Source organism: Lepus europaeus, chromosome 6, assembly GCF_033115175.1.
Source record: "Lepus europaeus isolate LE1 chromosome 6, mLepTim1.pri, whole genome shotgun sequence".
NCBI lineage: Eukaryota > Metazoa > Chordata > Mammalia > Lagomorpha > Leporidae > Lepus > Lepus europaeus.
Window position 1 is genome coordinate 71,799,452 of NC_084832.1, and position 1,153,433 is coordinate 72,952,884.

At 38.3% G+C, this 1,153,433-nt stretch overlaps 3 protein-coding genes, 1 non-coding gene and 3 pseudogenes across 8 annotated transcripts; 5 read left to right on the top strand and 2 right to left on the bottom strand.

Moving 5' to 3' along the window:
* Window positions 1-80,817: 80,817 nt before the first annotated feature.
* Window positions 80,818-811,819, bottom strand: NBEA (neurobeachin). Of its 5 annotated transcripts, none has more exons than XM_062194378.1 (58): window positions 811,493-811,819; window positions 718,148-718,379; window positions 714,774-714,874; window positions 714,430-714,525; window positions 709,040-709,161; window positions 706,503-706,629; window positions 698,462-698,581; window positions 696,663-696,809; window positions 674,444-674,641; window positions 673,708-673,841; window positions 648,088-648,196; window positions 636,026-636,178; window positions 634,866-635,034; window positions 631,641-631,720; window positions 630,534-630,596; window positions 630,341-630,438; window positions 628,154-628,246; window positions 612,413-612,521; window positions 596,946-597,027; window positions 596,607-596,730; window positions 595,643-595,835; window positions 592,389-593,405; window positions 590,456-590,673; window positions 588,136-588,289; window positions 571,042-571,222; window positions 568,295-568,425; window positions 564,300-564,407; window positions 562,631-562,799; window positions 559,982-560,077; window positions 541,901-542,339; window positions 523,560-523,714; window positions 521,221-521,347; window positions 507,175-507,302; window positions 465,839-465,900; window positions 423,260-423,324; window positions 390,005-390,113; window positions 384,991-385,157; window positions 330,508-330,632; window positions 311,177-311,320; window positions 289,636-289,772; window positions 206,307-206,424; window positions 205,864-205,966; window positions 198,265-198,380; window positions 185,958-186,070; window positions 174,416-174,556; window positions 163,745-163,864; window positions 150,919-151,071; window positions 131,016-131,183; window positions 112,585-112,647; window positions 112,170-112,259; window positions 109,569-109,761; window positions 106,753-106,824; window positions 104,713-104,868; window positions 104,033-104,203; window positions 89,011-89,112; window positions 86,184-86,380; window positions 84,884-85,035; window positions 80,818-82,639 (listed from the first exon to the last, which is right to left on the bottom strand). In XM_062194378.1, exons 1-58 carry the CDS (start codon window positions 811,802-811,804, stop codon window positions 82,549-82,551), a joined length of 8,913 nt encoding a protein of 2,970 aa, XP_062050362.1. In that variant the 5' UTR covers window positions 811,805-811,819; the 3' UTR covers window positions 80,818-82,548. The 5 variants fall into 5 exon arrangements, with proteins under 5 accessions (XP_062050362.1, XP_062050359.1, XP_062050358.1 ...); XM_062194375.1 differs by having other exon boundaries at window positions 523,578-523,714; window positions 811,493-811,804; XM_062194374.1 differs by having other exon boundaries at window positions 109,569-109,746; window positions 811,493-811,804.
* LOC133762553 (phosphoglycerate mutase 1-like) lies at window positions 238,699-243,552 on the top strand (annotated as a pseudogene).
* On the top strand, window positions 257,197-257,776 carry LOC133762365 (protein lin-28 homolog A-like; annotated as a pseudogene).
* MAB21L1 (mab-21 like 1) lies at window positions 285,571-287,793 on the top strand. The gene has a single exon (XM_062195369.1). It carries the CDS (start codon window positions 286,055-286,057, stop codon window positions 287,132-287,134), a length of 1,080 nt encoding a protein of 359 aa, XP_062051353.1. The 5' UTR covers window positions 285,571-286,054; the 3' UTR covers window positions 287,135-287,793.
* On the top strand, window positions 618,359-618,465 carry LOC133762621 (U6 spliceosomal RNA). Its single transcript, XR_009866295.1, has one exon. It is a non-coding gene; the product is annotated as a U6 spliceosomal RNA (small nuclear RNA).
* A 41,131-nt stretch (window positions 811,820-852,950) lies between the features above and the next one.
* LOC133762118 (heterogeneous nuclear ribonucleoprotein C-like) lies at window positions 852,951-858,642 on the top strand (annotated as a pseudogene).
* A 94,371-nt stretch (window positions 858,643-953,013) lies between these two features.
* On the bottom strand, window positions 953,014-953,912 carry LOC133762367 (zinc finger CCHC-type and RNA-binding motif-containing protein 1-like). Its single transcript, XM_062195370.1, has one exon. The coding sequence runs from the start codon at window positions 953,877-953,879 to the stop codon at window positions 953,226-953,228; it is 654 nt and encodes a 217-aa protein (XP_062051354.1). The 5' UTR covers window positions 953,880-953,912; the 3' UTR covers window positions 953,014-953,225.
* Window positions 953,913-1,153,433: the final 199,521 nt, after the last annotated feature.

Here is a 1,153,433-nt window from a genome sequence, read left to right on the forward strand (position 1 = left end):
TGAGCAGACCTGGGTCACAATGGGCCTAGGAGGTTGGGGGCCTGTGGTTCTGGCTGCTGAAAAGCAATCCCATTCCCTGGAGCAACAAGGACTCCAGATGGCCCTGGGAATCCAAGGAAATGTCATTCATTCATCCAGCATTTATTGAGCAACTACCATGTGTCCGGGAACAAACTGAACCAGAAACAAGCCTGGCCGGGCAGCATGCTTCATCACATGGGGAGGCTGCTCACCTGCTGAGCCCCACGTTGGACACTAAAACCTTCACTCAAGGAGTCAGAATCTTCCCAGGCCTGGCTATTATGAGACTGAGCATCCTTGAGAAGCCTCTTTCTGTGGTTCAGTCCTGATTGAGCCATCAAGAGGATTTAAAAAAAATTTTATTTATGGCCAGCGCGTGGCTCACTAGGCTAATCCTCCGCCTGTGGCACCGGCACACCAGGCTCTAGTCCTGGTCGGGGTGCCGGTTCTGTCCCGGATGTTCCTCTTCCAGTCCAGCTCTCTGCTGTGGCCCGGGAAGGCAGTGGAGGATGGCCCAAGTCCTTGGGCCTTGCACCCGCATGGGAGACCAGGAGAAGCACCTGGCTCCTGGCTTAGGATCGGTGCAGTGCACTGGCCATAGCAGCCATTTGGGGGGTGAACCAACAGAAAGAAGACCTTTCTCTCTGTCTTTCTCTCTCACTGTCTAGCTCTGCCTGTCAAAAAAAAAATTTTTTTTTAATTTATTATGTGAGAGGCAGAGAAAGACAGAGAGAGAGAGATAGATAGAGAGAGAGAGAGAGGGCGAGCTCCCATCTTCTGATTCACTCCTCCAAATATCCTCCACGTCTGGTGCTGTGCCAGGCTAAAGATGGAGCTAGGAACTTGATCAACATCTTCCACGTGGAAAACAGGAATCCAAGCCAGCACCTGCTGCCTCCTTGGGTCTGCATTAGCTGGAAGTTGAAGTCAGAAACCAGGGCTGTGACTTGAATTCAGGCTCTCTGATGTGGCACCCAGGCATCCTAACCAGCATGTAACTGCCAGGCCGAACTCCCACTCCTCCCAAGAGGATTAGTTTTTGATCACTAACCAGCCCCTTGGCCTATACACGGTTTCCTGTAGAAGTTTCTGCAAGTTTGAGTTCTTCACCAAGGAGCCCCCACTAGTGGGACACTTCAAAAAGATACTTCTGTCTTCAGTGGAAAGACTCTGTCCTCTCTCTGCACTCCAGGCCGTTGTCCACCTGGGGCATTGTCTCTGCTGGGATGGACATTTTTGACACAGGTCGCTGCTACTTTAGCCAGAACGAGTCTCACCCACAAACTCAGTGGTGTAAGAAATAGGAATTCAAAATGTTTTTAAAGAATTTTGCTTCTATGTCAAGGTCCTCTTCCCCTGATCAGCAGAAACACATTTCCCATTTGTTCAGGGTTTGTGCTCCTTGTCTGAGCCAGGCTGGTTTCCATGAAGTTGATTAGTGTTGAGACAGGTAGGCTAGGGGTGTGTGGATCCCGGAAGTCACCTCTGAGGAGTCTGCTGGGCCTGTCACCTGGCCTCTCACCTGCTGGGCTGTTTACCTGCATGGAGATGTGGGAGTGAGTCCTTCTGGGGCAGGTGTTTTGCACAGAGATTTAAATGCCTGCATCCCAAGTTGGTGCCTGGGTTCAAGCCCTGGTTCCGCTCTTGATTTTAGCTTCCTGCTAATATGCACCTTGAGAAGAAGCACGTGACGGCTCAAGTTCTTGAGCCCTTGCCACCCAAATGGGAGACCCAGGTAGAATTCTGGGCTCCTGGGCTCCTGGCTTCTGTCTGGCCAAGCCTCTTCTGCTGCAGGTAGTGAACCAGCAGGTGGAAGATCTCTCTCATTCTATCTCCATCTCCATCTCCATCTCCATCTCCATCTCCATCTCCCTCTCCCTCTCCCTCTCCCTCTCCCTCTCCCTCTCCCTCTCCCTCTCCCTCTCCTTCTCCGTCTCCATCTCTCTCTCTCTCTCTCTCTCTCTCTCTCTCTCTCTCTCTCTCTCTCTTCTCTGTCACCATCTCTCTCTCTCTCTCTCCCTTTCAAATAAATGAAAGTAATTGCATTTTAAAGAGAAATGAATTCTTCCTGCTGCTTCCATGAAAGCTGCACCTGCAGGCTCTCGGTCTTGACTTCCTGCGACTCCATCCAGGAAAACTCCCAGGTCCTCATCTCAGGCAGCTGCCCCGTGACTCCACCTTGGTCCTGAAGGGCATTGTTCCCACAGGTGCCAGAGGGGAACTCTTTTTCCATTCCTGTGCCATCAGAGAAACTCACATTAGCCTCAGTGGGGCCAGGCCCTGGGAAACAGGAGGGGGGGCAGCACCCGTTCTCCTTCTGCATGTTTGCAGCTGTGCCTCCCACCCAAGCCAGTGTAGAGCAAGGGAGAGAGGGAAAGAGGGGGAAGGCTAGGAGAGATTTTAGAAATCACTTCCTGTCTCTGTTACAGTCTCAAAAAATATGACTTTCCTGCATCAAGATGCTCATAACTTTTACCACCCATAAACGAAGTTCCAAGTTCACCAGAAGAACAGTCGTTGTATCTACCGGTTTCTACACAGTACACAGCGCCAATGCTGGCTGCAAAACAGTTCGCTCCCACTTTTCCTTCTGCTTATCCAAAGCCGCACCTCTCTTTCCAAAGGCGAATCTCACTCCAGCCCTGAGGCAGCCTACGGGCGGCTATGTGATAACTTGGTGGAAATGCCATCTCGCAGTAGGAGGCTGAGCTACTCGGATCACCTGCATGCCCCATCGGGCAGGTGCCTCAGCCCCACTGCACCTCTCTGGGAAAGGGCGTCTCTAGATACCCCAGGCAACAGTCATTTGGAGCACCACTGAACAATCGTTTCACAGCCCCCTTCCAGGGAATTAACCAACCTCTGGAAGTGCAAAGACATGAAGCACAGGTCCCTGCCCTCAAAGAGCTTATAGCTCAGAAGAAAAGGACAAAGAACTTGGGTGTCAATGTAGGAAACACAGTCTGATTTTTGAACTTGAGGTGATTGGTAGAAATTTCTGGAATTGGGAATGGAGTCAATAAGATGAAAAGTCAACACTGATCCCAGACAAGATGCCCACTGGAACCAGGGGCTCCCTTCCCCATGCTGACCAACAAGCACCCCTCAGCTGCCTAACATACCAACAGCCCATAATAGTCATTGTACAGTGACTTGCCAACTCAGCTGTCTGTTGAGGGTCCCGGAAAAAACTCTGTCACTGGAGTCTGCACAGATCAACTCAGGCTAACAGGGGAGTTACCTTATGGTTCCGTGTGAGGCTAAATGATACGCCTCCCATGACATTTCAGCAGCTGTCTGAACATGTGATGTGTGTAGACACGATTTGTTAAGGTACACGCTGAAAGGACTTCCCCCACCTTTACCCCCTGCACCTATCATTTTCTGTCACTTAGTGTTGCTCAGTGACATCCCATTTACCCCAACGCCATACATTCCGAAACCACTTTCTGAATGGGGAGACTGATTTGAGTTGTTATGTAATTTTTCCCACTTGCTTGAAGGCCTGAGATCATAGTAAATGTTCTCTTCTTTAGATGAGATTCAGTGTTTTCATAATAATAGTAGTGGGGGGGGGGTGCTACTGTTTGACAACACTATTACTAAAAAGACCTAGAGAACTGGACATTCTCTGGCCCCAGATGATGTTCTCATACTTTCACAAGCACTGAAGCCAGCAGCCTGACTCCATTCAGTCTCCTGCACAGGTGGCAGGGGCCTAAATACGTGGGCCATATTCCACTACCTTGGTTAGCTATGAAATAGCTCGGGATTCTGGCCTTTCGTACCCCCAGAAAGGAGAGATGGAAAAAAAAGAGATAGAGACTGACCTCAACAGAGACAGCTTGCTTTCTTTGAAGAAAGGAGGTTGGTGACAGTCTGTTCTTGTGAAGAGACTGTGCGCTGGGAGCATTTAGAACTCAGGTTTTTATCTGGTTAAGGAGAGAATTTGCCAGTGGTCGGCAGGGGAGAGGGAGTAGAAGGCAGCTGGTGGAAGAGTACGAGGCTGCTTGAAGTCTCAGGGATCTTTTCTCTCATCTGCTGTGTAGCTGCCCTGTGCAGCCTATCTCCTTTGCCATTTGCAAGGAGTTGAAAGAGTCTGGTTAGGCACCAACGACCTCTACAAAAGGGAGGAAATGGGATGGTGTGGTGGGGTAGGAAAGGGAGGAGGGGAAAGGTGCAACATGTCCTATAACCTTCCCAGGCATGTTAGCAGGGAGCTGGATCAGAAGTGGAGAAGCCAAGACTCTAACCAGCGCTCTGATATGAGATGGCAACTTTGCAAGTGGCAGCTTGTTCCAATGCACCAAAACATGGGCCCTCAGGCTCTTGTTATCATGATCACTTTAATTCACTGATGAGAAAAACTTGCAAAACTAACTGCCTAAGTCCAAGGTATTGGAGCTGATAGATGATGAGGCTGGAGGTCAATCAAGGTCAAGGTGAATGGCTCCAAGTCTAGGTTTCTTTCTTTCTTTCTTTCTTTCTTTCTTTCTTTCTTTCTTTCTTTCTTTCTTTCTTTCTTTCTTTCTTTTTTGACAGGCAGAGTGGACAGAGAGAGAGACAGAGAGAAAGGTCTTCCTTTTGCCGTTGGTTCACTCTCCAATGGCCACCATGGCCGGCCCGCTGCGGCCAGCGCACTGCGCTGATCCGAAGGCAGGAGCCAGGTGCTTCTCCTGGTCTCCCATGGGGTGCAGGGCCCAAGCACTTGGGCCATCTTCCACTGCACTCCCGGGCCATAGCAGAGAGCTGGCCTGGAAGAGGGGCAACCAGGACAGAATCTGGTGCCCTGACTGGGACTAGAACCCAGTGTGCCAGCGCCGCAAGGCCGAGGATTATCCTGTTGAGCCACGGCGCCGGCCTCCAAGTCTAGGTTTCTGACAAGGTTTCTAACTGCCAGGCTTGGCCAAGTAGACAGTTTTTCTCTTTGTGAACAGTTGAGGGCACCAGCATCATCAGTTGTGCTTGGAATGACCTCATGGTGTTGTGTACACATGGCCTCCAGTGAGAGCCCTTAACTGCCCAAACCTCTTCTCTATGGTGGCACCATGAAACTTTACCCTAGAACTTCCATTTACTTCCACAAACTTCCATTGACTATGTAAAGAAGCTGTAGGGGTGAGGGTGGGGTTCAAAGCTAAGTAAGATGATGCTTAGCCTTGGAGAATTTTTCATTTGTGTAGGGGAAGGGAGGAGAGAGAGGAATAGAGAACAGTTAAAGCTGGTCTGGGCTGTAGGGCAGGTGTTGAAAACCACTACTGTGCCCCAAAGATGCCAAGACCGTGGCAGCCTCCAGCAGCCTCCACAAAGGGCTGACTTCCCCACTGTGCACAACAGATACAGCACTGGACCCATGCTGCTTTCGGGGCCCTCAAAGAGGTTTACATTTTTTCATTAAAATAAAAGGAAAACAATGCATATGATCATTTTAAAAAATATTTATTTATTTGAAAGAGTTACACAGAGAGGGAGGAGAGGCAGAGAGAGAGGGAGAGAGAGAAGTCTTCCATCCGATGGTTTACTCCCCAGATGGTTGCAATGGCTGGAGCCACTGCTTTCCCAGGCCACAGTAGAAAGCTGGACCAGAAGTGGAGCAGGTGGGAATAGAACTGGCATCCATATTGGATGCTGGCACTGCAGGCGGTGGCTTTACCTGCTACACCACAACACCAGCCCCAACATATAATCATAATGAGCTGGTCTAACACCAACACAGTCATAAAAATAGTTCTTATTTATGTACTTATTTCTTCCTTGAGGAAAGACCCAAGGAAGGCAAAAATGTCTCAAATGGCTCTGCTTTCACGGCCAAATACAGAACATCTAATGTAGACGGGATTTTAGAGGTTCAGAAAAGTGTCCTTAGCTCTGGAGCATGAACTCTGGAACTTGAGGTAGGTTTTACCAATGACCTAAAAAGGGGCCCCAGAGGCCAGTGTTTTGCAAAGTGGACTAAGTTGCTGCCTGTGATGCTGGCACCCCATGTTGGAGCACTGGTTTGAGTCCTGGTTGCTCTCTTTCCTATCCACCTTCCTGCTAATGCATCTGGAAAAGCAATGGAAGATGGCCCAAGTACTTGGGCCCCTGCTGTCACCCACGTGGGACACCCAGATGGAGTTCCTAGCTCCTGGCTTCAGCCTGGCCCAACCCTGGCTATTGTGGCCATTTGGAGAGTGAACCAGTGGATGGAATATATCTCTCTGTCTCTCTCTGCATTTTGCCACTTTATCTGTCTCTTTGCTTTTCAAATAAATAAAATAGAATCTTCTTCTTAAAAAGGTGTGGATATAACATCTCAAGGTCCGAACTTGAGATGAAAACAGTCTTTCAGAAGTATGAAATCTTGGGGCCGGCGCCGTGGCTCACTTGGGTAATCCTCCACCTGTGGCGCTAGCATCCCATATAGGCGCCGGGTTCTAGTCCCGGTTGCTCCTCTTCCAGTCCAGCTCTCTGCTGTGGCCCGGGAGGGCAGTGGAGGATGGCCCAAGTGCTTGGGCCCTGCACCCCATGGGAGACCAGGAGGAAGCACCTGGCTCCTGGCTTCAGATCAGCGCAGCGCCAGCTGTAGCGGCCATTTGGGGAGTGAACCAACAGAAGGAAGACCTTTCTCTTTGTCTCTGTCTCACTATCTATAACTCTACCTGTTCAAAAAAAAAAAAAAAACAAAACAAAAAACAAAAACAAACAAACAAAAAAAACAAAACAACTATGAAATCTTGCCCTTAAAAGACCAGAGAAGGAAGAAAGATCCAGATACCAGCATCCCCTTCACCAATCCCAAACAGTATCACCTGGAGTCCTAAATCCTGGAATTATAAAGACCTGCTGCTAAGAAGGGGGGCTCTTGTACTAAAAGGGGATGCAAAGCATAGCAGAAAAAGCCATGCTCTGGAAACAGATGAATTATCCATGTGGACTGCTAGAGACTCCAGGAGGGAAGCCAGGATGGCCGCAGGCTAGGGAGATAGTCAGGACCTCCTGTCTGGAGTCCGAGACCCATGGTTGCTTTGGAAGAGGTGCCCAGTTGGAGCCCAGAGCCTTGGGTGGCTTCAGAGGGAGGAAATACTGTGCAGATAGTGAGGCAAGCCCCAGATAGAACAAGTATGTGAGTAGAGTGCGAGGCCACTCAGTGGAATCCAGAAACTCAGGGCCCTGGCCCAAGAGGCACCTGCTTCCCCAAGTCCTTTAAGAAACAGCCCTGCATTTGAAGCGTGTTTCAAAGCCACCAAAGATCTGTTGGAATGGAGTGAAAAGCTAGAAGAGTAGATGGTGACTAGTGCTTGCAAACACAGACTGATTCCACCTTGTACCTGAAGTGCAAAGTGACATTTCTCACCCTTTGCACACGTAAATTTTCCCAGTGCGGCATTCTCTGAGGACCCCAAGGCCTGTCAAGGACTTGGCACTGAGCTCCTTGAAACCACAGTAGATTGCCAAGTTTTGCAGATGTTTGCACTGATTGCTTTATGTTTTGCAATATTCCAGAGTTGTTCCCAAGCGACTCTCATTCATTCACCAAGTTAAGATTTAATAAGAATGATCTACAAAGGGTGACAGCTCCAAATGACAAGGAGAGGAAAGACCTCTTCCAATGAGGATGGGGGAGCCAGATAGATAAATAAACAAACACAGCACAGATCCCCATAGGCAGAGGTGCAGAAAAAATAACTTGTACGTGGAGGGAAGGGTGGAGAAGGATGACAGTGCTCACTGATGGACACGGGCATGTTTTTCTTAGGAGAGCCATGAGGCCCCAATAGGGCCTGGGGATGTTCCTGCTGAACTTGAGATGTTGAGGTTGAGATGAAGGTATGAAGAGCCACTGTGTGACTTTCTAGGGACAGGCATCAGTTTCATTGCGAGGAGGGGTCGCCTCCCCCCAAAAGAAGAGGAAACACAATGACCCCAAGGTGGTTGAAGTTGAATAACAATTCTTATTTCTCAATCTTCATTTACCTAGATCATAATATTTAATATTTTACCTAGATCTAGTATTCGAGAAAATCCTGAGGACACTGGTACCAGTATCTCCAAAAAACAAGAAAGAAAGATCAAGAGGTTTTTCTGAAGGTCAATCAACAATTTAGTGGCCAAGGGGCCAGCACTGTGACACAGTGGGTCCACTGCTTGCAATGCCAACATCCCATAGTGGAGTGCAGGTTCGAGTCCCAGATGCTCCACTTCCAATCTAGCTCCCTGTTAGTGTGCCTGAGAAAGCCATGGAAGAAGATGACCCAAGTATGTGGGCCCCTGCCACCCACATAGCAGAACCCAGATGAAGCTCCTGACTCTTGGCTTTAGCCTGGCCTAGTCCCAGCTGTTGCAGTCACCTAGGGAATGAACCAGCAGATATCTCTTCTCCCTTTGTCTCTCTCTCTCTCTGCCTTTCAAATAAATAAGTAAATCTTAAAAAAAAAAAATAGTGGGAGATTTAGAACTAACTCACAGATATCTTTTTCCTGGCTAGTATTGTATGCCTTATAAAATGGTAAATGTCCTTATAGTACAATGTGTGTGTGTTTTATACATATTGGGTCTAACGTGCACCTCGATACTACAGGGGAGCTATTATTATATTCATTTGGAGGTGGAAAAAATTAAAGCTCAGAGAGAGACTGAGCAACAGACCAGAGGCCATAATTCATTCCGTAATTATCAGGCCTGTTTTGTGCTAAGACCTGGGCTTCTCAGATACCAAGCAATGTGAGCACAATTCAGCAAAAAGAAATTCCTTAAAGGCCTCAGCCAAAACAACTTGCATTTTAAAGAAAAACACCTTTAGAGGCTAAGATCATCAGCTGGTGCACCGCGGTGCTCGGTGCTAACAGGCTGAATTCCATGCGGAAATGAAGGAACCGCCACAATTGCTTAGAAGGATTGCAGGTGTGCAAGGCTCATTTTATTAATTAAGCAGGCCCGGATGCTAATTCAGTTGCTATGCACCAGAGCTCCGGGGAAATGCATGCAGAGGCAGGGAGATGTACAAGAGCAATTTTCAAGGAGATTTATATATAATGCAGGTGGGACTTTTAGGAGATGGAAAATGGAATGTGGTTGTACATGCTCGTCAGAGAGCTCAGGGTCCAGTTGCTTAAAGGTGGTACCTATGGACCATGCCATCTCGAGCCTCCCACCAGCTGAGTGACATGGGAAAGGTTATGTAAAATCATTATATAATAGGTAAGAAGCACCTTTTTTTTCCTGACTCTGGATCTACCTGCTTTGCAGGGACCCCAGCTGGCCTCAGTCCCTGCCGCCACACCCCATCCCTGCCGTCTAATCACGTGGAGGACCTGCCAGGTTTCTGCCTGCCCCAGCTGCTGCAGCCTCCTCTCTTGCATGGCCGCTGACAGCACTGAGGGCTGACGTCGCCCTGGCTGACCCTCGGCTGCCCTGTCCCTGTCCTGCTCCAGAGACTGGCCTCAGGGGCAATCCTCGTCTTTAACACGTGGCCTCCTCTCTTGCAGGGGTCAGGGAGGACTGCACCCAGAGCTCGCCCTGTCTCACAGAGATTTTAATGAAACAGCTCTTCTATTTATTTGTGTTGCTGCCTTCGTTGCCTGGGGCCATGGCACCAGTCCCTGAGAGGAGAGGCTGGGGTTTGGGGGAGGGTGCTCGGTGTCTTTCCAGCACCTAGCCCCTGACACTGACCTGCTGTCCCTGCACCAATCCTGTAGCCTTTCCCCTGATTTTCCCAAACACTTCTCAATCCTGGGGAGAATGCATTTTCATTTGCCCCCTGCAATGCTCACCAAAAGTAAACAGGTCTCCCCTCCCCTCCCCGGCCCTTCGTGATTTCACCAGAAGAACAAAGGTCAGATCGGTCATACGGAACCTGATGAACACATTCGGCAGAAACACACCCCAGGATTAAACGCTTTCCCAAGCCACTCCTGCCCCTTGGCCAGCCACAGCTATTGTAGCTGGTGCGGAATAGGCTTTCAAACGCTGTCCCGTGGGATGCACTCAGTGCCCACATTTCAAGTTGGTTTTCCTATTGTGGCTTTTAAACTATGCATTTTTTAGGAATGACGCTGTTGCTTGAATTTAAAAAGAAAAAGCTATTTTGTTATATTGGAAAAAAATAGAAACTACATTTAAAACTCAGGTTAGGAGGTCGGCATTTGGTGCAACCGATCAGAGTACCTGGGTTCAAGTCCTGGCTCTGCTTCTTACTGCAGCGTTCTGCTAACGTGCCCCTTGGGAAATAGCAGGTGACAGCGCAAGAGCTTGGACCCCTGTCACCCACTGGGGAGACCCAGATTGAGCTCCAGGCTCCTGGCTGTGGCCTGGTCTTGGTCTACCTGTTGCAGGCATTTGGGGGAATGAATCAGCAGACTGAAGATCTTTCTCTGTTTATATTTCTCTGACTTTCAAATAATATGAAAATAAATAGACATATAAATAAATCAGACTTACTGAGGTATAACTGACATACAATAAAATCCATCCCTTTTAGTGTAGTTTGATGACAAGTATACACAGTGAGTGATGTCTACAATGCAATTTCCAATCCCTAACTCCCCAAAATCCTGAACTCCCTACCCCCATTCACGACAACCACTGATTTGTTTTCTGTCCCTATAGTTTTTATCTTTTCTAGAAAGTCATGTGTGTGCCATCTTATACTGTATGTAGTCTTTTGCATCTGGTTCGTGTCAGCTAGCATAAACTAGGGAACTCCATCTGGGTCTCCCATGTGGGTAGCAGGGATCCAAACACTTGAGACGTCACCTGCTGCTTCTCAGGTTGTGCGCTAGCAAGACGTTGGTACTAGAAGTAGAGACAGGTCTCAAACCCAGACACTCTGAGATGAGATGCAGTGGCTTATCCAGTAGAAAAAGTGCCTGCCTCCATCCATACCGTTAAATATATGATCAGTTCATTCCTGTCCACTGCTAATTGTATTTCCATATAAATGGATACACTGCAGCTTGTATATCCTTTTAGCCGGAGATGGCTATGTAGGCTGTGTCCAGTTTTTAGCTATTAAGAATAAAACTGCCATAAACTTTCATTTACAGGTCGTTGTGAGGACATGTGTTTTCATTTATTTGGGGAAAATACCCAAGAGTGGGACTGTTGGGTCACTTGGCAAGTATAGGTAGTAAAAGGTTTCTTGAAGAAAGGAGTAGTTTAGGAATGTTTCTGGGGATTCATACAGGAAGTGAAATATCAGGGTGATGAGTTTTAAGAAGAATCATCTCAGCTCTGGGCTCCGTCATGTCTTACAGGGCCTCTGATCATGGCCTTGCAGTTCGCTGGTAGATGCCTGTTTATTGCTTCACTGGTCTAGAAACAAAGGACGCTTTTGTTTTTGAGCTGTGAAATGAGCATTCTAACAGCGCCTACTTCGTAGGGATACTTCGAGGATTCTTAAAAATATGCAAGTAGAGGTGAGCTTTTGGCTTAGTCCAGTCCCTGACTCTAGTGGGAGGCAGTGGTGATCACTCAAGTAGCTAGCTGGGTCCCTGCTACACACATGGGAGACCTGGATGGAGTTTCCAGCTCCTTCTTTTGGCCTGGCCCAGCCCTGGCCATTGTGGACATTGAGAGTAAACTAGTAGCTAAGAGCACTCTCGCTTTCTCCTCTTACTCTGTCTCTCTCTCTCTCTTTCTCTCTCTCTCTCTCTCTCTCTCTCTCTCTCTCTCTCTCTCCCTCTCTCTCTCCCTTCTTTCTATGTATATCTGCCTTTCAAATAAATAAACAAAGTTGGGGGCATAACTAATTTTCTTCCTAGAATGCTCTAATATTTTGAATGAAATACACCTGCTAGATGGCACGAAGACTATATCAACTTATTCAACAGTTATTTATTGAGTACTTGCTGTATGCCAGGTAAGGAACCCTGGTCCTTGTGTTTCAGTCTAGAAGGAAAGGCAGGCTGAATGGAAGCTATGTGTTACCTGTAATAACAAACTCCAATATGTGCAACCAAAGGAAAGGACAGAGGGGCATGAGAAGAGAACGACCGAGAGGGGATGTCATACCTCATGCAGTGCTTCAATCCCACCTAGCGTTAACACAATCCTTCACTGTTTCCAACTTTAGCTTGGTTATTGGCTATACTTAGAAGGAAGCAAAGCCCCTTTCTAGCCTCCTTCAGTGGTGGAAAAATCATTCCCTCCTTCCTTCATAGTCCGTTAGCAAATCTTTGCTGGGTGGTTTTAAAATTAAAATACTGTCCTAGGCACGGAGGACACTTTTAACAGAGCTAAAAGGTTCCTTCTCCTGCCACAGAGTTTACAGTACCACAGGCGATGAGACCAGGATAAACATGATGACAGCAGACTGCCCTACTGGAAGTGCTCAGAAGAAAAGGATCATGAAGCTTTGATGTTAGGAGCTAAGCACCGTTTCCACTGGCCTAGATTTACCAGGGGGATGATGCCATGGGGGGTCCCAGCAGCAGTGGGCTGCTTTGGCTGCATGGAGCCAACAGAGGCCTAGAGGGCCTTTGACCGGGGGCGTAAGGAGAGCATAAAGTGCCCTGAGGACCTGAGGAGGAGGCTGTGGAGCAATAAAAGACCCAGAATCAGCCCCCTCCCTGCAGCCAGAGGGAGTTTGCCAGAGATCTGCAGAGGAAACTGAGTGTGAACAAGCAGCAATACTGCTGAGCAGACATGGAATGTGTCTTGGGATACAACAAGTGTTTTTGGAAACTGGAAAGGCACAAACTGTTGTGAAGCCAACTCTATGCAGGAACCAGAGCCTGTGTGGGGACCACAGGGACCGACAGGCTTGATGCTCTCTTGGGTCTCAGCCTGGCCCAGACAAAGGCAGTGAGTAGATGAGCAGTGCAGCTGATGGACTCTGGAGTTCCCATTTTGCTTCTTCCTTAATTTTCCAGCTGCACTCACCAAATGCCTTCTAAGCGCAAGGCATGTGAACTCCAAGATGAAAATAGCAGTTGGGTTGGTTTTGCAGCACTTCCAATCCCTTTGGGGACTAGATGCTTCCCACCCTAATTGAGTGTTGCCATGAGACTTCTGGTCAAGAGATGGCCATGTGGTCCATGTCCAATCTTTCTGCCCCTTGGTGGCAGGGATTAGGCTAGGGATGGCCATGTGACCTGAATTGAGTCTCTTAGTAACTTTTACTGGGATTTCTCAATTGGGGACCATAGATGTGATGGCTTTGTGGTGAACTGCTACACTGAATTACATTTCTTAGAATTCCCTTCTTAGGATGTTTTCAGACAAGGTGAGTCATTTTGATATTCTTTGGGGAGACTTGGAGAAGCAAAGGGAAACAGCAGCCAGACCCCCTCCTAGTTATTCAATCAGGCACTAATGATGGTGCTGTTGGGAAGGGAGTTTGCGGATGTGACTAAGGCTCCTGGTCACTTGACTCTAGGTTAGGGAGACTGCCCTGGGTGGGCACAGCTTAATCAACTGGAAGGTCTTTAAAGAAACCTTCAGTCTTCCCTGGACAATGACTTCTGCCCATGCTTGTGAGGCCCAGCCTGCTCTCTGAAGGCCTACCCTAGGAGTTCTGATTTGCTTAGCTACACCACTGTTCTCGACAATCCCTAGGGATGTGTGAGTGCAAGTGTGTGTGTAAGTGTGATTGTGTGTGTGTGTCCTATTGATTCTGTTCCCTGGTGGAACCCTGACTGCTACCACAGGAGACAGAATTTGGGTTTCTTGGGCAGAGCCTGCAGGGAAAAGCATCTCTACTCTTCTCTCTTGTATTTTAGTGTGGCTCGTGGACCTCAGAGTTCAAAATTCAAAAGAGAAATACAGATTAAGAATATCAACTGTATTCCTTAACATAAAGTCCATCAAATTGAAAGCACTGGGGCTGGCGGTGAGGCGCATTAGGTTAATCCTCCACCTGCGGCGCCGGCATCTCATATGGGCCCCAGGTTCTAGTCCCGGTTGTTGCTCCTCTTCCAGTCCAGCTCTCTGCTGTGTCCCGGGAGGGCAGTGGAAGATGGCCCAAGTGCTTGGGCCCCCGCACCCACATGGGAGATCAGGAGGAGGCGCCTGGCTCCTGGCTTGGGATTGGCACAGTTCCAGCCATTGCGGCCATTTGGGGAGTGAACCAATGGAAGGAAGACCTTTCTCTCTGTCTCTCTCTCTCACTCTCTGTAACTCTACCTGTCAAATAAATAATTAAAATCTTTAAAAAATAAAAAAATTGAAGGCACTTTTAAGATCTATATATATATATATATATATATATAAATAATTTTTATTTTTTTATGGCAGAGAGACGGGAGAGGAGGGAGAGAGAGAGAGGGAAATATCTTCCATCTACTGGTTTACTCTCCAAATGATCACAACAGTCAGGACAGGGCCAGGTCAAAGCCAAGAACATGGAAATTCATCTGTAACATGCAAGGGACAGGAACCTGAGTAGTTTAAAATATTTATTTATTTATTTATTTGAAAGGCAAGATGAAAGAGAGAGAGAGAGATAGCACCAGAAAGAGATCTCTTCCATCTGCTGGTTCACTCAACAAATGCCTGCAACTGCCAGGGCTGTTCTGTTCCAAGCTGAAGCCAGGGGCCCAAAACTCCATTCAGGTCTCCAGTATGGGCGGTAGGGGCCCAAATACTGGGCCATCTTCTGCGGCTTTCCCAGGTGCATTAGCAGGCAGCTAGATCAGAAGCAGAGTCACTGGCACTCTGATATGGAATTCCAGCATCATAGGTGACAGCCTGCTGCACCACAGTGCCAGCCCCAGACCTAAGTACTCTCAATGTCCACTTGTGGTGCTTATCAGTAGGAAGCTGAAGCAGAAGCCAAGGAGCTTGGACTCAGAGTAGGCACTCCAGGGTGGGATGCTGGCATCCTAACCGCTGCACCAAATGCCTAACCATAAAGACGCTCTGGAAACTATGCTAACAGCCATGTAGTCCATCCTTAAAGAACTGAAGGTCCTGAAAATATAGCCTAGCTGGTGCAGTGTTTTCTCTCTTTTTTATGTTATTAACCGAAGAAAATGTATGTGCTTTAAAGACTTTCTAGGATTAGGAAATAAAAAGACAGAAAGAGCCAAATAAAAAGACAGAAAGTCTTTTGATTTCTCATAAAAACTCACAAAACTGCTCTTGTTTGATGAGAGGAGTGAGCAGGAGCATGGTTGTGGTGGAGAGGGACTCCGGTGAAGGTTTCCTGGGCCATTTTCTGCTAAAACTTTGGCTGACTTCCTCAAAACACTCCCATAAGAAGATGCTATCATTCTTTGACCCACTAGAAAGTCAACAAGCAAAATGCTTTGAATATCCCCCTCCCCCCAGTGACAAAAAAATACTTTTGCCATGACCTTTGCTCTTGACAGGTCCAGTTTTGCTTTGGCTGAACCACTTTCACCTCTTGGAGCTTTGTGCTGTGTCCTCAGGATCACACTGGTAAAACCATATTCCACCCCCTATTCCAATTCTTTGAGGAAATGCTTCAGGATCTTGGGCCCATTTGTCTAAAATCTCCATTGAAACCTCTGATCTTGTCTGCAGCTGACCTGGGAACAACAGTTTTGGCACCCATCAAGCAGAAACTCTGCTCGACTTCAATGTTTCAACCAGAATTGTGTAGGCTGAACCTGTGGGGATGTCTACAGCATCGGCTATCGTGTCTGCTGTTAACCATTGCTCTTCTTCAATTAGCTCACGAAGAAGATTAATTTTTTCCACATGAGCAGATGTATATGGTCTGCCGCTGTGGGCTTCAACCTTAACATCAACTCGTTTCTTTTTTCTTTAAGATTTATTTATTTATTTGAAAGGTAAAGTGACAGAGAGACAAGGAGAGATAGAGTGGGGAGTTGGGAGAGAAAGAGAGATCTTCCATCCACTTGTTCACTCCCCAAATGCCAGAAATAGCTGGGGCTAACCCATGCCAGGAGCCAGGAGCTCCATTCAGGTTTTCCACTAGGGTGGCAGGAAGTATATGAACCATTTTCTGCTGCCTCTCAAAGTGTGCATTAGTAGTAAGCTGGATCAGAAGCAGAGGTGGGACTTGACCCTAGGCACTCCAATATGGGATATTGGTGTCCCAAGCAACAGCTTAGCCCACTATGCAACAATGCATGTCCACTGTTCTTTCTTAAAATTAATTATCCATTTATAAGTGGTTGATTTCCCTAGGATATTGTCCCTATAACCTTTTTTTTTTAAAAAAAGATTTATTTATTTATTTATTTATTTATTTATTTATTTGAAAGTCAGCGTTACACAGAGAGATAAGGAAAGGCAGAGAGAGCAACAGCCAGAGCTGGGCCAATCTGAAGCCAGGAGCCAAGAGCTTCTTCTGGGTCTCCCACGTGGGTGCAGGGGCCCAAGGGCTTGGGCCATTCTTTGCTGCTATTCCAGGCCATAGCAGAGAGCTGGATCAGAAGGGGAGCAGCCAGGACTCTAACCAATGCACATATAGGATGTTGGCACTACAGATGGTGGCTTTACCCACTACACCACAGCGTCAGTCCCTGTCCCTATAACCTTTTCATAAAGCATCAATGATTTTACCATTCTTTCACTCAAGCTTCACCATAAATTTGATATTTGTTCTTGCTTCAAGTTTATCAAAATTCATATTGCTCTGATAGGAGCTCTTTTCAAATTAATGTCATGTGCTTAGTGTCTGAAACTAGATCCTGTTTGGACATACTATAAAAAGTTAGTATGAACTTATTTTGGTCAAAAAATTTTTGCAATCCATGAATAGTGTTTTCCTAATGTGTATTTTCCATAAATATTTTAAAGACTCCTTTGTAAACCCATGGAATGTTTGTAGCATATTTTTCCCACAGTGAATAAGAACTAGAAAGTACTCATTACCCATTTGTTAGTGAATGAATACACAGACCAGGCATATGTGCATAATGACATATTACCCAGCAATAAAAGGAACAAGCATGGTTGAATCTTAAAAGCATTACACTAAGAGAAAGAATTCAGTCACAGAAGGGCACATGTTTCCAAATCATATATCTAATGAAGGATTGTACCTAAAATATCTATAGAATTCTTCCAACTAAAAAGTAGAAAGACAGGTAAGCTAATGAAAAAGTGGGCAGTGTTTGAACAGATATTTCTCTGAAGAACACAAGTGGCCATTATCTCCTAAAAAAGATGATCAACATCATTTGTCATCTGAAAAAAACATGATGAGATACTACTTTGGACCCACTGGATGACCAGTATAAAAAAGATAGACAATAACAAATGCTGGTAAGAATGTGGAGAAATTGTAACCCATATACATCTCTAGTGGGAATGTAAAATAATCAGCTGATTTGCAAAACAATTTGACATATCTTCAAGTCTTTACATGCATCTGCTAGAACTTGGTTTGTGAATCATTATTATAGCAGCATTGTTCAAAATAACACCCAAGTGGAAAGAATCCAAATGTCCATCAGCTGATAAAGAAAATGTAGTATGTGAGGGTACTTCAGAAAGTTTATGGAAAAACAGAATTAAAAGATGAGTTCACTTGTCTCAACACATCCATACTATAGAATATTATTCTGCCTTAAAAAGACTGCAGCACTCATTCATGCCACAACATGAATGAAGCTGGAAAATGTTATGCTAAGTGAAACAAGTCAGACGCAACAGACCACATATTGTGGGATTGCATTTATAGGAAATGTCTGGAACAGGCAAATCCACAGAGATAAAAAGTAGATTAACGGCTGCCAGGGCCTGGACAGAGTGGGAAATGGAGAGTGACTGCTAATGGACATTTTCTTTTGATGATAAAAGTATTCTGAAATTTGATAATAGTAATGGCTGCACAGTTGAAAATCATTGAGTTGAACACTTTAAAGAGGTGAGTTTTATGGTATGCAAGTTATATTTAAATAAAACTAATTTTAAAATGTTTTTAAACAAAGGACCACACAGAAGAAAAAACACAAACACTATAAAAAAATTAAGAAAGGAATTTTTGGAAAATTGAGAACCTTCCTTAAGGTGGAAAGACGAAGGGGGTTTCTCAACAGGGAGAGAGAAATGGCCAGAAGCAAGAGAGCCTCCATCCCCCAGAGGGAGAGGAAATTCCTGGGGAAGCAGCTGCTTCAGGACTTGCCACACAGTCAAGGAAGACACAGACCAGTACACAAGGCCATGAACCGAGTAGGTCACACATATTCCCCTAGAGAGGCAACTGGCCACACCATACCCCAGTGATCTGCAGAGGAAGGGAGTGGGAAGAAGAATCTAAAGAAGCAGTAAGATTGAGGTGAGACTTTAGGAAGACCCCAGTGTCTTTCTGAGTCTACAGGACCTACCCTGTAGGGTAGGATGGTGGGAAGAGGCTCAGTGCACAGGAAGATGGATGGGTTGGACAGTGAGTAGTGGCCAAAGTCTTTTCCAAATTTTGGTTCTTCTTCCTCTTTCTCTGGGAAGTGCTAATAAGGACATCTTTGCTCAAAATGCTCGAAAGCTCAGTTTCTCAGGGTTACAACCCTTTTGATGTGATGATAATATTTGTAACCCATTCATTGGGGGTATGGCGCATTGGATATGAGCATGAAATGGTTAGATTCCTTCTAATAATTGCCCCCTCCATAATGATCAGATTGAATTCTTCTTTCTCAGTAAGGGCCAGGTCCCTTCCTCATATCATTTGACCTGATTCCCTAATGTTCCTTCACTATCAGTTACTAAAACAGTATCTTATGGACATTGAAAAATCAATCCTTGCTATGAAATGTCATTGATCTTGAACTGGGACTGTCATTGCTTTGAGTAGAGAAGCAGATGTCACTTGGTTGTGAGACCCCTCCTCCATCCAATAAGTAGTGCCCATCTATTGGGTCAGGGAGGGGCAGAGTCTCCCCTGATGACTGTCATGGTAGGGATGTGCCCTTTGTGTCTTGTGCTGGTTCTGTGTGTTCTACTGCCAGCCTCACCTCAGTTAGTTGTCTTTATATTACCTGTATAGGAGCTTCCTTCTGGGACAGCTGTTCAATTTCACCTTTACCTCTGAGAATTATTAAACTCCATCAACAATGCCTGTTCCCAACCTGTTTCTGGATGGAACGTCCTTTGATCTTGAAGTGTGCCTTCGTAGCCATAAGGACTGCTGGACCCCTCTTCCACAATATGTAAGGGCCAGGAAGAATCATCTCATGACTCAGATTGGCCTCCCCAAGGAATAGGATTATCAGAAAAATATATAGGATGCTAAGTTAAATTCGAATTTCAGTAAAACAGGAAAAACTTTTTTAGTGTAAGTATATCCCATGCAATATTTAGATCATACTTACACTAAGAAATTATTTCTTGATTATCTGAAATTCAAATTTAACTGGGTGTCCTGTATTTGCATTTGCAAAATCTAGCTACTGTACCAAGAACCAAACGCTGAGATGAGACTTGCATGTAGGAAGCATACTGGGGCATGATCTCAAAGGTCAGCACCTGTGTGGCAGTGAAGGTAATGGAATTGGGCAGAAAAAGGTGAACTGTGTTGCAGTCACAGCAAAGGTGCCAGCCTACTTCAAAGGGGACAATGGAGCTGGAATGACCCTTCAGAGCTATCTCATATTGAAGAGAGGAAGTAGGGACTTAACACGCAACACTGGTCAGTAGGTGTGGGCTTCCCCAGAAGGAAGTTTGATGTTGGGCAATTCAGTGCTCTTCAGCAAGTGAGAGGCTCAGGTAAGTGCTTCCAGGCACAAGCCCTTCCAGCACATGACAGTCATACCTTCCTGGAGTTCAATCCAAGTGCTCAAGGTCACCGCCCAATCAAAGGATTCGGAGTAGATCATATAGCATAGCAGCCAGAGAACTTGCATCAGCAGAAGGACAAAAGGCAAGAGATCTACTTGTTTGAACGTGACTAAGATCCTGAACTCATTCTGGACTTTGAACTCCAAAGTTACAAATTAATGACAGTAAGAGGGTAGAAGCAATTCAATTTTGGTGTTCAGGAGGTGGAGTCTAGTGGGAGGTCCTTAGGTCACTGGATGCATAGTTCCCAATAAAGCATTGGTTGTAAATGCTGAGTTGGGACCATTCTGTCTGCTTCCTGGCTTGTTGTATGATTCTTCCTGTGCACTGCTCCACCACTGCCATCTGCCAACCACATCAGAGGCCAAACCAATGGGGCTGCCCCATCTTGGACTTGAACCTCCAGAACCATGAGCAACATAAACCTCTTCTGGTTATAAAGTTAGTTGCCTTGGGTATTTCATTGTGCTAATGGAAAGTTGATGAATACTAGGGCAAAGTCTACAGAAACCAGGCCCCAGCAGATTTGGACAGCAGTCGTAACTGGAAGGAGTGCTTTTATTTCAGCAGAATACTGTTAAAAGCTCCATTATGGATAAAAATTGGGATAAACACATATTTTATAATGGTTGAAAGTCTAAAAGTTTTATACCAAATTTAATGCCTCTTTTTTTTTTTTACGATTTATTTATTTGAAAGTCAGAGTTACATAGAGAGAGAAGGAGAGGCAGAGAAAAAAGAGGTCTTCCATCTGCTGATCCACTCCCAAATTGGCCACAATGGCCAGAGCTGCACTGATGTGAAGCCAGGAGCCAGGAGCTTCTTCTGGGTCTCCCATGTGGGTGCAGGGGCCCAAGGACTTGGGCCATCTTCCGCTGCTTTCCCAGGCCATGGCAGAGAGCTGGATTGGAAGTGGATCAGCCAGGACTCAAACCAGTGTCCATATGGGATGCCGGCACTGCAGGCGGTGGCTTTACCCACTATGCCACAGCACCAACTCCAATGCCTCTTTTTACTTAATACTGAAACCCAGGAGAATCCTTTGCTTTTAAAAGAGGTGTATGCAGGAGTGAGCACTGGGCCAGTGGTTAAGATGCTGCTTGGGACACCTGCATCAGAGTGCCTGGTTTTGATTCTCACCTCTGCTCCCAATTCCAGCTTCCTGCTAATGTGCATCCTGGGAAGTAGTAGGAAATGACTCAATTTCTCAATCCTTATGGCCCACATGGGACATCCAGATGGAGTTCCAGGCTCCTGGGTCTGCCTGATCCAGCCCCCACCATTGTGGGCATTTGAGGAGTGAATCAGTGAATGGACTATCTCTCCATGTATCTCTCTATCTGGGTGTCTCCCTGAAATAAATTCAATAATTAAACTTTATTTTTGAAAATATTTATTTATTTATTTGAAAGGCAGAGTTAGAGAGAAGGGGAGAGAGAGACAGAAAGAGATCTGCCATCCATTGGTTCACTCCCCAAATAATGGGGGCTAGGCCAGGCTGAAGCCAGGAGGCTGGAACTCCGTCCAGGTCTCCCACATGGATGGCAGGGTCCCGAGAACTTGGGCCATCTTCTGCTGTTTTCCCAGGTGCACTAGCCGGGAGCTGGATTGGAAATAGAGCAGCCAGGTCTTGAACCAGGGTTCACACAGGATGCTGGTGTTTGTCACAGGCTGTGGTTTAATATTCTGAGCCATAACGCCAGTTCCTAAAGAAATAAATCTTAAAATGAAATAATAGGTGCATGTAGGGCTCACATTTGGAGAGCAAGGCCCTGCTCAGAGAAGGCTACAGAACAGAGCTGCTTCTCTCAGGACGTGTTGTCCTCACTGATCCAGCATAGGTTTGTCTCCACCCCTTTGACCCTTTGCCACATTCCTTCAGTCCTTTCTCCTCCCTCCTGCTGTGCCAGCCCCACTCCACCCATTAACCTCCTTCCCTTTGCTCCCACAGGGGCGGGATCTGTCTGCTGACACCCTGGACACTGCCAGAGTCTCTGAGATGGGCCTCCCCCGGGTGTCCTGGAATGCCCTATTTCACTTCCTACACTCCTGCTGGCTCCTCCAAGTTCAGCCACTCATACCCATGGCCACACCCAGATCTTGTCATCACTAGCTGTTCCCCGCAGACTCCCCCACTCCATCCTCCCACGAGCTGGCCACAGTCTCTGTTTTCCCAGTTCACGCCCTCCCTGACTCCCCCCGGGGCCTCCCTAGACCACAACTCATCACTTCAGCTGCTCTCTTACCTCAGCTTCCTTCCTCGCCTCTTTCCCTTCCATCCCACCCGCCTGCCTCCTCCCCTGGTCCCTGGAGACTTCTGGGGGCTGCAGGGCTAGCACAGCAGCGGCAGGCTGCATGCTCTGGGGCCCCCTGGAAGCCAATCTGCAAGAACCTATCCAATCTCTCCTGCCCACACTTCCCCCAAGTAGGAGGTGACCTCAGCTTCTGCCTCATGAGAAACAAGGAGGCCCTCAAAGGAGAACACCTCAGCTTCCTGCCCCCTCACGCCTGGCCAAGTTCACCTACACTCTAGGGTCCGTCCATGCTTCCCTCCTTGTCCAGTTTCCTTCTCCCATCTGGTCTCTGCATACTCTTTCCTCCCACATAGTTAGCCTCCTGCTATTAATGATTTGCTTTCTTACCAAAGTGCTTCCTTTCTTCTGGCCTTGCCTTTTCTGATTTGTAAACACACCCGAAAGCTTCCATGCTTTAGAAGAATTTACCAGGTATGGTGTTTGGCACATTGGCTGTTGCTTGGGACACCTGCCTTTCAGATTGGAGTGCTTGGGTTGAGTTCCAGCTCCACTCTGCATTCCAGCTTCCTGCTAATGTTCACCATTAATGGCAGCGGTGATGGCTCAAGAAGTTGGGTTCCTGTCACCCACATGGCAGACTTGCATTGTGTTACTGTCTTCTGACTTCAGCCTTGTCTAGCCCCAGCTGTTGTGAGCATTTCACAAGTGAACCAGTGGATGAACATTCTGCCTCTATCTCTCTGTTAAATAAAGCTAACAACCAGTTTATCTTTGACAAAGGAGCTAAAATCAATCCCTGGGGCAAGGACAGTCTCTTCAACAAATTGTGCTGAGAAAACTGGATCTCTACCTGCAGAAATGTGAAGCAAGATCCCTACCTTACACCTCACACAAAAATCCACTCAAAATGGATCAAAGACATCCATCTATGACCTGATACAATCAAATTACTAGAGAGCATTGGGGAAACTCAGCAAGACATTGGCATAGGCAACAATTTCTTGGAAAATACTCCAGAAGCTTAGGCAATCAAAGCCAAAATTGACAAATGGGATTATATCAAGCTGACAAGTGTCTGCACTGCAAAAGAAACACTCAGAAAAGTGAAGAGACAACCAACAGAATGGGAGAAAATATTTGTTTTTTTTTTAACTTTTATTTAATGAATATAAATTTCCAGTGTACAGCTTATGGATTACAGTGGCTTCCCCCTCCCATAACTTCCCTCCCACCCGCAACCCTCCCCTCTCCCGCTCCCTCTCCCCTTCCATTTGCATCAAGATTCATTTTCAATTCTCTTTATATACAGAAGATCAATTTAGTATAAAGGTTTCAACAGTTTGCACTCACATTGACACACAAAGTGAAACATACTGTTGAATACTAGTTATAGCATCAAATCACAATGTACAGCACATTAAGGACAGAGATCCCACATGAGGAGCAAGTGCACAGTGGCTCCTGTTGTTGACCCAACAAATTGACACTCTAGTTTATGGCGCCAGTAACCACCCTAGGCTGTCGTCATGAGTTGCCAAGGCTATGGAAGCCTTCCAAGTTTGCCGACTCTGATCATATTTAGACAAGGTCATAAAAGACAGAGTGAGGATAGTAACCAATGATCCTAACAGTGGCATTAACCAGGTTTGAACAATTATACAGCATTAAGTGGGGAAGAGGACCATCAGTACACACAGGTTGGGAGTAGAGCCATTGGTGGTAGAGTAGAGGTTATGATTACAAAGGAATGAGGCCCAGGTACGCTAGACAGGGTCTAGAACAAAGGACAGAGTCATTATTAGAGGAGCTAAGAAAGGTGCTGTCTAAGCTACAAGTAATTTTTCTGATTGAGAGGCAAATAGAACCTGATAGAAGGGGCTTGATAATAATCTGGTGGGCTTTAGGCCTTGTAAGTTAAGAGGCCCAGACCTATCTATCTCTTCACATGGGGTACATCCTAAGGGAGGTATGAACCTCCTAGGGGAAGGCACTCTGTTGACTTTCATTACTTGGCTGGGCTGGGAGGAGAGCTGGCCAGGTAAAGGCAGGTGGCATCTCTAAAAAGAAATTTACAGTTCTGCCTGCAATGTTGCTGACCCTACTTGACCACACCCTCAGCTGCAGTGGTCACTTTGGAAGTTGGGCTGAGTGAAGGGCTTTTCAGCTTAGAGCCAATAAGATCTGTGGCTCTGACCTGGGCATCCTTCGACTCCAGGGCAGGTCCATTTCCAGTGATCCAACTCTTGGCAGAGCTGCCAGGGCTCTTCACAAGCTGACTTCTGCTGAAGCCCAGGCTTACCACATTGAAAGCCACTGCAGTGGACTGGCCTGTTGGGTCTCCTTGAGGGCAGATCACTGTACAGATCAGCCATTAATAGGCCTGCCACCCATTGCTTCTGATGCCGAGCTTTCTTTTCCTCCTGGTTTGTGTTAAAGCAGACCAGAGGATGCAAGTCAAGGGAGTGCCCGTGTCCCATCTCTAATCTTCGGTGGCCTGAACTACAAGTCTGTATTCACAGGCATGTTCTGTAGTAGTTTTTCTAAGGTAGACAATGCCCATGAAGAAAATTATATTCTCACTTTAAAACTTTCTTTCCCTTTGGTCTGAAAGGGAGGTTTTTTCTACTTACTGTATACTTTGCTGATGGCGAAGTGAATCTAGCTATGAGATTATTATTTAAGTTCTTATTTTGGCTATGCTATTACAGAAAAATGTTAGCCATCTCTTTTATAAGGTCTAAAGATTAAATTGTGCATCCTACAGATTCCTTCATAATAGAATTAGTTTCCTACCTTGAAGAGAATAGAGAAATGAAAGAAGAAGTTGGGCTTAGAATAGAGAAATGAGGGATCGAGTCCTAGATCGCTTGCTGACAATAGCAATATCACATGAATACTTAGCAAACAGTTTCAACCATTAGATAACAACTTAAGAAAACATTTACCAGAAGGTCCAATGCCTTCTATAAATTTTAAGAATCATGTATTTGAAAACACCTCTTAAATATCTAACATGGTGTAGTTTGTTTAACTAGTAAACTTAAGCACAACCATCTAAAATGTTTTTAGTTTCTTTCTACCAACACGTTTAAAGCATATGATACACAGATTCAGGTCACACAAATTAAAATGTATCTTTGATTGATTTTAGCAGCTTAAATTTATGGACAATCTTATCTATAAGCCATTTAAAATAAAACTCTTAATAAAATTTCCCCATGTGGACATACAATATGTACACACATATAACATAGCATAATAGACCAATATAGCAATTTTAATAATAGCTTTTAAAATCTTTAACTCTTTTTGTAGATTGCCAATTGATTTGAATTGCTTTTTCTTTTTAGTAACCTCAGTTAACCATACTTTCTCTCAGTTGGTACTGTTAATACATTATTGGCTTCATCTGTTTACAGAGCCATCCCAAAGTACTGAATACAATGGAAGTGGCTGGAAAAAGTCCATAGGAACCTATAGGAGGACAGCTACACACAGAACCAACAACGCTTTAGTTTTATGAGCAGCACATCATATATAACTGTGGATGACAAAAGACTTTAAGTCGCCATGTTTAAAATTATAAACTCATAGACCAAATTTGATCTTGTTACAAGGTGATTATTCAAATCTTTGAAAATAAGCACATATTTACATAACCCATAGCTCTTAATAAAAATTCAGCTGTTTTTGAACAATTAGAATTTAACAGACATCAAGAGAACATAACAGATTACTTTAACACATTGCTTTAACAGAGCATCAGAGTTTAATTCTATGTCAAAGAGAAATTGAGCTTCCTGTGATCATTTGCTGTGAGGTTTCCTTCCTTTACCTTCTTTCATATTGGTGACCATGTTTCTGGGTTTCTGTGTGTAACACATCTTTAAGCATCTTTTGCAGGGCAGGATGAGTGGCAACAAATTCTTTCAGTTTCTGTTTGCTATGAAAAGTCTTAATTTCACCTTCATTCACAAATGAGAGCTTTGCAGGATATAATATTCTGGGCTGGCAGTTTTTCTCTCTTAGTACCTGGGCTATGTCTCGCCATTCCCTTCTAGCTTGTAGGGTTTCTGATGAGAAGTCTGCTGTGAGTCTAATTGGAGATCCTCTAAGACTAATCTGACGTTTCTCTCTTGCACATTTTAGGATCTTTTCTTTGTGTTTCACTGTGGTGAGTTTGATTACAACATGTCGTGGTGAGGATCTCTTTTGGTCATGTTTATTAGGGGTTCTATAAGCTTCCTGTACTAAGATGCCTCTGTCCTCCAAACCTGGGAAATTTTCTGCTAGTATCTCACTGAAAATGCCTTCTAATCCTTTCTCCCTCTCCATGCCTTCAGGAACTCCTAGAACCCGAATGTTGGGTTTTTTAATAGTATCCTGTAGATTCCCGACAATATTTTTTAGATTTCTGATTTCTTCTTCTTTTCTTTGGTTTGCCTGTTTCCTTTCCTGTTCTCTGTCTTCTAAGTCTGATATTCTCTCTTCTGCTTCGCCCATTCTGTTTTTAAGGCTCTCTAATGTGTTTGTCATTTGATCTATTGAATTCTTCATTTCATTATGATTTCTCATCACTATCAGAGTTTCTTGTTCCACTAATTGTTTCATTTCATTTTGATTCCTCCTTAATATTTCACTTTCACGAGAGAGATTTTCTATCTTGTCCATGAAGGATTTCTGTAGTTCAAGAATTTGTTTTTGAGAACTTCTTAATGTTCTTAGCAATTTTTTGAGATCCGCTTCTTGCATTTCTTCTATCTCATCATCTTCATAATCTTGCATTGGGGTGTCGTTTTCATTTGGGGGCGTCATAGTGTCTTCCTTGTTCTTGTTACCTCGATTTTTGCATTTGTTGTTTGGCATGTTGGAGATATTTGGTTTCTTCACTGTGGTGTTTTTTCTTGTTACACTATGGCTCTATATTAAGTGGACTGTCTGCTTTCGGTGGAGCCTTAGAGGCTTGAGATGAGTGTGGACTGAGAGCTGTGTTTGGTTCCTCAGGGCTGAGGGTGTGTCAAAGATGACACTCCCAGGTTAGGCGTGGTAAATCTCTCTCTCTTTCTTTTTTTTCTTTTTTTTTTTTTTTGATTCAAAAGGGAAGTAATTCCACACAGCTGAACGTAATTGGAGGTAGTTAGCAGACAAATGATATACCCACAGGAGCCAGAGATTGGAAGCTCTTTCCCAAGGACCACACAGGGAATCTGTGCTGCCCTCAGTGTGGGCTCCAATTCTCCTGCAGTCTCCCACTAGGTTGCCAAGTTAGATCCTAATCTCCTGTTATTTCACCCCTCCCCCCAGAGTCAGGTTTTTCTGCTAGGCTCAGGGCCGGTGCAGACCTGAGGTCGCCCTGCTTATGACGTATCTCCAAAATGGCGCCTGCTCTTTGTCTTGCTCGCCTTTGAGAGGTGAGCGGAGAGAGAGAAACTCGTGTCCGTATTGGTCACTTTTTTTTTTCCTCTCTCTCTTCTAGTTAGCCTTGTGAACTTTTCCCCACGGAGTTTCAAGCCTCGTTCCCTCTAGCCTCCTCTTTCCGCTTGCCCGCTGGTGTCTCGGGCTATGGAGGTTCGGCTCACCTCGCGTTCCAGCGCTGGTGTGTTGAGTCTGCCGCTGGTGTCCCGAACTTGGGCTCCCACGCTCTCCACGCAGGTCCACTGTGAATCACTAGTTCCGGAAGAGTTTCCTCTGCTGTTTATTCCCCTACTCTTCCTTGACCCTGCAGTAACTCCACTTATATTAACGTGTGTCTTGACGAACTATCAATGTGCTCCCTTCCTATTCCGCCATCTTCCCAAGTGTCCCAACACAGGGCTTTTTTTTTTGGGAGAAAATATTTGTAATCTATGCAACTGATAAAGGATTAATTTCCAGAATCTATAAAGATCTTAAGAAACTCAACAACAGCAAAACAAAAATCCAGTTAAGAAATGGGTAAAGGACCTGAAAAGGCATTTTTTGAAAGAGGAAATCCAAATGGCCAACAGACACATGAAAAATGCTCAGGATGACTAGCAATCAGGGAAATGCAAATCAAAACCACAATGAGGTTTCTCTTCACCCCAGTTGGAATGGCTTTCATACAAAACTCAACAAACAACAAACGCTGCTGAGGATGTGGGCTAAAAAGTACCATAATCCACTGTTGGTGGGAATGTAAACTGGAACAGGCACAGGGACAGACAGTATGGAGATACCTCAGAAATCTGCATATAGACCTACTATATGATCCAGCCATTCCACTCCTGGGAATTTACCCAAAGGAAATGAAATCAGCATATGAAAGAGTTACCTGCACTCCTATGTTTATTGAAGCTCAATTCACAACAGCTAAGGAATCATCCCAGAGTTCTAGCAACTGAAGACTGGATAAAGAAACTATGGTATATGTACATCATAGAGTACTACATAGTGGTAAAAAAGGAATGAAGTCCTGTATTTTGCAACAAAATGGATGCAACTGGAAACCATTATACTTAGTGAAATAAGCCAGTCCCCAAAAGGCAAATACTATATGTTCTTCCCGATTGATCTGTGGTAACTAATAGAGCACCTAAAAGGTAATTGATAGAAGTGAAATTGACACTTTGCAATGCAATGATTTTGGATAGCACTTGTCTTGACAGTGAGGAGCGGTTTTTTTTTTTTTTTCATACCATTTGTTGAATTCTTTACTTAGTGTAAGATTAATTTTATGAGTTTAAAGTTAATTGAAAATAGATCTTTGTAAAGAAAATAAGAATGGGAATAGGAAAGACAAAATGGAGAAAAAAAGCTGGGGTGTTGGGGGAAAGGGAGAGTAGAGTGGGAAAAATCACCGTGTTCCTCAATTTATATATATGCAATGCATGAACTTTGTATTCCTTGAATAAAAGCTTCCTAGGTAAAAACAAATAAATGAATAAATAAATAAAGCTAAAATAAAATCAATCAATAAATATATGAAGAGACAGAGAGTAGAAGGAAAGGGGAGGAGGGTATTATAACCCACAAAATATAGTAAAAATCTATGAGTCTATATTGATCATTTTGATTTGTTCTGGGATTCTATAACAAAATATTTGAAGCTGAGTACTTTATAAAGTAAAGTGATTTATTTGGTTCATGATTCTGATGGATGGGAAGTCCAAACAGCATGGCACCAGCTTCTGGAGAGGGCCCTGGCTGTATGTTGACACAGCAGACAAATAGGCATATGTGGAAGGAGCATGCATGTGAGAGAGTGGAACAAAGAGGGCGAGCAGAGAAAGCAGAACTCACTTTATAATAACCCCCCTTGGCCGGCGCCGCGGCTCACTAAGCTAATCCTCCGCCTTGCGGCGCCGGCACACCGGGTTCTAGTCCCGGTCGGGGCACCGATCCTGTCCCGGTTGCCCCTCTTCCAGGCCAGCTCTCTGCTGTGGCCAGGGAGTGCAGTGGAGGATGGCCCAAGTTCTTGGGCCCTGCACCCCATGGGAGACCAGGAGAAGCACCTGGCTCCTGCCATCGGATCAGCGCGGTGCGCCGGCAGCAGCGCGCCTACCGCGGCGGCCATTGGAGGGTGAACCAACGGCAAAGGAAGACCTTTCTCTCTGTCTCTCTCTCTCACTGTCCACTCTGCCTGTCAAAAAGTAAAAAAAAAAAATAACCCCCCTTATGGCAACCAATCCGGACCCTGAGAGCAGGAACTCACACCCAGGAGAAAAGCATTCATCTCTCTTATGGGCCTAATCATTTCTTAAAGGAACCACCTCCCAAGGCCACCACATCAGGCACCAAGTCTCAAAATGATTTTGGCAGAAAAAAAAACTACATTCAAACCATAGCACCAATACAAATAAATGATTGAATAAATCAATGGGGGAGGAGACAGAGGAGGAGAACTCTTCCTTACAGTAGTTGGAAAATTACTAAATGAAGAAAGAATGATGAAGGTAACCGATAACCAGTCAGCAGACTCTCAGTAACAATCAAATCAGGCAAGAATTAACAATATATACTGAAATTAATGGGTAAAATTTGATGAGAAACAGTTTACAAATTCTCAGGGCATCTCCCTAGAAAGCACTTATTAATAACAAAGCAAGAAATAGTAACAAGACACTGAAAAAACTTGGCAGCCAATGCTGTATCCAAATGATCTCAGGTAGCAGAGTGAATAAGGGAACATATTGATAATATATAGGTATTCTCTGAGGATATGATAGCCTCAGAAGTAATCATGGGCCAGCGCCGTGGCTCACTTGGCTAATCCTCTGCCTGTGGTGCCGGCATCCCATATGGGTGCCAGTTCTAGTCCTGATTGCTCCTCTTCCAGTCCAGCTCTCTGCTGTGGCCCGGGAGGGCAGTGGAAGATGGCGCAAGTGCTTGGGCCCCTGCACCCACATGGGAGACCAGGAGGAGGCGCCTGGCTCCTGGCTTCGGATCCGCACAGCGCCAGCCATAGCGGCCATTTGGGGAGTGAACCAACGGAAGGAAGACCTTTCTGTTTCTCTCTCTCACTGTCTGTAACTCTACCTGTCAAATGAAAAAAAAAAAAAGTAATCATCACATCCATGGCATTTGTTTTTATTTTTAGTAGCTTTCTTGAGGTATAAGTCACTCATTTAAAAGTATGATTTGGGGTGGACTTTTGGCCTATCAGTTAAGGTGCCCATGTCCCATATCAGAGTGTCTGGGTTCAATCCTGACTCAGGTTTCTGACCCCAACTTCCTGCTAATGCAGACCCTGGGAAGCAACACTGATGACTCAAGTATCTGAGTTCTTGCCACTAATAGGGAAGACTTAGACTGAGTTCCTAGTTCCCAACTTCAACCCTGGCCCACTTCTAGCCACTGTAGACATTTGGGGAATGGATCAATTGATGGGAGTGCCCTCTGTCTCTCATTTCCTCTCTCTACTTCTCAAATAAAAATTAAGAAAACTATGTACTAATATTTTAGAAGACAGAAGTAAGATTCAATGTTTTTTAGCAAATTTAGAGATTTATTCAAGTACTGTTACAATCAAGTTCTAGAATATTTTTATCATCCCAAAAAGAAACCCTGCACTCATCAGCAGCCCTTCTTCCTTCCCCACCCCTACTACAGCCCTGGGCAACTGCTGATCCATTTTTTGTCTCATAGATTTTCCAGTTCTGGATATTTCATATTAAAGAAATCATAGGGGCCAGCGCTGTGGCATAGTGGGTTAAAGCTGCCGCCTCCAGTGCCACCATCCCACGTGGGCACTGGTTCGAGTCCCAGCTGCTCCTCTTCTGATCCAGCTCTCTGCTATGGCCTGGGAAAGCAGTGGATGATGGCCCAAGTCCCTGAGCCCCTGCCCCCACGTGGGAGACCCAAAAGAAGCTCCTGGCTCCTGGCTCCTGGCTTCGGATCAGCACGGTTCTGGTCATTGTGGCCAATTGAGGAGTAAACCAGCGGATGGAAAACCTCTTTCTCTTTGCCTCTCCTTCTTTTTCTGTGTAACTCTGACTTTCAAATAAATAAATAAATCTTAAAAAAAAGAAATCATACAGTTTGTGGTCTTTTGTGACTAAATTCTTTCATTTAACATGATGTTTCAAAGCTGTCACGTGTCTTTTTTTTATAGCTGAGAGCTATTCCAATATATGGATATACCATACTTTGTTCATTCATTTACTAGTTGATGGAAATTTAGATTGTTTCCACTTTTTAACTGTTATGAATATTGCTGCTATGAGCACTCACATACTGAATGAGACTTTGTTGGATGCATGTTTTCATTTGTCTTGGGTATATGTATTTATGGGGGGTACATCAAGAGGTTTATAGTAAATGGAAATAAAAGACAAGGCTATTTTGATAAAAAAAAAAACTTTGGAAATCCATGCATAATTTTTGCATAGTATGCATTTTCCATTAAATTTTTGAAGACCCTTATATATCTGTATGTGTCTACCCATTCATACATGTTTATGTATGAGGATACTTCAAAACATTCATGAGAAATGGAATTATAAGATAAATTTATTTTGACAGTATTTTCAGATCTATGCAAGTGAGAGGGTCTTCAAAAATTTCATAGAAAACAGGTGCATGAATTTTTGTACCAAAATAAGCTTATCTTTTAATTGTTTCCAGTAAGCTTTTTGAAGTATCCTCATATTTTACTAAGCTTGGCTTAGTAGGGTTTTGTTAGAAGTTTTGTATCTACATTCAGAAAATAGTTTGTTTTTCACTTGTGGTCTCTTTGGTTTTGGTATCAGGATAATTCTGTGACAATCTTACCAAAATATACAACTTGAGTGCACGAGGAAACATCAGACAAAACATCTGGGCAGTACAGGCCTGGCAAGACTAGGTAAGAGAGGAGCTGGGTCCTAGGCAAAGAAGCTAAACCGACCTAGCAGCCAAATGCTATCTGTGATCCTGGACTGGGTCATGGATCAGAAAAACAACATAATAGGTCAGTAGATTAGATAACAGCTTTGTGTCAGTGTTGTTTTCTTGATCATTGCATTCTTATGTAAAATGTTAACATTTGGGAAACTCTGTACTACTTTTGCAACCTGTTTTGTAGGTCTGAAATTACTACAAAATGAAGAGTTAAAAAAGGGTTTTTTTGGAAATGCTTTATGTTTACGTGGTGTCCTTGGCTAAACGGAAGACAAGGGTTGTGTCTAAGGACCAGGAAGGAATGAAAACTCGGGCCTGAGTCCAGGACGGTGGTGCCTCCTTATCTGCGGTTTAGCTTTCCCTGGTATCAGTTACCCATAATCAACCACAGTCCAAAAGTAGTAAATGGAAAATTCCAGAAATAATAAGTTTTAGATAAGCTGTATTGTATTATATTGCTATAATTGTCCTTTTTTAGTAGTTATTGTTAATCTCTTACTATGACCAATTCAAAAATTAAACTTCAGGCCAGCGCCGTGGCTCAATAGCCTAATCCTCCGCCTGCGGCGCCAGCACACCAGGTTCTAGTCCCGGTCAGGGTTTTGGTTCTGTCCCGGTTGCCCCTCTTCCAGGCAAGCTCTTTGCTATGGCCCGGGGAGTGCAGTAGAGGATGGCCCAGGTGCTTGGGCCCTGCACCCCATGGGAGACCAGGAGAAGCACCTGGCTCCTGGCTTCGGATCAGTGCGGTGCGCCGGCCCCGGTGGCCATTGGAGGGTGAACCAACGGTAAAGGAAGACCTTTCTCTCTGTCTCTCTCTCTCTCACTGTCCACTCTGCCTGTCAAAAAAAAAAAAAAAAAAAAGAAAATTAAACTTCATCATACTATGTACATATAGGAAAAGCATAGCTTAAGGAGGTTCTTCCAAAAGTTCATGGCAAAATGGAATTAAAGGGTAAGTCCATTTGGGTGCAAAAACATTTTGAAGTTCATGCACAGTTTTTCAGGATGCACCTTCTATATGAACTTCTTGAAGCCCCTGCATATTAGTGGGTTCAGTCCAATCTTTTAGATGGAAGAGGACTACTGTGCTCTGACAGCTACAAATGGCTGAGCTTCTGGAACACAAAGTGTAGACACAGAAAGGAGAGAGGACAATCAGAGGGCACCAGAAGTTATGGAAGACTGGAGCCAGACACAATCAAATTGGCTTCCTGAAAAGATATTTATCTATTTATTTAATTCCTCTGAAAGGCAGAGGGGCAGACATAAAGATAGACAGACAGACAGATGGATGGATCTCTCATCTGCTGGCTCATTCTTCAAATACCTAAAACAGCCTGGGCTGGGCCAGGCTAGAAACCAGGAGCTTGGAACTCCATCTGAATCTCTCTCACATGGTTGGCAAGGATTCAAGTACTTGAACCATCACCTGCTGTTTCCCAGGGTGTACATTAGCAGAAACCTGGAGTCAGGATCCAAGCTAGGGCTCAAACCTAGGCATTCCAGTAAGGGATGAAGGCATCCCAAGCCCTTAGCCCTGTGCTAAATGTCCTCCCCAGATTTGCTTCGGTGATATAAAATGATACAAATGGAGAAAGTGGGGGATTTGCCACCAGCTTGCAGAGAGAATTTACTTCTCCCAGTGGTATTATAATCTCCTTAGTTTTATTGTAGATTTTGAAACAAACAAAAAACCCCCTCTAATGTTAAAAGAAAAAGAGGCCAGAATAAATTCATTCCCTATCTATGGGAGCGGCATCAATCTCCAACCATCTGAGAGAACTGAGGAATTTGCTTTGGGAGAACTGGAAAGGAAATGTGGCACTTAAATATGTTAACATGGGAAGTACAGGTTTTTTCCTCATATTGGTGAGATTGGTAAGCAGATCTCTGAGACCCCATTTTTAGGAAGTGAAAGTAATTGGTTTTAGGATGGAGGGGTCTCACCCTGGCCTTCAGGAGAACCCCAAGAAAATTTCTGTCTATGGAGAGCTGGGACAGCTGAGTCTGGGCTGAGGAGTCTTTGAATAAGAACCAGGAACCAAGGAGTTGGAAGAAACTCACCACCAGTAATGGGAAGTGGGAGGGAGGAAGAGAAGGAACTAGAGGGCGTCCACATCCCCCTTATTCCGTTTCAGTTCCAGACTCCAGCTACCGTCTTTGAGTCTCCTGGTACACAACCCAAAAGAGGTCAAAGCAAGCTTTCACAGATTTTGCAATATTTTAGAGGTTTACATCTAAGAATTATTTTTCCCCAGCTAATTACAAATGAGTATATACTGATTCATACTGTATAAGACTGCCAACAATTTCATATGCTTCAGTCTAGTATAAAATCTCATTGGTGGCGCTGGTGTTTGGTGTGGCAGGTAAGTTACTGCTTGCGAAGACCACATCCCATATTAGAGTACCTGGGATTGAGACCCACCTGTGCTTAGCAGGTGATGCCAGAAGTACTTGGACCCCTGCCACCCACATAGCAGACCTAGATGGAATTCCTGCCTCCTGGTTTTGGTCTGGTCCAGCCCCAGCAGTTGTAGGCATTTGGGGAGTGAACCAGTGGATTGAAGATCTTTTTCTCTCTCACCCCCAATTTGAAAAAAATAAGTAAATCTTTAAAAATAAATACACAAAAAAATTTAAAAAGCCCCAGAGAGAGCCTTACCTCTTCCTCCATGTGAGGACACAGAGAATGGCAGTCTACAACCAGAAGGGACAAACAGGAGCCCAACTGTGCTGGAGTCACCCATCTCAGACTCCTAGCCTCTGGAACCAGGAGGAAAACCTGCTACTGTTTATAAGGCACAAATCAACTATAACGTGTTATACAGAAGAAATGAAATAAGACAATGGAAAATTCTGTGTATTTTACCATAATTAAAAATAACATTTGGGGCAGGAGCTGTGGCCTGCAGTGCCAGCATCCCATATGGGCACTGATTTGAGTCCCCGCTGCTCCTCTTCCAATCCAGCTCTCTGCTAATGGCCTGGGAAAGCAGTGGGGGAAGGCCTGAGTACTTGGGCTCCTGCACCCATGAGGGAGACCTGGATGTAAGTCTTGGCTCCTGGCTTCAGACTGGCTTAGCTCTGGCAATTGTAGCATTTGAGGAGTGAACTAGCAAATGGAGGATCTCTCTCTCTCTCTCTCTCTCTCTCTGCCTCTGCCTCTCTGTAACTACCCCTTTCAAGTAAATAAATCCATTTTTTAAAAGAAAAATCCATTTTTTAAAGAAAAAATCCATTTTTTAAAAAACTTTTTAAAATGTATCACTGGGTGGGAATTGGGTTGCAGTTAAGGTACCATTTAGGACACCCACATCCCATATCACAGTGCTAGGGTTCAATCCCTGGCTTCACTCCTGATTCCAGTTGTCTGCTAATGCACACCCTGGGAGACAGTCAGTGATGGCTCAATAACTTGGGTCCCTGCCACCCATGTGGGAGACCCGGACCTGACTACTGTGGGCTTTTAAAGGAATGAACCAGCAGATTGGAGATCTGTTTATCTGTTTGTTTCTGTCTCTGTGGCTTGCTCCCCCCCCCATTCCTTTCAAATAAAAATAATAAACAAAAACTTACACATTAAAATGGAATGCTGTGTAGACAAACAACAGCAACCAAAAAAGATAAGCCATCATTAAAAGCACGGTTGTATGCTGTTGAGACCATACCTCATACCCACTAGGATGGCTACACTCAAAAAGAAACACAGTAGTAAGTGTAGATGAGGTTGTGGAGAAATCAGAATCCTCGAAATCCTGCCGGTGGGAGTGCAAGATGGTGCAGCCACTGTGGAAAACAGTTTGGCAGTTTCTCAAACGGTCAAATAGTTACCATATGACCCAGTAATTCCACTCCTGGTATACATCCAAGAGAATTGAAACATATGTTCACACAGAAAACTTGGCCACGAATGTTCATAGCGGCCTTATTCACAATAGCCAAAAAGTAGAAACAACCCAAATGCCCATCAACTGATGACTGGATAAATAAAATGTAGTGTACTGATGCCATGGAACACGATTCAGTCGTAAAAAGCGAGTGCTGATTCACACGGCTGGATCCTGAGAACACCATGCTAAACGAAAGAAGGGGACTCAGCAGACCACACCTCCTAGGTTCCCTTGATATGGAACATCCAAGAATAGTCGGCTCAAAGTAGATTAGCTGGGCATGGGGTGTTGGGCAAGGAATGGGAATATCTGCTAAGGGGTCTGGGGCTTCTTATAGGGCATAAAAATGTTCTAATGTTGACTGTGATTAGTGTACAATTCTGTGATGATTTTAGGAGCCAGGGAATTTCACTCCTCAAATGGTTCGATTGGCTACTGTGTGAATTTTTGTTCTATTTTTGAAGCATCATTGGATTGTCCTTGCACTGGTCCCACTGAGTATATCTGCAGGCTGTACTAGCCCTGTGTGGTTGACTTTGGTAGCTTTGGCTGGAACACATGAGTGTTGATGGGGAGGGGTCCCAGGGATAGAGAGGGTAAAGGGAGGAATTTTTAAGTCAGGAAGCCACATGGCCAGAATAGTGCTTTATGAAGATGCATTGGCAGCAGTGAGTTTCTGGGCAAATGGAATGTGAACATCAGACTAGAGTTAATCTAGAGAGGAGACAGAGGGATGCAGGGCAGAGATGGTGAGGCCATGAACTTGAGAATCCTCTTAGGGGGTGGGGCTTCTGGAGCATGACTCTTGATTGGCTGTTGAGAATTGAGTAAGGGATACAGGCCAGGAAGAGTCTTGAGTTTCTGGGTTGGGTTGGAGAAAGGGAACCAAGGGGCAGATGGAGGAAGAAGAGAGATGGGGGAAGAGGATGGGGAGGGAAGAATGGAGGGAAGGAAAGAGAGAGAGAGAAATGTGTTGTAAGGAATTGGCTTATTATAGACTTGAAAGTCTATAATCTGCAAGGTAGGCTGGAAGGCTGGAGACACAGGAAAGTGGTGATGTCACAGCTTGAATCCCTGAATCTTCAGACCACCTGGAACTGGATTCCTCCTTGCTTGGAGCAGGTCATTCTTTTTTCTCTTAAGTCTTTCAACTGATCAAGTAAGGCCTACCCATGGTATAGTAGATGATAAGCTTCATTCAAAGTCTACCAGTTTAAATGTTCATCTCATCTGGAAAAATCCCTCCCAGCAGCATCCAGACTGGTGTTTGACCAGGTATATGAGTGCTGGTCTAGCTAAATTAACACATGCATTTAGCCATCACAGGTAGTTATGTGAGTGGATTGGGTGGAGGATGTTTCACCAGGAAAGTAGCAATAGATGGAGGATGGGGGAGATTGAGACCTGCTGGGCTTGATACACCCTTGGGCAATCAGGTGGATATGTAGTAGAACACAGAAAAGAGCTCACCTAGCTGGGGATAAAGATCAGGACCCTGATGCTACTCCAAGGTCATGTATAGTGTGAAAGAAAAAGTCAAGGATGAACGGTGGAGCTACCAATACCAGTGAGGGGCTCAGGCAAGGAGGCTCAGTAAGTAGATGAGAAAGAGCATCCAGAAAGGTAGGAGGAGAAGCAGGAGAGCATGCCGGCTGGAAACCAGAGGTAAAGGACACTTCCGGAAGGAATGGTCAATGCTGCCAGGAGACATGGAGACTGCCATATGTCCAACCCACCTGTCAAAGTGGAGCTCTTGGAGGCTGGATTCATTTCTTGTGGCTGCTGCAGTAAGTTTCCAGATTTGGTTCTTTGACACAAAGCATGTCCAGAGGCCAGAGGTGCAAAGTCAGTCCACCCATGGTAAAGTCAAGGTGCTGGCAGGCCTGGTTCCTTCCGAGGCTCTAGGGGAGAATCTGGCTGTAGCTTCTCTGGCTCCTAGAGGCTGCCAGGGTTGCTTGGCTTGTGGTCGCATTATTCAAATGTCAGCTCCCATCTTCGTGTTACCTTTTCTGTGAGAAATCTTCTGCCTGTCTTACAAGGACACCTAGGACACATCTGGGATCCACCCAGGTAATCCAGGATCCTCCCCTATCTCAAATTTCTTAATTTAATAACATCTAAAAAGTCCCTTTTGCCAAATAAGATCACTTGCACAGACTCCAGGGGTTAGGGTGAGGACAACTTTGGGGATTGTCAGCCTCTGACGCAGACCTTGGTGAGGACGGTTTTCCCACGGTTGTGGGGCAGCAGCAGGTTCTGAAGGCTGAGATGTGGCAGAGACCTGGGCCGCAGGCCTCGCTTTAGACTGCAAGGAAGAGGTAGAGGCAGCAAACTCCAGCACTTGCGAATGGACGTGTATTAGTCGTTAGTCCTAGCATTCTCCGTAGAAACAGAGGCAACAGCACATAGATGTGTATGGATAAAGAGATTTATTATATAAGGAATTGGCTCATATGGCTATGGGACTGAGAAATCCCAGGAGCTGTAGCGCAAGGGCCTGACAAGCAGGAGAACCAAAGGTGTAAGTTTCGGTGCAATTTGGAATGTGCGGAAGATCCAGGTCCCTCATGGAGCAAACTCTGCTGCATTCAGCCTTTTCTGCTACGCAGGCCTTCAACTGATTGGGTGAGGCCCACCCTCTGGAGGGGGCCATCTGTTTTACTCAGTGAACGGATTCAAATGCTGACCTCATGCAGAAATGTTCTCCCAGACACTCCCACAAAAATATCTGACCGAATGTCTGGGAACTCTATGGCTCAGTCAAGTTGACACATAGCATTCCTCACCATGGGAGTCTGCAAAGGAGAGAGAGAATTACCCAGCAGGAAAGGCAGAGCCAAATGCCATCAAGAGGCATCCAGTAAGCTCAGGGAGGAGACTGAAGAGTGTGCTGGGGGAGTGGCTCAGCAGGAAGACACCTCTGTCCCATTTCAAAGCGCCTTGGGTTTGGTTTCTGGCTCTGTCTCCTGACACAGCTTCCTGCTAATACACACGCTAGGAGGTAGCAATGATGGCTCAGTTGACTGTGTCCCTGCCACTCGTGTGGGACATCTGGATTGTGTTCCAGGATCTGGGTTTCATCTTGGCCCAGCCCTGGCTATTGTGGGCATTTGGGGAGTAAAGCAACGGATGCTGCTCTCGCTTTCTTTCTGTTTCTCTCTCTCTCTCTCTCTCTCTTTGCCTCTCAAATTAATCAATTACTTAAAACAAAACAAAACAAAACAAAACAAAACAAAAACCCAAGAAGGGCGAGGTCACCACAGAGAAGACCCGGGACAGATGGTAAGGCTCTCACTGATGGACTTTGTCAGGTCAGGGGTAGGAGCAGAGTGTTGGGGATTGCAGTCCATGTACAGGTGCCTGATATAGTCCATGACCTGCAATGCAAAACCAAGGATATCAGCTTTTTATTTTTAAAGAGATTTATTAATTTATCTGAAAGAATTACAGAAAAAGAGAGGGAGAGACAGAGAGATTTTCCATCCACTGGTTCTCTCCCCTGAGGGCTGTACCAGCCAGGGCTGGGCCAGGCCCAACCCAGGAGCCAGGAGCTTCATCTGAGTTTCCCATGTGGGTGGCAGGGACCCAGGTACTTGGGTCAGCTTCTGCTGCTTTTCCCCGGCTATTAGATGGGAAATGGAGCAGCAGGGTCACATACCAGCACCCCAATGGGATGCCAGTGTTGCATGTGGTGGCTTTACCCACTAAGCCAAGATAAAGAGCCCCAGATAAAGGCTATTTTTGAAGAGCTTGGCTAAAATGGAAAATAGGAGCAAAGGGCACTGTCTGGAGACAAGGATGCAAAGCCCCAGATTTTTAGGGACAGAGACAGAACCAAAGGATGTGAGAAAGCAGTTTGGCCTTCAGCCTTCTGAGTTAATGAGGGCACTGATGCACGAGCTGTGGACCTGAATTATTCTGCCCTGGCTGCTGAGAGCCAGCCACTGCCTTCCATCCTTCCAGCTTTAAAGCCAAGTACCTAGGTCCTAAATAACCAAGAAAATGGAGAGGGCTTTCCCTGCTTCCTGTAGCTCCCGCACACAGCCCTGAATACCCGGAAACTAGAAGCCTTTGCCAACCGCCCAGGACAAGATGAGACAACTGGGCAATGGAGCTCCACGTCGGGCAGAACTATTTGGAGAATAAAATCTCACAGCAGGCTCCTGTATGGGCAAAACACCTTTCTCTCCCTTGAACATTCTTTCCCTCCTTCCCTGGGCAGGGCAGGACAGGGCAGAGGCTGGGAGGGCGAGGTCTAAACAGCTTCTCGCGGTAATCGGGAGAGATCCCAATGCCTGGTCCCAACTTCGTGGCTTTAGTTTCCTCCTGCCTGTTAAAAACGGGACCCGTCCTCTCCATTTTTCCTTTCACAATCCTCCCTCTTTCTTCTTGTCTCCGTTTGTTTCTCTCTCCTGTCCTTTCCCGGCCTGTGATGGGCCCTGTCACACTGTCGCATTCTTCTGCTTCTGTCCTCTCCACTCTCCTTTCCAGCCCCTCCACCCACCACCCTGCCGTGCTGTCTTATGCCTCATCTGGACCTGGAGTAACAATGGAAGGCGCTGCAGAGAGGCCCCCAGAGTCCTGCCTGCTTTTGGAGGGGCAGCCGGGGGACCGAGGGACACTGTGGGCTCAGTGGCACCCAACACAGACACGGCGATGATTCCGGGCCAGCCAGGAGGCTGCAGAATCCCAGAAACACATTCGGAGCTGTCTTTGTGAAGAAAAGGATACTTCTGCAGGCAGGTGGTACTGTTTTGGGGAACATTTTTATGTGCAATTTAGAGTGCACATTCTACACACAGCTCAGACAGAAATAATCAGTTTAATGTGCGTCTGTCCCGTCACGTGGGCAAGCTTTAGGTGAGAGCAGATTTACACACCGAAATCAAAAGGAAATCGCAGGGCCCGTCCTCTGGCACATTCCATGACAATAAATGGCCCAGCCATGGAGGGCTGCCAGCCGACGCTCCTCTCCTTTCATTTCTTCCCGGGGAGTGCTTCACCTCGAAAGAAATGCGTTTCCAAGGTGTTTGAGTGCATCTGTTTAATACGGGTTTTTATTAACAAGGCGCAGATGTAAACAAAGGCCACAGGAGCCGAGAGGCGCAGGGCAGCGCTGGCGACGTAAACTGCTAGGTGGTTTTCCTTCAAGCCAAGTGTAAGGACGCTTATAGGAATCCTTGAGTGGGAGTTTCGGTTCGAGAAGACCTCCTGCTCCTCTGCTGTCGGCTGCTGGAGATGGTTAAACCAGAGGGCTTGATTTCCACAGCGTCAGGCATTTGGCGCTGCGGGTTGCTCTGAACAACAAAAACAAAGGTTTATCTGCCAAAGGGCTAGGCTGGTAGGGCAACGAGAGTGAAATAACCCGTCAAGGTTCACGGCATACTTTCCAGAAAGGCACTTCAAAAAGTCTGTGATAAATGGAATGATAAGGTCTGCGGATTTTGGTGCAACCAAAATTGATATCTCTGCATGTTTTTTAACAACATGCATTTTTTTTTCCATGAACTTTTCCAAAACCCTTTGCCTTTTATAAAATAAAGACTGCATGGAGAGAGTCCAGGTCTGAAGTTGTCAGGAGGTAGCGGCTCCCAAGTCAAGCCCCGCCGCGGATCTACACACGGGGTAATAGTCAAAGTATGCGTGTGTCACCCTTTGGCTGCTCTGAGCCATGAATCAGTGCGGACTTCGCAAAAGCAGCTGTGTGGAGCGTGCAAGGCCACAGTCAGAGCGCTCCGAGCCAGAAAGAAGAAACTTGCAGATTCAAGGCAACACGTTCCTTCTGAAACCGAATAATTGTGATATGGGATTTGAGTCTTTTCTTTTTCGGAGTTTTGAAGAAAAACAATGTTCTTCCTGCTGTGATGAATTTATTCTGGAGGCCTGAAAGGAAACGTGTCCCCCTGGGAGGAGGAGGACCCTCAGTCAGGCGGGTGAAGGCCACGGTCTCCACACATGTGTTCTCATTTATCCAGGGGCGGCGCTCGGGTGTGAAGGGGAAAAATACCAAGGGTGAAAAGATTCAAGGGGATCGAATTATTTTTCCATTTGTTTCAGAAGGAAAGAAAGAAAGGAAATAAAAGACGGAAGGAAAATCATTTCATTATGTGGCGGTCCGAGGCAACCTGGGGTAGCAAGCGAGTAGCAACTTTATTTTTCAGCAAAGCTCACTCTAGGGTGTCCTGAGTCCCCCAGGGTGCAGGCCCAGGCTGTGGAATTTGAAAACAGCAGGAGCCCAAGAACAGAAGTTGCACGGATGTCCACAGTTGTCATCTCTCTAATGCCCTCTGGGGCGAAGAGCCGGCCTCACCCCACCTGCACGAATCTGTTCACAGGGACAGAGGAAGAAAAGAAACTGTTCAGCTGCGATGCACTTTCCTGCTACGCAGCTCCCTTGCCCTGGCCTCCCGCACAGTGAGTCTGTGCACGGTTGGTATGCTCATCCCCTATGCTAGAGCAAACAGTTTCAGATATCTTTTGGGCTCTGTGCAAAGTGGTGCAGTGAGCCCTGGAGCAGGTAGGGGCCTACCCGCCACCAGCACGGAGCTCTGTTCGTCATTCCCCACTGCTGCCCCTGACATGTGAGCTGCAGGTTTGAAGGTCTGTTTAGCATCATAGGATACAGGCCATGGTGATCTCCGCCCACTGCTTAAATGCTATTAAACAAGGGAAATGGAGAGGTTGGGTGAAGGTGCTCAAAGGGCAGGAATGAGAACAGCGCACTGGGACTCATTTGGAGAATGGGGTCTGTGCTTTCCCATCACTGTGGAGTAAGGCAGAGCAGGCCAGTCTGAAGGGCTCTCTAATTCACCTGGTGTCAGCTAGGAGGTTAGTTCCCTGCCAGCCCCACCGATGACCGAGGCCCCTTGCTGGTAGGCTTGGCTGTGCAGGCACAAGAAGCACTGGCTCATGATCAGGTGCTTGGTGAGCTTCTGAACACAGCTGGGCCCCGAAGCTATGCCCAGGTGCCCTTTACAGGGTTAAAGTGAACTCCCCTAACCCTTTACCCTACAGCCGGGCCACAGCCTTATATACAGAACTCAGTCCCACCCCCGCACCCCCACCCCCCAGAGCCTCTCTGGGCTTCTTCCAGAGAGCTAGGGACACACATGACATTCCTGTTGGTCACCAGGGCATTTCTAGAACTCCTCAGGTGGGTCACAGGTGGGGCCTCACCTTGACCCTGAGCCTTGGTTCCTCCAGCAGAGATGCAATCTGTCCCCAGGTTCCCTGGAGCTCCTGGGGCCCCTGCGGGGAGTTTTTGAAACATGAGTCTTCTTGCTCGCCTTTGAAGTTTAATTGTTTTTTTCCTGATAATAATAAACAGGGTCAGCAGAGAAGAAGGCAGATTGAAAAATGACCCCCACTCTGCCTGTGAAGCAGAGTGAAGAAGAGAGAAGCAAGAAGCAGTCTGCAAATGACCCCCACTCTACCCGTGAAGACCGGGGCAGAGCAGTTCTGTGGCCCAGGGCAGGCCAGAACCAGGAGGCCTGGACAGGGAGGGCCACCACCTCCCACCAGCCCAGAGGCTGGCTGTGGTGACCTGGGGACTGGATGAGAACGATATTTGAAAAGAAATGGAGAGAAATCGAAAACGTGATCACCAAGGAAAAGGGGGCTCTAGTTGAAGGCTCAGGCCCTGTGGTCCCTCCTGACCTGCAGGAGCTGGGGCTGAGACTCTAGCAGCAAACAGGATCTCCTTGTTCCTGCCCCCAGCTGTCAGGAGGTGTCCCCGGGACCCCTGCATCCCACACCGAGCACCTGGGATACAATCTCAGCGCTGCTCCCAAAGCTGATGTGCACAGAGCTAGCAGCTTTGCCCAGGGTCAGTTGGTGGGAAGTCTGCCATTGGAACCTGAAGTCTATCCTGGAAGGCAGCTTTTGAGATGTTCCCGATACCACTCCCCTCAGAATTCACTACCGTGCTGCTGCCACTGATACGGCAGAAATAAAGATGTGTTTTGTCTGGATTAGATTTCAAGAGTCTATAGCTGGGCCGCTGCCGCGGCTCACTAGGCTAATCCTCTGCCTTGCGGCGCCGGCACACTGGGTTCTAGTCCCGGTCGGGGCGCCGGATTCTGTCCCAGTTGCTCCTCTTCCAGTCCAGCTCTCTGCTGTGGCCCAGGAAGGCAGTGGAGGATGGCCCAAGTGTTTGGGCCCCTGCACCCGCAAGGGAGACCAGGAGGAAGTACCCGGCTCCTGGCTTCAGATCAGTGCAGCGCGCCGGCCTGGCGGCCATTTGGTAGTGCGCCAATGGAAGGAAGACCTTTCTCTCTGTCTCTCTCTCACTCGCTGTCCAAAAAAAAAAAAAAAAAAAAAAAAAGAGTCTATAGCTTCCATCCTGGGCTCTCTCTCATGGCCATTCACTCTGGGAGAGGGCACTTAGGTGGCCCACAGAGAGGCCACTGGAGCAACTAAGGTCCCTGCTCACAGGCAGTAAGGGCCAGAGCCTTGAGTGTACCAGGAAGCAAGTCCTCCCTCTGTAGCCTGGCTTAACCCACCCAGCTGATCATTCTGATTCCTATCTCACAGACGCTGAGGATAAGCTGCAATGCCCAGTGTAACTTGTTAGAATGCATTCTACCCTTCCACATTGTTTTTCTTTTCACTTATTCTTTCAGTGAATACTTACTGAACACCTAGTATATGGCAGGCTTTGGGTTAGGGGTCCCAAACAAGGCAGAATCCCCTGAGAGCTTGCCTCTTGGTAGGGACAAAATAAGGGGGAAGATTTTTTGAGGAAATACAGCCTACAACGAGGGACAGGCAGGGAGTGCAGCAGTTAGGTGAAGTCACCACTTAGGATGCTCTCATCTCACATCGGGATGCAGGACGCCTGATTCAAGTCCCTGCTACTCTGCATTTTTAAAAAAGTTTTTATTTATTTATCTGAGAGGCAGAGTTACAGACAGAGAGAGGGAGAGACAGAGAGAAAGGTCTTCCATCCGCTGGTTCACTCCCCAAATGGCCGCAATGGCTGGAGCCAAGCCCATCCGAAGCCAGGAACCAGGAGCTTCTTCTGAGTCTCCCACGTGGATGCAGGGGCCCAAGGACTTGAGTCCTGCCACCCACATGGGAGACCCGCATGGAGTTTTGATTGGCCCAGGCCTGGCTGTTGCAGACATTTGGAGAGTGAAGCAGCAGATGGAAGGTCTCTTTTGTCTCATTGTCTCCTCTTTCTTTCCCGTAAAATGAAAATAAACTATTTTTACAAATTTTTAAAGCGTTTCTCTTTAAAAGCTATAAAGAGAAGTAGAGATGAGCAGTAGACCTGAGAGGCTGTCTGGAGAGAGGAACCACAAAAGTGTGTATGTGTGTGTGTGTGTGTGTGTAGGGAGAGGCTTGGCTCCATTAGCATGGGGGAGAGGATGGGGAGAAATGCACACGAAGAGGCAAAGGGCAGCCAACCCTTGCAGACCAAAGCTGCTGAATTCTCAAGGCTCACCCCTTTCCAGAACCACAGTTGCGAAGTGGAACCACCTGGAAAGCTATCCTCATCGCATTTCCAGGAGAAAAGCACTGCGCCAAGGGCTGTGTTTATTCCCTTCATGGAGTCGGGCAGACTGCGGGGCTCATTATGTCACAGAGCTGGAGGCCGCGAGTTCCAGATCCAGCCGTGGGCAGGGTTGGTTCCTTCAGGGACTGCAAGGGAGAACCTGTCTCACGCTCTCTGCTGGCTTCCCGGGTAAGCTGTGATCCTTGGCACGCCTCAGCTTGCAGATTTCTGTTTTCATGGTCGTCTGATCATCTCCCCATGTGCCTGTCTTTGGGTCCAGAGCCCACCTTTTTATAAGGACATCTGTCATACAAGTAAGCATCGATTCCAAAAAGGTTTTGCACCAAAATATATTTATCTATTTCCCTGAGCTCTGAAGTGTTTGTATATTAGGTTAGAGTCACCATAGCCACCCCTCTTTGCTGGATTGTTTCCACATTCTCATGTACAGGGGGTCAGGATCCCAAGGTATGTTTTCCTGGGGAAAACAATTCCACCCACTAGAGAGGCAGGGCAGGGGTCAGTGGAGGAAAGTCTTGGAGAATCACCCAGGAGCCATGAATAACAACAGCCACAATTGCCCTGGGCAGATAGAACTAAGCCCATGCCTTGGTGACAGAGTGAGAAGACACCATGTTCTTCTCTGTGCAAGAAAATGACCCATCTTTGGTGGCCGCTGTAGCATTGGGTTCTTTGGGTAGCATGAGGGCTGCCATAACTGGGTGGCGTCAACAGTAGAAATTCATTTTCTTGTAATTCAGAGGCTGGGGTCCAACATCAAGGCCTGGCTGCTCCTGACGCCTCTGTCCTCAGTGTGCAGGCAATAGCCTTCTCCATGTGTTCTCCCTTGCGTGGTTGTTTCTGTGTGTGGGAGGGCACTGATGTCTGTTCCCCTTATAACAACACCACTCACATTGGATCAGGGCCCCAGCCTAATGGCCTCTTTTTAATTCAATCTCCTCTTTAAAGACTTGCTAAGTACAGGTACATTCTGAAGCACAGGGGTTGGGACTTCAACCTACGAATTTACAATTTAGCTAATAACAAATAGCTACAGAGCAAATCACTGCCCTTATTGGGGAGCAGGCTGGTAGCACAGCTTGGTCTGCTTTTTAAGGTTTATTTATTTATTTATTTGAAAGCCAGAGTGACAGAGAGACAGGGAGACACAGAGAGGGACACACACACACACACACACGGATATTTTCCATTCACTGGTTCACTCCCCAGATGGCCACAATAGCCAGGGCTGGGCCAGACTAAAGTCCTAGGCCCAAGCACTTGGGCCATCTTCCACTGCTTTCCTAGGCACATTAGCAGGAAGCTAGATCAGAAGCAAAGTAGCCAGGATTTGAACTGGTGCTCCAACGTGGGACGCTGGGGCCTTATGTGGTGTCTTAACCTACTGCTCCACAACATGGGCCTAGAGCTTGGTCTTTGATGAGCAGATATTAAATGGCTTTCCCCAGGGGAAGCTGTGGGAAGACCCCTGGATGGAGATGTCTTTTTTCTTTTAAAGATTTATTTATTTATTTGAAAGGCAGAGTTACAGAGACGGTGCAGGGAGACATCTTCCATCTGCTGGTGCACTCCCCAAATGGCCTCATCAGCCAGGACTGGGCCAGGCTGAAGCCAGGAGCACGGAGCTTCTTCCAGGTCTCCCATGTGGGTGCAGGGACCCAAGCACTTGGGTCATCTTCTGCTGATTTCCCAGGCACATTAACAGGGAGCTGCATCGGAAGTGGAGCAGAGGGGACTCGAATCAGGACTCGAACAGGCATCCATACGGAATGTCGGCATTGTAGGCGGCAGCTTTCGCCACGATGCCATACCAGCCCCAAGGATGGAGATGTCTTAAATCCAGGCCATCCAAGGAAGTCTCCTGGCCCTCTACGGTCCTGTCGCAGCACCTGACCTGATCTTTGGGAATGGGCTTCCCTCCATTCCAATCCAGGAGCTCGGAGAAGTCTCCCTCTCACGGTCAGAGGGGAGAGGCTGCCGGCCCCTCAGAGGCCAGCCAAGAGGACTTCTGTTTTGACTCTTCGTTTTCTCACATTTTCCCTTTAAACATGGCCTGTCTTACATCTCTCTTTCTTATTTTGGTTTCTAACCCCCTCTGTTCCTCTTCAATGTAATTTTAAAGTGAAAACACATGGCCACAAACCCAGGTCTCTCCATTTACTCAGCTGCACCTACTTATTCAATTTAAACTGGAAAGCCAGTTTACAAACTTTCAAAAATCCGTCCTGGGCCAATGAGGAGAACTGTATAAACACAGGTCTAATTTCATTTCTACTTGTTTCAGGTTTTTTCTCTCTCTTGCAAATGACCTTCCCTGTATAAAAGTCGGAAAGTAAGTGTGTGTATGGGCACACACACACACGTGTGTGTGTGTGTATGCTTTTCTTTCTGGAAGTTTCGTGGTTTCTAATTCTGTGACAAAATAAACAGGACTTGAACAGAAAAGGAGCATTTCCAATAGGTGGCTTCCAGCAAACTGTCAATTAACATTAGTGACATCATTCAGCACAGTATCAGTTTAAAGGGCTTTGGGATACAGTGTTTGTTAGAAAAATGACTCAGTCAGTCACTTGAACTTGAATTCTTCTTTCTCTCCCTGAAAGATTCATGTACCCTGGTTCATCTGTTAGTCCTAATCCTTTTTTGGTTTATGAAGGAAAAGGACAGAGCAAGAACACCATATTTCTGGCAGTGTAGTTGTTCATATTTTGGGACCAAAATGAGAAAATTAACTAACCCTAGAAATTAATTCAGTTTTTTTTTTTATCCTGAAATAAACCAACATTGTAGTTACAAAAGCCCACCCAATCACACTAATTTTGATGGCACATTTCTGGAACGTACTGAAAGATCGGGTCACATTGGACTGTAAGGATCCAGTTTCTTCTAGGTACGGCTCCCAGGATTTCACTTTTCCACATAGGATTTATAGGACCCTCACCAAAGCCCTGCTCAGAACCTGCCCACCTCCTCCTCTCAACCGGAAGAACACCCCAGTGTGCGACCTTGTCATATTCTTAATTGAACCTTAAATGAACCTCCACAAAGCTCCATTCTTATTATGGACTGAACGGTATCCCACAGATGCCATAGGTGGAAGTCCTGTTGGAGACGGAGTTTTTAAGGAGACAATTAAGGTTAAATGAGGTCAGAAAGCTGGGGTCCTTATCAGATAGGATTCATGGTCTTCTTAAAATGAAGGATTTTATTTATTTATTCATATATTTATTTATTTGAAAGGCAGAAGTGACAGAGACAGAGGGATCTTCCACCTGCTGGTTTACTCCCCAACTGGCCATAATGACTGGAGGTGGTCCAGGCTGAAGCCAGGAGCCTGGAACTTCATCCAGGTCTCCCACATGGGTGAAAGGGTCCCAAGCAGTTGGGCCCATCTTCCATCACTTTCCCAGGCATATTAGCAAGAAGTTAGATCAGATGCAGAGCAGCCGGGGCTCAAATTGGAATTCTTTTTTTTTTTTATTTCAAAAATGTAAATTTACAAAGCGCAACTTTTGTATTGTTGTGGCTCCCCACCCCAACCTCCCTCCCTCCCGTGGCCCTCCCCTCTCCCTCTCCCATCCTGCCCTTTATCGAGTTTCATTTTCAATTACCTTCATATACTGAAGATCAACTTAGTATATACTAAGCAAGGATTTCAACAGGCTGCACTCACACAACCGCACAAGGTATAGAGTACTGTTTGACTAGTAGTGTTTTTACGTTTCATAGTAAAACACATTAAGGACAGAGATCCTACGTGGGGAGCATGTACCCAGTGACTCCTGTTGTTGATTTAACAATTGGCACTCTTATTTATGACATCAGCAATCACCCGAGACTCTTGCTATGAGCTGTCTAGGCTATGGAAGCCCCTTGAGTTCACCGACTCTGAACTTGTTTAGTCAAGGCCATGTCACAGTGGAGGTTCCTTCCTCCCTTCAGAGAAAGGCGCCTCTCTCCTTGATGGCCTTTTCCTTCTGCTGGGGTCTTGTTCACCAGGGTCTTTCATTTAGATTGTTTTTTGCCACCATGTCATGGCTTTCCATGCCTGTGAGACTCTCATGGACCTTTTAGCCAGATCCGAATGTCCCAAGGGTTGATTCTGAGGCAGGAGTGCTGTTTTGGGCGTTTGCCATTCTATGAGTCTGCTGTGTGTCCTGCTTCCCCCGCAGGATCATTCTCTCCCTTTTAATTCTATCCTTCATTATCAAATCGGAATTCTGATAATGGGATGTAGGCACGGCAAGAGGTGGCTGCGCACACAGCACTGTGCCACAGAGCTGCCCCAGGCTCATGGTCTTATAAAGTAGAGAAAGGGAGATCAGAGATCTGTCCTCTCCCCTCTCTCCCTCCGCTCACACACAGAGAAACAACATGAGGATATGGAGAAGGGACCATTTGCAGACCATTGAGAAGCCTCCCCAAAACCAACCCCTACAGTCCTTGATCTTGGGCTTCTCAAACTGGGAGAAAATAAGTTTCTGCCTCTGATTTGTGGTTCTGTTATGGCAGCCGAAGCAGACAAATACAGCTCAGCTGGGGGACCTTGGCCAGGTGCTGCTTCCCTGGTTTTTTCTGCCCAGGGAGCTGAGCTCTTGTCCTTAGTAGGGTCACACATTTTACTCTGTGCAGAGGCCTCTATGACAAAAACTGGAAAAATTCTTGACCTTAAGACTTTGTGGAAGAAATGAACGATTAGATGACTGGAGTCGCAATTGGAAATGAAACCCATATTCACACATAAAACGAAACATGGCAGGATTAGAAAATAGCTTCTATTTCCTGTTTCATTTAAAAACTGGTGAAAACCATTCCCGAAGGTAGGTGCCTAGGCAGCGGTTAGGACTCCGCCTGGGATGCCCACACTCTCTCTGCTTCTGACTCCAGCTTTCTGCTCACACACACCCTGAGAGGCAGCAGGCGATGGTTCCAGCAGCTGGGTCCCTGCTACCCACAAGGGAGACCTGGACTGAGTTCTGGGCTCAAAGCTTCCATCTGACCCTCCCCTGGCTCTTGCAGCCATTTGGGAATCAGTCTACAGAGGGAAGATTCTCTCTCTCTCTCTTTCTGTCTCTGCCTTTCTAATAAGTTTTAAAAATGACTTTTTTAAAATAAAGAAAACCCCCAATGTGTGACTTGGGGATTGATTCTTTTTTTAAAGATTCATTTGTTTATTTGAAAGTTAGAGTTACACAGAGAGAGAAGGACAGACAGAGGGAGAGAGTCTTCCATCTGCTGGTTCACTCCCCAATTGGCCACAATGACTGGAGCTATGCCGATCTGAAGCCAGGAGCCAGGAGCCAGGAGCTTCTTCCAGGTCTCCCACAGGTCTCCCACATGGCAGGGGCCCAAGGGCTTGGGCCATCTTATACTGCTTTCCCAGGCCATAGCAGAGAGCTGGATCAGAAGTGGAGCAGCCAAACTGACACGCATATGGGATGCCAGCACTGGAGGCTGCAGCTTTACCCGCTATGCCACCATGCCAGCCCCGACTTGGGGATTTATTCTGAGGAAATATGAATTCCACTCATCTGCACCTTCTTATAAGGCCACCCCTTGTGCTTGTCCCATTTTGCATAGTGCAATGTATGTTTGAACACTGGGGCTTTTTTTTTTTTTGACTGGCAGAGTGGATAGTGAGAGAGAGAGACAGAGAGAAAGGTCTTCCTTTTGCCGATGGTTCACCCTCCAATGGCCGCTGCGGACGGCGCATCGCGCTGATCTGAAGCCAGCAGCCAGGTGCTTCTCCTGGTCTCCCATGAGGTGCAGGGCCCAAGGACTTGGGCCATCCTCCACTGCACTCCCTGGCCACAGCAGAGAGCTGGCCTGGAAGAGGGGCAACCGGGATAGAATCCGGCGCCCCAACCGGGACTAGAACCCGGTGTGCCAGCGCCGTAAGGTGGAGGATTAGCCTGTTAAGCCACGGCGCCGGCCCCACTGGGGCTTTTTTAAATAGAAGGATTTGGTCTTTAGAAATAGAATTGCTAGAATTCATTTTCAGAAGTCATCTTAACAAGATGATTTCTTTCAAAAAAAAAAAACTAAGATGTTTTCCATTCATTTTGTTTATTTATTTAAATTTGTTTATTTATTTGAAAGGCAGAGTTACAGAGAAAGAGAGAGAGAGAGAACTCTTCAATTTTCTGGTTCACTCCCCAAATGGCCACAGTGATCTGGGTCTCCCACCTTGGTAGAGGGACCTAAGCTCTTGGGCCATCTTCCACTGCCTTCCCAGGAACGTTATCAGGAAGCTGGATTGGAAGCAGAGCAGCCGGACCGCAGGTGACAGCCTAACCCACTGTGCCACAACACCAGCCCCACAACATGATTTCTAAGAAGATTCCCTCTCTGCTACATTTTCTTGTAAGTACTTGAAATTAGATGTTGTTATTTCCTTCTCATTCTACCTGACAGTTCTTCAGTCCTTCAAGGCTCATCAGGACGACGTTCACTGCTCTTTAGAGTCCGCCAGGAAACAGACCCCTGTGCCAGCCAAAGCCCTCCCTGTGATATTACTTCCTCCATCTGCAAGCATCCAGGATGTCCTGTTGTGTTTTGCTTTTTTACTTTTATTTATTTAATTTTTTAAAATTTATTTGACAGGTAGAGTTACAGACAGTGAGAGGAATAGACAGAGAGAAAGGTCTTCTCTCCATTGGTTCACTCCCCAAATGGCAGCGACGGCTGGAGCTGGGCCGATATGAAGCCAGGAGCCAGGAGCTTCCTCCAGGTCTCCCACACGGGCGCAGGGGCCCAAGCACTTGGGCCATCCTCCACTGCTTTCCCAGGCCACAGCAGAGAGCTGGATGGGAAGAGGAGCAGCCAGGACTAGAACCAGCACCCATATGGGTGCTGGTACCACAAGTAGAGGATTAACCTGTGCCACAGTGCCAGCCCCCGTGTTGTGTTTTGTTTTTTAACTGTTTTGTGCCTGGTCTTACATGGGCTACTTACCGTTCATTATGACTCCTGACTGCTTTCCAAACAGCTGTGGGAAGTGGAAGCCAGCCCTGCTGACACTTAACTCATTGAGCTCTTTCCTCCTTTCTGTCTTCAAGGGCTTTCCTCTGGGCACATGGGCCTCTGTGCTCTAGGACATGGCTTGGCAACAAGCAGAAACCCAAACAAGCCTGAGCAGGTTAGATGGTAAAGTGCCAAGTACGTGAGCCTTGCATAGGTTTATTACATTTAAATCTTTTTGCCTAAGCAAGGTGGATGTATAGCAAATGGCAAAAAGAAACTGGAAGCGGAGATATTTTTCTGTTTCCTTTTACTGTAAGCAAGGTGGAATGGGGACCCTAGAGGGCTGTGGTGTGGCTTTAGGAATGGAACTTGAGAGTGGATTCCTGAGTCCTTGATACCAGAACAGCTGTCAGCTTTCTCATCTCACCAGCCACTGTACAAAGTCTCAAGAAAAGAAATTTTGTATTTGAACTGTTCAGAGACTTTTAATTTGTTTTAAATGACTAAAACAAAAACAAATGAGAGGGAGGCTTGGTAGTTCAGGGGAGAATAAGGGACTGTGGCTTTGCTGCCTCCAGACAGGGAGTGAGTGGGGCCTGCATCTGGCCAGTGTGGGTCATCAAGGGACTTGCCAGCCTCCCGGGGCACAGCACAGGACCCTGGAACATTATGTCTCCTCCCCACGTAAGACAGACCATTGTCCCAGACTTGACTTCCACCTCGCTAGCTTCCCATTTGGATATTGTGGTTCTGATTTCTGTTCAGTCGGTGTTGGTTTGGATTTATTCATGTGTTTGCCAGTTTCTTGCACAGGATTCCTTCTTGCATCTCCTGTCTTTCTGCCTATGACCCTTGGCCTTAAGTTCCTTTGGGAAGGTCTCCTTTGGCTAAGCTCTCAGATTTTGCACACCGAAAACATCTTTGTTTATTCTCCTCCCCCCAAGATAATTTTGCTGTGGCTATAAAATGACAGATTACAATATGGTAGTTGCTATTTTCTTATGTGCTCTGAAAATGTAATTCCTTGTCTTCTGTTTCCATTGCTTTTATCACTGAAAAGTCAACTTTCTGTCCAATTGTTGTGGTCTTGTAGAATGATCTGTCTTTTCTCTCAGGATTTTCTGTTCAGGGTGATATACATCATCATTAAAATGTATCTAAGTATATATTTATTTTATTTATCCTGCTTGAAAGTCATCATGTTTCCTAGTTTTTGAAAATTCCTGCCATTAATCAATTAAAAAAAAAAAACCTCTCAATCATTTTGTCTTTGACTAATTGCTTTCCTCCCATTTGTTGGAACTCCAGCTAGACATATATAAAATGTTTCATTCTATCGTCTATGTCTTCATATATTTCAACTCTTTCATTCCTATCTTACATTCTAGGCAGTTTTTTCAGATCTGAGTTTCAATTCAATAATTCTTTCTTCAGCTGAGTCTAATATGCTGTACAACCAGTTCATTAAATTTCATCTCTAATTGCCCTTTTTATTTTCTAGAATTTTCTTTGATTATTTTTTTTTAAAGTAACCTGTCCTTTTTGGATAATGTGTTGTTTTTTCATTTCCATTCTCTCTCCTTTTGTGTTTCCTAAAAAATAACCAATAGAACTCCAGAATATAAAAATACTTATTGAAAGTATAAAACAGGGGGTGGCATTGTGTCATAGCAGGTACTGTTTGTGATGCCTGTGTCCCATATGGGTGCTGGTTCATGTCCCAGCTGTTCCACTTCCAATCCAGCTCACTGCTAATGGCCTGGGAAAGTAGTGGAGGTCGGCCCCTGCTACCCTCACAGGATACCTGGAAGAAGCTCCTGGCTCCTGATCTCCGCCAGCTGCTGTGCTGGCCATTGTGACTATTTGGAGAGTGAATGATCAGGTGGAAGATCTCCCTCTCTCTCTTACACTCTTTAAAATAAATAAATAAATCTTTAATATATATGTATATATATAACATTTTGATATTGGTGTATTTAAGTGTCTGATTCAGATGTGATTGTTCCTACTGATTCTTGCTCCTAGTAGCATGTTTCCTCTCACCATCCACCTCTCTCTCTCTCTCCCATGTTTTATGCAAATTTAATCATTAAATATTTCTGAAGACTAAGAGTCAGTTTCTTTTTTTAAAAAAGATTTATTTATTTATTTGAAAGGCAGAGTGTAAGAGAGTGAAGGAGATAGAGAAAGAGATATCTTCCATGGGCTCATTCACTTCCCAAATAGATGCAACAGCCAGGGCTGGCCAGGCCAAAGCCAGGTGCCAGAAACTCTATCCAGGCCTCCTATATGGGTGGCAAGGGTGCAAGCACTTGGGCCATCATCTGCTGCTCTCCCAGACTTGTTATCAGGAAGCTGGATTAAAAGTGGAACAGCTGGGACTCAAACCAGTACTACGATACAGGATGTCAGCATTACAAGTGGTAACTTAACCCTACTGCTCCACAATGCCAGCCCCTATGAGTTCATTTCTCCAGTGACAAATTCATGTTTCTTTTTTTCAGGTAGCCAGAGAAACTTCAAACCAGGACCACTTTAAATTGAAGCCTTGGATTGGGGCTTGCAACATCACTGAGGTCACAGGATAGGCTGTGATCATAGATTTTCAATGGAGAATTTTCCCCTTCTTCACACAAAGCCAAAGAAACAAATTCCATTGATTTTTTTCCCTTCCTTTCTGGTTCATTATTTCACTGTAAGAACAGCCTTTGAGGAATTCTGGCTTTATTGGCGCTGGGAGCGAGGGACCCTGCTCCAGCTCTTTGATGGATCCAAGTTTTATCTTGTGTTCTGCTAAGGGAAACGGGGGATGGGCACATAACTCCAGGGTAACTGCTGGCTTCCTAGAGATTACCTCTCTGGATTCATAACTCAGCTTTGGTCTTGGCCTTGGTGACCTCCCTTTCATTATCAACTCCAATCTTTTTAGGTGTTTTGTAGTGGGCTGGTTTTAAAGTAGTTAAGCCTCCATATTGCCAAAATAAAATCTAAATGGGTTGCTCTGATTCTTGCCAAAAGTTTTGAGTCTATTTACTCCTTTGATAATAAGCTTTTCTTTATAAACTTTAAATATAATCTACCTAAATTTTTTAAAGGGTCGACTCAATATCCCAAAGCTTATGTCCCACCTGCCTATTCATTGACTTCCGTACTTTTTCCTCTAAACTTGTGCCAGTTTTCTCAGTAGAAATTCAGGCCTGGATCTCTCATTACAGTGTTTTACAGGAAGAACAACTGGATCTCATCCCCAAACACTGACCACTTTCATGTTTCTTCTCACCTAGTGTAGAAATCTGCCAAGGATAACAAAACAGTTATTTGCATTTTTCATGGTTTATCTGTTGACTAAATAGCAAAATTAATGCCCTTATAAGATTAATGTCTTTGTAGAAACCCATGCAGACACTCGTGATTTCTTTTTAGATTTATTCATTTGAAAGGAAGAGTGATCGAGAGAGTGGGAGAGACAGAAACAGAAACAGAGAAGAAGAAAGATGCAGAAGTCTTAAAGATATCTTCCATCTACCAGTTCACTCCCCAAATGCCCATCATAGCCAGTGCTGGGCCAGGCCAAACCCAGAAGCCAGGAATTCCATCTGGGTCTGCTACATGAGTAGCAGGGACTCAAGTACTTGAAGCACCATCTGCTGTCTCCCAGGCACATTAATAGGAAGCTGGATTGTTAGCTGAAGAGCTGGACTTGAGCTAAGCACTCTGATATTGAGTGCAGGTGTCCCAACAAATGTAACCTCCTATGCCACAATGCTCACACTACTCATGTCCTCTTTATTTGGATTTTGTAGATACAGTGGTATTTCAAAATGTTTGTAGAAACTGAAATTGAAAGTTCATTTTGGTGCAAAAATAAGTTTGAAATTCAAGCATACAAAGGATCTTTAAAAATGTATGGAAAATGTGTATTATGAAAAAAACTATGCATGGATCTCAAAAATTCTTTGCACCAAAATGAATTTAATTTTTCATGAACTTTTAAGAAAGATTTTATTTATTCATTAATTTATTTGAAAGAGAAACAGAGAAAGAGAGATCTTCCAACTGCTGGTTCACTCCCTAAATGGCCTCAATGGCCAGGACAGGGCCAGTCAAAAGCCAGGAGCCAGGAACTCCATCCTGCTCCCCTACATGAGTGGGGCCCAAGTACTTGAGCTGTCATCTACTGCTTTCCTGGGAATATTATCAGAGGGCTGAATTGGAAACCAACCACCCAGAACTTGAACTGGCACTTGGATATAGGTTACTGGATATTAGATATAGGATACTTGGATATAGGATACATCACAAGACGTGGCTTAACTTTCTGCACAACAGTGATGGCTCCTTTAATGAAATTTTTGTTTGAAGTTATATGAAACAAGAATTTTTTTTAAACTTCATTTTTTTAAAATATTCTTTTTTTTTTTATTTGACAGGTAGAGTTATAGACAGTGAGAAAGAGAGAAACAGAGAGAAAGGTCTTTCTTCGGTTGGTTCACTCCCTAAATGGCCTCTATAACTGGCGCTGTGCTGACCTGAAGCCAGGAGCCAGGTGCTTCTTCCTGGTCTCCCATGCAGGTGCAAGAGCCCAAGCATTTGGGCCATCCTCTACTGCCCTCCTGGGCCACAGCAGAGAGCTGGACTGGAAGAGGAGCAACCGGGACTAGAACCTGGTGCCCATATGGGATGCCGGCACTGCAAGGCGGAGGATTAACCAAATGAGCCACGGCACCGGCCCCTAAACTTCCTTCATTTTAAATGTATGCCTAAGTGGTCTGATCTTACTTTTTAAATTAACTTATTGTAGCCCCACCCCTGCCCTATCAAATCAAGTAAGGATGTGGGATTCTCCTATTTCAAGATTTATTTATTAGAAATACAGTTAGAGAGAGAGAGAGAGAGAGAGAGAGAGAGAGAGAGAGAGAGAAAGGGAGAAAGAACAATCTTCCATCTGCTGGTTCACTCCTCAAACATCTGCAATGGCCAAATGTGGGCCAGACCAAAGCCAGGAACCAGGAGCTTCTTCCAGGTCTCCCATGTAGGTGCGAGAGACCCAAGGTCTTAGGTCATCTTCCACTGGTTTTTCAGGACATTAGCAAGGAACTAGATCAGAAGTGGAGCAGCTAGGACTCAAACCAGCATCCATATGGGATGCCAGTACTGCAGGCAGAGGCTGAACCTGCCATGCCACAACACTGTACTCAAGGGCTTCTCCTAGTAATGGATGAGGGAGGCTCCTGTATTTATTGAGGCCCCTCCTAGAACCAGTAGATGCTCTCTAAGATTAATTGGAGCTCCTGGTACCAGTGGACTTGTCCTCCCCTCCCCCGCCCCTCCCCCATCCCCAGTTTGTTCTACTTCCAAGGGTAGAACTAGGGGTGTGTTTGCAAGTTATAATGAGGCAGATTTTCTCTTACACAAGATCAGAACACGAGGCCGCTCAGAAAGCTTTATGCTCTTCTCTGTTAAAGTGCCAGAGAGTCACCTTCTGGGAAGCCTCTGTAGCCATGGTCATGGCAAGGAGATACTTCCACACCGAGAGGGCGTAGATGGTACCTATATCATTAGTAAGCAAGCACACACATTAGGAAGCCCAGCACAGGCAGCTCTTCCTCCAGCACTCATTTCTGCGTCATTAAAGGAACTCACCATTCAGGTTGAGGGGACCCAGCTGAGACCTGCTGTCCCCAATCAGTTCTGCTGTGGCTACTGCTGAAGTTCAGAGGATCTGACAAGGGGACTATGTATCACAGCCCAGACTGTGATGGGCTTTTTCTAGGCTGTGTGTGTGTGTGTTTGTGTGTAGTGCTTCATGAGCTAGGAGGATCCAGAACTCCCTCCTGACCAACCCTGACTTGGCTGACAGCACTCCCTGTGCAACCCCAACACTGACACCAACAGCGCAGGAGTAGCACGCCCCAAGGGTGTAAGATCACCTCCTCTCCCCACTTGCTCAGCCTCTTCTGTACTAACTTTCCATCCTTCAGCTCTCAGCTTCTGGTAAACACCTCCTCTGTGAAGCCTGCCCCAGGCCCTGTCCTGCACAGGGTTCTCCCACTTTGTGCCCCCTGTACTGGCACACACACTGTATTATAGTAGCCATGGCAATAATCACCAGCTTCCAGGATTTTTAAGATTAGGGTTGCTGGCATGTCTGATGATACAATAGTGATTTTTCATAACTTTATTCTTAAGTCATATCTATCTCAAAATGCAATGACAGAAAATCAAGTGATACTGTTCCAGATGATGTTCCAGAGGTGCATGTGTTTAGGAAATGCTCTCATTATGCCCCTTCTCAGGTTCAAAGTCTTCTTGAAAGCTCTCCTTTTAATTCTCATATTTTCTTCCGTTTGTCTTTTTCCTCAAAGCAGTTCTGGATTCAAGTTAACTTCCATAGATTGGAAAATCACTTAGAGTGAGGGTGGGGGAGTCGGCGCTGTGGCGTAGTAGATTAAGCCCCCGCCTGCAGCACTGGCAACCCATATGGTGCCAGTTCGAGTCCTGCCCTGCTCCTCTTCTGATCCAGCTCTCTGCTATGACCTGGGAAAGCAGTAGAAGATGGCCCAAGTCCTTGGGCCCCTGCACCCACCCTGACCTGGAAGAAGCTCCTGGCTCCTGGCTTCTGATGGGCACAGCTCCAGCCATTGCGACCATCTGGGGAGTGAACCAGCTGATGGAAGACTCTTTTTCTCTCTCTCCCTCTGTCTCTCTGTAACTCTGCCTTTCAAATAAATAAATAAATCTTAAAAAAAAAAAAAAGAATGAGGGTGGGCTGGAAAGAGGCAGTGAAGCAAACTGGAGGCTGATGTGGTGAAGGGACTAGGGGAGAGAGGACAGGAGGAGGGGAGGAATGGAGGGCAGGCCAGGGAAGGGGGAGTTTCACAGGCTTAATGCCCATCCCTTCACCTGGGCCAGTTACCTGCTTTCTCCAGAGACAGGTTCCTTCCCTTCTCTCTCATCCCCTCTGTTCCTTCTCATCTGAAGCCAGTCCCTGAAAGTCTGGCTTCTGACCCAGCACAATTCATTTCAACCTGAATCTTCTCTCCTGATCATCTCACCAGAGAAATGCAGCAGAAGAAGGAGTAGGGGACCCTCTCATCCTCTCTTAGCAAGAACAGAGTCTGGGGCCGAGATTAGAAGATGGTTATTTAGTGACAGGGCAGTTATTTGGATATACTGTATTTACAAATAAAATACCAGGGCCGGCGCCGAGGCTCACTAGGCTAATCCTTCGCCTGCGGGGCTGGCACCACGGGTTCTAGTCCCGGTTGGGGCACCGGATCCTGTCCCAGTTGCTCCTCTTCTAGTCCAGCTCTCTGCTGTGGCCCGGGAAGGCAGTGGAGGATGGCCCAGGTCCTTGGGCCCTGCACCCGCATGGGAGACCAGGAGGAAGCACCTGGCTCCTGGCTTCGGATTGGCGTAGCTCCAGCCGTAGTGGCCATTGTGGGGGTGAACCAACAGAAGGAAGACCTTTCTCTCTGTCTCTCTCTCTCTCACTGTCTAACTCTGCCTGTCAAAAAATAAATAAATAAAATACCAGTATTCATGTAGTGGTTTTGGTAATAACCAGTGTTGTCCTTCGGTCTTACTTTTGCCTTTGCTGCCACAGCAGTTGCACTTGGCATTGAAACGGTAGCTTGCTATTCTCCCGCCACTGAACTGCTTCCCCTGAGGGCTTTGCTTGCTACTCTGAACCCACAGCCTCACACAGTAGTTGGCAAATCGTAAAGGCTTTGAGATAGTTGTTGAACAAGTGAACTCATTAATGAATAGTGCAACCTTCACTCCCATAGGGGATACCAGCCCAGCTTTCCAACATTCACGAGATTATTGTCTCCATTTTTCATAGTCATGATTTCTTTTTTATTTTTAAAGATTTATTTATGGGGCTGGCGCTGTGGTGTAGTAGGTTAAGCCTCTGCCTGCAGCACTGGCATCCCATATGGGTGACAGTTCGAGTCCTGGCTGCTCCACCTCCAATCCAGCTGTCTGCTAATGGCCTGGGAAAGCAGTGGAAGATGGCCCAAGTGCTTTGGTTCCTGCACCCATGTGGGAGACCTGGAAGAAACTCCTGGCTCCTGGCTTCAGCCTGGCCCAGCTCAGATGTTGTGGCCGTTGGGAGTGAGCCAGTGGGTGGAAGACCTCTCTCTCTCTCTCTGTCTCTTCCTCTGTCTCTCAAATAAATAATAAACAAAAATCTTTAAAAACAAAATAAAGATGCATTTACATATGTATTTGAAAGATGGAGTGACAGAGAGAAGGAGAGAAAGAGCTCTTTCATCTGCTGGTTCATTTCCCAAGTGCCCACAACAGCCAGGACTTGGCCAGTCCAGAGCCAGGAGTCAGGATATGAGTGGCAGGGACCCAAGCATTTGGACAGTCACCTACTGCCTCCAAGGCACATTAGCAGGAAGCTGGATTAGAAGCAGAGATGGAACTTGATTCCATTCCCTTGGAAATGGGTTGCAGACTTGCAGCTTAACCTGCTGTGCCACAATGCCCACCCCATGGTCATGATTTCTAAAACATTTAGGTTTGCTTCCACCACCACCAAAAGGGAGCAGAGGCTGCTCCAGGCCTTTGCTGGGAGAGGTCATCCGCTCCCAAGTCCTTTGCAGGACGCCAACCTACAGACAAGTGATCAAACCAGATTTCCAGAACACTACAAACCTGAGTCCTGCTAGTTTAGCACTGAACTGTTTCCCCATTGTATCCTTGGTTTTATCAAATGTGATTATGAAGAAAGTCACATAAAAATTGTGTTTGTGCATATTGATCATTTGATTTTTGGTGTCCCATATATAGTGATACATAAACATTAGAAATCAGTGTGAGGAAACCTGTGTGTGTGTATCGCTGGAGAAGACACTGAACCTCTCTGGACCTCGGCTCCTGATGTGAACACTTGGAAGGATAGCGCCTGCTGCATATGGCTGTTGTGAGGATAAGAATTTCAGTCACAGAGCAGTGCCAGGCAACAGTAGGCACGCTGTAGGGCTATTAATAATAACTCAATGTAGATATAATTAGGATTTTCCTCTGTGTTTCTGGCTGGTCCTGCCAGACAGCTCAAAACTAATTTGATGTTCAGTCTCCACAGTGACAAACAGCCTTTCATTAGCAGGCCTGCTCTGCTTCCTGGTTCCCACTGCTCTCTGTGTGTAAGCTCCTGTGGCACGGGCTCGTGTTGTGTGAATGTCTTCATCCTCACCTGCAGGCCTCATATTTTGACTGCTATTTCTTTATGTAAGGAGCCAATGGTCTATTTTCTCCCTCAGAAGCAAAGCGAATCAAACAAAAACAGCACTCAGTGCACATACGCTAACCTCAGCAAGCCACAGCCCACAAGAGCTGAGAGATGCCAGGTGTTTGGGTGGTGGGCACCGTTACAACTACAGTCATTCTTTTACTCTCTCAAATAGCCCTGTGCAGGGGAACTCAGGCCTTCCACTCTCTCTTCATATTTGGCCTCTGGGGAGCCTCTGCTTTTGTGTCATCTCAACAATATATTTATTTGAAAGTTTATTCATTCATTTTATCTTTTTCAATGACAGAGAGACAGACAGAAATCTTGCATCTGCTGGTTCATTCTCCAAATGCTTGCAAAAGACAGTGCTGGTCCAGGCCAAAGCCAGGAGCCAGGAACTCAATCTTGGTCTGTCACATGGGTGGCAGGGGTCCAAGGGCTTGAGCCATCACCTGCTGCCTCCCAGGGTGTGCTTTAGCAGGAAACTGGAATTGGAAGTGGAACCAAGACCTGAACCCACGTACTCTGTTGCAGCCACTTGGGGAGTGAACCAGCAGATGGAATATTCTCTTAATTCTGAATTTTAAATAAATAAATATTTTCATTAAGAAACATTTTGGGCAGTAACTTTATTTGATCAAGAGGGCCATGAACCACGATCTCTCCTGTTCCCATCATTTCATTTGAGAAGATGAAGATATCCCAAGTGATGTCTCAAACACATACCAAGCACCCACCCCCAACAATATACCAAGTTGATCTTCTATATATAAAGACGATTGAAAATGAATCTTGATGAGGAATGGGATGGGAGAGGGGGTGGGAGACGGGATGGTTGCGGGTGGGAGGGAGGTAATGGGGGGAAAAGCTGCTATAATCCAAAATCCAAAAGTTGTACTTTCGAAATTTCTATTTATTAAATAAAAGTTTTTTAAAAAAGAATAGTTTTTGTGTCTGATAAATTATTCCATTGGGAAGGGAGTTCCCCTTACAGCTGGAAGTGGAGTGGGCTCCACTCTTCTGCCCCAGTGAATCAGAGCTGGTTTTCTTTGGCTGGTGGCAGGCCTGCCTCTTCTGCCTCAAGGAGGAAGCCCTCTCGGTGGGCAGACCTCCCACCGGCCTGCCCACAGCCCCTGGGTTGATGCTGATGCCCCTGAGGGCCCTCTCTCTGCAGTTCCTGCACCTGCGGCCCCCCAACTAACATGGGGCATGTGGAGACCCAGGGTTCTCCTTGAACCCTTCCAGCTCTATTGTCTGCCTGGAGTCCCAATCTCTGGTCATGGTCCCACGTTGTCTTGGGGCAGGCCCATGAGAGTCCCTGTGGTTTGTGTGGCCCTGCGAAGGAAGTCAGGGATGGACTCGTTGGACTCACTGGGTGGAGCCAAGATTTAAGGGCTGACTCCCATCTTCCTGTTCTACCTGCCTCTTCTCTCAGGGGTTCCTCCCAGGAGGTTTGTGAGGGACTCTGTATTTTTGTAGGTGAGGCTGGGCCTCAGCTTCCTGCTGGCTCTGGTAGACATGCATTTGAATCTTAGCTCTGTTTACCCGCAATGACAGGAAGGAAGGGATAGTTTAGTTTGCAAAGTTCAGTTCCGTTTATTTCATCCTGGGCAGAAGCAACACATCACTGGTTCCACAATCCTCCTACGCTACTCTTGCACCTTTGGCCTCCCCATGTTTGGGGGCTCAGGACTTCTTCTTCCAAACTTCACGGCTTCTCTTCTCCCTATGTCTGATGCCAGGTTGAAATCAGAGGTTGATCTGGGGATGTAAGGACCAGACAACATTTAAAAAACATTTTGGAGGCGGATGTTGTGGCATAGTTGGTGACGCTGACACCTGTGAGGCCAGCATCCCATATGGGCACAGGTTTGAGTCCCGGCTGCTCCACTTCCAATCCAGCTCCCTGCTATTGCACCAGGGAAAGCAGGGGAGGATGGTCCAAGTGCTTGGGCCCCTGCACCCACATGGGAGACCCGGAAGTAGCTCCTGACTCCTGGCTTTGGCATTGGCCCAGCCCTGGTCGTTGTGGCCATTTGAGGATTGAACCAGCAGATCATTCACTTTCTCTCTCTGTCTTTGCAATTCTGACTTATAAAGACATCTTTTTAAAAAGGAGAGGGGCATGAACAATGACCTCTTTGATTCCCATCATTTCATTTGACAGGAAATGTCTGTGTGACCGGGAGGGAAGTTGGGACTGGACATGCCTACAAGAAAGATCTAGAGCAAGAGCAAAAGTAATCAAGCCATTCAGGTGGTGGGACAGCTCACTCTCTGATCCTTATCTGTCTGATTCCACCTTAAACCCAAGGCCTCTTTAACCTGGGCCTTCAGGTCAAGGTTGGGAACTGATGGCCTAACCATGTGCAGGACACCAGGCCACTGGTTCTGCTGTCCATGGGGAGCTTGTATTCAAGCTGACGCCAGCAGTGCTGCCCCAGGCCTCTATGATGGTTAATTCTGCATTAACTTGACTTATCATGGAAGGTTCAGCTTCAAAGTCATTTCTGTCATATCTGTGAGGTTGTGTCCAGATGCAAATGTCACTCGGTAAGGCAGATGGCCCTCTCCAGTGGCAGCAGCAGCATCCAATCCATCAAGGCCTGGATAGAATAAAAGGTGGAGGCAGGAGCACTTTTCCTTTTCTTCCTGGGATGTCTGACCTCAGCAGTTCCTCACTCCAGTAGCTCCCCCTGCTCTCCAACTGGAATTTGCACCATCAGCTCCCTCAGTGCTCGGGCCTCTGTACTCTGACAGCACAGGTGTTGCTAGGCCTACAGCTTACAGTCAGCAGATGTTGGGACTTCTCAGCCTATATGATCTCTTGTGCCAATTCCTGATCTCGTGTTTGTGTGTGTGCGTGTGTGTGCGTGTGTGTGTGTTAGGCAGGGAGACAGACATAAGCCCATGTGTGTGAGAAGCAAGGTGAAAAAAAAAAGAAGAAACAGAAACAATGTGAAGCATGCAGTTGAAAGAGGGAAAGGAACTTGAAAGCAACCCAACATTTGTACATCACAAGTATCCTCTCTAGGGCCAGCGCTGTGGCACAGTAGGCTAATCCTCTGCCTGAGGTGCCCGCATCCCATATAGGCACAGGTTCTAGTCCCTGCTGTTCCACTTCCAATCCAGCTCTCTGATATGGCTTGGGAAAGCAGCAGAAGATGACCCAAGTCTTTGGGCCCCAGTACCCATATGGGAGACTGGGAAGAAGTGTCTGGCTCCTGGCTTCGGATCGGCGCAGCTCTGGCCATTGTGGCCACCTGGGAAGTGTACCAGCGGATGGAAGACCTCTCTCTCTGTCTCTCCCTCTCACTGCCTGTAACTCTGTCTCTCAAATAAAATAAACAAAATCTTTTAAAAAAATTATCCCCTCCAACACTGTAGGAGAAGTCCTGTGTCAGGGAGTCTTCCTGTCCAATAACATCCCATGGGTGGGAGTTCCCACCCCTCCTGTCTCCGCCCCCTCCTCCTCCTTGGACAGCCAGGGTAATCTTCCTGGCCCAGCATGTGAGGGACCTTTCTGTCCGATAATGCTGCATGATACCATCCCAGGAGAAACTCACACCTGAGAAGCCTTTCTCCCAGCAATATCCCAGAATAAGGGAGTTGGAGTGGAAAAATGGCAGGAAACTGTTTGCCCCATACCCATAAAAACTGCAATCGAGGGGCAGATGTGTCACTCGGTTCTCTGCTGGCCCCCTGATCTGTGAGGTGTATTCCTTCACTGAGCTTTTCTTGCTTGCTTATCACCAATCTCTGTCTCTCATCTGAACTTTTTTCTCACAGGGAGGCAGGAGCTTCTGTCCAGCCATACCAGTAACATGTTCTTTGGCAAGCCAGACAAGAGATTAATTGTTTAGGATTCATTTGCACCCCTGGGGAAAAGAGACTGGCCCCAGAAGGGATACAGGCCATACCATAAATTCCTACTACTACAGCCTTAAGACAGCTCTGAGCATCCCTTGGATTAATAGGATATTGCAGGTTTTAGATTCTGGGTGTGGGAAATAGCAAGGCTCCTATACCAGACTGTCAGGGGACTAAGCCAGAACAAGTATGACCAAGGCCCTCACACAAGGGCTGCCAAACACAGCTAAATCTTATCAGTTATTTGTCATGAGAGGCAAGTGTCCCATTGGGAGTATTGACTCAGGACCTGGGATCTATTAAGTGGCCTGTTGGTTTCTTTTCCAAAACTCTGGACACAGATGCACAGGGATAGCCCCACTGCCTATGTACCATAGTGGCTGCTGCCCTACTGGCAGGAGAGGCCTCCAAAATCACACTAGGACAAACATTTTTTTCTTTATACTTCACCTCAAATAAATGTCCTACTTGAACAAAAGGGCTCTCATTGGCTGACAGACAGCACAATACTAAAATACCAGATCCTCAACCTAGAAAATCTTTAAGTCAAAATAACACGATGCTCTACCTTACACAGGGCTTACAACCAACCCCAGGGGATAATGGTCCCACTCATTCCTGTACTGAATCTATTGATGCTATCAGGACCTAAAAGACCAACCTGTGATCAATGCAAGCAAGATTTGGTTAATAAATGGGAGCAGTTCTGTCAGATATGGGACCCAGGTTTCGTTATGGAATAGTCACAGCATGGAAAGTAATTGAAGGCCCTGCTCTTCCTCCAGGACCCTCTGCACAATTAGCACAACTGCTTGCCCTAACCAAAGCATTAGACCAAGTAAAGGACAAAAGAATCAGTATGTATACACACACACACACACACACATACATATACACAGAGACATAGGCACACAGTTTCCAAATGGGTCTTTTTGGTCTTACATGCCCATGTAGCCAACTTGAGTGAGGAAGCATATCGACAGCTAGAGACACTCCCATGAAGTATGTACCTCAAATTCCCAACCTTCTTGAAACCGTAAACCTTCTCAAGGAGATCACAGTCATATACCATAGAGGCCATCACAAGGGTCTGATGACATTTCTTTAGGTAACTCTTCTGTAGACTCAGTGGCTAAAAAGGCTGCCACTGCTCTACCCGCTCTTTTAGATCTACTAATTCCAACAATCCCAAAAGAAACCTTGATCCTTAAATACAGCCTCAGATGCCTGGGCCAAAGAACAGGGATCCATCCAAACAAGAGGAGGATGGCATTAGTGAGAGGGGATAGCGTGCCTTCCTCAGGCATTACGATGGAAAATTAAAAGAGCATTACCAGATTCCCGGCCATTTTTAGAGAGACAAACCTAGAGAACTATGCACTACATTCTTTTCTGAAAAAGATCTCATAAAAGCTACCCAAAGAGCCTGCCAGAATTGTAGTATAAACAATCCCTAGGGGTCCTGACCTCTACCCTTAATTAAACCCAGGAGGGAACTTGGGCTAGAGAAGACTGACAAATAGATTTTACACAGATGATGACCTGTCAGATGCAAACACCTGCTCATTCTCATGGATACCTTTAATTGTAGATTGAGCATTCCCAGTCAGGACCAGAAGAGCCCAGGAAGTGGCCAAACTGCTTTTGAAGGAAGTTATCTCCCGGACTGGTCTTCCAAGATCGCTATGAAGTGACAACAGGCCTTCTCTCATTTCCCAGATTACACAAGGGGTTTGCAAGGCCTTGAGGATAACCTGGTATTTTCACTCCACTTGAAGACCCCAGTCTTCCTGTAACCAGACGTGTATAGAAAAACTTTGCCAGGAAAGCAACACACACCAGCTTTTGGTTCTCCCAATTCTCCTGCTCAGAATCAGGACAGGGCCCACCTCCCCGCTCGCACTAAGCCCCTTTGAGGCTCTGTGTGGTAGGTCCTTCCTCCATTCAGGCAACCTAGTAAATAGAGGGACAGATAATGCTGCTCAACACTTCAATTATTTAGCTAAATTTCAAAAGGCAATGCAAGAAGTTGGGTTTTAAGCAGGGCAGGATGCCAACCTACCCCACATATACAAATCCAAAACCCAGGTTCTATTTAAAACCTGGAAGGACAGTTCTCCCAGGTCCCAACTCACATTGTGTGGAAAGAGCCATACCCTGTGTTACTTTCAACACCTACAGTGCTGAAGTGCGAGACTTACCACACCAGCCTGAAGTCACACTGAAGCTCAAGCAGACTACGAACCAAAGGGGACTTGGTCACCAGAGTCCCTGCAAGTCTTGCACTCATTCTTTAAAAGGGGCTCAGATAAGTGATAGTATTCTCCCACAGTCTTCCTTTTCTCTTTCTGCTAAAATGCTTCCAACCTGTACTCCTTGCAAATATCTTTCCCTCTATCTGGCCGTCCCAGGCCACAGCTGATTTACTAGCCAACACTTCCTGTGGCTGTAGTTGTTGGCTTTGTTTAGAAGCCTGGGGCTCATCTGCAGAGACCCGGACCTGCCTGATAGAATGGGCTCATGCAGAGGGATTCATGTGTTATTCAACTTCTTCTGGGTACCATGTACATGTGTCAGCCAAGAAAGATAGCCTCTCACATCCTGTTGTGGAGCCTATTTATACGACAGTGGACCTGAAGGCTACATTACTTTTCTGCCTCTATCTGAATTTTCCCGAGGATTTCCTGTAGGATCCCTAAATAACTCTGTAGCTTCATGGTCACCATACACACTAATGATCAGACACTCATCTCTTTCTTTTGAATTTTTTAAAAGATTTATTTATTTATTTGAAAGTCAGAGTTACATGGAGAGAGGAGAGGCAGAGAGATAGAGAGGTTTTCCATCCACTGGTTCACTCCCCAATTGGCAGCAACGGCCAGAGCTGTGCTGACCCGAAGCCAGGAGCCTGGAGCTTCTTCTGGGTCTCCCATGCGGATGCAGAGGTCCAAGGACTTGGACCATCTTCTACTGCTTTCCCAGGCCATAGCAGAGAGCTGGATCAGAAGTGGAGCAGCCGGGTTTAGAATCAGTGCCCATATGGGATGCCAGTGCTTCAGGCCAGGGCGTTAACCTGCTGCGCCACAGCGTCGGCCCCCAGACACTCTTCTTTAAGCCGCTCTTGCTTCTCTCCACTTCTCATCCCTGCCAAGCATATCCATGACACATCTGAAAATTATACTGTGGAGTTTTCCTGAGGATAGCCCTTGTGACGCAGACACTGAGCCCTGATGACCCACTCCTCCTGGGGCAGCATAGGGATAGATAACTACTCCCTGATTCATGAAGATGGCAGAATAGCGTGGACTTCACTGACAATACCCAGTGTGTAATGTTCTGCGAAGAGCCAGACAAATAACACCTCCTACAACATCACTCCTAATTGCAGTATCCTTTGCTGCCACATCTTTTATTTTTTTATTTATGGATTTATTTACTTATTTGAAAATCAAAGTTACAGAGACAGGGTGAGACGGAGAGACAGATAGGGAGAGAGAGATCTTCCATCCATTGGTTTACTTTTCAGATGGCCACAACATCCAGGACTGGGCCAGGCCGAAGCCAGGAACCAGGAGCTTCATCTAGGTCTCCCACATGAGTAGCAGGGGCCCAAACACGTAGACTATCTTCCTCTGCTATTCCCAGGCCTCTGCTTTCCCAGGCCTCTGCTTTTTGCAGGCAATGGGTTAGGAAGTGGAGTATCCAGGATATGAAATGGCTCCCATAAGGAATTCCAGAGTCACAGGAAGGAGTGTCACATGCTATGCCACAACACCATCCCCTGCTGCCACATATTTCTTACAATAGGTCATTAGCAAAAAAAAAAAAAATCCAATTTAATATATATCACCTGTCAGTATGTCTTCCTCCTACAATAGGGGTGTACTTTGCCTGTGGTAAGCCTGTTAGTGCTAACACACTGATGGGACACGGTTCCACACACCAGCCTATGTCTGTCTTATCTACTATATTCATTGTCAATGCCTCAACCTCATTACTGATTCCCTAACAAAATACTTCTTGGGTGTCCAAAAGAGTTGGCCTCCTGTGCACCATCCTGGTGGGAATTAGCACCATGACTGGGACAGCAGGCACCACAGAAACAACTGGGATGGTTTAGCAAATAAGATCTTTGCTAGCGTCTCCACTAAATTAGCTGGATTTAACACCCAGATCATACCTCTCTCTTCACCCTCCCAAATCAGACCAACTCTTTGGCTTCAGTCCTTTACAACAGGCAGAGCTTAGACCTGCTGACCACTGCCTACATGAGCAACTGTGCCATACTAAAAAAAATTGTTGTTTTGGGGTCAAACTGGACAGGTACAACACCATATTCAATGTTTCTTGGACAAGGCCATATAGTTCCAGAAGGAGGCTGAACAGTGTTGAAATGTTGGCTTTACATCTGGCTGTAGAAATCTTGGCTATTGTGTCTCCTTGGTCCTGTAACTTCTATGCTCTTACTACTTTTCTTTGGACCATGTGTCTTTAATGTGCTTTTCTGCCTTGTCTCTAAGAGATTACAAGCTATCCAGCTCCAGATGGTCATAAAACAGGGTTTCTAGCCTATCGTGTCAGACAACATGACCAGCCCTCTAGACTTTGCCAAACAAACTTTTACTAGACCATCTTCAAACACCATGGGACAACACAGCAAGAGAACACCCACTACGAGATCTCCCCTATGCCAGCAGGAAGAAGCTTCCAAAGACAGAACTCCACCCATGCTACCCCCCTAAAATGTATGAGTTACTTCTCTTGAGGGGAACTGTTTTCAATGAGACAGATTTTGCCCATGCATGTATTAGAAGAGAAAAAAAAAAAAAAAACTAACCAGGAAGTACGTATGGCTGAATGAGGGAAGGGACCTGGATACTCTGAAACCAACCCAATATTTGCACATGAAAAGTCCCTCCTGTCAACATTGTAGGGCAGGTCTCATGCCCAGGAATCTTGCATCCAATAACATTCCAGGGAAAGGAGGCTCCTACCCCACCCTCACCCCCTCAGCCACCAGGATAACCCAGGGGAGTCTTCCTGGCCTGAAACCAGGGACAGACCTTCCTTCCTTGCTTCCTTCCTTCCTTCCTTCCTTCTTTCCTTTGACAGATAGAGTTAGACAGTGAGAGAGAGACAGAGAGAAGGTCTTCCTTCCATTGGTTCACCCCCCAAATGGCTGCTAAGGCTGGCTCACTGCACCGATCCGAAGCCAGGAGCCAGGCGCCTCCTCCTGGTCTCCCATGCGGGTGCAGGCGCCCAAGCACTCGGGCCATCCTCCACTGCCTTCCCCGGGCCACAGCAGAGAGCTGGACTGGAAGAGGAATAGCTGGTACTAGAAGCCGGTGCCCACATGGGATGCCGGCGCCGCAGGCGGAGGATTAGCCAAGTGAGCCACGGTGCCGGCCCCTGCCTGAGACCAGGGACCTTCCTAACACTGCTTTATAATTTACCCCCTGGGGAGTGGAAGGGAATCTCATGCCAGGAATCCTTCTACCTGGCCACATCCCAGAAGGCAGAGGGGAAGAAAAGCAGCAGGAGAAAGTACACCCTGTACCCATAAAACTCCCAGTCTATGTGCAGATGGCGCATTGGGTTTTCTGCCCAGCTGCCCCTCCTAATCTGTCAGGTGCACACCTTCATTAAGCTTCACTAGTGTGCTGATCACCAGTCTCTGGCTCTTGTCCGAATTCGTTTCTTTGGGGGCAGGCCAGGACCTCTGTTCCAGCCATACCAGTAACATATCCACTACTGGTCTCTTTCTCTGGAAAACCCCAGCTAACACACCCTCTCTCATTCCACACTTGCAGCCTCTCTCCAACTTACTCTCATCAGGTTGGTGTTTGCAGGAGGCTGGAGAGCAGGCTGGGAAACTTGCTACCCACCACGTGTGTGGCTGGCCTGGTGCAGGGTTTGTGACCTCAATGGGCCTAGTTTCCAGGTAGGATAAAAGACAAGAGTGGAGCTTCTGATATCTTCAGCCCCACAACAACATCAGGAATGGGTCTGTCTGCAGGCTGTGGCCTGTCCTCTCCGCCCTCCTGGGGGCATCCCAGTTTTCTCTTCTAAGGCCACCTTCAGTCTGAGTGGTGCAGGTCTGGGCACCCCTCCCCCACAGCCCCTGGCCTGCAGTGGCGGGGTTGAAAGTGTACCAGGCACCCAGTCTGTAACCACAGCTTTCCCCACTCGAAGCAAATAGAGAAGGCATTTCATGCAGCCAAAGGAAAGCCCTGCTAAGGAGTTGGCTTTCCCTGCTGTGTTGAGTGGTTTCCTGTTTTTGTTTCTGTGCTGCCTGGGAAGGGGTATTGCAAGAACAGAACCAAACCAAACCAAATCTTTCTCACTAGGTGCTAGCCAGAGCTGGAATCCAAACGTCCATCAACGCGTGGTGATAGAAGCCGCAGGCTCAGCCGAAAAGACCCTGCCGATACCCCTGCAGGATTAGTCCTGGCACTGGTGCCTGCGGACTGCATTGTGCCATGTCAGTTACGCAGCCTTTATGGTGTGCAGTGGAAAAGTCTCAAGGGCTCTCTCTATTGTACACCTTGGGAAGCTGAGCCTAAGAAGGTGGAAGAAGTTACCTGAGGCCACAGAGCTGTTCAGCAGGGGAGATAGACTCAGACCTGGGTCTCCAAGGCCCAAGCTGACTATTTTTTTCTTACTATATCCATACATTTACTTATTTGTTTGTTGGGTCTCAGAAAATGATACCCTGAAGTAGGGCACCTTGGCATGCTGAGTACTTAGAAGCAACTCAGAAGCAAGCTCTCTTCACTTCCTGTCTCTCATCTCTTATTCTCCCTTGAACCAAGTCACAGAAACTGGAATTATTCTTCCCCAATGCAGGTCATAGAAACAAGACTCTGCTTTTCCCAGAGCAAGCCATAAAGTCTAAAAATGTTGCTCTAACTTTCCCTAGCCTTTCTGTCTAGGAGTGAGCCATAAAGAAATTCTCTGACCTACCTCGTGTGATGATTGGTCATAAGACCCCCATTCCAGCGGGATCCTGCCCTGTACATGGAGTGAAGAAATGCTACAATTGAGAGGTCAAGAGCAACATGAGCAGACAGGCTTTACTGGGCTTCCTTGGTGTCTATTACTACTAGATAGTACCTTTTGTGTTCAATTGTGCTTCTACATAGCTATTCTTGCTCCATAGAAATCCAAGTATAAAAGTGGACAGTTTTCCATAGTGTTACAGAACAGCCCCCAAAATTAGCTGGAGGAGCTGCTACACAACTCTCAAAATTAAATCCACTCGCCCAAAAAATGCCGATCACTGACAACCGGGTGGTGCACGGGAGCAGGCATTTATTGCCAGGTGCAGAGCAAGGATCTGGGCAGCTGTTGCACAACTCCTGGGCTTCTATAGATCAAAGTTGGTGCTACACAGTTGATCTTAGCCAAAAGGCCGAGAAGCGATAAGCTGGTGCTGAGAGGTACGTGTTCACTTTGTGTATAAGCTCCTGTGGGCCTACGGTGCTCATGGCCTTCCTTGGTTGGTTATATGATGGAAAAGTGGGCTTCAGAGGCTGGTGCTGTGGCACAATGGGTTAAAGCCTCAGCCTGCTGCACCGGCATCCCACATGGGTGCTGGTTCGAGTCCTGGCTGCTTTGCTTCTGATCCAGCTATCTGCTATGGCAAGGAAAGCAGTAGAAGATGGCTCAAATCCTTGGGCCCCTACACCCGCATGGGAGACCTGGAAGAAACTCCTGGCTCCTGGCTTGGGATTGGTGCCTTGAGAGGGCTAGGACGGTAGGACCTGGTGGTATCTAGCCTGTGCATTCAAGGCATGGACAAGAATTCAGTTTCATTGGTGTTTGGGTCTTCATTCTGAAGGCTCTTGAGTTACGTCAGATTTGATTAAGTACATTTGTCATGTTAGTCTCTTGTTAACTTGACCTTTGTTACAGGAGTGTTGGTCATGACCCTCAGGAAAGGTGAGCAAGAGCATCACACCTCTTTGCCCCTGCACACTCACTTAGTCAACATTCTCAAGAGATTATCACATAGGCTCACAGTCCAATGAGGAAGATTTGCAAATGACAGTGATACTATACTCTGGTGCCAAATGCCCAGGTCATCAAAAGGAAAAAATCTTTGTATTCAGTTGTCATGTAGTAGGAGGAAGACAGCACCAATAAACAGAGAGTCCAGGGCTATGGATGTTTGTGAACCCCCAATTTATAAATTGAAACCTAATCCCCAGTAGGACTGAATTAAGAGGCATTGCCTTTATGGAGGCTAAAGGAAGGTTTTTTTTTTTTTTTTAATTATATTTTTTCCCCTTCTATGTGTGAGGACATAGAGGGTCCCATCTGCAAAGAGCAGGCTTTCACCACCTGCCAGATCTGATGCTGCCTTGATCTTGGACTTCCCAGCTTTCAAAAGCACGGGCAACACATTTCTGTTGTTTGTGATTTATCCAGTCTCATATAGTTTGTTACAGCTGCTTTAAAGCACTGAGAGGTGCTAACGGAGGGGTGTGCACAAGCACTGTGTGCCCAGGGAGCAGGAGCCCCAGCAGGAGGTCTTACATTTCAGAAAGAAAAGTGCTTATCAGGAGAGTGTTGTCGGGGGAGGGGCCCTCAATTTATGTTGTGGGGATTGAGAGCCCTGGCTGGGATCAGAGAGGCCCTCAGATAGACTTAGTCCATGTGCTTGTGTTCCTGAGTGTAACTATATAACCTAACCAGGAGACATAGACAGAGGTGGACAGAAAAGTAGGATTTACTGAAAGGCAAAGGGCTACTGCAGGTAGCCTTGTGAGGGAGAACACCCCCCCCCACACACACACACAGGCTGGAGTTGTCCCTTCTATAGGATAAGGGGTGGTGCTGCAGTGCACTGGTGGTCTCCAAGAAGATGTCATTGTGTCTGGTGCCTGATGAAATGTGAGGCTTAGCTGCATGATGAGGAGTGGGTATGCTGAGCCTTCAGCCACGCCGAGCCAGCATGGAAGGTGATGGGACTACACACCCTGCCTGGCCCCCATCATAGGACAGCCGAAACAGTGGACCTGAAATCCACAGGAGGGAGGGTCAGGAGAGTCACAAAGTCAGATGGTGGGCAGGCAAATTCAGAGTGGTGACAAGAGCCAACCAGGGACAGGACTCATTCTTAATTTTTTTTTTTTTTTTGACAGAGTGGACAGTGAGAGAGAGAGACAGAGAGAAAGGTCTTCCTTTTGCCGTTGGTTCACCCTCCAATGGCCGCCGCGGTTGGCGCGCTGCGGCCAGCGCACCGCGCTGATCCGATGGCAGGAGCCAGGTGCTTCTCCTGGTCTCCCATGGGGTGCAGGGCCCAAGGACTTGGGCCATCCTCCACTGCACTCCCTGGCCACAGCAGAGAGCTGGCCTGGAAGAGGGGCAACCGGGACAGGATCGGTGCCCCAACCAGGACTAGAACCCGGTGTGCCGGCGCCGCAAGGCGGAGGATTAGCCTAGTGAGCCACGGCGCCGGCCCATTCTTAATTTTTAAAAGTATATTTTTAAGAATCAAAAAGTATATTTAAAAAAATCAAACAGAAAAGTGCACAGATCATCACTTCACCTTTCCATAACTCTTTGCAAAGTGACTCAACCTGTTTCACACACCCAGTTCTCAGATAGAATCCCAGCGCTCCCCAAGCCCTGCTTACAGCTCTTTCCTGTCATTCCCTCTGGCCAAAAGCAAGCACTTCTCTGATTTCTCACAGCATATTTTGAAATCCTATGGTGTGTGTTGCTTTGTGTCTGTGTATTTTAATTCAGTGGTCTGTATTTGGTTATTAAGGAACGAAGTTGCTAAGAGCATTCTTTTCCATGAATGCTGATGGATTTTCTATGGGTCTACACTTAAACATGGGATTATGGGGTCATACAAAGGCAGGAGTGTACTTACCTTTCCTATCAAGTTTGGATTGCATCACATTTTTCTAAGAGGGGTGGGCTGTTGGAGACAGGAAGTTGTTTCATATGTGGGTTCTTTGCTTTGATCTCAATACAGTTTTGATTAACTTAAGGGGTGGTGGTGGTGGGTTATTCACTGGCTCTTGACTAAAGCAAACATCTAGAATTGGGACAGCTGTAAGTGTCAGGTCCCCAGGGACTTGTGCCTGGCAGAGAGGTGCACATGCTCTTCCATTTGCCATGAATTCAGTGTCACCTCTGCAAACAGGTATTCTTGACATAAAGAAGAGCAGGGTTGGTGGCAGTCCATAATTCCTTAGTGACAGATATGTGACTCTGACTCTAGAAGAAAAAGATGACCTCCTTCCTCACACTTACATACAAATTACAGGAGAGGGCTCTGCCAGATGCAGCTCAGTTTATGTCCAGCCTCCGGACAATCACAAAGGTCACAGGAATGGAGGTGATACGGTTGGCCAAGCCTGAGTTTGGGACGTCCCATGGGTCAGTTACAATCAGCAGTCCCAACAACTCGTGTGATAGGAAGACAAGAAGTCTCTCCAAGGAAGACACATAGCAGATAAACAAGGAAGTGATGCTGAGCAGATGTCAATAATAAAACAGTTGAGGAAATGTGCATTTTGAAAAACTATGCATAATTTCAAATTTTTTTTGCACCAAAATAAACTTACTTTTTAATTTCAATTTCCACAAACTTTCTGAGGCACGTCTGTATCTTTTTACTAGACTAGAAGGGAATTAGCATATATAGAATTCTATTAAGAGCTAGGTGCTCTAGTGGGTACTTATGGTAAGCATTTTGATACTCAAAGCAGTAGTCAAGGTAGTTACAGATTATCTCATTTTAATGTGTAATTAATTAATTAATCATTTTATTGGAGAGGAAAAGAGAGAAAGAGTCTAGTAGAAACTTGATCTGTGTCTTCCATGCAGGTGACAGGAACCCATCTATTTGAGCCTGTATCTGCTGCCTCCAAGGATGCACATTAGCAGGAAGCTGGAATCAGGAGTGGAGCCAGGACTCAAACTCAGGATGCAGGCATCCCAAGTGATGTCTTAAGTGCTACACTAAACATAGGACCCCATTGTTCCATGCCAACTAACATGAACTAACAAGCTAAATGTAGAGCAACGAGAACGTTATTGGATTCTACTCTTAGGTAGTTGAATTGGCCACCCCACCAGAAGCTCTTAACCAAATCATGTCAGTTCCCTTTTCTTCCAACTGAATGAATGTGGGTTAAGAGCAGTAATTAAATTTTAAAAATATTCTCTCTTTCAGAGCCTATGGGGAATTGCTCAGTAATCAGTGACTCCCTGAATCTTGATGCAGGAGGCCAACGAGTGTACCAGTAATTGGAGCATGACGCTCAATGGAACACACCATAGTGCAGGGTGGGAGAGGGTGGTATGAGGCTGTAATGATTCGGGGTAGGGGAGGAGGGATGTCTAGGGGCTCCTGACCATCCCATTTGCCCAGGGATCTTTTTTTTTTTTTTTTTTTTTTTTTTTTTGACAGGCAGAGTGGACAGTAGAGGGAGACAGAGAGAAAGGTCTTCCTTTGCTGTTGGTTCACCCTCCAATGGCCACCGCGGTAGGCGCGCTGTGGCCGGTGCACCGCGCTGTTCCAATGGCAGGAGCCAGGTGCTTCTCCTGGTCTCCCATGGGGTGCAGGGCCCAAGCACTTGGGCCATCCTCCACTGCACTCCCTGGCCACAGCAGAGAGCTGGCCTAGAAGAGGGGCAACCGGGACAGGATTGGTGCCCCGACCGGGACTAGAACCTGGTGTGCCGGCGCCGCAAGGCAGAGGATTAGCCTAGTGAGCTGTGGCGCCGGCTACCAGGGATCTGTTTTTCCAACCATTCAGCAAATCAGATTCATTGAGCATGTACTCTGAATCCATCACTGTCCTAAGGAGACACGATGAAGGAGTCCCACTGTACAGGAAGTGCACAGTTCCAGGGCAGGAGAGAAAAGGAAGTGGTGTCAATGCTCTGCTTGGTGCTGTGAGGGGCACATGCCAGGTGTGGGAAGCTAACTCAGTGGTCACATGGGAGGAGGGGGCTACTTGAGCTAAGCCTGCAAGAATAAGCAGGAGGCTCATCTTGTGATTTACTTTAAAATACTTAGTATAGACATGTGATGTACTAATTTATACTTCATTCTAGGGTCATAATTACCTTGATCAAAAAACTGCCCTACAGATCATTTGATCAGAATGGTCTCATTCTAACGTGAAGGACCAGCACTCCAGCTTCCTGATCAAAAAGGAAGCCAGCAGCTTTATTAGGCTAGTAAATGCCTGGTGGCTTTTTATTGAGGTAACTGTTGGCTTCTTAATTAGCATGATGGGTGCTAGAAAAGGTCTTCCTTTGTGATATTGGTTATATTTAAGGTACAGTCATGTACTGCATAATGGCGTTTTGGTCAATGGTGAGCCGCATTTGCGATGGTGGTCCCACAAAGCTATAATCGAGGGGCCAGTGTTGTAGTGCAGTCTGTTAAAGTGCTGCTTATTAAACTGGTATCCCATTTTGGAGTGTTGGTTCTCATCCTGGCTGCTCCACTCTGACCCAACTCCCTGCTAATGCATCTGAGGTGATCAAAAATAGCTCAAGTGCTCAGGCCCCTGCTAGCCACATGGAAGAGCTGGATTTGGCCTGGACCGTTGTGACCATTTGGGGAGTGACTGAGTGGGTGGAAGATCTCCCTCCCACCCCCTTAACTCTGCCTTTCAAATAAATAAGTAAACCTTTACAAAAATTTTTAAAAGACTATAAGTAAATATATACGTACAAAATTTCTTGGTGGCATCATAGCCATTTTAAGGTGTCATAATGCAATATTACTACTCATGTGTTTGTGGTGATGCTTGTGTAAACAAACCTACTGTACTATCAAGTAAAAATACAGTACTTGCAATTATGTTCAGCACATATTTGATAATAACAAATGACCACTACTGGTTTCTGTATTTATTATACTTTTTATTGTTATTTTAGAGTGTACTCCTCCTACTTGTATATATATAAAAAGTGTACTTGGGCCAATGCTGTGGCATAGGAGGTAAAACTGCCACCTGCAGTGCCAGTATCCCATATGGGTGCCAGTTCAAGTCCTGGCTGCTCCACTTCCAATCCAGTTCTCTGCTATGGCCTGGGAAAACAAGTCCTTGGGTCCCTGAACCTGCATGGGAGACCTGGAAGAAGCTCCTGGCTCCTGGCTTCAGATTGGCTCAGCTCCGACTGTTGCAGTCATTTGGCAAGTGTACAACTGGATGGAAGACCTCTCTTTCTCACTCTCTCTCTTTCTGCCTTTCAAATAAATAATCTTTTAAAAAGAAGTGTATTGAAAACAGCATGCTGTTTCACCAGCAGCAGCCTTATACAGCTCAGGAATTCCAAGTCTCTTGACTGCCATGTCAAGTGATGGGTCTACACTACCTAAGTTTGTGTAAATCCACCATATGATGTCTGCACATGATGAAATTACTCAACAGTGCAGTTTCCCAAAAGCACTCCTGTCATTGAGCGCTGCCTGGGTGTACGTGAATTCAATATACACTCGCTGAAGTATTAGATAGACCCTGCCCAGTTCTCTGTAACCAGGGTAGAAGAATTCACTGAGGCCCTTCACCTGCACGCTTAGAGAGGTGCCCAAAACTTGACGTCTAAATGACTGGGTTAGGCAGTTCTGGCTGTTGCACCACCAGGCTCATGGGGCCCTGCTTCTAGTATCCTGGTGCATCTGCACTCAGGGTACTTTTCACACAGAATGGCTGTGAGATCACAGAAAAGAGCTGAGCCCCAGACTTAACCAAATCCACAGAAGAGTTGTGTGAATGGTCTTGTGCTCAGCTGATGTCTAAAATCTGTTTGATTAGAGTCCATGGGTGTCAGATATGGATCCTGAATGGTGCTTCAGTCATAAAACACAGCGAGGATGTGGGATTTGGAGGCTACGTTTACCAAAAAAGCTGACGCATGCTCAAATTGGTTTAGGTCCATTTACAACAAAAAGTTAAACTGGGTGGCGTAGGTAGAGAGGAGGCCCTGGGGAAGGAAGAAGCCTGGGAACTAAGGACAGGGGAGTTCTGGGGATCTGGCATGTCAGTCACCTGATGGAATGACAGTTATGTTCCCCCTCAGGCAGTTCAGGTTCTACTGAGTTTGGACTTTGTCAAATTAAGTGTTGCAGAAAATGGGCCCTGGGGGCAGGAGTTGTGCACAGCAGGTTAAGTTGCTGCCTCAGATGCCATCTTTGCAGGTGATGGCTTAAAATGCTGTGCCACAACACTGAACCCAAGAATACCATTCTTAAGCCATTGATACTGACTTTGCAAGGTGCTGAGCAGGAGATGACTAGATTTGCGTTGTAGGAAGGAGGATGGATGGGCACGGTCAGATAAGAGAACCAGGCACAGGTCAGGAGGTCTGAGGACAGCCCAGAGGACAATGCTGGAAGCCAGGCAGCATGTCTAGACACCTCAGGTAGTGATCAGCACATTCAAGGGACCCAGGGGCTGCAGGGAAGGCTGGGTCAAGGGAGCCAGTGGATGCCTGGTCTGGGGATGGATGGAGTGTGAGCGGAACAAGCCTTCCTTGGGCTACTGCTGCGTCTGTCCTTTTCATCCTGGGGATGCAGATGGAAGCATTACTTGCAGTAACTGCTCTTGCTGCCACTCTTGCTGTAGTCACAGCTGCTCACCTCCTCCAGGTCTCTCAGTTCCTGTGTGTGTTATGCCTCCTCGAAGATGAATTTTACAAAGCGTGGCTTCAAATGGAAACAGTGTGATTTGGTAACACTCATATAAAGAGCTGCTATACCCTTCACCATTTTGTCCCATTTAAATAAAATAAAAGCAGCTCCCAAAATGTATTATGCAGAATAAACAATGAGGGTTGTTCCCCTTTGGTCACTGTTGCCCTAAATCCCTGCCAGATGGTCAAGCAGAGCAGCTCATGTTTCAGCAAATTACAGAACCTCATTAGGACTCCATTTCATGTTTTTAGAAGCTATGGGCCTTCACATGAGGCAATGTTGATTTCCTAAGCTTGTATGACAACATAATGAATGCACGCTAGTGAAGGGCTCAATGAAATGTGAAACAATCAGTGAATTCTTTGCATATTTTATTTTTCTTTTTTTGATTTCCAACTCACACACATCTGGCATATTTTACATCTTTGCAATAAAACATGGTTACAATAGCTTAAGGAATTTATATATCCAAAATATTTCACCATGATCGCAAGATGAAATGAACTTGTCTTCCAGATGTTCAGTATCCTCCCAATCCTAAGCTACAAACTCAAGATATTGCTTACAGCCTGGTGATGAATAACTTAATCATTACGCTGATTCCCCATAATTTCAGAATTTCATAAATACAAACAACAATGAAGAAGGAATTCGGTGCTAAAACTTACTAGTACAAGGTGGATAACAAATAAGTAATCACATCAATAAATAATGATATGTTTCTGGTGCAAAGTGCCAATACAAAGAACCCATGATCTTGTTTTATCTTTTTAAATAAATGACTGCAAGTGAGTGTAAATTCTGAGAAAATTACATTCCTGTAACATGCCTCATAGCCCTACCGACACAATATGTACATCTATGACGATACAGTCACCAAATATACAAAGAAGAAACATGAATAAAGTGTATATACCCCTGGGTGTATAACTTGATTAGTACAATGTATGGAAAATCATTTGACAGCCATCATTTTATATCATAAAAGATGAAGTGCCTTAGGCCAAGAATGTGGCTTTAGGTGAGAATTTCACAAGAACCTAAAAGAATAATCTCAGTTATTGTTGTAATAAAGTCCGACTTGTTAAAGAAACTAAGCTATTCAAGAACTAAAGAGGAAAACAAAAAGTCAGCATCAGATTCTCCTCCCCTAATGCACACACACTAAGCCTGTGGGATGACTCTGGAAGAGATGTCCAGATGTTGGGAAGTCCTTACTATGGAACTAATGGTCATGACTTCTATTTATACAATAAAGCCCAGGACCTCATCCCTAAGCCCCCTTTCTGCTGTGTCTTCAAATTATAAAGGGTAGGGCTGAATTTTCTTTGTATAAAGTACCAAAAATGGCAAATAATGGCTTAGTATCCAAATGCTTTATGAGCAAATTTCACTTAGAAGGGATGAATTTAGATTAAAAAGTACAAATTATATTTTGGTGAAAATGTCAAAAATTACTGATTGAGCCCAAATTCAACCCTTTCATACAAGCTGTGTCCTTGGACAGATCTTTCGGTGTCATAGTGTGAATGCACCTGTTCCATCAAGACATCAGGAGTAAAGAACATGCAAGTTGTAACTCCACAATAAAATTAAGAAACGTTTTGTTCTTTATACAAGGTTTTACTTTTACAAAAGTATCCCTTTAAATAAGATGCATCTGATGTACAAAGTATCAAACGTGTTTTTTTTTTTTTTTTCTCAGCTTGAAAAGAGGCTGGAAATGGGATGCAGGTTAGGTTCAAAGCTTCACCTTTATAACAACTGGACACAAGGTTCCTCAGAATTGTCAAAAGTCTCTTGTGACGCGTCCTACAACCTTTTCTCAATAAACAACAATATATGAAATAATTACCAAAACATCTAATTCATATAATTTACATGATAGAAGCTTGCTTGACAGCAGCTGGTGTTCAGTCCTGAAAAAACACACAAAGTAAAATGGTTGCTGACTACAATGTACAGCTATTGCTGGGTGTGATGGAATGTACAACAGAGGTCGATGTAGGCGAGTTGCTCCACCAGATATTGCCTTTCCACGCAGCACTTGTGCTCTCAGCTTTGCTTTGGGGTCTTCATTGGTCTTCAGTATCTGTTCTGATGCTCATAGTGCCACCGATTAAAATCTATATTAAAAGCTACAATGCTACCAGAAGCCATGCCAGTAATGAGAGTTCTGGAAAAACAGAGAGAATAGTTCAGAGTGATACAAAATCATTTCTGTGGCTGCTACTTGACACTAGACAATGCCAGGATCTCAAAGGTCACTGAGCTATAGTCTGTGTTCACTGAGATGGGATTAAAATTCTTCAGGGTTCTGCCTGGAGCCTCTGAGCCAGTCTGGTGCATCTCCTGTGACCCCAGTCCCCAGATCCCTGGGCACCTGCTGTGCCTCGACAATCACATCCACGCCTATCCACTGTCTCCTTCTGGCTCTCTGTTGTTTCTCTGTGGATTTCTGGCTTTCCTCTTATCTCCCTGACCTTTCCGATCTTGGTCTGCTCCTCTAATCACTTCACCCTTCAACTTGCTCCACACTCCTTGGAGTGGCACATAAATGGCCTCGTCTCCTTCTGAGGCCCCACGTGCCCAGTTCCCACTGCCGACCGATGCACCCAGCAGGCTGAGTCAGACAACCCCAGGCTCTTAACCTGTCTACCCTGAATCACTGTCCTCGTACTGACCTTGCTGGTTTGCCTCTGGTTAAGTCACCCTTCTTCCAACCACACAGCCATTCTCTGGGTGGCTTCTCCCCGGCCTCCCCACTGGGACCGAGCTCAGGTCTCAGTACCTTCCAGCTGGACCAAGTGTCGCTTCCCTTATCATCTGACACCTCATCCAATATACCTTTCTGAGCATTCGTCCCCAATATATGTCTATCAGTTTATAATTTACAGCCAGGTGCTGCTGTTCCAGCATATTGGATGCATTGCAAAACAACAAAAATCATGCAAATGAAGGACTAAAATAGAAACAAACCTGGGCGTGTCTTTCCTTCAACACTGCTGGAGACCCCTGACACTAAGACTGCGACTCTGCACCCTCCACCAGCCCTCTCTGTCCCGGCCTGGTGACTCCTCATGGCATCTTTCCTGCGCTCCCCAGCCCTCCAGAGAGTTCACCACTTCCTTTTCAGTTATCCTGCCCCTGCTTTCCCTCATAGCACAGGGGTCTTTCAAAAGTTCACAGAAAATGGCATTAAAAGATAAGCTTATTTTGGTTCAAAACATTTTGAAATCTGTGGATAGTTTTCTCAAAATATGCACTTTTGATGAACTTTTTGAAGAACCCTCATATACATGGATTTCAAAAAAAGTTAATGCATTTTAATGCTGTTTTTCATGAACTCTGGGGAGTCCCCTGATACACTGAGACTGTGATGATTTGAGCTCTTTGGGGTCAGTACTGTTGGCCTGGCTCCTTAGTACTTCACAGAGCATCTCACTTAGGACGGTGGCATCAAATGCTTGCAAAATGAATACTAGAATGAATATCAGGGAGAAAGTAATATTCAAATTATTTAAGAACATAAACTATTTGACATGCTTCAGAAATACCAATGGATACACAAATAAATACACAGTAAACCATGCCAATTTATTCATAAATGTGGACTGCAGCACTTTGGAATATGCTAATAATAACCTTGGACTTTCTTTATAAGACTAATATTTAAAATATTTTAAAATCAATATTCTTATATAGACTATTATAGTTGGAAAAAGTTGATTAACAAACTTTTCTTATTTCTATTAAATATATAGTAAAAATAATACATTACATCCCATTTTAAGATTATAGGGTTTTAATTTAATTTTTAAGTTTTAGGTTTGTAATCTTAGTATTCTTTTTATTTTATGACACAACTAACCATGAATTTTAGGAAACAACAAAATCTTGTCACAAACTGAAGACTATGTAAAATGTTAATTAATGTCCATATCAATTCTTTACAAGAAAGAATTAAAATATCTTAGAGGAATATATAAAATACAACAATATAACACAAATGAAAAAAAAATGAATAGTATAATGAGGAAAAGTTTATTTGCATTTTGTGTTTTTTAAAGGAAAGGCCAGCTGCAATATGCACTATGTGTTTTGCTGGAATTTCGTTAGCAAGAACTAGGCCTCACCCTGAAACCCACATCTGCTGAGAAATGGATCCTTCACATGCAGGGAGCAGAGAAAGCTGGAGACTAGGTCAGGAGCTGCAAACAGAGAGGCTGGTGGAATAAAGCCTATGTCTTAGGCCCTGAAGTGTCTGTGTATCTCTCTTGGAATATTTACTCCTCCCTCAATTTACCCATTCCTTTGAGAGTCCTTCTTTTGTCTAAACCTGGGATCTTATTCATAGCACATTTCATCATTAGTAGAATGCAGAGTTCTCTCTGATTACAGCTGCCTTGGCACAGCTCACCTCTGGTCATGGGATAAGTCCATCGCTCTAATGCCAGCATCACATCCAGGGTAAATGTACAGCTGCTTGAAGTCGCATGCCTGCCAGACCTCCACCACACCATTGTCCCCTCCGGTCACCAGGTTCTGGCCATCGCTGCTCAGGAGAATGGCCTTCAGAGAGGGCAGACAACCAGTTCTCTCAGTTCTCTGTTTTCCCCAAACAATGGGTGCTACTGAAAAGCACCAAATCCACTCCCTTATAATTATCTGCTTTTAGTCATTTGTCTAAGTTGCCTAAAGTTTAATCCCCAGAATTTACAATGTGGAATTCATCAAAGTTCTTAAATAAATATACAAAGTATATTATGAAAACTAATTTAAGTTACAAAATTACATGAGTCCCAAAGAGAATATTACAGTCTAATATAGGAAGAACTTAAGAATCAAATAACATGTTTTTGTTACGTTTTGAATGTTAACAATGCTGAAACTTTTAGAACAAATTGAAGAATCACATTTTGAGACAGTTTTTAATAATGATAAACCAGCAATTGTAATTCGTTCATGAATGAAGGGCAACTGGAGACATGTAATTTTGGTTTATGTTTTAAAGATAGAGTTCTTTGACAATAAACTTAATTTCAGTCCTCTGAGGATACAATGCTGAAATAATTGTTTTTGTAAAAGGAGCTTAAAAACATCTCCTGAAGAGTCTAATGTCTAATAAACATTAGCTATCATCTCTTTTTTTTATTTTTTTATTTTTTTAATTTTTTGACAGGCAGAGTGGACAGTAGAGGGAGACAGAGAGAAAGGTCTTCCTTTTTGCCGTTGGTTCACCCTCCAATGGCCGCTACGGCTGGCGTGCTGCGGCCGGCGCACCGCACTGTTCCAATGGCAGGAGCCAGGTGCTTCGCCTGGTCTCCCATGGGGTGCAGGGCCCAAGGACTTGGGCCATCCTCCACTGTACTCCCTGGCCACAGCAGAGAGCTGGCCTGGAAGAGGGGCAACCGGGACAGGATCGGTGCCCCGACCGGGACTAGAACCTGGTGTGCCGGTGCCGCAAGGCGGAGGATTAGCCTACTGAGCTACGGTGCTGGCCAGCTATCATCTCTAATACACGGGGTTAATTAACTTGGGATTAAGTGAACTGGGGGTGTATTCAAAGTTATCAATCTATATGAATTTATATACTTTTTAAAACAAGCACATATGTATCCTGATACCAGGGAAATTCTCCTATGAATCATTTGATGTCAAACAATCAACTTCTAGTCCCTTGGCTTCTGTCTTATTTAGCATCAAACATGCAGACTCACCCGTGTGGAATCATTGATCTCCATCTGAGCCAAAAGTTTCCCGTTAATGCTGAAATTGCTGAACCGCCCTCGTTCGTAGTATATGATACAGTGGCCTTCACTGGAGACAGAAATCAAGCGCGGGAACAAGCAGTTTTCTGGTCCTTCAAGGGCTCTCAGCAAATCTCCAGTGATGGTGTGGACAAGGCAAGGGCCCTCTGCAGAGTGGTGACATCATGGGCAGGGTTAGTGGGTGAGGACAAATCACACACTGGCTCTCACCAGCCTGGCAGTCTTATCTGGTTATGCACCAGACATATTGAAAGAAGACAGAAAAGGAAAAAGGTATGCTTGCCACAGCCAAGCACCGAGGTTTTGTTTGAACAGCACACAGCAACTGGTAAATAATGCACACACATGGGCTCCAAACTGTTTCTCTTGGTAAGAACTTGGTCTTTTCTTTTGTCAGATAATATTCATAATAAAAGCATGCAGTTCATAGATTATTTGAGAATAAAAGCCTATGTGTCCCAGAAATTTTTTTTAATGTGCTTTTAGAGATTTTTCTTGCAGGCTTAAGACAATGATCAGAACAGTTGTTGATTGTCTCTGCTAACATCAAAATTTTATGGGGCTGGTATTGTGGCATGGCTGGTTAAGCCACTGCCTATAATGCTGGCATCCCATACCAGTGTCTGTTCCAGTCCCGGATGCTCCACTTCTGATCCAGCTCCCTGCCAATGTGCCTGGGAAAGCAGTGGAAGATGATCCAAATGCTTGGGCCCCTGCCATCCACATGAGAGACTTGGCTAAAGCTTCTGGCTTTTAGCTTCAGCTGTGGCTATTCAGGGAGTGAACCAGTGGATAGAAGATCTTTCTCAATGTCTCTCCTTCTCTTTCTCCCTTTGCAACTCTGCCTTTCAAATAAATAAATTAAATCTTAACAAATTTTAACATTGCACCCCATGAATACATTGCTATCAAGTAAGTTTCATCTTTTTCTGTAGTCCATACATAAATGTAAAAGCAAAATTAAGAAAACAAATCAGGTCATTTAGACTACAGAAACTTTTGGTCTTTTAAAATTTTTAAAAAATTTATTTGAAAGGCAGAGATAGAAATAGAGATAGAAGGAGAGAGAAATAGAGAAAAAGCTCTTCCATGTCCTGTTTCACTCCCTAAATGCCACAGCAGCAGGGGCTGGGCCAATCTGAAGCTATGAGCCAGAAACTCAATCCAGAACATGGGTGGCAGGGACCTAAGCACTTTAGTTGTCACCTGCTGACTCACAGGGTGTGCATCAGCAGGAAGCTAGAACTGCATGTGGCATTTGGACGTGCACGCATGCACTCCGATATGGAATGAAGACATCCCAAGCATATTTATATTCCATTCCCTGGCCCCAAAAATCCCCCCCCCCAAAAAAAAAAACTGTGGATAAATTACATTGTTATTTTTCAATCATTTGATTTGAATAGACACATATTTTACAAAGCAAGTGACTTTATGAAACTACTGAATTTTCCCTCAATTATTAAAGTAATAGACATGCACTATAGAAAATTTGAAAAATACTTAGTATCAACCTCATCTATAGAGATTAATATTTTCTTCCCTATGTGTGTATATGTTGCTTATTTTCCTGTTTTTAGATTTATAGGCTAGAATAATATTACATATATTATTACCTTTTTTAAAATTAAAAGACATTTATTAAAAATACTCTGTGTCCATCTTTGTATTTATACACTAAGATGAAAAACACATGGACCCTTGCCTTCAGACTATTCCTGTTTTCATAAAGCAGCCAGAATAAGCTGTAACAACCAAATCTGATCATCTTATCGCCTAGGTTAAAAATCTTCAATGGGGGGTGAGCATTTGTCTTAGCAGCTAGAGACCACTAAGAAGCCTATGTCCCATATCAAAATTCGGGGGCTTGCTTCCCAGTTCTGGCTCCTGATTCCAACCTCATGCTAATGCAGGCCCTGAGAGGCAGCCAGCGATGGCTCAAGTAGTTGGGTGCCTGCCATCCATGTGGGAAACCCGGGCTGGACTCCTGGCTCTGGGTTTCGGCCTTTGGCATTTAAGACTGAATGAGTGGATGGGAGCTCTCTCTGTCTCTCTTTCTCTGCCTCTTGAATTAAATTATATATACAAAACAAGAACTTCAGTGGTCTCCCACCCTACCTAAAATTGTAAATTCTAGTGCCACTGGCAGCAGCCCACCCCATCCCCGACTTTCTTTATCTTTGCCCTCAGCCTCCTCACACTCCAGATCCCTTGCTCTTTCAGCTTCTCTTAAGCATTAGGTACCTTTCTGCCTTTCCATGGCAAACCACTCTCTGAACCAGAATTGGGGACAAAGTTTCCTGATTCTTCCTGAAAAGCATCTTACAGACTCGTGTACGCGCGTGCTCTCACACACACACACACACACTCACATACATTCAACAGAACCACAGTCCCTAGCATTGTGAAGAAGGAAGGTGGATCCAAGGCCAAGTCTAAGGAGTAACCTGACTCCTTCAGGGCCCCTCTGCAGCAGGGACATTTCCCCTTTGTCTTCCAATTTCCTTTTTAATGGCTGTCTCAGATGGATGCATCGTAACTTAATTTGCTAGTGTTCTAGTTCGAATGCTGGTGACTACAAAATACCACATAAATTTTTATGTACATTGTATATTAGTACTGGTAAATATTAATAACAAAATGAAACAGCTGCAAAGAACCTAGGGATTACATCTGTCTGTGGAGCATCTCCTGGAAGCAAAGAAACCAACAATTGTTAGGTTATGGTTAGTTTGAGAAAATGGTACATTTTAAAATGAAAGAAATGGCTTCTGACCTTTAGCACCACTGATAACGAGTCCAAGTTCTGCACAGACAGAAACACAGACGACTTCGTGGTCATGACCTGTGAGGACAGCCCTGGGTGCCGGGTAGTCACCTGCGGGAGAACAGCAGCAGTGAATCATGCAGACCAAGAGCAGACACAAAGAGCGACACGGCCAAAGACAACTTGCACAATCATCATTGTTTATTAGCTGTGTGACCACATGCCAGTTACTTAACCTCTCTGTTGTTTCCTCATCTGTGAAATGAGCATAACTACTGTATTTGGACACAGGCTGTTTAAATGATAGGATATTAGGACACTGGTGATAGTTTTTCTCTTGATTATTGTGATGAGAAAGGCATAATGCCTGTCAAGAAATTTACATGTGCTATTTAATTATATCATTATATGAGGTTAGCTACTGTTATTCTTATTTTGTACCCTAGAAAACCAAGGCTTTGCAAGTTTTATACAACTTCCCTAAGTTTCATATAGCTAGCAAGTGCTGCAACTGAACCCAAAGCTATCTAATTCTGACAGCCATGCTCTTCTCTATTTAAACAGGCTCCCTAGAATCTCTTTGATTTGGGTGGGGGCTGGTAGGAGAGAGGGTGTGAGGAAAGTGGTGAAGGAAAGAAGAGATAATTATCATAATTCTCCATTTCATTTTATTTACTGTCAATCTAACTAAAAAATCTAGCTGAATTTCATAAGCCTTCTCACTGCTAAGTGCTCTCACAAACTGAGTGAATATCTTCCAAGTCACAGGCATTCTCCAAGCATGCTAGAAGCTGGGAGTATGAAGATGTATAAGGCATAATCTGTAACTGTTCAAAACATATCAGATGACCATGGCCTCCCATGGGCTGACCACTTAAAGCCCTCAACTATGTCAAGTGTGAGAAGGAAAAAACGTGTGTGCACAGAGTACATCAGGGATCAAAACATCTCCACATGAACGAAGAGGAGGAATATGTGTTGAATAAACTGTGCACGTGAGACAGTGTGGACTGGTAAAGCTGGGACCACATCGGTCCAATACTGTTATCCTTGGTAAAGCTACTGGGAGAGTTCAGTTTAGGATGGAGATGAGGGACCTCTGTAGGCTCACAGAGCTGGAGTGTGGAGGAATAGGAAATAAGAGAAGGTCAGAGAGCCAGTGTGGAAGGAAATAGGGTGTGGAGCCATTTCGGGAAAGGTTCTAAGGAATTCCTTTAGTAGATGGGCTAAGGAAGCCAACACTGGCCATACAGGCAGTACGTGAAGACCTGACTCGGTGAAGAGAAATTCTAATGAGGGCAGGGTGATCAGAAAGGAGCATATGGAGCATTCGGTAACAATGATTCTACATTTGGACCACTCAGTTAGATTTAATCATTTATTGATGCTTTGTCGTACTCCACTATTTCCATTTCCCACTAACGTTACAATTGTGAATGTCTTACATTGTCCGTGTTCTCATTTTTTTTTTTTAATTTTTGACAGGCAGAGTGGATAGTGAGAGAGAGAGAGACAGAGAGAAAGGTCTTCCTTTGCCGTTGGTTCACCCTCCAATGGCCGCCGCGGCCGGTGCACCGCGCTGATCCGAAGGCAGGAGCCAGGTGCTTATCCTGGTCTCCCATGGGGTGCAGGGTCCAAAGACTTGGGCCATCCTCCACTGCACTCCCTGGCCACAGCAGAGAGCTGGCCTGGAAGAGGGGCATCTGGGACAGAATCCGGTGCCCCGACCGGGATTAGAACCTGGTGTGCCGGTGCCGCTAGGCGGAGGATTAGCCTATTGAGCCGTGGCGCCGGCCCGTGTTCTCATTTTTAAAACAATTAGAGCAGACTCCTATTATATGACATTGACTTATCCTAGATATCTTATTGAGTCCATAGTACCATCTTACCAGAGTTACATCTGTTTGTGTATATATAAATATCATTATTTCATCTTAAATTGCCAGTTTCATTAACTATAACCTTTTCTCTTTAAGACATGCTGTTGATCACTGTTTACAGCCCTTGTCTATATTCTTGAGGAACAGTGGTTTTTCTACCTACTACTTGTTGAATTCTTCATTTAGTGGAAGGTATAACTTGTGATTATAAAGTAAACTGAAAGCATGTCATGGTAAAAATTAAAAGAAAAATAAGAAGCAGGAGAGAGGGAGGGTAGAGTGGGGAGTAGCATTATGCTCTTGAACTGTATATATGAAATACATGACACTCACTCCCTTTATATAAATTTTAAAAGGACATGCTGTTGTTAACTTGATCTCATAATTACAAATTCTTTCAGAATTCTTGATATTTATTAAACTTGAGAAGTTCTGTGAACATTTCTGGGTTTCAGATTTGCATTTTGATGATACTCTAAGGTTTTAAAAATCAGTTATGAAGATGAAACTTCTCTTTGCTGTCATACATCTGGGCAATGATAATTTTTTGCTGTGAAAATTTTAAACCAAAACATGCTTTAAGATGAGCTAATTAAAGCCAATGTTTTTAAACTTAGGAGGCCCAAGGCCACATTCCAGGGAATCTGAGATTTTGTTTTCTTTTTTTGCTGTTACTGACAGTTTTCTTTTCTTGAAAAGGGGTCAGTGTATTACTCAAGTGTGAGGAATACTACTATAGACTAATTCACTTTTTTCTCCAAGTTCACAAACCCCTTTTAAGTTGGTGGCTTCCACACAGCTACTTGATTTTCTTCTTAGAATTAAAGAATTTAAAAAAATAATTACATATTAAATATTTATAACATATGTAAAATATTAAAGGAATAAAATGAATTTTCTAGCACTCATCCCCAGTTTATAAAATATAAAACATTACCAGTAATTTTAGTGCCCCTTTCTTATGTCTTAGATTAGAGAATATTATTTCTTTTTTCAAAAGTTCTGTATTTTTCTTTTCTGTTTATTGGGTGTCACTTGGTATAGGTTGTTCAGCTTGCAAACTTTCTTTTATAGCATTTGAGCTTCTTGCACGCGTGTCTGCTTTCTTTGTGAACTTGTATTCTGGGTTTGATTCTTGGGTCCCCCATCTTTCTCAGAGAAATACTGTGGTCTGGTGTTGGCACTCTTCTTTCCAAGAGCTGCCTTGAGAGTTGAACTCTCACCTTCCAGCTCTCACTGTAGAGGAGCAGGTAGAGGGTGTGTTCAAGGGCTGGCAGATGTCTACCTCCTAGATAACCCCTCCCTCGGCACTGATGTGGCTCCAGGGGGAAGTAGTGCAAAGGATGGGGGCAGGAGCCAAGGCCACAGAATTAGGAGGAAAGCACAAAACTCACACCTCACCTAGAAAGGCCTCAACGCCCTCCACTCTGGTCTGCCAGTCACCCCTCCTTAAGACCTTCTCTGCCCCCTCGGCGATTTTCACAGTTTAATGTGAGTTCTCCTAGACCCATATCTTCCATTCTACTTTTGAGCATTCTCTTGGATGCAGAGTGGAAGAAGAGGGCCAGCAGCCCATGTCAGTCTGCCATCTTATTTTAAATTCCTGCATATTGCTGCATTGATTTTTTTTTAAGAAATTTATTTATTTGAAAGGTAGTTACAGAGAGGCAGAGGTGGAGAGAGAGAGAGAGATAGAGAGAGAGAGAGAGAGAGAGAGAGAGAAAGAGAGGCCTTCCATCCGCTGGTTCACTCCTCAAATGGCTACAACCCAGAGCTGGGCCAATCCGAAGCCAGGAGCCAGGAGCTTCTTCTGGGTCTCCCACATGGGTGCAGGGACCCAAAGTGTTGGACCATTCTCTACTGCTTTCCCAGACCACAAGCAGAGAGGTGGATCAGAAGTGGAGTAGTTGGGATTCGAACCAGAGCCTATATGGGATGCTGGTACTGCAGGTAACGGCTTTACCCACTATGCCACAGCACCTGCTTTTCCATCAGGTTTTGAATGCTGGTAGACCAGTGACTTACATGATCAGTAGTCTTGGGTCTGTCTGAAATGCATTTAAATAATTTATATGATTATGCTTCAAAAATGCTTTGATTTCCTTGGTAAAATGGGGACTAAGTATTGGTAAGATTTTATAAATGATATTATTCTTAATTTTCCTAAGTGACTGGGGGAAGTGTTTGGCACTCTGTTAAGTGGCCACCAGGATGCCTGTACCTCATATCTGAGTGCCTGACTTGAGTTCCAGCTGCTTCACTCTGATCCAGTTTCCTGCTAATGTGCATTCTCGGAGGCAGCAGCTGATGGCTCAAGTATCTGGGTCCCTGTCACCCACATGAGAGACCTGGGTTAAGTTCTGGGCTCCTGGCTTCACTCTGGCCCATTTCTGGCTGTTAGAAGCATTTGGCGAGTGACACAGCAGATGGAAGATCTCTATCTGCCTTGCTCTCTCTGTTTCTCTGTCTGTCAAATAAAAATAAACAAATTTTTATAAAGTAAAGTGAATTTTATTTATTTTTATAAAAAGCAAGTACCATTTTTGTCTAACAGATTATTTTATCTGGAAGAGACTGACACACTGAAAAACCTTGAAATTATATGCTTAATAAAATTGATATAAAATAAATAAAATAGATTTGAGAGCTTTTCTTTATAAGCTACAGAAAAAACAATCAAATTTTCTTGTAGCGAGCTGACAAAAATTTATAAAAATATTCCTTACATAAGTTTTCTTTTAGGAAACAAGTTTTTCAAAGGCTTGTACCTGATTTAGAGAGTTAAAATGTTTCATTTTTTCATTCTAATTTCCCTAGATCATTTGAAGGATCTGTGGAGCTTAACTATTAAGAGATATTGTTCAGGGCCCCTGAAAGCACTATTTCCCTCCGTAGGATGAAGAATAGTAAGTAAAATATTATTCTGGGCTCTTTGCAGCCAGGGAAGAGCTTATTTCCTATATTTCATTTCATTGCCTGGACAGATGTCACACACCCCAATAATCATTCAAAATCTTGGGAATATCCTGTCACTGTCACATCACAATTGATGGATGTAGATCAGGGTTAAAGGGCCCAGTGCAGAGGGAGGTGCTGGTGAGAGCCCCTCCAAGGACCAGGGCACCACTGCTCTCATCTCCTCTCATTTCCGAAACAGAAGAGCCCCCTGTGTGATGGAATTACTACGGATGATAAAGGTTCCTCATTGGCAAGCATTCGGAAAACCCAAATGAAAGGCTTAAATGATTCCACCTCATTTTTACCAAAGGTCATTTGAATAATCTCAAATTGGATGACCGGAAAAAAAAAAAGTTCACAATGAGGGATTCAATCAAAGGATGTAGTAATTTCATTGCTATTGTGATTTCAAGATTTATTTCCAAATATTATGTTAGAAATCTGCTGGGATAGCTGACGAGGAGGGGTCCCTCATCAAGATGAAGTCGGGCCCAAAGACCGAATATGCATGGGCACCTGGGGACACAAACAAAGACATTCCACAGGGTGCAAAAAGTGCAGCTGGCCCTTGGCGTGGTTTCCTTTTACTACACACTCTGCAGTATCTGAGGAAGACTAAGTGATAGGTATGATGACCCATTTGCTCATTTACTCCAAGTTCCTTTATCCCTCTTCAGAGAAGGCACTGACTGCATTTTCCTCGGAGCACTGTTTGCAGAGCAAATCTCTTCTCTTGAAAATCCAAACCCGGGTCACAGTATATTACTATTCCATCATGACCTTCCAAAGAACAGTGTAACCCACCTGCCTTTCCCAGGGAAGCTGAGCGCTGCATGATGTGTGGGCATCCCGGTCTGTGAGCCAAAGCTCTCTGATCAGACAGCATGCTCCTTAGCCTTGTTTCTGCTATTGCTCTGGACCCAGGCCCAGGACCTTTCTTGAAGCCTCAGTCCCATAAAGGGGCAGGAAAAGCACGGAGTGGGTGGCAAGCCACCCCCTTCTCAGTCAGGAATCCTATTGAGCCTCCTGGGGCTAGGCTGAAGGGATGGCATGGCTAAGTGGTCCATGGGAGAGTGGGTCCTGTGCTAGGCCTGTTCCAGTACATAGACCACTTGGCTGTCAGAAAGTCCTATAAGAATTATAACCTGTCTAACTAAGCTTTCTCTGATACCTAATAAAAAGATGGTTTAACATTTACTAAACCCTAGACAAGATTCCCAGCTCTGAGAATGAGACAAGCTCATATAATAAATACACTTTAAAAAATATATCTGGGCTACTCTGTGTCCCTGTTTATAATACTATTGGTTAGTGGCAGTTGTGAAACTGAGCACCAAGACAGTCTTTTACAAAGAAGGCAGGGAGCAAACAAAGAGGGATGTGATTTGGCAGATGTTTCGTGACAGGTTGAGGCTGGCAGGAGGGTCAGTGTCCAAGGCTGAAGCTTACACAATGGGGGCCCAGAGAAGGTATGTGTGCACAGCTGGAGGTTCCCTTTCAATTGGCTTCTTTCAGAGTCTGCATAATGCTTGTACATGAGCTAAAATACATTTTTTTTTTTAAGTGGAATAGAAAAGTACATAGCACAGTGAATCTCTTTTCAAAGTTTCTTACTGCTACGATTTTAAAAAATTGTGCATGTAGTTATGCATCCTCAAGCTGTCTATAAAGCACCTATCTGGAATAAACATTAAAACCACAGAGTTTAAAAGCACATTGGCTGAGCTGCCAATGTATTGTAAATGTCTGTTGAACAGACAACAATGTTAACTTGCCCCTTTCGTGACTATCTTGTTGGAAGCTACAGCACGTAATGAGAAATGTCAAGTCCCAAGATCAATGAAATTTTGGACTCTAGGGAGTCCACAGGAATAGCATTGATCCTTTTAAAGAACACCAGTCAGAGATGGGCGGTAATATATTGCAAAGAGGGGCTCAAGAGGATAAGCGGCCAAGTCCAAGACACCTACCTGACAAAAAATTCAATCAGCTTTTAACACAAATTGCCTGCTCTGCTCTGCTTTCTTTCATGCAGTAGGCTGCTTCCAATTAAAGTGCGCAAATTAATTTTTATCACTTCCAAATTAGTTTCAGAATTTGTGTAAAAGTCTGTTTCAGATGAAAGCAGCTGTCCCTCACATCTTTGCAATTCTGTTATCTGGTTAGGGACCTCCTGAAAATCTCCAAGATAATTTTCTGTGTTCAAAGCTACAAGTTGGAAAGCATAATAATGAATATTATTAATATAAAATACGTTAATGAAACAACCATAATTCAACTGTAGCATATGCTTGGTAGCCTTTGTTTGTTTCTTTTTATGGTCTGAGACCTGTTTGTGGTATTGTGTTCACAGATTTTCATTGTCTTTGTGACAAACTCATTAAAATAGGAAAAACAATTAGAAAAAGGCAAAAGAAAATTTTTGCGATATCTAAATTAGTCACCATATATTTGACACAATGAAACTACAGACCCTGATTCACCTACCTATAAAAATTCACAAACATTACTTATTTTTTCTTTGTGGAGTTAATACAACCATCGTTTATAATAATAACACTTACAAAAAGAAACAAATATATTAAAATCATTTGAATTTATCTTGAGAAGAGTGCAGTGATGTGCACATGAAGTTAGATAATAAATCCCATCATTTATGATGTTGTGATGAACAAGTATGATTTGGCCTCTCTGATATCTAAAGCAATTGAACATCTGTACCAAGACCAATTCTTGAATTATAACAGTTACTGGGATATTATGTTTCATGCTAAGACTCCCCCTTCAAAGTCTAGGTTAATATATACAACCTCCAAAACCTAAGGGCACTGTGTCACACACTTTAATGTAAATTTAGACATAACTAGCTTTTTGGTCTTGAGTAGCAATGTATTATGAGACAGAAGACACATATAGCCTGGTTCTCTGACCTGTGAATGAGTAGCTAGAGCAGATTAAACTGGAACAGGAAAAAAAAATCTTTTCCTTTCATATGGTGAGTTTTCTGTAGGCAATGACTATGTTTATGTCAACACCACAGCTGGATCACAGATGTGACAGTCAATTCAGTGTGTGCTGTGGCTGCCTTTCGAAAAAGTGAACGGATCAGTATATACAGTTGCTCTAGTCAGGCAAATATAAGGATACTTCAAACACTCAGTGGAACAATGAAAGTAAAAGACAGATTTATCGCGGTAAAAAAATTTTTGAAATTCATACTTAGTTTCTTCATAATATGCATTTTCCATTAATTTGTTGAAGATTCCTTGTTAAGCTATTAGGTTGGCTATTTTAATAGAGCAATGATGGGGTGCCGGATTCTATCCCAGTTGCCCCTCTTCCAGGCCAGCTCTCTGCTGTGGCCCGGGAAGGCAGTGGAGGATGGCCCAAGTCCTTGGGCCCTGCACCCGCATGGCCAGGAGAAGCACCTGGCTCCTGGCTTCGGATCAGCGAGATGTGCCGGCCACAGCAGCCATTGGAGGGTGAACCAACGGCAAAAAGGAAGACCTGCCGGCGCCATGGCTCAATAGGCTAATCCTCTGCCTTGCGGTGCCGGCACAGCAGGTTCTAGTCCCGGGCGCGGCACCGGATTCTGTCCCGGTTGCCCCTCTTCCAGGCCAGCTCTCTGCTATGGCCCAGGAGTGCAGAGGAGGATGGCCCAAGTCCTTGGGCCCTGCACCCACAAGGGAGACCAGGAGAAACACCTGGCTCCTGGCTTTGGATCAGTGCGGTGCCGCGCTGCGGCGGCCAATGGAGGGTGAACCAGCGGCAAAAAGGAAGACCTTTCTCTCTGTCTCTCTCTCTCTCACTATCCATTCTGCCTGTCAAAAATTAAAAAAAAAAAAAATAGAGCAATGAGTCATAAATAGTGAAGTCAGTCAAATACCCCATTTGACTTATTTATTTTATTTTTACTTAATTGCTGATTATCATTATGGCAAGGAGATGAAGCCAGGTTCTTACATAATTTTCAGTTTGTACCTAAGATATAAAGAAAAATCTTTTATGGATGCTCAAAATACTTATGGTACAAATCATGACTCCTATAAGAGATTCTCAATTTAGGGAGTGTACACAGGCAGGAGAAAGCAGTCCCATGATCAGAATTACACTGATTCTTTTTTTAAATAAACCTTCTTCTCTGAGCTTCCTTCCTTCCTTCCTTCCTTCCTTCCTTCCTTCCTTCCTTCCTTCCTTCCTTCCTTCCCTCCTTCCCTCCCTCCCTCCCTCCCTCCCTCTCTCCCTCCCTCCCTCCCTCCCGGCAGAGTTAGACAGTCAGAGGAAGAGACTGAGAGAAAACTCTTCCTTTTCCGTTGGTTCACCCTCCAAATGGCTGCTATGGCCTAGTCGATCCGACGCCAGTAGGCAAGTGCTTCCTCCTGGTCTCCCATGCAGGAGCAGGGCCCAAGGACCTGGGCCATCCTCCACTGCCCTCCTGGGCCACAGCAGAGAGCTGGACTGGAAGAGGAGCAACCAGGACAGAATCCAGCACCCCAACCGGGACTAGAACCTGGGGTGCCGGTGCCGCAGGTGGAGGATTAGCCTAGTGAGCCGCAGCGCCGGCCAGAATTACACTGATTCTTAAACACTCCAGAAGGTCACAGTCTGGGACTCTCCAACCTCCCAGCTGCTAAGACAACACCAGGCACCCCCCAGGCATCAACACATTTGATGATGCACTAATTCTTTAGGTGCTCATTATGTTTATTCAAGAAGAGTTTTTTTCCCACTCATATTAAGGATACAGAAGCCATACAACTGTCCTATTAGGGGACAGGTGCTATGCTACATTTAGTTATGCTGCCTCCTGAGATGCCGGCATCCCATATGGAAGGTGCCAGGTTTGAGTCCCGTCTGCTCTGCTTCTGATCCAACTCCCTGTTAATGCTCCTGGGAAAGCAGTGGAAGATGGCCTAAGTGCTTGGGCCCCTATACTCACATGGGAGACCTGGATGGAGTTCCAGGCTCCTGGATTTGACCTGGACTAACCCTGGCCATTGTAACCATTTGGGAGTGAAGCAGCAGATGGAAGATCTCTTTCTCTCCATCTCTCCCTCTCTCTGTGTCACTTTGCCTTTCAAATAAATAAATCTTTAAAAAGATGCCTACATTAAATATGCCAAAGTCTTGACAAAGTGAAGTTCATGGAAATGGTTTCAGTTTATAACAATCACAACTGTGTGTGTGTTTTTTTTTTTTAACCAAGGAATAAATTCCAACAGATGGAGGCAAAACTCGAAAATATGAGAGCATCTCAAAAAATTATTGGAGGAGCTGGCGTGGTGGCTCACTAGGTTAATCCTCCGCCTGCAGCACCGGCATCCTATATGGGTGCCGTGTTCCAGTCCCAGTTGCTCCTCTTCCAGTCCAGCTCTCTGCTGTGGCCCGGAAGTGCAGTGGAGGATGGCCCAAGTGCTTGGGCCCCTGCACCCACATGGGAGACCAGGAAGAAGCACCTGGCTCCTGGCTTCGGATCAGCGCAGAGCGCTGGCCATAGCGGCCATTTGGGGAGTGAACCAATGGAGGGAAGACCTTTCTCTCTGTCTCTCTCTCTCACTGTCTAACTCTATCTGTCAAATAAATAAAAATAAAAATAATTGGAAAAATGGAACTTTTTGAAAGATAAACTTATTGGGGCAGTCATTTGGCAGAGTGGTTAAGATGCCACTTAGTGTGCCTTTGTCCCATATCAGAATGCCTGGATTTGAATCCCAGCTCTGCTTCTTGTCCCAATGTCCTCATGATGCAGGGCTTGAGAGGCAGTGGCTTAAGTAGCTGGGTTCCTGCCACCCCATGGGAGACCTAGACTGAATTCTCAGTTCCTGGCTTCAGCTTGGCCTAGCTCTGGCTGTTGTGGGCATTTAGGGAGTGAACCAGTGGGTGGAAGCTCTGTCAGACTGTCTCTCCCATTATCTGACGTTCAAAAAAAAAGTTTATTTTGTTGTAAAATAATTTGAAATGCATGCATGGTTTTTTCATTAATTGTTTTCTATAATTTTTCATAACTTTCTATAACTTAAAAAAAGGTTTATTTATTTGAAAGGTGGAGCAATAGAGAGAGGGGGAGACAGAGGTCTTCCATCTGCTGGTTTATTCCCAAAATGGCTACAACAGCCAGGTCTGGGCTAGGCTTAAATCAGAAGCCAGGAACTCCATTCTGGTCACCCATGTGGGTAGCAGAGGCCTAAGTACTTGGGCCATCTTCTACTGTAAACCAGGCACATTATCAGGAAGCTGGATCAGAAGCAGAGCAGCCAAGACTGGAACTGGCACTCGATCTGGGATGCCAGCATCACAGGTAACAGTTTAACCCATAGTGCCATAATGCTAGACCCTTCCATAACTTTTTAAAGATCCCTTGTATGTACTGATAATCTTCGGTCATAATTTCTTTATTTTGGGGGGGGGGTTAAAATAACCTTTATTTTCTCAAAGCTAATAAGTGCATTACAGGAAACTTAAAAACACAAGAAACAAAGAACAAAGTCATCTGCAATCACAAGTAGTTGAGTTCAACAGGTCCTTCTGGGTCCCGTGCGTGCACACACAACATCTGCTTTTATGTGACTGAGCTAGGGAATGTATGGATCATGCTTTTTCACATTTCATGAATATTTATCAATTCAAAACCCCAAAGCTGTATGAGTATTTTGATAACCAAAAATATACTGCATCAACTCAATCTGTTAGGAAAAATGTAGTTGATTTTCTTGGGAACAAAAATTTTGTAAAAGACAAAAATAACAGCAGGTCTCTAAATACAAGTTTTGGCCGAGCTACAGTTAAGACGCTGCATTCCCTTACTGCCTTACAGCAACAGTGCATACTAAGTGTTCTGTTTGTAAGACAGTCCATGATCAGATTGGTATTAACAAAATATTAGCAAGGAGGCATGTTTGCATTCATTTACTTAATGTACTCCTACAGTACAGCCAAAAGAAATGCACATCCACCAATGGCTATCATCAAAATGTACGTAGGACACCTCTCGGTTTGTACTTCCTTCTGCCCCTCTGCTGCGAGTCCAGTGAGAAAGTTCTGATACACACTGACTGCTCAGAGGTGGTTTAACGACTCCAGGTCCAGGAGGCATCTTTTCTATCAATTCTAACAAAAAGATATAAACTGCCTAATTCACCAGCTCTAATTTTTTAAGATTTATTTATTTATTTGAAAGTCAGAGTTACAGAGAGAGAAGGAGAGGCAGGCAGAGAGAGAGAGAGAGAGAGAGAGAGAGAGGTCTTCCATCTGCTGATTCACTCCTCAACTGGCCACTACGGCTGGAGCTGCGCCGATCCAAAGCCAGGAGCCAGGAGCTTCTTCCAGGTCTTCCACGTGGGTACAGGGGCCCAAGATCTTGGGCCATCTTCTACTGCTTTCCCAGGCTATCGCAGAGAGCTGGATTGGTAGTGGAGCAGCTGGGACTTGGACTGGCACCCATATGGGATGTTGGCACTGCAGGCCGGGGCTTTACCTGCTACACCACAGTGCTGGCCCCAACCAGCTCTACTTTTTATCAGACATTGCTGTCATAATTTCTTTAAGGATAATCTTGTCTTATTTTAAAGCTTAAATTTTCACAAATATGTTCAGTTTTAATGTAAACATTTTGTATTTACATAGCTCCTGTGGTAAGGAACTTTAGATACTTTAAGTATTATCACATTTAACTTTCCTGCCAACTGATGGAGCAAAACAACAATTGATAATTAATCATCTTTTGGTTTAAAATATCTTTAGAAAATAAAGTAGCCATGGGGCCGGCGCTGTGGTGTAGCATGTTCAGTCTCCACCTGCAGTACTGACATCCCAAATGGGTGCTGGTTTGAGTCCTGGATGCTCCACTTTCCATTCAGTTCCCTGTTAATGCACCTGGGAAAGCAGTGGAAAGTGGCTCAAGTCCTTGGGCCCCTGAGCCCACATGGGAGACCCCTGAGAAGCTCCCGGCTCCTGGTTTCAGATCTTCCCAGCTCCTGTTGTTGTGGCCCTTTGGGGAGTGAACCAGTGATAGAAAATCTCTCTCTCTGTCTCCTTTTCTCTCTGTATTTCTGCTTTTCAAATAAATAAATAAATTAGTTAGAAAATAAAGTAGTTAACAATTATTATAATTAAACATTTAAAAATTTAACTCATTGTAGTGAATTAGTTAAAATATCTCTGATATCAAATGGCAGCTTTTAGGAAATAAATCTCCAATTTGGAAATAACATTTACTTAATTTATTAGCATCATGTTGACACTGTCAACTAATTGGTTTTAAAGTTTTCTTCTGTTTCATTTAACATTTTTTCTACCTATAACTTCTAATTTTTGTCAATGTATATGACGGAGACTACACAGACCTGTTCTTTAGTTAAACCCTTTTAGAGAAATGCTATGCTTCTGCGGAAATAAAGAAAATTTGTAAATACAAGAAAATACATTTATATAAAGTATATATGATAATGTGCCATCTTGATAATAATAACACACAGGCCAGATGTCTAAAACACACATATCCTTGTGGGTATATATAACATACTAGATTTCTGCTTAAAATGAGTAATTTTAAGGCCATGGTTTTAAAATGAGTCAATAAGGAGGTTGACTTACTAGAATTTAGATTATGATGCTTGCCATAGCTAACTGAACTGGCTGGAAACCATGCAATAATGAATACCTTCTCTCAAATCAATATCATATAGTTCACAATTTAGGGCTGAGACTCATATGCGCAATATATACCCTTTCTCTTGCTCAGTGACACACATTACTTCACAACACACTTAGCTTATCTGCTGTTCAAATCTGGTTATGGGCACCAAGAATAAAACTTCCTATACCATTTGGTCATCTAATTAAATCTTCTACTATCTTCTTAAGCTCCTTAAAATACAAAACTTCACACAAATATATGTGTATTTTTTTTTTCTCTACCATGATGGTGCCTTTGCTTCTATCCAACCAAAGCCATTTCCTGTTTTTGCAGTATTCCTGTGAAAATGACAATAGCCAGGGAGGGAATGGGGCTTGCAGGGCAGACGTAGCTCATCTGCAGCCCATGAGACAGCTGGGCTGCCACTGACTAGCAGGGCAGCCTTGAGGCAGGCAGCCTAACAGGGCACCTTGTGTGTTTCTTATCTACTATTAACAAAATTTCAGTTGCAGATTCGCAGCGTTCCTGGGAAATTCTTATCTCTGTCATGTCCTAAGTATTCCCCAATCTCATGTTTCTATTTATTCTGGAGTGCCACTGATGCTGTGACTGATGTATGAGTTACAACTGGAATAATTCTGATTTAGGCACTTGTCATTATTAACATTTTATAGAAACCAGTCTATATTTTACAAGAAATAAATACACTTGAACTCTTGGAAGACTGGTTATCAGAAGCAGTAACCATTTCTAGGCAATCTCTTATCTAGCTCTGAAGTCATTCAACAATATTTGTTGAAAGTGTCTTATATGTGTCCACGTGCCACTGGAAACTTGGGATGCAAAGGGAAGCTCTTAGGAGCTACTCCAGAGGTTGCTCACAACAACAGTTCCACGGATTACTAACTGCTCTTGCATGAACACAAAGTTCCACGAAAAAATATGTGCAAGAGACTAGATTGTGAAGGTCAACAGATTCACTTGTGAGAGCTTACACGGAGAGCCACAGCACACGCAGTGTTTGCCAGGACTGTGTATGCGGCACCTTCCTTCATCGTGTGCCGCAGTGCATCCTAAGCAGCGCTGGTGAGTACAAGACACGTGAGGAATCCCCTCAAGCAAGGAGACTAAGTCTTGCTCAGTTTTTGCATCCTCCGTATCTAACCTGAAGGGCACGCACATCATTTCGTAAATGAATACACAGAGAACTTTACTGCACTACACAGTAGAAAGTCTAAACATTCTGAGGTACAAATAAAATCATAATTTAGAGGAGAAGTTAGATGCAGCTGAGAAAAGTCATATGAGGTTTAACGGACCAAGTGACGCTGAAGGAAATTCCTGAAGGATGGGGACATTTGGAGACTCGGGAAGTCTGCTGAAGCAATATGGGAGTCTCCTAGGTTGAAGGTGACAGCAGTTGCTCATTTTTACACTTCGAACACAGATTTCTTATTTTGAAATCCTTATAACCTCAAAAAACCACTAGGAAAATCAAGTAGGAAAAATATGCTGAAATGAAATGACAATCTAAGGACAACTCTAGACAAACACTCACTGCTATTAGGGTTATCTCCTATGATGTGGTGCCGGCCACTCCAGTACCACAGAAGCAGCGTGGCATCTCGGGATCCAGATACAATGTAGCAGTCCCCACCGATGTATGACTCAGACCTGGCCAAGCACGTGACCACGTCCCAGTGGCCAAATACAATCTGAGTCAATTTCCCTGAAACACAGAAAGCACAGGTTCACCTCATTCCTTTTTCTTTAAATGGGAATATGTTGAACTTCATTTTACCAGATTCATTAACAGCGAATCTAGAGACTCACAAATTAACAAGGTAATTCAAATCTAGTTATAGGCACCTGCCTGCAATGCTTCTAAAAATTAATATAAGAATATTACTTGGGATTTGTAAAGATAGGGACTTAATAACACAATTATGCTTTTAGCCTCTAGGTTTGGGGTGAACTCAGGACAGAGTTAAGGTCTTTTACTGCATACAAATTTGGGGATGGAGACAACAGCTCCATTTGTTGTAAGAACTAGGGGGTCAAGCTAAGATAGAGTAGAAGTTATAGGTTATTAGCTTACAGTGTAAAGACTCAGTTTGAAAGTTGACCAATCATGCTAGCAAATGATGAAAACGCCTACAACATTAAGTAGATTTCACATTACTGGTTGTAATTCACAGTTCCTTTGAAGAGAACAAGATACTTCACAGTTAAGGTTACCTGTTTCTGTAGAATACACTCTGAAGCTCTTGTCCCAGAATCCACAGATAAGAATATAACGATTATCTGCTGTGACCACAAAGCAGTGTGCATTGATTTGTATACTCTGGTCCACAAGGTCTGTGATTTGCCGTTTGTTCACACCAGAGTTATTGGCTGAAAAACACACAGGAAAAAAAGAATTGAAAGAAGATTCCATAAGAATTTCATCAAGCACTTATAGAAGAAAAGGAGTACTCTTATCTTCCATTTAACTAGAAATAGAGTTTTAAAGCTCCAAAATTAGAAAAAAGCTCCAAAATTATTCAGAGTTTAACAATTTCCCTTGAGAAACATAAATTTCTTCAGTAGTGGTGGCTATTTATGAGCTATATTTTGTGTTTAAACAGTATGCCAGACACTTAAGCACTTCTTCAACCAATAAATAAAAATACAAGGAATTTAAGGCAATGGATTTAAAACATGACATTCATATGCATTTAATTCCACAGATGTTCATTATATACAAGTTCATCAATATTCTCTAAGAATCAAATTAGGAATAAATATGGTATGAAGTATAAGAGGAAAAAAAAACCTTAATATTTGCCCCAACCCACCATTTTACAATGACATTTTAAATTCATGTAAACAGTAGATGGTAGAGATTTGAGCCAGGATGTTGTTATGTGGGCAACCCCACAGGGAGCTTCAGGTCAGCAGCTTTAAAAGACCTAGATTGTCAGCAAACAGAAGGCCTTTCCAGAAGGCAGGGGCAGAGAGGAATAAAAAATATGGGAGAGACTGGGGAAGGAAGATACAGGCACAGAATCCGTGTACAGCACTGGGATTGGATCTAAATAAAGGCAGGAACTTAGAGACACTGTCTGATTTCCCCAGTGCCTGTCTGGATGCCAGCTTGTCCCTTGTGCTACGCTGTCCTTTCAGGCGAAATCCCTGGACTGCATCCTTAAACAGAAAATGCAGAAGGTCACCACCACCACTTCTAACACCAACTAAAACTAAGTGGTACTATCTGTGGATACCTTCCAGCACTGTAAAAATAATTATTGGGGAAGACAGGAAAAACAAGAACAAAAACTACACAAAATTTTTTAAAAAGGCAGTAAGGCAAAAGAAAACCAAAGGTCCTGGGCCACATGGAAACTATATATTGCTTCTTGATTCATTAGAACACAGCTGTTAATTTTCTCATGGCTACACACTAGCTATATATTTCAATGTCAATGTCTGCTGGAAGGAGGAAAAGCTAGATTAGGACCCAAAAAATATTTCCAGATATGGAAATGCCATTTGGAATAAAAGTAAAGGTAAAAGTAACAAACTGAAATGGCTGTGTCTTATTTCTGGGTTCAACATCAAGGATTAACTTAATTTAAGAATAAAATACCACAATTCAAAGACAAGGTAATAAGTTTTCATAGCATTTCAATTTTTTTCTCTAATTTCCTAAGTAACTCATGAGGTAGGGAGAATAAACATTATTATAAGCCACTGTGCAGAAATGAAACTGAGAGGCCTAGAAAGATTAGGATCTGCTCTGAATCCTAAGGCTTATGTGCATATGTGTGTATTATTCACAGATATTTTAACTATTTGCTGCAGAGTTATGAGTTTCCAATTCACTGGAAATCTTAGGCTTCAAAAATGTTTAGTCCAACCAGATAGAGAACTTTTAGAAAACACATTTTCAGTATTAGTTTCCTTTAATAATCTTGAATCCTTATATGCTAAATAACATACAGTTGTTACAAGAGCATTTTATAATGAAAGAAGGGACAGTTTGAAATTACTTGTCTTGTTTATACCTAACTTGAATAATTGTGTAAAATATCAAGAAAATGCCATAAGTAATTGCTTTAACCCCAAAAAGCTCCTGATGGCATATTATACCTACACAGCTCCTCGATGATAATTTGATGTTATCTGCAGCTTAATTTTGTGGCATAAAAACACTATTCAACTATTTTTGTGAAAAATAACCATATAAGAATTTGTTGATAGTACCCTTGAAAATTTTATTTTTATTTGATAACACACCAATTAATGGATCCATTTCAATGGGAAGATGATGGGCTTGATCCAGTGAGTATCCTGGAGCTCCTCTGAGGCCTAAAGATTTAAAAAGTAAAAAAAAAAAAAAAAAGATTAAAACTAAATACTGTAAAATTATCAGAAAGAAAGAATTTTCTAAGGAGTATTGGTTTATGATAACTATATAAAACATACTTTTTAAAATATTTATTTGAAGGTCACACATACACACGTGCGTGCGCGCGCGCACACACACACACACACACAAAGAGAGAGATCTTTTATCTCCTGGTTCACTCCCCAAATGGCCACAATGGCCAGAGCTGGGCCAGGTGTAGCCAAGAGCCAGGAACTCTATTTGGACTTCCCATATGAGTGGCAGCGGCTGAGGTACTTGGGCCATCTTCTGCTGCTTTCCCAGGCCCATTAGCAGGAAACCGGATCAGAAACAGAATAGCCAGGACTTGAACATCCACTCTGATGTGGGATGCCAGCGTTGCAGGAAGTAGCTTAACCCACTATTCCACAATATTGGCTGCAAGATATATTTTCTTTAAAAAATTATTTGGTAGGCCATTTTCAGAATAACTCAGTCACACTATGTGTCTTCATAGATAGTATAAAAATCATCACAGCTGGGGCTTCATGTCTTTGTTTAAGCTACAGAGAGCTGTAAAGTTTGTTGTTCCCATCCTAACAATAAGAAACAGCTTGATAAAATAGAACATTGTTATGGATTGACCATGATTTGGTTCTCAAACTCATGCAGACATTTAAATGCTAAAATCATAGAGTAATGGTTCTAAGAGGGTGGAAACAATTCAATTATTTGGAGATAGGGCTTTTGTGAAAGGATTAGATTGGATTAAGTCATTAGGTGAGACCCCCATGATTAAATCCTAGTTGCTTTATAACAGACTATATAGATACAGACATGCAGGCTTCCTTTTGATATGTGATGCTCTGTATGGCCAGCAAGATTGCACTCATCAGAGACCAAACCAATACGGCCGCTCAATCTTTGACTGTGAACCTCCAAAACCACGAGTCAAAATAAACCTCTTCCCTTCACAAGGTGACTGTTTCAGGTACTTACATAGAGTGACAAAAAATTGACTAATAAAAAAACATAACATTTCTTGAACCCATCAGAAAGCTAAGGTCACTGGGTGACAAATGAGCCTAGAATGAAAGAAAAGATAGAGCCACTAGCAGGGATGATGCAAATACAGGCTTCTTTGGGGGCAGGGCAGAGTGGAAATTGGGTTTCCCTCCCATCCAAGGAGGCTTTGAATCACTGTATGATCAATATAAAATAAGCCACACCTACAATCTTAATCTCACTAAAAGCTACATTCAAGGAATTAACATTTAGGTCTTGCTTGAGTTCATTAGTCAGATGTTTTTTACTTATGGTTACAGAATATATAATACTTTTAAACAATTTTAAAGAAAAATGTAGTCCTTTGTAGCTTTCTCTCAATGCAAGCCATTTGTGGAGGCTAAGACTGCTGTGAATAATGAAGTCGTATTTTTCCCCAAGATGTTTGCTGCATACTTCTGACTGAATGGAAGAAGTGCTACCTCATGTTGATAATATCATCAATAACCATAAAATAGATGTACATACAAACTTGCCAGAAATAAAGCCCTGGTATAAATCACTGCATTTTTAGGGCAAAGTAGAAGTCAGGAGAATAGAAAGATTCAGGTTAACTCAGCATGGCTCATCTATGCCCCTCCGGAGGCAGTGGAAGCCCAGAGGCTTCCAGGGAGCTCGTAAGTGATGAACTGAGCCAAGTAAATCATTTGGTCACATCCACTCTGACCTGGTTAAGCAAGTATCAATATGTCTAAATTTTTGCGACAGCATTTTATCAATTCAAGATGTACTGGTTGGAACTTTCAGAAATGAGTTTGGAGAAAACACATGTGCAATCACTGAACAATTTGGAGTTTGTCTTTTCTCAAAGCCTTTAAGTTCCACAAGGATAGAGATGGTGTTTGTCTTGTTTAATGCTCTCTTCCAAGTGCACAGGAATATTGGACACATAATAGCCATTTGTATATTTGTTAAATAAATTAAGGGCCATCAATCATGAGGACCTGAAGCCATCATCCAGAAAACCTAGATTCAGAGTCACTTTTGTTTAAAAAGGGATAAAACTAGGGTGTTTTGGGGGAGAGTAGTGACAGAACAGGGTGAGAAGTCTTGTGTCAGTTTATCCAATACTTATTGAGTACTGAATTATGAAGTCAAACATTCCATGAGGCACTCACACATAGCAGCAGTAAACAAGACAGAATCATTTGAGGCTTCACATTTATTCTGCTGGTTTCCATAGATAATTTGGCATACAGGCTAACCACCTCCTGAAGCATACTTTATTATTTTAAAAAATTTACTTTTTTTATTTGAGAGGGACAGAGAGAGAGAGAGAGAGAGAGAGAACGTAAAAGCAAGCATGTGTGCCAATCTGCTAGTTCATTCTCCAAAGGCATGCAATGGGTGAGGAGGGCTGTGGCCAAAGCCAGAAGCTGGGAACTCAACCTAGGTTTCCCAGATGGGTAATAGGAATCCAGTTACTTGAGCCATCATTGCTGCATGCCAGAGTCTGCACTTGCAGGGATCTAGAGTCAGGAGCTGGAGCCAAAGCCAGGAAAGGAACCCAGGTACTCTGATATGAGATGTAGGAATCTTAACTGGTATCTTAACTGCTAGGCAAAATACCTGTTCCCTCGCCCCCTTTATGCTTTTCTTGCCTTAAATTAACTGTTGCTTTAAGAAATCGTTAGTGAGTGGCTTGCTTAGGTGCACATACCTACTGTGTTGTGCCATCTATTCACTGCGAACAGTCGGCTGCAGGTCACTGTCACCACCGCAGGGATGGTCAGGTGGGGCAGGGTGTTGGCAGCCACATGGGTGACTGGAGAATTTGATGGAAACTTCAGCACCATTATCACATCCTGTTGCATCTGATCTTTAAACATGAGTGGACTCTGTGGAAGGAAACACTGTTGAGTAGAAAGAGAAGAGGGCAGAAGAAAACAAAAGAGATAACACAGTTAGTGAAAGATACAGGGTGAACGAGGTTAACACAGAAGAGGCTTGCGTGTGCACACGGGGGGAGGACAATGCAGTCTGAACTTTCCTGTTGGTGAATGCCTGCCAGAAACAGAGCAGCTTTTTTTGGAGGATGGCACAGGGGGGAAACAACAAGGACTCTGTTGCAGTCACTGACAAGAGACACTCAATTATCTCAGCATCAGCCTCAACTTAAATATTGTCTGACTGCAAAGTGAAATGTTAGCTCACAGATGCATCTACATGATGGAAACTAATTATTCTGTGTAGTTACACAATTGGCTGGGTGGAAGAATTAATCAACTCAGTGACTGACACTGTCTACATGAAATACAAAGTGAACTGACACTTTCATCTTTATCTGGGTGATCTGCGGTCACAGCCACAGTCTCAAGAGTTAGAATATAATGTTCTCCACAGAGCAGCCTGAGAATTTCTGCTTGGACACCGACTGAGTGTTGACAACTGATGCCTTCTTTCTCCCTGTAGACTGCCAGCTTCCTGAAGGCCGGCACTGTTTCTTTTTTTAGCCTTTGTTTCTCAAACATCTAGCACTTGTCTTGATAGAATGTAGATACGATAAGAACGGCAAAAACACTATAAATGCTACCGTATAAATACATAAAGAAGGGATGCTGGAAATAATCATTATGTAGCCTTCATACATGTTTTATAATTGCTTTTTGTATATATGAATTCTCTGCTATGCTAACTTAGAAAGCTTAGATTTTCTTTATGAACAGCTCCATTTCAATTTAGTCTCTAACAATTTCCCCTAGGAAAGTAATGAATTCTAACTGGGCATTTCTCCAGGATAAATATTATTATTATTATTATTGTTGTTGTTGTTGTTGTTAAGCAGAGACACTAACATGGGGATAAAACTCTTCCGCCAAACTATTTCGTAAAATAAAGTGCTAGAGATATTCTCCCGGACAGTTTATTAAAATGCTTCATCTTGAGACTTCAGCCTCCAAGCCACATCCCTAAGTCTGTACTGTGAAAGAACAGCTTGTGTGGGAACCGCTTGGGCTGGTGCAAACCTCTCTGTTTTGGCACACAGAAGCACCAACTGCAGTCAGAAGAGTTATTTATTGACCGACTAAGGGGGCTGAAATGGTTTGGTTGAGTTAGGAGGAAAAGGTGTTTTAAAACAAACACAGTTTTTAGATGTATCCAGTGGTCTGACTACTGATTCCTTGCAGGCAGAGAAGATGTACTTGACAGTACTGTACCTCCAAAGCTTGGCAGCATATTTGACACACAGAAGAGTTCAATAGAAATTGTTAAATAACCACTTGCTAAATAAATGAAAGGGACAAAATAATAGCTTATAAATTTATTTACACATATATTATGGATTATATTCTAGAGCTCTTTATTGTAAAATTAAGGCACTTATTGTAATCTAGAAAAATTGATGAAGCTGTAATTTGTTTTGTAAGTGGATTTTTACCTTCAATCATTTTTTTAAACAAAAAATTAGTGAAAAATCACAGTTTGAAAAATAAATCCCAAGGAAGTTTCTCAAGAAATTTCTTACCTTCTTCAAATTAGATAGAGAGGGAAATATTTACTATTCACTGATAAACTGAAAAATGGACTTTTACTATAAAAACTGACTTTTAAAATTCAGATTAAAATAAAAACAGTATGAATATTTCCCTTGCAAAATGAAAATAAAGGCTTAATATAGGCGGCTATAGACAAAAATGTCAGCTAACTTATTGTACTGTGGGTGCTGATTAAAGTGTTAGTACTGGGTCTTTGAATTCTCAGTGTAAGTACTAGTTTACTCCTAAACCTCTTGCCCACATCATTTACTAGTTAGGGGCAGAGACAGTGTCAGCCCATCTAGCCTGGGGGCTCTTACTCATAACCACACTTGGGTAGCCTCTCAGCAGTGACCATAAATTACTTTTGCATTTCTTCCCTTTTCTTAAAATGAACTACTCTCCCTATCCTACCTTGCCCCAAAAGGTTAAATTTGGCAATATAATATTATATTGGTATTTTGCATGGTAATTTACAAATCTGATGCAATTTTGGTACCAGTGTGAGTCTGTGCATTTGTGTGTGCATGAATGGTTTTCTGTACAGGCAGACACAAAGCTGGCTATTTCTGTAAATCCAAAATTGGGCCAGCTTAAGCGGGACTTAAGGCAGCAATTACATTCCCTTCTCTGTTTCTCCCTTGGGGTATCAGTGTATACTTAGTCTGAAGAGTTAACCAATAAATCAAGAAGTCTTTTTAAATACTGCTAAAATCATCATATTGTTTGCTCTATAGCTAGATACAAAGGGAAGGAAAAAATCTCCACACGCTAGTATGCCTTACCAGGTGCATGGCAGAGCTCCGAGGCGGATGTGGCTCAATAAGCAACTGAGATGGCGTCTGTCCAAAGTTCTGTATCTGTGCCTCCATGGCCTGCAGGGGAAAGGGGTGACTGTCATAATCAATATGCATCAAAGACAGAGGTCAACACACTCTTTGACAATGCAAGTGTATCCCAAGTCAGCCATGAAAAAAGTCCAGAAAAACCACCGGGTGCTCTTTTCTCAGGGTGCAGAATCATCCAAGTGTTAGTATTTTGTAGACAAGCTTTACTTTTCCTTCTGCACATGCTTCAGTTAACCAAGTCACTGTTCTTACTTCCAGAAGCTGGGGTTAAATGTGAAAATGCTAACCTGTGAGCTCATGCATGCAGCTACAGACCAAAGAATACTCTTAATATTAAATACAACACAGATACCTTAATAAAGTCCTTTGTAAGAAGGAATGTATGGGGATCTCTAATGAAATAAGCTTCTGGAATCTTAATGGGGGAAAAAATGAGACATAGAGCCACCAATGAAACAAAATAAAATTCAGAGCATCATACGTTCCAATCAATTCAGAGGGCAGTCAGTAAAAAGAACACTAAGACTTTTGTAAAATAATTAAATATGGCACAATTTTCATTATAAAATATATTTTAGCTATTTTAAGATGAATCTGGGAATATTATTTATAAGATATGAATTCATTTCTCTCAAAATTTTTCTGAAATATTAGAGAAAACTCACCCAAAAAGGAAAGGATTCTTTGGGTATACTGAGCTATATGTTAGTACATGAGAGCCTATACAGACGTAAATATTAATGAGATTTTATTTCTTCCCAATGAATAAAAATAACTCACACTTCAGTTTGGATTGTACAATATGCCTTTTCTGTGTGTGTGTGTGACTAAGAGAAAATCTTATAAGACACTTCAGTATTTTTACACATAAATTTTAGAGGCAAAATATTTCAATATAATAAGCTAGACTAACAGAATATTTTTGGGAACTATTATAAGAATGTAATTTAAGTCAACAAGGAGAAGCACAATATTTACTATGACCATTACTCTGTTACCAGGCTAATTTTTCTCCCAGAATTGCATGCAATTTGGTAGCACATAAAAGTGAAATACGAAAACTACTGCTGAGTACTTGAAGGGATGCAGGTAAGCTGGTAGATGGCTCTTGACACAGCTCTGCCAGCATCACTATCTATAATTCTCATTTATAAAGTACTTAAATTTAACAATCTGTCCTCCTAGACTGCATTTCAAGAAAATGTTTATCAATAAAATGTGAACTTTCAAATTTATTAGCAATATTAAACATGAATGCATCATTATCTGCCATATTTCAGCAATTGCACAAATGAGGTTTTGGTCCTTTTATTTGCAGAGGCAATGGGATGTATTACTAAATCTCTTTCAAGTGCTGTCCAATTTTAATGTATACATTTATTTGCATGGTGTCCACTTCCATGCATAGCATGACTATGTAACTAAATTGTAATCACACAGACGTCATCATATTTTGTCTCCTCAATGCAAGATTTATTATTATAAAAGGGGGAAGATACCATTTCTGTTTAGGTTGATATTACTCACATACTCTTGAGAATTATTTGTGGGGGGGGACAGCAGCAGTTTTATTGTTAAAGCTGCCCTTGTTAGCATATGTCCAATACGTAGCTTCAAGTATCACAGACAACTAAAGTCTCTAACAATAGGTACTTTGCCTTAGTTTTCACTACTCAGAAAAAGGACTCCATGTGAGAAAGAGGCTGGGGATTAAATTAAAATCCACTTAATCTCAAGATCAATACTTTTCACTTATTAGGTAGCCTTTAATGTTCTTTGAAGGAATGAATCAACAAACATGTTTTTTTGTGGTGCAGTGGGTTAAGCTTCTGCTTGTGATGCCAGCATCCCATATGAGTACCAGTTCAAGCCCCAGCTCTGCTTCAAATCCAGCTTCCTGCTGATGTACCTGGGAAGATAGTGGAAGATGGCCCAAGTACTTGGGCCCCTGCACCCACATGGGAGACCTGGCTGAAGTTCCTGGCTACAGACTTCGACCTGGCCCAGCCACAGATGTTGCAGCCACTCTCTGTGGTTCTGCCTTTCAAATATGTAATAAACACCATTTCTTAAATGAAAATACAATCTATTCCCTGCATTTAACAATTTTTAATTTAAATATTTATTTGAAAGGCAGAGTTAAACATACACACACACACACGCACACAGATCTTCCATCTGCTGGTTCACTCCCCAATGGCCATAATGTCCAGGGCTGGGCCAGACCAAATCCAGCAGCCTGCAACTCCATTCAGGTGGTGGCAGGAGCCTAAGCACTTGGGCCATCTTTTGCTGTTTTCCCAGGTGCATTAGCAGGAAGCTGGATTGCAAGTGTAGCAACCAGGACTTGATTCATTGCTCAAGTGGGACACCAGCCTGGCAGTTGGAGGCTTAATCCAATGTGCATTACTCCAATATTCTCTTTTAGTTATTTTGCAGTTATCCTGTCTTACTCTCTGATTTAAAAATATACAGGTCATTCCAATCTTGAAAATGCACACTGTCTCCTCTAAGTTTTATTTCTTATTGTTACTAAAATGTTTGAATGGGAAGTGAGCACTTGCTGTCTTTCTTCACCTGTTCCCTGGCCTCATGTTTTCTGCCCTCCCCCACTTTTAGGGAGTTGTTGATAACTTGTCAAATCTGTAGGTACAGTGTGCACGAGAGTGGCCTGGTGATACACAGGACCCATTCTGTGACCCATAAATCATGACAACAAAGAGGTTGATCTAAAATCCTCCCAGAACGGTGACTTTGGTCAGGGATTTAAATCCTTCATTTGTCAGACTCTCAAAACCATAATGAATGCCCTCCACATTGTCACAGCACATTGTCCACCTAATTATGGAATTTAACACACAGTTATCCACGTATGTATGCTTGCTCACACTGAAAACCTCTGTAAGCCAGGATTGTTGACTTAGACTTGATGGAGGCTCTAAAAATATTTGCTGAATATAGAAGTGGGACATTTGTACAAAACTGAAAGTCCAAAAAAAGAAGAGCACAATAGTATAGAAAAGTCCAGAGTTCTTCACTTTTACAGTTCAATACCACCAAAACAATTAAGTCTACAAATACTTGTTGCATAATTACTATATGCCAAGGGACAAAAAGTCAGACACTAGATTGCCCTCAGGAAGCTAGAGTTCCAGAACAAAGGAAGGTGAGTACATCAGCACTGGACAGGTAGAAGGCTGACAGTGGAGATGAGCCCAGAGGAGTGATGACTGAAAGGGAGAGTGTGGCTCACGTTTGAAGACAAAGTTGGAATTAGCTAGTCAAAAACATGAAAAGAAATTTTCCCTTAATACAGAAAGCAAAACGAAAATTACTACACAGATTTATAAAGTAGATTCTTTTTTTCCTTTTTAAAGATTTATTTATTGTACTTGAAAGGCAAAGTTACAGAGAGGGAGAAGCAGAGGCAGAGAGAGAGAGAGAGAGAGAGAGAGAGAGAGGGATATCTTCCATTCGCTGGTTCACTTTCCAAATGGCCGTGACAGCTGGAGCTGGGCTAGTCCCAAGCCAGGAGCCAGGAGCTTCTTCTAGGTCTCCCCCTTGGGTTCAGGGGCCCAAGGACTTGGACCATCTTCCACTGCTTTCCCAGGCACATTAGCAGGGCACTGGATTGGAAGTGGAGCAGCTGGGATTGGAACCGGTGCCCTAAGGACGCAGGTGTCACAGGCAGCGGCTTAACCTGCTATACCACAGCACCGGCCCCAAATAGATTCTTTATCATAAATGATATTTTAAAAAAGCAACAGATTTGTATATACTGTTCTGCATGGATGAGAGATATTTCATGTTACCTCTATTTATTCATAAGATACATAAGATACAATTAAAATATCAGGTATTATTCTAGATACTTGTGATAGCTACCAAACATCATGGGTAAAGACTCCTGCCTTCACAGAGCTTATACTCAGCTTGAAGTCACAACTGGAATCCCATGGGCTAGATTTAGCTCATAGAAATGGTTTCTGTTTGAGCCAACACTTGTAGGTCAGGAAACTTCATACAATAAATTGGTGTTTTAGGTTTCCCTCCAAAAAATTAGATCTAGCAATACTGCATCAGCATTCCTGCGCAACTACCCTTTTGTAATGCCTATTGCTCTTGTGACCTATGCATATATTGATACTTTTGCTTCTTTTGTGAAGTTTTTTTAAATCTAATAATCAAAACTTTTGCACATTTCAGTGAAAAAAGAATGAAATAATGCAGTAAAGTAAGCTCATGAGCATGTGCAACGTAGTATGGAAAAGACAGTAACTTTGGAAAGTCTTATCACTGGATATATCATTAAAAATAATAAAAAAGCTTCCAATTACAAAGTGCATGGTTGACTGTAAGGCACATCATGATTGTAGTGCTGAGATATGTAAAAGATTTGCACCATGGAATCACTGAATTATAGTAACTTTTAACATACACAATAATGACATGAGTCTCACATATTTCACACAATTCTAACATGGGTAATAGGCTTAAACCACTAGAACTTTCAAAATAAATGTGACTGACAAAACCTTTGGTGTTCTACAAATTTGAAAGACTAATATATCCATCTTTGGTAGGATAACATGAAATGTAGATCTTATACTTAAATGACAGTATTTTTCCTTAGTCCTTTGTAATCGCTGAGTTTATTTCTTTTGACTTAAAAGTGTTTATGTATACTGTCATTTGTTTCTCATTTTTTAAGGTTTGAGAGAGATAAAGTACACTAATCCTAAGCATATAGTTTGATGAATATATACATATGTGTGTATGTGTGTGTGTACCTTTCCACCTCTTATAACCACTACCTAGATAGAGGATTCTGGAATGGAATTGGAAGCTTCCATATCTTGTCTGGGTGGTGGCTACCTGAGAGTATACACACATACAGCTTACCTTGTCCATCTCCCTAGCCAATTATTTCCCCTTCTCACATCATGTCAAGCTAATTACTATTTGATATTTATCATCATTATTTTTTATGTTCTTGAATCATACAGTACTATTTTGTGTCTTTTTTGATAAATATATTGTCTATGAGAGCCATCCTTTCTTTTATTCAAAAATTGTTGTAGTATTCCACTGTATTGATCTACCACAATTTATCAACTTTCCTGTTGATGGATAGATATTTAGGTTGTTAACAGTTCCAGGTTATTATGAATATAGAAAATTCTCATTACATGCCTTTTGATGGGAGTAGGCAGCCATTTTTGTTGGGGTATATTCAGATACAGGATTGTTAAGATATAGGAAAATATTTAGTTTTACTGTCTTATTGCTCTATAAAATGATTGTGTTGATTTTTACATGTAATTTCTGCAAGTATTTTTGAACCTAGAATGTAATTGTGAAAACTTTAAATGATTTAGACTGTGTTGGCTTTTAGGGTTCTAATATGCTGAAATTCCTACATATCGAAACTCAATTATATCTCATGGAATAATTACATGAGGAGTACCACTTTATTTGTTCAGACAGAAATGAAAATTAAGTTAGTTTCTTAAGAGTTTAGGGGAGGGGGCCGGCACTGTGGGATAGCCAGTAAAGCCCTGGCCTGCAGTGCCGGCATCCCATATGGGTGCCAGTTTGTGTCCCAGCTGCTCCACTTCCAATCCAACTCTTTTCTGTGGTGTGGGAAAGCAGTAGAAGACGGCCCAAGTCCTTGGGACTCTTCATCCATGTGGGAGACCTGGAGGAAGCTACTGGCTCCTGGCTTCGGATCTGAGCAGCTCTGGCCATTGTGGCCAGTTGGGGAGTGAACCAGAGGATGGGAGACCTCCCCTGTCTGTCTCTGTCTCTCTCTCTCTCTCGCTGCCTCTCCTTACCTCCCTGTTTAACTCTTTCAAATAAATAAATAAATCTTTTAAAAAAAAGAGTTAAGGGGAGAAGGAAGAAGGGTTGAAGCTTGGGCAGGAGGGAGAGAAGGGTAGGGGTATCACTATGTTTCTAAATCTGTATATACAAAATACACGAAACTTATACAGCTTATAATAAAAAAAGAAAAGAAAAAAGTTTTAAATTTCAAAAAATTTTAAAGATTATTTATTTATTTATTTGACAGAGTTACAGACAGTGAAAGAGAGAGACAGAGAGAAAGGTCTTCCATCCGATGGTTCACTCCCCAAATGGCTGCTACGGCCAGAACTACGCCAGGAGCCAGGTGCCTCCTCCTGGTCTCACATGCAGGTGCAGGAGCCCAAACACTTGGGCCATCCTCCACTGCTTTCCCAGGCCACAGCAGAGAGCTGGACTGGAAGAGGAGCAACCGAGACTAGAACCTGGTGCCCATATGGGATGTTGGTGCTGCAGGCAGAGGATTAACCTAGTGCGCCACTGCACTGGCCCTGAACTTCAAATTATTACATGGATTCTACCTTAATTATATAAAAATTATTTATCAAAAATATATTGACTAGTAGTAATTTTTCTTAGCATTAATTTTTATCTCCTAGCTAAGATCTATCAAGAAATAGGTCTAATGAGCCAGACTTTTGGTGCATTGGTTAAAATGCCGCTTGGGATATCTGCAGCCCAGTACTTGGTTTTAGTCTCTGCTCTTCTGTTTTCAGCACAGCTTCCTGCTATTGTGTACCATGGAAGGCAGTAGATGATGGCTCAAGTTTTCGGATCCCTGCCACCCACATGCAAGACCTTGATGGAGTTCTGGGCTCTTGGCTTTTGCCTGACTCAGTCCTGGATGTTGTAATGTGGGCATCTGGGGAGTGAACCAGCAGATGGGAGACCTCTCTCTCTGTGTGTGTGTGTGTGTGTGTGTATTTCCCTCCCTGCCTTTCAAATAAAATGAAAATACATAAAAAAATTTCTAAATGACACTCTCTGTAAGTTTTCTCTGTAAGTGAATGAATTACAAAAGATGCTCCTTCCTTGAGATGCCATCCCTCATTTGTCCTCCCACTGGGTGCCTTTGTACAGGGCATAGACGATACTCCATCCACTGTGTCCCTGGCCTATAAGGAGGATGAAAAAGCTTTCTAAGAGTCATTCAGACAAAAGGATATCTGGATGAAGATGTGGGTAATTTTGTAACATGGTAGGTGGGCCTGGAGGAGTTTACAAAGGAGAACCTCACAGAACTAAAGAATGGGATGATCAAAAGTAGGGATAGGGAAAAGGAAAGTCTCCCTAATAAGAACTTTCTCTAATGGGAGCTTCATATTACAAATAAACAGGTAAAACCAAGTTATGTGTCAGATTTGTGTATGAAATTTGAAAATCATATATGCTTTTCAGATTTACTTATTTTATTCACTTATGTGTAGCCCACTTTGAATTTCCCTCTATTCCCCTGACTTCTCCTGCAGAAGTCTATGTAGAAATTCCTCAAAGTGTTAGTTACTTCTTATAGTTTTTAAGATAAATGTAATCTTTATTTTTTATTTATTTCCATTTTATTTTTGCGTTATACAAATAAAATGAGAGAGAGAGAGAGAGAGAAAGAGAGAGAGAGAGAGAATCTCCCATCTGCTGGTTAGCAAAATCTATCAAAGTCTCCCAAGTGGGTGGCAGATACCTTAGCCATCATCTGCTGCCTCTGAGGGTGTGCATTAGCAGCAAGCTGGGTCACAAATCTCAGTACTCCAACAGGCCACTCCAAAAGGGGATGTGTGTGTCCCAAGCAGTGACTTTACCACCCCAAAAATGCCTGTCCTAGGGAGTCTTTGAATGTGTACAAAGAGGCCATGTGCATTGGCTATGGTGACATCTGCCTTATTCCTTTGACTTCTGCATCTCTTGCTTAATTGCTTTCTTTCCATCTCTTCCAAGAGAGTTCTATCTCCTCTATGAATAAAGGTACATCTCTGGGATTAAATCTTCAAAATAGGAAATAAAAAATGGGCTGTATGTGTATGTGTGCTATACACATACTGATTAACATGAAAAGAGTTGGTAAGCCAAGATAACAGTAAATGCAGCAATAGTTAAGTCAGAATTCACAAGTCATATCCTCTAGGGTCTGAGGGAGATGAAAACTTAGGTTAATCTTACCTTTTCCACAACACAGGTAAATTTAAACGCAAATACATTTTTCTTCCCTAGAACTTTTTGCAATTTTTATTCTTTTGGTAAATGCATTTTGGTATCTTTCAGATAGAAAATGGCATCAGGTTTACAGTGTCATGAGAAAAAGTAAGACAGAGCTAATAATGTAGGCTATCACATGACCTATTTACCATTTCCTTTACTCTGTATAAACTTCTGTTTTCCAAGAAAATCAGCATTTTATGAACTACTAGTGGTTATGTTACCCACAATGCAAAATACTGAACTATGACCAAACCAATATTTAATTCACTGACAATTTTCAGACAATTCATGAAAAGAATAGTAAAAGTGGCTGCTTGTGTACATAGGAAAAAATTTCAAAAATTGTCCTTAGAATTATTTAACCGTAAAGTTGTTACCTGCAATACTTTTATTTTAATGCTTAAAAGCAGATACTCTTTTTTAAATCAGAAAATGCAAATCTGATTCACACGAAAATATATATATGTGATTTATATTATCTTTTTGATTTCACTTGCAATTCTTAAAATATGAACAAATAAAAACAATGAAATTTTGAGACGTCTGAAATGATAAAAGGAAAGTTTACTTAACGGCAGGCTGTATTTTAGCTGATAAACTTTTGCTTCTGGTTTATTGTTGCAATAAAACAAGATCTATAAAGCATTACTTTTTAACGGTGGAAAAACAGGAACAAGATAAATCAAGCAAATAATATTTGTACTTTATTGTTTCTTGGTTTATAAGCATTAAGCTACATAAAAAATTAAAGTGCTATTTTATATTCAACTGCTTCTAGTTTTTCACAGAAACCACAAAAATGAGAATATTTTTTCTTTTACTAATCAACTACACTAAGTCTAAATCTCTTCCAGCAAAATTATTAGGATATTTAAGCAACTGTTTGGTGACTCAAATAAGAAAGATCATATTTGCTTTAATTAGTAGATTATATTAAATAATATCTGATTTGTTCAGTTACCTGCCTTAGTTCTTGATTTGTTCTTTTAGTGTCAACCTAAATAGAATCAAGAGAAGTATTCTCCTCATTCCTATTTCCTCCTTGGGATAATGAATTATAATGATGATATATAATTGAATTAAATGAATGTGAAAAAGCAAGTACCATTTCCTCTGGATAGAAAATGTTCCATCCAGAATATTTTCTCTTCAAATCATCAGTTCCATAGGTGGCAAGCTCGCTCAATTATTCTACTTAATGTATGTTAACTGAACTAGGAAGAGTGCATGCATTTAATGTAAGTAGTAGTGGATGACCTACCCTAGATGCCTTAAAGAAGTTTGCTTAGCACAGAGAAGTGAATAGCCCTTGGGGCCAGCGCTGTGGAATAGCAGGTAAAGCTGCCGCCTGCAGAGACAGCATCCCATATGGGCGCTGGTTCTAGTCCCGGCTACTCCTCTTCCATTCTAACTTCCTGCTATGGCCTGGGAAAGCAGTGGGAGATTGCCCAAGTGCGTGGGCCTATGCACCCATGTGGGAGACCTGGAGGAAGCACCTTGTTCCTGGCCAGGAACTAAGTTCAAAATAAAAATATATTTTTGCATGTATTCAGCAGAAGAAAATGTTCTTGGATTTTGATGTAAATGGGAAACAATCATTTAGGTATACTACATTGAGATTTCACATGGCTTTAAGAAGACTCATAATCAAGATGTTTAAAATCTTTAAAAATGAATCTTAACCATTTAACTGATTTGCTTAGGTACTTAGATTGAGTAGTATCTATTTCAACAAATTGAAGCATGCAACATGTTTTGAATAACTGTTAATTTATGCTGAAGTACCAACTGTGTAATATAACTAAAGTCTATGTTAGTAGAAGATAAGGAAATCCCTTCTAGCTATTCCTATTACAAACTGCAGGCTGCAATTTTCACCCTTCTTCCCTTGAGTAATATATGCCTTTAGACCCTTGTGAAAACATTTGCTGTCAATTTCTGAAAAATCAATAATTAGCATTTCTCAACACCACACAATAAAAATAACACAAAGATGAGGGGGAAAACACATCTTACATAAAAAGGATACAACTGACTGACTAGCTGTATTATTTATGCTTTCCTAGTGAAGGACTGATATTCACAGACTACCTAAGGACTGCAATTATGAAGAAAAAAGATTAAACCTGAATTCAAGGTTTATTCGCTAAGCAAATGTGTATCATTAATTTCCCTGATACTGACTTATACACTGAAACTTTATTCATTGAACCTTCACAATAAGGCAGACAAGAAGCACATGAGAAACACATTTGATCCTTAGAGTCTTATTAATTTTAGGGATCATCTTCTTTGTGCTCCCAAAATGACCTTTTAACTTTAAAGTGCCTCTAATATAGATCACTGTTTTAATTTGGCTTTTGTATTAAACTTTTCAGCACAGTAAAACTTTAGTTTTTATAGGGGGAAAATGAAGATGGTTTTAGGAAATCTTGATCAGCCATTTTTTTGACCGTCTGTTGTGATCTCATCTCAGAGTAAGTACCAGGAGGAGACTCCTGCACAGCCCTGTGTGAAGACAGGGAGGAATCATGGCATTTGTCTTCAACAACATCGTGTACAACTAATTCGGGCAGATCCAGAGGCTGGTGTTGATGCTCCTTGTCATAGTAAAGAAAGAAGCTGGGGCGGGTGCTGTGGCACAGCAGGTCAAGCTGCCTTGTGCAACACTGGCATCCCATAAAAGCACTGCTCCACTGCTGATTCAGCTCCCTGTTAGTGTGCCAGGAAAAGCGGCAGAAGATGGCCCAAGAGCTTGGGACCCTGCCACCCCCATGGGAGACCTGGATGCAGTTCCAGGCTTCTCGTCCAGTCCTGTGTTACCACTGGGAAGTGAACCAGCAGATGAAGATGTCTCTGTCACTGCTGCTCTCTCTGAACTCTGCCATTCAAATAAATAGAATAGATTTTAAAAAAGATTATGTAGAAAAGAGAAGGAAATCTGATGTGGCAGAAGGAAAAGACAAAGGGCAATGAGTTCACAGAAAGAATAAGCAATGATTGTAGTAGCCTTCAGTGTTGTCTCTATGAGTAATTTCAGCTACATCATCAGGATGAAAAGTGGGTTGGTTTTTCTCCCTAGTAAATTGTTTGAGCTCATTTTCTTAGGAAAGCCAGTTTTGCAGCTGTTTTGGTTAAAGATACATCTGTCTTGTTGGTTCCTGACAGCCCTAGCATGTCAATTCTCTGTACTAGCAAGGAATATTTCAGCAAGAAAATAAAGTGAAAGCTGAAGCGATCTACTCTGCTTCCTACAGGCAGATTTTTACCATAAAACATCCAAAGGGATGCTTTATTATCCCTGTCAGATCAAAGAAAGAGATAAAAGAAGATATAGACCCAGAAATATTGGTAACAAAATCAGACTAAAATGTTATATTTTTTGACTGCTGATGAAATTAAAATATACTTGATATTTTCATATTTCCAGGATAAATGTATATACCTATAAAAATATTGCATGGCCCATATGTTCTAATAGCTTCCAGCAAATCAGCCCACTATGATAGGATTATTTGTGTATCTTTTACTGTTAAAGAGAAATAATCAAGCCAAGAAATAATTTAATTTTTTGGTTTCATGACATTGACTAAAGGCATGATGACAAGTATCATGAAAAGCTCAGAACCTAATATCTTGTTAATAATTTGTCTGATGTAAGCTTACAGTTTTTGTTGGAATGTTGACTCCATTCTTTCCTCTTCCTGGATATGTCCAGCTTTAATGCAGTCCCATTTACATTAACTCATTAGATAATACAAATGAAAAACTAATGCCCCCACATAAAATTTTAAAAGATGTAAGTAATAAAACATAGAATCGTTAATTTTAATTTAGATCAATACAAGGAGTAATTGAGGGCAATAAGTAAGCTGCAATTACAGTGGTTTATAGAATTTTGGAGATATAGCAAAAAATTTTTAAAACATAATCATTTCTTTTAACTAAATGATAATAAACACACAAATTAACTGATTTTATTTGTGGCTATCATAGGTCTTTTTTAGGAAACAGATAACCTGGTATCTTATATAGAGGAATAAATTATTACAACAAAAGTTCTTCTAATATAATTTGTTTAATTATGCTTTTAGGTAATAATCAATTTATAGTGCTTATTTTCACATTATCTTTTCTCCTATGAAGTAGGTATCATTTTTTCAGCATTTTTTAGATGAAAAAACGAAGGTAGGTTAAGATGCTGACTTAATGTCACTTAAATACTATTCGTGGGGCCATTATAAACCTATAATCTGATTTCCATTCTTCTATCACATTTTGTTATCTACTACATAACATCTAATCATATCATGAGGAAGACAGGCTTGAATAAGCATGTCTATGATCACAAGTGTTTTAATTTCTTTTTTCTTTTTTTTTTTTAATTTTTGACAGGCAGAGTGGACAGTGAGAGAGAGAGACAGAGAGAAAGGTCTTCCTTTTGCCGTTGGTTCACCCTCCAATGGCCGCCGCGGTAGCGCGCTGCGGCCAGCGCACCGCGCTGATCTGATGGCAGGAGCCAGGTGCTTCTCCTGGTCTCCCATGGGGTGCAGGGCCCAAGGACTTGGGCCATCCTCCACTGCACTCCCTGGCCACAGCAGAGAGCTGGCCTGGAAGAGGGGCAACCGGGACAGAATCCGGTGCCCCGACCGGGACTAGAACCCTGTGTGCCGGCGCCGCAAGGCGGAAGATTAGCCTAGTGAGCCGCGGCGCCGGCCAATTTCTTAAAAACAATTTTAGAATGAAATCTTTTTCACTCATATATTGGTAAACAAGTTTTCTGTGGCATTCATTAATCTCTGTTAACCACTTACCATCTGTGGCATAATCCCAGAGGTTACTGGGAGCCCTCAAAGATTGATCAAATTATGTTTTCTGAGGAATAAATGAATGATCAATAAAATGCTTACAAATTTCTTAAAATTACCTTCACTTTCTGTAGTTTTTAGAAGTTTTACTTAGTTGAAAAGTTTAAACACATTCAAAAGCATAAACAAGATGAAATGGAAATACACATTAGGTTTTGCATAAAACTTTAAGAATCATTTTGGAAATCAAAATAATACTAGTCTTAAAATGCATATGTTTTGGGGCCGGCGCTGTGGCGCAGAGGGTTAATCATCTGCCTGCAGCGCCGGCATCCCATATGGGTGCCCGCCTGTTCTAGTCCTGGCTGCTCTTCTTCCTATCCAGCTCTCTGCTATGGCCTGGGAAAGCAGTGGAAGATGGCCCAAGTCCTTGGGCCCCTGTACCCACGTGGGAGACAGGAGGAAGCTCTTGGCTCCTGGCTTCGGATCAGCGGATCAGCGCAGCTCCAGCCGTTGCGGCCATTTGGGGAGTGAACCAGCGAACAGAGGACCTTTCTCTTTGTCTCTCCCTCTCACTGCCTGTAACTTTATCTCCCAAATAAATAAATAAATAAATAAATCTTTTTAAAAAGTACATGTTTTAGTGTATAGGGTCATATTTTAAATTCTTAAAGAAATTTTTACTAAAGAATACAGAGACCTTACTTAAATCCTGGTTCCGACATAGACACACAGAAACACACACACACACACACACCTTGAAAAAAATTAATGGAGTGTTAAGTCAGATTAATGGTATAACTGGGAATATATGTGAAATTCCTGGAGAGAGGTTTTTGTTGTTGTTGTTGTTGTTGTTTTCAAATCCTGCTTGGATAGTGAATTGCCATGGAAGGGGTGGGCATTTGGCATAGCAATTCAGTTGCCTGGGATGCAGGCATTTTGCCCTGAGTGCCTGGGTTTGAGTTTCAGCTCCAATTTAGATTCTAGCTTCCCACTAACGAGCATCCTGGGAGACAGCTGGTGATGGCTCAAATACTTGGGTTCCTGCCAACCGTGTGAGAGACCTGGATTGAATTTGAGGCTCCTGGCTTCAGCCTGACCCAGCCCCAGCTGTTAAGAGTTTTTGGGGAGTGAGCCAGCATTTGGGGGATCTTTGTGCCTTTTAAATAAAATTAATTAATTAATTAATTAAAATTTTTAAAAAGTTCCCGCAGGCTGGGAATGATATAATGCACAAGGAGTTATAAGGGGTGACATGGGTATGGTATGCATGTTTAAAATAAGTTGAGGGGGTAGGGGCAGGGGGTAAGAAATGAGTTAAAAGCTTTGGTGATAGGTACATGGGGGTTCATTATACCATTCTCTCTACTGTTTTAGGGAGAAAAAGCTTTCCAAATGATTCTAACTCATCTTTAGTTTAGCAGCGTTTCTTAAACTTTAATGTATCCAGCAAGTCACCTGGGGATCTCAGCACACAGTTTGATTTAGGAGACAAGGGAAGCCTGCGTGTTGGTAGTGCCACCAAGTTTCCAGGTGATGCTGGTACCGCTGGGTTATGAACCACATTTAAGTAGCAAGGGGTTAGAAAACCGCGAGTACCACAATAATTACAATATCCTATTTCCTAAACAGGTCATAAAATACAGTTCCTTGGGCATCAGTTTAGTAGGTAAAAATACAAAGCAAAGCCCATAATTTTTATCAGTAAAAATGGGTGAGAAAGAAAATTCACTATCTTGTTTGAAAAGTATACTCAAAATCATTGAACTCATCTTGAAGAAAAAGTGCCTAGAAGATTATGATGTAAGCCAAGATTTAAGACAATTTAAATAATATCTACTATCCAGCAGATCTGGTGTTTACGTATTACCAAGAGCTTTGTACCAGAACTGTGCTGTCATGTTTCTGCCCAGAGGCTGTCATGATAAAGTTTATTATCAATTACTGCTTTACAAGTATAAAATAAGTTAAGCTGTCATAATTTTCTCAGCCAGAGATCCTAAGCTGTCAAAGAATGTCAATTTTTAATCTGACATGGAGAAGAAAATTATCTGTTATTCTGACCTCTAATTTCTTGACATTTTAATGCTATAATTGCTGTGGTTAGTGCTGCTTCATGACTTCACCTGTCAAGAAAGAATGAATCAATAACCTTAAGCCATTTCTCAAATTTTAGCACTAACTGCAAAGTTCAAAGTTATGTAGATTGTAGAATATTTTTTAACAAAGGGGGTAATATGTTGATATGCATATGTTAACTATTTCTCTTTCAAAATCAATATTTAAGGACAAAAAACTCATCTTCCTTACACTAGTTGGAATTTAGTATAACTAGACTTCCTTCAGTGTTATCTATGTGGAAATCTGTATTTTAAAAACAATAAGGTAAACATTGTTGACTAAAAGAAAGGTGTTGTTCTCAATAAAAGGATTAATGTTTTGTGCTCTAAATAGCATTCTGACCTAAGAATCAGCCCTTAAGGCATTCTGGTCTGGCTAAAAGCCCATGAGAGCATTTCAAGCATGGGAAGTCAAGACACTGTGGCAAAAAAAATGTCCTACAAGAAGGATCTCTGTGAGTGAGACCCCAGTGGAAAGAAGGGGCCATCAAAGAAGGATGGAGAGAACTCTCACTTTGCTTACAGCCTTGTCTAAGTACTGATGGAGACTGTGGACTCAAAAGGCTTCCACAGCCTTGGCAGTTCATGTCAAGAGCCTCAGGTGGTCACTGACATCATATATAAGAGTATTGATTGTTAAATTAACAACAGGAGTCACTGTGCACTTATTCCCCATGAAGGACCTCTGTCTTCAATGGGTTGTGCTATGAGAATTAACTGTAAAATTTGTTTTCAGTTTTTATATTTGTGTGTGTGTGTGCAAACTGTTGAAATCTTTACTTAGTACAGCATTGGTCTTCTGTGTATAAAGTTAATTGAAAATGAATCTTAATGGAAAATGGACTGGGAATGGGAAAGGGAGGACATAGTGGGAAGAATCACTGTATTCCTGAAGTTGTACTTATGAAATCTGTACCCATTAAGTAAAAGGTTTCTTTGGAAAAAAAAAGGATTAATATTTTGAACTCTGATTTTCAAGACTGCATTCAACCATTTATGTGGTGATCTACTTTCTCAGGCCACAGAATGGCAGTGCAGCTCTCCAGGAACTCAATCTTGATGCTTTAAAGAAGGTATTGTGCCTCCAGGGGGTCTATTCTCAAGGTTAATATATAGGTGAGGGGGCACAAATGAACATGAAATAATGAATGTGCTGTACTTTCTTCCACATGTCTACAGGGTTCTTGTGACGACAGACAGTTTTTGTTGGAAAGCATGTTAACCCTCCTTTGTGGAAAGAGCAATTGAGGTAGACTGTGATTAAGTAACTTGTCTATATTTAGAGAGTTCACAGGATTCAGGTAGAATTCTCATGAGTAGGAAGGCACTATTCTTCAAGGTCTTAAATAATAGTGTGGAACTTTTCTTTGGGTTTCAATACATTATGTTCTTATTGACTAATTGGCATTAACATAACAGAAATATGACAGAGGAGTAATGATGGGAAGCAGAAAAAGAGGGCATTAACTCATATTCTTTGAATTCATGTAATCTGTTCTGTCTACCATGCACTAAATGGACTCCCAGTGATCTCAAAGAAATGAAGAGTTTTCCTAAGAAATCTAGAGTTGTTACAAGTCAACATGGTCAGGGCACATGTATCTTCTGGACTATGCTTAGGCCTTTGCCAGCTGGAGGAAGGAGGTATTCTAGGTGTGTGCCCTTTGCATCTTGTGTCCTAAGAACTGACAAAGAGTTGTGGGGTCAGAGAAGGGCGACAAGGGTGTGGGGAGGAAAAGCATACACCTCACAGCATGGCTCTCAGAGTCTCTCTAACTGAACCTCAGTATCTGTCAGCTGTGCTCAAAATGAGCACGCTGGAGGGAGATAGGAACCTACCACTAGACAGTCTGCATTACTATGAAGTCAAAGGAGCTGCAATATAATAAACATTCAAACTGTCTGTGTAACAAGCAAACAGATGGTTGAACCACCTTCACCCAAAAAAGAAAATTAAAACTGTACATTTTCATGTTGTTTTTTTCCAAGGAGGTACAACAGTTCGACACTGAAGGCCTATACATATTTGCTTTTCCAAAGCAATGGTGTGCTGTTTTGTAGAAGTATTTTTATGATTCATGCAATATATAATATAACCATGTAAATAAAGTCTAATTCTAATTTCATTTTTTAATAATTTCATTTGTTTCTCTTTTTTTAACCATCATTTAAATAGGAAAAACCTGATTTTTTGGTCAAATTGCATGATGTTTTGCAGTTTAATTATATACAAGATGCATTATATATTTTTATTTGGCCCCAAAGTATTGATAAACAACTTTCTCTAATAAAATATACATGAATAAAAACATCTGTAATATTCAACATCCTCCACAAAATAACTTTAGAGTCACCTCTTACCAAATAACCTGATTACAGTTTGCTCACAATGGGGATATTTTGTCTAACTGATTTCATAATGAGAGCTTCTCTCTCATTCATTCTTTCTCTATCTTTTTTCTCTTAGCTTCAGGCAATAATTCCATTTCCTTGTGCATACAATATGGTATCTTTCCCCTAATAAGGCTTGCAATGGTGCTATTTGAATATTTAGCCCTAAGGGTTCAGTGATCAATGATTATGAGACATTTCCCTTCCCTTTTGTCTGCTCTGCTTGGAGCTAAGAAAATGAAGTAATTTTGGTTTTCTAAGAGGTATGTAAGAAATAACTTTATGGATGCAAATTTTTAGTAGAGCTTCATTTCCCAAATCTGTAAGTTTTCTACCTCTAAAATTAAAAATTAAAAAAAATAGCTATCACCCTGCTGCCTAGAAACACAGGAATGACGGCTTGTTTTGCATACAGCAGATGGCAGGTATCTGGTGAAAGGGGAGCTGGGGATGCGACTTCCCTGCAACATTACTTACTATTCAGCTGCTGTTGCAGCTTCATCCTTTCTACGTATCTAAAATCATTCTGTGCAATGTAGAGTGATCTAAATAATATTTCTATAAATATTTTCATTAACAATACTTATATACTACAGTATATATAAGATAATTCACAGAGTTAATTAGAAACATTTCAGGCTGAGAACTTATGGGAGTAAAATATTATGAAATCACTGATACGTTTTTTGAGTCTTCTGTCTAGAATATTTCATTTTGCTTTGTTCAAGTAAAATCTATACCAGCAGGTTACTTTACTGTGAAGTATTCATATTGGATATTTAAGTAGGTTAAACATTTTAATGAAAACTCTGAAGTGCAACAAATAAAATAGGGATATGGAAGTGCATTAAAACATCTGCAATTACATAAAAAGAATAACATGCTAGTCTCATTACTTGTTTTTGACATATATTTTCATTTTCCACATTTGTCAAGAACCTGAAATCTGTTTTTCTTTTTTTGTTTTTGTAAATTAATTAATTAATTTATTTTTATTTTTTATTGACAGGTAGAGTTATAGATGAGAGAGAGAGTCAGAGAGAAAGATCTTCCTTCTGTTGGTTCACCCCCCAAATGGCCGCTACGGCCGGCGCTGCGCCAATCCAAAGCCAGGAGCCAGGTGCTTCTTCCTGGTCTCCCATGTGGGTGCAGGGCCCAAGCACTTGGGCCATCCTCCACTGCCTTCCCGGGCTACAGCAGAGAGCTGGACTGGAAGAGGAGCAACCGGGACTAGAACCCGGCACCCATATGGGATTCTGGCACTGCAGGTGGAGGATTAACCAAGTGAGCCATGGTGCTGGCCCATGAAATCTATGTTTTATAAAAAGATATGATGAAAGGAAATTCATGCAGAAAGGGAGGGAAAGTCAAATCTGCTTTTCAGAGATGACGGTTTTCACACCTACCTCCCTGAGCACAGGATCCGTGATGCTATCCAGGTTCACAGAGCCTTCATAGGTCAGGTAGTGAAAAACATTCAGAGCACGCACTGCTTCTGGTCCTCGCTGTTTATAGCCAAATATAAGGTCGATCCATTGATGCAGTTGGCATGAAACAAATTCACTTTCCAGGGCCTGAAATGATTGAAGAAAAGGAGTGAGACAGTCCAAATGTAGCAAAGATTCCTATTTTCTTACTCTGAAACTTTCTGTATAAATAAGGAACATATGCTTTTTACATTCCTTTACTTGAGTAAGTATTAGGGTTTCTGTCTCCAGAAATGGCCAAATATCCTTCTAATATGAGAAATCTAGATGAAAATTTTCTCTAGGCAGTTTAACATTCTCTTTTATTATTAAACAGAGTTGTTGCAAAAACACACTTAGGTTTAAAAGGAAAATAATCTGAAATATCTCTTTTAATGGCATTTTATAACAATTTCATTTCTAATTTTAAATATTAGTTTGAAATTAAATAATTTTATGAGAAACTTGGATGCACATGTATTTTCCTGCCTAAAGTCCTCCAGCATACCTCTAAGATGATTAGAAAGGAATGCCTTCCTTCTATGAGGAATGAGCTCAGTTCTTAACGTAGCTTGGGGTTCACTAGACATTCTGGAAGTTTGCTAGTTAGTGGGAAACAAGTGTAAATTACCTGGAGTCAATGACCATATTAAGTTTCCATAAGCAGGCTGACAAAAGGTCTGTTTTATTTCCTAAGGAGGTGTCAGAAGCTTCCTAGAGGAGTCCTGACAGCAGGGTAGGGAGTTCTGTTACAGCTCAGGATGCGAGTGGTAAAACTGGGTGGCTTGCTGTGCCTCTTACTTTACTGCATTCATTTATCACCAACTTCTTAGTGAGTTAAAGAGGACACTTTCTTCAATAGCATGAATAAAATACTATACATCTAGTTCCTTAAATTTCAGCCATAGAATAGTCATATAAAACAGTTTTTGAAATTAAGCTGTCAGTTATATATGAATGAAATCATTCTGATTGCATTGCCCTGATTTCTAAGGTGTTGAGATCAATTTGGAATTCATTTAATTGGTAACTGATTTCCAAATTAGCTCTCTCCTAATTGCATTTCATTATTAAAGTAGATAAAATATTATGAACAATATTTTTCAGCTTTCTAGAGCTTACATTTAACTACTAATTTATTCCCTTCAACCTCCTGATTCACTCCTTTCAAAGTTTTTGGCTACTATTTTGTTTACATTCATTATTGTGGATGTTTCTCATTCAGAAATATAAACAGTTAAAAGTATCTATGTTAACACTACACAGAATTTACCGATCTTAAAATGACAGTTCAGTCTAGAACATTAGGAAATGAGACAAGAAAAAAATACAGCGGAGGAAATGCTGCTTAAAATTCTATATTTGTTATGTTGATGATATTGGTTTGTTCAATTTACATAAGTGATTTTGTCAAATTAGTTTAAAAAGTCAATTAAGAAAAGAGTCAGCATAATTATTCAGGACTTTTTTTCAGTCCCCAGTGCAATAAATGAAAGGATAAAAAAATAAGAGGAGATTCCTTCTCAAGTAGCTACTGCTGAATTCTGTCCGTAGGAATTCAAAATTGTGGAATCAGATGTATTATCTAAAGGAAGATTATACCAATATGATCAGCTAGATACCAATTATTTGAAAGAAGTCTTACAGACCTTACCAAATAAAGTAGAGCCATCACTGAGTACAATGTCTGATGCAATCAACGTGGGGGATGTAGGGAACAACTTTTCACTAATTTGAGTTTTTAAAACATATTTATTTCCTCTTATCTCCAGCTTCTACTTTTATTTCCCTCCTACACCATATATAATAGCTGCTGTGTTTAATGTTTCTCCTTTGGCTTGCATGTGCTCTTATAAAGTACTACTCATTTTCTCTGTGTTTGTAGTTTTGATCTACAACCATAGTCTAGGGTTACAGATTGCTATTGGTCCCTTGCTTTCTTTAGTGGGCATTGCTTTTTTTTTTTTTTTTTTTTTTTTAACTTGACAGGCAGAGTTAGTGAGACAGAGAGAGCCAGAGAGAAAGGTCTTCCTTTTTCCGTTGGTTCACCCCCCAAATGGTCGCTAAGGCTGGTGCAGCCAGCCTCCTGGTCTCCCATGTGTGGGTGCAGGGGCCCAAGCACCTAGGCCATCCTCCACTGCCTTCATGGGCCACAGCAGAGTTGGACTGGAAGAGGAGCAACTGGGACTAGAACCCGGCCCACATGGGATGCTGGCGCCGCAGGTGGAGGATTAACCAAGTGAGCCACAGCGCCGGCCCCCAGTGGGAATTGCTTTCACCATCTACCTATGAGGCTCTGTGTGTAGCTAGGCCATTGCTTCTCATGGCTTCACAACTCCCCTGACCTCTAACTCCCTATGCCACAAGATTGTGACAAAAGCCTTTTTTCATTTGATTTTTTGGATCTTTGTAAGAATTTCTTCAGAATTTCTAGACTGGAGTAGGAGTAGTACATCACCACACTGGGTGTACATACACTGAGTCTGAGTCATTAGTGGCCAGTTGCTCTCAAAATGGCGTTTCTGTCTCCCCTTCAGACAGCAGTGCATGAAGGTTTCTACATGTCCACAGCCCCACCATTTCTTGGCATTATCCAGGTTTCTAATTTCGGCCAGTGTAATAGATACAAAATAATTATCTTACTGTTGTTTTAATTTGTAATTCTCTGATTACTAATGAATTTGACATCTTTGTTTTATAAAGGCAGATTTATTTATTTGTAAAACAGAGTGAAACAGAAGGAAGGAGGGAGGGAAGGAGAGAAAGAGACAGAGAGAGAGAAACAGAGAGAGAGAGAAAGACAAAGACAGAGACAGAGATTTTACATCCGCTGGTTCACTCCCTTTTATTCATTTTTTAAAATGGAGGTTCCTGTTATTGTGTTATTGATTTGCAAGAGTTCTTTGTATATTTTAGGTAATAGTTCTTTGTTAACTAAAATACTGCATTAATAGATAAATTTTCCCAAAGATCATGTATCTATTAGCCTTATCCATGTTCCTTGTGATTAGATATTCTTGATTTTGAGATAATAAAATCATTTTTTATGACCTTGTGGTTTTGTTTTGAAGATTCAAAGGTAAATTTTACATTTTGGTCAATTTTGTTTGCATTCAGTGTTATATCTTTCACATTTTGATCTAATTTATCTAGAGCTTACATTCATTCATATGTGGTATTATTTTGTTTCTATATTAATTCTTTTGTTTATGTAATAAGTCAGTTTTCTCAAAGCCATCTATTGAGCAAACATTCCTCTCCTCAGTCATGTGTGGTATCATCTTTATTGCGTAACATATATTTGATCAGCGTGGTGCGCCGGCCGCAGCGCGCCAGCAGCAGCAGCCATTGGAGGGTGAACCAACGGCAAAGGAAGACCTTTCTCTCTGTCTCTCTCTCTCACTGTCCACTCTGCCTGCCAAAACAAAACAAAACAAAACAAAAAACCTCCCATTTTCTACAGATAATATAATAATCGACCTTGAAAAATGCAACTTCATTTGTTATTCCTCTCAACCTCTTTTTTCCCCTTCCTCATAATTGCATATATGTATCTATCATATATTTATCTAGGTATGATGTGGCTATGTTCAACTTTCTATATTTTTATTGTCATCTTAAGTATCTTTATTTTTTATATATTTCAATACCTGGTAAAATTTTTCCTTCTTTTTCAGGATTAACTAAGCTTTATTCTTCCCCATAACTTTTACAATCAGTGTATAGCTATTATAAGAATAATTTGATTGGTATTTCAATCAATTTATAAATTGATTATGGAATAATGACATTAGGTTTTGTCATCTAAGGCCTCAAAATAACTCTTTATTTATAAAGATCATTTTCTATGTAATTTATTAGTGTTAAAAATTAGAATTTCCTCAGTATAATTTTATTCTGGGTGTTCTCGGTTTATTCCCAGAAACATCATAAATTTTTGATGCAATTGTAACATTTTAAAAATCATATTTTGTATGTGGTTGTTGATTATGTAGAACAATGCTATTCATTTCTGTAAACTGATTTTGTTTCTGGAAGCTACTCTTATTTATACCTATAACTCCTTTATTTTTGTCTGATACAACTGCTCTCAACCTTAAGAACTACATAAAACAGCAGTGATGATATTGGAACATGGTCGTCTTTTTCTTGATATTAAAGGGTTAAACTCTACTTTGACCTGGTACAATGCACATGTGCACACACACACACCCATCACACTGATGCTAATTGATTTAGAAATTTTGTATTTATAGTCATGCATGAAATTGGTCCAATTTCTTTTTTGTTTTCCTCCTTTAACTACTTTTGGAATCCAGATCCCACTGGCCTCATAAAATGAGCTGAATGACTTTACCTGTGTTCTGAAAACAGCTTGTATGAGAAATGCATTCATCATCCTCTGAAATTTTGAAAAAGCTCACCCTTAATAATTTGGGCCTTGGGTTTTGTGTGTGTGTGTTTGTGATTATTGGCATATTTTACCATTTAAATTTCTTTAAAGACTATAAATCATACTTTTGGCATTTTAGTATTTTTCTCAGTATTGATCCATTTCACTTAAAAGTTATTAGTGCATAATATTTAAATTTTTAAAACTGTGTTATGTTTACGCTATTTGTCCTGTTCTATGAATCATTAGAGAGGCACCTTGATGAATCAATTGATAATTAATTTTAGCTACATAATTTCATACAGTTTTTTATTGGTTATAAAAGTAAATGACAAAGAAATGAAGTAAAAGGTTAAACAGATAAAGTTTTACAGATTTGCTGTTTTTAGTCATTGGGCAGAGAAAAATAAATCCAGTTTATAATATTTAAATGCTAAATATAGTTCAAAATCAAATGCATATCTAAGAATTGAAAATTGGGCTGGCGCCGTGGCTCACTAGGCTAATCCTCCGCCTTGCAGCGCCTGCACACCGGGTTCTAGTCCCGGTCGGGGCGCCGGATTCTGTCCCAGTTGCCCCTCTTCCAGGCCAGCTCTCTGCTGTAGCCAGGGAGTGCAGTGGAGGATGGCCCAAGTCCTTGGGCCCTGCACCCCATGGGAGACCAGGAGAAGCACCTGGCTCCTGCCATCGGATCAGCGCGGTGCGCTGGCCGCAGTGCGCTGGCTGCGGCGGCCATTAGAGGGTAAACCAACGGCAAAAAGGAAGACCTTTCTCTCTGTCTCTCTCTCTCTCACTGTCCACTCTGCCTGTCAAAAAATAAAAAAATAAAATAATAAAATTTAAAAAAAATTGAATATTAACTAACACATAAAGTGTAACAATCTACCTAAAGCTAAAGGCTGACACAAAGATCTTTCATTGTACTATAAACAGTATTAATCTGTTATTAAATCCATAATATATGCTTATATATTCTTTTAAAAATGTGCTTCCATGAACAAAAGACACTTTGGAGTTTGAAACAAAATTTAAGTACAATAATTACAATTGAAATATAAAGAAATGCTTGATTAGTAAGCTATTAGAGTTAAAATGGTCATAATAGCTTTCTTTACCATCTCCTTGCATATCTGAAGGCAGAAACAATTGCTTTAAGCCTGGATAAACCAATTCTCAATCCATAACTCTACCCTAGGGATCCGAGAGGAAGGAAATAAAGAGTGATATTTTAACCAGAGAGGCTATCTCTTAGATGGATAACACTTCCCTAATTCTAATTTCCATTTTGTCCCATGGGTATTAGATGGTAGAGAACTCTTTCTCTAGAAGGTTTGGAATAAAGATTTTCTAAAACTTATGAAAAAAAGATACAAGACTACTGAAATTAATTTTGAAGACAGAGTATTTATTCCTCCTGCATTTTTAAATTTAAGAACACTGAATGCCTATCTCTTCCTGTAGACTGCAGCAAAAATGTTTCTCACTCATTTCTCTTTCTACCTCAATAATCTGCTTTTGGTACTAAAAGTTTCCTAAATAGAGTAGCTTATATTCAAGTAGATAATCAGAAAATCATATTGACACTTTTTAGTGTCTATGTCAGTCTATCTTCATGATTAAACTTATGAACCTGTAGCAATTATCCAGTGAAAGACTGAACTGTTTCAAGTGAGGACAACATAATTATTTTAAGTGTTTATCTTCTGGGGGCTTAAGTTATTTTATTCCATTACTTGATTGTTCACTAGATGCATCATAGAGAAGACTGCTTCCTAGCCTGCATCTTTCCCATGGACTACAGCAACAGACCCCTGAGCTCCTTCTCCAATCCAGTCCATCTTGGACTCTGCTGGTGAAACAGGTTTCTGAAGCCAACATGCTCACATTGTCCCCTTCTATTTCCAGTGTCCCAGGCTCTTCCTAGCGCAGTCCATTCAGTGTAAGCTCTACTTGGCTCAGGCCTACCTTCTCTGCACCTCCCCCACGATTTCTCATGACGTCCTGACACAACTCCTCAGTCCCAGGAGCACCTTGATTTCACTGCCATGGCCTTCGGCACCTGCTGTGACCTCTGAGCCTTTGTGGCTCCTCCTTCCCTAACCTGAAAGCATTTCAGCCTCCATTTGTTTTTGAAGCCATATCCATCCTTCTTACTGAAGTCTAGTGTTTGTTTCCCAAGTTCCCCTGTTCACATTCCTCTTTTTCTCCCCTGTAAATTTCTTCTTCTTCTTCTTCTTCTTCTTCTTTTTTTTTTTTTTTTTTTTTTTTGGTCAGGCAGAGTTAGACAGTGAGAGAGAGAGAGAGAGAGAGAGAGAGAGAGAGAGAAAGTTATGGACAGTGAGAGAGAGACAGAGAGAAAAGTCTTCCTTCCGTTGGTTCACTCCCCAAATGGCCGCCATGGCCGGCGCTGCGCCGATCCTAAGCCAGGAGCCGGGTACTTCCTCTAGGTCTCCCATTGCAGGTGCAGGGACCCAAGCACTTGGGCCATCCTCCACTGCCCTCCTGGGCCACAGCAGAGAGCTGGACTGGAAGAGGAGCAACCGGGACTAGTACCCGGTGCCCCAACTGGGACTAGAACCCGGGGTGCCGGCTCCGCAGGCGGAGGATTAGCCTAGTGAGCCATGGCGCCGGTCTCTCCCCTGTAAATTTCTATAACACTTTTCATCAGTTCCTTCATGCTACTTAGTGTAGTAATATAATATTTACAAATTTGGGCTGGCGCTGCGGCTCAATAGGCTAATCCTCCGCCTAGCGGCGCCGGCACACCGGGTTCTAGTCCCGGTCGGGGCGCCGGATTCTGTCCCGGTTGCCCCTCTTCCAGGCCAGCTCTCTGCTGTAGCCAGGGAGTGCAGTGGAGGATGGCCCAAGTACTTGGGCCCTGCACCCCATGGGAGACCAGGAGAAGCACCTGGCTCCTGCCATCGGAGCAGCGCAGTGCGCCGGCCCGCAGCGCGCCGGCCACGGCGGCCATTGGAGGGTGAACCAACGGCAAAGGAAGACCTTTCTCTCTGTCTCTCTCTCTCACTGTCCACTCTGCCTGTCAAAAAAAATACTTACAAATTTAATTGTGAAATTAGTTTATATATAAATTATAAAGTGATACACAAAATAATGGGATTTTTACCAATTAAGCAATTTATTGTTCCAAAAGTGTAATTCTATATCCTCCACTAGAGTGTAAGCAATTTGAAGATAGGGATTATATAATATCATCTTGCATTTCCCATCACTTTTTAAAAATATATGTATAGATTTTATTTATTTTTGAGGGAGGGAGACAAAAAGAGAAACCTTTCCATTCACTAAAGTTCACTCCCCAAAAGGCCAACAACAGCTGGGGCAGGACCAGGCTGAAGTCACGAGCTGAGAACTTAATACAGGTTTCTGACATGGATAGCAGGGAGCCAACCACTTGGACCATCCATCACCTGCTGCCTCCCACTGTCCACATTAGCACAACGCTCCAATCAGGTGCAGAGCCAGGAATTGAACCCAAGCACTATGACATGATATACAGATTACCAACTGGTATCTTAACCACCAGGCCAAATACCTGCCACTAAGAACATTTCCCATTACTCTTAAGTGTTTAATGAATATTTAGAAGTTGATTGATTACAGTATTGGGAACAGTGTGATGGTCACAAGAGAAAGAATAAAAGAAATATCGGTAAGTGAGGGTGGGGCTGGGAAAGAAGCTCATTCATTCATTCCACAAACATTTCCCATCTGCTATGTACTGGACACTGTTCTAGATCATAGGATCATGGTTGTGAGCCAAAGCAACCAAAATCCCTACTAGAGTTTACACTGTAGTGAGAGAAGACTGACAGAACCCAAGATAATAAGTAAGATTTAGGGATGTCAGAAAATGATAGATGTAAAAGAATTGGTTTCTGCCTGGCCCAGCCCTGGCCATTGTGGCCATCTGAGGAGTGAACCAGTGGATGGAAGATCTCTCTTTGTGTCTCTCCCTCTCTCTGTAACTCTGACTTTCAAATAAATAATTAATTTTTTTAAAAAAAGATTTATAGAATGATCATCAGTCTAGAAAAAAGGAGGATATTGAAATTGTAAGAGAAAGTTACATTGTTTGGAAGTGTTGTGGCTGACAGGTGGCACAGCAAATACTCAAACACAGTAGCTACACCTCAATACTTCGAGGTGCTGCATACAACTTTCCAAAGTTTGTGCACTGTTACCGGCTAAAATTCTCTTTTAAGCAAGGTGGCTTGTTAGTAGAATACTGCCAAATTCAAATTGTTACCAATCACAAGGGAGACTTTTCCTTTAAAATATGAAAATTTTGTAAAAGTGTAAAAGCAAAAGCACCCCAACTCAGCCTCCTGGCCTCTGTACACAGTGTGTGCGCTGCAGACTGTGAACACTCCGCAGTGGGCCGAACAGCACCAGGAATCTGCTGGGCTGAGGACCGGATGATATTATCAGTGTACATCCGTGAAAGGCCTTTTGCTAAAACAAATTAAAAAAAAGAGTGGATTATGATTGATGAGCACAGCATTAGGGTAATGGTACCAGAGATACTTTCTATTTCTGTCCTTTGTCAGGAGGTCAGATTATAATCATGTTAGAACTGAACACAAAGCTTTATTAATGTTTCATGAGTAAGTCAGTTGTAATCAGCCTAGCTCTCTGTGGCTAAATTAAACCAATTCTTGATATATAAACTCAATGCATTTAGAATTTACTGAAATGTTTACTAAAAGTGTCGGTATCACTTTTTGAGTTTTTCCAGTGACACCAAATCTGGAATCCAACAGCTCTTCAGTGAAATGCAATTTTTATTACTATATTTACAAGACATAAATACTTCTAACTAATTATATAGGTCCCTAAAAACAAGGTACTATTTCACTTTTAAAAATGAGAAAAATAAATTAGTTTTCAGACAAGTAATGGTTGCTAGCAGTGCATCAAACAGCTGTTCAATTGCTGGTATGGGATAATGAAGCTGAACGTTTAATAATCGATGACATCATCTCTTTTATAACATTATTTTGTCTTTTTTGCCTTGAATTTCTTAGTGACAGTTTGAAAGAAGAAGGAGGGAATACTCATGGAGACAGAATACTAATCCACACAAAGAGAGGAAAGCTTTTTACCACTTGTGAATGTCATTTCTTTGGGATATATGACATTTTCATTTTATACTTTAGGCTCATTATAAAGCACTCTTTCAAATAACTGAAGATAATCCCAGTCCAAATTACAAATATACGAGAGCACATTTTCTTTAAACCTATTTCATAAGGGCTAAATCCTACATGAACTACCTAACCAGTATAAAGTTAGAAACTTCTAGTGATAGACATAATATTAAAAAATAGAGAATGTATGCATGGAATTTATGAAAAACTTAAATACTTCTATGTTTTACATCAGGGGCTAGGCTTTTATATTAGACAGATACTCAACAAATAAATAGACATTCAGCAAATAGTGGAAATATGAAGGTACTTTAGAGTTTATGAGAAAAGTGGAATTAAAAGATAAGTTAACCTTGGTTCAAAAATTTTTGAAATCCACACATAATTTTTTCATAATGAACATCTTCCATGAACTTTTTGAAGACTCATTGTACATGGGTAATTGATAAAATTTTTGAGATTTTTTTAAGGATTTAGTTATTTATTGGAAAGGCAGAGTTGCACAGAGAGAGAGAGGGAGAGAGAAAGAGAGACAGAGACAGACAGAGAAATCTTGCATCTGCTGGTTTGCTCCCCAAATCACTACAATGGCCATAGCTAGGCTGATCTGAAGCCAGGACCCATGAGCTTCTTTGGGGTCTCCCACATGAGTGCAGGGGCCCAAGCACTTGGGCCATCTTCTGCTGCTTTCCCTGGTGCATTAGCAGGAAGCTGGATTGGAAGTGGAGTAGCTGAGTCTCAAACCGGTGCCCATGAGTGATGCTGGCAGTAGCTTTGTTCTACTTGCTATGCCACAACACTGGTCCCCAATTTTTGAGTTTTAATGCAGATGTCTGACATTATTTCTGCATGAGATTAGTAGTTGATGAGAAAAACTGAACAGAAATTGGAGCATAGGAAACTATGAGTTGAAGAACAGCAATACAGGAGCCCCTGAGAGGAGTGCTGTAGAAACACATTGCCACATTGTTTAAGACATCTTTCCACAGCTCTGCCATCTACTGCTGTTCTCAGAGGTTTCCCACTGCCTTTAAGCTCTCATTCTGAAGCAAGCAAGAATGGCTGCCATGGGCATAGTGTCCTGCTGGAAGGCAAGGCAGCTTCCCCTTCCTACTCTGTAGGGAGCCTTCTAGGAAGATCCAGAAGACAGAAGGAAGAGAGACTCTCAGGCCATCTATCACCTGCTAGACACTTCCCACAACCATCAACGAGAGGACTTCAAAAATTCATGGAAAATGGAATTAAAAGATAATGCCAATTTGCCATGAACTTTCTGAAGCCCCCTATATTTAATCTGGTACTGCTGCTGGGGGGTGCAGAGAACAAAGACTAGGCCAGCTAATTTCCTCATATATGCAACATTTTCTATAAAGCTTTTCACTACATGGAGTGAGGGTTTATTTCACAAGCCTCCTCAGATCCATTAATTCCTGTAAGATAACAGGAATTGGGTTTGGAACAGAGAAAACCCCAGTCTTGTTTCTTTCATTTCTTTATGAGCACAGGTTGTTAACTTATTGCTTATAATAGAAATGTACTATCCACTTCTGAAAATGTTCTATGATACTTCCAGAGATGCAGAAGTATGTATCTCTCATATTTTGCTCACTTATAAAACTAAATTCTATTAAGTATGTGAGAGCAAATCTTTGAGATGTAGTGACTTCATCAAACTATTTTCAGTCTTTACAGCTCATAGTGTACCGTACACATATAGCTTGATGGATGTGCATCTATAGGCATCTTACTTAGGGAGGCTTATTTTAAAGAAGCATGCCATTTTATCTTTCTTCAAGTTTGCTTAGCAACATGTTGCTATTAAAATGGCAAGCTATAACAGGTAAGTAGTATATAAACAGAAGCTAGTTTTTGAACTAGTAATGTTAGTATCAGGAGTCAATTTTTTGATATTTAATTTATTTGTAATAAAAGCACTTTGAGCAATTATAAATTTAAAAATTTGTTACTCAAAATCTGAAATTATGTATTTTTTTCCCTTAAAAGGATAGGGAAAAATCTACTTTACAGTTTAAATAGTCTCTATGGTGCTATAACTTTTCTCAAGTTGTTTCTTTCCATGAATAATTTGCTATTTCTCTTGCTAGAACCAAATGAAATGAAACCAAGTATTTTAAATTAGTTTTAAAAATCTATGTGGTGGGGCCGGCACTGTGGTCTAGCGGGTAGGGCCAGCGCTGTGGTCTAGAGGGTAAAGCCACCACCTGCAGTGCCGGCATCCCATATGAGTAATGAGTTTGAGTCCTGGGTGCTCCACTTCCGATCCAGCTCTCTGCTATGGCCTGGGAAAGCAGTAGAAGATGGCCCAAGTCCTTGAGCCCCTGCACCCATGTGGGAGACCCAGAAGAAGCTTCTGGATCCTGGCTTCAGATCAGCGCAGCTTTGGCCGATGCGTCCATCTGGGGAGTGAACCAGCGGATGGAAGACCTTTCTCTCTGTCTGCCTCTCTCTGTAACTCTGTATTTCAAACAAATAAAATAAATATTTTAAAAAATAAGAATATGGCCACTTTGATAAGTAGTTGATATTTGACAAGTTAGTTTACCTTACTTGGTTTCAGGTTAATACTATCTCTGAAGATTTTTTTAAGCATTAAAAGAATGATACAGTTGAAGCTCTGGTACAGTTTGTAGCAAAGAATAAACACTCAAAAAAAAAATGGTACAGAGGCCAGTGTTGTGAAAGTGATGCCTGCATTCCATATTGGAGTCCTAGTTTGAGTCCTTGCTCCTCCATATCCAATTCAGCTTTTGGCTAACACAACTGGGAAGGCAGAGGACGATGGTCCATATCTGTGGGCATATTAACTTATCTGAGGCATATTAACTTATCTTACTAAGGAGAACCAAAGGTTGTACATATAAAAATTATTATTTAATGTTTTATTAAAATGTACCTAAAATGTTTTTATATCCAATGAACACATGAAGAGATACTCAATATCATTAGTTACTAGAGAAATATAGACTAAAAGTGTTGGGCCCCTGCTACTCATGTGCCAGACCCAAATGGAGTTCCTGGCTTTGGCCTAGCCCATCCTTGGCTGTTGTGGCCATTTGGAGAAGTGAAGCAGTGGATGGAAGAGCTCCCTCTTTAGCTCACTCTGACTTTTCTTCTCTATTGCTCTGCCTTTTAAAATGAATAAGTAAATCCTTAAAACATTTTGTAAATGGCATGGGTGATAAGCACTGTTATTGCATTAATTTATCTTGGCCAAGCTTCCTATGGGAATAACTCAAGACTATCACTGGGGTGTGATAAGATGGTGTCCATACTGATTTGTGGCAATTGTGGGCAGTAACTCTTGGAAAGAACAAAGTAGAGAAAAAATGCCATCAGTTACATCCATGGAGAAAAGTGCCCTAGGCAACCATATAGCTTTCTGTACAAAAGAAGAGTAACCTTTCACTGGCTGAGTGCAGGGTGTTGTCACTTTATCTTTCAGTACACAAGTTCCACATCTGGAATCATCACACAGTGGCCAAAGGAACATGAGACAGAAACTACAGGCATGCTATCACAACTACAAAGATTACATTTCTGGCAGGGTTTTACTTAACACTTATTTATTTATCATAAGGCCTTGATAAACTGACTACCTAATTTTGTAGTCTAGAAGAGATTGTAAGCAACAAACTCTAATCTCTATGGCTGGTGGCTACTAAAGGGATCTACATTGACAACTGATACTCTGAAGAAGACAATAGATAAGAATAAATATAAAATTATTTCACTTCATAATGAAAAGTAATAATGGGTACTTAGAATTAACAACCTTGATTTTACAAGAATGAATGAAGTTTAATCTCTTTGCATAAGAGGGCAGGGAACCAAACAGCAACAAATTTTAGAAAGCTAACTGTAACAATGCTTCAAAAAGGTTCTTGATTACCTAGAAACATCAAGAAACTTCAATTACCTGGAATGTTTATTTAGTTGGACTACATGGCCACCTAACATATTAAATGAATGAACTATTATAATTTTTCTGCAGATTTAGTCAACAGTTTATGTCTAGTTTTATGTCACTACTAATTATCAAATGGTTTTTCATCCATAGTAATTCTTAGTTTTCTCTGTAGTCAAGGAATTCTGGGTTTGATGATACCCTGGGAATGGTTTTCAGGAGAATGACTGTTTTTCTGTTTCTTCTGTTTTTAGTATTTGTTCATTTTATTTGAAAGGTAGAGTTACACAAACACACACACACAGAGAGAGAGAGAGAGAGAGAGAGAGAGAGAGAGAGAGATCTTCTCCAAATGACTATAATAGCCAGAGCTGTGACAGTCCAAAGCCAAGAGCCAGGAGCTTCTTCTGGGTCTCCCATGTGGGTTCAGGAGCCCAAGCAGTTAGGCTATCTTCTACTGCTTTCCCCGGCATATTAGCCAGGAGCTGGATCAGAAGTGGAGCAGTCAGGACTCCATCTGGTGCCAATATGGGATCCCGGCACCACAGGTAGTGGCTTTATATGCTCTGCCACAGTGCTGGCCCTGTCTTTTGTATTTCAGTTAGGCATATGAATAACAAAATTATTATTCTGTGGGCATACTAACTTATCTTTTTTTTTTTTTTTTTTTTTTTACAGGCAGAGTGGACAGTGAGAGAGACAGACAGAGAGAAAGGTCTTCCTTTTCCATTGGTTCACCCCTCAATGGCTGCTGCGGCTGGCACACCATGCTGATCAGCCGGGAGCCAGGTGCAGGGCCCAAGCACTTGGGCCATCCTCCACTGCGCTCCCCGGCCACAGCAGAGAGCTGGACTGGAAGAGGAGCAACTGGGACAGAATCCGGCACCCAGACCGGGACTAGAACCTGGTATGCCGGCAGGCGGAGGATTAGCCTAGTGAGCCACAGCGCTGGCCATATTAACTTATCTTACCAAGGGGAACCAAAGGTTGTATATATAATAAATCATTACTTAATGTTTTATTAAAATGTACCTAAAATGTTTTGGAATCCAATAAACATATGAGCAGATGCTCAACATCATTAGTTACTAGAGAAATGTATACTAAAAGTGTTACCAGGGGGCAGGTGTTTGATGTAGCAGTTAAGACACTAGTTGGGATGCTTGTATTCCAAATGGGAGTGCCCAGATTCAAATCCCAGCTCTGTTCCTGATTTTAGCTTCCTGATAGTGGGCACCCTGGTTGGCAGCAGGTAATAGCTCAGGTAGTTGGGTCCTTGCCACCCATATGGGAGACAGACCTGGATTGAATTCCTGGATCCTGGCAAGGCCCTAGAAGTTGCCAATGTTTGGAGAGTGAATCAGTGAATGGAAGCTTTATGTGTCTTTCTCTCTCACATAAGTAAGATATTACTTCACATCCAATAGAATGGCTATAATAAAAACAGGCAATAAGTGTGGTAGTGAAGGCCTGGTGCTGTGGCCTAGCAGGCTAAGCTTCTGCCTGCAGTGTCAACATCCCATCTAGACATCGGTTCATGTCCTGGTTGATTCTCTTCTGATCTAGCTCTCTGCTATAGCCTGGAAAAGCAGTGGAAGATAGCCCAACGACTTGGGCCCCAGCACCCACGAGGGAGTGCAGCTTTGGATTGGCCTGGCTCTGGCCATTGCGGCCATTTGGGGAATGAAACAGCAGATGGAAGACCTTTCTGTCTTTCCCTCTCTCTGTCTGTAGCTCTACCTCTCAAATAAGTAAATAAAAATCTTAAAAAAAAAAAAAATAAAGAGCAGTAGTGAGGATGTAGAGGAACTGAAACTGTCATACATTGCTTGTGGGAATGTAAGATAGTACATGCATTCTGGGAAACAGTTTTTGAAGTTTCTTAAAACGTTAACATAAATTTACCCTCTTCCTAAAATTTCTTCTCAATATTTTTGTCATTTTTTAAGAATGTGCCGGGAATGGCACTGTGGTGCAGCAGGTAAAGTGGCCGCCTGCAGTGCCAGCATCACATAGGGGCACTGATTTGAGTCATGGCTGCTCCACTTCAGATCAAGCTCTCTGATATGGCCTGGGAAAGCAGTAGAGGATGGCCCAAGACCTTGGGCCCCTGCACCCAAGTGAGAGACCCAGAAGAATCTCCAGGCTCCTGGATTCAGATTGGCGCAGCTCCGGCTATTGCAGTTTAACCTTGTCTAAACATTAGCAAATTAATAAGTGTGAAATATTCAGTAGATAATAAAGATTACTCTATTTTAAAAATGAACTTGTCTTTATCTTTGAATGATCTACATTTAACAGTCTTCATAATGTAAAAAAAAGGAATAAATATTTCACTTAACAATAATAACCTAAAAAGTGGAGCTCAGTAATCTCAGGGAATTTCACAAAGAAAAGATAATATCAAAGGCAGTGATGTAATGGAAAGAGTATGATTTGGGAGTTAAAATTTTTCCTGCACTTGAATGCGGGCTCTGCTATTTACCAGCTTCCCTATGCTGGGGAAATTATGGAACATCTCTGATCTCTTTGTTTCTTATCTGTAAAAAGAAGAAACCTTATGAATGCTAAAACAAAATCAGCAGGCCAGTGTTGAGGTATAGTGGGTTAAGTTGCTGCTTGTTCCTTACAGGCACTGGTTCAAGCCCTGGCTGCTTCACTTCCAGCTCTCTGCTAATGCACTTGGGAAGGCAGTGGAAGACAGCTTAAGTGCTTGGGCCCATGCCACCCATATGGGAGACCTGGGTGAAGCTCCAGGCTCTTGGCCATTTGGGGACTGAACCAATGGACAGAAGATCTCTCTTTGTCTCTCCCTTCTCTAACTCTGCCTTTCGAGTAAATTAATTACTTCAAAAAAATCAAATCCCTAGCCTAATGCCTGACAAAGGAAGCACTTATTATTAGTACCCACATGAGAAATTCTGTTTTACAGCAGAAGCTGCAAAAACCCAGGTCCAACAATTTTTGACTACTTTTCTTGCTTAAGTGAAGGATTCATTTAGTTTGACGAGTTTGGACCAAACTAGACTACACGCTGATAGCAATGAGATTAGTACTCCAATACCTTTTATTAACTCATTCACTCAGTAAGTATTTACTTATTAATTTTGTAAAATTTAATTATTTTTTAATTACTTGAAAGGAATGAAAGAGAAAGAAGGAGGGAGGGAGGAAAGGAGGGAGGAAGGGAGGGGAGAGAGAGAGAGAGAGAAATTGATTCTATTTCATCTGTTGGTTCACTTACCAGATGCCTACAATAGACGTGGCTAGGATGGGGAAAAACCAGAAGCCTGGAACTCAATCCGGGTCTCCCATATGGGTTTCAGGGACTCAAGTACTTGAGCCACAACCTGCTGCCTCCCGGGGTGCACATTACCAGGAAGCTGGAAAAAGGAGCATAGCAGGCCAGGCACCACTACATGGGATGTGGGTGTCCCAAGTGGCATCTCACTAAAAAGTCACCCAGTACATACTGTTGGCTAACTTCTACATTCCAGCTAGAGCTCTGGGCACTGTAGATACATTCAAATAATGTGACTGAGACAAACTGAGATCAGTGAGCTTCTAAGGTTGAATTTGCGAACTGGTACCCTTACACTGATATTATAGTCAATATTCAAGTAGGCAAAGATGGTGTGGTAACAGTCTATCAATTTTAAGAATGAATAGGGGTTTTTAGAAGTTTGAATGAAGTATAAATCCTTCACATTAAAATATGAATTGAGGGGCCAGTGCCGTGGTGCAGTGGGTTAATCCTCTGCCTGTGGCGCCAGCATCCCATATGGGCACCGGTTCTAGTCTCGGCTGCTCCTCTTCCAATCCAGCTCTCTGCTGTGACCTGGGAGAGCAGTAGAGGATGGCCCAAGTCATTGGGCTCCTGCACCCGCGTGAGAGACCTAGAAGAAGCCCCTGGCTCCTGGTTCCTGGCTTCGGATCGGTGCAGCTCCGGCCACTGCAGCCATCTGGAGAGTGAACCAACGGAAGGCAGACCTTTCTGTCTGTCTCTCGCTCTCACTATCTGTAACTCTACCTCTCAAATAAAATAAATAAAATCTTTTAAAAAATATAAATTGAAGGGGCTGGTGTTGTGGTGTAGTGGGTAAAACCACTGCCTGTGATGCCAGCATCTCATATGGGTGCTGGTTCAATTTCTGTGTGCTTCATTTCTGATCCAGTTCCCTGCTAATGCCCTGAGAAAAGCAGCAGAAGATAGCCCAAGTGTTTGGATCCTACCTGCCCACATGGAAGACCTGAATTAAGCTCCTGGCTCCTGGCTTTGGCCTGGCTCAGCCTTGGCCATTATGACCATCTGGGGAGTGAACCAGTGGATGGAAGATCTCTCTCTCTCTCTCCCATGTCTCTCCCTCTCTCTCTGTGATTCTTGTACATAAGTAAATAAATTGTAAAAACAAACAAACAAAAAGTAGAAAGAACAAAAGGGCATCTCTGGTACCATGGAATATTTTCTTAACACAGCTAGGAACATAGCTAGGAAACTGGCCTGAGCTAGAAAGCAAGTGTGATTTAAATATATGTGTGTGCATCTGTGTGTGTATGAAGTAACCTACTATTTAAGTAGATGGTATGAAATAATTTCATATATTTGAAAGTACCAATTTACAGATTGAGGAGTAAATATATATGATATTCCCTCAAAGAGTGGGAGAGTGGATTGCAGATTATTTATAAGGTGTTCTTAAACATGGGTCTATTGCATCAGCAACAATTTGCTGAAATAAAATATATTAAAAGTAAAATATTTCGGCCGGCGCCGTGACTCACTAGGCTAATCCTCTGCCTTGCGGCACCGGCACACCGGGTTCTAGTCCCGGTTGGGGTGCCGGATTCTGTCCCGGTTGCCCCTCTTCCAGGCCAGCTCTCTGCTGTGGCCTGGGAGTGCAGTGGAGGATGGCCCAAGTGCTTGGGCCCTGCACCCGCATGGGAGACCAGGAGAAGCACCTGGCTCCTGCCATCGGATCAGCGTGGTGCCGATCAGCGCGGTGCTGATCAATGCGGCGGCCATTGGAGGGTGAACCAGCGGCAAAAAGGAAGACCTTTCTCTCTGTCTCTCTCTCTCTCACTATCCACTCTGCCTGTCAAAAAAAAAAAAAAAAAAGTAAAATATTTCTTGGAGATAGGAAACATGGGCTATAATATAGAGGGAAGCATGTGACATACAATAACATTCAATGAAAGTTATACAAAATCAGGGAAATGTATAAAAGAAATATATATTATATGATTCTTTTTATATAAAATATTCATAATAGGCAAATCTAAAGAATAGAAAGTGGATTAGTGGTTCTCTAGGGCCACCTGGGGGAATGCAGATGGTTGAGGAAATGGGAGGAGATGTTAAAGGGGATGGGCTTCTTTATGGGGTAATAAAAATTCTCTAGAATTAATTGTGCTGATGATTGCACAATGTTTTGAATAGACTAAATTCATTGTTTTTTCATGTTAAATGAGTGAATTATATGGTATGAGAATTATATCTCAATAAAGCTCTTACAAAAAGAGGGATTAAAGGAGCCAAGAACATTGCAACATGTGGACCTTATTTTAATTCTGACTCAAATAAGCTGTAAAAAAAAAATAAAATATATTTATAAGAAAGTTAGAAAAACTTGTGAGTGATTGAAATAGGGCAAAAATATATATTTTGAGACACTGGTTTATTGATACAAAATTCCTCAACTGACAAGAACAATAAATAGCACTAGTGAGATTATATTGTAAAATGATTAATTTCCATGTACCATAATGACATTGTGATTAAAATCTCTTCAAACATGGATATAAATATATTAAATCTATAAAATCCCCACATGCAAATAACCTATTTGCACATTTCTTATTTGTCATACAGATGAAAATGTAATAACATTTCCTAAGAATATCTACAAAATGGGTGTTCTACAGTCAAGTATACTACATTATAAGGCATCTTTCAAGACTTAAGTTTCCTACATAGAAATACATCCAACTGTAATTTTTTCCTGTGCAGATTTAGCCAGTAGGAAAAAAAATTAAGGAATGGGCATTTATTTGAAGCATTTTGGAACACGTTCTATTAGTCAACAGATGCACATCTGATTGCCTTCTCCTAAGGGAGTAAATGTAAATGAATTACCCTTCCTTGATTAGTCTTCATGAAAGGAAATCCACTCTACAATAAAGAAGGCTTTCAAGACTACAGTAAATGCCTCCTTTCTTTTTTCTTAAATTCTAACCTTGTATTTATAGATTGTAATTTGCAATCTGTAATATTTAAAACTGAAACTACAGAATAATTTAACTTTTTCATATAACTTCTCAAACCAAACAAACCAAAAACACAACAAAAATCTCTCTTACCATCCTGTTGATCCGTACAAAGTCTTCAGGTTTTTTTGCCCAAGGGGGAAGGTCAACATCATTTACCACTACTTCATCTTCTCTGACTCCAAGATTGTATTCATTGCTGTTGACAAACATTTCTGGCAAGTAGTAGAACTCAGGAATTAGCTCCTGCCAGGAATTAAGAACAGTACATTGAACCATTCTATAGAAATCTGATGGATAAAACTACTAACTTATAACTTATTAACTATAAACAAAATTAAAGAAGTGCTTTACTTAAAACCTATATTACTTTACTCTTTATTGAACTTTAAGGATCTAAGAAGAGAAGACAAAACATTTGAATAATCTGCTTCATAATCTGGTTATAGCATAGGGTTTTTAAAAATGTTACCCATTTTCAATCATCCTGCCATAAATAAAAAAAACGGATGTACAAATGAACAACAATTCATACTAGCATTAGTAAACAAATGTGTTAAGCTACCTCAAGTCTCTTGCTTTAAAACCACTTCTGAATATAATGTACTATACAAAATAAAAAGGATGTATCAATATTTGTCAAAAATCACATAATATTTTCTATTTTCTTTGTGATTATACTGGCAATTACATTGTTTTCATAAATATATTCATAGTTTCATTTTTGACAAAATAAATTACTTTGATACTTACTACTGAGCACAATGAAGAGACAATGTGCATGATAATGAACTTTAAATACTAAGCTATGCTACTGGAATGGTAAGCTCTTTTCTTTTATTTATTTTTTTTTTTTGACAGGCAGAGTGGACAGTGAGAGAGAGAGACAGAGACAGAGAGAAAGGTTTTCTTTTTCCATTGGTTCACCCCCCCAATGGCCGCTGTGGCCGGCGTGCTGCGGCCAATGCACCGCACTGATCGAAAGCCAGGAGCCAGGTGCTTCTCCTGGTCTCCCATGCGGGTGCAGGGCCCAAGGACCTGGGCCATTCTCCATTGCCTTCCCTGGGCCACAGCAGAGAGCAGGACTGGAAGAGGAGCAACCCAGACAGAATCTGGCGCCCCGGCCAGGACTAGAACTGACGGAGGATTAGCCTATTGAGCCATGACGCCGGCCTGGAATGGTAGGCTCTTAATAAGGTGAAGCAAAAATAACTCGTGTTACTTGCATATAAGTACGGCATATACAAACCTGAATTTACTGAACAACATCTACAATGGGGTTTACATTACTTTAAAATGCATCTGATACTAAGTTGATCTTCAGTATATGAAGGTAATTGAATGAAACTCGATAAAGGGCGGGATGGGAGAGGGAGAGGGGAGGGCCACGGGAGGGAGGGAGGTTGGGGGGGAAGCCACAACAATACAAAAGTTGTACTTTGTAAATTCACATTTATGAAATAAAAAAAATTTTAAAAATGCATCTGATACTGAAGTGAACTGATTTTAAATTCCTAAAAAGTTTTATTTGTTGCTCTATTTTTTAGAAAAAATGACCAGGAGAAAATGAAATACAAAAGACAAGTCTCTGTAGTTTTTATGTAAGCCATCTATCTATATTGTCTTTATTCAAGTATCAAAATGAGGGCTAAGATTACTTTAAATTATACTGTGAAGAGAATAGGTAATTTGTTTGTGTAATATGATCAACTTTGATGATGTAGTACCTGAAATTTGAAACTCACTGTGTTTTTCTTTTGGGATGCTTAGAAAAAATTTAAAACCTCCAGAAATTGAAGTCTTCAAACAGATTGGATCATTGACTTTCTAACAAAGGCATTTAAAGGTTTCTCTTCATAGGTTCAATTTCTGTCTTGGTTATGGTTTTCTATGTCTTCATGGTTCAATTTAGGTAGGTTGTATGTATCCAGGAACCTATCCATTTCTGCTGCTAAAACCAACATATCTGGTATAGCACAATAAGTTTTGCTTAGTAATATGCTGTGTGAATCCGGTCATTAACCATTTGTATGATGTTAATTGTGAATCATAAGAAAATATAATTAGGTCCCTTTTCTCTAGCATATTGGGAGCATCAACAATTCATTTGAGATGAATTTTCTGGAAAAATGAAGCTTACTTTTTAGGACTTAGAGTTTTAAATAGAATAAAGCTGATTTTATATTTCCTTGGCAATTATTACTTTGCATAGTAAAGGTTTTCAGTACCAGACACTGTGATAGGTACTCAGAAAACAACAAGCTTGCTGTCAAGTAATTCACAGCCTGGTCTGTGAGGCAGAGGTGTAAATAGGTGGTTATAATACCTGTGAGTAACAGCTGTTGAAGAAGGGAGCATGGTTGGGGGGGAAGTTTGAGCAAGTCTGAAAAGACTTCAGAGGGGACTAGATATTTGAGTTCACTTATGGCTAAGATGAAGATCAGGGAAGAAGCAGACACAATGTCGGCAGGTATTATCAAGGACTGGTAAGAACTTGAGCTCTTATCAGGAAAGGGTGTTTGGGAGTGGGTAGGTCAAGATAAGGGGATGAGACAGTGGGAGGTTTATGAGGACAAATAATGAAAGAAGTTTTAGAAAGACAAGGCTGCTTCAATTTTATCTTATTGCCAACAGAAAATTTCTAGAGGAGCTATTGATCACATTTGTTTTATAATAAGACATTGGGTGACAAGGCAAAAGACAGACTGGAGAGAGGAAAACTGTGTTATCACATAAGTGTATGCAGACAGGAAAGGCAGCAGCGTCAAAAGCAGGAGAGGAGGGAGAAGGGCAACGAGGAGGTGTGCAAAGTAAGGAGACATATGATAAGGAAACTTATTAAGGAGGGGTCATCTGCAACAGAGCTGCCAAGGTCCGCAAGAACTGTGGGCAAATCAGGGAGTTAGATGGCTTACACCGAGAGGCAAATATGTATTAACAATAAGCTATGTACAAGATGTACGGTCACGATGGACTGTGAGAAAGAATTCCTGTGAAATTAACATAAATGAGTGTAAATTTTCAGTGACGAAAATGGAAAAGGGGCTAAAAGAAAAAATAATGAGATAAACATGTCATTTTGCTTATAATGCTATTGCTTAATTGAAGGAAAAGACAGAGGCAAAGGCTGCCTCAGCAAAATCCTGTGAGCGATGGTTAAAATGAGTTTGCTTTCCAGACTGGGTAAGCGTGACAGCATCTATCTGTCACTGAAGGGGCAATCTGGCAAAGGTGTATGATCTCTGATTGGGAGGCAGAACACTGCTCTGTTCATGGATGTGTACCCCATCAGAAACGCACGGTTGTTATCTTTGACTTCAGTGTATGACCAAAAGGCATACAGTTTTCTTCCGCTTCTACTCTTAATGTTAGGGAAGACACACAGGAAATAGTAGGAGGTGCAGAGAAGGCACGGGTCACTGCTGCATGCACAGTCCCTGTTCTTTATCTGACACTGAAGAGGTCCAAAGGAGGGGAAGGCATGCGAGCTCAGAGTTGCTTGGTTTGCAAGGTGATCTATACGTAACAGACTCACACTTAAGACAGGGATCTCCCTCATTGCCTTTCATGTTATTTGTGTTTGGGATCTATCTCTAAAGTGAGACTATGTAAGCTTCCTTGAGGACAGAGAGGGTTATATGAGGGCACTTCAAAAAGTTTGTAGAGAAGCAGAATTAGAAGACATTTACTTTGGTACAAAAAAAGTTTCTGAAACCCATGCATACTTTTTCAAAATATAAATTTTCCATATACTTTTTGAAGAGTCCACATATGCATGGATTTCAAATTTTCCACCAAAAATAAATTCACATTTAATTTCATTTTCCATGACTTTTTAAAATTATCCCTGTATATTCACATGGATATAGCAACATAGATTTATTTTTCTATTTGAACAGCCCAAAGAGTCCTAATTCATTTTCTGGTGTCTTGGTGTTGTAGACAGGCATACAGGATAAAATTGATTAGGTTTGTGAACTGGAAGACCACGTCTTCACCACATTCTTGTGTGACCTCATGCCCCTACCTGACAACAACATTGTACTCACTGGCCAGACTAGTTAACCAACTCCCCTTTGGAAGTGGATTAAAGGCCTGGAACATGATGGGCCCAGCCCTTTTCCCTTTTGTCCTGGACCAGCTTGCTGCCCCTGCACCTCCAAAGGCCATGTTCCCCAGGCTTTTTGGCCTACATGCTCCTCCACATGGCTGGCTCCTAGTGCTCTGTATGAATCCAGATTTCTCTCTTTCATTTAGATAGAGCCCTCACTCTCCTATGCATTTCTCTCACTGAATAAAAAGTTTGAAAACTTATCATGCTGCCTCATTTATTTGTGCCAGTATTCAGAATTCTCCACTGAATATCAGGCAAGGACTCACAGTGCTTATTAATAGTCTAAATTTATTAATAAGCACACAGTAAAATAATTGGCACCTGACACTCCGATAATATTTCTCAACCCAGATGGGACTTTTAAAAAGGTCTGTCTCCAATAACATTGGTACTCTATATAGTTTTTCCTATATTACTTCCAATTCTTTCCTGTAGAATAAGGTCATAGAAATGTTTGGTTATTACTAATTTACTCACCACTATAATAAGATTTCACTGAATGTCATTAAATTGGATCCACAAAAGCACAACATAAGATTTTATATAATTAAGATCTTGGGAAAAAGTAAAATTTTTAGTCTAATTTTGTAAGGTTTATATTTTGTTGAATCCCTCTTAGTTCTCAGTATACCTTGCATGCAGCAGGTGCTCATTAAGTTTTAACCTCTGAACATATTAGATAAAGTTATTTTAATATCACTAGAAATCTCTGGGGGAATTTGCAGATGGCAGGCAGAATGCCTCAAGACAAGAAAAGAGCCAATGAAGAATTTTTTTAAATTAAATAAAAAGGATGAACCCTGAAATGAATTCTGTACTTTTTTTGGGAAAATTTTTACAGTTTAAAAAATGCTATTTTGCTTATCTAATTTAACTTATCTTAGCTAAGTTTTAAAAGGTTCAAAATTGTAAACAGTTTTATCTGAATACAGAAAAAGTTGGTTTTAAAGTTTCCAGCAGAACTGTCCCGAAACTAAGGAAGTAGCAGAAGAAAAATTCACTTCATTTTAGTTTAACTGCTCTAAAAAGGAGGACTTGGGGCCGGCGCCATGGCTCACTTGGTTAATCCTCCCATCTGGGCGCCGGGTTCTAGTACCGGTTGCTCCTCTTCTAGTCCAGCTCTGTGCTGTGGCCCGGGAAGGCAGCAGAGGATGGTCCAAGTGCTTCGGCCCCTGCACCCGCATGAGACCAGGAAGAAGCTCCTGGATCCTGGCTTCAGATTGGTGCAACTCTGGCTGTAGCAGCCATTTGGGGAGAGAACCAATGGAAGGAAGACCTTTCTCTCTCTCTCTCTCACTGTCTATAACTCTACCTTGTCAAATAAATTAAAAAAAAAAAAAAAGGAGGACTAATTTACATGCTACCTAGACTAACCAGATTTTTTCAAGTACTTCAGATTTTAGTTTATGTAGAAGTACACACTCAGTTTAAACAGAATGGTTTAAATTAAACTGGGACTTAACAGCTTTTTTGAACTTGGTTAACTTGAAGAGTTTTCTCAAAGATGGCTGTAACAATTCCTCCCCTCCCCTGAGCCTTGTAGCATTCCTACATCACAGCTCCTCCTGTAAGTGGTAGAATCTATTCCCCTCTGCATGTGGGCTGGTTTGTTTGGGCACACACAATGTGACAAAGTGACACTTAGGGCTTCTAGAGAAGCCTAACACTGAAGAGGCTGTGCAGCTTCTGTTTTTGTCCACTTAGAAGCTGCTACCATCTAAAGTAGTGTGACTGGTTTGCTAGAGAGATCCTGTGAGAGGCAGACATGCACAGACAGTGGCAAGGTGTTCCTGCCATCTCAGAGGAGGCACCAGACATGTAAGCAAAATCGTTTTTGGGTTTTCTGGTCCCAGCTAAGCTGATGCTGCTGTCACTGTGTGTAGCACAGAGATTAGCTGTCCAAGTTGAGCCTTACCTCTGACTATCCAATTGCAAACAAATCAAGTGATTTTCTTTTCTTTTTTTAATTTTTTTTTTTTTAAATTTTTGACAGGCAGAGTGGACAGTGAGAGAAAGAGAGACAGAGAGAAAGGTCTTCCTTTGCCATTGGTTCACCCTCCAATGGCCGCCGCGGCCGGCGCGCTGCGGCCAGTGCACCACGCAAATCTGAAGGCAGGAGCCAGGTGCTTCTCCTGGTCTCCCATGCGGGTGCAGGGCCCAAGCACTTGGGCCATCCTCCACTGCACTCCCTGGCCACAGCAGAGAGCTGGCCTGGAAGAGGGGCAACCGGGACAGAATCCGGCGCCCTGACCGGGACTAGAACTTGGTGTGCCGGCGCCGCTAGGCAGAGGATTAGCCTATTGAGCCACAGCACCGGCAAAATCAATTGATTTTCTTTTGAGCCTAGAAGTTTTGGGGTAATTTGTTATACACTTGAAGTAAAATACTGAAATAATGAGAACATAAAGCATGTGGTAGTGGCCTTGGGACAAGGCAGCAGGCACAGGCTGGAAGGATGGTGAGGAGGCTGCTAGTAGGGTCTAGAAGATGGGCAAGAAGTTTGGTATTGGAAGCAGAAGACAAGCGACCCTGTGTTGTGTAGTGGTAGAGCAATGAACACAACTATCTCCTGAAATACTGTCAAAGACACAGAATGTGTCTCATAAACTTGTGCTTTCAGCTATGGAGACCTCCAGACAGGATGCTGAGTGACCAGGGGTTTCTTTTAATAGTAGATGGATAAGGTGTGGCAAGAGATGAGCTAAGGAAAAACTATTTGGTTCTGAAGTATGTTTTGAGACATATAAGGCTTTGGGATATTTTCTTTTCTTTTTTTTTTTTATTTTTGACAGGCAGAGTGGACAGTGAGAGAGAGACAGAGAGAAAGGTTTTCCTTTTGCCGTTGGTTCACCCTCCAATGGCCGCCGCGGTAGCGCGCTGTGGCCGGCGCATCGCGCTGATCCGATGGCAGGAGCCAGGTGCTTATCCTGGTCTCCCATGGGGTGCAGGGCCCAAGTACTTGGGCCATCCTCCACTGCACTCCCTGGCCACAGCAGAGGGCTGGCCTGGAAGAGGGGCAACCGGGACAGGATCGGTGCCCCAACCGGAACTAGAACCCGGTGTGCCGGCGCCGCAAGACGGAGGATTAGCCTAGTGAGCCGCGGCGCCGGCCGGGATATTTTCTTCAAAAGATTCACAAAGTTAAGAAACAGGTTTAGAACTAAGACCAATTCCACAGGTGCTAAAACATGACCATAGAGGTGAAGTTCAAACTAAGGGAGTGGCTATTAAAACTCCATTATAACGTAGAGTTTTATACTGATTCAGTTACACAATGGGATTCTCAGAATCTTAAGGGCCTTATAAATACCATCTTAATTCTTTGCCTGAATTAGAGAGGATCTCTTTCCAAAGGGATTTGTGAGTATGGGTGGGATTTTTTTTTTTTTTCTAATAATGAACTACAATTTCGTACACTAAAAGACTATCAACCTTTAAAGCCACTGTACCAACTTGGGCAAAAGAGGCCTTGGCCCCAGCTTTCCAGTCAGGAAGCAAGTGGAGAAAGCTACTCAGCTGCAAACAAGGGCTATTTCATATGAAAAAGACAGACTGATTCAGAGGGTAAAGCCAAGATCCCATGAGATATAACCAGGACTCATAGAAACAATGAATTTGGGAGTCATGCCCAGATTACAAAACTGGGCCCTAATCCAGGGACAGTCCCTGTTGCCGTAGTCCAGAAAACTAGCAATGTGTGCCTGGCTGGGTTTCAGAATCGCTACGAAGCAGTGACTGCGGGGCCCTTCTACATTTTCCCCTTTTGAACAGTTTCTATGGAGATTTACCTCTTCCTCTCTTACCACTAGAGGCTGAGCATTCCCAGGTCTCCAAAATCAGAAATGCGGTGCCTTATCTCTGTCTGGACCTGATGCAGATCATCAGTGACTAGATTCTGAGACTGATACAATACTGGAGCAAGTTGAGTATGTTCTACAGGTAGGAGACTTGTGACTGGAAAGACAACTGTGGTAGATGGCATCCAAAGACGGCTACAGCAAACCCTCTAACCTCCCTGTCTCCTGTCCTTTTGAAATGGCTTTGTCAATCATCTTCTCAGGAAATAGATTCCATTTTCTCCTCTCTCTGCATCTGGGCTGGGCCTATGATGTGCTTTGGCCAACAGAATGTTGTAGAGGTAAAAACACACTATGACTCTGGGTCTAGGCATTAAGTGAATTTGAAGGTCTGATTTTTTTTTTCTTCTTATCTTCCTGGTAACCAGCCACCAAGAAGAAAAGTGTGGTGATCTTTCTAGAAAGACAAAGATGACTAGGTAGGCCTCTGCTCTTCTAGCCAGCCTTGCTAAGGTACCAAACATGTGGGTGGGGTCATCTCAAATCTTCCACAACGAGACAGGCCACCCCAACTGACCCCCTAAGGATTAGAGACAAGCTGCATCTGACAAGCCCTGCTTGAACTGTAGAACTGTGAATACTGTGAATAAATAAAGGGCTATTATTATTTTTTAAGCTACAAAGTTTTGGGTTGATTTGTTACACAGCAATACATGTCTAAATTTTAACTCCAAAACAGTCAACAAGGCTAGGTAGGACGGTGTGATCATGCAGAAGAACTGTAGCAGCAAACACTCAATGGCTAAAGCACTGGACACAACACACTGCACTCAGCACCTGTCTAGCTTCCTCTCTACTTGTGTAAGTCTGAACATAGGCAAACCACTTAATACCTGGGAATCTCCTTTATGGAAGAAGGATAAGGATAGCTATCTCCAAGGACTGTTTTGAGGTCTGTATCAAATAACCAACAAAAAAGCATGTTTTAAAACCATTAACTACTATTTAAAAACAATGAGGTCTACAGTTACGACTTACAAGTGTGCCCACATGGAAGCACAGTAGACACTGGCTTGACTATGCAAGACAGCAGCCTGTTCTCTTTCCTTTGAAAGCTTTACGTTAATCAGCTTCTCTTTAAAGAAAAAAGCCAAATAGTTTAAAATTTCCTAAATGAAAAACCATGCAGAAAGACACCAAAATCACTAAAGAAATGGCAAAATGAGTATTATAACAGGCATTTTGTGTCTGTAAATGTGATTTCTAGTTTATTTTAACAGCTACACTAAAACCCCACGGTATAGTTAATAGTATTATATGCGTTCTGTCAAAAATAAGAAAATATCCTCAAATACAATTTCTAATTTATAGGCTTATGACAAGTTCAAGCTGCTGAGAAATTGGACTTGAAAGTATGTCTCAGAATGATAGAAGACCACTATTAACACTATCATAATTGTATACCTATTGCATCAAATCTGACATTTCGGTTTAATATATTTTGCTGAGAGAGCATACCATTTTACGGCTTCCTAGTGAAATCAAATCCAACCCAGACGTTTTCACTTTTCTAATATAATTCACTGCAAGGTTTTAAAGCTGCCATCTCTTTTCTTCCTTTTTTTCCCCCCTCAAAAGATTGATGCCCTGGCATTCGTTAATTCCACAAGAGCTCATAATGGGTCAATGAGTCAGTGGTGAGCACCTCCATTAACTGTATTAATTTACACTGTGTCACTGTAATGACATTTTGTCACAGCTACCTTTTCTGACATCTATGTAGCTATTCAAAAAGTAATATAACAACTTTTGAAGGCATTAAGGAAAATTAGTGTAGGAACTTCAGTAAGGTGAATGTCATTGTAACCAGACTATGTTAGAGGAGAGAAATTAAAAGAAAATAAATAAAGTAGAAACTAACTGGTCTGACTGCACCCGAGGCCCTCTCCTGAGAGGTCATTCAACAGTGCGCCTATGCCCCAGCTTGTGTTCATTAGCACAGGAAGAGACTGACAGTAATAGAGAGAGACAGAATAAAACCATCTACTTCATTCTTGTTCTCTTTTATACGACTCTAACTATGATAGCAGATATTATATAAAAAATTTGCTTCTTTGGAAATGGAAATACATTCCCTTCAAAATGTATCAAATCCTTTACTACAGCTCAGGGATGAGAAAAATCTTAGGATTTAACACACAACATTCCAGGTATTAATTTAGAAGAAAAAAACATATTCTTTCATCAATATTTTAAAGCATGAATTTAGAAAATTATCATTGTCACCACTTTCTACCCAAAACCCCTTATCTTCTCTTTACCATTTCTATCAACAGGACCTCAAATTTGATGCTATAAAGGAAAAGATGGGTATATTTGGTGTCTCTCCATCTCTCTCTGAAACACACACACACACACATAAACTGAAACATAACAAAGCTGAAACACTGAGAAATTGTACTTGCAATGCAATATCCTGAAACTTCAAAGATCTTTTATAAATTAATAAGACATATGACCCAACTGAATAATGGGCATAAGATATGAGTCAATAAATACAAATCAATAAATATATGAAAAGTACTCAACTTCATTCAAAAATGCAAACTAAAACAAAGGAAAAGTCTTACTAAGCAAAAATTCCACTATTACAATAGTGATGATGTGGGAATAAGGAGGGGGCATCCTCTCACACTGCTACAGGGAGTGAATGAGCATCTTTGGGGATGATAGTTGGGCAATATCTTAAGAAATTTACAATGTATAGTTTTTGAGCCACCAGTCCCGTTAACAGAATTACCCTTGACATATTCCCGAAGTTCACCATGTTGTCTGTGCAAGGTTGTTCACCGTTGCCTTGTGTTTGATAGCAATAATCAGAGAGAAAGACAAACTCTCCAACAGGAGACTGCATGGATAAATAATTGTTTATGTATGTAGCATCCAGTCTTTAAAAAGAAAAGGTAGGGCTCCACGGTGAGACAGTCAAGATATATTATTACACACTATGAAAGGTTCAAAGGTGGTGGTAGGAGAGAACTGAAAATGAAGGCAATCTGTGTAATGTCAAGCTGGGGAAATGAGCTCCTTATGAACCAATTAAGTCTTGGAAGAAAAAAAAAGTACTTGTTTGTTCAGTATGACTGCTGAGAACACAAACCAAAAAGCCTCCCAAGTTAGTGAGAGCCATATTGGTCTTTGTCCTGGATGACAGATCCTGGGAGCCTGAAGTATCACAATTAATAACAAAATATAAATGTTTCAGATATGGTTCTAAACAGGAAAACTACTGGGAGACTCCAGGGAGAAGCCCAGTACCTGGTTTTGGTGATCAGAGCCTGAAATGTAGCTTGCTGAGATATCTGGTGGTCTGAAATACCAACAATATTTTCAGGAGAAAAAGTAAAATGTAAAATTGCAACTGCACACATAAATTAAAACAAATGACCCCAGTATAAGTGTGGGCATGTGAGGGTGGATCTTTACATTAAGTTGAAAAGTTAATTTTCTTTTTGTGATGATATCGAGTAACAGCAGGCATTTTCACTTGATATAGTTTAATATAATATGATATAATCTGACTTAAGATATAAATAGTCTTAAATGTAATAGGAAGCCTTCGAATACAGGTAAAGATATTTAATTCATATATAAAATATTATTGAGTGCTTTTTACAAATATTCTGCTAATACTAGACCCTTTTGTTCAATAAGAGCCTCTGGACTCTAATTTTTGCAGTGTTATTAAATAAGAAACAGTCTATCTCCCTGATTTCACTGGTTGCAAACTGGTTAAAATGATGGTTTATGGATATTTCAATTCCTCAGTGAAGATAGAAGACTGTTAAGGAAAAAATGTGGGCCTACAGAATTTAATGTAGTAAGGATGCATATTAAGTGTTTTTTTTCCAAATGTGATTATGTTGCATGTATAAATTAATATTCATTTAGGTAAACTTCGATGACAACAACTAAAACACACAGATATGCTATACTCCACTGGGCTCCATTTCCTTTGTTTCCTGCTTTGGAAACGAACTGAGCCAAAGTGATATTCATCTAGTTTTCCTGTAGTTCAGTAATACTGTAATTGCCTTTTACAAATGTTTTACAATAGATAAGCAGAAATAAGTGTGCTATTGACTTCTATCTATTACTTTTTGTTGGATGAAGACTCTAATTGGAATGATACTGTGACATTTTTATATTGAGTGACAGTCATGGGGAAAAAACTGCCTTGAAGAGCTTAAAATAAGAAACACATTTACCTCTGGAAAACTTGGTCATGTAACTGTATTTCCAGAAAAAGAAAATGGAGAAAGATGAGAGAACAAATATATTTTGTTTTGAATACGAACCTTTTCTTATCCGTTAAAAAAAAAAAAAAACAAAAAACAAGAATCCATACAAATGAATACAAAATCTTTGTATTAATAATAGTTAAGTAGCACCAAATGTACAATTACTGTGCTTTCTGGCTGTTCCTGGATATTGTATGTGTGTGTTGGTTTAATCTAATGTGTATTGTTGCATAGTATCCCCAGGCACAGTCAAGTAAAAGCTAAGGCTGTGCAGAAAAGCCTACATTTTAAATGGGTCTTGTCATTAATGCTTTATTAATTGCCCCAGGCTAAGCAAACTCAAAGCTGGGCAAGCTATAACAATATGACACATTAAGGTCAAATCCAATTCCTGCTGTGTTTTATGGAATAGGCCAAATATTGAGTGAACAGCAGGAAAGGCAATTTATAGGCTATCCTTTCCACCTTCTGATTATTCGATCTAAATTAGATAGGAATTTCTTGAAATGATGAAAACACTGAGCAATAAAAAATAATCTGAATCATTTTATATAATGTTCAAAATTACTTCCTTTAAAGATTAGATGTATAATATAATTTTAATGTGAAAGAACAAGAGTGCAAACTAAAATGTGTTACATACTTAAACAAAAAAATTTTCAACATATTTTGCAATTGCATTAATATCAACAAATGCAAAAACCTACCTTTACATCAGAAGTATCTCTCTGACTAGTTCTCCAAGACCTTGCCACCGAAGAGAAGGTTCGATCTGGATGGTCAAATTTCCCATCATTTGCATTGAGGAAGAAGGTTGTGAAAGGTTCCTAAGTTTAAAAATAAATAAATAAATAAATAAAACAGAATCTGAATTTGATCATTTTAAACCTACCTGCCCTGTTCTTTCATAAAACATGAGTATCTCTGAAACCCTACTGAGGGGAAGCAAAGTGGGTTCCTGGTAAGATGTCTACACCAAGGTGTCAGGAGACGCCTCTGGGCCAGTGGCCATGGCAGCATCCACTCCTCTGCAATCGGCACACTGTTTTGCTTCTTGGGCTTCCACATTTGGATTTATAAAAGGATGAGGTTCTAGCATTCTATGATTTTATGATAAATGATTTTGCATTTCTGTCAATTCATAATTCAGATTTCTTTTCTCATAATTAACACCATACACACAACACTGCAGTAAGAAAAATCACCCTGACTTTATTGACTGCAATGTGTAATTAGGTAAGGAATATGCATTTTAGATTACTTGTGAAAGGCTACTCAAGAACTAGTACCACAATTAGATCTGATGATCTTTTAAAAATGCAAATACCTGTTTAAAGCCCTTCAATAGCTCTTGGGAGCTCATAGGAGGAAGTCTACACTAGTAACTTGTCTTACAAGGGAATCTGGAATCCGCTTCACTCTCCATTCACTTCTTCATGTTCTAAGGACTTGCCACTCTGTTTTCAAGTTCTATCTTTCATGTGTGATGATGTTCCTTCTGTCTGGCACAAACTTACTCCTTTTCCTCATATCTTTACCTGGCTAGGTTATTTTTATCCTGTAAGTCTCAGCCAACATGCCATTCTGTTTGCCTGAAAGACTTTCTTTGATCTATTAAGACTCTCCAGCATGCTCAAATGGCAACTTTGTTTCCTTAAACAGTACTGATACATTTATCACACTCTTATAGTTGACTGCTATCTTGCCTGTATTCCCCACTGGAACTGGTTCCATATCTCTCTCTTTCTCTCCCTTTTTTTGTGACAGGAAGAGTGGACAGTGAGAGAGAGAGAGAGAGACAGAAAGAAAGGTCTTCCTTTGCCATTGGTTCACCCTCCAATGGCTGCCGCTGCCAGCGCGCTGAGGCCAGCGCACCACGCTGATCCGAAGGCAGGAGCCAAGTGCTTCTCCTGGTCTCCCATGGGGTGCAGGGCCCAAGGACTTGGGCCATCCTCCACTGCACTCCCGGGCCATAGCAGAGAGCTGGCCTGGAAGAGGGGCAACCGGGACAGAATCCGGTGCCCCTACCGGGACTAGAACCTGGTGTGCCGGTGCCTCAAGGTGGAGGATTACTCTATTGAGCCGTGGCGCTGGCCCATATCTCTCTTATTCACTGTGTTATTTGCAACACTTAGAGTAACTCCTGGTATACAGAAGTTGCTCAATATATAATCCCATTGAATGCAGGAATGAAATAAAGTAAGTGCAAATGAGATGAATGAACTCTATTCTTTCTTGTATTCTGTGACTGTTACCTTTGCCTTCTGTGACTGCTACCTTAGCACAGTGTCTGTCAACTAGTACATGTTCCCATATCAGTAAACTTAGGAATAGCGTTATCACAACGTGTGAATACATTTAATTTTAATGCTTTTCCTGTAGTTCTCTTGTTGGCAGGGAGACATTGGTTTTTGTCATTAAATTTGCTTCCAAATTTAAAAGGATTAAATAACATTTATTCTTAGTTACTGACAATTGGTAACAAAGGTGAACACTTTTCTTTTTCTGTGCTTTAACTCTTTGCTAAGTCCATGGTGAATTACATGTCATTCCCAGGTTTGATAAGGCTAAGAAATTTATACAACATTTTCCAAAACATTTTAGTCTCTTTTAACATGTAACTTCTGCTCATTGTTTTGAAAGTATTAAATATTAGTTTGCCCCTGTAAATTCCCCTCTTTGTCATTAGCCTTAAGGACAGTCTACTGTAAAACAGTTAAAAATGTTTATCTTCTTCAATATCCTCCTGAAACTTAGTGTGGCCATATTGTCATCAATTTTGTTTATATAATCAGTATTTTATGTTCAGTATTGGATAACAGGAAAGTATGATGCAAGAGATAAGACATAGGAAGGTAAAAATTATGCAGGTGGGGGGGCATTATTGATTCACCTGAAAATCAGATATGCATATAGGAAGCCCATAGTTCTAAGTAAGATTTTAAGTGAAACGAGAGACAAAAGGATGTGCCCCAAATTAAGTTATGAATACAAATTTTATGATATGGTTTTCACTAATTAATTTTCTTTGAAGACTTTAAATTCACAATTAAAAATAAAATAGTGAATGCAGTAATCTAACCACTGAATTAAACAAATTAAAATGGGGATACTAACATTCTAGAAGTAGCAATGTTAAACTGAATCAAACTTGACAGATCTAAGTATGAATTTTGGTGGAATCATTTATCTATCATGGGCAAATTACTTAACCTTAAGTAATTGTGTCAAGTAATTGTCTTCATTCCTTCATCTATGCAAATTGGGACTGACAATACCTTGGGGGTAATTATGAGAATTAGGTAACATAAACTAAAATAAAATATATTTAAAAAAAAACTTTTGCCACCTTATTTGACACAAAGTTTTAGAATGACTGACATGGGGTGGGCATTAGGCCTGGTGATGAAGAGGCCATGATGGGTGCCTACATCCCACATTGGAGTACCTGGATTCAGTATTTGGCTCCAGCTCCTGATTCCAGTTTCCTGTTATGGTGAATCCTAGGAGGCAGCAAAGATGGCCCAAGTAATTGAGTTCATTGCCACCCATGTGGAAGACCTGGGTTGAGCTCTCAGCTTCAGCCTGGCCCAGTCCTGGCCATTATGGGCATTTGAAGAGTGAACTAGGGAATGGGATCTTGGTCTGCCTATCCCTCTGCCTCTCAAAATAAAAAATAAATAGAAAAAATTTTTTAAAGATGACTACTATGCATTGTGTGAGTGTTTATTGCTGGGATTACTACCAAATTGCAAGCTCACTGGATTCTGATTAGACTTTTAATTTCTTAGGTCTTACTCTTCTCTGTATCCTTACCACCAAGCTTGGTTCAAAGCATTTAGTAAGTGTTTGTTGAACATACCTAAATATGTACTTGCTATAGTTTGAATGATATTTGGCTCCAAAACTCATGCAGACATTTAGACATTAGAATCATAAGCAAATGGCACTCAGAGGGTAGAAATATAATCCAATTATGGTTAGGAGGTGGGGCTGGTAGGAGATCTTTAGGTCACTGGGGCTCTACCCTTGGATGGTAGTTTTCCTGTGACCACATGAGTTCTGGCAAGAGGAATTGTTATAATACCTGACTTGTACCTAACTTCTCTCTGCTTCTTGGCTTGTTATGGGATCCTTCCTCTATCTGTACTCCATCATTGGTATTTTACCACCCTCATCAGAGGCAAAAGCAATGGGGTCACCCATTCTTGGGCTGTGAACCTCCAAAATTATATACTAAGTAAGTCATTTCCTTTTCTCTCAGATATTTTTTTATAGTGACAAAAAGTTGACTAATACAGTATACTGGGAAATGGTGATATATACATACATACATACATGTATGTACATATATATAAAATATATGTGTATATATATAAAATATATGTATATATATAAAATATATGTGTGTATATATATATATATATGAGGGTGATATATAGCTTTTCTTTTCTGTTCTTAAGCATAGTAGAAATTTTACCCAAAAAGGTATACCTTCAAAACTTCCATCTTCATTACTGTAAGGCTGCTGATGTAAGGCATTTTTTTTTTCTCAGTAGGTGTTAGTCAGAGATTAATTTAGAGGGATCAGACTTGTCTGTGTGCTTTTTAACTGAATGTTAGTGAAGACCTGTTTACACATGCAAAGCCTTACTTCTTACCACTAAAAGCTGAGCTGATCTCTACCTTGACCTAAATTATAAAATCCTTAACAAACACATGCCAAGAATAGCACTGATAGGCATAAAGAAAAGAAATCTCAAGTTTAAGAATTATTTTTTATTTCTAGTACCAAAATTTATAGATCTGGTGTCACTCAAAAGGAGACAATAATTAAGAATCCCACATTTCACTGTTTTAAGTAGCTTTTAAAAAGATCTGATTAACAACTGTTTTAGGGACACGTACTGCTTTACTGACATATATTCTCATTATTCCTGAAGGCCTCCAGCAGTTCTAGTGGAAGAGAACTAATAGAAATTGATAACCTATTTGTTTATAAGTGAGTATTGATCTTTCAAGCTCTGATTATTGTGGAGATTACTTTTTACTGTGTGTTTCCCTGTTACATTCAAGGCACAATGCAAGGCCCAACTTTTCCATTTGACTCATGCCTAACACAGAAAATCGAGTGCTTTATTAAACTTAAAGAACTTTTATATTTATTCGCCTAGCATAACCTGGTTCAGCCGTTTTTAGCATATTAGTTATTTCATTATTTTATCAAAAAACTTTCAGCTTGGAAGACAAAATGTAAAAATGAGTAAGTATGGAACAGCAATTTCACAAATTAGAATATTAGCACTTTTTGGGCTTTAAAAATTTCAGGGTAGGTCCTGCAGTATAAAGGGCTGTTGGCAGATGGTATCCTCCTCATTATATATACCCCAAGGACACTTCAGACCTTCCAACCCTTTTTTCTTGGTGGAAAACCAAACTCACCTGGTCTATATTGGGAACTACCTATCCCATCGTGCACCAACATACTTGTCAGTCTCCTCCAAGGACACTAACACCCTTTCCTGTCTTTCATGCTTACAGAACAATAAATTCTATTTTGGGCAATCTAACACCATATCTCTTGTCTCAAATCATTTTTGTTTAGTTATTTCATAAGAACTTTCTTAAGTCATTCTACCCTATAATTTTTTTCTTTTCCTTCCCTTCATTTCATTTAAAAGTGAGAAAAATCACAATTCTGTGGCTACTAGGTTAAACATTTAGTAAGCTATTAGACCATAATACTCCAATTTTTGTTAGCATAAAATAAGATGTTTGGGCTAAATGAGTCCCCATAAAGTTACCTTACAAATCTGTCCTAATACAGTGACCACTAGCCACATGTGACAACTGAGCACTTGAAACATGACTATTTCAAACTGAAATGTGACATAAATAACAAATACACTCTGGATTTCAGAGACTCAGTACCATCACCTTCTTAATGTAAAATGTCTCATTAATAATTTTTATAATGGTTCCCCATTGAAAGAACGACATTTTGTAAGGGCAGGCACTGTGGCATAGTGGATTAGGATACCAACAGCCCATATCAGAGTGCTGGTTCAAATTCCGGCTGCTCTGCTTCTGATCCAGCTTCCTGCTCACATGTCAGGGAAATTAGTGGAGGACAGCCCAAGTACTTAGACACCTGCCACCCGTGGGGGAGACCAGGATGGTGTTCCTGGTTCCTGGCTTCAGCCTGGCCCAGATCTGGCTGCTGTGGACATTGTGGGAATGAACCAATGGATGTAAGATATCTCTCTAGCTCTCCCTCTCTCTTTTCTGTTGCTCTTTCGAATAGTAAGTAAATAAAACTTTGAAAAAATATTGGTATATATTGGGTTAACAAATATTTACTAATATTAATTTCATCTGTTTTTTTTTTTAACTTTTAAATATGGCTCCCAGAAATTTTCAGTTACTTAGGGGGCTTGCATTATATTTCGGTGTGCAGCAGTGCTACAGAGAATTTTAAGGGAAATGTGTAGAATAAATATGTGTGAATATTCTTCCACATCCATGTATACATTTAACTCTGTATTCTATTTCACTGGAATCATCAGTCTATTTATTTATTTATTTATTTTGACAGAGTTAGATAGTGAGAGAGAGAGAGAGAAAGAGAGACAGAGAGAAAGGTCTTCCTTTTCTGTTGGTTCACCCCTCAATGGCCGCTATGGCTGGCGTGCTGCGCTGATCTAAAGCCAAGAGCCAGGTGCTTCCTCCTGGTCTCCCATGCGGGTGCAGAGCTCAAGCACTTGGGCCATCCTCCACTGCCTCCTCGGGCCACAGCAGAGAGCTGGCCTGGAAGAGGGGCAACCGGGATAGAATCTGGCACCCCAACTGGGACTAGAACCCGGTGCTTGTGCCGCAGGCGGAGGATTAGCCAAATGAGCTGCGGCGCCGGCCCCATCAGTCAATTTAAAGATGAATTATGATTCATGATTTGAGAAGGTATTTAGTTTATTAGGGATAGAAGAGGGTTAACTTAATTTGACTCTTGAATATCTGGTAGATTCACACTTGAATAAATATTGCAAATCTGGCTCCAGACTAATTTGATTACATAAAAATCATCTAATAGTACTTTAATATACTTTAATTACACTTTAAATACCATATATTACTCTTATTTAATTCTCGAAACAATCCAGTGGATAACACTTTGTTAGAAATTGTTTCTGAGTCTTTTCTTCAACCCTCTAAACACCTGAGAAGGGTGTCCTTCTCACCCTATGGAGCTGGCTCACTAAGGTAAGGCAATTATTGTCTTTAAAATTTTTTTTAAAGTTACTTATTTTGAAAGGGCGGGGGGAGAAAGGGCGAAAGGGAGAGAGGGAGAGATTGTTAGAGAGAGAGAGAGAGAGAGAGAGAGAGAGAGAGAGAGAGATTGATTCTATTCATTGGTTCATTCTCTAAATGCTCACAATAGCCAGGGCTGAACCAGGCCAAAGTTAGGATCCTCCCACGTGGGTGGCAGGGACCCAAGTACCTGGGCCATCTCCTGTTGCCTCCCCGGATGTGCATTAGCCAAAAGTTGGAATCAGAAGCAGAACTAGGACTTAAACCCAGGCATTCTGATATAGGATGCAGGTGTCCCAAGCAGTGTCTTACCCACTGTGCCAAATGTCCACCCCAGCAATGATTGTGATGGAACCTGAGGTAGGATGCCAATTCCTCACATGATGAAAATCTCTGGTTTACATTTCCTAAAATTTTCCTCCTCTAACAGCTTTGAAGGTCTCTCTAAGATTTCCATGCATACTAACTTGAAGCCAAATCAACTTTGTAGTTTAAGAAATGTATCTGCCGGCGCCGCGGCTCACTAGGCTAATCCTCCGCCTAGCGGCGCCGGCACACCGGGTTCTAGTCCCGGTCGGGGCACCGATCCTGTCCCGGTTGCCCCTCTTCCAGGCCAGCTCTCTGCTGTGGCCAGGGAGTGCAGTGGAGGATGGCCCAAGTCCTTGGGCCCTGCACCCCATGGGAGACCAGGATAAGCACCTGGCTCCTGCCATCGGATCAGCGCGGTGCGCTGGCCGCAGCGCACCTACCACGGCGGCCATTGGAGGATGAACCAACGGCAAAAGGAAGACCTTTCTCTCTGTCTCTCTCTCTCACTGTCCACTCTGCCTGTCAAAAAAGAAAAAAAAAAAAAAGAAATGTATCTTATGGGCTGTTTAAGCCCAGGCTCATCTGTTCTTGTCTTTCAGAGCAATTCCTAAGCAGAAACAAAACTTTAAATTTCACTGACACTCTTTTTATGTAGGTTTTAAAATTTTCCTCCCTTACCTGATTTTTGCATTGTTTTTGGTTCATGCACAGCTAATACTTAACTTCCCATGGGTGACAGTAATGATTGAGATTTCAGTTTTACATTTTGGTCGCTTGGTGATCAGGGAGTTTAATTTACTAGTCACCTAGGTTTTATCTGCCTACTTGCCAGCTTAAATCCATTAAGATCATGTTTTATGTCCTTTGTAAAAGAAACTAGTTGTTTGAGATCCTAACTAGCACATTTTGGTGTTTCTGTGTTTAGTTACGACCTGTAGCTGAGACTGCAGGATGAAGCAGTAAGCTTTCTGTGTCTGCGAATCAGAAGCCTTTACCTCTTGTGCAAGTGTGAGGCATCTTGGCACCTCTCGGGGACAGTGATTAATGCCACCCGTCTATTTGTGTTGCTTTGTCCTCTTTGCTTTGTAGGGATTGATATAAATCTAATATTCTCAAATTTAATAGAAAAATTACGTAGAGGCTGGTGCCGCGGCTCAATAGGCTAATCCTTCACCTAGCGGCGTCGGCATACCGGGTTCTAGTCCTGGTCGGGGCGCTGGATTCTGTCCCGGTTGCCCCTCTTCCAGGCCAGCTCTCTACTGTGGCCTGAGAGTGCAGTGGAGGATGGCCCAAGTGCTTGGGCCCTGCACCTCATGGGAGACCAGGAGAAGCACCTGGCTCCTGCCTTTGGATCAGCGCGGTGCGCCGGCCGCAGCGCGCTGGCCACGGTGGCCATTGGAGGGTGAATCAACGGCAAAGGAAGACCTTTCTCTCTGTCTCTCTCTCTCACTGTTCACTCTGCCTGTCAAAAAAGAAAAAAAAAAGAAGAAAAAAAAAGAAAAATTACATAGAATTTCTAACATCTTTAATAGTGCTGGAGTTTAAAAAAATAAACTTCTAGCTCTGAAACATTTTTATAAAAGAACACAAGTTCATATAATTAAGGTGAATCTTTGGACAAATTAATTAAATAACTTCAATCTTAAAAGTGAAATAACAGTTTTCTCTCTCTTAGTTTATCAATATAGAATTTATTTTATAAAATAAATTAGTGTTTGTTGTCTTAATGGACTGGTTAATCTGAACTTCCTTAACTTCTTATGCTTGTATAGAATTATGAAAGATACAAAATTTGTGTTCCAGCTGATATTGTGGCATAGTGGTTTAAGCTGCTGACTCTGATGCTGGCATCCTGGCTGCTCCACTTCCAATCCAGCCCCCTATTATGCACCTGGGAAAGCAGTCAGGCCTTGGGCTCCTGCACCCACAATGGAGACCCAGATGAAGCTTCTGGCTCCTGGCTTCAGCCTGGTCCAGCCCTGGCAGTTGCAGCCATGTAGGTACTGAACCAGCAGATGGGAGACCTCTCTCTCTCTTTATGTCTCTTTCTCTCTCTGTCTCTCCTTCTCTCTCTGTAACTCTAACTTAAAAAAAAAATGTTAACTTTACCACCATTCCGGTTAACTTCTAAAAAATAATAATTGTTTACAGTATATCACCTACTAGTGGTTTTGTTGCAAATTCAATTTGCTAATAGAAAGAATACTCAAGGGAGATCTCCAAATGAAAGCTGCCTTATATGCTTAGGGAGAAAATATCTTTGAAAATAGGAGATGCCTTTTTCGTCTATGCTGTTTTCCTTGTGTGTTTCTGAGGCATGTCAGCACCGCACAACAGAGTGGCCTAAACTCTATCTTGATAAGGGAAGAAACCATTATTGATTCTATTGAACTAGAGATTTCATTTAGCGTTGTACAGTACCCCTCCATCTCTTATATTAACAAAAACCAATCAATAGGGCCATCTGACTCCAATAACTCCTCCTCACTAGCCTACATTGGAGAAAGCAAGACTAAAGGCAAAGAGATTTGTTAAGAACTTTTTGCAATAATATAGATGAGAAATAATGGGAACTAAGGGAAGAGCCAAAGTTAATAGAGAAAAATAAATGGATTGCAGAGACATTTTGTGGGTAGAACCTATGGATATCTGGTTGCATGTAAGGGGTTGGTAAAACAAACAAAATATCTAGGAAAGCTCTCCAGTTTCTACATTGGGCAACTAAGGGAATGATCATGTAATTTATTCAGAAAGGTAAACATGAGGGATCATAACAGGTTCATTAGAGACATAAGGAGTTCCTGTTTTGAAATTATGTTATTGTGAGATGTTCAGAAGAAATACACAGTGGGCACTTGGACACGTAAGCAGCGAGTCCACAAAAAAAGTGTGACCAAGACTGAAGCTGGAACTTCCTTGCTTATAGCTGAATGACTTAGCTCAGCTAAAGTACATAAATTCAGAAACAGAAACATTGAGGAAAAGAAATATGAGCAGGAGACTGAGCAGGACAGTTAGGATGATGGGAGGAAAATCAGGAGCGGATATTGTAAGAGGAGACATGAGAGGAAAGAATTTCAAGCAGCAGGAAGTTAGCAATGGTGTAAAATGCTTCAGAGACATGATGGGTGAGAGATGGCAGGCTCTACCCCACTTGCTCTAATGTGCAAAGTGGTGGGTTTGGAACCTAAATCACAGGGTAAAAGACCAAATGAGAAGTGATCAAGTGGTGGCCGCAAGGATAGACGAGGGCAGCCAATGAAGGCTGTGCTTTCACTAACCAGACTGTGAAGGCAGAGAAATGGGAAGCAGCTGCACAGTGGGTAGGGGCTGGAAGGAGGCTTACATAAAATCAGAGATAACAGGTATATTTATGGCTTAGGAAAAAAGAGAATGTTGCAGGAAGAGGTCTTCAAAACAGTTGGAAATGGTTTTAACAGTTTTAAACATGCTACCCAAGAAGCAGGGAGTGGTGGTAAGTGCCAGCATGTGTCCTTAGTGAAGAAAGAGGATGGGCTCCAGAGGGTTGGTTCTTTTATACAGGGCGAGAAGAAGCTCACAATAATATTTCTTCCTCACTTAATTTTGCAAATGCATCAACTTGTTTAAAAAAAATCACTTTTGCTAGAGGTTGTAATTTCTAGTTGCTACTTTGCTGGTCTCGAATCTTTACAAAACAGGCACCAAGCATAACAGATTTACATTTAATTACTTAGGTTAAAAAAAAACTTCAAGGCAAACAAAAACATAAGGAAGACACTCACAATTCGAACAAGCCAGGATAAAGTAGATGTTGCTGTTGAATAATGTGTATTGTAATGGTAGGGTGGACTTTGGTCATCTTCCCATGTCTCATAACGCTCTGCATAAAACACAGCTCTCTTCGGGTTCAAAGCACCAATTGGCTATAAAAAGATAAAAGGAAACATTTTGTTTAATATAGTCACATTAGACATTCTTATTGATAAGTATTCTAATTGGCCTTCAATATTAACTCATTTTAATCACAGAACAAAAATTATTTGTATTGTGTGTTTACAAATTGAATGTTGATATTAATTACAAATCACAATACTTGCCAAAAACTACCAAACAGTATGATCCATAAGTACAACAATTATAGACTTTAAGTTACTCAGAGTTTTAGTAAACTGGATTATCAGACATGATCCGCTTCTAACTATTAAGGTCAAAATAGTATTTTTATGGTATCTTCTTGTCTATTTACAACATATATAATGAAAATTTAGCTTTGGTGTACAAGAAATCCAGTGAGGAGAAGGGGAAGCAGACGACTACCATATTAGGGAAAACTTATCTAAATAGACCGTTGTGAGAGACTACAACTCATCCTGGGGAAGCACTGTTGGAGCTCGAGTGTCATTCTGCTACAATACAGATGCAGCATTTTTATAAAGTTAAACTACAAATGTAAGGGTGACAGCAGTAATCCAGACAATACAGATTTGCTGGAGAGCAATTTGCTAAGGCCGCTCAGCCCTCTCCTGAGAGCCAGCACAAGATTTACCCTTTATGATGCAAATTCCTGAAGCAGTGTACATAGTAAGTGCTAGCATATAACCCCCTGTTTCCTTCAATAAAGGATGGGTCTCAAACTTCTCAGCACACCCAATCATTAAGAAGTCCAGGATAGCGTCCTCATAATCACAAATAGAAAACGGTCTTAGCTGAAGTTTTCATTTCTGATTTTGGCTTAATGGTATATGAGGTCTATGATATCAAATAGCCACATTATTTTATTTTAGGTTACATACTATGAAAATAAATATGTAGATGGTGGGTGTTGTGGCACAGTGATTAAACTGCCACTTGGGATGCCTCTATTCAATACAGAGGAGCCAGTTTGAGCCCTGGCTATCTGAGTTCTGATCCAGCTTGCTGTTAATGCTTCTCGGGAGGCAGCAGATGATGGTTCAAATATTTTGGCCCTTGTCACTCACATGTGAAACCCACATGGAGTTTGAGGCTCTTGGGTTCAGCCTGGCCCAGCCATGGCTGTTGTAGGCCTTTGGGGAGTGATCAGCAGATAGAAGATCTCTCTTTCTGCCTTGCAAGTAGATGAAAATAAAAAGTAGTTTTCTTTTCTGTCCAACAGTGAGAACGGTGAGCAAATATTTAGGTACACCCACTTTGCTTTGTAGGTGTTATTATCTGAGGATATTTAAAAAAGTTGGTGGAAAGATAGAATTATAAGATAAGTTTATTTTGGTGCAAACAATTTTTGAACCCTATGCATGATATTTTCACAATACACATTTTCCATGAACTTTCTGAAATACCTTTATATAAAAAGGTTTAATTGAAAATTTAAAAGCTTTTACTAGATATCTTGCTATTTTGTCCCTGTGAATTTTTATAAGTGACCACTATAATAAATAAGATTCAAAAATGAAAAATAAAATTTCTGTCCTTACAAAACTTTATTATAATTTAGTTTTGAAAATTGCTGTAAAGTCCGCTTACAAGCACAACTGCAAACAAGCACAATTTTCAATATGAAGGAATCCAGAGAGACTAACATACAGAAATTCACATTCCATACTTCTGTTGTGAGAAATGTTCTGTAGAACATTACAACACGTATGTGAGACACTTGTATTTAGTGAAGAAATGATGTTGAAGATTTTTCTACTCTGATCACTCATTTCCCCCTTTCCAAAGACCAAAGAGAGAAATCTATCTCAGATGTTAAGTGCCACAAAAAGCTTTGTTTTCCCGAAAAAGCTTCATGATGTTATTATATGTAACAAAAATCCTGACAGTTGCCTGTGGAGACTAAATGCTCTGAAAGGGGCCAGCATGGTGGTGCAGCAGTCAGCAGTCCAGTGGTTCCAGTCCTGGTTGCTCCACTTTCTATGCAGCTCCCTGCTAAAACCTGGGAAAGCGGTGGAAGATGGCCCAACTACTATGTCCCTGAAACCCATGTGGGAGCCCCGGATGAAGCCCTTGGCTCCTTGCTTTGGCCTAGGAGTGAGTCAGCAGATGGAAGCTCGCTCTCGCTCTCTCTCCTTCTGTCTCTCCCTCTCTATATATTACTCTATCTTTCAAACAAATAAATAAATCTTTTTTTTTTAAAAAATAAAAAAGCTCTGAGAAATAATCTTGTAAATAGAATCGCTCATGTTGTTTACTTCAGTGTTGCCCTTTACTGTTATTTATTTAGTTAGTTACTAGATGACATCTTTCTTTTTGTTTTTATAACAACTGCTAACACACAACAGAATTAGAGCTCTTTAGAATATACTTGGAAGAATTATGGTGAGAATTGTGATTATGTGTTCCTGAGTACTAGCTTTTCCTTTGGTTTCAACTTCCCATTTTCCTTTGCGTTCTCTTAGCCTTGATCTATCAACATTTTTCTGTCTTAGAAACCTTGTCGTTAAATAAAGTCCTTTTCTTGGAACAGATGTACACATAAATTAAACAGGTAAAAATGGCCAACAAAAATTATATGACTAAAAAATAATAAATATGAGACACTAGAAGGAGTTTGAGAGAACATAAATGTCAGCATAAGTGTTGATTGATTTAAATACATAAATAAAAATAAATGGGGGTTGATGTGAGGAATGATCAACAACCTCAAAGCAGATTCTGATTTTTTTACTTTTTCATCTTTTATTTTCACTCAGTTGAGCTCCAACCACATGCCTAGTTCTGTCTCAGGCACTGGGAATCCAATGGTGGATAAAAGGGATGAGTTTTTGCTCACCGGGAGGTTGGTGTTGGGGGGCGGGGCAGCTCATAGACCAGCAGACAGTGGGAGGGCTGTTGAATTTTTTTTATCATTCTTTTTGTTTATTTTTCCCCCAGAGAAACTTTTCAGTTAAGGAATACAGACTTTATGCACTTTATAAGTACAACTTTAAGAATACAGTGATTCTTCCCACCACACCTGCCCTCCCACCCCCACTCCCAGCCCACCTCCTCCTCCCTTTCCTAATCCCAGTCCCATTCTCCACTAAGATCCATTTGCGTTTGACTTTATACAGAGAAGACCAACAGAAGTTCAACAATTTAAATTTATTTGTTTAAGATATTATCTCTGCATCATTTTCTAGATTGAGTTTCATCTTAATGCTATTTTTTTTTCTTCTCTAGTTGCTTACTTAGTTGTACATCTTTCATAGCTCCTCAGAAGTGGAAGGAACACTACAGTCTACTCTTCCGACTCCCTTACAGCTGAGGACACAGAGGCGGAGTCCATTCAAGATCACTTTGCTGAGCAATGCCAGCACACTTCACAGAAGCAGCTGAAGCTTCGTGCTCAGTACAAAATACAGCTGGATACAGCTGATTGATTTGTTTGGCTCCCAAGAATAGCTTTGAGTCCTCGCAACACTCTCAACGCTCCTGAATTTCCAATATAATCTAAGTTACCTTGTTATCTTTCATTATACTAACCAAAGGTTTAAAAATCCTCAGAAGAGGGTCAGGAATTTTTCCTTTTTGTGTTTTCAGTCATGAGCTACATGTCATCACTCTGAAAATTCTCAGTCATGACGATGTAGAAATCGTATACAGAGATACTTCTGTGCCAAGTGATCTCCCAGAATCCCTTCTAATCTGACCAGGCAACATCAGCTCGTTCTTACATGGCACCATCTGGTAATAGTTAGGCAAGTTTATAACCTTTATTAACCCAGGACACTAACCTTTAAAGGGAATTCCTGTCTAGAATTCATCATTGAATTCTCAGCACTTAATACAGTATTTGAATCTTTTTAGGCGAATAATAAACATTAAATGAATGAGGAATAATTAGCCTGATTACCATCTGATTATATAATATATAATATTATCCCATATAGAAATTTTATATAAAATTTTAAAGCAAAATCCAAAGACAAATAATAAAGTGAAAAATATATATAGCATGCGGGATAAGGGCTAGTTTACCTAAAATATTAGTTCTTACAAGTCAATAAGAAATTAGTGAACAATCCAATTAAATAAATAAGCAAATCACATGAACAGGCAATTCACATAAAAGTGCACTTGATCTTAGCCAAAAGGCTGAGAAACGATAATAAAAGTGGATACTAATTTCCAAAATTATGTAGGACCAGGTGCTACAATGCAAAAGAACCACATCCAACAATATCTGTTCCTTTTCCTGTTAGGCATCCACTACTCCTTCTTTCTTTGTGAACCACTCCTTCTATGCTCTTGGTTCATCTTCCAACTGGCACCTTGTCCTTAAAATAGAACTGCCATACAAGGAAGCCCAGCAAGAACCATTGTCAAACATATAAGGTGTCATTCAACATATTTTTACCCAAAACTTTCAAATTAGCAGTAAATTTTTTAGCAAATGGCACATAATTAAATTTACACATTTATACTTTTATCTTTTTGTAAGTTTTGTAGCAGCAAAGTCAGCTACTAATATACTTAGTAGTTTTGTCCATACTTCATGTTTTGTTGTTAAAAGTTGAGCATCAGCTAAAGCATATACTAAACTAATTTTATTTTAGATAATATTAACTAATAGTAAAAAAAATATATATAGCTGTAGAAATTTGTTCCAGATTGCAAAGTGGCATATTCCCCACTTTAGCACGGTAAACTCTTTTCTACATGGTATATAGACATTTGGCAGTATCAAAGGGTGTATGGTTGAACAGTATTCACACTTCAGTGCATTCATTTGCATTATCACATTTCAAAGCCTCAAGGCATTATCACTTCCTTTTTTTAAGTGGCATAATAATTTGGGAAAATGGTTATGCTTATCATCATGTGTCAGTCAAATAACTCTTGTGTTCACAAAATAAATTTTTTTCCACTTAGTGAATGGGTGTGTGTATGTGATGTCTTACACTCATGTCAATATTAGCAGGACTTGGTTTTGTGATGAAACTATTTCATTTATCAGAGGGCATGACTGGGAAATAGGAAAATTCCATTCACACTTTAATGAGCAAGCACTGTGCTGCATGTCAAAGTCCTGTAACCACTACAATTGCAGAGTCAAGTTCATATGAGTATATGTAAATAATGGAAGCACAAGTACATGTCATATTTTAAGACAGATTTTTCTACAAGATCACATCTCCATAAGGAATATCTGTACAATCTGGGGGACAAAAATCTCTATAGCCATGGTTGGTGGGTATTGAAAAGGTAGGTTGATAACAGCTTCTTTACTCACTGTCCATCATGTCAAATAATAAATATAACCTCTAAGCTGAGCATGTAATTAGTACAACTTAAACCTGTGATGTCTAACCAAACAAGAGGTCTAATATATCTTACTGATAATGAACTTTCTTGCTCCTATGTTTTGTAGCTGTTAAATTAAGTGGGCTAAGGGAAGAGTGAGATTACTGTAAATATTAAATATTGTCTAAACTCAAGTGAATCTTAAGTTTTAATAAGTATTTAATTTTAACTTCCACATTGATGTTTAGGATTTTGACAAGCTGATAATTTAAAAGGAAGATAAAAATAACAATTTATTATATAAAACATTTTTATTAAATGGCATTGATTTTTACTCTAATAGAATAAAAAGTTTTATTCTAATATACAATAAAAATAGTTGAATTAAGTTTCATTACAATTTTTTCTATCATACCAAAGATAGTGAACCTGCAACTGACAATTATGAAAATTAGTTTTGTAGGAAACATTCATTGAATGCTACTTGTGTGCCAGACATTATAACAGGTGCTTTACCTATATTGCTATATTTAATTATTTCAATTAGGTAAGCATACCTGTACTCAATTTAAGGAAGAGTATACAAGTCCAGAGCTCAGAGAATATACCTAAGTTTGTATAATATGTGATAGACAAATATTATAACAAAATCTACATTCTTTTCATGTTCCATTTATGAATTCTCACCTTTTTCTATTTCTCAATTTGAATACTAATGCAAGGAAAGACAAACAAGAAAGTTTTGGTAATTCCAGGATTACCCTTTCCCAGCATCTAGTAAGACAACAAAACTGTAACCATTCAATTTCCTATGCAGATGAGAACTCAGTGCCATAGACCTGGCTGTGGCATGGACTTTGGCAAGAGGAAGAGAGCCACCTCCAGATCATGCAATCATCCTGTCAGTGTCATCAATGCCCCAGGAAATACATCTAGTATAGAGATATTATTTTTATTTAACTTTGTTTCTTGTTCTTGTCTGCATAATCTTATGAAAATAATAAGTTAATTTTTTTCAACATGCCTTTTTAATATACTAGCTGCTGCTTAACAATGAAATGAAAAATCATTATTTTGTCAATACTTTCAAAAGCTTTTGAAATTTATAAGAAGTACATGTAATGGTTGAATTATGAACCTGGGTCAGATATAGGAAAGCGTATCACTGGGTACACTCAGATGTTTAAAATCTCTATGTGTTCCCTCATTTGTCTCTTCCATAAAGCCATATATGTTTAACCAAGACATAGCTTCCTCCTCTGCAACTGGGGGTGGGTCCAGGTATAGTAAGACTTGAAACTTACAATAGTTTGCAGAGTGGCCCTTTAAGGAAACAAACATAAAACTATGAACACAAAATTAAGACCAAGGCACATCAAGAAGCCCCAGAGAACTGAGGGGCCTTAGAGCTTAAGGCCTATTAGCTTTACTGTAAATGTATCTGACTCCATTTAATGTTCATAAATTATAATGCTATATATGTAGCAAGCAATTCACTGCCTATCTGTTTTTTTTCCTGTCCTAAACACTATATATTCCTCAAGGGTTAGGACTAAACCTTAAAGTCCTATTAGTATCCTGCAAATCTCCTTTTATGTAATAGCTATTTATGTATAAATCTGTAATTTATTTGCTATGATTTTCATTATAGGAATGGTAAAGAAATCCTTAAACACACCGTATTTGACAATTTATAATACAAAGTTGTTTGCTGACTACTACCTAGCTCTCTTTCCTTTTGGAAAAAAATCCAAATTTCCTCTGGATTCTTCTTAGACAATGTCTTCTATGATCCGGATTCTACCTCCAGCTCCAAGCACAGGAAATGACTGGTTTATTCCATCTTTAAGTAGCATTTCCCCCCCCCCTTAAATAGCACCAAGGAGACATGAGACATTTTCTGTGATTTCTGAGAGAGAAAAATTTTTGTTATCCATAGTAGCTACCTCTTTTCCTTTGGATGATATGATGTGAGGTATGGAACAATTTTTTTTTTTTTACTAAAAGGAGAGTGCTTAGAGCTACTGGAAGCTGTTCATTGGAAGGTAAGTATGAAGCCTATCATGGCTGAAGCGAAAGCAGAGCCATAGAAAGATCAAGGTCCTTGGTGGTATCATCTAAACTGCTGAAGTAAATCTTTCTGAAAGTCAAATCTTCCTTTGAATTTTTCAGCTATAAGAACTGATAATATTCATCAATGTATGTGTATAAAGTCAACTGAAAATAGACCTCAGTAAAAAATAAGAGTGGAAATAAGAGAGGGAGGAGTGGAGAATGGAACCGGGAATGGAAGTGGGAGGAGGAGGTGGGGAGAATGTGGGTGGGAGGGTAGGTATGATGGGAAGAATCACTATATTCCTAAAGTTGTACTTAGGAAATGCATGAAGTTTGTATTCCTTAAATAAAAGGTTTCTTTGGGAAAAAAACTGATAACACTGATTTATTGTTCAAGCCAATGTAAGCTGAGTTTTCTGAAACTTCACTCAAAAGTTTCCTAACTGATACAACACAGAATTTCATGAAGCCAGTATACTGGGGTAGTATAAAGTTTCTTGTTTTCTATAGTAAACAAATTAAAAATTAGGTAGGGACCCAAGTACTTATTAAAGTATATTCTAGAATCATTGATAAGAATTATTATTTGGGTCAGAACTCCCAATCTTTGTTTCTAAATAATTAGTTTTGTTTTTAGAGGTATTTTAGAATATTCCTGGTTAAGAATTCCAATTATTCCAGGCTCTTCTGAAGACTAACAAACTCTCCATTAAAAACTTCATTTGTGATGTTGATTACACATACTAGAATTTAGTGTGCTGCTTAGTGGACAATTCAACTCAATAATATTGAACAATATTAGTTTTTCCTTCCAATTATATACTATACTTCACATGTCATTTTCCCATTAGGCGTATAATAAGATACATTTTCATATATTAAAATTGTGTTTATTAATGGTTTTTATACAAGGTCATCTTAGATTTCTAGCCCATTTGTAAGAAGTTCCTATTAAGAAATTCAATGAAGCATAGGAACAAGGCAAGAGTAATTTATTAACATATCAAGAGGCTTTAATTTGCTAACATTTTCCTATCATGTTAGTGTGACAGAATATAAAGAACAAATTGCTAAAGCATGGAATATAGTCGAACTGGAAGAAAAAGCTATCTGTCTTTTAAGAGCTCATGAGTTCAACTGTTTACAACATGAGGAATCCATGCTTGCAAGAGTAAAGTTTGTATTTCTGTTGCCTAGTTTACTTGGGATCCATCTGTTTACTCCTACTATTTATTTAACACTGTTGAATTTTGAAGAGTACAGGTGAATAACAAAAGGGAAAACTGTGCCAAAGGGAATAAATATTAGACAGATCAGCTTAGAAAACCTGAAGGTGGTTTACATCTTCTAATAACTTAGAAAGTGACCTACGCGTTAAATGTATCCTATCTTTCCTATGTGGATAAACTACAAATCTACGATTATTAGTAAATATTATACCAGATGCCTTCTATAAACCTATAATCATAATAATACACTTTCTCTGATTGGGTTAGCATTTCAAGAACACTTGAATTCTAATGTCTTACAGCAGCTGAGCACGCAGTGCCCAGGGTGATGCAGTCTCCACCGTACCTGCGTCATGAAGGCTGCTACATCTATTTCTAGTCATTGAGTTCTCATCTTTGCTCTTGACTGAACTCCTTCCAGGAGGACCCTGACTACGTGTGTTTTGTTCACTCCTGGACACTCTTCCATCCAGTACAGTGCTTGACATGTAGTCAGTGTGTGATAAATATTCGTTGACTGAATGATTGAAAGAACCAATAAATAAATGAAGGAAAAAAAGAATCCTTGGGCTTTTAAGTTTATTTTCACCATGATATCCCAGTTAATTTCAAGAAAAGAGAATTCTTTCTTTTAAAAAAAAAGAATCTAAAATAGCCAATGTGGTAGTCAGCTTATAATGTTTTACTATAGCAGATTGTGCTACTTGAGAATCAATATTCTCATTTTTAGAGTATATATATATATATATATATACACATATATACTGACTTGTTTAACATTTAATAGATAGTTATTCAGCTAATGTTAAGTCATATGCAGACAAGAGTTGGTTAAGGCACTAGTTTTCACCCTCACATTGATGAGTTAGTATGGTTTTGTTTTACATCCAAAAATTATACCTCAACTTTGGCAAGTTATACTGTTCAAACATTGCACTTCCAATTACAGCTGTAGTAGCATAAATTTATCATCATTTTTTGAAAAAGATACCAAGGTTTTGAAAAAGATATCAAGGTACAGGCCTTTATCAGTGATTCAGTACAATATTATCGTTATATAGACTGCATTAGTGAATACTGATGTGCCAAGCACTGTTCTAGGTTCTTTATGCTTACCACTTCATCAACTCATACAACAACCCTATTATTACCATCCCCATTACAGGCGAGTAAATGAAAGCAAAGAGAAATTAAATAACCGTATTTAAGGCCCCACAGCTAGTAAGTTGCAGAATTAGAGTATAAACTCAGTCTAGCTCATGAGTTCTTGTTTCTAACAACTACTTACTGCCTCTTGTGTAGAATTCCAATAAAACCTAGAGACTTACTTAATTGTGTGGAGATTGATCTAATTATTCAGGTAATATAAAACTAGATTTGTTCCTATGGATTAAAATGCTCCTATTTACCTGAGCCCGAAAAATGACTTGCACATGGTAAATGGTTAAAGATTTTTGTTCAGTTGAATTATACTGGAAAAATTACTGTATCTGCAAACACATTAGAATTCAGTTGCTAATTTTTTTTGTAACCAGCTCTGTGACTCAATAAGGTATTAGCTAACTGATCTCTTAGACCCCCTTTAGCATCTATGATAACATAATTAAAATTAGCAATGAGCTAGTTACTAAGATTTGATAAAGACTTTATACAAAATCAAATAACTAGAGAAAAACACATGGTAATGTAGAAAAATTAGTATACAGACTTTAAAAACAGGTTAAGATATATTCCATGTATAATAATAATAGCTAATATTTATGAAGTTTCTCTGTGCCAAGTACTGTACTACATTCTTCAAATGCACATGACACTTGATCTCTACAACTGTCCAAGGTAGGATAGTAGTATTATTCTCATATTACAGATGGGTTAAGAGAAACTGGTTTTAGGCCACACAGCTAGAAAGTAGTGGAATACAGAACTTCACTGTGGGTAGGGCTAGCTTTCAAAGGAAAGCTTTAAAAAGGCAGGAGAAGGCATGCTGAGTGTAAAAACATCTGTGGAATTAATTTTAAATTGGCTGCAATGTTTCCCTAATTTTCAGAGGTTATATTGCCCTTTTCCATGAACTCTTGAAAGCTACCCCTCCCTAAATCATATTAATACATACCTTTTAACCTTCTGTGGACTGCTAAATAAGACAATTAAGTATGATAGAAAATAGAGGTGAATTCAAAGTGAATGGACTCAGGTTTTGCCATGGCTAAAGTAAATAAACATCAGGGCCAGGCTCTAACATCAGCATATGCTTGGGCTTAGCTCCTAATTCTTCACTGTATTTCAAATAGTTTAGAACCCCACTTATTAAGTGTCCTCTGGACAAATAAGGTAAGCTATTCAAAATTTCATTTTTTATTTTCTATACAATTGTGTATTCTATTCTTGTCATTTTCTGGGCTGTATATTTTCTCATGTATCTAAACAGAGCTCTGTTACACTTATTTAACTTTCTTTTCAGTATGAAAATGCCCACTGTCTGGGCATTTTATTTCCAAGATGATGTGCCTTGTTACCTAAAAAATGTAGCACAGAAATAATTTTCCATTATATTTTGAACTAATTTTAGGTTTGTTACCTTGACTTTTAAAGTCTAGAATACCTGAGCCAGCTGCCCCTAGCTCTACTCCTCAAATACACATTTCATTTCACCCAGGCCAGTACTAATTTCTCATCTTGTAGCTTAAGTCCTGTGCTGCCAATGGGTGACACAGCCACTGACTACAAAAGAGTTAAGTTTACTTTCTTACAAACCATAGTTGGATCTATATATTGACAGAAAGCTTTCAGATTCCAGACTGATGAAGAAAACTCACTCATAATATTGAGAAATTACCTTTGAGAGATCCCTGAAATTTCCTGGAAGAGTCAGGTCCAATTCTTCTGATTCATAATTTGTTAACACCCATGGAAACACAGGATATTGGTTCAGATCATTATATGTCCGTCCTAGTAAAAAAAGATATGAAAATTTATGTATAGTAATTTCTCATTAAATGGTTTTGTTCTTATAATAGATAGGGCAATTACTGAACTTCAGAGAAAAAATAGCTCTTTTGTTTATTGAACTACATCTTCGTTTAATCAGAACAACTTGGATAACAATGTTTCAACTGAATTCACTCAATAATTGAACGAGTAACTAGAATTATAATTTATAGGATTGTGATAGAGAACACTGCTGGTGATCATAATTTATTCTCGTCTTCCTAGGTCAGACCACATCTCAGTCTCCCTGACAAGCATCTCTTGCCTTGGGACTCATTTGTAATCTACAGAACAGAGGCAGGGGTGATATGTGTCACTCTGAGGGTTAGCCCACCATAGCTTCCCACAGGTGACTCCATACTCAGTGACTCTCTGCTGCCTATGATGAAGATCATAGTGTGACCTTAGAGGCAGTCTTGTTGACCAAGGTCCCTGAAAGTGACCACAGAGGAGGCCATCCTGCTGTCCTGAACACTTGCAGTTTATTACTAGTATAATGAATCTTTATTTAGAAAGTATATTCCCAGTACACAGAATAACAATATCAAGCAGATAACAAGAATCAATGTAGAGAATGTGCAGGTAAACAGAAGTATTCTGAAGGACAAAAAAGTATAGGGTCAGATTATCAACCACAATTTTTCCCATTCCTTTAAGTGCATGATATTTTTTATAATATGTTGCTTCCTTTCATGGAGAAGTGCTATACCTTACATTGGGTTTGTCAGGTTTTTTTTTTTTTTTTGGTAGAATTAATAAATATTTCACAATGGGATATTGAAGCACAATGGGAATGTGGTGAGTTTAGGGGAGCACAGCACTGCCAGCCATTAACTGACACTGAAATAACATGATCAGATGAAATTAAGAGAATCACTATTAAAAAAAAACTTTGGAAATTTATATTCATTAAATAAAAGTTTAATAAAAAAAAAAGTCTAAATAACTTTTGCTGGACATGATTTTTTTTTTTTTGCAAAAATGTCTTATGCTCTGATTATGGGTAAATTTCCAAATTTCCATTCGTATTTACACAAAATGACTATTTCACTGGTACTCAGTGATAAAAATTTCATTTGGCATGCCTTGGTGCACACACCACCTAAATATCCTAACAGTAACATACACATACAAGACATTATCTTGTATATGATCAGGAAGCAACATTAAAGGATATCTATTATTTCAGCTACTGGAAAATGTGATTGTGAAAAAGAAAAATAAGCCAATCTGAGTAAGAACTAAATCCACTAATATAAATAAACATTGATCAAAATATATGAATTCATTCAGCAAATAATTATTGGTTAGATTTTTTTTCTTTTTATTACATGAAGTTTTGTATTCTACAACTAAATTATACATTGTTTGTAACTTGGTGGAGGGTATGTCTACAATCTGTTGGTAGCTGCTGGGAAGCAGAGTGGTTCTTCCACTTTGCATTTGCTGGGATGAGGTGCGGTCTTCCCTTTTGTTCTCCAATAACATCACTGGTAATGACCTCTATTTAGCCTAATACATGCCACTGTTCACTTTTCTGCCTCTCCTCTAGTCTGTAAACTCATGAATGGATGGGCTGGGTTTTTTGTTTATAAAAAAAAATCTCTGTATATTGGTATATACTGTCTGTCCACTAAGTGTCTGCTGATAGAATTAATATACATAAGGTAGAAATGGAATGAAACCAGCTTTGTTTTTAAAGATAAGCAAAGAGAAACCAAGTAAAGAAGGAGAACTGCAGAGCATTTCTTCAAACTATAAGGATTATGCAAAGGCAAAGATGGATATATGAGACAGAATAGCATCATGGATGTGCACATGTAACTAGAGCTTCTGGTACCAGTTCCATTCTAATAAACAAACTTTATAAATAAATGTAATACAGTTAAAACTTATTTAAAAAAAAAAACTTGTTTTAGTGAGAATGTCCACATGAATCCTGCAACATGGACAGCCAATATAATATTTTTGCTTTGTTTTAAAAACATGCAATGTGTTCATTGTCGCATGGAAAAATCAGAATGAATAACCAGTACTTTGGGATTTTGCATTTATAAGTTTTACCCACAAACTAGCATTATTCCTTTAATTATTTTTCACTGAATACCTACGTGATATGAAAAATATTTCTAAATTATACAAAGAAATACTTTTTAGGTGTTCTGGCACATCTGGATATTTATTTACCAATTGTTTTTTCTTCAGGGTACTTAAAATGTAGCAAGTACATTTGTGCTCTAACTAGTAGGGCTCCTTTTTCCAGCAGTGGTTAAGTTCTGAGTATGTGTGTATGTATGCACGCATCTGTGTGTGTGTGTGTATATATATATATATATATATATGGATTCATCTTAGAAGATGAATATTAAATATTGCAAGCCTATGACACTCATCTACTCAAACAATAAAAGTGAAGCACAGTAAATGAGATCTCAGAGTTTCTTCATTTAAAAAAAAACCTTTTTAATTAAACCATCCAATTTAATGTTTTTATATGGCACTTTAGTTTTGAAAGTAACGTGATCTAGAGACAGCTGACAAAGAAATTATAACTGCAATTCCTTGGTGAAAATGTTAATGACAGCAAAATATTGTTTAATTAGATGATTGCAGCATCTGGATTAACACTCTTTAAGAGCGATGTTCCTGTGCTTGTCTGCTTCTTCACACTTTACAGACATTTTGTCATCTCCAGGTCATTAGGAAAGAATTTTTAATGATTTTTCTAGAAGCAAGCAGTTCAAGTTACATCTAATTAGATGACAATAATAAGCCCAACACATGCAGTAGCTAAATATATACATAATTAACCAGGGAGGGCTTGTTCATCACAGAGTAAAAAAGTGGAAAATGCTAAACAGGAAAAAGAAAAGGTTGGGGTTGGGGAAGTTGTGTGGAATTCATTAGGTGATTATATGAAAAACAACTCAAAAACCTTAGGAAAAAAAAATCTCAAGTCTAACTGGATCATTTACACAAGGCTACGTTAGCAATCATTTTGCTATTTTTTAAAATGCAAGAGTTCCAGATTTTAACATCTTTTTCCTAGTATTATCTAATAAGGTGTAAAATGAGGCATAGGTGGAATCTTTCAGAACACAATGAACAGAAATTTAGTCAACTCTGGGAATTAGAGGCTGAATCCACGGTTTTAGACTCATTCTCATCATCATTAAAATACTTTCACATAATATCCCAAAACATGTTATTTGAAAAAAATCCCAAGTGTTTCAAAAATATTAAATAAATTATGTCATAGTTCTATGTTGGCATAATTCCCTCACGGTTTTCTAATGAGGTTTTAAAAAATCATGCATTAATGGGGTAGGTATTTGGCATAGCAGTTCCGCTTGGGATGTCGCCATCCCCTGTGAGATGGCCTGAGTTCTATCGCTGACTCTACTTCCAATTCCTGCTTCCTGTTAATGCGCACCCTGGGGGCAGCAGTGATGACTCAAGCACTAGGGTCCCTGCCACCCAAGTGTAAGATCTCCATTGAGTTTCTGGCTCCTGGCTTTGGCCTGGCCCAGTCCCAGCTGTTGCAGATATTTGGGGAGTGAGCCAGCAGCTGGGAGATCTCTTTTTCTTTCTCTCTCTTTGCATTTCAAACAAAATGAAAACAAATTAAAAAAAAATGAGAAATAAAACAGAATAAGAATCATGCCTTTAAAGAATATTTCATGAAATGGAAAAAGTCGAATATGAACCTGCATGTGTAGCAGGTTCTTGATGATCCACGACACATAGAAAAGGAAAAATAGGGGCTGGAGCTGAGCCGCAGCAGGTAAAGCCACTGCCTGCAGTGCCGGCATCCCATATGGGTGCCGGTTCAAGTCCTGGCTGCTCCACTTCCAATCCAGCTCTCTGCTATGGCCTGGGAAAGCAGTAGAAGACGGCCCAAGTCCTTTGGCCCCTGCACCTGCATGGGAGACTGGGAAAAAGCTCCTGGCTCCTGGCTTTGGATTGGTGCAGCTTCGGCTGTTGCAGCCATTTGGGGAGTGAACTAGCGGATAGAAGACCTCTCTCTCTCTCTGCCTCTCCTTCTTAAAAAAAAAGAAAAAATAGAAAAATCATCAAAACTTCCATTGGAATATTTGTGATTAGAGTGACTTATATTTTGAAATTACACTTTTCCACATTCTCAGTTTCTCTATGGTATTTATTTTATAAACAGAATGAGACAAAGACTTTGAACACATTTATAGACTTTTGGATACATATCTTTTAAAAACAATATGTTTTGTGAATATTTAATAAACAGATACATAAAGTATCTGTGTTTATATGCAATTATGTGTGTATGTATATGTCACAAGAATATAAGTTTCCACTATGCATAACACTAGGACCTTGCTACCATAACCTTTACAGGGAGTTTACTTTTGAAAGCATCTGGAAATGAGAAAACTAAAACTGGTCAAGTATGAGAGATTTTTTTTTTTTATTTTTTATTTTTTTTTGACAGGCAGAGTGGACAGTGAGAGGTTTTAAGAAACAGAGAGCAAGAAATACGTCATAAACTGTACTTTATACTTCACATTAAAATAATGTTTGGGGGAAAGAACAAATCTGAGAGCATAAAAGAGAAATAAGGGGCCAGCACTGCGGTGTAGCAGGTAAAGCTGCTGCGTGTGGCGCAGGCATCCCACATGGGTGCGAGTTTGAGACCTAGTTGCTCCACTTCTGATCCAGCTCTCTGCTAATGCACCTGGGAAAAGCAGCAGAAGGTAGTCCAAGTGCTTGGGTCCCTGAACCCATGTGGCTCCTGGTTCCTGGCTTTGACTCTGCCCAGCTTTGGTCATTGCAGCCATTTCAGAGAGTAAACCAGCAGATGGAAGATCTCTCTGTCACTCCCTTTCAAATAAATATTTTTAAAAATTAAAACAACAAAATATAGAAAAAGTGAAATTGATAGTCACACTGATCATATCTTCTCTAACATGAAGTCAGAAAAGATTGCTTCATCTTCTCAACTGCATTGCAATTTTGTAACTTTTCTTTTTTGTTCAGGAAATTCAGTCCCTCATCTAGGGTCTGGTGTTGCAGCATAGTAGGTTAGGCTACCACCTGCAACTCTGACATCCCATATGGGCATCAGTTCATATCCTGGCTTCTCCATTCTGGTCCAACTCTGTGTTAATGTAACTGGGAAAGCAACAGAAGATGGCCCAAGTACTTGGTTCCCTGCCACCCACATGGGTAATCTAGATGAGTTCCAGGCTCATAGCTTCATTCTGCTCCAGCCCCAGCCGTTGCAGCCATTTGGGCAGTGAACCAGTGGATGGAAGCTATCTCCCTCTCTCTTTGTCTTCCTGTTTCTCTCTATAACTCTGCTTTCAAATAAATAATCTCAAAAAATCCTTCATCTAGTGAAGTCATATAATAGATCACAAAATCATACAAACCCTGACAAAAATAAGTAAAATTAGTTAATTGCATGGGCATTTACAAAGCAAAAAAATTTTTTTCCTTAGTGATTTAATTATCTCATTAGGAAGATGACACATTGACATAAAATACTAAGGGTTCACTGTCATCATAAATGCCAAAATATGTGATATAGACAGTGCATAAGAGATTAGTATAATTACCTTTAGATCTGTCTTTTAAAGAATATATGATAGCCCAGTGATTCTCAAAGTGTGGTTGCTGGTCCAGTGGTATCAACATCAAGTGAGGATTTGTTATAAATGAAAATTCTTGAGCCCAATGCCAATCAGAACTTCTGGAGGTGAGGTCTAACATTCTGTGTTTTACTAAGCTTATTTACTGGTTTGAGAATCTTTTGTATAGTGGATACTTGGAGGCTGATGGCTTGTGGTAGTCAGCTAAGTCCTTCTCCAGAAACCCCACCATCAAAACAAAGCGCCATCAATCAAGGTCATGTGTCATTCCTAGAAGTCTATATCCAATGACTGCAGAGCAGATGTAACAAAGGCCTGGGCTCTTGCCTCAAGGAAAGACAACTCTGAATGGTGAGACCTTCCTTGAAACTGTACTGGAGTTTAATTTCTTCTGCTCAGTTCCACTTTCTTTACTTTCTCATAGAGGGAGGTCCTAAGGGCCCTTTCCAATCAATGTCCTCAAGCAGACCTCTGTCTCAGAATGCTTCTGTGGCTACAACCTAGGTGAGAACATACCAGGTTCTCCATTAGACAGAATGATACAGGCCCAGTGCTAGAATATCAGTATCTACAAAGGTCATGATAGTAAACAAACCTCAGAGGATCCTACTGATGAAATGCAAAAGAAAAAAATAACATTCTTTTAAATCATTAATTAGGTTTGAAAAGTAGTTAATAAACTGATGATGATGACAGGAGGTGAAACTGAATGGTACTGTGAATATCCTAGAGCAGTACAGTGTTGTAGCTGAAGACCCTGGAGTCAAACTACCTATGTTTGAACCCTGACTTTATCACTTACCAGCTCTGTGACACTTGGTCAAGATATTTAACTTCTCTATTCCTCATTTACTTATCCACAAAATGGGAGACGAGTCCAACATAAGTTTTGGAGCTATTGTGAAAATTAAACGAGTCAGGGCCAGGGTCCTGGTGCAGCAGGTTAAGCTGCCATCTGCAACGCTGGTGTCTCACATGAGAACCATTTGCGTCTCAGATGCTCCACTTTCAATCCAGCTCCCTACTAATGGACGTGGGAGAGTGACAGAATATGGTCCAAGTGCTTAGGCCCTTGCAACCCATGTTGGAGATCTGGATGGAGTTCCAGGCCCCTGTCTTCAGTCTTGGACAGCCCTGGCCATTGCGTCTATTTGGGGAGCACACCAAGAGATTTGGAAAATCTCTTGCTCTCAGTCTCTTTCTCTTTGGGTGTTATGTTTCCCTCTCTCCTGTAATTCTGCCTTACAAATAAATGTAATTAAATCTTTTTAAAAATTAAATAAGGGATTAGCATTGCATGCAACAGGTTAAGCCATTGCCTGTAATATAGGTCTTTCATATGAGCACTGCTTCAAGTTCCGGCTGCTCTACTTCTCATTCAGCTACCTGCTAATGTGTCTGGGAAAGCAGAAGAAGGTGACGCAAGTATGTAGGCCCCTGCTACCTATGATGGAGACCTGGATGGAGTTCTAGGTTCCTGGATTCAGCTTGGCCTACCCTGAACAGTGGCAGCCATTTGAGGAGCGAACTAGATGATAGAAGATCTCTCTCTGTCTTTCCTTTCCTCTCCCTTTGACTTTAAGATAAAATAAATAAACTAGTAAATACTCATACACCTAAAGCATTTAGAATAGTGCTAGCAATTCATAGAATAACAATCGATGTTAGTAACACTCTGATCTCAGAATCAGCCCTTAAGGCTTTTTGGTCTGGCTGAAAGGCCTGTGAGAGCATTTCAAGCATGGAAAGCCAAGACACTGTGGCAAAAAATATCCTACACGAAGGATCTCTATGAGTAAGACCCAGTGGAAAGAAGGGGCCACCAAAGAAGGATGTACTTTTCTCTCAAGGGAGGAGAGAACCTCCACTTTGCTTATGGCCTTGTCCAAATACTGACGGAGTTTGTGGTCACAAAAAGGCTTCTATAGCCTTGGAAGCTCACGGCAAGAGCCTCAGGTGATCACTGACATCATAAATAAGAGTGTTAATTGTTAAATTAACAACAGAAGTCACTGTGCACTTATTCCCCATGTAGGACCTCTGTCCTTAATGAATTGTACTATGAGAATTAACTGCAAAACTTGTCCTCAAACAATGTGTGTGTGGGTGCAAACTGTTGAAATCTGTACTTACTATAGAGTTAGTCTTTTGTATATAAACTTAAACTAAAATGAACCTTAATGAAGAATGGGATGGGAGAAGGATTAAGAGGTGGGACAGGAGTGGGGGTGGGAGTGCAGGTATGGGGAAAAGAACCACTATATTCCTAAAGTTGTACCTATGAAATTTGCATTCATTACATAAAAGCTTTAATAAAGAAATAAATAAAAAGAAAATGCTAGGCACATTGTAAACTGTTTATAAACATTAACTACTATTTATTTTCAGAATGTTGATATTGGTAATTAAATACATATATCAAACATAAATGAAGACAAATACTATTTTTTCTGATAAGAATAATAATTAAAGAATGTTTTTAAAAGACTAAGATTAAAACCTTTGAATTATTTACAAAATTATACATGAAACCTTTGAATTGCATGGGATATTAAATATAATTTTTCAAAATAACAACACTCCTACTCCCTCTAGAAATGATAATCTCAAGTTTCAGTCAATTAAGTAAGTAAGTATTTGGTGAACAATAACTGCATCCCTAAAACTGTGCTAAGAAACAATACAATTATTTAGTGGATTCCCTTAATAAGAGCGATACTGGTGGGGTCGACACTGTGGCATAGAAGGCTTAGCCGCTGCCTGCAGTGCCAACATCCCAAACGGGCGCCAGTTTGAGTCCTGGCTGCTCCACTTCCAATGCTGGGAAAGCAGTGGAAGATGCCTCAAGTCCTTGGGCCCCTGCCACCCACGTAGGAGACCCAGCAGAAGCTCCTGGATCCTGGCTTCGGCTTGGCCCAGACCTGGCTGTTGTAGCCATTTGGGGAGTGAACCAACAGATGGAAGATTCTCTCTCTCTCTCTCTCTCTCTCTGATTCTCTGCCTTTCAAATAAATATATAAATCTTTTTTTAAAAGAGTGATATTGGTATGATTTAATATCTTCAAAATGAACTTTAATCTAGGATTTTCAGGAAATTGAAAGGTGCTTGAATAAGAAAAGGTGAAGGAGCAGTAACAGAACAAACAGCCCTTGTCTAGACTGCTGAGGAACAGTTCTCTTAGTGTTTTTATTCCATTCTTTCTTTGTTTTTCTTTCTTCCTGTTTCTTTTTCTTTTTCGCACTAAACAGGAGAAGGAGGAGGAAGGGGGGGTGAGTGGGTGGGAGGGCGGGTATGGTGGGAAGAATTACTATGTTCCTACTGTTGTATTTATGAGATATATACAAATAAAAAATAAAAAAGTGAATGGATCAATGGGAAATTTTAGTTGCTTCCCTAGCAAACACTCAAATATTCCTTAGCATCAGTACAGCTTCTCTATGAAACCATCACCCAAGTGTTCCATGCTGGTGCACAGTATAAATATATTTTATGAGTTTTTAAAATATAAAAAGTATTTTATTTTAAGAGAACAAATAGGAGATGTACATTTCACATTACTAAAGAAGGAGCACAAAATTATTCATATAGCCAAGGGAAAATCAGTATGAAAAGCAAGGGAACATTAAAAATAATATAGAAGAATATATTGGACCAAATATGTAAATTATCACAACAGATGTAAACATATTAAACTACTATTTAATGATTAAAGTCCAAGACAGAGTCAATATTTGAAAATCCAATGTGGGCTCCAGGACACAAAATTGGCATATTTGGGATTCAGTCCCTCTTCTCTTTGGCCTTGAAGTTTATATGTTCTCTGCTATGTGATGTGCTTTCACTAAATATGTTAATGAAATTAGGTTCTTTATATTTCAGGTATTTAAGTTCATTTTATCTACATACATAGATAATGCACTAAATACTATAACTCATTTTGTATATCTGAGAAAGTAGGTTTTAAAAGATGCATATGTGTGTACACTATATATTAATACTTGCATATATCTAGGATATTCATATTCATATGATAGATTTAAAAAAAGAGTTGGGGCAGACATTTGCCTCAGTGGTTAAGAGGTCATTTGGGGAGACGATGCTGGGGTGCAGTAGTTTAAGCTGCAGTTGCAACACCAGCACTCCATATTGGAGTACTCGTTCAAGTCTCAGCTGCTCCACTTCTGATTCAGCTCCCCACTAACATGCCTGGGAAAGCTTCAGAAGATGGTCAAAGTACTTGGACCCCTGCCTCCCACATGGGAGAGCCAGATACAGTTCCTGGATCCTGGATTTGGCCAGGTCCAGCCCCAGTTGTTTCAGTCATTGGGGGTGAGCCAGCAGATGGAAGACAGAGCTCTCTCTCCCTCTGCCTGTCTCTCCCTCTATGTTAACTCTGTCTTTCAAATAAATAAATATTAAAAAAGAAAGATATCACTTAGGACATTCACATTTCCTATCAGAGTGCCTGGGTTTGGGTCCCTGCTACTCACACGAGGGACCTTGCTTTGGCCCCAGCTGCTACAGGCACTTGGGGAGTGATCCAGTGGATCGAAGATTTTTGCCTCCAACATTCAAATGAAATTTAAAAATATATAAATAAAAGGTTTTTTTTTTTTAAAAAAAGATAATATTACAGGGGCCTGCACTGTGGTGTAGTGGGTAAAGCTGCCACCTGCAGTGCCGGCAACCCATTTGGGCACCAGTTTGAGTCCTGGCTGCTCTACTTCCCATCCAGCTCTGTGCTATGGCCTGGGAAAGCAGTGGGAGATGGCCCAAGTCCTTGGGCCCCTGAACCCACGTGGGAGACCCAGAGGAAGCTCCTTGCTCCTGGCTTCAGATTGGCACAGCTCTGGCCATTGCAGCCATCTGGGGAGTGAACCAGGAGATGGAAGACTGACCTCCCTCTCTCCTTCTCTCCCTCTCTCTCTGCCTTTGCCTCTCTGTAACTCTACCTTGCAAATGAATAAATAAATAAATAAATATTTTTTAGAAAAGATAACATTACGCAGGGCCGGCACTGTGGCACAGCAGGTTAAAGCCCTGGCCTGAAGTGCCTGCATCCCATATGGGCACCAGTTTTAGTCCTGGCTGCTCCTCTTCCGATCCAGCTCTCTGCTATGGCCTGGGAAAGCAGTAGAAGGCGGCCCAACTCTTTGGGCCCCTGCACCCACATGAGAGACCCGGAAGAAGCTCCTGGATCCTGGCTTTGGATTGGTGTAGCTCTGGCAGTTGCGGCCAATTGGGGAGTGAATCAGCAGATGGAAGACCTCTCTCTTTGTCTCTGCCTCTCTCTGTAACTCTGTCTTTCAAATAAGTAAAATAAACTTTAAAAAAAGATAGTATTACATACTTATCTTTTAAAAAGGATTTTATTTATTTCAAAGGCAGAGTTACAGAGACAGGGAGAGACAGAGAGAGATCTTCCATCCACTGGTTAACTCCGCCCCCGCCCCCCCCCCCCCCCAAATGGCTGCAACAGCTAGAGCTGGGCCAAGCCAAAGCCAGGAACCTGGAACTCCATCCAAGTCCCCCACATGGATGGCAGAGGCCTAAGTACTCAGGCCATCATCTCTTGCTTTCCCAGGCACCATTAGCAGAAAGATGGGTCACAGGTGGAACAGCTGGGACTTGAACTGGCGCTCATATTGAATGCTGATGTTGCAGGGGGCAACTTAACCTGATGCAGCACAATGCCAGCCCCACATGGTTATCTTTTTAAGGCAATGGTTCAGGGCAGAATATTGGTCTAAATTTATGGTAGTAAGCACTTTTAACAATGAAACAATAGCTATAGGAAAGTATATGTATTTATGTAGTTAATTAAGTTAATATGCAAAAAAGTTTTTATAGAGCTTAATTTACAGCAGTAAACTCAGTAATTAAACATGAAGAAGGACTTTTGGAGCTTAAGAAAAAAAAATGAAGCACTTAAATATTATAGACATGTTTCACCCCTGACAACCACTGGTTTGGCTGAAAACAAGTGCTGACCTCCTTTTAAATTATAGGCACAGCAACCAATGTGGATGATGGCAGTTACTTACCACTTAAAATATATAATCTGATTTTAAAATTTTTATTTTATTTTTAGTTGAAGATTTTAAGAAAAAAAAATGCTGTAACCCAATCATGACAAAATTCAGGTGACATCTGTACTAGGCAGAATCCTGTTGTTATTCTCCTGTCTAGCTGCAATTGCTGAGAATGACAAAGTAGTGAAATTACATTTTCCCATTATTATTTCCAGACACTCTCTGGCAATGGTTTGTTGACTCTAATAAACCTTCAGACAAAGCTGTCAGCAAAGGAAATGGCAGAAGGGGAGCAAGGAGAAGCCTCTTTAACAGAAACTGCATCTAAAACCTCGGTATTAGCTTGTACAGTTTCTTATAAAATTTAATGTGTGCTTCAAATATTTATTCTAATCTGCATTTGAAATGCTATGAGAAAAATGGATTATATCAAGTCATATTAGCAATGATTTTGATGAGCATAAACATATTATTATCTTAAAGAATGAGACACCTTACCTGCTATAGTATTAAGAAACATCAAATATTCGAAGTTCGAAATTTCCCTTCTTTGCCAGCGCTGAGTCATGTTGGAAGATTTATAAAGCTGTCGAGGAGTGGCCAATGATATCCTCCTAGCAATTAAGCACACCATAACACACATAGTCTCTTATAACTCATTATATTTAATAACCTGATATTAACAAATATATTGGTTTGATAACATCCAATTTAAAATAATTTGTGGTTTATTCTTCTTAGCTGAATTACAAGATATATTTCAATGATAGAAATTTGCAATATTCAATAATTCTACCATAGAGAACATACTTTAATTACTTAGGACAATCCAATTTGGAAGTAATAATATAGCTGAAAATGTGTATTTTATAAATAAACAAGGACAAAAAAATGTAAACCTATATTTAGTACAGAACATCCAGCCCATGTAAATAAGCTAGGTAGTCAGGTAACTTCTTACAAGCACTGACTCAAGCCTTATATAATAATGACTATAACTGAACATCTTGCACCTGTATCCGCACACAGTGTACACACCTATACACACTGAGCAAAAAACAACGAGGAAGTTTGAGAAAAATGTAGGAGTCTAGAAGAAGGAGCATAGGAATAGTTTAAAGCAAATACATCAGAATAATTTGTACAAATTATGATACTTTCCACCTTCAATACGTCTATATTTTAAAAAATAAAGACTGGTGTATTTAGAAAAGTCTGATAAAACTACAGTAGACCACCTTATCTTCACAGGATATATTCTAAGAACCTTAGTGGTTGCCTAAAACTGAGGATAGTATTGAACCTTATATACAAAGACACTTCAAATAGTTCATGGAAAAATGTAAATAATACCACAAAATTTTCCATCAATGATGAACTTCTGTAATATTTCTCATGTACTGTGCTTTCCCCCCTCTTAAATACACTTAACATATTATTTTTTCACTTTAAAGGAAGCACTCTCTGGGTTCTTTTTGGCTTATCCAAATTGCATCACTACTCCTGATACTGTAGGGCCATTATTAAGTTAAATAAGGATTTCTCGAACACAAGAATTGGTACCACAACAGGTGGAGCTGATAACCAAGGTGGCTAACAAGTGACTATCAGGCAGGCAGCACAAATGGTGAGGATATACTGGATACAGGGATATTTCAGGTCCTGGGCAGGATGGAAGGGGAGAGATTTCATCACACTACTCAGAACAGCTCACAAGTTAAAACCAATGTATTGTTTTTTTCTGGAATTTTCTGTTTGGTATTTTCTGTCTGTAATAGACCACAGGTAACTGAGACTCCATAAAGAAAAACTTTGGATGAGGGGTGCTAAAATAGTCATCACTGGAAATAGAGGTTCCCAAACTGTCCAAATTCATGCCACCCTTAGTGTTTCAGCGGGTTTTCTCATGGTATTTCTTGGTCAAGTAGAATACCTAAGTTCTATTCATTAGAATTCAACTCAATCAATAAACAATCAATACTTAATGTCTTAAGAACTGAGTAGCTCTTGAAAAATGTAACACCCATAAATAAAGAGAAATAATAATTTAATTCTTCAATACCACAATTACTAATGGGATATGTGTACCTGCTGGGTCCTACATAGCTGTTCAAACCTTGGAGTCAGATGTGACAGATCTCCCTTTGTTGTTCGACACTGATTTTTAATGTGGCTCTTAATTTTGAACACAGCAATGACCAAATACCAGTTTCACAAGTATTTCATTGAAAACAATGAAGCTCTTTCTAATGCTAAAACTTAGAATTAACTCCATCTAACAGTTTGTGCAGTATCTGCCAGATGTTGTTGTGTTTCCCTAAAAAATATAAAATGCGCTGCAGCAGTACTAAGAGCTCACCGTGCCATCTCAGGGCTCCTTGGTGCTCAGTTTGAGAACTACAGATATAAGACAATTCCTGTCACTCATGAATTATTATGAAGTTTGTTTCACATGTAATATTAATAGGCATTGTCACGTACACAGTAGGTGTTAAGTTACCCATTAGTTGAAGGAGGGGGGGAGGGGAGGAGAAAGGAAGGATGAGAAAGATTCCCTTTTATCTCAATTTCTAATTTGAGTTAAAATTTTTAAGAATCATGATATGTAACTGCATGTTTAAAATACTAACAATGATTTACAGTAACATTCACATATTAGAATACTTAAAATGTTTACTTACACATATTTAAGCTAACATATTACTTGCACATATTTAAGGCCATATTTACTTACACAAACATATTTACTTACATACATACTTACATACTTACAAACATACTTACTTACACATATTTAAGGCTACTGACTGACTCCAAAAGAATAATATGGTCTAATGATCTGCTTAATTTCAATGGTGAATTATTCATGGAGGGGTGGGTATTGTGACACAGTGGGTTGGACTGCCACTTGGGGTGCCTGCACCCCATGTCGAGATACCAGTTCAAGTCCTGCTACTCTGCTTCTGATCCAGCTGCATGTTAATATATATTGGAAGGCAGCAGATGATGGCTCAAGGGCTTAGGCCTCTACCACCCATGTGGGAGATCCAGATTGAGTTACTGGACCCTGGTTTCTGCCAGGCCTACCCCTGGCTATTGTGGTTCTTTAGTGTCTCTCTCTCTCTCTTTCTCTCTCTCTCTCTTTCTCTCTCTCTCTCTTTCTCTCTCTCTCTGTTGCTGCCTTTCTCTCTCTGTCACTCTGCCTTTCAAATAAATAAATAAGTAAATTAAAAAAAGTTAATGGAAAGTAGAAATAAAAGACAAGAGCTTTTTGAAGACTTTTATATATTTATAGTACTCAAATTCTATAATTAATTCATTTATAGTAATTCACAATATGATTTTTAGGGACTTACAAAGAAAGAGCTTTCAGATTTGGATCCATACTGGTACCAGTATTCAAAAATTTTCCAGGCATGCTCCCCTTCACACAATGATTTTATATCATAAATTTAGCCCTGGTTCTGACCTTGTAGGGCAACATGACAAAGGTTTTTTCTGAATTATCAAATAATCAACAAAGTATGCTTAGCCCAATTTGATTATCACTATTATAATTACATTCTTAATAATTTGACTAAAATTCTTACCTGCAGTATGTTGTTTGCTAAAATAACTATTTATATAACACGAGTAAAGTTTTGAATCTTTACTGGCATTTTGAATCCAGATAATTTAAGAAGATCATTGCCGATCTGGAAATAATTCTGTCACAAACAAAAAACAAAAAACAAAAAACAAAAAACAAACACCTCTCTCTAAAACAAACAAATCCTGTTTGCTATAAACTGTATGTAATGAGAATTTTGGGAGAAAGTTATCATATCACCTTTAGAATGAGTAAAAGTAAGAAAAAATATAGACACAGAAAATGAATTTAGAAAAGCAAAGTATTAGTGAGTTCAAGGAAAGGATCTGTTTTTTGTTGTTTCTGTCTTTCTTGCTATAAAGAAGAACTAAGCAGGAAATATAGTGTACTTATTGTTGGATACTTAGCATTTAGCAATGCTAGACATATAATGAGGTTCAATAAGAACATACTGAATGATTTGAATTGCTGTTCATCTACTCTAAAAGGAAAAATGGCTGAAGATACATGTAATGCTAAAAAAATTAAGTAATTCAATTGTGCAAAGTATTTGCAAAAAATTAAATCTATAAGACTGTTCAGAACATCCTAAAACAAGTTTAGAAAGAGAACAGCTACTACATATTTGGGCTGTAAGAGGATGCTTTTAGAATTGGGGGCTGGTGGGGAGCAGTCAGCATTAAGTCCCTATCTGAAACATCGGCATTCCACCCATCAAACTGATTTGAGTCTTGGTTACTCCACTTCTGATCCAGCTCCTGGCTAATGTGCCTGGGAAAGCAGCACAAAATGGCCTGACTACTGGGCCTCTGCCACCCAGGTGGGAGACCTAGAAAGAGTTCCAGGCTCCTGGATTTGGCCTGTCCAAGTCCCAGCTGATGCAGCCATTTGGGGAAAGAATCAGCAGATAGATCACTTACTCTCATCATCTCTCCCTCTCTCTCTGTCACTGTGCCTTTCAAATGAATAAAATAAATCTTTTAAAAAATAGAACTGGAGGACATAAAGATAAATTGCTCTCTGAAACAAAAAGTGTTAAGTATTGTAACAGACTGTGATTATTTTAAAACATCAATTGTATTAGAATCTGGGTATCTCCTTTATCAGTGAAGAATCTAATGAAATGTAAAGTGATTGATTCTGTTGAATAGAAAATATATATTAATGAAGAATGGTAATCATTATGAAATCTAAAATATGGGCACATGTTTGCCAGTATTTTGAAGTTGTCAAAAATGTGAGGAGGTATTGTTTTAGGATCAATGTGAGTCACCTTGAAAAGACATAGGATAGGAAATAAGGAAGTAGGCATGATGAGTAACTTGGCTAAAAAAATTTTCTTGTCTGTAAAAAGAGATAAAGACTCTATTATTTGAAGAATATAGCTGTTCCAAGAATTAAAGCAGAAGTGGGTGCTATAGGTTAAGCCACCTACTAATACGCCAGCATCACATAGCAGAGTGCCAGCTTGATTCCAGGCTGCTCTGCTTTGATTCAGCTCCCTGCTAATGTGCCTGGAAATGCAGCAGGAGATGGCCCAAGTACTTGGACCTGTGTCACCTATGTAGGAGACCTAGATGGAAATCCTGGCTCCTGGTTTCAGTTTGGCTCAGTCCTAGCGCCATAGCCATTTAGGGAGTGAACCAGCTGATGGAAGATATGTCTCTCTCTCTCTTTCTCTATCTGCATTTCAAATAAATAAATTTTAAGAAAAAGAATTAAAGGTAACAGTACTTTTAAAATAAAACAGAAAGAATAGTAAACAGAAAGTACATGGGAAGTGTTCAGTAAATGATACCTAGGAAAATTAATTAATTGAGGGCCATGCTTAATGAAAATATTCCCTTTGTCCTAAATCCAAACAACAATCTGATTTGTAATGTGATCTCTCTGGTGGGCTTGTCAAAGAAGTAGCCTTAAAGGTTTGTGAAGTCAACTGTTCTGGCAGTATACTTGAAATTGAATTTGATAATGTATTTGTTTCCATTTACAGTAACCATCTTTAATATCAAGAAAGCAAAGCAAAGAATGGAGCCCTGGTCCTTGTTGGTGATTCTACCAAGGTACTCTACACTGATGGGCTTCTACTTGTAGGAGATAGGCATTGTCCCTTCCCTTTGACAGTTCTCCAATTGTGATGAAATCTCACATACATACATGTTTATGGATCTATTACACGTATATATAATGAACTATCTAAATTAAGGTTTGAATGTGTATGCATGAACATATCCATGTGTATAGTGCATAAGTATATTTATAGTCCACAAAGTGCCTTTATTCTCTCAAGATTCTCAAAATGTCTTTTTACAAGGACATTGTCCCTGATTTATGGTAAATGAGACAGTTGTTCCTCTTGTCTACTATTACTCATTCTTTCAAATAATGTTTATTGAGTTCCCATTAATTATCATGTTCTGTTTCTTACTGTTACTCAGCTAGCAAGTGGCAGGTCTCAGCCAAGATTCAGTGTTCCCTCAACCCCATATGCTATGAAGTCTACATATCTCAACAGGTATACAACATGCAGCCTGTAAGAAAACTTAGTTTATTAGAAAACTAAGAATGAGTTGAATCCTTTTTGGGAAAGATAAGCCAAGGACAATAGAAGTGTATTTTAATAGATAGTGACTTTATGAAGTAACAAAGAAACCCAAGTTAGCAAAACTATTTTGATTCCAAAAATCAGATCGACTAAATGTGGGTAAATGGGAAATAATGCTTATAGTAGGTAAGGAAGATAGTAAAAGAGTTTCTGGTGGTTTTAAATTAATTCAGATCCAGACAAGTCCAAGAGCACTACAGGAAATTACACATGACACCAAGAAACCCATATTAATAATCTCTCAGGAATCATGGGCATTGAGAAAGATGTTAGGAGGCAGATTATTCTTAAAAAAGAAAAGTAAGGCCTATTTGCAAGTTCTTAATGTCAATTCCTGGAAATTTTCTTGAATTGATGATTACACAAATAGTGTGTAAGCACTTGGGAAAGGAAGTAGTGATTACTATGAGTCAGCTTAGATTCAATAAGAACAACTCTTGCAAAACTAACCTAATTTTATTTGATAGATTAAATGCATTTTTCTTTGACCTGTATTTTATAAGAGCTTCATTATCTACTAATGTTTAATCTTGCCATCCTATTAGCAAAAATATGAGCATGTGTATACATGTATGTCAATAAACTGTTCTTCTACTGTAGGCTTAAAGAAAACAGATAAAGTGCAATACAAGGTAATCCCTGTCAAACAGCACTGAAAATGTACCTCCGCAATTAGGCTCTGTGCTAGCTGCAATAGATTAAAAGACAATCAAACAAACAAAAAACACTGTCCTTATCTTTCAAATGTCTAAGCCTATTTATGGAAATATAGACAGAGTTTAGTTTTCCTTTTCATCCATGCAGTGCGCTGTAATAACCCTCAGGGACCTAACAGTTTACATAGGAGACCCTGCTGCTTGTCCACCCAGAGCCAGTCTCTCTTCCTCATCAGCAGAAACGCTCATTTGGTCAGGCTAGATGGGACAAGCAGTTCCAAGACACGTTACCCTAGTTTCTAGAGGATGTTTGGGTCAAGCCAGGAAGCTCCCTCCATTTTGACAGTAATTGTTTTAGGGGAAAGAAAGTGACCTGATTCTGGCCAAAGGCAGTTGGGGTAAAGATCACTGGAGGCTCTAAGAAATATATTCCTTCCTATAGCAGAAAAATTCGTTGTGCCTTTTTCCTACTATAATGCAGTTGTGTGAAGATGTGGGATCTGGAATAGTAGTGGTGATTTTGTGAACAGGAGGCCAAGTGAGAATTCTGTCATCTCTGAACTTCTGAGTTAATCAATACATGTTATGCCTTAACTCCAGATGTTTTACCTCCTATTGGTTAATCCACTTTTAGTCTGGTATTCCACTACTTAAAACCAAACCTCTAGCTGATAACAGCAATACATGTAATTACTGACTTCTGCATAGGCTAGTGTTCTTCACTAAAATAAGATTTCAAAATGATTCTTCTAAAACACCAAGATGAAAGATACAGGAGATGGTTAAGATTACATCATAATTAATGAGTATTAATTAATCTTGATAAACTGAGAGTTTTATGACTTTAATAAAGCAACATTTATACACAGCATTTATAAAACATAATTTATATGCTATTCCACAGCAAATAATCACAAATATCTTGAGGCTTCTTGTATGTTTGTTGTAATATTTTAATTTAAAAATGTTCTAATTATATATGCTACCTATGATTGGCAAACAATTTTTTTTCCTTCTCATTTCTGTATGTGTTGAATAAATTCTGCCCTAATCCTATCTTTCATTTTCAAAAAACTGTTTTAAAAACCTCTTTCCCTTAAAATAACCTTCAGAAAAAATATATTGTTTAGCCCTTGAAGTAATTTGAAACTACATTTCAAAACTAAAAAACTACATTTCTATTTCTGTCATATTGGGACTAAAATATGTTAACAAACCATAGATAATGTGTAATATGATAGAATTACCTGGCTTGTGGCAAACCATAGCTGGTCCCCACTCCAACCCGAGGCAAGCTATAGACAACTTTTTTTACTGTTGCTTGATCAGGGAAATTAAACATAACCGAGGCTGTGGTAAGAAGAAAAAAACCACAATTTAGTAAAACACAAGAAAACTAACCATCAACTTTCAAGAAATTATTTTCAAGTGCTTACTCTGATTTATTTGTAAAGGTAATGGATCTTCATGGAAAAATCAGCTTTCTGTATAACTTTACTCATGAGAAACTTGGGGTCAACATTTTCAAAGAAGTTAATCCTTGATTGTTTTTAATTTTTGTTTGTTTTAGCAAGATAATTGATCAAAGAGAAAAGATACAGTTGGAAAAAATCATGAGAGTACCACATCATTGAAAGAGATATTACCCACCCCAAGCACATTTTCTTTTAAATTATTTAAGGGGACTTACTTCGGTTTGCCATAAACACTTCCAAAGCAGTGTTTTGTAGAAGGTAACGTCTTGAAAATACAGCTCGTATCTCGCTGAACATCCATTTTCCATGAAGTCCCTCAGTGTATGCAAGAACCTGAAACAGTTTAAAGGGAAGTGTTGGTAAATAAAATATGTATTTAAGACTGAATCTGACAGTATCTTAGACAATGCTGTATAAAAATCAGTAAATTAGGGATTCTCTTCCTGAAGTCATGATATAACACATCATTATCAATCTGAAATTTTTTTAAAGATTTATTTATTTATTTGAAAGTCAGAGTTACACAGAGAGAGGAGAGGGCAGAGAGACAGAGAGGTCTTCCATCTGCTGGTTCACTTTCCAATTGGCTGCAATGGCCAGAGCTGCGCCGATCCGAAGCCAGGAGCCAGGAGGTTCTTCTGGGTCTCCCACGCGGGTGCAGGGGCCCAAGGAGTTGGGCCATCATCTACTGCTTTCCCAGGCCATGGCAGAGAGCTGGATTGGAAATGTAGCAGCCGGGTCTCGAACCAGTGCCCTTATGGGATGCCGGCACTGCAGGCAGCGGCTTCAACTGCTACACCACAGCGCCAGCCCCATCAACCTGAAATTTACAAAATTTCTGCCTTTCTAAATTTTTAATTGGCTCATGAGGAAATGAAGTAGAAAAATTAAATGTTCTAGGTGATCATGTGATTTAAATAATACAGCATATTATTACTCCTGGATATTGTATATAATTAATTGGACCTCGTGAGCACCTGTGACACATACAAGGATACCTCAAAAAGTTTGTGTGAAAATGGAATTAAAAAATACACTATTTTCTGTGAACTCTTTAAAGACCCTTTATATAGTTGGTTCTTTCTAATTTCGTTTCTCTTCCTTGCTCAATGGAAGTCCAGTTATCCCAAAAGTACTCATATGGTCAACTCCAGGCAATGCTTTATTATTGGTCTAAGCCAGGGCTTAGTGGTCTCTGCTGCACCTACTCGACTTTGCCGTTATGGTATGAATGCAGCCACAGACCATATGTAAATAAATGGGTTAGGCTGTGTCCCAATTAAACTTTATTTACAACAAGGAGTGCTGGCTGAATTTGGCCTCAAGGCCAGAATTGGTTAATCCATTGTCTGAACAAGTTTCGGCAATGTTATTTCTCACTTTTCCAAACTCTCTTCCAACTTTGGGAAAGAACAGTTGGTTTACCACTTGCTGGTAAGAACAAAGGCAAAGGCAGCTGGGGCTGATGTGATCTGTTGCTGGCATATCCCTTTGCCTTTCTTGCTGGAATGGAGACGTGATGGCTGAAACTGGAGTAGCTCATGTATGATAATGACAGGAAGACCAAGGTAATTGTACCAAGGTTGGCCCTAATAGTGAGTACTGGGCCAACCTCAGTAATCATCAATATCTGACTACTTGTTGGTTGATGCAGATAAATTCATATTTGGTTAAGCCACTGTTATCAAATTGGTAACAAACGTATTTCTTCCTGATAACACCAACATATTTTAACAATATATAAACACTTTGTACTTTCATTGGTATTTTCTATTACACTTATATTTACTTTGATAAAAATGGAAACTAATAATTGTGTTTTACATATATTACATTTCTTAAGTTTTGAAAATAAGTAATGAAGTTTCTTGTACATCTCCTTTCTCTATAAAATATACGTATTTAGGGGCTGGTGCTGTGGCCTAGTGTGTTAGGCCGCTGCCTACACTGCTGGCATCCCATACCAGTTTGAGTCCTGACTGCTCCACTTCTGATCCAGCTCTCTGTTATAGCCTGGAAAGCAGTAGAAGATGCCCCCAGCCCTTGGGCCTCTGCATCCGCGTGGGAGATCCAGAAGAAGCTCCTGGCTCCTGGCTTTGGATCAGTGCAGTTCTGGCCGTTGCAGCCAACTTGAGAGTGAACCAGTGGATGCAAGACCTCTCTCTCTCTCTCTCTCTCTCTTCTCTCTCTGTGTAACTCTGACTTTCAAGTAAATAAATCTTCAAAAAATATATATGTATTTATATATAATATGCATTTACATAATTGTTTATAATTATTTATATAATTCCATTTTCAAACCCATACTTCACTTTCTGTCTTTCCCTCAACTCTGGAAGATTTTGGAGGCTGTCAGATATCTATTTAAATCCAGAAACATTTTGAAGCCATACAGACTCCAATTTACTTACTAAACACAGGATCTTGTAACCCCAACTGATTTTTGTCATTTGAAAAATAGTGATAATAACAGCTATTATTGGTTAGTTCAAGCACAGACAATGGATGTGAAGTATGCAGCCCTAGCTATTACATTCTATTAAGTGTATATGATCTTTTGTTGAGCATCATGTGACAACTATTTTTCAGTTTCTAATTGCAAAACTTCTTTTTGTACATTTCACAAAAAGCTTATAGTGAGTAGCCATGTATGATTCTTAGTTATCATAGTTCCAGACTTGAATTTCATGGACTAGTACAATGTTTTAAAATAAGAAGGGGGCCGACGCAGTGGCTCAACAAGCTAATCCTCTGCTTTGCGGCGCCGGCACACCAGGTTCTAGTCCCAGTTGGGGAGCCGGATTCTGTCCCGGTTGCCCCTCTTCCAGGCCAGCTCTCTGCTGTGGCCAGGGAGTGCAGTGGAGGATGGCCCAAGTGCTTGGGCCCTGCACCCCATGGGAGACTAGGAGAAGCACCTGGCTCCTGCCTTTGGATCAGCGCGGTGCGCTGGCTGCAGTGCACCGGCCACGGCAGCGGCCATTGGAGGGTGAACCAGCGGCAAAAAGGAAGACCTTTCTCAGTGTCTCTCTCTCTCACTGTCCACTCTGCCTGTCAAAAAAAAAAAAAAAAAAAGAAAAGAAAAAAAAAGAAAAAAAAGGAAGGGGATGCAGATACAAGACTAACTTCTGTTTTAGTCAAGTAGGAGAAAATTTCAAGAAAAAGCCAGCCACAAGTTCTGAAACTATCTTTGACTGTGATTATTATTTAACTAAAAAATGTAAGGTCTTTTGAAAAACCTACATAGTAAAATGAGTACTGTATAAAATCAGAAAAAAGGGCAGGACTTTTCAGGAAAGCTGTGTTGGCTCCCTCATACCAGTACTGGTATACCAAGGAGATATTCATTTCTAGATCCATACATTCACACCAAGCGTTTCTTCCCATCAAGCATATGTTATAGCAGGCATGCAGCTCAAAAATTTCATAGGAAAGTCTGACTTCTCCAATGCTCCACGTAAAATGACCTCTGAAACAATTGTTCCAATTATTGCAGCCTGCCAGGTCCAAATTCACTCTTAATTACCATATCTGTGAAAATAAATCTATAATCTTTAAACACTTTTCTTTGGCTAACTGGCATGATAATAAGCCTTGCCAGGACAAGTACAAGGCACCGATGAGACAAAGCAGGAACAAGTGGTTCTTCCTCCTAGCTCTGGTGTGGTTGCCCACTTAGCAGGCTCTTGCTACACAACACCTGCTCCTGTGCTGTGCAATAGCCAACAGCACCCACAGAGGAGCAGTTTTCTCAGTCCTTGGACTACCTTGGAGGAGTTTTGTAGCACAGTTTATCTAGTGAGACAACAACTCCCTACAGGGTGGATTTTTGGAAAGTTTCTGGGGACAATGGAAGTTCTTTGCCATTCAGTGAGCTATAGCGGGGCTCTCCCCAACATCCCAGGAGGGCCTCTTCCTTGGGTTCTGACAGCTTTAAGAGTACTGGCTGCTTCTTTGGTGCATTATTCCTACATTCTGTAGAGTTATCTTTATTTCTTAGTAGCCATTCCCTTATTATCTCAACTTCCTATCATAATTTACATAATAATTACTTGTATTATCTGTTCACTGCCTAAATTGCATACAGTTTCTCTCCTCTGATTGGGTCCAGGCTGATCCACAAATTCAGTTTTCCTACCACCACTCTCTTAATGCCACACAATGAAAAGAAAATAATTTTGCTAGTAGCTTGTAATCAGTGTAGGAAGCAAAATTTGGAAGATAGATCTCAAGGTGCAACCTCAATAGAGACAGCTGGGGTCTTTGTCTTTTTTTTTTTTTTTAGATTTATTTATTTGAAAGGCAGAGTTACAGAGAGAGAAAAAGAGGGGAGAAGAAAAGGGGGAGAGAGAGTGTGTGTGTGTTAGTTTTCTATCCACTAGTTTGCTCCTCAAATGGTTGCAATGGCCAGAGCTGGGCCAATCTGAAGCCAGGAGCCAGAAGCTTCACCTTGGTCTCCCACATGGGTACAGAGGCCCAAGAACTTGGGCCATCCTCCTCTGCATTCCTAAGCACATCAGCAGAAAGCCGGAAAGGAAGTGGAGCAGCCCTCATCTGTTTTTTTTTATGGTAAGCCACCTCTTGTTTTTCCTTCTCATTTTCTTCAAAATTCACTTATGGAATAGAATTTTCTTAAGATTTATTTGAAGAGTTTCATTCCTAATAAGTTTTTTATTTAAAAGTTTTATCCAGTCTTCTTAGCTGCCTTTTCTGGCATCCAATTCAAAGTTATCATATATTCCCTTTACTTTCTCGTCTACTTTATTCTTTTGCTCTAATTCTGTGCATGGAAATGATTAATTCTCTTATTTGTTATTGTCCCTCCGCTCCCTGTGACATGAAAGTTCCATGAGAACAGGACTGTTGTCTGTTTTATTTATTACTCAATACACAGTGATTTAAAAAGTGCCTGGCACATATGTGATCCTTATGCATTTGTTTGTTGAATAAACCACTATGGGAAACTGACAGCAGTAATATGAATGGGGAAGGTTGCAGAGATATTTTACAAAGTGCATGCATTTTGGACATCTTTGCAAAACTGGGAAAGCATTCCAATTTGGCCTTCAGACAGGAGTTTATGGCCTAATGGTACAGCCCACCAAACATCCTGGTGACCGACATTTCATCAATATCTAAAAAGTCAATCAAAATAGAACAAATGGGCCAGCACCGTGGCTCACTTGGCTAATCCTCCACCTGTGGTGCCACCCCGGGTTCTAGTCCCAGTTGGGGCGCCAGATTCTGTCCCGGTTGCTCCTCTTCCAGTCCAGCTCTCTGCTGTGGCCTGGGAAGGCAGTGGAGGATGGCCCAAGTGCTTGGGCCCTGCACCCCATGGGAGACCAGGAGAAGCACCTTCCTCCTGGCTTTGGATTGGCGCAACGCGCTGACTGTAGCGGCCATTTGGGAGGTGAACCAACGGAAAAGGAAGACCTTTCTCTCTCTCTCTCTCTCTCTCTCTCTGTCTCTCACTGTCTAACTGCCTGTCCAAAAAAAAAAAAAAAAAAAAAAAAAGAACAAATGGTTTCTCTTTTTTAGGACTTTAATTTGCACCACCAAGGAACCCTTGACTAAACTATACCTTATTCCTGCAAAAGTCTGCTCCCTACAAATACGGTTACTTCTCTCTAGAAGGAGTTAGAAAGAGGCTTTAGCTAGGGAGGTTTGACTTCATGTTATTGGACTTGTGCTTCCCACATTGAGAAAATGTTTACTGAAAGATATGAAAGAGTATCACTTGGCACTCCTCTTGAGCACAAATTTTTTTTTTCTGGTAATTTAAAGCATTTTTTGTAGTATAATTAATACAGATATGCTAGAAAAGAAAAGGCAAAAAAAAAAGATGAACTCTTATGATAAAATACTAGCATCCAAATAAATATTGTGATTGCCATGGGCTTCCTTGGACAACACCAAAAGTCTCCCTTAGTCTGCTCTACTCACAGGCAACAGGAAAGCCCTGAAGCTTATTTGGAAGGTAATATAGTGAGATTTTAGACACCACTATGGAAGAATTTCGGGGATAAATTCAAAGTTTGTGAGACCGGAGGCAGAGGAACCAGATGGGATATTACTTCAGGCAAGTGATGAGGAGTTTAATCAATTTGTATACATTTCAGAAATGTAAAGGAATGTCATTTATAGACGATTAAATACTGAGTTTATGGTACTTTTCTATAAAAATCTGGGCATCAAGCCCAGATCTGAAATATGGCCTGATACTATAAAATTGTCTGTGTTTTATTTATACCTTTACTGGTTGCATAATGTTCTATAAGTTTTAGGACCTTCTATAATAACTCTTAGAGTTTGTTTTTCATTATAGTCCAAGATATTTCTCTAAATCATTTAAGTACTTTCATCTATACTTGAGGTTTGTGGTTTTGTTTTCTTTCTTAAGCCAACCCTCCCATTTCATCTAGTTTGTTCCTGCCTGCTTCTCCCAATTATTTAATATACTGTGAAATCGAAAGAACAAACATTAACTACTTCATTCAATTTCGTTTTCTGAAAATTGAATAAACATAATTTTTATTATATCATATAGGTCCTAAACAAAACTACTGAAGCATTTTGATTCCAAATCTTGGGAACCTCTGTGTTTTTCCTAAGTTAACACTGAGTGAGCTGCTTGGTATCCAAAAGAAGTGAAAGGAGAAAGAGTTCATGCTAGCCTATACCTTCAGTTCTGCCCCACTCAACTTATGAACTGAAGCACACATGAAGCAATATAAAGCAAATGTAACAATAGAGACCCTTCCCAACTCACCTATCCAAATGTGTGCTTAACACATATTATCTGGTGATGATGTTGGAGGTCAATACGACTGCTGTGCACTCATGTGCATCAGGTGTATATATGCTGTCAGAAACACGTTATAAGGCTGTCAAATCAGTTCATCTTTTTTTTTTCCTTTAAAAGCAGCTAACATTGCATAACCTAAAAACTACTTGTTTAGTGATGGCTTTGCTGATCACACATCATTTACATATACTTTAGAACAGGTATAACAAATACTTTTTTCTTTGAATACGAAGATTCTAAATTTTCAAGTAATATATACTAGTAAGAATTGGTGAAAATGCTGCAGAAGGCTGGATGTGCCATTTGCAGTGTTCATAAGGTTGTCACATTCAACATATGCTTGCAAATTCAACAATTAAATTATTGTGCTTGCACTGCAATGTAAAGCTTCAAGTCCACATTACTTTCATAATTCCATATACATTTTCAATGGCTCAAGACATTTGTACAGCAAATACAAAGATGGCATCAAAAAGTTGTGGAAAAATGAAATTAAAAATAAGCTTATTTTCTCGCAGAAAAATTTAAAATCCATGCATAGTTTGTTCGTAATACACATTCTCCATGAACTTTTTGAAGATCCCTCATTTGCAATGATTTCAGATTTTTTTTAACCAAAGTAAATTTATCTTCTAATTGCATTTTCCAAGACCATTCAAGATAAAAACATTTGAAGAGAAACTTGGAGAGAAATGCAAATTCCCGAAGGAAAGCTGAACCCACAACAGGAAGAAGTCTGAATTCTCGAACAAGTGGTGAGGAACCACCTCTGACTGATCACTGCTTTGTGTTCGCAGATCAGTGTGCAGGAGCAGCCATGGAACTCCTTCCTCTGCCTTCTCACCATGTATTTTACAATGCTATTTACCCACCAAAAGCATGCAGAGATAAGACATCTCCTATGCCACATTGCCATTCTTCCATGAAAAAAATTAAACAAATAAAAAGAAGAATCCTGACCTCCAGGAATTCACAGTCTGGTGTAAAATCACAAATAATGGGCAAACGTGGGCAAGTTGGAGAAGTATGCCCTAAACAGAAAGAGCATCACAGAGGCAAACAGGCTGCTTGCACAACCAGATTAGGCTGTCTGAACACAGATATAAGAAAGAGAGGTGAAAGTAACAGATTTTAAAAAGGTAGTGCTACTTGGACTTTGGTCTGAGGACAGCGCTAAACTAAGGTTTTAAGGGGGTAACTAAATGATTAAATTAACACTAAAAAAAAAAAAAGACTACTTGAAAGACAAAGACAGAAAAGAAAGAAAGAGACAGAGAGAAAGAGAGATTTTTCACCCGCTGCTGCTGCTTCACTCCCAAAATAGTTCCTAAGGCCAGGGCAGGGCCAGGCTAAAGCCAGGAGCCTTGCGACCCTTGACTGCATGGGCTCAAGTACCTTGACCATCTTCTACTGCCTTCACCAGGAACATCAGCAAGAAGTTGGATCTGAAGAGGAGCAGTCAGGACTTGAATGGACACTCTGATATGAGATGTTAGCATTGCAAGGCAGCTTAACCCGCTGTGACAAATATTTACACTTTAAAAAGCATTGTTGCAGCTGCAGAGTAGAAGTTCTTTTTATGAGAGAATGGTGATACTTTTCTAATAATCTATGTAATGGTATATATTGTATAATCAAAGAAAAACCATGAAGTCATTCAAAGAATATTACTTGCTCTTTTCCAATAGGTTCCCTCACATTGTGGCCAGTACTTTATTTTTGACATTTATTTATTTAAAAGATTTAAAAGGCAGAGAGAGAGAAAGAGAGAGAGAGAGAGAGAACTTCTATCTGTTGGTTCAAAACCCAAATGCCCACAGCAGCTGGAGCTGGGCCAGGCCAAAACCAGGAACCAGGAACTGCATCTGAGTCTCCCACGTGGGTGGCAGGGATCCAGGTACTTGAGCCATCATCTGCAGCCCCATTAGCAGGGAGCTGGATCGGGAGCAGAGTAGCTGAGGCTTTGATAACGAATACAACCATTGCAAATTGCTTGGCCTGCTGCACCAAAACTCTAGCCCAATGGCAAGTGGCTTTCAATCAATGTATCAAATTACATATATGTCTGAAAAAATAGTAGATTTATAAGGATAGGGATTAGGTTGTTTTCTATTTTTGTATTCCTTATAAAACTTGAACATAGAACTTAATTTTTATCAGAAAATATTTTCAAATTTAATTTATAAACAAGCTGAGTTGCAGCTGGCGTCCTCTGTGCCTACTTCATCTCCAAACTCATACTTTCAAAATTATAGTAAAATACTCAAAATTAAAAAATGATATTGGCAAGGTTGCTTCATTTTTGTCCTACTCATGTAAATATTACACCTTTGGCTCCTTTCCTCAAATTTGGCCTACTCCAAAATCTCATATATTTTCCCTCTGCTGCTCTTTCTGAAAGGGAAAGGATTTAGGTGGAGGGAGCCCAGAATCCTACACTACTAGAAAGAAACCAGTTTCTAGTTTTTAGTATTTACTTCCCTTTAGACACAAAGCATGTTCACTTCTCTAGCATTATTCTGCACAATGACAATTTTTTTTAATGTCAGTCTTCAGACTTTTTATTTCAGATCATTTGGAGTTCTGGGTTAGAGGTTTGCTTTGAACCAATTTGGAATAGGGGCTGATTTTTCAGGTACTATCAATTGTCAGCATAAACTTTTTTTTATTTTTTAAAATAGCTCATATTAAAATTTTAGGTACAAATGACATGGGATTAATGGAGAGAGTTAAAGTAATTATTGTTCTAATAGTCAAATCAGTCTTAGCTTACAGAGTAGACATTAAAGAGAATTGCTTTTCACTGGAGATCTAATTATATTATGAGAGAAATCTTTTAAAGCATTGAAAACCTTTTGCTATGAGAATTTAGAAACACATACAAAGTAGGAACAAGTATGTAATCAAACAAGAAATCTTATTTTTTAAAATTCAAAGGCTGAAATATCTTTTCTTTAGTTAATAATTCTTTACATTAACCTGGAGAAAACTGCATGTAATATAAATGCTAGTGCACTTTTCAATTCTTACCCATTCATTACATTTTCAAATATTAAAACAATTTAGATCCCCAAGTTTCACGAAACTCACAACAGAGTTTAGGTATATAAAGTGCATATTCTACGGTATGTGGCAAGTATTTTAAAATGAGATATTATTCTTTTTTAATATTGATTTTATTTATTTGAAATACAGAGTTACAGAGAGAGGGAGAGACAGAGAGTTCATTCCCCAAATGGCTGTAATGGCTGGAACTGAGCCTATCTGAAGCCAGGAGATAGGAGCTTCCTCTTGGGTATCCCATATAGGTGAAGGGACTAGTTTTTTTGTTTTTTGTTTTTTTTTTTTAAGATTTATTTATTTATTTGAAAGGCAGAGTTATAGAAAGAGAGTGGGAAAGAGGGAGACAGAGAGAGAGAGAGAGGGAGAGAGAGATCTTCCATCCACTGGTTCACTCCCCAAATGAACACAATGGCTGGAACTGGGTCAATCCAGAGTCAGGAGCTTCTTCTAGATCTTCCACGTGGGTGCAGGGGCCCAAGCACTTGGGCCATCTTCTGCTGCTTTCCCAGGCCCATTAGCATGGAGCTGGATCAGAATCGAGTGGAACAGTGAGACATGAACTGATGCCCATATGGATGCTGGTGCCACATGCCTGCTAGGCCACAGCACTGGCCCCTGGGACTACTTTGACCTTTTGGTGCCAGACACCCTGGCCTCCTTTCAGTCCCTGGGCAAACTGTGTTGTTTTCTGCTACAGAGCAAACACACATGTTCTACTTTCTCTGGAAATATCTTCCCTCCCTGTTTGCCCAGTTCACTTCTACTCATTCTCTGGCTCTTTTGCCCTCCCCCACTCCCCCACATTTTTTTTCCTCACCTGACTTTCCTGGCTATATAAAATTTTCTTTTTATGACATATTCTCATAACACCATTATAAGACAAGTTTTCTTCACTGCACTTTGTGATTAACTTAACTCTCATTATGTTTGGATACTGACTTCTCTTCCATGTACTTTTTGAGTCTCAGCGATTGATCAGATCTGGAGAAATTTCTCCATTTTTAAGAGAGGCCAAGGAAGAAATGCTCTTCTTCCTCGAGACATTCCTGAGTGTGTACTGATTTCTGGAAGTGAAATCCAGTGTGAAAACCGATGTGACAACAAGGAAAAAAACTAAGAGTGACAGGGTGGAGATGGGCAATGAACCTGGGATCTTAAAAATATCTGCAAGCAGCTCAGTCAGCCCTGGAGACCGCTGGAATGGAGGCCTTGCTAGAGTCTGAGAGCTCTGTCTACCTATACATCATCTGTCTGTCTGTTCCCTTTAATGAAACCAGTTGGTTTAAGGTATCTGTGATTTGCAGCTAAAACTTCCTAATATAAAGCCTTATTACCTGATGTAACCTTCATGTGTCCCTTCTTTGAAGGAAGAAAAAGCCCAACTCATATATAGCAACTTATCTGCTCAATTTTCTATAAAAATAAAGCCTATTAGAATTTAAAAAATATAGAGGTCTTAAACATTTCCATATTTAATACTCTAGAACATCTTCCCCTGCTTGTCTGTCTAGTAGATTCCTACTATGTATTAAAAGTCTACTGCTCCAAAAAGCTTTTATTCAAGATATTTCCCATTTATCAGGCATCTGCCAGGCAGGCTCCAGGCTCATTAAGGGCCAAGAAGATAAGATGGATGTATATCATTTTTCAAGTTTTAAATAATTTTTCAGTGATAGTTACGAATTAAAGATGTTCCCATAAAGTACAAGTCCAGACTTTATAAAGCATATTTTCACTAGAAAACCCAAGTATTCCTGAGCACTACAGGTGCACCCTTGGAGTTTATGAGAATTGTGTTTTTCTTTCTCTTAAAGTTCTCACAGCTGTACTTTCTTCCCAAGAGAAGCAATGCAGGAAATTTTTCATTTTGGAGGTCCTTTCAATTGTGTTACCAGCTCAAGGCGGGGTGAATGTGACCCTTAGCACCCTTTTCCTACTAGTATGGATCATGAGTATGGGATTTTACTTTGAAGGGCTAAAATAAGTTCATATGTATCTGTATGCTATGGTGTAGGAAGAAGTGGCTGGATTTTGGAGAATGACAGACAAATGTTGTGAAGCTTCAGGGAAGTTCCCTAAAAAAAGCCAATAACATTGCCATATATACAATGAAACTGATTGCATCTACCACACACAGAGCTGGCCGGAGGGCAGTGCTCCATATGCAGGTGGAGACGAGAACTCACTGTCTTTGCCACAGATCTGGGGAAAGCCTCAGTCAGCGGTGACAGGGGCAGCCCCTGCTCTCGTCCTGGCCCAGGTCCTTCCCCAGGGATTGGATTTCTGATCCAATCCCTGCATCTTCATCTCACATTGATTCACCTAAGTCTGGTTATTTCCTGGAATTTGTTCTTACAGACCACTTATTAGATGGGTTTGAGTGTTCTGTATACTGGGTTTGAAGTTTAATCTTAAAAAAAAAAAAGCCTTTGTGCTTCAAGTACAGACAATTCAATTACTGAATTTCCTGTGGTATTTTTACTTCTGTTCACAATGATCTAAGTTACATGTCAATTAGCTCGTCAAGAAATGCAACTCAGTTTAACTGCAAACAGTTCAGTAAATGCCCTTTGCTTGTATGTGAATGTCTTTCACAAATATCTAATTGAGTACAAAGAGGTTTTAGATACCTATCTATTTGTATGCCATGACTGTAGTATTTCCAGGGCTAGGTATCCCCTAAAAGTCTTCTCTACATTTCTCATATGCCTCCAGACTGGGTTTTTTTCTTCTGCTTACTTATATTCCTCGTTTATAAGGTTATCTATTTGCAGCAAAAGACTACTTTGTTGAGGATTTGCTGTTTGTCTGTTTCATTTGGGCATCATGAGCAGGTCCTCAGTCCTCAGGTGAAGGCTGTTATTAGCATCACATAGCATTTGTTCATCAAACAAAAATTAGTCAGTGTCTGCTAGGACCCAGCTGCCAAGCGATGAGGATACACTGGTCAATAACACAGGGATGGTCCCTGCTTTCATGGAGCTTAGATTTCCTACTTCCGCTTTTATCTATGAGGCTGATATTTTACAGGGTTGCTATGGGAACAAAACGAACTATTGTATTTAATGTTCTTGACTCAGGTGTCTCCACTATCAAGAGGTCACGTTTCTGTAAGCAAGAGGTTGTCCAGAGCACTTACTGCAGAAAAGATGAACTGAGATAGTGATTTTAAACTTAGCTGTAATAAATGGTAGCTCTAATGAGAACTATAATACCATTGAGAGCACTGGAAGGAGCATAGTTAATGTAAAAGTAAACCTGCGTTTTGGAAACAGCACTCTGGAAGCAGTTTCAAGAATGACACGAAAGGAGCTAGATTGGAAATCAGAATGAAGCAAGTTGGAAGTGGAGGAAGTCTAAGACAGTTGTCATAGGTAGGAAAAGGAGGGGAAAAAAAGTAGACATGTTTCTGAGACTGAATTAACAGCGTTTGCATTACTTTGTTTTTTGCTAAGGAAAGATGAAAGGAAGGAAAGATGTTGCAGGAGTTTCTGGCTGTGGTGGCATAGTGAATGGAGCTCTCTGTCATCTCTTAAATCTGTGTTTACAGGCAGATACTGTGACAAAGAGACCGAGTTCAGGCTTCAGATATGGCAACCTTTCTGGTCATTTATCACCCACATCAACATGAACTTCTGCAAAGGAAATGTATTAACAACCACCAAAAATTAATCTATCTATACTTAACTATTTTAAAGGAATGATAATCAGTGAATAAAATATACATTAAAACATCTACTCTGTTGTTTTAGAAATTATTTATTTTCATGTAGTTGAAAGACTCTCCCTCTCGCTCTCTCTCTCTCTCTCTCTCACACACACACACAGAGTGAGAGCGAGAGAGAGAGTGAGTGAGAGAGAGAGGAGTGAAATCTTCCACCCAGTTCACTCCCCAAACACCCACAAAAGGCCAGAGTCAGGGATCTGGAAGTCCATCTGCATCTCCCCGTGTGGGTGGCAGGGGACCAAGAACTACAGCAATCATCTGTTACCCTCCAGTATGCATTAGTGGGAAGCTGAACAGAAGTGAAGGAGCCTGGACTGGATATGGAATGAGGAGGTCCCAAGCTGACAGCTTAACCTACTGGGTGTCAAAGCCTACCTCTTAATCTGTTATCAGCATTTTGCTATTCACTAATAAGTACCAGCATATTTCAAAAGATTTGTGAAAACTGAATGAAAAGTATGTTTATTTTGATGCAAAAAAATGGAAATCTGTGCATATGAGAGATCTTCAAAAAGTTAAATACACATATGAAAAAAACTATGCTTAGATTTCAGAACATTTTTGCACCAAAGTAAATTTACACTATTTTTGTTTTAATTTTTTAAATATTAATTTATTAATTTGAAAGGCGAAGTACAGAGAGAGATAGGGAGATACAGAGAGAGAGAGAGCTTCCATCTGCTGGTTCATTCTCCAGATGGCTCCAATGACTGGAGCTGGGTCAGGCCGAAGCCAAGAGCCTAGAACTCTGAGTACGATATGGATGTGGGGGACCATGTATTTGGGTCATCTTCCTCTGCTTTCCCAGATGCAATAGAGAGAGCTGTATTGAAAGTGGAGCAGCCAGCACTCGAACCAGCATTCACAGGAATGGCAGCTTCACAAGCAATGGCTTGATCCACTGTGCTATAATGCTGGCCCTTACATGTTCCAATTCCATTTTTCATGAATTTGAGTAATCTTGTAAACTTAGCATGTATATTATTTCTCTGTATATGGAAGTTATTTCTGTGGCTCAATCAAAACCTCCTATTAATGTGGAATGCTTCCCCTGGTGCTCAGTGAAAGACTGTTGCACACAGCAAGGACTCAATGCATGCCGTTTCATGGAGTTCCAGTATAGTTTCTCCAATTTGCATATTTTAGTAAATGTTTAGTATAGTGACAGCCACATGGCAAACTAATTTATAAAGAATAAGATACTTCTGGCATATAATTTTAAATTATAAATGTACTATGTAGTGTTAATATATTTAGCTATTATATTTAGTAATATTGTGCTAGAATTTGGGGTAGGAGAACAGTTAATTTTTTTATGCCAGAGTGAAAAGATTCTTACTGGGTAGGCAGTTAAACCAAAAATGATGCTTATCCTCAGACTAATGCCAAAAAAATTTTGGAGGGAATTCCATAGAGGAATGACAAATTAATTTAGGCAAGAAGCAGAAAGAAAACTGAGATATTCATACATATATATAATAAATATACAAAACGTTCATAATATGATTGCACTTCAAAAAGTCTGTTGAAAATTTTGAAATCCATGCATACTTTTAAAAGTGATATTGTATCCATGAATTTTTGAAAATCACTTGTATATTATAAATCTATATGATATCAATAGACTTTGAGATAGAAAATTTTGCTTTTTAAAAAATCAAACAAAACATAGTACAAATGACTCTTACATGATTGAAATGATGTTAACCTAACCCATAGGAAAAGAATTAAAACTATATGGAGACATTACATTTTATCTATCAGACTGGCAAAAATCCAAAAATTTGCTGTATGGAGACAGGCACTCATCATATTGCTGTGAGGAGTAGAAAATAGCACAGTTGTATAAAGTAAATTTTGGCAGTGTCTATTAAAATTTGAAGTGTGTATGCCCTTTGACTCAGCAATTTTATTTCTAGGAATTTATCCTGTGGATATATTCCAACAAACTCAAGATTAAGTATGCACCTGATTAGTCACTGCAGCATTGCTTATAATAACAAATCAGTGGAAGCAAGTGTCCATCAGCTGGGGGGAGGGGCGTCACTTAAATAAAGTATTGAATAAGCCTGTCACTTAGATCATTTAGGAGGCCTTTTAAAAAATGCAAGTTACAAATGAAAATGCTTATGTAAATAAATATTTATTTAGAAATTAATTTATTGAGAAATTAATAAAGTCTTAGAAATTAAGTTCTTTTCCTCTGAGATTTCTTAAGGCAATTTAGTGAACTGAGTCCGTTACAATTCTTGGCAGCTCCCGCACTTCCCAAGGCCATGTGGAGTACAGGGCCCTGGTTCTGAAGCTTCCTGAGCTTTACAGTAAATCTGCTTCTAGGACTGAAAGTTATCTATGACAATGCATATATGCAAAGCAATTTACAGTTATTGTTACAACTCTACCTCAATTATCAACATATATTTTAATTTATTTTTAAAAATGTCCATATACATATATACATATGAGAAATTTCAGGTAAGGCATAAATATGTAATGATTTCTTTATTGACTATATCTGTAACAAAATTTTTGACTGTACACTATAATAATCATAATATAATGACTATTTAATAATTTTAATTAAATTTTTGGTTTTTATGTCATTTTTATTATTTTGGGCATTATACTTGAAAATGCCTAAAAGACTCTTTAAATATTAAAAAAACAATTTGCCTTCCAATTAAAAAATAAGGGAGTACTGATTTCTCCACTAAGGACTGATGTGCTTGTGTTCAGTGGCTCCAAACCAGCTTTCCTTGAAAAGTATTTTTCTTTGATGAGAAAAAGATATTTTAATGCATTTTGAAATAACAATCTTAACCTTTAATAAGTGCCCCAGCAACTAAACATTAAGATGAAATTCAATGGTAAATCAAGCCAACTAAAAATTATACTTCCTTCAACATTTTAGCTTTCATAAAGCAATATTAAAAGGAAAGTTTAATATATGACAGCTGACAATTTCAAACTAATCCCTACTCTACTTTCGATCTCTTTTCTGAATCGCTGAAGCAAAGTCCAACAGACAGGATAAGATGAATCTCAGGTCCAGCACAAGCTTTTCAAGCCTAATCAAATGGGTGTAAAAACATATATAAAAAGATGAAAGTGCTTTGCTTTTACATATGGCAAAATAAATCAGTGAAAAGCTGAAAAAAGAAGTGAGATGTTCCATAGGGGCAGTTTAAGTCTGATGCTAATGCTTACTTAAACGGTGACAGTGTGGAGTAGCAAAGCCTTGCTGGCTGCTTTAATTTCTCCCTGGAATAGCTCTCGCCCAACCTTCTGCAGCACATCAAAGTCTCTAGAGCTCAATTAAAATTGGATTATATTGAAATGCTCTATCTATGGGAACTGTGTGCTCACTAACACTTTTCTCTCAGTAATACTCCAGATGACAGTTGCCCATCCCAATTTAAACAGTTGTCATAGAGACGGGGAACTAAAGCAGCAGAGAAACTAACAATACAAAGGAAAGGTAAAGCTAGGGTTTCTGTGAATGAGGAACTTGATTTTTTTTTTTAGCAACGCTGTTTATTACACCAATGAGAAAGCACATGAGACACTCACATTATTACATTTTGTATCTTTAGCTGACAATAATGCCGAGATTATTTAAACATATATGGTCAAATGTTTTCTATTTGGACATATTCTTTTATTGAAAATTAAGATCTAATGTTTCTCCCAATGAAAGCAGCTATCACCTAGTATGATCATAGAAAAATTATGGTTAGCAAGTCTACAATGTAAAAACAGCAATAGCTAGTTTTAATTGCATGTGCTTGAAACACAGGAAGAATAACTCTTTGGCCAAAGATTTCGTCCCTTTCCAATACTAGCTTGAAAAGATTAAATTTGGGGTTGACAATGATGAATCCTGACTCTACATACACACATACACCAGTTTGGGGCAAATCTAGTTAACCTGAAAGGGACCTTATCATTAAAGATAGAGAAACATTTTCTAAGTTTGATTTTGAAATTTATTCCTGGTTTTTAATTAGTAAGTTTACTATAATTTTCTGTGATTTCTCTTCCTGACACCAAAGCCTATCCACACAGGCAGAAAACTTTCCTAAAAGCCCAAGAATGAAGATAGCTAAAATTGCTGGCATTCTAAAGAGCAATGTATTTGACAGTGCAGACTGCTGGTAATGATCCTATGTTATCATGTAGTTGGCATGTTTCTGGTACTATAAAAACCCTTAACCTTTCTTGTAATTGGCTTATCGCAAGTCCCAAGGTTGTTTTTCCTCCCATTGTGCAGATCACTATGGAAATAGATGAACTACTGTTATTTTATGGAGTATTGCTCTGTTTTTTCTTTGACGTCCTCGATAACTGTGATTCTTTTTCTCTTGGGAAGACTCTGTTAGGATTCTGAAGCAGCAACAAGGCAGAGTGCACAAAGTGCAGGCCAAAGGGGAAGGAAACAAAAATGTGTCAGAAAATCTAAAAACTGCACAGATCAAAATTTGTCAAAACAAGGCCCTGGTTTAAACCAACAAGAAGGGCCCCTACAGCTTGGACCTTGACAAAGCACAGACTTTTTATTTATTTATTTATTTATTTTTAGCCCAGCTGTAGAAAACACCATCTAATGAACCTGTCTGGGGCGGCTGTCCCCATCCTGTCAGGCATGTCAGGAAATGACAAGCACTGGGGACAGGCCGCCGCCAGTCATAGACAGGCCTGCCAGCTGGAGAGTTCAGCTCCAATCTAATCACACCACCAGAAAATAACTTTCACGCTTTCAGCATGACAGGATGGACCTGAAGAAAAAGAATTAGGATTGGAAACAATGCTTATTGTTTCAATTACATTTTATTGCTACACAGTAATTAAAAAGAGAATCTACTAATATATGCAATCCATGTTACTTCATATTAATGCAACAAAGTAGAAATGTCATTATTAGAGAAAAATAGATTTAAGGTTACTTTGGTACTATGGACACAGAGAAAAGAAACGAAGGACCACTCCTGTCTCTTTCCTTCTATAAACTATGTCATATTGTAAATTTAGCATTGCTTTTCAATTCAATTTATTGGTATTCTAATTCCTTATCTTCAAAAACAATTCTCTTGTAAAGATCAGTAGGTACCAGTAGTGCTGACTTCATTTCCTCTGTTCCAAGAACCAATATGTGTGAAGAGAGTAATTGGATAAAACTAGTATTTTCATGCAGCTATAACATATTTTCTACCTCTTGTGATATTGGGGAAAAGTGCCATTAAAATATAAATACAACCCACTGAGGACATGACAGCTTGGACTGTGTTTATGTAACTAGACACAAGGGACTAAAGAGAGAAAAAGTATAATGAAACCACATTCTAATTAAATAAATTCTATGAATCAGTTGGTTATTTCAGCATTGTATATATCTTAGCATTAATCTGTTCAATTTATATGTACTGGTCAAAGTAAAGCTGTATGTAATATATGCAGGTCAATTCTTTGTTCACTATGTGACTACATATAAATAAGTGATTACATAATAAAATATGCTTTATACTGTTTAGTGTTTTTCACGAACATTTCCCACAGGGTAATTGCTGGAATTGACACTGAAATCAAGAGCCAACTACAATGCCTTATGTGTGAGTGAGTATACATAAATGCACAGAACAGGCTTAAAGTGCTTTTCATTCTGATTACTAAAAACAGAGGTCCACAGAGGTCCCTTCATGCTTTCTTTTAAAGTCATGAATCACAAAATTCAATATTGCATTAAATATTAATATATCTGTAATATATTCCTGAAAATGTCACTATTGAAAACATAGAGCTGGCATACTACAGTTGTCACTTTCCAGCCTGGTCACTTTGGTCAACTCGTTTACCTCTCTGAGTCATTTTTTGCATCTATATAATGGTGAAAATGATGTCTGCCTCAAAGTGTTGTCATGGATTCGAGTGGGTGTAAGGCACCTAGCACAGTGCCCAGGTATAGTACATGATTAACAAAATTACTACTATTATTTCTCTTAGGGGAATCTAGAGATAAGTGTACAATGCAAAATTGGGTTTTTCTTCTATAGAACAATACTATATATGGCACATGTGGTTGATATTGCTTCTATTGTACCCAGAACAAGTATTTAATCACATTGAAATTACAGTCAGTAAATAGAATGCCATAATTAAGATCAGAATATGTGCCCTTGGAAAATGATCATGAGCTTCTGAATGAACACAAGAGAATAGACCTTGGTTTTTCTATCCTAAGACAATTGAACTGAAGTGGATATGCACTTAAAATTTTACATTTTCTTATTAAAATACATATTTCTAATGTATAATGATTCTGTTCAAGTGGTAATATATAATTTTGTCATTAGTTTGCTCAGTAGTGCATTACTCCTGTATTATTTAATTCATTTCAGTCATGTAGGAGCAAGGAGAGCTATGGCCTTCTGACCTCAATTTTCACTTAAAGAAACAAATTTCCTTTTTGCAAACTAAGACAATTTTTCTCCTGTCAACCTTGTTTAAAAATATTAACCTCATTCTCAATACAGTAAATATTCATATTTGTCACCCAAATTTACTTACAACTGCAGCTTTAATCAAGTTATGAAATTGCTTCTGTTCTTAGTTTATCCACTCCAAAGAAATGATTGAAAGTAAGTATTTTCAAAGAATCATCTTTATTATAGTGTAAATACACTTAAAAGATTGTACTTTATTTCTGTTTGTTATCAACTAAGATATGGAAAGAGAACCAAACAAGGCAAACAGAGTTTGACTGCATGTTTTCTTGAGATGGCTATATTCAGTGTTTTTGTACTTAGCTTGCCCTTCTGATAAAAGTCATCGTAATAGATGTAACTCATCCTTGAAGCAGAATTGTTGGATTTATGAGTAGAGTCTGAACAGAACTTCACCAGGTTTTACCCTATCTGTAAAATACTGTGGAGTTTCTACTCTATCTGTAAAATACAGACTGGAACTATAGTAGGGCACAACTTGCATTTGGAATGTTTTATTTTCTAAAAAATATCAGAAGCAAGCCTGACATAATTTTATAATAATCTAAAGTTGGATAGCTGGACATGGCACTGGACATATAAAGGCCTTCAAAAGCTTGTGGTGGCCGGCGCCGTGGCTTAACAGGCTAATTCTCCGCCTTGCGGCGCCAGCACACCAGGTTCTAGTCCCGGTCGGGGAGCCGGGTTCTATCCCGGTTGCCCCTCTTCCAGGCCAGCTCTCTGCTATGGCCCGGGAAGGCAGTAGAGGATGGCCCAAGTGCTTGGGCCCTGCACCCTCATGGGAGACCAGGAGAAGCACCTGGCTCCTGGCTTCGGATCTGCGAGATGCACCGGCCTCAGCGGCCATTGGAGGGTGAACCAACGGCAAAAAGGAAGACCTTTCTCTCTCTCTCTCTCACTATCCACTCTGCCTGTCAAAAAAAAAAAAAAAAAAAATTAAAAAAAAAAGCTTGTGGTAAATGAATAGGATGAAAAAATTTCAAAAATTTTTGCATGGAAATAAACTTATATTTTAATTCCATGTTCATATAAGCCTTTGGCATTACCCTCATTATTACTTTTTTTTTTTAAAGATTTATTTGTTGGAAAGGCAGAGTTTCAGAAAGAGAAGGAGAGAAGGAGGGAGGGAAAGGGAGACAGAAAGAGAGAGAGGAGGAGAAAGCGAGAGAGAGAAAGAGAGAGAGAGAGAGAGAGAATCAGAACCATCTGCTGATTCACTCTCTAAATTGCCAAACTGGCCACAAAGTTCGGGACGTGGCCAGATCAAAGCCAAAAGCCAGGAACTCCATGTGGGTCTCCCAAGTGGGTGTCAGGGGTCCAAGTATTTGGGCCATCTTATGCTACTTTCCCAGGCACAGCAGGGAGCTGAATGGGAAGTAGAGCAGCCGGATTTGAACTGGTGCCCATAAGGGTTGCTGGCAACACAGGTGGCAGGTTAACCCTCTGTACTACAATGCTGGCCCGGCTTTTTGATTTTTCCTAAGGATTTGACTATATAATAATAAGAATTTAAAGTAGTAACAAAAAATTTTAAAACTACTGAATATATGCAGTTACTTAAAAAATTCATGAAAATACACATTATGAACAAACTATGCATAGATTTCAAACTTTTGGATATAGTGTAGCATATGAAATCACTTTTGTTTTCTTTAGAAAATATTTAGCTTTATTGGATTTGCTGGCTAAGAATGATACACTCATAATATATTGGGTTGAAATGTAAGAATTTTAAAATGATCCTATATTCAGTGACATAGGACTTGGTACAGAACTTATTCTAACTGGAATAAATAATCTATGGGGTTAATTTGTTGAGGATGAGCCCAATTAAGTGTTGCTTACAGGAAATGCTACCAAGTACTTGGGGAGCAGGCGAAAGTGAGTAACAGAAGACAGGAGACAGCAAAGGGTGTGGAGGGCCTGGAGACAGTCCCTGAACTCCTTTCCTTACTCAGGTCACATTGTTGCTGACATGACTTTTTGGAACTTAGCCAGAGGATTTGACTTGTTCCTTTGGAACACATTCAAGAAGAGAGAAAGGATTTTTTTCTTCAAAAAAATCTACAGTGTAGCTTCTCTTTCTGGATGGCTGGGTAATGTGTGGTGTAGAACCCAAAGGGAGCAATGGGAGGCTCTACATTTTTCTCTTGCATCCTAAAGAAAGCCCTCATTACCAAAGATATCCTATCAATTCCATTCATCTGAGTTAGTGTCATTCTCTTAAGACTGAACACAGCAACAGAACATTTAAAAAACAGTGAGTATTAAAAAATTACCCTGGACTTTGATGAAGATAGGATGGCAATATAAATTTTTAGTTTTAAATGTTTTCAATGATGATAGAGAGAATGCTAAAGGACGGGGAAGAAGAGAGAAACAAAGAAAGGGAAAAAAGGCATGATTTGTCTTTCAATTTAAATCTTACATAATGGAAAATATTTCAAAGGGAAAAATCAGGAGAAAGGAAATATAGCTAAAATAAATATAAAATAATTAGCAAATTAAAAAGTGAACATACCAAAGTCTAAAAACTGGTTCTTTGAAAAGACTGGTTAAAAAAAAGACAAATCCCTACTGAACATCTTTTTTGTTTTTCATGATTCCATTTATTTCATTTCATTATCAGTAGTTTTATAATGAGTATTGCTATGAAGGTTTTTAAAATGAATTTGAAAGGTAGAGAGAGACAGATCAATCTTCTCTTCACTGGTTCACTCCCAAAATGCCCACGACAACCAGGGTCAGACCAGGCCAACGCCAGGAGCCTGGTTCTCCATCTGGTCTCTTGTTTGGGTGGCAAGGGCCCAAATACATAAACCATCTTCTGCTGTATCCCAGGGTGCACATTAGCAGGAAGCTCTATCAGAAGTGAGGTGGGGACCGAATCTCAGACACTTTGATATGGGATGCAGGCACTCCAAGTGGTGGCTTAACACCCACCCCTAAACGTCTTTTTAAAAGAGTACCAATCTAAATGTAGGGCCATAAAAACTGATATACAAGGGGTTCTTTAAGTTAAAAATGGATACCCTGGAAAACTGTGTGTTGGTGTATTTTAAAATAACTTTTATTTTACAGTGTCCAGGAACCCTGAGAGAGGCAAACATCTGCCTTACACAGAAAGCCCTCCCTCTGAATTTCTTCCACCCTCTCAATCCCTACATGAAGCTTCTGCCTCTTAAACATCAGAGTCTAGCCCCAGATTGCTCAGAAGTTGTAACCTGTAGTCCAACGTCCACTCGAGCTTTTCAGTTGAGCATATCACAACAAATTCAATGAAATTAGTACAAAATAAGACATATTTGCCTAATAATCTACTCTTCTTTTTTAAGAAAAGTAAACCAAAGTGCAAGGTGGTACTTGACAGAAATGGGCATGAAAATTATCTCTGTACTGTGATAATACACAATTACCCAAATACTGGATGGCTTCTATTTCTTATAGATAAAATGGTGTATAATACACATTTCATAGAGGCATTATGGCATTTAAACAAAATTATGGATGGGAAGGTCTCTTGTTCAGTGCTTTGTATATTACAGGTATTCAAAACAAGTGGTCTCTATAGTAAGATCCTAATATTATCTCAGTGAATGAAATTGGTATTCATAAATTAATCAAAGTAAAAATTTTGGGACTTTTCTATAAAATAGTCTTATGATTTCATTTTCTGTACCCAACTGGTGGTAAAATCCTGCTGATTCCAACACCTGTCCTTTTCTCTCTGTTTTCACTGACAGGGCACTCACATGGCCTCCTGCAAGTCTTTCAGCGGTTTTCTGATGTCTAGCAGTAGCATCACAACCTTCTGCAGACTCTCCTGATTCCCACCCACCCCCATTCCACAGTCACACTCCTGTTGGTGTCCCCATCCACCTCAGGTTTTCATGTCACTGCTTCACACTCCTCCTCCATCTCTGCTGTTCTCAGAACCTCCAGTTTGCTGTGCTGGCCATACTTCCCCACCCCCCCTGTTCACTCTATGTATATGCAATATCCTGTTAGCCTGACTGACTACTGATTAGTTCAACTTTGAAAATCCTCCATCATCCTTAAGACTGGGTAGATTAGTTCTTCTTTCTTCCCAAATTGTACACTTAGGAAAGGAAACATCAGAAAAGTTAAAGGGCTGCAGGAATTCGGCAGAGTGATTAAGCTGCCACTTAGGATACTCACATGCTATATCTGAGTGTGTGTCCCAGCTCTACTTCTGATTCCAGTTTCTTGTTAATGCAGACTCTGAGAGGCAGCAGTGATGGCTCAAGTATTTGGGTCCCTGCTGTCCATGTAGGAGCCACCAAATTGAGGTCTGACCTTCTGGCTTTGGTCCCAGCTCAGCCTGTTACATGCATTTGGGGAGTGAACAATGGATGGAAGATCTCTCTCCATTTGCCTTTGTGTGTGTGTGTGTGTGTGTTTGTCTGCCTTTCAAATAAAATGAAAATATTTAAGCAAAAATAAAAATAAATAAAATAGTTAAACAAGACTTTTGGGAGTGTGGTCTCAACTACACCCCTCTCCTCAGGTAAGCTTCCCGCTACTCCAGGGTTATGCCCAGAGGCGTCCCTCTCATGCCCCCAGCCACAGCAGATTGTAATTTCTCCTTGAAATTTGAAATTGAATTCTTTAGTAATGAAGTAACAGAAAACTGTAGAGAGTTATAGCAGCTTCTTTTTGGGTTTTGAACAAAAACAAAAAGGTATTGAGGGAAATCCTGGGAATCTAACCTGTGAAGAAAAACAATAATGAAACAGAAGCATAGGGGCCAGTGCTGTGGCTCAGTGAGTTAACGCCCTGTCCTGAAGCGCCAGCATCCCATATGGGCACCAGTTCGAGACCTGGCTGCTCCACTTCTGATCCCGCTCTCTGCTATGGCCTGGGAAAGTAGTAAAAGATGGCCCAAGTCTTTGGGTCCCTGCACCCACGTGGGAGACCCAGAGGAAGCTCCTAGTTTCTGGCTTTGGATCAGTACAACTCCGGCTGTCACAGCCAATTGCGGGATGAACCATCAGATGGAAGACCTCTCTCTCTTTCTCTCTCTCTGCCTTTCTTCTCTCTGTGTAACTCTGACTTCAAATAAATAAATAAATCATTTGAAAAAAATAAAAAGAAACAGAAGCGTAGACAAGTGGGCATGTGGGCCAGAAACGGAGAAAATCTAGACAATGGTTTTCTGCTCCTCAGTTCCAGTCTCTGTTTAGGTTCTGAGCTATTCTTGCCATAGAGTTTATAAACTACTTTGAGCTGCTTCAAATAAATTATCTTTTTAAATTAAGCTACTGTAAATTCCTTAAGCTCTGTTTCTTACAGCAAATGATTCCTGAAGCTTCATATCTGTAATAATAATGGAACTGGGATTAAAACTTTTGGGTGGAATTTTGCTGCTTGAATCTTACTATATTCTGTTTTTTCTTGTAGGGTTCTTGATCAAAGAAAGGTACAACAAGGAATAATAACTGCATGCAAAATGAAAACTTTTAAATAAATTAAGACCTCTCATTACAAGACTATTTTGGCAAGAGTTGATTGAAGAATAAGGTAAGGATCTGAAGCCAAAGAAAGCCAGGCTCTACCCCCCCCGTGTGAGAAGAGATCTTGGGGTATACAGCCTGGACAGTCTGAGGGATAATCTGACAGGGTTCCCAGTGGAACCTACTAAACCTACTGATTTTACAGAAGAAAATAGGCTAACTCACCTACCCTGAGGCCTCAGCTTCTGTCCAAGCGTGCTTTCCTCATGCAGTCCTGACAGGTTAACATGGCACTGACCCTACCAACAGTGAGTTTTTATGGACCAATCACTAACTGAGGTTCTGGAAAATCAGAGAAGCAGTTTACTTCCCATGGGGAAAACAAAAGCTTGAATGGGAATTTCTTCTCTATGGACAAAAAGAGGTCCAAGGAAATAAACAGAAGAATTTCTCCTAAAGAGCAGTTTCCTCATCAATAAAAATTTTTAGAAAAAAAGGTAAGTTTATACTATATCATAAATAAATCACGAGTTTCAAGAGGAATCTGTCAAATTAATGCAATAAAAATACCTAAAAACTCCCAAATGGCTACTGTCTGGTTTATGGAAAGAAGGTTCTTCTCCCCTAGCAGGTGTATGTGTGTGTGAAACGTCAAAAAGGAAAGGAAGCCAGGGTGAAGGTAGTATTTAATAGTATCAGGAAATGGAAATGGGGAATCAATTCTCAGAGTCGATGGGAAACAAAGGAAGAGTTCATTGGTCATTTGGTTGGTGTTCCTTGAGAGTTTCTTTGGCAGGATGTCCCAGATCCTTGGCACTGTGCTCTCATAACCCCAGCGACTCCAGCATCACCACTGCCACGCCCCTCCTTCCTTCCTCTCTCCAGTCTCTTGTCCTATAAAAACCCTTGTCCCCAGTGCACTGGAGCTAAGGAGAGGAAATGCTCAAATCTCACAGATGGAAGGAGAGGCATGGCTGTCTCATCCCTAGTTACAACATGATGCGTTTTTCTCACTAAAGTATTATATGTGGTGATTCTATTGATATTAGGATAGGAGACACTTTAAGCTTGACGTCTACCTAACCAAACCACCAGGTTAGGTAATGCTTTTCATTTCCTCTGTAAAGCATACTGACATATATCTACATTATACTAATTGCTATTAAACAGGCTGAAATTATTTTTAAAAATAAATGAAACATTTCATGAATGCATAAAAATTTGAAAATTAAAAGCTTTAATTATCAAAAGTATGAGTTTATGAATATTTGAGTGTGTCACTGTGATAGTATATAAACCCAACGAAAAAGATTCAAATGATCCCATTTTTAAAAGCTTGCAAGTTGAGATATGAAATTAAAATAATCTCATAGATGCAGGCAATTGACTAAGACTAAAATCCTAGTATACCAGTACACATGGGGTGTCATCTTGTATACTACTATGTGGACTAGAATTTTAAAATCTGCATAAGGTAAAGAAAATTCCTACTTTTCCCCAAAAACAAAGATTGGCTTAAAAAAAAATCACAGAAGGAAAAAAAAGAATTGTAAACAGTTAAGTAAAGTTTCGATTTTTTAAAAAAAGAAAGAATGAAAAAGAAATCCAGGCTTAACAAGCTAACAAGCAGTTTGAAAGACTGAGAGCCTAAGTCAAATTATATTGACAAATCTGTTCATATTTTCTCACGTCTTCCCTTTGCAATGAAATATCAAAATTTGCTAAATACAAGGGGAGAAGATAAGCTAATGCTGCAGAGAGAAGACTAGACTAGCAGGAGATGTTTGGCATTATCTGTATACAGAGGAAGTTTAAATCACAGGAAGGGATTCTACCTCTCTAGTGAGGAATTGAGCTGATGGAAAGGAACACCCCTAGGGTTGGAAGAATCTATCCTGAGGTGTGGCAGAAGGAAGTGTAGCCAGTGAAGGGAGACAAGGACTTACATGGAGAAGATAGCCAGGAAAACTTAGCTTTGAACCCCCGAATTCTCAGTTGCAGGCTTAGACAAATGACTTGACGTCTCTGAATTTTAGATCTATCTTTTGTAAAGTGAGGATGGTAATATCTAACTCACTTAGGTGCTGTGAATATGAAATTAGATAATTTATTAAAAAGTGTCTAGTACATAGTGAGTACTTAGCAAATGTTACTTTCTTCCTCCAAAACACAAAGCAAAGGATTCTCCTTTAGTGAAGAAACAGTTAAGATAATTAAAAAGATACATGAAAAGTAATAAAATATCAAAAAATAGTATGGTGTGAATAAAAAGTTTAAATATTAAATAGCAACAGAAAGTATTCTGGATAAGATGTCTGAAGATGGTTTTATTCCTAGAAGCATCATTTACTGTGGAATTACTTTGGTAAACTCATTTAACTTTCTGGTCTTCAGTTTTCCCATTTATAGAATGGAAATAGGAATTGCAGTCCTGGGGCCGGCATTGTGGCACAGAGGGTTAAGCTACCGCCTACAACTCTGGCATTTCCATATGGATGCTGTTTTGAGTCCAGCTGCTCCACGTCCCATCCAGCTCTCCGCTAATGTGCCTGGGAAAGCAGCGGAAGATGGCCCAAGTTCTTGGTCTCCCTGTATTTGGGAGACCTGGAAGAAGCTCCTGGCTTTAGTCCCGCCCAGCCCTGGCTGTTGCAGCCATTTGAGGAGTGAAATAGCAGATGAAGATCTTTCTCTCCCTCTCTGTCTCTTTGTCTGTAACTCTGCTTTTCAAATAAATAAATAAATCTTTTTATAAAAAAAGAATTCCAAATGAAATGTATAAAGTTAAATATAGAAAGGTAGATTGAAAATTACAACACAATAAAAAGCAGTATTATGAGATAGTTCATACATGCAGTATACAGTTACAATACTGCTGTGCATGTCTACATACACATTAAACTATCGGTTGTTAGGTGAATATCAACCTCATGACTCTTAATTTTCACTGACACTTGAATCTCAATCTTTTGTTATGTTTCCTGAATGTATGAACTTGCTATGTAGACAAAAATGAAATATAGGCCTCTTGCTATCAAATATTCGTCAAGTCCAAGTATCTTCATTGAGTACATATCTAAGCTTGTTCATTTGAACATTTGATTTTCCTACTAGCTCAGCACACATAAATATATAAAGTTTCTGAAACACTTAAGGTATACTCCATAACAGGAGTAAATTACAATCTGAAGGGAATACATGTCCCAACAGGTTTCTTAGATTCCAGGAAAACACCTGTGTTACTCTTCTGCAACCAGAAGGAGACTGGTGATTATTTTATAATTGCATCTTATTGTACATGGTATAATGTGTGCTTTGGAATAACTGGCCAAATGAGAAACTACAAGAAATAGGTTAATAAAGGAAAAAACATATGAAGATGTTAGTATTTTAAATTTTCAATTACACCCTTCATTTAATAATGGGAAATATATATTTACTATTATCTAAGAGAAACAGCTACTACATCAAATGGAAATATGCTTAGAAAATCGAAAGACCAGTCAAAACTGAATATAAAATGTATTGCTTCTTTAACCTACTGGCCTCAGTTAAATCAAAATAATAACAGAATGGATTTGGAAATGTTTCATCAGCAAATGTGAATGTCTAAATTTGAAACAGCAATATTTTTGGCAACGAATGGAAAAATGTGTTTTGAAATCTTAAAATTTTGGTTTTTAAAAGCATAACTAATATTGAAAGCTATTTCATACACAAAAAGGAATAAACACTCCACTGGATTTTGTCGTGATTTCAGAACATTCAAAAGGTAATAGTCACTGTGTGCTTGATAAAAAGGGAGGTGACTAAAAAGTGCCTTGTCAGTTTTCTCCTCCTTCTTGAGAGCTGCATTAAAATGCAGCTCCGAGCACCTTTTTCTTCCTCAGTCTGGAATTTCAGGAGCAAAGAGTACAAAAGAGCTGATGAGCAATGAATGCTTCACCCTTCCTCAATTAATCTTGTCTCTCTACCTTTGCTTTTGCTTTCCCTCTACATGAAGGTAATAATGACACCCTCATCCATTATCCTTTTATCCCTGTTATTCTCGTGAAATTGCTTAATAATATGTTACAGATTCGTCTTCACTCACATAATTCTTCCTGTCATTTGCAGTATATCATCCTACAAACATACAGCCCACTTTCACTGGCCGTTCTTTGAAGATTATTGTCAGTGACATCTTCAGGATGCGTTTGGAATCTGGAGCATCATTTCTGTTGCAATGGGGAATTACACTGACTTATCTGTCATTGCCAAAAGCACAACAAGCAATTCAGTGTTAATGCAAAGGTAACACGGGTTTTTATCATGCCGCCAGAACAGGAGCTCTTGTAAATTTATGCTAATGTGGCCCTTTTAGAGTTTAATAACCTCTTACCCTGCTGGAAAAAGAGCCACACATACACAAACACAGGCAAACTCACACCACACTCCCATACACTGGAACCACAGCCGATCAACTGGTAATTATTTATTATATGTATTTAAAAAAATACTGACATTAGTTTCTCTTGGGGTATTCCATAGGTAAGCTACAGAAAATAGTAGAAATTTTAAAATCAACTTTAATCACCAACATACTAAATTATTTTTGATGAAAGATTATTTTAACTGGAAGAACTAGTAAAAGTTTCTCTATGACCAATGTTTTGGTGGGCTTTTCTATCAAGAGTTCAAGACCACTACAAATGAGCAGTTTTCCCTGATTGAGGGTGGCATTCCAGAGGGACCCAGGCAGTCCAGTGTGCATGCCAAGTCTGACAACACATGACAAGCTGGTCGGCATGCAGTAATTTGACTAATTATACCGGATTAGAGCATATTAATGCAAGCTGTTTTCTCCAGAGTTAATGACCTGCTGACTGGGTTCTGTTAGGCCCCACTAGGTCTACAGGCAGCTAAAAAACAAAACCCTGTTTTGTAAGCCCTCGTCATTTCACATCAGCAAATGAGTACATCAGACTACTGAGCAGCAAAATGTAAGCGACATTTTGTCCGCCATAAACTCATGCAGCCTTCCCTAACTTTCCACCTCAAAGGGCTTCTTTTATATAAAATTGATGTCAGTTTCTTTTTTGCCTTTTTTTTTTTTTAAAAGAAGTAGCCAAGAAATAGAGTTTGAGGAAAAAAAAATTGGGGGAGTATGTTATTGTTGGAGGGGTAGATATTGCTGTTTCAGAAACATGGCTTATATGAAAACAATTTTTTAATGTACATTAATTTTATTACACATGTTCCTTCTCCATAACAACAGCATGTTACAAAGTTATGTCAAAAAATGATTAATGTGTAATAAGATCCTTTCTAATCTCAAACTTTATTTGAAAGATATTTTTAAGCCTAAAGGGATTCTCTTTTTTTATAAGTATATGGATGATTTTAAGTTATGTAAATATAGAAAAATGTAACATTAATATTTTCAAGTTGTTTGGCCAATTTTCAAAAATCAGCTCACAGCAAAAACTAGCTAGGAACTTTAACATGTCCCTGAATGTGTTACAATTTCTATAACTTATATCTATACCTTGCTTTTGAAAAGATGTAAAATGAATTATAGGAATATATAAAATTCAAATTAGAAATATATGAGAAACAAGGTCAAAAACAGACAATGAATGTAGGTGTTAAGGTTGGTAATAAAAGCAAAAATTCATACTACAGAGTTATTTAAACTCTATATTTTGGCCACCAATTTGTGAATTCCTAATTGGCACTCGGCATTGTTGAAAAAGAAGTATTAATTTCACCACAAAGTCAGTAAGATAAAAACAAGCCAGTTCAGGAATAATTGCACAAATATTCATAATACTAAAAGTAGAAATAAATTTATACCATGGGTTTTCATAGAAGGGCACTGCAGAGGGTGATGAATAACATCTTCAACAATATCTTTATATCATTCAGGGCTTACAGTATTTCCCCAATCACAGCTTAGAAAAAAATCAGTCCTATAGAGATGTATTGTAAGAGGGCTCACACTCACCTTCTAAGTGTGAGACATGGACTCACAGTTTATGTGGAAGGCTGACCTGTCAGGACCTCAGGGACTTCCTCTAGGCTGAACCTCTAGGCAGCTAATCAGTTTGCCCATGGTCTGCAGCTTGGTTTGGCTCAAGAATACAAGCTGAACAAGTCAGGTTTTCTCTGTAGAGAACTGGGGCTAGTAAATGGAGCAAGAATTGTGTAGGAACCAAAGTTGAAATGTCAGGATGTAATGAGAGTCCAGCGGAGCCAGGAAGAGGCACTGGCAGGCTGAAAATACAGGGAACTATGACTAAGCACAGGAAGTTTATCTGTTGGAAGAGAAGAAAAGAATGCTCTGAGATCAGTAGAGCAGGTGTTTATTAAAGAGGATAGAGAGTGCAGTTAGTGTCTAGAGCTGGCTGAATTCTTTAGTGTTTTCAATTCCAGATCATATGTATATTTTACAGTAAAGCTCTGTTACTTGAGGGAATTTGAATGTGGTCTATTCCATGTATCCAAAGAATTTAACCATGCAGAAATCAACCTGATGGCACAGGTTCACAGTTTCTACCATTTAGGTTCAATCCAGCAATACAGAAATGAATGGACTCTTTAATTTTCATGCAGTCCTCTCTATAAGTATTGTTTCACTCAGCCAAGATTTTAATTGATATTGGGCAGCTGTGTGTTCAAGATTTTACTTCCTGCCATGTACCTGTAGTGCAACTAATGTGTGTTAGAAATTAAATGCAAAACCATATGCTTTCACTGACAGTTCAAGACAGGGGTGAGTGTGACAAGTTCTTTTGGAAATTGCCTGCTTGAATAGAAGATCATTATATTTCTTCTATGGGTAACAAGAAGAGTTAAGATTTGTTTGGGTAAATAAGTCTAATGTAAAGACTAGTAGAAAACCCATCTTCAAATTTTTACCACATGGCTAATAGTCATAAAATTCTTTAAACAAGTAACAAAATGTTTACATTGGGCATTTAAAAAACACTTTTAGTGAAGGTATTCAAAGATGATGCAATTCCAAAGTATACTTTTGAGTTACTCTCCTAGGGTAATTACTTGTAAATGGTACTCTCAGGTACGTGAGTGAGGTGACAGCTATATTAAGAATATAAAATTAATACCTTTCCTTATATTTGTGATAGTGAAGTGTGGGATAATTTGAAGAGCATGTCTTTGTAGAAGTTAGCAAATTAAAACTAATATAAATTCTTTCAAGAGTATATTAAAATAAGCTGTTGATATGCTATAATGTTTTCTTATTTAAGCCCAACATATTTGACAATCACTGTAGAATGCATATATATATATATATATAGTATTACAATAGTAAATACATATGTTTCAATCAGTGCTTGATTGGGGTTTAAATATACTAGATGCGTGTATAACAAATCTAACGATAATTATGTTGGTTAACCAAATTTTATTTCTTTGTCAAATGTGTTTATTGCTTGCAAAATCTGCAATGGGCTTTATACTTAATATTTCATTGTAGGTTGTCAATTTAAGTACTTAAGTGTTCAGAGACATAATTAAAGAAAACTGTTGCAGTTCTAATCACCAATAAATAGAGTTTTTAAAAATCTTTATGTGGTTAAAAAATCCTTTAAATTCTAATCATCTCAAGCAAAGAATTGCATGGTTTTTCCACACAGTTCCAAACAGTGCTTTGATGCTGCTAGTCACTTGATAACTGCAGGTTGACTGTGTAAGTAAATATATCATTATTAATGATGAGTTTCAGCAATGGTTTAGCTTCTCAGTATTTACTTGGGATTCCAAAGATTTAAATGAATCAAATGAATCCCAATTTTTAAAAAGAAACAGACTTATTTCAATGACAAACTGGAACTGTGTATAAATAATCCACTGTAATTGTTAGTATTTTTAAGTTTTCCACTTATTACTATGCTGTGTGAAAAATCAGTTAAGAATTCATAAATGGGGCTAAGAAATGAAAATAAGGAAAATCAATTTACCAGATAAGATGGCATAACATGCAGTGGGAAGAGCCCTGAACATTAATAAGGCCTCAATGGCTAGACTCAGCTTTATTTTTGATCTTCATTTTGTAAATTTTCAACAAGTTACTTTCACAAGCCGTAGTTTTCTCAATGTAAAATGAGTGGTTAACAAGGTCATAAGAATTCAAAGAGATACTACATATGAAAATTTCTTGCACCTTGTTTGGCATCTAGTAGATGCTCAGCAATGCTTCCTTATTCCCTCTTTTATCTTGCTTCCTTCTTTCTCAGTCTTTTGCAAGTTAACTTTATTTTTCTCAATGTCAAGGTATAGACAGCAATATATGGTACTATATAAAATTCAGTATGAGAATATCTAAACATCATCCCCACACTTCCCAGCATAGTGGCTGGTGCACAGAAGGCCCTTAGTGTCAATGTTTACAATCCAAGGCAGATAACTTTTACCTAAACAGGTAGCAACAGTGGAATTGGGAAAATAAGTCAAAATATGAATGAACTGAAATGTTTATATTATTGTATGTCATGGATACTTCATAATGCATAATTACGTCAAGATGACAAGGAATAGTTTTGTGAGGCTGCATGTGTGCTTCATTAAGATTTAATCTGTGGGGCTGGCACTGTGGTGTAGTAGGTTAAGCCTTTGCCTGCAGTGCTGGCATCCCATATGGGTGCCAGTTTGTGTCCTGGCTACACCTCTTCTAATCCAGCTCTCTGATGTGGCCTGGGAAAGTGGTGGAAAGTGGTCCAAGTGCACCCACGTGGGACACTTGGAAGAAACTCCTGGCTCCTGGCTTTCGATTGGCTCAGCACTGGCCACTTGGGACATTTTGAGGAGTGAACCACCAGATGGAAGACCTCTCTGTAACTCTGCCTCTCAAATAAATAAGTAAATCTTGAAAAAAAAAAAAAAGACTTAACCTGTGAATAAAAACATCTCTAGAACACATCACTATTTTGGCTGATTTGTAACACAGGGCATGGAAACTTATAGCTCAAGACAAGTTCCATGGATTGTTCTTATAACTTCCTTTTTAGCCCTTGCCAGTCTTAATCTCCTCTATATGGAAATGGTGGAATCATCTCTGATACTAACCCACTTCAAATATTTTTAAAAGTATGCTAAGGAAAATTAAATATTTAGATAGCAACAAGGGAAAATCCCCAATAGAGCCCCCATATTTAAGTCAGATTTTTCAACTTTCAAAATGGTAATGAGATAGGTTTTGTTTAAAAATCTTCAAAATGGAATTTAACAAATTTAAAGAAATTCCTCTCTTTAGGTTGAAAAAACAAAGATATTTAAGATAACGAACTCCTTGACAATCTGTTGAAACAACCACTTCCACAGTGACTTTCAGTCTTGCTGAATTCAGTGAACATTTCTATTTCTCATCCAGCCGACCCCTGTCTTGGCACTGTTGACCTGCTCAAAACATTTTGTGGCTTCCACATTCCACTCTTCTGATTTTCTTCCTCCGCACTAACTCTGTTTCTTAAATATCTTTCCCCTCCTGTGTTTAAAGATTGGCATCCTTGTAATGGGAATGGCACAAAAACAGATGCTGCCTTGGTCTTACATGTGGAATACCACCTGCAAAGCAAGCTTAAGCCTCTCGCCAGAGATTGGAACTTAGAGGCATCTTTCTGGCCTAGCAGGGTAGGTTCCCCACTGTTCCCAATACTTCCTTTAAAGGATCATTCTGCTCTTTGCCCACAAACTTGAAGTGGCCCATATTCTATTCCCTTATATATATATTGCTTACGGTTCTGTCCCTTCTTTCTCTCTCTTTATTCATGCCTCATGTGACCCAGGGTGGAAGACTACCCTCTTGATTCACTGTACCTCCCTGCCAAGACTGTGTAAGTAATACGTCTCTGAATTTATTTCCTACTGTGGTGTTTTTTTCCTATTGAATTGTCAACTTCGTTTGAAGAACCAGGGGCTACACCAGACTGGGCTTTCTCTGGGATGCTGAGAGGACACAGGCCCGACTCCTGGCACTAGGGCAATCGTCAGGCAGGCATAAAGTGAACATGGATCAGACACTGGCAACAAGAGTGTCTACTAATACAAACACGTTTGCTGTGTGAGGGACACCTGTCACTAGGCAGACAACTGGGCATTACATTGTCCACCAGGTAAAATACATATCCCACAATAGGTGCACTGTAAATGCTCATGTCCAGCTCCATTTCACTTCCTGCTAGGACAAGGTTGCTAGCTGCTTCGCTACTGTAACACTTATTTAGCTGGGAACTCCCAAAACAATCCTCTACTCAGTTCATCCAGTTTCATGCTTTAATCACATTTTGAAGTCCTACATATTTTCCTACAGTGAAGTCCTTGGTTGCCCTGCACCCACAACTACATACTCAAATGTCCTCTTAGCATGACGACTTAAATGTCTCCCATGCAACTTCCACTACTTCTAAAAGCAAACTTATGCACCTTTTAGACTCCTCCAACCTTAGTTTCTGCCAAGGTTCTCTCTTACTGAACATCAATGACTATCTGGCCAGAATCCTGGGAGTCATGCTCTCTACACCTGCCACAGCCAATCAGTTCCCAAATTCTATCCACTTTACTTCTGAAATCCTACGTCCATCCATTATGTTCTCCACTTCCACTACTGCAGTTTGGACCAGTGAAATCTCTTCCAGCACTGCTTTCTTCCAATTAATTCTTCAAGTCACAGTAATCATTATTCAGAAAAGTGAATCCACAATAACGCCTTCCCTTTCCTATGCTTGTGTGTAAAATGTGAACTCCTCATGGATGGGGCTGTGATCTTCCTCAAAGCTGGACACTCCCTCCTCTGAGCTGACTCTTTTCAGCATACTACTCTTTACACCTAAGCAAAATACAGAGTGTCTTTCAAATTTGTCAGTGTACCATGTCTTCTATCATTTCTAGTCCTTGAAATGTGGAAGTCCAAGGATGGGCTCTGAGGTTAGACAAGACTAAATTTTACTACTGATTTTACTCATTGTTATCTGTCATCTTCAGCAAATTATTTTTCTGAGCCTCGATATCCACATCTAATTATCATCTTTAAGGGCTGCAGTGATAATGAAATGAAGTTGTGTATGTTAGGTGCTCAACAAGTGACAGTCACTTATTTTAGATGAGGATACCTATAATTAATTTCAAAAATATGTTAGGGCAGTTAGCGCCGCCATCTCTGTCTCTCTGCCACGGCCACCTAGAAGCTGGTGCTGACCCGGCCTGGTGAGAGCATCTAGAACCTGGAGAACCGCTTCAGGGGCTAGTATGATGTCGACCTGAGCCCCACGGGCCTCAAGGAGGTGGAAGTGCAGCGGGCAGGCCCTGGGAGGCACTGGCTATGAATTTGACATCTGCTTCACCTTGGTGCAGAAAAGAACCATCTGGACCCTCTGGACGGTGCTGGATGCCATTGACCAGATGTGGTTGCCAGCTGTGCGGACTTGGTGCTCCAACAAGTGGCTGACTGGCCTCAATAAAGCAGAAACTTCTGCCAAGCTCAGTGTGCCCCGGGTGAAGATCTGGGGTGCTCCTACGATGTCCTTCCACCCCCTGCCCCCATGGAGTCTGAACACCCATTCTCCAGCAACATCAGTAAGCATCAGCTGCCTCCTGTGAGTGTGAAAGACACTACAGTCAGAACTCTGCTCCTCTGGAATGAAGAGACAGTGCCCCAGATCAAAGAGGGGAAACTAGTACTGACTGCAGCCCATGGCAACAGCCTTCGGGGCACTGTCAAGCATCTGGAGGGTCTCTCTGAAGAGGCTGTCATGGAGCTGAATCTATAGACTGATTTTCCCATTGTCTATGAATTGGACAAGAACTTGAAGCCCATCAAGCCCATGCAGTTTCTGGGGGGATGAAGACACTGTGCGCAAAGCTATGGAAGCTATGGCTACCCAGGGCAAGGGCAAGAAGTGAAGGCGAGTGGGTAGACCACTACCCCCAGGACCACCCTTCCTGCCTGCCCATCTCTCTGCACCTGCCCCCTGCATTTGTCACCTGACCACCTCTGTAGGCATCTTGGGTTGTAGCTGCAAGTGGGGACTGGTGGCCCCTGCTTTTTCTTTTAGCTATTTTGTCTTCCTGCACCACTCCCTTAACAGAATCTAGTTAGGACAGCACCTCTGGTGCACGGGCTCATTCCAAACAGAGGGAAGGGTCCTCTCTCCAACAGGGAGGTTAAAACACCCATGTCTGCTAGTGCTCTATTCACTAAGGGCCTGCTGAAATAGGGAGAGGGCCTGACCAATGAGGAGAGGCAGGAGAGTCGCTGTGCTCCCAGGAGCCAGTCCTGTGGCTTCCACAATCAGGTCACTGTCCTCAGTGTCACCAATGGAGGTGAATGTAACCTACATGGCGATTTAAAAACACCACTGCCACTTGCTCCCTCACCCCAGAGAAGCTGGCTCCAGAAGGTTGGGATCAAGCCCGAATTAAGTTTGTGATGCATTCACTTTTACAAAAAAGTGTGTGTGTGTGTGTGTGTAACTGATATTAAACAAAAGCCCTTTTTGGGTTCCTGGTGGTGGTTCAAATAGTCCCTGATGTGGTCACCAGAAAATAAGCCATTCCTACACCAGTATGGGATTAGTCTGGCTTCTCAAGGGTGGGAGCGCCTCCTGCTATGTGTCTTAGATTCCCTTCCTTGCCTTGCCTTGAGGCAGTGAAATGCCTCTTGATCGTGTCCAAGTGTGTCTTTTGCTGTCTGATTCTAAATCATGATTTCCAGTTGCTTGGCCTTGCCATGTGGGACCAGTACTCATTTTGAGTACAACTGTACTGACTCCTTTTTTCAGATCAGAGTAATAAAGGAGTGATGTGCGATATATCTATATCTGTCTATCTATATCTATCTATCTATCTATCTATCTATCTATCTATCTATCTATCTATTAGGGGCCGGTGCTGTGGCATAGCAGGTTAAACTGCCACCTGCAGTGCCGGCATCCAATGTGGGCACTCAGTTTGAGTCCTGGAGGCTCCACATCTGACCCTGCTAATGCACCTGGGAAAGCAGTGGAAGATGGCCCAAGTCCTTACATTCCTGTACTCACGTAGGAGACTGGAAAGAACCTCCTGGCTCCGGCCTGGCCCAGCTTTGGGCATTGAGACCTTTTGGGGACTGAGCCAGCAAATGGAAATGCTTGTGCGTGCTCTCTCTCTCTCTCTTTCCCTTTCTTTCTGTAACTCTGCCTTTCAAATAAATAAAAAAAATCTATATATACATAAAAATCTATATATAATATATAATATTATAATACTTTTATATTATTATATAATGTATTATAATAAAATATATAAATATACTATATATTGTATATAAAGATTTATATATAGATTTTTATTTATATATAAATTTTGGTTGGAGCATGCATTGTGGCACAGCAGGTTAAGCCACAGTCTGCAGTGCTGGCATTCCATATGGGCACCAGTTCAAGTCCAGGATGCCCCACTTTCAATTCAGCTCCCTCCTAATACACTTGGGAAAGCAATAGAAGACAGTCCAAGTAGCCCTGCCACCCACATGGGAGACCCAGATGGAGTGCCAAGCTCCTGGCTTTGGTCTGACCCAGACCTGACTATTACAGCTATTTGGGAACTAAACCAGCAGATGGAAGATCTCTCTCTCTCTCTCTCTCTGGGAACTGATCCAGCAGATGGAAGATCTCTCTCTCTCTCTCTCTGGGAACTGATCCAGCAGATGGAAGATCTCTCTCTCTCTCTTCCCTCTGTAACTTTGCCTTTCAAATACATAAATAAATATTTTAAAAAGCAGAAAGATTTCAAATAACTTGTTCAAAAAAGTAAGGTCTTAGTTTACTGTAGTCAACATGGAATATAATTACTAAAATGATCCTTGCAATCCTAGGATGAGTTACTACAATGGAAAAAGTACATAGCAACTCTGCTGCAGCATGTGCGTTGGGCCACTTCTGAGTATGATGCTGCAAGAGGCACATAACAATTAGTTTGCCCAGAAGACACTGGCTCACAAGCTAGTTGTGGAGACGGTGAGAAATAATAAAATTCTGAGTGTGTTTTTAAATAAGAACAATATGACTTTCTGGGAGTATATACATGGGGTATGAAAAGAGAGAGGAATCAAGGACAACTGCAATATTTTGGTTTGAACAACTGGGCTGATGGAGTTGTAATAAATTCTGACAAGAAATGTGGTTGGGAGAGCAATTTTTGGAGGGTAGAGGACAGGACAAACAGAAGAGTTCAGAATTAGATGAGGTATGTTTGATTTATCCATTAAACACCCAGATGCTGGTGTTGTGGCACAGTGTGGGAAGCCTGAATCCCATAAGAGAGCTGGCTACAGTCCCAGCTGCTCTGCTTCCCATTCACTTTCCTGCTAATGTGCTGAGGATGAAGCAGAGGATGGGCTCTGCCACCCACTGTGGGAGACCAGGATGGAGTTCCAAACTCCTGGCTTCAGTCTGGCCCCACCTCAGCTACCACAGCCTTTTGAGGATAGGACCAGGGGATGGAAGAGCTCTCTCTCTCTCTCTCTCTCTCTCTTTCTGCCTTTTTCTTTTAAGAATTTTTATTTATTTATTTGAGAGGTAGAGTTACAGACAGAGGGAGAGAGAGAGAGAGAGAGGGAGGGAGAAAGAGAGAGATCTTCCATCTGCTGGTTCACTTTCCAAATGGCTACAACAGTGGGAGCTGGGCCAGACCAAAGACATAAGCCAGGAGCTTCTTCTGGACTCCCATATGGGTGCAAGCACTTGGGACATTTTCTGCTGCTTTCCCAGGCACAACAGTAGGGAGCTGGAACAGCTGGGAATTGAACCAGCGTCCATATGGGATGCTGGCCCTGCAGGTGGCAGCCTTCTATGCCATAGTGCCAGCCCCAATAAATAAATCTTAAGAAACAAACAAAAAACCACCCAAGCAGAAGTATCAAGTTGGCATTAGAAGAGCCTGAGTTTAAGAATGAGAGTCAGTTTAGAAACAGAAGTGTTGCAGCTTTCAGTATATTGATGATATTTAGTGCCATTGAGACTGAAGAAGACTACCAAGGGAGTAAGTATAAAATGAAAATGAGGTTCAAGACCTGAGTATTGGGGCACCCCAATCTCAGGATGCTGGGGAGAAGAGGAGGACTTGGCAAAGGAAACTGAACAAAGAGGAGGGAGTGGGGTGGGACAACAGGAGGATGATGTCCTGGAGAGGAAGATCAGAGACTGATTCAAAGAAAGTGTGATGAATTATCTAAATACAAGAGGGATTCGCCTCTGGATTTAGCACAATGGACATCCTTGGTGACTTTGACCTAAAGATTTTCAGAGGGTGGTGGAAGGATAAAGCTAATATGAGTGGTTTTAAGAGAAAAAGGAAGAAGTCGCTGGAGAAATTTTTTTAAAGATGTATTTATTCATTTGAAAGTCACACAGAGAGAGGAGACACAAAGAGAGAGACGTTCCATCTGCCGGCTCATTCCCCAGATGGTCATAATGGCCAGGCGGAAGCAAGAAGCCAGGAGTCTCCTCCAGGTTTTCCAAGTGAGTTCAGGGGCCCTAGCACTTGGGCCATTCTCCACTGCCTTCCAGAGAATATTAGCAGGGAGTTGGATCGAAAGTGGAGCAGCCAGAACTCAAATCACTGCCCATACAGATTGCTGGCAATGCAGATGGCGGCTTAAGCTGCTTGCCGCGGTGCTGGCCACCACTGGGGATATTTTTAAGAGGGAAAAACTGGATAACAGCTAGAAGGGAAAAAGTTAAAAGGAGATCCTTATTGCTACAATCATTCCAGATGGCCTCATGCACATGAAAAGGAATGTTCAAGAAAGGAGTTCTATAACGTGAAATTCAAACATTTGATTTTCAAAATTCCTTCCAATTCAATGGCAATGGTTTAATTTGAGAAACGGGTTGGACTTAAGAATACTGAGCAGGAATTCAAAGAGCTAGGTTGCTGTATTTCAAGTTCTTCTAGTTAGCTGTATGATCTGCAACAAGTCCTTTTTGCTGTCTTATTTATATTGAAGAACAGGAATCCAATAATTTATCTCAAATACTAACTCTAAAAACTTGTGGGCTGAGGTATGTGGGATCTGTCTTTTGCTGTGCATAGGGAATGAGTGAGGAAGAGGCAGAACACTTCAGTTTCTTGGATCCCAAGCATTTTCTAGTCCACACACAATATTTAAGCCTTTCAAAGATGCAATGAAGTGGGCCCTAATGGCCTCAACTTTTGAAGAGGAAGCTGGAGTTCAGAAAAGTTAAGTGGCTTTATATACAAGTCTGGCTACCTCTGAAGCCTGGGCTGTTTTAACTATAGCAGCTTTAGGTCATAGTTTTGTGAAAGAATTTTAATATTGTTAATATATTTCATTTTCAAGCACTTCAAAAAACTAATAAAACAGACATAAAATCTACCAAAATATTTTGAAACATTTAAACCACTGGCACAAATAACAAATATGGCATAAATTTAATAGCTGAAATCAGAAGTACCTGAGAGTATGATCAATTAATATGCATAAAGTATTAAATGATTCAGGAATTTATTTATCAAATTTATCAGTTATTTAAATAACTGAAAATGAATTTTATATACAAATTAAATCATCTATAAAAATAATTAAATTCAGTAAACTGAATGTGCAAAGTAAGACAGTTTCTACTTTTAAAACAAAATTAAATATCAGTTAATCAATTGAATATTGAGAAAAACTCAATTTTAAGAATGTCCTCTCACAAACACAAGATTCCCAGATACTAAAACTCACTAATGTCTCTGAGATTATTTTCCTTATTATATTAACTTTTTCAATGAGGAAAATGTAGTGACTAAGGGAATGCATTTTTCTACTAAATTTTCAAAACTACCCTGGCCATTCATTCTAAGATGCAACCTCACATGCTCCAGTTTAAGCAAAGACCTATTCCTGCTATAAGAATACAATTGTTTGTACACAAACTGCCTAAATAATGAAGTTGAAGAGTTACAAAATAATCTGTGTACTAGGGTCTATAAAATACATCTAACTGTATGAATATGCATGCATTGAAAAAAATACGGCATTATAAATGCTAACAATTTTTTTATCTGAACTAGGGGCTTATTCTTGTATTTTTACACTACTGTATATTGGCTACATTTCAACAGTTAGCAATATCACACTTACACTCAGAAAAACAGTAAATGTATTGGTGTTGGAAACAAAATAAAAATTTGATTCATTATAGGGAAAAAATAAGAATTGACTGACACACATCACTAGTGTGTAGTCTAAAAATACACCTTCAAATATTTTGTCTGCAACTACACTGGAATGCTCACTAGTTGGTAAACACTTTTTTACATACAAAAGACCAGCATTCTATAAAAACAAATCATCATTTAGTCCTTGAAGGAAGAGTTGCTATTTTTATCTCAAAGGTAAACAATATCATGAGCAAAATTTTTATATGCTGTAAATTTTGTATGATCATAAAACATAAAATAAATAGAAATGTGACCACAAACTTGATTTTGTTTTCTAACTTCCATTCCTAGCTTGTATAAGGAAATAGAGGGAACTGTGAGAATTTATGGAGTCTTTTCCCAAATCTATTTGAAGGTCCAAATCTCATACACTCTATTAGACACAACCAAGGTATACTAATTAATCAGCTGATGGGAGGGGAGGGGGTAATGTTTATTTTACCAATTGCTATTGCCTAGTTATTCCCACTTGGTGGATTTTAGGCTACCACGGGGTCACTGAATATGCAGATCTCACAGCCCAGAGGAACAGTTTCCATTTCACTGTAGATTCAATACTGGAAGATTCCAATCTGCTTCCATATGGTAAGCAGATAAACCAGGTAATAAGCTCTGTAGAAGGGAAGGGGTTGGCACTGTGGTGTAGCAGATAAAGTCATGGCCTGCAATGCTGGCATCCTATCTGGGTGCAGGTTTGAGTCCTGGCTGCTCCATTTCTAATCCAGCTCTCTGCTATGGCCTAGGAAAGCAGTAGAAGATGGCTGAAGTCCTTGGGCTCCTGCATTCACATGGAAGACCTGGAAGAAGCTCTGGATCGGTTCAGCTCCAGCCATTGTGGCCATTTGGGGAGTGGGCCAGTGGATGGAAGACCTCCCCTAAGCCTCTTTCTCTCCTCTCTCTCTCTCTCTGACTCTGCCTCTCTGTAACTCTGCCTTTCAAATAAATAAATAAATCTTTGGGAAAAAAAGAAGGAAAAAAAAAAACAGAGAAAGTGTAACCAAAAATAAAACAATTTTAGAAGTTACTTGCTTATTTCCTGCCTATAAATTTAGCCTAAAACTAGCCTGCAACTTTTCTTTGAGATTGTGATTATTTTTGTATCTTTTTCAGTAATCTTTTTCTTACTGGTTCCCTTATTCAAAATACTATCAGCACAATGTTTCATTATGTTTATAAATGTTGAGTCAAAAGTATATGTGGAAAGGTTTTCAGTTTTTGGAAGGAAAACAAATAAAGACAATTTTTTTTTTTTCTGACAGGCAGAGTTAGAGAGAGAGAGAGAGAAAGGTCTTCCTTCTGTTGGTTCACCCCCCAAATGGCCACTACGGCTGGAGCTACGCCAATCCGAAGCCAGCAGCCAGGTGCTTCCTCCTGGTCTCCCATGCGGGTGCAGGGCCCATGGGCTTGGGCCATCCTCCACTACCTTCCCAGGCCACAGCAGAGAGATGGACTGGGAGAGGAGCAACTGGGGACAGAACTCGGCGCCCCAACCGGGACTAGAACCCGGGGTACCAGTGCTGCAGGCGGAGGATTAGCCAAGTGAGCTGCAGTGCCGGCCTAAATACAATTTTTTATATATATATAACAAGACATATTCAACAGGTGAGATCAAAGTCTCTTTCTCAGAAAACTGATCAGAACTCGGTGATGAGATCATCTTTCCCAATAAAAATATCTTCCTGATTGTAAATTTCCACTGATTCGTGTGGGTATTTGAATCTGCCGATTTCCTCAATCCATGAGAGCTCCAGAGGTACTGTGGACCTATTTCTACTGTTTCACTGGCCCTGGCACTAGCAGGTGCTTAAACTATGGTTTGTTTTTAATAAATAGTTTTTCAGTGTTGAAATTTGTTTGTGATATACACATACATTTGTGCATACTCATACCTCCCTACCCCCTTAGCAAGTGTGAACACTAGACTTCAGTGAGCAAATATGGAATTTAAAAGAATTAGTAGGATGCTCCCCTTAATTGGAGGCTTTGTAGATGTACAAGAAGTTGAGGAAATGGAATGTGGCATGTAATGCATGGGTCCAGTATTAAATGATTTGCAGAGAGCAAACGGGTCCAGTATTAAATGATTTGAAGACACTGGTCATATATTAATTTTTTAGATAGCTGTGTATTCAAAAACAACAAAATACATAGACAAGATGAAGTGAGTTATTAGTGCTAGAAGCTCTTGTAGTCAAAGCCACGGAGGTCCAAACATAAACAAAGATGTAACCCAGTGCATATAATCAAGCCTGATTGCTGTTTACCAGGCTGACTTTATTGCTGGCTCTTAATTCTTGGCAAATCAGATAAAAAAATAAAACTTGGGAAAAATACCAATATTAAGAAGACATGTATACTTTAAAAAATGATAGAGAACCTAGAACAACATTCTTGAGAATTAGCAGTTCTAGCACGGTGTCGGTAATTTTTTTAATTGGCAAACTATACCATCACAAAGCAACAAGAATGGCTCACATTAGTGAACTGTGCTAAACATTTAGCTGGTATTTTCTACACGCTGCTCTGATAAAAAAGGGTAAGCGGTAAAAATGTGCTTCTGAGAGTTTTAAACCATATTGTACAGAAGTCACATCAAATTAATACTGAGGACCATTTAGAGCTTTTATTCTGAAAAGCTTTTGAAAGGGGATTAAACTATGAAAACTCTCATGATACTAAAGTACCTATTAATGGGTTGAGGAGGTAAGAAAGGAACAATGCAAGTGTTATTTTTAGATAAATCTTTACTTTGTATGTAGCAGCACAAAGCTCTGCACAGGGGCACAGCCACAGTTCTCCAGCAATATCCCACGCATGGAAGTGCCGATTAGCTGATTTTGTTATCTTTTCTCTTTGGAAATGGGCTGTTTTCTTTTAAAAGGGACATTATATAGCAAAAGCACATTAACAAATATAAATATAACTTGATGGTATGAACAAAATGAAATAATTTTATTTTAAATAATGGGATTCAGACAATACTATGAACTCTTTGTTTCCTTCAATAGCAGGTAACTCCTTTTTGCAAGGGCTCTAACAAACTATTTGCTTAAAAATTAGTTTTCACTCCCTAGCATAATATTTAACAGGACGAACGATTATGTTTTCAAGAAAAAGAAAAAGCAGGATAGCGCACAAGGAGTGAGAATAGCAATGTAGATAGTTGTCATCTCATCAAAAATAATGAATGCTCAGGAGGTTTCAACCTCATGTCTTCCCAGTCGTTTGTCCAATCACAACAGGCTACCAGAAGAGAAAAGAGTAGGCAAAAAACACTCTTCTTTAGCAGCCCCAGCTAGCACCTGTAACCTCCCAACAACTATATACCAGCTGATATGACAAGGCAACAACCTCAAAAGACAACTGGAAATGTTGTTGCTAGCCTGCTGAGCCTCCATCGGTGAAGGGGCACGGCACACGGTTGATGACAGCTTTGTGTCTGTCCCGTCTTGCAGCCTTTCCCCCTCTTCCCTGACACACAGTCATGCACTCACATAACAGTCTTATGGCTAATGATGCAAACACGAAGTGTAAAGTCTCCTTAATTTGACCCTTGTTAAACTCCTAATTGGATTGAAGCAGGCTCTGAGTGGAAAGCAACCTTGGATTATTCAAGAAAGCTCTTACAAAATGAAGCCCAAATTACAAAAGGCTGCTTGGGCTGCAGGACATCACAAAGAATAGGCAATGAATTGCAGCTGTCACTTAAGTTAAAAATCTAATCAATTGCCTTTTTTAAACAGGTAACTTTTGGAACAGTTTCTTCATTGTGATACTCTTCAGAGTACGCTTGACCCAAATTTAATAAACTGCTATTAAAGCAGAGGAGCAGCTGTAGAGCAAACACTGTAGAATGAGACTGCGCATTCAGGGTCTTAATGATTTTAAAATGACTACAACCACTGCTTCATTCACGAGGAACAAAGCTCAGGCTCTCTGCTCAACAACGTCTTAACACAAACTGTCTGAGCAGACAGCGTTCATTTGTCCTTCATGAACTACAGAGGTCAGCTGCATTGCTGGAGATACTGCAACAGTTTAATTGTGTTTCTTCTGCAGGAAGTCTGAGGGGAGAAACTTATGGGTCCATGTATATGAAAACTAGCTTTTCTGCCAGGAAATATACAGCTTAAGCACAGAGACAAGGGGGCGCATGATATGCAGACAGGTGTAAAACATGAAGTAATTATAGAAGCTCAAATTAGTTCTTAGGCCTGAGGCAAAAAAGAGAACAGTGCCTTGACAAAAGGGAATAGCAAATAAGGGTAGCAAACAAAAAATGGCTTGAATGTGTAAATTAGCAAGAAAAATGAGACAGAAAAGCAGCTTTACTCTACTATTATTCCCCACATGAGAACAGAGCAGCTGAACATGATCAAGAGAGCTTTGGAGAAGAGAGGCAGGCATCAACACGGACTCGAAGCCAAAGAGTGGCAGCTCCGCACTTTCTAGTCAGTCACTCATTATGTGCTGAAGTGCTCTTGAGAAGTGCCTCTTATACTTGACCTATCATATTACTTCTTCTGTAAACACATAATCCCTGCTTGTTAGGTGGTGTCAACACTAGCATTCATTCACTATGGGAGTCTTTTTGTGAACAGACACTTTAGAAGTGCTGCCAAAACCAAAGAACTGACACCATAATAAAACAATTTGAATTTCAACCAGGTAAACAGATTTTATGCTTTCCTATAAAAAAAATGTAAAGAACATCAAATCGATTTTCTCTCATTTGGAAAAAGAAAATCTAAACTGCTTGTTATGGCAAGACTATTTTCTCCTACAAGTGATGATGATTACTTGGGTTACAGATCCAAGGCTAGAAATATTATCTTCTCTTCAATTGCCTGATGTGGTCACACAAATTCCACTAAACACTCTTTCTTTAAACAACACCACTACACAAATCTCAATCAAAAGGTCATGACAACTCATTAATAATATCAGAAAAGTATATGTCAATTGTACCAGGCATGCCTGACCATAAGGTATTAGGGAGAAAAAAAATTAATGGAGTATTTAGCACACTACATTTCCACTGATGAAGACAGATCCTTAATTAAACTATGAGATGAACTGGGCATTTAATGTAAATAATTGAAAAATATAATTTTAAATACAAAATATGATTAATACAAATATTTTAAATACAAATATGATCATTACAAAATAATATTACAAAAATAAAACATTTTTAAGTAAAACTATTTTCAGGGTTCATTTGTATAAGTTAAATAGCCAAGGAGAATGCATATATTACTAAAGAGATTGGGCAATGTTTGCAAGCATCTTTCCTTCGAATTCTCTAAAGAAGCTTCTCACAAATGAGTAAGTGCTTTAAGAAAAGTATTTCATCATCTAATATTGCTACAACCATCTCTAAAACAACTAAACAATGATATTTCCATGTGTTAGCACTGATGTGTCAGTGTGGTTTATTCCATCAGGCATCAATACCCAAGAGCCTTTGACTCCCTTATTCCTGATACTGGGGAGGATCCAACTTGCCGGGGAAGGAAGAAACTTATCGGTGATTATTAATTATTTCATACACCTCAAGAAAGATATTTTGATCACTCTAACTGGATGCATAAAAGACAAGATTACCAATGCAAGGTTTTCAACCCAGGGAGAACTTTCTCTAGGAGAGAGATGTTCCAAGAAAAATATCTAACTTGTGGAGAAACAGTAAAAAATGCTTAAATGCAAGTAATTCTTATTACACAGAAAAATGTCTAAGTACCTCCAATGCATTTTCCTCATCAAATTTGATTTATATAACCCTCAGAGAATACAGCTTTTGTACAAATAGAAAACTCCAAGGCTATAAATATATCATTAAATGATTTTGAGTCTAACATAACAATTGTGTTTGGGAAAAACAGTATGAAAAATAAAACAATGCATGACAGTTAATAAATAACAGCCGATCTTACAAATAAAGTATAGTAAGTCATATACATAAGTATTTATTTAGGGTAGATTTTTTGTTCTAAATAGATCTCTCTTTAAAATATTTAGTAGAAAATTCAGGAAAAAGCATAAAAATGCTTTAAAACATTACAGATAGGATTATAAGTAGATAATCTGAGGTCTCCTAGATACTCTAAAACTTTAGATTTCTTTGTTAAAAGATATAATATACCATATCTTGCTCATGTCTGTAATTCATAGTGATCTCTAAATTGATGAATCAATAATCATGAAACAGAGAAATGACTGAAAATTCTGTACACAGATTTATAAAGATCTTCCTGATGTGTAAATTAATGTCCAGGTAAACCAGAAAATCTGGATGCTAACTTTTTTCAGCACTCTTAAGGACACCAATTAGTTCATGGGAAGAATAATATGCTAAATGGCCCTCCAGAGTATAAAAGAGCATGCCTAATTTACTCTAACAGTGTAATTTACATTGTGGGACAACCCAGCAGATCAAATAATTTTTATTTTTAAAGTATTTTTGAAAATTCCACCCGCTAGTAATGGAAACATTGTATTAATACAGAGAAATAAAGAAGTTAAGAACATCTGGCCAAATGGATTTACATTTTTCTGTCCCAGTTTTTCTATGTCTAAACAAAATCGCACATGGTTGAAGCACTCCCTTATTCCCCTCACATAATATTCATAACCTATGAGATAACTTGCTAGAGGTAATCATGATTTGGTGCTCATACTCTAAATTTTTGTACAGTTTGCATTTTTGCAGATTCTACTTGTTAAAAGTTTGATTTAGTCTTATTTGAAAGAGAGAGAGAGAGAGAGAGACAGCGGGCATGGAGAGAGATCCTCCATTAGCTGGTTCACTCCCCAAATGTTTGCAAAGGCCAAGGCTTGGCCAGACTGAAGCCAGGAGCCTGGAACTCAATCTGGGCCTGCCATGTGGTGGAAGGGACCCAAGTACTTGAGCCATCATCTGCTGTCTCCTATGGTTTGCATTAGCAGGAAGCTGAATTGGAAATGAAGGAGCCAGGACTCAAACAAGGGACTCCAATATGGAATGGCAGTATCTGAAACAATAGCTTAACAGCTGTGCCACAGCTCCCACCCCTGCACAATCTATGTTAACACCCCCTTCAGACTGGCGCAGCTCCTGCCATAACCCAAAGAATTTGAAGCAGACTTGAATTTTTCCCTCTTTATCACATCTTTATTTTCTTTTTAAAGATTATTTATTTGAAAGAGTTATACAAAGAGAGAAGGAAAGACAGAGAGAGAGAGAGAGAGAGAGAGAGAGAGAAAGAGGTCTTCCATCCACTGGTTCTCTTTGTGGCCACAAAGGCCAGAGCTGCGTTGATTCAGAGCCAGGAGCCAGGAGCTTCCCCTGGGATTCCCACATGGGCATAGGGTCCCAAGGATTTGGGCCATCTTTTACTGCTTTTCTAGGCCATAGCAGAGAGCTGGATCGGAAGTAGAGCAGCCAGAACTTGAACCAGCGCCCATATAGGATGCTGGCACTGCAGGCGGCGGCTTTACCTGCTATGCCACAGTGCAGGCTCCAGCACATCTTTGTTAACAATGTTTAACAATAAGGAGCCAAATACAAAATTTCCTGGTATTTTGCCCTTATCTAACCTTCTGATCTATCTCACTTTCTGTATAAATTCTCAAAAATGATTGTTATTGATTCAAACTTACAGGGTCACTTAAAGTAATTAACTACTTTCTTTTTTCTTATTTACCATTTGTTTTGTTTTTTCTTCTTTAATCATATTCCTATTCATTATGTTCTTTGTTAAGTTACATAAAATATAAACAAATGGTTATGTCTTATTCTGTATCCTGTAACAGGATACCTGAGGAATGGGTAATTTATAAAGAAAAGAGGTTTATTTAGTTCATTTTTCTAGAGGCTGGGAAGTTCAAGACCAGCAGCCACCTCTGCTTGGCTTTTTATTGGGATCTCATGCTGCTGTGATATATGGAGAGCAGAAGGGAAGTGGGTTTATGTGGGAGACAGAAGAGGAGGTTGAATTCCCATGATAGGTAGTTCATTCCCATGGGAAAGGTAATGATCCATCATGAGCACTCTACACCACACTGAGGAATTAAGCCACAACAGGATTTTTGGTGAGGAAGAACCATAACATTTTGTGTTTTTAAAAATATTTAATAACTTAAGTTTTAAAATAAATATTAGACAATATCATGGAATCATTAAAGTGATAGGGGTGGGCATTTGTTCTGACAGTTAGGATGCTGATTAAGATGCCTATATCCCGGGGCAGGGGGAGATCTAGTTGCCTCTTCTCTGAACCATCCTTTGCCCCCAGACTTCTCTGGGGCCAGCAGCCACCTGCTACAGGCCCTAGGCTGCAGGCTCTGCCGACAATCATGAGCTCTGTGTCCAATCAGTAGTTTGAAGGTGGCTGCACCAAGGCAATGGAGAAACAGCCCGAGGATGCCATCCGCAGTTGAACAAGCTGCAGCTGCTGCACTGGGCCGGCATCTATAAAAGGTTCAACGCGTGCATTGGGTTCCGTTTCCTGTCCATGACCCCCACAGTGGACGTCCATGTTCACCAGAGTAGGCTGCACATGGAAGGTTTCCGGAATGAAAGAGGATGAGGCAGTGAAGTTCACCTTCCAGAACTAGGCCAAGGGCATGGAATTCATTGTGTCACCAGGTCTGCTGGGGTGTTCTGTATTGGGAGTGAGAGGTGGTCACAGAGCATGCGGAAGCCCAGCTCCAAAGGAGACAGGTGCTACAACTGTGGCAGTCTAGACCACCATGCCAAGGAGTGCAAGCTGCCACCCCAGCCCAAGAAGTGCCACTTCTGCTACAGCATCAGCATATGGTGGCCTCGTGTCCCCTGAAGGCCCAGGAGGCCCCCAGCTCCCAGGGAAAGCCAGCCTACTTCCGGGATGATGAAGAGATCCACTGCCCTGCCCTGCTCCCTGAGGCCCAGAATTGAGCCTCAGTGGGTGGGGACTGTTCTTCTGTTATCAGGAAGTTTCAAAGAGCAGGCATCAACCACACAGTGGAGAAAGTGCGGACAGCTGGCACTGTCATGTATCTCAGGCTGGGGTTCACAGCATCACTCCTTTTACCTTCTTGCTGGGAGGAGGGAGTGAGGCAAAGGAATTCCAACCCATGCTGTATCCAAATGCAAATAAGGGGCTTGGGGGCTCTCTCACCCTGTAACTTGCATGCTTTATCTGAGGCCCCACACTCAAAATCTCCAGCTTTAGAAAATAGTCTGGATTGGGGAGTTGTTTTCCTTTCAAGAAAGGATATGGAATAATACTTCCCTCACCAGAGTGAAAAGATTGGTTGTGGGGCCAGATTACTGGACCCAACCCACAAGCCACTACATTCTGTGGAAGGGAATCTCTCAGGAGTAAGACAGGGTTTTCCACATCTTGTTTCCTCATAACTTGATCCTGGGACAGGGTGCTGGGAACTGTCCCAAGCAATGGGTTGTGATGACTGGCAAAAAGGGTGGTTAGGGGAACAGCCATAGAGCTGCCGCTGCTAAGCTCACTTCTTCCCCATTCTGGGCAATGTGATTTATTTATTTGCTTCCTTAGATAACTGCACTTCAGGTTCCACTTTCTCCAGGATGCTAACTGCACTAAAAGTGTGTGAATGATGCATCGTGTGCATTTGAACTTTTTTTAATATAAATATTCTGGGTTTGTATTCTTGTGTATTTTTTTTTATTTTTTTATTTTTGACAGGCAGAGTGGACAGTGAGAGAGAGAGACAGAGAGAAAGGTCTTCCTTTGCCGTTGGTTCACCCTCCAATGGCAGCAGCGGTAGGCGCGCTGCGGCCGGCGCACCGCGCTGATCCGATGGCAGGAGCCAGGTGCTTATCCTGGTCTCCCATGGGGTGCAGGGCCCAAGCACTTGGGCCATCCTCCACTGCACTCCCTGGCCACGGCAGAGAGCTGGCCTGGAAGAGGGGCAGCCGGGACTAGAACCCGGTGTGCCGGTGCTGCAAGGCGGAGGATTAGCCTAGTGAGCCGCGGCGCCGGCCATTCTTGTGTATTTTAATTGAAGGCCTCATTCCTCTGTGTTCTTAGGTACATGAGCAGAATCGGGGATAAGTCTGCAGCAGCTCTAGGTCTGTACAGCAAGAAGACTTTTTGTTGTTTTTGTCACCTTGGACAGGAACTATTTGGACCACACAGCTATTGAACTACCTCTTTTACCAGTTAGAGAGGATATTTTTGCCATAGTGTCCTCTTGAAACCCCATCCACCTTGAAAATGTTTCATGGGAGACAAGGTGTTAACTGGGTTGCCTCATGACTTGATCTCCTTCTGGAAGATTGAAAATTAGTGTAAATAGGAAAAGGCGGTGCTGAGAAGTCACAAGAGACCGAGACAGGTGAAAAGCCCAGAGAGGAAGCCATGGTTACGGTTGCCTGATCTTAGGACACAGATATTTTGCCTCACATAACAGAGCCATCATTCTCCAGATTAGGCCAGGCCCACTACATACAACAGGGAGTGTTTTGTGTGTGTGTATGTAAAAATGTGAGCTGGTAAAGATGAGTTTGAAGACCAATACCCCTGTACCCATACTGTGCTGTCCAGGGATAGAAACATGAAGCAGGACTAAAAATATTTAACCTTTCCAAATACTTGGCTTCCAGGGAGACCCGTAATCAAGGGCCTCGGTGGTGTCTGATGCCAGTGTCCTGCCCTGTGACAGTAGTGATTACTAGTGGATTACTAGAGCTGTGGGAAATAAAGGAGAAAAAGGGGGTTTTATTTACATGCTGAGAGATCACACAAACTTACCTCACTGTGTTGAAATGGGACAAATGCAATAGAAAGCACTGGGTGGTGTGTGTCTGGTCCTAGGTTCCTGTCTCCCCGGGGTGCTGCCCCCTTTAGTTATTCTATTTGTCTGGGCTTTGTAGGACTTCACTGAAACTCTGAGTTTCAGAGTCTAGTTTCAGATTGCTAGGTGGCCTAGTTTGCGTAAATATAATGTGTTGGTCTTTCTCCATGTTCTTTTGGGATTTTATTGTTTACATACTTCTTTTTTTATTGAGAGAAAAATAGCCAAAGCATCTCTGACAGAAGGTTCTGCACCAAGCAAAAGGATCTGAAAAGTAAGTTTGGGGATCCCTCTTCTTGAAGTGGGATCTTGAACCATCTTTTCTTTAGTGTTTCCCTTCCCCTTCTGTCCTTCTGTCCTTAAAATTTGACTCCTATCAAATCCTCTTCTCCACTCCCCCATTCACAGAAGGAAACCTACACACACCCACATCAGCATTTAATTCTTGGGGTGTCTCCATACATCGAAAGAATTCATGCAAAAATCCTGAAGAAAATGGGAAACCTCCATCCCTTGTTCCCAAACGCCTAAGACCATTTCTTTATGTGATTCATGCCAAAAACTTAAGAAACTGATGTATTTGGATGGATTAAACCTACTTAATTTTTATACTAAAGAAGAGAAGCTACTGGGGACCTTCTGTGTAGAAAGTGGGGTTTGGAGGCCACACAGGGGCTTTGGATGGACATCAAGTCACTTAGGAACTTTTATTCAGGTCCGAGAAACTGATGTCAAAGTGGCCACCAGATTGTCTGATAGGAGATGGACAGATGTAACTCCATGTTTACCGCTAGAAACCAAGGCTTTGTGTGAAGTCTTGAATTTATGGTAGGGACTGAAGATAGGAAAGTTATGTCTGTTCTTTCACTGATCCCTTCCCCTCATTCCTGAACTGCAAGAAACTAAGCCTGTTTGGGCCTGTGGTGACCCCTCACTGGGGTGTGTTTATTTGAAGGTTAATTTTTGCTATACTGGGTACTCTATCTTCCTTTCTCTAATTGCTTTGTAACACAAATGCTGACTCTTCCCATCCCTTCTCCTTTCCTTGGGAAAATAACAATGAATACAGCAAGACTTATTGGTACTGAAACTGAAAAAAAAAAAAAAAAAAAAAAAAGCCTATGTCCCATAACTGAGTACTGAGTGTCTGGGTTCAATATCCGCCTCCGGCTCCTGACTCCAGCTTCCAGCTAATGCAGACCCTGGGAAGCAGTTGTGATAGTTCAAATAATTGGGTTCTTGCCAATCATATGGGTGACCTAGATTGAATTCCTGGATCCCTGCTTATGCCACGGTGTTATGCGTATTTGGAGAATGCCAGCAGGCTGAAATACATGCACACTTTCTCTCTTTCTCTTTCTGGAAAATATAAAATAAATTAAAAATTATAAAATAAATTGTTTTAAGAGATTCCTTGTAAGGGTCCTTTGAAAAATAAACTCAAATATATATTTAAATAGAATTCAAATCATAAAAATAGGTCTCCTGGTAGCTTTTTGGAAGAGGCTTTAGAAATAATCTAATTCTTTTTAATCCTTAAAATTTGCAGAATATTTCCTTTAAATTTTTGTTAAAAATTTATTGTATTTATTTGAAAAAAGGAGGGAGAGAGAGAGGGAGGGGGAGAGAGAGAGAGAGAGAGAATCTTCCATCTGCTGGTTTACTACCCAAATGGCCACGGTGGTTGAGGCTGGGCCAGTCTGATCCTGGCACTCCATCTTGGTCTCCAACGAGGGTGCAGGGTTTCAAGTACTTGCACCATCTTCTGTTGCTTTCCCAGGCACATTAGAAAGGAGCTAGACAGAAACAGAGCAGCCAGGACTTGAACTGGTACTCTGATAAGGGATTCCGGCATCACCAGCAGTGGCTTACCCTGCTGTGCCACAACACTGGCCTGAAATCATCCATTTCAACGTTTTCGTCATATATGATAAGAAATGAATCCCGTGAATAAAGGTCATATAGTTAAAAAAAAAAGAGCAAACCCTGAAATTCAAGATTTTTCATTATTAGGCAAGGCTCGTCTCACTCTACTGTAAAACTAAAGGAGTTATGTGGTAAGTAAACATTTAAATAAAAAGTATTTCTGGCAGTTTTATAAATCTCAAATAAAACATATATGATGACTCCTCCCAAAATATCCTGAGGGACATTTTAGCAATTTTGGAAACAGAAAATCAAGTTGATTAATGTTTGAGCTAACCCCTAAAAAACACTTTTATGTACATAATCCAAGTTTTTAAAAAGAGCCTGTGATTTCCCTGGCTAAAGAATAAAGTTAACTAAATTCTAATATTATCAGCTGTGGATGACAAAACTATTTTATTACATACCTCAAATGAACTCAAATTGTTGGGCTTCAAATAAGTTGTAAAGCTATCTTTTGGCTTCCAGTATCCCAGGCTCAACTATTTGCTTTTGTTTGGGCTCTGGTAACTCCGCCTGTTTTCTTCTACATTCACGTAATACCCCCCCTTTTATGCTGTGTGGATCTTCTTTCCTTCCCCACTCCAAATCTTACCATCACTTTTAGAGAATTCAGAATCCACACAGACAAGCTATTGCCTGCACTTTAATATTAAAATACCTTGACTTCACTGAATCCCAGAAAGCCTTATTCTATTTCATGATGTCCTGTGCATCCCATGTTTAAAAGATCTTATTTGCTATTATATTTTTTAAAAAAAGATTTATTTATTCAAAAGGTAGAGTTACAGAGAAAGGAGGAGAGGCAGAGAGAGAGATCTTGCATCTGCTAGGTCACTTCCCAAATGGCTGCAACAGCCAGGACCATACCAGGGTAAAGCCAGAAGCCAGGAGCTTCACCTTGCCATGAGTGCAGGGGCCCAAAGATTTGGTCCATCTTCTGCTGCTTTCCCAGGCGTATTAGCAGGGAGCTGGATCAGAAGTGAAACAGCTGGGACTCAAACCGGGGCCCACATGGGATGCCAGCATTGCAGGCGGCAGATTAACCTATTTCACCATAAAACTAGCCCCTTTGCTTGCTTTTCTATGTAGGAATATCACTACATTTACTCTGCCTTCATCTAGGGTAGCCAGAGAAAATAGAGAACTCCTGGTTAAGTTTGGATTTCAGAAAATCAAGTGTTTATCTGAAATTCAAATTTATTCTCCAATAAACCATTTCCCTTAAAAAAGTCAAATTGAACTGGATATCCTGTTTTTCTTAATGCTAAATCTGGCAACTCTACCCTCATCAAGACTTCCAGTTCTCCACTATTCCATTATCATCCAGCTTATCTACCTACTACACTTTTCTTCTTCCCAGTTTGAAACGGCAGTCTGACCATGGAAACATTCATACTTACACTTTTTTCAACATCATAGCCTTCTGCCAAAATGCTCATCACCAGATATATTCTGTAACCTACCTATTCCCTTCTCCCACTTCTGTAAAACTGAGTGTTAATTTTTACTTCATATATATTGCCACCATTACAAACTCATGGTTTTCATCAGGACAGATATTTACTGCTCCTCCCCAATACTTTTACTTGCTTTTAATCAGTGTCACCAACCTTTATTCCTGTTAGTGGTAGTATAAGCAGCCAAGTCCCTCCTCAATCTTTACCTAAGTCCACTGCTTTTACTGCCAAGAGAAAATGGAGACCTCCTCAGGTCCTATCAGCTTTTTAAACCACCATCTTCGACTTGCCACAGCTTCTTCCTGCTACATTTACAGACTCCTGTATTCTATCTCAAACCCATCCTCCACTCCACTGCATTGTGCTGAATGCAATAAGCAAAATGGCATAGTATTTCTGTAGATTACCTTCAAAGAAAATAGCCATTTCTCAATTTCTGTGGGCTCAAGAGAATATTTCCTTCTGTTAGTCTTGGAGATGGACTCCTATGAATTCACCCTTCATTTCAATTTTAACCTCTCTTATTTTCTCCTTTCCCAATATCCTAATTATGTTCAAATATCTCATTAAGTATATTGTGCATCACTCCATAATTGCCACTGTATCTCCACATCTACTTTTCTTGAAAGTATATTAACATTTTCCACCTACCATTAATTCTTCAATTCCATTATGATCTGCTTTTGTGTCTACATTCCACTGATACTCACGTAGAGACACAAAGAACTCTTCATGTTATCTGAACTCTATGTGGTAGTGAATGGTTGTTCACTAACTTTATTAAAACTGTTCTGTAGGGGCTGGTGCTGTGGCTCACTTGGTTAATCCTCTGCCTGCGGCGCCTGCATCCCATATGGGCGCCGGGTTCTAGTCTTGGTTCCTCCTCTTCCAGTCCAGCTCTCTGCTGTGGCCCGGGAGGGCAGTGGAGATGGCCCAAGTGCTTGGGCCCCCGCACCCACATGGGAGACCAGGAGAAGCAACTGGCTCCTGGCTTCGGATCAGTGCAGTGCGCCGGCCTTAGCGACCATTTTGGGGGTGAACCAACGGAAGGAAGACCTTTGTCTCTTTCACTGTCTAACTCTGCTTGCCAAATAAAACAACAACAACAACAACAAAAACAAAGAAAAACAAAACAAAACAACCTGTCTGTTTTTCGATTTAGAACAGTTCTATCTGTTACCCTTCCTCCTTTCTTCTCTGAACTCGTTCCTTCTCGTTCATCTCTCCTGGACCATCTTCTTCTGCTGGTATTCCCTGGGACGATGTCTCTGTACTTTTTTCATTCTGTATAGTTCCCTGGTGCTTTTCATGTAATCTCACGCTTCTAACTACAGAAAATGTTATGAGGGAACCTAGATTTTTCTCCTAAGCTCTACAGTCACACATTCATATTTCGTTGCCTTCTTGAGTTCTACATATGGGTAATTTATAGTTCAGTTACTAAGACTGGACTTATCATTGTCCATAAATCTTGTTCTTGCTCCATTACTTCTGTACCTCAATGGGTAGTACTTTTGTCTCATAGACTGAAACATGGGAATCAAGTGTACCCAAACACTTCCCTGCCTTTGTCCTGTAGTTGCCTTTTAGGTGGAGGCTATGAACCATACATCCCCCACCCCCATATTAGTTGCCACAATGCTTGAGGGCAGAAGGACATAAAGAGAAACAAATATGCTCAACAAACGTGCTGACAGGACTGATTTATTCATCTCTCAGGTTTTTCATTCAGAAAGCTTCCCTAGATTGTGCTTACATACCCTTCCTTTGTGAGTCCCATAATTTCTCTTCAAATGACTTAGTGCTTATCCCACTGAACTGCAATTATATACTCAGTTGTTCGCAATCCCCTACTGGCCCTACAGGCTCTGTGAAAGCAAGGATGGGTTTCAAAGTGGAAAGCATGGGAGATGCTCAATAGATATCTGATAATTAAATGACTAAGAAGCTCTTTGCCTGAGCCTCCTACAAGGAATGTCAAAGGATTGTTTTCCCATAATCATGCACTAATGTTTAAAAAAATACAATAAATAGTGCAAGTCCATGCAGTTCTGTATTCATGCCAAGGCGAGATACTCACTTGTTACCGGCAGGCAGAAGATTATAATTTTATAATTTTCTTTTCTTTCTTTTTTTTTTTTTTTTTTTGACAGGCAGAGTGGTCAGTGAGAGAGAGAGACAGAGAGAAAGGTCTTCCTTTACTGTTGGTTCACCCTCCAATGGCCACTGTGGCCAGCGCGCTGCCACCGGCACACCACGGCCGGTGCACCGCACTAATCTGAAGCCAGGAGCCAGGTGCTTCTCCTGGTCTCCCATGGGGTGCAGGGCCCAAGCACTTGGGCCATCCTCCACTGCACTCCCGGGCCATAGCAGAGAGCTGGCCTGGAAGAGGGGCAACCAGGACAGAATTCGGCGCTCCGACTGGGACTAGAACCGGGTGTGCCGGCACCGCAAGGCAGAGGATTAGCCTATTGAGCCGTGGCGCTGGCCAATTTTGTAATTTTAAAATACCACTTACACATATAGTTGATGCTGGAAATTACATAATTTGTGACTATTAGAATACTGAAAATATTTACTTCAAATCTTTCTAAATTCCCTTAAAGGAAGACACTTACCTGAATTGTATTAAGGATTGAGTATCTTCATGGAAAAAACAAAGATAAAAACAAGGTTCAAAACCACCATTTGTAGTTATGTAAGGCAGGAAGGAGCGCCACAAACTGCTTCACTGTATAGTTTTATGACACAATGTTAACAGTGATAGCTTGAGATGGTCCTATGGAATCTCACCCGAATGGGTCAGCACTGTGGCACAGCAGGTTAAGCTGCTGCCTGCCAACGCCAGCATCCCATATTGGAGAGCTGGTTCAAGTCCCAGCTGTTCAGTTTCTGATCCAGCTCCCTGTTAATGTGCCTGGGAAAGCAGAAGATGGCTCAAGTGCTTAGGTCCCTGCCACCTATTGGGAGACCCCACTGGAGTTACAGGCTTCTGGCTTTGGCCTGGCTTAGCCCTGGGTGTTGCAAGCACCTGGGAAGTGAAACAGTGGATGGAAGATCGATCTCTCTCTTCCCCTTTTCTCTCCCTCTTTCTCCACCATTCTGCTTTTTAAATAAATAAAAATTTAAAATATAAAAAATACAAGAATCTCAACCTACTTATCAAATTCTGACTTCTAATAATTACCAGTATAGAAAACAGAAGCCAGCAAGTTTTTCTAAGGGGTTCAATACGTTATTATAGTACTCTCAGATTAAATTAAAGTTTGTCAAATCTGTAATCAGTCTGCAGAAGAAATGGCCACTGTTATCACTGTTCTCCATTTTTTAAAATAATTACTGAATCTGCCTAATTATATCCCTACACTTTTAATAATTTACTATAAGTTTTTTCATCCAACATTCATGTATATATCACCTATTATGTGTATATGCCTATGCTAGGCATTTGGAGTAAGGATAAAATTTTGATTATTATCCTAGAATTCTGGTACCATTCTGGAAAAAAAGTGACATTTACAAATTTAAATAATATTTCAATAGCACTCATCTACATAAATCAACAGTGGGGAAGTCAAGTGATATAAATTACTGAGAAGGGAAGACCATAAAATTAGGATTATTGATGGAGAGGACAAATTTGCTTTTAAGGAAAGAATGCAATTTTGATGGATGAAGAGTAATAGGTGAAATGGCAGGGAGAAAAAGGAATATTTTTTTAAAGACTTATTCATTTACTTGAAAGTCAGAGTTACACAGAGAGAGGAGAGGCAGAGAGAGAGGTCTTCCATCTGCTGGTTCACTCCCCAGATGGCCACAACGGCCAGAGCTGCACGGGTCCGAAGCCAGGAGCCAGGAGCCTCCTCCAGGTCTCCCACTGGGTGCAGGGGCCCAAAGGGCAGGAAAGGAATATTAAGAATTGTATTTGGGCCGGCGCCGTGGCTCAATAGGCTAATCCTCCACCTTGCAGCGCCGGCACACCGGGTTCTAGTCCCGGTCAGGGCACCGATTCTGTCCCGGTTGCCCCTCTTCCAGGCCAGCTCTCTGCTGTGGCCAGGGAGTGCAGTGGAGGATGGCCCAAGTGCTTGGGCCCTGCACCCCATGGGAGACCAGGATAAGCACCTGGCTCCTGCCATCGGATCAGCGCAGTGCGCCGGCCGCAGCGCGCCTACCGCGGCGGCCATTGGAGGGTGAACCAACGGCAAAGGAAGACCTTTCTCTCTGTCTCTCTCTACTGTCCACTCTGCCTGTCAAAAATAAAAAAAAATAAAAATAAATAAAAATAAAAGAATTGTATTTGGGGGGCCGGCCCTGTGGCATAGTGGGTGGAGCCACTGCATGCAGTGCCGGCATCCCATATGGGTGCCGGTTCAAGTCCCAGCTGCTCCACTTCCAATCCAGCTCTCTGCTATGGCCTGGGAAAGCAGTAGAAGATGACTCAAGTCCTTGGGCTCTTGCACCCACATGGGGGACCTGGAAGAAGCCTTTGGCTTCCGATTGCCACGGCTCCAGTCATTGCGGCCATCTGGGGAGTGAACCAGCGGGTGGAAGACCTCTCTTTCTCCCTCTCTGCCTCTGCTTCTCTCTCTGTGTATCTCTGACTTTCAGATACATCAATCTTAAAAAAAAAAAAGAATTGCATTTGGGAAATAATCAGTTTACAGTACGGAATGCAGGAATAGATATCAAGAAGTTAGTACTGGAACTTAATGCTGTGGCCAGATATTGAAGTGCATGAATACCAAAGTACCAGAGGAAGCTTTTTTGCTACCCTCTCTTCCTTTCTCCTTCTCTCCCTCCCTCCATAACCACTTTCCTTCCTTCCTTCAAAACTGGAATCAATACTAGGTGCTTGCATAGGGAGAAACATGATAAAAAACATCTTGTGAGAAAGACAATCTAGCAGCTTTCGTTGTGATGGATTAGAGAGCGGAGAGACAGAAAGAGGAAGCCACAATCCAGCAGAGGCAATAAAGACCTGAGCCAGGGTGACAGTGGTAGATATGAAAAGAATACATGGGAAAGACACTAGAAAAGAACAGAGCAAAGGCTTGTAAGACAGAGGAAGCAAACGGTAAGAGGGAGTCAATAATGACTAAGATGTCAAGTCTTCAGAGTGACAATTATGACTCAAGTCAATGACTGAAACAAGGGGAAAACAGGAGAGAATAGTTCCCAAGAAAACCTTTGGACTTCTTCCTGAGATTGAAGGAGGACAGCATAAAGAGAAGAGGGTCATAAAGTTTGGAAAATTTCCACCAGGAAGAAGAAAATGCATGATGAAGAAGTAATAGAGAAGTCAGGTTTGGAGGTATGGATTTATGATACATGTATAGAGATGATAATTCAAGCTACATAATTACAAGATGAAAAAAAGGATCCAGAGAATAATCACATTTAGGGGTTAGAGAAGAAAGAGACACAGGAGTCACGTATGGTAAAAATCAGTGAAGAGGAAAAACAATGAATGGAGGTGGTAAGTAGAACATACTGGTCAAGTACATGGGTACCGAGGTGACAATGATTTCAAGTATCAGCTCAGCTATAAGACCCTAAGTAACTTTTCTAAACTTTGGTTTAACTCCAAAGGTGAGATCATAATACCTACCTCTTATAAACTTGGCACCACTTGACAAGTAATACATATTCACTTGCTTATTTATTTATTTGCTAACTCAGAATCTCCTCACTAGAAAGTAAGCTCCACTGTCTAGCTACAATTGTTTTAGCTTTTAGAAGAATGGATTTTGTATGCCTCTTTGCTCACAGCCCTGGATCCCAGATGCTAGTTCTGGGGTCATAGGAAAAATCCCTTTCAACTACTTATGGCATAAAGTTATTAGCACAGAGCTTTGCACAGAGCAAGTGTTCAGCAGCTAATAGCATTCTTTTTGTCAATAAAAGGAAAGTATCAAAATAGAAGAGATCAAAAATGTCAAGAGGCCTTTAATATTTTCCAACTAAGAGGTTACAACAACCTTTAACTATACTTTCAACATCACTATTACAAACATAATATTCAGCAGAATTAACTAATTACCTCCATTACTTCCTTCTTTCTTATCTTCTTTCCTTCCTTCCCTCTTACCTTTCTTCTTTCTTTCCTTTAAGCAGATATTTAGTGAACATGTATTATAAACCAGGCACTGTTTCAGATTCTAGACATACAGCAATAAAGAGACAAAATCTTTGCACTCATTAAGATTTAGATCAGTAGGGAGATAAATAAGCACATGCACACGATAAATAAGTAAAAACTTATGTTAGGCAGTGATAAGTGGTAAAGGAAAGAAGGGAGGTAGAGAAGGGGGCAGACAGAGTCCAGGAGGAGATACAATGCAATATTAGCTGGGGCCAAGGCCTGCATGGGGAGGGGAGAAAAAGTCACGCAGATACTGGGAGCAGATAGTACTACATAGGAAAACCAGGGAACTCATGGATCCTAAAGTGAACAAGAATCAAAGTGCTTTATGAGTGCTTGCGTCCCTGCACCTGCATGGGAGACCAGGAGGAACTACCCTGCTCCTGGCTTTGGATCGGCGCAGCACGCTGGCTGTAACAATCATTTGGGGAGTGAACCAACGGAAGGAAGACCTTTCTCTCTGTCTCTCTCTCTCTCTCACTATCTAACTCTGCCTGGCCAAAAAACAAAAAAGTGCTTGGTGAAGGGACAGCATTAGCTGCAAGAATCGGTGATGAGGTAAGAAGGATAACAGGGAGAAAATAAAGAAGAAATATGCCAATTGTGAGAGTAAATAGGTCATTTTACAGAATTAGACTTTCATTCTGAAATGTGAAGCCGTCAGGCAATTCTGTGCTTAAGAAGTGCAAGATCTGCCTTTCTTTTATTTTGATCCTCTGATTTGTTAAATCAAGCAAAGTGTCCAGGGAGTACAGCAGAAAGGGAATAAGCAGGAAGCGGGGACATCTGTCAGATAACTGGTAGCATCCCTAAAGGACGGTGGCTTGATGATGATGAAAGCTGTAAAGTTGGCTGGAAGTGGTCAGATTCTTGCATGTTTGCTGATGCTATGAACATAGGTAATGAAAGCAAGGGAGAAATCTTAATGACACTCAAGTTGCTGGCCGAAGTAACTGAGAGTAAAGGAGTTGCCATTTAATGAGGGTTGGATGACGGGTAGCAGGTCTGGGTAGAAGAAGTCAAGTACTGATTTTAGATATAAATTAGAAATGCATCTTATGTATGTGACAAGATGTGAAGTAGACCACTGTACATATGAGCTTGGAATTGAGAGGAAGGGTTTTGGCTGGGGATATCAGTTTGAGAAAGGTTAATGTATAAAATTATTTTATTGGAGAGCACTGGATGAAAAATCTTCCATTCAGTCAATAAGCATTAAGTACCTACTCTATGTTATCAATATAACCAGCAAAATTAACAATCTTTCATTGGGGAAGGCCAGGACTCACTCAAACATGACTCATTTAATAAGTATTCATGTAAAGGACTCTGCTAGATAAGCTCAGGGGTCTAGAGACAGAAAATTCTGGGTCTGAATGTGGCTCTGCTAGTAACTATGTGGTCTTATGTAATAAAACAAAAATTATAAGCTTTTGATCTGTGTTACTTTATTTACTCCATGCAACAATTCTATATGTAGATATTATTGTCCCTATTTTACAGATGAGAGGAAACATTTAGGTAAAGTCTAGTGTGATGTCTAAGAAGGTGGGCTCTGGATTCTGGGATCAGATGGCACATGCACCAATGTCAACTTTGCAGACACCTAGCTTTGTGTCTTGACTCCTCTGTGTCTGTTGTTTGAGAGGATGAAGGTACATGATATGAATCAAGCAGTTAGCACAGTGCCTAGCAGATAAACAGCTCAATATTAACTAATTTTACCAGATCATTCTGTCTCTTTTAAAGATGTACAAATTTGAAAAAAGCAACGTTGTACAACTTTTTTCATCAAAGTCCTAAGATACGTTATTGGAGTGTTCAGCTGACCTTCAGGAAAGGGTTAAAATATGAGAAATAGGAACTTCTTCAGTCACAGTAACCAGTTAAGGTTATAATTTTTGTAAGGCAACATTAAGTACCTTATAATGACAGCCAAGCATCTGTGGTCCCTTGGTCAACACTTACCCTAGCTGATGATCTAAACTGATACAGGTATTTCTGTGGATTTGAGAAAGTGGTACTTGCCTTTAAGGTTTTTCTTATCTGGGCTCTAGAGAATGGTGAGTATTAAAGATCGTGCTCAATAGATAAAGGTAGACCTATTTAGCAATGAATTCTGCTGTATTTTCTAATAGAAGAACAAAAAGGACATAGATAACGAAAACTAAGTACCTGAAATGACTTCAGTATCTTACTGAACGTAAGGTTTTAACCAAGTAATAACCTTTTATTGACCACTGAGCCTGTCCTTTCCAGGCTGTCCTCAGTAAGCTACCTGATCTTAACCTGCCCAATGAAAGTGCCACTTGTTGAAACAGTCGTAACAGAAAGGAAAACCAAGTCGATGGGATTTAAAGTGTTACAGGCCACTGAGTCACTGACTACTTGGTGAGGGCATGTGGAGAAATGTCATCCTCAACACCGCTTGTACAGTGAAGCCATATTAATGAACAGAGGCTTTGAAACATGAAGGCCGGCCATAAGGATTTTTTTTTTTTTTACAATCTTCAGTTTTCCTTGGAAATTGGAATCAGAAGCAAGACTCTTCTGTTAATAATTAAAAAAAAATATTTCACTTGTAGACTTTATTCCCCAGTGGTGAATAAGACTCTTACCACTTGACATTTTCTATTCCATTAGCTACTCACAGGTGCCACATGCATTTTGAGATACAAGCAAAAACGAAGGACGGCAAAGAACACGCATTGCCCTCTACCATGAGGACTAACAAAATAAACTTTTACTTTGAAACACATTTCTCAGTTTTTCAAATATCTAATTATTTTTAATGTCAAACAAACATAAAATTAGAGTAGCTGTGTCAACATGATGTTAAGAAAAAAACAGGAGGCACTGGAGATTATGATTTGAAGAATCCTTTGGAGTCAGACAAGAGCATGAGAATAAATCACTTAGAGAATTAACTGTGTTCTGGGCTTCATTAGTTCTAATTATACCCCAAATATGCTCAGCAGAATGCACTTGGGTCAGCTGGGACTGAAACACAATGGAGTATGCAACTTATAAACTCCTCAGAGCACAGAAAGAGTTCATAAAAAACTGCTTGTGCATTTAGATTCATGTGATAACACCTCTTATTGCATAAGTCACCAGATGAAACAGATGGGGCAGTTCTTTACTTGAAAATGTTTCTTTTGTGAAAGCACTGGACTTTATTCTCCATTCAAGACACAAACTGAGAGAAAGCCAAATCCAAGGCAGCCTGTCTTTGTGTTTTACTGCCTGGGTGTCACAGTATTGGTAAAGAAAGCACTCATGAAATATCCCTATTTAGGGGACAAAAAACTTGGCAAATAAAAGCATATGTCTATGCTTTCAGAAACTTACGGTTTTAAAGTAAATAACATTCATAAAAAAAGTTAACACAAGGTTTTTTTGTAACCACTCATTGTAATATAATGAAATATATTTCATATCTTATTAACTAATAAATGTTGGTTACACCTTTACTACCTGATACTAAAATGTGCTTTTTCAATGTTTTCATTCCTTAACAGAGGTCTCTTTGATCTGCAAACAATAATTTAGTTTCAGATGGAGGATATTCAGTTCTAGTATTAAACTTAAAAGAAAATATTAAAAGATTTAAAATGTCCTGATTGGTGAGACGACTGTGTCTTAGCAAAAAAGTGCTCACTTGACCGCAATTCACTAAATATATCACTTTTTTGAAAAAAAAAAAAACAAAAAAACTGTGGTTTTAATTTTTATTTTTAGCATATATTTATTTGGCGCTGGCATTGTGGTGTAGTTGGTTAAGCTGCTGCCTGCAATGCAGGCATCCCATATGGGTGCCGGTTCATGTCTAGGCTGCTCTACTTAGGATTCGGATCCTTGATAATGTGCCTGGGAAAGCAACACAAGATGGTCTAAGTGACGGAGCCCCTGCTACCCACATGGGAGACCTGGAAGAAGCTCCTGGATCCTGGCTTCAGCCTGGCTCAGCCCTGGCTGTTGCAGCCATTTGGAGAGTGTACCAGTGGCTGGAGTATCTCTCTGTCTCTCCCTATCTCTCTCTGACATTCTGCCTTTCAAATAAATAAATAAATCTTTTCATGGGGAGTCAAAGGGAGGGAGGGAGGAAGGGAGAGACAAAAAAAGAGAGAGGAAGCGAGAGAGACATATCTCTTGCATCTGCGGTTTCACTCCCCAAATGCACTATGAAGCCAGGAGCCTGGAACTTCCTGTAGTTCTCCCATGCTGGTGGTAATATCATCTACTGCCTTCCCAAGTGTGTTAGCAGGAAGCTGGATCAGAAGCAGAAAAAAAGGACTGGAACTGGCACTATATGCCAAGTGGAAGATTAACCTGCTGTGCCAGAACACTGGCCCCAATTATACCAGTTTTTAAAAGTATTTACCATGGCACACATTTGGAGTAGCTATTAAGATAGCCGCTTCCTATATCAGAGTATCTGGGTTCAATATCTGCCTGTGGCTCCTGACTCCAGCTTCCTGCTAATGCAGATGCTGGGAGGCAGTGGTGATGGCTCAAGTGGTTGGGGTCCTGCCACCCATGTGGGAGAGCTGGATTGAGTTCCCTGCTCTAGGCTTCAGCCCCAGCCCAGCCCTGGCCATTGCATATTTTTAAGGAGTAGACCAGGGTACCTCTCTGTCTCTCAAAGAAATCCATTAAAAATGTTTTACCTCTGCTCTTGTTGAAATATTTAGAAACTATTTGTTTTTGGACAAATTAAAATATTAATGGATCAATGTATAAATGAGTCTTATCATAAGTCTATAGGTCCTAGGATGACATTCATTGGTTTTTCTGTGCCATGATCAATTAAAAAATACCTGACAATAGCAAGATAAAGTAAATTGGATAAATACAAAAGCCATGCTCTTAGGACCCCAGGAACATATGTTTAAATAGAAAAGATGTGTTTACACAGAGCATTTGTCAACAGGGGTGTGGTAGTGCCACAAAAACTAACATGACTGTGCTAGACTTAATAGAGGTCTCTCTGCTCCACATTTAGCCATCTTTTCTGGGAGTAAGACACCATAACTGGAGAAAATAATGTACCAAAATGGATCTTGAACAGTGGGGTAGTTTAAAAGATACGAAGGTATCACAGCTGAAAGACAGGAATATATTTAATTTGATATTCAAATACAGATGTTCCACAATTTAGGTATGGTTCTGTACCAACAAACCCGTGATAGAATATCATATGTCCAAAATGCATTGAACCCACCTAATTGGCCAACATTCTAGCTTAGCCACACAGCACACAGCAGAATATGGGTTGTGTCCCCTCTTGACTGCTTGGCTGACTGACAGCTGTGGCTATTGCCACTGCCCAATATCTAAGAAAGGACTGGGCTGCACAGTGCTAGCCCAAGACATGACTCACACGCAAAACTCCTCTACAGTGTCCACTGAACGTAGACCACTTTTGCACCATGGTAAAGTTGAAAACTCATAAATCGAGGAGGATTTTTCATACCAAATTTAAAAGGCTTATTTCTATTAAAGGGCTAAGATTCCACAGAAATAGATGGCCACCTTTGGGAATGATGTAAAGAAGAAGCAGACCATCATGAGGGGAGTGTCTCATATTCTCCTCTAGGGTTTGTGTCTGCCTTGGTATAAAAGTCTAACTTGAGATGCAGAATTAGTGTCTTCCTCCTGGTATTTACTACATGATGCATTTAAACAAAATGCTCACAGAAAGTTTTATGAAATTTTTTGTAGTTAGCAAAATAACAACATGTTAAGCATTAGCATTATTTGTAATTGTTAAGTAGAATAAATAATTAAAATACAGAGTCTTCATAACATAATCAGATCACTGAATAAAAATCCTTACATTGCAGTATCTGTACTTCCTTGGAAATTATTAAATTCATGATAAAAAGGAGTTTTCAGTATGTCTTGAACTGAAAGATATAGCCTTTTGGGGATTGGACAGCTCATTGATATCTCAGAGTAAAACTATATGGATAAACTTTCATTCAAAAAGTATATAGATAACTCACCTAAGTAATTTTTTTCTCATCATCATTTTTATAAAGATATATCTCATTAATCATAGCAGGTTGTACAATGAAATGGTTCTTTAGATAAATTAGTCCAATTTGATATTCATTAAATAGTATATATCTTTCCTAAAGAGTTTCTCCCAATATGATAGATCAATATATGACAACCATAAAATTCATAACATAAAGTGTCTTTATATTCTCTTAATTAAAAGCTTCCTATAAAGAACATGGTATTTAAAGCTTATCTGACAATCATATTCTTAGTGAAAATGTAAGTTTATAAATTTCTATTCAGAATAACAATGGTATATCAGAGTACCAATTGCTACAAATTATATCTGGATACAGACAGGAAATACATAATCACACACATATATAAATATATGTCCACAACAGATAGTCTAGATGTTGTAGCGCTAAAAGCAGGCAGAATCAGACCCATGTAGCTCTGCAATTACTTGAATGACTCTTGGTAATACACTCAATCTTTCTAAGCCTCAGTCTCTTTATCTGTATATGGGAGCTAATATTTATTTGTGAAGACTAAATGAGATAAAGAGATTAAATACTAAGTGTTAGTCCCCATTCCTTATCACCCATCTCTCCTAATTTGTAGGATTATTTTAAGTATCAGATGAATTAATGCATATAAGTCTCTTACAACTTGAAAAGAATGTTGCAATTGTAAATTTAAGGGGCAATTTATCCTCCTGCATTATATTATAGTTAAAGGTGTTCATTATTGTTTCAAATAATTCATTTAGAAATATGTATCACAACACAATAAACATTTCTATAGAGTACATTAACAACTTAAAACAAAAGCTCAAGTTCAAAAATACTTCGTGAAAACAATCATTGGCAATCATTACTCTATAAATAATTTTGAAATAATTCATTGAGTTGTTTAATTTCTTCTAACTTAATCTCTTAAAAAATTTATTTTAACTTAATCTTTTTTTTCCAGAAAACTTTTATTTAAGGTATACAAACTTTATGCATTTCATAAATACAACTTTAGGAATATAGTGATTCTTCCCTGAGTTTTAAAGAAATAAAATATCCATTTACTTGGAATAGGTTGGACCTAAACACACAGTGGGAGAATAAAGCCTCTACTATTCAGGTGAAGAAAAGAAAAGAACACATCTCCCTTAAACTCTCACCAGTCTATTTCTTGGCCTAAGCAGTCTGGATAATTTCCTCAGATATTCACACTTCCCAAATCACATGTAGAGTTCAAACACATGATGTAGGCTGGTTTTGAAATATATCTTACCTAGAGTTTCTCATTTAAGAATATTATAGAATTCAAGGGTAAGGCATTGTATATCATAAAAATACTGGAAAAGTTTTAAAATGTGTTATTTGATACTGTTCTGATTTTGGTTTTTAAAGATACAGATATTGAAACTATCACAGCTGATCATTTCATTCTGACATGAGTTTAAAAGGTTAAGTTACTATCTGAAGAAAGGTAATCTGGTTGCCTTTCATAGCAGCCTGCAAGCTCTGCAATCTGCATAGAGAGGGGCATTTGTCATCATTAGCTGAGCTGTGACAGCTGGCACCCAGAGTGCCCCAGAATCAAGAAGTGGCAGAGGCACTCTTGGTTTAGGTTGCCATTAAGTGTAGTAGGTTTCTTAAGGATATTTTATGGAAAGCTCTGTGATGTAACTAACAGCAGTGAACATATTTGAATTTTCCATAACATGGATAATACAATGATAGCACATAATTAGCAGGTTGCCTCTAGACAACAAGATGCCACATTCAGTATGAATAAACATCTACTGCGTCCCACATAAATAGGTGGAATTGTTTTCAGCACCCAAACAGCTCCAGCAGAGTGCTTTTTTTCAGGCTCAGATTAGGGTGATCAATTAAGAATATTCAAGGAAATAGGTGGAAAGAAAATTCTCAGATACATTTTAAAATTTCATCATAAACAACGTATAGCTTCCCAGGCACAAGCTCAACTGCACACCCCCAATATGGCACCCATCCTTTTGATAACATTAACATGAACATTAAAATCATTCCCACGGAGATGCAGTTCTCTGACTGTATGTGCACCGATAGTAAGTACTGTAAAATATTTCTTGGCAAAAGTTTAAAATCAGATCATTTTATCAAATGAGAGCTATTAACTACAGGTCTAAAATAGTTGTGGTTAATATAACTAGGAAATAATTTTTTAAATTTTGAAATTTTATGAATGTATTTTTCTGTCTTATGCAGAACTATATAAAAAATTAAAAACAAACTTTAGGAAATGAGTTGATCAGATCTTAGAAAATTTAGAATGCTACAGAACATCTAAAGTCATCAATGCTTGGAAACATAATCAATAACACTAGGTTTTATATTATTATGTAAACTAGTTTTCCACAAATAAAACTAATTTTTGTGTTAATGTAAAATCTATGCAAATACATGCAGTCATTTATCAGGAAAGCTGACAAGCATTCCATATTGGAGGGGGAAATGAAACTGCCTCAAGAATAGAGGCAATTAATTATTTCTGGATTTTTTCTTTTTCTGTCTTGAGGCACAAAAGTTATCCATCCAGTTAAAACAGCAAATGAAATAAAGAGATTTTTTTTTTTATTTAAACACATATGGCTTTTGCCTGCAATACTGATCACCACAAGGTCTACAGATGCCCGTGGCTAAATTGTACACTGGCAGATGCACACAGGGGAAAACAGTGCTAATGCAGCGTGGAGAGCAAAACAAATGAAGAACTGAATTTTCTAGTTAAAAAAACAAAAACAAAAAAAACCCAGTTTTCCCCCCTGATGAGTTATACACTTTGCTTATCAAATACAGGCTAAGGTTGCAAAAAATTTAACCTTAGTCTCTTGCAAAAAGTAGGAAACAATTTTAAATTAACCAAGGTGTTTGTATACATATATGCATACATATTAATGTAGGTGTATATTTAAGCGATATCTTTTTATTTCTGTGGACAGAATGACTAACAATATTTAAATCTTTCAATTTCACAACGGAAAGCCTATGACATTCAAAACTGACATGGTATATGTGACTGGATAAACACTGCTGGAATTTCCAGTTGTTATTATTTCTTGAATCCTGTTAGCTGCAGTCTCTTAAGCTATTATTAAAAACTATTAAGGGTTAATACGGAACAATCTTGCAGATGTGATATTTCTTCCCGGTGGCAACAACAATCCTATATTTTGTAGCTATTTACTTTTAGCAGGTTAACATATGAAACATACAGAGGTCAATTCAATCTTTTACTATCTGAAGCAATGCAATAGTGTGTGTGTGTGTATGCGTGTGTGTGTACAGACCATATACACAGTATTTTGCAAACCATAAAAAGAGTACATTTTCTAACAATGGTTTAAGATTACTAAAAAAGCAATAACTTCTTTCTTAATAGGCCTGTAAGCATGCATAATATTAAAATTTCTATTGTAATTGCCAAATAAAAACAGAAAGCATTTAAATAATTTGTATATTTTAGAGGAAGAAATAAAAGACTGTTTTGTGCCATTACAAATGGGAAAAAGGCAAAATACCTGAAATAGTATCAATATCAATAGAAATATCTGCACTCCTAAAATTTAATAACTCTTTGGAGTATTTGTAACCATCTAAATTTAAATGGCAATGTATATTTACATTGAATTTTGATTAGAAGCTCATGCTCCAAGAATGTGCATATATTAATTAATATTAGTTGTCATAAATTCCTTAGACTCATCTCCTACCTTTCAAAGGGAAGATTAATTTACTAAAAATGTAAAGAGAAATATAAATGCTGAGAGATCTCAAGATCTCCATCTTCAATGCTACAAAGCTAGTAACATTACGAATATGCCTCAAATGTTGTTAACTTGTTTGAGGAACCCTTGTTTCCTACAACATATTTTGATGTGTAAACTGTAAACTATACTCATAAATCTAACACATATATTCATATTAGCATAACAAATGGCAGTTCCTCTGAAAAATGAATCTTTACCAAGTATTAATTAGTTACATATATTCAAATGAAACAACTTTTAAGGGAAACAAAAATTATAAACATACTGTTTGTATATCTGAGATATCATTTCATATTTTGCCTGGGCTTTAGTATGCTCTGATTAAAACTGGCATTAAATTAGAATCATGATAAAATAATAAACTCTAGGAGAATAAACAATGGTCTTTGTGCAAAGTATTTAAAATTAATCATAAAATTTACAAAATTGAAAAAGTAAAATAGGAATGGGAGGAAATATTTTGATGGCAATGAAAATGCTGTATGTCTGTAAGGAAGTTGTATGACTATTTATCAGAATTCATAGAATGTCATGTTCATATACAAAAATCATCAGGATGGAATAGTGCCATATGCAAATTAAACATCAATAAATGTAACTTAAAAAATATTTCCCATAAGAAGGAAGTTATGCTTATTTCGCTGAGTTCCTAGTTTTTAGTTAGAAATGTTGTATCTTATAAATAATGCTCTTTAAGTTTCTAATTTATCTAGATTTTCATGTAAATGGATAAAGACATGTAGATTTAAAGTACTAACTACTCATTAGTACTACCTGTGACTTGGTATTTTTGATAATCATATGAAAAGTTGTGCTCTCTGTAAGTATACACTGGTGTACTAGAATATATATTAGAATAGTGAAAATGAACATACATATATAGAAATGAATATTATATGGGTAATCTTAGACAATGTTTATAATCTCTATATCTACATGTAAACATATAAAGGAAATTCTTATTTACAATAATTTCCTTCTTCTCTAAACCATTTATTTTATTGCAGATAATGTATATGATAAAGGGTAATCATTTTTATTTGTTGAAATTATCCTTATAAATTATTACTTTAGTTACCAATCATTAAGGAATAAATCCTAGTTTAGAGGAACTGCTTTGTTCATTTAAAAATAAGGTGCAAAACTATAAATTAGAAATACAAAAGGTTATTTTAGACATGCAATCACTGGAAGCTGATTATCTATGAACCATATTCTAGTCTCAAGGTCAGGTTGAATATTTTCAGTGGCTTAATCACATACAGTATGGAACAGTAATGAGAACAATGCAGTCCTGGATGACCCACTACAGATGTACAGATTAACAGACACTAATAGCATCTGATTCCACTGTTTTCTCTAAGTACAATAAAAAGGTGGCCTACTAAGAGTACTAAAGATGAGGCCATATACCCAAATGTATATAAATCCGTGTTAGTTATGGTTTAGAAATACCTAGTCTTCATATATTCATATAGAAGAGAATCATATGAGCCTATCTGTCCTGACTCAATATTTCTATAATATCCAAAGGAAAACTATAAGCTGAAATCTAAATAGAATTTTAGTTCTACCAATTAGAAGATAACAGTGAATTTCTGAAGGGCCTCTGACGAACTAGAATATTGGAATCAGCATTTCCTCCATAACACTCAACAAATGAATGACTAAAGCCTTTGTCCCTCAATATTTGGAAAAGGTTGGAGATCAAGGCTCATTGTGAACAATATGAAATTCTTTTGGTTGATAACCTCCTCTACTCCCACTCAGTTTTTTTTTTTTTCAATTTACAGATGAAAATTAAAATATCCTGCACTTTTGCTTGTACACTCAAATGAAGTCAGGAAACACAGAAAATTATGTAAATAAGCAAGGTTTTAAATTTCTTTTTCTTGCAAAAGAATGGTTTTGGCCAGAGTTATCCAGAATTACTTCAAATCAACAAGGTATACTTCCAACTTCCATCTTTAATCTCAAAGTTACTTTCAACACTCATTAACACCAAACAAAACTGTGGGGGGGGGGAAATACTTGCCACTACAAATATGACTATATGTGGCTATGGACAAGGAAGGGTCATGAAGAAAAAAAAAAAAAAAAAAAAAAAAACTGGGGCAATGTCCTTGGTCATCCAATGAAGAATAGTGTTTTAAAATTAAGCACAACACTCAGGGTGCTCTAGCTGAAGAAATACAAGGGGTCTACATTGTGCAGTGACCTCAGTCTTCTGCTTGCCTTTGTAATAAACCTGAAATAAGTCATGAAATACTAATTTTAAGAAATCTCTGAAACTTTTGAAGCTTTTAAGCGATTCTGTTTCAAGTGTACTTATACCAGCAGTCACAACAGGAAGAAAGGTATAGATGCCATCAAATTAGATTATCAGAAAAACTCACTCTATTTTATTTTATTTAATGTGACACATAAAGAAAACCCTGCACAAATATCTGTCTTTAATTTCTCTAGTGTAAAAAGAGAAATATATTGTGTCTGGCAGAATGAAACAGTTGAAATAGCCTGGGTGCGTTTTTTAAAAAAGAGAGGGGGAAAGAAATCAGATGTGTACAATGAGCCTTCAAAGCCACTCCGGCAGTAGGGATAAATAATTTAATAAACTCTTCATATTCTTTTTATCTCCCTAGTGCAATAAACACATATTAAAAAAATAAAACTATAAATTCATGAATATTTGTGAATAGACTAGCAGCCAGCAAATTATGAAGAAACACAAAATTATATCTATGTGAGCACTTCACATGTGTGCCTATCCGCTAACAGATACCTTTTTCCAGATGAAAGGTTACAACTGCTGACATTTATGAACATGCAATTCAAATTCAAATTAGTCTTTTTTTGAAACACAGAAACTTTGCACTCCTACATCCCTACACATTAGAAAGTTTTTCCTTAAACCTACTAAGGAGACTACACATTACTTTGTGTCTCATATAATAGAAGCAAGCAGATCTACAGAGTAGAGAATACAATACTTAGGAAATAGTACTTCAGGAAAAGTTGTTTTGCCTGCTATTTTGAATGCTTCAAGGTGTTAAAGATCACAATATTGAATTATTTTATATTAACTGATACTACCAACAGTTATAATGGTGTGGGTTTGTGTCTTAATTTTTTTTTCTCGACTAGGTATGTTTAAAATCAAGGCTGCCTTGTAAACTAAGTAAATGAAATAAAAGTCATTTTGACCTTAAAATTCCAAATAGCATTCAAATGTAAGCATCTGAAACTAACAGTAAATCTCAAGATTCTTGGAATTCTTTTTCTTTGGTTAGGTCAGTTTTCTCCAATTATCATTCTATTATTAGCTCGTGTCAAAGATGTCTACATGCACACCACAGAAAACAATTAGGTATTTCTGTCCTAAAGCATGGGACACACAAAAGCTTTTATTCTAGTACTAACTGCTGAGAGTTGACTTGTAGTAATATATACATATATACACACACATATATACACACACACGACTAGTATTACTAGAGTTCTTTACAGACTTACATAAGTAAATCAATGAATTTTAAACCTTTTTGTACATTACATAATCTCTTGAAATAACTAGTTCAATAGGTTAAACGATACATCAAAAAATTTTACTGTAATGTTATTTCCACAAAACAAGCCTATTTCCCAAACCTAGATGAAAATGGGCTGAATTACTCCAAAATATACACTATTTTAAATTTCTCCTCATAGGTCACTTGAATTAAAAAAAAAAAAAATCCAGGGATGGAAAATACGACTACGTCCTTCACAACAGTTGAACTTGCGCTTCCACAGGGACGGGCGGCCAAGATCGCTCAAAGGTTCAGCTACCGAAGGCGGTTCCTCTCACGTGTTCAGTGTAACAGAAAATCGCTGGGTCGCGGCAACAAGCGGTACTGGCACTGGTTGTGATTCTAGGGCGCCCAGTTCACCCCCAATGCTAACGGCGCGCCGGTGAATCCTATGTTATGTAAATCACTGTCAACTCCGGGTGTGACGAGAGCTTAAGGAAGCAGCTCAGAAAACACGGTCCTGGCATCCTCAAGTTACTCAAGCCCCAGTGACTTCACTCCCCTGGAACACCCTAGGACTAACGAGTTTCTCAGTCCTTTTCTCACCATCCAGTTTTCTTTCTCAAAGTGTAAATCGTTAGTGAAAAGGCCCCGGTTGCACCAATTAGTTTGCACGAAGTGCTTCGGTGTTTAGCTTCGCTTTAACCCAATTAAGCCGCACAGTGAGCCCGAAGATGCGCCACCTGCGCGCCTGGCTGCAGCGAGGCCCGGCCGGCGCCCCTCGCTGCCCGCGTCCTTCCCACTACACGCACCCGACCGGCCCCGAGGCCTCAGCGTCCCCGGCTGCCTCACGTCCTCGACAATCGGGGGCGTCTGCGGGTGGCCCAGGAAGGCTAGGGCCGAGGTGTCGGGGCCCAGCATTTCTGGCCTGAACCTAGGGGAGAGCGCGCTGCAGGGGCCCCGGCGGCCAACTTGCAAGCGCCGGGCTCGGCTGCCGTACCCCGTGAGTCGTCCAGAGCAGAGGGGCGCGGGGACAGACAGTAGCCTTGAGCTGAGGTGGAGAAAGCCGGAACACCAAGTAAGGTTTAAAATCACCGCACGCATAAATAAAGGCAATGAAACAGACAGCAGAAGTGAAGACCCGGGAGAGGATCCGGGAGAGAGGGGGCAGCGGGAAGCCCAGGGAACCCGAGCTGGGTGAGGGCAGAGGTGGCCTTCCCCAGGGACCGCCGCAGATCCCCTTCGCCCTCGCCGCGCCACGGAGCCTCCGCCTCTGGGTTGCGTTCTCTTCCACCTCGTCCAGCTGCCAAAAGGTAGCAGTGCGTTCACCCGCGACGCCCGCAAAATGGGGAGGGGCTTTCTGGGTTCCCAGTCCTAGCTTCTAAGGGAACGGAAGGGTCTTAGGGAATAGAGTAGATGGATGCCTTGCGTCCCAAATGCAGTGTACGATTTTTAAGTTAAATCGGATTCTCTAGCCCTCAGATAACAAGACAGTAAATAATAGGTGGCTCTTGTGATTCCTGTACCTATCAAGGGGGGGTAAGGGGAGGGTGGGAGGAAGGAAGGAAAGAAAAATAAAGGAAAGAAAGACTAAACTCTTTAAAAGTGGACACCCTCAACAAGATCTTGTTAAGAGTGATATAACAGAAAGTCTCTTCAAACCTGCTACCTGAAGGGTTTCACTGGAAATACTCGTTATTTGGAAGACATGGCATCTACGTGGAAAGCAGGCAATTAAATATGTGCCTAGGTTTGAAAACCACTAGATAACCATGAAATGGTATTTCTTCAGTTTCCCGTACACTGAAGATACAACGGGCACCACCACAGGGGGAGGGAAAATTGTTCTGCATGAACCCCTTTCTCCTTCCTACTTAGAAATGCAGATTCCCTTCACTTTTTAACAAAATGATGTTCAAACCCCCAAAAGACCTGGCTGACTGCAAATTAATTTTCTTTGAAAACATTAGCCGTCTCCCCTTAATCAACTCACATGAAACAGACAAAACTAGAAGTGTTCTGTCAGGTCACCACTGAAGACACTGAAGATGGGCGAAAGAGCCTTATTTATATTTCTGTAAACACGCCCGAAATCTTGGACCTTCAGATTTTAAGGATTAGTTATCTTTCAGGAGGTCTGATCTCGACCCCTCCTTTGAATTTCAGACATCGGGACAGCTCACTATGAAACTGCAAGAAAACAGCTTTTCAATCCCAGAGATAATTTATGTTTCAAATATTCTGACAAGTGCATATACAGCTTACGAAGGCCCTACCTGTTTAGCAGGGCGAGCCTACCCAAGAGCAAGGGTGATGGGGAGAGGACACTGCAGATGGGGGCAGGGAGGTGCTAAACATTTTTTTAAACAGCCCAATTTAAACTGGGGTAGACAACAGCTAACACACTCAGCCGTACTTTTTGAATTCCTCTCAACAAGTGCAATTTTTTTTTTTTAAAGAACACGCTACCTGCACAACGCACACAAATCATTCTAACATATAGGAACATCCAGAATGAGAAAAGAACTCAGGTATGACCCCCAGCTAAAGTCAGCTTCCATATGCCAGGAGTCAGTGCACAAAAGAACAAACTTTCAACCTGCATTCAAAAAGACCCTGAGGATTAGCGGACATTAATTATCTCACTCTAAATGCAAGTTAGTGACTCTCCTTTAAGCTAACCCCATCTAGTTCACTAATTGATGGATGACCACTAATACACCTGTATTTGCATTTCAGCCGTAAAAAGACAAGCAGGGTTTTCAGCACGGAAGAGAGACGGTTTGCCAAGCCTTTTCAAAACGTCAATATGCTTCAAGTAACACCAAAGCTGAGAGATTCCTCTTGATTTCCAAACTGTCTAGGTGGCCTGGGTGGTTTTCTGCCGGCAGCAGCCTCCTACCTTTAGTTTGTGTGCCTGCATCCATGCGGGGGGATTAATTAGCCGGGCTGGAGCTGAAGGAGGCTGTCGTGACGAGCCCAGTGGCGATTGGCCGCCCGCCTGCCTGGCCCTGCCTTTATAATTTCCACACGAGTGCATCTGGGCTCTTAGACAAACCGACAGCGGCTTCCTCTGACACACACGCGCGCACACTCACCCCGACGCACACCCAGCACACTTCTCCTTCATCTCATTAACGTCCTGCACACACGATGAGTACAGGCGGGCGTAAATAAACACGGACAGGGGTGATTATTTTGACTACCGGAGGAGCTTTGCGGGGTCTCAGCGCAACTTTTGTTTTTATTACGGAGAAGGTGCTCTCTCCATGCGTTTCTCTCACTCACGGATTGTGTAGGAGGAAGAGAGGCAGAGCGAGGGGGGAGAATCACCTTTCACTTTAAGCCCGGCGGGGCTCAGAGATAAAAGGAAGGGGGACGCGGCCGCGGCGGGGAGAGCGCCGCCGCGCACCTCGGAGACCCTTGCACCCGTTTCTGAGCGCCGCGGCCCGTTTCTCCACCGAAGTTGGCTCCAGCTCTAGCAGCCGCATTGGATCCCACAGCCTACTGCGAGACTCCGGTGTACAATCCGGATCTCTGCCCCAACATGATCGCGGCCCAGGCCAAGCTGGTCTACCATCTGAATAAGTACTACAACGAGAAATGCCAAGCCAGGAAAGCTGCCATTGCCAAAACTATCCGGGAAGTCTGCAAAGTCGTCTCCGACGTGCTGAAGGAGGTGGAGGTGCAGGAGCCCCGCTTCATCAGCTCTCTCAACGAGATGGACAATCGCTACGAGGGCCTCGAGGTTATCTCCCCCACCGAGTTCGAAGTGGTGCTGTATCTTAACCAAATGGGGGTGTTCAACTTCGTGGACGACGGCTCGCTGCCCGGCTGCGCGGTGCTGAAGCTGAGCGACGGGCGCAAGCGGAGCATGTCCCTCTGGGTGGAGTTCATCACCGCCTCCGGCTACCTCTCGGCGCGCAAGATCCGGTCCAGGTTTCAGACGCTGGTGGCTCAGGCGGTGGACAAATGTAGCTACCGGGATGTGGTAAAGATGGTGGCAGACACCAGCGAAGTGAAACTGAGAATCCGAGATAGGTACGTGGTGCAGATCACCCCGGCTTTTAAATGCACCGGGATCTGGCCGAGGAGTGCTGCCCACTGGCCACTGCCCCACATCCCCTGGCCGGGGCCCAACCGGGTGGCGGAGGTCAAAGCGGAAGGGTTCAATCTCTTGTCCAAGGAGTGCCACTCCCTGGCCGGCAAGCAGAGCTCGGCCGAGAGCGACGCCTGGGTGCTGCAGTTCGCCGAAGCGGAGAACAGACTGCAGATGGGGGGCTGCAGAAAGAAATGCCTCTCCATTCTCAAGACCTTACGGGATCGGCACCTCGAACTGCCCGGCCAGCCCCTCAACAACTACCACATGAAGACTCTGGTTTCCTACGAGTGTGAAAAGCACCCCCGGGAGTCGGACTGGGACGAGTCGTGCCTGGGCGATCGGCTGAACGGGATTCTGCTGCAGCTCATCTCCTGCCTGCAGTGCCGGCGGTGTCCCCACTACTTCCTACCCAACTTAGATCTCTTTCAAGGCAAACCTCACTCGGCCCTGGAGAACGCTGCCAAACAAACGTGGCGACTGGCAAGAGAGATCCTGACCAACCCAAAAAGTTTGGAAAAACTTTAGAGGGTGACTTAATCGAGAGCCGAAACGATTCTTCTTCTCAAAGTCCTGATTGAGTGTAAACTTCCTGTTAGATTCCTAATATTACGCTCCACAGTGCAAACAATCTCTTCCTTAAAAAGGAACCGTCACACACCGTGTAGGCATCCTCTCGCCCACTCCTCCGAGCCGAGGAAAGGTAGGAGAAGCGATGGAGAACACCCTAAACCCACAAGTATTAGAAGACTCTTCACACCGGTTTCACATCTCTCTTGAAAAAAGTACAGGGCAGCGCCCGGAAGAGAGCCCAGCTGCAATGCAAGACTACAGAGAACACTCTGCCTAACTACCAAAGGATTATTAGCAATCCTGGTGACTTAGGGGCATCTGTCTGTGAGTAATGCGCGGTCTGGATACACCATCGGAAGCCAAGTGTAATGTATATTTTTGGTTTGTAACAAATATTGTGATCTCACATTGTCTTTGAAAGTGTGGATATTGGTGTTTTGTGATTTGGTGAACAGAATTTAAATTGCCATTTTGGATACTTCCAGACATTTTCCACTAACAAAGATACCATTTAAAGGTAGATTCCCTCCTGGTACTTTTACCTGTCTTTGAAAGTGTCTGAACTTTAAAAAGTTTACATTTTGTTTCAAATATATTGCTTGTTCTATTTCTGACATTCCATAAATATACTTGAAATGTTATTTAAATATATTCAAAGAAATTTGAATTCAGCTTATATAATAACGCTTGAATATCTGAATTATATATTTGAAAAATGCACTTGAAATACACTGGATAATTACTTTTTGTGATTTAGATTTAAATTTCTGTTACTGGTTTTTATTTAATTAGAAGCTAATAAATGAAGTAAAATACAACTTGTGTCTCTCTTTCAATTGTTTTTCTATCAAAAGATGTAATGCTCCATTTTGAACACACTTGAATGTTTTAAATATTTTGAAAAACATGCTAAAGAAATCATTAAAATACGACCTTAAACCACAGGAGAAAAGCCCTTTTGATATAACTACAGAAGATAATCTATGTCCACCTTCTAGCTCACTTATAAGACAATTCATTTAAATTTATCCTTGAGAATTTCTGTAGCACTTTTCATACTACAAGGAAAAAAATCTATTTTGACATAAGAGATTATTGAGTTAAAAGTCAGACTAAGAGAAAATGAATTTAATAAAATTGACAATGGATCTTTTGAAATTTGTATAAGAAAACAAGCTAATAAAATGAAGATAATCTCTGATCGATATATTTTCTGTCAAACATTATTTTATGTGATCTAGGTTCCATTAGTAAAATAAACTAATCATAAATTTAAAAATTATCCTTTATAGGGCAAACTAATGATAAAAGTATAAAGACAAACTTGAAATTATTTAAAATCAAACAGCACATTCAAGCTCATTTTTAAAATTCAGTGCTTTTGGAGCTAAAAATCCTGTGTCCATCCTTCACAGCATTTTAATAGTCAACAAGTGTGGAAATGGCTGATCACCTATGGGCCTAAAGATAGTTAATTCAGGTAGTGGTGAACTGTAGTATCTCAGTTGCTAGCCTACACATACTATTTAATAATGCTTTATTTCTAGGTAACAATTAAATACAAATAATAAAGTTCTAGATCTATAGGGGTGGTTTGTGTATTTTAGAATATATGCCTCTGAAAACTCCTTAAGGGGAAGATCTTCGCAAAATGATGCTAGAATTTCTACTATGACTTAAATGCTCTTGAATTCTTAACCTCAGGAAAGAAGTTTGCCAATTGCATGGTAACATCAAAGTTACAACAATAAAAATGGATCTCAGAAAAAAGTGCTGAAGTGTAGAACTGCTCTAATACTCAAGTATTTAAAATCTACACAATGAGATTTACTAAGCAAAGATTTATGAATTTTAAATGATCCAAATATATATTTTCTGGCATTACTCCCAAAGAATACAACCTTTAAACCTCTGAGCACTGATATATACCATGTAAATACATAAAAAATGAAAGCTCCTCAGAGTATCAGTTTCCTCTTAAATCCATAGGTAAAATCCAATGTTATTTCAGGAGATGAAAAATGGGATGTATAATGCAGATGGATTTATATTCAGACGGGTTTCTTTTCCAGTTTCCTTATAGTCTTTCAATAAATAACAATTCATATTGTAATCTGTACTTTTGGAAACCGAAAACGAACTTAATAAATTTCACTAGACCTTCCCAGTCTTCCCAGAGAGCCCGAGATGCTGTACCCAAGGGACTTGGGAGCAATTGGCTTAACTTCTACATATGCCCAAGTGCACACAAAGACACTCACAGAATGATCGTTAAAATGTGCATGCTCTGGTAATACAAGATTCCATAAAAGAGCATATTATTTCATTCATTTTAGCTTCCATGAGAAAGATAAGAAAGTGCCCTCTTCCCCTACTGTCACTTAAAACCCAGCAAAATTGAAAACCACCTCCTGCCACAAAGCCACCATTACTGTACACGGAATCCTTGGACTCACTTTGGTGTCGATCTTCTTGAAGGCAGGATCATCCTCATCTACCTCGAAGTAGATTTCTGTCGTGGTGATGGAGAGGGTCCCCTTGGCCACCACCACTGGCGCGATGAGCTGGGCCGGGGTGCTGAGAACCACTGGGCCTGCAAGACAAGCGCACCGTCAAGCTGAGCCCGTCCGGCCTGCTCCTGCTCCCTCCCAGAAGGGTATCACAGGTTTTTATTTTAAAAGCTGCACAAGGAAGAACCGTGCCTCTATGATGCGGCACGCTCTTTCCATGAGAGAGGGCTGCTTGGATTTCTGTACATTACTTACAACGACACTAGAAATAAATAATTCGATCAAACCCCAAGAGGTCAGGATACCGAATAAGCGACCCTTAACACTCGAGTCTGCAACCTGCGACTAGAGATCCCACACGGTTGGCAAGGCTCTGCCATTAACCGGCTTACATGTGCAGAACGCGTCCCAGGCCGCCCAGCTCTCTCCACGGGCGCCCACGCAGTGAGCACTGGCCCCAAAGAACCGCGGCCCTAGAGGCCGCGGCTCGGTGTTTGCCACGCCAGGCCAGAGCGGCAAAGGCAAGGGACCCAAACTTGTGCCGTCCGTCCCGCCAAGGGGCTTGCACCTTGGCGAAGACGAATTTATCCTCAGGACGCCGCACACACGCCTATACCCAGGGACACCCGCAGTTCTGGTCCCGGGAAGGACGACGCTCTCAGCGGCGCTTTCCTCACAGAGAATCGGACACAAGTGATGAACACGGGAGACGCGTTAAGAAAACAGTTCTCTGGAAGGCGTCCCAAAGTGCCAACTCTCAACTTGGGAAAAGGCACTTTGAGGAAGTGTGTCTATTAGGTGCTTACTTCGAATTCCCGCAAGCTAAAAACTCAGGTTCAGATTCAGGGACTTCACGTCGTAGAATATGAATTCAAAGGCGGATTACTGAAATCCCCCCTTCGAAATCCCTCAAAGGGTGTGCGTTCTTCGGGGACGTGAGAAATCGCGCGTTCTCTTTGCGGCGGCGAGGGCGCATCCGAATCCCTGCCGCGTCGCCTCCCGGACACGCACTGGCCGGCGAGACACAGCCAGCGGGGAAGGCAGTGGCCGGCCAGACCCCGCGGCCGCGCACCGTTCCCGCCGCCAGGGCATCGGGCCGGGCCGAGCCCGGGTGAGGGGTGAGGGCGGCGGCGCCGTCCGTGGTCCCGGGGAGCAGCGCACGCCGACTCTGGACCGCCCTGGCTGTGGAGACCGACAGGCCCCGCCGGCCCCGCCGCGCTTACAGGGGTGGTCAGGAAACACCTTGGGCCACTGTCCGCTCTCAGCCAGGGCGGACAGTGGGGACCGGACTGCCCTCGCCGCCCCGCTGAGCCCTGGGGCTCGGTCCCGGGCCGGCTGGGGCCGCCGCGCAGCCGAGCGGAGTCGGGGTCCACTCGGCTCCACGAGGCTTTTCTTTGCAAAGGGCGAGGCGGTCGATCTGAAGCGCCACTTTAAAGGCTCATCAATCTTAATCTAGGTTGCTCAAGTAATTATGCCCGAATCTCTTGTACGATTACAAGTGGATTTGGGTTTCTATTCCCCAGGCCCTCCTTTGTGTTTATTGGAGGGTCTGTGCGCGCGCTCGGCGGCGCCTCCCGCCTCGCGCGCCCGCCTCCGCAGCCCCGGCGCCGGGCCGGTTCGAACCGCTCCCTTAACCCTTCCGAGGCCGGGGCTCCCGCGGGCGCCGCGTTCCCGCTGCCGCTGCCGCTGCCGCTGCCGCTCCGGGGGAGCCGCGCGGGCACTGCCGGCCCCGACGAGGTGAGAAAGGCGGCGACGCGCTTCAGCTCGGAGGCGACGTGTCGGCGTGTACATCGCGGGCCCTTGCTGAAACCTCAGCACAGTCTGCCTTCCCAACAGAGGGCTATGGATTTATGGTTCAACAGAGGTTTCTGGCATTGGGAGACGAAGAAGGGTCAAAAACATTAAAAATGGCGAACCGCTTCCTTCTCTTCGAAAATAATTGAACTTACCCAACAATTAAATTGGGACACTTTGAGAAAAGAAAAGATCATTAAGCACATTATCGAAACCATACTCACTGATTTACTGAAACCTATTACAGATTTTAAGTACACAATCCCATGAAGTTTTAAGGGGGAACACATTTTCTCTACTTAATTCTCTGCGTTTCTCAGAGGGAACTGTGCGTCCATTTGATTCTACTCCAATTTTGTTCAATGGAGTTGAGGTTTTCTGGGGGTTTATAAAAGGGTTTTGAACTGATCCTTCTGTAAGAAAGACACATCATGAAATATTCAGCCTTAATAGTGTGTCATTCCCCCCTGTCCTTTGGAAACCTCCAATTACAACTTCCAATTCCATAGCATGTTTAAGGAGCCCTGAGTCTTTTTGTTGTAGCCTTCAGGGAGCAAACCAGCCGCAGAGAGGATACGGAGTTAATCCACTACAGCAATAGAGAGAGGGGATTATGTTTTAATCCCCTTCGGGGGAGCCTCTGGATTTTAGGGATCCGATATTAAAATGTTTACATTAGGCACAATCACAAACCTGCAGATCTTCCATATGGTTTCTGGTTATTTGAAAACCTGGGATCTCTCTCACTCAAAAAAAAAAAAAAATTAGTACCAATGAGATGCTGCTCAAGCTGATTCTAGTCTAGAAGATAATTTTAAAAACTTCAAATTTAGCTTCCTCAACTTTGCTTGGAATAGTGAGTTGGGGAATGAGTCTAAACATATTCATGCCAATCACTGCCATAAGGATAAATTTATAAAATGACCTCAGCACACACAAAGGTAAAGTAATGATACTAAAGGATGGTAAAACCAATGAATAGGGCAAAATTTCTTCCTACGGTATTGATATTTGATTTAACGGATTTAAAATTTCACCATCTAAAGTGACAAGAAGGAAAATTACTGTTATTTACTTTTTACAGTTGGTAATACAATGTTTAAAAACACTGATCTATGACTATCTTTCTATTAGTAATATTACTTAATATTAATTTGTTAGTTCAAAATCTGAACTAAAACAAAGATAACCCAAGCATGATGAAAAGAGCCTTTAAAAGAAGGAACTTCTCTTTAGATTCATTAGTTTGCCATCAGCTGAGATGGTAAATCTCATTGTGGACTCAAGAGTAGAGAGTACACATGTTTCATATTTGAAAAGGGAACTATTCATCAGATATGTTTTTAAAGTAGAATGTTAAATACTTGTGGGTTTGGATTATTTTGCTGAAAATCAAAATTCCAAGCCTAGAAATCTTAAAAAAATGATATATTGACATTTTAATAGAACTTTACAGCTTACAACATTCTTTTACGCTTTTACTATAATAGCCCTGTTTCCACAATTTTGGGCTATGGATGCATCAATGCTTTCCTGCCAAAGACCACCAGGGCCACATCTATGGTTGAACAAGTTGGGCTGATGCTCATTGCAGTGAAGGAGACAGCAAATGATGTGAACTTTGGACTTCGGTTCAAGGGTGCAGATATCTGCTCTGGATTGGGCTGTCAGGAAGCAGGGACAATTCTGTGATTGGGTAACTTAATAAAGCTTATCTGGGTGCTACTTGAAAAGAAGTGGCAGTTACTCCTATTAGCCAGGAGAGGGGGATATTTGGTATTTTTGTGGCATACAGAATACCTTGTTTTTGTCTGTGCTTAGACAAAATTATTATTATTATTATTATTATTTTTTTGTCTCATATCATCATCCTGTGCCCTTATCTGATGTTGATGTTCTGTAAGGTTGCATACATCCAACAAGAGAGTACCATGGCCTGGTTGTGAGTTCCAGGCCATCTCCCAACAATAGGAGCCCTAGATACAGGTCAGACCAATTCTCAAAGATTAGAGGCTGCCTTTTTTCCCATCAGATGAATAAATTAATCATTTTTGTATGGAGCTCAATAACATTCTAGCTTTTAAAAGGCAATTATGCCAATTAAATTTTCAAGCCATTCTAACCTTGTCTACACATTTGAATACAAAACACAGCAATGAATATTATCTATTTTTTATATATATGGAGAAAAAGAATTGAAGTTTAATTAGAATTGGCATTACTAGATTTTTTGATGACTTTCACTTGGAAAAACTACAATAAGGGTACATGAAATTGCAATGTATTTTAGGATCACTTGACTATTTCCTAAACTAGTAATATTAAGAAAACTTTAAGTAGCTATATAGATTGTCTTCAAACTCAACTACTTTGAAACCAGGTGTTTAATTGGCCTTTAGAACATGTAAAAGACCATTATTTGGGGATAATAAACATTGGCTAGCCTTAGCGATATTATTAAACTTATAATCTGATATTATTTACATCTGACACTAACCTGAATGTTTTTATGTCCAGTGTGAAAGGATATTATTCCAAAAAAAAAATTAAGGCCAAAACATAATTATAGAGTAAATTTTTATGATTACTTATGTAATGTGATAAAAATTGTGGGAAAATAACTCACTATGTGAGTTACTAATCATATCTAAAATTATCTATCATGGCTTTGGACTCATTTTTAAGTATGGTACAGTTACCCATGGCATACATAAAATTGGTTCTATTTATATTAATAAAAGCTTTTTAAAAGTATAGTACTGTTGCTTTAAAAAATGCTCTCCTATAGAACTAAAAGCATTTACCTCAAAATGATTTAAAATAAACTACTGAAGAATAGAGAAAGCTGGAATTTTGTTTTGAAATCTGAGAGAAGCTTTAGGCATTTAGGAAAATGGAGGTGTTGGTATATGTGCCTAGAGAGAGGGAGGGTCTCCAAAGAACACTGCAAGAAATCTTAGACTTCTATTAGCCACCATAGTTTCTTGGGTTTCAGGCATTTGAACTGCCTCAAGGAATAAAGAAAATCAAAGCAACAAAAATCTCTCTACAGTGACTGTTTTCTTTGCATAACGAGAATATTATTTTTCAAATAAACTATTAGAATAATGATCCTCTGAAATTTTCAAAAACTTTTCTTGTGTGGACATAGCCACAGAATGCTTTTACTGGAACAATAAAAAGATAACGTGAAGAACTCATAATATATACCACAAGGGTTGGGAGTGTAAATTTTAGCACTGCTTTTTCCCTAAAACACACACACACACACACACAAAATGATCCTAAACTATCCATTATAAATACTCCATAAAACCAAATTTTACAAAGATTCATTGTGCCCAAAAAGTGGCTTCCTGATGCTCTAATGGGGCTAAAAGATTCTTAGTGGGTTAAGATGCCCACATTCCACACAGGAGTGCCTGGGCTCTATGTTTGGCTCTGGCTCTTGATTCCAGCTTCCTATTAACACAGACCCTAGGAGCTGCAAGGATGGTTTCAAATCATTTGGTTTCTGTCCCCTTCATGGAGGCATGAATTCAGCTCCAGAGGTTCTGGCCATTATAGGCCTTTGGGGAGTGAATCAGCAGTTGGAAGTATGAGAGCTCTCTCTCTCTCTCTCACATTAAAAAAAAAAAAAAAAAAAAAAAAAAAAAAAGGAAAAGGAAAATAAACCAACCAAAACAAGTGCATTTTCTGCAAATGTAATCAGTGATTTTACAGAAATAAAAAGCTTACAAAGCATAAGTAAAATAGCTTTGAGTTATTTTGTAGCACACAGAAAAAATACTGAAAAGGAATGATAGTTTTAATGTTCAGTGTTATAATTTGTTCTGCCTTTTGATTTAATAGGTGAGTCAGCTGAGATTTGTGCTTCTAGCTATATTACATTTAGTTCAACATATGGAATACATTTTTCACCTCCTGGAAGGGTATGACTCTTTTATGGCACTAGGATATCATTTAATGATCGGGAAGAGTAAATTCCTACTAGACTAGATGAGTGAATAAACCAGAGGATATGATTTAAATCTATCTAACTAGTCAGATTAAGTCTTTGTACTCTTACATTGGACTAAGTATGTTGCTTTTGTATTCTCATAGTTTCCTGGGTACGTCTTTGTTGTAGGACTTATAAAATACTAAGTATAATATACTGAGTAAATATGTTTAGAAGTCTATTTATCCCATTTGGCACAAGATACTTAAGACAGAGGCATTCTTTTCTTGTCCTAACACAGTATCCATCACACAGTAGGCCATCTGTGTTTACAGAATTGAATTTAGAAAATGATACGTATTGGGGCTGGTGCTATGGTGTAGCAGGTAAAGCCACCGCCTGTAGTGCCAGCATCCTATATGGGTGCTGGTTCGAGTCCTGGCTGTTCCATTTCTGATCCAGCTCCCTACTATGGCCTGGGAAAGCAGCAGAAGATGGCCCAAGTCCTTGGGCCCTTGCACCTGAGTGGGGAAACCTGGAAGAAGCTCCTGGCTCCTGGCTTCGGATTGGTGCAGTTCCAGCTGTTGTGACCATCTGGGGAGTGAACCAGTGGATGGAAGACTTTCTCTCTCTCTCTCTCTTTCTGCCTCTGCCTCTCTGTAACTCTGCCTTTCAAATAAATAAATAAATCTTTTTAAAAAAAGAAAATGATGCATATTATTTTTGTATTTATATATCATAGTAAAAGGCCACTGAAAATAACACATTAAATCTTTTACATTTTTCTGGACTTGACTTTGAATGGTTTGTAAAAAACATGAATGATACTACATTTTAGAGAAAACAATAAAAAAATGAAAACCAATGAGGTATTATAACATAATTGGTTATTATAGCTATATCACATGCACACCATTATTTTTAAATAGCATAATTTTGTAACTGCCATGTTTTCCTTGTGTACAAATTGTTCTTTCTTTGTAAATGAGCTATGTAGAGAAATACTTAACTCAGCACTCATTCATTCACTCATGTAGTCAAAAAAAATATTGAATATGTAGTGTATTGTTTTCGGCACCAGGAGAGAATAGAGTGATGTATAAGAAACAAATTTTACCCACAAAAAGCTTACAATATAGGGTAAAGAAAGAAGTGTACGTGAATAATTTTGATATAAGGGAGAAAGGTTGAAGCACTGTGTAAAATACTTTACGTGAATTAATCCATGATAGCTACCCTTATCTCCATTTTAAGGATGAACACATGAGATTTAGGGGTGGGGTTAATTTCAGGAAGCCCATATAACTAATAAATAATAGAGAAATGATTCAAACCTGGTTATCGGATTTCAAAGTCAGGGTATTTAACTGTTATGCGTATCACCTCCCACCAAGACAGGGAACAGAAAAGAATCCTAGAGATATTCACAGAACTGTGATGACTTCCAGTCCTTTCTTGGTGGGGTAGTATTTGGGACAGAATGATGATGTGGCATTGAAGTGAGCTGTGATGCATGCGTAGGGTTTGGACAAGTGAATGGGAGGGGGAAGAGTGCTGTAAACAGGCCATAGTAGTCTGAAGACACACACACACACACACAGCTGCAGGCATGAACGGGCAGGAAGTTAAGTATGGCCAGAGATGAAATTGAAAGAGCACACGTGGCTTTGAATGTCAGACTTTTTAGGTTAAGGAATCAATGACTGGAGTTCAGGAATTACAGTGTGCAGTAGCGACACTGGTCCTTTGTTGGGGGTCATACATCCTTTTTAAGAAGGAAAATAAACATTTGAGCATTTATCCATTCTGATTATATGATAAATGAAGAATTCTTACTAAACGATAAGAACTAAAGTCTTTCTCTAAAGATTTTTTTTCTATATCTGCATTTACTGTTATCTCTTTTCTTTGTTTCAGGAAATCCGTCTTCTCTCCTGTTCAAGTCAGTTACTCTCTCTACTAACATACTTGGTCCCACCCTCCTTTGCCCCTCTTGGTACTACTACCTTCTCTGAGCAGCTCCCTAGGCCAAAGTGCTTAGTAAATACACAATGCTTAATAAGTTACAAGCTTATTGTCTGTCTGTCTCTCTTTCTCTGCCTGTCAGATAATTATAAATAAAAAAATAGAATAAATAAGTTAGAAGCTTGGAAAACTCTATTAACAACAACAAAACAACCTGTGTAATGTGTTAGTTTTAAAGCCAGCATTTTCCAAACACTTTAAACTATGCAAGTTTTTCCTCATTAGCATCTGTCAAAGTACCTATATTCCAAGCAATGTCAGTTTCAAAATGCCAGGAGTGGCAGCTGACGCTGGTTAAGATGGCCGTGTCCCATAATAGAGTACCAGGATTTGATTCCAGGGTCTGGCTCCTAACTCCATCTTCCTGCTAATGAAGACACTGGGGAGGCAGCAGGTGATGGCTCAAGTAATTGGGTTCCTGCCACCCAAGTGGGAGACTAATTCTGAGTTTTTGGCTTCTGGCTTCAGCCTGGCTCAGGCTAGGAAGTGAACAAACAGATGGGAGTTCTGTCTCTCTCTGCCTTCAAATTAATTAGTTAAAAATAAGAAAAGGAAGATGTGAACCAGAGTCCCTGACTTCTGAGCATATGGTTCTCTCTTGTATTTCTACCACCTGACTTCCTTGTTGGACTCATGGGCTCAACTTCGCTGGCTGTCCTTGACCTTGTTTCTTGGCAGGGACCTGAATTTAGTTTATTGCTCTTCTATGGTCTCACTTTCCTCATGTGATTTCAGGGGTTTTAGCTCCATGACCAACCTGGCTTTCAAATTTCAAACCTTCACATCTGTTTGCAACTTTTGGATATCTAACAGGCCAAACCCAGCCAATCATCTCCACTCCTCTCGTCCTCAAGATGCTGCTTCTTCACATGTCCAAACACAGTTAACAGCTTCTATCTATTCTTCCCCTGGGCCACATTCTCCTCATCCTTACTCTCTGCAACTAGCCAATTATCAGAGTCCTCCAAATATATCTTCTATTTTTGTAGCTGTTCCATTCTCCTCTTCATTGCAGCCACCAATTTATCTCAGGTTCTCATCACCTCTGGTCCAGATAACAGTGTACTTCTGTCACATTTTCTAACCTTAAGTCTGGAAAGACTAATATTATATTCTTCACAGGAGCCAGAGTGATTTAAAAAATACATCTGGGGGCCAGTATTGTGGTGTAGAGAGTAATGTCGCTGCCTGTGATGCTGGAATCCCATATAGGTGCCGAACTGAGTCCCAGCTGCAACATTTCCGATCCAGCTCCCTGCTAAATGTGCCTGGGAAAGCAGTGACAGATGGCTCAAGTGCTTGGCTACTGCCATCCACATGGGACACCTCGAAGAAGCGCCTGGCTCCTGGCTTCGGTCAGGCCCAGCCCAGCCCAGCCCTAGACATTGTGGCCTTTTGGGGAGTGAACCAGTGGATGGAAGCTCTCTCTCTCTCTCTCTTCCCCATCTCCCTCTTCCTCTCCCTCTCTCTCCCTCTCTTTCTCTTCCTTCTCTATAACCCTGCCTTTGAAATAAATAAAATAAGTCTTTAAAAAATACATCTGATTCATCACTGCCATGATTAAAATCCTTCACAGTCTTAACTGTGGCCGTCAGGATGAAGTCCTGGTTCCTATGGCAGGCACATAAGCCTCCTTTCCTTAAGGATCTAGTCAGTCTCAACTCAGAGATCGGTTTCATCATCCTTTTTAACTAAATAAAAATAATTTAGAACTACTGCAGTTCCACACTGAAGTTAATATTTCAGCATATGTTTCCCGCTGTTTGCAACAACTCAACAAATATTTCTAAATCTTTTACTTATTCCTCAAAATTCAAGACAAAAACACCAATTCCAGGAAGACTTTCCAGAATCCATGATATTCAAATCATGATATTTGTGGAACCATAGTTTCCCTTGAATATCTAGGTTAATTCTTTTCTCCCTCTAGGCTATTACCTCCTTGAGAACAGGAACTTCTGTCATCTGTGCCTTTTTACTTCAAGGGCCCAAGATTTTATTTTTATTTATTTGAGAGGTAGATTTATAGACAGTGAGATGGAGAGACAGAGAGAAAGGTCTTCCATTTGCTGGTTCACTCCCCAAATGGCCACAAGGCTGGAGATGAGCCAGTCTGAGGCCAGGAGCCTGGAGCTTCTTCCAGGTCTCCCATGTGGGTGCAGGGGCCATAGCAGAGAGTGGAATTGGAAGAGGACCAGTTGGTACTAGAACCGGTGCCCTTATGGGATGCCAGTGCCACAGGTGGATGATTAATCTACTGTGCTACAGCATCGGCCCCTACAATGTCTTACATATAGAAGATATTCAATATTAATATTTGTTTTGCCTGGATAACTACTATAAACTTGAGTGAAGTCAGGGTTTGGCATCAGAGGATAAGGGCCCAAAAGACCCATCCAGCTTTTTAACTACATTTGATGAATTTTACATTTTCTATTCTAATCCATTCTTTCTTCTTTTACTTCATTTACAAACAATGCTGGTAATAACACCCTTAGTTGATTTAACCCACCAACTGGTTGCAATCTAGAATTTAACAAAAACCTAACACTGATGTAGTAGAATAAATGAAGATTTCTGTAGACAGAGAAATGTGGCTTTGAATCTTGGCTCCTTTCCTTGTTTGTTACATGGTCATGAATAATTAACTGTCAAAATGTCTGAACCTGAGTTTCCACATCTTTCTTTTTTTTAAAGAATCTTTTTATTTATTTATTTATTTATTTTACAGATAGAGTTAGACAGTGAGAGAGAGAGAGAGAGACAGAGAGATCTTCCTTCCATTGGTTCACCCCCCAAATGGCCACTCTGGCCAGCGTGCTACACCGATCTGAAGCCAGGAGCCAGGTGCTTCCTCCTGGCCTCCCATGTGGGTGCAGGGCCCAAGCACTTGGGCCATCCGCCACTGCCTTCCCAGGCCACAGCAGAGAGCTGGACTGGAAGAGAAGCAACCGGGACTAGAACTGGGCTCCCGTATGGGATGCTGGCGCCACAGGTGGAGGATTAACCAAGTGAGCCATGGTGCTGGCCCCAAGTTTCCACATCTTAAAATGAAATGTAATACCTAATTCACAGAGTTATTATAAAGTTACCAGCCTGTCGTATTGGTTTCTCTCAACAAGGACATCTCCCAGCACTATTTTCCTGTCTGTGTTGACCTCTTTACTACTTGTCTATCTCAATTTTTCCCTGAGAAAACTTCCCTTGATGAATGGAGAATCAGCTTCACAGCCCAAGTTTAGATGTAAGTTTAGATGTTATTTTTTAAAGTTTTTTCTGGGGCTGATGCTGTGCCCTAGCGGGTAAAGCCGCCGCCTGCAGTGCTGGCATCCCATAGGGGTGCTGGTTCGAATCCTGGTTGCTTCACTTCTGACCCAGCTCTGTGCTATGACCTGGAAAAGCAGTAGAAGATGGCCCAAGTCCTTGGGCCCCTGCACCCACGTGGGAGACCGGGAAGAAACTTCTGGCTCCTGGCTTCGGATTGGCACAGTTCCAGCAGTTGCGACCATCTGGGGAGTGAATCAGTGGATGAAAGACCTCTCTCTCTCTCTCTCTCTCTCTCTCTCTCTCTGGCTCTCCTTCTCTCTCTGTGTAACTCTGTCTTTCAAGTAAATAAATAAATCTTTAAAAAAAAAGTTTCTTTTGATTCTGGTTCTTACCATTCCTGTTTCATAGATAAAGTAAATGGCATAGCACTGCAGCTATATACTTTTTAGTGACTTAAAAGAAAAAGATAAACTGCACCTTTGAATAAGAAAAGGACAGGAAACATCCTGATCAGGATGTTTCTTATCAATGAAGTTGCATAATATTTTGTCTGAAAAATATTTGGAGAGCAAACTCAAACTTTCCTTTCTGTGTTGATAAAGTTCTAGACTTTTTTCTTTAATTGAACTGATGATTTCAAATGCTAGAGCAGAATCTGCCAGAATAACTATTTGTAAGTTGACTGCCATTTGTCTTCATGGCGAACTGTCTAAGGACCTTATGCGGGCTGCAATTTTGCCTCTGTAGCACCAAACCCTGGTGTTGCAAATTATTTTCATTATGCAGAAAGCTGCATTGGCCATTTTGAATAGTACTGCTCTAAATGTAGTGATAAAATCAGTTTTTCACATAATATTGAACCAGTGCTAAGTCTTTCAGAGACAGCAGCTGAGCAGTCATGGGTGGGGCAGTGAGAAGAAGAATGTGTTCCTCACCTTTTCCTCCTCTCTCTAAATTGTTGACTTCTACGACATGGCAGTAGGAAAACAGCTGTGTTTTTTCACATTTTCCCCACAACTGTGACAAACAAGATGGCTCATATATTTTAAGCAGGTTGATTAATATCCTCAAAACTTCTGTAAAAAATGGTACAGGTGCCAGCATTTGATGTAGCGGTTAAGACGTCACTTGGAATGTGCCTGGGCTCAAGTCAGCTCTGCTCAGATTCTACCTTCCTGCTAATGTGCATCTTGGGAGGCAGACGGTGATGGCCCCTAGTGCTTGGGTCCCTGCCACCCACATGGGGGATCTGGGTGGAGTTCCAGGCTCCTGGCTTTGGCCTGGCCCAGTCCCTGCTGCTGCAGGCATTTGGAGAATGAACTAGTGGATAGATCTCTCTATCTCTGTCTCACTGCCTTTCAAACAAATAGAAATTATTTTTCTTTAAGGCATATAAAAGCTCAGTACTCTACATATAATAAGATATAGTGTATTGATAAGTTAGTTGACTTTTTATTGCTGCTTTTTTCAGGTTTGTTGTAACTATGACTCTACTTTATGGGAAATTCTCCAGAGAAAATACAAAGAAAATAAAAAGGTGGGGTGGGGTGGGGGGAATGGTAGGACCAGGAAGTACGGCCTCATATTGTGATTCGTGAAACATTTGCCTATAACAAAGGGTGGTTTATTCTTAAAATAAAAAAAGATGCACTAATATTATACATGATTTGAATTATGGTTGATGTCTAGTAAACATAGTTGCTTATGCACCTTTAGTATATTTTCAATGTACTTAGTTTAGTTATCAGGGGTGTTGTTACTATTAAGAGTTAAGAATACCTTAAACGTGTTTTTTCTTCAGAATCCAGAGCTGAAGGTGACATACACTTTTGGAAATCAGAAATGTGGATACACTAAAATATTTGCAGGCTATAAAATGGCCTTGTGGAGTTTGTAAAAATAATTAAAGGAGGCAAGAAAGCTAGATATTCAAGGCAAAGCTTATATTTGTTTTTACACATTTTTAACTGCTTTAAAAATAAGTTAGAAATCTAAATACTTTAGCTTTAGTAAAAAATAGGCATGTGTTAATGTTGTCTCTAAGAGCTTGGTGAGTTCTATGAACCCTTTGGGTATACTATTTATGACTGGCAAAGCAACTTCCTAATTCAAAGAGAGAAAGAGAAAAAAAAAACTTATAAAGACTCATAGGCTTTTTCAACATCAAATAGCTTTTACTAAACAACATTTTGATGAGTTAAGTGTGAGTGAGTCAGGGACATATGGATTAAATTTCCCTTGAAATACACATGGGCTTAAAAATTAAGGGGAAAATCCTAGCAAAATGCATTTTAGAGGATCCAGAATGCTTAAAAGACATTTTTTCCCTAAACATAGATATCAAGTTGAATTACTTCTCGTTGAGACTCTGTAACTGAAACTATGTAAGGATAACCTGGAGGAATCTTTTTAAAAATGCTAGTTGTGCTGGAGAATGAATGTTACATCTGCTGTATTAGGACTGTGTTGCATGCAGTAGCCAGGCCTCAGCAGACTGGTCTAATACAGACATTGTCTGCATTTGTGTCTGTAACAATGAACATGTTCTCTTCTCTAGGACCTACTCAGACCACTAAACAACTGTGATAAAACTTTCAGGATTTGGGTAAGAATATTTTTTAATAACATGTTTCTCTGAGAAAAAATCTTAACTTTTAGAATTCCTTTAATTTTATTACATTGTCCAAGATTCTGAGTCCTTTCTTCTTCCCAAATGCTCCAGGCATCATTGAACCTCCCTTCTACATCAGTTCTTGGTAACATTCAATTTATATATCATCAACGCTATGGTATTCACATATTCTAAGTGCAAACACTGAAGTTCTAAATCATCTAGCCTATCATCTCAATTGCCAACTTTCATTTAGTAGGGAACACGATTACATGTCCCAATGTCTTGGTTATTTGAGCTACTGAGATAGTTGGTACTGGAGCTAATTCTCCTGAGGTTATTTTCCTATCACAGTCTGAGTACCTCCACACACACTAGACAGTTATGAGATATATTAGGGAATAAATGAGCAAGTAAATGCACACAGAGAGATTTAGGGAGGCAGAAATAGTCAACCTTAAGAAAAATCGTAAATCCCCTCAACATCTTTTCTTTCATCATTTGATACCTGATTTTACTTTGAAATAGGACATGACTGTAAGAAATGAGGACATTTTGACCAGTTTATAATAAGAAAAAAAGCTTTAAAGCATTGTACCCTCTAAACATCAGGGAGAATACACCTGGCAACTGTCATGGGCGTCCATGCAAGTCAAGAGAGAGGTGACACTTCATAGAACTCCTCCTTATGTCTATATTTTTTCTCATTCTTAGTTTATATTACTCATTTTCTCTGAATTTCAATTCTTGATCTTAGTGTCTCTGTGTGTAAAGTATTATAAACCTACCACTTTGAAAAACCCATTAAAAATCCAACTCATACTTAGATAGTTCTCCTTGTGTTGCTATTTTCCTATGCCAACTACTCTTGCGTAAATATGCAAAGCAATGGGTATCCACTGGTTATAGAGCAACTTTCCACATGTTATTTTTTAAAATTAAGAGTAGCAGTGGTAACTTCATTTTATAAATTGGAAGTGGAAGAGAAATATAGTTAAAATGACACCATTAGTACAGTGGGACTGGAATGAAGACAAGCTTCACTTTAGGTGTCCATATCATGGAAAAGGGAAATGATGAACTGCATAATTACTTGAATGATTCAGTTAATATTAGCAGATAATCTGATAATTCAAGTCCCCCAGTACTTTATTTTATTTATTTATTTCTAAGATTTACTTATTTATTTGAAAGGTAGAGTTACAGAGAGAGAGGAGGAGAGAGGGAGAGATCTTCCATTCACTGTCTCACTCCCAAAATGATCACAACAGCCAGGATTGAGCCAGGCAAAGCCAGGAGCCCGTAGCTTCATCTGTGTCTCCCACGAGGGTGCAGGGAGAGGCTTAACCTACTATGCAACAGTGCTAGCCCTCTGAGATAATTTTGTAATTAATTAATGCTTATAATTAATTTATATCCAAGGCAAACAAAACAAAACAAAACATGTTACAGCTTTTGTACCATTAAAGTATTGGAGTTGATGCTGTGGCTCAGCAAATTAAAGCTATGGCTGGCAGCACCAGCATCCCATATGGGCAAGGGTTCGAGTCCCAGCCACTCCATTTCCTATCCAGCTCCCTGCTAATGTGCCTGGGATAGCAGTGGCAGATGGTCCAAATGCTTGAGCCTCTGTACTCCACGGGAGACCGGGAAGAAGCTCCTGGCTACTGGCTACGGATCAGCTCAGCTCTGGCCGTTGAGGCCATTTGGGGAGTGAACCAGCTAATGGAAGACTTCTCTCTCTCTCTTTCTCTCTCTCTTTCTCTCTCTCTCTCTGTAAGTCTGCCTCTCAAATAAATAATCTTTAAAAAATATCTCTGATCTCTTGTTTACCTATATAACATTTTTCAATGGGAATCTTGCAAGGGCAAGTAATTGTGTTAGATGATTTCTTTATAGTTCAAAGGTAGATAGTATATGGTTGCTGCCTTTAAAGAATTCAAAGTCTAAAAGGGGAGAGAAAACATGGATAAACACCTGTAACACAAGGATTTATATGATACGTGTTTTAAGAGTGATACCATCAAAATATTGTGGGGGTGAATATACTTTGAAAAGAGATGATAACAAGTGTTGGGAAGGATGTAGAGAAATTGGAATCCTTACTGCTGATGGGAATGTAAAATGGTGCAGTCACTTTCGTAAACAGTCTATCAATTCCTCAAAAAGTTAAACACAGAGTCGTTATCTGACCCAGCAACCCCCTTCTTAGGTATATTACTCAAGAGAAATGGAAACACATGTTCAGATAGAACCTGCACACCGATGGTCCCAGAAGCATTATTCATAATCCTCCCAAAATAGAAACAACCCCAATGTTCATCGATTAATGAGAGGATAAGTAATGTGACATATCCATAAAATAAGAATGGTCGCTGTAAAATGACATGTGTACATGCCATATTATGGATGATCTTCGAAAACAAGCTAAGTGAAAGAATCCAGACAAAAGACTATATATGAGTCCATTTATCTGACACTTTCAGCCTAGTCAAATCTATATAGACAGAAAGTAGGTTATTTGTTGACCAGGGCTACAGAAGGAAATAGGAAAATTAGAGGGGAGAGCCAAAGGGTACAAGGTTTCTTTGAGGGGTGATGAAATGTTTTAAGAATGATTATATTAAGGGTCACATTATTGTGAATATGCTAAAATCACTGTATTAAACAATGTAAATGGGTCAGTTTTATGACAGATGGATTATATTTCAATAGAGCTGTCTTTTAAAAAATGTTAGCTAAAAATGCTATGGGGGTGGTAGGATTGGCCAGTGAATATTTCATAAAGTGTTTGAAGTGATTCTTAGAGAATGAGCAGAATTTTTGATAGGAAGAGATGGGGAATGTGTGGAACAGAAAGAAACAAATATACAGGTGAAGAACGAAGTACCTTAGTTTTTGTGTATTAGTTTAGGCCATGGGAAATCTTTTAAGATACTGGACATTAACTGGATGGGAGAACAGCTTACAGATAGAAACAACAAAAGAATAAAATGATTATAACTTATAGCAATGAAAATGAAGCATAAAGACCATCATTGTCATCATCATCAACTCAGAGACCTCTAAATCAGAAAAATTAACTTTTAAAGTGTCCTTAATTAAAGTTTTGTATGGATTCTAATTCAATTATGTAAAATATTTCTATTGCCACCACAGAATCCTCTAAAATAAATAAGCTACATTTCATTAGTGGGACACAATTCTTTCTTATCAGTTGAATTACCTCATTTGTCAAGTCACATATATGAATTAATTGTTTCAAGAAAAAAATCTGGTAAGTTTCAAGTTAAAATAAAAATAAAATAATAGAGATTTTATATTAAAATCAGTTGAATTGTACCAATTAATCTCAATATTTTAAGTAAAAATATAGTTAGTAAATTGAAATCTTTAGTCACATATGGAATCTTAGGTGCTTATTCACTTTGGTGAATCACTTATAAACCAAAAAAGCAATTAAAGTAAATTAAGTTAGGTGTTATTAATATAATAATTACTTAATTGATTGGCACACTTCTATACTACAATTAGATTAGCAATTTGCTACAATACATAATGAATTGAGTAATTAGTAATCACACACATTTAACTTGCCTCTTGAGATGAACAGCTTGGGAAGAAAGGGAACTAAAATTGAAACAGAAAATTGCATGACATATAAAGCTATGCACCTTCATGGAATATTTTGTCTTCAATAAAACTAGAACGCTCCAAACAAAATGAAGAAAACATGATACAACATCAATACTTAAGCAGAATTGTGTGAAATGCATTTATCAGATTGTTTTTAACTTACCAAAATGATCTGAGGCAACACATAGACTATCTATAAATAAAGCTAAAATTATTATTAATTTTTTGATAAATATATTATTCATAGACTTCTAAGTATTTGTAAAAACTGAGTATAAAAACTGAGTTACATACAAAAGATCTCATTTTTATATAATTTAGAAGATTTTTTTTAAAAATATACACACACACCTATTCACAAGCACATTGAAATACATTATTTAGGGGTTGGTGCTGTGATATAGTGGGTAAAGCTGCTGCCTGAGATGCCAGCGTCTCATATGGGTGCTGGTTCATGACCTGCCTGCTATACTTCTGATCTAGTTCCCTGCTAATGGCCTGGAAAAAGGAGCAGAAGATAGTCCAAGTGCCACCCACACAGGAGACTCAGATGAAACTCCTGGCTCCTGGCTTTGGCCTGACCCAGTCCTGGCCATTGCCACTATCTGGGGAGTGAACCAGTGGATGAAAGTTCTCATTCTCTCTCTCTCTTTCTCTGTCCACTCTGTAACTCTTTCAAATAAGTTAAAAAATCTTAAAAAGAAATGTACTATGTATTTTAGTTCCAACAGTTTACTATGTATTTTTAAGGAAACTTATTATTCCATATACTTCTCAACTTTATGGAAAATTATTTAATCTCTCAACCTCTGTCTGCTCATTTTGAAAACTGGAGATAATGAAATATCAACCTCAAAGGGTTGTTGTTAATATTAAATGGTCATTGTACGTAAAGTCCACTGAATGCTGTCTGGGTCCTAATAAAATATAATAGCTATTCTTCTACTTCATTTTTCTTTGTTTTAGAATCAGAAATAGACCCTATCTTTTAAACAAAAAAACAAAAACCTTAAACTAAATTACTACCTTATCTCAGTTTTTCTCTTCTTGAATTTAACTCAAATATTAAATAATATTGCAAACTGGCCAATTATAATGCAAAGGTTCCCTAGCTGTGAGCCATTGTTAGCAAAACAGTTTTGTAAGAACAATAAAATGTATTATGCTAATCAACAGGTTTGTTTACCACTACTATAATAAAGATAATGGTATTGTTTCATATAAAATCCAAAATCTAAGAACTCTAATTGCTTTTACTTTTATATTTTTGATGATACATTGTATATTAATAATATTTAAGGTATGTCATTAAGGCAAATTATGGAAAGATAAACCTATAATTTTTAGGAGCTGGTGTTGTCACTCAGCAGATGAAGCCATGGCTTGCTATGCCAGCATCCCATATCGGAACACTGGCTTGAGTCCTGGATGGTCCAATTCTGACCCAGTTTTCTGCTAACGTACCTGAGAAGGCAGCAGAAGATACTCCAAGTGCTTTGGCCACCACCACCCGTGTTGGGGACTCAGATGGAGTTCTGGACTCCTGGCTTTGGCCTGGCCCAGCCCCAGCCATTTGCTGCCATTTGAGGAAGGAACAGCAGATAGCAAATCTTTCTTTTTGTCTCTCCCTCTTTTTCTGTTGTTCTTTGAAATAAATAAATATTTTTTAAAACCCCCATTTTTAATCTCATAGAGATAAATAGGCACTTGTTCTTTTGCTTAGTAACTATGAAATATACACATTTTAGAATCTCTTTGGTTTTATTTTGGACTTGGGTCTCTTGCGAGAGTGGAGTGTTTTTTGTTTGTTTTTTAGACAGTATAGCTCTTTCAGGTTACTAAGTAAAACACATGAATAAGAAAGACATTATTATATAGCAAATGTTAATTTCTGAGACAAAGATAACCATTATCTAGATAGTACTTTTAAAAAAAGTTATATATTGGGGCTGGCGCTGTGGCTCACTTGGTTAATCCTCCGCCTGAGGCGCCGGCATCCCATATGGGTGCCGGTTTCTAGTCCCGGCTGCTCCTCTTCCAGTCCAGCTCTCTGCTGTGGCCCAGAAAGGCAGTGGAGGATGGCCCAAGTGCTTGGGTGCCTGCCATAAATCTAAGAATTCTAGTTTGTAATTTAACTTATGACAATGAATTTTATGTAACATTGCCACTATCATACTAGTCTATTTCTTATATTTATGAAACCAGCTATTAATAAAGTTTCAGAATACAGAAATATATAACTTTATTTTTTGGACAGAGTTAGACAGTGAGAGAGAGAGACATAGAGAAAGGTCTTCCTTCCGTTGGTTCACCCCTAAAATGGCCACCACGGCCAGTGCGCTGTTCCGATCCAAAGCCAGGACCAGGTGCCTCCTCCTGGTTTCCCATGGGAGTACCCATACTAGTCTATTTCTATGGGTCTATATAATTTCTGTAGCTTTTACTTCTCTTCTTATAAAATACCCATCCCTCACTCTTTTCTACTGCATTCAAGGTTCAGAGCAACATTTATAGGCTGTTCTTTTAAAAATGAACATTACAGATTAGATAGGGGATCAATATTTCAGCACTGTTTGTGACTCTTTCAGATATAATTCCACAAGAAAAGTATGGGTAGGATCAGGTGTCTATGACTATGAGCAGATCTGATCAATCAAATCTCTCTTAAAAGACAGAAGAGTCTTGATGGAGTAAATGGATCAGGAATCACACAATTCAGTTTTTAAATAATTCATTTCAAGCACATTTTCATTGTTTTTAGGTGTTTGACGTTAATGCTGCTTTTGGAAGTTCTGTTTATAAACATAAATTAATAGTAATATTAATACTTCGCTATCATTGGAGGAGAGAGATATAAAGGGATTATTAGTCTTTATTGGGTTAGACCCTTGGCATTACTGGCAGATCTTATAACACACTTCAAGGGACTAGGTGAATTTGTGTCAACTAATAAATTGTCACCAGGAGGAAGAAGGCTCTGGGGTCTAAAGTAAATCACACAATTATTAAACATATGTGTTAGCATACGTGAATGAGGAAAACCAACACATTATATAAACAGGCCAAGAAAAACATTTGTAAATTTCTATGTTCTTCAAGATCAAGAATTAGACCAAGAAAAGAGAAAACATACCTGTTCCTGATCAGAATCAAACAGCTTGGTTTGCTTATGCCTCCTAATGACCTCACATTAAATCTCTGAGCTATTATTAAAGCAAACAGACCACAAAAACAACAAGACCAAAACTCAAACATTTTCTTAGGAAGTTGAGGAAAACATTTCACCATAGATTTAAGATTAGTTTAAATAGGAAAAAAAAAAAACCCCTATTTTGATGATGGTATGCTAATTATATATGCCAGGAACTGGCATTAGAATAAACTTAACATTTTCTTCATTTAGAAGAGGAAGAACAATGTGCCATTATTACGATTTGTTTACAATTAATGGTAACATCTGCTTGGCCAAAAAGAGAAATCTCTAGCTGGTAAAAAAAAAAAATCACTAGGGGTTTTCATAAAGCCATGCCACATACTTTTCAGGACACTCCTGGAAAGAGAAATGCAATTTTGTCAACAGAATTAAGTACAAGCACACTGGTTACTGCCACGGAACACCCCGCTCTTGTGAAGGCTGAAAATGTAGAATTGAGGCGAGACTCAGATACCTTTTGAGACTCGAAAGCAGGAGCTTGTAACCTTAAGTATAGGATATGATTCTATGGACCCGTTTCCAGGAAACAAGATGAGAATGAGCTAGTAGGAGGCAGAACGTTTGTTAGTGGTGGGGGCCTTAGCAGTGTGAGGTCTCAGAAAACCTAACAGGAGTTGGGAAAGAATACTTCCAGGAGCAACAGCAGGGAGGAAATGGCAAACTACAGGCATCCAGCAGGAGGGGCGGGTCTGCAGGTTAGCATGTTGCAGATGTAAGTCAATCACTCTGCCCTACCTCCCAGTCATAGGTGTACTTGTACTAGGTATTATTTCTCCCATATAAAATGTTACTCTTCATTACATAAAAGTTGATGCTATTCATGAATTGTAACACAGACATTTGTTTTAAGTCTTCTCTTTAATACTACAAATGAGATACATTATTAGCATTCACATGATGGAGCACTGTTCCAACCACTGTCTACTAGAAAATAGATTTTAACATTTAGAAATTATGTGTTGTACTGCAACAAAAAGAAGAAAAATAGTTAAACGTTTACCTGCCAGATTGTCAATTTCTTTCTCCTGCAGCAGGCTGACGGCATCGTCATCTCCTTCCAGCATGAGTTCTGTCTCCGCATTCTGGTTCACGATTGCTTGACTTCTGAATGTTTTCTTCGACTTCACTACATCTTCTTCAGTGCCTAACCGAGAGGAGAGATGATAGCTTGGGTCACTGTGCTTGTTTCTGTCATCAATATTAGAAAGAACTGATTACTCTTTCAAAATTCCATGCTGCATTTACATTTTAGATTAACATTACTTACAAGGGATACATCATTTCTAACTTCTTTATCTTGTTTGTCATGGATGTAATTACCTACCATTATTTTGCAGATGAGGAAAAAGCCTGAGAAAGCTACCTGCACTGTTGAGGAACTTAGGAGTTGGATGGTGGTAGGGAAAGTATGACTTAGGACTCTTAAGATCAATGCAAGTTTTACGCACCTCACTCTAAATGTGTTTTTCTGATCCATAAAGTTATACAACCTTACATAATTATACTTTTGTGTGAGCTAGCTAATCAACTTATCAGACCATTTTGACAAGTAGATAGGTCTGCAAAAAATAACAACACATTCATCTCTGACGGCAAAATCGCTGTCACTGGGAAGTTCCCAACACCTGGGTTTAGGAATGATGAGAACATGATCAGAACACACGCCAGCTTTTTTTTTTTTTTTGGACAGGCAGAGTGGACAGTGAGAGAGAGAGACAGAGAGAAAGGTCTTCCTTTGCCGTTGGTTCACCCTCCAATGGCCGCCGCAGCCGGCGCACCGCGCTGATCCGAAGCCAGGAGCCAGGTGCTTCTCCTGGTCTCCCATGGGGTGCAGGGCCCAAGCACTTGGGCCATCCTCCACTGCCTTCCCTGGCCACAGTAGAGAGCTGGCCTGGAAGAGGGGCAACCGGGACAGAATCCGGCGCCCCGACCAGGACTAGAACCCGGTGTGCTGGCGCCGTGAGGCGGAGGATTAGCCTGTTAAGCCAAGGCGCCGGCCCAGCTATTTTTTTTTTTTTTTTAGCAATTTATACACTCGTTTTCTGAAATGACATTCTTATTTCATTACATAAAATAACAGAAAAAGCCAAAAGCCAAACACATGAAAACACTCAGGAAAATTGAAATATTGCAAAATTTGAGCTAGCACTAACATAGCAATCAGTGTAATGCTTAGAAACTATTCATAATATATTTGAATTCCTTTTGGATTTGACAGCTTAACAACTATTTTTATATTTACATGTGAACACCTGCTTTGGTAGATAATTATATATCTAAAATTACCTGACCTGCCAGCACATTTTACACACACTCAGGAGATAAATATTTGTACTTTTTATTTTATTTAATTATTTATTTATTTGACAGATAGAGAGAAAGAGACAGAGAGAAAGGTCTTCCTTCTGTTGGTTTACACCCAAATGGCTGCTACGACCAGAACTATGCCGATCTGAAGCCAGGAGCCAGGTGCTTCTTCCTGGTCTCCCATGTGGGTGCAGGTGCTCAAGCACTTGGGCCATCCTCCGCTGCACTCCCGGGCCACAGCAAAGAGCTGGACTGGAAGAGGAGCAACCAGGACTAGAACCCGGCACCCATACGGGATGCCGGCGCCTCAGGCGGAGGATTAACCAAGTGAGCCATGGTGCCAGCCCAAATATTCGTATTTTTATACTTAAGGTTGAAATTCAGATTGGAGGAAAAAAAACTGTAATGTACTGTGTTCTAGCTGTAGTATAAGGACATATGTATCAAGAACAGAATGAAGTAGAAAAGTATCTTGATATCCGATTCGTTTGTGTTAGATATATTCCTGGAAATGGGAGCCTAATATATCAGTCCTAGATGGTGCTGTCATACAATAGTTCTAGGTGATGTTATGATACTGTGTACACAAGCAACTGCTCTCCAGATCATGTCATGCCTGTGGCTTACATTCTCTCCTGTTACAATTTATAATACTTTTGGTCAATTCTCCAAGGCCCAGGCCATAAGACTTCCAACAGTTCATTACTGCCTGCTGATGTTTGTTGAACTGTTTTCTTGGAAGTGCATCTAGGTGCCATAAAACTTGCATTGTAAAACAGTGCTGGCCTTTTTCGTTTTGCTTTGCAGCATGCATACTTCTTTCTGTCTGTGACTGTAGGCAGCTGTGCTTGCTAAAACATGAACAAACTGATTCAAATAAAAGGCCAAAGAGGTGTAAAAACATGTTAAGAATATTCACATAGTACTAATGGCCATGAAGCATATTCTATTGTCTTACCTGATACTGGACAGCAGCATTTATTAAATTTATTTTTGTAAGATTTATTTATCTATTTAAAAGGTAGAGTGACAGTGAGAAAGAGAGAGGGAGAGATAGAGAAAGAGATCTTCCAACCACTGGTTCACTCCTCAAATGACCACATGGCTGAGGCTGGGCTAGGCTAAAGCCAGGAGCCTGGAACTCTATCTGGGTCATCCATATGGGTGGCAGGGGCTTAAGCCTCCCAATGCACATTGAATCAGAGCTCTGTTATGGGATGCTAGCCTCACGGGCAGTGGCTTAACATGCACCACATCAGCCTGTGGGCAGTAGCATTTAGAGAACATGGTTACCATATAACTTAATATATAAAGTAATAGATTTCTAGACATCTATTTTGATAAGTACTTCAAGGACACAAAATATTATTACAAATCAATGTTGCATTGGAGGTGAGTAAAATGAAATGGGTTACATGTATATTGTTTCACTGGCCCACAGAAGACTTACTTTTGGAATAAAAACTTGAGGACAGAACATTAATGCTTTAGGAATTTATCCTAATTTTATTGGATTTTTTTTTTTTTATATAAAATCAGCACAAGAGTAATCTGTGGTAGTGGTAGGGCCTGCTATCTTTATCACTTACTGCTATTAGGTTGTAACTAACTGGAAAAGGTCCTAGCTTTTCACATAAATAAAAAAAGTTAAATTCAATGATGAATAATCTAGCAGTCTCCCTTGTGGTCTATGAAGCTGTATTTCTAAATCTCTTTACCTGGCTGTTACTAAAGGAACATTCCCCTAACTGAGCTAACTGTATCTTGCTCTTCACCTTCCTCCTATTTGAACAATCCACTTCCTTGAGCCAAACACCTAGGATTCACCCTGTATGACCACCGTCATACTGTATGTCACTGCCCTAGATAAAATCACTGCTGTTTTGATTCAGAGTTTCAGCAGCTGCCTTACTTACACCACCCTCAATTCTTTGTCAGAGTGACTGTAAAACACAAACAAGTTCAAGACATTTCCTGCTAAATATTGTTTATCAACTCATCCCAGTCAACAAGCCTCGATTCAAGGCACATAATGTAGGATAAAATCTAAACACTGCAGTTAGCATGGTTGATCAATGCCTTTTACCCTCATATCAGTTTTCTGTTCTCCTTCATCATTCAACAATATTGGACCATTTGGAGTTTCCGAAATATGCCATGCCCTCACGCATCTTTTGACCTATGCTGTTATCTCCTCTTTTATGCCTTCCTTCTTACTTTGGCTATTCCCATTGGCTCTTCAAAGTTGACTTCCTTCAGGCGACTTTCCTAACCAACCTCTCTGTACTTCCACAGTTTACACGGAATTCAACTGCCTGGTAGAGGTGTTACCTTTATCACTGAGGCTACAGAAATTAGTCCATGCTTCATGGAGAAGACAGACATTTGTTGAACTGAAGGTCAAATCCAGGTGGATTTGTGCCCTCTTTCCTATATGCTTCCACCACACCCCATAAATCCTGCTACGCAGTGGTTTCAGGCAGTACTGCGATTGCTTACATATCTCTGCAATGGCCTGGAAGCTCATGATCCTGGGTAACTGGAAACATGTTTTTGTCTTTATAGTCTCAGTACTTAGCACACTGCCTGGCACAGAGAAAGTTGTTGTAAATCCTGAAATACACTAAGACATAACAGTTACCTCTGGAGATTTCTACATCTCAAGTTCCCAGGATATCTCAGCAAACTGAAGAATCTATGTACATGTGAAAAAGAATGTAGTTCTTTATATGAAAACCAGTGAAGCTTTGTGTGAGTTAGCCTAATGAACCAAGTTTTCCTTGTACCATACTCATGTGTAATCTGCTTTGTCAGGAACATGAAGAAGCAGCTTTACATCATTCTTGGGTGACTAAAAATCTACTAGTAAAGAAAATGTGGGAGAAGGAAACTGAGCTCTGGAGTGTTTGTCTAACTTTTATTACTATCCCTTCCAGTTTCAAAGCAATAATTGCCTTTTAGTTTTAAAGACACACAGTCAACTGCTATATAACAACACACTGAACTTACCATCCCTGCCGAACTGTTCAGTTCGCAGCTCAGTAAACTTCCTGATTTTATGGTATGGCACCAAGCATTTATCTAAATTAAAGTGTATGAGATCTAAAGGTGCTGTTCAATCACAATATCCTTTATGAATTAGAGTTTCATTCATCAAAATTACAGGCAAAAAGAGGTAAGGTCTCAAAGGGCTGTCTCATTACAAGGCTTGTAAACACTGTCCTTAGAAAGAATTGGTTTAACACCCAACAAATCAAAATCTGATTGGGAAGAGAATTTATTTGAGATCATCTATCTTCAGAAGACATGCTGGACTGAGTGCACTCCTTGGCCTCTCCAGCCATTTATCAAGAAATTAACAAGTGAATACCACTAACCACCAGAACACCTTAGATTTCAAAATATGAATTATGTGTAACATCTAGAGGGATAGACATATATGATTATTTTCTATGAAAACATTAAAATGCCATAAAATTTTAGTTTCAAAGGTAAAAATGCCATCAAATTAGTGAAGTCAAATTTAAAATTATACATTAATTTTCACATCATGTGGCAAATATATACTTGAAAATGCTCAATACAGACTTCTTAGTAAATATAATATTTGAAGATTAAATATGAAAATGTTATCTAAAATATGTTGAATAAACTTGAAGTTTCTCTTTCATAAAATTTTTCTTAATAACCAGAGATCCATGTGAAACAAAGTATATTTTAAAAGTGAAATAACAGGGGAACTAAGATGTTTCCAGTGTTCTTACTACACTCTATTATTATCATCTTAAGCAGTTATTTAAATAATCATAAAACAAATTATGAAAATAAAAATGAGAGGCATCAACTTATCTTAATTATATCAAATGATATATCTACCTGAAATGTCCAAAAAAATCAAGGCAAAGAAATTAAGTTCATTAACTCATCATGTTCTTTTCTATTGATAAATATAAACAATATAATGGAAAACATGACATAGCAGTTTATTTTTTGTTGACACTGCAGTTTATTTCTGTTTAAGGAATTATTCTATATTCAACTTTAAACTCTATTAATAAAACTGTATAAAAGAGTAGTTCATAATAGCTATGAATAATCATATAAGCTGATAACAAGCCAGTTTTAGTAGAGTGTTATCTTCTACTTATATTTAATGTGGAATTATGACTTTAATTCAACATTTATCAAAAAGTTATATATACAAGGAGTCTTCAAAAATTCATGGAAAATATGTATTATGAAAAACCCTGGATTTCAGAATAGTTTGGAAATGTATTTACCCTTTAATTCCACAAAATTTTTGAAGTGCCCTCATATGTATGCATATATGTGTGTGTGCATATACATATGTGTACATATCTATTTATACTCTGTTTATATATCAACTACGTAAGAAAACGTTTTCAGTGTCATTTTATCTGTACAATTTAAATGCATGGCTATGACTGACCTCTTTTTATTTATCCCCACTATATTGCTGATTGGGTCTCTTTGCACCTCACATTCCTTAAAAGTTGAGTGCTTTTGTGACCAGGCATGCGGCTCTGTCTCCTATCTGTAAATATAACATAGAAATTCTTCTTTATGGAATTCTCTTAGCTGCCTTGTCCTTCAAGGTTCTTCTTTGTATAATCTTTGTTTTTCATTTTATTTGCTTTTTAAAGAAAATATTTATAGAGAAAAGAATGATTTATTTTTCTTAAATAACCTCATCATTTACAACTTTTATTAATCTGCTAAAAATTTTTATTAATATAAGAATAGACTGCAACAGATCATAATATATTATCACTATTCATTTTGGAGGTTTTTTTAAAATTTAGAAATTCTCTTTCTGGACTTCAATTTCCAGGGCGTTATGTGTCAAATACAGGGGAATGAATGTTTGTTGACTATGCACATGAAACAAAATCTTATTGATACATTCGCCATTTTACATGTACAATTCTTCTTAATTTTCTTTGTAGCTCCTGTATAGTTTCCATACAGACAAGGATGTTAGACTACGTGATTTGTCATTTTTACTTTGGTGTTCCTGTCAGTAGCCAATATGAACATATTTTTTAAACAATCCAGACCAAAGGGTCAGCGTTGTGGCACAGCAGGTTAAGCTACCACCTAGGATACCTGCACTCTATATGAGCATCTGTTCAAAACCCTGCTGCTCCCCTTTCAATCCAGCTCCCTGCTAATGCACCTAGGAAAGAAGCAGATGATGGCCAGAGTTGCTTGGACCCAAGTGGGAGACCAGGATGGAATTTGAGGCTCCTGACTTCAAGCTGATCCAGTCCCAAATGTTGTGGCCATTTGGAGAGTGAACCAGAGAATGGAAGATATCTCCCCTTGTCTGTTTGTCTCTCCCTTTCTGTCTGTAATTCTGCTTTCCAAATAACAAATCTTTAAAAAAAATTCAGACCAGTCTCTTAATTAACTTCAGTTTCCTGATCTATCAATGAGGGATAATGACTGTTTTTCAACCTAACTCAAAGGATTACTGCAAAGTTAAAATGAGACAAAGGATGCTAAAATACTTTGAACTATGTGAAGATTATTTATAGACACTTTCAAGGATGCTTTTTAAAATTTTGATAAAATGAATGAAATAAGAATATTATAAGAGTGTACTGAATATATAATTTAAAACAATAATTTAAAACAACAAGAACGCAGTCAATGCCTCATTATTTATCTTGTAAGAGATTTATGAAAAGTGAGGAAAGAGAAGGCTAATGAGAAGATTTTAAAACTTGAAAAAAATAAACCAGGAATCTAAGGCAAAGCATGAATCTAAGGCTTAGCATATGCCTAATAAACATCAGACATTCAACCAACAATGCGTTCCTTTTTCTCAGCTGGAGTTAACCTTCTACCCTGCTGTCCCGAGTCTGTTTGTATTCATCATAACTGAATATGAACTTTTAACTCCCCCACTAGATTGGATGCTTTCTGAAAACAGGAACTGTAGTTAGTGGCACAGGTGCTAGGTTTTAGTCAGCTTTTTATTACTATCACAAAATATCTGAAAGAAAGTACTTATGAGGGCAACAGGTTTGTTTTGGTTCATAGTTGTGAGGGTTCATGATCTAAACTTAGATAGGTCCCCTGGGTTTGGCCATCTTTGAAGGCCAAGGGATTGCAATGATGGGGTGTGTGTGTGTAGGAATGACCACATGGTGAACTGGGAAGCACAGTGAGTGGCCAGGCCCAGCTTGGTTTATATAACAAGTGCTCTCATGAGAACCACTTTCTGAAGGCATGCTGCCAATGGCCTAAGGACTGCCCTTGGGCCTACCCCCTGAACACATAACAGGTTTAGTTTTCCACTTTCTTAGTACCACTAAACTTACAACTTCAGGTTTTAAGTATTTACATGCATCCAGAAGGCATATCTTGTTTAAACCATAGCCAAGTGTGAATAGCTTACACTTAAAAACAATGTTTTCCTTTAGCCATTTTATTCATTTTAAGGTAATATTAAGTGAAATTACATAAGCATCACCATTTTTGACATGATTATTTTTATACAGATATATGAACAATATGTTTATATTTTCAATATTTTAAGGAAAAGAACTGCTTTCTCTACAAAAGACAATGCATTTAATAAAGACTTCTTTTTAATCTTTGGAAGGATATTGGCAGAATATTTAGTTTTCTTTTAATTTTACCTAAGTGTATTTTCATGAAATTCTAATGTTTCTAAACATTCAGAAATCAGTTTCACAAGATGGCATTATTTTTCAAAGGAGAAATTCTTTCACATAGATACTACTTTACAATATTTTTATCTTATTTAATGAGTTTTGACAAAATCTACCCCTATGTAAATAAGACAAAATGTGCAATTCATTTTCAAATCTAAATATACTTTCTTTTTAAAGCATTATTGACATGAATACTTTGGGAAATTTTAAAATAAAGATGATTTTTCTCATTAAAACTCAAGTCAAAGCAAAAAATATCTACAGACCAGTGCTTTTAGGAATTCTAAATGATATTCAGTTTCCACTCTAAGGAAAAGATTTTAAGATAAATATACCTTCTAACTAATTACATTAGGTATGGTGAACTGATCTCATGCAATAATACATATAAATTAATCTGTTACTGAAAAGTATAATTTTGAACATTTAAAATAAGATGAAAGAATGCTTTTTTTATTCTGAGAAACCTATTTCTCAAAAACATCTCATAGTGGCTTTAGAGTATCAGAGAGAAAAGTAACAGATACATAAATAGCATTTTACTGTTACAACATTTTATTATAAAGTAAATATTTTTCTTTATAAATCAAATGAATTCAAAATTTAATTTTGTGTTTGACCTCACAATACAAACATGGTACTTGTATATCCTTCTTTAGACAACGTAAATGATGATGATATTAAAGGAAAGAATACTAAATTAAGGATAAAAAGACTAAGGATAAAAAAAAGCACCTTCTATATAGATTAGGATTAGAAAAGAGAAGACAGAACTTTCAGTAGAAAAATCCCAATAGTAAAAACTGATGGTAAATAAAAACATTATATTCAAAAGTGGTTAGAAATCTTAAGTATTTCTTTTCTCTTTTATATCTGACACTGTGTTAGTAGGCTTACAATGTCAACGCAAACTCATTTTATGATTGCAAGCATTTCCATAGATGAAATAGACCGCTTTTATTCAAAAGACTGTGTCCATTTGTTATTTCTAACACACATTAGCTAAATATCTGAGTACTTAGTAAGCAAATTTTAAGAATACAGATATAAAATCTGTTAGTTCAAGTCTCAAATTCCTCTTTCCTTACTTGTAGGTATTTTATTATGAATGAATTAGATATAACCGTGATTCCCACTTCATTTCATTTTTGTTGACACAATATATTGAATAATCCAAAATATATATTATCTACACTATTTTAAAATTTAAAAATCCAAGATAGCAGCTTCAGAATTATGAAGATCTTAATTCAGAAATGGAAATCCTTACTTGATGGTAAATATGGCCCAGTGTGGCACATCATTATATTACATACAATTAAGAGTACAGTATCTTTTGCATTTTTATCAAACAGGAACTTGTACAGAATTTTGTTTGTTTTAAATTAGACAAATACTGTATGTTTGCGTAGGTTCTCTGAAAAGCTGGAGAAAAATCTTTCAGTGATCTAGTAAACATGTAGTATCAGCCATCTATCTAGGTATTAATTAAGATTAAGTGGTCATAGAAATTATTCCAGTTGTTAAATTCTTACTCAGAATGGTTATACTTGTATACAATAAATGGAATTTCGGAAAGAAGAGAAGAAAATGGCTACCTAACACCAACAGTTATTGCACAGTGGGAAAGGACATCAAGGACACTTGCAAGTAAAAGAATTGGATCAATATTAACGTGATTTTCATTTCATGCTTCCCCAACTCCAGTAAGCTGACAATATACTCTGATTATGTGAACTGCCTCAGAGTAACACAGAAAAGGTTATTAGAGCAAGAGGTGGAAATGGAATGCACTTTTTATATTGACAGGACTGCTAATAGAGTATACTGATTTTTGAAGATATGCAATGCATTTTTACAATTTGGTTCTGACAGCAAAAATGGAATTTCATTTAGTCCTAATTCAAAATATTCATATGTAAGCAATATTTCTTACAGCAGACCAACAAAGAGGATATTCATAAATGACATTTTAAATGGAAAAATGCAATTAAAAAGGTACTAGAAAATATTATTGAATTTAAGTGAATCACTATGTAAGTATGAAATGTTAACCTAATAATCTTCTTAATGGAGTCAGTGTAGAAAATTGCATTCTGTGCTATTTAAGGGAAATTTGATAAAGTATATTTAAAAAAAAATACATGATGGTAAATGTAGAATCTCTCTGCATTTTAGACTGGATACTACCTGGTGGGATTTTTGAATAGCCATGAAGTTAGGATGATTTTTAATTCTATAAACAGAATTTGATATTATAAAATATATATAAAAGTATACATATATTTCATTATTTATAAAAGTATTTATATTTCATAATATTAAAAGTCACTGGCATAATTACTCATGAAAAAGCAATGTAAAACATATGGAAAATCTGGGCCAGTTTTAATATCATAAAGAGTGGCGACAATGCATTATTCATCTTTGTGACTATCCGAGTACATCACTTAGTGTTTGGTCGCTGTAATGAAATACACATAGAAAAAAACAGCATCAAGTAAATACACCAAAATGGCAAAGATAACTATATTTAGAGGAGTGACTATGGGTGTCCCTTCTTTAACTCTTTCAGCATTTTAAAGATTTTCTGTAATGACCATGTTTCTTTTCTGGAAGAAAGGAAGGAAGGAGGAAAGGAGGGAAGGAGGAGGGAGAACTGAAGGAGGAGGGAGAATTGAAAGAAAAGATACACTAGACAACTTGAAAAAAGTCTTGGAGGGTGAAGAGATTTCCCCAGGTAACAGGTGGCATTAACCTTGGGAATGACACTTAGTTTTTTTTAAATTTAATTTAATTTGTTATTTTATTTTTTTGACAGGCAGAGTGGACAGTGAGAGAGAAACACAGAGAGAAAGGTCTTCCTTTACTATTGGTTCACCCTCCAATGGCCGGCCGCTGCAGATCCGAAGCCAGGAGCCAGGTGCTTCTCCTGGTCTCCCATGCGGGTGCAGGGCCCAAGCACTTGGGCCATCCTCCACTGCCTTCCCGGGCCACAGCAGAGAGCTGGACTGGAAGAGGGGCAACCAGGACAGAATCTGGGGCCCTGACTGGGACTAGAACCCGGTGTGCCTGCACCGCAGGCAGAGGATTAGCCTATTGAGCCACGGCACTGGCCTAGTTTTTGTTTTTAAAGTTTGTCACAAAGTTCAATGTGGAAATTTTTTTTAAAGATTTATTTATTGTTATTTGAAAGTCAGAGTTAAAGAGAGAGAGGGAAAGATACACACACAGAGATCTTCCATCTGTTGGTTCACTTCCAAGATGGCCACAGAGACCGTGACTGGGCCAGGTTGAAGCCAGGAATCAGGTGCTTCTTCCAGGTCTCCTATGTGGGTAGCTGGGGCCCAAGCACTTGAGCCATCCTCCGGTGTTTTCCCAGGCACATTAGCAGGAAGCTGGATTGGAAGTGGGGGCAGTCAGGAATTGAATTGGCACTCATATGGGATGCCTCCATTGCAGGAAGTGGCTTAATCTGCTATGCCATGATGCTGACCCCTGAAAATTTATGTTAAAATATAGGACTAGGAGCTGGCATCATAGCACCTGCCTGCTGGCATCCCATATCAGAATGCTGGTTGAATCCTGGCTGTTTTGCTTGTGATCCAACTTCCTGCTAATGCACCTGGGAAAGCAGCAGAAGATAACCCAAGTGCTGGGCCCCTGCACTCATGTGGGATACCTGGGCAGAGTTTCAGGCTCTTGACTTTGGTTTGGCTCAGTGTTGGCCATTGGAGCCATTTGGAGACTGAAAAAGCAGATGGTAGATCATGTTCTTTTTCTCCTTCTCTGTCACTCTTTCAAATAAATAAAATAAGTCTTAGGCCGGCGCCGTGGCTCAACAGGCTAATCCTCCGCCTTGTGGCGCCGGCACACCGGGTTCTAGTCCCGGTCGGGGCACCGATCCTGTCCTGGTTGCCCCTCTTCCAGGCCAGCTCTCTACTGTGGCCAGGGAGGGCAGTGGAGGATGGCCCAAGTGCTTGGGCCCTGCACCCGCATGGGAGACCAGGAGAAGCACCTGGCTCCTGCCATCGGATCAGTGCGGTGCGCAGGCCGCAACACGCCAGCCATTGGAGGGTGAACCAACGGCAAAAGGAAGACCTTTCTGTTTCTCTCTCTCACTGTCCACTCTGCCTGTCAAAAATAAAAAAAAAAAAATAAAATAAAATAAATTAAAAAAAATAAAATAAGTCTTAAAAAAATGTATGGGACTAAGGGAAATGGGGATAGGATATGTTATGGAGTGGTAAGCAACCAGTTCAGAGACATGGAAAAAAGAGGTAATTAATAAAAAAATAAAAAACAAAAAAACTTCTTAAATTATTTTAAAAATGGGATACCTAAGGGATAATGCTGAGATAGGTTATTTAAAATCACTTCTAAAAAACATTTAAAAATATCTTAAAATAAATGGCATGGCCTACACACTTTGTGAATTATACTAAATTAATCTGTACTGATGTATCCTTATGGATGATAAGCTGTAGGAGTCAGCCAAAAGTAAGCATGTAACTTCACACTGGAGGGAGATGTTCAATAAAGTCCTCACAATTAAGATAATTCTGAATATTTTTACAGTAACACAAACAGTAGCAGCGTGCTCTTTTGGGTTATTCAACACATTGCTTTCATTTCTCTGGTTTGCAATTTCCACAAATAAATATCCAATAATGGCTCTATCAACAATCTTAACAACAATATCAACATGGCACACCACTTTCCTCATTGTCCTGTGTTCCATTATATAGCACCATTCTCCATTCCTGGAAAATACTGTCTGGTGTTGTACATTCACTGTGTCTACAATGCCACCCTCCTACTCATTGGTTTGGGAAAATTTTTACCCATCCTTTTAAGTACAGTTAAAACATAGTTTCTTCAGATAGGCAATCCCCATCACTGAGCTCCCATAGCATTTTAAAGTCATTTTGGTGAAAATATTAATCAGGCTGTATTATAATTATTAAAAATGAAATTGTGTATATGTTTTACCAAAAATTATTCTAAATTAACAGTTATTTAAATTAGTTCCATGCAACTCTGGGAATAAGTCCATAATTTTTTCACTACTTTATCTTTAACAGCATTTGCTGCTCTAAGTGGAAATAAAATGCAAATATACAAAACATATGTCAGAATTTGAAAATATCATACTTCTAGAATTAGTCTATAGAAAACTCCTACCTTAACTGATAAATGATAAGGTTAAATTGTATGTTTATACTTTGAATTAATCAATTATCAATAAATAAGAAATAGCAACTGAGAAATAAGCGCATAGAATTATATTAACGTGTTGCTCCAAGTGCAATAGATAGAACTACTGATTCTGATCCTCAAATGCTTTTTACTTTATATAAAGACACAAAACACCTAAAATAAAAACCAGTACAAAGTGACTTGTTATCAAATTTAAAATATTGAGGCCATTTAAAGGAGTAACTTAAGTTCCTTTATGGCTCCATGTCTTAATAATTTTTATATACCTCCACCTTTATTTCCCGGTTTACCTGGTCAATTCATAATCTTCTTGAGACAATTCATAAATAATTCTTTCTACAGAGCATACCCAGATACAGTAGGCTCAGCGATTCGTGTTTTTCCTGTGCTCCTTTAGGAAATATTTTCTCTTTCCTTATATAAGTGTTAATTCCTTTCCACCATACCCGAGTTTGTCAATAGTGGTAATGACATTTGGGGCTGGATTTTCAGTGTTGTCACTGTGATTGTGGGGAACAGTTAGTGTGGAGTGGGGTATTTTAGCGGCATGCCTGGTCTCTTCCCATTAGATGGCAATAATGCACGCCTGCCTCCAGCCCTGATGAGAACCACCACCCTAATCTGTGTGCTGCTATAAGGCAGAAATTGTCTCAATTTCTGAATCCAATGTCTGGCACGAGCATGGCATGCTGAAGTTATTCAATAAATGCTTTTAAATTAATAAAGTTACTTGACTTCTCTGAAGCTATCTTAGGCCAACAATATGAATCTTCACCATAGAAATGCTTGTTAGAACATTTATTTATGTGAAAAATGCTTTGTAATACTTGTAAAATGAAATTTATAAGCACATCTTATAACTTAGCTTTTATATAATATATTTATATAGAGACTATGAAAACCAAAAGGGGAAGAAAAGCCTATGTTACTAAACTATGACACTGACACCAAAAAGAGTTGGCAGACACTTCCTTGCATGTCTTCCTTTCCTGCTCTTTAAAAAAAAAAAAATTACATCATTAACTTTTCAATAAATTATTTAACCATGACTAGATCATCTATTTCATTCCAAATATGGACATCCTATTAAAAATATACCAACTAAAATTGACTTATCAATGAACAACAATAAAGAGGTCTACTGAATTCTTCATGTAACACGGACAATAGGTTATTATGTAAATCATCTTTTTCAAATGTTATAACAATAAACTCTAAAAAATGAAGTCCAGTAATTTGATAGCTACTTTCTCAATAGTTATATTGCTGCCCAATTTTTTTTGTTCCAGTGCCTCTCTTCTTCAAGACTGCAAGTAGCACATTATAGTAGCCATGCATATACCATCAGAACTAATTTAATTCCAGATTCATTAAAGAGCTGCTTTCTATTCATCAAGGTCATATCTTGATGGCTTCACAAGCTTAGATAAATCAGGTGTTAAGCAGACACATCTCTGAGGAACCTAAGAATGTTCTCATTTGCAGTTCTCAGCATATCTTATTATTTATTGCCAAAGCAATGACTGATTAACTTTGTCATCTTTGCTCCATGTTTTTTTTTCCTCAGGCTGAGCAGCCTGCCCTCTTCTGCGACGCCCGATCAGCCCTATTTAAGATGATGTCTTTGATCACGGACACGGAGGCGCTGGTGATTTGAGGCTTTGATGAAACATTGTTCCACAGTAATCTTATGGAAGGGGAACAGAGGCCTAAATGACAACTGACAGTCAACAAAGAAACCAAGCTTATTAAGATTTTTTTTTACTATTATTTGACAGCCATAAAGTTTAAACACTAGAAATGTACCAGAAGTTGACTAGCCCAGGTTTTATTTTAATATATAGACAACATAAAATTTCTCCTTTTCCAATCATTTCCCCATTAGCTAATGTGTCCTGATGAAGAAAACCCTACAGGTCAGAAGTAGAGTTTATTAAGTTTAAAATATTTCCTTATATTCTTCCATTGCTATGGTCTGTGAAATTCCTGGTAGTCAATTAAATTTGCACTTGTATGAGATTTTGTGATGAGAAAACACCTAAGTAACACATTTAATACATGCAAAATTAGAACATTAAACATCAAGGAAAAATTACATGCCTCTGGGTTTTTATTAATCACATTCCAACACCAGAGGCTGAAAGTATATCAAATCACACCAAATCTTTTGCACATGACAACCTCATAAATTATTCAACTCATTAGTATTACTAAAAAGCATGAAAAACTCCATCAATATACGGGTTATTTTCCAACTGAAAAAGGTCAACCAAAAGTTTTAATAATGAAGTCAAAGGGAAAGCTTTTCAAAGTAAATATGAAAATAAAATTATTGTCCTCTATTTTATTGAAATTATATCCAATTCTGATCATTTGCTCATTTAAAGATATCATTATTAACATATTTTCTTTGAGATTGCAAAACATTGTCTGAAAATAATGCCAAGAGTTCAAATTATGGCTAAATATTCCTTCCCATCATATAAAGTTTAACTATGAGTTAATCTAAAATGTTTGGCTGAATTTAGGATATCAGGAAAAATCAAGTGCCACAAATTATCTTTATTAAAACATGAAGGCCGCTAAATAAACTTCACTTTTATTTCACCAATACAGCTAAACTCAGCCAGTGGTTTAAATCCTAGGGATTATTTTAATGACCATATCAATATTCCTTATTTAAGCAATTTCATATATAACATGTTTAAAAATCTGAAAACTTTGATCATGAATCAAATACTTTTAGCCATACTGAAAGTTCCAAACATACAACATTCTTTTATTCATAACATATCTGTGTTTCTAACCATTCAAAAGAATGTAATAAGAAACTTCTGACCAAAGTTAATGGCAGAATTCTGTACATTTAATGTTTAACTTTCAAGACAGAATTTAACAATAGGGAAATTAGAATGCTATAATTATTGAACTATAGGAGGAGTATACTGAAATTCAATTTGGCTTAGAAGCTTGCTAAGAATTTTTGGGTTTTTACTATAAATATATCCTTAATATAAGGATACAAAACATTCAGTCATTTGGATGTTAGTCCATACACTGCCAGACTTTCAGATGCTTAGGCTCATTTAAATGTTTAATAACAGAGAGAGTGCTCAGATGACAGACTGAGCTTTTTTTTTTTTTTAAGTTTTATATCGATGTTCTGACAATACGTGAATATGAAACCTGTCTTTAAAATATGCAAAACCTGTTTTCAATTAATTTTTTCAACATGTATTTTCACTGGGTGAAATGCTTGGTAATAATTACTGACATTTACTTCCTGTTTCTTCTGAAGAAACACTTTATATGTAGGTTAGAGGGCATACTACAAGGTTGGGAGAAGGTACCCTACAGTAGATTTTCTCTTGGCAGTTTGAGCTGTACTGTTGACTGCCACATTGAGGGTCACTCTCACTCCAGGGAGTGCTTCCCTCTCGCTCTCTCTGTGTTCTCCATATTTTAGTTCCAACTCTATTCAGTTTCCAGAGTGTGTGGATGTGGACAGTGATGAAGGTGAAAACAGGTAAGCTGCAGAACTCTGTCTGGAGGCAGAACTGTTCAGTTCTCCTTTGTATTCCACTCTACAACCTTAACCTAACAATGACTATCAAAGAACTCTAGCACAGGTATCAAGTAGATTTTCTGAATATTTTGTTCTTAACATGTATAAAATAAAAGCATACTTCTTTTTCTTTTATCAAAGAATCCAACTCAAGAAGAACAATAGGTTCTGAATGCTGACAATGATCTAGAATTTAAAATTTGTAAGTACTACATATTTTAAAATATATTCATGGCAAGCAGGAGAATATTTTGTATCACCTGATCCTCTTATCTGCCTCAAAACTGGAGCATTACTTTTTAGTTTAAGTTCATTAACAATAATTACTATATTTGTTAACTATTATTATTAGTCTCAGAAAGATTTTAAAGGCAAAGATTAGATTTTTTTTTTCTGGATGTCTCTGACACTGGCTTACTAACAGAAATATTTTACAAATCATTCAAATAAAAAGATCCATTTTTAAGGAGAAACAAAAATAGATATTGTAATTTTTTTAAAAGTAAGCTATAAAATGTGGAATGCAGTATAAGGTAAATCCTATATAATTAAATCTTTGGTAACTCAATATCAAGAATATACTATAGCCCAACCTCTGTTACAAATTGTCTGTAGATATTTCTAATTACAAATGAGGTAAGTTCATGATGAATTGGTGAAAAATTCTACATCATTGGATAAATAAAATAAATTTTAATAACTTTAATGTTTTAAAGCACACCACTGCTAAATAGGCAATATTTCTAAGAATCTCTTCTTTAGGATCATCAACTTAATTTTAAGTTAGTATCAAATCCTTAGGCTACTGAAATCCTTTCTTGATCTTTAGAGTTGATTAAAGAAATTATTGGAGCTGGTACTGTGGCATAGTAGGCTAAGCCTCTGCCTGTGGTACAAGCATCCCAGATGGGTACTGGTTCATGTCCCAGCTCTTCCCATCCAGGTCCCAGCTAATGGCTGGGAAAACAGAACAACATGGCTCAAGTGCTTTGGCCCCTGCACCTACGTGGAAAACCAGAATGATCTTGGTTCTCAGTTTTGGATCGGCTCAGCTCAGCTCTGGCCATTGCGGTCATTTGGGGAGTGAACCAACGGAGGAAAGACCTTTCTTTCTTTCTTTCTCTCTGTCTGTAACTCTGCCTCTTAAATAAAAAAATAACTGATTTTTTTAAAAAAAGAAATTATCTATGGTAAGCTCAAATACAATTTTTTTCAGTTTTTTTTCCATAATTACTCTTATTGTATTAAGTTTCTTTGTAACTTTTATCTTTTTTTCCATAGATTATTTCACTGTATAAAGTTATCTTGTAATTTCTATCTTATGTATAAGGGTTTCATATTAAAATGTACCATATTAATGTGATCATGTTTGAGCCTTACTAATGTATATCAATGAATTGCTTAGTGGAATGACATGTTTTAAACTTGCACATTTTGTCTTTTTTTAGAATTAAACATTTTCCATGTTCGATCCATCAAGAATATGAATGCCATTACAAGATATAAACTGTGGTAAACTATTTACCAACTATGGTAAATTTTAAAACAGATGGATCACTTACTACTGTTAGGTAAATAAAGATTAATATAATAAAATACAAGTAGCTATAAGAATAAAGGTAACAATAAAAATATATGGACGATGTGCTCGCTTCGGCAGCACATATACTAAAATATATGGACAATGTTCATTATTGGTATTTCATCAGTGTATGTGAATTATAAAATTCTGATATGATACATCAAATTGAATTTCTTAAAAACAGGTAATAGAAAACATGTCGCTAAGTACACTTCTTAGTGGACTATCACGCACACTAACATTGTTAGAGAATAGCTTCATTGTAGTGTGATAGTTGCAAATAGGGGACCATCTTTTTTCAAACTTCATCTGCAACCCATTGGAAGATTGGGAATTTAAATAAGCAGACTATAATAGTATTTTTTTTTTTTATTAACTGGAAAGAATAGAGTAGGAATAACACACAAAGTGCCAAGTAAAGAGAGTACTAGTAAAACATCTGTTGCAGTTATTTATTTCAAGTATGTATGTGCCTGTGTATTTATAAAAATATATCACATGTATTTATGTATATGAACACGGCATATATATGTGTATACATTATATGTATAACACACAATGCTATACACAATATAAATATGTCTGATTAGAGGACTACAATTTGGCATATTATTTTATTCACCACAGTTTTTGATCAGCAAAGTTTGCAAACACTGAAAAAGAAATTGACTTTATTCTCATCTGACGCTGAAAGGGATGGTGGGTAGTAGTCAACTATGTGGAGCCTTTAATCTCTTAGATTAGAAAGCTGTTGAAGGGTCTTAAGTATATCTAGTGAGAAAAATACTGGAGTGATTAAGTATAACCTGACATTAGTGAAGGATAAGGCAGAACAAAATACTTTTGGCTTATGACATGGAGAACATTAAATACCAGTGATAAAAATAAATTATTAACCACAATGAGTCACTCATATCCAGAAGAATTTTTGTTTAAGAGGCATCAGTACTAACCATATTCTATTGCAGCTTTGAGCAATGCTTCAGCGTGAGTGGAGCCGAATGCATTACGAACAAATCGTCTCCTTCGACGAAGATCATCTTCCCAGTAATCCAGACGCCAGAAATCATGCAATTGGCTATGAATGTGAAAATAAGACAACAATAATCTTATTAATAACAGTGCATATGGGAAATATATTTTTCGCATTAAATTAAAGCTTATTTCTATAGTTGTATTGGAAAATTAAGATGATTTTTGATATTTATATTTTACGCATAGGCCCATACATATATATATTTCTTCTACAAATGAACAAATCTAAAAATAGTAACATCTCATATTTTAAGCATTGTAACACTCAAGTGCTAATTTAAAATTTTTTCTTTCTTCTACTAAAAACATTAATCACGGCGAGTTTAGTACAAATGCAACATCAAATTACAAGTATTAATGGCACAGTTTTCTTTCTTTTACAGTTTTTAACAAGGCTTGTAAATCACAGGACAGACCTTACTACAAATAGTTTGCAATTTAATGACTATGGTTTCTTAGTAGACTGAATTAAGAAGTATAAAATATTGCCCATTTGGATTTGGTGGAGCAATGATTAAAATAATGTGCTGAAATATTCATTGAAATAATTCCCTGCTGCCCACAGCAACCTGAGAAAAGTGCAATTTTATCCATTATTAATAATACTGAATTAGAACTGCAAAATATTCCAGTATGTGGTAATTGTCTTGGTAAATTATTATTCTAACAGTAACAGAGTCTTTGAATGATTTTACAGCTTTTAGCTAATATAAACCATTAGCAATCATGGTCATCATTGGGTAACACTGTCTTTTATATGCTACACTAATATTAAAAATCCACAAGATATTTCAGAAACTAAAACATGTTCATTGTATATCAGTGGAACATTTCATGATATAATCTTTGTTTTCAATTTACCTCAATATAATTTAGTGGTAAATACCATTGTCTGAGAAGTTGGCATTCCAGCATATAATATTCGGAGTAATATACTAAACAGAGAATATTCTAATTTTTCTCAGCAGTATTATTCATAAAAACACACAACATGTGTTCACAGAAGATTTTATTTCATTTTTCAACTTGATATCTTATTGTAGAAGAAAGTTTTATGATCAATAAAGTTAGAACCTGTATATGTTTTGTTTATCATAGCATCTCTAACACAACATCTGGCATACAATATGTTTTAAGTAAATATTCAATGAGGTAATTAAAACACTTTTTAACTTCAAAAAATCTCCAGACATTTATAGTCATTGAGAAAAATGATTTAATTTTGAAAAACATTTTAGATTTTCTGGCTCTATAATTTTGTTACCCATAATTTAATTATAACAACACAAAAATCAGATATCTAAAAAGCATTAAAATTAAAAGCATTTGAGCATACTTTTTTCTGTATATCAAAATTATAATATTTTTTCTGTTAAAATAATAATTACCTCGTAATTATAATAAACAATGTATCACTGTTACTAATTTAAAATAGGATGACCTCTCTCCTTACAAATATAGACTAACCTCAGGGGTTTAAGAAAGACTATGCTATACTCTTGCTGTAATAATTTTCCTTAATTAAAATTAAGTAAATGAGGAGGGATCATTTATATCAGGCGAGATCAGAGATCTAAAGGGATCTCAACATTTTTAGCATAAAATACCTACTTTCCCCTTTCTTCCTGTTAAGTGTAACTGAGCAATTCTGGACATCTTACATAAAACAAACATAAGAGGACTTTGAATGGTGAAGAGAGGGCAGACTGGCTAGTGGTCTCAGGACTCAAGGAACAATGGAGACAAAGAGGCCAGGAGCCCAAAGGTTTAAACAAAAGTAGGCCCAGACACAAACCTGTTCTCTCGAGCCAACACACACAAAACTGATCTGCATACTAACACAGAAAACTTTTAGACAACAACTACTGTATTCCAGCCAAATCTCACAGAAATTCTGTGACCCTATCCCATCCACACCAGCAAAGGATAAGTGGGGAGGCCAGATGTGTACCCTCATGACAGTGTAATGAGGTACCACCTCACCTTCACTGCGGCGGTATAGGGGAAGGTCAAACAGGGAGTCAGGACTTCCATCTCCGCTGGCTGGTAACAAGGTGTCCTCCCCCAATCAATCAGTGGGGACCATGTAGACAACCTGGAGAGCAGCCCCTGCTGGAAGTAATGAGGCAGCCCTGTCCTTCTCCACTAGGGTTATTATGTTGGAAGAAGTGTAGGGGAGATTCAAAACTGTAACCACTGACTGCAAGTAATGAGGCCAACCCTACTGGTGGATCTTTCATCTCTACCAAGCACTGTGGAGGAATCTCCACCACACTCTGTGGGTTTAAATGAAAGCCAAGTGAGGAACCCAGATGTCTAGTTCCACCTGGCAATAATGAGGCAGTGGAGCAATGTTAGAGAAGATCAATTAAACAGAAAATTTGCATGAGATAACATTATCTCAGAGCATAACAAGAAAATATCTAGGTTCAATCTAAAAGTACTTGACACACCCAGAATATGTAAGATCTCAAACAGAATGTAAAAAGATCACAACAGGGGGCCGGCACAGTGGCACAGTAGGTTAATCCTCTGCCTGTGGCGCCAGACATGAGGAACAGAGGTGCCATGTGGGCTGCTCCTCTTCCAATCTAGCTCTCTGCTAAGGCCTGGGAAAGCAGTAGAAGATGGCCCAAGTGTTTGGGCCTCTGAACCCAAGTGGGAGACCGGGAAGAAACACCTGGTTCCGGCTCTTGGCTTCATATAGGCATAGCTCTGGCCGTTGTGGCCATGTGGGGAGTGAACCAACAGAAGGAAGACCTTGCTCTCTCTCTCACTGTCTAACTCTATCTGTCAAATAATAAAAAAAAAAAAATTATTTATTTGAGAGATAAATTTACAGACAGTGAGAGGGAGACAGAGAGCAAGGTATTCCTTCCATTGGTTCACCCCACAAATGGCCGTTACAGCTGGAGCTACACCGATCCGAAGCCAGGAGCCAGGTGCTTCCTCCTGGTTTCCCATGCTGGTGCAGGACCCAAGCACTTGGGCCATCCTCCACTGCCTTCCTGGGCCACAGCAGAGAGCTGGACTGGAAGAGCAGCAACCGGGACAGAATCTGGTGCCCATGTGGAATGCTGGCGCCGCAGGCAGAGGATTAACCAAGTGAGCCATGGCGTGGGCCCCAAAATAAATAAAATCTTAAAAAAAAAATCACAATGGCACTGACAGAATCTTTAAAAATTAATTAAGAACAGATTAATACAATTATCACAGAAGGGGGTCAGTTATCATGGGAGAAGGTTCATGCTAAAAGGATGAATGTGCCCTTCTTGCTTTCTCTCTTCCGTGTCCTTGTGTATTCTGCCATGGGATGATGCAGCATTAAGGCCCTCATCAGATGTTAATGAATTAGTGGTAATTAGTGGTAATCATTGAGGTAAGGACTTTTGCACATGAGTTCTTGTTTTTTTAAAGAGTTATTATTGAATTTTCTTTTTTTTAAGATTTATTTTATTTATTTGAAAAAGTTACAGAGAGAGGTACAGACAGAGAGGTCTTCCATCCGCTGGTTCACTCCCCAGATGGTTGCAACTGCCGGAGCTGTGCCGATCCAAAGCCAGGAGCCAGGGGCTTCTTCTGGGTCTGCAGGGGCCCAAGGATTTTGGCTTTCTCAGGCCATAGCAGAGAGCTGGATTGGAAGAGGAGCAGCCAGGACTAGAACCAGCGCCCATATGGGATGCCGGCGGCGCTAAGGCCAGGGCTTTAACCTGTTGCGCCACAGCACCAGCCCCTGCGCATGAATTCTAATTCCACAAGGATCAAACAAAAACACACATTCTGATGGGCAGACTGACAGTTAAAAGTTGCTGCCTCCTTCTGGACACATTGTAGAACTGAACTTCAGCCTCTGAAATTAGGCATGCTGAAGTGATTTCTTTCAGCCAATAAAATGTGAGCAGAAGAGACAGACTTCCAGATAAAAGTCCTAACAGTCAGTATACAATCTTCCATGTTTCCTTCCTTCCACTGTAAGAATGAAGAAAACAGGAGGCCGGCACTGTGACGTAGTGGGTAAAGCCGCACCTGCAGTACAGGTATCCTATATGGGCACCGGTTTGAGTCCTGGCTGCTTCATTTCCGATCCAGTTCTCTGCTATGGCCTGGGAAAGCAGTAGAAGATGACCCAAGTCCTTGGGCCCCTGCACCCGCACGGGAGACCCAGAAGATGCTCCTGGCTCTTGGCTTCGGATCGTTGTAGCTCTGGGTATTGCGGCCAATTGGGGAGTGAACCAGTGGATGGAAGACCACCCCCCACCCCATGCCTCTCTTTCTCTTTCTGTGTAACTCTGACTTTCAAATAAATAAATAAATCTTTAAAAAAAAATGAAGAAAACAGGCATTGATGGAGTCTCTCCATCATTTTGTGAGTGACTTCACTGAACACAGCTTTCCTGCAATTCCAGTTGGGCTTGTACAGTGAATGAACAATTTCTTTTTTTTTTTTTTTTTAATTGAGCTACTGAGATTTGCAGGTTGATTGTCACTGCAGTATAATCCAATCCAAGAATTTGGTAAGTTCCTACAATAATTATAGAAGGGTCAAAATTTACTGAGAACTTAATTATGCTCTAGATATTTCTAATAATTTATATTTATCAACTCATTTATTTTTCATTAATTCCATTTGAGCTAACTACTATCATTAATCCACTTCATAGATGAAGAAACAGAGGCCTACAGCAGTTGAGCAATGTATCTGTGACCAAGCAACTAGTTGGTGGCAGAGAAGTATGTGTCCTCAGGCAGTCTGACTTCTTGGTTCATGCTGCAGGCTTTCTAACGGTAAGGCAAACAACCAAGAAGATGGACTATCTTTAAGATACTAAACTGAAAGAACCGGCATAACTGTTTGTTACCTTTTTCTAACCAGACCTAATTACTCTGGATGAATATAATCACTGTGAAATATGCAACATGCTATATATACAAAGTGCATTCAGTTGTTTCAAAGATTTATTTAAAAGCATTGTTGGTGGGGAGGAGAGAGGGGGAAAGTGAGGGAGGGGGGGAGAGGGAGAGAGAGAGAGAGAGAGAGAGAGAGAGAGGGACCTTTCATCTGCAGGTTCATTCCCCAGATAGCCACAATAGCTGACTGGGCCAGGCTGAAGCAAGGCACTTCATCCAGGTGTCCGATATGGGTGGCAGGGGCCCAATTACATGGGCCATCTGCTGCTGCTTTCACAGGTGCATTATTAAGGAGTTGGATTGGAAGTGGAGCAACTGGGATACGAACCTGATACTCATATGGGATGCTGGCATCACAGGCAGTGGCTTAATGCACTGTGCCACAATGCTCATCCATATTGATTCATTTTCCAAAAAACATTAACTGTGTACTTAATATGAGCTAGGTCACAGGCTAAATATTAGGTTTGCATGGGTGACTAAACCAACATGACTCCTGTTTTTGTATAGTTTTCAGTTTCATAAGAGTCAAACTTAGAAGTTTTGATAAATGCTAATAAAGAAAGATGAGATGCAGTAATGAAAACAGGGGAACCAGGTTACTGCATCAGTGAATGTATGAGCATACAGATGAGGATATGCAACGAAATGTGATTGAAAAATACGTTGCAAAGAGGAAGTCAGTATTTACTGGCTCTTAGTTCTCCTCCAAAATAAAGATCAATAGTATTTTTAAAATTAAAGACATCTTGTGTCTTATTTGGTCGATTCCCAGCAACATAAATTAACTCAGTGCTGTAAGGACCTGTGTGCACCGTATGGGCTCTTAGACAAATGATGTATCTAAACATACACATCTGATGCATCTCTTAAGTGATTATTACTGAGCACAGCCCCCAAGGTCTTCTCTGACACTCTTCCAATACTCTGTAACTAGGATTGTGCATTGTACTTGGTCATTTAAATGACAAATTGATTGACAAAGAATCCTAAAAACCTGCATTTATTTCTGCCTTCCAAAGTGTGCTATCACATTCTGATACTGTAGAGTCTAAAGCAAAAAGTCAAATCCTACTCTCCAGCCCCAATGTGTTTTTAATCCAGTGTAGTTTGTTTCCTCTCTACATGATTACAGAATCTGTAAGGAAAGACAGGATTCCAAATATACCATTGGGGATGCATTTCAATTTTTTAGCCATATTCTTCATTCCCATGCATGTCAGAAGGGAGTACTTATGAATTACGATTCTTGACAAACTCTGAAACATTTTGGATTCACATTAGATGGAGACAGTGATTAATGCAAGTATGTGAATTGAACAAGATTCCCAACTAATGATAATGCTTCAGGTAAAAAAAGAAAAGTGAATTATTATTACAATGTAGTTTGGATGGCACAAGACAAATTTTATACAGGAAAAGTTTTGTTACTTATCAAATCAAATAGGTAAAGACAGGAAAAAAGAGAGTAGAAAAGTAAATGTTTTGTCTATAATTTTTTTTCCAGTATGCTTTTCTTGCTTTTACTTAGCTTCTGTCTAACATTTGTGTATGTTGTTAAGAGTCTCCTTTTTGTCTTTTTTTTTTTTTTTTTTTTTTTTTTTTTGACAGGCAGAGTGGATAGCGAGAGAGAGAGAGACACAGAGAGAAAGGTCTTCCTTTTTGCTGCTGGTTCACCCTCCAATGGCTTCTGCGGCCGGCGCATCTCGCTGATCCGAAGGCAGGAGCCAGGTGCTTCTCCTGGTCTCCCATGGGGTGCAGGGCCCAAGCACTTGGGCCATCCTCCACTGCCTTCCCGGGCCATAGCAGAGAGCTGGCCTGGAAGAGGGGCAACCAGGATAGAATCCGGCGCCCCAACTGGGACTAGAACCGGGTGTGCTGGCGCCGCAAGGCGGAGGATTAGCCTGTTAAGCCATGGCGCCGGCCCTTTTTGTCATTTTTATTTTCTGTCTTCTTCTTCCTCTGTACTGTTTACTGCAACAGCAATACATTTTATTTCTTGGGATCACATTTGTTCCTAATTTATTTACTCACGGGAAACAGGAAAAGGTAGTACCATTTAATGTGTGATAATATGATCTTAGTTACATAACATGAAAAGTTAAACTTCTAGACCTAAAATACACCACAAAAACTCCTAGCTTATTCCACAATAAACTTCAAAAAAATCATGTGAATGTTATCTGGTAATTTTTAAAGGTAGGTATATTTGTAGCATAAATGTGAAGGTGAGGCATTTCCATTTGATAAAGAGCAAATCAGTCAAGAGGAAATCTTCATTCTTCCTTAAAATAAATGATCATATAAGAGGGCTTATAAGAGATATGTGTGTGTGTGTGTGTGTGGCGGAGGGGAGGGAACAGTGCAGAATGAAAGGTCTCCTGATAACAATAGTGAATGTTGATTCTTCAATTTGCTTTTTATTTTGTTTTCTTCAGGGATAGTAGTTTATTTTTTGAGAAAAAATAATATTTAGCTGTCTTTTTTTATTTTCTGGTATCTTAAGGGATAAAGTGGCTTTATAGTCTTTTTTTTTTTTTTTTTTTACAGGCAGAGTGGACAGTTAGAGAGAAAGACAGAGAGAAAGCTGGACTGGAAGAGGAGCAACTGGGACAGAATCCAGTGCCCTGACCAGGACTAGAACCTGGGGTGCTGGTGCTGCAGGTGGAGGATTAGCCTATTGAGCCATGGCGCCAGCCGGTTTTATAGTCTTTTAAGTTGTAGTTTTCAATGTAAAAATGACAGATGAGAAAAATAAGTCCACAAGCATCTATTCATGTTCTTTATGTTATTGCAAAACATAAAAACAGCTATTTAAGTTGTTGATGAAACTTGGCTCCATTTTACTAAATATTTATTTACAATCTCTGTAAAATTTGAATCTCAACTAATAGAGGAGGAAGAAAGAAAGGATTTGAGTGTCCAAAGAGAATAGTGGAGTAGTGGTTCTGGAAGTTAAGAGGAAAAGTCACCCTATTAAGGCACTGTCAAGTCATTTCCTACCATGGCTTTTAAGTACCAGCTGTGACCCTGAAAGAAGGACTTTTGGAGTGAATGAAAGGCTTTTAATCTTCAACAAGTTTAAGGGATGATTCAGTCCACTTAATTTACTTCTTCACTTTACAAACACTGTGGGGAAAAACGGCTCCAATATTTTGAAATAGGAGGCAGGGCTGAAAGTGGAGAAGTTTTTTTTTTTTTTTTTTTTTTTTAAGCTTCAGTCAATAAGCTTTCTATTATCATAAGGTCAGTACATACTGAATTGCATTTTCACTCTTTGTCTTTGCACCTTTAATCAGCTATTCTGACTCAGCACTTTTTTTTTTTTTTTTTTTGGGTAACAGCATACACACAAAGCATTTTGAGCTTATCACACCCTCCTTTTTTCCCCTTTCTGTAGAGCTAGACTCTCAGTTTAAAGTAATTTTAGGGCAGAAATAAGGACTTTAATCTTAATTAACAAAATTGTAAAATTACTTGTAAAGCATCTAATTCTAAAGAGCAATTATCCCACTTGAAGAAAGCAAGCATTTTTTCATCTTAATAATTACTGCTATGGTTAATAGGCTTAAATATTTTTAGAAAGTATAATCAAAAGTTCTTCCCCAATAAGACTTCAAAAATTGATTACTATATAAAATCCCACAGAAAGTGACTTATTTGGAGGCACATCATTATGCTGAATCGCACAAGTTTCAATTATCTTTAAAACTATGTCAGTCACGACAAAAATCTATGCTTTTAAATGCCACAAAATCTTTCACATAAAATATGTCCTACTGGTTATGTGACATTTACGGGTCTGGTGTTAAAGTCGTGAAGCTCATCATTTTTATTACTACAAGTCTCTAAACCTTAGTTTTCCTAAAATGCTGATGAACAAAACTGACTGAACACAATCAATGTAAGGCACACATGTGAAGTGTTTAGCCCACTGCCAGGCACATATTAGCAAGTAGGAGCCACAGCACCAGGGAATAGTCTAACTAGACTTGGGATAAACTCCTGGCCATCCCATTTGCTTGGTGAATGACAACTGCTCTGAACATTCATTTAGCATTTATTGGGAAGTAAGAGTTCTTATTTATGCTCTTTGCCTAATGCTTGCTACGGGCCCACAAATAAAATGATATTAACTATTATAAAACTAAAGTGCATCTATTTTTGCATTTCTAGAAATCAAAACAGCTTTCCAGAAATCAAGTACATTTTTTATAGGCAAAACATTTTAATGTGTATTTTAAATTTACTTTCATCTACTTGAAAGAAAAAGAGGGAATGAGGAACACTGCCCGCCCCCCCCCCCCCCACACACACACACAGAGGGAGAAAGAGAAAGAAAGAAAGACAGAAAGAGGGATATCTTCCACTTGCTGGTTCAGTCCTCAAATGTCAGTAGTAGCCAGGTCTGGGCTAGACTTAGGCCAAAAGTCCCAAATTCTACCTGGGTCTCCCATGTGGGTGGCAAGGGCTCAAGCACTTGGACCATCAACCTCTGCTTATCACTATGCATTATCAGGAAGTTGGATCACAAGTGGAACAGCTAGAATTTGAACCTGCACTTCACTATTCTGTAGCTTAACCTGCTCTGTCACAATGCCTATCCAAAGGGAGAACATTTTTAATTCAATACTTAACAGGGAGATAGTAACACAGGGTCTACAAGTGCCCTCTTTCCAGTATTATCTCTCTTATTTCAGTATCTTCATTCTTCTCAGACAGTTTCATCTAATCTTGCATTGTTCATTCTGAGTTCTATACTATTCCTTTGATTACAATTTTCATGATTGTGGCTGGCACCTTGGTGCAGGGGCTTAAGTCACAGCTTACAACATGGCATCCTGTATCAGGGTTCTGGTTCAAGTTCTGGCTGTGCTGCTTCTGATCCAGCTTTCTGCTATGAAAGCAGTGTAGGTTGGCCCAAGTACTTGGGCCCCTGCCACCCATGAGGGAGACCAGGATAGAGTTCCTGGCTCTGGCTTCAGCCTGCCCTACCCAGGCTGTTTGCGGCCATTTCAGGAGTGAACCTGCACATAGAAAATCTCTCTTTCTCTCAGGGTATGTGTATTTCTCTCTATCACTGGTGTTCTACCTTTCAAACAAACAAATAAATCCTTTAAAAAATGTCATGATCATCCAGTTGGCAATTAATTGCATATTCTTCTTCATTATTTGTGTTTATTTCACGTAAGGCCATTCTTCTTGCTAAAATAGCCTTGCTTCTCCATTTGGATATTAATCACTATATTGTTCTTTGGTGAGTCTCAGTTTTCATTTAATACCTCATGCCTTTATGGTCTGATGCTCTAACTAGATTGTAGCAATAAGAGATCAGTATATTTGTCGTATGTAGCTTTGTAAGCACATAGTATTTCGGACACTGCAAATAATAGGCAGGCAATAATATTTATTAGGTTGATTGTTATCTTGTAGTATTTTCATATAATAAAATTAGATTTAACTTTTAAAATGAAATCACCAAAGAGACAAGTCTACAAATACAAAGCACAGTTACTAAGAACTATACATGCTTATGAATATTAACAAAATTACATTATACCCTATTTTGCTCTCCCATTAATACACATTAAATTTGGTGGAACTCGTTTTCAAACTACTGATAATAGAACTAAAAGCATCACTTTTTGAGTAGGTTATCATCCTTCTGGAGATGAAATGACTTGCCAGTAACATATTTAATCCAAATCAGAAACTGTAATAGTAAATTAAGAACTTGGTGACAGTTGAGTCTGCTTTTGTGAAGTTTGCTCTTGGCCAAGCAATTATCTCAGTAATCAAATGCAAGCTTGATCTATTTGTATTTGATTCTTTCTGATATTTATCAGCCATGCCTGAGAAAAATGTTTTCATCCCCCTAAAAGTTATATTAGACATCTGCTTTTAAGCTAATTGAAAAAGTGTACTTGTTAGCTTTACAATTAACTTTCTGCTTATAAAAGCTCTCAACCTGGTTCAAGCTTTCAATTTTGTGTCCTTTCAGAAAACTACCAAACCGTATGCCCTCTGCATTTTGGTACTTTTTTTTTTTTTTAAAAACAAATGACAGTCCATAAAAATATAAAACTTGAAGCAGGTGGTATGGTGTAGTGAGTTAAGCTTTGGCTTGAGACACCTGCATCCCATATCAGAGTTTCTAGTCTGAAGTCCTACCTCTGCTTCCAATCCAGCTTTTTCTGGTAACACAAACCCTGGAAAGCAGGGGATGACAGCTCAGGTAATTGAGTCATTGCCACCCATCTGGGAGATTTGTATGGAGTTGTTGGCTCCTGACTGTGCTGGCCTAACTTTATTGGTTAGAGGCATTTGGGCAGTGAACCAGCAGATGGAAGATCTGTCTTTCTTCATCTCTCTCTCTCTGTCTCTCTCTCTCTTTCTCTCTCTCTTTCTTCACCTTCTCTGTTACCTTGTCTTTCAAATAAGCCAACAAATCTTAATAAATAAATAAATAAAACCTGGGCAGCTGTGGTGGCACGGTGGGTTAAGCCAATTCTGAGATGTCCGTATCCCATATTAAGTGTCTGGGGTCAAATCCCATCTCTGCTTCTGATCCAGTTCCCAGCTAATGCACAACCTGGGAGGAAGCAGATCATGGCTCAAGTGCTTGGATCCTGACCACCAATGAAAGAGATCAGGATGCAGTTTTGGGTTTTTGCCTTCAGCCTGGCTCAGCTCCAATTGTTCTGCGAATCTGGGGGAAGTGAACCAGCAGATGGAAGATCTCTCTCTTTCCCTGTGTCCACGGACCCCATAATTCTGCTTTTCAAATAAATAAAGTTTGAAATATATATAAAGCCATTTAAAAAGTAATTTTCTCTCCATTATTTATATTTTCCAAACTAATATAATTGTAATAATGAAGGGACAAGGAAAAAGCATCCCCTAGAGCTTAGTATTCATACAGCAACCATTTCACTGTAGTTTTACTACCTCATTCTCATTAATGTAGACAAATATTTAAAAAATTTGTATTCACAATAGAGGAATGACTTTGTAGGCATTTACAAATTAATGTTTTAAAATAACATTTAATTTTAACTCATTTTTACTTTTTTGGTATAAAATATTTTTGTGAATGTTAATATAACACATATTTAAATTTAAATATACCTAAATTCTTCAAAATTTATATATCAGGTATTGCAATTGTATTTAAATTAAATTTTACATTAAAATGTAATAATTGAATTTTTTCTTGTTACCATTTTAGGAGGTTTTTAATTATTTTCCAAATTTGGATTTAAGTTTCTTGCATGATATTTTATTTTAGATTATTTTGGCTCCATTTTCAAAATTTAAATAGTTCACATAAATTTAATAACTGTGGCATGTTAAAAAACTAAGATTTTCTACATACATTATATAACTTAAAATTACAGATGGAATAATCCATTTTGTATCTCATCTTTTACAAAAAGACAGATTACATACTTAAAACTTAAATCCATAGTCTATTGATTAGACCTCAATGAAGTTTTTAAAAATCTAAATATAAATAATGAGCATAAAATGATGTACATTTAGTTGATAATAAATGACCTCTGCTGTCCCTAAAAGCATACTCTAAAGCCATACACAGCTTATTGATTCATGAACTATTTAAAGATGGCAATAACCCTGTGTAAAAAAGCTAGAACATTTTCTCTTGTGGGGGAAGTTGTCATACAGAGACAGCCTATTTACAGATTTTTAGAATATTGTCCGACACAGAAAGGTTCAAATAACAGATGACTAGGGGATCTGGTGAAGGGTTTTCTACATAAATGGAAATTTGCAGGATACAAGATTGTTGAATTATTTTGCACTCAACTTTCCTAAATTCTTTTGACCATATAATAGTCTATTTGAGAACCACTCACTGACAGCAATTGGATCACACTTTGCAAATATTTTGTCAAGGAGGTGGCAATGCTTCATTTAAAAATATCATCTGCTGAGTTTGGGGCTGGTGAGTATGTGCATTCATTCTTGCAACTCCCACTATTCTGTCCTTTCTGTTTTGATCATTTCTGTATTTTGAACAGTGTTTAGAAATGGTACTGGTCATGGCACCTGTTTGGAGTGACTACTGTGCTCTAGTTACCAGAAATAAGTCTAGGCTGTGTGCCATGTGGTCCAGAGAAGCACAGGGCTCACCCTGTGGTAAAGCCATACTGAAAAGGAATAAGCCCGAAAAACATCCAACTCCAGTAACAATGGTTTCTTTGAAATGTTCTCCTTTCCTCTACACATGGCAGTATTCTACAAATGAATGAATTAATAAATGATTTTTGGTTAATGGAAATTTTTGCTGACTTCCATCATCCTATAGTTTGAATCTCATCCACACATTTTAAGAGAACAACCCATATTATAAATTCCTGACTACAAACTGTATAACATGGAAAAGGAAACTTGGCTATGAATTGAGGCAGTAGTAGGAGAGAGTTGAGTCAGATCACATAGAGCCTTAAGATCTGAATAAAGTTTTGAAACTTCCTTGCTAATGTGAATTCTCAGGTTCTTTTCTTTCATGTTCTCTCTCAAAGTTGTGGCACAATCCTCTAAAATATATATCATTTTCCTTCCTCTAAAGAAATGGGATATACCAGATGTCTCTTGTTTTTCTGTAACTTTCATTGAACTTATATTTTATTTTTTTGTCTTAAATTTTAAAATTTGTTTTTAATCATTTGAAACACACACACACACACACACAACGTGAAACAGGGAGAGGGACAGGCAGAGGGAGAGAGACAGAAAGAGTGAGAGAGGAGATGAAGATCTCCTATCCAGTGGTTTACTTCCCAAATTCCTGCAACAGCCTGGGCTGGACCATACCAGAGTCAGGAGCCAGGAACTCCATCCATGTCTCCCATGTGAGCAGTAAGGAACCTATGTACTTGAGCCATCACTAGCTGCCTCCAAGGAGCTACATTAGCAGGAGGCTAGAATTGAGAGTGGAGTTGTGATGTGAACCGAGACACTATGTATGTGATGTAGACAGTTTAAGGGGCATCTTAATTGCTACGCCACACATGCCAATGAGTGGGTTTTCTGACTAAAAAGTATGAGCCACTGTGGGCAATCCCAGCAGTCAGCATGAGTCCAAGCACATTTCTCCCCACCTCACCTTCTGCCAATCAGGTAAACTGCTCCTGGGTGTGGCCCAGGCCCATCAGGCCCACCTGGAAAGCTATGTGACCTTCAAGCTGATTGGAGAGGCATATTGGTGCCAGTATCAGTTCTGTCTTGTGGTCGTGTTCCCCTGAGTTAGTTACGCCCCTTCTACCTGCCTCTTAAAAATGGATGTGGCTGTGAGCAAACCCGGACATGTTCACCGAGACTTGTCTCTGGTGTCCTTCATGGGGAAGGACGCTGCTGCCCTGCTCTTCCCCGACAGTGTGGCTTTGCGGGACAAACCTCAAGGCACTACCCTGTGTTCTTTAATCATGAGGTCTAATCATTTTAGTATTTCAAGAAGTCGTATGTCAAGTCCAGGCAGCCCCCTCAGCATTGAATAAGCACATACTTACTGAATGACTATTCTGTCACAGGCACTATTTTTAGGAAATGGAGATACAAAATTGATCAAGACAAAAAAGATCTCTGCCCTTATGGATTTTATGGTCTTATGTAGTGAAATGGCATATGTAGACAAGTAAAATAATTTTGGAAAATGGAAGTGTTAAGAAAATGAAGCTTAGTTCAGGGGATACGGACGGAGTAGGAACATTCCACACCGTACACTTGGGGAAAGCCTTTATGAGGAGATGACATATGAGCTGATATTTCACAATGGGAAAGACCCAGGCCCCAAAGATGAAAAGGTTTTTTTTTTTTTTTTTTTTTTTTTTTTTTTTTTTTTTTTTTTTTTTGGTGAAAACATTCTTGACAAAAGATAGAGTTGGCAGAGAATCCGCTGGTGTAACCTGGTATGTTTAAGTAACAGAATGAATGTCAGTGTGGCATAAATTAAGGGACAAGGGGTTCACATGTATTCTCAAAGACAGGCCTGGCAGGACCACATGGGATCTGGAAGCAGTCTTTGGATTAGGAAAGGGGTGATAATATTGTATCCAGTTTATACTTGATCTCCCTCCGGCTTGTGAGTGAGGATAAAGCAATTCAGCTTCAAAGAGGATGCTGAAAAGTGTGTTAGGAGAATGGTGTAGAAGCCCACAATAGAGTGGAGTGCAGAGCATTGGCAATGGGGAGAAGGGGTCAGAAAGGGGATATATTTTTAGATAACTAACAGGACTAACCTGTACAACATGGGAGCAGAAGGAGGAGTACTGGAGGAGCAGTGAGGAAAAGAAAGAATTGGAAAAAAAAAATCATTCCTAGCTGCAACTCTGTTTCTAGCTTGAAGGAGTAAGTGTCTGAAAAATCTCCCAGAGAGGACAACTTTAAAGTCTGGGCAAAATCAAGATGAGCCCAACTTGAGGGCTCCAGAGATAAACGAAAACATGGTTAAGACACAAAGGGAGTTGTTAACCCAGGGTGAGTTCCTCATGTTTGGAATGGGGCCATCAAAAAAGGAGGTACCTTTCTCTGAAGGGAGGAGAGAACTTCCACTTTGACTATGACCCTGTTGGAATAAGATCGAAGTCGGCAAATCCTAAAGGCTTCCATAGCCTTGGCAACTCATGACCAGAGCCTAGGGAGATTACTGACGCCATAAACAAGAGTGTCAAATTGTTAAGTCAGCAACAGGAGTCACTGTGTACTTACGTCTCATGTGGGATCCGTCCTTAATGTGTTGTCCAATGTGAAGTAATGCTATAACTAGTACTCAAACAGTATTTTTACACTTTGTGTTTCTGTGTGGGTACAAACTGATGAAATCTTTATTTAGTATATACTGAATCGATCTTCTGTTTATAAAGATAATTGAAAATGAAAAAAAAAAACCCTTGGTTTTAAATTGGAAATTGCATAGAAAAATTAATCAATTTTTAAAACATATCATGTAGGATCTCTGTCCTTAATGTGCTGTACATTGTGATTTAATGCTATAAATAGTACTCCAACAGTATTTTTTACTTTATGTTACCATGTGGGTGCAAACTGCTGAAATCTTTACTTAGTATACACTAAACTGATCTTCTGTATATAAAGAGAATTGAAAATGAATCTTGATGTGAATGGAAGGGGAGAGGGAGTGGGAAAGGGGAGGGTTTAGGGTGGGAGGGAAGTTATGGGGGGGGGGAGCCATTGTAATCCATAAGCTGTACTTTGGAAATTTATATTCATTAAATAAAGGTTTAAAAAAAAAGAAATTTGTCATAAGGGGATCTATGGTCCTGAGAGTGGTACAGGGTAGGTAGGACTCTGAAAGACAGGCTACTACGGACACTGGGATGAGGAACAGAACAGGTGAAGTAAGAAGGGCTGCAGAAGGGTGGGAATCACACCGCACAGCACTCACGATGGCTAGGATGCAACAACAACTGCAAAGGTGAAGAACTTGACTCATCCTCAGGAGAAAAGAAAATCAACAGATGCCAGCTGCAAGATGCGTTAGGGGTTGCCATTATCACATAACAGCTTTAAAGGAGCTGCTACAACGAAATAAAGGAAAATACATTCACAATGAATAAACAATAGGAAATCTTGGGAAATGGGAAAAATAAGAACAAAATAAAAAATCTATAATAGAATCATAAAATGTCTGAAATAAAAATTTACTGAATGGCTTAAGAACTGGAAGTAATGAAAAAAGTGAGTGAAGCCAAAGATAGATTCACCCTGAAGGAGAATAAAAAAAGCTTAAAAAAATAAACAGAGGCTTTGGTATCTGTAATTCAATATTGAAAAGACTACCATATAAGGAATTGGAGCCCCAGGAAGACAGGCAGAACGCAGCAGAAAAATACTTTAAGAAATAATGGACAAACAGGCCAGAGCTGTGGCATAGCGGGTTAATGCCCTGGCCTGAAGTGCAGGCATCCCATATGGGCGCCGGTTCTAGTCCTGGCTGCTCCACTTCTGATTCAGCTTTCTGCTGTGGCCTGGGAAAGCAGCAGAAGATGGCCCAAGTCCTTGGGCTCCTGCACCCATGTGGGAGACCCGAAAGAAACTCCTGGCTCCTGGCTTCAGATCGGCACAGCTCCAGCCATTGCAGCCATCTTGGGGAGTGAGCCAGTGGATAGAAGACCTCTCTTTCTTTCTCCACCTCTCTCTGTAACTCTGTCTTTCAAATAAACAAAATAAATCTTTAGGCCGACGCCGCGGCTCACTTGGCTAATCCTCTGCCTGTGGCGCTGGTACTCCGGGTTAGGGCACTGGATTCTGTCCCAGTTGCTCCTCTTCCAGTCTAGCTCTCTGCTGTGGCCCAGGAAGGCAGTGGAGGATGGCCTAAGTCCTTGGGCTCTGCACCTTCTTGGGAGACCAGGAGGAAGCACCTAGCTCCTAGCTTCGGATCAGTGCAGTGTGCTGGCCATTGCGGCCATTTGGGGGTGAACCAAAGGAAGGAAGACCTTTCTCTCTCTCTCTCTCTCTCTCATTGTCTAACTCTGCCTGTCAAATAAAAAAATCTTAAAAAATGGACAAAAATGTTCCACATATGGAATGACATAAATTGACACATTCATGAAGCTGAGGGATGCCAGAGAAGGAAGCCAGAAGACCACACCTAGCCACATCACAATCAAATTGCTGAAAACCAAAGATAAAGATAATTTTGAAAGTAGCCAGAGGAAAAAAGGAATAACACAGAACCCTGGAAACATCCTTTAAAAAAAGAATGAAACAGCATTTTAAAAAAATGCTACAAGAAAAGTAATATAACACCAAGTCCCAAATCCCATATCCAGTGGAGACATCCTTCAAGCTCGAAGATAAAATCACCACATTCTCAGTGACAGGAAAGGTGTGAAAACTCATTGACGATCAGTGTGGGAAATGATCAGGGAAATTCCTCAAACTGAAAAAAAATCAGATGGAGTATTGATTCCTCAGAAATAAACTAGTGGGAAATGACTATGCAATAGAAACAACAATTTTCCTTCTCAATTTCTTTAAAATGTATGTGATATCAAAAAAACAATGGACATGCTAGTATGGGATTCCTAATTAATGCAGATATAATTTATATATGAAATAGAGCAGAAAAGAGTCTGGGTATAGGGAATGGCAGGTAAATGGATCCAAATGGTTGCAAGCTTTCTATATTTTATATGAAGTGGTGCACTATTAACTCCAGGGGTATCAAAATTAAGAATGCATGAAATAGTCCCTAGAAATTACTAAAAAATATAATGTGAAGAGGTGTAGCTAAAAATCAAATAGATAAAATTAAAGTTTAAAAAATACTCAAGCAACACAAAAGAATACAGAAAGTGGGAACATAGCAGTAAACCCAAAATAAACACAGTACTCATATAGAAAATAAGTATTAGAATTGTATAGCTAAATTCAGTCATGTCAACAATTAAATATTAATTGATGAAATTTTCAAATTGAAAGGTAAAGGTCAAAACAGACTAAAAGCAATACCCAACTTTATGGTGTGTATACAAATGCACTAAAAGTATAAAGGCACAGATGGGTTAAAAATAAATGAATGGGAAAAGAACATGAACAATAAGTATAAGAAACTAAAGTGGTTATGTTATTATCAGACAAAGTATACTTTAAGACTGCTGCCAGACACCAAGAGCAATCTTTAAAGGTGATAAAAAGGTTATTTTTTTAAAAAAAGGAGTATAATATTCACAAATGTATATTTAGCTAAAAACAGAGCCTCAAATATATAAAGCAAAATTGATAGAAGTAAAGGGAAAAATAGATAATCTCACAGTCATACTAGGAGATAACAGCTCTTTTAATAGATACTGGAAAGCAGACAAAAAATAATTAGCAGCATAGACAATCTCAACTACACTATCAACTGCATTGAGCTAACTCAAATTTACTTATAAGTATGCTCAATGACATAAGAATACATAGTAGTTTCAATTGCACATGGTATGTTTCCTAAGAAATGTCATATAAACTGGGACATAAACAATCATCAAATTTAAAATAATGAAAACCATACACAGTATGTTGTGTGGCTACAATGGAATTGCATATGAATCATTAACATCGCTATGAGCTGAGCATGCCAAATATCTGGAAATTAACAACATACTTCTTAATGATATGTGGGTTATAAAATAAATTAAAATATTGGAATATTTCAAACTTGATGATAATGAAAATAGATGAAAAGTTTTGTGGTTATAGTTAAGGTAGAATGAAATTTATAGCTTTTAGTACTTATAATATTTAGCAAAGTAGAAAAATACAAAAGACAATGACCTCAGTTTGTACCTCAACAAATTAGAATAAAAGAGCAAAGCAAACCTACAATAAGTAGAAAAAAGAAAATAATAAGGGCAAGAAAAGAAATTACCAATTACTATACAGCAGATGATTTGTTAATGTTACCAGTTGCAAGGCTAGCATAGGCTTCAAAATGTCCCAAGAACAAAGTTCATATTCTGTGTTCATCTGTATGTGTAAGTTATGTGGAGGAGATATCAGGATCTAAAACCATTAATAAAAAAAATTTCTCTTTTTTACAATGAACTCGGCTAATTTGGGCTTTTGCTCATATACCAAAGGGAAATTACACATCCACCCCTTTTTGTCCTGAGAAGACAACTCTTCTTCTAAGGTAATGAAATACACATACTCTGTTCCCAGAAGTGATGCTCTCAGATTTGTGCAGTATTCAGCATTAAATGTTCCCTTGTGCAGTAGAGATAAGCAAATCCATCCATGGTAAGGAGAAAGGCAAAAAAATAATTAGCAAAGGCATTTTCTGGATTCAATTCATCCAGTCCTTGGCTACACAAAGAGGTGTACATAAGTTAAACAGTCTCTGTCATATTGGAAGGCAACTACATGCTTTCCCTGTGTTTATTGCGTCTTACTAGGTATGATGTCATAAGATAGATCAAATAGAAGGTAAGCCTTAGTGACCTTCATATGTCGCATATACACTAGAATTTGCTCCTGGTCTCTGGACTAAAACTTCTGAAAGTGTCTGTGGTACTGTTTAATAACTGTCCAGAGGGAAAAAAAGGGAATTAAGAGAAGGTGTGTATCTTGAGCCTAGGTGTGCTCTGTTTAGTCAAATACAAATACAAATGGAAGGGAGCCAGAATTTGAGAATATGGAAGGTATTTGCATCTAAGAATATGTAAGGTAATTGCATTACTTTCCTTTAACACAGAAGGAGAAACTGAAATTGTACTGCTAATTGTCTTAGCGTTTTAGCTACTTGTGGTTCATGGATACCACAGAAATTTCAAATTAAAAAATGTTTTAGAGGTACCTGAATTTCCACAAATGCTTGTACCCAAATAAATAATAATGTCTTTAAAATAAATTTTTGTATATTTATTTTAAAGGGGGATGGGGAGAGAAAGGGAGATATACCAACAGCTGGGGCTGGGCCAGGCTGAAGCCAGAAGCAATCTGAGTCTCCTATATAGATGGCATGGCCCCAAGCACTTGGACCATCACTGCTGCCTCCCGGGGTGCACATTAGCAGACAGCTGAATGGGAAGTGGAGCTGGGATCTGAACCCAGGCACTCTGACTTGGGGTGTGGGTGTTCCAAGTGGCAACTAAACTACTGCACCAAACACTTGCTCCCAAAAGGACCTTTTAAAATTATTTCAGTATAATAATCAACATATTCTGAAAGGAATGCTTCAAATAATGTTTTAGATTCTAACTTTTTAAAAAAAGATCTAGTTTATTTATTTGAAAGAGTTACAGAGAGAGGTAGAGACAGAGAAAGAGGTCTTCCATCTGCTGGTTCACTCCCCAGATGGCTGCAACTGCAGGAGCTGCACCGATCCAAAGCCAGGGGCCAGGAGCTTCTCCCAGGTCTCCCGCGTGGGTGCAGGGGTCCAAGCACTTGGGCCATCCCCCACTGCTATCCCAGGCCATAGCAGAGACCTGGACTGGAAGAGGAGCAGCCGGGATTAGAACCGGCGCCCATATGGGATGCTGGCATTGCAGGCCAGGGCTTTAACCCGCTGTGCCACAGCACCAGCCATAGATTCTAAATTTTAACAAACAGAAAACTTCAAAGAAAAAGAATATCAAAGGATATTGACTTAAAGGTTTGATAATGAAAGCAAAACTACCATTTACTATTAATTTCATGATATATAATTATCCCAATTTCTGGAGAACTTCACTTCTAATTTGCTACAGCTGGGCTAAGAGTGTACTCCAGCAGGAACTCTGTCATTTTAAGTTCACTAGGTTACCAGGAGAATTTTCAAAAACAATTTTTTTATATTCTAAAATGTGCTTTGAAAGAAATTTTCCAACTACTGCTCCAGGTTAACTGTTTAAGGTACTCTACACGGCCTAATAATCTACTGCAATTATTATTCTCCAACTTTAGGATAACTAAATTATACTATTATACTGACTAAATATAATTCGAAACCAATCCACGACAGTGGTAGGAACTAGTTCCTCTGACAGAGCGTGGATTAAATGGACGGGTATTGTGGTATAGTGGGTAAAGCTACCACCTGAGATGATGGCATCTCATATGGGTGCCGGTTCAAGTTTCAGCTTCTCCACTGCTGATCCAGCTCCCCTCTAATGGCCTGGGAAAGCAGTGGAAGATGGTTCTTCTGACTGGGCCCCTGCCACCAACATGAGATACCTGGATAAAGCCCCTGTCTCCTGGCTTTTGGCCCAGCACTGGTTGAACAGAGTATGGATGAAAATTACTAATAGGACTCCAAAAATGCTAACCTCTGGAAAGCCAATCAGTACCACCATAACAGAAAACATAGCTCATTCAACTGCTACTCCTACAAGGTCATTAATCACAGCACACCCCAATTAGACCTCCTTTTGAATGCTGCTGATTCCACTGAGTCTTTAACTTCCATGCCTCAAAGCACCCTTTATCTGGACACAATCACCATTCTTAAATTTGAAATTATCCAGGAAAAAGAAAGTTTAATTTGTTCATAGATTTGGATTTTATTTTCTCCTTCTGATCTCTCCTAGTCCCATGGCACCTTGCATCTGCTATTTGTACTGGCAATGAGGTTCTTATGCAAAACTCCTGAGACTGAGTAGGTTTTACAAACTGTAAGTTTTTGGATGCTAGAAAATCAATATTCAGGGAGCAGGGGTGATGGTGTTATGGCTGCTCTGCTTCCAATCCAGTGTGCTACTAATATGTTAGGAAGGCAGTGGAAGATGTCCCAAGAGCTTGGGCCCCTGTCACCCACAAGGGAGATCCAGATGGAGTTCTGGGGCTTCTGGCTTCTGCCTGGCCCAGACTTGCCAGCTGCAGCCGTTTGGGCAATAAACCAGTAAATAGAAGACTGTCTCTCTCTCTCTCCCTTTCACTCTGCCTTTCAAATAAATAAAAATACAAACATTGAAAAAAAGTATTGTGCAGTTATTCTGTATTACACATCATTCCCAGTAGTATTTTTGTTCATGCTTCATATTCAAATAAATTTAATTTCTGTAAAAAATATAGTCACACTAAGTGGCATAAAGGCAACAAACAAGCACATATTGGCTTAGTCACTTTTGCCACCAAAAATTTCCTACAAGCACAAGAAAACATGATTTTCAGAACTCTTTTATAAAGGATTAAGAACCTATTGTAATTCTCAGAAGTGAAACTCTTATTCCTTTTTTGTGTAGAGTTGCATTATTTTGTTTTGCAATAACATTACAATGCTGTCTTATTATATAATCCTAGTAAATAAACATAAACTTTTTTGTCCACTTATTTTCATAAATTACAAGATCAATTTTTCCCAAAGTCCTTCAAGTAAAACCAATCAAAAATATAAAATATAAACACAGGCACTTGCAGAAATGTTTGCTTTACTGATCTGTAATATAAAAATCTAAGCAGTTAGACACCAATTAGGATACCCACATCCCATATTTGTGTGTCTTGGTTTGAGTTCTGGCTCTACCCCGACTTCACTTCCTGCTAACAGGTGGAGGTTAGGAGGTAGGAATCAGCAAGTGATGGCCCAAGTAGTTGCATCCCTGCCATCCACATGGGAGATCTGGATTGAGTTCCCAGCTCCTGGCTTCAGCCTTGACAAACCCTACCTGTTGTGGGTGTTTGGGGAGAGAATCAACAGATTGAAGACCTCTGTCTATCTCTGCATTTCAAATAAAGAAGTACAAATTAAATCTCAAGAAAATGAGTGTGCCTGTGATGATTTCTATGAACCAGATTGCTACTGTTCTTAAATATCTCCTATGTAGATTCTACCACCATTATTAACCACGTTCATATTAATGGAAAAATGTGTGATACTGTTCACTTTTGAAAAGTAGGGAAAAACTAAATTCAGGGATACAAAAATTATTTTGCAAAATTAACATACATAATTATATCTGAAGAGAAGGTTGTAAAAAATAAGTACCTTCCTAACAACCCTAGTTTGACAATGACAAAATCTTCAACTAAAATGTAAATTTTTTACTTTTCTAGACATTTTAAATATAGTTCTTAAAAGAATCATGGGATAAAATGTTGAAATAATTTCATATTACAAGTTTTCACAATTCTTACTAATTTATCTATAAACACCCCATTAACGTAGCATGCTTAAGCTTATAAACCTTTGTAAACAATAAATACAAACATATACTTGTATAATATTCTTTTAAGTAATGTTTAGTATTAAATCAATATTGAGCTAACAAAACAGGGAAAATTGTGGGATGTATAATGAATTTGTCAACTTTTAATAATCCTAATTATTGATGAAGTCTTGAAATCTGAATTGAGTCTCCTCCTTTTGAACCACTTTCTTTATGTATATGTAAACAAGAAATATAACTACAATTTCAAATTCCTCTATATGTAAAACATGAAACTCAGGAATGAATAAGAGGTCTACACATACTCATATACTAAGATATTATCTCTAAAAATGTTTAAAACTACAATGTAAAATTTTGGTTTTGTTGCAATGACATGCTTTCATTGTACTTTATAATCATATGCTTAACCTTCCACTAAGTAAAGAACTCAATAATTAGTAAGAAGACAAAAGCACTGTTCTTCAACAGTAGGGACAAGAGCTGTAAACAATAATCAAACCCGAAAATGTCAAGTTCCCTCATACATGTTACCTTTTTTTGTTTTTTATTAGTTACCACAAATCAGAAAAAACATGATATTATCTCTAGAAATCTTTAAACTAGAGCATAAAATTTTCTTTAAAAAAAAGATTTATTGATTTGTAAGTCAGAGTGACATATAGAAAGAGATCTTCCATACACTGATTCACTCCTGGATTGGCTGCAACAGCCAGGGTTGGCCAGGCTGAAGCAAGGAGCCTGGAACTCCATCTGGATGCCCTATGCGGGTGACAGGTACATATCTACTGTTTTCCTAGTGCACATTAACAGGAACTCAAATTAGCACTGTGACATGGTATGCTGGCAAAGCAAGCAGTGTCTTAACCCACTGAGCCACAATGCCTGCCCCAACATAAAGACTTCTTACAGTATGTTGAGTACTGATTTAAGAATTAAGTTTTAAGGAATATGACCAGTACCATTTAATTAGGAACTACTGTGTAGCAACAATATTACCAAGATAACAATATACATTGGAAACACGAAACAGAAAAGGTAGAGACAATATTACGTGGAAAGTCCTCAAAGAAATATAAAATTTAAGATTTAAAAAATGGTGCTTTTTTGCTGCTTTTGTTAAAACCAAACAATTTCTCCAAAAAATATTCTTGAAGACCTGCTATGCTCAAGATATCTATTAGTGCAAGGTACCTATTAGATGATCTTTGTTTTCTGGACGTTTACCGTCTCTAAAATAGTATTACAACCTCTCACTCTAGCTCCTCATTTCACAAGAATCTGTTTTTTTGAACTTGAGCCTTCTATTTTCCTGGCATTTCTGACAGATATCATAAAATGCCTGGTTTCTTTTTCTCTGCAAGCATCAACTCTGTAATAACTTACTCTGGTATTTAGCAAACATTACAATTCTACTAGTTGCTAGTCCGTGAAAGAACAGGAAAATCTACTTAACAGAACAGAACAGAACTTTTTTTTTTTTTTTCAAAATTTGACACTTGCATTTTTTTGTGTGTGTTTGGTAAAAATGGATTAAAGTCTCAAAAGAAAAAATAAAACCTTGATGTTGATGCTGACGTCTTTGAGGAATTAGAAAAGATCCAAAATATGGCAACTGCACTGATTTTCATGGAAAATATATTATCCCAGAATAGATTTTAAATCTTCTAACTTTCTGGGTATTTATTTAATTGAGCCTGTTTTACTGCATCTAGAAAAAGTACGCATGAATTAGAAGTGATAACTGAATGAACTCGATCCAATATGACAATAAGTTCTAAAAATCAAAATGTAAAACCATCTTAGAAAAATACTGTATCAATTCTAAAACAAATACTACATATCAGAGTACTGAGTGCTACTTGTATGTGTCTGTATGCACACATATGGATAATGTATACATACATGTATAAGTGCTTGTATCTATACATACATTCTACAAAAACATAAACTATAGAAATGTTCAAAGGACAGGCTGTATATAAGAAATAATTGTGTTGTTAGTCACAAAACTACTAAGGCAAATGAATTAAGATAGAATAATAAAATTAGTATACTCAGCAGTGATTGAACCATTTACAAAAAGGACCACTTTATCTGTGCTCTTTTCTTTTGCAGAATCCAATAAACTGCCATTATATTCCTTTTAAATGGTTCCATTACAAGGATTCTATAACAACACCCTAATCTCTTGATAATTATAATAAATGCTTGTAATCAAAGCAGGAACCTTTTAAAATAGGAACGAGAAAAGCTGTTTTCCATCAAACTCATTGTAGTTCTGTGACCTTTGAAGCATTCAGCAATAATACAGTTTTCCATCTAGTTTGCCCACGTAAATATTTAAGAAAATACTAGATCAATGAGAATTTGAATTGAGGTAGTTGAATATTTTTAACTTCAGGATTTTAAATTGTGTTAACAAGAAGAATAAAAGGACATCTTTGCTTAAAGTAAAAATTTCTAGAATTTAAATGATAAATGATTTGATTAGAGATGTAGTATTTCCTTAGGGGAACAATAGCAATAGTTATTCTATGAAACTATGCTCTGTAATGATAAGCCATTCACAATGTTTATGGTCTTACAGAGATAGTAGGAGGTATTATTTTCATAAAAGACAGCACATCTGTACACAAAAAGTGGGAGTGTATTTACTTGAATAAACAATGCTTTCCAGAGATCCTAAGTAACAGAAGGCTGATAAAATTACGGGAAATGACTATGTATGGTCAGAATGGCTTTCATCTGCATTTTGTTAGACCAAGCATTGATTTCAATTTTTAGCTGTGAACAGCAAGAGACCAGCTGTGGCCAGAGTGGGAGCAACTGTGAACCAGGGTCATATTCAAGGAGGAATTGTTTTTTAAAAAGTAACATATTTTAGTGAATCTTAGCAAAAAGTTTACCCTTTCTAAATGTTTGAAGAGATCTACATTGGGATTTCCACAACTGTCAAAAGTGGTGAATCTAATTTATGAAATAATGAAACCTTTATGCTCAGTTGTGAGAATAAACAGAATTATGAGGGGAAAACAAAGAGAAGGAAAATAGAAAATATACTGCCTTCAAGGCTGAAACAACTACATTTTACTTGGTATTCCCATATGTGCTAAAAGGAAATTTATGACAGCACACTGAAAAGCAAGATTCCCTTTGTGAACCTTTCACATTTATTTAACTAAGCACAATCACTGAAAATGACCTTTATCCAAACCAGTCACAGCGGTCTTAAAATGATCTAAAATGACTGCCAGATATTCTTTAAATAACATTACTTAACTAAAAGTCATTACCCAGGGGCAATATTAAAGTACTGGCAAGTAAATATAGATCTATTTTGGGCAAAATATAACAGACTTAATGAAAAAATTGATAACACATTATGTTTCTTTGTCAAAAAGCTAACAAACAATACAAATTATCTTGGATTTTTTTTTAAACATTGGTAAGGAATGTATGGTTTTCACATTTAAGACATCTTATTTGCCTCCTAATAGAGGTAAGTATCATGGAAAAATAATATAAAAATAGAAATGTCGAATACAACAGTATCTACCACATTGCTAATTGTATAAAAAAAGTGTTTTGCCTGGAGAAGGCTTTCTAAGACATATTTTAATTTTTAAATTAGCTAAAATGTTATATTTGCCAGATGCATTATATTTCAGAAAAATAATAGATTTATTTACATAGTGATTTCTCCTATTGTCAAAATAAGTGTATGGGATTTGACCATTTCCAACTTTTCTCCAAGGTTATCTAGTAGACTGGGGATCGATGGATAGGTAAAAGCATAGGTCAGGAATAGTTGCTAGTTGATTAAAAAGATGTATACTGTGGATTCTACAATTTTTAAAATTCCTTCATTTCATAATATGTTTCTGTTTCAGTTAGCAAAAACTAGACATGCTCTGGGGGAAAAGATTTTCCTCTATTAAGAGGATGATTAGTTCAGTAAATCACGGCTTTCAGATAAAGATGATTACTGTATCTCCTTGCTGGGAAAAGAAGAAGGGGATAGGAGCTTCATTTCACCACAAAGTAATTATGCTGAGCCAGAGTGTTACCATTTATCATGGCTGAAAGATGACACTCACTGTTAGCCAAGGGAAACTGCTACTCAAATTCTCCCATCTAGATCAATACACCCTGCATTTTTTTCCTAGCAAAAAGTAATTATACAATAGAAACTTCACAATCGATACACCCCAGGCTAACTTAAAGTCAGCTGTATAGGAATGAAGGTATGGTACTGTCAACTGTCATTGCAGTCTATCCCATTAAATTCAAATTAAACTACCACTTTTCTGTGATGCTAATCAAATCTTTTCTAGTGTTATTTTTAATACTCAATATTGTTTCCTGATAAATAAGAAAGTGTTGTCAGGTTTTGTTTCTGTTTTTTGTGGAAATAAGCGTACTGGCTACTGGTGACCACATAATAGCAGAGGAGAGGTGCCATTAATTAGCCTATTAGTATTTTCCAAGAAAATAAAAAGAAAAAATCAATTCACGAGAAAAACCAGTTAATGTTCCTACTCTACAAAATCTAAAATGCTTCTGGAATCATGTGTCCTAATCTTCTAGATGAGGCTCTGACCTTGGAACTTCTAAGATTTATAAGTAGAACATATTATATACGATTTTATAACATGGAATCAATTTTTTCTTAAGATAAACAATCCTTCCCGTTAGGAAGGCAGAATATATATGATTACACATTTTGCATTTTATATTCAGGAATGAAAATAGTTGTTACAATCATTTGAAAATCTATCTAAATGTCAATTTGACAACTGCTTTCTCTAAGATAAAGCTTAGTCCTATAAACCAATCTAATATATCAGAAAAGGTTAAAGGGCATGAAAAAATCACTACTTCAGTGAAAAAAAATTTGACATCCAATTTTCAAGCTGATTTATCAGTAGAAAGCTAAAATTGATAGGTTGCCATTACAGGGGACCAGCCTGTCTAAGAAAGCTGTTACAAAACCTCTCGTTTTGATTTAGCCACATTAATCAATACAAACCTATACTGTTTCAATTTTTAAAACATTGATCTTCTGCTTCAAGCTTAGTACAACCACATTTATCAACAATCATAAAAAATTCAATATATTTTTAAACAGGTTTGGACAAAAATTATCAAAGGAAATTTGAACTTGTTTGTCTTGATTAATTACTGTTACATTATTACTGTTTATTCAAATTAACAGAAAAATTGATCTAAACTTTTTTTAAAGATTTTTTTTTTTATTTATTGAGAGGCAGAGTTATAGACAGTGAGAGGGAGAGACAGAGAGCAAGGTCTTCCTTCCGCTGGTTCACTTCCCACCTAGCCGCAATGGCCGGAGCTGAGCTGATCCAAAGCCAGGAGCCAGGTGCTTCTTCCTGGTCATCCATGTGGGTGCAGGGACCCAAGCACTTGGGCCATCTTCTACTGCTTTCCCAGGCCACAGCAGAGAGCTGGACTGGAAGAGGAGCAGCTTGGACTCAGACCGGTACCCATATGGCCGGCCCCGAGCTAAACTTTTTTTATAATTTGGGAATTAGCTAATTTTCATTATATCTGCTATCAATTTTTAACTAACTCAGCATTATCTGACAGGCTTTTCAATTAGTTAGTTCTAGTTATTTAATTTTAGATTATTAGAGTTATTTTATGACAAGTTATTCTAAGTATTTAGAAATGAAACACATAAAAATTTTAGAGTAAATTTATTATTTAATATGCAAAATTCATTTTTTAACCAATAGCTAACAGTGACATTAAGCAGAAATAAAGCATTGTGAAAGAATTTCTGACAGTGTAGAACTATTTTGGGATGGAGAAGACTTAATTGTTCCTTTTTTTTTTTTTTTTAAAGATTTTATTTATTTATTTATTTAAGAGGTAGAGTTATAGACAGTGAGAGGGAGAGACAGAGAAAAGTGTTCCATCTGCTGGTTCACTCCCCAAATGGCTGCAATGGCCGGAGCTGGGCCTATCCTAAGCCAGGAGCCAGGAGCTTCTTCCGGATCTCCCACGTGGGTACCGGGTCCCAAGTGCTCGGGCCATCTTCTAGTGCTTTCCCAGGCCATCAACAAGGAGCTGGATAGGAAGTAGAGTAGCCAGGACTTGAACTGGTGCCCATATGGGATGCCAGCACTGCAGGCGGAGGATTAACCTACTGTGCCATAGTGCTGGCCCCTCCTTTTCTTTTTTAAAAATTTATTTGACTGGAGCTTGCATTGTGCCATAGTCGGTTAAGTTGCCGCCTGAGACACTGGCATCCCATATGGGCATCGGATCGAGTCTCATCTACACCACTTCCAACCCAGCTCCCTGCTAATGTGCCTGGGAAAGCAGCAGAAGATGGCCCAAGTCCCTGGGCCCCTGCAACGATGTGGGAGATCCAGATGAAGCTCCTGGCTTCAACCTGGCCCAGCCCCAGATGTTGCTGCCATTTGGGGACCAGTGAATGGAAGATCTCTGTCCTCATTCTAACTGTGCTTTTCAAACAAAATAAATAAATCTTTAAAAAGAAATTTATTTGAGAGGCAGAGAGAGAGCCCCCATCTGCTAGTTTACTCTCAAAATGTCTGCAAAGGAAATGACTGGGTTGGGTTGGTTCCAGAAGCCAGGAATTGTAGCCAAGTCTCCCATATGGGGAGCAGGAATTACTTGAGCCATGATCTGCAGTAGCAGGAAGCTGGAGCCAGGAGCTGGAGCCGGGTATCATATCCAGGCACTCTGATGTGTGATGAGTGCATCTCATCTGGTGTCTGAACTGCTAGGCTAAAATCCCACACCTTCATCCTTTCTGAGTTCACAAATGTCAGTGGAGGAAGGAAAATTGTTTTAACAGACCAGGAATTTTCCTCAAATCATCCAGGATGTTCTGGAGGATATGAAGTAGAAAAAGTAAAAACTGGTATGTTTTGAAATGAGAGGGAAGGCGCTGTGGCACAGTGGTTAAGCTGCCGGGATGCCTGCATCTAACACCAGAGTGCCTGGGTTCAAATCCTGCCTCCACTTCAGATTCCAGCTTCCTGCTATTGTATACCCTGGGTGACAGCAGGTGATGCTTCAGGTTCTCAGGTTCGTCTCTGCTACTCACTGGGGAGAGTGGGACAGAGTTCCTGGTTCCTGACATTGGCCTGACCTCGTTCTTGCTGTTACAGGCATTTGGAAACAGAACTAGCAGTTGGAAGATCTCTCTACTCTCTCTCTTTCTGTCACTCTTTCAAACAAACAAATTAATTAAAATGTTTTTAAGTTTAAACGTGCTTGTTGCACTATTCATATTTTACTATAAGTGCTATTGAGAAACTAGAGAGAATTAACAAAGGAAGTGCTATTCTGGAATGATCTTGTCTTTAAAAAAGTTTTCCACATTGACAGCATTCAATGTCAAGTTACATCCTATGTTTTATAATTATATTTCTGTTACATATTTAAAAACATGTATTTTCTATACTATATTTTGAAAATACACATTTCATTAAATATCGGCATATTAATATATGAAATACCATCACAATTACAGTGAATCACTGTAAAAGTATATAAAACATTGCAAGACAATGAGAGGGGTAGGGAAGGATAGAGATCAGAGATGTTAATAAATGTTATTCACTAAGATCTCCTTCTCATGTATGCATGGCATTGTGGTGAGCCTTAAACAAAGCTAGTTAAATGAATACAATACAGTCGCTTTCTATTAAGTATAAAACAGAAAACATAAAAAGAGATCTTATCATATTAGGCACATACCAAAGCTAAAACATTTCCAACTAAATGTGAGGTAAGAGAAAAGATTGATTCTTAATGACTTAAACCCCAAAACCTATGATTTATATTTTTAACCAGGTAGAATTAACTAGTTAAACAATGGAATAAAAAAAAGCCCTACAAAAATTATAAATTTGAAACAAAAAAATCTATTAAAATTTACCTTATAGAATAATGAATAAGAAGTATTCTATGGGTAATACACACATTAAGCTCAGTAAATTCTTTTGCCAAAGTCTAAATTAAAAAGTTGAACTATTTTAGAATTTACTAAAAATTTTCATATTGTAGAGACTTAAAAAGGTTTACCTGAAGAACAACATGCTGGAAGGAAAGATAGTACAAGTAATGCACTTGTTTCAAATGTAGGACATTTAACTCAACAGTGATAAGAGTATGCTTTTGAAAGAGAAAGGTAACATGAAAAAGTGGATAAAATCTTCAAATTAGGAGTGGGCGTTTGGTGTGGTGGTTACACCGTGGGAGTGCCTGCATTGAGTCCCAGCTCCATTTCTGATTTCTCTTTCTTGAATGAACCCTGGGAGGAGGTAGTAATGAGGAATGAAGTAGCTGGGTCTCTTCCACTTTTGTGGAAGAAGTAGACTGAGTTCCCAGCTACCGGCTTCAGCCTTACTCAGCCCCAAGTGGGGGCATTCAAAGGTCAGACCAGGGGATGGCAGCATTTTCTTGCTCTTTCTCCTTTTACTCTCTATCTGCTTCTCAAATTAAAAAAAATAAATAAATCTTCCAACAAAATTCTATTTAGTGATCCTTAAGTGTATTCATAATTAGTAACTATGGGAATGATGCCATATAATATTCATATCTCTCAGCGAAGTAGACCTTATGTAAAATGGATGTGATTGAAAACGAGTAATTTTAAAATGTCATTTTAATATTTAAGGTTGTAGATGATTACAGGATATATTCTAAATATTCATACCTATCAGTATGAAATCACTAAGTAAGAGAGCTCTGACATTAAATGTTATCATCCGCTCAGTGAAAAGCTGTTATCCTTTTTATTATTTATCAATCATTTTTGGAGATGCAGTACTCTTATATACAGCAAGGGATCTACTTAATGTCTCAGAAAGGTAATTTGCTCCTTAGCAATATTTACTAAAATTAGAAAGAATCCATCTTGGTACAAAAGTTTAGGAGTAGTAAACACTCTTTAGAACATTACAATTTCTTTTTTTTTTTTTTTATTGGACTGGTAGAGATAGACAGTGAGAGAGAGAGACAGAGAGAAAGGTCTTCCTTCCGTTGGTTCACTCCCCAAATGGCTGCTACAGCCGGCACTGCGCCGATCCAAAGCCAGGAGCCAGGTGCTTCTCCTGGTCTCCCATGCAGGTGCAGGAACCCAAGCACTTGGGCCATCCTCCACTGCCCTCCCTGGCCACAGCACAGAGCTAGACTGGAAGAGGAGCAACTGGGACTAGAACTCGGTGCCCATATGGGATGCCAGTGCCACAGGCGAAGGATTAACAAGTGAGCCATGGTGCCGGCCCACAAATGTTTTAATAAGAAGTATCAACATAAGCATTTTCTTTCTTTTTTAAAAAAAGATTTATTTATTTTATTTGAAAGGCAGAGTTACAGAGAAGAAGAAACAGAGAGAGAGAAAGAGAGAGAGAGAGAGAGAGAGAGAGAGGTCTTCCATCCATTGGTTCACTCCCCAGATGGCTGCAATGGCCAGAGCTGCACCGATCAGAAGCCAGGAGCCAGGAGCTTCTTCTGGGTCTCTCATGTGGGTACAGGGGCCCGAGGACTTGCTCCATCTCTCACTGCTATCCCAGGCCATAGCAGAGAGTTAGATTGGAAGTAGAGCAGCTGGGACTCAAACCGGCGCCCAAATGGGATGCCAGCACTTCAGGTGGCGGCTTTACCCGCTATGCCACAGCCCCGGCCCCAACGTGAGCATTTTCAAGTTAATAGTCATACTGTACAGATTCTCTTTGGACCGTTTCTTTGATGTCACAGTCAGTGCTTCTGCATACTGTATCAATCAAGATGGACTGAACCTTGGAATTAGACTCTCCTGTCAACATTATCCTGGTTAGTTCTCTGCATTAGCTTTACCTTTGCATATTGGATTTACACATGAGCTGCCAATCATATGCCAACACCTATATGTTCAGTTTGTTAGTATTCCAAAATGCAGGAAAAAAAATAGATTATTTCAAATATGTTTATATGTTTAAACATATACACATTTGCACTTAGGTTATTTTCCCATTTGCCTTTAAAAATATTGACAAATTTTACCATGATTATTCTTGTCTCCAAGGTCAACTTTTGCGAAAAATTAGCATCATTTTTCATTCTCCTAACTTTTGCTATTTACCCTTCCATTTTCCCAGCAATGCAGGCATAGAAAGCATATCCTATTTACTGGCTGTTGTCTCTGGCCTAGGAGTGTGACTACACTGGGACTAGACACATCTCTTGGCCATACCCTGACTTACTCACCCATAATAGTCTTTTTTTTTTTTCTTTTTCTTCAGTCAATCTAAAAGTTTGATTAAAGGCATTAGTTACAAGCACCCTTGGATAATAATTACCCTGGGCATGCAGAGCCCTGTAACCCTCAGAATTAGATTCAACCTTACATGAGCATTAAGAAACACTTTCTATCTTATTTCCTCATTCCCTCTTAAATAATTCTATTTACTGCTTTAAATTTAATAGTTTAATATATTGATTAAGCGTAACTTTTCACTGGCTGCCATTAGTTCATTTTTTTCTATTATTAACTTTGATTGCTCTTAAAAGTTCTACAGGACACTTAATCTGTTCATTTTAAGACTGCCTAATTCATTGTATTGAGGAACTCTTCCTAGACTAGCGATTTTGACGAATGCTTTTGCCTTGTAGAAAGCTGATGTCTAAAAATCTCTTCCATGCACGCTCTTATAATTCAAATTTCCAAAAATCCACTAGGACAGTATTATGATCCTTGTGCACTAAGCTGTATATCCTGCCAATATGAAAGTACTTAATGACAAAGGACAAAGCAATTGTACTGTGAACCAGTATCTGCTATTCCACAGATTATAAAATGGCAGATGGTAACAGAGAATCATGTGTGGCACAGCTAAGATACTTTAGCTTCTAACTGAGCTTCAAATTTTAAATACAGCTCATAATATTCCAAACAAGAGACTAAATGAACTAAAGTTTTTTTTTGTTGTTAAGAAGTTAATCATTTCCATTTTTAGTTAAATTTAGTTTATGAACTTTTGGTTGGTGTTATAAAAGTTAGACATCTTTATTATAACTAAGGTGTATAATATGTATATAGCTGAAATGCCTTTCAAACAAATAACAATACATAAATAAGAAATGTATAATGCCTTATTTCTAAGCCTGTGTAGGAATAGCAATAACTATTTACTCTTTTTCCTTAATTAATGTATTTTACAATTTTTGACAATTGTTACATACAATTAACTCTCACAGAAAAATATTTACTATCCAAAACACACCACATAAAAATAACAACGATTTATTTTTATCCATTTAGTATTAGTTTCTTCTTTTTTTTTTTTTTGTAATTCTGTAGTACCTAGCTATATGTTAATTTGGAAAATCAAATAATTTATTCTTAATATTAAGTTATCAAGGGCAGCACCAAAAAAGGAAATGGTAAAAGTATTTTTTAAAATCATTCCAAATGTTTAAGAAAGCACTGAGCTAACAGAGAAAAGAAGTCATCATGAAGAGATTCTATGGGATTCCAGTATCATGACTACTATAGAAAAGCCTTGTTATCATGTCATCAGGATTTCAGCACTAAATGATAAATATCCTGGCTAGTGCCCTATATAAGATGTTTCCCCTCACATTTATCACCCAGAGGTATTATATTGCTTGTTTCCTTTTCTCCACTGCCCTGTGACCTCTTTTTAACATTCAGTATCATATGACATGAATGCCTATTATATCTGTCAGGGCTAAAGAATAACTGTTTTTTTCTCACTCCTCATCAATTTAGTTGAACAAATGAGAAATAAAATTATAGATAGAACAATATAATTACAAAACAGACAAGTAACTATTTTGATGAAAGTAAAATAATACCAGTATTATAATTATTCACGTAAACTAGTTTGGAACAGGTAGAAAATTTCATTAAGAATCAGGAAGATTACATTCTTTTTTTATGAACTCTCAGTTCCGATTTAGTATCACCAAAAAGGCAGGTCATGACCTCTCAAGACGTATTTCCTTATCTGTAAAATTGAATTGCCTACAGAACCAGGTCTAATCTTTAACTGGGCATTCAAGATCTTCCTTGATTGAATTTGAACCCTACTTTGCAGTCTTATCTTTAACCACTACCATTCTCATAATTTATTCTAGATAATTTAATGTTTCACAAACAAGCCTGGCTGTTTCAACACTGTGCTATTCATTTGGACTGGAAGTTGGAACACTTTCCTATTTCTTTATAAGGCACACATGTTAATTAAAACCTCACTTCAATATCGCTTTATAAAAATATTATAATTACCTAAGGATTGGTATAATCTCACAGATTAAGACCACAGCTCCTGGGGGCTGAGACTGATTTTTATGTAACTATGCCTTCTACACAAGTATAGAGCATAGTGGCCTGTTGTGTCATATTTTATAATAGCTGCTTAATATGTACTAATTTAGACAGAAGAAGTCATGACTTTACTTGCACTCTTTAACGATACATGAAGCAAAATTATAAACTTTATAAGCTAGGCCTATTATATGGGCAGCCAATGTCATGATATTATTTAATATACCAACTGAGAAATCTCTAAATTGTGTTTAGAATGACCTACTGAATTTATGAAAATTTGACTATAGGTATTCATTCTTATGATTCAGGAATCTTTCTCTTTTAGATTCCACTAACAAAATAGACTTATGCCTATGAGAGAGAGACACATTATTAAGGGTTTTGTTCTTTAGGAGCTAGATCAGCCTGCTGGGACAAAGAGATTTCTGGAAGCAGGTCCCTCTGAAGTGAAAATATATTTAACTTATTTTGCACAGACTGTTTTCTAGATATATACATTCACATATGTACACATACAGCTGCTCTGTGTAGCTAATCTTTTTTTTTCCCTAAGATAGTGAGATCTGATGGTTATATTTTATCTTGTTCTTCCAATCCTACAGCTCCACTGCAACCTATATTTTATATATATTATATATATTATAATTATAATGTTTTTTTTGGAAATATACTATGATAGGACTCTCTTCTGAGTTGCCGTCTTAAAGTGATTACTAAAGTTTGTAAAGACCAGACTAAAAATTTAAAAATTTCAACAAAAAGGACATAAATCAGTGTTTGCAATTTAGGCATGGTATAAGTTTATGTAGCTTGTGTACTTTTTGTGGTTTGTTTGTTTTGACTGGAAAAATGAAAGGCAGTAACAGAGGTCATAAGGCAGCTCTGTACTCTACTAGCAACAACATCAGAATTTATTGTGAAATTACTGTGAAGCACCAGTCAAATGCTTCCCAAGATGATATGATGGGATAGAGCACTGAGCCGAGAAAGCAATTTAAGATCAGTTATAGCCAAGTGGAAGGCTAGATATCTGGGCTGGATAAGTACCTATCACTGGGATCTGATCTAGATGCTTATCCAATGGATGGACAAATTTTAATGAGGGTATAGAAAAGAAAGACCGTCTTGCTGCTTCACGATGGCTGTGCTACAGACACAAGTTTGGAAGAATTATTTAGGCAATATTACTCATAAAAACTACAGTGAATGGAGATTATTACTATACCAGAAAGGGATATTCTGTCAAATCTTAACCCCCAAGGACAGCTTCTTCTTTCCATCAACCTAAATTGACTCTGTAGTCTTTCAATGGCAGGGGATTTTTTTTTTAAAGATTTTATTTATTTATTTGAGAGGTAGAGTTACAGACAGTGAGGGGGAGAGACAGAGAGAAGGGTCTTCCATCCGCTGGTTCACTCCCAAAATGGACGCAATGACTGGAGCTAAGCCGATCTGAAGGCATGAGCCAGGAGCTTCTTCCGGGTCTCCCACACAGGTACAGGGGCCCAAGTGCTTGGACCATCTTCCACTGCTTTCCCAAACCATAGCAGAGAGCTGGATCAGCAGTGGGTCAGCTGGGACTAGAACCAGCGCCCATATGGGATGCAGGCACCACAGGGGGAGGATTAACCTACTGCGCCACAGTGCTGGCCCAGGATTGGGTTCTGCCACAAGTCTCTCTCAGCCATCTCTGGACAGTGTTCATTTAGCCTCTTTCTCTACCTACTGTTTCACCGTGGCTGCTGCTGGTCCTTTCTGCTTATTTGTTTAATATTGCTTTTGATCAACATTAATAACATTGCCCTCTCAAGTAGCTTACTCCCACACTTGGTAGAGATGTCTGTGATCAAAATTTGTCTTTGATCAAAATGAATAAAAAGAAAAGAAAAAAAACTCAGCAAACTGTCAACATCTCACACCCAGATATTTGATTCTTAATGGTTCTAACTCTATTTCTCAGCTCTTTAAGAAAACATGAAAACAAAGAGTATCTGATTGTCAGTCTTTTCATGACCATAGAATTTATCCTTTCACTAGGAAGGAAGCGAGTCTACAAATTTGCTTGGAAGCTGGGCAGCCTAACAACTCAGAAGGTAACATGTTCTATTCCTCCCACCATCATCTCACCCTAAGACTCTCATCTCCTGGAAAAAAATTCCTCAGTCTTGGGCAATTCTGGACAACTGGGATAATTTATAGAATGAGCAAAAAGAAGAGAAAGAAGGAAAATGAACTAAAGGACATATATGACCCCAAAGAATTTGGTGCTTATGCTAAAATACTACTTGTCATTTGCAAATTGTATTTTATGTTAGTTTATATGTTAGTTATATGTTAATTATATGTTAGTTTAAGTGACAGAAGTATTAAATAAGGAAAAAAAGAAAAAAAACCTTAGGCTTATGAAAACATTTACAGACCCTTAAACCACAATAATGCAATTAAATCTAACTAAATTTAAAACATAAGGAATTACATTCTTAAAAACTGAATAAGGCTTACACCCTAGAATGATTGAGACATTCAAATAGAGTAGCCTTATCAGTGAGCAAATATCAGACAGGAACTTCAGAATGCTTAAAGACTCTGCTTTACCACAGCATGCTTAATGGAAAAGTTAATGCAGCAGTGAATAAAAGTGAGCTGCTCACATGCTGTGGTACCATCCTTAGATCATGGAAATAATGGATCATTTTTCTTTCTCTGTTGCATTCTTGATAAAAAGTGAAAGTAAAAATGGGGGGGATAAATAAAAACAAACTCTATGATTTATAATATTCAATACTCAATGGCAAAATGCATCCAAGTTAGAGATTTTCCCCTTATAAATATTTCTAAAGAACAAATATTTAAACCAAGGCATTATATTACCAATGTTCAAATACAACAATGTATCTATAATGTAGTGGTAAAGGACAGTCAGGAACCAGTGCTGTGGCATAGCGAAGGAAGCCACAGTCTGAGATGCTAGCATCCCATATGGGTGCTGGTTTGCGTCCCAGCTGCTCCACTTCCAGTCCAGCTCCCTGCTAATGGCCTGGGAAAGCAGCCAAAAATGGCCCAGGTGCTTTGGCCCCTGCCATGCCCAGATGAAGCTCTGGCTCCTGGCTTTATCCTGGTTCATCCATAGCCATTGCAGCCCTCTGGGAGGTGAACCAGCAAATGGAAGATTTCTTTCTATCTCTCCCTCTCTAACTCTTTCATATAAATAAATAAATAATTTTTAAAAATCATGTCTAATGTTTTTGTTAACTTCCTTAGTTTTTCTGAATTAACATATTCAAGATAAGCTACTATTTCAAAGACTGAATTCCATCATTTATTGTAAATTCCAATCCTGGAGCAAGGGCAGTCTACTCAACAAATGGTGCTGGGAAAACTGGATTTCCACATGTAGAAGTATTAAGCAGGACCCCTACCTTACACCTTACACAAAAATCCACTCAACATGGATTAAAGATCTAAATCTACGATCCAACGCCATCAAATTATTAGAGAATATTGGAGAAACACTGCAAGATATAGGCACAGGCAAAGACTTCTGGGAAAAGACCCTAGAGGCACAGGCAGCCAAAGCCAAAATTAACAACTGGGATTACATCAAATTGAGAAGTTTCTGTACTGCAAAAGAAGCAGTCAGGTAAGTGAAGAGGCAAGTGACAGAATGGGAGAAATTATTTGCAAACTATACAACTGATAAAGGACTAATAACCAGAATATACAAAGAGATAAAGGAACTCTACAACAAAACAAACAACCACTTAAGAGATGGGCCAAGGACTTAAACAGACGTTTTTGAAAATAAGAAATCCAAATGACCAACAGACACATGAAAAAATGTTTAGGATCACTAGCTGTCAGAGAAATGCAAATCAAAACCAAAATGATGTTTTACCTCACCCCGGTTAGAATGGCTTTCACACAGAAATCAACAAACAACAAATGCTGGCAAGAACGTGGGGAAAATGATATATTAATCCACTGTTGGTAGGAATGCAAACTGGTAAAGCCAATATGGAAGATAGTTTGGAGATAACTCATAAATCTTAATATAACCCTACCATAATACCCAGCCATCTCACTCCTTGGAATTTACCCAAGGGAAATTTACTCAGCAAATAAAAGCACTATCTTCACTAAATAGCACTCTGGCCTCAGAATCAGCCCTTAAGGCATTTAGATCTGGCTGAAAAGCCCATGAGAGCATATCAGGCATGGAAAGCCAAGACACTGAGGCAAAAAATGGAAGATCTCTGTGAGTGAGATCCCAGGATCCTGGATCATATAGGTAGAAATAAGTGTCAAACAGATCACATAAATAAGACCAAGTATCTGATAATAACAATAGATAGAATTAAAAAGGAGAATGATCCAACATGGGAAGCAGGCCAGACAGCAGACTCAAAGAATGACAAATGCAATAAATAGCACTCTGACCTCAGAATCAGCCCTTAACGGCATTCAGATCTGGCTGAAAAGCCCATGAGAGCACATAAGGCATGGAAAGCCAAGACACTGTGGCAAAAAATGACCTAAATAAAAGATCTCTGTGAGATCCCAGTGGAAAGAAGGGGTTATCAAAGAAAGAGGTACTTTTCTCTGAAGGGAGGAGAGAATTTCTACTTTGATTATGGCCTTGTCTAAATAAGGTTAGAGTTTGTGAACTCGAGAGGCTTCCATTGCCTTGGCAGCTCATGACAAGAGCCTCAGGTGATTACTGATGTCATAAATAAAAGTGTCAAACGTTAAATCAACAACAGGAGTCACTGTGCACTTGCTCCACATGTAGGACCTCTGTCCTTGATGAGTTGTATTATGAGAATTAACGGTAAAACTTGTCTTCAAATAGTACTTTATACTTTGTGTGTCTGTGTGGGTGCAAACTATTTAAATCTTTACCTAGTATCGAGTTGATCTTCTTTATATAAAGTTGATTAAAAATGAATATTAATGAAGAATGAAATGGAAGAGGGAGTAGGAAGTGGGACAGTTTGGGGGTGGGAGGGCAGGTAATGGGGGGAAGAACTACTGTATTCCAAAAGTTGTACCTATGAACTTTATATTTATTAAATAAAAGCTTTCTACTATAAAGAATCACTATAGTGTAAATATGTGTACTATAATTACATACAATAAACTTTGTCCTTTGCTGAGACTTTAAAAAAAGAATTATATTTGAAAAAAATTCAGTTGCATATGGCTATTAAATTTTATTTGGTTTCATTTTATTTGAAAGACAGAGAAAAAGAGTGAGGGAGAGAAAGATTCCATCTGCTAATTTACTATCCAAATAGACCTAACGGCCTGGGCTGGGCCAGGTCAAAGCCACGAGGCCCAGAACACAATCTGGGTCTCCCATGTGGATGACAGGGATCCAAATATTTGAGTCATCAATGCTTGTGCATTAGTAGGAAGCTGGATAGGAAGCGGAAGAGCCAGGATTCAAATCAGGCACTCAAATATGGGTTGAAAACTCCCCAAGCAATATATTAAGCACTGCATAAAAATCCTGTCCCTGCACATGTCTTTTATGTAGTGGAAGTAAAGAATGAAATAAGTAAAAATGTATGTTTAATCAGGACTCAGTTAAGGTGAAGGAAGAAAATCAAAAAGTCAAAGTCAAAAGAATGAAACATGATAAAAAATTTTACTCTTTAAATAAATATAAGATTTTCTAAGATTTCTTACTTTGAAACTCAAAAGAAATGTTATAAAAATCTTAAATTTCATTTGACAAATTTAGTAAAAACAGGCTTAACAAGAAAAAAGGAACCATGAATATGGAATATGAGATGTTGCAGAATTGAGACAACATTAGTAAGTTTTGTTGAATTAAAATAGATGTTTTAGGAGTTGATATTTAGCCTCACAGGTAAGTGGCCTGCGTTCCATATAGGGGTTCCCCAGTTTGGCTCTGACTCCTGATTCCAGTTTCTTGCTAGTGCAGACCCTGGGAGGCAAGGGTCATAATTAAAGCAATTGAGTTCCTGCTATCCACAAAGGAGATAGGGTTTCAGTTCTCAGCTTTTTCCCTGGTCCAGCCCCAGTTGTTGTGTGCATTTGGGGCGAGAACCAGTCATGCAAACTTGCTCTCTCAGTCCCTGTTTCTCTCTAAGTATATTTGCCTCTCTAACAAAAATTATTTTAAAAATATATGTTTAGTTGTAATTAAAAAATAAAAAAGAACGACAAGGCCAAATCTCCTATCCACTAGAGTTCGCTTCCCAAATGCCTGAAATAGCTGGAGCTAGGCCAGGCTGATATCAGAAGCTGAGAATTCAATCCAGGTCTGCCATGTTAATGGCAGGAAATATTTCATCCATAACCACTGACTCCCAGGATCTGCATTAGAAAGAAGCTAAGTCAGGAGCTGGAGTTGAGCAATGAATCCTGGGAACTCTGATATGAAGAGACACAGGCATCTAAACCAATAAGCTAAATTTTGCCCCTTATGTTTCAATTTTAATAACAACAAAATATTCCAAGAGTTTTAAAATGAAAGGTTGAATTTCTAACTTTATAGTCCTGACCATGATACTGTTCCTCTTAAAAAAATTTTACAAGTGAACAACAGTTGGCCACAGTTTTATTTAGGAAAGTTGTTTCTACTAAATATTGTAGCCAGGTATTTCTGTGCATTTGTTAAAAATGATAATGAATACACACTTTCATTTTGATTACAGTGATAAGTATAAACTTATAAGGAAAATTATTAAAATCAAGAAAATAAAGATATATTTTAAGTTGGAGTGCCTTTTTTGGGCTTAAAACATGTTGATGAATATTTTGATGATCAAATATAATACTGTATATCTTCTATTAGAAAGAAAGGAAAAATGGTAACATTACTTATATTTCCTTTACAATTTATTACCAATTTGAATGTCCTGTATTTAATAAACTGTTGATAAAAATTCAGGATTTCATGTTTTCTAATTTATACTCCATAATTCTATGAGGCAGTCATTAGCTCACAATTTACAGATAAAAAATACAGAGGCTCAGAGAGGTTTGGAAATTTTCCAAAGCTATATGGATATGAAGCTTTTTTTTTTTTTTTTTTTTTTTTGACAGGCAGAGTGGACAGTGAGAGAGGGAGAGACAGAGAGAAAGGTCCTTTGCCGTTGGTTCACCCTCCAATGGCCGCTGCGGCTGGCGCGCTGCGGCCGGTGCACCGCGCTGATCTGAAGCCAGGAGCCAGGTGCTTCTCTTGGTCTCCCATGGGGTGCAGGGCCCAAGGACTTGGGCCATCCTCCATTGCACTCCCGGGCCACAGCAGAGAGCTGGCCTGGAAGAGGGGCAACCGGGACAGAATCCGACGCCCCAACTGGGACTATAACCCAGTATGCCGGCACTGCAAGGCGGAGGATTAGCCTATTGACCATGGCGCCAGCCAATATGAAGCTTTTGAGATGAAATGTGAATTCCAGTCTGTTTTAGTCCAAAACTTCAACATGTGATTATTTAATTAGTACTTATAAACTTTTTAATTTGACCTAAATTTTATACTAAGTTCAACAATCTTTTTGATGTCCAACGTTTCTGAATGATTAAACATTAAAATCCTACCAATACGTAAAATATCAGTTAAAATAATTATAAATATCCTGAATAATAGTATTGTTTACTGCATACTTCAAGGGAAGCAAAAATTAGATATAGGAACAGAAGTCAAATATACTCAGTCATTCAATTCTTTATCCAAATTTTATTTCTGATGTATTAGCAAATGTACCCAAATAATAATAAAGATATCTGCTAACATTTCAGGATTCTTGGGAATAAGTCATAGGCATCTTGAATCCTTTACTTTCTTATCTTGACTTTCTTTCATTCATACTTACTCAATAGAATGTGTTTATTTACAGACCACTTCTAGAGAGCAGGCATTCAAAAAGACACCAGGAACTTCAACATTTGAAGAACTGAAGTTTGACAATAAAGTAAAAAAATATATACAATATAGAGCAATATGAGCTCAATTAGGAGTCTCATGGAAGCAGAGAGAAGCAAGAAACCGAGCCCAAAATGGTAATTAAAGTTTAGTTTGCTACACTTTAGGACTTTAAAGGATACCTCCTTGAAGATATCAGGTGGTCATTGGAAATTATTATGCGACCACATGGGATGTTATCAAAGGTCAGGCAATGCTTGCGCTTTATATGTTTTTGTTACTTTGGTTTCTTTCCTAGAATAATTAGTATCCTAAGTTGGTACTGGTGCTTGGCTAGCTCCATTAAAATGTTTGGTTCCTGTGTAAGAGGGCCAGAGTTTCACATTAACACAACAACAAAGATGTGCTTTGGATGGTCTGGGTGTATGTATTTATGGGCAAAGTCTGGAATAATAGATCCTTCTTAAAAATACTTTCAAACCCTGGCATCTGAAAGAAAAGCATACTAAACGTGGCTAAGAAATTGTATTTTAGGAGTAATTTAGATATTTTTGGATTCTTACAATATAAAGAAGTTACCTCATTTGGGAAACATGTAACAAAGTTTGAAAAAATAGAAGCAACAATTAACATTTGCCTTTGGCACGTTTTTAATCTTCCGCTACCTAAGAGGCGAATACTGCATATTAATAATAATGCTGATGTTAAAAACAGTTCAGAGAGCTACTTTAAAATACCTGGAATGTGGATTAAGGAAAGGAAACAAACAATATTGCTGTTAAAAATGGTAAAGGGATCTGTAAAAAGTCAGAATAAAAAATAAGTACTGTTTGGTTATGGAAAGATGGACGATATAGCAATTTCAAAATGAAAAGCAATTCATTGGCATGGTCTCACATGGGACAGAATGGAGCTGGATAGAGAAGGAGTTCAAGAAATGCCAAGTGAAAAATCTATTCCGCTAGTCCTGGATTACACATCAAAATTAGAAGAGCATACAGCAGGCACAGAGTCTGTGCCAGGAACATATTTCATGTTTTTTTTTCTTTTTTCTTTTTCTTTTTTTTTTATATGAGACTGCCATTTTATTGATCAAATCTGGGTTGACTCCAGTTAAACTCATCATACAGTAATCTAGAGGAGGAAGGGTGGCAGTAAATAAGAAATAGTTGAAATCAACCTGAGAAATGGCTTCAGTTTTGATGATGATTAAAAGGGCCACAGAAGGCATAGAATCACATAATAATAATTGATTTATAGCTTGTGCTTTAAATAAAGTATCAACAGACATGGTGCTCCTCAAGGGGACATTACAAGGTCCTCTTCATTTAAGTGCCCTTGAACTCTTAACACCTGGAACTAATATTCACATAACTCTGATCATAACACCAACAATTTTACTGAAAGTTGAAAATTTTAATGATCAGTTATGATAAACTTAATACTGAGCCCAAAGAAATTAGCAAGGTTATGTTGCTAATTGTCAACTCCATGTGTGTATTAACTTCTTGCTTAATAACCACTAAGCTCACTCAGCTGGATAAATGTAGTTCTCAACCTCTAAAATGCCTATGTGATAATTTACATTTGGCATATTTTATTGCCTAGCCCTCAAAAATCTTTCTTAATCCAAAAGCCAGCTGTACTTAATTTTTAAGATTTATGTTAAGACTCAAAAGACATAAAAATCCTATTTATGGAATGTCTCATTCTCTACTTCTGTATGGTATCTTCATCCACAGAATGTTGACTACAATTTGGTAACTACTAAATAATGATAATAGAAAAGCATCTCACCTGGAAGAAAGCCATTCCTAACACTGTCTACAAAGAAATACTATACTTTGTACCTTCCAGATAAATCATTTGAATCAAAATTTTAGGGTTTATATCACCTTGAAAGGTGGCTAAAATAGAATAAAGTATTCTTGGGGCTTAACTGTCTAAACTTGAAGGAAAACTGTTATTGACAGACACATCACCCTTTTCAGGGAAGATTTTTCATGACATTTCAGTGGTCTAAGAATAAATCAGGAAAGATACCTGACTCAACTTTGTATTCGGACAATTAACCTCATGTTAATGATTGGTTGTCTTTTTTGAGAGGCTTCAGAGCTTTCATCTTCTTGGGTTTCTGCATGGGCGGGTATTAAAAATGCTTACAAGGAACACTATATTTTTACATATTTCTATAATATCTTCATATCAAACACAAATTCTGTGGGTTTTCACAGGTTTCATATTTTATAGTATATTTATGGCGTTTAGAGTTTACTATTATCATGTGAAGTACTAAATTTCAAAAAGAGGAATGGAGGTTTTTACCACACCAGTATATACTGCTCCAATGCATTTCTACCTACGGAAATTGGTAGAAAGCAAATATAGTTTCCTTTAAGGTCTTTTTACTTACAATGAATGTATTCAACGATTTATTTTTTCACAAGATGTTGAACAAAAGTTGCATTTTTTCTGTTTGTGAAACCAGGCTCTGGAATATACTGTATAGTGAGGAATGTTAAGTCCTTTTAGTTTTGCAATTAATTTTTCTGAGTACTGAATGTTAACCTTTTTTTTCCTTGAGTGCCTCAATGTCCTCATTTTTACCTCCTAGATGCCTAAATAGTAGCTTACAGAAGTACAGAAGAGAAAGCTACCAGAGTTAATAATTTATGTTTGAAGAATTTAATCACAAATACTTAAAGAGTGAATATAGAGAAACTTAACAGTGATGTAATGTAATAAAAACATAATATAAAATAAAGCAATGTTAAAACATCATTGCAAAAAGTCAACTTTGCTACTTTTATAACCTTGAGTGTACCAAAAATGTATAAGTGCTTTTTATCTGCAAATTATAATATCTATTTCATTCTTTTCCTTTTAATAATCTGACAAATAATAGAAACACCATGAAAATAGAATATAAATTATAATTAATAATTTCTTAGTATTATTTGCTAGAAAAAAGAATTGGTAGAATGGTTCTGTTTTAAGGCCTATCTGGATCATATTTATTCCATCACATAGTTAATTCCTAAAGCTGAAACAATCATTACATTTTGATGTTCATCTGTTTTATTGAACTACCCACAGGGAGATTTATGGGAATGCTATCATGTCAAGGTCGCAGGATTAAGTGAACAGTGATGACAGTAAACAAGCCATTTCTCTATATTTCAGAGGGTTTAACTCAGTTACTTAAAATGCCATAAACATAAATAGTCTTCTCTCTCTACAATGTATCCATGACAGATGACTTCAAAATACAACACTCTAGGGCAATGGCACTTTCCAGCTAAACAGGCAACTCCTTTTCTTAATAAATGACACTATTCTACTTGTGAACACAAACATTAAAAAATGCTTCACAATATAATGCATACAGTTTCAGTGTGCATACAATATAGAGTAATATCACTATAAATTAATTTATTCATTTCATTTATAAACAAAGATATATGCAAATATACAAAAATATATTCGTAGAGAAAATTGTTGGAATTCAAATTCTGAAAACTTTTAAAATGCTTTTTCATTGCTTTCAAAAATGTAGCTAAATTGCACATATTATTTCAGGTTTCCTATAGTTTGGTAAATGAATATTTTAATTAATGACCAAATAAAGGACAACAGCTCTGAGAACATTATTTTAAATTCAGTCAAGTGTTGTAAATGGTCAAAAATTTTAAATTGCATGATATTTGTAAGCAAAGGGAAAATTTCATTGAAGTAGAAAACCAAAAATCTCATTTTTCATTTTAAATCTAGGTAAACTACTTTTTGGGGGCTGAGAAAGCAATTTACTATTTGTGACATTTGTTATTTTAAATATGGATATTGATTTTCCCTATTATTATTATTTGCATGTTTTATATAATTCTAGATGTATATATCATGCTTTTCACAAAGTATCTTACTTCTGAGAGACTTATTAAAATAATCATCCCAATTCCCCTGCCCACAATCTATATATTTTAGGGAAAAAGCAGCAAAGATAATACTGACAATCAATTGGGCCACAGGGGTTTCAGATGGATCACCTCACATCCAAATAACTGACATTTCTGGTCCTGACCTGTACACGCACTATTGATCTTCATCATCCAGGTCTTTTAAATCATTGCTCTTACCAGTGTGATTTGTATTAACATCTTATTACGAAAAATGAATTTTGACAGGCTTTTAAAGTCTATAATGTACTTTCTACTCCTTTTCATTTGCACCTGCATAACATTTTGTTTTAAGGGAAATGAACTTTGGGTTTCCTTTATAGTTCTTGGAGAATCAGGCATGACCACTTCTTCTCATTTGGGGTCCTTCCCTATCAACCTGCCAAGCTGTTCCTCTTATTAACTGAAGGTTGTTGTGCTGTGGCAGTTAAAGCCGCTGCATGCAACACCAACATCCTATTTGGGTGCAGGTTCGAATCCTGGTTGCTCCAAATCTGACCCAACTCCCTGCTAATGTGCCTGAGAAAGAAGAAGATGGCAAGAGTGCTTGGGCCCTCTCACCCACGTGGATGATCTGGATGAAGCTCTGGGCTCCTGGCTTTAGTTTGCCCAGCCCTGGCCATTGCAGCCAATTGGGAGTCAACCATATTAGAATGATTTGGGTAATTCAAACTACTTGCCAAATATAAGATTCTGTCCTTTTGGTTTCTTGACCTCTTGAATGCCATGATCTTCTACTCCCCTCCACTTAATCACTTTCATAATCACCTTCTGGATTTATCTAGGTGGGCATACTCAACCTAGCAATTAAGAAACCAGTTAGGATGCCTGTGTTCCATACTGCAATATCTGGGTTCAAGTCTGTTCTCTATGTATCAGTTATAGCTTCCTGTTAATGTAGATGCTAGGAGGCAATGGTGATGGCTCAAGTTTCTGGGTCTGTGCCACCCACGTGGGAAACCTGGATTAAGTTCCCAGCACCTGGATTTGACCTGGCTTACTTTGGGCTGTTGTGAACATTTGGGGAGTGAAAAAGTAGGTGGGAATTCTCTATTTCCCTAAATGTCTATTTTTGTCTTTCTTCTCTATCTCACTGCCACACTGTCAAAGTATATAAAAATTTAAAAGAAATTTTTTAAAAAGTTCACTGAAAATGGAATTAGAAAATAAGCTTATTTTGGCATAGAAAATCTAAAATCTACACATAGTTTTTTCATAACATGTACTTAATGAACTTTTTGAAGACCCCTTTCTATGCATGGATTTGGAAATTTTCTGCAACAAAATAAATTGATCATTTAATTCCATTTTATACAAATTTTGAAGTACACTCATATTTTTGAAATCTTAAATTTATACATGGTACAACTTTCCATTCTTTCAGCACTCTGATACTTGTTTTCTTGACCCCTTTACTTTCTGCCCATCAACTCCTTTCTTCTTTGCTTATCTTCCTTAGCTATCATATACTAACTATACTTCCTATCACTTCAGCCATTTTCTTACTTGTATCTTACTACCTTTGCTTCCTTTGCCTTGGTGAATACAAATAGCAAAACACATCCTGGGAAGAATTTATCTTTTATCAATTTTCAGGGCTTGGAGGAAGACAGAAAACACTCTAGATATATTGCTGGCCAGAATGCCAATGGAGATTAGTGTATGTGGGTCATATAGGGAGAGGCAGGGCTGAAGGAAAGAAGCAAATCAGGAATGTTTTCCTGGATGCCCTTTACTGTGAGAATCAGAGAGATAAAATTTGTTGGGAGTAAAAAAAAAAAAAAGTTCTGGAGATGTCTGAGAAGGTTATTAGTGATTTGTCATATGGAATTGTATTTCCAAATCCCTTGTAGGCATTTCCACTAAAACATGCCACAGTCACAGCAAATCAATGTGATAACCCATCTCTACCAGTCCCTTCTGTGTTTTTCAATTTCAAGAACAACACTACCATTTACCCAGTGAATGATGGCAGCAACTTGGGCAAGAGCCTTAATCCTTCCCTATCTATTTAATTAGTAATTCATAATGATTCTACCTAACTTCAGATTTATGTTTTCTTCCCATTAGAGCAATAAAATTAGCAAGCTCAGAACATGGTGAGTTGGAAGTCAAAGGTTCAAATAACCACAAAAGAAAAATAGTTTCATGGTTATGGTACCTTTGAATATGACAGATGTCTTAGGATGAGTGCTCAAAGGGTTGGGTTAAGGAATCCAAACAGATAAGAAACATAGGAAAAATTCCAGTGCCACCCACTGACAACCATTCCAGCACAAGAAGATGTTGAATCTACAAGACACGAGATTCTCTTTGTCTTTCCAGCAGATGTGGCTGAACTGTCCTAGGAGAGGATGATATGGAGGTTTTTTAGGAAATGAGGAGACTGAAGTAACCATGTTCTAGGTAGTTTATTCCAAGGCTGGGAAGGCACATAAGAAGGGTTTCCTAAATCTGATGGGGCACATTATTCCCGATGATATGGCAGGAATATATATGACTACACACTACCTGCCATGGTTCCTTGCCTCAATATAGAAACTAATATCTCCTTTTGGCAGAAAGAGACCTAACTTCAAGCACAGATCAAGAATCTCTTTAGAGCTCAGACTGAAATGGGGATTCTAGGTCTTATCCCAGTGAAATTATTAGAATCTCTGCCTAACCTTGGAGTGTGTGTTGGTCCTATAAACAATTGAGATTGGATTTTCCAGCAGCCACATGAAAGAGAATGTGACAAAATTAAAATGGATTTAAAAATATATCACCAAGAACGACATTGCAGTTTGTTCCTGTCAGAAAAGACTACTGTTTTTTCTTCAAATGTTTGAAGAAAAGGGAAACAGGCATGTTTCCCTTTTCTTCAAACATTTATGTCCTTTTAAGTAACTATTTTGTGTTTATAATGGGTTTCTTATGTTACTTATAATAAAACCAGAACTCCTGTTTTAGAAGTGTGGAACTGAGGCTAGTGTTATGTTATAATGGGTAAAATTGCTGCCTGTACTGCCAGCATCCCATATAGATCCTGATTTATTTCCCAGCTGCTCTATTTTCGATCCAGCTCTCTGCTAATGGCCTGGGAAGGGCAGTGGAAGATGCTTACCCAAAAAACAATAAAAATTGAGATTGAAAAAAAAGCAGATTCACACACAGGCCTCTGAAAGTTAAGGTCCTATTAAAATCTGTTGATTTTACTTTAGGTTATTATGGCTTATGTAGTTTAAAGCAAACAGGAATATGAGTATGAATCAAAAAACTAAAATAAAGGACAAAACTTATACACAATGAGCACCATTTAGCAGCACTGAATCTTGAACTGTATACTTTATTAATTCTCAAATTATGGTCTTTCTTCAAGGCAGAATAAAAGGTCATTTATATTAGCTCAAATGCTAAAATACATTAGAGCCGAAAGCACCATTGAGTCAAAAGATACTTATAAAGTGGATTTTTGTGTTAAAAACCAAGCCTTAAATTCCTTCAGATTTAACATTAATTTAATAACAGGGAAATAAAAATATTTAGTATTCAATCTCTATAGTTAGGAAGTTATAAGTCTATTGAGGGAGACCACATGGCTATAAAACAATGATATATCATAGGTCATTTCAATAAAGGTAATAACAACAAAACATAAGGAATCGGGATTAGAAAATATAGCTAAGTAAGGGAATATTATAGAAGGAGGTGACCTTTTGAGCTTGGCTATAAATAGGGTGGAGTATACTTTTCTATTTGCCTCAGTATATGTCATCATATTGTAGCCAGGACAAGCTTTTTAAAACATAAATCAGGTTGCATTATTCTTCTGTTCATAATTCTTCATTGCTTTTTATGACACTTGGGATAAATCAGAAATGCTTGACATGATCTAAAAGACTATTATCTGGTACATATGTCACTCTCTAGCTGCATTTCAAGCCACTATCTCCATTGTTCACTAAGCTCCTTTCTGTTTACTAATTTTTAAGATGAGAGTCTTTGTAACACTTCTCTGTTGACTGGTTTACAATCTGGTGATCCCTGATTCTTCTTTTCAGCTCTTAGTCTAAACAGAGTATGTTAAAAGAAGCCTACCCTAATTGTCTAATCTAAAATAAAGCTCCTCTTTTACACATACTCCTTCAAATATCTTGTACTTTTCTTTCCTAGTATTTGTCACAATTTGTATTTATATTTTTCATGTCTATGTTTATTTATCTATAAGCAGTCTCTTCTACTAGAATACAAACTTCAGTAGCATAGGGAGCAAGTCTGCTCACAGCTATGTTAGCACAAGTAGGAGTTCAACAGTTATCTGCTGATGAAGAAAATCGATGAATTATAGCTACGTATTGCTAGTTAAAGGATAATTAAATGGCATGGAAATTCTTTAAAAAAATTTTTTTTTGAGAGGAGTGGACCTAGTTAAAAACAGACAAATACTGGATATCTATTATGTATCAGACATTATGTTATGCATTTTCATAAAACACTTTATTTTGCCATTTATCTTTTTTATATTTATTTTTTTATTTGACAGGTAGAGTTATAGACAGAGAGGACAGAGTTGGTTCAGGGACAAAAGAGGACAGTTGGTTCACTGCCCAAATGGCCTCCTCCGCTGGTGCTATGCCGATCTGAAGCCAGGAGCCAGGTGACTCTCCCTGGTCTCCAACGCAGGTGCAGGCGCCCAAGAACTTGGGCCATCCTCCACTGCCCTCCTGGGCCACAGCAGAGAGCTGGACTTGAAGAGGAGCAACTGAGACTAGAACCCAGCGCCCATATGGGATGCCGGTGTTGTAGTCGGAGGATTAACCAAGGGAGCCAAGGCGCCGGCTCCTATTTTGCCATTTAAATAGGAACTATTCAACTCTTTTCCTAGATGAGTAAATTTGATCATCAGAGCAATGAAGTCATTTGTTCAAGACTGCATAGCTAATAAACCATACATTTAAGAAAGAGATTTCAATAATAATTATTAAGTTATTTTTATCAGAGATTATTTTTATCAAAATTAGTTTTAATGTTATCTTGGTGGTGCAGGAGGTTAACCTACTGCTTACCATGCTGGCCAACCATACCAGAGTGCTGGTTCCAGTCCTGGCTGCTCTGTTTCTAATCTAGCTTCCTACTAATGCGCTTGGCAAAGTAGTAGATAATGGCTCAAGTACTTGATCCCCTGCCACCCAAGTGGGCAATCCATGATGGAGTTTCTGGCTTTGGCCTGTCCCAGCCCTGGCTGTTGTGGGCACTGGGGGAGTGAACCAGTAGAGGGCAGCTGTCTCCTAATCTATCTATCATTCTGCCTTTTCTAATAAATAAATATATACTCAAAATATATGAACACATTGTATCAAAGAGATATCCACAGCACCATGTTTATATCAGCACCATTCACAATAGCCAAAATATGGAATGAATCAAGGTGTCCATCATCAGATGAATGGATAAAGAAAATGTGATACACACATACACACACACACACACACTAATGGAATACTTTTCAGACACAAAAAGAATAAAATTCTGTCATTTGCAGCAAAATGGATGGAACTGATGGATATCATGTTAAGTGAAATAAAAAAAACAAATACCATAAATTCAGTCTGAAAACAAAATGGTGATTACTGCAGGCTGGGAGCACTGGTAGGGATAGAGGGAGTTTGGATTAAAAAATACAGGAAGATGAGTGTGGCTTACTGTGACAAACACACTAAGATGAGATGGTAACAACAGGGGAATCTGGGTGTGAGGCATATGGAAACTCTTTGTACTACTTTACAAATTTCGTTTTATAAATTTAAAGCTATTCTGAATTAAACTTTCTTTAAAATGACATAATTTTTAACTTAAATGCAAACAGTATCATTTTGTTAAATCTATCTTATACTTATTATCCAAGGATACATAATAAAACACTATCCTGGTCATATTCTAGATGAACTGCTCTAACCAACAGATTTATTTCTGGCAAAATTCATAGTAGTGTTCTGTCTATATTTAAGCAACCCTCAAACTTTGACAGACAGAGGTTTAATAAAAACTTTAAAAGGTTTTGTTTTCTTCAATAAAATGAGTAAATAAAAATGAAGAAATTTCCTACTTCAATAATAGTTTTTGAGAAGGAAAACTTCATTTGCAGAGGAAAAAAAATCAATTTTATGCCCACAAAACTTTAGTAAAACATTTGTAATTCAAAGCAACCAATTTTGGTTTTATTTTTATTATAATATCATAAATACTTCAATTTGAGATGAAAATTTCTCCTAAGTCTGAATAAAAAAACTACACAAGAAAACATAAAAAGAACATACTCCACAGTAAATGCTTATATTATTGCTTATATCTTAGAAAAACTAAGAATGATACAAATTTAACAAGTAGAAAGAGTTGGCCCTGAAAGATGAAAAGAGCCACTTCTTATACCTAGCATTCATGATATTTATGACATAATAGTCTAGAATATTTGTCTAAAAATTTTTGTATTATTTTATATATTACTATAAGTTAGAAATAACTTCCATTGGATCTACTATAAAATATTCAGATTTTATTCCAAGTCATTCTCGTGAAGACTGTAACCATTACATTTAAAAATTTTTTATATTTTATAGCAAATTTTATAAAGTTTTAAACTTATACCCACAGTTTTACTACTGAATATAATTAACCTATGAGTTATTGTTTGTTTCTAATTTATTACAACTCACCTATGAGAAACTGCTCCCCAAGCCCCGTGTTTATTTGTGAGAATGTTGAGAATCTTCTGTTTCAGCTGATTCGCTGTTACGTGATCTCGGTGTTTAGCAGCACTGATGAGATGGTCACACATCTTCTCCTCCTCTCTCCTATCAGCAGCATACTGGGCACACTGTGACTATAAAGAAATACAAACAATGCAGAATAATGAACTTAATGATGAACTTTTTTTTTTCTTTTACTGTGTATAATAATGGTACCTAGCCTTAAAGAGTAATAGTAATAATTCACTTTTTAAAACTCAGACATTTTAATTTTCTGATAATCTAGTCTAAAAAATGCATAGTCACTTTTCAAACTGGTAAAAGTGCTCTTTAAAAAATACATTATTTGGATAACGTTAAGTAAAGTAATGAAATACTTTTATGATTCCTACCAATTCTGGAAATTTGACTTTAATGTATTCCAAAAAAGTAATTATAAAAACACAAATGGTTCACTAAATATGTAAATCTACTTATATTAACCAAAGTCTCATTTAAAATAAGAGGTATGTTCCTGACAAGCACATACAAACCAAAAACATTTAATTTAGTTTTCCATTACGTGAATGGCAATGTGGCAGAGAAGAAAAAGAGAAGAAAAAGTGGTCATTTATGAATTTAAAAAACCCAGATTTTAATTCATACTTTCTTTTTTTTTTGAAAGGTAGAGTTATAGAGAGAAGGAGAGACAAAGAGAGAGAAATATTTAGATAGATAGATAGATAGATAGAGATATTCCATTTGCTGGTTAACTCCCCAAATGGCTGCAATGGCTGGGGCTGGAGCAGGCTGAAGCTAGGAGCATGGGGCCTCTTCTGGGTCTCCCACATGGGTGCAGGGGTCCAAGCACTTGGGCCATCTTCCACTGCTTTCTCATGCGCATTGGCAAGGAGCTGGATCAGATGTGGAGCAGCTGGGTCTCAAACCAGCACCCATATGTGATGTCGGCATCACAAGCAGAGACTAAACCTGCTAGGCTATAAGGCTGGCTCCCAATTCATACTTTATGTAAGCTCCATTTTCCTCATTGTACTCAGTTTCATATACGTAAAATGAGGACCCTAGACAAGATTTCCTTGATGATACCTCCCAACTCTAAAATTTAATGTGTTCAAAGGATCTCATGAGAATACTCCCTGATTCTTGTTTTCTCTTTCTCAATGACAAGCAGTTTGTCATGTTAGCTAACTGTACTCATGCTCTCTGGTGTTAGCAACACAGCTAATCAATGCATCTCTTCACGTATCAAAAAGGGTCATTATGAACACGAAGAGGATATGTCTAATTTTTTTAAAAAAGGATTTGTTTATTTATTTGAAAGGCAAAGTGACAAAGAGAGAAAGGGGTTGTTGGAGAGAGCTTTTCCATCTGCTGGTTCAATCCCAGTCAGGTCTGGGCCAGGCCAAGACCAGGAGCCAGGAACTCCAACCTGGTCTCCCACATGGGTGGCAGGATTCCAAGTAGTTGGGACATCTTCTGCTTCCTTGCAAGGCACAGTAGCAGGGGCTGGACTGGAAGTGGAACAGCTAGGACTGGAACCTGCACTCTGATACGGGACACTGGCATCACAAGTGGCAACATAACCTGCTGTGCCACAATGCTGGCTCCTCATCCCCTTTATCTTAAGTTGGGGGTCTTTTTGTATAGTAATTTTTATGCAGATTGGCCTGACTGTAAACTTTTACATGAGCAAGGTTGTTATATAAGTCATATAAATAGAAGAAAAAGGCTCATACATCTAAGAAAATACATATAACTCATTCTCATTCACTGCTACAATAAAAAATCTATTTTATGTAAGGCAATTGACTGTATTTCCTCTGTCTCTTGATATATATATTACTACTACAAGTCTTCTTGTCTGGAGAAGTAACCCTACAGTAATCTAAGAAGGATTAATTCATTTTCCAATTTATCTTTTTGTACAGGGAATCACCAATTAGTACAATGATCTGCCTCAGTAATGAGGTTAATATTTCATTAGTTCATTGGAGAGTAAAATTAAATTTTCATTTTTCTTCCTTAACAATTAGTTAGCTAAAAAAACCTTAATTGTGAAGTATCCATTTCAAATTAAATATACCTTTTCCCTTAATTACAGGCTTATGTGTAGGAGAGAGAAATTCATCAAAAAGTCTTAGTAAGGGACTGGTGTTGTAGCATAGTGGGTAAAGTCAGTGCCTGCAATAGAAGCATCCTATATGGGAGCTGCTTTGTGTCCTGCATGCTCCACTTCTGATGCAGCTCCCAGTTAATGGCATGGGAAAAGCTGCAGAGGATGGCCCAAGTGTTTGGGCCCCTGATACCCACATGGGAGACCCAGATAAGCTCCTGGCTTTGGCCTGGCCTACCACTGGCTGTTGTGGCCATCTGGGGAGTAAACCAGTAGACTGAAGATCTCTCTCTCTTTCTCTCTCTCTCTGTTTCCCTCTGTCTCTGCAACTCTGACTTTCAAAATAAATAAAATAAGTCTTTTTTATTTTAAAAGAAGTCAGTAAAATGTCATGACTTGTGTGAAATCTTTTACAATTTAAAAGTGATGTGTAACTTGGGAAGAAATTTTTCTTATTACCCTCTGTCCTGGAAGAGAAGGAAGAAGATGAGGGGAAGGAGAAACCTGGACCCCTTTACTACCTTACTAAACTGCTGCCTCACAATGAAAAAAATAAAAAAAGTGATGTGTTTGGTAAACACACACACACACATCATCATCATCAATGTATTTACTAATACTTGTCTAGCTCTATCTTAAAAAGAACAAATGTAATTATTTGGGCCAAAAATGTACAACCATAAGTATTTACTCATACAGTTAGATTTACATTAATATTATATATTATGTATATTTAATCTAAAACACACTAAGTCTTTATGTTCACTTGAAAATATCTTCCCTAGCTGCACATCTACAATGGGAGTAGTCTCATCCCAGGGATAGTAAAATTGGTGTCAGGGTGGTTGTGAAAAAAAAATTCCTTTTTTAATATATAAAGCACAGATGAATGTACACTAGGCAAACAGCTGTGCAGCAATGGAGGTGGTATTAAAATTTCACTGAGGTTGGGGAAAAATTAGGAAAAAAGTGTTGAAAAAGACTCCTTGAAGGTGCAATGACAATAAGGAAGTTGAGAAACATTGTCATTGGTTAATTATGACTTAAAACTTACACTTGATATCCAGCTGTTTGAAAACACATTTTAAATATTTTCACATGACAAATCTTGATCTACTTATATCTCCACAAAATATCCTGATTTTCTGAGTGGAAATATTATTGTCTCAAAATTGATTCTGCAGGGAATTCAGTTAAGATCCTAAATCTTATTGACTTACAGAAGTTGAAAGTTAATTGAATATTCTTATTTTGTTGAGTTCTGACATGTCTTATACTCAAATATATTTTTCAAAGGACAGATAGCTCAATTTTTTCTTGTCATCCAAATTACTGCAATATACTCTGATTAATATCCAATGTTTTTTGTTGTTAGCAAATCAAAACTTCACTTTGATAAACCATCAATTGTCACTATATATTTATCAGTTACTATTTCAAAATAAGGTTGCTGCAATTCCACAAGGCAAGTGTCTGCTGTCTCTTCTGACCAAATGAAGCAGAGGTTACTCGCATGAGAGCCACAGTAGCTATTTCCATCCCATGCTTTTTAGCAAGCAAGGTCAGAGATCACTAAACCTAGTCCATCAACTTCTGTGACTCAGAGAGCTGCTTTACTGAGATAAAAACCTCATCAAAACTGGAATCCTGGGCTCTGATTTTGGTCACACCACACTTGTTAGCTTGTGGCATCAGGAGAATAAACTGGTAGTTGCTACTTCCATGCCCACCAAGAGTCCAACCTAAGCCAAACACCAGGGCATCCTAATATTTCTTAAATGTTATTTATCTTGTAAATTAAATGAATTGAAATACATGAGTAACAGCTATATATAAAACATTAAAATTAGAAGATTTGTTGAATTCTAGGTGGGTTTGCTCATAAAACTCTATGATGTACTCTTTTGAGTAGTGTATAAACCTCTGCTAGCTTAAAAATTACTAACGTCATTATATTATAAAATTTTATTTGACTTACTTTTTTTTTAAAAGATTATTTATTTGAGGGCCGGCGCCGCAGCTCACTAGGCTAGTCCTCCGCCTGTGGCGCCGGTACTCCGGGTTCTAGTCCCGGTTGGGGCGCCAGTTCTGTCCCGGTTGCTCCTCTTCCAGTCCAGCTCTCTGCTGTGGCCCGGGAAGGCAGTGGAGGATGGCCCAAGTGCTTGGGCCCTGCACCCGCATCAGAAACCAGGAGGAAGCACCTGGTTCCTGGCTTTGGATCGGCGCAGCGCGCCAGCCGTAGCAGCCATTTGGGAGGTGAACCAACGGAAGGAAGGCCTTTAAAAGTTCTCTGTCTCTCTCTCTTCCTGTCCAACTCTTTATTTATTTGAAAGTCAGAGTTACACAGAGAGAAGAGAGGCTGAGAGAGAGAGAGAGAGGTCTTCCATCTGAGGGTTCACACTCCAATTGGCCACAACGGCCGGAGCTGTGCTGATCTGAAGCCAGGAGCCAGGAACTTCTTCCAGGTCTCCCACGCAGGTGCAGGGGCCAAAGGACTTTGGCCATCCTCTACTGCTTTCCCAGGCCATAGCAGAGAGCTGGATTGGAAGTGGAAGTGCAGCAGCCAGGTCTCAAACCAGTGCACATATGGAATGCCAGCGCTTAAGGCCAGCCCCTAACTTCACTCTTAAAGACAGAACAACTTCTTCAGCCTACCAAGTGGTTAAGCACAGGGCAGGAAGCTTGCTTCATGTTTTAAATGAGATAGAAATAAACTAAAATTCTGCCATTTTACCAAATCTTTTTAAAAGAGAACCTGAAATGACTTTGATGAGATGTTTTTCTTTAAAAACAAATTCCTATGTAAGGTTACAGATGGGTGATTGCTGGCTTGTAAGAGTACAATTTAATTTATTCCTCAAACCTTACCTCAAACTCTGCATGTTTATGTACATCTTCAGCTCTTTGTCTGTTCAAAATAAACTCAGCTTCATTTGCCACACGAACTATATGATCCTTCATAGCATGACACAGTAATCTAAAAAGAGAAACAGCGTTGGAATTATTAATAGCATATTTAGCCTGATTCAGGTAACTGTATAAAGATAGCTGACTTAACAAAATCAAGGACTTTTGTTGGGGTGTTTTAAAATTGTTAACTAACAGAATTCACTGTCTTGGAAATAAATTTACATACATAAGCTGGATGACCACATGTTCAGAAATCCATCATTTGAATTCTTATTTTAATTAATATAGATGATGGGACTAAGTGCCATCTAGAATTTCTTTAATTGCTGACCTTCCAAATTCTAAGATGAACTAGAGTAAAACACAGTTTCCAGAAAAACAACATGAAGCTAACACTTTTAAAATTCAATGTTATTAACCTGAAGATTCAAAATGTTTTAAAAATGTATAATAAGATAAACAATGAGATGCCTCTAACAATATCCTCTATTCACCTAATTTGCAGCAACAATAGGTGCTCACTGCGATTAATTTTTGGAGACTTTTAAAATATCCAAAAATATAAATATATTTACTCCTCTACTTTCTAAGATTAATATATTACACAGATTGTTATACATGTAGTTTTTCTCCTTTAGCAACGTATCTTGGATATTTTTTCACATGTACACACAAGGAGCTGCTTTACACTTGTTTTATAAAATGTGGCAAAAGTGATTTCCCAAAATGGCTGAAATAAAATGCTCTTCTGCAGTGCAAACTTTTTCCTATCAAAACAAGGATTCTTTGCTCACTTAGATCTGGGCCAGACCAGTGACTTCCTGTAAGCAACAGAACATAGCAGAATGGTTGCTGTTTGAGTACTGAGGGTAGGGCACTGCTGCTTTGCTGAGACAAGCCTACATCACATGGAGACTCTCAAAAAAGGGTAAGACAGGGATTTAGGCCCCTAGGTCTAGGTGAGCTTTCAGTCCAAAATCAGTCTCCCAGGCAACTGCAGACCCAGGCAATTCCACATGGAGTAAAAGAACTGCTTCTCTGAGCCCGGGCAATGAGAATCAGGTGAGAACAATATGATTGTTGATTTAAGCCATATGATGATCATGATGATGACAATGAGTACAACAGCTAACACAACCCAGTGATTTATGAAGAGCTATCTAATACACCAGGTAATTGTCACATAGTTAATTCTCACAAGAGTCTTCAAAGGCATATATTATTGTTTTCATTAAAAATATATCTGACAGGCAGAGAGAGATACAGGGAGAAAGAGAAGTGGACAGAGAGAAAGAAAGCGAGTGCTCCCATCTGTGAGTTTACTCCCCAAATGTCTGGAACAGTGTGTCCGGGGTGGGGGGCGGAAAGGAGAGACGAGATGTCATAGCCAGAAGTCAGGAACTCAGTCCAGGTCTCCTACATGGGTGTCATGGACCCAGTTACTAGAGCCATCACCACTGCTTCCTTGGGTGTGAATCAGCAGGAAGCTGGATTTAGGAGCTAGAACCAAGAGTCGAACTCACAACAAGATGGATGACACAGGCATCATAATAGGCACTTTACTTCTAGGCCAAACACCTGCCCCATTTTCATTTTTTATCATAAGAAATCAGGGTTCAGAAAAAGTATCTTGTCCTGGATCATAACTTTTTTAATACTTCTCGTAATTTTGTATTTTGCATTATATCTTCATTAACTAATATGTTTTCAAGTATAATTTTATATTGTGTGCACTTCTGCCATTCACCTTTGCATGGCAATCTACTTCTTTTTATTCTTCAAGTGAAACAAATATTAGGCCCTTTTATATCTTCTTAAATATATGTGTATGAGTATATACAAATACAAACATATATGTGTTATGCAACAAATATTATTTTACGTTAAAAATCAAGAGATATTTGGAAAGTTAACCTCATATCCTTCTGAGTTTTCCTTAAAAGGCAAGCTTATGAAGTAGTTTCAGATCATTTATGTCCATTTTTAAATTCAGTTCTAATTTTTACTTTTATTCATTGTCCATTTTTCCCTTTGATATTTTAATCAAGATAATAATTTTCAATATAATCATTTTTATCCACTGCTCATTTTTTTTTCTTGTTCCAGGTGTGATAAATTTCAAACAGAATGGGGTAGAATGAAATCTGATTTAATTTTTATATGTAGAAATAACAGCTTATATTAATTCCTGCTATATTCTCTACTACAGTATAACTACCTTTGCAAACATGTCTTCTTCAATGATAAACGTGTTAAGCAAAAGAAAAAAATATTATATATCCTTATATTTCTAGATTACTTTTTAAATACAATTTTAAAAAGCTGTATTTGTCTTTCAGGTAAGTCTTACTGTCCTGAATTTATTTTTCCCTCCAATGTATTAAGGTTGAATTACACAGCACTAAAATTTTAGTATTTTTCCAGCAAAGTATTTGCAATGTCTACGTGGCATCTTCCACAAAAACAGACAGGTGAATGGCTCTTTTATTTCAGGATAGTAATGTCAGTTCTGGGCAGAAGTGAACTCAAGACAGTTCTCAGTAGAGATCTTTCCACAATCCATGTCTGCCTCTGACAGAGATTTAATTACTCCATGATGCGATTTGGATTAAATATCCACCCTGTCACTCTAGGACCAGTGGGAATGGCTCTGGCCATATGACGGAGGCTCCATTAAAACCTTGCACAGCAGCAGGAAAGGTGGTGATATTTCCAAGCAGCATGTGGCAGTAATTTCTCCAATCACTGGAGAGGAAAATAGGAACATTTCAATGGGAATGTTGTGCAGTTTTGAGACCAAAAGTTAACCAAAATGTAAATTAGGAAATGAACACGAAGGTAGAGAAATCAACACTTGGGGAAAACGGTTCAAATTCCTCTGCTAATGGTGTGGAAGGGCAAAACTCATACAGCCAGCCTGTCTCAGTCACTGAGAGGGTTGGGAAAATAAAAGAGGCAAACAATGCCATAATGTAAACTCATACTATTGACTTTTGATGAAATTACTGGCCTACGTTTTTTAGGTAGGCTTGAAAAGAGAGATGTGAGATACTGGAGGATTCAATTCAATGTTTTTGTTTATGTATGCTGACGACTTTCTAAAGAAAGACAGGAAGAAATCTAATATGTGCAAATTAGTGCAGATTACAAAACTTAAATAGATTAACAGGAGACAGCAGGAAGGGAAAGGCTCATGGTCTGCCTGGTTAATAGGTATCATTCCCAGGAGCAAAGCGTGGGACTGGCAAAATAAAGAGACAAGGGGCGGGGGTGGGGTGGGTGGTGGTGGTGATAGGCTCTATATAAGGAATGACTCTTGCCTGAGAAAAATTGTGTCAGTTATCTGTAAGTCTGTCTTCCTATCTCTTGCATTTAGGAGTTACATATCAACTAATCTATGTTGTTTTATTTACCCTAAGGAGAAGGTATCTTTCTGACTCTCACCTTCATTCTGGGTGACCACATGAAAAACTACTCATGACAGTAGCTTAAGATTCCTTGACCTTTTTAATTCCAATGATCTTGAATTCCATCCTACTTCAGGAAATAACTCTACTGGCTGTAAATGACAGCACTTTTCATCTTTAAGCTTCAAGAGCCTACTCTTTGATCACACCCTCCTACCCTTCCAACTTTCTCCCTTTCATTCATCTGACCACCTGCACCAAGACAAATAAACTCTTGACTTCTTCTAACCTTAAGTTCTTCCATTCCTCTATTTTTCTACTAGTCCTCCTTTCTTTGCAATAATCTACTTCCCCCAACAATCTGTGATCCCTCTATCGCATGCTTAACCCTTCTCTTGCCAGCACTTTCACTCAATTCCATACCTGTTTTTACTGGCTCTGAAGATATGTAACCTTCAATTAAGACACTGGTCCCTCACTCCTAAATTTGGACTGTTAAGGAAACTCACAAAACCAAATGACATCAGTGATGAACTATGTATTTCTTTTTCATAGTAAACTTGTTTTTACTCCGATTTTGAGAGGAAGTATGTATGTCTTTACTATCATAACCTCATTCACTTGAAAAATAAATATATTTGAAAAAAATGTGCATATATAACTCTCCATAACTATTAACTATCTCTTTTTTTCTTTTTCTTTTTTCCTTAACATTTTATTTATTTATTTGAGAGGTAGAGTTACAGACAGTTCACTCCCCAAATGGCTGCAATGGCCAGAGATGCGCTGATCCAAAGCCAGGAGCCAGGGGCTTCTTCCTGGTCTTCCACACGGGTGCTAGGGCCCAAGGACTTGGGGCATCTTCTACTGCCTTCCCAGGCCACAGCAGAGAGCTGGATTGGAAGAGGAGCAGCTGGGACTAGACCTGGTGCCCATATGGGATGCCGGTGCCGCAGGTGGAGGATTAACCCATTGCGCCACAGTGCTGGCCCTAACTGTTGTCTCAATTTCCTCTTCCTCCTGTCCTCTGTGAATTTTCTTACTGTGGGTATTTTAAATGAAATCACATAATACATAGCCTTCTGTGTGCTTTTTTTCACACAGTATAATATTTTCCATGTACTTCTGTGTTGTAGCAAGAATCAGTATGTCACTTTTTTTTTTTTTAGGCTTATTTAATTTATTGAAAGGCAGAGTTACAGAGGAGGGGGGACACACACACACACACACAGAGAGAGAGAGAGAGAGAGAGAGAGAGATCTGCCATCTGCTGGCTTACTCCTCAAAATGGCCGCAATGGCCGAGTTAGGCCACTTGGAAGCCAGGAGCCAGGAGCTTCTTGGAGAACTCCCATGCCGGTGCAGGGGTCCAATCAGTTGGGCCATCCTCTGCTGCTTTCTCAGGCATGTCAGCGGGAAGTTGGATCGAAAGTGAAGCAGCTGGGACTCTGTTTCCCAGATAGGATGCCAGTGCCACAGGTGGCAGCTTTACCAGCTACACCACAACACTGCCTCTTCACTCCTTTTCATGACTGAATAATTATAATACTCTTTTGTATTCATATTATATTTTTGTTTATCCATTTATTAGTTGATAGGCATCTGAGTTTGTTTTACTTTAGAACTATTAAGAATATTTCTGTTATAAACTTTGGTGTAAGTTTTTGCATGAATACATTTGCAATTTTCTTGAGTACATAACTAAATGAATTTCTCCATCATATAGTATCTATGTTTAGCTTGAATAATACCAAAACTGTTTTCTACAGTGGTTGCAGCATTTTATATCCTCATCAACATGTGAAGGTTTCATTTTTTTGCAAACCATTGTCAATATGTGCTCTTGTCTATTTTAAAAATTATTTCAATTCTAGTAAGTATAAAATGATGTCTCATTATGGTTTTGATTTATGTTTCTTTAATGACTATGCTAAGCATGATTTTCATGAATTTACTGACCATTTGTATACCTTCTTTGGAAAAATGTTATTCAATTCTGCACATTTTAAAATTGGATTGTTGGCTCTTTTTATTGTCCAGCTATAAGAGTTTTTTTTTATATATTCTGAATAGCAGGACACTAGAATATTATCAGACACATGATTTGCAAGCATTTCTACCAATGCTGTTGTTGTTTTTTCAATTTGTGGACACACAAAAGCTCTAAATGTTCATGACTGTCAATTTACATATTTTTTCTTTGCATATGCATCATATCTAAGAAAACCATTGCCTAATCCAAGGTCATACAGATTTTCTTCAATGTTTCCTTCTAATAGTTACAGGGTTTACATTTAGGTCCTTCATGCATTTTGAGTTAATTTTTCCATATGATGTGACCTTAGAATCCGAATTCATTTTGCACTGCTGAAACAACTATGTTTTTACCATTGAATGGTTTTGGAACTCTTGTTGAAAATCAATTGGCAATAAATGTATGGATTTATTTCTGGACTCTTAATTCTAATACATTGGTCTGTAGGTCTTATTCCCAACACCACACTGTTCTGATGACTGTATCTTTTGTACCAAGCTTTGAAACCAGAAAGTGTGAGGTCTTCCAAATTTTCTATTTTTAGAAGACTGTTTTGGGTATTTTGTGTCCCTTGAAATTTCATATTAAGTTGAGGAAGAGTTTGTTCACTTCTAGAAGAAAATGGCAGCTGAAATTTTGATAGGGATTGCACTGACTCTGTAAATAAACATAGAGAATACCAACATCTTGAAATTACTATGTCTTCCAATCCATTAATGTGGAAGGTCTTTTCAATTATTTCTAGCTTTCATAACTCCCTTCAACAACGTTCTGTATTTTTTGATGTACAGGTATGGAATTTCTTTAGATGAATTTATTCCCAGATGTCTTATTTTAAAAAATTTTTAATTGTAACACAATACACATAAAATGTACCATCCTATTTTTAAGTATACAGTTTGTAATACTAAATTCATACTATTTTGCTACCATTCCCACCACCCACTCATAGAACTTGTTTCCTCTCAAAAATATACATATCTTATTTTTTTTGAATTTTTTATTTTTTATTTTTGACAGGCAGAGTGGACAGTGAGAGAGAGACAGAGAGAAAGGTCTTCTTTTTTTTTTTTTAATGTTGGTTCACCCTTCAATGGCCGCCGCGGTAGGTGCGCTGCGGCCGGCGCACCGCGCTGATCCGATGGCAGGAGCCAGGTGCTTCTCCTGGTCTCCCATGGGGTGCAGGGCCCAAGGACTTGGGCCATCCTCCACTGCACTCCCTGGCCATAGCAGAGAGCTGGCCTGGAAGAGGGGCAACCAGGACAGGATCGGTGCCCCGACCGGGACTAGAACCTGGTGTGCCGGCGCCGCAAGGCGGAGGATTAGCCTAGTGAGCCGCGGCGCTGGCCATATCATATTTATTAAAAAGTAACTCCCAGGGTTGGTACAGCGGTTAAGATACTCCTTGGGATGCCCAAATCCCATGAGGAATGCCTGGGTTTGTGTCCTAACTCCACTTCTGATTCAGCTTCCTGCTAACACACACCCTGGGTGATGACAGGTGATGGCTCATGTCATTAGGTCCCTGCCACCTATGAGAGACCTGCACTGAGTTCTGGGCTCCAGGCCCAGCCTCAGCTGTTGGTAGTATTATGACCATGAATTATCATCTTCTCCCTTCCTCTCTCTACTTTCCAATAAAATGGGAAAAAAATCAATTAAAAGAAAAAAGAAATCACCAGTGCTTCCTCTGATAACTTTTTGGCTCCTGGCAACCATTCCATCTCCAAGGATTTCACTACTCTAGGAAACATATAAATGGAATCATGGATCATTTTATGACTGGCTTATTTCAATTAGTGTAACTTCAAGGACCATCCATCTGGTAGTATGAATTGGAATTTCATTCTTTTTTTGTGGCTGAATTAGATCCCACAGTTTGTTTTTCCTTTCATCTGCAAGTGGACATTTGGGTTGCTTTAATCTTTTGACTACTACAAATAATGCAACTATAAACATGAGTATACATATAATTCTTTGAGTCTCTGGTTTCAATTCTTTTGGGTACAAAACCAGAGGTGAACCATATGGTAATTCTGCCATAATGTTTTGGACAGTGAACTGTATCATTTTACAGTCCTATTATCTGTATACTGGGTTGCAATTTCTTTCTTGTAATTTTACCACTTTATTTTCTGTTTTCTTGATTGCTCCTATACCAATGAGTATCACATAGCATCTCACTGTAGTTTCAATTTGCCTTTCTAGATATAGTGGTGTTGGGCATTCTTTTAGGTTATCATTAGCTTATTCTTTGTGGTTCTACCATAAATATGATTGTGTTCTTAATTTAATTTTCATATGATTAGTTACTAGTATATAGAAATGCACCTAATTTTTGTACTTTGATCTTGTACCCCTCATCATTATTGAACTTATTTATTGGTTTCATAAAATTGGGTATTCGTGAAAAATGAAATTAAAAGACAAGCTTATTTTGTTGCAAAAATATTTGAAATCCACTCAGTTTTTCCATAACACACTTTTTAATGAATTTTTGGAAGAACGCTATTATAAAATTCCACCTTACAGAAATGCAGAGTCTCACCTACTCCTTTTCAATGAAAACGTTTAATTTCTTTTTTTTCTTAATTTTTTTTGTTTTTATTTGACAGGTAGAGTTGTAGACAGTGAGAGAGAGAGAGAGAGAGAGAAAGGTCTTCCTTTCGTTGATTCACTCACCAAATGGCCGCTAAGGCCAGCACTGCGCCGATCCAAAGCCAGGAGCCAGGTGCTTCTTCCTGGTCTCCCATGTGGGTGCAGGGGCCCAAGCACTTGGGCCATCCTCCACTGCCCTCTCAGGCCACAGCAGAGAGCTGGATTGGAAGAGGAGCAACTGGGACTAGAACCTGGAGCCCATATGGGATGCCGGTGCCACAGGCAGAGGATTAACCAAGTGAGCCACGGCGCCAGCCCCTAATTTCATTTTCTTAACTAATTGCCCTGGCTAGAACTTTGAGAACTATGTTTATTATTTTTCAATTCTGTATTTATACTTATCTTTTATTATTTCCTTCTTTCAGCCTGCTATGGAAGAGTTTGTTCTCACTTTTTTCTTATCCAGGTGGAATGTTTAAGTTCTCTTTCTGCCTCGATTTCCTATCTTCTTTTGTATGATATACTTCTTAAAAACTGTAGAATTTTATTTCCTTTGTGACTTCTCTTAAAATATATTTTTCATTTTCTTTATGTTTATCTTTGGGTCACTATTAACACCTTAACTTCTAACAATCTGGATTAATATCAATTTAATTCAGCAGTAACAGCCTTTTCCTGCTTTGTATAGCCATTCTGTTCTATCTTTTTAAGCTATTAATACCACAAATTACAGATGTATAGCATGTATCCCTAAACCCATGTTTGGAAATTAATATTATATGCAGCATTTTTTCTAAGAGAGGAAAAAGGAGTTAAAATATATACTTCAAGCACTACAACAGTTACCTTTTTTGGCATTCTCTTTTTTTATAGCCTTTTTAAAAGATTTATTAATTTATTTGAAAGACAGAGTTTCAAAGAGAAAGAGCCAGAGGCAGAGGCAGAAAGAGAGACAGAGAGAGAGAGAGAGAGGTCTTTCATCTGCTGGTTCACTCCCTAAATGGCCTCAATAGGCCAATTCAAAACCAAGAGCCTATATCTTCTTCTGGGTCTCCCACATGGGTGCAGGGGCCAAGGATTTGGGCCACCTTCTGCTGCTTTTCCAGGCACATTAGACTGATTTTTGAGTAATATTTGGGAAGTTTTGTCAGTACTTTTTCACTATACCTTCTGTCCTTTTCTCTCTACCCTCTCCTTTTGGGATTCCAATTAGGCATATTTTCATATGCTGGATGATTTTCCACAAGTTTTGTAGGTTCTGTCTACTTTTCTACATTCTTTTTAAATTTTCTTCAAATGAAAAAATCTTTTATCTTTTTTTTTTTTTTTTTTTGACAGGCAGAGTGGATAGTGAGAGAAAGAGAGAGAAAGGTCTTCCTTTTTGCTGTTGGTTCACCCTCCAATGGCCGCTGTGGCCGGTGCGTTGCGCTGATCTGAAGCCAGGAGCCAGGTGCTTCTCCTGGTCTCCCATGCGGGTGCAGGGCCCAAGGACTTGGGCCATCCTCCACTGCCTTCCTGGACCATAGCAGAGAGCTGGCCTGGAAGAGGGGCAACCGGGATAGAATCCGGCGCCCCAACCGGGACTAGAACCCGGTGTGCCAGTGCCGCCATGTGGAAGATTAGCCTGTTGAGCCATGGTGCCAGCCAAAATATCTTTTATCTTTTAATTCACTGATTATTTCTTCTGTCAAATTAAATTGTTTTTGATTTTTGAGTCTATTTAATAAATCTCTTTCAATTCCAAATTTCTATTTTGTTCATTTTTGCATTTCCTATCTCCTTATTGATATTCTCGGTTTGGTGAGAAACAATTTTAATTTGTTTTTTTATTTCTTTAGACATATTTCCTTTAAGTCATACTTATAATATAAATGACCCCCAATCTATGATGGCTCAACTTAAGGTTTTCAACTTCACAGTGATGTGAAAGTGCATGCAGACAATCACTCTGTATTTTACTTTCAGCACATACATAATTCAGTACATTACATGAGATACTAAATACTCTATTATAAACTAAGCTTTATGTTAGTGCCGAACTCTGAGCACATTCAAGTTAGGCTAGACCAAGCTGTGATGTTTGGTAGACTTGGTGCACTAAATGCATATTCACCTTAAGATATTTTCAATTTACAATAGGTCTATTGGGACATAATCCAATTTTAAGATGAGCAGAATCTGTACTTTCCATCTTTGTTTAGAAAGTCAAGTATTACTGTTTCCTCAGTCATAGTTTCTATTAATTTTTTTCTGTTGTGTATGGGTAATACTTTCTTCATTAGATCCTTGGAATGTTTTTTTTTTTCCCTGAAAACATGACCTTTTAGCAACTCTTGAGAATTAGTTCTCTTCATCTATTCATCATCCTCCTTTTTATAATCAAAATTTTAGCAGACATATATAACTATGCATATTTATGGGGTACTAAGTAATATTTCATTACATGTATATATTATGTAATATCTAATCAATGTAAATAAACTTATCCTTTCAAAAATTTAACATTTCTTTATGGTAAAAGCATCCAAAATCCTACCTTATTGTTTTAAATAGTGAAATACACAGTACATTATCTATAGTTGTCCTACTGTGCAACTGAATACCAGAGCTTCTTAATCCTATCTAGCTATAACTTAGTACACATCTACCTACTTTTCCCAATCCCTCCCTTCACAATTTCCTCAGCAGTTTCTGGTAATCATCCATATAGTGTTATTTATCTTCTTGAGATCACCTATATTTTACTCCATGTGTGAATGAGATCATGTGATATGTGTCTTTCTGTGCTTTGCAGATTTCACCTAACATAATAACCTTCAGTCCCATCCATGTTGTTGCAACTGACAAGATTTCAGTCTTCCTTATGGCTGGATAATATTCCATTGTGTTTATGTATCTGATTTTCTTTATCCATTCATTTGCTGAGATGTGTTTTGTGATCTAGCATGATCTGTTCTTTAAAATGTTCCATGTGCTGTTGAGAAGAATGTGTATTCTACTGTTGTTGGATGGCAAATTTTGTAGATGTCTGTTAGGTCCAATTGATTTAGGGTGCAATTTAACGGTTTTTTTTCTGCCTAGATTATCTGTCCATTTCTGTCATTGGGGTGTTAAAGTCCCCTACTATTATTATATTGAAATCTATGCCTCTCTTTAGGTCTTCTAATATTTGCTTTATATATTTTGGTGCTCCAATATTGGGGACGTATTTATTTTTAAGTGTTATTTCCTCTTGTTGGATTGAGCTCTTTCTCATTATATAATGATGTTGCTGGTCTCTTTCTACTGCTTTTAAAGTCTATTTTAAATATTGCTACTCTTGCTTTCCTTTGGGTACTATCTACATTGAATATCGTGTTCCATCCTTTTTCTTTCAGTCTATGTGTATCTTTGGATAAAGGAGGTAAAGTAAGTTTCTTGGAAGCAGCATAATTGGGTCCTGTTTCTTAATCCATTTGGTCAGTAGGACCCCTCCCCCACTTTTTCAAACTGAAAGACAGAAATGTTAACAATTGAGAAGAAAATATTAGAAGGTAGAAAAGTCACTGGAAGAGCAACTATACAAACACATTCAGAATGCTCTAATATTGTAAACATGGCATGTAAACCATCAATATCCTCTCTGTGAGAGCTAAAAACATTCTAATCACTACATTAACAAATTAGGAGATGGGTAATATTGAAAGTGATCAAAGCAACATGAAAAATTCAAAATGTAGGGAGGAATAGAGAACAGTTGTAGAGTTCTTCATTAGGATTTCTTATTTCCTTGTTTTCTGTTTGTTTCTTTCTCTGTCCTTATCATCAGTGTTAAATTGTTACCATATTCAGACCATATTCAGATAGCTTGTTATAGCAAAAAAAAGTTTTATATAAGCCACATGGTAACCACAAAGCAAGAACCTATAACAGACTTAACCAAAAACAGTAAGTAAGGAATCAAGTACACCACTAGAGAATCAAAGTACACCACTAGAGAAGTACACCACTAGAGAAAACTCACTTAGCCATGAATGAAGATTATAAGAGGAAGAAAGAAAGGTACTATAATACACACACATACATAACAAATATCAAAATGATAGAAGAAAGATTTACATATCAATGATTATTATAAATATCACTGGAATAAATTCTCCAATTAAAAGACATAGAGGGCCTGGTATTTTGGCACAGTGGGTAAAGCTTCTACATGTGACCCAACATCCTAAATGGGCACCAGTTCATGTCATGGCTGTCCCACTGCTGATACAGTCCCCTGCTAATGGCCTGGAAAAAGCAACAGAAGTGCTTGGGCCTCTGCTGTCCATATGGGAGACCCAGGAGAAGCTGGCTTGGCCTGACCCCAGTCATTGCATCCATCTGGGGAGAGAATCAGCAGATAGATAGTATTTCTCCCTTTCTCTCCCTCACCTTTCCCTCAGTTTGAAGAGCTTCCCTTAGCATTTCCTGCAACACAGGTCTGCTGCTGATAAATTCTCTCAGCTTTTGTTTGCAAATGTCTCTCTCTCTCTCTTTTTTTTTTTTTTTGACAGGCAGAGTAGACAGTGAGAGAGAGAGAGAGAGAGAGAGAGAAAGGTCTTCCTTTGCTGTTGGTTCACCCTCCAATGGCTGCCACGGCCTGCGCGCTGCAACCGGTGCACTGCGCTGATTCGAAGCCAGGAGCCAGGTGCTTCTCCTAGTCTCCCATGCGGGTGCAGGGCCCAAGGACTTGGGCCATCCTCCACTGCACTCCCGGGCCACAGCAGAGAGCTGGACTGGAAGAGGGGGAACCGGGACAGAAGCCGGCTCCCCGACCGGGACTAGAACCTGGTGTGCCGGTGCCGCTATGTGGAGGATTAGCCTGTTGAGCCACGGCGCCGGCCTTGGGAATGTCTTTACATCTCCCTCTTATCTGAAGAATAGCTTTTTTTTTTCTCTCAGTACAATAAAAGTCTCATTCTACTCCCTCCTGTTTTGTAAGATCTATCCTGAGAAGTCTGCAGTCAGATGACTTAGGATCCCTTGATGTGTCCTACTAGCTTCTTTTCTCTTGAAGCTTTGAGAATATTCTTTATTTTTAACCTCGGAGAGTTTGGCTGTAATGTCTTGAGTTGGTTGCTTTGAATCTGACAGTGACCTTTGAGCTCTGCATACCTGGATAGCTCTATCTTTCCATAGATTTGAGAAGTTCTGTTTCATTATCTTTTTGAATATGCTTTCTTTTCTTTTCTTTCTTTCTTTCTTTCTTTTTTTTTTTTTTTGATAGGCAGAGTGGACAGTGAGAGAGAGAGACGGAGAAAGGTCTTCCTTTGCCGTTGGTTCACCCCTCAATGGCTGCTGCGGCCGGTGTACCATGCGGATCCGAAGGCAGGAGCCAGGTGCTTCTCCTGGTCTCCCATGGGATGCAGGGCCCAAGCACTTGGGCCATCCTCCACTGCACTCCCGGGCCACAGCAGAGAGCTGGACTGGAAGAGGGCCAACGGGGACAGAATCTGGCACCTTGACCGGGACTAGAACCCAGTGTGCTGGCGCCGCAGGCGGAGGATTAGCCTAGTGAGCCGTGGCTGGCCTTGAATATGCTTTCTACCCCTTTGGGATTCTCAATTCCCTTTTGAATCCTAGAATCCCAAATATTTGATTTTTTCATGCTACTTCATATTTCCTGTCAGATTTCTTCAATTCTCTGGATTCTTTTTCTTTTTTCTCCTCCAACTGTTTATTTTCAAATAGCCTGGTTCTTTTGTTTGATCTTTCTGCTATTGATGCCTTCTATTGTTTTAAATTTCACTTAGTGTAATTTTAAAAAAAGATTTATTTATTTGAAAGTCAGAGTTACACAGAGAGAGAAGGAGAGGCAGAGAAAGAGATAAAGTGGTCTTCCATCTGCTGATTCACATCCAATTGGCTGCAATGGCCAGAGCTATGCTGATCTGAAGGCAGGAGCCAGGAGCTTCTTCCCGGTCTCCCACACAGGTGCAGGGATCCAAGGTCTTGGGCCATCTTCTACTGCTTCCCAGGCTACTACAAGGAGCTGGATCGGAAGTGGAGCAGCTGAGATTCGAACTGGTGCCCATTTGGAATCTGGCACTGCAGGTGGCGACTTTACCCGCTATGCCACAGCACCAGCCCCTTAGTATAATTTTTAATTGAAGGATTTCTATTTGTTTTTATTTATTTCCATCTATCAAATCTCTATTTTAGAATATTGGATTGTTTTTCTGTGTTCTCTTGAATTTTGTTGAATTTCCTTAAAACAACTAATTGGAAATATGCATCCAAGCATTTGAAAATCTTAATTCCCAGATGATTTGTTTCTTTCATTTTACTTTGCTTTTTTTTTTTTACAGGCAGAGTGGACAGTGAGAGAGAGAGAGACAGAGAGAAAGGTCTTCCTTTTGCCGTTGGTTCACCCTCCAATGGCCGCTGCGGTAGCGCGCTGCGGCCGGCGCACCGCGCTGTTCCGATGGCAGGAGCCAGGTGCTTATCCTGGTCTCCCATGGGGTGCAGAGCCCAAACACTTGGGCTATCCTCCACTGCACTCCCTGGCCACAGCAGAGAGCTGGACTGGAAGAGGGGCAACCGGGACAGGATCGGTGCCCCGACCGGGACTAGAACCCGGTGTGCCGGCGCCGCAAGGCGGAGGATTAGCCTGTTGAGCCACGGCGCCGGCCTTACTTTGCTTTTTGAGGTGAGGGCATGGTTCCTGGGAGTTCTTGGCATCATCTGTGCTTTGAAGGATTAGTTATAGTAATCTGGCTTTGTTTGTGGCTGTCCTTCTAGAAATTCTAAGCAGTCTGTTTATTTTTTTTCTGAGCCTACGGCTACTTCTTATATTCTACCCGAAGTTGTACTTCACCCTGGGTAAACTTGATATGATTTTAGTGATTTAGTCTTATAGTACTCCCCAAACTCAAATTTGTCCCAAATCTGCAGTAGCTGTGTTGTCCAGTATGAACTGCAGAAGTAACTAAAAAGGGACATTCCATCCTTATGAGCCTCTTTCTTGGCCTGTGGTACACTGAGAACCCTTGTCCTGCATCCCTGAATGCCATGATGCTGTATCACATTTGGAGTCCTCACTCAAAGATCTGTGCAGCCTTTGGGTACCAGAGCTCAGGCTTCTGTGGTTTTTCTCTTATCGAGATGGGCTCACTGGCTGATGCCACACTTACCAGCCAATAGTGACACTGCCTGAGGTATAAGACTGCTCAACCCAAAACACAAAACTCTGCTGGGCACTGAAGTAGGTCCAGACACTCTGTAGGCACTGGTCTGGGTACAGACACTGTTAGGATCCGCTCACTGCTTGGATTTATCAACCTGGCTTTGAGTCCTAGAACATTCCTCTGATTTCTTGTTATTTGCCCAACACTGCAGGAGGAATGAGGCAGGATGTGGGCCTAGGGGACTTGGTAGGGAGACTCATTCTGATTAAATCTGTTTGCAGTGGGCATGGTCTGGGACTCAGTTCACTCTTCCTCTCCCCAGCAGGAGTACTCTCCTTATGCTCAGCTCCTTGGAGCTGAGGGAGGGGTAGTGCAGGCAATTCTTTCCTCCTTGCTTTCTTCAATGCAAGTTTTCTTAAGATTATAACAGGATGAGGCATTGTGCTCTCACTTGGCTTCTGTAGCTCTTGGGAAAGTGACTTGGTGTGTGTACGGCTGTTTACATTGGTGTCTGCGGGGAGGTGGTGACTGGAACCTCTCACTCAACCACCATCTTGGCTCCAACCCTATTCATTTTCATTTTTCTTTGTGTAGTTTTATTTCCTTTATTTCACAATTCTGATCTCTGTGGTATTCAGACTTACATCTGTCTTATCTCTTGATGACTGTCAAGCGCACTATCTTTAAGTATCATTTACTTAGTCATCTTTGGTTGTGACATCATTTCTGGTTTCAATTAGTGGGAGTCAGATGGACCGGACCTGTGTGTTTTTCTATAGCTAGCTTGCTCTTTGTTCTGTCAGTAGCAAGAAGAGTACACTAGTTAAGGCACCACCTGCAATGCCAGCATCCACATGTGTGCCAGTTCGAGTCCTGGCTGCTCCGCTTTTGAACCAGCTCCCCATTAATGAGGCTGGGAAAGCAGCAGAAGATGGCCCAAGAGCTTGGGCTCCTGCCACTCACATGGGAGTCCCAGATGGAGCTCCGAGCTCAGGTCCTTGCAGCCATCTGGGGAGTGAACCATTGGATGGAAGATCTCTGTTTCTCTCAGACTCTCTCTGTCTTTATGTCTCTGTAACTTTGCCTTTCAAACAAATCAATAAATAAATCAAAAAAAAAAAAAACCTGCCTACTGGAACTCAATCAGTCTCCCATAAAGAAATCAGCTTAGACTTAATATTTCTAGTACATTTCTGGCTAAAGATTTACAACAGCATTGCTACTTTGGGCCTGTGTCCTAAGGGCATTCCTAGTGGCACTAACTTATAGAGGGAAGGGATGGCCCTGGAGTAGCCTTAAATCACTCACAAGCCCTATGATGCCTCAGAAAGTGTGCCACAGGTAGAATGACAATGTTCTGAGAGTTGGTAATCTCATAGAACTGAATAACCCATATAGCTTTAGTGGAAGGTATTATTCACTTTTTAATCCCCTGAAATGTGGCTTTAAAATATTCTTTAAAGGAGAAGGCATTTGACTTAGCAATTAAGACATTAGTTAGCATGCCTGCATCCCTTATCAGAGTGTCTGGATCTGATTTCCAGCTCTGGTTCCTGGCTCTAGCTTCTTGCTGGTATAGACTCTGGGAGGCAGCCGTGATGGCTCCAATGGTTGGGTTCCTGCCAGCCAGCGGGGGGACTGTAATGGGTCCCTAGCCTAGCCATTGCAGGCATTAGGGGGTAAATCAGCAAATGGGAGTTCTCTTATCTCCTCTGTCAACTGCCTCTGTCTGCCTCTCAAATTTTTTTTAAAATGCTTTTAAAATATTCTATATTGAATTAATCAACAAAGCTACTCAATTTTATCTCTTAAGGTAAATTCCTTTTACTCTGTTGATTTCTTTCAGTGACATTGCTTCAGTTTATACCTTAATCATCTCAAAAACTGTATTATAATAACCTCATACTTTTCTGTCCCTCAAATCTCTTACCATTCTAATACATTTTTCATCAGTGTTATCTAAACTCAAATTTCTCAAGTTGTTCCCAATAACACACAAGATAACAGTCAAACTTATTAGTATATCTAGATGTTTGCCTATTTCTCCACCTTATCTGCTGCCATTTAAAGATATTTACCCTGTAATACAGAATGATCTTAGTACTTCCTCCAGTGATTCACGCTATTTCAGAACCTTTTTATAAAATGCCATCTTTTATTTCTGTAAACACTGCCACCTCCTGTTGCCAGCAGAGCTAGAAGACCTCTCCCATTCTCTGGAATGTTTTGGACATTGCAATACTTGTCACATTGTCTTATGTTTTCCTTCTTCACTTTTTATTTTTTCCAAATGACAAAGGTTGTATCTATAGTATAACATGTCATTTTGAAATATGAATACATTATAAATGGCAAAATTATGTTAATTAACATCCACACTGTTTTACATCCTTTTCACTTTTGTGGCACATTTCTTTTTACACATGTATTTCTCTCTTAACCTGTAAAAAGTGATAAATTTTGAATAATGCCTGTGCATGTCTGTATGCTACATGATTTGCAAGGCATCTATCATGAAGTATGAACTGACTGGTAGTATATGGTTAACAGCTGAGTGGCTGAGTGACTGAATCAATGCATGAATATGACATGTGGGAAGGAAGAGTAAAGAAGAAGTAGGATTTTCAGAATAACATTCTGAAAATAAATATAAATTCTATGGTACATTTAATGGACAGAAAATTATATAAGTAAAAGGACGAGGTAAATAAAACTAAAAGATAACATAGTGATATCTATTACAAAACATTTTCCTTACTTGCAGTATGCATACAACAGAGGAAGTGAATAATGTGGGCTTCATCTTCAAATATAACTTTAATTTTCAAAGGAAATATTAAAATGAAACAGTTTGTTCAATTCTGTGTGTTCCTGTTCTAATGAAAGAATCCTCATGGATATTTAAAGAAAGAAATCAGCAGACAAGACAAATTATATTCCAAACAATCAGCAAAGCAAGAGCTGATGTTCTAGGAAGTATCTGATTTTATGCACTTTGTTCTAATTTACATTGCTTCTCTTTGACCTAAGACTCTAAGATCTTGAATTTTAAATCTAAGTAATTTTTGTAATTTGATGAAAGAAACAAATTAACCAATAGCTAGTGCAATAAAAGAGGTCAGAAAAGCTAGTCTTTTATCATGTAGACATGAATTAGGGGACAAAAGGCAGAACTAGTTTATATCTAAGTTCTGCTGTTTATTAGCATTATGACCTTGGGCAAATAAATTTTCCTCTTAGGTTCAGTTTCCTCATTAGAAAATGGGGTGCACTGTTTTACATTTTTTTTTATAAACTAGGGGGAAGAGTGTTTGTCAAAACATAAGATTATATTTTAAAATCCTATTTAGTGTAGAAAAAATACGGATTTAAAGGGAAGCGGTCACACAGTACTGGAGCAGATGTACCACAGTGTCACTCCTTCTGACCCCGAAGTCTCAGAAGGAAAGCAGAGTGTTTCTGGTGACACTGAGGCATGGTGTCAATGGATCTGAGATGCTCAACTTTTTGTGCTAAAGTTCTTTAATCAATTTATGTCTGGAAAAACTTGCAGTTTTTATTTTAGAAAATATTTGCAAGCTTTGAGTACTATAGCTTCTTGAACAATAAGGCTACACTTGAGGAAATAAAACTGAATTAACACCTTGCAGTTTCTGAAAAGAGAGTCTCTAATCATAAGTCTTCTGTATTCCCTAAGAGAGTTTTTTCTTTAAGAGAAAAAACACATCATAGGCTATAATGTGGAGCAAGTGGGGAAAAATTGCAGTCATTGATGAATGCTAAGTACTCAAAAATGACAGTTCACTGTTCTGAAAGGTACATATTAAAATACTGGCTATCTTTATACTGAAAAAAAAAAGATGGCAGATCTTATCACGTAGTTATGGATCACTATAACCATACAGAATTCAATTGAAAGCAATTCTGTACATTCATATTTCAGAACTATAACTTGGTATATTAGTTATGAATCACACTGCTGGTCAAACTCTTTTGTGAAGCATGGCCCAATGAAATTTACTCGATTTCATGGGCTGTATGATCAGAAAAATGGGGCATAGTCTATGTATAGCAGACTATTATTTTGAGATTTTCTACTGGGGTAGAAAAAGGTAAGACAGAAAATATACCAAAGGTTTAAAGATCTCCATCTATAAGTGGGTATTAGGAACAAACCCCCACATTTATTCTCTTAAAATACAAAATGTGTCCCAGAGGATGAAATCTATCATTATTCATATCTTTGGGTTGACTGATTGTATGAAATCTATTGTATATATTCATAGAAAAACCAGACCTACACTTGTCTTGGGATCCATTCACTATGGAAACTTGTGTTTTGATTAGGGGAGAAAAAAAGAAAAGGAAGATAAATCTGAAGGATAATTTGGAGCCTGAGACAGGTACCTGAAGACTTGCTGTGGAAGGGAGCAAGGCATTACAAAGAGAAGGTGGGCTGAGGAGACAGAATTAACACTATTTGAAAACTAACCCTATTCCTCATCTAATTAACTGTTATGAAAAAGCTATGGAACTAGGTAATTTCTGTTGCATGAAAACAAGAATCCATAGATCAGCATTTTATTTTCTTATTTTAAGCTACAACTTCAAATAAGTCTCAGAAATTAGAATACATGAGAGCATATTAATCTATCAGAAACCTAAATAGTTTTTATACTTAGAGTAGCACAGAAAAATGACTCAGCATAGGGACATATTATGTTGCCAGTTATGGGTAAAGATGTATATGTATTTAGCTGGTGAGAACCATGAATTACTGGTAACAGTTCTCAAACACTGGTATCCACTGGAGATACTGATTACTTACACAACAAATTAATAATGCTACCTAAACTCTAGTCTGAGGTCAGGCTGGTTTAATAAACATCTCTTGTGATGCTTAAACATTTGAAAATAGACTGAATTACTACAGGGTAAATAATAGTAAAGCCTGAGTTTCATTTCTCAGTGTCACTCAGTGGCAAAATTGTAACAACTGCCCCACATTGAACCCATTCAGAGACAATATTATTAGAAAGTTACAAACAACGTATACTCTTGTCCAACGCCATTAGGAAAGGGTCATTTATTAGCATTAGTTCCTAGATCTTCTAATATTAGTTCAATGTAGCATATCTCCGGAAGTACAGTCTCTTGTCTCCTTTATTTCCAATTAGTTAATAGACCAAAAAGGTCAATTTTGGTGAAATCTTCTACTTTTCTTCTTTCCATCTTTCTTAATAATGGTTAAGATATTAATTTTTTTCTGCCTGAAACTAGTCTCAGAAAATTAATGCCCTAACAGAGGATTTAAAAATATGCATACTATATTTAATATAGATTTAGAAAACATTGCTTTCAGGATGGGAGGGCAGGTTAAGATTGAGACACATGACTTCAATACTGAGATATCAGCTTAGAACACTGTCTTTCAAGCCATGTCCTAAAGTAAAACATAAGACATTTTACATCATAACCCTATTTACACATATAACAAATGTTTCAAAAAACATTATGAGGGTACTTCAAAAACTTCTTGGCAAATGAAATTAAAAGATAGATTTATTGTGGTACAAAACAACTTTGGAATCCGTGCAGTTTTTTCATAGTCCACATTTCCAGGAACATTTTTGAAGACCCCTCATGGGGATGGATTTCAATTGTTTTTTTGAACCAAAGTAAAGTTAATTTTAATTCCATTTTCCATGAATTTCTGAAGAAACCTAGTATTTACCTGAGCAATGGGCAACGTACATAATTATTTTATTGCATTCTTTACTCTTAGTCTTGAAAATGCTGAAAGCAGCCCAGGATTTCATGTCCCATTAATGGTCAAGATATTCATCATCAAAAATACGGGTTAGAAGATTCTTTCTGTCTAGAGATAACCCTGGGCTACACAGACAAGCTACTGGCTTAAATTCTAGGATTCCAAATAAATGGGAAAAGGTTTTAATGCCCAGCATAAGAAAGCCAATGCTAACAGGTATAAAGAGTCTGAGATGTAAAAGGTGGAGTGAACAAAAACACACATCAATGCCATGAATAGAAAGTCTGAAAGAAGACTTTGAAAGCAAACCAAGTATAACAGCACAAGTACCTACAACATAATACAATGCTAGGAAGAAATGCATATACCAGTATAGCCTCTTCGATAAAGTTTACAAGCTGATCTGTACTCCCTCAGTGGCACAGTTCTTTTGTCACAGGAAAAGGGATGCAAAAGTATTTTGTAAATACCATGAGTAGGAGTCCCAGTAAAAGCTTATTCTTAATTCAAAATGGAATTTCTGAGTTGGGTGTTTGGCACGGGACTTAAGATGCTGCTTAGTGTGCCAGAATCCCACATCAGAACACCTGGGTTCAAGTCTCAGTACAGCATCTGACTCTAGCTTCTTGCTAATGTGAACCCTAGTAGTGAGCAGGTGTCTGCTCAAATAGTTCAGTCTCTACCACTTATGTGGGAGATTGGAATTGAGACCTGGGCTTCTGGCTTTGGCCTGGCCCAGCCACAGCTGTTGTAGGCATTTGGGAAGTGAACCAGCAGAGAAAAGATTTCTGTCTGTCTGAATGTTTTCCTCTCTTTTTACCTTTAAAATTAAAAACAAAACAAAACAAAAAAACTAAACTAAACTAGACATTCCCCCCCTTCCTTCCTTCCTTTCTTTCTTTTTTCTTTTTTTTTTTTTGAGAGAGGGAGGGAAGGAGGGAGGCAGCCAGGGGAAGGAGGGAGAGAAACAGAGAGAGATAACAAACTCACTCATGCATTTATTTACTATCCACTTACTACCATTAACTATCCAAATACCACAACAACTAGGGCTAGACCAGGGACCACAGCCATGATCCAAGAACACAATCCATGTCCCCTGCATGAGAAGCAGGGACCCAATTACTTGAGCCATCTGCTGCCTCCCAGGGCCTACATTAGTAGGTAACTGAGATCAGGAACAGGAGCCAGGAATCAAACCCAGGCATTCCAATATGGGACTCATGCATTGTAACTGCTAGGCTAAAAGCCCACTCCCCCAAATATAATTCCTTATTGCTGAATTTACCAGTATGAATTTAAGGAACTAGAGATTTCATAATAACATTATAATAATGCAATCTAAAATGCACTTAGGAGATACAAGAAAGAAGCCATTATATGGCTTTTGCCGCTACTGTTTTGACTAAACAACTGTCATATTCAGTTAAATTCCATTTAAATAATAACTCATAAAGCAAACAAATTACATCTCTGGGGTCCCTACTATGTACCAGCAACATTTAGAACTGATTATTCACTAGACAAAGTATATTATAGTTATCTGATTGATTGTTACTTCAATTGCTATAGCATTAGATAAGTAAATCAGTCACATGGTATAAGAAGAAAACAAGGCTTACAGAGATGAACTTAACAAACAATAGTTTACCAAGGACTTCTTTTGGTGATAATTGATAATGATCTGTAAGGTTAGAGAGAGGTATCTTCGATGGGTAATTCAGTGTACGGAGATAAGGAATGCTAGAGCAGCAAAGGCCTTATTGGTGGCCATACATGCCTTGAATTTTATGAGTAATGAAACAAAACTATATGCATTTTTTAAAAAATCTGGTTTATTGTGGTCTAATATATATAATGAAATTAGCTCTTTTATAATGCATAGATTGATAAATTTTGACAAATGCATATTCATGTGACCAAAGTCAAAATCAGGAACATTTCCAGCATCCAAAAGCACTCCTTTGGTCTTTTCTCTGCCACCTACAGCACCCACTGAACTATTTCGTGTTTTAATAATTTTGCCATTCCCAGAATCTCACAAAATGAAATCATGCAATTTGTCCTTGCTGTCTTGCTTCTTTCACTTGTACAAAGCTTTACGTCACATATATGTTATGTGTATATCAATAGCTCACACCTTATTAATTGCTTGACATCGCTATTCAATACAATAATTGTATTGTACAATACAATAATACAACAATTGGTTTATCCACTTAATCTGTTGATAAACATTTGGTCTTTGGCAATTATGAATAAAGTTGTTACGAACATTCACATATAGATTTTAATGAGGACTTACCTTTTTATTTCTTCTGGGCAGATAACTAGGTTTGGAATCATAGCATTGTATGGCTAGGTGTATGCTTCAAGCTTATAAGATACCAGCAAAACTGTTTTCCAAATGGATAGTTGATAGCTTTTATTGTGTAAGTTTTTGCATATTTTAACTACAACCTGAAGCCATGTTTTGATACTATTATAACTATTTGATTTTATTTATATTTCTAATTTCCTATAATTGATTTTGAATATTAATTTGTATCCTGTGACTGTTAAATTTACTTATTATTTCTTGCACCCCTTTTCAGGCATCTTAGGATTTTTTCCTTGCCTGGTTAATGGGTAAGATGATCAATCAAACACAAGTGAGAATATCCTTGTCTTGTTTTTGATCAATGGGAAAAGCATTCAATCTTCCACGATGAAGTAAGATGTTAACTACACTTGTACATTTTTAGTGGATGTCACTTTTATTGAGCGAGTTCAATCTCATTTGTAGTATATTGAGAGTTTTTATCATGAAAAATGCTGAGTTTTGCAAATGCTTTACCTGTAGCTATCAAAATGACTATGCCCTTTTTCTGTTAATATGGTGTGTTACATTGATAAATATTTTTGAATGTTATTTCAAACTTATATTTTTCTAACAACTCTTGTTCATAATATAACTCTTTTCATATATTGTTGTATTTCATTTGCCAAACATTGTTAAAGATTATTGCCTCTAAGTTAAAGATGGGCATTGTTCTATAACGTCATTTCTTGCAATGACATTGTCTGGTGTTGGTATCAGGTTAGGAAGTTTCATCAAGTGAGCTATAATGAGTTGTCTCATACTACTGTAAACATCTGAATATATAATTGGTAAGTATTTTTAACATCAAATCTGCTCTTGGGTAATTAAGTCCATTATTATTCTTACATTGTGCTATGACTAGAGCAATGTAGACTTTGGAATAATGGATTTTTAAAAAAAGAATAAATCTGTAAAAGTGTCATACTCTGCAGGATTATAGAGACACACAAAACATGATCAGCACTAAGAAATGAATAAATTATTGGTCAGAAACATTTTTATTCTTTATTTAAATAATATAAAGCCCAGACATTATGATTTTTACAAATAAAATTATGTTCTCATGAAGGCATTTTCTATTGTTCTAATATTTCTATTGTTCTAATAAATCTTAATTTTCATAAAATAAGGCCGATTTTTCTTTTTTTTTTTTTCTAACATACTTGTTTGGGTCCAGTCTCCTAAAAGAAGCTTTAAAGTCTAGTAAAATAGCTCCTCCTTCTAAAGTCACATGTTCCTATATTGTTTATTTTTAGTTACTCATATACTGCCTATGATATTTTTGAATTTTTACATTTTTTAACATTTATTTATTTATCTACAAGGAAGAGTTAGAGACGGGGGGTGGGGGAGAGAGGGAAAGAGATCTTTCATCCCCTGGTTCAGTTTCCAAAAGGCTGCAAGGGTTGGGGCTGGTCGAGGCTGAAGCCAGGAGAACGCCATCTTGGTCTCCTATGTGGGCACTATGGACCAAAGCACTTGGGCCATCTTACTCTGCTTCCCAGATGCATAGAAGGGAGCTGAAAACCAGCATTCATATGGGATGCCAGCATCAAAGGCAACATCTCAACCTGCTGTACCACAGTGCTGGCCCTAGAACTGTTTACATTTTTTCTGCCATGTAAATCCTAACTTCTCAATTCTAAGTTATTGGAAAATGAGGATCATATGCAAAAATGTATTTATATCCCTGCTAAACTAATCACACATGTATGCTTTGTAAGTATTTACACAGATACAATATATGTATTATAATTAGTAAGTATAAAGAATTTCAGGAATACATATTCATATGTTATATTACTTTTGTAATTAAAAGCAACTTTTTCATAATCTTTATCCAGCCAAAGCTGGCCTTATGACAGGCACATTACAAAAGAGGTGTTCAACTGCTGATCTGTACATCAGCAACTGGGAAAAATCTTTTGTGTGTTCTCACTTTACCAACATGTGAACTAATAAGCTTGTAACTTGGTGTCCTAATTCCCAGGCACCACTGGGAGTTCCCAACCTTGGATTAAATTTAAGAATCTATGGTGGGGCTGGAGCTGTGGTATACCAGGTAAAGCCGCCACCTGCAGTGCCGGTGTCCCATAAGGGTGCCAGTTAAGTCCTAGCTGCTCCACTTCTGATCCAGCTCTCTGCTGTGGCCTGGGAAAGCAGTAGAAGATGGTCCATGTCCTCGGGCCCCTGCACCTGCATGAGAGACAAGGAAAGAAGCTCCTGGCTTCTGGCTTCAGTAGGGCCCAGCTCCAGCCATTGGGCAATTTGGGAGTGAATCAGCAGATAGAAGACCTCTCTCTCTCTGTCTCTGTAACTCTGCTTTTCAAATAAATAAATCAATCTTTAAAAAATGATATACTGGGGCCAGCGCCATGGCTCACTTTGTTAATCCTCTGCCTGCGGCACCGGCATCCCATATGGGCTCCAGGTTCTAGCCCCAGTTGCTCCTCTTCCAGTCCAGCTCTCTGCTGTGGCCCAGGAGGGCAGTGGAGGATGGCCCAAGTGCTTGGGCGCCTGCACCTGCATTGGAGACCAGGGAGAGGCACCTGGCTCCTGGCTTCAAATCGGCACAGCGCTGGCCAAGGCGGCCATTTGGGGAGTGAACCAATGGAAGGAAGACCTTTCTCTCTCTGTCTATAACTCTACCTGTCAAATAATTAAAAAAAGATACACTATTAATATTAAAAAAAAAAGAATTTACTAGGTAGTGAAATAATGGATTAATGTTATTAACATGGCAGTGGGTTTGGATTTTGAGAGTATTTGTAGTAAAAGGGAGTTCAGCACCCTCTTGCTCTTTCTCACCCTTTTGACCCTGCTGCCACGGAATGATGCGGCAGGAAGGTGCACGCCAGATTCCAGTGCACTGGTTGTAGGCTTCCCAGACTTTACAACTATAAGCCAATACATTTCCATTCATGGTAAATTACCCAGTTTTCTGGTATTCAGTTATAGCAGCATAAAATAGGCTTAGACAACAAAATTTTGAGTTGTATTTGCCTACTACTTGAAGTCTGACCATTATTAAATAAGAGATGTTTATTTTAGTTCCAGAAAGATACTTTTCATCTGTCATCAATGTCTCAGGTTTTATATATATATATATATATATATATATATATATATATATATATATAAAAATTAGAAATGTTGTTTTAAGATCTATATAAGTAAATTTGTAAAAATAAAAGATTTATTTACCTTATCAATTATGAAACTATGTATTTAATAACCTATTACACATGTAAAATAAACAAAAGAATAATAAGGAAAATTTATAGATTAGTTTCCAAATGAAAGAAGGAACTTCTGTTTTCTAGAACTTTCCAAAAATGAAACCAAAATGTCAACTATAACAAAAAGACTTCTTATCTTAAAACTTTGGAAATGACTGTGTTTTTTAAATAGTTTTTGGGAAATGGGAGACATAAGAGAAAAGAATGCTAAATAGTAAGCAGAATCTATCAAATTAAAGATGACAGGTTGGGAACACATAATCACTTTGGAATTATATTAGATGCAATGTGATTTTCCCTTAAAAACCTAAGTAAGGAAAGCATATATTTCTCCAAATTTCAAAGAAGAAAATAAAAATCAGAATCATGTGAACCTTAGGTTAAATTCAAGGCTACACTTGAACACACTGTGACCTTTTTATGGTGAATATTCATTAATTATATCCTATGTTGTGATAGAGATTTACTTTAGGCAAATGATTAATTTGTTTCAACAGAACAGTCAAATTCTGTAATTTAAAGAACTCTTCCCTATTTTCCTCATAATTCAATTCATATTTTAATAATTTAAATTTAAATTATTATTGCCAAGATATTATAGGCAATTTTACATCCCATTAACCTTGCTTTGTTTTAATTATAAAGATCCTTTGTTAGATTCCTTTAAATGATCCAGTTTGTAATTTCAGCCTGTCCTGGGGAGCACTTTAATTCAACTGCACATTCATCAGCTGTTTTTGTCCTGTTAATTGTAGACAACTGCACAATTGCTTCTGTGAGCTGTGATTGATGAGCTGTATTCATGAGTGTAACTGTTAAATAGGATAAACATTTATAACAATTTCCACTTAAAGATTTTTATCTTCATTCCCACAAGGACAAATTAAAGACTGATATTCTAACAACCACGGGGAAGTCATATTTTTTAATTCTTGATTTTAAACCAATTGAAAAACGTGTCCTTATTGTAACTATATTACAAATATCTAAATATGCCACTTTTTCAAATAAAAAAATCAAAGTTCAATTTGTACAAGATGCACATTGAAAGAAGTCACTCAAACTAAAGGTGGGAGTCAGAAATTTTTCTGAATACATAATATATATAGTAACTGAAATAAACACTTCCATTTTCAAAGTGGCTTTACTGCAGCAGCCTTAAGTAAATGTGTGATATATATTATCTAGAACCTTCAGAGAAACTGAGCAAGAAAGCAGCTACAAAAGCCTGCAGGTTGAAACAATGTGAGATGGGATTTTATTCTATGCCCAGAGTTCACCTGTTTATTGGGAGAAGAACTGTTAGTAGAGTCTAGTACAGATAAATAAACATGGTATATGGTACACTAGGCACTGTGGAAACAGCCACAAAACCACACCACAAATATACAGAATTAACATTACAGCAGGGTAAGCATAATCCAGGGGAAATGGAAGAGCTAACCCTACTCTGGGTTAGGGATGGGGAGGGGGGCAGGTAGGCGGTACTCAGTGAAGAGGTGGTTTTCACCAAAGTAAAAGTCTGAAAGCAAATGCCCATCTTTTTTGTAAATCACCACTTTATCAAAAAATAAGTCCCTAGTTATCTGCTCCCAGAACACATTCAACTTGTCCACTGACAGTTATCATACCTGACATCACGTCATCTAAGACTGTTGCCCCATTCGACTGGAAGCTCTGTTAGGACAGGGATTAAGTCTACACCCACATCATGAGGTGCGACTAAATGCAGTAGGCTCCTTTAATCCTAACTTTAAAATCTTCTTGTTGACTGTTCACTCCTACCAATAATTTTGAGTTTCTTCAAGAAATACAGAATTCAAGAATACAGCATCAAATGCAACAGAGAACTACATACAAGTTTTTAAGGAAAATACTGTTTAGTGAAGGAGGTAGATGTCAAAAAATAAAGCAGATAATGTAAAGAGAGGTTTTTAACTGTTAAAACTTCATGGGTGACATTTAAGCTGATTCCTTTTGAAAGAGAGAGAAGACAGAGGAGAGGGGAGTGGAGTGGGGAGGGGGTAAGAGAGCCAGGAGGTGGAAGGGGAGAGGGGAAAGGAAACAGAGGGGGTAAGGGGGAGGGGAGAGAGGAAAGGGGAGAGAAGAGAGTAGGGAGGGGAGAGGGGAGAGGAGAGATAACACAATCAAAGGTGTAGGGGAGGAGGAGTCCACCAAGCACAATAGTAAAATGTGGTTCTAGGTTTACCACTCTACACATTCTCCCTGGGCATCACATGTGTATTCTACTCCACAATTTACCCTGCACAAACTGGAGACTCCCAACTCTAAATCTCCACGCCAGTTCTCTCTCTCTCTAGTGCTCAAGATCCAAAAGTCCTGATGCCTGTGTGATATCTCCACTTGGCTATTTCAGATATGATAAATTCAGGGTGACCAAAAGTGAAAACATCTCTCACTGAACTCACCCACACCTCTGCTCCCTTATTGTTCTAGCTAAGTGAACTTTGCTTTTATGAAATATAAACCATCCAGCTACCAAACACAGAAATCAAGTTATCCTTGATTCCTTTTTTCCCATCGTCCATCAGCAGTCCTGCTGATTTAATTTTCAAAAAGTACTTCAAAATTGTTCACTTTTGCAACCACCATGATTCATCCATGCATCATCTTCCTCAATAGGATTTCTGAAACCTGACATCAGGGGCCCTATTCAAGCCTTAAGCCCTTGAATCCACTCACATCCTGTAGGGTATGTCTAAATCTTTTCAATTATCACCAGCACCCTTAGCACAGCTTGTAGTCACCTTCTTGGCATGACCTTTGTCAATGTCCTCTGTCATGAGGGGATGGCCCTTGGCTCTCTCTCTGCCTGACACACAGTATGCATTTAAACAGCTCTTAGATGACTGAGATAGCTTTCTAAGAACATATCCTGCCATCGCTTGCCTACAGGCTTATGCACTATATGATTCCTTCTGCTTAAGACTTTGTTCCTCTACTTTTGCTTTTCACTTTGCTATTTCATAATCAAGTTCCAGTTGTCATCTAAGAAAGCATTTCCTTTGGGTGATTATAGTTGTGAAAAACCCCGGTATCTCTACCATGGTGGGGTGGGGATTGGGGGGATGCACCCTTCAGACTAGGTCAGGTGCCTTCCCCTTTGACTGTATCATGCTCATACTGCCCTTATCATAGCATCCTTTATTTGTCTGCAGATGTTTGTCTTCACCAAAAAATTCAGGACAGTGTCTATTTTGTCCACCTCCCTACTCCTACCTCTTATAATAACATTTCATCACGATTTGTTCTTACAGCGTTAATGTTGAATTTTTATTCCAAAATCATCCTTTTCCTTGAAGGAACAGTTACCATGAAGAGTAGAAATATAAATTTAGGTTGGTACAACAAACATTATGGTGCGCATTTCAGAGATTTTCATAGTTTAATTTTTTTTTAAATATTGCAATTATTTCTAATTGCTTTCCTAACACAAAATAAACTTTAAGATCTACCACTGAGGCCGGCGCCGTGGCTCAACAGGCTAATCCTCTGCCTAGCGGCGCCGGCACACTGGGTTCTAGTCCCGGTTGGGGAGCCGGATTCTGTCCCGGTTGCCCCTCTTCCAGGCCAGCTCTCTGCTGTGGCCCGGGAGTGCAGTGGAGGATGGCCCAGGTGCTTGGGCCCTGCACCCCATGGGAGACCAGGAGAAGTACCTGGCTCCTGCCTTCGGATCAGTGCGGTGCGCCGGCCACAGTGCGCTGGCTGCGGCGGCCATTGGAGGGTGAACCAACGGCAAAGGAAGACCTTTCTCTCTGTCTCTCTCTCTCTCTCACTGTCCACTCTGCCTGTCCAAAAAAAAAAAAAAAAAATCTACCACTGAACAATTTCCCATTTCCACTGGGAAATGAGGGCATTTGGGGGAGTAAACCAGCAGATGGGAGTTCTCATGTTTTCTCTATTGCTACATCATAAATTAATTTAAAAACACGTTAAAAGAAAGTTGCTATTTTTAGCAAGAGGAAATAGTAATATTGTTTTATATGGCTTTCAGGAACCAAAGGAAGGAAGACCTTTCTCTCTGTCTCTCTCTCTCACTGTCTAACTCTGCTTGTAAAAAACAAACAAACATATCAGAGGCTCAAAACCTCTAATATTAGCATTTTTTAATCCTTGTTCTAGTTTTCTAAGTCAATAACTATAATCTTTTCTTTTTTTTTTAATAAAGATTTATTTATTTACTAGAAAGGCAGAGTTATAGAGAGGCAGACGCAGAGAGAGAGAGAGAGAGAGAGAGAGAGAATCTTCCAACAGATGGTTCACTCCCCAGAAAGCCGATCTAAAGCCAGGAGCCAGGAGTCTCCTCCAGGTCTCCCATGTGAGTGCAGGGGCTCCAGGACTTGAGCTATCTTCTACTGCTTTCCTAGGTCACAGCAGAGGGCTGGATCGGAAGTAGAGGAGCTAGGAGCCAGGACTCAAACCTGCACCCACATGGGATGCCAGCACTGTAGGCAGTGGCCTTCCCCGCTAAGCTACAGCACTGGCCCCAAGCAACTATAATTTTAATTTAAGCATTAAAGGATCAATCTGATTAACTCTTAGGAGATTTACTTTTGGTGAGATGATTTTTTTCTTTAACTTAATAGTTGAAATAAATAACAAAATAAGCATATATATGACCTAAGACTTATTTCTAAAACTGTTGTAACAATGATTAGCTTTGGCAAATATTTTTTTCTGTTTTTCATTGCCTGAAAAGGAGTAATACTTACCACCAATTCTTTGATTGTATAAACAGCGAATGCTATTATACTATTTTTGTTACAAAAGAAAAGTTATTTTCTGCATCTTTTATGTTAGAATAAATGTGAAACATTGTTTTGGTCCTATTTTATAACAAAAGTGATTAGGTCATAAAATATAATCATGAGAAATATACATTATGATAAAATGTTCTAAAAACACAGCTGCTTCTCAGAATACGGTACAATAAAAATGAATAATATTATGATACATTAACATTCTTTAAAAAGTGTGTTTCTGGGCTGGGGTTGTAGCACAGAGGGTTAAGCCACTGCCTGTGATGCTAGTATCCTACATGGGTGCCAGTTCATGTCCCAGCTGCTCCACTTCCAAACCAGCTCCCTGCTAATGCTCCTGGGAAAAGCAATGGAAAATGGCCCAAGTGCTTCAGCCCCACCACCCAGTGGGAGATTTGGATCAAGCTCCTGGTTCCTGGCTTCAGCTGGCTCAGCCCTACTATTGCAGCTGTTTGCAAATGAACCAGCAAATGGAAGACTGTGCTCTTATGCACAAGTACTTTCTCTCTTCCTTCTAACTCTGTAACTCTGCCTTTCAAATAAATAAAGAAATCTTTAAAAAATTATCTATATAAACTATTTTCAAGGAATATTTTTTCGTGATAGTCTCCTTTAAAGTCAAAGATAAAATTTAAATACCGTAAGCATTATATTCTTATCAATTTAATTAAATATGGTTTCGAAGAAATAAATATGTTATGTCAAATGCCATCATTATTTCCCAAAGAATACACTATACAAGTAAGATTTGTGGAAAATGGAATTGAGATTTGATGATTGTTTGTAGTCCCTGTATACACTTGAGGGACAATGGCTTTCCTATTTACTGCTTGTTAAATTCTGTATTTATTAGAGGGTTAAGCTTGTGATTATAAAGTAAACTGAACGTATGTCATTATAAAAATTAAAAGGAAAATAAGAAAAGAAGAAGAGAGGGTGGAAGTGAGGGAGGGTAAAGTAGAAAGTATCATTATGCTCTTAAAACAGTATATATGAAATATATAAAATACGTTCCCTTTATATAAATAAAAAGCAAAAAATGTTAATTTTGTGCAAATTTTTTAAGTCTATGTAAAGATGGATCTTTAGAAAGTCTCTGAAAAAAGGACATTATGAAAAAACTATACTAGATTTCAAAATTGTTTTGCAACAAAATCAACTTACTTTTTACTTTCATTTTTCCTAAGCCATTTGAAGTGCCTTCATACACACAAGAAATCAAGTTATAAAGGGATGCAGGTGTGGGCTCATGGAAGCTATATATGTCACATGGTGACAGTTACATTGGTCTTACTATGGCCACTTCCAATAAAGCACTGCAAATATCATTTTCAACTAATTATCAAAAACTAAAACATGCATTAATAGGTTTAAACATAATTTTCCTTACATCATCATTTTAACAATGGTATATATAAATTCCTAACCAAGACTGGTATACTTCCTATATTTAATATCCTTTGCATTTTCAGTTGGACATTAAGTGCATAACATATTCTAATAAAACAATCTCACATGAATGGATGGGAGGCTGAGAGTAAACACTGAACACTGCTCTGAAAACAGATGGAGTGGCAGATGGGATTACAGACTGTGTTCACTTGATCTGGGTAAAACAACTTTACTATTCAGTATGATGAGGCTCAAATCTCACAAAAATCTTATAAAATCTGTCCTTTTATTTTAAACATGCCTTTTTTCCAAAAAAATTTTTACCACTCTAAATTTTGTTAAGTTTAAGTACCTGTGTGGTAAATTATTTAACTGTAAGATATCTTCTTACACATTTTTGGTACAGATGGCAGGAAAGAGCACTTGCCCAATGGAATCAAATGTATGCTGACTAGTTGTCCAAAAGTTATAAAATTAATTACCTTCCTTCATTGATGAGCTCAATAAATGCAAGTCCTGCATTCTTCTGAATAGAATTTTGCCATTCCTAAAAGGAGAAATCAAACCAAATGTAAGAAAAATGAACATGTAAACAAAAGTAATATCTGGCATAAGGATCATGTTGATGTCCTTAATAACTTCCACATTATATTGCTCACAATGTCTTTACAAGAGTTTATAGCAAACGTTCTCTTGTAAAAGATCAAAAATGTTAAACAGTAGCCTTATATCAGTTTAGGAGATGCTTTGAAATTCCAGAATATTTCAGGCTTATTGCTGACTGGGGTGGAAAGTAAGATCACAGATACATGGGGCTGTTAGCAGAGTTCTCTTCCAAAAGAAAGCAAATGATCAAAAGGCCTAGAAATTCCTGAAGTAGAAAATCTTAGTCCCTAGTATTGAGTATTTCTATTGATATATTAAAATCAAAATAATAAATATAAACTAAGTGTTTAAATTGATTTGCAAATGAAATGTTCTCAATATATAGTTTATTTTTCATTTTTACAGGCTCCCATACATAGGTTCAACCAACTATGGATCAAAGATATTCAAAAGAAAAAATTCCAGAAAGTTCCAAAGAGGGAAATTTGAATTTGTTGTTCATAATACTTTAAGAAGGGTACAAAGCTGAATCTGTACACATAAAAGTGATGTGTAGGTATTGTATTATTAGAAGAATTCCAAAGGCAACTTAAAGTTTATGGGAAGATGTGCACAGATTATGTGCAAACACTACGCCAATTCATATAAGGGATTCCAGAATCTAGATATTGGTACCCACAGATGTCCTGGAATCAAAACCCACAGATATCAAGGGAATATATATGCATTACAAGTTATCAAAAGCCACAGTTAAAACAATGTTATAAGTAAATTCATTTGAAATTTACAATAAAAACACCTAATATTAAAAGTATAGCTAAATGTAGTGGATTCTCTCTTTGCTGAGTTGTTTGGGAATCTAGCAATTCTACAGGGTTAGGGTCCTCATGATGAACAGAAGTGACTGTCATTGATTAGAAAAGCATATTGCTTATTTTGTAGTCACCCTATGATATATTCAGAAAAAGACTTAAACTTGGTTACTGCTTATTCTAGCAATGTCAAACTTTTAAATATATATAGTTGGCAGATAGTTGTTTTTTGGATTGAAATTTTATTCCTTTTAATAATTATATAAATACTGCACTAGCTTCCTTAATACATCATTATTAAAAGTCCCTATAAGTACTCATGTCACTCATCTATAGATTTTCCTAATAAACAGTGCTTAGCTGCCCTGTCCACAGATCAGTTTCACAAAAAATCACCCTTCACTCTACTCTTGATTGCACTCTCTTTTAGGGATCTCCACACATGCTGGGAATAACCGCAGGCATTCATATGTGAAATATTCCCTAATCTAAGTTGGTAGCTTTGGGATCCACAAGGAGGGAAAGCCTATACTTCCGGGAATGGAGAATCTCTACCTGTACTTCCGGGGAAGAAAAGTCCTTGTCAAGGTCCCCGCAGGTACCTAAAGGTCAACTAATGAGGATCAGACCCGCCTCAACCTTTAACTCCCATGACCTGAATCTATAAAAGGAGCCCTCCCAATGTCTGACATGTGACTTCCCCGGCCCCCGCTCTGTTGCTCTGTTGGGATCGGGAAACCTCGCCCGGGAGCGGAACCCCAAATAAAGCCTGTGAATTAATTGATTCATCTGCCTGGGAAGATTCGTTACATTCCAAACACCTTGCATAAGTAAAAGTGTGAATAACTATAGAAGAACAAATCATGGATCTACATTTCCCAAGGATACAGAATTAGCAACTCGGGAAAAGAAGTATGGTAGTATGGGACCAGCAAAGTCCCTGGATTATATCTACCTCTAATAATTTATCCAAATCACAATCTGGCTATTTCACTTTACAAACTTACTTAAACCTTTACATTATTTCTGTCAAAAACAATTACAACATACTCCTTTTCCTATAATTTAACAAAATGACTTCCCATCAATCTCTTAGATATTTCCATCACATGAGTACATCATATGCTTATTGCAAATTAAGATACCACAAAAATATGGAAATATCTCAGGCATATTTGACATATACTGTGATATTAACTTAAACAGAAAAGTGATTTTTATGTAATAAGAACCATGCAACTTTGAAGAATAGATTCTTTTTTTTAAAGATTCATTTATTTACTTGAAAGTCAGAGTTACACAGAGAGAAGGAGAGGCGGAGGGGGAGGGGGTCTTCCATCCCCTGGTTCACACCCCAACTGGCTGCAATGGCCGGAGCTGCACCGATTTGAAGCAAGGAGCTTCTTCCTGGTCTCCCAGGTAGGCACAGAGGCAGAAGGATTTGGGCCATCATACACTGCTTTCCCAGGCCACAGCAGAGAGCTGGATCAGAAGTGGAGCAGCTGGGACTCAAACCGGAAGCCATATGGGATGCTGGCACTGTAGGTGGTGCCTTTACCCACTATGCCACAGTGCCAGACTTAAGAATAGATTCTGGCTGGCACCACGGCTCAATAGGCTAATCCTCCGCCTAGTGGCGCCGTCACCCTGGGTTCTAGTCCCAGTCAGGGTGCCGGATTCTGTCCCGGTTGCTCTTCTTCCAATCCAGCTCTCTGCTGTGGCCCAGGAGTGCAGTGGAGGATGACCCAAGTCCTTGGGCCCTGCACCCGCATTGGAGACCAGGAGAAGCACCTGGCTCCTGCTTTTGGATCAGCGCGGTGTACCAGCCACAGCGCGCCGGCCACTGCGGTCATTGGGGGGTGAACCAACGGTAAAAGGAAGACCTTTCTCTCTGTCTCTCTCTCTCTCTCACTGTCCACTCTGCCTGTCAAAAAAAAAAAAAAATAGATTCTTACAGACAGCTCCTTAAACATGATTTTCTGTATGATACTGTTTTTACACTAAAGCTTTTCAAGTAAGAATAGAATCATCAATAAGATATTTCACAGAGTACCTATTCAGGTATTACATATGCATCTCAAATTATACTTTTCCTAAAAGACCACAGAAAAATGTATTAAAATTTCCATTCTAATGAAGCTAATAATGTGTGAAACCTGCATTATGCACACATGATGCTAAATTAATTACAGCCTTTGATATAACAATAGTAAAAATAATGCTGAGCTAAGCTAAGGATATTGGAGTTTAAAGGATGAGAATAGCATGAATGTGTATGACCTTACACTTCATTAAAGAAGTCCGATGATGGGAGCTGGCACTGTGGCATAGTAGGCTAAGCCTCAGCCTGTGGTGCCAGCATCCCATATGGGTGCCGGTTTATGTCCTAGCTGCCTCTAGTCTGATCCAGCTCTCTGCTTATGGCCTGGGAAAGCAGTGGAAGATGGTCCAAGTGCTTGGGACCTTGCACCCACATGGAAGACCCAGAAGAAACTCCTGGCTCCTAGCTTCCGATAGGCCTAGCTCCAGTGTTGTGGCCATTGGGGAGTGAACCAGATGTTGAAAGACCTCTCTTTCTGTCTTTCCCTCTCTCTCTGTCTGTAACTCTACCTCTCAAATAAATAAATAAAATATTTTTTAAAAAAGTAAGATTATTAGAAGAGTAATTTGTAATAGAAAGTGTTTGATCATAATGATAGGACTAAGAGTCAAAGGGATCACACAAACAAGACTAGTGTCTGCAAATACTAACTGATAGAATAAAAAAGGGAGAGAACGATCCAACATGGGAAGCAGGATACACAGCAGACTCATAGAATGGCAGATGTCCTAAACAGCACTCTGGCCTCAGAATCAGCCCTTGAGGCATTTGGATCTGGCTGAAGAGCCCATGAGAGTATTTTAGGCATGGAAAGCCAAGACACTCTGGAAAAAAAAAAAAAAAAGAGAGAGAGAGACCTAAATGAAAGATCTCTGCGAGTGAGATCCCAGTGGAAAGAACAGGTCATCAAAGAAGGAGGTACCTTTCTCTGAAGGGAGGAGAGAACTTCCACTTTGACTATGACATTGTCTAAATAATATCGGAATTGGCAAACTCAAAAGGCTTCCATAGCCTTGGCAACTCATGACAAGAGCCTAGGGTGATTACTGATGCCATAAACAAGAGTGTCAATTTGTTAAGTCAACAACAGGAGTCACTTTGCACTTACTCCTCATGTAGGATCTCTGTCCTTAATGCACTGTACATTGTGATTTAATGCTATAACTAGTACTCAAACAGTATTTTTCACTTTGTGTTTTTGTGTGGGTGCAAACTGTTGAAAGCTTTACTAAATATATGCTAAATCAGTCTTCTGTATATAAAGATAATTGAAAATGAATCTTGATGTGACTGGGAGGGGAGAGGGAGCAGGAGATGGGAGGGTTGCGGGTGTGAGGGAAGTTTTGTGGGGGGAAAGCTATTGTAATCCATAAGCTTTACTTTGAAAATTTATATTCATTAAATAAAAGTTAAAAAAAGAAAGTGTTTAGCTTAGCAGTTAACATGCTTACATCCCACATCAGAGTGCCTGGGTTCGATGTCCAGCTCTGGATCCTGAATGTAGCTTCTTGCTGGTGCACACCCTGGGAGGCAGTGGTAATGGCTCAGTAATTGGATTCCTTTCACTCACATAGGAGACATGGGTTTTATTCTACCCCTGGCGTTGGCCCCAGCCCGGCACTGGGAAATGCGGGCATTTGGGGGAGTAAACCAGCAGATGGGAGTTCTCATGTTTTCTCTATTGCTACATCATAAGTTAATTTAAAAACACGTTAAAAGAAAGTTGCTATTTTTAGCAAGAGGAAATAGTAATATTGTTTTATATGGCTTTCAGAAGAGAGATGATAGGAGGTTAAATTAGTGTTTTGAGTAAAGAAATGGAAAATCAGACACATTACAAGGAAGATATGCCATGACCGGATGAGAATTTTATTTCAGAGCCGAAAGAGTAGAATCAAGTAAGGTGTATAATTTTCCATATGGCTAACTGGGAGAATGGTTATATGATTTTGAATATGCTGAAGAAAAAGGGGCTGCATTGTGGGATAATCACAGACAATGCTGTCATCAGTTTCAACTGTTTCACTTAGAATAATGACGATATATCAAAAAAGAACATGCAATGTGGAACTGTTTACATGGGAATATTGATTAATGAAAGCCTCTTAAAATAACAAAGAAGAAGGTGATCAAAACACCTAGGCTGACCCCTGAGAAGCAATTACATTTCTAACATTAGGAAAAGAAGCATATGAAAGGAACAGAAAACAATCTACCAAGATTTAAGACCAGGAGCAGGATATTGTAACATTTTTTATATATTCACTGGTGGAGGAAAACAGAAAGATACAGTATGTTTTAGTTGCAAATATTGCTTTCAAAATTATTACCTAGAGTCTTGTTGGCAATCTGTCATGAAAGACACAGACCAAAGGAATATAGGAGTCCTCCCCCTTATCCTCAGGGGTTGTGTTCCAAGACCCAAGTGGATGTCTGAAACTGAGGATACTACTGACTACACATACTATACACTGTGTTATTTCTTCTAAACAGACACACCTATGATAAAGTTTAATTTATAAATCATGGGCATTAAGAGCTTAACACCATAATTAATGGTAAGACAAAAATTACAGCATTATACTGTAATAAAAGTTATGTGAATGTGGCCTCTCTGCCTTGGTAGCTCAAAAAAGGGCTACCTGAAAACAAGCGCTGCAATACCTTGACAGCAGACCTGACAGGAGAGACAGCTACTAAGTGAGTAACTGGAGTAACTGGTGAGTAGAACATACAGCGTGGATTTACCAGACAAAGTGATGAGTCATGTCCCAGGAGGGACAGAAACTTATGAACTGTTTATTTCTGGGATTTTCTACTTAGTATTTTCAAACTACAGCTGATCTTGGGTAACTGAAAGCATAAAAGTGAAACTGAAGATAAGGGAGGGCCTATTGCATAGGAGGAGTTGGCAGTGGGGAGTGGAGCAGTACTTAAAAATTAAGCAACAGCAAACAAAATTGTTTTAACAGAATTGATACATACGAAGATACATTTGAAGAAATTGTAGACATTTTAAAATGGCTAAAAGATGAAAACATCTTCCAGAAGGAAGAACAAAAAGAGGTGTATAACAAAATAGATAAGGAAAGTGGAGGAGTTTCCTTTGAAAGGCCAGGATTCAAATAGGCCTTTTTTTTTAAAAAAAAAAAAAAGGGGGGGGGGGAATAAGGAACATGGAAGATAGGAAATTATTAATGAAATACATTTTTCCAGGGATTGAGTACATAAAATCCCCAGCAACATATATCATCACAAAATTATAGAACATCAGGGTTAAGGATGAAGATAAGAGGAAAAAAAAGGTTTATACAAAGAATCAGAAATCAGAATGACATCAGACTTCTCATTAGCAAAACTGGAAGACAGAAATGAGCAATGCTTTCAAAATCATGAGGAACATAATAATCATAACACGTGATGAAGTCACAGTAACTAGAAAAACATAAAGATAGAATAATCACATTTTCAGATATGCATAAAATATATTTTAATCTATTCTCATTCAAGAACCTACCTATGGTCTGTGCTCTGCAAACATGAGGGAAGATATGAAACATTAAGAAAGATTATGCTGGTTTATTTCCTGTTTAAGTTCTGTGTGCAATGGATCTGTCCCGTACTACATCATCATCAGCCACATTCTAGGAGTTAGACTGACAACAGAGGCACTGTTTGGAACACTGCAGGCAACCAGGATGGAGACAAAACAGAATGGGTTTAACATGCACTGGTTTCTGTAGCTGCTGCCCAGAAGAAACACATGACTTCTCCCCACAGCTCACTGGCCACAGAAGGTCATCTGACCAACCACAAGCAAATCCATCAACTTCTGAAAAGGAGGGAAAGAATCAAATTTATGGAACCAACTCTAAAACTTGCTTCAAGGAAAGACATCAGGAAAGAGGCAGACAGAGCTAAGAAAGAGTAAAGTCACAAAGGAGAGAAACAATGGGAGTTCTCCACAAACTGGTGAATGGAATTATCAAGACAACCACTCAACAGAGAATGTGAGTGTACTTGACTTAGAGTAGGTTTGTAGTTCTGTTGGAAAGGTTGGTGGAAATTTAGCGATAGGCATATAGAAACACAGGCAACAGTTAAGAGCAAACAGGCAGTAAACTCCAGGAGAAAAGCAAGTTGCTTAAGAGAAAAAGGTAGATAGTTCAGCCACAATTGCTATTTACAAGGAACATTGATGCATTCCAAATCTGTGATATAACTATAATGGGAAAACACTGATAAAAGTAGAACTCCCCACCCCCTCTTTTCTTTCTAAATCTGAGAGGCAGGGGCTGGCATTGTGGTGCAGTGGGTAAGCCACAGTTAGTGATGCTGGCATCCAATTTAGGAGTGGTAGTTTGAGCTCCAGCTGCCCAGCTGCCTGGCTGCTCTGTTTTTGATTCAGCTCCCTGCTAATGCTCCTAGAAAAGCAGAGGAAGATGTTCCAAATACCTGGGCCCCTGCCAATTACATGGAAGACCAACATGGAGTTCCAGGCTCTTGGCTTCAGCTATTGTAGTCATTTGGAGAGTAAACCAGTGGGTGGAAGACTTTGTCTCTCTCTCTCCCTCTCTCCCCTTTTCCCCCTACCCCTTCTTTCCCTCTCTCCCCTTCTACCCCTCTACCCCTCTCTTCCTCTCTCTCCCTCTCTTTGTTACTCTACCTACTGATTCACTGGCCAAATTCTTTCAATGGCTGCTGTGGGCCAGGCTGAAGCCAGGAGCCAAATATCAATTCAGGTCTGTTGAGTTTCATCTGCTACCCACCAGAGTGTGCATTAGCAAGAAATGGGAATTGGAAGTGAAGCTGCGAACTGAACCCTTAACATGAATAAGGGATATAGGTATCCCAGCCAGTGTCTTAACCTCTAGGCCAAGTGTCACCCCCTTCACTTTTTAGGAGTGCACAATAGTAGTGCTGCAAGGGTAAAATGCTATAATAAAGTAAATAATACATACAACTGAAAATTCAAGTAGAGAATGCTGTTTTACAGGGGCTGGGGTGAGTGGGTTGGGGAGGGAGGGATTGGAGAGATACTGGTCAAAGGCTACAAAATGTCAGATATATAGGAAGAATAAATTCAAAAGATCTACTATACAATATCGTGACATTGTAGGAGAGTACTTCAAAAAGTTCATAGAAAATGGAATTAAAAGATAAACTTATTTTGGTGCAAAAAATGAAATCCACACATAACATTTTCATAACATGTATGTTCCATAAACTTTTTTGAGGACCCCTGGTATTGAAAAATACCGTCAGTGGATGTGAAATGTTCTTGCCGCAAAAAGTGCTATGTGAGTTAATGTCTATGTTAATTAGATAGATTTCATCATTCCAGAATATAAGTACTTCAACATATCACTGAAAATACAATGTTATAGTTATTTACAAAAGAAAAAAGAAAATTCATCATTGCAACCAATATATCTGCCCTCCAGAATTGCTTTGTCCACAAACAGGCAATATAATCCCTGAAGGAGACCAATGACAATGCAATGCTCTTGACATGCTTGTCCCACTTAACAAAGGAGGGTGGTAGAAGGTTTACTGCCCAAGAGCATTTTCCTGAACACTTTTATGATGGTGAGACTGTGTCACATTCTCATTTTACTTCTCAAGATTTGCAGGTATTTTTAAATACTTATATAAGCACTAGAAAGCTGTCATTCCACTTGCTTGTATACATGGCATCATCATCAATTTCTCCACAAGTTTTAAAGCTCAGGTATAATGAGCACCCAAGAAAAAGTCCCTGAATTTGATAATCAGAGTGCTGTGGATGAAAGCCCGTTTGCACTGGGTTGGTAAAGGAAAGGAAATTGAGTAAGAGAAGGTGGCAGCTGGTGTACAAAATTTCAAAAAATTTTTTGGTGAAAGCTAAACAAAAATAACACAGGGGCTGAAAGAAAGATTCAAAGTTTTTAAGATGAAGAGACATAATTATAGCTGTAGATCACGCAGAAGGAGACAGAGAAACACTAACTACACGAAATGAATGGTGACAGAAATGCTGAAGAAGGCATAAGAGAATGGGATGTCTTGAAAAAGGATACGGATTGTTACTGGTTCAGAAAATCAGTGCAGACACATTTTCCTTTCCTTGTCATTATGTAAAACAGCCCAGTTAGTTTTCAAAGAACCCAGACTTAAGTAACAGGATTGTAAACTTTATTTTGCTTCTTTGCTAAAGGACTGTAAACTCTCTGGTCTTAGTTATGTTGGTCTCTTTGAATTAAAGATGTATGTGGTTTTAAATATTAGTGCAGTTTTAATGTTTAGCATTACCACAGCATGATCACACAGGTAGCACTTATAAAAATCATTTAGTGGCTGGCGCCGCAGCTCACTAAGCTAATCCTCTGCCTGCGGCGCTGGCACTCTGGGTTCTAGTGCCGGTCAGGGTGCCGGATTCTGTCCCGGTTGCACCTCTTTCAGTCCAGCTCTCTGCTGTGGCCTGGGAGTGCAGTGGAGGATGGCCCAGGCCCTTGGGCCCTAAACCCGCATGGGACACCAGGAGGAAGCACCTGGCTCCTGACTTCAGATAGGCACAGCGCGCCGGCTGCAACGCACTGGCCGTAGTGGCCACTTTGGGGGTGAACCAACGGAAAAAGGAAGACCTTTCTCTCTGTTTCTCTCTCTCTCACTGTCTAACTCTGCCTGTCAAAAGAAAAACAAACAACAACAACAAAAACCAAAAAAAACACTTAACATACAATCCACTTCTGGTTATTACAAGATTTGGTGCCTGGAGTCAGGCAATGAGACCTCTTAAAATGCTCATAGAATGGATGAGCATAACTGAACATAGCATTTCTCCTAAAGAAGAACAATCCAAATGGGCTCTTTTGTGCTTTGAAGACATTAAAGACTACAGATAATTACAAAAAGAAATGGTGATTTTTTTTTTTTTTTAAGGATTGGAAAATATTTGCTGTTTCCCCTTGGCCCTTGTAAGAAATTTAAGAGACTTTTGTCTAGTTTGTTCTTTATTTGTCTTGCTCTTCTGCCCTTAAACACTGGATTTTACAACAATACCAGCTGAAATATCATCTTTTCCAATATGGGAGTTTAACAGTAGCTAGATTAATAGTAGTTTCTTGTGTTTGTACAATCACAATTTATTCTTTATAAGTTGTATGTATACATCATATAAGATTTTAATTAGTTTTTGAAGAAGCTGTATTTTGTTCAGTTTTGGTGATGGGTGTGCCTGAAGAAATTGATGTTTCAATTTTTAAAGTTACTAAAGAATGAAAGCAACACTTGTTCACTTGTTCAACTCTTGGGATTTAGCAACTTTGGGAGGAAAATATAAAAAATCCTTATGTATGAAATTTAACAAGTATTTTAACTCATGGTTCTTTCTTCCCTGGGTTCTATTAGTTATTGCAACACAGATATAAATATTTTCTTCTCTGCCACTGTTGCTACTGGGTTCTGCATGAACATATGAGTGGGAGTAGAAGAGTGGTTTTGCAGACCTTAACCTAAATAATAGTCAAAGTAGATTCTCCTAATGTTAAGCTTTTAAAGTTTTACAAAATTCCTTACCAACTGTTAATTCCAAATTTTATAATTTCAATTTTCAAGTCAATTTCTACTAACTACATTAACTACTACTAACAATTTGTAAGGTTATAAAAATATTACCAATTGTTTTATAAGTCCCAGGTAGAAAATATACTAAATCCTAGGATAATATATATTCATCTCCCAGGAGTCTGACAGGGAAAAACAAAATCCAAGTAAACTAATTCAAAATTATAATATAAGGATAAGATCGTAAAATATGCGTATTAAAACCCAAGAGTGCCGGCGCCGTGGCTCAACAGGCTAATCCTCCCCCTAGCGGCGCTGGCACATCAGGTTCTAGTCCCGGTCAGGGAGCCGGATTCTGTCCCGGTTGCCCTTCTTCCAGGCCAGCTCTCTGCTGTGGCCAGGGAGTGCAGTGGAGGATGGCCCAAGTGCTTGGGCCCTGCACCCCATGGGAGACCAGGAGAAGCACCTGGCTCCTGCCTTCAGATCAGCGTGGTGCGCCGGCCGTGGCGGCCATTGGAGGGTGAACCAATGGCAAAGGAAGACCTTTCTCTCTGTCTCTCTCTCTCTCACTGTCCACTCTGCCTGTCAAAAAAAAAAAAAAGAAAACAAAAAACAACCCGAGAGCATAGAACATTCGTCCTTATGCTTGGGGGCACCAGTGCCAGTTTGTGTCATGCCTCCAACTCTTCCCTTTTTCAGCCCAGGAGGCTGTTTCAGCAGGAGAATTCCAGAACTAACAACTTAGATGACAAAGGTAGCACAAAAACTAGAAATTTTAAACATAAATATTTTCAGTAATTTTCTGGGATTCAACATTACCTTTACTTTGGATTCTTATTTATATTTGTGAACTACAAATGAATTTTCTAAGGCAATGAAGAGAATACAAGTTTTCAGCTTTTTTTTAATACTAGATGAGAGAAAGAAAACAGACAACAAAATAGTCCCTAAGGTGTATTTTCCTCTTAGAAAAATGTTGAGATTGAATGTGTTTTGAAGCCTTTTTAATGAATCACGCTTGACAGTTGTATAGGTATTAGAAAAATCAATTTTTAGCACCTTTAGTTGAATAATGCAATCTCTGTATAACCTATTACAATATAGAATATAGTATTGAGGAGTAATTTTTAAAATGTGATAAGTATAAGGGAAAAAAATGAAATAGAGGGAAAGAAGTACCCTACAGGCATAACTAACGTATAATATTGTCTCCTTTGGTTATTCCATCAATGTTGAGACCTTACTTACTCCTGTGGAAAAGGGCCATATTGTAACAAGAGGTTGTGGGGGACAGAATAATAAATCTTAATGCATGCAAAATAAATAATAATTCAAAGTTAAAGACAGGAAATGGGATAAAGCCTAGATATTATTTTCTCATCAGTTAATATTTTATTAATCATAGAACCATTTATTGAATTTTTGATATTCTTAGCAATTTATTTACATGTGTTTCCTCACTATAACATAAATTCCTTAACAGAAGGAGGGATCTTATTTGATTATGTGTATTTAATAAGTAGCAAGTGTCTGGCATACTGTATATATTCTATATTCTTTTGTTGCAGAACTTAATTTAATCCTCCCAGATATAGGGTATTACTATTGTTCTCAATTCTGGCTGAAAGAAAAAACTATCAGATAGATAACTGTTAAAAAAAGTACCAAGTACATTCAAAAAATCTCTAAGCATAGATAGGGTCCAGGCATCAGGACTATCTTAACGTTCCCAAATGATTTTAATGGGAAGTCAGTGATGAAAACTACTGAGTTGGGGCCTTTCTCTCACTCAACAAGAGGATATATAAACAAACCTCAAAATTACCTAACTTTCTAACAGGCAATAATTGAGATTTTAAGAAGTGCTATATATTTTCCTTCCTTGTTTCATATATTGTTCCTTTTCTTGTTCAATTATTTAAACTTCCTTCTACTCATTTGTGAAGTAGTATACTACTGCATCATAATTATATAATAATTCACATCAGAATTACTGAAATCTTCATATCTCTAAATTAAGGCCATTCTTAAGATCCTTTTTAGCATTAATGATATTTTTGTAAGACAGAAAGTGCTAATTAAGTTATCACATGCAAAAATCTGAGTAACAAATTAGGTTAGGCAATACTTTTTTATATTAAAGCACATTGGTTTCATCATTTCAAAAAGTATTTCTTAAGTGCATATTACTACATAATTGATTCTAGAAATTTCAAAATATTGCAAAAGTAAAGACACAAAATTGTGAGGGAAGTGAGGTACCTCACATAAAGAACAGTGTTTGTTGTGGTTACTGAACTATAGTTTACTGTGGTTACTGAACTATATTTTACTATTTGTAGAGTCAATAAATGGTAAACAGGTGGACAGGAAATAAAACTTTAATATTTAGCATTGCTAATAATTCTAACATATAGAGAGAAATTGCTTCAAGCATGGAGATACATGAAAATATACGCAAGGAGATAATAATAATTTACTGTCATTTCAACAAGTGGCAATTATGAGAAAAAAGTATATTTTAACATCTTATAAGTCATCCCAGAAAGTCTTTTGCCATTTGTGAAAACACACATCGGTGTACAAATACTCACTCTGCTACAGAAGAAAATGAACAACCATAAGAAAAGGTATAAATTAACTATGGACATATACATTTTTATCTTCATGGGGAAACATATTTAACTTTGGGTTTAAAAGCCTGCAGAGAGCTGCCAAGCCTTTAGATAGTTGTGTCACAAATTCTTAACTCTTCTACATGGATGCATAAAATTTCCTCAAGATGAAGGACTTTTTCAGGGAATTGGATCTCATGTTAAGGACCCTTTGAAACTAAACACTTTGAAGACAAATAAGTTCCAGAAGGATGACAATGAAATCCCTATGTTCTCATCACAATCACTTTATGGTAGTTAGATGACCTAGTAGAAATCTCAGACCAAGAACATATTTTCTTTTCTCCCATCAGTTTCTCCTCATCTATGTCAGCTCAATGTGCATTCCTCATTCTCTCTTCTTTGTATATAATTAAATAAGCCAATTTAATGTTCTTAGAGAGTCAATCCATCATAAAATTTTTTAAATATGGAAAATATTACAAGGGGAAAATGGGAGGGTAAATTGAGATCCTCCATCTTCTGAAACTCTAGGATTAATTTTATAGTTCTATATTCTTAGTTTCTACTTATCATTAACTGCCACTAAAAATAGGTGTGTTCTTTAAAGTTTTCATGTCAATTAGATAAGTTAATAATCACAAGGGTTAAACTGAAAAAATACCTGCAGAGTAAAAAAGAAGAATGAGTATTTTTTTCATATATGCAAAACAGAAACTAATGAATATACAGGCAAAAGTTAAAGTATTATTTTTAAAATTTTTCAGCCTTTATTTTATGAATGTCTTACTAAAAAGCATTATAAGAATAACTGAATATAAAAAACATAATCAATGATCAGTTCAAAGAGAAGATTTCTGATGAAAGCTGAGTATCCATTAATGAAGTGCTTACCAGATGGGTTTCAGATTTTGGACTTTGGAATATTTGTATATTTACAATAGGATATCTTTGGGATAGGGCCAACGTCTAGATATAAAATTCATTTATGATTCACATACATCTCATGTACATATCCTGAAGGTAATTTTATACCATATTTTTAGTGTTCCTGAGGTTTGACTGCAACTCAAGATGAAGTCAGATACAGGATTTCCCACTTGTGGTGTCATGACCCTCGAAACATTTCTAATTTATGAAGCATTTCAGATTTTGGATTTTTTGATTATGGACACTCAAACCAGCAATCACAGAAAACCCATTAGGCAATACAGAAGTATATCTAATAGTTACTAAAAGGAAAGTAGGTATTCCTATAAAGACAAACATAAGGGGACAGCCAGATTTTATCTGTTCACTAAATTAATAATCTAATATTATTAAATGTACTCATAAATATATGTTTTTATAATAAAGGAAGATCTAGATTGTTTTATGGGGGAAGAGTTTTAGGGAGCATATTCTGTAACTATTAATATATACATAGTTAGGCCATTTGAATGGCTGAGGATAACTCATCCCTGTTGAAAAGACTGTTATACAGGTTAACTTTTCAAGGATATTTTCTTCAATTATGAGTATATATAACACACATATTGATACATTCAGTCTGGTTTCTTGAGGCTAGGTTACTAATATTTCTTTTGCATATACATTGCTGCTAGAAATTATCAGAAGAAATCAAGGCAATGATAGTTCCATTAAATAAGAAATGAGTGGAATGTTTTCAATTTTAAGCAGTAGGAAAAAACTCTAGAAGCTGAAATAGGTTTTTACTATCTGTGATTTTTCAAGTTAAAAATTAGAATGTAAATTTCATTGAGAAAAGTAATGACTGTCACTCAAATATGCTGTTTAAAACTAGTAACAGGGCTCGTGTTGTGCCATAGCATGTTAAGCTGCCACCTGCAATGTTGGCATCCCATGTGAGCAGTGCTTCATGGCTTGGCTGCTCCAGTTCCAATCCAGCTCTCTGCTGATGTGCCTGGGAAGGCAGTGGAGGATGGCCCAAGAGCTTGGGACTCTGCACCCACATGGGAGACCCAGATGAAGCTCCTGGCTTCTGGCTTTGGCCTGGCACTGCCCAGGCTGTTTCAGCCATTTGGGGATTGAACCAGTGGAAGCAAGATCTCTCTCTCTCTCTCTCTCTCCCCGTAATTCTGTCTTTCAAATAAATAAAATAAATATTAAAAAAAGACTGATAATCAAAATTGACCTGTATGGATCTATAGTAAATAAAACTTCCATGTTTTAATATGAAAAAGATACTTATACTTGTTCAACAGTATAATCAATATTCATGTACTTCTATTTTATCTACAGTTATATTGCACTGTTACTTAACACTCTTGATGATGGTCTTTGAATATCATATTTTTCTAGAGCTAAGAATAAACGTGTTAGTAGAATTATCCTCAAAATCTTGTAAGTTGTTAAAATAAAATGTAAAAATTAAAAAAAAACATTAGGCATGATAACTCTAGATGGAATTCAAATATGTTTACATGTGTTGAGAATTATTAAGATACAATGCATTTGGTTGTGAAAAATATTCATAAGCAACTTAAAGATACTACATATATTTACTGTTTCTCAAGATGTGCATTCTGAGACCTTTGTATATAATTCGTATTTTGTTGCCACAACTAGACTTACACAACATCCCATGGCAAAAAGACCATTAAGAAAATGCCTTACTTTCAAGAAATAATGCAGTAGCAACCATATTGCAGTGAGCTGTTGATACCTGGTTATCTATCTGGCTTCTTCATTCCTACACACTGCAATGAAATTACAAACCATTTCACTTTATGCCAGGGTAAAATAATATATTGCTCTATGCTCCTAATCTATGTTATCATTTGAGAACAGAAGAAACTTTCAATATTAAATGTTGAACATCAAGGCCCTATTGCACTTCATTGTCAAGAAGCAGAATTATGTAATAAGTTATATTATTACATATTCTTTCATGAATAGTCATATAGCCACAGGCATATAAACCAATGTTAAGAATTTTATTGTTGTAGAATAACTTACAGCCTACCCTTTCAAACCAATCAAGAACCTCTTGCATACAGTTTGCTAATCTTTGTTTGAAGATATTTTGGGATTTAGCAGAATCTGTTATACTTTTGGACGATATTAACATTAAAAGAAGAGAAGAACAGATACTCTTATATAGAAGGTAGAGTTGTGTTAACCAATATGGCATTCAATATGTGTTGATACATATGGCTATTATAAGCACTTGAAATCTGATGAACACCAATTGAGAGGTGTTTCAAGTATAAAATATAAACCTGAGTTTAAAGACTTGGTACACAAAATGTAAAGTGCTGCATTATTTTTAAAATTGACTACCTGCTAAAATGATATTTAAATATCTTATTAAAATTAATCTCTTTATATTTTTAAATCTGGCAGTTAGAAAACTTAGAATTCCATGTGGCTTATCGTATAAGTCAAAGGAAAAGCAAGCTATGTTATAATAATAATTATTCTCATATTAATGAGAAAATAGTTACTTTTAAATTTATAGATAGAGATAGTTTGAAAGGACACACATTAAATAGTTCATAGTTATTACTTCAGGGTATTGAAAATATGACATAAGGAAGAAGTTACTCTTTAATTTTATTTAATTCTGATTTATACATTATACCGGTTTATGGGGTACAATGTGATATCTTAATACATGTATACATTATTAATAAATTAGGGTAATTAGCATCTCTTTCACCTCTAACACTTACTATTATTTCTCTTTGAAATTTACCTTATTATTGAAAATGGTCACTGTGCAAACCACAACAACTGTTCCTTCTACCTAACTGTAAATATGTACTTGTCGATTTTACCATATTCTCCTCCTTTCCCTAGCCTCTTGTAATAACTATTCTATTCTGAACACCAGGAGATCAACTTTCTTAGGTTTCACATATGAATGAGAACATGTGGTACTTGTCTTCCTGTGTCTGGCATATTTCACTAACTTAATGTCCTCCAGGTTCATTTATGTTGCAAATTACAGGTTTTCGTTCTTTTTTTTTTTTAATGGCTGAATACTATTTCATTATGTATGTTTATTCTGCATTTTCTCCATCCATTCATCTTTGATGGGATACTTAGGTTGAATCCACATCTTAGCTATTGTTAATAGAGCAATAAACACAGGAGTGCAGATGTCTCTTCCACAGACTGATTTCATTTCCTTTGGATATATACACAGTAGTGGAATTGCTACATTGTAGGATAGCTCTATGTTAATTTCTAAAGGATTTTAAACAACGTTACACAAACAATTTTGACAACTTATGGGAAAAACACATAAGTCATCAAAAACACAAATTCATAAAACTGACATGGAAAGAGAAAATTTTTGGTTACTCTATATGTATAAAAGAAATTCAATTCATTTAAAAATCCTCTAGAGATAATTAAAGGCCTATACAGTTTAACTGAAATCTACCAAACATTCAAAGATGAAATAATAGCCCAGTAATGTATTCCTTCATAAAGTAGAACAGAATCAAATGCTCAAGTCATTTTAAGAGACCAACATACACTGATATCAATATTCGAGAACAGAAAAAAAATTTAGAATGATAGTCCTAATTAAAATAGCCAGAATAAAAATCTAAATTTATAGCAAATCATAAAATTCATAAAACATGAATCATTAGATTTTTCTTCTTTTCTCTCTTTGTGTATCTGCTCTACTATTTTTAAAAACTTTTATTTAGTAAATATAAATTACCAAAGTACAGTTTATGGATTACAATGGCTTCTTCCCCCCCATAACTTCCCTCCCACCCGCAACCCTCCCATCTCCTGCTCTGTCTCCCATTCCATTCACATCAAGATTCATTTTCAATTATCTTTATATACAGAAGATCTATTTAGTATATATTAAGTAAGGATTTCATCAGTTTGCACCCACACAGAACATAAAGTGTAAAATACTGTTTCAGTACTAGTTATAGCATTAATTCACAATGTACAGCGCATTAAGGACAGAGATCCTACATGAGAAATAAGTACACAGTGACTCCTGTTGTCGACTTAACAAATTGACACTCTTGTTTATGGCATCAGTAATCCCCCTAGGCTCTTATCATGAGTTGCCAAGGCTATGGAAGCCTTTTGAGTTTGCAGACTTCGATCTTACTTAGACAATGTCATAGTCAAAGCGGAAGTTCTCGCCTCCCTTCAGAGAAAGGTACCTCCTTCTTTGATGGCCCCGTTCTTTCCACTGGGATCTCACTCGCAGAGATCTTTCATTTAGGGTTTTTTTTTTTTTTTTTTTTTTTTTTGCCAGAGTGTCTTGGCTTTCCATGCCTAAAATACTCTCATGGGCTCTTCAGCCAGATCCAAATGCCTCAAGGGCTGATTCTGAGGCCAGAGTGCTGTTTAGGACATCTGCCATTCTATGAGTCTGCTGTGTATCCTGCTTCCCATGTTGGATCGTTCTCTCCCTTTTTTATTCTATCAGTTAGTATTTGCAGACACTAGTCTTGTTTGTGTGATCCCTTTGACTCTTAGACTTATCAGTGTGATCAATTGAAATTGATCACTTGGACTACTGAGATGGCATTGGTACAAGCAACCTTGATGGGACTGTATTGGAATCCCCTGGCACATTTCTAACTCCACCATTTGGGGCAAGTCCGATTGAGCATGTCCCAAATTGTACATTTCCTCCCTCTCTTATTCCCACTCTTATATTTAACAGAGATCGTTTTTCAGTTAATTTTAAACACCTAAGAATAATTCTGTGTTAATTACAGAGTTCAACCAATAGTATTAACTAGAACAAAAAAATAAAAAAGGGATAAAGTATTAAATTGTACATCAACAGTCAGGACAAGGGCTGATCAAGTCACTGTTTCTCATAGTGTCCCTTTCACTTCAACAGGTTTCCTTTTTTGTGCTTGGTCACCAAACAGGGAGAAAATATGATATTTGTCCCTTTGGGACTGGCTTAATTCACTCAGCATGATGTTTTCCAGATTCCTCCATTTTGTTGCAAATGACAGGATTTCATTGTTTTTGACTGCTATATAGTAGTCTATAGAGTACATGTCCCATAATTTCTTTATCCAGTCTACTGTTTTTTGTTTTGTTTTGTTTTGATAGGCAGAGTGGACAGTGAGAGAGAGACAGAGAGAAAGGTCTTCCTTTTGCCGTTGGTTCACCCTTCAATGGCCGCCGTGGCTGGCGCACCGGGCTGATCCGATGGCAGGAGCCAGGTGCTTCCTCCTGGTGTCCCATGGGGTGCAGGGCCCAAGCATTTGGGCCATCCTCCACTGCACTCCCTGGCCACAGCAGAGAGCTGGCCTGGAAGAGGGGCAACCGGGACAGAATCTGGCACCCCGACCAGGACTAGAACCCGGTGTGCCGGCGCCGCAAGGCAGAGGATTAGCCTATTGAGCCACGGCGCCAGCCCAGTCTACTGTTGATGAGCATTTGGGTTGATTGTAGGTGTTAGCTATTGTGAATTGAGCTGCAATAAACATTAAGGGGCAGACAGCTTTTTTGTTTGTCAATTTAATTTCCTTTGGGCAAATTCCAAGGAGTGGGATGGCTGGGTTGTAAGGTAGGGTTATATTCAGGTTTCTGAGGAATCTCCAGTCTGACTTCCATAGTGGCTTTACCAGTTTGCATTCCCACCAACAGTGGGTTAGTGTCCCTTTTTCCCCACATCCTCGCCAGCATCTATTGTTGGTAGATTTCTGTATGTGAACCATTCTAACTGGGGTGAGGTGAAACCTCATTGTGGTTTTGATTTGCATTTCCCTGATTGCTAGTGATCTTGAACATTTTTTTCATGTGTCTGTTGGCCATTTGGATTTCCTCTTTTGAAAAATGTCTATTGAGGTCCTTGGCCCATCTCTTAAGGGGATGCTCTACTATTAAGAGCTATACTTATGTGTGTTTTCATTTTTGAAGTCCCAGGACCCAGGAACTTAATCCAAGTCTCCTAAGTAGGTGGAAGGAACTCAATCACTTGAGCTATCACTACTGCCTCCTAGAGTCTTAAATTACTATGAAGCTTACTTAAGTCAGGAGTCCAGAACCAGGAACTGAATACAGGTACTCGGTCAGTGGGATGTGGGTGTCTTAGCCAGCATCTTAACCTTGAGAACAAATACCAGCATCTCTTCTCTTCTCTTCTCTTCTCTTCTCTTCTCTTCTCTTCTCTTCTCTTCTCTTCTCATTTATTTATTTAACAGGTAGTGTTATAGACAGTGAGAGAGAGACAGAGAGAAAGGTCTTTCTTTTGTTGGTTCACCCACCAAATGGCCACTAAGGCCATTACTGCACTGATCCAAAGCCAGGAGCCAGGTGCTTCCTCCTGGTCTCCCATGTGGGTGCAGGGCCCAAGGACCTGGGTCATCCTCCATTGCCCTCTCAGGCCACAGCAGAGAGCTGGACTGGAAGAGGAGCAACCAGGACTAGGACCCGGCACCCATATGGGATGTCGGTGCTGCAGGCAGAGGATTAACCAAGTGAGCCAAGACGCCGGCCCCTTATTTCATTTCTAAAGTAAGACTCCCCTACTTTAACCATATCCTGTAGGGCTAATATGGTGGTGATGAATTCCAAAAAGCCTTTCTTCTTAATATCTGGGTATAATAATACTGGATGACTATTTTCTCCTTTTATGTCTTTGAATATTCCTTCCTATTTTCTCCTTATCTCTTAGGTTTCTGTCAGGAAGTTAACCTAACAGTGAAGTTAATTTGTCATTAATGTAATGGTTATTCTCTCATAAGTGACTTGACACTTTTCTCTTACTTCCTTATTTAATTTTAATAAACAATTAAAACTTTTAAATAAATTATCCCTTTATTGGAAACACAGAGACTGAGAAAGACAGAGATCGTACATCTGCTAGTTCACTCCCAAAATGCTTGTAATAATTAGTTTTGGGCCAGGCCAAGGGCAGAAGGCAGGAACTCAATCCAGATCTCTGATATGGGTAGCAGGGACCCAAGTACTTGAGACACCAACCTGCTGCCTCTCAGGGTATGCATTATAAGGAAGCTGCACTGTAAGCACAGCTGGCATATGAACCCAGGCATTCCAATATAAGATATGGGAGTGTCTTATTGTTTTTAGAATTCTTTCTTTTTCTGTATTTTTGAGTTTGATTAACTTGATTTTTGCTTTGTATTGAAAAAATTTATTATTTATTTATTTGAAAGTCAGAGTTCGAGAGATAGGAAGAGACTGAGAGATCTTCCATCAGCTAGTTCATTCCTCAGATGTCCAGAACTGCCAGTGCTAGGCCAGCCTGAAGCCAGGAGCCAAGAGCTTCATCTGTATTTCTCACTTGGGTGGCAGAGGCCCAAACACTTGGTTAACCTTCCACTGCTTTTTCAGGCCACTAGCAGGAGGCTGCATAGATAGTGTAGCATTTGGGAAACAAAATGGCATCCAGGATTTACCCATTATGCCACAAAGCTGGCCCTACCATATCTTTTAATGGGATTTTTTAAAAAAAGATTTTATTTGTTTATTTGAGAGGTGGTTACAGAGAGAGGCAGAGGCAGAGAGAGAAGTCATCCATCTGATGGTTCACTCCCCAGATGACTTCAATGGCTGGAGCTGAGCCAACCCGAAGTCAGGAGCCAGGAGCTTCTTCTGGGTCTCCCACGTGGGTTCAGGGGCCCAAAGACTTGGGCCATCTTCCATTGCTTTCCCAGGCCACAGTAGAGAGCTGGATCAGAAGAGGAGCAGCTGGGACATGAACCAGTGCTCATACTGGATTCCGGTGCTGCAGGCAGAGCCTTAGCCTACTACACCACAGCGCCAGCCCAAGAGGATTTTTTTAAGTGAAATCTGTTAAGGGTCCTTTGGGTATCCTGGCCCTGGCTGATGGTATTTTTCTCAAGAACATTATCAGCAATTATTTCATTGAATATGTTTTCTATGTCTTTTCCTTCTCTTCTCCTTTTGGAATACCTGTAATATGTTTCCTCATTTAATAGTGTTCCAGAATTCTTAAAGGCATTCTTTGCTCATTGTTTATGATGTACACACACATACATGGGGATACACACACATACACACACACAGAGAAAGAGAGAGAGAGAGAGAGAGAGAGAGAGAGAGAGAGAGAGAGAGAGGAGAAAGAGAACACATTCCAATGTGCTGACTCACTCCAAATGCTCATAGTGGTCAAGATGTGCCAGACTATAGCACAGATATGGAAATTCAATCCATGGCTCCCACATGAGTGGCTGTGCCCCAGAGTCTGCATGTATAGGAAACTAGAACTGGGAGCTGGAGCCAGGCTTGAATCCAGGTAATCCGAGATGGAATGGGGGTTTATTAGCCACCATCTTAACCATTAGGCTAATAGTCCTCCAATTTTTTTTTTTTTTGCTCCATGTTAATTAAAAAGATCGAACTTCAAGTTTAGAAGTTCTTTCTCAGACTGCTGAATACTGCGATATATATATATATATATATATATATATATGTCAACAGTATTGACTGGTTCACCCACCAAATGGCCGCTATGGCCAGAGCTATGCTGATCCGAAGCCAGGAGCCAGGTGCCTCCTCCTGGTCTTCCACGCAGGTGCAGGGGCCCAAAGCACTTGGGCCATCCTCCACTGCCTTCCCAGGCCACCGCAGAGAGCTGGACTGGAAGAGAAGCAACCGGGACTAGGACCCGGTGCCCATATGGGATGCCGGCGCCACGGGCAGAGGATTAACCAAGTGAGCCACGGCACTGGCCCTATATTTTTAACCTTACTTCTTGAGTTCTTTAGCTCTAAGATTTTTGATTGGTTCCTTTGGAGGTGTCACATTACCTTGGTTTTCATGCTTCTGTGACCCTACATTGGTTTAAAAGACTTATTTATTGGCCTGGTGCTGTGGCATAGAAGATTAAGCCTTTGCCTGCATCCAATCTGCAAACTGGTTCCAGTCCTGGCTGCTCCACTTCTGATCCATCTCCTTGCTAATGCACCTGGAAAAGCAGCAGAAGGCTGCCCAAGTGCTGCACCTACACGTGAGACCCAGAAACAGTTCCTGGCTCTGGTTTGGCTCATCCCTGGTTGTTGTAGTTGTTTGGGGAGTGAACCAGCCGATGGAAGCTTGCCCTCTCTCTCCCTCCTTCTCTCTATTTCTACCTTTAAAATATATGAATAAATCTTCAAAAAAGACTTATTTATTGATTTATTTGGAAGGCAGAATGAGAGGGCACGAGAGAGATATTCATTTTGCATCCACTGGCTCACTCCCCAAATTTCTACAATAGCCAGTTTTGTGTCAGCCCGAAGTTAAGAGTCAGCAATTCCATCCAGGTGTCCCACATGGGTGGCAGGGGCCCAAGTACTTGGGCCATCTACTGCTGCCTTTCCAGGCAAATTATCAGAAAACTAAATCAGAAATGGAGTAGCCAGGACCAAAACCAGCACTCAAATATGGGTGTCACAGCTGCAGCTTAACTCACTATGCCATAAATGTAGGCTCATCTGTGTTGATTTTTGAGCGTCAGTTCCCTCTAGTAGTTTTACAGGGTAACTTTCATAGTAAGAGACTTTCAGTTGGCAACATGCCCCAGGCTACTGGTTGGATTATCTGCAATACTGTTGACTCCAAGTGGGTGTTTGAATGTACTGTGCAGTTTTTCAGCTATAATCAACATTGGTAGTATCTGTGGGTATCTCAGTGGCCTAGGTTGCAGAGGTTGTGGGACTTGGCCGACAACCGAGATTCAACTTCCTTAGGCAAGGCAGATGTCTTGGCAGCTCTGTGTATATAGTCTACTTGTCAGTTTTCATGAGTCATGTTAAGGCAGGCCCACCCTTGTACAACTAGGTGGGCGCAGTGCACTGTGCACAGTGGCCGGGTGGAGTGCAGGGCCCACAGGGCACATGTCAGTGTTTGAGGGTTGCATGTGTAACTTCATAGGAACTGATCTGTTCAGAGAGGTCTGTCCAGCTGCTTGCTAGTGCTGAGGGTAGGTGGATGGGTTGGTGGGATTGATCATCTGTTTCTCAGGACATCAGTAGAATGAGCATCTGAGAAGAGGATGCTCACTGATTTCCTCTCTCCTGGGACCACAAGAGAGAGGAAAGGGCTGCCCAGTTACCTTGTGGTAGCCTAGGTAGGCCAAGCCACACCATAGGGATGCTTACGGAATTGTGGAAAGATAGGCAGGGCCATGCATCTGCTTTCCTAGGCTTCTAAGGGTTGAATTGCTCAGAGACGACAGTCCAGTTCCTTCCTGAGGCCCACGGGGGATCAGTAGGGTGGCCTAGCTGCTTTTGGGAAGAACAAGGATGAGCAGGATTGTCCAACTGTTTTATAGCAGCTTCTGCATGCTGAGAAGCTCAGATTGTACTACTCAAGTTCTCCCTGGAGTCATGGGAGGGTGGGAATGGCCTCCTGGTTGGTTTATAGGGCTGAATCTGTAGAGCTATCTATAGAAGCAGTTATCCAGCTGTTTCAAAGGACCAAAATGGCCCCCCGCAGCAAGATCCTGGGTGCAAGAGGATGTAACATGGTTGCATTCTTTCTGTGGGAGAAAGTGGTAGCATGGTAACCTAGTAGTTCTCCCAATGAAGCTAAGTCTGGTAAAGAATGCAGGTGCCCAGGGACCTCCTCTTACCTTTTCTCTTCTAGGTTAAACCCCCCTTGGTTCAGGGTTGGTTTGAAAGACAGAATGGCAGATACTGAATGTTTATTTCCATTCTTTATAAGACCATCGTGTATATGCATGCTCTGCAACATCTGGTCCTTTGTTCACTTTCATGCCCCACTCTGGAGTGGGTGACTCATCCTCAGTGCCACGCTGCCTGAGGTTGGGAAAACGTTGGTGGACGCAGCACCTCTGCCACCCAGTTATTGTGGTTTCTGAGGTTTAGACCAGGGCACTGTCCTGGGAGAAGGGGCATTAGGGTTCTGACTAGCACTGGGTTTCATCTGAATGGGCCTGGAACTAAGGCTTGGACTTAATTCTTTATTAATTCCTTTCTTTGTAAGTATTTTAAAATTTGAGATAGCTAGAATTTGTAGTAAAGAATCATCTAGAGCTTCTATGCTCAACTGATTTTAAATAAAGCTCCCAAGACCATCAACTGGGAAAGAATGGTTTCATCAGTCCAGATGTAATCATGGAAGTGAATGAAATTGGACTGCTGAAAGTCTCAATAGAGTCCCTCACATATAGATGCTAGATTCCATGAGTCCAGTCTCCGAACCCCCCTCCCTTAGCTTAAAGCATCTTTGCCTTTCCTTTTTGATAACAAATTAATCACTTAACTCACTGAATTCATTAAGTGATGCAACCAGCCCTAAAGGTTTTAATCACTGGACCCACAAGGTCATTTGTTTCTCTAATAGATGACATTCTGATGTTCAGTCTTGTCTCTAGGGGTTTCTTTTTCAGGAACCCTAGACCATGAGGAAAAAGTAACCACCACCTGCATGTAGATCCCAGACTAACTGAAGCTCATTTGTCCAACAGAAAATTTCCCTAAACAATACATATCACTCAACAAAGAGAGGCTATGAGTATCCCCAACCAACTAAGAACTTGGGCACAAGCTGATCATACACCTCTCAGTCTCAACTTCAATCTATAAGAAACTTCACCCCTAACAACTTGGAGAGCCTGGGAATTAAGCAGTCAGTGCCAGGATCCTTGCTCTGTGCTCTTGAAGACACATCTTCCTTCTGCTTTGATGTCAATGACTGGCTTTCTGTACATTCAGCAAGTGGCCCCCATTTGGGGGGGTTTATAACAATGCCTCCAACCAATTTTGGAGGTTTTCTACATCACTCCAACCTCATACCATACAAAAAGATAACACAAAATGGACCCAAGATTCAAATTTAGTTTTAAAATTATAAAGTTCTTAGAAGAAAACTCAGGGGTAATTTGCATGATCTTGGGTTTTTCCAGGATTTTACAATCATGATATTAAGAGCATTAGCAATAATGACCTATAGATAAATGAATATCACTAAATTATAAAGATTGACCACCAAAGGACACTATCAAAGAATGAAAGACAGTCTAAACAATGAGAGAAAATATTTTCAAATCATACATCTGTTAAGTGTTTAATATCCATAATATACGAAAAAAACTTACAACCCAGCAACAATAAAAAAGTCAACCTAAAAATAGACAAAGGGCAGGACGAGTGGCGACAAATTCTTTCAGTTTCTGTTTGCTATGAAAAGTCTTTATTTCACCTTCAATCACAAATGAGAGCTTTGCAGGATATAATATTCTGGGCTGGCAGTTTTTCTCTCTTAGTACCTGGGCTATGTCTCGCCATTCCCTTCTAGCTTGTAGGGTTTCTGATGAGAAGTCTGCTGTGAGTTTAATTGGAGATCCTCTGAGAGTAATCTGACATTTCTCTCTTGCACATTTTAGAATCTTTTCTTTATGTTTCACTGTGGTGAGTTGATTACAACATGTTGTGGTGAGGATCTCTTTTGGTCATGTTTATTAGGGGTTCTATAAGCTTCCTGTACTAAGATGTCTCTGTCCTTCTCCAAACCTGGGAAATTCTCTGCTAGTATCTCACTAAAAAGGCCTTCTAATCCTTTCTCCCTCTCCATACCTTCAGGAACTCCTAGAATCCGAATGTTAGGCTTTTTAATAGTATCCTGTAGATTCCCAACAATATTTTTTAGATTTCTAATTCCCTCTTCTTTTCTTTGGTTTGCCTGTTTCCTTTCCTGTTCTCTGTCTTCTAAGTCTGATATTCTCTCTTTTGCTTCACCCATTCTGTTTTTAAGGCTCTCTAATGTGTTTGTCATTTGATCTATTGAATTATTCATTTCATTATGATTTCTCGTCACTATCACAGTTTCTTGTTCTACTAGTTGTTTCATTTCATTTTGATTCTTCCTTAATATTTCATTTTCACGAGAGAGATTTTCTATCTTGTCCATTAAGGATTTCTGTAGTTCAAGAATTTGTTTTTGAGAACTTCTTAATGTTCTTATCAATTTTTTGAGATCTGCTTCTTGCATTTCTTCTATCTCATCATCTTCATAATCTTGAATTGGGGTGTCTTTTTCATTTGGAGGTGTCATAGTGTCTTCCTTGTTCTTGTTACCTCGGTTTTTGTGTTTGTTGTTTGGCATGTTGGAGATATTTGGTTTCTTCACTGTGGGTTTTTTTTTTTTTTTTTTTTTTTTTTGTTATACTATGGCTCTAGGTTAAGTGGACCATCTGCTTTCGATGGAGCCTTAGAGGCTTGAGATGGGTGTGGCCTGAGAGCTCTGTTTGGTTCCTCAGTGTTGAGGGTGTGCCAAAGGTGACACTCCCAGGTTAGGCTTGGTAAATCTTTCTTTCATTCTTTTTTTTTTTTATTCAAAAGGAAAGTAATTCCACACAGCTGAATGGAATTTGGAGGTATTTAGCAGGCGAATGATATACCCACAGGAGCTGGAGATCCATCGGAAGCTCTTTCCCAAGGACCACACAGGGAATCTCTGCTGCCCTTGGTGTGGGCTCAAATACTCCTGCAGTCTCCCACTGGGTTGCCAAGTTAGATCCCAATCTCCTGTTATTTCACCCCTCCCCCCAGAGTCAGGTTTTTCTGCTAGGCTCAGGGCCAGTGCAGATCTGAGGTCGCCCTGCTTATGATGTATGTCCAAAATGGTGCTACTCTTTGTCTTGCTCGCCTTTGAGAGGTGAGCGGAGAGAGAGAAACTCGTGTCCGTATCGGTCACTTTTTTTTTTCTCTCTCTCTTCTAGTTAGCCTGGTCATCAATATGAAAGAAGGTAAAGGAAGGAAACCTCACAGCAAAAGATCACAGGAAGCTCAATTTCTCTTTGACATAGAATTAAACTCTGATGCTCTGTTAAATCAATGTGTTAAAGTAATCTATTATGTTCTCTTGATGTCTGTTAAATTCTAATTGTTCAAAAACAGCTGAATTTTTATTAAGAGCTATGGGTTATTTAAATATGTGCTTATTTTCAAAGATTTGAATAATCACCTTGTAACAATGATCAAATTTGGTCTATGTTATGTCATGATTTTAAGGAATCTTATTTCAACCAGATATTTTGGATTTTGAGCCTTTTTGGCATTCTTGACAGGCATTCAAAAAATCAAAGTTTCAAACAATCTGGTCTCTAAAATTTCCAGTAAATCCTGGACTTTGGTTTTTCCAGTTTGGGCCCAACTGAAAAAATCGAAGGACCTATGTCTCTTATCTTATAGAGACACCAACTAATCAGGCTATTTGGATTATATTAGAAGCACTGTCAAGATGTGATGTGGTACTAAATTTTAAGTTTCTATAATGGAAAATGTTATTAATACAAATGTTTGAGAATTAAAAAGTCTAATGATCTTGTGTTACTAGACATGATAGTTATCTTAATGAGAAAGCCCCAGAGGCCTAAAGGGTTAAATACCTACAGGTGCTTTCAAAAATACTGTGAAGTAAGCAAGTGCCTCTTGTTGGTTGATGAGTTTATAATTTTAAACATGGCAACTTAAAGTCTTTTGTCATCCACAGTTATATATGATTTGCTTCTCATAAAACTAAAGCGTTGTTGGTTCTGTGTTTAGCTGTCCTCCTATAGGTTCCTATGGACTTTTTCCAACTACTTCTATTGTATTCAGTACTTTGGGATGGCTCTGTAAACAGATGAAGCCAATAATGTATTAAAAGTACCAACTGAGAGAAAGTATGGTTAACTGAGGTTACTAAAAACAAAAAGCAATTCAAATCAATTGGCAATCTACAAAAAGAGTTAAAGATTTTAAAAGCTATTATTAAAATTGCTATATTGGTCTATTATGTTATGTTATATGTGTGTACATGGGAAAATTTTATTAAGAGTTTTATTTTAATTTGCTTATAGATAAGATTGTCCATAAATTTAAGCTGCTAAAGTCAATCAAAGATACATTTTAATTCGTGTGACCTGAATCTCTGTATCATATGTTTTAAACTTGTTGGTAGAAAGAAACTAAAAACATTTTAGATGGTTGTGCTTAAGTTTACTGGTTAAACAAACTACACCATGTTAGATATTTAAGAGGTGTTTTCAAATACTTGATTCTTAAAATTTCTAGAAGGCATTGGACCTTCTAGTAAATGTTTTCTTAAGTTGTTATTTAATGGTTGAAACTGTTTGCTAAGTATTCATGTAATATTGCTATTGCCAGCAAGCAATCTAGGACTTGCTCCCTCATTTATTCTAAGCCCAACTTGTTCTTTCATTTCTCTATTCTCCTCAAGGTGGAAACTAATTCTATTATGAAGGAATCTGTAGGATGCACAATTTAATCTTTAGACCTTATAAAAGAGATGGCTAACATTTTTCTGTAATAGCATAGCCAAAATAAGAGCTTAAATAATAATCCCATAGCTAGATTTACTTCACCATCAGTGAAGTAAACGGTAAGTAGAAAAAAACCTCCCTTTCAGACCAAAGGGAAAGAAAGTTTTCAAGTGAGAATATAATTTTCCTCATGGGCATTGTCTACCTTAGAAAAACTACTACAGAACATGCCTGTGACTATAGACTTGTAGTTCAGGCCACTGAAGATTAGAGATGGGACTTGGGCTCTCCCTTGACTTGCATCCTGTGGTCTGCTTTAAGAAAAACCAGGAGGAAAAGAAAGCTAGGCATCAGAAGCAATGGGTGGCAGGCCTATTAATGGCTGATCTGTACAGTGATCTGCCCTCAAGGAGACCCAACAGGCCAGTCCACTGCAGTGGCTTTCAATGTGGTAAGCCTGGGCTTCAGCAGAAGTCAGCTTGTGAAGAGCCCTGGCAGCTCTGCCAAGAGTTGGATCACTGGAAATGGACCTGCCCTGGAGTCGAAGGATGCCCAGGTCAGAGCCACAGATCTTATTGGCTCTAAGCTGAAAAGCCCTTCACTCAGCCCAACTTCCAAAGTGACCACTGCAGCTGAGGGGACGGCCAAGTAGGGTCAGCAACATTGCAGGCAGAACTGTAAATTTCTTGTTAGAGATGCCCCCTGCCTTTACCTAGCCAGCTCTCCTCCCAAGCCAGCTAAGTAATGAAAGTCAACAGAGTGCCTTCCACTAGGAGGTTCACACCTCCCTTAGCATGTACCCCATGTAAAAGGCCCCATGGGCCTCTTAACTTACAAGGCCTAAAGCCCACCAGATTATTATCAAGCCCCTTCTGTCAGGTTCTACTTGCCTCTCAATCAGAAAACTTAATTGTAGCTTAGACAGCACCTTTCTTAGCTCCTCTAATAATGACTCTGTCCTTTGTTCTAGACCCTGTCTAGCGCACTTGGGCCTCATTCCTTCGTAATCATAACCTCTGCTCTACCTCCAATGGCTCTCCTCCCAACCTGTGTGTATTGATGGTCCTCTTCCCCACTTAATGCTGTATAATTGTTCAGACCTGGTTAATGCCACTCTTAGGATCATTGGTTCCTATCCTCACCCTGTCTTTTATGACCTTGTCTAAATATGATCAGAGTCGGCAAACTTAGAAGGCTTCCATAGCCTTGGCAACTCATGACTAGAGCCTAGGGAGATTACTGACGCCATAAACAAGAGTGTCAAATTGTTAAGTCAGCAACAGGAGTCACTGTGTACTTACATCCCATGTGGGATCTGTCCTTAATGTGTTGTCTAATGTGCAGTGATGCTATAACTAGTACTGAAACAGTATTTTTACACTTTGTGTTTCTGTGTGGGTACAAACTGATGAAATCTTTACTAATTATATACTGAATCGATCTTCTGTATATAAAGATAATTGGAAATGAAAAAAAAAAAAAACCCTGGTGTTAAATTGGAAATGGCATAGAAAATTAATTAATTAAAAAAAATATTATGTAGGATCTCTGTCTTTAATGTGCTGTACACTGTTATTTAATGCTATAACTAGTACTCTAACAGTATTTTTTTCACTTTGTGTTGCTATATGGGGGCAAACTGTTGAAATCTTTACCTAATATATACTAAACTGATCTTCTGTATATGTTGAGAATAGAAAATGAATCTTGATGTGAATGGAAGGGGAGAGGGAGCGGGAAAGGGGAGGGTTGCGGGTGGGAGGGAAGTTATGGGAGGGGGGAAGCCATTGTAACCCATAAGCTGTACTTTGGAAATTTATATTCATTAAATAAAAGTTTAACAAATGAAAAAAAATAGACAAAGGACTTGAATAGATATTGTTCTAAGAATGTAAACAACTAATACATGCTCAAAATATTATTTATTATTTTTGACAGTTAAGTCAAAATCACAGTGAGATTCCACATTGATCTCCAAAAGAGGATTACAATATAAAAAAATCAAATTTTAAAAACTCACAGAAATAACAAGTGTTAGCAAGTATGTGGAGAAATTGGAACCCTTGCACATTTCTCATGGAAATGGGGAATGGCACAACCACTGTTGAAAATATTTGCCAGTTTTTCAAATAGTTAAATATAGAAATACCACACGACACAGAAATTCTACTCTGAGGTATATGCTAAAGGACACTCAAATACACAGCTGCTAGGCAATGTTACTGCAGCATTATTCACCATTGCCAGAATGTGGAAACAAACCAACTGTCCATCAGGAGATGTATGATTAACAAATAAGGTACTATACATACATGCCTTATTACTCAACCACAGAAAGAAATGCACATGCAAACATTATGTTAAGAGAAGTAAGCCAGATACAAAAAGACAATCAATATAGAATTCCACTTAGGCAAACTTAATAGAGACAAATAGTGGATTGGAGGTAACAGGGACTGAAGAGAAGAAAAATAGCATTAGAATTTATTTAAAGTAGAAAAATCACTGGTTTTCAAGATTATAGTCAAGTGCTATGAACAATAACAATCTCAAAATGTCAACTTTGTCCATATACATTACATTTTTTGTACTCTTTATATTAACTACCATAGATCAGGGAAAACATGATATTTGTTTTTTAAAGGACTGGCTTACTTCACTAAATATAATGGTCTCCTATTGCATTCATTTTGTTGTGAAAGACAGGATTTCATTCTTTTCTTTGGCTAAATAGTAGTTCATCTTTTTATGGCTGAGTAGTATTTCACAATTTCTTTATCTGCTCATCAGGTGATGGACATCTCGGTTGATTCCATATCTTAGTTATTGTGAGTTGTTTGGAGTGTTGAAAAATATTGTAAATACATAATGGTGATCATAACACAACTGTTTGAATGTAACTATTACTTCTAAATTGTATATTTCTGGGGCTTAAAATGACACATTTTATCTTCTATATATTTTACTACAATAACAACTAAATAGTATTTAGCATAGTGGTTAAGATTCCCATGTCAGAATGCCTGAATATCAGAGTGCCTGAATTTGAATCCTGGCTCTGATTCCGAACTCCAGCTCTGCACCAATGAAAACCCTGGGATGCAGCAGTGATGCTTCAAGTCACTTTGTTTCTTTCTGCCATTTATGTGGGAGACCTGGATTGCTTTTCTTGCTCCTGGTTTCAGGCCTGGACAGCCCTAGCCATTTTGGACATCTGGGTAATGAATCAGTGGATGGGAGGTATCTTAGCCTCTCTGCCCATTTCTATCTACTTTTCTTTTTTCTTTTCTTTTTTTTTTTTTTTGACAGCCAGAGTGGACAGTGAGAGAGAGACAGAGAGAAAGGTCTTCCTTTTTCCGTTGGTTCACCTTCCTATGGCTGCCGCGGCTGGCGCGCTGCGGCCGGCGCACCGGGCTGATCTGAAGCCAGGAGCCAGGTGCTTCTCCTGGTCTCCCATGGGGTGCAGGGCCCAAGCACTTGGGCCATCCTCCACTGCACTCCCGGGCCACAGCAGAGAGCTGGCCTGGAAGAGGAGCAACCGGGACAGAATCTGGCGCCCCAACCGGGACTAGAACCCGGTGTGCCGGCGCCGCTAGGCGGAGGATTAGCCTGTTGAGCCATGGCGCCGGCTCTACTTTTCAAATAAATAAAAATAATTAAAAATAATCTTAACAACTATATATTCATTATTATTAAAGAATTAGCTCAGCAGGTTACTAATAAATACATATTAATATGTGCTGGACACTGTGCTAAGTATGGATGACAGAGTGTTTAGCAAAACAAAAGACATCACTGGCAACAGAAAAATAAAATTATCTTTATCATAATAAGGTATAAACTTGTAACGTAATGGAAATGAATAATATCCATTAAGTGATCTTGGAAGACTCTAAACTGTGCATTCCATATATAGTATTTACTTTTAGAAGGTTATAAATAAATAATCTGTAATTTAAATGCTCTTAATAAATGTTAATAAATATATTCCTGAGATTATGCAATAGTTATTTTCATGATTGGCTGATGTTTTTAAAAAAAAGAGGAAATATATGATATGAAGCTAATCCTAAGAAAACTATTGCTATGGACAATGAAAACATATCTTCTTCATATGTAAGAGCATCCAATTAAAACATGTAACCAAGTACCTATATTTACTATCCAGATTTATGTACTAAAAATGCTAGGGGTATAAAGGAGAGATTAGAGCCATCTATTAATATATCAAAAAAGAATCATGGAAGAAAAGAGTTTTAAATAATTGAGAAAATATAAAGCAACAGTGATAATTGTGTTGTTTGTATGAATACATAGAATAATACATGCTTACCCATATAAAAACACACAAATGAAGATACATAGAAAATAGAGAAAGCTGGGACAGACATTTTGCTATAGCAGGTTAGGCTGCTATTGGGATACCCATTTCACATAACAGAATGTCTGGACAAGTCCTGGCTATTCTGTGATTCCAATTTTTTTTTTAACTTTTTTTTTTTTTTATTTGACAGGTAGAGTTTTAGACAGTGAGAGAGAGAGAGACAGAGAGAAAGGTCTTCCCTCTGTTGGTTCACTCCCCAAATGGCCGCCACAGCCGGCGCTGCACCAAGCCAGGTGCTTCTTCTTGGTCATCCACGCGGGGGCAGGGGCCCAAACACTTGGGCCATCCTCCACTGCCCCCTCCCCCTGGCCACAACAGAGAGCTGGACTGGAAGAGGGGTAGCTGGGACTAGAACCTGGTGTCCATATGGGATGCTGGTGCCGCAGGCAGAGGATTAACCAAGTGAGCCATGACAATGGCTCCTGTGATTCCAATTTTAATTCACCTTCCTACTAACTCACTTGGGAGGCAACAGATGATGGCTCAACTGCTTGAGTTCCTGCCACTCATGTGGGTAATCTGGACAGAAGAATTACTGGCTCCTATCTCTGCCTTGGCCTAGCTTCGCTGATGTAAGGATTTGGGGGGTGGACCAGAGGATGGAAGAGCTTTCTCTCTCTCTAAGTCTGCTTTTTAAATAAATAAATACATCTTTAAAATACAGAGAGACATGAAAAAAATCTATACAGTAGTTTACTGTTTTATACTAAAAATCAATTTCCGAGTTTTCATGTTGTCCTGTACTTATAAAGATGAAGGCAGTAAATGACTAGGAGAAGGGTATGTGAGACTCTGTGTTATTTTTGTGACCTCCTATAATGTAAAATTATTTAATGAACATGAAGAAAAACAGAGGAAAAATGATTGTGAAGAAGTGTACAATGGGTAAAAAAAAAAAGGACACAGAAAATTAGTTCTTACATAATAGCAAATACAAATAAAGTATCTTCAAATGCACAGAAGAGAAAGCAAATAAGAGTGGGAGGACTGTGAGATATAAACATATTGTTTTCACTGTTTTCAAATTGTTGTGATGTGCCTTTGCTCTCTTGAAGGAGAATAAAATGGAGGAAAACAAATAAAGCAAAATAAAACAGAAGGATGGGAAAGGAAGGATTTTATTGCAAAGTATGGAAAATGGACTCAGGTTAGGGATATAGGCTTATCATCAGTTCCTAGAGAAATCAGCACATCAGAATATGCTACAAACCTTATCTCTTGTCACAGACAATCTAGTACTCATGGGTGGTTCCCAGGTGGTCAACGCTTACTGATTCCTTTGAATTTTATTAGAATTATGAGAAGCTGAAGACACAGGACAAAAAGGACTGTGCTTTTCTCTTTTATTTTCCCATTTTTAAACAGACAAACTCTGAACTTTTGTTTATCCATAATTTTCTAACCATCACTTGGATGGCTAAGGAATTCACAGGGATGCTAGTGTTGCGTGGACATATATGTATTATAGTTAGCTTAGGCAAAATATTTTATAACACAAAGGTGCCTAAAAATTTATTAGGGCACAACATGGTGGTGCATCAGGTAAGCTACCAAGTGTGATTCCAGCATCCCATATTGGAGTGCCATTTTGAGTCCGAGCTGCTTTGCTTCGAATACAGTTTTCTGTGAAATACCTGGGAAAACAGCAGAGAATAGCCTGCTGCCACCTACATGGGAGACCAGGATGTTGTTCTTAGCTTCTGGTTTTGGCCTGACCAAGACCAGGTTGTTGCAGTTATTTGAGGAGTGAAACCAGGAGGTAGAAGACTTTTCTCCTTTTTTCTCTCTCCCCCTTTCTCTTTGTCACTCTTTCAAATAAATAAATAAATGGATACACATTTAAATTAAGAAAAAAAAATTATAGGAGCTGAGATAAAAGAAATTAAGAAAACACCTTATAGAAATTATCAAAAGTAACTTATATGCTCTCTCATTCTTTAAATTTACATTCAGGAATGTTTAAAACAATTGAGTATCATAGTAAATATTAGAGCCAGCCCTTCTGTTGCAAAAGGTTCTGCAAAAATTCTCAACAAGACACAGTACAAATAAATTTATTGACTACTTCCTACTGTTATTTTTTTATATCTCTTCAAAATTTTATCTGCATTTTAGTATAAGAAAATGTTGTATAATAGTTTATAATATTTATATAGTATTTTTATAGTAAATTAGTATAATACATTTTTTCATATTTCTTATTGTTATCCTTTTATTTTACTTCCAAATATCTATTTTTGGTATAATATAATTTTAGTTATATTTTCTAACAATTTAAAATCTTTATTATGACCCAAATTGACTATAATCACTATGCCTTATGTTATTTCAACCTCTTGCTTAATTTTTATTCATATGTAAGAGAGGTTGATTATTCCTTCTCCACAATGCTTGGAAAAGTATTTTGAATTTCAGTTTTTGGAATCATGTGCATAATGATATATCTTGGGGGATTAAACCCAAGTTCAAACATACCTTATACACATGTACATATAGCCTGTGGTCATTCTATACAATATTTTTAGTAATTTTCTGCATGAAAGAGCATTTCTGTACACTGAACCATCAATAAACATGACATACCATACATACTACAGTGAGAAAAAAGTGATGTGTTCAGGGTAACAAAGCACTACAGTAGCAGGCTTGAGTGGAGGAATCAGAACATGAGTGGAAAAGATATATATGACAGCTGAAGGGTGGGTAGGAGGGTCTCTTTTCGCTTGGTGATGCTGAATAAACTTTGCTGAGTGCCTTGTTTTGACTATAATGTATACATGAGGTCAGGTGCAGAATTCTCTAAAGTGATGTCATGGTTGTGTTTTAAAATGTTGGATTTTGCCCGACATGCTCTCAGCTGAGCATCACTGTTAGACAATCAAGTGGAAATGCAGAGGGAATGATACAGAGCTTCCATCCAGTATTTGTGAAGTCCTCCTTCTGCTGTACATTAAGATTTTCCCTACAGTGCATGCACTCATGTCCTGTGTATTCTTTCTGAGATGAAAGTTGAGAATAAGAGCTATGGAAATAGAAATAAAGCATGCTAAGGGGTACTTAAGGGACACTCTGACAGACAGACTGAAGTTCCAGTAACTTGACTTTTTAAACAAATTTTTACAGAAATCATGATCTGGATTTAATGATGGACATATCTATCGAACTACATACACCTACATCAGATTCCAAATTACTGAAAAACCACTGAAAATACCTGAGACTTTTAAAAATATACTTCCTCTTATATTTGATAACTGAAGAAAGTTAAAAGGTATATGTAGGCCATCTAATAATTGAATTTCTTTACCTATAAGCCTACCATTGATTACACTATCCACTGATAATCAACCTGCTTAAACAGTCCCCCTTTGAACTGTGACCCACTGAAGACCTATTTATCCTTCCAGAAGACAGCATCCCAAAGGTCATGTTTCACTGCTGCAGGTTCTCTAACAGTGGCAGGCTGAAACTGCTTAGTTACATCATTTTAGATGTAACACTTATAGCCACTGTGGATCTGTCAGGTAGTGAGTTATTAATTCTTTGTGGAAATAAATTTTGAGGTGTGGAATGAAGGAAGGAATATATTTTTTAAAATGTTACAATCAAGCCCACAACTGATCTGTGACTGATGAAGACTTTAAGTGTGTTCTTAAAATTCGTAATGGATTGCTAAGGGAATAATCAGAGAGAAATGAGTAAGATCACCAAATATAGATTTCAGGGTATATTTTGTCTTTATCAAATTACATAAAGGAACGAGTTCAAGTTAAAGTTTGAGTGGGTGAGGCTGCCCTTGTGTTTCACATCTGATTGTTGCTGTTTATATTCCTTTGTTAAGCCTACATCTTCATAAGCTTTTAGCAGTATATGCTGAATACTTCTGTTTCATGGTCAAGATACAAAAAGAGGCCATGGATGCTGACAATTTACTAGCTTGTTTTCTTATTTCTCCGTAATTATACAATTATCTACTGTCTTGTCTCATTACAAGCAAAACTTGGACAATCTACAAAAATAAGTGTTTAGTTGTTTATCTAGCAATATTACAGAAAAATATTGCTGCTATTATTGGTGATATAATTTTAGCATTGCAATTAGTAGTTCATAATATATTCAAAGTCTGGGGCCAGTGCTGCAGTGCAGCAAGTTAATGCCCTTGCCTGAAGCGCCAGCATCCCATATAGGTGCTGGTTCTAGTCCCAGCTGCTCCTCTTCCAATCCAGCTCTCTGCTATGGCCTGGGAAAGCAGCACAAGATGGCCCAAGTCCTTGGGCCTCTGAACCCGCGTGGGAGACCTGGAAGAAGCTCCTGGCTCCTAGCTTCAGATCAGCGCAGCTTGGGCCGTTGCAGCCATCTGGGGAGTAAACCACTGGATGGAAGACCACTGTCTCTGCCTCTCCTCTCTCTGTATAACTCTGACTTTCAAATAAATAAATAAATCTTTAAAAAAAAAACATATATATATATCCAAAGACTGAAAAAAAAACCATGTAATACATCCCTGGTTTTCTTATAATCTTCTTAGGATATACACCAAAAATTTCTGCAATATTGAGTAATTAGGAATGAATATTCTTTAACAGGCTCCTATATTGATCTTATCTGTTTCTTTGTACTTCAATGTTTAACTTATTATGCTTAGAAGAAGAAAGGTATACATTTTTCTTTTGTACCATCTGACTAAACTACATCAGATTGGAGAAAAAGTATAAAATTTAAATGTTCAAAGGCCAAGTCATAAAAAAGGAAGGTTGTTTTTCAATTGTGGTTCTTTTGTAAGCGTTGTCTTTAGAAGTTTTTAGTTGTGCCTTGATCACATCAGTGAAGTCACTAACTCCTCTTTATTTTAAGTACATGAAGATTTAGAAGAGAAAAAAGTCAAAACCACAAAATAATTCATGCTGGTAACTTCATACACAGATCCTAAACCAAGAGACTTTATGTTATGTATACATATTGAGGGGTTTTAATGAGGATAAAAATGATTGATTAAGCATGCATTCGCTTAATCAGTGCTTCAACTTAGAAAGCACTTAAGTACTAAGAGACCTAATTTTTTTACATGAAATTTACAATTTATAAAACATTTCTATGGACAGATAAGGCACAGAAAAATGCAATGACATCTGCTAAGCTTTACTTTTGAAAACTTAAAGAAATCCTATGGGATAACATCACTCAGTTTTCAGTTTTCTTTCTTTCTTTCTTCCTTTCTTTTTTTTTTTTTTTTTTTTTTGGTTGTTGTACCTCTCATGGAGACTTCCTTAAAAAATCTGGAAATAATTAGAAACTATTAGAGTACCTAAAAATGTTTACTGGAAAACTAAATCTGCTATTCATCAGAGCCCAATATACTAACAATAATGTAATGGAAAAGGGAGTACATATAGAGAATAATATAAAGCACCTCAAGTACGACTGATTGTAAAACCTGAAAAAAAAAATCTATGGTAGAGGGCAGGATCTAACCTGGGATACACTGAAGAATTTGGAGGAAGTGCTCAATGGATTAAGCACTTGTATTATGTCAAATACAATACACATACTGAGGATTTTACTATAGTCATTGCACTTGGAAATGTCAGAAAACCAAACTTTTTTAAAAGATACTGTTAACTACAACTTTAATACAAATGAAAAGTGAAGAATCCATAGTTAATTCTTAAAATTTATTTTTGTGTCATATGGTTTACATGGAAAAAGTTATGTTTTGGGCTTTTGTAGAACAATAAATACATCATAAAGATAATACTAAGTGCTTCTTTTTAAAACTTAAAAAACATTTTCTACAGAGATGTAAATACCCACTGGGGGGTAGACTGGATGGCATGTCCCTTGGAGTTTAAAAGCCTTCGCATATGAACTGAATTATCCTTGACAAGTACCTTCAGACATTTGTAATAGGATCTCATGTAAATTTAGACCATATTTTGGACACAAAATATTGCAAGAGTAAGTTTATTTAGGAGCTCAGATGAAAAGGAAAGTTAACATCCTTAATAATATGTGGGAGTTAACATGAAACTCCCAAAATGAAAAGTATACAAAGAAAGCATCTAATGTGTTACAACAAAGAACAAGATGTCCCATTTTCTTTTCCTTTTTTAATCCCTATATACCTATTCTTGCCAAAAAAAATTTTGTTTCAAGGGTTTATCTAAATTTGGAAAAAGAGAAGTACATTTTATGCAAATAAATAAGCTAAAAAATACCATCTGTACTGCAGCTTATTTTAAGGAAGAATTAAATCACAATGTCTATTATAATTTAGTTTTATTTCATTCTGGGAGGAAACATGTATTAATATAGTTCATCAAGATAGTTACTCATTTAGATTTTTAACTATGTTTACTAGTAATAATACTGCTCATCCAAACAAGGAGCTATCAATACTGACAAAGCCTGACAGTAGAATAAAACAAAAGGAAGTTAGAACTCTGCAGCGTTAAAGATTCATTCGATTGTCTTCTGTCTTGGCACAAAGACAGCCTACAGAACGAAGCTAACTCTACAGGGATCATCTCCATTGTAGAAGAAATGCATTAAGGCCTGAGATGAGAATGCTGCTCTGGAGAGAGTTGCGCCAAGCAATCTCTACAGCACAATTAACTGTATTTGTTTCTCCTTATCAGGGGTCTGCTGCTTCTATGGTTGCTCTCTGCTAATTGGTAAAAATAGGATATAAATCATTATGTGAAAAATGGCAGACTATTTTAGGAAAGTTTGAAGACATCCATTTGTGTGTGTGTCCTTAAAATCAAGGTTTTAGACATCAGTGGACAATTAATGGTCTACAATAACGGTTTTGTAAACTTCACACAATAGTAAACTTCTAGTTTGTGAATAGGAATTTAGGAGGGTTCCTCATTTGTTGCTTTAAAAAATCTTATAGAAAGCATAAATAACAAAATCAGAGCTCTAAACACGAATACTTTGAAGTCCCTTAAATGAGGTACATTTAATCAACTACCCACTTAAAATACGTCAGTATTTCAAAGTGTTTAACAATTTGAGTTATTTTAAAAATTCAAAAAATCAAACTGAGAGCCATGTTTATATTTCTTTGTTGAAACACTGCAAGAAAGTGCACTGCATAGAGAGCTTGAATTTCTCACTCTTCCTTTCAATCAATATCTGAGGCAAAGTTTCATCTCTAGGGCCCTTAATGGCAGGAATTCCTGGAGCCAGCAAATGAGTAATGTTAGACCTATGATTAGATGATGAGGCCATCAAAGACACTAGATCCTAATGCTACATTCCTCTTTATATCTCTGAACTGTAGGGAAACTCAGGGCTAGAGAAGAAAGCTTTTTACACTCTTTCTTTCCATAAAAGTAATTTTTAAGAATGTGCATCATCACGAAGCTAAGAAGGCCAGACAGGTCTCTCTGCATGTCTCTTGAACTCAAGACTTTAACATTACGTGACAAAATTTTCAAATGCCACGAAGATAAAACTTCTGCCAGGGATATTGTTTTCTTTAAACTTCTTCCTTTCCAATATTCCTCCTGGTTAACAAGGGGGAAATGGACCAAATAATTTCCCCAAGAATATATCCTTGAAGAAAACACACCTGAAAACTGGAAGTCAATAGGTAAGGTTTTTGTTCATTTTTGGTGATGTTTTAAAGGATCAACTAAAAATATAGTGTTATTTATTTGGGAGTTAGTTTTCTGGGGAAGATTTCAAGACAGTAACTAGAAATGAGTTATGTATATTTTGTTTTTCTTGAGAAAACAATGGAGAAATGTACTAAGTACTTATTATAAACACATAGAAGCTCTCTTTTCATTCTTAATTTACAAAATATGTAATATTCCATGATAATTGTGATCAGCAGGAGACTGGACAGAGATGGTGAGAAGAAGTAATACTATTAGCTTCTTATTTTAGTTATCAGAAAAACAATAACATATGCGTTAATTTTTACTTTCTTGGATTGTTGAGCAGACATAATACACAACAATTACAATTATATCTTTAATTGTGATTATTAAAGATAAATAGATTAAGTAGATTTTTTAAAATTTACTAACATACAGATCACACATAAAAAAAGAGAAAACAGCAAGGTATCATATTAAAGATCACTCAACGAGTTCTTTGTTTTTTGTCACCTGAAAAGTTTTTACTCCTCTCATCTAATAGAATAGAAAAAATAAAATGATAACAAACCTAAAAATTCTGTTATGCTATGACATTTTAAAAAAGTGAGACATAAAGAAGGCTCAGAGAACCTATAACAAATATACACACAAATACGTTCATACATATCCAAGATTACCTCCAAACGTCCATGGTAAATATACTTAAAAGCTTAGTTTATTTTGTAGCAAAATTTTCTGAGATATGTAAATGAATGGAATTCAAAAAGTTCATGAGAAATGTATATTATGAAAAATTATGCATGAATTTCAAAATTCTTTTGCCCTAAAATGAACTCCTCTAATTCTACTCTCCATACATTGTTTTATGCATTCCATGTGAAGAGGTAAAGAAAAAATAAGGAACAATGGAAGACAGGAAGGATGAGAGAGAGAAATACAGCTAGAAGACAGTGGAAGAAAAGAGGAAGACTAAGACAACAGTTTCATGGGAAAATAATCCACATGTTAATTTATCTCCAGATACATTATTTTCCCCATCTATAGGATTAAAGATGAGCATTTTGACAATATATAAATATGCATTTATATATGCACCTACATCTTATTAGTCATAAAAACATTTTATAGTTTAATGCAATCAAGTGAATGAGATTTTGTACCTGAGAACAAAGCAGCATAACAAGCTCCACTACCGATGTGCTAGACTTCATACAAACGAGGCCTGCAACAAAGAAAGGTTACAACCAATTGAAATACAATGGCAGAAATCATCATATGACATCAATCCATCATCTACAAAACTTTCTTTAAAAAAACTAACTCTAAAATAAAATGAATGAAACCATACATCAAGTTATATTTTACAATATTAATTTAAAAATATTCAGGCAGTCATGATGATGTGAAAAACCTTAATAGTTTTATTTCATTTTTTCACTTACTTTATTTGGTCAAGGTACTTAAAATATTTTAACAAGATGCAGGACAGTTATTGAAACTATAGAGCCAGATAGAGTTGTTTTGTTCCAGTGACGTTTGCTATGTGATCGTCTCCATGATCAAAGAATAATAATTATTGAAGATCTGTCTAAATGTTCTTCCAAAAGATAAAAGTAAATTAACTTACAGATAGGTAATTTTGCATAGCTTATAAGTTCTTCCAATCTTGGAATAGATAGTAGCAAGAAAATCAATTGAATATATGATTGTTGTTTTTAGCCTTTGTTTATATGGAACTGTGTTCTAACTACTGTTTACTTGATGAATATTATGGTTAATGGTGAATAAGCCTGTGATTACAGAGTGGACTGAAAGTACATGTTTACAAAAATTAAAGAAAAGTGCTCCCACTCCAGGTGATTTGTTAGCAAAATGACATAGGGGAGCGATGAAAGATCAAGGAAACCCAAGCCATTGAAACAGCTAGAGCACAGACGAGGCTACAGCCATGCATAAAGACTTAAATCAATGTGATCATCAAGTATGCTCTACTTCTGGCTGCCAAGACATCTTCCATTTTTGCTTGCATTTAATGGACACAGTTCTAGAATCACTACAGAATAAAAGTGCAGACATCATCAGTCCTTTGGTGAATAAATGCACATCAGCAAACCTATATCTTGTCTTAATTCATTGTCTGTAAAGCAAGAGTAGAGGCTAGAAATATCATCTGGATTGTTGCAAAAAAACCTTTAAAAGCAGTGGCTCCTCTGCTTTTATTCATTTCCCCCATCATACTTTAAGTATAAAGCACTGGGAATGAAGGTAGTTGTCATGGTTAGCTCTACGGGTGCGGCTGTTTTTATTTTATTTTATTTCTTGGAGGAGGGAGTATGTTTTAATTTTATGGGCTCCTTTCCCCCTTTTTATGGTGATCTAATTGCATAGGTTGAAAGATGCTAACAAGTTCTTTAAAAATACGTTCTCTAGCCAAGTCTAACTTTATTTAGACTCTATAAGTGGCTAAGTTTGATGGAACCAAAATGGTTCAATTAAACACACATCACAGTCCTCACTACTTAGATTGTTACTTTGCTGTCAAGTGCAGATTACCCCATTCAAAAAACCTTGTGACCTTTTGTATGGCTTCTCTGGAAACTTCTGTAAATCCTAGGTTTTAAAAAAATATTTTTTGCTATTAAAAAAACCCAAACTGAATGTAACAATATGTATGTAAAAATGCCTACTATGCATTAATCGCTTACTATCTGCTGTAAACTGTGTTAAGTTCCTCAGGAACATGGTGTCTCATTTAATTCTCATAATACTCTGTGACAAAGTACCATTATTCCCATCCTATGGGTCAGAAAATATTCCTCCTATAAACGGTTGAAACATTAATTATTCAATACGTTTTTCCAATTAAAAGGGTGATGGTTGTATAATACCATACAATACACACACACACACACACACTTGTAGGTATGAAGAAAGTAGGTCATAATTGGCAGTTTTTAAAAGTGCCAACATAGAGCTATAACCAAGGATTATTAACAATCTCTGGAAGATAATTTTTTTTTTGACAGGCAGAGTTAGACAGTGAGAGAGAGAGAGACAGAGAGAAATATCTTCCTTCCATTGGTTCACCCCACAAATGGCCTCTACAGCTGGCTGGCGCGCTGTGCTGATCCGAAGCCAGGAGCCAGGTGCTTCCTCCTGGTCTCCCATGTGGGTGCAGGGCCCAAGCACTTGGGCCATCCTCCACTGCCTTACCGGGCCACAGCAGAAGGCTGGACTGGAAGAGGAGCAACCGGGACAGAATCCCGCGTCCCAACCAGGACTAGAAACAGGGGTGCCGGTGCCACAGGTGGAGGATTAGCTAAGTGAGCCGTGGCTCCGGCCTGGAAGAGAATTCTTAATCAAAATGTTTGCTAATTTAAAAAATATTTTAAAAGATTTTTTGGTGTGTTTTTAAATTAAAATAACAGGCTGCTTCTTTCTCTGTGTCTTGTCTCTGTCTCCCTGTACAAATGGAATCATTAGAAGCATCTTATAATAACAAATGACATGGTTTTATATTGTTTCTAAATGGAAAGTAATAACAAAACTGGTTATTTTTCTTAAGGTGATTTTAATAAACAGTTTCAAATGCCTTCTAGTCACTAGCATATATATTTATTGTAGGTAGTGGATCAATATTCTTTTGCGATTATTTTCCTAACAAGCCCATTCTTACTGTACAGACAGACAACACAAGCTATAAAAAGGCACTAGTGTTTCATCTTATCCAATCTTCGGGCAGACAGTTAACAAATGAAACAAGAGGCAGATGTAGAAACCTCAATTAAGAGCCAACTGGTGTAACTCAACAATTCTCCAGCTCAGGAGTTAGAGAATCAGAAAGATTAATGGGACATTTATCACTTGTTGGCTACACTATTATTTGAATTGTGACAAAGGAAAACTAAAAGACCAAAGGACTATAATTCAGATAGGTATTTGTGTAAATTTAGATAATAAGATCTTGATATAAAGAATTATTTACTGACATTCTGTGTATTAGTTTAATAATAGCAACTTGAAATAAAAATTAGGAAAAACAGGTCTTTATATTCATTTGTCACAGATATTTAAAAAAACATATTTCTAAGAAATTCCTACAGAAAAGAAACATTCATAATTTTCACAAATATTATTTCATTGTAAGAAAAATATAAAAGCTTATTACTGCTTTGTTGTAAATGAATGATGACAAACAGATAAAACCATATTATTGAAACTTACAAAAGTACTTAAAGTCAATATTTTGTGAAAGGTCACTGTCATTTCAACTCTACAGAGTCTCACACCTTTACCAATATTTTACCTAATTAGTTGCGATAAGAATGAACTAATTAATTTCCCTCAGAAAAAAAAACAAAAACAGAAAAACTTTGACTGTAAGAAAACAAGCAGAGGAAATTTGGTGGTGGTGGTGGGGTTTATCTATCTTCAAAAGTTACATAATCAAGGGCAGATATTTGGCCTAGTGTTTAAGATGCCCATGTCCTGTATCAGTGCCAATGGTCAAGTTCTGGCTCCAGCTTGCTGCCAATGCAGACCCTGAGAGGCAACAAGAGTTGGCTCAAGCAGCTGGGTGCATTCCACCTGTGTAAGAAACCTGGGTTGCATTCCTGGCTCCTGAGACCACCCTTAGGGTCCAGCTCCAGTTACTGTGGGCATTTGGGGAGTAATAAAGTATCATCACTTCCTTCCATACTTCACATCCCACAACCTAACAGTCTGGATATATTTTACTATCTATGCTTCTATATACCCCAAAATTTCTGTTGCCTGGAATGAACTTTACTTCTCTCCTTTCTGTGCACAGATAGGTTCAGCATCCTCCAGTGCAAACATCATAATTTATTTTCGATATCTTCTTATAAGCAAAGAATAGTGTTAGCACTAAGAAATTTACAGTAATACATGAGATAATATTATCTGTAAGTTCATCTACCTCAAAAGCTCACTCTGTTTGCTGTGGAGCTACATAAATAATTCAACACTAATAGGGTGGTGACCTACAAATTATCATGAGAAAGATTGTGATGGTTAATTCCTACTTGGAGGACTGAATATCCCTGCAAGACACAGGACAAGAATCAGTAGTTTAAGGAAAATAAACTGCAACAACAAGAACTGAAGAGAATAGCTTGAGGGATGGATGACCAGAGCATAGGCAGTATTTGAAAGTGGGACCGGAATGGTTGGGATAAGATTGTAAGATAGATAAATATCAAAAGAAAATTATCAACAACTTTGAAAAATAAAGAGGACAGATTCAGAGCAAATTTGAAAATGGAAGAAATGATACTGAGTTTGGTATATCTTATTCATATTCTATGATAATGCACGCCTTGGCAATTAATAAGTAGCTCCCCAAATAATCTCCCAAGAAAAATCAGTTTGGAATTTGAGAACATTATTGGAACATTTCACTAGAAAACAAACTCAGCAGTAATTCTGATCAATACTGCAAGTCATACTGACTTATAGTATACAAAGAGCAAGTGATAATAGGCAATAAACATAAGAGGGCTGACAAGGACAGAGCACAGTATGGTAGAGATCTAAGAAGAACTTTTGGAACTGTATTTAGGGTACTTCAGAAAGTTCATGGAAAATGGAATTAAAAGTTTAATTTGGTGCAAAAATTTTTGAAATCCATATATAGGTTTTTTTTATAATACATTTTTCCATGAAATTTCTGCATTGCTGAAAGCTGAAATCAGCTGAGTGGCTAAGATACAAATTCCTGTGATTAATGAGGCAGACAATGCGAGGTGGCACAGACCCAGGCAGTAAACAAAATGGAAATAGCTGAGCAAACCATTCTCTAAAGCCTGGCAGCCCTTTCAAGTTCATACTTACTAGTGGCAGGAAGTCAGTTTCTACTTTCAAAACCACATTCCCCCCACCTAAAAAACAAAATAAAACAAAAAAAACTGCACCGAAGGATAAACCAGATTAGAAACCATCAAAATGAGTGTGAAGTCAGAAGGTTACCTTCAGGACAAAGCTATCTTTCTTTAATAGAAGGAACACTGTATGGCAGAGTGATATCGTTTAAATAAAAAGCCATCAGACTCTTTGGAGTTAATCTATGGGTCTGAATTGATGGTGTCTGTTGAATCTGAAGATCAAGCTAAAACAGCCATGAACGTTAAAAAACTGTGAATGAACTTCAGCAGAACATTCCTCACGGCGGGGGGTGAAAAGTAGTAGGCATTATAAGAAAAAGTGCTTGCATCTTTTAAGTAACATGGGAAGTTTTCTTTCAGTAGGGGCCTCAACCTATACAGCAGATTCTGACAACTATCTATGACTAAGTGCTTTGAATATATCATAAATGAATATTAATTACAGCAATAAATTTAGAAAATATCATTCACTCACTGCTGAAGTTAAAGGAGGAAAATATTAAGACTTTGAGGGAAAAAGAACAGCAATTTTTAGGACAAGAGCACAATTCTTTCAAAAAGTGTGACGTCCAATGTGCCAGACACCAAGATACATACTAAGTTTAAAAAGAAGTGAGGAAAGCAGGATATGTTATGTAAACAAACAACTGTGACACAGACTCCTAGGGGCTCACAGAGAATACAAAGTGCAGAAGCACAAAAAGGTTAGTAAGCCATTCTGTCTAGAAGAATTTATGGGGACCATAACACTTGCACTGCGTGATGCTGAACCTATCTGAGCACAAAAAGAACAGAAGGCAGCAGAAATTTTAGAAGTATATAGAAGCATGAGACAGTAAAGTGGATCTGGACGGTTATGTTGTGGAGTGTGATGGATGGAAGGAAGTGATTGGAAGTGAAGACAGAGAAGTGGCCAGGAAGCAAAGCTGTAATGTGGCACAGCCTTTGTGTTGTCAACAGGGAACCACTAAAGGATTTTAAGCAAGGGTCAAGCAGAATCTTCAAAATGTTTAGGGAAAATGGAATTAGAAGACATTTATAATATACATTTTTCCCTGAATATTTTGAAACTTTCTCATATTTTGGAAAGATTAATTTTCATCAGTTATGCAAAGTCTAGTCATGATAGAATAATGAATGCCTGAGCTGAAGGCAATGGCAAAGTAAGTAGAGACAGATTTGAAAGATATTCTGCAGTGTACTCTAGGCACCTGAATGAATATAAGGATAAAGAGTGGGGAAAAGAAGCACTCAACTGTGAATTTTGTAACTTTAACCAGATAAAGAACAGAAGAGAGGAGTTAGGAAGCTATAAACACTGAGAAAAAAAAAAAAATAGAAAGGCTGGTTGTCTGGTTTATGCTGCGTATATATGCTAAAAAAACTGAACTGTACCTATAAAAACGTGAAGCTATTTCCCGTTCATCAAAATTTAAAAAAAAATTAAATAATTTGCAAGTCTAGAAATTAGTGTCTTTCTGATGTAAAACCAAAGAAAGCAAACAAAAAGAAAGCAACAAAATTATAAACCATCCTTGGAAGGAACAATAATGGCTTGAATTTTTATTATTAATGCTACAACTAATATTAATATGTCTATAGGTAGGAATAGTTACTATTGTAACTGGACAGTTAGAGATTTGCCTGCATGTTCTTTCAGAAATTTTAACATAAAACGGTATTACAAATGGAAGCAATTATAATATTAACTTAAACTAAAATGACATCAAGGGCAGTAAGAAAAAGTTTATGTGAATGTAATTAAATTATTATAGCTCACTTTCATATTTAGATTACAAAATTTAAGCAAAAAAAAAAAAAGCCCTCAGAATACTACACAGTTCCTATTCACTTGTGGATTTATTTAGTTCACTAAAAACTGTTATTATAAGCTGTGAACATAAACAAGTGGGCTTGGCCTGTCTTCCAATGAAACTATTTACTCATCCCAGGTGTATGTGTATGTACATGGATGGGGGAGATGGATGAGATGGATGAGAGAGAGAACACAAGTATATGTACACATTTTAAAATTGCAGGGCAATTATTTTTAGTCTATTTCTACAATGTCTTATAATTCTAAAATACAAAAGTCTCTGAAAACTGAAATTCTTCTAAGATTATTGCAAACTCAATTATCAGCAAAATTTCATGTAATCAGTGTGATGCTATTTACAATCTTTTTCGACTTCATGTGAATAGCCATGTGCTGTGGCAGACATGGTAGTATAAAGGAGCTACTCCAGACATCCCTGGAGATGCTGCAAAATATGAATGTATGTACTTGTTACTGCTCTTAAACCCTTAAATAAGTGAGTTGTGAAACTCGACTAGACTTAAGGTTTTAAATAAGGAATTTTAGACACTTATCAAAATAAAAAGAAACACAGTTTAGATTTTTAAAACTTAGAAATTAGTGGTACTGTTTTACACAACATCTTTTGGAAGATTCATAAAGAAATTAACACAATTTTAATTGCAATTTCAAAGTAACTTAATATTATCATTTCCCCATGGAAATTCCATGTATTCAGAAGAAGTAAAAATCTATTTCTAAATGGAGATGGTTGTAAATGCTTTTAAATTGTAAATAATTCAGAAACAAAATTTACTGTGGCTACTGTAGTTACACGATATTGAAAAATCATTTTGATTTATTGAAATGAACTCTTTACTTTTTCTCAGACATCACATTTTTAAAGCTTAGCAAATCTTAGTTCTTGCATATATTGTTCTCTTTTATAGATTTTCTTATCCTGGGAATTTTTTGCTTGGTGCCAGTTTGAAATTCACAACAGTCATTGATAATTCTGTTAATAGAATGATAGATTACAATAAAAAATGAATACCCAGTGGTGGTTACTATATAGTTTTTCTTAAAGATTTTATTTATTTATTTGAGAGGTGGAGTTACAGACAGTGAGAGGGAGAGAGAGAGAGAAAGGTCCTCCATCTGTTGGTTCACTCTCCAAATGGCCGCAATGGCTGGAGCTGTGCCAGTCCAAAGCCAGGAGCCAGGTGCCTCTTCCCAGTCTCCCATGTGGGTGCAGGGGCCAAAGGACATGGGCCATCCTCCACTGCTTTCCCAGGCCATAGCAGAGAGCTGGATTGGAAGAGGAGCAGCCGGGACTAGAACTGGCGCCCACATGGGATGCGGGCACCGCAGGCAGAGGATTAACCTACTGCGCCACGGGGCTGGCCCCCCTACATAGATTTTTAATAGTGATGTGATTGTACTATGAGGTAAACGGAAAAGAATATTCAAGTTGCATTATTGGCACCATTATTAATAGGTATTAATAACTAACAGATATTATTAATACCTATTAACTACAAAACATGGCCCCAACATTACTCTATGTTAACACAGCTTAAGTTGGTGTTAGATGAATTTTAATCCTTTGAAAGAAGATTAACTTTATACAATTGGAAAGACATCTCTCTCTGTTTATCTCTTTCTCTATCTTGTTCTCTCCCCCTTACATAATGAAAAAAAAAAAAAGTAAAAGTAAAAAGAGTAAATGGTATTTTTTTATTCCTCCTAATTGTTCTTCCAAAGAGACATAAATCTATTACAAAAGAGTTACTTTTTAAATTGGATGAATGGGAAAATCTACAAATGGCCACTAAATAAATGGCCATTAAAATGTTTGTCAGAAGACATGTTACTCACTTCTAAGAACTAAACATATTCAATTATTTGGTTCTAAAAATTGTTTTTATATATACTATATGGTACAAAAATAAACCAGAAGCATTTTGTGAGCTAGAGAAACCTGAATTCTAGCAGAGGATTTAGGAAGATAAAGTGATAATTTAATGGGCAGAGATAAAGTATATTCTCAGAAGCATTTTAGGATGTTGACATAATAAGGAAGATAAATGCTGTCATTAAAATAATTTCTATTGTCATTATAAGAAAATGATGGACTTAATAAATGCCCACAGGATATATTTAACATAATAATGTACAGTTGTTAATTTGTAGAAAAAAGCTGACTTAGGGATCAATTCAAGACAAGCAACCCCAAATAATACTTCCCATTTGTAAAATGGGATCTATTTAAATTAATACAAAACTTTTACCTACACATAAGAGTAAAACTTTCATTTGTATTATGTTAACATAAAAATAAAAGCCGTAATCATTATCTTGCAGTAACTGGACAAGAAATGTAATTTTATAAAGCAGTATATTTTAGAGGGACATAGACAAAATATAATCTACCTATAGGAAAATTGCCAGGATGGTATGAAGTCTGGAAATAGTTACAGAAATCAAAGATACTTACTTGGCAAAGGTTTCTGGGGGAAGGAGTTAATGCAGAATTGGGAAACACTAAGCTTAACAGGACAAAGTTTTGGAAATGGGAAATTCTGGTTCATTTTAGAAAGGATAGTCTAATAAGAAGAGCTATAATTTAGTAAAATTCTATTACCTGAAATATTCAAGGAGAGGCTAAAAAAATAAACTGAAAGGAATGCTGGAGGGGTACCTGACTTTAAGTAAATATGTGAAAACATGTCACTGGACTTTGAAAGCCAAACATGACAATTTACATGGACAAATATGTCAAAAAACACTAGGAAAAATCTCAAAAAATCAAGATCATAATATGCACAGCATGTATGCAGCACATCACATTTCTTTACATTTATTACTTCTCAACATATTTTCTAAACTAAAAATTGTGAAAAAAAAATGAGTGAAACTACTAGTAAGTAGTTGAATTCAACTACTAACTATTCTAACTATTTTAAACAACTAATAAGTAGTTTCCAACTTGCAATCAACTAGTTAAGTAGTTGGTTCCTGGTGGTATATGGCACATTGAATTTACTTATAAATAATTGGTATAAATTATTTTAAGAATTGGTTTATTCATTATACAACTTAAATTCAAACTATGTTTATATAAATTCCAACTATACACACATTCACATATATGTTTAGGCATATTTATAAACATAAAATCACTAATAAAACAAATTCCAATTTAAAAATATTTTCTTATGTATTGAAATTGATCTTTTAAAAATCAATCTGACATGTACATAGTGGACAACAGGAGCATAAAGAAGCAAACATGGGAAATGAATAACCTCTCCAGGTGTATGTCTTAGGAAATGTCCATTTCACCAGCTTATTTTTCCTCAGGCTTCTTTATTAAGAGTGAATACTTGATGGCTTCTCTGTGATCCAGGGTCTAGCTAAGTTGTGGCAACTCCACCTAATTAAGAAGCATCTGTAATGTGGAAAATTGTGTTTTGATACCTGAGAAGGACAAACTGGAGACTGATGGTCAAAGTTGACATGCCCTGGGCCTGACCTCACACTCTGAAACCAGAGAGGAAGGAGCAACATTGTTGGCGAGCATAGATCAAGGATCAGGAAAAAAAAAAAAAAAATCTACCGAGATATATTCTATGTAGTTATATTGGTGTTTAAAATTCAAGTTAGAAGGATATAATTAAGAATATGATTTTCAGTAAAAAAAGGAAAAAATCAGTTAACCTTTATGTTTCCCACTATATATTTTAATATCAGGATATCTCAAGCTCTCAGAAGACAATTTTATTAGCATTATATACTTATTTAATGTATATTAAGTTCTTTTTTCCCAAAGAAACATTTTATTTAAGGAATACAAACTTCCTGCATTTCACAAGTATAGTTTTAGGAATATAGTGATTCTTCCCACCATACCCACTCTCCGACCCACACTCTCACCCCTCTTCCTCCTCTGTTTCCCATTCCCAGTCCCATTCTCCACTAAGATCCATTTTTGATTAACTTTATTCACAGAAGACCAACTCTATATTAATAGTTCAACATTTGCATGAAAAAAAAAATGTTCCTCAACAGTGGAGACAAGGGCTGTTCAAAGTCATTGCACCACGAAGTTAATTTCACTTCCTTTTTTTTTTTTTTTCCTGAAATTTAATTAACTTTAAAGAAGCACCCAAGAATGATACATCTTTTGGGAGCACTAAGCCATACTTATAATACAACTCTTTGAGGACAGAGGTCCTGCATGGGAATTTATGCACAATGACACCTGTTGTTAATTTAACAATTTAACACTCTTATATATGGTGTCAATGATCTCCTGAGGCTCCTGACATGAGCTGCCTAGACTACGGAAGCCTTTTGGATCCACAAACTCTGTCAGTGTATTTAGATAAGCCATAATCAAATTGGAAGTTCTCTCTTCCCTCCCTCCTTTATTGATGAGCACTTCTTTCCACTGGAGTCTCACCCACCGAGGTCCTTCATGTAGGACATTTTTTACCACAGTGTCTTGGCTTTATATTTAGTTTTTAATTATATCAAAGACTCTCTGGATTGTACTGAAAATTAGAATATCTGTTTTTGGTGTAGCCTCTATGAACTAAATAGCTCTGTAAACTTGAGCTAAGGCCTTTGCCTTTCCTGATACTAAGTTCCTTTGCTGTCAAATGTAGATTAATTATTTTTAAACATTTTAAAAGTTATAACCTACAGCAATGTTCAGGCATGATACAGAATATATAAGGGTACTTCAAAAAAGTCTGTGGAAAATGGAATTTAAAGATAAGTTTATTTTGGTGCAAAAATCTTTGAAATCCATACATTTTTTTCATATTATTCATTTTCCATAAACTTTGTGAAGACCTCTTCTATAGCTGAAACAAATGCTAAGGAGTGGTAAAGCATGCCATTAAGAAATATTGTCATGGCCTGCACTGCTGATTTCACTGTTCTTGTAATGGGTGATTACCTACAGGATGAAAACCAGTTCACTACAGCAGCCCTCCTTTCTGTTTTTATTTGGCCCATGAGCTAAAAATAGTTTAAACATTTTGAAATGATTTGGAAAAAAAGAAAGAAAAAATAACTCATGGTTCTTCAAAGTTACATAATATTCAAATTTCAGTGTTAATACAAGTTTTATTGCCAAATTAATTCCTTTACGTACTGTCTGGCTACTTCCACACTACAAAGGCAAAGTTCAGTAGTTATGACAAGAGACTGAGTGGTGGCAAAACCTTAGTTATTCAGAGACTGAGTGGTCGCAAAACCTGAGTTATTTTACTTTTTAGCCTATTAACAGAAAAAGCTTGCCAACCACAGCCCTAAAGTATACACTTTTATCTTGGCTGCATAACCACGGTTCTGTATTCTCTCTTCAGCTCTCATTTGGACAAGATTGGTACAAATGAGAATATATACAGTAATAAAAAGGAAATGATATGGAAAAATATGATTTCTCACTATCTATGCATCAGATTTCTACTCCACTCTAAACTTGAAAACAAAAATGAAAAGTGGTAATCTGCCAGGCAGTATTTCATGGATAATGTAAAGATGAAAAGCATTTACAGAAGCTATCACCGTGAGTTTACAGAATTTTACAGTGTAATATTTTTATGATATTTTTATGATGAGCCCATTTAAGCCTCTTAATTGTTTTAGCAGGGATTAGATTTGAACATAAAGTGACCAAGTCCACTGTACTGTATAGATACATACATGTCAAATTCACAATGATAAAATATGTAGAGAAAAATAATCCAATAGTCTCTTTTCACTTACCTATACATTTTGTCTTTCAACTATACTATCCTCTGTTCTTTGTTCACATTTAGACTCTTATTAAATATTGCATTGGCTCAATAATACTTTATTTGTTCATGCTGTCCTTAAGCTCTCCTTCTATTTAACCTTTATAACCAATAGACTATTTCTCTTAATCGTGTTTTGATTTTGTTCCACTCTGTTCAAAATTCCTTCAAGAATGACCAGTATCTAGTTTATTTCTTGACACAGGTGGAGAATGTCTCAGTCGGAGGGCCATAAGGCTCACAAAATCATTTGGTCTGGCCCTGCCAAGGCAACCATAGGTGGCCTTGAAAGTCAATAAATCTATAGTTGCTATTTTTTTTAAAGAGTTATTTTATTTATTTGAAAGCCCAAGTTACAGAGAGAGAGAGAGAGAGAGAGAGAGAGAGAGAGAGAGTGACAGATAGACCTACAACCATGTGGGAAACCTGGGTGGAGATCTGGGTTCTTGGCTTATCCTGGCCCTACCCTGGCTATTGCTGCCATTTGGAAAGTGAATCAACAGATGAAAGTACTATATGCAAACAAGTGTAGAAATACAGAGACAGTGATTTTTGCCAAACACATGTTGTAGGGGTCGGAAAACTTTTTTCTGCCAGATCTCCACCCAGGTTTCCCACATGGTTGTAGGGGCACAGGCATGACGGCCATCTTCTAATCCTTTCCCACATGCATTACAAGGGATTGAGATCAGAAGTGGAGCAGCCAGGATTGATATTAGAGCTCTGTTATGGGATGCTGGCAGAATAAGAGGTGACTTAACCCACTGCACCACAACCCTGGCCCATCTATTTTTAAATTTTAAGGAGCTGTAATATTGTATTACATCAGCTGTAACATCTTACACTCCTATCATTTTTACAGAGGGTTCTACTTTCATCATATCCTTGTTAAAACTTAATTTTTATTTTTTAACTGTACTCATCCTAAAAGATGTGAAATTATATCTCAAGGTAGTGATGATCTGCATTTCTCTAATGACTAGTGACATGGAGTATCTTTTTATGTGCATATTAACCATTTGTATATCTTCTTTGGAAAAATGTCTACTCAACTCTTTAGCTCATTTCTGAATTAGGCTTTCTGTTATTTCTGTATTATGAGTATTCCATATGAGGATACTTTTGAAAGCTCATTATTCCTGAATCAAAAGATAAGTTCATTTTGGTGCAAAAATTTCTCTTTAATATGCACTTTCCAGGAACTTGTTAAAGGGCACCTGCATAGTCTGGATATTAATATTGTCATTCATAGTTTGACAGAGATTATAATGAGTCTGTTGATTACTTTGGTTAGCATGGACAATTTGGCATTGTTAATCTTACTATTACTATCTTCCATTTGTATCTCATTAATTTATTATTTTATAGCTTTCAGTATACAGACTCTACCTTCTTGATTAAACTTATTTCTAAATATTTCATTTTTATAGCTGTTGTAAATGGAATTATTTTCTTTTTTTAAAGATTTATTTATATGAAAGTCAGACATACACAGAGAGAGGAGAGGAAGAGAGAGAGAGAGAGAGAGAGAGAGAGAGCTCTTCCATCTGATGGTTCACTCCCCAGATGGCTGCAACAGACAGAGCTGTGCCGATCCGAAGCCAGGAGCCAGGAACCTCTTCCAGGTCTCTCACGTGGGTGCAGGGGCCCAAAGACTTGGTCCATCTTCTACTGCTTTCCCAGGCCATAGCAGAGAGCTGGATTGGAAGTGGAGCAGTTGGTTCTTGAACCAGCGTCCATATGGGGTGCCTGTGCTTCAGGCCAGGGCGTTAGTTAACCCGCTGTGCCACAGTGCCGGCCCCTTCTTCTTTTTCTTCTTCTTCATTTTTTTAAAGATTTATTTATTTATTTGAGAAGTAGAGTTACAGAGAGGGAGAGACAGACAGAAAGGTGTTCTGTTTGTGGTTCACTGCTCAAATGGTTACAATGGCCAGAGCTGAGCTGATCGAAAGCCAGAAGCCAGGAGCTTCTTCTGGGTCTCCCATGCCAGTGCAGGGGCCCACGCACTTGGGCCATCTTCTACTGCTTTTCCAGGCCATAGCTGGGAGCTGGATCAAAGAGGAGCAGCAGGGAAATGAATCAGTGCCCATATGTGATGCTGGCGCTGCAGGAGGAGGCTTTAGCCCACTATGCCACAGCACAGGCCTCCTGGAATTGTTTTCTTGATTTATTTTTCAGAAAGTTAGCTGTTAATATATAGAAATACTACTGATGTTTGAATACTAATTTTCTATCTTGCAAAAATTACTTAATTCATGTACTAGCTATTTTTGTGGTGTAATCTTTAGGGTTCCTGTGTAAATTCATGTTATCTGCACACATGGACAATTTGATTTCTTCCTTTCCAATCTGAATGTTTTTTGTCTTGCCTGATTGTGTCAACTAGGGCTTCTAATACTATGTTGACTAGTAGTGTGGACAGTGAGCACCTTTGTCTTCTCCTAGACCCTGAGGAAGGCTTTCAAGTGTTCCCTACTGAGTATGTTATCTGTGGTTTCATGGTTTAAAGACTTCAGTGTGCTGTGGTACATCCCTTTCATATCTGTATTTTGAGAGTTTTTTTCACATCACAAAAGGATATTGAATTTTGTCAAATGACCTTTCAACATCTATTTAAATTATCACATAGTTTTTGTGTGTCAAGTTATGTTGGCCTTGTAAAATGAGTTTGGGAATATTTTCTCCTCTTTGATATTTTAGAAGCACTTAAGAAGAATTGGTATTAATTCTTGTTTGATACAATAGAAATGAAGTCACTTGGTCTTGGGCTTTTCTTGGATGGGTGACTTTTATTACTGAATCAGTCTCTCTATTTACTAGTGGTCCATTTAGATACTCTTCCTTCATAATTCAATCTTGGTTGTAGGTGTCAAGAAATTTAATCATTTCTTCCAGGTTATCAAGTTTGTTGGATAATTTTTTTAAAAAAAAGCTTAATTTATTCATTTATTTTTTTGAAAGGCAGAGTTAGCAAGAGGAAGAGAAGGGTGGGCGAAGAGAGAGAGAAAGAGACAGAGAGAGAGAGAGAGAGAGAGAGAGAGAGAGAATATCTTCCATCCGCTGGTTCACTCCCCAAATGGCCACAATAGGCTGAGGCTGGGACAGATAGAAGCAAAGAGCCAGAAGCTTCTTCCAGGTCACCTATGTGGGTGGCAGGGACCTAAGGACTTGGGCCATTTTCCTCTGCTTTTCCAGGCACATTAGCAAGGATAGGAAGTGGAGTGTCCAGGACTCGAACTGGTGCCCATATAGGATGCCAGAGTCACAGGCAGCTGCTTTACCTGCTACATCACAAAGTCAGCTCCTCTTAGATAATTTTTGTTAATGGTCTCATGATGCTTGTACTTCTGTTATATCTACTGTAATGTCTTGTTTTTCACTTGTGATTTTATTTATTTGGTTATTTTCTCTTGGTTAATTCAGATAAATGTTTGCAGATTTTGTTTATGCTTTAGAAAAATCAATTTTTAGGGGCCTGTGCTGTGGCACAGCTGGTAAAGCCACTGCTTGCAGCGCTGGCATCCCATATGGGTGCTGGTTTGAGATCTGGCTGCTCCACTTCCAATCCAGCTCTCTGCTGTGGCCTGAGAAAGCAGTGCTAGATGGCCCAAGTCGTTGGGCCTCTGCACCCATATGGGAGACCCAGAAGAAGCTCCTGGCTCCTGGCTTTTTATTGGCCCAGCTCCGGCCATTGCATCCATTTGAGGAGTGAACCAAGGGATGGAAGATCTCTCTCTCTGCTTCTGCCTCTCTGTAAGTCTGTCTTTCAAATAAATGTTAAAACACACACACACACACACAATTTTTACTTTTGGGTTTCTCCTCATCTCTTTCATTTATTTGTGCTCTCATTTTTTTTTTCATTCCTTCTATTAAGTTTTGGTTTTCTTCAGTAAGCCTTCTAAAACTATTTTTGCTGTGTTCCACAGATACTGGTATGTTGTGTTTCCACTTAGGTTTGTCTCAAGAAATTTTTAAATTTCCCTTTTAATTTCTTCATTGACTCACTGTTTGGTAAAATGTTGTCTAATTCTTTCATTTGTAAATTTTCCATTGATTCTTATTACTGATTTCTAGGTTTTTTTTTTTTTAAGATTTTATTTATTTATTTGAGAGGCAGAGTTAGAGAGAGAGAGAGAGAGAGAGAGAGAGAGAGAGAGAGAGAGAGAGAGAGAAAGGTCTTCCATCCACTGGTTCACTCCCCAAATGGCCACTATGTCACAGTGTCAGGTCATATTTTGAGTTTTATAAAGCTATAGTCAATCTCTTTAAAATTGTTAAGATGTATACTGTAGCCTAACATATGATTTATGTCAGACAATGTTCTATGTCTAGTAGCGAATGGTGTGTATTCTGCGGCTGTTGGGTGGAATATGCTGCATATTTCAGTAGGCTCTGTTTGATATACAGGTGGGGAACATTTTTAAAAATTTTTTTTGGGGTGAGGACCATTTAAGTCTTCCAATCCATGAGCTTGGGATATCTTTCCAGTTATTTGTGTTCTCTTTAATTTCAGCAATATTCTGTAGTTTCCATTCTACAAGTTCGACTTTTTTACCTTTTGTGTAAGGTTTTATATGTTTTAATGCATGTGTTGATTTATATAATCATCACAATCAAAACAGAATAATCCAATCATCTGGAGACAATCCTTGTACTACCCATTTATAGTAGTGTATTACCTATACCCATAAACCCTGGCCACTATTCATTTATTTTTTATAACTGTAATGGAAATAAACATGTAAATCTTTGAGATGATCTTTCTAACAGTAATGTTTTTGAAAATTCATATGAATAGTTAAGTTTATACGCCTGTTCAATTTTTTTTCTCAATAACATTCTATTGTTTGAATAAAGCACAGTTTGTTTATTCAACTACCCACTGAAGGACATCTGCATTATCCTTTCAACCGTGACAACTTCAGGTGCTATGAACACTCATTACAGGCTTTCTGGTGAACATAAATTCCTATTCTATAAGAAAAACACCAAGAAATTAAATTATGGGGTTATACGGTTTCTGTTTAAATTAGTAAGGAATTTCCAAATCATTTTCCACAGTGACAACCGTTTTGCATTCTAAAAGACACAGATTTAAACCATGTATGAAATTATTAGTAGCTCTGTATGCACTCCAGGAATTGTTATGGTCAGTATCTTTAAAAATCTTATCTATTTATGTGAGAGTCAGACAGACAAACACACACACATACACACACACAGAGAGAAAGAAAGACAGAGGTACGGAGGGAGAGAGGGAGAGAGGGAGGAAGAGGGAGCGAGTGAGCAAGCAAGCACATGAAAGAGTGCAAGGGCTTAAAGTGGGCTGTGATGAAGGCAGGAACCAGGAATTCAATCTGGCTCTCCTATTAGGCTAAATGCCACCTCTCATTGCTATTTTTTCTTTTAGCAATACCCCTATTTGTAGAGGTATATCATCATGGTTTTCATTTACATTTACCTAGTGGCTATTGACGCTATCTATATTTTCATATTCTTTTTAGAGATCTAATATCATCATTGGTTTACTGTCTGTCCAAGTTACTTTTAAATTATTTGGAAGTCTGCTTTTTCTTTTTTAATGATTATTTCTTGGAATTTTCTCTTTAACACTGGTTTTTGAACACTTTAATTATGACATCCAATGGTATTTTTGCTCGTTTGTCTTGATATTTCCTGGGACAGATTCAATTTCATTTTTATATGTATGTGTGTGTATATATATATATATATATGTGTGTGTGTGTGCATATGTGTACATATTTAAAGAAAAGGGGAGTAATAAATTACATATAATCTAACCCTTATTTTTGGATTCCAAGTCCACCTACGATAGATTGCTTGATTTATTTCATAGACTCTTACGGCTATGTTAGTTTTTAATCTTTTTTCTCTGCCTTAGTTTGGAAAGATAATATTCTACATCTTCAAATTCACTACAATTTGCTTACGCTGTATAAAATAGATTTTCATTTTTTATTTTTTCCTTCTTATAGGTTCATTTCTTTCTTTTAAAAAAATTTCTAGTTCTCTTACTGAAACTTTTATTTAAGAAAATTAATTAATTAACAAATTCATTCATTTATTTGAAAGACAGAGGTATGAGAAGAGAGAGAGACAGAATGAGATCTCCTATCTGCAATAGCTGGGGCTGGTAGAGGTCACAGCATAAAGTGGGAACTCAGTCCAGGTCTCTCACATAGGTGGCAGGGAACCAAACTTTTGAGCCAAGGTGTACATTAGCAGGATGTTAGAATCAGGAGCGAAGCCAGCATTCAAACGCAGGCACTTTGGGAAGGGATGAAGGGGTCCCAAGTGGTATCCCAACAGCTGTACCAAATTCCCAACCTAAGATTTTCACGTTGAGAATATAACCCATGATGGTGCTTGCTAGAATGGGAACAAACATTAACCAAATGCTTTTATCTATGGGTTAAGTCCTTATGTTTAGTGTTCTAATTATTTCTTTAAAATAATAAGATATCAGATCTTATTAACTATATTTTGCTAATCAGAAAATCAGATAAGCATTTGGCTACACAGAAGATATAGTTAAATGGAGAGCATAACTGATGATACCATAATATGCAACAGAAACAAACAGTATATTTAACTAGAGCAATTTTCCATGTACCTAACCATATAATTAGAAATTGTCACTTTTACTCACTATTTACTTCTTCATCTTGGACTATAAACTAATAACTAAATTTATAACTTCACCAAAAGTGCTACAAATATATTAACTGACAATATGGTATATCACTGTTTTATTTTTTTTCTTAAGAATACATCTGACTTACAGACTTGTACCAAAATATAAAGTATTAGCAGTTTTTTAAGTTAAGACAGAAAATATTTTAAGTGTTGTGGGCTCTGCTGAAATCAATTGACTGTCACTGTAGCAAAAAAGTAATCTAAATAATATATAAAAGTATGACATATCTGTATTCTAGTAAAACTTCACTTACAAAAACAAGTGGCTACCTTGGCTTCTAGATCATTCTTTGCTGAATCCTGGTATAGTGTAATGATGATTATCACTCAATTAAATAAAGATGAAATTGTACAGTTGCATTAATGATCATTTTAGTCTAGAAGCAAAAACTATTGTAAATTTGTCATCTCTATGCATATTTTCATGCTTTTACCACTAATGAATATATCCCAAATAAGATATAATATCCTTATTCATATATTAGCCTTTTTGATCAATGTTATTTTTTGTGAAATTCCATTTTACTACAATATATTATTACACTATATTTAATTATATGCTCTTGGTTAATATACCTTTAGGTTGTTTCTAGTTTTTGCTTGGTAAAAATATTATTATATCTGTTTTGCCCATACAAAAATTACTCCTCAAAAATTACTGAGCCAATGAATCTTCACAAATTCAACTTTATAAGAGAATACAAAATTATTCTTCACAGTTAACTTAAATTCCTTCTAGAACATTCTACATCCTTCCTAATACATAAAATTTTTCCAACTGAATGGGAATGAAAGTTTTCATTTTGATATTACTATTCATTGACTTAATTGCAGATGAGATTAAAATGCTTCTATATATGTTATTGATCACCTGTATTTTATTCATTTGTTAATGAAGCTTTGCATTCCCCCATATCTCTATAAAATTTGGCTTTTCTTATTGATCGGCAGAAATTTTTTGTGTAACTTAAGATATCAATACTTGTTAGAAATATATTTGTTAGTCTATGGGTAACCTTGTTATCTTTATTAAAACCATGGTAAAATGCATGTAACATAAAAATGTGCATCTCAACCATTTTATACATAAAGTTAACTAGTAAATATATAAAATTTATTATGCAAACAATCACCAGGACTTTCCATCTTGCAAAACTGAAACTGTAAACTCATTAAATGATTCTTCATTTCACATCCCATTTGTCATTGGCAACTACTATTTTACTTTCCATTTTCATGATTTTGACTATTGCAAATGTTTCATATAAATGGAACAACACAATATTCATCATGTTTGACTTATTTCAGTTAGGACACTGTCCTCAAGAGTACATCCATGTGGTTGCATTTGTCAAAATTGGATTCTTTCTTTTTTGAGACCAAAAAACATTACATTGTATATATAAACCACATTATGCTTACTCATTAATGTGTCAGCAGACTCTTGGATTCCTTCCTTTTCTGGGCTATTTTGTAACTGCTTCTTTGAAAGAACAGGGGTCCAAAATACATCTCTGAGAGCTTGCTTTAAATCGTTTTCAATATTTACTTAGAAGCAGAATTTATAGGTCATATGATAAATCATAAGTCTTTGACAAAGCACCATGCTGTTTTCTATGTTAATTCACTATTTGACATTCCCACCAACACTGCATAATGTTAAAAAACTCCTCCAAACCATTGACCACATTTTGTATTTTCTGTTTTCTGATAGTAGCCATCCTAATGATTTCAAGTGTTTTGACCTTCCCATTTTAAATTAAGTTACTTTCGGCAATTGATTTGTAAGAGCTCTCGATTTATTCTGTATCTTACTCCTTAATAGAGACAATATTTTCTCTTTCTGTTGTTTTTCACACTCTGTTGATCATGTCCTGTGATACATAGAAATTTAAAAATTATTAAGTTCATTTTATTTAATTTTTTGTTTCTGCATTTGGAGTCAAATCTAAGAAATCATATTCAAAACCAAGATCATGAAGATTTCCCCTTCTATTCTAAGATCTTATACTAAGATTTTTGATGCATTTTAAGTTAAATTCTGTACATGGAGCAGGATAAGTCTCACCACCTTCTTTTGCTTGTATATATGCAGTTTCCTCAAAATTATGAGACTTTTTAAAACCCCTTGAATGGTTATTGCATTTATATTGAAAACTATTTGACCATATATTCATAAGTTTACTTCTAGATTTACGATTCTGTCCCTCTTGTCTATACTGACTTTATGTCCACATCACACTGGCTTTGTGGTACGTTTTGAAATAAGAAAGTGTGAGCCCTAACGCTTTATTCTTCCTTCCTTCAAGATTGTTCTTGTTGTTCAAGGCCTCTTGAGATTTCATATATATTTTAGTATGTATTTTCCTATTTCTGAACAAAATGTCATTGGGACTTTGATAGGGATTGCAATGAATCTGTAGATTGCTTTTGTTAGTATTGACATCCTAACAATAGTTAGATCTTCCAATTCATGAATATGGGAGTCTTTCCAATTATTTGTCTTTAATTATTTTTAGCAATGTTTTGTGGTCCTCAGGGTGCATGTCTTTACCTCCTTGATTGGATATATTCCTTAGCATTTTATTCTTTTTGAATTTGTTATAAATGAAATTATTCTTTTAAAACCCTTTCTGCGGGCCGGCGCCGTGGCTCAACAGGCTAATCCTCCGCCTTGCGGCGCCGGCACACCGGGTTCTAATCCCGGTCGGGGCACCAATCCTGTCCCGGTTGCCCCTCTTCCAGGCCAGCTCTCTGCTGTGGCCAGGGAGTGCAGTGGAGGATGGCCCAAGTGCTTGGGCCCTGCACCCCATGGGAGACCAGGAGAAGCACCTGGCTCCTGCCATCGGAACAGCGCGGTGCGCAGGCCGCAGCGCGCTACTGCGGCGGCCATTGGAGGGTGAACCAACGGCAAAAGGAAGACCTTTCTGTCTGTCTCTCTCTCACTGTCCACTCTGCCTGTCAAAAAAAAAAAAAAAAAAAAAAAAAAAAAAAAAAAAAAAAAAAAACCCTTTCTGCGCTGCCCATTGTTAAGTATATAAAACTGCAACTTTGTTTGGTGGGGAAAGTGTATAGTTTGTATCTTGAAGCTTTGCAAAACTTACTGATTAGTTCTAATATGTCTTTTTCAGGAATCTTTGCCCTTTTTCCATATATAAGATGGTGTCATATGAGAACCAAGATGATGTTACTTCTTCTTTTCCAATTCATGTATCTTTTTCCTGTTTAACTGTCCTGAGTAAGATAGTGCTTTGTTTAATGTAAGTGGGGAGAGTGATCACCCTGATAGTTTATGAGAACTTGGAAGAAAATATTTGTTTCCTCCCATTGTTTAGCTTTGGATTTTTTCATACATAACGATGTTTAAGAAGTTTCCTTTTATTTCCAGTTTGGTGAATATTCTTTTTAAAAATTACATAAAGGGAACAAATTTCATATATACAGTTTCAAGAGCATACATTTCCTCCATCTTCCTTCTTATTTTTCTTTTAATTTTTACAAGAACATACTTTCAATTTTCTTTATAATCATAAGCTTAACCATCTACTAAATAAAAAATTCATCAAGTACTAAGTAGAAAAACTACTGTTCCTGAAGAGTGCTGACAATGGCTATTAATAATAATCAAATCTCAAAATATCAATTTTGCTCATACATATTTGTTGAACTCTATATATTATCACAAATCAGGGAAAACATATGATACTTGTCTTATAAGGACTGGCTTATTTCACTAAACATAATAGTCTCTAGTTTCAACCATTTTGTTGCAAAAGACAAGATTTCATTCTTTTTTTACGGCTAAGTAGTATTCCATAGTGTATATACAGCACAATTTCTTTATCCGGTCATTGGCTGATTGACATCTGGGTTGATTCCATATCTTAGTTATTTTTAATATGAAAGTGTGTTGAATTTTGTAAAATGCTTTTTGTGAATCAATTAAGGTAACCCTGGAGAATTTATCCTGATTTCCTTCTGCTAATGTGGTGTTTTGCATTCACTGAATTTTTGCACACTGAATCCTTTTTTTCCAGGAATAAACCCTACTTGCTCATGGCATATGATTCTTTTGATATGCTGCTGAATCCAATGTGCTAGCATTTTGTTGAGAATTTTTGCATAAACATTCATAAGTCCTATGGTTTTGCAATTTATTTTAGTGTCTTTGGTTTTGGTATCAGAATAATGTAGGTGTCATATAATGATTTTGAAAGTATTCATGTTTTGGGATGAGAATGAAACTGAGTGGTGTTAATTCTGAAATGTTTGAAGAATGTACAAGCAAAGCCAATTATCCTGTTTTTTAAGGAGATTTTTGATGACTGATTGCATACCTTTACTTATTATATACTTACTATTATATTATAGTTCTGTACAGATTTTGTTTCTTCATAATTAAGCCTGGATAACATTTTGTGTTTCCAGGAATTTATCCACATCACCTTGGTTATTCAATATGTTGACATATAATTATTCATAATATTCTCTCATAATCCTTTCTCCTTCTATGGAATCAGTTTTAATCTCTTCTTTCATTTATAATTTTAGCTATTTAAATTATGTTTTTATCTTAATCTAGCTGAAAATTCACAAACTATGTTGATCATTTTAATGAACCAAATACTGGTTTAATTAATTTTCTCTATTTCTGTTTTATTCTCTATTTTGTTTATCTTTGTGTCAATATTTACTGTGTCCTTATTCTACCAGCTTTGGGTTTACTTTATTCTTATTTTTCTAGTTCTTTAGAGTATCAGGTTAGGTTGTTAACTGGAGATCTTATTTAAAATTTGTATGTTACAAATTTTCCTCTTATTGTTTCTTTCCCTTTATCCTATCATTTTGGTGCGTTGTTTTCAGCATTATAATTTTCCTTGTGATTCATTTTTAGACACGTGGGTTTTTAAATGTCTGATAATCTCCATGTAATTTTGGAGTTTCCAATTTTTCTTCTGCTCCTGATTGCTAATTTCATTTGATTATGATTAGAAAAGACACTATGTATGCTTTTAATAATTTTAAAAGTATTTAAATATATTATTACTTGCTTGATTACATAAGTTCTACTGTGGCTGTGTGTATAGTGAGGAAAAGGTGTATTTTCTTACTGTTGAGTGAAATATTCTGTATACATCTGTTAGGTTCAACTGGTCTACAAGGTTATTCAAGTCTTCTATTAATTTCAAAGTCATCTTTTTTAAATCCATTATGGAAACTGAGATATTAGTTCTTACTATTATTATTGATGCATTTTTCTGTTCAATTCTGTCAATGTTTGCTCCTTATGAGTTCTGATATTTGGTGCATATAAATATGCAATGTTTATAGACTATTGGTGAACTGATCATTTCATTCACTTTTTTTTTTTTTTTGGACAGGCAGAGTTAGTGAGAGAGAGAGACACAGAGAGAAAGGCCTTCCTTCTGTTGGTTCACCCCCCAAATGGTCGCTATGGCTGGCACGCTACACCGATCTAAAGCCAGGAGCCAGGTGCTTCCTCCTGGCCTCCCATGCGGGTGCAGGGTCCAAGCACTTGGGCCATCCTCCACTGTGCTCCCGGGCCACAGCAGAGAGCTGGACTGGAACAGGAGCAACCATGACAGAAACGGCGCCCCGACTGGGACTAGAACCCGGTGTGCCGGCGCCGCAGGCGGAGGATTAGCCTATTGAGCCACAGCGCCGGCCTATTTATTTATTTAAAAGGCAGAGTGTAACAGAGAGGGAGAAAGAGAGAATCTCTTCTATTCACTGATTCTCTCCCCAAATGGTCACAATAGCCAGGGCTAGGATAGTCTGAAACAAGAATTAGGAACTGCATCCAGGCCTCTCACACAGGTAGCAGGCACCCAAGGATTTGGACCATCATCTGTTGTCTTTCCAGGCACATTAGCAGGAAGCTGAAGACCCCTTTATTGTGATACGGTGTCCTTTATATCTTATAATAGTTTTTGACTTAAAGACTATTTTATCTTATATTAATATAGCATCTCATACTCTCTCTTGGTTACTGTTTGCCTGGAATATATTTTACCACTTTATTTTCAATCTTTGTGTGTCCTTAGATTTAAAATTAATGTATTAGGTATGTTTATAGTTAGATCCTATTTTCTTATGTGTTTATCCAATCTATATCCTTTGGTTGGGGAGTTTAATTCATTTGCATTTTAAGTAATTACCTACAGGGAAGGTATTGCCATTTTTAAGATATTATTTCATGCTATTGCACTTTTGTCCTCATTCCTTCTCTTGCTATCATAAAATTTAGTTGAATTCTGTTGTGATAGGCTTTGATTCCCTTTTAATCTTTTATGTTTAGATATTTTCTATGTGGTTATGTGGGTTACATAAAACATCTTAAGGTTGTAATAATCCATTTGAAATAGAACAACTTTAGTTGCATATAAACTCTACTCTTTTACAGGTTAGTCATTCCCATGTTTTATTATTGTGTCACAAATTACCTTTATATATCTTGCACCTGTTAGCATACATTATTAGCTTTTTTAAAAGTGTTTTTCTTTTAAAAAATATTATAGTGGAACCAAAATTATAATAAAATGGGTTTTTATATTTGGCCATGTTTACTGGAGAACTTCATATGTTCATAAGGTTTTCAGTTCATATCTATCTTCCATTACTATCAATTTGAGGGATACCCTTTAGCATTTCTTGTAGGCTAGGCCACTGGTAATGAACTCCCTCAGATCTTATTTAACAGGGAGGTTTATTATTTTTCCTCCATTTATGGGGAATAGCTTTGCTGAATACAGTATTGTTGGCTGAGATTTTTATCTTAGTACTGTGAATGTATTATCTTAACACCTTCTGTCATGCAAGGTTTCTCCTGAGAAATCCATTGTATGTGACAAGTGACCTTCACTTTTTCTCAAGCTTCTCTGTAATGTTTTTTTAAAGATTTATTTATTTGGAAGTCAGAGTTACAGAGAGAGGGGGGGATAGACACACACACACACACACACACAGAGAGAGAGAGAGAGAGAGAGAGAGAGAGAGAGAATATCTTCATTTTGCTGGTTCACTCCCCAGGTGGCTGCCAGGAGCCAGGAGCTTCTTCTAGGTCTCCCACGTGGGTGGTAGGGACTCCAGCACTTGGGCCTTCTTCTACTGGTTGTCCCAGGCCATTAGTAGGGAGCTTGATAGAAAGTGGAGGAGCCGAGCCTGCGCCATGGCTCACTTGGCTAATCTTCCACCTGTGGTGCCTGCACTCTGGGTTCTAGTTCCAGTTGGGGCGCCGGATTCTGTCCCGGGTGCTCCTCTTCCAGTCCAGCTCTCTGCTGTGGCCCAGGAAGGCAGTGGAGGATGGCCCAAGTGCGTGGGCCCTGCACCCGCTTGAGAGACCAGGCACCTGGCTCCGGGCTTCGGATCGGCGCAGCGCACCAGCCGCAGTGCACCGTCCATAGCGGCCATTTTGGGAGTGAACCAACGGAAGGAAGACCTTTCTCTCTCTCTCTCTCTCTCTCTCTCTCTCACTGTCTAAACTCTGCCTGTCAAAAAAAAAAGAAAGAAAGAAAGAAAGAAAGAAAGAAAGAAAGAAAGAAAGAAAGAAAGAAAGAAAGAAAGAAAGAAAGAAAAGAAATTGGAGCAGCTGGGACTAGAACTGGCACTCATATGGGATGCTGGCATCGCAGACAGCAGCTTTACTTACCCTCTATGTCACAACACTGGTCCTTTTCTTTGACTTTCAATTGTAGATTACAATGTGTATTGCTGTATTCTCTTTGGATTTAGTCTAGTTGGAGTTCAAGGAGCTTAAACTTCAGAAGTTTTTATGCTTCTTTAAATATGTCCTTTGTCCCCTTTTCTCTCTTTTCTTATTCAATGACTGGCATAATGCCTGTATTTTTCTGCCTGATGGTATCTTATAAATTCCCTAGGCTCTGTTCACTACTCTGTATTCCTTTTGACTTTTGATCCTCAAGTCAATAATTTCTAACAATATGTCTTCAAGTCTGATGATTATTCTTCATTGTATCTGTTTTGAATCTTTCCAGGGAAAAATTCAATTCAGCTGTTATCTTTTTTTATCTTCTGATTTTGTGTTTTCATTCTATAATTTTCCTTTGTTGATACTCTGCATTTATTTATAAAATATTTCCCTGATTTTGTTTAGCTGTCAGTTTATGTTCTTTTTTAGCTCATTAAGCATATTTAAGACAGTTATTTTAAATTCTTTGTCAAAGAAGATGCCTGCCTTTATTTAGGGTTGATTTCTGCAATTTGCTTTTCTGGCTCAGCCAAGTTTCTCTAATTCTTTATATGCTTTGTGATTTTCTGTTGAAATGTGTATATTTGAAAAGATAGTATTTATTAACTGCCTTTGTATAGGGAAAATTTTTCACTAATCATCCTGGCTTAAAAGCTCAGGGTCCTCACAAGTGTTTTCTGGAGATGTATTTTCCTTGGGCCCATGTATGTATTTTTATTACTGTTCCCATATACTTAGCTGCTTTTAAATGTTTTATTTTCTCTGGAAGTCTCAACCCTCCTTCTTCTCAGAAAGCTTAGATTACTATTACATTCATTCCTTCCATAATCTCTTGCTCTCAACCACACATGGAACTGCAGAACCCCTGTTTCTCTGCCGTACCACAATCTTACCATTATGATTGAATAGCCGACAATCTGGTATCCATAGTATGTCACCATTACCGTAAGTACTCGAGTTTACATACACAGAAACCAGTCACGCTGGCAGCCACTAGGCTAGAATGTTTCAAGTTAGTCCCTGTCTTTTCCTTACATCTCAAACAAGGATCTGGAAACTGGACAGTTTTCTTCTGGCCATGAATTTATGACTGCAATGGTGAGGCTCCAAGGTGGGGACAAAAAAAAAATTCTATTGGATTTCCGACTGCCTTTAGTGCGGCTTTCCCTTGACTAGGTGTTTGCTTTGTTGCTGTAGTTTATCTGGTTTCTAGGGTTTGGAAAATCTAGTTCAGTCTATATAATATGATTTACTCAGTATTTCTTTGGGAGAAAAAGAGGCACAAAGTCTTTTGGTCATCATCTTCACTGATGCAACTCTCAATCTTTTCATTGTTGTAACATTATCTTTTGATGAACTAAGATAATGTTAATATGGTCAAATGTATCATGCTCTACCTCTTGTGTTTTTCTGACTAGTTTAAGAAATCTTTCCCACTTCTGGTAGTAAAGACATTTTCCTGCATTTTTTCTTTCAAAACATTTAGAGGTTTTCTTTTCATGCATCCTGGTTATATATTTAGTTAGGAAACAATTCCACCATTTTCTTTAAAAAATTTATAAAAGGTATCTAACTGATCTAGATCTATTTATTGAAATGTCCATATGTTTCTCGCCAATCTGAAGTGGAACTCTGTCATACAATGTTACCATACTGTGTACGACTTGGTTCTGTATATTTATTCTGAGACAGTAATCAGTCTCTGACTCACTACCATACACAGCTCTAATTATAAAAAAATTGTTCATCTACAAAATTATCTTGGTTATTTTCACTGCTTTATTCAACTGTAGAAATTTAAGAGACAGTTTATCAAATTTAATGAAAATGAGGTTTTTTAAATTTAAATTTTTATTGAAATTGATCGACTAACTTATTTATGAGGAGTCTTCCTACCATGGGCATGATATAATTAACTATTATTTAAGTTTTTAGTGGCATTCAAAACTTTTTATAACCTTCTCCATGAAAAACATTAAAATATTTTATTACAAAACATAACACAGTTTAGTAAAGTACATACAGTATAGAATGGATTATTATGAGGAGAACATGTTCATATCCACTACAGAGACAAAAGAATAGATTTGTCAAGTATCCTGGTAGCCTTCCAAATGTCCTGTCCTAATTAATCCCAATCTTCTTTCTACTTACAACAGTTCATTTTCTTCACTTTATGATAGTCAATTTCCTTTTCTTTACAATTTTATCATACAAATGACAATTGTATTAATAAAGAACTTAAGTTTTATTGATTCTTTTGAGATAGCTTTTCAATATATTTCTCTACAATATATTTTGTATATACTAAGTCATTTATTGCAGAATTTCCAACAATAGGAATTTGATGGTTAAATTCCCATGATGCAGTTCAACACATTGGGAATATAGGCTTAATCATATGTATTCACTCAATCATTCATGATTGGTGATGGCATTTTTCCAATCTGGTTACCTTGTCATTTCTGTTTATGTGATGTTAACAGCCACTGAAATTTAGATCTATTCATTACATAGAGGTTACTAACTACTATTTAGGTCAAATGTTTCTCCATAATTTTTCAGGTGATATATTTCTATAAGGAAGAACTTCCTACATTAATAACTTGATAACTCAATGACTTGTTTACAAAAGAAGGTCAGTGTAAGTACTTGATTCTCTTTATCAGTTTTCAAAATAAAGACTTGGTTCTCTATCATCCTCTGACTTTGATCCAATCATTTTGTAAATTATTATCACAGACTCCGGGATTCAAACAAAGGTTTTGATGCACTGCGGTTATTATATATACTGATGCTCTAATTGCTCCAATTTTCATCAACAGAAATATCTTTGGTTAGTCCCTGATTTATTTTAACAATCTTTGATGTTTTCCTTGCCTTGTAATATCACAAAATGTTGCAGGCAAGTCATTAACATTATCTGCCCCAGTCTTGAAACTTACTTCTTCAGGACATTCTCATGTTGTTCAGTGGCACATGATAGGACCTAGCATGTACTCAGTGCTACTGACTTGGTCAATGTATGCAGCAGACACGGAACCACATTACTAAAATATAGCACACAGATACTCATATATATATGAGTATGTGTCTGTAGGCATTTGTATAGGTGTGTTTAGTAAGTTCACAGTGAAAATGCAATATAAATTTGTAACTTAAAGATTTTACACTTTAGGATATTAATAATTATTAAGCCATTTATCCAACATTATGCAATAGTTTTAAAATGCCAACAATGCTACTATCAAGTAATTAGTGTCTCATTTTTTGCAGTTTTCCAAAGACACAGGCATTTTGTCCTATATTCCCTCTCACTCATTTGTTACTACTTCAAACACTAAATCTGATGATAATCATGAGATTTTCTGTTTGATATATCTTCAATCACTTTGCTTATCTGATGCTTACTTTATTGCAGATTCCTTAGAAGGGGCTCAAAGAAATAATATTGCCTACATTTTTGCACGTTAACAATTTCTGAAGTCTTTATAAGTCAGCTTGACAAGTGTTTTAAATTTTGTTTTTTTTTTCTTTTTTTTCCCATATTCTTCTGATAAAAAATACAGTGACAAAATTATGACGATATTTCTCCTTCATATATGCACTTTTTACATAATATGCACTTTTTACCTAGATACCCAAAATATTTTTCTTCAGGGTGGTTAATTCTTTTCTATATTTCTTCTAATTGTATCTTCATTTTCTCAAATTACTTTGCTTTTTATTTTTTACTCTTTCCTCAGTTTAGTTATGCTTTTGAGATTCTCTAAATTCTGACTATGGGGCTGGCACTGTGGCATAGTGGGTAAAGCTGCCACCTACAGCACAGGAATCCCATGTGGGTACTGGTTTGAGTCCCAGATGCTCCATTTCCAAGTCAGCCCACTGCTAATTTACCTGGGAAAGCAGTGGAAGATGGTCCAAGTCCTTGGGCCCATGCACCCACACAGGAGACCTGGGTGAAGCTCTTGGCTTTGGGTTAGTCCAGACCCGGCCTTGTAGCCACTTGGGGAGTGAACCAAGGATGGAGGATTCTCTCTCTCTCTCTCTCTCTCTCTGTCTGTCTCTCCTTCTTTATAACTCTGACTTTTACATAAATGAATAAATCTTTAAAAATTCTAATATTATTTCATATCATGTATTATCTGATTTCTTTTAGTTTATTTTAAAAATTTCAGCTTAATTTTCTGGCATGCTTTGTCTTGAGAGATTGTTTTCCTATACATCCTGATCTTCCTTACTATCATATATGGGATTATACTTCTTTCTGATGGTTATCATTTTGTGTGAACTTAGTTTTCTTGAACTTCCAGATAATTTGTAGGTATCTCCCCCAACCCTGACAATTTAGGTTCTAGAGATTCTTTTTCTAATATTTACTTGTTTTCAAAACCATGATTATCTACTTTTTGAGATTTACTAGCTCTGTCTTTTCCAGTTTTATTTGTCTTTCTCTTTGGCTCTTTTGCCCTTCTGCTACTTGATTTGGAGTCTATTCATAAGAGTTTAACCACAATGTGGGATTCTACAAAAGAACTCAAGCTGGTTGATTTCTCCTGAGGCCTAGATGGCACCAGCCCCTTTTCACTTCATCATGGAAGCTCTGAGTCATTTGCTACTATGGTACATGAAGGCAATCTCTGTTTTAGCCTTCTGGGTCTTCCAATGCATCTAGAGCGGATTTCTCAAATGCTCCTTCCTTTCCACCACTTTCACGCTGATACCATATATATCATGTAGTTATCCCTGGAAAAATATTGAATCATTCAAAAAGGAGATTCTTTCTCCATCTAGATGCATTCTGTGGATTAATGGGATGCTTTATCACGTAGTTTTATAGTAATATTCATTTTTTGTTCTTGTAGCTATTGTATCACCACCTATTATTCTGTCTGTTTCTTATGGAGGAAATCAGGGATATTTACAAATCATGCCACCACTGCCAAGAACCCTGTATTTCTTGTATACATTTGGTGTATTACTGCAATTTAAAAATACTAGTTCTGAAATTACTATTTCTGCATTTAATAAAACATTAATGGAAACTAAGTTGTAATGATTACATGGCAGCAAATAGAACACAAAATGGAAAGTCATACATTAAGTCTTCCAATTTTAGAAAAGACACAGAATTTATTTCCATAAACATGGCCTCCAGCATTCCCAAACCCTTACTGGGTCTCATTTCCTCTCTTCTCTTTTCTGCTTTTCTTACAAGCTTGTGTTTATTTCAATTAAAATACTTTAATAATAATTGTATGTACTTATGAGGTACAGTGTAACATTTTAATACATGTATATAACATGTACTACTCATATCAGAGTAATTAACGTTTTCTCATCTTTGACATTACTTTATGATTTGAACCTTAGATCTCTCATCTTCTATTTGTTCATAACAACCATGATTGGTTGTTGTGCCTACAGTCACCTACTAGGTTATATAACACTAAGAATATATGCCCTCTACCAAACTCTGAGTATTATCCACCCTCCCTCTCTCCTCCTACTCATGTAGCCTCTAGCAATTACGATCTTTTGTTCAAATTGAGTTTTTTTTTTTTTTTTTTTTTTTTTTTTTTTTTTTTTTTAGCTTACACACAAGACAGGAAAACTAGTTCATCTGTGTCTGCTTATTTCCATTGTTTAAATATTCCATTTTCTATATCCATTAATTTGATGATAGATTACTTTTCTTGAGTCCAAAGCTTAGTTACTATGAACTATATTGTTATAAGCAAGATGGTGCAGGTATCTCTTTGATATAATGATTTCATGTCTGTTGCATATATATTCAGGAGGGGAATTGCTGGATGTTATGACAATTCTATTTCTAGTTTTAATTAAATTTCCATACTGTTTCCCATGCTGACTGTATCATTATACATCTCCACCAATCATGTATAAGAATTCTCCTTTCTACACATCCTCACCAGCATCTGTTACACTGTTGTTTTGATGACAGCTATTCTAAATAGGGTAAAGTAGTATCTCATTGCAGTCTTTATATGCATTTCCCTAATAGTTAGGGATACTGCACTTGTATATAAATAGTTGTTGACCAAGAATGCCTGTTCAGGTCCTTTGCAAATTTCATAGCTGGATTTTTTTAAACTGTTGAGCTTTTGGTGTTCCTTATATATCCTGGTGATTAATCCCTTGTCAGATAAGTAACTTGCAAATATTTTATCCCACTGCATGTTTTGTCTCTTTACTCTTGATTGTTTCCTTTGCTGTGCATATTAGTTATTAGTATGATATATTCTATTTGTCTAGCTTTGCTTTTGTTGCTTGAACTTCTGGGGTACTATCTAAAAAGGTAATTCCCTATATCAATGTCTTAAAGTATTCCCTCTGTATTCTACCAATTTCAGGGTTTCAGGTGTTACATTATGTCATTGATCCATCTTGAATTTTTATAGTGAGAGGTAGGGATCCATCTTCATTTATCCATTTATATGTATATATGTATGTCAGTGCTGCCAGCACTAATTATTGAAAAGAGTATGCTTTTTCCAATGAATTTGCTTGGCACCTTTGTCAAAATTCAGTTGGTTATATGTATATGATTTAATTTCTGGATTCTGTACTCTGTTTCAAAGATCTATGTGTCAGTTTTTATGCTGGTATCATGCTGTTTTAATTAGTATGTTTCAATATAAAATTTTTGGATTAAAAATACATATACAAGCTTTTTTAAATTATGTGGCCATACTATTACTATAAATGATCTTAGATGATATGGAGCTTTTTTGGTAGGCTCATCTCTTTTATAATAATATTTCAGTGATGTCTTCTTTTGGTTGAAGTAGAAAATTTACACTATATTTTGACAATTATAATACATGCTAGTCTTGGGAACTATAAATAGTCTTGAGTATTATATAATTTTTTTCTTTAAAGATTTATTTATTTATTTTAGTTTAAAGACAGAGAGAGTTTGATCTTCCATTTGATGGTTCACTCCCCAAATGGTTGCAACAGCCAGGGTTGGGCTGTGCCAAGGCCAGAAGCCAAGAATTCCATTCTGGTCTCTCACGTGGGTGGCCGGAGCCCAGGTATTTTGGGCCATCATCCACTACTTTCCCAGACACATTAGAAAGAAACTGGATCAGAAGCAGAGAGGCTGGGACTTGATTCAGCTCTCTGTTATACATGTTAGTGTCACAAATGACAACTTCAACCCCCTGCCATTTTATTTTTACAAGAAACTGCCAAACCATTTTCCATTGCCACCAGGAATGTATGAATGATCCAATTTCTCTACAACTTCACCAGCCTTTGGTATCATTATTTTTTATTTCAGATGTGCAGTGATGCCTTATTTTAGTTTTCCTTTGGCTTTTTCTGGGAGATAACACAAAGAGTTTTTAAAGATAAAATACTAAAACTATTTTTTTTATCATCATAATTGCCACAATTCACTGGACAATGAGTGTGATGTGTTATGCAATGCTATCCAGAGTGTGGTCTGTGGACTGAAAGCACCAGCATTACCTGGGAGCTTTGAGGAAATGCAAACTCGCAGAACTTATCCACAACCTTGTAGAGTGAAGCCAAGATATCTCCATTTAACACTCTGTATTATGACTCTGTGCACTGAAGTTTGAGAAGCACTGATCTATAGCCACGTGTCCACTATGGTAACCCTTAAGCACTTGTACCACTTGAGCATCTGAAATGTAAACAGTCTAAATTGACATTGCCATAAATGTAAAATACAGATCAGATCTGGAATCTTAACACAAAAAATATAAAATATCTCATTAATGATTTCTGTACTAGTTATGCAAGATTGAATTAGTGTTTTGAATATATTTATTATAAATTGATGTATTATTACCTGTTTAGCTTCACTATTTTTAATGTAGTTATTGGAAAGGGTTTTTTTTTGTCTTTTTTTAAAGATGTATTTATTTATTTGAAAGGCAGAGCGGCAGAGGCAGAGAGAGAGAGAGAGAGAGGCAGAGAGAGAGAGAAAGAGAGAGATTTTCATACAATATTTACTAATGCTATTGAAAGTAAAATAGACATTGTAGTAAAATTTTCTGTACTCTTTCTAAAATCAATCAATCAATCTATCTATCTCTTAAAAGGGGCAACCCCATGTATTGTATCCAACCTCACCAACACTCTTCCAACATAGATTAGCTATTTGTAACAGGTAATTACCTAAACCATGAGTAACAAAATCATACCCTTGAATGAGCCATTCAGGTACTCTTTTAATAGGCTGTAACTAGAGTCAAATGTTGAAAAATCTTTATGTTAAAGCAGCATTTAGGTTCAGGGATGGGATGCTAGGATGAGCCATGCTCTATTGAGTAAAGCAAGTGAAGCTATCCTAGGGGAGAAGCGAAGTGAAAGCACTGAATAGGTACAGAGAGAAACAAAGATAGGAGGCTATGAATTTGCCTTGACAGTCAAAGGAAGTAGCCTGGGTTACTAACTCTTGACTCCTATTTCTAGGCAGCCTGACTTTATTTCATTTCCTGACCTTGGACACATAGGAGACTTCTGCTATATTCTCTTCAATAATTATGTTACCTTAAATATTTTTGTGAACAATTGAACATAACTTTGTGAACCAAGTGAACATAAATAATGCTCACAGAAAATACAGAGGTTTTTCAGAGCTACTCTGTACCATGATGGAAGAAAACATTAAAAAGACACTCTGCAAACTTACACATGCACACGTTTAAAATTCTCTTTCATGTTGAATTTGGGTAATTAGTGCCTCTCTATTACTAATGATAACTCTAGGCGTGGCAGTCCTTAGACCTCCAGAATAGAAATGATTAAGATCTAATTCATTTCCTTCTACTTAACACCCAATCCACACTAAACCTACTTCCTTAAAACTAAACTCTAAAATGCATCTCAACTGCATGTTGCAGAGAAGCCCCAGTGATTCTGTGCAGAGTATTCTTCTCTGACATGATAGGCCAAATAAGCTATCAATTCTGGGGCTCAGGTGTTTTGGTTACTTTAGCATGCAGGATTTGTAAATGCATTCATACTTAACCTTAAGTACTTTTTATTTGTTAATTACATAAGTCGAAAAACTGGAGTTTTCTTACAGAAAGTTGAAAACAATTCCATAAATAATCACTGTTTTAAAAAATCCTTAATTATTCTCAGGAGAAATATATACCAATAGCCACCTAGAAAATATCTACTAATAAGGAATAATTTTAAAAGATGGGAACACATGATATTTATTCTTTTTATTTAAATAAAAAATAAATAAAATAGTGAGAAATATAGTGAAAGAGAATGAAAAAGAAAGAATAGGTAAGAGTACATGCTCAAGAATGAGAACTTGAAAGGATGTGCATGTCTGCAGGCTGGATGGGGAAACTCAGGATGTAGATTACTGATTAGTGATGGGAATTCTCACCACAGAATGCAAAACCTCGTTTCCTTGGTTTTGAACTTTACCTCCAATGAAAATTACCAATGATAACAGTAATGTTCTACTCAAGCAAAAGAGGAAATACTGAATTTTATTATAACCCAGAATGTAAGCTAGGCGATAGCAACATAAACAATAAGGTATTTCCTATTTATAATAAGTGAGAAATGATTATATTGATATTTTATAAACATAATGCCACAGAATCAAAAAGAAGAAAGCATTGATCTGGCTTAAAAACCTCAAAGTAAAGTTGAAAAGTTTAAGTAGGGATTGAAAAAAGGAAAAGATTCAATGCAGAAGGAAGAATTGTACAAAAACAACAAAAGGTGAAAGTATATAACTTGTTTACATGTTTATGTAAGACAATGAAAACCAGTTGATTTTGGAAAGGAAGGTTATGACAAAATTCTGAAAACTATTGAAAATTATTCTTTTTTAAGCTAATAGTTTCTAGATTTTAGGATTTTAGAAACTAGTAAAAATTTGGAATACCAAATCTCAAGATTGCCAGGTTTATATTCTGCTAATGAATGGTATTTAAACACAAAATTTAAAAATTAAAAAGGAGGCATGACTATGACATGCACATAGTTTTAAACAGCACATGTTAAAAGTCTTTGAATGTAGAATACACAAGATAAAATTGTATTCTTGGAAGGGAGGAAAGCATAAATAAACAATAGCTAACACATTTCAATATTTACGCCTACAACAGTCATTTTTCAAGAAAATCCAGTTTATCTTTATGGATTAATATCAGTGGAGTCATATACTTACTACTCTTTCAACTTAATTCAGAATATTCAATGTAAACTTGCTTACTGAAGCCTAGTAAAAACAGTTCTTAATTACTCAGCCATTTCTCCTACCTTCTCTTTCTGCTGATGATAAGAAATAAGTAAGAAATAGTCTAGATATTTGGCCTTGGGAAATTCTGGAAGTCATGCTACGCAAAGGGATCCTGATTGTGCAACTTAGAGCAGTTTAAAAGTTATCTGAAAGCAATTCCTTATAATCTAAGGTAATCATAAACTGTCATTTAGGAACCGCAAATGGTGGAGTTAGAAATGTGCCAGGGGATTCCAACACAATCCCATCAAGATGGCATGTACCAATGCCATCGCACTAGTCCAAGTGATCAATTTCAGCTCACAATTGATAGCTCTGATAGGTCTAAGAGTCAAAGAGATCACACAAACAAGACAAGTATCTGCTAATACTAACTGATAGAATCAAAAAGGGAGAGAAAGATCCAACATGGGAAGTGGGATACACAGCAGACTCATAGGATGGCAGATGTCCTAAACAACACTCTGGCCTCAGAATCAGCCCTCAAGGCATTCAGATCTGGCTGAAGAGCCCATGAGAGTATAGCAGGCATGGAAAGCCAAGATATCATGGAAAAAAAAAAAGACCTAAATGAAAGATCTCTGTGAGTGAGATCCCAGTGGAAAGAACAGGGCCATCAAAGAAGGAGGTACCCTTCTCCGAAGGGAGGAGAGAACCTCCACTTTGACTATGACCCTATCGGAATAAGATCAAAGTCAGCGAACTCTAAAGGCTTCCATAGCCTTGGCAACTCATGACTAGAGCCTAGGGAGATTACTGACGCCATGAACAGGAGTGTCAAATTGTTAAATCAGCAACAGGAGTCACTGTGTACTTACACCCCATGTGGGATCTGTCCCTTATGTGTCGTCTAAAGTGAAGTGATACTATAACTAGTACTGAAACAGTATTTTTATACTTTGCGTTTCTGTGTGGGCACAAACTGATGAGGTCTTTACTAATTATATACTGAAGTGATCTTCTGTATATAAAGAGAATTGGAAATGAAAAAAAAAAAAAAACAACCTGGTGTTAAAATAGAAATGGCATAGAAAATTAATTAATTTGAAAAAAAATTATGTAGGATCTCTGTCTTTAATGTGCTGTACATTGCTATTTAATGCTATAATTAGTAATCCAATGGTAGTTTTTTCACTTGATGTTGCTATATGGGCAAAATGTTGAAATCTTTACCTAATATATACTAAACTGATCTTCTGTATACAAAGAGAATTGAAAATGAATCTTTACATGAATGGAAGGGGAAAGGGAGCGGGAAAGGGGAGGGTTGCGGGCGGGAGGGAAGTTATGGGAGGGGGGAAGCCATTGTAACCCATAAGCTATACTTTGGAAATTTATATTCATTAAATAAAAGAAAAGTCAACTTCAAAAAAAAAAAAAAAGAAATAACCCCATCATAAAAAAAAAAAGAACTCTCCCTTTTTTTTTTTCTCTCCTCTTCTCAGATAAATAATATTTAACAAAAACCTGGCTTGATATAATACTTTTTTTTAAAATTTATTTGACAGATAGAGTTAGACAGTGAGAGAGAAAGAGAGCAAGGTCTTCCTTCCGTTGGTTCACCCCCAAATGGCCGGAGCTACGCCAATTTGAAGCCAGGAGCCAGGTGCTTCCTCCTGGTCTCTCATGCGGGTGCAGGGCCCAAACACTTGGGCCATCCTCCGCTGCCCTCCCGGACCACAGCAGAGAGCTGGACTGGAAGAGGAGCAACCAGGACTAGAACCCGGCGTCCACATAGGATGCTGGCGCCACAGGCAGAGGATTAGCCAAGTGAGCCACAGAGCCAAACCAAGTGAGTCACGGAGCCGGCCCTGATATAATATTTGTAATATTAATAGTATTTGGAGAACTAGGATCCAGAAATTAATAGTTTCTGAAATTATTCTCACCTAGTCATTATAAACATTGAACTTGAGTCAGAAAGACTAGAGTAAGATTTTTTACCTCAGGTGTTTGTATTAATAGCAATTTAGTAACAAAATAAATCAATTTAGGAGATAAAATAATTTGATGGAAAAATGAGCAAACTGTGTATAAACAGAATTTGAGGTATCAAAGGAATATCTGGATAGAGATGTTCATACTAGTTATCTCAGAAAGCATCTGCAATTCAGAAGACTGAGTTGAACTGCTGTTTTAATTAAACAGATGCAAGGAACAAACTTCCCTTTCAAAACTGTGCGTCCTTGTAGAGATGAAGGAGCAGGTTTAGGAGCAGGCAGGAGTAAGACCAAGTATACACAACATTACCCATCCATTTAGAAGGCTATATGTCCCGAAAGGTGAATGGTAAGCCACTTAGCCTCACTTCCCCCTGTACACCATTTATACTTTTATTAAAGCATGTAACATATTGAATTTTAATTATTGGTTCCTATGTTTGCTTGCCCATTATACTGTAAGCTCCTTGAAGGTGATGATCATGTCTTTAAACCTAGCACTATGAATGTAACTATTTCCTTTTCAAAAATGAATCAATGAATATACAATTTTCTACATCAAAGATAAACATACAGAACAAAGCTATTTAAATCACAGGCACAGACTGTGCCCTAGGAATAGCTGTTAAGTTTACCTTAACTTATTAAGTTCATTTCTGAGCTGCTGTAAATTAGTATGATACTTCTCAGAGTCCTGTACTCTGTAACATTTTCTACTTCCTTTTCTAGGTGGAAGTAATAATGATAGAGATAGCAGTACTATCTAGGGTGGTATCTTCACTTTTCTCAGAAGTACAACTGCCCCCTCTACCATTCAAGTTAAAGCCAAATAAATACCTCTTTATATTCTTGGCCTAATATTCATCCACTTTCTTTCTGGTTCACTCTGCTACAGCCACATGCATCAGTATCTTCCCTGTTCTTTGAACATGCCAGGTATGCTCTTATACTCCCAGTTTAGGGCCCATATACTGATCATTCTATGTAGAATATTCTGCCTAGAACACAGACATCTGTATAGTTCATCTCCTTTAAGTCTTTGATCAAATTTAACTTACACCATGAAGCCTATTGAAAACTGACCACCACTTTAAAACTGTAGTTGAATGCTTCCCATTCTGTAATCCCAATCCCCTGTATGGTATTTACCCTTTTACTTGGGATTTGCTACCTTCTAACCTGCCACATTGATGTTTGCATTGTTTAGTGATTATTTACTATTATATTTATATTACTATTATTTACTCTATCATAAAGGTAGAGTTCTTTGGTATTTTCTAATATATCAGGTACCTAATATAGCATTTGACCCAAAGAAGGAATTCTCTTGAAAAATGAATAGCCCACTACATACCACTTTTCTAAGAGCTTTATATAACTGAATTCTCACAAGGATACTGGAGTGCCGTCACTGATTTCATTTTATAGAAAGGAAACCAAGATACAACAAAGGCTACAGAGCTCAGAAACTTGGATAAATTCTATTCTCAGAGTCTGAGTTAAAATATCGTGTAGAAACAATTGAGACAATGACAGAACAGGCACAGGAAAACTTTGTTTCTTCAGCTAAAAAGAAGTAAAAAGCAAAATATGTATATAAGGTGCCTGAATTTGAGGACTACCTGAAAGGGCACCTAAAGCCATTAAAGGATCATCTTCATATACTTCCTCCTTTCTCAAGCTTAGAAATAGTCATGTAACAAAACTTTTTGTTTCAGCAGGAAAGACTTCAGGTAATCATATTTTTCAAAGACATTCCCCAAATCAAGTGTATAAATTAAATCCTTGCCACAGTGAATTTATTTTTATTTTTTCCACTTCACTCTATTTAAGCTGTTATTGAGTGGTAGACAACATCTTTATCAATTCCCAGTTAAGTATTCTTCAACACTTTTACGTTTTCTCAATTAAGTATTCTCACATTACAAGTGTAACACAATAAGAAAAGTCACTTACAGAAGCATGGTTCTCAGAGTCAGAAGAAAATCTTAGAGATCACTGTAAACACTACCTACTGAGAATATATGATGTATGACATTCATACATCAGCCCTTATAGGCTGGGGTTGGAACAGCCAACACATTCCAATATCTTCTCAAAGTTTTTCATTTTCAAAGTTCATTTAATGGCATTGACTGGGAACATGTTATTTTTTAAAAAGATGATTAAGGAAAAATCATATATCAAATATCTTACTGGAATTTGTAGAAGCAATGTCTTTATACTCTTTCGGCAATATATATTCCTCCAGAAGCACAAATTATGCCATGGTTAGTAGATACATTATAGGAAACTAAAATGATGAGAATATAGAGAGAAATCATACCTTCTATCAATAGCTCTTGTCCATGACTGCCAAGAAGTGTACGAGATAGGAATGGGGCAAAGTCTACAAAAATTTCACGAAGAAGAGGAGCAACTTTTTCTAAAGCTCTTTCAAGTTTTGCAGTGATGCTGTTGAAATTAAGACATAAAGACTAATAAATATAATTCAATATAAAATGCCAAATAAATTTTATTTAAAAGTAAAATCTTTAAAAACCATAAAAGCCCATTTCTAGCCAATGGAATAGTTAGGAGCTTCATGTAGAAGGGACATCCTATACAGTTTCACATAACAGTCAAACAGCTATTTAAGACATTAGCTAAATTAGAATGACTATACTGTAGAAAGGAAATGGGTGTCTACCACCCTAGAGGGACACAGATTCTTTCACAGGTTTAGGAAAAGGAAAATTACTGAATGCCTTCTCATTCTATCCATCCATTCATAAAAGAAAATGGTCTTGACCACCTACAGTGCCTGATACAAACTTAACTCTTGCCATCAAAGAGTAATCTCAGAAAAGCTGGAGAAATAAAGGAATAACTGGAATTCAGTGTAATACAGTTTAACTGCTTTGCCAAAGTCATAGTTTCCACCTCATAAGCCCATTTACTTCCATTATTATTCCCCACATCATTATTTATATTGCTTATATTGCTTATCACCGAATTTTAAGGTAATAACCTTATATAACTAACCAATGTTTGACATTTTTGAAAATTTGTTTAGCAGTTTATGTAAAAGAAAAAAAATGAGTGAAGAAACCATTTCTGCTCAGGCAAATAAACGATTTGGTAACAGATCCATCTTTTGTTGGGTGTAGCAGGCGCTTGGATTGGAGTCCTAACTCTATCAGAACTAAATCCTGAAGATGACTTTGGGCTTTCTGTGTCTTCCACATGAAGATGATTATAGTGCCTACACAGTGAGGAATAAATATGCTAAGTTCCATAACAGTGAATAGAAAAGTACCTGGTAAATAGTCAGAGGTCAATATTGGTAGTTTTTATAACTGTTACTCTGAATTAAACATACTGATATTTATTCTTACAAAATATGACTCTGATACATTAAAAACAAATAAATAGAATATGTTAGATAAGCACACATTCTTCTACACAGAAGGCACATACAATAAATAATTAAACAATACCTCTAACTAACCAAAGTTTTATTACAATGCCTAGGTAGTATTTTTGTTATATATGCAGCAAAACAGATACTTGAAAAAAGGCAACAAATCATATAATAATCTGCAATATATTACTAATATTTAAAACTAAGCTCTGAGATCTTTATTATTTTAAGTGACTAAATAGGAATTAGGGAATAATATAGGATCCTTTCCTTCCTAACTTGGACATAATAAGTTTCGAATTTTGAACACTCAAAGTCAAACCATTAACCCTTCCATCTAACTTCACCTCCTCTTTTCTGAGTCAACAGCTTCAGAGAAAGGAGAAAACATAAAGGAAACTTGGGCTTAGTCCCTTCCAGAATACTTAGAAAATATTATGGAAGAACAACTTTAAGGAAATAAAAAATGGTTTGGGTGGAGTTTGACAGACTTGCTGAGGATAAGAGTTTCAAAGTTCTCCCCTACTCTTATTCCTGAAGCAAGAACCTACTTTTCCTAAGCATTAACATGGACCTTAATCACTTAGAGGCCACCTCTCCTCCTCCTAGTTTCTTTTTCAGAGTATACTGCAAGAACTGGCATGTCTAACAAATTTTCCAGTGGCCCTGAGGCCATTTTTCATAAAGCATACTTTAGGGGCCGGCACTGTGGCACAGCAGGCTAACGCTCTGGCCTGAAGTGCCAGCATACCACATGGGCGCCTGTTCGAGTCCCAGCTGCTCCACTTCCAATCCAGCTTTTTGCTATAGTCTGGGATAGCAGTAGAAGATGGCCCAAGTCCTTGGGCCCCTGCACCCATGTGGGAGACCTGGAGGAAGCTCCTGGCTCCTGGCTTCGGATTGGTGCAGCTCCAGCCATTGCGGCCACCTCGGGAGTGAACCACAGATGGAAGACCTCTCTGTCTGTCTCTCCCTCTCTCTGTAACTCTGCCTTTCAAATAAATAAATCTTTAAAATTAAAAAAAAAAAACACACTGACAATAGCAGTTTTAATGACAGTATTTACTGCTAGTAAGTATGCATTAGAAAACTAGCAAACAAGAAAATGCTATCTGCGGTCATGGAATACTCATAATCACACTGAGTAATCTCTGATTTACATAGTGAATATGACAAGAGCTTCCTTTTTGGAACTATTTCATAAATTCATTCTAATTTCTGGGATCATGTCCTAAAACTCTTCCAGCTAAACTAATTCTCTTGATTAAGTAATGGTGGTGATAATGGTAGGATCATCTCTATGAAGAGGAAAATCGAGATATAATTATTGTTAACAGTTTCTAAAGGTGAGCTCTGAAGAACGAATAATGCACTGAAAATTAATAAATGAAAGTGAAATTACTTGAGGAAAACTCTAGATTTCAAAGCTTGATATACTATTGGTTTTAATGCACTATTATCTAATTAAGGCCAAGAATAACTTCTTCTCAATTTGAGACCTTTACCTCGATTTACAGGATTCTGTGTGATTTAGAGGCTTCAGAATCGCAAAAAATACTGTTCTTGGTGATTAAGTTAAATGTCTAATAGAAACTTCAATTAATGTGAACAACTTATTACTTCTGTGTGGGTACATAAACACATTAATTATCAATGATTTTGACTTCAAGGTAATGAAGAAAAACAAACATTTCTCAATAAGTGAATCTCCATAACAGATTTTTTGCAATTATTTTCTTAGGAAATTTAATAGAATATTAAATATTGCTATTACACATATTTAACAACGACATCGATTTTCCAATAGAGAACAAACAATATAACATTTAACTTGTAAGAGACCAAAGATTTTAATCACAGATAAACACTATCAAATAATATTGCCAAATTTCTCTAATAAACAACAACAAACTATTCTAAGCCAAAACGATCACTTTTTACAAAGAAAAAGATGGAGATTTTTGCTGTTGAAATTTACAGGTTCCCCACACTGTATTCAAAGAAGAATAAAAAATGTGTAAAGTACATGATCTTCATCCTTATACAATTTAAATTCCCTAAGAAAATAGTACAAATTTCCTCATTTATTACTTGGCAAATAAATATTAATAACCAAAAAAGAAAATAAAAGAAAAAAGAAAACTGCACTTTAATTTTAATTTTATTTCAGTTTTCATCTCAGTGAAACATACAATTTATGAGAAAGCTATTATCTGCTAACATAAAAATTAAAAACTGTCATAAAATTTGGTATTTAATTATAAATATTGCTTCACAGGATCATATCATGTAAATGACAATATAGTCTTTCCTCACAGTACATCATTGTCATGAATTTCTTACTCTGTGATATTAATATCTGTTTTCCAGCACTCTGGCCTCAGAATCAGCCCTTAAGGCATTCAGATCTGGCTCAAAAGTCCATGAAAGTTTCTAAGGCATGGAAAGCCAAGACATTGTGGCAAAAAAAAAAATGACCTAAATCAAAGATCTCTGTGAGTGAGATCCCAGCGGAAAGAACGGGCCATCAAAGAAGGAGGTACCTTTCTCTGAAGGGAGGAGAGAACTTCCACTTTGACTATGACCTTGTCTAAATAAGGTCAGAGTTTGTGAACTCCAGAGGCTTCCACAGCCTTGGCAACTCATGACAAGAGCCTCCGGTGATTACTGACACCATTAATAAGAGTGTCAATTGTTAAATCAACAATGTGAGTCACTGTGCACTTACTCCCCATGTAGGATCTCTGTCCTTAATGTGTTGTACTATGTAAATTAACGGTAAAACTAGCATTCAAACAGTACATTATACTTTGTGTGTCTGTGTGGGTGCAATCTATTGAAATCTTTACTTAGTATATACTAAGTTGATCTTCTGTATATAAAGATAATTAAAAATGAATCTTAATGAAGAACGGGATAGGAGAGGGAGCAGGAGATGGGATGGTTTGTGGGTGGGAAGGTGGTTATGGGAGGAAAAAGCCGCTATAATCCAAAAGTTGTACTTTTGAAATTTGTGTTTATTAAATAAAAGTTTTAAAAAATCTGTTTTCAAGGAAAAATATTATCTATGTACATAATGTCTACTTTTGAGAGGATTATGAAAAGATTAAAACAAAACATTAAAAATCATAAAATCCTCATTGTTTAATGTAAATGAAAAAGAAGGTTAAAAAAGCACACAGAAGCAAAATTAGAATATGGTGCTTTCTGTTATAGCAACAAGGTTTTCTTGTAATATTAGCCTCTTCCCTTATTTTGAAATAATGAAAGGCTTTTATTTACCGTTATGCTTAAGTTGTATTTTATCAGAATAATTTCTAGTGTTTCATGTTGTCTTTATTAAGATCTTTGTTCAGAAAAAACTAAGTCATCTGTTTATAAGATCTAAAGGTTTTGTTCTTCAACTATGTAACTTTTTGTATTTTGTCTTTAAAGCTTTTTGGCACTTTGATTGAATAGATAATCATTGTTTCACAGTGAAAAATAAATTAAAAAAAACACTATATTGACACCAGAGAAATATGGTCTTAAATCCTATATGATTAAGTGAATGCTTCTTATTAAATAGAAATTGAATGAATAAATAACAATCAGAAGAAAAGAAGTTACTGTTTAGCAAATTCTTTTTGTGAGAAAAATTAGCATACTTTTCTTACTTTAGGAAAATGACTAATTTTTTTCACTTTCTTATAATGTATATTTTCATTTACTCAAAAAAATTCATTTAATCTCATTTAATGCACAGTGTAACACAAAGGTTAACAACATGGAGAATCTGCTTTAATAGCCTTTAAATGAGATTTATAATCTCATATTCTAGTACCTTTCTAATACTTGGAAATGTCTTATGTCCTAAGTATAGAATTTATCAACACTAGACTAAAATGCATATGATGACAAATCACTTATTCCATTGTTTCCACTCTTTTTTTTTCATCCCCTTCAGCCATCCTAATAAAGCTTAGGATAGTTGACTGGTACCTACTGTAACTCTGGCTCTTTTACTTGATAGTACAAATGAACTCTTTTAAGAAAGGGAATTACTGATTTCCTTGAAGAAAATTCCTGCTTTAACTCCAAAAAACGAATTTGTCTGTATGTGTGAGGGGGAGAGTGTTGCTTTTTGGTTAAAATAAAGGAATTTATAAATACATAAGATTCTCAGGGTTACGATAAATACATGATAATTAGGATAACACAACCCTCTTATTTTTGTGATATTAATGCAAAGAGAACAGATTCAATGCAGTTCAAAGATATAATTCTAAGAACAGAATGGGCCGGCGCCGTGGCTCACTTGGCTAATCCTCCGCCTGCAGCACCGGCATCCTATGTGGGCACCGGGTTCTAGTCCTGGTTGTTCCTCTTCCTGTCCAGCTCTCTGCTGTGGCCCGGGAGGGCAGCGGAGGATGGCCCAAAGGCTTGGACCCTGCACCAGCGTGGGAGACCAGGAGGAAGCACCTGGCTCCTGGCTTCGGATTGGCGTAGCTCTGGCCATTTGGGGGGTGAACCAACGGAAGGAAGACCTTTCTCTCTGTCTCTCTCTCTCACTGTCTAACTCTGCCAGTCAAAATAAAATTAAAAAAAAAAATAGAATGATACTTCCCTTCTTCTTTCCCTTATCATGTGGAATGAAATAAGCTGGACAAAGGAAATATTCACTACTCTAAGAAAATTACCAACTCTTGGAAAATACAACATTCAAAGGAAATATTAACAATTTGGATGAAATTCTAAAGCTCCAATTCCTACATTAGAACATTATCACTTAGAACATAAGAGCTTATTATTAAGGTTCAAAAACACTACAATTCTATATTGGCTTTTATTATTAGTAACAATAATTACTGATAAATAATAGTAATTACAGTAGGAACCAAAGTATTTGAGTCATCCGCTACATCTCTGGATGCCTGTTAGCAGAAAGCTGGATCTGAAGCAGAGTAGCTGGGACATGAACTCTTACAAGGGATGTGGGTGTTCCAAGATGTGACCTAAGCTGCCATGTGCCAAACACATGTCTTCAATTTTATTTAATTTTGTTTTCAACTTTTGTGTTATTCTAGGCCCTTAGCATAATGTCACAAATATAATAAACACTAACAATTTAATTATATAGATTAAAGTTATCAAGTTTCTTCATTTCTTATAAAAGAATGAGCAGCTATAATAAAATTTAGAATTTAAATAATTACATGACATCAATAATGTATGTAAATGCTACAGCTCAGATATAAAAGAAATGATTATGTTAGTGAATTCAATGGAAAATTTTTACTAATCAAATGCTCCTATATAAATCTGCAAATGTTGGTACAGATAAGTGAACTGGTGTGCTTAAGTAAATGCAGGTGAAATGTCAAGATTAGAAAAGTTTAATGATAGAAAAACTATATATCATGAAATTAAATTCTTACTACACATTATGACTAATATTGGAAAACACTAACTAAATATTTTGTCTGGCTTAGACAAAATTTCCAATATGTAATATAACACACTAGGTAGCTAAGGAGCATCCTAAATCTCAGAAGCTATAAAACAGTGACCCACTGATAGTATTTTCAAACTGTAGACTTTCTAGAGCCACAGTGACTAAACAAAACATTGCTATTTAATGCTATAATTAGTAATCCAATGGTAGTTTTTTCACTTGATGTTGCTATATGGGCAAAATGTTGAAATCTTTACCTAATATACACTAAACTGATCTTCTGTATACAAAGAGAATTGAAAATGAATCTTTACATGAATGGAAGGGGAAAGGGAGCGGGAAAGGGGAGGGTTGCGGGCGGGAGGGAAGTTATGGGAGGGGGAAGCCATTGTAACCCATAAGCTATACTTTGGAAATTTATATTCATTAAATAAAAGTTTAATTAAAAAAAAAAAAGTAACACTGGAAAAAAATGCTTTGGTTATTTTATTTCCTTGTAATATTATAAACTTAAAACAGATTTCTTTGGGGGCAAGCATTTGACTGCAGTTAAGACCCAACTTGTGACACCCTCCACCCGTATTAGATCACTTGGGTTCAAATGCTTCCAGTCCGGCTTCCTATTAAAAGATGCTCCGGGAGGCAGCATGTGACAGCTCAAGTACTTGACTCCTACCAATAATGTTGGAGACCTAGAACAAGTTCTTGGCTCCTGACGTCAGCCTGATCTAGCCCTGGTTGTTGCAGGCATTTGGGGAGTAGACCAGAGGATGGAAGATTTCTGTCTCAGTCTCTCCACCTTTCAAATAAAATGAAAATAAATTTTAAAAAAAGTTTTGTAGGCCGGCGCCGTGGCTCAATAGACTAATCCTCCGCCTTGCGGCGCTGGCACACCGGGTTCTAGTCCCAGTCGGGGCACCGATCCTGTCCCGGTTGCCCCTCTTCCAGGCCAGCTCTCTGCTGTGGCCAGGGAGTGCAGTGGAGGATGGCCCAAGTCCTTGGGCCCTGCACCCCATGGGAGACCAGGATAAGCACCTGGCTCCTGCCATCGGATCAGCGCAGTGCGCCGGCCACAGCGCGCTACCGCAGTGGCCATGGGAGGGTGAACCAACGGCAAAAGGAAGACCTTTCTCTCTGTCTCTCTCACTGTCCACTCTGCCTGTCAAAATTAAAAAAAAAAAAGTTTTGTAAAAAGCTTGACATTTTTCTCTTCATTCCTCCTAAACAGAATCACAGATATTTGCAAGTGCATGATGTACACCTCCACGTTAAGAGATAGATGAGAGGAGGGCAAATGGCACAGTGGATAAGTCATCTCTTAGAATACCTACATCCCTTATAGGGACACAGTTTGAGACCCAGTAACTCCACTTCTGATCCAGCTACCTGCTAATGTGTACCCTAGGAGGTGGTACAAGCACTCAGTTCCCTCCCACAACCACGGGAGATCCATACGGAATTCCAGGTACCTGGCTTCTGCGTGAATAAGCCCTAGCAATTGCAGGCCTTTGGGCAATGAACCAAGAAATTGGAAGACATTCTCTCTCTCTCTCTCTCTCTCTCTCTCTCTCTCTCTCTCTCTCTCTCTCTTTCTCTCTGCCTCTCTCTTTCCATTGTCCCCCACCTCCACTCAGGAAAACATTCTGAGCCTTGATATATAGACAGACCAAACACTTGAGAATGAGAAGAATCATTGGAACAGCCTAGCTTCAAGAGGGAAGGCAGCATCTGAATGAACTCAAATTTGGCTAGTCCCATACCCCTGAACACCAGCTTTCAAGTACTGGGTAAGAAATAACAGCGCTAACATTGCAGAAGGGGCTGTAGTACAAGATGAAAAAAGCCTAAAAATCCAGGTGGAACAGAAATACTGGGGGAAAAACTCTTTCAAACTAGCTACCAAATAAAAACAAAGTAAGGGCTGCAGTTGTGGCAAAGCAGATACAGCCACAGACTGTGACACCAGAATCCCATATAGGTACCAGTTCAAGTTCCAGCTGCTCTTCTTGTGATCCACTCTGTGCTAATGGCAAGGGAAGGCAGCAGAAGATGGCACAAATATTTTGGTCCCTGCCACCCACATGGAAGACTGGGATGAAGCTCCTGGATACTGACTTTAGTCTGGTCCAGCCCTCACTGTTGTGGCCACTTAAGGAGTAAACCAGCAAACAGATGAGATTCTCTCTCTCTCTCTCTCTCTCTCTCTCTCCTCCCCCCATCCTCCCCATAACTCTGACTTTCAAAATAAACAAATACATCTTAAAAAACAACAAAAATAAATCTAAAATAAAGGTGTATAAATTTAAACCAAATTGGAAGATTTAGAAGAAATGGATAGACATCTGCATACACCACTTACTAAAATTGAGCCATGAGGACAACAGAAAACTTAAATAGACCAATAACCAAGATGGAGATTTAATCAGTAAAAAAGGCCCTCCCAATGGCTTCACGGCTGACTTCTACCAAACTTTTTCCTCCCTCCCTCCCTCCCTCCCTTCCTTCCTTCCTTCCTTCCTTCCTTCCTTCCTCCCTCCCTCCCTCCCTCCCTTCCTTCCTTCCTTTTGACAGATAGAGTTCGACAGTGAGAAAGGTCTTCCTTCCATTGGTTCAACCCCCAAATGGCCGCCAGGGTTGGAGCTATGCCATCCAAAGCCAGAAGCCAGGTGCTTCCTCCTGGTCTCCCATGAGGGTGCAGGAGCCCAAGAACATGGGCCATCCTCCACTGCCTTCCTGGGCCACAGCAGAGAGCTGGACTGGAAGAGGAGCAATCGAGACTAGAACCTGGCGCCCATATGGGATGCCGGCGCTGCAGGCGGAGGATTAACCAAGTAAGCTAGGGTGTCGGCCCCTCTACCAAACTTTTAAAGAAGAACTAACTCAGGGGCCGGCGCCATGGCTCACTTGGTTATTTAGAAGATAAGAAAACAATAACTCAATATTTGAGAAAAAGTAAAACAATCAAAAAATTTCATTAACCAACAGACTGCATAGGAAGAAGAAGAAAATAAAGAATAGAAGGAAAAGAATCTTTTTCTTTTTAAACAACTACCAAATTGGTAACATAACAAACTATATCAGTCAATACATTATATGCAAATGATATATAACAACAAACTAAAATATAGATTATGATTTTTTAAACAGCAATATATCCACTGATATACTGCTAAAGAAAAACTTGCTGTATCTATAAATATAGGTAAATGTAAAGAAAAGAAGGAAAAAGAATTACCATTAAATGCTTTATTCAAATGGAAAAGCCACACAAGGAGTTGGAAAGGTTTAATTTACAAGATGTTACAATTTAAACTATACATTGCATACACATTTTTAAAATTTGAAAATACAAAAAACCCATTTTCCCTGATATAATTAAGGATCAGAATAAATGGATCTGATGTAATCCAGTTGAAATCAGTGATTAAAAAATTCTATCTCATTTTACATTTATTTATTTATTTAAATCTAATATTTAATATTAATTTAATTAATCTAATGCTATATTTAATTAAAATAAACATTTTAATGTTAGCTCTTGATTAAATACAAGAAAATAAACTACCTATGTAAATTATGAGCATTTTTATCTGCACTAAGAAGCTAAATTTCCTACCAAAGAACAACTAAACAAACCAACATCTAAGTATTTCTGTGAGGACAAAGGAAAATTAAGACAAGGATCAATAAATTACCATTGAATGTGAAAAAGAAACCCTAGTAAGATGATTTTGGTGTTTGGACATCTCTTCTTCCACGGACATGGTTTGTAAGAAACAGTTGAATGACTTAGAAGTTCAAGAAAAAATTTTGAAATATTTATTTATTTATTTGCAGGTCAGTTATACAGAGAGAGGAGGAGAGGCAGAAAGATAGAGGTCTTTCTTCTGCTGGTTCACTCCCCAATTGGCTGCAACAGCCGGAGCTGTGCAGATCTGAAGCCAGGAGCTTCTTCTGGGTCTCCCACCTGGATGCAGGGGACCAAGGACTTGGGCCATCTTCTGCCTGCTTTCCCAGGCCATAGCAGAGAGCCAGATTGGAAGTGGAGCTACCGAGACTTGAACCAGCGCCCATATGGGATGCCAGCACTGCAGACAGCGGCTTTACCCACTATGCCACAGCACCAGCCCCAAGAAAATTTCGAGGCCATCAAAAGGGCAGAAAGTTTAAAAAAAAACCCAAGTGATTAAAGTTGGGTATAGACCTACACCCTAGAAAAGTGGTAAACCAGCAAAAAAAAAAAAAAAAAAAAACTGGTCCTCTAACCTTGATAGCTTTAAGGTCATCTGGGATTGTTAGTTTCTACAGTGAGTACCAGAAGAAAATGTCTTTTTTTTCCTGCAAGAAAATCAATGTTGTACCTTCACATTACCTTTGCACTCTTTCATATACTATAAATCCTTCACATTATATTAAAAACAAAAGATATAAAATAAAATAAGTAGCCAAGACTGAATGCCAAGATAAACACAAGATTACAGAAACAGATATAGGAGAAAGTCAAATGATGAAACAAAGACTTCAGGTTGACAAGTCTGAAAAAGGACTTGTATCTAGAACATATTAAAAAAAAAATCAAAAGTAAAAATTGTTCCAATTAAAAAAATGGACAAGAGGGTCTGGTGCCATGGCATAGTGGGAAAAGCTGTGGCCTGCAGTTCCAGCATCCCACATGGGCACCAGTTCATATATCAGCTGCTCTACTTCTGGTCCAGCTCCCTGCTAATGAATGGCCTGGGAAAGCAGCAGAAGACTGAGCCCAAGTGGTTGGGCTTCTGCATCCACATGTGAGACTCAGAAGCAGCTCCTGGTTCCTGGCTTCAGATTTGCCCACCTACTGACACTGCAGCCATTTGGGGAGTGAACCAGTAGCTGGAAAATCTTTCTCTCTGTCTCTCTGTCTCTCTCCCTTTGTAATTCTGCCCTTCAAAAAAAAAAAAAAATGAACAAGAGGTTAGACAGCACTGTGGTACAGTGGGTTAAGCAGCAACTTGGGAGGCCCTAATAGCATGTTGTAGTGATCTTACTCTTCGGCATTTACGCCAGAGAAACAAACTTAGGTTCACATAAACAAAGGTTCAGTGAAGCTTTATCCTAATAGCCAAAAATTGGGGAAAAGGGAAAAATAGATGAAAAATTAGAAAAATATATTGAATTCAAAGAAGATTGAAACAAGGTACTACATTTGTAGAATACAGCTCAAACAATGCTGAGAGGAAAAGTCATGACTTTAACAGATCACAAAAGAAAAACCCAGTTAGCTATTTTTAAAATGGATACTGAAAAACTGGATTATAAAATTTAAATGGAAATTCAAGAAATCAGATTGTATTAAGGAAAAAGTGTAAAGTAGGAATATATTTTTAGATCAAATATTATTTTTTATAAAAACTGAAGTGAATTATGACAGCACAGCAGAAGGACACACAAATAGACTAATGGGGCAGAACTGAGTCAAAATCATGGCCAAAAATAAACTAACACTTGATTTGTGAAGAAAGTGGCAGAGCATGGGGCAAAGAAGAACCTTTCAAATAAAGGGTGCCAGGTCATTTTTGTATTCTTTACACTGTTAACATTATGTTTTAAAAAGTTAATTCCAGATAGATTATGTTTCTAAGTATAAAAGCAAAAAATAAAACAGAAGACAAGGTAGGGAAAATGTAGGCAAAGAATTATGCAATGCAAGAAAGCACTTACCAAAAAAACCTGATAAATTGAATTTCTTTAAAATTTACACCTCCCACTGATCAAAGCAGACCAGATAAATAAAAAGAAGGGAAGAAGATACATTCATGTCATATAATCATTAAAGGGCTTATTTTGAAATTGTATGAAAAAGTTTACAAATTAATACAAAAAGCCAATCATTAAAGAACTAGAGATTTCAACATGCAAATCCCAAAATAGAAATAAAAAAGACCAGTAATATATATAAAAGTTACTCGACCGTATTATTCATCAGGAAAATGCAAACTCAAAATACAACAGAATGCCACTAAGCTTCAACAAAAATAGATAAAATGAAAGGGGCTGACAATGCTAAGTCCTGTCAATGACATGAAGCAACTAAAACTCTCATATTCTGATGTTGGACTAGTAACCTTGTATAACCATTTTGACAATACATTTGTCATTATCTAGTTAAACTGGGTATATACAAATACTAGGAATCAGCAATTCCAGTCCACATTATTTACATAATAGATGGCTATACTAAAGTGTGGTGTACTCACACAGTAATATTTAATGCATAATAATTACAGATAACATTTTTATCTGTGTAGTTTTATTATTTTTAATAGCTAAACAATATAAACATCAAATGCCCATCACAATGAAATGAATTAATAAGTTAATAGTGTACATAACCAAATGAAGAAATGTGAAATAGGAATGAACAAACTGAATATGGAGCAGTCATAATGTTGAACAAAAGATGCCAGAGACAACAGAATATATGTATGTGCATTTATATAAATCCAAAGTATACAAAACTGTCCTAGTTAAAAACCAGGGTGAAAAATTTTAAGAGGAATGAGAACATCGGGAAAGGGGCACACAGTGGAGATTTTTGGGGTATTTGTTACAGTCTGTTTCTTGATTTGGGTGATTGCAACATGAATGTGATAATTCTTTCATTGAGCTATTATACTGTATTTGTGTTATACAATTATCCCCTGGTATCCACCAGAGATCTCAGGATTCCCTATGGATATTAAAATCTGAAAAAGATTCTCACGTCCTTTAGATAAAGTAGAGTATTTGCATATAAACTATGCACATTAAATCACATCTAGGTGAATTATAACTACAACTATAAAGTAAATGCTATTGAAATAGTTACTACGCTATATTGTTTAATGAATAATGACAAGAAAACAAAGTTTGTATGTGTTCAGCTTTGAAAAAAAATGTTTGTGAGTGGTGATTGGTTGAATGTGTGGATGCAGAATATATAGATACAGGGGATGGACCATACTTCCATTAAAATTATGAATATATATATGCACATATGTATGTGTGTACACACACAGTTTAACTCCAAGAATGATGGCCAGTCTCTTTTATATATGCTCTTTAATCACATAGACATGTTCCATTATTCAAGTTTCATGATATATGTTATACTTAATTTGGCAGAGCTATTTTCAAAGTATGTATTTTAAATTTTCATCACCCTCCAAAGATGTTCTATTCTGCCATGTTACTATTTGTGCATATTTAAACATTATTAGAAATAGTAGCAAGTATGACAATAGATTACAAATTTAGCAGTCATCATCTTAAACAAGGTCTCTTACAAAGATAATAACGCTGATTTTCATACAATTAACAAGTAGCCTAGAATACAAATATAATGCAATTATGAAATACAATCACAAAATACATAATTAACCTACATTTCCAAGAATTCTTACCATATCTATGCTTTTACAGCGTATTGTTTCACTATTATAAAAACCCGGAGAGAGACAAAAGATGAGGAAGAGTAAAATGAGAAAGATGAGTAAAAAAGAAATAGTTATACACACCTCATGTTTTCAGCTGAATCTTCTGGCATTGGAGCAACAGTTTGTACAGCTGGAAGATTTTTGCTGGTAGCACCATTCACAAAACTAGAAGAGGAGGAGGAGGAGGAAGACCCTGAATCCACGGCACCTGTTCCCAAAATAATAATTTTTAGCCTTAAACACAATTATTTAATAAAACAATATTAATTATATAATACTATTTGATTTTGAAATATTACTCATATTGATTTCAAAACAGAACTCGTCAATTAAAATTATTTGATTATTAGCATACTCTTAATTATTTATAATTTTAACCAATAGCTATTGTATTGAGACCCAGTCGGTTTACTTACGTTAATCTAACAAAACTACATATTACACATGGGGTATAAATAAAAGACATCAACAAATGAAAAACTTTTAGGTAAAATGAGGCTGATAATACAATGTAAATTTGAACATAAAAATTTATTTTTTTATTTCAATTTTTTAACATCTATAATTTATAATGAATTATATCTGAGCATAAATTTATGGCTCTGTATTATCAAATGTTTATTTCAATAAAATTATTGCTTAAGAAGGCCTATACTTGAATGTAATTATAACCAGTTTTAAAATAAGGAATTTTCCTCATGATATGAAGAAGCCATTTTAGAACAGATTTTTTCTACAATATTCATATGCAATGTAAATATATTACATAGCTATGGAGTTGAGGGACATCTAGTGTTCCTAAATATTATCATACCTCATACTGATTCCCACAGAACTCAACTGCTTATCAGGATTTCCATTATCACCTTTATAAAGTACGTATGTGCCAACTTGTAAACTGGATAGTAAGTCCAGTTTAGATGTTGGCTCATGAATTTTATTCCTCCCAAGGAGAAAGTTTATTGACTATATTTTATTTTTCCTTGTAATATGCATAATTTATACTATCACTAAACCTCTTGTGTAATTATTTGCTATATCTATTAATAATTCTTAAAAGAAAAATTAATAGAAAGCATCATGACTTGTCTCATACAAAGATTTAAAAAAGTAGTGATTTAATTTTCCATTTACCTAGCTCTTAATAGCAGTCAGGACTGTTTACTTGATAACACTTGATACAGATTTTTTTCTTACTACATTAACACATTAAAAAAAATTCTGGGTAAAATTTTGATAAAAGAAAATTTGTTTTATTTCAATTTGAGAGAGCCAAATGAATATAAATAGTAATACTAAAAATAGAATGACTTGAAAGTCTTTAGACAAGTCAGGCAAGTCATATAAATATTTATTTATAATATAAATTAAAGATGTTATATTCTTTAACACAATGCCATTAACAATGTTTATTTGCTAATACAAATATGCTTAATAGAGTACATTCTACTTACTACAACCCCATAAATGTGTTGTTCATGATATGTCACACTCAGGTGGTATGATAAACAAGATAGATACAGAAAGCACAAAGAAGAGCTACAAATTAATAAAAATGGGAAGAATCTAAGTAATGATAATAAATGGAAAAGTTCAAGGCTATACAGTTTGGAGAAGAGAAGACTACTATAGTCAGGGAAGAAAAGTCAGGGATCATCTTGCGTTGTATAAATACCTAAAATGGAATCACAAAGATTTGGGTAAGGATTTATTTAGCTAATAATCAACAGGAACATTTCTGGAAATTTACAAAAAAAGATATTCTTTTAGGTAGGCTTTTAAAATTTATAGTGATTTGGAGTTTTTGGTTCCTAGAATCATTAGGAAATTTTGGACAATGAATTGTATACAATTGTAACTGACATATATAAATTAATTCAATGTCAAACAATGGTTCTTATTCACATACATTTTTTTATCAAGTTGAGGCTCTTGCATATCGTCAAGTTTCTTAGGGGAGCTCTGCCTTCCCTTAGGGGATTTAGCAAAGAAAATACATTATGACTCAACAGTAAATATCACCAAGTACATTTTCTATCACTAATATTGTTAGTATACTTTGATATTCTTGATACAATTTACTTTAATATTTGTATATCAAACTTCAGTGTTCAAATTTGTTATTGTTTTTGCTCCCCTAAATCTTTTAAATACGTGCTCTCACACTCAACATAAACATCGTGTTTTGAGAGGACTCAAAACAAAAATCAGTACCCCCTAAAATGATGACTAAAAACTGTAATTTAGAATTAAAGTGCAATAGTGAAAATCATAACATAAAGTGTAATCTTTCTTAAAGATTAAGATACTATTAAATGATCAAAGGATTTTAATTTTTGAGATCCTATAAGCAGTAAAATGAAGATATAGAAAACAGAAAGAAAAAGATGAGGTATCACAAAAATATATAAGGACAATACCTGTTGTATTAATCATACTTTTTGGTGTAGCTCCCGTGGCAGCAAATATATTAGAGGCACTGCCTGTTGGCAGCCCACTTCCTGCAGAGGTGGCTCCCACAGTGGTTACAGCTAAACTACCTGGAGGTGGCTTCTTTACTGGCACCACAACACTCCTACAAGTAAACAAGTACAAAGAAAAAGAAACATGAGGCTTAAGGTGAATCCTAATCCTGCTATGACAGATATACACAATCAGCATCAACGTTTTGTGTCTCTCATTTCTTTCTTCTCTCTTTATTTCTTTCTCCCTCCCATTTCTTTGCCCCTCTCATTACTTCGTTCTTAAAAAAAAAAAAAAAAAAAATGTGTAACTCCTGATCTCATCTTCATCTGTGAAAAGAACATGGACATTTAGGATAAATTGTAAAGTGCATTGAATATTGTAATTCACTTGGAAAACATCTGTGTAGAATCTTCAGTTTCCAAGACTTTCTTAAAATAGCATGTGGACTATAACCATAAATCATGGAGTGCTGAGAAACATGTGCTCAAATTAGCAAATTTTGCATAGGCATATGGGAGTATTTGAAAAAATATATAAAATCTTCACCTTATCCATAGCATATTCTCTCTGGGTAAAATATTCCTAAAATATAAAAACATTTGAGAGCAAAATTCTAAAGTTTCCTCAAAGTAAAGCTAAAATTAAATCAAGGAATAATAAAATCTAAGGGTATAATGAGATTACACTTTATTTTCCTGAATAGAATCGGGTTATTTTTCATCATAGGAATGTTATTAGAATAAAAGAGAACTGAAATGATACAACAGATATTTATTTGGAGATCTAGTTAGCTTTTGAGCCTTGATTTTTTAAGTGTAATATTTCCCAATTTTTAGCATTGTAAAAATAAATTTCATTAAGATGCTTTCTGAAACTGTACTAAGCTGAAAAGATAAATGAGAATACTAATTTAAAAATACAAATAGAAAAACCATTTCTGTAACATAAATATCTATATTTCCTTATAAAAAAGCTGCATTCTTTTCCAAGTTTATATTATTGCAAACTTCATTTCACAAATATGTTCCAAGCATTACTTAACAATAATTAATTTAGCTAGAAAATATATTTATGAGTTCTTTCAAGCTCACATGTCACGTCTGAAAATGGCGAATTCCAGTGTAAAAATATCCAACATAAACTTTTTCTAAAGATTTATTTTATTATTTATTTGAAAGATAGAATAACGAGAAAGGGAGAGAGAGAGAAAAAAAAATAGATCATCCATCTACTGGTTCATTCCCCATATGGCAGCAATTTCCAGGGCTGGGACATGAAAAAAAAAACAAGAGCTAGGAGTTTCATCCACATAGATACAGATGAACAAGGAATTGGGCCATCATTAGCTGCTTTCAAAGGTGCATTAGTGCGGAATAGGAGTGGAAGTGAAGCAACCGGGACTTAAACTGGTGTCAATATGGGCCGCCAGCCTCACAGGCAGTGGCTCAACTTGCTCAACCATGACACCAGTCCCATACACTGTCCTTTTTATCCATTTTATTTTGTTCTTTTTTCCAGGGAAAAGTTCTACATAAAGGAAACTATGAATGGCCCATCTCAAGTCTATGGCTTAAACATCTTTTTTTTTTAAATTCTTTTTTAACCCCCAAAGAAACCTTTTATTTAAGGAATACAAACTTTATGCATTTTATAAGTACAACTTAGTAAAATAGTGATTTTCCCCACCATACCTGCCTTCCCACCCACTCTCTTCCACTCCTCATCCTTCTCCCTTTTCCATTCTCAGCCTCATTTTCCACTAAGATCCATTTTTGATTAACTTTATATATAGAAGACCAATTCTATACTAAGTAAAGTGTTCAACAATTTGCATGGAAAAAAACAAAAAACAAAAGAAAACAAACAAACAAATGGAAAAAAAAAAAACTGTTCCTCAATAGTTGAGACAAGGGCTGTTCAAAGTCATTTCATGGTGAAGTGAATTTCATTTTTTTTTTTTTGTAGAAACTTAATTAACTTTAAAGAAGCACTCAAGAATGATACATCTTTTGCAAGCACTTAGATACAGTTATACAACTCTTTGAGGACAGGGGTCCGGCATGGGAAGTTAGTGCACAGTGACGTTAGTACACAGCAACTCCTCTTGCTAATTTAACAATGAACACTCCTATGTATGACATCAGTGATCACCCGAGGCTCCTGACATGAGCTGCCTAGGCTATGGTAGCCTTTTGAATCCACAAACTATTTAGAGAAGGCCATAAGTAAATTGGAAGTTCTCTCTTCCCTTCAGAGAAGAGTACTTCCTTCTTTGGTGACCACATCTTTCCACTGGGGTCTCACCTACTGAGGTCCTTCATGTAGGACATTTTTTGCCACAGTGTCTTGGCTTTCCAAGCCTGAAATGCTCTTGTGGGCTTTTCATCCAGACCGGAATGCCTTAAGGACAGATTCTGAGGTCAAAGTGCTATTTAAAATTGATTGTCATTCCATGAATCTGCTGTGTGGACTGCTTCCCCTGTTGGAGCATTCACTCTTTTTTAATTCTATCTATTATTATTATCAGACCCTTAATCCTTTCCAAATGATGATTTTAACACTTAAAGTGGTTATTTTTACCACCCAGCTTAAGGGGATTTGGGGTCCCATGGCAAGTTTTTAAACTGTACCCTTAGAAGTAAGTCAATAGGAATGTATGCAGAACTATACAGCTTTACGGCTACAAAAATTATACACTTCATAATTACAACTTTAGGAACATGCTGATTCTTTCCATTGTGCCCATCCTCCCACACATTCTCCTAACCTCTCTTCCTCCTCACACTCTTATCCCCACTCTTATTTTTTACGGAGATATATTTTCAATTGACTTTATATAGATGTTAAAAACATCTTATACTTCCTTAATATCAACATATTTTCAAAGAAATAAGTTTGTTAGTTTCTTCAGTGACTATGTTAATGTTAATAATCTGAATTTGTAGTAATTATTATTTTTTTATTTTGGGGATACTTCAAGTTTTTTGGTGACCAAATATTATAATCCTAAATAATTTTACTAATGACAAAAAAATCTTCATGATTTCTTTCTGGGTATCTTCTTTTTCCTTATGAGTATTGTACTTAAATTATTTGAGCTGAATCTTAAATTCTCAACTATTCATTTAGTTGCTAAAAGGATTCAATAACCTTTCAATCCTTACATTGGCTAGTGCTCATCTTTTGCCTTCAATTTTTTCACTGAGATGCAGTGCAACATTGTAGAGAGAATACAGGATATGGAGTCACAAGACTGAGGGTTAAAACGTGGATCACTCTCAAGCTATAAATTTCAGCTTCTCACTGTAAAACTGACAAGACTAATGTAACCTACTTTACATACAACTGTGGAGATTAAGTGAGACTGTACTTAAAGGACTATGTCAATCATAAGACACCTCATAAATGTCAATAATTGTTGTCACTGTGTAACTGAGCTAATCCTGTCTATAAGATATAAAGTATTTAGCTATAATAACTCATAAGGATCAACAGAAAAAAGACAATACTAATATTTTGGGTTTATCATCAAAACTCCTCTCTATTCTTCTAAAGCAATATGAGTTGCATCATTTAGTTGGCTATGTAACAAGAAAATAAATTCACACATTCTTCATCTGAAGTCACTGGTGAAACTAAAACACATTTACACATCTCTCAAAAATTCTTAAAGACAAAATAGGGAAAAATGACTGACTTATAATTTTGTTAAGAATTTGTAAATGACAGGAAAATATTGCCTAAGATTCCTGATTAACCGATCATTATTAACTCTGGGCAAAAACTATGGATAGCAGACTACCACTAGTATATTGTTTAGCTGTATAGTGTGGTATATAAGAGAAATAAGTTACAATATGAAAAATAAGTTGTTAGAAAGGAAAAGATAAATTTCAAAGTCCTGTAATAATGACTTATAAAGTGTGATGACATTACATGCTTATCTAGTAGAAAAAGTAGCATCTGAATTAGAAGTAATCAATTTGAAAACCTCACTCATTTCACTGAAGCAAACTTGGCAAGATTTTGAAAGTATGACATGCATTTAAAAATAGATTTTCACAGTGGTTAAAACCTCTCACAGACTTGGGTTAGAATTCTACCCTCAATAGTTATTATACATGGTACTGTCCACATAAATTTCTCTAAACCCATCTCTCCTCAGGATAAAGGTGAGATTTGTAATGGTATGTACTTGGTAAGATCGTTACAAAGATAAAAGGAGATACAAATATCAAGTTCTTACCATACTAATTGGAATGCTGTAAGTAGTCATTGCATTTTAGCAATTAATAGTATTATTGTGGCTCCTAAGAATGTTGATGTAATCTGGGTCTACATCAGCAACAGTACTCAGATGGAAAGAAAGAAGCAACAGTATCTGTGCACTCTGCCATCACCATATTTCATAAACAAAATCTTAACTGTAGCCTTAGCTACCATATAACTTAGCCTTAGCTACCAAAAAGTAATAGCAAACAACATCATGTCTATAAGAGAATTAGGATGACATAGATTTGTAAATTAAGTTATGGAAGTAAAGGCAGAAATTAATAGAAAATTATATCTTAAATAGTTATGAAAAAATTACAGAAATTTTTAAAAACCTGAAAGTAAATGATAAAGAAACAATAAAGATTCCTTATATCTCAAAAATCCAAATTCTGACCCAAAACAGAAATCTTTAATAATTTTTATGATTTCCAGTATGCTTTTTAAATTTTTGTTATTAAAATAAAAGGTTATATGTGTTCCATAGTTATAGTTCCAAGAAGAAAACCACACTTCCCTCACTCCCCTGCTCTCCCCCTACCAATTCCCTTCACTTGCTCCTCTCTCTTCATCAGTTTCTGAAAATCCAAAATTTTAATTCACAGGCTTAATTTGTCAATAATCATAATATTCAATAAGTAAAGGGTAGGATGACCACAGTTCCACAGGAGTATAAACAAGGACTAAAAACAACAATCCTATTGCAAAATGACAATTTTTGGTATTATAAATTAACAGTCACTTAGCAGAGGAAACATATATTTGTCTTTTAGAGACTGGCTTATTTCACAAAGCATAATAGTTTCCAGTTGCAACCATTTTGTTGCAAATGACAGGATTTCATTTTTTATGTCTGAGTAGTATTCCATAGTGTACATCTATATACCACATTTTCCTAATCCAGTCATCAGTTGATGCACATCCAGGTTGATTAAACATCTTAACTATTGTGAACTGAGCTGCAAAAAAAAAAATAGTTGTACAAATAACTCTTTCATATGCTGTTTAGTTTTGTTACTATAAATTCCCAGGAGTGGGAAGGCTGGGTCATATGATAGATCTATTTTCAGATTTCTGAGGAATCACAATATTGTCTTCCATATTGGTTACATGGTTATGCTATTTTACATTGCCACCAACAGTGCATTAGTGTACCTTTATCCCCACATCCTCACCACAGTTAGACTTTTTGGATTTTGGATGATGGCCATTCTAAATGGGGTGAGGTAAAACCTCACTGTGGTTTTTCTTTGTATTTCCTTGATCACTAGTGATATGGAACATTTCTTCATGTGTATGTTGGCTATTTGTATTCCATCATTTGAAAATTGCCTGTTTATGTCATTTGCCCATTTCTTAACAGAATTTTTTAAAAGATTTTATTATTTATTTGAGAGAGAGAGTTACAGACAGTGAGAAGAAGAAACAGAAAAGATTTTCCATCTGCTGCTTCACTCCCCAAACAGCCGCAACTGCTGGAGCTGTACTGATCTAAAGCCAATAGACAGGAGCTTCCTCCAAGTCTCCCAGGCAGGTACAGGGGCCCAAGCAGTTGGGCCATCCTCTACTGCCTTCCCAAGCCATAGCAGAGAGTTGGCTGAAGGAGGAGTAGCCAGTACTAGAACTGGCGCCCATATGGGATGCTGGCACCACTGGTGGAGAATTAACCTACTGTACCACAGTGCCAGCCCCTTAAAGGACTGTTTTGTAGTTGTTGAGTTTGTCAGCACTTCATAAATTCTCGAAATTAATCCCTTATAAGTTGCATAGTTTGCAAAAATGTTTTCTACCTTTCTGTTGTTTAACTTTTCACTTTTTTGAGTATTTCCTTTAAAGTGTAGAAGCTTAATAGCATGATGTAATCCCATTTCTCTTTGTCTTTACTGCCTATGCTTCTGGTATCTTTCCCAAGAACTCTTTGCCTATGCCAATGTCTTGCAAAATTTCTCCAATATTCTCCTCTAGTATTTTCATTCTATCAGGTCATAGATTTAAATCTTTGATTCATCTTGAGTAGATTTTTATATAAGGTGTAAGGTAGAGGTATTGTTACACACTTCTGCATGTGTGGATCCAATTTTCCCAGAACCATTTGTTGAACAGACTGTCCTTTCTCCAGGGATTTATCAGCTCGTTTATTGAAAATTGGTTGGTTATAGATGTGAGGATTGATTTCTGGGATTTGTAGTCTGTTTCACTGGTCTACCCATTTGTTTTTATTTGTTTGTTTGTTTGCCAGTACCAGGCTATTTTCATTGTAACTGCCCTGTAGTATGTCTTGAAGTCTGGTATTGTGATTCCTCCAACTTTGTTTTTGTTATTTGGGATCACTTTAGCTATTCATGGTCTCTTGTGTTTCCATGTGTATTTTTTTCTATAACTGAGAAGAATATCATTTGTATTTGATTTGAATCACATTGAATCTGTAAATTGTTTTGGTAGTGTGGGTACTTTGATGATAATAATTCTTCCAATCCATGAACACGGAAGATTTTTCCATTTTTTGTATCTTCTTTCTTTGATGATTTGTAATTTTCACTGCAGCTATTCACATTCTTGGTTCAATTTACACCAAGGTATTCCAGTGTTGTTGTTGTTGTTTTTTTTTGTTATGCTTTTTTTTTTGTAGTTATTGTGAATGTGATTGATGTTACAAATTCTTTCTCAGCCATGGAATTGTGTATAAAATGGCATTTGATTTTTGTGTGTTGATTTTTTATCCTGCAACTTTATCAAACTCTCATGAGTTCCAGAAGTTTCTGTGGAGTCTTTTGACTCCTCTCTATATAGAATCATGTCATCTGAAAACAGGAATAATTTGATTTACTCCTTTCCAATTTCTATCCCTTTGACTTCTTTTTATTGCCTAATGGCTCTCGTTGAAATTTCCAGGACAATATTGAATAGCAATGGTGAAAATGAGCATCCTTGTAAGGTTCCGGATCTCAGTGGAAATGCTTAAAACTTTTCCCCATTCAATATGATGCTGGCATGGGTCTGTCATATGTTGCCTTGATTGTGATGAGGAATGTTGCTTCTACATCCAATTTCCTTCTGGTTTTTAATCATGGAAGAATGTTGTATTTTATCAAATGCTTTTTCTGTATCTATTCAGATAATCGTATGGTTGTTATTCTTTAATTGGTTAATGTGATGTGTCACATTTACTGATTTGTGTATGTTGAACCATCCCTGAATATAGGGATAAATCCCACTTAGTCCAGTTGAATGATCTTTCTGATGTGTTGTTGGATTCTATTAGCTTGTATTTTATTGAGGATACTTGCATCTATGTTCATCAGGCATACTGGTCTATAGTTCTCTTTCTTTCTTGTATCTTTTTCTGGTTTTGGAATTAAGGTTACAAAACTCTGGAAAATATGCAACACACAGATACTAAACAACACACTCCTGAATGGACAATATTTCATGTGAGAAATCAAAAGGGAAAAAAATTCCTGTATATTAATGAAGATGATGACACAACATATCAAAACTTACATAATACAGCAAAAGCAGTGTTAAGAGGGAAGTTTACTGCAATTAATGCCTACAACCTGAAATTGGAAAAGTATCAGATAAGCGATCTATCAATGCATCTCAAGATCCTAGAAAAATAACACACCAAACCTAAAATTAGTAGGACAGAAATAATTAGGGAAGAAACAAAATTGAAATAACAAAAAGATCAGTGAAATAAAGAGCTATTTTTTAAATCAACAGATTATACATTGGCCCAACTAACTAACAAAAGAGAGAGAAGGCTGAAATCAATAAAATCAGACATGAAAATGAAATTGTAACAACGGATACCACAGAAATAAAAAGAATCATCAGGAATTACTGCAAAGAGTTATAATGCCAATGGGAAAATCTAGAAGAAATGGATAGTTTTTCATATGTCTTAATGACTTAATTTTTGATAGATTGCATATATATATATAGGATCTTGAGATGCATTGATAGATCGCTTATCTGATACTTTTCCAATTTCAGGTTGTAGGCATTAATTGCAATAAACTTCCCTCTTAACACTGCTTTTGTTGTATTCTGTAAGTTTTGATATGTTGTGTCATCATCTTCGTTAATATACAGGAATTTTTTTCCCTTTTGATTTCTCGTATGAAAGATTGTCCATTCAGGAGTGTGTTGTTTAGTCTCTGTGTGTTGCATATTTTCCAGAGTTTCGTAACCTTAATTCCAAAACCAGAAAAAGATACAAGATGCATATATATATATATATATATGCAATCTATCAAAAATTAAGTCATTAAGACATAGAAAATCTAAGTATACCAAAAATCAAGATGGAGACTGAATCAGTGTTAAAGACCCTCCCAACAAAGAAAAGCCCAGGACCAGATGGCTTTACTGCTAAATTCTATCAAACCTTTAAAGAAGAACTAATTCCAAATATGATCTCCAGTTTTCAACCACTGATGTGTTTAAATGGCTGGGATGACCATGTGTCATGGATTTTGTTGATACAAGTAGGAGGACGGATCTGATTTCTCATCTGTTTTTCTGCACCTACAACTTTAGGAATTTGTAAGAGCTATTTCCTCTTACAGCCAAATTGTTTATTTAGCTAGAATCAAAGAACTACACATTTTTATCTTAAATATCATTTCTTCACCAGCACTATCTAGTCTCCAATATCACAAAAACATCTCTTTCCTAAGCAACATCTTTTGTAAATAATTTAAAAGTTTACATTCATTATTATGTGTTGATAATAAATCATCTTTCAGGATTTTACCCAGTACTTGCAACTACTTTTATATGCAAGTCAAATTTTTCAACTCTTACATATTATCACACCAGTGTTTTACTCAGTATTTCCCATTGATTAACAACTCAACCTACACAAAAAAATCATACCTAAGGGTCTATGCACTGTGATCATTCATTTAAGGGTACATAAATCATTAAAATATAGACAAATTTATGGGGTCATAAACATTCTTTCTGGAGTAGGCATAACATTTCTATCTGAATTTCAAAAGTGCACAGACATAACAACTTAAGAGTCACTGATCTAAACTATGAAAATATTCTGCTCCTCCTGTAGATTTGCCATTCATGCTAATGGATACCTAGAAGCCCCTACACTATTTATGTTAACCAACTGCAATTTTAAAAATATTTATTTATTTGAAGGATAGAGAAATGTCTTCCATCCCCTGATTCACTCTCTAAATACCCACATGGATGGCAGGGGATCAAGTACTTGAGTTATTTTCTGCTGCTTTTCCAGGCACATTAGCAGGGAGTTATCACAGAAGTGGAGCAGCAGGGACTTGAACTGGTGCTCTGAAATGAGATGCTGACTTTGCAGGTAGCATCTCAGCTTGCTGCACCACAGTGAAGACCCCATTTTTAAAACTCAGGAATAATCTTTCCATGTTTTCCAATACATTTTCAAACTTGGTCCCATATCTTTAAAACTTCAAAGTACAATCAAGTGAAAATTTCCTTTACTACATACAATCTACAAACTCCAAGACTGTAAAGGTTATCATCAAAACAGTGTAAACAGGGCTGGCACCGTGGCACAGTAGTAACTAGGGTGCTGGCATCCCATATGGGCACCGGTTCTAGTCCTGGCTACTTCTCTTCCAATCCAGCTCTCTGATATGGCCTGGGAAAGCAGCAGAGTATGGCCCAAGTCCTTGGGCCCCTGCACCCATCTGGGAGACCCAGAGGGAGTTCCTGGCTCTTGGTTTCGGATGGGCACAGCTCCAGCCATTGTAGCCATTTGGGGAGTGAACTAATGGAAGGAAGACCTTCCTTTCTCTCTCTCTCTCCAACTCTATCTCTCAAATAAACGAATAAAATCTTTTTTAAAAAATAGTGCAAACTAGTCGATAATTCAATTAAAACAATTCCAATAAAAATTTAAATTGTTTATGTTTCTTATTCACTGAGTGATAGATATATAATACATATAGCTGTGATTCCTTCCATCATTAAATTTATTCTATATTAAAGCCAGAGATTTGGCCTATGGTGTAAGATTAAATCATTTACTCATTAATTCACTGGAGATACACTCATTTAGTACTGTGATGTAAGAAGGACTACTTTAATTTCTGGAGATGCAGCAATGTATAGAAGAAAATCTTTGTTCTTATGGAACTTACATTACAATGAGGAGAGAAAAGGGTAAACATAGTACATTAGGTACTAAGTGCTATGAAAAAAAGAGAAAGGATGAAGAAGGATGGGGAGTACTCTTGAAGGGAGGATCAGAAAAGACTGACAAGCGTATTAAGGAAAACCCTGAAGAGGAACATAAAGAAGGCTAGTATGACTAGGGAAGAATGAGCTACTGAGAATTTTAGAAAGGAAATATGAAAAGTAATATGGGCTCTAATCAGAGGTCCTGGTAAGTCCATTGTATAAATGTGGACTTGTACCCAGAGAAGTACCAAAAGCCAAAAAAGGCTAATAAAAATTAAGAAATAAGACCATCTTTGTAGCAAGATTAATCAGGCTGCCATGTGAAGGGCAGACTTAAGTGTTACTAGTGGAAATGAGGAGATATGTTACAACACTACAATAATACAAGCAACAGAAGATGGTGGTCTGAGTAAGAATAACAAAGTGAAACAAAGTAAGAATAACTAAGTGAAATTAAAAAGTGAAACAAAAGCTCACCTTTTCACTATAGTAAAGAGGTAGAGGGAACAAGACTTGTAGAAGGACTGAGTTTGTGCAGGAGAGAAAAGTCAAGGATGATGTAAAAACAGTTGCCTTGGGTAACTTTAAGGGTAGGTTGCCATTAACTAAGAGCAGAAAGACTGGAGAATGTTTTATACCCATTTTTGGACCTTTTAAGTAATTAATCTTCCAAATATTGATGCTGAACATGAAAACTGATAAAAGAATCTCTACTTTGGAAGAGAGATTTGGACCGAGATATGAATGTGGCAGTCAATAGCATACACAATGGTACTTCAAAAAGTTCACAGTAAAACACAATAAAAAGATGTCTATTTTGGTATGAACACATTTTTTACATACATGAATTGTTTCTTCATAACACATATTTTTCATGAAGTTTTTGGAGACCTATTATAGATGCTATTATTTAATATGAAGAAAATGGATAAGATCACCAAAGAAGTGATTGTAAACAGACAGGAGAAGTAATCTAAAGACAGCGTCTAGGAGATCTCAGTGAACCAGTTCTGTGAATTTTGTAAAATCAAGAACATTATTTAATCTCATTATTTATTCTAAGTGTAAAGTAAGATACTGATGATAAGAAAAGGCTTGTACATAGTGACCCATTAAGACAAATGAATTTTAAAATTATTCATGGAACCTTATAAAAATCCTGTTCCTTTCTTCTTTTTCTGTAACACTTAGTAAGCATTAATGTACTAGAGGATACTACTATACTGACAAAAGTAGGGGTTACAAAACAAGAAAGACATGTCCCATGCCTTGGAGATATTTGAAGGGGATACAATAGTTGTCCTGACCAGAGTAATGCTCAGTGCCTTCTGGTACCACAGGATGTGTGTGCATTATCAGGGAAGAATGAACTGAATCCAAAAGGATCAATAGGAATTAGCCAAGTAGAAGGAAGTAATTTCTTCTTTGTAATGTCAACAGCAAGAAATTATTTCAGAATCTTCATCAGTTTTACACTTAAGAACAATGTCTCTTGCTTAACCATAGAAGAACAATTTGGGGAAAAGGGAAACATCTGGAAATAGTGAAACCAGTTACCAAGTTAACAGAAGGAATCCACCTGAGAGAGGCTGAGGGCCTGAAGACAAGTGGCAGCCTTGGGTATGGAGATGTCCTAACTTTTTCAGGAACTCAAATATTTTAATCAAGCTAAACTATAAGGCCCATAAGACTATAAGACTAAGTATAAGGCCATTTCATTTATCATAGGATTTGGAACGTTATGGTACTTTTTAATAATTGAGCATAATCTCATTATCCTATTTTTTTTTTTTTTTTGGACAGGCAGAGTGGATAGTGAGAGAGAGAGAGAGAGAGAGGGAGAAAGGTCTTCGTTTGCCGTTGGTTCACCCTCCAATGGCCGCCGCGGCCGGCGCACTGCGCTGATCCGAAGGCAGGAGCCAGGTACTTATCCTGGTCTCCCGGGGTGCAGGGCCCAAGGACTTGGGCCATCCTCCACTGCACTCCCGGGCCACAGCAGAGAGCTGGCCTGGAAGAGGGGCAACCAGGACAGAATCCGGCGCCCCGACCGGGACTAGAACCTGGTGTGCCAGCGCCGCAAGGCGGAGGATTAGCCTGTTGAGCCACGGCGCCGGCCATATCCTATTGGTTTTGAAAGTGATTCCCAACAGCAAAGAGAATGGATCAAGGTCACAGAACTAATTACACAGAGATCAGTTATTAACAGCCAGTTCTCATTTCCAGATCAACACTCTTTGCCTAAGAAAGCTTATAGTTGATAAACATTTACCTTGAAGAAAAAAACTGAAACTTAGGGCAAAAGTAATTTGTTCAAGATTTTGGAGTAACATTATAATTTGCTGCAGCTCATCAGCCTTTTTCTCTGATGTTTACATCTACTATGCTTCTTTATTTTGTAAAATACTGGTGAATAAAAAAAGAAAAGTATGTAATAAATAACTGAGTATATCAGTAAATTGCCTATTAAAAGGAGATATTTAATTCAGTTCACTAAACTGTCTCAGTAAATGCCAGGTGAGACAAAGGCAACAACATTGGGGAAACCATGCTCATTCAAAATTGCATCTTCTGGCAATTGTCCCTAAAATATGTGCCCAGGAAACACAGAATATAATAAAAGCAGAGAATGTGTGACTAGATACAGAAAATCTTAATTGTAAAAGCTGGCATATTTGTAAGCAAATTGGCTTACATTTATTTGCTCTTCTTTTAAGTGATATAATCAAAATACTTTTAAAAAATAAAAAGCAATTACAAAGAGAAACTGAAGTCCTCAGAAATAATTATGTTTTCATATTATTACCTAATTCAAATTTTAAAGAAATCAATGAAGGATGATCCATCAACCTTACTGAAGATTTCTTTATTATTTACCCAGAATTTCCATCTTTATCATGAAAACTAATATTAAAAACTAATGAAATTAAAAGGAACACATTAAGTTAAAGCCTACCCTCAGGTTTAAAAATAAAAAATTTATGTATAATGTTTTTTAGTCTTATATTATTTACAAAATATGTTTTATTTCAGAAATAGTCTTTTTAATAGAATGAAACTTTCAGAAGCAAGGATTAAAATTTTGAGGAAAAATACTAGCAATTAATTTGAACAGAATTGACTGTAAAAATAAAAAAACCTAAAATACAAAATATATAAGATTTTTGTTAGCTAAAGAAACAGCATAATTGCAAGCTTTATGTCACATGCCAGATTTAATATAATTCCTAAAAATATATTAACAGTTAAAATGCCCAGAGAAGCACACTGCCCTTTGCTTGCTTTATTTTCTGTCTTTTATTCAAATGAAGGAGGATATCAGAAAAGTCTTAAAATTTAAGAAAAAGCCAAATCACAGATAGATAGTAAATCCTCAAAAGATGAAAAGCATGTAGATATAAAGGATTAAAATTTTAGTATAAAAGATAGGGTAAGAATTAACTGGTTGTTTCAGAGAAAAGTAGTACCCCCAGCTTGAAATCACACAGTTGTTAATACAAGAAAAATAACAGCCCAGCGATATTTAATAAATTGTAGGTCTATATAGAAATTTATCTAGAGAGATAGTATTATTGGAGAACCCTGCACTTTGATTTATAAATTATAAGATGAGATTATTGAGTTTTTCTGTTAGAAATAACATCATCATAAATTATTTCTTTTTACGTGATAGTAATAGAATTCCAAAAAACTATTACAGTTTCCTAACTGTATTTTCTCTCTGTACACAGTGTGTCCTCAATATAGAATGGTATTAGAATAACTCAAGCATTTTGACACTTCATAAATACATAGTAGTTAGGAGCACTCAGTACAATCAAGGAAATATGTGGAAATATGCACATAGGAATGGAGAAAATGAAAACAAAAAGGTTCTGTACTTTATATAGATAAAACCATTTATATGGTATTGTTCATATAGTCTGTTTAAAAATTTATTTTAATACTAAAAGACAAAAAAGCATTTACTTAGTTAACTGTAATCATTTCTAACATTTGATATTGCAATGTACTTAATAAAAATCATACAAACTTCAAAGTACTGAAATTAATCATTGTTACATCTTAATTGGTAAAAAAAAAAAAACCTATGTAGAAAACAAATAAATGCCACATGGATCATATCCATTGTTTTAGAAAGCTATTTCTAAATATACAATATGGAATATAAAGAATACATAATTAGCATGTTTGTAATACAATTAATAAACAATTAACTGACAAAAGTAACGCCTATGTGGTTTCCATTGGGCAACACAGGATTATTATGAAGTATGACTCAGTTACAAAGAACAGAGCATCTGAGTTTATATCCAAAGACAAAAATTTTAGAAAAATGCATTATTGGTTAAGACCCACACTAATTCTGTGTTTAAAACTAGTAGCTTTCAGGACTTTCATTCTAAAGCTTGTCATTGTGGATATGATTTTCAAGAAATTCAATCTGATGTTAAAAGACATGTCATAACTTGGCTTTCAGACTTCAGTGCTTCAGAAATATGTTTGTATACCTCATAATGTAATTATAACTACCTTAAGACAGATAACGCAAATGCTAGCAATACACTGGAAATAATAATTGAAAAATGCAGTGGTCCAGAAGCACTTGTGGGGTTGGTGTCTCCGAAAAGCTGCTCAAAGCTTCAGAGTTTGAAGTTAAATTTTTGATGTTGTCACTCTCAATCTATTGAATGGCTGACAGACAATCAAACCCGTCTGGCTGGCTGGCAGCTCATTTTGCTGGCAGGTGGCAAACAATTAGACACACCAATTTGTGCCTCCTGATGACATTAAAGCATGAAACTAAGTTGTATGCAGGGCCTAGTGATTTGTGTGAAAGCATTTCAAAAATAATACTCTTTGCCGTGGCAACTCATTTCAGACTGCCACCTCCCATTATGGCTTTGAGCAGTGAAGACGACAGACTTGAGTTACGTGCAGTGCAAGGCCGCTTCTGTTCAATCCGTCATCAGCGCCCCCTGAGACCTCAATCCCCTCCTTTCATCAATATCACCTCATCATTTACATTTGATAGTACTTGAGCTACTGCATATATTAACTACACTGGAGACCCTTTTCCTAAAAAGAACTGAAATATGCTTTGTGCTCTTCCATTTCATTTCTACTTACGCAATTTAGAATAATGATTCTACTTGCATTGCGTTTTGCACAAATGCTACCAGGAAAAAATGGAAAGTTCTTTCCTTTTAAGCAATATTCTCAAAAGTGAGAGTAGCTAGCACTCAGGTGATTTCTTTGTTAAGTTTTAATGAAAAAAATTAATTCTAACAGTAATCCAAATCATAACAAAAACAAAAATATTTTACTTAAGCTTTATTTCATTGGCCTCTCATGAACAAATCACAACAATTCTCTGTACTCACTGTTTGTCTATTAACAATATTTAAAGATACAATTGAAAACAAAATGGAATCCAAAACTTTAATGACTCTAAATTAAATTATTTTTATAGAAATCTATTTATAGAAATAGATTTATAGATATAGAGAAGTACTTGTACTTACACGCATATGTTTAAACAAACTCATAAACACATATTATGGGAACAAAAAGCAATGTGTGAAACCGAGCACATCACTGTGAAATGGCATAAGGGATATCCAAGGGATACTCACTGTATGAATGAATAACCACACATAATACTAACATGAACTATACTTTTAAAAGAGTAGTATTTTCCTACATGTTCTCCCTTTTTGTCAACTTTTGAAAACTTTGGATGCATCCTTTCTTTTATGACAATAACTTGCAAATATCTTACCTCTCTAAGTTGATAGAAGAAAAATGATTTTATTCATCTTTATACCCCACATGATAACTAGTGCCATGTATATGTTAACAACAAATGTTCAGAAATATCTGTAAAACATTGGTTGAATTGATGATACGGAACTTTTTAAGTTATATTTGTCTATGCAAAGGGTAACTTAACCTAATTGAAAAGGTTTTACTGCCAAATCTCTACCCCTAAACTCTAAAAAATATGATTGTTTTTCGTTAGAACAAAGCAGTTTGGCTATTTCAGAGAAAAAAACATGGAACAAATTTTGACTATATACGTATTTTGAAATTCCAGTTTAAAAATGATTTGATTTCCTAACTTGATTTTGTCATTCTAAAAAAAAAAAAAGCCTAATTGTTTATCAATAACTTCCTAAATGTATAAAATTACTATAAGAAAATGTGCATAAACATCAATAACAAGGGTGGTAGAACAATACATCCTTCAGTTTATACATTAACATGAAAACATAATTTGGAATATGCATCAATTCTAGTGGTCAAACATAAATAATGCTGTTAGTAATTAGTGAGTACAAAAAATATTTTCCAATGTTGTACATTTTTAAATAGTGGATATATTACATACAAGGGTTTTCTGATACGAAAATATTTTGCTTCTATAAACTATCATTTTTATTGTATGTGTACTTGAACAGAAAAAAATTATTAGCTCTTCCTAAAAAAACTACTTGTTGACTTAACTGAATGCAGATACACAGCTTGTGTTATAATTAGGTCAGAATTACATGTCAAAATGCCTTTCAATAATATTTACTTTCAAATACATTCCCCAAAATTTGGCTTTTAAATTGAGAATGGAAATACTATTTAAAAAGATACCACAGTTTCATTTTTTTCTATTTAAAACTGAAATTTTAAAGTGAGTTATTTAATCTCTACCAATTATTATGGCATAGTATAATGAATTTTAGATCATCAATAAAAACTCTGTGTGTCTCCTCCTTGATTTTTAATTTTTTTTTTATTTTTTAAAGATTATTTATTTGCAAGCCAGAGTTACACATAGAGGAGAGGCACAGAGAGAGAGAGAGAGAGAGAGAGAGAGAGAGAGAGAGAGGAGAGAGGTCTTCCATCTGCTGGTTCACTCCCCAATTGGCTGCAAGGGCCGGAGCTGCACCAATCCGAACCCAGGAGCCAGGAGCTTTTTCTGGGTCTCCCACGTGAGTGGGTGAAGGGGCCCAAGGACTTGGGCCATCTTCTACTGCTATCTCAGGTCATAGCAGAGAGCTGGATTGGAAGTGGAGCAGCCAGGTCTCGAACCAGCGCCCATATGGGATGCTGGCGCCTCAGGCCAGGGCATTAACCCATTGTGCTACAGCGCTAGCCCCCTCCTCCCAGATTTTCTTAAAAAAATATTTTTTTATTTGAGAGGTAGAGGGTTTGGGAGAAGAGAAAGCGAGACAAATAGAGAGAGGGAGAGAGAGAGATACAGACCCATCTCTTATTGACTCTGTAAATGCCCACAGTAGCCAGAATGGGTCAGGGCTGAACTCAAGAGCAGGGTACTCAATCTAGGTTTATTGTGCGGGGGGTTAGCAACCCAGCTATTTGAGACATTTCCGCTGTCACCCAGGGTCTGCATTAACAGGAAGCTGGAATTAGGAGTTGTAGCTGCAGATTGAACCAAGGTATTTGAATGCATGATATGGGTATCCTAATATGCATTTAATTTCTAGGCCAAATATCTGCCCTTCCCTGTTCCCCATTTTATACATAAAACTAACCAAAGAGAAGAATGACTTCCCAAGGTACTTTAGCACTTCAATGATGGACAATAACCCAAATTCAGATTACCCTATTTCTAATTCAACATGTTATTGATCATTTCATATGAGACTACCTTTTTGAGATGTATTATAAAAATAACTTATTAGATCAATCACGTTGAGTAGTCACTTTGATAAGAATCTGTATTAATAAATATAATTTTTGGAGAACTTCCTAATATTTTTAAGTTAACAGTGCCTAATTTTATTTCTACATATAGAACACCTTAAATAAAAAGTTCAGTACCTACCTGTCAAAGGAATGAAACTGCATAGGAAGAATAGCTTGCGCTTCTCTCTTCAATGCTGGATCTGGGTATGGGATAGGTTCAGGGCCACATTCTGCAATTTCCACTGGGGCAGCCACAAGACTTTTCAATATTTCTTTGACATTGATGCCTTTGGTTTGACTTATGCTAGATATGGATGGTGCAGGCTTCAATAATTCATTGGGATTTTCAGTTAAGCTCTCCTGTGATTTCTTTACTTCAGATGACAAAGTGGATAAGAGTTCACTCATGGCATCAGGACCTGCACTAGGCTCTAATTCTGCCCCATTCAGGATGCTAGCCACCTGCTCTTCTCCAATCCCTGAATCTGTATGAGGAATTGAACTTTCTAGCTGAATATCTTCACCAGGGGTTGGTGCTTCCTTTTCCTTTATAGTGTCAGGAAATGCAGCTGGTGTTTCTATAATGAAAAACATAGGTTTTAAAAACTTCCCATGTGAAAATCTTGTATTACTAATAAAATGTTCTTAGAATAAACACAAATAAAAGCTGTATGAAACTCAAAATGTGCTAACTGGTTGTGCATAAAACAATTAAGTTAAATCATACCATCTATATACACTTGTCATTTTGCTTAATAAGCATCAAAATACTCCTTTTTTTCATAAATCATCTAGCATTTTAAAATTATATCTTTGAAAGCATCAGAAAATTATGCCGTTGAAAGCATCAGGAACCAATTTTTGGAACAAGCTTACAATAAATAATTACATGATGTTCACTTTTTATTCTTTCATTATTAGCTATCATTCAGGCAACAGAAATCCTTATTCTTCACCATCATTTTACTTAAAAAATATGAAGCAATTTTATAATTTCTTTGGTGCTTCAATAAATATGGAAATTCTGAAAATACTGAAACTGGCTGAAAACACCATTTTAAAATTACATATAAAGTATATAAAATAAGGAAGAATTTGAAACATGCAAAGTACATAAAAATTAATTCAAAATGATAAATACTTTAGTTAGGAAGTAATGCTCCTCTAGAGTTAGTCTTGTGTGCCTTTAGGGGTAATTATTTAGGAATACTAATCATGCTCATTATTTGTGAATAAATACAAATTTCAGTTTTATAATTGAATCAGAAACATAAATACGATATGAGACATATATTTACTATTATCAATTAAAATACATGAAATTAAAAACATCTTAAAATGTCAAACCCCTTGGGGCCGGCGCTGTGGCATAGCGGGTAAAGCCACTGCCTGCAGTGCCGGCATCCCATATGGGTGCTGGTTCCAGTCTTGGCTGACCCACTTCTGATCCAGCTTTCTGCAGTGACCTGGGAAAGCAGTAGAAGATAGCCCAGGTTCTTGGGCCCCTGTACCGCATGGGAGACCTGGAAGAGGCTCCTTGCTTCATATCGGCACAGCTCTGTCCATTGCAGCCAACTGGGGAGTGAACCAGTGGAAGACACCTCTCTCTCTCTGACTCTCCTCTCTCTGTGTAACTCTGACTTCCAAATAAATAAATAAATCTTTTAAAAAATGTCAAATTCCTACAAAACTTGTTAAGCCAAGGCAAAATAATGAAGTTCTTCATATAATAAAATGTTTTTTAATTCCAACAGTTTTTCCTCTTATAAGACTAATTTTATTTCTTTAAAAAGTAGAGTGATAAAGAACAAAAGAAATCTTCCATATACTGGTGCCTTCATTCCCCAAATAGCCACAACAACTAGGGCTGGGCCAGACTGAAGCCAGGAGCCAGAACTCCATCTGGATTCTCCCACATGGGTGGCAGAGGTCCAAGTACTTAGGCTGCCACCTGCTGCCTTCCCAGGTACAAGAGCAAGGAACTGGATGGGAAGATAGATGCTCTGACATAGGATGCCAGAGTTACAATCAGCAGCTTAACCAGCTGCACAGCGCTGGCCCCCATACAATAAAAAGTTACCAAGCTCAAATGATCACCTTGAAAAGTGTATCTAAAAATAATGGGTATAATAATAATCATCAAATTAAAGTCATTTTGAAAAAAGAAGTACTTTTAAATGCTATATATAAATAATATGTATATCCTACAGAAAGTAAAAACACAGTAAATGTTAGCTATCCTTATTATCTTTGCTCATACTTAAGTTTATATTTTGTAAAATAAGCACATATGAAATTGTTCTGAAAATTTTAAATCTATAGCTTCATTAAAACTTTCTTAGTTTTTTGTTTTTTTGAAAGGGTTATTAGGATAATAAATCAGGAGACTGACCAACACAGGAACAGGCTATCGTGATGTAAGCAAGATATTTCATAAAACCTTTTGTGAGGGGCAACACTGGTGGGATAGTGGGTTAAGCTCCTTCTTGAGATGTCCACTTTCCATATTGGAGTACTGTTCAATGGAAGCAGTTGCTGGCATTTGGGGAATGAACCAGTGAATGGAATAAGCCCCTCCCCCACACACTTTCTAATTTTTTTACATATGTATTTAATTATTTGAAAGTCAGAGTTACAGAGAAAGAAAGAGAGAGAGAGAGAGAGAGAGAGAAATTGGCAGAGAGAGAGAGTGATCTTTCAGCCACTGGTACACTCTTCAAATGGCTGCAACGGCCAGAGCTGGGCAAAGTCCAAAGCTAGGAGCCAAGAGCTTCTTTCGGGTCTCCCAAGTGGGTACAGGGGCCCAAAGATTTGGGACGTCTTCCATGGCTTCCCCAGGTACATTTGCAGGGAGGTGGATCGGGAGTGGAGTGGCTGGGACTCGAACCAGCACCCATATAGGATACTGGAGCCACAGGTGGCAGCTTTACCTGCCTTGCCACATTGTTGACTCCCCTTTCTCTTTCAAATAAATAAATAAAATGTTTAAAAATCATCTTGTGAGTGCTTGCTTCAGCAAATCATATACTAAAAAGCTTTTTGTGAAATCACTAGTAAAAACACAGAGAAGTGTTGTTTTAATGATACTACTGAATTACAATTTCCTGAAAGTTTATACAAAAATGTACTAATGAGTTAAAGATAATATAAACTGATTTGCTTAGTAACAGTTTTGATTCTTGATCCTGGCTAGTTACTTTGATAATCTGTTGAATGTAGATTAGTGGCATGGCATTCTAACTTACTTAGGATGTGAAAGATTAATTTCAGAATAATTTTGACAAATTTTCAAAGGAAAAGAGACCTGAGATGCTTACATTTCAGTTTCTTTTGAAATTTGCCAAAGTTATTGTTTTCTCTTTTGATTCTCCTTTTTTATTCAAATGGAATTAAAATGATATATTAATGTATTTACAATAATATTCCAGTCCATATGAATATATGTGCTAATATTCATGTAAATGAACAAAAACTATATACCAGTCAAAATGCAGTCTGGTATGGGTAGCTTTCCTCATGTTTATCAAATAGGTTTAATTTTAATTGTTTGCTAACTTGGTCAAGAATGCTACACCTGAAAGAATAAAAAATTAGGTTTTTAATATTATAATGTTAACACTAAATGATCAATATAAAAAATAGGGCAGATATATTCTCTATTGTTTCCAAAATTAAAATAAGTCCTTATAGGTTTGAGAAGATAATCTTAGTAATGCTAAACAAAGCACTACAGAAGAAAATAGGTAGGAAGTAAAGACAACAAAACATCTCAGCAATTTTTATAAAAGTTTAAGACTTAAAGTAGAATAATAGCTTTAGAAGTAAGAGGGAGGGGAAGAATCAAGACATTCCCAGAATATCTAACTTAATTTAATAAAGAATGATCACGTGCCACTAATTGAGAAAGGAAGAAAAGGAGATTTTTTGCCCCCTGGAGACTAAAGAATTAAATTTTATATCACCGAGTGAGCAGATTCTCTGGATTGTTTATGTATCTGTAAATCAAGAGAACAGCAGGCATATAATTGAGACCATTCAAACTGAAGCAATAGGAGAAAATTTGTAAGTGGATGAAATAACCTAGAACATAGAATGAGAAGATAGCTGAGGCAGCCATCTCCACTAACAAAGATACCAGTGAATTTAACATGCATTTCCATCTACTAATTCTATACTTTTGGAGAGAAAACACTGGCAGAAAATTATCAAAGAGAATTAAATAGCAATGGTCACTATCTATGACACTAGGACAGGGAATGTAAAGGAAGAAACAAAATAACAACAACATGGGCCAACTTTTCCTACAGCGTTTACTTTTAAAAGGCATACAGTTAAGTCTAGCATTTACTCTCAATGCAGTTGATTTATACATCTGACCTAGAGTTTTGGCTTTACACTGATACAATGTCTAGACATATTTATTTATGGTGTATTTTGTATTAACAGTTAATATTAAAAGTTAAAACTTGTTATGTTGCAAATGTAAATATTTTAATAACAAAATATCTAAGAATTAAACTCTTTCATTTAGTATTTACAAGATACCACATTCAAAGATTTTTTAGAACAACCATATCCTTCTTTGCCTTTCTGATCAACTGGCGCTCAATAGGCAGTAAAATATATTACTCACTAACTAGATATGTGGAATTTCAATTTAAATGTTAAATTCTTTATTATAAAATGAAATGAAAAGTTGATTAATACCAAGTATTAAAAATTTTCAAATAGTTCATCTGTATATTTATACAGCAGTAAAAAAATCAATTATATTTTTGTTGACACTGATAAAATAATAATTTCAAAAGGAAGCTGTAATTTTAGTACAGGTTGAGCATCCCTATCACAAAAATCCCATACTCAAAATCTTTCAAAATCTTGAACTTTTTGAGGATGAACATGATGCCACAAGTAGAAAATTCTACACAACTTCATGTGATAGGTCACATTCCAAGCTAAGGAACACTAAAAATATGGTATAAAATTGGCTTCTGGTTGAGGACCAGCATTGTAGCACAGCAGGTCAAACTGCAGGTTACAGTGCCAACATCCCTTATCAGAGTGCTAGTTTGAGTCCCGGCTACTTTGCTTCCATTCCAGCTAACTGCTAATGTACATGGGAAGGCAGAACTTAGCTCAAGTATTTGGGCTTCTACCAACTATGTGGGAAACCTGGATAGAGTTCTGGAATCCTGGCTTCAGGCTGGCCCAGCCCTGGCTACTGATGCCATTAGGGGAATGAACTACCAGACGGAAGATCACTGTCTCTCACTCTCTCTCAGTCACTCTGCCTTTCAAATAAATAAATAAAGCTTTTTAAAAAATTTCCTCTAGGCTATGTGTTAAGGTGTACTTAAAACATAAGTGAATTTTGTGTTTGGGTTTTAGTCATCTCCACAAGATCTCTCTCACTCTCTCTCTCTCTCTCTCTCTCTCTCTGTATATATATATATATATATATATATATATACACATATATATACACACATATATACATATATATATATATATACACAAACACACACACATACATACAACATACACACACATTCAAATTTATGATACGGCCGGCGCCGCGGCTCACTAGGCTAATCCTCCGCCTTGCGGCGCCAGCACACCGGGTTCTAGTCCCGGTCGGGGCACCGATCCTGTCCCGGTTGCCCCTCTTCCAGGCCAGCTCTCTGCTGTGGCCAGGGAGTGCAGTGGAGGATGGCCCAAGTGCTTGGGCCCTGCACCCCATGGGAGACCAGGAGAAGCACCTGGCTCCTGCCATCGGATCAGCGCAGTGCGCCGGCCGCAGCGCGCTACCGCGGCGGCCATTGGAGGGTGAACCAACGGCAAAAAGGAAGACCTTTCTCTCTGTCTCTCTCTCACTGTCCACTCTGCCTGTCAAAAAAAAAAAAAAATTATGATACGTGAAAAAATCCAAAATTCAAAACATTTTTGGTCTCAAGCATTTCAGATAAAGGGTACTCAATTTTCTTCTCAGTAAAAATTTTCAGATATGAATATGCTTCAATAAGTTCATGGAAAATGGAATTATAAACTGTTTATACTTGTGCAAAATTTTTTAAACTTATGCATTGTTTTAGCATAGTATTAATTTTCACATACTTTGTGAAGTAATCTTGTGTTTTGTAAAGCATACCCTGTGCAAATTATATAAATATAAAAAGTAAATTCTAATGGAAAATTATATATCAATTGCAAATAAAAATGCGATCATTAGTCAAAAAATTCATTTTCATTTTTCATCATATTTAAACATCTATCACAGAACATGCTATCAGTATGCAGCATCAACTTCAGGTTAGATCATTTAAGTTCCCAGAAAACTTCTTTGTAACATTAAAGTACTTTAAGTATTCAACCCAGTGACTTCCATAGTAACTGCATCGGTGCAGGTTATATTAATGACAGCAAGCTTCTAAGTTCCCAGTAGTTCTCATCAGTTTCTGTATGTAGGTGCACAAAACAGAAACATTAGACTGAGCAATCTTAACATTCTCAGAAACAGGCAGTTGGATGCCAGATGCCTCTTTTTTTAATAGTCTTTATAACTGAACCTAATGAGTTTATCTAATACATTTTGGAAAACATATAGGGTTAAGTTAAGCAAATGACATGATGTGTACATGGGAACCACAGTATCACATTCCTTCCTCCAAAAATCATATTTTACAGTGATTAATGAAGTGTGTTGATATTTTTTGCATATTCAAGTACTAAAATTGGTGTTTTTCCAAATTCCCTAAAATAAGGAACACCATTAATGAAACATATAGATCCTTGTTAGCACAGTACTAAAATTTATATTGTTTTTAAATGTCAATAATTAAGCAAAATAAATCACTGTAGCTTAAACTAAAACATAAAAAGCTATAAGTAATTAATGTAATTGTATGTTTATTTTAAATCTCTAAATGCAAAATTAATTTAGTTTTATAAAAAATAACCTTAATATAAAGAGGCTAGAAGCCACACACAAGGATTTAAAATCAATATAAGTTTATTTTACACAAAGGCTGCAATGTTTGCCTTTTTTTTTTTTTTGGTACACTAAATGTATGAAGATAATACAACTCAGGAATCCATATTATTTCTAAAGTATATTCTCATAATAAACATGATGGTAGTTGAGAAGATACTCTTTAGCACAAAGAAACATCAACAACTGTTTTGACTATACTGCAATTAAGTATGGGTCTCTTTTAGTTTATCCTATTTTGGGTACATTGAGTCCTGTAAAAATGCATATTTCTATCAACTGTGGGGAGTTTTCAGCCTAATGTTTTTTCAAGTATTTTTTCTGACCCTATCTTTGTCTGTCCTCTAGATTGCCACTATATGTGTGTTGATTCACTTAATGGTGTTCCACAGGTTTGTGAGGCTCTGTTCACTTTCCTTCACGCCTTTGTTGCTGTTATTCCTCAGTCTAGATAACTGACCTATCTTCAATATTCTGATTCTTCTGCCAACTCAAATCAGCTGAAACCTCTAGTGAATTTTTCATGTTAGCTATTGTTTTCCAACTCCAGAACTTGCAGTTGGCCCTTTGCTATATTCTTTGTTGTTATTCTCTATTTGGTGAAACATCATATTCATATTTTAAATTCATTTTAATTTTTTAAAAACTTTTAAAATTGGCATCAAAAATAGTACATATTTACAGAACACTGTGTGCTTTTTTTTTTTTTTTTTTTTTTTTTTTGACAGGCAGAGTTAGTGAGAGAGAGAGACAGAGAGAAAGGTCTTCCTTCCGTTGGTTCACCCCCTAATGGTCACTCCAGCCTGTGCACTGCGCCTATCCGAAGCCAGGAGCCAGCTTCCTCCTGGTTTCCCATGCGGGTGCAGGGCCCAAGCACTTGGGCCATCCTCCACTGCCTTTCCAGGCCACAGCAGAGAGCTGGACTGGAAGAGAAGCAACTGGGACAGAATCCGGTGCCCCAACTGGGACTAGAACCTGGGGAACTGGAGCCGCAGGCGGAGGATTAACCTAGTGAGCCTCAGCGCCGGCCTGTGTGCTGTTCTAATAAATGTACACATTCTGCAATGTTCAAATCATGATAAGCACATCTGTCTCCTCAATATTTGCACTTTTTGTAGCTTTTTGGAAATATGCATCATATTATCAGTTTAGTTTTCTTACTATGCAATCGGACAGGAGAACTTACATCTTCCATCTAATTTTTTTTTTTTAATTTTTTGACAGGCAGAGTGGACAACAGTGAGAGAGAGAGACAGAGAGAAAGGTCTTCCTTTGCCGTTGGTTCACCCTCCAATGGCCGCCGCGGCTGGTGCACTGCGGCCGGCGTACCGCGCTGATCTGAAGGCAGGAGCCAGGTGCTTCTCCTGGTCTCCCATGCGGGTGCAGGGCCCAAGGACTTGGGCCATCCTCCACTGCACTTCCGGGCCACAGCAGAGAGCTGGCCTGGAAGAGGGGCAACCGGGACAGAATCTGGTGCTCCGACCGGGACTAGAACCCGCGGTGCCGGCACAGCAAGGTGGAGGATTAGTCTATTGAGCAGCGGCGCCGGCTGTCTTCCATCTAATTTTAACTTAGTATCCACTGACTAAACTTTCCTGATTTCTCTCTTTCCTGCACACTTTAAATTCTTTAGAAAATTTTTCTTTTACTAATTTCATTAAATGTATAACAGCTGATTGAAAGTGTTTATCTAGGAAGACCAATATCTGGGTTTCTTAGATGCACTTTCTATCAGCTGTTTCCCCCACCCTATGTGATCACATTTTTTTGTTTCTTTGCTTGTTTTATAATTTTTGTTGAGAAGTGGACATTTTAAATAATAAGTATCAATCTTGAAAATGAGACACTTCCCACTGTTTGTGTTGTACTGTTTGTTTATTGGCTTTCCTGAAAATCATTTTTCATCATTGCAGCCACTTAAGCCTCTGCTCAGTTAAGCTAGTTATCAGCTTACGATTGGAGCAATACTGCCTTCAATGCCTTAAACTCATAAATCTTCAATCCCTTGTCAGAGAGTTGTGCGAGGCGGCAGGGAGAGGATGCTTGCAAAGTTACTACAGTTCAACATTTTTCTTCAGTCTGCAATTCGTTTTATGCAGGGCCTCAAGGTCAGCCATAGATGAGATAACTAATGCTTTCTTAGGTCCTTTCTGGGCCTAAGTATTGCCCCAGAAGTATGGATATTTAACTCACCGATTCTATATTTTTAAAGATTCATTCATGCATTCATTCACTCATTCATTCAGAAGTCAATCTCTCATTCATTCATTTGAAAATCAGAATTACAGAGAGAAAGAGAGAGACTGAGGCAGAGATCTTCCATCTGCTGGCTCACTCCCCAGCTGGTCATTAAGGCCCAGGCTAGCCCAGTTCAAAGCCAAGAGCTTCATCTTGTGCCATCTTTTGCTGCTTTTCTCAGGCCATTAGCAGGGAGCTGGTTTGGAAGTGGAACAGTTGGGACACAGATCAGCATCCATATGGGATGTCAGAGTCACAGGCAGCAGCTGTACCCGTTACATCCCAATGTCAGCTTCTCTCAGATCTTAAATGAAGGTTTTTGGCAAGGGTCTTTTTTGCCCAAAAAGCATTGCCACTTCAGGCAGTTGTCATTTTAGAAATATTAGTGATGATCTTTCACAAACACTTTAGAAATAGAGCTTTTCTCATCAAGCTCTGGATCGAGTCATATAATGACTATGAATGCAGGGAGGGAACTTCCAGAAAGGTCAAATATCTACAATGTTCTAGGGATGGGACTTTCTAAGGAACTCCAAACCTTATCTGTTGTTTTCTAATAGCTGCTAGATTACTGGTTTTTAGATACCATGGTTCTTTGGCATCTGTGTTTTAAGGGTGCCACAGAGCTGGGGACAGGTAGATAGCTATGGGCTAGATTAAACCATTATAAAGCATAATGTTCTCATAAAGACTTTGCAGTTTTTATGACATTAATACCCTTTTGACTGTTATAAGTATTGGCTTATTTTCCAAAAAACTGAAAAAGTTGATCTTGACAACGTTTACTAGTGGGTCAACTGCTTTTTTGAAGTGTTTAGAAGATCCATAGTATATCATTCTTCTGAAAACTGTAACCAATTTAGGTTTAAAACTAAACTTTAGTTTCAATTTTTATATTTTCAATTTATTATTAATTAAAATTTATAAAATGTTCATATATACATTTTTGTCTTTGCTCTTGCCCAAGTAATTTATTAATACATCAGACTCTCAGGGTCACAACAAATGCATGATAAAACTACAACACAGTCCTCTCAATTCTCATGTTAATGTGATATTAATACAAAGAGAACAGATTCAATGTAGTTCATTGCTAAAATTCTAAGACTATATGTTTTTAACTATTCTTTTCTTCTCAATGGACAACAGTACAACTCTTATTGAAATGCATTAAGCATTTTTCTTTTTTGTTGATGTGTGAACATTAATTTGATCTTTTTTAATTTATTTACATAAGATGAACTAATTTCATGTATTTCATATATACAGATTTAAGAATATAATCATGCTTCCCACCCTATAGCATTTCTGTGAGGTAATGAAGGTGATCATTAAAATCAACAATAAAATGTCAACATACATTTGTATGCTTTGGACTTTTTCTTGAGAGGCAGAAAAAGAGATACAACTGCTATGCTTTGACTGAGTATAGTTTGAATATGTCCTCTAAATGTTTATATATTGGAAGTGTGGCCTCTGATGTAGTGATGGTAAGAAGTTGTGGGACCTAAAAGAGATAGGGCCTAATGGCAGATGTTTGGCATAGCAGTTAAGACACCCTCTTTGGACACCTACATGTCATATATAAGTGCCTGGGTTTTAGACCTGCCTCTTTCCTCGATTCAGCTTCCTGCTAACATCTAACCTGGTAGTAACAATTCAAGTATTTGGGTCCCTGCCACCTACATCTGAGACCAGATTGAGATTGAGATTTTTTTTTTTTTTTTTGACAGGCAGAGTGGACAGTGAGAGAGAGAGAGAGAAAGGTCTTGCTTTTTGCCGTTGGTTCAGCCCCCAACGGCTGCTGCAGTCAGTGCGCTGCGGCCAGCACACCGCGCTGATCCAAAGGTAGGAGCCAGGTGCTTCTCCTGGTCTCCCATGGGGTGCAGGGCTCCCATGGGGTGCAGGGCCCAAGCACTTGGGCCATTCTCCACTGCACTCCCGGGCCACAGCAGAGAGCTGGCCTGAAGAGGGGCAACCGGGACAGAATCGGTGCCCCAACCGGGACTAGAACTTGGTATGCCAGTGCTGCAAGGCAGAGGATTAGCCTATTGAGCCGCGGCGCCGGCCCAGATTAAGATCTTAGCTCCTGGCTTTGGCCTGGCCCAGCCATGGCAGCTGCAGGCATTTTGGCAGTAAATAAACAGATTGGAGATTTCTGTCTCTCAGCCTTTCAAATACAAAATGAAAAAAAAAAAAAAGTATGTTTTTTAAAAAAAAGGTAGGGCCTAGAAGGTAATTAGGTCATGGGGTACCACCCTTCAAGGAAATTAATGCTGGTCTAACAGAGTGAATTGGCTCTTTCAAAAGCAGGTTGTTATAAAATGAGGTCACCTCACATTTGGCCCTTTCTAAACACAGCTGGTTTGTTTTCTATTTTTCTGCCATTTTATGACACAGCCTGTGGGCCCTAACCAGAATGCTGCAGCATGCTCGCTGGACCTTCCTATCACCAGAATTATGAACCAAAATATTTTTTCCTTATAAGGTACCAGTCACGGGTATTTATTTTGTTATAATAATACCAAAAGGACTAATATAATAACTAAATATAGCATGACTATTGATATCAATTACAAAAGTCAATACTGCATATTATATAATGGTTAAGGAAGGGTTAGGCCTTGAAATTAAGACTTATTTTCAGTCAAGACTTATTTATTACTTATTAATTTTGTGACTTAGGATTAGCCATTAAACTTATTCCCATTCCTTTAAAACAGGCATATAACTTTACACACATTATAGAGCTGTGAGAAAGAACATAATGCATGAATAGTGCTTCACATAAAGTAATCTCACTTCACATTTTTGCATCTGCTGCTGCTACTACTGCTCTACTTTACCTGTAGTTAATAACTATCATCATATCCTATGATGGCATCACCATCGTCACGTCCCATGAGAGCCCAAGCACTGTCTCTGGGATTCCCTTTCTCATCTGCAATCTCTTTCTCTTCCCCAGCTCTGCCTTCTTTATCCAGAGTAGTATCTCCTATACAAAAAACCAGCTCATCATCTCTATCTCCCCTTAATATTTCTAGCATATGAGGTGCTTTGAATATTTCTCTAGCTTTTCTGGAGGCAGTCACAATAGAAAGACACAGGATTGTAAATGAAATTGATCAAAGTTCCAATTCTGATCACAACTTCCTAGTTTTTCCTGTTACCTCAGACAAATTAGTCACCATTTCAGAGTTGTGGCAACTGTGCCTGGAAAATGCAGGGCTTAAGTATGTTGTGACAATGAGGAAACTTGTAAGGCTATTGCCTTTGAGGTCTTTGCTTGATTAAACTTTCCAAAGGCTTAGATACCTCAAAACCAACACATTTAAAGTGGAAGTCTTGGTTATTCTTGTTGACTATATCTACCTCTAATCTTGCCTGCTTTAGTAAATGATCTTTTTATTACCTCAGTGGCTTCAGACCAGACAGCCAAGGGTCGTTTTTCTAATTTCACATTGTATCATGCCTCAATTCAATCTATTATCATGCCCTCTCCACTTTATCTCCTAAGTCTATCTAACTTATCTTTCTCGTCAATTCCACTACCACTATGTTCTAGTCCTAAGCAATACATCTCTGAGCTAGAAAGCAGCAGCCTCCTAATGGCTTACTCATTTCTCCAGCATGCTCCCTCTAGTCTACCCTTACCACCACTTTATCCAGAACACTGTTCAATTTGTAAACCGTGTTATGACACTTGTTAGATCATATAATGTCCAATCCCCAAATATACCCAAATACTAATTTCCACAATCTAAATATAGGTTCTCTTACATGACAAGAGGGCCATAAAACACTAATGACTTGAAAATGATAAGTTATTCTGGATTATCCAGGTGGGCTCAATATGACTTCCTGAGACCTTTGGAGCAAGAAACCTTTCCTAACTGTTTTCAAGAGGAAGATGTGACAACATATGAATGGTCTGAGAAAGGTACCATTCCTGGATTATGAAGAATGTTCTTGAATCAAGCAATATAGCAATCTTTAAAACATGGAAAAGGCAAGAAAAGTGGATTCTCCTTGAGATCCTCCAGAAAGAAAGGCAGAATTGCTACTGACTTGATTTTCACCTGGTGAAATAAATGTTGGACTTCTGACTACAGAATTATAAGATAATAAATTTATCTCATTTTAAGTCATTAGATTTATGATAATTTTTATAGCAGCAATACAAACCACTACAATATCCCTCTTCCCAATTTATATTGTCCTTCGTACTATATACAGATCCTAAATGACTGGGCTCCTACCTACCTATAAACTCAAGGGATGCTTCTATTCCCCTGATTATATTCCACCAACATGTTTCTCAAATGTGCGATGCAATTTTTCTGAACAGGTTGGTCTCTTTTCAGGAATGTTCCTCTACTTTCCCTAATTCTTTGAACCAAATTTTGAACTCATTCTTTAGTTTCCAATGTAAATGTCACTTCTATAACAGGCATTTCTCAGCACCCAAACTAAGTGAGTTTTTTTCTTTTATATATTCCTAATAATCTAAAAATTTATTTCTTTTGATATCAAACAGATTTGCAATTTTATATTTAAGTGTACGGTTTCTAAAAGTGTATCTCTGTCATTAGACTGTTAGTTTCATAGAGATATGGACTTCTTACTCACTATTATATACCACCAGTATCTAGCACATAGCAGAAAATAATTAGATTATTAAGAACAGTGCCATGGCTCACTGGCTAATCCTCTGCCTGTGGCGCCAGTACCCCAGGTTCTAGTCCCGGTTGGGGCGCCGGATTCTGTCCCGGTTGCTCCTCTTCCAGTCCAGCTCTCTGCTGTGGCCCAGTAAGGCAGTGGAGGATGGCCCAAGTACTTGGGCCCTGCACCCACATGGGAGACCAGGAGGAAGCACCTGTCTCCTGGCTTCGGATTGGTGCAGCGTGCTGGCCGCAACATGCCAGCCGTAGTGGCCATTGAGGGGTGAACCAACGGAAGGAAGACCTTTCTCTCTTTCTCTCTCTCTCTCTCACTGTCTAATTATGCCTGTCAAAAAAAAAAAAAAAGAAAATATATAATGAAGTTAATTGAAAAGGAGTCAAAGAGGGTGAAAAAAGAGGAGATAGGCTATTGCTGGTCCTTTGATACTAAAAATAAATATTTACATTGTTTTTCACAGTTGAAGTTTAAAAAAAAAAATTCTAGGGATAACTACACATCACTTCCACCATTAAATAACTTACATATATAGAACATCACTAAGATGTTGAGTAAGAGTTTTGTAAAGATTATATTAATAAAAATACTTGAGTATCTATAAAATAAATTAGAATTATTCACATAATGGACTTCTATGAAATCATTAATTTTAAAATTAGGAGAAAATTCATATATTTGCAGTATTAAAAAGTTGTGCTTTTATATGAATATAAGAATTTACTTAATAAACACTTGATTCTATTTACACAGAAGTAGAGAGTAGAATGGTGGTTACAAGGAGCCAGGGAGATGTGGGTTAAAGAGTATAAAGTTTCAGTTATAAAGAATAAGTTCTGTAAATCAATATATTAGCGTAGTAACCATGATAGTAATAATGCATCACATACTTGAAAATTTTTAAGAAAATAAGCTTTAAATATCCTTAGCACAAAAATTGATAAGTATGTGAAGTGGTATCTATGTTAATTACTTTGATTTAATCATTCTATCTGTGGATATACATCACAACACACTGTACATCATTCAGATGTGTACAGTCTTAAAACAAGGGAAAAAAAAGTGGGGAATGAAGCCATGTTTGCTCAGGAGTCAGAGACGGCCCCTGTGAGGAGGTGACCTTAAAGCCAGTACCTGAATGACAAAAAATAGGGAAAGAGACAGCCAAAGACTAAGATCAAGACACAAGGATTCTGAAGCAGGAAAATGTTTGGTATGATTATAGAACTAAGAGCTGCTCTGACTTTCACAGTGAGTATAAGAATAACAGTAATCAAGAATATTTAACCCCATTTCCTTTACACATTGATCTGTGGATGGACACCTCCACCAAGCAGACCAAACTGCAAAGGTAATCAACTGTCATCTTATTCAGGACACTTGTGAAATTTTACTCTAAGTGCTACTAAAATTTTAAGAAGGGACATAATTTGACATGCATTTTAAAACAATCACATTAGCCACAAAACTAAAAACTGATGGTCAGTAAGAGAAGAGGTGAGGAAACCACTTTGGATGTAATTTACTGTAATCCAGAAAGTCAAAAATGCATTAGTCTTGATAATACAAGGTAAAATATAATCACTTTGCCCTCAAAATCATAGAATCTTCAGGAACTTTTAAAAAGAAAAACTATCCATTATATATGCAAATATTTATTATATTCATGTACTACATTAAATAAATTATGTCTACTACATTAACGTATGTGCATATTTCAGTGCTACTTTAAAAACTGTTGTCAGTAATGTACTGAGAGAGTAGAGGCAAGAAGTCCAATGAAGAAATGTTGGCAATACTTCAAGAAGGAATAAGGGTATGAACTAAGGGACAATCAATATTATAAAGAAGACTCAATTAATTCAGGTTTTAAAAAGGGTTCAATAACAAGCTAGAATAAGTGAGCGATAGGGGAATGAAGGACTTCAATAGTTATCCAGGTAAGTGCTCATAAAGGTATTTGTAAAATTTATGTTCTTTTCCCTAAATTTATGTTCTTTTCACCAGCTGACACTTTTGGATAATTTAATAAATAATTGGGGCTGGTACTTTGGCACAGTGGTTAAGTTAAGCCACTGTCAGCAGTCCCAGGATCCAGTATGGATCCTGGTTTGAGCCCCAGCTGCTCCACTTCTGATCCAGCTCCCTGTTGATGCACCTGGTAAATCAGTGGTAGACAGCCCAAGTGTTTGAGCTCCTGCACCCATGTAGGGGATGTGGATTAAGTTACCGATTCCTGGCTTTAGTTTTCTTCAGCTCTGGCTGTTGTGGCCATATGAAGCATAAACCAGCAGATGGGAGAACTCTTTCTCTCTTTCTCTAAGTCTACCTTTCAAATAAGATAAATAAAATTTAAAAAATAAATAAATAGGGGCCAGTGCTGTGGTGCAGTAGGTTAAAGCCATGGTCTGCAGCACTCGCATCCCATATGGGCACTGATTCAAATCCCAGCTGTTCCACTTCTGATCCAACTAGGGTAATGCAACTGGGAAAGTAGCAGAAGATGACCCAGGTCCTTGGGCCCCTGCACCCATGTGGGAGACCCAAAAGAAGTTTCTGGCTCCTGGCTTCAGCCTGGCCTATCCCTGGTTAGTTATAGTGGCCATTTGGAGAGAAGGCCATCAGACAGCAGATCTCTCTCTCTCTCCTCTCTGTAATGCTGCCTTTTGAATGAATGAATGAATAGATAAATAAGTACAAAAATAAAAATACAACTGGTTAAAACTAAACTTCAAGAAACATAATCAGACAAACATTAAAAGGAGAAAAAGAATGTAATTACAAAACTTTGTTGTTCACTTTAAAGTGTGGGATAAATGATTAATATAGACAATTGCTACTATACTTTTAACTTATTTAAATAACATATCACAGCTAAATAAAAAGTTTTAAGCAAAGAGTGATTCCGCAAAAGAAATGCTTACACAAATACTTTAAAGAAACACTAGGAATACAAATTTTTAAAGTTTATGATGTGACAGTAAGTTTTTTTTTATTATTAACTTATCTAATTTGAACAGGTAATAATGATATTTATGGGAATAAATAACATCTAACCTGTTTTTTGTTTTATTTCAATAACAGAGACACAATAAAAAATAGTATCACAGAGACACGAGATTTTTTTAAACTTTATGGAAATGAAAACACAATGTAAGTTTATTTTCTTGCAAAAATTTTCAAATTACACATATCGGTAAGTTCATGAAATGCAAACTTTAGATTTCAAAATATGCATTTTTGACATCCAAAATGAACCTAAGAATCGTAAAACTTCAAAATATATATTCAGTATTCATCAATAGCTAGCTCTGGTGATTCATCGTCTACAGTTTTAATAAAATATAAATATTTCGTTAAAGAAATGGATTTCAGATCCATGAATTTTCTTTTTATAGACCATTTGGTACTGGAAAATAAAACATAAAACATTCTATCAAATTAATTACATGATATATGATAACCTTTTAAGAATGATCAAAATCAGTTATTCCTAAAGATCAAGAGACTTAAATTGGGAAACATATCAAAGAAAACACTCACCTCAAATTTACTAATGTGTTTATTTTCTATGATCTTATCTAGTATGGAAAAACAAGTTACTATGCTTGCTTGTTTGAAACATGAAATTCATGAAAAATCTTTCAGGTACCTGACAAAAAAGCCAACTGATTTCACCTTTAAAAGTTCAAATCAGAGATGGGAATTTAGAACAGCAGTTAAGAAGCCACTTGAGATGCTCATATCTTAGACCCAGTCCCAGCAGTTGCAGTTATTTGGGGAATGAATCAGCAGATAGTCTACCTCTGTCTTTGTCTTTCGAATGAAATGAAAACAAATAATCTTAGAAGTAAAAAACAAAATAAAACAAAAAATCCAGAGTATTGGGATTGTGTTCTGACTACAAGTTCAAAAATTTATAGCATGGCTTGATGCTTTCAAGGCTTGTTTTTGGGCATTTTTTTCCCTACTGAGTCTAAAATTTTATCATCTATTTTGGGTACTTTAGTCTCATGATGAAGGTGTTATCCTTCTGTAGTCTCTGTTAAGTGTCACTAGTGTGCATGTAAACATTCATACAAATATGTATCCTCAATTTACAGATGATACTTAATAATAATAATAATAATGATAATAATGAAGCACATATACAAACTCAATATTTTGCTATCAACAGCCATGTATAAATACAACATACCATATCTCCATAAACCTAAGGTATGTACACATTTATAAATAATTACATAATGAATATTTATTTTATAACAACCCATTATATAAGGATGCCAAACAGGTCAGGAAATAAGTCAATATTACCTTTGTAAAATGAGTGGGCAAAACTCTGCTCAGGAATTAACTTGGCAAGGAATCCATGGTTCAAACTTGGATGAGGGATAGATGGTATGACCACAACTGTGGAGAAAATCATGCAATCAAACTTGAGCCAGCATGTAACAATCTACAACATGATTCACTGACGATCCATGGCAATTCTATTTCACTGCAACATGCAAACAGTACTAGCAATAGTGAATGCATTGCTGATGAAAGGAAAGAGGTTATGTATTAGGAGAGAGGAAACAGTATTCTCATTAAATAGAGATAATATAGAAACATATACAAAGACACACAAATATGCCAGAAAACTGGAATTTGAGAATCCATTTTAATATTTCCCATTTTGTACATACATGGTAGATATAAATACATTAAAAATGAAGCAAAGTTAAAATTATAAAGTACTTTTGTTTTAAATGGTGACAAATATGACCTGGAATGATAGGAAGATGTTTAATTTGAGAAATAAAACTAAAAACAAAGAATATTATGATGAAACAACTTCATGTTTGTGTGTTAAAAGTAAATATTGTATGCAACAGCAAAATATTATAGCTAAGACATAATCAAAATTTCCACAGCAGCAGTAAAAGGTAAATGAAATATAATATGCTTATGGAAAACAATATGCAGAGATTTGACCACTAATTTCTTGTCACTTTTTTTTTGTTTTGTTTTATTTGACAGGCAGAGTTAGACAGTGAGAGAGAGAGAGAGACAGAGAGAAAGGTCTTCCTTCCACTGGTTCACTCCCCAAATGACTTCTGCGGCTGGACCTGTGCCGATCCGAAGCCAGGAGCCAGGTGCTTCCTCCTGGTCTCCCATGCGGGTGCAGGGGCCCAAGCACTTGGGCCATTTTCCACTGCCTTCCCAGGCCACAGCAGAGAGCTGGACTGGAAGAGGAGCAACTGGGACTAGTACCCGGTGCCCATACGGGATGCCAGTGCTGCAGGCAGAGGATTAACCAAGTAAGCCACGGCACCGGCCCCTCTTGTCACTTTTAAACATATCCATTTGAGAGGCCAGCTCTGTGGGATATTGGGTTTAACTGCCACCGGCTACACTGGAATCCCATATGGGTGCCAGTTCAAGTCCTAGCTGCTCTACTTCCAATCCAGCTCCATGTTAAAGTGCTTGGAAAGCACTAGAAGATGGCCCAAATCCTTGGTCCCTGAACCCATGTGGGAAACCTGGAAGAAGCTCCTGGACCCTGGCTTCAGCCTGGCCCACCCCTGGCTGTTGTGGCCATTTGGGGAGTGAACCAGCTTAAGGAAGACCTCTATCTCTGTCTCTCCTCTCTCTGTAAGTCTGCCTTTCAAAATAAAGTAGATCTTAATACAGTTCACATGCATTTATTTAGGTAAGAGAATTTCAACTATAAATTAATCTGGTGATACCAAAAATAACCATTGGATTACTAAGGTTATACTGCAGACAACAGAGAAACAACATCTGGCAGGACATGCAAATGTCAGAAAGTGTTCCATGATATTAAAAGTTCCATTGCCATGAAATGTGTTCACAGTTTTCAAGCAGAGAAACCACAGCTGATAAGGCAAGAATTCCTGCAACTTGGGGATTTTCTGCATATGAGAGACAACATGACCCAAGACAGTTCTTTTTTTTTTTTTTTCTTAAGATTTATTTATTCGAAAGTCAGAGTTACACAGAGAGAGGAGAGGCAGAGATAGAGATGGAGAGGGAGACAGGGAGAGAGAGAGGAAGGGAGGGAGGGAGGGAGAGGAGTCTTCCATCCGATGGTTCATGCCCCAAGTGGCCGCAATGGCCAGAGCTGTGCTGATCCAAAGCCAGGAGCCAGGAGCTTCCTCTGGGTCTCCCACATGGGTGCAAGGGCCCAAAGACTTGGGCCATCTTCTACTGCTTTCCCAGGCCATAGCAGAGAGCTGGATGAGAAGTGGAGCAGCCGAGTCTTGAACCGGCGCCCATATGGGATGCTAGCACTTCAGGCCAGGGCATTAACCTGCTGTGCCACAGCGCCGGCCCCCAAAGACACTTCTTGTCTATGATATTAAGTCTTTTAGAATGTATGCTTGCTTATTAAAAATCATTGATAGAATATTGAGGTACTAAAATAAACACAGACAGAAAGATAGGAAGGAAGGGGGATGAGAAGGAGGAAGGCAGATACAGAAGATGGAGGTGGGGAAGGATAGAACAAGGAGGGTGGAAGGAGGGAGAGAAGGAAGGACGGTTATTTTATAAGCTTGGCTCTAAAAATTTATATTTTGGTTTATTCTCGGTATTGAACAATTCAGTTAGGACCTCCTACTTTTATGTTTACAAATATTTTAAAGTAATATATCTAAAATATATATATGAATTACTTGCATATAAAATAGATATCAATGAATAATTCATATTAAAAATGAAAAACATGAAAACCAAAGATATACTGATAAAATGAGAATATAGCAAGTATTATAAAATGTTATTCATACATATTTGTATAATTAAAGAATATTAAACCAGCATTAGCATAACAACTATTTATAAATATCTGAGGCAACTATGAATTGGTCCAGTTTAAACAGGGATGTAAAAGCGAAGAATATAAAAGAAGATAAATGATGGTGAAAATTCAAAAAGAATATTTAAAAAATTAAGTACCTGTACTTGTTGGTGAATTTATTTCTTGTCTGATGTTTCTACCTGGTTGGCTTCCAGTTCTTGCAGTCTCTCGCTGGGGTTCTAATATGTCACGGTACTTGGAAACCATTAGAACCGAAATGAAGTAAACAACAGCCAAAGCTAAGAATTGTGCCTGCTTGCTGTCATCCTGTTTAAAATACAGAGGCGATTTTGACACTCAAAAATTTTAAAGTCTGCTACTCTTTCATTTTCTTTATGGAGATAAAATGTGATATTTAAATATATAAATATATATTTACTTAATAAGTACCATTTAAGTATAAATACAAAAATACAGAAATATATCATGCAAAGTATTGGATGATATTTAATTGCAAAAAACTAAAATATTGAAATTTTGCTAAATATTCTTTGGTCTCTTTTCACTATTATACCCCACTTATATAAACAACGTATGTACAAACAGAACATAGTTGACTAATGTGTTAGGATTTTAAAACTTGAGTTTTACATAGTACATTTGAATAAAAATAATAGTAAGTTAGAACTGGAATACATATAAAAGTCTAATATATTATTACCTGAGCAAAACATAATGAGTACGAAATGAGGGAGTTATAAACAAGGAGATGACATATAACATGGATTTTTTACAACCTCAAAAAGCTGTTAGTGTGATATGGCAGCATTAGCAAATGCTACCACAATATTTGACTGCATTAACAGACAAAAAGTAGTAATAATCCTACTATGTCTCACTGAGAAAATCACCTTTAACACAAACAATTCTTGAGATTCCTCATTTTCAAAATTCAATGATAAAATGGAAAACATGTATGTCTGTCTCTCTCTCTCACTCTTTCAAGATACTGAAAATAATCATTAATAAATACAAATTTCAAGTAAATTGTCTTCTACATTTCATGAATCATCAGCTAATATAAAAACATAATCCAAAATGGTTCATAATAACTATATTAAGGAGAGCTGTCAATGTTCAATCCACTGTGAAACATTATAGATGTTTCCATGTAATTTCTGGAAATGACAATCTTATTTTCGTTTACTTTGAGTAAGTAATAATGTGATCAGAGCTCAATGAAAAATTCTCCCTAAGTTATCTCTTCCCTTAAGTTTGTTAAGCTATCTTTCTAACTCAAATTTCCATTGATACCTATTCTTCCTTAAAATTAATTCCTCACCACACAAAAAAATAAATTGCCAGTCACATCTAATGAATTAATCCCTTTCATCCACAATACCAGAAACATGGAAAATAACAAAACAATACTACAAATGGAGCAAAGAATACTAAAAGGGAGGAGATTAGATGATGTGAATCAAAATGAATTACTATTTTTCAGGCCCATTTTTATTCTTAGTATTTAAACAAATTATATCAGCATTTCATATTTTTAATCTTTATTTATTTGTATTAATATACACAGAACCAATTTCATGTATATCATTGATACAATCCCCAAGAATACAATACTTTTTCTCTCTCAGAAGTCATATATCTACAGTTTTCAGAGAAAGCTGAGGCTCAATCATTTTAGTCAGAAGTATGCAACAAGCCTACAATCCCAGACAGTAACACATCTAGTTTTAAAATGCAGCTTTCTTATAAATTTTAAAGTACTTTGTACAAATCCAAGTGGAAAGTTTTTAAGCTGGCAAAACTTACCACATCCCGAAAGACAACAGCACGAAGGCGATTGATATCTACATCCTGAAGAAGTCTATCTGGATCCTTTATAGGAGAAAGGTTACCTGGAACATTTTCCAATGGAGTCTTAAAAAGAGAATTGTGAAGAAATAACATATTACAGAGAATGTATATAGTATCATTTCTAACACCTTTAATTTGGGCTAAACTAGTTACACGGTTTACCTCCTCCTGAGTTAACATTTATTGACAATAATACTCTATTATAAGGAAAATTTTCTGTTCTCTACTAATGTTCAAGTTTCTCTCAATGGTGTTCTTATTCCTTACTGGCATATATACCACTATACACTCATAAAGGCAGCTAAGACTTGCTAATAGACTTCAGAAAATTTGGGCTCAAGTCTTTGTGTCTTTTGCTTTTATTAAAATTTCCTGTGTCTTACTTTCCCTACCTCTATTTAATTAATCGTTTTTGTATCTCTGAGTTCATTTATCCATCATGCTTTTATAATATACAAGATTATTATACAACGTTTCCATGTGAGATTTAACATGTGACTATTTCATGATCTATTAAAAAGGTAGAAAAGCTTTGAAAAAAAATTCGGTCACAACACATGAAAGGTGAAAGATATTAAAGGTCATCACCACCACTGCTATCCTGATCTGATCATTACACATTATAAATATGTACTGAAATGTCACACTAAATACTATAAATACATAGTAATTATATTCTAATTAAAAACAAATGCTATTTTAAAAAGACAGAAATAAATAAATTTTAAGTTATATGTGCAGTAAAATAGGGAGTAGTCTTTAATCTGTTACATTTTTACTAATACAAAGTATTTAGACTTGTGTGGATAAAACTTGATAACATACATAGAAAGCAGCAAATACAATTTCTGTACATAATAGGTACATACTTATCGCTATGCTAATGAAAAATAAATAGGCCATCTTCTACTTCTCTATAGACAGCAATCATGATAATTCACTCCTAAATTATGTTTGATTCTTTTGTAGCATAGGATAGTGAAAAGAGAATGATATTTAAAGATTGATAATCATTTGGTTTCCATTACTATTCCAAAACCTACCAGCTAGGACCTTGGGTGAGATCATAACCTCTACAAATCTCAGTTCTATTACCTGAGTAATAGGCCAATATTTGTCATGATGATTAAAGAAAATAATTCATAGCATAGATGCTTTTACAACACTGATAAAAAAGAAATTTTTTTTTTGGATAGGTAAAGTCATAGACAGTGAGAGAGAGAGACAGAGAGAAAGGTCTTCTTCCACTGATTCACTCCCCAAATGGCTGCTATGGCTGGCACTGTGTTGATCCAAAGCCAGGAGCCAGGTGCTGCTTCCTGGTCTTGCATGTGGGTGCAGGAGCCCAAACACTTGGGCCATCCTCCACTGCCTTCCCGGGCCACAGCAGAGAGCTAGACTGGAAGAGGAGCAACCGGGACTAGGACCCAGCGCCCATATGGGATGCTGGCGCCGCAGGCGGATGATTAGCCAACTGAGCCAGGGCACCAGACCAAAAAAGAAATATTTTAATTTATAGGCCACTTTACAGAATGTTTATAGCCCTAATTTAATTTGATCCTTATAAACTATATAACTCTGTTACACTGTATAAAAGTGAGGCCCTGGGAAAATAACATAATTCATGAAAAACCAGACAAGTTTCTTACAACACAAAATTTAACTATGGTTTACTTAGTAAAATGCCACATCAGAAATGCATAGACAGAGGGAGGAAAAACCTCCACAGCCATGTCCTTTTACTCTCTGTACTGAAATGTGTTTATTACTATATCAAGTCTTCCTCTGATACATTTACATCCATCACTTCTTACCCATTTTAATGGCCACTGTTTTTGCCAGAGAGTCACTGTATGGTTCAACTGAATCACTAGAAGTTTCCTGTTCAATGAACTTTTCTGTACATTTACTAAATCAAAGCAATACTTGGCCTGAAAAATCTTGAATGGTTACCAATTATCTAACTATAGACACTATTGAGATCTAAGCTCTCCAAACTACTAATCTATTTGTTCATTTAAGAATTTTTTTTTTTTTTTTTTTTTTTTTTTTTTTTTTACAGGCAGAGTGGACAGTGAGAGAGAGAGACAGAGAGAAAGGTCTTCCTTTTCCGTTGGTTCACCCCCCAATGGCCGCTGCGGCTGGTGCGCTGTGGCCAGCGCACTGTGCCGATCTGAAGCCAGGAGCCAGGTGTTTCTCCTGGTCTCCCATGCAGTTGCAGGGCCCAAGCACCTGAGCCATCCTCCACTGCACTCCGGGGCCATAGCAGAGAGCTGGACTGGAAGAGGGGCAACAGGGACAGAATCCAGCGCCCCAACCGGGACTAGAACCCAGTGTGTCGGCGCCACAGGCAGAGGATTAGCCTAGTGAGCCACGGCACCAGCCAAGAAATTTATATTGAGTGGCTAACTGCTAGAGAAGGGAAGGTAATATGTATTAACTGAATGCTTGCTGCATTCCAGGAATTACTATACATTTTAATACATTACTGGTTTTTATTTAATGTATATAAATATGAAGTATATTACAATATGATTCAATTTTAAAGGCAAAAACTGAGGAATAGGAGACTAAGGAATTTTTCTCAGTTCATAAAATCAGTTAAATGGGGCCGGCGCCAGGACTCACTAGACTAATCCTCCACCTGCGGCGCCAGCACTCCAGGTTCTAGTCCTGGTTGGGGCGCCGGATTCTGTCCTGGTTGCTCCTCTTCCAGTCCAGCTCTCTGCTGTGGCCCAGGAAGGCAGTTGAGAATGGCCCAATGGCTTGAGCCCTGCACCTTCATAGGAGACCAGGAGGAAGCACCTGGCTCCTGGCTTCGAATCGGCACAGCATGCCAGCAGTAGCAGCCATTTGGGGGGTGAACCAACAGAAGGAAGACCTTTCTCTCTGTCTCTCCCTCTCTCACTGTCTAACGCTGCCTTCCAAAAAAAAAAAAAAAAAAATCAGCTAAATGGTAGAGGTGGAATACAAACTGAGAACTCTGGTTCTAGATATTGTGCTCTTTCTACAAATTACCAAAGTAATTACAATATTAAAAATGCTCTAGTATTGCAGAGATGTAAAAGTTATGGATACTGCCTACCCTACCCTCCCTCCTGCCCATTCTCTCACCCTCCTTCCTCGTTCCTTTCTGACTCTTTCTTTTAATTTTTATAATCATAAGGTTAACCTTCCACTAAGTAAAGAATTCTAAAAAAAAAAAAAAAAAAAAAAAACCTCTTCCTCAACAGTAGAGACAAGTGTTGTGAACAATAATCAAATCTCAAAACGTCAAGTTTGCTCATATGCATTATCATTTCAAGTAAAGGAAATTATGAAAAAGTATGAGAAATAAAGAAATAAAATTATTTTGCTGGAAGGAAAGAAGCTAACAGTATGACTAAAATGGTACAAAAGGGTAAATGTATATAAATTGGAGCTCGGTAAGTAAGCAAAGACCAGTCATGCGGGACCTGGAAAATCATGTTACTAAAACTAGATGTGGTGCCAAGGGTCAGGTTCAAACACAGAGTTAATTTAGAACGTGACCTACTGATATATTCCATAACACTATATACTACTCATTTAATTAATGGGCATCAATATAATTTTGTTTATTGTTAAGTGTAGCAAAAGCACATTCATTGAAAAAAGATATTACTCAAACACTGAACTCCATGAAAATATATGAAACTACTAAAAATAGAAATAACTGAGAACTTTTTAGTACTATGTGCTGATATAATGTTTGTAAGAACCTTATGAAGTAGAAAATATCATTTAATAAGCCAAAACTGCACCTCTCAGGGATGTTAATTAATCTTAGCCATACAATTACAATGTGAAGTCATCAGCAGAGATCACAAAATCCCTGCTTTTTACCACTAAGCAATACCGTGACACCTTGTTCTCATAAACAAATGATATTTTCTGGTAAATTATATTTAATATAAGAAATATTTAATTACCTTTGAAGTTGCTGTGGCAGTCACACTTTGGGGGACTTCTTGAGGTTTACTGCTTCCATGGGAAGGTTTGTTTCCCCTGTCCCTCTGTCTTTGTCGACATTCTAAACAGTTTCTTACAGCAACACAACATACTAGTTAAAAGACCAAAAGCATATTATTAATATAAATTGTTGATTTTGATGAATTAATTAAAGTCCCTAGTTTTTCTAACTTCTCCCTTATTTCACCCATTATTATCCTTAAGGTCAATTAGAACAATAAATATATTTTAAAATTAGGATGTAAATCATGATATATGCAAATATATGCAACTATATATGCAATGAAAAAATTAAAAACAAAATACCCATATGCTAACAGCCAACTGATGAAATAGAATATACCAGGGTCTCTGAAGCTCTCAATATATTCTTCCTTATTCTATTACACTCTATCCTTAAGAATTTGAAATTTTATGGGACTATAAAATTATTTAACAATGTAAAATTCATATCTGTTAAAAATTTTTAGCAATAAGGTATCAGCTCTTGACTGTCTTTGGTGACAATGCTAAACATACTGCCCATCTCAGGTAATAAGACAGCATGTCAGCATTCGCAAGTCAGAAGACCCAATAGCCACCTTTATTTAAGGGGGAAAGTCTGTGGGTTTTACTAAAAACCATACAATAAGTTTTCATTTATCTGTTTATTTTAATAAGTAGTTAAGTCATATAATAAATAGTATAGACTTTGGAATCAGACCACCTGAGTTTGAATCCTGGCTCTATCCCTTACGTAGTGTGTGATCTTGGGCCAAACGCTTAAACTATCAGTACCTCAGTTTCTTCTTTGTAAAATGAGGATAAACATATTATTAGAAGGCTGTTGTTTAATAACTATATGTAAAGTGCTAAAAACAGTAAATAGCACATAGGAATTTATATATAATTGCTTATTTTATTACTGATTCATTTACAAGTTTCCTATGAGTGACAAAATTAAATCTGCTAGGTATTAAGATGAAGTTAAATCAGCAGTAAGGTATTGGTAAGCATTTAGTAATAAAAGGTTAAAATAAGTAAATAATGCTGAATTCAAGGTATCGTGGAATTTTTAAAAATATGTCTTATTTACACAAAGTTCAATCTGGCAGCTGTTAAATTGTCAATGGAAATGTCCCATGAAGCAACAGAGTAAATTAAACCACAATGCTTGGCTGTCAAAGAGATCTTGATGTGGTCCATCACTCTCCCTTGTAACAATTATGAAATGATTGCTCTCAGCTTGCCTTTCAGAAAGTATCAAAAAAGAAAGTACAGGTTTCAGCCTACCACTCTTAACCCATGTCCTCATTCCTTCACTGAGTCAGAAACAACATGGGTAATTCTTTACATGGCCCTTAAAATTATGGGTGATAAGGGTACATATCAGGAACTTCCTCCCTATTGCACACATGTGTTATATCTTGCTCATTCTCTAAGGCAAACATAAGAAGAACAGCTTTCTCGCTCTTTTGAGGTCTGAATAGTGTACACAACTTTTTCCTTTAAGTATGGTACTAGAGGTAAGAATGGTTCCTGAAAAAAGCTCATGCAGATTTACTAAGAGTTTTCAGTGCTAAATTTTGTTTATAACACAAGATAAAAGGAAACACCAAGCTATAGTAATGAAGATCATCAATTTTTGTTTACTCTTAAAAATAATGAGGTTAACATAGTAAATTTTATCTTTCTAGCATCATGTATCTAAGCCACGTTTTGTAATGTCTGTGTATCCTAGACACGATCATCAGTATTAATTTACCAAATTGGATTCATAAATGGGTTTGCATTAAAATAATTTCAAAAAGAAATGTTGAGGCCAGTGCTGTGGCACAGTAGGTTAATCCACCGCCTATAGTGCTGGCATCCCATATGGGCGCTGGTTCTAGTCTCAGCTGCTCCTCTTCCAGTCCAGCTCTCTGCTGTGGCCTGGGAAAGCAGGGGAGGATGGCCCAAGTGCTTGGGCCCCTGCACCCACATGGGAAACCAGGAGGAAGCTCCTGGCTCCTGGCTTCGGATTGGCGTAGCTCCAGCCATTGCGGCCATTGGGGATGAATCAATGGATGGAAGACCTTTATCTCTGTCTCTCCCTCTCACTGTCTATAACTCTACCTCTCAAATAAAAAAAAAAAAAAAAGAAAAGAAATGTTATAGTCTGAGTTTTGAAAAAATTCCAAATAATCTGTTTCTATTACACATTACAAAACATTAAAGGGGGCTAGCATAATGGCATAGTAGGTTAAGCCACCACCTGCAACACCAGCATCCTTTATGGGCACCAGTTTATGTTCCAACTGCTCTACTTCCGATCCAGCTCCCTGCTGAATGCCAGGGAAAACAGTACTGGGTGACCCAAGTGCTTGGGCCCCTGCCCCCCATGTGGGAGACCTGGATGAAACTCCTGGCACCTGACTGTTATGGCCATTTGGGGAGTAAACCAGCAGACAGAAGATTTCTCTCTGTCTTTTCCTCTCCCTAATTCTGACTTTCAAATAAAAGAAATCTTTGAAAAAAACCTAAAAACCAAAAATAATTAAAGATTATCAATGCTGTGAAATCTCCAATTTGAATATATAATGTTTTAAAATTTGGTAATTCTGACTTTACAAGTACTTTATAACATAATCAAAAGCATATACTGTCAATGTTTTATGTCCCACAGAGCTTCATAAAACTAATCCATACATCATTACTTAATGTGTATTGTTACTATTAAAAGACTTACCTAGTCTTAGGCACTGTCGCATTAAACCTCCAGAAGACATGTTTTTTTCAGCTTCAATCTCACTGAAATTTAGAGAACTGGCAAACACAAGGACATCAACCATAGCCATCAGTCGGCTGAGGAAAGTAACTGCTGTCTCAGCTGACATGCCTTGTGTGACTTCAATATTTTCCAATTCCGTCTTTAAAAAAGTAGAAGAGTTAAGCCTTGTTTAAAATTTTGAAATAAAACACGTACTACAGGTGAACAGTGGTTTTAGTATATTTAGTATTTTTAATAAAACAAAGTCTATCTAGCAACAGAGCTAGTTATCAAATATTGTTAGTTTATCTATCAATTATCTTTGAATAAAAGAAGGGTCCATTTAAAATCAATGTTAGTTTTAAATAGCATTATTTATAAAAATTACATTCTAAACTTCAGATCATTTAGCAAGATATTTAGAAATTTATTTTCGCTAAAATACTGTTGATGATAAAATCTAATTTCAGAAGGTCTATTACAAAATACATTCAGAAGAACTATCACAAAATAAAAAATCATTTCAGAAGGACTATCACAAAATACTCTATTTCTAAAAATGCACAACTTTGTAATTTTATAAGTGATGCCAACATCTCTGATTTTTTATTATTTTTTAGATTACATTTTAATGAATTCGGTTCCTTATGATAGGCCCTATTTTCTCAGTGTTTCAAGAAAGAGATATAAGGGAAGCTTCTATAAATTTTTTTAAAGTAATCTAAATCTTTTAAAGATGGGCATACCTAAAATACTGATTAACCTTACTTCTTAATAAAAAAATAAATTCAATTATGAGTATATGTAATAGATTTCTGCTCCTATTTAGTTTTCCATTGTGACATTATGTATCCATCATTCTATTTGAAGTTCTTTCTCTCTGAAATAAGGAGAAACATCAACATTGAAATATCAGTGGGAAACATTAACTGGAAAAAGAATCTTAACACTTCCTGTATACAAGCTAGGTAATAAAAATTATAGGTGTCTGCTGCATGCATTATGTAACTAAACTGAATTCTAAATGGGATATAAAATGTAAGTGCCTTTTTTTCCTATTTAACATCATATAGGGTTAAATCAATTTTTTTCTAAAATGTGCTTAGAAATACATAAAATTGTTTTCAATCACTCATTTACAATTTTATGCCAATTCAGTATCCATTGCCTAAAGAAATAGTCTATAAATTGAATTATAAATGCAAATTCTTTATTTCCTAGAACTTTATGGATAAAAACATCATTTTATAGCACAAATTAAAATCTGTAACCTTAACCCTATACTTTATTTAAAAAGCTACAAATTATTTTTAAATCTGTTTTCAATTAAAGTTTTCTACAATGGCATTAAAGATTTGCCATTGCTCAAGTCCATCAAACAATTTTAAGAACTTGTCAAAACATTAGAATGTGGTACATCCAGTGTTAATGAAATTCTCCATTACTTTGAACAGCAATTATGAGGTTTCTCTTCACTTTATTAATGAATGGCTTTATTTTCAAATGTTTTGGAGTTTAACCTTTAAAATATACTTTTATTTCAAAATGAGATAATTTATTAATGGAAATTACAAATGCTATTATTAAAGTGCCCCCACATTTGCTATACTAATGTTTTTGACTAAAAATTTTAAAGTATAATGTTAACAATAAACTAATTGTCATTATTTTATATTCTATATAAAATAAATTCATAAATATGATGAAATGTTATATAAATAAGGCTTAAAGTAAAATACAATTATTATAAAATCTTTAACTATATTTTATTCATTTTCATTCCACTGAAATCAGATAAAAATCTGATTTATATCTGTAACATCATTATTTCCATTATAATAGTTCAATCTAGATATTATTATGAGTAATAAAAAGTAACCCATCAATGCATTGAAACATAATCCTTTCAACTACTCTTTTAAATATACAAAAAATATGCCTAATGTTAAAGATGATATGGAAACTCAAAATGCAACCAAGCCAAAAACTTCATAAATAAGTAAAAATAAAATTTTAAATTAAAAACCTGAAAATTACTTCAGAAGTAATACTAACCTTAGAACCCTGGACATGCATTAGACAAAACAGACAACAGACCGAAAAAGTACAAGAAAAAGGAAATTATTAAAATTAAATGAAAATACAATGTAAAATTGAAACATAAAATAATATATTTAAAATTATATTTGATTACTTTATTAAAAGCAAAGTTCTACAGATATATTCATTTTATAAATTACATGTGATAATAATAAGTATCAAATATTTAGACTTCAATTTATCTTTATTTGAATAATACTGTCCAAATAATAAATATGTAAGTATAGCTCACATAATAGAAATTAGTCATACTCTATTTTACAAAACAAATATATTTCCTACCAGATGATTAATGAGACATTGTTCTAAAAAAACTTATATACTGCCTCTAAAAAATCTGTAGTCCAGGGCTAATTCAGTCAAAAAACAGGAAAGTAACTATACCAACCTTATAGAATTTGTTATAAGTTATAATTACTATCTTGAAACACTCAGAACCTTTCCTAGACAACAAGAGTCCCAGAACTTAATAAAAAAAAAAATGAGTGATTACAACTTAAAAACCACTTTCCCATGCTAGAAAAGAACTTACGAATATACTACATGAAGTCTGCACATGAATGAAACAATTAAAGTCTTATTAGGAACTAAACTCATAATATTAAAAAGCTTAGATAGCATTAATTTTCACAATAAGACATCGACTGTATTCTTCTTTGTGACAATAAATATGTGTGTGTTTAAACTTTAAAATCTGCTCTTTTCACAGTGTATTCAGTGGAAAACAAAGAAACATCTTGAGAATACTAAAGTATGATCAAATGATATCAGATAAACACAACAAAATCAAAATCAAATGTTATTAGTAATTTTTACAAATTATTAACTATGTATACTGATCATAAAAATACTAAAAATTAAAAACTGGCATAATTTTTGACATCAATAGAAAAAAAGTTGATCTTCTTTCTTATGATTGTCAAATTATTAGGTGTACCAGAAGTGTCAGTATCTATTATTTTTCTGAGGCAAAGAAAATTGTACCATGGGGCCAGCGCTGTGGCGTAGTGGGTTAAGCCGTCACCTGCAGTGCCAGCATCCAATATGGGCACTGGTTCAAGTCCCAGCTGCTCCACTTCCGGTCCAGCTCTTTGCTATGGCCTGGGAAAGCAGTGGAAGATAGCCCAAGCACTTGGGCCCCTGAACCCATGTGGGAAACAGGGAAGTTACTGGCTTTGGATCGGTGCAGCTTGGACCGTTGCGGCCAATTGGGGAGTGAACCAGTGGATGGAAGACCTCTCTCTCTCTCTCTCTCTCTCTCTGCCTCTCCTTTTCTCTCTGTTTAACTCTGACTAAAAGTAAGTAAATCTTTAAAAAAAAGAAAATTGTACCATATATTACATTGAATTAAATTCTAAACTCATAATTCCAGATGGTTAGCCAAAATGCTCAACTTAAATTCATCAAGTGATTGTACATGGATTGGTTTATCCATGTTCTTTGTTCCTCTTCAGATTTCCCCACCAATTCTTTATTTTCATTTACATCCACCTTTCATAATGTGGTAGAGAATAAATGAGAGAATTTGACTGTCTAGTCAAGGAAATATTAACTCAAGTATTAACAAAAACAAAAATAATGCTTCTTTTCTAAACCAAAGATTGATAAAAATGCATACCTAAGAAATCTATTTTTTTTCCTGAGTACTAAAGTTAAAACCATTGGTCTAATTTAGAAATCTAAAACTATTTTTGTAATTTGTTTTGTATGCTGCCTATAATTTTAAATAATCTAGGCAAAATTGAAATGTCAACAAACTGTTGCTTCTTCAATATGAAGTTCACAGTATTCATTATAGGTAGCAAGAATGTATAAGTATTTTCTTTTGTTTTTAAAGTTTCCATTAAAATATCTCCTTACAGGGAAGTAAAAATTTTCCTTCATGATGATAACATTGTGATAGCAATATACTATTGTTATCCCTAGCATACATATATTATTGTATTCTTCTAAGCTTCTGGGGCAAAAAACAGACCACTTCCATGGCCAATCTCACAGAATAGCAGACAAAAAAATTACACCATCTTAGTCTTTCACTGTCAAAATGGATCCTTCACAATAATTACATTTATCTCTAATATTCTGAACCTCAGTGTTTTGAATAAGACAGGATTTTTTATAGATGTAAAGACTATTCTATCAGTATACAAATAGATGACCATCCTGTCATTATACAAATGATGCAAAAGGAACTACGTGGTTCCAAGAGGAAATCAAGAAATAAAACTTTCAAGAGCCTTTCTAGCTAGTTCACTTTACATATAATTACCCAATTTGATTTTTACAAATTGACCATGGAATGAGAATAATTAATACCCTTTAACAAATGAAGAAAATGAAGTTGAGGTCATATTGATAAATGTTGCAGCCCATAGTTAAAAGTCAAACCTGTCTCATGCTACAACATTTTACAATGACTGCAAAAAGAATTATATCTGAATCTCGCTGATACTGAGAAACAAGTTTATTTTTTACAAAAAAAAAGACAGCCACTTATCTGAGATCCCCAGGTTTCTGAGAAATAAGAAAGACATAATTCTGGATTGAGCTTTGTGTTATTATTTCTAAAGTGAAGAACTATACAGGATACTTAGCATTCTACTTATCAACTCAAAATTTAATGCAGTTCAACATTAAAAATGTCAAATGACAAAAAAGGTAGTACATCTGAGTGGGAAAATACACATCTTCTTATAAGACATAACGACCAGAATATTCAGTGAAATTGTTTTTGAAAATTAAATGTTCATAAATGGTTTGTCAAATTCAGAGTCCTTGTTTAACAGGAAGCAATGAATTTTTCTTAAGCTCTGTTGTATTTTCAATAGTCAAAATAAGTAATAATGTTTTCACATTAAATCACTAGATTATACTTGTATTGTAGCAGTAGCTTATGTTTTAAGTCAATGGTCAGCAAACTATGGCCCAAAGGATAAATCTGCCCCACTACCTGTTTTTATAAATAAAGTTACACTGAAATACACATAAGCCTATTTGTTTGTGTACTATCTACGGCACTTTTTGACTATAAGCAAAGAGTTGAATAGCTGGGACAGACCTCATAACCAAAAATATTTATGATTTGACCCTATGTAGAAAAAGTTCAGCAGCATCTGCAATTAGCCATTTTTAATCCTACTCATTAATAAAATCACAATAGATGAAATTGTTGAAAAATTCCATACACTGAAACAAAATTATAGATTACTCAAACATTACTTTCAAATGTTTCTGTCACCATATACCCAGTATGGAAATTCTAATGGCATCTACACAATATCTTCCATTGGCAAGCTGCATGTTGCCAATGCTTCCTCGTCCTCTTATCCCTCCAAAAATTCTCTTTCAACTTTACACACTTTAAATTTAAGTTAACAAATATTTTCAGGATCAAAAATGGCCTGGGAAAGCAGTGGAAGATGGCCCAAGTCTTTGGGCCCCTGCACCTATGTTGGAGACCCGAAAGAAGCTCCTGGTTCCTGGCTGCGGATTGGTGCAGCCACCTGGGTAGTTAACCAGCAGATGGAAGACCTCTCTCTCTTTCTCTCTTTTTGCCTCTGCCTCTCTTTAACTCTATCTTTCAAATAAATAAATTAAACCTAAAAAAAAAAAAAAAAGTCAAACCACTCAAGAGACTACACTCCGGGGCTCACTCAGAACAAAAGCCAAAGCAACAAGCCAAGTGATACCCCACATTCCAGCCAATTCATACACCCTTTTCCAATACAACCTACTCAATAAAGAAGAATGGATGAGTATACCAGATAGGCAGGTGTCAATATAGGAACATAGGGGATAAAAGAGGCAAAGTAGCATGATGCCTGCAAGAGAACACAATAATCCTCCAGAATTAGATTCTGAACTGAAGGAAATCCATGGAACGACAGATATAGGATTCAAAATAATGAATGTAAGGAAACTCAACAAGATGACAGAGAATACAGATTCATTAAAGAAATGAGGAATCAATGAGTGACAGGAATAAAAATATTGCTAAGGAGATAGAACTCATTACAAAGAACCAAATACAAATTTTGGAGATGAAATCTTCAATCAGTGAAATAAAAAATATGACTGAGAACATTAACAGCAGAAAAGACCAAATGGAAGAAAGAATTTCTAAAGAATTAGAAAGAATGAAGTATATCTATATGAAATATGGGATACCATTAATTAAAGACCAAATATCCATATTATAGGTATTTCTGAAGCAGTAGAAAAGAAAAAAAGGAATTGAAAAACCTGCTAAATGAAGTAATAGCTGAAAATTTAAAAAAAAATAAAGAAAGAAAATTGCATGGATCTTGAAACAGAGATGGACATCCAGATATAGGAAGTTCAAAGAGGGGCCAATACTGTGGCATAGTGGGTAAAGCCGCTGCCTGCAGTGCCAGCATCTCATATAAATGGGAGCTAGTTTGAGTTCCGGCTGCTACACTTCCAATCCAGCGCTCTGCCATGCCTGGGAAAGCAGCAGAAGATGGTCCAAATCCTTGGGCCCGTGCACCTACATTGGATACCCAGAAGAATCTCCTGGCTCCTGGCTCCTGGCTTCAGATTGGCCCAGATCCAGCCATTGGAAGACTTTTCTCTCATCATCATGGTGTCTCTCTCTCTCTTTTTCTCTCTCTCTCTTTCTCTCTCTTTGCCTCTTCCTCTCTGTAACTCTTTTGATTCAAATAAATCTTAAAAAAAAAAAAAAAGAAGTTCAAAGAAACCCAAGCAGATTCAACCTAAAATGGTCTTCTCCAAGGAACACTGTCATCAAACTGTCAAAAGTTAAAGATATGGAAAGAATCTTAAAGACAGTAAGAGAAAAGCATCAAGATACATATAAAGGAAGACCAATCAGATCAACATCAGACTTCTCAGTAGAAACACTACAGGCCAGAGAGAGATGAATGATATGGTCAAGGTCTTAAAAGAAAAAAAAAAACTTCTAAGCAAGCATATTATATCCAGTGAAGCTACCCTTAAAAAGTGAAAGGAAAATGTAGTATTTTCTAGTTAAGCAGAAACTGAGAAAAATCACCACCACCAGACCAGCCTTATAAGAAATTTTGAAGGTGTCTTGCATTAGATGTAAATATGAAACACATGTCACCACCAAATTTACTGACAGAGCAGGTAGAATCATTATCTAATCAACAAAATGACAAGTCATAGTTCTTATCTATCAACACTAACCTTGAATGTAAATAGATTAAATTCACCACCCAAAAGACTCAGACTGGCTGAATGGATAAGAACCACAATCCTATTATAGGCTGCATACAAGAAACTCACTTCCCAAACATTCACACACAGTCTGAAAGTGAAGAGTTGGGAAAAGATACACCAGGCAAATGGAAACCAGAGGGAACAAACACAGCTATCCCTATATAAGCTAAAACAGACTTTAAATCAAAACTGCAAAAAAATAAAAAGACACTATATTTTGATAAAAGATTCTATCCAGCAAGAAAACATAACAATCACAAATATATACACATCCTACACAAGACCACCAAGATACATACAGCAAATACTACCAGACCTAAAGGGACAGACTCCAATACAATAACAGCAGGTGATTTCAACACCCCACTCTCGGGGCCAATGTGACATAGCAGGTAACACTGCTGCTTTCGACTCCAGCATCCCAAATGGGTGACAGTTCATGTCCTGGCTGTTCTATTTCCAATCCAGCTCCCGGCTAATGGCCTGGGAAAAGCAGCTGAAGATGTCCCAAGTGTTTGGGCCCCTGAAAACATGTGGAAGACCCAGAAAAAGCTCCTGGTTCCTGGCTACAGCCTGGTCCATCTCTGGCTGATATGGCCATCTGGAGAGTGAACCACTGGATAGAAGACCCCCTCTCTCTGTAACTCTGACTTTCAAAACAGATTTAAAAATCTTAAAACAAAACAAAACAAAACACCCACTCTCATCAATGGACAGGTCATCCAAACAGACAACCAATAAAGTTACCCTGGTGTTGGAAATACTTTCGAACATATTAGCCCAACAGCCATTTATAGAACATTTCACCCAATGGCTACAGAATATACAATCTTCTCATCAGCACATGGAAAACTTTCTAGGATAGACCACATATTAAGCCACAAATCAGGTTTCAGCAAATTCAAAAAGATTTAAATTGTACCATGTATCTTCTCAGTCCATAAAGGAATAAAGCTAAAAATCAACAACAAGAAGACAAATAGAACACTAACAAATACTTGGAAATTAAACAACATGCTACTGAATATCAATGGGTCATTGAAAACATTAAAAAGGAAATAAAAAACTTTCTTGAATTAATGGAAAATAAAAGCACAACATATCAAAACCTGTGTGATACAGCCAAAGCAGTACTAAAAGGGAGTTTACAGCATTAAGTGCTCACTTAAAAATTAAGAGAAATGTCTCAAATTAGAGATATAATAATGCATCTTGAAGATTTAGAAAAACAAAAACAAATAAAAACCAAAAATAAACAGGAGAGAAGAAATATTAAGGGCCAGAGCAGAAATAAATGAAATTTAAAAAATACTAAAGATCAACAAAATAAAACATTGGTTTTTGAGAAGATAAACAAAATTATTAAACATCTAGCCAGGTTAACAAAAAAAAGAGAAAATAACTCAAATTAATAAAATTAGAGATGAAAAAGGAGACATTATACAGCTGATACCACTGAAATGCAGAGGATTACAAGGAACTACTATGAAGAACTTTATACTAATAAGCTGGAAAACCTGGAAGAAATGGATAAATTACTGAATTTACATAACTATCTACTAATATTATATCAAGAGGATACAGACAACCTAAACAGACTCATAACAAGCAATGAGATTGAAGCAGTAATAAAAAGTCTTCCATCAAGTAAAAGTCCGGGACATGATGGCTTTTCTACTGAATTCTACAAAACTTTCAAAGAGGAAGTAACTCAAATACTCTTCAAACTATTCCGAAATGTTGAACCAGATGGAATTCTACCAAACTATGGCTATGAGGTCAGCATTACTTAGATATCAAAATCAAAGATATGACTCAAAAACTATAGATCTATATCCTTAATGAGCACAGATGCAACGATTCTCAACAAAATACTAGCAAATCAAATCCAAAACCAAGTCAACACCTTTTCATGATAAAACCCCTCCACAAATTAGGTATAGAAGGAACATTGCTCAATATTATGAAGGTTATACATGACAAATAAACAGCTAGGATTTCCCCTCAGATCTGGAAAAAGGCAAGGATGTTCACTTTCACCACTCTTATTCAAAATAATACTGGAAGTTTCAGCAAGAGAAATTAGGGAGGAGAAAGATTTAAACAGCATCAAAATTGGAAAAGAGGAAATCAAAGGATCCATGTTTGCAGATGGTATGATATTGAACATGGAAAAACCTAAACACTCCACCAAAAAGCTGATAGAATATATAAAGCAATTAAGAAAAGTTGCAGGTTACAAAATAAGCATAAAAAAAAACAGTAGCTTTTTTTGTATTTAAATGATGCACTCATGGAAAAAGAAATCAAGAAAGAAATGCCATTCAAAAGAGCCACAAAAAATCAAATATTTAGGAATAAATTTAACCAAAGAAGTGAAAGTTCTCTATAATGAAAATTATCAGACATTGATGAAAGAAATGACCAACCAAACAAAAAATGGAAAGATTCTTTACTTGTGGATTGGAAGAATCAATATCATTAGAATATCTATACTACCAAAACAATCTACAGATTCAATGCAATCCCTATCAAAATACCAATGACACTACAGAACTAGAAAAAGCAATGCTAAAATTCATATGAAATCACAATAGTTCCAGAATAGACAAAGTGATCCTGAACAAGAAAAATTAAGCTGAAGGCATCACAATACCTACTTCAAAGCATACTATAAAGCTATAGCAATTAAAACAGCACAGTACTGGCATAAAAAGCAATACATAGAGCAATGGAACAGAATAGAGAGCCCAGAAATTAATCCACATACATACTGCCAATTGATTTCTTGACAAAAGTGCTCAGACCATACATTGGAGGAAGGAGAGTCTCTTCAACAAATGGTGCTGGCAAAACTGGATTTATGTATGGAGAAGAATGAAAATAGATAGATCCATGCTTCTCACCATATACAAAAATCAACTCAAGATGGATCAAAGGCCTAATTTAAGATCTCAGACCATGAAGCTTCTGGAAGAAAGCATAGGGAAAAGACTTCAAGACATTTGTCTGGGGGATGACTTTTTAGACAAGACCCCCAAAAGCACAGGTAACAAAACAAAACTAAATAAATGGGAATGTATCAAACTCAGGAGCTTCTGCATAGCAAAGGAAACAATCAACAGAGTGAAGAGACATCCAACAAAATTGGAAAAAATATTTGCGAACCACATATCTGACAAAGGATTAATATACTGAATATACAAACTCAGGAGCTTCTGCATAGCAAAGGAAACAATCAACAGAGTGAAGAGACATCCAACAAAATTGGAAAAAATATTTGCGAACTACATATCTGACAAAGGGTTAATATACTGAATATATTAACAACTTAAAAGACTCAACAGCAACAACAACAACAAAAAAAACCAATCCAGTTGAGAAATGGGTAAAGGACTTCAATAGACAGTTCTCAAAGAAGAAATATAAATGGCCAACAAATATATATATATATAAAAAAAAAAACACTCAACATCACTAGCCATCAGGGAAATACAAATCAAAACCTCAATGGGATATCTCACTCCTGTCAGAATGGCTAAAACGCAAAACGTAGAAAGTAACAAATGCTGGGGAGGATGTGGAGAAAAGGGAACACTTATACACTGTTGATGGGAATGTAAGTTAGTACAGCCACAGTGCAGACATTTCTTTAAAAAACAGAAATAGACTTGCCATATGATCCAGCAATCCCACTAGTTGGTCTGTACCCAAAAGACTTGAGCACAATGTATCAAAGAGATACCTGCATCATCATGTTTATAGCAGCATTGTTCCCAACAGCCAAAATTTGGAACCAATCAAGGTGTCCATCATTAGATAAATGGATAAAGAAAATGTGGTATATATACACAATGGAATATTATTCAGCCATAAAAAAGAATGAAATTCTACCACTTGCAGCAAAATGGATGTGTGGAGGACATCATGTTGAGTGAAATAAGCCAGACCCAGAAAGACAAATACTGAATGTTCTCCCTTATATGTGAGCATTAAAATTTAAAAAAGAAAGAAAGAAAAAAGAAATGTCTGTGTGTTTCAGTATTGCTACAAATATAGCTTTGTAAAACTTTGTTTTATACTTTTGTCAAACCAGTGGTTAAGAATGTTATACTAGGCGCCAGCGCTGAGGCATAGAAGGCTAAACCTCCGCCTGCAGCACCAGTGTTCCATGTAGGCACCAGTTCAAGTCTTGGCTGTTCCTCTTTTGATCCCACTCTCTGCTTATGGCCTGGGAAAGCAACAGCAGATGGCCCAAGTCCTTGGGTCCCTGCACCCACATGGGAGATCGGGAAGAAGCTCCTGGCTCCTATTTTTGGATTGGCACAGCTTCGGCTGTTATGACCACTTGGGGAGCGAACCAGTGAACTGAAGACTTCTCTCTCTCTGCCCCTCCTTCTCCCACTCTGTAACTCTGCCTTTCAAATAAATAAACAAATCTTTTAAAAAAGAATGTTATATTATAGTTTTAATGAACTGTGATTACTTTAAAATGTATTGTATATGGTTGACATGGGCATTTTTCCATTCAATTATTATTTATAGCTGTTGTCTATATTCCCACTAAACTAGGGTTTTTTGCTTTTTACTTATTAAACTTCTCATTTGGTGGAATAGTAAGTCTTTTTACTGTAATGGAAATTTAATATATATTACCTCAAAAACTAAAATAAAAGGGCAAGAAAGGAGGGAGGAAAGGACTATCAGTTTGTTCTTAGAAACACACTGTATATGTTAAAAAACTAATGAAAAATTAAAAATTTTCAGTTCTAATTTTCTTCTTCATTCAGTTTCCTCCTTCCTGTTTTCTTCTACTATATTCCAACTTTTAGCAAGAGTAGCATACAGCCCAGTAAGAGAGAAGCAGTATTCAGCAGTCAGCACCCATCACAGATAGGCACCAGGAGAAAGATTCTAGCTGATTCTTTTAAGGAAACAATGTACACAAAGATTATACATACAACCCATTATTGGAACAAACTAACAGAAATATGGAGACAGAGAAAATAAACAAAAGTCTCCATAGTTCAATGAATTCCTACATGTGTTGAAAATGGGCCTAGCCACAATGCCACGGCTGAGGAAGAACTTCTAAGATCAATCCCATTCACAATAGCTACAAAAACAATCAAATACCTTGGAATAAACTTAATCAAGGACGTTAAAGATCTCTACGATGAAAACTACAAAACCTTACAGAAAGAAATAGGATACCAAAAAATGGAGAAATCTTCCATGCTCATGGATTGGAAGAATCAATATCATCAAAATGTCTATTCTCCCAAAAGCAATTTATACATTCAATGCAATACCAATCAAGATACCGAAGACCTTCTTCTCAGATCTAGAAAAAATGATGCTGAAATTCATATGGAGACACAGAAGACCTTGAATAGCCAAAGCAATCTTGTACAACAAAAACAAAGCCGGAGGCATCACGGTACCTGATTTCAGGACATACTACAGGGCAATTGTTATCAAAAAGCATGGTACTGGTACAGAAACAGATGGATAGACCAATGGAACAGAATAGAAACACCAGAAATCAATCCGAACATCTACAGCCAACTTATATTTGACCAAAGATCCAAAACTAATCCCTGCAATAAGGACAGCCTATTCAATAAATGGTGCTGGGAAAATTGGATTTCCACGTGCAGAAGCTTGAAGCAAGACCCCTACCTTTCACCTTACACAAAAATTCACTCAACATGGATTAAAGACTTAAATCTACGACCTGAAACCATCAAATTATTAGAGAGCATTGGAGAAACCCTGCAAGATATAGGTACAGGCAAAGACTTCTTGGAAAAAACCCCAGGAGCACAGGCAGTCAAAACCAAAATTAACATTTGGGAATGCATCAAATTGAGAAGTTCCTGTACTTCAAAAGAAACAGTCAGGAAAGTGAAGAGGCAACCGACAGAATGGAAAAAAATATTTGCAAACTATACTACAGATAGAGGGTTGATAACCAGAATCTACAAAGAAATCAAGAAAATACACAACAACAGAACAAACAACCCACTTAAGAGATGGGCCAAGGACCTCAATAGACATTTTTCGAAAGAGGAAATCCAAATGGCCAACAGACACATGAAAAAATGTTCAAGATCACTAGCAATCAGAGAAATGGAAATCAAAACCACAATGAGGTTTCACCTCACCCCGGTGAGAATGGCTCACATTCAGAAATCTACCAACAATAGATGCTGGAGAGGATGTGGGGAAAAAGGGACACTAACCCACTGTTGGTGGGAATGCAAACTGGTTAAGCCACTATGGAAGTCAGTCTGGAGATTCCTCAGAAACCTGAATATAACCCTACCATACAACCCAGCCATCTCACTCCTTGGAATTTACCCAAAGGAACTTAATTTGGCTAATAAAAAAGCCATCTGCACATTAATGTTTATTGCAGCTCAATTCACAATAACTAAGACCTAGAACCAACCCAAATGCCCATCAACAGTAGACTGCATAAAGAAATTATGGGACATGTACTCCATAGAATACTATACAGCAGTAAGAAACAATGAAACCCAGTCATTTGCAACAAGATGGAGGGATCTGGAAAACATCATGCTGAGTGAATTAAGCCAGTCCCAAAGAGACAAATATCATTTGTTTTCCCTGATCGGCGACAACTGAGCACCAAAGGGGAAACCTGTGGAAGTGAAATGGACACTATAAGAAACAATGACCTGATCAGCTCTTGTCCTAACTCTAGATGTACAATGTAATACTTTATCCTTTTTTAGTATTTTTGTTGTTGTTGTTATTGTTCTAGTACTAGTGGTTGAACTCTGTAATTAACACACAATTATTCTTAGGTGTTTAAATTTTAACTGAAAAGTGATCCCTGTTAAATTTAAGAGTGGAAAAAGAGAGGGAGGAGATGTACAATTTGGGACAGGCACAATCAGTCTTGCCCCAAATGATGGAGTTAGTAATGTGCCAGGGGATTCCAATACAATCCCATCAAGGTGGCATGTACCAATGCCATCTCACTAGTCCAAGTGATCAATTTCAGTTCACAATCGATGGCTCTGAAGGTCAAAGAATCAAAGGGATCACACAAACAAGACAAGTGTCTGCTAATACTAACTGATAGAATCAAAAAGGGAGAGAAAGATCCAACATGGGAAGTGGGATACACAGCAGACTCATAGAATGGCAGACGTCCTAAACAACACTCTGGCCTCAGAATCAGCCCTTAAGGCATTCGGATCTGGCTGAAGAGCCTATGAGAGTATAGTAGGCATGGAAAGCCAAGATACCATGGAAAAGAAAAAAAAAAAAAGAAGAAGAAGAAGACCTAAATGAAAGATGTCGGTGAGTGAGATCCCAGTGGAAAGAACGGGGCCATCAAAGAAGGAGGTAGCTTTCTCTGAAGGGAGGAGAGAACTTCCACTTTGACTATGACCCTATAGGAATAAGATCAAAGTCAGCAAACTCTAAAGGCTTCCATAGCCCTGGCAACTCATGACTAGAGCCTGGGGAGATTACTGACGCCATAAACAAGAGTGTCAAATTGTTAAGTCAGCAACAGGATCACTGTGTACTTACATCCCATGTGGGATCTGTCCTTAATGTGTTGTCCAATGTGCAGTGATGCTATAACTAGTACTGAAACAGTATTTTTACACTTTGTGTTTCTGCGTGGGTACAAACTGATGAGATCTTTAATAATTATATACTGAATCGATCTTCTGTATATCAAGATAATTGGAAATGAAAAAAAAAAAACCTGGTGTTAATTGGAAATGGCATAGAAAATTAATTTTTAAAAAAATATTATGTAGGATCTCTGTCTTTAATGTGCTGTACACTGTTATTTAATGCTATAACTAGTACTCCAACAGTATTTTTTTTTCACTTTGTGTTGCTATATGGGGGCAAACTGTTGAAATCATTACCTAATATATACTAAACTGATCTTCTATAAATAAAGAGATTTGAAAATGAATCTTGATGTGATTGGAAGGGGAGAGGGAGCGGGAAAGGGGAGGGTTGTGGGTGGGAGGGAAGTTTTGGGAGGGGGAAGCCATTGTAACCCATAAGCTGTACTTTGGAAATTTATATTCATTAAATAAAAGTTTAATAAAAAAAAAAGGAAGAAAACGGGCCTAGCCAAAAAATAGTTTCAAATTTCAAATTATAAGGTTCAAAAATGCACAGGTAATAATTTTGGGAATCAAACTTCCAAAAGTCAATATATTTATTGTACATTCGTTATAAAGATAATAAAAGTAGTTGAAAAATACTGAAATATAAATGATAATGCTTATAATTTACTTCAGTAATAGTTTTATATTGGTAGAGATCTTTTAGCTAAAAAATTTGGAAGATGACAAGTAATATGAATAAGTCAAACCTATGTAAATTTTAATAATTTGCTGTTAAACTATTTATTTTAAATAAAGATCATTTTGCTCTGCCTAAAATTTTAACACATTTGATACTGCATTTTACAGTGAGTTTCAATCGCTTCTCAGCCTTTTGGCTAATATCAAGTTATAAAATGAGCTTAAATATGACCTTTGAATATTTCTTGACAACACACGATAAATGATAAGATGTAAAGCAACATTTATATGATTAAGATGCCACAGAGAAAACTATAATTGATATAACCCTGGACAGAAGAAGAAAATAGCCTTCCCTGTCTCAAAGCCCAATTTCCTAGATGTTAGTATAAATTAAAAGAGGAAAACAAATTAAAGAGGAGCAATGGTATATGAATTCAAATACCTACAAACTTCATATATTATCAATCATTTATAGTCCTATAGCTCTTCCCAACTTAATTTTCTTTGTTGAACTAGTAGTTCCATTAAGGTCCTAATGATGACCTGTTCTATTGCACCCCTTCTCAAACTATCCTGATTGCCTTTATAGATTTGAGTAAACCCATGGATGAAATGGATGTATATATGCCCGAGGAAGGTATGTGAGGATATACTCTGTTACTGCTGACAGTTATGTTTCAGTGGAGGTATGGACAAAAGGAAAACAAGAGAAAGAGAAAAAGTTTAATGATAGAAGAAATTTAATGATAAATCAGAGATCAGTTTGGTAACATTTCCTCATCAAGCATTAGACAGCTTAATAAACAGAAGGTTTATCTTTTCTGATAAAGATGTATTTCAGGGCTTAAGTATGAGCCTTCCACTAAGGCAGCACAAAAAGAGGTAACATGGAAAGCATAGTAATACACTCTTTCTCATCTGACCAAGTAGCTATGAAGTCTACTTTGTAATATACAGATATTTTTAAATGGCAATTAAAATACAAGGTTAACATTGCTCTTTTATATTTTAAAATGACATATAATTTAAATGCTTTTCAAATTTACTCTATTAAAACAGGCAAATCTAGATTATTAAACTAAACAAATGTACCAGTAAATAAAGTCAGATTATAATGTCACATAATAAGGGTTTTAACAGTGTATTATACTATAGATTTGAGGAGGTATCAAATATGGTATACAGAAAAGAAAAATCCTTTACAGTTACAGCTTTTACCAAGAAGTATTCATTAGAATTACCAGAAAAATGTTTTCATAACTTCCATAGGTTGAACCCAACCCTAATAAATAAGGAAGGTGAGAATATAAATTTAAATGGTAAAAGTTCCTTAGAGAACTTGTTTTGTTAAAATCTGCCTGTTTACAGAAATGGCCACCACTGAAATGCTCAAGTCATGTAACTATACAATGTAACCACTAGATGGAAGCAAAGTACTTACAGTTGGTGATGTAGCAGCAGAGAGCAAAGGTAAAATTCCTCCACAAGCAATGATGATATTGTCCACCATTTGGGAAATGAGGTGAATTGTGTTATGTACAAAAATAATATTTTCATTGCTATTCACAAAATCCATTACTGACTTCGTGGAGTGGCTAAAATAGAAAAACAAGACACAAATGAACATTTATTTGGCTTCAGAAAAAGATATAGACACTGCTTAGAATAACATTGTCAAAGCAAAAATAATTATAGAATATTGAAAAGAGCTAACAATTTATAATGCATTTATTAAAAAAGAAAGCAATTTACAGTTGAGATTTCATAATGCCAAAAACTAACATTCATCTCTGCAGAATTCTATGTATCCAAGTGCATTAACTATTATTGTGATTTGAAAAACTACAGTATTAACTAGATTTTAAGACATATGACTAGGTGAATGAATTTGGCTAAAAACATTTATCTTTGCCAAAGGTGGCTGTTTTGTACCAAAAGGCAAAAGAACTAGAGAATTCACTGAGTTTTACTTGTCGGCAGTATCATCTTGTTGTATCACCAGTGACCACAGCACCATCTGTGACCAGCCGTGTTGAAAATATATACTGCTAGTCACAGAAGCGACATACTAGGGGAGTATAAAGGAATTAATACAAATGAAATACTTATTGAATAAAAAAGGGATAATATCTCAAGGTAGGCCAACAATATGGCTTTCTAATATAAAACATGTAATGTACATCCCCAAAGAAATACACTGCTTTAGTTTGGTGTCACTCAAGAATGTAAACTGCTTTCTAATGGGAAAACATGAAAAAAGATATTACCTCATGATAACAATTAAGTCATTAACTTACTTTTTTCAGAGCTGTAAAATACTACCTATTATTTCTTGGATTTCAAAGTGTTTTCTCTTTCAACAAAACTGATCTCTTTAAAAAATGAAATTACAGATAATTCTTTTCAGGAAATTTCATGAGCATTCATGAAAGCAAACAAAGACAGTGTGTTGAAGAAAGGCAGGCTGAGTCTTCCTCACTTGAGGGCTACTAATGGTTACAATTAGTAAATTATTTATCTCCCTACACAGATTTCAGTGTTAATAGTAATATACCACATGATATTTTAGTTTTCTTAGTTACTATCCCTAGGTAGTTTAGTATATAACATCAGCAATGAAAATATATGAGAAGTCGAACAATAAACTGATCAAATAAAATCAAAAGTAAAAGCTTTCTGTGGTAGCCTTTACTGACTACTGTCACGTAGTCATGACATCTTCCCTGCCAACACTTCCAGGTTTTGTCCAGCTGGACTGGGTAAAAGGAAGGTTGGGTTACCTGAGTTAAGGGTTTGTTAACCAGTACTGAGCAACACAGGCCAGTCATTATCTCATTTACATTTGCTGGTTATTGATTTAGAAATTAGTATGTGATTCTACTGGTCCATCAGACATAGAGGAAATTTCTTGTGAGGTTACTTTTAGGGAAAAAACTGTGACAAAATAAGAGAAGGAAAAAGAGGAAAGAAATGAGGGAGAAAACCAAAGAAAGAAGAGTGCCCGCCTTCTAAGCTGGGGAGGATACTGTTGTTGTTGTTCAACTGATGCTGAGAACTAAAGAAGCCACCCTGAATCCTAAACGTTCTGAGCAGTAGAGAAGCCAGTCTGAATCCTGACAATAGCATATGAATGCATCTACCTGTGGAACTTGCTGATTGAGGGGTATTTGGTTACAGTCATTATTTTCCTAATTTATATACACGCAGATGTAAATAATGGATTTCTGAACACATAGTTGTTATTAGAAAGCTAAAATTTAGTAAAGATAACATGTTAATTTATATAAGGTTTTCTTTTAAGTGATATTTTAACTCAGACTTACTGCTGAAATAGTATTAGGTTCCAAAAACATGTATTTTTATGATGGTTTTAAATCCTATCTTACCTCAATGTGTTATAATCTTATTACCAAGAATAAACTCAGTACATGGTATTAGCTTCAACAGGAAATGAGAAAAATGTGGAAATTCCTTTAAACCAAAGATGATTTTGTTGTTGTATCCCTTTTACACAGTACAGGTATTGCCAGACTTAAAATGTTTGCTTTTTAACCAACTTAAGCTAAGTTGTTAAATACCTACTGATGTGGCCTTTAACCTTACAATTCTTATGGAATGAATTATATTTCTATTAAATATTGAAATGTTTAATTATTTTCAATAAATTTACTGAATTGTATCATTGATGTAAATCATTTATGAATCAATTGATGCTAGCAAATAAAAATATTCATTTTCTATAAGAAAATAACTCTTTCTACCTCCTCCAAACATGTACATCTGTTTCTAACGCAAATAGCAAATCAGTGAGAAGCCGCTGGTGCATTGGAGACCATTTAAACTCAGGAATCCGAAACATGGTAGTCCGGGGACCTGGGCTGAACTGGCGTCTCTGCTCCTCAGTCATTGGCATTCCTCGAAATCCTAGATCAACTCGGAGATCTCGGTCTTGTTGGGTGACAGAGCGACCCTGAACAGCCTAAAGAAAGAACATGTGAACTTTTGTGTAGTACAATGGAAACATCTTATTTTAAAATGAGGACAGTAAAGTAAGTGATAGGTAAAGCTTTTGCATGTGACTTTAGTATGTCAAATATTTCACATATATTATGCATCTGTGATCCATGTACAGGACAATTTTTGAGCTGAAAAGGCTAGTATTATTGCTTCTACTTTGCTACTGCAGACTGTGCAAGGTTATCAAATACCTAACTAAGGTTAACATCAAAGTTCACATTGAAAATCAGATGCTTTTTACTTTGTTATGTGGTCTTTACATCAGACCACATTACTTTCTCCTTGAAGTAAAGATATTCAAAGTAAAGTATACTGAATATATTCCACCTATTAATTGTACCTATAAAAATAAGATCAGAAGCAACATTATTTGAACATATTCAAGTTAAACTCACAGCACATTTCACTCATAATACTTCAGCCCCAAAGCACAAATTTGTTGAATAACTTGAAAACCAAAACAGAAAAATTATGAACTGCAAATGAAAAAAGCAAGCTTAGTGATGATTAGTGATCAATAAGCCATTCACTATGTTTTCCCTAATTTTAAACCTGTACCTAATATTGTCATCCCCTACCAACTATCACTGAAGTATAACTGCCACACAAATGGAAACTGGCAGTTAATGGAGAAAATATACTTCTTCCACACACAAGATATATTATTAAGGATTCTTACTGGTGTGGAAAATCACCAGCATATAATGTTCTAAACCTTACAATACAGCCATAATGTAAACAATGTTCAATTTATCTTCAAAAATATTAAAAGATGTGTGGGAGACCCAGAGAACAAGTATATTCAAATAATAAAAAGTGTTATTATAATTTCTCAAATTGCTTATATAAAAATTTAACCTAGTTTAACCTACAAAGTAAGGAAGTAATTGTAACTCAAAGCTCAATAATTAAAATCGGTATCAGGAATAATTATTTATTTTAGCCTTACTCTAGTGAAGTCAAAATCACAACACAACCATTTCCTCATCATAAGGATCATAAGGCCCAAGAGTCTTCAATTTTTTCAAAATAAATTCATATCTATATTGTTGTAAAGATAATTTTCACTGCTAATAATTCCAAATTTTCTCAGCCATATTACCTACCTCACAGAGTTCTTGTGAGGATTAAATCTGAAAATACATAGCACAGTGCCTGGAACATAGTAGGCACTTGATAAATAATAGTTCCCTTTTCCCTTCCCCTTCATTTATCAATTCAATCTGGGTTCCAAGTGCTCTTTTCTATAATCCACAGAACAGGGTTGGGCCTGAAGCTTAAAAGGTTAAAATTAATCAAGTGTTCAGAATTAAGATCTAGAGTACAAAATGTGTAAATGTAGTCACAGAGTTATAAAATGCTGGAAGTGAGAGAGACTTTGAAGTCATATTTTAATCTAATACAACCTCTTATACTATATAGGCTCTTAGGTCCACAGAGGTTGAGCACAGTTACACAGAATATGGCAGAGCTGGAAACACAATTCAGATACATAAAATTTCTTATATCTGAGTATACTACCACACTATTTTATTCTATAAATTATTATTATACCATAACTGAATACAAACATGATGTAATTGATAAGAAATCATTCCACATGGCTACTAACAACTCCATGTCTATTCCATGCACTGTTTCTTCATTTATTTCTAAAACTTATACAAGATAACTTACTTGTGTAGTTGTAGTGGTCTGGATTTTTCGGATTTCCTTTCCTGATTCTTTGCCATCATCAGATCTCTCAGTATCTGAAATTATACTTCCTGCATCAATATTTGGTACAATTTTGCTACCAGAAGACTCAGTTTCCAGAGTTGTAGCAGTCATTTCAGCATATTCTAATCCCTTAGTTGATGATGCTAAGTCTCTTTCAGAAATATTGCTCATTCCATCTGAAGTTGTATGAATTTTGAACTCTTTTTCTTCTATTATACTTGATGTACAAGTCAGATCTACAGTAGCAGTCATGTGAGCAAGCAATCCAAGATCATCACTGACACCAAGATGTACTTGAGTGTCCTGAATATTTGGAATAATATGATTGCTAGAAAGTTCAGGAAGGAGTTTATCTTCCTGTTTGGGTATTTTATCAAAGAGAAATGATGTACTGCTATTAGGAAGTTCTTCTTTCTCATCTGCTAATGTTATCAATGGACCATTATCCTTTTCTTCATTTTTTTTAATGAGACCAACACTTCCATGTACATTGTTCTGGAGTTTTTCAACAGCTGCACTATATACATTATCCAATAAAGATTCTACTTCCACAAGGGCACCATTCTCTCCACTTACTAAAGTTTCTGGAGATAAATCCATATCATCAAGTTTTACTTCCGTTGCTTCCACTTTTTCTGCTTTAATGTCAACTAAAAGATCATGTACTTCCACGTGAACACCACTTCCTGGTCTATCTGAATTTCCAAGAATATCATCTGACACTTTTGTTGACATGAGTAAATCTCGAGTATCTGAGCTAACAGGGTAATCTGTCTCACTCTCAGGGCTCTGGCTTTGTGAAAGATCTTCTATCTCTCGAATTTCCATTCCACCTTTTGCTCCTGTAGTCTGTGATGAAAGACCAGAGATAGTGCTCACATTGCCTTTCTTTCCCTTTTTAATGTTTTCTTCCTCTTGTCTTTGATATTCTTCATACATTTTGGCTAGATATTCCTTATGTGCTTCATAAGTGACCTTAGGAATAAGTAAAGAAGATAATAAGGCATTGTGTATACATCAGAAGGAAAACAAAATCACTACAAAGATAAATATGGTAATAATAGCACAAAATGCCAGGTATTGTAAGATTTTAAACTTAGTGCATGCTAATCACAAAACAAGTGCTTAATTTCATTAACTAATAGGAAATAATCATGAAATACAGGCTTTATTATATGACTTACCCCAAATCACATAGTTAAGAAAAACTAGCAATATTTATTTTCTTTCAGGTTAAGTATTTCAATGTTAACCTAACCTAATGTGCCAGCTAAGTCTGACACATTCACTTGAGCTAAAATAAAGATTTGGGAGTTAATCACACACAGTGCCCAAAGAATTAATGCTTGTCAGTTTTCACATCTATTGCTCACATGAGCACCTATCACATCTCAGATTAATAAGATTCATAAACTCTATAAATATATATATTTGTAAGTTATCAAAACATCACAGTTTTATCCTTATATAGGCTACTTTTAATTTTGATATTTTTATGGGCTATTTTATATGGGATTGTTTAGGCACAATCAAAATATATATTTTTTTGAACAAGTACCTCCAGTGTCTTTCCTTGCTGTTTTCAAATGTGTTAAAGCAGTGATAAATGTGAGTTTTCACCTCATCACAAAATGTAAATTTGTAACAGAAATTAAAGCTTTTCCAAAATTATTTTTTTAAAGAATCCTACAAATTCACTTAAAAAATCTTTCTTGGTAGGCATAGGAGATACTGACTTACATTTAAATGATAGGCTAATAGAAGTTTAGATTGACCTTCCTCTGGAGATTATCAGGATACATATGTCCTTGGCTTTACAGGAAAAGAAAACAAATCCCAAAAGTGGGGATTAGCAACCTACAGCCCTTGGGCCAAATCTACTTATCATCTGAGTTGGTAAACAAAGTTTTATTAGAACATAACTATGTTCATCCATTTTCAAATTTCTTACAGCTGCTTTTCTATTACATGGCAGAGTTGGGTGGTTGTACCAGAAGACATATGTCCACAAAAAACTAAAATACTTACTAACTATGCTTTTAGAGTGTTTTTTCTAATTGTTCAAAAGAACTCTATGAATTTCCTAAACAAAACTCAGTGATGGCACAGACTGAATTGAAGTGAAATTTCTGACATCCATGCTTTTTCTAAGAAACTACATGATATAACTTTAAAATTCCAGAATCTAGTGTGTATATAAATGTATCCATTAATTTACTATTTCAGTTTATCAAATATCAAATACTATTTAAAATATAGATTCTCTATGACCTTGTCTAAATAAGATCAGAGTTGGGGAACTCAAGAGGCTTCCATATAGCCTTGGCAATTCATGACAAGAGCCTTGGGTGATTACTGACACCATAAATAAAAGAGTGTCAATTGTTAAATCAACAACAGGAGTCACTGTGCACTTACTCCTCACGTAGGATCTCTGTCCTTAATGTCCTTAATGTCCTTAATGTCCTTAATGTCCCATGTGAATTAATGGTATAACTAGTACTCAAACAGTACTTTATACTTTGTGTTTCTGTGTGGGTGCAAACTGTTGAAATCTTTACTTAGTATATACTAAATTGATTTTCTGTATATAAAGATAACTGAAAATTAATCTTGATGTGAAAGGGATGGGAGAGGGAGCGGGAGATGGGATGGTTGTGGGTAGGAGGGAGGTTATGGGGGGAAAAAGCCACTATAATCCAAAACTTGTACTTTGGAAATTTATTAAATTTATTAAATAAAAGTTAAAAAATAAAATAAAATATAGATTCTCAAGACTAAAAACATTAAAAAGGTAATATAATTATAATTAAAATTAAACAAGTATTTATAACTCAGTTAGAACTGAAAGAAAAATCTCGACTACTTTACAAGTACCTTAGAAAGTGATTTTCACAGGCTATTCCAAGAAAAAAATTTTAAAGAACTAAGTAAGTATGTTTTAGTTTAAAAGGTACCCAAATCCTCAGATCTGCTATAAATAGACACTACACTTTAAGGTCTAAAATTCTTAATTTAATGTTTGAAATAAATTATCTGTAAGATACATTCAGGCTATAATAGTCTGAACAGCAAGGGAGGAGAAAACAGAAAACTGGGATAAAGGAACCTGCCATAATCTAAGATACCCACAAGGTGGCACCAGATGAGTATTATAGTCATTTAACTGTCTGGTGAACCCCTACTGATATAAAATATTAATTGCTTGTTACCTTAGAATGGGCGATTGAGAGTGTATCCACCCAGACTCTCCAGCCTCCCCATTCATATTTTATTGCATGATACAAAAGAATCCGGAAGATATTATAGACCATCTCTGTTATTTTCTGCTCCTCAGAATTTTTAGGATTAATGTAGCCAAGAGAAAACATCCAGTCCTGCCACACTGAACACTGCAATAAGCATCTAGAGAGGAAAAAATCTCATTAAAAATACAAACAAGAATTCATCATTTTGTTATTTGGATAAAAGAGTAAAAATATGCAATGACCTAGTTATAACAAGGTGCACAGTCATTCTGCACATTCAGTATTCTATATCTGGAATGACCTTCCTCCATTGCTCAACCTGGAGAAACCCTTATTATCATTCAAATCACTTCCTTATTCTCCTCCATCAGATTTAGTTACTGTTTCCCCACATTCTCATCACCTTTAGCACGCACAATTCACTTAATACATTACAAATTAAGCACTGCTTTATGGTTGTCTTTCCCACTAGATTGAGTTCATGGCCTCACTCAGGCTGTAGCCCACATCCTAGCTAACCAGCTTAAAATGCATGACAATTCAGTCATCAGACAAACAGTGGAAAAGCCTAGGAAAATATAGGTAAATCCAATCCAATTACAATTAAAAGTGTTATTGATAATAGGTGTCACCAAAAGGAATAGAGTCTTTGATTTAGGGTCTGTGGATACATATATTCATATATACAATTTAAATATAATTATATTTAATATAGAATATAATAAAATATAATTAAATAAGAACAAAAAGAAAATAAAAGTATACTGCATACAAATTGTATCAAAGAAACACACATCTTTTCTAATGACTAACATTATTAAGCAATATGGAAAAATTTTGAAATATTTTTATTTTAAAATTTTAAATTAAGGACAGAGAAAAGATTAAATATGGAATAAAATTTTGTTGTCATACTCCAAGTGCTTACCTTCTATTTTCACGACTGTTACTGAAAAGTTTTATCATGTCAGATAAAAATAAACGACGAACTTCCATCAGTTCTGCACTTGGTGTAGAATTCTTTAGCAAAGTTGCCACCACCTTAAGAATCACTGAAGCAAAAAATCAAAAAGTGTATCAAATGCTCAACTCTGAAAATATTTATTAATTTTCAACTAAGCAATTAGTACTGTATTAGGGAAGTTATAATTACCACAAACTAGTTAAACATCATAAAATGTTTTAAGCAACTAGGAAAAATTTTGATTTAGGCTCACATATTGCCAGGCAACTACCAAATGACAATAAAGAACGGCCACTTGCTCACTTGGATTCTGAATCTTCACTGTAGAATCTGGCTCTGGATGTGGTTTGTGAACAACTTGAGTACATACTTGCTCTGTCAAAATCTGAAAGATGAAGAATTTGAAATAAATTTAGAAAATAATTGAAAAATATATACAAAAAAGCAGCCCTAGAACATATCAAATTGTTTCAAATCGAATAAAAATCTCTTACAAGGGATCTTTCTAGTGAATTCCACAAGAGCCCAGAGAAATTGGGTAACAAAGAAGAAATTCTAAATAACCAAAGATAAACTTAAGAGAAAATGAAGTCATACTCTTCCATGATGGACATTAGTTAAAACTTTCTCCACCAAAAGAGAAATAATCACATTGCACAGATAAAATAACTTACTTCAGCACCACTAGTTTTCATGTTGTTGTCTTTTTAAGTCCCTATTTTATCTGAAAATGAGGGTAATAATTGCCTTGCCTGTCTAAGAAAGCTTCCGGAGATTAAATAAAGCTCTATATGATAAAAAGCTTTAAAACATATTCAAGTACAAGGGTTTTTTGATTACAAAAATATACTTAGAAACATAATTCAACACGTACTTATTAAGAACATTACATGCCCACACTGCAAAATTTTTTAACTGAAATGTGAAATATAGTTACTAAGGGGAACTATATATCTAGTATCAATTCACTTAATGTTCCAGAGACAGGCATAAATGCATACCCCTATTAAGTAATAAAACATAGTAGACTGTTAGTATGAACCTATATGAATATAAAAAATAGGGAGGGGAAAATGAGATATGAATAAGGAGATATGAATGTAGATATAAACATCTCAATGAAAAGAACCCAAGACAGGCCCTGAGGATCTGATGGGATCTGGTATCAAAGAAAAGGGATGGCATTGTGGCACAGCAGGTTAAGCTGCAGCCTGCAATGCCAGCATCCCATATGAGTACCAATTCGAGTCTCAGCTGCTCCACTTTCAATCCAGCTCCCTGCTAATGCTCCTGGGAAAGCAGTGGAAGATGGTCCAAGTATTTGGGTGCCCACCACCTATGTGGGAGTCCCAAAAGGAGTTCCAGCCTCCTCACTTTACCCTGGCTCCAACCATGGCCATTATGGTCATTTGGGGAGTCAATCAGTGGATGGAAGATCTTGCTCTTTTTTCTTTCTCTCTGTAACTGATTTCAAATAAATAGAAAAATCTTCAAAATGACAGAAACAGAAATGTGCAGGAAATAATCCTGTACCAAAAGTAATTCCCAACCAAAACAAAGTAGTACAAAGGTTCAGAGCCAGATACAGCCACAAAATCCTATGGCCACAAAATCCAATGTACTCTAGCCACAATTTGATTGTTAAACAGCTACATATAACTAGTAGCTATCATATTGGATATGGAATGGAAACATCAATGAATTATAAGCACAAAGATAACTACAATTATACTATTTATAGACACAGACCAGAGTGCAACATTATATATTTAAATTTTATAAGTGGAATTATTTTATAAGCAATGTGTTAAAGCAAAATTCTAGGCCTAAACAGAGGCTACCTGCAGCTTCTTTTATAACCAACTCTTTCTTTGGCCTCATTATGAACTGGTCATCTTGTAATAGTAGGCTCAACTTTCTGAGACAAGATTTATGGCAAACTATTGACCCCACTGTTTCATTCAAGTGCCACTGTAGGTATTCAAGTTAGAGAATCTTTATAGGTTTAGACAGCTTATCTAACTTTTTGACTCTGAGCTTCTTTATAAAAATAGTTTGCATAAGATGATATCTAACATATTACCCACTTCTTTCTATAATTTTGCAAAGAGTTTTACTAAGAAGTATTTCATTTTAAAGTTGGCCAAGTCCTTGCACTATCACCTGTGCTCAGAAATTAATAACCCTTAGAAAAAGCTAAAACACTTTTTAAAATAAATATACATACTTTCCTTTATTGTATTTATTTAAAGATTTATTTATTTATTTATATGAAATTCAAAATGACAAAGAAGGAGAGAGAGGCAGAGAGAGGGAGAGAGAGGGAGAGAGTGGGAGAGAGAGGGAGGGGGGGAGAGAGAGAGAGAGAGAAATCTTCCATCTACTGGTATACTCCCTAAATGGCCCAAAACAGCTGGGCTGGGCAAGGCCAAAGCCAGGAGACTAACTGCATCTGGGTCTCCTACGCGGGGTGCAGGGGCCCAATTTCTTCAGCCATCACCTGCTGTTTCCCCTGGCACATTAGCACAGATCTGGATCAGCAGTGGAACACCTGGGACTTGAACCAGCACTCATAAGGGATACCAGATTTGCAAGCAGCAGTTTCACCTGCTGCACCATAATACTGGCCCTCCATATTTTTCCTTCAAATAGCTGATTATTTCTGTAAGCAACTGAGCTCTACGTCTTAGCATGTAAAGAGTAATAGTAAATCTATAAAGCAAAAACACTGTGGAGACCCATAACTATATTAAATATAAACATGTAGCTGTTTATGTTCAGAAAACATACACTAAAATATAACAAATAATTTTTGGGGTTAAGTTAATTTCCCTAAACTAAAAAAAGAAATTGAAGATATAAAAAATTTCAATGTGGATATCAACCGATTATTTTTTAAATTTATTTTCATCTACTTGAAAGGCAGTGATACAGACAGATCTTCTACCCACTGGTTAACTCTCTAATTGCCCACAAGAGCCAGGGCTGAGCCAGGCCAAAGTCAGGAGCCAGAAACTCCAACAAATTGTCCCACATAGATAGCAGGGACCCAAGCACTTTAGCTTCATCTGTTGCCTCCCAGGATGCATTAGTAAGAAGTTAGACTGGAGAGCCAAGATGGCGGATAGTGAGTACGTGCGCCTTTAGTTTGGGAGAATAAAGTTTCATAAAAGTGGAATTACTGTAGCCTCAGGAAAAGACTCAAGAAAAAAACTGCAGAGGAAACGCTTCCAGATCTTGTGGATGGGACACAGAGGACTTACAGGGAGCCCACCGCGTGGAAAACCAACCAAGACGAGCCGAGCGGCAGGAGAGGAGCCAGAGCCACAGATTCTCGCCAGCGCGGGAACCGAGGAGGGTAAGACAAAGACCTCAGAAACCCGAAAAACTGCGGGTGGGGAGGAACAGAGGCCTCTCCCTTCACTCACCAAGCAAAACAAAGAGCACCGCGATTTTACATATGTAAAGCGCAGCCAAACTCAGTAACTTTAGCAAAACTGGAGAACACAGTGAGGGCTGCATAAACTCTGTGTGTGGTCCCAGGGGTAGATCAAACGAATACTCACAGAGGCCAGACTTCAACTACCCTCAACTCCACTCCCAACTGAGTCAAAAAAAAAAAAAAAAAAAAAGAGAAAGCCAGCCAGCAAGGAGCAAGAGAGTGAGCAATCTGGGACGCTCTTTACACAGCCTTAAACCTGAAGAGTTTACCTGAAGCATAGCTCTCTGGCCACACCCATCACAGCCCCTAAGGCTCCAACAAAGCAGACAGCTCACTTAGAGGAATAGTATAACGAGAAAAAAAACACCACAGCAAAAAAAAAAAAAAAAAAAAAAAAAAAAAAAAAAAAAAAAAAAAAAAAAACCACCATAAATTATCTCCAACATGCCAAACAACAAACATAGAAGCCGAGGCAACAAGAACAAGGAAGACACTATGACGCCCCCTAGTGAACAAGGCACGCCAATGCAAGATTATGAAGATGAAGAGATAGAGGGAATGCAAGAAGCAGATCTCAAAAAATTGATAAGAACATTAAGAAGTTCTCAAAAACAAATTCTTGAACTACAGAAATCCTTAATGGACAAGATAGAAAATCTCTCCCGTGAAAATGAAATATTAAGGAGGAATCAAAATGAAATGAAACAACTAGTAGAACAGGAAACTGAGATAGTGACAAAAAACCACAATGAAATGAAGAACTCAATAGATCAAATGACAAACACATTAGAGAGCCTTAAAAACAGAATGGGTGAAGCAGAAGAGAGAATATCGGAATTAGAAGACAGAGAACAGGAAAGGAAACAGTCAAATCAAAGAAAAGAAGAAGAAATCAGAAATCTAGAAAAATACTGTCAGGAACCTACAGGATACTATTAAAAAACCCAACATTCGGGTTCTAGGAGTTCCTGAAGGCATGGAAAGGGAGAAAGGATTAGAAGGCCTTTTTAGTGAGATACTAGCAGAAAATTTCCCAGGTTTGGAGAAGGACAGAGACATCCTAGTACAGGAAGCTCATAGAACCCCTAATAAACATGACCAAAAGAGATCCTCACCACGACATGTTGTAATCAAACTCACCACAGTGAAACACAAAGAAAAGATCCTAAAATGTGCAAGAGAGAAACGTCAGATTACTCTCAAAGGATCTCCAATTAGACTTACAGCTGACTTCTCATCAGAAACCCTACAAGCCAGGAGAGAATGGCGAGATATAGCCCAGGTACTAAGAGAGAAAAACTGCCAGCCCAGAATATTATATCCTGCAAAGCTCTCATTTGTGAATGAAGGCGAAATAAAGACCTTTCACAGCAAACAGAAATTGAAAGAATTTGTCGCCACTCGTCCAGCCCTGCAAAAGATGCTTAAAGATGTATTACATACAGAAACACAGAAACACGATCACCAATATGAAAGAAGGTAAAGGAAGGAAACCCCACAGCAAAAGATCACAGGAATCTCAAACCAGATATTAGAAAATATCTTTGGCAAATGGCAGGGCAAAGTTACTCCTTCTCAATAGTCACATTGAATGTTAATGGCTTGAACTGTCCAGTTAAAAGACACCGATTGGCTGACTGGGTTAAGGAACAAAACCCATCTTTTTGGCTGCTTACAAGAAACTCATCTTTCCAACAATGATGCATTCATACTGAAAGTGAAAGGCTGGAAAAAGATATACCATGACAACAGAAATGAAAAAAGAGCGGGCGTAGCCATCTTAATATCAGACAACATAAACTTTACCACAAAAACTGTCAGGAGAGACAAAGAGGGGCACTATTTAATGATTAAGGGATCCATTCAACAGGAAGATATAATGATTATCAATGTATATGCACCGAATTAAGGGCACCAGCTTATTTAAAAGACTTGTTAAGGGACTTAAAGGGAGACTTAGACCCCAATACAATAGTACTGGGGGACTTCAATACTCCACTCTCAGAGATAGACAGATCAACAGGACAGAAGATCAACAAGGAGACAGCAGATTTAAATGACACTATAGCCCAAATGGATCTAACAGATATCTACAGAACATTTCATCCTACATCTAAGGACTTTACATTCTTCTCAGCAGTACATGGAACATTCTCTAGGATTGACCACGTACTAGGCCATAAAGCAAGTCTCAGCAAATTCAAGAGAATTAGAATCATACCATGCAACTTCTCAGACCACAAAGGAATGAAATTGGAAATTGGCAACTCGGGAATCCCCAGAGCACGTGCAAACACATGGAGATTGAACAACATGCTCCTGAATGAACAATGGGTCATAGAAGAAATTAAAAGAGAAATCATAAATTTTCTGGAAGTAAATGAGGATAACAGCACAACATACCAAAACCTATGGGATACAACAAAAGCAGTGTTAAGAGGAAAGTTTATATCAATAGGTGCCTACATCAAGAAATTGGAGAGGCACCAAATAGATGAGCTTTCAAGCCATCTCAAGGATCTAGAAAATCTGCAGCAAACCAAACCAAAACCCAGTAGAAGAAGGGAAATAATTAAAATCAAAGAAGAAATCAACAGGATTGAATCCAAAAAAAACATTACAAAAAATCAGCCAAACGAGGAGCTGGTTTTTTGAAAAAATAAACAAAATTGACACCCCATTGGCCCAACTAACTAAAAAAAGAAGAGAAAAGACCCAAATCAATAGGATCAGAGATGAAAAAGGAAACATAACAACAGACACTACAGAAATAAAAAGAATCATCAGAAATTACTACAAGGACTTGTATGCCAGCAAACAGGGAAATCTATCAGAAATGGACAGATTCTTGGACACATACAACCTACCTAAATTGAGCCAGGAAGACATAGAAAACCTAAACAGACCCATAACTGACACAGAAATTGAAACAGTAATAAAGGCCCTCCCAAAAAAGAAAAGCCCAGGACCAGATGGATTCACTGCTGAGCTCTACCAGACATTTAGAGAACAACTAACTCCAATTCTTCTCAAACTATTCAGGACAATCGAAAAAGAGGGAATCCTCCCAAATTCTTTCTATGAAGCCAGCATCACCTTAATTCCTAAGCCGGAGAAAGATGCAGCATTGAAAAAGAATTACAGACCAATATCCCTGATGAACATAGATGCAAAAATCCTCAATAAAATTCTGGCCAATAGAATGCAACAACACACCAGAAAGATCATCCACCCAGACCAAGTGGGATTTATCCCTGGTATGCAAGGATGGTTCAACGTCTGCAAAACAATCAACGTAATACACTACATTAACAGACTGCAGAAGAAAAACCATATGATTCTCTCAATAGACGCAGAGAAAGCATTTGATAAAATACAACACCCTTTCATGATGAAAACTCTAAGCAAACTGGGTATGGAAGGAACATTCCTCAATACAATCAAAGCAATATACGAAAAACCCACGGCCAACATCCTATTGAATGGGGAAAAGCTGGAAGCATTTCCGCTGAGATCTGGTACCAGACAGGGATGCCCACTCTCACCACTGCTATTCAATATAGTTCTGGAAGTTTTAGCCAGAGCTATTAGGCAAGAAAAAGAAATTAAAGGGATACAAATCGGGAAGGAAGAACTCAAACTATCCCTCTTTGCAGATGATATGATTCTTTATTTAGGGGACCCAAAGAACTCTGCTAAGAGACTACTGGAACTCATCGAAGAGTTTGGCAAAGTAGCAGGATATAAAATCAATCCACAAAAATCAAGAGCCTTTGTATACACAGGCAATGCCACGGCTGAGGAAGAACTTCTAAGATCTATCCCATTCACAATAACTACAAAAACAATAAAATACCTTGGAATAAACTTAACCAAGGACGTTAAAGATCTCTACGATGAAAACTACAAAACCTTAAAGAAAGAAATAGAAGAGGATACCAAAAAATGGAGAAATCTTCCATGCTCATGGATTGGAAGAATCAATATCATCAAAATGTCTATTCTCCCAAGAGCAATTTATACATTCAATGCAATACCAATCAAGATACCGAAGACATTCTTCTCAGATTTGGAAAAAATAATGCTGAAATTCATATGGAGACACAGAAGACCTCGAATAGCCAAAGCAATCTTGTAAAATAAAAACAAAGCCGGAGACATCACAATCCCAGATTTCAGGGCATACTACAGGGCAGTTGTCATCAAAACAGCATGGTACTGGTACAGAAACAGATGGATAGACCAATGGAACAGAATAGAAACAGAAATCAATCCAAACATCTACAGCCAACTTATATTTGATCAAAGATCCAAAACTAATCTCTGGAATAAGGACAGCCTATTCAATAAATGGTGCTGGGAAAATTGGATTTCCATGTGCAGAAGCTTGAAGCAAGACCCATACCTTTCACCTTACACAAAAATTCACTCAACGTGGATTAAAGACTTAAATCTACGACCCGAAACCATCAAATTATTAGAGAGCATTGGAGAAACCCTGCAAGATATAGGTACAGGCAAAGACTTCTTGGAAAAGACCCCAGAAGCACAGGCAGTCAAAACCAAAATTAACATTTGGGATTGCATCAAATTGAGAAGTTTCTGTACTTCAAAAGAAACAGTCAGGAAAGTGAAGAGGCAACCGACAGAATGGGAAAAAATATTTGCAAACTATACTACAGATAAAGGGTTGATAACCAGAATCTACAAAGAAATCAAGAAAATCCACAACAACAGAACAAACAACCCACTGAAGAGATGAGCCAAGGACCTCAATAGTCATTTTTCAAAAGAGGAAATCCAAATGGCCAACAGACACATTTGGATGTGTTCAAGATCACTAGCAATCAGAGAAATGGAAATCAAAACCACAATGAGGTTTCACCTCACCCCGGTGAGAATGGCTCACATTCAGAAATCTACCAACAATAGATGCTGGAGAGGATGTGGGGAAAAAGGGACACTAACCCACTGTTGATGGGAAGGCAAACTGGTTAGGCCACTATGGAAGTCAGTCTGGAGATTCCTCAGAAACCTGAACATAACCCTACCATACAACCCAGCCATCCCACTCCTTGGAATTTACCCAAAGGAAATTAATTTGGCTAATAAAAAAGCCATCTGCACATTAATGTTTATTGCAGCCAAATTCACAATAGCTAAGACCTGGAACCAACCCAAATGCCCATCAACAGTAGACTGGATAAAGAAATTATGGGACATGTACTCCATAGAATACTTTACAGCAGTAAGAAACAATGAAACCCAGTCATTTGCAACAAGATGGAGGGATCTGGAAAGCATCATGCTGAGTGAATTAAGCCAGTCCCAAAGAGACAAATTCATTTGTTTTCCCTGATCGGCGACAACTGAGCACCAAAGGGGAAACCTGTTGAAGTGAAATGGACACTATAAGAAACAATGACCTGATCAGCTTTTGTCCTGACTCTAGATGTACAATGCAATACTTTATCCTTTTTAGTATTTGTTGTTGTTGTTGTTCTACTACTAGTGGTTGAACTCTGTAATTAACACACAATTATTCTTAGGTGTTTAAATTTTAACTGAAAAGTGATCCCTGTTAAATTTAAGAGTGGAAAAAGAGAGGGAGGAGATGCACAGTTTGGGACATGCACAATCAGTCTTGCCCCAAATGATGGAGTTAGTAATGTGCCAGGGGATTCCAATACAATCCCATCAAGGTGGCATGTACCAATGCCATCTCACTAGTCCAAGTGATCAATTTCAGTTCACATTCGATGGCTTGGATAGGTCTAAGAAACAAAGGGATCACACAAACAAGACAAGTGTCTGCTAATACTAACTGATAGAATCAAAAAGGGAGAGAAAGATCCAGCATGGGAAGTGGGATACACAGCAGACTCATAGAATGGCAGATGTCCTAAACAACACTCTGGCCTCAGAATCAGCCCTTAAGGCTTTTGGATCTTGCTGAAGAGCCCATGAGAGCATTGTAGGCATGGAAAGCCAAGATACCATGGAAAAGAAAAAAAGAAGAAGACCTAAATGAAAGATCTCTGTGAGTGAGATCCCAGTGGAAAGAACGGGGCCATCAAAGAAGGAGGTACCTTTCTCTGAAGGGAGGAGAGAACTTCCACTTTGACTATGACCCTATCGGAATAAGATCAAAGTCAGCGAACCCTAAAGGCTTCCATAGCCCTGGCAACTCATGACTAGAGCCTGGGGAGATTACTGACGCCATGAACAAGAGTGTCAAATTGTTAAGTCAGCAACAGGAGTCACTGTGTACTTACATCCCATGTGGGATCTGTCCTTAATGTGTTGTCTAATGTGCAGTGATGCTATAATTAGTACTGAAACAGTATTTTTACACTTTGTGTTTCTGCGTGGGTACAAACTGATGAGATCTTTACTAATTATATACTGAATCGATCTTCTGTATATAAAGATAATTGGAAATGAAAAAAAAAAAACAAAAAACCTGGTGTTAAATTGGAAATGGCATAGAAAATTAATGAATTTTTTAAAAAAATAATATGTAGGATCTCTGTCTTTAATGTGCTGTACACTCTTATTTAATGCTATAACTAGTACTCCAACAGTATTTTTTTCACTTTGTGTTGCTATATGGGGGCAAACTGTTGAAATCGTTACCTAATTTATACTAAACTGATCTTTTGTATATAAAGAGAATTGAAAATGAATCATGATGTGATTGGAAGGGGAGAGGGAGTGGGAAAGGGAAGGGTTGTGGGTGGGAGGGAAGTTTTGGGAGGGGGAAGCCATTGTAACCCATGAGCTGTACTTTGGAAATTTATATTCATTAAATAAAAGTAAAAAAAAAAAAAAGAAGTTAGACTGGAACTGGAGGAAACGGGACATAAACCAGCATTCCTATATAGGTTGTGGCTGTCACAAGCAGTGGCTTGATCTGATGCACCACTATCCCTGAGCCAATCAACAGATTCTCACTGAGAGTGCAGGACCTGGTTGATACTCAGAAGATGAACTGAACCCAAACTGCAAGTCTTGATACTGTTTTCCTTCTTTAAATTTTACAACTATGTGAATTAAAATTTAGGTTAATACTTAAGAGTTTTAATTTTTTTGAAACCAGTTTTCACTCATCAAAATAATATAAATTCCAACTTTTGGTGATACAGAGATAGTAACCCACTGTCCTGTCATTCTGGAAGTACAGTTTGGTTTGTTATTACTATTAAAGCTTTGTTAAAGTCCCTTTCTACTATTTAATGGGATCAACAGTGCTAATAACTCATGTATTATCTTTCTTTTGTCGTTTTTCTTTTATTGACTTCTGGTATAAACACTCTATGTCTTCTTTTTAGAAACTGGATGCACTGTAAACTCAGAGAACTTTAAAAATTATTTCAGTTAACCATGATTATTAGATGCTCTATTCCCAATCCAGCTCCCCTCTGGAAAATGGAAAAGATGGCTCAGATAACTGGGCCCCTGCCATCCATTTGGAAGACCCACATGGAATTCCTGGCTTACTCACTTTCGCTCTCTCCCCTCCACCCCTTTCTACCTTTTAAATCAACAAATCTAAAAGATTTAATAAAAAAAAAAAGAAAAGATCTTGCATTATTACCAAACTAACCAGCATAGCCCTGTAAATTGGCTCCTTCCTCACTGAAGAATGGCTGCAGTATAAAACACCAGGTTTCAGAAGATCCAAAGCCATCCTGACATTCCTCAGGCAGTCACTTTTCCTTACACAGTCAATAATGACTTGCTTTGTGTAGTGTAGAATATAATTAGAGAACAAAATCTGCCTGCTATGAGTCTACAGGAGCACAGGTGGGAGGTAAAATGCTGCTGAGCTGCTTGTTGTTTTTTCAGAAATACGCACACTCACCCACTCACATGACATTTCTTATTTTATGTTTGATTCACACAGTTTTGCAAATTCAACATATTATACCATTATGCTGAACTTTTATTTTAATGTAAGGATTCACTGATTAACTAGGCTTTCTACTTAATTGTCAATAATAGGCCAAAACAAGCAAAGGGTCATAAAGTTACACAGGCAAAAAAAAAAAGTTTTAATGTGTATAAGCATCATTGACCAAAGCAATTAGTAAGTAAGAAAACCAAGACACAAACTGTATAAGTTAATCAATATTAGACACTAGTAATCAGAATCCTAATCTGATATTATAGTAAACTTTCTTTTTTTTAAAATTTTTATTTATTTATTTATTTTTTTGACAGGCAGAGTGGACAGTAAGAGAGAGACAGAGAGAAAGGTCTTCCTTCCGTTGGTTCACCCTCCAATGGCCGCTGTGGCCGGCGCTGTGGCCGGCGCATCTCGCTGATCCGATGGCAGGAGCCAGGTGCTTCTCCTGGTCTCCCATGGGGTGCAGGGCCCAAGCACTTGGGCCATCCTCCACTGCACTCCCTGGCCACAGCAGAGAGCTGGCCTGGAAGAGGGGCAACCGGGACAGGATCGGTGCCCCGACCGGGACTAGAACCCGGTGTGCCGGCGCCGCAAGGCAGAGGATTAGCCTAGTGAGCTACGGCGCTGGCCTATAGTAAACTTTCAATTCAGGAGATCTATAGTACTGCCAACTGAATTTAATATCAGATATCGGAAATTTTAAATTATCTCCATGTATCATAGAACCTGCTCACTTTATGTCCATTTATTTATGGAATTACATGGTTAAAATGATTTAACTTGTGAGTCTCTGTTTTAAGACAATTTAAAAACCCAGTATTATAGGATGGATGTAAGATATCAGATAATGGATGTAAAGCATTTATCAAGGTGGCTGTCAGATGAAGCGTCCAATAAAGAGTAGTTATCATTAGGGAAATGAACATAAGAAAGAGGAAAAGCAATGAGCTCATCACACTCTGCATGGAGAAGACCATTCTATTACGAGTAATCCTTCTCCAAAATGTGTGGTCCAGAAGTGTTGTAGATTACAAAGTTTCCAGAAGCTGAAATTTATTTGCACAAACCGAGTATCCCTAATAAAAAAATTAAAAATCTGAAATGCTCCAAAATCCAAAACCCTTTGGGCATCACGTGTCACTCAAAAAGTTTTGGATTTTAGAGCATTTTGGGTCTTACATTTTCAGATTAGTAGTGCTCAATCTTATTCCATATTCAGTTCTGAATGCCAAGTATTGAAGCGATATTTAAAACTATTATAATTCAAAGGGTATTGTTCTGGAGAGTACAGTCAATAAATAATATGCCTTTTATCTCCAAGTGGGGATAAAAGAACAGCTACTCTTCAATTTACAGGGGAGAGTTCTAAAAGATAGAAAAAATGAAGATAGATAAAGGTAACATTATAGAGCAGGGTCCTGAAAACTATAGCCTATTGGCCACATCTGGCTTGTCACCTGTTTTTGTAAAACAGTTTTATGGGGACACTGTGCATTGGGTCTATGGATGCTTCTGTATCACAACTGTGTACCATATAGCCCACAAAGCCTAAGATATTTTATCGCTTTACCAGAACAGTTTGCCCTCCCAGTTATAGATTAATTATTTTATAATTAAATATTTGTAAAAAATTAAGTGGGAAAAGGAGGACACAAACCTATGTATAGGAAATCTTTATTAGAAAAGTGTTTATTTTCACCTATTTGAAAGGGACAGTGACAGTGAGAGTGAGAGTGAGAGTGAGATATCTTCCATTTGCTGTTTCACTCCACAAATGCTGACAATAGATAGCGCTGTGCCAGGCTGAAGCCAGAAGCCCAAAATTCTATATGGGTCTCCCAGGTAGGAGCAGGAACCTGGGAACTAGAACCTTTATTTCCTGACTCCCAAAAACATTAGCAAGAAGCTTGATCAGAAGCAGAGTAGCTGGGGCCTTGAATGAGGTTCTCCTACATAAAATTTGAGTCCTGTTAATAAGCGATTCTACAGGTAAGTTTTACTTGATGCTGTTTTATATTCCATAAATTTCTGTAATGGATGTGTGTTCTGATATCAAATAATATGGTGTTTAATAAAAAACACATAGGAGAGTTACATTTCTTTGTGTTATGGTACAGCAGGGATCAGCAGTATTTTGTTGAAAATGTCTGCTAAGTATTTCAGGATTTGGGGGATTAAACAGTCTGTTATAACTACTCAACTCTACTGCTGAAAAGTCACCCCAAAAATATAATTAAGTAGACAAGAATGGCTAGCCTTCTTCCAATTCAACTTTAATTGTGGATATGAAATTTAAATTTCATATAATTTAACACGTTTCAAAATATTTTTTCTCATCAATTAATGTTTACAGGAGGTATACAAACTGGAACTGAACTGAGTCTGATCTGTGGCTTAGACAAAAACTTGTAAAATTAAAGAATTTTAATTTGTCCCATATCTACAAAATTACATTAGAATTGTATTCAGAATATCAATCTGCCTTCCTTAATGTCTTTCATTTAATTTTCTGTGTTAATATGAGGAAATCTGCAATGATGAAATTATGCTTTAGATTTTTTGACCGCCACTTTTCTAAATTAGGAATATTATAATACATTTTTGGAAATTTGAATGACTATTCTTTTGTTGTTCTTGTTTATTTATTTGAAAGAGTTATAGAGAGAGTAGGGGAGAGATCTCCATCTGCTGCTTAACTTCCCAAATAGCTGCAATGGCCAGGGTTGGGTAAGGCCAAAGCCAGGAGCCAGGAGCTTCTTCCAGGTCTCCCATGTGAGCAGCAGGGGGCCAAGAACTTAGACCATCTTCCATTGCTTTTCTCAGACCATTAGCAGGGAGCTGCATTGGACTTTGAGCACATGAACCAGTGCCCATATGGGCTGCTGGCACTGAGGGTGATAGCTTAACCTGCTATACTGCAACATTAGCCCCTCAATGAGCATTCTTTGAACACAATGATAATGTGATTAAATTAACAGAAACATTGCCATATCTTCTAAATATTTAACAAAATAATCCACAGTCTCCTCTGTTTTAAAAACTGAGATTTTAAATCTATTTTTTCTTTTCTTGTTCTGACATGATAGGCAAGTACTGGTATTTAAAAAAAAAAGGGGGGTTGACAATATATGTGGTACATAGACCACTGCTGAGTTAAGCATTGCTGTGGTTCCTTGTGAGCTAAGCGGCAGTGCAGAGTGATGCAAGCATGCAAACATTCTCTGTTAACTGCAGTTGCAGTGCAAAAGCAGTCTTAGGCAATCCATAAACAAATGAGTGTGGTTGTATTACAACAAAACTACTTATGGACATTAACATTTGAATTTCACCTAACTCTTACATATCATGTATTATTTTTCCTATTTTTTTAATCATTCAAGAATACAAAACAGTCCTTAACTTGCACACAAGCCACATAAAAACAGACATTGCTAGTTTGCTAATGCTTGCACTAGAGAAAAGAAGTCAGAAGACTGAAAACCAGTTTCAGGAAAGTAGAATTAAGGTGAATGTGAGTAAACATTCCTAATATTTTACTAGCAATAAAAAATAAAATAGCCACTTTGTGAGACAGTATATACATTTCATAGGAAATACTGAAATAATAAGAAAGAATTTCAAAATTGAAATGATATCTGAAGGTATCCAGATATCTTTTTTATAATAACTCTTACCCACATTTTATCACAAAATCAACTGTGGCTTCATGGTGGTAGTTGCGATCTATTAGAAACAGGCAGAGAGCAAGAGCAAGAGGGTGAGGAGGAAAGAAGAACTAACAAATGACACTCTATGGGTGTAGTTGACATTAGAAAGACTTCTCAAGGCCAGTCAGACAACTAACACTCAAAGATAAGCCAGTGGGCCAACAAAAAAGACTGGCAAGGGAGCTGGTGCTATAGTGGTTAAAGCTGCTGCCTGCAGTGTTTGCATCCCATATGGGTGCCAGTTAGAGTCCCTGCTACTCCACTTCTGATCCAGCTCTCTGCTATGAACTGGGAAAGCAGCAGAAGATGGCCTACGTGCTTGCACCCCTGTACCTGTGTGGGATACCCGAAAGATGCTCCTGGCGCCTGGCTTAGGATTAGCCTAGCTCCTGCTGTTGTGGCCATTTGGGGAGTGAACTAGCAGATGGAAGACCCCACCTCTCTCTCTGCCTTTGCCTCTCTGTAACTCTGCTTTTCAGATAAATAAATAAATCTTAAAAAAAATAAAAATACTGGCAAATAATTTTACACAGATATGTTTCAAAATAAATAAATAAATATATATGGTATGTATTTTTAAAAATTATTTTTGCTTTATTGGCTTTTTTATTTTTATTAGCTTTTTAGATTAACTAATTATTAATCAAAATAACATAGTCCAAGAGTGTTTCCATTATATATACTTCAAATTTTTGTCACACATAATTTTTACCTCATATAGTGTATTGTATGTTGTAACCGTCACCGTGTTTGTATGCAACATCAGCCGTTCTCCAAGAAGAGTGAAAAGACTATGGGTGTGCATAATTTCAACTTTCCTCCTGAAAAGAAGAGGGGAAAACAACATAAAACACATTGGATTCTCTAATCACCTGACTTTGGGATAAGAAACAATTTATAAGAATATATTGAATCATGTAGGCAATTATTTTACAAGCATCTATCTACAAAATTAAGCATTAGTTTATAACACAACTGTCCTTAAAGTCCCATAAAAGCTATTCAAGCACTTCTCAAAATATCCATACAAACTAAAAGATGAAATACATAAATTATATAATATTATATAAAAGCTGAGTCATTACTTTCAAATTTCTAATGAGTATTTAGAATTTTTACTGGGTTACAATTATTAACCATATCACAGAGACCACATAATTTTTAATTACGTACATGTAAATCTATAAAACAGTGTATAGTAAACCTTAATATCAAGTATCTAAAATTATGGTTAAAACTTAATATTCTAACTTGATATTATGGTTACAGAATAAAATAATTCTACACATCATCATCGCTTGCATTTGTTTTTCCATAGATTAAAAACAAAACTCAATATTTTCTAATGACTGTTCCCTTCTCACATCCATCAGTCTGACAGTTAAAAGGCCTCTTCAAAGATAGTTCTCACTTAGAGAATTACTGCACGCTTCTCCTTCTTGTTTTTTGGAATTCATGATCTGGATTTCCTTGGCTCCCAACCTCTCAGTATCTCTTGTCTGTCTCTGATTCTCTATTTTTCTGTTTGGCTTTGGCAATTGTGACATAGACAGACTACATAACCACCAATATTTTTCTTTTCTTTCTGAGTTCACAGCTGTACTACATTTCTAGCCTCTCTTACAGGTAGGTATGGCCATTTAACTGAGTTCTAGCCAATGAAAAGTGAGCAGAAAAGTTGTGTACTGTTTTTAGGGCTGCCCCACAAGAAAAGCACTCATTTATATCTGTGCTCTTTCCCCCAGCCTGCTATACAGCAGCCATATGATGAAGACCAGGAAGTCACAGATGGAAGAAGCTGCCTGGGTCTCAAAATCACTACCTGTAAGAGAATCAACTGCTGGGAAAACCCATTTGGATCTTAAATTAAACAGAAAGAAAGCACTAGTCTGGTAAGTGACTGAAGGTTAATAATTTTATCTGTTGTAACATCTATTGTTACCTCAATTATTAAGAAAGCAAATGATAAAGTATTTACTGGGTATCATTCACCTGGAAATCCTCTCTTCTAACATCAGACTCCAAGTTGCATTCCACAACTGAACCCATAGGACATCCAGTCCCCTCATCTAATCCTCTTTAGTCCAGTGAGGGAAGCAGAAAAATTGCCTAAACTCATGAGGATCTTAGGGCATCTGTCTTGTGGCTGAGTTTGCAAAATCATTTATGGAAAAGGTCAATTGGTCATTTTAGAAAAAGAAAGGCAAGATATTACAGCACTAAGAGGAGGAAGACTTAAATGTTTTCTTATTCATGTCACATGGGAGAAAAGGAGACTTAAGGCATTCACTTTTCATAATAAATAAGGAAAAAATGCCTAAGAACTTTCCTTGATGTACCTTTAGTATGATGAGCTGGTAAATTTTATTAGGCCATATGGAATTTAGAATAATTTCTTCACTTTGCTATTCCAACTTCAGCTACCAAAGAAATTCATGCTCTCTGGATTATCACCTCCAATGTAAATGCTTACACAAACAACTAACTCTAGGTTAGGAGGAAACTTGAATAATACCGTACAAATACCAAGGAAGAGATAAGTCAGCTTCCTTCTGCAGTTTGCATGTAAAAATAAATGCTTACAAATTAATTTTGCTGCATACCAGTCAAGAGCTATCAAAAAAAAAAAAAAGTCATCATAGGATTTTGTTTCCCACAGGACAAATAAGAATGAACTGTGATTCAATACAGGAAGACTCCACTAAGACAACACAGGAAAAAGTAAGATCATAACCTGTTTACACTTAAGACCTAAACAGACTTCAGCTTTTAGTGCCTATTTCCTTTATCTCTTTTTTAAATTTTGTTTTTAAAATTTAAGAGACATAAAAATTGTACATACTTAAGGAGAACTATTTGATCTTTTGAGACATGCATAATGTCCAATTGGGGTAACCATCTATCTACTCAAGCATTTAACATTTGTTTATGGTAAAAACACTGAAAATCTCATCTTCTAGTTTTTCAATAGAGAAATGTACAGTATGTTAACACTATCTATAGTTACCCAACCGTGCACTAGAAGCCCAGAACTTCTTATGCCTATCCATCTAGATATTACCTAGTACTCATTAATCAACCGTTCTCCATCATTATACTTTTTTACTTCTATGAGATCACTGTTTCTCTAGACTCCACATGAGTGATCATGTCATAACTGTATGTAAATTAAACCACAATGAGCTATCACCTTACTACAGTTAGACTGGCTAAAATCAAAAGAAAACGATAACAAATGTTAGTGAGGATGTTGAAAAAATGGAATCCCTGTACATTGTTTTGGTAATTAGTGCAGCCACGGTGGACAACGGTATGGAGGTCCCTCAAAAAACTAAAAATAGAACTACTGTGTGATCCAGCAATCCCAATACTGGATATATACCAAAGGAAATGAAATCAATCTGTCAAAGAAACATCTGTACTCCTACTATTCACAATAGCCAAGAAATTGTAACAACCTGACTGTCCATCCACTAGTTAATGAAAAAAGAAAATGGGGTACATATACACAATGGAATACTACTCAGCCATAAAAAGGATGGGCTCATAACTTACAACATGTATGGAACTGGAAGGTATTATGTTAAGTGAAGTATGTTTCATCAATTGCATTGCACAGGATTTCTGCCCACTTAAAGAGTATAATCCACTTTTTTAAAAAAAAAAAAGATTAAGTTTATTTATTTGAAAGGCAGAGTTAGACAGAGAGAGGCAGAGACAGAGACAGAGAGAGAGAGAGAGAGAGAGAGAGAGGTCTTACATCTGCTGGTGGATGCAGGAGCCCAAGAACTTGGGCGATCCTCTGCTGCTTTCGCAGACACACTAGCAGGGAACTGGATCAATCAAAGTGGAGCAGCCAGGATCAAACCAGTGTCCATATGGGATGCCAGCACTGCAGGCCAGGGCTTTAACCTGTTACACCACAGTGCAGGCCCCCATAATCCACTTTTTTGAAGAGTACACTTCAAGGGACTGGCATTGTAGTGTAGTGGGTTAAGCCGCCGCCTGCAATGCTGGCATCCCATATGGGCACCAGTTTGGGTCCCAGCTACTCTACTTCTGATCCAGCTCCCTGCTAATGCACCTGGAAAAGCAGCGGAAGATGGCTCAAATGATTGAGCCCCTGCAACCATGTGGGAACCTGGATGAGCCTTTAGGCTCCTGGCTTCAACCTGAGCCAACCCTGGCTATTGCGGCCATTTGTGGAGTGAACTCCACTTGAAAGCACTCACTCTCACTCTCTGCCTCAGTAACTCTTCCTTTCAAACACATAAATAAATCTTAAAAAAAAAAAAAGAAAAAACTTCTAGTCATACAAATTTATACAGATTTGTTAGCTTACTAAACATTACACAGAAATGTATTCTAATTTCCTTCTTCACAAAAAAGCTTTTTGCAGATGGTCACAGAAATATTCTGTATAATAAATTAAGAAAATATATGTAAATAAAAGTACAAAGATTTAATTACATAATTCAGATATAATTACAAATATCAATTTATATTCTCCTACCTTAAATACTATGTAAATAAATATGCAGATGGATATAAATGATAACAATACAATGGAATTATTCCATACAATGTAATTTATAGCTTGTTTCATTTGAATTAACAATATATTGTGCTTTTTTCAGTGTCATTAAATATCATTAATAAAAATACTGAAGGGGCTGAAAAGCCCTTCACTCAGCCCAACTTCCAAAGTGACCACTGCAGCTGAGGGTGAGGTCAAGTAGGGTCAGCAACATTGCAGGCAGAACTGTAAATTTCTTGTTAGAGTTGCCACCTGCCTTTACCTGGCCAGCTCTCCTCCCAGGCCAGCCAAGTAATGAAAGTCAACAGAGTGCCTTCCCCTAGGAGGTTCACACCTCCCTTAGGATATACCCCATGTGAAGAGATAGATAGGTCTGAGCCTCTTAACTTACAAGGCCTAAAGCCCACCAGATTATTATCAAGCCCCTTCTATCAGGTTCTATTTGCCTCTCAATCAGAAAACTTAATTGTAGCTTAGACAGCACCTTTCTTAGCTCCTCTAATAATGACTCTGTCCTTTGTTCTAGACCCTGTCTAGCGTACTTGGGCCTCATTCCTTTGTAATCATAACCTCTACTCTACCACCAATGGCTCTACTCCCAACATGTGTGTACTGATGGTCCTCTTCCCCACTTAATGCTGTATAATTGTTCAAACCTGGTTAATGCCACTCTTAGGATCATTGGTTACTATTCTCACTCTGTCTTTTATGACCTTGTCTAAATATAATCAGAGTCGGCAAACTTGGAAGGCTTCCATAGCCTTGGCAACTCATGACGACAGCCTAGGGTGGTTACTGGTGCCATAAACTAGAGTGTCAATTTGTTGGGTCAACAACAGGAGCCACTGTGCACTTGCTCCTCATGTGGGATCTCTGTCCTTAATGTGCTGTACATTTTGATTTGATGCTATAACTAGTACTCGAACAGTATGTTTCACTTTGTGTGTCTATGTGGGTGCAAACTGTTGAAACCTTTATACTAAATTGATCTTCTGTATATAAAGAGAATTGAAAATGAATCTTGATGCAAATGGAAGGGGAGAGGGAGCGGGAGAGGGGAGGGTTGCGGGTGGGAGGGAAGTTATGGGAGGGGAAAGCCACTGTAATCCATAAGCTGTACACTGGAAATTTATATTCATTAAATAAAAGTTTAAAAAAAAATACAGCCTGATAAATTTATTCATTCACCATTGTTTGTCTTTTATATTTTCTCTATTTTTTGTGTCATCATAAACAAACTTTTCCTTGGACACATTATTTCCTTAGGCTGAATTTTTTTAAGATTTATTTATTTATTTGAAAATCAGAATTACATAAAGAGAAGGAGAGACAGAAGAGAGATCTGTCATCTGCTGTTCCCTCCCCAGATGGCCACAATGGCTCTGGCTGGGACACACTGAAGTAAGGAGCTAGAAGCTTCATCTGGGTCTCCCAAGTGGGTGGCACTGTTTCTTAATTTCTAAGTAGTGAAGTTTTAGGTTCAAATTTTCCAAAGAATTATTTATTTTTTTATTTCAAAGTCAGAGTGATAGAGAGAGAAAGAAAGACTGAGAGCAAGAGATATTGATATCTTTCATCTACTGATGCAATCCCCAAATGCTTGCAATAGGCAGTGCTGGCCCTGGCTGAAGCCAGGAATCAGGAATTCCATGCAGGTCTCCCACATGGAAGGGCAGGACCTAAGTACTTCGGCCACCATCCTCTATCTTTCCAGGCACATTAGCTTAAAGCTGGATCAGAAGTGGAAAGGGCAGGACTCAAATACACACTCTAATGTGGGATTCAGGTATCATAAAGTGGTAGCCTATTGCATCATAATGACTACCCTTTAGTTTCTTTTTTTGACTTCTGATTTTATTACGTTGTTACCAGAAAATGGTGGTCAGTATATTCTCCTCTTGGTTAACTCTGTTCCTTTTATAATCAAGGACATGATTTTTTTTAAATTCCTTAGCCACAAAGTACATTCTCAAAGATGTGAGACTGAACATATGAGGACACCTCAAAAAAGTTCATGGAAAGCAGAATTGATTTACTCTGGCACAAAAATTTTTAAAATCCATGCATAGCTTTCTCATAACACATTTTTCATGAACTATTTTTAAAAAGATTATTTATTTAGTGCTCACTTCGGCAGCACATATACTAAAATTGGAACGATACATAGAAGATTAGCATGGCCCCTGCGCAAGGATGACACGCAAATTCGTGAAGCGTTCCATATTAAAAAAAAAAAAAAAGATTATTTATTTATTTGAAAGGCAGAGTGAGAGAAAGAAAACAAGAGACAGAGAGCAATCTTCCTTTCACTGGTTCACTCCACAACTCCCCTAACAGCCAGGGTTACGCCAGGCCAAAACTAGAAGCCCAGAATTCCATCTGAGTCTTCCACAGACATAGAAGTGGCCCAACTACTTGAGTTATCACATGCTGCCTCCCAGGTGTATCAGCAAGAAACTGGATCAAAAGCAGTGTCTGGGACTCGAAATGACACCCCAATATGGGACATAGGCATCTCAAGTGGTGGCTTAACCCACTGTCCCACAATGCCCCCTTCATGAACGTTATTGAAGACTGCTCATATGCATGAATTTCAAAAATTTCTGCACCAAAACAAACATTTTTAAAATTCCATTTTCCACTAACTTTCTGAAATACCCTACTTCATGTAGCTCAGTAAATTTTTGCAAATATTTTTATGAATATTACTCAATTTCTTTTCATATTTATGCTTATCTATTCAATTGGTCCTGTTCTTAAAGAGATAGATACTGTCTAACCATCGTATTTTTCAAGTTCTTATCAAATCTGTAATAGATTTAACTTTGTATTATTTAACTGTGATATTTTATGTTTTCAAGTTTATGATCATAACGTCATCTACTCAAATAAGGATACAGAACATTTTGCTTACTCATTAACCAGCTCTTAAGATTTTTGGATTGTTTCTATTTTAGGGCTATTATGAACAATTGTACTAATAATATTCATGTGCAAGTTTAGGTATAAATATAGTTATTTCTCTTGGAAGTAGTAGGGTCTTGTTACCCTTTTTAAGAAATTAGAAAACACTTTTATAACATGGCTGCAGAATTTTACATTTCATTAGTAATGCAAAACAATTCAATAAATGTTCTATGTCATGACTTTATTTCTGTTCAATTCAATCTACCTTCTAATTTTCTCTAATTTTCTTTTTTGACTAAGGAGTTATTTCTATTGTTTACTTTCCAAACACCTTATAATTTCCCAAGTTGGGTTGTTAATTTCTGACTTAATTCTGTTGTTGTAGAAGAACACATTCTGTATTGCATTGGAGCTCATGCTGTGTTACAGCAGGTCAAGCTGCTGTCTGTGATGTCAGCATGCAGTACTGGCAAGCTGGTTCAAGTCCTGGCTGTAAGGCTCATGATTCATCACCCTAGTAATGTGACTGGAAAAACAGTGGAATTTTGCCCAAGTGCTTGGGCTCCTGCCACACATGTGAGAGAATCTGACGCAGTTCCTGGCTCCTAGATTCAGCCTAACCCAGCCTTGGCCATGGCAGTCATTTGGGGAGAGAACCAGTAGATGGAAGATCTCTTTCTCTCTGTCTCTGTCAATCAGCCTTTCAAATGAGTAAATATTTTAAAAAATGAATAAAATGTTGAACTTACGTTAATATCATACTGATAGCTTTGCTTTTTCTCTGTTTTTGATGTTATGCAATTTCACTTTACAAGTGAGATTTTATGCTAATTTGTCCTACTCATGTCTCATTTTACTTTCAAAACGTAATGAGTTTTCATCAGTTGTGTAATAGAAGTTTTCAGTAATATACTTTGCTTTTTTTAAACATTTATTTATTTATTTGAAAGTCAGAGTTACAGAGAAAGAAGCAGAAAGAGAGAGGTCTTCCATCCGCTGGATCACTCCCCAAATGGCCGCAACAGCCAGAGCTGTGCCGATCCAATGCCAGGAGCCAGGAACGTCCTCCAGGCCTCCCACATGGGTGCAGGTGCCCAAGGACTTGGGCCATCTTCTACTGCTGTCCCAGGCCATAGCAGAGAGCTGGATCAGAAGTGGAGAAGCCAGGACTCAAACTGTCACCCACATGGGATGCTGGCACTGCACACGGCAGCTTTACCCATTATGCCAGAGCATCAGCCCCAGTAATATACTTTGAATATTGACTATTCCCCAGTCCCTCCTTCCCTTTTCTGTAAGCCTTATGAGTCATATTTGAAAACTTTCATTTTTCTCACATCCCTTAAACCTCCATTCTTGGGTGTCAACTTTGTTTCTCAGTGTTGCATTCTATGTAATTTCTTCAGTTCTATGTTCATATTCATCATTTTTATGAAGTCTTATCTAATCCATTTAACAAGCACATACAATTGTTAACCTAGTTATTACTTTTCATTTAATTTCCAGAACCTATTTTGGAGGGTTTTTTTTTTTTTTTTTTTTTTTTTGACAGGCAGAGTGGACAGTGAGAGAGAGACAGAGAGAAAGGTCTTCCTTTTGCCGTTGGTTCACCCTCCAATGGCCGCCGCGGCAGGCGCGCCGCGCTGATCCGATGGCAGGAGCCAGGTGCTTCTCCTGGTCTCCCATGGGGTGCAGGGCCCAAGCACTTGGGCCATCCTCCACTGCATTCCCTGGCCACAGCAGAGAGCTGGCCTGGAAGAGGGGCAACCGGGACAGGATCGGTGCCTCGACCGGGACTAGAACCCGGTGTGCCGGCGCCGCAAGGCAGAGGATTAGCCTGTTGAGCCACGGCGCCGGCCGGGTTTTTAAAAAAATATATGATTTTAAAATTACCTTGTTTCTTTACATTTGATTTTCATTTTTGATGTATGAGAATTTCCCTTCTGTGTGCTCAGCTACAAAATTTAAAGGATTTTTGACATATCCTACCCAACATATCTAAATTTTCAGTAGTACAAATTGTTTCAGGAGATGTCATTTTTTCCTTCAAGACTTATTAGTCACATGTTAGCTCTCATATTTTCTAAAGCTTTGTTCATTTCTCATGTTTTCTATTTTTTGTTTGTGCTCTAAGATCTTCCTGTGGGTTAACCAGGGAGAAAGTTACAAGATGAAAAGGGCAGTATAACATCTTTGGAGCTCTACTTGAATCTTAAATACTCTTTGTAAAGATACATTCAAATGTTCCACCATGACCTCTACCTTAATTCTATTTCATTGGCTATATAATTTGATAATTCTCTCCAGTCTCCTATATTCTGGCTACCAGGACTTTTTGGTGAGTAGTTACTCTTAGTTATATAGAGTTAAGGTCAGATCTTACAGCTATGATTTTTCAATGATGTGATGCTTGTAGGTGTAACAAAGAAAAGTATCCTCTAAACTCAGTGACCTATAATATCAAATGTGGCAAGATGTTAGTCCCTTACAGTCTTTCTGCACACCCACAAGTACAAGGGCAGGAAGATTTATCCCACCATTTCAGGTATCTCTTGGCCTTCTGGCAGTCTTGCATGGAAGCCTTACTTACATGAAAATTTACTTACAATGGAAGCTAGTGTTAACATTCCTCTAAGGTGAGGGTCTGGGCAAAAGGGAGAGAATAGGATTTAAAAATTGAGATCTTGAGAGCAAAAACACCTGTCAGGATTTGCCATTTTTTAGTATTATCTTAGTACTGTAACATACTTATACAAATGTTTGCCTTCCCAAGGCAGAGAAATCCCCTTACAAATTCTCCTGTTTCCCACGGCTGGTAGCCCAACAGAACACCAAGACTCATTTGTACCCAGGTATATACAGGATCCAAAACTTGGCTGATAAAAAGAAAAGCAGCTTGGAATTAAAGTATAGAGAAAGGAAGCTTCTTTCAATCTGTCATACTCAGAATCTATAATAAACCATACTTTTTGTTTAACGGATAACTGGCTCTACTAGAAAAAAAATGGACTAGTTCCCACTAGTCCCAAAAATAAACTATTAAGGTAAACATCATATAACAGGCATATAATAATCAACTATATGCAGCAACTTGTAACTACCACAGTATATTTCATATATTTTCAATGTCTCGCAAAATTTTGGAAAAATTCACCCAGAAGTAACTGTGTTTAAAGTCATTGATGGTGCCACAGCTCGCTTGGGTAATCCTCTGCCTGTGGCGCCGGCACCCCGGGTTCTAGTCCCAGTTGGGGTGCCGGATTCTGTCCCAGTTGCTCCTCTTCCAATCCAGCTCTCTGCTGTGGCCCGGGAGGGCAGTGGAGGATGGCCCAAGTCCTTGGGCCCTGCACCCGCATGGGAGACCAGGAGGAAGTACCTGGCTCCTGGCTACAGATCGGCGCAGCGCCGCCGGACATAGTGGCCATTTGGGGGGTGAACCAACAGAAAAAGGAAGACCTTTCTCTCTGTCTCTCTCACTGTCTAACTCTGCTTGTCAAAAAAAAATTTAAAAAAAAGAAAAAAAATAAAGTCATGACATCTGGGGTCTGGCATGGAGGCACAGTGGGTTAAGCTGTTAACTGCGACTCCTGCATTCCTTGTGAGAAATGGAATGAGTCTTGGCTGTTCCACTTCCAATTCAATTCCCTGCTACTGTGCCTGAGAAAGCAGTGGAAAACAGTCCAAGTAATTGGGCCCCTATACCCATGTGACAGTCTTGGATGGAGTTCCTGGCTCCTGGCTTCAATCTGGCCCAGCCCTAGCCATTGCAACCATTTGGGGTATGAATCAAAGGATGAAAAACATCTATCTCAGTCTCTCCTCTTTCACTATGCCTTTCAAATAAATAAATAAATCTTAAAAAAAGCTGAAAACATTAGACACGTACAAGTTTGAGGATGTTTATTTCCATGATAGAAATCTTTTAATATATGCTTTAAAATTTATGTACTCTATGGAAAATAGCCAGTTAAATCCCTCCACACTCAAGCAGAGACTTAAACTCTGGAGCAAAAGTAGCTGCATATGTTATTTGGAACTGATTTCTCAATTTTAATGATTAATGTCACAACATTCTCTAGTTCAGCTGAAAAAGTTTACAGATTATTTCGCAACCTGCATTCCAGATACTTTACAGAAATTACAAACTACGTGTTAGAAGGGACCAGTCAACACAGATTTCAGTATAACTTCATTAATAGCCTCAAGTTAGACTCATTGCGAGGCAAAAAAATCCCTCAATAGGCACAAATGAGATTCTGAGTTTGGATGATATTTTATTTTTCAGTAACAATGATTACCTTGGGATTTTAGCCGTATATATATATATATATATATATATAGTATAATTAGTATAATTAATATATATTAGTATAATTAGCTGTACATATATAATTAGTACATACTAATTAATACTTTAATTACCTAAGTCTACTAATAACTATTGCTAATTATTCAAATTATCACATGGATATTGTGACTAACCATTTTTGATGTAATTTCTAGTATAAACTTAAAATCCATGACGGGAACACTAGTATTTTACTTCATTACATTGGTAAATTCCAAGCCCAGGAATCTTTCCAGAGCCACAAAGAAAATGTGTGCTTCAGCCAGGATCTCACATGTATTATACTCATCAATTATATCTATTTATTATTCATCAATCCATGCAGGCTTTCTTTTATTTTAATGTTAGCCTATTCTTCTTGGTTACATGATTGTACCAATCCAGTACTCTTCATTTTAACTAATGAAACATTCATTTTATTCAACCCAACTCAATAAAATAATTAGTGGAAATTCTTCCAACATTTCATTACTTGTATGTTATTGTTAGTAGTTTGTAATGATATAATTGTTAAAGTAGTGTTTCCATTGTTTACACTCACGTGGTTAAAAAATTAAAATTATCCACATCCACCTTTGTTTCTAGCAGTTCCTCACTAAGAACCATTGTTATTGATTTCTTGTTTTTCAGACATTTTATTAGATTTTCTACTATAAATGAGTTACTATATTCTTATATTATCTTTTTCTGCAAAACAAAAGCATATATCAATGTGTTTATCATTGAAAAATACAGTTCTGATATCAGAATACAAAGTGTTTCCTCATGGATTTTCTTTTACAATTGCATAATATTGCATTGTATATGTGTCACAATTTATTTTAAAAGTCCCCTATTTATAAAAACTTGAGATTTCTCCTAACCTTTCTTATAGTAAATAACACAACAATGACTAACTCTGAATAACCATCATTCCAAATGTATATAAATGATGAATCTGTGGAATTCAAAGTATATATGTTCAGCCAATTTCATATCATGTCCTCTGGTTGTGTCCATTTTGCTACAAATAAGATGTAGACAGGAAGACAAATACCACATATTCTCCTTATATGTGGAAACAAAAATTTAAAAAGAAAGAATGAAGCAAAGAAAGGAAAAGACAAAGAAAGAGAAAGAAATTGCCTGTGTGTATCAGCATTGCTGCAAATATACTTTTGTAAAACTCTGCTTTATACATTTGTCAAACCAGTGATTAAGAATGTTATACTATTATAGTTCTAACGATCTGGGATTAAAAATTTACTGTACATGGGTAAAATGGTGATTTTTCCATTCATTTATTGTTTATATCCATTGTCTATATTCCCACTAAACTAGGGTCTTCTTCCTTATTAATTCTTATTTGGTGAAACATTTTTACTGCAATGAAATTTAAAAGATGTTTTCCCAAAAACTAAAGAAAAAGAAAGGGGGTGTGAAGGTAGGTAGGAGGGGGAGAGGGGAAGGAGGGAGAGAGGAAAGGAATATCATTATATTAGAATTTTAGCCACGGACTATAATGAATCAGTTAAAAATTAATTAAAATTTTATAACAGATAGCAATAAATGATCCACCATAAGCAAATAAAAGATAGCAAAAAGTATTTATTTATTTTTAATTTTGATACTGATCAACATTAATGAACTGCATTCCACATGAGATTATATTCATTTACACTCCAGTTTACACTACATGAGCATAACTTGCTCCACCCAAGACCTTGTTAACACATATGGTTGTCAAATCTGTGGAGTTCTGTCAACCTAACAGGTGAAAAATAGCTTTAGTTTGCATTTCCCTTTTTACAATTAGGATTCAAATGTATGCTTGCCATGTGTATTTTCCTCTAAAAGCTGACCATTAACATAATTTGCCTGTTTTTCTACTGGGTTATCTTTCTTATCAAGTCCTTGGGAAAGTATCATTTAAAATTATCTTAATACTCTAGTTTTTATATTAATTATGGAAATTTTCATTTATTTTGCACATTCATATTTTTGCCCTTTCATGATATACTTAAGTGATGGTATATCCAATTTTATTATATTTAAAAATCAACTTTTTAATGTTTTTCTGTCTTCAGAAATAGTTATTTCTGTTTTTCTATTCATTTCCTATTATACCCTTCAACTTATTTGATTATTCTTTAATTTTATGCTTATATAGATATTAAGATTTATTTATTTATTTTAAAGTCAGAGTTACAGAGATTTAAGACAGAGGGAGATCTTCCATCCACTGGTTCACTCCCCAAATGGCTGCAATGGCCAGGGCTGGGCCAGACAGAAGCCAGGAGCTAGAAGATTCTTCCGCACCTTCCACATGGGTGCAGATGCCCAAGTACTTGGGCCATCTGCTGCTGCTATCCCACACATATCAGACGGGAGCTGGATCAATAGCTGGGACTCAAACCAGTGGCCATATGGGATGTTGGCACTGCAGGCAGTGGACCTTACCCCTATACCACAACACCAGCTTCTTATATATATTTTTCCATCTTTCACTTTACGAATCTATAACTATATTACTCTAAGCAATTCTTCAGTTGTACAGCATAATTTTACTTTGGAAGTATTCATTTAAAAAATTTACAATTTAAGTGTGCATTTTCTCTTTTTTTATTTAAAGATGTATTTGTTTATTTGAAAGTCAGAGTTACACAGAGAGAGAAGGAGAGGCAGAGAGAGAGGTCTTCCATCTGTTGGTTCACTTCCCAATTGGCTGCAAAGGCCAGAGATGGGCCAATCCAAAGCCAGGAGCCAAGGAGCCAGGAACTTCCTCTGGGTCTTCCCACATGGGTCCAGGGGCCCAAGGCTTTGGATCATCTTCTACTTCTTTCCCAGGTCATAGCAGTGAGCTGGATTGGACGTGGAGCAGCCAGGACTTGAACCGGCACCCAAATGGGATGCCGACACTGAAGGAAGCGGCTTTACCTGCTACGCCACAGCACTGGCACCATGCATTTTCTTTTTGACCCAAAAGTTTAATCAATTTAAAATGCTTAGGTAGAAGAACTTTGTGATTTTTGAGTATGTTCTTATTTTTAAATTTTACTGTACGTTAGTAAAATCTTATCAGTTTTTTGTAATTTACCATTTTTTTCTGGTGTCTAAATCATCATGTCAAATTTATACTTGAAGTTATATTCCCTATAATATACAGTTTCATTCCGTGGCAATCAGATTCATCTTATTATTATATTGCTTTTCCTTTTCATTCTTTGTGAACTGAGATGGAGGAATTAAATTGTTTTAAAGTTTTAAACTATTGGGTCCAGTTTTATAGTGCAGTGGGTTCATGACCTGGACTTTGAGTCCTGGATGTTCCACTTCCAATCCAGCTCCCAGCTAATGTACCTGGGAAAGCAGAGATGGTGTAGGGCTTGAGCCCGTGCCACCAATGTGGGAGACCAAGATGGAGTTACAGGCTCTGGCTTGGGGTTGGCCCAGCCCAGGCCACTGCAGCCATCTGGGGAGTGAATCGGTAGATGGGGGAGCTCTCTCTGTCCCTCCATCTCTTTCTAACTCTTTCAAATAAATAAATAAATCCTTGTTTAAAAAACTTTTAAGCTGTAAGTGGCTATTAGAACTGCAATTTCTGTTTTATGAATGTTTCAACAATTAACAATCTTTCATCCGCTGATTCATTCCCCAAGTGGCACCAGAGCTGGACAGATCTGAAGCAAGGAACGAAGAACTTCCTCAGGGTCTCCCACATAGGTACAGGGGCACAAGCACTTGGGCCATCTTCTGCTGAAGAGCCATCACCTGCTTTCAGTGCGCACATTGGCAAAAAGCTGGGGTCAGGAGAGGAGCAGAAAAGCCAACCCAAGCACTCTAATAATGGGATAGAGGCATTCCAACTGGTGGCTTAAATCCTAGGTCAAATGCTCTGCAATGAACCTGTTATTCAGCATATTTACAGTTTCTCAACTATAATACTTTTCTAAAATCCTGGCTTTGTTCAGACTATCCCCTATAACTAAAATGTCTCTGCTCTTCCTTACTTAACTATTGATTTCATTATCAACAAAAAAATCTAAATTACTGGATTACACAATACTTAAACCATAGCACTATTTCCTAGGAAATATTTGTATTAAGAAATGACTCAAAAAGAATATTCATGCACTGGACAACATAATATAAAATACAATCATTAATAGTTGTTGCTTACAGTATTTTTGAAAAGTATCTAATTCTGGAATTGGGGGAAGTGATAAGGTACTCTAAAAACTTCAAGTCACAAAAGGTATCAAGAAGCTTCATTGCTGAAGAGAATGCAAATAAATAAAATTTATATGTGAATATAAAATCATCTCTCGCAGAGACTCTAATATACATGGTACTCCCTGTATCAAGTAAAGTTTCATTGAAATTGCATCCATTGGTGCTTCATTTTATATTGACAAAATATTTTAATAAACTGTTCAAATTAAAAATATTTTCTTTTCATGAAGAAAATGAAATAAACTGTATTGCTTAAATTTTGATTTTATTCAATAATATACAATTAATGAAACATTATTTTATAAAATACTTTTACAACTTTTATCACAGGAAACTACTTTGTCCACTCTTAAATTATTCCAAATTTCATAAATTATATTAGTTAAAAATTCATAAAAACATAGTTTTGAGAGGTATCTCTATAATTCATAAGGGAAAACATAACTTACTTGTGACCTAAATGCTTCAGGAAGTATCCCAGGACCTTCAGAGCTTGAACCCAAATACTTTCACTTTTAGAAGCCAGTAATTTGTAGATCACCCTAAAAATCATATATACTGTTAGGCACATATTAATATTGAAAACAAAGATATTGTATAGTTTAAAAAAATTATACAGACATAAAACATAAAATATCTTTTAGAATTTTAAAATTCTTTGAAAAAATAAAAAATTTGCACAACTTACTAATTTTTCTCAAAATTTATACTTCAGATAGTTATATACAAAGGGCAATATGATTGATTCTCCTAAGTACTGCCAAACAGCAAACTGAATGAAATTTTCAATTTTAAGATAACTTTATTAGTCACATCTGCTTTTCTCCCAGAACTGTCTCCAACAGTTGAAACTGATGACTTTTTTTCTTGCTCATGGTAAAGGACATTATGAGTAGACATTGGCGCAATTATTTCTCCCCTCTTAGATTTTGGAATGAAGTTTGAGAAACAGTATCTTGTCTTTGTCGGGCTCTTGAATTAAGAAATAATTTAAAATAAACTAGGACAACAAATTTTGGTTTCTGTTTAGAAAGGCTAGTCCACACACAAAAGAATGAAACAAACAAAGAAAAAGCAGAGAAACTAAATTTGTTTCCTAATAGCTTTGCAATACCTGATTCCTACTCTAACCAAGATTTTTATAACATGCAATAATTTATTTTTACTAAAAATAGCTTGAGGGTTTTTTGTTACTTGGGAAAAAATTTTCTATTGACACATAATCAGGGCCAGTTCTGTGGCCTAGTGGGTAAAGCTGCCACCTGCAATGCTGGCATCCCATGTGGGTGCTGGTTCAAGTCCTGGCTGCTCCACTTCCGATCCAGCTCACTGCTATGGCTTGGGAAAGCAGTAGAAGATGGCCCAAGTCCTTTGGCTCCTGCACCCACGTGGAACACCTGGAAGAAGTTCCTGGCTCCTGGCTTTGGATCGGCATAGCTCCAGCTGTTGCAGCCATTTGGGGAGTGAACCATCGGATGGAAGACCTCTCTCTCTCCCCCTGTCTCTCTCTCTCTCTCTTTCTGTGTGTGTGTGTAACTCTGACTTTCAAATAAATAAGTAAATCTTTAAAAAAAAATAGTATCCCATTTTATCTCATAAGCTAAAAGGGGGCAAATATAATGACATATATTAGCAAATAATTCAAAAATTGAGGAAGGTTTTCCCAGGAGTAGGAATGATTACTCCAAAAAATTAGGATGTACTACATCATACTATGTTTTACTAAATAAAGTACCATGGTACATTATTAAGGTGAAGTAATGTAGGCTGAACAGAAAACAAATGGTAATATCAGATACAATACAATTTTTTCTCTATTTAAAAGACATTTATCAAGAAGATGAAAAGCTTAAAATTAATGTCTTTTTACTTTTACCAGTAGGTTACAATACTAAAAAAAAGATATTGTTTATATTACTTCTCTCTCTCTTTTATTTACTTATTTATTTTTACATTTCATTTATTGAAGATGGACTGCAAGAAGAGGTAAACTTTTGATGACTGCCTCCCTTGGAGGATAAATTTTTCTTTAAATGCCTAAATATGTATGTGTTTACACTCAAATCTATTTTCAGAACTTTTAGGGTCTAAAACCAACCAGTAATTAAAAAAGTCAAGTTCAAAAATAGAAACATGTGAAAACTAAAAGAGTGAGATCATAAGAATACTGAAGAGTAGGAATAATCTTGAAAGCCAAAATAGAAGTTCACAATCTGAAAATGTAGCTATCCTCAGAGCTAAAATTGGAAGTTCTAAACTTATTACTACTGTATAGACCTTCCAAATTGGGCTGCTTTCTCTCTTGAGCCTAACATCATGTAGTTTTCTTGCATCTCTTTGGCTGATACACACTGTGTTTTTTCTTATCTTCTTTTAAAAAACTGTTCTTCCCACTATTGGCAATGTCTTTACTATAGTTACAACAATTTACTACCCTTGGTTTCTGAGACAATTTTACATACACTGCATCAGTTTCTTGGAATATTAGAGGGGTAATAGAAGCTTTTTTCCATTTATTTCCTCTTTATATAAGATTTTGCTATATTTATTGAGACATCCAAAGAATATGTGTCATTCCAGGATACACAACTATAATCCATTAAATTCTAATGATAATATTTATATCACAATCATACCTTATTCCATTTCTTTGATCAAATGCTGGTATCATTGAGGCTGGGTGTTCTGACATTAAAGCCACCAGTAACTGTAGCACATCATGAATATTTTCATCCTGCATGATAAATGATGACCAACATTTATTTAGTTAAAATTTTATTCTAAGACTCAATAAAATAATTAGAACAGAAAACTCATAACATTTCTTACCTCATGCATTGTAAGTAGGTAATTTAATATACTCTGAAGCTCATCTTCTTTGACCCCTCGATCCTATTAACAAAAAATATTTAATTTAGATCTATAAAATATGGATTCATAAGATCACTTTAAAATAATTTAAAAGCAGTGACATTTTAATTAAATTTCCTAGCTACCTCACCACTCATAGACTATGTTGCTTAAAATTAAATAAACTGTAACTTTTTTTAAAGTTATGAATACTTGATTGATATTCATTATCCACATTAGTATGTTTCCATAATCTAACTGTATTCATATTAATATTTTCTAGTCATTGGTTCATTCTTTAAAATACTACAAATGGGCCAGCACCACGGCTCAATAGGCTAATCATCCGCCTACGGCACTGGCACACTGGTTCCAGTCCCAGTCAGGGCGCTGGATTCTGTCCCGGCTGCTCCTCTTCCAGTCCAGCTCTCTGCTGTGGCCCGGGAGGGCAGTGGAGGATGGCCCAGGTCCTTGGGCCCTGCACCCGCATGGGAAACCAGGAGAAGCCCCTGGCTCCTGGCTTCGGGTCAGCACTGTGCGCCGGCCGCAGAGCGCCAGCCACAGCGGCCACTGAGGGGTGAACCAATGGAAAAGGAAGACCTTTCTCTCTGTCTCTCTCTCACTCTCTACTCTGCCTATCAAAAAAATAAAAATAAATAAATAAATAAATAAATAAAAAATACTACAAATGGAAGAGTTTACAACAATTTCAACAATTTTTTACATTTTAAACCAAGTTTAATTTATTTTACTTTTGCCTTTATCTTTAGAAAATCCTGTGATAAAATACATTATGTAACCCTTTTTAAACTGGAATATAGACAGTTTTCTAGAATAAAATCTTTATGCACAATTCTGATTAATGTGTTCCTTGTCAAGATTTGCCACATTCTTCAGTACAAAGAATGTAAAAGAGCATTTAACCAAAAGTTAAGATCATCAAAAGCTAACATTAACATTTATGGAATTTTGAAAGCAACTCAAAACTACCTTTATTGCTAATTTAATATTTATGATTTTAAACTATGCCACAAATTCTTTTTTATCTAATATATTGCAGGTTAGAATTATGTAAAATAGCTTTACCTTTAGAATGAGTTGTTTCAGAAAAAGTAGCATGAATGCCCTTAGTGATATTATTTCTTTTTGGGATGGCCGGGGACCATCTAGAATAAAACAGTAAAAAAGAAAAGTGCTTAAGGCAATTATGTTAGAATACTGTGAAATTCTTTGGTAATTTTATTTATTATAGTATTTATTAGCAGTAAAATGATTTACAATTTTTAACATATTATCCAAAAATAAATTTTCAGATTTAGGGAAAATATTTTTTTTTAAATTAAAAAATATTACTATCCATTGATAAATTAAAAACCACCAAGTATTTACATAGATAATCCTTCCTATTTATTATTAACAAAAGTTTTTTCAATATTTCTTCCATCCTCAGTTGAGCCTACTTTCATTTAGTTTGCTCTTTTCAACTTTCCCATCATACAACAATGTATGAAAAAAGTGTCCACTCTATTGTATCACAATTATTTGTTTCAGAGGCTATTTCTTCTATGTCACTTGCATATACAAAGAACACAAAATAGCAGACACTCAATAAATGTTTATGTAGTCATTAATGAACATGAGAATGAAAAGTTAAAAATGTACATATCAGTTCTATTATATCTAGATTTTAAAGTAATTACAAAATATCTACCAATAAAAATGAGAATATGAAATTATACATATAACACATATTAACACACAGTATACATTTAAGAAATATAACTAAAATCATCAAAATCCAGGGACATTAAGCCTTTAGTGAAGTAACCAAGATTTATATAGCTGCTGTATAAGTTTTAAAGGTATGATCACAGCAGTAAAGTGGCTACTTGGGATACTCACATGCCCTATGGGAATGTATGGCTGAAGCCACAGCTATTCTGCTCCCAATCCACTTTCTTGATAATGTGTACCACAGGAGCCAGCAGGTTATAGCTCAATTACTTGGGTCATTCCCTCCCACATACTAAACGGGGATTAGGCTTTGGACCCCTTGCTTTGGCTTGGCCCTGCCCTGGCTATTGCAAGCACTTAGGAAATGAACCATTGGATAGAATTCTGATCTAACTCTCGCTCTCTCTCTCTCTCTCTCTCTCTCGCTCTCTCTCCCCTTCTCTGCACCTCTGCTTTTCAAATACTGTGAAAATAAATAAAATTTTAAAGACTAAAAGCCTGGGGTCAGCACTGTGGCATAGTGGGTAAAGCCACTGTCTGCAGTGCCGGCATCCCATACAGGCACCAGCACAAATCCCAGCTGTTCCACTTCCCATCCAGCTCCCTGCTAATGTGCCTGGGAAAGCAGAGGAAGATGGTCAAGTGCTTGGGTCCCTATACCTGTATGAGAGGCCCAGATAAAGCTCCTAGCTCCTGGCTTCAGATTGGCCCATCTTTGGGGAGTGAATCAGTGGATGGAAGACCCTCTCTCTGCCCCTGCTTCTCTGTAACTCTGCCTTACAAAAAATAAACAAAATCTTAAAAAAATAAATTAAATAAATAAAAGCATAATCCCTTTATGTATAACTAAAAACAATTTCCTTAAAATTTATTTGGGAGACTGAGAGTCAAGAAAGAGAAACAGACAGAACTCCCTTCTGCTGGTTCACACCCCAAATGTTCACAGTAGCCAAGGACTGAATCAGGCTGAAATCAGGAGCCAAAAACACAATCCAGGTTTTTCACAAGGGTAGCTAGGACCCAACTACTTGAGTTATCATGTGCTGCCTCCCGGAGTATACATGGGAAGGAAGCTGAAATTGGAAGCTTTCATTGAGAGCCAAAGCTGGGTATCGAACTCCGGTACTCCAATATGGGACAAGACTCCATATAAAGGTCGACTCTGATACGGGATACAAGTTCTCAATTGGAATCAACCACTAGGCCAAATACCAACTACTATGCATAATTTAATATCTGCTTATTCACACAACAAATGTTTTCATATTCATTATTATATGTGGAATCAACTTATCATCCAAATAATCCATTCTGCCTTTTATTGAGAAATCTGTTCATTTCCAAGACTGCTCTTCACATTTTTTGCTCTACTCCTACCAGTAGTATACAAAGTGCCCCTTCCTTCCTTATCAAAACTTGCTATTTCTTTTTTAAAAACCTTTTTCATTATGAAATTCAGCACACATACAGAATACATAAGTGTATAATTCAATAGATTATCAAAATAAATTTGTGTAACTTCTCTTCAGGTCAAGCAACTGAACACTAATAGTACCTCGTGGGGAAACCCATCAATTATTGATGCTGGGGTATTACGTTTCTGATTTTTCTTCTGTAAATACTCCCACCATGACTGGCTTTAAATTTAGGCCATGAATGGCTTTAATCAGTTAATAAATTCCTAAACATTTAATTATCAGTTTTGGCACCAGCTTTTCCAGGATGCTAAAGCTCTCAGACTACTTCAGCCCCTAGCTCTGGGCCATATTCGCCTTCCTGATCCCATCCACTATTCCACCTCAGTGGAGACAATAATTATCATAGTAATCCTTGCTTTTATCTTTACTTTGCTACTATTTAATATTTTGGACAAATTTTATACCTTTGCCTCAGTTTTTTAAAAAAGATTTATTTACTTATTTGAGAGGCAGAGTTACAGATACAGAGGGAGAGAGAGACAAAAAGGTCTTCAATCCACTGGTTCACGCCCCAAATGTCTGGAGCTGGGCTAATCCATGGCCAGGAGCCAGGAGCCAGGAGCCAGAACCCAGGAGCTTTTTCCAGGTTTCCCATGTGGGTACAGGGACCCAAGCAGTTAGGCCATCTTCTACTGCTTTCCCAGGACATTAGCAGAGAGATGGATCAAAAGAGGAGCAGCTGGGACTTGAACTGGTGCCCTTATGGGATGCTGATGTGGCAGGCAGAGGCTTAGTCCACTAGGCCACAGCACTGGTCCCTGTTTTTTTCTTCTTTATTGTGATGAGCATAACAACACTCTTTTGTCACAGAATATTTTGTAAGAATTAAATGGATCAGTATATATAAAGGAACAGGAACGGTGCCTCTTCCATTTAAACTGCAAGTACTTAGTAACAATCAGATATAATTATACTTGTCATAAATCAATCAGAGAAAATCAATCAATGCAGAGAAATACATACTAATATTTTTATGTTTATAACATGAATCCTTTATTTGCAAGGCAAAATAAAAATAGATTTATCTAACAAATATAAAATGTGTTCAGTGTAATAGAAAAATCACAGTGTATAAACACAGTGGTAGTGCTATACTTACCCAGTCCTTTAGGTGTAATGCCACTACTGTCAGCAGGATTAATAACCCAATAGTAGTATTTTAAAGTGTGCATTAGTTGTAACACTGTCCCTACTCTGCGTATGGTGGTGTAGATGGTAGCAGTTCCGATAAATTCAGCAGACAAATATGTATAGAGGGAAAGTTGAACCTATTACATAAAGTAAATAGACTACAATCAACACAATCTAACAAAACTTGTTTTAATGAAGGTTATCTAATACTAATTGACAAATAATTTAAAATGATTCAATAACTCAACAAACTAATGTGACAGATCAAATTTTTTTTTATAGTCAAGGATTAAAGCCCATCAGTAGCTCAAATGTATGTATTTCTTCACGGGAACAAAATTTACAGCAGTCAGCTACAACATATCTGCAAAAATACTATATCTGAATAATTAATGTAATTTCAAATTTTCTTCACCTATTGCCATACTACCTGATTATGTACATATGTGAAAGCACTGATATGGTAAGTCAAAAATCTTATTTAATAGACTGAAGAAACTTCAGGTTTGAGGTTAGTGCAATAATTAAGAAGATGAACAATAACAAAAATCAGAACTTAGGCATTATCTAACTAGATATATGGAAGATTGTAAAATTGTAAAACACAGTTCAAAATCAGCATATCTTCTTACTGATTTCTACAAGTATACAGTACAAATAAATTAAGGTAAGCAAAATAGTAAGAATCAAACCTTACTATCCAGAAAAATATTTATTTAAGAAGAATTATTTCCATGTCATGACAAATTCTGTGTTCAAAATTAAAGCAATTTCCAATTAAAATAATCACAGTAATCACAATACAATTCTCTTTTCTTCCCAATTATGTTCTGTTACTCTACTCTTTCAATAATTGGTATACCAAATTCTCTTCCTTGGAAAGGCTGAATCACATCTACTGCCATTAGAATGCAGTGTTAGACTAAGCCTGATTTTTTACTATATTTTATTTATATTTATACTTATATATTTAATCTTTTCATCTCTGATACTACCTAACACAATTTCATTTGATTGGATATTAAATAAGATGAAATTTCTTAATGCTTTCTATTGGACACTTTAGATCCAATAACTATCATTTATAACATTACAGTAACATAAAATGAATAAGAATAAAATCCATACTTTTGCAGGTGTATGGATCCAGATAGCTGGGTTGAATAAAATGTGATCACAAAGCTGTTTCAGCAAAGGTGCTCCATGAGATAAACCATCTAGGTATTTTGCAAAGGATAAAAATTGCTCCAACACAGCTCTAGTTATATGAACTCTTGATGACTAAAACAAGAAAATAGAAATAGCTAAAAATATCCAGGATATCAAACTGTGTAATTTTGACTGAGCATGCATACATAAAATGAAAATTTTATATTATTTTGCTTTTTAAATACAGTTATATTAAGAAACCTAGAATTACAGAATATTTGAGTGGTAGCTTAAAAGCAATCTAAAGACCTTTCCTGGATAATTACAAATAACTTGGGTTAAATAATGTTATTCTTAGTTCAAGCAAAAGAAATTAAATAAATTATTAATAAGAATGATTTCCTTCTATTTTTGTAGAAACTTAGAAAAGGAGATCTGAGGCATAGATATTAAAATAGCTAAATAACTACCATATACCAAAAACCGGGAGAGAGAAAGAGACAGAATGCTCTCAAACAGAAATATTTTCAAACTAACTTCAAACCAAACTCAAAATACATGATTCCACTATTCTACTGAATCATTTATTCAAAAGTTATGAGTTCTACATTGACAAATGCAGTGAACCTTCCTGATTATAAAACTTTCTGAGGAATCCAGTTTCTGACAGAAAAAGGCAGATTTGACTTTCCTGGATATTCTGTACTTATTTGGCTTTCATGATCCTCAGATTATTTCTCAGCATTCTTTGCTTACAATATTATTTCCTCAGTCACCTCCAGAAATACACCCTCCTTGGACGGTATCTTATGCTTCCACAGCTTTGTAACACTAACTTTCTGCTGATTATTTCCCATCAACAATTTTCAGCTGCCATCAACAATATGTAATCTGTTACCAATGGTATTTAGAGAAACAAGAGACCCTGCAAAATTCCAATTAAACCTTAAAGTTGCTCTTCCCAATACACTAGCAATAACCCTATGTGGCTACTTGGCAGTTGAAATGTTGTCAGTCCAAAATTAAATGTGTTGTAAGGCCTACATACTGGAATTTGATAGCTCAGAATGAAAACAAAAGCATGTAAAAATTCTTACTCTTTCTTATTGAACATATGTTGAAATGATATTTTGTGTATAATAATTTAAATGAAATATATTATTAAAATTAATTTCAGCTGTAACATTTTACTGGAAATGTTTAAATTGCATATGATACTTGAAATATATATGAACTAAACAATGCCATCCTAAAAATAATTTAAGATAAAAATGTTATGACAGAAAAAAATCTTCGTAAAACATAATAAGTCAAACGTTAAAAAAAAGTCTTTTCTGGGGCTGGCGCTGTTTCACAGTAGGTTAATCCTCTGCCTGTGGAGCCGGCATCCCAAAAGGTGCCAGTTCTAGTCCCGGCTGCTCCACTTCTAATCCAGCTCTCTGCTAATGGCCTGGGAAAGCAGTAGAAGATGGCCCAAGTCCTTGGGACCCTGCACCTGCATGGGAGACCGGGAAGAAGTACCTGGCTCTTGGCTTCGGATTGGCTCAGCTCCAGCTGTTGCAGCCATCTGAGGAGTGAACCAACAGAAGGAAGACCTTTCTCTCTGTCTCCCCCTCTCACTGCCTGTAACTCTGCCTCTCAAATAAATAAATAAAATTTAAAAAAAAAAAGTCTTTTCTTTCTCTTCTAGTGATTCCTTTAGTAGTATCACCACCCTCCCAGTGCTAGGATAAAGAATCAATTGCCACTCAAACCTATAGCACACCTAAATCAAGATTGAAAAAAGACTAAAATTCTCTTGCCAAATTTCATTCCCTATATTTTACTCACATCCCTGCAGCTGAAATCTGACTTACAAGTTATACATTTTCATATTTCTAATGGTTTCAACCTCAAATGATTGCTATTTAACAATGAATGAATTAAGTAAGAAGACAATAAAGATTGGTAAGGACAGTTTCAATTTTTCAAATTCAAACTAAACAACTTTTTTCAATCAAAGTATTTCTTTGGGAAAATTTCAGTATGTGATTTCACTTTGGTCCATTTACTTTCTCCATGATGTTCCCTTAACTTTTAATTCACTTGCATCCATTTCTCAAACCTTAAACTGTAGAGCTCAAGACTTTTCATATAGACATTTAGAAAACACATATATTGAGTACTTACTATTAGCCAGGCACTCTCCTTGGCACTGTGAAAAGAGCAATTAACAAAACTGAAAAAACCCTGCCCTCACAGAATTTACATTCTAAGGGAGGAAAAGAAAGGAAAATGACATAAATAAAATAAAAAGGTAAAGTATATAGCATGTTAATAAGTGCATGTAAAAAAGTGGAGCAACTCAGAAATTTACGGAAGAGGGTTTTATGAGGTAGCATTTAATTGGTTCTAATCACAATAAGGCTAACAATGATTTTATATTCACAGGATTATGTATTTGGCAAAAATTTCAATGGTATTACATATAAACAGTAGCCTACAAAATTTAAACCAAGCCCTAGAGTGTAATCTTACATTAAAAGTTTACAAAATAATGGAGAAAATAACAAAAAACAGCTGAATTAAGGGGTTAAAAAAGTAAGGATCAGGCATTCTTGTTTAAAAAAACTTAAAAAAATAGGAGGAATTGCTGTAAATTCTAGAATATTTTATTCATATAAGTAAGAATAAAATTTAAATACGAGATCAATGTTTACATAAAACTTTAGTAACTTCCTTCAATGGTTATAATTTCAAATAGTTTTCTTATATATTCAATTTTTATTTAGTGGTATTGATTTCAAGAATATGATCTATTATGCTATTATACTTACAACTCTGAAATACAATATAGTCAGATCCTATTCCTAGATAAATGTTCAGATATTAGGCTTCCACTTAGAAAAACTGTCATATGCTTATAAAGACAACACTAAACTGTAATATAAAATTAAGTTGACCATTATGAACATATTCATTTAAGGATATAATTCAGAATTTAGAAAGTAGTTTTAAACTTGCTACATATCATAAAAGGTACAGTACACACATCACATGAGTCCTGCCACATTAGTAAAAAAGAAAAAAAAACTATGCCAATATAATTCCAATTAATGTTATTGGAGACTAGTTTTTAATTATAAAATTCATCATTAAGAAGTATTTTTTGAGGTAAGCATTTGGCCTAATGATTTCGATGCTGCTTGGGATGCCCATATCCCACACTGAAGTGCCTAGGTTTGGGTCCTGGCTCTTTTTCCCACTGCAGTCCTTGCAGACTATGGGAGGCAGCAGGAGATAGAGCAAGTAGTTGGGACTCGGTCATGTGGCTGAATTTAGTTCAACTCCTGGCTTCAGCATGGCCCAGAAGGCTTTTCAGAAGATAATCAATGGATGAGGCAGTGCTTTCTTCCTCATTTGCTCTATGTCCTTCTGTCCCTCCCATCTTCCAAGTTCCTCTCAAATAAATCAAATGCAAATAAAAATTTAACTTTTTCTAACACTGCATCTTTTTATTGGCCTATACAAAACACAACTAGGTATAAAATGAATGTTCTCTTCAAAAGAAGCATGTTAACCTATAAGTAGTATTGATTTCTTTTCTTTTCTTTTTTTTTTTTTTTTGGATTGTTTTTTCTTTCTTTTCCTTTTTTCTTAGATTTACATTTAATTTGCAAAAAAGAAATGTCATTTTTCAAAGACCTTAGCATGCTTTTTCACAAATCAGACTTGTTAAATCCAGTTTCTTTTTTTATTATTTACTCATATCTCTATTTCCTGATACAAGAAAGCATGCACACTATCTTATCCATCTTTTGCCATTCACTACATTAATTCCTTAGCAAATGTTTAACTGAATTCAAGAACAGCATAAGAAGAGAACAGATAAGGAGAAACATAAACAGATTAGGAAAGGATGAAAGAAGATATACAAATCTACTTTTAATATGTTTACTTTGATTTATTAGTTTAAAATATTTCTTAGTATTTGCTTTCATTTTCTCAAAAATTTATTCTAAAAAGAAATTCATAAAAAGAAATTTATAGTTATATATACACAAACATTAGATAAACACAATTTAGTTCTCATAGGAAATGTAAGCTCTGGAGTTTGAACTATATGACATTATTTTGTGTGGTTATGGAATATTTAAGTTTTAAGTATTATACAAGATATGAATAAATATTTTGAAGTGGCATCTGAAAAATTGGAAAAAAGTTACAGTATCAACTCCAAAATTAAGCCAAATAGGTAGACTCAATGTCACAAGAGAAATGTCTACTCAATAAATGTAAATCTTTCCAAAATTTAAAGCAGTTTATAATGGAATAGGTTGCTAGAAGTGTTCATTTTTATTTAAGAAACCATATTACATACATAGAACATGCATGATTATATAAATAAATCATTGAAAATGATTTTAATTGGTAGAGGTACATTATGAAGAGGTTGACCCCAATATGCATTCTACTCTGGCTAGGACTCCAAGGTTGAGTTCCAAATAGTCTAAGCCACTCATAATAATCATTTATTTTTATTGTTTGTTGTTTTTGGTGGTGATTTGGGGGGGGGGGGGGGTTGAAAGAAAGCAATGATTACTTCAGAGGCCAAGCATCAAAATTTAGCATTTTCATGGCAACAGCTGTTGGTTCAAAGTATGCCAAGATCTAAGACTATCAAACAGATTGGAGGGAAGGGTGTTGTTCAGTAACTGGGAGAAAGCAACACTCCTACTCTCCACCTGGATGTGAAGGTCTACAGAACCATGTTCCCCTGGAAGCTTTCCCATGACCACAAAAGCTACCAGGGTTAGCATAAAATTGGCATTTTAGGTGGAATAGGAAAGATGCAGACAAAACAGCATCACTGATGACATTATTGACACAGATAAGTCAACTCTGAAGCCAACTTAGTGAATCTATCTTGTTGGCTCCCCAACCTTCCCTATTCTATTTCTATGCTTGGGATACGCCTTTCCCCTACTGGTTTCCAGCAGGTTTTGACTAGTTGGAGATATCAGCAGGAAATTAAAAGACAACAAGAAAATGAAATTGAGGTATTTATTCCCCTGGCTTTACCACTTAAAGTTAGTTCATAATATTGCTTTACTAAAAACAATACTCTATTCAGGTGCCCTATTCCTAGAGCTAAAATAACTCTTTTGAGTTGTACTAAACACCTAACTCCCCTCTCTCTTCAAACCTTCCTGAATTCTCTTAACAATGCCCACAAATCTTCAAACAACCTTGCATTTAACATTTCTCAATAACCCAGATTGAATGGTCCATTATTTCCTGCTATGACTACGACTGATAACCCATTGCTATGGTTTGATACTATCTCCCAAAGTTCATGTGTTGACATATAGTCCCCATTGCAAGATATTAAGAGAGTGAAGACAATCTATGTTGTTTAGAGGTGAGGTGTTTGGGAATTGATTAGGATTATATAATGTAATTAGGGTAGAACCCCCATTATTGAATCCTGATGACTTTATGGAAAAAGCAACTAATACAGATAAACATGTGCATTCCCTATGCCTTGCAATGTGATACCTCTTGCTTCCTCAGGACACCCCTAGTAAGGCAGCCATCATCAGATGTAGCCTCTTGACCTTGCAACTCCAAAATGGTGAGTCAAATAAAGAGATTTTATTGATATGAAATAGTCTCTCCAGTTATTTCATTATAGTAACAACAACAACAAAAAAACCTAACATAGCCATCTAGCACTAGACTTTCCAATATATTAGCTAGCATATTTCCTTTATGTTCAGCTACTTTGAATCATATTTTCTATAAACCACAAACAAAAATATCTCTGTGAATATACAGAATCACTTCCAAGTTTTCTTCTAACTCATATATATATATATATATATATATATACCAAAAGCATTTTTTAAGAGGCAGTCTAAATGTATTAATAAGTATTCTCATTAGACTACTATCTTTAGATACCCAGCTTAGTTGATAAGAAAATAAAAATGGAACCTCTATTAACTATACTACTATAGTGATTTCTGATTGTTAAAAAATAAAACAATATGGGCCAGCGCTGTGGTGCAATGGTTTAAAGCTGTAGTATGTAGCACTGGTATCCCATATGGGCACCAGTCCAAATCCCACCACTCCACTTCCAATCCAGATCTCTGCTGTGACCTGGGAAAACAGTGGAAGATGGCCCAAGTCCTTGGGCCCCTGCACCCACGTGGGAGACCTGGAAGAAGCTCCTGGCTCCTGGCTTCAGATTAGCTCAGCTCTGGCCATTGTGGCCATTTGGGGAGTGAATCAGTGGATGAAAGACCTCTCTCTCTCTCTCTCTCTCTCTCTCTGGCTCTGCCTATGTAACTTTCTTTCAAATAAATAAAATAAATCTTTTTTATTTATTTATTTGGCAGAGTTAGACAGTGAGAGAGAGAGACAGAGAGAAAGGTCTTCCTTCTGTTGGTTCACCCTCCAAATGGCTGCTACGGCAGGAGCTATGCAGATCTGAAGCCAGGAGCCAGGTGCTTCCTCCTGGTCTCCCGTGTGGGTGCTGGGGCCCAAGCACCTTGGCCATCCTCCACTGCCTTCCTGGACCACAGCAGAGAACTGTACTGGAAGAGGAGCAACCAGAACTAGAACCCAGCACCCATATGGGATACCAGCACCGCAGGCAGAGGATTAGCCAAGTGAGCCACGGTGCCGGCCCCAATAAAATAAATATTAAAAAAAAATATGAACATTCATCTTTATAGGTAATCATGGAAGCACGCAAGATATTTTCATTTATTCAATTCAATTCAACAAATATTTATGGAGGCAGGCAGTGTTCTAGGTGCTGAGAATATAACAATAAGGAAATATAAAATATATACTGTCCTTGCTTTCACAAAGTCTTCTTTATTCTAGTGGAAATAAGAAGAAAATTAACAATGTAAAGCATGTCCGAATGGTCCTATAAAAACAGTAGAGTAGGGAGATAGTGATGATTATGAAAGTAATAGAACTTCCCTAACAACCAGTCATATAAGCAAAATTCTGAAAGTACAGAATCAAACCAGTGGATATCCGCAGAAGCAATGAGAAAAGGAAACGCAAAAGACCAGAGATGGACATGTTTACCACTTCAGTTTTTAAGGGACAGGCAAAGAGGCCTTGATTTGGCTGAAACAGAGAAAGCAAGAAGAGTGATGAGAGTTATGTCAGGGGTATAAGACTTATGATTTCATTCTGATTTTGATGAGTAGTAAGATATGGCACATTTTAGTAGGACTGTTCTAACTGCAAGCAAAAACAGATACGTGATAGCTAAAAGTGAAAAGAGGATGATTTGTTCTAAGGTGGTATCAATGGAGATAAAAAGGAGAGGAGTAGTAAATAGGAAACAGTAATTGATTGCTAATAGATTCTGACAGTAAGACAATAGTTTGGATCCAGTATGTGAAAGGAAGGATTAAAAGGATTAAGGGCTTTTGTCTGCACTACCCATTTAATGACAATGCCATTAATCAAGATATAGAAAACTGATGAAAAAAGATCTGAGAGGAAAGTCAAAAGAAAAGTCTGGATAATTTAGATTTGTGAAGATTACTAAACATGCAAGAAGAACTGAACTGAACATGGGAGAAACACTTGAGAATAATTTATATTTACAAGATAGTGAGGGCTAAAGAAATGGATATGCTCAAATAGAGCAAGGTACTACTATAGACAGAGAAATAGAAAGATTCAGTACAAGGAAAAGGAAGACTTCAGCATTTAGAAAGCAAAACTATTATAAGAGAGAAAAAGAGGCTAAGAAAGTAGAAAAAAAACAAAGAAACTTACTACAAAACATATCAAAGAGGTCAAATAACATGAAGACTAACAAATAATCACAGGATAATGTATGAAAGAACTGCTTCCAGTGACATGAGCCACATCAAGAGAAGTGCAAGCATAAAAATTTGTTTGGAATAAGAGTAGATTTAAGACTAAATGGGGCGGCTGGCACTGTGGTGCAGCAGGTAAAGCTGCCACCTGCAGTGCCGGCATCCCATATGGGTACTGGTTCAAGTTCCAGCTGCTCCACTTCCGATCCACTCTCTGCTATAGCCTGGGAAAGCAGTAGAAGATGGCCCGGGTCCTTGGAGCCCTGCATCCACTTGGGAGACCTAGAAGAAGCTCCTGGCTCCTGGTTTTGGATCAGCACAGCTCCACCTGTTGCAGCGAACTGGGGAGTGAACCAGTGGATGGAAGACCTCTCTCTCTCTGCGTCTCTTTCTCTCTCTGCGTAACTCTGAATTCCAAATAAATAAATAAATGTTTAAAAAAAACAATGGGAGTTCAGGTACATAAAGAAAGTTTAATAACTATAAGTTAATTATTAAAATTCATCAAATTAATAAAAATATATAATTACCATAACCTTCTCAAGCAATGTAGAAATGCATTTGATAAAATTCAGCATCTGTTTATGATAAAGAAAATTCTTAACAAACTAGAAATAGTTCTTTGACTTAAAAATCTACAAAAAGTAGTCTATAGTAAATCTCATACCTGTTAAAAGCATTATCATGAGAGCAGGAATATGATGTATAACCACAATTAAAACTTCAACACTATACAAGAAGCGTGAGATGATACAACAAAACAAGAAGTAAGAAGGATAAATAATAGAAAGGAAAGACAAAACCATCATTTTTGATGATATTATTGTCTACAAAGAAAATTCTGAAAAATCTATAGACTACCAGAATTAACAGAGGAAAAGTAACATTTGTATGTACCAGTTGAATTTAAATACCAATTATGTTCCTATACACCTGTGACAAATTTGAAACTGGAACTTTGAAAGCATGACATGAAAAATATTTTTAAAATATTTTTAAATCCCTCAATTAAATTATCAAGATAAATATCTCATCTTTTTAAATGAGCAAAGATTTGAAGACATTTCTCCAAAGAAGATATATCAATAAATACCCCCAAAGCACATGACAACAGGCAGTAAGCACATGAAAAAAACATTCAACATAGTCATCACAGAAATGCTTATTTTAAAAAACATGCCATTTCATATCTACTAGAAGACTAGGATCAAAAAAGGCAAAATTAATGCATTAGGGATTGGAAAAATTGGAACCCTCAAATTCTGCGGGCAGGAAAGTAAACTGATGGATTTTGGGAAGCACTGGCAGTTGCTCATTTGGTTAAACATAGAACTTTGAACTGCTTAGTGTCATCCATTCAAGAGCAATGAAAACGCATTGTTAATAAAACCTGGTACATTAACACTAATAATAGCACTGTTCATAATAACCAGAAGATAGAAACAAGACAAACGTCTGTCAAGCTATGAGTTTTTAATAAATAAAATCTAGTATAAACATGCACTATTATTCAACCATAAGAAGGAATAAAGTTTTGCTATTTGCTATAACATGGATGAAGCTTGAAATCTTGATTATGCAAAATTATACAAAGCATATATAAGCCATATATAAAGTAAAAACATTAAGTGAGTCTACTTATATGAAAAATCTAGAATAGGCAAAGTCTTAGAGACATAGATGTAAATTACAGTTTGCCTATCTGTGGTTATCTTGAAGGTATATAGGGATAATTGGTAAAGGCCATGAACAAGGCATTTCTCAGGAGAAACAAGACAATGCAAGATATGTGTGTTTTATGTGTTTGTATGTACATAAGTGTGTGTGTTTAACCTCAGTCAAAATATTGAAAAAATGCAAATTAATACACCAATGGGATACAATAAGGAATATTCAAATGTTCACAGAACACTTGTATTATAATAATAAATTTCAAAATATTTACAGAAAAATAAATTTATCTTTTAATTCCATTTTCCTTCTTTTTGACAGCCTTTGCACTCACTATATTGACAGTATAATTTAAAGGATGTCAATTATTCAAGTACTATTGAGAAAGAAAAAGAAAATATATCTTTCTGTTTTGAAATTTTTTTAAACAATATCTTTAAGTTTTAAATGTAAAAGAATTCTGACTTTATAATTATACTGAAAAATCAGTACACAGATGAAAAAGCATCCTGAAAATTCATCTTGTCATCCTCATTAATCTAACAAAGTCATTTCATAATATCTACTTAATATAGAATACAGCATATCATGTAACTCCTAAAAATAATTCAAAACACTTTATATGTATGAAAACAGCATTCCATCTCTAAATAAATAAACTAGTAGTTGGGGCAGGCACTGTGGCATAGCAGGTGAAGCCACTGCCTGCAGTGCTGGCATCCCATATGGATGCCAGTTCGAGTACCGGCTGCTCTAATTCCTATCCAACTCTCTGCTGTGGCCTGAGAAAGTAGTAGAAAATGGCCCAAGTCCTTGGGCCCCTGCACCCATGTGGGAGACCTGAAAGAAGCTCCTGGCTTCTGGCTTAGGACTTGCTCAGCTCTGGCCTTTGTGGTCATTTGGGGAGTGAACCAGAGGATGGAAAGTCTCCCTCTCTGCTTCTCCTCTCTGTGTGTAACTCTGACTTTAAAATAAATTTTAAAAAACTTAACAAAATAAATAAACAACTGGGTCTTAATGAAGTTCTTAATGTTACAGGAGAAAAAAAGCTTCAGTAAAGAAATGATACCAATGATGGATCTATCTGATAATCTACCATCCCTTAATCATCAATCATTAAACAAACATTAGCACTTGTTTCAAAGATGAGGTATACATATTTCAAATATTAAACAATTGAAGATGAAATGACAGGTACTTCCAAAAGTCTTCTCAGTTTTATTCCCCAAGGTAAAAATTATTTTATTCCTCTTATTTGATAGCTTATCTGTTTTTCTCAAGTTGTTTTCAGAGAAGCTGAGTATTAAAGAGTTAATTGATAAGAAGAGATTTGACAGTACTAATTGTGGGAGATAGATATGTCTTTGAAAAAATAATACTATTATTCATGAAATCTCACATCAACATTTAAAAGAAACTATGTAACAAAGGTAAACTCTTGTGAAACATAATTAAATTTCAGCATTTATTATCATAAGAGTACAGTTGTAACATTAGCAAAGGAGGCTGGCATAAATGACACAAATTGGAAAAAATAAGCCCATCTAATTAAATTGTTTAAATGACATATTAATTTTAGGGAGCTACTTTAAATATCTGAATATATAAAAAGCTGCAACAAGGAGCATCAAATCATGTTTCTGTTAGTACAAAATGAGGATTTGAAATAATTTAAAAATAAAGCAAAAACTAAATAAGTCCACCTAAACTAAATATCACCATATATTTTCCTATTTAAACATCTGATACTTTATTTGTTTATGTTAAAGTAATATTACATGAGACTCAGTGTAGTTCATTGACACAATTCCAATATAATGATATTCCCTTCATCCCCACTCCTTCCCTATCCTTCTCCCATCCTCCCTTCCTCCCTCTCCAGTTCTTTTTCTTTCCTTTTTTTCTTTTTTTTTTCTCTCTCTGTCTCTCTCTGCCTTTTTCTCACTCTCTCTCTCTCTCCCTCTTTCTTTTTCCACTATAGTCAAGGGCTAATGTTTCACTAAATAAAAGACTGTCATAAATAAAAAGACTATAGTTCAGCAGGAATACAGGCAAGGGCTATACAAACAATAATCAAATGTAAAGATAACCATTTTACCCATAAACAATAAATCTTAAAATAAACACAGATCATTAAAACTACAGTAGCATTTTGACAAAGATTTCACATAACTACATTTGTAGCAATATCAGCACACACAGGTATTTCTTTACTTCTTTTTGAGTTTTTTTTTTTCTTTTTAAATTTTAACTCCAATTAAGTGATATTCCATATATTAATTTTAGTTTCCATTAAAGGAGAATATGCAGTGTTGGTTTTTTGTTTCTGGATTATTTCACTAATCATACTTTTACTATCTACTTTTATTTCATGTCTGTACTTATGTTTAAATGTATAATGGCTTGTGAATGAGCAAACATTAGGATTATCCAACTGTCAAACAGAGAAACGAGAAACAAAATGTAATTAGTGATTCTTAGTTGTCCAACTTTGAAAGACACATAATGAAATCATTAATATATATCACTTACCTTTTCAAGTAAGTAGCCAATGACTAAAAAGCCTTTTCCACCCAGCATCTGTTCTTGCATGGCTACTGAACTTTTAAGTAGTTCAACCAGGAATGCCAAAAGAGTAGCACTGCATGTAAAGTACAGATAATTTCATTATGCAACCATTAAATGTTTATTATAGATAATAGTATTCCACTCCAGTATTTTATTATGAATAAGATAACAACCATAGTTTACCTTATATTATACAATATATTTTCTCACAAGTATGAAAAGTTTTCCCCCTTTTCAACCATAACCATGTTTTATATTCCATAGTAAAATGGCAAGTTTATCTGTATATAAATGTATATATATATTTGTTAAGTAAATTTAAGATTAGAAACACACATGTATGTCATTTTTCATAATAAAAACTTCTCATAATTCTTTCTTGAATAACAACATTTTCTAGAGAATTTTTAAGTATATATTTAATACTGCTTTAGATGAACACAACTTTTTTTAAATAAAATGTTTTATTTAGACCTATTATTTAAAAAGACTTTGCTGAAATAAAATCCAGAGAAATATGCAATATGTCACTTGTATCCAAGAATGCCCTCAGAAAAGTTCATGAGAGCAGGGGAAAAAAAAGATTTGTGTAATATTGAAATGAAAAGTGACAATTAATTAGTGTATACACAGACACATAAAAGCACACAAAGATATGTTCCAAAGATTACACACTTGACATGGCTGTTGAATGAATGAATGAAGAAACAAAAGGAAAACCAATCAGCACATTGAATTAAGGTTTGATAATGTATTACTGCATGAAGTTGCATGTGACAAATTTGACCAACAGCACTGATACATGAATATAGAGTCCCTAAAACTGAAATACATATTTCTTCATTGTATATCATTACTATAGTTTACAATAAATTGCTACAAATCATCTTTATTAGGAATTAAACTCTACTAACAATGTCTTTAATATAACTTAAATTACCTGGTTATAGTCAGAAGGGAAAAACCACAAATACAAGTATATTTTAAATGTAGACATACTCATTATTACAAGTTATTAAGAAAATTTGGTAATGAGGAAAATTTTTAAATTATTTAAGCCCAAAAGCAATCTTAAATTATTGTAGTCTGAATTAGTCTAACTCTTATGGTTTCAACATGATTGACAACACATTTTTCTGATACTGAAGCTATTGCTGTTCAAGTCAGAATTGTTCTCCTAAGAATTAATAGCAAAACTATCATTAGCATTATTATAAAAATTGATAGACTGAATACATAATGTCAGCTGAAAGTACATAGTATCAGGAAATAAAGTACTTCATTATAGGAAATTAAGATTCTATTATTTTAAGTGGATCTACATCTTTAAAACACAAAGAAATAAATTAACATTACAAAGCAATAATATTCTTTTACTCTGTCCTTAAGTCAAAGGTAGATATTTACAAGAAAAACACAAAACACTGAAGAATCCCTTGGGAATTTTTAAAGTAATTCTGTAAAGAAGTACAGCTATTAAGCAATCTAGTCCATTTTAAATTAACTGAATCAAAGCCACGGTCACTTCACAAATAACTGCTTAAGTAGTATATTACATATAACAATTCTGCCTAAATGTTTGAAATTACTAAAGAAAAATACCATTCACAGATTACCTAATTTCCTAATCTGTTCATGGAATTCTTACCTACACTCAAGTTAGTGATTTAGGGAGGAAGTGGATTCCTAAACATCAGCACTGCCAAAAACAAAGACTATACATGTCTCACATTGGTCCCTATGGTCCATAAAAGAAGGCAACAAAGTATTTCTTACAATAAATCACCCTCTAATGCAGAACCACATAAAATTATAAGGACGCCATTTTTTAAATTCTTTAATGTCACAAGACCTACTGATTCTAAAATATCTAATGAATTAATTCAGACCTCTAAACATTGGATAGTTCTATTACAAAAATGGAACTATTAATTTTATTAAATTATAAAATCTTAACATATGACTGCTGTTCAAAAAAGTAACTTCTCTTCAGTATTAACCATGACAACAATTTAAAAGTCATTCACTAATCAATTAATTTACACCTAAAACTCAATGCAATAGTAATACCACATCTTTAAAAAAAGTCGTTAAAAAGTCTTTAAAATAAAGTATATTTGACATGGTGGACGTAATAGTAAATAGATGGCCATCTTCGAAGAGGTACATTTTCAAACATAATTTAACAAACTTACCAGTAACTAAAATGCATCGGATTGCTGCAGGGCTCACAATAAACTTGCAAAATTCTGTGTACTGCCATACAAAATTTCTCTCCATTCTTGCCTATTTCCAACTCCCCTAGATACAAAGGCAAATATAAAGGATACTTCAGCCCATTCCTATATCTCCTACATACCACTTCCTGTCTAGAACACATCAGTTCATCTGTAGAGGATCTAGGTTTATAGGATAAAGCAAAAAGCAAGTATCTGTGACAGCCAAACCTAATATACACAATATAGAAAATTCTCTTGAAAAGTATAGCAACCAAGGGATAGATTTTCAGAGAAATATTTTACTTAATAGACAAAAAGTATGCTGATTATTAATCATTATATAAAATTGCTAAACTTTTCAACAGATAGTACTATAACATATCATGTTCTGTAAGAAGCAATTCTATCAGGAATGGTTAAGGGTTTATCTATCCTGTCTCCTTTTAAGGAAAAGGACACGGAAAATCTACAGGTATTATGGTTTTTCTTTTCAAAATAATTACTAGCTGCCAATTCTTAATAAGCTTCAATTACACTTGGAAAAGATATTTATTTCAAGTATCATTTTTGAAAGGCTAGGACTTAGGGAAATAATGAAACACCATAAAAATACTAAAATAACTTAGCATATTCATAATGTCTCCAGTGCTTCCTATTTCACATTAAGAAATACCACAACAGTCTTGGCCCCAAATACCAATAATATATATTGATTATGAACAAATAGAACTAATTATTTCTAATGAAAGTATGTATACTACATTTTATTTCATTAAAATTTACAAAAGTGTTTTGATATTTTACTATAACTTTTTCTATTTTATATATTTAATTTTTTAGAAAAAAACTAATGTAAAATTTTCATGTAATATGATCCTAAAATTTTATTATTTCTAAGATAATTCTATTATTTAGAGATGCAATATATCATAAAAATAAATCTAGTTTTAACTGAAATAAGAATGAATATACAGTGTAACCTAAGTTCAGTTCAAAGGCAGCACTTAGAAGACAAAAACTGGATATTCAATTTGCTTTATATTAAAACAAGCAAATTACCATAACTAGAGTTGACTTTTAAAGTAAACATTTTCTATTAATAAGAGTCAAACTAGCTTCTGGAAAAATTAAAGATTCCCCCTGAGATCTAATACTTCCTCCCACTTTAAAAGGATGTCATTAATCTCTTGAGAAACACCGTAGGGAAAGTAATTGTCAGTAAAAATTCAGAAGTAGTTAACTTCCAATTAAGATTTAAGATATCAGTAAAAGGGGGGAAACTCTTTTGACCATTTTCAGAAGGTTTAACCTCGAAACCAGCCCATTTTAGTATTAAAATAATATAAAATATCTAATTCTATAGTTTCCATAGTATTTATCTCATTATAAAACCTTCCTAGATGGATGGAACAAAACTAAATGAAATCAACTCAAATGCATATTCAAGACAATGTCTGATGACAAAAAAAAAAAAAAACCTCACAATTAAGAAGAATTAACTTCCCACAGTTCAAAATTACAAAGTCTAAATCCAAGCTTTCTCACTGCAGAAACATTTAACAGTCACTTTTAAACAAAATGCTCCTGAATTTGCCATCTTAAGGACCACTGACTAAGTATGAGATAAAAATTTTGACACCCACACTGTCACACTCATCAATGCAGACATTAAGAGGAACTATAAACCAAAGTAGGTGAGATACATTTATCTGTGGAGTCAAAAAAGAAATACAGTGAAATGCAACACAATAAAATATAAGGACAGATGGAATAAAGAATAACACATAAAATCACTTAGCCTTCCCTTGGCCTCAGTAATGTCTTTTTTCTTCAATATAATAAGCAGGCAGTCACAACTATACACCGATTTGCTACCATTTTCATAGATATTTAATAATATTCTCTATAAAATCTATTAAAAATTAAGTTGTAGTATTTATGCCTTCCTTTGTTTTGTAATAAATTTTCTCTTTATGTTTTAACTGCCTACTTTATTTCTGAAAAAATAGCAAAAAATCCAAATCTAAAAAGTTGAGATTGAAGTATGTCATGTGTTTTGAAAGAAACTAAATTTAAAATTGTACACATAAAGAAATTAATTCTAAAATCCTATAATATGCTGTAATATAATAGTACATAGTATCTAACAGAATTTATGTAGTTTTAAAACAAAACAGCCTTTACCAAAAACTGTCAAATATAAAAGAACTCTCAAAGCCTAATGTTTTTACAGTTTAACCCATCTGAGATATATCATCTCTTACAATGCACTATGTGTCCTAATCCCTTTATAACAACGTCTTGGACATGCTGCAACCACAAGCCACCACTGTAACTATGGAAACATGAATACTTTAGAAATGTACTGATGGAATTTCCAAACTGAAAGAGAAACTTAGCAATTCAAAACTGGAAAGAAAAAAAAAAAATAACAGAAGTACATTGTAATTACATAGAGATGATCTTAGCTATTTATGCATACATTAACATCCATCAAGGTCAAAACATGTCATGGCAGGAAAGTCAAATGGCTAATCCTTCAGCCAAACCCTCAGTCTATTAAACAAAAGAAATGCTGAAACTGGCAAACACAAGAAAATAAACAGGAAAGCCTGCGACTGCTCTAAAAACAGAAACAGGTATTTGATACTTGTGTTAAGTTTTTATTATTTTAACTAATTCTATTATTAAATTATCATTAATTGATAAACACAGATATTTTTCCCTTCAGTTTGCCATTCTAAGAATGCTGATTCAGAGCTCTCTCTTACTTATGGCTTCATTTCCACAGTTTCAGTTACCTGTGGTCAACTCTAGTTAGAAAGCATTAGCTAGAAAATTCTAGAAATAAATAATTCATAAGTCTTAAACTGTGTATTCTGAATAGTGTGATGAAATCTTACACCACTAGGTCCACACTGCCAGTATGGAAAACATTCTTGTGTCCAACATATCCGTCCTGAACACATTACCCACCCATTAGTCACTTGGTAACTAACTTGGTTATTAGACAGTCAAGATAGTGTAGATGTTTTATTCAAGCAACTGTTTACTTAACCATGGCTCCAAACTGAAAGACTAGTAGTGAAAATGAGGCACAAGGACATAAAACATGAAAGACTTTTTAAAAATTTTATTTAAAGTATACAAGTTTCATATATACATATGTAGGAACACAGTCACTTCCCACCCTACCCTCCTCCCACCCATGGTCCAACCCTTTGTTCCTCTTCCCTCTCCCATACCCACTCTTAATTTTCACAAAGATCTATCTTCAGTATACTTTTTACTCATAAGGTTAACCCTACACTAAGTAAAGGTGTCAACAAATAGTATGAAGAAAAAAAAAAAAAACACTGTTCCTCAACAGTAGAGATAAGTTCTGTAACAATCATCAAATCTCAAAATGTCCATTTTAATCTAATACTCTACGTTTTAAGTAACTCTATTAGTTACCCCAGGTCAGGGAAAACAAATGATACCTACCTTTTTGACACTGGCTTATTTCACTAAGTATAATGGTTTCCAGTATGATCCATTTTGTTGCAAAATAAACACATTTCATTTTTTTATACAGCTGAGTACTACTCCATAATGTATACACACCATAATTTCTTTATCCAGTCATTAGTTGATGGACATATTGGTTGATCCTGAATTGGGCTGCAATGAACATGAAGGGGTTCAGATAACTTTCATATGCTGATTTTTTTACATTTAGGTAAATTCCCAGAGGGGGATGGCTGAATCATATGGTAGGTTTATATTCATATTTCTAAGGTATCTCTATACAGTCTTAAACAGTGGATGCACCAGTTTAAATTCCCACCAAAGGTGGATTGGGGTATCTTTTCCCCTACATCCTCACCAGCATTTGTTGTTTGCTGATTTCTGTATGACAGCCATTCTAACTGGGGTAAGATGATGCTTCATTGTGGTTTTGATTTGCATTTCCCTGATGGCTAGTGACCTTGAGCACTTTTTTGAGTGTCTGTTGGCCATTTAATTTTCCTCTCATGAAAAATGCCTGATCAAGTCCTTTGCCCACTTCTTACTCTGTTTTGTTGTTGTTGAATTTCTTTATAGATTCTGGATATTAATCCTTTATCAGTTGCATGGTTTGCAAATATTTTCTTCCACTCTGTCAGTTGCCTCTTCACTTTGCTAAGTGTTTCCTTTGCAGTGCAGAAGCATCTCAGCTTGATGTAATCCCACTTGTCAATTTTAGATTTGCTTGCCTGTGCTTCTGGGGTCCTTTCCAGAAAGTCTTCATCTATGCCAATGTCTTTCAGAGTTTCTCCAATGTTCTCTAGTAATTTGATAGTATCAGGTCATAGATTTAGGTCTCTGATCCATTTTGAGTGGATTTTGGTATAAGTTGTAAGGCTGGTTTCATACTTCTGCATGTGGTGATCCCGTTTTCCCAACACCATTGGTTGAAGAGACTTCCTTGCTCCAGGGATTGATTTTAGCTCCTCTGTCAAAGATAAATTGGTTGTAGATGCATGGATTGATTTCTGTAGTTTCTATTCTTTTCCATTGGTCTACACATCTGTTTTTGTGCCAGTACCAGATTTTTTTTTTTAAGATTTATTAATTCATTTGAAAGGCAGAGTTACAGAGGGAGAGAGAGAGAGAGAGAGAATGTCTTCCATCTGCTAGTTCACTGCCAAAATGGCTGCAACAGCCGGAGCTGAGCCAATCCCAAGCCAAGAGTCTGGAGTTTCTTCATGTCTCCAACATTGGGTGCAGGGGCCTAAGAGCTTGGGTCATCTTCTGTTGCTTTCCCAGGCACATTAGCAGGGAGCTGGATCAGAAGTGGAGAAACTGGGACTTAAACCAGCACCCATATGTGATGCCGGCACTGCAGGCAGCAGCGTCACCTCCTATTCCACAGCATTGGCCCCACCAGGCTGTTTTGATGACAACTACCCTGCAGTGTATCTTGCAACTAGTATTTTGATGTCTTCAGCTTTGTTTTTGTTGTATAAGATTGCTTTAACTTTTTGGGTCTCTAGTGTTTCCATATGAGTTTTAGTATCTTACTTTCTAGATCTGATAAGAATGCCCCTACTATTTTGATTGGAATCACATTGAATCTGTGAATTGCTTTCAGTAGTGTGCACACTTTGATAATATTGATTCTTCTAATCCATGAACATGGAAGATTTTTCCATGTTTTTGTGTCTTCTCCTATTTCTTCCTTTAATCTTTCATGATTTTCAGCTTAGAGATTTTTGATATCCTTAGTTAAATTTATTCCAGCATATTTAATTCTTTTTGTAGCTATTATGATTGGGATTGATCCTAGAAGTTCTCAGCCATGGCACTGTCTGTATATAAAAAGGCTATGATTTTTGTGTGTTAATTTTATATTCTGCTACTTAAACTCTTGTATGAGTTCCAATAGTCCCTCAGTGTAGTCTTTTGAATCCCCTATATATAGAATCATGTCACCTACAAACCGAGATAGTTTGACTTCCTCCTTTCCAATTGGTATTCCTTTGATTTCTTTTTATTGCCTAATGCATCTGGCTAAAACTTCCAGGATTATATTAAATACAATGGTGGGAGTGGGCATCCTTGCCTGGTTCTGGATCTCAGTGGGAATGATTCCAACATTTCCCCATACAATAAGATGCTGGCTGTAAGAACAGATTAACTTCTAGTACTATGTGGCAATGCTATACAGTGCATAGGAAAAATACATAATACATTTTTTGTGTGTGTAAACACAGTTTTCATTTTCTCATAAATACAATTGAGTAGAAAGGATAAATTATATAGTTAAGTATACATTAAAACTTATACTGCCAAATTATATCCCATAGTGGCTGTACCATTTAGCAATCCAACCAGTAATCAGTAATGTGTTCTAATTAGCTGTGCTACACATCTATCAGTTGGTGCATTATATATATTTTTTAAATCCCAGGCATTCAGTTTGGAGAGTAGTATCACATAATGGTTTCAACATATTTCCCTATTGGTTTAATAACTATAAACATCTTCTCATGTGCTATTCTGATATAATTTATAGTTTCTTTATGAAATGCCTATTTATCTTCCACTCATTTATTTTAAAAATTTTAGCTGAGATTTTAAGTTATGCATGTTATGAGGTACCATGTTATGCTTTGATAAATGTATCCATTGTATAATGTCCAATCAGAACAAACACATTTGTCTCCTCAAATATTTAACATTTCTTTATGATTAAAAAATTCCAAATTACTTGTTTTTTTTTTCTTTAGGCAAATATAGAGTACATTATTATAATCTATACTCACCCTTCTGTTAGAAATTCTTTTTTTTAAACATTTATTTAATGAACATACATTTCCAAAGTACAGCATATGGATTACAATGGCTTCCCTCCCCCCCATAACTTCCCTCCCACCTGCAACCCTCCCCTTTCCCACTCCCTCTCCTCTTCCATTCACATCAAGATTCATTTTCAATTCTCATTATATACAGAAAGAAATTCTTAACTGTACTATAATTTGGAACGTGTTAATCAACCATTTTGTTTTCTTTCTGTTGAGGGTTGAATGTGCTTGACATAAGTTCTTTGTCAAGTATGAGATTTGCTATTATCTTCCCACACTGCACATGCGTTTTCATTACATCTTTCGCAGAGTAAAACTATTTGTTTGATGATGTAAAACCAAATTTACTAATTCTTTTTCTTCTATACATACTTGTTGTATTATATTTATGGAGATTTTGCCTAGCCAAATTTACAGATGTTTCTTCCTATGTTTCCTCAAATTTTATGCTTTATATTTAGACTTAACTGTTTACTTCAGAGTCAATTTTATATAATGTCTGGATTGGGTCAATGCTCATTTTTCACACCACAATTCTGTCTCCAATGTACTGCTTTCAGAATATTGCCCAAAATCAATATCCCACATATATGTGGGATTATTTGTAGACTACGGATTCTGCTCCATTATAAAACATGTTTCTACCATTCTGCTAATATAACAATATTTTTATTATTATAGATTTCTAGTAAGTCTTAAGGCCAGGTAAATATAATTCCATCAATTTTATTCTTCTTCAGAATTATTTTAGCTATCTTACTTTTCCTTTCCATATAAATTTAACTATCACATTTTCCATATCAGTGAACTTATTCAACTAGGATTTTGACTAGGATGGAGTTACATTTCTATACAATGCAATGACACCTTTACTACATTGAGTCTTACCATCCATGAACACAACATAGCCCTCAATTCAGGTCTTTTTTTCTTTCATTAGTGACTCGTACTGTTCAGTACACAGTCCGTATTTTTTTTTAATTTACATACAAATATTTTCATATTTTGAGGTTACTTTAAAAATGGTACATTTAAACTTGGTTTCCTATTTTACAACATTAATACAGATAAATATATTTTTGTTGAAGAACTTTGTATTTTTCAACCTTGGCAAACTTGTTTATTAATACTATGTGTTATGTTAATTCCCTGAGAATTTTTTATGGAGACAATCTCTGAAAAAGGACAGTACTATTTTTTCTTTCTAAACTGTATGACATTTGTTTCATTTTCTTACCTTATTTATGGTTAGAATAATCTGGATTAGATCCATGACTGGCATCATAAAAATTTAAATAGTTCTGTTCCAATTTCTTCCCTTTCTGTGATGTCCCTGATGATTTCTGATTCTGAAGCTCTGCTGAGCACTTTTTTTTTTCCTTTCATACAAGTTTTATTTATCCTCACAACAACCCTGTGAGGTAGGGTGATCAGGGCATTTGGACATGAGAAAAGTAAATCTACAATACTTGTTCACAGCTACACTCTCAGTAAATAAATAAAAATTAAATTGAGATTTTTAAATGTTTGTGACTTTATGTTAATTCTTGTGGAAACAGGTAGAGTGAATATTTACTCCGTCCTACCTTAACGCCAAGAGAACACTGCCTTGAAAAATACCATTTCAAAAGATGAAAGCAGTATTTCATTGCTTATTTCTACACAAATTTATAATAAAAAAGTGAAAAATTTACAGTATATATATTTAATCGTGTAATTCAGGGACATGTCCTTTAGCTGTGTTTTTGATCAACAATTCTAAGTCCCAGAAATGCAAATTTTTAAAGATGTATGAAAAGCAAAAATGGAAATGAGCAATAGCCTCAATCTTCATTATTCCTCCATGTACCTTGAATAAGTTCTGTGAAACCTGCTGTTATTTTAAATTTTAAAAAATCTACCACAGCCGGCGCTGCGGCTCAATAAGCTAATCCTCCGCCTGTGGCACCGGCACACCGGGTTTTAGTCCTGGTCAGGGCACTGGATTCTGTCCTGGTTGCTCTTCTTCCAGTCCAGCTCTCTATTGTGGCACGGGAGTGCAGTGGAGGATGGCCCAAGAACTTGGGCCCTGCACCTGCATGGGAGACCAGGAGAAGCACCTGGCTCCTGCCTTTGGATCAGCGCAGTGAACTGGCCACAGCGGCCATTGGGGGGTGAACGAATGGAAAAGGAAGACCTTTCTCTCTGTCTCTCTCTCTCACTGTCCACTCTGCCTGTCAAAAAAAAAAAAAAATCTACCACAAAGAGATGTCTAGTAAACTTTTATTTTGTTGCCTGTTCTCAAACCACTGTTTTTTGTTTTTTTGTTTTGTTTTGTTTTTTTATTTTTTTTATTTTTATTTTTGACAGGCAGAGTGGACAGTAGAGGGAGACAGAGAGAAAGGTCTTCCTTTTGCCGTTGGTTCACCCTCCAATGGCCGCCGCGATAGCGCGCTGCGGCCGGCGCACCTCGCTGAGCCGATGGCAGGAGCCAGGTGCTTCTCCTGGTCTCCCATGGGGTGCAGGGCCCAAGCACTTGGGCCATCCTCCACCGCACTCCCTGGCCACAGCAGAGAGCTGGCCTGGAAGAGGGGCAACCGGGACAGGATCGGTGCCCCGACTGGGACTAGAACCCGGTGTGCCGGCGCCGCAAGGCGGAGGATTAGCCTAGTGAGCCGCGGCGCCGGCCTCAAACCACTGTTTTTTGAACAGAGTTTTCCAAACCTGCCTATTATAACACTGGAGAGCTTTAAAATAATGGCCCATTTTAGACATAGTTTCCCCCAGGGTAACCTTCAGGAATCTGTATTTAAAAGCTCCTTAGAGTAATCCTAATCAAGTCAGGTTTTGGGAACCAATGATGGATCTCAAAATACTAATACCAAACACATCAACTAACTAGTAATAACTTGTTGCTCCCTTATATCTTTTTTAAAAAACATCTCAAAACAACATGTTACATCCCCCAAACTCTTGCCTCTGGGCAATTCAGCAGTTTATAATTTTTTCCACAACCAGGGCCAGCAACAGAGGTCAGAGAGATATTAAAATCAACAGTTGTGTGCCATGCCTTCTTTGATCTCTAGCCCCACTGATCAAAGAAAATGCCATCCTCTCCTCAGAGGTCTGACTCCTACAGGTGAATTGGTGACACTGCCTAAATGGTGACCTAAGGGCCTGGGGGCTGGAACATGAGGAAAGGAAATGAATGTAAAGAGAAAGTTAATAGAGGCAGAGGCAGAGAGAGAGAGAGAGAGAGAGAGAGAGATCTGCCTTTGTAACTCTGTAACTCTTTTAAATAAAATAAATGATTCTAAAAAAAAAAAAAAGTCTAAGCATCAACAAATCCTATAAACCCTAAAAAAAAGTTTAAAAAGAACTTGTGTAACAGAAGGAGACAGTTTCTTTTGGAGCTCTTTCGATGAACCCTGGTACAGTTAGCAGTTTCCAGTAAATTTCATTTATACTGGGGTTTACTAGAGGTACAAAACTTATAGTGAACACACCAACAGTTCAAAAGGACTTCAAATTCTGCTAGTCTTGTTCAACCAACCTGTTGCTACTCCATGGAGTCTGTCCATGTTGGGTTTTATTCTTACACTGATAAGAAGAATCAGAATAGAGTAAGCCCACTTCATCTTACCCAGAATTGGAATTCAAAATTTTAACTCTTACTGACTTAAACAATGTCCCAAAGTAAGAGGACCCAATGCCCCCTCAGTTCCTTCTAGGTCCCCACTTTTTGATCTCACCATGCTAACGGCACATATTTATTCAATATGCCCAGATATTGGCAGATGGTATACCACCAGCTAGAATCATGTTTTAATACCACTATACTACCACATCCAAAATATTCTTCACACCCTTTTACAACAAAGAATAGTAAAATCTGATCAATAACTACTGCAATTTGCCAATTTTCAAAGCAAATAAACCAAATATACCAGAAACAATGTCATTTATTAATAATTATGTCATAGTCTTGTGTGACTACATTTCCCAGCTACCTTACTGTTAGTTTTGCAACTACATCAGCAGAGATAAGAACAGAAGTCTTGTATAGCCTACAATGGTGAAAACTCTATACACTATTATCCAGTCTCTCTCTTTTCCTTCCTTAATGAATGTTGGATACTCAGATATATGATGGTATGACCTAAAATCCCAGTTCTCTCAGTGAACTATACTGGTCACTTGAGGAATGCATAAAATTTTATTGCGGCAAACCATTAAGATTTCAGGGTTAATTTGTATAACATAGCCTATCCTAAAATAGCTAAAGAAAAATAATAAAACCTGTACACTACTTGCATTTCAGAGTCTTGTTCTACTATCCCACCCTTAACAACATAGTATCTAATATTTATTTATCGTTCATATCAAATAATCCAGTATACTTGACTCAGACTGGAAACACAAAATTTCTCAGTGTTTTCCTAAATAAAGAATACCTACAATGCCCCTAGATCAAATTATTTCACGGTGATGGTGAATAGCTTCAATTACTTCTGGATATCTATGACTGACAGTGGAAACTGGGTTGTATTACAATAGTTCAGCTCCCGTAACAACTGGCAGGCTATCACCAAGAACCAGGAAGCCAAAGGGACTTAACCCTGTCCTAAAGGAGATCTGTCAACACTCCTGTATTGGCTGTATTAAATGTGTTACCAATTATTTAGGATATACTAGGGCAGACTGATGAAAACAAACTATACCCAGTTTTTATTACACTTTTTTCCTCAATTTCACAGAAGTTTATTAGCATCTGTCTGCACTGGTAGCTTTGGCTACAACATTTTAAGTAAATGGATACAGTCTGTAAGTCTCTTGTTATACCATCTATTCCTACATGAGGTAACAAAGTTTCATTGCCTTATGAATATTCTACAGTTCATCTGCAGTTGATGTACTCTAGGGTATAAATCCTTGATTTCATAAATGCCTAGTTTGGGGCTATAATGCTTATTGATACAACGACTCCTTTAAGGCTTTCAAGTTGTTCAAGATTTAAAAATCCTGGAAACAGGAATTTCTTGCCTCAATTGAAATAAAAATCTCATTGATGTGTTATTTTGACACTGTGATTTTAAAAATTTACAACTTCCTTCCACTGTAACTGTTATAAAATCCACTGCAGAGCAAAAGCCATTTGATGATGCTGTGACTCATGTTTCAGCCAACGCAATAGTCACTTCCCCTTCAAATTAAATTTCATGCTGATTTGCCTTCTCCAGCAGTAAAATGTGTTGTATCATTATATAAGAACAGACATTATATTTGGAGGAAATACTTTCAAATAAATATTTTTTTAAATATCCTTAAGAGCAACTTTATCTTTGATATTTCACAAACTGCTGTTAGATGATATAATTATATCCTCTCCTCTACTTAACATATTGGGTGGAACAATAAAAGAAAATCTGATGCAAAGAAACAAACATTATTGATGTACTCCTAATTTTTTTCTCAAATTTCTCCAACAAATAATCATTTCTGCCATATACGCCCAATGCACAATGAAAGCAGGCATGCAAATAAAACTTTTCCCGTCTTCCTGAAAAGCACTAATATTTAAATTGAATTTATTCTCATGAAAATATGCAAAAAGTAATGTTTGTATATTCTGAAGATGATTAAGTCTATCCATCCAAAAAAGATGTCAATAAAAATCCTTAATACCCAAATCTATAGTACCTTGCTCATTAATAAAGACAATTTGAAAGGAAGTGGCTAAATAGATCAAATTCAAATGTACTTTCAATAAAAAATAGCAAAGAAAAAGCCAAAATGAAATTATAAAATGGTATATTACAATTTGTACAGGAAGTAAATTCTAATGAGACAGATAATAGTAACTCTCATGAGATTGAATAGCCACCAAAAATTAAAAAAAAGGGGGGGGAATCTGCTATTCTCCAATGAATTATTGAGGATTAGTCACATGATACTTACTTTTAGGCCACAGCAGCAATCCACTTACAAGGCATTTATGAATATATATACCCCATTCAATATTTTAAACCATAGACTGCTTTTGTATCATTGTCCTTTTTGAATTTTAAGGAGCACCATCAACAAACTTGGATACTGGGATCTGCAGTCTGATGCTGGATCCTCAGCAAAGTTCACTGAAATTAACTATATCTGGTCCTATTCAATACTACATAAACTACTAAAGGTACCAAGTACTGTGTCCCATTTCCAACCATAAAAATATTTGGTTCAAATACATATGTGCACATTATACTTGATATACATATTCATTTCACTGTAACTAACTACTGCTAAACTTCTTAACCTTGGCTTCCTGACTATTGACATCAGTCTACTAGAACTGGTGTACTTGGCTTCATGAGTTGTAAGAGACAAGTATCAGATACCCAAACACCTTTGAGTCATCTCTACCCTCAAAATGACAACATATTCCAAAACCTCCCTAGCAAGAAAAGTATCTTCTTGCAGCTGAGCCTTACTATGACCTGATGTATGATTTTAGATTGAGCTACCCTGTAAACAATATCTGGAGATTAGATCTAAACTCAGAGATGTTGCTGATAATTTCTCTGTCAGAGAAGGGCTCAACCTCCTTTTTCCCATCAGATAAATGAGACCCCACTCAAGCCCCTGTTCACTGTACCCAATAAAGTTATATCAAAGGTGATCCTTCTAAATATCTAATATTTTACTATGCATCTACAGGTCTTCAAGGGAGAGATTCTTACATGACCTACAATAACAAGTGGGACAGCTCGATCAAAACAGAAACGCTACCCATTACTTTTCAACATAGAACTTTTATTTTTTTAACTTTCTTTGAAACCCAACCCTTACTCTCTCAAGAAATTAATTTCAAAGTACCTCCTTTGAATCAGGCAATCACTAAAATGAGTGCAGTAGACAGAAGTAAACATTTGAACCCATATATGAGCTGTATTCAAGCATTACTATTACAAAATCTACTAAAACTTAACAAAGGATTAGTCCAGCTAATACTTGATTTAATATCAGAATCACCTAAAACGCTTGTCAAAAATGTAGATTTTGGCCATCACCTCTAGAAATTCTGATAATTACTATCTCTTGGTGTCAGCCTTAAGGTAGTCTGCTCTTATTTCATAAAGGATAATTTTTTTCTTTTTTTTAATAAAATTTTATTTTGATTTCTCTTAAGAGATGATTTTTGTAAGTTCCCTTGCCCAAGTATTCAGGATAATGGCTTGTATTCCTATGGACCAAAATATGTTTTCATAGGTTATATGGGAGATGGCATTGCTATTCTCTGGCTTTTTGTGTGTCGATAAGAAGGCTATATAAATCCTTACCCATTGCCAACAGACTTGCGTTTTACTCTCTTTTCTGTGAAAAATATTTTCCTACCCAACTTGCTCATTGAAGTTGGGCTTAATTGGCCATTCTTTGGCTAACAGATTGAGAGTGAACATGGTATTAACTTAGTTGAACATAAGCTACAACTGTACTGTAATGGCTGGCACAGACTTTTAATCTTCCCTTTGTCACAAAAAGAACATATTCCAGATCAGGGCTGATCTTATAGTCTATGGCCCAGAATGAAAAGACACAGGGAGAGTGCTACATTAACTACAAAGCAAGGAAATAACTTCTTTTGTTATTTTATAAGCTACCAGATTGTGAGATGTTTTGTTATTATAGTTGTAAATAGAAATGTTGGAGAAAGTAAGCTCTACATTGACATTTTTCTCTGTTCATATAAAACAAAATCTATACAATCATATAATTGGTTGTTTAGTATACAGAATGCAAATGACTGCGCTCTCTGTCCAACTGAATAATGGTACAAACTCCATCTCTATTCTAAAGCTGGAGGACAACCTAACTGTACAATACTCACCAGCTCAATACCTTTGTCATTTAGCAGTAAGTAACCATGTAATATTCAGTAATACACTAAGACAATTTAAATGGATTACAATTCATTCCCATTATAAATTTACAAGTTCAGAAACCCTACATTTCCCAGCATATATTGTTATTGAGGCTCTTCATATTTCACGTACTTTTTATTCATAAATACACATTCCAGAATATGTCAGCAATAGCATTTCACATGTTTTTCTCCTTACTTGATAACACATGCATTCTTTGCATTTATGTGGAATTGAGCTTCGGAATTTAAGAATGTAAGAGATGTAAGAATTACCAAATCATTAACAGCCTACAAGGCACTATGTTCCTAAATAATAAGGCAGTGAATAACCACAAATGTGAAATGATAGGATTCCTCCTGTAGAAAGATAACTCTTTTATCAATTAAAACATAGGGATGAAACAAAACTACTTATCAACATCATATTAGTTGGAATACTTAATAACAGGAACTTACATTAAGGCAGTAGTGATATGGATAGAGATTAAATGGTAGTTTTGAGAAGTAAGAAGTAATATTAATAATTGATCATGACAGATGTATATGGATAATATAGAAACAACTAATATTTTAGTAACTCAAAGAGAAGAAAACAATTGGTGAGTTATCTTTGTGTCTTATTGCAAGTTATTGTAACAAGACTACATTCCTCAGTAAAATTAGAAAGTGAAAAAGCAACAGAAATTGGGTAGAGAAGGAGTTCAATGAGGGTTTATTTAGGTCATATTAAGTCTGAGATATGCTCTACATGAAACTATTATATTAGTACTGTGGATATAAGAGCCTAAATATAAAGAAGTCTAGATAAAATACTTTGGAAATCAAGTTTCAGTAGTAAGATGAACCTGGTAATTTAGTACTAACTATTAGAAATAAAGTCACAAAAATTATAAAGTTAAATTAACTAGAATCCTCTCATGATGCTTTATTAATTCTTTTCTTAAAGCTTCCATTCATTGCACATAATATTGATCACATCTTATCTCTGTGGCAAACATGAAAGAAAGCCTAAACACTTATAAGACTACTGCACTTACTTTCTGTTAGAAATACCCTAGGTTTCTGGGAAAGAATTATGAATATTCAAGAATTTGGCAATATTTTTTGTTAAGGCAAATATTTATTTTAATGTTGAAGCTCAAATAAATATATCTTCATAATTATCATATCATCAAAATGAATCAAACAAATCACCTTATTGTCTTTCAAATGCAATGTAAGGTAGTAAAATCAACAATATGAAACCTTTGCCATGAATAAATAATATCTTCCATTCTAATATGCATAATTGAAATACTGACAGAGAATGCAGAAGAGTACACTGAAAAAATTAAGGCACCAAGTACAGTGACAATGTAATGATGGATGCCAAACTTTCTGCAATGAATAATCTGTCATCACCCTTACTGTCAAAAATGTGCCCTGGATTTGGGGTGGAATGAGTTGGAAAGTCAAACATAACGCAGAAAATTTGTATTAAAGCAGTGGAAAATTTACAGAGTACAGTGAAGTCTGAAAACAAAACAGCAAGAAGTAGTATGGTATTAAAATTCACTAAAATAAAAAATTATGTAAGAATTATAATGGAAATGCAAATAACACAAAAATACTTTAAAATACAATACAGGAAAATGGCTTATTTGATAGTGAATCATAAGACAGATGTCTAGAAAAAAAATAAAATGTTCTTTCTTATTAATAGGCAACAAACTCATTAAATTGCTAGCTGTCTTATAAACTTTATTGTTAGGTTTCTTCTTTAATGACTTGATTGAATAAAAAGGTATTATCTGAAAAAGAAGAAAACACTATTTGAACATTACATTGTGACTGGGTATGATTTATATGGAATATTTAATGTATTTTTTACTCTACAAATTTATTTGCACATACATTAAATAGGTACTCTTTAATCTAGTTAAATCTCATTAAATAAATTATTCAGTTATTCTACTCTAATACCCAGGTTTCTTGCAAAGAAAAGTTCAAAGTGAATATGTATACTGAATATATGTTTCACTTTAAAAAGTTCTAATGCCAATTTATTAAGTTTTTAAAAAACAAATAAGCAAATATGAAAATTAATATAAAGGAAGTATAGTTGGATAATTCATAGCCCAATAAATATTTTAATCATTGAACCAAGTTAATATTCTATTATATATAAACACACACACACACACATACTAAAGAGCAGAAACAAACCTTATAAATAGGGACTGATTTTAATTATTTTATAATTAAAAGCAATCACATCACTTCTAAGTTAGTCCAAAAAAGGTATATAATGGAATACATAAAATTATATAATCACAGGCAGTTTTTTCTGAACTAAAACCCAGGAAATACTTGTATACTCAGACAAAGGATTTTTATGATACTTCTGAGTGTTTAGGGAACTCTATTTTAATTTAGACACTGAACTATTTCAGTCTTCCAGATAATCTTGTGGCTTTACTTATGACAACAGCAATAAATAGGAATTAACAATGATACATTTATCAAGGGGGGCTGCTTAATTATTAACAGGTCTGTAAAATTCAAGTAAATTACAAGAATAACCTTGGCTAACAGGACACTTTTAAGAAGAAATAAATAAATCGTGATGTAAGTTCACTATACAAATAAGTAAATAAGTAAGTCACAAATATTTACATTACAAGAGGACCCTGAATGTAACACGTCTGTTGAAAAAAGTACAGGATTCTCTAATTTTTTTAATTTTATATCCCATCGGTAAGTCTTTCAAACAACTTTTATTTGCATAATTAAAAACAAAAACACTACTTTTCCTAAAGATTTTTATATTTAGAATTCATCAAAATTATCAACAGAAATTACATTTTATATATAAAAATTATCACAGTTTAAAGTAACACTAAAACTTAATCTTAGTAATAAAAAAGTATACCATACAAATAGACTATCTGGTTTCCCCAAAGGAAAGTAGAATGAAAACTCATTAAGAAAACTGTATATCAGCTACTATAATAGATACTTTATTTCTGCTATCTTATTTTAATTAATATTGTAATGAAATATTTTGTTTTTGACAGGCAGAGTGGGTAGTGAGAGAGAGAGAGACAGAGAGAAAGGTCTTCCTTTTTGTCCTTGGTTCACCCTCCAATGGCCGCTGTGGCCGGCGTACCGCGCTGATCCGAAGGCGGGAGCCAGGTGCTTCTCCTGGTCTCCCATGCGGGTGCAGGGCCCAAGGACTTGGGCCATCCTCCACTGCCTTCCCGGGCCATAGCAGAGAGCTGGCCTGGAAGAGGGGCAACTGGGACAGAATCCGACACCACAACCAGGACTAGAACCCGGTGTGCAGGCACCGCAAGGCGGAGGATTAGCCTGTTAAGCCAAGGCACCGGCCGTAATGAAATAAATTTGGCAAAAGTGATTTTTAGAGTGGCTACACATGGTTTAGAATACTGAAGGTTGTGAAGTCAGGATTTCAGGATTAGAACCCTAGTCTGCCACTTAATAGTTTTTGTGATCTTGGGCAACATGATCAATTTCTTTCTTCCTCATCAACAAAATTAGATGAGATGATATAATCAAATGAGGTATTATAATTAAAAACAGTGACTAGCAAATAGTAATTATTAAACATCATGTACAACTAACATGTACCCACAGACTGATCCATCATCACTTAATGTCACAAAGAAAATAGTATAACAGGGTTTGAACTCAAAAAGACACTTTACTATTATATCCCTTTACCTCTAAAAAAAGAACTACTCTCTGCAGGAGAGACTGGGAGGAAGCACCTGGCTCCTGGCTTCAGATCAGCGCCATGCACCAGCCATAGCAGCCATTTGGGGGGGTGAACCAACGGAAGGAAGACCTTTCTCTCTGTCTCTCTCTCACTGTCTATAACTCTACCTGTTAAATAAAAAAATAAAAAATAAAACTAAAAAAAAAATAGTAAAACAACTACTTTCTCCTACGCAAGTACTAATGAGGACCCTCAGCTTCCGAGATCACACAAGATTGGGCATGTTCAAGGTAGCATGATCATAGACAAAAGCAACTACACTCTTGGTATATTTTCAATTATTTTATCTACAAAAAGTGAGCTTATACATTGTTCCAGTAAACATAAACATTTGATTTTCAAAGCAAAATTTTCCTAAATCATGCATTGGGAAATTTTTGTTTTGTTTTTTATCTCCTAAAGGATTTAATTACATGTCCTCCTAAAATATCCCAATGTAAAAAGAAAATGCTATTTTTAGTCAGGGTATGTGATCATTCAATTCACAGGAAAATGTAATGTCTATTTAATTTACTGAGTCATGTACAAAAACTACAAAAGAGGGCCGGCGCCATGGCTTAACAGGCTAATCCTTCACCTTGCGGCGCCAGCACACCGGGTTCTAGTCCCGGTTGGGGCGCCGGATTCTGTCCCAGTTGCCCCTCTTCCAGGCCAGCTCTCTGCTATGGCCCGGGAAGGCAGTGGAGGATGGCCCAAGTCCTTGGGCCCTGCACCCGCATGGGAGACCAGGAGAAGCACCTGGCTCCTGGCTTCGGATCAGCAAGATGCGCTGGCCGCAGTGGCCATTGGAGGGTGAAGCAAGGGCAAAAAGGAAGACCTTTCTCTCTGTCTCTCTCTCTCTCACTACCCACTCTGCCAATCAAAAAAAAAAAAAACAACTATAAAAGATAATACGTTATGTCAGGAGTGAAATTATGCTTCTTGAATCATCTGATATCATTTGCTCATTTTTCATCATTACATAATTATCAAAGGTCTAATGAAAAGCAATTTGTTTATTTATTGCCTTCAATACTTACTAAACTAAGTTAAAATCAATCAGTGCAATATAAAAGAATATTAATGCTCAAGAAATGACAAAATATCCAAACAGCCTTGAATATTTGAGTCATTATTCAAAGTGATCAAGAAAAAGTACAGACAAGGTGAAATCACAATTGTAACTACACATTGGCTTCCTTAACTTATTTAAAATTAAATCATTTCAAATATACTATACTCATAAATGTTTATAATAATAATATAGTAGATAAATATTATTTATCCAGCTCTACTAACATTTCTCTACTATTTCTCTACTAGGTTTGTTGCTTAATTTTTTTTTCCATGATAATAGCTAACCATATGTTAAAAGAAAAGGCAACAAATGGATGATTACTGGAGACTATGGGAACAGCTAAGTAAAAAACTCACTAAAGAAAAGTCATGCTCTGACTTGGTATTGATTTTCACACTTGAGCTAATATATCCTTGAATTGTAAGCCATTATACCTGAAAAATAGATGGTTCAAAACTAAGTTTCATCACACCTGAAATTCAAAACATAAATCCTTTTTTTATTTCTTAATCATGCAATTCTCTACTGAAAATAGTATTATTAGCAAAAGGTCATTCAAATAAAAGGTAATATGGACCTTGTTATTATATACTTCTCTACATTGATGGTATAGAATGCTTTAAATATTAAACTCTAGTGTTAGATACAGCCATGTGAGCTCAACTAGCTCATTGTCATCATAACTGAAAGAATGTATTGAATACATGCTGTGTATGATGTATACATATTTCTGCATTTAGTCTAATACTATGAGCTATTATTTTTCTAATTTTATAGTTATAGAAACTGTAGCAAAAAATAGTTTTGATGCACTCCAACTTTCACTATTAATAAACATATACTCAAGATTTGAACCCAAGTCTGTCAACTTGAAAGTACATATATATACAACTACAATACATATCCTCATAGTACAGCAAAACTAAAAAAATCCCCCTGCACAAATAAAGCCTATCTTTACAGCTCCACAACATATTAATCCTCCAATAAATTGCTTAATTATTATCCTCCTAGGTAGAGTAAAAAGAAAAAACTCATGAGGTTTAGTAAAAATAAGACTGATAAAAGAGGTAAGGCTGTATACTTCATCCTCACAATCAGCCCTTAAGGCATTCTGATCTGGCTGAAAAGCCAGGAGAGCATTTCAGGCATGGAAAGCCAAGACATTCAGGCAAAAAATGTTCTACATATGGTACCTCTGTGGGTGAGACCCTTGTGGAAGAAGCAGCTACCAAAAAAGGATGTACTTTTCTCTGAAGGGAGGAGAGAGCTTTCACTTTGCATATGGCCTTGCAGAGCTAGTAGACCCAACAGGCTTCCATAGCCAAGGCAGCCCATGTTAAGAGCGTTGGGTGATCACTGATGTCATGTGTAAGAGTGTTAATTGTTAAAAAACAAGAGTCACTGTGCACTAACTTCCCATGCAGGAAATTCTGCCCCCAAAGAGTTGTTATCATGAGATTTAACAGTAAAACTTATTCTGAAGAATCATTTCCTTTCAGTGTATTAAGTGAAGGATATTATTATGTCTCATAAGTTATAGTTATGTCTGAGCACTCGAAAAGATGTATCATTCTTGGGTTCTTCTTTAAAGATAATTAAGCTTCCAAAAGGAAAGAAGGGGGAGGAAGGAAGGAAAAGGAGTATGGGAAACAAAAAAAAAGTGAAATCACCTTCGAGAAGCAGTAACTTTGAACAGCCCTTGTCTAGACTGCTGAAGAACAGTTTTCTTAGTTTTTTCATTTTATTTTATTTTTTCTCTTTCTCTTTCTTTTTCTTTCTAAGACTAAACAGGAGGGGGAAGAGGAAGTTGTCAGAGAGTGGGTGGGAGAGTGGGTATGGCAGGAAGAATTGCTATGTTTCAAATGCATTTACAATATACATACAAATAAATTTTAAAAATAAATAAAGAGGTAAGACTATATAGAGACAGTAAAACGTTTCTTAAAAATAGACTACTTAGTAGAAGAAAGGACACATAATATAAAATGCTTCCGCTTGAAACACAGAAGACAGAGAAGTAAGTTTTAAAGCTGATTCAACTTCTATAAAAGATAACTCTAAATTACACATTTTCAGAACGTTTGTCATGTATTTATTGTGCAAATAGACATCCAAAAGATAATATACTGAATTCTGTCTGTAATTGATTCATATGTATCTATAACAATTTAAAACTGACTGAAAATAAAATGATCCACCCTATTTTAAGGTCCCAATAATTTATCTGAATTAACAGTATGGCAATTAAACTGAAAATTCTATCAAAATTTACATGACTAAAAACTTATATTCTTCAAACACAGGGAAAATTCCTATTTGACAAATTAGATTTTAAAGTTTAAAAAAATTAAAGACTGTATCACTGATGTACATATCTTTGTTTAATGGTCTCCTATAAACATTAAATAACAAAAGACTATATTATTGATACACACATACATCTACAAAAAGGTGAAACAGACCTTAGACATCAAGGCTTTGAAACAAACAAAAAGTAGTAAGAATTCAAAATAGAATGCAACTGAATTACAACATAGCTTAGAATTGGGTATGGATTATTATTATAAGGATGAGAATGTTATCTTCCTTGTCCTAAGTTTTCTATTAACTATTAACTAAGTAATATAAGTAACTACAAAAGTTGGAATTATTTTCTATAGGAAAAAATTAAAATCAATGATATAAAAGAACTAAAAACAAGTCAAGATGAAAATTTATATGCTAATTCTTCACACTGTTTTTTATCTCCTTAAAAAAAATAAAAACAATTTAAAAAACAAAATATTTTATGAATTCTAAAATGAGTTTTGAAGACAGGTAATGAAAAACAACCATGTGTCTTAGATGAATGGACTAAATAACCAGTTAAATAAGGTTTTAGCACTAAGACTGTATAATACATTTTCATGATGAAATAAATCATTGTGATAATTTTAGTTGTAGCATTCCAAGCTGTATAATTTTTCTGATATTCTCTTCATTGAGCAACAAAATCCATTTCAGGTTAAAAATGTACATACTCCTATTTCATTTTAAATTATATATGAAGTTTTTTCTCTAATTTCTTTTCACAGCACTTAGTTTTAAATTAGTGACCATAATTTCTGTTGATTTACTTAAGTGATAAAAGGGAAAACATTTTGAATTTAAACAGAGGACTAGTATTTAAAATTTGATTTTTCCACTAAGTTTATCTGCCTCCAAATTGAAATGATTTAAGAACTCATAATAAAGGCACAATCTCAAGATTCCTTTTCACTCCAAAGCTTTTTACTTTCAAAACTCCAACCTTCACACTATAATGACAGGAGCTGAATGTTGTAAATGCACAGGCCACATTTAAATTTTAACTTATAATTTACACAAGGATAGTCCCAATGTAGGAATAACATTAGACGTATGGTTTCAGTCACAAGTAATACAGATAATAAAAATGATAAAATAATGCATTATTTTTCACTGAATCTTAAATTTTTCTCATATTTTCATTCACTTTTTTATTAATCCAAAATTGGATAACTCATGAAGGATCTCATGTATTTGTAAGCAGACTAATGAAAAACTCCTGTATAACAGCTAGAATAAAAATGTTTATATATATACTCTGTTCATTCATAATACACAGTAAAAATAGCTCCTACAATTCAGTTTTAACTTCTTATACATATGATTTTAAGATATAACATTAAGTTTAATGCAAATGGTATATTTTAATAGCACTAAGGGAAACTATAAAAAGTATACATGAAATTAGCCTCATTAGATAATACTTAGTTTTTACATGAACACAGGATATGCCAAATAAGTCTTAAAACAGGAACTATATATATAAAGACTGATATCAGTTAATATTATGCTAACCTTATGATAACAGCATTATAAAATAGTATCATTCCTTAAGATATAAATCATGTAGCTCTTATTAAATACTAGTCTAGTGAATAAAATTTACCCTAGTGATTTTTCTCAGCTTGTCAGGATTTTATGGACAATCCAAACCATGAGTGTTTGGGAAGCATAAGTTCAGGGCCAATCTTTTTTTTCTCAGCTGTATATTATAATCCTTATATAATATCTTGTAAGAAATTATGTATTATATAGGAAGGCAAATCATTCATGGTTGTAAGAATCTAAGTATTAGGCTTCTTTTTACATTGAGTAAATATGTATCTGTCTTAGTTTTAAAAGAATTTTTTAGCATTTCTATTATAAAACCCAAATATTTTATTAATACAGCAATGAGTAGATCATGAATGAATCTCAGTGTGTCAAAAATATCATCAACTATACATTCAGACAAAACTTACCAGACAGTTGTTTCCACTTGACTGTCATTGAGCTGCCGATTGTCCAGTTGGGCAAAAAGTGGAAAAAGGACTTGAATCCCTCCAATTGAATGAATGGCACTATGAATTGAATGTGTTACTATAGCTTTCACATCCTATATTTTTAAAAACAAAGATGTTTATTAAATTTCTATAGCATAATTTTCATCATTATTTCCTTGTTCCAATATCTTTAAAACTAAATTAAACACAGTTTGAGATTTCAAAAACTCTCATTACACAATCTTTGATATACATATAAAATGAAAAATTACAGTATACTGGTTAATCAATTTTAAGTGGAAATCTTAGATGTTCACACTAAAATATGAAGCTGAAATCAAAATTTTTCATTAGGATATGAAATATTATTAACAGATTTAAAGACAGGTAATTTTTATGTTTGAGAGTAATACATTCTTAAAGCTTAGTTTAATTTTATATGTAAATTTGTTCAGCTAATCAACAGGTATTATTTCAAAGACACAGAACAAGCAAAGTAAGAGATATGATAGATATCTAGTATCTTGTAAGTAGACAAGGCTAAGGTAAAGTATATTGCCCTCAAAAAAGGCAGAAGGCAAAAGCTCCATTTTAAGAACTGGAACTAACCAAACAAAAGCAAGTGCAGATTTATAAAAAAGCAATGTTTAAGGTATAAAATCAAAATATTGTTAATGCTGATAAGAACAACAAAACTAAGCTATTATTCACCAACCTGGAGCATTAGAGCATGTGGGGAATGAACAAAAATTGAAGCATTTTCCTTTGGTGATGATTCCAGGCATAGTTGCGCATCAGTGGCCTTAGCGTTATATGTAAATGCAATGCTACTTGCAAGTTTTCCATCATATAAAACCTGTTTATGATGTTCTGCCAAATGAATGTCACTCTCAGATTTAAATTTGAAGGTACTCTGAAAAGATAAAAGTAAACTTCTTTTAAAGGTAACATAATAAACTCAAGTTATAAAGCACAGTAATTTACAATAAACAGTTTTTGTGTCCTCCATGTCAGTGGTGTTATTTTGTTATTCTCACTCCAGTTCTATGAGAATTAAACTTTACTTTGCTAATGAAGATATTCATATGCTCGTATTCTCATTTTTATTTTTGATTATTTAAAATAATTTCACTAAATATAAAAAGCCAGATTTTATTATAGACCAAATTATGCTTTTTCATAGCATTAATTTAATTTTCCTGTTAACACACTGAAATGACATAGCAAATTAGTTATATAGAAAAATGTCATTCGAGACTTTGAAAAATGTACATAAGCAAAAATAATTATATATTTACTAAAAAGTATATCAACATATTGAGTACTAGTGCTACTCAACAACATCACAATATCCATGTTCAATGCATAAGATAATTAAAACATGTTATTTATATGAAAATGTTGCCAGCTGTAAAAAGAAAGGTATTGTTAGAAGCAGTTAAAATTACTCTGTAAGTATGAATCTGTCATTGATAAATATTATTAAACCTTTGCAATAATCATTTTATCACTATCACTATTCTTTGCAACTTATTAACTATAAAATTCAACATTATAATAATTAAAATTTAGAAGGCAGGGAGCCAGGACATAATTTCAATCTTCTGATTTACAGTCACTATCCAATGGATTGATAATGAAGTCATCAAAACTATAATCCTAACTTTGTCATTAATTATCTTAGGAAATCATCTAACTGGTGGGGTTCTAATTTCCCTACTGTCATGTTATAATAACATTAAACAAAATGTTCTAAACTTAAGTACTTATGGGAGGCAAGTAGATATGCATATAAAGTAAGTGGGTCAAGTGGGGATTTCCTCAACGTAGACAACGTATATCTTATTCAAAGTGGCCCCAAGCATTCATCAGTTATCGTAAAATGTTGCCAGTTCTTAATATTCTTAAGAGAAACATGAAATCTGGAATAAAGTTGCTTAATTTTTAATTTAATTCAAAAATGTTAAACACTATGCAGACCTAATACATCAAATCAAAATTTGTTAAGTTTTCTACTTCTGGACTAATCTCTATAGTCTAACTCAAACCTGGATGCCAACTGTTAATGATCAGGCATGTGGCAAGCTAAAAGCAGCATAAATAATTAAAAATTTGTATTTTTTAGGCTATGGTGGTATTTTTTTACAAGCCAGTATGTTTAGTTTTTTCTTTTTTTCTCTTTTCAAAATTTATAGAAAGAGAACAGATTTCATGTAATTCATGTATTCAATTTTAAGCCCACAATGATACTTCCCATCCCCTACCACTCCCTCCCTTTCTTTTTCTTTTTAATTTTTGCAATAAAACACTTTCAATCTATTTGACAGTCACAGGCATAATCCTCCACTAAATAAAGAATTGAAAAGTAGAAAGACCACTGTTCAGCAGCAATATAGATAAGGACTAAAAAATAATCAAATCCCAGGATGTCAATTTCACTCATAGACATTTTTGTTCTCTACATATTACCTACATATCAAAGAAAGTATGATATTTGGCTTTTTGGGTCTGGCTTATTTCACTAAGTATAGTCATCTCCAGTTTTAACCACTTTACTGCAAAAGACAGGATTTCATTCTTTTTATAACCTAATAGTATTCCATTATGTATATGTACCACATTTTCCTTTTTTTCCTCTCAAATGGAAAGAAAACTTTTAATATTAAAATATCTTTTGGTTTTCAAACACTTTTTAATTTTTTTATTTACATAAAGGCAACAAATTTTATACATACAGTTTTAAGAGCATAGTGATAGTTATAACTCCACCCTTTTTCCTTACCTCCCTCTCACTGCCCCCTCTTTCCTTTCTTAAGCTTTACAATGACATATTTTAAATTTATTTCATAATCACAAGCTTAAATCTCTGTTAAATAAAGAATTCAACAAGTACTAAGTAGAAAAAGCACTGTTCCTCAAAGGTATAGAAATGACCTATAAACAATAATCAAATCTCAAAATGTCAACTTTGCTCATATACATTGTATTTTTTTGTATTCTGCATATTAGCTACTACAAATCAGGGAAAATATTATATTTTTCTTCCTGGGATCAGCTAAGCATAATGTTCTCCAACTGCATCCATTTTGTTGCAAAAGAAAGGATTCCATTCTTTTTTAAATTGAGTAGTAGTCCATCTTGTATATGTACAAGTTCTTTATTCAGTCATCAGTTGATGGACATTCGTGTTGATGCCATAGCTTAGCTATTCTGAGTTGAGCTGCCATAAACATGGGAGTACAGATAACTGCTTCATATACCAATTTCAATTCTTTTGGGTAAATTCCCAGGATTGGAATGGCTGGTCATGTGGCAGATATCTAGTCATCATTTGATGGATATCTGGGTTCATTCGTATCTTATTTATTGTGAACTGATATGCTATAAACATGGAGGTGTGGATAATTCTTTCATATGCTGATTTATTTACTTTGAGTAAATTCCCAGAGATGGGAAGGCTAGGTCATATGGTAGACAAATAAACAAAATCACACTACTTGGATCAGACCGTTTGTTCCCCACTCAACTATCTCACTGCTCAAAGTTTCAAGATTTTATAACTCACAAAATAATGCTTCAGAAGCTAGTAGTAATAGTTGATTTAAAAAATGTCATGGTTTAAAATACTCGATTTCATCCCTAATGCACTGAAAAATAGCAATAATTGATTAGCAAATTGGAAATAATTGTTTTAAAAACAATGTTTGTTTGTTTTTTTTTGCTTTCATGATTTCATGTAGTCTTTATTCATAAAGTTACAAGTACCTTATAAGAAAATATTACACATGAAACATGTTTCTAAGGGGTAAATTATTCTGATCCCTCTAGTTTTTTTTTTTTTTTTTTTTAAAACATTCTTTTTCAGCACTGTCTTACTTAGGGGAGGAAAATATTTTGTTTCCTAATTATAGACTTTACTTATTAACAATTTTAAATTACAGGTATTTTCTGACAACTACAAAAAGTTCATTTAAATATTATTTAATTATAAATCAAATATAAATAGACCCACTATGAGGTCTTATGCAAGACTCATTATCAACTCAACAGATATTAATTCTTCCTAGCTGAGTGCATATAAAGAATTACTCATAAAGTTTACCAAAACAATGAAGTACTAATGACCTCAACATGCTAAATAGCTATCACTAATAATGAACCACACTTAAATACTTGTTTGTAGAATTATTTGAAAGACAGAGACAAACACAGCTGGGCACATCGAGTTCCTTTTCACTGGTTCACTTCCCAAAATACCCACAATAGACAGCAAAGAATGGAGGCCAAACAACAGTAACCCAATTACTTGAGACACTGGCATGAAAAAGTAGAATTAGAAGATGTAACCAGCAATTGAACCTGGGTGTTCAGATGTGGGTCTCAGGGTCCCTATCTGGCACCTGAACAGCCACACCAAATGCCCATCTCTGAACCACTTTAAATTTTAAAATATATCTTTTTTTAGTATTTTGTAAAATTTACCTAAAGGGAACAAATTTCATATATTTTATATACACAGTTTTAAGAGCATGATACTTTCTATTGAACCTACCCTCCCTCACTCTCATCCTCTCTCTTCCTTTTCTAATTTTTCTTTTAAAAATATAACTTAAATACAAGCTACACAGAAAATAACATGGCAAACTAGATTACCTGCTTTCTTGAAACTATACTGAAAGTAAATCTTCTATATAAGATTAAAACATAATTGTAACATAAATTTCCATTTCAAGAACTCTCCAGATCTGTACTTAAATAATTTTAAAGAACGTCCTTATATTTTATAAAACATAGTTAGTTTTAGTCTAAATTCTCTAGAAAATTAAACATTTAAATAAATGAATTACAAAAATTATCTACAAGGGCAAAACATAATATTCATTAATGTTAAATATGTTCTCTGTTGGTCAGCACCGCAGCACACTAGGCTAATCCTTTGCCTGCGGCGCCAGCACTCCAGGTTCTAGTCCCGGTTGGGGCACCGGATTCTGTCCCGGTTGCTCCTCTTCCAGTCCAGCTCTCTGCTGTGGCCCGGGAAGGCAGTGGAGGATGGCCCAAGTGCTTGAGCCCTGCACCCCCATGGGAGACCAGAAGAAGCACCTGGCTCCTGGTTTCGGATCAGCGCAGCACTGGCCGTAGCGGCCATTTGGGGGGTTAACCAACGGAAAAGGAAGACCTTTCTCTCTCTCTCTCTCTCTCTCACTGTCTAACTCTGCCTGTCAAAAAACAAAATGTTCTCTGTCATACATTATCCTCAAGTTGTTTATTAATGTATCAGAGTAAGAAAGCATCAAGTAATATACTATCTAATGCCAGTGAGCTGTCATATATGCCTTTTTAATGTAGACCAATGAAACATTGCTTGGCAGAGAAAATATGCATTTAACACAAACAGTAAAATAAACTTAACAAAGGACTAGCTAAAAATTGCCTTTAGGACTACACACTATTATATCTACAATTTTGAAAAATTAAAATCTGAAATTCTTTTCAAAGATGTAGATATTTCAAGGTCTTAGCTTATAACCAGAATTCATGTCAGAAACAATCACATTTAATTGGTGCCCATAACTGCACATTTCTCACAGTTTACCATGCTTATAAAATATTTAGAATTTCCATTGGAACTTCAAGATTGGTTTAGAAACTTCAAATTGTCTATAAATATCTTATACTTCTAAACTTGTGACATTGTACCTATTCACAAGCTTTCAAGAGTAAGACTGGTATAATCATTTATGTTGTCATTATAAATGTTGAAACCTCAAGTGAGAGTTGCTAAATGAACAATTTCCCTAAGTTATATCACTTTGCAAAATCTATAGGACCAGGGAAAAAGAAAATCATACCACAGGGTAAGATCTTATCTGAGTAGGGATGAGTGGAACTACAAAAATAGCTAGGTAAAGTTTATTTTGTAAAAAGTAATTTATGAATTTTCTACATATGAATCATAATTATGTATACTGTATGCCATGTGCTATTAATTTTAGTGATATTTCATATCAGTTTTCAAAAGTATTACATACACTAATCCTCCTTAAAATAAAGACTAACTGAATATTAACTCAGAAGTTTCAAATGGATACCTCAAGTAAGTTATTTGAAAAGAAAAGACATCACGAGTTTGGGAACTGCATCTCATATCAGAGCGCACAGATTGAGTCCTGACTACACTACTTCTAATCTAGCTTCCTGTTAATATGCATCTTGGGAGGCAACAGATAATGCTATGTCCATGCTACCAGCATAGAAGGCAGGGATTACGTTTTGGGATACTGGCTTTAGTCTCTCTCTTGCACCCACCTGGGAGACCTGGAAGAAGCTCCTGGCTTCTGGCTTCAGATTGGCGCAGCTCCGGCCATTGAGGCCATTTGGGCAGTGAACCAATGTACGGAAGACCTTTCTTTCTGTTTCTCCCTCTCACTGTCTGTAACTCTACCTCTCAAATAAAATCTTTTAAAAAATTGTATTAATATAAAGAAAACAGATTACATGTCTTTCATAAGTACAATTCTAACAAGATAACCATATTACTCTCCTTTCCTTTTGTAATATGAAAAGGTGGCTAGCATTGTGGAGTTGTGGGTTAAAGCAATGTTATGACACCACTACCGCATTTGAGCACCAGTTCAAGTACTGACTATTCCACTTCCAATCCAGCTCCCTGCTAATGTCCCTGGGAAAAGTATTAGAGGGTCCAAGTACCTGGGCCCCTGCAAGCCACATGGAAGACAAAGATGGAGTCCCAGGTTCTTGGCTTTGGCCTTGCACAGCCCTGGTCATTGAGGTCAGCTGGGGAGTGAACCAGCAGATGGAAGATCTCTCTTTTTTTGTCTTACTTTCTGTAACTCTGCCTTTCAAATAAATAAAATAAACCATTTAAAAAAAGAAATAAGATAAAAACATGCTAGTCTAATTTTTATGGACCTGTATCTGGAGTATGTACAGACAAAGTAAGCACATTTTTCAGTAATGGTACACTACTGGAATCTCAGTGGAACTTCAAGTCAGCTTAGAAATTTCAAATTGAGTCTAACCTACTGTTATATACCACTCCTGTAGTGTGTAAATTAGCCTGAGTGTCTCCCAATGGCCCAAGGGTTAAAAACTTGCTCCCCAAAGTCTTATATTAATAAAATGAAGAGGATGGGAATTTTAGCCAATACTGAGTCAAGTATTACACTAAGTGCTTTACAAACCTTAATTCAGAAATAAGTAGTTTTATACATGCTTAAAAATACTATTGGGAAAGACAGGTGATTTGTTTTTCAAAAGAAAACTCTTAATGTGAAGTGATTTGGGTTTCTCATTTGTATAATGCTTTCAACAACTACTTAAAAGAAAATACAATTCAGTACCTAAAGTATCACAATATGATAAAGATCTTCTACCAAGAATTTGCTGATTCACTTGATTTTTTTTAAAGGCAGAGTTAGAGAGAAAGACAGAGAGAAAGGTCTTCCTTATCCGTTGGTTCACCCCACAAATGACCGCTACGGCCAGCCTCCTCCTGGACTGGAAGAGGAGCAACCAGGACAGAATACAGCACCCCAACCGGGACTAGAACCTGGGGTGCCGGCGCCGCAGGTGGAGGATTAGCCAAGTGAGCCACGGTGCAGGCCTGCTGATTCACTTATAACTAACCATAAATTGGCTACCATAGTTTAGTCACTACAATAAATATATATGTAGCTACAAAGATATACATGATTTGCTCATGAAGATAAAAACATCTTCTGCTATGACAGACAATGTTAAAAATTTAGCTTTCAACTTTCTTTTGGGTGATATTGAATTATACAGACACTTCACACTTCTCCAAGTAGCTCATGGAAAATGTGTATTACTAAAAAAGTATGCATGGATTTCAAAAACATTTTACACCAAAATAATTACTTTCGAATTCTGTTTCTCTATGAACTCTCTGAAGTGCCTGTGTATATGTGTGAGCGTGTGTGTGTGTGTGTGCTTAATTCAGGTCAGAAGTTTATTTCACAAGACTTGTGGTATGGTGTGTTTTGTTCGGTGCTCCCTGATTCCGTGGTCAGGGTCATTGTTGCAAGATCCCTATTCACACTGAGGACTGCATAGATGATTTGTGTGGTTCTTGTAGCAGCATGGATAAAAACTGAATACACTGGGGCTTGTGCCCAGGCATTGGTCTCCTTTGAGGAGAGGAGATGAGACTGAGATTATGCCAATAGAGCAGAATAAAACTTCTCTCTTAAAAAAAAATAAAAAACAAAAACAAAAATAAAAGAGGAGGAGGAGATTTACCATGCCCAACTTGGGTATCATCCTGGAGCAATAAACAAAAGCTCTCTGAACCAGCTCAGTCCTCTCAGTATTCACTGAGAGAGCAGACACTCCAATAAGCCCAGAGGCATAGACAAAAGATAAAAGCCATGATGGGGGAAAAAAAAAAGAAAGAAAAATGTTCACAAATCCCTAATAACAAATGGAGCAATTCAATAAACAAGAATAAAAAAGACAATACGATGCCCGAAAAGAACACAACACTTCAACACTAGAATGTGAAGATGAGATGACAAAATGCCAGAAACAAAATTAAAAAAATGTAGGATTACTTCTAAGTAATCAGAAGCAAATTCATGAACTAAAGAAATCTGTACCTGACATAAATGAAAAATTTTCCCACTAAATTGAGATTTTAAAGAGAATCAAAATGAAATATTAGAAATGAAAAATCAATACAGCAAATAAAAAATATAGTGGAAAGCTTTAAAAACAGATTCAATGAGTCAGAAGAAAGAATTTCTGAGTTTGAAGACAAATCTCTGGAAATTACACAGTCAGACTCCCCCCCCCCCCAAAAAAAAAAAAAGAGGAAATTAGAAAACTAAAAACAGTGTCAGAGATTTATGGCTTACTATCAAACCACCCACCATACAGATCTTAGGAGTTCCTGAAGGCATGCAAAGACAGAATGGATTAGAAGGCCTTTTTAGTGAAATGATTACAGAAAACTTTCCCAATTTGGAGAAAGAAAGGGACATTCAAGTACAGGAAGCACACAGAACTAACAGACATGACCAAAAAGATCTTCACCATGACACATTGTAGTCAAACTCTCCACAGCAAAACATAAAGAAAAGATTCTAAAATGTGTATGAGAGAAACACCAGATTACTTTCAGAGGATCTCCAATTAGACCCACAACTGACTTCTCATAGAAATCCTACAGGCTAGGGGAGAATAGAAATATATATTCCAAGTCTTAAGAGAAAAAAAACCTGTCAACCCAGAAAATTGTAACCAGCAAAACTCTCATTTATGAGTGAAAGTGAAATAAAGACCTTTCATAACAGAAATTGAAAGAATTTGTCACCACTCATCCAGCCTTACAAAAGATGCTTAAGGATGTGCTACACACAAAAACACAGAAACACGGTCATCACTATTAAACAAGGTGAAGGCAGAAAATCTCCCAGTAAAAGTACAAAGGAAATCCAAAATAAACAATAGGAATATTTATGGAAAACTGGCAGGGCCAAGTCGTTACATATGAACGTTACCTTGAACGTAAATGGCCTCCATTCTCCAGTTAAAAGCTACAAAATGGCAGAATGGATTAAAAAACAAAACCCATCTATTTGCTGCCTACAAGAAACATATCTCACCAACAAAGATACATGAAGACTGTAAGTGAAAGGATGGAAAACAGATATTCCATGCCAAAAGAAACCAAAAAAGAGCTGGCATAGCCATCCTAATATCATTTAAAACAGACTTTAACACAAAAACAGGCTTTAACAGAAAAGAGAAAGAAAAGCACCAACAAAATACTAGCCAACTGAATCCAGCAATACATCAGAAAGATCATCTACGTGGACGAAGTGGGATTTATCCTTGGTATGCAGAGATCGATCAACATTCACAAATCAATCAATGTGATACAGCACATTATCAAATTGAAGAACAAAAGCCATATGGTTATCTCAATAGATGCAGAGAAATCATTTGATAAAATACAAAACCCTTTTCATGATTAAAACTCTAAGTAAATTGGGTACAGAAGGAACATTCCTCAATCTAATCAAGGCAATTTATGAAAAAGCCACAGCCAGTGTGCTATCGAATGGCAAATGTGTAAGCATTCCCATAGAGATCTAGAACCAGAAAAGGATGCCACTCTCACCTGGAAGTTTTAGCCAGAGCCATTAGTCAAGAAATAGAAATCAAGGGGATGCAATTGGTAAGGAGGAAATCAAACTATCCCTATTTGCAGATGACATGATTTTATACACACGGGATCCAAAAGACTACATTAAGAGACTATTGGAACTCATAAAAGAGTTTGGTAAAGTAGCAGGATATAAAATTAACATTAGCCTTTGTATACAAAGACAATGCAATGGCTGAGAAAGAACTTCTACAATCAATCCATTCACAATAGCTACCAAAAAAAATCAAATATCTTGGAATAAATTTAACCAAGAATGTTCAAAGATTTCTATGATGAAAATTTCAAAACATTGAATAAATAGAAGACACAAAAAATGGAAAATCTTCCATGTTCATGGATTGCAAGAATCAATATCATCAAGATGTCCATACTACTGAAAGCAATTTACAGATTCAATGCACTACCAATCAAAATATCAAGGACATTCTACTCAGATATAGAAAAAATGCTGAAATTCATATGAAATCACAGGAGACCCTCAAATAGCTAAAGCAATATTATGCAACTAAAACAAAGCTGAAGGCATCACAATACTAGATTTCCAGACATTATACATGGCAGTTATAATCAAAACAGTCAACTACTGGTATAAAAACAGATGGATAGAGCAATGGAACAAAGAAGAAATATCAGAAATCAATCCATGCAAAAATCCACTTGAAATGGAGTAAAGACCTAAATCTATGATCTGATAACATCAAATTATTAGAAAACTCTGGGGAAACCCTGCAAGGCATTGGCATAGGCAAAGACTTTTTGGAAAGGACCCCAGAAGCACAGGCAATCAAACCAAAATTCACAAATGTGATTACATCAAATTGAGAAGTTTTTGCACTGCAAAAGAAGGACAGCAAAGTGAAGAGGTAACTGACAAAATGGGATAAATTACTTGTAAACTGTGCAAATGATAAAGGATTAGTAATCAGAATATATAGAGAGATCAAGAAATTCAATAACTATGAAACAAACAGCCCATTTAAGAAATGGAAAAAGGACTTAAACAGGTATTTATACAAAGAGGAAATCCAAATAGCTATTAGACACATGAAAAAAATGTTCAAGATCACTAGCCATCAGGGAAATGCAAATCAAAACCACAAGGAGGTTTCACCTCACCACCCTCTCTCTAAGCATAGTTTTCCTACAGAAATCAACAAACAACAAATCCTGGTGAGGATGTGGGGAAAAAGGTACCCTAATCCGCTGTTGTTGGGAATGTAAACTGGTACAGCCATTGTGGAAGACAGTATGAAGATATCTCAGAAATCTGAATATAGACCTACCAAATGACCAGCCACCCCCTTCCTGGGAATTTACCCAAAGGAAATGAATTCAGCATAAGAAAAAGTTATCAGCACATGCATGTTTACTGCAACTCAATTCACAATAGCTGAGATATGGAATCAATCTAAATGCCTGTCAACTGAAGACTGGATAAAGAAATTATGGGACATGTACACCATGGAACAGTACATGTCAGTAAGAAAAAAAATGAAATCCTGTCATTTGCAACAAAATGGATGAAACTGGAAAACATCATACTTAGTGAAATAAGCCAATACCAAAAGAACAAATACCATGTGTTCTCGACCTGATCTGTGATAACTAATAGAGCACCTAAAAGATAATCTATAGAAGTGAAATTAACACTTCAAGATGCAATGACTTTGAACAACCCTTGTCTCAACTGTTGAGGAACAGTATTTTTTGTTTTTTGTTTTTTTTTTTCTTTATACAATTTACTGAACACTTTACTTACTATAAAGTTAATTGTATGAGTATAAAGGTAATTCAAAATAAAAAAAAAATTAGTCTTCAGGGGCTGGCACTGTGGCAAAGCAGGTAAAGCCACTGCCTTCGAAGCTGGTATACCATATGGGCACTGGTTTGAGTCCTGACTGCCATTTCTGAGCTGGCTCCCTGCAGGTATACCTGGGAAAGCAGCAAATCGCCAAACTGCTTGGACCCCTGCACCCATGTGGGAAACCAGAGGAAGCTCCTGGCTCCTGATTTCCACCTGGCCTAGCCCTGGCCATTGCAATTATTTGGGGAAATGAACCAACAGATGAAGGATTTCTCTGTCTCCCTCCACCTCTCTCTGTAACTCTGCCTTTTAAATCAAATGACATAAATGACATAAATATTTATAAAATCACTGCTATAGTTTCTAAACACTTAAAAAATTAGTCCTCAATATTTTGTTGATTTTAACATTTTTGTTGTTATTGATGGGGAAAGTAATATTATCACTTTGATGACTAACAACTCATAATTAACTTATTTCTAGAATTAGTCATTTGAAATAAAATACTACACAATGTATTGTGAGATAACTATTATTAGCTTTTCCATGTATACATTTTACCACTGTTGAAATGTTTATACATTTCACTGTCTAGAACAGAACGTTTATTTTCATTTTGTTCATACTGCTTGCATTGTAATTAAAAAGCTTTAATGTATTATCCTGAGCTCTTAAAATTTTTTTGTGGAAATGCAATACAAGATGTCTAGTAAAACCTATCCTGATTTGGAAAAAAATAGCCTTACTATTTTCTGCTCCATGAGACAAAAACATTAATGCCCTCCTTTGATTTTAGTTTTAAAAAATTTATAACTATAACTTAAATAACTATAAGCATTTAATCAATTAAATGAACTAAATAAGTTCCCTATCTTTTCACTATTTGTGGTATCTGAGATTTTCTAAACCTTTAATATATATATATATATATATAACATATTTGCAAATAAATATACATATATGTTGTATTTTTTATTTTTAGGAATTCCAGAAAAAAAATTATTAGATACAATGTTAAGCTTAACACAAGGATAAGAATAAAGAGTGACTACAAATAGTCATTAGGATCTTTCTAGGGTGACAAATGTATACTAAACTTGGATTGCAGAGATGGTTGCACAACTCTAATTTTGCCAAAGTAAATGATTCGTACATCTAAAATGAGTGAATTATACAATAAATTTCACATTAATAAAGCTGACATTTTAAAAGAAAAAAAAAGGTATGAATATATTTCATACTAGCTATATTCAAAAGAGTAGTATATTGAGCCACTTTTTTTTTAGTTTTTTATTTTTTTTAACTTTTATTTAATAAATATAAATTTCCAAAGTACAACTTCTGGATTATAGTGGCTTTTCCCCCACATAACCTCCCTCCCACACACAAACTATCCCATCTCTCGCTCCCTCTCCCATCCCATTCTTCATCAAGATTCATTTTCAATTATCTTTATATACAGAAGATCAATTTAGTATATATTAAGTAAAGATTTCAACAGTTTGCACCCACACAGAAACACAAAGTATAAAGTATTATTTGACTACTATTCATACCGTTAATTCACATAGGATAACACATTAAGGACAGAGATCCTACATGGGGAGTAAGTGCACAGTGACTCCTGTTGTTGATTTGACAATTGACACCCTTGTTTATGGCGTCAGTAATCACCCTAGGCTCTTGTCATGAGCTGCCAAGGCTATGGAAGCCTCTTGAATTTGCCAACTCCAATCTTATTTAGACAGGGCCATAGTCAAAGTGGAAGTTCTCTCCTCCCTTCAGAGAAAGGTACCTCCTTCTTTGATGGCCCGTTCTTTCCACTGGGATCTCACTCACAGAGATCTTTCATCTAGGTTTGTTTTTTTTGTGTGTGTGTGTGTGTGTGTTTCCACAGTGTCTTGGCTTTCAATGCCTGAAATACACTCATGGGCTTTTTATTAGCAAGATCCAAATGCCTTAAAGACTGATTCTGAGTTGTGCCACATTTTTAACGTAGATCATTCTGGTACAGTACTTTAATACAGAATATTTTATGTAATAAGAACACAACAGTCATTCTTTGAAGAATATATCGGGGATGCATTGTGGCATGGAGGGTAAAAGTGCTGCCTGTGACAACAGCATCCCTGTTTCAAATCCTGGCTACTCCAGTCCTGATTCAGCTCCCTGCTATTAGCCTGGGAAAAGCAGCAGAAGATGGCCCAAGTATTTGGGCCCCTGACATCCACATGGGAGACCTGGAAGAAGCTCCTAGCTGCTGGCATCAGCCTAGCTCAGCCCTGTCCATTGTGGCCATCTGGGGAGTAAACCAGCAAATCGAATATTTCAATTGATATCTCTCCCTCCTTTCCTCCCTATCTCTTTGTGTGTGTCTCTCTCTGTGTGTGTGTGGGTAGGTGTTTGTCTCTGTAATTCGTTCAAAAAATAAATAAATAAATCTTTAATTTTAAAAAAGAAGATATGGAACAACTACCAGAAAAAAATATATATTCAGGTTCATCAAACATGTCTCAATGAACTTTAAACAAATGTAATTAGGGGCCAGAGTTGTGGCATAGCTAGTAAAGCCACCAACTGCAGTGCCGACATCCCATATGGGTGCTGCTTTGAGTCCCAGCTGTTCCTCTTCTGATCTCGCTCTCTGCTATGGGCTGGGAAAGCAGTGGAAGATGGCCCAACTCCATGGAGACCCAGAAGTTTCTGGTTTCTGGCTTCGGATCGGCCCAGCTACGGCCATTGTGACCAGTTGGGGAGTGAACCAGCCAATGGAAGACCTCTCTCTCTGCCTCAGCCTCTGCCTGTAATTCTGCCTTTCAAATAAATAAATCTTTAAAAAGAATTGAAATAAAGATTGAAATCATATAAATGAAATGTACACATTTCTTGAAAAATAAAGTGATAAAAAATTTAACATATAATGTGAGAAGCCAGAGCCACGCCATGACAGGCTTCTCACAAGAAAAGGAACTGGCTAGGCCCAGGATGCACCAGGTACAAGAAGATGAAAACTGACATGGGGCAGTCCTTGGTCCCACAGGACCAGGTTGGGGCTACCAGTAAGGTGGGCTGTCCTTGGTCCGGCAGGGCCAGGGGAAAGAAGGAATGGGGACATAATACTTGTTTGCCCAGGGACTGTAAAAACCCTGGAAACAAAGAGAAGGGGGTCTTGGTCTCCCAGCACTGCTTTGCACAGGAGGCCAGGGCCCCAGCATGCTGGACCTACAAATAAAGTCCCTTTGTTCTTTGCATTTCAGTGAATCTCGTGGGTCTTTCTATCTGGGCAATCCAGAATACAACAGTAAATGTGAACTCCATTATACATTAAGGAATTTTTATCTATGAGAATAATTTTGAAATTTGATACAAAGAACACCGTACTTATTCTACAGCCTCAATATTTGGATCCTTCATATACTGGAAAAGAAGTTTCAAAAAGAATTTTTTATAGAAAGCTTTTATTTAATAAATATAAATTTCGTTAAATACAACTTTTGGATTACAGCAGTTCTTCCCCCCATTTCCACCCTCCTACCCCCAAACCATCTCACCTCCTACTCCCTCTCCCATCACATTCTTCATTAAGATTCATTTTTAATTATCTCAAAAAGAATTCCAAAGTAATCCAACAAGAAGAAATCTTAAAAGCATCATGAGGTAAATGACTTTTCACTTAAGAGGAACCCCAATAACATTAATAGCAAAAAAAATTTTTAAATGCCAGAACACAATGCAAGAAAACATTCAAAGAAAACTTTCAACCAAGAATTTATACCCAGAAAAGCTCATTCAAAATTTTCCTAAAAAAGTCTTTAGCAAAGGCAGTAAGAAGGAATAGAACAGTTCTGGAACAGCAAGGAAAGCAAACAAACCAAATATCCTGAAATTCTGTGATATGAGCCTAATAGTGATGAAGACAAAAACAAAAACCAGTAAGTCATCAGAGAATGAAGATAAAGAAAGTGAAGAGGAGCCACCAAAAAAGACTTCTAAAAGAGAAAAACCTAAACAGAAGGCTGCAGCTAAAAGTGTTAAGAAAGCAGATAGCAGCACCACCAAGAAAAATCAAAACAGTTCCAAGAAAGAAAGTAAATCTGAGGACAGTTTGAATGCTGAACCTTTAATTTAAAAATTGAAGAAACCACCTACAGATGAAGAGTTAAAGGAAACAGTTAAGAAATTATTGGCCAATGCTAACTTGGAGAAAGCCACAATGAAGCAGATTTGTAAAGACATTTAGGAAAATTTTCCTGCTTATGACTTAACTGAAATAAAAGATTTCATAAAAACTGTTAGAGGACTAAAATTTCTTGAGACTGATAAGGAGGGAGATGATTTGTTCCCAGAGATTTGAAGATCTGATATATATCATTACACAAAGAGAATGTATTACTTTTTCTAAATAAGCACTGTGTTGGTAGAAGTAAACTGCTAAACCTTTATTATCTTGAGTGTTTAAACTGCATTTCTATGTAGTTTTTAGTTAAAAATCTTTGAATGGCAGTGATTGTTCCTTGCTTTCATGGATGTATTTCGTAAATTTTTAATTTCTTTTTTTTTTTTTTTTTTGACAGGCAGAGTGGACAGTGAGAGAGAGAAACAGAGAAAAGGTCTTCCTTCCGTTGGTTCACCCCCCAAATGGCCACTACAGTCGGAGCTACGCCTATTCGAAGCCAGAAGCCAGGTGCTTCCTCCTGGTCTCCCATGTGGGTGCAGAGGCCCAAGTACTTGGGCCATCCTCCACTGCCCTCCCGGGCCCTAGCAAAGAGCTGGAATGGAAAAGGAGCAACCGGGACTAGAACCGGCATCCATATGAAATGCCGGCGCCACAGTCGGAGGATTAACCAAGTGAGTCATGTCGCTGGCCCTTTAACGGGCATTTTTATACACAGACTATTGTGGTATTTAGTACATGAAATATTTTGAATACACTTCTCTTCTGTCAGAGTGAAAGTTCAGTGATGGTGTGTTCATCATGTAACTATACACAAGCTACAGTTGTCCAGAGGACTAGATTGGAACTTCTCTCCTGCATGTGTAAATATGTCACATTGTCAGCATGCCAGAAGTGACAGATGTTATTTTTGTATTTTTAAAAAACAATTTGTTGTATATAAGAGTTTTTTAATTTCTTTTGTGCAGATAATTTTTAAACTCATGTAGGTAGGTGTCTTTCCACTTGTAAACTATGAAATGTCAGTGTTGAGGCAGTGTGACAGAGCAATGAAAGTCAGAATTCAGTGACAGGACACTGAAGAAACAGACAGTTCTCCTGCTTTGCCTTTAAAGTGTCATCAATTTGTAGTTCTAGTGTTAGCTCTGTTTGTTGATAAATTTTATATTAAGGACAGACCAAAATCAATACATCAAAGCTTCAAAAACTTTGGGAAGAGGGGTTTCACACAACCACATTTGGCTTATCAGTAAATTAACCAATTCTTATTAACTGTTTTGCCCATAAAAAATGCTGATACTTACCGGAAACTTGACCACCCTTATAATGATGATAAAGGTACCAGACATAGTGCTAGAAATGTTAGGCAGTAGCGGCTATCTCTGACAAAGTATTTCCCAGAAATGAAAATATGCTTATATTTACCATAAAAGAAATTTAAGGTATTTGTGTAATTTGGGCTGTTGGGTTTGAAATTTTACCAATCAGATTCTAGGTGATCAACATTTGGCCCACTCCTGAGTGAGACTGATTTTATCTTTGTCTTAATCAATTTATTAAATAATCTCTGAATCTTACACTAAAACACGCCGTAATAACAAAAATAAAATATGTGATGTACCAGTTACATGTTTAAAAAATGCATCATAGAATAGAAATACAGGTCCGGTGCTGTGGTGTAGCGGGTAAAGCCACCACCTGCAGTGCCAGCATCCCATATGGGCACTGGTTTGAGTCCTGGCTGCTCTACTTCCTATCCAGCTCTCTGATATGGCCTGGAAAAGCAGTAGAAGATGGCCCAAGTCCTTGGGCCCTGCACCCGTGTGGAACACCTGGAAGAAGCTCCTGGTTCCTGGCTTCAGATCAGTGCAGCTCCAGCCTTTGTGGCCAATTGGGGAGTGAACCAGCAGATGGAAGACCTCTCTCTCTCTTTCTCTGCCTCTCTTTTGCTCTCTGTGCAACTGACTTTCAAGTATAATAAATAAATCTTTAAAAAGAAAGAATAGAAATATATAAAACTGATGATGAATGTGAACAGGTCTTTTCACAGGTTTGACATGTTTCTTTATAAAATTATTAAGAATTTAGGGAAAGGTATGTTTAATGTAATGAATGGAGTAAGGAACTAACGGAGACCTAGGAATTGGCCTTTGATTTTAAATATTCTGACTAACCTTGTCAATAAAAATTATAAACCTAAAAAAATTTTTAAAATGATGGTATACACAGATATTCATATACCATTTTTCTTTTAATTTATAAGCAGTTTTATAAAAATTTATGTTATTGGATTTGTATGGAATAGAAATACAATGTATTTGATAGTAATAATACAAAGAAGATGGGTGGGAATAAAGCGATAGTGACTTAAGGAAATGACTGCAGGTGATAACTGAACCCACAGGAACAAATGAGGATCCATAATTAAAAGAAGACAAATACAAGGAACTTCACCAGCACATACTTGATTTGCTTTCTGCTCTCAGGATCTTTAAAAGGCATACAATGAACCAATTAAATTGTTTTGTTTTTATTTTAATTTTTTAGGTTTATTTTTTAAATTTTATTTGTTATACAAGCTTCGTGTATTTCCTATATACAGATTCAGGAACATAGTGATACTTCCCATTCTACCTTCCTGTTCATGCTCCCATCCTTCTTCCTCCTCCCTCCCCTATCCCCACTCTTAATTTTTACAAAGATTGCTGGCGCCGTGGCTTAACAGGCTAATCCTCCGCCTTGCGGCGCCGGCACACCAGGTTCTAGTCCCGACCCTGTCCCGGTTGCCCCTCTTCCAGGCCAGCTCTCTGCTGTGGTCAGGGAGTGCAGTGGAGGATGGCCCAAGTGCTTGGGCCCTGCACCCCATGGGAGACCAGGATAAGCACCTGGCTCCTGCCATTGGAACAGCGCGGTGCACCAGCCGCAGTGCGCCTACCGCGGCGGCCATTGGAGAGTGAACCAACGGCAAAAAGGAAGACCTTTCTCTCTGTCTCCCTCTACTGTCCACTCAGCCTGTCAAAAATAAAAAAATAAAAAAAAATTTTTACAAAGATCTATTATCACTTTACTTTATATTCACAACGTTAACCCTACACTAAGTAAAGAACTCAAAAAACAGTGTGAAGAAAAAAATAGAAATTTTAAAAGGAATATGATTATAAAAGTAGTAATTACAAAATAATGAAATGTGTATGTAATATCTGTAGATATGAGTATGTAAAACAAAAAACATGACAAGAAGGGGAAACCTAAGAAACCCACACAAAATTACAAATCCCTCCCCACAAAAAAACGTTTTTAATGTTTAAGGAGATGAAAATGCTAAATAACCTGATTTGATCATCACTCACTGAAACATTTATCAAATTATCACACTTCCCAAATAAATTCAATTAAAATAAATTACAAATTAAGAAGAAAATATAATTATTTTTGTAAAGAAATTGTTAGTTTAAAATAAATTAATACCTAATTTTCTGTTAAACAAACAAACAAACCAAAAAAACAAGACACCCAATGGATGAGAGAACCCAGAGATAGTACCAAACACTACTACCAAACACTACATTTTTTTCCTCTATAAAGGAACTTCAAAAAGATTGTGAAAATTTAAATATAAGTTTATTTTAGCACACAAAAAAACTGGAGTTCATGTAAATGAAGGGTCCTCAAAAAGTTCATGGTTCATGGAATAAGTGTATTTTCATGGAAAAAATTATTGATCTCAAAACATTTTTGTACCAAATTAGGCAAATCAACAAGGAAACAGAATATATGAACAAAAACCAACTAAATATTACAGGTATCTCTAGAATAGACCACTTAACATCGCAAATACACCTTCTTCTAAAGTACACATGAAATATCCTGAATATGCCAATTTTATGTCATAAAACAAACCTTAATATGTAACAGATGCAATACAAAGTGTTTTTCACCAAGTCTAATGATTTATTTAATTCATAAGTAATACTCTTCTTATTTGCTGCTTAACTAATCATGCACAGAAAATTCACTGCCGGTTTACACTATTCAAAAGCACTCTAGTACTAGGTCAAAATCATTTACAATAGGCTCCACAGTGATACAGTTTGATGATGCTATCTAGGGATAGAGTTAATTAATTTACTTCAGGGCCCATATATTGACATAAAGCTCAGAATCACTGAGACAACTGGCAGACCACTACAATTATACTAAGCTGCAAGAAATTTGAAGTAAAAAAAGAAATACTGTGCTATTACACAACTTTAAATAGTTTAAGCTTCATGTATGATACAAATCAAAAGTCAACTAATTACTATATACAACATACCTTTTCAATACGGTAGCCCTCTACTCCTTAACTCACTCTGTCATATATTTTACTATAAAACTTGAAACTAATGTGAAACTCTCTGCTTCTTTTCCCATCAAAACTCAATCTGATCTTAATTTCCATCCTTGCCTCCTTCTCTGAATTCTGTATATATGTAAAAAAAATTGATTAATAAACATTTCTGCAAATGCAATCTATCAGAGTGGTATTATACTTTTAGAATTCACAAGTTGAGAAAATGTTTTGTTCTCATGAATGACAATGTCCATTAAAACAGGCACTGAAGGTTAGGAACTTAACTTAATAAAATATTTCTTCATGTAATACTCTAAATTTGACAGTATTTTCCTTTAAAAGTTCTGGCTATGATGTAGGCAACTCTATTGTGCAGTGGACACACTCTGCATCACATGGATATTTCTGTACAGAAAAAGGTGACACAGAGCTATTGCTTACTTTCATTGTCGTTATAAAAGGATGTGACAAGAGCTAGCCATATAACACATTACTAAGTTTGCAAAGCTGTTAAGGACATTCCTTTATGAATGAAAGAATTATATAACTGCTTACAGTTCACTTTTTTAAGTTCCCATCAATTCTAACATTTCACTATAGCAAAACTGGATTAGGATTTTATGTCTGTATTTCCTCAGTTATTTTATCTTTATCTTTCACTTGTTTATTCATTATTTAAAATCATTTTATTAGTGCTTGAAAAATTTAAACTCCAAGTATTTAGTGCAAAAAGGCAAAGAAGTATAAAAAAGGCAGGTTGCATATTAATTAAACATCTGAATAACAAAAACAGTTCCATGCAAAGTCAACATATGGCAGAACCAGAATTCAAACCTAACAAAAGGACCAAGGAAAGCAAAAATGGCTGTACTAACAAAAATACATTTCTAAGACTAGTGAAATAAATAAAACAAAATGAATAAAAGGGTGTAGCAAGTAATGTCATAACGGGCTGTACTAACAAAAATACATTTCTAAGACTAGTGAAATAAATAAAACAAAATGAATGAAGGAGTGTAGCAAGTAATGTCATAACAAAATAAAATTAATAACATTATTGTAAGTATTAAAATCATTGGGAACAGATAGATCTTCTAATATGACTAAATTCAAATTGTTATTTATTTATCTATTATAGAACATTTACATAAAAAGCAATTATCAATGCAAAAATACAAGAAAATAAAGATTACTTTAATGCTTAGTACCCCTGTAATTATTTAACACAATTTAAAAAAACACTTCAACACAAGACACATGCTCCTTCACATTTATACATACTTTTACTTATATTGTATAAATCTCAGCTCCAAATAGTTTGGAATGTCACAATTCCCAACATGATTTAAATAAAATCCTAACATACTTCCCTAGCCACGTGTGCTGTTCATTATGTGAATACTCAATCCTAACTCAATAAGGCCTCATTTTCAAAGTTAAGTAACAGGAAGAATATGATAAATCACAATGAGTTTTTAAAAATTATGATACTCACTACTGTACTCATTTCATTACTGACAAGTGGAAAAGCAAACATACAAGTTACAATTGAATAACTTCAGCCATACGTAATATTTTATATTATTTTCCTTTAGAACTATTTTTTCTTTAATTTTTATTCAATTAAAGAGAATATATTTCATTTTTTCATAGGTAAAATTCTAAGAGCATAAACATATTTCCCTTCCTCCTTCTTTCTCTCCCTCATTCCCCTTCGACATTCCTTTTCTTCAATTTTTGCAAAAACACAGTTTTAATCCATTCAATAATCACAGGCTGAATGCACCACTAGCCATAACTTTCAAGAAGTAGAAAGTCCACAGTTCCAAAGAAGTATAAATAAGGACCAAAAATAACAATCAAGTCACAAGATGTTCATTTCATCCCTATTTTTTTGTATTTTATATTTATTACCACTTATCCGAGAAAAAATATATTTGTCCTTTTAGGACTGGCTTATTTCACCAAGCATAACGGTTCCCAGTTGCATCCATGTTGTTGCAAAAGACAAGATTGATTCTTTTTTTATGCTTGAGTAGTATAAACTGTGCTATCAAAGTTATTTAATCTTTTCAATAAGATTTTCATATGTTCATTATATAATGCATACATTTCAAAAACTGAGATTGTAAATACCATATTAAACCATATAATTCTGTAAGATTTATTACTTCAGAATTATAACAAACGACAAATCTTCAAAATTAAAAAACACTCTCAAAAATAAAAAAGTACATGAAGGGAAAATAATTAAAAAGAGAGAAAGCACATTTTAAACTAAGAGAAACATAGTAACAACTGACTGAGTTTGAAAAAAGAAACATGACTCTTAATCTACACCAAGGAAATAAATTACGTCACATTTTACATATAAAAATTTCCATAAACGTTCTAATAAAATGATTATTACTACCTTATATCCAGGTCCTAACTGATGAATTGCAAATATCTGAGCTGGATTGAGTGCTTCACTGAACACATAAACCGCACCAAGTTGACCACAAAAGACCCTATTTGCATCAGCAGTTTCTGAAGATCCAAGAAAGCACTTGTCATAGCTCTGTGTTTAAAAAGTTATAAAAAGAACAAATTATTATTTTGTAATGACAAAACATTTAAGTACATGTGCCTTCATTGTAATGAACATAACAATAAAACATAACAATAACAAATAAAAGCATCAGTTAAAATGTTATGGAGTGTTTAAATAATAAAAGCCAGTAAAGATTTTTGTGAAAATTAGTTAAATGATTTATATTTGGAATTTAGCACACAAATTACCATCAGATTTTGCCACTTTCCAAATTTTATCATTAAAGGCAGGAAACGTTTAAAGGTATAGAAACTTAAAATGTTACTAAATGCATCTATTTATATGTATTACTATCCTGACTTTTTCATTTCCTGGAGCATTATCACAAATAACTAAAAACTTTAAGTTTTTTTTCTTAATATTCTGTTTTACCAACTAATCATAGTCAACAAGACCACTGGAGTTTCTTCTACTCTAAAGTAAAAAGACTGTATCCTTTGAAGGGCAAATAAAAGCAGAATTTCATTTGTATATTCTGTTAAAATTGTTCTTTTACTTATTGACTATGGCTCCACCGTTTGTTCCAAGTCAGGAAAAGCAATCTTTTCCTGTAAAGGTACAGAGAGGAAATATTTTAAACTTTGCAAGCCACAGGTGGTATCTGTGGTATATTCTTTAATTTTGTGTACTAAAAATAAAAATGAAATATTTAAAAATGTAAAAATTAAGATTCTTAGTTCCCAGGTGTTACAGAAACAGCCTTAAATTTTTATGTGGTCAACAAGCTATAGTATGCCATTCAATGATACAATATAGGATACAAATATACAGTGCTAATTCAAAGAGTGCAACACAACAGCCAATGCCTGCCCTTCAGGAGACTAAAGTCTAGAGAGATGCAGACAAAACTGAGAAATAAAATCCATAGGTTGATGTGTTTTTAAATTAAAAGCAGGTACCACATGTCTGCTCAAAACTTTTCAAGGATTTTTATGAGGGTATAATGGGAAGGCCTCAACTTATATTTACATAAAAGGTCCACATGATTTGGCCCTCAACTACTCCTAATCTCAACAGTATTGTGTTTCTTCCCTGTGCTCCAGACACACTGCCTTGCTGTTCCTTGAACTTCTCAATTCTGCTCTGAAGTCTTTGTAACTACTGTCCCCGCTGAATGGAGTATGTACCCCAAATATTCAGATGGTTTGCTTCGGTTCTAACTAAAACCATCTCTGATCAATCTAGTTTCCACCAAATCTACATTCATACTTTAAGTATCTATTCCCCATTTTATTTTTTTGACAGCATTTATCGCAATGTGACAAATAACAGTGACTATCTTGTACTTATTCATTCTGTTTAAGGTCTTTCTTCTATGCCCAATAAAGACATAAAACATATTCCTAGTGTTTAAGATTCTGGAAAGAATAAAATATGGTGCTGAAGTTTTGGTGACAAAAATACTCAATAATTTGGCCAAGTAATTTTTGTAGTATTATTTATGTAGGTTGGCAATTTAATTATACTAAATTTGACATAAAGATGAACTTAATAAAAATAAACCTTCAAATGAAAATACAGACAATTCTTCCCAACTATATTATTCAATTCATGTTGCAGTGATTCATCATATTCTCAAATACATTAAAACGCAGATTAAATTTTTTTAAAAAACTTACATCATTTGTGTTAACATGCCAAGCCATATCACCGTAGGATACCAGCTGTCCATTAACATAACACCGAATTTCACTGTTCCTCCATCTATTGTAAATATGGACGATGCTGATCATGTACCACTTAAATAAAAATAATTTAAAATATTATTATATGATGATTAGATATTAGTGTCTATGCAACAATGACATTCATAACACTAATGAAATGCTTCAAAGACTATTAATGATCATCAACTATCATTTCTTCAAGTCCTCTCTACCTCTTTATTTCACAGATGAAAAAAGTGGCTCCTAAAAAACAATTTGTTATGGATACAGAACCAGAACTCTTTTACCCCCAGAATGATACTCTCTTCAAATATACTGTGATTCAAAGTTGTTGTAAGTACAATGATATTCGCATTAATTCACACCAACATTTACATTACATTGTGCCAGGTACCGTAGATGCCCAAGGCTGAGCAAACAGACCAAAGGCTCAGTTGTGGTCAGAGACACAAATGAAACAAATAAAAAAATGCAGAATTACCAATCATTATAATTATAGTAGAAAAAAAAAAAGAACAGCATAAACTGAGAAAGCATAACCTATGATTTGGCTTTGGATTGCCCAAGCAAGACAAACCTGTCAAAAGGTTTTAACATTTATACTATCGCCGGTACCGTGGCTCAATAGACTAATCCTCTGCCTAGTGGCGCCGGCATACCGGGTTCTAGTCCCGGTCGGGGCGCCGGATTCTGTCCCACTTGCCCCTCTTCCAGGCCAGCTCTCTGCTGTGGCCAGGGAGTGAAGTGGAGGATGGCCCAAGTCCTTAGGCCCTGCACCCGCGTGGGAGACAGGAGAAGCACCTGGCTCCTGGCTTCGGATCAGCGCGGTGCGCTGGCCGCAGCACTGGCTGCAGCAGCCATTGTGGGGTGAACCAACGGCAAAGGAAGACCTTTCTCTCTGTCTCTCTCTCTCTCTCACTGTCCACTCTGCCTGTCAAAAATTAAAAAAAAAAAAAATTAAAAAACCAAAAAAACCCTTCATACTAAGATTCTGGTAGTTTCAATTCCACAAATTAAATTCATTAATTCTAATATTCAGTATGTGCTTTTTACTTCATAATGTGTGAATATTCATTAAGAATCAATATGTGACTTTATCTGGTTTCCATATTACTCTTAAAAATGGTGTCAACAAAAAGCATTTTAAGTATCAATTTTGATATGAGATGAAGTTTTCTAACAATTACTGAATCTAATTTTTAGAGTTTTCAGAATTCAAAGCCTAAAACAGCAAACACAGAAATATTTTTAAAGTATAGAAAAATACAGGTAAGTTAATTTATAGGTATTTGAACAAATATGATTTCATGAGTTAAGAAAAATTTGATATGTTTGTTCTCTCTTCCAAAAAGTAAAAGAAATGTGCTACAGATTATTTTAACATATCAACTTCATATTAACATATTACTTCATATAAATTTGAGAATTATAAACCTACAGTAACTCTCAGTCACTATGATATTAGTTATTTCAAGGTGCCTAAAACATTGTGAGCAAAATTCAGTTTTATTCATTTCAATGTATAAAAGAAAAATATGCACTAAGCAATGCAGAGAAGGCAGAAATACAAAACATATCCTTAACTATAAAAAAAGTCAGGTCAAACAATTTAAATGCCTAAAATATGTGCTTTTTTTCCCCACAAGTTGCTTCTTTCTAGATAATATTTAATGTACTGCTAACTGAATTATTTACTTGACCTGAAATTAACATGTATGCTGCTTCTGATTAAAATAAAAATAGAGGGGTCCAGCATTAAGATATGGGGTTACAATGGCCACTTGCAATGCCAGCATCTTGTATTGGAGTGCTGGTTCAAGTCCTGGTGTTCCACTTCATATCCTGCTCCCTGCAAATGAGCCTGGGAAATCAGAAGAGGATAGTCCATGTACTTGTGTTCCTGCTACCCATGTGGGAGACTCGGATGGAGTTCCTCGCTCCTAGTTCTGGACTGGCCCAGCCCCAGCCATTGTGACCATTTGCAGAGTGAACAATAATAAGAAAATGTCTCTCTCTCCCTCTCACACTCCCTCATTATCTCTGTCATTCTGCCTTTCAAATACACAGTTTTTAAAAACTAATAATGAAATTAGAAGAGGAAAATCTTTACTTATTAAAACATTCAATTTCTAAGTATTATATTAATTACCAAGACATAGAAACTGAGTTTCAAAACACCGTAAAAAAATCTTAATGCACTTTACATGTATAAGAACAAAAATTTATGTATATCAATTCAGCTGGCTTTTTAAACAGTCAACCAGATGGTCATCTAGGTAACACAGACACTACTACATATTTTGAAGCAAAATGTTTAGAAATTTACCAGTTTTTAAAAAGAATAGAGGCCGGCGCTAAGGCTCACTAGGCTAATCCTCCGCCTTGTGGCGCCGGCACACCGGGTTCTAGTCCCAGTCGGGGCACTGGATTCTGTCCCGGTTTCCCCTCTTCCAGGCCAGCTCTCTGCTGTGGCCAGGGAGTGCAGTGGAGGAAGGCCCAAGTGCTTGGGCCCTGCACCCCATGGGAGACCAGGATAAGTACCTGGCTCCTGCCATCAGATCAGCGCGGTGTGGTGGTCGCAGCGCGCCAGCCGCGGCGGCCATTGGAGGGTGAACCAACGGCAAAGGAAGACATTTCTCTCTGTCTCTCTCTCTCTCACTGTCCACTCTGCCTGTCAAAAATTAAAATAAAATAAAATAAAATAAAATAAAATAAAATAAACAGAAGACTAAATATAAACAAGGACTTCCTGCCTGAAGGAATTTTAAGATAAATATTCGATATATTATACTTTACATATCTGATGCAGAAAATTGAACATTCAACAAATGCTTATTCATTTGTTACTATTCAAGATAATTTCCCATACTGAGCAAAACTATATGCTTCATCTGTAGGCACATAAAGAAAGACAGCAAGATTTGGTAGAGATCAAACATAAAAGCAGTGAATCTCTTAAAAAAAAAAAAAAGATTCAGAAGCAAAAGAAGTAAAGACTGACATAAAACAGAGAAAGCAAACAGGGTAAAAAGATTACCACATGAGAATTCACTAGAAGATTAAACTGAAACGTAATACTAAGCATGAAAAATAAAAAGGAATTTTTGAACACGTGAGGAATCTTATGGTACAGCACAGAGACTTATAGAAATGCTTCTCAGTGTTCTAGTGAGGAACAAAAGACCAGAATGGAAAGAGATCTGTGACACACTTTTAGGAACTTGGCCTTTGTGAGTATATAAAACACAAATAAAAGCAGTAAAGTGCAATGATCATCTCCACAGTTTAGGAGAATACCTGGCAGTGGAGGTGGGCTAGTTATCAAGTATGAGTACAATCAAAAATTACCAAAAAGGTTTAGCTAAGAAGCCACATGAGTCCGAAATAGCACAATGGTATTGATAAATGTAAAACAAAAGAATAGGGATTAACAGAACTAATTGGAAGCACTGACAAATAAAAGGGGATTTTAAGATAACTTCCAAATTTTCACTTAATTTGGTAGTGGTACCATTAACTTAAGATAATTAAAATAAAGATGATCAGGTTTGGAGTTCCAAACACTAAGGTAGGGGCCGGCGCCACGGCTCACTAGGCTAATCCTCCACCTGCAGCGCCAGCACACCGGGTTCTAGTCCCGGTCAGGGCACCAGATTCTGTCCCGGTTTCCCCTCTTCCAGGCCAGCTCTCTGCTGTGGCCCGGGAGTGCAGTGGAGGATGGCCCAAGTTCTTGGGCCCTGCACCCACATGGGAGACCAGGAGAAGCACCTGGCTCCTGGCTTCGGATCAGCGCGATGCGCCGGGCGCAGCACACCGGCCACGGCAGCCGTTGGAGGGTGAACCAACGGCAAAAGGAAGACCTTTCTCTCTGTCTCTCTGTCTCTCTCTCTCACTGTCCACTTTGCCTGTCAAAAAAAAAAAAAAAAACCACTAAGGTATGATAAAATTAAATGAATGAATTGAAAGCACTTAAGGTGATAGCACTTAACTCATAGGAAAATTAAAGTTTTCAGTTCTATTTCCTTGTTACATAGGAATATACTCTACTCATAATATACACATGAGTCTTTCAGTGTTTCAAAAGAGCCTAGCTTTTTTTATTTATTTATTTTTTTGAAAGAGTTACATAGAGAGGTAGAGAAAGAGGTCTTCCATCCACTGGTTCACTACCCAGATGGCCCCAACGGCTACAGGTGTGCTGATTCAAAATCAGGAACCAGGAGTCTCCTCCAGGTCTCCTCCATGGGTGCAGGGGCGGAAGGACTTGGGCCATCTTCTACTGCTATCCCAGGCCATAGCAGAGAGCTGGATCAGAAGAGGAGCAGCCGAGACTAGAACCGGTGCCCATATGGGATGCCAGCAAAGCAGACCAGAGTTTTAACCTGATGCTCCACATCACTGGCGCCAAGAGCCTATCTTTTAACATGACATATTTTAACTAAAGAAAATAAGAACAAATTTGGAGATTATGGTATGCAAACTGACACAATGTATGGAGACTGATGTCTATATTTAGCCTGAGACCCCAAACTAGATGTATAAAAGAAAAATACAACCAGGAACAAGAAAAAGAAAAATTCATACAAGTGGATTTTTTTTCTTCATGAGGTACATATTGCAATTTGAAGATAAGTAACTAAGTAGAAGACTTTAATTAAAAAATATAGTACAATATTTATACAACATTGTATCAGTAGTAGCTAACATGTATTGAGCACTTACTACATATTAAGTAATATGGTAATAGTTTCTATACATTTTTACAAGGTCAAAGAGCTGATAAGTAGTACAGCTCAGAAAGCAAAAGTTTTAAGGTAAATAATTTTCTGAAAAACCAGTGAACCCCTCATTAGTAAACACAATAAAAACTTAGCTAGGGCATCACCTGGAAATTAAAGAAGGAAAAAATAAATAAGAGGACTTCATCTTAAATAACGAAACACAGTAAAATCATATAATAATGCTTTTAAGGTGTATGAGAATATTTACAGAAAGCTCTTTTGAATTCACATAATTACCAAGGTCTTGCTCCCACAAAGACCTCTTCTTCTTTGTATTTAAAGACAGGTATTACAAATGGATTTTTCATAAGGAAACAATGAAAAGATGAAGAAGAAAAGACGTGGAACAAATGAGATAAATTGCTCTTTATGGCTTAACGACAAGTTCATTTGGCTTTTAATTTTTCTCTAATTTTTCTTTCATATACTATTGAAGCCACTGTCCTAAACTTGTCTGGTAAGAAAAATCACCTACAGTATTTGTTTAAAACCATATTCCTCATATTCCTAACATGATAATAACTGTAAAAATCTGTATTTCTAACATCTTTCAAATATTCTAAGTAATTTGGCATATTTTGCAAGCTCTGCTTGGATTTCATCCTAATTCCAGTAAGTCAGAATTCCTGAGGAGAAGCAATGGGATTTGTCTGAAAATCATGGGGATTTTTAATAAAACCAAAAAAAAGAATATATCATTCCAACAAAGTATTTTTCAGAATCATGTTTTATTAAACTGTTTTCCAAGTATATATCAATAAGTGATAAATTGGTATTCTTTAATGGAAACAATTGTTATTCTTCCTTAAATATAAAAATATTTTTGCCAGAAATCATATAGATTTTTTAAATTATTGAAAATATTCAAACTAATATTTCTTTAGTATATGGCAAAAACACGTGGGATCAAAGGCAAACAACAAAAAATTAAAATGAGAAAGAAAAAGAAATACAGACATTTCCTCCAGCCACTGTGAGATCATCATATTATGGTTATACAATTCACCACAAATGGTAAGGCAGCAGTCTTATGAGTAGGAAGTAGTCTGTCCTGATAATCTTACTGACATATACCACAGGAAGCCCCTTGAGCCAGGAAGCAGCACAAGGACTCAAACATGCAGTAACTGGCCCTCCTCTACATCTGATGTTGTTTCCTTCAATCTGGACTTCCAGATGGTTGGCTACTCTGACACAAAGACGGATTCTGGTCAATAGGCAGGAACATTGATCTAGAAAATTCCACCTGATGATATATGAATTTATCTTATACATATAATTACACAGCTGCACATTTATCTATATCTTCTCTCACTACCTTTTAATTTAGGATGGCTTTTTAAAAATGCTTTCCCTGGTTCCACTATTTTATAGTATATTATGTAAAGCTCTACTTCATGGGCCAAAACATTAAGAGTGCAGCAAGAACCCTCTCCTTGAAGCCTGAATTACTGAAGCTGCAGAATTAAACAAAATCTTTAAGCTCAGAGAACAAGTCAGAATCACTGGGATTAAGTGAATTTCCTTAAAGAAAAGTCTACATTACCAACTCGGGATGTTTAACATTGAACTTTTTAAAAAGAACCAATTATTTATAAATCCATAGCACATGACAAACACAAACCAACAAACTAGACTGAGGTATGAATCTCTGGTTCTAAATATCATTATAAAATAATCCAAACATTGTTAAAGGAAGAAAGGGGAGTGGACGAAAGATGAAAAGGCAGAAAAGGAGAAGGAGGTAAAGCAAAGGAAAAACATGGGAGAGGAGGAAAAAGAAAGGCAGAAAACAAAGAATTGTAATTAAAGTAAAAATTCTTCAAATGTTCAACTAAAATAATCCTCTAGAACTGTAATTACAGTAACATAAAAGACTGCCTTTGAAAATGTCTGAATTTGTTATACTATTTTAATAGATACACAAAATATTATAAAGATATTACAAAATTTCAAATAATATATTCAAATATATGAGTAAAATATTAAATATAATTTTAGCTGAAAAACCTTTATAATATATACCAAAGCTATAGGATCCAAAGAAGATATAAAAGAATGAATCAGTTCTCAGCATTCTAAGTAACCAGGCTTTCCATTATATCTGTGCAAAACACTTTCTCAAAAAGCATGAACTTTCTTTTCATATTCATAGTTAATGCTCTAAATTTCTATGTACAACACTGAGCATTAACTCATTTTTTCAGCATACATTGCTGTGCCAGAACAACAACAATGACTGGCAAATTTTAGAGTTTACATGGTATCACATAGCAACAACCTGAATTATTTGTCCTTTAGTGCCCTGAAGTACCCTCTCTTTTACTATCATGTAGAAAAGGGTCTTAGGTAGCAGAGCAGCATTTACCACAAGGCCCTTGCAATCTCCTTTTAATTTATCAATTATAACACCCCACTAATCTCATTTCACTGGGAAATAAACCACTACAAGGTATTTAGCTGTCCAGAGAAATGTAACAAAACTAACAAAAGGCCATGTTTTATTCATTTATTCACCATATCTTATTGCCAGTCTACCAGATTCAGTGTTTTATGTGAGACATTTGAGGGAATGCAGAGTCACCAATTAACACACACATATAAATAAGTAATAAAGGCTTAAAAAGAGGAATTGTGATTAGAAATTTTAAAATGAAATGCTGTGAGAAAGACTTTCTGGAAAAAGCATAAATCAGGGATGGATGCCAAGAAAATGTTGTTCCATGAAATAGGACATAGAATTGGGGCAGGAATTGAAGATTTAAGCTCCTGAGGAAGGAACAAAGAAATGTTGTTTGTGCCAGATACCAAAAGAAAAAGAGGAGAAAGAGATTACAAAAAGGTAGGAGTCAAAACACTAAGAAAGCAGAAGTGTTTTTTCTTTCATTCTCTGTCATATTCCAAGTTTCTAGAACAGTGTCTGATACTCAATAAATACTCAATGAATTTATGTATATCAACTTAGCTGAATGCCAAAGAATAGATCAGACTGAGAGAAACTTAAAGAATGTGAAAGAGGCATGCTATAAGAGGTCCAAAGACTGAACTTACAGAGACAAAATTCAGACACAGAAGTAAAAAGATAATTTAGAAAAGGATAAAAGAAAAGCATTATAAGCCATAGGAAAACCAGTCAAAGAAAATATTACAGAAGTCATAATAGGTGAGTTTTAAGGCAGTCATTTTGAACTGAAATATTTACTTCCACCTACCTTGCGTGGCTGAAAATCATATTTCACACAGTGCTGAAAACCCTTTCCTTTGGATTTCAATGATGTGACTATTAAACAGTTGCCAACAAAATGAGCAGAGTAACCAACTCCTTTGCTAGTACGGAAACTGTAAAAATTTTAATAACAATATAATATTTACTCAGACAAAAAGAAACATATCTAATACCTATTAGTCTAAATTATAAAATAAAACTCATTTTCTTAGAATACAAGGAGCTTAATACATATCAAATAAAACTAAAGCCTAAAGTGTTTCGAACAATCAAAAGAAATATAATTCAAACTTTGAAACAGAAGACTACAGAAGCTTGTAATATTTTAATCCATAATGTTATAAATACATAAAAAATTAATGGACTACAATTATAGGCTTTACCTATATTTAAGGACCACTTCTAACTAGCAAACATAAAACTCACTTACATATAGCTCATGTTTTCAAAAAAATTTGCCCTCTAATTCTGCTATACCTTTGAAAATACCTTACAACTTTAAAAAAACCAAAAGTCAAAGCCACGTTTGATAATAGTTTGATCAAACAAAGGAGTTTGTTTTAATTAAGAAAAATGATGTGACTATTAAATATATTATTTTCTTGCAGAGGAACACTCCTACTAGCTATTAATTTAATTACAATGTAGAAAAAACTTCATTTTGTCAATGCTTTACAAAACGAAGTTATCATTGAAATAAATGTATGATTTCCCAAAATGATCATGCTGAAGTTCGATACCTTTTATGTTTGGAAGCTCAGATGCTTGTCTAGAACTCCCTCATTTCTATCCATACATAACTATCACATGCCTCTACACTCACATTTCTGATTTACTCTTTGTACAAAGTACTTTAAATATTATTCCCTCATTAAGATCTACCTGACAAATACTAATATGATGTTATTTTACAGTTTAGAACACTAAAGCAAAGGATGAATAATAAATGGTAGAGACAGTACTTAGTCAATCTTATTTCATGGCACTGCAAGGATTAAATGGGTATATATAAAGAAATTCAAATGCAATCAATACTTTAATGCCATCAATGAATGTGTGATGTTCTTATTAATAAGATGTTTTACTGTGTATTACTAGATACTAACATTATCAAGTTATCAGTCCTTACAGAGCAAACCACTGTTAGGTTAAAGAGCCCATTCTACTAATTATCTATGAAATAGTTACATGCTTATTATGATTTTTTTAAACTTTTATTTAATAAATATAAATTTCCAAAATACAGCTTATGAATTACAATGGCTTTTCCCCCCATAACCTCCTTCCCACCCGCAACCATCCCATCTCCTGCTCCCTCTCCCATCCCATTCTTCATCAAGATTCATTTTCAATTATCTTTATATACAGAATGTCAATTTAGTGTATATTAAGTAAAGATTTCAACAGTTTGCACCCACACAGAAATACAAAGTCTAAAGTACTGTTTGATTACTAGCTATACCATTCACTCAGATAGTACAACACATTAAGGACAGAGATCCTACATGGGGAGTAAGTGCACAGTGACTCCTGTTGTTGATTCAACAATTCACACTTTTGTTTATGGCATCAGTAATCATCAGAGGCTCTTGTCATGAGTTGCCAAGGCTATGGAAGCCTTTTGAGTTCGCAGACTCCGATCTTATTTCAACAAGGTCATAGTCAAAGTGGAAGTTCTCTCCTCCCTTCAGAGAAAGGTACCTCCTTCTTTGATGGCTCGTTCTTTCCACTGGGATCTCACTCGCAGAGATCTTTCATTTAGGTGGTGGTTTGTTTTTTTTGTTTTGTTTTGTTTTGTTTTTGCCAGAGTGTCTTGGCTTTCCATGCCTAAAATACTCTCATGGGCTCTTCAGCCATATCTGAATGCCTTAAGGGCTGATTCTGAGGCCAGAGTGCTGTTTAGGACATCTGCCATTCCATGAGTCTGCTGTGTATCCCGCTTCCCATGTTGGATCATTCTCTCCCTTTTTTATTCTATCGGTTAGTATCTTCAGACACTACTCTTGTTTATGTGATCCCTTTGACTCTTAATCCTATCATTATGATCAATTATGAACTGAAACTGACCACTTTGACTAGTGAGATGGCATTGGTACATGGCACCTTGATGGGATTGAATTGGGATCCCCTGGCAAGTTTTTAACTCTATATTATGATTTTTTTAAAGTACATCTCAGTTATGCTCATAGGACAAAACAACTGAAAAGGCAAGTTGAATAATGTCTAATGTGAGTCTGAATTTTTCTTTCCTTGATCAGGACCAGGAGATCCTAATCACCCTGCATTGATCTATAATAAAGCAAACTAGACAGAGAAGGTCTGTAACCTTTGACTCTTAAACTATAACTGGAAACAAAAATAATGAGGCAGGTCACCTCAATATCAAAATAAATAAATAAAATTTAATTAGCTATGTCTTCATAGTCTTCATATGTGCATGTGATAATATGCTGCCTTGATATCATACATTTACAGAATAAAGTACTGAAAGATCAAAGTCCTAAAACTAAACATATTACTTACCAATAAAGATAAGGTTTATCCTTATCAACATTAATGTTATTTAATGGATCCATACGAAACCAAGTGTTTAGGGTGAAGCCATTCTGATAAGGCCACTTCGCAATAGGAGGCAAAGCAATTGCCTATAATGCAATGAAAAAGACACAAAAGTATCAGTTGAAGGAAATGTTAATTGATTAAGGTCAAATATGACCTTTAAGGTAAAGAGTGATTGCAGTATAACTATAAAAATCATGAGCAAATACAGAAAACAGAAACTATTATCTTATTAAAATATTCTATATATGCATTTTCTGAATACAGAAACATTATATTTCTAAATTCTGACTTAATTAAGTTTTTTTCTCTACATTATGAGGTAGGTTTCAGACTGTACTCCAAAAGATTCCCCTTTAATTTCACAAATATCTGAGGGATATGGGATATACATATTATGAAAAAATTATGGACAGATGCTAAAACATCTTAGTACGAAACTAAACATCTTTAAGTTCCATTTTTCCATGAACCTTTTGAAGTCTACTATTGTAGTCCTTTATACACATGCCTCAGAATTTTCACTTTTTTATCCTTTACATTCATTTGATTAAGGGAAATTGAACTTCTAGTGCCAGAAATTACTGTGTTACAGAATGTGAATGGAATCAATAATGAAGAAATACAAGTATTAATGATAATGTTCTTGAGACTTATTATTCAGAAAGTTAACCAATGATATTTATGACCTAAAAGGATTAAGATCTACTCCTAAGTAAGGAAAGGAATAATTCAAAACTCAGTAGATAGCAGTAGTCAAACAAAATCTAGCCATTCTAAGGAATAAATGAGAAAGTGTATGATTATCTGACTTGATGTCAACAAATATCTGCGTGAATGTACTTATTTTCGTAGAAAATAAACAAGTCCCTTAACCCATTGTAATTTTATAATTCATGTGCTATCCCAAAAACATACTTCCAAGAATAATGGTGTTTATCAAACATAGCAAGTAGTTTCTATATCAAAAATCCTCTGCATACAGAATAATGTATAATTTCTCCAAGTTATATAATAATCTTAATCCTCACTACTGTTCCAACAACCCATTTCAATTTCTTTCAATCACCTGTGTCCCAAAATATACCATATGTTCTGTTCTTTCACAACCCCTTTTTTATACATGATGTTGCTTTTTCCAAAACAAATTCTCCTTCCAGCAAAATCCCAATTATTCCTCAATTCCACATTATGTCCTTCATCTATGAAATTTTTCTACACTTCAGCATAGCTTGAATTTTCTTTGCATTGTTTTTCTATAATTGTTAGTACCCAAGTCTACAATATCACTTGTAACTCTTACTGTAATGAGCTTTTTCTTTCTTTTTTTTTTTAACATCTACTTAACCATTATATTTTTGCAAGAGTGAAGCACATGATCTACAAGAGGGCTTCAAAAATGTCATGGAAGTGGGGAATTTTTCTTTTTTTTCTTTTACAACACACACTTCCATGAACTTTTTGAAGATCCCTTGCAGTCTTCCAGCATTGTGACTTCAGATATAGAAAACATTCAATATGTGGTCAATGAAGAATCTCAAACTAGCCAAAATTTGTAAGTGCTTGTTGTTTAAAAAATTATATATATACATGGAAATACACAAAGGGCACACAACAGACACATATACTACAAAAGAAGAGTGAAACCCTACAAACAAATAAAAATTTCTCATACAATGAACTTTCAAATATCACGTTGTTCAAAAAAATTTTACTGTGAAACAATGTAACTCCTCTTGATTTTTTAAAATGGGACATATGTTTATTTTTTTCATTTCTTTTTTTTTTTTTTTTTTTTTTTTTTGACAGGCAGAGTGGATAGTGAGAGAGAGAGAGAGACAGAGATAAAGGTCTTCCTTTGCCGTTGGTTCACCCTCCAATGGCCGCTGCGGCCGGCGCATCACACTGATCCGAAGCCAGGAGCCAGGTGCTTCTCCTGGTCTCCCATGTGTGGGTGCAGGGCCCAAGGACTTGGGCCATCCTCCACTTCACTCCCTGGCCATAGCAGAGAGCTGGCCTGGAAGAGGGGCAATCGGGATAGAATCCGGCACCCCCACCGGGACTAGAACCCAGTGTGCCGGCGCCGCAAGGCGGAGGATTAGCCTGTTAAGCCACGGCGCAGGCCCTATTTTTTTCATTTCTAATAAGATGCAATTTGTTGTTTTGTTTGCTAGTAAAAGGTTTTGTTTTCTTGCCATGTGTATCACTGGTTAATACCTCTTTAAGTTTCTCTAAATCAGACTGCACTTACTACAAATTGAATCAGAGTACCAAAATACTAAGAAAATATAAATTGAGGATATTGAACAGTAAATGAATCTAAAATGTTAATTTCTTTTTCTGGTTTCAATTTTTTTTTTAATTTTATTTAAGTTATACAAGTTTCATGTATTTCACACATACAGTTTTAGGAACATAAATGACACTTTTCCCCATGCCCTTCCTCTTCCTCACTCTAACATTCCCACTCTTAATTTTTTTTTTATTAAACTTTTATTTAATGAATATAAATTTCCAAAGTATAGCTTATGGGTTACAATGGCTTCCCCCCTCCCATAACTTCCCTCCCGCCCGCAACCCTCCCCCCTCCCGCTCCCTTTCCCCTTCCATTCATGTAAAGATTCATTTTCAATTCTCTTTGTATACAGAAGATCAGTTTAGTATATATTAGGTAAACATTTCAACATTTTGCCCATATAGCAACATCAAGTGAAAAAACTACCATTGGATTACTAATTATAGCATTAAATAGCAATGTACAGCACATTAAAGACAGAGATCCTACATAATTTTTTTTTTCAAAATAATTAATTTTCTATGCCATTTCCATTTTAACACCAGGTTTTTTTTTTTTTTTTCATTTCCAATTCTCTTTATATACAGAAGATCACTTCAGTATATAATTAGCAAAGACCTCATCAGTCTGCGCCCACACAGAAACGCAAAGTATAAAAATACTGTTTCAGTACCAGTCATAGCATCACTTGGCTTTAGACGACACATTAGGGACAGATCCCGCATGGGGTGTAAGTACACAGTGACTCCTGTTGCTGACTTAACAATTTGACACTCCTGTTCATGGCGTCAGTAATCTCCCTAGGCTCTAGTCATGAGTTGCCAGGGCTATGGAAGCCTTTAGAGTTCGCTGACTTTGATCTTATTCCGATAGGGTCATAGTCAAAGTGGAGGTTCTCTCCTCCCTTCGGAGAAGGGTATCTCCTTCTTTGATGGCCCCGTTCTTTCCACTGGGATCTCACTCACAGAGATCATTCATTTAGGTCTTTTTTTTTTTTTTCCATGATATCTTGGCTTTCCATGCCTGCTATACTCTCATGAGAGTATAGCAGGCATGGAAACCCACTCTTAATTTTTACAAAGACTTATTTTCAGTTTACTTAATGATTGCATAGTTAACCCTACACTAAGTAGGAGAGTTTAAGAAAAAAAGTGTTCTCCTCCCCCATAAAAGGCAGTGTTCCTCAACAGAAGAGACAAGGGCCGTTAATTTCTTATTAATGTCATGTTTTCAACCTTTTGCCAAAAACAATATAATCAGTTACTTTCACGTCAGCAAAGGTAGCTTATACAGTACTCTGAGATGTGAAAAAGTATCCTCTTTCCCCGTTGTTCCACATACTCATGCAATCTTTTATCCAACACAAATCACCTTAGCACTTTCTGCAACATATATTTCATTATCCATTCTACTAGATCCTAAATGAAAATGCAAATACTACATTAAACAAACAGAAAGAGAATAGGGTTTGAGAAAGGCTACGCTTCCAAGATCTATGCTGAAAAGTGCAAAACACTGAAAAAACAAAGAAAGCTAAACAAAAGAAGACACTGTGTCCTTGAACTGAAAGATTCAAACATTTCAAGATAATCTACTTTCTCCAAACTATTTCATAAATGTAATGCACCACAATCAAATTCATAATAGGATAAAATATGAGAAGTATATTTAACAATGTATATAGAAATATAAACAATCTAGAACAGCAAAACTATTTTAAACAAAAATAATAACAATGGAGTGTTTACAACCAATTTCAAGAAATACTAACTATATATCTACAATAATAAAAGATAATGTGATATTGACAACAAGATGGAAATATAAGAGTTCACAAACAGCTCCACATCATTCTTCAATTAATTTATTCAAGAAAGTTGTTAGGTAATCCAAAGTGGAAAGGATTGTTTCTTACACAAATGATTATGCAACCAATGGATATTAAAACAAAACTGTATCTCAGGGTGAATGCTGTGGCATAGTGGGTAAAGTCGCCATTTGCAGTGTTCACATCCCATATGGGTGCCAGTTTGAGTCCTAGCTACTCCATTTCCAATCCAGCTCCATGCTAATGTGCCTGGAAGAGAAGGGGAGGATGGCCCAAGTCCTTGGGTCCCTGCACCCACTTGGGAGACCGAGAAGAAACTCCTGGCTCCTGTCTTCAAATCGGCTTGGCTCCGGGCATTGCTGCCATTTGAGGAGTGAACCAGTGGATGGAAGGCCTCCCTCCCTCCCTCTCTCTCTCTGTCTCCCCTCCCCTCCCCTCCACCCCTGCCTCTGCCTATGCCTCCAACTCTGCCTTTCAAATAAATAAACAAACCTTAAGAAAAAAAATGGATCTCCAGGAGAAAATAATTAAAAGGGATCATAGGCTTATATACAGGAACTAACACTAGACAACTTCTAGAAGAAAGCACACACCAGAAAAAAAAAATGTGAGCCTGGTTTATATTGATTATTCTTAGAGTTTTTAAAAGTACACAGTGTGAACGAAATAAAACTTTAACTGGACTTAATTAAAATTAAACTTTTGTATCTTAAGAAATATTGCTAAGAAAATAAAAACACAGAGTTGGAGAAAATATTTGATGATGTGCTTCTAATAGATGAACCTACATCTGAAATATATGAATCTTTGGATAATAAGATAAATAATTAATTTTTTTAAATGAACAGAAGATTTGAACACAAACATTATAGAAGTAGTCATGAGAACTGGCAATAAACACATGAAAAGTGTTCAACATCATAAATCATGAGAGAAATCCAAAATTAAAATTACATGCCTCAAATTATAAAGTCTCAAAATGTCCAGGATGCAGATCAACTGGGACTTTTATATACTGATGATAGGAATGCAAAATTTGGGGAAGTATTAGGGATTTTCTAAACTAGAATTAATGTAGTGATTACATGACTATTCAAAATTCATCAAATTGTACTTTCTAAATTCTGGAACTTTGGTATATACAATATACCTTACTAGATTTAACTTATAAATGAATTAAAAAATTAAACATATGTACTTAAAACATATGTACTAAACATATGTACTTACCGCAGCACTACAACCAGGGAAATTGAAAAAAGTATCAGGACCATGTCTTTGTGGCATCTGATTAAGGACTGACAATAGTTTTACTGCATGTCTTGGCTGAGGAAACAAAAAAAGAAAAAAGAAAAGTCAATGTACAAATTTAGTGATAACACCCAATATACTACCTTAGCCTCTGGACTGTTTTCTAACTAAAGCAAAATTTCACCTTAAATTATTTATTAAACTGTTTAAGAGGAATACAATTTCCATTACAAATCAAATATACAGCTCTCTAGAGACAAACTGTTAAACATGAAGTATTAATGGACTGATATTGAATGCTGCTCCCTCTGACCACAGCTTACCCAGATTCCACTTTCTCCTCGAAGCATGCTGAACAGAAGCTTCAACTCCTTGACAGTGATGCTGTAGCTGGCAAGAACCCCCAACATATCAACTAGAAGATCTTCAAAGGAAAATAAAGTTATTCTGAACTCTAGTCATGAGCTGCCATCTGTCAAGGTAATACACTTTTTCAAAAAGCAAAAGTTAACAATTGTCATTTATAAATACTTATATATATTTTATATCACTGAAGTTCTCATGAATAGCTATTCTAATTAATAATTTTAAGTCATCAGATAATCAAAAATATTTATTTGAATTACTGAACTTTCCTCCTTAGATCTATCAATTAAGCTTTCTTAGAAGATATATAAAATAGATTTCACAAATCTCAAGAATACATACACACATATAACTGCAGTATGCAGAGAAAATACATAGGTACAAAGATTTACCATTGCAATCTGGTTATTTTCAAGTGAAAAGATTTCAGTTGACTATACTTTCTTTATCTACTCCTAATAAAATATAGTTTGAAGTATTTCTTAGCCCATTAACAACAATTTTGAATGTTTACTCCATGTGGAATATTATTCAAATGGTTTACATATATCAATGTCACATCCTCATAAGAAGCCTATGAAGCAGTTACCATTATTCTCTCCTATTCAAAATCAGTAAAGTGTGATACAGACAACTTGGCCATAATGTCCATGAAAATATACCCAGCAAGCAGCAGAGTCAGAATTCAAACCCAGTCTTACCCATTAGCTTATAAATAGAAGTATGATAAAATGCATTCTCAATGACATCTGTTATGCTAATGTTAGTATTTACATGCGTATAACAGATACACCAGCTCACCAAATAATTGGAAAAATTATACATTTAAACTCTTGTCTCTACTTTCTCTACACATCTATTAATTTTTGTAAGAAATTAAATGAAAATTTATAATTCATTTTCTTAATTTCTAAACCACTACCTACCAATGATACTACACGTTATTATAAACCAATACATAAATGTATTCTCAAAATTTATCAAAAAAAGCTTAAATTTTAAAATTAAGTTATTGATAAAAAACATATCCACTATCACAGATTAATAACAGATTTCTGATAATACTTATATTTGTGTATTTCAAATAGAAATTTAATATGGCTACTCTAATCAATAAATAACTGATTCTTATCTAACATCATAGTCAGCAAGCAATCTTTAATAAAATTGTAACAGTAGAAATGACATTTTTAAGAAGATCAATTAATGAAACAAAAGTTTCATCATTTAAGTAATAAAAGCATATGAAGTTGTCAGTTCATCACAACTTAGATGGTATGTTTCTAGGAAACAATTCTAGATAAAGATCAAGCACCTTAGAAACCCTAAGCTAATATGAAGTACTTTTAAACAATTAGTTGCAATGGCAACCTTCACAGAAGATTTCTTAAATTAGTACACACAAACATGCTTTTTAACTAAATTTCTATTTATAAACAATTATCTCATCTCCTATGTACAACATAAAAAGTTATCTGTTAAATTTGTATTTTACCACAAAATTTTTATAATCCCCTATATATTGTAACAATCCAACAGCTCAATTTGATTTTGTTATATAACAAGTCTTTTTTTCTGGACAACAAGATTTCTCAAAGGGAAAAATACTATGAAATTCTCTTATCAACTTACTATAAATGTTTAACCAACTGCTAGTGATACTTTTACATTAGTAAATGAAAAGTATCTCTTTCAACTCAATATACTACAACACAATCAGAGATCAAAACTTAATAGTGTTTTGGTGCCTACAGGTTTTTACTTAATATTTAAATTTTAATTTCTCTATTAGAACAAAATATTTTTCTGATGTCCTTTCTCTTTTCTTGTATCATTCCATCAGCAAGTTCTTTTGGGAGAAAATGCTTAAAATAACAATAAGTGAAAATGTTGTGTTATCAATACTATTATTACTTAGAATAAGGAAGAATATAATAAAGATGCTTAATATGAAAAAAATTTCAAAACAGGAACTTCAGTGGAACTATCATCCTGTCCTTTATGTCCCAATACATATGAATTGCATACAAGTGAACTACTGTATATATGATTCTGAATCAATCTCAAAACTGTACTCTCCAAAATGGCACTTTATTTAAAAAAATGAAGGGTTTACACCCAGATATAAGGATTAAAAAATCACAGGATGCTCTATACAACATGTGCTCATAATCTTTTATACAAATAAATTCTTGAATTTACAGAAGTTGTATGATATCTTCATTTAAAAGATATTTTTAAAATTATAAGTCTGAATCTCATTTTTCATCAAATTAGCCATTATTCCCCAATAGAGAACGCTAAATTAAACTAAATAGAAACATAACCACCTTGAAAACAATTAGAAATATTAATATATTCTTTGAGAATAAAATTACTGGAAAAATCAATAAAATTAACAACATATTCTTTAGCCAATTGTTCATTTCATTCTGTTTTCTTTACGTTTTCTTCCATAAATCTTAGTTAATTAAATATGTAAGTCAAAGTGTTAAGAAGTATTCTTTGGTATCTGAACTACTTTTAAGGATAAGATATGATATTGTAAAGAATCATGTTAGCATGTTTTTATTTATGAATACATTTTTATATCAGAAGATACATAACGCTGAAGATCCAAGGCCTCCAGAATCAAGACTTCAAACTCTAAACTTATTTTCAAAAAATAACTGTGGTTATGGAATCATCGTTCAAGATATCTGCTAAAGTATATCTAACCACACAGGGAATGAATTTGCAAGGAGGAATCAAAGATTTCAAAGATATTGTTTCAAATAACCCCTAACAAGCACAAAAAATACGTATCTGTATCTTGAAATACTGGGCAAATTTTATGTTCTATTCCATAGTATGCACATTTAATACAAAAATTTTCCCAAGAACTATCAAAGTACAATGGATATTTCCTAAAGATACAACTTGCTTATGTTAAGGTTTTGAGTACCTCCTGTCATAGTTACATATATGCCAGATTGAAGAGCATGAAATGGGATAATTTTGTACAGGGTTCATTCTATAAAAGTATAACATGTATATTACATAAAATATACTGTTATTTTTTGTTTCGTAGTTCTACTCTATTGAACTAAGATATTTTTTAAAAACTTTAGAAAAGCAAAATTAGTAATTATGTTCATCTAATACAAAAAGTTTGTCTTCTTCCATATTTTAGGTTCTCCATTAATAAAAAGGCAAAATTTTCCATACATTTCCATTTGTCTATTTTAAATTACAATAGTTGTAACAAGTATATATTCTATGGAGAGCATATAGAAAGTACACGAAATTTTTAAACATTTAAATTATACTTTCCTGTCAAATAACCCCATACCTGCTATCATGTCATCTACAGCACTCATTTTCAGCAATACTTGTTCAATTAGCCCAACTTCTGTGCTAGTCTGTAAATTTCGAACACTTTTTCGTAGAATCGCTGTAAACATGCTCCATATTTCTGCTTGACATGTTACATCACAGTGCTCCAAAAGTTCGGTCATGCATGTTATACTCTCAGCATCTTGGATAATAAAATTCATCTCCAAGTCAAATTCTCCACCAACCAGCTGAAAGTAAAGGGGAAAGAAACAATAACTAGTTATGATTTAGGACTTTATTTATAAAAATAAAATAACAAAAATTCAACTAACAAAAAAAATCATAGCAAGTCTTAAAAAAAATCTCCAGTCTTTTGGTGTCAAACTAATTTTGATCCAAAGTTTAAGTGCTACAGACATTAAGAACTGAATGTGGAAACAATTTTTTATTTTCACAAAGATAGAAAATGGCAATATCAAATCTAGGGAAACAGAAGAAACTGTAACATATGATTGCTGGGTAGGATTCAATACATATCAACCCTCTCCATTTGTCAAAATACAGGATTTGACCTTTAAAAGTGATAATCAGTGATAAAGATATAGAATTAAACTAGAATAAACTTTAAGACATGAAATTCTACTATTTTTATATATTTCTAGACATACAGAAGAGAGAGATGTGTCACAAAAAGAATAGTTGTGTCTAATCTCCATAGAAGATGAAGAAATACAAAACATCAACCAATAAAACATAAGTGTTAAATTGATGAATTAATGAATGTTAAAAATTTAATCAGATCACATTATAATTATTACATTCAGTTAACAGCATCATTCTTAAAGAAGAATGCTATCAAACTGGGTATCTCTTCATCCTTAGGAATGTAAGATTTAGGAATAAACTAAACATACACAAAACAATAAATTTGAAGACATTCATTCTTTTGATTATTCAACATGTTTTTGTTTATTAATGTTTAGAATTTATTGTACTAGAAACTAGAAAACATCAATGAACAAGCAAAAGTCCATTAACTAACATTGCTAAGTTCCAGGAATAAAGATTTACATGTGTGTGTATATGTACATCCTCCCTTATTCCAAAAATGTTGAAGCTAGCTTACAAGCTGTATAAAACATATGACATAAAATTTGTAGTTAAGAAACAGGAAGATATGGAAAAACAAGATTAGAAACAGATAGGAAGTAGAATAAAGACCAGAAAGTAGAATTGATTTCCCATCACAGATGACTTCATAATATGATGACCTCATGGCATATTGAGTCAGATTAATAATAATAATATCACTTGATCTTACATGGCATTTACTACTACTCAAAGTGCTTTACTCTGTTAGCAAGCTATTATTATGATCATATTATAGATGATGCATCATACACACAGAACATTTAAGTACCTTGAAAAAAAATAAAAAAACAGGTGGACCACTCTGGATCCAACTTCAAGCTGGTCTTAATCAAAGTCCATACAGCCAGAAAACTTCATTTTAAAAGATTTTTAGAAAAATATTTGTCACAAACTTTGAAATTTGGAAATACTATATAACTCTGTAGTAGGTTGAAAATTCAACTTTATAAGCAATTAGCCTTTCTTCTAAACTCTTACCTTTAAACAGTTTATATCTCTGGATAAAGGGCCACTTTCACTTCGGTGTGTCAAACCACCCCAACTCCTTCTATGATTTCTGGTTTATTAGTGAAAATACCTACAACAGTGGTTAAGTCTGGTTTTGGTCGGCACCACGGCTCAATAGGCTAATCCTCCGCCTGTGGCACTGGCATACCGGGTACTAGTCCCGGTCAGGGTGCCGGATTCTGTCCCGGTGGTTGCCCCTCTTCCAGGCCAGCTCTCTGCTGTGGCCCGGGAGTGCAGTGGAGGATGGCCCAAGTGCTTGGGCCCTGCACCCCATGGGAGACCAGGAGAAGCACCTGGCTCCTGGCTTCAGATCAATGCAGTGCGCTGCCCACAGGGGCCTTTGGAGGGTGAACCAACGGTAATGTGCTGTACATTTTGATTTAATGCTATAACTAGTACTCAAACAGTATGTTTCACTTTGTGTTTCTATGTGGGTGCAAACTGTTGAAATCTTTATACTAAATTGATCTTCTGTATATAAAGAGAATTGAAAATGAATCTTGATGCAAATGGAAGGGGAGAGGGAGTGGGAGTGGGGAGGGTTGCGGGTGGGAGGGAAGTTATGGGAGGGGGAAGCCATTGTAATCCATAAGCTGTACACTGGAAATTTATATTCATTAAATAAAAGTTAAAAAAAAAAAAGACTGGAAGACTGGTTCTGAATTCCAACTTCTTGGATTCAGATTCTACAAGTCCAACTCACCTATGTGACCTTAAGGCTCAGCCATAACATTTACAAAATGGAATAACAGTTCCTGTCTAGCAAGAATTAAATGCAACAACTGCATTGTAATATACTTAATGCAGTAGTAAGCACTAGTAAGTAGTAAGCACAACGGCCAACAAACAGTTACCATTTAGTTAGGATTAATTATTACCAGTTCTCTAAAAACTTTACCTTCAAGTTTTAAAAACTTGTGGTCACTTGATTTGTTATCTCTTAGGTATCATGAAATTCAGCCAGCTTAAATAATGTTTCTAACAAATTTACTGTGGATCATAGGATCATATACTCCTAACCAGATATACCTGAGACGTGATCTGATCATTACACATTATAAACATGAACTGCAATGCCACATTAAAAAAACACAAAAGTGAAAAAATTAAAAATGGCAAATATAAATAAATAAAAAGGTTTAAATTTCAATGATGCAGGCCGGCGCCACGGCTCATTTGGCCTGCAGCGGCACCCCGGGTTCTAGTCCCGGTCGGGGTGCTGGATTCTGTCGCAGTTGCTCCTCTTCCAGACCAGCTCTCTGCTGTGGCCTGGGAGTGTAGTGGAGGATGGCCAAAGTGCTTGGCCCTGCACCCACATGGGAGACCAGGAGGAAGCACCTGGCTCCTGGCTTCGGATCGGCACAGTGTGCCGGCCGTAGCAGCCATTTAGGTGGTGAACCAACAGAAAACGAAGACCTTTCTGTCTCTCTCTCTCCCTCTCTCTCTAACTCTGCCTGTCAAAAAAAAAAAAAAAAATCAATGATGCAGACACTGAGCTTACAGAAGCAGATTCTAAAAGTTATGCCTATCTGTGAACACATGTGTGTATACTAAATGTGAGAGCACTTTAGACTAATGTCCTCATCTGGCTATAATTGCTTTAGCAGAATCTGATATAACCAAGTACCATGCTGATATGTGTAACAGAGGTGGATTCAGTGAAAAGAGAAAAAAAGTCTGTTAACAAAATCTGCAATTTTAATAATCAGCTCTGTTATGTGAAGCCTAATATGCCATCTTTCACAGTCAAAAATATAATGCCTTCTCTATCATTACTTACAAAAGAGTACAATTAGGACTGGCATTGTGGCGTATGGGGTTAAGCCAACACCTGTGATGACAGCATCCCACATGGGTACCAGTTGGAGACCAGCTGCTCCACTTCCCAGCAGCTCCCTGATGAGCGCCTAGGAAAACAGTGGAAGATGGCCCAAGTGCACACATATAGGATGACCCCTGCACACATATAGGAGACCGAGAAGAAGCTCTGGCTCCTGCTTTTGGCCTGGCACAGCCCAACTGTTGCAGCCTGTTGGGGAGGAAACCAGCAGATGGAAGAGCTCTCCTCTCTTTTCCTCTCTCTCTCTCTCTCTCTCTCTCTCTCTCCTTCATTCTCTCTGTAACTATATTTTAAATACATAAATATAATATAAAAAAGAAAGAATACAACTAAGGCTCATTGACAGAAACAGTAAAATTTTTTATTGTAAATATTTTCTTTTTTTTTTTTTTACAGGCAGAGTGGACAGTGAGAGAGAGAGAGACAGAGAGAAAGGTCTTCCTTTTTCCGTTGGTTCACCCCCCAAATGGCCGCCGCGGCCGGCACGTGACGGCTGGCGCACCGCGCTGATCCGAAGCCAGGAGCCAGGTGCTTCTCCTGGTCTCCCATGCGGGTGCAGGGCCCAAGCACTTGGGCCATCCTCCACTGCACTTCCGGGCCACAGCAGAGAGCTGGACTGGAAGAGGAGCAACTGGGACAGAATCCGGCACCCTGACCGGGACTAGAACCCAGGGTGCCGGCGCTGCAAGCGGAGGATTAGCTTATTGAGCTATGGCGGTGCCGCGATTGTAAATATTTTCAGTGAGTCTACATTTTCTAAAAAAGTTTGATCTTACTAGTCTTTATTATTACTTTAAAAATATTTTTTTTATTTATTTATTTAAGAGGCAGAGCTGCACACATAGAGAGAGACAGAAGGGTCTTCCATCACTCCCCAAATGCTTGTAACAACTGGAGCTAGGCCAATACAAAGCCAGGAGCCAGCAGACTCTTCTGAGTCTCCCACGTGGTTGCCGGAGCCCAAGCACCTGGGTCATCCTTTTCTGCTTTCCCAGGCCATAGCGGAGAGCTATGGACATGAACTGGTACCCATATGGGATGATGGCGTCACAAGTGGAGGCTCAGCCTACTAGGTCCTTTATTACTAATTTCAATACATCCATGTAAGAGGCATACTGCTATATGAAACTGTCATGACAAGATAAATAAGAGTTCCCCCTACTTGTAACAAGTGATTCAGTATGTGGGAATAACTAAACATAACAGAAAAAAATAAAAAGTTGACTTTTATTCTTTGAACAATACCTGTAAAGAATCATATATAGAAAAGGCATCAGAGAAGGAAACTGAAAATAAATAAGACTGAACAACATGTCCATGCACAGAAATAACAAAGTGACATCCAAAATTCTAATTTAGAATGGAAAATGCACTTTGCTATGAAGACAGAGGTGTAGAATCAGGAAGCAATAGAGACGAAATTATTAATGTAGTTCTACAACAGATAAAATGTGGAAAGATAATGATTTCTAAAAGAAATAAAATGCCTGAAGAAAGTAAATTATAATTAAAAAGCCAATTTGTTAAAAGATATTTTAGCAAGCAAGCAGAAGATTTTAAAGGCAAATTAAAGCAGAATTAGCAAAAAAAAAAAAAAAATTGGAAAACATTTTGAAAAGCAAGAAAGAGACACAGCAATGTCAAAAAAGCTAAATCTTAAAGCTCAATACCAAAAGTATCTTGATTATACCAAACTTTGCAATCTTGAAAGTGTCCGTAATTGCACTTTTTCATCTTGAGTAAAGAGCACCACTGTGGACCACCCTTGCACTGGTAATATCCTTCAGAATTTTTAGGAAAAAATTTGGAGGGAAAGAACACTAAACTATGCAAATAGAATGTTACAGCAGAACATTCAGAAATCGCAACTGATTTATCAACCATTTTTATATCATAGTAGGGTGATTCAAATATTGAATATAATTTTTAGACTAAGATTCTAGACCAATGGGAACCACATTAACACTGTTATATCCAAAATACTTTTGATATTTAGCTTTGTTTTAGATTTTGCATTTTCAACTTTGTCGCATCACTTCTGCTTTTCAAAACAGAATGAAACTCTGCGAGTGAGATCCCAGTGGAAAGAACGGGCCATCAAAGAAGGAGGTACCTTTCTCTGAAGGGAGGAGAGAACTTCCACTTTGACTATGACCCTGTTGGAATAAGATCAAAGTCGGCGAACCCTAAAGGCTTCCATAGCCTTGGCAACTCATGACTAGAGCCTAGGGAGATTACTGACGCCATAAACAAGAGTGTCAAATTGTTAAGTCAACAACAGGAGTCACTGTGTACTTACATCTCATGTGGGATCTGTCCTTAATGTGTTGTCTAATGTGAAGTGATGCTATAACTAGTATTCAAACAGTATTTTTACATGTTGTGTTTCTGTGTGGGTGCAAACTGATGAAATCTTTACTTAGTATATACTGAATCGATCTTCTGTATATAAAGATAATTGAAAATGAAAAAAAAAAACTTGGTGTTAAATTGGAAATTGCATAGAAAATTAATTAATTTTTAAAAAATATCATGTAGGATCTCTGTCTTTAATGTGCTGTACACTGTTATTTAATGCTATAACTAGTACTCCAACAGTATTTTTTCACTTTGTGTTGCTATGTGGGGGCAAACTGTTGAAATCTTTACTTAATATATACTAAACTGATCTTCTGTATATAAAGAGAATTGAAAATGAATCTTGATGTGAACGGAAGGGGAAAGGGAGTGGGAAAGGGGAGGGTTGCGGGTGGGAGGGAAGTTATGGGGGGGAAGCCATTGTAATCTATAAGCTGTACTTTGGAAATTTATATTCATTAAATAAAAGTTAAAAAAAAAAAACAGAATGAAAAATTCCCTTTGTCCTACCCAATTCAAAGCTTCTCCAGAACTGGGATACTATTGAGGAAAGCATTTAAAAAATACAGAATTGGCTTCAGCAGTCTAGGGCAAGAGACAGTACTTGGATAAGCAATGAATATTCTTGGATTCCTGGGAAGGAAGAAGTAGACAAAGATACTAAGTAAAAGTCCTTTAAAAGTTCCCATGTATACAAGACAACTAAGAAAGCACAAGTCAGTTTTCATTTAATAAGGCCCTAAGCTTTCATCTCTAGTTGGCCTTAGGCTCTATATAAGTAGGAATTAAAGGCTAAGGCAGAGTTGCAAACAGCCTAAATACTAAAGGTGTGCCCCAACACTCAGTCAATCTGCAAAAACCTGGAGTATGTTTTAAAGTTTTATTGTCTTCATTTTTGGGGTCCAGGCATTAAGGTAACTGTCAAACATCACTACACACCAAAATAACAGAACACACACTTGAATGGTTGTATATAATACAGAATAAAGATCTTACAAAAAATAGTCAAGAAACAACAATAATGCACAACAAATACCCAAATACCAGTGAAGAGGGAAGGAGATCTGATTTCTAGAGAATCTATACCATAGTACTTAAAAATATGGTTTCAAACAACAACAACAAAAAACTATAAGACATGAAAATAAACATGGCCAAAATACAGAAGAAAGGAAAGTTAATAACTATGGGTTCCATGTGGAAGCCTAGGCACCCCTTAGACTTACTGGACAAAAAACTTATTTATTTATTTATTTATTAAAGATTTATTCGTTTATTTGAAAGTCAGAGTTAAACAGAGAGTAAGGGCAGGCAGAGAGGTCTTCCATCTGCTGGTTCACTCCCCAGTTAGCCAAAATGGCTGGTACTGTGCTGATCCAAAGCCAGAAGCCAGGAGCCTTCTGCTGGTTCTCCCACGAGGGTACAGGGGCCCAAGTACTGGGGCCATCTCCTACTGCTTTCCCAGACCATAGCAGAGAGCTGGATTGGAAGTGGAGCAGCCAGGTCTTGAACTGGCGCCCATATGGGATGCCAGCACTGCAGGCAGCTTTACCCACTACACCACAGCGCTGGTCCCTGTACAGAAAATTTAAATCAACCATCTTAAATAGAGCTAAGACTGAAAGAAATCATGAAAAGAATGAAAGGAAACCAAGAGAACAACACTTTCATATATAAAGAATATCAATAAAGAGAAATTATAAAAAGGAATTAAATAGAAGTTCTGGAGCTGAACAATACAATCACTGCAATGAAAATAAATAGGTCAAACAGCACATTTGTAGGCAGGAAAAGAAAGCTATATTTTGCTATTTTTCTTTTGTGTTATACTATATATATATATATATATATATACACATATATTCTAAGTGTGTTATATTTTAAAAATATGTTCTTAATGCTGTCAGAGTAAAGAACAAACACAATTTGTAAGTAACCCAATATCAGAAAAGCTCATAGAAGAAAAATCAACTGGCTTCTACCTGTCCTCTCCCCATTACTTTCACTTAACAAAAAGAATATAAATAAGCCTGACAAAAAGGACGCCAACAGTATACTGTCTTAATTATTAAATACTTATGATCTTTTTTTGACAGGCAGAGTTAGACAGTGAGAGAGAGAGAGAGAGAGAGAGAGACAGAAAGGTCTTCCTTTTCTGTTGGTTCACCCCCCAAATGGCCACTACGGCCGGCACGCTGCACCGATCCGAAGCCAGGAGCCAGGTGTTTCTTCCTGGTCTCCCATGCGAGTGCAGGGCCCCAGCACCTAGGCCACAGCAGAGAACTGGACTGGAAGAGGAGCAACAGGGACAGAATCCAGCGCCCCAACCGGGACTAGATTCGGGGTGCCAGCACCGCAGTCGGAGGATTAGACAAGTAGGCTGTGACGCCGGCCATTTATGATCATTTTAATAACACATTCCACACAGAATACTATTCAGACCTAAAAAGGAATTTAGTTCTCATACATGCTTCAAGAGAAATCAATTTTGAAATCTTGATTAACTGTGAAAACAATGTTAAATGAAATAATCCAGAAAAGTGAGATAAATATTATATGCTTCTACTTACATGAAATCTCTAAATGAGGCAAGTTCATTAAGCTAGAAATTATATCAGAGGTTACTGGGGCTAAAGATAGAGGGTACAGATGGGAAAGTACTGCTTAAGGGATACAGAGGTTTTGTTCAAGGTCATAAAAATACAGAAACAGAGCTGTTAGGGGGACCCTAAGAACGCTAAGTAGGGAAAAGATATACTGCTTTTGACAACAGGAAAGTAGCAGGAAAAAAAATAGAGAAAGTGTATTACCAGGGGAAAGCGGGAAAGAAAGTTGCAGTGGAAATTCTACAGAAGGAAGAAGGATGCAGAGGATCAGTGGGAAGGTGCGGATGCAATGCAACAAGTGTGCACACCACACATGACCCCCACAACCAAGAGCTGGAGGATATACCAGCCTTGGAGAGTGAGGTGAGAGCAGCCTGCAGTGGCCTGTGCCACTGGTGATATTGCCGGAGGGAGAGCCTTGCAGACAACAGTGTCTTTACGTCCAGCCTGAAGCCCTAATGAGGGCAGGGTCCCATTTAACTCCACCAAAGAAAAGCAATTTTTTTTTGGGGGGGGGTGTTAGTTGGGCCAATAATGCATTCATCTTGTTTACTTAAAAAAAAAAAACTCTGCATTTCTCTAATCTTTCATATCATTTTTTATTGTTTCCATTTTATTTCTTCTCTATGTTTAATTATTTCTTTCTTCCTACCAATTTTCTATCTGGTTTGTTGTAATAGATCCTTGAGATGCACTGATAGGTAATTTATCTGATGCCTTTCAAATTTCTTTTTTTTTTTTTTTTATTTGAGAGGAAGAGTTACAAAGAGAAGACAGACAGACAGAGAGGTCTTCCATCTGCTGGTTCACTTCCCAAATGGCCTCAATGGATGGAGCTCAGCTGATCCAAAGCCAGGAGCCAGGAGCTTCTTCTGGATCTCCCACGCGGGTGCAAGGGCACAAGCACTTGGGCCACCTTCTACTTCTTTCCCAGCCATAGCAGTCAGCTAGATCAGAAAGGGAACAGCCAGGACTCAAACCAGCACACATATGGGATGCCGGTGTTGCAGATGGAAGCTTAGTTTACTGCTCCACAAACCCTGGCTTCCAAATTCTTAATGTAGGTACTAATTGCTATAAAAGTCTCTCTTAACACTGCTCTTGCTGTATCCCTTAAGTTTTGATGTTATGTATTATAAACTTCGTTTCCAGGAATTTCTTGAATTCCTTTTTGATTTCTTCTATGACCCGTGGTTCATTCAGGAGTGTGTTGTTCAGTCTCCATATATTTGTGTAATTTTTAGAGTTTCTTAAGTTGTTAATTTCCAGTCTCATTCCACTGGAGTCAGAAAGGATACATGGTATTTCTCTCTCTCTCTCTTTTTTTTTTTTTTTTTTTTTTTGATTTGCTGAAACTTGCCTTATGGACTTGTATATGGTCTGTCCTAGATAAAGTTTCATGCACTGATGAAAAGAATGTGTATTCTGCTTTTGTGGGATGAAAGGTTCTGTAGATATGTTAGGTTCATTTGGTCTATAGTGTAGATTAGTTCTGTTGTTTCTTTGTTGATTTTCTGTCTGCTGCATCTGTCCACTGATGAAAGTTGAGTGTTGAAGTCCACCATTACTATTATATTGGAGTCTATGTCTCAGTTTAGATCCATTAACATTTTTTTAAATAGCCAGGCGCTCTGCCATTGGATGCATATACATTTATTATAGTCACATCTCCCTCTTGAATTGATTCCTTAGTCATTTCATAGTGCCCTTATCTCTTTTAAAAGTTTTGTGTCAAATTCTACTTTGTTTGATATTAAAATAGCTACATCTGCTCATTTTTGCTTTCCATTAGCATGGAATATCTTTTTCCATCCTTTCACATTCAGTCTCTGGGTATCTTGGATAGTGAGGTGTGTTTCCTGTAGGCAGCAAATAGATGGGTCTTTATTTTTAATCCACTCAAGCTAGACTGTATCTTTTAATTGGGAAGTTAAAGCCATTCACATTCAAGGTTACTAGTGGTAAGTAATGCTTTGGCCCTTCCATTTTTCCATAAATATTCCTATTATTTGCTTTGGATTTCCTTTCTACTTTTACTGGGAAACTTTCTGCCTTCAACTTCTTTCATAATGATGAGTACATTTCTGTGTTGCTGTTTGTGGCACATCCTTAAGCACCATTTATAATGCTGGATGAGTGGTGACAAATTCTTTCAATTTCTATTTGTTATGGAAGGTCTTTATTTCGCCTTCATTTAAAAATGAGAGCTTTGCAGAGTACAGTATTCTGCGTTGACAGGTCTTTTCAAGACTTGAACTATATGTGTCTCCATTCTCTTCTGGCCAAAAGGGTTTCTGATGAAAAATCAGCTTTGTGTCTAACTGGAGATCCTCTGAAAGTAATCTGAAGTATCTCTTGGGGCCATTTCAGCATCTTTTCTTTATGCTTTACCATGGAAAGTTTGACTACAATGTATCATGGTAAGATTGTTTCTGGCCATGTCTATTAGGAGGTCTATGTGTTTCCTGTACTTGGAGATCCCTTTCTTTCCCCAAATTAGGGACATTTTCTATACTTATTTCACTGAACAGGCCTTCTATTCTGTTCTCTCCTTCCACACCTTCAGGAACTCCTAAGACCGCTACGTCATTTGATTGTATCCCATAAATCTCAACATTGTTTTAATTTTTCTAATTCCTTCTTCCTTTATTTATTTTTTTTCTTTTGGTCTGAGATACTTCCAAAGATTTATCTCCTAGCTTGGATATTCTTTCTTCTTCCTCACAAAGTCTGTTGTTAAGACTTCCCACTGTATTTTTTATTTGACATATTGAATTCTTCATTTCTAATATTTCAGTTTGATTTCTCTTCAAAATCTCAGTCTCATGGGAAAATTTTTCCTCCATATCATGTATGGATTTCTTTAACTCATAAATTCGCTTCTCGCTGCTTCTGAGTAATCCCTATGGTTAATCATTTGAATTCCTTTTCAGGCATTTCATCAGTCTCTTACTCTTAACATTCTAATACTGAAATGTTGTTGTGTTCCTTTGTGAGAGTCATGTTGCCCTCCTTATTCTTGTTTCTTAAATTTATGCATTTATTTTTATGCATTTGTGGAAATGTTTGGTGGTTTTCTCCTCTTGCGGCTTTTATCTTTGAACTGTGCTTCTGTGGCTTAGTGAAGTATCTGCTCTTTCAGTGAACACCCAGAGGCATGTGCTGGGTGTAGTCAGGGAGCTCTAGTCAGTACTCCAGAGTGGGGCAAGTATCCAGGTGACACCCAAGTTGGACATGGTAGATCTCCTCTTACTGTCAGTAAGGGAGAAGGTTTGATAACCCCTATTGGTATAATCACTCCCTCATCTCCTCTTTTCCAAGCTGATCAATGCCTGGGCATTATCCCATGATGGGTGCAACACTCACCCACTCTACCACATTGAACTGCACAAAGTATTTGTGCAGTCCTCAGTGTGAGCACAGATCCATCTTCAATGACCCAACTCAGGCAATCAGGGAACTCTGAGCCTTTGGCACCAGACACAGTGATGGCCCAGAGACCCAGAGACCCAGGTACACACTGTGGCCTATGTTGCAATCACACAGTTCCCACAGTCTCAACACAAAAGGCTCCCACAGTCACCAGATGCAGAGGATCCCTCCTCCTCACTAGCCTGTCCCACCCACAAGAGAACAAAGATGTTCCTTGAGCCAACTGCCTGTTGGTGCTCCACCGTGGCAGACTGAGTCCTGGAGCCTGTGATATGTTGAGAGGCTGCAGGTACCTCACAGTGCCCTAGGTGGGTGCCCAGCCCCCTGTCAACACACCCAGCTGGACTCAAAGTTAGTGGGTAAAATCCTCTAATCATGTACACTCACAAGAGTCACTGCAGTCACCACTGGATATCAAAATGGTACCTTTCCCCAGCAGTTGTTGGGTGCCCTTGTAAGGGGAAGGGGAAAAAGAAACATGATTTTGTTTCCTTGGGTTAGGCGGGTCCCCTGTGCTCCTTTAGAGCTCTGGGGTGGACTCAAAGACAGTGTGGTCCTCTAAGCTCTCTCTCCAGCAACATAATCAGTGGCATGGGCTGCCACAGTCTGCTATCCAAAGCTGGCATATCCTTCATCTCTCAGCTGCAGGGATCATGTGTGGTGTCCACGCTTGTTACTGTGCATCCACACCTTCCACACTGATCCATGCCATCTCCTTTCCCTCTGTAGAAATTCCACTCCAAATTTCTCTCCAACTTTCCCCTGGGAATGCAATTCTTGTCTTCTGCTATTTTCCCATCATCTAAAGCAGTACATCTTTTCCCAATTCAGCCATCCTGGAATCTCCTATAAACTCTGACACATATTTTTAAAATTAAACATACAATCTTAAAACTAGTTTTACCCATTCATTTTTACTTATTTAATGTGATTATTAGTAAATTTCAAATTATCTCTTGCTCACCTTGTGTTTCTATTGATACTGCTAATAATCTAACTGGCCAGTGGAAAATAATATAAAAAACAATTATGTAATGAGTATTTACTAAAATAAATTATATTAACCAACTGTCGAGAGACAGAAGAGGACAGTATAATGCCAGTCTAATCAAATGTTTCTTTGTGTTACTACAGAACTTGCCAAAACGGCTAGGGAAGATGTTATGCAGTTGAAAAGGCATGTATAAGATACCCTTTTGCAAAGGAAAACCAGAGATATGAGGTAAATGTGAGCATTTGGCACATTAGTTAAGAAACCACTTGGGACACCTGCATTCCTTACCAGCGTGCCTGGGTTTGAGATAAGCCTCCTTTCTAATTCCAGCTTTCTGCTAATGTGCACCTTGGGAGGCAGCAGGTGATAGTACAAGTACTGGGGTCCCTGCTACTAACCACATAGGAGACCTGGGTGGAGTTCTGAGTTTTTAGTTTTAGCCTGGCACAGTTCTGGCTGTCCCAGGCATTTGAGGAGTGAACCAGAAAGATGGAACATTGATATATTTCTTTTTCTCTATTAATATTTTTCAAATAAAGTGAAGTGAAATGAAAATTCATTATTGTTTTTAGAAAAAAAAAAGAGGTAAAAAGTAGAAAGAATAGTGAAAAGGCTGGATAAATAAAGCAGAGAACAGTTGGAAAACAGAAAGCAAGAGAAACAAAGTGAGACTACAATGGGGCTCCCAGACATAACTGAAAATGAAAATGAACATTCATTTACAGAATACAACCAGGAAGCCAAATAAAATTTTTTTGAAAAGAAATCATGTTAGTAGATTGTGAAAGAGATTACAGCAGAAAAGAACAACTATCAGATTATTTTCTCACTGGAGCTCTCTTTAAAAAACAAAGATACCACAGGAATAGAAAAAAAAAAGAAAGTAGCAATTTTGTAAATAACATTCATAGTACTACAAGTTCCAAAAAAACTTCACCCCATCTTCCTAAGCTCACCTTCTGCCAAGCTGCTCTATGGAGGCACTGTATAATTCATATATTTCAGTGCTTTTACTGAGGCTTTCCTCTCAGCATGTTTATACGCACACATACATAAAGACCCATATAGTTTTCTGTGTCTCAAAAACTTAGTGATGTTTCAAGGTTCAACTTAATTTCACCTACTCTGTAAGGTCTCCTGAAACATTTCTTTTCAAAATTAGTACAGTAGTACTCTCTCTGACCCTACTACACTCTTGTGTAATCTACTATATCTCTACTATGTACTACATTTAAGATGACTTATTACTTGAGACAAAAAATAAAGGAATGAAACAATATGAAAGTGCTTTAGAATACAAGCAACTTAAGAATATAGTACAAGGAAGTGTATTATTTCTCATTTCCTCAGACATCTAAATTGTAGGTACCTTCCATCATCCATTACCCTAACAGTGTCCCTTTATAAAGAAATGCATTCCTTCTATCATAAAATTTAGGGAGAAATGTTAAGTACACCAACAAACTAGTATGCTTTCTTTTATTAGACAGAAGAGCGTAAGTCATTGTATTAGCTTTTTTGCCTTGGCTACCAGAAAATTTAAAATTAACTTAATAATCAAAATTTGACTGATTGCCATTTGTCTTGATTATTCGTTCTTCTGTCTTCATGTTTACCTTCTGCTTTCTTTCTCTTGTTATAAAAATGCCTTAAAATATAAGCTAATTCAAATTATTTTAGCATCAAGCACAAACTAATTATAAAGGTCCTGAATTATTAATTTCTAAAAATGTAATTCTCTTTAAGATAAATCTGTACCTAAATGGAATTTTACAAATAATTAAAAATGTTAAGTGGAAACATAATTACCATTTTGTGGACATTTACTAGATATCAAATTTTTTATTTATATATAGCCTCATTTAATTCTTATGAGTCTATGCAATGAGTATTTTAAATGAAGAAACTGAGGTTAGCATAAGTTAAATAACATACACAAGATACCAAAGTTAGTGTCAGTGTCAGAATTTAAATCCATGTCTTCTCAACATCATAAAGAATTAATACCAGAAATACAACTCAAGACATCTACATATGTACCTCTACCATTGATCTAACCTTCAAAATATATTTTTAAACCAACAGTTTGTAAAACAAATGACTTTGAGTCTAACGGTTCAGTTAGTAACAAGAAAATACTTTATAATTAGAATATGAACATTATAAAAGTTAAAGACCCTAAACACACTTGAGAAACACAGGCAAGTAAAACCAAAAATTACTTGCTTGTTTCCTATTTCTTTTACTATTCTTTTCTACAAGTAATTCCTAATGGCAATCTTTCTGTCAATAGGAATAACTATACCTGGGAGTATAATAAATACTGCTACAAATACAGTTCATAAAAACTCTAGGGAAAGGAGAAGAAAACAAAGGGTCTGAGTATCATACAATAAGTACTTACTTCAAAACACATCTTTAAAATATATTTAAACAAGCAGCTTATAAAAAGAAGTATGACCACTTTTGGAGATGCTTTACATGATTATAACAAATGAAAGTACACCCAGGCAGTAGCAACCAACTAACAAGCAAAATGAAGGTGTCATCAAACTACAAACACTTTTAAATTCTAACTCCTAACAGTGAAAATTCTATTCTATTTCATAAATAAAAGCAAACCAAAAAACTTCTGCAGACAAATAAAGAGAGAATTCACTGCTCATAGATTTACTATAAAAAATTTTAGTTCTTCAGGCAGAAGGAAAATATTGGAAATTTGAATCCACACAGAAAACTGAAGAGTGCTTAAGTTGACACATTATTAAACACAGAAGACTTTTCTCACTTTGAAATCTCTATAAAGCATAACTAACTGAAACAAAAAATAGCAATGTATTATAAATGCGTGTATAACACATGTTGAAGTACAAATGATCAACCACAACAGCACAAAAGATAGGGAAAGAAAAGTATAACTTTGTAAGATCCTTACCCTATGTCTCAAGTGGTATATTATTTGAAAGTAGAGTATGCTAAAAATACATACAGTAAACTCTAGAAAAAAAGTGATAAAATGTAAAAAGGAAATAGAGTTAATAAATGTCTATTTAAAATGAAACTATAGTAGTCAATTAATCTACAACTAGGCATAAAAAAGAAAAAGGAGAAACCAGAAATGAGATTGCTCGCTCGCTCTCTCTCTCTCCCTCTCTCTCTCTTTCTCTCTCTCTCTCTCTCTCTCTCTCTCTCTCTCTATATATATATATATATATATATATATATATATATATATATAAGAAGAATGATATCCTGATGTGTGGTCATATTAATAATTAAATAATTATATCAAAGGCAAATAAACTGGATCACTAATCAAGATTCTAAGAATAAGTAAGGGGACAGCACTATGGCACAGTAGGCTAAGCCTCTGCCTGCAGTGCCAGCATCCCATATGGACACCAGTTCAAGTCCCAACTGCTCCACTTCCCATCCAGCTCTGTGCTGATAGCCTGAGAAAGGCAGCAGAGGATGGCCCAGGCATTTAGGCCCCTGCCACCTATGTGGGAGACCTGGATTAACTTCCTGGCTCCTGGCTTCAGCTTGAGTCAGCCCTGTACATTGTAGCCATCTGGGTTATGAACAAACGGACAGATCTTTCTGTCTCTCCCTCTCTCTAATTCTGAATTTCAAATAATTAAGTAAATCTAATGAGAGAGAGAGAGAGAGAGAGGAAGAGAGAAATTTCCAAGGTGACCCTAAAATTTGTATGAACTTCAAAAATCCCACAACAGTTAAACCAAATTTGAAACAGAACAAACTTGAGAGGCCCTAAATTACCAAATTTCATGACTTACAACAAAGTAACAAAAATCAAGATAAACAACACACATTAATAGAGCATAACAGAAAATCCAAAACTAAGCCCACATAAATTAAAAAAAAAAACAGAGGATCAACTTATTTTAAACTGAGGTGTCAAGTTAAATAATGGAAAAAGACAAATGTAACACACAGTGAGGAACAACTGGACATCATACGCCAATAAATTAACCTTGCCTCTCATTTCACACGGAGTGCAAATATAAGAGTTACATTTACCAAACCCCTAGGGAAAAAAATCTTGTCAGAATATTGTAAAAAAGACTTAAAAGAACAAGCTACATAAGAAAAAAATTTTTAAAAGTTGGATCTCTGAAAAATACATAAAATGAAAAATATTATTCTAAATGATTAAATGGACAAAGAGAAGAAACATTTGCAAGTCACATATCTGATAAAGGATTTAATCCAGAACATCTTAAGCCTTTTTACATTTTGACAATTAAAATGTAATCCATTTTTAAATGAGCAAAGATGAAAAGAGATATTTACCAATAATTAATATAAAATGTCCCATAAACAAATGAAAAGATATACTCAATATTACCAGTATAAAGAATACAAATTAAATTCAATAAAATATCAAATACATATAGTGCTTCAAATAAAAAAGACTGACAATATCAACTAGTGGCAGAAGATATACAACAACGGGAACTCTAACATATTTCTTGTGTAAGTACAAGATGACACAGCTACCTTAGAAAAAATATTTGGCAAATTGCTTATAATGCTTTATATATATCTACCCATACATCCAAGCAATTCTACTTTAATTACTACTCAAGGGAAATGAAAACACAGGTTTTTTTCATGTTTACTAAAAGTAGACTACAAATGGAAAACCACCAGAAACATTCTCTTGCTTAATTTTAATTTCACCCTTTTAATTTTGTTAAGAATCACTGTGGGTACTGTGAATAAAATACCATTCTCCACTTCTTTTGTATCTGCCTCCTAGCAGCACAGCCAGATGATCTTTTCAGAACATAAGATGTCACAAGCTTAGCCAGCAGGATTGGGGAACCCTTTTCTATGCCAAGGGCCATTTGGATATTTTTTTAAAAGATTTATTTATTTATTTGAAAGTCAGAGTTACACAGAAGAGAGAAGGAGAGGCGGAGAGAGAGAAAGGTCCTCCATCTGATGGTCACTCCCCAATTGGCCACAACAGCCGAACTGCGCCGATCCGAAACCAGGAACCAGGAGCCTCCTCCAGGTCTCCCACGTGGGTGCAGGGGCACAAGGACTTGAGCCATCCTCCACTGCCCTCCCAGGCCACAGCAGAGAGCCGGATGGGAAGTAGAGCAGCTGGGACCAGAACCGGCGCCCACATGGCATGCTGGCGCCTCAGGCCAGGGTGTCAACCCGCTGAGCCACAGCACCAGCCCCCACATTTGGATATTTCTAATATCATTCATGGGACATACAAAATCAGCAAATTAAAAATTAGCCTGCTGGCCGGCGCCGCGGCTCACTAGGCTAATCCTCCGCCTTGCGGCGCCGGCACACCGGGTTCTAGTCCCGGTCGGGGCACCGATCCTGTCCCGGTTGCCCCTCTTCCAGGCCAGCTCTCTGCGTGGCCAGGGAGTGCAGTGGAGGATGGCCCAAGTCCTTGGGCCCTGCACCCCATGGGAGACCAGGAGAAGCACCTGGCTCCTGCCATCGGATCAGTGCGATGTGCAGGTCGCAGCGCCAGCCGTGGCGGCCATTGGAGGGTGAACCAACGGCAAAAGGAAGACCTTTCTCTCTGTCTCTCTCTCTCACTATCCACTCTGCCTGTCAAAAAATTAAAAAAAAAAAAAAATTAGCCTGCTATACAACCCAAAAAATTCATCAACAACAACAACAAAAAAAAAACAATTCCGTTGAGAAATGGGCACAGAACTTCAACAGACAGTTCTCAAAAGAAGAAATACAAATGGCCAAGAAATATATGAAAAAAAAAAATGCTCAACATTGCTAGCCATCAGAAAAATCCAAATCAAAGATCACAATGAGATATTTCCTCACCCCTGTCAGAATGGCTGACATCCAAAACACAGAGAGTAACAAACCTTGGCAAGGATGTGGACAATGGTTCACTTATACATTATTGGTGGGATTAGTGCAGCCACTGGGGTAAACAGTATGGAGATTTCTTTAAAAAAAAAAAAAAAGAAATAAACTTACCATATGATCCAGCAATCCCACTACTGGGTACATACCCAAAAGACTTGAACACAATGTATTAAGGAAATACCTGCCACTATCATGTTTATAACAATACTGTTCACAATAGGCAAAATTTGGAACCAACTAACTTGTCTATCATCAGATGAACGGAAAAAGAAAATGTAGTGTATATACATAATGGAATATTATTCAGCTATAATAAAGAAGGAAATTCTACCATTTGCCACAAAATGGACACAACTGGAGGACATCATCTTGAATGAAATAAGCCAGAATTAGAAAGACAAATACCACATGTTAACTTTGTTTTAGACCTTTGTAAAACCAATGGTTAAGAATGTTACACTACTATAGTTTTAATGATCTGTGTTTACTTTAAAATTTACTGTACTCGAGTGAAATGGTCATTTTTTCATTCAATTACTGTTTATAGCTATTGTCTATATTCCCAGTAAACTAAGGCCTTTTGCTTTTTACTTGTTAAACTTCTTATTTGGTGAAGTATTAAGCATTCTTACTATAATATAAATTTAAAATATGCTATCTAAAAAAAAAAAAGAAATGGAGAAGGAAGGGGGGGGAAGGAGAGGGAAAGGGAGGAAGAGAATATCATTATGTTCTTAGAACTGTTTCCAAAATCACACTGAATCAGTTAATAACTCATTAAAAATTAAATTTTTTAAAATTAGTCTGCTATAGATTTACTGAATTTCAAGTCCTACCTGTGGTTGCCTTTGTAAGGGCCAGACCAAATGATTTTGCAGGCCTTATGTGGCCTGCAACCCAGATGTTCCTCATCCTTGAACCCAAAAGCCGTTTAGTGGCTTTCCAATGTTCTTGTAACAGAAACTAAGCTCTTTCACACAGTCTTCCAAACCTGAATAAATTTTATTCATGTCTGCCTCACCAACTTCATCTCATGTTGCTATCCCCCCTGCTCAGTATAAGCTCCAATCACCAGGATTTGGGTCAATTCTCTATAGGCCTAGTTTCTTCCAACTGTCAGACCTTTGCTTACTGTTTCCTCTGTCTGCCCTGTTCTTTCACCGTCTCTCTGCACAAGTAACCTTCTCATATGACTGTTTTCAGTGAGTTTCTACCTCTTCAAAGAGACATTTGCTGACTACACTACCTAAAATATTTCTACATTATTTTGTATCAAAACCGTACATTATATAATTCACAGTACTATCTATAACCTGTACTTGATTTATCTGTATAATATCTATTTCATATAAACAAACAAGCTTCAGCTGGGCAGGGTCTAGTCTTGTTCCCAATTTCATACCTGCCTCAGTACCTGGTAAATAACAGTTACAGGTGTCATGCAAGAAAAAGTTCCTTCTAAGACACAAGTGAGTTGGGAGATAAAAAAAAATTTCAAGTAGCTAATGAACAAACTATTATAAAGAATATTTTCCACATATAATATTTAGATTCTAATACAAACTAATAAATCCCATTTTACCATAAAACTTATATTTCCTTTCAAACATCAACTTCATTGTATATTATGGTAGAGTGTATTTACAAAGAAACTATATAGAATCAATCACATCAAAATTAACTCACAAAAGAAATATAAGACTTATGTATAATTCATTTTTAACTTTTCAAATCCTAATTGTAAATAATACTTGGGTATCTGAAGTTTTAAGAGTTTAGACTTCTTTGATATAAAAACAACTCTATTCTAGTTATTTGCTTCACTTCAAATATAAGTGTGCAATGGATGAGGATTTTAAATACATAAATAACAGATAACCAAAGATCACATGATAAATGGGATGGGTGTTCGGTACAGCACTGAAGATGCTGCTTGAGACACCCACGTTGGATTGCCGAGGTTTGAGTATTGGCTCCAATCCTGATTCCTGCTTCTTGGAAGGCCGCAGGTAGATGGCTCAAGTACTTAGGTCACTGCCACCCATACGGAAGACCAGATTGGCTCTTAGTTTCAGCCTGGCCTAGCCCTGGCTGTTGTGGGCATTTGGGGAGCAAATCAGCATATGAGAAATCTGTTTCTCTCTCTCTTTCTGCCTCCCATCCTCCCTCCCGTCATCTCTCTGCCTTCCAGGTAAATAAAATTGAATGAAATGTTTAAAAATTAATAAAAACTTAAAAGACTACAGAATAAAAACTAATAAACATATATATTCCAATTCATGTGAGACTATACCTGCTTTGTAAATAAATTAAAATACATAAACATGTCACTGTTAAACATATTAGTCAAATTAGTTTATGTAGATTTTCCAGAGGTTATACTGAAAAGAATAGTTCAACAATATTTACATAACTCTCATTTTTATGAAAAAGTTTTGAAATGCTCCTGCCACCTACGTGGGAGACCCAGAAATTCCCAGCTCCTGGTGTTGGCCTGGCCCAGCCCTGGCCGTTGCAACCATTTGAGGAATGAACCAGCAGATGGATGCTCGCTCTCTCTCTCTCTCTCCCTCTCTGCCTCTGCCTCTGCTTCTCCTTCTCTGTCATGCGAAGATTACTAGGATCTTTCAAGGATTCAAAGTACTTCAATCTCTGCCAGGAAGACAACTATGACATAATACCTGTGGTATCAGAGAAAGTAATGATTTTAAAATCTGAAGACTCAAAAGGGGTGAAGAACGTTTTAAAGACTACAAGAATTGCATATAAATGGTAAATATTACCCAATGGGGTAAAGATAAAAGAGAAAATGAACTTGTTCAAATACTCTGTTTATAGGGAAATAAAAAATATATTTCACTAGAAGAATATAACATCACTCTCTGATGCCTATAATTCATAAAAACACTTGAGATGAAAATTATTTTTCTGGGTAATAACAATCAGGACAAAAAGATGACTCCCTAAAGAATCATGCTTACATTGTAATGAGAAGGCATTTACAAAAATTCCTATTTTTAAATGGTTTTCATTAGTAAGCAACAAAGTAATGAAGTTGGTGAAACACTGAAAATCAAGCTTGAGGGGCCAGTGCTGTGGTATAATGGACAAAGCCACTACCTGCAGTGCCAGCATCCCATATGGGTGCCAATTCGAGTCCCGGCTGGCCTACTTCCAATCCAGCTCTCTGCTATGGCCTAAGAAAGCAGTAGAAGACGGCCCAAGTCCTTGGACCCCTGCACCCATGTGGGAGAACTGGAGGAAGCTCCTGGCTTCAGATCGGCGCAGCTCTGACTGTTGTGGCCGTCTAGGGAGCGAACCAGTGGATTGAAGACTTCTCTCTTTCTCTCTCTCTCTCTCTCTCTCTCTCTCTCTGCCTGTAACTCTGTAACTCTTTCAAATAAACAAATAAATCTAAAAAAAAACAAGCGTGAGAAAACTCTAAAAAAGAAATTGTACATGTTAAAATAGAATTTCATAGATTAGAAAATAGACAAATTATAAAATAAAAGAATGACATACACAACTCTGACACAAAAAGGAGAAAGCAAATTAAAAACTAAACATTTAATACTAAACATTTGATTCAGCAAATAAGTAACTTAGAGAATTTATGTATACTCTGTTTTAATAAATTTATATATAGTGAGAAAAATGGAACTAAAACATTTCCCAAAGTGTATGAGTTGGAGGGCTTGCAAATCTTTTTTTATCTTACACTTATTCCTATTCTATATATTTCTTGTTTTTTTTTTTTTAAGATTGTATTATTTATTTGAGAGGTAGAGTTACAGACAGTGAGAGAGAGAGAGAGAGAGAGGTCTTGCTTCCATTGGTTCACTCCCCAAATGGCTGCAATGGCCGGAGCTGCGTCAATCCAAAGCCAGGAGCCAGGAGCTTCTTCCAGGCCTCCCGTGCAGGTGCAGGGGCCCAAGCACTTGGGTCATTTTCCACTGCTTTCCCAGGCCACAGCAGAGAGCTGAATTGGAAGAGGAGCAGCCGGGACTAGAACTGGCACCCATATGGGATGCTGGCACCACAGGCAGAGGATTAACCTACTGTGCCATGGCTCCGGGCCCTCTTTTTTTGTTTTTTTTTGTTTGTTTGTTTGTTTGTATGTTTGTTTTTGTTTTTTTTTTAAGATTAATTTATTTACCTGAAAGGCAGACAGAGTTACAGAGGGGAAAGAGGGAAAGACAGAGAAGTCTTCTATGCACTGGTTCACACCCTAAATGACCGCAACAGCTGGCCAAAGCTAGGCCAAACTGAAGCCAGGAGCCAGGAGCCAGGAACCAGGAGCCTCCTTCTAGGTCTCCCATGTACATGCAGGAACCTAAGCACTTGGGTCATCCTCTGCCACCCTCTTCCGCCAGGTGTATCATCAGGGAGTTGGATGGAGTGAAGCAGCTATATATTTTACCCTTGTAAAAGTCAGGAGACCAAGTATTTGGGCCATCCTCTACTGTTTTCCAAGACACATTAGCAGGGAGCTGGATTGGAAATGAAGCAGCCGGAAAATGAACTGGTGCCCATATGAGATGCCGGTGTCCCAGGCAGTGGCTTTACCCACTACACGATAGCACTAGCCCCAAACATGGAAATTTTTTAAATTTCCAGTCAGAAGATAAGGATTAATTAAAAGAAGATGACACCAATTAAAGAAGATACTTATCAAGAAGAAAATAAACAATACGTTGAAATGAGGCTAAAGAACCATTGTTCTATTTTCCATGCAATCTAAAATGGACTGATATTGATAGTGGTGGCACAAAACAGACTACCTGACTCTGCCAGTTATCTGAGCTGGCACGCAACTTTTCATTGTAACAAATCCACCTTACAGAAGACCTGGATGATTAATAAAGGCACACTATGTCGAGTACCCCAAAACTACCAACTTAGATAGGTATTCAATAAATGTAGTTCTCTTATTTTTCCACTATGAAACGGGCAGACAGAATAGATAATAAGGGAAAATTTCGAGTTCACTTGGGAATAATACCCTTGTAACTTCATTAGCACTGTATTCTGATCAAGTGATCTAAATGACAAGTGGATAGTATTACCAAATAGGTGAGCATATTATTTTAACAGTAAAAATTACCAGCGAAGTTTTGGTTTTGCTTTACAAAAACACATATACACATAAAACATTTCATATATAGGCAGAATAATTTCCTTTATCTATAATAGCATAACCGAAGAATTAAATCTAAGTAAAACACCAACTAGCCTACAATGAATAGTCCCTGAAATAAATGTAACTTAACTTGGCTTCCAAAAATATTTTTAAATATGAAAGAGTATTAAGATTAGTATGTAGTTCAAGGGCACATTACCAACTATAGATGCCCCTTGATCTATAGCTTAAATTACTTACAGAAATCACTATCAAAAAATTTTGGAAGTAATAAAATTTACATTTTAATGTCATACTTACATCAATTAATGTTATCCATAAATAATTCACTTTAGAATTACATCAGAGGAAAGTTTTTGGACAAGCAATTAAAAGACCAGTTAATTAGGATGGCCCTGTCCCACATCAGGGTACCTAGCTTCATGTCCCAGATACAGCTTGTGATTCCAGCTTCTTGCTATGGCAAACTGTGGGAGGCAGCAGTGATAGCTGAAGTAATTTGGTTCCTGCCGTCCATATGGGAAACCTGCATTGAATGTCTAACTCCCAAGTTCTGTCCTGGCCACTGTGGGCACTTGGGGAGTGAACCAGGAAATAGGAGTGAACCAAGGGATAGGAGCTCACTCTGTTTCTCTGAGTCTCTCAAATAAATTTAACAATATATGTGTTTGTTTAAATAACATATCAAGATTATATCAAACATGTGTTTTTACTCTTTGAAAATTAAGTCATAGAAAACAAAAGCAGTAATTTATATGGCATGCAGGTTTGGTAGTCATTTATAAATATAAAATAAGTTTTGGGACAGATCTAAATAAACATTCTCAATTTATAATGAGTTAAAATTATCCCAGTGCTCTTTACCATCCTAAATTTCCCTACTTTTCCATATGATTATTTTACAGATTCTCCTCTTGGCTTAAACTTCCAAGACCTTCTCCCCCTCGTCCTTACTCTATTAATAACCAGTTTCCTTTTGCACTAACAAAAGAGAAACAATTAGAAAACAATTTTGACTCATTTTGGCACATTAACTCTACAGGTTTACCAATATAAACCACCTCCCCTTCTCCAATGGATGGATTATCCAATCTACTATACAAAATAATTCACCTGGGGTGGATGTTGTGGGCTAGCCACAGTGAGCTAGCCACCACTTAGGATATTTTCATCTCATATGGAGTGCTTCATATGAATTTCTACCTCTGCTTCTGATCCAACTTCCTGCTAATGCACTTGGGACAGAGCAAATGAAAGCTCAAGTACTGAGTCCCTGGTACTGATGTGGGTGACCCCAAGAGAGTTCCTGGCTTCCAGCTCAGCTTACAGGCATTTGGGGAGTGAATTTGTGAATGGAATCTCTTTTTCCTCTATCCTTCTCTCCCTGTGTCACGCACATACACAGTGTGTCTGTCACGCTAGCAAATAAAAACGAATAAACATTTTAAAAATCCTTTTAGGCCGGCGCCGAGGCTCAATAAGCTAATCCTCTGCCTTGCGGCGCCGGCACACGGGGTTCTAGTCCCGGTCAGGGCGCCGGATTCTGTCCCGGTTGCCCCTCTTCCAGGTCACCTCTCTGCTGTGGCCCGGGAGTGCAGTGGAGGATGGCCCAAGTGCTTGGGCCCTGCACCCCATGGGAGACCAGGAGAAGCACCTGGCTCTTGCCTTCGGATCAGCACGGTGCGCCCGTCGCAGCCCCATTGGAGGGTGAACCAATGGTAAAGGAAGACCTTTCTCTGTCTCTCTCTCTCACTGTCCACTCTGCCTGTCAAAATAAATAAATAAATAAATAAAAAATAAAATCCTTTTATCTATGTCCCCTATATTCCATACCATTTATCTCTCCCACAAAAAAAAAAAAAAAACAGCTACAAGAATTGATGCTCACCTCTATACCTCTGCATAATCAGTAGCTGAGTCACACATTCTCATCTACATACAGACACATTAAAACCTACCCTACCTTTAAAAAATTGTTGATTCCACTTCATCCTTCAGCCAACTAGTCCATTTCTCTATTCATGTTCATTGAATCCTACTCATCCACTGGACTTAAAAATTTTGAATTGCCCTCACTTTGATTACTTGCTATTCATACTCATTCCTATTTCATGATGTTAATACCAACTAGATAATTCTGCCTCACAAAATGTATCTTCACCTCAGATATTCACAGTACCATGTACATAACTGACTTCTTGTCATTTCCTTCTATTTGGACAACAGGTAACTAAAACTCATCTAAAATAGGCATCTAAAACTATCTCCTTCCCAGCCTACTCCCAAATTAGATCCTCCAGCAAGCTTTCCACTCTCAGTCAATAGTAATTCTAACCATATGGTCAATCAGACCAAAAAAGCATCATCCTAATTCCTTCTTTCATATTACACCTACGTCCAAATGTCTGGCAAGTCAGGTCGCCTATATTTTCAAAATATATCTAAAATCAGATCAGTTCTTACTCTTTGCCCTGCTACTACCCTAACCTCAAAGAATATTCTCTCTCATCTAAGAGAGTTACCAGACACAGAATTAATAATTACAGTAATTCAAGAAATTAAGAAATAAGACTGGAGATTTTAGCATATGACAAGAAACCATAAAAGTATAAAATATACTTCCTGTGAGTAAAAAATAAATAGATTTAATAACTCAGTTGTAGGTTTAAGAGATTACATACAGTTGAAGAATTAGTGTCCAAAATATATATCAAAAGAAAATATTCAGACACATGAAGAGAGTAAAGTAACAATGAAACAGAGAGGGACAAAAATAATGTGGAATACTAACAATTGGCCTATTATATATATATATATATATATATATAATATTTCCACAAGGATAGGAGAAATAAATGTAGTATGACTATTTGTAAACAGAATTATGAAGAAATTATGCTATACATTCCAGAATCACTTCTGATCTTTCCCTCACTTCACTAATATAAATAAAATCACATCTATGCATATCAAAGGAAAAAATGTTAAAAAACATTTTAAAAAGTGACAAGGGGAAGGAGGTTTATTACTTTCAAAAAGGAAGCAATATTGCAAAACTGAAATAAATAAGTCAGAAGATAAAATAGAAGTCACTTTATCTTCAAAGTGAGGGAAGAAGATAATTGCCAACTCTTATTCTGTATTCAGGAAAATATCCTTTAAAAACGAAGAGAAAATAAAATATTTCAGACAAATAAAAATTAATGCTATTCAGTTATCTGTAAATCCCAATATATCAATAATTATAATACATTTAAAGAGAATAAGCCCTCCAATTTAAAGACAAGGATTACCAAACTGGAAATAATTTTTAAAAACAAAAAGTTCAACAATATGCAACCATGAGGAAATGGTAAAGCAGTAACCCATGACAGATATAAAATGGTGCCTGTTTTCCAAGAATTTAATATGTGAAGAGCAAGGTTGTTGGGTTTTTTTGTCTTTTTTTTTTTTTTTTTTTGACAGGTAGAGTTACAGACCCTAAGAGAGAGAGAGACAGAGACAGAGACAGAGAGAAAGGTCTTCCTTCCATTGGTTCACTCCCTAAATGGCTGCTACAGCCGGCGCTGCACAGATCCGAAGCCAGGAGCCAGGTACTTCTTCCTAATCTCCCATGCGGGTGCAGGCGCCCAAGCACTTGGGCCAGAGCTGGACTGGAAGAGAAGTAACCAGGACTAGAATCCGGCGACCGTATGGGATGCTGGTGCCACAGGCGGAGTATTAACCAAGTGAGCCACAGCGCCAGCCCCAACAAGGTTGTTCTTAAGAATGCTCATATTCTTCTAGAAATATAAACACTTTCGCCATCTTTATCTTTTGCTTGTCTAACTTATTCTTTTTTTTTTTTTTTAATTTTTGACAGGCAGAGTGGACAGTGAGAGAGAGACAGAGAGAAAGGTCTTCCTTTTGCCGTTGGTTCACCCTCCAATGGCCGCTGCGGTAGCGCGCGGCTGCCAGCGCACCGCGATGATCCGATGGCAGGAGCCAGGTGCTTCTCCTGGTCTCCCATGGGGTGCAGGGCCCAAGCACTTAGGCCATCCTCCACTGCACTCCCTGACCATAGCAGAGAGCAGGCCTAGAAGAGGGGCAACCGGGACAGGATCGGTGCCCCGACCAGGACTAGAACCCAGTGTGCCGGCGCCGCAAGGCGGAGGATTAGCCTAGTAAGCCGCGGCGCCAGCCTGTCTAACTTATTCTTATCCTTTAGGTCTAAGTGTGCTCCTCCCTCCAGTAAGCTCTCTTTGACTCTTTAACTATGCTAAGTGCTCCTGCTAGGTGCTTCCATACTAACTGCATTTTCCCAACATTAATTGTTATCACAGGACATTGTAATTAACTATTTCACTCTGTGTTTATCCCCCTAAAGAACAAATGCTGTTATGAGCAAGGAATCACGGGAGTGGGCATTTGGCCTAATGGTTAAGATGCCCATGTTGCACATTAGATTGCCTAGGTTCAATTCCTGACTCCAGTTTCCAGAAGCAGCAGTGATGCTCAATTGGGTTCCTGCCACCTCCATGAAGGACCTTGGCTTCAGCCGCAGTCCAGCCCTGCCTGTCCACTGCAGGCATTTAAAAAGTGAGTTAGCAGATGGGAGAAGATTCATTCATTCATTCTCTCTCTCTCTCTCGCTGCATGTATGACTTTGTGTGTGTATGTGTGTGTGTGTACAACTCAAATAAATAAAAAATAAGTTTCAAGGAATTAGTCTGTATTCATTCAAGACTCTGATGGGTCTGAAATTTTATCCTACTCACAAGCTAACAAACAAATTAGTCTGCCAGTTTCATATATGCTGACAAGGACAAAGAGGTTCCAAGGTCAGAAACAACAGATTGTATAACTCATACGCACAGCACAGAAAGCAGCCTGAGCTTCATGTTGAACTCCTCAAAGTTCAACAGGGCCAATGCAGAGACAAGCATAGGTGAATGTTGAAAACACAGTGGGCTTGTCACAGCTAAGGGCCTGTCAGCAAACTGCCCAACCTTTGCCTCAGAGGATACCATATTATCATGATCAGGAAAATAAAAATCTGCCTGGTGTCCAAAGTATGTCTGTCTTTCAAAGCTGTCTGCTATACAAAAGTCCTATAAAGATGGTTCTAAACAAAGGCTGATAGAAGACATTCCAAAAGGACACAAAGAAGTGTCTCCCAAAATACATTCATAATTGCACATGTAACACTTAGCACAGTGTGAGAACCATAGTTGGTAATCAATGTTGACTAAATGAATAGGTATATAATAAGTGAAACTTAAAAATTGACAAAACTGTAAAAGTCAAAAAACATTCATTTATTCATTCTCCTAAACTTTTGAAAATAAAAAAAACTGTTCAATTTTCATTCTATCAATATTCATGATTGCAACAAATCAAATTTGCAAATTCACATTGTTCTATTACTCTTCTTTAAGATGATTAATTTCATATATGTGTATATAAATGTAAATATAACTATAAGTACATAAAGGTTTATTTACATAGGCATCAGGAAATGCTTAGAAGTCACTGAATAATCTCTCTTCCCACAAAAAGTGTTGCATATTTTGGTGTTTGTTCTAGAGAGAAAAAACTGAAATTTATATTATCAATGCTGTTTTAATTTTTTGAAATTATACCACAAAGAAGGAAATTTTAAAAATAGATTTAATCACTATTGATATTGTTATGTTTGCTTACTTTTTAACCAAAAAAACCTGATTATTGGAAAGCATTCTTTCTTTAAAAACCTCTATAAAGCTAAAATTTACATTTGACTTACTTTCACACTTCTTCATCTGAATCCTTTCCTTTCCATTTTCTAAGACACATCTATTAAATGCTTACTAGGTATCTTTACACTTGTTTATGATTTTAAATAATATATATATATAATATCCTATAATCCATGTAAAATATTTACAAATCACATATAGTAAATGCTTAATAAACTGTAGGTAGCAGTATTATTTGGACTTTATAGTATTATTTTGTTGCTTCCTTTGTGTATCACTACATCTTGGCATACCATTATTTAATATTGGTCCATTTCTTGTTAGCGTAGACTCATTAGGAATTCTTCCAGCAATGATCTATAGAAAAGTTAGTTTGAGTCTCTCTTTGCCTAAAATTGTCCTTATTGCTACCTTATTCTAAAATGTTGACTTGTATAGATAGACTATGACTATATACAAAATTATTTTCCCCAACCTAATTAAAAATATACCCTCTTCTAAAACGCAATGTTGCTGCAAATAATCTGACATTTTAAATATTGCAAATGTATTAACAGAAGGAGACTAGATACAGACATACCCATGAATGGCAGGCATCACATTTTAGTTTTCATTGCTCTGATTATTAGTGAATATGAGTGCCACCACATATTGATTACGAGTCTGGAATTTTAGACTATGTACATTAAATATCAGACACTGACACTGGGTATACAGCTTAGGCAATCTATTAAATACATTACCTGTATTCAGCTCCCACATCTGTAAAGTTCAGATAACAGTCACTATCTCGTAGAGCTGTTGTCAAGTTTAAGGGAAATATTGTGATAAATTCATTCCAACCCATAATATTGAATCCTTATGTACATTATTTCATTATTTAGAATGGGGGCAGATGAGGAACAAAACATAATTACTAAATGCAAAACACCTGTATTCACTTATTACAGTACACAGAATCACAAGTATTCATATACATTGGAAAGCATCTGAGAGTATATAAACTAAACTGTTAGGAGTAGCAACTCCTAAGGAATTATAGTTTAAAAATCTTTATCCCTCAAGGCCAGTGCTGTGACTATATTAAGCCTCCACCAGCACTCCAGATGGGTGTTGGTTCAAGTCTCTGCTGCTCCACTTCCAATCCAGCTCTCTGCGAATGGCCTGGGAAAGCAGTGGACAATGGCCCAAGTACTTGGGACCTTGCACCCACATGGGAGACCTAGAAGAAGCTCCTGGCTCCTGGCTTCTGAGCAGCCCAGCTCCAGCTGTTGTGGCCATTTGGGGAGTGAACCAGTGGATGGAAGACCTCTCTCTGTTTCTCGCTCTGTCTGTAACTCTGCCTCTCAAATAAATGTTTTTTAAAAAATCTATATCCCTCATGCTTTGGAATGTTTCTACAATAAACATGCACTATTTATGTAATAAAAAAATTAAAATTTTACTGAGACATTTAAGAATCTACATAAAACTGGAGAGTATTAATTTCTAATAAATATTTCAAAAAAATATGACTTTTTCCCCCAAGCATTTCCAGGCAGACTTACATTCATATGTATGAGGGGACTTCAAAAAGTTTTGGAAAGTTGGGATTAAAAGATATGTTTATTTTGATGCAAAATTTTAAAAAATACATGTATAGTTTTTTCATAAAATGCATTTTCTACAAACTTTTCAAGTGTAGAGGATGCTGCCTAAGTTCTTTTAAGGGGGCACACCCACCCTGAAATTAGAGGCACAGCTGCAGTTTCTGCTCAGGCCAAACCAGGCTGGGGATGGGCACACCTGCCCCTGAAGGAATGTGACTGTGGGAGCAGCAAGGGGCTAATGGACATTAATTGGTACCTCAAGTATTTTCGCAAATTTGTAAATTTGCACAAGCATCTAAATGGGCCTGTCTCTGAAGACTTACAACATAGCTCTGATCCCTATCTTAGGCCACCAGAATGAATTCCTTTTCCTAAATCCTTAAGTTGATATATAACCTTGCCTACCTGCCTGCTGGCTTGTAGACTTGCTGGTCCCCTCTAAATAAAATTGGGAGCACAAGGCTATCCAGTGGCACGCTCTTAGAATGGTCCCGTGTTCTGTCTCCTCATTTAAAAAACCCCACATTCAAAAACTTCCCATATGTTTATAAGGGATTAAAAAACAATGCCACAGACTGCACAGACTGCAGAAGAAAAACCATATGATTATCTCAATAGATGCAGAGAAACCATTCGATAAAATAAAATACCATTTCATGATGAAAATTGGGTCTAGAAGGAACATTCCTCAATACAATCAAAGCAATTTATGAAAAACCCACGGCCAGCATCCTATTGAATGGGGAAAAGTTGGAAGCATTTCCACTGAGATCTGGTACCAGACAGGGATGACCATTCTCACCACTGCTATTCACTATAGTTCTGGAAGTCTTAGCCAGAGCCATCAGGCAAGACAAAGAATTAAAGGAATACAAATTGCGAAAGAAGAAGTCAAACTATCCCTCCTTGCAGACGATATGATTCTTTATTTAGGGGATCCAAAGAACTCTACTAAGAGACTATTGGAACTCATAGAAGAGTTTGGCAAAGTAGCAGGATATAAAATCAATGCACAAAAATCAACAGCCTTTGTATACAAAGGCAATGCAACAGCTGAGAAAGAACTGCTAAGATCAATCCCATTCACAATAGCTACAAAAACAACCAAATACCTTGGAATAAACTTAACCAAGGACATTAAAGATCTCTACGATGAGAATTACAAAACCTTAAAGAAAGAAATAGAAGAGGATACCAAAAAAAGGAGAAATCTTCCATGCTCACGGATTGGAAGAATCAACATCATCAAAATGTCCATTCTCCCAAAAGCAATTTATAGATTCAATGTGATACCAATCAAGATACCAAAGACATTCTTCACAGATCTAGAAAAAATGATGCTGAAATTCATATGGAGATACAGGAGACCTCAGATAGCTAAAACAATCTTGTACAACAAAAACAAAGCTGGAGGCATCACAATACCAGATTTCAGGACATACTATAGGGCAGTTGTAATCAAAACAGTGTGGCACTGGTACAGAAACAGATGGATAGACCAGTGGAACAGAATAGAAACATCAGAAATCAACCCAAACATCTACAGCCAACTTAATTTGATCAAGGATCTAAAACCAATTCCTGGAGCAAGGACAGTCTATTCAATAAATGGTGCTGGGAAAACTGGATTTCCACGTGCAGAAGCATGAAGCAAGACCCATACCTTTCACCTTACACAAAAATCCACTCAACATGGATTAAAGACCTAAATCTATGACCCGACACCATCAGATTATTAGAGAACATGGGAGAAACCCTGAAAAATATTGGTACCAGCAAAGACTTCTTGGAAAAGACCTCAGAGGCACAGGCAGTCAAAGCCAAAATTAACTGTTGGGATTGCATCAAATTGAGAAGTTTCTGTACTGCAAAGGAACAGTCAAGAAAGTGAAGAGGCAACCAACAGAATGGGAAAAAATATTTGCAAACTATGCTACAGATAAAGGATTAATAACCAGAATCTACAAAGTGATCAAGAAACTCCACAACAACAAAACAAACAATCCTCTTAAGAGATGGGCCAAGGACCTCAATAGACATTTTTCAAAAGAGGAAATCCAAATGGCCAACAGACACATGAAAAACTGTTCAAGATTACTAGCAATCAGGGAAATGCAAATCAAAACCACAATGAGGTTTCACCTCACCCCAGTTAGAATGGCTCACATACAGAAATCTACCAACAACAAATGCTGGTGAGGATGTGGGGAAAAAGAGACACTAACCCACTGTTAGTAGGAATGCAAACTGGTTAAAACTCTATGGAAATCAGTCTAGAGATTCCTCAGTAACCTGAATATAACCCTACCATTCAACCCAGCCATCCCACTCCTTGGAATTTACCCAAAGGATATTAAATTGGCAAACAAAAAAGCCATCTGCACACTGATGTTTATTGCAGCTCAATTCACAATAGCTAAGACCTGGAATCAACATAAATGCCCATCAACAGTAGGCTGGACAAAGAAATTATGGGACATGTACTCTATAGAATACTATACAGCATTAAAAAACAATGAAACCAGGTCATTTGCAACAAACTGGAGGAATCTGGAAAACATCGTGCTGAGTGAATTAAGCCAGTCCCAAAGGGACAAATGTCATGTGTTCTCCCTGATCGGTGACAAGTAACCAAGCACCAAAAAGGAGGCCTGTTGAATGAAAGGGACACTATGAGAAATAGTGCCTTGATCAACCCTTGTCCTGACTGTTAATACTTTATCCCTTTTAGTATTTTTTTTGTTCTAGTTAATACTATTGGTTGAACTCTGTAATCAACATACATTTATTCTTAGGTGTTGAAATTTAACTGAAAAGTGATCCCTGTTAAATATAAGAGTGAGAATAAGAGAGGGAGGAGATGTACAATTTGGGACATGCTCAATCGGACTTGCCCCAAATAGTGGAGTTAGAAATGTGCCAGGGGATTCCAATACAATCCCATCAAGATTGCATGTACCAGTGCCATCTCACTAGTCCAAGTGATCAATTTCAATTCACAACTGATCACACTGAGAGGTCTAAGAGTCAAAGGGATCACACAAAGAAGACTAGTGTCTGCGAATACTAACTGATAGAATAAAAAAGGGAGAGAACGATCCAACATGGGAACTGATAGAATAAAAAAGGGAGAGAACGATCCAACATGGGAAGTGGGATACATAGCAGACTTGTAGAATGGCACATGTCCTAAAAAGCACTCTGGCCTCAGAATCAGACCTTAAGGCATTCAGATAGGGCTGAAGAGCCCATTAGAGTATTTTAGGCATGGAAAGCCAACACACTCTGGCAAAAAAAAAAAAAAAAAAAAAAAAAAAAAAAAACTAAATGAAAGATCTCTGCAAGTGAGATCCCAGTAGAAAGAATGGGTCATCAAAGAAGCAGCTACCTTTCTCTGAAGGGAGGAGAGAACTTGAGAACTTCCACTTTGACTATGACCTTGTCTAAATAAGGTTGGAGTCAGCAAACTCAAGAGGCTTCCATAGCCTTGGCAACTCATGACTAGAGCCTAGGGAGATTCCTGACGCCATAAACAAGAGTGTCAAATTGTTAAGTCAACAACAGGAGTCACTGTGCACCTACTCCTCATGTAGGATCTCTGTCCTTAATGTGTTGTTCAATGAGAATTAATGCTATAACTAGTACTCAAACAGTATTTTACACTTTATGTTCTCTGTGGGTGGGAACTGATGAAATCTTTACTTACTATATACTAAATCGATCTTCTGTATATAAAGAAAATTGAAAATGAATCTTGATGTGAATGGAATGGGAGAGGGAGCGGGAGATGGCAGGGGTGCAGGTGGGAGGGAAGTTATGGGGGGGAGAAGAAATTGTGATCCATAAACTGTACTTTGGAAAATTATATTTACTAAATAAAAGTTTAAAAAAGATTTTAAAAAAAGACCACTCTAAGCCTCTGTCAAGTACATGACACATGATTATTAACTACATAGGCACCTACTGTGCAGTCATCATGCTATGCAACAGACCTCCAGAACATAGTCCTGGCTAATGGAACCACTGTACCTTCGTCCAGCTTCTCTCCAGTCCCAGCCCTGTCGACCACCATCCTAACTCTGCTTCTATGAGTTCAGCTTTTTGAGACTCCACATTAATGTGAGATCAATCATGCAGTATTTGTCTTTCTGTGTCTGACTTATTTCACTTAACATGGTATCGCCCAGGTTCACCGACAGAGTGGTAAATGTTGAGATTCCCTGACTAGTATTCCATTACATATATATAAAACACGTTTTCTCTACTCATTTACCCACCGATGGACACTTTACTGATGTCGTATTTCGGCAGTTGTGAACAGTGCTATAGCGGCCATAAGAGTGCAGGCCAACTCTTCAGCAAATGATCTCACTTTCCTTGGGTCCACACCCCGTAGAATGGCTGGGGCATGTGGTAGTTGTGTTTGTGATTTTTTGAGGCACAAACATTCATTTTCCACAATGTCTGTACTAATCCACATCTCCACCAAGAGTGCAGAAAGGTACCCTGTCCTCCACGCCCCCGCCAGTACTTACCATCTCACAAATATCAAAACGGCTATTAGCAAAGTCAAGCCCAGCTTTTGGTCTGAAAGTCCACAGCACTTAAGTCAGCACAAGGGACTGTCACCAGGCCAGCGTGAGCAAATGAGTCAACCTTTGCCAAAAGTGCAGTGTGGACCCTGGAGAATCAGGAGGTCTTGCCCCCTCACCGGTGCTGTGGCCCTGCCGAGTCACTTCACCCCTTTGGGTGGGACTCAACAGTCCCTATCAGGAAGATGGGGGTAGCTGAATTTTAAGGAGCTTTTATCAGAGCAAGCAGATCACTTTCCACATAGTCAGAGGCGCTGGCTGACTTCTCGTAAAGGGAGAACTTTCTCATGAGGCACTCCAGCAAAGTTCAGGGAAAGATCAAGCATCCCCAAGACTCATCTCCCACCACTCATCTTCCCCAGCCACCAGAAGACCCAAGAAGCCCAGAAAATTCCAGAGCATCTGAAGACCCAGCAACACTCTCTCCAGCCATCCAGCACACGGGGGGTCTCCACACACCAACTGACCCACTTCTGCTCCATCTCCTGGAAGCCTTCATCAGCCTGTTCCCACCCATAACTGAGCTGCCTCTCTGGTTTCTAAATCTCATCACGACTGCTCCTTTCTTCACTCACACAAATGACATGTTAGCAGACTCTCAGCTCCCACTCATCACTCACTCATTCATTCACTCACTGGTCTAGAATGTACTGAGAAAAAAAAAAAAAAAACAATGCCACAGTCAAGCTAGAGTCTCAGATATGTGCATAACTAAAATATAACTCAATCAAACCAGACTTGATCAAAAGAAGAGTGAGCTGAAGAGATTTAATAAACCAGTTATCTCAATGAGGACAAAAATCAGGATACTGAAAAAGAAAGTCAGGATACTGGAGGGGACCATGGAAAGATATGTTGATATCAGAATAGGTAATAAGCATTCAAGATCTTGAAAATGGTTTAGCTACTCTAAGGTTCAATGTCTAGCCACATGTGCCCATTGCTAAGGTGACATAAAATCGTAAGTTGTTGGAACCAGAAAGAACTGAGAGGCCTGCTGTGGATGTGTATATTTAATTGTGAAGTGAAGTCACCAGTGACACTTTGGGGAGACTAAAGACTACAAAGGAAAACTGTATACTAGGAATCACAAGTCCTTGAGGAATATCCCATAGGTTGACTGGTGACTGAAAATGTCGTAAGAACAAGTATGGTAAAGCACACAGTTCAAAGTGAGATGGCAACGCTGAAGGACAGTGACTTTTTTTTTTTTTTTTTTTTTTGACAGAGTTAGTGAGAGAGACAGAGAGAAAGGTCTTCCTTTCATTGGTTCACCCCCTCAAATGGCTGCTACGGCTGGCGCGCTGCGCCGATCCGAAGCCAGGAGCCAGGTGCTTTCTCCTGGTCTTCTATGAGGGTCCAAGCACTTGGGCTATCCTCCACTGCCTTCCCGGGCCACAGCAGAGAGCTGGACTGGAAGAGGAGCAACTGGGACAGAACCCAGCGCCCCAACCGGGACAAGAACTCGAGGTGCCGGCACTGCAGGCAGAGGATTAGCCAAGTGAGCCATGGCACCAGCCGAACAGTGACTTTTTAAAAAATAGTCTGGAAGCAAAATATCTGAAGAATCCCAAACTCTTTTCTTATTGTGACATACGGAAGACTTAAGAGCCTAAAAAGCACTGAGATGTCAGGTAAGAGGATAAAGAAAATATTGGAGAAAGGGTGAGAACACAAGTAAATTTTTATTGAAAAGGAGTCAATGATGAGAAGCAGGGCACAAAAGAAAAGGCTACGTTTTCTTACATCTCTACGTTTCTGCACACGCTTGAAATGTCCATTTTAATCCCTTTGATATGGCTGATAGCTTCTCCTCTTCAGTCAGCTCAGGAGTTAGTTATTCCAGGAAAAAAATTTCTCACCCAAATTCTCCATTGAGATTCATTTTCCCTCAGAATTTACACTTTATGCATATCTTTAAGCAAGACTTAATCACTCTGATTGGTACTGTTTCATTATCTGTCAAAAATTATATTTAATGTGACTCATGTAAGAATCAACAGTAAATTGACTTAACCCACCAATAGCACCCAATAAATCAATAATTAAACATCATAAATTGTGGCTACATGCTGAATCACTGGACTAAACTAAGTCTGGCACGAGCAGAAGCTGGCACAGGTTTGTGTCTGGAGGAATACTCAGGGAAGAATGACACAAAAAATGGATAGAGGTGAGAATATGGATTAGAACTAATCTCAAGGTATCTACAAATACTCAGGAAAACACTGAAAGAAATTCAGTACAACTTGTAGTAACTAATGTATTTTAACTTTCAAATATAGTCGCATTTTAAAATACTGAGCTTGCAAAAAAAAAAGTAAATCAAGTACTAATCAGGCGAAAATTAAAATGATTAAGAGATCCTTTCATGTACTTTATGTAGTTTTGTGTTTGAGAACAAAAACAAATGATAGGATTCCCTGCCCTCGGACCCTGTGCAGCCGCCGTACGAGGCCTGGCTGAGCCTGGTGGACCAGGCCCAGGTGAAAGCCTTCGTGGACCTCACCCTCTCGCCCTCCGTGCGCCACGAGGCTCAGCACCTGCTGCGGATCTCAGGCCTCGGTGAGCTGCGTTCTTTCTTCCGTGCCCTCCGCGGCCCTGTGAAATCGCTGCACTCTTCCTCCCAGGGGGAAACCACAGGCAGTTACACAGAACGAGCTCCCCGAGCTGGAAGGAGGCGCGGAGATAACAGCCGCAGGCAGCGGGCGATAGGGGCTGATAGATGTGGAAGCCGCACTGTGGCGGCTTTTTCCTTCGTAATTTTTACTTGTTTTTGATTTATGTGAAAGGCAGGCAGAGACACAGAGAGACACACAGACACAGAGATCTCCCATCCACTGGGTCACTTCTCAAGTGTCACCAACAGTCAGGGCTGGGACAGGCAGAAACCAGGAACCTGGAGCTCCAGCTGTCTCTCCCGTGGGTGGCAGGAAAGCAGAGTACCTGGGCCCTGACTGCCGCCTTCCAGGGTGTGTGTTAGTAGGAAGCTGGGACTCAGCTCGGACACCCTGAGCTGCACCAAGTGCCCACCCCTCTCCTTCTTCGTGTTTTTAATTATTTAGCTAGTTATTTGAAAGGCAGAGTTACACAGAGAGAGCGAAACGCGTATCTTCCCTATGCTGATTCACTCATATGACCTCAATGGCTGGGACTGGACCGGGCTGAAGCTGGGGGCCAGGAGCTCTTTCCAGGTCTCCCACCTGCATGCAGGGGCCCAAGCACTTGGACCACCCTCCGCTGCTTTCCCAGGCGCATTAGCAGGGAGAGGGATCGGAAGAGGAGCAGCCAGGGCTTGAACTGGTGGCCCTATGGGATGCTGGCATTGCAGGCAACGGCTTAACTGACTGCGCCACAGTGCCAGCCCCTCTTCTTTTTCTCTGGACCAAAAATTGGAGCACAGGTTTTGAAGAGTATACAGGATCCTTCAAAAAGTTGTGGAAGCAAAATGAACAGATAGATTTTGGCACCAAAAACCTTTGAAGTCCATGCATACGGAGGAATCTTCAGAAAGCTCACAGAAAATGCACATCGTGAAAACCAAAGATGTCCGATTTCGGGGCCAAAATGCCACGTACCTTTTAGCTCTGTGTTCCCTGCTGGTCTTCCCGGGCACAGTGGGAGAATTGTTTGAGTCTAGGACCGCCCCCCTCAACCACCAGCGTTCAGAGAAAGCCAGACCACGACACAGTGATGTGGACAGCCAAGGTTTTATGGCGAGATGGTCAGCCAGGCCTGAAGGGCAAGAGCAGTAGGGTACGGGTTGACGCCCTCGCTGGAGAGGAGCCTTTCATTCGTTCCCTTTCATTCGTTCGTTATTTACTTGAAAGGTAAAGGTATGGAGGGAGGGGGAGCGAGAGAGAGAGAGAGAGAGAGAGATCTTCCATCTGCTGGTTCACTAGCTACAACAGCTGGGACGGGGCCAGGCTGAAGCCAGGAGTCTGGAGCTCCATCCGGGGGTCACCCCGAGCGCACATTAGTAGGAATGCCGGACTGGAGGTGGAGCAGGCGGCACTCAAACCGGTGCTCCCAGGGGAGGCCCGGTGTCGCAGACATCATGCAGTCCCATGACACGGGCCGCAGGGAGCATTTCCAGCTTCGTGACTTGGCGCTGCTGCCCCAGCCAGTACCCAGAGCTCCTCCAAGTGTACGCCCACCTGCCTTCTCCCTGGATCCCGGGACCTGCCACCTGAGTGCACACTCCCTTTCCCATTGAGAGTCTGGGTAAAGTTCAGCAGTGTTGCACATTGCCCTGTTCAGCATAAATCAGAACACTGGAAAATGCACAGGATGGGGCGGGGCTGCCAGGATGCTGGGTGTGGGTGTGACAGAGAGAGAGAAAGGTGAGGAGCCTCCGGAGCTTGGTCTTTGCCCTTTGTGCAAACAGACCACCACATTTACAGAGACCCAAGCTTCGTCCGGGCCTGTGCATGGGGCACAGTGGGACTCTGGCATCTGCTGGTGGCCCTTATCTGAGTGCTGGTTCGAGTCCAGGCCACTCCACTCTTGATCGAACTCCTGCCTATGCTCCTGGGAGAAGAGTGGCTGAAGGCTCAGGTGCCCAGGCTCCTACCGCCCATGCGAGAGACCTGGATGGGGTCCGGGCTCCTGGACTCAACTTGGCCCAGCCACCCTCATGGTGGCCACTTGGGAAGTGAACCAGCGCATGAAAGATTCCATTCTTTCCATCTCTCCCTGCTCTGCCTTTCAAGTAAGTAAATATTTAAGAAAGAAAACAGAGGCTATGGCAGGTAGCTCCAAGGAAGAGGAAAGAATTTTCTCTGTAGATAGCCCTCTTGGCATGCACATCTTTACTTGATTTATTTTCATTTTATTTGAAAGCCTGAGAGACAAAGAGATAGCAAGAGCTCTCATCCATTGATTTGCTCCCCAAATGGCTGCAGCAGTTAGAACTGGGCCAGGCTGAAGCTAGGAGCCTGGAACTCCATGCAGGTCTCCCACATGTGTGGCTGCTTTTCCAGGCGCATTCACAGGGAGCTGGGTCAAAAACCGAACAGCAGGGACTCAAATTGGCACTGCAATATGGGATGCTAGCCTGGCAAGAGGCAGCTGGTTCCATCCTGATTGTTTAGAAGATAAAACCAAGAAGTTGTTGCTAGGGATTTGGGACACAGGAGACTGATGCACACCCAGAGTGGGCAGGCTTGGTTCACCTGCTTGCCCCAGTACCTACGGGCCGGTGACTTCACTGGTGGTGGCCCCAGGTTCCTTATCTACAAAACCAGGAGAATAAACAGTACCTACCTTATCATTTAAAAAAAAGGTCAAGAAACATTGTTTTTAATGTTTATTTTCTTTATTTGAAAGACGAGTTACAGAGAGAAGTAGAGCCAGAGAGAGAGAGAATTCCTCCATTCTGATGGTTCACTCCCCAAATGACCTCAATGACCAGAGCTGAGCTGATCCAAAGCCAGGAGCCTCCTCCACGTCTCCCATGTGGATGCAGAGGCCCAAGGAACTGAGCCATCTTCTACTACTTTCTCAGGCCACAGCAGAGAGCTGGACTGGAAGAGGGGAAGCTGGGACTCGAACCGGTGCCCGTATGGGATGCTGGCACCACAGGCCAGGGCTTTAACCAGCTGTGTCACAGCGATGGCCCCAAGAAACATTTTGAAATTTTATTTTTGTAAATATTTATTGAAGAACAAACCAAAGAGTCTCACTCGAGTTTTGTCTTTTATCAGAATTAGCATTTATAATATTTTTCAAGTTTTACAGTAAGATAATAGACATGTTTTTTAGTTCTTTTATTAAACCTACAATGAAAATCAGAAAATTAGCTTTAGGCTGTGAGTAACAATCAGCACTCTGAGAAAGTTATCGAGATGCATCTCATTATTTTCATTGTAATAAGGTCACTCACAAAACTTGACACTAAGCAAAAAAAGCACAAAAACTCTGTGGGATACTAGACAACCCTTCTAACAATAAGTACAATAGACAGATATGGCTGCAAAATTTAGTGAATGCACATTTGAATACTAGTTTCACAGTGCTCAGCCTAAAAAGAGGGAACCTTAATATGCAGAAAGATTTTCTGGAAAACAATTTCAGTTGGGAGAAAGTTAGTAAAAATACAAAATCATAGTTATTCTTAGTTTCTCCTGAAATGATTAGGAAAAACTATGATAAATTTGAAAGATATCCTGTGTATGATTCATAAATCACTTAACAATACACAACACAAATATATTCAAATATCTATAAACATATGCAAGAGTTTTTGATTAGCTTGTTGATCTGAAGGTAAACCAATTACAAATTTATATAGATACAAAATAATAAAGAAGAATGAGTTCATATACAAATGTGCAAGGAAATCACAGTATGAGCATTTAAAACTGAAGAAAGATGTTATGATCTATCCACACTAACTGCTCCCTTCTTGGAGATTCTTGGCTTTCACAGAGCCCAATGGGTACTGTTTAATCCACATTTGGTATTTCAGAAAGTCTGGCATACAGTATTTTCCAGAATATTCTGTAGCAGTGGATTAAGTCACTATCTGTGACGTCTCATCCCATAAGGGCGCCAGTTCTAGACTGGCAACTCCTTAAAAGTTTGGCAAAGTTGCAGGATATAAAATCAACACACAAAAATCATAACACTTGAATACACTAACAATGCTAAGGGTAGAAAAAGAACTTGTAATATCATTCCCACTCACAACAGCTACAAAAAAATAAATACCTTAGGATAAACTTAAACAAGGATGTGAAAGATGTCTAAAATTAAAGTTACAAAACATTAAGAAAGGCCAGCGCCGTGGCTCACTTGACTAATCCTCCGCCTGTGGCGCAGGCACCCCAGGTTCTAGTTCTGGTTGCTCCTCTTCCAGTCCAGCTCTCTGCTGTGGCCTGGGAGGGCAGCAGAGGATGGCCCAAGTGCTTGGGTCCCTGCACCCGCATGGGAGACCGGGAAGAAGTACCCAGCTCCTGGCTTCAGATCAGCACAGTACCAGCCGTGGTGGCCATTAGGAGAGTGAACCAACAGAAGGAAGACCTTTCTCTCTGTCTCTCTCTCACTATCTATAACTCTCTCTGTGTCTCTCTCTCTCACTGTCTAACTCTGCCTGGCAAAAAAAAAAAAAAAAAAAAAAAAAATTAAGGAAAGAAATAGAAGAAGACATATTTTAAAAAAAGAAAAATCTTCCATGTTTGTAGACTGGAAGAATTAATATCAAAAAGTCCATATTGGGACTGGCATTGGCGTAAAGGATGAAGCCACTGTCTGCAGTGCCAGCATCCCATATAGGCACCAGTTCAAGACCCGGCTGCTCCACTTAGAATCCAACTCTCTGCTATGGCCTGGGAAAGCAGTTGTAGATGGCCCATGTCCTTGGGCCCCTAGAAGCTCCTGGTTCCTGCTTTGGATCAGCCCAGCTCTGGCCATTGCAGCCATTTGAGGAGTGAACCAGTAGATGGAGGATCTCTCTTTCTCTGCCTCTGCCTCTCTGTAACTCTGCCTTTGAAATAAATAAATAAATCTCTCTCTCTCTCTCTCTTTTTTTTTTGGACAGGCAGAGTTAGACAGTGAGAGAGAGAGACAGAGAAAAAGGTCTTCCTTTTCTGTTGGTTCACCCCACAGTGGCCGCTGTGGCCGGCGCACCGCATTGATCCAAAGCCAGGAGCCAGGTGCTTCCTCCTGGTCTCCCATGCAGGTGCAGGGCCCAAGCACTTGGGCCATCCTCCACTGCCCTCCCAGGCCACAGCAGAGAGCTAGACAAGAAGAGGAGCAATCGGGACAGAATCCAGCACCCCAACCGGGACTAGAACCCGAGGTGCCGGCGCCACAGGCAGAGAGGATTCGCCTAGTGAGCCACAGAATCTTTTAAAAATATAAAATAAAAAAAGTTCACACTACCCAAAGCAATTTGCAGGTTTCAATGCTGTCCCAATTAGAATACCAATGACATTCTTCACAAAACTAGAAAATCAATCTAAAAATATAGAATAACCCTTCTTAAAAGAAAATCTGTTTAATATATAATTCATATTCAGAAATATGATTTTCCCATGGTCTCCATCTCCATTACTCCATTCAATAATCTCTGAGAAGGGGCCAATGCTGTGGCTTCAGGGGTAAAGCCGACACCTGCAGTGCCTGCATCCCATGTGGGTACTGTTTTGAGTCTCAGATGCTCCAATTCTGATCCAGCTCTCTGCTAATAGACCTTGGAAAGCAGAGGAGGATGGCCCAGTCCTTGGTTCTCTACACGCATGTGGGAGACCTGGATGAAGCTCCTGACCCTGGCTTCGGCCTGGCCCAGCCCTGGTCATTGTAGCCAAGTGGGGAGTGAACCAGCAGTTGGAAATCGTTCTCTCTCTCTTTCCCTCTCTCTCCCTCTCTCTTATTAAAAGGATTAATCTCTAAGCACATTTCATTTATAAAATAAAGACAATGGTTCCTACTTTCATGTTTCACTGATTATTACTTTGATAACAAAAGATAAGCATAAAACACTCCAAAAACCAAGTTAATTTTCATTATAGTGTAAATTCCATGATGATTAAGATCTACATATATAAATATATACATATATATATATATATATATATATACACACACACATGCACTTAAACATACAGGTGTCCACATACATATTCCACATATCATTGAGAAGACCAACTCCTCTGACTACCATTTCAGTTACTAATACTCAATCAATAAACATTTATTCAATCTTAAATTTGTAAATTTCAATATAAAATAGCAAGTAAATTAGCTAATGGAGGATGAGAATGAATGCAAAATAAAAAATGAAGGACTCTATTAATTTTTTGAATGTTATACAATTTTTATTTATAATATAAAGATTTATGTAGATATTCAGAAAAATTTTTCCAAATAGTCAGCAATATTTTAGACGTTATAGCAATAATCACACTGTGTAAACTATAAGGTTGTACTCAATTTCAATATTCAAGACAGTATACAGCTGAAGGCACCAGATAAGAAATGGAAATGGACCTAGATTCTAATTATAACAACATCCAAAATTTACTAATGTGATCTTGGGCAAATCATATAAGTTCTCTGAAGTTCTAATAACCCCTGCTTAGCAAGACTACAACACCTACAAATAACTTGGAGCTTATTCTGGTCAAGCCTAACAGAGTATTTAAGGGTCCATTGGTAGGCAGGACTGACAATCAGTCTTTCTGTCACAATCGCTAGATCAAATATTTAGGAAGTAAATTCATAATTTCTATTGCTTACTTGGTTTACCTAGTTTTTTTAAATGGGCCTCTGCCTTGCTTTTCTAATTCTGCATCACCCTGCCAGAAGGTCAGGGACAGAAAGGACCTGGAGCTGAAGTCCCAATCACCTAACAAGCCCAAAGCAGTTCTCTCATTTTTTACCTCTACACTCATCTCCAGAAACTGATTAAATTTATGTTTCATTGCATAATAATTCTTCTTTGAGGGGTGGGTGCAATGGCACACTGGGTTAAGCTGCAACTTGGAACACCTGCTTCCCATACTGGAGTGCCTACTCTGCTTCCAATCCAGCATTCCTGCTAATGTATCCTAGGAGGTAGTAGATGAGGGCACAAGGGTTTGGGCCCATCACCCACATGAGAGATCTGGGTGGAGGTCAGGGCTCCTGGCTTTGGCCTGCTCCAGCCCTAGCTGCTGCGGGCATCTGGGAAGTAAACCAGCAGATACTTCTCTCTCGCTTTCGCTCTCATTCTACCCTTCAAGTAGGTAAAAATAGACATTTAAAAATAACTCTTCTTTGAAATCGTTAAACTATCAATAACTTAAATGTGAACATAATCATTTGCCCATCAGACAGGAGTGTCAGGTAGTAGAACCAGTCTAATAGCAACCAATATGGACCAGAATGCCACAGAAAATATTTGAACTTCTATACATCTGCCAAGACTATAAATTAACAACATACATATTTCAGCTCAATTCTCTGTTGCATCAGGTCCCTTCCCAAAGCTAATTCCTTAGTAAGGTAAGCAGTAGTCAAGACTTTCAGGGTTAGTAACAATGGACTCATTTTCTCATATGAAATGAAATGGTTAAAGGTAGGATTATCTCCAAATTCAAGAGATGAAAACAATTTTTTCATCAGGATATTAAAAAAATTTAAGTTCTAGCAAAATAACCATTAAAGATAAATGTACATACCACATATTTGGTTCTTAGAAATTGAAAGACATAATCCCTTCTAAATTATATAATCATTTTATAAAGCAAATTATGCATCAAAAGGCATGAATGTATTCTATTAACTTTAATCTAGGAGTCTCAACCTTTGTGAAAATTAGCTTCAAAAAATGCTACTAATTAAGGAAACATACTCATGCACAAAAATTTTCTTCAGGATAACTCTAATGGTCAGTGACTTGATCAGCCCTTGTCCTGACTGTTGATGTACAACTTAACACTTTATCCCTTTTAGTATTTTTTTTTTGTTCTACTTAATACTATTGGTTGAACTCTGTAATTAACACACAATTATTCTCAGGTGTTTAAATTTAACTGAAAAGTGATCTCTGTTAAATATAAGAGTGGGAATAAGAGAGGGAGGAGATGTACAATTTGGGACATGCTCAAGCTGACTTGCCCCAAATGGTAAAGTTAGAAATGTCCAGGGGATTCCAATTCAAACCCATCAAGGTGCCATGTACCAATACCATCTCACTAGTCCAAGTGATCAATTTCAGTTCACAATTGATCACACTGATAGGTCTAAGAGTCAAAGGGATCACATTAACAAGACTAGTGTCTGCTAATAATAACTGATAGAAAAAACAAGGGAGAGAACGATCCAACATGGGAAGTGGGATACATAGCAGACTCATATAGAATGGCAGATGTCCTAAACAGCACTCTGGCCTCAGAATCAGACCTTAAGGCATTCGGATTCAGCTAAAAAGCATGAGACTATTTTAGGCATGGAAAGCCAACACCCTGGCCAAAAAAAAAAAAAAAAAAAAAAAAAAAAAGGACCTAAATGAAAGAGCTCTGCAAGTGAGATCCCAGTAGAAAGAATGGGCCATCAAAGAAGCAGCTACCTTTCTCTGAAGGGAGGAGAGAACTTGAGAACTTCCACTTTGACTATGACCTTGTCAAAATAAGATCGGAGTCCGCGAACTCAAAAGGCTTCCATAGCCTTGGCAACTCATGACTAGAGCCTCTGGTGATTACTGATGCCATAAACAAGAGTGTCAAATTGTTAAGTCAACAACAGGAGTCACTGTGCACTTACTCATCATGTAGGATCTCTGTCCTTAATGTGTTGTTCAATGTGAATTAATGCTATAACTAGTACTCAAACAGTATTTTTCACTTTGTGTTTCTGTGTGGATGCAAACTGTTGAAATCTTTACTTAATATATACTAAATTGATCTTCTGTATATAAAGATACTTGAAAATGAATCTTGATGTGAATGGAATGGGAGAGGGAGCAGGAGTTGGAAGGGTTGCGGGTGGAAGGGAAGTTATGGGGAGGAAAAAAACCATTGTAATTCATAAGCTGTATTTTGAAAATTTATATTTCCTAAATAAAAGTTTAAAAAGCTTCATAAATGCATAATATACAGTTAAATATGCTATCCTCTAAATAAGTTGGCACAGCTTTATAATAACTTGTAAATTTTTGTAATAATTTAGCTAAAAGGAGATTTAAATGTATAAATACACACACACAATTATAATTACACAAATAAACAATTTCTCTGCATCACAGGAAAGCCTAAAGGAAAAACTACAGAAACACTAACAGTTACAGTTATCTTGTTTTGTTTTTAAACAAATTCCTTTTATCAATTTTAAAACAAAAATTCTGGTGATAACCAAAATACACAAATTTCATGGACATATATGACTACTAGTCTTGAAGAAAGTGAAAAAACTGGGCCAGTGTTGTGGTGTAACAGTAAAGCCTCCACCTGCAACATCAGCATCCCATATAGGTGCTGACTGGTATCCTAGCTGTTCCTCTTCAGATCCAGCTCCCTGCTAATGACCTGGGAAAGTAGTGGAAGGTGGCCCAAGTGTCCAGGTTCCTGCCACCCATGTGGGAGAGCTGGATGAAACTCCTGGCTCCTGCCTTTGGCCTGGCCCAGCACTAGCTGTTGAAACTATCTAGAGAGTAAACCAGTAGATGAAATCTTCTCTCCCATTCTATATGTGTATCTGTCTCCTTCTCTCTGACTCCATCTTTCAAAATAAATAAATTAAAAAAAAAAAAAGTGAAATAGGGAGCCGGTGCTGTGGCATAGCAGGTAAAGCCCCCACCTGCAGTGCCAGCATCCCATATGGGTGCCAGTTCCAGTCCTGGATGCTACACTTCCGATCCAGCTCTCTGCTATGGCCTGGGAAAGCAGAAGATAGCTCAAGTCCTTGGGCCCTTTCACCCATGTGGGAGATCTGGAAGAGGCTCCTGGTTTTGGAACAGCACAGCTCTGGCCACTGCAGCCAACTGGGGAGTGAAACCAGCAAATGGAAGATCTTTCTGTCTGTCTGTCTGTCTCTCTCTCTCTCTCTCTCTCTCGCCTCTCATCTCTCTGTGTAACTCTTTCAAATAAATAAATGAATCTTTAAAAAAAAAAGTGAAATAACCATTCAGCTTAAAAAAATGCTTAAAATTCAATGGCATCTGCCCAATTCTGTATGGTACATAGTGTTGCTTCCACATGCGATCAATTAGTTTCTTCAAAAATATCTTTGTACCCTGCAAACATCTTTTGCATCTTACACAGTTTACTACAGGGAAGGAAAAAACAGTGAAATGAGAATCAAATCTCAAAAGACTTACAATCTTGTTGAGTATACTCAAGATAAATACATGAAATAAATGTCAGAAAAATCTTAGAAATCAAGATATAATTATAAATTACTAAAAGGCAATTTTATATCCCATATTTTAGCTTTCTTAAGGCTGCCAAAACAAACTACCACAAACTTCGTGGATAAACAACAGAGATTTACTGCTTCACAATCTTGAAAACTAGAAATCAGAAGTCAAAGTATCAACAGTGTTCATTCTTTATTAGGGCTGTGAGGGAAGGGTCTGTTTCAGGCCTCTCAACTTGGCTCACAGATGGCTGTATTTACCATGTGTTGTTCTGTGTCCAAATTTCTCCTTCTTACAAAGACAACAACCAGTCTTACTGGGTTAGGGTCCACTCTCATGAGATTATTTTCACTTTGATTATCTCTTTGAAAACCCTATCTTCAAATAAGGTCATATTCTGAATCACTGGAGATTAAATCTCTAACACACTGATTTTTTTCGGGGGGTGGGGGGGGTAGGATTGTGACAGGGGAAGAAGGAAGCAACCAATGACATCATTTCAATATCCCAAGTATAGACCAATATGGGCGAGGTTTACTCTTACTCTGCCTAATGCCTGTGGAAGGCACAGACTTAAAAGGAAATATGCCAAGTTTTTAGATATTGATTCTAAATGACAACATTATGGGTGACTATTACTTCTCAATACTCTGATTTTCATTATGTGAACATATCTTTAAAATTCTAAGGCAGTTTGATTTAAAAATACTGGACTTTCATTAGTCCTTGACCTCACCTAATTCAATCTCAAGTAGTAATATGATCTTTTGGGAGCAGGTGTTTGGCACAGTGGTTAAGACACTGCTTTGGATGCTTACATTCCATATCAGAGTGCATGGATTAGCAACCTGACACCACTCCATATTCTAGTTTCCTGATCATGTGTACCCTGGAAGGCAGCAGATGATAGCTCAGGTAGTTGGTTCCCTGCCAAACTATCTGACCAAGGTGACTTCTAGCTCCTGGTTTTGGTCTGTCCCAGTTCAAGCTGTAGCAGGCACTTGGGGATGAACCAGCAAATGGGAAATCAATATCTATCTCTGTATCTCTCTCTCTCTCTCTCTCTACCTTCCAAATAAGTTGGAATGCTTTAAAGTAGGAACTTCTAGCACAGATACCTTCTTTGGGACAGAAGTTTCAAAGACATGGGTCCTCTCTGCTGCCGTGCCTCTCCTGGGAGACTCCAAATCATGAGAATCCTTTAAAGATTTTAGGTCAAATGAACTAAATTTTATCTCAAATCAATGAAATACATGAAATCTGCTCTCTTTAATAGTAACAAAAATTTTGAAAAAGTTAAATTAAAATTTAACAAAATTTAAAACTCAAAATAGGATTAAATCTCACTTAAAAACAATAAATCTCTAGTGTCAATGATTGGCATGGAGGTTAAGATGCCACCTCAAATGTCTACATCCTATGTCTAGAGTGCCTGGATTTGAGTTCCGCTACACTGACAATTTCAGCTTCCTACTAATGTATACCCAGAGAGGCAGAGGTGATATCTCAAGTAGGTGGGTCTCCACCAGCCACAAAGGAGACCTGGACTGAGTTCCCAGCTCCTAACTTCAGCCTGGCCCAGACTCAGATGTTGTAGGTATTTGGAAAGTGAATCAGCAAATGGGAAAAATCAGTCTCTCTCTTTCTTTCCCTCTCTCTCTCTCTAAGAAAAAAAAAAAAAGTAAGCAAAAATTGACTTAAAAAATCTCATTTTAAAAACTAAGCACCCAGGGGATTGGCGCTGTGGGATAGTGTGCTAATAAGCCTCTACCTGTGGCACCATCATCCCAGATGGATACTAGTTCTAGTCCCAGCAACTCCTCTTCTGATCCAGCTCTCTGCTATGACCTGGAAAAGCAATAGAAGATGTCTCAAGTCCTTGGGTTCCTGCACCCACCCTCATGGGAGACCTGGAAGAAGCTCCTGGCTCCTGGCTTCGGATCAGCCCAGTTGGGTCATTTGGCAAACGAACAGTGAGTGACTCTCTCACTCACTCTCTTTCTCTCTCCCCCTCTCTCTATCTGTAACTCTACCTCTCAAATAAATAAATTTTTTTTTAAAAGTAAGTAACCAGAGTTTAAAGAAATAAATTTGGTTCCTTGTAAGCCATGTAGTTATGATATTTTGTTATAACGGCTAGAATATAATTAGAAACAGGCATTAAGAGAGAGAGAAACAATGATATTCACATGCATCTATACACATACACATCTACTCCCTGAAAACTTAAAAACCAAAATACACACTATGGAAATAAACAAGTGAACAAATAATTGTATATAGCACAATGAAAGCAATAAGTATATATAAAATAAAACTAGAAGTCGCATAACTGCAATTACAAATAACTGACAGGAGTTTTGTACAGGCCAGTTGTATTCATTCAATGAGCTAACTAACTTTGCAACTAATATTTTTCTATTTTCTCATGTCATCAAAGACGGACCATCAACATCCTTCTCTTCTTGGAGTATCCCTTTGTTTGCTTCACTCTTAACCCTTAAAGTGTTTTTTCTCTCTTCTGAAATAAATCTCTGCCAATTCAGAGTTGTATTTTCCTTTCTAATTCCTTTGTTAAAGTGAATGACTAATTAATGTAAATTATTTTTAAACTAATTTCAAAAATAAATTTAATAATCTGAATTTCATATAAGCAACCAAACTTCATTTTTTTGCTTTTTCCCCACAGAATCTATTTTCCACAGCTTTAACTAAGTGACATTCTACTAGTGTCTACATAACTTTTCAAAAATATCAATCAAAATTAAGCTTGAATATCTAAAAAATCTACCTAATGTAGAGTATAGAAAGATCACAGTATTTCTTATATACATGAAATGTATGATAGCGCGGCAACCACACATTATGTTGTAACTTGGGATCATGTTCACACAATAAGACAACAGTTCTCTAAAAGCATCAATAATCTATCTTGGTTATTTAGTTCTGGAGAATCTCCACCTAACTCTGAGTTAGAAAGAGGAACTAGTGGGAATAAAGTCACCACACTAATCTTTGGCAGCTTTATGCCTCACTGAAAATTACCTTAATGGAATTCTGAGTAATCATCTCTGGATTTATTCCTTCAGCTATTCATTCAAACATTTACCACGTGCCTACTAAATGCAAAGGTCTACAGTAGGTGCTCAAAATACAGCCCAGAACAAATACCATGTTACAGAGTTTTTTGAGTTATCACATGGTCAGATACTCATAAACAAACAACTAACTGATTGCAACCATGAGAAGTTCTACAAAATTCACGATGAGGATTCTACTGTCACACATAACCTTATTTGAAATAGCCACAAAATAAAAGAGAAATGGACATTGTAGCTGAAATCAACAAGATGAAGAGACTAGAGTTAGGAGAAGATGAAAGAGAAATGGTGAAGATAATCCAATGCAGAGACAATAGGGATTGCCAAAGCCCTAGCATTAAGAATAAAACACCATGAAAGATGACCTATGTGGCAGGCAGCAAGGAAGAAAAAGAAGTAAAGGACTGGAGTAATCACAGGAGATGTGACTGATGAGTTATGCAAGTTTCAGATCAATCAGAGACATTAGGAATTTCCAGCTTTACCTTAAGAACATTAAGTAACCAATGTGCTGTTCTTCCCTCAAACACATCATGACTCCAATTGTTAAGTTTTGTTTTCTGTTGCCTCCATTTTTGAGGTCTTATACAAAAACTCATTGCCTATACCAATGTCTTGAAGGGTTTCCTCCATGTCTTCTTCTTGGAATTTCGTCATTTCAGGACTTATATTTAAGGCCTCTGATCAAGCTTGAGTTGATCTTTGTGCAGAATGAAAGGCAGGGATCCAATGCCATTTTTTGACATACGTATGTTCAATTTTTCTAACACCACTTATTGAAAAGACTATTTTCCTCCAAAGTATGTTCTTAGCAGCTTTTTTGAAAAATCAGTTGTATGTTAATTTCCATTCTACTGATTCATTTTTATGTAGTTTTTACACCAGCAACATGCTATTTTCATTATTACAGCTTTTTAGTATTCAGATATTGTGACGCTCAATTTTTTTACTCAGGATCACTTTGGCTATTCTGGATATTGTGTGAATCCATATGAATGTTAGTATCAATTACCAATTTACAATTTACCAATACTAGTTCTTCCAATGCATGAACATGGAATATCTTACCATGTTTTTGTTTTGTTTTGTTTTTTTAACTTTTATTTAATGAATATAAATTTCCAGTGTACAGCTTATGGATTACAATGGCTTCCCCCTCCCATAACTTCCCTCCCACCTGCAACCCTCCCCTCTCCCGCTCCCTCTCCCCTTCCATTTGCATCAAGATTCATTTTCAATTCTCTTTATATACAGAAGATCAATTTAGTATAAAGATTTCAACAGTTTTTTAATCCTCTGATTTCTTTCATTAATGTTTTATAATTTTCTTTTTTTAAGATTTATTTTATTTACTTGAAAGAGTTACAAAGAGAGGTAGAGACAGAGAGAGGTGCTCTATCTTCTGGTTCACTCCCCAGATGGCCACAATGGCCAGAGCCTCACTGATCCAAAGCCAGGAGCCAGGAGCTTCTTCCTGGTGTCCCACGTGATAAAGGGGTCCTAGGACTTGGGCCATCTTCCACTGCTATCCCAGGCCATAGCAGAGAGCTGGATCAGAAAAGAAGCAGCCGGGACTAGAACTGGAGCCCATATGGGATGTCGGCACTTCAAGTCAGGGCTTTAACTCTCTGAGCAACAGCGCTGACCCCTATAATTTTCATCATAGACATCTTTCACATGTTTGGGTTGATTCTTCATTCCTAAATATTTTCATTTTTTTGTCGCTACTGTGAATAATACTTTTTTGCTGATTTTCCCTTCAGCAAGATATTATTGGTGTATAAAAATACTACCATTATTTATAATGTTGATTTTTTTTTAATGATCTTATTTATTTGAATGCCAGAGAGACGGCAAGAGAAGGAGAGACAGGGAGATCTTCCATCAGCTTTACTCCTCAGATGGCTACAATGGCTGGGACTGGGCCAGGAGCTTTTTCCAGGTCTCTCATGTGAGCAGAGGGGCCCAAGAACTTGGGCCATCTTCCTCTGCTTTCCCAAGCCATTAGCAGGGAGCTAGATTGGAAGTGTAGCAGTCAGGACAGGAGCCAACACCCATAATGTTATTAGAGGTTTTTTGGTGGAATGTTTTTTTCCATGTATAAAACTATATCATCTGCAAACGGATTATCTGATTGCCTCCTTTCAATCAATTTGGATGTCTTTTATTTCTTTCTTACCTACCTGCTCTTGCTAGTACTACCAATACTATCTGGATTAATACTCAGAAAGCTATTGTAAAACATAGAAAACAATCAGATTGAAGAAATATCCAACAGAATGGGAGAAAGAATTTGCAAGTTTCTTATCTGTAAAAGGATTTATGTTCAAGGTATATAAAGATATACTATATCAAGAAGTCAACAACAAAAAGAATAACCAAGCAACTGAAAGGAACTGAGCACACATTTCTGAAAAAGAAGAAATATAAATGGCCAAAAAATATATGAAAAAATTCTCAAATCAATAGCCATCAGGAAAATGCGAATCAAAATGAAAATGAGATAGTACCTAACCCCTATTAGAATTGCTATGACCAAAAAGAAAGTAACAAATGAGGGCCATAATGTGGAGAAAAGGGAACACTTAGACATTACTGATAGAAATATAAATTTGTATAGCCATTATAGAAAACAGTATGGAGATTCCATAAAATACTAGAAATAGGGACCAGCACGATGGCGCAGGTTAATCTTCCGCCTGCAGTGCCAGCATCCCATATGGGAGCCAGTTTGGTCCTGACTACTCCTCTTCCAATCCAGCTGTCTGCTATGGCCTAGGAAAGCAGTAGAAGATGGCCCAAGTGCTTGGGTCCCTGCACCCACACAGGAGACCAGGAAGAAGCATCTGGCTCCTGGCTTCAGATGGGCACAGCTCCAGCCAGTGTGGTCACTGGGGAGTGAACCAACGGACGAAAGACCTTTCTCTCGGTCTCTCCCTCTCACTGTCTGTAACTCTACCTCTCAAATAAATAAATAAATCTTTGAAAAAATTAGAAATAGAACTGAGTATGATCCACCAATCTCTCTACTGAGTCTATATCCATAAGACATCAAATTACTCTATCAAAGAGATAACTGTTCCACCATGTTGACTGAGCACTACACACAACAGTCAAGATAAGGAATCAACCAAGGTATCCATAAACATATGAAGAAAATATGATATATTAACAGAATATTATTCACCCATAAAAAGGAATGAAATCTTTTCATTTGCTGCAAAATACATAGAATTGGATATTATTTTCAAAAGTAATCCAGATACACAGAGACAAATATTGCATGTTCTCATAAGTGGAAGCTAAAATAAAAACTCAATGTGGATTAACACAGAAAAAGTACTACTAGAGATTGAGAAGGATAGGGAAGTATGGAGGGATCTTGGATAAAGAGTAACAAATCAGTTATAGCTAAGAACACAAAATAGCAGAGTGCCTATAGTTCACAATAACCTATTTTATATTTCATGAGCAAATAAAAAAAGGTGCTCCAAGGCTACAACCTCAGAGTAATGTCAAAGGAGAAGAAATGTTGATTACTCTGATTTGATCAGTACACATCATATACATGGATTGAAATGCCACACTGTAGTGCATAAATGTCCAACTATTAATAAAAATTTTTAAAAAAATATTTCACAACCAAGTAAAAAAGTTAACTCTTGTTAATGTGTTTATATTATCCTAGATCCTTTTCTCCCAATTAAAATATAGATTTTAACACTGACTCTAATAACTTTCCTCCAAATAAAAAAGTTAAGATGTTCTTAGTTCACGTTGATAATTTTCTGAAGGGCCCAAATGAGTCTATAAAAATTAACAAAGATTTATGTACTAATGGATCACATTTAATGAATTGTCTGTTGAAACCTATATGCAGGCCAACGCCATGGCTCAACAGGCTAATCTTCTAACTAGCGGCGCCGGCACACCAAGTTCTAGTCCTGGTCAGGGCGCCAGATTCTGTCCCGGTTGCCCCTCTTCAAGGCCAGCTCTCTGCTATGGCCCGGGAGTGCAGAGGAGGATGGCCCAAGTGCTTGGGCCCTGCACCTGCATGGGAGACTAGGAGAAGCGCCTGGCTCCTGGCTACAGATCAGCATGATGCGCCGGCAGCAGCGGCCATTGGAGGGTGAACCAGCAGCAAAAAGGAAGACCTTTGTCTCTGTCTCTCTCTCTCTCTCACTATCCACTCTGCCTGGCAAAAAAAAAAAAGTAAACTCATTATCAAAAAAACCTTCCCACCAAGTGGGCATTTGGCTCAGTGGTTGATGCCACTTGAGATGCCTGCATCCCATATAACAATGTCTGGGTTTAAGTACCACTTCTGTTCTCCACTCCAGTTTCCTGTGAATGTGCATTGCTCAAGTACTTTGTTCTCTCCACGATGGAGACCAGGATTGATGGAGACCAGGATTGAATTCCTGGCTCCTAGCTCTAGTCTGGAATAGGCAATACAGGCTTTTATTTCAAATAAAATAAATAAAGCTTATTTAAAAAAAAATGTTCACGGCTGGTGCCGCGGCTCAATAGGCTAATCCTCCGCCTGCGGCACCAGCACAACAGGTTCTAGTCCCGGTCGGGGCGCCGGATTCTGTCCCGGTTGCCCCTCTTCAAGGCCAGCTCTCTGCTGTGGCCAGGGAGTGCAGTGGAGGATGGCCCAAGTGCTTGGGCCCTGCACCCACATGGGAGACCAGGAGAAGCACCTGGCTCCTGGCTTCGGATCAGCGTGGTACACCGGCCACGGCGTACCAGCCATAGCCGCCATTGGAGGGTGAACCAACGGTAAAGGAAGACCTTTCTCTCTGTCTCTCTCTCTCACACACACTGTCCACTCTGCCTATCAAAAAAAAAAAAAAAGTTCCCACAAAGAAAATCACAAGTCCAAATATTTTTACTGGTGAATTATACCATATTCATTCACAAAGTACAAGAGACAACATAACCCAACTTCTTTGCAATAACCTCAGTAACAAAATCTTACAATGACATTACAAGAAAATTATGGACCCAAACTTCTCATAACACAAGAGAAAAAAAATCCTTAAAAATTGTTAGCAAACCAAATTTAATAATATGTAAGACAAAAAATACAACATTTTGTTATCCTACTGATGAATGCCAAGGTTGCTTTTAACACTTCAAAATCAATATGGCCGGCGCCGTGGCTCAACAGGCTAATCTTCCAACTAGCAGCGCCGGCACACCGGGTTCTAGTCCGAGTCGGGGCGCTGGATTCTATCCCGGTTGCCCCTCTTCCAGGCCAGCTCTCTGCTATGGCCCAGGAGTGCAGTGGAGGGTGGCCCAAGTGCTTGGGCCCTGCACCCGCATGGGAGACAAGGAGAAGCACCTGGTTCCTGCCTTCGGATCAGTGCAGTGCGCCGGCCGCGGCGCACCAGCCACGGTGGCCATTGGAGGGTGAACCAACAGCAAAAGGAAGACCTTTCTCTCTGTCTCTCTCTCTCTCTCTCTCACACTGTCCACTCTGCCTGTGGGGGGGCAAAAAAATCAATGTAACATTGCCAGTGGGAATGTAAAATGGTACAGATTGGAAACCGTTTGACAACATCTTAAAGAGTCAAACACAAATTGGCCATATAACCTAGAAATTCCACTCCTAGGTACCCATAACTAGGACCTCACCAAAGGACCTGGATTTAACTGTTCATAGCATTATTATTTATAAATGTCAAAAATTAGAAAAAAATCAAATATATATAAACTAGTAAATGGTAATCAGAATGTAGCATTATCCCCACAATGGAACACTATTCAGTAATAAAAAGGAACAAGTATGAGACTCAATAAAATGCTGCATGTCAGAAAGTAAACAGAGCAATGTTTGATTCTATTTGTATGAAATGTCTAGAAAAGAAAAATATGGAGAGTGTAAATTAGGAGTTGCCTGAGAGAGACTAAGCAAGGAATGCACAGTGATTGCAAACAGACATGAGGTCATGGGGGGCGGGGGGAGGAGGTGATGGCAGGTTTTGTTTTTTTTTTTTTTTTTGAACAAGCAGAGTAAGACCGTGAGAGAGAGAGAGAAAGGTCATCCTTTTGCCGTTGGTTCACCCTCTAATGGCCACCGTGGCTGGTGTGCTGCAGCCGGCGCACAGCACTGATCCAAAGGCAGGAGCCAGGTGCTTCTCCTGCTCTCCCATGGGGTGCAGGGCCCAAGCACTTGGGCCATCCTCCACTGCACTGCTGGGCCACAGCAGAGAGCTGGCCTGGAAGAGGGGCAACCGGGACAGAATCTGGCGCCTTGACTGGGACTAGAATCTGGTGTGCCGGTGCCGCAGGCGGAGGATTAGCCTATTGAGCCGCGGCGCCGGCCAATGGCAGTGTTCTAAAAGTGCAATATGATTATAGTTGACTGTAAATTTACTAAAATTCACTGTATTCTTTTTTTTATTTTCTTTACAGGCAGAGTGGATAGTGAGAGAGAGTGAGAGAGAGAGAGAGAGAGAGAGAAAGGTCTTCCTTTTTGCCGGGGTTCACCCTCCAATGGCCGCTGCGGCTGGCGCATCATGCTGATCAGGAGCCAGGCGCTTATCCTGGTCTCCCATGCGGGTGCAGGGCCCAAGGACTTGGGCCATCCTCCACTGCCTTCCCGGGCCATAGCAGAGAGCTGGCCTGGAAGAGGGGCAACCGGGATAGAATCCGGCACCCCAACCGCGACTAGAACCCGGTGTGCTGGCGCCGCAAGGCGGAGGATTACCTGTTAAGCCACGTTGCTGGCCTGAATTTTATTCTAAAAGCAGATCAGTATTATGGTTGATAAATCCACCTCAATAATGCTATCCAAATAAATATTAAAAAAAAAAACATAAAACTCTTTAATCTATACAAATATCTATTAACAAAACTCCCACATTCATGAATAAGACTCTTACCAAAATAACAAGAGGAATTTCCTTAGCCTGATAAAAGGTACCTATTTAAAAACCTGTACCTAACAGGCTGGTGCTGTGAAGCCTCCACCTGTGGCACCAGCATCCCATAAGGATACCAGTTAGGGTTCCGGGTGCTCCTCTTGCAATCCAGCTCTCTGCTAATGCCCTGGGAAAGCAGAAAAGAAAAGAATGGCCCAAATGTTTGGGGCCCTGCAACCAAGTGGGAGATCCAGAAGAAGCTCCTGGCTCATGGCTTTGGATAGGCCTAGTTCAAGCCATTATAGCCATTTTGGGAGTGAATTGGCAGATGGAATACCTGTTTCTCTGTCTCTCCTCTGTCTGTAACTCTGCTTCCCAAATAATAATTATTTAAAAAATAAATGTGTCTGTTGGCCATTTGGATTTCCTCTTTTGAAAAATGTCTCGAGGTCCTTGGCCCATCTCTTAAGAGGACTGTTTGTTTTGTTGTTGTGGAGTTTCTTGATCACTTTGTAGATTCTGGTTATTAATCCTTTATCTGTAGCATAGTTTGCAAATATTTTTTCCCATTCTGTTGGTTGCCTCTTCACTTTCTTGACTGTTCCTTTGCAGTACAGAAACGTCTCAATTTGATGCAATCCCAACAGTTAATTTTGGCTTTGACTGCCTGTGCCTCTGAGGTCTTTTCCAAGAAGTCTTTGCTGGTACCAATATTTTTCAGGGTTTCTCCCATGTTCTCTAATAATCTGATGGTGTCGGGCCGTAGATTTAGGTCTTTAATCCATGTTGAGTGGATTTTTGTGTAAGGTGTAAGGTAGGGGTCTTGCTTCATGCTTCTGCACGTGGAAATCCAGTTTTCCCAGCACCATTTATTGAATAGACTGTCCTTGCTCCAGGAATTGGTTTTAGATCCTTGATCAAATTAAGTTGGCTGTAGATGTTTGGGTTGATTTCTGATGTTTCTATTCTGTTCCACTGGTCTATCCATCTGTTTCTGTACCAGTGCCACACTGTTTTGATTACAACTGCCCTATAGTATGTCCTGAAATCTGGTATTGTGATGCCTCCAGCTTTGTTTTTGTTGTACAAGATTGTTTTAGCTATCTGAGGTCTCCTGTATCTCCATATGAATTTGAGCATCATTTTTTCCAGATCTGAAAAGAATGTCTTTGGTATTTTGATTGGTATCACATTGAATCTATAAATTGCCTTTGGGAGAATGGACATTTTGATGATATTGATGAAATATTCAGGATTACTACCAATCAGGGAAATGCAAATCAAAACCACAATGAGGTTTCACCTCACCCCAGTTAGAATGGCTCTCATACAGAAATCTACCAACAATAGATGCTGGCGAGGATGTGGGGAAAAAGGGACACTAATCCACTGTTAGTGGGAATGCAAATTGGTTAAGCCACTGTGTAAATCAGTTTGGAGATTCCTCAGAAACCTGAATATAACCCTACCATTCAACCTAGCCATCCCACTCCTTGGAATTTACCCAAAGGAAATTAAATTGGCAAATAAAAGAGCGGTCTGCACCTCAATGTTTATTGCAGCTCATTTCACAATATCTAATACCTGCAGTCAACCTAAATGCCCATCAACATAGACCGGATAAAGAAATTATGGGACATGTACTCTATAGAATACTGTACAGCAGTAAAAAACAATGAAATCCAGTCATTTGCAACAAAATGGAGGAATCTGGAAAACATGATGCTGAGGGAAATAAGCCAGTCCCAAAGGGACAAATATCATATCTTCTCCCTGATCAGTGAAAATTAACTGAGCACCAAAAAGGAAACCTGTTGAAGTGAAATGGCCACTATGAGAAACAATGACTTGATCAGCCCTTGTCCTGACCTTCGAGGAACAACTTAATACTTTATCCCTTTTAGTATTTTTTTTTTGTTCTACTTAATACTATTGGTTGAACTCTGTAATTAACACACAATTATTCTTAGGTGTTTAAATTTAACTGAAAAGTGATCCTTGTTAAATATAAGATGGAAATGAGAGGGAGGACATGTACAGTTTGGCACATGCTTAATTGGACTTGCCCCAAATGGTAGAGTTAGAAACGTGCCAGGGGATTCCAATTCAAACCCATCAAGGTGCCATGTACCAATGCCATCTCACTAGTCCAAGTGATCAGTTTCAGTTCATAATTGATCATAATGATAGAATTAAGAGTCAAAGGGATCACATTAAGAAGACTAGTGTCTGCTAATAATAACTGATAGAATTAAAAAGGGAGAGAACGATCCAATATGGGAAGCGGGATACACAGCAGACTCATAGAATGGCAGATGTCCTAAACAGCACTCTGGCCTCAGAATCAGCCCTTAAGGCATTCGGATTCGGCTAAAAAGCATGAGACTATTTTAGGCATGGAAACCCAACACACTCTGGCAAAAAAAAAAAAAAAAAAAAAAAAAAAACCCTAAATGAAAGAGCTCTGTGAGTGAGATCCCAGTGGAAAGAACAGGCCATAAAAGAGGCAGCTACCTTTCTCTGAAGGGAGGAGAGAACCTGAGAACTTCCACTTTGACTATGACCTTGTCGAAATAAGATCGGAGTCCGCGAACTCAAAAGGCTTCCATAGCCTTGGCAACTCATGACAAGAGCCTCTGGTGATTACTGATGCCATAAACAAGAGTGTCAAATTGTTAAGTCAACAACAGGAGTCACTGTGCACTTACTCCTCATGTAGGATCTCTGTCCTTAATGTGTTGTTCAGTGTGAATTAATGCTATAACTAGTACTCAAACAGTATTTTTCACTTCATGTTCTGCGTGGGTGCAAACTGTTGAAATCTTTACTTACTATATACTAAAAATTGATCTTCTGTATATAAAGATACTTGAAAATGAATCTTGATGTGAATGGGATGGGAGAAGGAGCAGGAGATGGGAGGGTTGCAGGTGGAAGGGAAGTTATGGCAGGGAAAAAGCCACTGTAATCTAAAAGCTGTGCTTTGGAAATTTATATTTATTAAATAAAAGTTAAAAAAAAAATGAAAAACAAAAACCTGTACCTAATATCTTAATGGTGAAATTTACTACTTAATGGTCAAATAGTGAACACTTTCTTCCTAATATCCTGAACCAGCCAAAAATGTCAGCTTTTATCATTTATAGTCAGCATTGTATTGACAGTACTAGTTAGAGAAAAAAAAAAACACACAAGAAACACATAATGCTCAGAAAAGGAGACAAAAACTCTGTCTATCTCTAGACATACACAGATTAATCCATAAACAATTATTTAAACAATGTATGATTTTAATAGTCAGAAGCTACAAAATTAATGTATAAAAATCAATTTTTATGTATGAGCATCAATTAGAAAGTGAAACTTTAAAATTCTATTTATAATAGTATTAAAAATAAAACAAATAAATATAAGAACATGCTGTTTTTCTAATCTCTAAACTAGAAAACATTACTGAAATAAATTTTTCAAACAGGTAAATGGGAGATAATATTACGATCATTAACTGGAAGACTAAATATCAATCACACCACCAAATTAAATTATGCATTTAATACAAATCAATTTACAATTCACCATATCTCTTGCTGGAAACCAAATGATTCTCAAACAAGTATGTTAAAAAAAAAAAAAAGAACTAGAGAGGCAGGTGTTGCGGTATATCAACTTAAGCTGCAGTCTGAAATGCCCATATCCCATGTTGGGGTGCCTGGTTTTAGTGGCACTCTGCACTTTTCTGATCCAGCTTCCTGCTAATATAGCTAGAAGGCAGCAAATGCTGGCTCAGGTACTTGGGTAACTGCCACCCACATGCAAGACCTGGGTGGAGTTCCTGGCTCCTAGCTTCTAACTGGTCAATGCTGGCTGTGGCAAGCATTTCTGGAGTGAACTAGCACGTGGGAGATATCTTCAAGTCTCTCCCTCTCTGTGTCACTCTTTCAAATAAGTAAGTAATTTTGGGGGCTGATGTTATGGAGTAGCAGGTTAAGCTGTCATCTGGGACTCCAGCAACCCATATCAGCACCCATTTGGAATCCTGTGTGATCTACTTGCAATCTAGCTCCCTGCTAATGAGCCTGGGAAAGCAGCAGGTGATGGCCTAATTACATGGGCATCTGCCACCCATGAGAGAGACTCAGCTGAAGTTCCAGGCTCCTGGCTTCAGTGTGGCCCAACCTCAGCCACTGCAGCCATTAGGGGAGTAAAATCAGAAAACAGAAGATCTCACTCTCCCCCTCTCCCTCTCTCTCTGTCACTCTTTCAAATAAATAAAAATAAATTCTTAAAAAAAAAATAAATCTTAGCAAAAAAACCTGTAATACTGAAAGCAACCTTGGGGAGGAAAAAAACAAATTGGAAGACTTAAAACAACCTAATTTCAAAATCTGAATAAGGGTACCATAGTCAAGATATCATGAAATAACAAAGATTCATAATTATGCATCATTTAATTTCTACAAATGTACAACAATAACCCAACAGAAAAGGGGAAAATCTTTACTACAAATGGTGATGAAATAATTATACAATACTACAGGTGTAAAACCTGTACCCTATCCCATAAGATATACCAATATTAATTTCATATAGATTATGGATTTAAACAAAAGAACTAAAACTATAAAGCCTCTAAAGAAAACATAGAAGAATATCTATGATCTGTAGTGAGGCAATGTTTACTGAAGGGCACAAAGCAATAATCATTTAAAAAGTACTGATAAATTACAATTCATCAAAATTAAAAAGTGCTCTTAAAAAGATAGGTTTAGGGCTAGGATCTGACACAGCAGTGAAGACACCACTTGGAATACAGGCATCCTATATCAGAGTGCATGGGTTTGGGCCTCACCTCTGCTTCAGATTCCAGCTTCCTGCATATGAGCACCCTGGGAGGCAGCAGATAACGGCTCAACTACATGGGTCCCTGACACCCACATGGGAGTCCCAGAATGAGTTCTGGAAACCTGGTTTCAGCCTGGTCCGGGTCTGGCTCTTGTGAGCATCTGAAAAGATCTCTGTCTGTGTCTCTCAAATAAAAAAAAAAAAAAAAAAAAAAAAAAAAAAGCTTTTAAAAAGAAAGTAAAGTTTTAGGTAAATAGAAAATTACAGAATGAAACTGTTTCAAGAAAACATACATATGATGAAGGAAAACTACACAGATCTAGGATATAGGATATATCTAGGATATATAAAGAATTAATACAAGAAATTTTTTAAATGACAAATTGACAAAAAAAAATTGAATGGATAGTCACAAAAGAAAACAATCCAACATGGGAAGTGGGATACACAGCAGACTCGTAGAATGGCACATGTCCTAAACAGCACTCTGGCCTCAGAATCAGACCTTAAGGCATTCAGATATGGCTGAAGAGCCCATGAGAGTATTTTAGGCATGGAAAGCCAAGACAGTCTGGCAGAAAAAAAAAAAAAAAAAAAAAAAAAAAAGAGGGCCTAAATGAAAGGTCTCTGCGAGTAAGATCCCAGTAGAAAGAATGGGCCATCAAAGAAGGAGGTACCTTTCTCTGAAGGGAGGAGAGAACTTCCACTTTGACTATGACCCTATCGGAATAAGATCAAAGTCAGCGAACTCAAGAGGCTTCCATAGCCTTGGAAACTCATGACTAGAGCCTAGGGAGATTCCTGATGCCATAAACAAGAGTGTCAAATTGTTAAGTCAACAACAGGAGTCACTGTGCACTTACTCCTTATGTGGATCTCTGTCCTTAATGTGTTGTCCAATGTGAATTAATGCTATAACCAGTACTCAAACAGTATTTTACACTTTATGTCCTGTGTGGGTGCAAACTGATGAAATCTTTACTTACTATATACTAAATTGATCTTCTGTATATAAAGATAATTGAAAATGAATCTTGATGTAAATGGAATGGGAGAGGGAGCAGGAGATGGGAGGGTTTTGGGTGGGAGGGAAGTTATGGGGGGGAAAACCACTGTAATCCATAACCTGTACTTTGGAAAATTACATTTACTAAATAAAAGTTTAAAAAAAAAAGTAGAAAAAAAAATATAAAAAAAAAAGAAAATATCAAAATGGCCAATAAAGACATTAAAAAAGGCTTAATATCATTGGCCATTTCAGAAATTCAAATTAAAACCACAAGGAGATACCTTTTTACACGATCAGAACAGCGTAAAGGACAGATCACATGAAAAGATGAGAAGAATGCAATCTCTCACATTAGTAAGGTACACAATGTTCACTGTAATATTTTTCCAATCAGATTAGTGAATCTTATCAAAAGGCTCGTGAACCAGCACGAAAGCTGAATATTTACAAACATAGTTGATTCAATGTCTCAAAACACTCTCCAAATTCATTACCTGCTTTTTGATCAGCACTACTCAGAATATGCCCACCTAAGGTTTAGATTAATTCAAAAACAACTTTAAATTAAAAGTATAGCTTTCTAGGGCCAGTGCTATGGCACAACAGGTAGACACTACCTACAGTGCAGCATCCCATATGGGCACCAGTTCGAGTCCCAGCTACTACACTTATGATCCAACTCTCTGCCATAGCCTGGGAAAGCAGAACATGGTCCAAGTTTCAGTGCTGGCATCCCATGTGGGCACCAGTTCGAGACCAGGCTACTCCACTTCCGATCCAGCTCTCTGCTGTGGCCTGGGAAAGCAATAGAAGATGGCTCAAGTCTTTGGGCCCCTGAACCTGCACAGGAGACCTGGAAGAAGCTCCTGGCTCCTGGCTTCCAATCGGCACAGCTCCAGCCCTTACGGTCATCTGGAGAATGAACCAGTGGATAGAAGACCTCTCTCTCTGCCTCTTTCTGTAACTCTGCTTTTCAAATGAATAAATCTTTAAATAACCGGGTTCTAGTCCCCGTTGGGGTGCCAGTTCTGTCCCAGTTGCTCCTCTTCCAGTCCAGCTCTCCGGGAAGGCAGTGGAGGATGACCCAAGTGCTTGGGCCCTGCACCCTCATGGGAGACCAGGAGGAAGTACCTGGTTCCTGGCTTCGGATCGGCACAGCACGGCCAGCCGGAGCAGCCATTTGGGGGGGTGAACCAACGGAAGGAAGACCTTTCTCTCTGTCTCTCTCTCTCTCACTAACTCTGCCTGTCAAAAAAAAAAAAAATGAACTAGGTTATTTTTAAATACTGATGAATGTCAGCATCCACTCTGTTTAATACAATTATGCATAACTACACATAAGTATATTTACACTTAGAAACATAACAGTGGGTATAGGCCAGTGCCGCTGCTCACTAGGCTAATCCTCCACCTGCAGCTACAGCACCCTGGGTTCTAGTCCCAGTTGGGGCGCCAATTCTGTCCCGGTTGCTCCTCTTCCAGTCCAGCTCTCTGCTGTGGCCCAGGAGTGCAGTAGAGGATGGCCCAAGTGCTTGGGCCCTGCACCCACTTGGGAGACCAGGAGGAAGCACCTGGCTCCTGGCTTCGGAACTGCACAGCGCCCCAGCTGCAAAGCGCTGGCCGTAGCGGCCACTTGGGGGGTGAACCAACAGAAAAGGAAGACCTTTCTCTCTGTCTCTCTCTCTCACTGTCTAACTCTGCCTGTCAAAAAAAAAAAAAAAAAAAAAAAAAACAGTGGGTATAAAGTCTAGAAGAAAAGTCCTCTGGAAGCAAAACACCAACTGCAAAGCCTAAAAAATCTGAACATTTCTTCCAGGGAGAAAAGCAGCATGTAATAGTTTGTAATAGGCCAAAATGAGAAAAATGGCTTTATGACTCAGCTAACTCTTCACATTATGATCTCATATTCAGTGTCCTCCATTCTCTGGTCCTACCTTGGATTTCTGCTTCATCTTACACATCTCTCTCTTATGAAGCTTTCCCATGAGTCTCTGCTCCCCAAATAAGATCTTATCTATCCATCTTCAGAGAGTTTACAATTCTTTGTATTTCTCTTATAAAACACAAAATTGGGTTTATCTTGGCTGCCTTTCTACCACCACAGCAGAACTGAGCAATTGTGATAGGCACCATATGATGCACAAAGCCTAAAATATCTAGACCTTTACAGAAAGTCTGATTGCCTGCCTCTGTTCTAGACAGTCTCAACCTCCTGTTTCACACATTCTTGGAACACATGTCAACACACTGCCTATTATATATATATATATATACACATATTTATTACATATATACAAATAATGAATAAAATTTTATTAAGTAAAATTATTTTAAATTAATACTAAATATTTACTTACTACAAATGTATAATTTATTTTTATTAAATAAGCAGAATTTATAATTTATAGTAATAAGATGTATTTATTATAAATATATACACATATTTGTCTCTCTCTCCCAGGAGATAACAATTTGAGGACAAAACAGTGTCATTAACCACTACATCCTTTACATCAATATGTAAAGGCATATGTTTAACAGGAGTTTAATAAAGTATCTATGAGAATTCAAAAAGAAGCTTCTTAAAGCATATTTCTAGTGCTTTTTTCTATCTTTGACTTTACCTAGGTCTATTTACTTCCTTTAAAAAAAGTAAACTATTTTAAAGTCATATATTTGGAAGATCTTTTCTCCCTCTCTCTCCCTTTCTCTTCCTCCTCTCGCTTTCTCTCATCCTGTCTCTGTGTAACTGAAACTTTGAAATAAATAAATAAATCTTTAAAAAATAAAAAAAGTCATATATTATTAGCATTTTTAAAACTTTCAGGGACTACAGATAGCATAAACCTAATCTTCATTATCCATCAGGCAAAATAAGGTCCAGAACACCTAAAAGACTTGCCCAGCTAGCTAGGAACAATAACAAGATTAGAATCCAAGTTCAAAATTAATAATCTTTTCACTAATAATGACAAACCTAATGCCACAAATGAAAGAAAAAACAATATAAGTAAAATTAAGCTTTGTTCAAAATATCCACAAAAGTAGCCTACACTCATGCTACTCAGAATGCCAGCCAATTAGGAGGAGATTGGAGTAAAATATGAGTCATCAGAGTGCTTCCCTTCATAAGGAAAGGCTTGTTACAGAGAAAAAAAAGTTATATGGAATAAACAGTATACTTAGTCACATGGTTGATTTAGATTATGGTATAACCCTAGACCAGCAAACCTTTCAAAACTTCGTAAACCTCATCTGTAGGTCACATCATAAATATGTTAAATGAGCATCCAGTATAGTATCAGAAACTTAATAATATAATGTTCTAAGTATAATTCTCTCATTTGCACAGTTACCACTTGAGATGGGAAAATAACTTTTCTTGATTCCATAAATGTGAAGTGTGTGGTGTGTGTATATCATATACATATAAAATAAATATAGATGTAGGTATATAAAATGAGAGAAACAGAGGTTTGGAGAAATATAACACTTGGCTCAAGGTCAGAAAGCAAAGACAAGACAAAGGCAGCATTTGAATTCAGATTAGTCATACCACAAAGCCCAGATTATTTATAGAAAGCTAGCTTACAAAAAGTTATTTGATTCAAAAGTATTTACACATTAATATATAAATCTAAATATAGAGAGCCGAGGATATCAGTTCCAGGTTACAAAAGGCAAAAAAGAAGCAAGCACAAGAAAGAACTAGAAGAGGCACCCTGATAATTATATATAGTTGATCACAGAAAAGATGTCCTAACTTGGCCTGTTTCAAGAGAAAAATATAAGAAATAATAAAAAGACAAAAGTCCACCCTTTCAGATCAACTTACAAACTCTTTTGCTCATGTCACTGTTTTGCAAAAGTGTCCAGGGTTCTTGGCTTCAAAGTCACCAGCTTCACCTTTCTAATGTAAAATGGAGACAAAACCACCTATGTAATGGAGTTACTGTATTAATTCTTGTAATTATTATTTTTAACTATATTAATGCCATACTTTTTCTATACTTAAGCTATATAACATATGATTATATACTTGTTATTTATTATTTATTAATTATATTAATATTTGATAATTTGATTATATGAATTCCATGTTTTTCTATGAGACCTTTTTTTCAGGTTTTCACAAATTAAAATATAATTCATGGGGCCGGCACTGTGGAGCAGTCAGTTAAAACCACAGTCTGCAGTGCCACCATCCCATATGGGCACCAGTTCACATCCCAGCTGCTCCACTTATGATTCAGCTCTCCACTATGGCCTGAGAAAGCAATAGAAGATAGCCCAAGTTCCTGGCTCCTGGCTTCAGATTGGTACAGCTCTGGCCATTGCAGCCATCTGGAGAGCAAACCAGCAAATGGAAGACCACTCTCTCTCTCTCTCTCTCTCTCTGCCTCTGCCTCTCTGCAACACTACCTTTCAAATAAATAAATCAATCTTTAAAAAAGAAAAAAAAAAAACGGTCTCTGCTATAGCTATCACTTGAAAGTAACACACTGGACTTATAAGTCAATACTACCATAAGGCAGCTTCAATAAATGTTTAAAATATATATAATACATATATATTATATATATAATATTAATATATATTTTATATATTTAAACATTATATTAATATAACATATAATATATGTGATATATAATATATAGTTGATATTTATAATTTCAATATAAATATAAAAGTATATAAGATATATTTTATATGTATATATATAAGTCGCAATTTTATCGAAAGGTAGACAGAAATAGCAACAGGCAGGGAAAGACATCTTTCATCTGCTGGTTAACACTTCAAATGCTCTCCAATAACCAGGGCTGGGCTAGGCCAAAGCCAGAAGCCTGGAACTCAATCCAGGTCTCCTGTATGGGTGGCAATGACCCAAGTAGTTGAGCCATTATCTGCTGCTTCCCTGGGTATGCATTATCAGGAAGCTAGAATTGGAAGTACATCCAGGAGTAGAACCCAGGTACTGTGACATGGAATTCAGGTATTCCAAGTGGCATCTAAACCACTGCACCCAACACCTATGCCTGTAACTCATGATTGGTGTGTACATTTAATGCAGCAGTGTTTGATCTCTCTCCATCAGGGTATTATTAAATCACAGCAGTCAGCAACCTAGCAACACAAACAAAAACTTACAATTGCTACTAAGTTTTAATATTTCCTGCAAATAAGCAACAACAGTTGATTCTAGTTCTGGAACAGGTGCTTTCCATGACTTCTCTTTATGTGTTCTACTTAAATATACACAATGTTGAGGTGTTTTTCTTTTTTCCTTCACTCTACCTTTTCTTGTCTAGGAGATTTTGATCTTACCAATTGCTGTTCTGCCATGTTACATTACAGGAATTTGATTCTTCAGTTTGTTGAGAAACTGACATATTTATAAGCTATTAATGGAAGACAAAAATGGCAATGCTTCAAATTATTTTGAGTTAGAGAAAGACCCATGGGCGACAGAAACTGAAGCTCAGATATAAAGGAATAACAGGACTTTCCTATAAGAAAAGCATTCTAGAAAGAAGGTACTACAGACTAAGTATTTCTTATCCAAATTGTTTTGGGACCAGATTTTGGAATAGCTGCAAAGAAGTGACCAGTTGAACATCTCTAATCTGAAAACCAAATTGCCTCAATATCTAAAATCTTCTGATACATGATGCTCTAAAAGTTTCAGACTTTAGAGCACTGCAGATTTGAGATAAAGAATACTCAACTTGTATTTTGAATACACTGTGCTCATACGAATTTCCTTATCTGGAATGTTCTTCCTCAACCAATCTACTCAGCAAACACCAGCTGACTTTTTAAAACCAGTATCAGAAGAACTCACTATCTTGAGGCCTTTGCATGCTCTTCTAATAATTCATCATTTCTCTTCTGTGTTATTGCAGTATCCAGTGCACTTTTATTCAAGGTCACAAGCAAAAAAAAAACGAAGAGCCAGAATTTGAATTCATATCATTTCTACCAAGGTGGTGTGATCATGTCACTCAGGATTTTTTTAGCTTCTACATTAGTCTCTCTTATTAGAAAGTGAAGTCTTAAAAGACAAGAATCATCTTTCCAACCGTATTATGTCCTTAGGTTGGGTCATATTATCCCTATGCTTTTACCACCCACTTAAAAAAATAATAATCTGTTAAATTAATCTGCTGCTTCTCCTCCATCAGGTCTTTGGAGATCTTTCAGGGTATACAACTTAGAATGTTACTGAAGTATACTCTATAATGTTAACATAAAATCATAGTATGTATCAACAACTCAGAAAATAAGAAAAATAGAATTATTCAAATTTATAGTGACTGATTTCCTAAGCAACAAATGAGTATTTGCATATTCTCTCTGGGCAGTCCAGGCCTGCAGTGAATACCTCTTTCTTGTCCTTAAGTATGAACTAACTTCTGGGTCCCAGTATCCCTCTCAATAGTGCAAGAAAACAAATATATCTTGGATAGTGCTTTAGGAAATGAACACTACAATATTTCCTGATGGAACTAAAGAACATATACAACTCCAAGCATCATAAGAATACATTATATTCCAGAAAACAATAGGCTGATTATGACTAAAGCATGTAGGACATATGAGAAACACTCAAATATCACTAGAAAGAATCAAGGACAGATCATCTTTACATGCCATATATACCAAGACACTGAATTTGCTTTTGTGCTGAGAGACTGAATGATTTTGTGCCTGGATAACTAAATATTCTTGAGCACCTAAAGAATCAAAGCTTCAATATATTTTCAAGCCCAGAGCTAAATATGCTGAATGTTTGCTATAGTAAACATCATTGTTACCATAAAAGTTATCAACATGTGATCGTACATCCATATCTTAATTTCAAGGAGATTACAATAAGGATTTGAAACAGCAGCAAATAATCAATAATCCTTTAAAAAGTGCGGCAAATAACCACATCTTTTTTTTTTTTTTAAGATTTATTTGTTTTAAAGTCAGAGTTACTAAACATAGAGGGAGGAAAAGAGATCTTCCATCTGCTGGTACACTCCCCAAATGGCTGCAACAGCTGGGGCTGAGCCAAGCCAAAGCCAGGAGCCAGGAGCCGCCTCTGGGTCTCCCACATGGGTTCAGGGGCCCAGGGACCCAGAACATCTGCTGGTGCTTTCCCAAGTGCCTTAGCAGGGAGCAAATGGGAAGTGGAACAGCCAAGACACTAACAGGTGTCCATATAGGATGACAGCATTACAGGCAGTGGCTTTAACCCACTGTGCCACAAAGACAGTCCCACTAGTTTTGTTTAAGGCCTAACTTAACTGCTATTATCTATGAAATCTTGAGAAAATCCCTTCATGCTTAAGCCTAAGTTTCCTCATCTATAAAACACTACCAAAGTCATAGGCCTATTGTGAAATTTAAAGCATGTAAAGCACTCAGCATAATGCCTAGTACTTAATACAAGCTTAACAGAGGTCTGTTATTATTGCTGTTAATAAAAGTAAAGGCCTGAATTTCTACAAACATTGCAGCAGATTTTCAAATTAGCTGAAGAGTCAAAACTGTTTAAAGTGATATCAGTGAATAAGTAATGTCCTTGGGTACACAGATGAAGGCATGAGAAGTACTAATATATAGGGGAAGGGGAGTAGAAGCCTGGAAAAGGGGAGCCAGGGCTGTGGCATAGTAGGCTGAGCCTCCACCTGTGGCACTGCCATCCCATGTGGGTGCTGGTTCATCTCCCAGCTGCTTCACTTCCAATCTTGCTCTCTGCTTATGGCTTGGGAAAGCAGTGGAAGGATGGCCCAAGCAGTTGGGCCCCTGCACCCACATGGGAAACCCAGAGGAAGCTCCTGGCTCTTGGCTTCACATTGGTCAGAGTTGCAGCCATTTGGGGAAGAAACCAGCAGATTGAAAACCTCTCTCTGTCTCTCCCTTTCTTTGTAACTCTGCTTCTCAAGTAAATTATTTAAAAAAAAGAAAAGAAAAGCCTGGAAAAGGATGAAATAGTTGGAAAAAAAAGAGCTTAGCAAATGTTAAAGTGTCACTTTTAAAGGGCAGTTTGGTAAAGCATTACTAATAAAAGATCTTACATAATCATCTTCACCCACTTTATACTCATTTCCACTTTAGTCATGGGCCAAACTGTGCCCTTGATCCACCACCACAAATTCACCTGTTGAAGCCCTTACCCTTGGTACCCGTGAATGTAACTGTATTTGAAGATAGGACTATACAGAGATAATTAAAATAAAATTAGGTCACATGGGTGGTCCCCAAGCCAATATGACTGGTATCCCAGTAAGAAAAGGAGATCAGGACACAAGACACAAAGAGAAGAACATGTGAAGACATTGGCAAATGGTCATATGTAAGCCAAGTAGAAAGGTTCAGAAGAAAATTAAGCTGTGGTCATTTCATCATTGGAATTCTAGCCACCAGAATCATAAAAAATAAATTTCTGTTGTTTAGGCCACCACATTTGTAATGTTTTTTATGGCAGCCTTACCAAGCTAATGTAACAGCTAATTCCAAGAGACTCAGGTTAATATAATAAAAGGGATAATTGCTACACTAGAAATTCACACACCTCGGGGACCAGTGTTGTGGTGTAGTAGGCCAAGCTGTGACCTGCAGTGTACACTGGTTTGAGTCCCAACTGCTCCACTTCCAATCCAGCTCCCTGCTAATGTGGCTAGGGAAAGAGTAGAAGATGTCTTGAATACCTGGACCCCATCAGGTTAGAAACTCAGACCAAGTTCCAGGCTCCTGGCCCAATTCCAGCCACTATGGCCATTTGGGGAGTGAACCAGTGGATGGAAGATATCACTTCCTTTCTCACTCTCTTTTTCTCTGTTAACTCTGCCTTTCAAATAAATAAATAAACAAATCTTGAGGAAAAAAATTTTCAGACCTAAAATCCACTCTATAGTATAACAACTTAAAAACAAGGTTGCCTAGATTAAATCAGTACCTTCTCTATGCTTATGTTTCCATACACTTCTGAAAAAAATAGTCGTTGAATTCTGGTATTCATTTCACAATCCTATTTAAAATGCATTGCTTTTGATAATTAATGCTCAAAATAACATCAAAAATTTAAAAAGAGGCACTGGTTCTAATAAGAAAATCCTCACAAAGCACAAATGTATCAAATATATGTGCTTTCCAGGTAAAGGTAGGGTTACTTCTTGATTTCTGCTTTTGGCAAACAGGAAATATATGGATTCTGTGGAAAGCATATTTTCACTTATCTATTTTTTATAGCAGTTCACAAAAAAGCAGATGTTTATCTTTTTAAGAAACACAGTCTAGAAAATAATATAAACAAAATATGTTGGAAATAATGGTACTTTCATCCAATTGCAGAACAAATGCCTTCATTTTATTCTAATAATCATTGCTTCAATTCTATAGCAATGTTTACAATTTGCCCTCCAAATTTATTTGCTGACAATAAAATGCATTTTAATTTGTTGCCATATCGATTTCTATGAATTATTTAGGCAATTTTACCAGAGGAGGGAGAACAAGTTTTTCCCCAATGACATGTGGTTTTTAAATTGTTGCTTCTAAGTCAATGCCATTAGGATGAGGTCTACTAACATATAACAGGAAAACACACAGTATGAATGACTTGAACAATAACAACATTGTGTGTGTATATACCTAAGTATTATATATATATATATATCCATATATGTAAAGAAAAAAACATGCTCTATTGCTTATTAGTTGCTTTTTATATATTTTTAAAATATTTTATTTATTTACTTGAAAGGCAGAGTTACAGAGAAGGATGGAGAGACAAAGAAAGAGATCTTCCATACATGGTGCAGTACTCAAATGGCTGCAATGGCCAGGCCTGAACCAGATTAAAGTCAGGAACCAGAAGCTTCTTTCAGGTCCCCCAGGTAGGTAGCAGGGGCCCAAGCACTTGGGCCATCTTCCACTGCTTTTCCCAGACCATTAGCAGAGAAACGGGTTGGAAGTGGAGCAGAAAGAACACAAACCAATGTCCATATGGGATGCCCGCGTCACAGGAGGCAACAGCTTTACCCACCATCCCATGACGACAGCCCCTTGATACCCACATGCCATGACGACAGTCCTGATGCTTCTAATCGTTCATCTACCTTGGAAATATTAAAATTTCAGATATGTCCCCTCCAGTTCAGTGTTATCCACTAAAAACATAATGCAAGTCACAGATGTAATTGTAAATTTTCTATTAGCTACATTAAAATAAAAACAGAAAAGGAAACAGGTGAAATTAACATATTTTATTTAGCCCAGCAAGGAAACAAGCATGTGAACAGATAAACACCTAGAAAAAGCACAAAATTCATACCTTGCATATTTTATTCATAGTGGCAGAAACAATGTGAGAATACTCCTTTTCATAAAAGAATCATTAAATCATAACTCTCAAAATCATGACAAGTGATTATATGCTATAATTAGTTGCTGTAGTACCACATATAGTATTATTTGACCTGGCTTCTAACTTTTTTTTTTATAACACAATTTCCAATTTTATAATGCAAATAGATGAGAAACTATAATTTGATGTGCTGAAAGAAAAACCAACTCCTGTAGGACGTAATTAGGTAGGAAAGTTTGATGAAATAATGTCATTACCAAAACAGTTAAGAAAAAATAATCATGCTGAACCTGATAGAACCCAGAATTCTATCACATGAGCTTCAACTTTGTTCTAGGTTTTTAGTAAACCATTAACTCTACTTTGACAAACTGTTAAAGTTTTTAGAATGCTGATACTAAAAACATAAAACTGGGCCGGCGCCATAGCTCACGTGGTTAATCCTCCACCTGCGGCGCCGGCATCCCATATGGGCACCAGGTTCTAGTCCCAGCTGCTCCTCTTCCAGTCCAGCACTCTGCTGTGGTCCGGGAAGGCAGTGGAGGATGGCCCAAGTGCTTGGGCCCTGCACCAGCATAAGAGACCCAAAGGAAGTACCTGGCTCCTGGCTTCAGATCGGCGTAGCACAGCCGTAGCAGCCATTTAGGGGGGAACTAATGGAAGGAAGACCTTTCTCTCTGTCTCTCTGTCTAACTCTGTTAAATAAATTAAAAAAAAAAACTGATAAAATTAAAAATAATTTTCAACATCCTCAGTTCACATACTTTCATACCTTCTTCCACTTTTTCTCTTACTCATTTTTCACAAATGCACACCAAGTTTAACTCCAACCTTCACATTCAGTTAAAGGGTAGACACTAGAAACCAAACTCAGGGGGTGAGATTGTGTTGCAGCAAGTTAAGCTGCCACCTGGGCCACTCATATCCTATACTGAAGGATCAGTTCAAGTCTAGGCTACTCTGCTTCCAATCCAGCTTCTTGTTAATGCACCTGGGAAATAGCAGATGATGACTCAAATATTTGAGTTTCTGCCACCCACGTAGGAGACACAGATGTTTTTCTGGCTCCTTTCTTCAACCTGGCCCAGCCCCGGTTGTTGGGGCCATTTGGGAAGTGGACAAGCAGATCTCTCTTTCACTCTCTCCTCTTTCTCTCTCTCTTTCTCTCAAATAAATAAATCATTAAGAAAATTCACCTCCAGTTACCAAAAGGTCAAAACTTACACCAGCACATTTCAACTGCACTCTACTTATACTCAAATCCTTACCTACTTTTTTTAAAATTCGTATTTATCAAGTGCTTACTATGGATCAGGCCCATCACCAGTATATGACTTTATCAGGCATCAGGACCTCTAGACAGTTACTCTCTCCAATCAAAACTTAACAACTTAAATCTGCCATCCCCTTCCTATTGATAACACCTCCAATTTAATTAATTTTGCTCCAAAGATAAAAGATAGGAGACTACACGGTAGCTTATAAAATCATGTAAAATATAGATTTGTCATCCAAAACCTCCAATACGAGACTAATAAGTCAGACAAACTTATAAACTAGTACTGTCTAAAAAAAACACATATATAATTTTAAGACACATATATAATTTAAAATACTTAATAATCACATTAAAACAATAAAAACAGGAAAATAATTTAACAGATATATATTATTTATAATAACCCAAAAAGCAATATATCCAAAGTATTATCATTTCAATACATAACCAATGTAACTATTGAGATAGTTCACTGTTTTTGAACTATTTTATACTTATAGTATATTTCAACCCTTAATAGTCAGATAATAAGTGCTCACAGCCACCAAACAAAGGGATTTCCATACTGGATAGACAAACAAACTATAGACAAACAAAAAGAAGTAAATACTGATACAAAAAGCCTGATACACAAGTATCAGTAAAGTATAAGTAAAGACTGATACAAAAGGAAAAATATTGCCTAATTCTACTTTGATGAAATACTTATAATGGTCAAATATATAGTAGTTAGGGGAAGGGGAGGAGAAACAGGGGGCTTATTGTGTAATGGATACAGAGTTTCAATTTGGGAAAACGAAAAAGTTCTAGACACAGAAAGTGAGGATGTTTTAAAGAGATGGATGTTCTTAAAGCCTCTGAACTAAAACTAGCCAAAATACAAAAGTCTAAGTATATTTTACTTCAATTAAAAAAGATATCAAGACTTTGTACAAAGCTGGAAATAAATCTAGAGTAACAATAACAAAAATGTTTACTGACTTTCAAAGCTACATTTTTTGCTCTTGTGAAAAAGTGATCACTTGTGCATGAATTTCACTTTTTATAAGGGCCACACATCAATATCTAAAAAGTCAATCATCATTAATTTCAAAGAGTACTAGAAATAAAAGTAAATGCAGCCTGTTTTTATCTATTTACTTTAACCTTCAGCAGTATGATATAATCAAAGTGACAGTCACCTTTATTTTTGGATAGTGTAAGCCATTTCTTTGTTTTTGTATTTCATTCATCCAGTATTTATTGAATGCTTACTATGTGCACAGGCATGTAATTTTTCTAAAATAATATAAAGAATATATATCTCAACTGTCCAAAAAAAAAGAACAAATTAATGGAAAAAACACATGCCCCTTACAACGGTCATTTTTATGTGTCAACATGACTTGTACCACTGAGTATCCAGATATTTGGTTAACCACTACCAGGGTGTTCCTAGACAAGGCTAACATTTGAATCAGTATACTGAGTAAAGCAGAATTTCCCTCCCTAATGTGGGTGGCTCTCATCTCATCAGTAAAAGGCCTGAATAAAACAAAAAGGCCAAGTCTCCTACAAATAAGAGGGAACTCCTCTTGTCTAACTACTTGTGCTAAGGCATCAGTCTTCTGCCTTCAGCTCTTTCAGTCTAGTAAGCTTTCAGACTAGAATTTACATCATAAACTCAGCTGGTTCTCATGCCTCTGAACTGAGATTGGAACTACACTACTGGCACTGGCTCTCCTCTTTTCCAGTTCATTACCTGTAGATCCTGGGGCTTCTCAGCCTCCATAATTGTGTGAGTCAATTCTTTAGAGTAAATCTCTTGGAACCGGTGCTGTGGCGCAGTGGGTTAACGCCCTGACCTGAAGCGCCAACATCCCACATGGGCGCCGGTTCAAGACTATTCTATTTCTATTGACACATAATCAGGGCCAGTTCTGTGGCCTAGCGGGTAAAGCTGCCACCTGCAGTGCTGGCATCCCATGTGGGTGCTGGTTCAAGTCCTGGCTGCTCCACTTCCTGTCCAGCTCTCCGCTGTGGCCTGGGAAAGCAGCAGAAGATGGCCCAAGTCCTTGGGCCCCTGCATCTTCGTGGGAGACCGGGAAGAAGCTCCTGGCTCCTGGCTTCGGATCGGCACAGGTCCGGCCGCTGCAGCCATCTGGGGAGTGAACCATTGGATGGAAGACCTCTCTCTCTGCCTCTGCCTCTCCTCTCTCTGTGTAACTCTTTCAAATAAATAAATAAATATTAAAAAAAAAAAAAAAACATAGAGTAAGTCTCTTGATGATACATAAAATGTCCTGTTGGTTTGAGCTGGTATGTCAGAAGTCTGAGTGTAAATGAGACACCTACACAAATGGAGCTCCTGATAAAATTCAGTGAAATGGAGCCTAGTAAATTTCATCACTTCCTTTGAGCAAGCTTCAGATGACTACATAAGTAAAAATTAATAAATAAAATGAAAGTCAGTGAATACTTCAATAAAAATAAGATCTCTGCAAGAAGAAATAAGGTTGTCTCACTTACTGTTAATAGTTATCATTAAGGGAGTTAACCATGAGAAGACTGCCTATTGACCCTACACCCTTGTGCAAGCTACCTGTTTTGTGGAAAGCTGTTCTGCTCCTGCCCTTTTTATCCTGGTAACAATTATTTAACACTCAAGACCCAGTTCACAAGTCACTTACCCAGTGAATCCTTCCCTGGCTCCTCCAAGCAAAATTAGTAGGTCCATTAATTCTCCATAGCATTTTTTTATATCCCTATAATATTACCTTTTACAGCTGTAATTTATCTGTTTATTTTTCTATTTCCTGTGTTCAACTTTAAGTCATTTGAAGGCAGAGAGTAATGTTATTCTTTCTATATAATCAATCAGTATCTTGACTATGGCAAAAGAATACTACATGAGGACAATTCAGTGTTATTTAACTATCACTTTAAGAATTTCAAACTTCTTGAGGAAAAAAAAAAGCTTATTTCTACATAAAAGTTATAAGCTATAGCTCCAAATGAACTGAAGCAAGGTAGAACTATAGTCATCAAGATAAAATGAAAAGAACACTGGACAGAAGGTCAAGGTTCTAGGTGTTAATTTCTAGTCTGTGAAACACAGTAGGATCTCATCCATTCTGTTTCTCAATTTCCTCATCTATTCATAGACTCTAGCCATTCACCAGATCTGACATCACTATGACTCCTTACCTACCTCAAATATCCAGAAAAATCTTCTTTTAAGCATATATAGACCCAGATATCTTTATCACGCCCATGAGTCAGAAAAATAAAAACTGCAATGCTAAAGCAAGAGGTAAACTCAGATATTGGAAGACTCAGAATAGTCTGGAAAGACAAAATCCATACCCAAGCTGGACATGATCCAAACAAAGAAACTATATCAAAGGTAAAAACATAATCAAAAAAACTTCATTAAGCATCACAAAATGCCAAATACTATATGTTAAATCCTCAGCATAGCAAGGTGAATAACCTAATGTTCCTCCAAGGATTCAGTGTCTCTAGGGTAGCCTGACAAATGAACAAATAATTAAAATAGAATATTCAAGTGTAAAACTGAGGTATGGATGAAATATTATTGGAGAACACAGGATGGGAGGAGCACCTTTTAGGGAGATCAGGGAAGATATCACTTCAAAAAGGAATAAGTACTACATCTGGAAATGTGAGCAGTTCTCTAGAAAAATTATGGAAGAATATGACAGCTAGAGAAATGTAATAATTATTTAAGAAGTCAGTCAATACAGCATAACAAAAGAAACAGTCCTGCATTGATAACAAACATCTCAAAGAACTAAAAAAATGTAAATACCCCTTTTAAATTCAGTAATTGACAGAGTAGGCATTTAGCCAAACAGTTAAGACACCAATGTCCCACACGGGAGTGCCTGGGTTTGATTCCAGGATGCAGCTCCTAACTCTTGCTTCCTGCTAATACAGTCTGCAAGAGGTAGTGGTGATGGCTCAAGAATTGGGTTCCTGCCACCCACCAGGGAAATTTGGATTACATTCATGGCTCCTCTCTCCAGCCCCAGCTGTGACAGGCAATTGAGGAGTGAACTTGCAGTGGATGGGAACTCACTCTCCATGTCTGTCTCTCTCCTTCTCTCCCTCCCTCTCTCTTTCTCAATAATAATTTTTAAAAAATTAAATTTAAGGACTTTGAGTGAATAAGTTATAAAGAATTACTACAAACTAAGTGAAATAATTCTATGACACCTTGTAATAAATTACTATTCATATATTTTGAACTGAAAAGATTTCCAAGACACCAGATTTCAATTAAGTTAGAAAGGCAATGACTTTTTGTTTCACTAAAGACTTCACACTCTAGATAAAGGTGATTAAATGAGATAATGCACAGCACATACTTAACACATGTCTGACACGCAAGGATCCAATAAGTCTAAGTCGTTATCATTGTCATTATCATCACTATAAAAAGTAACAATACTTTTTTTTTTCCCCAAAGAAACCTTTTATTTAAGGAGTACAAATTTCTTTTTCTTTTTCTTTTTTTTTATTTTTGACAGGCAGAGTGGACAGTGAGAGAGAGACACACACAGAGAGAAAGGTCTTCCTTTGCCGTTGGTTCACCCCCCAATGGCCACCGCGGCCGGCGCACTGCGTTGATCCGATGGCAGGAGCCAGGTGCTTATCCTGGTCTCCCATGAGGTGCAGGGCCCAAGGACTTGGGCCATCCTCCACTGCACTCCCTGGCCACAGCAGAGAGCTGGCCTGGAAGAGGGGCAACCGGGACAGAATCCAGCTCCCCGACCGGGACTAGAACCTGCTGTACCGGCGCCACTAGGTGGAGGATTAGCCTATTGAGCCGCAGCGCCGGCCTAGGAGTACAAATTTCATAAGTACAACTTTAGGAATACAGTGATTCTTCCCACCATATCCACCCTCCCACCCCCACTCCCAACCTACCTCCTCCTCCCTTTCCCATTCCCAGTTCCATTCTCAATTAAGATTTATTTTCAATTAACTTTATTTGAAAGGCAAAGAGACAGAATAAGAAAGTGAGAGAGATCTTCCATTCACTGGTTCACTCCCCAAATGCCCGCAACAGCCAGGGCTGGGCCAGGAAAAGCCAGAACTACATCCAGGTCTTCAAGCGGGTGGTAGGGACCCAAGTACTTGAGTGGTTATCCACTGCCTTCCAGGAGCATTAGCAGGAAGTTGAATTGAAAGCAGAGTAGCCAGGACTCAAACTGACACTCTGATATGGGGGACATGGCTTAACCCACTGCACCACAATGCCTGCCCAGTAACAATACATTTTAAGCATCAACAAAATTAGAAATGCAGGATTTAGCTTTGAGTGTCATTTCTGCAACTACACAGCTGTATTGTTGGACAAGCTTCTCAACCTCCACCATAGTTTACCTACTATATATTAAAATAAATTCTGGGGGCCGGCGCCGTGGCTTAACAGGCTAATCCTCCACCTTGTGGTGCCGGCACCCCAGGTTCTAGTCCCAGTTGGGGCGCCGGATTCTATCCCGGTTGCCCCTCTTCCAGGCCAGCTCTCTGCTATGGCCCGGGAAGGCAGTGGAGGATGGCCCAAGTCCTTGGGCCCTACACCCGCATGGGAGACCAGGAGAAGCACCTGGCTCCTGGCTTCAGATCAGCGCAATGCGCCGGCCACAGGGGCCATTGGAGGGTGAACCAATGGCAAAAAGGAAGACCTTTCTCTCTCTCTCTCTCTCTCTCTCTCTCACTATCTACTCTGCCTGTCAAAAAATAAATAAATAAATAAATAAATAAATAAATAAATAAATTCTGGGGCTGGTGCTGTGGTGCAGTAGGTTAAGCCACTAGCTGTGACACTAGCATTCCACGTAAGTGCCAGAGTCCCAGCTGCCCAGTTTCTCATCCATCTCCCTGCTAATGTATCGGGGAAAACAGAAGATAGACCGAATACTTGGGCCCTTGGACACCCACAAGGGAGACCCAAATGAAGTTCCCAGCTATGGCTTAGGTCTGGCCCAACTCTGGCCACTACAAATATTTGGGGAATGAACCAACAGATGTAAGATATCTCAACCTCTTTGTCTCACCCCCTGTCCCAACCTCTCTCTGTAAGCTCTGCCTTTAAATAAAATAAATTAACCTTTAACAAGCAAGAAAATAAACTCTCATTTACTTCATAGGGGTTAGGAAGGGATATTAAAAACATAAGGTCTGAATCCAAACCCAATCTATAAGTCCTAATGCCCTTCACAAATGTGAACAAATTTTAACTAACTGTAGAAATATTTATATACCATCTTCAAATCAGCTGCAGGTTTTCTCAATAAGTCAAATTATTGGCTAAAGAGAAATCCAAACTGAGAAAGGAATTACAATAGTTGGAAATTATATATCCCAGACCATAGCATAATTCCTCTACAACTCATTTTATTCAAATAATTGATATACTCACATGTGGTTGTTCATGTACTGCCTCTAATATATGACAAAAAATACCAAATCTATTTTTATACATTAATGTATAGTATTGAGCTATTTCAGTGATATCTAAAATATCCACATTTTGTCTAGTGAAAAGGTATAAAATTCACAGCAGTTACCATTGATAATACTGTAAAACCAATTATTCCCAAAAACCTCAAAAATAAATAGCTCACAGTATAGTTCCTGATAAGTCATTTTTGGGTACCATTCCATCAAATTGTCCTGTATTCATTTTTATTTCCTCTGAACAGCCTGTCCTGAGTCATCTCCTACCACAGAAATCAATTCACCGAGGCTGCCTGATCCCTCCATTGCAACACCAGTCCTTCACACCAGCTCTTCACAATAATTTCTAAGTTACCACACTTCATTTAGTAATGGGAAAGAAATCTAACTTTGGCATCTGAAGGTCTGAGTCCTCCCTCTGCTTCTAACTAACATTTCTTACATCCTTAGTTTTTACAGCTGTAAAGAAGGAATGCAATCTACAAAAAGGAGTTATTCCAAGGATTAGATAATGTCTTTCAATTTCCCATGTGCATTGTAGTTAAGAGTCATTAAAAATGCAAGCTGATACTAACTTCTAAAACAAACTGACCATAAAATAGTTTTTAATCCTCCAACTTACCCCTTATGCTTGTTACCTAAGTAGTCTTCTAAATATTTAAGCAAATACTCCCAAAGGGAGGTATTATTTGTGGAGGTATTATTCCTTTATGTCCTACTGCATGCATCTTTACATGAAATTCAACCATGTGAAACCAAGAAGAGAAGGAGTCCAGGACCTCATGCCTATTGTTTCACAAGTTTTTCACTCTTGTAACTCAAAGTAGGAAATCAGGAAAAACTAGCCCAGAGACTGTTAAAGAATACAAGATAGAGAACAGATCAAGAGATCATGACAGGTGGAATCTGTGATCTCCTCCCTGACAGGTTCACTAGGCTCAGGTACTACAATATAATGTAAGACAGCTGAGTTTTAGCTAGATCACTGATTTTTTTTCTATGATCAGATCATCCTCGGGATCAAAATTGGAACAGAAATAACAGTAGTAAATACTAAATAAAGGTAGCTAGCACCAACTACTCTATATACATTAAATCACTGAATCTGCACAATCATCTTATGAGGTAGATAATAATTCCACTTCACACTGAAAGAGAACTGAGAGACAGTTTTGACGGATGGCTGCATGCCATCCCAAAACATGAATGCAAGAAGTTGGCTGTTATAGAACAGTTAGGTTATTATCAATTATCTTGTATTATAAAACTACATTTAACATTTATATGTGTCCATGGGTAATTTTCCTTATCCTAAAGAACTAAGTTAGATTAATGACAGGAATGTCTTTGAAGTTCTTGATATAGATGACTAATGCCGTTCAGAACAGTATGTCACTTGCCCAACAATATTTAAGATTGTTTTTAGCATTCCATGGAATTCACTGGTCATTTCTTTTTCATGGTATCACTTCAGGTTGATTACTTATTTTTTTAAGATTTGTTTGTTGGGAGGAGAAGGGATGAGGCAAAGTGAGAGACAGAGAGACTATTTTCTATCCACTAGCTAACTCCCCAAATGCCTGCAATATGCAGGAACAAGGAATTCCATTAGGGTATATCACATGGGGGGAGGATCCCCAATATCTGGATGCTCATCTTTTGTCTCCCAAGAACATTAGCTGGAAGCTGGATTAGAAGCAGAGGCAAAACTTAATCCCAGGCATTCTGATATGAGATGCAGGCATTTTAACCTACTGTGCCACAACATATAAGCCATATGCATAAATTCCTCTTTCTTGAAATTTATTAACTCCTTTCACATGTTGATATTTTTCTTATGATCTATAATAACACGTGTGTGCTTTTAAATTTTTAATGTAGATTTTCAGGAATCTTTTGGGTCCAATGAATAGAAATCTAACTCAAACTGCCATAAGCAAAACAGGAAATGTATTAGCTGAATACACTGAAATGTCAGGATATATAAATGGCTTCAAGGGTTCCAAAGATGACATCAACAATATTTCTCCTTGTTCTAGGTGCTTCTACAATAGCTCGATTCTCAATCATATTATGCCTTCATTGTGGCAGACTGCCATCACTCGGCTTATATTCTAACATTTTTAGCAACCCCAGTGAAAGCAATTTTCTTCCTCCAGAAGAATGAAAAAAGTTTATCATGCTGTCTCAAAAGTGCTGCTATACTTTACAACTAAAATGTTAATGATACGCACGGTGTCAGTTTCTATGTCTGGTCCAGAACAACAGAGACCAGGGGAGCCTTAAAACAGAAAAATGAAGAATGGAGAAGGGATCATTCCCCAAAAGAGTATCAAAACACCTAAAACTGTTCACAGAACAAAGAATGGAGCCCAGGCAGCCAAATACAACAGAAATATGCAACATCTGAGCCCTTGGCTAACCTTCACTTCATACACTCATTTCTTCCCATACATAGAACTATTTCAGTATTTTCCACTTCACCATGATGGGTGGAGAAACAAAAAGACAATGTCAAGCTACTTACATCTAGCTACAAGTCTGAAACATCTGTGTCTGTGTGTGTGTGTGTTTAAGATTTATTTATTTATTTGAAAGCCAGTGTTACAGATAGGCAGAGGTAGAGAGAGAGAGAGAGAGAGAGAGAGGTCTTCATCTGCTGGTTCACTGCACCGATGGCCACAATGGCTGAAGTCAGGAGCTTCTTCTGGTTCTCCCACATGGATGCAGGGACCCAAGGACTTTGGCCATCTTCTACAGCTTTCCCAGGCAATAGCAGAGAGCTGGATCGGAAGTGGAGCAGCCAGGACTCAAACTGCCCATATAGGATGCCAGCACTGCAGGCAGCAGCTTTACCCGCTACAACACAGCACCAGACCCAACATTTATGTTATAAAATATCCTTTTTTTTTTTTTTTTTTTTTTTTGACAGAGTGGATAGTGAGAGAGAGAGACAGAGAGAAAGGTCTTCCTTTTTGCCGCTGGTTCACCCTCCAATGGCCGCTGCGGCCGGCGCATCGCGCTGATCCGTGGCTCAACGGGCTCAATGGGCTAATCCTCCGCCTAGCAGCGCCGGCACACCAGGTTCTAGTCCCGGTCGGGGAGCTGGATTCTGTCCCGGTTGCCCCTCTTCCAGTCCAGCTCTCTGCTGTGGCCAGGGAGTGCAGTGGAGGATGGCCCAAGTGCTTGGGCCCTGCACCCCATGGGAGACCAGGAGAAGCACCTGGCTCCTGCCTTCGGATTAGCACGGTGCGCCAGCCACTGGAGGGTGAACCAATGGCAAAGGAAGACCTTTCTCTCTGTCTCTCTCTCTCATTGTCCACTCTGCCTGTCAAAAATAAAAATAAAAAATAAAAACAAAAAAAAGATACAGTATATCAATCTAGGTTTTAGCTTTTAAGTTTCAGTCTCATAGCAATAGGCCTTCCTTCTCAATACATTTAACCCTCTGCTTAATGATCTTTCTTGAAGTAAAGTAGAACAGTAACCTGGGGGAAGTGGGACAGCTCTTCTACCACTGGTTCCCTGGTTGCACACCAGTTTAAAGCTCTTTACAACTGGATTAGCTGTAATTTTTGTCTGCAGGCCAGGTATACTGCATGAAGTACTTGGGAGAAGCTTATAAAATAGAACTTGACCTAATTTAAACTCCTGCCTTTCCTCTGTAATTTTAGCATACGGCAAAAAAAGTGGGGCTTTACAACCTATAAAGTTCTTTGTAATTCTGATTCTCCACCATCTTAGATGCCAGCTAAAAGCAGAAGGAGCAACTCCTACTTGGAAAGACTACATTTTCTTTCTTCTGTTTCAGTCATTCCAATTTGGAACAAAACGGTGAGAAAGAAGACTTTTAGAACTTTAAGTACTACTTTGTTAAATACGAAGAACCCTAACTGAAAGTCATCCAAGGAGAAAAAACATGGGGTCAGGGTTTCCCTACTGAAAGTTGAAATGGGGACACTCACTACTGACTTTATTGAACAGCTCATAAAGAAAGTATTTATTGTAATACCTCAGGAACATGTACCATATCCATCCATATTTAATGGCCTGCCTCTGGCTGGTAAGGTAATATAAAATCCATCCTCTATTCAGTGACACTGAGTTTGATCTATTAATGAGTAACTGAAAGGAAGTACTGTGTTTCTAATCAAAAGACATCTTAATATATTGAAACACCACTTTTTAATACACAAAATACCTTTTTACTTCAATTTACAGAATGAAATCCTTTTGTCTCATCTCTGGTTTCCTCTGTATTTTTTTTAACACATTTCCCTTGTTTTTTTTTAACTCATGCATATGTACAATTTTAAAACATAATAAAACTCTCTGTATACTTTTTAAAAAGTAATAAGATCGAATATCAAAGAAGGAGGGAGAAGTCTCTTAAAAGACATTGTCAGGGGCTGATACTGTGGTTTAATGGGTGAAGCTGCCACTAGCTGCTCCGCTTCTGACTCTGCTCCCTGCTAACTGCTTGGGAAAAGCAGTAGAAGATGTGCTTGTGTTCCTGCCATCAATGTGTAAGGCACAGGTGAAACTCCTAGCTTCAGCCTTACCTAGCGCTGGCCTTTGCAGCTATCTGGGGCGTGAACCAGCAGGTGGAAGATTTCTTTCTGTTTGCCCTTCTCCTTCTGTATCTCTGACTTTCCAAATAAATAAATAACATTATCAAAGTCCTAACGAGAGGCCAAAACATTTCAGCATCCCTCAAATTCCAGCCTCAATAGTAAGATAACACATGCCAATTTTGAAATCTGCTCTGTAAGCCGCTAAAAAGAATTACTAGAGGACAGCAAAGTACTCACTGCCTTGCACGTTATTTCAACAGTTAAGGTCTGCTCCTTCAAATATCTCATTTCCAGATATCAAGGTATGTATTAGTGGGATTCTTTCAGTTTGCAAATAACAAAAACCCAACTAAAACTGCTAACATAATTTGAAGCTAATAGCACAATAATAATATATTTTAGTAGAGAATTTAGTGGTAAGAAGAAAACCACCAAAAAGGCACAGAGAACTCTATATGTTCCAACAGAATCAAGAAATGACTGACTATCTCTCCCTCTCCCTCTCGGTTTGGTCAAATTCTAAGATGGGCACCTAAAACTATAGACTTAAGCATCTACTTGTTCAGCATTCCTAACCCAAGTTCTGATACTGACTCTGTGGCTCCCTTTGGAAAGGTAGATCCCTGAACCAATTACTGTGACTGATGCAGGCTACACCTGGGTTATATGCCTAACCCTGAAAGCAGGCATTGGAGTCAACGCACCCAAGACAGCTGAACTTAGAATGCAGAATGAATGGTTCACTAAAGCAAAATTGGATCACACTACAAAAAGGAGAAATGTATGTTAGATGGACCAAAAAAAAAAAAAGATATACAATACTTTTGGTAATATGACAATTGCTAATGATATATTTTTAAAGTTCCTATGCAATGTATTGTAAAAGAATACTTCAAAAAGTTCCTGGAAAACAAAGTTATAAAAGGTTTTTGCACAAAGAAATTTTTAAATTCAAGCATGAGGAGTATGCACAAAGTTTTTGGGAAAATGTGTATATGAAAACTGATATATGAATTTCAAAAAATTCTTGTACCAAAATAAACTTATCTTCTAACTCCATTTTCCAAAAGCTTTTTGAAATGCCCTTATCTTCTTTCTAAATGATACAATTTTTGTTATTTGCACATATTTGATTATACATATGGTTTACTGAAGCTTTTTGCTAAATTCGTATTTATTCTGTCAGTTCAAAATAACATTTATATAAGTAGTAGTGCCTTCATAGATAACATCATAAATATTCAAGACACATTTGTAGCTTTAAAACTAAGCAATACACTGAATTTACACAAGTCTAATGTACTCAGGATCCATGGTCTAAAATCTGTTAAAAGAAAATTTTAGAATAGCCCTTATATTGCTGCCCAATAATGGGTGTCCTGCATATTAAAATGCACTTAACTCACCCAAGAGTCAAAAATACAGAATAATAATAATAATAATTATAAAAGAAATTGGCTCTAGTTCTCATGGAGTTTATACTTTAGGTAGGAGAAACAGACATAAATAACTCCAATACTAGACAGTGATGCAAAAAAGATAGGCTGATTGCACAAAGTATGAAAAGTACAGTCAAAAAATAAAAGATCTTTGTATATGATACATAATAATTATTTTAAGTAAATAGTAAAAAAAAAAGTAACAACTTTATCATATATCTATATCAATTTACAAAATGAGCTAGGTTTGTTGGGCCCAATGATACTCTGTTTGGGAAAAGCATAGCAAAAGAAGAGAGAATCTTGAGACATTCTTAGTTTTCATTAACAGTACCATATGTACCAAAAACTGACTAGCAATATAAAAAGAATTTATTTAAAATTAATATGAATTTGGACCAGTGTTTGGCCTCGCAGTTCAGATGCATGTTGAGATACTTACATCACATATTAGAGTGCCTGGGTGCCACTCCCAGCTCCACTCCCAAATCCAGCTTCTTGCTAATGCACACCCTAAAAGGTAACAGGAGGTTCGGTCCTGCTAACCATGTGAAGGACCTGATTAAGTTTGGGTTTCATCATGGCCCAGCCCTGAGTTGAACCAGCAAATATAAGCTCTGTTTCTGTTTTTCTCTCTCTTTCTCTCTGCCCCCCAAAGTTTAAAATTAATATTATCTGATCATAGACAAACTACAAAATTTGTGCTGCTTTGATGTCTTTCATGACTAAATCACTATTTCTGTAGAAAATCTAATAACTACTTATTATACTGAAACATCCATACTTCCTATGTAATCCTCCATACTCAACAGCAAGAATAAAATATAACTCAAGTTAATATGAAAACATAAATTAAAAAATAGGAAATTCTTCTAATATAAATAAATGTTTCATTAGCATTAAATACTTCTATGATTCTAAGATGCAACTTTTTTAAAAAAGTTAACTCAAAAGCAAAACATACCTTTTATTTTTGAAATTTCCAAACTTTATAATGAAAATTATAGCATTTATGAAAAATTCTAAGGGAGAAGAGATGCTGTCACATTCAAATACAAAAAAATACAATTTCCCTTTAACAAAAATACTATGACCCACACACCAAAAGGATAGGAGTTTAATAATCTACAAAAACCCTTCAAAGTATCTTGTTATGTTTTCAATCAAATAAACAGCATACCATTTAGATGTTAAAAAAAATTAAAATGAAGAAAAGAACATTTTCTGCAGCTAAAGACACACCAACTTCTCACAATAACTCATGAAAAGAAATCACAAGTCACTGGAAAAACTCATGAATTCAGTAATTCATGAAAAAACCTTCATTCTGTAGTTAAATACTATAATTGTAATTATACCTAATACAGCTACATAAGACAGCTATATGAAAAAACCCTACTGTGAAATCTTTCACTAGGTAAATATTAATCCTCTATTTTATCTTTTCTAAAATGTTTATATTAAAACCTGTGACAAAAATAAATTACCATGATATAAACAAAGATAACACATTATATTTACATAGCATTTACTTCAAGGAAAGAGAAACCTTATATAAACATATGTCAAATGTGTTTACAAAAGAAGCAATAGATTAAGTAGAGTGCTTGACGGGTGGAAGCAACCAACAAAATTTCTTTTCTATAGTTAAACTATCTATACTGTCTGATACTGCCATATTAAGTAATTTGTTGTGAAGCCAAAGACTGTTAATGATCAGTTTCTTTAATTGGTAGAACTACAAGGCAAAATCCTTGACAAAAACAACTCTCAATGTAATGTTACTTATAAACTAATTTAATTATCTTTCTGATAGTACCCATCCTGTTTTGTAACATTTTACGTCAACTAAAATATCATTACACAAAATAGATGCATCTATGATGAATCCGCCCATTCATTTTATTTCTCATTATACTGATAATTCTTCAGCAAACTCCCACATCTACCTGAGTACTGGAAATGACTATCTACCTTTGGCAAACAAAAGCAGAAAAATCACAGCCACAGCTGTGTTAAAGTAGACCTATATTTTACTGCATGCTTAAACTTTACTCTGCAAAACTTTTGATTCTTTAGGCAAGGCAAATGTAAAGCAGCACCCAAAAACCAAGTATTAGTATTCTCATACACAAAGAATGAACAGGGGAAAAAAAAAAAAAGAAGAAGCACTTTGACAAAGGTGACTGAAAAAAAGGTACTGTTTAAGATACAAACTGTTTTGTTATGAAGTTTCATTAGCTCCTTTTCTATTTGGTCATACAGGAGGCTATACTAGATATCTAACAATTTCCACCTTAATTTTTGTAAAACATTTTTCCTCATTTTAGAGATAATAGTAGAAGGCTGTAACCTGCATTTATAGAACACTGAAAATGAACTGTTCTTAATTATGCTCAATTTATGATTCTCCTCTCCTTATCCTAGATGAATTGCTACTGACTTACCTATTAAAGTGAATTAAGTCTTGATATTAAAAAACTATGATATTCAAATATTTTTGAGAATTGGCATAAATGTGCACAAGACAACTTTCATCATGAGTATACTAGAACTTAAATAAAACCCTAAACCACAACTCTAAAAATATTACACTTCCAAAGGCTAATTTATTTCCCTTTGTCATTTTTTTCTTTCTTCAAAAAATTTCCCTTAGAAATCTCTTGCATTCTTTAAATATGTACAAAGAAATTTTAAACCTAACTTTTTTAATTCCAAAAATCAATAGTTAAAGATTTTAAGTGGATTTGAGGATATACCATTTCAGTATCACTGTTTCTAACGACTCTGAAGTTAAAATAATGCCTGCAAATTGAGCCTTCATGCCAGATTTTCCTCCTGCCAAAGAGTTAAATTTATTTTCTACCTCTAGAGAACTACTTCACTTCCTTTCTTAGTGTACTGTATATCTAAAGAACCCCATCTGTTAAGACCTGATCCAGCAGGCATTGCTACTGCTGCAGAGTCCAAACTGGCTGCACATTCAAATCAGCTTCCAGCCTGTGAAAGCTCTACTACTGCCTATCAGGTTAAAATACACCAAGTAAGCATCCAAATACTATTATCACATCAGCTAAAGTAAAAATAGTATTGTGTGGACAAGAAAACTCAAAAACTTAAATGCATTCCTTTGTGCAGAAATACAGTACCAGCTGACATACTAACATATTTTGAGATTTCATCTTTTAGAAATAAAAAAAGTACTGACCTCCTATTTGTAGCTAATTAAAATAAAAATTCCCAAGAAACCATATTTTATTAGTGTTTTGGAAATAACTGGCATACCAATGTGGTGACATTCTCCCAAACTTACACCCTCTTTTTTTTTTTTTTTTTTTTGTGGTGACTTATTTGAAGGGCAAACAAAAGTAGAAAGAAGTGTCTTGAATTTAAACAGCAATAAACACAACAAAGTAAAGATAGATCATCTATCTTTGACTTGACATGCCAGTGGAGAGGGAAAAAAAAAGGGGCTTCAACTTTTTTATGAATTTAAGAGGTTCAGAAACCCTGTAGACGTTATCTAATCCATGTCTCTAGGCACCACTGCTGTAGCTGCAGCTTTCCTTCAGTTTTCCAATAGATCAAATAAAAAATAATTGCTTAGCCGAAAAATAAGACTGCATGGGTGTTATATTTTTATATTGCTGTGACTCCACACAAATAGAATAGTCAATGATCTCTTCTGATTTACATCTTGCCAACCAAAATCCAAGGCTACAGTATGTCAAACAGTGGATGTTCTACAGGAAACTGTTTAAAAAGCTTTGCTGCAGCAAAAAAAAAAAAAACAAAAAACAAAACAACAACAACAACAACAAAAAACTGCATTTAAAGAACACTGAAAAGGAACTACTCTTAATTATGCTCAATTTATGATTCTCCTCTCCTTATTTCTTCCCGTTTCTTTGCCCTGACATCTTGAATGCTTCTTAGCCTCTCTGTAGATAGCGCAAAACATTAAGTCATACACAGTTCTGCAGTAACTCTTTCTTATCACGAAAGAAACCAAAACCTAGGGCTGCATTTAACACCTTTGCTTCAGTCTTTAACCATATGCCATGCTCCTGAAGGCACTCATAGAAACCAACCTGTATGATTTCATGCCCTCACATTTTAATACCTTGTGTGCACCAAAAATCACTAAGACCAGCATATTCAGGGCAATGTTACAAAGAAGAGAAGGCTGCCTAAGACATGGGGAGGAGGGGGGTGGGGGGGTTGGACACAGCACAGTACTCTCCATCACAGCCTCGGAATAGATTTAAAGACAGATGCAAAACTGCATCATTTCCCTCCCCCCTTGGAAAACATCACACCCCAGCTGCTCAAGTTGGAGCTAATGCGCCTCTCACATTTCAGGAGCACGGGGGAATTTAGGCTCCAGGGGCAAGGCGGTCGTCCTCGGAGAGCGATACCACGGACAATAAAGAGTATGGGAGAAAGAATCCCAGAGAACAGGAGGCCGCCTCATCCCCCAACTCAACTCTAAAGTCGACCCAAAACCTTCACGGCGAGGAATGACTGTGTCGCCGTCATGAGAAGTGATAAGGAGCAGGGTGAAGTTGGGCACTGTGCTCAGGTGGCCGGAGGGGACTGGGGACGAGGAGGGAGGTGGCGCGGCGTGGGCAGCACGCAGGAGGTCACCCGCGGCAATGCCGCCCCAGCGAGCTACGCTCCCAGGGACTCGCGGCGCGGGTGAACCCGGGGGTGGAAGGGTGGCGGCCGGGGAGGCAGGGGGGGCGCGGGGGAGAGTACGCCTGGTCCCTTACCAGGTTGAGCACCGTCTCCACGATGTCCCTGTTGCTGACCTCTCCGACCTGTATGAGTCCAATCAACACTGCGAATTTCATCCGGATGTTGCGGATCGGCACCGAAGGGTTAATCATCCCCGCGGGGAGCACCACCGAGCCGGAGCCGGACGCCCCCCTCAACTCCCCCATCCCACTGGCCCCGCAGCCGCCGCCGCCGCCGCCGCCGATGCCACTGCTGCCCCCGCCGCCGCTGCCGCCGGCCCCGACGGCGATGAGCCCCACGGGCTGAGGCTCGAGCCCCGGGCCCGGGCCCGGCTTCTCGCTCGCCATTGGCGCCCCTCCTGAGGCGCAGGGGAGAGCAGCGGTGCTGCCTCTGCCGGTACCGTTATACCTGCCTCGGCCCCCGCCCCCCGGCTGTCGCCTCGGAGCCCCAGCATCCACCAGCGCCGCGGCGCCGGGCCCGTCCCCGCCTGCGCCTCAGCCCGGCCGGCTCCGGCGCCCTTCCCGGCGGAGGCGGCGGGAGGTCCTCGGGCTCGTTCCCAGCGGTGGCGGTGGCGGTGGCGGCGCCGCTAACCGCTGCCTGGCGAGCGGCAGTACCCGCCCAGCAGCTGTGCCGCTGCCGCCGCTGCCTCCTCTCTCTCCCCCTCCTGGTCCGTCCGGCCCGGCCCGCCCCCCACGGAGATGCTGCCGCCGCTCGGAAGAACGATGGGGCGCGAGCGGCCGGCCACGGCGCTAGCCGGTGCTGAAGCTGGGGCTGTGGCCGACGCTACTGCCGCCGCCGCTGCCGCCGCTCCGGACGCCACTGTTGTTGTGAAACCCCGACGCCGCCGCTCACTCCGCCATGTTGCCGCCCCCTGCCTGCGGTAGCGGCCACTGCGCCTGCGCACAGCCTCCGGGGGCGGAGCCCTCGCGCACCCCCTCTCTCGCCCTGCCCTCCCTCCCGGTCCACCCACCCGCCCTGACACCCCTCGTCCCTCCCCCCACCGCCCTGAACGGATAGACAGGTGAGCAGGTGCATGGGGACGGCCGCCAGACACTGGGGCAAGCTGGCGGAGGTGGGGCGGTAGTGGCTTCCTTGTGGTTTTCCCCTTGAGGGTGGCTTCTCCCTGTGGGGAAGGACACAGTGTGCGTGTCTTGCTTCGCGGCCACCTCCTCCTTCTCTCAATACCCTCTTGCGAGGAGGAGGTTCGTCGTCACAGCTGTTGCCGCCGCCGCTCCCAGTGCCACGTGCCTGGAAAGGTAGGGGAGTGGCACACGACCTCCTTCGGCCCTTGCTCGCCCTTCCTCGAAGTCCTGTCCGCCCGCTGTCCCCGGAACGTTCCCCTCCCCCAGAGGGTGGCTGGCGAAGCAAACCAGCGCTCTGAGGGGACAGACACAGACGGCGCGTGTCGGGTCTTTTCCCACAGCCGTGGAAGCGGTTGACACCTGCACACCCAGGCGCGACTTAAAATAGAACTTGTCAAGCAGGGATCCTGTCAGCTAGACAAACAGTTCTTGAACTCGCCTCCCAGCCCGGAAAGGCTGCCCTGTGGGACATGGTGCGGTGGTTTTGTGGGAGCGGCACAATTTAAAAATCGGGTGTGAGGCCAACTAATAATGATGCCTCCCTTTTTGATAGCCGTGTACAGTTCGGAACTTTTTAAAAAATATCTAAAAATACGGATGATTCTCACCAGGAAAACTGCTTTGATTCTGTGAGAAAAATTCTGTGTCCGCACGGATACAGAAGTAAGCAGGGAAAAAAAAAATTGCTTTTAATTTTAAAAATATCAAAAGGTACACCATAATCTTGCTCTAGTATCGAATTAAAACTAAATAAGCGTGACTGCTGGTTTCTTCCTCAAAATGAGAAGTGTAATTTCCTTTAATATTTCATGAAGTCTGCCCTTTGCAATAAAGATCTATTACAAGTCACCAGCTATGCTAGATATTTTGAAGTATAAGCTCATCATCTTAATTGTCATCTCAATGGAAAAAAAGTCAATATACAAATCTATCATCATCCAGTTTGCTATCAGTCATAATTAACTGGACTTGCTAATCAGGTTAGCACCCAGCATGTGAGAACAGGATAAATCTCTTAAGTGCCACAGGTTATAGCAAGTTTCTCCAAACTAGTACTTAGGAGTAGTTCTTGGTTGTCTATTTGTTTGCTTATATTTGTAATGAAGAAATTGAATTGTTAAAGTAGTTAGGCAAACATTTCTGAAAGAAGTGGTAATTGGTATGTCCGTTTAAGTAGCGATTAAATCATTAGAAGCTGTAATAGTTGGAAACTCTGAGAGATTTACAAAAACATGTATGTACGCCTGGATAATCTGACTTGAGACATGCTATAATTGAAAAATCCTGTGACAGTTATCTGTCTTCAGCATTTATACCTGTCCCAAATGAGTATCATCTACTTCTAGGAGCACTGTTTGATTTGCACATTTAAAACGATGTACCTTTTTTAATTATGTATCACTTATAAATACATAAATCCAATCTGAAAGTTCATCACATTAGATTTTTAAAAAATCCTTCTGTGCACATATATTTATATATATACACAACAGCAGGTTCTAACTCATACTATTTCTAGACTTCTTGCATGAGTACTGTGGGAGACAGTAACAACCTGAACCCTATTTCCTTTGTGAATCAACAGCTCAGCATCTTTTTAACATTTCTGTTTTAATTTTCCTGTTTTAATTCTGAAGCAGTATATGTGTGCATTTGGGTTTTGTTTTTCTTGTCTCTCTAGTGGAGATAAGGAGTGGGTAAAGGGGATATCACTTTCAAAGAAGAAAACCAGAAAACCACTTTTGCATATGAAGAGTCTTCAAAAAGTTCATGGAAACTTTGCAGGGACTTAAAAATTTTTGCAACAAAATAAATCACCTTTTAATTTCAATTTCCCACAAGCTTTTTGAAGTCCCTTACTACTTAGTAAAACTTCAGAGATATTCAAAATAAATTACCAATTTGAAAGGGTTCTCCAGCAGACTATCAGCTCCTTCTAGAAGTATGATATGCAAAGTGCATGGAGCTTGGAATCCCACTCACAGCTTACTACCTTTGCAGTCTATTCAAGTTTTTGAGCTTTAATCTCCTCCTGTCCTAAAAGGAACTTAAAATTCAATGAAATAATTTCAATTCTGCCACTAGTATGTAATAAATGAGGCTTAGAGTATGCAGGCATAATACGTGTTGAATGACCTACAAAGACAGGTAAGGCCAAAAGTAACCACATACAGATCTTTATGATTTCACAGTTCCATGTTTTTAATACCATTACCAAATGCATACAGTTTATAAAAGATAGCAGGTCTGTTTCTTTTTGGCCTACAAAGCCTATTGTTATACAAATAACTTAGCATTTGCATTCACAATGTTTTGAAATAAAATATAATTATATGATAATAAAAGCTACCTAAAATGTTATTTTTAAATCTCCAAACTAAAAAAAATATGTGATCCAATATTAATTTTATGTATATTTTGCATGCTCATACTTGCAGAAGACAACTTTTAGAAATGTAAAGTCCATGGCTCTGAGATTTGAGAGGCAATATTGCCTAGTAGTTGAGAACACATGCTCCAAATTCAATGCAACCTAGATTTAAATACCTGTCCCATCACTATTTGTGATCTTGGGCTAAAGACTTAGCTTCAAAGCCTCAGTTTGTTCAACCCAGAGAAAGGATGATAATACTACTTCACAGGAAAAAGGGAGCTAGTACATTTAATGTACTTAATGTAGTACTGAGTGGCAGTGTTTCCTCTCGTTGAATGTGAGAAAAGACCATGTTATCATTTGTGTGTTTTCATCACCTTACATACTTGGCCAGCAACATATATTCAATAAGTATATTTTAAAATGGATAGTTTACTAAGCTAAATATGTTAATATTGTTCTTAAAACAGTTTTCTCCTAAACTTTATCTGAACAGATTACTCCAAATTTTATGTGGGTTCAAACCAGCATAAAACAAGGAAACACTTATCTCAACCTCAACCTTTAGAAATACAAAGGTACTTCAAAAAGTTTGTGAAAAATGAATTTCAAAGATAAATTTATTTTGATGCAAAAAATTGTGAAATCCATCCATGCAGGACTTCTTCAAAACTTTCATTGAAACTGCATTTTATGAAAAAACTATGCAAAACAATTTGTGCCCAATTTTCCCAAACTTAATGAAGTTCCCTTGTGTGACTCCAGTTCATGTAACTCCAAATCAACTTAGATTGGTTTTGTTTGAGTTTGGATTTTTCAGCGATATGACAGTAATGATTTATGCAAAGTAATAATGATTCAAATTTGGCATGTAGTGGGTTCTCAGATAACTTTGGTTCTGTTCCATACATAAAATATACATAAAATTTCTTGTTGAAACTATCAACCTGAAAAACCAAGGTATCTTGTTTTGTTTGTAAATAAACAGCTTATCTCTAATACATAACTTTACATAAGATTTCAAGATAAGAAATACCGAATTGCAAATATATATTTGATTTTAATTTTTATCAGATTTTCTATTTAAATTCCTTCTGCTGAGAATTTTTAAATCCTGATTACATAATGCAAATAATTTATTATCCCATTTTTCTTATTATCTATTTGATAATTTGAGAACATTCCTTCTACATCTTCATCCCAATGTTTAACTGAACAATATCAAAACAACTCAGTAACCTCTACTATAATTCTGGCTGAAGTCAATTCACATTTTTCAAGCCATGAGTCCCAACATACTAGAGAGCTATGTCGGTGACTTAGTGGATTGCAGCTAGCAGTATTTTTTTCTAATGAACTAGAATAGAAACACATAGAATAGGAAATATTCAAAATGCATCTATTTTATAGCATTGGTACTGTTTTATGAAACGTGTTCTAATTATATGCATGTGTGTGCTACTAGGTAATGAAATAAAATATTTCTTTCTGCAAATCATGACCAAAAAGTTTAAAAACTACTGCTGCATAAGCTAATTTTAAGCACCTGTTTGCTATACTGTTCAACTATTAACTAGCTACCACAGTATGCTAACTTGTCCAAAAGATATCATAGGATATCTTGATAGCTGGCTAGCTAAAGCCTGGATATACTCTATCTCTGTATCTGAGCAAAATTAAATGAAATATTTAGATATCAATTATTTTTATCAATTTTGGTGATGTTACTTGCTGTGTATTTTCAAGAAATTACTTCCTAAATTCTTAGCACTTCTACTTCTCTATGACTCCTCAAAGATCATTGAGAGTTGTTTAGTGATCTACTTTTCAGATTCTTCCAAGATAAATGCATAAAATTTGCCCTGTATTTGGGACTTGAAGCTATTTAGACTATATAGATGCCTATTAAGAATTTCTTTATCAAACATAAAATTCAGTTTCTTCCAGCTATTCTGCTTTCTTAGCTCCACTGCTTTTTCTTCTAAAACAGAAAACACAAACACAAACTAGAACTTTGTTGCATCATTCAATTTGATGCATTTTTGAAATGTTGATGCATACCAGCCAACAAATATTTGAGTGCCTAGTGCATGCAAAAAAAAAAAAAATTAAACTAGTTGAAGTGGATGACTTCAAATTCCAAATTTAGAGAAATACTATGTTGACTAATGGGATGTTAATCAGCAAGTAAACACATGAAAATTTTCAAATGAATGATACAAAAATAGTAAGTACACTAGAATTTCAAAAGAAATAGAGACCATACAAACACCTTAATGAACACACGTGGTCTCAAATATCACATAAATGTACTTACAAATGCACCACACACACATACTTATCCACTGCTAAATTAGTCATATTTGTGCCCATTCTTCCTGTCAATGTGTGTGGTATGCATCCTATTCTTTTTATTCTCATTGCCATTATCCTGATTCAGATTCTAGAAACTTCCTACCTGGTTTCCTTGTCTCCACACTCACTCTTTAGTCCATCCTTACTTGGGTAATCTTCGTAAAGCTCTGGACCTTGCTGGAAAGATTAGATGTCCACAATCTTTATTATTAATAATAATTGCTACCCAAATATATACAATTTATTCAAAACATCATGGTAACTCTCTTTGCCTAACAAATTCAGTGCAGTCTTTTTCTTGATACCAAAGACCCTCCATACTCTGACTTTCCGGTTTATTTCATTCTGCTCTTGAAGGGAACCCTATACCAATGACTCCCAATCTTTAAAAGTGTGTACAACTCTTTCTATAATTTTTTAAAAATGCAGATAGCTAGAATCCTACCTGAAAGATGTAGTCTTTTAACATCTGTTAATTGAGAGAACATACAGTGATGAACATCTGCTTTCAGATCAATAATACTTAATGGTTAATTTTTTAACTTATATAAATAGCTTTTGCTTTTTAACTTTTTTGAGAGGCAAAGATACAGACAGAGAAAGAGACAGAGAACTCCTATATGATGAGTCACTGCCGTAATGCCCACAATGGCTGAGGCTAAGACTGAGCAAAAGCCATGAGCTGAGAACTCAATTTGGGTCTCCACATGTGTGGTGGCAGTGCAGTCACTTAAGCCATCATGTGGCTTCCTAGGATCTTAAATAGCAGGAAGCTGCAGTTAGGAGCCAGAACCAAATTTTAAACTCAGGTGCTCCAATAAGAGACATAGGCATCTTAACTTCCAGGCTAAATACCCATCCCCAGTTTTTTTTCTTTTTTAAAAATCACACATCTGTATATGTTTGAAACACACACACACACACACACTTAAGTGGGTATCTCTCCAAAAGATACACTCAAGTCCTAATCTACAGTACCTGTGACTGTTATCTTATTTAGAAATAAAGTTTGTGTAGGTGTATTCAACTTCAGTAGAAATTACAAGGAATCGTGCAGGCCCTTAATGAAATGTGAATGGTGTCCTCATGAAAAGTGGAGAGACAAAGACACACTCACAAAGAGAACCAAATGTTAAGATAGGCACAAAGAAGACCACAAAAAGACAAAGCAAAGAGAGAGTTATACCACTGAAAGCCAAGAAAATCAGAAGATTACTGGCAGCCATCAAATGCAAGGAGAAGTGGAAAAAATAAAATTCTTCTTTACAATCTTCAGAGAGAGCATGGTCCCACTAACACCTTGATTTCTGTCTTCTGGCCTCCCAAGAAAATTCATTTCTGTTGTTTGACATGTTTGTTAATGGTCCTTTGTTAACAGCATTCCTAGGAGTGTAATGTATATACATACGTCAATGTCTTTAACTTTTATGCTATTCACAAACAATATCTGATGTGTATCAGTAGTCATAAATCACGTTCAATAATTTTGAAGTCCACAAGTTGGAAAGCAAGGCTTCTGCCAACGGGAATCCTCTATAAACTGTGATGTCCTCCTTAGTGCCTTACTCACACTCTGCCTTCTAACCACCTCACCATCCTCCTATCTCCCTACTGAAATTGTCAATATAAATGCCACCTACATGAAAGTGATCTGAAACCTTGTACCAGTTTTCTGCTTTGTAAAAGAATGATTCTGACTTTTCTTTTTTCTTTCAGATAACATAGACCAGAAAATTTTCACTTAGATAAATTGATAGTTTCTGTTATCTGCCTCATTTGCAAAGAGTAAGAAATTCACATCCCAAGTGTATGAAGTCACCTATACAGCTCCTTCAGTGAAATTTCTTCTTCAAAGAAAGAGAAAAAATTTAAATATTTTATGTTAACACTGAGCAAGTATATTATTAGCTCTTTGTCACTACAACTGAATAACCAACACAGATTACTTATGAAGGAAAAAAGTTTATTTTCATGAATGGTTTTAGAGATTCACAGTCCAAGATTGAGAAGGCCTCAATAGTTCATCCATCTGGTGAGACCAGAGAATGGCAATGGCAGAGTATGAGGGGAGGAATGATTGTATGGTAAGCCAGGAAACAGAGTGGTTGGGCCCAAGTTGGGCTTTTATAAACAACCCTCTTGTGAGAATTACCATCTAGATCCAATAACCTAGGGACTCCCACTAGGCCCACCTCCTAATCACCATAATTCGATCAGGTTTCCACCCTCTCAGCACCATTAATTTATGACTTTGGGAATTAGAGATCTACATGGATTTAGGAGCCATATCTTATTCAAGCCATAGCAACCAGTCAGTATCCTTTTTTTTTTTTTCTTTACAATCAGATCCATTGCAATGTAGTTGCCATTATGTTTAGTATTCATGCGCTAGAGAAAGAAAATTATGTTAAAGAAAGGAGCTCATATAATTTTTACTGGCTATTTATTGTTAACCAGTATAGCTGTCATACATTGTTGATTTCCTATCTGCCATGTACTTTTATGTGTTATTTCTAACCCTTATTATGGTCCTTTAAGTAAGGTATTATTATCCCCATTTTTCAAATGAGGACACTAATATGAAAAACATTTCTTTCAGTTGTATGAGGCCCATACTTAAAGAAGTGAAAAATTATGATTTGATCCCAGTTATGACTAGCCAAAACCTAAGCTCTGTTTATTGTCCTACACTGCCCACTTTGAGACCTGGGCCAAGGCTATTATTTCATTTCCATCAAATTTACCAGATGAAAGATATTGATGACACAAAGAATAATGTCATCATATCTTTGTATGTTTTAATGAATGCTGCCCACCAAGAGATGTTCTCTAGAATTGAACTGGTCTTATATCTATCTCTGTGCTTATAAAGGTTCAGATAATTCCATTAGTCTTTTTGTATCCTGGGAATCAAGTTAATTCTGGACAAAAATCACTTGGAATAAACAAATTGTTTTATTGTATTAACTAAGATTAACCAAAGTTTAATTTCATAGCCAATTTTAATATATCACTCCTTATTATGCTTTTCTGGTAGATTCTGTTACATATCACACCATTAATCTCCTAGTCCTGTTAAAAGTATTATCATATTTCTATGTAATTATAATGAATAGCACATACCCCTAGTAGGGGGAAGAGAAGAAACATTTTGAGGAAATAATCAAGGGTCCTTGCAATAGTCATATTATTAGAATCTCTTACAAATAATACATAATTGTCTTTACTAAATTTAGGCCAAATGAGAAACAGCACAAAGAATCAGTCAGAGCTTGGTACTGGTGCGTAGAGCTTTGGATTAGAGCCTTTCTCTGCTGCCAGCAGCCACGGATTAACTGGTCTAGGAGTGATTTCAGACAACTACCTCATTGATCAATTGATACAAAGAAATTTGAGGTTTATACTTTGATTTCCCAGAATTATATCTTTTACTCAGCAGACAGAAGGGCTATTATCAGAAGAGAGATTAAAAGAACAGAATATCTGACTTTTCCCTTCTACCTGAAATTTTAGTCTCATACATTTTGAGGCATACATTATTTAACATCTCTTTATTGTTAATGTAAAAACAAATGTTAAATGCAATTATAAAGCTAAGGGAGACCTTAAGAAATAAAAATACACAGTCTTATTTGTTTAGATATCTGCTAAATATACATCAATGTGTATATGAAAATTCATGTATGTTCAGCTGATCTAAACTTGTGAAAAGAAATGATCGTGATATGCTTGAAGTCTTTATCAGACTTTATCACTAGCTTCTTTGTTTACTTAAAACAAACTGCAAGATTTCTTTTGCAGTGGCAAGAGCACATAACATCACATGTTTTAGACTGTTTGCATTCAGCAAAGAGTAGTTAGGTGATGGCCACATGGTTTGCCCACCAGACTCTTACCATAAATATTTTCATTCATTAGCACAAAAGAAGGTTCACAAGGTTATATTAACATTTCTCCAAAACATTTCCCTGGGTTTTTGGTTTGTTTTCTTCTTTTGCTTTTATCATCTCCATCCTAACCCAAATAATCCTTTGAGATATGGTAGAGTGGCCTGCTAAATGCATTTCAAAATTAGATAGATTGGGTTCACATCGAAATTAACCTTTAACCTGTTTCTATACCTGTAAAATATAACTACCTCATATACTCAGAGAATTTAAAAAGATAAAATATATACACGTATTACAGTACCTGTAATAAGTGCTCAATAGACGTTAGAAGTTGTGATTATGGATTAACACAAAAAGCAAGCTTTGTACTTTTGTGAATTTTCAAATTACATAAATAAATTCACTAATCTCCGCTTTTTCTTTGTTCATTCATCTAATTTTGTCTTCTTCAGAAAGTAAATAGAACATCACTGTCTCCTTTAGATTTTTCTTTGTTTAATGGATAACCTTCTAGGTACTTAACATTTGTTGACTTTACAGTAGTATTAATGATTTCCATTTCTATCTCAAACTTCAGTGTTTAAAGTCTGTTAAGTCCATCAAACCAAGTTAGCAGTATCACTTTGCTTTTTGCTAGTCACCAGAAGAGAAGGTATTATGAGCTAAGTATTCTCTGAGACTTTCATAAACTATAAAAGCCAAAAAAAAAAAAGCAAATAATAACAAAATACTCCTTTATAATTTACTAGCCCACGGACAAAAACAGTCCGCCAAAGGATATATGATGGTTTAGATAAGACTTGCCTCCCACTGTTTATGTATCTATGTAGTTTCTATTTTCATTAAAATGTTTTATAATTGCCTTTTTTGTAAACAAGTTCAATACTTTAAGTTCCTGTCCAGACAAAAAGTTGTCCCTGTTTTCCTTTTTTTACAGGGACAGTGGAATTTTATGGCATTAACTTTTCCAAATTATTTCTTAAGTACATGTGTTGGATTTTGGACCCACAACAGTATGGCATCATTCATATGCTTTACAATTCTCAGCTGTGGTTAAGGTTATCCATTTTTATGATATGCATTGGCAGTAGTAATTTTAATACCTTTACTATTTCTTCCTATCAATCCCTGTCTAATACAATCACACAGGGATATTTATAAAATTAATAATGTCTTGTGGGCTAGTGTTGTGGCATAACAGGTTCCTGCCACCCGCAGTGTCAGCATCCCATATAGGAACTGGCTTAAGTCCTGGCTGTTCCACTTCTAATCCAGGTCCTTGCTAATATGCCTAAGAAGCAGCAGAAGATGGCCCAAGTTCTTGGGCCCCTCCACCCACATGGGAGACCTAGATGGAGTTCCAGGCCCCTGGATTTGACCTGACCCAGCCCCAGCCATTGTGGCTATTTGGGAAGTAAACCAGCTGATGGAAGATATTCTCTCTCTCTCTTTCTCTCTCTCTCCCCCCACCCTTAACTCTGTCTTTCAAGTAAATAATAAATACATTTGTTTAAAAAGAAGTCTTTTGTTGTTCCATACCTCTATTAATGCCTAAACTGAAAACATCTTACATTGAAACACTGTAACACAAATTAACTTTTCATATGAAAATAATATTATCTTTTTTAAGTTCTACTCATTCATTCACCCAAAAAGCATAGTGACATAGAGAGAGGGAGAGACAGAAAAAGAGATCCCCCACCCCCCCATCTGCTAGTTTACTTCCAAATGCCTGCAATAGTCATGTCTGGGCCAGGTAAAATCCAGGAGACAGGAACTCCATGTACATCTCTCATGTGACCCTGGGAACCCAAATATCTGAGCCATCATCTGCTGTCTCCCAAGTGCATCACCAAAGAGCCAGATGGGAAGTGGAGGAGGAACTCAATACCAAGCACTCCAATACTCCATGTGGACATCCCAAGTGGTGGGTCAACTCACTGTGCCAGAACACTTGCCCCCTATTAATTATTTTTAAAGAGTTGTGACTGCAGCACCCTAGAAGTGCATTCATTTTTAGATGCTCATTGTGTGTGGTTTCAACTGAGATTAAAACTTGACTCCATTCGTTTCCTGTGTCTGAATTGACTAACTTGCTTGCTAAAGTCAGTTGATGGATAAATAGTAGTGAAACAGTATGCACTGGAATGCTTAACAAAACCCTTCTGTGCACAGGAACAACAGCTATTTTAAAGATAACTACTTTCTATCTGAGCAATAGAAACTAACCAACAAATGCCACTAGGTAAATATTTATAGTGATCACCAGCAAGCCTCAGGCCAGACTCTGTTAAAGACTGATTCATTCCAGTGTGAAGGAGTGGCATGCCAGTAAGTTGTCAAGCCTCATTATCACTTTGTTCCTTCAGTTCATGGGCTTTTGGGTTAATGGACCACTGATTTAGCCACCTGTGCATTCCCATACATTCCTCATCATTGGGTTTACACATAGAAGTTTTATTGGTCCAGATTTACACTTAGATATCTGTTAACTACAAATATGTATAATAACCATGATATGTCAGAATCTAAGTGGACCCACCCATTAAAAATACTTTGGATTTTAGTGACGCAAAAAAGATTTACATTTATTATTGGTATGAAAACAAACAGCAAATATAAAACTGCAGAATCCAAATTACTTGGTTTATAATGAAGACTGCATTTATTCATGTATATTTATTTACATGTCAGTGGATTTTTTTCCATATTGGCTAAATTTTTTGAAACAATTACATTTTTAAAATTGAAATACAATGAAATCTTAGTGCACAATTTTTTTAAAGTTATTTATCTATTTGAAAGGCAGAAAGACAGAGATTTTCCATTTGCTGGTTCACTCCCTAAATGTCCACAATGGCCAGGCCTATGCCAGGAGCTTCTTCCAGGTCTCTCAATGGCTGCAGTGGCCCAAAGATTTGGGCCATCTTCCACTGCTTTCCCAAGCACATTAGCAGGGAGCTGGATCAGAAGTGCAGCAGCTGGGACTCGAACTGACAACCATATAGGCGGAGGATTAACCAAGTGAGCCATGGTGCTGGCCCCCCAGATAAATCTTTTGAAAAGAAATATACATGATGTTATACATTGCAGTTGGTCACTAGTTCACCAACTGTTTTATTCTTCAAAGCATGAAGGAAAAATTATACCAGTGAAATTCCTATGTAAAATTGTAGCACAAAAAAATCCTATAGCTATATTTGGAAAGATAATTTTTATTTAAAATTGTGTTGTCCCTTTTTATGTTTAAAATAAGCAAAACTTAAGTTTGACTGAAGAACTTTAATTCATCATTCTTACATTTTCCTTTATTTAATTTTTCTGACCTTGAGAAGTGGTGATCCACTACTGAGTTATATTTGAAATTAATACATATAGAAAAAGAAATATTTAATTAAGGTCATTAATTATCTACATATAATAGGTATCTGTGACTAAGGAAAAATTTAACTATCTTTTTATTACATCATCTTCACATATAACAAAAATAACAGCAAGAATGACAACAAAAAAAATCGTTATTGAATGCTTCTCTTGTGTCTGTGATTTTAACTACCATGTTATACTCACTCATATACACCTAACAATGAATTTAAAGTTAGAAACACCATTTCTTTTGTTTTATTTAAGGTATACTCATTTAATGTATTTCATATATACAGATTTAGGAACAAAGTGCTGCTTCCCCCACTACCTTCCTTCCTGCCCCTGCTCCCACCCTTCCTCCTCCTTCCTCCCCTATTCCCTCTCTTAATTTTTACAATGATCTATTCTTAGTTTACTTTACACTCATAAGATTAACCCTATACTTAATAAGGGGTTCAACAAATAGTAAGGAGTTCAATAAATAGTAGGAAGAAAAAAAAAAAACACTGTTCCTTAACAGTAGAAAAAAAGGCTGTAAACAACTATAGAGTCTCAAAATATCAATTTCACTTCAATATATTATATTTTTGGTGCTCTAAAAGTTACTACATATCAGCAAAAAAGTATGATATTTGTCTTTTGGGGACTGGCTTATTTCATTAAGTATAATGGTTTCTAGTTGCATCCATTTTGTTGCAAAAGACAGGATTTCATCCTTTTTTTATGGCTGAGAAATACACCATAATTTCTTTACCCAGTCATCAGTTGATGGACATCTGGATTGATTCCATATCTCCACTATTGTGAATTGAGCTGCAATAAACATGAGGATACAGATAGCTCTTTCATATGCTGATTTCATTGCTCTTTGGTAAATTTCCAGGATTGAGATTGCTGGGTCAAATGGTATATGTATTTTCAGCTCTCTGAACTCTCTCCATTCTGCCTTCCACAGTGGCTGTACTAGTTTATGTTCCCAACAACAGTGGATTAGGGTACTGTTTTCCTCATGTGCTTTCCAGCATTTACTGTTTGTTCATTTCTATCTGAGAGCCATTCAGACTAGGGTGAAGTGGAGTCCCATTGTGGTTTTGATTTGCATTTCCCTGATGGTTAGTGATCCTGAGCATTTTCTCATGTGTCTGTTGGCCATTTGAATTTCATCTTTTGAAAAATGCCTGTTCAAGTCCTTTGCCCACATCTGAACTGGATTGTTAGTTTTGTTGTTGTTGAGTTTCTTGATCTCTTTATAAATTCTGGATATTAATCCTTTATCAGTTTTATAGTTTGCAAATATTTTCTCCCATTCTGTCGGTTGCCTCTTCACTTTGCTGGGTGTTTTCTTTTGCAGTACAGAAGTGTCTCAGCTTGATGTAATACCATTTGTCTACTTTGGCTTTGACTGCATGTACTTCTGGGTTCTTTTCCAAGAAGTCTTTGCCTATGCCAACTTATTGCAAAGTTTCCCCAATGTTCTCCTCTAGTAATTTGATGGTATGTGGTCATAGATTTGTATCCTCGATCCATTTTTAGTTTATTTTTGTATAAAGTATGAGATAGGGGTCTTGTTTCAGACCTTATTTTCCCAGCACCAATTGTTGAAGAGACTGTCCTTTCTACAGGGATTGATGTTAGCTCCTTTTTCAAAGATTAGTTGGTTGTCAGTTTCTGGAGTTTCTATTCTGTTCCATTGGTCTACATGTCTATTTTTGTGCCAGTACCAGGCAGTTTTGATTACAACTGCCTCATAGTATATCTTGAAATCTGGTGTTGTGATGCCTCCAGCTTTGTTTTTGTTGTATAAGATTGCTTTTTTCTGGGTCTCTTATGTTTCCAAATGAATCTTAGCATCATTTTTCCTAGCTCTGAGGAGTGTCATTGATATTCTGATTGGGATCACATTGAATCTATAAATTGCTTTTGGTAATATAGACATTTTGATGAAGTAAGGCGTGCACTGTTGGCCGAGAAGATTACTATCCCTGGTGCTGAAACTGGTCTGTGCAGCCTGTGTTTCAGTGAAATGGTTTTTCTTACTTATACCTTTTCACTGAAATTAAGAATTTGATAACTGTTCATATCTTAATAGAAATATTGAGTATATTATATAATATTCTACTTATTCTTACAATTAGTATTGTTATTGGAAAATTGTTTTTTAGGAAATAATTAACAGTTCAAAAATTTTTGGTACACAAGACATTGAAAAAATCTGTAGGTGGTCCAAATATCTGGAAACATATTACTACCAAGGAAACAGTTGACTCTGTTCATGTTAACTAGCATTTGATATAGGTTTTAAAATTAAGGGTTTAAAAAAAAAACAAAATTAAGGGTTTTGTTTTAAAAATAAATACCTGTAATCTAATTCCCTAGATGCATCAAAGCACACTTGATTACAAGTAGTTAGCTTTTATTCAGTGCATATAATGACTTAAAATTATAGTGAAATTGGCTTCCTCAAAGAGAATTGCTTTGTTGATTTTGAGTCAGTATCACAAGCAGGAGATAGTCATGCTTTCATTTGTATTTCAAAAAGTTCCTGGAAAATTGAATTTAAAGTTTTTGGAGCAAAAATATATATTTCTTTTTTTTCACTTATTAAACTTTTATTTAATGAATATAAATTTCCAAAGTACAGCTTATGGATTACAATGGCTTCCCCCCTCCCATAACTTCCCTCCCACCCACAACCCTCCCCTTTCCCGCTCCCTCTCCCCTTCCATTCACATCAAGATTCATTTTCAATTCTCTTTATATACAGAAGATCAGTTTAGTATATATTAAGTAAAGATTTCAACAGTTTGCCCCCATATAGCAACACAAAGTGAAAAAAATACTGTTGGAGTACTAGTTATAACATTAAATAACAGTGTACAGCACATTAAAGACAGAGATCCTACATAATATTTTTTTAAAAAATTAATTAATTTTCTATGCCATTTCCAATTTAACACCAGGTTTTTTTTTTTCATTTCCAATTATCTTTATATACAGAAGATTGATTCAGTATATAATTAGTAAAGATTTCATCAGTTTGCACCCACACAGAAACACAAAGTGTAAAAATACTGTTTCAGTACTAGTTATAGCATCACTTCACATTGGACAACACATTAAGGACAGATCTCACATGAGATGTAAGTACACAGTGACTCCTGTTGCTGACTCAACAATTTGACACTCCTGTTCATGGCGTCAGTAATCTCCCTAGGCTCTAGTCATGAGTTGCCAAGGCTATGGAAGCCTTTAGAGTTCGCTGACTTTGATCTTATTCTGATAGGGTCATAGTCAAAGTGGAAGTTCTCTCCTCCCTTCAGAGAAAGGTACCTCCTTCTTTGATGGCCCCATTCTTTCCACTGGGATCTCACTCACAGAGATCTTTCATTTAGGTCTTCTTCTTTTTTTTTTTTCTTTTCCATGGTATCTTGGCTTTCCATGCCTACAATACTCTCATGGGCTCTTCAGCCAGATCCGAATGCCTTAAGGGCTGATTCTGAGGCTAGAGTGTTGTTTAGGACATCTGCCATTCTATGAGTCTGCTGTGTATCCCGCTTCCCATGTTGGATCCTTCTCTCCCTTTTTGATTCTATCAGTTAGTATTAGCAGACACTTGTCTTGTTTGTGTGATCCCTTTGACTCTTAGACCTATCAGAACTGAAATTGATCACTTGGACTAGTGAGATGGCATTGGTACATGCCACCTTGATGGGATTGTATTGGATCCCCTGGCACATTTCTAACTCCACCATTTGGGGCAAGTCAAAAATATATATTTCTGAAAATAGAAATGTTTAAAGCTTGGTGTAGATTTTCCTTGAATTAATTAGCCCAGGACAAATAATAGTCGTTGGTATTGTATGAGCATGTGTAATTTATATGCATATTCAAAGCAAAAATAGAAGATTCTCAATCTGGTGGGATCCTATTTTGTTCTGACTATGTCATCTGTACTTATAAACCCAATGTGGGGATGTCCTCCCAATGAGGGGAGCCAATAAATTTTGTGCTGGAATGTATAGTATCTGCTCCTGTTCGATATGTATTCTTGACTAATAAAATCATAATGTAATATAATATCTGTGTATGTTTGGCCTCCTTTCATGAATTTATGCCCTACCTAAAAGTACTATATGTATATGTGTGTATTACATAAGAATTTCCTGCAAGTTATTTTAAACTATGTATGAGTTTTATCCAATAAAATTTTAATTTAAACATTTTCTCCTATAAATAACTTAAGAAGTTTCTTTAGGTGCCGGCATCGTGGCTCACTTGGCTAATCCTCTGCCTGCAGCGCCAACATCGCATATGGGTGCTGGGTTCTAGTCCCAGCTGCTCCTTTTCCAGTCCAGCTCTCTGCTGTGGCCCGGGAGTGCAGTGGAGGATGGCCCAAGTGCTTGGGCGCCTGCACCCATGTGGGAGACCAGGAAGAAGCACCTGGCCCCTGGCTTCGGATTGGCGTAGCTCAGGCCATAGTGGCCATTTGAAGGATGAACCAACGGAAGGAAGACCTTTCTCTTTGTCTCTCTCTCTCACTGTCTAACTCTATTTGTCAAATAAATTTTAAAAAAAAGTTTCTTTAGTTTTAAGTTTAAATTTCAAGCATGAAATTTGACTCTTTTCAAAAAGAATTGTACTTATGTTTTGTGACTAAATAATTTCTTTTATTGTTTTACAGTACATGATTTTATTATGTAAACTCCTTTTTCAAACCCTACTTCTCTCATATTCCCTTTCTCTGTGATTGGTCCCACCAACATCTCTAACCAACCTCTGCTCTACACTCATTAGTCTTCAGTATACTTCCTCAGTATTTTTGAGCTCTCTCCTTCATGTCTTCACAGCTGACCCAGTTCTAATTTAGAGAAGTGCAGGCTTGGCCTTGGATTATTTCAGTTACCTGAGTTAGTCTCCTTGACTTAGGTTTCACTTTTTCTCATCTGTTCTTCACAATGACATCAGAAAGACATTTTTAATGATGAACTAAAACTAATTATATAAAAAACATGTTCACATAAAACACTTTAAATTCCCCAATGATATTGCAATGTAGAAAATGTAATATAGAAGGCTTTGATATGATCAAGCCTCAGACTTTCAATCCAAACTTATCTCCTGACACTATCTCCTTTGAATTTTATAACAGTAGTATATAGTATTCAAGACCCTCTTCCTGGATTCCTACTACTGTGTAAAATATTTTACATATATGATGCCATTCAATCCTCAAAAACTTTATTAGGTAGATACTACTGTTACCCATATTGTATAGATAAGAAAAAGATTAAAACTTGTCAACCTGACAAAGCTAAGAAGTATAGCAGCGGGAATTTGAATCAAAGCAATCTGTCTCTAAAATCTACAGTAGCCCTACTGTGCCTAAGTATTTGCAATTTCCTGATACTGATTTTTCTTACAAATCTCTTCATCTTTCACATTCTCTTCCAATTATCTGGAAATCCTGCCACAGTCTCCTCAAACTGTGAGACTTGAGTTCCTCTCACAAGACTTGACTTCAGTTGCCCCTTGTTCATGAAAGTTTTTCTGACTCTGTGGGCCTTACAAAGCTCAGGGAGACCACTTGATGTAGTGGCAACTGTGTAGCAAATGAGTTGTGAGATAGACCTGGTTTGGATTTATGGCTTTATTGAGTATTGGTTTTGTGACTTTGAGAAGTGACTTAATTTCTCTGAATTTTAATTTCTTCTTGGATTTGTAGTACCTTTTTTAGGGAGTTGATATTGGGGTGAAATGAATGAATGAATGAATGAAAACTACAGTAACTAGAACATAAAGAGAATTCATTAGTTCCCTTACCACACACCCTTTCTGTCAGCGCTTGGTATCTGGATGGTAATTGTTCATCTTCTTGCTGGCCTGTGAACTGCTTCCTCTTTCACTGTTGGCTCTGCAGTGCTTGCTGGGCACTAATGAAATATGTAAGATGAATAAGGGGACAGTTGAGTGTTTAATACCTAATGACATGACAAAGTAACCGTATTGTTTATTTTATGGCCAGAAGGCTAGAATAATTAAAAAATAACTGGCCAAGAAGAGAAACTTCAGCTATCCTTTGTTTTTCCTCACACTGCATCTAAAACACTTTCCTTTTGATTAAAAAATTTCAACTAAAGTATCTCTGATATGTTTCAAATTTCATGAAAATAAAGCAGGTGATCACAGATGAACATACTATTAACAGATTATATAATTCTCAAAAGCAGTTTGTAGCCTTGTCTTGGAATATCTATCTATCTATCTAATCTACCTACCTATCTAGAATCTTCAAATTTATTTAAGCTATTTTCTGAGGTTATTTTGTTATGTAATTCTTCTATTTTTTTCAAAATTTGGCATCACATGATGTATAGGTTCTAGGTATTTGTGGTTGAGAGGAAATATACCTGGGAAAGCTCACCAGGATTTTGAATTTTGAGATTTGAAGCTAGAAATGAAAGAAAACAACTGCATGGACTGTTTGAGGACATTGTATATTACTGCTTTTAATGTTAGCATATACACTCTCCTTTTCATACCTGTTTAGGATACATTTCAAGCACCATGTGTAAGTGGGATTTTCAAACTCAAACCACATGGCATTAGAAAATACCATAGTTATAAAGACATAGAAGGTCATTCTAAATGTGTGAACAAGTCAGACATCTACAAAATTAGAGATCATTATAGCTGGAGTCCAGACAGACTTAATTGCTTTTCACAGAAATTAAACCATAGATAATCATATGACAAGTTGAAATAGGTCATGATTTCTAAAAATAATTTTATGTAAATTACCTATGTAAATACATGAAAATGTTAATTATTTGTAAAATGAAGAGTAGGTCCTCAGAATAGCCCTACATGCGAATATATAATAACAGCATGGGTTCAGGAACAAAATGCTTATGAAGCTGCCAGTCAGTTTTCAGTAAGATTATTCTCTTCCCTTCTGAAACTACCCATTGATTCCCATTTAAATTTAGCATCAAGTTAACAGTAAACCTTTTTTTTCCCCACTTTTTCTGCTTTTCCTGCTCTCCAGTCCTAGGATGATACAAATAGTCAGAAAATCCCTTCTTTATTTCTATAACATCTGGAGGCAGGGCTAATTCATGCTGTAAAATGTTGGACTTGATCATCTTAGTTTTCTTTTTTTGAAAGTAGAGTGCCATTATCCTTTCTCAGATACATGTACTAACAAAAATAGTAAGTGAGAAAGTATGCCCCTAAGTGACAAAGTGTGTAAAAGTCATTAAGTTATAAGAACTGAAAATTACCTACTAACACAAAGATGTACTATCTCAGTTCTCAGAAGAATTTCTTTTCCATTCTAGTATTATGTGAGTTCCATGTATAATTTGTATATTGTGAGGGCAGACTTGTGTAAAGGAAATGTCTAGTTGGAGAGATTCATTTGGCTGGAAAACTGAGAGAATTAAATTTAATAGAGGGAATTTAGGAACCCTGTTTCATGGATCTTTCAATAGAAATTGACCATGCTATCTTAAATACTGGGCTGCCTACAGATTAAGGGAAGAATTACACAACATTTAAGTTTTTCACTCAATATTTGAATTTGTTGTTAGGAAAGTATTCTGAAAGTAAAGTAAAATCCAAATCTTCCTAACCCGCTGACCTCTGTCTCTTATCTCTGAGATTAAAACCTCATCAGAGATTGGGGTAACATGAATGGAGTGGAAAACCTTCTCTAGTTTTATTTGTTTATATATTTTTTCCTTTAGTATCCTGACTCACATAAGTTTAAAACCAAAATCAAAAGCTATCTATTTCAGAGTACTGTATGTGGCAGCCAGTCACTCTCACCATACCCCCTCTTGAATTCTGGCTAACAAGAGTGTCTTGTATGTGCCCCACCTGTCCTTGCAACCTTGCAATAGCTCTGTGGCTAATTTTTGTAACTGGTGAGTGTCAGTGAATTGAATCCTTCTTTTTTTCCTGGTTAGTATGTAGATTTGATGCTGTGTCCTTTGGACCACAAAAATCACAACCTATTGATGAAGTACAAGAAAAATAAGAAAGGTCATTATTGTGGTGTAGCAGGTAAAGCCACCACTTGGGATGTCGGCATCCCATTTGGGTACCAAATGGCTTCAATGGCCAAAGCTGTGCCAGGCCAAACCAGGAGCCTGGAACTCCATCCTCGTCTCACACATGGGTGGCAAGGGCACAGGTACTTTGTGCCATCTTCCACCACTTTCCCAGAAGGATTTTCAGGAAGCTGGATCAGAAGCATCTCAGCCTGGACTGAACAATCATTCTAATATATCATGCTGGAATTGCAGGTTGGGGTTAACCTGCTGTGCCAAAACCAGTCCTGGTAATTAGATTCCTAAGGCAAACCCTGGGCCCCAAATTTGCACTATCAGGAGGCAACTATAAAAACTATGCAACACTTTCTCTACCTCATCCCAGAAGTACCTACTCCTGTGCCCATGCATGTACACTCGTGGTAAATAATAGGGAGACCCTGAAAGTAACCAGGACCATAAAGGACAATAGATAAGCAAGTTCCTAGATAGAATTGATACAGATGCTAAACTAGCAACTCTACTTCTGGGACTGGAAGTTTGAGAACTTGATGATTCTAGGATTTTATAATCAATAAAATCCAGAGATTTCTGTTTCCTCCTCTTTCCTTTCCAAAAGAGATTTTATTACAAGTGTCCAATTTCTACTGCATGACACTTGCGTATGGTTAAATAGGGGAGGGGAATATCATTGTCTCTCAATTTGTAAGAAGTAACCTCTGGATTCCTGGAGAGATAGCCTATTACCTGTCAGAGACATATGGGATGTCTACAGTGGTGATGTGAAAGACAACTGGGTGTCTCTCACAATCAGTTCTCTCCCTCTTTGTAGTAGTAAAACCCCCAATTTTTAAGTAGGTTCCTGGATGTTCAGAATAGAGATTATATTGGTAGATTTTTTTATTATTGTGCCAAGAGTATTAGTCAATTAAAGCAAAAGAAGGTCTTCAACTAAGGCATCCTTTATAGGCATTCCTTTCCTCTGTTCCACTTGCTGCTGGGTGTGCTACAAAGAGAACTGGGGCCATGCGGGTGAGGCCACTACCCTAGACATAGAGGAAACAAGAAGCTCAGTCCTCTGGGGACTTTAAGGAACAGAACCACTGTACCACCTGGGACTGTGAAGTGAAAAAGAAGCAAACTTCTATCTTGAGCACTTCCTACTAATTTAGATACTTAACATGTTAGCCAAACCTATCTCACAACTAATTTGAGTGGCTTAATTAAGCAGTCAATGAAAGTTACAGAAGTCCCTGAAAAGGCTATCACAAAGGAGAGCATACTCATACCAAATTTCCTACTATTTTGGGAAACTGAAATATTTATTTGAGACTTAGAGTAGAACTAGGAGATTGAGAATACATAATCATTTGCTTCCCAGTTTAAAGGCTTACCTATAAAAATTGACTTCTTTCAAAAGGCTGTCTTTTGGTTATAGAAATATGTGTACACACACTTCTACATTTACTGAACTTTATAATATCAAGTAACATTCCAGTCTTAATCTCATATAAATTGAGGAATGCATAACTCAGACTATAGGAATAACCTTTCTGTGTCATCTATTTTTGTATTTGCTTTCTGAGAGTAACTCCAAGATTTGTAAAAATGAGAGTTGTCCTACATGATGTAATATAAAGGAAGATTGTAATGCTTCAAACAATTTCTGGCTTTTCTTAATTTCTCATCCTGGTTCTATCTAAACTTATAATACTTGGTTCTAAGAAATGGACATTCATTCATATGAAGTAGAGTTACAGACAGAGAGAGGGAGAAAGAAAGAGAAAGGTCTTCCATCCCCTGATTCACTCCCCCAATGGCCCCAATGGCCCGACCAGAGCCGATTCGAAGCCAGGAGCTTCTTCTGGGTCTCCCACATGGGTGAGGGGCCCAAGCACCTGGGCCATCTTCCACTGCTTTCCCAGGCCATCAGCAGAGATGCTGGATCAGAAGTGGAGCAGCCAGGATTTGAACTGGTGCCCATATGGGATGCTGGCACCACAGACAGAGGCTTAACCTACTGCACCACAACACTGGTCCAAGTACATAATCTTGGTTGCTGACTTTTCTCCAGTGATATTTAGTGGCTTAGATATAAAAATGGAGAAGTTAACAGTAGTATTGTGTTGCTGTGGATTTGTTCTGAGAGGAGGATCATGGTGGGGGCAAGAGGCGTGGAGTTACCACACAGACCCCGAGAGTTGGGTGAAAGCAGGCCAGAGGCGAGTAGCCCACAGACTCGTTTATTTCAGTTGGTACAGCAGCTTAAATAGCCAAGGCAGCCAATCCAGCCAAGGGCAGTTTATGCCCTAACCAATCACAGCCTGTTGCCAGGCAGTATCCGAAGCCGTCCAATCACAGCCTGTTGCCAGGCAGGCTTCATTGCCAGGTGGGTTTCGAAGCCATTGCTGAGTAACTGACACTCACTTGCCAGCAGCCATCTTGACATGGCCTTCTCATTCCACCACAGTACCAGTTCATATTGGAAGCTTTCTGGGCAGTCACGTCAGAATGATAAAAAGAAGTTAAAGATGTTAGCTTCCGTATAACTGTCATATTTTGCCTTGCAGCATATATCATGTGATTATATATGTGTTTCTAAAAAGAAAGAGAAAAATTAAGATTAAAAATAACTGATAAATTTGGAAAATAGATAAAAGCCTTAGGTCACTGAGGTCAGAGAAGTATAGTAAGACATGATAGCATATTTTGAATGATAAAGAGAGATCAGAGAATATGAATAATAAAGCTTATGGTTTTCTTTTTTTTTTTTTAACATTCCATTTATTTACTTGAGAAAGTAGAGTTACAGAGAGGAAGAGGCAGAGAGAAATGTCTTCCATTCACTGTTTCACTCCCCAAATGCTACAACAGCTGGAGCTGGGCCAATCCAAAGCCAGAAGCCAGGAGCTTCTTCTGGGTCTCCTTTAAGGGCAGAGGGGCCCAAGCACTTGGGCCATCTTCTACTGCTTTCCCAGGCCATAACAGAGAGCTGAATCTGAAGAGGAGCAGCTGGGACATGAACCGGGACCCATGTGGGATGCTGGTGCTTCAGGCAGAGACTTAGCCTACTACACCACAGCACTGGCCAAAGCTTATGGTTTTCAATATGAAACAGTCAAGACCACAAAAGGTGTCTAGGATATTTGCAGTGAGAGTATTGGATTTAAGGAAAATCTCAAGTCTTAGAGCTGAGGAAATTAAGAAGCTATGAGGTTAAGATGTTGGATGAGTCAACCACATGGATATGGAAGGGAAGCCAAATGGAAGTGAGACTTTGATGCAGAGAAAATTCTGGAATGAATGTGATGATGGTTATTAAAAGGTAGTCTTGCAAGATGGATAGATCGTTAAAAAGGAGTTTTTATACTAGAGTTGAGGGTCAATGATTTGGGATAAGTAATGTGGAGCTAAGATATACCAACTTATTTCTAAATCCTATGATAACCTAGTTTTTGGGAAAGTGACCAACCTCCAGCTGAGTGCACTTTGAAGAAAGCAATGTCCCAATAGAAAATGCTGTACTGTAATTAAAGCAATAACGAAGAATGAATGTCCTCAGATGAGGTTTCCAGAAATCACAGTGGGAAGGTTTGAAAGAAAAAATTTGACTCACAAGTGAAACACAATGAAGTATAGAGATGAGAAAGTTTATAGGATGAATGACTTTAATTTTTGGAAAAACAGAACAAAAATATCTTGTAGTTGCCCATTGTCCTCACTCAAAGTTCTTAGGGAGTGCAATAAAAGAACCTCCAAAAAAGTAATGATAGGGCCTCTAAAGAAATCCTAGTCTCTGTAGAGTACAGAATCAGTTCATTTCAAAGTTCCCCTCCCCCAAGAGGTAATTATTTGACTAAGAACAGGGGAAAAAATGTAAATAGTAGCAAAACATTCTCCAGTGTTATTGTAAGGAATAACATAATTTCAGTTTGTTAATAAAATAGAATATTTTTTACAGAGAAATGGTCCAATGTCAGTTTTAGGATTAGTCTTTGCCATTCGGAAATACCTTTTCCATTCCACTTTATTTTCAGTGGAAATAAAATGCTGCCTTTTGGGAGCACACCTCCCAAGAGGTCAGTAAAATCAATGAGAAATCCAATGTCAATTTGTCAGTAAAGACATGTGAAGTCTGATGGGTCTCTTGAGACTGAACCACTAGTTAAAGATTCTACAGCAAAATTAAGTGGAGCATGGATGCCAAACATCTCAAGAGATCTTTGAAGAATGGAGATTAATTTAGAAAACTGTTGTAGCATAGATCTTAACTTCCAAAGGAAGATGGGAATGTAATATCTTACAAAGCAAAAAAAAGGCAGAAGAGAATATTAGCATTCTATTACAAGGGAGAATAAGAAAAAACTGAAGGACTTTTAAAAATGTATAAATGAATAAATGAATTAAATTTGAAATAGGGATATTCTTTTAATATTAGTTTTAAAATCCATCTTTAATAGCTACTGCCATGATTACCAAACCCTTTGATGAACACTGATTTCAGAATTACTATTTTTAAAGAAAAGTAAATATTGAGACTTATGTCAAGTTTTTAAATTTATGGTTATCAAGTGTTCTAAACTACTTTTTAATATATATCCATGATTCTACATTGGTTTTTCCAAGCCTCATCATCCTAATGACTTCTTTATACAACTCTAAAACCTACTGTGTGCTGAAATGCAGTAGTTCCTCTTAGAATCCCATGTGTTTCAGAGTCCTCTTTAATCTCATCTACAGGTAATAAACTATAGCCCTCTTTTGTTAGACTCATTAAAGGAGAAATATTACTTACTTAAAGTAAAAGACCAACTAAAAGGTAATCCTTTTGTCACAGTAAATAGGCTTACCCTATCAAGTCTATAAAGTACTAAGAAATTTAACACAGTTTTAAAGTGGGTAACACAGTTTGAGTCCAGCCATAACTAGGCAATTTACAAACTGTGCAGTCGGGGTGTTACAGAGTCATGGTTCACATCTTTCTTGAGGCAGCAACAATTGTACCACATATGGTTCCTTCAGATGTTCTATCTGATTTCCTGCTATTATAGAGGAGATTCTTGAACCTGCAATAATGGCATACTTACTTTTGTTCATATTTATGGGCAACATTAAATTAGATAAAATCTCCAACCAAGAGATACTAGAAAGAATGTAGTCTATCATTGTTGAAGTTGTAATCACAGCAACTCAGCTGTGAAAACAAAGGGTAGCAGGATTGTTGAGTGTCCTTCTCAGGATTCACTAAAGAAAACTGTGTAGAGGAAACAAATATGAGGATGTGATAACTCACCACATCAGTCTGTGTTTCTCAATGTGAAAATCCAAATGGGAGTAAATCCAAAGATTTTCACAAATGTTTACAGCAACACCTTCTGTCTCCCTTAGGGATGGCCTAGTTCATGTATTCAGTCAACAAATGTTTATTGAAAGTCTCCTTATTCCAGGACTAGGAATCTAGCAAAGCAAAACACACAGTTTTCTGCTCTCATAGGCCTAAATTGTATGGGGGAAGACAGACAACATACAAATAAATCAGGTAGTGATATGTGCAATGAAGGCAACAAAACAAGGTATAAGACAGAGGGCTTTGGGTGGGATGGCGTTCCTATAGGTTGGAGTGCCTCTGAAGAGAGCTCATGAAAATAAGGATTAACAATGGAAAGAACTGAAAACAACACTCCAGGCAGAGGGAAGAGAGCCATGATTTAAAACAGGGTCAGCTTGTTTGCCCAGGAAATATAAATAGAGACAAGCTTTTAGCCTAGCAGTTAAGGGAACTGTGTTCCACAACAGAGTTTCTGTGTTCCACACCTGGCCCCAGATAACTAATCCAGCTTCCTGCCAATGCAGACCCTGGGAGGCAGCAGGTGATGGCTCAAGTAATTGGCTTTCTGCCACCCTCTTGGGAGACATAGATTGAGTTCCTCAGCTTCCAGCTTTGCCTGTCCCAACTCTGACCTTTGTGGTATTTGAGGAGTGACTCATCAGTTGGGAGCTCTTTCTTTCTTTGACTGTCTTCTTTTCAAACAAATAAATGTATAAAACTTAACAAAGAAATAAAAAGAAAAACAATGACTATGGAAACTGAGTAGTTACTAAACTACTACCAGCCAACTGCCTTAAATGTAATATATATTAATAAATTTCCAAGATCATTCTATTAACCACTTAACAAAAATATTCAATAAACATTATTTTGGCTATGCTAACTGCCGGGTAATAAAGATGAATCATCCATGATCTAGGACCTCATGCAACCTGAAAGATAAAAACCATTTAGGAATAATAAAATATGATAAATGCTTTATTAGAAGTGGTATAAAATGTGTTGGGAACAGCAGTTGCATATAATTTCTCTATTTGTGCTAATAGAAGTAAACATTTGCATTGGGCCTTGAAGCATAAATAAAAGTCTAGTATCAGACAAGGGGATAAAAGACAAGGAAATAAGCACACTACCTGCCTCTGGGAATCTTCATTGCACCTTATCTAGATTGAATATAATGCAAAAAAGACATGTTCATGACCCAAATACTTTCCTCATCCTATAGTCTTCATTTTAACTAGTAGACTCATACTAGAAACTGGTAGTTAACTTGACTGCCTCCTCTCCCTAGCTTCCACATACATCTACGTCCCCATCAAATATTGCCATTAGTTGTTATTTTATTTATTTATTTTTTTTGACAGGCAGAGTTAGATAGTGAGAGAGAGAGAGACAGAGAAAAAGGTCTTCCTTCCATTGGTTCACCCCCTCAAATGGCTGCTACGGCCAGTGCGCTGAAGCCAGGAGCCAGGTGCTTCCTCCTGGTCTCCCATGCGGGTGCAGGAGCCCAAGTCCTTGGGCCATCCTCCACTGCCTTCCCGGGCCACAGCAGAGAGCTGGACTGGAGGAGGAGCAACCTGGACAGAATCCGGCGCCCCAACCGGGACTAGAACTTGGGGTGCCAGCGCCGCAGGCAGAGGATTAGCTTAGTGAGCTGCAGCACCGGCCAGCCAACTAGGTTTTATAGAAAGCATTTATTTATTTGTTTATTTGCTTGTTTGAAAGTTGGAGAGAGGGACCAGCGTTGTGTGGCACAGCGGGTTAAAGCCCTGGGCTGAAGCGCCAGCATCCCATATGGGTGCTTGTTCTAGTCCTGTCTTTCAAATAAATAAAATAAATCTTTAAAAAAAAAAGAAAAAGAAAAAAGAAAGGTAGAGAGAGAGAGAGAGAAATTTGTCATCCACTGGTTCACTTCCCAAATGTCCACAATGGCCAGGAATGGGCCAGGCTGAAGCCAGGAGCCAAAAGCTCCATCCAGGTTGCCTATGTGGGTATCGGAGGCCATCTTCTGCTTTCCCAGGTACATTAGTAGGGAGCTGGATTGGAAGTGGAGCAGGTGGAACTAAAATCAGCATTCATATGGATGATGCACAACAAAGCTGGCCCCCAAATAGAAACAATTCTAATCCTTGATTGCTACTCAACTTTTCTCCACTTTACTATCCCTGTTCTTCAATACTTTTCAAATGGATTCATCTTTCTTTCTTGAGTATGTCTCATACTTTCAAACCAAGTTTCTATTTCAGAAACTGTAAAACTCTATTCGTGATCACCTTTAATCAAAGAACACATAATGACTTTAGGTGTAGAGCATGAGAGTTCTTCCACTCATCTTCCAAGACCTGTTTCTTCTAATTCTCGGTTCTCCATCTCAGTGAAGGAGGAAAGGAAAGAGTCAGAGGCAAGGTCATTCTGTAGGTCACAGATTCCTTCTGAGCAGGGTTACTATAGCATTAATAAGCTCTGTACTTAGAGTTGGGAAGCACAGAGTGGTTGTCATCTTGCACATTCTGTCTATTTGGATGAACATAGTCATATTTCTCTTTTTTATGTTTCTCACTCCTTCTATGTTTGTCTCTTGGGTCATATATGAGACCAAATTAACAAGTTAATCTGAGGCTAAACCTTGATACTTCATGACACTGTTTTCTTTATTTAAATTTCTTCCTCAATCCAGCCACTCGGGAAGTCATGTATGTGTGTATGGGGGTGGAAGGGTGGACATGGAGTAATGGTGTAGGCTGACTAGGAGTGGAAATCCCAACATAGGTCGCCAACTATAAATCATAATCTCAAAAAAGACTCTCTTTGATGTATCAGACATCTGTTCAGTCATTAATGAAGTGATGCTTTAATTCCCATTTTGCTATAGTTTTTTTTTTTCTGTTTAGAACTTCTTCTGTAACCTCCTGAGAGGATGGGGAAGAAGTAGGCTAATGGTGAATAAAGTCATCTTGTAAAATGCCTTTGAAGAGGCAAGCGTTGGGGCATAGCAGGTTAATCTGTGACCTGCAATACTGGCATTCTATATGGTCACCAGTTCGAGTCCTGGCTGCTCCACTACCAATCCAGCTCCCCACTAATGTGCCTGGGCAAGCAGCAGATGGCCCAGGTCCTTGGGCTCCTTCACCCACATGGGAGACTCAGAAGAAGCTCCTGGCTCCTGGCTTTGGACCAACTCAGCTCCAGCCATTGCGGCCATTTGGGGAATGAACCAGTGGATAGCAAACTCTCTCTCTCTCTCTCTTTCTCTCTCTCTCTCTCTCTTTCTCAACTCTGCTTCATCCATTCTTATATCAACAAGCTCAACTCAATTCCTAATTTAAAGAAATGCATAAGGCACTATACTAGACTAATAGGAGAAGTAATTTTTGATCGATTATGCTAAAGTGCTTGGCTCTTTTAAATAAGCCTACAAATAAAGATATCAATACAAGCAATATTTCTTAATAAGGAGGATAATTAACATTTTGGATGATGAAATCTTATGCCAGAATAATCTCAGAACTGCCAAGACTTTTAGCATTTGTGTCTCCTGACCCATAATAAATGCTGGCCTCATCTTCCAATCACTGTAACTACCAAGACTGCTCCTATTCCCATATCCCAGTGCTGTCTCAGTGGTGCCACTCTAGGATTGAGAGGTACTGAAAAGAAGGCAGCAAGCAGCAATCTACTTTAGACTTCTAGGCTAGATATGGAAACACGGATATCATGTAATCAACCAAATTTTGGAGTAGCAAAAGCCAGGGACACAGGAAATCATAGTCAAAATAAACAGTTTTAGGAAGATCAGCAGTCAGTGAGGAGAGACAAAGATTCATAGGTTTGAGCAGAAGCCTATGAGACAAATTGAACCAACTTGAGATAAGTTGAACCACTAATACAGGAAAGGAGTGAAATGTCTTAAATATCCTTTGAATTTTCCACCTTAACTTGCCCCAGATTCACAGATGAACCTGTTTGCTTTAACATCCTACTTTCCTCTATAGGGGCTTCATAGACATTTTGCAAGTTGTCTGTAATCTTATGACCTAGTGTTTTTGTCATTCACCTCCTGTACCTGAAAGAGGTAAGTGAGGATAAAGCAATGCATCTAGATTTGTGGCTCACTGCTAAAACAGTGATTGTGAACCCTATATAGAAATTTGATAAAAGCAGGGATGAAAAAAGTCATCCAGGTCATTTGGAATTTCAAAACTTTTTTACATTATCTATTCATAATTTCTTTAATGTGCTTGCTGTCTTTTGTGTCCCTGTTCCCTCCTATGACTTCCTTCCCCCTACACCTCTGTTTCCCTTCCTCTCATTGTCCCAACCCATCCTCTAAGGTTCAGCTTTGGAAACACTTCCTCCAAAAGCCCTTCCCAAACTCTTTTATGGTTCTTTGCATTCCACCCCCTCCTTATGTATCTTGAAGCATTTTGCTTTATTATAATTTGTATGTGTAGGTGCAGTTTTCCCACATGGATTGGAAACTCCTTGAAAATACAAACCAATGTCTTCATTAAAGATGCTACCATACTTGTAAGTATCTGCTACTGCAGAGGCTCTCATTTGTTGCTGAAAACCTTCACCCAAAGGCTCCCAACTTTCCAAAGATGTGCAAAATTCACTTTATGATATAACTAAAGATGCACATTGTTATAGCAATGTCTGAAAATGAAAAAGAGTTGAGTGGAAGGTACCATTTAGTATCAGGCAAGGTATAATTTGCTGCAAATAAAGAGGCTTGTCATTATCAAAATTGCATCAAAGACCTTAATAATAACTGAAATAAAAATGATCATTTAAGACAAAAATTGCCTTTAATTGCTTTTAGCATTTAGAATGGTGGAAAAATTCATTTGGAGGGTGGATACATATTATATTTTAGAAGGAATCTTGATGGATAAGGCTGAGGAAATAAGGCAAGTATATTGGTCAGTCAGACAGATTTGCTACCTTGAAGAGAAAGAGTAAGTGACTTATGGGGTGGGAAATGGCTTGGAGAAGAGTAGGAATGGAGTTGTGATGGAATGAGGTACATAAATGGACCATGAGCAAGGATAACAAGCGAGGCTGGACCTTTGAGTGTTACCAGGAGAGGACCCTGATGAAAGTGCTTATATTTATGTTTTCCCTTGGCTTATGAGGAGCAGTAAAAATTAGTGTTCAATGGTGAAATTTTTTTCCTTTTATGTTACTCTGCCCTCATTTATATAAAGCCTTCAGAAAAGTATGCTGAGGTGCGCATTTGGCCTAGTAGTTAAGTCACTGGTTGAGATACTTACAACCACATGGGGATACCTGGGTTGAGTTCTGCCTGTGGGGCCTTCTGAATGTAGCTTCCTGTCATGCAGATCCTGGGATGCAGCAATAATGTTGCAAGAGACTGGATCTCTGTCACCATATGGGAGACTTGGATTGAGTTCATGGTTTCTTTCCTTGGACCTGAACCCAGCTTGGGTCACTTGCAAGCATTTGGGGAGTGAACCAGCATATGGGAGATCTCTTTCTCTTTAATAAGTAAATTTTTGTTAAAGTTTGCTATACAACACCTTTGTTTTTGTAAAATTTGGAAAATAAAAAAGCAGAGCCAGTACCTTTTGTGGAACAAACTGGAATAAGGAAAGTGATCATAGGATGACTATACTACTACTCTTCTGGTCATACAACTATTGGCTTTCAACCTCTATGTTCCCAACCTATCTACAGGAGGAAGACTACAAATGATATTGCGATGACTCCCTTTCCTGAGAGGTTATGATTAAGCATTACTTGTGGCCTATGGAAGATGTTAAGTGGGAGATCAGAGGAAGGATGGAAGAAGTTTTGTTTTGTTTTTTTTTCCTTGCTCATGCCAATGTCTTTGGACAATAACTGCAACAAGTAGGCAAATTTGGGCTTCTGGGTTCCTGCTCACACCATGGCTTCAGCAACAGATTTAGCATTACAGAACCTACAGGGCTCTGTTGTCAGCAGCAGTAGTGGTGGGCATCTTCTAGTCTTTGTGCTCCTGTGGTGGTGGTGGGAATATAGGTGCAAGGTGCTCTGCAGAGTGAAAGCAGCACCTTTGCAGTAGCAGCAGTGACTTCATTGGCATTCCGCAGTCTGTCTACTACAGAGGCTTGGGCCCTAGGTAACATCATTTCCCCTTTTGTTCTATTCCCAGATAACTAACCTCATATGTTCCATTTTTGTTCTGTTAGCCATGCTTGCTTGTTTTGTGACTCATTCCTCATTGTAAGTCCATCTGTTTGAAAACTTGTGATACTTAATTTTATGTACTTGCCTTTGTCACATGGTGCACAGACATTTATTCAAACATCATTCTAGGTGTGTGTGAACTGAAGCAAAGGGGTCTGTTTGAGTCTTGAGCCCACTGGCATTCACACTGGAACTTACACTATCAGCTTTGCTGGTTCTTAGATATTTAGACTCAAACTGGAATTACACTATTGGGTTTTTTGGGTCTCTAGTCTACTGACTGCAGAAATTGAGACTTCTCAACCTCCGTAACTCCATAAACAAACTCTATAGATGTAATTATATAAAGTGTTATATGTTTTTATATATACATATTTGTATGTGCACACACATATACACACACATATAGACCACACAGTTCTATTTCTTTGGAGAATTCTGACTAGTACAGATTTTTATATTAAGAAATGGGCTGTTGCTGTCACAAATTCCTGAAAGTGTGGATGTGCTTTAAAATGCAGTAATGAGTAGATAATGGAGAAATTTTGAGGTGCATGTCAGAAAGAACTTGGATTTCTGTGAACAAAATATTGATAGAAATATGTACGAATTGCTCTGATTAGGTGTATATAAAGAGCATCACTTGGATGTATATATAAGGAACAGGAAACTGGAGAAAAGATTATCTTTGCTAAGAAGTGGTAGATAAATTGGCTGAATTGTGTTTTAGAGTTTCATGAAAGGTAGAAGTACAAGACCTAAAATGGATATGTAGCTAAGAAGATTTCTAAGCAAAATATTGAAGGTGCTACCTGAGTTTTTCTGACTGCTTATGGAAAAATTTGAGGGGAGAAAGATGACTTGTTAAGCTAAGAGAAAGCAGAATTTACAGATTTGGAAAATTCACACTATTTCCACATTACAAAAAATGCAAAAGTATGTTTGGAAGAGAATACCAAGACTGGCTGGACTATCGTGCAATAAAGCAATTATAGAACTATATGTGCAGAAATACCTCCATTTTGAACTGAAGAGGGTAGAGATGGCACAAAATTAAGGATATCTGCCAACTTCTTAGATTCTATGAAACAGAGTGCTAAAGCTCTTTGACTATGAACATGCTTTACTTTTCAAGAAGAGAAGAACCACCCTGAAGTTCATTTGGACATCATCAGGGCTGCACTCCCACCACAGGCCCATGGAGCAGGACTGGATCTTCCTTAGTTTCCTTTTTGGTTGAGGTAGGCAAGGATGCCTCTAATGGGTATCTCAAAAGGAGAGCAGTCTTTACAGACTCAATGGGGCATAGCTAAGCCACAGAGTCATGGGGTTGATAGGGCCACCCCACTTCCTGGGAGGAAGAGCATCAAACCAAAGTTTATTCTCTACCCTGAAAATCTAATGGAATTTTCTTTGCTTGGTTTTGTACTTGCTAGACCCTGTCACCTTTTTTTTTTTTTGTCTTATTTTTCTTTTGGGAATGTCTATACAATGCCTTTCCTGCCATTTTATTTTGAAAATGTATAACTTGTCTGGCTTCACAAGTTCATAGCAAGAGAAAATTTTGCTTCAGGATAAATCTACCTCAGTTTTCACTTACATCTTAATTAGATGATAGACAACACTTTGGACTTCAGGCTTTAGAACTGATAATGGAATGAGCTAAGACTTTTGGAATGAATGGGAAGGAATAGGAATTCATGTAAGGACATGAATTTGGTAGGGGCTAGGGAGAAATGCCAAGGGTTGAATTGTATCCTTTCCCCCTGCCCAATTCTTATTTTGAAGCCCTACTCCAAATATGATTGTATAAGATCATAAGCATGGGTCCTTTATCTGATGAGGTGATGCCCTTAGGGAAGAAGAGACAGCAGCATTCTCCTTCCCCCTGTAAGGAACAGAGAAGGCAGCTGTCTGTATAATCGGGAGCTGAGTCAGTTTCCACCTTAGTTTTGGACTCCCTAGAACTCTCCCAGAACTGTGAGAAAATCGTTCTCTGTTGCTGAAGTTGTCCAAAGTATGGGATTTTAGTTTGACAGCCCATGCTGACAAATACAAAAACCTAGACTGTTTTTTATTTTTTGATTGGTTAGCAACGAACATAGAAACAATAAATAACAGTTCAAGGTCAAACAAAAGTGAGAAAGCAGCTGCAATGTGGGTAATTAAGAAAATGTGCTCTTCTTAGAAATGCAAGAAAATATCAATGGAAGAAAATGGATGGCCCTGGTATCCCACGGTGTGTAAATGGGAGGGTCTGTTTTATTTAGATATTATCTAAATTATGACATTGGAAGTTCAGAAAAGTTTAGGACATTTGAATTATATGTGTTGATTGTAACACAAAGTGACTCTTACCTTTGAATATGAAAAGAGCATGGAATTCAAAGGAATAACTTCCTTTCATTTATTATAATGATATAACTTCTGATATCAATTAACATTAATTATTATAATAATATAACCAGATTTCATTTAAGACCTTATTACAAAAGTATCACTAATTAAATAGAGTGATGACGGATACTTGTTTTTTAAATCCAGATTTCCAGTTTTTCTTTTTTTCTTTTTAAATATTTATTTATTTATTTGAAAATCAGAGTTACACAGAGAGAGAGGAGAGGTACAGAGAGAAGTCTTCCATCCGCAAGTTCACTCTCCAATTGGCTGCAATGGCCGGAGCTCCGCTGATCCAAAGAGCCAGGAGCTTCTTCCAGGTCTCCCGTGCAGTGCAGGGGTCCAAAGACTTGGGCCATCTTCTACTGCTTTCCCAGGCCACAGCAGAGAGCTGGATCAGAAGAGAGCAGCCGGGTCTTGAACCGGCACCCATATGGGATGCTGGCGCTTCAGGCCAGGGTGTTAACTCACTGCGGAGTGATATTCAATAGTCATTTACTCAATGACTTTTCAACTTTCCATTGTCTCAGAAAAAAGGGATTACAAGTATGATGTCACTGTATTTTCCTGTTATCTAAATAAAGTTTCACTTTATTTGTCTTTATAACTGATTTTATAGTGAATAATACTAGGAGATTATATCACTATGATAAATAAAAAGAAACATAAAATGTTATTAATTGCAGCATAGTGGTGGCATCAAAATGAGTAGTTATAAATGTCTTAAAGTGGAATTAATGGTTAAAGAACCATTTGGATGTAACTGAAAATAGTGTAGGCTTTTACTTTTATTGAATAAGCTAAATTGAGAGCATTATAAAACTAAAAGAAATTACTTAAAGATAATTGAAATTTTAAGACATAAATGAAACACAAGCTAACTGACAATGATGGTTTTGGGAGCCTATGAATGAGTGGTACAATATAGCAGCATACTTCTGAGAGACTAGAGGAAAACAAATGTAAAAATGCTTTATGTAAGCCATTAAGATGCCTGTCTACATAATACTTCATATTTAGAAAATTTGATATTATTTGTGAACCCTCTAGTAGCAATGATACCTAAGTCCTGCCTTTTCTATCATTAACACTTTTGATATATCATTTTTTCTTATATATTTCATTGTGCTATATTCAACATACCATAAAAAACCCTTCTAAAATATATAACCCAATAATTTTTAGTATATTCACAAGTTTTTGTACCCATAACCACAATCTAATTCCAGGACATTTATTTATTTGAGAGGCAGAGAGAGAAGGGGAGAAAAAGAGCAAGCAAGCGAGCGAGCACACGCACTAGTTCACTCCGCAAATGCTCACAGTGGTCCTGGCTGGCAGGGGTTGAAGGTGGAAGCTGGAGTGCTATTCAGGTCCCCAGCAAGGGTGGCAGGAACCTGATTGCTTGAGCTATGCCTGCTGCCTCCCAGAGGCTGCCTTAGAAGGAAACTGGAGTCTGGAGCTGGAGCTGGTCTTTGAACCCAGATACTTGACTATGGGAGCTAGCCCACAGAGTCATGGGGTTGATATGGCCACCCCAGTGGGCCTAGGGGACAAAGCATAAAAACCAAAGAGTAGTCTAGAACATTTTTATCAGTCCCCAAAGAGACCCATACTATTAAATGTCATCATCCCGTCCCCACCCCAGTTCCACTAGCCCTTGATCTACTTGTCTCTATAGCTGTGACATTTCATTCACATGGAGTGATACTTCCTGTGTCTGGCACCTTTCACTAAGCATGTTGTAGCATGTATCAGCCTTTTATATCATTTATATTCATGTTGCCTTTTCATTTCTGATCTTACTTCTGTATCTCCGCTACTAGCTAAATTATGAGAACCTTCTGAATGCTTTCCCTGTCAAATCCTTTCACATACTAGGTTCTAAGCTTTACTTACCCATGGAGACTGGAAATCCACTTAATGTTGTTTGAAGGGTGTTAAGAAACTCCCCCACACTATTTAATTTCCCCATCTTATTGTACCACATTCCTTTTCCTGCTATATTTCTTTAAATCTTATCATTGAAAAGTCATACATAGTCTTATGAAGTGCTTCATTTGAACAAAGATTAGCTCCCCAAATTCATATGGATATTTAACCTCTAAAAGCTTATGTTGAAAGTTAATAGATTAGGACAATTTTTAGGAAAATTGTTAAGACATTGCTTGGGACACCCACATCCCAGATCAGAGTGCTCGGGTTGTAATCCTACTCCACTGTAGATCCCAACTTTCTGCTAACGCACACCTTTGGGCGCAGTAGGTGATGGCTCAAGTAGTTTGGTCCTTGTCACCCACGTGGGAGACCTGGATTGAATTCTGAGTTCCTGGCTTCAGCCTGGTCCAGCCCTAACTTTTGTGGATATTTGGGGAGTGAACCAGAGGATGGGAGATCTCTGTCAGTCTGTCTTTCTATCTCTCTTTCAAATAAATAAAATTTCTTTAAAAGTTAATGGCTTAGTGCTAATGGTTACTGGATTAAGGTAGAGGTTTGATTCAGTCATGGTGTCTTGATGGTGGGGCCCTTGGGAAATGATGGGATTGGATTAGGTTGCTAGGGTAGAACCAGTGATTGAATCAAGGTTGCAGTATAAGGAGAAACCATACAAAGGGCAGACAAAAGGAGTGTTCCCCATGTCTCCCTGCCTCCCGTCTTACAATGCCGTCCTCTCTCCTACATGCCTTCTGCCATTGCCATCCTCTAGCCTCACCAGGTGCCTAAACCAGCAGAACCACCTGATCTTGGACCGTGCACCCCAAAAACTGTAAGTTCAAATAAACCTTCCTTCCTATGACGATTCTCTCTTGGATCTGTAGGGATGAAAATCTGACTAATAAAGCCTTTAGAGGTCTATTGAACTATAATTAATTTGTAGTTGACTAGCTTATTTCATCATTGACAGTACACTAATAGTGCTAAATTTGCCTATTTAGAAATTATGATTTTTTTAATGCGGAAAAAAATGAGATAAGAATAATTTTGAAGCGAGGCCCGTGTTTTGGTATAGGGGGTAAAGCCACCACCTACAATAGCAGCATCCCATATGGGAGTCCATTTGTGTCCTGCCTGCTCCATGTCTAATCCAGCTCATTGCTAATGCACCTGGGAAAGCAGCAGAAGATGGCCCAAGTGTTTGGGCACTCGCCACCCATGTGGGAGACCCAGATGAAGATCCTGGCTTTGGCCTGACCTGGCCCTGGCCATTGAAGCCATTTGGGGAGTGAACCATGGAAGATCTTTCTCTCTCTCTCTCTTTCTCTCTCTGTCTTTCCGTCTTTTTCTGTAACCCTTAGAATGAAAGTAAAGTAAAGTAAAAAAGAAAGACAGAAGGAAGGAAGGAAAGAAGGAAAGACGGAAGAAAGGAAGGAAGGCCTATAGCATCAGATGAACAGAACTTATTAGTTTTTAAATTTACCCCATAATAATTTATTTTTTTGAAGATTTACTTATTTTGCCTGAAAGTCATAGTTACACACACAGAGAGAAAGGAGAGGCAGAGAGAGAGAGAGAGAGAGAGAGAGAGAGAGAGGTCTTCCATCCACTGGTGTGCTCCCCAGATGGCCGCAACAGCCAGAGCTCCGCCGATCCAAAGCCAGGAGCCAGGAGCTTCTTCCAGGTCTCCCACGTGGGTGCAAGGAATTGGGCTATCCTCTACTGCTTTCCCAGGCTATAGCAGAGAGCTGGATCAGAAGTGGAGCAGCCGGGACTTGAACCACACGCCCATATGGGATGCCAGCACTTCAGGCGGTGACTTTACCCTCTACGCCACAGCACAGGCCCCTACCCCACAATAATTTACTGGACCTCTAATTCGATGTTGTCAAGTCCTGTTCTTGGAACCAAAGATAGAAAATGTATCCTGCCTTTAAGGAATCCACAATCTTGACTAGGAGGCAGACACATAATCAAGTCGAATGCAGGGTACTGAGTACTGGGATAAATGTACTGACAAGGTGCTGTGAAAGCACAGGATAGCTAAATCAGATTGGAGCATAAAGGTTGAGGAAGGCTTCCTGGAGGAAGTAGTGTAAGAAGAATCTATATCCTTAAAACTAACTATGCCATGGCTAGTTGAAGAAAGGAGTAAGATATTTAGAATGGAGAAAGTCCACGTAGAGAAGCCCAGAAGAGTGCAATCACAGGGAGTATTCAGAAACATCAAATAGAACATTACAGACAAAGGAAAGGGAAGAGAAGGGAGGTGAGGTTAATAGGATGAAACTACTTCAGCTACTATCAAAACCATATTGCGCCGGCGCCATGGCTCAACAGGCTAATCCTCCGCCTTGCGGTGCCGGCACACCGGGTTCTAGTCCTGGTCGGGGCACCGGATTCTGTCCCGGTTGCCCCTCTTCCAGGCCAGCTCTCTGCTGTGGCCCGGGAGTGCAGTGGAGGATGGCCCAAGTCCTTGGGTCCTGCACCCCATGGGAGACCAGGATAAGCACCTGGCTCCTGCCATCGGCTCAGCGTGGTGCGCCGGCCGCAGCGCCGGCTGCAGCGGCCATTGGAGGGTGAACCAATGGCAAAGGAAGACCTTTCTCTCTGTCTCTCTCTCTCTCTCTCTCACTGTCCACTCTGCCTGTTAAAAATAAAAAATAAAAAAAGCCATATTGCTTACAATGTTCTAGGTACTACTTTAGTGTTTTGCATGCTCTGTCTGATTCAGTGCTCACAACGATCATCATACACGTGGTATTCATATCTTTATCTTTTTTTTTAATTTTTTTTTTGACAGGCAGAGTGGACAGTGAGAGAGAGAGACAGAGAGAAAGGTCTTCCTTTGCCGTTGGTTCACCCTCCAATGGCCGCCGCGGTTGGCGTGCTGCAACCGGCGCACCGCGCTGTTCTGATGGCAGGAGCCAGGTGCTTCTCCTGGTCTCCCATGGGGTGCAGGGCCCAAGCACTTGGGCCATCCTCCACTGCACTCCCTGGCCACAGCAGAGAGCTGGCCTGGAAGAGGGGCAACCGGGACAGAATCCGGTGCCCCAACCGGGACTAGAACCCGGTGTGTCGGCGCCGCAAGGTGGAGGATTAGCCTAGTGAGCCGCGGCGCCGGCCTCATATCTTTATCTTACAGATGGAAGTATAAAGAGGTTAAGTAACTTGTCTACATTCACAAAGCTAGTAAGTGGAGTGTAATGCCGAAGTATAATGATGGGCCCTGAGCAATAGGCTGAGGAATTTGACCTTTATCCTGAAATGATGGGACCCTGAAGAATTTTAAATAGAAAGGTAACCTTACATGAGCAGATTTACTGTTTCAGAAATATAATGATGGTTGACAATAGGTAGCGAAAGGGTTTGTGGTGTCCAGAGGCTGAGAGAATCATAATCCTGGCAAAAAGCAATGAAGAGTTAAAGACAGACTGTGATTGTACAATAGGAAAGAAGAAAATAACACAGACGTATACATATAGGAAGTAAAATAAGATTTTCAGTAGATGGGAGAGAAGACACAGACTATAGAATGGATGGAATACTAGGTCATTGGATGGATGATTGTGCCTTCAACAAGGGAAATGAGGAGGAAAGAAGGGGTTTTAATTCACATTGAGTGTGAAGATCTGAGCCACTTTTACCTAGAAATGTCAAGTAAAAAACATACATTTTGTGGGTCCAGAATCCAGCAGTGGTCTGAGCTGGACATAAATTATTGGAGGCACTGTTCATATGTAAGTGGTAGTTAGTTAAAGGAAAGCCGAGAATTCTCACCCAGTGAGAATGTATGGTGGACAGAAGGGCACAGGGCAAAGAAGCAGGCCCTGAGCAGTGTTGGTAGAATCATAGAAGGGGCAATTAGTAGGTTCTGTGTGCAGGAGACAGAACAATGACCAGAGAAGGGAGTGATAATTAGACAAGAGTGGTGTCAGAGATACTAAGTGAGATTTTTAAAGAGGGAATGGAAGCATGTCAAGTGCCACATTGTGGTCTAATAAGATCAGATCATAAATTGTCATTGAATTTGACAGATCAATGAAGGGAGTCTCAGGGGCTGCAGTCAGATCGCAAACCAGAATAAATGTGAAGTAAGGAAGTCGAGAAGTCTGCGAAGTGTGACTGTGAAGGGAAGGGCAGCTGGGAGAGGAACATGCAAAGGAGGGAAGGAGGACATTTAAGTAGAAGATTTATTCTGATCCCATGTCTACCCATGGGGAACCTATCCTAAGCTATTGTTTTGACCCTTATAGCTACAGGCCAAGGAGTCAGAAACTGACAAACCATTTCTAGAGTTTGCTGTGCCACAGCTTCTGAGGAGACCTCTGATGCTTTTGGAGCATGAAGGACTTGATGAGAAGGCATTGTGAGTAAGAAGGAAGCAAAGAGCAGATCACCTTTTTCTTTCCTTGGAGCTAAGCTTAGCTTCTGGAAATTCTTCCATTTCCTGTAGGCTTGGAGTCAACTAGGAAGTAGGCAGTCTGACAAGCCAGGAAGCTGTCTAAGGTGTTTCTAAGCTCCTATGGACCATCTTGCAGACCACTCCAAAGATCTGGTTGTGCTAAAACACCAAAGTCAGAGACCAGGTTAGTTGAGGACTAGACGCCAGATCTAACTGAAGAAACCTCCTTACACTCAACAGTTAAGTAACCACAATCTCCACTCTCACTCTACTGCTGTTTCTGGGTGCTTTCATCACCTCCTCTTTACTCTTTTGATGATGGAGGGATGCCCGCTGTAGAGTTATGGGGATGGTTGAACACATGACACCTAACTCTGGGCAGAAGAGGTGACATCATTCACCAGCCACACACTCAGCCCGGGAGACGTGGGGAATGTCCAGCAGGACCACACAAGGGTTGGATTCAAGAACAGAATGAACAATAAGGAGCTGGAGAGGCAGGCTTCTTAGCATCAAGAGGGTGAAGTGGTTCTATTTCCTGTGAGAGGGTGGGATTGACTTGTTTGAAAACCTGCAATTAGGTAGGGAACTGTAAACTTGCTACTCATGGATATGCTGAAACTGTGCCTTATCACATTACCTTGGTAAGGAAGGTTGTTGTCCTAGGGGATCTTACTCTCCAGGGCAGACTAGAGAGGTGAATTTGGAACTAGACCAAGTCAGGTTCCTCTGATTTTACCAACTATCAAGGCAGCATGTAATATGGAGTCCTAATTTTAGGTCTTAGGTCAGAGAGTAGATGAACTGCAGGCTTCTCAGAGGCTTTCTGGGAGTTAAATGGGAAATGGGGAAGATTTTAGGCATAGAGAGAACACACTGAGGCAGAAAGTGATAAAAAATATCAATACTTGCATTTGATTGAATATTCACATGAGAAACGCTCAAGTTTAAATTAGAAACAACTGGAAAACTTACTGGTTTGGAATAAATTTAGTTTTTCTGCTTCTGAGCAGTAGCAGGGCTTGTCAAAGAAAAGTGTGTGTAGTCATAAAAATAAAGTGGGGTTAGACTTCCACAGAGCTGATTGGTGACATGCAATTCCTACTCACCCTGCCCATTGTTAAAAATTGCAGAGGGGCTGTAGGAAAGGTGAGGGTGCTTCCAGGAAGATGCTGAAAACTGTCAAGAAGCCTCCTAGGTGACATTACATGTGGTGAATTTAACAAGGCCCCCAGTCTGGCCGTCAGCCCTGTCAATGTCTCAGAGCTGCAAAGCCTCAGTAAAGATGATTCATGGCAATCTACTCACAAGACGCTTGAGTAATTTACAGTGTGAGATATTCAATTCTAGTTACTCTAGTATCCCCATCTGGGGTATTCCTTTGTTGAGTTTAGGGTAGCCAGGAAAGCACACTAATAATCAGAATCTTGATTAGGAAGCATTAGAGAGAGATTTCATGACTTGGCAGCAAGGTCAATCAATCATTTCTATTCATTTTTAGAGTTGCTTTTCCAGGGACTGGGGAGTTTATCATGCCTACAGTAGGTGTATCTCTGCATCATGCTGCATAAACACTGCCCAGTTCTTCCTTAATCCTTTTCTTCTTTATACAGCCCACTAACCCAGATTGCGATCCATTTATTTTCCATGATCTTCCTTAGCATGCTGTGATCATCTACAGATCAAATAATATTTCACTTGCCTGTTTCCCTCTCAAGACTGTAATTCATGCATTGCAGGAGAGTAGTGCTGTCATCTTGTGTATCTTGCTTCCATTGCTGATTCTTAGCTATTCTACTCTCATGCAAAAACCCTTCCTTCATGTTCTGCATCAACTATCAAGTGACTTTCTCATGTTCATGACAGCTTTCCGGCCTCTGGCTCTACATTCCTCACCATTGTTAGTCTTGGTTTACCCTGGATAACTTTAATAGCTCTGTGACTAATCAGAGGAAGACCTCACCTTCAATTTCACTTTTAAATTACTTCAACCTACTTCCTTCACCTGCCATGGGCCTGATACTGCTCTTCCAATTCCCACTGCAAGGCATGGGTGAGCTGAGTAAGAGGCTGCCTTGGTGGCAAGGTTGAGATTGAAGGGAGCAGGGGTAAATTGGAAGCCAGATTTTACTGTAGGCATGATAGCCTGGGGAAGTGGCCCAGTCTCAGCGCTGAGGTAGATGCTACATCAGAGAAACTCTTTGAGGGCCTTAAAATATACTTTGACTGGCTCTTTACCTAGAGTAGTAAGTAATGGATGTATGAATTTGTTCTTCAGTGGTCTTTCAAAGGCTTTTCAGGAGTGGCTGTGTAGCTTAGTATAAACATCCATGTCCCACTTTGGAGTACTTGGGTTCACTTCCCGGCTCCAGGCCCTGACTCCAGCTTCCAGACAATGGAAGACATCAGTGATGGTTCAGGTAGTTGGGTCCCTGCCACTCATGTGGGAGATCTGGATTGCATTCCCATGTCCTGGCTGTGGCCCAGGCCCAGCAGCCCCAGTTGTTTCAAATATTTGGGTTGTGACCAGTGGATAGAAGCATTTTCTCTGTCTCCGTTTTTCTCCTCTGTTTCTTTCTGTCTCTCAATAAAATTAAAAAAAAAAAAATTAAAGAACTTTCCAGGATGAGACATACTAGGAACCTAGTATGTGAAATAATGATCAAACCTAGAATAGACCTATTAATCAATTAATAATTATTTATATTCTGCATTAATTTTTCCAAAGCATAAAATAAATAAGACTTTAGGAATAAAATGGTGGGAAATATCTCTGTTGTAGAATATATTCTTTGGAAAGAAATTTGTTAAAAACTTTGGTAGGATAAAATAAAATCACAAAATATATTTTTAAAGATTTATTTATTTACTTGAAAGTCAGAGTTACACACAGAGAGAGAAGGAGATGCAGAGAGAGAGAGGTCTTCTATCCACTGGTTCACTCCCCAATTGGCCGCAACATTTGGTGCTGTACTAATCCAAAGCCAGTTTCCAGGAGCTTCTTCCAGGTCTCCCATGCAGGTGCAGGGGCCCAAGGACTTGGACCATCTTCTAGTGTTTTCCCAGGCCATAGAGAGATCTGGATCGGAAGTGGAGCCACTGGGTCTTGAACCGGCACCCATATGGGTTGCTGGCACTGCAGGTGGCAGCTTTACCCACTATGCCACAGTACCGGCCCCAAAATCACAAAATATTAATGTTCTTTCTTTTTAAAAGGGTCATTTGAAAAAAAATTAAAAGTATCAAATATAAAAAAGATTATTTGAAAAAAATTTAAAAATTAAATAATAAAAAGGGTTATTTAAAAATAAATGAGGATAAATATTGATATTACTTATCAATAATTACATTTATGTTGACATAATACAAATGTACTGCTGAAAGATATTTTCAAAAAAAGTAAAATCTTGACCCAGACAGATATAAAGTAGAAATATATTAAAAATATTGCTTAACTCATTGATCAGTGCAGGATACAGGCAGACACTATAGGAATTCAAAAGCAGCAAACAAACATACATTTCTAGATAAGTACCATTTAGATAAATGGACAAATGAAGAGAAAAGTGCTTTTGCACAAGGGTAAGGTTAGTCCCTCCATCAGACAGAGCTCAGTTGTACATCTATGCACAAAAGTAATTTCACAGTGCAGTAAACTACCTGCAACTTATAAAATTAGTAGAGTTAGAATCAACTAAGCAAAAGTGTGCTATATAAAATACATAGTTTTCTATCGAAACACATTTTTCTGTCTCAAAGACACTGAAATTTTGATACTCCAAATTAAATGATTTTGCAATAATGAGCTGTTGATATATATTCAGAAGGAGCCTGGTTGTTGAAGTTCAGGCACCAGCATTGTGTTTAGGGATTGTGGGAAGATGCTTATTCATATGAAATTGTCTATGCCAAGTCTGAAATCACAAATAGACCATCTACCGCCTCTTCTCTTCACTCAAATGGTTTATCTTTGTACAGAGTTATCAGTTACTGGAAACGAGGGAATTATAAACCTTCTCTTATTTTGAATAAGGTTTTGGAAAAAGATTTATCAGGAAGAAAATAGAATAAATTAATAGATAAGAGCCAATTTTCTATTATTTTTCTATGAAGAAATCCCTTATGGAGTTCATTATAAATGGATATTTAATATATTTCTAAACACTCAGATGCCCTTACCTCTAAGATATCTTTATGGAGAATAACAGTTTTCAGTTATTTTCTTGGGTTTGGTCTCCCAATCAACAATTTAAACATTAAGGTGGGGCTGGCACTGTGGTGCACTCAGCAGGTTAATGCTCTGGCATCCCATATGAGTGCCGGTTCGAGACCCAGCTGCACCAATTTTGATCCAGCTCTCTGCTGTGGCCTGGGAAAGCAGTAAAAGATGGCCCAAGTCCTTGGGCCCCTGCACCCACATGGAAGACCCAGAAAAAGCTCCTGGTCCCTGGCTTCAGATCAGCGCAGTTCTGGCTGTTGCAGCCAATTGAGGAGTGAACCATTGGATGGAAGACCTCTCTCTCTCTCTCTGCCTTTCCTCTCTCTGTGCAACTCTGACTTTCAAAATAAATAAATAAATTTTTGTACGGAGATGAAGACAGTGTGGTTGTGGCCTTGTTGCCTACCTCAACCAGCAGTTGGCCTCTCTGCGCAGAACTTGGGAGTGGGAGCTTCAGAATTGAATCTCTTCTCCCTCCCCCTCCTGGTTACAAATCACTTGAAATTTATTAGTGGAACTTTGCTTGAGTGAGATTTTTTGATCTTCAGCTACATTTTTCGGCTTTGTGAAGAACCTATCATCAAACACATTGGCAAACAATGTTACCAACAAGACAGATTCTCACTCCATGAACTCCCGTGTATTCTTCGGGTATCTCAACACTTGCGGTCAAGAAGTCTGATGTAGAGGCAATCTTCTCGAAGTATTGTGTAATTGTGGGCTGCTCTGTTCATAAGGGCTTTGCTGTTGTTCAGTATGTTAATGAGAGAAATGCCTGAGCTGCAGTAGCAGGAGAGGATGGCAGGATGATTGCTGGGCAGGTTTTAGACATTAATCTGGCTGCAGAGCCAAAAGTGAACCGAGGAAAAGCAAGTGTGAAACGATCTGCAGCGGAGATGTACGGCTCCTCTTTTGACTTGCACTAGGACTTTCAGCGGGATTATGATGACAGGATGTACAGCTACCCAGCACGTGTTCCTCCTCCTATTGCTCGGGCTGTAGTGCCCTCTAAACGCCAGCGTGTATGAGGAAACACCTCAAGAAGGGGAAAAAAGTAGCTTCAGTTCTAAGAGTGGACAACGAGGATCTTCTTCCAAGTCTGGAAAGTGGAAAGGAGATGACCTCCAGGCCATTAAGAAGGAGTTGACACAGATAAAGCAAAAAGCAGATTCTCTGCTGGAAAGCCTGGAAAAAATTGAAAAGGCGCAGAGCAAACAAGGAGTAGAGATGAAGAATGCTAAGTCAGAAGAGGAGCAGAGCAGCAGCTCCCTGAAGAAAGATGAGACAAATGTGAAGAGGGAGTCTGAGGGGGGCAGATGACTCTGCTGAGGAGGGGGACCTGCTGGCTGGTGATGATAATGAAGATGGGGGATGACCAGCTGGAGTTGATCAAGGATGATGAAAAAGAGGCTGAGGAAGGAGAGGATGACAGAGACAGCGCCAATGGCGAGGATGACTCTTAAGCACATAGTGGGGTTTAGGAATCTTATCCCATGATTTCTTTACCTAGGCGCTTGTCTAAGATCAACATTTTCACCAGATCCTCTCCCCTAGTATCTTCAGCACATGCTCACTGTTCGCCCCATCCTTGTCCTTCCCATGTTCATTAATTCCTATTGCCCTGCACCTAGTTCCATTTCACTTCCTTTGATGCTCCTAGTAGTTTTGTTAAGTCTTGCCCTGTAATTTTTGCTTTTAATTTTGATACCTCTTTATGACTTAACAACAAAAAGGATGTATGGTTTTTATCAGCTATCTCCAAAATAATCTCTGTTAATGCAGGGAGTACAGTTCTTCCCATTCATGAGTTCAGTAGTTGCTTCCCTAACTGCAAAAGCCATCTCATTTAGTTGAGTAGCACCTTTAAACAGTTTTGAGTTAGAAGTGTGTGTGTTGTGCCCCACATAGGAGTGCTATGTGGGGCTGTTCAACACAACTGTAACAATGTATTTTTGTGAATGAGAGTTGGCATGTCAAATCCATCCTCTAGAAAAAAAGTAGTGTAATAGTCTTAATATTTGTTTTCTAAAGTTGATACTGTGGGTTATTTTTGTGAACAGCCTTATGTTGGGACTTTTTTCTCAAAATAAACAAGTCCTTATTAAACCAGGAATCTGGAGGAAAAAGAAAAAAAAAAAACAAATAAATAAATCTTTCAAAAAAAAAAAAAACAATAGGGCGAGAATTTGGCTTAGCTGTTAAACTCTGGTTTGGGAGGCCAGCATCCCAAATTGGAGTGCCTGCATTAGAATTCCACGTGTGCTTCTGATTCCTGCTTCCTGCTAATACATACCCTGGGAGGCAGCAAGCTGAGTCCCTGACACCCAGATGGGAGGCATGGATTAGGTTTTCAGCTCCCAGCTTCAGTCCCTTTCAGCCATTGCAGGCATACAGGAATTGAACCAGAAGAGTTCTCTCTGTCAACCTATTTTTCTACCTTTCTCTCTTTGCTTCAAATAAATAAATGCATAAATAATTTAAACAAAAAAAGTAAAACAAAAATAATTAAGCCTTTTATGTTGCTTTACATTGCTGATTTTCATTGTTTTTCTTTAAAATAAAATACCTGAGCTTTGTATGAAAGAGCATCTTATTCTAAAATGCAAGTTATTTTGATAAATTAAAATCAGCTCTACTTTCAGCCCAGATTAAAATATGTAATAGTCTGAAACCTGATTGTTCCAGAGTAGTGAAACTTCACAGTTACATTTTTTATAGCATGAGAAATCTGATTGAAGTATTTGATTTCGAGTGTCTGAGTGATAGATCATGTTGTTTGCCTTCCTCCTTTAGCATGGATAATGTTAGCTTGATTTGTGCATCATGAGTTATAAGCAGAGACAACTGATGGTTGTCAGGGCCCTCATGTTCATTTAATGTCAATGTTCCCTCTCAGACTCGGGGGAACTTGAGAGAAACACACTTGAATTGAAGAGCTAAGGAAGTAGGAGCAACTGAAAGCATTTTTTTTTTTTTTTATCACTAACATTAGCTATCATGGGTAGAGTCTGGCTGGAGAATGGCAAACATGAGACTACTTTTAAAACTTTGTGGGAAAAAATGGACTTGATGATGGCTCAAGTGCTTGGATCCTTGCCACTGAAGTGTGAAACCCAGACTGAGTTTGAGATTTCTGGCTTTGGCTCAGGTCAGCTATTGTGAATATTTGGGAAGTGAACCAGTGATGAAACAGTGGATGGAAGATCTCTTTTTGTCTCTGACTCTGTTTTTGTCTATCTACTTTTCAAATAAAACGAAAAAAAAAATTTTTTAAAAGCTTAAATTTATTTTAGTGCAAAATACTTGAAATCCACATGTAATTCTTTCACAATGCCCATTTTTCATGAACTTTATGAAGCTTCCTTGTATGTATGGATTTCAAAAATTTTAGCATCAAAAAAAGTGTTTTAATTCCATTTTCATAAACTTTTTGAAGTACCTCATATATACCTTGTGTATGTACCATTATTCAATATTGTTAACTCAACACACAACTTTTCCTGTAGCCCCAGAAACAGCCTCAGAATCCTAAACTAAAGAAATCCACAACTAATAAATCAGAGTTGGCATGCGATTTAGAAATTATTTGCCATGCTTTCTCCATCTCTTGTTTTTGAATTTTAATGTCTTATAAATACCATGAAACAGGCCATGACTGACTGCATCAAAGATAATTTTTCCAAAAGTCACAGAATAAGACCCTCCTTTTGCCATCATCCCCTCAGGTAGAACCCAGGTTGCAGGCAGGTCTTGTTTGGCATAATTTAATTGCAGTTTTATCTGTTTTTTGGAACTATTAGTTGCCAACATTAAAACATCAAGCAATTTCACAAAGTTATTCAGGTTTCTGTCTTATCTTTTGAAATCATGCTTGGAAACATCGGACTGTGTTGTTTTGTTGTTGTTATTTTTTTTTTTGAGAGAGAGAGAGAGAGAGAAACCAAAAGACACAAAGAGAGAGCTCTTATCCACGACTTCCCTCCCCACATGCCCACAATAGCCAGTGCTGGGCCTGGCTGAAGTGGGAAGCCAGGAACTCCATCCAGGTCTCCTACATGGGTGGCAGGAGCGCAGTTATTTGAGCTATCATCTGCTTCTAAGGTACATTAGCAGGAAGCTGGAACTGGGAGCAGAGCAGAGACTTGAACTCAGGCATTTGGAAGTGGAATGTGGGCATCTTAACTGTTAGGAAAAGAGTTGCAGATTGGTGGCTCCTCACACGGGGCACCAAGATGTTAGGAAAAGAGTCACAGAATAGAGAAGCGGCAGTGCACGAATTTACAGCCAGACCGAATTTATTCAGAGAAAATAAATCCACAGAGGTGGGTGACCAACTGCCTGCGTGTACAAGATGGAGCGTGTGGCAGAAGGCCCTGGCGCCCAGGTGCTAGGCCTTTTTAAGGAGGGCTAGGGCTGGGTGTGGGGGAGGGGGCAGCAGGGAGGGGCCTTGGGAACCTGGAAAATAATGCAGGGTGGGGTATGAAGGCAATAGGGTGTGAGACCCAATTGAGTTTCAAGGGCAAGGAATACATTCCAAAGTATCTCCTTTGGGCAAGGAGGGAGAATGGCTGAGGCTTATATCCTTGTTCCATCATTAACCATTAGGATAAATGCTCACTTCTGACGCAAGACTTTTTTTTTTTTTTTTTTTTTTTTTTTGGTAATGTTGGTTGGTTGGTTGGTTTGAATGGCAGAGTTACAGAGAGAGAGAGTGTCAGAGAGATATTTTTCCATTGCCGGTTTACTCCCCAAATGGCCAGAATGGTTGGGGCTGGGCCTGGCCAAAGTCAGGAGATTGGAACTCCATCTGGTCTTCCACATGGGTGCTAGAAGCCCAAGTACTCAGATCATGTTCTGCTGTATTCCCAGGTGTATTAGCAGGAAGCTGGATCAAAAGTGAAACAGTTGGGACCGCTACTCATGTAGAATGCTGGCATTGCAGTGGCAGCTTAACCTGTTGCACCACACCACACCACACCGCTAGCCCTGACACAGGATTTTTTCTTTGGACATTGCAGCAAACTGGCTGCATCTGAGATTTGATTCTCCCTGAAAGACACAAAAGTAAACAAGTTTGCTGTGGACCCACTCATCCCACTTTGTTCATTTGCCTATTCAGCATGGCCTCTATTAGAATTTGAAAGCATAGCCATTCCTTATTTTACAGTGATGCTAAATCCCGATGGCATGTTCTCTCTGATCTCACAGAATTTTCAGGATCAGGAGCATGGGGGCAGGGTCTGAGGTCTCCCTTTTAGGTGCAAAGGCAGTGTCAGAAGTGAGCAATGAGAGCAACAGGAATTCCTCTAAGTTTGCATCTTTCCCTAGCATTCAGGTCCTGAAAGTAGGGCACAGATTTCTGGGCCAGAAATTAAGAGTCCAGAAGGCTAAGATCCCTTCAGGTGTGAAGGATTTAATTTCAGCAAGACTGGCATCCTGTCAGTGGCCTTGCATCTGCCAATGAGATGTCATCACTAAGCAATTAAGAACACAGTTGGGGGTAGGGAAAGTCAATATAGATCCCAAAAGTGTTCTGTTATGTTCTATATCTTTAAAAGGAGTGGATATGAAATGGTGACTCTTAGACCACACTTCTTTCAGGAAGTCTCAGATGTAATGAGGGTCAAGAATGCTTAAGAAAATGAGGAGCTTTGTATTATAATTATGTATTTTTTTTTAAAAAAGAGATTCATTTATTTAAAAGCTAGAGTGACACAGAGAGACAGAAGAGACAGAGAGGTCTTCCATCTGCAGGTTCACTACCTAAATGACTGCAAGGCCCAGCCTGGGCCAGTCTGAAACTAAGAGCCATTATTCCTTCTGGGTCTCTCACATGGTTGGCAGGAGCCTAAGCACTTGGGCCATCATCTACTGCCTTCCTAGGCACATTAGCTGGGAGCTTAATCAGAAGCAAAGCAGTAGAGAGTTGGATGTGGGATGACGGCGCTGGAGGAAGTTGCTTTACCTACTGTGCCACAATGCCAGCTCCTATCTTATTTTTCTTGATTGGAAGAAAGTATTACTTGTGATAGAGCTCGGTGCTGTAGTTTCTGGGTTCTTTTCTTCCGCCTCCCTACCATTTGTCTCACACAGGCCTGTTCTTATCTCCAGCCTGTATTTACTGTCAGCCTTTGCTTGGGACACTCACCGTTCTTCTGAGGCTTTACATGGATGATCTGGAGTTCTCCCTACCCCAACTCCCTATGTCTCTTTCCTCAGTTACTTTTCCTCGTAACACTTCTAAACGACCAATAAACTAAACAACTAGTATACTAATATACTGGTGGAATTAAAGAGAAGTTTATCTTGGTGGAAAAATGTTGAAATCCATTCACACATGTTTAACTTCCTCATTATGTTCAGAGCTGGTGTTCTTTCAACTAGCCAAAGGAGAGTAGAAGGTTTTGTTTTTACTGCAATTTGAGGTACACAGTACATGATGTACACAGTACATGTACAGTACACATTACAAGGTATACAGTAAATGTTTCTTAAAAAAATGTTGGAAACTATGCAGTAAATGCATGGCAGCAAGTTTCACAGACTATGAGAACTCATATCAGGTTTCACAGATTTTAAGAAAAAAACCTGGAGGCAGGGATAGTGAAGTGATTTCCCCAATCTCTCAACTTTCCGTATTTAAAATCAGCAAGTAGTTTGTATTAGGTGAAAGGTAGAAATTCGGAACAGCTTCTAGGCAAATGGTTTCTTTATTGTGGAGATAGATGCCTCTAAATCATGCACATTTTTAAAGGCCTCTTGAAATAGGGACACAGATCAAAGAGTGGCTGTCTAGAGTAGAATCTGAAAAAGCACAATGGTCCTAGGTGGAGTTGCCAATTTCCCTAATAAAGGAAGAAGGAGCGGGAGGTTCTTTTGGTTAAAAATAAATAAATAAATAGTAAATTTAAAAATTAGAAAATAAATCCAAGATGTGGGAATGTTCCATTTTCATCTTAGGGGCAATTCTGTATTTTATAGTTACCTCAACTGTCCTCAGTAGTTAAACAGAGAGGAAAGCCAGTGACAAAACAGGACATTCAGCCTCCCTGCTTACTTAGCAGGGTTGCTGGGGGTCCACGTGGGCCCACTCCTGAGGCTAAAGGCTGACTCTTCCCGGATCCAGAATGTGTTTATTTTCAGAAACTGCAGTGCTCAGCATCAAAGCAAAGAATGGCTGCTTTTCTGGGCTCTGCCTAAGAAAAGATGCTACCTTGAAAACAGATTGCCTCTAATTTACTTGGAAGTCAGAGTGATCTATGAATGTGAATTACTTTATATTATAGGTTATTATCATTTACTGCCCAAACCTTTAGCAGCAGGCAGACCTGTTAGAGAGCTGAAGAATACTTTAAAAATGGTATGTTCATCTATTTTAATACACTGTGCAGTGATCATCATACGAGGTTAACAAGAAAAAATTCAAGCATGACTATAAAGAGAAATGACTGCATTTGCTGGTATAACTCTATGATGCTCTGGAAAGATGACACAGTGGAAGAGGTAACATTATAGCTTCAAGCTATACCAAACTATTCCTTATTTCTATACATGAAAAAATAGAGTTGCCTAAAAAGCAGGGGGAGGGAGCCTCTAAATTCCATATATTAAGCTCTGGAACTAATGAGTATGCTGTCACTCTGTGGCCAGGGAACATATTTTACAACATCAAAGGGGAAAGCCCAGTAACAACCTGGAGAGGAAGCAGAGTTCCAAACCTGTGAATACCACAAATGAATGAAAGACATTTCTACATACTGTGAAGTACAGTAATTAAGCAATTGAAGACCAGAGCAACATGCCTGATCATGAATAAAACCTTTTACCAATCACAAAAACACAAGAGACAATGAGAGACACAGAAAAGAGTTGAGAAAATTCATTCAACAGGTAGTATGGACTATGTGAGGAAAACTTAAAATTCAATGAGGTAGGAAGTCTCATTTGAGGAAAACTTTAATATTTTTGTTTTTCTTGAACTGGAAGCACATTGCCTCAAAAGTAGTTGTAACTACTACTAACTAACACCATCACAGGCGATAAAAATGCATTGGTAGTATTTACTGAAATGTAATCCAGTAAATAGTAAAATTAAAGAGACTGAAAATGTGGTCTTTAACTGATAAAAAGCCTATTACTTTAAAAGCAACTTCATAGGTAAGGTTATGAATACCTTGAGTCCATGTGAGGAATGGCTAAGGGAGGGGAAGAGATTGTAGAATCTTGGTTTACCAAAAGTGAAACAGCATGCTTCCTTTCTGAATGGAAAGACATCCAAAACTAAAAATGAAAGGAGAGGGAAAGATAGTTCAGAAGATGTCTTAAAGCGTCCATGAAACATTCTTTCCCACAGTTTGAGAATGGCAAGCAGTGAGAGAAAATTTTGAAGCAATTGGTTTGTGTTTGTGAATGATGTGCGCTGAAAAACAAAACAAAGCAAAATAACAAAAATGATAAAGTATATTTGACTTTTGACAGATAAGTAAAATTAATCAGTAAATGATCCTTTCACCTGGGAGCTGGTATTTAGCAATGTGGCTAATACACCTGTATCGCATACTCAAGAACCTGGTTTTTCAAATTCTGCATCCAGTTCCTGACTCCAGCTTTCCAATAGTGCAGATTCTGGGAGGCAGAAATGATGGTTCAAATAATTGGATTCCAGACATCCACATGGGAACCCTGGATTGAGTTTCCAGCTTCCAACTTTGGCCCAGGCCAGCACCAGCCATTGCAGGCATTTAGGGATGGAACTAGTGAATAGGAGTGCTCTCTCTTTCTCTCTCTATTGCCTGTGAAAAAACCAAAGGCATATATTTCACTAACTACTATTATGCAGATTAAGTTTTAAATTAGCACAATATGTTAGATAAGGCTCATTGTTTTAAAAGCACATGTGTATGCAGAACCCATGAAGAAGTATACAACAAGAAAACAGAGTTACTAGAAAGGAATTTAATTCATGAGTACCCACACACATGCATGCATTTTATATTTCATGGAAAAATTGAATTAAAAAGGTTCATTTTCTGCCTGAAATTTTAAAATCCATGCATAGCCTTTTGAAAATCTGCGATTCCATGCACTTTTTGAAGGCCCCTCACAATTTCAAATTTTTTGTCACCAAAGTAAACTTTTTTAATCTCATTTACTATGAACTTTCTGATGTATTTCTTAAATATATTTATATGTAAATATATATACACATATATATTCATATGAAAGTTATTCTAATTCTAGAAGTGATACTATAGAAAGGGAGTACAAGGAATAGGAATGAAATTATCACAGGGAATTGAACTAGCTCAGGTGTTGTTTGGATGTGGCCATGCTGGTTCGATTTGTGAACATGACCACTTGAGGTAAATATTCCAGCAATATTCAAGGAAGGACCCTAAATACATTTTAATATTCATACCCTTGAAATTTGCCCAAATGAAGAATTTGATCTTTTCTCAGGAGACACCCATGTGAAGGGATAATTAGTGAGCAGATATAGAAACATTTTAGTGATAAAGCAATAATCCATATTTAAGTTTTTTTTTGTTTTGTTTTTTGTTTTCTTTTTCTTTCTTTTTTTTTTTAATTTTTGACAGGCAGAGTGGACAGTGAGAGAGAGAGAGAGACAGAGAGAAAGGTCTTCCTTTTGCCGTTGGTTCACCCTCCAATGGCCGCCGCGGTAGCGCGCTGCGGCCGGCGCACCGCGCTGATCCGATGGCAGGAGCCAGGTGCTTCTCCTGGTCTCCCATGGGGTGCAGGGCCCAAGCACTTGGGCCATCCTCCACTGCACTCCCGGGCCACAGCAGAGAGCTGGCCTGGAAGAGGGGCAACTGGGACAGGATCGGTGCCCCAACCGGGACTAGAACCCGGTGTGCCGGCGCCGCAAGGCGGAGGATTAGCCTAGTGAGCCGCGGTGCCGGCCCATATTTAAGTTTTTGGTGGATTCTGTGTGGTGATAAATTTGGGGAAAGGAAAATTGAAAAACAAAATGGAATCTTACATATTAATATATTATATATTTTTACAATTATTTATTATTTATGTATTTATTTATTTTGAAAGTCAGAGTTACAGAGACAGAGTCACACACACACACACACACACACATGGATCTTCTGTCCACTGGTTCACTCCCCAGATGTTAAAACAGTCAATGCTGGACCAGGCCAAAGCCAGGAGCCAGGAGCTTAATCTGGGTCTCCCACATGGGTGGCAGAGACCCAAACACTTGGGACATCTTCCACTGCTTTGCCTAAGCCATCACCAGGGATATGGAATTGGAACTGGAGCATCTGGGATGTGAACCTGAGCCCATATGGGTGCTAGAGCCACAGGCAGTACCTTTACCTGCTGTGCTACAATGCTGACCCCTCCTATATCATTCTAAATTTCATAAAAAAGAGCTAGTAAATGGCAGGGATAAGAATTATCCTGAGGAATTCCTACACTTTGCACTCAGTGCATTTCCTGAAAGCTTGCAAATTTTAATTAATCTAAGAAATCATGAATTTGATCCTTGAAAAATGTATTACATAATTTTGGAGTTTGAGTGAGAAAATCAGCTATTTTGATTAACTCTTTATTGTAAACATGTTACTTTTGTGATCTTATTTCTGTCTATTACACAAGATTCAGTAAGGTATCATTTAAAAAATCATAAGAGATAATAATCCATATTATCATAGGAAAAATAGAAATTATGTTCTTAAAATTATAGATATTATGTTATTAAAAATGGTGCACAACTTTATAAGGTAACAAGAATTAATAATGATGTTAAAATTAAGAATGCATGGCCGGCGCCTTGGCTCACTAGGCTAAGCCTCCGCCTGTGGCTCTGGTACCCTGGGTTCTAGTCCCAGTTGGAGTGCCAGATTCTGTCCTGGTTGTTCCTCTTCCAAACCAGCTCTCTGCTGTGGCCTGGGAGGGCAGTGGAGGATGGCCCAAGTGCTTGGGCCCTGCACCCGCATGGGAGACCAGGAGGAAGCACCTGGCTCTTGGCTTCGGATTGGCACAGTGCACTGGCCATAGTGGCTATTTGTGGGCCAAACCAATGGAAGGAAGACTTTTTTCTCTGTCTTTCTCTCTCACTGTCTAACTCTGTCTGTCAAAAAAAAAAAAAAATTAAGAATGCTATTAAAAATCAGCTGTACTTTTATACAACTTTAATTTTCTTTTATTTCTTTCCTTTAACTGGACAGGGGATGCTGGGTAGGTAGGAGAGATACTTATGGAGTAAAAATAAGGACAAATAAGAATTAAAGTAAACGTCTTGGGATGGAGGAAGCTGAAGAGAAAAGTAGGTTGCCAAAGAACTGCAAACTATGCTTCCCCTGCTGAGGAATAGATTTATAGCTGCAGATTACATTTTTGAATTTAAAAGTGCTAACTGAACCGTAGTGGAAATACAGAAATATTGGTCCAAGGAGAATTTAACAAAAATCTTTACTCGTAAAAAATATAGGGGAGATTCCCAAAGAACGACATGTAGTAGCAAGTAATAGGATGAAATTTGCCTATATTGTTAATACATATGCTCAATAAAACCACTTGGGAATTTTTTTGGCATATGCAAATTCTGTAAGAATTCGAAATTTAGAAGGAGAAAAAAGTAAATATGAGCCCTGGGTGGGCATAATGAGCTGTGAGTTCCTCACACACAGTTGTGAGTTTCTCTTTTTGCACCAGAAATAGCTTCAGTCATTTTCGGGGCTTGTATAGTAGTGTTTTGGGCAGGGTGCCCTGTGTTTTTCTGAAAGAATAGGGAGCTTGTCCAAAGACCACAGCCCTTTGCCAATTAGTTGAGTTAAGGTCTTTTGGTTTTTGTGAATCTTAGTTTCAAATCTATAAAATACATGGATAGGGCAATGTAGTTTCTAAGGTTTTCTTTAGGTGTATTCTATGTGTCTTGTCTTTAGTGTACTGAAATAAAACTAGAAGATCTAATTTTATTTAATTCCAGTTAAGGAAACAGAAGTGGATATGTGAGATTTTATTAATGGAACCTCAAAAAGAAAGCTTTTCTTTCCTTCTTTTTTTTTTTTTTTTTTTTTTTGACAGGCAGAGTGGACAGTGAGAGAGAGACACACACAGAGAAAAAGGTCTTCCTTTGCCGTTGGTTCACCCTCTAATGGCCGCCGCGGCCGGCGCACAGCACTGATCCGAAGGCAGGAGCCAGGTGCTTATCCTGGTCTCCCATGCGGGTGCAGGGCCCAAGGACTTGGGCCATCCTCCACTGTACTCCCTGGCCACAGCAGAGAGCTGGCCTGGAAGAGGGGCAACTGGGACAGAATCAGGTGTGCCGGCGCCGCAAGGCGGAGGATTAGCCTGTTGAGCCACGTCGCTGGCCAAAAAGAGAAAGCTTTTCAATCTTGCTTTGTGGAGTCTATAATGGTTCAAGTGTGTTTTTTTTTTTTTTTTTTAAATCAAGGTCTAGAGTTGATATTATAATCACAAAGATAAACTATGGGTCCCCTGCATGATAAAGTACTTAACATAACCATCTATATTGTTCATTGCAATCTGTTTCACCTCCAGGTGGTTAAAGCTCTCTAAGCCATGATCCGTAAGCATATTTAGTCTTTTCTGGTGGCATTTTGAAATCAACACTATACACTTTACACTTCATCTTGAATTGAATTTTTTTGCATAGAAGAATTCAAAGTTCTAAAACCAAAACACTCTATTTGTTTTAATCTCTAGATCTTTTAAGCTGGGTTAAGTTTCATAAGGAGCTTCTCTCATTTAGTCTTGGCTCTTGAAGATCCATCAAACTACTCTGTTTCTATTGGCTTACTGTAGATCCTAAACCTGTGTTGATTTATTTGTACTCAAGTCTAATCCCACTGCCACCCTCTCCCACATGCACCAAAGGAAAATCTGTTCCCTCTTTGTCTTCTCCTAGCAACTTCAAAATCCTTCTTTTCTGGTAGCACTCTCTTTCTCCATCCCAGTGATCTGATATGGACAGGATGAGAAGGAATAAGGCAGTTTAAGTTCAGAAAGATAGAACAGAATTTAAATCATTGCAAAAGGTAGGCTGAAAATTTGACTCTGATCTTTATGGTATCCCAAATCACATGCTTATCAGTAGACAGATGGGAAACACATATCAAATCTTTAGGAAAACAAGTGTTTCTTGCATTAGATTCTTGAATAAATTTCTTCAGGATGACATCACCCTAAAAATGTCCCCAAATATGATACAATTTTTTGGTGTCTATTATTACTTAAATATAAGTGAAGAACATAGTGCTTCAGGGAAACACAGTGAAAGAATTTCTGGAGAGTGAGACAAACAGAAGCATATGAAGTTTTCTGTGATCTGGCCTAATCCACAGAGAAGTAGAAAGCCCATTCTTCAGGCAGTCTTCTGTATTATTTCTCTCAACTGAGGTTTTTATCTAAGTTGGTTTGAGATTACTCCAGTCTATACTGATGATTCTCAAATCTGATGAAAGAGATAGATACACATTCCTTAAACTTCCCCTTCTATAGTCTATCTACTTTCTCTGCTGCTGAAGAATTTGTCAGGCCCATCTCTCTCAATGTCTTCCTGAAAAACTTGTTCCATTGTCTGAATAAATATACCTCTTCTCTTATCCTTTCCTTTTCTAATTCTACACTACCAAATTCCACATAATCAAGCTGGCAAAATGAAATCCTCCTTGGGAGCTGGGGAAAGGAAAGAAAATGAGATATGCAGGCAAGATCCTCTTTAGCAAGGAGGTTAGTGACTAAAAGCCAGCCTGTTATTAATTCTTAATCACACATACACTATCTCTGCTATACTTTATAATAGTCTTGTGTGACAATTACTACTTTACTGTTTTCAAGTCACAACCTAAAATTCAGAGAATTTATGGAATTGCTCATGGGTCGCAAATTATTCCATTGGAATTATGAACTCTCATTTTGCCAGAACCTGGAGGACAAGTTTTCTGTATGACTAGTTAAGGACAGACTTGTGTTCTCTGAAGACTCAATGAGCTGGGTAACGCTGATCCCATTTTACAGGTCTCACTCAGACTCTCAGTAGTTTCAGTGGCTTGAGCACTTAAACGGAGGCTTGAGACACTTTCACATATGTGTCAGTCCTAAATAAATATGATGTACAACAGAAATATATTGTCTTATGGCTCTGGAGACTACAAGTCCAAGATCAAAGTGTTGACAGAGGGGTTCCTTCTGAAGGCTGTGAGAGAAAGATCTGCTCGGGGCCTCTCTCCTTGGCTTGCAGATGGCCATCTTTGTGTTCACCTGGTAATCTCCCTGAATGTCTGTCTGTATTCAAATTTCTTATTTGTATTAGGTCTACCCTAATGACTTCATTTCAATTAATTATATAAAGATTTCATATTCAAATAAGGTTATATGTTGCAGTACTGGCTGTTAGGAGTCTAGTATCTAAATTTTGGAAGGACACAATTCCACTCATATGATCAAACCTAAAACAAAGGGATTATAAACTGGAACTATAGTGAAGACATGGCAAGGGTATGGATGCAGGAAGAGGTGAAGAATGGGGCCACTTAATAGTTTTTACTTTAATTGAGCACAAGGGTTGGAAAACTGTGGTACATAAGCCAAAACTGGCCTGCTACCAGTTTTTATAATAAAAGTTTTATTGTAGGCCGGCGCCACGGCTCAATAGGCTAATCATCCATCTGTGGTGCTGGCACACAGGGTTCTAGTCCCGGTCGGGGCGCAGGATTCTGTCCTGGTTGCCCCTCTTCCAGGCCAGCTCTCTGCTGTGGCCCGGGAGTGCAGTGGAGGATGGCCCAAGTCCTTGGGCCCTGCACCCCATGGGAGACCAGGATAAGCACCTGGCTCCTGCCTTCGGATCAGCGCAGTGCGCTGGCCACAGCGCGGCGGCCATTGGAGGGTGATCCAACGGCAAAAAGGAAGACCTTTCTCTCTGTCTCTCTCTCTCACTGTCCACTCTGCCTGTCTAAAAAAAAAAAAAAGTTTTATTGTACCACGGGCATGCTCATTTTAAAATATAGCCTCTTCATCTACTTTTGTGCTACAATCGCCGAGTTATATAGTTGTAGCAACAGACCATATGGCCTGCAAAGTCTAAAACAATTATTATCTGGCTCTTTATCAAACATGTCAGCTGGTCCCTCATCTCACAAAGCAGTAAAGCCTGTAGAATAAAGACTAATATGACTTTTACCAACTCTAAGAAACTGTCCTAATGGAGCAAAGGAAAAACATTGTATGGAGAGCAGGGGATTTTGTCTTGTGGCATCAGTTTTGCTGTGTGGTAGCTGTGTGACCTTGAGCAAGGTCTCAGCTTTCCTGTCTTTAATTCTCATCTGTGAGTCAGGGAATTGGTCATGTTGCTTGCCTGGCTTTACTTCTCTTTAACCATAAAGCAGATGCTAAGCCTTCAGTGACTGACAGTTCTATGTCATACTACTGAATAAAAATGTAGCATGGATAGATGTGGAAAAATATTACACTAGTGGGCCTCCATCTCTTGCTTTTAAAGAAATAAATGTTTTTATTTTTTTTTACTTATTAGGCAATCCTGCTCATCATGGAATTAGGTGATATTTGAGGTCCTTGTAGTTTTTAGTGTTAGGATTCTTTTTTTTTTTAACTTTTATTTAATGAATATAAATTTCCAAAGTACAGCTTATGGATTACAATGGCTTTTCCCCCCCATAACTTCCCTCCCACCCACAACCCTCCTCTCTCCCACCCCCTCTCCCATTCCATTCACATTAAGATTCATTTTCAATTATCTTTATGTACAGAAGATCAATTTAGTATATATTAAGTAAAGCTTTCAACAGTTTGCACCCACACAGAAACACAAAGTGTAAAATACTGTTTGAGTACTAGTTATAGCATCAAATCACAATGTACAGTACATTAAGGACAGAGATCCTACATGATGAGTAAGTGCACAGTGACTCCTATTGTTGACTTAAGTGTTAGGATTCTATGAAAAGGAATATGAAGAGAAGACAAAAATGTATGATGCAATATTCTTAGAAATAAACTTCATTCTGAAAGAATTTTATTAGATGCACTGCATATCCATTGTGGCCACTTAGAGCATCAGAATCAAGATGGTATCACAGAGGGCCCATCTGGTCCTGCTGTCCATACATCATAATTAGAGGGGCTTAACTCAGGATTTGGTGAAGAAACAGAAGCATGTGTTAAGTAGGATTACAACTCCACCATAAATGGCAAACTGAAAAACAGGGCTCCAATATTTCGTGGTACCTTCCACCAAGAGGCAAAGTCTCTTTTCCCACCCCTTTAATCTTGCTTTGACCTTTAGAATGTAGTTGAAGTGTTGTGCGGATTCTGAAACTGAGGCTTCATTGGCTTTGCAGCTTTAGTGTCCGCTATCTTGGAATGTTCCCTAAGATCATCACCATATAAGGAAGATGGGTTAGGGAGGGCAAGAAACCTTGTGAAGAAGGGAGGTTGCCAGGTGACTGCCAGTGTCAGCTATCATTCATGAAGAGTATAGCTAAGGAAGAAGTTCTGAGCCAATCTGGATCACCTTTGGTGTACCACACATTTCTCTAGTACCATACCAACAGCTCTAAAACCTCTGATTCAAAGTCTATTTTATACAAATGATAGCAAAGTTTTTATTATTTCCTTATGCATATGTTTATAATTATAGTCTCTAGCTATGGATTTTTTGTCCATTTATTTCTATGGGAAGGAAGCATACTTCCTTCCAAGTATACTATGCAAAATGCTGACTGCTTGTTTTGGATATGAGGTGTTTTGCTGCAGTTCTCTGCATCTCTAACTAGAACATGTGATTCTATGTTCCCTCTGCAAGATCAGCACACTCAACAGTGTTGTGATGGGAAGGGCATTTATACCCTTGGAGAGAAGAATAATTTCCTGCTTATTGTTTGAACTGGAAACATCTCCTATTGTGTTAAGAATATTACATGGATTTCATCTTGGCTGCTTACTCTGATTTGTGGTGAGTGCCTGGAGCGATATTAAGAAATATTGTTTGGTCACATCAAGCACATCAGTTATAATTTATCAACAATATTTTTATGGGGAGGAAAGTATTATATATAGGTATATGATCACATACCTATATATGATATATATAATATATATATATATATATATATATCTAGTATGTCCCATGGTTGACCACAGTAATTTCTATGAAACACAATTAAATAACTCTTATCCTCTAGAAGTAATGGCACTAGGGAATATCTATTTAATCACTTCACATGCAATAGGCATAATTTATAAAGCTGTGTTAGCTAGCCTAGATAAAGTTTAATGATATTCACTAATAACCAGCATCTTGAGAGATGGTAACCTTACCAAAAATACAGAAGTTGCTATTTTGGTCATTCTTATTTATGTGGTATCTTTAATAATTATGTATAATAGCTACTTAGCTGCTTAATACATGGTAATTTTATAAATAAATAATATTGTTAAACTATATATATATTTTTTAATTTGACAGGTAGAGTTATAGACAGTGAGAGAGACAGAGAGAAAGGTCTTCCTTCCATTGGTTCACTCCCCTAATGGCCGCCACGGCCGGCACTGTGCCGATCCAAAGCCAGGAGCCGGGTGCTTCCTCCCAGTCTCCCATGCAGGTGCAGAGACCCAAGCACCTGGGCCATCCTCCACTGCCCTCCCGGAGCACAGCAGAGAGCTGGACTGGAAGAGGAGCAACCAGGACTACTAGTACCTGGGGTGCTGGTGCCGCAGGTGGAGGATCTAGCCAAGTGAGCCATGGCGCCGGCCTAAACTATAAATTTTTTTTTTTTTTTAAATTTTTGACAGGCAGAGTGGACAGTGAGAGAGAGAGAGACAGAGAGAAAGCTCTTCCTTTTGCCGTTGGTTCACCCTCCAATGGCCGCCGCGGCCAGCGCATCGTGCTGATCCGAAGCCAGGAGCCAGGTGCTTCTCCTGGTCTCCCATGGGGTGCAGGGCCCAAGTACTTGGGCCATCCTCCACTGCACTCCCTGGCCACAGCAGAGAGCTGGCCTGGAAGAGGGGCAACTGGGACAGAATCCTGCGCCCCGACCGGGACTAGAACCCGGTGTGCCGGCGCTGCTAGGCGGAGGATTAGCCTATTGAGCCGCAGCGCCGGCCAAAACTATAAAATTTTAAAAATGTTTGAACTATAAAAATATTTAAAACTATAAAACTGCAAATTGTTGTAAAGGGCTAAATTGAGATGCAATGCTCTACAGAGCTTGCCAAACTGTGGCCAATGGGTCAAATCCAACCCACCATGTGGTTTTAGAAACAAAGTTTTTGTTTTTTAAAGGATTTATTTGTTTATTTGAAAGGCAACATTAGAAAGAGAGAGAGAGAGAGAGAAAGAAAGATTGAGATCTTCCATCTGCTGGTTCGCTCCCCACCAGGTTACAAAAGCTATGTCTGAGCCAGCTCAAAGTCATGGATCAGGAATCCCACCCAGGTCTCCCACAGGGGTGCCAGGGATTTATGTATTTGAACCATCATCTGCTGCTTCCTATCAGTGTTAGCAAAGAGCTTGATAGGAAGCAAAGTAGAAACCAGCACTCTTATATAGAATGTAAGTGTCCCAAGGTGCTGCTTAACCCACTCATCCTAGGAAAATTAAGTTTTACTGGAACACAGCCAGGCCCGTTTGGTTCAGATTTTCTATGGCTGCTTTTGTGCTTCAGTGGCAGGACTAAGTGGTTGCAACAGAGAGCAGTAGAGTTGGATTGCTGTGTTAGAGGCCTTACAGCCTTCAATGCCTATGATATTTACTGTCTGACCTATTGTACAAAAAGATTACTGATCCTTAATGGATTCAGATGGTTAAAGATTTAACCCTTATTGATCATTTTCCATATTCTGGGAATTGGACTGGACTATTTGCCAGAAAATGGTGATAGCCATTTGAATGTCTATCTAAAAAAGACTATCTGAAGTGCTTTTTTAATCCTATCTAAACTTTTTTAACCCTATCTAAATCAACTGTGCAGATGTTTTCTAATTACTAATACTGGGGCACAACACACATGGGATCTGAGTATTATGTTTTTAAAAGCTGCACAGCCAGGGCTGGTGCTGTGGAATACCCAGTAAAGCCGCCGCCTGCAGTGCCATTATCCCAAATGGGCACTGGTTTGAGTTCCGGCTGCTTCACTTCCAGTCCAGCTCTTTGCTATGACCTGGGAAGACAGTAGAAGATGGCCCAAGTCCTTGGGCCCCAGCACCCACATGGGAGACCTGGAAGAAGCTCCTGGCTCCTGGCTTCAGAGCAACTCACCTCCAGCTGTTTTGGCCATTTGTAGAGTGAACCAGCGGATGAAGATTTCTCTCTCTCTCTAACTCTGTCTCTGTAACTCTGCCTTTCAAATAAATAAATACATCTTAAAAAAAATAAAATAAAAGCTACTCAGCTGAATCCAGTGTGCAGCAGGGTTGTGAAGCATTGATCAAGGCTATTATTTTACACTTGAGTTACTTGCTCTTCTAGAGGTTACGTGGTGTAACCATTTAATTTTACTTCAGGTAACTTAAATATTATACAGCAAGTAAGTGTGAAATAGTGTAACAAAATGAAAAATAAACTTTCTAGGAATGTTGGCTAGGTTGGCTAGGTGAACCCTCTTAAATTTCTAAGCTAGTAGAATTCTTGCTAGTTTGAATTCAAATTTCTTATTTACAAAGTATAATTATTTCATCCACAAATCTCAAATTAAAAAAATTGTCAGACCAACAGAAATGTCATTTGAGTCCTTTTTTCTTTACTTAACTTTTTTGAATCATCTGCTTCAAAAAATTAAACTCTGTATAATTGTAGCCTGTCTTATTATTAAAACAAGAATGCATATTCTACTGCTTAGAAAATACTAGAATAATTAATACAAGCAAATTAAATTAGTGTTAGCTAGCAAATCACTTTTTCTAGTTTAATATATAGCAAGTAATAATGGGTATCTCAGAAAAGGTGGACCAGGGAGCTCTCTCTCAGCTCAGATTTGAAATAGTACAAGAACATATATGCTCATTGTTTTTTCTAATCTCTCACTGATATGTCATGAGTTTAAATAATTTCATTTTAAATAATTTTTAAAAATCATATGAAAATATTTCCATAGACATCTGAAAGCAAAGCATATGTGAATTATTGGAATTATACACAGGCAGAAGTTATTTATAGATCTAGAAACTCAAACTGTAGTATGCTTAATACCAAAGACATGTCTTGAGATCGTCCTACTCATTTACTGGTACAGTGACCACCAGTAAAAATTTTTTATAACTTGCAAAACAGCCCAATAACTACCTTGGACATAAGCAAAGATGAAAATTCTCATCCATTTTGCTAAATCTGTCTTGGCCCTGCCAAGATTTGCCAGTGCCAACTCTTTGTCTTCATCTGAACCTGAAATTTTCTATCTCATCAAACTTAGAAGCTTTGGAAATTAGAGTTTCTTTCAGATCTTTAAACGACAACAAGCAAACAAACAATGCATAAATTCATAGATAATGTAATGATAAGAAGAATCAACTATGTTTTTTAAAACATATTTTTTATATACTTCTAATCTTATTTTCTATAGAACTGGCAATGCCACAATGAAAGCCACTCTGCCCATTGTAGTCTATGGATATCTGTTTTCTATATAGATCAGCTTTTCTCTAAATGACACATGGTACTTGTTTTCCCCTGTGCAGAGTAGTTCAAAGTCCTTGGAGATTTTCATTGAATTGTTTGTCTCATAGAGAAGAACCCCAGATTGAACCAGAAGCAACATCCTCCAAAGTGAGTTATGTATATATATTCTGACAAATATATACCCACACATGTGCTATTTAATCTTCATAAAAAGCATCATAGAGGGTTATTAAAAATCTACCTGGGGGCCGGTGTTGCGGCTCACTTGCCTAATCTTCTGCCTGCGGTGCCAGCACCTTGGGTTCTAGTCCTGGTTGGGGCACCAGATTCTGTCCCGGTTGCTCCTCTTCCAGTCCAGCTCTTGGCTGTGGCCTGGGAAGACCCAAGTGCTTGGGTCTCTGCACCCACCTGGGAGACCAGGAGGAAGCACCTGGCTCCTGGCTTCAGATCGGAGCAGCGCGATGGCCGCAGTGCGCCGGCCTTAGCAGCCATTTGGGGGGTGAACCAATGGAAAAGGAAGATTCTCTGTCTAACTCTGCCTGTCAAAAAAATTCTAAAAAATCTACTTGGGGGCTGGCGCTGTGGCATAGCAGGTTAGCACCTGTATCCCATTTGGGCATGGATTTGAGTTCCAGCTGCTCTACTTCTGATCCAACCATCTGCTATGGCCAGGGAAAGCAGAAGAGGATGGCCCAAGTCCTTGGGCCCCTGCATCCCCATTGGAGACCAGGAGGAAGCTCCAAGCTCCTGACTCCGGATTGATGCAGCTCCGGCTGTTATGACCAACTGGGGATCGGATCCTGATTCACTCAAGAAATGCCCACAACACCCAGGGCTGGGATAGGCTGAAGCCAGGAGCCCAGAACTCCATCAGGGTTCTCCCATGTAGGTGTCAGGGATCCAAGTAATTGAACCTTTTTCTGCTGCTTCCCAGGATGCATTAGCAGAAACCTGGTTCTGAAGCAGTGTAACTTAGACTGGCACTCTGATATGGGATGCAGGGTCCCAGTGGCAGCTTAAACTGTTGTGCCTGCCCCCATCATATAGGTTTTATTTGCATTTTTGCTCTGGAGATTTAGGTTAATTTCTCAGGGTCACATAGCTAACAAACAATATGTTTTTTAAAAACATTTCTATATATCTAGTAAGTAACATTACTTTCAAATAGATGGATGTGAATTTTATTATTTTTAATTTTCATATATATATATATATCTCATAGTATACCATAGGCACTATGGATGTATAATTTCCACCTCTTTATCAATAATATAACTAATTCTCCAAAAATATCTAAGCACACAAAGTAATTTTCCACAAATTCCTAAGAGTAACTTAGGTCTCTTCATGATGTCAGCTCTCTGAAGCTAAATCCTTTTTTTTTAAGTTGAAGGATACAACTTGGAAAATTACTGCAGATTGAGCTCTTACAACTTATTGCAGTTCTTTGCAAGTTCAAACATTTTCTGCAGTGAATAGAGAGTATAAATGTAGCTAAGTGTTAATTAAAAAGAACATCTTGAGTGTAAACATTAAAAATTGATCACCTTCTGTGAGCAATTTAATTTATGAGCATTAACATATTCTAAGCTGATGTCTTGAATTTTACTAGAACATCCCTTGGTGCATAATGAAGGGGAAGGAGGAAGAACCCTTAACATGAACATAATCAAACGTCCCATTTCTCAGCCACAGTAGGGCAAATTCTAAGGGTGGAGAGGCAGCTACTGCAGCATCACACAAAACAGTAACAGCTGCAGGAGCAGCAGCCTCCCCAGCATTGATGGCCCCCCACAGCTGGGCTCACACCATCAGGCCTGACAGCACTGTAATCGTTTTTGGCAAGTGGGAGACCTGTGGAGTGGCTCCGGCAGATTTCCTTTCCTTTTGGGTTATTCTAAATCATTAATGAATGCATTTATTTATTGAATTTGCAGCTTGTTCAGTAAGGTGTAGCAGAGTGTGCATATGAGAGAATGGAGAAAAGAATAAATTTAATTTCATTGCCAAAGTCAGCCAACTATCTCCGTGAGCTTAATTAAGGAACTACTGATTCCCCCATAGTTTCAAGGTCTGTTTTCAATGTCATGATCATGATAGTATTTTTTGAAAATGTTCTTAAATAAAACTAATAATATCTGAAGTGTAAAGTTGGGGAAATTTGTTGTGCATTTCCCTCTAGGGTCTTTGGCATGCCCTGCCTTTTGTTTAGCACCTTTGCTATGCCCAGGAGTCCAGCAGACTAGTGCTTTTCTTTATTATTATTATTATTATTATTTTTGACAGGTAGAGTTATAGAGAGTGTGAGAGAGAGAGAGACAGAGAGAAAGGTCTTCCTTCCGTTGGTTCACTCCCCAAATGGCCACCACGGCAGGAGCTGCTCCGATCCGAAGCCAGGAGCCAGGTGCCTTTCCTGGTCTCCCACGTGGGTGCAGGCACCCAAGCACTTGGGCCATCCTCCACTGCCTTCCCGGGCCACAGCAGAGAGCCAGACTGGAAGAGGAGCAACCGGAACTAGAACCCGGCGCCCATATGGGATGCTGGCACCACAGGCAGAGGATTAACCAAGTGAGCCATGGTGCCGGCCCCAAGCCTAGTGCTTTTCTGTTGCTTCCTGGCTGCTTAGAACTCTATGCAGTCATCCTGGACCCTTCATCCTATCTCTTTTGTACTCTTTACAAAAACTCATTGATTCTCTGTTCCTTTCCTTTAGCACATATGTAAATGAAAAATCTGTATTGTTAATCTCACATCAGTTGACAGTTACAGTACAAAGATGTCCAGAGTTCTCTGCTCTGGGGAAAATGTTAAGTGATTTCAATTTTGAGAAATGGAGAATCTTCAAAATCATATTGCACAGTTACTTGACCTGCACATAGATTGAATCTACTGTGTGTGCCTATTGTTTCATGATGAATTTCTGTGTAGCCCAGATGGAAATAAGTTCTGACAAATTCTTTTTTTTTTTTTTTTTTTTTTTTTTTTTTTTTTTGAGAGGCAGAGTGGACAATGAGAGAGAGAGACAGAGAGAAAGGTCTTCCTCTTGCCGTTGGTTCACCCTCCAATGGCCGCCATGGCCGGTGCGCTGTGGCCGGCGCACTGTGCTGATCTGAAGGCAGGAGCCAGGTGCTTCTCCTGGTCTCCCATGGGGTGCAGGGCCCAAGCACTTGGGCCATCCTCCACTGCACTCCCGGGCCACAGCAGAGAGCTGGCCTGGAAGAGGGGCAACCGGGACAGAATCCGGCGCCCCGACTGGGACTAGAACCTGGTGTGCCAGTGCCGCAGGTGGAGGATTAGCCTATTGAGCCGCAGTGCTGGCCCTGAGAAATTCTTAAATATGTTTGTCTTACAATAACCAAGAAAGGGTTTTATAATGGACTTGAGAAATAATTCATCTTGTTTTGCTTCATATATTAAATGGGGTAATATTTTACAAAGAAATTATGATTCATAAACACAAGTATGAAGATTTAATGAATGATCTCACTCTGTGTTCCTGTGTAAAAATATCAACATTTATATTTAAAAATAAAATTTCTTCAAAATGAAAGTTTATTGCCTGGTGATGGCCTCTAGCTTATTTTAGCAGATGACTTATTGGTAGGGTTGCTAGTGCATAATTGTTGGGTTCATTTAAAAAATAACATGATAATATCTAAATAGAACTCTGAGAGACTAACAGTATAATAGATTTTGAAAGCGAGGGTTGACTTTTATTAGATTGTCAAGAAAATAATGTGTAGTAATTTATTTTAACATCAACTTAATCAGTAAAATTTAAAAATAAATAGCAAATGTCCCATCCAAATTTAATATTTCTTTGGGATATTTTAGGGTAATGAAGCAAAAAGTCATTTCTGTCTCCCAAGTCCTTTGGCTTTAAGGACTCATAGCAGTAGAGGGAAGTTTTGATTTTTAAAATTTTAAAAAAATAGATGCAGTTTTCTGACTTTATTTTTAGTTCAGGACTGCCATATATTCAAGAGAGGATGTAATATGGATGAAAATTATCTTTCTATCATCTGATGGATACCTATGTGTGATTGCTATAACTATTTCAAAATAATTTTATCAACTGTCAAAAAATGCATTTATCCACTGCATTAAAAATAATTCTTGAAAATATGAATATGGTTCTTGAAAAATATGATTAATCACCGGCGCAGCGGCTCACTAGGCTAATCCTCCACCTGGGGCGCCGACACACCGGGTTCTAGTCCCGGTTGGGGCGCCAGATTCTGTCCCGGTTGCTCTTCTTCCAGTCCGGCTCTCTGCTGTGGCCCGGGAGTGCAGTGGAGGATGGCCCAAGTGCTTGGGCCCTGCACCCTCATGGGAGACCAGGAGAAGCACCTGGCTCCTGGCTTCGGATCAGCGTGATGCGCCGGCCGCAGCAGCCGTTGAGGGGTGAGCCAACGGAAAAGGAAGACCTTTCTCTTTTTCTCTCCCTCTCTCACTGTCCACTCTGCCTGTAAAAAAAAAAAAAAAAAAAAAAAAAAAAAAAAAAAAAAAAGAAAGAAAGAAAAATATGATTAATCACTAGCTTATCAAAAATTTCACATAAAATTAAAATCTAGCTGAATAATAAAATTTGTTATAATTCTAATTCCTCAAAAAATCATGAAATGGCACACCAAGGAAGTAAGCCTGGACATGGAGGCAGAACACAGTAACATCAGCATGGAAAGACCAGATTCGGAGGAAGCAGGGATCAGAGATGAGGCAGAATGAGAATAATCCAGACATTGGTGCCAAAACCCATTCTGAATACCAAATATGCTGCTTTGTAACTGACTGACCTTAGAACAGCACTGCAAAATAGGAATAATAATACCTGCATGACAGAAATTTCCAGAAGGCCATAGAAAACTCCCTGAGGAGCTATTGGAAAAAGTATTATACCAATAAATTATTACAACCTGGGAAGCAGGAGCAGACGGATAGGGCAAATCTCCACTAAACCGACTTGGTCAGGAATTATTTGCACATGGAAGAGAAATTTATTCAGAAGAGCTGTATTCATGATGACACTTAGTTGTGAGTGAAAGCAACATATTTAAGGTAAGAAGGGAAGAAAGAAATGTATTGGCTCATGGAGCTAGAAAGCCTAAGAGATGCTTAAAAATGTCTGGGAATCTTCATAATTTTCAGTACCTCTTGACTCTGAAGTCTTCTGCGGTATCATCATGCTCAGGCAACCTCTTCAAGTGGCGGCAACAATGGTCTCATAGCTCCAACCTTGTAAGGAGCTTTGTGCTTGAGATCTCAAAACAGAAGAAGCAGTTTTTCTCAATTTCCCCATCAGTCTCCGCAAAAGGATTCTGAGTCAGAGTAAGGTGTGTGCAAACATCTGAGCCAATCGCTGTGGCTGGGACATGGGTTATTTTGATGAACCAAACTAAGGGGCAGGAGAGGTGAGGCCTTGTGTCCAACAGTCCTGCTAGGAAGAGAAGGGACAGTTCCAACATGACAGCAGAAAAAATGTATGCCAATTCAAGTGAAAGCACATTCTGGAAGAGACAAAGAGGAATTTCATCTGTACTGAAGAACAGAAAATGAAATCCAATGGGGCCACACAGGGATTGAAACTTGAAAAGTAGGTACAAAAGGCTAACCAGGTTGGGTTCCCCTATTTTATGTTTCCTTAGCCCCTGAACTTTCACTTTATTAGCATTTATGGCACTTTCTCATAATCTGTTACTGTCAGTCTTTATTATAGGACTTTAAGCCCTATGAAGACATGCACTTTAACTGTCTCATTTACTGTTGAATACCTTACCACCTGTGCTAATGTAGGGATCCTGGTAGGTTCAGTAACTATTTGAATGGATGAATAAGTGAATAGAACTGGACAATCCATCATCACTCCATGCCTTCTCCATTCATCTGCTTCTTTGTTCTTTCCAGGGATGACTGTCCTTTGCTTTGTCCAGCCATTGCAATGATCTGACCCTGATTTTTTTTTTTTTTTTTTTGACAGGCAGAGTGGACAGTGAGAGAGAGAGAGAGACAGAGAGAAAGGTCTTCCTTTTGCCGTTGGTTCACCCTCCAATGGCCGCCGCGGTAGCGCGCTGCGGCTGGCGCACCGCGCTGTTCCGATGGCAGGAGCCAGGTGCTTCTCCTGGTCTCCCATGGGGTGCAGGACCCAAGGACTTGGGCCATCCTCCACTGCACTCCCTAGCCACAGCAGAGAGCTGGCCTGGAAGAGGGGCAACCGGGACAGGATCGGTGCCCCGACCGGGACTAGAACCCGGTGTGCCGGCGCCGCAAGGCGGAGGATTAGCCTAGTGAGCCGCGGCGCCGGCCCTGATTTGTTTTTTCTTTTAGCTGTAGTTAGCTTCCTAATTTTAAATTACAAAGAGAGGATAAAATTAGGCACATTCTGGATTAGTTTTCCATGCTTTTATCTAAGCAGCTGAAGATAGGCCACATGTGGTCAAAAGGGCTGTTAAAACTCAAAAATCTTCAAGAGCTTGAGTTATTAGTATGAGACGTCTTCAAAAAGTTCATGGAAAACATTATGGAACAAACTGTATATAGATTTCAAAAATTTTTCAGGAAAATAAATATCTTTTAATTCTATTTTCCATAAACTTTTTAAACTACTCTCATATATTTACCCTCAACACTCAAGTGTTCTACCAAGAAAAAGGGGTGAGAACAATCTTTCTTAAATCAGACTTTAGTAAATATGATGTGCCTCATTCCTAAAAGCCCTCTTTACTACTCCCATTGTCTTAAACACCACCAAGTAACCTGGCATCTTGAATATTATATAGGTTTATCTTAGGAAGTAGTTACATCTTTCTTATGTCATAGCTATGATATTTTCTTTCATCTTTTCATGCATTCGTTTAATAAATTCCTGCTGAAACAATAAGACCCTATACTCTCTAGGAGCAGAGGAAGGTATCTAGAAAATAAATCTTGTTGCCAAGTTTCTTGAGATCCTTAAAGGGAAACATTCATTCACTCAATTAATATTGATTGAGTTTTGAGCACCTAGTTAAGGTCAGGAAATGCATACGAAGCTGGGGGTAAAAAGACATCCCCTATTTGCATAAAAGCACATCTGAAAGAGAAGGATATACAATGAAAATAGTTATTGTCACATGTCCTGGGACCTGTGAGAGAGGAAAAATACACTATAAGGAAGCAAAGAAGGAGGGCACTTACCTTCAGCTAAGGGACTGGGAAATGCCTTCCTGTGACTGTGGTTCATAAGTGCGCCTGGGAAGAAGGATTAGGACTTAAAAAGGAGAGAATTGGGGAGAAGGTATTCTAAAGAGGGAACTAAAGGCCTAAAGCAACTGAAAGAACCCCCCCCCCCCCGCCACACACACACAGAATATGTAGTAACCAGGGTTTTAGAAGAGTCACTTTCGCTTTTGGAAACTGTTGTCCTATTATATATAGTTTTATTGTGCCTTTTTCATGTAATTCTATCTCATAAAAATACCTCCAAATCAATTGTATATATCCAATTCTTTAAATGCTTGCATCTCATTTCATGTTGTAGATGTATTTGCAATTTATTAAACTATTTCCAAATGGATGGATCTTTCTTTCCATATTTGCCACTAAAGCAATTTTGCACAAATATCATATTCATATATACAGTGGAAATTTTTGTTTCCTACAGTTATTGCTGCTGGATCTAGTTTGCATGTAATTTAAGTTTTAATCAGCATGCTAATTGCTTTCCCAAAATATTATAACAATTTGTATTTTCACCAATTTTTTTGAAGACACCTTTTTTGTTGAGATTTTTTTTTTTATTTTCCAAACTATTGTAGCTTTTTCCCTTATAACCTGTTTCATTGCAAAAATCCTTACTTAGGCATAATTTATACATTGTAGCTATCATCGATTTACATTTAAATATGTATGTTGCAAGGTTAAATATTCACTGCTGTTTCCTTTTGACTTCATCTTTTTTTCTTGAGGACTTTTTCCTTATTAATTTGCTATCTGGTTGTAGTTATATTTCCAGTACTCTTCTTAATGGTATTGCTAAGAATTTCTACTTTTGGGAAAATATTTACCTTTAACCTGGTTGGTAAATGGTATCTTGGATGTTTTCAGGATTCTTGGGTGACTTTCATTTTGCCCCTGTGTCAATTGAAAGTGTATTCCACCATTTTCTGATATGAACATTCTAGCCATTCTTATATTTTGTTGTGTTTCACTTTTAATTTTTCTTATTTCTAATCTTCCAAGAGACTTTCTTTTTACTTAGAGTTCAGGAATTTTATTTGGAACATTACGTGCAATTCTTGCATGAAACTCAGTGAGCACTTAAGTTTTACAATTTTATTTAATTAATCAAATCAATTAAATTAAATTAGCTAATTAATTCAATTAACTGATTAATTAACAGAGAATGAGCTCTTCCACCTGCTGATTCACTCCCCATATAGCTGCAATGGACAGGTTGGTTCAGGCCAAAAACAGGAGTTACATTTGGGTCTCCCATGTGGATGTCAGGACCCCAAATACTTGAGCCATCACCTACTGCCTCCTTGGATGTGCGTTAGCAGGAAGCTGGATCAGACACTGAGTGGCTAGGACTTGAGCCAGGCACTCCAAAATTTGCAGGTATCCCCACTTCTGCACCCAAAATCTGCCCCTCAGTGAGCACTTTAAATCTATTCTCTCCTATCAATGCAGGGGCATGATTTTTCTCTTATGTCCATGCTTATTTCCTCTGTCAATCTGCTACTTTTTCTTGGAATTTCTGCCATTCTTGTGTTATGTCTCCTGGATCTGTTTGCCTACACTCACGTTGTCTCTCAGAGTTTCTAGCTCTTTGTAATTTTTCCTTTTCTTTTCATCAATAATTTCTTCCTCTTGATCTTCTAGGTTATTTGTTGTTGTTGTTTTTTTTTTTTTAATTTGAAAATCATAGATTTTAGTATCTATTCTGGACTGATTTTGACTCCTCAAATTTCATGTGTTGAAGCCCTTACCCATGTGCTGATGTTTGGAGATGAGGCCCTTATGAAGGCAATCAAAGTTAAATGAAGCTGCAGGGTGGAGCCCTAATCTTTTAGGCCTGGAGTTCTTAGAAGGAGAGGAAGACACAATGGAGTGCTCTCTCTGCTCTGAAAATAGAGGAAAGACCATGTGAGGGCACAGGGAGAACATGGCCTTGTGCAAGTAGGAAGACAGCCCTCACCAGAAACCAAATTTGCTAGTACTTTCCAGCTTCCAGAGCTGTAAGAAAATAATTGTCTGTTTCAGCCACCAGATCTGTGGTATTTTCTTATGATAGCCTGAGCAACTAATGCGGTTTGCAAATGTTTTTTATATTTGGTATTTGCAAACTGTATTACACACACACACACACACGTATTACTATCACTGCTGTCATTGTTCTTGTGGCTACAACAGTATTAGCATTTTGATTTTGACTGATTATTTGTCTTACTTTGCAGTTCCATTTTGCCAGAAACCCTCTTTCCTGGATATTTTCCCGAAGCCTCCTCTCTGTGTGGCTGTGTCCATCTTGGAGGGGTTCTTGTCTTTGGCTGCTCCCTGGGGCTTAGGTGCTGCTGCTTGGTATTGAGACTGCACCTCTTGGCTCCCAGGTCTCCTAAGCTTTAAAAACTAGCAGGTGGCCTGTCTCAGGGGCAAGGAGGATTCCATACCAGGGAATTAGTCATTGTGGGGAAGATGAAAGGAAATCCAGCAGAAAGAAACTTAAACTGTTTCTGGAAGTTCAAGAACAAGCAGCACGATTTCCCTCTTATTGTTGTTCTGGAGGAGCAACTGATACTGCAATTAACCTTTATCCGAATATTACAGGCTCCTAAAGAAAGCACCATTCCCTAGGGACTGATCTAGTCTAGGCTTCACTGCTAACAACCAAGGCTGGGCTCCTGAGGATGGGTTCTTAACCTCGGCACGCCCCAGTTTCTTCATCTTAACAAGGGATAAGAATACTTGCCCTACTTGCATCATAGAATTATTGTGAGATGAAAATGTGACCAAAAAATGGATTTTAATGTGGTATAAAATATGAGATGATATGACACTATCCTAGAACATAGCATATTTCAAATACAGAAATAAACTCCTTCATATATGATGTTTCTGTGTTTTGCATACAAGGAGTTCTCAAAATTTTCATAGAAATTGTGTATTAAAAAAACAAAAAATTATGGAGGCTGGCCTTGTGGTATAGCAGGTAAAGCCACTGCATGCAACGCCAGCATCCTATATGGGTGCCAGTTGGAGTCCACTCGTGATCCAGCTCTCTGCTCATGGCCTGGGAAAAGTGACAGAGGGTGACCTAGGAACTTGGGCTCCTGCTACCCATGTGGCAGACCCAGAGGAATCTCCTGGCTCTTGGCTTTGGACTGGTCCCGCTCTGGCTGTTGCAGCCATTTAAGGAATGAAATAGTGGATGGAAGACCTCTCTCTCTGTCTCTCTGTAAACTCTTCCATTCAAATAAATATATAAATCTTCAAAAATTATGCATAGATTTAAAAATTGTTGTCAAAATAAACTTATCTTTTTAAAGTAGTATTTGGCAGGTAGACAGAGAGATGGATATTTTCCATCTGATGGTTCACTCCCCAAATTCCTGGAACCCAGGAACTCAACCCAGGTCTCTCACATGGGTGGCAGGGACCAAAGTATTTGAGCCATCACCTGCTATCACCCAGGGTGTACATTAGCAGGAAATGGAATCTGGAGTGGAACCAGGACCCAGATCCAGGTATGCCTGTCTCCCATATAGGGATGTCTGCTTCCAGTCCAGCATCTTGCTAATATGCCTGGGAGGCAGCAGTCATGTCTCAAGTACTTGGATACCTGCCACCCTTGTGAATGGAGTTCTGGGCTCTTAGCTTCAGCCTGGTCCAACTGTGGTTGTTGCTGGCATTTGGAGAATGAGCCAGCATATAGAAATATTTCAAATGTATCAGAAGTAGAGGATTTAAGTCTTCAACCAGGCATTCTGATATAGTATGTGAGTACTCCAAGCAGTGTCTTAACCAGTGTGCCAAATGCCTTCCATAACAAATATTGTTTAATAATTATCTTTTTTTGATTAGCAGTATTTTTTGGTATTAACATTGTTCTTTTTTGCTTCTGTGAATTTTACTCTCCTGATTTCTTTGCTCCCTCTCCAGTAGAATTTCCTGGTCTGCTCCAAAGACTTCTTTTCTCCTCTATTTTTTTTCATTTATTAAACTTTTGTTTAATGAATATAAATTTCCAAAGTACAGCTTATGGGTTACAATGGCTTCCCCCCTCCCATAACTTCCCTCCCACCCACAACCCTCCCCTTTCCCGCTCCCTCTCCCCTTCCATTCACATCAAGATTCATTTTCAATTCTCTTTATATACAGAAGATCAGTTTAGTATATATTAGGTAAAGATTTCAACAGTTTGCCCCCATATAGCAACACAAAGTGAAAAAAATACTGTTGGAGTACTAGTTATAGCATTAAATAACAGTGTACAGCACATTAAAGACAGAGATCCTACATAATAATTTTTTTAAAAAATTAATTAATTTTCTATGCCATTTCCAATTTAACACCAGGTTTTTTTTTCATTTCCAATTATCTTTATATACAGAAGATCGATTCAGTATATAATTAGTAAAGATCTCATCATTTTGTACCCACACAGAAACACAAAGTGTAAAAATGCTGTTTCAGTACTAGTTATAGCATCACTGCACATTAGACAACACATTAAGGACAGATCCCACATGGGATGTAAGTACACAGTGACTCCTGTTGCTGACTTAACAATTTGACACTCCTGTTCATGGTGTCAGTAATCTCCCTAGGCTCTAGTCATGAGTTGCTAGGGCTATGGAAGCCTTTAGAGTTCGCTGACTTTGATCTTATTCCGATAGGGTCATAGTCAAAGTGGAAGTTCTCTCCTCCCTTCAGAGAAAGGTACCTCCTTCTTTGATGGCCCCATTCTTTCCACTGGGATCTCACTCACAGAGATTTTTCATTTAGGTCTTCTTAGGTGACCCCTGAGGTCTAGCTATTTGTCCTCAGTTTGCTTACTCAGGGAGATCTTAACATTACTATCTATCATATATGCTGGTGAAACCAGAATAATTTCATCCAGTCCAGATTTTTCTCCTGATCTCCAAACACACATATCTGACTTTCTGGACATCTCTAATTAGGGCTCGCATGCATGCCTCAGGTTCACAAGTTCTATAATTAAACTTCCTACATCATATGTCTTCTCTCTCAGTAAATGGAACCGCCATCTACCCAGCTACTTAGATCAGAAGTCTTAAGAGTTTCCTTGACTCTTTCCTCTCTTGTGTCACCCACTTTCAATCAGCTCCCAAAATCTTGTGAAAAGCTCTTAAGTCTACTCATTTATCTTCATCACTTTAGCTACCACTTTGTGTAGTAAATCATTGCCTACCCGTGGCCCTCGTTTCACGCTAATTAATTTCTCATTCAGCATGCAGAATGAAGAGGGGACCAGCAAGCAGTTGCTTCTTTGGTCTGGATGGAGAGAGCTTACACAGGCTTCCTTCTTCCTTTTTCCCTACATGCTCCAAGGCCTGGGTATGTAAGGCTGGAGCTGAGGTGGGGAGATGAGAACAATGATTCCCAATAGGTTTACTGCTGTAGGGTGCTGGTGGGTTCCTGAAGAAAAGGACAAGGGAAACTGTGAAATGTTTCTAAAAGGACCTGATGCTCTTTCTGGTTCCCAGATGGAATGACAGGAAATTAGGACAGTTGACTTGAGTCCTGCTTGCCTCTGAGACTTGCCTCATGATAACTGGGAGCAGTGAGTTTTAGTCATGGCATCCCAGCAGCAGAACTTGAGTCCCCGTGATAGAAGATTGACTTAGAGAGTTTTTCTACCCTTTCCTTCTATTCTTCTTTCTTCAATCTTTGAATGTCTTGCTACATTTATTTCCAGTTCAAGGTAATATGTTCTAATATAGTTCCAAGGAAAAGGCAATGTTTCCAATTATATGCCTTTTCACCTCTCCTCCTCTCCTCTCCTTATAAAACCAGCGTCCCAGCCTCTAAGACATTGCTCTCTTTCTCTGAAAACCATTTTGGGATTTAACAATCCAATGTGTTTCCCTTTGAAATCTCCTTTTCATAGTCTGAAGTCATCTCAGGCCCTTCATTTTTCCCATAGCAGCTTAACTGGTTTCCCTCTACTCAGAGAGCATGGGAGCCCATCCTCTGGTTTTCTCTTCAAATGCCTACAGTGGCCAGGACTGGGCCAAGCTGAAAGGAGGAGCCTGGAACTCAATCCGTTTTTCATGTGGGTGGGAACCATCACTGCTGCCTCCCAGGGCCTATATTAGGAGGAAGCTGGAGTCAGGAGCCAGGGCCATGCGTTGAACATGGATCCTCCAATATGGGATGCGGGTATATTAATCGGTGTCTTAACTGCTCGGCTAAATGCTCACCTCAAATTTACCTTTTCATTCCATGTTGTACAGACTTTCTGAATAACTCTTGTGTGTGTTTGTGTACATGATATACTTTTCAATATTCTGGCATTCTTTCTTTGTTTTTAGATAGATGTGATAAAGGAAAGAATAATGTGTGGTTTACTCCATACTGCCCTAAAACATTCACATGAAATCTACTTCATAAAGAATTATATCCTTTGGGGCCCGCGCCATGGTTCACTTGGTTAATCCTCCGCCGGTGGCGCCGGCATCCCATATAGGTGCCGAGTTCTATTCCTGGTTGCTCCTCTTCTGATCCAGCTCTCTGCTGTGGCCCGGGAAGGCAGTGGAGGATGGCCCAAGTGCTTGGGCCCTGCACCCGCATGGGAGACCAGGAGGAAGCACCTGGCTCCTGGCTTCGGATCAGCACAGCGCCGGCTGTGATGGCCAATTGGGGAGTGAACCAACGGAAGGAAGACCTTTCTCTTTCTCTCTCTCACTAGCTATAACTCTACCTGTCAAATAAGATGAAAAAAAAAAAATCCTTCAAAATTGTTAAACTAAAATTGAGCCTGGTGTTGATACTCATGCTGAACTCTGTCATTGTCTTTACTCAGGAAGGTTGAACTGTTCAGAGTAGACACAGAGTGGAGAGAGGAGGGAACACAATTAGTGGGAGAGTCTTTGCCTCTTTTTGAATTGTGCGGATAATTCCCTCCATCTTTCTTTCTGGTCTCCCAAGTCTACTACATAGAAGGCCTGTTACAAAGAAGTGGACATTTGGCCACGTAGGAATAAAAGTCTTTCTGAACAGCTCTATGAAGTATAACAGGACATTAGCCTTGTCCTGTGTTGTCTGCAGAACTGCCAGTTCAAGGTTAGCCAAAATTTCCGCCCACATTAAGCCATTCACATAAAGAATATATATACTAGGTTCCAGATTCCAGCTCATACATGCCTATACCTTTCTATTCTCCCTTTGGCTTATCCCATTTATGTCCCTGCTGCTAGTTTGTACCCTTGCAACCTTCCCCGCTGCCAATTATGCTCCTGTATTTGGCTGCAAGGAGCTCCTGCTGTTCCATTGAGCCTAATTGTTGGCACAGATTCAGTGCACCTTGGGTAGGGGTTTAACCCCTTGCTTGACTGGCCTGCTGTGGAGTCATCTAACTTGTTGCAAGTATTGAATAATATCACTTAAATTAGTAACAGCATAACCAAAGTAAATAATTTCTGATTATTTGAGTTGGTCTTAAGAAGATTCAAAATTTAAGCTTTTTAAATTTTCTCTCAACTTAGCTTTTACTTTTTTTTAATGGAAGGTTGTATGGTAGTTTTTGGTTTGGTTAGAAGGCTGCATAGCTGGGGGCCAGTGCTGTGGCATACCCAGTAAAGCAGCTGCCTGCAGTGCCAGCATCCCATATGGGCTCCAGTTCTAGTCCCAGCTGCTCCTCTTCCAATCCAGCTCCCTGCTAGGCATGGGAAAGCAGTAGAAGATGGCCCAAGTGCTTGGGCCCCTGCACCTGCATGGAATACTCGGAAGAAGTTCTTGGCTGCTGGCTTCAGATCGGCCCAGCTCTGGCAGTTGTGGCCAGCAGATGGAAGATCTCTCTTTCTTTACTTCTGCCTCTGCCTCTCTGTAACTCTGCCTTTCAAATAAAAATAAATAAATCTTTAAAAAAATAAAAGGCTGCACAGCTGGAAAAATATATCTGTCAAGCAGCAAATGAATAGATTGTCACTAATATTTTTTAGTGGAAATGAATATTCTCTTTTTAAGAAATGCAAACACGGACAATCTGTAAAAATAAAGTTTCTATATTTTCCATAAACTTCTTTTCAATGTCCCATAGTGACATTATTAAACTTGAGTCACAAAGAAATAGTTATGGGGCTGGTTCTCTGGCATTGTAGATTAAGCATTTGCCTGCAGGGACGGCATCCCATATGGTTGCTGGTTCAAGTCCTGGCTGCTCCACTTCTGATCCAGCTCTCTGTTATGGCTTGGGGAAACGGTAGAAGATAGCCCAAGTGCTTGGAATCCTGCAGCCTTGTGGAAGACCTGGAAGAAGCTCCTGGCTCCTAGATTCAGATCAGTCCAGCTCCAGATGTCATGACAATTTGGGGGGGATAAACCAAGGGATGGAAGACCTCTCTCTTTGTCTCTTCCTCTCTCTGTAACTCTGCCTCTCAAGTAAATAAATAAATCTTAAAAAAAAATTACCCCTGGGACAGATTTAAATTTCAGCCATGCCTTTAATATTATATAAAATGCCAAATCACATGCTATCAGCACATACTTTCTTACTTTGCATATTTTTATAGGTATTCATATTACATTAAAAAAAATCTCTCCAGGACTGGATGTTTGGCATAGTGGTTGACAGTTTGGTATACCCAAATACCCTATCATGCTAAAGGCACTTAATAGTGTATTTTCATACAATTAATGTGGAAAATTAGACAGAAAGAAGAGAAAGTGACTTGTTTTCATGTTTGGGAGTATTGTTGCTTAGATAATTAAAAAAGGCTACAATATGGAAATGTGAATTCTTCCAAAAGTGATGTAATGCAATCCATGATAACTGTTACCACACTGATCTTTTGTCCATGCACAGATAGGCAGTGTGCCACACAGGGCTGACGCAGGGTAAATGTTAGACAGTGCTAGTGGTACAGATAAGTGTAAGGATAAAAAGACAAAAGGGGCTATGTAAGGATGCATTGTTGGTCAAGATTTAGATTGGGAGGCCAGTGAAGTCTCTTCTAAGAAAGTATATATAAAATTTCAATTTATTGATTTATTGATATTCTAATAAATTATGGGTATAAACCTATTTGTCATGTGTTGAATCAATTTTCAGTTTGTGCTTTGTTTTTGACTTTTAAAGAATAGCATATTTTTTGCCATAGGGAAAACAATCTTTGGGTTTAATAAGTCAAATATGTCAAACTTTCCCCTACGGATTTAGGGTATCTTGGCCTATATTTTTCCCAGGAAGACATTAGTAAATCGGGCCCTATCCAATAATGAATTTTCAAACAATGATTAATTCTCAAACCCACCATGGGCCCTGGTGGTTAATGTTAAAAATTCCTCCTGTGTTAGCAGGAACACAGGAGCACATTGAAGGAGCAGAGGAGGGCCAACACCAAGTGTGAGCAAGGTGACAGACTGACTCCAGCACAGTCAAATGTGAATTAATATAAGGCAATTTACAATCCTCACCATGGATTTTAGTTTTAAGAGAATTGGGGGATGCTACTGGAAACTATAGTTGACATCCTTCCTTGAGCTCTCTGGGTTAAGCCCTGGACATCTTGCTGATGTTTTACAATTGTGACATATAGGACAATCCCACTTAATTTCTTTTAGAAGGTGAAATATTGCTGACTGTTTGGCTGCTAGTTAGCATCCTAATTATCAGTTAACACCTTAGAAGGGATTTGTACACAGTCATCTGGGAGTGAGACCCAGTAGGAAAGATGGCCTCCCGTTGGTTTATACATCTCACATCTTTTACTCAATTTACGCTCCCAGATTATGCCCTGGAGGGCAGTAACAGTATATTTTCATATTACAAATGTGGAATATCTGAAAGAGAACAGAGAAAATGACTTGTCTCACGTCACAGAGCTAATTAGAGAGCTTTGTCTGGGCCCTCTTTCTCTGGCTCCCAGAAGCTTCTGATTTCCAATCCTGAGCCAGCCTCACAGGCTGGGAGAAATTCAACCTTGAAACCACGCTTGCTCACTTCCTCACCTGGTTGGTACTCTCTGCAAAAACACCAGAACTTAAAAAATATCAAAATCTGCCTCAGGAGTGGAGATGACTTAGCAGTAAACAAGCTAGTAAAACAAATTAAAGGCATCTTTAATTGCTTTAAAATTTTAAAATCTTACCATACATCCAGCACTTTCAAATGAGGTTTTATTAGTTCCAGGCCCTTTGGCTATTTATACTGACACAAATTGATCCATTTTTTTTTAAGCTCATTCACAGGAATCTTTCAAGTGCTTGTATTTCTATAGAAGACAAAAGGTCACATTTGTATTCATAGCCAAATTTGAAGAGATTTAGAGCTAACCTGTACTGAGAGAGATGTTCCTAACTCTGATAACACGTTTTCTTTCCAGAAAAAGAAAACAAAAGCATGTAGGAAATCTCTCTAAAATTGGTCTGCATAGGTTTTTATTCTTCTATCCCTATGGTCAACCTCGAGTGAGCACAATATTCTAGTGAAAACATCAGTGAACAATTTGAAGATCCAAAAACCAATGAACATAAAACCAGTATGTGCTCAATGTGGATGTAGTGGAGGAAAAATATCTTTTCTTTCTGTCCATGTCAGGTTCACTGGCTAGAGTGTCTAACAAGAGACAGAGTAACAACAGAAAAGCACACAAATTTGCTTAATAAAAGTTTCATGTAACATGAGAGCTTTTCTAAAGAAATGAAGACCAGAGAAAGGAATGCAGCAAAAATATTCTTTTTTTAAAAGTATTTATTTGTTTTTACCCACTTGAAAGGCAGAAAGAGAGAGAGGGGGGAGGGAGAGAAAGATCTCCTATCCATTGTTCACTTCTCAAATGCTCCTAACAGCTGGGGCTGTGCCAGGAACTCAATCCAGGTCTTCCATGTGGGGGGCGGGGACCCAAGTACTCCAGCCATTATCTGCTGCCTCCCAAGGTACACAGGATATAGTTTTGCAGGAAGCTGGATGGGAAGTGGAGTACTGCGACTTGAACAAGGAACTCTCTTATGAGATGTGGGAGTCCCAAGCAGCATCTTCACTCGTAGGCCAAATGACCTCCTTTTAGTGTCTTTGTGGTACGTTTGGTGAAGAGAGAACACTTGTGAAGAATGTGATCTGCTAAAGAGGGAGGAGCTGAGTGCCATAAACTGGGGGAACCCACCTAGTTGTGTGGTTCAGACTCCTGTGTGATCCTGTCAGGAAATGAGGCTGCTTCTCTCTCCTGGTTATAAGGAGTTCCTTTCACATGCTGGTCTTAGGCTTTGTCTCAGGGGAAGGTCAGAAAGCCCTTCCTGTGTATGCCTTTTCTCAAATTCCTTCAGCTTCGAATATTTTACTTGTCGATTTGGAGTAATAAGTCCTGAGCCTCATCAGAGAAAATTTGAAAAAAAAGTCCCAATAATTTTTAATGAAAGAATATTGCATCACCCTAATTTCACAATTTGAAGAGAATTGTTACAATGTGGTGATTTTACGCACACACAAACACACACAAACACACACACACACAGGTCCATCTGCACACGTGAATGCCAGGTGATGGAAATCACATCGTGTGTACTACTTGGGATGGTGGGGAGAGTACATTTGTGCTGCTGCTCCCTACCTTTCATGCCCGTGGCAGATATTTAGTGATCACAGCTTTCTTTCCTGCCGAGCCCAGATGGCTGTTTCAGAGTGACCTTCAATACAGCACTCCAGAGAGCTGCCACAAAATATTTTCAAAAGCTATGCCTAGTACATACTGTTTTGTACCTATTTTTTTCACTGATGTTGTGTATACAATCCTCTAAATCATTAAGAATTTTTAGACATTATAAAAATGGCATGATATTCCTACAAATATATAAAAGTCTAATCCATAGTATTGGGTATACATTTTTCTATAAATTTCACTCCTATAAATAAACCTGTGGTCAGTACCTTTGGAATTAAATTTTGACAGAAACTCTGCTATTTCAGCAGACATTTTCCAAGTTTCCTCAGGTATAAGCTCACTGGAACAAGGATTTAAACCATTTTTATAACTTCTAATTTATGGAGCCAAATTACTTTTCAAGAACATTAGATCAATTTCATGAAAGGGTACAGGAATCCTGGTCTTAATGAACCCTCATCAACATCAAATATTGACATGTTTAGAATCTTTGCTAATTCACTAAAGGGTGAAAAGCTGTATAGTTAAAATTTACTATTCTTTTTCTACTAATAATGTAAACCATCTGTTTATATTTTGCCCAAATTTCCATTGGGATGATAGAGTTTTATTTATTAATTCATATGAGTTATTTGTATATTAAATATATATATGCAATGTGGATGATGTTATTTTCCAGTTTTAATTTAGCAGGTGGTATCTCACAACATATGGGACCTTTTAATTTTTATGTGGTCCAATGTGTGTATCTTTTACTTTGTGCTTCCTCTTATTTACTTATATTTAGAAAATTCTTCATCCAAAAGAGTATTATTTTCCTGAATGTCCTTCCAACATTCTTCCAGTTTCAAGAAGAATGAAATATGATGTAAGATAAAACAGTTAAAGGAAGTCACGTTTATACCTGGTGATGTTTGTAATAACCCAGGCTAAGGGAAGAGCAGCCTCCTTCCTATGTGCTGTGCTTTAATTGAACTAAACAAAAATTCTGCTTCAAAGTGACCATTTTCTCACTTATCATTAAATCATCATGCATTTACTCTGCAGGATCCTGAAGATTTTTTGCTTTTTTAATAGTCCCTCTTCATTACAGAAAGCTATCATTTCAGAGTTATTAGCCAACAGGTTTCTTATTGATTAATATCCCAAAGGCTTTGCTGCCCACCAAATGACCTATTAGTGCATGGCCCTGTAAGAAGGGTGTCTGGAACCTGTACTATGAGTGGAAAGGGGAGAAAGAGGAGCATCTGCTGGAGGCTCTCTCTCTCTCTCTCTCTACCTTCATCTCTCCCTCCCTCCCTGCAACTCTATCAAATCAATCTTTAAAAAAATCATTAGAATGAGTTAAAAGTTTACCGTAGTGTCATTTTACTTCATCCTAATATAGCTTCTTGAATGGGAAATGAGAATAATTCTGCTCATGAATTCTGTGCTCCTGGAATGCAGACAGAGCAGAGCAGGGATGGCTTTTCCCTGTGTTGTGATATTGGGGTTTCACCAATGAAAAGTGGGTCAGTGGTCTGAACCATCTACAGTAATTGTTCTTAAGGTATTGTCTCTGGATTGCCTGGAAACTTGCAATTGCAAATTGTTTGGTCCTGTCCTAAATCTACTGAATCAGAACTTTTTTTTTTTTTTTTTTTTTTTTGACAGTCAGAGTTAGACAGTGAGAGAGAGACAGAGAGAAAGGTCTTCCTTTTTCCGTTGGTTCACCCCCCACATGGCCGCTATGGCCGGCACGTTGCTGATCTGAAACCAGGAGCCAGCTGCTTCTTCCTGGTCTCCCATGCGTGCGCAGGGCCCAAGCACTTGGGCCATCCTTCACTGCCCTCTCTGGCCACAGCAGAGGGCTGGACTGGAAGAGGAGCAACCAGGACAGAATCCGGTGCCCGGACCGGGACTAGAACCCGGGGTGCCGGCACCGCAGGCAGAGGATTAGCCTAGTGAGCTGCAGTGCCGGCCCAGAATCAGAACTTCTAGCAATGGGGATCAGTAGTCGATTTTAATAAGCATTCTATTTGTCTCTGATGCATGCTAAAATTTGAGAGCCACTGGATTATACAAATCTTCCTTCACACATCTGCACTCAGGCTATGATGACTGAAAAGGAGGGGTCAGTTTGGACTGTCTACCACGTACTGTGCATGCCTTTTCCATCGGCTTGGGCTTCCTACAATATAGCACCCAAGGTACCAGATGGAGTTTGACCAAAAGAAGAATGCAGAGAGTAAGATTTCAAAGAGAATTGGGCATAGATTGCATGACTTTTTCTGACCAGATATTAGAAGTCACTTAGTGTCATTTTCACCCTAGTCTGTTAATCGAAGCAGTCATAAACCTTCTCGAATTCATGCAGCAGCAACAAAGATTCCACCTCTGGAAAAAAGAAGTATCAAAGAATTTGGAGTCATATTTTAAAACCTCCAGAAGCTGCCCCTGACCAGACTCCCATATGTAGACTTCACCTACAGCCAGGCTGCTCCCCAAGACTGTTACTATATTTGGTATCAGATTGAGGCCCAAGGTCCACAGAAATGTGATGTGAACTGCTTATAGTAGACAAAATGGATTGAGAACTACCTCTGTTAACTATTCACTTAATGAGGATACTTAAAAATATATAGAAATATGGGTTTAGAAGGTAAGTTCATTTTGGCACAAAAATTTTAAACTCTATGTGCAGTTTTTTCCATAATACACATTTTCCATGAATATTTTAAATACTTCACATATTAGCTTTAAAAGGATATTATAAGATTTTTTGAGTGATGACTGATCTCTGTGACTTTTAAACAATCAATGTATAGCATATAATGTATATGAGAGTACATCAAATAGTTTGTGAAAAATGGAATGAAAAGACAAGTTAATTTGGGTGTAAACATCTTTGAAATCCATGTATTACTTTTTGCATAATATGCATTTTTCATGAACTTTTGAAGATCATAATAGTTAGTAGTGTGACTCATGAATTATTATTGAAATTTTAAAATTTAGTATTTGACTTTCATCCTATTCCATCATATATATAACCTTTAGTTATTTGTAATGTTCATTTTTCCATTTTCTGTATTTAGCACATTTTAAAATGTACAAATCTCTTGTCAATCATAGAAGATGTGACATAGAGAAGCCATTATCCTGCATATCTCTGAACACTAAATTTCTTAGCAATAATTCTCACTCAGAGCCCAAGAAAGCAGTGGGTACCATAGTCTGGGAGAATATAGGCTAGTGACATCTTCCTTGGATAATTTAAGCTTAGATAAAAATATCTATACACAAGCTTTTGGTCACATTTTCCAAATTCTAAGTAACAACTCAAACTTTCCTTCTCTAGGACTCATACATGAAGCTTCAGGCATTCAGATTTCTTGCCAATTGGTGATTTAATTTCATAATATAATGTAAATTAAATGGTACAAGAATACATACCAAGGCTTAACTCATCTACAAGAGTTAACCAGGAGCCTTGTGTTGTAATGAAATAAAGCTCTAATATGTTTTTTAAATGGTTTTTTATTTAATGAATGCATTTTTTCATAGATACAATTTTAGGAATTTAGTGGTTCTTTCCCCCATACCCACCCTCCCTGCCAACTCCCATCCCAACTCCCTCTCCATCTCCCATCTAATTTTTAGTTTGATTTTGTATACAGAAGACCAACTCCATGTTAAGCATAGATTTCAACAGTTTGCACCCATGCACACACACAGCAGTTTGAGAACAAGATTTGCAGTCGATTCTCATAGTACAACTCATTAGGGACAGAGGTCCTATATGGGGAGTAAGTGCACAGAAACTTTTGTTGTTCTTTTAACAATTAACACTCTTATTTATGACATTAGTGATCACCCTGAGGCTCTTGCCATGGGCTGCCAAGGCTGTGGAAGCCTTTGTGACCATAGGCTCCATCAATATTTGGACACGGCCATAAGCAAAGTGGATGTTCTCTCCTCCCTTCAGAGAAGAGTACATCCTTTTTTGATGACCCTTTCTTTCCACATTCTCCGTGTAGGATATTTTTTGCCATAGAGTCTTGGCTTTCCATGCCTGAAATTCTCTCACAGGTCTTTCAGCCAGGAAGCTGTAAGGGTTGATTCTGAGGTCAGAGTGTTATTTACAGTGAATATCATTCTAGGAGCCTGCTGTGTGGACTGCTTCTTATATTGGACTTTTCTTCCTTTTTAATTCTGTTATTACTACCAGGCATTTGATGTTATTTATATGATAAATTTTACACTTACACCTGTCTATATGTTGACTTTACCATTTAATAAGATGGCATTTATACCACTGATTTTTATGGGTTTGGAGTCCCATGTCAAGTCTTTAGGCTGTATCCTTAGAGGTAATTCTGTAAGACTGTTTGCAGAACTATACCGCTTAACAGTTACAGACTACCTCCTCCTTCTCTTATTCTCCCTTTGTTTATAACTGGGATCTTTTTCCAGTTGACTTAAAATACATATGATTAACTTTGTTAGATAAAGAGTTTAACATATAGTATGAAGAAGAGAAAAGGAAAAGAAAGAAAGAAATCTAATATGGTTTTTATTATTTTGCCAATGGTTTTGTTGGCCTGTTTTTAATTTCTAATGAATGGAAATTTGAGTTCAAAGCATTGATAGATCATTCCTTTGGCTTTCTTTCTGTTCTCTAAAAACAATGCCTGTCTACAAGTATTTCCCCTTTAAATTAATTAAATAGATCTCTTTAATTATTAGCACATCTACTCTCTTTGGAATTACTAAGTTTTACAGGAGCCAATAATTGTCATTTAGTTATGTCAAGTTAAGAACTAGCATAAATTTCACACCTCAAGTCTTAACATGTTTATGTGAATGAACAGTGAAAGAGAATGTGGAGTGCATTGGGGGAGGCCTTGGAAAGCAAAATATTTGAGACAGCCTCTTGAAAGAACAAGAAATAATAAAGATTAGACTTTAATTCCAAGCATTCTGCATTGCTAACATGGCACAGAACTTTTTATAGAGACCGAAGTACTATGTGACTCTATCCAGGCTACCAGTGAATCCTACTAGGTGGTGCAGAGGGTTAATGATTGCTGTTTACGGCATAATACAAATTATTTAGCACTCTTGTGGAGTGTGAAAAATAGTGGCCATCAATAATGTTATGTTGTGTGCTTGTGCCTGTGCACACACATATGTGAACAAGCTGCAAATGAAAATGATGTACATTCAATCAGGAGAACAAACAACCTCCCAAATGTTTATCATTCTATCAGATCTGAACTCATATTTTGCCTGTTCTTCAATAGTTTCCATCAGCATTCTAATTTTGTTTCTTTTATTCTTGTCTTTTAGTTTCAAATGAATGGAGCTTTAAAGAAAAACAGTTCATTTATTCATTCAGTAATGTATTCATGCATGTATTTATTTCTTTTTTTAACTTTTATTTAATAAATATAAATTTCCAAAGTACAGCTTATGGATTGCAATGGCTTTTTCCTTCTCATAACTTCCCTCCCATCTGCAACCCTCCCATTTCCCGCTCCCTCTCCCCTTCCATTCACATCGATTCATTTTCAATTATCTTTATATACAGAAGATCAATTTAGTATATATTAAGTAAAGATTTCAACAGTTTGCCCGCACACAGAAACACAAAGTGTCAAGTACTGTTTGAGTACTAGTTATAGCATTAATTCGCATTGTACAACACATTAAGGACATTAACAATTGACATTATTTCATCAACAGCAGCAAATAAGGAGTTGAAGGTACCATAATGAGTAAGATATGGTTTCTGGCTTCCAAGAGCTTGCAGGTACAGATAAATCATAAATGAATAGTAAGGTCTGTTAAATGTTATGTGATAGATGAAAAGATCTGAAGTGGAACTGGATCTTTGCGTTAAACAGTGTTTAGAAGTTGGGCATAGGGAAAGCCTCACAGATAAGACAGTTGAATTGAGTAAGAGAGAAGAAAATGTTGGGGTATGGTAAAGGTATTGGGCATTCTAATCCTTCCTTGGGAAAATACCATCTTGGGTTTTGATTCTACCATCTAGCATTTCTCTCTACTAAGTCACCTACAAGTTTTATGTTATCTACATGTTTATCAGTTGGTCATAAAAATAGCCAAATAGGGGGGCGGCGCTGTGGTGTAGCAGGTAAAGCTGCCGCCTGCAGTGCCAGCATCCCATATGGGCGCCAGTTCAAATATCGGCTGCTCCACTTCTGATCCAGTTCTCTGCTATGGTCTGAGAAAGCAGTAAAAGATGGCCCACGGCACTGTGGCTCACTAGGTTAATCCTCCGCCTGCAGCACCAGCATACCATATGAGCGCCGGGTTCTAGTCCCGGTTGCTCCTCTTCCAGTCCAGCTTTCTGCTGTGGCCCGGGAAGGCAGTGGAGGATGGCCCAGGTGCTTGGGCGCCTGCACCCACATGGGAGACCAGGAGGAAGCACCTGGCTCCTGCCTTTGGATCAGCGCAGCGCAGGCCGTAGCGGCCAATTGGGGAGTGAACCAATGGAAGGAAGACCTTTCTCTCTGTCTCTCTCACTAACTCTATCTGTCAAATAAATTAAAAATAAATAAATAAATAAAAAGATGGCCCAAGTCCTTAGGCCCCTGCCTTGACATGGGAGACCTGGACTCCTGGCTCAGATTGGCACAGCCCTGGCCGTTGAGGCCAAATAGGGAGTGAATCAGCGGTTGGAAGACCTCTTTCTCTCTCTGCCTCTCCTGCTCTCTCTGTGTAACTCTGACTTTCAAATAAATAAATACATCTTTTAAAAAAATAGACAACTAGGAGCAGCTAAAGGCAAAATGAATTATAAGCCACACTACTTAGACTAACCTACCAAGTTAAAATTTCCTTCAGTCTACATTTTTCTGTTAAATTCACAGGATATTACAGGAAAACCCTCAAATTTGTAGCTGTGATCAATATCTATTCAATATCAATATCAATATCTATTCTGTAGTAGTCAGCCTTTGGCTGCAAATAATAGAAAAATCTCAACTCACTTGACTCAAATAATGAAGACATGTATTATCTCACATAATAAATCTAGAAGTAAGGAAGTTTCAGGACTAATTAATTTAGAAGCTCAATGACATTAAGGCTTTAGATTTTTTTTCACTTTTATGATCTGCCAACCTTAGCATATTGGCATAGGATAGTTTTCCTCTTGGTCACATGATAGCTGCAATATTTCCAGGCATCATATCCAGAAAATAGTGTCTAGTAGAAGTGAGTTTCTGTGTCTGACTTTAAAATCAGTAGCCTCCTGCGCAGACTTTTCTCTTATAGTTCATTGATCAGAATTGTACCACATGTCTGTTTCCAAGCTTGTCCCTGGCAAGGGATTATGACTATTGACATACAACAATCAGGATTTACTCCTAAGCTCAGAATTAGAATATCTTTTGTAAGCATTTGACCACAGAGCTAGGGTAGTCAAGCGAAACAAAACAAAACAGGGATTTTCCAAGAAGGAAGACTGGAGGAATAGATTTCAGGGATTTTCCAAGAAGGAAGACTGGAGGAATAGATTTGCGGCAGATGATCCACAGTACTTGCTACGCCAGTGACAGTGATTCTCAAATGTAAATAAATAGTGCACTTCTTATACAACATCAAACATGTCACAGAACAATAAAGCTTTTATTATTGCATCCAAGGAACAATAATTTTTTCTTGTAGATGATAGTGGCATTTGGCATTAGCGATTAAGACATTGTTGGGAACTCTGAATCTCAGATCAGAGTGCCTGGATTGAACTCTTGGCAATGTTCCTGATTCCAGCTTTTTGCTGTGTGTATCCTGGGATGCGGCAGGTGATGGCTCAAGTAGTTCGATTCCTGCCACTTACCAATGTTATGTTAGAATAAAACAAAATACTCTTTTGCCCACCGCCGTCACCCCCCTCCCCCCCCCGACTAACAAAAACAATTTCCTCTATGTGTGGAGTTTCAGACATCAGTGAGTAGAGGTGTTGTTGGCCTCAGTCCTTTAAAATTTCTGCCTTGTGGAGAGCCTTCTTCATCATGGACTGGGTAAGGGTGACCTTGTTGAGGATAATTTCATGTTGGCTAGGAAGTACCCAGAATGTCCAGGGACATTGCAGTATCACTTCAATGTCTTCTCCAAATTTTGAAAAAATAATTCTACGTTTAGAAAGTCAATTTCATTTTTTTCACTTTTATAATAATGGAAATGAAAAATGCAAGCTTCCTAGTGATTTCAACCTCTCGTTGAAAACTGAATGGTTGCTGATTGCTGTCAGCTGAATTCTATTTTATTTACCTAGTATTGCTGTTGTTACTAGGAAACCATGCTTCATAGTTTAGCATTTTGTGAAAAATAAAATGCCCAATTATTGCAAAGGTATCTTGATGTGTGCTTTAGTTTTTTATGTTTAAAACCTCTGCGTGTTTTTCTCAGTGTTATTTTGTGATAATTTAGTGACACATATTTTCTTTTCAAAAGTATTTATATCAGCCTCCTCAAAACTGATATATGTTTTACATCTTAGCCAATTTATCTGTTATTTTAAGAATGTTGCAAAACTGTTTTAGGACTGAGAAACTTCTCTAATGGGTCACTGGACAGTTTTGAGGTCATTGTTATGATCTCTGTACATGTGATTGTGGAGCTGTTTGTTTAGACTCACTAAGTGAACTTTTCTGATAAAAAAAAAACTGCATGGCCTCTGAATCATTCATTGTGCTAAGTATGAAATTTATCTATTGTGTCTGATTTGCAGAGATTTATTATTCTTATAATGTAGTATGCCTTTGAGAAATGTATTTATAAACATATTACTTTTCAAATGCCTGTTGAAATTTCCTGAAATGTTGTAATTGACTTCATATGTTATTTTCTAAAGCTACTCTTCAGAATTTTTGGAAGGTAAATTTGTACAGTAATAACAATATGATTGTGATATCTTAGATTATATTGTTATTTCTAATGAATTGTCTCATTTGATTTCATGCTTATTATAATAACCCTACTAAATACATTATATGATGTGATTGCATTCATTCTACAAGTTAAAGCGAACAACTGACAGCTGGTAAGTGGGAGAACTGGCAGTTGAATTTCTTTTTCTGACTCCAAATCCAGTATAGTTTTCTGTCTACTTATACAAGTCTATCACTGCATGTTTAGTATGTATACTTGCTTACATATATTCTCTGAGTAATGATGAAATGTTTTTCCCAGAAACCTTTTATTTAAGGTATACAACCTTCATGCATTTCATAAATACAATTTCAAGAACATAGTGATAGTGATTCTTTCCACCCCCTCTCCCACCCTTCTTCCTCCTCCCTTTCCTATTCCTATACTTTTTTTTACTAAGATCCATTTTCAATTAACTTTATATACAGAAGATTAACTCTATATTAGGTAAAGATTTCAACAAATACTATGAAAAAAAACTGTTCCTCAACAGTTTTTTCTTTCTCTTTTGATTTCTTCTATGACCCATGACCCATTGTTCATTCAGGAGCATGCTGTTCAGTCTCCATGTGTTTGCATATGTTCTAGAGATTTCCAGCTGCATTCAGTTGTGGTCAGAGAAGATGCATGATATGATTTCAATTCCTTCAAATTTGCTGAGACTTGCTTTATGGCCTGGCCTGTGGTCTATCCTAAAGAAAGTTCCATGCACTTGTGAGAAGAATGTGTACTCTGCAACTGTAGGATGAAAAGTTCTGTAGATATCTGTTAGGTCGATTTGGTCTATAATGTCAATTAACTGTTGTTTCTTTGCTGATTTTCTGTCCAGTTGATGTCCATTGCTGAATGTGGGGTACTGAAGTCCCCATTACTATTGTATGCGAGTCTATGTCTCCCGTTAGAGCCATCAACATTTTTTAAAAATAAGTGCCCTGTTATTAGGTGCCTACACATTTATAATAGTCACATCTCCCCGTTGAATTGATCCCTAAATCATTATATAGTGCCCTTCTTCATTTCTTTTAATAGTATTTATGTTAAGGTCAATTTTGTCTGATATTAGGATGGCAACACCAGCTCTTTTTTGTTTTCTCTTAGCATAGACTATCTTTTTCCATCCTTTCACTTTCAGTCTGCATGTATCTTTGTTGGTGAGGTGTGTTTCTTATAAGCAGTAAATAGATGGGTCTTGTTTTTCAATCCATTCAGCCCGTCTGTATCTTTTACTGGAGAATTGAAGCCATTTACAATCAAGGTGACTCTTGATAAGTAACAACTTGGCCCTCTCATTTTCCCATAAATATTCCTGTTGTTTACTTTGGATTTCTTTTGTACTTCTACTGGTGGTTTTCTGCCTTCTCATTCTTTCATAATGATGGCTATCTTTCTGTGTTTCTGTGTGTAGTACATCCTTAAGCATCTTCTGTAAGGTTGGATGAGTGTCAACAAATTCTTTCAATTTCTGTTTGTTATGAAAGGTCTTTATTTCACCTTCATTCATAAATGAGAGCTTTGCAGGGTACAGTATTCTGTATTCTTATTATTTTTTCTTGAATTTCACCTCTATTTTTCAGCATTTGTGGAGTTGATTTTTGACTTTTTCTTCTGTTGGCTTTTATCTCTGGAGCTATGCTTCTGTGGCTTTGTGGAGTGTCTGCTCTTTCAGTCAGTATGAGATGGTGTGTGGAAGTTGGGGCCGGGGGCCCTGGTCAATGCTCTAGGGTTGAACAAGTTTCCAGGGTAACACCCAGTTTGCACGTGGTAGATCTCAATACCAAGCTATGCCCTACACTTTCATGTAGCCACTGAGGCCCCAAGGTCTCAGCATATATGGCTCCCACAGTAACACAGAGTCCAGTGGGTGCTACTGGCACAGGGACCCCTCTGTCCCTCATAGATGTCAGGCCACCTCCCAGCTGAGCTTTGAGTCAGTGGGGGTTGTGGGCCATTTTTCTCCATGCATAGTTCTGGATCGCACACGCACACTAGAGTTACTAGTGAAACACCTGCCCGCCAGAGCTGCTAGTGCTGCGTTCAGGTGTCCCATCTCAGGGAGCTGTTATATGTGCACCTGCAGGCTTCTGTAGTTTTTGTCCTGTTTTAAAATGGTGCCTGCCCTCTCAGCTGGATCACGGGTTCTGTTTTGGAGAGATTGGTGTGAATCGAATGTCCCCCTCCACTTCCACTAGGACCACAGGGGACAGCTAGCAACCTCCAGCTCCCTTGCTCCAGCCTGGATCCATGCCACACTCTCCAGCTCTGTTCCCACAGATTGTTGCTGTCCGTCCTCCCTCTGTCTCAAAAATGCTGCCAGCTCCAGCTCTCTGTTTTCTCTGGTTGCAGATCAGTACTCAACATACAGAATCACACTGTTTCCCCTCCTCCCGTGGGGTTTCCAAGATGATTTTCTCTCCAATTCTCTGCCAGGTATGTTCCTCCTATGGCATTCTCCCCACTGTTTCTCCCTAGCCCTGCAAAGGTTCCCACTCCCTAAACCACCATTTTTTCCTCCCCACTAGAAAGGCCTTGTAATCTATTCTCTCTTTCCACTCCTTCAGGAACTCTTAAGACGTGTATTTTGGGTCATTTGATAGTATCCCATAGATCTCCAACACTGTTTTTTTAGTTTTCTAATTTCTTCTCCTCGTCCTCGTCCTCGTCCTCGTCCTCCTCCTCCTCCTCCTCCTCCTCCTCCTCCTTCTTTTTTTTTTTTTTGTCTGTCTATAAAATTTCCAGAGATTTGTCTTCTAACTTGGATATTCTTTCTTCTGTCTCATTGTCTTATTGAGTCTGTTCTTAAGGCTTTCCACTGCATTTTTGTTTGTTTTATTGAATTATTCATTTCTAATATTTCATTTTGATTTCTCTTCAAAATCTCAATTTCATGAGAAAAATTTTCATTCATGTCAGGTAAAGATTTGCTTCTGATTACTTCCAATTAATGCTATGATCAATTTTAAAAATTCTATTTCTGGCATTTCTTCAGACTCTTTATTTTCACATTCTAGTATTGAAGTGTTGTGTTCCTTTGGGGGCATCTTGTTATCTTCTTTATTTTTGTTTCTTGAATTGCTGAATTTATTTTCAGGCATTTGTGGAGATACTTGTTGATTTATTTTTTTTCCCAGTGAAGGCTTTTATCTTTGGACTATTCCTCTGTGGATTAGTGGAGTGTCCACTCTTTCAGTGAATACCCAAAGGCTTGAGCTGGGTGTGGCCAGGGAGCTCTCTTCAGTGTTCTGGGGTGAGGAGAGAGTCCAAAATGACTCCCAGATTGGACTTGGTAAATCTCCTCTTTATTTTTATCAGAGAGGGGATTTGTTCAGCTCTGTTGGCATAGTCTCACGTTCACCTCTTCTCCTCCAAGGAGACCAATGGTGGGCACTAGCCCCAGTGGATACAATATTTGTCCAAGCTGCTGCAAAACCACACAAAGGATCTGTGCAGTTCTCAGTGTGAGCACAGATCCCGCAACAGTAACCCTCTCCAGGGAATCAGGGAGTCCCAAGTGTGTGGAGCTGCCCACAGTGACTGCCCAAAGACCCAGCCAAGCCCTGCTCTCTCACATGCAGCCATAGTGTTTTCACAGACCCAGCACACAAGGCTCCCACAGTTATGAGCATCTAGCCCCCTGTCAATTCTTCCAGCCAGACTCAGGTGTCTCCTCTTGTCTGGTTACAGGGCAAATGGACACGAGTTGGCTCAGCCGTTACGTATGTCCATAGTGGTACCATCCTTCTCTGGACTAGTTACAGGACACCGGTGCTGGGTGTTCAGGAAAAGAGAAGTGTACCCTCTTTTTTTCCCTCTGGGTTAGCAGTAATACTCTCCCCTGACAGGGCTCCAAGCCAGACTCATGCCAGGTTCTTCCTGCAGCTTTATTGCCAGTGGCTTGGGCTGCTGCAGTTTAGTCTCATCTCACTCTCCAAAGCTGGTGCTGTGGTCCAGATTTGTGTACATCCATATCCTCCACATAGATCCACAGTGCCCCTCTACTTTGTGTGGATTTTCCTCTTCCATTTTCTCCCTAACTCTTCCCTGAGATTGCATTCTCTTCACTTTTTTATAAGTATGTTTCCCTAGACTAGTGCAGTAAACTCCCTCCCTATTCTGCCATCTGAAAATGTTTCTTATTATAGAGATTTTACTTGAATATTTACTTCCCTTAATGACAACTGAAATATAATCAGTTCTAATTGGGTGTATACGATATGCCTGGTTCTGAGGTAGGCTCTTGCATATACGTTTCGTCTATATTATCTCATTCAATACTCTTAAGAGATCTCCAATTTTTTTTTTTTACCATTCTGGCATTGTTAATGATTGAATGTCTGCTATGTACATGATACATAATATTTGTAAAGGCTCTAACTCTTCTAGATTGTGAAATTAGTTAGGCTATAATGTCTATTTAGTTTAAACATTAGGCCAGCAAGTCTGAATTTTATGATTTAAGCAACCTGTTTGAAGAATCCTATTAAAATTTATTGATAGACTTTTTTCTATAAGCTTATATTAGCGATTCCTTAATTTCCATTTTTTTTAGTTCCTATGTTCAGAATTTTATTAATCAGTTTTTTAAAAATCTGCAAGAAAAGTTTCGGTGGTGTTGAACGTTTATATGCCAGTCTACAAACAAAGTTCTGGAATTTGGACTTGATTTTCATTATCTGGCTGTCTTTGGACTTGACTTCTATTGAAAAATGTATTAACTTTGAAAGTCTAAAAAGTGGTAATGCCTTTCCCAAATGACTAATGTCATTGTGACTAAGGCTACTTTTGGAACTTATCAGTATACCTTTGACCATGGAAACATGTTGAAATATGATAGATTTAAAATCTGCATTTATTTTCTTGCTGCAGGGCTACTGAGTCATGAAGGACAGTCAGAGACTTAGAACCTTCTAGAATTAGGGGAAGTAGTCAGTGAGGATGATTTCATTTAAGAACTTTTTTTTTCAGGAATAAGAGTTAGGACCTACTGGTCCTAACATAATGATCCCATGCTGTGGTCCTGACATAATGATCCCATATTGTTTGCTATCTGAAATGGGATGCTATTACAAATCCCTGCCATCTCAAGTGTGTGTGTATGTGTGTGTGTGTGCACATGCATGTGTTTCTATTGCAAATATTATCACTTGACTTCCTGTAAGTAGATTCCATGGGCAAAGGCTATGTGACCATTTGTAATGTTGTAGTCACATACATTAATCTTGATGAAGACATGCATATGGCAGAGAAAAGGGAATATATATCAAGACCTTTGCTAATCACATATGAAATGTTTTTCCAGAAAATGGGACTGCGAAGATGTCAAGAAATAGTTATTGAATACCCTACAATTTATTTAATTCATTCTACAAACATTTCTCAGTACCTACTATGTGTCAGTTATTGTACTTAACTTATAGGAGACAGTGTCTTCTTACATTTTAGTTTGTTTTGGGAAAGATCAACACATAAGAGATAATGGAAATAAATATAATGCAACATTAAAAAATACATTATCATTGCCAAATCAGGTCATTCCAGGAATTCAAGGAAAATTCGGTAGTCTGAATATTTTAATATAATTCAGCATTTTAATAGATTAAAAGAGAAATATATGAGTATCTTCATTGATGCCAAAAAGATATTTGGAAAAGATGCATGTATTCTCAATAAAATGTCTTGGTAAACTACAAATGGGTGTATATTTCTTTAATATCATAAAATAAACATAGGTTGATGCCAATTATACTATTATGCTTCATTGGAAACATTAAAAACATCCCCATGAAAATCAGGAATAAATTAATAATCTTTATCACTCCCATTATTATATATCCTTGTTCTGGGTGATTCTGTCAATGCAGTAAGACAGAATAGGGTGGAAAGGAGACTATGGCAGTTTCCTGGCCCAAACTTTAGGAAATGAGCGATTTCCCCTTTCTATCCCTTTGTATGCTCACTCTTGGCACCTAGGCCATGAGGCTATGAGGAAACCTACACAGGCTGTGAGGAAAAGGCCAGGTGAGCTCTAGGCTGATGGCTAGCACCAAATTGCTAGGTATGTGAGTGATCCATCTTGAAAGTGGGTCCCCTGGATTCCAGGGGAGAAAAGTGAACTGTCTCTTGTAAACTTGACCCCAAGTGTTCATGTGTGAGCAAACTTAGCATTTGCTGTTGTTTTAAGGCACTGAGTTTCTGAGTAGTTTGTTAATATAACCATGGCTAACCAGAAAATATTTCAGTATCAAGAGGTAGGGTACTAAACCTGTGGCATTGGCTGTGGAACAGGGCTGCAGTGAGAAGCCCCAAGGCCCTTGAGAAAAATGCCAGTGAAATCCCCAAGTGCATGGAGGCAAGTGTCAGCAGAAGCTAAAGGGCCCGGTGGAATGATGGTACGAGAACACTTCACAGAAGGAATATTCTTTCCAAAATGCATGTGTCCAAGAAAAGAAAATGACTTCCATTAGAGGTTGCTCTTCAGTGGTTAAAAGCAGATTCCATGTTATTCACTGCATTCAGAATAAAAATACCCTGTCTCTGCTTCATGCCTGATTTTATGTAGCAATTTGTAGCTTTTCAAAAACAATTCCACCTATATAATTGTGTTTTAGACGTTAAACAGCCTAAGCACATCAGGCATTACAGTCTGATCTTACTTTAAGATAAACAGATCAAGAGGTTAAATGGCAAGCATAAATGGCACAATCATCTGGGGACTGAGACAGTAGCAGCTCTGGTTCTCATGCCTCTTGACTCCACAGACAGATAGTTTCCGGGCAGTGGGCAGTCATTTCACCCTTGCTGCAACGGGGTAGTCCTGGGTGCTGGAGAACAAAAGCGATGCCTAGGCAGGATCTCATCTGAGTGGCTCTCAGTGTTTGTCTTTCAGAACACGCATTTCAGGAGAAACAGAACATTGTGGTTGTGTTGACTTGTTTTTCTCTCCTGTTCCACTTCTCTATATTCTTAGTGTAGTTCCAAATAAATGTTTCAGGTACTGGAGACTTGGTTTTTGTTTCAAGAACTTTAATGTTTAATGAGTTTGGAAACTGAGAAGCTGATAAGAAACATATCCAATACAAGTTTCAGATTGTTCTCACACTATTTCCCTAAATTCATATTTAAAAATGAATCAAAGAATTCAAGGGTCCAATTATGTGTGACTCTTCTGTTCTAAATAGGAGGAACTGCAGAGAAGGATGGCAATAATTTGTGGTTGGGTCATTGAAGATCTCACACTTTGCAGTAACCTGGTCCATTAAGATAGCAGTAAGAAGATTCCATACAACAATTTTCATCTGGAAGGTGATAGGAATATGGTAATAGTTATCCAAGATTTTTACCAATACTGGAAGATACAGAGATGTTTGAAATCAGTAAGGACAAGAGGTAAATTCTTGCTCTTTGGATAACTGGGAAATAACCTGACTTTTTGAACTCTATGATTTTCCATCAGTTTCTTTCCTTACCATAGGAATGAGCCCTGCTTCTCCAGGCCTTGGCTTCCCATGTGGCTCCTATCCCAACTGTTTTCTTTCAGTAATGACAAAGATGCTTTGCTTGATAGAACCTTAGGCTCCTGAGCCTTCTCCAAGGTTCATCTGAGAATACTTCCTTATAAAATCCAGTTTTGGCAAGAATTATGGCTAAATCAATTTTTTAAAAAAAGATTTATTTATTTCTTTGAAAGTCAGAGTTACACAGAGAGAGGAGAGGCAGAGAGAGAGAGAGAGAGGTCTTCCTTCTGTTGGTTCACTCTCCAAATGGCTGCAACGGCTGGAGCTGTGCTGATCTGAAGCCAGGAGCCAGGAACTTCTTCCAGGTCTCCCACGCAGGTGCAGGGACCCAAGGACTTGGGCCATCTTCTACTGCTTTCCTAGGCCATAGCAGAGAGCTGGATCAGAAGTAGAGCAGCCAGGACTTGAACTGGTGCCCATATGGAATGCTGGCACTTCAGGCCAGGGCATTAACCCGCTGCGCCACAGCGCCGGCCCCAGCTAAATCAATTTAACAAAAAAAAAAAAAAATAAAAAGTCCCAACCTTGATATCCAATCACTCTCAATATCTGATGAGGTTCCTCATCCTCCACCACCCCTCAGGTGGTATCCAATCACTCTGGCTTGCCTTCAGCAAGAATCCTACATTGATTCACACAGAATTCCCTTTCCCTATGATGACTTCTCTTAACAATTTTCCACATACCAACCCCCCTCCTCCTCCTTGGCTACAAATTCCCACATGCTCATTCTGTATTAAGAGTTGAGCCCAGGGGCCAGTGCTGTGGCGCAGTGAGTTAACACCCTGGCCTGAAGCACCAGCATCCCATATGGGCACCGGTTCGAGTCCCAGCTGCTCCACTTCTGATCCAGCTCTCTGCTATGGCCTGGGAAAGCAGTAGAAGATGGCCCAAGTCTTTGGGCCCCTGCACCTGCATGGGAGACCCAGAAGAACTCCTGGCTCTTGGCTCCTGGCTCCTGGCTTCGGATAGGCATAGCTCCGGCCTTTGCGGCCAATTGGGGAGTGAACCATTGGATGCAAGACCTCTCTCTCTCGGGCTCTCTCTGCCTCTCCTCTCTCTGTGTAACTCTGACTTTCAAACAAATAAATAAATCTAAAAAAAAAAAGGATTGAGCCCAATCTTGGGGGCTGGATTTGTGACACAGCAGGTGTGCTGTCATACTAGTATCCCATGTGAGAACTGGTTTGAGCCCTAGCTGCTCCACTTCTGGGACAACAGAGGAAGATGTACCAAATATTTGGGCCCCTGCCATCCATGTGGGAGACCTGTATGGAATTCCTGGCTCTTGGCTTAGGCCTGGCCCATCCCTGGCTCTTGTGGCCGTTTGGGGAGTGAATCAGTGGATGGAAGATACCTTGCTCTCTTTTTCTTACCTGTCTCTCTCTCTCTGTCTCCCCCCACCCCCTTTTTGTTGACAGGCAGAGTTAGTGAGAGAGAGAGACAGAGAGAAAGGTCTTCCTTCCATTGGTTCACCCCCCAAATGGCTGCTACGGCCAGCGCGCTGTACCTATCTGAAGCCAGGAGCCAGGTGTTTCCTCCTGTTCTCCCATGCAGGTGTAGGGCCCAAGCACTTGGGCCATCCTCCACTGTGCTCCCGGGCCACAGCAGAGAGCTGGACTGGAAGAGGGACAACTGGGACAGAATCCGGCGCCCCAATCGGGACTAGAACCAGAGGTGCCAGCGCCACAGGTGGAGGATTAGCCTAGTGAGCCACGACGCCGGCCTCTCCCCCTCTCTCTTAACACTGCCTTCCTAATAAATAAAATAAATCTTTAATAAATAAATAAATAAATAGTTGTCCCAGCCTTCCTCCATACTGCAATATCCCATTGCTGTGATCCCTACATCTATTGAGTTGGTCCTGAATAAAGTCTGCCTTACTGTGCTTTAACACATATCACTGAATAATTTTTCTAAATGGTCAGCATCTGATAATCTATGGAGTTATTTTTATTATTTAAAATCAAATCATGTGTTTAGCAGCATTTTGCCTTAAAGATAAGCACTGGCATACCTGAGGTCCAGGTGAGTAGAGTTTTGGCCTCAGAGCAATAGAGATCCAGCATAAATTAGAACAAGACACGTTGAAAGGGGAGCCTACGCAATTTCTGGGGCCACCGCAGATTGCCACACAAAATGATGCTATCAGAGTGAGAGCACTTTGCCAACTGTGAAATGTTTCCAAATAGGAGTCACTAAAATAAGTTGGTCTCAATAAGGTATTCTACAAAGTCAGGCAGTATCTATATACTCTGGAGCCAATTGCTATGTATGCTAATATTGAAATGAAGATTCAATATGAAGACAATCACTATCAGTTATGTCGATTTTATTAAATGAAGTAAGTCAATGGCATTTACTGAAGCAGCAATGTAGGGCAATATACTCTTCTGAGTTTATTTAAGTAGAGCATCAATAAAATATCCCAATCCCAAGGAAAATTTGTGAAATAGATTACTTATCTATATTTTGCCGGTTGAGAAAGTGAGATTAAGAAAGCTTACTAGAGACTTTCATCTCTTTCTCTTCACTGCTGCCTTCTCTCTTTGGATGTACCTATTGACTGTGTTGCCAGGCTCTCCAGCTATGGGGTTAGGGCGAAGGAGAATATCTGGCTCAGAATTGGTCTACTTAATGGCTTGCTAATGACCTGGGACTTGAGTGAGTGGTTTACCCTGAAATGACTTTTTTTTTCTCTCTGGACATGGAATGGAGACATTCAGAAGTTCATTGCAGTTCTTTCACAATAGCCAAGAACACCTCAAGTATCTGCTGATGCATGAAAGGATAAAGAAAATGTGACACACACATGTATAGAAATACTATTCGGCCATGAAAAAGAAAGGAATTCTGCCATTTGTGCCATCTTAGATGAACCTGGGGGACATTATTCTAAATGAAATAAGTCGAGCACAGAAAGATAAACACTGTATGATTTTACTTATATATGGAATCTAAAAAGGCAAAAGTCAGAGAAGCAGAGTAAGTGTGGTGGTTGTTGGGGGTTGGCAGGAGGAGGAAACGGGGAACAAATTTCACTTCAAGATGCACAAGGTCTGGGAATCTAAGGTACAGGATGGGTGATGATAGATGCATTCAGTAATTTATTAGTGGTAATTATTGCACAGTGTATACTTGTATTAAATCACATCCCATAACTTAGATATATACAATCTTTATTTGTCAATTAAACTTTTAAAAAAAGAAAACAAATCAGCAGGAAGCCAATAAATAAAAGCTCTTTAGGCCTACTTAGGAGGCTGCTGTTTATGGTATGCTGAAGTTGGGTAAATAGAGAATCTGAACTACAGCAAGGAGAGTGGCAAACACTGAGAAGCTTGACAGTGGCATGAGACAGTGATTAGAAGGCGACTGCTCCCTGCCATTACCTTGAATTCAATCTGTTTTTTGGTAGGGTGTTTATTTCTGGTTTCCTACAGCACTTCATTGAATTTAAAATAAATTGTCTTTCTTAAGATAATTCAAGTGATTTTTTTTTTTAATTTTTAGGAGCCTTAAGTGGAACAGACACATTATGTAACTTGCTGAAGATATTATAGCTAATAATTAAGGCAAAAACCAGCATATATGTTCTTTACAATCTCTGCTAGTTCTGAGCTCTACTTTTCAGCTTGTACTAGGAACCTCTGGTAAAACTCGAAGACTGGGCAACATTTTGTGAATTCCAAATACCATGGCACCATATTAAAAAGGAGACCTTAGGGCAACCTTGAAATTAAGCCATGTCGACAGCAACATACTTTGTTAATGAACATTGCTGTTTCATTGGTTTTAAGGTAAGAATAATTTCAAACAATGCCTTGCAGAAATGCTGTGAATTTTCACTGGGCAAGTTTTGCATTCTCGTTCAAGAGCAGTCTCTATCTTCATTGCAACAGCCTGTGCTTTTCCTAGAGAGAATGTGCCTGTAGTTACTATTCATGTATAACATCATAGGCTCCTGTGTCACTTTTGTTGTACTGTAATCCGGTTCATGTTTATTCTATTTTACAATTAACTTGGGGAAACAGGAACAGTTGAACCACTGGAATGAATTAAATCTATAAGAAAATTTTCATCTTCAAGAAATTTATTCTGAAGTGCATTTTGTCAGATTTCTGACTTGTTTGAATCAAAGATTTGAGAATGCCAAAGTCACTGTCAGTTATCACAAGGGAATGCATTTAGAAATATTTTTCAATTTAGTGATCACAAAAGAAATTTGACATACATTTAAAAAACTGTCAGTTTATCATTTTGTGGCTATCACCCAAGATAAAATACATTGTGTTTTTAAATGGTGGAGTTTGTTGTAAAAATCAATTTTGCCATTGCCTTTTGAGTGTTATAAATACAAAGACCATATTAGACTAAAGGATTTATATAATCTTTTAAAAGAATTCTGCAATAAACTAGATGCGTGAAGTTGTGTGACATGTATGCCAAATGCATAAGTATGGAGTTTTGTGCATGAATGGTAGAAACACTCTTTATTTTTTAAAAAAATGTTTATTTGAAAGAAAGAAAAATAGGTAGATAGAGATCTTCCATCTGCTGATTCACTCCCCAGATGGTTCAGGATGGTCCAAGCCAAAGTTAGGTGTCCGGAACTCCATTCAGGTTTCCACTTGGGTGACAGGGATCCAAGTACGTGGGCCACCTTCTGCTGCTTTCTCAGGAACATTAGCATGGATCTGGACTGAAACTCGAGTAGCTGGGCTGCTGGCATTACAGTCGTGGCTTAATCCACTATACCACAAGGCTGGCGCCAGAATCATTCCAATTTCTTAATTGTATCTCACTCCTTTCTTTACGTTGTTTTTTCTTTTCTTTTAAAAAATAGTTATTTTAGTATCTGGGTGGGGGGTGGCATGGAGAGAAACACACAGAGCACATAAAAACACACAGAGAAACACACAGTTCACTCACCAAATGTCCACAACACCTAGGCTGGACCTAGACTAAATACAGGAGCTGGGAAGTCAATCCAGGTCTCCCATGTGAGTGACAGAAATTCAGTCACTTGAGTTACCATTATTGCCTCCCAGGGTCTGCCTCTGCAGAAAGCAGGAGCCAGCTGGTTATCAAACCTATGAACTTTGATATGGGATGTGGGTGACTTCACTACAGGCCAAACACCTGCCCCATTCATTTTTTCCCAGTTGATTGGGAAGGTTTCTATCATCTGTTGTGTAATAATGACTTAAGAATCATAGTGACTACACTTTCCAGTGTGTACATTGTATACTTCTTGGATTTATAAAAGTACTACATTAAAATTCAATGCATTAAATGTAACTTTCCTTGAATTTAAAAAAAGAAAAGAAACAGAAGTGCGATTTAAGGATTTCTCTATTTCACATAAATGTTCTCTCCTTTTCCTAATAAGTAATGCTGTCTCCTCAAAGATCCTTCTGGCTACTTGCCCACGATAGAGAACTAAACATTTCTTCACTCAGCCATCTCACTACATTTCTCAGAGATGCTAGTTTAAAAAAGACATAAAAAAGAATAAAATTATAATAAGCAGAGAAGAAGGAGGTGTAGACAGGAGCATCACTACACTGACAATTCAGTACATAACTTTTGCAAAATTTAAAATGGATAGGATGGAACTGAAGGATATACCAGAACGGAGGGCACTTCATCCCAAATAGGCACAGAAGTCTGAAGTAGATAATTCTTTCTTCTGGAGAAAAATAGTTCCTTACTCAGAGGTTGTGTGACAGCACAGAGACAGAAAAAAAATTACAGGGAGACTCATGATTGGCTGAATGATTGGTTGAAGAGAAATCCTCAATAGAGGTTTGCCTCCTCCATCTCTTCTTCCTAAATCCATCCATCACTACCACCAGAGTCTCTGGCCATATGTGTTCATGCTCAGATGAAACTCAGAGAACTGCAATTTATGAAGTTAACTGCCCTATTGAGATGTCCTATTAGGATTTATATAATCTTTTTAAAGATTATATTAATGTAGACACACTAAGATCTAGCTGTCTTCATGTTGGCCTAATGAGTGAGACTGTGTAGTGTGGGGTGGGTGTTGGGTGTGGTCCAAGTGCCCTATCTCTGGGTGCCCCTATGAAAGCTTTCTTACAGCCAGCTCTACCATTAAAGGAAACAGACTTTCATATTTGCAGAGAAATCCCATCCCAGCTGCCTTATTTCATGTATATGAATGGGTATCCTAGGATTGCCAGATATTTGAGGAAACAAACAGCATGAAGAAGAACTAAAAATATCATTTATTCAATATTTATTCAGAAGTGTATATTAAACATGCAATGTGTTTCAGGTGCTGGTGAAGGCACTAGGAAAACATCAATGAAGGAAACAAAGAGCTTTGGCTTAGGGAGCTTATGTTCCAGCAAGAGAGACAAACAATAAATAAACAATATGCATAATAAATGTATATTATTTGGTTAAATGATAAAGATGAAAACTGAACACAGAAAAAAGCTTAGAAGGGATAAACTATAAAAAGATGCTTTTATGCTTAAAACTTTTGATAAATATATGACTTGAGGCAAAATGAGTTCCAGTTTTAAAAAGAGTGAGAATACACTCAATTGAAAGCATGCTGTTTGAGTCAGGAATTAAAAATATAGAGTGGAGAGAGCATTTGGTGTAGTAGTAAAGAGCCAGTTGGGATACCCGCATCCTATGGTGGAGTGCCTAGCTTTGAGGCCCTGCTCCCAGCTCCAGCTTCCTGCTGATGTGCACCGTGGCCAGCAGCAGGTGATGGCTCAGGTAATTGAGTTCCTTCCTTCCATGTGGGAGACCTGGCATGAGTTTCTGACTCCCAGCTTTGCTTGGCTTACCCCAGAATTTGCCAACATTTGGGAGCTGAACCAGTAGATGGGAGCTCTATGTCTTTGTCTCTCAATGAAACATGTTAAAATAAAAAGAATTAAAAAAAAAAAAACCCAAGATGGACAAGCTTGCCAGGAGGAGGATGGAAAGGACATGCAGCGACCCCATGAAAGGGGCTTGAATTGTATTTTTGAGCTAAATAAGGATGTCACTTCTGGTTGCAGCAGAGGAGTGAGCCAGAGTAAAAGGATAGGAAAGCAATAACTATGAGAGGCCAGACCATGGAAGGCTTTGTAGGCCATTGTGAGGGCTGTGGCTTTCACTTGGAGTGAAATGGGAAGCCACTCTGCTGGAAAATGAGCCAAGGAGTAACGTGATCTGATCTGACTTCAGATTAGAAAAGATCATTCTGGTTGCTGCCTGGAGGGGCAAGGCTGGCCAGTTCAGAAGCTACTACTGTGATCCGGGGGAGAGATGATGCAGTATCACACTGGGGTATTAGCAGTGGGAACAGCGAAAAGTGACTATTTTTAGGGTGTAGTTTGGAGGTAGCTCAAGTAGAAAAACAAAAATAAAAAACAAGAACCTTGTGCCCTGTTTAAGAGGCTATAGAGACCTCAGAAAGCAAGTGCGAGATCACTAACCAGAGCAGATGGCTCCAGTGACAAGGTGCTAATGAGAAAATGAAAAATAAAATTAACAAGGAAACTTCACAATAAGAACCCTCAAGAAGATGCAAAAAGATCACAGAATAAAGTCTTTCTGAAAATTCAAAAAATTTATTAGTTCCAAAATTAAAAACTCACTAGATAGGGCAGATGTTTGGTGTGGCAGTTAAGATATTTCCATCTCATATCAGAGTGCCTGGGTTCATGTTCCAGTGTTACTTCTGACTTCGGGTTCCTGCTGATAGCCACATTGGAATGGAGTTCCTGTCTTCTGGTTTTGGTCTGTTCTTGCCCTGGTTGTTGTGGGCATTTGGGGATTGAAACAATGAATGAGAGATCTATTTGTTTGTCTCTTCCTTTGAAATAAGATGAACAAACAAACAACAAACTGGACACCTCACTATATTATTTGAAACAGAGACTATCCTTTGATAAGAATTTTGAAAGACTTGAGGCCAGTGCTGTGGCACAGTGGGTTAATCCTCCGCCTGTGGCGCCGGCATCCCATGTGGGCACCGGTTCGAGTCCCAGCTGCTCCTCTTCCAATCCTGCTCTCTGCTGTGGCATGGGAAAGCAATACAAGATGGCCCAAGTGCTTGGGCCCCTGCACCCTCGTGGGAGACAGGAAAGAAGCACCTGGCTCCTGGCTACCTATCGGCATAGGTCCAGCTGTTGCGGCCATCTGGGGAGTGAATCAGCAGAGGGAGGACTTTTCTCTCTGTCTCTCCTTCTCACTGTAACTCTATCTCTCAAATGAATAAATAAAATCTTAAAAAAAAAAAAAGAATTCTGGAAGACAAATGAAAGAATATTGGTGGCCGGCGCCGTGGCTTAACAGGCTAATCCTCCGCCTTGCGGCGCTGGCACACTGGGTTCTAGTCCCAGTTGGGGCACCGATCCTGTCCCGGTTGCCCCTCTTCCAGGCCAGCTCTCTGCTATGGCCCGGGAAGGCAGTGGAGGATGGCCCAAGTCCTTGGGCCCTGCACCTGGAGACCAGGAGAAGCACCTGGCTCCTGCCTTCGGATCAGCGTGATGCACCGGCCGCAGTGCGCCGGCCGCAGCAGCCATTGGAGGGTGAACCAACGGCAAAAAGGAAGACCTTTCTCTCTGTCTCTCTCTCTCACTATCCACTCTGCCTGTCAAAAAAAAAAAAAAAAGAAAGAAAGAAAGAAAGAAAGAAAGAAAGAAAGAAAGAAAGAAAGAATATTGGTGCTTACAGAAAAAACACAAAAATACTGAAATAAGGAGGGAAATATACATACATTAAAGATAGGTTCAGGGAGCTTAACTTTGAGAAAAAGAACCTCCTAATGGCAGAAAGGATACAGTTGGTGGACAGGGAGCAAAAGTAGAAATTAAATAAGTTCTAAAAGAAAATTTACCAAAGTGAAAAAATAGAACTTGATATATTGATACACTGAAAGTATTTTTAAGGCCCAGGCATAGTTTAATAATGACAATGATAGTGATAATAAAAGTCATCTACTTCTACATATCCTTGTAGAACTTCTCAATTCTAAGGGCCATCAGAAAATCATTCCTTTTTCTAGGTTTAAAAAATCAGTTACTAAGGAAGGAAGACTAGCATTGGATTTCCATTTGATAAACTGAGAGCTGGAATGGGGTCTTGTGCAATAAATGGATAGTAAACTAAGATTTATGTATGTTTTAAGATATTGTTCATCTGTCAGGGCAATTAGAGTATACCCTTCATGTATACAGTATGAAAAAATTTGGAAAAAGAAAGTTATCAAAAGTAAAAATGGAGTGGGTAACTGGAAAATATTAATGACAATACAAAGAAAGTGACTCGTTTCTTCTTTCAGGAAGAAATAACCATCACTTGACAGCCTGTCTGCCTCAGTAAATAGTAAGAATATTAATGGAAAATGTTAATGTGTCAAGTAAGCATAAAAAATAAAAGAGATGTGTAAGGGAAAATTAAGTGACAACCTAGAGGTGAAATTCTAAATTATGTTAGTGAAACCCACAGAGAAGTTGAGGGAAGGAATCAGGGAAGTGGGCCAGAGCAGGGAATAAAGGTAACATTGTTTCATTTCCAGATTGGGGGGTATGTTGGCAATGAAACTATCTTGATGGAAGCTCTGATTACTAAATTTTATAGACTACCAGTCAGTTTGAGAAGCATAGACATTCTGAATTAATGCTGATATAGAAAGGAGAGGGAAATAAAAATATAAAATTGAACCAGTCAACAAAGGTAACAAAGTAGACAACAGGAAACAACAAATGTTATAAATAATAAACATAAAGAATATGGAAAATAAAATAAACTATACTACTTTTCAAGACAATTGTGAACAAACTGAATTTATAAATAAAATGTGGGGGCTGGTGCCATGGTGCACTAGGTTAATCCTCCGTCTGCGGTGCCAGCATCCCATATGGGCGCCGGTTCTAGTCCCGGTTGCCCCTCTTCCAGTCCATCTCTCTGCTGTGGCCCAGGAAGGCAGTGGAGGATGGCCCAAGTCCTCGGGCCTTGCACCTGGAGACCAGGAGAAGCACCTGGCTCCTGGCTTCGGATTGGCGCAGCTCTGGCTGTTGCGGCCATTTGGAGAGTGAACCAATGGAAGGAAGACCTTTCTCTGTGACTCTCTCACTGTCTATAAGCTCTACCTGTCAAATAAATAAATAAATAAAATGTGGAGGTCAATAAATTGAGATAAAACAATATATCCAGCAATATGTTGCTTTTAATGGATCCATCTGAATCAAAGTGTTAAAAACAGTTCAAATATAAAATCAGAATTTTAAAAGATGTCTGATTTCTTGCATTTAATACACTACAGATTATTAATTTGTGCATAACAGAATTCCTGTAGCAGTTCAACTATTCCAGCTATCAATTAAATCTTTCTTGAGAATTTGAGCACTTAGTCTGATCAGAGGGGACAGCAGTTGAACTGACAATTAGCCAGAGTTCCAACAGTTGAGAAAATAAAAAATGTGATTATTGATTTGTGGGGATCTAATTTATTAGTGGGTCCCCTTAACAGGGAAGACTTCACAGTAAGCTTCTACTTTCAGAGATTTGTCAATACTATCAATGCAATATAATTGTCAATACAATATAATATAGTACAATACAGTTTGTACTTTTCAGGAATGCAGTTGGAGTTAGAAATGATTCCTCTTTGCCTAGATGTGGACTATGTTGGGAGTAAATGAAATAGCCCCAGTCTGACCGTATGAGAATCTTCCCAGTCTCTGACTATATGCTCTGGTTGAGGAGTGCACAGTGGCATCTCTCATGCATCAGCCTGGCAAGATTCTATGTCTCTCTGGCTTGTGTCTCTTAAGTGACAATTACTGCTGTTAGTTGGATCAGCAACCCATAGGGTTAGAAAGCCTCCTTCTACTTCCTAAAACATGTTTATCAAAATATAGTACATAATTTGTTAGTGGGCAGAAATCTTCTATAGTATGTTTATTAAATTTGCATTTGCTTGCTCAATGGCAAGAATCCAGGGAAATGTGTTACAGGTTAACTTTTGCTATCTAGGGTAGCCAAGTGAACTCCAAAACCAATCTGTACCTAAGGATATAAATTGCTTCCCAATAGCTCTTTTATATAATATATAAAATGCATTTTCGTTGTGCAATTTTTTTTGCCTTTGTTATACTAGACTTTTTAAGAGCATCAAGAGCTTCTACAAAACACTTGATATTATTCTTGAGATGCAATGCAAGACCTAGTTGTTTGACCAGCATACAACGGTATTACAAAATTAGAGTTAGCCTTGTCTATGGATTTGTTTGGGCAAGATCTATGTTCTAGCCATCATTTCGTTTCAAGTTTAGATTAAGGATGGAAGAAGTTAAAGTGAAATAGATGTTCCTCCTATTCTGCACAATCCTGTCCACATATAGGTCTTGTGCTTCTAACAACAACGACTGTAAAACTACCTTTGGCCTATGAGTCCTTCAGTGTCAAAAAAATTGTGACTTTTTGAAACAGTCTCCAACTTTTTGTGTTTTTACTTTTTTTTTGGTTAGTGGACTATTTTGGGGACAAATTAAGAGGTCTTCATCTTCAAAACAGGAGATTTGCCAAGAATTACCTGGGTTATCTATTGTTCCCATGGAGATCATCCTGGTATCATAAAAGAGTGGGACAACCAGATATTGTGTGGCTTCTGATGGGATGGAATATGAAATTCACAGCATCACCTACAAACTATTTTTTGCCAGAAATGCCTAATCAAAACTAGTAAAACTTAGATCTCACTTCAAGCATATGAACAATACAGAGGAAAGGGAAAAGAGTTAAAGATACCACAAGAAAACAATCAGATAAATCCAAAAGGTAGAATATAATATGGGAGATCTGAACTTTTATTTAACAAATCAATGTCATGAGAAAAATGTGTGTGCACACACGTGTGTGTGTATATATTGGGAGTAGAGATAAAGTTTTTAAAAAGAGACTTAAGAGGCACAACAATAGAGTGCAATGATTTGTTCTTGATTGCAACCTGATTTTATATACTTTTTTATTTCAGTTTTTAATCAGTTTTTAACAGAGTCAATGTGATTTGTAGATAGAATTTTAAGAATGTAATGATAGTCTCTCCCTCCCTCCCATCCGCTTCCTTTCCTCTCCTTTTCTTTTTCTTTTTAGTTTCTAAGATAACATATTTTAAAATTACAGTAGAATAAAAAGGCTTAATATTTCACCAAATCTGAAGATTAACAAGTAAAAAGCAAAAGACTTTAGTTTAGTGGGAATATAGACAACAGCTATAAACAATAATTGGATGGAAAGATGAACATTTCACCCATGTACAGTAAGTGTCAAAGTAATCACGGATCATTAAAACTGTAATAATATAACATTCTTAACCATTTCTTTCTTTTTTCTCTATTTTTGTTTGCTTTTTAAATTTTAGCTCCAACATATAAGGAAGAATACACAGTAATTGTCATTCTATGTCTGGCTTATTTCATTAAACATGATGTCCTCCAGTTGCATCCATTTTGCTGCAAATATTTTGCTGCCAATGGTAGAATTTCATCCTTTTATATAGCTGAATAATATACCACATTTTCTTTATCCAATCAGCTGATGATGGACACCTTGATTGGTTCCAAATTTTGGCTGTTGTGAACAGTGCTGCTATGGACATGGTGGTGCAGGTATCTATTTGATACATTGTGTTAAAATCTTTTGCATATATACCCAGTAGCAGGATTGCTGGAACATATGGCAAATCTATTCCTAGTTTTTTTTTTTTAACATTTATTTATTTATTTAAAAGTCAGAGTTACACACAGAGAGAAGGAGAGGCAGAGAGAGAGAGAGAGTGAGAGAGAGAGAGAGGTCTTCCATTCGCTGTTTCACTCCCCAATTGGCCGCAACAGCCGGAGCTGCACTGATCTGAATCTAGGAGACAGGAGCTTCCTCCTGGTCTTTCCATGCAGATGCAAGGCCCCAAAGAGTTGGGCCATCTTCTGCTGCATTCCCAGGCCATAGCAGAGAACTGGATGGGAACTGGAGCAGCCAGGTTTTGAACCGGCACCCTATAGGATGTCAGCATTGCAGGCGGAGGCATAATCCACTACGCCACAGCGCCAGCCCCGTATTCCTAGTTTTTTGAGAAATCTCAGCACTGTTTTCCACCGTTGGCTGCATTAATTTCATTCCCAACAATAGTGTATAAGTGTTGCCCTTTATCCACATCCTAGCTGGCATTTGTTACTATTGGTGTTTTGAATTTTAGGCATTCTGATAAGTGCAGTGATACCTCATTGTGCCTTTTATTTGCATTTACCTGATGGTTGCTCTATTTCCAATCCAGCTCCCTGCTAATGTGCCTGGGAAGGCAGTGGAAGATGGCCCAAGTGCTTTGGCCAGTGCACCCATGTGGAGATCTGCCTGGATGAAGCTCCTGGCTTTGGTCTGGCCCAGGTCTGGCCATTGTGGCCATTTGGGGAGTAAACCAGCAGATGGAAGATCTCTGTCTCCCTGTCTCTCTCCATAACTCTTAAAATAAATAAGTCTTAAAAAAATTTAAAAAATCAGTTTGGCTGTGTGTGTGTGGATTAATTTCTGGGCTCTCTATTCTGTTCCATTGACCTGTGTTATCAGTTTTTATGCCAGTGCCAAGCTGTTTTACTTACTGTAGCATTGTAGTATGCTTTGAAATCAGGACTGTGATGCCTCCCTCTTGGTTTTTCTTGCTCTGGATTGTTCTGGATATTTGAGATCTTTTGTGATTCCATGTGAATTTCAGGATTATTTTTATAACTGTAAAGAATGCCATCAGGATTTTTATAGGGATTGCATTGAATCCATAAATTTCCAATCCATGAACCAGGAAAATCTTTCTATTTTTTGTGTCCTTGATGATTTCTTTCATCAATGTTTGATAATTTTCATTGTAGAGATCTTTCATTTCTTTGGCTAAATTTATTCCTAATGTTTGATTCTTTTGTGGCTAGTATGAGTGGAATTTCTTTCTTGATTTCTTTTTCTGTGAGTTTATCATCAGCATATTTTTGTATGTTTATTTGGTAACCTGCAACTTGACTGAATTGGTTTATCAATTCTAACAGCTTTTTGGCGGAGTGTTTAGGCTTTTCCAGTACAACATCGTGTCTTATGCAAATATGAGTAATATTTCTTCTTCTTTTCCAATTTTGGTGTCCTTCATTTCTTTTTCTTCTCTAATTGCTCTTGCTAAAACTTCCAGTACTACATTGAATAAGAATGGTGAAAGTGGACATCCTTGTCTTGTTCCAGATTTGAGGTGGGGCATGCTTTCAGTTTTTCCTCTCAGTGTGATAATCGCTGTTGGTTTGTGATATACAGCTTCTATAATTTTGATGACTGCTTCTTCTATACCTAATATTTGGAGGGTTTTTTTCATGAAGAGGTGTTGAATTTTATCACAGGCTTTCTCTGCATCTATTGAGATAAATATATAGCTTTGGTTTTTCATTCTATTGTTGTGATTTTTGACATTTGTTGGTTTGCAAATGTTGAACAACCCTTTCATTTCCAAGATTAATCCCAGTTGATCATGATGTATGATCTTTTTCATGTGATTTTGAGTTGGATTTGCTAGTGTTTTGTTGAGAATCTTTGTATCCTTGCTCATGAAGGACATAGATCTGTATTTTTCTTTTTATGTTGTGTCTTTGGTCTTCATACCAAAGTAACGCCGGCCTCATAAGAAAACTGGCAGAATTCCATCTTATTCAGTATTTTAGGATAGTTTGAAGAGTATTGGAGTCACTTCCTGTTTGAATGTTTTGTAAAATTCAGTAGTAAATCCATCAGGTCCCAGACTTTTCCTTGATGAAAGACTTGATTACTGCTTCAATCTCATTACTTGCTGTGGGTCTGTTTAGATTGTCTATATCTTCTTGATTTAATCTAGGCAGGTTATATGAATCTGGGATTCTATCCCCTTATTCGAAATTTTCCAGTTTATTAGCATACAGGTTTTCAGAGTACTTTCTTATGATCCTTTGTATTTCAGTTGTGTCAGTAGTAATGTCTCCTTTTTCATCTCTTATTTTATTTATTTGAGCTTTTTTCTCTTTTTTGTTTGTCTAGAGGTTTATTTTGTTTATCTTCTCAAAAAACCAGCTTAAATTTTTTTTAGTTTCAATTTTATTTATTTCTGCTCTGATCCTTATTATTTCTCACCTCCTGCTTATTTTGGGTTTGGTTTGTTCTTGTTTTTCTAAGTTTTCAAGATGAATAATTAGACATTTTTCTTTTTTTTAAATGTAACCACTTAATGCTATAAACTTCCCTCTTAATACTGCTTTTGCTGTATCTCACAGGTTTTGTTATGTTTTGTTTTCATTTTCACTTACTTCAAGAAAGTTTTTTGTTTCCTTTTTAATTTCTTTATTGACTCATTGATCATTCAGTACCATGTTATTTAATTTCCAAGTATTGTTGATTTCTAGCTTACTCCTTCATGGTCTGAGAAGATACATGGTATCAATGCCATCTCACTAGTCAAAGTGATCAGTTTCAGTTCATAACTGATCATAATGATAAGATTAAGAGTCAAAGGGATCACATAAACAAGACTAGTGTCTACTAATACTAACTGATAGAATAAAAAAGGGAGAGAACAATCCAACATGGGAAGCGGGATACACAGCAGACTCATAGAATGGCAGATGTTCTAAACAGCACTCTGGCCTCAGAATCAGCACTTAAGGCATTCAGATCCAGATAAAAAGCCCTTGAGAGTATTTCAGGCATGGAAAGCCAAGACACTCTGGCAAAAAAAAAAAAAAATGACCTAAATGAAAGATCTCTGTGAGCGAGATCCCAGCAGAAAGTGTGGGCCATCAAAGAAGGAGGTACCTTTCTCTGAAGGGAGGAGAGAACTTCCACTTTGACTATGGCCTTGTCTAAATAAGATCAGAGTTGGTGAACTCAAGAGGCTTCCATAGCCTGGACAACTCATGATAAGAGCCTCGGATGATTACTGAAGTCATAAATAAGAGTGTCAATTGTTAAGTCAACAACAGGAGTCACTGTGCACTTACTCCCCAAGTAGGATCTCTGTCCTTAATGTGTTGTGCAATGTGAATTAACGGTGTAACTAGTACTCAAATAGTACTTTATACTTTGTGTTTCTGTGTGGGTGCAAACTGTTGAAATCTTTACTTACTATATACTAAATTGATCTTCTGTATATAAAGATAATTGAAAATGAATCTTGATGTGAATGGGATGGGAGAGGGAGTGGGAGATGGGATGATTGCAGGTGGGAGGGAGGTTATGGGGGGAAAAAGCTGCTATAATCCAGAAGTTGTACTTTGGAAATTTATGTTTATTAAATAAAAGTTAAAAAAAAAAAGATACATGGTATGATTTCTTTCTTTCTTTTTTTTTTAAGATTTATTGATTTATTTGAAAGTCAGAGTTACACACAGAGAGAAAGAGAGGTAGAGAGAGAGAAAGGTCTTCCATCTGCTAGTCCACTCTCCAATTGGCTACAACGGCCTGAGCTGCACTGATCTGAAGCCAGAAGCAAGGAGCCAGGAGCCTCCCACATGGCTGCAGGGTCTCCCACATGGCTGCAGGGGCCCAAGGGCTTGAGCCATCCTCTACTGCCCTCCCAGGCCATAGCAGAGAGCTGGATTAGAAATAGAGCTGTCGAGTCTTGAATCAGTGACCCTATGGGATGCCAGCACTTTAGGCAGCAGCTTAACCCACTACACCACAGTGCCAGCTCCACATGATATGATTTCAATCTTAAAATTTTCTGAGACTTGATTTATTTCCTAATATGTGGTCTATCCCAGAAATTGTTCCATTTGCTGATGAGAAGAATATCTATTCTATAGCTGTTGAGTGAAATATCCTGTAAATGTCTATTAGATCCATTTGCTCAATATTATATTTCATCTCCAATGTATCTTTATTGATTATCTCTCTGGATGATCCATCCATTGATGGAAGTTTAGTGTTGAAGTCATTCACTATTATTGTATTGGAGTCTATCTCTCCTTTTAGGTCTAATAGTATTTTCTGTATATTTCTCAGTAATCTTGTGTTGGGTGCATATATACTTGTGATTGTTATATTTTCATGCTGAATTTAACCTTTTATCAAAATAAAGTTCTTCTTTATCTCTTTTTACAGTTTTTGATTTGAAGTCTCTTATCTGATACCAGGATATCTATGCCTGCTTGCCTTTGGTTTCCATTGACTAGTATGTCATTTTCCAACCCTCCACTTTCAATCTGTGTGTATATTTGCTTGTGAAGTGAGTTTCTTGTAGGCAGCATATAGTGGGGTCCTGGTTGTTGATCTATTCTGCCAAGTTTTTTGACTTGTGAATTTAATCCATTCACATTCAAGCTTAGTGTTGACAGATAAGAGCTAAGACCCGTCATTTCGTCGACTGGATAATGATTCTGCTCTGTTAGTGAATTTGGTGCAGTCATGTATTTGCATGTTTTCTTCCAATAATGTAGGATGCCCTTTGGAATTTCTTGTAAGGCTTGCCTAGTTGTGGTGAATTTTCTCAATTTTTGCTTATGTGGAAGCTATTTTATTTTTCCTTCACTTTTTTTTTTTTTTTTTTTTGACAGGCAGAGTTAGACAGTGAGAGAGGGAGAGACAGAGAGAAAGGTCTTCCTTTTTCCATTGGTTCATCCCCCAAGTGGCCGCTATGGCCGGCACATTGCGGCCAGCGCGCTGCGCCGATCCAAAGCCAGGAGCTAGATGCTTCCTCCTGGTCTCCCATGCGGGTGCAGGGCCCAAGCACTTGGGCCATCCTCCACTGCACTCCCGGGCCACAGCAGAGAGCTGGACTGGACAAGGAGCAACTGGGACAGAATCCGGCGCCCCAACCGGGACCAGAACCCAGGGTGCCGGCTGCGCAGGCGGAGGATTAGCTTAGTGAGCCGCGATGCCGACCTTTTCCTTCACTTTTATTTATTTATTTATTTATTTATTTTTGACAGGCAGAGTGGACAGTGAGAGAGAGAGACAGAGAGAAAGGTCTTCCTTTGCCGTTGGTTCACCCTCCAATGGCCGCCGAGGTTGGCGTGCTGCGACCTCGCACCGCGCTGATCCGATGGCAGGAGCCAGGTGCTTCTCCTGGTCTCCCATGGGGCGCAGGGCCCAAGCACTTTGGGCCACCCTCCACTGCACTCCCTGGCCACAGCAGAGAGCTGGACTGGAAGAGGGGCAACCGGGACAGGATCGGTGCCCCGACCGGGACTAGAACCCGGTGTGCCGGCGCCGCAAGGCGGAGGATTAGCCTAGTGAGCCACGGCGCCGGCCTTCACTTTTAAAGGATAGCTTCATTGGATATAATATTTTTGGTTGGAAGCTTTTTTCTCTTAAAACTTTGACTATATCTCTCCACTCTCTTTTGGCCTATAGGGTTTCCACTGAGAAGCCCAATGTTAATCTCATTGATTTTCCTTTAAATGTAACTGGATGGTTTACTTTTACTGACTTTGGTATTCTCTCCAAAGCTTTCCTTTTTTTTTTTTTTTTGACAGGCAGAGTAAGACAGTGAGAGAGAGACAGAGAGAAAAGTCTTCCTTTTTCTGTTGGTTTACCCCCTAAGTGGCCGCTACGGCCAGCCTGTTGCGGCCGACGTTCTGCGCTGATCTGAAGCCAGGAGCCAGGTGCTTCTCCTGGTCTCCCGTTAGGGTGCAGGGCCTAAGGACCTGGGCCATCCTCCACTGCCATCCCAGCCACAGCAGAGAGCTAGACAGGAAGAGGAGCAACCGGGACAGAATCCAGTGCCCCGACTGGGATTAGAACCCGGGGTGCCAGTGCCGCAGGTGAAGGATTAGCCTATTGAGCGACGGCGCCGGCTACCGACTTTGGTATTCTCTCAAAAGCTTTTCTTTAACTTTTGACAGTTTGATGACGATATGAGCATACCAGCTGTACAAGGCATTTTTGGAATAACTGAAGAAATTTGAATATGAAATTGATGTTGTATGATACTAAAGTACATTGTTAAATTTTTTAAATGTGATAATGATGTGCAGTTATATAGGAATATGTTCATATTTTTAGAGAGACCTACGGATATATTTAGGGGTAAAATGCTTGATGTCTGAAATCTATTATAAAATATCTTCATAAAACAAAAAAATTAAAAATAAAATTGAAACAAAAAATATGGCTATATTTAGCAGCTTTTCTTTCAATGAAATAAGTATTTGGGTGTTTTTTATACTATAGTCTCTATTGTTCCTTATGTTTGAAACTTTTTTTGTAATGAAAAATTACATGAAATATTTGTAAGTCAATAATAATTACACTAGCATTGCTCTTACAGAAAAACATTTTATACTCTTCAATTAATCTTACCCAATTTTTTCATTTTTGACACTATAGTTCTTTCAATCACTTCCAGTCTCTCACTGAATACTTCAGCAATTGATTCACTTTTTTCTCCACCGTTACTACTGTCAATGGATGAAGTCACTTCAATACCCACACAAACCACTATCTAATCCCCGGTCTCTGGTTCCTTCATTTGCCCACTTGTGATAGTCCTTTCTTTTGACCCGCCCCAAATCCCTGTTCCATAACCTTGAACAATCACAGTTTTGAACATCGCTTGCTCTAATCACCATATTTTAGCTTTCTAGTCTCCTCATCCCAACAATTACTCAGCTCCATGCTGGAGACCTCCAATCCATTACTTTCCCAAGTATTTTCCTTGCGGTCACTCATAGTTACAATTGTATTCTTATTTCTCACAGCTCATCACTCTGCTGATGCTTTTCCCTTTTCCTGAACCCCCGAGTCTCTTACTTTTATCTTCATCATACTTGCCGGGTAGAAATCCATCTTGGTGAATCTCAGTTCTCCATCCTCTGAGACAACTGCGTGTCTGCACCGAGCTGTGGCTGCCTACAGCTGGCAGGAAGCACACAACCACACTGACAGCTCTCGTTTTACATCTCTGACCACAGACCTCAAGTGAGCCCTCGGGACTACCAGGCAATTCCACTTTCTTCAAACCTCCAAAACCGCTCTCCACTTCCTCCCTCTGAACTGATCAGCTTGCTTCTTATTTTCCTGAGAGAAGGATAGTCATTAAAGGTTCTTATATTCCCCCTGCAGAATCTGTTCCCTATGTTCACTCTAAGTCATGAATTTCTAATCCTGGGTGGATCATTGTTCCCTGCACTCCTTTCTTTTGTGTTTGTCCTCTCTGAGTTCACAGGCCTCGATCTTGCAATTTTCCTGCTTCGTGATGTCTCAGATTTCCCCAGCACCTGACATTGTGGTGCAGTGGGTTAAGTAGCTACTTGCGACACTGGCATCCCATACCTGAGTGCTAGTTTGAGTCCACTCCCTTCTATGTAGGAGAAAATGTCCCAAGCATCTGGTCTCCTTCCGCCCATTTAGGTGACCAAGATCAAGTTCCTGGCTTGTGGCCTCGGCCTGGCCAAGCTGGCCATGGCAGCCATTTAGGGAATGATCCAGCAGATGGAAGATTTTCTCTCTCTCTCTTTATCTTTATCTCTCCTTTTCAAATAAATAAATAAATTTTTAAAAAACATTTCCTCAATAAACTGAATCAGACTCAAGAAGGCTGTTGCTAGGGTCTGCATTACAGTAAAATGCCATGAGGAAAATTTCTAAATTCAATATATCAGCTTAATAACTTCTCATTCTTCTTCTCATTCATCCCAAATAATAAATTAAAGACAATAATTCTTCGAATATGTTTGTCTCCACTTTTCAGATTCAGAAATGAAATATTACAAACACCTTCAGAGCTCATTTGTTTTTCTCCTGGTTCAATTTCCCACACTTATAGCCCTCCCCAAAAGGAGACATGTGGCTGATGTGGGCCATTCAGATCCCCTGTTGTGGTGAGCAAAGTCAATGACGGTCCTTGCTGACTCTCCGCTGAATTTGCTACTGTGTTTGCTTTATCTGAGAGGCTACAGAAATGACTGAGCAGGGTGGGGATTCCAGATAACACCGATTTTTCTTCCATGCAAGATTTCAGCAATAAGTGATGTTGGCCCAAGGAGTCCTCATCAGCCTGGCCACAACTTTTCTTTCTCTATTGAAGTCTGAGATGCTTCATCACATGCTTCTTCCTTCGTATTCTGCCTTTGCAGGTGACAGACCCAAATTCTGGTGTCCTGCCTCCTCCTTTTATCCTTCACAGCCGTTCCCCAATACATTGCTTCACATTCAATTTGTCTTGGCAGCTGTTTCTTGGAGAACCAAATGAACACAGGCTATACTTATTGGAGTGTTTTTTTTTTTCATGTTTGTTTGCTTCTCATTCATATATTCACACATTATCATTCTATGCTATTACATTTTGTATATAACCTTCTTTAACTTGTTCTTATTTTTGTGTAATGATCTTTATCTACAATGAAACATGTAGCTCATAATTCATTTTGACTGATATATCAACATGGTTAATATATTTTAATTATATAACCTCTTATTAATGCACATGTATATTGTACCAACTTTTTGACATCACATATGGTGTTGTAATGAACACTCCTTAGGTGTTTTTAATGTGCACTCCTGTAAAAGCTTCTCTGAGGTATATGGTACACGAAGGATTAGATACTGAGTCCTGGTGTCCACAAATCTTTGACTTAACAAGAAATTGCTGAATTACTTTCCAATGAGATTGGTTCAGTTTGGAATTTCATCAGTAGTGAATGAGATGTAGTTGCTTCTGTACATTCTTGTTGTCTCTTAGTACTATAAGATATTTTGATTTTCGTTGATATAATGAGTGAGAAGTATTGCAGGATGTTTATTTCCCTTACTAGTGAGCTAGAGCATCTTACTATATATTTACTGACTCTTTGGAGACTTTCTTTGAAATACTTATTTAAAGCTTTTGCCCATTTTTTATTAAGTTGCTTTTTTATTGACACTAATGGACACTAATGTTTTGTCAGTATTAACATTGCAAATGTATTATTCCAGACTGTGACATGTCTTCTAACTTTGTTTATGGCATCTTTCAAATTATAGAAGTTTAAAATTTTAATGTAGCCAAATATGTTAGTCTTTTCCCTCCTCCTCTACTGCCTCCCTCTGCCCTTTACTCTTCTCCTTCTTCTTCTCCTGTGCTCTCCCCTGCTCCCTACTCCCTGTGTGTATTCTCTCAGAATTCCTATCCTTTACTGAGATCGTACAGGTATTCTCACAGTTTGTCCTATAAATTTTGAAAGTTACCTCTCACATTTAGGGTTTCATTGTGTCTGGAATTGGTTTTTGCATATAGTTAGGTAAGAATCTGATTCATTTCCTCCCTATAATTTGAATAACAAATTAACCTATCACTATATATTGAATATTCATTCCTTACTGATCAGCAATGCCATGTATTAAGACTCCACACACATTTAGGTCTGTTTATGAGCCCTGTATTCTGTTTCACTGACCTATTTTTCTACTTTTGCACCACTGTCATACCTTTTAAAAATTACTCCAGTTTTATGAGTCTTGCCATCTGTGTTTCTTCTTCAAAGCCATTATGGCTTTTTGTGCTCTCTGCATATCCATATAAATCTACAATCAGCACATCACATTCCATGGGAAACCCCATTGAGAATTTGATTAAAATTGTATTGAAGTATCTAATTAATATAGAAAAATTGGACATCTTTATAAAATTGACTCTTACTATGCATGAACATGGTTTATCTCTCAATTTATTTAGGCCTTTAATGTTTTTCAATAAAGTTTTACAATTTTCTTCCTAAATGCTTTGTATTTTTTATTGCTATTGAAAATGACCTGATTAATTTTTTCATTTTGTTCATTTTCTACATGGCAACTCTATTAAGTCCATACCCAGTAGTACTGCTGATCTCTTTTATTGATTATACTATTTTGATAATGCAGTCATATGCCATGTAACACTATTTAAGTAAATCATAGACTGAATATATGACAGTTGTTACATGAAATAACATGACCATGATTTTATAGCTGTCTTAGTTTGTGTGAGGACTGTGATGTCTGCACCACAATGAAATCAACTAACTACACATTTCTTTTAATTCAGAAATTATTATTTATTTATTTTCATTTTATTTGAAAGTGTGAGAGAGAAATCTTTAAACTGTTTTCCCATCCATTGGTTCACATCTCAAATGCCTACAACAACTGGAGTTGTTGGGCCAGGCACAAGCCAATAGTTTATCACTCCATCCAGGCAGGGACCAAAGTATTTGAACCACAACATGCTGCCTCCCAGGGTACCTACTAACAGGAAGCTGGAACTGGAAGTGGATGCAAAGCCCTGCCCCTAGTTATATGCTTGTCAGAAGGTATCCTATATTGTTAAATGTTTTGGTTTTCCTATGTTTACAATTATATCATCTATGAATGATGAAAGTTTTATTTCTCTCTCTCTCTTTTTTTTTTTTTTTTTTGACAGGCAGATTTAGACAGTGAGAGAGAGAGACAGACAGAGAGAAAGGTCTTCCTTTCCGTTGGTTCACCCCCGAAATGACTGCTATAGCCGGCGTGCTGCGGCCAGCGCACTGCGCCAATCCAAAGCCAGGAGCCAGGTGCTTCCTCTTGGTCTCCCATGCGGGTGCAGGGCCCAAACACTTGGGCCATCCTCCACTGCCCTCCCGGGCCACAGTAGAGAGTTGGACTGGAAGAGGAGCAACGGGACAGAATCCGGTGCCCCAAATGGGACTAGAACCCCGGGGTGCCGGCGCCACAGGTGGAGGATTAGCCAAGTAAGCCGCAGCGCTGGCTTATTTCTCATTTTCTAATTTTTATCCTCAAACTAATATATTCATCCCCCCATTTTTATGGGGTATTGGGATATTAGTTCCAGGAACCCCCCTCCTTCCCCCATCTCATCATTACCAAAATTTTTTTTTTCATTACCAAAATTTGATCATGCTCAAATGCCTTATGTAAAATGTGCATTAATCAATGTAATCCTCTTGTATACTTAAGAACATCTCCAGTTTATTTATAATACCTAATGCATTGTACATGCTATGTAAATAGTGGCTATACTGTATTGTTTAGGGAATAATAACAAGAAAAAATTCTGTACGTTAAGCACCGAGGAGTTTTTTTCCCAAAATTTTTGATTTATAGCTTGTTGAATCCATGTTTGCGGAACCCATGGACACATACGGCTAACTTTACTTTTACTGTCAATCTCAGTTTAACCCATGTAGGCAGGCTCCACTTTTCTGAAATAGTCTTCAAATAAATGTTTCTTCATTTGCATTTTGTTGAAAGGCAGAGACAGAGAGAATGAAAGAGATCTTTCATCTGATGGTTTTTCCCCCATATGTATGCAACAGCTGGGTCTTCCACATGGTTGGCATGGGCCCAGTACTGGGCAATTATCTATGGCCTCCCAGTTGCATTCGTAGAAAGCTGAATTGGTCATCAGAAAAGGAGCTGCTTTTCTCTGAAGGGAGGAGAGAACTTCGACTTTGCTTATGGCCTTGTCTAAATACTAACGGAGTTTGTGGATTCAAAAGGCTTCCATAGCCTAGGCAGCTCATGTCAAGAGACTCGGTTGATCACTGACATTATACATAAGAGTGATAATTGTTAAATTAACAAGAAGAGTCACCGTGCACTAACTTCCCACGCAGACCTCTGTCCTCAAAGAGTTGTATTATGGTTATATCTAAGTGCTTGCAAAAGATGTATCAATCTTGGGTGCTTCTTTAAAGTTAATTAAGTTTCTAAAAAAAGAAGTTAAATTAACTTCACAATGACTTTGAACAGCCCTTGTCTCAATTGTTGAGGGACAATTTTTTTGTTTTTGTTTTTTTTTCATGCAAATTGTTGAACTATTTACTTAGTATAGAGTTGATCTTCTGTGTATCAAGTTAATGGAAAATGGATCTTTGGGGCTGGTGCTGTGGCACAACGAGTTAAAGCCCTGGCCTAAAGCACTGGCATCCCACATGGGCACAGGTTCTAGTCCCAGCAGCTCCTCTTCTGATCCGGCTCTCTGCTGTGGCCTAGGATAGCAGTGGAGGATGGCCCAGGTCCTTGGGCCCCTGTGCCCTCATGGGGGACCCAGAGGAAGCTCCTGGCTTCTGGCTTTGGATCGGTACAGTTCTGGCCATTGCGGCCATCTGGGGAGTGAACTGGCAGATGGGAGACCTCTCTCTGTGTCTATCTCTCTCTGTAACTCTTTCAAATAAATAAAAAAATAAAATCTTAAAAAAAAAAAAAAGAAAATGGATCTTAGTGGAGAATGGGACTGGGGATGGGAGAGGAAGGAGGAGAAGGAGTGGGAGGGCGGGTATGGTGGGAAGAATCACTATATTCCTAAGGTTGTACATATGAAATGCATGAAGTTTGTATTCCTTAAATAAAAGGTTTCTTGTGTGGGGGGGAATAAACTTCATGAAAAGAGTTAAAAAAAGAAAAAGAAAGCTGAATTGCAAGGCAGAGGTGTACTCTATCCTAGGCACTCTGACATGGGATGTGGGCATCACAAGTGGTGACTTAACCCACTGCACCACAATATCTGCTCTTGAAACTGTTATATTAGAATCATGAATAGTTTCATGTTGCCAAATACAATGGATAATTCTCAATCTTCAGCTTATTCATCTCCTTGGCAGTATTAGATCACAATGATTATATTCTCCTTTTTGAAAGAGTTTCTTCATTTAAATTCTGGGACAATAGTTTTTTTTTTTTTTTTTTTTTTTTTTTTTTTTTTTTTTTTTAAGATTCAATTATTTGGGCTGGTGCCGTGGCCCAATAGGCTAATCCTCCGGCTGCAGTGCCGGCACACCGGGTTCTGGTCCCGATCGGGGTGTCGGATTCTGTCCCAGTTGCTCCTCTTCCTGTCCAGCTCTCTGCTGTGGCCTGGGAGTGCAGTGAAGGATGGCCTTGAACCCGCATGGGAGACCAGGAGGAAGCACCTGGCTCCTGGCTTCAGATCAGCACGGTGCACCGGCTCAGTGTGCCGGCCACAGCGGCCATTGGAGGGTGAACCAATGGCAAAGGAAGACCTCTCTCTCTCTCTCTCTCTCACTGTCCACTCTGCCTGTCCAAAAAAAAAAAAAAGATTGAATTATTTGAAAGGTAACAGCAACATAGAGAACATAGAGGGAGGGGAGGGGAGTGGAGGGAAGGAGAGGGGAAGACTCTTTCTTTCTTTTCTTTTCTTTCTTTCTTTCTTTTTTTTTTTTTTTTTTTTTTTTTTTTTTTTTGACAGGCAGAGTTAGACAGTGAGAGAGAGAGACAGAGAGAAAGGTCTTCCTTTACCATTGGTTTACTCCTCAAATGGCTGCCACGGCCAGTGCGCTGCACCAATCTGAGGCCAGGAGCCAGGTGCTTCCTCCTGGACTCCCATGTGGGTGCAGGGCCCAAGCACTTGGGCCATACTCCACTGCCTTCCCTGGCCACAGCAGAAAGCTGGACTGGAAGAGGAGAAACCGGGACAGAATCCGGCGCCCCAACCAGGACTAGAACCCAGGGTGCTGGCACCGCAGACAGAGGATTAGCCTAGTGAGCCATGGTGCTGGCCAGGACTCTTTCAATTGCTGATCACTCCCTTCTCCAAATGGCCACAACAGCCAGAGCTGGGCGAGGATGAAACCAAGAGCCAGAAACTATCTGGATCTCCCGTGTCGGTGGCAGGGACACAAATACTTGGACCATCAGCAGGTGCATCAGCAGGAAGCTGGACTGGAAGCAGGGTAGCCAGACTTGATCAGCACTCTGTAATGGGATTCAGGCATCACAAGTGATGGCTTACCCTGCTGCTCCACAATGCCAGCTCCTGTGACAATAACTTCTCTTAGTTTCCTCCCATATCTCTAGCTGCCTGTTCTAAATGTTGGGCTTCTTCTCATTTGTTAATCTGCCAATTTGGAATGTCCCAGGTCTCAGTCCTTTAACCACTCTCCTTTCTATTTGCATCCACTCTTCAGGTGATTTCATTCTGACCTACACACAGATAACTCGAATTTAATCTTCAGAGACCTGATCTTTTGTTGGTGATAAAGGCGACTAAATCCCACATCAGACTACCTGGATTTGATTTCTCTACTCCAGGACCTGACTCTAGTTTCCAACTAATGTAGACCCTGGGAGGCAGTGGTGATAACTCCATTAATAGGGTTCCTGCAACCTACATGAAGAGACTGGATTGAATTCCCAGACACTAACTTTAGTCATGTCAATTCAAGCCCTGGTGGGCATTTGGGGAGTGAACCAGCTCATGGGAGCTCACTCAGTCTTTCTCTCTGCCTCTCAATTAAATATGTTTTGAAAAAGTTTATAAAACATTGTAATCTTCAGTACCAATCCCTCCTAAACTCCAAATTCTTTTATCTAGTAGTGAACTAAATATCTTCACTTGAAGTCTAATAGTTACCTAAAGTGAATAAATTTAAAATATACTTTTCCCTCTTATTTCCAAAGTCAGACTCTTCTAGATTATTCTCCATTTTGGTAAATAATACCAGCATTTATCTGTTACTCTGATCAAATCCTGGGAGACAACCTGAATTTGTTGTTCTCTCACATTGCACATTCAATTTAGCTGTATGGTATATTGGCTCAGTCTTAAAAACGTACAATAAATTTGACCATTTCTCATCACATCTTCACCACTGCCTTGGTGTGAATTACCACCATTTTCTTCATCAATTTCTGCAGTAACCATCTAACTGGTCTTTCTGTTTCCACCTTGTTCCATTATAATCTGTTTTCTATATAGTAGTTGGAACGATATATTTAAAAAATAGAGATATGATCCCGTTATTTCCTTGCTGAAAATTTTCCCATGACTTCTCATTGCATAAACCAATGTCTTACTTGGTCCTACAAAGTCTCCCATGATCCGACTCCTGGCTGCTTTCCTACCTCATTCTCTTACTCTATTCAAACAATACCAGCCTCTTAGCTATTCTTGAAATACGCCCTTTGTACTTCTGTTTCACCAACTTAGAATGTTCTTTTCCATCCTGTTCTTTACATGAATCTCCCTCTCATTTACTTTAGATCTCTATTCAGTTACTAACTTGTCAGAAAGGACAATCTTGATCTCTCTCTGTAAAATTCCTGTGACCTTCCCTATTCCCCTTATCCTGCCTTATTTCAGTTTTTCTTTGTGATACTTAACAGTCTTTGACATAAGTTCTCTATGGTTATTTATTTTTTGTCTCCCCAGATATAGCATACTTTTCTAGAAAAGGGGCTTTCTGTATCTGTACTGCTACGCTGCCAGTGTCTAGGGAATTGCCTGGAACATCGCAGGGACTCAATAATGTTTTTGTTTAATGAATGAATGAGTAATATTATCTACAATTTACAAAACTAGCTCTAGTGCTTTTTTTTCTTTAGACCAAGTTGCCTTTCAGCTCTCATGATTTGAATAGAACAAATTCCTGTCTTTCTCTCTCTCTCTAGACACACACACACACACACACAGAGCAACATTCTCATCCTTTCTAGTAAACACAACCTTCAATAACTATTACCTCTTCATTTATAGCAACTACCATTGAGGTCAACTCTATTGTATTACAATTCCCTTTAACTCAGCATTTTATTTTATATAAAGCACCTTAACTAGAAACAAAAGCTTTCATAGTGGCCAAAATTTGGTGGCACACATATAGGGTTGGCTGTCTAAAATGTTATCTTGGAGAATACATTCCTTTTTTCAGTATAAATTTTATTTATTTTATTTGTAATGCAGAGTTACAGAAAGAGAAAGAGAGATTGAGAGAGAGAGAGAGAGAGAGGGAGAGAGAGAGAGAGAGAAAGAGTCTTCCATCATCTGCTGCTTCTTTTGCTTCATTTCCCAAATCGCTGCAACAGCCAGGTCTGGTTCAGGCCAAAGCCAAGAGCCTGGGACTCCATCTGGGTCTCCTATGTGGGTGGCAGGGGGCCAAGTACTTGAGCTGTCTTCTGCTTTCCCAGACAAATAGCAGGGAGCTGGATCGGAAGTTGAACTGGCTCTCTGATACTGGGTACAAGTATTGCAGGTGACAGCTTAGCACACTGCATCATAACACTGGCCCCTAAGTCTCACTTCTAAAAAATGTTAAGACCATGGAACTGAGAATAAACTTTTGTAGTGTAGGAAAGCAGTGGGGATGTATTCTTTTTTTTTTTTCCTTTTGGCTTTGACTTAGTTGTCTGTGGCTAATGATATCAGTTGATAGGAGCAAAATCTTCAGTCTGTAGCTGGTGCACTCCTGTTCCCTTCTCTGTGCTCAGGAGCTCCTTCTTGATGACAATCTCCATCTGAGTTTCACGGTCTCCCTTGCCTCTCAGAAAGGATGTCACTTTGTCTTGGGTATACTTACCCTCTGTAGGAACTTCCTATTCCAGTTCTCAACCATATCACTCAAGAAACAAGGGGTGTGCAGGGACTTGCGAATCTATTCCACATTGCAGTGAAGGCGGGCATGGTTCAGGGCTTTGACTCTTTCTTCCAGCTTAACTGCTGCGGCACCACAGGGTCTCCTGGGGATGCCTCCAGAGGGTGGAGGGGAAGCACCTGAAGATGGACTCTCTTTCCTTCAGGTACAAATGCAGCACAAGGAAAATGATGAGCAAAGTACAAGAGGATCAGGTTATAAATCACTACAGACAGAGTCTATTATGAGTCAATTTGCCCAAATTTCCTGGAAAGCCATGCACCCTCTTTTGGCTTTCTTTGTACATTAAGCATAAATCAGGCATTTTCTTCCTAACTGAAAGAATTGAGGTTGGGGAGAAGATGGTCATGAAGCACTGTTGCATCTTAATAACACGAAGTAGCAGATTACCTAACTAGTAATAACCTTTTTGTGTCTCCTGCGTACAGTCCTTGTAATCTCTCTGCTTTGGCATTTCTCATCAGGATCTGGCTGGGATGCTGACTAGGGCCAGGGGTAGAGAGACGTGAGCAGAAACTTACGAGGGCAATCCTGACATGTGGGTCATTGTTCCCCAAACCATCATCTCCTTCCTGTTTCCACAGTCCATGCCATCTTCTTGCTTCCTTCCTGACAATGACTTTCCTGTCTCTTAGCCTCTTCCTCCTTCAGGTGGACCTACCCAGAATCCTTAACTGGGACCGTAAGTTTTGGATCCCGGTTCAGAAACAGAAGCCACATTTCACATGATTGAAGACCCCAAATCCTACCCATTTTATATTTTAAACTGATTATTAAAATATTTCATTGTATTTTGTTAAGATTCTGTGCTGAGTGTCTGTTTATAAAGCGAGGCTAATAAAATCATATCAAATAACTGTTGTGAGAATTCAAGGAAAAAGTATAGTGGACAGAGCCTAGGAGAGGGCCTGGCTTCTAAAATTTGCTCGATACTGGCTTGTTTTCTCTCTCTCTCTCTCTCTCTCTCTCTCTCTCTCTCTCTCTCCTAAGGGGAGTGTTAGAGTGTTTCCCCTCCCAGCCTAAGGCATGCATTGTCTTAATTACAGACATTCTAAAAATATTTATTATTAATTCCCTTTCTATGAATGATTTAAAAAACTGCCTCTTTTCTCTGTGTATTTAGTTAATAGCTTTCCATACTTAATGTAGGTTCTACAAGAGGACACGTTTGAAAGAGGAAGATGCTGTGAAGCTATTACAAGTTAAGTAAATTGATGCTCAGTGTTATTAAAAGCCAAAGTGTTTCATGGCCACCATATCACCATTCTCCACAATTCTTTCTCAGTGAAGAAGGAAATACTTCTTTGTCACTTAATGTGTGGAGAAAGCTGAGAGAAGTTATGTGCTTCTTCCAAAGATCCAGGCAAGTTGATTATTAGAACAGGATGTCTCTTCACAGTTTTATAATCTAGTCCTTTTGTACTTTACTTCTATAGGCAGAATATTGAATTTAGCCTATATTTAAACTAAGTGGGAAAAGGATTCTTTTTTATTATTTCACGGTTTAGAACTGGGCAATGCTTTATTTTGATTTTGATATTTTACAAAAGAGATGAAAAGCTGCAACTATTGCAGAGAAGTAGTGCTAGACACATGTGCCCACCCACTTTGCAGGCCCTGAAAAATGTTAAAAAATCTTTCAAATTTAATATAGGCTCTACAGGAGAAGATGATGGAAAGAGGAATTATGTACAGTAAATGCCATAAATGCTATAGATGCTTTTAGTAAGGGATAGTTCTAGGAAAATTGAAAGAAGTGTCCTAGAGATTGTAACATTTGGGAGAAGTATGATTATATTTTGTCTTTTTTTTTTTTTTAGTTGGAACAATCAGTCAATTTTAAGCCTGAGATACTCTAAGTTATTTGATTTTTCTCTGCTCAGTGGGAATAAATTGGGCTAGGATGATAATTGTGGTGTCTTGTGAATTCTTGAGGGAAGGAATACTTAACTCTGTATTTGAAAGGTAGGACAGGCATTGAGATAATGATTCAGTGTTGCTACCTCTCCTGCAGCATGGAGCACAAATTGAATTCCAATGAACTAGGGTATGTCACTGTTAAAACAATTTAATATTTATTCATTAGTGAATCATTTACTCACTCCTCCAACAAGTGCCATGCTAAGTGCTGAGCATATTAAACAAGATACAAGCTCTTCCTTTGAGGATGAGCTTCTGTGTGCCAAGACTATTTGGAAAGGTTGAGGTCAGAGCTTTAAAAGAGGATATCACTAATTGGAAATCTGATAGCAATAACTGTGGTTGCATGGATAGGATGTTTTGGTGAATTCTGAGGGAAATCTGAGCCCTCTGCTAATCAAATGGATATCCATAGGTACCCACATGGTCCAAAAGAGAATACTTTAGTTGAAAATGTTGAATCAGATAAGGCAGGATAGTGTAAATAGTGGCCTGAATCCACATCCAATGGAGCAACTTCTAGGAGAAAAGTGAGCAGACCTTGTCCTGAAATGACCACTCCAGCTGTCTCCTGTCTCAAAGAAGAACTAGGTATTAAAATATTTCTCATATTAAGCCATTAAGCAGTACAGGAGGACACTTAAAAAGAAATTTTTGAAAACACTGAGTGGCTATAAGTATCTATAAATTATGGAATATATATTTCATTTTTAGTCCTAGTCTAAGAATCTTTCTGAGGTTTTCTTAAGTTTCTGAGTAGGAGCTTGGATTGGAAGCCAAGTACACAACCAGCATGCAACATATATGACACATGATTTTATGAGGAAAACCCAAATTGATGAATAAAATGGTATGAATTTCTTTTTCATCCACCCATTACCCTGACATCCATCTTTCTATTTATCAATTCACTCATAAAATATGTACACAGTATTTCCTTCACCCCTGACATTGTGCCTATCTCTGAAGAAACAGCCGCAAACTCCATCTTTAGAAGTGTGTGGTGTTGCTTTTTCAACCTTAAATTAGGCAAGATTGAAGAAGAACGATTATGGATCCTCTTTCTCTAAATGCTGTCTACTGGGGTGAGGTTTAGAAATAGCAACCTAATATTCATAAAAAAATTGACTTTTCCAACATCACCCCCACTTGCCTGCTCCACCTACTTTGTGAGAATTCATAACTGTTCCCTAAGACTTCTGCAAGCCTTGGAGTTATCTTGCATCTGCTCCAGACAGAGTTTACAGTTCTTTTCCTCTTTCCAGATTGCAGTGAGAGGCTCTTCCATTTCTGCAGCTCTGTTGCTGGCCATTTTCCTAATACCTCCAACTCCCTTCTTTCCTGTCATTTCCTTCCCATTGGCCTAGAAACTAGAAACTTTAACAATAGACTTCCTTCACCTTTCCCAAACTATCTACCAGTCTGTCAGCAATTTTATAATGGAAAGACTCATCCTGTTCCTATGTAAGGCCAATTCTTGCACTGGAGCTCTGAATCTCACCCACTCATCTACTCGTGGACTTGGTTCCAGTAATTACCCTTTCTCTCTCCTGCTTCTTTTTCCTCTAAGTGTCACTCTCACTTAGACCATTCCCCCCATTCTGAAAGTATAATGCACACAAAGTGCTTAGGTCACAGCCTGTTCACAGTGAGGGTTTGACTCATGTTGGCTATTAGTGTTATTATTACTATCAGCAGCATCATCTTTTTCTTCAGGATCAATTGTGCTGAGCTTTGTCCTAGTGATAAGTGTCAGGTCTTCCAAATATTGTCACAACAGGCAACATTTATGAGTGTAACTATAAAGACAATGAAAAACTAATTCTTAGTATTTTCTGTCTCTATACAAAATCCTCTCAAGAAATAGTCAGGAAGACGTCAGGAGCTGATGTCACAGAATGTGTGTGCCTCCATTGTGTTCAGTCTGGAGAGGCCTAGCTTAACAGGAAAAGGGTTATTAGTTAATATTTTTATTTAATCTAGTGCTAAGATAGGCAGAGGGCATGAATTTTCTCTTCAAAGAGTTTATCTAAATGATAAGAATGTACTGATTTTTTTTTATATAACGTGGGGATTTACTAGAGAGCTCTCAATGTTATTTATATGGCCAGTCCTAAAAATTTACCATTCTAAAGAAAGATAGTTTCTCTTCTATGCTTTATCCTTTATATATTTTTAGTTGGAAGTCATATATTCAAAACCTCTTGGTGATCATCTGTTGAGAGGTTGGAATTCATGCAGACTCGGTTAAATGGCACGCTGAGACAATATTCAGGGTTGGAAAGCTGCACAATTAAGCCTCTGAGAACTCACTCAGAGGCAAGATTGCCTCCTACAGGGGCTATGTAAATTCTTGCAGCAGTGTCTATTCCCTCTTCTTGTGGAGACAGCTTCCCACCCGTGCTCTTGACAATCACTCCTCTCCTATTGCATATGGTCAGTGGTGGTGTCTGTCTTCCAGTAGATGGGCCAGTCTCATCTATTCCCCATGGAATTGATATTTTGGTGAATGTGAATTCAAAGAAGATTCACCCCAGTAGAGGCCTCCTGAAGAGACTGCCCTTTCATTTCTGTTGCCTCCACGCATAGGAACAGCTGCCTCTTCTGAACTTCAATTCTTGAGATCCTTTTTTCTAGTTCTGTGAACTACTCGACTTTTTCTCCATATATATATTGTTTTCCTTCCACTGAAGAAGCTCAAAATAATTTGTGTTTCTAGCAAACAAAGAACCCTTACTGATAGAAATCCAGTATCATCTACATCTCCTTGTTCGCAAGGATGTGGCTACCTTCACCATGGGAGGTGTCTGGTGGTCTTTCTTGAGAATGAGGTGAGACTAGATGCAATTCTTATGACTTCTTACTGCATTGGAGCAGGGATAAATCCTGTAGTGGATGTTACTGGGAGTTGGGCTCTTTGATTCCTGGGAAGGATGGGGATGGGGATGGGAGAGTTTGGCAAGAGAATTAGGGTCTTGGTAAAGCTACTTGAGGTTAGGAAAGTGTCCCAATCTCAGCAGAAATTAGAATTCACTCCTAAAACCAAGGCAACAACAGATTGAGAGAATGATGAAGACAGCATCCATAAATGATGGATTTAAGGAAGCAAGATTAGTTCAAGATGACTCATCTGGGTAAAGGGGTTACCTGGCAGTGTAACAGAGGACTCCTATAGAACTGGGTTCAAAATCTATGTCCAAAATAAGGGCTGTTCTTCTGGAAACGATTGGACTTCAAGGAAAAGCTTGAGGGGTGAGTTGAATGTATCTTCCTCTGAGATGTTTTTCCAGCCATTTATTCTTTTCCATCTCTTCACTGTATGCCAGAGGCCAGGTTTGGATGATATTTCTGTGTGCCTCAATTGTGATCTCTACTTCTGTATCTTGGTGCCTGTAAACCTCATATTACTGCTTTATTTGTTTGTTCCCTCAACCAGATTGTAAATTTCATATAGCAGCAATTTCATCTTTCTTGTTCATGTTTGTATCTTCAATGTCAATCACAGTACTTTACACTTAATAAGTTGTGTTGAGCTTTGAATAACTAAAAAGGAAGCTGGAAGGTTATAAAAGAGATTTTTTGAAAAGCAAGGCAATGGGATGTCCTTTTTACTTCCTATAGTCTTATATACTATTAATGATGGCTATATTTGAGGTCAACTGTAAATGATAAAAATAAGAGGTCTCCTGAAGCAATTATGGAATATTTAATAAGCCAAAACTTTTATAAAGCACATTAAATATTTCCACATGTGGTCTTTGAAAAATATACTAGGCCAATCAGCTAATGTATATATGAAAATATTTAGCTTCACACTGACATTACAATTTTATAACACATATTAAAGTGTTTTACACAAAATAGTTCAGTATTTATTGATGAGCAAATATATAAGCAAAATTGGTCATGTTTATAAAAGAATTTAAATGCTAAGAATATCTATTCACTCTTTAATTCTATAATAGCTAACCATACAGCAAAAGACTAAATAGAATTTTTAAAAAAACAATCTTTCATGATATAAACAGTGTGTCATAACTTATTCTTGCTCTTCCAACCAATGTTTAGATTCTGAACTAGATTGCAACACATTTTTGTCACCTGACACATTTTTTTCACAAAGAACCTTTGATAAATCTTAGCAGTAAACATTAACTGTGTTAAGGTCTTAATCGTGCATGAAAGGATCTGTCCATTCACCTTGCGAGAAAGGGTAAGTTTCCGCCTCCTGCTAGAGAAGGAAAACTGGTAGTACTTAAAAAGGTAGACTTTGCCAACAGACTTCTGTCTTTATAAATCACTGTAGACAGTGATTATTTGCAAAACAGGTTTCATGAAATATTTATGTAAGCTGCACATGACCTTGAATGAAAGTACAGTTTAAAAGAAACAATGTTCGTATTGTTCAACAGAATACTTATATATTTTGTCAGATATTACTTACTCAGGTCATATGAGATTTTTTTTTTTCTGAATGGAATAGAAATTGTTTATTTTAAAGCTAAGCTATATGGAAGTATGATATTTATTTTTAGAATTAATACTATTTTGTTCTTTGTCAAAAATCTCTTTAAACAAACAGAAGGTTATCAGTGGCCTAGCTGAGGATAAATGTGGGTGCATAGAGCATTACAATGTCTTCTTACCATCTGACAGTGAGTTCTGGAAAGAATCATGAAGGCAGATGGGGAAGATCATATGTCTGAGAGGTAGGGTACAGGCTGCTGTGTTTGATAAATATGTACCCTGGTCCAAATTTTCATCTCAGAAGAATGTCTATATAGGAACGACAGGCAGTGATTCTATTCAGGCCTGCAGAATTTATTAGCTGTGTGACCCTGGGGAATTTATTGAACTTTTCTGCATTTTTTATTGCCAATAAAAAGAAATATAGAGGCCTGAGCTGGCTGACCTGTGTGATAAGCTGCTGCCATTCCTGCTTACCACCCTCTTCCTGGCACTTTGACTTCCATTCATAGTCATTCCACATCACATCTGCTTATTTGTTATATGGTGCATTCTGAAGGGGTCTTTCAGTTGTTTTGTCTTGTTTTCCTTCACAAGAATACCCAGGGATCCTGTGTATTGTTTTTGTTATATACCAAGCATTAGAAGAATGCCAGGGAATCGGTAGGTACATAAAAATAACTCATGAATGGCTTCTGGGTATATTTCCAAGAGGTCTGGAAGCAGAGACGAAAGCTGATACATGTATATATTTAGTACAGTAGCATAATTTACAGTAGGCACAAGGTTGAAACAATCTATCTGTCCAACCATCAGTTGTGGTATATTCATACAATGAAATATTACTCAACCTTAAAAACAAGGGTAATCTATGAGAGTATTTCAGGCATGGAAAGCCAAGACTCTCTGGCAAAAAAAAAAAGAAAAAAAGAAAATGACCTAAATGAAAGATCTCTGTAAGTAAGATCCCAGTGGAAAGAACAGGTCATCAAAGAAGGAGGTACCTTTCTCTGAAGGGAGGAGAGAACTTCCACTTTGACTATGACCTTGTCTAAATATGATCAGAGTCCACGAACTCAAAAGGCTTCCATAGCCTTGGCAATGCATGACAAGAGCCTAGGGTGATTACTGATGCTATAAACAAGAGTGTTAATTTGTTAAGTCAACAACAGGAGTCACTGTGTACTTACTCCTCATGTAGGATCTCTGTCCTTAATGTGCTGTACATTGTGATTTAATGCTATAACTAGTACTCAAACAGTATTTTTCACTTTGTGTTTCTGTGTGGGTGCAAACTGTTCAACTCTTTACTTAATGTATACTAAACTGATCTTCTGTATATAAAGAGAATTGAAAATGAATCTTGAATGGAAGGGGAGAGGCAGTGGGAGAGGGGAGGGTAGTGGGTGGGAGGGAAGTTATGGGGGGAAAAAGCCATTGTAATTCATAAGCTGTACTTTGGAAATTTATATTCATTAAATAAAAGTTTAAAAAATCTCAAAAAAAAAAGAAGGGTAATCTGTAACATACTAAACATGAATGAATCTTGAAAATATTTTGTGAAGTGGCATAGGATAAAATATAAAAAGTGTTGTGTGATCCTGCTTGAGTGAATAGTAAGTAGTCAAATAGGGAATATAAAGTAGAATGGTGGTAGCTAGCATATGGGGTAGTAAGGAACGGGTAGTTGTTTAATGGGTACAAGTGTTTGGCAAGATGGAAAAGTTCCAGAGTAGATGGTTGTAATGATTGCACAACAATAGGAATTGATTATAATTCAATATACTAAATGAACTTTAAAAGGTAAATGTTAGGGTCAGCGTAGTGGTGCAATAACACTGGCATCACATGTTGGAGTGGCATTCAAGTCCCAGTTACTACTCTTAATATCCAGCTCCCTGCTAATGTGTCTGAGAAAGCAGCAGGACATGGCTGTAAGTACCTGGGCCCCTGCACTCATGTGGGAGTACTAGATGGAGATCTGGGTTCCTGGCTTCTTCAGCGTGGCCCAACCCTTGCTGTTGCAACTGTTTGGGGCTGAACCAGGGGATGGATAATCTCTTTCTTCCTCTGTTTCTCCCTATCTCTCTCTGTCACTCTGCCTTTCAAATAAATAAATAAACCTTTAAAAAGGTCAATTTTATGTTACGTGTATTTGCTACACACACATGTAAAGCAGGTAAATGAATCAGTGAGGCAATCCTTCATGTAAGTGGTTCTCAATGCTTAGAACACTGTTCTCTGTCATTCCTCAACCCATGCCATCCTGTCCTCTCATGCCTCCCAGTCAACTCACAACTTAGATGAAGATTTGTCAGCTGCAGTACTATTGCCACATTGCACTGAATAATTCTTTCTTGTGAGGGAGCTGACCTGTGGATGAGCCTTGGAAAGAGGCCTAGTAGTATCCCTGCCTTCTACTCACTAGAGGCCAGTGCAACCGCTTTCTGAACTGTGCAAGTGCTGATGTCTCCAGGCACTGGGAAAGCTCCCAGGGGGGCATGTAGGGAAAGCAATTTCCCTCGACTGAGAAACCCTGGCTTAGATGTTACTCTCACTTGCTCTAGAAGCCTGAGCTCAAAGCCACTTTGCTGTATGTTTCACTCAGTGCCTCTAGTCTACCCATACTCTCCTTTTATGGCACTCTACTTGAATTACACTGTCTCTACCACTGGATAGGCGTCTATAGCTCCTAACACAGGGCTTGACATATGCAGCAGATGCTCAGTATTTGTTATTTTATTGATTGAATTTAACTTCCCCATATTCAAAATGGATATAATACCTGATTGCTTCTTAGAACTGTTATGAAGATCATTGAATGAAAGAATCATTTAAAAAACATTTAAAGCATTATATAAAATGAATTTACAATATTATTTTTATAATAAAAATTTTGCTGAGGGAGAGCCATTTGGTCTAGTGGGTAAGAAGCCAGTTAGGATGCCCATGTCCAGTAGAGTGTCTGAGTTTGATTACCATCTCTAGCTACTGATTCCAGTTTCCTGATAATGCAGTCCCTGGGAGGCAGAGGTGATGGCTCAGTGGATGGGTTCCTGCCACCAATGTGGGGAACTTGAACTGAGTTTCTGGCTTCTACCTTTGGCCCAGCCAAGTCCTGGCCAAATCCTGGCTGTTGTGTATATTTGGGGAATGAACTGGCAGTTGGGAAAATCTCTGTCTTTCTAACTTTCTTTGTCTCTCAAATAAATTAAAAAAAATTTGACTCTACCCTGAGTTTTATCCTCTGAAACTCTTAATGCTCCTTATAGTTCATTTGCTATAGTTAAACAAAGTACTATATCTTACATAGCTTAGCTGTATCACCTAATAAGCCAGTGGCTCAACTGGGATAGAGTAAGTGCTATCACTAAGTGTAATTTTATCTTTAGAAACTCAATCTGGGTATATTGAGACTTGAATTGGAAATTCACTAGAAGTAATTGCTCCGTTGGGGCTTGAACTTTGGAATAAAATAATTAAAACATAGGGAAAATATTAATTTAGGGGCACTTGTAGATTTTTCATGAGACTTCTACTCTTGATATATCTGAAATAAGCAGCTTAACTGTTGTCATTACTGTACTATAAAGGTACCAAGTACAGAAAGAGAAATAAATTGTGTTCCATTTATCTGTTCTGACAGAAATTACTTAGAACTCTGGTTTCACATTTGAAATAATGTTTTATTGTTAGTCAGTCACAGCCAATATGGGTTCTAATCAGAGGGTTCATCTTCCTATACAATAGGAAAGGATACAATATATTTTATCTCTTTACTGTAAATTTTTTGTTTTAGGGCTGGCATTGTGGCATTGCAAGTTAAGCCCCTACCTGTCTGTGAAGCCAGCATGCCATATGGACACTGGGTGATGTTCTGGGTACTCCATTTCTTTTTTTTTTTTTTTTTTTGAACATCTCAAATAAATCATTTTAATACCTTTTTCTCATGGGATGACAACAGCATTATAATACTTTCTTTTTTTTATTAAAATTAGCTCTTTTCAGATTAGTACTAGCAAGTTCTGATTTTTAGTATAGGTTGTGTATCTCTTATCTGAAATACTTGGGACCAGAAATATTTTGGATTCTGGGTTTTTCGGGATTTCCTAGTAGTCGCACAAGCTTAAGGAGATGTCACAGGGATGGGAAGGGACCAAGCCTAAATATGACCTTCATTTAGGTTTTGTCAAGCTTTATGCACACAGCCTAAAGGTAGCAGGACACAGGATGTGTAAGAACTCTGTCACGATGTCCTACTTGAGACACTGTGTTGGCACTGACAAGGCTTCAGACTGTGCAGTGTTCAGATTAGGGATGCTCACACTGTACTGTGCTAAGGCAAGAGAGAAACATAATACTTTCTATTTACTTTTAAATTTCCTATGAACTACTTTCTAGTAAAAAACTGCTTGGTATTAAGTGTTTTTATCTCAAATTCTAAAAGTAACCATGGCCCTCAGCTGAACTGTGTGCTCCCGGGCTTTTCTATCTCAGGGACATTTACACAGTAAATGCCATTTCAGTCACTGAGCTCTTCCTCATCACTGAAATAGGTGATTTTCTTTATCCTCGACCGCCTTGAGTCATCGGATGTGGAGGGACCCCCTGGACTGGGTCTCCATTTTCTTTGTTCTTCTTCAATTTTGGCTTGCTGGAAGGCTATGGCCTGGCTGAGGCTGTCCAGGGCAGGGTCTTCACCTTCATCTTCACTTTCTTCTACTTCCTCAATTTCTTCTTCTGGTTCAGGAACTTTCTTTTTTTTCTTCTTTTCCTTCTTCTTTGGAGGTTCCCGTTCTCCAAGCATATTTTTAGGACAGGCGTAACTTAAGTGTCCACTTTCCCCACATTCGTAGCACTTGGATTTATCAAAGTAGTTCTGTCTTCGGATGAATTCAGCTGCTCTTCCGTTGTCAATAGCAATGCTTGCTTTTATCACTTTACCGAATAACTGCTTGTTGTTTATCGCCCTGGTGCAGTTTTGCGCAGAGTCTTTATCCAAAAACAAAATGAATGCAACCCCTTTACTCTTCCTGGTATCTTTATCTTTCATTATAGTAACCTTTACAACTTTGCCATACTTGGAAAATATCCTGTACAGGTCGTTGTTCGTCAGGGAGAAGGGCAGGTTGGAGACATACACTGTGCTTTTACTGGGGGCCAATCCACCACTCATTTCTCCAGACGGGGCGGCGGCTTGCGAGCCCCAGGCCCGGCCCGCTCACCCCCGACTCCCGCCGCAGCTCTGCCGAGACCCGGGCATGGCGGGTGCCGGGCAGGAGCAGGCGCCGACAAACAGACCCGCGCGGCCGCGGGGGTACGCCATTTCTGATCTTGCAAACTGCTAATGGCCAGGGAAAAACAGTGGAGGGTGGTCCAAGGGCTTGGGCTCCTGTACCTATGTAGGGGACCTGGAAGAAGCTCTTGGCTCCTGGCTTCAGCCTGTCTCAGCCCTGGCTGTTGTAGCAATTTTGAGAGTGAACCAGCAGATAGAAGATCTCTCTCTCTCTTTCTCTCTCTCTCTCTGTATGTGTGTGTATGTGTGTGTGTTTTTCCCTCTCTTTTTGTAACTCTGCCTTTAAAAAATTTGCTTCATTTTATCTTTTTAGTTAACATGTAATAATTGTTCATATTTATGGAGTAACTATTTCAATATACCTATAAAATGCATTCTGATCAAATTAGTATAATTAAAATTCCCATCTGCTTATGATTTATTTATGTTTGGAGACTTTGAACTCCAAACAATTAATAAGCTATTGTGAATTATAGTCACCTACTGTCCTGTGAAACAGGACATATCTAACCATGTTTTGGTGCCCGTTAACCAACCTCCCTCTATCTGGCTCCCCCACACCCTTTCCAGCCTCTAGTAAATGATATTCTATTTTCTGATTGATGCTTTTAATTTCCACAAATGAGAGAGCATATGGTATTTGTCTTTCTGTATCTGGATAATTTTATTTAATATAATGTCCCTTAGTTTCATCCATTTCTGCTTCAAATGACAGGATTTTATTCTTTTTATAGCCAAATAATATTCCATTGCATATATATGTCACATTTCTTTATTCATTCATTCACTAATGAACACCTTGACTGATTTTATATCTTAGCTATTGTGAATAGTGCTGCAATAAACATGGGAGTACAGGTATCTCTTTCATAGACTGAACTCATTTCCTTTGTTTATATATACAGAGTAGGATCCTGGATCATATGATAGGTCTATTTTTAGTTTTATAAAAATTTTTGTTTATTTTCATTTTATGTCAAAGGAAAGAGAGGGAAAGAGAGAGACAGAGAGAGAGAGAGAGTGAGAGAGAGAGAGAGCAAGCAAGCACTAGGCCTAGATCAGGAGGAAGCCAGGAGATTGGAAATCCATCAGGGTCTCCCATATAGATGGCAAGGACCCAAGTACATCAGCCATCATCTGCTGCCTTCTGGGGTATGCATTAGTTGGAAACTAGAACAGAAGCAGAGTAAATAGGTCTTGAACCAGGGACTCCATTATGGGATGCTGAAGTACCAAGTGGCAACTTAACCACTGTGACAAATGATCACCCCTATTTTTAGTTATTTGAGGGATTTCTATATTGTTCTCAATTACATTGCAACCAACAGTGCATAAGAATTCCTTTTTCTCAGGGTCCAGTGTTGTGGCACAGTAGATTGAACTGCCACTTGTGACACCAGCATCTCCTGTGGATGTTGGGTTGGGTCCTGGCTGGTTTACTTCTGATATAGCTCCCTACTAATGGGCTGGGAAAGCAGCGGAAGATTATCCAAGTATTTGGGCCTCTGCTCCCTTTGTGGATGACCCTGTTGGAGTTATGGGCCTAACCTTGTCATGTGGCCATTTGGAAAGTGAATCAATGGATATAAGATCTTTCTCTATTCCTCTCTACTAAAAAAAGTTTCCTTTTCTCTACATTCTTGCCAGCATTTGCTAGTTTTTGCTTTTCTAATAAAAACCATTCTGGCTGGGTAAGATAATCTCTCTTTGTGATTTTAATTTTCAATTTCCTGATGACAAAAGATGTCCAGCCTTTTTTTCATCTGTTTTGGGTATTTTTATTTCTTCTGTTCAGAAATGTCTATTCATACCATTTGCCCATTTTAAAATCAGGTTGCCTGTTGCTGAGGTTTTTAAATTCCTTATACAGTCTGGATATTAATCCTTTGATGAATAGTTTGCAAGATTTTCTCTTGTTCTGTTGGTCGTCTCTTCCCTTTGCTGTGTTTCCTTTGATATGAAAAAGTTTCTTAGTTTTTTTTATAATTCCATTCATCTAGAATGTGATTTTATTGCCTGTAATTTTAATGTCCTAAATAGAACATCATTGCCTATACCCATGTCTCAAAGTCTTTCATCTGTGTTTTTTCCTAGTAGTTTCATAGTTTCAAGTCAGATATTGGGTCTTTGAAATTTATTCAATAGGCAGGAATACAAAGAGAGAGTGAGAGTGAGCTAGAGAGAGAAGGAATATAAGAGGGCTCTCATCTGCTGGTTCAGTCCTCAAATGCTCACAGTGGCCAGGACTTGGCCAGGCCAAAGCTGAGAGCTGCAAACTCAATTCAGGTCTCTCTTGTGGGTGTCAGACACCGAATTACTTCAGTCATTGCCTGCTGCCTCCCAGAGTCTGTGTTAGCAGGAAGTAGCATCAGGAGTGAAGAGAGATATTGAACCCAGATACTCTGATATAATAATTAAAATTATTTTAAACAGTAGAATATGGAGGGGATGGTAATTATGGCCTTTGTAGTTCATCTTTCTAGCTATTCATCTTCTCTTAATCATTTATTAGGTATTTGTGTGGGAGAAACTATAAACTATCTCAGTCACCATCCACACCATGTCCCTTCCAGCATAGTTTCCTGAACTACTGAGATGGGATGATTAAAGCTATATTTTCCCAGAGTCCTTTGCAGCCCGGATTCCACATGTGAGATTTGTTATCTCAAGCACATGTTCTTGTGTAGATAGTATCTCAGCATATGGCTTTTATAGGCTTGCTGTTTACAGTATGCTACCCTTTGGTGAGTGGGGCTTTGCAGAAACAAGTGAGTAATAAGTGATTGGTGTACAAGTTTTAGGCACATATGGTGGGAAATGTTTGGTTCTTCTGAAGAAACTTTGAAAAAGACAATGCTGTTCATAGTTCATTGGTCTGGGACAGACAGTGGGGATGAGGTTCAGCTAGAACAGCCCCTTAGTAGACTAAGTGTTCTGCTCACTGAGAGTAGTTAGTTGAATAGCATCCATTCTACCCAACCCGCCCTTTCCAGAAATCTTGTTAGCTACCACTGCCTAGTAATTATTACCCTTTTGTATAAACTAGCTATATTCCATTTGTTCCAGAATCTATGAATTTTGACTGACACAGTTTATTATGACCAACATCTGTGATAGGGACTATAGATACAAAACTTGATTTATGCTTAGCTTTTCTTTCTTACTCACTACACTTTATTAATAGTCATCCTGAAGGACTCTGCAGTCTTGTGGAGAGGGGACAGCAATGGGTATGTCAATAAACAATAGCAGCACAATTTAATAGGGGTTATGACAGACTTGCAATACCCAATGAAATAGGAGCAAAGAAGAGGAGCTATGGCCTAGATAGTAACTAGAATAAGGAAGAAAGTGTATTCCTGAAAAATGTATCTACTGCATTGGTTCTTTAAGAAGGAATAGAAGTATCTTTGGTAAAGAAAGTGCAAGAGACATTCAAGAAAAAGGAACAGGGTGTTCCAGCCATGGAGTGGTGCAGTGGCAGGTGCATTCAGCAGAGTGTAATGGCTTTGATATACAAGTGGAGGGGGTAGAATTGATATCAAGAAAATGAATGCCCAACTTGAGTTTGACTTTCAAATTTTGAGCAAAAGAATGATATAGGAATCAGGAAGATTACCTGGACAGCCATGTGGAAAATAGACTAGGGTAGGGGCACCATTGGAAGCAGGATGCAGGGAAAATTTAAGTACGACTGCAATAATCTAAGGGACAAGTGATGAGGTTGGGACACAAGGAATGGAGAGGAACATATGGATTAGAGGGCTATTATGGTTGCTACCCTTGACAAGAACTCAAAAAAACATTAGTTTAATGAAATATTGTGGAAGGAGGGGTTGAACATAATTAAATGGTGCTTGGTTTGGTGAATAGGAGAAAACTGAATATGCTTTTCAGTGAATGCAGACAGTACTAATGGTGTTTTAGTTCTTACCTCTATTTCAGAGCAGAAAACATATTCTAATCTGTATTTTCACATATAAGTACTCGTTAATCTTTGTTCATCCATTCATTCACTCATTCATTCAACCATGTATTCATTATTTATTGAGTTTCATTGATGTTTATTCATTGAGTTTCATTGATGTTGCAGGCACTAGATTGGCATTGTGTATTCCACAGTGAATTAGGTAGCACCCAAAATAAGAATAATAACAGACATGAATCAAACAACAATATTATAATTAATTACAATCAGGATGATTGCTCTGTAACACAAGTCCAGGGTATTATATGATAGGTAGGGTTTAGAGGATATGTGGGTCCGAAAGTGAATGTTATAGAATAGTGAGCATTATAGATATAGTGAGACTAATATTTATACAGGAGATTACATTAAAAATCTGCTGTCTGAATTTCATGAAGGCCAATGTTCTTATCTCTTAATGATATTATGCAATGGTGTCATTATTAGAAACCTTTCTCTGTGCAAGGAAAATCCTACTGATTCATTCTCCCTTCTGTGGCTATTCATAGAGATCATTCTGATTAATTTTTAACTAGCAAATGTATCTGTAGAACACCACACTAAGTGGCAACATATTAAAGAAGATGAATTTAAGGTCATATTCACACTTCCTGAGGGAAAAAGTGGACTGTGTTGACAACCAACACCATAAATCACTTTCTGTTAGATGTGCTTTGTAGTTTGTTTTTCAGAGGTGATTCTGTTCTCCATTTGAAAACAGATACTTTCTGCAGATAAAGGAAATGCTTGCAAGATTTACAGTGACGTCAATCATACTAATTTATAGAGAATGGCTGCATGGGTTACCAGGAGAAACATGTGTAGGTCTTTAGACCAATATATGGGTCATGGCTATCATTTCCAAATGACACAGTCTGTCTCCAGGTGTATCCAATTAGTTGAAGGACACTGAAGCAAAAAACAATATTTAATTGGTCTAGATAAGTGTTTTTCAAACTACAGGTTATAACTCATTAGTGGCTTGCAAAATCAATTTAGTACGTTGTGATCAGCATTAAAAGCAGAAATAAAACAGAAGGGACAAAAATATCACAGAATATCGATATGGAAGAGTAAATAGTGTTTTAATTATTAAACTAATATATTTATATGTATGTATACAATATTGAGTTCCTAACATATTTTATGTTTACATGTAGATTTATTTATCTGTGTACATACTAAATCATATTTAATATGCCAAAAGTGCTTTAAATCTAAAGATATGGAAAAATAATTCTAGAAAACGTTCTTTCAATCAGATCTTCCATTGAGATACCAATCCTCAGCTTTTATTATTGCCTAATTCACATTTGAAGCCATTAAAACTGTTTGAATAGAGAATTAGCAAAATTTAGCTGTGAATAAAGGCTGGGTAAAACAAGAAAGGGAAGCTACTCTTGGTTTTATATTTGATATACTAAATACAGGTGCTTTTAAACACTCAAGATTTACTAATTTTATTTAGTGGAGTTCTATTTCTTTTTACATTTAAGGAATTATGCATCAAATATAGGAGCAGGATGGACTCATTTTTGTAAGTAAACTAAATATAGTAACCTATGAGGGACAGAGATTCAGATTCTGAGTTCTGTTTTTAGATCTGATGACAGATTGCTTTGTGACCATGGTTAATATTTTACTCTAAACAAATAATGCGTATAAGCTTTCCTATCTATATCACCACAGCCATTCTTCAGAGTCTGCTTTTGATTTCTTACAGAACTTTTAATTCATTACTTTTTAACATCAGTCCCATCATTTTCACTATTCATTGCCCAGTCTCAAAGTCAGCCTTCCTTGGCGCCAATGCTGTGGTGCAGCTGGTGATTCTGCCACCTGCAATACTGCCATCCCATATGGGCGCCAGTTCCATGCTCAGTTGCTCTGCTTCAGATCCAGCTCCCTGCTAATGTGCCTGGGAAGGCAGCAGAGGATGGCCCAAGTGCTTGGGTCCCTGCACCCACATGGGAGACCCAGATGAGGCTCCTGGCTTCACTCTGGCGCAACCCTGGCCATTGAGATTTGGGGAGTGTGCCATTGGGTGGAAAATTTTTCTTTCTCTGCCTCTGCCTCTCCGTCTCTGCAATTGTGCCTTTCAAATAAATTAATAAATCTTAAAAAACCAAAAACCAAACCAAAACAAAACAAAAACCTCAACCTTCCAATATAATGACTAAGGCTTATAAATAAGTGGTAGTTTCTATTTAAATCCCAGAGATTATTCTACTCCATAGTAGTCAGATGCTGGTCATTGAATGCCTTCCCACAATCTCAATTTAGAAATCTTGTCTCACACGTGGTCCACAAATGGTGATCTTTTTATTGTATGATTCTTCCCCTTGACCAGAGTTGACTTTTGCAAAGGGGTGAGTGCTTGACCAAAGCTGGGAACTGGGTCACTCAGAAGAGAGGCAGTGCTGGACATTGATATCATTTAGTCTTGCAGAGTCAAGGTGAGAATAAATAAGTACAATGGCAAATCTGAACCATCTATCCTGTCAAGAATTCAGGGAGGAGAAAACAACTGTTTTGTTCTTTTTTTTTTCTTAAGATTTATTTATTTATTTGAAGGGCAGAGTTACAGAGAAGCAAATGCAGAGGCAGAGAGAGAGAGAGAGAGAGAGAGAGAGAGAGAGAGAGATCTCCCATCCACTGGTTCACTCCCCAAATGTCAACAGTAGCTGGAACTGGGCTGATCCAAAGCCAGGAACTAGGAGCTTCTTCCAGGTCTCCCACGTGGGTGCAGACTTAAAAAGTACTTGACCCATTTTCTACTGCTTTCCTAGGCCATAGCAGAGAACTGGATTGGAGGTGGAGTAGCTGGGTCTCGAACCAGCGCCCACATGGGATGCCAGCACTGAAAATAGTGGCTTTACCTGCTACACCACAGTGCTGGCCCCAAAACAATTGTTTTGAGGAGAAAGCTGGAGGCTAGAGTGGAGAAGCAGAATTGAGGAAAGCCACTTGGCCTGAGAGGCAGAGCGTGACTTCCCTTCTGGCTCCTGTGTGGACTGGGGTATGCTTTGTTGTCATCCCCTTAAACCTATGAAATTCCTCTGCACTTAAGCTGGCATGGATTTATGCTTCTGTAGATTCTGTAAATGTGCCCTGATTAGAACATTTCAGTGTGTTTCATCTACGTTGTTTATTCTGCAAACCAGTCTCTTCATGCCATTCAGTCTCAATTCAATTCTCCATGATTCACCATTATCATATATCTTTCTCCCTCCTTATTCACCCCTATTTCTCATCAGTATGGAAAATATTGGCAATGATAGAAAACCAAAGTAGAGGGGAAAAATCATATTATTTGGGTTGAAGTTGAACTGAAATGTATTCACATTTTGGAATTACGGAGAAAAAGACAGTAAAGGCCCACCCTTATTCAGTATATGATAGTAAAGTCGATATTTCTATTTCTTTTTGTATCTAGTGACTATCCCTGGTCTTCTGCAAATACATTGTTTTCTGACCCACCTACAAAACTTAAGACATATTCCCTGCAAATAAGACTGTTCAGAGCAGTACAGCTTTCTTTTGGAACTGATTACTCTTTAGAGTTTGAAATCTCCATTAGCTTTGAACAGGTCTACAACTTAAAAAAGGAGTTAGGGTGTGGGAATTTAGCCGAGCAGTTAAGATGCTGGTTAAGATGTCTGTCCTATATCAGAGGGCCTACATTTGGAATCTGGCTCTTGCCCCTGACTCCAGCTTCTGGCTAATGCAGATCCTTGGAGGCAGCAGTGATGATTCAAGTAATTCAGTTCCTTCCATCAACATGGGAGACCTAGACTGACTGCCTAGCTTCTGGATTTGGCCCAGTCCAGCTCCAGCTGTTGCTGGCATTTGAAGAGTGATCCAGTGAATGGATGATCTCCTCCTCTTTCTGTGTCTGCCTGTTCTCTGTCTCTCAAATAAATAAAATTCAAAAAAAAAAAAAGGGGTTAATTCCATACCAGAATTAAATGGTGAGTATCTTAGGATTTTCTCCTGGGTAAACAACTAATGTCCAAGAAATGTGATTTCAAATAATTAAACATATTGATAATTATTAATGTTATAAATATTAGCTTTATAGTAAGTTTTGTTTGCCATATATTTACTAATTCTAATTATTGTGAATATTTGAAAGGTTTAGATATTTTAGTATTTTGTAGCCTGGTAAACATTAAGAGATAACATTAAAAAAGACCAAATCTCCTGTCTTAGTATTTAACAATAATAACACTAAATAAAAAATTAAAAAAAAAATAATAACAGTGCTGCCCCTCAAAGAATATGTGTTGGAAACTTGATCCCCCATGTGGAGGTGGTGAAAAGTAAGGCCTCATGGGAGATGTTCGAGTCACTCAGGCACTGCCCTAATGATTGAGTAGTGCTGTAGTGGGGCAGTGGGTTCCTTACCGTGATACTAGATTTGTTGTTGTAGGAATCAACTCCTTATTAAAGGGTGAGTTTGGCTCCTTCTTGCCCTCTTGGCCTTTTGCCTTCTGCCATGTGATGACTTAGTAAAGAGGGCTCACCCGATGCCAGAGCCTTGGTCATGGACTTCCCAGCTCCAGAACTAGGAGAAATAAATTTCTGTTCATTATAAATTTCCTTGCCTCTTATAGTCTGTTCTAGCAGCACAAAATGGATGAAGACATTTGGGGAATAAAAAGTCTACATATAACCAAATTATGGTAATGATGCTCATAAAAAAGGATACAATTTTTAATCCATTAATCAGATTCTCTTCAATGATTTCAAAGGTCTTAAGTAATTACGCCATTATCCATTTTATTCAGGTCATTTGGTGAAGGATACAGGAAGAAATGATTTCTGGTAAAAGATATTGATAGGGCATTTACAAGGCACGAATTTTCCACTAATACATAGGCCATATCCTATTCTGTGGCTTTCATAGGCCAGTATTCTACGTGCTAAACCTGCACTGATGAAAACAATATACTTTAGAAATTCTGAATTCAGATTTTGACTGCGTCACAGGTATTATGTGTGGTCAAAGTTAGTTTTCTATTTTTAGCTATTTGTTCTTTGGCATAGAGTTTTTAAAACCAAATTTTTTTTTTTTATCATATGATAATAGGTGCTTTGGAAATAAGAACCATGAGATAAATGTTAAATATTTACACTGGGCTGTAAAAGTGAGGAAAGATGTGATTTACTATTGTTTGAATGCTATAAAAAATGTTTGCTTTGTACCTGCGTGGAGCAGAACTAACACTCTGGAAGGAGTTAGGCAGATGAAAAACAATAGGTATATAGTTAGGCATTCCCTAAGGAGGTGGCTATTTGCAGCTTATTGGGCATAAACAATCATTATGGGATCTATTGAGCTACTTTTAGATATGTTCTCTAGATGGTCCTTGATTGTGAGGCTGAGAAATCAGAACACTGTTGCCTTTTGAGCGTCACTAATAAAAGTGGCTAGTATTTAGCTCCAGGGGATTCTCTCAGTGTAAGTGGTAATAGATCCACATTGAAATGAGCTTTGTGAATGAGAGTGATGAAGTCCATTACCAGAATATCTAAAATAATTATCCACTCTTAAGAACACATTTTTGAAGAACTGGCCCTGATAACACCAAAGAGACAGAAACAGCCAGGGGCTCTCCCAATTCATTTGTATTCATAGCCAAAATCCGGACATCACAATAAAACACTCCCTCAGTCCAAAGAAATGAGATCTTATCACTGTTCCAAGCATATCCATTCACTATCACACAATCTACAGTCCTCCTGGTGCTTGGTCCTGAAGGAAAGTGTTTAATGTACATTCTTGTGTGGACTCACCTTGTATTTTTTTTCCCGGTAAGTGTTGGTGGCTACAGGGCAGAGACAGACATTTTGAATCATAGCTAGTCACAGCTGACGCACTGTGGGCATTTAAAAGAACAATAAAGATGAAAGCTGAAATGTGCTGATTTCCAAAGACGCTGCAGGAAAGAAATTTCTAGAATAGCTGTCCTGACTTTAAGGTGATTTTTTGCGGGGGTTGTTTATTTCTTATTTGTTGTCAAGCAATTGAAATGACTATATTTGTCACAGAGACTGAGCCCCTGTTCACCAGAGCCTTTTTCAGTGTAGGGAAGATGCATTTGGTTTGCCTGTTTAAATTGAGAGCCATGAGCTTGCCAAAAGGACAAGACCAGAATTCCCCTGAAGCAATAAATATTGCTGTGGATTAAAGAAAGAAACATTTCTTTTCCCAAAGTGCACGCTTTATAAATAGGAAGCAGATGTAGTAACACAAGAGTCAGATATTAGTCTTTCAGAGAGAAAAGTTCCCTTGGAAGGTCTAAGACAGCAGAATCCCGAGATTAAGGGAGAAAAGGGCCAATGTGGCCAGAGATCTTTTCTTTAACAAAAGGAATTCACACTGGTTGGTAGGTTTGCTTTGCGTGATGCACATCTTAAAAGAATATTTAAGTCCCGGATAGAAGGCATATTGTCTTCCTATGACTTACAGAAGAGAACTCACTGCCTCAGTCACCTTTGTTCAGACACTACAGTTTGTTCCCAGGATCTGACAAGGAGTGCTTTAAATGGCTGTGAACTGAATGTACTTTTTGGTAACCAACATGCTATGCAAATGAGCACCCCAAATATTCCTCCCTAGAGCAAAATTTAAGCAGTGTGGGTTGCCTGGAGTGCTTATTTGCATGTCAATCCCTGCGGTCTTCCTACTCACAGTTATATCACTTGCTAGCTAGATTTCAATTCAAGGAGTAAACTGGTGACTTCAGAGGACATGATCACAGAATTGGTGACTCCATGGGTAACTACTCCACCGTGGGTGTACTTCCTGAGAAGCACCGAAGCCTTTCAGGTCTCCGGACAAACTGTGCTTTTGTTTCTTTTCTGTTTTTCTTGTCCATCAAGTTTCCAGAGCGCATGCACAGCTCTGGGGTATTGCAGATAGAGGTGAACCATGCTTCTTTGTCACGTTTCCAAAGATTCAGCAGTCACCAACTGGATAATTAGAAGCGAGGGACTAACAGATCTCTGTGACTACTAGTGCAATTTACTAGTTACTTAAACTCAGTCTCCTAGAAAAGATTTGAAGGGCATGTTTTATTCATCTTTGAGTAATTAAGTATCTCCTCTGTCCTTATATGAAGCGGTCTTGTAAGCTTTCTTCATATCATTTGTAATTCTTTCCACCAAAGTTGGTTTCTGAACCTTTTAGCTATTGGGAGGATAGCAATATCTAGAAGGATTTAATCAAACACTTTTTTTTTTTTGGAGTTACTTAACAACAACAACAACAACAAACAGGATGGGGTGGGGAGAATTGTATTGCTGAAAACTGAATTACCTACTCTAATAGTGTTAGGCCGTCACAAAACACACCAAACACCGGAGTAAGGGAAAGGGTTTATTGGGGAAAACCCAGCAGGCTGGAGGGAAGGGACGAAGAAGGAAAAGAGAGAGGAGAGAGAGAGAGAGACAGAGAGGAGCCAAGAGAGCCATGTGTTCAGGAACAGGTCCTTTTAAAACTTTGCCCGAGGGCAGGCAGGGAAGCAGGAGCAGTGAATCCCATTAGGATGGGGGTGGAGCTTGACACTGGTGTTTGGGCCATGTGGCCACCCGGCTTCCAGCAATGGCGGGGTGGAGGGGGTGGGGGGGCGGCTAGGGCCTAGGATGGAAATCAGGGTGTAGATAGCACTATAGATAAAACTGGGCCATTTTCCTAACAACTAGTAATGGCTTTTAAAGGGTTACAGACCTGGGGACTTAGTCTTTCTCTTTTAACTGAAAGTGACATTTGAAGCCATAATGATTGTTTAGTTGACAACTATGGATGATTAAAAAAAATGAGGCATTCATCTCAAGAAAATTTAGAACTTTATTGGAAGATTTTATACCTTGGTGTTTTCTTTAGAATATTAAAGCAGGTGTAGAAGTGAGGTGTAAGCATCATAATTTCTTTAGCCTACTAACTCTGGATAGGGTTTCATATTTGGGAGGTAGAGTTTACATGAGTTGTAAGGGATTTCTACATATGAAAATGTGACTGCAACTTTAAATTTTAGTACATTACAAGTTCAAAGTAAATGCTTGTCTGACTGCAATGTGAAGACTTTCAAAAGTATTACCATGACGAAGATTTGTAGGTCTTGATACACACACAAAAAAATAAAGTTCTGTAGTTTAAAAATTGTATATTCAGTATTAGATTGTAAATATCAAACAAAGTAAAATTGCAAACTAGGTGGTGGGAAAAATTAAAGCTTTAGAAATATAGAATATTGAGCAATCAACTAGAAAGTATTTAAAAATGGACGAATTTAATACAGAAGTTTTTGTTTCTTCTTAAAGTTCCATTAAAGGACAATAAAAAAAATAATAGTAACAAATATGTATGAGGAAAAAAAGATAGAAAAGTAGACAACTGCTGACTAGAGCTGACAACCAAATTTTGGGAGTCAAAAAGCAGATGAATAGATGAGAATCGACTTCATAGAGCAGAGAAATCTGACACTTGAAGGCAGGGGACAAGTAAAATAAAAATAAATAATAGGCTTCATTGAGTACTGATAGGACAGGAATTGGAGTCACCAGGTACCTCTGAAGGTAGAATTCATGTTCAAAACTAATGGTTAAAAGTCTTGAAAAAAAATCATCTAGGAGTGGATATTTAGCCCAACAGTTAAGAGGCCTGTGTCTCACATCCATGATCCAAGATTCAATTCCTGGTTCTGGCTCCTGCCTCCAGCTTCTTGCCAGTGTAGACCCTGGAAGGCAGTGGTAATGGCTCAAGTAATTCAGTTTTTGCCACTCACGTGGGGCACCTCAACTGAGTTGCTGTTGCTGGCTCCTGGCCTCAACCCTGACTCAGTTCCCATCATTGTGGGCCTTCAAGGAATGATCTAGTGAATGGAAGCTCTCTATCTCTCTCTTTGTCTCTCAAAAAAAAAAAAAAAATAATGTAGAGACCCTCACACCTACTTGACCACATCACACAGTAATGAGACACTGTTTCTTAATTCTAACAACAGATTCATGCGTTTCTGAAGACACTGAAACATGGATGATCCAGCCTCAGAACATTAGGCATGGCTGACAGAAGGGAATGGGCCAGGGAATAAGAAGGAAGATTCAGGGGCTCTGAGAGAGCTCCACAAAATAATCAGACCTCCTCATTAATTGTAGAATGAGGAATTATTTATGAGCTCTGCCTGATCAGCAAGTGTAGCAGTCCTGGGTTTGCGATCTCACTTTTATGATTTGATAGGCTTCCAAGGATCACTGGTATTTAAGGAAAGCATCTCACCAAATGAAGCAACACAGACAAGAAAAGAGAATGATTCAGAGAGTAGAAACAGGCTTGAAACAAAACTGTGACTAATATCCTCTGGGAAATAAAAAAAAAATATTTTGATTTCAACAATAAAAGAAGTATAGCTTGCTATAAAAAAGGGAAGCATGTAGATAAAAGAGCTTTTTGATATTGAAAATATAGCATAAATAAATGTAATAGAAGGGTTAGAAGATAAAGTTGAGGTTAGTTGTTTTATTTAACAAGAAGTATAGCAGTTCTTGTTACATTGAGCAAAATAGAATAAAAAGATAAAAAATTAGACAACAGAAAATATAAGGAAAGAAAAGGATCATTTTGAGGTTTTAATGTCCATGCAATAGGAATTTCAGATAGGGAGTGCAGAAAAATAATTTAAGAAATTTCCCCAAAGAGAGGGATATGAATATTAAGATTGAATAAGACTTCCGTGAATCAACAAAAGGAATATTACTACTAATAAGAGCCATATCAAGGTATATTTTGCATAAAATATCAATATAATTAGGATAAATAGAAGACTATAAAAACTTTAAAGGTGGTGATGATGACAATAGTCGTAATATTTGCAAACAGTAGTTGAACATCTTTTCATTTGGTGGTTGTTTATAGGCTTGTCTGTTTTTCTGCTGGGTGATGATCTTTTTACTTTTTATCTGTTGAATTCCTTATTTAGTACAACCATTAAGTCTGACTATAATGTAAATTAAAATATGCTATCTCAAAAAACAATAAATAAAACTTAAGTTGAGAAAATAATATTCACATACAGAGGACCAGGGATCACTAGAGCAGTGGAGCAATGCTTCCGAATTCTGAAGGAAAATGGGCACTAGCCTATAGACTCACCCCATAAAATTGTCAATCAAGTTTGAAATTAAAATGCAGACCTAAAAAGGTGATGTTAAAAAAATGTGACTTCAGAGAGGTTTTTCTCAGGAAGAGTTTGTGGGACCTGTTCCACAAAAATAAGGGAGTAAAGCAAGAAAAAAAAATTGAAATCCTCATTCAGAAAAGGGGAGCATTCCACAGGGGCAACTTTGCAGCACAGCAAAAGGACCCATTAAAGCCTGAGACTAGAGGATGGACAGCATTAAAGGAGATGTTTCCAAGAAAATAATAACATAGAAAACTGAATAGAAAAGTATTTTGTAGAGTTGTTGTACATGTGGTCAGACAAAGCTTGAGATTTGAAGAAAACCAAGTAAGAGAAATAATTAAAAACTCAATAGATGACAAAGTTGAAACTTAGGAAAGGACGCATGCTTCAGACAAAACCCACAATTATCCCTTATCAGGTCATTCAGAACTCTGTAATTAATACTTGTTTTGCTCAACGTTGAGTTTACAATTTTGCAAACTGTTCTGCTTCAGAGCAGAGTTCTGGAAATCCTGACTCATTACACTGGTATGGTATCAAAGTTGTTTAAATGATGCTATCAGAAGCTTATAGCCTGAGTTACATGGTTTAGTCTTTGTTGAGGATGAAGTCCTCTGGCCTGTTAGTAACTGCATGTGCTTTCAGAAATATATTAGAATAAACCAGAAAACTTTGTGTATATGACAAGAGGCTTAAAATTTCTGTGGTTGACTTATTATCACTGTTTCAAAAATGAAAAATAAAACTGAATTCTTTAGAATAATAATGAAATTGACTAGGAAATTAGGTTGTTTCTGCTGCATGAAAAAGTATACAATTATTTCAGTTTAATAAAGTTTTAGATAAAATATCTGTAAACATAATTACTAGACCTTTTTCAAAGAACACAGTGAATATTTTACCTAATTTATAAAAATGGATAAGACAATATCTTCAATAAAATTGTGAGATATGTAGTGTAATGACTTTATATACCGTGAATATACCAGTAATCTAATTAGAATATACAAACAAGAATATCAAGTAGGAATATTAAGTAAGTCTGGGGTTAGTCCTCAATATCTGTATGTTCATAAAATACCATAGGTAAGTGATATAAATCTCAATAGAAGCCATTGGCCTTGAAGATGCTAGATTCAAAATAAAGTTCCAACCCACTTAATATTTCCAAAAATAACTGAAATTATGATTGATAACACTATACTCTTATTGTCTAATAACAGACAAAGCAGTACCAAGACTCTGATAAGTAGAAGCATACCATGGCTAGCAAGGGCATTGGTCAGTCTAAAGGAACTTCCCACACAGCATATAATTACTGAAATATTTATATATATAAACTTTTATTAATACAAATTTAACTTTGGTAAGGCTAAGCATCTCTTCCAATTTGATGTTTTTTCCCGTTAATTCACCAGTAGTAATATTCAAATAAACCTAATTATCCGCATATCTCTTTTCATCTATTGAAAGACTAAATCCTCGGCAATTTTCCAAGAAGAATCTCTGTGGACTCTCAAAGATAATCTTAAAGTGCAAGAGATATTGCTTAGGTTTGAAAAGACAAAATATCAAAAGTTATCATGAGATTTGCATGTTGGTGAGGATCATGGGACACTCACCTATTAAAACTTAACCATTAAGTCAAAGTGATAATAACAACCACAAAAATAAACAAAAGACATATGGTGGCTTTTTTTATGTGTCAGCTTGATTGGAGTGAGGGACTCCCAGATAGCTGATATGTCTGGAAGAGATGTTTTTGGAAGAGAATAACATTTGCATTGGTAAAATGAGTAAAGATGATCATGCTCATCAATGTGAATGAGTATCATCCAATGTGTTCCAGAATATGAATAGAATAAAAAGTGATAGAACAATAAATGTTGTCTTTGCTCAAAAACATAAATTCACCCTTTCCTGCCTTCACACGTTGGAGCTCCTGGACTTCTGGTCTTTGGACTTTGCTGGTGCTGGAAATTACATCATTGGCTCCCTTAGTTCTCAGGTCTTTGGGCTTGCACTGAAGCTGTGTCACCGGTTTCCTAGGGCCCTGGCTTGCACATGGAAGATTGTGCATGTGTCCCCAATATGGATTCTTAGTCCTGGAATATAGAATTCTAAGCCACAATATTCTCAGCCTCTGTAATTGCTTGAGTCAATTCTTCATAGTAGATCTCTCTCTATTTCTAAATATCCCACTGGTTCTGTTTTTCTGAAGAATACTGACTATACAGGAAATAATATGATTGGAGAAAAACTTGTCTTTTTTCTAAATGAGAAATCCTTATTTTCTGAAATAATCAGGGAAATGACAATATTATTTCCTACTACAGGATCTATCATCTAGGCAGATTACGCAGAAGGTAAAACATAAACTTTTGGAACTGCTTATCAAGACATGAACAATAGTCCAAGAAAACTTGTAGAGTTTTGCATTAGTATAATATTTGACCCTAAAAATCTTATAAATAAATCCACGAAGACATAACTAGCTCTGACCAGGACAAATGTGGTTTCTTTTCCTTGAGACCTCAACAACTTTCTTTCATATTTTTTTTTTAAAGATTTATTTATTCATTTGAAAGTCAGAGTTAAACACAGAGAGAAAGGCAGAGAGAGAACTTCCATTCCAATTGCTGGTTCACTCCCCAACTTGCTGGAACTGTTGGAGCTGCACTGATCTGAAGCCAGGAGCCAGGAGCTTCTTCCAGGTCCCCCACGCGAGTGCAGAAGCCCAAGGACTTGGGCCATCTTTTACTGCTTTCCCAGGCCATAGCAGACAGCTGGATTGGAAATGGAGCAGCCAGCACTCAAACTGGTACCCATATGGAATGCCAGCACTTCAGGCAGCGGCTTTACCTGCTATACCACAGCACCGGCTTCCTCAACAACTTTCTATTTAAAAACATTTGCTTTAAGACACAAGTATTACAAGGGTCAAAACACATACATTCATTGACACCACCAAATATATAAAGCTTATCTATACTCTCCAAATATAAATAAGAGATAAAAAGTATATAAAATTGTTTTTAGTAATCAGTAGGTCAGTATTTTAATTTACCTTGAAGTGGTCTAAGTGCCTAATGAATATCTATTAATTTACTCAATTTGCTCTCAGTCCAAGACTTTGAGTTATGCAAGGTTCTCGGAAGCTATAGTGAGGTGACCATACTAAAACATACAAATTATTGTTGAAATATAGTTCATTAGCATAATGATTTAATTCAGATAAACACAAAATTGAATTTTTCATATTTTTAAACATTTATTTAATGTTAGTTTATTCAACCAGCAAGCCTGTAAAGTTTAGAATGAACATACCCAAATACAGTAAAAATATAATCTTGTGTGATATTTAATGTTGATAACTCATGGAAGACATAACTGCTTTCATTAAACCAACATATTAATTAGTCTTATATGCAAAAGAGTTACCTAAGTTATGTAAACTTACATTTCAAAAGCATTAGAATTAGGTCCATTAGGAATATCGTTTTTTAGTACATTGAAATTATTGCAAGTTTAATTTCCTTCAGATCTGAGAATTTTAGGAATATTCAATTATATAAGCCTTTATTTATCTCGGTAAAACAAATCAAATAGAAATCCTGTAGCTGAGAAAATTATATAATCTAATTAAATAATAATTATATGTATAAAAATATTATACATGTACACAATGTGATTTAAAGGTCTATTTTTTATATTTTTAAAGATTTATTTATTTATTTGAAAGAGAGAGGGAGAGACAGAGAGAGAAGGAAAGAGAGAGAGAGAGACAGAGAGAGAGAGAGATTCTATTTGCTGGTTCACTCCCCAAATGGCTGCAATGACCAGAGCTAAGCCAAGCTGAAACCAGGAGCCAGGAGCTTTAACCATGCCTCCCACATGGGTGGCAGGGGCCCAAAGACTTGGGCTATCTTCTGCTGCTTTCCCAGGCCACTAACAGGGAGCTGATCAGAAGTGGAGCAGCGAGGCCGGTGCTAATAGGCTAATCCTCCACCTGCAGCGCCGGCACCCCCGGGTTCCAGTCCTGGTCGGGGCGCTGGATTCTGTCCCGGTTGCTCCTCTTCCAGTCCAGCTCTCTGCTGTGGCCCGGGAGTGCAGTGGAGGATGGCCCAGGTCCCTGGGCCCTGCACATGCATGGGAGACCAGGAGAAGCACCTGGCTCCTGGCTTCGGGTCAGCGCAATGTGCCGGCCGCAGCACTCCGGCCGCAGCGGCCTTTCCATTGGTGAATCAATGGAAAATGAAGACCTTTCTCTCTGTCTTTCTCTCTCACTGTCCACTCTGCCTATAAAAAAGAAAAAAAAGAAGAAGAAATGGAGCAGCAGGAACGTGATTTGGCGCTAATATGGGATGTCAGACATCACAGGCAGCAGCTTTACCTGCTATGCCACATCACTGACCTCTAAAAGCCATTCTGAATTAAAGTTACAAGCATGCAGAGAAGATTTGTAAACTTATTTGTACATTTGAGAAAGAATTTATTATGGCTTGAATTTTAAATTTCAGTCATGGGTCAAACACAAATAGAGAAATAACAAGATTCACCGTCCAGATATCTACTTCCCAGTGGGCAAAAAAATAATTGATTTGAGCTAAAAAATAGACAAACAAATGTCTTGAGCTCACCTCTTCCTCTAATATAGGTCAACAAAGTGAAGCCTGTTACCGTGCTGGAGCTAAGAATGGTTTTGACATTTTTAAAAGTCTGCAAATAATGCAGTGATGTGACACAGACTGTTTAGGGCTCAGAAATCCTAAAATATTTACCCTTTGGCCTTCTGCTAAGAACATTTACCCATCCTTTCAACTTGGTCAATCCTCCAAATGATCTCAGAAGACCCTGGAATCTTCTCATGCAAATGTACAAGCAAGAAAGGGAGTTCCTGTTTTGAATTCCGGAACAGGCCCTGAGGCCCACATCAGAAACAGCAGCTTAGAAAATGAAGACTTTTCATCTGCAGGAGCTTAGTTAGAATGGAAAAGATCTCTGAAAAATCAAGAGAAATGTGTGTGCCAGAATAATTTATTAACAAAGAAGAGATGGTAGCTCATTCTGCCTTAGTCTAGGGAGATCAGAAGAATGCTGAGGGGTGCTAGGGTGGGTGGGCAGCCTGTCCTTGGAGGAGGTCAATGGGCCTGCAGGAGAACCACGGTGACTACATGGAACATCTCCATTCCCAGTGCCATGAAGACAACCAGCATAGGAAATCCACCTGCTATTGGAATGGCCACTGTACCATACCTGAGCCAAAGGTTCAGAGGTTATGTCTTCCTTTGGTGGGGATGACTTCTTCTATACCAGGCTGGAATTGTGGGGTAACAGCTAGCACAAGGTGCGTCCTGACATTTTGTGGAGCCCCATTCAACTACCCCATGGGAAGATCCCCTTTTTAAAAATATTTATTAATATAAAAAGAACAGATTTCATGTATTTCGTAGGTACAGTTTTCAGAAGACAACCATACTTCTCTCCCACCCAACTCCCTCCCTCAATCCTCCTTCTTCCTTCCTTTCTTTTATTTCTTTAATTTTCACAAAGACATAATTTCATTCCATTCTATAATCACAGGCTCAATTTACCACTAACCATAGTATTCAAGGAGTAAAAAATAAGAAGACCACAGTTTCACAGGAGTACAAACAAGGGCTAAAACAACAATCATATCATAAGATGTCCATTTCATTCCTATACTTTTTTGTATTCTATATGAACTACCATATATTAAAGAAAGCATAATACTTGTCATTTTGGAACTGGCTTGTTTCAATAAGCTTAACAATTTTCAATTGCATCCTCTTTGTTGCAAAAGACAGAGAACTTCATTCTTTTTTACAGCTGAGTAGTATTCCACAGTGAATATACACATTAATTTTTTAAATCCAGTCATCAGTTGGTGGACATCTGGGTTGATTCCATATCTTAGCTATTATGAATTGAATTGCAATAAACATAGGGCACAGCCAACACTTTCATATACTGATTTAATTTTGTTTGGGTAAATTTCCATGAGTGGGATTGCTGGGTCATTTGATAGATCTATTTTCAGATTTCTGAGGAATCTCCATGTTGTTTTCCATAATGGTTGTCTAGTTTACATTCCCATAAACAGTGATTAGGGTACCTTTTCCCCACTTTCTCACCAGCATTTATTGCTTTTTGATTTCTGTATGATAGTCATTTGCAATGGAATGAGGTGAAATCTCATTGTGGTTTTTTTTTGCATTTCCATGATGGTTAGTGATTCTGAGCACTATTTCATGTGTCTATTGGCCTGTTTGTATCCTTTGCCCATTTCTTAACTGGTTTGTTTGTGTTGTTGGTGAGTTTCTTTAGCTCTTTATAGATTCTGGATATTAATCCTTTATTAGTTGCATAGTTTGCAAATATTTTCTCCCATTCTGTCCGTTGCCAGTCTCTTCACTTTGCTTAGTGTTTTCTTTGCAGTGCTGAAGCATCCTAGCTTAATGTAATCCCATTTGTCTATTTTTACTGTTATTGCTTCTACTTCTGTTGTTTTTCCAAGAAGTTTTTGCCTATGCCAGTGGCTTGCAGAGTTTTCCTGATGTTTTCCTCAAGTAATTTAATGGTATCAGGTTGTAGAGCTAGATCCTTGATCCATTTTGAGTTGATTTTTGTAAAAGGTATAAAGTATAAGGTATAAGGTAGGGGGATTGTTTCATATTTCTGTGTGTGGAGATCCAATTTTCCCAATTTTCCCAGCACCACTTGTTAAAGAGACTGTCCTTTCTCCAGAGATCAATTTTAGATCATTTGTATGTTTTGAAATCCAGCATTGTGATGCCTCTAGCTTTGTTTTTGTTATTTAAGATTGCTCTAGCTATTTGGGATCTCTTGTGTTTCCATATCAATTTTAGCATTATTTTTTCTAGATCATTGAAGAATGTCATTGATATTTTGATTGATATGGCATTTAAATTGCTTTTTTATTATGGGCATTTTTATCTTAATTCTTCCAATCCACAAACATGGAAGTTTTTTCCATTTTTTGTGTCTTCTTGTATTTTTTTCTTTAATGTTTTGTAATTTTCATTGTAGAGATCTTTTGCATCCTTGATTAAATTTATTCCAAGGTATTTAATATTTTTGTGAATGGGACTGATCTTACAAGTTCTTTCTCAGCAATGGCATTGTTTATGTATACAAAGTCTATTGACTTTTGTGTTGATTTTATATCCTGCTACTTTACCAAACTCTCTTATGAGTTTTATGAGTTCTGATATTCTCCTAATAGAGTCTTTTGATTCCCCTATAAATAGGATCATGTCATCTGCAAAAAAGATAATTTGACTTCCTCCTTTCCAGTTTGTATCCCTTTGATTTTGTTTTCTTGCCTAATGGCTCTGGCTAAAAATTCCAGGACTACATTGAATAACAATGGTGAAAACTGGGATCCTTGGGGACCAGTGCTGTGGCGCAGCAGGTTAAAGCACTGGCCTGAAGCACCGGCATCCCATATGTGCACCATTTCTAGTCCCGGCTGCTCCTCTTCTGGTCCAGCTCTCTGCTATGGCCTGGGAAAACAGTACAAGATGGCCCAAATCCTTGGGCCCCTGCACCCACGTGGGAGATCTGGAAGAAGCTCCTGGTTCCTGACTTTGGATTGGCGCAGCTCCAGCCATTGTGGCCATCTGGGGAGTGAACCAGCAGATGGAAGACCTCTCTATCTGTCTCTACCCTCTCTGTAACTCTGACTCTCAAATAAATAAATAAATCTTAAAAAGGAAAGAAAATTGGGATCCTTGTCTAGTTCTGGATCTTAGTGGAAATTCTTCCAACTTTTCCCCATCATATTAAATGATGCTAGTTATGGGTTTGTCATGTATTGCTTTGATTGTGTTGAGGAATGTTTCTTCTATACCAAATATGTTTAAAGTTTTTTTTTTTTAATCATGAAAGTATGTTGTATTTTATCAAATGCTTTCTCTGCATCTATTGAGATAATCATATGGTTTTCATTCTTCGGTTTGTTAATGTGATGTATCATTGACTGATTTGTGTATATTGAACCAGCCCTTCATAGTAGGGATAAATCTCACTTGGTCCAGGTGAATGAATTTTCTGATGTATTGTTGGTTTCAATTAGTTAGTATTTTGTTGAGGATTTTTACATGTCTGTTCATCAGGGATACTAGTCTATAGTTCTGTTTCTTTGTTGTATCTTTTTCTGGTTTTAGAAAAATCACTCTTCTAATGTCAAAATGTATTGGTTAGAATAGTGGTTGGGGAAACCAGCATTAACCTCAGAAAGACAACGGAAGTGTGGAAGACAAAATGCATGTGTGTAAAATTATCCCCCAGTATGCATGGGAATTCATTCCAAGATCAACCTGCATGTAAACTCATGATATGAAGTGGCGTGTTATTTGCATATAACCTATGAACACACTCTTGTACACTTTAAATCAATTCTAGATTATTTATACTACCTAACACTATGTAAATGCTATGTAGTAGCTATTATATTGTGTTAGAGAATAATGACAAGAAAAAAAGTGTACATCTTCAGTACAGATGTAGGGTTCCCCCCTTGAATACTTTCTTTTTCTTTTTTTAAAGATTTTATTTATTTATTCAAAAGGCAGAGTTACAGAGAGGCAGAGGCAGTGAGAGAGTGAGAGAGGTCTTCTATCCATTGGTTCACTCCCCAGATGGCCACAATGGCCAGAGCTGGGCCAATCTGAAACCAGGAGCCAGGAACTTTCTCCAGGTCTCCCAGGCAGGTGCAAGGACTTGGGCCATCCTCTACTGCTTTTCTAGGCCACAACAGAGAGCTGGATTGGAAGTGGAGCAGCTGGGACTCGAACTGATGCCCATATGGGATGCTGGCACTGCAGGCAGCAGCTTTTCCTGCTAAACCACAGTGCCAGCCCCTGAATATTTTCAATCTCTAGTTAGTTGAGTCATTGAGGTAGAACCAATGAATACATAGTATTGACTGCTTTGGGGAAGGTCCATGCAGTAGAAAACTTACTCACTTTGCATCTCTGATACAATGAAGATAAGAACCTCACAGGGTTGTTATAGCAAGTAGATTTGTGCTCAGTAAATAGAAACTAGGAATGTTACCTAAAAATGAATTATATTAAATTAACACAGTGAAGGGCAGCGTATCTAGGAAATTACACTTCATTTATACTGAAGAGAAGCTGATCGTCTGTTTCCTGCTGCGTAACAGAATACTTAATACTGGGTAATTATGATGAACAGATAATGCATTGGCTCACAATTCTGAAGTCCAGGAGGTCCAGTATCAAGGTATCTGGTGATGGCCTTCTTGCTGCATCATCACATGACAGTAGAAATCAAATAGCAGAAGGATGAAGAGAGAGGGCTGGATTTACCCTTGTATGTCAGCATTATTCCCAGTTGTGAAAGTATAGCCCTCATGGTCTAATCACCTCTTACAGGTCCCACTTCTTAACACTGTTCTATGACAATTACATTTCAGCATGAGCTTTGGAGGAACCAAATATTCAATTTCTCGCAGAAGACTTCACAGAGTTTCATTAAATTTCTAATCTCTCAGCCTATGTGTGTTTTGTGAAAAGTGGTAGGCTCTGTGGAGGAGATGATTAAGATACAGATATGGTCCCTGCCCTGAAGTGAGTAGGGTAAAATTATAGGTAAGAAAAGTGTGGAAGATGAATGGGCATGTGGCCTAGTGATTGAATTGCTGCTTGGGAAGCTCATATCCATGTAGGAGTGCTTGGTTCAACTCCTGGCCACTCTGCTTCTGCTTCCGCGTCATGCTAATGTGCACTCTGGAGGCAGGAGGTGAGGTCTCAGGTCCTTGAGTTCTTGCCACCCACATGGGAGATCTGCATGGAGTTCCAGTTCCTGGTTGTTGGGGCATTTGAAGAGTAAACTGTGCATGGACGCTCTCTCTCCATCTGTCTCTGGATCTCTCTGCCTTTCAAATCAAATGAAAATAAAAAAGAAACCTATGTAAGAGACAATATGAAATGTCTAATAAAAGCTATATAATTATTTCTGTGAAGTGATAGTAAGAATTCCTTTGTGCATTTTTTCAAGTTATTTAGGTTCATGAAAACATGTGTGCTCTTTGCTAATGAATTCTATTATGTAACTTCATTGGTCTTATTGGGTGATCTTTTATGACCTTTGCTTAAATCAGCCTTATATGAGGACTATCCATGGATTATCCTGTCTTCAGAAGTGTACAGACTGTGCTGTATTTAAGACCTATGGAAATTAAGTATCAACTTTTTTTCTTACATAGTCATAGTTAGTTATTTCAGAGCCCAAGTTCTGGGATGTCATACTTTGAGTTTTGGAACAATATGATTGCAAAGCTGGTATTTGATTTATAGTGTGATTCCTGCTGATATGTGGTCACCATGATGTATAGTTTATGACACATTCTTCCAGTCTGTCTTATTGTAGCCCACACCAGCTCTAGTTTGTTGTCTTTGAACTATTTGGCACGGGCTCATAGACTGCTTGTATGTGACAGATGTGCCCTCTATCTTGCTAGTGCATTTCCTTGCCCCCTGTAGAAAAAAAAAATTTTTGCCCTCATTTACAATTTGATTCCTCTACTCCCTCTAAGTCTGTGCTTTTTGACTTTTCCTTTGAACTGGTTATAACATCTGGCTGTGGTTAAAGAGACAATTATTCTGACACTTGTTAAAACAGCAAGAAAGACGTCATTAACAATAGGTGTCCAGAGTGTGTCAATGGGGAGAGAGATTGGACTCAGCTCCAAATACAGCAAAGATGGCCAGGGATTTGAGTCAATGAGCATAGTTGCAGAGTCAATGGGAAATTTCCAGGAGGACATGTAAAGGGTAGTGGGTTTCTTCCTACACCAACTTAGCAAGATTCTTGTGGGAGGCAAGCCAAGGTGATCAGGTATTAATTATGCAGAATTCCTCTACACAGAGGGTAGGGGAGGACTTTTTCCTGCCAAAGGCCATTTGGATATTTATAACATCATTTGCAGGCCATACAAAATTATCAACTTAAAAATTACCCTGCTGCAGATGAATGAATTTTGAGTCCTGCCTGTAGTTGCTTTGGCAGGGCCAGGGCAGATGATTTTTGTGGGCTAGACGTTCCCTGCATCTCTTCTAAACTTACCAGGATTCTCCTTAATATTTTGTGTCATGCAAGCCTGGCGAGGAGGGAGCTGAAGTCAAGGCCTAGTAGAGAAGAGAGCTCAGAGGAGCTTGACCAAAGCTTGGTGAAGGAGATAGTTCTGGTTCTCTCATAGGAAGTAAAATGTTCTAAAATAATCACACATATTCATTTCTGCATCAGTGTGAGAAATACAATTTTACTTTTTTTGAAAATTATCTTTTTAACAGAGAAAAGCATTTACTTGCAATATTTACCAAACACTTTTAGGATATATATTTACTGAATTATCTTTGTGAAAGCTCTGGATTCTTAATGCCATGAGAAGTGGCATGCTCAGTTATTATACCAAAAAATTCAAGCAGTCAAGGAATATATTTTATAAATATAGGATAACAACAACAGCATTTCATTTTTCCCATTACACAACCACCAAACTTAACAAAATTAAGTTTAATTGAAAGAAGAAAGCAAAGGGAGAGGGCACTATATGTAACTGATATATGAAACTGACATTCACATAAGATAAACATTTCAGGAAATAGAAATTCTTAAATGTTGATTTTGCTATTTCCATTTAGTAAGAAAACAGTTACCATGGAAATGGTGAGTGTAGATGGTATTTTACTTTCACACTGAAACAGTTTCTAAAAGGAATGTATGCAAAGAACACTTGTTCTTGACATAGTTTGAAAGAAGTGGCTCGTAAAGAATATGGCATTTTAGTTTAGATTCATTATGTTCATATGGCTGTTTAAAATTTTCTCATTTCATGATAAAATAATTTGAATAAAGCTGATCTGGTTTAGGGATATTTAAACCATGGCTATATTACACGAGCAATTCCTCTCATCTTTTGATTATAGGCTTTTTTTTTTTTTTTTTTTTTTTTTTTTTTTTTTTAAGAATAGCAGGTCCCTGGGTAGATTTCTACTCTGGGCTAGGGACAGTGGCATAGGTTAGTCAAATTGTCTGATGGGGTTCAGCATTGTGGTGCACTAGGTTAAGTTTCCGCCTTTGAAATAGAAGCTTAGTAGTTTGAGTTCCAGTCAGTCTGCTTCCAGTCTAGCTCCCTACTAATGTGCCTGGGAAGTCACAGATGGCAGAGGTACTTGGGCTCCTGCCACCCATGTAGAAGACCTGGATGGAGTTCCAGGCTCTGGGCTTTGGTCTGGCCGAACTCCAGCCATTGTGGCCATTTGGGCAGTGAACCAGTGGATGGAAGATCTCTCTCTCTCTCTCTCTCTCTCTCCATCTTCATTTGTGTCAGTTGCCTTTTGAATAAATAAAGTATATCTTTAAAAAGTTGCCTGGGGGCTGGTGCTGTGGCATAGTAGACTAAGCTCCTGCCTGCAGTGCTGGCATCCCATATGGGCACCAGTTTGAGACCCGGCTGCTCCACTTCCAATCCAGCTCTCTGCTTGTGGCCTGGGAGAGCAATGGAGGATGGCCCAGGGACTTGGGCCCCCACACCAAACCTGGAGGAGACTCCTGGCTCCTGGCTTTGGATCGGCCCAGCTCTGGCCATTGCAGTCATTTGGGGAGTGAAACAGCATATGGAAGACCTTTCTCTCTGTCTCTCCCTCTCTCTCTCTGTAACTCTACCTCTCAAATAAATAGATACAAATCTTAGAAAAAAAATTGCCTGATAAAGGTGTTTATCCTCAAGTTGGAGGGCATACACAGCGTGGGATTTCAGAGTGGGAAACTGGACTTGATAGTTTCTTTTATTTATTTATTTTTTTTTTTGACAGGTAGAGTGGACAGTGAGAGAGAGACAGAGAGAAAGGTCTTCCTTTGCCTCCAATGGCCGGCGCACTGCGCTGATCCGACGGCAGGAGCCAGGTGCTTCTCCTGGTCTCCCATGGGGTGCAGGGTCCAAACACTTGGGCCATCCTCCACTGCACTCCCTGGCCACAGCAGAGAGCTGGCCTGGAAGAGGGGCAACCGGGACAGAACCGGCGCCCCGACCGGGACTAGAACCCGGTGTGCCGGCGCCGCAAGGCGGAGGATTAGCCTAGTGAGCCACGGCGCCGGCCGGACTTGATATTTTCTGAATTCAGAGTTCTTACGGTTAAAGGTTCAGTTACTAATTTCATATTTCCACCCCTCATTGGGGCAGGCCATGCCACAGGTTTTTATGCGCTGGGCTGACTGAAGATGTTCTCCTACCTCAGGTCCCAATTGCAGCCTCCACACTCTCCCCAGATTACCCTTTGTGTTGCCTTTAGTCCTGTAGCTCTCTTTTATGTTGTGTCCCAGGCGACCACTCCTCTCAGCCAGGGAGTCTATTGATCCTGGGTAAGTAAGTAACTATTCATTACATGGTTTTAGCTCTAATGTACCTTTGAGGATAAGGATGGATTGTTTTAAAACCTGCCTTCTCTGGTGTTCTCTATGTCTTCAGACAGCTGTTTAAATATTTACACATACATGCAAAGTTGAGCGATCAGTGGCACATTGTGTGGTGGAAAGAGAAAGGCATTAGGAACTAGAGGGAGTCTAGTTCTAGCTCTGGCCCAAATTAACTCTGAAACTTGGGTCATGTCACAGTGAAAAAATATGGCTTGTATAGTAGAGAAAGTAATAAGAACAGATTTTATGCATGATTTCAAAAAAGAAATAGAGGCTTCAGTATGGAATTGAATTAATTCCAAAAGCGTCCGGGTGGGGTCAGTTGATGGGCACTTAGAGGAGCTGAGAAGATGAAGGGGAAAATCAGCAGAACAGGATTCTAGCCTAAGCAGACCAGATAGTTAGACCTCACCTCTGAGAAGGTGGAGGATGAGGAGCCTGAGCAGATAGTAAAGGTGTTCAGATGGGGCTGGTGTTGTAGTGCAGCGGGTCCAGCAGCCCCTGTAATACCAGCTCATCCCATCTGGGTACCGGTTCAAGTCAAATGAGGCTTCTAGCCCAGTCCTAGCAGTTGTGGCCAGTAGGGGAGGAAACCAGCACGTGGAAGATGTCTCTCTCTCTTGGTCCCCCCCTCCTCGGTAACTCTGCCTTTCAAATAAATAAATCTCTAAAAACAACAATAACAAAAAGCAAAGGTGATTGGATTTGGAGGATGGCGTCCCTGCTAAACTGACTTAACAGGGTTCTTGATTAAAGCTGAATTTTACGAAGCCATGCAGTGCACAGATAGGCCTAGGAGAAGGTTCAGGAATCTGGTTAAAGTTTGTCCAAACAGTGAATGGTTGTCAGTAAACCACTCATTTACTTCCACAAAGTAGGAGGGCTGGAATACTCCTTTGATACATTTCTTGCATGAACTTGGAGTAGGATGTAGACACCAGAATGGAAAAATGTTAACAACACAAATGAAGTCTTTGCCATCCAAAGTTGTCTATTTTGTGATTACTCGTTCCATAAAACCAATTAACACCATCTTCTGCTTAAGAATAATAATGTTTGAATAGCAGAGAATGAAGGGAAAAGAAGCAATTTACCTCCTAAATACTTCTTTCTCTTTCTTTCTCTCTTTCTCTCTGTCTTTTAAAGATTTATTTATTTCAAAGTCAGAGTTACAGAAAGAGAGCTCTTCCATCCGCTTGGTCATTCCCCTAGTGGCTGCAATGGCCAGGAATGAGCCAGGCCGGAACCAGGAGCCAAGAGCCTGGCTCCTGGCTTTGGATGGTGCACCTCCAGCCATTGTGGCCATCTGGGGAGTGAACCAGCGGATGGAAGACCTCTCTCCGACCCTCCCCAACCCCTGCCCGCCTCTATGTAGCTGCCTTTCAGATAAAATAAATAAATCTTTTTAAAGAAAAGAGTGCTGTATTGGAAGTGAATTAGCTGTGACTGGAGACTGGAAGTAGGCATTCCAATATAGGAGCGAGGCATCCCAAAGGGCAGCTTAACCCCTGTGCCACAACAGCAGCCCCAAACTTCTTAACATGATAAATTTAGTCTTCCAGGCTCTGCTAGCCTGCCTCTTGAGTCCCATTCCTCATTGCTTCTGGCTTTAAACCTGTAACTCTTAGTAGTTTTCCCAAACACAACACATAAGATTATGTATTTTAGATCTCTGCTCCACCAGGGCTAGCCTATTCCTCTTCCTTCAGTCCTTAGCTTGAGTGTAACATCTTCCAGGCTCTTCTCTGACCTCACCTCTCCTGGCCATAGATGCTCCTCCTCGTGCCTCACCATGCCTTGCTCACATTCGATCATTATACTCATAGCTCTGCGGTATAGCGTCTGCTTCATGGTTTCTTTCCTTAACTGGGTTGTGTGCTCCCCAGGATAACTTGTGTCATGTTAGTCCCGGCAGGGAAGTAGAACTGGCAGGGAGATGGGACTGGGAGGCCTTCAGCACAGAAGTGGCTAAGAGTCATGGGAAGGGATTGAGGCAATGGAGCAGGATGGAGTGCTATGTAGTGACCAGAACCTGAAAAGTTTTAGGAACTGTGGCTCCATTTCTGAATTATTTTTCCTCTTGTTAATCAAAATTGTTGACTGTGTTGTTGCAGAGAACAATGAGACAGATAATAAATGCAATGCTGTTTTGTCTTTCTGTCAGAGAAGCTAAAAAAATGATTTGCCTCTTCATTTGGGAAAAAAAAAAATCAGCTAACAAAAGGAATGGTGGTAAACAATAGAATTAATTGCCTCTCCTAGGACTATTATTTGGTGTCTATTTAAGGCTACTAGATTTTATTTTAATTATTCTATGGTGTGCCTTATTTGCATATATTTGCATATGTCTGTGAAGACTTTAAGGGATTTAAGATGACTTGAGCTGACTGCAGATCTTGCCTTCAGAGCTTGACATCATTGAAATAGAATGTAGCTTTAAAAATAGCTCACAGAAAATAAAAAGAACTTTTAAGAGGGATGGTACACATGGTTGAGTGTCTCCTACATGGGAGGACTTGGAGGAAAGGCCAGGTCCCTGGTCACCAGGGACTTTGTCCATTCATACCTTACAAAGAATGTGTCCTCGAGTAGCCCAACTCTCAGGATTCTTCTCTAATTGCATAGCCTCTTGGATGGGGCCAAGTTATTACAGTAATACTGGGGTTCCTTCTTTCACCCCATGGGACACATAAATTGCCTTTATTTTTAACTTTTATTTAATAAATATAAACTTCCAAAGCACAGCTTTTGGATTACAGTGGCTTTTTCCCCCTTATAAGTTCCCTCCTACTCGCAACCCTCCCCTCTCCCACGCCCTCTCCCATTCCATTCGCATCAAGATTCATTTTCAATTCTCTTTATATACAGAAGATCAATTTAGCATATATTAAGTAAAGATTTCATCTGTTTGCACCCACACAGAACAAAGTGTAAAATACTGTTTCAGTACTCGTTATAGCATTACTTCACATTGGACAACACATTAAGGACAGAGATGCTACATGAGGAGTAAGTGCACAGTGACTCCTGTTGTTGACTTAACAAATTGACACTCTTGTTTATGGCGTCAGTAATCTCCCTAGGCTCTCGTCATGAGTTGCCAAGGCTATGGAAGCCTTTTGAGTTTGCTGACTTCGATCTTATTTAGACAAGGTCATAGTCAAAGTAGAAGTTCTCTCCTCCCTTCAGAGAAAGGTACCTCCTTCTTTGATGGCCTGTTTTTTCCACTGGGATCTCACTCACAGAGATCTTTCATTTAGGTTTTTTTTTTATTTTATTTTTTTATTTTTATTTTTTTTTTTCCAGAGTGTCTTGGCTTTCCATGCCTAAAATACTCTCATGAGCTTTTTAGCAAAATCCAAATGCCTTAAGGTCAGCCCTGTTTAAGGAGCTCGTTAGTTCATGTCAATATTTTCTTTTTGCACATCAGGATCTTCCTGGAGCCAGTAACCAGATCCCCATAGGAAGGATGTGTGAGGCTACAGCAGCAGTCCCTGGTGAAGTCATTCAGCTGTGAGGAAATAGTGGCGAGAAGGACTCGTTCTGGGGTTTCTTACACCAAATGTGTTTAAATACTCTTTTTAGCAGAAAAGGGTGAGAAATCCAAACTTCCAAATATGGATTTAAAAGGCCTCACAGAAAAAGATGGGAGGGGGAAAGTTCTGTCTCATACATGTTAGGAAAAGATGTGCAATACTTGGAAACGGGCTAAATAAATAAATAATTGGTGATCAAATGTTCTACCTAATACACCCTTTTGGGATATACCTGCCTATCATTGGTTTTGAGCTATTTACAATTCTACAGCTGTAGATAACCACAATGCAAATGGTTCTTATTCATAAATAGTCAAATGAATTCTGAGTGGTGGAAAAGTAATTGATTTTTCCTCCCTATTCCACACAGAAGTCCATTACATCCATTTGGAACTTCATTTCAGCATCCTTCTTGCCTATATGTGTTTTTTTTTTTTTCAATTTTCTTTTGATACTATTGTAATATGTTGCTGATTCTCTCAATGACTAGTACATTAAATAACATCACTGCTTTGTGTTCATTTCATATTTATCCAACACCATTAGAGCATAAGCCACCAATACAGCATTAAGAATAATTTTAAAAATTTTACAAACAAGTTCCATATGAAATTTTCCTCATCAGTTCAGCACATCCTGCTCTCACTTAAGTCTTGTCATGGTTTTACCCTAAATGACAACAACAAACTAACACAGAACAGGGAAGTTTTCCAAGGTAATCACAAGTTGTCCCAGTGTTATTTTTGATCACAAAAAAGCCCAGGTTGGTTCCTTTGTTTTTTGGCCTGATTGATTTACAGAGGTTCAGTATGACGTCTTCTTAATTAACACACGAGCCGCCTTGAGTGAAATCGGACTAACACATTGTTGAGCAATTACAAGTCTAGAGAATTAAGTTCTGTCTGAAAGTTTCATAAGGAATCTTAGGGGGATTCTCAATAACTTCTTTCACTTCATGACAAAACAAAAAATCTTATTGGTCCTTGTATTTCAACACTACAAAAACCCAACCAACCCAAGAGAGTCATCTCCATAGCTTTTACCTGCAGTACCTATAAATAAGGTTGGGTTATTTTCTCTTTGATGTTCCCTCAATCTGTTAAGCTTCTTAACCTACTTAACTGCCCATAAATCTAGGAATTTGCAAGCCACAGAACAGGTATCAGACTCTTTCTTGGGAACCATTTGTGGGCATGGCTTCCACATAAATGTACAGTCTTTGCTTCCTAATGGTGGACTTGCCACTGCCATTAGGATGTAAAGCACCAATACAGCATAAAGAATACTATCAAAATTTTTCCAAATAAATGCCACATGAAGTTTTCCTCATCGGTTCAGCATATCCTACTCTCACTGCAATCTGGTTCTGCTAGCTTGTAGGTCAGCAAAACAGTTTTCCTGTAGGTGATCTACTCCTGGACTCAAAAGTGACCTTGAAATGCTGACTTGAGTTCTCCAGGACAAATTCATATTGAGCTAAGTAATGTTGAGTTAAGGCTCAACAGCCTGTATCAATGGGTTTATTTCTTGAAATGTTAATAGTTAAGGGTACTTAGCTGAGTTCTTTCCATAGACTCTGAGATTGTTTTGTTAAAGACTCACTCTTTATTTTGAAATTTTTAACAAGTCCTTGAGGTAAGGAAGAGGGAACAGCAGAAATCCCTTGTCAATGGTTTCTGCATGAATGTGACTTGCTTATTTCAGTAACCAATATGCAGAATAAAGGAGAGTAAAATCCTCTGTTGAAGTATACAAATGAGCTTCAAAAGTTCATGGAAAAAATGAAATTAAAATCTAAACTTTTTTAGTAAAAAAATTCAAAACCATGTATGTGAGAGGTCTTTAAAAGGTTCACAAAAATGTGTATTATGAACAAACTGTGCATGGATTTAAAAATTTTCATACCAAATGAACTTACCTTTTAATTTCACTTTCCATGAAATTTTAGAAGTTCTTTTCCATTAGTAAAATTTATAGGAGGCCATTGATTAAGACTGAGATCTTGGCACTAGGCCCAGCAGACCTAACCAAACAGGAAATGCTCAAGTGAAGTTCCCTGCCACTATGCTGAAACTGTGCGTCGTATCTCATCTTTTCAGAAGTCAGGCAAGAACAACCTACTAGCCAAATCCCCAAATAAGCCACCTTAGCTTTAACTCTTACAAAGAGTAAATCTGAAATAACCTGATACTTTTAAAAATATTTTATTTATTTATTTGAGACATAGAGCTACAGACAGAGGGAGAGACAGAAACATCTTCCATTCACTCAATCACTCCCCAGATGGCCACAGTGGCTGGAGCTGGGCTGATCTGAAGCTAGGGGACAAGGGGCTTCTTCTGGGTCTCCCACGAGGATGCAGGGACCCAAGCACTTGGACCATCTTCAGCTGCTTTCCCAGGCCATAGGCAGAGAGCTGGATGGCAGGAGGAGAAGCTGTGCTTCAGGCAGAGGCTTAGCCTGCTATGCCACAGTGCATGCCCTGAAGTAATCTGATATTAACCAATCAGCTTTTTCCTGTTTCATGGTTTCTGCCTTGCCATGCCACAGCCCAGTAGGATCGCTCATTCTCATTTTATAGAAGGAAGTCTGCTCCCATTCATGAATTGCAAATGGAAGTCGATTAGCTCCGCCCGGCGCCATGGCTCAACAGGCTAATCCTCCACCTTGCGGAGCCGGCACACTGGGTTCTAGTCCCGGTTGGGGCGCCAGATTCTATCCTGGTTGCCCCTCTTCCAGGCCAGCTCTCTGCTATGGCCCGGGAAGGCAGTGGAGGATGGCCCAAGTGCTTGGGCCCTGCACCCGCATGGGAGACCAGGAGAAGCACCTGGCTCCTGGCTTCGGATCAGCGCGATGCGCTGGCCGCAGCGGCCATTGGAGGGTGAACCAACAGCAAAAAGGAAGACCTTTCTTGCTGTCTCTCTCTCTCTCTCACTGTCCACTCTGCCTGTTTAAAAAAAAAAAAAAGTCTTGAGAAGTCAATTAGCTCTGCAAGTAAATTTGTTGTAGTTTTGTCTTTTTTTTTTTTTTTTTTTTTGTAAAAAATACTTAATTTATTCAAAATGTGGAGTGACAGAAGGGGAGAGATAGAAGATCTCCCAACTGCTGGTTTACTTCCCAGTGGCTGGCCGCAATGGCTCAGGCTGGGCTGGGCTGCAGCCAGGAGTTTCATCTGGGTCTCCCATGTGGGTAGCAGTGGCCAAGTACTTGAGTCACATTCTGCTGCTTTCCTAAGTGCATGGGCAGGTATCTGGATCAGAAGTGGAGTAGCAGGGACTTCACCAGTGCTTCAATATGGGATGCCAGCATCACAGGCAGCAGCTTAACCCTCAGTGCCACAATGCTGGCTGCTAGTTCTGTCTTTTGACATGCATAATGCATGTCAAAATATCCATCTCCTGTTATAGTTATTTTATAAGGATTTGACCAATATTTTCTCCTGTCATAGAATATTACGACTAGCAAAGGCATTGACAAATTTTCAAAGGTTTTCAACATGCCTTGGAAAAGTGTATGCTCTGTAAAACATATTTATACCACTAATGTTTTACTTGTATAGAATGAACCTAAGGAAAGTTGAATTTCTCTTTTCATTTAACAACTTTTTCTTTAAGCTTTTTGACAGTGATGTGGAGCCACATAAGAAATATGGGTTTACCAGGACCTCATTATTTCTGCATTCTTCTTTCCATAAGGTATGGTAAGCTGACCTTAATGATGTGATCCTTGGAAAGTATAAATATGTTACCTTATAAGCCAGAAGAGATGGTGAAGGGTGTGATTAATTTAAGAAACTTGAGATGAGAAATTATTCTGAATTACTGAGGTGGGCCCAATATAATAACAAGGTATATGTAAGCTATCTGAGAGGAAGAGGAGATGATATGATGATGGAAGCCGAGACTGGCGTGATAGGTTTTGGACATGGAGGAAGGGGTCACAAGCCAGAGACTACAACGCCACTAGAACCCAGGAAAGGCAAGAAAACCAGTTCTCCCTCAGAACCCTCACAAGCAACCAGCTCTAACGAGCTCTTGATTTTGAATTACTGATACTCATTAGAGACTTCTGATCAGCAGAAGCATAACAGAATAAAATATGTGTTGTTTTAGACTAGTACATTTATGATAATTTACACTAATGAAGCAGCAACATGAAACTATTACATAAATTAAAACAAACAAAAATACTTTGTGATTTTCTAGGGCCCCTGTGGAAAATCCCAAGGATACTTCAATTTTAAATTTGATCTTGAGAAGAGAAAAATGAAAAGAGCTATCATAGGAAATTTAGTAATTTGCTAAGAACAGAATCACAAATGCTAGAGTACATGAATAGTTTTAACTAGGCTACTTATTAATCAAAGTGACAATGGAATATATTAAAATAAATGCAGAACAACGTATGACTTTGGCTCTTTTAGTGAAGATTTTTTTTAAATAATCAAGGACATCATTAAAGCAGTCAATACAGAGAATATCATTCTAGTGACATATAGAGTATCTGCTACCTGGGCAGAATACATGGAAGATAAATAATAGCTCTCCCTACCCCTTGTTACAAGCAGACCAAATATTTGAAAACCAATTTTAATGGAAAACAGATCAAATTCTAATTTTGTACTAACATAATATTTGACATTAAGGAGCACAAAATTCTTTCCAAAGATTCTTTCTTCACTTGAAGGCACGTATACAGGTAGAGAAGGTGAAAGGGAGAGAAAGAGAGAGACCATCTCCCAAATGCTTGCAACAGCTGGGGCTGGCACAGGCCAAAGCCAGAAGCCCAGTACTCACTTGGAGTCTCCCATATAAGTGGCAGGGACCTAATTATTTGAACCATTACCACTGCTTCCCAGGATGTGTACTAACTGAAAATTGGATCAGAATTGGAGCCAGGACTTGAATTCAGGGACAATGATATAGAATGGGGGTGTCCCAACCCAAACAAAGCCTCTCTTTCTTTTTTAAATTTATTAATTACTTCAACAAATTGAATCAACTTATTATTTATGTGTATTTTATCCATATTTATTATAAGCAAAGGAAACAAAAAATTTTTTTGTGTTCCTTGAATTTTATATGTCCAGTCAAGTTTTAGCATTCACTACCTTTGTTCACATTCTGGAACAAGATACTTAATTTTAGAACCAAACCCTCTCTTTTTTTTTCTTCACTCCATTACCTTTTATATACAGTCATCTTTCTCTGCCACTCCACTTTCTAGCAGTATTAATCACCCATATTAATTTTAACTTCTAACTGAAGTAGCTAACTTCTATTTAACAGAGAGAACAAGGTAGAGGGGCAGTAGAACTATCAAACCTGAGCATTTTAGAAAGTCAGCAGGGGACACCCAATATGATATAGTGATACAGTTCATGTATCATTTTATCACACTTTTGAAGTGGCAGAAGTGAATGCCTTTATTAGCACCATAGTTCTCAATTTTGCTTCCAGGGAATTTTTTCAGTATTTGGAGATTTTTTTTTGTAACCACTCACTGAGGTGGAGTGGGGCTAATGGCGTGTAGTGAACAGAGGCCAAGGATTCTGCTAAGCATTCTCCAGTGCACAGGAAGGGCCTCATAATAAAAATTTCACCTGGTAAAAAATGCCAAGCTACTTCTGTTGAGAAATTTTACTTGACATGGCCACAAGGTACAGTCATACAGCAACATAGTATAGGAAGATAGATTTGTGTGGATGTTCTCCTCTTATCTGGGATCCATGTAAAGCCAATTGTTAGCTCAACCTAATAATAGTCTACATTCTCAATGGTAACCAAAGGTCTAGCAAATTGTGTATAAAGTGGCTCACTATAGACTACAATCACTGTTGTTATATCATTTGAATTTTCCATAATCCAAAACCTTATAAGGAATTATGTTGGCTTGTCTGATCATTAAAACAGTATGAGTTTTGGGAAAAACTCCACTCATAAAAATCTTTAAATATCTATTATGACATGTTTTCTTGTGTTATATTCTACAAAGATAGAGAGAACACAAATAGTTGATTTAAACCAAAATGGTCAAGCAAATCTAATGTGTCCTAGGATTCTCTTAGGTTACATGAAGTTGGATTAACTATAAATGTGCTTCTGAGATAGTCAGACAGACTTCTGCTTATTTGTTGGGAGAGGGGTTGATAGTACATTTAAAGTATTGAAATTTATTTTCTAGGAATTCTGGGAATATTAAATTTGTATAAGGGTTTATTATTCCCTGCTAAGCAATCAGAACAGAGCTCCTTTATGAGGTTTTATAATTTGTTTCGTTAATACATTCCATGTATTTCAGCTCTCTTACAGACATCTGGACATATATTGGCTATAATTTAAAAGTAAACTCAGAAACACAACTGATTGTCCCAGATCTCAAAGAACTACTCTCCTTTTTACAAATTAGGCACATTTTAAAATTGATTTGAGCCCACCGGTATTCTAACAAACAAAAATGTTAGCCAACTAGGTTTTCTACTTGTTTTCTTATCTAGTTTATTCATTTAGGCTTATTGTTGGGATCACCCCCAAAACTCTCTCTCTTAGTCCGTTTTCTTCTGAGAGTGTCACAGACAGGGTAGTTTGCGTCTTGGCTCATGGTTCTAGAGGCTGGGAAGTCTGAGAGCACAGCACCAGCATCTGGCGAGGGCCTTCATGCTGTGCTACTACTACACGCCGGAAGGCTAGGTGAGTGCCCATGAAACAGGGGAAAGCAAGCTACGTTCATCTTTTGTTTTTTAGATGTATTTATTTAGTTGAAAGCCAGAGTTACACAGAGAGAGGAGAGGCAGAGAGGGAGAGAGAGGTCTTCCATCTGACGGTTTACTCCCCAGATGGCCACAACGGCCGGAGCTGCACCGATCGGGAGCCAGTAACCAGGAGCTTCTTCTGGGTCTCCCACGTGGGTGCAGGGGCCCAAGGACTTGGACCATCCTCTACTGCTTTCCTGGGCCATAGCAGAGAGCTGGATCGGGAGTGGAGCAGCCGGGTCTCGAACCGGCGCCCTTATGGGATGCTGGTGCTTCAGGCCAGGGCGTTAACCTACTGCGCCACAGCACCGGCCCCTATATTTTTGTTTTTTAAAAACAGGAGTCTATTTCCATGATAAAGAAATTTCCCAAGATAATGGCATTAATCCATCCATGAGAGCGTTGCATAATCACCTTTTAATACTGTCATATGGTAATTACATTTTGACATGAATTTTGGAGGGGACATCCAAGCCATATTAGTGTCCAAATACTATCTTCAAAATGTTATATATGATTCTGATACAAATATAGAAAGAGGACACATTGAAGATTTATTTAACTCATTGATGAGGGAACCAGCAAGGTATTAAAACTGGTTTAACACACATTAAAAGATCTAAAGATTTAAAGTCAATGAAGACATAATGTTGGGATAAGAATGCTAGGTTAAATACAAAATTGGTTTATGTCTGATAGTGCAATAAAAGTATAACATTTGGGGTTACTTTTGTCTTCTCCCCAGAATTCATTTACTCTCTATAAGGCAAAAACTTCCAAGTTACAATGTAACTTCACAGAGCCTGGGCCTTAATCAATCATACTTAATGGGAGTGAGTGTTGGGCGCGTCTTGGAACACCCACATCCCATGTTCAAGTGCCTGGATTTGAGTCCTGGCCTTGCTCCCTATTCCTGCATCCCACTAACATAGATCCTGGGAAACAATGGTGATGGCTCAAATGTTGGTTTCCTGCTACCCACCTGGAAGATATGTATTGAGTTCTGGGCTCCTGAATTTTGCCTGGCCCAGCCCTGGCTGAGGCAGGCATTTGGGGACTGGCAAATGAGAGCTTTCTCTCTGTCCTTTTGTCTCTCTCCCTTTCAAATATATAAAATTAATAAAAACAACAAGAAAACACATAGTATAATAAGCAAAGATTCATTCCCTTGGGGATTAAATAATGCCTGCATGGATATGCCCATGTTGATTCAATATAATATTGTATTAGGACAAGGAGCCATCCTTTCACCTGATTTCCAAAGATTTGTCCATTTTTGTAATACAAGTTGCTCTTGTAGTGGCTCCAGGGAACTTGAAGTAACATGAAAATTTCCACATTCAGGAGGGGAATTTCTTGTTCTTTTTTTTTTTTTTTTTGACAGGCAGAGTGGATAGTGAGAGAGAGAGACAGAGAGAAAGGTCTTCCTTTTTGCCATTGGTTCACCCTCCAATGGCCGCTGCGGCCGGCGCATCTCGCTGATCCGAAGCCAGGAGCCAGGTGCTTCTCCTGGTCTCCCATGCGGGTGCAGGGCCCAAGGACTTGGGCCGTCCTCCACTGCCTTCCCGGGCCACAGCAGAGAGCTGGCCTGGAAGAGGGGCAACCGGGACAGAATCCGGCGCCCCAACCGGGACTAGAACCCAGTGTGCCGGCGCCGCAAGGTGGAGGATTAGCCTGTTAAGCCATGGCGCCGGCCTCTTGTTCTTATCTTCACCAAAAATATTGGACATTTCTGATATACCAGACACCTTACGTGGCTCTGTTGGTATAGAAATGAACAAAACATATAAAAATTTCTGATGGGCCTTATATTCTAATAGGAAATATAAATGATAAGCAAGATATGTTTTTGTATTAGATGGAGATAAGAGTTATAGAAGATGTGCTAAGATGTGTTGAATGATGGAAATTTTAAAGAGAAAAAATTGAGCAGGAAGGGGGAAATTGAGCAGGGAGTGTGGGCAGTTTTAGGGTGACCAAGAAGGCATTCATAGGGGTGACATATGAGTAAACTGAGCAGGGAAATCATTGAGTTGGGCACAGATAGGAGAAGGTATCCTCATTGTACTCCAGGGCCCTTGTAAGATCTGGGAACTTAGGAGAGATGAGTATAGAGAGGGAAACTCCTCACAGCTAAGTGTGGCCCTGGATGCCACTTGAGATGGAAGTTGGTCCTAAAGAAGTTTGGTAAGATTTGGGTTTGAGTGTGGTTTGCAAGAGATTTGGGGGTCACATTAATGACACCGGATGGTAGACTCATAGATTCTATTAATTTAAATAATAAAAACATTGAAATGACAAAATAGCCACTAGATTTCTCTGGAGATGTCAGAGTGATGTAATGACATAGATATTATTCCACTTCCTGCCTTAAACTGTTTTTTTTTGGGGAAAAATGATTTAAAAAGTTGTCTGAAACTACATTATACCAATGCTCTTTCTTTCCTCTCATGCCTGTCTGGTTGTAAAGTGCACCTGTCACTGATTTTGGTTTAAAAAAAAAAAAAACTTCGCTTTTTCCATAATTTAATTTCATTTCTACACAAGTAAAGTACCACTTAGAATATTGTATATGTCATGCAGGGAAGAGTGGAAATATTAATTGCCAGTGCTTCAGTCCAATTTGTGTGTCTCTGAGAAATGTCAGTGATCGGCAGGATGTGCTGCTTTTGAAGGTGGTGAATCAGCAGAACAGAGAGGCTTACAGAGAAGCAACCCAAGTACATGACAGAAGATACTGGGTGTAATTGGCAAAGTCAGTAGGGTAGTGCACCAATTAGCTTGATAACATGAGGAAGTATCCCAGAAGAATATATTATCTTAGAAATACTAATGGAAAAGAAGTAGGCTTAAAACAGGCCCTTTGTATCTTTCATTATGATTTTTCAAAAGTGCCAGGTCATAGCCTCTGCCCTGTCTCTATAGTAATGGATCTGAGTCAGCAATTCAAGAATTTCAATTTCAGTTAAACTTCCTGCTGGACCTTAACCTCTGCTCTCTCTTTTCAAATCAAACGGGCTCAAGTTATTTGTGTCTTTACAAGATTATAAACTCTTTGTAGGCACCTGCGTGGTACCTACCACGTCATACGTGTGCAGCTGCAGTTTGCTGAATTCGGTTGTGAAGTGGTTGAATATGCTATCTTGGCATAAGAATTATTTTGAGCTGCATCAATATCAGGAAGAAGCAGGTATGAGAAGAGCTCTCTGCCCTCTTGTTGTGGGATGATGAGGGCGATCTTGGTCTTGTGTCATGCCAAAGAAGAATTTCCACGTGGGCAAAGATAGTAAGCAAAGTGAAATTTATTGAAAGCAAGAAACCTCCTGGGGCAGCAGCTAGGAGTGGGACTCCAGCTAGAAGTTGCCAGAGAAGCTTGCAAGTACTGGCTCTTTTTTACACAAGTGGCTCTCTCTGGTTGATCACTTTCTTCTTTTTTTATTTATTTTTTATTTTTTGACAGGTAGAGTTAGACAGTGAGAGAAAGAGAGACAGAGAGAAAGGTCTTTCTTTTTCTGTTGGATCACCCACCAAGTGCTGCTACGGCCGGCATGCTGCACTGATCCGAAGCCAGGAGCCAGGTGCTTCCTCCTGGTCTCCCATGCAGGTGCAGGGCCCAAGGACTTGGGCCATCCTCCACTACACTCCCAGGCCACAGCAGAGAGTTAGACTGGATGAGGAGCAACCAGGACAGAATCTGGTGACCCAACTGGGACTAGAACCCAGGGTACTGGTGCTGCAGGCCGAGGATTAGCCTAGTGAGCTGTGGTGCCGGCCTCTGGTTGATCACTTTCTGAAAACTGAGTACAGATTTAACCAACTAGAGGAGGAGCAATTTAGAAGGCAGGGATAACAACTAATCAGGAAACTTAAAGTGTATGCTAATGAGACATGCTATATGAACCAATGAGGGAACTAATATTGCTAAGCCTGTTTTGCACAGAAGTATGTGGAGTGCTCTATCAGGTCTGCTCAGAAGATTCAACAATCTGAGGATTGCATTGTGTATGTTTCCCATGTCTTCTGTCTCCCCCACCCCAGGACTCCTGGAGAGTTACATCATGTGCTTTTCCTTTTCTATATTTTTCTTTCCTTTTCAGCAGCTTCTGGAGTCCCTATTACTCTCTCTATTTTCCTAAAAATAGGAGCCCTTTCCCCTCTCTACCAGGAAGGACAGAAGTTAATCACTAGAGAGAACTCCTTACACTTTCAGCTCAGAAACAACAACAGAGCATCTACAAAACAAACCTTCCTAACTAGTATTTCACTTTCTCCCCACACTCACATATTTATCTTCTCACAAGTTTCTGCCCTTGAAACTCAAAATCCTTTTCTTTTGTCTTCTCACTTCTCTAAAATTCATTGTTCTTTTGTTGAGATGATATATAGGCCCAAGTTCTGAACACCACTTTGAGTTACTCTTCACTGTGCAGGCCAGCTACTCATGTTAATAGACTTCTGTTGCTTTTTCTCTTGTGAACCTGTCTTTTGTCCATTTAATTTGTGGAGCCCAGGCTAGAGACCCTAACATGGGTAGAAGGAAGATTAATACAGTAACAGAACCACCACTAAATGTAACACCACTTTTGCGACATTGATAATAGTAACTGCTCCGGAGTGCCAAGTGTGCAGCACCAGACACTATGAAAGTTCTCTGTAGGGGTTCTCTTTTTTTTAACCAGTGAAAATTAAAGATGAATCTGCAGCTACAAAGTTAAGTAGTTTGTTTCAAGGTCTAGTCCCAGGGCTTGAATTATGTTTTGAATACTGTAGTCCTTCTGCCTCTAGATACTCTTGGTAGTTTTTCATAAAACTTAGTTGTTTTTCATAACAACCAAACCAAGAAAAAGGAAAAACTATTTGAAAAATTCTTGCATATTATAATCTTATGTCAAAGCACCAAATAAGGTCACATATGGAAAAAACCTTTAGCATAGATTGAAAAATGAGGACTTTTTACTTTTATAGCAGTGTCCCACTTAAAATCACTTTTCATCCAAAAAAAAGCAATTTCATGAAGTGCTAATTTTAATCAACTTGCATCTGCATAAGGACCTGCTGCCCTTCTCTTGCAAATTCCGTTATATAATTCTTCCTTTTCCAGGCTAGACAGCACTGAAAAGAGTTATACCTGGATTTAATACCAGTAAAAATGTTAGGTTGTGTCTGATTTGAAATACTTTCTCTCCCTCTCTCTCTCTCTTTTTTTTTTTTTTTTTTTTATTAAGTATACAGAAGGACCTAGTTAGAATAGCAACACATGCTAAGTTAAAAACCAGAGTAGATCTCAGGCTCTTTCTGCCTGTGAGAAAAGTTTGCTGTTGCTGTTGATTTTTCTCCTAAATATGTATGGAATCAAGCAATTTCTGAGTTGAGGTAAGATCAAGCATCTTCGCAGTCTTTGTAACTCCAATATGTCACAGTGGGTATTGGAATGGTTTTCATCACTCAATACGAATGTTTTAGTGTGTTGCAGTTGTTTTTGTTAAAGTTGAATGCCCTTTACTGCCCTAAAACCACTTTACGAAGGCTCAGAAGTGAAGCTTTTTTTTTTGTCTTAGAAATAGCTTTCACATACACACTTCAGTTTTAGTAGGTGGAGGCCAGGTAAGCTCTCAGTGCAATAAAGCAAGAGAGCTTTTTTAAAGGCATGGAACTCTCCTGTTAAGAAGTCATGGAACTCCGCTCCACATTGACAACGAGAGTTGCTACTCCTTGCACGATGAAGTGTACCAGCTCAGTGTGATGAGTCAGGAATCTCTGTCTAGTGTCCAGTGAATTGTGTTGTAGTTAGGAATGGCTGTGTTTGATTTTCCTCAATCTGAACTCCCATGTTCTCTTCCTCCTTCATGGGCACATGAGGGCTGGATGAGATGCCAGGGTGCTCTATTTTTTTTTTTTTTATGTTTTTTATTTTTTGACAGGCAGAGTGGACAGAGAGAGAGAGAGACAGAGAGAAAGGACTTCCTTTTGCCGTTGGTTCACCCTCCAATGGCCGCCGCCGGCGGCGCATCGCGCTGACCCGAAGCCAGGAGCCAGGTGCCTATCCTGGTCTCCCATGGGGTGCAGGGCCCAAGCACTTGGGCCATCCTCCACTGCACTCTCTGGCCACAGCAGAGCTGGCCTGGAAGAGGGGCAACAGGGACAGAATCCGGCGCCCCAACCGGGACTAGAACCTGGTGTGCCGGCACCGCAAGGCGGAGGATTAGCCTAGTGAGCAGCGGCGCAGGCCAGATGCCAGGGTGTTCTATTTTTGTTTGTTTGTTTTAAGCATGCATTTAACCTTTTCATTGTTCACTGGAGCAGATTTCAGTTAGTGTGCTACGTTTGTGGAATTCAATAGATTGAAAACGAACTAGGGCTAAGAAATTGCAAAAATTGTCCCAATTCATCTCCTGTCTGAGTCATTGAATAAAGATCCCCAAACGTGGTCCTTCATTGAGGGTCCTCAAAGTGTCTCTGATCCTGACTCTATTCCTCCTTTTGGTTCTCCTTTAGTATACACAGACACACCCCCACTCTACTTCTAACCTTGTCACTGAGAAGTAATGAGCAGCTTCTAGAAGCAACTACCAGTTCCCTTCCTTCATGGCACTGAGCCTGGTTGAGGGTAGACATCACTGGGAATCTGGAAGATGTTTGACTTGCAGGGTCATTGTTCTCCAGTGAATGATCCTGCTGTGCTCCAGGTCACATGATCATTCCGTCTAATTGTGTATCTTTCAAGCCTTCTTTAGGTCTACTTGTTTTCTCTCCCTAATAGAATAATAAATCAGAATGTTCATATAACAAACATGAATGTTTTTCAAAGTGATTAGTTTGTGTTTCAGGCATAACTAAAAAATGCATCAAATAATTGCTGGATGACAGCATGTATACCCAAAGGTGATTTAGTCTGGTTTAATTTTATTCTCAAAAACTAGTTATTTAAATAGAAGCCTCTTTAGAATGTTTAAGACACCAACATGATTCTTCACTAAAGTTCTAGATAAATGATGCCCTGTCTGTGTTTACAAAGACAATGAAAAGTAGACTGCAGGGTGATGACCTGGTTAACTTAACCAAATCAGGATGAATTCTTTTTACACTTATTTTTAAAATCAGTCCTTAGGAATATAAATTTAATTCTCTCTTCCAAATGTGGATTCTCATTATCTTTATGATCCTACGTCAAGTTCTTCATTACTGAAAAGTCAATATATGACATGCCTCTTTTTAAAAATAAAAATAAAAAAACGCTGCATTTTAAAAAACAGTTTTAGATGAATTTTTATGATGCTGTAACAAATTTGAACAATAATTTGGTTATTTTCCTTACAAATGCTATAGAAAGTGGTAAATTGTGACTCTGCTGGGAGATGAGCCATTTCCAATTCAAATGGGTAATCACAGATATTTGGGAGAGATATTTGCCAAGCTGTGATGGCAAGATAATAGCTATCACCAAGCATCATTAGGCTTTTACAATTCTATTCAAATAAGACAATAAGCCTATGTTTTCTGAACATAAATATTTATTCTGAACAATAATGTCTTCATTTGACCTTTAAACTATGTTAGTTACAACTATAGTTTGTCTTGTTTTTAAAAAATGTATTATCAGGCTAGGTACTGATATTATTCCCATTTTCTAGATGAGAAAACCAAGGTGCACATCTTTCATTTTTATTCTCTATCTGAAGAGTCAAATTCACAATTTGGGGCTTAATGATAATTCCTATACCTGGCTTCTTTTGGAGAGAAAAAATTTCTTTAGTTTTTGAAAATTGTGAAATCAACTATATGCTCAAGCCTCTGGAGTTGAGTAGGGTTTAACAAGTTAATGGCCTCTGTGACATGTTTATTAGCTTGAAAGAAAAATGCTTTAAATATGTGATCTAACTTAAGTAGAATCTGTAATCTCATTCTATTTTGGAAGGTTTAACAGACACTAAATGAGAAATGTTTCACTATAGAGTATACAGTGGCCATAAATATGGGTGGATTTATTTACTGCATCAGGCTTTATGTATTTATATATATATTTATATATTTTTAAATGGGACAGTATTTTTGAAGAAATTGACTTTAAAATATTTTATTCTATGTTGTATTTTAAACCACAATACATGAAAAATTAAAAAGTTTAAAGCAAGTATCACTATGCACCTAAATATATATATGAAATACACACACACACACACACACACATATATATATATATATATAAACAGAAAAAAAAGAATTAACCACAGTAGTCAATATAGTATCCACAACATTTTAGGCATATCCAACTATCTATCTACATCTTTTTTTTTGAAACACAAAATGTCAGCATGTGGTACAAACTGCTAGTCACTTCAATTTTTTTTTTTGCCTTGACAATATATATGACGTATTTTTCCATACCCATTTATGTTGTTTTTCATCTCTTTTTCAAATAGCTGCAAATATTCTGTTGTATGAACAAACAATAATTTATCTAGCATGTGCTCAATTTAAAAATTACCCCAGGTAAGTAAAGGAAAGATGTTCATTTTGCTTTCTCTCTTTTTTCCTTTTCTCACTGCATGTTGGGATTTAACCTTGCCTAACACTCACATCACTTCTCTGTTCCACTATGCCTGAGCAAACACAACCTGTATGACATGGATTTACTTTTCCACATTCACCCAATGTCAAATCTGTTTGCTAACTTACTTTGACAATGAATAGAGGATTTGGGATCTTCATCATCATCTGCTGAAAACCAACTTGAGGTTCACTGTGTCTGGAACCTTGAACCACCATGTCATTGAAGTTATTTCCATTCTGTCAGTTCTGTCCAGAAGGAATTTGGTCTTTTCCTGTGACCATCTCTGTCTGGTTGAATGGTATAATCCATGCACTTTTTTTTTTTTGACAGGCAGAGTGGACAGTGAGAGAGAAAGAGACAGAGAGAAAGGTCTTCCTTTTTTTGCCGTTGCTTCACCCTCCAATGGCCGCCGTGGCCGGCGTGCTGTGGCCGGTGCACTGCGCTGATCCGATGGCAGGAGCCAGGTGCTTCTCCTGGTCTCCCATGGGGTGCAGGGCCCAAGCACTTGGGCCATCCTCCACTGCACTCCCTGGCCACAGCAGAGAGCTGGACTGGAAGAGGGGCAACCGGGACAGAATCGGTGCCCCAACCGGGACTAGAACCCGGTGTGCCGCGCCCTCTCCATCCCAGTCCCTCACCCAGGGTTATTTGCCATGTCTTCTAAAAGTCATGCATATTCATGCATGTGAACATGGTCATGTGTTCTTTTAAAACTGAAAATATTAAAAAGTTAGAGGAAATTGCAAACAATATAAAGAGATCCCTATGTATCTTTCATACTGGTTCCCCCAGAAGCGCCTGCTGCTTTTTGTTAAGAATACTGCCTCCATGCATGCCCCCACTCTCCCTAACTCATTTAATTTCCTGGTATACAAGTGTGCTTCAAAAAATTTTGCAAGAAGGCCAGAGCTGTGGGGTAGAGAGTAAAGCTACCGCCTGCAGTACTGGCATCCCATATGGGCGCTGCTTCGAGTCTCGACTGTTCCCATTCCAATCCAGCTCTCTGCTAATGTACCTGGGAAAGCTGCAGAGATGGCTCAAGTCCTTGGGCCCCTGCACCCACTTGGGAGATCCAGAAGAAACTCTTGGCTTCAGAGTGGCCCAGTTCTGGCTGTTGTGGCCATTTGGGGAGTGAACCAGCGGATGAAAGACTTCTCTCTCTCTGTCTCTACCTCTTTCTGTAATTCTCTTTCAAATAAATAAAATAAATCCTTAATAAAAATTTCAGGAGAATATAAATAAAGTATAGACTTATTTCGGCATAAAACATTTGAAATCTATATATGGTGCTTTCACAATATGAGATTTTCATGAACTTTTTGAAACGTGGCTTGGATGCATAGATTTTGAAATTGTTTGTGTACCAAAATAAATGCATATCTTAATTTCATTTTCCAAAAATGTTTTGAAGTTTGTATTCCTAATCATCTTTCAAGACTCAGATACAATGTCTTCAAGTTTTTCAAATTCCTCATACCAGTATTAAATTAATCCCTTTCTCCTTAATTTTGATATTTTTCCACAGGGCATTTTAACATCTCTGACAATCATGGCTGTTTTGAGGATAAGAGATATTTGCAATTTTTTATTTATTTATTTTTTATTTATTTCCATTTTATTCAAAAAGTAGAGTGAGACAAAGACACAGATACAGTAACAGACATAGAAACAGAGGTCTTCCATCTGTTGGTTCACTACCCAAATGCCCACAACAGCTGGGGCTGGGCCAGGTACAAGCCAGGAGCCAGGAGCTCCATCTCTCAGGTGAGTGGTAGGGACCAAACTACGTGAGACATCATATGTCACTTCCCGGAGTTCACAATAGCAGAAAGCCCCATCAGCAGTATACTAGGTGGGAACTCTATCTAGGCATTCATGTATTTCTAGTCATCTCTGAACCATTACAACGCTGCTGAGAGCATGGTGTATAATTCAATAAGAATACAGTGAAATGAATATAAATGACACTTCATTTCAAGAAAATGGAATGTAAAAATTCAGTTGTATGAAACAGATGCATTTAGTGAATGATGTTTTAACCAGGGGATTACTGCAGCTCCTTTCTGTATGATCTTTCCTACAGAATTTAAAAGATGATTAAATTTTAAAAAAAGTGTTTACTATTATGTTCATGAATGCTTATTTGGAATAATACGAAATAAATATTAAAATGCCATTCACATGAAAAATTCCAATCTGGAATATGGAACCAGTTTTTTCCTCTGTGCTTATTGTTCCAAATATTTAGTTACAACAGCACTCCTGGGATTGGAGATTCTGATCTCACATTCTACTGATTCATGCTTCATTCTCTGGTAAAAAAGTTCTGCACAGGCCCCTCCAGGCTGTGCATATGAAATGGAGTCACATGACCATGTTAGGAGAATCTCAATCTTTTCTCAAAGCTTGCTAGCCTTTATCTTACTTGTGTCCTTTATCTAGACCTCTGATGTTCTCCTGCATGGCCACCCCAATAGCCAGGCCCCTTGAGGGGGGCTCATGGGTACAATTTCTGTAGCTGGCACCCGCTGAGAATTTTGTTGCATGGGTCTAGGGTCTTTAGCATGTCCTTGATCGTGTTTATCCCTATCCTACATATTGCCACTGCCACTTAGTTGCAGTCATTCCCACGCATTGTTCTCCAGAACTGTTTGCATTAACTTTTTTGTTTTAAGGCACTATGTTGATACTGTTGTAGTTAGACTGTGATGGCAGGACATTGAGGAAGAAGATAAAGACAAACCATAACACCCAGAGACTGAATAGGTAAATGTCATGTCTTTCACCTGTATGCTTCTTCCTCAGCTTTCTCAGCAGACTACCACCATACCAGCCCGGCCCTGGCTTGCTCTGTTTACCACATTTAAGTATCTGATCAAACCCCAGAGCTCTGTGGAGTTCTATTCTGTCTAACAGACTCTAGTCTCGCAAGTTTCCTCCTAAAAAGGGTCTATCTCAGCCCTATCTTTGGATGGTTAAACCCAGCCGTAGAGGCTGATTGGGGTATAGATGCTGTTCATCGTCTCTCTCATTTTCACTCTCTTTTTCTTTTCCAAGTTTCTGTTCCTCCCAAGGCCCCTGCATGAACTCTTCTTATGTTTGTTAACCTAAATATCATAGGCTCCTACGCATATCACTTCTGCAGTTCTAGATTGGCCACTGCTGGCAGATTCTGCTGTCATTGGTTAAGTTGGAGAAAGGATTGTAACTTCTCCCATCAAGTTCTGAACATTTAACAGCTTTTTTTTTTTTTTTTAAATATTTTTAAGGCAGAGTTATAGTGAGAGGCAGAGAGAGATCTTTCATCTGTTGGTGCATTCCCCAAATGGCTGCAATGGCCAGGGCAAGGCTAGGCAGAAGCCAAGCACCAGAAACTTCATACAGTCTCCTACATGATGGCAGGGGCACAGGCACTTGGGCCATCTCTGTGGCCTTTCCAGGATATTAGCAGGTAGGTGAATCAGAAGTAGAGCGGCTGGGGCTTGAATCAGTGCCCATATGGGATGCCTGAGTCCCAAGTGTTGACTTTATTTACTACACCAGAACACTGGCCTCTAACAGCTTCTTTTAGACTTTGGTCTCTCACTGACTTACCAAAGGGAACGTGTATGTATGTGTGTTATTTGTCTGGTGGGGTAAGTAGGTGAAGTATTCCTTCATGTGTGAAGTACAAACGGAAGAACTGACTTTTTCCTGCTGACCTCTGTAGCAACTGGCGTTTCTACTCTGGGCACCTAAGTCATTTTTCTCTCTTATATCTTCCTGACATTTCAGAACTGAAAGCAGAGATATCTTATCAGTTTAGGGACAAAGATAAGGACCTATGGAATGAGTGGCACATCACTTTCATTCTTTTTTTTTTTTTTTTTTTTTTGGACAGACAGAGTTAGACAGTGAGAGAGAGAGACAGAGAGAAAGGTCTTCCTTCCGTTGGTTCACCCCACAAATGGCTGCTACGGCTGGCGCGCTGCGCTGATCCGAAGCCAGGGGCCAGGTGCCTCCTCCTGGTCTCCTATGCCGGTGCAGGGCCCAAGCACTTGGACCATCCTCCACTGCCTTCCTGGGCCACAGCAGAGAGTTGGACTGGAAGAGGAGCAACCGGGACAGAACCGGCACCCCAAATGGGACTAGAATCCGGGGTGCCGGCGCCGCAGGCGGAGGATTAGTCAAGTGAGCCGTGGCGCTGGCCCATCACTTTCATTCTTGCAAGGCTTGGTGTTGAAAGGGCAGGTGAAGTCCCACCTGTGAGGTGGTGCAGCAGGTAAAGCCACCACCTGCGATGCCGGTGTCCCATGTGAGCGCCAGTTTGATTCCTGTCCACTCCATTCCCTATCCGACCCAGCTTCCTGACAATGGCCTGGGCCCCTGTCACCCATGTGGGAGACCTGGATTGTATTTCAAGATCCTGGCTTCAGCCTGACCCAGTCCTGGCTATTGCGACCATTTGAGGAGTGAAACAGTGGATGGAAGTGGATGGGAGATTCTCTCTCTCTCTCTTTCTCTGCTTTTCAAATAAATAAATTAAAAAAAAAAAAAAAGAAGAAGAAAGAACAGGGGAAGATAACCTTCAAGTGATTTTTAGGAGGGAATCCAAGGACCTACCTTCTATAAGGTCAGCATGTGTATCCCAAGTAAACCTTCCTAACAACAGGCCTGGCTGGAGGCAGATATGTGCTGCTAGCTGCTATGTTTTGTTAAGAATGGTGATTAGCGCCCCCCCCCCCAAAAAAAAAAAAACCAATTATTAAGGTAAAAGTAAACAGCCGGGTAATCTAGTTAGCATCTTAGAACTGTTTCAGTCCAGAAAGTACCTTTTACTACAACATTGTAGAATTTGTAGACTAAATAAGATCATCTGGCCGGTGCCACGGCTCAATAGGCTAATCCTCTTCCTGCAGTGCTGGCACACCGGGTTCTAGTCCCAGTCGGGGCGCCGGATTCTGTCCCGGTTGCCCCTCTTCCAGGCCAGCTCTCTGCTGTGGCCCGGGAGTGCAGTGGAGGATGGCTCAAGTGCTTGGGCCCTGCGCCCCATGGGAGACCAGGAGAAGCACCTGGCTCCTGCCTTCAGATCAGCGCGGTGCGCTGGCTGCAGCGGCCATTGGAGGGTGAACCAACGGCAAAGGAAGACCTTTCTCTCTGTCTCTCTCTCTCACTGTCCACTCTGCCTGTCAAAAAATAAAAAAATTAAAAAAAAATAAGATAATCTTGGTTATCTGTAGAGAGCATATTAATGAAGACTCTTAAGAAGTGGTCAGTGTTTTTGCTATTGGAGCCTTTTCTTTGTATAATTCTATACCAAAGTAGTACACTAAACTGACAGTGGTGCATCACGGGAGAAAGTTTTCATCTGAAGAAACGAAGTAGTGTACTAAACTTTTGTTCTGAGAGGTTATTTCTAATGGCATTTCATCCTAAGTGCAGTTATGGTGTCTCACATGGCACAATTTTCCCCTCAATCCTGTTGTATTTGACCATCTAGTTCCCTCCCTACTTGTAACTAACACTTCAACTTATTCTACACACACATTCTTCTCTTTGGAACCAATGAAATGAAAGCAACAAAAGCAAGGAGAACAATAGAATTTGGACACTTTATTTCTTTGTTCTTAATTACATTCTTAAAACTACAACCCGTATTTTGGGATTTATCAAAATGATACTTTCAAAAATCCCATTGAAATAGCCAACAGAAAATGTAAATTTATTGATTACCAGTGTTGTGGTGATACATTTCTCAGACCCTCAAAGCTCTGGGGAAGAGAGTAGCTCCTTGAGACACTCCAGACCAGCACTGTCCAATAGAAATACAATAACAATAACAATGTTAGGCTTCCCGAACACAAACATTTTGTTTTTTATTACGTTGTGAGTATCACAGGTACTAAGACAGGCATGTCATAGATGATAGGTACTGAAAACAAATTTAATTTAAAAACCCATTTTAAAACTGCGACTCGCTTCTTTTTCATGTGTGGATTTATGCATAGGTGTCAACTAAAATTCTCTGTCTTTTCTTAGTTATAATTAACAATGATTTTTTGAAAGTCTTCGTCTCTTCTAAATGACTTAAGAGTCTTGTCTTACTTTTTATTGTTAAAAATAAATTGAAGGGATGGATCCAAATGTCCAACAGTTTTAGAGTCGACCTTAATATCTTTTCTCTGTTAGTTGGGTGTCCCCCTTTCTGGTATGTGTGGTTTTTGGTTTACAGTGAGCAACATAGTCACTTCCTATTCCTTTTGATTATTGGCTGCCATTGAGATAAATGCAGCATAGCCTTTATCAATGTCTCATTTTTGTCTTTCCATTTAAAAGTCTATTAAATTCAAAGACACCACTTAAGACTCAGACTGAGGGTGGACATTTCACCCTCAGTGAAGGGCTCCAAGCACTTGGGCCATCTTCTGCTGTTTTCCCAGGTACGCTAGCAGGGAGCTGGATTGGAAGTGGAGTGTTGGTGAGGACTCCAACTGGTGCCCATATGGGATGCCAGTGCTACAGGCAGCTGCTTTACCTGCTATGCCTTAGTTCTGGCCCCTGTCTCCCTGACTTTCAAATTAAATGAAAGTGAATAAATAACAAGAAAAAAGATTCAGACTAGTTGATACTCTAAACCTCAGCTAAAATAGATTCATAGTATTATTGGATTTAATACAATCTTATTTTCCTTAACTCTTTTGGACATATTTTCTTTGGCAGTGACAGAATGTGAAAGCTCCAACTTATATTTGAAGTTAGGGTGTGAATTCAGATTTCACTGGTGGTAAGACCAGCACTTAGGAATCAGTCACTAGGCTTGAGTAGAGACAACAGCCTTATGTACTTGTTTTCACATCTCCTTTGTAATGCTCTCATTTGGTAACTTTTTTTTTTCTGTTTTTCTGAGCAATGACCTGGGATTAGTGACACCTAAGCACATTTAGTATGGAGAGAAGTGAAGGGAAATTAAAAAAAATGGAATATTTCTTTAACAGAAAATCATGTATTTGAATAACTGAGAGTAGGCTGTTAAATAACATTATACAGCTGTGAAAAAAGTGCCACACGTGGAAGTAACAAAATGTCATATCAGAGTTGGGTGTTGTGGGGCAGCAATTTAACCCAATGTTTACTGTGCCCACATCTCATATTTGAGTGCAAATGATTTGGATGATCTTATATAGCCATGAGCTGGACATTTCTCACCCCTTCTAGGTAACTATTTTCTTACGTTAGTCAAGTTTGGTTGCTCTGACACAAACTCAAAATAAAGGTTACTGAAGCCAGATAGAATTGTCTGTCATGTACAACCTCCCACGTGTTAGCAGTCTAGGGTTGACAGGGTATTCCAGGGTGTTCCTTCATCTTCATATCCTTCATGGCTCACTATGACATCATCTGCCTTGGAATTGGTAAGAAGTGGCAAAGGGAGAGGGGTGGAAATATCCCTACCTTTAAGAACATGACCTTGAAGCTTCTCACCTCAGTTCTGCTCAAAGCCCATTGGTCTGTACTTGGTTTCTTGGCCCCATACAACTTCAAGAGAGGCAGAGAAGCAGAGTACTTATTCTGGGCAACCAAACACCTAATAAAATCAAGGCACCTATTATTACAGAAAAGATGAATGAAAACCGGTAGGCATGCAGTTTTCTCTACTGCAATTAACTCTTCATTTTAATCTTGTACATATAGAACAGTTTGGGCCAGGAAGAAATTATTTATATGTTAAAGCTATGTTTTATTGTATTTAATATGACTGAACTAAAGTCTTTAGTGTGTTTTCAGAAACTAATAGCAGGTATCTACTATACTAACATACTTGAAAAAGTTTGTAGAAATGGGATTCAAAGATAAGTTTATTTTGATGCAAAATTTTGAAATATATGTATATTAAGGGCTTCAAAAGGGGCATGGAAAATATATTTTTTGAAAAGATGATGCATGGAATTCAAATACTTTGGCACCAAAATAAACTTATCATTTATTTCCATTTTATAATTTTTTGTTATGTCTATGTGTTTGGTAGAATCTTATTTGAGAGCTCATGTGGCAAATATCATGCCCGTAATACTTCTCTCTTTTGGAACCTCCAGAAGACATTGCTACATAAATCATAGCATTCTTTCCCACTGAGCTCAGATTGGTTCTTAGAATTCCCTGTATCTTGCTCTATACAGTCCCTACCTGTCCAGTAGATCTGTGTGAAATCAGCATTTTTTTTTTTTTTGCTCTTATTGGCTTAAAGTTTTATAATCCTTCTTTTCATATTTGTGACCTTGATCTTCTATATAGCTATCAATGTGACAATTTATGAACTGAAGTGGTTTTTTTTTTGTCTTAAATAAACTCTCTTTTAACTTCTATCAATTTTATTTTTAAAATTAATATAAAGAAAACAGATTTCATGTAGTTCATAGGTACAATTCTAAGATTATATATATATTCCCTCCTCTCTTCTTCCCCTTCCTTTAATTCCAGGTCATAATGTATGTCTCCTTCGTATATAAATAACTTTAGCCACAAACCTTAAATTAGGGTAATTTTATTCAACTTACTCATTTTGTAAACAGGGAAACTGAAACCCAAAGAGAGGAAAGGCCTTACACATGGCACTCAGATAATGGCAGGATTGAAACGAGATTTGAGAAGCACTGATTCCTATCCCCATCTGCCAAGGTCAAATTCATACGTGACAAGAGCAATTAAAAATCTGTAGTAGGAGCAGATGTTTGGCATAGTGGTTAAGATGTTTTCGGCTCACATGAGAGTTCCTTTGGGGTTTTTTCATCTCATGTGGGGATTTGATTCCTTTCTCTGTCTCCTAACTTCACCTTGGGAGGCAGTAGTGATGGCTCAAGTAACCAAGTTCCTGCTATCTGTGCGTGGGCCCTGAACTGTGTTCCTGGCTCCCAGCCTCAGCCATGGTCCAGTTCTGGCTATTGTAAACATTTGGAGAATGAACCAGAATATGGGAGCTCTGTCTGCCTCTCTTCCTCTTCCTTTCTCTCTCTCTCTCTCTCTCTCTCTCTCTCTCTCTCTCTCTCTCTCTGCCTCTCAAGTAAATAAACAGAAAACATTTTAAAATCTGAATGATAGTTACATTAAGAATGGGGTGAAAGAGATTAATTATATAACTTCAGTTTCCTAAGTTTCTGTTTCTTGCATTTTGAGGCAGGAACAGATACATTTCACCTTTTCTTGTGTAAAAGAAATGATATCCTGAATAATCTTTGTTTCAGTCTGTGACTGCTTCTAGGTTTTTTTCAATCTTATAAAGTAGATTTGACGTGGTCAAAAATAGAATTTGAAGACTGCTTTCTAGGACATCCTCATCTTGGGTAGGCTTATGAAGAATTATGTGATTGTTCTTGTAAGACCTTGTCCTTCTAGTCTCAATAAGATGCCTTTATGTGAGATTTAAAGTATCAACTTCTGTAGAATATTTTTGAGATTAACTTATGATAGCAATTTTGAATTATTTTTATTATATTGTCACTCATGCAGAACTTCATTTTACTGAGATCCCTTTATCTACCTCAAATTGCATGTATTGTCTCAGGCAATTCTTTTTACCTATGGTCCTCTTATGTGCAAACAATATCTCAGCAGGTGTGCTTCTTATAACTACCTTACATGAGAATTCGCATCAATAGCCAGGCAAGGTTAGATTATGTCAGGCTTTCAAAGAGCAGAAAAGAAATCTCAGCAAAAATAAGGGCAAGAAAGATAGACCAATTACAGAGTAAATTTAACTGTAGTTTCTACATCTAAGAAAGTATAATCTTAAAGAAAACATTGATTTTAAAGGATTGACTAAAACTTCTCATTAAAAATTTAATTGAATCTTTTAAGTATCAAAAATTATAGCACTTTCACATGACAGAGAAAATGAGTCTGGTACAATAGATCAAAGGAAATTTTGATAAGGAACATTTCTTGATTTAACTATTAATTAGAAGAAAAAAGTTTAGAAGATACTGAAGATTTTCCCTCCTTTCATCTTGCAATTTTGAGGGAAGAGCTTAAAAATAGTGAAAGCTCATGATTATAACTTAAAGATAGAAAATAATGCCACTAGAATGCAGCCAAACCTAGAGTTCTTTTATTAAACTTTGAGAGTATCGTGTCTTCAGAGACACAAAATACAGCACTTTATTTTGTACTAAAACCAAACTCAGATAAATTTAGGAATGCTTGGATATCACTTGCAGATCTTCCCTGGATGCATGGTTATCTAGTTTTATTTTGCCGCTTCTGAGTTGGCCAATAGTGGACTTACCTATTCAAAGCCTTTCTTGATAGATAAGCAACTACTCACATAGCGTATTTATTTAGTTCTAAAGAAAGCTTATTTATTTAGCAAACACTTAATGAACATATACTATGAGCTAGGTAATATAGGACTTACCGCTGGAAAAGGCAAAATCATAGCCTTCAACCTGTGCTTAGATTTCAATTTTCTTGGTACCAAAATAAATGTATCTATAAATTTAATTTTCCATGGAGTTGTCAAAGAACATGTCAACTTTTAGTTGTTTATTGTGTCAGGAGTGTAATATGAGTGGGAGCTGTGGTGGTTTCACCTCAGTAATTCAGGAAAAAATTTTTTTTAAGTCAGAGTTACACACACACACAGACACAGAGAGAGAGAGGTAGGTCTTCCATCCTCTGGTTCACTCCCCAATTGGCCACAACTGCTGGAGCTGTGCTGATCTGAAGCCAGGAGCCAGGAGCTTCTTCTGGGTCTCCCATGTGGGTGCAGGGGCCCAAGGACTTTCCCAGGCCACAGCAGAGAGCTGGATTGGACATGGAGCAGCTGGGCTCGAACTGGCGCCCATATGGGATGCCTGCGCTTCAGGCCAGGGTGTTAACCTGCTGCGCCACAGCTCTGGCCTCCTGAAAATATTGAGTGACTGTTTAATTTGAGTGGTGTCCAGACACTATTAGGATATTCTTTATCTTTAAGGGATTCGCAAAGGATACACACTTCATAAATAAATTATAATTCATGGAGGGGTTTTAAGTGCAATAATAAAAGAAGCATCATTTATTCATTTTTTAAAAGATTTATTTATTGATTTGAAAGGCAGAGTTACAGAGAGGCAGAGGTACAGAGATAGAGATGTCTTCCATCCCCTGGTTCATTCCCCAAATGGCTGCAGTGGCCAGAGCCAGTCCAATCCGAAGAGTTTGTTATTTAATTTCCAGTTATTTATGCATTTCCTAAATATTTTCTGATATTAATTTCTAATTTTATTTCATTGTGGTCCAAAAGCATATTTTGAATAGTGTCAATCCTCTGAAGTTTATTAAAGCATGTTTTATGGCCTAGCATATAATCGGTCATGGAGACTGTTCTATGTGCTCCTGTGAAGAATTTGCATTCCGATGTTTTGGGCAAATTGCGTGTTGGGTCTAGATGCTTTATGGTGCTGTTTGAGCCCTCTCTTTCCTTGTTGATCTTCTCTTTAGTTGTTCTACCCAGTACTCAAATAGAGTAGGAAGTCCCCAAGTATTGTTGAATTGCTTACTTGTCTCTAATTCTGTTGGTTTTTTCTTTCTGTATTTAGGGTCTCTGTTTTGAAGTGTATTTATGCTTTTGGTTGTTTTATCTTCCTAGTGAATTGACTCTTTAACATTATTAAGGGTTTCTCTTTGAGTCTAGTAACACTTTTTATTTTAAATCTATTTTGGGGCCAGCACCATGGCTCAATAGGCTAAATCCTCCGCCTGCGGCACCAACACACCGGGTTCTAGTCCCCATTGGGGCACTGGAGTCTGTCCCAGTTGCTCCTCTTCCAGTCCAGCTCTCTGCTGTGGCCCAGAAGTGCAGTGGAGGATGGCCCAAGTCCCTGGGCCCTGCACCTGCACGGGAGACCAGGAGAAGCACCCGGCTCCTGGCTTCGGATCGGCGCAGCGCTGGCCACAGCGTGCCAGCCGCAGCGGCCATTGGAAGGTGAACCAACGGTAAAGGAAGACCTTTCTCTCTGTGTCTCTCTCTCTCTCTCACTGTCCACTCTGCCTGTCAAAAAAAAAATCTATTTTGTCCGATATTAGAATAACTGATGCAGCAATTTGATGGTTGACAGCTATCTCTTTTTGACATATAGAACATCTTGAAATAATCCTGTGAAATGAGATTTAGTAAAAATGAAATTACCAAATGATTAAAATTAATTTGTCAGAACTCTGTACATCTTAATATGGTAAACATATCACTTTATTTATATGCACAGGGATTTTTATAGCACTGTGCAATTATATTACAATATTGATGAAAGGAATGACACATAGAACTTAAACAATTTCACTTGCATGTTGTTATTTTCATCAAAATTCTCTGCACATAACTGAAGTGTTTGGGTCATATTCTTCTGTTAAGCCTAGAGGACATTCATTAGGACATAGTTTAGACCTATCTCCTGAATCAGAACTGATGGTTAGCTTACTGGCTCCTCCAGCTGAATAAGGTTTAGTACAGAGCATAACTAATTAATCTCTATATTCAACAAATATTTATGGAGTACCAACTGCCTGTTGGCCTGGTTTACATGCCTGCAATACAGTAAATGGACAAAACAGATACATTCTTATGGAATTTTGCTATGGCTTGGAAATAGCTTGTCCCCCAAAGGTTCGTATGCTAAGAGCTTGGTCCCCAGTATGGTGATGTTGAGAGGTAGTGGAATCTTTAACAATTGGCTTTTGTGGGAAGTCCTTAGTTTTTAAGAGGGATTCATACTCTTCTCATGAGAGTTTATTCTTCCTCTCATTTTCATGGGAAGTTCTGAGAAAGGAGGTTGTTACAAGCAATACTGGCACATCCCCTACATCCCTCTTACCTTCTGACTCACCCTGTGACCCCTCTTCCTTAAATGGGCTCCTGACTTGATGCTACCTGCCACATTTGCTGTACATAGAAGGCCTTCCTCAGAGCCTGAACACATGGAGCCACCTGATGTTGGGCTTTTCAGTCTCTAAAACTGAGCTAAATAGACCTCATTTTTAAAGATTTTTAAAAATTTATTTGAAAGTCAGATTACACAGAGAGAGACACAGAGAGAGAGAGAGAAAGAGGTCTTCCATCCAATGGTTCACTCCCCAATTGGCCTCAATGGCTGGAGCTGTGCTGATCCGAAGCCAGGAGCCAGGAGCTTCTTTCGGGTCTCCCATGTGGGTGTAGGGGCCAAAGGACTTGGGCCATCTTCTACTGCTTTCCCAGGCCATAGCAGAGAGCTGGATTGGAAGTGGAGTGGCCGGGACTCGGACTGGTGCTTCAGGCCAGGGCGTTAGCCCACTGCGCCACAGCGCCAACCCCTGCTCTTTTCTTAATAAAGTACCCAGCCTCAGGTATTTGTTATAGCCACACAAAATGGACACATTTATATGGTAGTAGGGAGGTTTAGAAAAACACAAATGAACAAGAGAATTTCATTATTATAGATTTATGAAGAAAACAAAATATGACGGTGTGATGGAGAATCATGCAGGGCTTATTTTAAGTGAGTTTCACTTGAAAAGTGTTTCTGCAGAGTTTGATATCTGAAAGAGGATACAGTGATGAGAAGGATAAATTACATGAGGAGTTGTAAACAGAATGAAACAGCCAGAGGCAGCCAAAGGTACAAATCTCTGTGATCATACTGGGGTTGTCTCATTAGGGATCTGGAAAAGAAGACCATTGTCGTTGGGGTACAGTGAGAAAAAGAGGTGAGTTGGGAGAAAAATTCAGGGAATAGACTAATGCAGAGAATAGATAGACAAAGATGGAGCAAAGATAGGTCTTGAAGGCCACAGTAATGAATTCGGACATTAATCTCTATGTGCTCAGAAGTCATTGGAGGGCTTTTGGGCAGACAAGTCTAATGATGGGATGATTACTTAAAAACATTTAAGAGCATTAGAAACCTTCATTTTGAAACTAATATGGAGACTGGCTATAAAGGTAGGACATGACTAGAAGGGAGAAGTTCATCTGAGAGATGGCACAGTGGCTGGCACCAGGTATTTGGGTATATTTTGGATGTAAATCAGGAGGACTTGCTGATGGACTATACATGAGAATGAGGGAAAGAGAAGGATAAGGTGATGCTTTGACTTTGTGATTCTAAGTTGGATTATCAATCTAATTGAATTATTTATTTTATTTTTATTTTTTATTTTTTTGACAGGCATAGTGGACAGTGAGAGAGAGAGACACACAGAGAGAAAGGTCTTCCTTTACCATTGGTTCACCCTCCAATGGCCGCTGTGGCCGGTGCGCGGCAGCTGGCGCTGCGCTGATCCGAAGCCAGGAACCAGGTGCTTCTCCTGGTCTCCCATGCAGGTGCAGGGCCCAAGGACTTGGGCCATCCTCCACTGCACTCCCGGGCCACAGCAGAGAGCTGGACTGGAAGAGGGGCAACGGGGACAGAATCTGGCGCCCTGACCGGGACTAGAACCCGGTGTGCCAGCACCGCTAGGCAGAGGATTAGCCTAGTGAGCCAATCTAATTGAATTATAACACTATCTACTGAGATGTAGAAGAAGACAAACAAAACAGTTTTTGGAGACAAAAATACAAAACACACAACAAAAAAACAAAAGAGCAACACATACATATTCTGTTTTTTAAGACATAAAGTTGGGGGTGTAAATGTTGATTTTCTAAGTGGATATTCCAAGTAGTCAGATCTTAGAGAGTGGAACTCATCAGTGTTGGGGGTCAAAGCTAGAAATCACCAGCAATTAGATATCATCTGTAACATTGGAATAGAGATCTTTACGAGAGTGCCACAGATAGTGAATAGAAAAAGGATCAAGATTGTTCTCCAAGAGCTCAGAGGGAGGTCTGGAAGAGGAGGATGACCAGAAAATGAACTGAGAAAAAAATGGACAGTGAAGTAGAAGAAAACCTAAAGAGTTGCTTTCATGGGAACCAAGATATAAACTGATTTCAAAGAGAGAGTGTTAACATTGTAAAATGCTTTTGTTATTGGGAAGCTGTTGATTCTGGGCAGTTATACTGAATTAGGGGAGTAGATGTCCCACTGAAGAGATCAGAGATGTCAGGAAGTGAAGACAAAGAGGCAGTGAACATTAGACAGCCACTTTAAGTTTTTGCTATGATGTGAACCAGACAAATGAGAGCTGTTCTTGGAAGAATGCAAGATCATAAGGAGGCTGGCGCCATGGCTCAACAGGCTAATCCTCCGCCTTGCGGCGCCGGCACACCGGGTTCTAGTCCCAGTTGGGGCGCCAGATTCTATCCCGGTTGCCCCTCTTCCAGGCCAGCTCTCTGCTATGGCCTGGGAAAGCAGTGGAGGATGGCCCAAGTGCTTGGGCCCTGCACCCGCATGGGAGACCAGGAGAAGCACCTGGCTCCTGGCTTTGGATCTGCGCGATGCGCCGGCTGCAGCGGCCATTGGAGGGTGAACCAATGGCAAAAAGGAAGACCTTTCTCTCTGTCTCTCTCTCTCACTATCCACTCTGCCTGTCAAAAAAAAAAAAAAAATCATAAGGACACTTGTTAAATGGGAGAACTTAGAATATGTTTGCACACTGATGGAAATAACAAAGACACTAATAATTCAGTGGAGAGTCACAGAAATCCTTGAGAAAGTCGTAGGGGATGAGATCCAGAGAACACATGTGTTAGCCTTTGATGGGAAGAGAAACACCTTTTACGTGGTAATTGGAAGAAAGGCAATTGGGCTGTAATGCAGGTGGAGTGAGGCTGAGGCAATGGGGAAATTTCAGTATGGCTGGATCTAGCTTCTTAATGAATTATGAGGTGAAGTCGTAAGTTAAAGTTTAGGTTGGGCTAAAGTGAATTTTGGAGACCAGAAAGCAGATGGGGAGGTACTAAATAGATCTCTTGGAGGCTGGGGAGAATTTGCTTCAAGGGAACATATTGAGCTTACTAGGCACTTTTTTGGAACTTAATTTGAATTTCAAGAGAGCCCAGTTAGTATGGCTATGTTTGTTTTCTCAGGGGCAGGCTCAGATGAGTGGTTGCTATGGTTTGCATGTGGTTTGTGCAAATCAGAAGTCATGTTGAAGTTTAATTAATATTGAGATTGTATTGAGAAGTGGTAGGGCCTTTAAGAGGTGCTTGGTCACGAGGGATCTGCCCTCATGAAGGGATTACAGAAGTTTGTACAAGGAGGAATTAGAATAAATTGTTATAAAGCATCTGGTCTTGTCCTCTCCTCTCTTCTGCAGTCCCTGTTCACCACTCCTAAATGCACTCCTTCCATGTGATGTCATCACCACGTTCTGATGCAGTATGAGGCACTTACCAGATATGACCACCCAATCTTTAACCTCCCTGCCTCCAGAACCATTAGCTAAATAATCTGCTTTTCTTTTTAAGTCCCAGGTATTCTGTTATGGCAAAGAAGAATGAACTAAGACCATGATGCTGATTGTTTTCCCAGTTAAGTGACTACTTAGAGGATTACAAAGCACCAATGTACTAAGTGTGCTTCATCATATCCCATTCACATATACATACATACTTACACATGCACATACACACGTACATACTCAATCACACACACACTGCACTCCCATGTATATACCCATACAACACATTCTCATGCATGCCACCATACATACAGTACCCTTGCAAGCACTATCTCACTTACTTGCAACAACCACTGAACAGCACTTTACTACTGCTTTTAAAGAAAACTGAAAATTGCAGAACAGTTGTGGTTTCCCCTGTGAATCACTCTCTGTACCTTGTCTTCATGTTTTTGAAATGATCATGAATTTAGAGCTCATTAAAATTAGAGACAATTTTAGAGTTCTGGGATTTTTTCCTCTGACATCTTGCATCCTATAGTCCTGGCAATGGTCCTCCTGCGGACTCTTCTCCACCATCCTTATTCTCTCATCAGTGTAGTGGCAATGCAGGCTGGGTGACCTATTATGTTTTTGGGAACAGTAATAATTTAAAGAGTGAAAAATATAATGCACAAAAACCCTCATGCATGTACTATATTTTCAACAAATGCCATATTGAACTCTCTTTCTCTCTCCTTTATTCTCAATATCTGAATATTAATTCACCTATTTACTCCATTCTGGTTCCATTTCCTTAAGGATGATCAATCAACTAACAATTTTTATTATTATAAATGGATTAGTTGCTGATGACTAATTTAAAGTTTGACAATTACTTCTGAAAGTAATATCAGAATCTAGGATTGACTAAGTAGGCCAGATTGACAGGTAGGTAGATAACAGAGGCATATGGCATGTGGATCTGTTCATCTAGCTCAAATCTTGCAGAAAGGCTCACTTTGATCATCATGAAGTCAACTAAACCATAACATCGAGCAAATCAAATTAAAATATTTTCATGTCTTGGTTGGGAATTTAGAAAATATAAAGATTTATTAAATTCTTTGGAATATATTTGAAATATTACAGGATTCTTGACAATGTAATATTGTGACAATTTTACAGAACAATGTTGGGACAACATAAAAAAATGTGTTGTATCACTGGAATAAACTCAAAGGAGATTTCTTTAACAAGTATCCCTTTGGGAACGTGGTTGAGACCACTGCTTCATTTCACTTCTGACTACTGTGATTGACTGTCACCTCTGCTCTTCAGGTCCCAAGGGGAAAGTCATTCTTAGTCTCCAGGGACAGAGAATTTTAGATAAATACATCTCATTTACTAGCTTATTTTTCCTTCCTTGATTATTGTTCACTGTTTTATTATGAAAGCAAAGCCAATGGCTATGGGTTAATCCTTCAAGTTGGTAGAAGGTTACAAAAGAAACATATTCTTGTTTTTTGAAAGTTGTACTATTGAACACTTTAGCTTTTTGTGATGTATGGCATATAATAGAATTATCCAGAAGCTTTGTGTTTCAATATTTTATAATATTCTTCTCTAATTCTTAGAAATGGTAACAAATGATATGTTATCAGTTATTTTAAAGTGTTTATAGTGGTAAGTACAAGTAATATACATTTGCATTGATCAGCAGCAACAGCCCATAAGCTATATAGGATGCAACTGACTCTATTGCAGTCCTTATAACCATATGGTATTATGCATGCAAAGCTGTGTTCCTATGGTTTTGATGTTATGGGAAGTAGCAGACTGTTTCCTTAAATCTTGTAACTTGAATTTCCCCCTGAAGACTCATTATGAAAAGGCATGTTGAATTGTTTGGTGTCATTACAAGATTATTCTTGTTATGCAACAAGCAACAAAAGGAGAAAAACATTTCTGATAATTTCTGAAATGTGATCATCAGAAATCACCTCTAAAATTAATGAGATGCTAGAGAAAGCCAAGAGCTTAGAGATCACATCATGTGTACAGCTTGATGAGTGCTTTAAATGAGGACTGATTATTTGCTAACTACAGCGACAATGTTCCTGATCAACTACTTTCTCACTACTGCTGTAATGAAAATTGAGTAGATCCACAATTATAAACACTGAAATGATCACAGAACATTCTAACCTGGAGGAAATCATATGTTACTAATTAACAGCTAACGCTTTAGTTTTACTCATCTAGGGACAGTCTGGTCTTTCTTTGTTTTCTTGTTTTGAAATGAAATATTAAAAAAAAAAAATCAGTCGGAAAGTAAATTCCCCCCACCCAAGCAATTTCGTCTCCCTTTGAGTGTTTTTTGTTTTCCGCATCTCTGACTTGGCAGTGGGAGCACTGTTATGTCTCCACCTGGCTGGTCTCTAGTCTTGCGCGTCTGTCTCCATGGAGACAGACTCTCTAAGGGTGGAGCCCTTCGCAGGATCCAGCTTTGAATCTCTGAACTGCTGGTGGGCTCTGCCCATCTTTAATCACAGCACAGAAAGGAGGAGAAATGACCTCATTTTTAAAGGAGCGAAGGCCACACCTCCCTCTGTGTGAAGCTGCAGATGCAGTTTGATGAAACCCTAGAGCAGAGATGGGTTCAGTATCAGGAGAGCTAGGACAGACGATTGCCGGCAGGACTAAAAGAAAGGGAAGAAGGCTGAGGGAGAGAACAACAAGAAATTAAGCGTCTCTTACAAATTTACATCATCAGTTCAACTGTGCATAGGGAAAGGTTGTTACCTAGAAACCCAAGAAACATGATAACTGGGTACATCTTCCTCCATAAAATCCACTATTATTCTGAATGGAAAAGTGCAAGATGGAAAATTATTCTGAATGGAAAATGGAAATTTTGTGCTAATGACTAGAGAACCTAGCCATTAAACAGGATGAAAACAAAAGCAAACCTACTTATTTTACCAGGAAGGCACTCAGGTTTATAAAAAGAAAGCATAGGGGCCGGCGCTGTGGCGCAGCGCGTTAAACACCCAGCCTGCAGTGCCGGCGTCCCATATGGATGCTGGTTTGAGTCTTGGCTGCTCCTCTTCTGATCCAGCTCTTGGTTATGACCTGGGAAAGTGGCACAAGATGGCCCAAGTTCTTGGGCTCCTGCACTAACATGAGAGACCTGGAAGAAGCTCCTGGCTCCTGGCTTCGGATCAGCACAGCTGTGGCCATTGTGGTCATTTAGGGAACGAACCAATGGAATGGAAGACCTCTCTCTCTGTCTCTTCCTCTGTAACTCTGTCTTTCAAATAAATAAAATAGATCTTTTAAAAAAATAAAAAATAAAAAGAAAGCATAAATTCATTGAGAATCGGTTGTGTAGTGTTTCACTTTTGATATTCCAATCTTTTAATTTGTTTCTACCAATGATAGTATTTTCACACAAATGTGCCTGGAAAGATTTATCATTGGACTTTCAGATTAAAAAAAAAAAAGAAAAAAAAAAAACAAAACTCAACCTGCTTATGTTATGTAGATGGTAGTTTTAACATTTAAATAAAAAAATCTAAATAAATGTGATAGACATTGGGCAAATGCCAATTCTTATAATCTCTGGTGTCTGAAATCACTCTGATACTGGAGGCAGCAGAGTTGAGAACTGAATTTTTTAGTTTTCTGAACAGAGTTGTGCAGAAAAACATTACCTCCTGGATGTGTGTGGATATGTCTGGGTATGTGACTAAATACAAGATTTGATTTTAGATCACTCTGTCTTGGCAGAATCCACTCCCAATATACAGTTCTGGCTCTGAATTGTTGCTTTCAAATTGGTTATTTCTCTGAAGTTTTGATCTCTACCTTCTGTTTATGCAGAGAGAAGTGTGCCATGAATATTGTACATAACGTGTGTTATGATTTGCAGCGCCCCTTGGAGTAGACATGCTCACATCTGGGTCTTACAGGAAGGCTGAGAGATGGAATACTTCCAATAATTGCAGTCCAGAGAGGTTAAATGCTGTGCCCAACATCACACAGCTGGTAAGTAGCAGATCTCAAACTCAGTTATTTTCATTCTAGTGTCTATAATACATATGTGCTCACTACCAGTCTCTGAATGCTAAGTACAGGTGCTCCTTATTTAAAGAATCATGACGATTTTAGATTGAAAATCACTAGAGGACAGAAGTAGGGTGCTGTAGTTCTGATGGAATGTATTTTTCTTCTCCAAGACAAAGGAAATTCTAGCTATACTCACCTACCACAACAAATAATGTTTCCTATGAAATTTCTAGGAATGAAGTGAAAAATCTCTTCAATTTCTGTACTGTTTCTTTGGTATTTTTGCAGCACCTGCCAAGAGCAAGTAAGCAAAAATAAGTGGAACTTACAGTCCTAAGACTCTTCCAAAGCTGTTTTCCTCTTTGTGCTGGTGGAGGAGCATGCATGTTACCGAGATATCCCTGTTTCTGCAGACTAGATTGACACTCCAGCCTTTTCCCGTGTGCCTCCCCAAGTTAGTCATTCTCACTCCTGCACTTAACAGAGTCACTGGGCTCCAGTTAACCTTGTCCAAGTATCTAGTGACTGATAGGGCTCATTTATCATTTGGATTTCTGATTGCTTATAATTTAGAAAACATTAATTGAATGGCTACTGCGTCAAGCATTGCATCTTATGGATATTAAGACAAATAAAACATTGTCCTTGGTGTTAAAGAGCTCATAGTAAATTTGCCACCCATACAAAATCTACCACTGATGCTATATCTGAGACTTTGAAAAAGAGAAGCTGAGACACTGGGAAGTTTTTAAAAACCTGATAATCTAAAATCCTATGAGCTGCAGACAAAACTAGGATGGGGATCTAATTTGTGCCCCCTAGCTGATCATCCTCTGGACTGCCTTGTGAAATATGACCACATCATGTCAGGATGAAGAGCAATGCTGATTATTGGCTAATTTTGGCTCATAGTGACTTTATTATCATGTGCACTTCCTGAGAGTCCTGTATTTCCTGGTTGAAGTGTAGCTGATGACGTACTTGTAACCAAGGCACTTGGCTCGGCCTAAGTGCTCTAACAGGGAGTATGCCAAACAAACAAGCACTTTTCTAAGAGAAGGAATGCAAAGATTAATTCGCTGGCCCTCACAGTTTTAATCCAGTGATTCATAAACAATGTCATTTGGGTTGCAGTCACTCTAATGGTATGACAGTTGTTGATTTTTATTATTGTATAATTAACTCTGTAGTGTGTCAAGATGACAGTTGTAATCTTCTATTCATACAGAGATGCTCACAGACCCCAGTAGTCTTTGTAATGGGTCATGTGATATCACTTCAATACTTTGATGATTAACATTAACATTTGTGACTGCTTTGATAGCTAACAAGTGCATTTATTCCATGTCACAAAGTACTTATTTAATCTTCAACTGGTTCTAAGTTCAAAGGCAAATCTGGGGAGTGGGATTAGAGAGGGAGGAATGGAGAGATGGAGCAGGGAGAGGGTGGTCCATTAGGCCTGCACGTGTAGCTCCAAGACTCGTCCAGCTGCTCTATATGGCTGTCATTCCCAAGGTGATTTGAATCAATCTATCATGCTTTGTAGAGGAAACCTCTTTTGAATGGACCAGCGTACCAATATGATATCTCCTCTTTCTATGACAGATTCTTGGTAGTCTAGGCTGTCAATTCCTGGCTTCTCTAGGGCATTCTTGCTACTGCAACTTTTATCACATCTCTGAAGTTGTCAGGTTCACACTGTTATCAGCCTCAAGCTACCATCAGAGCATAGAATGCTGTCATTGCAGGGACTCAAAGCTGCTTGTGCCTCCAAGACACAGAACCCCTCCTCCCATTGTTCTTTTTCTTCTGACCTCTCTGAGCTGTCACAGCAGGTGTGCCTTAGGAGGCATCCTAGGCACCATGTTACTTATCATATCTCTTCAGAGCAGGGTGCAGACCAAGCCTGCCCCATCCTTTACCCATGATACATTTCAATGCCATTCTCAAAGCCCAAGGTCATTAAAGTAGAGCACAGCTCACATGTTCTGGCTGAGTTGCAAGAAGATGTATATTTTCTTCTCTTTCTCTTTTTAAAAAACTTCCTCTTTCCTGTTGTAGTGGTCCCTCATACTGTCCTTATTACCCTTTAAGAAGAGCTATATTCTTGCCAAAAGCTTAAGAACCCACAAAAATAGGTGATGAGTCTGCAGGCTCTGGCTGAACCTGGGCCACATACTATTCACAAGCTACTAACAGGTTGTGACAGTGTTGTGGCTGGGATAATCTAGAGACTAGACAGGGGTCCCACTCATCAGCAATGTGCATCTAGTAGTCATGGAGTGGAGTGAAGGCTTTAATCCAACTTGACACTTTGACCTCATTAGCATTGTGCTCCAAGCAATTAACAAGCCATTCATATATCAAATTAAAGTTTGCCAAATGCATAAAAACTTTTGGAATTATTTGATAAAAACGAGTAGAGATGGAAGCTCAATTTGTTTTCTGGGTAATGGATCCTATTCAAGGTTTAGTTCCCCTAGTGCAGCTTGGAAACCACCTGACAGTAATTAAATTATTCTAACAACTCACTCCCACCTCCCACACACATTTTCCCCCTTTGTTTTGTTATTTGGTAGTGTGTGCAATTATCTTCTTTTAAGAAACAAGCGCCTGCCACCCACAACTCCACGTGCTAACTGAAACTCTGAACTGTGGTGATGGGAGGGAGGCAACCCTTTCTTTTTTCTCACAGGTTGTAAACTGGTTATTCACATTTTCTTTGATGAGAATTTTAAGCACTGAGCACTGTCTTCATAAGCACATGTAGCAGATGGTTAGGAATATTGTGTGGTAAGGAAAGCTGGCCAATTTCTTCAGTTATTTTCACCTCCTGAACACATTCCAAAGAAATGCAGTGGCATATTTTAGGGTGTGTCTTTACAAGACCTCTTTCTTTAAATATGAATATAATCTTTTGGTGTATTCACTTTAAGATGGGTTCCTTTGGGGGATGTCTCTGTTGTAAGTGATCTTGTAGCATTTTCATATAAAATTAGACTTATGTTGAAAGCTCTCCTGAGTGTTGCCGCCAAGGAATTAACCCAGCTGTTCCTTCTCTTCACTCAGGCAGACTGTAAGATAGGAGGCAATGAAGCAAGATATTTAGATAACTCTTAATGACCTTCATGCCTATTATCTGGGTGATGAGATAATTTGCACAGAGGAGGGAAGACGTTTCCAGGTCATCCAACTTGCTCTGTGAACTGACTGCACTATTTACCAACTTGAGGGATTCAGGCATGTTTCTTGGCCTCCAAACACTTCTGTAAAATGAGGATAGGCATATGGCCTCTTTGTGTGGTTGTGAGGACCAGAAAGGACTGGGTAAAGTTAATTTTTCATAAAAGTGTTCCATAGAAGGTTGTGAAGTCAGTGGACCAATGACAGAGACATATTGACACATTGCTGTTTGCTGTGCACAAGGGCATTCTCACTGCAGAGACATCTCAAAGGCATTCTTTTAGGCAGAGGCTCCTGCTAGCTAGGAAAGTCTTGAAAGGCCCCAGCCTAACTGCCTGCTAGCCTATATTCCTTCCTGGTATGATCCCTTGTCCTTGAATACTGCTCCCTGAGAATGTGAAGATTAATTGTAGCTTCAGAGAAGACCAGAGAATTAAACACTTGCGGTGAAAACAGTTCCCCGTGAGTATGGGGTAGTACCAGCCACATCAGAACAAGCAGTGTGATAGAGTTCTGACTGCCTAACAGATAACCCACTATTTTGGATGGTCTGAAGTGTTGGTCGATTCAATAATCAATGGGTAAAAATAGTATGCTATTTTACTCTCATAGTTATTTCCACCAGCTTTAGTCTGTGTGTGGGTTTTCGTTCCTTTTTTTAAAAAGAGATATATACAAGCCTCTTCGTCTTATGATTTCTCTAACCATTCAGCATGCGGAATTTTTAGAATTCTTTGTTTAAATTCCCATTTATATAAATGTATATACACATCTGTAACTACAGGCTACAACTTTTTGGATATGATTTATTTGCATTGAAACGATTTGTCCTAGCATTTGGTCTGAATATTCAAATAAAGTTTTGCACAACTTCTGGTAAATTCATTTACTTATTTTATTTGTATAGATGTTTCATCATTCCAGTCCAATGGTTGGACATATAGATTTTTGCATTTAAAAGTTTAGATCAATTCTCTTTAACTTTGGAAAAGTGGCAATAATTCATCCATTAAAACATCAATATTAGAGAGAGGGAGAGGGTCAGTTGCTTTAATAAAGGGCAGAATGATTTAGAAATAAAAAACCAAGTACCTGTTCTGATGTACATAGCAATCAACAAGCAAATTGCAATTACAAATTCAGAAATGAAGGAAGTCATAGAGAAAATTAAGAACTTTTGTTCTGAATGCCAATTCTACCTGTACTTGTATTCAAAAATAGCCTTATTTATTTATTTGGTTTGGGGTTAAGTTCTTCCTATATATTTCTGAATCAGTAATGGTGTTTAAGAGACCACTGTTAAACTGCAGATGGCCTTTGCATTGAAAAGCCTTTTGAGTTAATTACTTGTTGAGTTAGTCTAATAGAAAACTGGTGGATTCTGGAATCTGCTGTTGCATTCAGTCTGCTTCAGGTGAAATGAGGCAGCTAGAGGAAGACCTCAATGGTCCTGGACAGGAATTTGGAAGGCTCTGAAAAGTGGGACTGATCTATAACTCTAGGGTCACACTGTCCAATAGTAAGTAGCCACTAGATAACTGTGGCTATTCAAATTTAAAACTATCAAAATAAAATAAATTCAGTTGGCATAGCCACATTTCAAGCGCTAAATCAACATATCTGACATTGTAGCATACTGGAGAGAATAGAGGTGGACCATTTCTATCACTGTAGAAATTTCTGTCGGACAGCATTGCCCTAGAGATTCACCTGAGGAGTCGCAGAGCCCATGGTAATGTGAATCGAGAGGCCCTCCAGAAGGAAAGGACAGGTAAAATCTAAGTACTATTGTCTAATCTAAACAGAGGACTCTGGGTGTTTATATAAGCAGAGGCAGAGTAAGAAATCAGGTTGTGGTCCAGGAAGGGAGGTAGTAATCCCAACTGAGCTGTAGCTGTTGCAACTAATTCACAACTGTTCTGAAGCATGACAGATCCAGATATCAGAAAGACTGAAAGCTGGCCTGGGATGGTGAAAACACAGGACTCCTACGGTTATCTCCAGACCTAGGATTCTGGAGCCAGTCTGGGATAGGACAAGGAACATGCACCAGCTCACTGCTGAGAATATCTGTTGATAAAAGTGTGAGCAAAACCTATGGAAATTGGTTGATGGGAAGCATCTGGAAGATGAGGTGGTCATTAGATTGGAACAAGGAGGTATGTGACCAGAGAGGCCTGTGCCTTTGCCTATTTCATAATTTTATCTGTGCTGGTTCAAGTTAAGACTGAAAAATACTAGGTTCTTAAGACCGTCAAGGAATCTCTTTGATTAGACTAAAAACTTTCAGAATTTTGGCGGGGGAGAAGGGGCATTCTTATTCTCCATTCATGCCGTCTCATTCATTCACTTTTTCTTTCAGTTAACAAGTGTGCCTTGAGTGAGGGTCTGTTATGTCTCAGGGACACAGCAGAAAGTAGGCAAAATTCTTAACTTCAGAGAACTTATATTTTAGTGGTGGTGGTGGTGAAATAGACAACACATTGGAAAACTAATGCTGAACTAGATAGTAAATCAGATGCTAACAGACGTTGTGGAGAATAATAAAGCAGGAGAGAGTCTTGGGTGAGTTGTGATTTTACATCATCATGGAAGGCACAATGGTCATGGAATACCCCAATAAAGGTGAAATTCAGGCAAAGACCTGAAGCAAGTATGGAACGGTCCAAATGGATACCTGAGGGAATTGAGATCTGAGTGGAAGAAAGAGCTGCCTGAGAGCACACATAGTTGATTCAGGGAGTAGCAGGAGGCTCTCTGGCTGGAGTAGAGTAAGGAGGACAAAGATGGCAGAATATGAACAAAGATCACATCTAGGGTTAATAGGCCAGTAGAGACTTCACTTTTTTATTTGGATGATACTGGAAGGAAGCCTTTGGAGGATTTTGAACAGAGGTTGACATGACCTGGTTTACACACAAAAAAGAATCACTTTGCATGTGCTTTTGGCACTATTTTGCACAGAAACAAAAATGAAGGCAAGGAGGCCTACTTAAAGTTATTGCAAAAATTCTGAGAACGATGATCGATAATGACTTAAAACAGAGTGGTACCACTAAAGCAGCCCTTCTCAAACATTTTGGCTTACCAAGACACTCTGGAAAAAAAAAAAAAGAAGAAGAAGAAGAAGACCTAAATGAAGGATCTCAGCGAGTGTGATCCCAGTGGAAAGAACGGGGCCATCAAGGTAGGAGGTACCTTTCTCTGAAGGGAGGAGAGAACTTCCACTTTGACTATGACCCTGTCGGAATAAGATCGAAGTCGGCGAACCCTAAAGGCTTCCATAGCCTCAGCAACCCAGGACTAGAGCCTACAGAGATTACTGACGCCATAAACAAGAGTGTCAAATTGTTAAATCAACATCAAGAGTCACTGTGTACTTAACGTCCCATGTGGGATCTGTCCTTAATGGGTTGTCCAATGTAAAGTAATGATATAGCTAGTACTGAAACAGTATTTTTACACTTTGTGTTTCTGTGTGGGTGCAAACTGATGAAATCTTTACTTAGTATATACTGAATCGATCTTCTGTATATAAAGATAATTGGAAATGAAAACAAAAAACTTGCTATGTGAGAGCAAACTGTTGAAATCTTTATATATACTAAACTGATTTTCTGTATATAAAGAGAATTGAAAATGAATCTTGATGTGAATGGAAGGGGAGAGCGAGTGGGAAAGGGGAGGGTTATGGATGGGAGGGAAGTTATGGGGTGGGAAGCCATTTTAATCCATAAGCTGTACTTTGGAAATTTATTCATTAAATAAAAGATTAAAAAAAAGAAAAAAAAAACATTTTGGCTTACAACACGTTTATACTTCTAAAAATTGCTGAGGACTTTAAAAATTTTTGTTTCTGTGGATTAAATCAATCAATATTTACCATTTTAGAATTTTAAAACATATTAACTTAATTAATTTAAAAGTGATAGTAATAAGTCTGCAATATATTACTATATTGTGAAAAATGAGCTTGTTTTCCAAAAGAGCAGTATTGCTTTAGAATTTTGCAACTTCCTTCGACATTTAGTTTAATTGCAGACGGTTGGCTTCCTGTGTCTGCTACTGCATTCACCCTGTTGTAACACAATGCTTGGAGGGAAGTTGTTACAGAAAATCTGTTCTTACAGAGGTATGTCCTTGGAAAACAGAGGGATTTTTCAGATAATATTGGATATTTTTCTTGATGTCACCAGAAGTAGTTACTCAAGGTTAGAAACAACATGGAAGCTGAAACCATAACAATAAACATATTGTACTCTGTTATACTGAACTCCATTTATCTGTTTTACACTGTGATGCATATTTACTTGTGACTAATGATGACATCATAAATTGTCATTTGGAAATGCTGTTATATTGAATGATGCAGATTTTCCAAATGTTGACAAACTTTGTTGTATACTATGTTCAGTAATATCATCTCCAAGTTTATCAGGTTTTTTTTTTTTTTTTTTTTTTTTTTTTTTTTTTTTTTTTTTTTTTTAAGTATTAGGAAGCTATCAAGCCCACAAGGGTCAATACAATACAAGTCTTCCAAAATTCTGAAATTTTTTTGAAATTTTGAATTTTATTAAAGGTGCTAAGTTCTGTGTTTTTTCCCTTGAAGTGATAGACTCACTTCATTAATTTTTCAAGAAGATATCCGAAATACCCAATGTAAATGATGAAAGTTTTTCTATCAGTTGTTCCTTTAAGTTAAAATGGTGTTCCATATAAGAAGTGATTATTTGAACTTGCAACACAAACAGTAGCATGATGTATTTCAATATGTGACAAAGCACTTTGTGTATTTTTCCCATTTTTATCACCTAGAATATTATAAAAGTATGTACTCAGAGGTTGATTTTTTAATAAAAGGAAAAAAAGCAGTACTGTTTTCTAATAACATTCTTATATGAAACTGACTGATAGAAACTTCCAGTCCCTCTCCCTTACACGAGTGTCTGGCAGTGAGAAATGCAAGACCGCAAGTACAATTTAGTGTACGGTATGGTTTGAATGTGCCCCCTCTAAAACTCAGGTGTTGGCATTGTGATAGTATTAAGGGGTGAAGCTGTTAAGAGATAATGAAGTCTAAAGTCCTCTCCCTCGAATTTGATTAAAAGAGGCTTCCTGAGGTGTTCCCAACCTTGCCCTACTGCCTTCTGGCATGTGGGAACACAGCATTTCTCTCCTCTGAAAGTCACAATAATGAAGGCACCATCTTGCAAGCTGGCATCAGACAACCAAATCTGCTGGCATTTTGATCTTGAACTTAGCAGCCTCCAGAACTGTGAGGAAAATATTCTCTTTTTTATATAAAATACTCAGCCTCAAGTACTTTGTTATAGCAGCACAAAATGTACTAAGACAGTGACATTGCACTTATGTGCCATTGCTTTGTTCTGTGCTAAGATACTGTTGCTTTTATACCATTACTACAAATGTCAATGCAGTGGAAATTCGAATACATATAATATTTGAGCATAAGAATTGTTTTCTTTTTACTGTATTTTTAGACTAATCCTTCCTTCCTTCCTTCCTCCCTCCCTCCCTTCCCTCCCCTCCCCTCCCCTCCCCTCCCCTCTCCTCTCCTCTCCTCTCCTCTCTTCTTTCTCTTGAAAGGCAGAGATAGACACAGAGAATCTCCCATTACTGATTCATTCCCTCAATGCCTGGAACAGCTGAGGCCAGATTAGGCTGATACCAGGAGCCATAAACTCAATCCAGGTCTCCCATATGGGTGACAGGACAGAAAATACTCGAAGCATCACCTGCTTCCTCCCAGGGTGGGCATTAACAAGAAGCTGGAGCTGGAAGTAGAGCCAGGACTCAGACTCCTGTGCTCTGATATGTTATTGCAGTTGTCCCAAGTGGTGCTTTTTTTTTTCTTTTTAAAAAATATTTATTTATTATTATTTACTTGAAAGGCATAGAAGCAGAGAGAGAGAGAGAGAGAGAGAGAGAGAGGTCTTCCATCCGCTAGTTCACTCCCCAGATGGCCGCAAGGGCCAGAGCTGTGCCGATCCGAAGCCGGGAACCAGGAGCTTCTTCCGGGTCTCCCACATGGGTGCAGGGGCTCAAGGACTTGGCGCATCTTCTACTGCTTTCCCAGGCCACAGCAGAGAGCTGGATCAGAAGAGGAGCAGCCAGGACTAAAACCGGAACCCATTAGGGATGCCGGCACTGCAGGTGGCCGCTTTACCAGCTACATCCCAGCACTGCCCCCACCTCCAAGTGGTGTCCTAACCACACCAGATGCCTGCCTTTATTTTTCTTTCTCCTGAAGTGACAGCCTCGCTGCAGTGGACTCTCTTTCCATTCAATACCTTCCAGAACTCCAGCAAACGTCTTTGGGGCTCCCAGGAGTTTGTGAACAGTAATTTTGAATCACTGCAGTAGAAAGTGACATTGATTGTTGTTGAATACCTATTAAAGGATTTCTTGAGGTTGTAGACTTGGACTATAAGAAAAATAGAGGAATAAAAGTTAACTCAAAGGTTGATGTGCTGAACTCCTGGAGAACAGAGTTGGCATTTGGTAGGGAAGACTGAAAAAGGAGCAAGAGATGAGGTGGGAGGAAAAGGGCTGGGAGGGATGTGATCCTCGTTAGGTATTGAGCTATATTTCTGTCCCTGTCGCTTCAACCCTACACCTTTTAAACAGGTTTTGTAAGTTATTATGGGAGAAGATTTAAGACTTATTTTGCCTTTCAAATGCCTAGTAATTTACATAACCATCATTAGTAAGTCAGTAGAAACCAACTGATTTTTTAAAAGAAATAGCTAATGTGACTTAACTCTTCCTCTCTTTAAGAACTTTTCTTTCAGTGCTGGTGTAGTGGCATGATAGTTTAAGTTGCTGCCTACGATCCTAGGGCATTGGTTCAAACCCCGGCTGCTCCACTTCCAAACCAACTCTCTGCTGATACACCTGGGAAAAGTGGCGGAAGACTGGAGACTCGAGTGAAGCTCCTGGCTTCACCCTGGCAGAAAAAAACAAAACAAAACAAAAGAATCCTTTTCTTTCACTTGGGAAACTTTTTGCTTAAGATACCATAGTTCACTCCCCAGATGGCTGCAACAGCTGGAACTGGGCCAGGCAGAAGCCAGGGGCCAGAAGCTTCTTGTGGGTCTTCCATGTGGTTGCATTGGCCCAGGTACTTTCCCAAGTGCATTAGCAGGGAGCTGGATAGGTCATGGAGCAGCTGGGACATGAACCAGTGCTCATATTGGACATTGACACAGCAGACTGCAGCTTTATTCACTATACCACAGTGCCTGCTTGAGAGTAGGGGTCCTTAATGTTAATATTTGGGTAAAAGAGACCTTTGAAAATCTGCCAGTGGCTATAGACTTTTTTTTTTTTTAACAGGCAGAGTTAGACAGTAAGAGAGAGAGAGAGAGAAAGGTCTTCCTTCCGTTGGTTCACCCCCCAAATGGCCACTACAGCTGGCGCTGCGCCAATCCGAAGCCAGGAGCCAGGTGCTTCCTCCTGGCCTCCCATGCGGGTGCAGGGCCCAAGCACCTGGGCCATCCTCCACTGCCTTCCTGGGCCACAGCAGAGAGCTGGACTGGAAGAGGAGCAACCAGGACAGAATCCGGTGCCCCAGCTGGGACTAGAACCCTGGGGTGCCAGCACCGCAGGCGGAGAATTAGCCTAGTGAGCCGCGGCGCCAGCCAGTGGCTATAGACTCTTAATGTACTGCAATACAATTCTGATACCAACTACCAAGATTCGGTGTTAGGCTCCGCAAATTTATGGGAACTGTTCCATGTAAGATTGTCCTTCCCTCAGATGCCCATCACCAGCTTGGGAGTGCCAGCCCACATGTACTTCTGAGCAACCAGTCTGGTTTCAGGTTTGATATTTCATTATAACAACTCATAGACTTCAGAAAAATGCTATCCTTCTTATTATAGTCTTTTTTTTTGAATAAAGGATACAAGTGAGAACTGACCAAATGAAGAGACACTTAGGGTGAGATCCGAGAGATTTTCAAGCACAGAATTTCCATTGTCCTCTCCTCATTGGGTCAGGATCCCTCACCTTGTGTGTCCTCATCAATTTATCAATGTGTTCCCCAATCAGGGAACTAACCTGTTTTTTTTTTTTATCCTTTCTTTCTTTCTTTCTTTCTTTCTTTCTTTCTTTCTTTCTTTCTTTCTTTCTTTCTTTCTTTCTTTCTTTCACATAGCCATGATTAATTGGATCATTGGCTGTTTAATGATTGGTGGAATCCATCTCTAGTTCTCCACTCCTCTCTGGAGAATAGGTTAACTCAAAGTCTCAACTCTCTGGTCACATGTTGGTGTTTCCAGTAGCCAGCCTCCTTCCTGTGTCGCAGTGTGTGTTTAAACTCAGGTGTAACCCAGGGAGATGATGAGCAACCAAGCCACTCCTACTGCTTTGGAATTTCTAAAGATTTTAGAAGCTCTGTTCCAAGACCAGCTAGACACACTCCTTATCATACTACAGCTCCCTTCGTAGAAAACATACATTAGCCAAGTCCAATTTTGATGAAAATGCCAAGAGTTAATGGATATCTGAAAAATTCCAGGTTAAAAACTCCTGATTATAAAGTCAAATACAGTTTTCCTAAATATATAACTTGAGCTTTGCATTTACTTCAGCCTTAAACTTATAGGTGCATAAAGAAAATGCAAGACTGAGGTTCAAAGACAGCATTCAGAGAGTCACAGGAATGCTTTTACTAATCCAGCCTTAATTGCAGAAATTTAATAGTTTTTATGCTGCAATGTTGGATGGGGTGGAGGTTTTCAGTTAGTTTCTGTACACGTGGCTTAGGAAGCGGGATTCACAGTAATGCTCAGTTGACTTCAATAACCCATGAAAGCAGGACCTCCACTCCACCCCCAGCCCCAGGTACTATAGATCAGGCAGGTCAGGCCTTCTTCACACAAGGCATGGAGTACATTTTTGCTAACTTATTGCAGCAGGAATTTTTGGTAAATGAGTTGAAGACTATTCTTTCCACTGACTCCTAAGTGATGATTAGTCATGTGCATTTGACAAGGGACTGTGTTTGGCTTTGGAGGACATTCTCTTGAAGCATTTTGTACTTGAGGTTATGAATTGCTATTGTATGCCCTAAGCTTTGGGTCTTGTGGAACATTTTTGAAAATGTTAACTCAGCTGGAGTAGCCAAATTCCAAGCAAGCTAATTACATTCCTCCTAACTTAAATTACATTAATTTTCACAAATTCCTCTGAGGTAGGCATTTTAGGACTTTCTACTTTTTTTTTATTTGGCATCTTGGAAAACTGACACACTACATGAGTGAAGTAGAGAATGGAAATTATTATCCTGATCAAATAATTGATAAAAAATTCTTTTGATTTTGCTTCAATTACACAAAAAATAAACTTCTCTATTTTGTTTGCTCTCTCTTTCAAGAAATGAGTTCATTTCATTTGAAAGTACAAGATATATTCTTTGAAAGTGTAGGAGAAAAATCATACACACACTATTCTGTTAAGATCAGAATACTAGAGAATCTATAATGTAGGATTCCACTAAAGATGATGTGTTTTGTGATTATATCCTGCAAGAAGAGCTTAATTGAGCTTATATCAATATTATATTGCAAAGTTTTATGATATTAAGCATAGCTCTCAATATCTTCTTTATGATTCTTTTAGTGATTTTCTATAAATTCCAGAGATATGATTATTTCCTCTCATTATTCTGATTTGCAGAAAGACATTGTGTTTGTGTAAGTCACGTTTACTGATGGCATTTATTTTTCTATGGTTTAAGTTCAAACCTATTTGTTCTTCCTTTGTTTATTTATTTATTGACAGGCCAAGTTAGACAGTAAGAGAGAGAGAGACAGAGAGAAAGGTCTTCCTTCCGTTGGTTCACCCCCCAAATGGCTGCTACAGCTGGTGCTGCGCCAATCCGAAGCCAGGAGCCAAGTGCTTCCTCCTGGCCTCCCATGCGTGTGCAGGGCCCAAGCACTTGGGCCATCCTCCACTGCCTTCCTGGGCCACAGCAGAGAGCTGGACTGGAAGAGGAGCAACCGGGACGGAATCTGGCGCCCCAACCGGTACTAGAACCCAGTGTGCCGGCGCCCCAGGTGGAGGATTAGCCAAGTAAGCCACGGCGCTGGCCACCTATTTGTTCTTAATATTTAAAGTACATTTTGCAGGCAGAATAGAATTCTTGTTCTTTATCTGATCTGATAATCTTCCTTTTTAAATTGGAACAGTTTAGGCATTTACAATTAATGTGATTATTGATATGGTTATGTTTTAATGTTAGGTTTAAATGTACTATTTATTTTTATATGCCCTATCTATTGACTCCTTATGTTTTTAAGATTAATATTAGCATAAAATTAATATAGATGTATATATCTCTGTGCAAATTAAGATAATATTAAATTGTTTGTATTTACTGAGCATAATTTAGCTTGTTTTAGAGACAGGTATATGTATAGGAATAGGAAATTATACCTTACATTATTTAGTTTATGTTTTTTTACTATAGCACTAGAATGTTTACTTCCTATAATCAGGACTTGTCCATTTTTAAAATATAATTAGTACGAGAGAGAGAGAGAGAGAGAGAGAGAGAGAGAGAGAGGGAAAAACACTTCTATCTACTGGTTCATCCCCCAAATGCCCACAGTGGTCAGCATTGGGCTAGGGCTGGACCTGAGATCCAGGAATGTAGTCCAGGACTGTCATGTTAGCAGGAAGCTTATTACTGTAGCCATCAGCACTCCCTCCTACAGTCAGCATAAGCAGGAGACTGGAATCAGAATGTGGAGCTAGTAACTGAACTGAGGCACTGCAGTGTAAGATGCTGACACCTTCACCACAAGGCTGAAAGCCTACTCCCCTGTTTCTTTTATACCAGCCATCTCTAGCTCATGTTAGATAAACAGAAAACATCTGTTGATTGAAAGAAACTAAAAGCATCCCTTGGAATGGAAGTAGAAAGATCACCTCAATCCTGTATAGATAAAAGGGAGGAAAGCCAACAGTAGAATATTTCCCATGGATCATATGTTAGGAGTTTAAAAGTCATAAGATCTTTTGAAAAGCAAAGGAATGCGAAAAAAAATTGTCATCCAACTTGGGAGCAGATGTTGGAGAAAGTAGGCTGGAGATACCCTAAGTCACAAATGAGAGTGCCTGCCAATTCTGATTGAGTTTTATTCTGTGTTGAGGAGACCCTCTTGATGGCCCATACCTAACTAATAAGGCTGTTCTTTTACTGTGCTTCTACTGCCCTTAATTTCTTCTGTGTATCTCTTTATTTGGTGACTTTCTTTTGGGTACATTTTTGTTTATCCAAGATTGGAGTAAGATTATCACAGTAAGGAGACTTATTTACTTGTATAGATATTATCATAAGATACCATGATGAGTAGAATAATGTGTGTGTGTGCTGTGTGTGTGTACACACATACCTGGAATAGAAGACTGATTATATTTCCTTGGAAGGCAGGTTAGAAAAGATTTCAGTATATTTTTAAAAGTAAATAAAGTGAACAAAACAGTAAATAGTACTATAATAAGATGGATAAATTTTACCAAGGCTCAGAGACACAAAATAGCATAGCATATTCAGAATATAGCAAAGAGATCCAAAGAAAACCAAATCTCTACCAATTATTAACTGTATGTTATTAAACAAGTTAGTATTTCAGAGCCTCACTTCTAGCTATGAAATGGGAATAATAATATCTGCCTCATAGCATTAGTATAAGGATTAAATAGGATGAAATATTTTTAAAAATGTGTATTCATGAAAGGCAGAGAGATAGATAGATAGACTTCCTTCTGTTAGTTCACTTACTAAATGGCTGTGGGCCAAGTCTAAGCCAGAATCTCAGAACTCTGTCCTGGTCTCATTTGCATGACAGAGGCCCAAGTATGTAGGCCATCTTTGGCTGCCTTCCCAGGGAAGCAGGGAGCTGGATCAGGAAGTGGGGCAGCTAGGACTAGAACCAGTGCTCTAATATGGGTTGCTAATGCCGCAAGTGGTGGTTTAACCCACTATGTCACAACAAGGGCTTGAAATGGGATATTTTATTTAATGTTTTATCTCATGTAATTGATGTTCAACAGTGGTCACTGTAACTATTACTACTACAGCTATTTCTATTATTATGATTCCTCTTGGTATTTCTGGAACATAAAAGATAATAAGGGAGCAAAGGGAGATCAAATTGGAATGGGTAGGCAAAATCCAGGCCAAGAAGAGCCTTGGATACAAGGCTAAAGAGCTTCATACTCCTCCTGTAGCTTATGGGAAATTAGTTCTTAGAGGATGTTAACAAGGAAGTCGTTGTGTTTTTTTTTTGTTGTTGTTGTTGTTGTTTTTTAAATTGGCTATCCAGAGTCTTGCTCCTAACATTAATATAGAAGTACTGCAGGTGATTGGGAGGCAGTGAGGAAGAGTGAGTAGCTCTGAAATGGTAGACACCGGACAGGAGACAGCTTACAAAAGCTTTCTAAAGATAATGTACAAAGTAGATACAGGTTGAGCAAGTAGAAGATAGCACAAATATAGAAGCCTAACAAATACACTTATAGAAGGATAATTTGATAGAATGGCAGTGCTGGGTCAAATTTAATATGTGACTTACATTGCCCCAAAATCTCTTTTCGATGGAGTTAGATCAACCAGTTACTTGTGCCATCTTTCTGCCTCCTTCCATGCCCTGTCCCCAGTGTAAACAGATAGCCTACTCTACGCTGTACTGATACAGCATGATGTTCGGCTACTTCTAATTGTCAAGTTTCACTTACTCAGAAATGCTGGATTCACACAGAAGTAACTGACTGGCTAATTACTCTCCTGGGAATGTGGCATTAGCTTGATCATTATAAATAATGGGAAACCAGATAAACTTACTCTGCTTTTAGGGCTTGCATCTGAAACAGGGAAGAGAAATCAGTATTATTTTATGATTTTAGCTTTCCTCACTTTTTAGATGCTGCAGCTGTGTCCTCATTGTATTTTATGGCCAGAAAAAAAAAATCACCCCTCAGCAGTTCCTATAATTTCAAATTTATAACTATGTCCAGGGTAATTCACCCGTAAGTCAACTAGAAATAAAAATAGAGAAGATAGACCCATCTGTTGGAGTGATTTTTTAACTGCAGAAAACATTTTCCTTTCTTTAAAAGCAAAGCTGTAAAATCTGTATAAATTTCAATCTGTAAACCATGAAACTCTAATTTTTCCACTTCTCTAGTCACTTTGAGTAAATGATTTTGCATATGTGGGATGTCAAAAATCAACAAAATGGTCCAAGGGAGTGTGAGAGATTGATTTTGACTACATAAAAGTCTTTTAAGGAATAGCAAAAAAGATTCATCAGGTAAGTAAGAACCGAAAAAATTCTACACTGCTTGGTACTGAAAGATCTGTGTCTTCAGGTAATATATCTTTTTTTCTACCTTACAAGTGAATTTCAACATTTTACTTTATTGTTTAAAATTAATTGTATATTTTAAGCAGATTTTAAATTAACCATCTTCCCTTAAACCTGTTATCTTTTTTTTTTTTTTAAATAAGGTCTCCCTTAGAAACACTGATAGGGCTATTTAAATAGTCTTTACAAAGTCTTTATTTAAGAGTATAAATCTTTATTCTGAATAATTCAGACCTAAGTAATTATTTTCCTTGAATATTCTGGCTATGATTCCATCAGAATTCTTCCTCATTCTGCCTGTGTGGAACAAACTTCAGCTGTTAAAATCCACTTGGTATTACACGGGGAGTTTGACCTCTGATCCCTCATGTGATAAATCCAAAGCTAAATCATGTGGGGTGGTCACCACTCATGCAGCTGGAACTCCTGTGACTGAAATCTGCATGCGTACATTTTGGGAAATGAAAGGTTTAGCACAGAACACCATAAAGGCCCTACCGTCACTTTCCGGAAGAAAGCAAGCACAGGGAAATCCAAGGGCTTTCCAGGTACTTACAGCTCCACGTCTTGGAGACTGTCACCGTGAAACACAAGCGGGTTATAAAACGTCAGGAGAGTCACACTGTGGTTGCGTTTGCACCACTGGTGGAGGCAAAGTGGGAAATGTCACTTTTTAATCCAATGATCATTTCCCCTCTCAAGCCTTCTTAACTTTTAGTGTATGTCTTGGCTTCTGACATAGTGGGAAGAAATTTAGCTTGATGTAAAAGCTTTTGGCTTTTGAACCAGTCATTGCTAGAGAATGAATTTACTCTAATTAGATTGCTTACCAATTTGTTTCAGCTCTTTTTTCTTATGATATTTTTTTGTTCTTTCAATCGTTTACACATTTAATAAATACTCCAGTGCCTTCGCAGCTTTGAGGGCCCAGGCTCTGCCCATGCAATTCAAGGCTATCTCTGTTGCCAGGGTTTTTTGTTCCAAGTGTATATGATGGATAATTGGGTTGGGAAAACACAGGTTGAACTTTAGAAACTTGACAGGGCATTTAATTTAAACACACAGACAGCAAACTACAGTTTCTATAAAGATTTGATTATATGTGTAGTTGGAATGGAAATTACAATCCTAATTCACTGGAACCTGAATAATTGGGAAAAGAATGGAATTTAAGATTGCAAACTTTGGGGAAAAATTCTGCCAACTCTAAAGTCAGCATCAATCCATGCCAAAATTGCAGACAAGGTGAAATTTGTCCTTAGCAACTCCCAAGTGGGTATTTGTGTTCTTCCCTCCTTTCATGACAGAATCTTCCAGGTTCCTTTACAATAAGCAAATAAAACAAAACAATTTTTCTTGGGAAAAAGTTGTTATCAATTGGCGTGAATTTAGATCTGAGTATTATCTTTCCCAGAACTGTTTGTCTTTTAACAGTAGTTTAGATATAAGATCATACATTGTTAAAGGAAATCCAAGAATAAGTGGCTGTATGGGGACAAGGTTTGGGGTATGAGTTTATGTTCAATAATAGCAAATGACTTATTTATGTAGGGATAAGATTAACCCTCCCTACAATGCTCATTAATGGGTTAACTTGTATACTGGGCTTAATTTCTTTTCTGTTGGAAGTGGAGCCAACTCTTGGGATTACATGAATTTTGTATCTGTTTTTAAAGCAGTATTTGATGAGAGTTCTTCAATGAAAAACATTTCTGAATTAGTACAGAATATATGATTTGTCATAGATCTAAAAATAGTGGCAGAGATGTGTTACCAGAATGACTTCCAGGAGGAAATGATTGATTGTAATTAGAAAACAAACCACATACCAAGCACTCAATCATCAGCAATCTTATAGAAAAGGAAACCTCTATTAGGACATGATTATACATAGCACTCACACACCTATTATTTCATTTATAGAATCTTTTGTCTTCTAAAGACTGACAGGAGTGATACAAAAAACATATGTTTAAAAAGGAGACTGTGGGAAATGATAGCACTTTAGCTAGTAATGACTTCTTATCAAATGCTTCCGTACAATGGCAGTTTCCAGTAACAGTGGTTCTATCTTCATTCAGCTGCACAAAATCTCTCTTATGAACCATTTCATATACGTAGAAACCCTGTGCATTATTAGTTTGTGTCTTTGGTGCTACACAAGAAGTGCCTTGTTCTTAGATGCCTACTAAGCATCACTTGAAGGCTGAACAAATATATTAACATGGAAAAAAGTTAACCCAAATCAGTATGAATAGTTAGAATTCATATGAGAAGAAATGAAGAGGCAAGAGACTAATAAAATAAAATGAATTACAATAAAATAAGAAATCTTATTTACATTCAAATCTAATGTATATTCATGGACCCAAGTTAGAGAATATCAAAGTTCTCAAATAGATTTTTAACTCCTGGTGAATTCTAGATGGTAAGTGTAATTAGTGATTACAGTTTCAATAGTATGTTATTCCTCTTCATTTTATTATACACACAATTTATTATTTTTTGTCAACAAACTGTCAACCACCAAGAATACATTTTATACTTTCAGTTTGCTCAGCGTTGTACCACCAGTGTAGGATGTATTTGTAGATACAGATTCCATAGTTCCTATTCTGAGATACCCATGCTGTTTGGAAAAACAGGAACAGCACAGATAATAGGAGAATAAAAAAGAAGAGAAAGAAAGTATAAGACAGAGTATGTGGCATATACAATGAAATAGCTTAGCTTTTCTTACCAAAGTCTTTTCTGGAAAGTCAGGTCCCTGACAGGACTGCTGTATTTCAGAGTGTTCACAATCATAGGGGCAATGGAATTATGATTTGGAAGTTAAGCTGACTTTCCTTGTCATTTCAGCTATCAAATTTAAATTGTCCAATGAATTTTTATTTGCACCATCACCACAATATTTTGTATAGATTTTGATTTCAGAATAAAACTATGAGCCTTTCACAAAAGGAATAATTGAATATATCACATCACGAATGTAAATACATGCAAAAGTATCTGTGGGGCTCCAAGTCTATGACACTAACACAATTAGGGACTTAGAGTTAGCTCACTTCTGAGACACAATGTAAGATGTGGTTATTATGGTTAACTTGTAAATTACCTTCCATCTCACTGATAGAATTTCCTGAATATTCTCAGCTTGAATTACTTATCTTCTCTATTTTGTTTTAGTTATATTATTTTTTGGCAAGCTTTTGTTTTTGAAATGTGTTTCAACCATAAACCATTTTTATAGCAGATTTAATCATCTTATAATTTGTTTTCAAGTAACTTTTCATATTTCATAATATGCATATGTATACAATTTTCTTCTTTTATCTTAGCAGAAGTAATATCAAAATGTCAAGTGAATAACAAATAATGGAAACATTGTGCCAATGTATGAATCAAAATGAATAGCGTAACAAATAGCCAATGGTTTCTAAAAAATGGATTCTTTCTTTGGTTGCACAATTTTATTCAGATTGCAAAGTATCAATCATGAAATTGATGATTTGTGCCTATAAGATTCAGGTTCCTGTGAGATGCACCTGTAAGAGATTTTTAACAGTTTATGGAATGACAACTGTCTAAGAGATTACCATATGGTCATCATATACTGTATCATTCTAGATTTGGCTTCCTCTACTTTAAGGCAATGAACATGCATGTGTTTTGGATATTTTTCTGGAAATGTTCTCTATTCTGTTTAATTCATTCATTCATTCATTCATTTGAGAGCAAAAGAGGAAGCAAGTACAAGGAGAGAGAGTGCTTCTATTTGCTGTTTCACTCCCCAAATGCCCACAACAGTCAGGACTGGGCTGGAGCATAAATTGGGAGCTGAGAACTAAATCCATATCTCTCAGGGAGTGGCAGGAATTCACTCACTCAAGGCATCACTGCTACCTCCTAGGACTACAATGGCAGGAAGCTGGAGGCAGGAATTGGAGCCTGGAATTGTACCCAGATATTCTGATGTGGGTTGTGGATATCTTAACCTCAAGGTTAAATGCCTGCTCCAGAAATTATCTGACATTAAGCAGACCTTCGAAAGGTATTTGTTAACTACCTCCTCCTCCTCTCTCCTGCATCTCCATTTGATGTGGCAGAGTAAGGCGCAAAAGAGTGTATCAAACTTTCTGTTGTAGCCGGCGCTGTGGCTCAACAGGCTAATCCTCCGCCTAGCGGCGCCAGCAGACCGGGTTCTAGTCCTGGTCTGGGCGCCAGATTCTGTCCCGGTTGCCCCCCTTCCAGGCCAGCTCTCTGCTATGGCCCGGGAAGGCAGTGGAGGATGGCCCAAGTGGTTGGGTCCTGCACCCCATGGGAGACCAGGATAAGTAACTGGCTCCTGCCATCGGATCAGCGCGGTGCGCCGGCTGCAGCGCGCCGGTCGCGGTGGCCATTGGAGGGTGAACCAACGGCAAAAAGGAAGACCTTTCTCTCTCTCTCTTTCTCTCTCACTGTCCACTCTGCCTGTCAGAAAAAAAAAAAAAAACTTTCTGTTGCTTACAACCTTCCCATGTTGTTAAACTAAGACCTACTTGGCGACATAGTCAGGGAAAGAACAATTAATATAAAACTATGTAGTACATTTCATGTATACACTGGAATTCAGGTGGAAATGATGACAATTGGTAGTGTTAAGCCGTGTTTTGAAGGGCTGGTAGGTTTTAACGGGCAGAGAGAAGTGAACAGGCATTATATGTGGTATTATCACTGCAGGAACCTGACTGGCAATGAGCAGGGCACAGTAGGGACCAGCATAAAAGTACACTAATTGGAGAAAAAAGTGCCTCTTGGGGGCATTTTGGAAATGATTTAACATGAGAATATTGTATCCTAATACAAGAGCCTTGGTATCCAAGCTGAGGAACTCAAGTTTGATAGGGCAAGCAAAATAGGAGACATCAAAGATTTTAAGTAGAGAGGTAATCTGAAAGTCATGTAAAAGGGAGACTTAGAGTGGCAGATGGAGCAGTGACTAGAAACCAAATATAAAGCACTATTAACAACCAAGGTACTGTGTGTCATAAACAACCAACACACCATGCTATGCAACAACTATGTCCTTTGATTTCACAATGATTTATTTATTATACTTCCACCCTCATTATCTAAAACAGAACACTGCAATTTCATATACCATCTGTGAGCTCCAAATGGTCATAATTAACAACCACAAATGTTCTAAAAAGGTGATGTGCTAAAAATAGATTATAATGCTTGTCATCAGGCAGCTTCTGTGAGTACCATGACATTCCTTGGAACAATGGCTACATTTTGTTATGCCTTAAGTTGATTATATTTCTTGCACAGATTTTGAAACTATGGTATCATGCTTCTCCAATTATACATCTTGAGGTTTAATACTTTGACTAGGGACAGAAAAGAGCAAGACCATACCGCAAGAAAATGTCTTTTTTTTAAAAAAAAAAGTTTCATTATATTTATATATTTGAAAGGCAGAATTATACAGAGAGAAGGACAGAGAGAGAAAGATCTCTTCCATCTTCAGGGTCAAACCCAAATGTCCACAAAGAACAGGGTTGGGTCATGCCAAAGCCAGGAGCCAGGAGCTTCAGCTGGATCTCCAATGGATGCAGAAACTCAAGGACTTGGGCCACCTTCGGCTGCTTTCCCACGGCCATTAAGAGGGAGCTGTATTGGAAGACTGGAAGTAGAGCAGTTGGGGCTCAAACTGATACTCACATAGGATGAAGGCATTGAAGGCAGCAGCTTAACCTGTTATGCCACAATGTTGACCCTCAAAAGTAAATTTTTTAAAAATATCATTTGGCTCGTTTACTAGCTAAAACATTCATTAACATCCTCCAAAATTCCTGTTAAGTACAGGAAAAGTGCCAATTGTTTGGAGGAATTCATAGCAAATGTAAAGGGATATTTGATGATTTTATTACCAAATATTCCCCTCTTACATTATTCCTTAAGGAATTCCAGAGAGAGAGAGATCATTCATGGTGCACTTACATACTTTCTATAGTAGGTGTATTGTCTCAGCAAAGTCACGATCATGAGTTTGGAGTTCATTTATCTTTTATTTTTTTCCATTTAAAAAATTACTTAAGGAATGCAAACTTCATGCATTTCATATATACCAATTTGAGAACATAGTGATTCTTCATACCCTATCTCCCTCCTATCCATACTCCCACCCTTCCTCTTCCTCTCTCTTTCATTCCCATTCTTATTTTTTACAAAGATCTATTTGCAGTTAATATTATACTATAAGTTTACCCTACACTAAGTGGAGAGTTTGCCGAATAATATGATGAAGACATATACCATATGTTCTCTCTGATCTGTGGTATATGTCCTTTTGTTATTGGCTAATTTCACTAAGTATAATGGTTTCCAGTTGTATCCATTTGGTTGCAAATGAGACGATTTCATTTTTTTACCATTGTGTAGTATTCCATAGTGCATGTATATCATAATTTCTTTATCTAGTCTTCAGTTGATGGACATCTGAGTTGACTCCATATATTAGGTATTGTAGATTGAGTTACAGTGAATATAAGAGTTCATAGGCTGATTTATTTTTGTTTGGGTAAATTCTCAGGAGTAAGATGGCTGGATCATATGGTAGGTCTATATTCAGCTTTCTGAGGTATCTCCATACTTTCTTCCACAGTTGGCTGCACCAGTTTACATTCCCAGCAACACTGGACTAGGCTACCATTGTCTGTATGAGAGCCATTCTAATGGGGGTGAAGTGAAACCTCATTGTGGTTTTGATTTGAATTTCCCTGATGGCTAGTGATCCTGAGCATTTTTTCATGTGTCTGTCAACCATTTGAATTTCCTCTCTTGAAAAATGTCTGTACAGGTCCTTTGAAAAATTTCTTAACTGGGTTTGGGTTGTTTGTTTTGTTGTTGCTGAGTTTCTTGTGCTTTTTATAGATTCTGGAAATTAATCTTTTACCAGTTGCATAGTTTGCAAATATTTTCTCCCATTCTGTTGGTTATTTCTTCACTTTGCTGAGTGTTACTTTTGCAGTGCAGAAGCTCCTCAATTTGATGTAACCCCATTTGTTAATTTTGATTTTGATTGCCTGTGCTTCTTTTCCAAGAAGTATTTCCTTATGCCAATGTCTTGTAGAGATTCTCCAATGATTTCTAGTAATTTGATGGTATTGGGTCATAGATTTAGGTCTCTGATCCATTTTGAGTGGATTTTTGTGTAAGTTGTAAGGTAGGGGTATTGTTTCATACTTTCACATGTAGAGATCCAGTTTTCCCAGCACCATTCGTTGAAGAGACTGTCCTTGCTCCAGGGATTGATTTTAGCTCCTTTGTCAAAGATAAATTGGTTGTAGATGATGGATTGATTTCTGGAGTTTCTATTCTGTTCTATTGGTCTACAAGTCTGTTTTGTGCCAGTACCAGGCTGTTTTGATTATAACTGCCCTGTAGTATGTCTTCAGATCTGGTATTATAATGCCCCCAGCTTTGTTTTTGTTACTTAAGATTGCTTTAGCTATTTGGGGTCTCTTGTGTTTCCATATGAATTTTAACATCATTTTTTTCTATATCTGAGGAGAATGTTGTTGGTATTTTGATTGGGATCATATTGAATCTATAAATTGTGTTCAGTTGTATAGACATTTTGATGATATTGATTCTTCCAATCCATGAACATGGAAGACTTTTCTACTTTTTAATGTCTTCTTCTATTTCTTTCTTTAATGTTTTGGAATTCTCATCATAGAGATCTTTGATGCTCTTGGTTAAATTTATTCCAAGATATTTAGTTTTTTTTGTATCTATTGTGAAAGGGATTTATCTTAGAAGTTCTTTCTCAGCTATGACATTGTCTTTGAATACAAAATCTATTGATTTTTCTGTGTTGGTTTTATATCCTGCTATTTTACCAAATTGTTATGAGTTCCAGAAGTCTCTTGGTGGAGTCTTTTGGATACTATATATATATATATATATATATATATATATATATATATATATAATCATGTCTTCTGCAAATAGGGATAGTTTGACTTCATCCTTCCTTTTGTATCCTTTTATTTGTTTTTCTTGCTTATTGGCTCTGGCTAAAACTTCCAGGAAAATATTGAATAACATTCATAAAAGTGGGGATCCTTGCATGGTTCTGGATCTTAGTCAGAATGCCTCCAATGTTCCCCATTCAATTTGATACTGGCTGTGGGTTTTCCAAAAGTTGCCTTGATTATGTTGAGTAATGATTTTTCTTTTTTTTTTTTAACTTTTATTAAATGAATAAAAATTTCCAGTGTACAGCTTTGGATTACAATGGCTTCCCCCTCCCATAACTTCCCTCCCACCCGCAACCCTCCCCTCTCCTGTTCCCTCTCCCCCTCCATTTGCATCAAGATTCATTTTCAATTCTTTTATATACAGGAGATCAATTTAGTATAAAGATTTCAACAGTTTGCACCCACATAGAAACACAAAGTGAAACATACTATTTGAGTACTAGTTATAGCATTAAATCAAAATGTACAGCACATTAAGGACAGAGATCCCACATGAGGAGCAAGCGCACAGTGGCTCCTGTTGTGGACCCAACAAATTGACACTCTAGTTTATGGCACCAGTAACCACCCTAGACTGTCATCATGAGTTGCCAAGGCTAATGAAGCCTTCCAAGTTTGCCAACTCTGATCATATTTAGACAAGGTCATAAAAGACAGAGTGAGGATAGTAACCAATGATCCTAAGAGTGGCATTTACCAGGTTTGAACAATTATACAGCACTAAGTGGGGAAGAGGACCATCAGTACACACAGGTTGGGAGTAGAGCCATTGGTGGTAGAGTAGAGGTTATGATTACAAAGGAATGAGGCCCAAGTGTGCTAGACAGAGTCTAGAACAAATGACAGAGTCATTATTAGAGGAGCTAAGAAAGGTGCTGTCTAAGCTACAATTAAGTTTTCTGATTGAGAGGCAAATAGAACCTGATAGAAGGGGCTTGATAATAATCTGTTGGGCTTTAGGCCTTGTAAGTTAAGAGGCCCAGACCTATCTATCTCTTCACATGGGGTATATCCTAAGGGAGGTGTGGACCTCCCAGGAGAAGGCACTCTGTTGACTTTCATTACTTGGCTGGCCTGGGAGGAGAGCTGGCCAAGTAAAGGCAGGGGGCATCTCTAACAAGAAATTTACAGTTCTGCCTGCAATGTTGCTGACCCTACTTGACCATCCCCTCAGCTGCAGTGGTCACTTTGGAAGTTGGGCTGAGTGAAGGGCTTTTCAGCTTAGAGCCAATAAGATCTGTGGCTCTGACCTGGGCATCCTTCGACTCCAGGGCAGGTCCATTTCCAGTGATCCAACTCTTGGCAGAGCTGCCTTGGCTCTTCACAAGCTGACTTCTGCTGAAGCCCAGGCTTACCACTTTGAAAGCCACTGCAGTGGACTGGCCTGTTGGGTCTCCTTGAGGGCAGATCACTGTACAGATCAGCCATTAATAGGCCTGCCACCCTTTGCTTCTGTTGCCTAGCTTTCTTTTCCTCCTGGTTTGTGTTAAAGCAGACCAGAGGATGCAAGTCAAGGGAGTGCCCAAGTCCCATCTCTAATCTTCTGTGGCCTGAACTACAAGTCTATAGTCACAGGCATGTTCTGTAGTAGTTTTTCTAAGGTAGACAATGCCCATGAGGAAAATTATATTCTCATTTTAAAACTTTCTTTCCCTTTGGTCTGAAAGGGAGGTTTTTTTCTACTTACTGCTTACTTCGCTGATGGCGAAGTGAATCTAGCTATGAGATTATTATTTAAGTTCTTATTTTGGCTATGCTATTACAGAAAAATGTTAGCCATCTCTTTTATAAGGTCTAATGATTAAATTGTGCGTCCTACAGATTCCTTCATAATAGAATTAGTTTCCTACTAGAGAAATGAAAGAACAAGTTGGGCTTAGAATAGAGAAATGAGGGAGCAAGTCCTAGATCACTTGCTGACAATAGCAATATTACATGAATACTTAGCAAACAGTTTCAACCGTTAGATAACAACTTAAGAAAACATTTACCAGAAGGTCCAATGCCTTCTATAAATTTTAAGAATCATGTATTTGAAAACACCTCTTAAATATCTAACATGGTGTAGTTTGTTTAACCAGTAAACTTAAGCACAACCATCTAAAATGTTTTTAGTTTCTTTCTACCAACAAGTTTAAAACATATGATACACAGATTCAGGTCACACAAATTAAAATATATCTTTGATTGATTTTAGCAGCTTAAATTTATGGTCAATCTATCTATAAGCCATTTAAAATAAGACACTTAATAAAATTTCCCCATGTGGACATACAATATGTACACACATATAACATAGCATAGTAGACCAATATAGCAATTTTAATAATAGCTTTTAAAATCTTTAACTCTTTTTGTAGATTGCCAATTGATTTGAATTGCTTTTTGTTTTTAGTAACCTCAGTTAACCATACTTTCTCTCAGTTGGTGCTGTTAATACATTATTGGCTTCATCTGTTTACAGAGCCATCCCAAAATACTGAATACAATAGAAGTGGCTGGAAAAAGTCCATAGGAACCTATAGGAGGACAGCTAAACACAGAACCAACAACACTTAGTTTTATGAGCAGCAAATCATATATAACTGTGGATGACAAAAGACTTTAAGTCGCCATGTTTAAAATTATAAACTCATCAACCAAGAAGAGGCACTTGCTTACTTCACAGTATTTTCGAAAGCACCTGTAGGATTTTACAAGTATTTAACCCTTTAGGCCTCTGGGGCTTTCTCATTAAGATAACTATCATGTCTAGTAACACAAGATCATTAGACTTTTTAATTCTCAAACATTTGTATTAATAGCATTTTCCATTATAGAAACTTAAAGTTTGGTACCACATCACATCTTGACAGTACTTCTAATATAATCCAAATAGCCTGATTGGTTGGTGTCTCTATAAGATGAGAGACATAGGTCCTTCGATTTTTTTCAGTTGGGCCCAAACTGGAAAAACCAAAGTCTAAGATTTACTGGAAATTTTAGAGTCCAGATTGTTTGAAACTTTGATTTTTTTGAATGCCTGTCAAGAATGCCAAGAAAGCTCAAAATCCAAAATATCTGGTTGAAATAAGATTCCTTAAAATCATGACATAACATAGACCAAATTTGATCATTGTTACAAGGTGATTATTCAAAGCTTTGAACATAAGCACATATTTAAATAACCCATAGCTCTTAATAAAAATTCAGCTGTTTTTGAACAATTAGAATTTAACAGACATCAAGAGAACATAATAGATTACTTTAACACATTGCTTTAACAGAGCATCAGAGTTTAATTCTATGTCAAAGAGAAATTGAGCTTCCTGTGATCTTTTGCTGTGAGGTTTCCTTCCTTTACCTTCTTTCATATTGGTGACCATGTTTCTGTGTTTCTGTGTGTAACACATCTTTAAGCATCTTTTGCAGGGCTGGACGAGTGGCGACGAATTCTTTCAATTTCTGTTTGCTGTGAAAGGTCTTTCTTTCACCTTCATTCACAAATGAGAGCTTTGCCAGATATAATATTCTGGGCTGGCAGTTTTTCTCTCTTAGTACCTGGGCTATGTCTCGCCGTTCCCTTCTAGCTTGTAGGGTTTCTGATGAGAAGTCTGCTGTGAGTCTAATTTGAGATCCTCTGAGAGTAATCTGACATTTCTCTCTTGCACATTTTAGGATCTTTTCTTTATGTTTCACTGTGGTGAGTTTGATTACAACATGTTGTGGTGAGGATCTCTTTTGGTCATGTTTATTAGGGGTTCTATAAGCTTCCTGTACTAAGATGCCTCTGTCCTTCTCCAAACCTGGGAAATTTTCTGCTAGTATCTCACTGAAAATGCCTTCTAATCCTTTCTCTCTCTCCATGCCTTCAGGAACTCCTAGAACCCGAATGTTGGTTTTTTAAATATTATCCTGTAGATTCCCAACAATATTTTTTAGATTTCTAATTTCTTCTTCTTTTCTTTGGTTTGCCTGTTTCCTTTCCTGTTCTCTGTCTTCTAAGTCTGATATTCTCTCTTCTGCTTCGCCCATTCTGTTTTTAAGGCTCTCTAATGTGTTTGTCATTTGATCTATTGAACTCTTCATTTCATTATGATTTCTCGTCACTATCACAGTTTCTTGTTCTACTAGTTGTTTCATTTCATTTTGATTCCTCCTTAATATTTCATTTTCACGAGAGAGATTTTCTATCTTGTCCATTAAGGATTTCTGTAGTTCAAGAATCTGTTTTTGAGAACTTCTTAATGTTCTTATCAATTTTTTGAGATCCGCTTCTTGCATTTCTTCGATCTCATCATCTTCATAATCTTGAATTGGGGTGTCTTTTTCATTTGGGGATGTCATAGTGTCTTCCTTGTTCTTGTTACCTCGGTTTTTGCATTTGTTGTTTGGCATGTTGGAGATATTTGGTTTCTTCACTGTGGTGTTTTTTCTTGTTACACTATGGCTCTATATTAAGTGGACTGTCTGCTTTCGGTGGAGCCTTAGAGGCTTGAGATGAGTGTGGACTGAGAGCTGTGTTTGGTTCCTCAGGGTTGAGGGTGTGTCAAAGATGACACTCCCAGGTTAGGTGTGGTAAATCTCTCTTTCTTTTTTTGATTCAAAAGGGAAGTAATTCCGCACAGCTGAACGTAATTGGAGGTAGTTAGCAGGCAAATGATATACCCACAGGAGCCAGAGATTGGAAGCTCTTTCCCAAGGACCACACAGGGAATCTCTGCTGCCCTCAGTGTGGGCTCCAATTCTCCTGCAGTCTCCCACTGGGTTGCCAAGTTAGATGCTAATCTCCTGTTATTTCACCCCTGCACCCAGAGTCAGGTTTTTCTGCTAGGCTCAGGGCTGGTGCAGACCTGAGGTCGCCCTGCTTATGACGTATGTCCAAAATGGCGCCTGCTCTGTCTTGCTCGCCTTTGAGAGGTGAGCGGAGAGAGAGAAACTTGTGTCCGTATCAGTCACTTTTTTTATTTTTTTTCTCTCTCTTCTAGTTAGCCTGGTGAACTTTTCCCCACGGAGTTTCAAGCCTCGTTCCCTCTAGTCTCCTCTTTCCGCTTGCCCGCTGGTGTCTCGGGCTATTGAGGTTCGGCTCACCTCGCATTCCAGCGCTGGTGCGTTGAGTCTGCCGCTGGTGTCCCGAACTTGGGCTCCCACGCTCTCCACGCAGGTACTGTGTGAATCACTAGTTCTGGAAGAGTTTCCTCTGCTGTTTCTTCCCCTACTCTTCCTTGACCCTGCAGTATCTCCACTTTTATAAACCTGTCTCTCCCCCAGACTAATAGTGTGCTCCCTTCCTATTCCGCCATCTTGCCGCTCTGAGTAATGATCTTTCTATACCTGTTTTGCTTAAGGTCTTCATCATGAAAAATGTTAAATTTTATTAAATGCTTTCTGTGCACCTATTGTGTGAATCACATGGTTTTTGTTCTTCAGTTTGTTAATATTATGTGTCACATTTATTGATTTTTTAGATGTTGAACCATTACTGCATACCAGGGATAAGTCACACTTGGTCCTAGTGAATAATCTTTTTGATGTGTTGTTGGATTCAATTGGCTAGTATTTTCTTGAAGATTTTTGCATCTGTGTTCATTGGGGAAATTGGTCTATAGTTCTCTTTTTATATTGTTTCTTTACCTGGTAAAGGAATTAAGGTAATACTGGCTTCATAGAAGGTGTTTGGGAGGATACCTTCCCTTTCAATTGTTTTGAATATCTTGAGAATTATTGGCATTAGTTCTTTATATGTCTGGTAGAATTCAGCAGTGAAGCCATTGGACCTGTGCTTTTCCTTTTTGGGAGGGTCTTTATTACTGATTCAATCTCTGTTTTGGTTATTGGTCTATTTAGGTGTTCTATGTCTTCATGACTCAATTTTATTAGATTATATGTATCCAGGAATATACCTATTTCTCCTAGGTTCCCTGATTTGTTGGCATACAGCTCTTTGTAGTAATTCCTGATGATTTGTTTTATTTTTGTGTTTTTTTTTGTTACATTTCCTTTTTCACCTCTTATTTTATTGATTTGGGTCTTCTTCCTCTTCATTTCATTGATCTTTTGTATTGTTTTTTGGTTTCAATTTTGTTTATTTCTTCTCTAATTTTAATTATTTCTTTCCTCCTACTAATTTGGAGTTTGGTTTGTTCTTTTTCTAGGTTCCTGAGATGCATTGGTGGCTCATGTATTTGGTAACTCTCCAGTTTCTTGATATAGGCACCAGTTACTATAAACTTTCCTCAATACTGCTTTTGCTGTATCCCATACGTTTTGATATGATGTATTGTTGTCTTCATTCATTTCCAGAAATTTTTTGATTTCCCTTTTGATTTCTTCTATGATCCACTATTCATTCAGCAGCATGTTGTTCAGTCTCCATGTGTGTGCATATGTTCTAGAGATTCTTGAGTTGATTTCCAGCTTCAATTCATATGATTTTGATATTTTTGAATTTGCTGAGACTTGCTTTATGACCTAGTATATGGTCTACCATAGAGAAAGTTCCATGAACTGATGTTAAGAATGTGTATTCTGCAACTGTGAAGTAAAAAGTTCTGTAAATATTGGTTAGGTCCATTTGGTCTATAGTTTCAACTAGCTCTATTTGTTGATTTTCCCTCTGGTTGACCTAGTCAAAGATGAAAGTGGTGTGTTGAAGTCCCCCATTATTATTTTTTAAAGATTTATTTATTTATTTGAAAGTCAGAGCCACACAGAGAGAGGAGAGGCAGAGAGAGAGAGAGAGAGAGAGGTCCTCCATCCACTGGTTCACTCCTCAAATGGCCACAATGGCTGGAGCTGTGCCAATCTGAAGCCAGGAGCCAGGAGCCTCCTCTGGATCTTTCCACACAGATACAGGGGCCAAAGGACTTGAACCTTCTTCCACTGCATTCCCAGGCCATTACAGAGAGCTGGATCAGAAATGCAGCAGCTGGGACCCTAAACGGTGCCCACACAGGATGCCAGCTTTGCAGGCGGTGGCCTCACCTGCCACACCACAGTGGGCCCCCCCATTATTACAGTATCGGAGTCTGTGTCTACCTTTAGATTCATTAACAATTGTTTTAAAGAACCAGGCTGTGATTGGGTGCATATACATTTATTTTAGTCATGTCTTCCTGTTGAATTGATCCCTTAATCATTAATCATTACATACATACATAGTGCCCTTCTCCATCTCTTAACATTTTTTGTGCTAAAGTCTATTATTTCTGATATTAGGATCATTACACCTGCCCTTTTTTGCTTTAGCATGGTATATCTTTTTCCATCCTTTTACTTTCAGCCTGTATGTGTCTTTGTTGGTATTTGTGTTTCTTATAAGCAGCAAAGAGATGGGTCTTGTTTTTAATCCATTCAGCCAGTCTGTGTCTTTTAACCAGAGATTTGAGGCCATTTACATTCAAGGTGACTATTTATAAGTAAGGACTTGGCCCTGCCATTTTCCCATAAATAAGCATATTATTGATTTGTATTTCTTTTGTACTTTTACTGGGGGATTTTCTGCTTTCACATTCTTTCATGATGATGGCTATCTTTCTGTGTTTCTGTATGAAACACATCCTTTGGATCTTTTGTAAGGCTGGACAAGTGACTAGTCTTTCAATTTCTGTTTGTTATGGAAGGTCTTTATTTCACTTTTATTTATAAATGAAAGCTTTGCAAGGTACAATATTCTAGGTTGACAGTTTTTTTCTCTTAAGACTTCAATTATCTCTTGCCATTCTTTTCTATCCTGTAGGGTTTCTGATGGGAAGTCATCTTTGAGTCTAATTGGTGATCCTCTGAAACTATCTGTTGTTTCTCTCATGTACACTGTAGAATCTTTTCTTTATGCTTTACTGTAGAAAGTATGATTACAGTGTGTCATGGTGAAAATTTTTTCTGGAGTTTTATGTGCTTCCTGTACTTAGACATCCCTTTCTTTCACCAAATTGGGGAAGTTTCCTGCAATTATTTCACTAAATAGGCCTTCTAGTCCATTTTCTGTTTCCACACCTTCAGGAACTCCTATGAGCTGTATATTGGGTCATTGGATAGTATTCCATATGATCAATCCTCCAATACTATTTTTAAGTTTTCCAATTTCTTCTTCTTCATCTTCTTTGTTGTCGTCTTTGTCTTGTCTTCTTCATTTTTGTCTTTGTCTTCTTCTCTTCTTCTCCTTCTCCTCCTTCTCCTTCTCTTTCTCCTCCTCCTCCTCCTCCTCTTCCTCCTTCTCCTTCTTCTTTTGATCTGATTGAATGATTTCCAGCAATTTGTCTTCTAGCTTGATACTCTTTCTTCTGCCTCATCAAATCTGTTGTTAAGGCTTTTCACCACAATTTTTATTGTGTTCTGCATTTCTTTATTTATTTTTTATTTTTATTTTTTTAAAATTTTTTTTGACAGGCAGAGTGGACAGTGAGAGAGAGACAGAGAGAAAGGTCTTCCTTTTGCCATTGGTTCACCCTCCAATGGCTGCCGCAGTAGCGCGCTGTGGCTGGCGTACCACACTGATCCGATGCTTATCCTGGTCTCCCATGGGGTGCAGGGCCCAAGGATTGGGACATCCTCCACTGCACTTCTAATATTACATTTTGATTTGTCTTTAAAATCTCAATTTCATGGGAAAATTTTCATTCATATTATTATTGTTTTCTTTAGTTCATGGATTTGCTTCCGATTGCTTTTTAATAATCCTATGAGTAATTTTTAAAATTCTGTTTCTGGCATCTCATTAATCTCTTCATCATCACATTCTAGTATTGAAATGTTGTTGTGTTCCTTTGGAGGTGGGGGTCATAATGTCTTCCTTATTTTTGTTTCTTGAATTTCTGCATTTATTTTTAGACATTCATGGAGTTACTTTTTTTCCTCTGATGTCTTTCTATCTTTGAGCTATGCCTCTGTGACTTAGCAGAATGTTTGCTCTTTCAGTGAATACCAAGATGTGTGTGGTAGGTGTGGCCAGGGAGCTCTGGTCAGTGCTCCAAGGTGAGGCCAGTAACCAGGGTAACAGCCAAGTTGAGTGTGGTAGTTCTCCTCTGGTTAACAGAAGAGAGGGGAATGTCCACCTGTGTTGGTGTGATCACCCCCTCACCTTCTCTTCTTCAAGCTGAGCAATGCCCAAATATTAGCCTCCAGTGTGTTCACATTCATCTGCACTGCCATTTGAACCATACAAATGATTTGCACAGACCTCACTGTGTGCACAGTTCCCCCTGCAATGCGCAGCCTTCAGCAACCAAGGGCTCTGTGCATGTGGAGCTGCACCCAGTGTTCGCCCAGAAACCCAGATACAACCTGCATCCTCTTGCACAGTCACAGTTTTTTCAGTCTCAGCGCCAAAGGCTCCCACAGTCAAGGAGTGCAAGAGGGTCCAGTCTGCCCTGCTAGCCTCTCCCATCTACAGAGAGACTGAGGGGTTCCCATGGCCTCTGCCCATGTGTGTTCTGCCCTTACAGATCAAGCCCATCTCCTAGCCAGACTCAAAGTCAGTGTGGAATGCAGGATTTTCCTTCTGGTAAAGTCCTTGGATCACATGTGTGCAGAATACCTGCCGGAGGCAGCCCCAGTCACTTTACAATTGTGCTTGCAGGTGGCACTTCCCTTCTATCAGGATGGCTCCCTCTCCCTACCTGTTGCAAGGTTGGGGCAGCTGTCGAGGTGGAGACGGTCCTGGCCAATTGCCCTCTAACTGCTGTCATTGCCCCTTCCGTCCAGGTGGAGAGTGTCCCTGCTAGTTGCTGCATGTGCACTCAAGAGCTGGAGCAACTGCTACCCGCTTATGTCCAAAAATGGCGCCAGCATTTGCACAGCTGGCCGCAGATCATTATTGTGGGGCGGGGAGGTGGGGGTCAGGGAGACAGGGAGAGACGCGCACCGCTTTTTTTTTCCTCTTCTGGGTGAGCAGTCTCTCTGTTCCCCTCAAGGTTCTGTGCTGGACTCAAAGACAGTGTAGTCCACTAGGCTGTCCTTCCAGCTGTATCATCAGTTGTGCAGACCCATGCGGTCTGATCTTACCATGCATGTCAGAGTGGGCACTTTTTCCAGATCTAAGCTGCTAGTTGCTGCATGTCTGCATCTTCCACACAGGTCCAGGCCACTTCTGCTGCTTTTGCAGGACCTTCTACTGCAGCTGCCCCTGCAGTTTTACCATAGGAGTGAGCTTTCTCCACTTTTTTTCTACTTATTTCAGCTGGCCTAGATCAGACCACCCTGTTGCTATTCCACTATCTTGGAACCCCCTGGAGTTTTTTTTAAAAATATTTTATTTATTTGAGAGGTAGAGTAATAGACAGTGAGAAGCAGACACAGAGAGAAAGAGAAACATCTTCCATCTGCTGGTTCACTCCCCAAATGGCTGTAATGGCCGGAGCTAAGTCAATCCAAAACTAGGAGTTTCTTCCAGCTATCCCACATGGGTACAGGGGCCCAAGTGCTTGAGCCATCTTCTACTGCTTTCCCAGGCCATAGCAGAGAGCTGGATCAGAAAAGGAGCAGCCAGGACTAGAACCAGCACCCATATGGGTTGCCGGCACCACAGCCAGAGGATTAACATACTGCTCCACAGGGTTGGCCCCTGGAGTTTATCTTTAACCATTGCCAATGGCTATCCTTATTGTACATATCCATGGCTGTCCATACTGTTACAGCTAACTAAATTATCAGTGAAACAAAAGGTATATTGAACTTATTCAAATTGAAGGTGCCACTGATTGTAAGATGTATCATTATTTTATATATTACTAAGAAAGATAAAACACTATAAATTAAACCATGGTACAATGTTTCTGTCTAATATATATTTTTTATTTTATACTTAGACATATTGAAGAGTTCTCCTAGAGTTATTGAGCCTAATTTAATAAAAGTCATACATCAGTATTTTCTTTAAGAAGGAACGTATAAATGAAGTGTTTTCTTTAAGTATTTCTTAAACTCTTCCCACTCATGTTCTGACTCTTCTAACAGATTTGACTCTGGCTCTTTTGACTCAGATCTATCAATGCCTGTATTTCTCTTTATAATAATGCTCTCTGTGTCATCAAGAGATGCAATGATGAAGCATTTCCTAAAGAAATCTTTCACTATTTTTTCTGGAATTTTCTTCCAATTCACCAAATTGGAGGCTAACACTTTATTGTTCTTTTATGTCTAGAAGACATAAAAAGATATTTGGAGAGAGTAACCAGGATTCATCTCTTTCTACAATTGGACAATAAGTTATTTGTAAATGAAAATGTTGCAAAGTTGCAGTTGTTCAATCCCTCCACAAGTCATGAGCAGCTCTCTACATTAGAGATCTCGCTCTTTTTTAAAAATATATTTATTTATCTATCTGTCTGTATTAGTTGAAGGGAAGAGGGAGGGGGGAAGGAGAGGGAGAGAGAGAGAGAGAGGAAGGGCAGAGGGGTAGGGGAAGGGGTAGGGAGAGAGGAAGAGGGAGAGGGGGAAGGAGAGGGAGAAGGAGAGGGAGAGGGAGAAGAAGAAGAAGAAGGAGAGAAATCCTCAATCTGCTGATTCACTCTCCAGATGCCTATAATAGCCAGGCTGGACCGTCTGGGTCTCTGACAAAGGTGGCAGGGACCCAACTCTGAGCAGCCCAGGGTGTGTATAAGCAGGAAGCTGAAGTTGGAGCACAGCCAGGACTCAGACCCAGGAACTCTGATATGGAAATGGAATGGGGGCTTCCCAAACAATGTCTTAATGTTCTCCCCGGGGAGCTTATTACTGAACTGTTGAGACACATCCAAAGTGTCCAGAACTAACACAACTGATTTTAGCCAGTTCTCCATCTGCTCTGCTGTGGTGCATCTTTTCCTAGGGGAAAAGAGACTGTAAACTAATATTTTCTGAAAGCTATTTTGTTTTTAGATTTTGTATGTTAAAATTAATTAAACATTCAGCTGATCTTTTGGCCATTGGCAATTTTGCAGAGTGTTACAGTGATAAACTCTTTTGTGTAACTAACTCACACTCATGATTTTTATTTCTTGATTTTATGGTATTGATAGCATAAATTTCAATGAATATTAGGGTTTTGTTAGGATTTCTTTTTGACTAAATCCAATGTTCTTCTCAATTAAATCACCTATACCTGCTGTTAAGTAGTTTCTGTTATAAATCAGGAGTTTTGACAAGTGCTATTTGATAACCCAGTGATAGCCCTGTTTGAATCACAAGTCTGTCACATTGTCTTCTCATTGCTACAAAGTTCTTTTAATATGATGAATTTGGCAATTATCTTTCACATGTGCTATCTAACTATAATAGTCAATTCTTTTCTGTGTTTCAGTCATGAAATGCAACATATATCCATCTATTCAGAGTAGAATTCTTATTTCCTACAAGGCATAAGGTGTTTTTTTTTGCAAGACTATATGTGATTGCAGTCATTCTTCCAATAACAAAGTTTTGCTTTACTAAGATCAAATTTGTGTGCCTTTGCTGACTCTGCTTCTTTGTTTGTATAGAGTAGCTTTACACATCAGTGTTGAGTCATAGTGTGTAATCTTCCTAAAGACATTATAATTAGCAATTGAACTAAACTTTTTATATTAGTGCACAGAATGTAACTGAAGAGACAACAACATAACCAAGCCTGATCAAATGTGTATAGGCACAGAAACATCATGGCTGGCTACCAACAGCTATTATAAGGTACAATAAATATATGATTGACCTTGGCAATGAAGAAACTGCTGGAGAAAAAACTTGATCAATATCCACAAATGACAGATTGGATGGACAAGGATGGGAGCTGGGAAATGAAACTCAAAATTGGGCATCAGAAGTCAAATTGCAGGAGGCAAAGAAATCCTTGGAGGTCTTCAGTCTGGCAGATATCACCAGACACACACTCACTAACAGGCACGTGGATCCTTGGAGATCACCCAACAACTCCACTATGTGAGCACATCCACCTTATCTAAGCATCATGTGAAGGGTGGAGAGTCTTCCTCAATTTTCAAGAGCTGATGTATTGATAAAGATGGTGAGCATCTGTGGCAGTGGTAGCAAATACCTTCAGAGAAAGGTGCTTGCCAAGAAGAAAAGAGATTAATGGAACCCTGGACCAAATTAAGGATGTTAGCACCTACCAGGGACTCTGCAAGCAAATATTTGTTGAGTATTTCATATATGAAGTGGTATTTTAAATTGCTTAAATTCCTGCCTAAGCCAAATTCCTTGTGGGGACCTGGAAGTATTAAGTGTGAGGTGACCTCCTACAGAGCCATGAAATAGTGTCTTTCTAGAGGACCTGAATTACTTCTTCTAGAAGCCAATCTCTGGGAATTTACAAAAAGAAGACATAGAAATGGATTTCTCTTTTTGTTTATCCTCATAAGCAGATTTTGCAATTGAATCCTGAATTTGGATACTACAGATGAGCCACCTATGAGTACATGAAGATATGATAGGAAAACTTCAGACTACAAGACAGCTTCAGGTTCTAATGTGTCTCTCCCATTGATGGGTTGCTGATGCTTGAAATTTCTCTATTAGCAATTCCTTCCCATTCTTTTATAATCAGATGATCCTGAGAGGGATTAACATAATGCATGTTAGCCGTTGAATTCAGTCATTACCACCATAGCTTGAGTAATTTTCACAGCTGACTTCTGGGGATGGAGGGATGAGAAGATACAAGTGCACAAGTGTCTTAAGGTAGAGGAATGAAAGGGCGTATGAATGAGGGGGCCGATGAAGACTTTTGATGACAAAGAACTCCCAAAACACAGTGGTTCAAGGAATAAAAAGGCTTATTTTTCTTTCACATAAAAGTCTAATATGAATTCCATGCTTACGGAATGTTTACTTCTAAAAAGATTTATCATTCAGCTAACAGTTTCCTTTTATTATGTTGTCATCATATCCAATGACTGATATTTTTTCAAATCTACCCAGAATCGTAGGTACCAGATATATAGAGAGCAGTGCTGTCCAATAAAACCTTCTACAATGCTGGGAATGTTTTCCATCTGTGCTGTTCAGTGACCTAGGCATTGGAAAAACGTGGCATTGAAATATGGCTAGTGCAAATGATAAACGAAATTTTCAATTCTGTTTAATTTTGTTTAATTCTCTGTGTCTCATGGCACCCTGTTGGATAGCAGAAATCTTGACCACAGGCAAACATATGACACTGAATGCTCAGATGGGTGGGGTTAGCACCTGTTTCCACCTTGAATTCTAGTGTATTTCACTGTACCTGGACTCTGATGGAGAATTAGCTCACCTTTTTATCTTACTCTTAGAGACAGGTTCAGATCTGTAAGAGTAACTTGTGTTTTATTTTAAAATAATTCACACAAGAAAGAGATTTCTTTCACTATGTTCTAAATATTCCACTATTTTCTAAAAATCTGCATAGTACTTTAAAGAAGTAGAGTTAGCACTACTTACTATTATAGTGAGTTATAGATTGGTAGGTAAAATTAACCTCCTGTGATAAAAAATGGCTTACCACATAAGAGCACACACACGGTTTTCTACCATACACTGATTAACTAAGTTGTTCTTGTAAAAAATATTCTTAGTGTAAAGGTAACAAATCAACACTTCTTGGAACTAGTAAAACAAACCCTCACATAGTACAAGAAACACCTCTCCCTTGTTAGCAGAAATTCAATCTTATAATGGCAAGTTAAATGGTTAAGTCTAAATGTGTATTAAATTTTATATATGGGACTGGTGCTGTGGCTTAGCAAGTAAAGCTGCTGCCTGCAGTGCCGGCATCCCACATAGGCACTGGTTCAAGTCCTGGCTGCTCCACTTCCAATCCAGCTCTCTGTTGTGGCCTGGGAAAGGAGTAGAAGATGGCCCAAGTGCTTGGGCCCCTGCACCCACATGGGAGACCTGGAAGAGCTCCTGGCTCTGACTTCAGATTGGGTCAGCTCCAGCAGTTGTGGCCATTTGGAGAGTGAACAAGCAGATGGAAGACTTTTCTCTCTCTCTCTGCCTTTCAAATAAATAAATAAATCTTTAAAAAGTTTATGCTGGGGCCAGTGCTGTGGCTCAGTGGGTTAACACCCTGGCCTGAAGCACTGGCATCCCATATGGGTGCCGGTTCTAGTCCCAGTTGCTCCTCTTCCAATCCAGCTTTCTGCTGTGGCCTGGGAAAGAAGTACAAGATTGCCCAATTGCTTGGGTCCCTGTACCCACATGGGAGACCTAGAAGAAGTTCCTGGCTCCTGGCTTTGGATCACTGCAGCTCTGACCGTTGCAGCCATCTGGGGAGTGAACCAGCGGATGGAAGAATCCCCCCCCCCCCCCCCGCTTCTCCTCTATTTTTGTAATTCTTTCAAATAAATAAATAAATCCGGCTGGTGCCGCGGCTCACTAGGCTAATCCTCAGCCTGCGGCGCCGGCACCCCAGGGTTCTAGTCCCGGTCGGGGTGCAGGATTCTGTCCCCCTTGTTCCTCTTCCAGTCCAGCTCTCTGCTGTGGCCCGGGAAGGCAGTGGAGGATGGCCCAAGTGCTTGGGCCCTGCACCCACATGCGAGACCAGGAAGAGGCATCTGGCTCCTGGCTTCAGATCGGCGCAGTGCGCCGGCCATGGCGGGCATTTGGGGGGGTGAACCAATGGAAGGAAGACCTTTCTCTTTGTTTCTCTCTCTCTCTAACTCTGCCTGTCAAAAAAAAAAAAATCTTAAAAAAAATTTTATATTAACAAGTACATAAAATTTCACTCAATTTTTCATTGTCTGTCTCCTGGGATATAATGGTTAAGTAGTAGATGTATGGCTTAGCATTTAAGATGTTACTTGGGATGCTTGTATTCCATATTGGAGTACCTGGGTTTGAGTTCCAGTTCTGCTCCCTATTCAAGTCTCTTGCTAATGTATCCCTGAAGGCAGCAAGTGATGGTCAAGTAGTTGGGTCCCTGTCATCCATGTGGGAGATCTGGATTGAATTCCTGGTTTCTGGCTTTAGGCATGTAAGGGAGTAAACCAGCAGATGGGAGGTCTCTCTCTCTCTTTCTCTCTTATCTATAGCTAATGGTGATTAACTCAGACTTTACATTCTCAAAGAACCATTTGAATCATATTTCATTTTTTCAGGTTTCAGCACATCTGGAAGTTGGGGCCAATGTTGTAGACCAGAGAGTTAAGCCACTGCTTGCCAGGATCATACATTGAAGTGCCTGTTTGACTTCCCTCTTTCCTGCTTCCAATCCAGCTCCCTGCTGATGCACCTGGGAAGGCAGTGGACTATGACTCTCACGTATGTGCGACCTGCCACCTTTGAAGAGAGACAAGGATGGAAGTCTTGTCTCCTGGCTTCATCCTGCCTTAGACCTTGCTGTTGTGACCATTTGGGGAGTCAACCAGCAGATAGAAGCTCTGTCTCTCCCTCTCTGTTGCTCTACCTTTCATGTAAATAAAGAAATCTTTTTTAAAAAATAAGAAAAAATCTATAAAGTTTATGGCATCAACTATGTTTTTAAAATTAGGACTACATACACACACAAAAGAAACTAGGTGTGGGTACAAATGACATGCGAGAAAGGACATCCAACTAATGCAAACTCAATGAAAGCAGGGATGACATTGCAAATTTTTCAAAAGTAGAATTCAGATCTCAAAAAATTAAATGAGATATACAAATATTGATTAAGGGTACAATCTACAAACATATTACCATAATTTTATGTAACTAACAATATAGCAGAAAACATAAAATATTTCATAGAAGTACAAGAATTTGACAAAACAGAATAAGTATACAAAATTGTATCTTAATAATAGCCTTCTAAAAATAGAAGAATATAAAATATTTTAAATTTCAAATAAAAATTTAATATAGGCTTATTGTCCAATAAATTTAAATGATATGCAAGTATGAGATAATAAGAGACCATCTGCACCACACTTTCCAATTTTACAATCTGTTTAAAGATAAATCCCATTTTTTTCTATGTATCTTTCTGGACCTTTGTTCTATATGCTTATGGATCTTGTGAATCCATATAAACAAACTCCCATAATCCATAGTAGGGGCTTTATGCCATTTGTTTAGCTGATAGTTTTTTAATATGCTTTCAAGTGTTTAAACAGTGCTTCATTGAACATCTTCACAAAATGAGCTTTGTGCGGGTATGGGATAATTCTATGATAGACAAGGAAGTAAAATTTTGGGGACAAAAATAAGAAGTGAAGCAGAACCAGATTTAACAGTTGGTTGTTGTGAGAAGTAAACAATGAACCTGTGTTTTGTAAGGAACTGAGGTTTTGGGTTTAATTTTTTTTTAAGAGAGATTTTATTTATTTATAAAGGAGGCAGAGTTACAGACAGGGAGAGACAGAGATAAAGGTCTTCCATCTGCTGGTTCACTCCCCAGATGGCCACAACTGCTGGAGCTGAGCCAATTTGAAGCCAGGAGCCAGGAGCTTCTTCTGGGTCTCCCATGTGGGTGCAGGAGCCCAAACACTTTGGCCATCTTCCACTGCTTTCTTAGCCCAAAAACAGAAAGCTGGATCCCAAGAGGAGCAGCCCCCATATGGGATGCTGGTGCCACAGGTGGAGGCTTAGCTTACTATGCCACAGCACTGGTCCCAGGTTCACTTTTCAACTCAAACTCAGAGTTGTAACTCAGACAAACCTGGTGTACATAGACCTTCTTATTTTATTCTCAAAATTAATGGCAACCTATCCAGTGTTTTCCAGTATAGTTTGCTGAAGGCTTCTGTTTGTCAACCTTTATCAAATTAGCTGTTGTGATTAAGGAAAGTCAAATTCATTTAAAAGTGTTACTGAATTCATTTATAATGTCTTATCAGGTGTTTTTTCAATCAATTAGTGTTAAAATATAATTCCTTCATTATGAAGGCAAGATGTAATTTATTAAATATCTTTTGTCATGTATTAAGATGATCTATGGGTTTTTGCCTTTAATCTGTGCATGTAGATTTTTCTAAAAGTAAAGCATCCTGGAATTAGCCCAATTAATTATTATGTGCTGTTACTCATAGAAGACTGGATTTAATTTATTAATGCATATATACTATATATCTGCATTATATTCATAAATCACATTTGTCTATTATTCTTTTCCTTTTTTTTCTGCTCTTGTTCAATTTGATTATTTGGATTATGTTAGTCTTGAAAAATTAGTGGAAAATTGCTATTTGAACTGAAACAATTTAAACCTGACTGGAGTCATGTGTTCCCAGAAGAGAGAGCCTCTTTGAAAGGGGACAGTATAACTTTTTCCATATTGTATATGCTTATGGATCAGTGTTTTTTAAAAATAAAAAAGGCATATTTCATAACATATAAAAGTGAATGAAAACCCAAAATCTGATCTCATGGCCCACAAATAAATTTTTATTGAAACACAGTCACTCATTCATTACATATTATCCGTGATTATGTTTATACTATGGAAGCAGAATTGGATAGTTTCACAGGAGACAATATTTACTGTCTGGCCATTTATAGAAACTATTTGCCAATCCTTATTCTAGGCACTGAAAACCAGCAAATGATGTATACAATATTAGCATCTTTCATGTGGACTACTTTTTTTCTTAAGATTTATTTACTTATTTGAGAGGCAGGGTTACAGAGAGAGAGGGGGAGAGACAGAGACAGGGGTCTTCCATTTGCCCTTTTCACTACCCAAATGGCCACAACGGCCAGAGCTGGGCCCATCCAGCAGTGGCCCAAGCACTTGGGGCCATCTTCCACTGCATTCCCAGGACATAAACAGGGAGCTGGATTGAAGCGGATCAGTCAGGACTTGAACAGGCACCCATGTGGGATGCTGGCACTGCAGGCGAAGCCTAACCTGCTATGCCACAGTGCTGGCCCCTATACAAGGTACTAAGGTAGCCTTCTAACTAGCCTTTGAGTTTTTCTTCTTGCATCCTCTCCCTTCCATTTTCTACTCAGCAACCAGATTGGTCTTGCTAACACATCAATGAATCATTCATGGTCTTTTCTTGTGGGTTGAGCACCCAAAGTTGAGAACTTTTGGTGATGATTGTCTCCACATTCTTCAGAGAGGTGTTAGAACATTTTTGCAAGACCTCCCATAGTCATGAGCAAGAGGCCCCTGCCTTGGCCTTGGCCTCTTGGCCATTTTTCCTTCCTGTCCTGTCCTCAGGGTCAAGGTGCCTGCAAGGTCTCGGAGACGTATGTTCCTGAAAATTGTGTCTGTCTTTCTTTTAGCATGCTGCAAGCATTGTCCAGCTTACTTCTTGTATTGTTGGTTGAAATAAAAATACTGTGTTTTGAAAAACAAAAACTCTTCTTAGCAGAGTCTGAGGGCTAGACGATCGATCGTAAGCCACTTCCAATTTTTTGAGGGCTCTGATGTATCTAAAACAATGACATTATATACTTTCTAAAACCCCCACAGCTATGTAAGGCAAAGAATGAACCCAAATGTCAACAATTAGCTATTTGTAAACAATTTGGTTAATAATACTGGTTCATCAATTATAATAACCCTCTACTTCACTAAAGCAAGATGTAATAATAGGGGAAACTGAGTATGTGTGGGAGTGAAAAGGGTTATTGTGGAATTCTGTGCTTTCTGGTATAAATTCTTCTATAAACCTAAAACTTCCTTATAGAATGAAACCAATTATATAAAAAATAAGAAATATCAATTTATTTTCCATACTAGTCAGTCTACAAGTTTGACATGACATTACGCTCAACTAGGAAACTACATTTGCTAGCTTTTCTGATGCAGATGGGAGAGCCTTGCGTGGGAGCCTGCCTGTGAGAGCCATTTGGAGGGAGCTATAGGGCAATTTCTAAAGGCTAGGGAAAATCCCACTGGCACATGTCCTTTGGAACTTCTCTTCCCTGAAGGGCTATGGTATGACCTTGAGGTAGGCCAGAGTTCTCAGGTTAGTTTTCCATAAGCTGCTGCGCTGGTCACCTAGAGAAATTATCAATATCAAAATTTTTTCTTCCAGGAGTAAAAAAAAAGAAACTCTGTGATATCTGAGCCACTGTTTAGATTTTCTATGAAGTAAGCTCCAACAGTGAAACATGCAACCTCTTGGGTAGATCTGTATGACTGTGTGTAACACACTTTAGAGGTTGAGTGTGAGACCCTTTATGGATGAGGCCAAAGCCAAAGGTCTACCTTCTGTCCTTGCCTGATCACCCACACCCTACAAGTGGCCTCCCCTCATGGAACCCTCTGACACACTTGGTGCACTATGACCAGTGATTTCCTAGGTATATTGCATGCTGGTAAACTGTGATTCACATTTCTTTTTATTAAGCATTTTTAAATTTTTATCATATTTGGAAGTAATATCTTTTTTTAACTTTTAATATTTTTGGTGGCAGTATCATGCAATATTTTTTTATATTAGGTAAGCCATTTTTATGTATGTATAAAGTTTTTTAAGGTGAAATGGTATTGTGGTGCAATGGGTTAAGCTGCTACTGGCAGTGCTGGCGTCCCATATCTGAGTGCTGACTGGAGTGCTGGCGTCCCATATCTGAGTGCTGACTGGAGTCCTGGCTGTTCCACTTCTTCTTCTTTTTTTTTTTTTTTTTTTTGACAGACAGAGTTAGACAGTGAGAGAGAGAGACAGAGAGAGTTATAGACAGTGAGAGAGACAGAGAGAAAGGTCTTCCTTCTGTTGGTTCACTTCCCTAATGGCCTCCACGGGTGGCGCTGCGCCGATCCGAAGCCAGGAGCCAGGTGCTTCCTCCTGGTCTCCCATGTGGGTTCAGGGACCCAAGCACTTGGGCCATCCTCCGCTGCCCTCCTGGGCGACAGCAGAGAGCTGGACTGGAAGAGGAGCAACGAGGACAGAATCCTGGCGCCCCAGCCTGAACTAGAACCCGGGGTGCCGGCGCCACAGGCAGAGGATTAGCCTAGTGATCTGCGGCGCCGGCAGTTGTTCCACTTCTGATCCAGCTTCCTGTTAATGCATCTGGGAAGGCAGCAGAGGATGGCCCAAGTGCTTGGGTCCCTCCACTCTTCTGGGAGATCTGGATGGAGTTCCAGGCTCCTGGCTTCTTCCTGGACCAGACCTGCTTGTTGTGTCCATTTGGGGAGTGAACCAGTAGCTGGTAGATTTCTCTCTCTCTCAAACTTTCATATAAATAAATGCATCTTTAAAACAACCTTTTTATTTTATCCTTTCACTTGAGTAACAAAGAATTCCAGTTTTTAATTTTTCTGCCAAAATATTGAAGATTTGTTCCTCTACATGTTTTGTAATGGGATTTACTGGTACTATTGGTACTAGAATCCAGTGTTTACAATGAGAACTACGATGCCAATCTAATTGTTATTCATTTGAAGAAACTTTTTTTGTTAGCTTTGTGCAAGTTTTTATGTGCTTGTTTTCTCCTTGGTATCCTGAGATTTCATGGGTATAATTCGAGATACATATTTGTTTTTCCATGAATCTTGCCCTGACTTTCCATTTAAAGATGGCTGGGTTTTCCTTTTAGCTGTAAGCCTTGTTTTTGCTGATTGGCCTCAGTACTAGCAAGTTCTTTAAGTTAGAGAAGAAGGTATGCAAACACATTTTGCTAAAGGGAGAAATTGCTGGAAATTTGCATTTATTTGTTCAACAGAGAGCTTTTAGATGATATAAAAGGGATTTCAGTGGGAAGGTAGACTTGCTAATTTAGAATTAGGCAGCCCTAATTTTTAGGGCATGAGTTTGTAAGAAATCAAAAAAGCTGGTTTCTAGGATCGAGTCTACTTAACAAGGTCTGGAATGGGTTTCGCTTTGTCTATAAAGTGAGGGTATGGAACTTGATGACACTAACTCTCCAGGAGTTAAGGTTCTATTCAGGCTTCTCAAGGTATGTGTGTGGGTACTGTAACTACTGGGGGAGTGTGGGAATGTAGGAAATGTTTGCAATTGTCATAATCATTGGGGTTACTTTCTTTATTTGATGTTCAAAACTAAGAATGACAAACACCATATAGTGAATGGGAAGTTTTTTCAAAAGAAAGAATTGTCTAAAAAAAAAAAAAATGCCAGGAGTGTCCCATTGAGAAACACCATGAGACACAAGAGCAGCTGGCTGCCAGCTAGTTTCTTTTGCTGTGTCCTTGCCCTTCCTGGCAGGGGTGAGCAACCTGACAGATTTTCCCCGGTTAACCTTGGCTGCAGACCGACCCAACTGCTTCTGTTCTGTACCTCACAGGGAGCTAGAAAATGAGCCCCTCTGTCTTCCAGACTTGCCAGGCTGTCCTTCTATTCTTTCTCCAACAAGCAATGACTGTGTATAGCACATTTGCATAGTTTCATGTCACTTTTTCCTTTTCTTCTATATGTGTTCATTCCATTATATCTACTTTCTTCACATCGAACATTATGGAGCACTGACATCATTCCGCATGGCTGAAATGGAGATGGCTGTATAAAACAGGTGAGCTCTTCAGCCTTGGAGCCCAGGGGATATTGACAAGGGTTTAGATTAAGGAAGACTCTAAGCAGGACAAGGTCTTTGGCATAATGATTTTACATTTGTTCAGGATACCTGAGGGAAAAGAACTTCAGATTTGGTAAGTTGGTAAGGCAAAGAGCAGAAGATTAAGAGCTACTAATTGGGTCTTGTCTCTGTTGCACTTTCATTAGCTTTCTAACTTGTTATTGACTGAAATGTAATTTGGAGATTCCCCATTTCATCTTAAAATATGTGCTTTGTTATATAAAAGTCTGCTATTGGCTTGATTCAATTGTTCCTTAGAGACATACTATTTTAATTCCAACAGGCCATTCCAAGAGAAATTAATTATTCTGGAATAAATGTACACAATTCTCTATATAGTACAACCAGAGATCACCAGGTGTGCAAGAAGCAGCGACCACCTATTGTGCACTTTGCTCCTCTGTAAAAGCCCACCTCCATACTTTACAACATTTATTGTATTTAATTGAGAGGCAGCAACAGAAAACAAAGAGGAGAGAGAGAGAATACGAGCACCACAGAGACTTCCCATATACTGCTGTACCCTATATGCCCACAACACCTGGGACCAGCTCAGGGTGAAGCAGGGGACTGGGAGCTCAATCCAGGTTTCCCATATGGGTACCAGGAACCCAATTACTTAAGCTATTATTGCTACCTACCACAGTGCACATTAGCAGGAAGCTAGAGTCAGGAGCAGAGCCAGGGCAAGAGTAGAGCAGCCCAGTCACTCTCTTATACAGGATGTGCCTCTCTTAAGTGGTGACTCAACTGTTGGTCGCTTGGCTGCTTCCCTCTTTGTTATTTTCTCTAATTTTGAAGCCCATCTCTGGCTGCCCTAGCTTCCTATTTCTTTTCAAATCTAGGCCTGGTCCATTTGGCCACTGGGGATCTGTGCTGTGTCTATCTGTGTAGTTATTTCCTTTAAACCTTTCCTGTCTACCTCCTTTTAGTGTAGTTACACTGAACTGAGCTGCCATTTTTCCAAATAAGTTTCATCTTTCAAAAGTTCAGTTCTCTTTTTCTGTCTAAATTGTTCTCTCATTCCCCATTCTGCTTAGCCAAGCTCCTCCAATCCTTCAAAACTCAGTTTAGGAATCATCTTCACAGAAAACCTTACTTTCTGTCCCTAAATCTATCTGTATTACAATCCTTGAGCTGTTGTCTGACAGAATCACCCCAGAAGCCTTACTGGAAATGCAAATTCTCGCACATAACACAGACATACTGAAGGGGAGCTCTGGGTTGGGTCCCAGGAATCCACATTTTCTATTTAATATGTGCTAGTTAGGACGTTGTAGAGGGGTTTTTTGGTATGCTTGTCTGTCTTTAGTTTATTTGTCTAAAGACATTTTTAGAGATTTTTAAAAATACATTTTATTTATTTATTTGAAAGGCAGGGAGACAGATACACACACACACACACACAAAATGAGAGAGAGAGAGAGAGATCTTCCATCTATTATTTCACTCTTCAAATACCCCTAATAGCTAGGGCTGGATCAGGCTGAAGCTAGGAGCGTGAAACTCAATCTTGGTCTCCCATGTGGATGGCACGGTTCCAAGTACTCGAGCCATCACTCTGCCTTCAAAAGTGCCCATAGTAGAAAGTTAAATCAGAAGTAGAGGCAGGTCTCAAACCCACTTACTCTGATATTGTAAGTGGGCATCCCAAAGGACATCTGAATTGCTAGACCAAACACCTGTCCCCAAATTATAAACATTTTGAGAGTATAATTTACATGTTTATCCCTAACACACAGTGCCTGACACATAGTAGGTATTCCATGCATTGCTGTTGTTCTTGTTGGAGGAATGGTTCAAATCACAATGAAACTACAATCTAAAACCTCAATTGAGTCCTGGTTCTTCCACTTGCCAGGTGTGAAATTTGGACAAATTATCAAAACTTTCTCATTCTCAGTTTCTTAATCTGTGAAACAGAGACTAATACCCGCCTGGCAGTGCTTTGAGATGAAAATAAGACATAGATCATAAATATTAACTCAATGAATTTTGGAGTGAAGATTTTAACATCTCCAAAACTAAGCAGTTCAGGGGAGAAAAATTCCTTCTAAAGCCCTTTTTGGTTCTTTGACTGGTCTGTCAAATAAATGAACATAAAACAGGTGAACAGGAGAAAAACCTTTTTTTGTTTTGTTTTGTTTTGTTTTTTTGACAGGCAGAGTGGAGTGAGAGAGAGAGACAAAGAGAAAGGTCTTCCTTTACCACTGGTTCAGCCTCCAATGGCCGCCGCAGCCAGCGTACTGTGTCCTGTGCACCGCGCAGATCCGAAGCCAGGAGCCAGGTGCTTCTCCTGGTCTCCCATGGGGTGCAGGGCCCAAGCACTTGGGCCATCCTCCACTGCACTCCCTGGCCACAGCAGAGAGCTGGCGTGGAAGAGGGGCAACCGGGACAGAATCTGGTGCCCCGACCAGGACTAGAATCCGGGGTGCCGGTGCCACAAGGCGGAGGATTAGTCTATGGAGCTGCGGCACAGGCCAAGAGAAAAACCTTTTTAATTACATATGTACATATGGTATTCCCATAGAAATATGAGACTCAAGATAGCTTGATGATTGAAGAATATATATTATCATGACCTATCAGATTAGATTAAGTGAATAAGAGTTTGGGGTTTCTAAGGGATGGATGAGGCAAACTAGGAGAGATATGGGATGTGGAAAACATAGTATAAATGAAGGTTGTCTTTTTATGTAGATAAATTATTCAAATATTGTCTCAGAGTTGCTCTCTTCCTGGCACTATGAATGAAACTTTCCTATTTTAAAAAGAATTTTTCCTATGTAAGTAAACATTCCTTTTACTAAAGTGAAAATTTGTACTCTATTTTATACAGTTAAGGAGGAGATAAATAGCTTTTCTTATGTTCAATTGTTCTTATTTCTTTCAGCTCAGAACAACCAATACACCAAAATGGTGTTTTCTGGGGGATGGTATGTTCTGAAACTTTCAAAGGCCAGGAGGGAAACTCCTAGGAGTTTAGGGAATTTTTTTTCTTAATTTGAGACGTTGAGTGATAGAAGTCACACACACACACACACACACAAAATGAGAGAGAGAGAGAGAGAGAGAGAGAGAAGACAGAGAGATCTCCTATCCTCTAGTTTACTCTCCAAATGCCCACAAGTTCTAAGATCAAGACTAGGAGCTGGGAGGATAATCCACATCTCCCACAAAGGGGCAGAAATCCAGTCACTTGAGTTATCACTGCTGCCTCCCAGGGTCCGTGTTATCAGAAAGCTGGAGTCAGAAACAAGATGTGAGAATCAAACCCAGTCTCGTTGATGTGGAATGCAGAAATTTTAACCCATGTCTTAGCTAATAGGATAAACATTTGCTCATAAACAAGAGTGTCAAATTGTTAAGTCAACAACAGGAGTCACTGTGTACTTACTTCTCATGTGGGATCTGTCCTTAAATTAGGGTCCAATGTGAAGTAATGCTATAACTAGTACTGAAACAGTATTCTACACTTTGTGTTTCTGTGTGGGTCCAAACTGATGAAATCTTTACTTAATATATACTAAATCAATCTTCTGTATATAAAGATAATTGAAAATGGATCTTGATGTGAATGGAATGGGAGAGGGGGCAGGAGACGGGAGGGGTGTGAGGGGGAGGGAAATTGTGGTGGTGGGGAAGCCATTGTGATCCATAAACTGTACGTTGGAAATTTATTTTTACTAAATAAAAAAAAAATGCAGGGATTTGAATTTTCAAAACATTGTGTGCATTGAGCATTTGATCAAATTGAACCCAGGATTGGAAAAACCGATTTTTCTGATTATCACAATTTTCTTTCACTGGTTTGCTAGACTTAGGTTTTTCTGGGCATTTATTGGTTATACATTTTGGATATTCTAGTGTGCCTAGACAGATAAATGATGGTGAACAAGTTGAATAGGAGACTTTCATCTTCACTAGTTGAGCTGTTTTTCTACAGGCATGGTTATTTTACTTTAACCAAACATCCATTTATCAACCAATCAATATTCATTGAATATTTGAGTATGTGTAGTACTGTTAGTAGTAACTATCATTTTTAAAGCTTTGACTATGTGCCGGCCACAGTGCTGAGAACTTTATAAGCCCTCTCTCTTTTCTCAGTGAATCTATGGAATACTGCTGTTATTAAAAGAGGATCTTGAACATGCACTTACCCCAGATCTTATAAAAAGAAATGGCAGAATCAGGATTCAAACCTAAATCATCCTATTCCACAGTCTTCTGTGGTAAACACGTTATTACTTCACTTCCACCAACTTCACTGTCCTTAAATCACATACACCCTGGGCCGTTGCAGACAGAAACACAGCAGTGAACAAAAAGAAAAGCAAAATAATTTTTCCTTGCTTTTCCTCCCCCTACATCCCCCCATTTTTCAAGAGATTAAAAAAAATCCTGTTGCAAGTTCAGTATGTGCTGCAATCTTTACTCCCATTGCACAATTTCCTTCTACTCTTCCACAGTCTTGATTCTTGCAATGGTTTAAAAAAGATGATTGTTCATAAAGGACTTGCATCATGTAGAAGTGATATGAACATTTTGGAATTCATAGCCGATTTTGAAATTTATATGTTAGGACAGTAATAGGCTTCAGGGAAGCCCTGCGGTGGTCTGTCTGGTCTTGGTATGTGTCAGAAAGAGCCAGGTTGGGATGAATGCCAACAAATGGTAATGCTGTTTGAAAGTGGAAACCAATTTACATCTTTTTTTTTTTTTTTTCTAAAGAGTGCATATGACCTTGTTTAGTCACTACCTTAGAAAGTGGTATGGGTAATCATATTAGCTTTTTGTTTTTAAATTCTATAGCATTTTAATGCTGTGACCGTGTTGGTTTAAGCACTACACTTGATCTTAGCCAAAAAGCCGAGAAGCAATGGTTTAAGCAGTAATAAATGACTATGAAATATTGTGTCAGTTCTAATTTGCTCACTGAGCTTAGTTATTTTTCCTCTGTTATAGCTGAAAGCATTTGGCTAGAGTTTCACCAGAAGTGGTCTCATCGTCCTGTAAGTAACTTTACCAAGTAGAAAAGGATGCAATTTGTTAGAAATTTATAAAATGCTTAGAGATGGCTAAGATCCTGCTTTCTGAATTTTGCCCCACATGGCTGGTATTGTTTTTCCCAGGTAGATTCTTTAGAGCTTTTACCAGTTGTGAAAGAATGATAGAGGTAAGGTGATCTTATAGTATGGACAAGCTGAGGCTATAAATTAAAATATAATGAGAAGGATCCATACTAGTCTAAGCAAATAAATAATTATAGGCCTTAAAGTGAACAGTTTCATAGGTCAACATGTAGGCTGCAGAAGAACCGGTACAATACATTTTTTTTTTTTTAACACTTGGAAAATGGTTTAATGATGTTTTACAACAGAAATGAACTGTACAGTTACAGTCAGTTTAATATATATATAAAAATTACAGCAGACAAATGCATCTACACAAAATCTACTTTTAAAGCTTACTTTTTTTGTTTTGGAAATCAGTAGTTTTTTTTTGTTGTTGTTGTTTTGTTTTGTTTTTTGTTTTTTGTTTTTTTTTTTGACAGGCAGAGTGGACAGTGAGAGAGAGAGACAGAGAGAAAAGTCCTCCTTTACTGGTGGTTCACCCACCAATGGACGCTGCAGCCAGCGCACTGTGGTCGGTGCACCACCCTGATTCGAAGCCAGGAGCCAGGTGATTCTCCTGGTCTCACACGCAGATGCAGGGCCCAAGGACTTGGGCCATCCTCCACTGCACTTCTGGGCCACAGCAGAGAGCTGGCCTGGAAGAGGGGCAACCGGAACAGAATCCGGCGCCCCGACCGGGGCTAGAACCCGGTGTGCCGGCGCCACAGGTGGAGGATTAGCCCACTGAGCCGTGGCGCCGGCCTCAGTAGGTGTTTTAATAACTTTTTTTTAATGAATCTGGAACTGTGGAGAATAGAATAACTTATTTGTAGTCATTCTTTTTCAGGTGAATGATAAACGGTGAATGAAAAATATTAGATGCTAGAACATATACAAAAGAAGAAAAAAACCATTATCAGTTTGTATTTATTGAATACCAATGCTCAGCCAGGTAACTAAATAAGGCATTAACCATTTATCGTCCAACCTCAAATCAAATTATACTGAAGACTATAGAGTTGAAGATTGTAGGTTGGAGTCAATCAAATGCCTAATCCCTAAATTTTTCTTACAAGAATTAGTTACATTTGAAAGATCTCTAGTTAAAGCCACAAGTAGGTTCTGTTTTCTATTTCAGTGTTATGTTTACAAAAAAGAGAATATACTTTTGAAATGTATGTGACATTTGTGGAGGCATAATCACTACTGTAGGAGGGTTTCTTTTAATATTGATCTTGAGATTAATGAGATTTTAGGATATACTTAATTCTTGTGTAAAAAGTGATGCAGTAAAATTGGTTAAGAACATTCTTCCTGATTTTTATTTTATATTTCATAGAATATAGCCAAATGCTTTCTAGAATAATTAAGTCTACAGTCTTCATCATTAAAAGAACAAGTTGGACATCAAGAGTACATTGTGACATGGGCTAGTTTAAAGGCTCTTCCATTAGATTGAAGTGCTATGAAGAGAGCGGAGTGTCATTTAGAAGAGGAGGCACTCACAGGGATAATGCCATAGAGAGCTTCATGGTTTAACAAAAAATCAGCTTCCATTCACAAAATGAGAAAACATGTTATCATTTGCCAGGGGGTGGGAGAAAGTAAACAAAGATATTTACTAAAGCATTGGTTTCTAGGATAAATTGATTTTTTTCACGTATATGAGTGTGTTAACCAAGGCAACATAGTCTAATAGGATTTTATATATGATATTTTCATATCATACATTAAGTGTTTTAGTGGGGAAAAGCTTTTCTATTTGGTGAAGAGCTGATTTCTAAGGTTTCACAGTAAGTTTATGTTATGTAATTAGTTGTGTTGCTAGACAGCCCCAATAGCAGTTTTGGTGTGTAATTTGCTTGGAACTATTAAAGGAGCTTTGCTGAAATTTTGAAACAGTCTGAATTAGCCTCAGAGAGTGTTAGGTATTGCTATTTTAATGAGTTAAGGCTTTGAGTTTAGAATTAAGGTTAGTGAAACCAAAATAATTTGGCACTTTGGGAAATGAAATATGTTGAACAAAGTCAAGAGAAATTTAATATTCACTGTATCTTTTCTGGCTTCCTAACCTTCACCCAATAGTAGCCAACCTATATCTTAATTTGAGAATTTTTTTTTTTTTAAAGCACACGCTATGCCACTTATGCTAAGAAAGACTTCCTCAGTTTAAATATGTTGTCTTTGCTTTCTTTGTCCCACCCAATGAAGCTATGGGCACTCTGTTAAGAGGCTGGTCAGGGAGCATTTTTTATTTCTTTCCCAACATATCATCCCTACTCCTGGCTTGTTACTCTGTGGGCCAGCCTAATAGCTTTTATATGGTTTTCATCTCTGTAACCAAGCCTTTGGACTGATGCTTAATTTAGACTGTTTTTCAATTCTGACTTTGCTAGGAAGTTTCTTTGGTCTTTTCCATCTTCCTGTTTTGAGAACTCTGACCCACTTAACTTATCCTTGGGCTCAGCTCCAAGAATTGCAGCTGGCTGGTCTTTGGAAAGTCCAAAGGTTCTCTCTGGTACTGAAAAGATTTCCAGGTAGATCTTGGTCCTGCGTGGTCTGTAACCCCATGCTAGTGTACTTTTAATGTTAGAATCATTGTTATGCTCTATAAATTAAAATATGTTTTACTCCATTAGTTTCTTCTTGGGTTTATTTATCACTTCCCCCTGTCCCCCTTAGCAACAGTTGTGTGAATGACAGGCTATCTGCTTGCTGCTAGCCTGGGATTATATTGTTAAAAAGTTGAAAGCGCTATGTACAAGGGTTATGCTTAAATAAGACCTGTGAATATATTAAGATTCTTGCTTTTAAATTACCTAATCAAAGTGCCGAATTTTCTTGTGAAAAGGAAAAACAGAAAACAAATATTGCCCAGGCCATATATAAAGTCATTTCCCCATGACTATCACAATTTCTAATGATAAAAGTTTGATGTAAAGTGATTATTTTGCTTTATTATTATGAATTATATACCACACAAATTTAGACTAAATAGCCATAAAAGATTTGTTTCTGAATGCCTGTAGCTTGAACTATGGTTTCATTCACATGAACTTGATGAATGCTTTGTTTTGATGTGAATAAATAAGGGAAGAACATTCAGGTTTAGAGATAAAAGTCATATAATACTTGATACATGGTGATTCAGACTTGTGAGTTAAGGCTTTTATTTCTAATAGTGCCCTATCAGTGTGTAAACCCCTCAGTACTCTGGTATCTTGGTCTATAAACCATTGGTATCTTAATGAGGATTCACTTCTCAAATTGTTTTCCAACATAAGAGTTGACTCAGGTATAGTGGAACACACAACTGAGAAGTTTTGAACATAGTATAAGGAAAAATGTTGACCTCATATTTTATACTTACCCTTTCATTCTCATTTCATTGTGTGTACTGAAAACATACCTTTTATTATATTTTGGGTTTTCTGCAGTATATGTTTTCTTCTGTAAAGGTTTAAAAATTGTTTAGTGCCAACTATCAGAAATGGACACAACTCACAAGAGTTTGGTCTCACATAGACAGATTTTTGAGCTTCTCAGTTTGGGTAGGGTTTGGCTTTATAGCAATTCTAATTATTTATTTACATAACCATTTTCTCACTAGACTGTGAATCTCTGTGAACCCCTTTATGGCAGAGAACATGAGGCATCTAGCTTAGCACGTAGTCCATAATACATATTTAGCAAACTTTTTTCCATGTAATTTTTAGAAAGCTATGAAACATTGAGTCAAAGTAATTATACCATTGAGATTTATTTTTTTCATATGAAAAAGTCCTTAGTGGCAAATAAATACACTGGCTTCAAAAATATTCTTGTTCAAAATGTGTTCTTTAACTAAGCTAGCCTCATCTTGAAGTTGGTGGCTTAGTCATTCTTGGAGGAAACAGCTTTTTACTGTCATATAAATATGATCGGAGCTTGACTGTCCAGCCTTTCGGCATATGATGGATTTCCTCTTTCCTTGAGAGGTGAATAAATTATCCCAACCCATAAATCTTAGTAATCAGTCTTCCTCCTAGTTTTAAGAATTTTCATGAATAGCTCACAGGGGCTCCATTAAAGCAAGATGGTAAAGAGAGATAGGAAAAAATAGAAAGTAAAAATTCAAGTTAAAATGAAAAACGAGGAAAGTGTTGGTAAGCTGGTGTGTGTGCTCAGATGACATATGTGTAACACAATTTCTATGTCATCGTTGTCTTGTGGCCTTTGGGCATAGGTTCTCTGAAGGAAGGACCTTAACTGTTGAGTATTAAGTAAAATGCCAGCTATCACAAAGATGTGCTTTTGGCTTTTGCCATCAACAGCGTGCTGAGTGGGGTCTCACTTCATCCCTGTGAGGAAAACAAAAGTCAGATTGGAACAGAAGATATACCTGAGAGATGAGTTGCTCAAGTCCCCATATTGTCTACATATTCACTTATATTAACACTTGCATTTGGTGTCATGTGGACATGAATGTAGGAAAATGTTTTCATGTGATATCATATACTTTCTATACTGCAAAGCTTATTTCTCAGAAATAGGAAGAATCTTAAATATAAATTACATTTTATAATTGTATTCTATATACATTTGATTGCTTTGATGTAGTGCCCAAATCCATGACACTGAAGACATCAGATTTTTTTTCATGAAGGATCACTTAGGTGTTTTCAGTGGTCACTAATTTATTTCTGACAATATGAGGATTTAGCTAAAGAAAAGGAGTTTTAATTGAATATGGTTTTTGTTATATATTGAAATGATATACTTTCATCATTAATTGAGCAAATGCTTATTGAGAACTTATGTGTCAAACTCAGTGGTAGGTGTTGGAGGCTGAGATGTTTCTATATGGCCAGCTCTGTGGCGAGCGGGTTAATGCCCTGGCCTGAAGCGCCGGCATCCCATAAGGACTCCACTTCTGATCCAGCTTCTGCTATGGCCTGGGAAAGCAGTGGAGGATGGCCCAGCTCTGGCCATTGCAGCCAGTTGGGGAGTGAACCAACAGGTGGAAGACCTCTCTCTCTCTCCCGCTTTATGTGTAACCCTGACTTTCAAATAAATAAATCTTAAAAAAAAAATAAAGTATATATCCTCTTTCTCCAAAGTCATTTGTCAAAACTTAAGACCTAATGAGATACTGTTAAGAGGGGGAGCCCTTCTGATGTGGGTAAGTCATGAGACAGAACCCTCATTAATGGGATTCCTAACCTAAAGGGCTTGGAGGGGAACTAGCTAGACCCACTTTTCTACCCTGTGACCTGTGAGAAATAAATGTCTGTTGTGTAAATTACTCAGTCGTAGGCCTTTAGTTAAGGACTAATTTAGGGACTAAGTGAGATGCAGATAGGATAGATTACGTTGCTGGCATCCTGGGACTACAGGGCCTCTGGAAATCAGAAACAAATCCCGAGTAACCCCAATAATTTTGTCTGTTTTGGTCACTGCTCTGCCTCTAAACTTTCAGTAGTGACTCACGTCTAACTGAACCTTACCTAAGAATATGTTTGTTAAGTGAGTACCATCTCTGAGGTCATTGTTAGGATAGGGAAAGTACAGATGCTGTGGAGAATCAGGGACAAGTTCTGCAAGGAAACCGAGTTGGAGCAGCCAAATGACCATAATTTCAACTGTGCTTGTGTGTGTATGTATGTGTGCTTTATATGGAACTTTTAAAAATCATTTAATTATGTCATGTTTCTAATGAAGGAATTATAAACAGGATCTAAATTTTGTTTATTTAATCAAAAGGGAGATAAAGAGGGAGAGGGGGAGAGAGAGGGAGAGGGAGAGAGGGAGAGAGGGAGAGAGGGAGAGAGGGAGAGAGGGAGAGAGATCTTTCATCTGCTGGTTCATTTCCCAAATGTCTGCAATAGCCAGGTCTGGGCCAGCTGAAGCCAGGAGCCAGAAACTCCATCCTGGTCTCCCACATGGATGGCAGGAACTCAAGTACTTAAGCCACTTTCTGCTGCTTTTCCAGGCACATTAGGAAGAAACTGGATCAGAAGTTGAGCAGCTGGGACTCAAATTGGCATTCTGATATGGGATGCCAATGCTGTAAGTGGTTGATTAACCTGTTGTGACAAAATGCCCCTAGGACTAAATTTTAGACCATAAACAAATCTATATGAACAGATATCAACCAAAGAGCATATTCAAGCTAATAAATTAGTTTAAAAAAGATTTTGGTGTGTAGTTAAGTAAGTTTGTGAATTATGGCACAATTTGTATTTCTCTTTTCCTCACACTTATTTTGATGAATTTTATTTCAATTTATTCTAAACACAGGGCTGAAATCAATACAAGAAATAACATCATTGATACATTTGCTGGATATAATCACAAAACTTTCATATCTTTTTGAGAATTTCAGGTAAATAATGAAAAGGATTTAAAGTTGTACTGGAGTAAATGTCTGTAAAAACTGACCTAATAGTAAGTTTCAATCATTCAACTGATTAGCAGATGCTTATTGAGTTTCTAGTGTGGGTAGTAAGTTTTTAAAATTTTATTTAAGTTATACAAGTTTCATATATTTCAAAAATACAGATTTAGGAACATAGTGATACTTCCCACTCTACCCTCCCTCCCTCACATGCTCCAACCCTTCTTCCTCCTCCCTCTCCCATTCCCACTCTTGGTTTTTACAAAGATCTGTTTTCAGTTTACTTAATGTAGGGTAAATGTTAACCCTACACTAAGTAAAAGAGTTCAACAAATAGTGTGAAGAAAAAAAAAAAAAACAAAACACTGTTCCTCAGTGGAAGAGACAAGAGCTGTAAACAATCATCGAATTTGAAAATGTCCATTTTGCCCCAATACATTACATTTTAGGTACTCTATTAGTTAATGGGTGATCATTAGAAGCCCAAATTCTGAGGCCAAGCTACCCATGGAGAATCTCTGCCCCTCTGTGGAGTAATTGGATTCCTCTGTGTCTTCTGTTTCCTGGATTTGTTATAAGGATTAAATGAGTCAACACATGGATTGCCTTAAAATAGTGCCTGAAATATAGTCAGGGTTATGTAAGTATAATTATTATCACTATTTCATTTCCTATAGTGGGCACTAATGCAAGGTAAATTACAATAGCAGTATATTCTCAGTATTATTAAAATATGGACATATTTTAAAATACTTTGGACCAATGAAAAGAAAAATTTCACTATCCCTTCTTTATTCATCCTTCTGGTAGAAGTCTAGCAATGTGCTAAGTGTGTTTTAGGTGTTGGAGATGCACAAGAATAACATGTCCCTGCTTATAGTCCATGGCACGAAAAGGATGAGAAATTAGATGTTTGGTAGGAAGCAATGGGTAGGAGATTCTGGGAAACTCAAGACAGTTAATGTTGCCAAAGCATAAACTGCTTATGAGGGGAAGAAGGATGGGAAGAGTGGCCAAAGAGGAAGGAAAATAGAGAGACTGCAGCTTCATCAATCTTTCAGATGGTCAAAGCCATTAAAGTGGGAGTTATTCACCTCAGGTCACTGTCAGGAGGAAAGAACAGAGCTAAGGATAGCTAAAGATGAGTGTTGATGTATGTGATACAATGCATGTTCTGCCATTCCTAGCATAGCAGCAATACATAGTGATTGAATGAATAAAATGAAAGCTATTAAAAATGAAGACTTGGGGAGCCAGTGTTGTGGCACAATAGATTAATCCTCCTATGATACCAACGTTAAACATCATGAATGCCATTCTGAGTGCTGGCTGCACCACTTCTGACTAGTTCCTTGCTAATGAGCCTGAGAAAGCAGCAGAAGATGGCTCACGTCCTTGTGTCCCTAAAACCCATGTGGGAGACTAAGATGAGTTTCCTGACTCTTGGCTTCAGCTTGCCCCAGCTCCAGTAGTTCTAGCCAATTGTAGCTCATTTTTAAAAGTTTAATCTATTTGAAATCCAGAAGAAGGAGAGAGAAATCTCTTCCATCCACTGATTTACTCCCCAAATGCTACAATAGTCAGAGCTAGGCCAGGTAGAAGCCAGGGTCTCTCAGCCATCTGGATCTCCCATGTGGGTGGCAGGTTCCCTGGCAATTGAACCATCATCTGATTCCTCCTAGTATGCAGAAATAGGACGCTTGATTGCAAGAACAGTAGCTGGGACTCAAACTGTCACTCCATTATGGGATAAGGGCGTGCCAAGTGGCAGTTTTACCCCCTGTGCCACAATACCTGCTCCTGAGCAGAATCTTTACATTTATTTAAATGACTTGATTTTTCTACTTGGGCTCCTATGATCCCTTGTGAGATGAACATACTGCAAGTAGCTGTTACACTTTCAACCTAGGTTTCAGAATTAGCAGCTGGAAACTGACTAGAGTCTTGTAATTCAGCTTGTTTCAGCTATATCTAGCCTCTATCATTTGAAATACAGTTAACTTTTACCCATATGAGCATGAAATGAATGGTTAGTAATGATAAGCAAAAAGATTTTGAGGTCATTTGTTCTACAGCAAAAATGACTTCTATTGCATAAATGAAGTCTGAAAGATCATATCATACTTCCATTAAAATCAGCCCTTGTTTGTTTTTAAATAGATAAAGATTCACTTCACTATTATTTTGGTTAGTTATGGCTATCTTCAGGCAATCAATTTCTCAGCATCAGGATAGTCCTGAAAATACAGGAAATTGACTCAAACTGGTAGATTGGTAGAGTAGGAAAGAACCAACCAACCAACCAACCGACTAACCAAACAGCCCCATCATCTATTCTTTCAAGATCTTAAGGATGAGGAAATGGAAGTGCCTAAGAGGTTAGGGAGAATCTCTGTATTTGATTAATTTTAATTTTAATAACATTTCTTAGACATAATTTCCACTAAATACTAATATTCTTGGAGAATATCAATAAGTATGAAGTTGAAATTTAGAAAGTAGATTTGGAATACAATTCATAGTCTGGAAAAGATTATAATATTACATTTGTGGAAAGATTTTTAAGATTAGAGAAAGTCCCTCTGGAATAAAGTTGTTTCTTGATTTTAAATAGCAATTTTTCAGAAAAAAATAACTCCTAAGAGGTGCATTTCCTATGATTATTATGGTGTTGTCACAGGTTTCCTAAGATAGTATTGAACTGTATACTCAGGAAACATGAAATAGCATTCCTTTCACTGGCACATCCTGCAACAAAAGAGGCATTTAAGCTGTCAGGAAATATTTTGTGGGATATTTAGTGGATCTATAAAAAAGTAGAGTTGTGTGAGGTACTGGATACACTAATTAGCTTGATTTAACCATTTCACAGTATATGCATATACCAAAATATCACATTGTACACTATATGTATATATATATATATATATATATATATATACACACACACACAAGTTTCATTTGTGAATTATGCCTTAATAAAGTGAAAAGGAGGGCTGTATCATGTTAGTTAAGCATTGGCTTAGAGCAGTAACTGCATTTACTACACATAAATTTCTTGTCAACAGAGCTTTTCCAAGTGGTCCCTTAAAAGGAGCCAAAGGCTTTTTTCAAGTACTGATGGGAATTTCCTCTAGCCATAAAATGAATCTATGGCTCAGTTGAATTTTCATTCGGAAAATGGAAGAACCAAAATTGAGATGTCAAAATTTTCTGTTAATAGAGCTTCAGGTATTGATTAAAATTCTGCTGAAAAAATTTCACAAACATATATGCACACATTACTCAAAGCTTAGCATAAATCAACTCTGTTTTAGCTCATCAAATGTTGGAGGCACACATGACAGGGAAGATATTTTCTTAACGTAAGTTAAAATTATATTTGGGATCAGTGCAATGTAACAAAAGAAAGGGCTTCTGGATTAAGTTTGCCTGGACTATATTTTTAATTTCCCCTCCATTTTAGTTAGGTGACTATATTTAAACTTATTGAAATCTATCTCCATGTCTGTTAAGTGGAGATGACAATAATACCTATAACAAAGGATTGTGAAAATAGTAAATGAGCTAATAAATGCAAAGTAGGTAACACAATGCCTGTTGCATAGGAAATACTCAATAAATGTTGGCTAATACTCAGATTTACATGACATGTTACTGAAAGCTTAGAGGCAAATCAAATACATCTAAACTGCTGTTCCAGCATATTTTCTATTCTTACTCTCAGTTTATGTATATTTTATTCAGAGCCACTCTTCCTTGAATGAAAACACTGGGTCCAAATATGCTTATAAAGAGCCTCACTTCAATTCACATCATATCAAGCTATTTATTGGAAAACTTTTGGTTTCTCAAACAGTTTGAAATTTTGAATTACAGATAAGGACTGGAGACCTGTTTTTTTTTTTATTTTTCATGAGCTTTCTGTTATCCTTTGTGTATTCAAGCACACAAGTATTATTTGTATAGACCACAGCACCAAAAGGATAGCATGGTCTCTCTTCTGCTATAATCCTGTGAACCACACTGTGGCTGTGATAGAAACACTTGGAGTTCACTGGACATCCATGTGCTTCTCTGTGTTTCCCAGCCTCCTTCCTGTCCACTTTATTTTGAGCAATGGAATATGAACAGAAATTATCTAAATGTCTTCCTGTCCAAGGCACTGAAGTGATGTGTGCCTCCTTCATTCCTCTTTTCCCCTGTTGTGGAAACTCTGGAAGACATGACTTGAGATGGAAGGTGCCACGAGTTGCAGGGAGTGTAGCTCCTTGGGTCACTAAATTGAGAGTCTTGAAATCTGTATAAGATTTCATGCTTTGGAAAAATATTTGCTTATGTTGTTGCTGAGATGTTGAGGTTTTCTATTGCAATAGCTGATATCAGTTACTCTGAACGATGAAACAATGGTCAAGTTAGAATAAGATGAGTTAAGGTTATTTAATGATGCTTCCAATGATGATGGACACACAGACACAGACACACACACACACACACGGAAGTGTGTAATTTGCAACCCTAATAAACACAGGGCCACCCATCATCTTATTTCTCTATAAAATTATATGCAAAATGTAGTCTAAAAGCCAAAATAATTTTATAAGATATTTTAATCTTTTATTTGGGCTTCTTGAAGAATAATAGAAGGAATCCAAGTGATCTCTTCAAATGGTTCTCCTCTGGAACTCTTATATGCGTTGTTGTAGTAGACTGCAATGTGATGTAGACTGTAAGATCACATTTTTCTGATGGCTTCTTTTCATGTCAGAATGTGGCAACAGATTGGTCAGTTTACTCACAGCAGCTCATCAGATGGTTGCTTAGACATTTATTATTCTCACAGACCTTCACATTAATCTGGAATCTCCATTGTCCTTGGTTATGTCACTGCATGTACATAATCACACGTACGCACATACACACACACATCTATGAATGATTTCATGAAGTAGGTATGATACATGAAAGTCTATGTATATATCTTTTGATACTTTCATATATCTCACACTGAGATAAAGCAATAATTCATACTTAGGACACACATTGAAAACAAATTCTGGTTCCAATTCAAAGCAAAATTATCCATAGTTCTTCATAAGCAGGGAAACATATTTAGAAGTTAACTAATCTTTAAATCCTGTACCTAATGTAAGTATATAAGACTGGGGGACATCCATGCCACATGGTGGTAATAATAGAGAAATAATAGGAGAAAATGGGGTTAGACTTTCATTACCCCTCAGGAGCATATGAGGAGAGTGCAAGCCAGATGACACAGGAAATCCCCTTATATCCTCTGTCATTCTCAGCTTTTGCTTACTACTTCCAGATTCTATTACTAGACTCTTGCTCACATCCTTAGAGGCAATGTCAACTTATTAGCTCTCTGTTATTTCAAGGATAATATTATATAGCCCTCATCTCTCCTATGACATTTTTGTTACATCTTGATAGCAGGTTAAACATATATTCTTACATAAACAGCTAAACAGTTTGATGTAATTAAGAAGCATCTTGACTTTCTTCATGAACAAAGTATACTTAAGACAGTGAAGAGAAATAGATGAACCTGGGGCCTGGAAGATATTATGTTATGTGAAATAAGTCAGACATGAAAAGATAAGTATTGCATGATTCCACTTACATAAAGTATCTGGGTAGTCAATTCATAGAGATAGAAAATGAAATCGTTGTTACCAAGGACTGAAGGGAGGAATGAGGAGTTATATTTAAAGGGGTACAGAGTTTCAGTTGGAGACAATGAAAAAGCCCTGAAAATGGGTGGTGGTAGTGGGAACACAGTAATATGAAAGTACTTAATGCTGTTGAGCTGTATTAAAATGGTTAGAATGGTAAATTTTATATTATTATGGTACTTCAAAAATTCATGAAAAATGGATTTAAAAGTAAGAGTTTATTTGGGGGGCTGGTATTGTGACGCTGACCAAATGCCAGCATCCCATATGGGTGCTGGATTGAGTCACACTTGCTCCACTTCCAGTCCAGCTCCCTGTTAATGTGACTTGGCAAGCAGAGAAAAATGGCCCATGTCTTGGGCCCCTGCACCCATGTGGGAGACCTGGATGGAGTTCCATGCTGCTGGCTTTTTTGGCCTTGCCTAGCCCTGACCATTGTAGTGAACTAGTGAATGGAAGATTTTTCACTCACTCGCTCCCTCTTTGTCTATAACTCTGCTTTATAAATAAATAAATAAAATTTCAGAAAGGATTTTATTCTGGTGAAAAAAATTTTGGTGTAATTTTTTTCATAATACATGAAAAATGTGTATTGTGAGAAAACCAAGCATGAAAAAATTTGTGTGAAAGTAAACTCATACTTCCATTTTCCAAGAATTTTTGAAGCACTATCAAATAGCTTCCATACAAAAAAAGACCATGAGGGAGTCCAAGATGGCTGAATAGGGAAAAGATGGGCTGATTTTGACCAGGAGAAGGTAACAGAAAAGTGGAGAAAGTGCATTCCCAGGGGACAGCTGGAGAGAAGCTTGCAGTGGAATTCTACAGAAATAAGAGATGACATGGAGCAGCATGGACAATACGATCATGCAGTAGCAAGTGGCGACACCATGGCAACTCCTGCAGTTGGGGGCTTGATGGTAACGCCCTACTCTCGCCATGGATAGGGCAGGCATGTTGAGCTGAGAGTAGATCCCCTGCTCCCTGTGACTATGACAGCCTTGTACACTATGAATATTGGAATTCTGTGCCTGCAGCCCCAGAGCCTGTGATATGGAGGGGTTTAGGAAAGCCTCACAATCTGAGTGGGTGCCCAGACCCTTGCCAACCCTTCAGGCCAGACACAAAGTCAGCGGGGAACACAGATCTATCCCTCTGATAAAATGCCCTAGTCAAATGCCATTGCAGCCTCTACTGGCATTAAGATAGTGCTTTCTCCCTGCTGGTCACCAGGCACCCTTGTGGGGTATGGGGAGAAATAAATGTGCTTTTCTTCCATGGGGCCTCACTCAGGCTCCAGGTTAGACTTAAAGTCAGTGTGTTCTGCAAGATTCTCCCTCAGGAATTATCATCAATGACAGGGGCTGCCACAGTCTACTCTCACCTCACTCTCGGAAGCTGGGGTGCTGGTGCTGCAGGCGGAGGATTAGCCTAGTGAGCTGCTGTGCTGACCAGATACCCACTTTAACCGTTGCTATTTAATATAGTTCTGGAATTTTTAGCCAGAGCCAATAGAAAAAAAAAAAAGAAATCAAAGAGCTACAATTTGGAAAGGAGGAAGTAAAACTATCCCTTTTTTCAGATGACATAATCTTATTTATAAGAGAATTAATAGACTCCACTAAGAGCTATTGGAACTCACAAGAGCATTTGGTAAAGTTGCAGAATGTAAAGTCAACACACAAAAATCAATAGCCCATGTACACAGAGAATGCCATGGCTGAGAAAGAATTTGTAATATCAGTCCCATTCACAATAGCTACAAAAAAACCTAAAATATTGGAATAAATTTAACCAAGGATGTGAAAGAGCTCTATAATGAAAATTACAAAACATTAACCAAATAGAAGAAGACACAAAAAAATGGAAAAATCTTCCATATTCATGAATTGGAAGAATTAATAACATCAGAATGACCATACTACTGAAAGCAATTGACAGATTCAATATGATCCCAATTAAAATACCAATGACATTTTTCTGTACAAAAAATAATGCTAAAATTTATATAAATACACAAGAGACCCTGAATAGTAGGAGCAATCTTACACAACAACAAAGCTGTAGGCATCAAATGCTGGACTTAAAGATATATTATCAGGCAGTTATTATGAAAACACACTGGTTCTGGCACAAAATTAGACAATTAGCCCAATGGAACAGGATAGAAATCTCAGAAATCAATGCACACATCTACAACCAACTAATCTTTGATGAACAAGCTAAAATCTATCCCTGAAGAAACAACTGTCTCTTCAATAAAAGGTTCTGGGAAAACTGGTTCTTCATATGCAGAAGTATGGAACAAGATCCCTACCTTACACCTTATACAAAAATCAACTCAAAATGGATCATGGATCTAAATATATGACCTGATACAATCAAATTACTAGAGGAGAACATTTGGGAAAATCTGCAAGCCATTGGCATAGGCAAAGACTTCTTGGAAAAGACACCAGAAGCATAGACAATAAAGACAAAAATAGAGATGTGATTATATCAAGCTTAGAAGCTTCTGCACTGCAAAGGAAACACTCAGCAAAATTAAGAGGCAAACAATAGAATGGGAGAAAATCCTTGCAAACTATGCAACTGACAAAGGATTAATATCCAAGATCTATAAAGACCTCAAGAAACTAAATGACAACAAAGCAAACAATCCAGTTAAGAAATGGGCAAAGGACTTGAATGGGCAGTTTTCAAAGGATGAAATACAAATGGCCAACAGACACATGAAAAAATGTTCAAGATCACTAGCCATCAGGGAAATGTAATGTAAATAAAATCCACAAGGACTTTTCGCCTCAGCCCAGTTAAAATGGCTATCATCCAAAAATCCGAAAACAATAAGTACTGGTGAGGATGTGGGAAAAAGGTACTCTAATCTACTGTTTGCATGAATGTAAACTGGGATAACCATTATGGAAGACAGTATGGAGATTTCTTAGAGATCTGAAAATGGATCCATATGTGACCCAGTCATCCCACTCTTGGGAATTTACCCAAACAAAATGAAATCAGCATATGAAAGAATTATTTGTACCCCTATGTTTATTGCAGCTCAATTCACAATAGCTAAGACGTGGAATCAACCCAGATGTCTACCATCTGATGACTGGATAAAGAAAATGTGATATATATGCACTATGGAACCACTCAGCCATAAAAAAGAATGAAGACCTTTATTTTGCAACAAAATGGATGCAACTAGAAACCATTATGCTAGTGAAATAATCTAGTCTCAAAGAGAAAAAAAATCATATCTTTTCTTTGATATGTGGCAGTTCATATTGAATACCAAATAATGTATAGGAATGAAGTGATCATTTGGGGATATAATTGTTGTTTTTTGGCCCTTGTTTATACTACTATGGAACTGCAGTCTTCCTACTTTTTGTTGAATATGATTAGTGAAAAGTTAAGCCCATGATTATAGAATGATTTAAAATTATGGGTTTGCAAAAACTGATGAAGAGAGGGGAGGTAGGGAGGAGAATGAGGGGTACAAAGGAGTGAGTTAAGTGCAGTTGTTTTCTTGGAACTGTACCTATCGAAAGCATAAAATCTGTTTTTTATTAATAATAATAAAAATATAATGGAGAGCGAAAGTATTTATGTCGGAAATATGATGAGTGTCCTGGTGGTTGAACAACAAGTCACTTCCTCTTAGTCAGCAAACTTCATGCCATAGGATTACAGGTGGCTGCCATATCACACCTTCTGTTACATTGAGTGTAGATACCAGAAGTGTCTCACACACCCTGTTAGAGAGTGGCAAGGACAGAAGTTTCTGAGTACCCTTCTCATCAAAGGAAAAACTGCTAACACAGAATTGTCCTTTGTTTATTTTGTGTTTAAATAGGAGTTTGAATGAGATGAGAAATATTTCATTGATAGAGTATTAATCATTAGATAACAGACACCATGAAAACAGTTCATCAAAATTCATTAGTGTTTTATTAGTCCCACTTTTTTTGTAAGACACTTTTGATTTGCAAAATAACAGTCTCTGTTTTAGCATCTGGTGACCTATTGCTGTGCTACATAAAAGGCACTAGTGACATTAAACATTTGAAGGACAATTTTCCCTGCTTAACATTACAGGTGCTCTACGTATCTTTTCAGGGTCTTTTAAATTTCTGTGCATAATATGATTTTTCATGCGATACAGTGGATCATGGATTCTAGTATTAGAGTTACAAATCAAAAGTCTAGGCAGGAAAACTCCATATTACCTTCTTTTGGTGAAAATTTAACTGGGCTCCAAAATTAGAAACCTGTCAGAATAAGACTTATCTGGTCTTCTTAACTTCTCCAGCATGTCTGTGGACAATAGTCTTCTCTCCTTGGTCTTCTATTTGGCTGGAATGTTTTCCCAGCTTATGTTTACCTGTTTAAATTCTTTTAAAAATATTTATTTATTTAATTGAAAGAGTTACAGAGAAGGAGAGCAGGGGAAGAGAGAGAGAGAGAGAGAGAGAGAGAGAGATTGATCTTGCATCCGCTGGTTCACTTGGCAAATGGCCACAAGATAAGGGTTGGGCCAGACTGAAGCCAGGAGCCTGGAGCTTCATCCAAGTCTTCCATGTGGGTGCAGGGGTCCAATGACTTGGGCCATATTTCAGTGCTTTCCCAGGTGCATTAGTAGGGAGCTGGACTGGAAGCAGAGTAGCCAGGACTCAAACTGGCACCCAGTGGGATGCCGGTGCTGCAGGTGGCAAATTTACCTGCTATTCCACAGCACTGTGCTTGCCTGTTTAAATTCTAATCATCCTTCAGGGCTCACTGGAAGCCCTATCACCCATGTCCCCTTTCTTTTTAGCCTTGCTAATCCTGAATCCCTCATTCAGGATTATCATTCACTGAACTCTCACATTTGCTTTCTGTAAGGATGTATTGTTGTAAGCCACTTTCAATGATCCTCATCTCCTGGTTTGCACACACTTGTGTAGTTTTTTTCTCATTTTATTAGGGTCCATCTGTATGACCAGTAGTATGTGGCAGAAGTATGGGTATGTCCCTTCTGATAGTAGGTTATAGAAAGACTGTGGCCTCCATCTTCAGTGTGTTCTCTTTCTTTTTCCTCTCTCTCGTCCTTGGCTCACTGTCCCTGAGGGAAGCCAACCGCCATTCATGAGACCATGTAGACAACTTATAGAAAGGGCTATGTGGTGAGGAACTGAGGTCTCCACAATAGCCAGGGATAGACTGAAATCTGACAGCAAGTGTATCATTGAGATTGTTGGCAAGGCTTTCCTTTGTGTAGCTCTTTGTGAGACTGCAACACCAGCCAACAGCTTTGCTGCAGCCTTCTCAGACATCTTGAACCAAATTTACCAAGTGAAACTGCTCCCAGATTTTTGACCTACAGGGACCATAAAAGAACAAATGTTGCTTACTTTGAGCAGTCAGGTGTTGGTAATTTGTTATATAGCGTTAGATAGTTATTACAGTTCCTTATCTCTCCAACTAGATATAATTCTTACAAAAGGATTTCTAGCTTCCAGTTGATTCTTCATCATCTCTGCACATAACCCCTGAAAAGAGCAGTAGATGCAGTAGACAAATGGTATCTATCCATCTATATCTATCTAAATAGATACTTTAGTCTACCTCTTGAAATATTTTCACAGATACTGGCTATTCTGGACAGTGTTCTATGCAGTAGGTAGTAGTATATTGATAGTACAAGTTCTATTTCAAAATGAGTGGGATGAGTTGAAGAGAATAATTTATCTTTGTGACTAAAACTTATCAGATGCTGGTAGCATGGCCATGAAATTAAATATAATCCACTAACTTCATGTTTTAAAATATTTTTATTCCATAAGTTCCCTGAAAATCCCGATGGCCTTTTCTGTTACTGAGTCCTCTAGTCCATTGTGATCCTTCTCTGAGGACTCCCACTGCTCCTGACTCTGCAGCTCTGTCGCCCTCAGATATGTCACTGTAACCCATTAGATCCATCATTTCATTTGTGTTGTTGCTGTGGGCACTATGGTTCAGATAAAAGTAACATGTCAAGAATGTTATAGGGCCGGCGCCATGGCTCACTTGATTAATCCACCACCTGCAGTGCCGGCATCCCATATGGGCACTCGTTCTAGTCCTGGTTGCTCCTCTTCCAGTCCAGCTCTCTGCTGTGGCCTGGGAGGGCAGTGGAGGATGGCCCACGTGCTTGGGTCCCTGCACCCACATGGGAGACCAGGAAGAAGCACCTGGCTCCTGGCTTCAGATTGGTGCAGCGCTGTCCGTAGTGGCCATTTGGGGAGTGAACCAATGGAAGGAAGATCTTTCTCTCTGTCTCTCTCACTGTCTATAACTCTACCTGTCAAATAAAAAAAAGAAGAATGTTACGGAAGAAGAAAGAAAATGTGCCATTATATGGAAACATTACAGTCTAAGATTGAAGAGGAGTACTCTATCTGACTGTCTGTTGTCAATCACTGTGTACCAAGGTGCTTTGGTAAGAGAGATACTTTGACACAAATAGTAAGGGATATGTGGGACATGTGTTGATTTGCTGCATTTATGGGATATAACTGATAACAGATGGATGTTATTTATAAACTCTTGTTTATCCTAGTTCTTTTGAACTCTTTTTCTATTCTGGGCGTATCAGCTGTTGGATAATTAATTACACACCCGAACTCAATTAAACGATTTCAAAATGTACATTTCCTATATGATCTGCATACTGAATTTTCTTATTCATGCTGTTGAATGTTTTAGATGCTATTTTTTGCCTATCTGTGTGTGTATGTACACAACAGTTAACTTGATTTATTATTTAAACTTCATTTAACTTTTTCTTTAGTTGCAAACTTTTTTCTTTAACAATGCCCCATTTCTAATCATATCTGTTTCAGCCTGAAACAGAACTAACTGTAAACTGCACTCTGGATTTTCATGCATGGCTTTTAAGTGTACAGTAGAGATTGTTTAGAATTAATATTAATGATTTATTGATAATGTGGTTTAAAAAAAGAACGCTGATGAATCAGTTAGGCATTATTGAATCCAAGGCAACTTCCCACTCCTAGCTTCTCTCTCGCAGTAGAGACAGTTGTGTGACTGCTAAGCCAATCGAGCATTAGAAAAGAAGACCTGCACTGTCTTGATGGTGAAGGTAGAGTGAAGGTTGTAGGTAGGAGGTGATAGAGAGGAGAGGAGAGGAGGGGGGAGAGAAAGGGAGAGGGAGAGAGAGAAAGGAGTGGGGAGAAATCAGAGTTAATTCTATGACTATATGTGAATTTCCCTATAATCAGTACAACTGAGTTTGAACTCCCCCTATGAACTGGGAAGTTAAGTTTCCGTGTGGTTGGGGCAAAGTGAGTTAAGTTGGAAGAAGAGTATTTAAATGTCCTAGAAGGTCAGGAAAGTGTATCCAGTTCTAACTGGTACTTTTGATCTAGAAAGCTCTCAAACAGATTCCATTTTTTTTCCTGTTTGAAATTATCAAAGAATATCAAAGGAATTACTTCTAAGTTCTAAATGTCTAAAAGAACTTAAATGAAGCCATTATCAGTGGAAATGAAGTTTTATTCAGCAAGAGTTCAGAGCACTAAATTATCAAAGCTGGTGATTGGGTAAATAACTGCATAAATGAAGATAAAATGTAACATTTTAAGTGTAGTTGTCTCTTAGAATCCATGGGGAACTGGTGCAAGGATCCCCTTGTGGATACCAAAATCTTGAGATGCTTAAGTCCCTTATATAAAATTGTATAATATTTCTGTGTTACCTATGCACATTCTCTTATGTACTTCAAGTTATCTTGGGGTTACTTATAATACATGATATCATATAAATGCTGTTAAATACTGATTTTTCTCATCTCATTTAAGGAAAAAGGACAAGAAAAAACAATTTCAATATGAATGCAGTTCTTTTCTGAATATTTTCAGTCCAAAGTTTTGAGACCACACATATGGAATTATACTTTTAGTCTTATTCTAAAGAAAATTCTGCATCCAACAAATTCATTGCAGAAGAGTCAGTCCTTAATGTAGTCCTAATACTGATGTGACTTTTTATTTTGATTTTTAAATAAGTTAAGCAGCTTTATAGATGGCCACAGACTACACAAGGAAACAAATGGATATTAAAAAACTAGCTAATGGCGTCATGTGCTCTTCTGGAGCCTGCAGTTCAAGAAAGTCCTGAAATTATTCCCACTGGGCCGAAGTCCTTGAATTATTCATGCTTAGTGATGTGGAGAAGGACTGAGGCTCTGCAAAGGCTCACACATGCTCTTTGTTTATAGTCAACCTGTCCTTCCTACTTCTTGTATTGTAACTACTATCCTTTAGAATTCCGAGATTCTTAGATCATTATTTTTATTCTTTATTTTAATTTTCTTTTATTTTAGTTAATGTAATTATTCTTAAATAATTATTTTTATTCTTTAATAGTCTATAAAATCAGACAGTTCTTTTCCTTTTACATTTGTTCTAATAACACAAGTATTTGGTGTATTTATCCTTACATATATACTGATACAATATTTGTATCCATTGTGTTATGAAGGAGATTGTTTTGTATCAGATCAGCCTTAGTACATCCTCTGTAGCCAGGAGATAGAAATCTGTGAGATCTCCCTTAGATGACTTCAAAGAGGCGCAGGCTTGAGAATGAGCAGGACTGGTGGCACAGAGGGTAGGGGATAGGGGTGAAGAGCATGGATTCTGGAGTCAGATGGCCTGGGTTCAGTCAAATTTAAGAGTCACAAGCGTGTGCTGGGTGATCTTGCATTTATTACTTGATCTATTTGTCCTCAGTTTCCTCAAATATAAATGAAAAATTCATAGTAGTATTTACTGCACAGAATGGCTATGAAAATAGATAACAAAATTTAGATAATTACAGCAATGTCTTGAGCCCACTTGTAATAAGTTAATGTTTATTATTGTAATGATTTTGATCATTCAAAGGTTACAATCCCAGTTTGATCATATAAGGATATGATCTTGTGTTATGTTTTTTTTTTTTTATTTTTGACAGGCAGAGTGGACAGTGAGAGAGAGAGACAGAGAGAAAGGTCTTCCTTTTGCCGTTGGTTCACCCTCCAATGGCCGCTGCGGTAGCGCGCTGTGGCCGGCGCACCGCGCTGTTCCGATGGCAGGAGCCAGGTGCTTATCCTGATCTCCCATGGGGTGCAGAGCCCAAGCACTTGGGCCATCCTCCACTGCACTCCCTGGCCACAGCAGAGAGCTGGCCTGGAAGAGGGGCAACCGGGACAGGATCGGTGCCCCGACCGGGACTAGAACCCGGTGTGCCGGCGCCGCAAGGCGGAGGATTAGCCTGTTGAGCCACGGCGCCGGCCTTGTGTTATGTTTTAATCCTTTAGGTTGTCAATCCCTCAAATTAGGATTATAAGACTTGACTCACAAGGTTATAATGGGAATCAGTATTGCATGATAGAAAGTCCCCAACATAAAACTTCAGATATTGAAGTGTATAAATGTTACTAAATGTATGTTATGACTACTTAACTAAGGACGTGTGGCGTACTGTATTTCTGAAGTTGCTGACCGGTGAGCTTTGAGAGTGAGGTAGAATTTGAACTTTATAAGGGAAAGTGTGTCAGCTTTGAGAATCCAATATAAGATGTTTTTAGAGTTGAGGAAACTCAGAGGACACCCAGCCTCCCATGTGGACTCTGCCCAGTAAATCTTAACACCAATTAGAAAGCTGGCTGAAGAATAGATTGCTTAGGAAGGTGAATTTCTGATCCCTCAGTGAACATTTTGCACCAGTTGTTAACCAAGTGATCCAAGACAGTGGTCCTGAAGGTGCATTCCAAGGGCCACTGGGAGTCCTTGAGAACTTTATTGGCAGTCTGTGAAGTCAAAAATAATTTTATAATATTATTTGGAAGTAATTTGCTTTTTAAATTTCCCTCTTTCATGAGCATATGATAGAATTTTTTAGAGTTTACATGATGCATGATGATGTCATTGTTCTCATAACTAATGGACCGGGTGCTTATGAGATTTCACATTTTAAAAGTTTCTTTTTTAATGAATGGTAAATAATAACAGATATATTTAACGCAAAGAAAAGTTCTTCATGTTTCTCAATAATTTGTAAGTGTATAAATGGGTGCTGAGACAAAAATATTTGAGGATCACTAATACAGGAAGATGAGACCATAGCTAAGCATTCTCTAGCTTCTATCTGGAAGGATTTGATGCTAGAAACTCTCTATAATACCCACCTGTGACCCTGAATTCTTGCTTTCCTTTTTCCAAATGCTTATGCATCCCACCCCAATTCTATCAGCATATTTTCCTTCTACAAATTACATTACACCTGATTACACTGTAGTTCTTTCCTGAGACCCTACCTTTGTTTGACTGGGTTTCAGCCACATTCTTTTATTTCTGTTTGGATTTTGCATACATCCTATTTCTGTAATCATCATATTTATAATTCACCTTTCAATTGGGACCATTTGTTCATATTTCACATATCACAAATTTAGTGACAATGTTTTAAATTTTATGTTATTTTATCTATTTTATTAAATTAAATTAGTGTGTTTATTTTTGGAACAGACACACACACACACACACACATAGAAACCACTTGTCTGCTGGTTCACTCCTCCAATGTCCGCAACAGCCAGTGCTTGAAATGAGGAATCAGGAACCCAGTCCTGGATCTCCCATTTGGGTGGCCAGAACCCAATCACTTGAACCATCAACACCACCTCCCAGGATCTGGACTAGCAAGAAGGAGCTGGAGCTGGTAATTGAACCCAGGTACTGTGATGTGAGGTACAGATGTCTTATCCAGCATGTTATCTGCTTGGCTAAACACTTGCCATTTTAGGGTCATTTTAATAGCTGTCCAACACTATCTTTACTATTTGCCAAACGTACAAATAGTAAAAGTTTAAGAGGAAAGCAAATATGTTTTTTTGTTAAAATCATTCCAAGTTAAATTTAGTATTTTTTCTTCTCAATCCTGCATTATTGTAATCATGGGAGTCTGAGTTGTCCATACACATGAAATGGCATCTGGAAAACAAAACTTGTTACTACTAGATTGAAGTGCTTATAAAAAGCTGTTAAAATGAATAACTTGAAATGCTTGGAAATATATTAACACTATATGAGTAAATCATGCAAATTAGTAGGGGCCCATAGGTCTTAGGCTAAACTAGATAAGACAAATGAGAAATTTGATTTCAAATAAGAATTTTAATAGATCACATATTATCTACACTTACTGCTAAGGAAGCTTTCTTAGGATAGACATTTCTATGCCTCTAATTGTGAGTGCAGTGGAGGATGGCCCAAGTCCTTGGGCCCTGCACACGCATGGGAGACCAGGAGAAGCACCTGGCTCCTGGCTTCGGGTCAGCGCTGTGCGCCGGCTGCGGTGGCCATTGGAGGGTGAACCAATGGCAAAAGGAAGACATTTCTCTCTGTCTCTCTCTCTCACTGTGCACTCTGCATGTCAAAAAATAAAAATAAATAAAAAATTAAAAAAATAAAGGCTAGTAAAAAATCAGGGGGAGAAGAAAGGATGAATTGGCAGAGCACAGGGTATTTTTAGGGCACTGCAATTATTCTGTATGATATAATGGTGAGTACATGTCATTATATATTTATACAAAGCCATAGAATGTACACCAAGAATGAATCCTAGTGTATACAATGAACCTTGAGTGATAATGATGGGTTAATGTAAATTCATCAGTTGTAACAAATGCATCACTCTAGGGAGGGATATTTATGGTAGGGGAGGCTATGAGTGTTTTGGGTTGAGAGTCAGGGAGTATATGGAAAATCTCGGTATCTTCTGCTCAGTTTTTTCTGTGAACCTAAAACTGCTCTAAAAAACTAAGTTTAGGGGCTGGCGCTGTGGCATGGCAGGTGAAGCCACTGCCAGCAGTGCCGGCATCCCATATGGGTGCCAGTTGGAGTCCCAGCTGCTCCATTTCCATTTCAACTCTCTGCTATGGCCTGGGAAAGCAGTGGAGGATGGCCCAAGTCCTTGGGCCTCTGCACCTGCATGGGAGACCCGGAGGAAGCTCCTGATTCCTGGCTCCTGGCAACAGCTCCAGCTGTTGTGGCCAATAGGGGAGTGAGCCAGTGGATGGAAGACTCTCTCTCTCTCTGTGTAACTCTGACTTTGATATAAATAATAAAATAAAAAAGCTAAGTTTATAGAAAAATATGAAGGCTGTTGACTTCTGAATTTTTAGGACTTATATTCTATACTATAAAATTTAACAATTATACATAATCCTACTTTGTGCTTGAATTTACTTTTGGAGTAAAGTAAAGGTTTTCTAATTTCAAGTGGGGTTATTAGTACCATTCCAACTTTTAAAAATTTATAAAGTAGAAATAATCCTTTTCACTTACCAGATTATTGTGAGCATCAGTTTGTTCTTAAGCAATACAGTGTTCTAAGAACTAGAGATCTGGTTGAAGTTTCCCTGACAGGCTTAGATTTAGATTTAAATCTTGGTTTTACCACTTACCGGGTGTGTAATTTTTAAAATAAGTTATTTAATCTCCCTGAGCCTCAGTCACTGTATTGGTAAAATGAGAATTAAAAATAGTCTTGGAAAGATACCAATCTCATCTTGAATTTCTCCCCAATAGTTCTCAGGGTGCTTACAGAGGCGCTGAGGGTCTCCCCTAAAATATTGCTCTTACTGCCGGCGCCGTGGCTCAACAGGCTAATCCTCCGCCTTGCGGCGCCGGCACACCGGGTTCTAGTCCCGGTCGGGGCACCGGATCCTGTCCCGGTTGCCCCTCTTCCAGGCCAGCTCTCTGCTGTGGCCAGGGAGTGCAGTGGAGGATGGCCCAAGTGTTTGGGCTCTGCACCCCATGGGAGACCAGGAGAAGCACCTGGCTCCTGCCATCGGAACAGCGCGGTGCGCCGGCCGCAGCGCGCTACCGCGGCGGCCATTGGAGGGTGAACCAACGGCAAAAGGAAGACCTTTCTCTCTGTCTCTCTCTCACTGTCCACTCTGCCTGTCAAAAATTAAAAAAAAAAAAAAAAAAAAATATTGCTCTTACTTACCTGGGGTCCTCCTGTTTCTGTCCCGTACACATGTGCCTCCATGCAGTGATGTTGCCCAGGGCTGAGGTAGCCACTAATGTGTTACTTGTTGCTGAGCAGCAAATCACCTCAATATGCTGTGGTTTAAATAGTAAACATCATTTCACACAGTCTGTGGGTCAGGAATTCCCAGGTGGAAGAGCTGTTCTGGCTCAAAGTCTTTCACAAGGCTTCAGTCAATATGTTGGCTGGGGTTGAAGTCATCTGACTGCATGAAGGTATCTACTTCCGAGATGGCTCACTCACATGGCTGTTGGCAGGAGGCTTTGATCCAGTGGCATGCTAGAGCTGGCTCACACCTGCTTTCAAGAGCCAGTTGTTAAATTTTAGGCATTTGCAAGCCAATTGTTAAACATAACTCCTATTAAAATTCAAATCCTGTAGACTTAATTTAAATGAATTATAATAAAGTCAAGGTAATAAATATTCAAAATCCATAACTTAATTATTTTCCATTTTTTATTGGTGCTATGCTTACTTATGCCTATTGTGTCTAATGGGGGAAATGCAATGTAGTTGTATCCTATTGCATCTCTTCATTCAGTGAATTATGTTGGCAGATTGAAATCAGCCATGGTAGGAGTACTTATACTATAGACATCAGCAGACATTACAAATCAGAATTTGATTTATTGTTTTATGGATTATTTAGACTTTAAAAAGTGATGGAGAAATGTTAACAAAAGTTTATATTAAAATATGACATATCTATGGCATATACATTAGGAATAACACAAAAACTTAAGATAATATTCTTCCAGTATTTGCAACTATTACTCAATTCAGCAAAGAAATCTTTTATGCCACTAAAAAATTTTGCAAAGCCATAATATAAGCCTTCATTATGGCACTTTTAATCATGAATGCAAATGAAAATATTAACCACTTTCTTGTCAGAAACTTGGCAAAAATAATCAATAAAAACATTCTGTAAGAATCAATAGGTTATATAGTATTTAAAATAAAGTCTGACATTTATTAATTTTATAAATTATTTCTTATACCTCTTCAATACTGGTAAAATTATCAATAAACACACACACATGTACTTGTTTTGTATAGCTGGATATTAAATGCTTATAACTAACTACTAAATCAATTCCTGTTCCATATAGTCCTTCTATAAAGCTATTTATGTGTCCTCACATTCAGAATATGGGATTGTTCTTCCTCTACAAAGTGATCAAAGAAAGAAGGGAAGGGTGAAAACCATAACATCTTTAGCCTTGGAAGTCCCACTATCATTTCTGCAATATTTTAATGTTTATATAGATGAGTCCCACTCCGTGTGGGAGAGAGTATACAAGGGTATAAATTCCAGAGATCAGAGAATGTTAGTTGCCATCTTGGAAGCTTACTACTATAATCTACCTCCTGTTGCTCACTGAGTCATGTCTCTCCTATGTGAAAAATACCTTCACACCCCTCTCAAAACTCTCTAAAGTCTCATCCTACTATAGCCTCAGTTCGCCCAGACACTGATTATAGTTCATTACAATCATATGGTTGAAAATTACAGAGTACATTTTAAATGCTCTCATAAGAAAAAGTGATAAGTATGTGAGATGATGTATTTATTAATTGGCTTGATTTAAACATTTCACAATGTATACATATACCAAAACATCATGCTCTTTATTGTAAATATATACAACTTTTATTTGGCAATTATATCTTAATAAAGTTAGAGAGAAAAGAAAAAAGGCAAGATTTTCTTTTATCTTTCTCTGTTTGCATTTTGCTAAAAACAGCAAGAAGCACACAGCAGCCCCTTCAGCTCTGTACTAAAATATCTAGGTATGTCAACCCAACCATGTGGCACAGGAAATACTGTTGCCAAATTTTCTGACAGTAGATACAAAGTATCCCCCTTCTTTCACTTTCCACTAACTTTCTCCTTTAGGTCCCCGCTCCTATCCTTCTCAAAGGCAAGTGTAGTTTATCCCTACAGTCTGCTATACACTTTCGACCTCACTAATACTCTTCCTAAAACTTGTGCCCTCTGCCTTTTCCAAAGCCATTTCTGTATATTTTGTTGCTTGTAAAGTACAAGTACAGATTGCATACATCTGTTTAGTCAATCTACCACTATGTAACAGAGTACTCAAAAATTTAGTAGCTTGAATTAATTAGCACTTTTTTCAATTTTTGTGGTCGGAAATTCAGTGCAAGTAGACTGAGTGGTTCAGACTTCAAATCACTCAGGAAGCTGAAGTTAAATGTTTGACCAGAGTGGAAGCCAACTGATGACTGGGCCTGGAAGACCTGCTTCCAAGAGAGCTCACAGAAGAGACTGTTGAGAAGAGCTCTCAGTTCCTCATATCCTGTTCATAGGACTGTTTGAGAATTCACAGAAACAGACTTCTCACTGAGTAAGTGAACTAAGACAGAAGGAAGACATTGTAGCTGCAATGTGCTTTATGACCTAGCCTGAGAAGTCATACACTGACATTTCCACAGTATTTGATTTCACAAATCAATCCTATTCAGCATGGGAGATTACACATCATTGTGAGAATCAGGAGTTGGAGATCATTGGTGACTGTGTTGGAAGCTGGCTACTGAAGATGTCAAACTCAGCATCTATGGCACACATGCCCACTGAATGCGTCTTGCTTCTGGTGCTTCCCCAAAAGATCATACCTGTAGATGCTGCTCTGGCTGAGGCTGACAATTCCTGGGAGTTAATATTGAAGGTATCTATTAGATGTCCACAATATGCATAAAGCATTATGCATACTTCCTAGAGTCAAACAAACTCAGGAAAATAATTTTAAAAAATTTTTATGCCATTCTTATTTTTATTAAAGTCTCTGGGTCACCTTCTGACCCAGAAGTACAAGTAGAAGCTTCTAGCACAAATGCAAGGGACAATCTTGCCCTCATCACGCGCATTGATAGTGTAGTTAAAAACAACTCTAGTCCCTTGGTGCTCACTGGTCCTCTTGTTGTTTGACCTTGGCTGAGTTCACAAGGAACTTGACTATGTGGGCTACTGGAATGATGCACACTGCTCCTTCTCATCCCAATGACTTGGCTCTTATTTTTGCATTGAACTTCTACTCCAATATCTCCTCTTCATGTCCTCTAAGTATTGTCACCTTTTATCTCTATTCTGAGTCTCTTCAAACCTTTAAGCCAATAGTACTTGAAGGATTTTCAGGCTTGCTGGAACATGTTGGAATCTTATTTGCGATTAAGCTGGAACATCTCTTGCTCTCAACACAAGAAGCAACTTAAAAAACTGGGAAGTCAAGGTGAAGGCTAAGCTTTGGATATAAAACTCTTAAGTGACTGCATTCACAATACATATTCTCAACCTAGCACATTTGTTCCTTCATTTCTCATCCATAGCTCACCTCTGTGAAATATCCATCACCTTAAAAGATACCATAGTTGGGTAACATTTTTGATTTCAGTTCTTAGAGACAAAAGGTATTGCCTTGAAAATATCACTATTCAATTTCTCTGACTTTCTTCCCTACTTTTTAAAAGTTAAATCCAGTGTAATGGATCCTTCTGTTTGATTTCTGCTTAAAAATAGAATTAGCAAAGTGTGGAATTGTTTAAGAAAATTTTCATGCATGATACTAGAAAGAATTCTTTTTTAAAGTATAGTTTGACCGAGGTAAAGGATGCTGCTCAATGCAACAACTTACAGGACAGTTCAGGTGCATCTTTCTGGAATTGTCTGGTCCTGTATCTTACTCAAGCACTGAGTACTCTTGTGTTTCTGATTTCTAAATGTATGTATAGCCCCATACTCAGGTCTGATAGGATGCCCTGGACTGGAACAACTCCAAAAACTAGATGGACTATAGCATTTTAAAAGTGGTTATAGCAACCATATGGAGTATAAGGAGCACACAGAAATACTAGCACTATTTTTAAAATACTCAAATACTAAGTTATTTCATAGAAGCAACCTAGGGCCAGTGTTGTGGAACAGCATATTAAGCCTCTGCCTATAATACCGGCATCTGTGTGAGCGCATTTGAGTCTCAGCTGCTCCACTTTCCTTCCTGCTCCCTGCTAATGCTCCTGGGAGAATTGTGGAAGGTGGTCCAAGTGCTTGAGCCCCTGCCATCCATGTGGGAGACCCAGAGGTAGTTCAAGGCTTTTTACTTCAGCCTGGCCCAGCTACAGCAGTTGTAGCCATTTGGGGATTGAGCCAGTGATGTAAGATCTCTGCTTTTCTCTCTCCCTCCCTTCTGTAACTCTGCCTTTCAAATAAATATGTAAAGCTTAAAAAATGTAAGTTTGCAGAAAACAGATTTAAAAGATAAATTTATATAAAAAAGCAATTTAGAATAGTTTAAAATGGGGTGATAGGGGAGCAAAGTAAATATTAGGAATAAAATGGACACTGATTGGGATTGTGACTTACAACTTGGCCCCATTATTTTAGGTCACCTTTGAAACAGGTGAGCCAGGGGCTTACCAACTCTTCCAAGAGGAAGGAGCTGGAAGGCTTTGGAGAACAGGAGTATGGTGGATGTATGAGGCAGTTTCAGGAAAAGTTTTGGAGGATGAAGAGATCTTATTTTAAAAAGAAAAAAAAAAGCAGGATCTGGGGCCTACAGGGGCGATATAAAGAGAGAGAAAAGAAAAGTTGTCCAGAAACAGTGTATGGAAGCTGAATTCCAGGCATGTAGGAATAATATGTCAGGGGTTATTGATCCACCCTCCCACATAGCTCATTGGCCCAAGAAAATTCATCTGTTTCTTTGTTCATTCATTCACGAATGCATTTATTCATTCTCAATAAGCTTTTTTATGGATAGCTACTCAGTGTCAGAGTGTGCAAGTTCTGCAGAACAAATTCCAGTATTTTGGGCTCTAGGTTTTCGCTCCACTCTGACTGGCACCTAACCAGTCTAGTGTAAGGCATTGCCCATTCACAGAATCAATACCTTAAATACTAGATACAACAGCCCCCAGCAACCCCCAAACAGCCAAGCGTGTTTGCTTTTAAACCATAAGCCACAGTAGAGAGAGAGTTTCAGATCTGTTCCTTTGAAAGCCAGGCTTCAGGTAGTCCAGCTTGTTTCATATCTCAAAGGCAAAGGGATATATGAAGCCAAATAAAAAGAGGAAAGAACTCCAAGAGCATTACCTGGGGGCTGTGTTAAACCAGCTGAAGCAGGAGAAGGGGGGCTGATCTTTGCTCTTAGAAGGTCAGAGCTGATTTTCAGCCCGTGCCTTTGAAATGGTGTTCACTGCTGATATGGTTGCAAGTTCTGTCAAAGGCAGTTGGTTCCCTGGAATCGATTTCATTTTCTCCATCGCTGGCTCACTTGCATTAGCAATCCTGTCCGTGTGCCTCCTACTCCTTCTTTTTCCACCCTGCAGGTGTACACTAACAGGTGCTTGCTCTACAGATGCAGTCTGTGTGTCTTCCATGGCTTGATCTTTGTATTGTGTGACTTTATTAAAGATGATATAAAAAGGAAATAGGGAAGCAGAACCTAAGTTGCAATTTTGCATAGCCTTTAGATGAAAGCAGTCATCAATCCTGCTTAAATACTACCCCAATTTAAAGGAAATAGTGGAACAATTTTAGCCACCCAGGCCTCCTACCTTTCACTCAGTAGTGGCAATCCTGGGGAGGAGGAACCCATAGACAGAAGCAGTCCCAAGCCTCACACCCACACTGTGTGGGATGGCAAGCTGCAGCCAGCCTTTGAAAGTTATCATTGTTATAAAATGACAGCATAGGAATAAAAGGAAGCTATTTAAAATGTGTTGCAGTGAATATTCTTTGGGTTGTGTTTCAGTACTGCTATAATGTTGAAGTGTATGGAAGAGATTCCTCACCTTGATTCTAAGTTTTGCTGTGAAATGAATTTTCCATTAATTGACACCTTCATCGTCTTGGGCAAGACTGAAAGGGCTGTCTAGGATGGGAAAAGCACAGCTTGTAACTATTCTGCAATTCTGATCATCTAGCCACCCACACTTTATAACCATACCCTTATTTAATCATACTTTCAATTTTCCCAAAAGGTGCTTAATTTGAACTCAAGCAGCTGAAACGGTTTCATTATTTCAGATAAAGGTTGCTGTGTTTTCTTTCATTTTTAATTATCATGTTGAACATTATGCAAGTCAGTATATCAAAAAAAAGTCAGTCTGACTTTCTGTAAAAAAATGCTTATCTCTAAAACTGAAAGAATGGAGCAACTAATTGGGAGTCATTGCTGTGCATTTAATTATACTTCATATTATTGAGTAAAATAAATTGTGACTGTTTCTATAAATAGCTCATATTAATTATTTGCTAAGGTCACAGGAAAGCCTGATTCATTTGAGAATTTGAGTCAAATGTCTGCCTGGAGTGATTTTATTAAAAGGAAGAAAGGGGGAAAAAACCCAACAGTTTGGCATGTAAGCCTGGGAGTTCTTGGCAGTTGCTTAATTTTGGTCTTTTTCTCAGATAGAAACGTACCTTAGGCAAAGACAATTTGTTTTTGATAATTTTTCTGCATTGGTTTTCTATGATTAAGTGTTATTCTCCAGCTATTTCAACTAATTATCATTGTCTCCCCAAAGGCTGATGGAACAAGGAATCTGAGCAGAATTAGGCTAATTTTACTCCATGGTTTATTAGGCATCCACATGCATGCATTACTGTGCTAAATACTGTATCAAGCAAGTTAAATAGCTATTATCCCTGCCTACTACATGATCACTTCACAATATTCAACACAGCAGCCTGCACAGGCATAGGGGAGGGGAAACAGCTGCACCACATACTTATAGGAGGGTGCTTCAAAATGTTCATGGAAAAATGGAATTAAAAGATAAGATATGAACAGGTGTTTGATTTAGTGATTAATATGCCATGTTCTACATCAGAGTACCCAAGTTCAATTCCTGGCCCTGTCTCTTGACTCCACCTTCCTGCCAATGCAGACCCTGGGAAGCAGCAGAGATGGCTCAAGTAATGAAGCTCCTGTCTCCCACGTGAGAGGTCTCAGTTGAATTCTTGGCTTCTTTCTTCTCCTCAGCCTGCCCAGCACTGGCCTGTGTGGGCATTTATGGAGTAAACAAGTCAATGGGAGCTCTGTCTTTTTGTCTGGATCACTCTGTTCTGCTTCTCACATAATAATAATAAAAGATAAGTGTAGTTTGGTGCAAAAATTTTCAAATCCACTCATAGTGTTTTTTATAATGTTTTTCCATGAATATTTTGAAAATCATCCTATGTACTCTGTTGGGGGGAAAATTATAACTCAAAATTTATGGGGAAATATTGACATCATTCACCCCTTTTGGTAAACTCTATTCTTTGTGGGACATATATTTTTTCAAATATAGAAGGGGAAAAGTGGGTGGGGAGAACTGTCATTTTTGTCATTTGACTTATAACGGACTATTCACAATTAAAGACTATCATTTCTGGGTTCCTCTCTCAGCTCCAATGCTTGTTTTAGTTTGTGTGCATTCTCCATTCTCTTTATATATGATGTCTTCTCTTTGAATTGAAGAATAATGGAGATAGTGTAGAGAAGAACTAACTTTGCTTTCTTGATTGTGCTGAGCACTCTGTTTCTGCCTTGCATGTGGAAAGTTATCTAAAATGCACAATCCTCAGAGCACCCAAGTGTAGAATATGAAAAGGCAAATAGAAGGTCTACTTCCCAGCTGCAAATATAGTAATTATGGTCATGAAACCTCCTGGATGGAAAGAGCTCAATAAAAACATACGTAAATAAGGACCCATTGCTTTGCTAGAAAATCAAAGGATCCTTCATTCAGATATTTGGACTAACTTAGTTTGGGTGGAGACTTATGCATTCATCAGATGTTTAAAGATCCCTTTTTTAAATTTATGGACAATCTTATCTATAAGCCATTTAAAATAAAACTCTTAATAAAATTTCCCCATGTAACATACAATATGTACACACATATAACATAGCATAGTAGACCAATATAGCAATTTTAATAATAGCTTTTAAAATCTTTAACTCTTTTTGTAGATTGCCAATTGATTTGAATTGCTTTTTGTTTTTAGTAACCTCAGTTAACCATACTTTCTCTCAGTTGGTACTGTTAATACATTATTGGCTTCATCTGTTTACAGAGCCATCCCAAAGTACTGAATACAATAGAAGTGGCTGGAAAAAGTCCATAGGAACCTATAGGAGGACAGCTAAACACAGAACCAACAACACTTTAGTTTTATGAGCAGCACATCATATATAACTATGGATGACAAAAGACTTTAAGTCGCCATGTTTAAAATTATAAACTCATCAACCAACAAGAGGCACATGCTTACTTCATAGTATTTTTGAAAGCACCTGTAGGATTTTACAAGTATTTAACCCTTTAGGCCTCTGGGGCTTTCTCATTAAGATAACTATCATATCTAGTAACACAAGATCATTAGACTTTTTAATTCTCAAACATTTGTATTAATAGCATTTTCCATTATAGAAACTTAAAGTCTGGTACCACATCACATCTTGACAGTCCTTCTAATGTAATCCAAATAGACTGATTAGTTGGTGTCTCTATAAGATGAGAGACATAGGTCCTTTGATTTTTTCAGTTGGGCCCAAACTGGAAAAAACAAAGTCCAGGATTTACTGGAAATTTTAGAGTCCAGATTGTTTGAAACTTTGATTTTTTGAATGCCTGTCAAGAATGCCAAGAAAGCTCAAAATCCAAAATATCTGGTTGAAATAAGATATGTTTTAAACGTGTTGGTAGAAAGAAACTAAAAACATTTTAGATGGTTGTGCTTAAGTTTACTGGTTAAACAAACCATACCATGTTAGATATTTAAGAGGTGTTTTCAAATACATGATTCTTAAAAATTTATAGAAGGCATTGGACCTTCTGGTAAATGTTTTCTTAAGTTGTTATCTAATGGTTGAAACGGTTTGCTAAGTATTCATGTAATATTGCTATTGTCAGCAAGCGATCTAGGACTTGCTCCCTCATTTCTCTATTCTAAGCCCAACTTGTTCTTTCATTTCTCTATTCTCTTCAAGGTAGGAAACTAATTCTATTATGAAGGAATCTGTAGGACGCACAATTTAATCTTTAGACCTTATAAAAGAGATGGCTAACATTTTTCTGTAATAGCATAGCCAAAATAAGAACTTAAATAATAATCTCATAGCTAGATTCACTTCGCCATCAGCCAAGTATACAGTAAGTAGAAAAAACCTCCCTTTCAGACCAAAGGGAAAGAAAGTTTTAAAGTGAGAATATAATTTTCCTCATGGGCATTGTCTACCTTAGAAAAACTACTACAGAACATGCCTGTGACTATAGACTTGTAGTTCAGGCCACCGAAGATTAGAGATGGGACTTGGGCACTCCCTTGACTTGCATCCTCTGGTCTGCTTTAACACAAACCAGGAGGAAAAGAAAGCTAGGCATCAGAAGCAATGGGTGGCAGGCCTATTAATGGCTGATCTGTACAGTGATCTGCCCTCAAGGAGACCCAACAGGCCAGTCCGCTGCAGTCGCTTTCAATGTGGTAAGCCTGGGCTTCAGCAGAAGTCAGCTTGTGAACAGCCCTGGCAGCTCTGCCAAGAGTTGGATCACTGGAAATGGACCTGCCCTGGAGTCGAAGGATGCCCAGGTCAGAGCCACAGATCTTATTGGCTCTAAGCTGAAAAGCCCTTCACTCAGCCCAACTTCCAAAGTGACCACTGCAGCTGAGGGGATGGTCAAGTAGGGTCAGCAACATTGCAGGCAGAACTGTAAATTTCTTGTTAGAGATGCCCCCTGCCTTTACCTGGCCAGCTCTCCTCCCAGGCCAGCCAAGTAATGAAAGTCAACAGAGTGCCTTCCCCTAGGAGGTTCACACCTCCCTTAGGATATACCCCATGTGAAGAGATAGGTAGGTCTGGGCCTCTGAATTTACAAGGCCTAAAGCCCACCAGATTATTATCAAGCCCCTTCTATCAGGTTCTATTTGCCTCTCAATCAGAAAAATTACTTGTGGCTTAGACAGCACCTTTCTTAGCTCCTCTAATAATGACTCTGTCCTTTGTTCTAGACCCTGTCTAGTGCACTTGGGCCTCATTCCTTTGTAATCATAACGTCTACTCTACCACCAATGGCTCTACTCCCAACCTGTGTGTACTGATGGTCCTCTTCCCCACTTAGTGCTGTATAATTGTTCAAACCTGGTAAATGCCACTCTTAGGATCATTGGTTACTATCCTCACTCTGTCTCTTATGACCTTGTCTAAATATGATCAGAGTCGGCAAACTTGGAAGGCTTCCATAGCCTTGGCAACTCATGACCACAGCCTAGGGTGGTTACAGGCGCCATAAACTAGACTGTCAATTTGTTGGGTCAACAACAGGAGCCACTGTGCACTTGCTCCTCATGTGGGATCTCTGTCTTTAATGTGCTGTACATTGTGATTTAATGCTATAACTAGTACTCCAACAGTATGTTTCACTTTGTGTTTCTATGTGGGTGCAAACTGTTGAAATCTTTACACTAAATTGATCTTCTGTATATAAAGAGAATTGAAAATGAATCTTGATGCAAATGGAAGGGGAGAGGGAGCGGGAGAGGGGAGGGTTGTGGGTGGGAGGGAAGTTATGGGAGGGGAAGCCATTGTAATCCATAAGCTGTACACTGGAAATTTATATTCATTAAATAAAAGTTAAAAAAAAAAGAAAAAAAATCCCTTTTTTAGATCAGATTTTAGAGATCCTTTGCTAATTCTAATGTGCATCCAGATTGGGAACTACTTTGCTAGGATCACTAGATATGGATAAAGTTATACCAAATCCTGTTGTTGGCAGTAAAATTGTTAGAACTCGAGGACATCATGTTGATTGAGTGTGGCAGCTTATATAGGATACAAAAAAATTTATAGAAATGAAGCAGACATTTTGTGATATGTTTGTGTTTTTTATCTCTTGTTTATGCTTGTTTGGAACTATGGTCTTCCTACTATTTACTTGTTGAATATTATAGTTGGTGGTGAATTAAGCCTGTGAATATACAGTGGAAAAACTTATGAAAGGAAGAAAGAGGAGTGAAAGTGGGAGGGACCTTGAGGGAGGGAGATGTTTTTGTCTTCTTGGAATTGTACCTTTGGAATGCATGTAATCTGTTCTCCTTATATTGATAATAATAAAAAAAAATAGAAAAGGCCTGAAAAAAAAGGAGAAATAAGCCAGACAGAAAGACAAATAACATACATTCTTCCTTACATGTGGGAGCTGAAGTGAAAAACAAAACAACTCAATTTGAACCCAGAATGTTGATTACTAACGGCTTGGAAGGATGGGAATGATAGAGTTTTTAGCTTAAAAAATAGGGAAACTGAGTGTGATTCCTGAATTGTGAAAAGATCCTAATGTCAGATATTAATAGGGGAAATGGGATGAGAGGTATATGGGAATTCTTGATTACTACTTCACAACTTTTGCTTTGTAATTTTGAAACTATCCTGAAATAAGATGTTAAGAAAAAAGAATTAGGACCAATAAATAACATTTTTTTACTATGTTGAGTCAATGAAGGAACAAGAAAAATTTGCCAAACTTGCACTATATAACAAACTACTCACTAATAAATTGATCACTGACACTAAAAATATTGTAGCAAAATTAACAGAACTCAACCTAACTGAATAGCTCACCTATGATTATAGCACTTGAAGAAGTTAAAACCTTTCTTTTTCAACATGATCACCACACTAGCTGCCAAGAAATAGCAATTACAGTTACACCTTCACATTGCTGCTTAGATCAAAAGGTAAACATTCCCCCCAACATACTGTAATTGTTTCTGTCCTGATCCATAAGTTTTAATACACTTTCCAAAGCTCCATGAGACTAAGGATAATAGTAATTTTCTTGCTCATTTTTGTGGTACCGGTTCCTACCACAGCCCTGGAGTGTGTAGTGGATAATATTTGCTACATAAACTAATGTTTTTAACCTATTGTTCATATTAAATGAACTAGGTCAGCTAAAGTACTCAAAATAGGGCCTAGCACATTGAGAGAAAGCAATCAATGTTACCTGTTACTCATTTGAATGAATTACAGTGGTCGTATCATATTCTACAGAGTAAACATTATTTTTTTGACTCTGTCTTTGCTTTTACATATTTGGGCTCTTTCCAATTTTCCCAACACTATAAATCACACTAAATGAATATTTTCATGCATATAGTTTATTTTTGCTTTTTGATTGTTTTCAAGGATAAGTTTTTCAGGAAGGGAATTACTAGATCAATGAATGTGTCATTTTTATAACTTTTGAAAAATGATTCTCATGTTACTTCAAAAACATTATATTATTACTTCAAAAAATTATTCTCCTGTTACTTCATGTATTATTATGGAAAGTCTAACATATACAAAGTAAAAAGACTAGTATAATGAATTACATATATCTGTTATTTAGACTCAACAGCTGCCAACATTCTGCCATTTATGTTTATTTATTTATTTATTTATTTATTTTTATTTTTTGACAGGCAGAGTGGACAGTGAGAGAGAGACAGAGACAGAGAGAAAGGTCTTCCTTTTTTGCCATTGGTTCACCCTCCAATGGCCACCAGGGCTGGTGCGTTGCAGCCAGCGCACCGTGCTGATCCGAAGCCAGGAGCCAGGTGCTTCTCTTGGTCTCCCATGGATGCAGGGCCCAAGCACTTGGGCCATCCTCCACTGCACTCCCTGGCCAGAGCAGAGAGCTGGCCTGGAAGAGGGGCAACCGGGACAGGATCGGTGCCCCGACCGGGACTAGAACCCGGTGTGCCAGCACCGCAAGGCAGAGGATTAGCCTAGTGAGCCACCATTTATGTTTTTACCTGCAATTCATCCTTTTTCTTCTGTTGTATGGTTATGGTATCAATCGGTTTATCCAATTATCTATTGATAGACACTTGAACTAATTCCATTTTTAACTATAATGCAAAATTGCTATAATTACTCATGTAAAGGGATTTTAAAGAATATGTTTTAAAAAATTTTTATTAATATAAAGAGAACAGATTAAGGAGACAATCATATGTCCCTTACTTGGCCGCTCCCTTCCTCAACTCTCCTTCCTCCCTCCTTTCTTTTTTTCCTTTAATTTTTGCAAAGACATAATTTCAATCCATTCTATAATCACAGGCTCAATTCACCATGTTTTAATTTTTCTGGGATAAATACCTAGATGTGAAATTTTGAGTTATATACTAATTTTATGTTTAAATTTAGATGAAACTATAAAATCTTTTTATAACATGGTTGCATTTTTATGTTCTCATCAGCAAAGTATGAGAGCTGCAATTGTTATGTATCTTTAGAAACACATGGAATTGCTAGACATTTGCAATACATTGCATTTTTAGCCATTCTGGTTTCTGCATTGATATTTAATGATTTAAATTTCTCTGACTGCAGTGTTGTTCAGTATCTGTTTTTTGTTCTTATCAATCATTCATATATGTTCTTTGTAAAGTAAGTATTCAAATATTTTTATTATGATGTTAGCAGATTTTTAGCTTTCCTATCAAAAATTTTAATGTATGTTCTAGACACACAAACTCCATTGGAAATAGGTACTGTGAATACTTTCTTCTGGCCATAAACTTCCATTTTGAAGAACAGAGATTTTAACTTTGATGAAATTCACTTTATCAAACTTTCTTATGGTTCATATTTTTGTGTCTTATATGTGAAGTCTTTTTTTTTACCTTTAAGTTGCATCAATTCGCTTCTATGTCTCTTTCTAGACATTTTATTATTTTAGATTTGTGTTTAGATCTATGAATCATTTAGGATTTTTTTTTGTGTGTGATTAGAGTAGGATAGCAATCAATTTTTATAGAGATATTTGGTTATTCCATTGGAACTTATTGCAAAAATATTCATTTTTCTAGCCACCTTTGTTGTAAATCAATTCACCATGAATTAACAAAGTAGTACTATGAGTACTCAATCATCCATTATCCAGCTTAACAACTATCAAAATTCTACCATTCTTTTTTTTTTTTTCAAGGCTTATTTTACTTATTTGAAAGACAGAGTTACAAAGAGAAGTAGAGACAGAGAAAGAAAGACAGAGGTCTTTCATTTGCTGATTCATTTCCCAGATGCCACAATAGCCAGAGCTGAGCTGATCCAAAGCCAGGAGCTTCTTCTTCTGGATCTGCCACCTGAGTTCAGGGGCTTAAGGACTTGGGCCATCCTCTGCTGCTTTCCCAAGGGCATTAGTGGGGAGCTGGATTGGAAGTGGAGCAACCGCCCATATGGGATACCAGTGCTGCAAGCCAGGGCTTTAACTCACTGTGCCACAGTGCTGGCCCCCAAAATTCTACCATTCTTATTTCTATTTGTGTTTCCTTCTTTCTCCAGTACTGATTTATTATTTTTGATATTGATTTTTTTCAGTGAAATTTTCCTACATGTTTTCTAAGTGTTCTCTAACTTTAACTTTAATGTTTACATCTAAAAGTCATCTCAGATTTAGATTTGGGTGTGGTGTAAGGTACGGTCAAGGTCCATTTTCCCATGTGGCTTTTTAGTTGTTTTAGCACATATTTTGAAAATACTTTACTTTCCTTATTAGAGTGTTTTGATCCTGTTGTTGAAATTCAGTGATCATAACAGTAGATATATTTCTGGTTCCTCTCTTCTGTTCAATTATTTGATTTAATTTGGCCAAGTTACATTTTAGTATCAGTTTTTATTGTTTTCAGCAATGTAATTATAAATGTCTATGGTAATTCCTTAATAAATTATCTTACTTACTGGGGATTCTTATGTAAATGATTTATTGAAGATGTGCTTTCAGTACTAACCTGTTGGAAACAGAAGGCAGAATAAAATAAGCAAATGCATAGGTTCAAGGGAAGTGTAGCTCGGCCTCATACCACAGTCAACTCTGGACCATGAATTGTCCCACAGAGGATGTTTTGCCTAGAGGTAAGGGTGATGGGCCATTACATCCAAGTCACTTAGTATTGGCTGTGGGCCACCCTGGCAGAGGATGTGTCACCTCTGAGGAACCTCCAGGTCAGTTGATTCCTTCTAGTAAGGCCAGTCTCCGGAGCAGGATGACGTGTGAGCCATTAACAGCCAACACCCACAAAACTAGGAGATGGGTAAGCCATGTCAGAGAGGACTGTCTTGGTGGAAACTAATAGTGCCTGTGACAGGAATATGTTTTTTAAAATATTTATTTGAAAGTCAAAGTTACACACAGAGAGAAGGAGAGGCAGAAAGAGAGAGGTCTTCCATCTGCTGGTTCACTCCCCAATTGACTACAATGGCTGAAGCTGTGCCAACCTGAAGCCAGGAGCCAGGACCTTCTTCTGAGTCTCCCAGGCAGGTGCAGGGGCCCAAGCACTTGGGGCATTTTCCACTGTTTTCCCAGGCCATAGCAGAGAGCTGGATAGGAAGTGGAGCAGCCGGGATTGAACTGGCGCCCATATGGGATGCTAGCACTGCAGGTGGCGGCTTTACTCACTAAGCCAGAGCCGGCCCCAGAAATATTTTTGAAACAGGCTCAGCAAGAATAGTTTCCTGGTTATCCACATAATTTCCATTATGTTTTTGTCCAAGCACCATTTCTGATCCTGCTTTTCGACTGTTGATCTATATTATTTCTTTAAATCAGCACTTTTGCTATTGTAAAGCAAACCTTTCTTATGATTGCTGGTGGAGTTGAAATTGTTGTGCATTTAGTAGGTTAATATTTGCACTTTTAATGTGATATGTAGGTAAATAAATGATGCTATTACCATCAATGTCTATTCACTATTCCCTCTTGTCCATGAATTGAGAAAAAAGTGGTTTTAAAATCATGCTGATGTCAATGGCTCATAGAGATCAAAACTAAAATGGTTGGTGTTGTGGCACAGTGACCACTGCTTGCGATGCCTGCTTCTCATATTGGAGAGCCAGTTCAAGTCCTGGCTGCTCTGCTAACATGCTTTAAAAGACAGTGGGAGATGGCACAAGTGTTAGGGCCCCTATCACTCAGTGGGAGACAGAGATAGTATTCTTGGTTCCTGTATCTGATCTGGTACAAAAGCCTGGTCCAAAGCCCTGGCTTTTGTAACATTTTGAGAGTGAACCAGTGAATGGAAGATCCCTCTCAGCCTCTCCCCCTCTCTCTGTCATTCTGTCTTTCAAATAAATAAGTAAATTTTTAAAGAAAAAAAACAAAGAATTATTAATTATACAAAGATTTATTGTGTCTGAAACTGAAGTAAATATTTGTACTATCATTAGTATGCTACTTGACCTAGCAGCTTTCATCATGAACACAACTTTTCTTGTGCACGACAGGAAATACTTCTGATTGCTCAAATCTCTTTCTGAATTTCTGAGTTCATTTTCAGTGAGACCAAAAGTAGATTCCTGTGTTGCTTTGCATAAACAAGATAACTGCAACACTTCACTGTTCTTCAGCAATATCTGCTTATTTAGACTGTCGTGTTATGAGTTTACATCTAGATAAAGTAGCTCTATTTTTTTTACCCTTTTAGCAACATTTAAATTTCTAAAATGTGACAAATTTTAATGGGAAACATCTCCTGATAGATTTATTTTTATTTTAAAATTTTCTAAACATCTAAAGCTATAAGTAAACCTGCTAATGTCATAAAGTATCTGAATTTGCCTTGTAAGTAGCAAAGTTTCATAAAAATATTAATTGCTATAAATATGATCACCTAATGATTCATCTATAAACATTGATAGCTGCTGAGGATAAATCAAAACTATTTCATTTTATAAATGAAACAACTGCACTTCAAGTTCTTTGGAAATATTTCATCAAGGTAACATTCCAAATTATAAATATACATGCCTAAAGCTAAAACAGGTAAATTGAGACATATATATTTATTATGTTAGTGAACATAACTAAAAATAGGGAGTTTTAAATAGTTTTAGGTGAAATTTGTTCTTATCAGAGAAGGTACCTAGGAAAAAAAATTATCTAGCCATGTGGATTAATGCAGTGAGCAAAGGAAACAAATAGTATAAGAAGCCAGTTTAGAAGAATAATTGATATGTTCTTTGCAAGTTTCATGGTAGTTCACTATTTCCCCTTGGGGATCCACTTGACCCTTTTTCTATTGCTGGCTGAAGCTAGCTGTTGTCATGGAGGTATGGATTAGCAAACACACTCCTGCCATGTTTCTCTCATTCTCTGATAAGAATAGGCATTACTAAGTACTCATATTGCTTTTCCATTAAACCTACATCAAGACCCCCAAATCTGCTCAGTACCCTGTTTTAGGGATATACAATGTTAAGGTCTGAATGTCTACATACAGCCAAATATACATTGAAATTGTAACCTCCCAGGTGCCAGGTGATGGTATTATGAGGTGGGACATTTGGGAAGGAGTGGATGATAAAGGCAGAACCCTTATGAGCAGGATTAGTGCCCTTATAAAAGAGGCCCAAGGCAACTTCTTTGACCTTTGTACCATGTGAGCACACAGCAAGGAGGTGCCATCTATGAACCAGGAAACTGGTCCTCAGCATACACTGAATTTGCTGGTGACTTTACCTTGGACTTCCCAGCCTCTCCAACTGTAAGCAATGTATTTCTCTTGTTTTAAAGATCCCTAGTTTGTGGTATTTTGTTACAGTGCCCCAAATGGACTAGGACATACTCTAGGCATGGAAGATGGAAACTTTTACCATGGTGTTTCAGATAATTCACCAATGAAGTGATTCCCAATGTTCATTTTATATAGTTTTATTATAGTTTTATAGAATATTAGAAGTTCTTGTGAAGAAAAAAAAGAATTCTATGGACAAATTCATTTTGGGTGACATAAGGCAGGGATTTCTCAGAACATTTCATAAATAAGTATGGTTAGTAGCACTTCAAGAGAGCATGAAATTTAATGAATTAATTCTAATTATCTTACATTTTTCCCTACTAGAACTCTACAGTAGGTTTCGTTTCAAAAGTATTCATTGTTGGGGGAATTTGTTTAGAGTTTTTATGTGTTAATATATGTGAATCATTCTTGGTATATACAGAAAAGTTTAATTAATGGCTTTTGATGGTGGCTTCATATTGCTTCAAATTACCTAAGATGGAACTGTGTTTCCTGAAAATTTTCCTTCCTGTATGGTTCTGGGTTAACACAGGCTACAGAACAAGTTAGTGCATAATTTGGAAGGTGGAAGTGGAAGAAGAGCTGTAGTTTTAGCACTCTGAAGACCAATTTAGGGTCAGGCACTGTGGTGGCTTGCACATGTTCACTGTCATGGCTTTGTTGGAATGGAACAGCTCTTGAATTGACATCTCCTTTACCTCCTGAGAGGTCTGCTTCTTCAGCTGCTAGAGATCTGGGCCAGCTGCTTGTGTAATTACATGAGAAAAGTGCCAGCTTCCCCTGCAGGTCAATCACAGCATAAACGATGGAGTTGGTGAGGACCATGGTGGGTTCTGATTTTGCAGTGGGCTTCTGTGCATCCCTGTAGCTTACAGTTTGTCTTTTCTCACCCGTACCCAGCTTTCTTTTCTTGATCAATTGTCTGACTTATAGCTTGATGCAGAATCAGCCTTTATAGATTATTCCATCAAATCTCACAACTGAATGAAGTCCAATGCTGTAATAAATCTTATCTTCTATCTTTCAGAGAAGTTCTGATTCCCTCATCAGAGCTGAATTCATACTGCAACTACTAGAAGTGGTTCTGGAGGAGCATACTATTACAGAGGGAGGTCTCTGTAATGGTTCTGCATTACATGAAATTTAGTTCCTGATCTGATTTATATTTAGACAATAATGACCCTTTTTACTTTGATGAATGGGGCATTGTAACTTGTGGCCTGCAAGACAAAACAATTTCTTAAATGATCCCTTGTTCCTTCTTGTAACCAAAACAAATTGAAAGAAGGCAAGTCTTTGGGAGACCACTTATTTGTTGCTGTATACTATTTCATTATGAAACAAAACAGCAAATATATTGGACTGTTTCTAAGTTCACTCCTTAATGAACTTAACACTCTTTGAAACAGAAAATGATGAGCTCAGAAATTTAAATTCCTAACTCAAGATGCAGACAAGTCATCAGACATCTACGATTCTGATAAGAGAAATCCTTATTTTATCTAGTCACGTATGTGGGAGAGGTGGACTGAGTTTCCATCTCCTGGTTTCAGCCTGGTGCAGCTTCAGTTGTTGTGGGCACTTGGAGAGTAAACTGTTAAGTGGGAAATCTCTGTCTCTCTCTGCTTTACAAATAAAATAAATAAATATTAAAAAAAACCTTTTATTTATTTATGTGAGAGAGAAACACAGATGGAGAGAAAGAGCTCCCATATACTGGTTCACTCCCCCTATGCCTGCAATGGTAGGAATCGGGCCAGGGTAAAGGCAGCAGCTGAGAAAACAATTTGTTTCCCAAATGAGTGGCAGGAACTCAAATACTTTAGCCATCACTGGTGACTCCCAAGGTCTATATTAGACAAGACGGGGCATGTTCCAGTTAGTATGGCCATAGACCCCAAGGTCTATATTAGCAGGAAGCTAGCGTTAGGAACCGGTACTAGGAACTGAACCCAGGTACTCCTACATGGGACACAGATATCTCAAACAAAATCTTAACTCTTAGGCTAAATGCCATCCCCAGGGTACACTTTTTAATATGGCATATACACCTCCTTCAAAAGAAAGATAAGTGGTAATTCTTATTGATGTAACTAGCAAGACACTGTTTGCTGGATTACTATGTCATCTTTTACTGCCATGTTTGCCAATGGGAATTTTAAGACTATTTTATGTGCAATAGCTTTGGAACCATTTGCATCTAAAATTACTGAAGATAAATTGTGCGGTCAAGGGGAAAGGATACACCATTAATGGACTTTAGGCAGCATGACTAACATCAGCTTGCTCTATTGAGGATACAACAACACAGGGCAACCTTGGACACAAAACTCAAATGCTTATGTGACAAACCAAGAGAATTTAATAAATGGCCTTTGATGAATAAAAGGCCCATATGGAAGACATTTAATGATTATAAGTAGTATAAAAAATGAGCAAGATAAGGCATATTATTCTATAATGGAAAAGAGATGGGAAACCTTGGAGCTAGACTGGCCTTATTTTGGATCTTGGCTCCAATATTTATTAGCTCTGTTACGCTTTGACAAGGTATTTCGTTCTTTCACTACAAAATGAGACCAAATCTACTGTATAGAGTTATCATTTTAATGAAGATTAAATGAGCTTAAGTCTAAACATGTACATGATGGGTTCCATAAACTTTTCTCTCCCCAAACTGTTTCTGAATTCTCTAAGTATTGTTTTAAAAAAGCAACTTGCACTTTTAGGCCAATCAATGAAACCAATGCTTTCAAACTTCAGTATGCAATTGATTTGCCTGAGATTGTATTAAAGTGTAGAATGTACTTCAGGAGGTCTGGGGTAGGGTCTGGATTCTGTACCTCCAATGTACAGATGTTGGGGCTGCATTCAGTAGGAGGGAGACAAATCACAGTAATTGTTTTTGTCATAAACAGGGAGTGTTATTGGTTAAGGACCCAATGCTGCAGCAATATGATGGCTATCATGGTATTTACTGTTTAACATCTTGTGACTTGGGTGTGTTGACTGTATCAGAAATTCACCCAAAATAGAAATAGTCTTAATTGTTATTATTAAAAAGATAAAATCAATAGACTAAAGTTTGTGACATTTTCTATCACTTAGAATCTGTGTTACTTCACTTAGTAGCAGAAATTTTGGGGTCTGTCATTGTGGTGCAGCAGGTTAAGCTGCTACCTGTGATGCTAGCATCCCATATGAATGGCACTTGAGTCCCAGATGTTCCACTTCCAATCCAGCTCCCCGCTAATGCACCTGAGAAAGCATCAGAAGATCGTCCAAGTATTTGGGACCCTGCCACACATGTGGGAGAGCTGGCTTTGACCTGGCCTAGTTCCAGCCATTATGCTATTTTTGGGAGTGAACCAGAAAATGGACTACTCTCACTCTTTTTGTAACTATAACTTTCAAATAAATAAATATTTAAAGCAATCTTTAAAAATAGTGGAGATTTTTTGTTTTTATAAAATATAGAATTGTATGTATGAGGCTATTTCATAGAAGAATGCACATTACAGAAAAAGTAGAAATGGATTTCAAAGTTTTAAAAAAAAATTATTGCTTTACTTTAGTTATGAGTGATAATGAGTAAACCTTCCATTCACTGGTTCACTCGCCAAATGCTCCCAACTGCTGGGTTGAACCAGGTATTTGGATCTCCCACTCAGGTAGCACGGATCCAACTACTTGAGCTTCCCAGGGTGTGTATTATCAGGATGCTGAAATTGAGAGCAAAGTCAGGACTTGAACCCATGCACTCAAATATGGGATGCAGCATCACAAGCAGTCTTAACCACTGTGCCAAATGCCAGCAAAGTTTTGGCAGCAAAATAAACTTACCTTTTCATTCCATTGTCCATGAATGGTTGGAAGTTACCTCACATACGGGTGGAGTTCTTTTGCTTGTTTTTCTTTTCTTTTTTATTTTTTCTTTTCACCCTTTGAAAGAGTTAGTAAGGCAATGAAGGCCTTTCCGAAGCACAAAGTCCCATTTGCAGGGGAGGCTCTTTTCAGTGAGTTTGCATTGCCGTCTTTTTATTTTTTATTTTTTTTCAGAGCCTGAGTTGCAGAACATTAGTAATACCAACTAATTTCATGGTTCATGATTGAACATAAGGCTTTAATTCAATTGTGGACATTTATAAGATATTTTAAACAGAAAGCACAGTGAAAATTCTTAATATTCAGCCAGAAATGAGGCATTGTTACTTATAATGCTGGAAAAAAGATTTGCAATCACCTAGTCATTAGGGTTTTAAAAAATCCGTCACACTGGAGGAGAAAACTTAATCCATGCAATGTAGGAAGAAAAAGATTACTGTGAATTGAATCTTAGAGGGCAGAGATTGCTAAGAGGAAACCTTGACCCCTGCTGTGCAGTAATCAGCTTAAAAATACTAGAGGCACACGTGTTACACAACTGTAAATGGATTGATGATTTCATGAATCTTCAGGATTTTTTATTTATAATCTTTGAGCTTTTATTCTATAGCTAAATTCCAGCTATATTTTATTAATTGAAAAAGAAATTTAAAGCAAAAATGATCCTTAAGAAAGATAGCTGAGGACTGATTTCCAAATGTATTCAGCAAAAGAAAAATATTAAATATTAAACTTCATAGCTCTGGGCTTCCAGCTGCCCAACAGAACACACTCATCCAAGCAGAGTGTAGGAATACAGTCACATGGCTTTCGTTCTACCCACTTGACATCAGACACCTTGGTGGAGGCAGAAACACTCCATCACTCAACCTCTTCTAAATAATGGATGTAGAGCTTCTTGTAGGTAATGACCTTGGATGGCCAAAAATTTTTCAGTGCTGTTTTAGAGGTCATAATGTCAATTTAACTTTTCTCTCTGAGGCCTTAGAAAATTACAGCTTGAAATAGGAAGCATTTTTAAAGCTTTTGGCATTGAAAGGAGGGCTTCAAGTAGCTTGTCTCTAGAAAAGCTCTTTGTAATTAAAAAGTTAAGGCTAACAAAAACAAAGCTTTAATCTTTTTTATTAATAAAGGCTACAGGTTAGGTGATTTTAGTTTTGAATTCTTAATGCATATTTTCACTCTGTACTGTATGGTATGAGTATAAAAATGGAAAGACAGTTGGTTCATTGTGCTTCTGGCCTTTGTGCTGGAAGAGCAATGAGGTGCATATCTGAACACCTGGCTCCTGTCCTAGTTCTACCCCTGATTGTGATGTGATCCTGGGGATGTCACTGTTATCTCCTTGGGCCATGGCTTTCTTGGATGTAAAACAGTAATGTGGATGATAACAAAATTTGACTTTCTTAAGCTTTTTTAAAGTGTGTTATCTCATGTAACCCTTGTAACCACACTAGAAGGTAGCTTCAACTATTATCCCTGCTTTATAGATAATATACCCAAGGCAGATATAAGGTAAGGAGCTGGGCCCAAACTACCTATTTGGCAAGTGAGAAAGTAATAGGAAGTAGCAAGAATTGAAACCAGGATGAGAACTGCTCTGACTCCAACTCTGTGTTCTTTACTTCTGTGCTCTTCTGACACTGCTGGGTGGCCTGACTGATACTTGCAATGATAAATGATAACCATGTTTCTATTTTACCTTCAGGCAAATGTCTACTCGACCTGTTAAGCAATTTTATTTTTCATCTTATTTTTAAATATTTCTAGGGATAACACTTTAAAAATGTATTAAAGAAGTCTTTTTGTATTCGTAATTATGATAGAAAATATTATTTGCATATACTCTGATACAATTCTAGCACATCCGTTTAAGTGTGCCTATTTATAATTGTGATAATGTGTCACATGTGTGAAAATAAGCTATTTTATATCCTGTACTTCCTAGGATAAATAGTCTCAACATTTTTCTCTCATGCCCTCACCATCAGGTCAATGCTTATAACTTTGTTTCTTCCTCATTTTCCTTTTCAATATCCCCTGGTTCCTCCTAATTGATTCTGTCAAAATGAATGAATAGAATTCATTTATTCAACACATATTTAAATGTTACTGTGTTTCAAACTCTGCCTTAGATGCTGGAAATATAAAAATGAACAATTCCCTCTAGAAATTTATAGGCTAGCAGTCAAGATAGATAAGTAACTGTTATTATTTCAAGTCTGCTGGTTTTGTGTGCCATAGAAATAGCAAAATAAAACACTTCATTCATGGAAGAAAAGAAAGACCTTCCTGGAGGAAGGAATGCTTGAAGTGAATCTTGGAGGGTGAGTAGATTTCAGGGAGAAGAGGGGGAAGGAAAAGGAGAGTAGAGGGGACATAATGTACAAGCCAAAGAACCATGAAAGAACATAATGAGGTTGGTAAATAGGTATAGTAGTTCTTTGTCCATGGCTTCACTTTCTGTGGTTTCAGTTACTGTGGTTCAAAAATATTAAATAAAAGTTGTAGAAAGAAATGAAGTCCAAGTTTTTAATTATGCACCATCTGATACCATGATGGGCTCTCATACCATCTAGCCCAATATGACCTGGTGTGTGAATCACCTTTTGTTTAGGAAATCCATGCGCTCTGTATGCTGTTCACATACTCAGTGGTTCTCTTGTTTATTAGATCCATATTCAAGTGGCCCTTGTGTAATAGCTTAATATAATATCACAATGACATTTACCTCAGTGCTTGTCATCAACAGAGCATTGTATCATATCACATTCTCATTAGAAGAAGGTTGAGTAGATCCTTATTATAATGGACTATTATAATTCTTTTATTATTTATTACTATTTTTAGTTTCTGTGCCTAATTTAGACATCTTTTTTAAAAAAATTATTTCCTTGAAAGGCAGAATTAAAGAGAGACAGGGAGAGACACAGAGAGAGAGCTCTTCTACCCACTGGTTCACTCCTCAAATGGCTGCAACAGCTGTAGCTGGGCCTGTCTGAAGCCAGGAGCAAGGAGCTTCTCCCAGTTCTCCCACATGGGTACAGGGGCCCAAGGACTTGGTCCATCTTCTGCTGCTTTCCCAGGCACATTAGGAAGTTAGATAGGATAGGAAGTAGAGCAGCTGGGACTCGAACTGGTGCCCATATGGGCAGCTTTACCCAGTATGTCACAGTGTCAGCCCCTGTGCCTAATTTATAAATTAAACTTTTATCACAGTTATGTATGCATTTGAAAAAAAAACATAGTACATACAGGGTTCAGTATTACTTGTGGTCTCAGATATCCCCTGGGAATCTTGTAATGTATCGCTCATGCATAAGGGAGGGGGGTTCTACTGTATTTGGAAATAGCTTCATGAAAAAGTTCAGATGAGGAATGGCAAGAATGATGCTGGAGGGACAGTGGGAGTTTAGGCAGTGAGGAGCCTATATTGCTAAAGGAATCTGAACTTGACTTCCAACACTTTGTAGAGCAGGTGAAGAATGTAAAGCTGGGAAGTGACAGATTCAGAGAGCCATTTTCTAGAAATCTTGAGAAGTTCTAGGATACATGAAAGATGCCTAGAAGAGATTTTCCTTTTTAATCTTAGTAATCACATCAATTCCAATTCCTGATATCAGCAGGAATATTTCATTGAGTGTACTCACTGAGTAGAAATAATTATTTCTCAAAATTGATTACCTTTATCAGGACCAGCAGGTCTGATGTGGAGACGGGGGCTCTGGGGAGAAGGGAGTCACCCTCTGGGGATGTGCACAGGCAGGGCTGGGGTATTCTCTTTCTGTGGGGTTGGCTCCTCATAGGAATGAAAGTCACAATTTTACTGTAACAAACTTGAGTTGAGTCTGTTGAGTTCTGTCTCCAAGAGAATCTAATTTGTGTGTGATGAGTTGTATAGAAGTGTCTGGCTGAGTTATACTCATGGCTGCATTGGTGGGATTTTTTTCTTCTAAATGTGAATCTAGCTGCAGATTGTAAGACTCCCGCCGTTGACTGGTAGATCACAAAGCAAGTGCCACCTCCTGAGAGAGCTAGGCACGTAGAAAGGGGCTGGGCATAGGGGATTGACTTGGAGAGGGATCTATCAAAATATGAGAACTCAAGTTTACTCACAAACGTGAGAAGTTGAACCAACATGTTTGGATAAGGGTGGGAGGGAAATCTCAGGAATCATGTCAGTTCCTAGAAATATCAGATATGCTTTTGACTTGCAGGACTGAATCCTGCCCTCTGTCCCTGATGGAACTCTCAGGCTGTCATGCTTGGGGTTACTCTTCTGAGGAGATGCACTTATAATGGATTTCAATGCCTGGAGCCCATTAAGACTGCATAGACTGAGATTATCAGTAGAGAATCAGTATACATATCATTCATTCATGTCCTGGCAGGATGAATTAGCCCAATTAACCTTGATTTGAAGGTTTAATTGAAGATCACTGAAGGAGGAAATCTTTTCGTAAGAGTAGCTTAAGGGCACCCATGTGGAACATCAAGGCATCCACGTGGTAGCAGAAACAGGAAGATACTGTTTCCCCAGGCTTGAAGGGCAAAGACCGCTGTAGCCAAAGGAGAGGAGCCACTCACATGATGTGGAAGCAGAAGCTGAGGAGTCCTGCCCCACATTGTGGCCCATTCTTCTACCGATGTTGTCAATTGGCTGACCCAAGGGGAAGCCAGCAGGCTCCGGTGGCAAAGTGGTGGATAGAAGTCAACCTCTCAGGGCCAACCAGGGCAGGACAGGATGGACAACTGATCTGGAGAGAAAATCACAGAATAGCAAGCATAGTATGATTGAATATTATGCATGATCAATTTGCTCTTCAGCCTACTCCAGTGTGGCTTCACCTTCCCCAATGCAGCCAGTCAGCTCTCGTCAAGGTCAAGGTCAAGGTCACATTCAAGCGGCCTAATCCATAGAACATACCTCTCCTCTATCTTGAACTCTCAAGAGCATTCAGTACAGCTGTCATACTTCTTGAAGCAGTCTCTTCCTTTGGCTTTTGAGACAGAACACTCTCATGGTGTTCCTCTTGCTGTACTAAACATCTGGAGGCTCAAAGGCCTCACAGAAGTGGATCCAGGATTTGTGAGGTGTGAAGTTTAGACAGTGAGAGGGGGTATTCTTTAAGTAAGAGACTACAAAGTGATAATATACAATGAATATACAAGTAGAGAGAACAGGAATCACAACAAGTTTTGAAAAGTTTACAGTGCCATAACCATGAAAAAAATCAGAAAAGGTAATATTTTTATGTTAGTTAGCTATCTGACATGACTCCTTAATACTTTTCCCTCCTAGAGTTTTGGCTGCAGAGTTTTTGGTCACTTCTTCATAAGATAATGATTTTGGAATCTTTTCTATGAGACAAAAGAAAAATAATTCAGTGTCTTTTTTTTAGTTGACACTTTTGTATATGATGTTTAGTTTATTTGCCTTTATAGCATTACTGATAGTGCCATAGAAATTTTTAGGATAGTCAACTTATACGACTTTATTAACTTTCTTTGATATTTGAGCTGTAAGACTTTAGATTTCCTTGTATAGTGATTAATCAAAATTGTTCCAAAATGACCCAACACTTGTTAACCATTTATCTTTGATTCCCTGTGTGTAGTGGGGTGGTTTGATATTTATGTTAGCTTGGTCATCCTTGGTATTTTGTGCCAAATCAACCAGAGACTTTACTCCTATCCAATCTATTTGTAAAAATCCTGGTCACTAATGAGATTATCAAGCAATCCAAAGACAATTCTTTGCTTCTACTGTTAATTGATCTTTTCTTCTTAATGAGTATCTGGTTTTTGTATGACCTAGAATTATTTATGTTCTCATTTGCTTTTTGATGTCAGAAAAATTTGTTTTGATTTTATCTCTCATCTTTATTGTTTTTGTTTCCTAGTCCATTAGTATTTTTACCCAAATTTGCCCTTTAACTCTTTAATATATGTTAAAGGACAACAAAAAAGTAACTTTATATGAGCCCATTCACTTTGCAGTTTCTCACTTATTTTGCTAGCATGAGTTATAAAGGTCTTTCAAAATTTCAGTGGAAATGGTACATTGGAATTTTTTAAACTTTGTGAATATATTTTTATGCTTTTGTTTAAGTTCAAGTTTATCTTTCAACTCCTCAAAATATATTTTGGGGCTCTCAAAAATGTCACTGAACCCATATTGTAAGCTTTGAACAGTTTTATAATCATGAAAACATCTTGTCATGCTTAAAGAACAATCAATATGGCATGTTCATATCTGATGTGACCTACTGAAGCAGTCAACAGCTTTAGGTGTGTGGTGGCAGATTTTCTCCAGCATAATTTAAAAAGAAATAGGTGTGCAAGACACATATTCTGAATACTTATTACAATTTTAAAACAGTGTTTGCAGTGCTTTGCCCTAGCTTTTCATGTACAATCATGCACCACTAGCCAACAGGGATATATTCTTTTTTTTTTTTTACAGTTTGCATTCTTATTTTTTTTTTAATTTTATTTAATGAATATAAATTTCCAGTGTACAGCTTATAGATTACAATGGCTTCCCTCTCCCATAACTTCCCTCCCACCCGCAACCCTCCCCTCGCCCGCTCCCTCTCCCCTTCCATTTGCATCAAGATTCATTTTCAATTCTCTTTATATACAGACTATCAATTTAGTATAAAGATTTCAACAGTTTGCACCCACATAGAAACACAGAGTGAAACATACTGTTTGAGTACTAGTTATAGCATTAAATCAAAATGTACAGCACATTAAGGACAGAGATCCCACATGAGGAGCAAGTGCACAGTGGCTCCTGTTGTTGACCCAACAAATTGACACTCTAGTTTATGGCACCAGTAACCATCCTAGGCTGTCGTCATGAGTTGCCAAGGCTATGGAAGCCTTCCAAGTTTGCCGACTCTGATCATATTTAGACAAGGTCATAAAAGACAGAGTGAGGATAGTGACCAATGATCCTAAGAGTGGCATTTACCAGGTTTGAACAATTATACAGCATTAAGTGGGGAAGAGGACTATCAGTACACACAGGTTGGGAGTAGAGCCATTGGTGGTAGAGGTTATGATTACGAAGGAATGAGGCCCAAGTGTGCTAGACAGGGTCTAGAACAAAGGACAGAGTCATTATTAGAGGAGCTAAGAAAGGTGCTGTCTAAGCTACAATTAAGTTTTCTGACTGAGAGGCAAATAGAACCTCACAGAAGGGGCTTGATAATAATCTGGTGGGCTTTAGGCCTTGTAAGTTAAGAGGCCCAGACCTATCTATCTCTTCCCATAGGGTATATCCTAAGGGAGGTGTGAACCTCCTAGGGGAAGGCACTCTGTTGACTTTCATTACTTGGCTAGCCTGGGAGGAGAGCTGGCCAGGTAAAGGCAGGGGGCATCTCTAACAAGAAATTTACAGTTCTGCCTGCAATGTTGCTGACCCTACTTGACCATCCCCTCAGCTGCAGTGGTCACTTTGGAAGTTGGGCTGAGTGAAGGGCTTTTCAGCTTAGAGCCAATAAGATCTGTGGCTCTGACCTGGGCATCCTTCGACTCCAGGGTAGGTCCATTTCCAGTGATCCAACTCTTGGCAGAGCTGCCAGGGCTGTTCACAAGCTGACTTCTGCTGAAGCCCAGGCTTACCACATTGAAAGCGACTGCAGCGGACTGGCCTGTTGGGTCTCCTTGAGGGCAGATCACTGTACAGATTAGCCATTAATAGGCCTGCCACCCATTGCTTCTGATGCTTTTCATGTACAATCATGCACCACTAGCCAACAGGGATATATTCTTTAAAATGCCTCATTAGCAACTTTGCTGTTATGTGGTCATCATAGAGCACACTTCTGCAAACCTAGATGGTACAGGTCAATCACTTGACTGGCCTCCTGATGCAATAAAAATATGAGGTACAAGGTGGGCACTGTGGGATAGCGGGCAAAGCCATCACTTGGGGTGCACACATTCTGTATTGGAATTCATGGTTTGAGTCCTGGCTACTCTGCTTCCAATACACCTTGGAGGCAGAATGAAGGCCTAATACCTGGGTCTCTGCATTCCACGTAAGAGACTCAGAAGGCATTTCTGGCTCATGACTTTGGCAAGTTGTGCGCATTTGGGGAATTAACTAGTTTTGGAATATATCTCTGTTTCTGTTTTTCCCTAAATCTCTCTCTGCCTTTAAATAATTAAATAAACAAATATTTTTCAAAAGATACAAGGTAAACATGAGATATCTGTGGCTGCTGGTGATATAACACAGCATATAGTTTCACGGTAAATTTGTTTTCTCCCATCCAAGTACTAACCAGGCCTGACCCTGCTTAGCTTGCAAAATCAGATGAGATCAGGGCATTCAGGGTGGTATGGCCGTAGACATAAGTTTTTTTCTATAAATAAGAGTATACTCTAAAATAATTGAGGAGAGGCAAGATGGCCGAATGGCGACAGAGAGCTCTGCTCTGGCTCTCCGAATTTAGCAGAAAAAAAAAAAAAAAATGGAGAAGTTGCACTCTCAGGGAACCATTGCAGGGAAAACTACAGTGGGAGATCTTGAGAAAACAGGGGAACTGGCCTGGACCTAAGGGGTAGGCACAGACATGCAGCAACAAGCACGGAGCAGGAACACAACAAAGGAACTAGCAGTTGACCCAGAATAGCAAGGTGAGGTCAATGCCGCACCACTGTTGATGCAGCCAGAGACAGTGCGGCTGGTGGGTAATGAGCGGCGTGCCTGTGACTCAGAGATTTTACCTGAGAGAAAAACACACATACCCCACTGGCATCGAATCTGGTTGGGAGAACATGACTTGATCCAGCGGGCTGGGACACACGCTGACAGCGGCCCTGGGGGTACTCGGTCCGCCTGTGGTTAGGACAGGTTAGCAGGGCAGAGTGGCCCGACTTGAACCATCTCGACTGTGGGGGCCCTGGGAGCTGAGACTGAGAAAACACTGTGACTGTGTGAGAAGAGGCAGGGAGCAGCTGGGTTCTGAGCAATCACAGTGCTCTCAGAGCTCCTTGGATGCCTAGAGCAGCTCACAACAAAGGGAACGGTGCTCATAAGAGGAACTGCACAGATCATATGTGCTGTTCATACAGCGGTGTGCAGGAATATTGAACACGCTGAGGGCTAACACCCGAGTACTACTCAGCTTGGCAGAGAAGGAGTGGTCGCACCAACAGAGGTGATCAATCCTCTCCATCCAGTTGAACAGAGGAAAACTACCACACCCAACTTGGGTGTTACCCGCTACTTGCCCCATCCTGAAGCACTGACCAGAACTCCCTAGCCACACCCACCACACACATCTTGGTACTCCCTGGAAGATAGACATTCCACTAAACCACAGAGGCATAGCTCAAACATAAAAAGCTTTTTCCCCTTCTTGTTACTATCAGGATCATTCCTTCAAACATGGATCTTGATTTTCCCCTTTTGGAAATCTTTGCAGCTGTCCTTTAGCTTCAGAGTATAAGCCAAACTTCACAGCAGGTTCTTCAAGACTCTCAATAATCTGGATGCAATCCATCCTTCTTGCTCTTTCCATGAAAACCTATTGCAATCTATGTTTTGTCACACTGAACACACCTTAGTGTTCCTAACTATTTGAATGAACTCCTGCTGTTTGTCAGGATTGTCTTCTTTCCAAATTTGTATCAGTTAAAAATCTTATTAAGACAAAATCAACTATCACTTTACCATAAAGCCACCATTTGTTGGCTTCTGTCCAGTTTTTGCTGCTTTACTGTTAGAGTTTTTAACCATATTCTTCCTTGTATCATGTTCCTGTTTGTTCCTCTCATTTTTATTTTTATTTTTTAAATATTTCTTTGAAAGAGTTACAGAGAGAAGTAGAGACAGAGACGGAAGTCTTACATCCTCTGGTTCATTCCCCAAATAGCCACAATGGCCAGGAGCCAGGAACTTCTTCTGTTTCCTAAACTGGGTACAGTGGCCCAAGGACTTGAGCCATTCTTTACTGCTTTACCAGGTGCATCAACAAGGAGCTGGATTGGAAGTGGAACAGCTGGGACTTGAATTGGCATCCATGTGGGATGCTGGTGTTGCAGGCTAGGGCTTTAACCCACTGCACCACAGTGCCGGCCCCGTCTCTCATTTTTAATTTTTTTTTTATTTGAAAGGCAGAAATTCAAAGATAGAGATAGGTAGAGATTCTATGTACTAGTTCACTCCTTAATACCTACGATAGCCATAACTATGCCAGGCCAAAGTCAGGAGCCAGGAATTCAATCCAGGTCTCTTATGTAGGTGGTGGAGACCCAACTACTTGAGCCATCACCTGTTGCCTCTCAGGTTGTGCATTAGTGGGAAGGTGGAATTGGAAACAGCTGGGTCTCCAACCCAGGCATTCTGGTATGGATTGCAAGTATATCAAGCAGTGTCCTAACTGCTATGTGAAATGCCTTCAAACCTCTGCTGCTGCTTCTATTTTTTTTAAATGACCGAGTATAATTTTTAGAGCATTCTAACAAAGAATTCAGATGTTAAGCAAGTAGACATACTTTCTCTTGTCTTCCCTTCCTTAACTTCATTAATTCCCTAACAGGCATTACTTCCAGAACTTTTTCTGGGCAATGATAAATTTGTATTTGTTTTTACAAAACTAAATGAGTGATAATAGACATATGACTCCATGGCTTGACTCTTGTCTTAGAAATATGTATTTGGCATCTTTCTTATCAGAATATGAGGATTTGCCTCATCCTTTTTAACCACTCCATTTTAGACTCTTAATTGTTCTCCAAAGTCTTTATTTTTCTTGATAGTAATTGAATCTTTGAGTCTTAGCCAAGCACATGAATGTCAGGAATAAAGTCTCCCTTTCCTGCTCCCTTATAACTTGATGTGGCCATTTGACTCATTTCTAGCCAATAGGATTAAGGAAAGATGGTTTATGTAACTTCTAGACATCTTTAAGGGGAGAGCAGTGTCTTTCTTCCTTGTTGTTGGCAAGAATAGGATGCAATGGCTGGAGGTGGAGCAGTTATTCAGATCTATAATTTGGGAGTAAAATCATAAATTAGAGAGCAACAATGAAAAAGGAGCTGAGACTCTTGATTCTGTAGAACAAGACCCAGTCCTAGACTACCTAATTCCATATTTTTACATTAATAAAGGTTAAATTTTTATCTCACTTAAGCCACGATCATTTTAGAATTTCTTCCTTTTGCAGTTGAACCTATCCCTTATAAATTATTACATCTTAAATTTTTTTTTATTTATTAATATCTTCTCTTTCCTCCCCTCCTAGACTCTAAAGTCCTTGAAGGCTCACCAATGTGTTATTCAAGTTTTTCTTTTTCATCTTTTTGTCATCTGTATTCCACTTGCACCTGGCACAGTGTCTGGAACATGGCCAGAGCTCAATCAGTATTTGCTAACTTTCCATTTTTTGCTTATCATAGAATTTGCGAAATCTTCAAACTATGTAAATAGAAAAAAATAACTGAAAGAGTATGATTTCTGTACTGTGATAAATAAATGGATTTCCTTCATCTTGAATTGAACCTAGAATATTACCACAAACAAGTTGTTGCTTATGATTCTATGTGTCTTTCAATGCTCATGTTGATAATTAAAGTATTGTCTTCATGTAGTTGATTTTTTTTTTTTTATTTTCAAGTCTGTGTCTGATATAGCCATAACTTACTTGTTCAGAACTTAATGTTCTACGCCTTGGCAACCTCTTCTTAAAATAATAGTACAATAGTGCTTGTGAGGAACAGGAGTGCTGGGTGAAGTCAGTGGTTCTTAATCTTTTGTATATCAAAGCCAGGGATGCCACAATTTATCAACAAAGGTGGTATCTTTTTGAGAGTGAAATGGAGGCATTATTAGCTAATGAATACAGGCCATTGGGCAGAGGAAAAGACTGTCCCAAGGAAACTGGGACATAATGTCTCCTTGTGACAGGCTTCCTTGAGAATATGAAAAAAGCCCTAGGCTCTCTCAGCAGAGGAACACACACATCCATTCACCCTAAATTTGGAAGATAACTTGGAGGGTCTATTAGCCTACGAAGTTTGTGCATGAAACTTTAGGAAATCTACTTACCTTGACTAAGAACTCCTGGGCAAAATTACTCTCAGTTCCTTCTTCATTAAAGTTCTATAATTCCATCAGTTTAGTGTGGTGATGAGAAGTCTCCATGAGTTATTGGCACAGCTAATTCTGGAGGATTCCCACATTAGATACTCAACCCTCAGCTGCCAATCAGCACCTGAAATCCCCTTTGCATTTAAGGAGCTTCGCACATTATCTTCAGGTGGAGTCTCTTTCCCTGGTCACTCACAAAACCAGGAGCGCCTTGACTAGTTCCAACAGTCATCTTACTTCCACTTGCACAGCAGCTGAAAGCTGCCGTCCTAAACAATAGAGCTGGCTAGGGACAGCGTGGAGTTCCCTCACCAGATGCTCCCCAATTCCAACCATCTTGATTGCCTTGCACCCCAAACCATAGTCCTCCTGGAATCCTGAGACCAGTGGCGTTCAGAGACTTAGCAGCTGTGAAGTTTTCTGTGCTCAGTCACAATTCTTGTTGCAATACAAATGCAAATGTCTGTTTTTCCACTGTGCATAAAGTCACGGAGAATAGGTAAAAAATACTGGCAGTTTGAAAAGTATTTAGAAAATGGAAATCAGGACAACAAAAGAAGTAACTTTAAATTCATAAAAGTAGAAGGGGGAATATACCTGAATAAAATCCAATAAATAATGTGGAATGGAGATGGTTATCATTTTAAAAGGTTTTAACCCATTTTTCTATTGCCAAGGCAACCATAACCTTGTGGGATTGAAAAACAATAAGGAAAAAGCAGTAATAATCAGAACATCAAAGCTCTAAACCAGAAGGACAATTTGTGTATAGATGTGAATTTAATAGAGAAGACAAAGAGCTGCTTTGTTCAAACCAATCTTATTAGTAAGCAAGAATGTTTTTGAAAAAAACCATAATTTCCATTTTCATAAAATATCAGAGAAAATATAGATATACTTGGCATTCAGACTCTGCCTAAAATCCTGCTGATTTCATTTTTGGTGGGATTTTTTTCTCTCAGAAAAGTAGGTGTTTCATATACAGCGATATTTACTATTCATTTAAAAGTTCAGTATGTTGAATATCTTACTATAATACTCCTTTTCTCTCAACTTTTAAAGCTTAATTTAAACACTGGATAGATTGAAAAAAGTTAGTTGTTTCTTTCTTTTTTTTTTAACACATGGAAGGCACTTGATTAAAGGGTTCAAGCTTTCAAGATAAATATTGTATGAGAACATTGACTGGGTATCATAAGGAACATGGTGAAAAGCAAATGTGATGTTAAACATAATGGTTATCACCTGGTTGTTACTGAAAGCAAAACAGAGCCCAGAAAATATGTTTATGCAAGTTTACATCTGGGTCTGGCTATATAGACACAGATCTTCCCTCTGCTATTGTCTAAAGCTCTAAGTTTTTCTTTCTTTTCATTGCAGCCTTGATGTTTGAGGGAAAGAATCAACGAAAATGAATTTAGCAGGATTTAATACAGAATTTGAATGGCATGTGCATATTTTTGCTGATATTTTCTGAAAATGTAGATTTGAATATTAATTTTTCTCAATTCTAGCACATGTGTGTGTGTGCATACAGCATGCACACCCACACACACACAGTAGTATAGAAAGAAGTGATAAGGGTAAACTGTAATTAACTTGAAAGTCTTTGAGTGCCCCATGGTCAATTTGGAAAACAAGTCTGTAATTTTGTATTATTGGCTCATTGTAGGGGCTGCCCAATGCCTTTATCCTTTTAATAGCAGTCTTGCTGATACATAAGTCCAGGCATGTTTTCTGTAGCATCCTTCGTTTTCACATTCAAGAGTTCTCAGCATGTGATTACATAGTGGAAACACATGAGGAAAAGGCAATCTCTCCTTCTGAAGATCATACCCTTAATTAATGACAGACAGGAACAGCCAGAGCTGAAAGGTCAGGTAGGGCATGAGGGATTAAACACTCCTCTGGAGAGAGCTGTTCTTTCTTTTCCTGGACTAGGAAAACCCAGCTGAGATGGCAGAAAGGTATTGGAAAACAAATTGTGAGTGCCACCTGCACCTGCTTCACTAGCTTGGATCTGTGTCACAGGAGGACTCCCTTGGTTCCTGCCCCAGTTTCTCCCCTAGACTTTGGAAGATGCTCACCCTGGCAGTCAGCTTGCCATATAGAACCATTGCTAAAAAGCATGCCTGCATCCCCAGCTTGTTCCAAAAAATGGTTGGCACAGAAAGCCCTCTTCCCCAATGTTGGACACAACCTTTCTCTCAAAATGTCCCCAAACTGCTTACCTGCCCACTTGCAGCCAACCCAGGACTATCAAATATATCTGAAGACATGTTAGAAAGTTTCTCATTTCCAAAACCCCCACCTTAATAAAGGCTTGTCACAGCCTCAGTATTAGGACTTTTTACTTGATCACACTTTCTAACACCTGTGAACACCTGCTAAAATGAACGTGAAGACAGATGGGTCCCCTTGCTGCAAATGTTTGAATAAACAGACTTTGTTAATTTTGTCTTGGACTTTGTTTTGCCTTTGACAACTTCAGTTCTGCTCCTGTCACTCGTGTCTGTTTTCATTCTAGTTTTGTGCAGAGTGTGCCTTGCAATAGCCCTCCTGTACCTCCCTTTGAGCGTATATGCTGCTCCTGTGGTCTCTTTGGGAACTGGATTAAGGATGTCAGAGCTACTCGGGGGATGGCTGACCCACAAGTGACTGCAGCCAGGAGGAGCTAAGGCCCTCATTTATGGGCAAGGCTCAGTCTAGTAGGTCTAGCAGCCTTGGGCCTGCTCGGCTCTTTCTCTCTGTCCTTTGTTCTTGTTTTCATAATGGTTTTTTCCTATGCAAGAAAGGAGCAATTATTTTTTTTTCTGTCTGTGTATCCTCTAGGCCTGGTTTCTGATCTTTGTGATCCTATGAGCTATGTTGTGTGCTTTGATTAAATCTTTTTTGCCTTAATAGCTTGAGTTGGGTTGTTTCACGTGCCAAGAACCTCCCGATAGATAGCCTCTTTGAAATGAAAAGATCTCAGTGTCCATTTCTCTTGGCCTCACCAGGCAAGCTCACTTCCTGAAAGTGCTGACCTCATTCCTTAGGGGGATAGATAAGCACTTATTCATATGATGGGATTTCAAGAGGTTGAAAGCAGAACACTGCCAAGGTGAGAGCGGGGCACAGAAGGGCATCCAAGGGCTTCACAGACTTCCCTTAAGACTTGTCCTGCTTCCAAGAAATGCAGTCGGAGGGAGCAGAAGGACGTGGAAGAATCTGAAAGCTCAGGATTGCATTAAGTGACTTTCTCATACATGGGTTATTTGTCTATTGGAAATAAATCTATCTGAATGCTGTATTGATCTTCTTGCCTGGCTGGCAAAAATCCCAGGGAGAGGATTTACCATGGAGGATGGCTCTGGGTCATTGACTTCATAATGATATCCATTTTCAGAGACTCCTTTGGAATTTTGAAAATGTTCGAACGGGCCTAGTGGTATCTGGATCACTACAGCGTGAGAAATTCTAATTTGGCTTTCAGAATCAGAACTTTGGTTAATTAATGCCTTTCCTTCAGGCTGAGAACAACAATGATATAACACCTAAGGTCGTATTCAACTTCAGATTAGCATATATAACACCCAATGATAACTGAAGGTGCTCTAAAAATGTGTAGTGACAGTTTAAAACCAAAGCCTGTTGATGACTGCTTTGCTATCTGTGAGCTGTTCAGAATGTAGAAAGGCACCTGAAGATAAATGACCCCGTTTTATTATTCTGCATTTGTTACCAGTATATCATAATTAGTTTCTTCTAGTATGCATTTTTGATATCAATTTTGTTAAATATGCATTTTTGTCTTGTTTTTGAAGATCTTGATTTAGGTAAGATGAAACTGAAGCAAATCCTGTTGGAAAATGTAATATTGGTGAAATTACACTGTCTGCTTTCCAAAGGATTCATTCTTAATGAAGAATCAGTGAGATGAAGAGCCTCCTTCTGAGTTTTAGATTCTTTGGATTTGCAATTTTTGGAAGACATGTTCTCTTAACTGATGCATTTGCTTTCTGGATATAAAAGAAGTGAATTGTATTTTTCATCTTCTCAATTAAATCTTGATGATAAAATCACTACAGTGAGACTTGCAAACAGGAAGGGCCGGGTATTTTTGGGAAGTGGCAGTGATGTTCTTTCTCAGTTTTTATCCAGGAAAGATTTTTGAGTTATTAGGAATTGAATAGCAGAGGTATTAAGCATAGTTGTTGACAGGGCATAAAAGAATAGATAGTAAAGATTTTAATTTAATGTATTTGTGGAGTACAAGGACAAGACAGTAAAAAGGTACTTCAAAAAGTTCATGGAGAAATGAAGTTATGTGACAAGTTTATTTTGATGCAAAAACCCATGCAGTTTTTTCTATAACATGCATTTTTCAATGAACTTTAAGACCCTCATGCTTATCTCTGTATTTAACTAGCGTATGATCTGATCTGTAGTTGGAACTCAGCATAAAATTAATGAATGAAAGATACATTATCACAATATTACTGAAGACGTGTGGCATTGGTCAGCTTTTCCTCTTATTTCGCAGTGTTCCCCACTGTCCATCCCCTACCTCTGCTGCCATCTTGCCTTCACAATGCATTCAGCAAATACGGTTTGAGGGATTAGTTTGCGGGAGGGACCTACTAGGTATCACTGATCTAAACAGGGTCGGTGTACTCTGAAGTCTCACCTGGCAGGGAAGGCTGAGAACTGGCCATGTGGGGACAGATGTCTTCGGTTGTCTCACAGTCTGGTGCCTGGTTAACCAGTTTCCATCTGAGATGTTGGAAGGGTGGTGTCAGTTTTGGGGGCCTGGGTTCTGGTTGCTTAAGTGACAGCCTATCAGAGTACTGATGCATTCAAGTTGAATACCTTAAGAAACAAAGGTTCCGGGGCTGACGCTGTGGCGTGGCAGGTTAAAGCCCTGGCCTGAAGTGCCAGCATCTCATATGGGCACCCGTTCTAGTCCTGGCTGCTCCACTTCCGATCCAGCTCTCTGCTATGGTCTGGGAAAACAGTAGAAGATGGCCCTTAGGCCCCTGTACCCGCGTGGGAGACCAGGAGGAAGCTCCTGGCTCCTGGCTTCAGATCAGCGCAGCTCTGGTCGTTGCTGCCATCTGGGGAGTGAACCAGTGGATGGAAGACCTCTCTCTGTGTCTATACCTCTCTCTGTAACTCTGTCTTTCAAATAAATAAAAATAAATCTTGAAAAAAAAAAGAAACAAAGGTTCCAAGAAGAAAAAGGAATACAATTAAATGAGAAAACAAAGTTCTGGCAAACCAAGTTAGACTAACCACCAGGAAGATGTGATACTAGCTGACTCCAAATCCTTGATAAGCACTCAGTCTCTACTCCTTGAAGCCAGAGAATATGTCCTTGATTACAATCTCTTGAAAAGAGTGGGTGTCCTCCTCTTGTAAAGGTTTCATTAATTAATAACAGGCCATGTTGCTAAGGACCCTTGTTTAGACTTGTTTATTTTAATTAACTAATAAACCTCAAGCAGAGCAGAGAGCAAAATAAAGTCTTAAAAGAAAAAGAAAAGGACACCTGGTATTATTGCTTGTGTTGAATAGAAGTTTTAGTTCAATTGTGACCATCTGAGAACTGTCAAGTATAACCTGTTGATTTGATGTGATTACTTATTAAGTGAAATAATGCAATTTATTTCTTTAGTGATTTGTTTTATTATTATTTATTAGATAGAGAGGTTTTCTATCTGCCAGTTAACTCTCCAAATATCTATAACAGCTGGGACTGTGCTGAACCAAAACCGGGAGCTGAAAACTCAATCCAGGTGCCCCATGTAGGTGCCAGGGACCCAATTACCTGAGCCATTATTTCTGCCTCCCACAGTCTGCACCAGCAGGGAGCTAGAGTCAGGAGTCAGACCTAGGATTGAACCCAGGTGCTGGATGTAGGATATGGATGTCCTAACTGACATCATCTGTCAGGCTTAATGTTCACCTTTGAAATTATACAATTTATTATTTGCCTATCCTGTTATCAATCTTTTGTGTCCTTTTCCTCATTTGAATGCTTTTTTTTTCTTTTGGTTTCTTCTGATTTGTTTTTTCTACTTTTGGTCTTAAATTTACAGAGGTTTGATAGTTTGAAACCCAGACTTACCCATTACCCTCCTTCCCTAGCCACCCACCCTTACACCACCACCACTTTTTTCTTTTTTAGCTAGTCTCTATCCATTCTATATTTTACTTCCTTAGTACTTGAAAGGTCTACAATCTTCCACCTAGCCTGGGCTTAGCACTAATTTGGAGGCCTTTTTCTTTTTTAAGTCCTATATCAAATCAGATTTCACATTGTATGTCCAGATCATTTTTGCCCCTGCCCATTTCTTTCCATCTACATTGCCGTTATACTGCAGCCTGTATTTCCTCTGGCCTTCTTTCCATGTGCTAACCTCATAATGTGCTGGTCTAAACTCTGCTTCCAGTTTTTTTCTTTCTCAGTTAAACTTTGCACGCAAAAATGATTACTCTGGGACTGGCACTGTGGCATAGCAGCTAAATCTGTCAGCTGTGATGCCAGCATCCCATATAGGTGCAAGTTCTTGTCCCAGCTGCTCCACTTCCAATCCAACTCCCTGCTAATTCTCATGGGAAAGCAACAGAGGATGGCCCAAGTACTTGGGCCCCTGCACCCATCTGAGAGACATTTCTACATTCTGGTCTTTATTTTCAGCTTACTGTTTCCTGAAACACACCCTATTCTACTAAACTAGATGTCTGGTTCCTGGAGAACTGCCTTGTCCAATGTTAGTACGGCAGGCTGTTAGTGATGAGGCAGTGAACATATGAATGGTCAGTGGCTAGATTATATGTAAAAACAGAAAGCACGATATGCTCCCTAGCCTGCCTACAGGTCCCCCATGCCAACTGCCTCCATCAAGACATACCTGTGCCATCTCCTTTCCCCTACTGTAATGTTTTCCACTCTGCCTACCTTTGAGTCTGCCAAATTGCAAGTGATGGTGGCTGACTGTCTACTTAAGTTCAGGATTTGTAGCCATAGTCTCGTTTGGTGGGTCTTCATTTATTTCCACAGAGGCTGTATATGTTTAAATTAATTAAATTTATGTAAAATTAGGGGCTGGTGCAGTAGTGTAGCAGGTAAGGCTCCCACTTGTGGTGCTGGCATCCCATATGGGTGCCAGGTTTTGTTCCTGCTGCTCCACTTCTGATCTAACAACCTGCTAATGCACCTGGGGAAAGCAGCAGCAGATGGTCCAAGTACTTGGGCCCCCACCACTCAAGCAGGAGACCCAGATGAAGTTTCTGACTCCCGGCTTCAACCTGACCCAGCCCCAGCTGTTGCAGCCATCTGGGGAGTGAGTTACTAGATAGAAAATCTCCCTCTCTCTCTGTTTCTCCCTCCCTGTCTCTGTTTTTTTTACTTTCAAATAAATAAATAAATCTTTTAAAAATTATGTTAAATTAAAAGTTCAATTCTTCAATGGCACTAGCCACATTTCAAGTGCTCAATAGCTTCATGTAGTTGGTGGCTACTATGAAAAAGCATAGATATGAAGCATTTCTATCATTTCAGGAAGTTATATTAGATAATTCTATATATGCCCAGGCGTCTCCACCTTGCTACTGTTTCTGCTTGAATTGCCCTCTTCTAACATTTACACCTGAAAAACTCTTACACAGCTTACAATTTCCTTCAAGTAACCTTTTCTTGGGGGGTGGGGGAGGGTAGTTTGGTGCAGTGGTTAATTTACACTTGGGATGCCTGCATCCCATATCAGAGTGCATAGACTGAATTCCCAGCCCTGCTAACAGTCCCTTTCCTGCTAATGCACACCCTGGAAGGTAGCAGCTGATGGCATAAGTGCTTGGGTCCCTGCTACTGTGGAAGACCTGAACTGAGTTCATGACTCCTGACTTTGGCCTGGCCTTGCCCCAGCTGTTTGTGGGTGTTTGGGAAGTGAACCAGCAGATGGAAGAGCTTTCTCTGTACATGTTTTTCCATTTCTGTCGTTCTGTCTCTCTGCCTTTCAAACAAACAAAAATAATTAGATTTCAAAAAAGAAATCCTCACTGATTCCTTAATTTTGCCATCATTTCTGATTACTTAGATTATGCTTCTCTTACGGATCCATGCCATCTTCTATGCTGTTGTAATGTAGACTCCTCAGCCTCAGGAACTGAAACTAGTTATTTTACCTATAGGATCTTGTGCTTAGGACACAGTAGGCCCTTAGTAACTTAAAAAAGAAAACTTTAGATGTTGTAAGGGGGAAATAAGGATCATATTGAATAACTCACTTTAAGAAGTCATGGAATGACAGATGGGATTGGATTTTATGTTTTTGGTTTGGGACATGGAATGTACAAATAGTGTTGCACATGGCTTTGTTCTTCCTTTCCTGTCTCTGCATCTGTTATCCTCTTGACAGCTTCATTTAACACCAGGAAGATGTTTATTAAGCTAGCTGGGGATCATTTCCAACTCTCATTACTGTTTCTCAAATTCGTGCACACGCTCAGAGGACTTTTCATATGGTAGCAACTTGGGAGGAATTGGAGGTCTAAGATTCTCAAGATGCTTGTGAAAAGACTAGCATTTTAATGTCTTCAAGATGAATCGGACAGGTCCATGCCTCTGTTCTTTGCTCATATTTACCCTTTACATGGAATATGACTCCAAAAACTTCCACTTTTATATATATTTTGAAGGATGTGGTTCTTCAAAAATCACATCAAATATCACATCATCTATGATGTCTTCCCCCATCTCACTAAGGAAAGATTCTTGCATTTGGCTGTTTATTCTACCTGCTTGTATACTTGTATATTATCCTGTTATTATTGGATGATCACAAATACTAATTCTTAAGAGAATTCTATTATGAAAAAGAATATATGTGACAATGGAAGAAAACAAACCCAATGATATTTGTGTGTGTGTATGTGTGTGTGTGGGGGGGAGGGTTTGGAGAGAGTGTTGTCTCAATTATTGTGGACATTCAAAAATCAAATTCACTAAAGCCTGATAGGAAACTGCTGCCTCTCCCATCCACTTACTGAAGTTGAGGTTCAGGAACTCTAATATCCCTGAGTGGAATTGGCAAGCCCTCCCTTGTTCTGCACACCAACAGATATTTGTCTGGTAGAAAACAATTGACATTCACTGGGTGCCTGAGGTTAGCAAATGTGTGAAAAATGGAAATTGACTAGGGTCCTGAGAATTAATATTTGCCAGAGAGTGTGGGTCATCTTGGGATGGGAAGGAGACTTTTAGGCAAAGTCACTAGCTCAGGATGAGTCTTATAGGAGGAAGAGAGCAGGAAGAAACAAAACCAACGAAAATGAGTCATGTGTAGATCACATTTGGGGATCTTCCTTTTGAGAGTTCAAGAAAGTGAGGGCGCCATTGGACCACAACTAATTTCTTTTTTTTAAAAGATTGATTTATCTATTTGAAAGTCAGAGTTACACAGAGAGGGGGTGGGGGAGGGAGGGAGAGAGAGAGAGAGAGAGAGAGAAAGGTCTTCCATCCAGTGGTTCATTCCCCATTTGGCCTCAATGGCCGGAGCTGTGCCAATCTGAAGCCTGGAGCCAGGAGCTTCTTCCAGGTCTCCCACGCAGGTGCAGGGACCCAAGGACTTGGACCATCTTCTACTGCTTTCCCAAGCCACAGCAGAGAGCTGGATCGGAAGTGGAGCAGCCGGGTCTCGAACTGGTGCCCACATGGTGTGCCAGTGCTTCAGGCCAGCACGTTTACCCACTGCACCACTGTGTCACTGTCACTGCCTATTCTTCCAAGTTTTGGAGAAATTTCTTGGATGCTTCAACTAAGTGTTTACCTAAATATTCATTATTGTTTAATGTTACGTGGGCAAGAAAGCATTTGAGGTGAGTAGGGATGCCCTTCTCTGATGCTTATCAAACATTGATTCACACCCTCACCCTGGGCTCTTCGGTGCCAGGAGCTAGTACCGAACTAGAGAAATGGCGAAGAGCATGCTCTTTGATGATCCCCACCTCGGAGGATGCAGACGGGAAGAGAGGATCTACAGTTCTACTAATAATTCACTCATGTTTTCAGCAACTTTTGGGATGGTTCTCGGAAAAATTGTTGTCTTGGGCTAAAATATGAGTAACTTGAAGGCTAACGCTGCATCATTGCAAATACACACCCAGTGCCTAATTCATGGTGATGCTTTAAATAATTTACAGAATGGATTACTGGACTAGCTAATTTATAAACTTTGGACCAGAAATAAATATGGGGGCCATTCTGTTGAAACATAGTAAGAGAATTTCTTTTCTAACTGCTGTGCTTTCTTTTTTAGACCAAAGGAAGGCTAGATGAAGAGATATAGATTTAACTCTCAAACCTATGGTTAGAATCCTCTTGAGAAGACAAAGCATAGAATTATAAGATCTCAGAGCTGAGAGAATCTTAGTGCCCACTTATGTCCAGACTTTTATTTTGTGAATTAAAATATCAAGATTCAAGCCGGTGCTGTGGCGTAGTGGGTCAAGCTGCTGCCTGCAGTACCAACATCCCATATGGACTCTATTTGAGTCCCGGTTGCCCCACTTCCAATCCAGATCTCTGCTATGGCCTGGGAAAGCAGTAGAAGGCGGTCCAAGTCCTTGGGCCCCTGCACTCATGTGGGTGACCCAGAAGAAGCTCCGGGCTCCTGGCTTCGGATTGGTGCAGCTCTGGCCATTGAGGTCAATAAGGGAGTAAACCAGCAGATGGAAGACTTCTCTCTCTCACTGCCTCTCCTTCTCACTGTCTAACTCTGACATTCAAATAATAAATAAATCTTTAAAAAATAGCAAAAATAGTTATTTTTAAAAAAAGATTCAAAGAGTTTCCACACAGCTTGAAAAATGTGAAAATATTCTTTTAAAATTTTGCCAACTGCCAGGTTAATTTTAAAGGTTTAGGCTTTGTAGTTCAAATTCCAATTTAATTTCTTGAAGTTCATGAACCTTTCCACTCAGATGTGGGTCTGGATGTGGTGTTCATTGTCTCCCATGCTTTCATCCTGCCATTTCCCTCCCACTTACTGAGAACACAGTTACTCTCTCCTTTTGCCTCTTTCCCTGCTGAAATTGGAAGAGTCATCCATTCATCCCTAGCGTGCCTTGTAATTTCTTCATCCAGCCTCTGTCTCTCCCAGCTTCCCACTTTCCTCAACACAGAATACTTTGCGGAAGAGACTATTAATTACATTAGCCAGTTTTTATTCACATGTATTTTCTTTTATAGTAGGAATAATTTGATGTTTCTTTGAAAATCACTGGCGACATTTCTTTTTTGGGTTTTGTCTCTCCTGGAGCCCCATTCCATGCCGCTCTGGTTGGAGGTCTCTGACTCTAATAAATCTTGCTTTTAAGTCTAAGAGAAATCTTTTTCTTGTTCATTTTACCAGAACAATGTAGAATTTCCATGGTTTGTTAATTCAAAGAAATGTGTGAGAAGTTGATTTGCATCCATTTTTGGAGTAAGGCATGTAAGATTGATCACATGCATTTATCTGGTCAGATGTTACTGCTACACTTTCTCTTGTGATTGTTCATGAATCCAAGTGTCAGTATTATGACTTTTTTCAGTTATAGTTGGGGTCTTATAATCACTTTGAGCAGTCAAGCCATGTTGCCATGCTTATAGCTCCTTCTCAGAGAGACTTCTCAGCCAGAAACCCATGGGAGCAGATAGCATTGGATCCTTTTCCCAATTATCTTGTGTCCTGGTTCAAAAGAATGAGCTGGATCAATTAATTAGCTCTATTGTCTGGCATAAGTTATAGAAAACCCAACTAATAATGGCTTAAACAGAATAAGCCCTATTTTTTCTCTCATAAGAATCCTGAAAATGTATAGTGGTTGGGTTGGTTCAATGGCTTGGTGATAGTGGCAGTCTTCAAAGGCAACTTTCCCTTTCACCAACCATGTTAGTCATCTTTGCTTTATTACAGTGAAGTACCTGGGGCAACTAACTTTGTAAGGAGAGAAGGTTTGGATTCAATTCCAAGATTGGGTAACCCCTTTGGTTTGGCCTCTGTTGAGGATGGCAGATATAATACCAGAGTCTGGGCAGAGAAAGGACCCCATGGTGAGCCAGGGAAAAGAGCAAGGCTAGTCCAACTCTAGCTTTTATAACAATCCTCTCATAGGTCAAGCTGCCTAAACCCTAAGAAACTCCTACTGGTCAACCTCCCAAACAATAGAATTGGATTAAATTCATACCTCTTAATATAATGAATTTATGGCATTCAGGTTTAAATGTCTGTATTAGTTTGGAGGTCAGATCATATTCAAATTATAGCATTAACGTAGATCCAATCATTCAGGACCTACAAATTAATTGAAAGTAGAAAAGATTTACTGGAAGAGAGTTGATTGCACATTGAAGGGTATCCAAACATGCTACCTCAAAGTATGCCTCTTCTGTGTTTAGATTATTTTGAGGTGAATGTCACTGTGGACCAGCAGGCACAGGTCCTGCAACCCGTGCATCTAGCAGCATCCAGTAGACAGAAAGCCGAGCCAAAGTCTCAGGGCACAAAACATGATAAATAGGAAGCAATGATTGTCCCTTGGGGGAACTTCAATAATCAGTGAATACTCAGAACCAAATTCTTGGGAGTTACAATTCAAAGCACTAATTGTCACAAATGTTTTTCTCCTGTTAATCTCAGCCTGGAAAGACAAAGAGAGAGACTTTTGCCATCTCTGTTTGAGCAACTTCTCCAGTTGAAGTCCTAAACCCCCCTGCCTTTACATTCTTATTTATTTTCAGAGACAAAGACAGACAGAGATCCTCTATCTGCTGGTTCACTCCACAAATTCCCACAACAGCCAGGGCTGGGCTAAGCCAAAGCCAGGGGCCTGGAACTTAAACCAGGTCTGCTACAGGGACCCAAGTATTTGAGGCATCAACTTCTGCCTCCCAGAGAATTCATTACTATCAGAAGCTGAGGAACTAGGACTCAAACCAGGCACTTCCATATAGGATGCCACAGTCCCAATAAGTGTTTTAACTGCTGCTCTAAACACCCACCATTCTGTTTTCTTTTAACAAGGTGGTCTTTGAATCTTCGTTCTAAATACCTCTTTGAGCTACACGTCTCTCGGTACCCCTATGAATACATGCATGATGCATGTGTGAGTAAACTTCCGTTTGTTTTTCTCCTGTTAACCTGTCCTTAGTGCATCTATTTACAGGTCTTCATTTGGAGAAACTATAGATACAGACAGGTATAGAATTGTACTCATCTCTCACATGTGAACAGGAGCCCTCTCGAGGAGGGCTCTTGAAACAGTCAACTTCTAAGGGCATAATAAGGGCAAGGCTAGTATGTGCAAACTATGGGAGACTGGGAGAAGGCTCATGCTGGTGCTAATGGCCATTCTGTTTTCTGGCTGGAAGCTGCCTCCAGGGGACTTACAGCAGGTGAATCCTCACATCTAGGTGCCCAGGGTTAGGCTTCTTTCTCCTTGACCGGTGGCAGAATTCTCAGATGCTCTTGTGCTAGAACAAAGGAAGGTCAGAGAAGGCTCCTTTCTCTGCTGCTGCGTGGTCAGTTGTTTTCAGTTCCAAGTAGTCTTGATAGCATTCTGCTGGGTGAGTATTCTTTCAGCATCTCTGCGTGTCATGGTGTTGCACTGAGGTTGCTGAGCCATCAGAACAGGAGGTAGGTGGTCTCTCCTGCTTTGGCTCTCTCTTTGTGGCAGAAATCTTTCCCAGAAGACAGTCACTGGAATCACCCAGGGAGCTTTATAGTGCTATAGATTGTCCTGGAGATCTGGTTCTGTAGGTCTAGGGTAGATGTGTGTTAGTGGAGATGGGGGGAGGGGACTGGGATTTGCAGTTATAAAAGCATCATCCAAGTCTTCAGAGGGAGTAAAGCACCATGTCTTTGAGCAATGTTTCCATGCAGCTGCTGGATGTCATTTGCAAAAGCCACCACTCCCTGAGTATTTGAACATTATGAGATTTGTCTACTTAGATTACAGATTGAGTCTTCAATCCCAATTGGACTTAGTCAATTTTCTTAATGCTTATGTGTATCTTCTTGTATGTATTTGTGCCCGCTAGTGAGCTCTTAGCTAGTTGGTCCTCATTGTTAAAAATAAGGTTTTAAAATCACTTCCATCACCGGTCAGTCCATTATATCATTAAGATTATCATTTGTGGGCTTGTGTTGTGGTGTAGTGGTTAAAGTTGCTACCTGCAACACCAGCATCCCATACAGGCATGGGTTCATGTGTCTGGCTGCTCCACTTCTCATCCAGATCCCTGCTAATGGCCTGGGAAAAGCAGCAGCAGAAGGCTCAAGTGCTTGGGCCCCTGCTACCCATGTGGGAGACCTAGAAGAAGCTCCTGGCTCCAGCTTGGTAGAGGCTTGGCTGTTGCGGCCATCTGGGGAGTGAACGGGCAGGTGGAAAAATCTCTCCCTCCCTCTCTCTGTAACTTTCACTTTCAAATAAATGGATAAGTCTTTTTAAAAAAAGATTATAATTTGCCAAGCAAAAGAAACTTTGCATTTGATGTCAGGTGACAGATTAGTATAATTAATAGAGGCTCTTTGGGCAAACAAGCATTTTGTGTCTTTTGAGAGGGCAAGAGAGACAATTGAAGGTGCCTGTACACAGAGGCACCAAGAATATTGGGAAGACAAGTCTTGCCTGTGGTTATGAGGGTGCTGATCTGGAGCAAACAAACTCTCACCTGGGAGAAAGAACTCTAAGACTGAGGAGTGGATGTACAGTTCTGCAGACCATTGCTGGGTCACCAAGGTCACCTTGGCCTATGAGTCTCAACTTTCTCATCTGTAAAATGACAGTAGAGCCTACTTTCAAGATGATAATATACGCATATGTACTAAGTAAACTGAAAACATTCTTTGTGATTTAAATACAAGGATAGACACAAAGGGGGGTCAGGTGAGTCTCCAAATGAGCTTTTGTGTCTGACTTTCAAATAGTAAATGTGATTCTGCACATTTTCGTAGGCTGAATCTAGAGTACAGGGAAACCAGGCCCTCACTAGAGCACAAATTCCTATTGTTTTCTATTTTTCTCAGAGACAGAACATAATCTATTGTTTTATGAACTAATCTATGATAGGTAAATTTTTTCTTCCACCTTCCTTAGCAAAATGTGTATGTCTAGTGAGATAAATTTTTATAAATATTTGAAGAGAGGCACATAGTGCAAACTATTTGTTTCCTGCATATGGAATGATTGATAAAGGAACTGTTTGAAAGAAATGTAAAATTAGTCTATTCTTTGGACAGTAAAACTCTATAAGAAGGAATATGCAGCTGTCAATTCAAGTCTGCCTTTGTAGGAACAAAAGTCAAGATGTGATGGTAGAATGTGAATTCTACCATTGAATTCATTGGAAAGTGACACAAACATTTTAGTATTATATGGGATGGCATCTTTGTCTTCCAAGCCTGGACTGAAGAATACTTACAATCCAGAGGCTCTAGTGTCTTGAGGGATTTTGCGTCCCTCTTATTCCACAGTTGTTGGGCTTTTCTAACATTGATTTTTGAAGCTGTCCTCAGCTTTACTCAGCAGTGATGCTGAGATTGTATTTCTAGCTTTTTTTTCTATTTTGTTCCTGCAATCACGAGTAGCTTCTGACTTTTCAACCTTGTGAAATAGCTCATTTCCTTGAGCTCTATTGAGTATATTGTTATTGGGAGACACAGGAGTGCTTTTTTTTTTAAAAAAAAAAAAAACAAAAAAACGCTCTTCTGTTTGTTTGCTTATGCTTGCAACCTCCACCTTGTCCTGCTGGGGAGGACCTGGAAATCCACAGTTCAGTGGAAGAAGCAGAGGGGGCAGTGTTGCCACTCAGAGGCACTTCCCTTGTACCCTGTACCATGGTTCGAAAATTTCCCCCAAATTTCATGTATTGGGAATTCAATCTCCAATGCCACAGTGTTAGGAGGTAGGGCCTAATTGGAAGAGATTGGTTCATGAAACCTGCCCTCACGAATGGATTTATGTTGTTTTTCTGAAAATGACTTAGTTGTTGCAAGGGCAGGCTTGTTATAAAAGCAAGTTTGGTCCCCTCTTGCTCACGCATGCCTACTTGCTCTTCTGCCTTCTGCCATGTTATGCTGCAGTGTAAAGGCCCTTGTCAGACGCTGGTGCTGTGCTCTTGGACTTCCCAGCCTCCAGCTAAACACGTTACTGATCACCTCAGCTCAGGCATAGCAGCACAAGACTAATGAGGACACCTTGCCATCTTGTAGTTATAGATCCTCATGTTTAAAGAATCTCGAGGTGATAACTTTTTTTTTTTTTTTTTTGACAGGCAGAGTAGATAGTGAGAGAGAGAGACAGAGAGAAAGGTCTTCCTTTTTGCCGTTGGTTCACCCTCCAATGGCTACCATGGCCAGTGCGCCGCGCTGATCCGAAGGCAGGAGCCAGGTGCTTCTCCTGGTCTCCCATGGGGTGCAGGGCCCAAGCACTTGGGCCATCCTCCACTGCACTCCCTGGCCATAGCAGAGAGCTGGCCTGGAAGAGGGGCAACCGGGACACAATCCGGCGCCCCGACCGGGACTAGAACCCGGTGTGCCGGCACCGCAAGGTGGAGGATTAGACTATTGAGCCGCAGCGCTGGCCGATAACTTTTCATGTAGTACATATCACATTGTTGTAATACAAGCATAGATGAGTGAAACCCGATAATCTTGCTTTTTATTTCACCTCTTAAGTAAATTTACTTTGAAATTGCTGTGTTACTTTGTGACTCCAAAATTAATCATGCGTTGAACCCTGTTCTAATTCCTGAGCTGTTTTTGGCTCTAAAACATGCTGATATTTGGAATTGAGAAATTTCCAACACACATTCACCTCCCACTTTGTAGTCTGGAGTACATCAGGGAAGCTCTCCTAGTAAACACATGAGACCCAGGGGAGCAATTTCTGGGCAAGAATCCCCTTCTCAATAATTTTTTTGGAATGTGAAAGTTGAAATATGACTGTCAGGGGCAGAGCGAGCAGCCTCATTCTTTATGTACTTTGGTGTGTTCCTAAGTGATATTAAATCTGAGCCTGCAGCTTTAAAGGTTTTGCATCCTTCTGCTAAAGAACCAGTATGGCTCCCTAGAACTTCTGGGCGTGTGGAGCCAATCAGCCTCACTAGTCCAGGTCTCCTAATTAGAGGCTCAGGGGAATAAAGGGAATCTAATAAGGGATTCCTTTCCTGGAGCAGTTATTTTCAGAAGCATATTGAGGTGAGTGATTCTGCTCAGGTATGTCCATTATGTCTAAGGTGACCCCAGGGATGGTGAGTGCTCTAGTTATTTCCTCCAGGACAACTGGCCTTGCACCAATGCTGTCAAGATATCGCATCTGGCTCCCTTGTGATCATGGAAATGCCAAGGGACAAAGTGACACCCACTGGCCCTGAGAATGATGCGAATCTGTGACCTTCACCTCATTAGCAGCCTGACCCGACCAATCAGAACAAAGCCTGCCTTTGATTCTGGTAACTCAGATGTGGCTGTGACAGGAGCAGTGACGGCCTCCTTGGTGTGTGTGGCTCTAAGATTAAGCCCTGGTTTTCTCTGAAATGGATTGTCAGTGCAGACATACCAACTGAGGATGTCTTTCACCGTCTGTCTTTCTGCCTCTTTGTATCTCTCTAATTAAAATGCCAAAATGGTCAAGCTACTCACTGATCTAAAGGAAATGCCACCAACTTTGCAGTCTTTATTTCCTTTTTTTTCCTCAGAAATGCATCAAACGGTGCTCACAGACATGCACTGAAATCCACTATCTAGAGCTTTAGGAATTTTTTTTTTTATTTTAATAAGTTGACTTTGTTTGAAAAAGCTCAGACTTTAAAAAAATTCCAGTATTCACCCAGTTTCCACAAATGTTAACATCTTACATAATTTTGATCTAAGGATCCAAACCAATAAATTAACATGATATACTGATATCATACTTACTTAAACTACACATCTTATTAAATTTTTTCCAATTGTCCCATTACATCCTATTTCTGATCCAATCCAGGATGACATATCCCATTTAGCTGTTCCGACTTCTTATTTTCATCTAACCTGTGACAATTGCTCCATTTTTGTTATTCATGATCTTGACACTTTTGAAAAATACTGGTTAGTTATTTGGGGAAATGTTCCTCCATTTGGGTTTGTCTGCATTTTCCTTATGATCAAATCTTTGTGTTTTTATCAAGATTATCCCAACAGGGATGTTGTACATCAATCAGTGCATTCTTTCAGGGATACAGGATGGTGGTACATCTTTCTACTTTGATGTTAACTTTGATCACTGGGTTAATGTGGTGTCTACTACTTGGATGGTACTATTGTTCCTTTGTAGTTAACAGGTATACTGTGAAGGGAAATTTAAATACTATATAAACCTTCTGATTCTCATCATACTTATTCATATCTTTTTTTTTTTGCAATAGAAAATGGTATCAGGATCTTGTCCTGTTATTTTAAAGACATGGCACAAAAATAAAAATGCCTATGTGATAATAAAGATTCGTAGGGCATAAGTCCCACTTTGTCATTGTTACTATTGGTTTTATGTTACTGATATCAATTTTGTAGCTTGTGATTTTTGGCACTTTATTGGGTGAAAAACTATAATACATGATGCACAGTCAAACATACTATTTCAATAATTTGCTGGATGAGAGGACTTAAAAACGTTCATGGAAATAGAATCAGTAGAAAAGAGTTATTCTGGTGCAAAAAATTTTGAAATCCAAGAAGTTTTTCCATAATATGTATTTTTTGGAACTCTTTGAAGATCCTTCATACACTTATTCTATAAGCCTCCTGAGTCCAGTCCACTCCTTTTTCCCCTCCTTCTCACCTATAACACACACTTAGTTCTACTGTATGCCAGGCACAGTAAAAAAGGTAAGGGTGGAGCCAGTGCCGCATCTCATATGGGCACTGGTTAATCCTCCTCCTGTGTCGCCGGCATCTTGGCATCTTATATGGGCACTGGTTAATCCTGTTCCTCTGTTGCCGGCATCTTATATGGGCGCTGGTTCTAGTCCCAGCTGCTCCTCTTCCAATCCAGCTCTCTGCTGTGGCCTGGAAAAGCAGTGGAAGATGGTCCAGGTGTTTGGGCCCCTGCACCAGCATGGGATACTGGGAAGAAGCACCTGGCTCCTGGCTTCAGATCGGCACAGCTCTGGTCAAAGACCTTTCTCTCTGTGTCTTCCTCTCACTGTCTGTAACTCTACCTCTCAAATAAATAAATAAAATCTCCCCCAAAAAAGGTGAGGGAAGCATTGTCTTGATGTCCCAAGTATAATGCTAGAGGTAGCAGAATGGGACACACTGAGACTGGATACTGGCACTTTGGTTGGCTGATTTGGCCTAAGATCTTTTTATCCTGCAACCACAAAGAGAAAATCAAAGTGTTATAAAGAATTGAGGTGAAATCTGCATAAACAATGGAGTCAGACATAAGCAATGCAGTTTATAGAATGTATGTCAAATCCGCATACCTTGCTTTTGTGATTTATCCTGTGTATAGTTTCTACTAAGGGCAAATAGCTAAAGGATTCCACACACAAAAAAGAAAAAAAACAAAATTCATTCAATATGAGTGTTGACCAAGTCAGGATCCTTCCCACAGAGACACCAAAAAAGTCCACAACATGGCTGCATGCTGGGAATCAATGCACAGAAAGGAGTCAGAAGATGATCTTCTTTGGTCATTAGACTAAGGGCGGAGACTCGTTCTTTCCTGATTAGTCCCCAGGCATTTGGGAAAGGGGAACCCTAGGTGTTCATCTTCTCATGTAAAAGGTCAATGAAAGGATCTCATAACCTATAAACTTGCTTGCATTATTGAAGTATGGCAATTTCTAACCAGTAAATTATGTGTCTTTTCAATGTGATTCAGGTAATTTCTTGAAGTGTCTGGCTTCCCAGAATTTAAAAGAATGATTTCAGCATCTTTCCCTGCATTTTCATTCCATTGTTTTACTTTGAATCTTTTTATTGTGATCAGATACACAAGCACGTCATTATTAGTGACAGAAGAGGTCAATCTCCCTTATAAAGTGATGTGTAAAGAGAGTCTGTATGGGTACACCAGAGAACTCTCTATGGAGGAAAACCTAGAGGAACAGGAAAGCATAGTTTAGTATATCTTCAAAAATTTGAATGGAGTAATAATTATTTGTTTAAAAATGACCTGGAGTCCATCAAGGGGGGAGGTGCCTTTCTCTGAAGGGAGGAAGGAACCTCCACTGTGACACAGCCTTGACTAAACAAGTTCAGAGTTGGTGAACTCAAGGGACTTCCATAGCCTAGACAGCTCATAGCAAGAGCCTCGGGTGATTGCTGACGCCATAAATAAGAGTGCCAATTGTTAAATCTACAACGGGAGTCACTGGGTACAGGCTCCCCACGTAGGATCTCTGTCCTTAATGTGTTTTACTATGAAACTTAAAGACAACACTACTAGTCAAACAATACCCTATACCTTGTGCGGTTGTGTGAGGGCAGCCTGTTGAAATCCTTGTTTAGTATATAATAAGTTGATCTTCTGTATATGAAGGTAATTGAAAATGAAACTTGATGAAGGGCAGGATGGGAGAGGGAGTAGGAGAGGGGAGGGCCGCGGGAGGGAGGGAGGTTGGCGGGGGGAAGCCACAAAAATACAAAAGCTGCACTTTGTAAATTCACATTTATTTATTTATTTATTTTTTCATTAATTAAACTTTTATTTAATGAATATAAATTTCCAAAGTACAGCTTATGGATTACAATGGCTTCCCCCCTCCCCTAACTTCCCTCCCACCCGCAACCCTCCCCTTTCCCGCTCCCTCTCCCCTTCCATTCACATCAAGATTCATTTTCAATTCTCTTTATATACAGAAGATCAGTTTAGTATATATTAAGTAAAGATTTCAACAGTTTGCCCCCATATAGCAACACAAAGTGAAAAAATACTGTTGGAGTACTAGTTATAGCATTAAATAACAGTGTACAGCACATTAAAGACAGAGATCCTACATAATTTTTTTTAAAAAATTAATTAATTTTCTATGCCATTTCCAATTTAACACCAGGTTTTGTTTTTCATTTCCAATTATCTTTATATACAGAAGATCGATTCAGTATATAATTAGTAAAGATTTCATCAGTTTGACCCAAACAGAAACAAAAAGTGTAAAGATACTATTTCAGTACTAGTTATAGCATCACTGCACATTAGACAACACATTAAGGACAGATCCCACATGAGATGTAAGTACACAGTGACTCCTGTTGCTGACTTAACAATTTGACACTCTTGTTTATGGCGTCAGTAATCTCCCTAGGCTCTAGTCATGAGTTGCCAAGGCTATGGAAGCCTTTAGAGTTCGCCGACTTTGATCTTATTCCGGTAGGGTCATAGTCAAAGTGGAAGTTCTTTCCTCCCTTCGGAGAAAGGTACCACCATCTTTGATGGCCCTGTTCTTTCCACTGGGATCTCACTCACCGAGATCTTTCATTTAGGTCGTCTTCTTTTTTTTCTTTCCATGGTGTCTTGGCTTTCCATGCCTACAATACTCTCATGGGCTCTTCAGCCAGATCCAAATGCCTGAAGGGCTGATTCTGAGGCCAGAGTGTTGTTTAGGACATCTGCCATTCTTTGAGTCTGCTGTGTATCCCGCTTCCCATGTTGGATCGTTCTCTCCCTTTTTGATTCTATCAGTTAGTATTAGCAGACACTTGTCTTGTTTGTGTGATCCCTTTGACTCTTAGACCTATCAGAGCCATCGGTTGTGAACTGAAATTGATC

Bases quoted from the DNA above. Each gene is read 5' to 3' on its own strand.
- MAB21L1 (XM_062195369.1), top strand. From the start codon at position 286,055: ATGATCGCGGCCCAGGCCAAGCTGGTCTACCATCTGAATAAGTACTAC.
- NBEA (XM_062194378.1), bottom strand. From the start codon at position 811,804: ATGGCGAGCGAGAAGCCGGGCCCGGGCCCGGGGCTCGAGCCTCAGCCC. The intron at 630,597-631,640 runs GTAAAGCTATTT...TTTTGTTAATAG, and splicing joins TGAAACAACTCATTCTAAAG to GATCGAGGGGTCAAAGAAGA. The intron at 597,028-612,412 runs GTAAAAATTATG...TTCATCTTTCAG, and splicing joins CATACAATACACTATATGAG to ATTTTGACAGAGCAAGTATG.
- LOC133762367 (XM_062195370.1), bottom strand. From the start codon at position 953,879: ATGAGTGGTGGATTGGCCCCCAGTAAAAGCACAGTGTATGTCTCCAAC.